This window comes from Akanthomyces muscarius, chromosome 5 (genome assembly GCF_028009165.1).
Source record: "Akanthomyces muscarius strain Ve6 chromosome 5, whole genome shotgun sequence".
Classification (NCBI taxonomy): domain Eukaryota; kingdom Fungi; phylum Ascomycota; class Sordariomycetes; order Hypocreales; family Cordycipitaceae; genus Akanthomyces; species Akanthomyces muscarius.
Window position 1 is genome coordinate 2,650,503 of NC_079245.1, and position 898,567 is coordinate 3,549,069.

General features: G+C 54.2%; 331 protein-coding genes across 341 annotated transcripts; 168 read left to right on the plus strand and 163 right to left on the minus strand.

The window, feature by feature from the left end:
* Positions 1-597: 597 nt before the first annotated feature.
* On the plus strand, positions 598-2,085 carry LMH87_010184 (uncharacterized protein; the record flags this gene model as incomplete). Its single annotated transcript, XM_056197306.1, has 2 exons — positions 598-1,615; positions 1,676-2,085. The coding sequence occupies 2 exons, from the start codon at positions 598-600 to the stop codon at positions 2,083-2,085; spliced, it is 1,428 nt and encodes a 475-aa protein (XP_056054368.1).
* A 1,857-nt stretch (positions 2,086-3,942) lies between these two features.
* Positions 3,943-4,837, minus strand: LMH87_010185 (uncharacterized protein; the record flags this gene model as incomplete). The annotated part of the gene is made up of 3 exons (XM_056197307.1): positions 3,943-4,012; positions 4,067-4,699; positions 4,755-4,837. 3 exons carry the CDS (start codon positions 4,835-4,837, stop codon positions 3,943-3,945), a joined length of 786 nt encoding a protein of 261 aa, XP_056054369.1.
* A 1,275-nt stretch (positions 4,838-6,112) lies between these two features.
* On the minus strand, positions 6,113-8,115 carry LMH87_010186 (uncharacterized protein; the record flags this gene model as incomplete). The annotated part of the gene is made up of 7 exons (XM_056197308.1): positions 6,113-6,763; positions 6,826-7,186; positions 7,237-7,297; positions 7,352-7,442; positions 7,491-7,614; positions 7,662-7,854; positions 7,902-8,115. The coding sequence occupies 7 exons, from the start codon at positions 8,113-8,115 to the stop codon at positions 6,113-6,115; spliced, it is 1,695 nt and encodes a 564-aa protein (XP_056054370.1).
* Positions 8,116-9,442: 1,327 nt separating this feature from the next.
* Positions 9,443-11,415, plus strand: LMH87_010187 (uncharacterized protein; the record flags this gene model as incomplete). The annotated part of the gene is made up of 6 exons (XM_056197309.1): positions 9,443-9,586; positions 9,637-9,770; positions 9,823-10,072; positions 10,129-10,304; positions 10,354-10,553; positions 10,622-11,415. 6 exons carry the CDS (start codon positions 9,443-9,445, stop codon positions 11,413-11,415), a joined length of 1,698 nt encoding a protein of 565 aa, XP_056054371.1.
* A 344-nt stretch (positions 11,416-11,759) lies between these two features.
* LMH87_010188 (uncharacterized protein) lies at positions 11,760-14,153 on the minus strand (the record flags this gene model as incomplete). The annotated part of the gene is made up of 8 exons (XM_056197310.1): positions 11,760-12,169; positions 12,235-12,530; positions 12,579-12,975; positions 13,031-13,152; positions 13,213-13,347; positions 13,396-13,553; positions 13,605-13,956; positions 14,110-14,153. The coding sequence occupies 8 exons, from the start codon at positions 14,151-14,153 to the stop codon at positions 11,760-11,762; spliced, it is 1,914 nt and encodes a 637-aa protein (XP_056054372.1).
* Positions 14,154-15,973: 1,820 nt separating this feature from the next.
* LMH87_010189 (uncharacterized protein) lies at positions 15,974-18,791 on the minus strand (the record flags this gene model as incomplete). Its single annotated transcript, XM_056197311.1, has 4 exons — positions 15,974-17,113; positions 17,170-17,306; positions 17,402-17,439; positions 17,764-18,791. 4 exons carry the CDS (start codon positions 18,789-18,791, stop codon positions 15,974-15,976), a joined length of 2,343 nt encoding a protein of 780 aa, XP_056054373.1.
* A 486-nt stretch (positions 18,792-19,277) lies between these two features.
* LMH87_010190 (uncharacterized protein) lies at positions 19,278-20,437 on the plus strand (the record flags this gene model as incomplete). The annotated part of the gene is made up of 3 exons (XM_056197312.1): positions 19,278-19,428; positions 19,487-20,241; positions 20,396-20,437. The coding sequence occupies 3 exons, from the start codon at positions 19,278-19,280 to the stop codon at positions 20,435-20,437; spliced, it is 948 nt and encodes a 315-aa protein (XP_056054374.1).
* A 54-nt stretch (positions 20,438-20,491) lies between these two features.
* On the minus strand, positions 20,492-22,186 carry LMH87_010191 (uncharacterized protein; the record flags this gene model as incomplete). Its single annotated transcript, XM_056197313.1, has 2 exons — positions 20,492-21,967; positions 22,019-22,186. 2 exons carry the CDS (start codon positions 22,184-22,186, stop codon positions 20,492-20,494), a joined length of 1,644 nt encoding a protein of 547 aa, XP_056054375.1.
* A 354-nt stretch (positions 22,187-22,540) lies between these two features.
* Positions 22,541-24,860, plus strand: LMH87_010192 (uncharacterized protein; the record flags this gene model as incomplete). The annotated part of the gene is made up of 4 exons (XM_056197314.1): positions 22,541-23,001; positions 23,054-23,084; positions 23,143-23,598; positions 23,652-24,860. The coding sequence occupies 4 exons, from the start codon at positions 22,541-22,543 to the stop codon at positions 24,858-24,860; spliced, it is 2,157 nt and encodes a 718-aa protein (XP_056054376.1).
* Positions 24,861-25,766: 906 nt separating this feature from the next.
* On the minus strand, positions 25,767-26,528 carry LMH87_010193 (uncharacterized protein; the record flags this gene model as incomplete). Its single annotated transcript, XM_056197316.1, has 1 exon — positions 25,767-26,528. One exon carries the CDS (start codon positions 26,526-26,528, stop codon positions 25,767-25,769), a length of 762 nt encoding a protein of 253 aa, XP_056054377.1.
* A 1,879-nt stretch (positions 26,529-28,407) lies between these two features.
* Positions 28,408-30,358, plus strand: LMH87_010194 (uncharacterized protein; the record flags this gene model as incomplete). The annotated part of the gene is made up of 4 exons (XM_056197317.1): positions 28,408-28,908; positions 28,967-29,025; positions 29,107-29,339; positions 29,415-30,358. The coding sequence occupies 4 exons, from the start codon at positions 28,408-28,410 to the stop codon at positions 30,356-30,358; spliced, it is 1,737 nt and encodes a 578-aa protein (XP_056054378.1).
* Positions 30,359-31,683: 1,325 nt separating this feature from the next.
* On the plus strand, positions 31,684-33,667 carry LMH87_010195 (uncharacterized protein; the record flags this gene model as incomplete). The annotated part of the gene is made up of 6 exons (XM_056197318.1): positions 31,684-31,777; positions 31,871-32,534; positions 32,584-32,656; positions 32,708-33,314; positions 33,406-33,512; positions 33,575-33,667. 6 exons carry the CDS (start codon positions 31,684-31,686, stop codon positions 33,665-33,667), a joined length of 1,638 nt encoding a protein of 545 aa, XP_056054379.1.
* A 448-nt stretch (positions 33,668-34,115) lies between these two features.
* Positions 34,116-34,367, minus strand: LMH87_010196 (uncharacterized protein; the record flags this gene model as incomplete). Its single annotated transcript, XM_056197319.1, has 1 exon — positions 34,116-34,367. The coding sequence occupies one exon, from the start codon at positions 34,365-34,367 to the stop codon at positions 34,116-34,118; it is 252 nt and encodes an 83-aa protein (XP_056054380.1).
* Positions 34,368-35,194: 827 nt separating this feature from the next.
* On the minus strand, positions 35,195-36,778 carry LMH87_010197 (uncharacterized protein; the record flags this gene model as incomplete). The annotated part of the gene is made up of 3 exons (XM_056197320.1): positions 35,195-36,091; positions 36,145-36,381; positions 36,443-36,778. The coding sequence occupies 3 exons, from the start codon at positions 36,776-36,778 to the stop codon at positions 35,195-35,197; spliced, it is 1,470 nt and encodes a 489-aa protein (XP_056054381.1).
* A 775-nt stretch (positions 36,779-37,553) lies between these two features.
* LMH87_010198 (uncharacterized protein) lies at positions 37,554-38,169 on the plus strand (the record flags this gene model as incomplete). Its single annotated transcript, XM_056197321.1, has 5 exons — positions 37,554-37,591; positions 37,663-37,709; positions 37,782-37,839; positions 37,889-38,000; positions 38,167-38,169. 5 exons carry the CDS (start codon positions 37,554-37,556, stop codon positions 38,167-38,169), a joined length of 258 nt encoding a protein of 85 aa, XP_056054382.1.
* A 973-nt stretch (positions 38,170-39,142) lies between these two features.
* Positions 39,143-41,372, plus strand: LMH87_010199 (uncharacterized protein; the record flags this gene model as incomplete). Its single annotated transcript, XM_056197322.1, has 5 exons — positions 39,143-39,177; positions 39,300-39,315; positions 39,436-39,561; positions 39,616-40,185; positions 40,296-41,372. 5 exons carry the CDS (start codon positions 39,143-39,145, stop codon positions 41,370-41,372), a joined length of 1,824 nt encoding a protein of 607 aa, XP_056054383.1.
* Positions 41,373-42,228: 856 nt separating this feature from the next.
* LMH87_010200 (uncharacterized protein) lies at positions 42,229-45,830 on the plus strand (the record flags this gene model as incomplete). Its single annotated transcript, XM_056197323.1, has 2 exons — positions 42,229-45,459; positions 45,510-45,830. 2 exons carry the CDS (start codon positions 42,229-42,231, stop codon positions 45,828-45,830), a joined length of 3,552 nt encoding a protein of 1,183 aa, XP_056054384.1.
* Positions 45,831-46,277: 447 nt separating this feature from the next.
* On the plus strand, positions 46,278-47,045 carry LMH87_010201 (uncharacterized protein; the record flags this gene model as incomplete). Its single annotated transcript, XM_056197324.1, has 3 exons — positions 46,278-46,340; positions 46,409-46,478; positions 46,558-47,045. 3 exons carry the CDS (start codon positions 46,278-46,280, stop codon positions 47,043-47,045), a joined length of 621 nt encoding a protein of 206 aa, XP_056054385.1.
* A 196-nt stretch (positions 47,046-47,241) lies between these two features.
* LMH87_010202 (uncharacterized protein) lies at positions 47,242-48,833 on the minus strand (the record flags this gene model as incomplete). The annotated part of the gene is made up of 3 exons (XM_056197325.1): positions 47,242-48,093; positions 48,152-48,715; positions 48,774-48,833. 3 exons carry the CDS (start codon positions 48,831-48,833, stop codon positions 47,242-47,244), a joined length of 1,476 nt encoding a protein of 491 aa, XP_056054386.1.
* A 2,006-nt stretch (positions 48,834-50,839) lies between these two features.
* LMH87_010203 (uncharacterized protein) lies at positions 50,840-51,252 on the plus strand (the record flags this gene model as incomplete). Its single annotated transcript, XM_056197327.1, has 3 exons — positions 50,840-50,882; positions 50,973-51,033; positions 51,108-51,252. 3 exons carry the CDS (start codon positions 50,840-50,842, stop codon positions 51,250-51,252), a joined length of 249 nt encoding a protein of 82 aa, XP_056054387.1.
* Positions 51,253-54,590: 3,338 nt separating this feature from the next.
* Positions 54,591-55,765, plus strand: LMH87_010204 (uncharacterized protein; the record flags this gene model as incomplete). Its single annotated transcript, XM_056197328.1, has 4 exons — positions 54,591-55,129; positions 55,209-55,255; positions 55,328-55,594; positions 55,662-55,765. 4 exons carry the CDS (start codon positions 54,591-54,593, stop codon positions 55,763-55,765), a joined length of 957 nt encoding a protein of 318 aa, XP_056054388.1.
* A 625-nt stretch (positions 55,766-56,390) lies between these two features.
* LMH87_010205 (uncharacterized protein) lies at positions 56,391-57,155 on the plus strand (the record flags this gene model as incomplete). Its single annotated transcript, XM_056197329.1, has 2 exons — positions 56,391-57,047; positions 57,108-57,155. The coding sequence occupies 2 exons, from the start codon at positions 56,391-56,393 to the stop codon at positions 57,153-57,155; spliced, it is 705 nt and encodes a 234-aa protein (XP_056054389.1).
* A 221-nt stretch (positions 57,156-57,376) lies between these two features.
* Positions 57,377-58,565, minus strand: LMH87_010206 (uncharacterized protein; the record flags this gene model as incomplete). Its single annotated transcript, XM_056197330.1, has 3 exons — positions 57,377-57,725; positions 57,800-58,422; positions 58,479-58,565. The coding sequence occupies 3 exons, from the start codon at positions 58,563-58,565 to the stop codon at positions 57,377-57,379; spliced, it is 1,059 nt and encodes a 352-aa protein (XP_056054390.1).
* A 322-nt stretch (positions 58,566-58,887) lies between these two features.
* LMH87_010207 (uncharacterized protein) lies at positions 58,888-59,848 on the minus strand (the record flags this gene model as incomplete). The annotated part of the gene is made up of 4 exons (XM_056197331.1): positions 58,888-58,926; positions 59,009-59,160; positions 59,219-59,360; positions 59,420-59,848. 4 exons carry the CDS (start codon positions 59,846-59,848, stop codon positions 58,888-58,890), a joined length of 762 nt encoding a protein of 253 aa, XP_056054391.1.
* Positions 59,849-60,185: 337 nt separating this feature from the next.
* LMH87_010208 (uncharacterized protein) lies at positions 60,186-63,411 on the plus strand (the record flags this gene model as incomplete). Its single annotated transcript, XM_056197332.1, has 4 exons — positions 60,186-60,285; positions 60,339-60,387; positions 60,438-60,488; positions 60,537-63,411. The coding sequence occupies 4 exons, from the start codon at positions 60,186-60,188 to the stop codon at positions 63,409-63,411; spliced, it is 3,075 nt and encodes a 1,024-aa protein (XP_056054392.1).
* An 827-nt stretch (positions 63,412-64,238) lies between these two features.
* On the plus strand, positions 64,239-64,557 carry LMH87_010209 (uncharacterized protein; the record flags this gene model as incomplete). The annotated part of the gene is made up of 2 exons (XM_056197333.1): positions 64,239-64,437; positions 64,502-64,557. The coding sequence occupies 2 exons, from the start codon at positions 64,239-64,241 to the stop codon at positions 64,555-64,557; spliced, it is 255 nt and encodes an 84-aa protein (XP_056054393.1).
* A 561-nt stretch (positions 64,558-65,118) lies between these two features.
* On the minus strand, positions 65,119-65,906 carry LMH87_010210 (uncharacterized protein; the record flags this gene model as incomplete). The annotated part of the gene is made up of 2 exons (XM_056197334.1): positions 65,119-65,562; positions 65,628-65,906. 2 exons carry the CDS (start codon positions 65,904-65,906, stop codon positions 65,119-65,121), a joined length of 723 nt encoding a protein of 240 aa, XP_056054394.1.
* Positions 65,907-66,536: 630 nt separating this feature from the next.
* On the plus strand, positions 66,537-67,944 carry LMH87_010211 (uncharacterized protein; the record flags this gene model as incomplete). Its single annotated transcript, XM_056197335.1, has 3 exons — positions 66,537-66,718; positions 66,790-66,872; positions 66,938-67,944. The coding sequence occupies 3 exons, from the start codon at positions 66,537-66,539 to the stop codon at positions 67,942-67,944; spliced, it is 1,272 nt and encodes a 423-aa protein (XP_056054395.1).
* A 399-nt stretch (positions 67,945-68,343) lies between these two features.
* LMH87_010212 (uncharacterized protein) lies at positions 68,344-70,925 on the minus strand (the record flags this gene model as incomplete). Its single annotated transcript, XM_056197336.1, has 5 exons — positions 68,344-69,623; positions 69,695-70,069; positions 70,131-70,613; positions 70,793-70,837; positions 70,904-70,925. 5 exons carry the CDS (start codon positions 70,923-70,925, stop codon positions 68,344-68,346), a joined length of 2,205 nt encoding a protein of 734 aa, XP_056054396.1.
* An 822-nt stretch (positions 70,926-71,747) lies between these two features.
* On the minus strand, positions 71,748-73,458 carry LMH87_010213 (uncharacterized protein; the record flags this gene model as incomplete). The annotated part of the gene is made up of 7 exons (XM_056197338.1): positions 71,748-72,170; positions 72,221-72,261; positions 72,308-72,584; positions 72,641-72,649; positions 72,747-72,915; positions 73,098-73,334; positions 73,397-73,458. 7 exons carry the CDS (start codon positions 73,456-73,458, stop codon positions 71,748-71,750), a joined length of 1,218 nt encoding a protein of 405 aa, XP_056054397.1.
* Positions 73,459-73,901: 443 nt separating this feature from the next.
* On the minus strand, positions 73,902-75,412 carry LMH87_010214 (uncharacterized protein; the record flags this gene model as incomplete). Its single annotated transcript, XM_056197339.1, has 2 exons — positions 73,902-74,763; positions 74,817-75,412. The coding sequence occupies 2 exons, from the start codon at positions 75,410-75,412 to the stop codon at positions 73,902-73,904; spliced, it is 1,458 nt and encodes a 485-aa protein (XP_056054398.1).
* A 568-nt stretch (positions 75,413-75,980) lies between these two features.
* LMH87_010215 (uncharacterized protein) lies at positions 75,981-77,213 on the plus strand (the record flags this gene model as incomplete). The annotated part of the gene is made up of 4 exons (XM_056197340.1): positions 75,981-76,001; positions 76,050-76,199; positions 76,256-76,369; positions 76,428-77,213. The coding sequence occupies 4 exons, from the start codon at positions 75,981-75,983 to the stop codon at positions 77,211-77,213; spliced, it is 1,071 nt and encodes a 356-aa protein (XP_056054399.1).
* Positions 77,214-77,374: 161 nt separating this feature from the next.
* LMH87_010216 (uncharacterized protein) lies at positions 77,375-79,965 on the minus strand (the record flags this gene model as incomplete). The annotated part of the gene is made up of 5 exons (XM_056197341.1): positions 77,375-77,796; positions 77,865-78,894; positions 78,948-79,624; positions 79,691-79,786; positions 79,848-79,965. The coding sequence occupies 5 exons, from the start codon at positions 79,963-79,965 to the stop codon at positions 77,375-77,377; spliced, it is 2,343 nt and encodes a 780-aa protein (XP_056054400.1).
* A 976-nt stretch (positions 79,966-80,941) lies between these two features.
* LMH87_010217 (uncharacterized protein) lies at positions 80,942-81,677 on the minus strand (the record flags this gene model as incomplete). Its single annotated transcript, XM_056197342.1, has 2 exons — positions 80,942-81,050; positions 81,100-81,677. The coding sequence occupies 2 exons, from the start codon at positions 81,675-81,677 to the stop codon at positions 80,942-80,944; spliced, it is 687 nt and encodes a 228-aa protein (XP_056054401.1).
* A 609-nt stretch (positions 81,678-82,286) lies between these two features.
* LMH87_010218 (uncharacterized protein) lies at positions 82,287-83,974 on the plus strand (the record flags this gene model as incomplete). Its single annotated transcript, XM_056197343.1, has 6 exons — positions 82,287-82,329; positions 82,398-83,188; positions 83,246-83,509; positions 83,565-83,729; positions 83,782-83,868; positions 83,918-83,974. The coding sequence occupies 6 exons, from the start codon at positions 82,287-82,289 to the stop codon at positions 83,972-83,974; spliced, it is 1,407 nt and encodes a 468-aa protein (XP_056054402.1).
* Positions 83,975-84,775: 801 nt separating this feature from the next.
* Positions 84,776-87,670, plus strand: LMH87_010219 (uncharacterized protein; the record flags this gene model as incomplete). Its single annotated transcript, XM_056197344.1, has 7 exons — positions 84,776-84,901; positions 84,967-85,073; positions 85,220-85,402; positions 85,456-85,474; positions 85,529-85,621; positions 85,679-85,710; positions 85,762-87,670. 7 exons carry the CDS (start codon positions 84,776-84,778, stop codon positions 87,668-87,670), a joined length of 2,469 nt encoding a protein of 822 aa, XP_056054403.1.
* Positions 87,671-90,050: 2,380 nt separating this feature from the next.
* On the minus strand, positions 90,051-92,694 carry LMH87_010220 (uncharacterized protein; the record flags this gene model as incomplete). The annotated part of the gene is made up of 4 exons (XM_056197345.1): positions 90,051-91,977; positions 92,030-92,139; positions 92,202-92,495; positions 92,557-92,694. The coding sequence occupies 4 exons, from the start codon at positions 92,692-92,694 to the stop codon at positions 90,051-90,053; spliced, it is 2,469 nt and encodes an 822-aa protein (XP_056054404.1).
* A 613-nt stretch (positions 92,695-93,307) lies between these two features.
* On the minus strand, positions 93,308-93,834 carry LMH87_010221 (uncharacterized protein; the record flags this gene model as incomplete). Its single annotated transcript, XM_056197346.1, has 2 exons — positions 93,308-93,675; positions 93,741-93,834. 2 exons carry the CDS (start codon positions 93,832-93,834, stop codon positions 93,308-93,310), a joined length of 462 nt encoding a protein of 153 aa, XP_056054405.1.
* A 1,670-nt stretch (positions 93,835-95,504) lies between these two features.
* On the plus strand, positions 95,505-96,473 carry LMH87_010222 (uncharacterized protein; the record flags this gene model as incomplete). Its single annotated transcript, XM_056197347.1, has 2 exons — positions 95,505-95,518; positions 95,579-96,473. The coding sequence occupies 2 exons, from the start codon at positions 95,505-95,507 to the stop codon at positions 96,471-96,473; spliced, it is 909 nt and encodes a 302-aa protein (XP_056054406.1).
* Positions 96,474-97,155: 682 nt separating this feature from the next.
* Positions 97,156-98,089, plus strand: LMH87_010223 (uncharacterized protein; the record flags this gene model as incomplete). The annotated part of the gene is made up of 4 exons (XM_056197349.1): positions 97,156-97,158; positions 97,448-97,601; positions 97,751-97,984; positions 98,061-98,089. The coding sequence occupies 4 exons, from the start codon at positions 97,156-97,158 to the stop codon at positions 98,087-98,089; spliced, it is 420 nt and encodes a 139-aa protein (XP_056054407.1).
* Positions 98,090-99,330: 1,241 nt separating this feature from the next.
* Positions 99,331-101,568, plus strand: LMH87_010224 (uncharacterized protein; the record flags this gene model as incomplete). The annotated part of the gene is made up of 3 exons (XM_056197350.1): positions 99,331-100,062; positions 100,126-101,231; positions 101,301-101,568. The coding sequence occupies 3 exons, from the start codon at positions 99,331-99,333 to the stop codon at positions 101,566-101,568; spliced, it is 2,106 nt and encodes a 701-aa protein (XP_056054408.1).
* Positions 101,569-104,390: 2,822 nt separating this feature from the next.
* On the plus strand, positions 104,391-106,256 carry LMH87_010225 (uncharacterized protein; the record flags this gene model as incomplete). The annotated part of the gene is made up of 4 exons (XM_056197351.1): positions 104,391-104,516; positions 104,655-104,699; positions 104,800-105,008; positions 105,125-106,256. 4 exons carry the CDS (start codon positions 104,391-104,393, stop codon positions 106,254-106,256), a joined length of 1,512 nt encoding a protein of 503 aa, XP_056054409.1.
* Positions 106,257-108,927: 2,671 nt separating this feature from the next.
* LMH87_010226 (uncharacterized protein) lies at positions 108,928-110,506 on the plus strand (the record flags this gene model as incomplete). Its single annotated transcript, XM_056197352.1, has 4 exons — positions 108,928-109,211; positions 109,270-109,471; positions 109,526-109,711; positions 109,757-110,506. The coding sequence occupies 4 exons, from the start codon at positions 108,928-108,930 to the stop codon at positions 110,504-110,506; spliced, it is 1,422 nt and encodes a 473-aa protein (XP_056054410.1).
* A 794-nt stretch (positions 110,507-111,300) lies between these two features.
* Positions 111,301-113,282, minus strand: LMH87_010227 (uncharacterized protein; the record flags this gene model as incomplete). Its single annotated transcript, XM_056197353.1, has 3 exons — positions 111,301-112,458; positions 112,541-112,924; positions 112,995-113,282. The coding sequence occupies 3 exons, from the start codon at positions 113,280-113,282 to the stop codon at positions 111,301-111,303; spliced, it is 1,830 nt and encodes a 609-aa protein (XP_056054411.1).
* A 2,763-nt stretch (positions 113,283-116,045) lies between these two features.
* LMH87_010228 (uncharacterized protein) lies at positions 116,046-118,661 on the minus strand (the record flags this gene model as incomplete). Its single annotated transcript, XM_056197354.1, has 2 exons — positions 116,046-118,130; positions 118,197-118,661. The coding sequence occupies 2 exons, from the start codon at positions 118,659-118,661 to the stop codon at positions 116,046-116,048; spliced, it is 2,550 nt and encodes an 849-aa protein (XP_056054412.1).
* Positions 118,662-119,572: 911 nt separating this feature from the next.
* LMH87_010229 (uncharacterized protein) lies at positions 119,573-120,689 on the minus strand (the record flags this gene model as incomplete). The annotated part of the gene is made up of 3 exons (XM_056197355.1): positions 119,573-119,679; positions 119,752-120,514; positions 120,570-120,689. The coding sequence occupies 3 exons, from the start codon at positions 120,687-120,689 to the stop codon at positions 119,573-119,575; spliced, it is 990 nt and encodes a 329-aa protein (XP_056054413.1).
* Positions 120,690-121,330: 641 nt separating this feature from the next.
* On the minus strand, positions 121,331-123,465 carry LMH87_010230 (uncharacterized protein; the record flags this gene model as incomplete). Its single annotated transcript, XM_056197356.1, has 7 exons — positions 121,331-121,808; positions 121,865-121,974; positions 122,038-122,546; positions 122,600-122,626; positions 122,680-122,779; positions 122,844-123,408; positions 123,458-123,465. 7 exons carry the CDS (start codon positions 123,463-123,465, stop codon positions 121,331-121,333), a joined length of 1,797 nt encoding a protein of 598 aa, XP_056054414.1.
* A 1,001-nt stretch (positions 123,466-124,466) lies between these two features.
* LMH87_010231 (uncharacterized protein) lies at positions 124,467-126,979 on the minus strand (the record flags this gene model as incomplete). Its single annotated transcript, XM_056197357.1, has 4 exons — positions 124,467-125,854; positions 125,906-126,452; positions 126,501-126,646; positions 126,703-126,979. The coding sequence occupies 4 exons, from the start codon at positions 126,977-126,979 to the stop codon at positions 124,467-124,469; spliced, it is 2,358 nt and encodes a 785-aa protein (XP_056054415.1).
* Positions 126,980-128,770: 1,791 nt separating this feature from the next.
* LMH87_010232 (uncharacterized protein) lies at positions 128,771-129,262 on the plus strand (the record flags this gene model as incomplete). Its single annotated transcript, XM_056197358.1, has 2 exons — positions 128,771-128,845; positions 128,906-129,262. 2 exons carry the CDS (start codon positions 128,771-128,773, stop codon positions 129,260-129,262), a joined length of 432 nt encoding a protein of 143 aa, XP_056054416.1.
* Positions 129,263-130,962: 1,700 nt separating this feature from the next.
* On the plus strand, positions 130,963-132,310 carry LMH87_010233 (uncharacterized protein; the record flags this gene model as incomplete). Its single annotated transcript, XM_056197360.1, has 4 exons — positions 130,963-131,237; positions 131,313-131,458; positions 131,514-132,097; positions 132,170-132,310. The coding sequence occupies 4 exons, from the start codon at positions 130,963-130,965 to the stop codon at positions 132,308-132,310; spliced, it is 1,146 nt and encodes a 381-aa protein (XP_056054417.1).
* Positions 132,311-132,819: 509 nt separating this feature from the next.
* On the plus strand, positions 132,820-134,258 carry LMH87_010234 (uncharacterized protein; the record flags this gene model as incomplete). Its single annotated transcript, XM_056197361.1, has 4 exons — positions 132,820-132,903; positions 132,962-133,070; positions 133,119-133,721; positions 133,807-134,258. 4 exons carry the CDS (start codon positions 132,820-132,822, stop codon positions 134,256-134,258), a joined length of 1,248 nt encoding a protein of 415 aa, XP_056054418.1.
* A 932-nt stretch (positions 134,259-135,190) lies between these two features.
* LMH87_010235 (uncharacterized protein) lies at positions 135,191-137,219 on the plus strand (the record flags this gene model as incomplete). The annotated part of the gene is made up of 3 exons (XM_056197362.1): positions 135,191-135,311; positions 135,388-136,686; positions 136,756-137,219. 3 exons carry the CDS (start codon positions 135,191-135,193, stop codon positions 137,217-137,219), a joined length of 1,884 nt encoding a protein of 627 aa, XP_056054419.1.
* A 487-nt stretch (positions 137,220-137,706) lies between these two features.
* LMH87_010236 (uncharacterized protein) lies at positions 137,707-138,462 on the minus strand (the record flags this gene model as incomplete). Its single annotated transcript, XM_056197363.1, has 2 exons — positions 137,707-138,239; positions 138,417-138,462. The coding sequence occupies 2 exons, from the start codon at positions 138,460-138,462 to the stop codon at positions 137,707-137,709; spliced, it is 579 nt and encodes a 192-aa protein (XP_056054420.1).
* Positions 138,463-139,066: 604 nt separating this feature from the next.
* Positions 139,067-141,172, minus strand: LMH87_010237 (uncharacterized protein; the record flags this gene model as incomplete). Its single annotated transcript, XM_056197364.1, has 4 exons — positions 139,067-140,191; positions 140,244-140,663; positions 140,728-140,986; positions 141,096-141,172. 4 exons carry the CDS (start codon positions 141,170-141,172, stop codon positions 139,067-139,069), a joined length of 1,881 nt encoding a protein of 626 aa, XP_056054421.1.
* Positions 141,173-142,016: 844 nt separating this feature from the next.
* LMH87_010238 (uncharacterized protein) lies at positions 142,017-143,795 on the plus strand (the record flags this gene model as incomplete). Its single annotated transcript, XM_056197365.1, has 1 exon — positions 142,017-143,795. One exon carries the CDS (start codon positions 142,017-142,019, stop codon positions 143,793-143,795), a length of 1,779 nt encoding a protein of 592 aa, XP_056054422.1.
* A 390-nt stretch (positions 143,796-144,185) lies between these two features.
* On the minus strand, positions 144,186-145,620 carry LMH87_010239 (uncharacterized protein; the record flags this gene model as incomplete). The annotated part of the gene is made up of 3 exons (XM_056197366.1): positions 144,186-144,458; positions 144,515-145,255; positions 145,429-145,620. The coding sequence occupies 3 exons, from the start codon at positions 145,618-145,620 to the stop codon at positions 144,186-144,188; spliced, it is 1,206 nt and encodes a 401-aa protein (XP_056054423.1).
* A 1,120-nt stretch (positions 145,621-146,740) lies between these two features.
* LMH87_010240 (uncharacterized protein) lies at positions 146,741-147,287 on the minus strand (the record flags this gene model as incomplete). Its single annotated transcript, XM_056197367.1, has 2 exons — positions 146,741-147,119; positions 147,247-147,287. The coding sequence occupies 2 exons, from the start codon at positions 147,285-147,287 to the stop codon at positions 146,741-146,743; spliced, it is 420 nt and encodes a 139-aa protein (XP_056054424.1).
* A 507-nt stretch (positions 147,288-147,794) lies between these two features.
* On the plus strand, positions 147,795-148,859 carry LMH87_010241 (uncharacterized protein; the record flags this gene model as incomplete). The annotated part of the gene is made up of 1 exon (XM_056197368.1): positions 147,795-148,859. One exon carries the CDS (start codon positions 147,795-147,797, stop codon positions 148,857-148,859), a length of 1,065 nt encoding a protein of 354 aa, XP_056054425.1.
* Positions 148,860-149,126: 267 nt separating this feature from the next.
* LMH87_010242 (uncharacterized protein) lies at positions 149,127-149,938 on the minus strand (the record flags this gene model as incomplete). The annotated part of the gene is made up of 3 exons (XM_056197369.1): positions 149,127-149,170; positions 149,246-149,572; positions 149,644-149,938. 3 exons carry the CDS (start codon positions 149,936-149,938, stop codon positions 149,127-149,129), a joined length of 666 nt encoding a protein of 221 aa, XP_056054426.1.
* A 646-nt stretch (positions 149,939-150,584) lies between these two features.
* Positions 150,585-151,193, plus strand: LMH87_010243 (uncharacterized protein; the record flags this gene model as incomplete). The annotated part of the gene is made up of 1 exon (XM_056197371.1): positions 150,585-151,193. The coding sequence occupies one exon, from the start codon at positions 150,585-150,587 to the stop codon at positions 151,191-151,193; it is 609 nt and encodes a 202-aa protein (XP_056054427.1).
* A 1,513-nt stretch (positions 151,194-152,706) lies between these two features.
* On the minus strand, positions 152,707-153,544 carry LMH87_010244 (uncharacterized protein; the record flags this gene model as incomplete). Its single annotated transcript, XM_056197372.1, has 2 exons — positions 152,707-153,354; positions 153,431-153,544. The coding sequence occupies 2 exons, from the start codon at positions 153,542-153,544 to the stop codon at positions 152,707-152,709; spliced, it is 762 nt and encodes a 253-aa protein (XP_056054428.1).
* Positions 153,545-154,089: 545 nt separating this feature from the next.
* LMH87_010245 (uncharacterized protein) lies at positions 154,090-155,416 on the minus strand (the record flags this gene model as incomplete). 2 transcript variants are annotated; one of them, XM_056197374.1, is made up of 3 exons in its annotated part: positions 154,090-155,089; positions 155,204-155,305; positions 155,364-155,416. In XM_056197374.1, 3 exons carry the CDS (start codon positions 155,414-155,416, stop codon positions 154,090-154,092), a joined length of 1,155 nt encoding a protein of 384 aa, XP_056054430.1. The 2 variants fall into 2 exon arrangements, with proteins under 2 accessions (XP_056054430.1, XP_056054429.1); XM_056197373.1 differs by having other exon boundaries at positions 155,204-155,308.
* A 726-nt stretch (positions 155,417-156,142) lies between these two features.
* On the minus strand, positions 156,143-156,691 carry LMH87_010246 (uncharacterized protein; the record flags this gene model as incomplete). The annotated part of the gene is made up of 4 exons (XM_056197375.1): positions 156,143-156,173; positions 156,237-156,302; positions 156,454-156,610; positions 156,676-156,691. 4 exons carry the CDS (start codon positions 156,689-156,691, stop codon positions 156,143-156,145), a joined length of 270 nt encoding a protein of 89 aa, XP_056054431.1.
* A 1,947-nt stretch (positions 156,692-158,638) lies between these two features.
* On the plus strand, positions 158,639-159,805 carry LMH87_010247 (uncharacterized protein; the record flags this gene model as incomplete). The annotated part of the gene is made up of 2 exons (XM_056197376.1): positions 158,639-159,251; positions 159,306-159,805. The coding sequence occupies 2 exons, from the start codon at positions 158,639-158,641 to the stop codon at positions 159,803-159,805; spliced, it is 1,113 nt and encodes a 370-aa protein (XP_056054432.1).
* A 294-nt stretch (positions 159,806-160,099) lies between these two features.
* LMH87_010248 (uncharacterized protein) lies at positions 160,100-162,296 on the minus strand (the record flags this gene model as incomplete). The annotated part of the gene is made up of 4 exons (XM_056197377.1): positions 160,100-161,342; positions 161,404-161,874; positions 161,930-161,952; positions 162,294-162,296. 4 exons carry the CDS (start codon positions 162,294-162,296, stop codon positions 160,100-160,102), a joined length of 1,740 nt encoding a protein of 579 aa, XP_056054433.1.
* A 284-nt stretch (positions 162,297-162,580) lies between these two features.
* LMH87_010249 (uncharacterized protein) lies at positions 162,581-164,417 on the plus strand (the record flags this gene model as incomplete). Its single annotated transcript, XM_056197378.1, has 3 exons — positions 162,581-162,668; positions 162,737-162,822; positions 162,894-164,417. 3 exons carry the CDS (start codon positions 162,581-162,583, stop codon positions 164,415-164,417), a joined length of 1,698 nt encoding a protein of 565 aa, XP_056054434.1.
* Positions 164,418-165,070: 653 nt separating this feature from the next.
* On the minus strand, positions 165,071-166,684 carry LMH87_010250 (uncharacterized protein; the record flags this gene model as incomplete). The annotated part of the gene is made up of 4 exons (XM_056197379.1): positions 165,071-165,309; positions 165,369-165,872; positions 165,984-166,393; positions 166,443-166,684. 4 exons carry the CDS (start codon positions 166,682-166,684, stop codon positions 165,071-165,073), a joined length of 1,395 nt encoding a protein of 464 aa, XP_056054435.1.
* Positions 166,685-168,300: 1,616 nt separating this feature from the next.
* On the plus strand, positions 168,301-170,076 carry LMH87_010251 (uncharacterized protein; the record flags this gene model as incomplete). Its single annotated transcript, XM_056197380.1, has 2 exons — positions 168,301-168,674; positions 168,735-170,076. The coding sequence occupies 2 exons, from the start codon at positions 168,301-168,303 to the stop codon at positions 170,074-170,076; spliced, it is 1,716 nt and encodes a 571-aa protein (XP_056054436.1).
* A 238-nt stretch (positions 170,077-170,314) lies between these two features.
* LMH87_010252 (uncharacterized protein) lies at positions 170,315-171,111 on the minus strand (the record flags this gene model as incomplete). The annotated part of the gene is made up of 2 exons (XM_056197381.1): positions 170,315-170,789; positions 170,861-171,111. 2 exons carry the CDS (start codon positions 171,109-171,111, stop codon positions 170,315-170,317), a joined length of 726 nt encoding a protein of 241 aa, XP_056054437.1.
* A 1,947-nt stretch (positions 171,112-173,058) lies between these two features.
* Positions 173,059-174,293, plus strand: LMH87_010253 (uncharacterized protein; the record flags this gene model as incomplete). The annotated part of the gene is made up of 3 exons (XM_056197384.1): positions 173,059-173,148; positions 173,199-173,257; positions 173,339-174,293. 3 exons carry the CDS (start codon positions 173,059-173,061, stop codon positions 174,291-174,293), a joined length of 1,104 nt encoding a protein of 367 aa, XP_056054438.1.
* Positions 174,294-174,988: 695 nt separating this feature from the next.
* Positions 174,989-175,593, minus strand: LMH87_010254 (uncharacterized protein; the record flags this gene model as incomplete). Its single annotated transcript, XM_056197385.1, has 2 exons — positions 174,989-175,113; positions 175,167-175,593. The coding sequence occupies 2 exons, from the start codon at positions 175,591-175,593 to the stop codon at positions 174,989-174,991; spliced, it is 552 nt and encodes a 183-aa protein (XP_056054439.1).
* Positions 175,594-176,351: 758 nt separating this feature from the next.
* On the plus strand, positions 176,352-176,658 carry LMH87_010255 (uncharacterized protein; the record flags this gene model as incomplete). The annotated part of the gene is made up of 2 exons (XM_056197386.1): positions 176,352-176,460; positions 176,528-176,658. 2 exons carry the CDS (start codon positions 176,352-176,354, stop codon positions 176,656-176,658), a joined length of 240 nt encoding a protein of 79 aa, XP_056054440.1.
* A 399-nt stretch (positions 176,659-177,057) lies between these two features.
* Positions 177,058-177,900, minus strand: LMH87_010256 (uncharacterized protein; the record flags this gene model as incomplete). Its single annotated transcript, XM_056197387.1, has 1 exon — positions 177,058-177,900. The coding sequence occupies one exon, from the start codon at positions 177,898-177,900 to the stop codon at positions 177,058-177,060; it is 843 nt and encodes a 280-aa protein (XP_056054441.1).
* Positions 177,901-178,445: 545 nt separating this feature from the next.
* LMH87_010257 (uncharacterized protein) lies at positions 178,446-179,127 on the plus strand (the record flags this gene model as incomplete). The annotated part of the gene is made up of 3 exons (XM_056197388.1): positions 178,446-178,590; positions 178,649-178,752; positions 178,870-179,127. 3 exons carry the CDS (start codon positions 178,446-178,448, stop codon positions 179,125-179,127), a joined length of 507 nt encoding a protein of 168 aa, XP_056054442.1.
* Positions 179,128-180,893: 1,766 nt separating this feature from the next.
* LMH87_010258 (uncharacterized protein) lies at positions 180,894-182,542 on the minus strand (the record flags this gene model as incomplete). Of its 2 annotated transcripts, none has more annotated exons than XM_056197389.1 (5): positions 180,894-180,902; positions 180,975-181,524; positions 181,575-181,841; positions 182,089-182,229; positions 182,283-182,542. In XM_056197389.1, the coding sequence occupies 5 exons, from the start codon at positions 182,540-182,542 to the stop codon at positions 180,894-180,896; spliced, it is 1,227 nt and encodes a 408-aa protein (XP_056054443.1). The 2 variants fall into 2 exon arrangements, with proteins under 2 accessions (XP_056054443.1, XP_056054444.1); XM_056197390.1 differs by lacking the exon at positions 180,894-180,902 and adding an exon at positions 180,905-180,907.
* Positions 182,543-182,631: 89 nt separating this feature from the next.
* Positions 182,632-185,180, minus strand: LMH87_010259 (uncharacterized protein; the record flags this gene model as incomplete). Its single annotated transcript, XM_056197391.1, has 8 exons — positions 182,632-182,680; positions 182,743-182,768; positions 183,072-183,109; positions 183,914-183,988; positions 184,159-184,223; positions 184,522-184,668; positions 184,743-184,758; positions 185,126-185,180. The coding sequence occupies 8 exons, from the start codon at positions 185,178-185,180 to the stop codon at positions 182,632-182,634; spliced, it is 471 nt and encodes a 156-aa protein (XP_056054445.1).
* A 3,506-nt stretch (positions 185,181-188,686) lies between these two features.
* LMH87_010260 (uncharacterized protein) lies at positions 188,687-194,253 on the plus strand (the record flags this gene model as incomplete). Its single annotated transcript, XM_056197392.1, has 3 exons — positions 188,687-188,854; positions 188,907-188,953; positions 189,003-194,253. 3 exons carry the CDS (start codon positions 188,687-188,689, stop codon positions 194,251-194,253), a joined length of 5,466 nt encoding a protein of 1,821 aa, XP_056054446.1.
* Positions 194,254-194,432: 179 nt separating this feature from the next.
* LMH87_010261 (uncharacterized protein) lies at positions 194,433-195,279 on the minus strand (the record flags this gene model as incomplete). Its single annotated transcript, XM_056197393.1, has 3 exons — positions 194,433-194,896; positions 195,011-195,136; positions 195,201-195,279. The coding sequence occupies 3 exons, from the start codon at positions 195,277-195,279 to the stop codon at positions 194,433-194,435; spliced, it is 669 nt and encodes a 222-aa protein (XP_056054447.1).
* Positions 195,280-196,197: 918 nt separating this feature from the next.
* On the minus strand, positions 196,198-196,482 carry LMH87_010262 (uncharacterized protein; the record flags this gene model as incomplete). Its single annotated transcript, XM_056197394.1, has 1 exon — positions 196,198-196,482. The coding sequence occupies one exon, from the start codon at positions 196,480-196,482 to the stop codon at positions 196,198-196,200; it is 285 nt and encodes a 94-aa protein (XP_056054448.1).
* Positions 196,483-197,596: 1,114 nt separating this feature from the next.
* LMH87_010263 (uncharacterized protein) lies at positions 197,597-198,520 on the plus strand (the record flags this gene model as incomplete). Its single annotated transcript, XM_056197397.1, has 3 exons — positions 197,597-197,846; positions 197,896-198,018; positions 198,075-198,520. 3 exons carry the CDS (start codon positions 197,597-197,599, stop codon positions 198,518-198,520), a joined length of 819 nt encoding a protein of 272 aa, XP_056054449.1.
* Positions 198,521-199,502: 982 nt separating this feature from the next.
* Positions 199,503-201,224, plus strand: LMH87_010264 (uncharacterized protein; the record flags this gene model as incomplete). Its single annotated transcript, XM_056197398.1, has 2 exons — positions 199,503-200,091; positions 200,146-201,224. The coding sequence occupies 2 exons, from the start codon at positions 199,503-199,505 to the stop codon at positions 201,222-201,224; spliced, it is 1,668 nt and encodes a 555-aa protein (XP_056054450.1).
* Positions 201,225-202,661: 1,437 nt separating this feature from the next.
* On the plus strand, positions 202,662-204,823 carry LMH87_010265 (uncharacterized protein; the record flags this gene model as incomplete). The annotated part of the gene is made up of 4 exons (XM_056197399.1): positions 202,662-202,743; positions 202,822-202,852; positions 202,902-203,218; positions 203,265-204,823. The coding sequence occupies 4 exons, from the start codon at positions 202,662-202,664 to the stop codon at positions 204,821-204,823; spliced, it is 1,989 nt and encodes a 662-aa protein (XP_056054451.1).
* Positions 204,824-205,759: 936 nt separating this feature from the next.
* LMH87_010266 (uncharacterized protein) lies at positions 205,760-208,291 on the plus strand (the record flags this gene model as incomplete). Its single annotated transcript, XM_056197400.1, has 1 exon — positions 205,760-208,291. One exon carries the CDS (start codon positions 205,760-205,762, stop codon positions 208,289-208,291), a length of 2,532 nt encoding a protein of 843 aa, XP_056054452.1.
* A 362-nt stretch (positions 208,292-208,653) lies between these two features.
* LMH87_010267 (uncharacterized protein) lies at positions 208,654-208,932 on the minus strand (the record flags this gene model as incomplete). Its single annotated transcript, XM_056197401.1, has 1 exon — positions 208,654-208,932. The coding sequence occupies one exon, from the start codon at positions 208,930-208,932 to the stop codon at positions 208,654-208,656; it is 279 nt and encodes a 92-aa protein (XP_056054453.1).
* A 330-nt stretch (positions 208,933-209,262) lies between these two features.
* Positions 209,263-209,718, minus strand: LMH87_010268 (uncharacterized protein; the record flags this gene model as incomplete). Its single annotated transcript, XM_056197402.1, has 2 exons — positions 209,263-209,357; positions 209,424-209,718. 2 exons carry the CDS (start codon positions 209,716-209,718, stop codon positions 209,263-209,265), a joined length of 390 nt encoding a protein of 129 aa, XP_056054454.1.
* Positions 209,719-210,726: 1,008 nt separating this feature from the next.
* Positions 210,727-211,458, minus strand: LMH87_010269 (uncharacterized protein; the record flags this gene model as incomplete). The annotated part of the gene is made up of 2 exons (XM_056197403.1): positions 210,727-211,076; positions 211,155-211,458. 2 exons carry the CDS (start codon positions 211,456-211,458, stop codon positions 210,727-210,729), a joined length of 654 nt encoding a protein of 217 aa, XP_056054455.1.
* A 454-nt stretch (positions 211,459-211,912) lies between these two features.
* Positions 211,913-212,813, plus strand: LMH87_010270 (uncharacterized protein; the record flags this gene model as incomplete). The annotated part of the gene is made up of 2 exons (XM_056197404.1): positions 211,913-211,935; positions 211,988-212,813. The coding sequence occupies 2 exons, from the start codon at positions 211,913-211,915 to the stop codon at positions 212,811-212,813; spliced, it is 849 nt and encodes a 282-aa protein (XP_056054456.1).
* A 238-nt stretch (positions 212,814-213,051) lies between these two features.
* On the minus strand, positions 213,052-215,245 carry LMH87_010271 (uncharacterized protein; the record flags this gene model as incomplete). The annotated part of the gene is made up of 8 exons (XM_056197405.1): positions 213,052-213,289; positions 213,348-213,472; positions 213,532-213,893; positions 213,950-214,313; positions 214,378-214,596; positions 214,656-214,811; positions 214,864-214,929; positions 214,997-215,245. 8 exons carry the CDS (start codon positions 215,243-215,245, stop codon positions 213,052-213,054), a joined length of 1,779 nt encoding a protein of 592 aa, XP_056054457.1.
* Positions 215,246-215,995: 750 nt separating this feature from the next.
* On the minus strand, positions 215,996-216,934 carry LMH87_010272 (uncharacterized protein; the record flags this gene model as incomplete). The annotated part of the gene is made up of 1 exon (XM_056197406.1): positions 215,996-216,934. One exon carries the CDS (start codon positions 216,932-216,934, stop codon positions 215,996-215,998), a length of 939 nt encoding a protein of 312 aa, XP_056054458.1.
* An 851-nt stretch (positions 216,935-217,785) lies between these two features.
* On the minus strand, positions 217,786-219,571 carry LMH87_010273 (uncharacterized protein; the record flags this gene model as incomplete). The annotated part of the gene is made up of 5 exons (XM_056197408.1): positions 217,786-217,813; positions 217,862-218,043; positions 218,385-219,098; positions 219,177-219,318; positions 219,393-219,571. The coding sequence occupies 5 exons, from the start codon at positions 219,569-219,571 to the stop codon at positions 217,786-217,788; spliced, it is 1,245 nt and encodes a 414-aa protein (XP_056054459.1).
* A 1,477-nt stretch (positions 219,572-221,048) lies between these two features.
* LMH87_010274 (uncharacterized protein) lies at positions 221,049-223,009 on the plus strand (the record flags this gene model as incomplete). Its single annotated transcript, XM_056197409.1, has 4 exons — positions 221,049-221,151; positions 221,212-222,719; positions 222,800-222,893; positions 222,954-223,009. The coding sequence occupies 4 exons, from the start codon at positions 221,049-221,051 to the stop codon at positions 223,007-223,009; spliced, it is 1,761 nt and encodes a 586-aa protein (XP_056054460.1).
* Positions 223,010-223,576: 567 nt separating this feature from the next.
* On the plus strand, positions 223,577-224,845 carry LMH87_010275 (uncharacterized protein; the record flags this gene model as incomplete). The annotated part of the gene is made up of 1 exon (XM_056197410.1): positions 223,577-224,845. One exon carries the CDS (start codon positions 223,577-223,579, stop codon positions 224,843-224,845), a length of 1,269 nt encoding a protein of 422 aa, XP_056054461.1.
* A 134-nt stretch (positions 224,846-224,979) lies between these two features.
* On the minus strand, positions 224,980-225,662 carry LMH87_010276 (uncharacterized protein; the record flags this gene model as incomplete). Its single annotated transcript, XM_056197411.1, has 4 exons — positions 224,980-225,233; positions 225,359-225,422; positions 225,495-225,541; positions 225,611-225,662. 4 exons carry the CDS (start codon positions 225,660-225,662, stop codon positions 224,980-224,982), a joined length of 417 nt encoding a protein of 138 aa, XP_056054462.1.
* A 1,019-nt stretch (positions 225,663-226,681) lies between these two features.
* On the minus strand, positions 226,682-228,139 carry LMH87_010277 (uncharacterized protein; the record flags this gene model as incomplete). Its single annotated transcript, XM_056197412.1, has 2 exons — positions 226,682-227,785; positions 228,107-228,139. 2 exons carry the CDS (start codon positions 228,137-228,139, stop codon positions 226,682-226,684), a joined length of 1,137 nt encoding a protein of 378 aa, XP_056054463.1.
* Positions 228,140-231,347: 3,208 nt separating this feature from the next.
* Positions 231,348-233,095, plus strand: LMH87_010278 (uncharacterized protein; the record flags this gene model as incomplete). Its single annotated transcript, XM_056197413.1, has 5 exons — positions 231,348-231,436; positions 231,514-231,605; positions 231,659-231,688; positions 231,742-232,185; positions 232,248-233,095. 5 exons carry the CDS (start codon positions 231,348-231,350, stop codon positions 233,093-233,095), a joined length of 1,503 nt encoding a protein of 500 aa, XP_056054464.1.
* Positions 233,096-233,340: 245 nt separating this feature from the next.
* LMH87_010279 (uncharacterized protein) lies at positions 233,341-234,441 on the minus strand (the record flags this gene model as incomplete). The annotated part of the gene is made up of 3 exons (XM_056197414.1): positions 233,341-233,758; positions 233,815-234,127; positions 234,192-234,441. 3 exons carry the CDS (start codon positions 234,439-234,441, stop codon positions 233,341-233,343), a joined length of 981 nt encoding a protein of 326 aa, XP_056054465.1.
* Positions 234,442-234,909: 468 nt separating this feature from the next.
* LMH87_010280 (uncharacterized protein) lies at positions 234,910-235,901 on the plus strand (the record flags this gene model as incomplete). Its single annotated transcript, XM_056197415.1, has 3 exons — positions 234,910-235,168; positions 235,227-235,363; positions 235,422-235,901. The coding sequence occupies 3 exons, from the start codon at positions 234,910-234,912 to the stop codon at positions 235,899-235,901; spliced, it is 876 nt and encodes a 291-aa protein (XP_056054466.1).
* Positions 235,902-235,954: 53 nt separating this feature from the next.
* LMH87_010281 (uncharacterized protein) lies at positions 235,955-238,219 on the minus strand (the record flags this gene model as incomplete). Its single annotated transcript, XM_056197416.1, has 3 exons — positions 235,955-236,939; positions 236,992-238,003; positions 238,081-238,219. 3 exons carry the CDS (start codon positions 238,217-238,219, stop codon positions 235,955-235,957), a joined length of 2,136 nt encoding a protein of 711 aa, XP_056054467.1.
* Positions 238,220-239,082: 863 nt separating this feature from the next.
* LMH87_010282 (uncharacterized protein) lies at positions 239,083-240,249 on the minus strand (the record flags this gene model as incomplete). Its single annotated transcript, XM_056197417.1, has 1 exon — positions 239,083-240,249. The coding sequence occupies one exon, from the start codon at positions 240,247-240,249 to the stop codon at positions 239,083-239,085; it is 1,167 nt and encodes a 388-aa protein (XP_056054468.1).
* A 2,169-nt stretch (positions 240,250-242,418) lies between these two features.
* On the minus strand, positions 242,419-244,390 carry LMH87_010283 (uncharacterized protein; the record flags this gene model as incomplete). The annotated part of the gene is made up of 3 exons (XM_056197419.1): positions 242,419-243,482; positions 243,543-243,711; positions 243,782-244,390. The coding sequence occupies 3 exons, from the start codon at positions 244,388-244,390 to the stop codon at positions 242,419-242,421; spliced, it is 1,842 nt and encodes a 613-aa protein (XP_056054469.1).
* A 1,711-nt stretch (positions 244,391-246,101) lies between these two features.
* Positions 246,102-247,268, plus strand: LMH87_010284 (uncharacterized protein; the record flags this gene model as incomplete). 2 transcript variants are annotated; one of them, XM_056197420.1, is made up of 2 exons in its annotated part: positions 246,102-247,036; positions 247,116-247,131. In XM_056197420.1, 2 exons carry the CDS (start codon positions 246,102-246,104, stop codon positions 247,129-247,131), a joined length of 951 nt encoding a protein of 316 aa, XP_056054470.1. The 2 variants fall into 2 exon arrangements, with proteins under 2 accessions (XP_056054470.1, XP_056054471.1); XM_056197421.1 differs by having other exon boundaries at positions 246,102-247,268.
* A 210-nt stretch (positions 247,269-247,478) lies between these two features.
* Positions 247,479-250,371, minus strand: LMH87_010285 (uncharacterized protein; the record flags this gene model as incomplete). Its single annotated transcript, XM_056197422.1, has 6 exons — positions 247,479-248,309; positions 248,357-248,757; positions 248,811-249,168; positions 249,214-249,254; positions 249,304-249,625; positions 249,673-250,371. 6 exons carry the CDS (start codon positions 250,369-250,371, stop codon positions 247,479-247,481), a joined length of 2,652 nt encoding a protein of 883 aa, XP_056054472.1.
* Positions 250,372-250,581: 210 nt separating this feature from the next.
* Positions 250,582-251,634, plus strand: LMH87_010286 (uncharacterized protein; the record flags this gene model as incomplete). Its single annotated transcript, XM_056197423.1, has 2 exons — positions 250,582-251,029; positions 251,087-251,634. 2 exons carry the CDS (start codon positions 250,582-250,584, stop codon positions 251,632-251,634), a joined length of 996 nt encoding a protein of 331 aa, XP_056054473.1.
* A 192-nt stretch (positions 251,635-251,826) lies between these two features.
* LMH87_010287 (uncharacterized protein) lies at positions 251,827-253,488 on the plus strand (the record flags this gene model as incomplete). Its single annotated transcript, XM_056197424.1, has 3 exons — positions 251,827-252,045; positions 252,098-253,170; positions 253,236-253,488. The coding sequence occupies 3 exons, from the start codon at positions 251,827-251,829 to the stop codon at positions 253,486-253,488; spliced, it is 1,545 nt and encodes a 514-aa protein (XP_056054474.1).
* A 3,398-nt stretch (positions 253,489-256,886) lies between these two features.
* LMH87_010288 (uncharacterized protein) lies at positions 256,887-259,706 on the plus strand (the record flags this gene model as incomplete). The annotated part of the gene is made up of 2 exons (XM_056197425.1): positions 256,887-259,593; positions 259,648-259,706. 2 exons carry the CDS (start codon positions 256,887-256,889, stop codon positions 259,704-259,706), a joined length of 2,766 nt encoding a protein of 921 aa, XP_056054475.1.
* A 343-nt stretch (positions 259,707-260,049) lies between these two features.
* On the plus strand, positions 260,050-261,752 carry LMH87_010289 (uncharacterized protein; the record flags this gene model as incomplete). The annotated part of the gene is made up of 4 exons (XM_056197426.1): positions 260,050-260,081; positions 260,298-260,314; positions 260,462-260,578; positions 260,638-261,752. The coding sequence occupies 4 exons, from the start codon at positions 260,050-260,052 to the stop codon at positions 261,750-261,752; spliced, it is 1,281 nt and encodes a 426-aa protein (XP_056054476.1).
* A 290-nt stretch (positions 261,753-262,042) lies between these two features.
* Positions 262,043-262,543, minus strand: LMH87_010290 (uncharacterized protein; the record flags this gene model as incomplete). The annotated part of the gene is made up of 1 exon (XM_056197427.1): positions 262,043-262,543. One exon carries the CDS (start codon positions 262,541-262,543, stop codon positions 262,043-262,045), a length of 501 nt encoding a protein of 166 aa, XP_056054477.1.
* Positions 262,544-263,788: 1,245 nt separating this feature from the next.
* LMH87_010291 (uncharacterized protein) lies at positions 263,789-264,134 on the minus strand (the record flags this gene model as incomplete). The annotated part of the gene is made up of 2 exons (XM_056197428.1): positions 263,789-263,928; positions 263,981-264,134. 2 exons carry the CDS (start codon positions 264,132-264,134, stop codon positions 263,789-263,791), a joined length of 294 nt encoding a protein of 97 aa, XP_056054478.1.
* A 544-nt stretch (positions 264,135-264,678) lies between these two features.
* LMH87_010292 (uncharacterized protein) lies at positions 264,679-265,347 on the minus strand (the record flags this gene model as incomplete). The annotated part of the gene is made up of 1 exon (XM_056197429.1): positions 264,679-265,347. One exon carries the CDS (start codon positions 265,345-265,347, stop codon positions 264,679-264,681), a length of 669 nt encoding a protein of 222 aa, XP_056054479.1.
* A 2,072-nt stretch (positions 265,348-267,419) lies between these two features.
* LMH87_010293 (uncharacterized protein) lies at positions 267,420-269,579 on the plus strand (the record flags this gene model as incomplete). Its single annotated transcript, XM_056197431.1, has 3 exons — positions 267,420-267,488; positions 267,558-267,762; positions 268,597-269,579. The coding sequence occupies 3 exons, from the start codon at positions 267,420-267,422 to the stop codon at positions 269,577-269,579; spliced, it is 1,257 nt and encodes a 418-aa protein (XP_056054480.1).
* Positions 269,580-275,005: 5,426 nt separating this feature from the next.
* Positions 275,006-275,535, plus strand: LMH87_010294 (uncharacterized protein; the record flags this gene model as incomplete). The annotated part of the gene is made up of 3 exons (XM_056197432.1): positions 275,006-275,242; positions 275,375-275,442; positions 275,517-275,535. The coding sequence occupies 3 exons, from the start codon at positions 275,006-275,008 to the stop codon at positions 275,533-275,535; spliced, it is 324 nt and encodes a 107-aa protein (XP_056054481.1).
* Positions 275,536-276,210: 675 nt separating this feature from the next.
* On the plus strand, positions 276,211-278,279 carry LMH87_010295 (uncharacterized protein; the record flags this gene model as incomplete). The annotated part of the gene is made up of 9 exons (XM_056197433.1): positions 276,211-276,278; positions 276,344-276,504; positions 276,560-276,671; positions 276,723-276,780; positions 276,833-276,859; positions 276,914-277,062; positions 277,112-277,949; positions 278,008-278,192; positions 278,249-278,279. 9 exons carry the CDS (start codon positions 276,211-276,213, stop codon positions 278,277-278,279), a joined length of 1,629 nt encoding a protein of 542 aa, XP_056054482.1.
* A 752-nt stretch (positions 278,280-279,031) lies between these two features.
* On the minus strand, positions 279,032-279,628 carry LMH87_010296 (uncharacterized protein; the record flags this gene model as incomplete). The annotated part of the gene is made up of 4 exons (XM_056197434.1): positions 279,032-279,079; positions 279,135-279,220; positions 279,280-279,475; positions 279,623-279,628. The coding sequence occupies 4 exons, from the start codon at positions 279,626-279,628 to the stop codon at positions 279,032-279,034; spliced, it is 336 nt and encodes a 111-aa protein (XP_056054483.1).
* A 526-nt stretch (positions 279,629-280,154) lies between these two features.
* On the plus strand, positions 280,155-281,146 carry LMH87_010297 (uncharacterized protein; the record flags this gene model as incomplete). The annotated part of the gene is made up of 3 exons (XM_056197435.1): positions 280,155-280,211; positions 280,885-280,959; positions 281,033-281,146. The coding sequence occupies 3 exons, from the start codon at positions 280,155-280,157 to the stop codon at positions 281,144-281,146; spliced, it is 246 nt and encodes an 81-aa protein (XP_056054484.1).
* Positions 281,147-284,370: 3,224 nt separating this feature from the next.
* LMH87_010298 (uncharacterized protein) lies at positions 284,371-285,512 on the plus strand (the record flags this gene model as incomplete). The annotated part of the gene is made up of 4 exons (XM_056197436.1): positions 284,371-284,542; positions 284,613-284,722; positions 285,235-285,249; positions 285,474-285,512. The coding sequence occupies 4 exons, from the start codon at positions 284,371-284,373 to the stop codon at positions 285,510-285,512; spliced, it is 336 nt and encodes a 111-aa protein (XP_056054485.1).
* A 2,300-nt stretch (positions 285,513-287,812) lies between these two features.
* Positions 287,813-288,853, minus strand: LMH87_010299 (uncharacterized protein; the record flags this gene model as incomplete). The annotated part of the gene is made up of 4 exons (XM_056197437.1): positions 287,813-287,874; positions 287,946-288,350; positions 288,413-288,535; positions 288,592-288,853. The coding sequence occupies 4 exons, from the start codon at positions 288,851-288,853 to the stop codon at positions 287,813-287,815; spliced, it is 852 nt and encodes a 283-aa protein (XP_056054486.1).
* Positions 288,854-289,433: 580 nt separating this feature from the next.
* On the minus strand, positions 289,434-290,093 carry LMH87_010300 (uncharacterized protein; the record flags this gene model as incomplete). The annotated part of the gene is made up of 1 exon (XM_056197438.1): positions 289,434-290,093. The coding sequence occupies one exon, from the start codon at positions 290,091-290,093 to the stop codon at positions 289,434-289,436; it is 660 nt and encodes a 219-aa protein (XP_056054487.1).
* A 1,274-nt stretch (positions 290,094-291,367) lies between these two features.
* Positions 291,368-292,167, plus strand: LMH87_010301 (uncharacterized protein; the record flags this gene model as incomplete). Its single annotated transcript, XM_056197439.1, has 4 exons — positions 291,368-291,408; positions 291,461-291,489; positions 291,542-291,664; positions 291,725-292,167. 4 exons carry the CDS (start codon positions 291,368-291,370, stop codon positions 292,165-292,167), a joined length of 636 nt encoding a protein of 211 aa, XP_056054488.1.
* A 150-nt stretch (positions 292,168-292,317) lies between these two features.
* On the minus strand, positions 292,318-293,010 carry LMH87_010302 (uncharacterized protein; the record flags this gene model as incomplete). Its single annotated transcript, XM_056197440.1, has 1 exon — positions 292,318-293,010. One exon carries the CDS (start codon positions 293,008-293,010, stop codon positions 292,318-292,320), a length of 693 nt encoding a protein of 230 aa, XP_056054489.1.
* Positions 293,011-295,340: 2,330 nt separating this feature from the next.
* LMH87_010303 (uncharacterized protein) lies at positions 295,341-296,122 on the plus strand (the record flags this gene model as incomplete). The annotated part of the gene is made up of 3 exons (XM_056197442.1): positions 295,341-295,777; positions 295,848-295,855; positions 295,929-296,122. 3 exons carry the CDS (start codon positions 295,341-295,343, stop codon positions 296,120-296,122), a joined length of 639 nt encoding a protein of 212 aa, XP_056054490.1.
* Positions 296,123-299,465: 3,343 nt separating this feature from the next.
* LMH87_010304 (uncharacterized protein) lies at positions 299,466-301,586 on the plus strand (the record flags this gene model as incomplete). The annotated part of the gene is made up of 4 exons (XM_056197443.1): positions 299,466-299,503; positions 299,569-299,670; positions 299,725-299,792; positions 299,842-301,586. 4 exons carry the CDS (start codon positions 299,466-299,468, stop codon positions 301,584-301,586), a joined length of 1,953 nt encoding a protein of 650 aa, XP_056054491.1.
* A 1,628-nt stretch (positions 301,587-303,214) lies between these two features.
* Positions 303,215-304,249, plus strand: LMH87_010305 (uncharacterized protein; the record flags this gene model as incomplete). The annotated part of the gene is made up of 2 exons (XM_056197444.1): positions 303,215-303,615; positions 303,697-304,249. 2 exons carry the CDS (start codon positions 303,215-303,217, stop codon positions 304,247-304,249), a joined length of 954 nt encoding a protein of 317 aa, XP_056054492.1.
* A 231-nt stretch (positions 304,250-304,480) lies between these two features.
* On the minus strand, positions 304,481-305,753 carry LMH87_010306 (uncharacterized protein; the record flags this gene model as incomplete). The annotated part of the gene is made up of 2 exons (XM_056197445.1): positions 304,481-305,123; positions 305,188-305,753. The coding sequence occupies 2 exons, from the start codon at positions 305,751-305,753 to the stop codon at positions 304,481-304,483; spliced, it is 1,209 nt and encodes a 402-aa protein (XP_056054493.1).
* Positions 305,754-306,681: 928 nt separating this feature from the next.
* LMH87_010307 (uncharacterized protein) lies at positions 306,682-308,493 on the plus strand (the record flags this gene model as incomplete). The annotated part of the gene is made up of 1 exon (XM_056197446.1): positions 306,682-308,493. The coding sequence occupies one exon, from the start codon at positions 306,682-306,684 to the stop codon at positions 308,491-308,493; it is 1,812 nt and encodes a 603-aa protein (XP_056054494.1).
* A 110-nt stretch (positions 308,494-308,603) lies between these two features.
* On the minus strand, positions 308,604-310,292 carry LMH87_010308 (uncharacterized protein; the record flags this gene model as incomplete). 2 transcript variants are annotated; one of them, XM_056197447.1, is made up of 2 exons in its annotated part: positions 308,726-308,765; positions 308,833-310,292. In XM_056197447.1, 2 exons carry the CDS (start codon positions 310,290-310,292, stop codon positions 308,726-308,728), a joined length of 1,500 nt encoding a protein of 499 aa, XP_056054496.1. The 2 variants fall into 2 exon arrangements, with proteins under 2 accessions (XP_056054495.1, XP_056054496.1); XM_056197448.1 differs by having other exon boundaries at positions 308,604-310,292.
* Positions 310,293-311,404: 1,112 nt separating this feature from the next.
* On the plus strand, positions 311,405-312,295 carry LMH87_010309 (uncharacterized protein; the record flags this gene model as incomplete). The annotated part of the gene is made up of 2 exons (XM_056197449.1): positions 311,405-311,771; positions 311,898-312,295. The coding sequence occupies 2 exons, from the start codon at positions 311,405-311,407 to the stop codon at positions 312,293-312,295; spliced, it is 765 nt and encodes a 254-aa protein (XP_056054497.1).
* Positions 312,296-312,846: 551 nt separating this feature from the next.
* On the plus strand, positions 312,847-313,563 carry LMH87_010310 (uncharacterized protein; the record flags this gene model as incomplete). The annotated part of the gene is made up of 3 exons (XM_056197450.1): positions 312,847-313,035; positions 313,110-313,300; positions 313,371-313,563. 3 exons carry the CDS (start codon positions 312,847-312,849, stop codon positions 313,561-313,563), a joined length of 573 nt encoding a protein of 190 aa, XP_056054498.1.
* Positions 313,564-314,121: 558 nt separating this feature from the next.
* Positions 314,122-315,052, minus strand: LMH87_010311 (uncharacterized protein; the record flags this gene model as incomplete). Its single annotated transcript, XM_056197451.1, has 4 exons — positions 314,122-314,194; positions 314,244-314,300; positions 314,823-314,888; positions 315,021-315,052. The coding sequence occupies 4 exons, from the start codon at positions 315,050-315,052 to the stop codon at positions 314,122-314,124; spliced, it is 228 nt and encodes a 75-aa protein (XP_056054499.1).
* Positions 315,053-319,681: 4,629 nt separating this feature from the next.
* LMH87_010312 (uncharacterized protein) lies at positions 319,682-320,199 on the plus strand (the record flags this gene model as incomplete). Its single annotated transcript, XM_056197452.1, has 2 exons — positions 319,682-319,977; positions 320,031-320,199. The coding sequence occupies 2 exons, from the start codon at positions 319,682-319,684 to the stop codon at positions 320,197-320,199; spliced, it is 465 nt and encodes a 154-aa protein (XP_056054500.1).
* Positions 320,200-323,648: 3,449 nt separating this feature from the next.
* Positions 323,649-324,206, minus strand: LMH87_010313 (uncharacterized protein; the record flags this gene model as incomplete). The annotated part of the gene is made up of 3 exons (XM_056197454.1): positions 323,649-323,711; positions 323,767-323,840; positions 323,894-324,206. The coding sequence occupies 3 exons, from the start codon at positions 324,204-324,206 to the stop codon at positions 323,649-323,651; spliced, it is 450 nt and encodes a 149-aa protein (XP_056054501.1).
* A 2,091-nt stretch (positions 324,207-326,297) lies between these two features.
* LMH87_010314 (uncharacterized protein) lies at positions 326,298-326,876 on the minus strand (the record flags this gene model as incomplete). The annotated part of the gene is made up of 5 exons (XM_056197455.1): positions 326,298-326,467; positions 326,539-326,547; positions 326,596-326,600; positions 326,653-326,732; positions 326,799-326,876. The coding sequence occupies 5 exons, from the start codon at positions 326,874-326,876 to the stop codon at positions 326,298-326,300; spliced, it is 342 nt and encodes a 113-aa protein (XP_056054502.1).
* A 1,498-nt stretch (positions 326,877-328,374) lies between these two features.
* On the plus strand, positions 328,375-328,968 carry LMH87_010315 (uncharacterized protein; the record flags this gene model as incomplete). The annotated part of the gene is made up of 1 exon (XM_056197456.1): positions 328,375-328,968. One exon carries the CDS (start codon positions 328,375-328,377, stop codon positions 328,966-328,968), a length of 594 nt encoding a protein of 197 aa, XP_056054503.1.
* Positions 328,969-329,926: 958 nt separating this feature from the next.
* LMH87_010316 (uncharacterized protein) lies at positions 329,927-331,285 on the plus strand (the record flags this gene model as incomplete). Its single annotated transcript, XM_056197457.1, has 3 exons — positions 329,927-330,229; positions 330,317-330,761; positions 330,825-331,285. The coding sequence occupies 3 exons, from the start codon at positions 329,927-329,929 to the stop codon at positions 331,283-331,285; spliced, it is 1,209 nt and encodes a 402-aa protein (XP_056054504.1).
* A 1,474-nt stretch (positions 331,286-332,759) lies between these two features.
* LMH87_010317 (uncharacterized protein) lies at positions 332,760-334,055 on the plus strand (the record flags this gene model as incomplete). Its single annotated transcript, XM_056197458.1, has 2 exons — positions 332,760-333,813; positions 333,862-334,055. 2 exons carry the CDS (start codon positions 332,760-332,762, stop codon positions 334,053-334,055), a joined length of 1,248 nt encoding a protein of 415 aa, XP_056054505.1.
* A 113-nt stretch (positions 334,056-334,168) lies between these two features.
* LMH87_010318 (uncharacterized protein) lies at positions 334,169-335,335 on the minus strand (the record flags this gene model as incomplete). Of its 2 annotated transcripts, none has more annotated exons than XM_056197460.1 (1): positions 334,169-335,335. In XM_056197460.1, the coding sequence occupies one exon, from the start codon at positions 335,333-335,335 to the stop codon at positions 334,169-334,171; it is 1,167 nt and encodes a 388-aa protein (XP_056054507.1). The 2 variants fall into 2 exon arrangements, with proteins under 2 accessions (XP_056054507.1, XP_056054506.1); XM_056197459.1 differs by having other exon boundaries at positions 334,169-334,645.
* A 397-nt stretch (positions 335,336-335,732) lies between these two features.
* Positions 335,733-340,460, plus strand: LMH87_010319 (uncharacterized protein; the record flags this gene model as incomplete). The annotated part of the gene is made up of 3 exons (XM_056197461.1): positions 335,733-335,766; positions 335,844-338,659; positions 338,712-340,460. The coding sequence occupies 3 exons, from the start codon at positions 335,733-335,735 to the stop codon at positions 340,458-340,460; spliced, it is 4,599 nt and encodes a 1,532-aa protein (XP_056054508.1).
* A 301-nt stretch (positions 340,461-340,761) lies between these two features.
* On the minus strand, positions 340,762-342,563 carry LMH87_010320 (uncharacterized protein; the record flags this gene model as incomplete). Its single annotated transcript, XM_056197462.1, has 6 exons — positions 340,762-341,195; positions 341,240-341,809; positions 341,857-342,060; positions 342,110-342,165; positions 342,221-342,419; positions 342,467-342,563. 6 exons carry the CDS (start codon positions 342,561-342,563, stop codon positions 340,762-340,764), a joined length of 1,560 nt encoding a protein of 519 aa, XP_056054509.1.
* An 862-nt stretch (positions 342,564-343,425) lies between these two features.
* On the minus strand, positions 343,426-344,399 carry LMH87_010321 (uncharacterized protein; the record flags this gene model as incomplete). Its single annotated transcript, XM_056197463.1, has 4 exons — positions 343,426-343,455; positions 343,514-343,825; positions 343,885-344,061; positions 344,130-344,399. 4 exons carry the CDS (start codon positions 344,397-344,399, stop codon positions 343,426-343,428), a joined length of 789 nt encoding a protein of 262 aa, XP_056054510.1.
* A 47-nt stretch (positions 344,400-344,446) lies between these two features.
* LMH87_010322 (uncharacterized protein) lies at positions 344,447-349,884 on the plus strand (the record flags this gene model as incomplete). Its single annotated transcript, XM_056197464.1, has 2 exons — positions 344,447-344,494; positions 344,689-349,884. 2 exons carry the CDS (start codon positions 344,447-344,449, stop codon positions 349,882-349,884), a joined length of 5,244 nt encoding a protein of 1,747 aa, XP_056054511.1.
* Positions 349,885-350,812: 928 nt separating this feature from the next.
* LMH87_010323 (uncharacterized protein) lies at positions 350,813-353,787 on the plus strand (the record flags this gene model as incomplete). The annotated part of the gene is made up of 6 exons (XM_056197466.1): positions 350,813-350,863; positions 351,012-351,040; positions 351,101-351,218; positions 351,278-351,425; positions 351,476-352,502; positions 352,623-353,787. The coding sequence occupies 6 exons, from the start codon at positions 350,813-350,815 to the stop codon at positions 353,785-353,787; spliced, it is 2,538 nt and encodes an 845-aa protein (XP_056054512.1).
* Positions 353,788-354,111: 324 nt separating this feature from the next.
* Positions 354,112-354,572, minus strand: LMH87_010324 (uncharacterized protein; the record flags this gene model as incomplete). The annotated part of the gene is made up of 2 exons (XM_056197467.1): positions 354,112-354,446; positions 354,512-354,572. 2 exons carry the CDS (start codon positions 354,570-354,572, stop codon positions 354,112-354,114), a joined length of 396 nt encoding a protein of 131 aa, XP_056054513.1.
* A 641-nt stretch (positions 354,573-355,213) lies between these two features.
* LMH87_010325 (uncharacterized protein) lies at positions 355,214-355,960 on the minus strand (the record flags this gene model as incomplete). The annotated part of the gene is made up of 4 exons (XM_056197468.1): positions 355,214-355,308; positions 355,366-355,461; positions 355,616-355,665; positions 355,716-355,960. 4 exons carry the CDS (start codon positions 355,958-355,960, stop codon positions 355,214-355,216), a joined length of 486 nt encoding a protein of 161 aa, XP_056054514.1.
* A 990-nt stretch (positions 355,961-356,950) lies between these two features.
* LMH87_010326 (uncharacterized protein) lies at positions 356,951-357,537 on the plus strand (the record flags this gene model as incomplete). Its single annotated transcript, XM_056197469.1, has 2 exons — positions 356,951-357,036; positions 357,117-357,537. 2 exons carry the CDS (start codon positions 356,951-356,953, stop codon positions 357,535-357,537), a joined length of 507 nt encoding a protein of 168 aa, XP_056054515.1.
* A 926-nt stretch (positions 357,538-358,463) lies between these two features.
* Positions 358,464-358,964, minus strand: LMH87_010327 (uncharacterized protein; the record flags this gene model as incomplete). Its single annotated transcript, XM_056197470.1, has 3 exons — positions 358,464-358,511; positions 358,567-358,627; positions 358,741-358,964. The coding sequence occupies 3 exons, from the start codon at positions 358,962-358,964 to the stop codon at positions 358,464-358,466; spliced, it is 333 nt and encodes a 110-aa protein (XP_056054516.1).
* Positions 358,965-359,450: 486 nt separating this feature from the next.
* Positions 359,451-360,886, minus strand: LMH87_010328 (uncharacterized protein; the record flags this gene model as incomplete). Its single annotated transcript, XM_056197471.1, has 5 exons — positions 359,451-359,725; positions 359,801-359,939; positions 360,036-360,307; positions 360,390-360,474; positions 360,830-360,886. The coding sequence occupies 5 exons, from the start codon at positions 360,884-360,886 to the stop codon at positions 359,451-359,453; spliced, it is 828 nt and encodes a 275-aa protein (XP_056054517.1).
* A 440-nt stretch (positions 360,887-361,326) lies between these two features.
* On the minus strand, positions 361,327-362,559 carry LMH87_010329 (uncharacterized protein; the record flags this gene model as incomplete). Its single annotated transcript, XM_056197472.1, has 2 exons — positions 361,327-361,677; positions 361,744-362,559. The coding sequence occupies 2 exons, from the start codon at positions 362,557-362,559 to the stop codon at positions 361,327-361,329; spliced, it is 1,167 nt and encodes a 388-aa protein (XP_056054518.1).
* A 1,549-nt stretch (positions 362,560-364,108) lies between these two features.
* On the minus strand, positions 364,109-365,470 carry LMH87_010330 (uncharacterized protein; the record flags this gene model as incomplete). 2 transcript variants are annotated; one of them, XM_056197473.1, is made up of 1 exon in its annotated part: positions 364,109-365,470. In XM_056197473.1, the coding sequence occupies one exon, from the start codon at positions 365,468-365,470 to the stop codon at positions 364,109-364,111; it is 1,362 nt and encodes a 453-aa protein (XP_056054520.1). The 2 variants fall into 2 exon arrangements, with proteins under 2 accessions (XP_056054520.1, XP_056054519.1); XM_056197474.1 differs by having other exon boundaries at positions 364,109-364,873.
* A 217-nt stretch (positions 365,471-365,687) lies between these two features.
* On the minus strand, positions 365,688-366,029 carry LMH87_010331 (uncharacterized protein; the record flags this gene model as incomplete). The annotated part of the gene is made up of 2 exons (XM_056197475.1): positions 365,688-365,690; positions 365,781-366,029. The coding sequence occupies 2 exons, from the start codon at positions 366,027-366,029 to the stop codon at positions 365,688-365,690; spliced, it is 252 nt and encodes an 83-aa protein (XP_056054521.1).
* An 829-nt stretch (positions 366,030-366,858) lies between these two features.
* Positions 366,859-367,607, minus strand: LMH87_010332 (uncharacterized protein; the record flags this gene model as incomplete). The annotated part of the gene is made up of 2 exons (XM_056197476.1): positions 366,859-367,466; positions 367,520-367,607. The coding sequence occupies 2 exons, from the start codon at positions 367,605-367,607 to the stop codon at positions 366,859-366,861; spliced, it is 696 nt and encodes a 231-aa protein (XP_056054522.1).
* A 1,158-nt stretch (positions 367,608-368,765) lies between these two features.
* Positions 368,766-369,024, plus strand: LMH87_010333 (uncharacterized protein; the record flags this gene model as incomplete). Its single annotated transcript, XM_056197478.1, has 2 exons — positions 368,766-368,903; positions 368,962-369,024. The coding sequence occupies 2 exons, from the start codon at positions 368,766-368,768 to the stop codon at positions 369,022-369,024; spliced, it is 201 nt and encodes a 66-aa protein (XP_056054523.1).
* Positions 369,025-369,485: 461 nt separating this feature from the next.
* Positions 369,486-370,427, plus strand: LMH87_010334 (uncharacterized protein; the record flags this gene model as incomplete). Its single annotated transcript, XM_056197479.1, has 1 exon — positions 369,486-370,427. One exon carries the CDS (start codon positions 369,486-369,488, stop codon positions 370,425-370,427), a length of 942 nt encoding a protein of 313 aa, XP_056054524.1.
* Positions 370,428-372,412: 1,985 nt separating this feature from the next.
* LMH87_010335 (uncharacterized protein) lies at positions 372,413-374,010 on the plus strand (the record flags this gene model as incomplete). The annotated part of the gene is made up of 3 exons (XM_056197480.1): positions 372,413-372,609; positions 372,660-373,447; positions 373,496-374,010. The coding sequence occupies 3 exons, from the start codon at positions 372,413-372,415 to the stop codon at positions 374,008-374,010; spliced, it is 1,500 nt and encodes a 499-aa protein (XP_056054525.1).
* Positions 374,011-375,168: 1,158 nt separating this feature from the next.
* On the plus strand, positions 375,169-376,537 carry LMH87_010336 (uncharacterized protein; the record flags this gene model as incomplete). Its single annotated transcript, XM_056197481.1, has 3 exons — positions 375,169-375,820; positions 375,870-376,177; positions 376,241-376,537. The coding sequence occupies 3 exons, from the start codon at positions 375,169-375,171 to the stop codon at positions 376,535-376,537; spliced, it is 1,257 nt and encodes a 418-aa protein (XP_056054526.1).
* Positions 376,538-376,720: 183 nt separating this feature from the next.
* Positions 376,721-377,155, plus strand: LMH87_010337 (uncharacterized protein; the record flags this gene model as incomplete). Its single annotated transcript, XM_056197482.1, has 4 exons — positions 376,721-376,791; positions 376,859-376,966; positions 377,026-377,053; positions 377,117-377,155. 4 exons carry the CDS (start codon positions 376,721-376,723, stop codon positions 377,153-377,155), a joined length of 246 nt encoding a protein of 81 aa, XP_056054527.1.
* Positions 377,156-377,995: 840 nt separating this feature from the next.
* LMH87_010338 (uncharacterized protein) lies at positions 377,996-378,371 on the plus strand (the record flags this gene model as incomplete). The annotated part of the gene is made up of 2 exons (XM_056197483.1): positions 377,996-378,223; positions 378,279-378,371. The coding sequence occupies 2 exons, from the start codon at positions 377,996-377,998 to the stop codon at positions 378,369-378,371; spliced, it is 321 nt and encodes a 106-aa protein (XP_056054528.1).
* Positions 378,372-378,785: 414 nt separating this feature from the next.
* LMH87_010339 (uncharacterized protein) lies at positions 378,786-382,060 on the plus strand (the record flags this gene model as incomplete). The annotated part of the gene is made up of 8 exons (XM_056197484.1): positions 378,786-378,920; positions 379,009-379,293; positions 379,345-379,425; positions 379,473-379,562; positions 379,612-379,958; positions 380,005-381,083; positions 381,134-381,252; positions 381,299-382,060. 8 exons carry the CDS (start codon positions 378,786-378,788, stop codon positions 382,058-382,060), a joined length of 2,898 nt encoding a protein of 965 aa, XP_056054529.1.
* A 391-nt stretch (positions 382,061-382,451) lies between these two features.
* Positions 382,452-384,047, plus strand: LMH87_010340 (uncharacterized protein; the record flags this gene model as incomplete). The annotated part of the gene is made up of 3 exons (XM_056197485.1): positions 382,452-383,041; positions 383,105-383,259; positions 383,362-384,047. 3 exons carry the CDS (start codon positions 382,452-382,454, stop codon positions 384,045-384,047), a joined length of 1,431 nt encoding a protein of 476 aa, XP_056054530.1.
* Positions 384,048-384,224: 177 nt separating this feature from the next.
* LMH87_010341 (uncharacterized protein) lies at positions 384,225-385,286 on the minus strand (the record flags this gene model as incomplete). Its single annotated transcript, XM_056197486.1, has 4 exons — positions 384,225-384,858; positions 384,924-385,092; positions 385,148-385,200; positions 385,252-385,286. 4 exons carry the CDS (start codon positions 385,284-385,286, stop codon positions 384,225-384,227), a joined length of 891 nt encoding a protein of 296 aa, XP_056054531.1.
* An 857-nt stretch (positions 385,287-386,143) lies between these two features.
* Positions 386,144-387,582, plus strand: LMH87_010342 (uncharacterized protein; the record flags this gene model as incomplete). The annotated part of the gene is made up of 5 exons (XM_056197487.1): positions 386,144-386,281; positions 386,346-386,505; positions 386,565-387,085; positions 387,174-387,275; positions 387,352-387,582. The coding sequence occupies 5 exons, from the start codon at positions 386,144-386,146 to the stop codon at positions 387,580-387,582; spliced, it is 1,152 nt and encodes a 383-aa protein (XP_056054532.1).
* Positions 387,583-387,877: 295 nt separating this feature from the next.
* Positions 387,878-390,331, minus strand: LMH87_010343 (uncharacterized protein; the record flags this gene model as incomplete). Its single annotated transcript, XM_056197489.1, has 2 exons — positions 387,878-389,842; positions 389,900-390,331. 2 exons carry the CDS (start codon positions 390,329-390,331, stop codon positions 387,878-387,880), a joined length of 2,397 nt encoding a protein of 798 aa, XP_056054533.1.
* A 1,001-nt stretch (positions 390,332-391,332) lies between these two features.
* LMH87_010344 (uncharacterized protein) lies at positions 391,333-392,329 on the minus strand (the record flags this gene model as incomplete). Its single annotated transcript, XM_056197490.1, has 4 exons — positions 391,333-391,521; positions 391,571-392,038; positions 392,096-392,235; positions 392,317-392,329. The coding sequence occupies 4 exons, from the start codon at positions 392,327-392,329 to the stop codon at positions 391,333-391,335; spliced, it is 810 nt and encodes a 269-aa protein (XP_056054534.1).
* A 1,298-nt stretch (positions 392,330-393,627) lies between these two features.
* On the minus strand, positions 393,628-398,558 carry LMH87_010345 (uncharacterized protein; the record flags this gene model as incomplete). Of its 2 annotated transcripts, XM_056197491.1 has the most annotated exons (13): positions 393,628-393,999; positions 394,072-394,225; positions 394,283-394,387; positions 394,445-395,063; positions 395,125-395,312; positions 395,383-395,491; positions 395,548-395,910; positions 395,988-396,150; positions 396,218-396,960; positions 397,010-397,243; positions 397,298-397,577; positions 397,626-398,348; positions 398,412-398,558. In XM_056197491.1, the coding sequence occupies 13 exons, from the start codon at positions 398,556-398,558 to the stop codon at positions 393,628-393,630; spliced, it is 4,200 nt and encodes a 1,399-aa protein (XP_056054535.1). The 2 variants fall into 2 exon arrangements, with proteins under 2 accessions (XP_056054535.1, XP_056054536.1); XM_056197492.1 differs by having other exon boundaries at positions 397,626-398,558.
* A 1,052-nt stretch (positions 398,559-399,610) lies between these two features.
* Positions 399,611-400,593, minus strand: LMH87_010346 (uncharacterized protein; the record flags this gene model as incomplete). Its single annotated transcript, XM_056197493.1, has 4 exons — positions 399,611-399,872; positions 399,931-399,997; positions 400,051-400,125; positions 400,176-400,593. The coding sequence occupies 4 exons, from the start codon at positions 400,591-400,593 to the stop codon at positions 399,611-399,613; spliced, it is 822 nt and encodes a 273-aa protein (XP_056054537.1).
* Positions 400,594-400,816: 223 nt separating this feature from the next.
* Positions 400,817-402,226, minus strand: LMH87_010347 (uncharacterized protein; the record flags this gene model as incomplete). Its single annotated transcript, XM_056197494.1, has 2 exons — positions 400,817-401,602; positions 401,669-402,226. 2 exons carry the CDS (start codon positions 402,224-402,226, stop codon positions 400,817-400,819), a joined length of 1,344 nt encoding a protein of 447 aa, XP_056054538.1.
* Positions 402,227-402,748: 522 nt separating this feature from the next.
* On the minus strand, positions 402,749-404,257 carry LMH87_010348 (uncharacterized protein; the record flags this gene model as incomplete). Its single annotated transcript, XM_056197495.1, has 1 exon — positions 402,749-404,257. One exon carries the CDS (start codon positions 404,255-404,257, stop codon positions 402,749-402,751), a length of 1,509 nt encoding a protein of 502 aa, XP_056054539.1.
* Positions 404,258-405,194: 937 nt separating this feature from the next.
* On the minus strand, positions 405,195-406,174 carry LMH87_010349 (uncharacterized protein; the record flags this gene model as incomplete). Its single annotated transcript, XM_056197496.1, has 3 exons — positions 405,195-405,562; positions 405,624-405,780; positions 406,088-406,174. 3 exons carry the CDS (start codon positions 406,172-406,174, stop codon positions 405,195-405,197), a joined length of 612 nt encoding a protein of 203 aa, XP_056054540.1.
* Positions 406,175-406,840: 666 nt separating this feature from the next.
* Positions 406,841-407,784, minus strand: LMH87_010350 (uncharacterized protein; the record flags this gene model as incomplete). Its single annotated transcript, XM_056197497.1, has 4 exons — positions 406,841-407,300; positions 407,365-407,493; positions 407,550-407,655; positions 407,742-407,784. The coding sequence occupies 4 exons, from the start codon at positions 407,782-407,784 to the stop codon at positions 406,841-406,843; spliced, it is 738 nt and encodes a 245-aa protein (XP_056054541.1).
* Positions 407,785-408,832: 1,048 nt separating this feature from the next.
* Positions 408,833-411,527, minus strand: LMH87_010351 (uncharacterized protein; the record flags this gene model as incomplete). Its single annotated transcript, XM_056197498.1, has 3 exons — positions 408,833-408,964; positions 409,017-409,470; positions 409,522-411,527. The coding sequence occupies 3 exons, from the start codon at positions 411,525-411,527 to the stop codon at positions 408,833-408,835; spliced, it is 2,592 nt and encodes an 863-aa protein (XP_056054542.1).
* Positions 411,528-412,951: 1,424 nt separating this feature from the next.
* Positions 412,952-414,037, plus strand: LMH87_010352 (uncharacterized protein; the record flags this gene model as incomplete). The annotated part of the gene is made up of 6 exons (XM_056197499.1): positions 412,952-412,988; positions 413,203-413,243; positions 413,296-413,303; positions 413,434-413,676; positions 413,878-413,895; positions 414,031-414,037. 6 exons carry the CDS (start codon positions 412,952-412,954, stop codon positions 414,035-414,037), a joined length of 354 nt encoding a protein of 117 aa, XP_056054543.1.
* A 2,592-nt stretch (positions 414,038-416,629) lies between these two features.
* Positions 416,630-417,673, minus strand: LMH87_010353 (uncharacterized protein; the record flags this gene model as incomplete). The annotated part of the gene is made up of 2 exons (XM_056197501.1): positions 416,630-416,749; positions 416,816-417,673. The coding sequence occupies 2 exons, from the start codon at positions 417,671-417,673 to the stop codon at positions 416,630-416,632; spliced, it is 978 nt and encodes a 325-aa protein (XP_056054544.1).
* Positions 417,674-418,206: 533 nt separating this feature from the next.
* LMH87_010354 (uncharacterized protein) lies at positions 418,207-419,010 on the plus strand (the record flags this gene model as incomplete). Its single annotated transcript, XM_056197502.1, has 2 exons — positions 418,207-418,346; positions 418,449-419,010. The coding sequence occupies 2 exons, from the start codon at positions 418,207-418,209 to the stop codon at positions 419,008-419,010; spliced, it is 702 nt and encodes a 233-aa protein (XP_056054545.1).
* A 195-nt stretch (positions 419,011-419,205) lies between these two features.
* LMH87_010355 (uncharacterized protein) lies at positions 419,206-420,315 on the minus strand (the record flags this gene model as incomplete). Its single annotated transcript, XM_056197503.1, has 1 exon — positions 419,206-420,315. One exon carries the CDS (start codon positions 420,313-420,315, stop codon positions 419,206-419,208), a length of 1,110 nt encoding a protein of 369 aa, XP_056054546.1.
* A 7,144-nt stretch (positions 420,316-427,459) lies between these two features.
* LMH87_010356 (uncharacterized protein) lies at positions 427,460-431,658 on the plus strand (the record flags this gene model as incomplete). Of its 2 annotated transcripts, XM_056197504.1 has the most annotated exons (7): positions 427,460-427,488; positions 427,675-427,682; positions 428,297-428,925; positions 429,192-429,519; positions 429,581-429,790; positions 429,842-431,511; positions 431,566-431,658. In XM_056197504.1, the coding sequence occupies 7 exons, from the start codon at positions 427,460-427,462 to the stop codon at positions 431,656-431,658; spliced, it is 2,967 nt and encodes a 988-aa protein (XP_056054547.1). The 2 variants fall into 2 exon arrangements, with proteins under 2 accessions (XP_056054547.1, XP_056054548.1); XM_056197505.1 differs by lacking the exons at positions 427,460-427,488; positions 427,675-427,682; positions 428,297-428,925 and adding an exon at positions 429,049-429,120.
* Positions 431,659-432,163: 505 nt separating this feature from the next.
* Positions 432,164-433,531, plus strand: LMH87_010357 (uncharacterized protein; the record flags this gene model as incomplete). The annotated part of the gene is made up of 3 exons (XM_056197506.1): positions 432,164-432,436; positions 432,493-432,987; positions 433,034-433,531. The coding sequence occupies 3 exons, from the start codon at positions 432,164-432,166 to the stop codon at positions 433,529-433,531; spliced, it is 1,266 nt and encodes a 421-aa protein (XP_056054549.1).
* A 215-nt stretch (positions 433,532-433,746) lies between these two features.
* LMH87_010358 (uncharacterized protein) lies at positions 433,747-433,986 on the minus strand (the record flags this gene model as incomplete). Its single annotated transcript, XM_056197507.1, has 1 exon — positions 433,747-433,986. The coding sequence occupies one exon, from the start codon at positions 433,984-433,986 to the stop codon at positions 433,747-433,749; it is 240 nt and encodes a 79-aa protein (XP_056054550.1).
* A 513-nt stretch (positions 433,987-434,499) lies between these two features.
* On the minus strand, positions 434,500-436,377 carry LMH87_010359 (uncharacterized protein; the record flags this gene model as incomplete). Its single annotated transcript, XM_056197508.1, has 1 exon — positions 434,500-436,377. One exon carries the CDS (start codon positions 436,375-436,377, stop codon positions 434,500-434,502), a length of 1,878 nt encoding a protein of 625 aa, XP_056054551.1.
* A 3,323-nt stretch (positions 436,378-439,700) lies between these two features.
* On the plus strand, positions 439,701-441,828 carry LMH87_010360 (uncharacterized protein; the record flags this gene model as incomplete). Its single annotated transcript, XM_056197509.1, has 6 exons — positions 439,701-439,818; positions 440,027-440,048; positions 440,114-440,124; positions 440,190-440,224; positions 440,295-440,385; positions 440,522-441,828. 6 exons carry the CDS (start codon positions 439,701-439,703, stop codon positions 441,826-441,828), a joined length of 1,584 nt encoding a protein of 527 aa, XP_056054552.1.
* A 254-nt stretch (positions 441,829-442,082) lies between these two features.
* On the minus strand, positions 442,083-443,213 carry LMH87_010361 (uncharacterized protein; the record flags this gene model as incomplete). Its single annotated transcript, XM_056197510.1, has 3 exons — positions 442,083-442,660; positions 442,714-443,131; positions 443,193-443,213. 3 exons carry the CDS (start codon positions 443,211-443,213, stop codon positions 442,083-442,085), a joined length of 1,017 nt encoding a protein of 338 aa, XP_056054553.1.
* A 404-nt stretch (positions 443,214-443,617) lies between these two features.
* Positions 443,618-445,546, plus strand: LMH87_010362 (uncharacterized protein; the record flags this gene model as incomplete). The annotated part of the gene is made up of 6 exons (XM_056197511.1): positions 443,618-443,730; positions 443,827-444,582; positions 444,646-444,742; positions 444,811-445,046; positions 445,106-445,419; positions 445,482-445,546. 6 exons carry the CDS (start codon positions 443,618-443,620, stop codon positions 445,544-445,546), a joined length of 1,581 nt encoding a protein of 526 aa, XP_056054554.1.
* A 280-nt stretch (positions 445,547-445,826) lies between these two features.
* On the plus strand, positions 445,827-446,984 carry LMH87_010363 (uncharacterized protein; the record flags this gene model as incomplete). The annotated part of the gene is made up of 1 exon (XM_056197515.1): positions 445,827-446,984. One exon carries the CDS (start codon positions 445,827-445,829, stop codon positions 446,982-446,984), a length of 1,158 nt encoding a protein of 385 aa, XP_056054555.1.
* Positions 446,985-447,373: 389 nt separating this feature from the next.
* Positions 447,374-451,189, plus strand: LMH87_010364 (uncharacterized protein; the record flags this gene model as incomplete). The annotated part of the gene is made up of 6 exons (XM_056197516.1): positions 447,374-447,439; positions 447,497-447,527; positions 447,896-448,134; positions 448,194-449,058; positions 449,111-450,591; positions 450,647-451,189. The coding sequence occupies 6 exons, from the start codon at positions 447,374-447,376 to the stop codon at positions 451,187-451,189; spliced, it is 3,225 nt and encodes a 1,074-aa protein (XP_056054556.1).
* Positions 451,190-451,516: 327 nt separating this feature from the next.
* Positions 451,517-452,923, minus strand: LMH87_010365 (uncharacterized protein; the record flags this gene model as incomplete). The annotated part of the gene is made up of 1 exon (XM_056197517.1): positions 451,517-452,923. One exon carries the CDS (start codon positions 452,921-452,923, stop codon positions 451,517-451,519), a length of 1,407 nt encoding a protein of 468 aa, XP_056054557.1.
* Positions 452,924-453,042: 119 nt separating this feature from the next.
* Positions 453,043-454,782, minus strand: LMH87_010366 (uncharacterized protein; the record flags this gene model as incomplete). Its single annotated transcript, XM_056197518.1, has 3 exons — positions 453,043-453,736; positions 453,785-454,253; positions 454,308-454,782. 3 exons carry the CDS (start codon positions 454,780-454,782, stop codon positions 453,043-453,045), a joined length of 1,638 nt encoding a protein of 545 aa, XP_056054558.1.
* Positions 454,783-464,305: 9,523 nt separating this feature from the next.
* On the plus strand, positions 464,306-465,219 carry LMH87_010367 (uncharacterized protein; the record flags this gene model as incomplete). Its single annotated transcript, XM_056197519.1, has 2 exons — positions 464,306-464,423; positions 464,486-465,219. The coding sequence occupies 2 exons, from the start codon at positions 464,306-464,308 to the stop codon at positions 465,217-465,219; spliced, it is 852 nt and encodes a 283-aa protein (XP_056054559.1).
* A 6,539-nt stretch (positions 465,220-471,758) lies between these two features.
* Positions 471,759-472,037, minus strand: LMH87_010368 (uncharacterized protein; the record flags this gene model as incomplete). Its single annotated transcript, XM_056197520.1, has 2 exons — positions 471,759-471,906; positions 471,970-472,037. 2 exons carry the CDS (start codon positions 472,035-472,037, stop codon positions 471,759-471,761), a joined length of 216 nt encoding a protein of 71 aa, XP_056054560.1.
* A 462-nt stretch (positions 472,038-472,499) lies between these two features.
* Positions 472,500-473,086, plus strand: LMH87_010369 (uncharacterized protein; the record flags this gene model as incomplete). The annotated part of the gene is made up of 4 exons (XM_056197521.1): positions 472,500-472,553; positions 472,613-472,745; positions 472,955-473,006; positions 473,071-473,086. 4 exons carry the CDS (start codon positions 472,500-472,502, stop codon positions 473,084-473,086), a joined length of 255 nt encoding a protein of 84 aa, XP_056054561.1.
* A 484-nt stretch (positions 473,087-473,570) lies between these two features.
* LMH87_010370 (uncharacterized protein) lies at positions 473,571-473,873 on the plus strand (the record flags this gene model as incomplete). The annotated part of the gene is made up of 1 exon (XM_056197522.1): positions 473,571-473,873. One exon carries the CDS (start codon positions 473,571-473,573, stop codon positions 473,871-473,873), a length of 303 nt encoding a protein of 100 aa, XP_056054562.1.
* An 839-nt stretch (positions 473,874-474,712) lies between these two features.
* On the plus strand, positions 474,713-475,729 carry LMH87_010371 (uncharacterized protein; the record flags this gene model as incomplete). Its single annotated transcript, XM_056197523.1, has 1 exon — positions 474,713-475,729. One exon carries the CDS (start codon positions 474,713-474,715, stop codon positions 475,727-475,729), a length of 1,017 nt encoding a protein of 338 aa, XP_056054563.1.
* A 1,430-nt stretch (positions 475,730-477,159) lies between these two features.
* On the plus strand, positions 477,160-477,684 carry LMH87_010372 (uncharacterized protein; the record flags this gene model as incomplete). The annotated part of the gene is made up of 1 exon (XM_056197524.1): positions 477,160-477,684. The coding sequence occupies one exon, from the start codon at positions 477,160-477,162 to the stop codon at positions 477,682-477,684; it is 525 nt and encodes a 174-aa protein (XP_056054564.1).
* Positions 477,685-479,328: 1,644 nt separating this feature from the next.
* Positions 479,329-480,399, minus strand: LMH87_010373 (uncharacterized protein; the record flags this gene model as incomplete). The annotated part of the gene is made up of 1 exon (XM_056197526.1): positions 479,329-480,399. One exon carries the CDS (start codon positions 480,397-480,399, stop codon positions 479,329-479,331), a length of 1,071 nt encoding a protein of 356 aa, XP_056054565.1.
* Positions 480,400-481,574: 1,175 nt separating this feature from the next.
* LMH87_010374 (uncharacterized protein) lies at positions 481,575-483,900 on the minus strand (the record flags this gene model as incomplete). Its single annotated transcript, XM_056197527.1, has 3 exons — positions 481,575-483,256; positions 483,308-483,772; positions 483,861-483,900. The coding sequence occupies 3 exons, from the start codon at positions 483,898-483,900 to the stop codon at positions 481,575-481,577; spliced, it is 2,187 nt and encodes a 728-aa protein (XP_056054566.1).
* A 598-nt stretch (positions 483,901-484,498) lies between these two features.
* LMH87_010375 (uncharacterized protein) lies at positions 484,499-486,585 on the plus strand (the record flags this gene model as incomplete). Its single annotated transcript, XM_056197528.1, has 3 exons — positions 484,499-484,720; positions 484,776-484,824; positions 484,874-486,585. The coding sequence occupies 3 exons, from the start codon at positions 484,499-484,501 to the stop codon at positions 486,583-486,585; spliced, it is 1,983 nt and encodes a 660-aa protein (XP_056054567.1).
* A 312-nt stretch (positions 486,586-486,897) lies between these two features.
* On the minus strand, positions 486,898-489,379 carry LMH87_010376 (uncharacterized protein; the record flags this gene model as incomplete). The annotated part of the gene is made up of 3 exons (XM_056197529.1): positions 486,898-487,680; positions 487,732-489,182; positions 489,274-489,379. 3 exons carry the CDS (start codon positions 489,377-489,379, stop codon positions 486,898-486,900), a joined length of 2,340 nt encoding a protein of 779 aa, XP_056054568.1.
* Positions 489,380-491,161: 1,782 nt separating this feature from the next.
* On the minus strand, positions 491,162-492,687 carry LMH87_010377 (uncharacterized protein; the record flags this gene model as incomplete). Its single annotated transcript, XM_056197530.1, has 3 exons — positions 491,162-492,002; positions 492,063-492,362; positions 492,431-492,687. 3 exons carry the CDS (start codon positions 492,685-492,687, stop codon positions 491,162-491,164), a joined length of 1,398 nt encoding a protein of 465 aa, XP_056054569.1.
* A 517-nt stretch (positions 492,688-493,204) lies between these two features.
* LMH87_010378 (uncharacterized protein) lies at positions 493,205-494,199 on the minus strand (the record flags this gene model as incomplete). Its single annotated transcript, XM_056197531.1, has 3 exons — positions 493,205-493,627; positions 493,694-493,903; positions 493,978-494,199. The coding sequence occupies 3 exons, from the start codon at positions 494,197-494,199 to the stop codon at positions 493,205-493,207; spliced, it is 855 nt and encodes a 284-aa protein (XP_056054570.1).
* Positions 494,200-494,590: 391 nt separating this feature from the next.
* On the plus strand, positions 494,591-495,912 carry LMH87_010379 (uncharacterized protein; the record flags this gene model as incomplete). Its single annotated transcript, XM_056197532.1, has 2 exons — positions 494,591-495,338; positions 495,398-495,912. The coding sequence occupies 2 exons, from the start codon at positions 494,591-494,593 to the stop codon at positions 495,910-495,912; spliced, it is 1,263 nt and encodes a 420-aa protein (XP_056054571.1).
* A 2,113-nt stretch (positions 495,913-498,025) lies between these two features.
* LMH87_010380 (uncharacterized protein) lies at positions 498,026-498,362 on the plus strand (the record flags this gene model as incomplete). The annotated part of the gene is made up of 2 exons (XM_056197533.1): positions 498,026-498,260; positions 498,340-498,362. The coding sequence occupies 2 exons, from the start codon at positions 498,026-498,028 to the stop codon at positions 498,360-498,362; spliced, it is 258 nt and encodes an 85-aa protein (XP_056054572.1).
* A 1,016-nt stretch (positions 498,363-499,378) lies between these two features.
* Positions 499,379-500,914, plus strand: LMH87_010381 (uncharacterized protein; the record flags this gene model as incomplete). The annotated part of the gene is made up of 1 exon (XM_056197534.1): positions 499,379-500,914. The coding sequence occupies one exon, from the start codon at positions 499,379-499,381 to the stop codon at positions 500,912-500,914; it is 1,536 nt and encodes a 511-aa protein (XP_056054573.1).
* Positions 500,915-501,369: 455 nt separating this feature from the next.
* Positions 501,370-501,720, minus strand: LMH87_010382 (uncharacterized protein; the record flags this gene model as incomplete). Its single annotated transcript, XM_056197535.1, has 2 exons — positions 501,370-501,450; positions 501,520-501,720. 2 exons carry the CDS (start codon positions 501,718-501,720, stop codon positions 501,370-501,372), a joined length of 282 nt encoding a protein of 93 aa, XP_056054574.1.
* Positions 501,721-502,306: 586 nt separating this feature from the next.
* On the minus strand, positions 502,307-505,550 carry LMH87_010383 (uncharacterized protein; the record flags this gene model as incomplete). Its single annotated transcript, XM_056197537.1, has 2 exons — positions 502,307-502,368; positions 502,421-505,550. The coding sequence occupies 2 exons, from the start codon at positions 505,548-505,550 to the stop codon at positions 502,307-502,309; spliced, it is 3,192 nt and encodes a 1,063-aa protein (XP_056054575.1).
* Positions 505,551-508,200: 2,650 nt separating this feature from the next.
* LMH87_010384 (uncharacterized protein) lies at positions 508,201-509,367 on the minus strand (the record flags this gene model as incomplete). The annotated part of the gene is made up of 3 exons (XM_056197538.1): positions 508,201-508,314; positions 508,396-509,036; positions 509,127-509,367. The coding sequence occupies 3 exons, from the start codon at positions 509,365-509,367 to the stop codon at positions 508,201-508,203; spliced, it is 996 nt and encodes a 331-aa protein (XP_056054576.1).
* Positions 509,368-509,879: 512 nt separating this feature from the next.
* Positions 509,880-510,712, plus strand: LMH87_010385 (uncharacterized protein; the record flags this gene model as incomplete). Its single annotated transcript, XM_056197539.1, has 4 exons — positions 509,880-509,899; positions 510,040-510,267; positions 510,388-510,520; positions 510,578-510,712. 4 exons carry the CDS (start codon positions 509,880-509,882, stop codon positions 510,710-510,712), a joined length of 516 nt encoding a protein of 171 aa, XP_056054577.1.
* Positions 510,713-512,127: 1,415 nt separating this feature from the next.
* Positions 512,128-513,562, plus strand: LMH87_010386 (uncharacterized protein; the record flags this gene model as incomplete). Its single annotated transcript, XM_056197540.1, has 2 exons — positions 512,128-512,320; positions 512,385-513,562. The coding sequence occupies 2 exons, from the start codon at positions 512,128-512,130 to the stop codon at positions 513,560-513,562; spliced, it is 1,371 nt and encodes a 456-aa protein (XP_056054578.1).
* A 6,001-nt stretch (positions 513,563-519,563) lies between these two features.
* Positions 519,564-521,733, plus strand: LMH87_010387 (uncharacterized protein; the record flags this gene model as incomplete). Its single annotated transcript, XM_056197541.1, has 5 exons — positions 519,564-519,933; positions 520,011-520,120; positions 520,730-521,247; positions 521,304-521,608; positions 521,663-521,733. The coding sequence occupies 5 exons, from the start codon at positions 519,564-519,566 to the stop codon at positions 521,731-521,733; spliced, it is 1,374 nt and encodes a 457-aa protein (XP_056054579.1).
* Positions 521,734-531,635: 9,902 nt separating this feature from the next.
* On the minus strand, positions 531,636-532,699 carry LMH87_010388 (uncharacterized protein; the record flags this gene model as incomplete). Its single annotated transcript, XM_056197542.1, has 6 exons — positions 531,636-531,713; positions 531,781-531,793; positions 531,839-531,953; positions 532,188-532,225; positions 532,509-532,612; positions 532,676-532,699. The coding sequence occupies 6 exons, from the start codon at positions 532,697-532,699 to the stop codon at positions 531,636-531,638; spliced, it is 372 nt and encodes a 123-aa protein (XP_056054580.1).
* Positions 532,700-538,332: 5,633 nt separating this feature from the next.
* LMH87_010389 (uncharacterized protein) lies at positions 538,333-539,429 on the plus strand (the record flags this gene model as incomplete). The annotated part of the gene is made up of 5 exons (XM_056197543.1): positions 538,333-538,595; positions 538,673-538,895; positions 538,966-539,063; positions 539,138-539,350; positions 539,411-539,429. The coding sequence occupies 5 exons, from the start codon at positions 538,333-538,335 to the stop codon at positions 539,427-539,429; spliced, it is 816 nt and encodes a 271-aa protein (XP_056054581.1).
* Positions 539,430-540,249: 820 nt separating this feature from the next.
* On the minus strand, positions 540,250-541,082 carry LMH87_010390 (uncharacterized protein; the record flags this gene model as incomplete). The annotated part of the gene is made up of 2 exons (XM_056197544.1): positions 540,250-540,746; positions 540,818-541,082. 2 exons carry the CDS (start codon positions 541,080-541,082, stop codon positions 540,250-540,252), a joined length of 762 nt encoding a protein of 253 aa, XP_056054582.1.
* Positions 541,083-541,529: 447 nt separating this feature from the next.
* On the plus strand, positions 541,530-542,783 carry LMH87_010391 (uncharacterized protein; the record flags this gene model as incomplete). The annotated part of the gene is made up of 3 exons (XM_056197545.1): positions 541,530-541,595; positions 541,695-541,880; positions 541,941-542,783. The coding sequence occupies 3 exons, from the start codon at positions 541,530-541,532 to the stop codon at positions 542,781-542,783; spliced, it is 1,095 nt and encodes a 364-aa protein (XP_056054583.1).
* A 347-nt stretch (positions 542,784-543,130) lies between these two features.
* On the minus strand, positions 543,131-544,256 carry LMH87_010392 (uncharacterized protein; the record flags this gene model as incomplete). The annotated part of the gene is made up of 3 exons (XM_056197546.1): positions 543,131-543,615; positions 543,668-543,970; positions 544,046-544,256. The coding sequence occupies 3 exons, from the start codon at positions 544,254-544,256 to the stop codon at positions 543,131-543,133; spliced, it is 999 nt and encodes a 332-aa protein (XP_056054584.1).
* A 2,105-nt stretch (positions 544,257-546,361) lies between these two features.
* LMH87_010393 (uncharacterized protein) lies at positions 546,362-547,279 on the plus strand (the record flags this gene model as incomplete). Its single annotated transcript, XM_056197548.1, has 2 exons — positions 546,362-546,446; positions 546,549-547,279. 2 exons carry the CDS (start codon positions 546,362-546,364, stop codon positions 547,277-547,279), a joined length of 816 nt encoding a protein of 271 aa, XP_056054585.1.
* A 178-nt stretch (positions 547,280-547,457) lies between these two features.
* Positions 547,458-549,065, minus strand: LMH87_010394 (uncharacterized protein; the record flags this gene model as incomplete). Its single annotated transcript, XM_056197549.1, has 4 exons — positions 547,458-548,042; positions 548,094-548,813; positions 548,866-548,922; positions 548,982-549,065. The coding sequence occupies 4 exons, from the start codon at positions 549,063-549,065 to the stop codon at positions 547,458-547,460; spliced, it is 1,446 nt and encodes a 481-aa protein (XP_056054586.1).
* A 648-nt stretch (positions 549,066-549,713) lies between these two features.
* On the minus strand, positions 549,714-551,159 carry LMH87_010395 (uncharacterized protein; the record flags this gene model as incomplete). The annotated part of the gene is made up of 5 exons (XM_056197550.1): positions 549,714-549,980; positions 550,049-550,281; positions 550,340-550,471; positions 550,537-550,968; positions 551,030-551,159. 5 exons carry the CDS (start codon positions 551,157-551,159, stop codon positions 549,714-549,716), a joined length of 1,194 nt encoding a protein of 397 aa, XP_056054587.1.
* Positions 551,160-551,797: 638 nt separating this feature from the next.
* LMH87_010396 (uncharacterized protein) lies at positions 551,798-552,917 on the minus strand (the record flags this gene model as incomplete). The annotated part of the gene is made up of 4 exons (XM_056197551.1): positions 551,798-551,806; positions 551,907-552,320; positions 552,379-552,512; positions 552,701-552,917. 4 exons carry the CDS (start codon positions 552,915-552,917, stop codon positions 551,798-551,800), a joined length of 774 nt encoding a protein of 257 aa, XP_056054588.1.
* A 1,595-nt stretch (positions 552,918-554,512) lies between these two features.
* On the plus strand, positions 554,513-555,231 carry LMH87_010397 (uncharacterized protein; the record flags this gene model as incomplete). The annotated part of the gene is made up of 2 exons (XM_056197552.1): positions 554,513-554,650; positions 554,878-555,231. 2 exons carry the CDS (start codon positions 554,513-554,515, stop codon positions 555,229-555,231), a joined length of 492 nt encoding a protein of 163 aa, XP_056054589.1.
* A 1,265-nt stretch (positions 555,232-556,496) lies between these two features.
* LMH87_010398 (uncharacterized protein) lies at positions 556,497-557,530 on the minus strand (the record flags this gene model as incomplete). Its single annotated transcript, XM_056197553.1, has 2 exons — positions 556,497-557,330; positions 557,396-557,530. The coding sequence occupies 2 exons, from the start codon at positions 557,528-557,530 to the stop codon at positions 556,497-556,499; spliced, it is 969 nt and encodes a 322-aa protein (XP_056054590.1).
* Positions 557,531-562,800: 5,270 nt separating this feature from the next.
* LMH87_010399 (uncharacterized protein) lies at positions 562,801-563,490 on the minus strand (the record flags this gene model as incomplete). The annotated part of the gene is made up of 2 exons (XM_056197554.1): positions 562,801-563,204; positions 563,289-563,490. 2 exons carry the CDS (start codon positions 563,488-563,490, stop codon positions 562,801-562,803), a joined length of 606 nt encoding a protein of 201 aa, XP_056054591.1.
* A 2,356-nt stretch (positions 563,491-565,846) lies between these two features.
* Positions 565,847-566,221, plus strand: LMH87_010400 (uncharacterized protein; the record flags this gene model as incomplete). Its single annotated transcript, XM_056197555.1, has 2 exons — positions 565,847-565,906; positions 565,994-566,221. The coding sequence occupies 2 exons, from the start codon at positions 565,847-565,849 to the stop codon at positions 566,219-566,221; spliced, it is 288 nt and encodes a 95-aa protein (XP_056054592.1).
* Positions 566,222-566,875: 654 nt separating this feature from the next.
* On the plus strand, positions 566,876-567,160 carry LMH87_010401 (uncharacterized protein; the record flags this gene model as incomplete). Its single annotated transcript, XM_056197556.1, has 2 exons — positions 566,876-567,043; positions 567,104-567,160. The coding sequence occupies 2 exons, from the start codon at positions 566,876-566,878 to the stop codon at positions 567,158-567,160; spliced, it is 225 nt and encodes a 74-aa protein (XP_056054593.1).
* Positions 567,161-567,793: 633 nt separating this feature from the next.
* LMH87_010402 (uncharacterized protein) lies at positions 567,794-569,642 on the plus strand (the record flags this gene model as incomplete). 2 transcript variants are annotated; one of them, XM_056197558.1, is made up of 5 exons in its annotated part: positions 567,794-567,858; positions 567,987-568,072; positions 568,148-568,728; positions 568,784-568,943; positions 568,993-569,642. In XM_056197558.1, the coding sequence occupies 5 exons, from the start codon at positions 567,794-567,796 to the stop codon at positions 569,640-569,642; spliced, it is 1,542 nt and encodes a 513-aa protein (XP_056054595.1). The 2 variants fall into 2 exon arrangements, with proteins under 2 accessions (XP_056054595.1, XP_056054594.1); XM_056197557.1 differs by having other exon boundaries at positions 567,990-568,072.
* An 827-nt stretch (positions 569,643-570,469) lies between these two features.
* LMH87_010403 (uncharacterized protein) lies at positions 570,470-570,890 on the minus strand (the record flags this gene model as incomplete). Its single annotated transcript, XM_056197560.1, has 2 exons — positions 570,470-570,737; positions 570,814-570,890. The coding sequence occupies 2 exons, from the start codon at positions 570,888-570,890 to the stop codon at positions 570,470-570,472; spliced, it is 345 nt and encodes a 114-aa protein (XP_056054596.1).
* A 546-nt stretch (positions 570,891-571,436) lies between these two features.
* Positions 571,437-572,751, plus strand: LMH87_010404 (uncharacterized protein; the record flags this gene model as incomplete). Its single annotated transcript, XM_056197561.1, has 7 exons — positions 571,437-571,448; positions 571,525-571,633; positions 571,715-571,780; positions 571,838-571,932; positions 572,199-572,295; positions 572,348-572,576; positions 572,649-572,751. The coding sequence occupies 7 exons, from the start codon at positions 571,437-571,439 to the stop codon at positions 572,749-572,751; spliced, it is 711 nt and encodes a 236-aa protein (XP_056054597.1).
* A 3,051-nt stretch (positions 572,752-575,802) lies between these two features.
* On the minus strand, positions 575,803-577,615 carry LMH87_010405 (uncharacterized protein; the record flags this gene model as incomplete). Its single annotated transcript, XM_056197562.1, has 4 exons — positions 575,803-576,068; positions 576,123-576,840; positions 576,906-577,250; positions 577,355-577,615. 4 exons carry the CDS (start codon positions 577,613-577,615, stop codon positions 575,803-575,805), a joined length of 1,590 nt encoding a protein of 529 aa, XP_056054598.1.
* A 1,760-nt stretch (positions 577,616-579,375) lies between these two features.
* Positions 579,376-580,221, plus strand: LMH87_010406 (uncharacterized protein; the record flags this gene model as incomplete). Its single annotated transcript, XM_056197563.1, has 2 exons — positions 579,376-579,907; positions 579,968-580,221. The coding sequence occupies 2 exons, from the start codon at positions 579,376-579,378 to the stop codon at positions 580,219-580,221; spliced, it is 786 nt and encodes a 261-aa protein (XP_056054599.1).
* A 1,184-nt stretch (positions 580,222-581,405) lies between these two features.
* LMH87_010407 (uncharacterized protein) lies at positions 581,406-582,200 on the plus strand (the record flags this gene model as incomplete). The annotated part of the gene is made up of 1 exon (XM_056197564.1): positions 581,406-582,200. One exon carries the CDS (start codon positions 581,406-581,408, stop codon positions 582,198-582,200), a length of 795 nt encoding a protein of 264 aa, XP_056054600.1.
* A 5,356-nt stretch (positions 582,201-587,556) lies between these two features.
* LMH87_010408 (uncharacterized protein) lies at positions 587,557-589,230 on the plus strand (the record flags this gene model as incomplete). The annotated part of the gene is made up of 1 exon (XM_056197565.1): positions 587,557-589,230. One exon carries the CDS (start codon positions 587,557-587,559, stop codon positions 589,228-589,230), a length of 1,674 nt encoding a protein of 557 aa, XP_056054601.1.
* Positions 589,231-592,292: 3,062 nt separating this feature from the next.
* LMH87_010409 (uncharacterized protein) lies at positions 592,293-592,685 on the plus strand (the record flags this gene model as incomplete). Its single annotated transcript, XM_056197566.1, has 1 exon — positions 592,293-592,685. The coding sequence occupies one exon, from the start codon at positions 592,293-592,295 to the stop codon at positions 592,683-592,685; it is 393 nt and encodes a 130-aa protein (XP_056054602.1).
* A 374-nt stretch (positions 592,686-593,059) lies between these two features.
* On the minus strand, positions 593,060-593,434 carry LMH87_010410 (uncharacterized protein; the record flags this gene model as incomplete). Its single annotated transcript, XM_056197567.1, has 3 exons — positions 593,060-593,238; positions 593,309-593,384; positions 593,432-593,434. 3 exons carry the CDS (start codon positions 593,432-593,434, stop codon positions 593,060-593,062), a joined length of 258 nt encoding a protein of 85 aa, XP_056054603.1.
* Positions 593,435-594,266: 832 nt separating this feature from the next.
* Positions 594,267-595,529, plus strand: LMH87_010411 (uncharacterized protein; the record flags this gene model as incomplete). Its single annotated transcript, XM_056197568.1, has 1 exon — positions 594,267-595,529. One exon carries the CDS (start codon positions 594,267-594,269, stop codon positions 595,527-595,529), a length of 1,263 nt encoding a protein of 420 aa, XP_056054604.1.
* A 516-nt stretch (positions 595,530-596,045) lies between these two features.
* Positions 596,046-597,396, minus strand: LMH87_010412 (uncharacterized protein; the record flags this gene model as incomplete). The annotated part of the gene is made up of 2 exons (XM_056197569.1): positions 596,046-597,120; positions 597,191-597,396. 2 exons carry the CDS (start codon positions 597,394-597,396, stop codon positions 596,046-596,048), a joined length of 1,281 nt encoding a protein of 426 aa, XP_056054605.1.
* A 426-nt stretch (positions 597,397-597,822) lies between these two features.
* Positions 597,823-598,977, minus strand: LMH87_010413 (uncharacterized protein; the record flags this gene model as incomplete). The annotated part of the gene is made up of 1 exon (XM_056197571.1): positions 597,823-598,977. The coding sequence occupies one exon, from the start codon at positions 598,975-598,977 to the stop codon at positions 597,823-597,825; it is 1,155 nt and encodes a 384-aa protein (XP_056054606.1).
* A 272-nt stretch (positions 598,978-599,249) lies between these two features.
* Positions 599,250-599,879, minus strand: LMH87_010414 (uncharacterized protein; the record flags this gene model as incomplete). Its single annotated transcript, XM_056197572.1, has 1 exon — positions 599,250-599,879. One exon carries the CDS (start codon positions 599,877-599,879, stop codon positions 599,250-599,252), a length of 630 nt encoding a protein of 209 aa, XP_056054607.1.
* A 3,914-nt stretch (positions 599,880-603,793) lies between these two features.
* Positions 603,794-604,651, plus strand: LMH87_010415 (uncharacterized protein; the record flags this gene model as incomplete). The annotated part of the gene is made up of 1 exon (XM_056197573.1): positions 603,794-604,651. One exon carries the CDS (start codon positions 603,794-603,796, stop codon positions 604,649-604,651), a length of 858 nt encoding a protein of 285 aa, XP_056054608.1.
* A 529-nt stretch (positions 604,652-605,180) lies between these two features.
* On the plus strand, positions 605,181-608,695 carry LMH87_010416 (uncharacterized protein; the record flags this gene model as incomplete). Its single annotated transcript, XM_056197574.1, has 4 exons — positions 605,181-605,259; positions 605,327-605,736; positions 605,792-605,860; positions 606,512-608,695. 4 exons carry the CDS (start codon positions 605,181-605,183, stop codon positions 608,693-608,695), a joined length of 2,742 nt encoding a protein of 913 aa, XP_056054609.1.
* An 803-nt stretch (positions 608,696-609,498) lies between these two features.
* Positions 609,499-611,464, plus strand: LMH87_010417 (uncharacterized protein; the record flags this gene model as incomplete). Its single annotated transcript, XM_056197575.1, has 2 exons — positions 609,499-609,805; positions 609,954-611,464. The coding sequence occupies 2 exons, from the start codon at positions 609,499-609,501 to the stop codon at positions 611,462-611,464; spliced, it is 1,818 nt and encodes a 605-aa protein (XP_056054610.1).
* A 639-nt stretch (positions 611,465-612,103) lies between these two features.
* On the minus strand, positions 612,104-613,984 carry LMH87_010418 (uncharacterized protein; the record flags this gene model as incomplete). The annotated part of the gene is made up of 2 exons (XM_056197576.1): positions 612,104-613,828; positions 613,889-613,984. The coding sequence occupies 2 exons, from the start codon at positions 613,982-613,984 to the stop codon at positions 612,104-612,106; spliced, it is 1,821 nt and encodes a 606-aa protein (XP_056054611.1).
* Positions 613,985-617,965: 3,981 nt separating this feature from the next.
* LMH87_010419 (uncharacterized protein) lies at positions 617,966-618,663 on the plus strand (the record flags this gene model as incomplete). Its single annotated transcript, XM_056197577.1, has 3 exons — positions 617,966-618,015; positions 618,112-618,169; positions 618,265-618,663. 3 exons carry the CDS (start codon positions 617,966-617,968, stop codon positions 618,661-618,663), a joined length of 507 nt encoding a protein of 168 aa, XP_056054612.1.
* A 291-nt stretch (positions 618,664-618,954) lies between these two features.
* LMH87_010420 (uncharacterized protein) lies at positions 618,955-620,117 on the minus strand (the record flags this gene model as incomplete). The annotated part of the gene is made up of 2 exons (XM_056197578.1): positions 618,955-619,440; positions 619,554-620,117. 2 exons carry the CDS (start codon positions 620,115-620,117, stop codon positions 618,955-618,957), a joined length of 1,050 nt encoding a protein of 349 aa, XP_056054613.1.
* A 510-nt stretch (positions 620,118-620,627) lies between these two features.
* LMH87_010421 (uncharacterized protein) lies at positions 620,628-621,074 on the minus strand (the record flags this gene model as incomplete). The annotated part of the gene is made up of 1 exon (XM_056197579.1): positions 620,628-621,074. One exon carries the CDS (start codon positions 621,072-621,074, stop codon positions 620,628-620,630), a length of 447 nt encoding a protein of 148 aa, XP_056054614.1.
* Positions 621,075-622,143: 1,069 nt separating this feature from the next.
* On the minus strand, positions 622,144-623,046 carry LMH87_010422 (uncharacterized protein; the record flags this gene model as incomplete). Its single annotated transcript, XM_056197580.1, has 1 exon — positions 622,144-623,046. The coding sequence occupies one exon, from the start codon at positions 623,044-623,046 to the stop codon at positions 622,144-622,146; it is 903 nt and encodes a 300-aa protein (XP_056054615.1).
* A 219-nt stretch (positions 623,047-623,265) lies between these two features.
* LMH87_010423 (uncharacterized protein) lies at positions 623,266-623,678 on the plus strand (the record flags this gene model as incomplete). The annotated part of the gene is made up of 4 exons (XM_056197582.1): positions 623,266-623,314; positions 623,371-623,509; positions 623,580-623,602; positions 623,653-623,678. 4 exons carry the CDS (start codon positions 623,266-623,268, stop codon positions 623,676-623,678), a joined length of 237 nt encoding a protein of 78 aa, XP_056054616.1.
* Positions 623,679-625,246: 1,568 nt separating this feature from the next.
* Positions 625,247-626,308, minus strand: LMH87_010424 (uncharacterized protein; the record flags this gene model as incomplete). The annotated part of the gene is made up of 1 exon (XM_056197583.1): positions 625,247-626,308. One exon carries the CDS (start codon positions 626,306-626,308, stop codon positions 625,247-625,249), a length of 1,062 nt encoding a protein of 353 aa, XP_056054617.1.
* A 658-nt stretch (positions 626,309-626,966) lies between these two features.
* LMH87_010425 (uncharacterized protein) lies at positions 626,967-627,973 on the plus strand (the record flags this gene model as incomplete). Its single annotated transcript, XM_056197584.1, has 4 exons — positions 626,967-627,036; positions 627,118-627,225; positions 627,300-627,731; positions 627,789-627,973. 4 exons carry the CDS (start codon positions 626,967-626,969, stop codon positions 627,971-627,973), a joined length of 795 nt encoding a protein of 264 aa, XP_056054618.1.
* Positions 627,974-628,719: 746 nt separating this feature from the next.
* On the plus strand, positions 628,720-630,216 carry LMH87_010426 (uncharacterized protein; the record flags this gene model as incomplete). Its single annotated transcript, XM_056197585.1, has 1 exon — positions 628,720-630,216. One exon carries the CDS (start codon positions 628,720-628,722, stop codon positions 630,214-630,216), a length of 1,497 nt encoding a protein of 498 aa, XP_056054619.1.
* A 580-nt stretch (positions 630,217-630,796) lies between these two features.
* Positions 630,797-631,452, minus strand: LMH87_010427 (uncharacterized protein; the record flags this gene model as incomplete). Its single annotated transcript, XM_056197586.1, has 3 exons — positions 630,797-631,029; positions 631,140-631,191; positions 631,354-631,452. 3 exons carry the CDS (start codon positions 631,450-631,452, stop codon positions 630,797-630,799), a joined length of 384 nt encoding a protein of 127 aa, XP_056054620.1.
* Positions 631,453-632,052: 600 nt separating this feature from the next.
* LMH87_010428 (uncharacterized protein) lies at positions 632,053-633,969 on the minus strand (the record flags this gene model as incomplete). The annotated part of the gene is made up of 2 exons (XM_056197587.1): positions 632,053-632,826; positions 632,875-633,969. The coding sequence occupies 2 exons, from the start codon at positions 633,967-633,969 to the stop codon at positions 632,053-632,055; spliced, it is 1,869 nt and encodes a 622-aa protein (XP_056054621.1).
* Positions 633,970-634,808: 839 nt separating this feature from the next.
* LMH87_010429 (uncharacterized protein) lies at positions 634,809-635,167 on the minus strand (the record flags this gene model as incomplete). The annotated part of the gene is made up of 3 exons (XM_056197588.1): positions 634,809-634,900; positions 634,981-635,037; positions 635,104-635,167. The coding sequence occupies 3 exons, from the start codon at positions 635,165-635,167 to the stop codon at positions 634,809-634,811; spliced, it is 213 nt and encodes a 70-aa protein (XP_056054622.1).
* A 442-nt stretch (positions 635,168-635,609) lies between these two features.
* On the plus strand, positions 635,610-638,960 carry LMH87_010430 (uncharacterized protein; the record flags this gene model as incomplete). The annotated part of the gene is made up of 1 exon (XM_056197589.1): positions 635,610-638,960. One exon carries the CDS (start codon positions 635,610-635,612, stop codon positions 638,958-638,960), a length of 3,351 nt encoding a protein of 1,116 aa, XP_056054623.1.
* Positions 638,961-639,452: 492 nt separating this feature from the next.
* Positions 639,453-644,454, minus strand: LMH87_010431 (uncharacterized protein; the record flags this gene model as incomplete). Its single annotated transcript, XM_056197590.1, has 15 exons — positions 639,453-640,035; positions 640,098-640,193; positions 640,247-640,679; positions 640,773-640,874; positions 640,925-640,989; positions 641,044-641,094; positions 641,147-641,218; positions 641,273-641,384; positions 641,434-641,772; positions 641,830-641,989; positions 642,044-642,711; positions 642,767-642,997; positions 643,061-643,340; positions 643,395-643,612; positions 643,704-644,454. The coding sequence occupies 15 exons, from the start codon at positions 644,452-644,454 to the stop codon at positions 639,453-639,455; spliced, it is 4,161 nt and encodes a 1,386-aa protein (XP_056054624.1).
* A 4,674-nt stretch (positions 644,455-649,128) lies between these two features.
* Positions 649,129-651,876, minus strand: LMH87_010432 (uncharacterized protein; the record flags this gene model as incomplete). Its single annotated transcript, XM_056197591.1, has 2 exons — positions 649,129-651,369; positions 651,436-651,876. The coding sequence occupies 2 exons, from the start codon at positions 651,874-651,876 to the stop codon at positions 649,129-649,131; spliced, it is 2,682 nt and encodes an 893-aa protein (XP_056054625.1).
* Positions 651,877-659,380: 7,504 nt separating this feature from the next.
* Positions 659,381-660,907, minus strand: LMH87_010433 (uncharacterized protein; the record flags this gene model as incomplete). The annotated part of the gene is made up of 2 exons (XM_056197593.1): positions 659,381-660,317; positions 660,369-660,907. The coding sequence occupies 2 exons, from the start codon at positions 660,905-660,907 to the stop codon at positions 659,381-659,383; spliced, it is 1,476 nt and encodes a 491-aa protein (XP_056054626.1).
* Positions 660,908-667,525: 6,618 nt separating this feature from the next.
* Positions 667,526-668,871, plus strand: LMH87_010434 (uncharacterized protein; the record flags this gene model as incomplete). The annotated part of the gene is made up of 3 exons (XM_056197594.1): positions 667,526-667,651; positions 667,715-667,762; positions 667,819-668,871. 3 exons carry the CDS (start codon positions 667,526-667,528, stop codon positions 668,869-668,871), a joined length of 1,227 nt encoding a protein of 408 aa, XP_056054627.1.
* A 484-nt stretch (positions 668,872-669,355) lies between these two features.
* LMH87_010435 (uncharacterized protein) lies at positions 669,356-670,406 on the minus strand (the record flags this gene model as incomplete). Its single annotated transcript, XM_056197595.1, has 4 exons — positions 669,356-669,819; positions 669,875-669,980; positions 670,071-670,098; positions 670,336-670,406. 4 exons carry the CDS (start codon positions 670,404-670,406, stop codon positions 669,356-669,358), a joined length of 669 nt encoding a protein of 222 aa, XP_056054628.1.
* A 1,195-nt stretch (positions 670,407-671,601) lies between these two features.
* Positions 671,602-672,019, plus strand: LMH87_010436 (uncharacterized protein; the record flags this gene model as incomplete). The annotated part of the gene is made up of 2 exons (XM_056197596.1): positions 671,602-671,830; positions 671,916-672,019. 2 exons carry the CDS (start codon positions 671,602-671,604, stop codon positions 672,017-672,019), a joined length of 333 nt encoding a protein of 110 aa, XP_056054629.1.
* Positions 672,020-672,599: 580 nt separating this feature from the next.
* On the minus strand, positions 672,600-673,109 carry LMH87_010437 (uncharacterized protein; the record flags this gene model as incomplete). The annotated part of the gene is made up of 1 exon (XM_056197597.1): positions 672,600-673,109. One exon carries the CDS (start codon positions 673,107-673,109, stop codon positions 672,600-672,602), a length of 510 nt encoding a protein of 169 aa, XP_056054630.1.
* A 2,967-nt stretch (positions 673,110-676,076) lies between these two features.
* Positions 676,077-677,087, plus strand: LMH87_010438 (uncharacterized protein; the record flags this gene model as incomplete). Its single annotated transcript, XM_056197598.1, has 1 exon — positions 676,077-677,087. The coding sequence occupies one exon, from the start codon at positions 676,077-676,079 to the stop codon at positions 677,085-677,087; it is 1,011 nt and encodes a 336-aa protein (XP_056054631.1).
* A 1,572-nt stretch (positions 677,088-678,659) lies between these two features.
* LMH87_010439 (uncharacterized protein) lies at positions 678,660-680,724 on the minus strand (the record flags this gene model as incomplete). The annotated part of the gene is made up of 2 exons (XM_056197599.1): positions 678,660-680,350; positions 680,442-680,724. 2 exons carry the CDS (start codon positions 680,722-680,724, stop codon positions 678,660-678,662), a joined length of 1,974 nt encoding a protein of 657 aa, XP_056054632.1.
* A 1,145-nt stretch (positions 680,725-681,869) lies between these two features.
* On the plus strand, positions 681,870-682,490 carry LMH87_010440 (uncharacterized protein; the record flags this gene model as incomplete). 2 transcript variants are annotated; one of them, XM_056197600.1, is made up of 1 exon in its annotated part: positions 681,870-682,490. In XM_056197600.1, the coding sequence occupies one exon, from the start codon at positions 681,870-681,872 to the stop codon at positions 682,488-682,490; it is 621 nt and encodes a 206-aa protein (XP_056054633.1). The 2 variants fall into 2 exon arrangements, with proteins under 2 accessions (XP_056054633.1, XP_056054634.1); XM_056197601.1 differs by having other exon boundaries at positions 682,272-682,490.
* Positions 682,491-684,580: 2,090 nt separating this feature from the next.
* Positions 684,581-685,048, minus strand: LMH87_010441 (uncharacterized protein; the record flags this gene model as incomplete). Its single annotated transcript, XM_056197602.1, has 1 exon — positions 684,581-685,048. The coding sequence occupies one exon, from the start codon at positions 685,046-685,048 to the stop codon at positions 684,581-684,583; it is 468 nt and encodes a 155-aa protein (XP_056054635.1).
* Positions 685,049-686,125: 1,077 nt separating this feature from the next.
* On the plus strand, positions 686,126-686,982 carry LMH87_010442 (uncharacterized protein; the record flags this gene model as incomplete). The annotated part of the gene is made up of 4 exons (XM_056197603.1): positions 686,126-686,179; positions 686,493-686,605; positions 686,672-686,769; positions 686,843-686,982. The coding sequence occupies 4 exons, from the start codon at positions 686,126-686,128 to the stop codon at positions 686,980-686,982; spliced, it is 405 nt and encodes a 134-aa protein (XP_056054636.1).
* A 9,550-nt stretch (positions 686,983-696,532) lies between these two features.
* On the plus strand, positions 696,533-696,893 carry LMH87_010443 (uncharacterized protein; the record flags this gene model as incomplete). The annotated part of the gene is made up of 3 exons (XM_056197605.1): positions 696,533-696,655; positions 696,710-696,818; positions 696,868-696,893. The coding sequence occupies 3 exons, from the start codon at positions 696,533-696,535 to the stop codon at positions 696,891-696,893; spliced, it is 258 nt and encodes an 85-aa protein (XP_056054637.1).
* Positions 696,894-696,914: 21 nt separating this feature from the next.
* Positions 696,915-697,900, minus strand: LMH87_010444 (uncharacterized protein; the record flags this gene model as incomplete). Its single annotated transcript, XM_056197606.1, has 3 exons — positions 696,915-697,054; positions 697,181-697,375; positions 697,468-697,900. The coding sequence occupies 3 exons, from the start codon at positions 697,898-697,900 to the stop codon at positions 696,915-696,917; spliced, it is 768 nt and encodes a 255-aa protein (XP_056054638.1).
* A 1,264-nt stretch (positions 697,901-699,164) lies between these two features.
* Positions 699,165-700,481, plus strand: LMH87_010445 (uncharacterized protein; the record flags this gene model as incomplete). Its single annotated transcript, XM_056197607.1, has 1 exon — positions 699,165-700,481. One exon carries the CDS (start codon positions 699,165-699,167, stop codon positions 700,479-700,481), a length of 1,317 nt encoding a protein of 438 aa, XP_056054639.1.
* Positions 700,482-700,687: 206 nt separating this feature from the next.
* On the minus strand, positions 700,688-701,084 carry LMH87_010446 (uncharacterized protein; the record flags this gene model as incomplete). The annotated part of the gene is made up of 2 exons (XM_056197608.1): positions 700,688-700,750; positions 700,818-701,084. The coding sequence occupies 2 exons, from the start codon at positions 701,082-701,084 to the stop codon at positions 700,688-700,690; spliced, it is 330 nt and encodes a 109-aa protein (XP_056054640.1).
* A 956-nt stretch (positions 701,085-702,040) lies between these two features.
* On the minus strand, positions 702,041-702,962 carry LMH87_010447 (uncharacterized protein; the record flags this gene model as incomplete). Its single annotated transcript, XM_056197609.1, has 2 exons — positions 702,041-702,378; positions 702,455-702,962. The coding sequence occupies 2 exons, from the start codon at positions 702,960-702,962 to the stop codon at positions 702,041-702,043; spliced, it is 846 nt and encodes a 281-aa protein (XP_056054641.1).
* Positions 702,963-703,541: 579 nt separating this feature from the next.
* LMH87_010448 (uncharacterized protein) lies at positions 703,542-705,543 on the plus strand (the record flags this gene model as incomplete). Its single annotated transcript, XM_056197610.1, has 3 exons — positions 703,542-704,120; positions 704,204-704,675; positions 704,750-705,543. 3 exons carry the CDS (start codon positions 703,542-703,544, stop codon positions 705,541-705,543), a joined length of 1,845 nt encoding a protein of 614 aa, XP_056054642.1.
* Positions 705,544-705,782: 239 nt separating this feature from the next.
* LMH87_010449 (uncharacterized protein) lies at positions 705,783-707,394 on the minus strand (the record flags this gene model as incomplete). Its single annotated transcript, XM_056197611.1, has 2 exons — positions 705,783-706,546; positions 706,602-707,394. 2 exons carry the CDS (start codon positions 707,392-707,394, stop codon positions 705,783-705,785), a joined length of 1,557 nt encoding a protein of 518 aa, XP_056054643.1.
* Positions 707,395-709,795: 2,401 nt separating this feature from the next.
* On the minus strand, positions 709,796-711,042 carry LMH87_010450 (uncharacterized protein; the record flags this gene model as incomplete). The annotated part of the gene is made up of 2 exons (XM_056197612.1): positions 709,796-710,704; positions 710,782-711,042. 2 exons carry the CDS (start codon positions 711,040-711,042, stop codon positions 709,796-709,798), a joined length of 1,170 nt encoding a protein of 389 aa, XP_056054644.1.
* Positions 711,043-712,089: 1,047 nt separating this feature from the next.
* LMH87_010451 (uncharacterized protein) lies at positions 712,090-713,361 on the plus strand (the record flags this gene model as incomplete). Its single annotated transcript, XM_056197613.1, has 1 exon — positions 712,090-713,361. One exon carries the CDS (start codon positions 712,090-712,092, stop codon positions 713,359-713,361), a length of 1,272 nt encoding a protein of 423 aa, XP_056054645.1.
* A 4,502-nt stretch (positions 713,362-717,863) lies between these two features.
* On the plus strand, positions 717,864-719,872 carry LMH87_010452 (uncharacterized protein; the record flags this gene model as incomplete). The annotated part of the gene is made up of 2 exons (XM_056197614.1): positions 717,864-718,484; positions 718,553-719,872. 2 exons carry the CDS (start codon positions 717,864-717,866, stop codon positions 719,870-719,872), a joined length of 1,941 nt encoding a protein of 646 aa, XP_056054646.1.
* Positions 719,873-720,019: 147 nt separating this feature from the next.
* Positions 720,020-720,958, minus strand: LMH87_010453 (uncharacterized protein; the record flags this gene model as incomplete). Its single annotated transcript, XM_056197616.1, has 2 exons — positions 720,020-720,838; positions 720,938-720,958. The coding sequence occupies 2 exons, from the start codon at positions 720,956-720,958 to the stop codon at positions 720,020-720,022; spliced, it is 840 nt and encodes a 279-aa protein (XP_056054647.1).
* A 455-nt stretch (positions 720,959-721,413) lies between these two features.
* On the plus strand, positions 721,414-722,114 carry LMH87_010454 (uncharacterized protein; the record flags this gene model as incomplete). Its single annotated transcript, XM_056197617.1, has 2 exons — positions 721,414-721,629; positions 721,734-722,114. The coding sequence occupies 2 exons, from the start codon at positions 721,414-721,416 to the stop codon at positions 722,112-722,114; spliced, it is 597 nt and encodes a 198-aa protein (XP_056054648.1).
* A 408-nt stretch (positions 722,115-722,522) lies between these two features.
* On the minus strand, positions 722,523-724,770 carry LMH87_010455 (uncharacterized protein; the record flags this gene model as incomplete). The annotated part of the gene is made up of 4 exons (XM_056197618.1): positions 722,523-723,825; positions 723,881-724,567; positions 724,625-724,688; positions 724,755-724,770. 4 exons carry the CDS (start codon positions 724,768-724,770, stop codon positions 722,523-722,525), a joined length of 2,070 nt encoding a protein of 689 aa, XP_056054649.1.
* Positions 724,771-725,146: 376 nt separating this feature from the next.
* On the plus strand, positions 725,147-726,403 carry LMH87_010456 (uncharacterized protein; the record flags this gene model as incomplete). Its single annotated transcript, XM_056197619.1, has 2 exons — positions 725,147-725,254; positions 725,375-726,403. 2 exons carry the CDS (start codon positions 725,147-725,149, stop codon positions 726,401-726,403), a joined length of 1,137 nt encoding a protein of 378 aa, XP_056054650.1.
* Positions 726,404-727,144: 741 nt separating this feature from the next.
* LMH87_010457 (uncharacterized protein) lies at positions 727,145-730,479 on the minus strand (the record flags this gene model as incomplete). The annotated part of the gene is made up of 9 exons (XM_056197620.1): positions 727,145-727,837; positions 727,890-728,218; positions 728,276-728,355; positions 728,405-728,731; positions 728,784-729,455; positions 729,514-729,585; positions 729,811-729,835; positions 729,991-730,159; positions 730,453-730,479. 9 exons carry the CDS (start codon positions 730,477-730,479, stop codon positions 727,145-727,147), a joined length of 2,394 nt encoding a protein of 797 aa, XP_056054651.1.
* A 199-nt stretch (positions 730,480-730,678) lies between these two features.
* Positions 730,679-731,508, plus strand: LMH87_010458 (uncharacterized protein; the record flags this gene model as incomplete). The annotated part of the gene is made up of 4 exons (XM_056197621.1): positions 730,679-730,748; positions 730,802-730,937; positions 730,994-731,256; positions 731,330-731,508. The coding sequence occupies 4 exons, from the start codon at positions 730,679-730,681 to the stop codon at positions 731,506-731,508; spliced, it is 648 nt and encodes a 215-aa protein (XP_056054652.1).
* Positions 731,509-731,631: 123 nt separating this feature from the next.
* LMH87_010459 (uncharacterized protein) lies at positions 731,632-732,282 on the minus strand (the record flags this gene model as incomplete). Its single annotated transcript, XM_056197622.1, has 1 exon — positions 731,632-732,282. The coding sequence occupies one exon, from the start codon at positions 732,280-732,282 to the stop codon at positions 731,632-731,634; it is 651 nt and encodes a 216-aa protein (XP_056054653.1).
* A 446-nt stretch (positions 732,283-732,728) lies between these two features.
* On the plus strand, positions 732,729-735,041 carry LMH87_010460 (uncharacterized protein; the record flags this gene model as incomplete). The annotated part of the gene is made up of 1 exon (XM_056197623.1): positions 732,729-735,041. The coding sequence occupies one exon, from the start codon at positions 732,729-732,731 to the stop codon at positions 735,039-735,041; it is 2,313 nt and encodes a 770-aa protein (XP_056054654.1).
* Positions 735,042-736,323: 1,282 nt separating this feature from the next.
* LMH87_010461 (uncharacterized protein) lies at positions 736,324-738,959 on the plus strand (the record flags this gene model as incomplete). Its single annotated transcript, XM_056197624.1, has 2 exons — positions 736,324-738,804; positions 738,882-738,959. 2 exons carry the CDS (start codon positions 736,324-736,326, stop codon positions 738,957-738,959), a joined length of 2,559 nt encoding a protein of 852 aa, XP_056054655.1.
* Positions 738,960-739,751: 792 nt separating this feature from the next.
* On the minus strand, positions 739,752-741,906 carry LMH87_010462 (uncharacterized protein; the record flags this gene model as incomplete). Its single annotated transcript, XM_056197625.1, has 4 exons — positions 739,752-739,820; positions 739,892-740,581; positions 740,639-740,985; positions 741,042-741,906. 4 exons carry the CDS (start codon positions 741,904-741,906, stop codon positions 739,752-739,754), a joined length of 1,971 nt encoding a protein of 656 aa, XP_056054656.1.
* Positions 741,907-752,228: 10,322 nt separating this feature from the next.
* LMH87_010463 (uncharacterized protein) lies at positions 752,229-754,106 on the minus strand (the record flags this gene model as incomplete). The annotated part of the gene is made up of 1 exon (XM_056197628.1): positions 752,229-754,106. The coding sequence occupies one exon, from the start codon at positions 754,104-754,106 to the stop codon at positions 752,229-752,231; it is 1,878 nt and encodes a 625-aa protein (XP_056054657.1).
* A 694-nt stretch (positions 754,107-754,800) lies between these two features.
* Positions 754,801-755,638, plus strand: LMH87_010464 (uncharacterized protein; the record flags this gene model as incomplete). The annotated part of the gene is made up of 3 exons (XM_056197629.1): positions 754,801-755,004; positions 755,115-755,420; positions 755,489-755,638. 3 exons carry the CDS (start codon positions 754,801-754,803, stop codon positions 755,636-755,638), a joined length of 660 nt encoding a protein of 219 aa, XP_056054658.1.
* Positions 755,639-756,954: 1,316 nt separating this feature from the next.
* Positions 756,955-758,433, minus strand: LMH87_010465 (uncharacterized protein; the record flags this gene model as incomplete). Its single annotated transcript, XM_056197630.1, has 3 exons — positions 756,955-758,093; positions 758,154-758,223; positions 758,305-758,433. The coding sequence occupies 3 exons, from the start codon at positions 758,431-758,433 to the stop codon at positions 756,955-756,957; spliced, it is 1,338 nt and encodes a 445-aa protein (XP_056054659.1).
* Positions 758,434-762,822: 4,389 nt separating this feature from the next.
* LMH87_010466 (uncharacterized protein) lies at positions 762,823-763,984 on the plus strand (the record flags this gene model as incomplete). Its single annotated transcript, XM_056197631.1, has 3 exons — positions 762,823-762,940; positions 763,002-763,156; positions 763,217-763,984. 3 exons carry the CDS (start codon positions 762,823-762,825, stop codon positions 763,982-763,984), a joined length of 1,041 nt encoding a protein of 346 aa, XP_056054660.1.
* A 388-nt stretch (positions 763,985-764,372) lies between these two features.
* Positions 764,373-765,664, plus strand: LMH87_010467 (uncharacterized protein; the record flags this gene model as incomplete). Its single annotated transcript, XM_056197632.1, has 3 exons — positions 764,373-764,527; positions 764,586-765,116; positions 765,166-765,664. The coding sequence occupies 3 exons, from the start codon at positions 764,373-764,375 to the stop codon at positions 765,662-765,664; spliced, it is 1,185 nt and encodes a 394-aa protein (XP_056054661.1).
* Positions 765,665-766,422: 758 nt separating this feature from the next.
* On the plus strand, positions 766,423-767,842 carry LMH87_010468 (uncharacterized protein; the record flags this gene model as incomplete). The annotated part of the gene is made up of 6 exons (XM_056197633.1): positions 766,423-766,546; positions 766,616-767,152; positions 767,240-767,268; positions 767,324-767,409; positions 767,485-767,664; positions 767,734-767,842. The coding sequence occupies 6 exons, from the start codon at positions 766,423-766,425 to the stop codon at positions 767,840-767,842; spliced, it is 1,065 nt and encodes a 354-aa protein (XP_056054662.1).
* Positions 767,843-768,206: 364 nt separating this feature from the next.
* LMH87_010469 (uncharacterized protein) lies at positions 768,207-768,815 on the minus strand (the record flags this gene model as incomplete). The annotated part of the gene is made up of 3 exons (XM_056197634.1): positions 768,207-768,370; positions 768,442-768,639; positions 768,800-768,815. The coding sequence occupies 3 exons, from the start codon at positions 768,813-768,815 to the stop codon at positions 768,207-768,209; spliced, it is 378 nt and encodes a 125-aa protein (XP_056054663.1).
* Positions 768,816-770,103: 1,288 nt separating this feature from the next.
* LMH87_010470 (uncharacterized protein) lies at positions 770,104-771,421 on the minus strand (the record flags this gene model as incomplete). The annotated part of the gene is made up of 2 exons (XM_056197635.1): positions 770,104-770,158; positions 770,223-771,421. The coding sequence occupies 2 exons, from the start codon at positions 771,419-771,421 to the stop codon at positions 770,104-770,106; spliced, it is 1,254 nt and encodes a 417-aa protein (XP_056054664.1).
* A 513-nt stretch (positions 771,422-771,934) lies between these two features.
* Positions 771,935-772,707, plus strand: LMH87_010471 (uncharacterized protein; the record flags this gene model as incomplete). The annotated part of the gene is made up of 5 exons (XM_056197636.1): positions 771,935-771,937; positions 771,997-772,101; positions 772,157-772,161; positions 772,217-772,296; positions 772,358-772,707. The coding sequence occupies 5 exons, from the start codon at positions 771,935-771,937 to the stop codon at positions 772,705-772,707; spliced, it is 543 nt and encodes a 180-aa protein (XP_056054665.1).
* A 1,513-nt stretch (positions 772,708-774,220) lies between these two features.
* On the plus strand, positions 774,221-776,980 carry LMH87_010472 (uncharacterized protein; the record flags this gene model as incomplete). The annotated part of the gene is made up of 2 exons (XM_056197637.1): positions 774,221-774,453; positions 774,529-776,980. 2 exons carry the CDS (start codon positions 774,221-774,223, stop codon positions 776,978-776,980), a joined length of 2,685 nt encoding a protein of 894 aa, XP_056054666.1.
* A 514-nt stretch (positions 776,981-777,494) lies between these two features.
* On the plus strand, positions 777,495-779,129 carry LMH87_010473 (uncharacterized protein; the record flags this gene model as incomplete). Its single annotated transcript, XM_056197639.1, has 1 exon — positions 777,495-779,129. The coding sequence occupies one exon, from the start codon at positions 777,495-777,497 to the stop codon at positions 779,127-779,129; it is 1,635 nt and encodes a 544-aa protein (XP_056054667.1).
* A 954-nt stretch (positions 779,130-780,083) lies between these two features.
* Positions 780,084-782,968, minus strand: LMH87_010474 (uncharacterized protein; the record flags this gene model as incomplete). The annotated part of the gene is made up of 3 exons (XM_056197640.1): positions 780,084-782,622; positions 782,674-782,783; positions 782,834-782,968. 3 exons carry the CDS (start codon positions 782,966-782,968, stop codon positions 780,084-780,086), a joined length of 2,784 nt encoding a protein of 927 aa, XP_056054668.1.
* Positions 782,969-788,726: 5,758 nt separating this feature from the next.
* On the plus strand, positions 788,727-789,128 carry LMH87_010475 (uncharacterized protein; the record flags this gene model as incomplete). Its single annotated transcript, XM_056197641.1, has 3 exons — positions 788,727-788,939; positions 789,008-789,058; positions 789,111-789,128. 3 exons carry the CDS (start codon positions 788,727-788,729, stop codon positions 789,126-789,128), a joined length of 282 nt encoding a protein of 93 aa, XP_056054669.1.
* A 4,731-nt stretch (positions 789,129-793,859) lies between these two features.
* On the minus strand, positions 793,860-794,662 carry LMH87_010476 (uncharacterized protein; the record flags this gene model as incomplete). The annotated part of the gene is made up of 2 exons (XM_056197642.1): positions 793,860-794,449; positions 794,512-794,662. The coding sequence occupies 2 exons, from the start codon at positions 794,660-794,662 to the stop codon at positions 793,860-793,862; spliced, it is 741 nt and encodes a 246-aa protein (XP_056054670.1).
* Positions 794,663-794,963: 301 nt separating this feature from the next.
* Positions 794,964-796,436, plus strand: LMH87_010477 (uncharacterized protein; the record flags this gene model as incomplete). Its single annotated transcript, XM_056197643.1, has 1 exon — positions 794,964-796,436. The coding sequence occupies one exon, from the start codon at positions 794,964-794,966 to the stop codon at positions 796,434-796,436; it is 1,473 nt and encodes a 490-aa protein (XP_056054671.1).
* A 125-nt stretch (positions 796,437-796,561) lies between these two features.
* On the minus strand, positions 796,562-797,462 carry LMH87_010478 (uncharacterized protein; the record flags this gene model as incomplete). Its single annotated transcript, XM_056197644.1, has 2 exons — positions 796,562-797,047; positions 797,154-797,462. 2 exons carry the CDS (start codon positions 797,460-797,462, stop codon positions 796,562-796,564), a joined length of 795 nt encoding a protein of 264 aa, XP_056054672.1.
* A 702-nt stretch (positions 797,463-798,164) lies between these two features.
* On the minus strand, positions 798,165-798,710 carry LMH87_010479 (uncharacterized protein; the record flags this gene model as incomplete). Its single annotated transcript, XM_056197645.1, has 4 exons — positions 798,165-798,282; positions 798,341-798,400; positions 798,462-798,547; positions 798,612-798,710. 4 exons carry the CDS (start codon positions 798,708-798,710, stop codon positions 798,165-798,167), a joined length of 363 nt encoding a protein of 120 aa, XP_056054673.1.
* Positions 798,711-799,299: 589 nt separating this feature from the next.
* LMH87_010480 (uncharacterized protein) lies at positions 799,300-799,743 on the plus strand (the record flags this gene model as incomplete). The annotated part of the gene is made up of 3 exons (XM_056197646.1): positions 799,300-799,450; positions 799,519-799,619; positions 799,672-799,743. 3 exons carry the CDS (start codon positions 799,300-799,302, stop codon positions 799,741-799,743), a joined length of 324 nt encoding a protein of 107 aa, XP_056054674.1.
* Positions 799,744-800,323: 580 nt separating this feature from the next.
* On the minus strand, positions 800,324-800,875 carry LMH87_010481 (uncharacterized protein; the record flags this gene model as incomplete). Its single annotated transcript, XM_056197647.1, has 4 exons — positions 800,324-800,438; positions 800,504-800,563; positions 800,650-800,735; positions 800,804-800,875. 4 exons carry the CDS (start codon positions 800,873-800,875, stop codon positions 800,324-800,326), a joined length of 333 nt encoding a protein of 110 aa, XP_056054675.1.
* Positions 800,876-802,672: 1,797 nt separating this feature from the next.
* Positions 802,673-803,421, plus strand: LMH87_010482 (uncharacterized protein; the record flags this gene model as incomplete). Its single annotated transcript, XM_056197648.1, has 2 exons — positions 802,673-803,132; positions 803,234-803,421. The coding sequence occupies 2 exons, from the start codon at positions 802,673-802,675 to the stop codon at positions 803,419-803,421; spliced, it is 648 nt and encodes a 215-aa protein (XP_056054676.1).
* A 278-nt stretch (positions 803,422-803,699) lies between these two features.
* Positions 803,700-804,038, plus strand: LMH87_010483 (uncharacterized protein; the record flags this gene model as incomplete). Its single annotated transcript, XM_056197650.1, has 1 exon — positions 803,700-804,038. One exon carries the CDS (start codon positions 803,700-803,702, stop codon positions 804,036-804,038), a length of 339 nt encoding a protein of 112 aa, XP_056054677.1.
* A 336-nt stretch (positions 804,039-804,374) lies between these two features.
* On the minus strand, positions 804,375-805,975 carry LMH87_010484 (uncharacterized protein; the record flags this gene model as incomplete). The annotated part of the gene is made up of 2 exons (XM_056197651.1): positions 804,375-804,534; positions 804,627-805,975. 2 exons carry the CDS (start codon positions 805,973-805,975, stop codon positions 804,375-804,377), a joined length of 1,509 nt encoding a protein of 502 aa, XP_056054678.1.
* Positions 805,976-808,132: 2,157 nt separating this feature from the next.
* LMH87_010485 (uncharacterized protein) lies at positions 808,133-808,719 on the minus strand (the record flags this gene model as incomplete). Its single annotated transcript, XM_056197652.1, has 2 exons — positions 808,133-808,375; positions 808,450-808,719. 2 exons carry the CDS (start codon positions 808,717-808,719, stop codon positions 808,133-808,135), a joined length of 513 nt encoding a protein of 170 aa, XP_056054679.1.
* A 2,316-nt stretch (positions 808,720-811,035) lies between these two features.
* LMH87_010486 (uncharacterized protein) lies at positions 811,036-815,142 on the plus strand (the record flags this gene model as incomplete). Its single annotated transcript, XM_056197653.1, has 1 exon — positions 811,036-815,142. One exon carries the CDS (start codon positions 811,036-811,038, stop codon positions 815,140-815,142), a length of 4,107 nt encoding a protein of 1,368 aa, XP_056054680.1.
* A 398-nt stretch (positions 815,143-815,540) lies between these two features.
* LMH87_010487 (uncharacterized protein) lies at positions 815,541-817,805 on the plus strand (the record flags this gene model as incomplete). The annotated part of the gene is made up of 2 exons (XM_056197654.1): positions 815,541-815,604; positions 815,776-817,805. The coding sequence occupies 2 exons, from the start codon at positions 815,541-815,543 to the stop codon at positions 817,803-817,805; spliced, it is 2,094 nt and encodes a 697-aa protein (XP_056054681.1).
* Positions 817,806-818,017: 212 nt separating this feature from the next.
* LMH87_010488 (uncharacterized protein) lies at positions 818,018-819,277 on the minus strand (the record flags this gene model as incomplete). The annotated part of the gene is made up of 1 exon (XM_056197655.1): positions 818,018-819,277. The coding sequence occupies one exon, from the start codon at positions 819,275-819,277 to the stop codon at positions 818,018-818,020; it is 1,260 nt and encodes a 419-aa protein (XP_056054682.1).
* Positions 819,278-820,092: 815 nt separating this feature from the next.
* LMH87_010489 (uncharacterized protein) lies at positions 820,093-821,226 on the minus strand (the record flags this gene model as incomplete). The annotated part of the gene is made up of 3 exons (XM_056197656.1): positions 820,093-820,322; positions 820,395-821,013; positions 821,122-821,226. 3 exons carry the CDS (start codon positions 821,224-821,226, stop codon positions 820,093-820,095), a joined length of 954 nt encoding a protein of 317 aa, XP_056054683.1.
* A 4,394-nt stretch (positions 821,227-825,620) lies between these two features.
* LMH87_010490 (uncharacterized protein) lies at positions 825,621-827,304 on the plus strand (the record flags this gene model as incomplete). The annotated part of the gene is made up of 7 exons (XM_056197657.1): positions 825,621-825,830; positions 825,894-826,048; positions 826,109-826,299; positions 826,367-826,684; positions 826,742-826,838; positions 826,933-827,012; positions 827,096-827,304. 7 exons carry the CDS (start codon positions 825,621-825,623, stop codon positions 827,302-827,304), a joined length of 1,260 nt encoding a protein of 419 aa, XP_056054684.1.
* A 186-nt stretch (positions 827,305-827,490) lies between these two features.
* LMH87_010491 (uncharacterized protein) lies at positions 827,491-829,287 on the minus strand (the record flags this gene model as incomplete). The annotated part of the gene is made up of 1 exon (XM_056197658.1): positions 827,491-829,287. One exon carries the CDS (start codon positions 829,285-829,287, stop codon positions 827,491-827,493), a length of 1,797 nt encoding a protein of 598 aa, XP_056054685.1.
* A 1,986-nt stretch (positions 829,288-831,273) lies between these two features.
* LMH87_010492 (uncharacterized protein) lies at positions 831,274-831,768 on the plus strand (the record flags this gene model as incomplete). The annotated part of the gene is made up of 1 exon (XM_056197659.1): positions 831,274-831,768. The coding sequence occupies one exon, from the start codon at positions 831,274-831,276 to the stop codon at positions 831,766-831,768; it is 495 nt and encodes a 164-aa protein (XP_056054686.1).
* A 114-nt stretch (positions 831,769-831,882) lies between these two features.
* LMH87_010493 (uncharacterized protein) lies at positions 831,883-833,920 on the minus strand (the record flags this gene model as incomplete). The annotated part of the gene is made up of 3 exons (XM_056197661.1): positions 831,883-833,488; positions 833,534-833,750; positions 833,824-833,920. The coding sequence occupies 3 exons, from the start codon at positions 833,918-833,920 to the stop codon at positions 831,883-831,885; spliced, it is 1,920 nt and encodes a 639-aa protein (XP_056054687.1).
* A 1,831-nt stretch (positions 833,921-835,751) lies between these two features.
* Positions 835,752-837,880, plus strand: LMH87_010494 (uncharacterized protein; the record flags this gene model as incomplete). Its single annotated transcript, XM_056197662.1, has 2 exons — positions 835,752-836,170; positions 836,245-837,880. 2 exons carry the CDS (start codon positions 835,752-835,754, stop codon positions 837,878-837,880), a joined length of 2,055 nt encoding a protein of 684 aa, XP_056054688.1.
* Positions 837,881-840,525: 2,645 nt separating this feature from the next.
* LMH87_010495 (uncharacterized protein) lies at positions 840,526-841,681 on the plus strand (the record flags this gene model as incomplete). The annotated part of the gene is made up of 2 exons (XM_056197663.1): positions 840,526-841,081; positions 841,146-841,681. The coding sequence occupies 2 exons, from the start codon at positions 840,526-840,528 to the stop codon at positions 841,679-841,681; spliced, it is 1,092 nt and encodes a 363-aa protein (XP_056054689.1).
* Positions 841,682-842,458: 777 nt separating this feature from the next.
* Positions 842,459-844,498, plus strand: LMH87_010496 (uncharacterized protein; the record flags this gene model as incomplete). The annotated part of the gene is made up of 3 exons (XM_056197664.1): positions 842,459-842,542; positions 842,860-842,932; positions 843,006-844,498. 3 exons carry the CDS (start codon positions 842,459-842,461, stop codon positions 844,496-844,498), a joined length of 1,650 nt encoding a protein of 549 aa, XP_056054690.1.
* A 492-nt stretch (positions 844,499-844,990) lies between these two features.
* On the minus strand, positions 844,991-846,674 carry LMH87_010497 (uncharacterized protein; the record flags this gene model as incomplete). Its single annotated transcript, XM_056197665.1, has 6 exons — positions 844,991-845,023; positions 845,096-845,446; positions 845,571-845,845; positions 845,918-846,165; positions 846,270-846,408; positions 846,494-846,674. 6 exons carry the CDS (start codon positions 846,672-846,674, stop codon positions 844,991-844,993), a joined length of 1,227 nt encoding a protein of 408 aa, XP_056054691.1.
* A 693-nt stretch (positions 846,675-847,367) lies between these two features.
* On the plus strand, positions 847,368-849,024 carry LMH87_010498 (uncharacterized protein; the record flags this gene model as incomplete). The annotated part of the gene is made up of 6 exons (XM_056197666.1): positions 847,368-847,514; positions 847,568-848,026; positions 848,084-848,226; positions 848,282-848,449; positions 848,504-848,753; positions 848,809-849,024. 6 exons carry the CDS (start codon positions 847,368-847,370, stop codon positions 849,022-849,024), a joined length of 1,383 nt encoding a protein of 460 aa, XP_056054692.1.
* Positions 849,025-849,649: 625 nt separating this feature from the next.
* LMH87_010499 (uncharacterized protein) lies at positions 849,650-851,865 on the minus strand (the record flags this gene model as incomplete). Its single annotated transcript, XM_056197667.1, has 6 exons — positions 849,650-849,816; positions 849,873-851,083; positions 851,152-851,365; positions 851,436-851,591; positions 851,710-851,723; positions 851,783-851,865. 6 exons carry the CDS (start codon positions 851,863-851,865, stop codon positions 849,650-849,652), a joined length of 1,845 nt encoding a protein of 614 aa, XP_056054693.1.
* A 129-nt stretch (positions 851,866-851,994) lies between these two features.
* On the plus strand, positions 851,995-853,487 carry LMH87_010500 (uncharacterized protein; the record flags this gene model as incomplete). The annotated part of the gene is made up of 8 exons (XM_056197668.1): positions 851,995-852,017; positions 852,151-852,204; positions 852,260-852,437; positions 852,496-852,576; positions 852,633-852,746; positions 852,815-853,139; positions 853,205-853,355; positions 853,406-853,487. 8 exons carry the CDS (start codon positions 851,995-851,997, stop codon positions 853,485-853,487), a joined length of 1,008 nt encoding a protein of 335 aa, XP_056054694.1.
* Positions 853,488-853,630: 143 nt separating this feature from the next.
* LMH87_010501 (uncharacterized protein) lies at positions 853,631-854,180 on the minus strand (the record flags this gene model as incomplete). The annotated part of the gene is made up of 2 exons (XM_056197669.1): positions 853,631-853,972; positions 854,049-854,180. 2 exons carry the CDS (start codon positions 854,178-854,180, stop codon positions 853,631-853,633), a joined length of 474 nt encoding a protein of 157 aa, XP_056054695.1.
* Positions 854,181-858,899: 4,719 nt separating this feature from the next.
* Positions 858,900-859,369, plus strand: LMH87_010502 (uncharacterized protein; the record flags this gene model as incomplete). Its single annotated transcript, XM_056197670.1, has 2 exons — positions 858,900-859,043; positions 859,295-859,369. 2 exons carry the CDS (start codon positions 858,900-858,902, stop codon positions 859,367-859,369), a joined length of 219 nt encoding a protein of 72 aa, XP_056054696.1.
* Positions 859,370-861,897: 2,528 nt separating this feature from the next.
* LMH87_010503 (uncharacterized protein) lies at positions 861,898-864,473 on the plus strand (the record flags this gene model as incomplete). The annotated part of the gene is made up of 3 exons (XM_056197672.1): positions 861,898-862,308; positions 862,422-863,733; positions 863,782-864,473. 3 exons carry the CDS (start codon positions 861,898-861,900, stop codon positions 864,471-864,473), a joined length of 2,415 nt encoding a protein of 804 aa, XP_056054697.1.
* A 601-nt stretch (positions 864,474-865,074) lies between these two features.
* Positions 865,075-865,662, plus strand: LMH87_010504 (uncharacterized protein; the record flags this gene model as incomplete). Its single annotated transcript, XM_056197673.1, has 3 exons — positions 865,075-865,077; positions 865,281-865,567; positions 865,635-865,662. The coding sequence occupies 3 exons, from the start codon at positions 865,075-865,077 to the stop codon at positions 865,660-865,662; spliced, it is 318 nt and encodes a 105-aa protein (XP_056054698.1).
* Positions 865,663-866,898: 1,236 nt separating this feature from the next.
* Positions 866,899-868,451, plus strand: LMH87_010505 (uncharacterized protein; the record flags this gene model as incomplete). The annotated part of the gene is made up of 2 exons (XM_056197674.1): positions 866,899-867,073; positions 867,142-868,451. The coding sequence occupies 2 exons, from the start codon at positions 866,899-866,901 to the stop codon at positions 868,449-868,451; spliced, it is 1,485 nt and encodes a 494-aa protein (XP_056054699.1).
* A 1,105-nt stretch (positions 868,452-869,556) lies between these two features.
* On the plus strand, positions 869,557-870,468 carry LMH87_010506 (uncharacterized protein; the record flags this gene model as incomplete). Its single annotated transcript, XM_056197675.1, has 3 exons — positions 869,557-869,592; positions 869,805-870,072; positions 870,152-870,468. The coding sequence occupies 3 exons, from the start codon at positions 869,557-869,559 to the stop codon at positions 870,466-870,468; spliced, it is 621 nt and encodes a 206-aa protein (XP_056054700.1).
* A 634-nt stretch (positions 870,469-871,102) lies between these two features.
* LMH87_010507 (uncharacterized protein) lies at positions 871,103-872,853 on the minus strand (the record flags this gene model as incomplete). Its single annotated transcript, XM_056197676.1, has 2 exons — positions 871,103-871,944; positions 872,019-872,853. The coding sequence occupies 2 exons, from the start codon at positions 872,851-872,853 to the stop codon at positions 871,103-871,105; spliced, it is 1,677 nt and encodes a 558-aa protein (XP_056054701.1).
* Positions 872,854-873,341: 488 nt separating this feature from the next.
* On the plus strand, positions 873,342-874,864 carry LMH87_010508 (uncharacterized protein; the record flags this gene model as incomplete). Its single annotated transcript, XM_056197677.1, has 4 exons — positions 873,342-873,629; positions 873,679-874,475; positions 874,521-874,745; positions 874,807-874,864. The coding sequence occupies 4 exons, from the start codon at positions 873,342-873,344 to the stop codon at positions 874,862-874,864; spliced, it is 1,368 nt and encodes a 455-aa protein (XP_056054702.1).
* A 1,403-nt stretch (positions 874,865-876,267) lies between these two features.
* On the plus strand, positions 876,268-877,735 carry LMH87_010509 (uncharacterized protein; the record flags this gene model as incomplete). Its single annotated transcript, XM_056197678.1, has 2 exons — positions 876,268-876,386; positions 876,433-877,735. 2 exons carry the CDS (start codon positions 876,268-876,270, stop codon positions 877,733-877,735), a joined length of 1,422 nt encoding a protein of 473 aa, XP_056054703.1.
* A 995-nt stretch (positions 877,736-878,730) lies between these two features.
* On the plus strand, positions 878,731-881,150 carry LMH87_010510 (uncharacterized protein; the record flags this gene model as incomplete). Its single annotated transcript, XM_056197679.1, has 3 exons — positions 878,731-879,169; positions 879,234-880,324; positions 880,392-881,150. 3 exons carry the CDS (start codon positions 878,731-878,733, stop codon positions 881,148-881,150), a joined length of 2,289 nt encoding a protein of 762 aa, XP_056054704.1.
* A 974-nt stretch (positions 881,151-882,124) lies between these two features.
* On the minus strand, positions 882,125-885,783 carry LMH87_010511 (uncharacterized protein; the record flags this gene model as incomplete). Its single annotated transcript, XM_056197680.1, has 7 exons — positions 882,125-884,301; positions 884,351-884,403; positions 884,459-884,543; positions 884,607-884,718; positions 884,845-885,067; positions 885,117-885,198; positions 885,651-885,783. 7 exons carry the CDS (start codon positions 885,781-885,783, stop codon positions 882,125-882,127), a joined length of 2,865 nt encoding a protein of 954 aa, XP_056054705.1.
* A 6,096-nt stretch (positions 885,784-891,879) lies between these two features.
* LMH87_010512 (uncharacterized protein) lies at positions 891,880-893,377 on the plus strand (the record flags this gene model as incomplete). Its single annotated transcript, XM_056197681.1, has 2 exons — positions 891,880-892,393; positions 892,446-893,377. 2 exons carry the CDS (start codon positions 891,880-891,882, stop codon positions 893,375-893,377), a joined length of 1,446 nt encoding a protein of 481 aa, XP_056054706.1.
* Positions 893,378-894,375: 998 nt separating this feature from the next.
* LMH87_010513 (uncharacterized protein) lies at positions 894,376-895,806 on the plus strand (the record flags this gene model as incomplete). The annotated part of the gene is made up of 3 exons (XM_056197683.1): positions 894,376-894,501; positions 894,575-895,306; positions 895,405-895,806. The coding sequence occupies 3 exons, from the start codon at positions 894,376-894,378 to the stop codon at positions 895,804-895,806; spliced, it is 1,260 nt and encodes a 419-aa protein (XP_056054707.1).
* A 491-nt stretch (positions 895,807-896,297) lies between these two features.
* Positions 896,298-897,791, minus strand: LMH87_010514 (uncharacterized protein; the record flags this gene model as incomplete). The annotated part of the gene is made up of 1 exon (XM_056197684.1): positions 896,298-897,791. The coding sequence occupies one exon, from the start codon at positions 897,789-897,791 to the stop codon at positions 896,298-896,300; it is 1,494 nt and encodes a 497-aa protein (XP_056054708.1).
* Positions 897,792-898,567: the final 776 nt, after the last annotated feature.

The following is an 898,567-nucleotide window of genomic DNA, read 5'->3' on the forward strand; positions in this document are numbered from 1 at the left end:
TGCCTGCTGGATAATTGTGAGATTGCTACAATTTGGCTTCTTTTTGTAACGTGATTTTGCTTTCTGATCGTTTGCTGGCTCTGTTGCGCCGTAAATAAATTTTACCTGATTATCAAGGCACCACCCTTTTGGGCACACACCCCCTGTACCTTTTTTTTTCTTCCTAAAGCTACCCCACGGACCCTGTAACTGGACCCCAACAAACCTGTGGCTCAGGTACACTTTTTTTTTTGTAACAGAACAAGACACCCAAGCACCAAGCAACCAGCGGGCCTTCCAAGTCTCAATTCAGGTCAATACTGGCATTTTAAAACAGGAGAGAGAAAAAGTCTCCCCACACGCACGGGTCGATCGAAGGCAAAAAGGGTCAGCTAGACCTGTTTTCTTCTACCCTCAAGCTAAAAGCTCGGATAATATCCTCCCCTGCCAGATCGCCCTCCTCTTACACACCCCCCACCCTCTCCTCTCTCTCACTCATATACCTACCCGTCTCTCCTCCACCTGCTCTTCTCTTCTGCACATACGCTTCCTTTGATTCTTGGACCGCTCTTCCTCTCGGCACCAATTGTCGAATCACCCCTAGAACCCATCTTCACCATGGCTGTCTCTACTGCCGTTGCCGGCGGCCCCAAGCCATCCCGCCGCAACATCATCGCAGAGTCCTCTGCTGAGTCCTCGGCCGCCGTTTCGCCTGCTGACTCGCCTCGCCCGTCCCCCTCGTCCACCTCGCTCTCCTCCCTCTCCGAGATGGACATTGAGCCCAAGCCCGCCTCCTACGGCAAGCTCATCGACACCTACGGCAACGAGTTCTCCCCTCCCGACTACACCATCAAGGACATTCGCGACGCCATCCCCAAGCACTGCTTCGAGCGCTCCGCCCTCAAGGGTTACCTGTACATCCTCCGCGACATTGTCTACCTATCCACCACTTTTGCCATCTTCTACAACTTCAACACCCCCGAGTATGTTTCCAACGTCTACGTCCGCGGTGCCCTCTGGGGTGTCTACACCTTCCTCCAGGGCCTTTTCGGCACCGGTCTCTGGGTCATTGCCCACGAGTGCGGCCACGGCGCCTTTTCCGACTCGCGCCTCGTCAACGACATCACCGGCTGGGTCCTCCACTCTTCCCTGCTCGTCCCCTACTTTTCCTGGCAAATCTCCCACAGCAAGCACCACAAGGCCACCGGCAACATGGAGCGCGACATGGTCTTTGTCCCCCGCACCCGCGACGAACAGGCCTCCCGCCTCGGCAAGCTGGTCCACGAGCTGTCTGAGCTCGCCGAGGACGCTCCCGCTTTCACTCTGACCATGCTCATTGCCCAGCAGCTCATCGGCTGGCCTAACTACCTCCTGACTAACGTCACTGGCCACAACTACCACGAGAAGCAGCGCGAGGGCCGCGGCAAGGGCAAGCACAACGGTACCGGCGGCGGTGTCAACCACTTTGACCCTCGCAGCCCTCTCTACGAGGCCAAGGACGCCAAGCTCATTGCTCTCTCTGACCTTGGCCTGATTCTCGCCGGCTCTGCCCTCTACTTCCTCGGCAACAAGTTTGGCTGGTCCAACCTGGCCGTCTGGTACTTTGTTCCCTACCTCTGGGTCAACCACTGGCTCGGTAAGCTCTCTCGACACCAATTGCACATTCAGCATGAATTCCCGCTAACTTTTTCTTCAGTGGCCATTACCTTCCTCCAGCACACAGACCCTACCCTTCCTCACTACCACACCGAGGAGTGGAACTTTGTCCGAGGCGCCGCCGCCACTATTGATCGCGAGTGCGGCTTCATCGGCCGTCACCTCCTCCACGGCATCGTCGAGACGCACGTTCTCCACCACTACGTTTCCAGCATTCCCTTCTACAACGCCGACGAGGCCTCCGACGCCATCCGTCCCGTCATGGGCAAGCACTACCGCTCTGACACTGAGGGCGGCTTCTTTGGCTTCATCGCCGCCATGTACAAGAGCGCCCGTATGTGCCAGTGGGTTGAGCCCTCGGCCGAGGCCACCGGCCAGGGTAAGCACATTCTGTTCTTCCGCAACAAGAACGGTCTCGGCACCAAGCCCGCCAAGATTGCTGCCCAGTAATTAAAAGAATGCGTCTGAATGAGTGTGTTTCCGGAGTTGACTGGGGGTTCCCTTTTGTGTTTTTCCATTGCCTTTGCATGTAATTAGCCTCGAAAAATGACTTGTACCGAGATTTGCAGCGAACTTGCGCGATTATACAAGTTTTTTACACTTTGATAGAATAGACTCGCTAAAATGATAGATTGCGATCTTTTTACTACCGTTGTTCCTGAAACGTAACTTCACTACTGTTTTGGTCTAAATGGACATGTGCGTAGTGGTAGCAAACGCCATCCCGGAAGCTGGAGTGGCAGTTGTGGACATGAGCTACGGTAGAGATTGATCGAGACGTGCGCATGACATTCACCTTGGTTACTATGCCGATGAGTGCTCGACGAAAGCAGAGGGAAGGACGCTTGCCAACAGTAACTGACTACACTACATTTATAAACTGTATGAGTGGCTGTCGAGTAGACGAGCAGTGTGCGGTCCTGATCAAATAAAGCACTACAATCTAGATATTATTTATAAATATACGGAAGCGAGAATACTGAGGAGAGTAAGAAGGGAAAGAGAAGCAGCGGAGTAGGAAAAATTTGAACAATAGGAAGCTCAAGAACAGCAGAAATAGTAAAGTCCTAGTAGGCATCTAGCCGTGGTCGCCGTGACCGTCAAGATGAGAAGGGGGAGCTGGCCGACGATGAGCAAGCAGAGGTGCCTGGGACGACCTCGTGAGAGTCTTTTCGTAGCTTTGCGTACTTACTTGAAAGAAAAAACACCAGGAACTCACAGCACCCAGCGCCCCGCGGCCTACCTGGTTGGTGTCCTGGCAATGCCAGGACCGGTGAAAGTAGACCGATTGATAAGGCAAAGGAAAACAGACGGCGACTGAAAATAGGTTTCCAAGCTCGCCAGCTGCCAGCTGTCTGCAAACGCGTTCATCCCGGAAAAAGAGACAAACGAACGCGGGAGCATCTTGTCAACTTTTTGTCCCCCTCGCTATCTTTCACTTGCACCGTTACTTGACCCTCCGGCCAGCCTCAACGATTTGACTCGAAACACGTACTCCCTTGACTGCATAAGGCTTACACATATCACTAGAGGCTGTTACTGCGCCCAGCGAGAATAAGATGTCCCGACAGCGCCGCTCCGCGACCCTGGGGGCAGCGACAGTCAGTATCATTCCCCAATGCTTCTGGATTCCTTGGACGCAACAGCAGTCCAGCGACGGTATTAAAACTTTAAAAAGGACGTCATGATAGCGCGAGTTGATAGCCGAAAGAGGCGGTGCAGAGCAGCGTTCTCGACGATGGCCAAGGCAGTGAACAGGAGAGCCTAAAGTAGGAAGCGACGTATCACGGCCAAGATCATACGTCATACAGGCTTTACCAATTAAATCTGAGTTGATCGCTGCAGTGATCATTTGCACTGTTGTGTCTTGCGTCTCTATCACGGTAAAGATCCGTCGCCCGAGAGCAATACACTCACGACAAAAACAACAGAATGGGCAGATTGAGATGATACAATACTGATTTTCCAGTGTGAACTACTTGCCGCGACTTGACGAATTAATTTTCAAGATGAGTAGAACGTGAGTGTGGTGAGGACTTTGGAATCTTTTCGATTTTGTTGGTCAGCCTCGTCACCGCGCTCGCGACTCAACCTCAACATCCGCCAAAATGAGGCAGATACAATTTCGAACACAGAAATAAACAGATTTTCGCGTCAAATTCCCGCAATCATTTAAAATGAGACAAATGTATTCTGACTTGGCTATGTACAAGAATCTGTGACGGGCCACAATAAGTTGGAGATCCTGACAGGTTGAATAGGTACAAAGAATTGAAGAAAAATCGTAGAAATGCCCGGACAAAAAAGCTAGTTGTGGAATTGAACGTCCAGGTGGCCACCGTTCTCAAAGCCACCGCAGCCTCCGGAAGGGTTGTTGCTAGATGTATTGTTAGTCTTTATGTTGGTGTTTCTGCAGCGAGGAAGCACGTACTCGTAGTATCCAATGTGGGGGTTTCCGGGCTGGGAACCAGCTTCGCAGTTCTGGAGGTAGTACTCGCCCGAGGCACCGCAGCGGTTGCCGTTGTGGCACTTGAAGACGCACTTGTCCATGTTGGCGTGGCAGCCGCCCGAGGTCTGAATCTCCATGCGGTTGCCGCCCATGTTGGGCTCGCGGGAGACGTCGACGGTGGCGTAGGGGCCGGTGGAGAACTCGCCCCAGGTGTTGAAGACCTGGCCGTCCTTGAGGATGGTGATGCGGTGGTTCAGCGCGGCAAAGGCGCCGGCAATGTTCTGCGCAAACGAGATGGTGACGGTGTCGCCGGGGTTGGGCAGCGACCAGGTGATGTACGGCTGGCGGACGTTGACGAAGCTCGAGACGTAGTCGGTCTGGAGCCAGACGACGACGATGATGGAGGCGGCTCCGCCCTCGGTCGCGCTGTTCCTGTACGTCGCCGTCGTCTTGCCGTTGTTGCCGACCCAGATGGCGCCGTTGTCGTGGTTCTCGTTCTTGCCCATGGAGCCGAAGCCAATGTTGGACATGTGCTGGCAGTCCTCGCGCGAGAGACCCCAGACGGGGTTGTTGCAGTTGAGGCTGCGCTTCTCAACGGCAGAGACGGCGTTTTCGCTGCATTGTGTTAGTAGATGCATTACTGGATCGGCCAGGGTCGTGTAAGACTTGCCTTCCGAAAGGAGCAGAGGGAATGGCGACGGCAGCGCCAAGAAGAGCCGCAACAGCAGCGATAATAGAAGTTTTGAAGAACATTTTGTATTAATGAAGGTCGAGAAAGTTATCAAAGTAAGGATTGTGAGGGCAGATGCCAAAGGAGAGTGGACAGTATGGAAGTGCTTGCTTCTTGTTTCAAAACCATCCTGGAGGGACAAACGCGTCTCCTTTTATAACAATCCAGACTTGCAGCTAGTTTAGATTGGTTTGTAAACCAAGTACATGAAATGGCGGCCAAGGTCATTCACGATTCGGTCCATTTAGCAATCCTGCAGGAGAACGCGCCGTCATCCACCGCACGGAGAGGCAACAAGTGCGCGGCACGCGAGCAAAGCGCTCGCCGTCAACAGGTAAGCTGAGCCCTGTTCCTGACGGCGCGACCGGGCCATGTCCGTTCCTGCACAAGTGCTCTCGCGAAGAAAGGGAAAAAATTCTAGACCCGTTGATAATGTGCCCTATCATTGTCTGCGCAGGCGACAACAGCCTCTATGGCCCGCCTCGCTAGCCAAAAGTTTAGTGCTGATGACGGGGAGCCTATTTCTTTGAAGGATCGGTGATGCTGAAAGCGGACTGTCAGCCTAAGGAATAATGGATCTCAAATCCATCAGTTAATTTTAATCACGCGCAACCTCTCTTTTCATTCGTCGAAGCGGCATTTAGAGCTGCAGGCACAATCCTGATAGCGAAAAACTAGATGTTGGTCTAGAGGCCGGAAGGCATATTAGCGTCTTGGTGGTGAGCATGGTGATTCATGCTAGCATTTGCTACAAAGAACAACGCTGAACAATGTATTTGCAATGTATTCTTGAATGGACTGAATTTCAAAACTTTTCATAAATGCCTTTGGATAAAAAAACGTGATCGAGTTTACACAGATTCAGTGATTCTTGAGCATTTTGGTGGTCTTGGCCGGTTTCTGATCCATCGCGCCACTGTCAATCCGCCACGTGCGGTACCTGCATCACAAGCGGCCCTGAGTGGACAGATCCCGAAAGTCTCTTTACAAAGGAGGAAGTACCCTTCAGGGGTTGATTCCTAAATGGTGCAGCTAGCGGCTCGGTAGTTGCCCCAAAAAAAGTCTGCTGCCGAACCATAATGCAGCGATGTTCCACTCTACCACGCTTGCCTGATCAAGCTCCATGCAGGAGAAATCCTGGCAAGACCTCAGCTTCAGAGAGTCATGTACTTCGAAGTGAAAATATTGATCAGAGTGTCCCCGAAAATGCCTTCTTGACGCCCAACGACTCCTTCGCCAAGCTGTTCTCGGTGGCAAGGATCCGAGCCTGCTCCTAGACCTGCTCAAATGACCATCCTCTACACTCTGACTGCAGCCTGCTGCAAATTCCTGAGCTCGGATGACGGATTCGAAGCGGGTACCTCAACAGAGGCAGCTGGTGGTCGCTGGGCTTCGCATAGCTGAAGCCACGAGGTCTGCTGTTCAGGCGCGGTCTTACTGCAGGTCTGAGGAGTCGAGAGCATCGTCACGAGGCCGTCGAGGCCTGCACGAAGGCTGTTCGCCTCGTAGCCTTTAGCACGCATGACACTAGCGGCGACGCGTGCGCTGTCTCCATCGTAGCAGACGACGAGTGTATCTTTGCCCTTGAGGCCGGCCAACTCCCCGCTCAGCGAAGCAAATTCCTTCTCCAGCTGGGTCCAGAGCTGGCTCAGAGTCGAAGGATCAAAGAATGGGCTTGTAGTGCCCGGATGTGTAAGGGGTATATTGAAGGAACCAGGAAGCTTGCCCTTTTCGAAATCCGCGGGCTGTCGCAGGTCCAGAATGGCTGCGTTATCTCTCGGGTGCAGGGCAGCACTGAGCTTCGGAATTTCACACGTGCACGTCTCCTGCGCGCGGCGCATGAGCTCGTCCATCTGCCCCTCGTTGACGTGAAAGTAGCCTTGCAGAGCCTTGGACGCCTCCCACTCCCACTTCTCATCATATCTGTACAGGTCGACCTTGAGGAGTTCCTGACAATACTGTTAGGCGAGGCAAACTCAGGCAGCGCTGCAGGGGATGAACGGGCACTCACTTCATTCTTCACTGGCGGAAAGCACGCATCGTCAAGCTTGTCAAAGTATTCGCTGACGTACTGGTAAGGCAAGTCGCAGCAGAGGAACACGCAGTTGACAAGACCATCGGGGCCAGCGAGCTTGCTGAGGTTGCCCTCGGCCTTTTGCCTCTCGATGTACTGGTACAGACCTTTCAAGTTGAAGCCGGAGGAGGGGCCGCAGACGAGACCCTGGCGACACAGCTCCAAAGATAGACGATATGACTCATACGAGCCAACTTCTTCAACCTGATCCACAGATGACTTCCAAGGAAATGTGACGGGGCTGAGAAGCGCGAACGATCTTGGTCCAGGAACTCTGTCGCCTGCAGCGGTGCAAACTCTTGATCACGTTAGAGATTGCGGATTTTTGAACAAAGTTTGCGCACTTACCCGAGTCTGAAGACGCTTGGCTTTGCACCTTTAAAGTATGTTCCTAGTCCAGTCATGGTTCCTACTTTAATGTTAGCCACAAATCGGCTATAAGTGGTTCTTGGCGCCAGCATGCCAGATGTGCCCATGCCTGCGCAGATAAGGTTGATCTCAGGCAGTTGTTTAAGAATCTGCGGTCCAGTCCAGCGGACGTGCGATTTCCAGTTCTACACAATTAGTGCGTGTGACCCCAGATGTGGTATTTATTTACTCACGTTATCATTTTCGTATTGATTGGGGTTAATCGTGTCACTAGTCTCGTTGCCGAGACGTTGAGCAGCGCGGATGCCGCCACGCTCATCTAGCGGCTCCGGCTGAGAGGGACCACCAAAGAGGGTACTTGACCATGTCAGTGTATGGCTTTCGCATTATATAGGGGTACGTACATATTGATACCGAAAAGCTGCATGAGCCGAATCTTCGCAATGCTGGTCTTGTTGCTCAAGAAGGCTCTGACGTCGTCCAGGCCGTAGACGGCGCGACCAACCAGCGACATGGACAGGACTGTCGAGCCGGAGCTGTATTCGACAATGGTCTTTGTGGCATCGGGCTGAACACTCTTCTCGAGTAGATTCAAAGCTGTCCTCGTAAGTATACGTTGAGCCAGCAAGAATTGAGAAACATACCTGGCATGCACTTGACATTGTTCGCAGGATGCATAGACATCATCTTGGCGAAAATGCGGATGCCATCGCCATGGTAGGGATTCAGCGAGGCGGGCACCTCAACGAGGGGCAGAGGAGGGGCTGTGTCAGGGTCAAAGTAATCTTTGATGGACTCTGGTCCCTTGTAGACGTTGAGGACATTTGTCTCCTTCGACGTCTTTGCTTGCGCCGCCATGACTGTCAGACTTGTTGCCGTACCTTGGCTACTTTCTAGTACAATTCTTAGCGAGAGCGCAAAACCGACACTTGTGTAGCTTAAAGCTTTTACGCAAGAGCTAGTCTGATGAGGTATTTATACGGGCGTTTCGTCAAACAGCCAACGCATCGCAGTGTGGCCAAGGACACGCTTACGAGCTCCGGCACTTGCCACACTGTCCATCAATTATGGAATCTCCATGCGGCCCTACAGGATTGTTTGTGCGTGCGACACACCGCAGCCAGTCCCAAAGAGGCATGTCAAATGCTCGTCCTTGTGCGCTTTTCAGCGGGTAAACGGTATGCATATCTTTTAAGCTGGACGACTCCCGGACTCGGGCAAACACTTGCTGTGGGACGAGTCCGCACTTGTTACCTCCCAAGGTTACGACGAACCTGAGCAATGGACACCAGAATTCGTGGGCGACACGAATCCATGACTAAACTGATGCCATCCGGGTTGCATAGAATATTACCTGCATGCAATTTTCGCGATGCGAGAGGCGAGCTTCCTGTTTGGCAGGGGGGCTGTCGTGAAGCGTCACGACCTTGATGGGCTGTAACGTTGAGAGGACCCGCCAGTGTCGCACTGTCGAATGCCGAAGGGATCGGCGGATCAGATTACTGGGTGCGGCTGAATTGTGCTAAGTACTCTAAGGTTAAAAAGTAACATTGCTGTGTAGCGCCATTTTAGCAACTCAATCCTGCTCAAAGGAGCGCTGCGATCGGCGCTTGCGCAAGGGGCCTCTTCAATTTCGTACCGAGAGGCGGCAGGGGCTGGGGGAAAGACGGCCCCCAGCTGTTTTTCTTGTCAAAAGACAGAAAACATGAGAAAACTTGGCAGATCAGAAAGAGGAAGCAGAAAAGGTAAGTAGAGAACTTTCCCCAACTTGAACCCAGAGGCTCGTATGTTTTACTTGCTGCCAAGCGGTGTTTTATTTCATCGACCCATGTACGGATCTCTTCCTTGCTTGTTTATGCCTACATTCCCACATTAATGGCCATCGCACAGGCCGATTTTGTTGTTTCCAATCTAAGCAGACCGCAGCGGTTGCTATACCCACCTGACCTCGAGGGGTCTCGGTAACTGGGATCGACTTGAAGGGAGTGCCGTTTATTATTAGGCGTAACTGAGGTGGCACATCCGACCCACGAGCCTGGTTTCCATTTTCCCGGACCTTTCTTATCTGATCTGGGTCTCCCACAAACAAAAGATTATTCACGTTAAATGCTCGCAATCAGGACTTGGTCCAATTGACACACGAACTACCGGAAACAGCCCAGACACACCATACAGAGTCGGTACGATGGCCGAAAAGGGAGACGGCGGCGTCGTGCCTGCGAGGCCGATGACCAGAGATGTCAGCACGCACACTACGAGCGACTCAGAGGGTGCTGGAACCAAATTCAACGAGCAGACAAATTATGTTCCGGTGAAGACAATTATCACCGTATGGCCCAGGATATTCACTGAAAAAAAGGCGAATGCTGATGGACACAGATCTTTCTGGCTTGCGCCAGTGTAGACTTGGTGGCGTTGATGGACCAAACTACACTCGCGGCCAGTTTATACATTATCGGTGCATCCTTTGGATCCACGAAGGAGGTTTCCTGGATCGCAAGCGGCTACTTCATGTGAGTCGCCCATATTTGGTACACATTGACCTTTCTAATCGAACCATCGCAGCACTTCCACGATCGGACAATTAATTTACGGCCGGCTATCCGATATATGGTCGAGAAAAGTTGTGTTGCTTACAGGCCTTGCTATCTTCTTCTTTGGATCACTTGCGTCGTCACTGGCGCAGTCGGTTCTCCAGCTTACCGTCTTTCGCGCGTTTACAGGTATCGGTGGAGGTGGTCTCATGACGGTCGCGCAGCTGATTGTTAGCGATGTTGTGCCATTGAGGGAACGAGGAAAATACCAGGGCATCCTGGTAAGTTTCTGGCTTCTTTTTTGATACGGGAAAATTCACTGACAAGCATTGTATAGGGTGCTGTCGTTGCAATTGCCAATGGCATTGGTCCCGTCATCGGCGGCGCTCTCTCGTCCAAGTCAAAGGAGTCGTGGCGCTGGATCTTTCGTCTGAACCTGCCATTGACCCTGCTCACGACATGCTGCGTTGTGTTCATCATGCCACTGAAGAAGGTTCAGGGAGACTGGAGACTGTGAGTCCTGTTGAAACTGTGGCGCTGCCAGAAGCTAATTTCCGTCAAGTAAATTAAAGGCAGTCGACTTTGTCGGTATCTTGTTATCTTTCGCAGGCATGATCGCTGTCATTCTTGGCCTCACTTGGGGTGGAAGTGAATATCCCTGGAACTCTGCGCCCGTCATTGCCTCTCTTGCAGCTGGTGGGGTAATTTGCGTCGCATTCGTCCTCTGGCAATGGAAGGGACCTGAATACCCGCTGGTACCTCGTAAGTCACTATTCTCGCCTACACGAGTGCATCTATGTAGTCGAAGCAGCCTGCTAATGATGTTTTAGTGCATATTTTCAAGTCGAAGATCGTGAACGGCGCTTGCTTGACAATGATGATCAATGGATGGAACTTTGTCATGCAAGTTTACTATGTACCGACATTCTACCAGCTCGTTTACGGCTATTCGGCCACGAAGTCGGGTGCTCTTCTGCTGCCAATCACAATTGTACAGACCGTCAGCAGTACCGTCTCTGGTCTCGTCGTTCACTGGGTTGGGCGATACCGAGAGTGCATTCTCTTTGGCTGGCTATGCTGGGCCGTCGGACTTGGGCTCATGTCAACGCTGAACGAGCACACCGGCCTCGACAAACAGATTGGATATTCCGTTCTGATTGGTATCGGTGTCGGAAACACCATGCAGCCAGCCTTGATTGCCGCACAGGCTGGTGTTGCGAGACGCGACATGGCTGTCGCCACATCTTTCCGAAACTTCATTCGCAACGTCGGCTCAACCTTGGGGTTGGCAGTCTGCGGCTCTATTATAAACAACGTTTTGAGGAGTGCGGTCTCAACTCTAAACCTTGATGATATGGCCATGAAGGATCTTTTGCAGAATCCGAGAACCTACACAGACACGCTTTCCCCTGACGAGGCTGCCAGGGTTCGTGGCGTTGTGGTACCAGCATACAAGAGGGGATTTCGAATCATCTTTCTCGTGGGGGCCGGACTAGCAGTCCTTGGCTTCTTGCTTGCCTTCGTGCTAATGCCCCAAGTGTCTTTGGCCCGACCCGACGACGAAAAGCTCAAAGAGGAAGGCCGCAAGGCCGACGAGGAACGCAAACAGAAAAGTAAAGCTTGATTTCAGGAAAGAAAAAGTGTTTTAGAGTAGATCAAAGGGCCAAGGGTAAACAAAAGTGAGGCGACTCGAGCCAGAATCAGACATGAAGTACACAGTAGCGGCCCGGAATAGGAGAGCGGAGCATGTAGTGAGTGAGAGCACCACGCTTAGAGCGTAGGCATATATTAATTAGAAGAAGAACTAGTTGAATTTTGAAAGCTAGCGGAAATTCAAGTGGTATGTATCATCATTAAGCAGACACTCGTGTAGATATCGAGACGCAATAAATCTGTATGTGCAAAAAAGCTGGTCAAGGCCTAGTCCGTTCAATTCAACAACGGGAGCCAGACTCGTATCTGCGCGGCTTATACTTTGCCTTCGTTGGGTCTGGCGACCCTGTTCTCGTTCTTGTACAGAGGGGGACAGACGACGTCCTTCTGGAGGACATAACGATTGAACCACCACGGCATCACAGTGCAGAGCTGGTACTTGGCGTGCGTGCGGGTCGACACACTAAAGACGTCGTCAAGCTCCTCCAAGCTCTTTTGCTTCGTCTCTGGAACAAAGCAGAAAATGAGGGCCAAGGCGACGAGATTCATGCCTGCGTAGAAGCCAAACGCACCAGTCGGGGTCATGGCCCTAAGCATACGAGGGAAGGTCAAACTCAAAATGGCAGCCCAGAAATTGTTTGTCGCGACAGCCCATGACATGCCAACTTCTCGATGCGACAGAGGCATCACTTCCGAACTGTAGGTGAAGGGAATTGGGCCTCCGCCTAAGTTTTGGGTTAACATTGACATTCTTGTTTTGTGACAGCAGTGAGGTTTCATCAGATCTTACCAGGAGAGTAGAAAGCGCCGAACAGATACACAAAGGTGGCAACAGCGGCAATACGCGGCGTACTGTGCTCCACACCCTTGTCAATCAGGAAGCAAATACCGGCGACGAGCAGCGTCCAAAACATGTTCGGGAACGTGAAAATCAGCAGGGCACGGCGACCAAATGTATCGATGGTCCACACAGCAGGCCAGGCGAAGAGGAAATTGATCAAGCCAAAACCGAAACTAGCCCAAAGAGCATTATAAGCAGAAACACCACTTGAGACGAAGATGGTACTCGAATAGAATGCAATGATGCTGCGGCTGGTTAGTGGTTTGGCAAGGCTGAGGGAAGTTGGGCCTTACTTAATACCGCACATCTGCTGTGCAATCATGACAATACCAGAAGCTTGGGTAGCGCGGCGATTTCGGGGAATTGTAAACAGCTCAATAAAACGAGTGAACACACTGCCATTGACATTCAGACCAGATTCGGCAACCATCTTCTCTTCGTGCTCGAGAAGAACATCGATATAGAAAAGGTCACGAGCAGCCTGCAGGGGCGTGTTTCGTAGACGAAGAAGAGACTTCCAGGCCTTCAGGTGTCGACCCTTCTTGAGGTACCATCGAGGAGACTCGGGGCAGAAATAGATACCTATAACAAGCGGAACAGCCGGAATAAAGGCCGAGCCGAGTTGGAGGCGCCATGCGATATGGGCAACCTTTCCAACAGCCAGGTTCGCGCAAGTACCGAGGAAGATGCCTATCCAATATAAGTTAGCTGATCGGGAGAAATGACCAACGCGTTTATCGCATACCGAACGCCGTCCAGAGCTGCCAAGACATGACCAGACCGCCACGAATAGAGGTTGGTGCGTTCTCCGCACTGTAGACCGGAACGGTGACCTCTTTCAAGCCCATGCCAATACCGAGAAGAGCTCTGCGTAGGATGGGTTAGTTTTATCAAGCAGAGCGAAGCGACGCACCGGGGAGATCTTACCTGCATGCTGCAAGTTGGCCCCATGTCTGCGACACGGCCATACCAAACGGAGCGAGAACGGAGAAAATAGCCGCAATGAAGATGACGCCGCGACGACCCAAAATCTCATTCAGAGGGTCGGAGATCCAGCCGGCACTGGCTTGGTTAGTGATTGGACCGTCACCAGACGATGTAAAAACCTACAAGAGACAGATGGTTATGTAAGGCATCGCATTGATGACACCGACGAGCCAGGCGTTCCTGGCGCAGAGGCCCTTGGTCTCGTCGGGGCCGCATTGGGGTGAGAAATCGGGGATGCCAAGAGCTTCAGGGAAGCCAAGGTTCGCGCCGTTGGAGCCAGTCTGCGGTTGTGTGTTAGTAATTTCGAGCGGCAAGGCTGATATGCTACTAACCTGATCCCATCCCTGAATAGCTGCGGCAATGGAGTTGAGAACAATGGTAAAGTAAAGGGCCTTGGGGTGGCGCCACCTGTGGGTGACTTCGTTGCGCAAGGCGGCCTTGTCGTGCTCGTCTAATTCTGCAAGCTCCTCGAAGCCGGCGGGGTTCTGCGCCACAAGAGCACCCTTTTCAAGAAGCGGCAGAATGTCTTCTGGCAGGCCCTTTTCTCGCTGAAACGCCGTGACGCGCGAGAGGAGCTCATCGCGGGGGAGGCCGACGAGAGGGTTCTTGATCTCGACCTCTGCACTGTCGGTGAGCGCGGCGAGCTTCTGCGCAGCTTCTGATGTCGGGGGCGCAGTTTCTTTGCTGCTCAGAGTATGTGTCTTAGTAAAGAAGAAAATGGACAATTGAAAGCGCGACTGTGCCAGAAGACAAGACATCCCCAGCACTGATCTTACTAGTCCTCGGGCGGGGGGCGGGGGGAGCGTTGCAAGGAAGGGAGCGGAGGCGAGGACTTACACATGCTCGCTTTGTTCGAGGACAATCTTCTTTTCGGGATCCATGGCGGGCAGAACAACTTCGTTTACCAGGGAAAGATACGGAAAGACGGTACAAAAGTGGAAGAGAATCCCAGGAGGGGAGCAGGCGAGAGGCAGACTCTTTATAAATTGGAAAACAGCTGCTTCCGTGAAGGGGGGCAAGCTGCAGGTGCCGCACTTCTTCTGTTCCCGGCATATCAACCCATAAACACAGGCGCATGCGCTCAAACGGGCTACACAGTTCGGCTGGGTGGTGCCAGGGTCCCTTGCCTTCCATCTCGGCCAGCACACCTGCCCCAGAAGCAGCCATGAAATGAGACATGGCGTCGGGCCAAGTCGTTCGCGAACGTCGGAAGGCCGCTTTGACGGCCACCAGTACCAGTACGTCTACAGGTTAGCTGTCCTTTATTTGTTTCCATTTATGGCTCTGACTATTTTTACATGTTGATCGATAACTTCTGGGGCAAGGGTCTACTGGCGCCGATCCTGTGGTGTTCCCCAGTATCCTTCACCGGGCCGATCCCAGACTGTGGAAGCGGCCCCCAAGGGTATTAGTGCAGCGAACGAAAACCGCTGCTAGCCTTACAGGGAACACCGGCGTCGGTGGCGGGAAATACAGGCGGGCGCCAGCATCGGTCGAGTCCCGGAAGGATGCCGTTGGCTGGCCTCCACAGACTAGTGTAGCAACTGTATATAGTTGGGCGTTAAGCCACATGCAGTTAATTTCCAGTGTTGCCCCATCCCAGACCCCCCCTCCGCCCGTCTAAACTTGGGCAAAGCAGCAGTTGTATTTGAACAGAGCTGCTGTCAGAAGTAGCAGAGCATGTACAAATGCTCCCAGAGGCAGTCACGGCGGTCAAGAGGCCGCGAAACAATGTTTGAGTAATCCAGCTGGGACCCGAGCCTCATCCGCAAAATAACATGGCGTTGCGAGTTGTGTGTACCCGGCCTGGGCACATCGCGCGGGCGTCGGCGCCCCAGGACCAGGGTTGGGCGCACGAGGGAGGGGCTTGAACTAGGCAGCAGGATATCTCGAGCTTTGTTTGGACGGGCTGCCAACCAGAAATTGGCTGCTCGCGCCATTAAGTTGTGTACTATGTATATTATTCACCTACTGGAGCGACCGGCAAACCATCTCACTCGTCAAGACTTAGAGAACCAGGCCTGGCAATGAAACATCTCTACTCCAGTACTCAGATAAACGGTCTCTAAATCTCGAGGTTTCGCCGATAGACCAGATCATGTTTCCGCTAGTCCAAGCAGTTCACTGCGGAGACGTCACAGTACGATCAACCTTTCCTGTGTGTGGGGAGGCAATCTACCAATAGCTAACCAGCGGAGATGGCTTCGATGTTGGCGCCAATTTTCAACAGGTTTCCCCCCACAGGTCCCATGACGGTCTAGACTGGCTACGGGCCGAGAAAGGAAAAAAAAAAGCTTCTTGAGGAGCAAATGTTTGCCGGTCGCTCTGCGGGTGCGCGGGACGGCAATGTTTGTGATCATGCTGCATTCGTCAAGCGAAGAGCTGGTTGCTCAGGCTCCCATTCCAGTGCCGGCGAGGGCTCACCGCGCAGGGGCTAGATGTCTTAGTTGTCCCCCCTAGAAGCGGCCCTGCAAGTGAGGATACACAGTATCTGTCCGGATCAAGCCAACAAAGCACGCTAGATCGTAGCCGTTTATTTGAGACGATTTGCAAGTCATCTTTACGTACGCAGGAGCCCATGCGGCACAAGTTGACAGTGAGCTAGCGACAGGGTCCAAATAGCCGTTTGAAGATCCAACAATTTGCGCCATGGGAAAGAATTTAGGCATCGATGACAAAATATAAACTCGACACAAGCTCCTCAGTCAACGAACCAAACCTGGTCCTCAGCCGAATCCTTCATGTAAATGATATTTGAGTATTCGACCACAATCAAAGGCCAGACCGAACCTTCCATATCGCCCCCCATAATATCACCTACCAGTTGCGCAAAATCGGGATCATTTTCCCATTCTTGAGCAACAGTTGTCTGCAACCACTTTTTGACTTCGGCGAGGCATTCTTCTCGTTCCGGGCTGGCTTCCTCGCCACACGCCAGCAAGTTTGCAGTGACTGGGTCATCCGCAAGCTTGTTGGAAATGGCTATCACCTTGTTAAGCAGAGCAAGGTCCCTCTGCCCCAGACGCCAGCACATGACAGTGCGCTCGCGCTCGAACAGCACCGCTTTCTGTTCGCCGTCATCATCTACGCACTCCTGTGCCTTTCCCAAAATACCGACCATGACTTCGGCACCCGCGTCAAGGTCCTTCAGGATAAGTGCGGCATTGTTGGACTTGATACAGTTGAACAAGGGACAAGGTTGCTTTTCATCGTACGCTTGTTGCTCTTCGTTAGACCACGACCCCAATTTGCGACTGCGATGCCAGTCGGCTATGCGATACCATTCCTTTGTCGACTCGCGATAGATGAGCACATGAGCTTCGATTACCCTCTTCGTGACGCCCCTCCACGGCTCCGCGCCAAAATTCTCTCGTAGCGGAGCTACCCTCAGATGGCCGCCAGGGGCCCTCATGCGCAACCCCCTTGTAGTTGGTATGCCTAGTGATAGGGGAGTAATAGGTAGAGGAACAGCGAAGCGAAGGGATCGCTCATCCATTCCCATAGTAGAATCTTCGCCAAGGCTCCCAAGGAGGCTTTTGGGTGCCCATCGCCAACCAATTAGTGACAAGGTCTCTTCAAGATAAAATACGAGTGAAGTGGAAATCCCTCCTAGAGCCTCAGCCAATGCTGCCCAGACTCGAGCCATGCGATGTTCCCCGTCAGTTAGAAACGTCAGTCCTTCTATCTCGAGGGACATCAACACAGCGATGCATAAAGGCTCATCAGACTGAACCGATACCGTTCGAAAATGAATCGCTCGTTGCAACATGACGAGCTGCGGATTCAAGAAAGAGTCTCCCAAGCTGCGGCTTGCTGCCTGGAAGTTTTGCAGGAAATTGAACTGCACCGGTTAGATCAACGTCACTATGGTAGAGCTAAAATGAAATGATCACATACTTCGTTCAGAAGATCCTGCCAGATTCGCAGGAGTCGCATGTCTTTCATGCCCGCCAAGTATAAATCGCGCATCAAGTCCAAGGAAGCAACTGCCTTGTCTTGAAACTGAATGCAGATATTGTTTGGAAGAATGGCCTCTGAGTAGTCACCGATTAGTTTCGAATAATTCGGTCAAAATCGAGGTAACAGGAAGAATCTCAAAACGCAGAAGCATAAAATGACAGTGTAATACCTTGCAGAGTCCAGAGCCGCCGCATCCAGGCAGAGCAGCTAAAAGTCCTTAGCAGCCTCTCTGCCAAGTCGCAAGTTGCGGTATTCAAGCATGTTAGGGAGGAATCGAGTACGAGAACATGCGTCGAATTTTTGTAGACGTCGGCTATTCTCTCGAGAGCAATGGATTTGCCTTCCAGGTCGACTGGACAGCAGATAGTGTCAACCCACACCCGGTACTCGGACCTTGAATCGTCGCTTTCATTTAGGATTCTGTTAAGCTCCGCGACAGTGTTGCAAATCCTCACAACTTGACAGCTAGGTAGTGCGTTTCTGCGTGGATTGCCCAAGCCGTCCGCCCATACATGGGATAACGCGACATACTTCATGCCTGGTTCGTATGTCTCCATTGTGATGTCCACCGTCTCTGCCCCGTCTGTCGTTCCAGTATCAATCTTCAGCACGGGATATGACTTGGTCCTTCTTAAAATCTGAATCAATTCAGACTCGTCCACTTGCACGTCGTCACATTGACAACCTTGGGTGACATGACGTGGTTTGTACTTTGCGATGTCAATCTGAAAGGCGCGGCAGGCATAATCGGTGCAGTCGACATGATCGCCAGGTTCGGTACGTGGCCGCAGTCTCGTGACATAGTGAAGGGATGAAACACCTTGAAAAAGATTGCGCAGCTTCTCAATCTCGCTCGGGCACCAGCCAACGCCGAGCATTTGCTTTTCCACATTGCCTCCTGCCTTTAGGTAGTCTCTAAACCAGTTGAATCCTGCAGATGGTAGCACAATTTTCGGGGTTACAAAATGGCTACTCGCATATAAAGTCGTCATAAATAGCTCCCCCAGGCCTGCCATGGAGTAGCGAATAGAAAAATCCAGCTGATGGAAACAATTGTTGATTATGAGCACAGATCGAGTCAGGCACCCATGCAAGTGGTGGAAGCGCGGCGCGAGCTCCCCGGCCAGCCTTACTCGCTCAGTGAAGAGGTCGCTTTTGTCAAGGACAGGAACACTTGTGAGAAGTTTGCGGTCATCGCCCTCCTTTGAAAACTCACGATAGAGTACAGCCATTTCATCCTTAGCCTGGTCCAGGCTGACAAGACGACTTCCATCTTCGAGCTCATTGAGGCTCAGGAATTCAGCCAAAAGACCAAAGTAGAGCCATGTCTGCACAAATGACTGCAGTTTGGCAGATGGTATTGCGTCAAAGATGCGCTGCAACGGAAGAGTCAGGAGCCCGTTGCCAGTTGGTAGCTGAGGCGATTCGGATAGGCCCAAATTTCCGTATTTCCTGTCCAAGTAGGTCCGGAAGGGGCCAAAGTCCCAGTCTTCCGATGAAAGATATGGAGTCTCCGGGGTTGGAAATGTCGGGTCTTGCGGCAACGGCAGGTGGTCCATCTTGGCGCGTTTTAAAGTGTCTAGGGATGAAATTATGCACCCGATCAATTCAGACACGCAATGACACGATATTTGATAATGTTGCAGCAGCGGAAGAAGACTCGCTTGATCATCGCGCTCCGCCACGACGCATTTCTGCCACAATTCAAATGAGGAGAAAGCGCGAGCTGAACTCCGCCAGAGTAATACAGTCCAATGAACGAGTGTGCGCACAGCGACCCACTGAGCCTGTTGATATTAGGCACTGGAGGTGCCAGATACTCGTCTCCAGCATTACAGACGTGAGTTGGTTGGGATACGGTTCAATGTAATAATAACAAATGATGCTGATGCAAGCTCGGAGCGTCTGTAGAGTGATTGGTCAATACTTACAAATACAATACCGCAAAGCTCAGATAAGCTTCAGCATTTACCCCGCCTATAAATGCGACAACTAGTGCAATTCCTAGTGAACATCATGGCCATCTACCACTAACATCATCCAACATGACGACAAGTATTCCGGATAAAATGAGGGCCGTCGTTTGCGACACTCCTGGCCCAGTTTCAGTGTTACAGATTAAAGATGTACCTGTCCCGATGCCAGAGTCTGGACAAGTGCTCATCAAAGTACTCGCATTCGGCATCAATCGCGCAGGTATGTTCTACTGCTACTTCGTATCACTGGTATTTCAAGCTAAGAAAAACGCTGCAAGAAATGTTTACACGGCAGGGACACTCTCCCAGTGTTAAGTTTCCCCGCATCATTGGTATTGAAGTGATTGGTAAAATCGCAGCCTATGCCGCAGGGGATGACGCCACCATACCGATTGGCACACTTGTGGCGACGTGCATGGGCGGTCTGGGCCGTGAAATTCCTGGATCGTATGCCGAGTACACTTGCCAGTCCCAGAAATTTGTGATCCCGTTCCCAGATGTTGGCCTGGACTTGGCGACCGTGGCAGCTCTTCCAGAGATGCTGCAGACCACTTATGGGTCGCTCACGGAGGCACTCGATCTCCAGGCTGGCGAGTCGCTGCTCATTCGCGGCGCGACGAGCTCCATTGGATTGGCGGCTATTCAGCTGGCCAAGTATCTCGGCGCTTCTAGAGTCGGCGCAACGAGCCGTTCCACTGGCCGCGAAGCGCTATTGAAGAGCAACGGCGCTGACGTTGTCTACATCGACGACGGAAGCGTCGCAAAGCACGTCACGACTGAGGCGCAATTCGACAAGTGCCTCGAGCTCATAGGAACAAAAACATTGAAAGACAGCATTCTATGTGTCAAGCCTCGGGGCACTGTCTGCATGACGGGTATCCAGGGCGGTGAATGGACATTCAACTTATCCCCAATTACGGACTTGCCCCAGCGACGGCGCCTCACTTCTTACGGGGGCGACGAGCACGATTTTATATCTACGCCCTGGGCAAGATTGGTCGCAGCTGTTAAAGAGGGCAAGATTAATATTCCGGTTCGTCGTTTTAAGTTGGATGATATCCAAGAGATACACACAATTCTAGAAAGTGGTGGAGGTGGCCATAAAATGGTTGTTGTAGTATAGTAGATAAAATTCTACATGTTGATGAAATTAAGTAGTGTCTTCTAACAAATTTCTGCTTTGCTAGAGCGACGCCTTTCAGTCGTCCCCCCGATACTATATGGTTTGAGAAGAGTTGCATGCTGCTAATTTACAATGGAATAGGAAATACAAGAATCTTTAATTACTTGGAAACTGGCTTCCCAGCTTCAGCTTCGTCTTTGGCTTTGGCCTTCAGACTGCGCCACTCCACACAGACACTCGCAAAGATGGTGACAGCGCAGGTGCCAACCACAATATAAAATACCCTGACAATGGACGCATTGTAATAAGTGAGAAGCTGTTCGAGCTCATGACCGGACACCAACGATCGTAGCTCAGTGGCACCGCCCTTGACAATCTTCTCGGCATCAACTCCAGGAAGCGCCGTCAATTTTGAGATGAGATCTTGGAGAAAAATGTTCTGCGCAATGGGAATAAAGACCGCAGAGCCAAGGAAACGCACAAACATAACCACGGCAGAGCCCACGGCTATGTCGGAGCGCTCCAGAACAGTTTGCACGACGTTCATGTGCTGCTGTGCACCGAGGCCAAAACCGAAGCCTAAGAGAATCTGCGAACCAATCCACATTCCTTTACTTGTCAAAGGGGTAAAGGTGCACATAAGACCGGCTCCGATGGGTGTCAAGACAGAGCTGGCAATATAAAAGGGCGCGTAGTAGCCGACGCGGGAGATAATGATGCCAGAGGCAATGGATGCTACAACCACTGACAGGACAGTGGGCAACAACATGAGGCCGGAATGCACAGCTGAAGCACCTTTGACTGCTTGGAACCAAATAGGAAGATAGTACATAAGTACCATCATACCAGCACCATTGAAGAAGCAGAAGAACATGGCAGAGGCGATGCTGCGCTGGGTGATGATGCGAGGCGGCACAGTCGCCTCTTCTTTTTTCCAGACCTGGATGCCGATGAAGACGGCGACAAGGACAATGCATACGATAAGAAGGGCAATGATCTTGCCATTGCTCCAAGCATAGCGCGTCCCACCCCACTGCAAGGCGAAGATGAGGCAGATGACTCCAGGGAAGAAAGCGAGATTGCCAATGGGATCAAGCTGCTGGATTTTACCCAAAAAGCTTTTCGCGGGAGACTCAAGCTTCTGGTTCGGCAGATGAATAAGGAATATCGAAACAATAATAGAGACGCCTCCGATGGGAAGATTGAGGTAGAAGCACCATCGCCAGGTAATGTTATCGGTAAATGCTCCACCGACGACTGGTCCAATGACAGAGGCGACGGCGAACAAGGCTCCTGCGGCGCCCTGCCAAAGCGGTCTCTGCTGAAGAGGGATTGTGTAGAACATGATGACCATGACGCCGGAAAATAGACCTGAAGCACCCAAGCCAGCAACAGCACGGCCAACGATGAAGGCAGTGGAATTCGGTGCAGCGCCACAGATTGCAGAGCCGACTTCAAAGAGGAAGACACCCGCGAGGAATAAGGGTTTTACTGGATAATGCTTGTAGATTTTGCCCATGAGGAGCTGAAAGCTGCAAGTTGTAAGGAGGTAGGCACTGCCGTACCAGCCAATATCGTCGATGGAATGAAATTCGTCGGTGATGCGAGGGATTGCAGTCGCAATGATGTTTTGGTCCTGTGTAATGGTGAGCAAAGTGCAGGCTAGCGCTTCAATGTTAATACTGACGAGAGTAATGAGGAACATGGTGAGATATAGCGCAACCATGATTAGGATGCGCTTGGCCACTGGAGGGTATTCTACTGGCTCGGTGGCCAGTTTGGCGTCACTCGGGGATTGCTTTTCCTCATCGTGCAGTGATTCGGACGACATTGCAGCAGTGGGTTGAGTCGACATGCTGGGCAGGAAAAATAGTAGAATCAACAGAAATGAGCTCGAAGGAAGAGCGAACTAGAAAAGAAAAGAAAGGGAATCGTTTGATACTTTTCTGAGAAACCAGAGCCATTGGTGTCTGGGCTGCTGCTTATACGTGAAATTGCCATGCGGCGGCCTTTCCTAATGGAGGCTGCTCGGGGTTCAAATGTGGTGTCTCGGGGCTCAAAACGCAAAAATTTGACCCCCGAGCCCCGAGCTTACACCTCCAGCCTTGCGCGCCTCGGGGTAGCCTGCGCCAGCCCCGAACAGCGAAATTACTCCCTTCTACGTATCAAAATAGTGTCAGAACTGGCACAGCATACTATCTGCAGCAAAATGGAGCCAGAAGATCCGTCGCCGGATACGCGCGCCGAGGAGGGCCTCCAGAGCTTCTCGTGCCTCGTTTGTCGCCAGCGCAAGGTGCGGTGCGACCACGCCCAGCCATGCGGCAACTGCAGGCGCGCCAAGATTGACTGCGAGTACGTCGCGCCGGTGCGGGGGAAGCGCAAGAGGGCAAATGCGCCGCGCGAGACCCTGCACGCCAAGCTGCGACGCTATGAGGACATGCTCAAGACGCGCGGCGTTGATGTGGCGGAGCCGACGAGCGCGGTGCGAGCCGCATCGCAAGACGGCGTATCTGAGAGCAATGACACGGTGGAATCACCCACCAGCCTTTCAGTGCCCACGCCTGGAGAGGAACCTGCTGCGCCGATGGGGTTTCGCTCCGCACTGATCAAGACGCCGGGGACTGGGCCAAGATTGGTCACCAAGGAGGGTAACACGCGATATTACGAAAAGTACGTCAGCGCCTCCAACGCATTTTTTTTCTCTGTGCTAATAGGTATGTAGTAGCAGTCTGTGGACGGACATACATGACGATGTAAGGTTTTTTTTTTTTTTGCTGGTGCCGTTCGTAAAATTGCTCAAAACTTATCCAGTTTCACCACCCCGATGATATTATTGTCTCTGACGGCGATGATGACGAGGAGCGCGAGGCCGATCTCTTCCTCGGAGCAGGCTCCCTAAGTAACGCGTTCAATGGGCAACTGCGCGACTGGCACCCTCCGATGGCTGTCCTGTGCACACTCAAGGACATATACGTTGACCGAATCGACCCGCTCATGAAGATTATGCACATGCCGACATTCTGGACATCGGTGCTACAAGCAGTAGAGCGAGGAGAAGAAGTATCGAAACCTATTGAAGCAATCATCTTTTGCTTTTATTTCGGAACTATCAGCATTCTTCAGGAAAAGGAATGCGAGAAACTGTTCAAACAAAGCAAAAAAACCTTATTTGCCAAGTACCGAGCTCTCGCTAGGCATACGCTGAAGAAGGCTGAACTGATCAGCACGTCCAGTCCGATGACTTTGAGGGCGTTCTGTGTTTTCTTGGTAGGCTATCCAAAATCGTGACGTTCCCCAATATCGATCTAACGTTGTGTCAGATGGGACTGCGCGGTACCATGCGATACGAGTCGCAGTACGTACTGTGCGGGGTTGCTCTTCGACTGGCTCTGAAGATGGGTTTACACCGCGATGGTACATCCCTCGGCCTGTCTCTATTCGAGACAGAAATGAGAAGACGTCTATGGTGGTACATTGCACACCTAGACTTTCGCACATCAGACTTGCTTGGCGCCAAGCCATCGCTAGATATTCACATAGGCGACGTACACGTGCCTTGGAATGTGGAGGATGAAGACCTGCAGCCGTCCATGAAAGAAGTGCCGAAGAATCGCAAAGCGATTACGTCCATCACCATGTGCCTCGTTCGCTGCGACCTCGCCAAATCGCTACAACGTCTGTCGGGCACCTTTACAACCGTGGCTTCGTGGGGCGACATCGGCTCCAACTCCAACGTGACACTGGAAGACAAAGACGCGCTCATCAACGAGATTGAAGACAAGTTCGAGACAAAATACCTCCGCTACTGTGATCCTTCACGGCCGCTCGACATCCTGGTGACCTGCATGATCCGCGCTGCCATCTGCAACACACGGCTCTTTGCGCACAACCCGCGACGGTTCGCAGATGCTGGTGGACAAGTCACCGAGGCGGAGCGAGACACGGCATTCTACAATGCCTCGAAGCTGCTCGAGTACGCAACCCTGGTGGGCGAGAATCAGTCTCTGCGCAAGTATGAGTGGCGCATGAACTCGACGTATTTGTGGGATAAGATCCTCTTTGTGCTGATTGAGGCGCGCCGCCGAACGCCTAGCCCCGAACTGGACAGGGTTTGGGAGCTGATTGGCCGCGTCTTTTCGCAATACCCCGACGCGTTTGGGCAGTCGTCGGCCCAGGCCGTGTACGAGGTCCTCAGCAAGTGGACGTTGGAGGTCTGGGATCGCTACATTGCGGCGAAGAGAGAAGAGGGCATGCTAGAGCCAGATGAGCCAACTTACATCAAGGCAATGAAGGAAAAGAGGGAGAGCATGAATGAGGGAGCAGCTGTGCAGGTGAAAGAACAGGAAACTGTAAGTAAGGAGGTGCTGGGTAGTGCTCGTGATGGTGCGCAGGCTGCAGAGGTAGTTGAAGCTGGGGAGTTTGGCGGGTTCTCGGAATTGGGGTTGTTTGAAATGAATTTGAATGAGTGGGTGAATTGGGAGCAGCTCGTCTCTGAGCAAAATGGCTTCTACCATGTGGAAGGATACTAATTGTACAATATATACCGGAGGAAGATACAAAGACATACGAGTGTCAATTGTGATAGGCATCTCGGATGAGATTGTTTCAAGAATTTGCTTGAAGTGTATGAGAATATGGTTTCGTCGGGGCAGCTCTCAATCGCGACTCAGACAAACATCAACTGATTGAACTACCAACATCGGTTTTCTACTTTCTTCACAGCTTTCTCTCCTTTTACCTCAAATGACTGATTGCTTACTAGCTTTTCTTTTGTGCCATTAGGGTAGCCAAAGGCTGCTTGTAGGTACAGGGTAGGGGTTTGCTACAGTGACTTGTACGAATGCACGTAGCATTGCCAAGATTATATTATTTCAGGAAAGAAATGCAGAGGTTGGCCTCAATTCGCAGAGAATGCCGCGATCGAAGCGAGAAAGCTATGCACGGCTTTTTTTCCATGATCGACACCAAGGTCTCTGATCTGCAGCCAAGACGGGCCGAGACGGCTGCCAAGCACGCCATAAAAACATCGTGGGCGATGCGTGGCTGCATGCCAAGACGATGGTGTCAAAGAGGCGGCGGGCGCTGACAGGGGGGGCCAACACTCACTTACAAATGCTCCTCGTTATCAATTATCCCAAATTGGCAGGAATATTCTCATCTATCACTACAGTAGTAAATCCCAAGCAGCTAGGTTGGTTGGTAACCCTTTTTTTATAGATTAGTGGTTGGTAGGCTGATTCGACGTACGTGGAGAACGGCATAGGCTTATTAGTCGACCGGGTGAGGCATTGCTGTCTTGGATATGCTTCTTCAAACTCAAAATGCCTACTTTCTTCAGCGGACAGGCTCAAAGACGTGATAGTTGACGAGTATCGCTGGGAAATCTATTATGATATATATGAATTGTTAGGGTACAGTATACGACAGCGTTCTGCTCATCGATCGGCTGCCGCGTCAACGTCCTTGATCGCCTGCGCTAGAGCTTGCTGTGCTCTCTCCTCGCGTCGCGCAAACGGCGCAGTGAAGTGTCTCGTGGTATCGACGGTGTGGGCATGAGGGTAGCTGAATTCAATAGTGGCCGCCGGGCCCAGCGAGGAGCGGGCGAGGGCTACGGCCTCGCGCAGCATATCACCGCCAATGCCCGTGCCCCTGTAGCGCAGGCGCGTGGCCCACGCCCGAATATGAGCGGCCGATCCTTTTCCGCGCCGCTGCGAGGCTGTCTTGTGCGATTTCTCAGCTTCTTCAATGCGCAAGACCACGGTCGCAATTATGTTGTCGCCGTAGCGAGCGAACAGGACTGTGTCTTGCTGATCAGGCTTGTCGGCCGAAGGCGTGATGAAATCCCTCCAGTTGAAGTTCTCGGCGCGCTGCAAATAAAAGTACGTGTAGTACTGCACAGATGCAAGGTAGGCAACAATGACGCCAGAGACTAGGATGACGGCGCCAATCCAGTCGCGGCCGCTGCGGTAAACGAGCCCAGATAGGATAGCAACAAAGGGACCCAAAACACCCGGGTGGAAGATGATGGTGGTGGAGGCAACCTGGCGCTGTTGCGCAATTGTGTCTGCGACCAGGCGCAAAGCATCGCGCTTTTCTTCGGTGGTCTGCGCGACCGTGTATGTGAGCTCGGGGATCTGCGGCTCGTTGGCAGCCGTGGTGACCTCAGCGGGCGCCATTTGGGTCTGCGTTGTCGACATTTTGGTGTCAATTGACTGGCGGTATAATATTGGTGGGATATTGACAGAACTAACAGCGAAGAATGAAAAGTGGCGGTTACGAGGTATAGGTAGAGAGACCAGTCAGTGTTGCTCATGTGCCTCGGGAGCCTTCTTGTCGTCAGTCGCGCGACACTTAAGCCCGAGACAAGAAAATCGAAAAAAAAAAAAGTCACCGGTGACAACCGGATGCTATAATTGGCAGTACAGCCGAGTCTAGACAAAGGGACAGCCACGCAGCTGAAGAAGTCAAAGCCTGCAATCCGCGACAGGTAGTCGCCCACGTGGGTGAGTGTGGAGTGTACACTGTCGAACTAGTTGGGTGAAGGTCCTGGGGCGTCTGCAATGGAACGACAGGACCTGGACGTTGGAGGAGCAAAGCGGGGACCGGGTCAACCGAAAGTAAGACCGGGCCTAGACGAAGAACGGGGGGAGAAGCAGCTGAGAACGCGCGTGAGGCGGGAGGAGGGGATGCAGCGGACGAGAATAGTCATGGCATGGTAAGTTTGGAGGGTAACGGAGCAAAGAGGCAACGCGGGCGCATAGCACGCGTATGCAGAGGCTGCCCAGGACATCGACCGAAAGACAAATCAGGCGAGAACTATTGAGAGACTTCGGTGGCCTGAAAGGGAATGAGGAGCCAGAGGTGACGGCCAATGGGCTTGACATGCGAGACGCGAGGCGGCGATGAGGCACACCCTAGTGCGTTGCTGGTCAGACAGCTGCAGGAGAAATATCGGAAATAGAATAAACTAATTAGTAAAGTAAAACGAGCATAGGAGGAGTGCTAAAACCAAGGCCGCTGGACCCTGCAGGGCAGGTTTCTGTCCATGGACCAATGAGTCAGCTTAGTAGCCTGAGTCGAAAATGGCTCTACGCGAGGCCGCGCAAGAGGCTGTAGCACCACTTGCAACAGTCGCAAGCTTGACAAGAAATGAAAGAGACCACAGAAGAAACCATTATTATCAGCGAACGCCCCGTCTCTTGACCCCCGCAAACGCATCTCTTGGCCAATCGGCTGCCAAGAAGCCTCTTTCGCTACCGACAATGCATGGAGGGGCGGCCATGGGAAAGACGGCAAGCTGTGGCGTCAACAACGTGTCGCATTCCCGATCTCTCACTGGCCCAATCTCATCTTTATTTACTAGCGGCTGCCCAAACAGGCCTAGGCCGTTGGCGCCCGCCGTCAACCACACACACCCCTTCAGACAGCACTTACATGAGCCTCGTAGCTGACAATTACCTCTGTGTTACGCATAATTCGCCCATCGTTTAATAGTCTTTCTTCGCCCTTTTGCCCGCACGAACCCCGTTGTGGGCTCGGCCAATGCTGCTGCTGCGTTGTATTCTTACCGTTCGACCCCATCCATAAACGCCTCGTTTCCGCCGCTAGACCTCAGACTGGCCTGTCTGTCCGCCCCGGCTGCCCACCCATCCTCCATCCATCTTCTTCCCCTTCCGCTAGTCTCGCGTGTCTCTCTGCCTCGCGCTGTCCGGGAACAAGTCGTAGAGGAAAGAAATCACTAGGCGATCCAGCAGCTGCATGGGTCATGCGCGCCATCTTTCCCAGCCCCGAGCCATTCACAAAGCTCCGTTGATGGGCATGCTACGTTGAGCCCACGCTGCTATCGGCGTGGTACCCCCCGGTCTGGAGCGGCCCCTAGGGCCCTACAACACACACGACTGCTTGCCTCAGCTCATCTCTCCATGCATAATATAAGAAGATCCCCTTGGCACCCACCTTCCTTCCTCTCCTTCTCTCTTTTTCTGCAAGACTAGCACCTTGGCAATCGACCTTGGCAACTTGGCAGATCTTTTGCTCTTCTTCACTCCTTTTTGATATACCCACCCATCCGCCACGATGAGTTCTGGAGATGACACCCAGCACACCAGCACTGTCGCCAACTTTGGCAAGACATCTGGTGGTAACTCTGCGTACACGAACTGGAACAACCAATACGCCCACGTATCTGACCTTTCGGAGAGAAGGAGATTGGCGCTGGCCGAGATCGACAAGGCTCCTTTTGGCTGGTACCATGTCCGCGCCTGTGTCGTCGCCGGTGTCGGTTTCTTCACTGACTCGTACGACATCTTCACTGCCTCTATGCTGACCATTATGCTGGGTATTGTCTACTACCCAGGCACTGGAAAGATGCCTGCTTCCTCTGACAATGCCATCAAGCTGGCCACCTCTGCTGGTACCGTTGTTGGCCAGCTGGGGTTTGGTATGCTTGCCGATATTGTCGGACGTAAGCGCATGTACGGTCTTGAGCTCATGGTCATCATCTTTGCCTCTCTTGCCCAGTCTCTTACTGCTGGCGGCCCTGCCGTCGACATTGTTGGTCTCATCATCTTCTGGCGTGTAAGTCTCATTGCGACCTCCTACATCCTTTACTGGCACTAATTGGAGAAAAAAACAGGTCATCATGGGCATTGGCATTGGTGGCGACTACCCTCTGTCGTCCATTATTACTTCCGAGTAAGTACCAAATTTATTTTTTCGTGACTTCCTAGTTGGTGGTTGCGGTTGTGGTACGGCTTCGCTAACAACAAATCCCAGGTTTGCTACCACCAAGTGGCGTGGTGCCATGATGGGTGCCGTTTTCGCCATGCAAGGCTTCGGTCAGCTCGCCGCTGCTCTCGTCATGCTGTTCGTCACTCTTGGCTTCAAGCACGCTCTTGAGGGCGCCAAGGATGTCGCTCACTGCACTGGTGATTGCCAGGTCGCCGTCGACAAGATGTGGAGAACACTCATTGGCTGTGGTGTTGTTCCCGCCTGCATTGCCCTGTACTGTAAGTGTTTAACTGTTACTAGCGCCTGCACGCACTGTGATCGTCTTGATACACTGCTGACCTCTCTTCTTCCAGACCGTCTTACCATTCCCGAGACCCCCCGTTATACTTTCGATGTTGCTCGCGATGTCGAGCAGGCCGACGCCGACGTCAAGGCTTATATGAAGGGCAAGCACGAGGGTGATACCGATCAAGTTGTCCGTGCCGAAGCTCACAAGCAGGCTGAGAAGGGCCTCGAGGTCCCCAAGGCCAGCTTCCGCGACTTCTGCCGCCACTATGGCAAGCTCAAGAACGGTCTCCTCCTTCTCGGAACCGCTGGTTCTTGGTTCTGTCTTGATGTCGCTTTCTATGGTCTTTCCCTAAACAATGGTACCATTCTTGAGGCTATCGGCTACTCTACCTCCTCCGGCCACGTCAAGAACGTCTACCAGCTCCTTTACAACACTGCTGTCGGCAACGTCATCATCGTCTGCGCTGGTGCCGTCCCCGGCTACTGGGTCTCTGTTGCCACCATCGATACCCTGGGCCGTAAGCCCATTCAGATGGGCGGTTTCATTATCCTCACCATTCTCTTCATTGTCATGGGCTTTGCCTACCACCACCTCTCCCCCAACGGCCTGCTCGCCATCTACGTCGTTGCCCAGTTCTTCTTCAACTTTGGCCCCAACGCCACCACCTTCATCGTTCCTGGTGAAGTCTTCCCTACCCGCTACCGTTCTACCTCTCACGGTATCTCTGCCGCCTCCGGCAAGATTGGCTCCATCATCGGCCAGGGTGCCATCGCCAGTCTCCGTACCCGTGGCGCTACCAAGACCAACGCTTCCCCTTGGCTCGACCACGTCCTCGAGATCTTTGCCCTCTTCATGCTTCTCGGCTGTGGTACTACCCTTCTCATTCCCGAGACAGCCCGCAAGACTCTCGAGGAGCTGTCCGGCGAGGACGACTACGCCACTCGTCCCCACGATATTGAGGCTGCCGTTGAGACTAAGCCTGTTGAAACCAAGCCTGTCTCCGCCTAAATATTGTGGTGCGAGATGTATTAAAGATGTGTGACGACGTCGCTATAGAAGTCTGTTATTCGGTACCTTCATCTATGTCATTTATTTTTTACGGCTTGTTAGGGCAAATACCCGCATAATACCTTAGATTGTAGCAAAAAAGCATTCGTTCTTTTACATGGCTCTGTGCGCTTGTGAATGACAAAATCGACGTCGCTGGACTCGAATATTTGCTTTACTATTTAATATTAATGCTCGTGCCCTAGCAATGCCCACCTGGAGGTTGCGAATGCAAATGGGTGAAATCTTCGATTTTCAAGTATTGTGATACGATGACAAGGTAAGGCTGCCTTAGTCTACGCGACAACTTCTTTCCCGAACTTGGCTCTGCACTCTTTCCACATGAGACTTTTGACAAAATCTGAAAAAGGGAAAAAAAAAAAACATTCTTATACTGAGATGTTCTCATACAGTTATTCGTACGTCAGTAGGTGTACAAATACACGAATGTACGACCACCTACCAATTCGGCATGATTGTGTGGCAGTCACATGCTCGTTTCAGAGGTTTGGCCAGTTTTTCTTCAATACGGTTGAACAAACACAATGTTATACGAGAGATACTAGGCATTTTTTGCCTAATGTGCACCCTCATCGCCTATTTTGACTGTTTGAGACAGCGCGGTGAGAATTAGTAGCTTGGAACTTTTCGAGTTCAAGTGTGAGGGTTGGAATTGGAATGTTGGAAAGAATAATCGAGAGTTGGGTGTAGCTTTTGGAAGGAAAGCAATCCCTCTAGGCTGACAGAAGGAATGAATATGAGATTTGGATGTTCTGTAGGCAGAGTGGCTGCCACGTAAGTGTTGCACGATCTGAGAAAAGGGCACGGAATATGAACGAACGATGCAGTGAATGGGGGAAGACAATGGTTTGGTGACGTGCGTTCTAGGAACTGATACACAAGCTCAAACTGGCATTAAATAAGGGTAGGTTCAATTTAAGCATATATAAATGATGACAGGGGTGGGCACTCTATTCCAACTCACCGAATACGCCGCCATTGTGTGGCTGCGTTCTTGAGGATGCCTAGTTTCGGGGCCACTGGACCGGCCGCGACAAGCCATCAGCAGATGCGAGTTAATTACACCCCACTTGATTTACTCGATAGTTCACGAGACTCAATGTTCGCGAGAGATACTGACCCGATTGAGTTTACGACAGAGGCGCGTGGTACCAGGGACAAATGCAAAGCGGGTACGGGCGCCAGGAACGTCACGAGTTAGATGTTCGCCCGTGGTCGATCATCTTGTGATCACGGGCGCACAAGTGGCAACGGCGAGAGTCACAATGAAAGTTACCGAAAGCTTATACTCAAAGCCTGCAAAGAGTCAGGTATCGATTACACACTATGGCACGTATTTTTTAAAGCGAAGAAAAAAAGGTATGTGGCACACATAAGGAGAAATTGCTATATATATACCGCCGTAATCGCACTATAATCCTGCAGGGCGACTAACGACTAACACGGTCGAAGCTAGCATGATGCATTTCGCAAAAATACTGGCCGTGCTGACGGGCTGCGCTAGCTTCTGTGCGGCATTCGAATACTACACTTTCGATGGCGAGGGCTTTCCGTCGTGCCACAACGTTACAGAGGTTCGTGATGCCTGTTCTGTCGCCGAGGTACAGACTCTAGTCAAGAATGCCGCCGCTGGAGGAGGCGTGCAGTTGAGAGCCGGAGGGAAGGGTCACATGTGGTACGATACTCAGTGCTCTGACGATGCCACGATGATTATTCGCACCGAATATCTCAACAGAATTTCCGACTTTTCGCTCGAGAAGGGTGCGAGCGAGGGCACGGTTATCATTGAGGGCGGCGTGACCTTTTTCCAGCTCGCAGAATACTTGCATGTGCGCGGTGCCAATATCGGCACTGGGCTGGTGAATTGGAACATCTCGGTCGGCGGCAGCGTGGCCATGGGTGCGCATAGAACCTCGATCCGCGAGGATGCTGCAGTCGTCGGCGGCGTGCTGGCCATGGATATTGTGGACGGTTCTGGCGAGGTGCGCCACATTGAAAAGAACGAGGACGACGATACATGGCTGGCGGCGTCAACGTCATTAGGTTTGCTAGGCGTCATCGTGAGATTGAAGATGAAAATATACCCGGAGACCAAGGTATACGCTATGCAGAAGACGTGAGCTATGTCCACTACCCAGATAACTTACAGAACTGATCGTTGTTAGTCTCGACGAAAAAGATGTACTTGACGGCGATATTTATGGCATGATTTCCCCATACATGACAGCCAACTTCTGGGTATGTTTCACAGCAGACTTTCTCCGAGATATCCCCTGACATTCATAATAGTGGTGGCCGTACAAGCGCAAGTTTCACTGGCGCTATTACGACGTCATCCCCGACAACACATCCTCCCAGAACGGCTTCCAGTCCACCTTTTCCATCACGGCCCTCGAGGCGACTGCCGCTCACATCCTCCTCGATAGCGGCAAGTACGTCCAATCGTCCAACTGGATTGCCGAAGCCACCTTTTTCGATATCTGGGACAAGCCCAACTTCCACGACAAGGTGACCGACGCAGCCGTCACCGAATGGCCCGTCTACGGATCCAACTACGACATGCTCATCGGCGGGCTCTACCCGAATCAGAAACCCGAGTGGGACTATGGCTTGCGAGGTTACACGCTTGAGCTTGCGTTTCCCGTCACGCGTGCCAATGAGATGCTGAAGCGTGTGCGAGAGCTCTTTGACGAGGAGGAGAAGAAGCTGATCTGGATGACGGCCACGTACAGGAGCGGCATCAACATCAAATTTGGCAAGGCCAATTTTGACTTTCTGGGCCAGGTCACGACAGGCACAAAAGATGGCCAGGACTGGAGTAAGGGTGCCATTATGTTTGACTTCCCGACGTATCGCCCTGCGGTTGGCGACCACAAGCGGTTCAATGAAGATTTTTGTGAGTCAGTTCGTGAACGTGTTATTCTTTTTCCATCGTTCCTCTGGCTTTGTTTGCAAACGTTTTGTACTTTGCACCTGACATCTGCTAGACATTCGACTTGCCAGCACTCTCATCGATGAATTTCCATGTCGCCCACATTGGACTAAAAACACACGCGACGTTTTGAGGCGTGCCGTTAAAAACTTGGACAAATCGGTACGAGTTTTTCCCATCATTATCAATACTCTAGATCAGGTCTAACGTTTCTAAATTTACAGTTCCTTGCCCGCTTCAAGGCTGTCAAGGACGAATTCGACCCGAAGGGTCTGTATCGCAGCGTTGTTGGCGAGATTCTCGGCATGTACAACTAATCTTCTGCACTGGAGGCTTCAGCCAAGACTTTGAGAGACGCAGCGGATGGGAAGCAAATTGTGTCGCTGTGTAAAGGAATGAATGCTTCTCTTGCCATAGGTTGGGGAACCATACGCTATCGTTATTATCGTTGTTACTATTGCAGATTTGCTACAACTGTTGCTGTCACTACCACCATGCTGCCGTCCAGACGGCATAGCCTACGAATTCTCTTTGAGTGAACACCTGGTCATCACTTAGACACCGGGGATGGTATTTACAAAAATAAAGTGTTTGAGATTAAGATATAAATATTAATCCAAGTTAAGTAAAGGTATACATTATGGAAGAGAACTTGTGCATCCAACTCCGAGATGTGCCTTGCTGCCGCCAAGGGGGGGCTCTTTCCAATCCAAATATTTGGACAATATTTGCCCCACGAAACGAAAGTTTTTTGAAATGTTGCATTTAAACGAGAGGCGATTTAGCACCACCAGCGCCGAGGCCGCTGATGATGGAGCCGGCCGTGTCGTCGCCCTGTCCCGAACCAGAGCCACCAAGACCAGGCACGAGGCTCTCGACGCTGTCGAGAAGGGGACCAACGCCCTTGATGATGCCGGAGTGGCCGCCGAGAAGAGGCAGGTCGCGCTTCTCAGTCGGGGCAGCGGCGACGCTGGCAACGAGAGTGGCCATGATGGCGGCAATGGTGTTGGCCTTCATTTTGTGTGTATTTTGTGTGTAGATTGTATAATCGGGGTGATTTTTCGTTTTATTTTTTATTTTGAAAGAGCAAGGTATTAAGAGAAAAGTAGCGACAATGATGTGGCAGTTGTTCAAGGACTCGCAATGCCTCATGCTCTTATAGTCTTCTGGGCGTTGGCGATCTGAGACACAATGTTGACGCCATTGTTAGCTTTGTGCGGCAGTTTGCAGAGCCGACAACTGCCGTCGCGTCGCGCACCTTCTCCTGAAGATGATGCGATTTCGTCTTTTGGCTGCTAGGAAATTATTCCAAGACGGCTTGTATGTCGCGATTTTAGTGCATTAGGCGAATGGCCCCTGCCCTGTCGCCGATCGCATCCTGGCCACCTCTCTCCGCACAGCAATGGGAAGTCGATCAGATCGCATAACAAGCTTGGTATTAATTTAATTTCTTATCTGCCTGCCAGCTTCCTGTTCTGTTTGATTGGTGTAGAATGCTCGCTTAGAGACGAAAAGTCGGTGCGTCGCCGCAGGCTGCTGGTCACTTACACACCGAGTGAGGACCCCGCAATGCAGCGTCGACCCATATTCAGCTAGGTGCATAGTACGAATAAAATAAATGCTAACGGGTCTTACAGTAATGGAAATGGAGCAAACTAATCAGGTAAAAGCGAATGGGATGAATGCCTTGGAAGAAAGAGCTACTCTACTCTTTTCAGCCGGCGAATTTCGTGTCACTCGCACGTTAAGCTCATGGTCCTACGGGAACTTGTAGCAGAATAGCAGCAAGCAAGTCAATTGATCAGGCCATGTCAGTTACATTCAGATGAGATAGGGCGCCCATATCAATCGCGACTAATCACGGAGCAGATCCAGGCACCTCCGCTGCTCACGGCGCAAATGCGACCGCCGCTGCTGCGCCAAGTGCCAATCCCGAGGTACGCGCCGTGCACGGCGTGGTACGTCCCGACCAGAGGCTGCGTGCACACCTCCCCGGAGTGCTTCAGCACCAGCTCGTAGTTGTGCTGCACGACCTTGCGCTGTGCCACGAAGCTGGCACCTGCAGGATTTAGGCGGGGGCTCTGCAGGTCTCGGAGCGCAGCCAGCCACTGGTCCGCGTCGAGGTCCTCGCCGAACACGATCCCCGCTCCCTTGCCGCCGCGTACCGGCTTCAGCAGGTATTCGTCCTTGACGGCGGGATCGGCGTGAGACTGGTGGAGCAGGTCCTGCATGCGCTGCGACCCGGGTAGAGCCGTGTCCGCGATGCCTCTGTCCAGCGCCTGCGCCTGCTCCACCGTCAGGACGCCACGGACCACCATGGCCGGCAGCTCCTGCTGGATAATGCCCAGCATGCGTTTGTCGTGGACCAGGAGGATGGTGCGCATGTCGTTGAAGCAGCGCAGGCTGATGTGGTGCATCACTTCGGGATCCAGGGCGGCGAGCTCGTGCTGTCGAAGCTCCAGCCCGACTTGATGAATCTCTTCCACCGCCTCTCCGCTTAGCGACTTTAGCGTTGATGTAGTGTTTGGGGACGATTTTACCAAGCAGCAGAGTATGGTGCGACTGGCATCCTCGGGGTCAGGAATCAATCTCAAATCACTGGGCGTTATCAGGCGCGGGGTGACGCCGAGGCGAAGCTGGACAGCATGAATGAACATGCCAATGTCAATCCCGTGCTCTTCGCCCTTCAGAAGATGGAGAGGTCGATCATGGCGAAAGAGGCGGAGGAGTCCGTTGAAAAACTGCAACAAGTTAGCATACGATTCCAACAACAGCGCCCGCATGGCGATCGTACCTCTTCTCCGTCTGCGGCACCGACCAGTCCTGACTTCTCCATACCGAGGCCATCGAGGGCCGTCTGTCCATAGCTACCGTGCATGAAGCCATTGAAGCAGAATCGGGCATTGATCTCAGTAAGACGAAAGTTTTCGTCATCTTTGTCGTCTTCAACGAGAAAATCAGGTCTCCAAGATCCGAGAGTCGCTGCCGAATAGGGCGCAAGGTTACCCTGTTCGACTTGCGTATCCAGCCACTAGTCTGTGTCAGCCTCTGACCGGCCCCCAATTCATCAAGGCTGTCGAGTTACAGCATACCTGCAAAAGTTCTTCTTCATCTTTCAGCAGAGGCATCCTCTCAGGGAATCTCGCGTCTTTGTCTGCAAACCATCTTTTGACAATGTCTGCTATGGCAATGACGATGGACTCGTGAAAGAGGACCAATTGGTTGTGGTGGCGCTTGTACATGAGAATTGGTCGTGGGCAGCCATAAGTGTACGATGTCCCACCCGGCCAGATATCTGCAGGACATCTTTTGAGCAGAATTGACTCCTGTGCCGCATGTTCACTCGCGTAGACTGCCTTCAGTGTCTCATCTGTTGGGTTGACGACCAGATGGCCGAGCGGGCCTCGACCAAGATGCACTTGCTGCATGCGAAGCGGAATTGGGCCGGGCATGATGATATATTCTCAGTTTGTAATGCTTGCTAAAGAGGTAGGAAATAGCAATTGAAGATGACTTTTATACCGACAGCCTACACTCTGGGAACGCCGTTTTTATAGTGGCATACGATGCCAGCACTTCTTTTTTTTTTGTCCCCGCCGGCCGCCCAATATATGCAGGTCTTAGGATACGTAGCCAAGACTAGCTGCATTCAACCAAGTAATTGCGGCTGCAAATTAAAAGCATTTCTCTATGCGCATGCGTGCGCATTTTGCATAGGCTGGATACAGGGATGTGATGTGGTAATGCTTGTTGTACTATCCGTACAGCATCTTGTATTTAATTCCTCGGCTTCTTCTTCATTACGGCTATCTTAAAAATGAGGCCACTCTAACTATTAGAGAGTAACTCCTTATTGATGAGATTTTTTATCTTTTTTTCCCAGAGTTATTCACCATCCTTCTCCGCTTATCTGCATCTTTATCTCATAGTATATTTGCTCTGCTTCACCTGCCCTGTTTTAATCGCGATAAATAGCTCTCGGATACTTTTCCCCGTTGCCAACTAGTCAAAAACCAGCCACATTCAGCTCCTAGGACTGTGCCTAATAGCAGCTAAAACTCACATCAGTACGATGTGTACTCGCAGAGTTTTTCTGCGAGTCGTGTTCTTGATCGAGAAACATTTTTTCTTTTCAATCTTTTTTTTCACCCAAACTACCAGATAATTATACGCTCAAGTACATTAACGTAGCCTCTACGCAGCATGTCGGCTGGCGGCGGAGCGTCATGTCTCGGCATCATGTACGCCGCGCTAACTATGCCTTGTCCTCCAACACCAACCGGGCCATGTCAACATTGCTAATACCCGGTAGTTTCGTACAAAACTCCCTGGCTTGTTCTTGTGAGCTTTTGTACCAGTGTAAGATTGGCGACACCACGATAATACCAGTAGACATGCAGCAGCGTGCGGAGCTGACGGGAACATTAACAGGCAAATTTCCTCCATCCACTTTCTCTTCCTTCTCTCCTTCTTTGTATAGCAGTCTCATGTCTGTAATGAAAGCGGAAAGCTTCATTTGTATATACTTGGGCTTTCAGAGAAACGATTTCGGGAATATTAGCTACACCACCGGCACAAACGCCGTGCATCTGTCTCAAGCTTGTTGCGTCCTGGAAATTCGGCAATCGTCGGGATATTTCAGCTGACTCGGTACGCCCAATTAGGTGCATGTCAAATCTGTTTGTCTTAACATGGACGTGTAGCAATTCCGAGACAATGGTCTCCCAAGTGCTCAGTACATCTTCGCTATTGAGTATTTGTCTAACACTAGCTCTCTTGTGTGACGAGCAAACTTTCCGCTGACTACCATTCTTAGTGACGAATAAAAATTATCGTCTTGTATGCGAGATCGCGTCAGCATCAAGACGCTGTTAAGAAAACAGGGTAGTACTAGAGGATTATCAGCTATGTGACATTTAGGAAATATGCTGCTCCTATGCCTCAATTTCTACCTCGTTGTTGACCTCATTTTCCATGTTCTCTACACTCAATAAACCATAGCTACCAACTTGCGAGCCTTTGCGACCGTGGACGTTGTTTTATCAGTAGGCTGTTGCCGCCAGACGACCCAGCACGGGCTAGTGTGGGATAATGCGGCTGCCGCACAGGTCAATTTGCCACTTGAAAATTCTATCTGATCATAAAGAAGGCCAGAGAATCTCGTCAGCCAAACTATCGAGCATTGGCACCAGTATTTAGGCAGCGAAATAAATTGACTGGCTAGTGATGAGTGCTGCTGAGGCGAAAAACTGGAGGTGCCCCAGCATTGAACGCATAGCGGGGAAGATACAGTGGGGTAATCACTATGATTGCCGGTACCGGTCGCTGTAAAAGCCTGCTAGCGGCTGCGGAATGTGCCCTGAATTTCTAGAGCCACCCGCCAAGGTACCTACAGCGCATCAATCTGCGGCCTATCGCAGCCTCTCGCTCGCAATCGCCGAGCTCCCCGTCCGCCAGCAACCTGTTTTACAGCGGCCTCAGTCGTCCAACAGCGCCTGTCGCAGTGGCAACTTCCGCTTCAAGCGGCCTGTCAGCATCCACGTTATGCACACGCCCCCAGTTCCCCGCCAAACCTCTTCCCCTCCCCCAAAGATTCTGTCTGCCGCAATCCCCGAGCCTCTTTATTTCTTCCACTCCTCCACGTTTCGAGAATTCGAGAGCTTGGTCCATTTGTCCTTCTTTCAACAGAGTCCACAGCGTCCAAACTTGCGTTCAATTGGCGAAACAACTACAGGAATATATCATTCCTCATCTAAAGAGCTTAATTAGCGGACTGCTCCGAAGCTGCCGCCATGTACGCCTATAACAAGCCCATCAACCCAATGGAGTACGTCTTCCGGCCAGCCGCGCTGTTTTCCTCCTCCGAAAATTCCATACAGACATTTCCGTCTTGAATTGAAGTCGTATATCTCAAAGCAACATGGAAACTGACTATACTCCCCGCGACAGACCTCCAGCCAAGCTGGTAAGATGCTCTCCGAGCTACCCCTCCATCGTTCCGCCACCTAGCACAGCGCCCCGCCACTCTGCAACCCCTCCATCGCTTCGATAGAAACGTGGCAGAAAACTAACGGCCGTCTTCTAGGACCATTACATTGGTATCGACGTTGGCACAGGCTCTGCTCGTGCCTGTATTATTGATGAGTCTGGTGACATCAAGGCTCTCGCCGCGCAGGACATTAAGCTATGGCAGCCTCAGAACGGCTACTATGTACGTCACTGAAACTCAATTGCAAGCTCCATGCACTAATACCATCCGCAATAGGAACAATCTACGACAGATATCTGGCAGTGTATCTGTGAATGCGTCCGCAAGGTAGTTAGCGAGTCTCAGGTTGATCCCAACTCCATTAAGGGTATGGGCTTCGACGCCACTTGCTCCCTGGCTGTCTTCTCAACCGATACCGACGAGCCGATCACCGTTACCGGGCCTGACTTCAAGAACGATGGCAATGATCGAAACGTCATTCTGTGGCTCGACCACCGACCTGTTGAGGAGACCGAGCTCATCAACAGCACTGACCACAACCTCCTCAAATACGTTGGAGGCAAAATGAGCATCGAAATGGAGATCCCGAAGATTCTCTGGCTCAAGAACAACATGCCTCCAGAGCTCTTTGCACGATCCAAGTTTTACGACCTTGGCGATGCCCTCACCCATATTGCTACGGGTAACGAGAGCCGCAGCTTCTGCAGCACCGTCTGCAAGCAAGGATACGTCCCAGTCGGTGTGGATGGCAGTGTAAAGGGCTGGCAAGAGGATTTCTATGACGCTATTGGCCTGAATGACCTTGTTGAGGACAATTTCAAGCGAATGGGTGGCGTTGATAAGGTGGTGAGCCACTCTCCCGTCCTCATACTTTGACTTGCCGGCTATTCAATCGAGCCTGAATTCGTCGGTCGCACGCGTTGTGGCGGGAACAAAAGCTAACCAACTTCTTTTAGAATGGAAAATACGCCAGTGCTGGTGAATGCGTTGGAACTCTAAGCAAGCAGGCTGCTTACCAGCTTGGTCTCCCCCAAGGCATCGCTGTCGGTAGCGGTGTCATCGATGCTTACGCTGGGTGGATTGGAACCGTGGGCGCCAAGGTCGATCTTGGCGACGACGAGCTCAATGCCAGCGTCCCTCACAACGACCTTTCTCAGGCATTCAGCCGGCTTGCCGCCGTCGCTGGCACCTCGACTTGCCATCTCGCCATGTCCAAGAACCCCGTTTTTGTTCCCGGCGTTTGGGGCCCATACCGGGATGTATTGCTGCCGGAGTATTGGATGGCTGAGGGTGGTCAGTCTGCGACGGGCGAATTGCTCCGACATATGCTAGACATCCATCCTGCTTTTAACGCGACGCAGGCTCTGGCCAAGGCCGAAGATAAGCACATTTACGATTGGCTAAATGCCCACCTCGAATACATGGCCGAGAAAAACAATGCGCCGGCCGTGTCGTATATGGGCCGCCACCACTTCTTCTATGGAGACCTTTGGGGCAACCGATCTCCCATTGCAGACCCTTCCATGAAGGGTGCAATGATCGGACTCGACAGCGACAAGAGCACCGACAACCTGGCTCTTTGGTACTACGCTACCATGGAGTTTATCGCCTTCCAGACGCGCCAGATCATCGAGCAGATGAACAAGTCTGGTCACGAAATCTCATCTATCTTTATGTCTGGCTCTCAGTGCCAGAACCCAATTCTGATGAATCTCATGGCTACCGTGTGCGGGATGCCAGTTTTGATTCCCCGCTATGTTCACGCCGCCGTTGTGCACGGTGCTGCCATGCTGGGTGCCAAAGCTGCCAGTCACAATGAGGAGGGTCGCGAACCTGAGTCGCTCTGGAGCATCATGGACCGCATGAGCAAGCGAGGGCGTCTAGTCGAGCCGGGTACCGATGCCGGCGAATTGGCGATGTTTAATGCCAAATACGAAGTCTATCTGGAAATGTGCAACTCGCAGCAAAGCTACCGCAAAAAGGTGGATGCCGCGACCTCTAAGTGGAAGAAGGAGTTTGGCGGCGATGCATAAATAATAAGATGATGAACACGGAGGCTGAATCTCGAAATATACATAGTATAATACACAATAGACATTTTACTTCTTGAGGCATGTGTTCAAGCATCCTAATTGATAGAATGGAATAGTGCGAAAATGGATTACAATCAGAGAGGAGGAGCTCATGGCATTATTCCTTGGTTATTTGCAGATTGTAAAGCAGGCATGTGGGCGGCCATATAAGATGCCACTCAGATCAGAAAAATAGAACTGGTATATAATCGTGATTAAAAGGTACGTGCATAAATATTTGCTAGCTTTTCTCCTCCTTGACATTCATTCTTATTCTTATTACTTACGTCTTAGCGCCATTGCACCGTTGCCAGGATTTCCAGGAAGCTTAGCCAAAGTGTCTAATATTTTCAGGTTCACAGAGAAATCCGCAAACAGAGGGCCTGTTATATTGTAGCAATTGGGCCTATGAAGAGAGCCTTTAAACCAAATTGCCATCTAGTGATGATCGGACGTCGTACGGGAAAGCAAGACGAGATGCTCATTCACGGTTGCTGCCGTGACCCACTCCTGCACTGCAAGCTGTTCTGATTGGCCCGAGCTCCCGGTGCCTGGCCAGTGCCAAACGCCAAAATTCTAGCAGCCAAGCAAAGCAGCGACGCAACACCAACGCGACGGCGCATCCAGTCTCGACCATCGACGCATCCAGCTGAGCTCGCATTAGCATCAATCTGTTGCGCGCGTAGTCAAGGACGTGACTTCCTGCACTCGCCGTGTGCTAGCTAGTTACGCCGCGCCAATCCCCGTTCTGCCACCGCCCAAGTTTGTTGATTTCCGGAGCTATCCACGAAGCAAACATCAGCACTGCACGGTAGCCATGTCTCTGTTTGGTGGTGGTGGTGCCACTGGCGGCGGCTCGCTCTTTGGTCAGAATAACCAAAATCAGCAGCAAGCAAACAACGCGCCCTCGACTCCGACACCCGGCGGCGGCCTGTTTGGCGGGCTGGGCCAGAACAGGCCTGCCACCGGAGGTGGGCTTTTCGGCCAGAATGCCCAGACGCAGCAAGCTCCAGCTGCAGGCACAACTACTAGTGTTTTTGGACAACCTGCGCAGAACCAGCCGCAGCAGACAGGCACGACGGGCGGTCTCTTTGCTCAGAACGCGCAGAACCAAACACAGCAGACTGGAACGACTGGCGGCGGAATGTTTGGTCAAAACAACCAGGCCCAGGCACAAGGCGCGAGTGGCGGTGGGATCTTTGGCCAGAATAATCAGACTCAAGCACAAGGCACCGGCGGCGGCGGAATGTTCGGCCAGAACAATCAGGCTCAGACCCAGCAGACTGGGCCAACAGGCGGAGGTCTTTTCGGCGGCGCGCAGAATCAGCAGCCCTCGACCGGCGGTGGCATGTTTGGCCAATCGACACAAAACCAGGCGACGAAGCCATCTCTCTTTGGTGGCCAACAGCAACAGCAGCAACAGCAGCAGCAGCCCACTGCATCTGGCTTTGGCGGCAGCACGCTCATCAACCCAGCGCAAAACAACTCCCAAAATGCCGCGACAACATCATCGCAGCCTGCAGGCGCGTATTTTGATAGTCTCTTTGCCAAGACGCAAAAGGCTGGCCAGAACACTTCCAACATGGAAGACCTTCCAAGCCTCGAACTTGGTCTTGGCGATCTCCGCCACCGTTTACGCAAACTCCAGTCCAAACCTAACGAGAAACCTCTGGAAGGCAAGGCACACTACCTGCTTGCTGCTGCAGGTGTCAACCCCGGTGCTGCGGCCAAGGATCTGGGACTTTTAGACGTGCAGGGACGTCACGAACGTACCGTGCATGGTGGCTATGCTCCGACCGAAATCGATGTCGAAACCTACCTCTCGAATCTGCAAACCAAGACGACTTTAAGCATGATTTCAGACGGACTAGAACGATCGGTTCGCGACTTTGATGACTTTCTCGAGGATAATGTGGCTATGGAATGGGATGCGCAGCGCAAACGCATCTACGACCACTTTGGCATCAAACCTCGTGAGACTGGAACTGCTGGTCGCGAAAGCCAGGGCGGTTTTGGCCGCTCCCGACGTAGCAAAGCGCAGAGTGGTACTGGCAGGGCCTCTCGGGGCTCTGTACTTGCAAATTCCACTCTGCATCGATCCGTTATTGGTGCCCCCAGCCGCATTGGAATGCATGAATCCGAGTTCACGGATGTCGACCCAGCGGCAGAAGCCAAGAAGAGGGGTGGTCTGGAAGATCGTGCCGTGCGTGAAAGACAGCTTAAGCTCTCGGACAAGGTTCGCAACTTGAATATGTACCGTCTGGACAACCGCCCATACCCCATTTTACACGAATTCTGTCAGATCGAGGAAAAGTCGCACGAATCTCACGCGTTCCATGTGGCCGAGGCATACCGTGCCATGATCGAAGTTGTCGGAGAGGAGCCCGCCATTTCTCCCCTTGGCTACAGCGCAACAAAGGAGCGCCATTTTGCCGGCATGTATCTGGATGAAAACCCTAACTCTGCCAAGTCTGTTGAGATGAAGAAGAAAATCCTCCGTGGCGCAAATGCATTTTTGGAGAAGCAATTCATTCGAGAGGTCGAAAGTCTCATTGCGAAGCATCCCCACGAGGCGAAGCTCGGCGGTCTTCCAGATATCACCAGCAAGATCAAGGCATACATTCGCCTGCGCTCGGCCCGAAAAGACTTGGTGCCCGACAACACTGAGCTGCAACAAGTTCAGGGCGAGTTCGTTTGGGCGATAGTCTTTTACCTCATACGGTCTGGCAACGTCAGCGAAGCCGCCAAGTATGTCAACGATAATAGCAACCACTTCAGAGGAATCGACAGGACATTCTCAACATATCTCAACAACTATGCTGCCAGCGAGGATCGCAGAATTACTAACAGAAAGCTGCTCGAGCGCTGTACGAACGAATACGTCCAGCGATACCGCAATGCCCCCGATAACTCGATTGATCCGTTCCGTATGGCTTGCTATAAAGTCATTGGCAGAATCGAACTTGCCAACCGCGATCTCAATGGCTTCAACACTGACATCAATGACTGGATCTGGCTGCAGTTCAACCTTGCTCGCGAGGGCGACAAGACTGTGGAGATGGCTGGCGAGTCCTATGGTCTGGCAGAACTGCAAACCAGCATTCGGGAAATTGGTCTCAAGCACTTCCCCAAATCTGTCTCCGACGACAACAACAGCGGTAGCTTCGGCATGTTTTTCTACCTCCAAATTCTTTCGGGCCTGTTTGAAGATGCCATCGGCTACCTGTACTCTTTCTCTTACATCGACGCGGTTCACTTTGGTATCGCCCTTGAATACTACGGCCTTTTGCGGCCCAGTGACCCGATGTCGGCACCAAACGATCTTCGCAGTCACAGCAGCAAGAATCTACCTCAGATCAACTTTGGCAGAATGATTGGATATTACACTCGTGACTTCCGCGCGGCCGACGTTGTTTCGGCTGTTGACTACCTAACGCTGGTCTGCCTCAACCAGGACTTGGGCGGCGAGGCTGGTCGAAGGCAGAGCAGCCTGTGCCACGAAGCTCTGCGTGAACTGGTACTCGAGACGCGTGAGTTCAGCAAACTTATCGGCGACATTCGCTCAGACGGCCAGCGCATCCAAGGTATTATCGAGATCCGCGGCCCTCTGATTGGTCTGAGCGACCAGGACGACTTTGTCAACACTGTCACGCTGCAGGCTGCTAGCTTTGCCGACGAGAACGGAAGGACTACCGACTCTGTACTGCTGTATCACCTAGCCGGCGAGTACGACGCTGTCGTTGTGATTGTTAGCCGCGCTATTAGCGAAGCTATCTCTCTTGAGATTGGCGAGGATCCCATGCGCTTGATGCCTGTCAAGCCCAGAGCTGGCGGCAACGATGCGGATGCCCAGCAAGTTGGCAGCTTGAGCTTGGCTTCCATTGACGATCCTATTGAGCTTGCCAGGACCATGATGTACATGTACGAGAAAGACGCCATGTTCTACCGCAAAATTGCAGACACCAACCAGATGGCCTGCCGAGTCTTGTTGGAAATGAGCAGTATCAAGAACCTCGTCGAGACCAGCCAATGGGCGCAATGCCTTGATGTAAGTTTCGATGCTACCTTACGTTGTGGATCGCTACTAACTCGCAACAGAGAATCCGCAGCCTCGAGATTCTGCCGCTTGATGCCGGCGGCGACGCGAGTACCATTCGTGCCTACGCGTCGAAATTCTCCGCGCTCCCACAACCCGTCTCCATCAACGTACCAAACCTGCTGATGTGGACGATCATGTGCTGCGTGCGACAGCGTGGGCAGCTCGGTAACGGCCAGTTCAGCGGCAATGAAGGCACACGCCGGTTGATGGTGGATCAGCTCAAACAGATGACGCTTGATCTGACAACCTACACCAGCCAGTTGCGTTACCGCTTCCCGCCGCATCTCCATGAGGCACTGGCGAGGGCGTCGGCGGAGTGAAAGGAAGACGGCACTGAAAAGACGGGTGTTACAATTTTGTATGGGAATGTTTGATATCTTAATCTAGTCATGGTTTTTGGCTATATGTAGACCTAAATGAAAATTTACCGATTGCGGTCTACGAACTAAGCGATTGTCTTCATGGCCATTGTCATATCGCTGAATGAAGCTCCACACTGTTCTAGGCAGACAGTATTTCGTAACTTGTAAAAGGTATGATCGAATATTGTGCTCAAGGATCAGCTTGATGACGAGGTCCAGCGGGGATGACACATCTTTAATCGGCGAGATGTCGGCGGCTGCGATCATCATCGGCGGGCGCTAGCGCTGTTGAGTCACAGCTGAAAGTGCCATCAACAACTCGGATAAAGCGAGAAGCTCAACTTGCCAGAAGCTCCCTGCAACGTCGATTTTCTGCAATTTTTCGAAAAGCAAAAGGTGCACGCAATGGCCTCGACAAGTGTGCCGCCTACAGGGCCAGCACCCATAGAGTCGCCAGCCTTCGAAGAGGTACAGACTCCCTCTGACCCGTGGATCCAGTCCAGAGCCGTGTCACTTACACAGTGGACGGAGAACAGATACGTCCGAGACTCGCGCGAACCACCGGCGACCTGCGGCCGGTCGTGCTCATGACATGCGCCATTGCAGGTATGCAGCTCACCCGTGGAACTCCAAGGCCTCTAATCACAAGACCCTTTTGTCCGCTGACCTTTCTCGCGGCGGCAAGGCGCTGGCAAAAGCACCCTGGCCAAGACGGTCACTGCCAAGCTGCCCAGCTTTGTGCGCTTCTCCGCCGACAAGCTTGTCCGTGACAGGTACGGCTTGTATGGCATCGACTTTGCGCGCGACAAGCACGCCGGGTACTTGGAGGAGGCGCAGGCGCACATCAAGACGGATCTGGCGGCGCTCATCAAGAATGGTGCAAACGATGCCGTGCTGGATCTGTCTTTTTATAACAAAGAGTACCGCGACGAGTACAAGGCCATTATTGAAGACGCGGGCGGACGATGGGTCTTGGTCTTTTTGGACGCCGAGAAGGATCTGCTCTGGCGTCGCATCCAAGGTCGGCGGGCCGCACGGGACAGGATCCCGGTGGAGAGTGGTGCGAGGGATGGCGACTCGGCGTATGATATTGAGCCAGGGACGTTTGAGATGTATTGCAGTGGATTCGAACCTCCCGTCGGAGAAGGCGAGATTAGAGTTTTGGTGGTCTGATCTGAAAGGCCGTTGAGTTGCAGGAAGTTTTGACAAAGTATTTTGAGAATTAAAGTTTTCCTCTTTTTGCTTCTGAAGAGGCTGTCGTACAGAAAATATCATGTCTAACGTCGCTGCGTTTGTTCTTATTCCTAGTACATGTAAAGCGGCCAAATAAACTCCGTCGCGAATTCACAGTCATCTATTACAAATCCTTCTATAAAATCGACATAGATTGCGCCGTCAGTATCGACCATGGCGCGACCTGACAGTTTCGGTCTACCAGACCCTGAATCGTATGACGACACCAGTCCTGCGTCTCGGCAAGGCTGTACGAGGCTGCGAACTGGTTGAGCATGCGCAGAGGCATGATGATTGTCTGCATGCCCACGAGGCTGTTGTCAACCGCGATGCAATGCGCAATGACATGCTGCATGCTGTTCATCGTCTCGAGCATCACGAGCCACTCAATGTCGCCCTCGATGCTTTGGTTCATGCTTTCTGGCGTGAGCGGCATCGAGCAGCGTACCTTCTCGTTGGTGCTGAACAGCATCAGCTGCGCAAGGAAAATGAAGGCAAGCTTCTGGCAGGCAGCGACGCTCATACAGGGGGTGTCGTCGCTGCTGGTGCAGGCGTTGAAACTCTCGTAAGGATGCATCACCCAAGGAGCAAAGTCACCACAGGCGAGCTGACTGGTGTAGAGGCCTTGTACAAGTGCAGACAGGCGCTTGTGTTGCTGCTCAAAGTCTAGCTTAATGGCGTCTTCGTAGGGGTTCAAAGCTATGCGGTCCGACTGCTGAATGTGGGAAGGCAGAAGAGCGAGCACGTCCAGGACGCGGTGCAGATCATCGTTGACGGGTTCGCCCCAAGATTGCAGATACCAGGCGTTGGGGTCGGAGAGCTCGTATCCGCCGAATAGATCTCGGGCCAGCATCGCTGTGCGGCAAAAGGTAAGCGTCAAGATGTCCGACGCGCCGAACTGCTGGATACTGTTCATTGGGGGCATGTTTGCGATCTCGGCCGAATGACTGAACCAGTCCGCAATAGGAACATTGGCACCATCGACGACCTAGAACGTCCATGTTAGATGTTTGTTCTATAAGATGCAAGCGGAGAAGGGTATTTACCTCGACGAGCTGAAGCATCAGCGAAGTAAAAGCGGTGTTGTGCCAGCTGTCATGACGCTGAGTACCGCGTTCGTTGGACTGGCGGAGTTCAAATAATGCTTGGCTGTATAGTGTCTGTGATTGCGTGGGATAGCACGCATTCAGCTGTGTATATGAGGAAGTAGCCGCAACAACGGCGTTGATGGCAGTGTCGAGTGGCATAAACTGCGTGCGTATTTGAGGGAGGTCGAAAAGGTTCAGGTCAGACAGGAGCTTGCATGGCGATGCTGGTGGTGGTGGTGGTGGTGAGCGAACTGGCGGTGCAGTGTGGTAGAACTCGATGGTGGTGAAAGCGGGCGGATCTGGCGAGGAGCTATTTCTGGAGCTGCTGTTGCTTGTTGAGCTGGGGCTCGATGATGCGGCCGGCTTCTTGATGCCAGAGGGGCTGGTGGTGCGGCTCTTGGTCGTAGCCGGAGGAGGGCTGTTCGCTTCGTTATGTGAAACAAAGATCAGGTCGCGCTCGTAACCACTGCATGGCAGGTTGGAACGCTTGCATTGGCTGCACTCGGGACGGCCGTAGTCGCACTGGGAAGAGCCGGTTAGCATTGGCCTGGTAAAATCTTGGGAACGGAAGAATGCATACCTTTATCTTCTTGCGACGGCAGTTGTGACATCTGGGCTTGGTAATGGGTCGTGGCGCCATGGTGACAATTTCGTGTGTGCTGTCTAAAGTTTGCTGTGCTTGGCGATTCCTGTATACTGCAGTGTACGTATTGTTGTGTGTGTGAAACTGGTTGAGCTTGGTTCAAGTTGAGGAAGCTAGTTCTGATGACCAGGGGGGAAGCACTCAAATCGAGGTGGCCTACGACGACCTTTATCTAGATATTATCCACGGCAAACACCCCCCTCCGCCCCTCATGGCAATGAAATGTGGTGAGAAGCCCCCCCTCCCTGCCAGGAAATTCGATAGATAATCCCCGAATGAGAAGAGGACTAGCTAGTAACTGGGCACTAATACCAAGTGCCACACCTTGGCCTTCAGTGCCGGGACCCGCAGACGTCTCCAACTCCCATCCCCATACCTTCTTTCGCCTCAAAATCAGCCCTGCCGGCCAGGGTATTGGCGTCCTACATATGGGGTGCTTTGGTGTCTTTTGGTATGAGCCAGTTTGCTGGAGCGGCCGCCCGCTCCAGCAAAGGACGCTACGCTCTCAAGTACCCGAAGAAGTTTGGCGCATCACCAGAGTCAGTTGTCTTGTCAAAGCTCCAATGATACGAGGCGATTTGGCCCCTGTCATCACCGAATGGGGGCAGAGACGAGTTACCCTGATCGGCTTAGCGCAAAGAGCGGCATCCGGCCATCGCGCGCCTTTTTCTGGAACAAGAGAGTTTGGGGGCTTCCGACAGAAAGCTGGCAGACGGCAGCTGCAGAGACGATGGGCAAACCTTGTTGATCGCCATTACGGAGCGGTGCTGCTCCGTTCCATGCACCCCCACGTCCCGCCTGAAAGTGCCAGTTACCATGTACACCAAATACGGCATTAAGCTTCGACCGGGCATGAACCCAGGGTAATGGTTGGATATGTAGCGTGTCTGAAATTGGGGCGTGTCGCTCTACGAACGAGGCTAAACGAGGCTAACGGGGATGTCTTTTTCCCATTGTCTTGAGATGTTGGCAATTGTTCCGCCCAGGTTATGCCAGGCTATGTTTGTTTGTTTGTTTTTTTAACCCGGCTTTCTTTTCTTTGGGCTACAGAGTCAGTCCTCCTGGCACACTTCTTGAACAAGTCACCTCATCTTGTTGACACCGCGGTCGGTGAAGCGCGCTCCGACTCGCTGGTACTCGTAGCCACATGATCCCACCGGCCAAGTACGGCAAAAAAGCTCACCGTCTTGAGATTTAGCCAGGACAAGCTCCAGCCACATCGTCGATGGTGTCTTGCCACCAGCCTTTCAAGCTTGTTTCTGCATTGCCCTGTGTCGCGATCCTGAGGGATGCTCATTATCTCTTCAAGTCTCTCTTCAATGAGGCGTCTCAGTTTTTAGCCGTCTTTGATTTGCTTCGTCCTGCAAGTCTTGACTCCCCTGCCAGAAAATGAATCTGTTTTGCATATCAGCGTAGCCAGAGCCCCGAGCGTAGTTTGCCGGCAAAATGACTTTGCAGCCACAGGTCTCCGTTGTCAGCCAGTTCCCTGACGTTCTTTCGCAAGGTCGATTCGTAGATGCGTTTTAGTGCAACCAAAATTGACGGTACTAGCATCAGTTGGGGGCCGCTGCATCCGTAGCCGTACCAGAACCGTGGTATTCCGTTACTTATCGTTGGGCTTAGCATTGCCGCGCCAGGGCCGAGAAATGGCGACGACAACCACTCAGGGAACAGGAATCCGCACATGAGAAAGCCATTGAGATCATCGGCCGGGGTGAAGGCTGTGTTGAAAGTGACAGGGGGGGCGGATAGCAAGCCTCGACGCCTCGACGCCTCCACTCCTCAAGCTACTGAGTTGACAAGGAGATAACAGGCTTTCCCTGTTTGGGAAGTTGAGCGCGATGTGCCAATGGCAGGGCCAGCGATCAACTCGGGTCCGGCCAATGGCGGCCGAGCGCCGTGGAGCTTCTCAAGGTTCCCAGCTAGTTACTGGTGCGGCGATGTAGGGCTGGCGGACGGTCTTCTCAACTTCTAGCTTCCGCGCTCAGTTGCCCTGTCGAAACATGCTCAGCCATTCTTCCAAGGTCGGGCCGAAGAGCAACCCATGTAAGGCCTCAGCTGCTCGAAAAAGATTAACGTCTCTGTCAGCACTTGCGCCAAAGGCTATTTTGTTTGAACACTGATTTCCTGTTCCAGTGCGGAATATGCTTGAGAGCGATGAGGACGTGGGGGTCAGTCGTTGTCGTTCAACTGGTCAGTGAGTACCCAGGAAGCCAGAGGGGAGAGCCCCTCCAACACCATGCCCAACGTTTCGTCGCGAATAATTTCTAGAACCTCCAAGCCTTTCCTGGGACAAGATATTAGCGTGTCCCGACTTTCCGCTACACTCGCAGCATCTGACGCCCGCTCCGTTGAGCCTGGTCCCGCCTCGCCGGCGTACTGCCTGTGGACTGCCACGATTTCACCTTGTGCTTGAAAGACAAGACTATTTTGGGTATAACCAGCCAGGGACCACATTGCAACCTTGTCGCAGGAACAGCTTCCGGACATGCTCAATGGTGGAATTTTAGTTGTCATATTCCTCTCATCTGCCCCAGGCCGATCGGCAGCCAGTGACAGGCCATGCACCGGCGTTGCCGAAGTCTACAGAATTGCTCGATAGATACCATTTCAATAATGGTCGAAGAGATCCATATTCAGTTTCGCGATTTCACTCGATCAGTTATCCCCCTTCAATGCTCTCATGTAATACTTCAATGTCAACTTGGTTCTGAAGCTATGGCCTTCTTTTGCCCATATTGGTTGGCAAGGCTTGAGGCAGGGGCACTCGGCCACGCTAGCTCGTGATAACTAGAGTATCCGTAACCTTGGCCCAATTCTAGGATGCTGCGGCCCAGCTCGCTAGCGTCAAAGGTTGAACGAGGCCGAACGAGATATGGGGCCGCTATACTGAGTACCAGTAATTTCCTTGGTAAAGCACTGTCTGCCCAGGCACGCTGCCTCACAATACTGGCGAGCTAGTTACCGGCATTCATCTTCCCACCGCCATCCAAGTCGCGAGTCCCAAAAATAAACATTTCATCGCTGCTCAGTGTAAGTTATGATGTAACCATTTCGAACTGGGGCAGAAGAAGCCGTTCAGGGTGCGAGACATTGTGTCTCCTCTCATTTAACTTGGTGTCTTGTGTGATACTCAGATTCGTTTGCTTCTACTTCAATCAACTGATGATCCCACATTCCGTCGCTTGTTGTATGACGATGCGAGGCTAAAATACACCAACGGCTGGCCAGCGCCGAGGCACTGGGCCACTGCCGTACTTTCGGCCGAGTGGACAGTCCTAGCGGATGTTGTCAGCTTGGCATGACGCATGGCCTGGCCACGAAAATACGGCTGAGCGGCATTGATGTCGACCTCACTACTCTTGGCACTGGCATGCTGCTGAGTTTACCACGAAATACGGTTCAGCCGTAAAGACAACAGGTTTCTAATTTGCTTGATAGTAGAGACCAATTTCTCAGATGCAGTGCTTGGTTCTTGTAGATATCTCCACAGTAGCCAGCAGCAGCTGGCGTTCTAGCCGCCACAACACGGATCTCGTCACAGACTACAGCGCCGTCGTTTTGGAGTCAAGATCCATGACTTGCTACCTCGCTATATAGGGCAAAGTGATGCTGAACTTCGTTATTAATTCGTTTCAGTAGTTGCAATTTTTTAAGTTTCATTGGTACAAATATGAAGTTTGTTCATGTTCCGTTGTCAGGTTGTCCTATTAATTCATCACGAGCTCAGCGCTCGGCAGTTTCTAGACTGCTCTACGGCTCCCACAAGGCTAAAACTTGACTAGACAAGTCAAATTAAGTCTACATAGAATAATTCCTTTCTTCCATGCTTCTTCTTCTCTTTTTGTTCCCCTAAATTGTTTGGCAGTGTAACCTCCCCAGTCATGCTGTCCGCCTAGCTGTCTCCACGATTGACTGCAAAGCTGTCGGCTCAGCCTCATCCTGCATCTCATCGTCTTTTTGTGCCTGCCATTGCATTTCAACTGTTCCCTGCAGCTCTGAGCCCAAGTCAAGGGATGTGCTACCACGGAGTGTGCATCGAGGGTGTGTTTCTTTTCAGACTGCTCGAGGGCATTGGTGTGTCATTCCCCACGCTATCTCTATTCCACGGCAGTATAGTCCGTGCAGAAATAATGGCCGGTGATATGTCGGTAACGAGCTATACATGTCGTCAGTGAGGCTTGCTTCTGTGTTGGGCATCCTGGTGACTCAAGTCAGTACAATTCGGTCTTGGATCAACAAGCCCTGCATTGTCCTGTGATGGCTGCTCCGCACCAAGGGTCAAAAGGATGATCTAGAATGACTTGCTTACTCAATCGCATTCCTGTATCTAGGCATTGCACTCATGCTTGGCGTCTCTTGCATTCTGGATCTGCTCGCATTGTCCAGCTGTATAAAAGCAATATCAATCTGAACGATTTCTTTATAGTTCAAACGCGAATTCTTACTCACTATCACCTTATCGATGATTCTCACGTCAAATACTGATCCTAGCAATATTAGCTGGTTCAGCAGACCGCTCACACAGCTGGCAGCCCCAGCGGCCCTTGCCGCATCAAGAAGTCGCCGAGATCTGAGTAGACCCTGTAACACGTACAGATGCGGCAAGGTTCGACGATAAATTAGGTACAGAAAAACGAAATCCGCAAACTGGAACAAATAACTCAATTCTTTCATCAACTTATACGCAGATTACTTTCCCTCCAAATCGACATCCTTGCAGAGCCGAATCGCAGACACCTCTTGGCAGCCACAATATGGCCGCGACCGCCGATGACGGGCCAATTTCGCCGTAGACGACACGACGGCGTCGTCGTTCCTAGCAGCCCTATGGTCGCAATCATCCCAATCAAGAAGGCCTATCTCCACTCGAGAAAACGAAAATCGTGGTTGGTGTTACATCTTGGCTTAGTCGCACGCATCTGCTGGACGCCTTGCGGTGAGGCTCGCTCGTCTGGTTTCCAGGTGGATTCTCTTATTAGATGATGGAAATCCATTTGAATAGTCGCCAGGGATTACACAACACTAATTCCCTATCAAGAGACAGCTTTCGTGCAGGTGCGCGGGCTATCTTGGCCAAGGCTCTGCAGGATTCCAAATTGCATTCGATGCGTGTACTGTCGTGAAGCTTACGGAAACCACGAGTAGGTATTGGGGTTCTTACTTGATGTGCGGACGGAGATTCCGATAGATCTCCGTGTCGACGTAAATGCGTCCCCCGCGCGTTCGACGTCGAGGAGCGACAGCCCACGCGGCGCCGTGAGGATGCTTTCTCCTGCAGTTTGTGGCTAGCTAAGCACTTGAGCGACACGTGATAATTCCGCCCCTGAATTGATTCTAAATCTGAGATCCAGCTCCTCGTGCCGCGCAATATTTTCGTTTTCCCACCCGCGACAGAATTTGATAGCCTAGCAGGCACCGAGCAGCTTCGTTGCCTCAGAGTGATCAACGGCCTGTATTAATATTATATTAATTGATCCGGATAAACAGAGATCATAACAGCGAATCGGAAATAAAATATTACCTATAAAAAGTTCCGTTTGACGCGTGGCGTACGCGATTCAAATTGCAACTCGCTCTAGGGTAGCACAATGTACGAGCCGAGGCACACCCCGGACTTTATAGCGATAAAGCACAAACGGAGTGCGTTTCTCCCCCGGCACCGACTGGACAAGACATAACGACATTCCGGCGCAAGTTTATTTCTGCGAATCAATATATTGGGCCGGTAAAGTAACACAGGAATCAGATCCTATGGCATCCGAGATCACAGAGCGGCCCCAGCCCGGCCAGAAGACGGCACTCATCACGGGCGCTGGCGTCGGCGGCATCGGCGGCGCGCTCGCCATGGAGCTGCACAGACAGGGCTACTTTGTCTTTTGCGCTGTGCGCCGCCCGGACAGCATCGCGGAGCTGCTGAGGCCCGGCATAGTGGTTGTCAAGCTCGAGGTCACGGAGACAACGTCGGTCGAGGCCGCCGCGGCGCAGGTCGCCGCCGTCACGGGCGGCACGCTGGACGTGCTCGTCAACAACGCCGGCGTCGTCAAGCACCGCCCGGCGCTGGACTCGGACATTGATGGCGACGTCCGCCACGTCTTTGACGTCAACGTCCTGGGGCCGATGCGCGTCGTTAAGGCCTTTGGGAAGCAGCTCATCGCCGCGAAGGGCTGCATAGTCAACATAGGCAGCATCGCGCCAATTGTGCCCCTGGCCTTTTCCACGTCGTACAATGCCACAAAGGCGGCGATTCATGCGTACGGCGATACTCTGAGCATGGAAATGAAGCCCTTTGGGTACGTTGTCAGCTGAACATGTCTCCCTCGTCTCCTCCGTCGTATCCCTTCCGTGCGACCGCTAACTCGTTTGTAATAGTGTCGACGTCGTGACCGTCATCACGGGCGGTGTCAAGAGCAACATCGGTACGACATGGCTGATCCCCCCTTTCTCTTGGCAATACTACTGTGCTGCACACTGCTAACGAATCTGGATAGTTCGCGGGAACCCAAGCCTCCCGACGGACTCGCTGTACATGGCCATCGAAAAGTTCTGGCGCCATCGCACGCAAATGTCCAATGGCGACGACTCCATGCCAACTGATGTCTACGCGCGTACAGTTGTGCGCATGATTGACTCAAAGAAGCGACCACTTCGATTCTGGGCAGGCGCCAAAAGCTCTCTGGCTTGGATCCTTTACCACTTTGTGCCACTGCGCTTGCGTCTGTACATGATGGCAAAGCGATTTGGTCTGCTCACACTCGGTCAGTCCACCAAATAGAAGATGAATCGAAGCTTGTGTGAAACAATTAAACTTTTTTGTTTTGGCAGTTTTGAAAATCTCTTTTCTTCAGCTTCTTATCTTGGGCAGTGTGGTAACGATTGTCAAGAACAACGCGTGTCTTGCCTACAATAGAAGTATCACAGACGCCTAATACATAGACATGCCGATCTTGCAGGCGTCGAGTTTTGTGAGCGATAAAAACGACGCTGCTCTAGTAAATTTGTCGATGTCTTTCACCTTGTTATTTCTTCCGCCTTTACTTTTCTTATCAATTTTGCCCGCCTTCTCCCGTTTCTGAACTTTCTTTGAGCTTATAACAATTATCGACGAATGGAACTTCTCCCTTATCCCTATCCGTACATGTTTGCAGCATAGACGAAGCTGTGTAGTGCTGATGCCTGACGAAGGGAGCTCTGTCCTCCCTCAACCCTGTACACGGGTCGCCCACTGGCGATCACAAAAACCAAGGCACCAGTCTGAGACACAAAGGCTCTTTCTTGGGCGAAGTCTATCCATGTGGTCCATAATTCGAGGGGGTTTTCTTTTAAAGCCCCTGTTGATCGGGAGATGTCACAATGGGGTAATAAAAGGGATGGTGCCCAATTTGCGAGTCCTTGACATCCCGCATTCTAGCGTTCCTTCTTCGTTCACACGGCGCAATTCATCAGCGCCGCGCCTGCATCAGTCCTTCGCTTTATTTTCGTCACTTTTTCAGTACATCTTCAATTCTACTTTACTGCCCTCGCTTCACGCAATTATCTACGGCGCAGAATAAAATGAAGTTCACATCTTCCATCTACGCCGCGGCGTTGGGCGCTCAACTCACTGCAGCCATGCCTGCCATCATTGGTGGCCAGGTGGCCACAAACGGCAGTGCTCCTTTTATTATCAGCATTCGCAAAGATGGTGCGCATATCTGCGGAGGCAGCCTCATCAACAGTCAGTGGGTTCTCACAGCGGCCCACTGCATCATGGACGTTGTGCCCAGGTCGCTCACCGTCGTCGCTGGCTCCAACTCTGTCAAGCAGGGTGGCGTCGAGCGCAACGTTTCCAAAGGCATCACCAACGACGACTTCGACTCAATCAAGCGCATCAACGACATCGCCCTACTTAACCTTGCCGCGCCGTTTGAATTTACCGATACCATCAAGCCCATCGATCTTTACCAGAGCCAGGAGATCGACGCCGGCACCAACGTGACCGTCTACGGCTGGGGCTACACCAGCTTTCCGCCAGGCCCCAAGCCCCAGGAGCTGCACTTTGTGAGCCGCAACACCATCAGCACTGCCGCATGCAATGACGCGTATGTCGAATACGACAAAAAGAACATCACCGAGAACCAGGTCTGCACGCAGTCTGGCGGTCATGGGACTTGCAACGGCGACTCCGGTGGCCCCCTCGTCTTGATTGACGGAGAGGGCAAGGTTTATCAGGTTGGCCTCGTATCTTTTGGCGTGCCGTGTGCTGAAAAGTACCCTGACGTATTCACCAAGGTCAGCGCATACCTACCTTGGCTGAAGTCCTTGACTGGAGTGAATTGAGGACAACTCTGCACGGATTGGACATATCCTTTTACCGGCCAAGGCCCTTCATACCTTATACAGCACCATACATAGTTACGTTGGTATTCCTACAACTGGAATTTGCAGTTTGCCAGTGACGGGCATAAAAACTTAAAAAAGTTCAGTACTTGTAACAAATATCACAAATATCCGTTTGTAGACACCTAAACGCCGAGTTACCTAGTACCTACATGCTGTGCTCACATATCCATGCTCATCAAGTACATTTCCAAAACCCTCATGAACTTGGCCACAAACGCCTCCAGGTGGAAAATGACCTTTGTTCCCGTCTTGATGCGGTGTTCGTAGAATGCGGACCACCGAACCACCTCGCCCTTGAGACCATCGTCAATCATGCTCAACAGCTTGAATGTCAGCGTCTTGAGGATCGTCGTAGGAGGGATGCAATGTGTCAGGAGGTCGTATAGCTTCGACCGAACCTGCAGAATTCGAGCGGGCGTGTGCTCCTCCATGATCTCCTTGGCAATGTGTCCAATGAGTGCATCCCAGTCTGCAGGCGGTATCGGCGTGCTGTCGGTAACCTTTTCACTAGAAAGCAAGTCAGTAAGACAGAAGATTTCGCACGCAGCACGCGTATTGGGACGTCGTCGCTGAAAACGTACTTTTGCGCATGCACAGCCTCGTACATCAAAAGGGCCTTGCGCAGATTACGGCCGCTCTCCACTGCTATTCTTTGGTGCAGACCCTTGACCAGGCTCCAATTCTCCTTTTTCGCCGCGTAAGCCAGCACGTCGCAGATCTGCTCATGTGACGGCGCCGCCACTCGAACGAGCAGCGTTCGTGATCGAATCGGGGCTATAATATTCGAGGTAGAGTTTGCGAGGAGAATGAGTCGCAAATTGGGCGAGTACTTCTCCATGGTGCGACGCAGCGCGGCTTGCGCATCACGACTCAAGTGATCAGCTTCGTTGATTACGACAACCTTGAAACGCTGCTTGGCCGACTGATCGACCTGCTGTGTCTGCGCCACCTCCTTGAGAAGATCCTGCACCACCACTCGATCATAGTTTCCGACGTCAGATGGCGTGATCTCCTGGTGGTAGACGGATGCGACAATGTTGAACTCGAGCTTGCGATTACTGCTTGTTTGGAAGACACGCGAGTCAATCTTGATCTTTTCCACGCCAGGCCCGTATAGCTCCTTCAACGTAGCCACGATTCTAGTCTTCTTTCCAGCACCGGATGGTCCGTACACGAGGAGATGGGGGAAATCGCCGCTTTGTGCCTGTTGTCGGATTAGCTGTGTGTGCGCGGAGACGGAGGACTGACGGCCTCTCGTACAAGCGAGCGAAGGCGCTCGGTAAGCTCATCATGATATGTGAGCGCATCGAGAGACCTGGGTCTGTGCTTATCGACAATGAGCGCCATTGCTGTCGTGGTTACCAGATTAATTTGCGGTGATGAGGAAATGCAAAGGGCTTTTTTGGTCTTTGTTGCTAGAGACGCGTCGGCGCGTTAAGTGTAGCGGGTGGCCCTGACAGCTCCCCACCAATGGCAGCCTGGTTTGCGTCCCGCTGTGGTCACTTTGCAGCATGCCATAATGACAGAAGAAAAGCAAGACAAGAACGATTGTATCGCTCGTGCAAGCTCAAATTACTTCACATCACTACTTCATGTACATTATTAATGAGTTCTAGTTCAGTTCTAAACGAGAGACGGAACATGCTGATAAATTATGTGATATACATTTTCAACCCTCTATCAAGACATGTCGCTGCTGGCCACAGCCCTGTGGCATGATAATATACATATTCGAGTTATACATAAAAGTTGGCTTATGAGGAGGCTGGGGGTTGGCTGCCGTTGCCTACCTCTGAGATCGACGGAGCAGTGCCGGCCTCTTCGATAATCTGCACCGGTGGAAGCTGGCGTCTGGGACGCTTGAGCTCTTCAAGCGTAACACCGTCGAGTTTGGTGATGCCGACAACTGGCGCCTCACCCTTCTTAACAAACTCCCATTGTCCTAGACTTGGTCAGCACAGGATCTCCAAGCAGGTCGCGCTCAAGTGGCTAAAACTCACCAGGTAGCTTGTTCCCGGCCAGTCGGAATGCATCACGAACAATCTGCTCGTGGATGCGTCCGCGAACCTCAAACAGAATCTGGCTAACTGCCATTCGCGTCGCCCAGTGATCAAAAGAACCCTTTCCCTTACCCATTCTCATCTACCTGGTGTTAGCATGGTATTCGCAGTGTTCCGGTTTCTCGCCTGGTGGTCGCTAACCTCATTACCGCTGACGTAGACACCAATGTTGCAGCACTTGCGCTTGTACAGTCGGTATTTCTGTCCTCGGAGTCGCGTCTTAATAGTGTCCTCCGCCATCTTCAGCGACTTTGCGGGGATGCGACGTTGCTTGTCCGTCATGCGCAGGCCATAGTCGCCCCAGATGACAGTAGTCCCCTTTGTCGAACCTCCAGTGGCCACACGCGCACGCCCCTTGGCCATTTTCTTCTTTCGGTTGATATCGGGCTCGAGCCATGTTCCAAATACGGGTGCCGTTGTCGAGAAGGACTTTGGTTGTTGCGCCCAGGCTGTGGACAAAACTGCCGATTGCCGGAGCCAAGGCGTTCGAATTTGTCGCAATGGCGATGGGCCACAGATTTGCAGCCCTCTAAAGGCATTGGCCAGCGTCGATGATGTGCTGGGCTTCATCTTGGGCGGATAATTGAATATCTGCTTGATGCTGGCGGTGCTCCTGTTCCTGAAGCTCCAGAAAATCTTAGCCTCAGTCTGTCGTGGCAGGTTGCGGTGGCCTGACGCATCAGGCACTAACAGATTTCAATTAAGCAGCCTGGGTGGTCACGCACTTCGCGTCACCTTCGCGTCCACCTTGTGGAGCTGCAGGGCAAGTTCAATGATCCAGGCCACGACCTCTGCCTAGAATCCGACAAGAAAAGGGCTGTCAGCTGAGCTGCGACTGATGCGCCTATAAAGCAGGCTGCTTTGCATCGACGCGCTCCATATAGCATTGTGGTTTACATTATTCGCAATGCCTGACATTCGCTCCTTTTTCACCCCTAAAGGTGGCGCGGCCGTGGCGGCCGTGAAAGCTGAGCCAGCCAGCCAAAAGCCCGACAACAAAAGGAGAAGTAAGTGGCATTGGCAATCCCAGTTTTGGTATTGGATGCTGACAACATTACAGAAGTTGGTCGTAAGGTCATTGAAGATAGCGATGATGACGAGGTCGTCGAGTAAGGCAACCACGAAACCGCAAGCAGCTTACAATGCTCACATTTAATAGGAAGAAACCTGCCGCAAAGTCTACACCAAAAGCGAGCAAGAAGAAGGCCGAGTAAGTTGATGTGTACCACTGCGAAGCACAAAACTGACGAAAATTCAGAGATGATGGTTTAGAGATATCAACGAACGACTACTTCGCATCGAATGAGGCGCAGACTTCCACGCAGGCTACTCCCAAGAAACCTACCACTGCAGCAAGCAAAGCCGATGTCCCTGTGAGAAGCAGTCCAAGATCGAAAACGACAGTGGCAAAGACAGCAGCGCTGTCCAGCGATAAACCGGCACCAAAACGTACCTCCAGATCTTCGCACCAGCGCAAACAGGACGATGACGATGCACATATGGAAGACGCCGACGAAGATGGCGATGACATATTCGCTGCCGACATAAAAGGTCGCGGCAAGGGAGACGACGACTATGCAGAGGACTCTGATGAAGACATGCTTCCTCAGCCATCGCGCGCAGCTGCCAAAGAGAAACAGACGCAGGACACCAAGCCGAGCCGTGCTGCTGCAGCGAGCAAAAAGCGAAAAACCCCGGAGCAAGACTCGGATGAAGAAGAAGAGGAAGAGCTTCCGCGAAAGAAACCAACAGCTTCAAAACCTCGCGCGCCTCGTGCCAAGAAAGCCGACGTACCCGAAGACGCTGCAATCCAAGACATTCTTGACAGTGTTGCCACTGTTCGGCCCCCGACACCGCCACCAAAGGACCCCAATACCAAGTTTGATTGGCGCAAAGCTGCCGGAGGTGGAAATGCGACTGTCCAGCCTGTTGGTAGTGCGGACATTCCCGAAGGCGAAGAAGAATGCTTGAGCGGTCTCTCTTTTGTATTCACCGGAGTCTTGAGCACAATTGGTCGTGACGAAGGCCAGGCACTCGTGAAGCGTTATGGCGGAAAAGTGACTGGCCAGCCCAGCAGCAAAACTAGCTTCGTCGTGCTGGGCGATGATGCTGGTCCAAGCAAACTGGCCAAAATTAAATCATTCGGCATCAGAACTATTGATGAAAACGGCTTGTTCGATCTCATCCGCAAGCTTCCTGCCCATGGAGGAACTGGCAAAGGAGCGCAGAAAGCTCAAGAGAAGAAGAAAGCTGACGAGGAAAAGATCAAGCAACAAATTGCCGAAATGGAGGCCGAAGAGAAGGCCAAGAGAGCTGCTGAGACAAAGGCCGCCAAACTCGCAGCCAGCGTGTCGGGTGCAGCTCGCCCTCCGCCGCCTTCTAATGTCCCTACACAGTTACTTACCTCAAAGTATGCTCCTACTCAACTCAATCACATCTGCGGCAACAAAGGCCAAGTCGAAAAAATCCAAGCCTGGCTGCGAAACTGGCCCAAGGCCAAGAAATACAACTTCCAGAAACGCGGTGCTGATGGTTTGGGCGGTGAGCGAGCAATCATCATTTCCGGCCCTCCTGGTATTGGCAAAACGACAGCGGCTCATTTGGCTGCTAGGCTGGAAGGCTATGACGTTCTGGAAAGCAACGCCAGTGACGCTCGTAGCAAGAGACTGGTTGAAGCAGGCGTCAGCGACGTCATGAATAATACTTCGCTACTTGGCTTTTTTGCAGGGGACGGCAAAAGTGTGGATACCACGAAGAAGAAGATGGTCCTCATCATGGACGAGGTGGATGGCATGTCTGGCGGCGACAGAGGAGGTGTTGGCGCAATGGCCAAGTTCTGCAAAAAGACTGAAGTCCCCTTGATTCTCATTTGCAACGAGCGACGTCTGCCAAAAATGAAGCCTTTCGACCACGTTGCATTCGACATACGATTCAACAGGCCGACTGTTGACCAAGTTAGATCGCGCATTATGACCATCTGCCACCGCGAAGGCTTGAAACTGCCACCGCCTGTTGTCGATGCCTTGATCGAAGGCAGCAATAAAGACATCAGACAGATTATCAACATGATTTCGACAGCGAAGCTGGATCAGACAAGCTTGAACTACGACCAGGGCAAAGCCATGACCAAAGCTTGGGAAAAGCACGTTGTTCTCAAGCCATGGGATATCTGCCAGAAGATGTTGGGTGGTGGACTCTTTGCACCAGCTAGCAAGGCCACACTAAACGACAAAATTGAGCTATACTTTAATGATCATGAGTTCAGCTTCCTCATGATCCAGGAGAACTACCTCCGTTGCAAGCCAATGGCGCTCAACGGCAAGGGCTATAATAAGCGAGAAGAAAAGCTCAAGGCACTGGAGCTGTTTGATCAGGCTGCTCAAAGCATTAGCGACGGCGACTTGGTGGATAGAATGATCCATGGCCCGCAGCAGCAATGGAGTCTGATGCCGACGCACGCCATATTCAGTACTGTCCGTCCTGCAAGCTTCATCGCAGGTCAGCTCATGGGCTCCAACTTTACCTCGTATCTTGGGAACCTCAGCAAGACCGGGAAGCTCGGAAGGTTTATCCGCGAAATTCATTCCCACATGCGCCTGAAGAGCTCCGGCGATCACAACGAAATTCGACAGCAATACATGCCAGTCCTGTGGAAGCAGCTCATCGACAAGCTTCAGGTCGAAGGCCCAGAGTCCGTGTCGGAGGTTATCGATTTGATGGACGCATACTATCTGACACGTGAAGACTTTGATGCTATTCAGGAGCTTGGTGTAGGGCCAATGGATGAAAGCAATGTCAAGATCGAGTCCAAGGCCAAGGCGGCCTTCACACGAACGTACAACGCCATGAGCCATCCGGTACCGTTCATGAAAGCTAGCACAAATGTGGTAGCGCCGAAGAAGTCAGCTCAAGACGTGCCAGATCTGGAAGAAGCAATCGAGGAAGAAGACGACGCGGAGGTGATAGAAGCACCTGCTCAGGATGACGACGAGATCGATTTCAAGAAAGACAAGTACATCAAGAAGCCCAAGGCAAAGAAGGCGACCAAGAAATCAAAAGCAAAGGCGGACGACGAAGATGAAGATGAGAAGCCAAAGCCAAAATCGAAGGCCAAGGCCAAGGCTAAGAAATAGCGCCGTCTGGGCGCTTTGTATCGACAGCATGAGTTCGGAGTTTTGGAATTTATTATCACAAGTCAATGTATCGATTAGTTTGGTGTGTATTTTTATTTGCAATATGAGGCAGGTTGTCATGTTCGAGATTATCACGCTGAGAATGATTTGCTGCTTGTTCATGGTATTTGTAGCCCATTGGCATGGCCCCGTGCACTTACATGGCTTGGCGACAGTGGTTTGCGTTGTGATACTGTCCAATGACAAATGTGGCCTTGGGGAACGACCAGCTGCTGGAATATTTCTAAATAAGCGATGGCGCAGCCGTGCAAAGAAGTACCAGCTAAATCGAACACCGACGGTGCCTGAAATGTAATTCGAATAAATGCATTTGTTCTCTTTGCTATTTCGTAGCTTGTCCAATGGTAAGTTAAAAGTGACACGTGCGATAAGTGCTTATCAAAGCGACCACGTCTGCAGGCACGCCACCCTGGGGCGCGGCAACAGCCTGAGCAAGCTCAGCTGCAATTGCGATTCCAGGCTACAACGTCACCAACTGCGACTTTCTTTATTCTTCCGACCAGGCGCTCGATCAACTGGTCGTCATAACGACTCACGGGCAGTCTCAATTATTCCACAGAAAGGAGAGCTAGCTTCCAGCCCCACCCCTATTTAGCTGTCCCGGGAGCTCCTCTGAAAGAGGACACTGTACCACGATCTACCAGTACGCACCGCGAAACAACAACGGCGGCGAGAAACCGAGAGCGCACGGGCGAAACGAGACAAATCGCCAGAGAAGCAATATAAGCGCCTAAGCTGGTGAAGGAAAGAGGGCGACTCGATCCAAGATGTTCTTCCTCGGCAACCTCTTCTACGTCAGCTGCCTCCTGATCAACGCGGTGGCCATTCTCTCAGAGGACCGCTTCCTGGCGCGCATAAACCTGTCGCCGGGATCGCACGACCCCGGATTCGGCGCGGGCACGGAGCCGCAGAGCGTGCAGGCCAAGATTGTGCACCTGATAGCCAGCGTACGGACGCTGATGAGAAGTACGTCTGGCGCGCATCCCATTTGCAAACCCCACTGGCGCAAAGTTGCTAACACTTGTTATAGTGCCGCTAATAATCGCAAATACACTGATTATACTGTACGAGCTGATTCTCGGCTAAGCCGGCCTGGAAAGCGGAGCATTGGCAACGAGAGACGAAAAAGAACAAGCAGGATAGATAATCGGAGAATGGGATTATTGGTGGTACTACAGCGAATCGATTTCTTTCGCCACTTTGCAACCTATGATGAATAAATAACTTGGAGTAAATGGTGATACAAGACGATACAATCAAGGTCGCCCAAGGCTAGATAGCTTCTAATACAAAGGGCATATATACAACTATACCCCGCAGAGTCTCCCTATCCCGAGGAGACTTTCGCTTTTTCCATCTACCTGTTCCTGTATTTTGTACAAGCAGAGAAAGACAGACTAGACTTCTTTTCCGTGGCCATTTCAGCCAGTCGCCATGCAATTTTTCTTTTTTTTTCATCCTTTGAAGAATCACCATCATGAGAGGAGCATTAACACATCGTGTCTGACCCAACGCCGGCCCAATATGTATCCCAGAATTTTTGTTGTAATATTACACGCGGAGTGCGCCTTTTTCGTCCAAGGGAAGAAAAAAAAGAGAGCGTCACGCAATTAAAAGAACAAGGTTGATGCAGTTCTATCTGCATGTTTAAGCGTTCTTGACGACGCCGACCTTGGCAGCGCGGAGGACGCGGCCGTTGAGCTTGAAGCCCTTCTGCTGGACGTGGAAGACGGTGTTGTTCTCCTTGTCGGGCTGCGGCGTCATAAAGGTGGCCTCGTGCTCGTTGGGGTTGAACTTTTCGCCCTCGGGCTCGAGTCGCTCGAGGCCGTGCTTGGCCAGCGTCTGGATGAGGATGCTCTCGGTCATCTTGAGGCCCTCGTAGAGGTTGACGAGCTCCTTGACATCGTCGTTCTTGTCGGCGGCGTTGAGCTTGTCGGCGGGGACGTTGGCCAGCGCGCGGTCGAGGTTGTCGACGCTGTCGACGAGGTCCTTGGCGAACTTTTGGATGGCAAAGTCGCGAGCCGTCTTGACCTCTCGCTGGGTGCGGTCCTGCAGGTTGCGGAAGTCGGCGACGGTGCGCATGCACTTGTCCTGTTGTTGCAAACGGTGTCAGTAAAAGATGCGAGGCGTGTGGGCGCGGGCGTTGCAAAACAAACCTTCCACTCGCGCGCCTCGGCGTCCTTGGCCTCAAGGCTCTTCTTTAGCTCCGAGACTTCGTCGGAAGCTCCATTTTGCTCCTTGCCTTCGGCCTTGTCCTCAGTCTTCTCCTCCTTGGCTTCGCTGTACCATCTCGAGGCAGCGGGCTGGAAGGATCGGAAAGCCGGCGTGGCGACGGCAGCGCACGCCTGTGGGCGCAGCAGCAGCTGGCTGGCGGACGCCCTGGGCGCAGCAGCGCGCAGAGATCGGGGGAGAGCGGCGGCAGCTTGGCGCAACATTGTGAGTAAGGGGTATATATATGTGTGAAGAAGGGGGCGCAGAATTGAATTGATGAGGCAATGGCAAGTAGGAAACAGATGCGCAGAAAAAGACAAGGTGCGAGCTGCTTCGGCGAAACGGAATGGGAGTGTGACCTTTCAGAAAATTCAATGTAGCTATTGCAGCGGTTCGCTCCGGTTTAGGGGATTAATTAGGCGTGCGAGGGTGCTTCTTGGCAGGCGGATCAATGATTGGCCGAGTCGCTTTTAGGCGGGCCAGTAGAAGGCTCCAGCAACTCTGCGCAGAGTTCTGCTGCAGCGAGGCGGACAGGCGCTAAGCCACTGCAAGTTTGGGGTTTCCAGTGGCTGGTGAAGCTCCCCAGCAAACCTACCTAGCCACAGGCGGCGGCGGCCCTTACGTCGCGCCGTGGCAACCTAGAAGCTCACCATCCATCCACCTTTGGTGCATTCGTCTCACCATCATCAATTCCACCATTCTCTGCGCATCAATCGCGACGAACAACAAGATTCTTGGCCACTGATTCTACGACACGAATCTAGGTCTTGCTAATTCGCCTTTCTGCACCACTCTTCCCGTATACTTGCGACCCAATACCGATCAAAGAACAGCAAATCCCACATACCTTTAAAATGGCAGCCGGCGACTCGAGCCGGGTCCAGGAAGCCCAGAAGATCGCAAAGACGGACCCCAGCAAGGCCGAGGCCATTTACAAGGAGATTGTGTCCCAGGCCCCGGCTGCGACTTCAGATGCGGCGACACGCGAGTACGAGCAAGCTCTAATCAGCTTGGGAGAGCTGTACAAGGATGAGAAGTTAGTCTGCAACCGCGTCCAGGAAAAGTTTATAAGCAATGCGATTCTGACGGATCCCTTTTTCATTTTAGAAAGTCACAAGATCTGGTAGAGCTCGTACGACAGAGCCGCTCGGTTCTGTCCTCGTTTGCCAAGGCAAAGTCGTCAAAGCTTAGTCCGTTTCGCCTCGTTCAGTCAACGCCCGGTTTTTACTTTTGCTAACAGAGTTGTTTCCCCCAGTTCGCCAACTTCTCGACCTCTTCAAGGATATCCCCAACAGCACCGACATCGAAGTCGCCGTTACAAAAGACTGTATCGAATGGGCCACGGCCGAGCGTCGAGCTTTCCAGCGCCAGGACCTCGAGGTCCGCCTGGTCGCGCTGCAAATGACCAAGCAATCCTACTACGAGGCTCTCACGCTGATCAACGGTCTGCTACGGGAGCTGAAGCGTCTGGACGACAAGCTGCGTCTGGTCGAGGTGCAGCTACTCGAGTCGCGCGTCTACCACGCCCTCGGCAACATCCCCAAGGCCCGCGCGGCGCTCACGAGCGCGCGCACGAGCGCCGCCAGCGTCTACACGCCGCCGCTGCTGCAGGCCAACCTCGACATGCAGAGCGGCATGCTCCACGCCGAGGACAAGGACTTTAACACGGCCTTTTCCTACTTCATCGAGGCCCTCGACGGCTACCACACGCAGGACGAGAACAACAAGGCCCAGGCTGCCCTGCAGTACATGCTGCTCTGCAAGATCATGCTTAACCTCGTCGACGATGTCAACCAGCTCATGACGTCGAAGCAGGCCGTCAAGTACGCCGGCCAGAACCTCGAGGCCATGAAGGCCATTGCCCGCGCGCACGGCAACCGCTCGCTCGAGGAGTACGAGCGCGCCCTCTCCACGTACCGCTACGAGCTCGGCAGCGACGCGTTCATCCGTAACCACCTCCGCCGCCTCTACGACGCCATGCTCGAGCAGAACCTCATCAAGGTCATTGAACCCTTTTCGCGCGTTGAGATTGACCACATTGCCAAGATGGTCGGCCTCGACACGCAGCAGGTCGAGCGCAAGCTCTCGCAGATGATCCTCGACAAGGTCATCATCGGCGTCCTGGACCAGGGCGCCGGCTGCCTCATCATCTACGACGAGACGCACCGCGACCAGTCGTACGACGCGGCCCTGTCGACGATTGACAAGCTCAGCAACGTCGTGGATGTTTTGTACACTAACCAGGCCTCTTTGCTGGAGTGAAGCGGGTTTGATGTTGTTAAACGCAGGCGCTCGTCTAGAGGATTAGAACTTACGTTTACTCTTTTTGATAAATAAACTGTTAATCACCAAACTGAGTTTGTGATTCGTATCCTCCCACCCGTAAGAGTTTGCCAAAGCGTCTGACTTAATATTTAATGTACGCCCAGAAGAAGAGCGGCCGTGTAGCCCTGAAATATTGGCTTAGAATAGTTACACATGCTAGTTCTCGTGTAGGTATCATCTTTCGTCTTATATTGGCTAATTTCTGGCATGAACGAGTGGAATCAGTATATAATGGGTACATGATTGGTGTAATCATTGCTATTTTTTCCGCTTATACTATTCGTACTATTTGCACTTAACCTACAGAATTTGACATTTGCTTTGCTAAATACAAGTTTACACGTGCTCGCTGCCGTCGGCTTTTCGATGTTGGTGATCTTCATCTTTAAATCTCGAAGATTCTGGTGAATCCAACCGAGGCGCACCCTTGGGCGACACGTCCCGAAAAGACACGCGCCTCCCTCGCGGCGCAGCACCGCCAGCGGCGCCCTTCAACGTTTCCGCGCCAGAGAGATCGGTGTTCTCCCGCGTCGGCGGCCAGAAACGCAGAATGACGCGCTGGCTGTCCTCATCATCGTCGCGCTGGCGACGTGTCTCCTTGTTCTTCTTCCTCGGCCGAAAGAGGCCGACAATATTGCGCACCGTGTCGAGCGCGGATCGGGTCCGGCCGCCGCCGGCGCTGCCGCGCACGTGGACGAGCACCGTCACCACGAACCAGGCAAGGCCGATGGTGGGTATAGGCCAGGCTGTCAGGAGGAAGGTGTCGGCATCGTCAGGGACGAAGAAGAGGGTGGCGGTCACGGCGATGCCAATGCCGAAGAGGGCACAAATGATGAAGCGCAGGCGCGGCAGCCGGCCGAGGGGCGACATGCGCGACACGAGGGCCATCATCACGAGCAGGACGAGCGTGCAGCCGCAGGCGACATACGTGTAGGCAAACACGAGCCGTGCGCGCTGGTTCGTCTTGTCGCTGATGGTGACTTCGTTTTCGGCCAGCTCGATGGGGTTACTGCTGTTAGGATGCTTGGGCTTGGTCTCGGTGCTGACGTCGATGCCAAAGGACTTGCTGACGCTATTGGCCATGACCGAGTAGATGTTGACAATTTGCTCCACGAGCGTGACAAAGCCGTTGACAGTGGCGTCATCCAGCACGGCGCTGTCGTTGGCTGTCGCAAGATAGTCTTGCAGGTTGACCCAGGTCGCATCGGGGATCATGGAAATGTTGTAAATCGAGTGGTTGACGACGATGCGTGCCGCCGAGTCCTGGGGCGGGTAAAGGTCAAAGATCTGACTCGTCTCGTTGGCTAGGCCGTCAGCGATGGAACGGCTCGAGGTGTTGTTGGTCAGCTCGTCAAAGGTTCGCGGCCCAGGGGACGGGTCGTACTGCCAGTTGTCGGCAATCGTGTTGAGGACGTTAAACGCCTTGCCGAACAGGATGAGCTGCGTGAAGCCCCGCATGAACAGCACCAGAGACAGGTGAAAGGGGTAGTGCAGGGCAGTCCATATCTGCTGGCGCAGCGCCGGCAGCTGGAGATGGCGCATCCAGTCAAAGTAGACGAGGAAGATGAAGTAAATTGTGCCTGAGGCGGCAGTAATCATGCCAATGGTAAAAGAATCTAAGAAGAGCCTCGAGGTTAGCGCGCCTGACAGAAGAAAGGAAATTTACGGGCTTCTAGAATTTACTGACTCCATGCTGCGGATGTCTTGACCATTGTAGCAATGTTCTGTGCCACAGTCTGGATGCTCTCGCCGAGGATCATGATAGTGATGAGGCTGAGACGCTTCATCAGGTGCGTGCGGGTGAAGCTCAGCGTCTTCCAGTAATTCGAGATGACGAGGCTTAGTATGGCCTCGCCCGCGGTAAAGATGTACCATGTAATGTAGACACGGCTCTGCTTCCCCTGAAAGCGGAATGTGATGCCGAGATAGACGAGCGCGCTGATGGTGTTGATGGCGATTTGGAGATAGAGAGGCAGTCGTGCGCGCTTGTACTTGTAAATCTGGGCAAGCGTGTGTGCGTATTCAATGGCTAGGCAAAGACGAGAGAAGAATAGCATTAGGGCTAGACAGGGACTTATGTCAGTACAAGGCCAAGTTTTCGGGGACCGACAACGACGACTTACACATTGTCATCATGGTGGACTGATCCTGGTCCTCTGGATTGAAATTGGGCGCCACAACGGTGAAGCCGACGAGGACGCCGAGCTGGACGGCGCGAGCCACGCGCTCAAAGATGCTGTCCGTCACATAGCGCACGTCGTACAGCGTGACGACGAGCCAGGTTCCCCAGAGAAGACTAAAGTAGCCGATGTAGGCCTTGAAGCGCTGGTGGTTGGTGACGGCCTGGCTCTGCGTAAAGACGTTGTAGTTGGCGGCGAAGAACAAGTCGTAGAATATCTCCAACAGGGTTGGCTCCTCGTATCGCTTGAACGGAGGATGGCCGTCGTAGCTGCTGCCACCGCCTCCTTGACCCTGCCCATCGACACCTACATTCGCGTCCTTGAAAGGGTCCGAGGCGCAAGGTTGTGCTTCGGATGGGCGCCGGAGCCGGTCAGACGCTAGCGGGCTCTTGAACCACTGCGGTTTCTCAGCGGCGACAATGTGAGCTTGTTCGTGGTCCATGATGCATCAGTATGCATATCTCAATGGCAACTGCCAGGCATGTTTCTGTCAATGCAGGCGACCAGATTGATATAGATTTTGATGCAAGGAAACAAAAGCCCAGGACGCACACAAGGTGGTGACGACTCAAAAGAAGCTTTCGCTTGAGCGCGAGCCCACTCACCGGTCGCGGGTCCCCGGCGTATAGGTGACGAAGACGGGCGCCACGCTATAATAGAACGAGTGAATTAGTATTTTCATTCTTCCTCGACTCTTTCCCCCCTTTCATGCTCACCTCTCTCCTCTTTTTTTCTCATGGTTCTTCTCAATCTGATTGATGCTTCTATTGTCGTCCTCTTCCTCGTCGTCTTTTAAATCACAGCAACCACCAACCACTAGCCTCTTTTCTCTGCCCAGTTCCGATCTCTCTTTGGGCCGGTCTGGCTTCAGGAGTCCTCCGTTGCCGAACAGGGTAATGATTAGTGACCGACACTCGGCAGTGCTCGATGGCAGGGCTGATTCGCTAGCTTGGCACGACCTTCTTCAAGATGTGACTGCTTTGGGCCATCGCTACTCCACCGGCTAATGGCCTCCAGGACCCTCTCTCGAGCCATAATTGAGGCGCAGTTGGTTCCATGAAATGATTCTTGGCATTTTGCGACGGAAAAATCGGAATATGCCCGATGTTGGCAAGATCGCAGCTTGGTCGTTTGGTGTTTGTCGCAGCGTGAATATTTAAAGCCTGTCTGTCAGTTGCCAACCGCGCTGTCGCTCACGGGCAGCACCAAATACAGAAGGCGCATACATGACTCGTGTATTTGAGACAGGACCAATCGTAATATATCAAACGTTAGCCTGTGCGAGAACCAACACTTATTGGTACAACCATGGAGAATCAAATTTCTCGGCCAGCAAATTGACAGATGATCAAAAACACTGCAGCAGAAGCGTCGCTTCCTCTCGGCCGTCAGATATGATCGAAACCTGTATTGAAAAGGTACTTGACTGTAAATGTCTGCTAGGAGTATCACTACTAGGAACCACTACATGGCGTAACTCATTTCATTCATGCACCTCTGCGCGCCTTGAAAACCCCTGCAAATTGGGTCGTAGGGGTTTGAGCATTCAGACTCGTGGACTCAGCTAGTGCTGCCAGAGTCCCTTCGTCTATTGCCTTCGTCGCGAACTGTAGACAGCGCTCTCCTCCGGCCATGGTAGACACACAAGCCAGTACCGCCACTTTTATGACGCCCATTCGCTGGACACATGGGGCTGTTGGGCAGATGCTCAGGCACATCAAACTCAAACTTGGCAGCCGAGCTCGTTTCTCCATACCGGACTGGTTTCTGCGGTTTCCCCTCCCACCACTCCCGTGAAGGGACGGCGAGGCTCATGCGGTGAGCATTGTATTTCGGACTTGCATGCACAGAGGTCATAGGAGTAAGAAAAGCCTGCGAACCGGCGGTTTCGGGCTGTGGAGGTGTCAGCAGGCCAAAGAAGCCGCGGGGCCTGCCATCTGCCGTGTCCTCGTCCATTGGGGGAGTGCTCACTCGCACGGCTTCCTATATAGTGTTAGCTCGTGGCCAAGTATTATACCGGACTTGCGACGTACGCCACCTGGAAAGGTATTTGACGTCCATTTATGATTGAGGTCTACACTGGTTAGAAACATGGCCGTATTTAGGTGACATGTACTTACATGCAGCGTTGTCCGCCAATAATGGTGATGCCGGTGGTGTGTCTCCGCGGAGAACTTCTCTTATTGAGCTAGAAACACTGCTAAATGAGGCAGTGGAATCTTTGCGATTCCATGGCACGCGACCAAATATTTTCATAGTCTTTTTCCCATTTCCAAATTCTTCGCGCAGCCAAGTCCCAGTTTTGCCTAACCCTGGAATAGCCTTCTCGTGATGTGCTTGGTCGTCGTTGGCAGGTGCTTGGGTGTCACCAAGCGTTTCTTCATCATGCCAATTTTTCTACAGCCTGGTTAGAAAACCATGGGTTGCAGACTCTCCATTCGCAGAGTACATACAGACTTGTGCTTTTTCAGACGAAGTTTCGCGTGATGAAAGAGCTTGTGCAATTTAAATGCATCGTGTTTTTCTTCGTGGGCATGGCCGGTCTCACTATTGACATACGCTGTAACATCCGCAATCTTTGGCGGAGTACCCGTAGAGCTTGGTGTCAGCCGCGGCGCGCGGCTGGTACGGCGTGACGAAGAAGCTTGAACTGGCCTCTGTAAAGACAGAACATGGGCGGACTCGGACAAATACGGACTCGGCATCTGCTGGATCTGGGAATGCCTCTCTGCAGACAGTGAGGACATGGGCGATGCGTACGAAACGTCCCTCGCTTCTTGCTCGCTCGCCGACTTGTTGGAGCGTGCACGCCATTTCTAAAAGCGGGCGCTGGAGACACTGCTCCTCCTCGGCATAGAAGATGGTTGTCGCTCTGCCCAGTATCCCTCGGGGAACCAGACCTACTCGTACCCGTTGCGTGGCGAACGAGGAGGATCGACCCCAAATGGGGGCGATGGTCCGCTATGCAGCGCCGGTGTTGTTGCGGGCGGTGATGAAGCCGCGTCTGTGGCGGTACCAACCGAGCCGAGCGTCTTCCATCCTGGCGAGTCGAGGTTCGCATTTATGCCCGTCGCCGAGGGTGTAACAAGGTTCATGAGAAAGGATGGTGATGCCGTTGAAAATGCTTGCATGGGGATATCGAAGTAGCTAAATCGCTGGGGTCAGTGGGCTGTCGTTGTGCCCTGCTTGTGTTCCGGCCCGCGACATACTTTGGTTCTCTAGCCGCGCTTGAATGATGTGACCATGGCCGAGTAAGCAATGACGACGTCATTGCGGCCAATCCGTATTAATATTTCGTGGTCGGATTGTTCTAGGGAAGATGCCACCGGATAAAACGACGGCGACAATAAATGCGACTCGCCAAACACACAAATAGATAATATCGAAGACGCGCAATCACAAATGCGTGGGGCCAGAAAGTGTAATAGGAGCGTAGGTCGAAGGCAAGATTTACAATCTAGAAGCCCCGTTGACAGTGCACGCGAGCGCTAGGTCAATGTGATATACGGCGACTGGCACTGGCCTGTTGCTGAAGTGGCAGGAGCGAGGACCGCGAGGAAGCAAACCGCGTCCAGAAGGAGCTTATACAAAAGAATATATTCTGTATGTATGACTATGACACGTCTGTCAAAAGTTTCGAACCAGAGATATGACGCCAAAACACCCCGCAAAACATGCAATCATGACTTTTCCTGCGCTAGTTATGTACGTTATTTAATCAATCAACATAGTATCGTCACCGTCGAGGATGTCGCCCTGCTGCTCCAGCGGCACGCCACGACCTCTACCTGCGAGAAGTTCTCGTCTAACTTCGGGACCGATAGCTGAATGGCCATGTGTGAGGAGCAGATCCAAAAGGGCCTCGCGCTGGTCCTCTGTAATGTCGCCCTTGTATCGCTGTGCGAATACGAGAAGGCCCTGGTGCCAGATGACGGGCAGCTTGGTACGCACGTCGCCAGTAACGCCAGCCATGGCTTCATCCTCTTGTACCGAGGCGGGGTCGACGCTGCGGAAGCGGAGGAAGTGGAAAACAAGTGCGTCGATGGCCTGGTAGGGCAGAGCATACTTCTTCTCGAGAAGGGTCTTGAGAAACAAGTTGGTTGCGCCACCACCCTCGTTGTTCTGGGAGGCTTCTTGGGCGGCAATGTCGCAGAGTCCCTTGATGGCCGCGGCAGAGTGGAGAACCGGGATGGAAACTCTCGCAAGGACGGCAGAGATGATGTGTGCCTCGCGAATGGTGCAGGTTCCGCTACCGACAAGAGGGAAAAGGAAGCCTTTGAAAAAAGCCGATGGTTTGTATAGACCCTTCTTGAGGGAGTTGAACAGATGGACGTTGAGCTTTTTCGTTTCGTAAATATCCTCGCGGACCTTCTCGAGAACGACCATCTCCAGGAACCGTTGGACGACGTGGGGCTTGGCCGAAACGAAGATGCGAGTCGCTTGGTAAGTAGCGTTTGGCGTCCATTTCTCGGGCTTGGTGATGTCGATAATATCTTCCCAGTGAGGGATCGTGGGAAGAATTTTGAAAGGCTTGGGAAGAGGACCAGATTTGTAGCGGGAGAGAATTTCACCGATCCTGGTCGGCTGATTTAGCAGGCATCCATTACCTCCCGTTTACATAAAACTTACTTGGTATATACTTCGACAACCTTGGGAGGGATCTCATAGTCGTCGGGAGGAGGGGCGACCTCGCCGTGCTCCTGTCGGGCTTCGTGCTGAGCAATCTTTTGGAGGATGAGATCGGCCAGGTTGGTGGGCTCCTCGTCCTGTTCGTCGCCAGTGGGCTGACGGTCCCAGCCGTGCTTGAGCAGGTCGTCTTCCTCGTCGGGCATGAACTTGCGGTACATTTCCAAATCATTGGGGTCGACTTCAATTTCCTCTACCTCGTCGTCGTCGTCTCCCCAGGCTTCGTCGTCGTCGCCGTACACCTTGGCCTCGTCCTCGAGATCACCAAAACGGGAGTCGTAGCCAAAGTTGTCAATGGTGGGGGGCGCAACAGCGCCTGCACGCTCGGCATTGTCTTCTTCGGCCAGCTCGCGACCAATACGGAGAATGTTCTTGGACGCCTTGGAGTCGACAAACGCATCTTGGTCCTCGTCATTGTCGTTCTTGGAGCCCTTTTTGCTAGGCTTGTTGCGGAGAATTCCCGTGGCGAGAAGATCGTCCTCGAGGGGGTTGTGACGGCGGGAGCCGCGATTTGCGGTAGGAGTCGTCGCTTTGGGCATTTTTTTGAGACGATGCGCTGCAAGAGTGTCTGTGTATTATATTCTGCGTCGACTTACGTCTTGGTGGGCTCGGTGGGCGGTGCGACAAAAGTTGCGGCCAAAGTCAAAATTTTGTGTCTGGCGGGCAGTTCTGCCACCCCTCTTGTCTGATTACGGTTTAGCGTGCCAGCAATTTTGGCGACTGTGCGTTGACCGCCTTTGGGCTCATTGTACCTTGGGAGTTGGCTGGTGTCGTGTGCCAGCCGCAGCCGATTTTTTTTTTTTGGGCTACTAAAACCTGGAAAGAATATGACGATTTATGGATATGTTATCAACGCTTTTTTATCCGCGTAAATCATTTTTTCTTGTGCTGAAAAATACACATCTTTGCCTCCCCTACTCGGCCTTCTAGAAGTCACTACGCCGCTCGCTGTAAACCATCGCTGCCCCACCAAAGATCAAAAAACGGCCCCTCCAAACATTTATCATGGCAGCAGCTCTCACTCGTCGGCTGTCTAACAATTTCATGCAAATCTGCCGAAAGGCCCGTGTATAGTATTCCTATCTGTTCTTTGAAATTTACACAAAAATGCCTACCGAACTCGAAGAAGTATGCTCCTCCTCTCCCAGCACAGTCTGCATGCTAACCTGGTCGCAGCTCGTGGGCTTCATCACCAACCAGAACCCTCAGGTTCGGCTGCTAGCCACTGAGAACCTGGTTCCATATTCGCTCTCGGACCCCAGTATCTTCAAGGTGGATGATATGAGACCGATTAAGAACCTCAAGGTTCTCCTCAATGATCATCCTGTAAGTGCCTTTTTTTTGGCCTTGCTAACGGCGGCCGTTGCTCACACATCTCACAGCAAGTTGCAGAGCATGCACTGAGCTCCTTGATAAACCTCTCTGGCGACCTAGATGTTCTGGAATGTCTAGCTACCGATGACAAGTTTTTGGATCTGGTTCTCTCATTTATTGTGGTAGGGCAGCATTTAGTCTCAGAGCTGGCAGTTGGACTGTGCTAACGCGATGGCACAGGGCCCCAAAGAAGAAAATGCCAACTTACTGACCATGGTATTGGCCAACATGACCAAATCAGATAGCCTCAAGCGCATCATAGACAAGAAGCAAGAGCCTCCCAAGGAGTTGGGCTCTGACGACTCCATCCTCAACCAGCTTATGGACCTCTTCGTCAAGGGCCAGGATGGCTCTTACAACCCAGAAGGCGACTTTGACTATCTCGCGTATGTTTTGGCTGATTTATCCAAACACGACGACATTCGCAAGTACTTTGTCACCGAACAGGCCTACGACAAGGTCATCCCCATCACAAAGCTCAAGGTGTTTACCGAGCACAAGTCCGACGTTCGCCGCAAAGGTGTTGCCAGTACACTAAAAAATGTCGCTTTCGACCTTGACTCGCACCCATCGTTCCTGTCCACCCAAGGAATCGACATTCTCCCTTACATCATGCTCCCAATCACTGGCAATGAAGAGTACGATGTAGACGAGACCATGAACATGCTTCCCGACCTGCAGCTGTTGCCGCCGGATAAGAAGCGTGACCCGGACAACACAATCATTCAGACACATCTAGAGACTCTGCTTCTGCTCACAACAACAAGACTCGGGCGGGACTATCTTCGTGAGGTCAACATCTACCCTGTCATCCGCGAGACGCACAGCCGGGTAAACGATGAGGAGGTCCAGGAGGCCTGCGACAGACTGGTGCAGCTCATTATGCGCGACGAAGAAGGCGAGGACCGTGACCAGAAGCGAATCACAGAGCTGGCGGATAATGAAGACGAAATCACTGAAGTTTAGAGACCACTATAAAGTGCATTGGAGTATGGATATACAACTGATGATTTGAAGCTTGGGGCTCAAACTCGGCCTCGCACAATGAGTAAAACAGAGGCAAAAGTTATCGTATATAGAAAAAAAGCAGAAAATGCGTTTTGAATCAAGATGGAGGGTCTTTACATTCAATTTAAGCCTCGTCGAATATTGCTCTTGCTCATGACATTTTTCAGGGGACTAGCCCCAGCTGCCACCTCCCCGTCGGCATGATTGTCGTCGTGTCCTCCCCGCGGCGGCGTCCTTGGGCCGATCGGACTCACGATGCTGCTGGGCGAGTGCGCGTTCGTTCCGTTGCCGCTCTCAAAGCTCACGGAAGAGATGACTGACATTTTCCGCGGCCAGCGCGACGGGTGCTGCGTCGTGGACGGCGTCCTCTCGCTGCCGCTGCCACTAATGCTACTCACCGGAATCGGGCAGTCGTCCGCAAACGACCGGAGAGAGGCAAACGAGCTAAATGTGGTCAAGAGGGGTGCAAATCCAGCGTTTACCTGGACCGCAGCTGCGGTCGTGAGGCCCGTGTCGTGCAGCTCTACTGGCGAGGAGGTATCTACAGAGAGTTAGCCGATAGCTAGAAGCATGGGCGGCGGAGTCTTATTGGACTGATGCTCAACGTACCACCAAGTTCGGCAATCTGGGTGTCTTCCATTTCGTGACATGTGGGAGGAGACGCTTCAACGACACCAGTATCACTAGTCGGAGAAGGAGTAGCGGCAGTTGTGCTGGATGATTTCTGGGTAGCAGAGCGCTCTAGCGCAGAATCTCCGCAAGAGGATGTCAGTGTCGGCGACTTTCGTTGCGAGTTTGCTTTGGCCCAGTAGAAGATGCGCTCCGACATGGCTTCGTGCGAAGAGGGTGCGTCGGATCCTCTGCGACTCGCTACTCGGCGACTCCAGATGCAAAAGATAAGAACACCTCCAGTCAGCAAAACGAGACCTAGCACAACGCCCAGCACAGGAGCTATCCAGCTGGGTACACCTTTGGACTTTTGGTCAGGCGACGAGGGCTGCCTAGGAGACTCTGTTTTGTTTGTAGCGGGCGACTTATACGGCCAGTAGGTCTTGATCTTGCCAAAGTCGTACGATGTGGCAAACACATCGCCGAGAGCTGGTGTCGCCCATCCTGACCGCACGGGTTTTGTTGCCGTGGCATTTCCGGTGCTGTCCCCGCCAATCATTGCCTGCACACTTGCGTGCACGCCGTAGGCGCCGTACTTGCTCGGATCGTACGAGTCCATCCACTCGCCACTGGTGATATTGAAGATAACAATGGGCCCGTTTTCCAGGCAAGTCAGCGTGGTGCCCGTGGGAGGCGTGTAGCCACCGACGACCATCATCAGATCAGGGTATGGCAGGAAGCATTTATGGCCAGCACGGGCATGACTTGGCTTGCCGTCGCTAATCTTCGTCCACGTGAATGATGGAAGCGACAGGACCCAGACGTCGTCGTTGAATTCTTCTGTCAGATGGACTCCGTCAAAGCCGCCGTAGTAGTAAATGTTGAAGCTCGATCGATCCGCAGCAGGGGCGACAACAGCACATCCCCGCGTTCTTGTGCCGGGGCCTCCTATGGTGGGCTGCTGATACCATGTGTTGTTGGCAACGTCATAAATATCAATCGTGCTCATAAATACAGGACTTTCTTTTGCCTTTTCATCTGTCAGATTCCGATATAATATTGCACATCATTGTTCTCACTTACACTGAGGGTTTCGTTCGGTGAGATGTGGGCTTCGCCGGCCCATTCAGGATAGACTGCACCGCCGAGCACAACTAGGATGCCCTGTTCGCCGACCGGAACCCATACGACTTCTGGATTTGCCCTGGGCTTGATGTTACTAGGCAGAGTCGAATTTGTCCACTTTTCGGACAGCTGACTCTCCATATCTAGCGTGATGAGCGTATTCGAGGGGACAGACGCTCTGGTATCGGCAGTGGCTGCGAGATTCCAGGAGAAGGGACCTCGACTGGGAGAGGATAGTCCCGAAAAGTACCATGCCTTGTTCTCTGAAGGCGCACTAGCTGCACCGCCATAGGCAATGTACCTCGTTACGCCGTCTGTCAATCTTCTGCTGCTGAAATTTGGCTTCCACAACGGCTTGTCCGGGCCATACGCATACGCCTGGTACTCGAGCGTCTCGTAACTCGGCGGCGTTTCGTACAAATCGTCGTCTTGGAAGACTGCCCCACCATATAGGAAGAACTGTGCGTCGTTGGCGAGAAGCGCACCATCGTAGTAGACGGGTCCGTCACCGTTGGCGTTGCCTTTACCACCTCTTGCCTTGGACAGGCTCCCATCTAGCAGGATTCCCGTCACATCTGTGTCGCGGTTGAATGGCTTGCCCAGGTTATATGACAAGATGATTCCCTGGAAGTTTCCTGTTGACGCGTTGAAGCAGTACGTTAGCAAGCAGGCCTGTCGTTTGTTCAAGTATAGAAACGCACCTTGGTTGGAAATTGGACCAAGAGTTCCGTTCTCTAGACCAGGAGTCCACCATACAGAACCGCCGTCAATGTAAATAGTATCACGCACGATCGCCGCTATTTTGCACTGTAATAAGTTTTGCTGTACATGTTGTGTGCAATTGTAGTTTCGTCATACCTCGAGGTTGGTTCCAGATGCAGATGGTTGTATTGACCTGACCTTGTGCCCAATCACCAAACTGCGCATCGGCAAAGCCAAACGCCAGAATCAGACCCGACAACAATTTCAACCTCATTTTAATTAAGCGAAGGGTTCGCTTTGACACTCGACGTGATGATGTGTCTAGCGACTTGTAACTTCTGTCATGAGCTGAGCCAGTTTCTGGTGGATGTACCAGATCTCCTAGCTCCAATGAGAGCAAACGCAAATGATTCAAAGAATCTGCGCGATAAGTATGATTGAAAGCTAGATGGATTCGGTGGCCTGAGAGCGTTCAAAGGCTGGCGACACTACAACAAGGAAGAAATGCAAACACATCGTGCTGTGGTCCTCTGCATGTCTCATTCGATGCCCTGCCTGGACAGCAGATGGCTTGACCCATGCGTACATACTCCAAAGTTCCAACGCAGCAGGTCTATCTTTCGTGGCAAATCTGGGCTTAATGTGGCGTCAAACAAACAACCACGGTCATTGGGGCGCTGTTGAGACATGCATAGGCCACAGCGCCCGCAGCGCCAATGGATTCACGCACACAGACAAGAATCCCTTGAGCTTGATTGCTGCCGGCGGGGGTGGCAAGGATAAATTCTAGTTTGATATTTGAGAAGCGAAAGTATATTGGACAGGTCCTCGCTTGTTTGTTTGCCCGCTGGAGTGAGGGATCGCGGGACGCAGCGGGACGGCACTAACTTACTTCCCGAAAGCTAGCTGTCTCGGCCGAGCCGGTAACTGCATAGGAATACGGTACAAATCATTTGCTCCAATGGTAGAATTTTCCTGTTGTCAGAGCACAGCTAGGCATAACGCACTGTCGAATTTCGTTCCTGGTTGCCAGAGCTGTCGGCCTCTCACACGGCTCGCCCAGTGAGCAGTAGCCGAGGGGCCGGATAAAAAGCAGCGATGCCAATTCCGACGGCTCTTAACAAAGAAGCTTTTTGTGAAGCACTACCCTGAAGCGTTACATAGCCTTGCTAACCTTTGGCCTTGTACTTTCATGCCATATAAATGCGACCTCGACCCTGAGCACTTCGCTTGCGTCCTTTCGGCTGTACTCACAGTGACATCCTGAATACTCGGCCGTTCCAGGTACTCTTGCTCTTCGATCTTGGCCTCTCGAAAGAATAGTCGCCAATGGGTGTGAATCCCAGACTTTCGTAATAGCTGTAATGATTAGTGCTGCCAGAGTATCTCAAGAATCTCGTCCACTTACTTGACCAGCCCCAGCGTCCCACCCACCCAACAGTCCAAATATAACGCCTTCATCCCTCGCTCCCGAGCATATTGCTTTGCGTACTCAACCTGAGCGGCTCCAGAGCCCTTTGCGCGCTCCCCGGCACGAGCGTCTGACATGACAAAGACAATGCATAAGAAGCCGCCCTCGATGGATTTGGCTTCCTCCAAATACGGTCGCAACTCCGCCATATCGGTAAAGTAATCGCCAAGGTTGTTTTCTGCAATCTCCAGGTTGCCCACTGGCAGCCAGGAAATCCCATTCTCGTCCACACGACGTGGTAGGCCATTCTCGGCGTTCGCATCTTCTACCTCTGCGATAAAAGTCCTCTTCGCCTGGCCTTGCCCAGTCAAGCGATAATTTTCGGATGTTTTAAGATCCTCTCCCACATCTTCGCGGTAGCCATCCCTCTCCGAAAACAGCTTTGGCCCCCACTGTTCGCCGTTGCCATTGCTGGCAAGGTGGTGGACCGATGCATCCAGAGAGCCCATGATGGCATCTAGATCAATTGGTGATGTGCCCGCATCGCGAATATGGAACTTTCCGATCTGAGGCATTTTTTTCAAAGACGGGCGATTTCTTTTGTTTGAACGGCCAAGGTCCGCCGAGTTGCAGTCCTGAAGTTGTTGCTGGCGTCAGAGCTTAAGTAGTTATGCTACAGTCTTGTTCGCGGCCAACTGCCACTAACATTAACTAAACGAAACTCCGACAGCGTATGAGTCACGACGCTAATTTCCACAACCAGTAATGAACCGTTAAGCGGCGGAATGCTAGTCTTGGCTATTTTCTAGAAGCAGAATGAGGTTCAAGAATTGGCGTTTCTTTCTCCCAGTCGCAGCTATCCGGTAGACTGCGGATGTAGGGCACAGGTCGAAAATAACGTCATACCTGGCTGAGGATGTTTTGTGACGAACAGCAGAAAGCTACACTCGCGACAATGCGGCGCAGAGAATGGGTGATAAGCCGTTCACTCATCATGCAAATATTTCTACTCTCATTTGTGAACTTCTTATTCTTCTTATAATGAATCGTGCCGAAATGGGTATCGCCGAAGATTGTCACGTGTAGCATATCCCTGGTGCCGGGCGGACTCGGCCGGGCCAAAAATTTCCATCCTACAACCTCAAATTGATTGAACAAAACGCCACGCCTTTGGCTATGCAAGCATGGGCTCCAAGACTATCGAAGATGAGGATCCTGGAAGGCAAGGTACGCTAAGCTACTCGTAAACAGCTACGGCCCGCGTATTTTTCGTAGCATTGACTGATGTCGTCAAGACGCCCCGCCTTTCAACGGATCCAACGCCGCCGGCGGTGAACCACGAGGCAACCACATCGCTCGCGATGGCGATGGATGCATGGGAAGTGATGGATGTGATGAAGGCGATGACGACGATGACGAGGCACAAGCCGCCTCTGCCACCACCGCGCTAACCCAGACCACTGGCTCTGAAACGAACAACAAGAAAAAGCGTAAGCGGCCCAAGAAGAAGAAGAAGTCCGCGGCATCCAAGCAGTCGTCGCCGCCTCGGATTCCGTTGGACGAATTGTTTCCGTCTGGGGAATTCAAGCCGGGCCAGCTCATGGATTACAATGCATCTCACCAAACGACCGTCCGAGCCAAGGCTGAGGAGTTCCGTCAGGCAGGGCGCCCCAACTTAGAGGACAGCGAGTTTCTAAACAACTACCGCAAGTCTGCAGAGATTCATCGCCAGGTCAGACGCTGGGTTCAGGAAACGGCCAAACCAGGTTCAACTCTGACCGAGGTTGCTGTGGGTATTGAAGATGGTGTCAGAGCACTCTTGGGAAACCAGGGCCTAGAACCCGGTTCTTCTCTTCGGTCTGGATTGGGCTTCCCTACGGGCCTCTCACTGAACAACTGCGTGGCTCATTACACGCCGAATCCTGGGCGCAAGGACACTGTTCTGCAATACGATGATGTCATGAAGGTCGATTTTGGCGTGCAAATCAACGGCTGGATTGTCGACAGCGCCTTTACCATGGCTTTCAATCCGACGTACGACAATCTGCTGGCCGCCGTCAAGGACGCCACTAATACCGGTATCAAGGTAACCAAAATGCGCAGTGGAAAACAGTGACTACACTGCTAACATGTGCGTCCATAGACTGCGGGAATAGACGTGCGCATCTGTGACATTAGCGCTGCCATTCAAGAGACAATGGAGAGCTACGAGGTCGAGATTCGAGGCAAAGTCTACCCTGTGAAACCGGTGCGAAATCTTTGTGGACATGATATCAAGCATTATCACATTCATGGCGAAAAGACAATTCCATTCCTTAAGCACTCGGATGAGACTAAGATGGAAGAGGGTGAAATCTTTGCAATCGAGACGTTTGGTTCAACTGGCCGTGGCTATACTCGGGAAGAGGTACGCATTCTTGATTCAAATCCATCTCCGCTCTCGGTGGCTAAAATTGATACAGAGTGGCATTTATGGATACGGCTTGAGCGATGACGCTCCGTCGCGCGTAAACTTTCCCCTCAACTCGGCCAATCGCGTGTTCAAGACAATCAAAGAAAACTTTGGCACACTTGTCTTTGCACGCCGATACCTCGACCGCCTCGGGGTCGATCGCTACGTTGCCGGGGTGAGCTCTAATCTCAGGAAACTCGAATCACAGCATGCTGACCGTCTCACAGCTGAATTGCCTGGTGGCAAATGGGATCCTGGAAGCGTACCCTCCGCTGGTCGACATTGCAGGGTCTTACTCTGCCCAATTTGAACATGTACGTCTCCAAGCTTTTTTTACTGGGACAAAGCTTCTAACCCATTCAGACCATTCTACTTCGAGAATCGTGCAAGGAAGTTATCAGTCGTGGAGACGACTACTAACTCCAGCTCGTTCTCGCTGTGCATTGTTTTCATCACAAGGTAATTGTTCGCTAGGTCTACGCTGACTGAGTTGGTCGCAACACCAAAGACGTAAAGACTTCAACGTCTGGACGCACGACACGGGTCTCAACACCCACACCTGAGCTTCAACACCACACTGAAACATTCTGTCCGTAGTACCATGACGAGTAGCTACTTGGCGCACTGCACCTTTGTTCCCATCAAATTTCATGTTTCTTTTTTCTTTTTCCAATTTGAGCTACGTAATCTCGAACAGGTGGCTTGCAGGACTGGAAATGACACCGTTGAAGAGGCGCCCGTCGGGTTTAGACAAGCCACAGCGGCCAATCAGGACCACCCGCGCGGGCCGCTCGAGGGCCGTTGTTTGCTATCCGTGCACTGCGCCCCTCGAGGCTCTGAGACATGCGACATTGTTCTTGTTTGCCAAAGAAATTGGGGTCGAGTGTGATAGCGAGTTTGACTGTGATTGCGGCAGTTTCCAATGACCAGCTGCGTGAGCGGCCCTGCGCAGTGCCGACGCCCGTCTCCGCTCACCTTGGGGTTGGCATGGTACCACGGCGGCCTTGTGACCTGCTCAGTTATTATGCTGTGGAGCTTTAAAATATGGCTTTTCGATATCGCAAAATCGAACACCCAAGTATGGCGATTTCTCAAATCCGGGGAAATTGTGCAAGATGGACATACCACACGTCCACCCCCAGCGGCCGTTGATGGCCGTGGCGTAAGCCTCGGCGTACATGTCTTATTTCATTTAGGCACCAGAGCTTCCGGAATTTATTCATGCTGCAAATACGAAGATTGCGGTATTCTCAACCTGCTAATGCTCTGTGTAACGTGTTTGCGGGCGCAAATCATGCCACGCACAGTCCATGCCGAATCGAGTACCTGCATGCCCAGTACGCACTGGTAAGTAATCTCATGGGCTGGCTGTTAATTTCTCCCGTAGACTACAAATGCTTTTCTTCTCTTAGATTCTTATTTACATCCTTCGCATACGAAAAGGAGGTTGCAAACTCCTTTCGATTGAAGCGTGCCGTTTCCAGGCCAAAGCTTCCACCAGGCTGAGGCTTCATCCCAAGTTCGCAACACCACAGAAGCTCTTTTGTTTCACAAGAAAATACAAAGAAGGATAATCTTCCACTGATTTTTTTGTTTTACAATTTATTGTTCCTTTCAGGTTTCTGTGATTACCGCATTTGCCAAGCGTCAGTTTGCGGCAGGCAGTCCATTCATTATGAAGACGTCCCTCGCGCTTGCAATGGCTTCGGTCATGCGCATGGCGTGTGCCAACATGGAGCTCATTCCTAGGCAGCTTAATGTTCAGGAGCCGGCTGCGGAGTTTGCGGCACTGTGCCCAACGTGTTGTACAAACACGATTCTACGGACTACCATCAAGGAAACGTTTTTGTAAGTGCAGGCATACTGCAGTCATCAATATCTTTTTACTAACCCGATGATAGTTCTACCAAAACGCAGACTGTACGGAATCAATTGAACGTGCAAACATTGTACTTGACTAAACGATATTCACAGGTCTATTTGACTGCCACGCAGCACGATGTATCGACTCAGATCCAGCATGAGACGGAATTTGTGACCAAGACCTCTGTGTCGACCTTTACCACCGTCAGTTTCATGCCTGAAGTATCGAGCTCACGCTGTTGCTAACATGTCGTCTCACAGTCCTACCCCGTCACCGTCACGAGACAGATCAAGTAAGAACAATGTCCTGTCCCATTGTAAACCCCGTGCTAACCATTTGACAGCTGCACAAAGAAGCCGCCTGCATCGTCCGCCGCTTTGAAGGAGCGTACCTATCCCATCAGCGAAGCACCTCTGGAGTGCGACACGGTGACGACCACAGAATGGCGAACTACCACGGCAACAAAGACAGTTTTGGTCCCTACCGCGTCGATTGTGCCAACTACGGAATGGATAACCGCAACAGCAACAAAAACAGTCTTGGTCCCTACAGTGTCGCTTGTGCCGACCACAATGACAAATATCGAAACTGTGACGCAGACTCGCAACCCGTCCGTCACGGTGTGGCTGCCGACAACGTACACAACAATCATTACGCGCACATCTCTCTATCCCATCACCGTCACCTCGGAGCACGATGTGACTGTGACAAGCACAGCTACTAGCACAGAAACAATCATCAAGACTATTACCACGAGTTACCCCGTCGTGACCCACGACACTATCACAGTGCCCGGTTCGACTGTTACTCGGCCTGGTTCGACCGTTACCCAACCTGGCTTGACTTTTACCGTGCCTGGCTCAACAGTCACCCTTCCTGGCTCAACCATCACCCAGTCCGGATCGACTGTTGTGCTGCCCGGCTCGACTGTCTCCGTGCCCGGCTCAACCGTCACCCAGCCCGGATCGACCATTGTGCTGCCCGGTTCTACGGTTGTGCTGCCCGGCACCACCGTGACAGCCACAACCCGGATCTCAGTGTGCCCTTCTCCGAACGGCTTCTTTGCGCCGCTCGATCCAAGCTCCAACCTCACATTCGGCTGCTCCCCCGGCAGCGTCTGCGCGCCGCGCATGCCCGCCGGCTGCAACCTGTGGCCCGGCCCGCCGTCCGACGACTTTCTCTGCTGCGCGAGCGACTGCTTCCCCTCGCCACCCTTCACGCTCACCCACTGGCGGGACAACGAGACGAGCTACTACCCGCCGTCGCCTGGATACTACAACCTCGACCCCACGAGGTTCGGCCTCACGTACGACATCTTTGAGAGCCCGGATGGGCGTGGTGGTGGGCAGCAGGGTCTGCGGTCTCCCGTCAAGCGTGCCACCGCGCCGTCGCAGTGCTTCGACGAGTGCAACAACGTCTTTGTCACGGCAGAGGCTGGCGGCAAGACGGACGAGCTCTGCCGCGCGGGCTCTCCGTTTCGGATTGGCTTCGACCTGTGCACGCACTGCATCGAGCTGCACGCCAGTGTACTGAGCAACGCCCTCGATGACTATGTCGGGCCGGTCTTTGCGCAGTTTCTCAATTTTTGCAAGGGCCGTCGCTCAGTGCCGCAGTCGTCGTCTGTTGACGCCGTGCCGGGCAGAGTCACCACGGCCGGCCCAGAGCCGAAGACGTCGACTCAAACACTGCAAACGAGCACCCAAGTGTCTGCGAGCTCCGGTAGCTTTGAATCTCCTCCTCCTAGCACCGCGAGCTCGCAGACAACTTCGGCGTCGGCATCAGTCTCGCAATCCAGCGCTGCGGCTGGGGATGCAGAGCCCTCTGCCAAGACCATGTCAAGTGCCGAGAGCAGCGTCACGGCTAATACCAGCAGTGGTGGCAGTTCTGTGAAGACGATCAGTGGAACTGCATCCAGCTCTTCTACGGACAGCAGCACAAAGAGTGGCAGCACAGGTGGAGGGTCTCGGTCGACACCCTCTGGCTCGACTACCCGTGCAGCCGCCTCTGGTTCCACTGGCAGCGACACTGGCAGCGCTTCCAAAACCACTTCCACCACTGCGAGCGACTCCAAAGCTACGCCTTCCACTGGCAGTGATAGGACGTCCTCTCCTATCGGCACTGTCACCGCAGCGACTGCTACGCCCGAAAGCACGTCGTCTGCCGTGGTTGCCAATCGGGCCGCAGGCCGCTTTGAAATCGGCGGTGCAGTAGGAATACTGATTACAGCTATGGCTAGTTTTATCCTTATCTAGACCTATTTTTTGAAAGAAGCGATGAGAGAGAGATATGACTAATGTGGAGGAAGAAACGAAGAAAACGCTCTGAACGCTGTCGGCCGCTATAATAAGCCTGACATTACTTGTAATGACCGCTAGTACTAGATTGAATATTCTTAGCCAACTTTGAAAAATGATAGACTATATTAGTATATTAATAATGATGTTTTTACTTGGTGCAGAGCAGTCACTGTGCATATGGGAGGATGAGGCGAAAACAGAATCCAATCTTATTGAGGCCGTTATTCTGAGAATATTGCAGTGCATGACAAAACACCAGTGCAAACGAGCTCCTCCTCTCCAAAAAGATGTTGATAAAATTACATGTAAAATTAAACCCCATTTCCATGAAATCGCCATGAACCCATTAAATTTTTTTCTTTGTTTTTGTAAAGTGTTTTTGTTGTCGTAGAATCGCATTCCGTAGTCGCAGACGTAGAAAAGTGTTGCCAATCAACGCTCGCCTTTGAGCAAAAACAGGCATGAAAGACTTTTTTTGTAGTTGTAGAAATTTCACCGTGTAAAAGAACAGCCAGCCAAGTAAGCTGAATACTCTCGGGATTTCCGTATTCAGGTCGTCTGGCGCGCCATGCTTTGCCCTGCACCCTCTCGAAAAGGAATTCGGCGATTGTGGTAGGAGCTGGGCGCGCGCTCAGACGGAGGAGGTTGAAAGTAAAACGCCCAACATTTGGTGGTTTATAGATTGTAAAACGCCGCTGGTGTAGCAGAAAGGATGGAAGAGGAGGAAGAGGAAGTAAAAAAGTAAAAAAAGACTTTTTTTATCGTGGGTTTTTATCAGTGCGTTTTTTTGGTAGTTGTGAATGAGATGAGAGAGAAGAAGAAAAGACCAAATAGAGGCCCAAATCAAATAAAGTCGAATCGAAACTGCAACCCTTTTTTTTGGTATGTCTTTTTGATTGTTTTTCGTGAAAATTGATCCGCGTTTGTAATGCAATGTAGGGGCAAAAGAAGCTTTTGAGTAGCAAAGAACGCAATACTGAAGAAAAAGACTATGAGGTCCACGACACCCAGCTCTTCTCACTCATCTATGAGATGAGCGAGGTAGGAACTGGGGCGCTTCTCCTCGTTGAAGATCCAAGAGACAAAACCTAAAAGTGAGAGCGACTATCAGGAAACTATATACTTTTTTCCTCCTCTCTCGTGGTGGTCCTGGTCATGATGGCCACCCGCCGCACCGGCGGACAAGCACACAACCCCGCTTCCCACTCCAACACCATCACCACCACCCCATCACATCACAACAGCAGGGAAGGGAAGGGGACTCGAATGGCTTCGACGATGAGACAAAAAAGGGGCCCAAGCTGTTGTGCGTGTCGCCCACACCACCACCGCTTCTCCAATCATCACAGCGTGCCCCCGTATCAATACATCGGCAGAGACCCTCGTCGCCCAAGGGCACCCAACTGCCGAGCTGGAATGAAAGTTCAAGTTTGGGATCGGCCACTGCCTACAGCGAGCGAATGAGATGGTGAACCCGTCCACCACCACAAAACTCCAAACGTCAGTTTGCTTTTTGTTTTCCAGGCGTTTTCTGGGCGTCGTGGCCCGGGATCAAGTCCCCGCCACCCCATCCACGCCAATACCTCCTCCTCCCACCCTGCAACCCCTCCATTCTCCAAAGCGATGGTCAGCTGCCCAACTTCTGGGGCTGGAACCATCTTCCCTTCATTTCTTCTCTCCTCCCCCGCACCATGCATCCTTGCGCCATCGTCAGTTGGGCCTCCCCAAGCTTGTCGCGCTACTTTTCATTCCAAAGCTGCGGGCACCAATTGGCCCAAAGATCGCCAGTGATAACGCGGGCAGGCGGGGGTGGTCGGCAACCAAACATGGACCCTGTTTGCTTGTAGAAAAAAGGGTCGAGTTGTGCTCATCGACGTGTGATTTCGCCGCAGGAGGCGTTGTAGATCAAACGTATTTGTTACCAAGCACGGAGCTCAAAGCCCTTTCTTTGCCTTGATCGGCTGCAAAGAACATCAAGCGATACATCATACGCCTTTCAATGATGGTGGCTGATTCTCCTCAATATCCGGGCCGCTTCCATCACATCGGGCACGCGACAGAAGGCCTAGGTGTAAGCCACGAGGTGGCTAGCATTACGCTATTGCCCACCACTGTCTCTGCATGGTTACATCACAGCTGCCAAGGGACATGTATTCGTGGGCTCAAAACCAAACATGATTCTTTCAGTTACCAACATATCCTGTACTCCAATTTGTAAATGCAGCGCGTATCCCGACAATCCAAAATGACACACCGTGTGCAAAACCATGCCCGCTCAATCAATGCTTAGAAATAATCTCTATAACCATAATCCCAGTCGTGATCCTGTATGCCTTTACTCGACGGCCAAGCCCTCGAGCACGTTCATAGCTCTCGTGCCTTCGCTCTCAAACAAACTGACCATTCGTTCACATTCGTGCTTGAGCTTCTTCTCAGCCTCCCCTGCGTTGAACTGAATCCACTCTTCCACAGTCATCTGCTTTTCCGGGCTGCTCAATTCCTGGCCTTGTTTGAGCAGCCGTTCCACACCATTCTCCTTGTCAGCGCCTGCCTTTGGAGTGCCAAAGATAGCATCCAGATTGGCTGGTGACCATGGCGTCGTACTCTGTAGCCCCGCAATGACGTTGCGCTTCGAGGGCGACATCCGCGAGGGTGTAGCGGCCAGTGGTGCCAAAGCAATACGCTTCGCCGATGCGCTAGGCCTCGAAGATGGTGGTTGGTTTTCTGCGTCAGATGACTGAGGCGACTGTGAAGGCGAGAGTGCTGCTTGCTTGGCAGATGGAGCGGGCGATATCATGTCGCCAGGCGTAGACGGTGGCTCTATCACAGACGTTGCTACCGGCGAGGTCGCAGCCTCGATAGGGTCCTCTGCAATCTCCATATCGTCATCCGCAGCGAGAAGATCGTCGTCATTCATCTCTGCTGCATAGTGTGCTTCGCTCGTCAATTGAGCGTCAGGACCAGGCGACGGTGTTGGTGAGGGCTCTGGCAGCTCCTCGTCCGCGCCAACCCGTCCACTTGCACCTTTGACAGGAGTCTCCTCAGGCTCCACGTAGGTGACCATATCAACCGAGTCTTCAGAAGCAATGGATGATTTCCTACTTCGTTCCCCGCCACGCTTCTCAGTCATCGAATTAACAGAGTCGGCATTTCTCACGACGGTATCAGTGCTAACAACACTCTGGTCATCTTGCTCTTCAATTTCGATTTCCATGGATTGAACAGCGGGTGGAGTTGGAGGGGGAGGAGAGGGAGAAGGAGAGGGCTCCTTTACTTTTTTCGGTTTGGCCTGCTTCGAGGCTTTCCGTGTACCAGTTGCCTTGCGACCCTTTTGACCTTTCTTGGCGACTTTCAACTCCTTTTCTGGCTCATCGACCTCCATTTCAGTTTGGAGTGCCTGGAGCTCATCATCGACTTCGGCCTCGTCTGCTTCCGAGGGTTCCGGATCAAGCATTCTGAAGGCGGTCGACTTCTTTGTCGTCTCGTCGGCTGGCTTCGTTTCCGGCTGAGCTGACGGACGTCGATATTCGTACACAAACTCGTCCTCAGTAAGCTGGCGCTCGAGGTCCGCCTCCAATTGTCTCTCAATTTCGTCATCATCCGGGAAGGCTTCTGGTGTGGCACGCAGTGAAGCTATAGAAGTGTTTGCCACAGATACTGCAGCAGAAACCTGGCGAGTTTTGGACTGCCGACCACCCTTGACCTTGGTAGCGGCAGTGACGGGTGTTGGATCATCAGGCACAGCTGTGGCCTCGGATGCAATAGATGACTCGGCCGCGCTAGCCCGTGTTTTCGTTGCTCTCTTCTTCGTCGCTGGTGCACTGGCTGTGCTCATCATGGAATCGTCGACTGCCTCGCTCCCTCGCTTTCGGCCGCGCGTTGATTTGGCGGGAGGTGGCTGGCTGATGACTTCGCTCTCGTCACCGGCTTCGCTGGCATCGTCAACAGGGGTAGTCTCCTTTTTGGTCTTCTTTCGGCCACCCTTGGCAGTCTTGGCAGCGCCCTTCTTCGCCCGAGGTTTTTTGCCTTGAGCCATTGACACGGTGGTGAGGACACTATCTTCGGGCTCGGCTGTCTCATCAACCGCGATGGCTTCGGAGGCGGCTGTGGAAACAGACTGCACTGATTGTGTTGATGCTCGTGATACTTTCGACCCTCTAGCTGCCTTGCCGCGAGCGGTCTTTTTCGGTGCCGGCTCGGGCTCGGGCTCACTCGTGAGAACAAAGAAGGCGCAGTTTGGAGAGCGCTTGTAATGCTCGTCACTAGAAGACGTCAGTTGATGATGAGGGCCGATTTCCCGCAGAGCTGTCTTACTAGGGCTTGTCTTCAGGTTCCCAGCCATCCAGTGCCAGTTGGCAATACATGCATGTTGCCATGTCATCGGACTCGTCAGTCGGCGTGTAGACCCATCCTGACTCAACAAGCTAGAGAAAGAGGCGGGTTAACATCGTCCAGTGTCCCTTCCATATGGAGAAAGCTCCCCTACCTGCTTTGTTTTGCACTGCCATCCCTTCTTGCCTTCGTGTGGCCATCTGGTGCCAAAAGTAGCTTCTCGGGCCTCCACCATGCGAGGCAGCGTTGGGTCCTGCTTCGAGTATTCTTCAATCTCAGCCTCGATGGCCGTGACGACAGCCCAGCCACACTGGGATGCGTGGGTCAAATGTTCTACCAAGGGGTCATCGCCGGCCTCCCAGCCGTCGAGACCCTTTTGGCAGAGAAAGCATGTGCAGTTGTCGGGGTTGTCAGGGTTCGGGTTGAAGTAGAATCCTGCTTTTGCGAGCTACAAGCATTGCGGTTAGCTGGATGGAATCTAGCAGCGGAGCCGGCCATTCGCTACGTACGCTCGCAGGTGTGATTTGCTTGTGCGGCCAGTTTAGTGGTTTGCCGCCGCGTCCAATGGTAGACCCGCGCTTCTTGGTGGTTTTACGGAAAGACGCGAGGCGCCCGTCGTATGTGAAGTATTTTTCGGTGTCTGCCATGGTGTCGGTTATCGCCTGTGAGCGATTGGGGCTGGAGAAAGCGTCCAAAGGAAGCCGCGAGAGATGTGTCGCGCAGCGGCGCGCCGAGATGGTCGCACGTCGTCGGAGCCAGGTTTCGTGTGTTCTACAGAGACTGGCGTGTCATATCTCTGATCCGGGGTCGCTTGCGTATGAATAAAATGAAAATGCAAATATTAGTCTCTTCAACGTAAAAGGACGGAAAAAGACTGAGCGCCGTTGAAGCTTGATTGTGTTGCTGGTGGTAGCTTGTTCAAGGTACTTGGCTAGTCTGGTACCGCGTTTGTTTACTTTGCAACAGAGTGGGGCGGCCCGAGCCATAACAGCGGCCCTCCTTCGAAGCCAGCGCTGAAACATGACCAACCATGATTTATTGCCATTTCTCGTTGTAATTTATTTTCTATTCTCGTTTACTGGACTTCACCATGCTTTTGCGACCTGATGATTCTACCTACGGAGTTCGACCGCAGTTGTGCAATGTTTCTGTCGGAGGCCTACAGATCACCTCGTGCAGTACTCGCATTGCAGCTCGGGCCTGGCTCATCTGTGTTGCAAAGAACATCTACTAGTGCCTAGACAACGGAGGCAGCTTCAGCTACAGCTTGCCAGCAGCTTTCAATGCCTTGTCGCCATCGACCAGGACGCACCAGCCATCATGGCCGCGACCGCCCTCTCCATACACGACGGCGTCGAACGTCCCCTCGGCCAGCGCAAACTTGAGCACCTCGTCGTCCCAGGTACCCGGCTGCAGCCAGATGGACGGAACGCCGGCCGTCTTTGCTTCCTTCAGGACTCCGATCGTGATGGCAGGGTGCGTAATGATGGACACGGCCGTGTCCTTGGGGCTGGCCAGCGCCGAGACGTTGGGCACTGTGGCGTGCTCGCTGCCATTGACCGTCACAGTCGCCGAGGCAGGGTTGACGGGGGTGACCTCGAGGTCGCGCTCCAGGTACCATGCATGCACTGCGCCAAATAACAATTAGATTCCGGAGAGCGACTTGCTGCGTCGTATCGTGGCGGCGACTTACCCTTGTGGCCAAACTTGGCTGGGTTGGAGCTGGCGCCGACCACGGCGAATGACGGCGCCGAGAAGAACTTGCGCGCGGTAGCTTCGGTTGCCATCTTGAGTGCGAAAATTGTGCCGGTAATCTCAGGGGCGAGACTCGAGATTTCAGTATTAATGATTATGCTCGTGGAAAGATGGACAGTCGTTCTGACGACGACGATGGATTTGCCCCGGACTACGGCTATTCGTAGCGGGGTGCTCCGGCACAGAGACAATCGGCCTGCCCCGCCTCCGCGAATTGACGTGATGGCGCAACTCTAGCGGCCAATTCGCCGCGCACTCTGGCGAAGCTCATCAAATGCAGTCTACGAGACCAATTAGGTGCATTTTCTGAGAATTTCACTCTTGCGCAGCTGGCCCAAATGCATCTCCTTCTCGAGGCCATTTTTCAGCCAACCTGCTTGTCGTTATTCGTCGTCGGAGCAAAGCCACAAAGCCCTTGGAGCTGAGCGGCCGTCCCACGAAGCTCTCTACCAAGGCGAGTTCGGACTGCGCAGAGCCCTTCTCCAGCACTGTTTTTCGCCACTCCAAGCTCAGGGAATATCGGTCTTCCGCATCGAATCTCGTCCTCGACAGGGCGCTTGTATATCGCGTCCACGCGCGCCGCCATATCGTGCCGGTGGTGGTAAGAGTTCTCCGGGGAGTTCATTTTTGCTTGAGCCGCGCAGGAAGCACTGCGGATACTCGAGTCTGGAGATGAACGAGCGCGAAGATATCCCAAGGTGGTGAGCCGGCAGCCATTTTTGTTATCATTGTCCATCAGCGGTCGAATGAAATTGGCAAAAGTCGCCGTCTCTGGGGAGACTTTTTCAAGTAATCGGTCTCTGAAGATTCTCGAAATTCCAAGGATCTCGTCCGCTTCGGCCGACAAGCTGTCAGGAGTGATGCTGGAGATGGATAGGGGTGCTTGCGGCGGCGCACGACACTCTGTACCTTGATCCATTGTATCTCGATTTGCCGTGTCCCTCATCCAACACCGACAGTGGTTTGCCTTGGTGGGTGGTCAGTAGCCTTGAGCCCATGGGTGACGGGATAAACGAGGCTTTAGGCTGCTCGCCACCCAACGTGCGGGGAATCCCACGTTACGCACCCGAAAGCATGTCGAAACCGAAGAGTCGGAAGATGCTCTCTACGTAGCACAAGCTGGCTTGAAAACCCGCGAAGATCACCAATTGCATACTGTATCTTTATCGCCGTGGCATGGTTCATGGCGCTTAGAAACGAGCGTTGAACACAGAAAACAGTGATTAGTAAGAGACGTTTATGGTTTGATGATTTCAGATCATTTATAATTCAGGCTTCGTCGTCATCGCTCAATGGACGATCAACGGATGAGGGCATTAGTTTTTCAGTTCCGAGCTATCAACTGCAAGCCAGCAACTGCGTTACCAGTTCCATGCACCACAACCACTAATAGTGCTGATAACCATTTTTTTTTGCGTTCAAGTCAAATTATCCGTCTGCTTTCCAGTGAATAAATGCCCAATTATCGACTACATGCGCAAACAATCATTCAAATCATCAGCACTTCTAGCACGAGACAACTACCCTACAACGTCAACTGAGCCCAGTAATTAGTTGGCGCTAGCATCGGCCGAGTCGGCAATCACCTCGGAGCGGCGACCAATGGAACAAAGTATAAAAGTCATCAGTTGGACATGTCGGAAATACGATTGCCATGAATTGATGCCCAGTATCAGCTATTGCAGACAATACCAAAGCCATCATGTCCTTGTTCGCGTGAGTCACTATACGCCTCCAACAAGCAGAGGGGCGCATGCGCTGACGAGCAACAAACAGAAAAAAGACGTTTTCGGCCGCAGGCTATGCTGCGAGCAGACCTTCATATCCTGCTAGATTATTCGAGACAGTGCTGAATTATCACAATGCACAGAGCTCCAGCGGCACGTTACTGGATCTGGGCTGCGGCCACGGCTTGATTTCCCGGGAGCTGAGCCCCAAGTTTGGCAAAACCATGGCGACGGACCCCAGTCCAAACATGGTCGCGCAGGCCAAGGGCATGACACAAGATAGCAGGATTAAATTCCGACAAGCCAAGGCGGAAGATTTGTCTTTTTTACCGGATAAGTCTATCGACCTTGTTGTGTCGGGCCAGGCAGCGCATTGGTTCGACTACAGTAAGGCATGGCCTGAGATTGCTCGCGTGGTCAAGCCTGGAGGCTCCATGGCGTTTTGGGGCTACAAGGACAACGTGCTACTGGGCCATCCCAAGGCCAATGTGATTTTTGACAAGTTTAGCTACAGCGAAGGCGATGTCTTGCCGGGCATCGAGAGCATGGGACGGTACTGGGAGCAGCCAGGCCGCAACAAGTTGCGCAAGCTGCTCACAGAAGTTGTGCCGCCATCGGGGCAATGGGAAAAGGTGCAACGTATTCAGTACGATGTCGATGTGAATGCGACCAAGGCGGATATTGCAGACGCGTGGATGGTTCAGGAGACAACTCTGGGCGGCTTTGAAAGCTACGTGCGGACAGCGAGCAGCTATCTCGGCTGGAAAGAGGCGCACCCTGACCGAAAGAGCCGAGCGGACGGGGGCCAAGGCGATATTGTTGACATGTTGATGAACGAGGTGGTTGCGTCGGAGCCGACGTGGAAGGAAATGGGAGAGAATTGGCGAGAAGCGCATGTAAAGACGGTCTGGGGGTCGTATATCCTGATGGCGAAGCGCAAATAAGCGACGACAGAGACCGGGCGTCGAGGAGGCGTTTCGAAGCTGTCGCATGTACAACAAAGGTTCCCTGCCGCTGGTCAGTGGTCGCCGCCCGCTATTATTGCGAAGCAAGGAAGGCGTTCTTGCTGATGCTAATGCTGAAGAGTCAGTGGCCTGGAACAGCAGGTGCCAATTCAATTAGATTAGCTCAATGATAGGCTTCAGGATGCGTCATGCAGACCAGCGGATAGACGACCGATTTTCACACCGCCTGTCCCCATCGGCCAGTGACAGCGGAGCAGCAGGCGGCGAAATCGACGTACAACGCATGTACATGGACCGGGGGGGAGGGAATTGCTAAAACGTGGAACCCTGTCTCGTGCCTTGTTCAGTGGCCGTTGCCCCGACAAAGACTGGCGCCGACAGGGAGGAGGCAAGGAGGGATGGGAGAGCAGGCGTAGAGCGTGGGGCGGGCGAGGTCTCAGGAGGTGGCCAGCGAGGGGGACCAGTCCTCTTTTCACGGACCGGTGTGGTCTTGTCGTTTCTGTTCTTGACAACATCGGTTTTGCAAAGAAAACCAACGATTCAAACATTTTCGAAAGAAGAGGCATTTCACCCCAACAAACTTTTGTTTACTCCATCGACTCGAATCGCCGAGCGACCGTACGATCAAAACAGCTATACCCACCCCTTTCCACAGTCAACAATGGTGAGTTGCCCCAGCACCAGCACCAATGTAAACAAATGGCCGAACCCCGCGGGCCAGCGGCGCCTCTGATTCGCCAGCCCAGAGCACACGCCCTATCTTTTTGGGCTGACGCAGAGGGCTTTGCGCGTTTGCTGGAGAATCTGCAGCATCATTGCAACAAATACATTCTAGCCTTTTTGTCTTCTCCCGGCCATCGACAGAATCGCATTTTGCATCCTGCTACTTCTCCATACCCAACCCGCGCGCTCAAAATCTATCCGCCATGGCTTCTAACCAGTTCGACGCGCAGGCTTCGACCAACTACAAGGAGGCTTTCGCCCTGTTTGACAAGCGCGGCAACGGTCGCTGCACGGTCGACTCCCTCGGCGACCTGCTGCGCGCCTGCGGCCAGAACCCGACTCTTTCGGAAATTGACGACCTGCAAAAGGGCCTTGGCCCAGAGTGTAAGTAGATGCGCTGCTGCCTCGGAGCGCTGCTGCGCGATTGTGTTGCAATCGTTGGTGCATTGTTGTTGCGACGACCTTTTGCGACACACTCTCCCCTCGCGCATCAAACGCTGAATCGAAAAAAAAAACGCTGACAGTAGGTGCAGTTGACTTTGAGTCCTTCCAGCGCGTTCTCAACCGCCCGGGCGGCTTCCGCGACCCCGGCGAGCCCGAGGAGTATTGCCGCGGCTTCCAGGTCTTTGACAAGGACATGACAGGCTTTATCGGCGTCGGCCAGCTCAAGTACATTCTGACGAACCTGGGCGAGAAGATGACGGAGGATGAGGTCGACGAGCTGCTCAAGGCTGTCGACACCAGCTCCGGCCAGGTCAACTACACTGGTATGCTTGTTTGCGCAGTGCGCATGTTTCGATTGCACGCTGAGATCCTATTTGCTAACTCGATACCACTATTCAGATCTCGTCCGCACGATCCTTGCCAACTAAATGGGCCCTGCGCTCGCGACGAGCGAGAATGCATCATACAAACGGACCGGCGTTGATGAATTTTTTTCTTACGTGTTTGACTATGGGACATGGTACAGGAAGCAACTTGATTGGGATTATGAAGCAACGATGACGCAAAGACGGGGATGGATTATTATTGTGTCTTGTCATGTATATTTTGTGCTAGGTGCGCGGTTGAGCGCCGAATAGACGATAGTTTTGCCACTGTTTTGTTCCTTGTTGGCGAGTGATGCCGTATTACGTACTGCCTGGGCGCCACTAACGGGCGCAACGGGGTGCGCCACGGCTTTCTGGACGTGGTGCCTGGCAGCATGCACAATTTTGCGAAACTTGCCGGAATTGCTAAATGCTTCTTGCCCCATCAAATGAGGCTCTGCTTTAGACGAGCCGGGCAGCGGACGGTATCCGTCTTGCAGCGTAGCCTACTAGAATGCCGTCCGTATCCGTGCCGGCCTGGGTCGCCGCCTGCAGTACCCGCGCCCAGTACCTTGTGTCGCGGTGGCAGTACTCGGCGGCTGGACACGAGTTCATTTTTAGTTGCTATACTGCTCATGAAATATATGTAAAGAATCAATGGCTTTCAATTGCCTAGCTAGCTATTCTGCCCAGTTGACAAGGTACCCAAGGGCACGTAGCCTCTATACAGGCACCCGTGCCATTGCAACACCCCAACCTGCCAAAGACCCTGCCCGCCACTTTCTTGCTGCCCCGCATCACTGCATCCTGCAACCACCTGCCTGTCTCGTAGCATTGCCTCACCAACATTGGTCACTGGCCGCCCACCTTTCTCCATTGCCCTGGACACCGTGTTCGCACTCGTCGTCCACTTCCAGTTTTCATTACCAAAGTCTGTACGCCGTCTTCTCCGCTCAATTACACATCCTTCGTCGACGTGGCTCGACTAGCCCTCCGCAATTGACGAAACGAGCAAGCCCCGCGCTCACCCATCACCACTTTTAGTGTCTGCGCCTGTTGCTGACATCCGGGCCACCTCCATCACGCGAGACCTTCCCCGACCAGGCGCTCGCCGTCGCGCCACGTCGATAGCCCCCGTCGTATTAAAGACGGCTCGTCTGCTCCTCGTCTCGTGCCTCGTCCTCCTTCTCGCCGTCACACTGGCTTCCCCACGCTCCGTCTTCCGCCTCGGTTTCCTGGCCCAGCAGCTCCGCAAGACACCCTTGATACCCCAGATACCCTTCGCTCAGCGCCTCGCCAGCACCATGGCTTCCGAAAAGTTCGCCAACCCGCCCCAGCGGCCACCGGTGTTCAGCTATACTCCCGAGGAGATAAGCGCCACGATTGATAAGATCGTGGCTTCGAAGCGAGCTACCATTGACAAAGTCGTCGCTTCCACAACTCCCGAGACAGCCACCTTTGAAAACACCATGAAGCCCATGCTTGCCCATGACGACGAGACGGTCGGTGAAAACTACAGAATCTGCTTTCTGCAAAATGTCCACGCCGATGCCGCTGTTCGCGACGCCTCTCTCAAAGCTGACGGCAAGATAAGAGAGCTGGATATTGAGCTGCGAATGCGCGACGACATTTTCCAGCGCGTCAAGGCTATATACAACAACAGAGCCTCGGCTAACCTCGACACCGAGTCTGCCACCATTTTGGACAAGGAATACACTCAGTATGTCACCAAGGGCCTTCTTCTCCCACCCGGTCCCGAGCGTGACCACTTCAAGAAGCAGCAGCTCGAGCTCAGCCGCCTGTGTCTCGAGTCCCAGAACAACCACAACAACGAGATGGGTGGTGTATGGTTCACTCCGGAACAGTTGGAGGGCATTCCCAAAACCGACATTGATGTTGATGAACTCGAAAAGGGTACAGGGGAGAACGAGGGCAAGGTCAAGCTCGATTTCAAGTACACGACCTCTACTCCCCTCCTCAAGTATGCCAAGAATGAGACCACTCGCCGCGACTATTTTATCGGTGAAGCCAACAAGGTAAGGAGCTGTAGTTGCTGCGCAGACGCCTGCAGTGGTTGGAAGCAACTAACATGTGCCTAGGTCAACCAAAATGTTCCTCTCTTCCAGACCATTGTCGAGTTGCGCGACGAGACCGCCAGACAAGCCGGCTATAGAGACCACGCTGACATTACCATCTCCGCCAAGATGGCTAAAGACTCTGAGAAAATCAAGTCTTTCCTGGCCGACCTCAGAGCTCGCGTTGGCGATGGCGGGCAGAAGGAAATTGCTGTTCTCCGTGATTTGAAGAAAAAAGACTATGCCGAGCGCGGCGTTGAATTTGACGGCCAAGTCTACGCCTGGGATATTGGCTACTACTCACGAATTCTCAAGGAAACGGAATACAGCCTCGACGAGAATGAAGTGGCCGAGTACTTCCCGATGTGGAAGACCTTCATTGGCATGCTTGAAATATTTGAAAAGATCCTCGGTCTTGAATTTGTTGAGCTGGACGAAGCAGCCAAGGCTCGCCTTAGCCCTACCGGCAATGCCAAGGACATTGTCTGGCATGAAGAAGTGGTAGTTCTCAGCGTGTGGAACGATGAGGCCTCTGGCGGCGAGTTTGTTGGCTATCTGTTCATTGATCTTCACCCGCGCCCCAATAAGTACGGCCACAATGCCAACTTTTCCCTCGGCCCCGGATACGTCAAGGCAGATGGCACCAGAAACTACCCGGTCACTGCTCTGGTCTGCAATTTCAGCCGCCCCTCCCAAGGCCGTCCAGCTCTACTCAAGCACGTTGAGGCCGTTACCCTCTTCCACGAGCTCGGCCACGGCATTCACGATCTCGTCGCCAAGACTAATACGTCGTACTGCCACGGCACCCAGGTCATGTGGGACTTTGTTGAGGCTCCTTCTCAGATGCTGGAGAACTGGTGCTGGACACCGGATGTTCTGCGAAACCTCTCGTCCCACTGGGAATCCGGAGAGAAGATCTCCAAGGATCTCATTGACAAGTTGATGAGGACAAAGCAGCTCAACGAAGCGATGGGAACTCTGTTCCAGATTCTTGTCGGAACCTTTGACTTGACTGTCCACAGCCCTGGTTCTCATGAAGCGGTGAAGCAACTGAACTGCGGCCGCTTGTGGAACCAACTGCGCGGCGAAATCTCCGGGGTCAAAGGACCGGAAGATGTCGGCTACGGCATGTAAGTTGAAAGTCGAAGAAGCTCCGAGACGAGAAGCTTGAAACGTGTCTAACAGTATTTGATTTACAGGGAATGGGGCAACAAGCACGCCACCATTGGCCACTTTGTTGGCGGCTACGATGCTGGATATTATGGCTACCTCTACTCCAAGGTTTTCTCAACCGACATGTTCTACACCGCCTTTAAGGAGAACCCGATGAGTGGCGAGGCCGGCCGTAGATATCGCAAGCTGGTTCTGGAGCGTGGCGGTAGCATGGATGAGAATGTGATGCTCAAGGAGTTTCTGGGCCGAGAGCCCAACCCCGAGAACTTTTACAAGGACCTTGGCCTGGCATGAATGTTTTCGCGTCAGCTTAATAATGTAGAAAGCGCCCTGCCAAAAAAAAAGAAGTAAAATAGAAGAATGAGAAATTTCCATATTTGCCATTGTTGGGCCGCTTTCCGTGTCCCCGTTCTCGCAAGGCACTGAGACAGACGTTTTTGTGTCCGGTAGCGGGGGAGACGGCTGGAGACAGGAACTTTGATCTTGTCACAAGATCAAAAGGAAATATGGTTCAGGCTGACAGGCAGATGTACATGCAATTATCAATAGCCCTTTGATCCAAATATGAAGGTTTTTCTCCGTAACCGTGCATTCCGCCATCCGTTGTGCGACGCTTGGCGTATTGGATGGACACCCAGATATTTGCAAATTAGGCTGTGCTGTCGTACAAAGTGTGTGCCACAACGGTGGATATGAAAGGGCTCCGAGGAGATGAAGAACGAAAAAGGTGGAAGAAAAGCGGAAAAGGGCAAGTTCAGTGTATATGTCAATAAATTGCCGGGACGGCCGAGTGTATTGCCATGAAAAACTCATTTGCGAACCGCTCTTTGTCTCGTCTCGTCTGATGTTGCCGGCTTGGCTGACCAGCACGGGCCAACAAACAAAGGCCTGGGAAAAAACGTGGCGACGTTTTGTTCCCGTTTCCACCATTACAGCACCATGACCAACGCCTCCCAATGCTTTCCTTTGACTCGGACGAACATTGCGAGGTTCCGCGACTGCTTTGTATATGCACGAGTAAAGTCTCTTTGCCACCACGGAGCTTTTTCTTCTTCTCTCGTTTGACGTCTGACAGCCGAGCTGCCCAGTGCACTTTTCCTCCGACCCCGCAGGCCTGCAGCAGAGCAAGCAGAGCAAGCAGAGCAAGCAGAGCAAGCAGAGCAAGCAGAGCAAAGACGCAATGTGCAGCCTCACCGTTTGTCGTGGAGTGACTGGTCCCGGCGGCGGCCCCCAACGGAAAGAAAAACGTGGTTGCGGTAATACAAGGCGCCGGAAAGCACAGATGGATGGTCCTCTATGTTGGTATACCTGAATTAATCTTTAAAATGGGGGTTCTTTCTTTCTTTTGCTAATCGATGTTGTGCAATCTAGTGTTGCCGTTCCGGACGGAGAAGGCTATTTTCTTGGCAAAGGATAGCAACACCGACATTATTGGCCCATCTACGAGCAAGAGGGGAAAAGAAGAATAAAGATAACTTTATTTGTTTTCTCTCGATGCAAGACGACACTGGATCCCCGGCCGTGTCCACCGGCCCCTCTCGAAGCTGCATCCAATTTGACATGCCATGCAGCCACCCTTTACTCACCGGGCAGGCACCCACACACATCCACCACACGCACACGTCGTTGGTACTTTTTGAACCCTTGAAGCGAGACCAGACCATCAATCGGAGTTGGCCCGCCGCCGCCATGCTTGCTGCTGAGAGAGCAATTACAAAAATGCCTTAGCTCCAGGCAGGCTCCCGTCGAGCCCACTGCCTCTCCCAGTCCCACTGACCCGGCTGAGAGGTAAGACAGCATAGAAAGGCAACCAACCACCCAACGTTTTGATTAGCTAGCGCGAAAAGTGCATTTGCCGCCGAAAGGAAATTCCGGAGTGCTCGCATCTTTTTTGCAAACGTGACGAGAAGAAAAAATCTCGGGCATTCTCCGCGGCGGCAGCTGCATCCGCCGCGGGGGTCGGGAAAGCCATGTTTTGCTGCCTGCGGCAAAGCACGTTGCTGCGGTCCTGCGTCAAGGGATGACGAAAAGTCAGTGACGCCATTTGAAGGTACTGCCTTTTTGGCAGCGCAGCGCAAGTCGCATCGCTCCACGTTTTTCTCAGCTGGCTGGCGCTGGGTTGGGGCTAACTAACGGAACTATCAGTCCACCAGTGACTACTCAGTAGTTGGCTGACCTCCACAGGTACAGGCAAGAGAGCCTTGGCCTGGGGTAAAACAAGCCATCGCCGAGCAAAAGGAACGCAGATGCCGGCGGAGAGGGCCGCAACCAGTGATCCACGGCCAAGAGACTACTGGTAGAAGCGCAATTCCTCCACACAGGGCCTGTTCATTTGGAATTAGCGGTCCCAGGTGGCGCAGAATAGGCAGGTTAGCCCATACCGAGACTCTCCACCTCTCCGGGGTGCGCGCCGCCATTGGCACTGGCCTTGACCCTGGTGGCCTTGTCTGTCCCACGCTGGCCCATGCTTCTTGGTGATGTGTGATGTGCCGCCAGACAAAAGTCAGCGCGCCCGCAGCAAAGCCCATCTCGGGTGATCGCCCCCCCCTCCCCTCCCTCCTGGATTGCGATGGATGGCGCTGGCGCTCTCCATATTCTGCCCAAAATTGGGGGTTACAAGGCCCTTGCTGGCCGGCCTTTGAGGGGAGAGAGACAGCCTTTTGCTAACTGACTCCCACAGGCCGTCCGTCGCGCCACACATCACTTGCTCACTTTGTCCCCAACTTCCTCTGCCGGTGGTGGAGCATAAAGAATAACCATCTCCCGGGCCAGCCTGGCCGTTTCTATGTAAATCATCTTCCTTCCCCCTCTTCCGATTTCGCACCAGGTTGCGCTCGTCAGTTCCTCTTCCTTTCCTTTTCATTATTTCCTCACTTTTAGAACAAGCCCTTGCCAGCCTACCTGCCGTTTCCCTCAGCCTTTGTTCACCTTTGTTGCTGTTGCAGGTGTTATAGAGTTGCCTTGTCCCGGTCGTCCGAGTGCGCAAAGTATTTAGCTGCTGCGCCTATCGCTGCCGTTGACCTCTTGTCCTTAAAAAACCCCCCCGGCTACTACCCGCGCCGCCACACGCCACCGAAGCCAAAAAAAAACCAAAAACCAATCCTCACAATTTCATCATGAGCGACGAGGAGAAGATGGAAAAAACCAGCAATCTCGATCACTCGACCGACTCCCATACAGAAGTCAGTCAGGGCGTTCATGACCCCGATGCTGGGCTCTCGGCCGAAGAGCGCGCCAAGATTGTATGTTTGCCCTCCGTGCTGTGTGTCTCGTCCCGATCGCGCGCGGCGCGCAGCACACCGGTCTTTGCCTTGTGAACGGACGCCAAAAAAAGACTACCAAAGCCATACTGATGCTAACTTTACGCGAACGTTTGTCAGGAGCGCAAACTGCTATGGAAACTCGATCTGAAGCTCATGCCATGGGTACGCCACAACTCACCAACACACACCACACCCACAAACACCTTGACGACATTCTGGCCTTTATGCTCGCATTATGCTAACAAGCTTTTGCATTTTATAGCTCTCCCTGCTGTACCTGATTGCTTTTCTGGATCGTACCAACATTGGCAATGCCAAAATCGCCCATCTCGAGCTAGACATTGGCGTGCACTCCACGGCAAAGTACAATGCGACCCTCACCATCTTCTTCGTGTCGTACGCCCTCTTTGAGCCCGTCTGCAACGTTCTGCTTAAGCGTCTGCGGCCTTCCATCTTCATCCCGATCATCATGTGAGTGCCACCGCACGACAAGCCATGTTTCCATGCCCGCCCGCTCGCTACCACACCACGTGGCCTGCCGCCTGCGTCCGAAGAAACTCGCTAACCACCGATATGCTGTACAACAGGGTGCTCTGGGGCGCAACCATGATTGGCATGGGCTTTGTGCGCAACTGGTCGGAGCTGATGGCCGCCCGATGGTTCCTCGGCATGACGGAGTCTGGACTGTTCCCCGGCATCAACTACTACCTGTCCTGCTGGTACAAGCGCAGCGAGTTTGGCGTCCGCGCCGCCATCTTCTTCTCTGCGGCTGCCATTTCTGGGTCCTTTGGCGGTCTGCTGGCTGCTGCCATCCAGAACATGAACGGCCTCGGCGGCCGCCCTGGCTGGTCCTGGATCTTCATCATTGAGGGCGGCATCACGGTTCTGATTGCGCTTGCGTCGTTCTGGATGGTCGATGACTTTCCCTCGAGTGCCAAGTTCCTGACATCAGATGACCGTGCTCGCGTAGTGCGCCGCCTGGAGGATGACAAGCAGGCATCTGCGCACGAGGAGCATTTCAAGTCGTCGTATCTCATCGAGGCACTAAAGGACTGGAAGACGTACTGTGGTATGCTCATTTACATGGGACCTCTTATGCCGCTTTACGCCTTCAGTCTGTTCCTGCCCACCATCATTCAGAGCATGAATCTGGTCCCCCACAACGACATCGTCAAGAACCAGCTTCTCAGTGTGCCGCCCTACATCCTGGCCGCTATCATGACGGTTGTCATCGGTTTCTGGTCCGACAGAGTCAACAGGCGTGGCGTCTTCAACATGGGCTGTGCGCTTGTCGGAACGATAGGCTTCATCATGATGATCTCCACCACCAAGCCCGTCGTCCAGTACATTGGCACGTTTCTCGGTGCCCTCGGCATCTACCCCTCCGTCTCGCTTACGATTGCGTGGGTCGCCAACAACGTCGAAGGTGTTTACAAGCGCGGCGTTGTCCTGGGCCTCGTTATCGGCTGGGGCAACCTCAACGGCGTCGTCAGCAGCAACGTCTACTTTGACAAGCCGCGCTTCTTTGCCGGCCACGCCACCATCATCGGCTACCTGGTGATTGCCATGTTTGGCGGCAGCCTGCTCTTCCAGGTGCTGCTTGCGCGGGAGAACAAGAAGCGCCTGGCGGGCGAGCGCGACCACCTGATTGCAGGCAAATCGGCGGCGGAGATTGAAGCTCTTGGAGATAACAGACCAGACTTCATCTACACCCTCTAGAGCTTTGGCCAGCGGTTTTCTTCTTCTTTTTTTTTTGCGCCTTTTTCTTCTTCTAGGGGCTACCTTTTTATATCGCGTTTAGAATTTGGGAGGAAAACTGTCACGCGAATGCATATATTGGTTATGGTCCATGTGTATAATGGCTATGCGAAAGATCTACGTGCTTGGTATAATGAATAGCCATACTCTAATACGAATCGATGTTCGCTCTGCTTGGAGCTTGGTATATACATTCAAGAGTATCATTCAAACTGGAGTACGTGTATGCCCATCCACCTAAAGCACCTGCAGCCGCGAATCGCTGCCAAGTGTGGCCCCCAAACTCGCTGCTGCGCCCGTCATCCCACCCTCCTGCAAATGCGAGGTGACACAAGGCTGCGCGCCCAGACTTACCGCTCCTTCTTTCTCTTTCATCTACTCGAGCAGTTTTGCAAAGTTTTCTGGACGAATCAATCATTGCCAAGGTAAGGGGAAAAAAAAAGCCCCTCGGCCAAGGTGCCCCTAGTCCTCGGAAACGGCCTCGGTTGACTCGACTCGTGTCGGGAACACACCGCTGCTGAGCCGTCGCAGCAGAAGATCCGGTCTCCGGTCCCATGGACCCTCACCAAAATGAGGCGCGGGAATGACCTTACTTTGGTAATTTGAAGGGCAAGGCGCGCATGGCTTGGCGGCCACCGCATCAGTAGAAATGTCCACCCTCCTGGTCCTGGCCAGGTCGTGCGTAGGTAGGTGGTGAGGATATTGGCGCGCGGGTTGTGCCCCAGCCAGCACACGACCCAAAAACCACGCTGCTGAGCAACCGAGACATGGACAAGGACGCAGGAGCCAAGAATAACTGGCAATGACGGGCGCAGAGGGACATGCTTGATTGCATGCCAAGAGCAGCCGCGAGGTGCCACGAGGCTGTGGTAAATATTGACCGTTTGAGTAGCACGAGCCCTGATTCAGAACAAGAAAGCATCGCGCGCCTGCCTATCCGTGCCTTTTGGACGTCTTAAGAAATTTGAACTCTGTTTTCCTCTGCGAAAACCAAGACGAGTATTGGAAAAACTATAGGAAGCTCGCGGAAAACAGCGTCCAATATCTGCAATGCACATTGACCTGCTAGTCGCGTATACCGTCATGCGGCGTAACCCTTCCCGCGCTACATCTATTCGCTGCCCGTGCTCGGTGTTACCAGACGCTGATATGTGTCCTGTGTCCTCTGCCCTGTGTGTAGTGTCTACTTGGTGATGTTTGACAGCCCACCAGAGGAGGAGGGGAGGCATGGGCGCCGCCACATCAGCCACCAATAGCAAAGAAACCAAGAGGCCAGAGCAAAGAACAAAGAAGCAAGAACTGTGACGGAGTACGGACACGCCACCACCGATATCCGGGTAGCCCTACCTGCTCACATCACTCGGAAATCATGCGGACGCCACGGGCGATTGAGGCTCGTGCGGAGGGAAAAGCACCCCGCGCAGAATACAGCGCCCGCTCTTTGGGCTTGTTGGTGGACGAACGGCCGTCGTTGACGAGGGATACTCTTTGCCGCCAGTCGCTCGCTTACTTGTAAGCCGGTTGGGTCGACATGAAAAAAACCATGTAAGTTGGGCATCGCCCTTGTCTTTCACTGATTCTTCTTTCTTCTTTCTTCCCTTTCCCAGTCGCCTTTTCCCGCTTTCCCGCTGCTGACCAGTACCGAGTCGAGATTGGACCCGGGATCTCCTCGTAAAAGAAAGGCAGCCAGCCGCGCCTACCCCCCCAACAGTCCAGCCCATCCTCCTATTGAGCCAGCCCTTTTTTTTCGCCACACCGACCCTCGCATGGCCAGGTGCATCGGAGGTTTCACGACAAAGTGCCAAGAGCGAAGGGAAAATAATAGCCCAGAAAAATACACACAGAGGGAGGGAGAGAGAGAGAGAGAGAGAACGGGGGCGGTGGGATACACCAGAACTTTTCGTTAGCCGTGGTGTGACGGGAGAAAGTTGCTGAAGAAAAAAAAACATTGCAGGCCTTTTGCTCTCTTCCAATCATTCTTTTTACTTTGGCCCGCCACACAATCTCCTTATCCCCAGTGGAGAGGAGAGAGAGATCGGTCTTCATGTCATTGTTGACAAGGTTGGCCCCCGTTCTCGCACCGCCTCTGCATTTTTTGCATCTGAAAGAGGAAATGGGATTCGGCATACTCGAGCCGGACGGACAGTGACATACGCAGCATCTTTTCTCATCTCTTTCTCCCCTGCGGATGAAGTGGGTATGCCCATACCTCTTCCTGCTCTCGCGTTCTTCTTCATTTAACAGCCCGACACCGACATCACTTTTTGCGTCTCCCCCCTCTCCATCATCTCTGCCACCACCTTTCTTGTGCTTCTCTCATTTCGACACAGCCTTATCCGGTCGCGAAGAAAAAAAACGGGCTCATACTTTCAGCCGCCCATTTACCTTCCGAAAAAGTGCCTTGCCGCGGTGTGCCACCAAGTTGGAAAGGATAGGTGTTAGCTGAATCGAGCTGAAGCTTCCTGCATATAAGCGACCAGGCTGCCACGAAGTCAACGACTTGAAAAAAGGGCACGATTCTGCCGTCCACGCGATTAAGAGCATACTCAAGCGGGAAATCTTCTCCTATACATATACATATACACACAAACACACACACATACACGAGTCCTCAACCGCACCAGTCTCCGATATGGGAAGGGGAAGCATGGCGAGTCCCGAGGACTTTGCGGCGGACGAGATCCGCCTGCTGGTGAGGCTGGAGCGCATAGGGGGCTGCATCAGCATCGTCGCGGTGTTTTGCATATTTGTCGCGTACACTTTCTTTCCAAAGGTGCGCAATGTGCAAAACACCTTTATCGTCTTTGCGAGCGTGTCGAATGTCGGCGCTAGTGTTGCAAGTATCATTGCCTTTGACGGACTGAGGGAGGGCAAAACCTCGACGCTGTGCAAAGCGCAGAGTTTCTTGTTTGAGATGTAAGTCGTGAAAAACTCTTGATATTTCTCAGCGAGGTGATGCTAACCCAGTTGCCAGGTTCATGCAGTCGGACCCTTGGTGGTCACTGGCAATGGCAATCAACGTCCTGCTAGTCTTTTACTTTCGCGCAACGCCCGACTCCTTTGCCCGATGGTGGTGGATCTATTGCCTCGTATGCTATGGAGGACCATTCGCCATAGCGCTTACACTGTTGCTTTCCAAGACCCCCAATCGAGGTCCGGTGTATGGTGAAGCAACGGTAAGTCTACGCCCCATTTTTGTCCTGATTTGCGACTAACATGGCATGCTCTAGATCTGGTGCTGGGTCGACAGGCAGTGGGACGACATCCGAATCTACACATACTACATGCTTATCTGGATTTGCATTGTCGGGTCGCTGTTCTGCTATGCCTTGGTGGGCTGGCATGTCTTTCGGTCACGGGATAGGCTTCGCAGCTTGACAGCCACTACTAGCCGAGATCCCGCGGCAGTTGAGCTTGTATGTGCTGAATATATGCGTACGGAGCAAAACTAATCTATCCAGGCGCGGCATGAGGAAAATGAAGGGTGCTATGGAACTGTCGTCACCGAAGTGCAAGTCACATCGAGCGCTAGCACGTCTCAGCCACCCCCAGCATCGGCAAAACGATATCACCCAACCAATCTGGACACGGACCTTGGATCCCGAAGCGTGTTTGAGCATTCGCCGACACATGTGCCGTCTGGATTTACTCAATACTTTTCATCTGTTGAGTCGACGGGCCAAAGGCATCGTAACGCGCCGCCTTCACGGCTCACGAGAGCAGTGTCATCGACAATAGCATCTGCTCGACGGTTTGTCGTGGCTGATCCTGTCAAGCGGGCATACTTGCGAACCAGCTTTTTGTTCGCGATTAGTGTTCTGGTCACCTGGATTCCGAGCAGCCTGAATCGCATCCACAGTTGGGTTGCCGGGTCGTCGCCGTACGAATATCATGTGGCAACCGCAGCTGTCCTTCCCCTCCAAGGCTTATGGAACTCGGTCATCTTCTTCGTCACAAGCTGGAATGTTTTTCAGCGACATCGTCGAAACACGGCAGCTTCTGCCGCGGCGGCGCAGGCGATCGACAGGCTCCATCAGGATACCGCCAATCGCACTGTTGCTAGAGGTAGCGGTGGCGGTGGTGACAACAGGCAGTATGGAAGCTTACATAGCGAGACTGACCTAGGAGACTGCGATTCTAGGACAATTAGTAGTGAGATTGAACTGCAGAGGCGGTCCAAGTCTCAGGGCACGAGTACCCCTCCGGTCTAACGATTGCGAGCGATTTTGTATGAGCGATGTGCATAGCGAGTAGGAAACTAATGATACACGATGTTGTTTTGCAAAACATAGCCAGATATTAGTCTGAATATAAAAAAAATTCACAGCCACGATCTGCCTTGGTATTTGAATTGTTTTTCGAATTACATTGACCTTGCAGAAGTTCTGGATGTGGTCGCTGCAAGTCAAGAGTGAGCTTTAGCTAGTATACATTTTGTTGGCCAATAGATAAACAGATCTGGTCCTGCTCGGACTCGAATAGAAGTAGAGCCTATAGCTCAGGGATATAGTTCGTGTGCGTCATAAAAGGAGTGTAAACGTGGGTATCGCACTTCATAAAATCATGTAAGGAGCGTAGCATGTGCCTTTTGCACATCATAACATCATAAAAGGAGCGTGAGCAGTGCTTTAGCACGCGGGCATGAAACAAAAAGAAAATCGGCGCCTGAAGGCAGCCAATGACGGAAACAGAAAGGAGAAAAGGTCGGCTGTGAAAAAGCACATTGATGGATATGCTGCAGGGATGTCAAAGCACAGGCCCAGAACGCGGGAAGGCAAAAGAAAAAAAATTTGTGTGAGAGGAACTTGGGGTGAAGAGAGACGCGGGTGAGAGAGGAAGAATTGAACAAACTTTTTGGTAGAAATAGGACATTTTGCCAGTCCGCCACAAGACGCCGAATGCCAGAATATGAGGGGGAAAAGGGAAACAAACATTAATACCTCTCGGAGGTCTCGTACTGAAGTGTAGAACGACATTGTGAAGGGAAATGAGGCAGTGTAGACGCTTAGTCGGTGTCAAAAAAGCTGACTGAGAGCTTCAAGCTGCTCAGGTCAACCAAGCCCATGACTTTGCCGTCGGCACGCCAGATGGACTCATCAAAGTAGCAGCGCAGCGCGACAATGACGCCAGAGATGAAGATTTGGGTGATGCCTAGGCCGAGGGCGACAGCCTTCAGACCACCCGGGTGCGCGACAGCGACGGGGATGGCCATGGCGAAGATGCCTGCGGCGAGGTTGCGGAGAACAATGACGCCGGTATGCATGTCGCCGATGCTGCGGAGCGCAATGGTCATGTTGGAGGAGGTGAAGGAGGCGGAGCGGGCAAGACTCGGGCGGGTAGCCGCGTCGAGGACGGCGGTGCCCGCTGCGAGGATGGCGAGCTGAAACGAAATGAGGGCGAAGCTCAGCTGGCTGGCGCCGTCAGCGGAGAAGAGCGAGGAGGGGGAGGATGAGGAGTGTGATGATGCAGGGGGGCCGGCCATGAAGTTGTTGACGCCGAGACCAAAGGAGAAGATGCCGATGAGCGCGAGCGACGACCCGCCGCACACGACGAGGCAGTTGGCGAGCTGGGTGAACTGCAGATGCACGCCGCGGTACAGCGCGAGTGAGCCGACAATGACCGTCGGGACGACCCAGGGCCCCGTCATGATGGAGCCGAGCGCGGCCGGCGATGCCCCCACGGGCTTGGGCTCGAGCAGGAGAGACAGCGAGGCGGAGAGGCCCCAGAGCGCGGAGACGGGGATGCAGCTGAGTAGGAAGACGAGGGCGGTGGTGGGCGCGACGAGGGCGCGCGGGACCTGCAGCAGGATGTTGCGGGTGACGTGCCCGCGGAAGGAGACGGGCCGCATGTCGTGGAGGTAGCCCAGGATGCGCGACCGGGTGAGGCGGTGCTTGACGCGCCACGGCTGCCAGCGGCGCGAGAGCGTGAAGCCCGAGACGGGCGTTGGGGCGGCGGCCGCCTGCGAGCGGTCAAAGGCCGTCTCGGGCGCCGCGAGGCACACAAGCGGGATGGCGAGCAGGAAGAGCCCGCTGATGACGCGGAACTGGTACACCATGTTGGTCGTGTGCGCCGAGGCGACGGCGCCGCCGGCGAGAGGCGAGCCCCATGTGGCGGCAATGTTGAGGATGTTGTAGAGCGTCACGCGAAGGTTGCGCTGGTGCTCCTGGAACGGGGATGTTAGCACGATGCAGGCATGATTATAAGATTCTCGGGTTGGAGATTCTTGGGTGGAAGGGACGACTTACAAAGTAGGTGTCCTGTATGGACGTCATGACCAGCGTGTCAAAGACGCCCCATCCGAGCCCCTGCACGGCGCGCGCGCCCATGCAGGAGCCGAAGCTGTCGCCGGCCGTCGCGTTCCATATCGATCCGACAAAGAGCAGCGTGGTGGCGAGCAGGTAGACGGGGCGCCGGCCCCAGATGCGGGCGACGACGCAGGCGGTCGCGCCGGTCGCGGAGGAGAGCACGAGGGGCACGCCGGTGAGGGCGGCGACGGCCACGTAGGATGTGCGGTAGTGCTCGGCGGCCATGGCGTTGGTGGTGAGGAAGACGGTCTTCATGGCGCCGACGAGGCCGACCACGGAGAGCAGAGCAGCGAGGTTGAGGTCCTTTCTCCATCGGGGCCAGTTCTGTATTTACAGAATGTGAGTAAGAATTATATAAATGTGATTGTACTGGGAAGAGAAGGAGCAAACTTACCAAAGGATCGTCAGAATCGTCGCTCGGTTGAGGCATGAGCTCGACGTCGGCGTACTTGCCTCTTCCGTACTTGATGCTCTTGTGCGTCGACCACGTCCCTAGGGAAAGCCGCCGCGTGTGGCTGCTGCTGGAGCCGGTGAGCGTGGTGGTAAAGTTGGAACTGCTGTTGACGTAGCCGGGCATCGGCGTCGTCGCGCGCGTCGGCTGCTGGTAGTTGCGCGGCCACGGGGAGTGCACCCTTGCGGGCATGCTGACCCCCAGGCCGGCACCTCGACTGGCCTCCATCATCCTGGCGTTTTTATCTTTTGGTCTTCTCGCTCTGCCCGTTGTAAAGAATGACGAGATGGGAAAGAGGCAGGATGAGTAGACAAGAATGGAATCGGGATATATGCCTTTAAGAAAGAAAGAGAATCGGCGTCCTGGAGAAGAAAAAAGAAACGCCCTGTCCCCTGCTCCTGGATCCCGGCAGTCAAGCCCAAGGAGCTGGGTCAGGCTCGCTCCCAGGCGAAGAGCGCCCTCTCAAAAAGCAACGGATGGGGGGAGGTGCAGGATGCGTGACGGCCCAGTGCCAAACTCCGAGCCGTGGGTTCTTGGGCGCGGAGGAGAAGAAGAAGCAACGCGGTACGCGGCCTGCAGCTGTGTGCAGAGATGCTGAGAGACAAGTGTTGAGATGCGCAATGGATCCGAGAGTCTTGAGCTTGCATTAGTTTTTGTTCTGGGACAAGGCGGGCGACCCGTCAGAGAGAAAAGAAAAAAAAAAGTAGTTGACACAACCCAAGATCGACGATATATGTCCGAACGGCAGCAAAAGGAAGAAAGAAAAAAAAATGACAAGATGGTGACGGAAAAAGAAAGGAAGAGAGGATCGAGCCGCAAAGTCAGGAACAGGAACCGTGTAAGTTTGGCGTTCCAACGTGGGACGAACTGGATTGAGACACGCAGGTATCTACAAGATCCTATTGAGGGAAAGCAGTGTAGCAGTAGTTTTGTTCTTTCTCTTCTTCTGTGACTCAGTGGCTCTTTCTTCACATTTTCGCGTACGCGATTGTGTCTTTAATTGTTTTACAAGGACGTGTGCGGCTTTTGGGGGCTGGGCAAAAAATCAATGCCGAGACCCTCAATTCAGACGTCACAACTTGCATTGCTACTTTGCCACATATGAGCTGACGTCCCGGCCATGACTGGGGCCCTTGAGCGGGACGGGAATGGATTGAACAATAAGAGTGGCGCAACTGCAACGTGCCTTTGCCCCAAGGTTTGGCTGCCTTTTGTGTGAAGAGAGTGCGTCGTCGTCGAAAAGTCGTCCGGTCAGAGACACAATCGAGCAAAGGGAGAGCAGTGTGTTGAACACGCAGGGTGAAACATTGACAAAGGGTGGAGAGCTCGTTTTGGGGGAGGCGCATCGTCATGCGCAGCTTTCTTTTTGACCAAGGGCATGGAATAGTATAATACTACATATCTTTTCTCGTTCCGCTCAAGAGGAGAGGAGGGTCCGTCGACGAGACGAGGGAGGATGAGGGGCTTCGTAGGTGGACTGAGAAGTGCAGTACGAGAGCGGAAGCAAAAAAGAAAAGAAGAAAAGAAACGCGACCGAGGGAAAAGAAAGAGGATCTTTGTGGAGGTGGTCGGCTCGAACGGGCGTTTCGTCTCAAGACAAAAAGTCACACCGGGCGAAGAGCTTCATACGGAGGCGTAGGCTTGCTGCTTTCTTTCTTTTAAGGTGTGTGGCTGTGAGACTTTTCGATCGCGCGTCGGCGCGTTGAGCCTTGCCTCGGTCGCGGTGTGGTTGTATGAGGCTCAATGCAAGGGAGGGCGACATGTTTTCTGCCGTCCCTTTATTTAGTGTAGAAAAGGCCAAAAAAAAAAGCCTGTACCTTTGGGTTGGCCAACTACAGGCAGGCCCAAAAATAACAACTGCAGGTCGTGTTTTTTTTGCTTCTTCATGGTAACCTGGGGCGGCTTGTTAGTGCAGCGCGCATTGTCAAAGCTCCTGCACCGAGTTACAGACTTGCAGCCCTAACAAAGACACCTGTTTTTGGCAGGCTTATAGCCTTTGCTATTGGTGCGAAGCTAATAGCATGGGTTCTCGGTACCTGGGCAAGGGTTCATGCATCCCTTGCGTCCAATGCATCGGGTGGAAACGATACGTACGAGGCTTGGTACCGCAGGGAACAGCTGCCGTTTTCTTGTAGGCAAGAAGTCCCATCAAGATACATTGAGTAGTTGCCAAGTGTTCGTTCGCGAACGAACATGAACCAACCAAAAGTTTAACGGCCAGTATTGAACCTTGATATGCTGCATTTTATAGACATAGATAATTACGCCCTCGCCCTTTTTCCCACCGAGTCAGACTACGGGATCCCCGACAGCAATACCTTTGCCTGGAAGGTGTGGTACCCCTAACTAGTTACCTAAGTTAGCTACTGCAAGAACACGACCCTGCGCTATAGCGGCGATCATGTATCGCGACGAGGATCCTGTGTACAAATACCCATCCTAAAAAACATGGGAAAATATAATCTACAATTCCGATCATGGGCCGAGAAACTTTGAGGCCTGGTCTTCTCCACATAACTCTTGTCGCCTGCAGGCGACGAGCAAGGGGCTTGAGTCAATGCTCCTGCATTGGACGACTGGGCTAGTTGCTGAGGGCTGAATGAATTGCTTCTGCTCTGGTGGACACCAAAGATAGACACACAAAAGCTCGATATTTTAGCCTTTTTAACAGACCAGATTGCGCCACGACCCAGCTAGACGAATACTGACTGTGATAATAACCTCACACTACATCGTCCATTGCTTGTCTATCTGTCGTTGAGAATCGTCGTATTAGTTGGTTGTCTGCACTATTAGGGCGCTGTTCGAGGCTCATAAATTTCGCACCTTCTTGCGCTGATGGGGTGGATTGGTAGTGTTCCATATTGTTCTTGATCCAATGTGTCGATTCTCTAATGCTATACAGGCAGCCATCGCTTTCCCCCGCGACTCTTGACAGACTATACCTTGTGACATGCATCCTGAACAATAAGCAGGCTTTTTTCCAACTCTAATCTAAGAAAATTTTCCATGCGCCCACTTGCACTCTTCGCCGTTGCCAAATTGCGGCGAGCTGAATCCAAAATCGCACCAGATTTGCGTGCCGCAGATGCTTTCGTCCTTTGTGGTCACACACTCTTGTATCCTCGACATGTCGCCTGGTACAGCTGGCAGCATCTTGTGGCTCCTGGCGCAGTCCGAGGACCACTTGAAAGGGGACTTGAGTTTATGCGAAAGCGCTGCGTCTTCGTGCGCCTTGCAGAATCGGTAAGTACCGCAGGCCTTTTCCGTGAGGTCATCATCAGTGCACATTGCCGCGTCCTGGGGCTCAGGAATCCAAGGGCGGTCATCTAGAGCATCGCCCTGAACATCGAGACATTCCTGGTGGCTGTCGAAGAGGGCATTATCGGGAATCTTTGCCTGGCCAGGCTCGTAGACTTTGCAAGCCTTCTCACCAGCTCCCTTCCTGACTTGGAACGTTACAGTCTCCGACGTGTCCCAATCCGATTCGGCTTTGGAATCGCCAAAGAGCCTAAGGGCGCGCACAACAAGCTTGTAGGTGCCCACAGGGAGATAATCACCCCACTCCAGTCGGCCGTTCCATGTCGTGCGTGTTGTTTGAGTATGAGAGAGCGCCTCCATAGTAAAGGCGTTGATCTTGAGATTCTTGGCCTGCATGCGATCGGCCAGCCACTTGCGAGGCGCAATTGGCACGACCTCGGCTCGCACAAGGCGGGTGCCAAATTCGGGCTTAACACTCAAGGGTAGGGAAAGATCCAAGGAGCTGTCGTTATTGATCTTGTAGTCAATATCCTCTCCATCATAGAGGCTATTGTCGCGAGGACCCCATACGGGATCGTTCGTGAAAGTAGCAAGTTTTGCTCCCCATGAAGGCAGAACCTGGTGTTCTTTCAACGAACCGGACAGACCTAGATAAGGAACTGTCAACACATCGCTGTTGGAGCTGTTGATCTTGATCCAGCCGGACCACACGGGCAGGCGGCCACCATCAAGACCCGAGGGATCTGTGGCCGAGATGTCCACAGCGGCCGATTTACCAGGGCCAAGGACAAGTACGCTCTGGCTAAGCTTAATGTCCGCTGACTCCTGGACAGGCGGGCTCTGTTCCAGGCCGATGCCGGGAATGAGGGTGTACAGTGTCTCTGCTGCGAGGGTATCGAGATGGTAGGTGACGTTGGTCTTGGCAGTGTTGGTAATGCTAAGACTCAAAGACTGCGCGCGATGCTGGGTGTCGTTGAAAGCGAGGCCGGACGGCTCGACGAGGGTGGTGGCGTGAGCAGCGTCCCAGGCTCTCACCAGACCGCCACCCTGCTGCGCAACTGAGTAGGGCGCTCCCTGAGGCACGGCCGTGGACATGAGGATGCTGTTGAGAAGTACCGGGTCAAAAGTGCCCCGTACCTCGGCCATGAGGGCCATGATGCCAGCGACAAAGGGCCCGGCGAAGGAGGTTCCCGATACATCTTCGTAGCCGCCACTGTTTTGGATACCTGGAACGTCGTCACCGGGCGCACCGACGGTGGGCTTGATGTCGAGATCCCAATTCGGGCCATAGGTTGAGAACCGAGCCATGGGGGCATCTTTGACAGGGCCGTCGATGGCACCGGGCGCCCGGGCAAAGGCGTTGACCGACGTCACGTCCTTGCCGCTCGAGGGATTCATCACGGAAAAGAGGCCGGCCTTTTTGTCGTTGCCGAGGCCGACTATGCACGGGACGCCGCTGTCGACGATGCGCGAGACGACAGCCGCGGCAGGACGAGTAGCCCAGCTAGAGCCCGGCCAGCCAGCAGAAGAGACTATGAGTTGCGCGCCGTCTTCATAGGCTTTGACCCAGCCGGCGACGAGGTCGTCCTCGACCATCATGGCATTGCAGTCGAGCACCCTGTACGCTGCCAGGGTCGCATTGGGCGCCACGCCAACGTAGTTAGCGTCGTTTCCGGCGAGTATACCAGCCACGGTCGTGCCGTGGCCGTGGCAGTCCATGGGGTCATTCTTCTTGCCGTCTTTGGAGAAGTTGTCACCAAGGACAACTCGGCAGCCTTTGCCGAAGCAGCCACCAAGGGCGGAATGCGTATAGTTGACCTAGTAACCGTTTTAGCACAAGTACCTTCGTTTAGTTCTTCATTCTCACGTGCAGGGAAGACTTACGCCAGTATCAACAACGGCAATTCTGATACCGCTACCCGTAAATCCGGCGGCATGTAGCTTGTCGACCTGCGTCATGATGTGGTTCCACGGCGCAGAGTTGTCGCGGCGCTGACTCCCAGGCTGCTGCACTGTCTGCGGCTCCACCGGCTGCTTCGTGACCTCTACCGGCCACACTTTCGTAACGCCTGGCATTTGTTCCATCCCATGTCCGGTCATCGTGGTGTTGTGCATCTGCACTGAGATGCCGTAAAAGACCTTGGATTTGAATTGGCGGCGAATCTCGCCGCCCTGGTCTTGGATCGCCTTGACGAGCTCATCGAGGTTTTGGGTGCTCTCGCACTCGAGGATAAATGCACCTGTGGCTACGTTACCGGAAACTTCTTCACTGGAATCGATAGTAGCTGCCCCTGCAAGCGAAGCAGCGGCCGCAAGCCCGGCAAGGGTCAAAGTTGAGAAGAGAACCATGCCGTCGGAGAAGATGGTTGCCAGAAACCAGGCGAGATTGTGTTGTAATCTCGTCTTACCGAGGGAAATGGTGGGAGCGTTATATAGACATATTTGGCAACTCTTTGTGAGTTGTACAGCCCAGTTGCCCACCTTGTCAGCGACGCAATTTGGTCAAGGGTCCATATGAGCGCATCTACGACTATCTAATTAGCCAATACACATGGCATACAACGCATGAATGGTGCCAGTTGCTTTCCGCAATTCCGAGAACATCAGACCTTGCGATACATTCTCAGCTCATGATGTTACTTATACAGCGGGATAGACGATTAATGGGGTCCAATATGATATCGACTATAACAGTCATCACCGTCGGCTGGGCTCGCCCAATTTCTGTGTAGGATACATGGTGAAGAAGGCAGAACTCGGAATTAAGCTTTATTTCATGGGCTGCCGAGTGGGATAGCTTGATCCGCTCATCCACACAACAATATGATCCCTGACTATTGGACGGTTCCACACCAGTCAAATTACAAGTACCGCCGTGTTCTAATTCGTGCTCTGCCAAGCCGGCATAACGACGACTTCTGTATTAATAACTCTAAGTTGGGAGGCCGCAGAAGAATAGCCTGACCAAGAATGGACCAAAAGCCTTCTGTCCTTGGCGCGCAGTGGAGAATCTGGTTCGTTTGACAATGCTGTTAACACCTTGACTCGATCAGACGATAGCCGTGTTCCCATAGGAAACACAACGCACGGTGTTTGCTAGCGTGACACGCCGTGATTCACGTACCTACATGCACGGTATAGCATCTTCCTTTTGAACCGACTTGAGGCCGAAAATATATCGAGGAGAAGAACCATACGCTCAGTAGTCGCCAGTACAACAGAGACAATTTTTTGGAATGTCCCTAAAAAAGAGTCCTTTATTAGGTGGGCGCGGAAGACAGAATAATGGAGTTTCGGGATGGCTCCAGCTCCTTGCTTGTGGATGCCTCAACGGCCATTAGCAGACTCGTGGAGCGAATTAACAGCTCTATAACGGTTGTAGCAAAACATGCAATTAGCGAAATTGTCTTAAAGGCAAAGAAGAGGAGAAGGCACAAACCCTCGTACGCCAGTCCATAAGATACGGCGGGGTCCTCATCCTGGCCGGAGAGCAGCGGCATCCTCTCTGCCGGGCCGACCGAAACATGAAAGCGCAGTCCGATAGTCCTGGCCGCGTCCACCCAGAGGATGCGGTCCGACGCGATCGGGATCTTGGCAGCTGCGTTCCAGGGCTGCCCGCCACTGCTGCTGCCCGCTGCCGCCATGTCACTCAGCCAGTGCCGGAAGACGCGCACGACGTGTTCGCTCATGTTGTAGTGGCTGACAAAGACACCGGCGTGACGTCCCAGCGTGACGAGGTTGAGCGCGACGCAGAGCTGCGAGAAAAGCTCGCCGTTGTCGAGGTGCAGATCCTGCGTCGCGACCTCGTCGTCGCTGTCGAAGCCGGCGGGTGCCCCCCCCTGCACCGACACCGGCCAGACCATGCGGAAGCGTCGTCGGCGGTTCTCCTCGGTTACGACCGGGCGGAAAGACGCATAGAGCTGACAGACGTGGTGGAGGTCTGAGCAGTCTTTCTGTGCGGCGCAGTCATCTTCGCAGTCTGTAGGGTGGCGGGTACCGAGATAGCGGCAGGACAGGTATGGCGTTGATATTTTGAGACTAGGGTGGTAGCACTCGAGGATAAGCTCGTGGCTTGGAATGGATGAGACAGCACGAAGACGCAGTTGGAGAGTGTGGACTGCCAGTATATGTATTTGGCGGCAAATAATGGTCGCTTTGAGCAACTCTTTCAAGGGCAGATGGTCAAGAATGGTGACTAGGATCTGGCTTGATCGTCAGCCTCTAAGCTGGAGCTAGAGAGTGAATGCATTGGCTTACTTCATTTGGGAGCCTTTCAAGAATCAAGGACTCCGTGCTGGCCTTTTCCGGATTGGCATTCATTATGACAATACCTTTGTGGTGTATGAGGGTGGTGGGAGCGACGATATGTGAGCTCATCGGATGAGCGGAGAAGGCCAATGACGCTATCTAGAGGTCAAGAGCAGCCAAGATTTTTTCGCATGTAACGAGCATGGCATTACCATGACGTCAAGGAACAAAGAAAGCCAAGACTCGGTAGTAGTATAAGAAACGGATTTAAATACTGATGAAGGGAAATAGTTGTTGATTTTTGTAAGTTGAGGCCCGTCGTGAACTCTAGGTTATGACAAGTCAAAGTAGCTATCGAAGTCATAACGAGTATATAGGCCCCAACGAGCCGTGTCCAATGTTTACCGTGGGTCACTTTGGCGAAGTGGTACAGCCCGCACGGGCGGCTTGGTCTAGTGGCCACCGGGCCAACTCGATGTTCCATTCGCTTGCAAGACTCAAGACAGTCGGGGCTCGACTCCCGCTGTGTTCCCGGGAGATTGGCATGGCTGGGCCCACTGATGAGCTTGCGATGGAATAACTGCATCACTTGAAAGCGACCTTTTTCTTTATTTTATTATTGTTATATATCTCTGTTTTAAGCTCTCGACGCGTTGCCGCTTTCGCTAGCGCCTACCACCTAATGCTTCTTCTTTTTTAAACCATATAATATTAACCTACTCTAACTGGAGAAGATAAAAATACTCTATAAAAACAACAAAAATGATTCATCACGCCGCCTTTTCAGTGTCCGACGCACCCTCGGCGTTTTGCGCCGGCTTCGGAGCGACCTCTTCCTTCCTCTTCACACTGCGCCACTCCATCAACGGAATGGCAACTATACTAACACAGGCAAAGACGACACCCATCAGAAAAACAGTTTGAAGGCCGGCGTTGTAAGAGTCCAAGATGGCATCCACCTGGTCGGGGTACTTCTTCTTCATGGCTGCCCCAAGGTCTGAAGCACCCACACCCAGCACGTCTGCAGCGTCGACACCAGGGAGTGTATGCTGGATGACACGTTGCACCTTGCCCTCGAACACGTTTTGAGCGACGGACAGAAACACCGTGCCGGACAGACTCTGCAGGAATATCAGGACGCTCGTGGCAATGGCGAGCTCAGGGCCTTTGAAGATAGTCTGCGCGGCGATGATGGGCTGCTGGATGCCTAAACCTACTCCTAGACCAGTGACGACAAGTGACGCGGCCCTACATGAGACTGTTAGTACGGTTATCCCCGCCTTTCTTTTTCTGCCACATCATACCATTTCACAGTGCTTGTGTGTCGATCAAACGTATACACCAGACCGGAGCCGATTGACAAAACAACCACGGAAGCAATCATGCTTGGCACATAGTATCCGACTTTGGAAACCTGTGGAAAAAAAAGAACTGTCGTCAGTATTATGCAAGCAATTTGGGAGTGACATATACACACAATAAATCCAGAACTGATGACGGCGACTGACATGGCAGCGCTCGCGGCCAACATGTTGATGCCAGACGTGTAAGCCGACACGGTGCGCACAGCCTGAAACCAGATCGGCACATAGTATGTCGTGATGAAGAAGGCGGCAAAGTAGCAAAAGACGAACAAGATACCACCGGCAAGTGAACGCTGCTTTATGATGGACAGAGGCACCGTTGCCTTGTCGCCCTGCAGATACTGCGAGGCCACCCACACGACAAGAAGCACAGAGAAGAGGGTGAGGAGAAGGATGATGCGCCATGAGCCCCAGGCATACTTGACGCCTCCCCACTGCAGCGCCAGTAGCAGGCAGATTATGGTGGGGATGAAGACGAGCGTGCCGATGAGATCGAAGCGAGAAATAAAGTCGCTGAGGCTGTGAGTCTTGTTGACTTTGCTTTCGGCCGGGATTTTGACGAGCGAGAGGATCACGAGAAAGGTGATGCCGCCGATGGGTAGGTTGATCCAGAAACACCATCCTAGGAGCAAATTAGCAGGGGGGCAACTTCAATTCTTGGGCTCAGAGACTTACTCCACGTTGCCTTGTCGGTAAAAACACCTGAAATTTCGTCAGTTGAGCCGTTTTGTTTTCCATCTGCTTTGGAAACGTACCTCCCAGCGTTGGCGCGATAGTCTGCGCAATACCACCCATGCCACCCAGTGCGCCCGTGTATTTGGGCAGCTCATTCACTGGGATAAAGAAACGAATCAACTTGTTTCTGTGTCAGAGCAGTCAACCATTTTCGGGATAGAGAGCCTGAGTCTGCCAGACTTACAATAAAAGCACCGGAGTAGAGGCCAGCGCAGCCCGCTCCCGCCACAGCCCGGCCGACAATCAGGACGACGGAGCTGGACGCGGCTGCGCAAATGACCGATCCGACCTCGAAGAGGACGAGCGCGGACAGAAATACCCACTTGACCTGGAACTCGGCGTAGAGCTTGCCAAAGAAGAGCTGCAGGCAGCAGGTGGCCATGAGGTACGCCGAGCCGTACCAGCCCACGTCGGGCAGCGAGTGGAACTCGGATGTGATTTTGGGGATGGCGGTGGCAACAATCGATCGATCCTGGAAAAACATTGGGATGTTGTCAGAAGACAAGAGTGTGAAAAGTACTGCAGGGAGTTTGGAACGCACCAGGGCAATGCAGATAATCATGAATGCCAGACCGGTGAAAATGGCAAAGATGGCAAAGGGACTGGCTGGCGTCATGGAGGCAACTTTCGACAATTCTGCTCCAATTGGTTCGTTTTTCTCGACTGCTTCCTGCACAAGCGATACGTGGCTGTTGCTCCGTGGTTGCGCGTCGACAGACGTAGGCCTGCTACCTTGTTCATTCGTGCTTCTGGCCCGTGTTAGTAGGTGTTTCCTCCTAGTCAGTGGCCGCTACGTACTTTTCCATTTTTGGCCACCACAAAAGCTTTTCACAATATCAATAAAAGTACAATGTTGACAGCCCAAGACGGACGCTTTTGTCGAGGTATTATACCTCCTTCACTTGTTAAGTAGCCCCCCCCCCCCCTGCAGCGCGTCACTCTACCCTGCGTCAAAGGAGCCGCCCGCATGCTCTGGAGCAATCTCAAGAAAATCCGTATATCGCGACTCGAGCCTGACTTATTTCCGGCCCTGCAAGGCTGTCCGGAGTCGGGGTCGGTCCTTGCTGAGCGACCGTAGCCTGACGAAATTGCCTAATTCAGACGCGGTGGGCCTGGGGATACCGGCGTTATGGCACCCGGACACCATACGGGCAGAGTTCTGGTAGAGATCTGAGACCGGATATAGGGCGTGGATCTGCAGAAGTGATCTAAATTCCACGAAAATAATGTGATCAATAACTTTTGCCCTTGGTGTTTGTGGAAAGTCTTCCCTGCCGTCAACGCTGCATCATCTGCGGAGCTATCAATCCCGATCGCCGGACACATCCCGTACTGGTATGAGTACCCACGACCACTAACTGTCCGAGCAACATGCTGAAGTAGTTGGTGCAAGGTCCATTTTCACCTCCCGCTACATGAGCTGTTTGCTACGTTTTTCAAAGAGAGACTTGTCATGGACGTAATGGAAGAGCCTAGCTTTACTGCTGAGTATGCGGATTTGGGGCGCATTGAGTCAACCGTCAACTTTACCCAACTACCTGCTCTCATGGCTTTTCGCCTACGCCGGTCGCACTAGTTGAACACACAATGCCTGCAAGAATAAATATTCGATGGCTGGACAAATGAGCTGAGTGGAATGCTTTTCGTTAGACTATTGAAATAACACCTTGACTCGTCAAGGTCTCTATATCCGGTCTACTGATACATGCAGCGGCTTAAACATTGATCCAAAACGCCTTTTATGCCAATTCATAATGTCGTGTATAGTACGTAGCCATTTCTGTCCTTCGCTGTCATTTAATGGCCTTCAAATGCTACCGTCTGTGTCTTTGCAACGGGCATCGCGCACCGCTGCATCCACAGCGTCATACAGGTCGAGATGAAAAAATGGTCGGTCCACTGCCGATATTGTAGTATGCTCTCTAGTTCCACCCGGTGTGGTAGACTGGGAGAAACTTGGAGGAGTCTGGTTTTCTTCGTCAATGGTAGACGCAAAAGGTCGCCTGTGGTGGCCGAGATGCGCGGAAAACGGCGTGTCACTGATGGGAGCGATGGAATATAACGGTTTCCATTTCGCCAATGCTTCCGGGTTTTGACAGGTCGGATAACCGAAACCCGCAGTGGCTAGCGCTTTCCGAGTCCATCTATTCTGGACGTTGGCAAAATGCCACTCAACAGTGTCGGGTGCCGCGTATCGATCCAGTAAGTTCCGCAGATCGATCAGACCCTGAATAGTAGTGATGTCAATGTTGTTAACAGCCGCAAAGTCGAGAACCAAAGCGCGCAGATAGGGCAGATGCTGTGAAAGAAGCTTGTCGCGCGGTCCTGGATCGTTCCAAGGTCGGTCCGATTCATGTTCATATTCTTCGTCGGACGTTCGTTTAGTATTTTCCATCAAGTGTGACTGTAAAATGTCCACATGCAGTGCCTGGTTGATGTATGTGTAGCTGTCGTGCACACGGTACACAAAGACGCCCGGGTATGGGCTTTCCAGTAGAATGGCGGGGTTAGATGAGTCGCGGCGGTCAAACTGCAAAAAGACATCCTTGGTCGCCATAGAAGTCGTTGCAATCCCAGCTGCCGCATCCTCGGCTTCTCGTGGTACACGCTGCGAGCGAGCCACGCCAACAAAACCGCCTTTGGCTCTGGCAATACCGACTAGTAGTAGCGCAATGGAAAGGCCAATGCCAAGATAAATTGAGTAGTCAAGAGACATGAATATTGCCATTGCAACACATGCCACCCAGATAAGCAGCTCCAGGGGCGACAGCTGCCAATATTTGTACAAACTTTTGGGGGGTGTGATTAGGTTGCAGACGGCATGGATGATGAGTCCCGAAAGTGCAGCCTTTGGGATGTAAAAGAATACCCCAGTCAGCGCATAAAGGGCCAGAACCAGCACCAATGCACTGAACACGCCAGCAAGGGGCGTGCGAACACCAGCATTCGAGAGCACTGCGGACGCGCCAAAGGAGCCAGTGCAAACGTACCCGCCCATGAAAGGACTCAGAAGATTGGCACCTCCTAGGGCGACGATTTCTTGCGAGGGGTTAATGCTGTAGTTGTAAAGTCTACCCATGGCTTTCGCAATGGCAATATGTTCGATGATCAGTATTATGGCTACAGCAGGTAGCTCCGGAAGAACCATTTGGATAAGCGACATTTTAGGCCTTGGCACTCCAATTTTCTGGAAGCCTGTGAAAGTGTCAATGAGCATCCAAGGGTATCGCTATGCGTGGTACAAACCTCGTTCTATGTGACCCACGATACGGAACTTTGGGCTGATTTGCGGCCCACGACCGTGCACAAGAAAGCTGATAAGCGTAAAGAGAAGGATAGTAAATGTAAGACGCAGCGATGATGCGAATTTCCAAGCTCGCTTATGAGCTGGCTGCCTCGACTCCATGTGAGAACAGAATTCTCGAATCGCAAAAAGAAGTACAATGGAGGACAGCCCAATTGCTGCATCGAGCTTGGCAGTCGGTAATAACCTGGCAGTGTCGATCAAGACGCGATATGGTGGCGCCTGGCCGTTGATTCCCGTGATTCCCAGCGTTGTCGGGATCTGAGTAGAGATGATAGTTACACTGGCAGCGGTGACGAACGCGGAGATGGGGATATAGGGTATGAACTCGATGATCCAGCCCAGCCTGAATAGACCGAAGAAGAAGAAAATGCCGCCGCAGAGCAAACCGAGTGTGTGTGCGATTTCTTGGGCGTCAAAGTCCGTGCCTGGCTGCTCTTGGACGCGATTCACAACTTGACCGACAAGCAGGGATCCAACTGCTGTAGTCTATTTTACGTTAGCAGCTGTCAGAGAGAGCTTAGTTGGCTGGCTTACCCCAATGACAATATCTTTCGAAGACCCAAAGACCCAGTACAAGACGGCACCAGTAAAGGACGTGTAGAGGCCGTATGCTGGAGTAAGGTTGGCGAGAACCGCATAGGCCATAGCTTGTGGGACGACGACCAAACCAATAGTGATGCCTGGAAAAAGTTAGCCACGAGTGTCTGAAGAGCTGCTGAAATCTTGCAGTACACACCAGCGACAGCATCCCCGAGCAGCCACCTGCAATTGTAGCGCGGAATCCAAAACAGAGGCGGGAATAGGGTTCTGAGATAATGCGCTACCCCCGCCCTGGTCGGAACCAATTCTCTGAGCCACTCCGCGACAGTTGGTTCCTCTTCTATATAGGCGGTAGCCGATCCAAGCACCGCACGTGCACGCTCCTCCAGATCTTTCGGTTGATGGGCATAGCGAGCGTTGGTGTCGATGCCAAGCACAGCTTTGGTGAGCTTGGTACGGGCATTTTTTGACATTGCTGAGTAAAGTATTGCGAGAACATGTAGGATGCGGAAAAGAAATAATTGTTGCGAGAACAAGTGGCGATGATGGCTGTCGGCACTGGCTATGTCAGTGTCGTGGCATGCAACGATGTCGTGATCGAGCGCGCGCTCCGAGGAATGCAGGAATTGAGCAGTTATCTTTGGCGCAGGACTGCACGGATGATGAGATATAGCTAGAAGAATACAGGTCGCAAAGCAACGCAGAGGGCGCAAGATGATGAGGGAAGGGCAAACAGGTCTTTCTTATTCGACTTCTACGACTAGGAGCTTCAGTGGCACCGAGCCGGTGTAAGCAGCCGGCGGCAGTCGGCAGGTGCTGGGGGAAAGAGCCAAGAGACGACAACGGCGCCTGCTGACGAGATGGGGCGTATCAAGGGACGGAATCTTGGCAAAGCATTTTGACAGGGCTTTAAATTATTGTTTAATTTTTCCGAGAAGTGTCTTGGCAATTTGAAGCTGGGAACCGGGGTCGATGTAGAATTGCCCCTGGGCCGCAGTCAGCGGCAGTCGGTGGCAACGCCTTGCGCCGACTCCCGCCCGCCTGCTGCCAAGACGGGCAACTCCACCATCACATTAAACTCAGGATATAACCTCAGGATATTATTATCGCTGAAATAAGTCTGCTGCAGGAAATGCTGCAGGAGGAGAATTTGACAATTCGTTTTTGTACTGTTCTAGCTGCAGAATGGTGTCGCATTTCAGCTATCCAGCTAAGCATGTTCCCCTCGCCCGGGGAGCCTGATCAGCATCCCCGACCGGGTCGAATTCCCGCCTCAGAAGTGGCATGTCAAATAGACAAGACGAGCTTGTCAAACAAACGAGGACTTTGTTATTTTTGAAGCCTGTTTCCTCGTGCCTCGTTCCTCATTCCTCATTCGGCCCGCGCAGCTGCATAGTTACTCCGTTTACCAGTGATAACCGTTGCACACCACATAGATGTGAGCAACAAGTCCCCAATCCTGCGCCGATGTGGGCCTTCGGAGAAAAGATGTTTTGCAACTGAAACCTACGCAGTCTTTTCATTAAAGTGAATTACTGAATTGTCGCTAGGAATAGATGGCATTTATTCAGTTTTCTTGAACAACTTGGTCTTGTGACGCAAAACGTATTGCTGTCAAGGGTCGTATCAAGCTCGATGGATGCACAAATTTAAAGCAAACAAGCATGCGAGCGTATGGACATAGTACTTTATATAGTCATGGCGGCAACTTGGCAGCCTATGGGAGCTAGTTTTACCTCCGGACAAAAGAATCTTGGCCGTTTCTCGGCACTTACTACTTGTAATCGAGCACGCGTAGCGTCAAAAAAGCGCCGAGCCTCTTCTCACGCTCCCAAAAAAAGAAAAAGAAAAAAATCAAAAAAGTCCGAAAACTTTTTTGCGGGAAAATACTCGGGATCATTTGCAAAATAATTAGTGAAATTAAATTCTGGCTAGTAGATGGCTCTACTTACCGAAGTATGTAGTCCCATACCCAGCAGTGAGCAGTTTGTCCGTCTCTCCTGACCTGAACCAGTCTGGAGCGAAGCGTGGCGTCTGACCATGTTGCCTATTATGCATGTAAACCCAAAGAAGCATAAAAGTCCGCCCAAATGATAAATAGACGAGACTTTGCGCAGTACACCGGCACTAGCTTCCAGCCATTGGATCCTTTGTTGCACTAGTCAGGTGAGGCTCGCCAGGCTTCAGCCATGTATATAGATCAGCATCATCCCCAGATTATCATTCATTTTCGAAACATTCGAGTATTAATCAATACAACAAGCATGAAGCTCTCTCTCATCGCAGCCCTCAGCATTGCGTCGCTCGCCGCGGCCAGCCCAGTCACTGACTCGGTATCAGTAAGCGCGCCCAGCCACGAGACAACTTACACCGACACCGACTGACATTATGAGCAAAAGAAGAGAATTACTGCCTCTCCCCTGCACTGCGACTGCATCATTGACGGAGACGACGGTGTCAGCAGGCCTTGCGGCTGCAACACCGGTCGCACAGTCGCCCTTGTCGACGGCCGCGCCGCTGCTCTCCACTGCATGTGCCTCATCCAGGACGGCGACGGCAATCCCGTCCCTTGCGATTGCAACCACCAGGGTAGCTTCGCCACTGAGGGAGAGCAAGCCGAGAAAAGAGATGCGGCAACTCCCCTTGTTTTTGTCGCGGTCAAGAAGAGCCTGACTCCTCAGCAGTGCCTCTGCATAATCGATGGCGGCGATGGACAGTCTGTACCTTGCCATTGCGGTGTCGCTGGTAGCAAGTAGAGACGCTACAAACGCGAACAGTGTTTTCGTCTCATAGGTGGCCTTAATTCTATTAAACAGGGGATAGTGCACGATCATGGCGATGTCTCTGTTGCATGCGAGATGCTCACGGAGTGGTTGACTTGTAAATGAGGCTCAGCGGAATTCTGCAACGAAAACAATCCAATACAAATCGTATCCGAATTCGCTATTGTGAACGTTTTCCTCCTGTGCTAGCCAGTAAAGGCTCATCGAATAGTTTGACCAATCTCATGCAAGCGTCATGGCGAGGTGGCAGAGTGTCCGAAACTAAGATCATCAAAATATCACACGGCGAGAAAGTCCGCGAGAATAAAGTCGACAATTTTAAAGGACCGCCTGATTCCAAACGAGGCTATCAAATTCATGGCATGGCAGCGTAATAGCGCACTCTCACACTCAGGCTGAGGTATTCGATTGCAATGCAGACGTTTGACATGGAGAACACAACACAGTCTCCCAACCACCAAACATATTTTCTGGTCGAAACTATGCCAGTCGACTCTCGGGTTGGATTCTACACCCTGCAAGCCACGGCAACGTGCACGATTGCCGAGAGTGTCTCACTGCAGGCAAACTTTGACGGGCCGATCACTGCCCAGAGATTTTCTACAAATACCGGAAATAATCTCTTTCAACATGGGCCTTGGCAGCCACGCCCGTATGTTCGAACAATATCGCAGCGGCCTTTAGTAACAGGCTCGCCGCTTGATCTGGAAGACCTGACCAGCTTTGCCGCCCCATTGTAGTTCTGCAGGCGTCTCAAATCACATTAGGCTATTTTCTCGTAGTTTCAGATTGGGGAAAGCTATTCCTGAGGGTACTGCAGAATGTTGAACTAGAACTGGTGGCAGCTGGTTGCCACATTTGGACAGGGGTGGCCCACGCTGCGAAAGGCTTGCCAGAGGATGTCTACAAATATCAGTCTGGGCCCGTCCCAGGATATGTATATTAATGACGCTTTTCAACTCCAGCATCTCGAAGCACTTTTCAGATATAGTTGTGTAAAGAGCAGCTGTTGGCTCCCACCAAGTATTCTGTCACCAATTTCCTATCCATATAAGCTAGCGTCAGTGGTCAACTACGAATGCCTCGCAGCTGACAAGAGAACATAAAAAGAATTGGCAAAGAGAAAACAAGCATAGTAATAGAGATTAAACCTGGCCGATTGCAAAGCAAAATAGCTGGCTAAATTTCCCACGCGTTCATCTGTCTGAGCGACTTTTTGTTGTTTCAAGAATCAACTCGTCCTCCAGCGCCGTTGCAATTCCAGCCTTCTTTCCAGGATTGGAGCCGACCCCGCTCCCCACACTGATCCGAGGCAACTTGGGGTTTGCCCGGCACGTCAACGTAATGCCTGACACTGAAAAGTATGGAATGATGGCCCGCCCCCGCCCCCGTGCTCGGTTGGAGCAGCTCGGCCCAACAAAATCCATATCGGAAACGGGGGGAGGATTCAAGTAGGACGCATCCGTAGCGAAGGTTAATTGGCCGCCAAGAGCAGATCGGGGATAGCTAGACATATGTCCATTACTATATGAAAGCTTTGCCTCGGCCCTCCACGAACACAAACTCGAAAACACTGAATCTTGATTTTCCATTGCACCTAGGACATTTATTGTCCAAGCATACATTTACCTGTTTATATCACAAAAAATCACAACAACGAGAGCCACGCAAACATGGCAACACGGACGACTACGCGGTCGCGCTCTGCCAAAGCGGATGCGGCAGCTGCGACACCCGCTCCACCACCGGTAAAGATTGAGACGAAGAAATTGTCCTTCTTCGGTTACCTGGACATGATCCCGGGCCTGGCTGCGATTGTCGCTACTGCTCTCGCGTCCTTCTTTACCGGTTTCTTCAGAACCGAGCGAGACTCCAAGACGTATCATCTCCACGTTGCCAACACCGTGCTGCGCAAAGCCACTCGCCGCCTTGATCCGCTACAGTTACAGTAAGAATTTATGCCCAGACTGAGCCATGACGGCAGGGGCGACTCAATTTCAGGCTTGCTGATAGTCTGCCATAGACTCATTTCGCCCAACACCAACATTATTTACAACCAGTATGCACGGTCCCGAAACTTTGAGCCGGACACTGTGGCGCTTGCCCACGGAGCTCAGGGCCATTGGGTGGGCAACAAGAATGCCACCAACGTACTGATCTGGTTCCATGGTCAGTCACGCATCCGTCGTTGAAATGTACGAGAAGCGCTAACACAAGCCTACAGGCGGCGGATTTTGTCTCCCTGCCAACATTGGCTACTTCAAGTTCTTTGAGCGCCTACTCAAAGATGTCAATGCTACTGGCGGCGATCTCTGCATCTTCGCCGTCACCTACACGCTAGCGCCCCATGGCACTTATCCCGTGCAGCTGACGCAGTCGGTCGAAGCCCTGCGCCATGTTCTCGCGCACACAGGCCGTTCCCCAGGCAATGTTCTCCTCGCCGGCGACTCTGCGGGCGCCAACATCACGGTCGGCGTCCTCTCGCACCTGGCGCACCCGCATCCAAGCATCGTCCCGGTGCACCTCTCGGAGCCGCTCGCTGGTGCGGCCACGATTGCACCCTGGGTGTCTCTGCACCCGGACCTGTCCGAGCACATCATCTATGATGGCGGCGACATCGTGACAACGTTTGTGGGCGAGAAGTGGTCCAAGGAGTTCATGGGCGACGCCGAGCCCGACTACTACACGGACGCGATAGACGCCCCAGAGAGCTGGTTCGAGACGTTTCCCATCAAGAAAATGCTCATCCTGGCCGGCGAGAATGAGATTCTGCTGCCTATGATTGAGATGTTTTACGAAAAGATGAAGGTAAGCTCTCCTTTTCTTTGCTTCTTCTCTTGGAGCAAAATGCCAGGGAACAACCACACTAACCATAACCAGGGTGGCTATCCCAACGTGGAGATCTTCAAGGGCAAGAGAGAATCTCACGTCGCTCCTGTATACAACATCTATGTGGGCGACAATACCGAGACCGAGCAGGGCAAGAAGCTGAAGACTTGGCTGACTGATTTGTTGAAATAAATTGCCGTATACTGCTAGATAGAGATGCAATGTTTGATGAACCTATTGTTAATGCTCAATTTTCCACTTTCACGAGACTGTCCGTCCAACTTATACGAAGCGGCATTTAGCTGCTTCTGTTAGCACCACGCATTGAAATCACCCGAGAGCCTCGTCAGCATTCTGTCCTACGCAATTGGAAACCTGACGACATATTTCAATTAGCTTTCCTTTCGTTTCTAGAGTCACAGTCGTAGGCGGCGCCGGGCAAGGTCACTACTGTTAGTGTAGTCACAATTTCGTGCCAAAGTAAGCGCCACTAGGCCAATTTCGCGCCCAGTTAAGAGCGACTACTTGGAGACCCATGCCATCTATCACGATAAGCGTTCGAGTCTTAACAATCAGTACTCGGCGGACACAAGAATATCACAATGTCAATAAAATATTTGTAGGTATATATGGCCACTGCCATCTCACAATGAGATTGCAGAAGAACAATATTTTATTCACATTTATTGAATTAAAAAAGAATGAAAATGGCAGCAGTCAATCAACCTGGCTACGATCGGCGACTTCTGGTGGTTGAGAGCATTGTCAAGCAGTTCGGACTGGAGGCAAGTGTACAAATCAACTAAAACCATCAACAGACCTCTAACCACGTTGCTGAATCAGTCTAAATCAATCGAAACATTGGCATATTATGGAGACTGTTCTTTTCCCTTCAACAACTTTATTTACAAGATTGAATTGAAGACGCCGGCAGGACGCGGCTCATTTTCTGGTAAGCAGCCTGGCACTGTCGCGCCTCCACCTGCTGGCGTCACCACAGTTGTCGTGCGCCTGAGCAACCTCCGCGCCGAAGGGCTGAACAATGCCAATCGCGTCGCAAACGACGTGGCAAGCTCCTTTATTGCTAGTCAAGCAATCGAAAATGCAGGCCTTGAGCAGATTGTTCCTGTAGTCTACGCGTGGGCGCCGCCCAAGTCCATTGACGTGATTGAGGAAGAGAATTTCGGATGGGTGGTCTGCGAGTACAAGAAAGGGCAGGACCTGGATGGCCAGCTTCCGTTGCTCTCTGGAGAGGAGAAGAAGAATGTCCTGGAGCACATTGCGAAAATCGTCGCCGCGCTGCAGAATGCGCCTGTTCCGGCGACCGTGGATCAGTTTGGCGGATTGACATTTGATGACCAGGGCAACATTGTGTCTGCGCAAATGGTGCTGGTTAAAGATGGTCCTTTTGGACTTTATGCCAATGTCTGGGAGGCCAAGTTGCAAGCGCAGCTCGATGAGTCGCAGACTAGTGCGGTGCTCAATGGCTGGCGAGAGGAAGATGTCGTTGAGAGAATTCGCAACTTCATCTCTGCCCATGGCGTATGCAATGCTCTAGAGGGCGTTGCGCTTCGTGAACGCAAGTTTGTGCATGGTGATCTTAGTGAGTACTTTTTTCCTCGCCCTTCCTTTCTTTTTTTTTGTTGTCAGCGCAGATCTGGATAGCTACTCTAACCCAATGGACGCAGCAACAAACAACATGGTTTTCGATACAGCCAGCAAGAAAATTACCGGACTTCTTGATTTCGATTGGTCGGCCATTACACATCCAGCCGAGGAGTTCATCTCTGGATTTCGCGACATTGGTGGGTGCGTCGACGACGAGCCAAAGGGTGTTCTGGCTGCTATTCTAGCCAATGATTTCTCTGCCGAGCCAGAGAATCTACCAGAAATGGAGGCAAAGCAGTGGGACATGGCAAGAGCCTGGGCTGCAGCGGCGGCGAGAAACGGCGTGAAGCTACCGGGCGACACGGCTGGCATGGACAAGATCAAGGCCCTGCACGATTTTAGCAGCGCCATCTGTCCGATGGAGCTCAGCTGCGAGCCGATGCTGCGGCGGCTTTCAGACGACGCCAAGGCAAAGAAGAAGAAGGAGTCGCTTGACTTGATCATTTCGTTTCTGGAGAAGCATAAATATTAACATTAGTTGGCTGGTTCGGTCGGAAGCGGAAGCGCGGACCAAAGTCTAACGCAGTCGCCCCGGGCCCGACACCTTGTTAGCTGGCTGTAAGTGGGTTCCTGACATGCGAGTTCGAGTCGGGGAGCCGCAGGGCTAGCCGGAACGAACCCGTGCGGACCAAAAGGCTTCAAAGTAGATTAAATCGAGTTTCTGTCTTTGTCCTCTTGTGTTCGCCGATAGCCCAATCTTATCAAATGGCCGTCGAAAAAGTACGGAGGAGTGAACAATTGCCCGTAGTGCCTGTACAGGACTGTCTCTTCTCAAGCACATGTGCTCTCCCGCATACACACTAACGGTACCCGAGGCTAGAAGCGCCCATGTAATTGAGGGCTGTGAAATGGCCAGCCACCGCTCAGCCGCCAACACCCTGTCCGACGTGGCCAGAGTCGCACTAGCGGCGTGGGTATCGCATGGGGACGGGCGTATGGAGCCTCTAGAATTCTGATCGTATCGTCGTAAAACTGCTTCGGGAGTGGTTTTTTTTTTATTGATCATGCAAGGATAAGTCGAACGTCTGGCGCGACTCTGATATACACAGAGTTGACTCGTCAGAAGGCAGATGGCTAGGCGAGGTCGATATAGTTGCAGTTTGTACTTTTGGTCCTGGAGATCGACGAAGCATCCCAAGTCCGTGATGGAAGCTAGCAAGCTACCAAGCTACTAGCGCAGCACATCGTGGCGCTCAAACGGATATGCGGGGTAACTAATGGCCTCCCAGACAGGTTGCCAGGTAGCTGTGGCAGGCATGGGTTGGATCCAATGGTTCGACGGTGGCTCCGTTTCCCCCCAAGAGTAAAGGAGTTCTCGCGGGCTCTCTGCTTATATCAACACTGGTCCTCTGTCTCTCCCCTCACACACATTGTTCCGCTCCGCCAAGTGAATTGACCGCAATCATGACGCGCAAGTACAAGAACCCAATGACCAACCCGCTGCACTATGGCACGCCGCAGCTTCTCACTGGCGCGCCAGCCACGTACACTACCGCTCAGCGAAAGCTGCTAGGGTATGACTACGGTGAGTTTTTTTCTCTTTTCTTGAATTACCGGCATTTTGCTAGAAAAATCTCACTACTGACACGGGCCAATCTCAGTCATTGTCGGCGGTGGCTGCGCTGGCTGCGTGCTCGCCTCCAAGCTCTCCGAGGACAAGGACGTGACGGTGTTGCTGCTGGAGGCGGGCGGCCCGCACACGGGCATTCTCGAGGCGCGCGTGCCGCTGCTCTTCTCCAAGCTCTTCCACGGCGAGCACGACTGGGACTACAGCACCGTCGAGCAGCCGGGGCTCGCGTACCGGCGCATGTTCTGGCCGCGCGGCAAGGTGCTCGGCGGCTCAACCACCATCAACGCCATGATGTACCACCACGGCTCCAAGTCCGACTACGACGAGTGGGCCGAGGAGAAGGGCTGCAAGGGCTGGTCCTACGCCGACCTCGCGCCGTATCTGCGCCGCATGGAGAACTTCACCGCCAACCCGCAGCGCCCGGCCATTGAGATGAAGCACCGCGGCGTCGGCGGCGAGTGGCAGACGGGCTACTCGCACCTGTCGCCCATGGTCGAGGACGGCTTCATGCCCGCGTGCGCCGAGGCCGGGATCGCAGCGAACCCGGACATCAACACCGAGGGCGGCACGCTCGGCGTCACGCGTTTCCAGACCTTCATCGACAGCAAGGGCCAGCGCTCGTCGATGGCGACGGCGTTTCTGACGCCCGAGGTGCTGAAGCGCCCCAACCTGTATGTCGGCTGCCACGCGCACGTCACGCGCGTGCTCTACGACCGCCTCTACGACGAAAAGGAGCCCGTCGCCATCGGCGTCGAGTTCATGACCAAGAAGGGCGGCGAGCGCTACGAGGTGCACGCCAAGCGCGAGGTCATCCTGTCGGGCGGCGCCGTCAACACGCCGCAGACGCTGCTGCTGAGCGGCATCGGCCCCGCGGAGGAGCTCACCAAGCTCGGCATCTCGGTCGTCAAGGACAACGCGGCCGTCGGCCGCCACATGAAGGACCACCTGTGCCCGACGGGCGTCGTGCTGAAGAGCAAGACGGCGCATACGTACGACTACCTCAACGACAACATCAAGGCGATCCCCGCGCTGCTGCGCTGGCTTGTCACCGGCGGCGGCCCGCTGTCGAGCAACGTCGGCGAGGCGGCGGCGTTTATCCGCAGCGTCGACCACCCCTTCCCGGCGACCAAGCCGGAGAACAAGCCCAAGGACTTTACGTCTGGCGGCGTCGGCCCGGACATTGAGATTCTGGGCGCGCCGATTGCGTTTATCCACCACGGCGAGGAGCTCGCGCCGGAGGGCGCCGGCATCTTTTCCCTCGGACCGTGCCTGCTGCGGCCGCAGAGCGAGGGCACCATTACGCTGAAGTCGACGGACGCATTTGATCACCGTAAGTTCTTTTCTCCTGTCGATTTGCAAATTGTCTCTCACGCCCATGCTAACCCCCGTCGTCGTATAGCCATCATCGACCCCAAGTACTTTAGCGACGAGGGCGACAACGACCGCAAGGTCATGCTCGCGGCGCTGCGCCTCTCCATCAAGATCGCCAACAGCCCGCACTGGAAGCCCTTTGTCGAGCCCATCCCCAGAAACGACAACCCGGGCCACCTGTGGTGGCCGTCGTCGAGCAGCGAGCCCGACAAGATCCCCGACGAGCAGCTGCTGGCGTTTATGAAGGAAAAGGCCTTTACGCTGTACCACCCCGTCGGCACGGCGCGCATGGGGCCCGAAGCCGGCAGCAGCGTCGTGGATCTCGAGTGCCGCGTGCACGGCGTCGGACGGCTGCGCGTCGTCGACGCCAGCGTCTTCCCCGAGCAGATCAGCGGACACCCGACGGCGGTAATTGGCGCCATTGCGTACAAGATGAGCGACGTCATCAAGAAGACGTTTACGCCGGCCGGGCCGCCTCTGGCAAACCTGTGAGGAGAGGGTTCTGCATCTTTCGTCGCGGTCTTTTGTAACTATCTTTGTATAGTCTAGCTTTTAAGTTATCAGCGTTTACAGATTTGACTTGTGTTTGTGTGAGACATGCATGGTTTCGCTGCGGCGCATGCCATGGAACAAAACGCGTACTGCGCTTGTGAAGAGTGTGAATAAAACTGTAATCATTTAGAGAAGAAAAAAGTGCATCTCCAATGTTTGCGAAAAAAATGTGCTTTTCAAGAAAGAAAAAAGCCGCAGAGAGGACTAAATTCACTATACGCCAGCGTATGCATCCTTCTAAACCCGAAACCCGAGCCTAGGAACAAGAAAGCCAGATAAAGCACCTTTTTGTTCGTCGCCAAGAAAATGCAGCCAAATCATAACATCATATAAATCATTTCAATAGAGAAAAGGGAGAGAGTCGGGAAGAATGCCAAGGCGTCACACCCAAGACATGAAGCAGGGAGAAGAAGGCTTGGCGAGGAGGCTAAGTCCTCGCCGTCCACGCCCCATCACGAGCCACCTCGGCGAGGGTCGACTCGTCACTCATCCTGCGACGGCTGTGGCCCGACTCGGACGCAATGGTGCTCGCCCTCGTGAGAGACTCCAAGTCTGCCAGATCGCTGGGGGACGTCAGCTCGAAGGGCTCATCGGGCCGGGGCACGAGGCCGTTGCTGTTGTAGGTCGTCGAGTTGTAGCCGCCGCCGCCGCTGCTACTGCTGGTGCTGTTGAGAATCCGGCGCGGACGTCGAGCTTGGGCGGTGGAGCGGCGACGGACGCTGGGCTTGTGGGCAAAGTCGGCGAGCTCGCGCTTCTTGTTGCGTCGTTTCTGGGTCGCCTTGTAGAGGGACTTGCTGCACGCAATCACGACGATGATGATGGAGGCCATGGCGGCACAGAGAAAAGAAGAAGAAAAATAGACAAGTAGAGAAGGGAGAAAGGAAGCGCGCACGGCAAGACCGGCAAAGTACTTGCAGAACTGCTGGGGAGGGGAGGCCTCGGAGGAGATGGATGCGTTTACTTGGGGGGGAAAAGAACGCTTCACGCAACCTCTGCCGCGGACACTGGTGTGACGGTGACGGAAAAGGAAGGAATCACAAGTTACACACGGATTAAAAAAAAAAGGACGAGGAGAGAAAGTAACAAGGAGGGAAGAGAGAAGAGAAGGAGGGGGGAACATGTCAATAACAAGCAAACATGCAACATCGATAACGACATGCTTTTTTACTCCGCAGCCGAGCATGCACGTATCAAAGGACGACAAGACCGTGTATCCGTGTCTGTGTGTGTCGTTACCCCGTTTTGGGGCGTTGGAGTAGCGCCGAGCGCCACCTGGGATAACTAGCTAGTTTGGACCGAGTTTCTCACGACGAGCACTGATTTGCCAGGAATATCCCTCTGCCAGAAGCTTGTCCTGCAAAGCTTGTCCTGCAGTAGTCCGAGAGGCTGTGCCTTGAGCGTGGCTTGCAGCTGGAGTGGGTGGGAGGGGGAGAGACCTGTTATGGAAGGTCTGGAGCTGGAGTTTTTCGGAACTAACAGCGTTAGTTGACTACTGACTGGTATGGATGAATAAAAATAACTAGCTCGTCCGCGGAACGAGGCTGGATGGCGTTTACAAAGCAACGTCGCAAGAGAGAGGGGAAAAAAGGCGCATGGCTGAAAAGGAAATCCCATGCGACTTTTATGTGACTGTTTTTCGTCTGTATTGAATGCATAAACATCTGCCATTGACCACAGCACAAAAGGACATGCGAAAAAAAACCGAACGTCTTCCCCGTACATCAATAATAGCCTTTTAGCTAACCTGGCCCATCTCTCCGGGCCCCGTCCAGCGTACCATCCTGACGTCAGCCAAACATCATCTCGCCTGGATCTACCCACATGCCCTGCTCCGAGGGCTTCTTCTTCTGCAGCAGGCAGTGCCGTCCCCATTTCCGCTTCAGCCATGCCGGCACGCCGGGCAGGTCCGGCACCCAAAAGATGCGCGCCAGCAGCGGCGTCTTCTCCGCGTCCATGAAGCGCTCGCACTTGACCGTCTCCCACCGCCTCGTGTCTGCCACGAAATCCGGCTCGCGTGACGGCAGGGCCTTGCTGGCTGCTGCGGCGGTGCGCTCCGGGTACTGCGTGTCCACCAGGAACGAGCACATGCGGAGGTCCACGTACTTGCCTGGATCCTCCTCGTTGCGGTCGTTGAGCCCGTTGGTGGGCAGCCACGTCCCGCTCCAGAACCCGAAGCCCGTCGCCGCCTCGGAAAACTCGCCCGGCAGCAGCCCGCGGAACTCGGACGGGATGAACTTGGCGTGCATGTCGCGCGGCAAAAAGTACGACGACGGGAAGCGGTACCACTCCTTGCCGAAGCAGACATTGTCGCTGTCGCCGCCCAGCGCATTCTCAGCCGCGCCGTCGGTGTCGCCCCAGAGCGGCGCGTACACCTTGAGCGGTGCCGAGTAGGCTTCGTAGATGCCGTAGATGCGCGACAGGCTGAGGTCGAGAGACAGAAACATGACAATGACGACGCCAAAGAGCTTTAGTCGTGCGGGAATCATACCGACAAGAGTCTTCTTGTCGGCGTTTCCAAGCGCAGCCAGAATAATATGTAGCGACATGGCCGCGTTCAGTGCCAGGAAGGGATACACCGGATACATGAAGCGCTCTTCCTTGTGCGGCTGCATCGTGAAAATTCCAAGCCACATGTAGAACGGCGAAACAAACACAACCGCTCGCAGGCCAGTCTGAAAGCCATGGCTAGACGGCGAGACCGCTTTTTGGATAAGGAAAAGTGGCAGCGCAAGCAGGGCCAGCATGAACCAAATGTTGTAGTTGAGCGCCAAGTTTTTAAAGTAGAAGGTCCAGGGCTCGGTGCCGTAGAGGTCGGGGCCGCCGGTCGATGAGAAGATGTTGTACTTGACAATGTTCCAGCTGACGACGGCCATCTTTTTGTAAAAGAAGAGGTTGATTAAAAAGTCGAAAAACTACACGTGTTAGTTGCATATCTCGAGCATAGCTGCTCCATCATGTACGCACCAAAAGGATCAGACCGGCGACGACGCCACGGGCCACGCGCATGATGCACTCAATCAAGGCAGACTTGTCGCTGAAGAAGGCAAAGAAGACCTCCTCCAGCATGTAGGGCGCGCACAGGGCAGCAGCAAACGGCCAGCCCAGGATACCACCGGCGGCAAACCAGAAGATGCCGTGCGAGGTCCGGAGACCACCACGCCAGTTCATAAATGAGGCAGCGCCCAGCATGGCCATGTACATGGCGAAGCTGGAGGGCAGGTATGCGGCCGCGGCGTGAAAGTTGCCGGGACTCGTGACGGTCGCAATCATGAAGAAGAGGCCGATTCGGGCATTGAGCGTCGTGCTGGAGACCTGGTAGAGGAGGACCTGGCACAGGGCGCAGACAAAGGCGAGGACGTAGCGAACAAAGTAGAACTCGGCGACCTAAGTCATGGTGGTTAGCTACCTTTTTCGAATGGCAACACAGCACATGCAAGCTTTTTCGCACCTTGGTTGAGCGCGGCAGCAGTCGGCGAAAGCTTCCGACGGCCGCGTGCAGCGCGACATAAAGCCAGCTGCGGATGGCATAGTCGGGCGAGTACTCCCACGTCTGCAGGCCGTAGCCGTGCGACAGGTAATGCGTGGGCTCCCAGTAATTGAATGTTTCGTCGCAGTCTTGGATCGGCGCATACGCGGCGGCAATCAGGTTCGCGACGAGAAAGATGTAAAAGGCCTTGATGGGCTCAATGGCGTATGCGCTGGGACGTCTACTCGTTAAAGGAAACAAGGAGTTGTCGCGCGTTAGCTGAAGCTCGACCCTGGATTTCGGTTGCGCCGCGTCCACTCCCCCCTTTGGCCAGCTCGGCCGACACTTACTTCTTCTTGGCGTGCCCCGCGTTTGGATGTTCGAATTTCGGCGCGGGGGCCGCTTCCGCTTCGGGTTTCGACGCCATGGCTGTCTAGCGAACTTGGAGCGGGATGCTTGATGGTTCAAGGAAAGGAATCTTGCCAGCTTCGTTCGTTCGTCATTGTTGCCGGAGCCCCGCTAGTGTTGAGGTCCCCACTATAGCTACCGATTCAGGGATGCCGAATCGGAGACGGATACCAGCCGTAGAGCGGAATATCAAATAAATACTGAAGAGATGCAAAGTTTTGATGGTGGACTGCATTGTTCTTGAGATTTCTTTGTTATACTTAGGGTTTCAAGTTGCGTATGACGTATCTAGCTATATTGTGCATACGATGACGCAGCATCATTCGCGTCCATGAATGCTGGCACTAACATCTATCATTGTCAAAAGAGTTGCTTGGCAAGCGACCATGGAGGAAACGAGCTACCACTTATCAGCCCGAGTTTAAGGTGTTCGACTCAACTTTGAATCTTCTTCTCCCTCTCGAATTGTCACAGGATCAACCCGGAGTTGGCGAAAGTGAACCACGGATCTTCCAGCAGAATGACCTCGCCAGGGAAGCAGTATTGACGCAACACCTCCGCACGCAGCAGCTCTCTGCATGCGCCTAATATTATAAATTATTTATATATAAGAAAAAAAAAGGCAATTCGATTAATTCGCAATCAAGCGACGGTTATAAGTGACGGGCGTCTTGTAACGGAGCTGCCGTCCCCACCGCTTCCGCCTTCAACTGGACCCGCCTGCAACTTTTTTTTTCTGCCGCTGCCTCGCTATCTTATCGTCTGGGAAAAAGTTGGGCTGTTCCGACCTGCAATTCACTTTTTGGCTACACCCCGACCATATCTTTCTGGGTATATTCATTCTACAGTATAAAAATAAAATCATGTCGGGCTTCCAAATACCCGGCCTCGGCCAGGCCAAGCCCAACGAGACGCTACCCCCTCTTCCGCCCGATCTGGCTGCCGCCGCCGCGAGCGCCGCTGGGCACGAAGACCTCCCCGATGCGTCGGAGCAACAGACGACAGAGACCACAAGCGCTGAGACGCCAGCTCCCGCCCCGGCTCCTACTACGGCCTCTGCTCCGCCTCCAACTACCGCTCATCCAGAGACTGATCCCGACGCCATGGTTGTTGACGAGCAGCCGCCCGCCAGCCCACCGTCTCTGACCAGCGCTCTCGAAGCGGCCATTGGCGGTCTCGGCAGCGCCGACCCCGCGCAGCCGCCAGCACAAGAACAGGCCCAGCCAACAGAACCCGTCGAGATGCAGACGATGCCCCTGCAAAACGACGCCGGCGACAATCCCGAGTGGGAGATCGACTCCTCCCCGTACGAGTCCTCCTCCGAGTCCAGCTCCGACTCGTCCTCGGACGACGATTCCGACAATGAAGGCTACGAGCTGCTCGGCGTCGAGGAGACTGCGCGCATGCTCATGGAGGCCGAGGGAGGCTCCGACGACGACGCAGGCGGCCCTAGCGGCGCCAAGGCCGGCAGCGGCGCACAGCTGCGCACCAAGAACGAGGTCGCCGACGACGCCGTCACGCGGCCCGACGTCACCATCACCGAGGCCATGCCGCTCGAGGAGCTCGGCGCCGTGTCGCAGATTGTCGACAACACGGCGCTCGTCACGGGCATCACGCCCGGCGAGTACCAGGTGCTCGACGCGGGCTCCGTGCTGTGCACCGCGTCGCGCGTCGTCGTCGGCGCCGTCGCCGAGACCATCGGCAAGGTCACGCGCCCCATGTACACGGTGCGCTTCAACGGCGCCGAGGAGATGGCCGCGCTCGGCTGCGCCGTCGGCACCACGCTCTACTACACCCCCGCCCACGCCACCTTCGTCTTCACCGAGCCGCTCAAGGGCCTCAAAGGCTCCGACGCCAGCAACCTCTACGACGAGGAGGCCGGCGACGAGGAGGTCGAGTTCTCCGACGACGAAAAGGAGGCCGAGCACAAGCGCGCCGTCAAGCAGAAGAAAAAGGATAAGTGGAAGGCCAACAACCCGGAAAAGGCGGCAGCCGCAGCCGCGGCGCGCGCCAAGGACCACCCGCTCCGCCAGCAGCACAATGTCGACGCTGGCCTCAACTACGACGACGACGACGACGGCCCGTACAAGCCGCTTGCGCGACCCTCGTCGCTGGCCAGCGGACCCGGCTCGTCGCAGTACGACCGGCCAGCGTCGTCGTCGTCCAGACAAGGCGGCGGTGGGCGACGCGGTGGTGATTTCCGTGGCCGTGGACGTGGTGGCGGTCGCGGCGGCCGAGGAGGATACGCTCGCGGCGGTGGTGGCAGCAGCGGCAACAGCAGCAGCAGAGACGGCTACGCACTCCCTCCGCAGGGTGCTCACCAGCAGAACCACTACGCACAGCCCCCTGCACCTCCATCTATGCCGCAGGGCGCGTTTGGCATGCAGTTCCCCGGATGGCCGCCGGCGCCGGCGCCAGGTGCCGTGCCTCCGCCACCACCGGGCTGGCCTGTTGCGGCTCCTGCTGCTGCTACCGTGCCACCTCCGCTGCAGGTGCCCGGACAGCAGCAGCAGCAGGGCGGTGCAGCTGGGGGCCTTGGCATTGATCCCTCCGTGCTTGCGGCCGTCATGGCGCAGTTCCAGGCGCACGTACAGAGCCAGGGCGGGCAGCAGCCCCCCGCGTGGGGTGGCCAGGGCCGTTAAGAAGGGCATGAATATTGGACACAGAAAATGGGCGTGTTTGAGGACAACGGCGTAACTGGTTTATTGAAAATTGGCTTTTCACCATCATTGGCATAGGACATCGGACACTGGAACAAGGGTTTAAAGGCGTTATATGATTTGACAAGTCTTTGATATGCCGATTGCAAAGCACTTGGCTTAGAACAAGCATTGCGAATTCAAGTTGATACCAAATCATTCTTCAAGTATTCATTTCCTGTCTACTTTGTGATGCTTCGTAATGCCATAATGCTTGTGTTTCCTATGGCTCCTCATCGCGCGTCTCGTAATGAATTCCATTTCTCCTCCGCACGCTCATGTATGCAACATGCTAACCCGCTACAAAAGAACTATGCTCAAGTCTATCGCGATCTACAGCTCCAGAGAATCGAAGCCGCTGTCGCCGCCCTTGTCAAAGTCGTGCGTGCCCAGCTCGTAGGCCAAGCCAAGCGTCATCTTGGCATGCTGCAGCATGTGGTCAAAGGACAGGTACTTGATCAGGTCCTCAGTAGAGTGAATGTGAGGGTCGGAATCCTCAAAGGCCGACTCAATGACAAAGGCAGAGGGGTAGCCGGCCTTGGACGCCGAGGCGTGGTCGGAGCAGGCATAGCCGCACTTGGTCTCGACCCAGGGGATATCGCAGTACTGCAGACGCGCGTTAGTCGGTGGCGGGAATGATTGGGGTAGAGTAGAAGACGCACCTCCTCAATGACGACCTTGATAAACTTGGTCAGGCCGGGGTCGACAAAGTCCATGATGACGCCCACGCTCTCGGGCTTGCCCGCGTCGAGCGTACCCTGAATGTAGCCCGTCATGTCCTGCTGAAGCATAGCCTTGACAATGCGGCCACCTCGCTCATACTCGCTGAAGATGGCCTGGCTTCCGAGCAGACCGCCCTCTTCGGCGCTGTACCAGTGGAACTCGATGGTGTTCTCGGCCTTGCCATCGACGATGACCTGCGACTTGAGAATGGTGCGGAACGCCTCCATGATGGTGACTGAGCCGCTGCCATCGTCATCGGCGCCGGGCGCGGCCAGGATGGACGGCAGCCAGAGGTTGGTGGAGTCCTGGTGGGCGCCGACGACAATCGTGTTGTTGGTGCGGCCGGGGATGGTGGCAATGACCGAGTGCTGCTTCCAGGTGTGGGGGAAGCTCTCGGCAAAGACGGTCTTGTCAGCACCCGCATCCTTGATGATGCTGTTGACCTTTTCGAGGACCCAGTCCGACGACTGCAGGCCGTAGTCGGATCGAAAGTAGCGGGTGTGGAAGCTGGTGAGCTTTTCGAGGTTCTTTTGCATCTCGTCCTTGGAAAGCGACTTGGCGAGCTTGCCCACGGCCTTTTGCTGGGCCGTCTTTTTCGGGAACTGGACCGCGGCACGGGTTCCCATCTTTGAGGCCCCTAGATGGCGGGTTTCGGTAATGTCCATGAAGTTCTGGCCATTCTAGATGATTACGCTCGTTAGCTGGTGGCTTGGCTTCGGGTCTCTCTGGGTTGGCTCCGATCGGCAGCCATGAATGACAAGCACGATAAAATAACAAAAGCAGTCGAGAGAGAAAAGGAGCAGCAAGTTCAGCAGAGAAGCTTGCTGCTCGTTGAATCGGGGGTTCAACTTACGCGGCGGAGCTCCCATTTATCCTCTTCGGTCACCCATTGTTGTTTGCCAGGCGCCGTCTCGATAAGGAACTTCTCCTCGGGGTGCAGCACGACGTGCTCGGTGGCGGCGCTGGCTGGGCCCTTTTCGATGTAGCGAGCGACGACGGCCGGGACGCAGGCCACCAAGACAGCAGAGGCTGTGGAAAACTTCATCTTTACGGTTTGGGGTTGAGTATGTTGTGAGGATGAAACGATGGCAGCGAGAGGCGAATGACGTGCGGAGGTGCCACTGTCACCTTGGGAGCTACCTTGCCTAGGTACCAGGTAGGTACGCTATCGAGTTAGCGGGCAGCTGACGCCTGTTGACTGGCTGCATGGCTGCCTGGGTGCTGTCGGCGGCCGCCTATCAGCTGCGCCTGGGGCCTGGAGCCTGGGGCAGCCTGGGGTTGTTTGGGCCTGCAGCCCGGCCCAGCGGGTACCGGAGTCGAATCGGAGCGGCGCTAAGCCGAACGGGGCTAAGTAACTGCCTGTTTCGGCCAGTGGCTTCAGGTGCCTTTGTCAGCTGGCCAGCCTGCTTTTTGGCGCGCTCCAGCGCTATCAGTGAGTGTCTCAGGGCGCAGAGGCACAGTGTGCTGAAGGCGCCGATACCCCGCCAGGACCCGTCATTGCCAGGCCACGCGACCACTAGAGCGATCAAGACGTAACTCGCAGTATACCCAAGAAATAAGATATTGAGCATCGATCAGCGTACATGTTCATACTTGCTAGGCTTTCCGGCTTATGACGGTGTGCTCGGCTGCGGCGAAACACGCAGCGATTCTGAGGGCGACTCACTAGTACAGGGTATGACTACAATGGCCTTTGGCCTTGCCTCCTTTTGGCATTCTTACACCCGCGGGACGTGCTGGCCATAATATGAAAATCGAAGAAACACATTGATCGCTCAGACATATTGATCCCTGGTTTTCGGTTATAACAGGAGCTAGGAGGATATTGCGTCACTGTATCTGTCGTTGAAGACTCTCTATGTAAGTGGTGGCACAGTCCTGTCGGCGTTCTGATAGCAAAAGGCAAAATGCAGACTTGGATTCGTCCACCGAGGAATCAATATAGTAGGATGTGGAAAGGGTGTGCTCTTTAAAATGAGCGTGGACGGCCCCCGAAGCTATTCTGTACCACGTCTCTGCTTCAATTGAATGCAGCAGCTGGCCACTCCCTCAAAACCAGCTCACTTTCAATCAAAGGCAGACAGGGGATTGACGGCGACAAGGCGATGCAATCTTAGTTTTATTTTTCTAGAGTGGAGTTAACGTGTCTCGGATACGTCCACCCCTCACAGCTTCACGTCCCGAAACTCCTCGTCAATCACCGTCAGCGCCTCGTACCCGCCCTTTTCCACAACCTCGTCGTCCACCACCATTGTGGCCAGCAGCTTCGCCGGCTCCGTCGCGCTGTAGTTGTTGCTGACCCTGTGGTGGCAGCACGGCGCCTCGAAGAAGCTCTCGCCCTTGGCCAGCACGCACGTCTCCTCGTCGTTCATCTTGTTGATGACCTGGCCCTCGAGCACGAGCACCGACACCGACGCCCCCGCGTGCCTGTGCGGCGGCGTCGCCGCGTTGGGCGGAAAGTTGACAATGATGCCAATCGACGACTTGCCGGGGCAGTTGGGCAGCTTGTAGTGGTAGGCAAGCTCCACGGCCGGCAGCGGGCGCCTGTTGCGCGTCAGTCTGTGTGTTGCAAAATCTTCTCAAACCTTCTCAACGCATTCTCCCTCCGGGGGTAGCATAAAAGGGTACGGGGGCCCGTCACCCTGTCACCAGTGATTGGGTTTGTACATACCCGCGCTCGTACTTGGGAAGTTCGGGAATCGTAAAGACCATCTTGTAAGCGATTTCTTTTGTCAATAGAGTGGAATAAGACTGAGAAGGCTAATGATTTTAAACTGATAGAGAACTGAGTTGATTCGAATCTCAACCGTCTTATTTATACATCAGCAACAGGGCACAAACTCGATGCCTGCCGTCCTCCGGCACGGCGTGGGGCTCAACATCCCGGCTCCCGAATACCCGCATAGCCTATCGACACCGGGTTCCTGCCCGAAGGGCCCGATGCCTAAATTTACTGCGACCGCAGCCATTTTCCAAAAATAAGAATGCGGGTAGTGTTCTACGGCTCAAATTTATTTGCTTTCACCCGATCATGGAGACGCACCCGCGGGGCTTTTCTATAAAAGACCCCTGCTTAGCTGCTTGTGCTAACACCAGACTACTCAATCGGCTTACACCAAGCGGCGTTTCTGAGCACCAGCCCTGTGACGTCCAGCATAACCCCAGACTTTCTACAGAAAGAAAAAAGACTTTGGCTTATTTTTTCAAGTCACATTCACCATGCCCCCCCCGCCCTCAACAATGAAAGTGGTCCACCAGCCGGACCCCAAGTCCACCAACCTTGTCCTCGACGACGGCCCACTGCCGGAGCGTGTACACCCCGAAGATTGCCTGATTCGCGTCTACACCGCATCACCATGCCTTGGCGAGCTTCACTGGGAGGAGTGGTTCCCGTCCCTATTCGCCCCGGGCCGCGAGAGGGTCCCGTGCACTGAGGCTGCTGGTGTCGTAGTCGAGGCACCGCCGGCCGCAGCCCAACGCGACGAGGCCACGCCCGGCAAGCACATCTTCAAAGAGGGCGACCACGTGTTTTTCCGCCTCAAGCCGGAAATGACCGGAAACCTTCGGCAGTACACCGTCGCGCGCACGTCGCAGATGGCGCGCAAGCCCAACAATCTCGGCTGGGTCGAGGCCGGCGCCACGCCATTGAGCGCCCTGACTGCCTGGCAGGGCGTCTTTGACCAGGGCGCTCTGGACCACCGCGGCCTGCTCGGTGACGCGGACGCCCGTCACAGGAACAGCAAGATTCGAATCCTCATCACCGGCGCCGCAGGCGTGGTTGGCTCATGGGCGGTACAGCTGGCCGCCCTGGCAGGCGCGGGCGCCGTGGTTGCTTACGCCGGAGGAACCTCGTCGGCCGACCAGGTCAAGAAGCTTGGCGCCACCGAGACCATTGACTATAAAATAACCAAGCTAGACGTCTGGGTGGCGCAGGACCCTGAGCAGCGATCCGTGGACGCTGTTCTGGATTGCGTGGGCGGCCCTACGCTGGCGTCTTGCTGGCACGTGGTGAAACAGGGCGGCGTTTTGCTAAGTGTGGCTGGCGACCCGGCCCAGAACAGACCAGAGTCTGTGACGAAAACTACATCCGTTGCCAAATGGTTCCTGGTAGAGCCAAAGGGAAGCCAGCTCGCTCTGATCGCGAAGCTCATGGAAGAAGGAAAATGCAGGACCAAAGTGGACAGTGCTGTCGAATTTGAAGACTTTCAGACTGCTTTTGAAAAGGTAGAGCAGAAGACGGCCAAAGGGAAAATTGTGATCAAGATTGCCAAATTTGATAATTAAGGTTTTGCTTTTTCTTTTCCCAACTCCTCTCATGAATCTATTGCTTTCCCCTCATATCCCTGCTTTACGGCCAAGATCCAGCCTGGTCAACCACAGCCGCGAGCTCCCTCTTGTAACACCATACTGCTAGAAAGACAGGTCGATAGCCCCATTTATGCATGCGATTCTAATGACAACGTAACCTAGTCACTGAGACATGGCGCATCGTCCACCATGACATGTCTCCATGCGCTGCAACGGCCAGCTCCTCTGCATGGTATGACCTGCTTACTTACTGGCACATTGGGCCTTGCCAGCGGGAATGACCTCTTCTGTCGGCATGTTAGCAATTCGTATTCAGTGGTATTCCTAGAAGCCGCCGTGGCCTACGGAGAAACGAGACTTACTAATAGCCTTGGCGAGGCCGCAACTCTTGAGGACGCAGCCTTGAGCAGCCTTGGCGATTTTTTGGCCGTGGGCGCAGAGGCAGGGAGTATCTGCCATGGCGCACTTGGTGGCCTTTTTGATGGCCTTTGCAATGCAGGTGACGGCGCATTCGGGCATATTGGGAATGCTGGGCACGGCTGGATCCGTGGCGTTCTGGGGCTGGGCCCCAGCTGTGCCGTTGCCGGGCAGAGTGGGAGCTGTGCCGTTCCCGAGGACAGGAGCAGTGACGTTGTGATCCCTTTGCTGGATTTCCTGGCACGTAGCTTCAATAACAGACGCAATCATGCCTAAAGGTATGTTAGCAGATAACAAGTAATAGTAATATCTTTACTAAATCCTGGGGTGAAATGGAACTTACCAGGTGTTTTCTCCTCTTTGCTGTCTAGAATGCATCTATTCTCGTGGCAGAGCACAGACAACTTGGTCCATCTTTCTTTGTGAGTGCAAGCGCAGGAGATATCCTCCTCCCTGCACATCTCGGGGCGAGAGTGACTGAAGCAGTCATGGGAGCATTCGTAAAGCTCGATCATGGAGAAAGCCGTGTCGTTCATAGGCAACACAAGAGCAGTGTTGATTTGATGGTCATGCTTGACGGAAGAATCCGCAGCGGCCAAGACCGCGAGGGCAAGAGGAGCGGCAGCAATAAACTTCATTTTGAAGGTGCTTTCTCGACGAAAGAAGAGGATAACAAGCAAGAGATGGGAGATTTGGGCGTCTTAAATAGATGAAGTTCGCGCCACTAGTGATTGCGGCGGACGCTCAAACCAACAAAGTTTGAAAACACCATTTTCACGACCATTTGAGTTGACCGGCCGCAGTAGCGCGACTTTAGACTCAATTTTAAGCCCACGGGCCGAGTCAGAGTGGCAAAGCACTGCAGCACTTCGGCCAGCCCAGTGAAGGTTTTGCCAAAGTAAATGTACCGCCAAGTACAGCGCCGCGCTCGAAGTGCAGAAGCCGCCTGGTGGTTTCGGCCCGGGCCCGGAAGAACTGACGTCGTTTTGAGCTCGAGCAAGCCACGCATGTCCAGAACGCCTCAATCCACGAAGTGGAAGCATGGCTTGCGCGTGGCGAATAAAGGCCTGCACGAGTTTCCCGCCGAAGCAGAAACTCACTTCTATCCGAGAAGCGCAATGCAGTCGTGTGAAGCTCTTCAGTGGCTGATATGAATTGGTCATCCTATAAAACCATTCAACTTCTTCAAACCTCTTCTGTCACTATACTCTACGGCCTTGCCAGCCCTCGTTGGCACAACTCCACCATCACGTCTAACTGGCCTCTGTTACTATTGAACTCAACATGCTGCGGTTTCCTTGTATTCTGGTGGCTATCGCCGCCTTTCTCACTCTCGCCAATGCTATCACCATTGACCCAGACCTCCCGGACGGCGTCTACCAGATCAACTATTCTCGCGACCGGGACTCAAAGGTCCTCGCGCTGACGTACTTTGACACGCCTCACGACGTCAACATCACAGCCGTCAAGTTCAACGGCGACCGCAAATTCAAGGAAAGGAAGCCGTACTGCATGCAGGAAGACGCCCGCCTTGCCTCAGTCAAAATCGAGACCAACTTTACGTGTGCCGACGACCAGCTCAAGGCCATGAACATGCTCGCCAACTGGTGCGAGATGGCCGCGTATGTCCAAACATCGGCCATGGTCGTTGCTGTCTACAACGATATGCTGTGGTACGTTTGCAACTGGGCCACCTCGTACGACTTCAAAGACGCACACGCGTCGCAGCGCTGTTCCAAGGGGGAGATTCTCATCGTCGACGGTGTATTGGATCGCTGCGGCGTCGGAAAGCGCGCAGAGCTGTACTTTGGGGGTTGGCAGAAGTCCTACGGCAGGAGCCATCGCTTTGGAGACATTTGTGCGGGTAAGGAGCGCGAACAACGGCAACACTAGAAACATACTTTAGTCTCTAGTTATACTTGTCATCACGCCTACGCAGTTCATCGGGAACTCCTTCGCGTACAAGACTAGGGCTGCAAGTAGCCTCCATTGTTTCCACTAATAGGACATTGCAACGTCCATCCGCCTGTTGGCTACTTGTGCCTGTCTGCAAACTTATTGCGACGCTTGTGGCCGAGTTGTCCTACCGGAAAACTGCGCTGCCTCGAATAGCGGCATAATAGTGGCAATATGGTATCAGCTATCCCTGGTCTCTAGTCAGCGATATTTGAGCCTCTCCGGACCTGTGACATTTTCGCGTTCGCGCCCAAGGCGACGTGTTTACGTCTGGATGAACTGAAAATTACTACGACACTGGCGAAAGCGCTGATTTCAGCATCGGGAAAGTCACCCGTGACGGCAGCTCATACATTCGGAGATTATCGACGCATGCTGGCCGGTGGTAGTTTCGAGAAGGTTATCCCCAGTAGGCAGTTGATGTCGTGCGTACACTGGATCGACTGAGCCGGAATTACACAAACGCGACACAAGTCTTACACCGTCCTAGATTCTACCAGATATTTACTGACACACTCGAAGCGACTGTGTATCCTTTGTGTAAGTCGAGCTCAGACAAAGGGGAGGCTGCTCCCACCATCACAAAGACGTCACGCTCCTTTGCTTTCACTTCCACACTCACAAAGCGACTCAACCGGTACTATCGAGGTACGAAAATTATTTTTATTCAGAGAAAGAAAATACCTAGACCGATGTTGCTAATACCCTCTCCTCTATTGTGATGTCATGTTAGAATACGCAACTTCCCACATCCAGTACCTTTATAAAATCGTCCAACGCATTCCACCACACTGCTTGAAATGGCTTCCAGCTCAGCCAGTGCACATGGGTACCGGCAAACACATAAGATGCCACCAATAGACACTCGCCCATGCCGGCCGCGCTGCAAGACAGATTGGCGCCCGACATTACGACAAACTCGGATGCGCTCCCGAATGGCGGGAGCGGCGCCGCTCATGACGGGGCTCGACGATAGGGGGCAGCCACGAGAGGCCTTACCACGCCATCCGGAAGATTTACCGTTTGATGAAGCGGTTCGAAGAGTTCACCGACCCAAGATCATACTGCGCTGTCGATCGGCTGCAGCACCGGAAAAGGCATCACATCGGCCAAAGATCATTCTTCGCGTGTCCAAGGCTGAATGCAAAGCATCGAAGGCCGCCAGTTGGAGTCAATACAGTTCCGTAATAATAATGGAGGACTGGCTCTCGAATTTATACCACAGGCGCTCGCGGTCAAGTGGCGGGGGCAGTGCTGCGGCGGACACAGAAAAGAATGTACCGCCGCGCGACCTTGTGCGAGCCAGACTCCTACAACGGCACACCGACTTTTGACTGCGGGAGCAGCGTAGTATTCGTCAAGTATTCGCATAGCCAGTTTCAATGTATCATGTTTTTCTTGTTGAATCGTCGTGTCATCAATCGTGTTGTACTCTTGCTTCAGCCTCGGGTTACAGCCCCATGTCATCATCACTGCCGTCGTCGTCGGCACCAGCGCCGCCACCCTCCTCCTCCTCTTCTCTACGCGTCGTCTCCGTGCTCGCACCAAGTTTCCGTACGCCCTCAACCACAGCGGTCACGAAGCCCCTGCTTTCGGCGAGCTCCATGGCTCCCACGCCGCGCAGGCTCATGACGCCGTCCACGCCGCCCTCCAGCTGCGTTGTGCTCGCGCGCATTTTGGCGCCGCGCACCTCTTGCAGATCGCGCAGGAGCGAACGCACCTCGGATGCGGAGGGCACATCGTCGCCGGCATGTGTAAGCAGCATCTCCGCGAGCTCGAGCCAGTGGTAGGGCAGGGCGCCCGACGGCGCGTTCGCCGTGCAGGATGGCAGGAACGGTGGCGACAGCACCGTCTCGTCCGGGTCGTCGCCGTTGATCCGTCTGGCGTTGCCGCGCGAATCGGCACGTACAGGTGGTGGCGGAGGAGGCGCCCAGCCGCTCGTGTCGGTCTTGGTCTCGTGTTGAATGATGTCGCGAAGTGATTCCGGGTGCAGCCACGCTGGGGCAATGATGTTGGCGCGGCGCTGCTTCTTTAAAAGTATGGCAAGCCACAGAGGGATATTGCTTCGTCGTGGAGGCCGGAGGGAGGGTGTAGGGCCCTGGTCAGCGAACAATGGTTAGCCTGATGCTCTCGAGATGGGGAGGGAGGGGTCGTCGCGACGCGGGTTCACGTACTCCGAGAAGCTCAATGCTGTCCAGCCGTTGCCGCGGCATGACTGTGACGAGTTCCATTTCGCATAGAAATGCCACCTCGTTCGGCACCAGGCCGCGAGGCAACGGGAGGGCCATTTTTGCTGGGCGCGCTGTGATGTTGAAGTTGGATCGTAGGTGGCGGTCCGACGACGCCAAAAAAATGCCCCTCTATTGTGTGAGTCGCGACGAAGTGGACGCATCAACTTGAAAGCAATCTTGCACTTCAACAACGAAGCAGTATTTGAAAAGATTTTTTTTTTATCAGAGTAAGGCCCGAATGGTTCTCTACCTTTCAGTGTAAAGATTGAGAAAGTTTATAGCCTCGACACCATGTCTCAGTGCCCAGCTGATTTACGCTGCCCGCCCTCGTCGTCATACCACACAGCTAATCAGCTGCGGAGAATATATGGAAATAAATGGAAATATATGGAAATAAATAAAATAAAAGGCAAGTTTCATTAAAAGTCAAGCAATTTTCTTCAAGTCTATCATCGTATTGAAATGGCCCATTCTGAACCGTGATCCGGAATACTCCTATCCAGCGGCGGCATCCATCATACCAGATTGATTACAGGAAGGGCGAAATGGTGAATCCTTCTCCTCTCAGTATTTACTATAAAGGTATTGGGCTATTGGGTTCCCTAAACAAGCCTCGTGGTGCTATCCTTTGGCCAACCCATGAAATCAAGGCCGTCGAGCGTGCCGTTTTTGGGCGACATATCATGCGGCTTGTCCACGGCAAACTCTCCTAGGTACTCCGCGCATAGCGCATCACACTCAATTTTCCAGAACGTCGCACCACAGATGCTCATTTGCATTGTGATGTAATGCAGAAGATTCCGCAGCTCCTTGCGAAGGCTACCAGCGCTCGAAGCGGCGATGCCGGAGGGGAGCAGATGCTGGAGCTCGTTGAGCAGTCGCTGTCCGCAAAGGAGATGCGACTCTGCAGCTTCTCTGTCGCCGTTTAAAGCTTCAAAGATGACAAAGAACATGGAGCAAAGCACCGCAGCGCGAATGCCGTCGCACATTGGGTTCGCGTTTCTCATTTCCTTGAGGGCAACGCCGTAATGCACTAAAGCAAGGCTGTAGTGGTTTGTTCCTAAGTCGGACACCTCCTGGAGAGTGAGCTCGGGCTGTTTTGAAATGATGAGAGTATGTATAGCCAGATTGGCATAGCGGATTGCGAGATTCTCGCGCACTAGGCGTGGCACGGTATCCGTCCAAAACGGGCCGTCGAGAATACCTATCTCGCCAACGTCGTCAACGACAGGGGCACTGTCATGACATAAATAAGACGTGGAAGATCTTTCGAAAACGCTGTCGCCGCCGCCAATCATGCCTTGCTGCTCGCTAAAGTAGTCGACGGCTAGCTTGGCGTGCAGAAAGGGTGGCGTGGCCAGCTTCATTGCAGCGGTCGAAGGAGTCATGACACCACCTTCAGGGGTAGTGATCTCGGGACTCGTAATCTCGTGGGTGGTATGAGTCAATTCCAATATGGATAGGTCTTCTGCACGAGACTCGGCGGTAATTTTTGGAGAACAGGACTTGCTGCGTAGCGGCGCATAACCACCGCACACGCCGGACAACTTGAGGCAGCGGTTGCAGTTGGGCTTTGCCTCGTCGCATTTGACGTGTCGCCTCCTGTCCCTGTCAATACTCGGCTATGGGTAATTCCAACGTTTACACGGGCAGCTTACTTGCCTGCTAAATCGTTAACAAATGACACATTTAGCAGAAGCAGAACTGCGTGGTCACTTACAGGAAACGCAGCCTGTGCGAACCTTGGGGTATTTCGCGCGTCGGCTCTTGGGACGCTCTGGAAGAGCGAAACTTGTCATGAGAAGTCCGTGAAAGTGTCTGCTGCGCACAATTAGCAAGCGACAGGCCAGGCTGTCGTCATGAGGTGGCTGCTCGCCTCGGTACAACTCCAGTCGGGAGAGAAAGCCGTTTCTGTTCTTTTGAAAGCATCTAGAATAACTGTAATAATTGTCATGCAATCATACAGCATCTCAACTAATGGAGCCAGTGTTCTGATGGGGGCGGGGGCGGGGGTGTCTAGGAGTTTTAGCTTCCGTATGGTTGATGATAATCTGCGTAAGTAGCGACCAGTGAGGATGGCAAGAGGGTATTATATATCTTTGGCCCTGTACCGCTCAGCCGGTTCTAGAAATTTGCACCCGCAGCGCCCGAAACCCGAACCTTTGGCCTTCAAGTAAAATGTCGCGGGGTGTAAGCTGCGGACAGGGGTGGGTGTGCTCGTGCGGACAGTTGTACTCGGAAAGGGACCCCTAGGGTGTGGCCTCCACAGCACAGTAGTGATGTGTTCGATACATGATCAGACCGAGTCTATCGATGAGCAACTGAGGTATAAAAAGCCGAAGAAGTTCTAAGCCGCTGGGTACTATGGTTGCATGGTGGCGCCGGGCCCGACTGCTATCCTCCTCGACCCAAGTGCGTAGTCGAGGTGAGGAAACCACGTTAAGCCCTAGTCCTGTACAATCATCAGAACCAGAACACTATTACGAGGCTATCGGTAGATGGGTACGAAGGACTAGGCAGCACAGTCATGGGGCTGAAGCTAAGTTGCCCCAAGCAACGGAAACGTGGGGTGGAAGGGTCCATATGCAAAGTACTGGCTGTCGCTGGATACTGCGGTATTGAGAACTTGTTTTGGGTATTCTCGGGAGTGTATGGTTAGCTTGACCGGAAGGCATCCCATATGGGTCTGCAATAGACAAAGCAGGCTGCATCAGCCCTATGCATAGTATATTGTCTTCCTGAAGCTCACCGCAATCCGAGTTCCGAGCTTGTTGGCACTGAGAGCGAAATATTATCGCTCGACCTCAGGTATCGTCTACACTGCGCATGTCAGTACCCTATTTGTAAGCATCACACAGTCGAGTCGCCGGCCAAGTACTGTTACTCGGTAAGTAGCCAGGGATCACAAAGTGCCGTATGAGTCCTACCGCAAAGTGAGCCTGCGGAATTTCTAAATCTCGTCTCACCTAGTAGGGTCGTAGAATGGGCTTTCCTCAAGAATCTCAAGCGCGGTCCAAGCTCGAGCGTAGCCTCGCTTGCGGTCCGCGCTCGTCGGCGAGGACAATTTTGTCCTAGCACAAGATATGCCTTTGGTTGCATCGTCAAGCTTGTCTTGCGACTGAGCTTTTCCATGTGCCAATGGAAAAGATGTGGGAGTGGCCTCATAGACAGAGAGCCTGCTGCGGTACACCCCACTAGCTGCATGACCGGGTTTGCAAATAGAGCTTGTCGGGTAGAGGCGAGCTGTAGGCTAGTCTGCATCGAGTGCCATGTTTCATCCCATTTTTACAGCTCGTCAATCGAATATTAGAATTGGGTAGAACGATGCATTAAACAATCGGCACGACTCACACCCCACCCGGATACAGTCTTGCAGACGACCGAGGCTGAAATGAGGCGTGCAGGGTTACGGGACTCGCCCGGACTTTGACGCAAGGCGGCAGACGAGGGTGGAAGGGCCACGGCGCTAGGAAACGAAAGAAGAGCATCTTGCGGCAAGATGAGACTTGAAACGTCAATGTATGGTGTAAAGGAAAAGAGCACCTACCTACGATCACCGCTCCGGGTTTCCGTACCCTGTCGCCGTAGCGGTGTGGTTCCATCACCCGGTCGGGTGGGTTCAGATCGGCCGGAGGCCCGTCAAGCGCCGACGCCGATGGGTTCGGGTCAGTTCATTTTTGGGACTTGGAAAAACACGGCGATGCCCAGTTCATTTGTTCTACGAAGCAAAACACAACTCTAGCCTCTGTTTCGATATCAAAGGTTTGCATCCAGTGATTCGTCCAAGAGACATATTGTATACAGTGTTATAGTATTGATCTCCTGGTAAAGCAAGTGTACAACTACGCTGACAGTTTTGGCAGCTAGTCCGTCTCGTGACAGCGCCGACACTGACGGACTGTTCAGACGAAAGTGCCCGATTCTAGGCTACGCTGGACGGAGCACATCTGCCAGGATTATCACCACGCTGAGACAAAGTCTGAGAAGCTCGACCTCTTGCTGTATCCACTTCTCTTGCAACGTTCACGGTCCTCCGTGTAAAGTTGGAGCCTTCAATGACTGGCTTCCAGGACTTGGCCCCTGCATACTCCCTGTAGAGAGCGAGGCAAGTCAGCCGTGCCGATGTGCGCCGAGAGTATTTATCAGGTTCTACAGCTGATTTTGGGATCCTTGCTTTTTTCGGGCACATCATGCTGTTCTCGGGCTCAGTCTTCGTCTTTGAACAGCATGGGCATATCACATTTGCAGTGCTCTTTATCCATTACTGAGAGGTGAAAGCTATTGATCCTAATAAGAAAGGACAGGTACAACGTTATTAGCTTCGAGTTAAAGGGCGTACCTAGACTGGAGGCCTTAAGAAACCAACCACGTAAACACCGTGTAAGTGATGCCTCGGCGCCCGCGGACGCCAACATCTTCTGAGCGGGGCCAAATGACGAAAATACGAGCTGCTTTTACTCACGATGTGCGTTGAGTTGATTTTTTTCTCCTGTTTGCTTACGGAAAAATGAGTCTCGTCGAGCAACTCATGGCAGGCCATGTAGCTCCGACTATACTGTTTTGAGCTCGCCGACATACAGTCACCATGCTTCGGAGGGCGTTCCGAGCCGAGACCATGTATTACATGACAGCCCCGTCGTGCCAAGGCAGATTTAAAGAAGCTCAGGCTTTAGACCTGAAGACCTATTTCTCAGCAGCTGCTGAGCCGTGCCACTGCCACTAATCTAGTGGCTACCCGGAACGTGGTAGCAAATGGAGAAGATTGCCCTGAAACGTCAGAAAAGTCGCGGCTGGTCTGAAACTTTTCAAATCTTCCATGAATTTTCTTCCGTTATTTTTTAGTCCTTTGAGCTTGTGGATTTACTGTATAACAAATTTGTTTTGCTGTCGAAGCATGTCATGGGCGAGCACAACTAGCGGACCCAGAATGCTAGAGTAGTGCTCCGCAAGGACGTCAACGGCGCGCCCCATCCATGGTTGACAACTGTGTGCCGAGCCACACAATTAAGCTGAGCTATGAGCACAGTGCCTAGCACAAGCTTTCTCTCAACCTGTATTACATTTTCTACATTTTTCTTCAATTTATACGTTGGTCTTCCGGAAGATCAAGCCAGGCATTCTTGGTTACCCTTGCGGAGCCCCCCTTCCATCATGACCTCATCTCTTCCCAACGTCAACGACCCCTCCGTCGTCCTCATCAACGCAACTCCCGACGAGCAGCGCCAAATATGGCGTGCCACCCATCCATCCTGGGGGCCTGGGCTCACGCTGGATCAGTATCTTGACCGCGAGGCGTACCTGCTCACGACGGCCCTCGCCAAAGACGGTGGCCTGACGCAGTGGATTCTCACAGACTCGTCGGCGGCGGCGAGCTCGCGGCCCGTCCTCTCCAGCTGCGAGACCATCCGGAAGCGCGCCATCGTCGCCGACCCCAGCGGCGCCCTCGCCGACGTCACGGCCCACGGCGTGGCCAGCGTCTTCACGGACCCCGAGTACCGCTCCCGCGGCTACGCGGGGAAGATGATGGCCCTGCTCGGCGAGGAGCTCGTCCGTCAGGAGGATGCCGCCCCGGGCGCGGCGCGCTTCTCTGTGCTCTTCTCCGACATTGGGCCCAAGTTCTACGCAAACCACCAGTGGGTGCCCATCGGCAACTCTCATCTCGAGTTCCCCGTCACGGGGCCGCCTGCCACCATGCCCGCCAACGTCACGGAGCTCAACGACGGACACCTCGCGGCGCTGGCGACCCGCGACGAGCAGCTCCTCCGTGAGCAGCTCTCCAAGCCTCTCGCCGATGGCAACAGCACTAAGCTCCGCGCAGCCATTCTCCCAGACTTCAAAACCCTGGACTGGCAGTACCGCCGCGAGGACCACATGCTGCGACATTTTCTCGGCCGCGCGCCCAGCGTCCGCGGCGCGCTGTACATGCCGCCTGGCGAGCGCGGGGCAGAGCGTCGTATCTGGGGTCTTTGGGTGCGCTCGCGCTACGGCGGCGCTGACGGCCACCCGGTCGTGACCGTCCTCCACTTTCTGCGCCTTGTCGTCGAGGATGAGGCCGCCACCACGGACGAGGAACTTGCGGTGGCACTGGAGGGCATCATGGCGGTGGCACAGCGCGAAGCGGCCGCTGCCGACTGCAAAAGCATCGAGATGTGGAATCCGCCTACAAGGGTACTTGCTGCGTTCAATGATAAGCTGACGCAACTCGACGGCAAGATTGTGGAGCGCGACACGAGTAACCTCGCCAGCTTGCGATGGTTCGGCGCCGGCTCTGCTGACAACATTGATTGGGTTGCCAACGAAAAGTTTGAGTGGTGCTGATCGAGCACGTACACTAAGGAGAACTGCGGCTTTTATAGTACATAAGTCTGCAAGTCTCTCCGAGTGAAGCATCATGTCTCATCAATTCGTATATATTTTCCGCACTCTATCATGAGCATCAAGTCTATGCCGGCAAAGAAACGATTAATTAAGCAAACGCCGTCAATACATGTTAAAGTGCTCCTCCGCATCTTCCCTCCCATATGCCTAGCCATTCAATGTACCTGTCAAATACAAACACCAACTTGATATCTTTTCCTATGCTTTTTCCGTAGAAGATGCGACCGCGGTAGTCTAGTAGCTGCGGCCAAACATGGTCCACTTGTCGGCCTTGTTCTTGCATTCGGGGTTCAAGCACTCGGTCTCGCCAGCAACGATGCCCTCGGGCTGCTCAAAGGGAATGCAGAGCGACTTCATGCCCATCGTGGGTGCCTTCTGGCCCTCAGGAACATCAGGCTGCTCATCCACGCGAGTGGTGAGCTCCTTGATGCGGTCCTCGCACTTGCCATCGCCACAGAAGGGGATGAGAACAACGTTCTTGCTGTCAAGCGCAGGGAGAACCTCGTCCCATTTGGTGATCTTGAGACGATGCTCGCGGAAGGACTTCTCAGCTTTTGAATACATGTCCTTCTGGATGGTCTCGAGAAGCTCGGGGATCTTTGTGGTGAGCTCATCCAGGGCAACGGTGCCCTTCTCGCCTGTATCACGACGAGCAAAAGAGACAACCTTGTTGGCAGCATCCTTGGGGCCGAACTCGATACGCAGAGGAACACCCTTCAGCTCCCAGTCGTTGAATTTCCATGCAGGAGTATAGCCATCACGGAAGTCAATGTCCACACGGACACCAGCCTTCTTGAGAGTGTGTTGAATGTCGAGGAGCTGCTCCTCGTGCTGCTTGCGAGCCTCAGGGGTTGTGCTCTTGTTGATGCCAACGGGGATTAGAATCGTTTGCAGCTTGGCAACACGGGGAGGAAGCACGAGACCCTTGTCGTCACCGTGGACCATGACCATGACGCCAATGACACGGGTAGACAGACCCCAAGAGTTCTGCCAGACGTGAATGTGGGAGCCCTTGTTGGCGGGATCTTCGACGGTGATATCGAACATCTTGCTAAAGTTCTGTCCCAAGCAGTGAGAGGTTCCACCCTGGATACCGCGACCATTGGAGGGGATATAGCCTTCAACAGTAGTGGTGTAGTATCCACCAGCAAACTTTTCGTTCTCGGTCTTGCGGCCCTTAACAACGGGAACGGCAAGCAGTTCCTCGTAGATGCCAGCATACCAGTCGAGGATCTGCAGAACCTCGACACCTGCAAGCTGTTCCGTCAAGTGGGCCGTGTGACCCTCTTGCCACAGGAATTCGCGGGCGCGTAGGAAAGGAGTGGTCTGCTTAGCCTCCCATCGCACAACAGAGTTCCATTGGTTTAGTCGTAGGGGAAGATCGCGGTGGCTTCGAATCCATTTGGCGTAGTAGGGATACATCACGGCTTCGGAGGTAGGACGGACAGCGACGGGGACCTCGAGATCCTTGTCACCACTGTATACAGAGGTCAGTGTGTTTTCTTTTTGCGCCGGAAAATTCGTCCCTTGACACTCACGCCTTGGTGACCCAGGCCAGCTCAGGAGCAAAGCCCTCAACGTGATCTTTCTCCTTCTCGAGAGACTTGGCGGAGAGGAACATGGGGAAGCTGGCCTCCTCAACGCCAAGATCCTCAATGCGCTCCTGGAAATACTTGCGGATGACACTCCAGATATACATGGAAATGGGACGGAGAACAAAAAAGCCAGAGATTTCCTGGTAGTACTCGACCATTTCCGACTTGAGGACAACCTCCTGGTACCATTGGGGGAAGTTCTCGGCCTTCTTAACAGTAATGCCGATGATATCGTCAGCCTTCTTGCCACCGACGACAGGAACGCTGGTCTGCTTGGCGGCGTTCTTAGCAGCCTTTGCAGCCTTGTCAGCCGCCATCTTGGCCTGCTTCTCAGCCTTCTTCAAGGCGCTCTTGGATTGCTCGGCGACACCTTCCATTGTGGCGAAAACGAGGCCAACGAGAGAGTTGGTGGAACTTGAAAGTGTGTTAGACCGTTTGACTGGAGGGCGGGGTCCTAGAATGTGCGGACTGCTTGTATGAGTATTTCTGGCGCTAGAAGATCTCGCCCAAACTTATATGTCAACTCGAAAATGAAGAGGCGTTTGCGTCGTCTGAGTCACTGCGAAAGGGCGAGACACGGAGGGCGGGCGAGATTGACGAGAGTCGCTCGGGGTGTGACCACGAGCGCCAGGGCTTATCTTTTTTTGGTGGTGGAGGGGGAGACGAGACCCTGCCCCGCGCCCACCAGCACCTGAGGTCGGAGGGGCAGTCCGGGTTAGGGCAGCGCCGGCCAATCAGCGGGAGGGGGGCGGTCCGACCAGGAAGAGCTCAACTGGTGGCGCTGGAGCTTGCATTGAGGCCCGAAGCCCGCTAAACGTCCAGCTGGGCTGCACCATCACAGGGCAAAAATGCACTGCAACACGCCCAGCAGCACACACGCTACTGCCGCCAAATGCCCTGCACCTCTCCTCCACCGCCTGCCAAAATCTTCCCCCGGAGCTGGAACAATCTCTTCTTCCGAAGCTCACGCTCCCCCAAAAAAGCTTCGAGGGGCAGATGGTCCACTGTGGAAGCTCGTGGTAAATTATAGCGTCGCGCAGGCAGAAACTCGAATTCTAGCAATCACCACCATAACCTCGCTTTCTGCCAACGATCCGCGCCATCACGCACCGCTGCAGAAATGGCGTCCATGTTTGAACAGCCGGGGAACGGTACCCTTTTCCTTGGTGGTCAGAAGATTTCCGGCTCCGACATTCGTGACCAAAACGGTACGCCTCGTTGACTCCTCGCCGCCGCATCCCACCACAACTGCTAACTCGTCTGCCCACCCTTCCAGTCTTGGCCACGCAAGCCATTGCAAATGTCGTCAAGAGCTCCTTTGGCCCCAGCGGCCTCGACAAGATGATGGTCGACGACATCGGTGTAAGTTTTTGCTACCAATTCTGCCTGGCGTAGCTAGCCTGCCCCTCGCCGTTTTACTCACCGCAAACTAGGACGTCACCGTCACCAACGACGGCGCCACGATTCTCCAGCTCCTCGATGTCGAAGACCCGGCCGGCAAGATTCTCGTCGACCTCGCTCAGCAACAAGATAAAGAAGTCGGTGACGGCACAACCTCGGTCGTCCTGATCGCCGCCGAGCTGCTCCGTCGCGGCAACGAGCTCATGAAGAACCGCATACATCCCACAACCATCATTACCGGCTACCGCCTTGCTCTCCGCGAAGCCATCAAATATCTCCAGGACAATGTCAGCATCAAGGTTGAGAACCTTGGCCGCGAGTCCCTCATCAACATTGCCAAGACCTCCATGTCTAGCAAGATCATTGGCTCCGACTCCGACTTCTTCGCCGACATGGTTGTTGATGCCATTACCGCCGTCAAGACGACCAACTATAAGAACGAAGTCAAGTACCCCGTCAAGGCCGTCAACATCCTCAAGGCCCATGGCAAGGGCACCCGCGAGTCCATGCTCGTCAAGGGCTACGCTCTCAACTGCACTGTCGCCTCCCAGGCCATGCCCACCTATATCCAAGATGCCAAGATTGCTATCCTGGATATGAACCTGCAAAAGGAGCGCATGAAGCTTGGTGTTCAGATCACAGTCGACGACCCCCAACAGCTGGAGCAGATCCGTGCCCGTGAGTCCGGCATGGTTCTCGAGCGTGTTGACCTGATCCTCAAGGCTGGCGCCAACGTTATCCTGACCACCAAGGGCATTGACGACCTAGTACTAAAGATGTTTGTTGAGCGAGGCGCCATGGGCGTCCGTCGCTGCAAGAAGGAGGACCTCAGACGTATTGCCAAGGCGACCGGCGGCAGCCTATTGAGCACTCTGTCCGACCTCAACGGCGATGAGAAGTTTGATCCCTCGTACCTCGGTCACGCCGATTCCATCTCGCAGGAGCGCATCTCTGACGACGAGTGCATTATTGTTCGCGGACCCAAGAACCACTCTGCCGCCTCGATCATTCTGCGCGGTCCCAACGACTACACTCTCGACGAGATGGAGCGTTCCGTCCACGACTCTCTCTGCGCTGTCAAGCGTACTCTGGAGAGTGGTAGCATTGTTCCTGGTGGCGGTGCTGTCGAGACTGCCCTTCACATTTACCTAGAAGAATTTGCGGGCACAGTCGGTTCGCGCGAGCAGCTTGCCATTGGCGAATTCGCCCAGTCGCTTCTGGTCATCCCCAAGACGCTGGCCGTCAACGCTGCCAAGGATGCCGCAGAGCTCGTCGCGCAGTTGCGCTCAAGACATGCGCTGTCTCAGCGCATTCAGGAGGGCGAGGCCAACGACGACGAGAAGACGCTTGCCCGCAAGAAGGGCTACAGAAATTATGGTCTCGATCTCACGCGCGGCAAGGTTGTGGATGAGATCAAGCTTGGAGTTCTCGAGCCCAGTATCAGCAAGGTTCGCCAACTGAAGAGTGCCGTCGAGGCATGCATTTCCATCATGCGTATTGATACCCTCATCAAGTTGGACCCCGAGCAGCCTCAGGATGATGGCCACGGCCACTAGGGAAAGAAAAGAACGAAGGAAAAAAAGGAATGAAAAGGAAATGAAAATAAATTCAAGACCCCCGTACATGTATTTAATCAGAGTAGATGGGTGGGATGATCACAAATACAAAAAGGCACAAGCCCACGAAGCAGAGAGGAGGCTTTTACCTTGTGTATGAGATATAGAAGCAATGAAAGATAGGGTGCACCAGGAGAGTGAGCCCCTTCCTTTTTGCAAGCTGGACATTTGACTTCGATTTATCAAGAATCAGCCGCCATCAAACAAACATGCACACCTAGTCTCTGCAGTCGTTCCCAAAGCGCTAAATCAAGTATTCTTCGCCGTTGTCCTTACGTAGTAGCTCTCACAACCAACGTCGTCGGCCACGCTCGTCGCCGGACCTGCCGTTGAACGGGTCGTTGGTGGCCTTGTGTGTGCGGCCTATAAGCAAAGAACGAAAAGAAAAACAAAAAAACTAGAGAAGAAAAACAGTTAAAAAGAATGAACAGAGTAAAAAAGAGCAAAAAGAGTTAAAAAAGGTACGAGTAACTAATAAGAATAACAAAAACAATAAAGAACAGCGAGGATATTAGAAATAATAGAGATAGGGAGTAATAAGATTAATATTAACTATACTGAATAATTATATAAGTTAGTAGGCTAAAGAAAACCTATTTTTCCACCGCACGCTGCTCTCTGGTGATATAGCCGGGCGGCACCCATTTCGAGCTATTCCAAGCGTTGAGCTTTTCGCCATACATGAGATCCACGTGCTCCAGACTCAGCATCCGGGACTCATACAAGAAGAAATACACCAGCAGGGCCGCCACCAAGTTGGTGCCCACAAAGACGAAGCCAAAGGCATACCCGATTCCACTGGTTGCAATGGGTGTCAGGAAGCCGATCATGACTGGTGATATACTTGTGTTAGCCGGTGCAATCATTGACTCGATGGATCTAGATGCTTACAGTTCCCAAGCCAATTTCCCGCGGTGGCCAGAGCCGCCTGCTTTGCACGTGTGCGAAGGGGGAACGTTTCGCCAATAACGACCCACGCCATCGGTCCCCATGTGGCGGCAAACGAGGCAATAAACATGCAAGCACACACTATCATAATGATCCCGGTCTGGGGATGTGTTTCTGGTGCGTTCATTGTACCAACAGTAGCAAAGACGAGGAGCCAGCCGGCTTGCCAAAGGCCACCAAGAAACAGGGGCCAGCGACGCCCGAATCTCTCAACAACGTAGAGGCCAAAAAAGGTCATAGCCACATTGACGGATCCGAGAATAAGTTGCGTGAGAATAGGGTCTTCAACACCAGTAGATTGGAAGACAGTAGCGCCGTAGTAAAAGAAGAAGTTGATGCCTGACCACTGCTGCAGGAAATGGATGCCAATGCCGAGTAGTGTTCTGTACAGAACCTTGGGGGTACTTGTTGACACGCAGAAGCACTCCAACCAAGATCCGTTGCCGGCTTAAGTTTCTTTTTCCATGGTCCGTCTCATCTCTCCGAGATCGTTTTCGATGGTAGCATTTTTGGGATCGTCCTTTTTGCCTCGAAGTCGAGCAAGTGACAGACGCGCACCTTCCCAGTCACCACGAGAAGCCAACCAGCGAGGAGATTCCGGCACGCACATGACCCCAATACCGAGAGGCAGAGACAGTAGGATGGCCACCCCGATGACGATCCGCCATGCCCAGTCCCGCTGCTCAAAGGCTCGGACGCTGTAATTCAATATATTCGCGCTGAGAATGCCAATCGTGATCATGAGTTGATACGAAGCAACAACTGCGCCTCGAATTTCACGTGGAGATGACTCTGATTGGAACATGGGGACGCCAACAGACAAACTACCGATGCCCAAGCCAGCGACGAAGCGCCCCATCATCATATGAATCCAGCTGGACACGGCGGTGATCTGAATAACATCGCCAGCGATAAATACAGCCACACCAAACGACAGGCTTCGACGTCGTCCCCACCAATCTGCAGTGCTGCAACGCATTAGCGAGGTCAGTTAGGTCAGGGCAGGTCACAACTCACTACGCGCCAGAAAGTGCACCAATCAAGCAGCCGATGCTCATGAGGGAGACGAGGAGCGACTTTAAAAGAGGTCTCCAATTATAGCTTCCGTCGGGCTCGGTAGTGGCGAAGCGCTGCTCGAACTCTTCGAACAAGAGCAAACCGGAGATCTGGCCGGTGTCGTACCCAAAGAGCAAGCCACCGATCGCTGTGGTGGCTCCGAGAAGAAAAGCCTCGCGGCCTACTTCTGCGCCGTTGATCATGATTGCGGATGGATAATGAAAAACTGCGTGCGACCAGGGCCACGAAAACAATGTTTTTGCCCTTAGCTGCACGTCAGGGAAGGCGGGACTTGTGACGTGCGTGCGTGGATGAAAAGGCAGGCGGCAGCAGAGCAACAAGAAAGAGAAGAAAGAGAACATTTTTCTTTTTATTATTTTTATTATTTCTCTTGCTACCCTTACTTTCTATTACGACTGCTATTTCGTATTATTCCTCTTCTTCTCTATTCCTCTTCTTCTCTATTCCTCTTCTCTTTAATCATTTCTCTTGTTTTTTCTTACATTTCATTCTCTTCTCTTTCTTTACTTGAATGCCTTTAGGATATAGCTTGTATAGGCATCGGCGGTCGGCCGGATAGCTAAGAATTGAGCTAGGAACTAAATCGGGCGATTGAGGCATCCAGCGATTGAGGCAGCGAGGGAGTCTTCGTTGCTGCTCTCGCTGGCACTCTCGCTGGCACTCTCGCTGGCATTCTCGCTGGCTGGCTTGCCGAAAGGCTTGTTGATAGACTGCTCGCACTCTCACCGGCTGGTTCAATTGCTGGCAGCCTCTGACTTGCTTAATGGCTGGCAGTTGAGCACCTTAATAGGTACTTGTAGAGACACCTCGTAAATGGTTTCAAGAAATCTACAATAAAAACATATTAATTCTTAGCAGCACCAGGTTTTTAATATATGCCAGAGTAACTTATGCCAGAAGGCAACACATATCAAGAGAAACCTATTAAAAGTTAGCCACCGATCGACGTCGCTGCTGCCGAGAGAAGAATGGCCGTGCGTCCAAGTTCTGCGAGTGCCCAGCTGCAGCAATATTGGCTTCAAAGCCACGGTGCTGATGTCGGAGCGAGATGCTCCGTCGCAAGAGTACGGGCCCATCTTGTGACGGAAAGCCGAGTCTGTTTGACTTTGGCGATCTTGCCGCTCGTAATAAAGCTCCGTCCACGGGCGTCAAGCTGTAAGTGGGCGGTAACGAAAGCCGCAGCCCCAGTAGAAGATGACCCTTGGGGTTTCTTACTTGGTACCTACGTCGTTTTAGCTCCTCCCCGGACATAGTGCCGAAATTGTTAGGCCATATTCGGGTCTATACATGTCTTTACTTTGACACGGTCATAGGATCGACCGATATGTGCTACCTTTCGGCTGCGAAATGCTCGGCACAGGCCGCTCACGACGAATCAAGTTTCGTCATCAATCACTCCATTCTCTCAGCTGTTGTACCAATCACTTCATTCTCTCAGGCTTTGAATCAATCACTCCATTCTCTCAGCTTTTGCGCCGGACGAGGCTGCGGTGGCGTCCACTGTCCGCGTCAGCCTAGCGAAGCAGCGCGCCCGTCGACAGCCCTGCGGGGGCTTCTCGAGCCGTGTTAGCCGTGTCTGGTGACTGTAAACGAAGCCTACCCAGTCAAATTAGCCATCAGTCATTCGGGGTTCTTTGCCAGTTAAACCATTAATGGCACCTTGCATAATAGTTTCCGCTGCCTGAGGATATATCTACTTTGCTTCGTTGCAAGTAGCCAGCGGCTTTCCATCACCAGGGCGTCATCGCGCTGGACTAACATCTAGCGCTGGCTTTCCAGCAGCAAACATACACACACCATGGATGCTCTCGCAACCAATATTGCGCGGCTCGCCGACTCTTGTGCCGCCGACATTCGCGCTGCCGTAGTCGCAGAAACAAACGGCGGCCAGAACCTACCGCATCTCACGTCGGCATGCAGCGCCCTGGAAGCGCTCCAGCGCAGCGCCGTGCAGCTCCGCGGCAGCCTCGCCGCCGCCACCGTTTCGGAAGCGCTGAGGATGAGCGTGATGCAGTCGCTGGGCGCATGCCACACCCATGCGGCGTTGCTGTTTAAGCAAGTGGCGCGACTAGACGCAGATAATGCGATAAAAACAAGGGAAGACTTCTGGACGGTGCTGGGGGCGTTTGTTGGGGCGCACGTGAAGCTCTTTGCATGCTACGCTGATCTTCTGTCACTGCACGTCATGCCACTCTTCAAGGTCTGTAGGCTGAGTGCTAATGTGTTTAACAGAGCTACGACAGATGGCCAGGATGAGCGTCTCAATGCCGCCGCCAGCCAGGAAGTCGTCCACCAGGCCGCGCATGCCGTCCGTCTCGCCATCAACGCACCCGACATCTTCGCTGACGAGCCCTCGCACGCAGCTTCTCTTCCCTATTCCGTCAGGGACGTCGAGGCGCCTCCTCCGTATGAGTCTAACCCAGCACCACCACCAGCCAGCGGCATCCTGCGCCGGGCATCCCACGACAGCGAGGCTGCCGGCAGCAGCAGCGCACGCAGTCGCGCCTGGGCCAAGATAGCATCCCCCGTCAAAGCCATCCGGGGCCACATGGGCGCCGGCGTCGTCCTCCCCTTTGTCGACGAGCTCTGCGCGGCGGCTGCGGGCGGCCAGGCCAAGCAGGTCGAGGCTCTCGTGGCGCAGGGCGCATGCGTCGACGGCATCAGCAGCCACAACGACACGGCGCTCGGTCTCGCCGCCGCGCACAACCACATAGACGTCGCCAGGACCCTGCTACAAGCCGGCGCTCAAGCCACCTTCCACAGCCCGCACCGTATGCCCCCAGTCTTTGTCGCCGCAGCCGCCGGCCACAGAGACCTGGCGCTTCTCCTCCTTGAGCGCGGAGCGTCGGTAACGGCCAAGGACATGCGCGGCCAGCCGTTCCTCATCCAGCTCGTCGACGAGGGCGACCACGCGGCGATGCAGTTCCTGCTCCAGCACGGCGCCAACGCCAACGCCAAGGACATCACCGGCCGGACGCCGATTGTGCACGCCGTCGCGACCAACGACGTGTCCATGGCGACGATTCTGCTCGCGTTTGGCGCGGACCCCAACGCGCGGGACCTCGCCGGCCGGCCGCTCCTCGTGCAGGCCGTCCAGAACCAGAACGGCGCGCTGGTGCGCTTCCTCCTCGACAGCGGCGCCGACAGCAACAGCCGGGACATGACGGGCGCGTCCGTGCTCGCGGTCGCGTGCCAGAAGCACGTCAAGACGAGCGAGACGGTGCAGCTGCTGCTGCGGCGCGGCGCACGGCCCGACTCGACGACGGTGACGGGCGTCACGGTGCTGGCGGACGCGCTGGGGCGGCACAGGGTCGACCTGGCGCGGGTGCTGCTGGAGCACGGCGCGGACGCGGGCGCGACCGAGGTGACGGGCCAGCCGCTGGTGATTACCGTGGTGAGGAGCAGGAAGGTGGTGCTCGAGGACAAGATGGAGCTGCTGGGGATGATGCTGAAACGGGGCGCGTCGGTGCAGGCGCGGGACTTTGTGACGAGGGAGACGGCGGTGGAGGTGGCGCGGAAAGTCGAGTGTAAAAAGGTGGTGAAGCTGCTAGAGTCGTACGAGAATGCAGAGTAGAGGCGGCAGATGTGATTGTGTGTGTTGTGTGCTCGCGTGTCTCACTGGGAACTAGAACGTTGCAATGTGAGAAGAATGTTCTATAATCTATGAAGCGCTGTGGCAGTGGTTAATCAAAGCTGCCGAATGCAAAATGTCCCATCCAAGAAGAAACCCTTGACGCCGTGACTGTGACGTGTTGTCACCATGTTTCTATACCCCGTGCATTTATTGTACTGTCATCGTCTTCTCATGGCCTTCATTTCGGCTGCACAAACTCTTGCAGGAACCAGGCGTGCATTCTCGCGTCCGGCGTCAGCTCGGGGTGGAAGCTCGTGCCCAGCACGTTGCCCTGGCGCACCGCGATAATGTCGCCCGCATTGTCCTTGACGTTGGCCTCGGAGACGACCGTCTTCGGCTTGGCCTTGTTGACGCGGTCGGGGAGGGTCGCTACGACGGTGACGCCCGAGGTCTGCTTAGTCGCCGCGGAGAGGACCTCTTCGACGACGGGGGCGCGGATGAAGACGCCGTCAAAGGGCTTGGTCTTGGCGTCGGGCAGGAAGGGCAGGTCGAGGGGCGCGATGAAGCTCTCAATCTGGCGGCCGAAGTGGTTGCGGTGGACGCGGACGTCGAGGCCGCCGATGAGCTCCTGGCCGCCCTTTTTGGTGGCGTTGGCCTGTTCGGAGAGGAGGATGAGGCCGGCGCAGGTGCCCCACGTGGGCTTCTTGAGGACCCTGAACAAAAAGTTAGCATCTCGCGCCGGGAGGACGAGGATGTCGAGGTGGCGGGAGAGGGCGTCACGTACTTGACAAACTGGCGCAGAGGCTCGAGGAGGCCGGACTGGGCGGCGACAAAGGAAATGGTGGTGCTCTCGCCGCCGGGGATGATGAGGGCGTCGCAGTGGGCCAGCTCGTCCGGGGTGCGCACCTCGATGGCCTCGATGGCGGTCGGGAATGCGTCGGCGAGCTGGGCGGCGGCCTTGCGGACGAGGGCGACGTGCTCGGCGAAGCCGCCCTGGAGAGCGAGGACGCCGACGGTGGTGGTGGTGGGCTGCATCGCGAAAGTCAAGGGCGCTGAGCGACAATTTCGAAAAGGAAAAACACAAAAGTGGCAATAAAACAGAAGAAAGCTTGGAGTAGGAGTCAAATGCGTACACAGACAGTTGATTCTAGTATGCCGTCGACCGCATCGGCTCAAGCCGGGCTTTGGATCATTAATAAAAGTTGCCCCGGCCTTGGAGGGGTCAAGACCTTTTTTTTTAGTGGAGCTCCGCCTTCGGACACCCTTGTAGCGCCACTGATTAAAGTACTACCAGCGCTGTCGAACCGCTGGCGTGGTACCTTGCAGGGCGAGCTGTCGCCTGACGGTGGCTTTCTGTGTGATGCAGCCGCACCGTAGCATTGAAATGAAAGAAGCAGAAAAAACACTAAAAAAGGTACTGGCATAGCTGACGGCATCATTACTCGACACCGTATTTCTTCGACGGGTTGCAGGTCTCTAGTAGTTTTACTTGACGTGGTCGGTTCTCTGCGCCTGTACGTAACGGAATGGTCACTGGTGTGTGCAACGGTGGAGAGAGGGAGAGGCCCCGAATCTGGCTGAGCGGCAGGACGGCTGCTGCTAGGGTTGCTAGCCTTTGGGGTCTTTACGATGCCCCTCCGCGCGACTCAGTGTGACAAATTATGAGTCGAACGACCAAACGGCGATGCCCGGACTCTCGGAGAGCACACGACCGAGTTGCAGGTCGACATGGTAGTATGCATACGGAGTGCACACGGCGGAGTGTCGTCAATAGGGCGTACATGCGGTCACTTGAACAACCGCAAACAAGCATGTCCGCTTCGTGATCATTGTTCGAGTGCTGCTTTTGACTCGTGGATGTACGATGTGGGCTGGTGTTGATGGTGGTGCTGATGGGTTTTAGTGTGCAAGGCTGACTAACTAACCTAGTGGCTGGGCTGGGCTGGGGGTGTGCTACTGCAATGGTGATGTGTGCAGATGCTGAACGGGCATCTTTGTAGTGGCACGTGTGGTAGTAGTTGTCGAGAGAGTGTGTAAACTAGATGCTCCCTGCATCGCCGCTGCTGCGGTTCGAGCATCGGCAACGCGCCTATGTAGTAAGACGAGCATGGGAATATGGCATTCTGACGGAATCTTGGCAATGAATTAGGGTGCACGACGGGTGCCACGGAACAGGACTCGATCGCAGTCTTTCGGCTCGTGCTTCCTTGTGGGGTGTCCGTTCCGTACGCCCTCTCGAAAAAAGAACATTCTGAAGCGAGTCCATCCTGACCTGTCATGCAAGACGGGGCTTTGCTTGCTGTCGTCGTATCCAGTCTCTCGGGGAGATTGCGGTGGCAATGGTAACCATTCGAAGCGATCCGTGAGACCGAGCTGTCGGTATCTCGATTATCGAGTTGTGGAATTCACTGCGAAGGCCAAAGAAAGAAGTTCCAAAGCAGCGGCGGCGGCGGCCTGCAGGCGGAAATCTTGCCTGCAGCTGCATGCGACCAAAAGAAGCCAGTCCGCTGCGGGCGCTAAGCCTGAGACCGGACCCTGCAAAGCTAGCTGCAGGTGCTGCTGCTGTGACTAAATTACTTACGTGCGTTGGTTGCGGTACTTGTCCGCTGCCAAGCTGAGGTTTGTTCATTTTCTTGCCGACGCCGTGTTTGATGCCGTGGACGGTACTACTCGTCAAACTAGTGCTCTCAAGAAATGATATCCCTTTTGTCCTGTTTCACTTGTTTTGTCGCCTCGGCCACCCAGCGAATCGCGAACCTTGGTGGCCAGATGCTCACTGCAGAGGCCTGTAGTCTGCATCGTGGCGGCCCTGCTACAGAGCCCACTGTAACTCGGCTCTTCCTCCGCTGTAAACACACATTTGCCCCTCCCCCTCTGCTGCTGCCCCTCATACAGTGGGCTAGCGTAGGCTTAAAAGTAGCGCCAAGGAGGGGCAGAAGAGGCAAAGGGAAAAAAAAAGTCGCTCTCCTGCTGCCACACAAAATGTCGTCCGCGCCCATCCGCGACTCTCCGATGCTCGCTACACTCTTCTTCTCTCTCGTCACTACTCCGTCCGCCGCCATCTTGACTCAGGTCCGACAAAGAGCTCAGCATCCTTATTAGCTCCACGCCGCCGCCCCCAGATTTTCTTTTCCAACTCTTTACATTCTTCCCCATCCTGCATCTCATCTCCAATTGAGCTGTAAGCTTGCCTTCTGTCTTCCCCGCGGCCTTGCTGCTTCTCGCCACCACCACCCTATCCCACTAACATCTACACCACCAGACACACAGCCCTCACAATGACTTCCGAAACCCCCGCTGCCAACGGCAATGGCTCGTCCGCCTCTGCCTCCTCCTCCTTTGCCGTCAAGGCCGGCCTCGCCCAGATGCTCAAGGGCGGCGTCATCATGGACGTGACCAATGCCGAGCAGGCCCGCATCGCCGAGGAGGCCGGCGCCTGCGCCGTCATGGCCCTGGAGCGCGTGCCCGCCGACATCCGCAAGGACGGCGGCGTCGCCCGCATGTCGGACCCGGCCGTCATCAAGGAGATCCAGGCCGCCGTCACCATCCCCGTCATGGCCAAGGCCCGCATCGGCCACTTTGTCGAGTGCCAGATCCTCGAAGCCCTCGGCGTCGACTACATTGACGAGTCCGAGGTGCTCACCCCGGCCGACGACGAGTACCACGTCGAAAAGTCCCCCTTCAAGGCGCCCTTTGTCTGCGGCTGCCGCAACCTCGGCGAGGCCCTGCGCCGCATCGCCGAGGGCGCCGCCATGATCCGCACAAAGGGCGAGGCCGGCACCGGCGACGTCGTCGAGGCCGTCCGCCACATGAAGACGGTCAACCGCCAGATCGCCGAGGCCAAGGCCGCGCTCGCCGAGGGCGGCATCATCCGCATCCGCGAGCTCGCCCGCAAGCTCGAGGTCGACGCCGAGCTGCTGCGCCAGACGGCCGAGCAGGGCCGCCTGCCCGTCGTCAACTTTGCCGCCGGCGGTGTCGCCACCCCGGCCGACGCCGCCCTCATGATGCAGCTCGGCTGCGACGGCGTCTTTGTCGGCTCCGGCATCTTCAAGAGCGGCGACCCGGCCAAGCGCGCCAAGGCCATCGTCCGCGCCACCACCCACTACAAGGACGCTGGCGTCCTGGCCGAGTGCAGCACCGGCCTCGGCGAGGCCATGGTCGGCATCAACTGCGACAGCATGAAGCCCGAGGAGAAGCTGGCCGGCCGTGGCTGGTAGAGAAATGTTGGGGGATAGCGTTGTGTCAAAAGGGAAAAGGGAAAACTACAAAAAGAAGAATGTGAAACGATTCAGCGATTTCTATACCATATATATATACATCTCAAAAGATTGGACTCTTGGAAACAAAAAGACATCAACTGCTTTGGCGTTTTGGGCCGTCTTGCGGTGCTGGGTTAATACGCAGCAATACACACTTTTAAACATGGCCATTTCATCAGCGACCTGTGTTGTATAACGTCTGTAGTGTCTCGGATCAGCATATACCCCACGATTTGCCACCGATTTGGCCGTGCGCCGATCCGCCAGGTGTAGCAAACCTGACCGAACGAGGATCCATTTCCGATTCTGTGGCTTACCGGTTCTCTTCTCACGTTGCACAGTCATTTTGCAGTCGGGATTAAACGTTTCTACTGTCTCCCACGGTGGGATGAGGGTTGCTGTATTCATGTAGTCGCTGCTATGAAAGTTCTACCTGCGGTATACTCTCTAACAAGTCTCTGCTCTGTGCTCTTACCTGACTGCCAGCCAAGTTCTCGCCTCCTTCAGCCTCGAAGCATTCTGGCCCGTCTCTTCCCCTCTGCAAGGCCCAGTTTCCATGCTGTGATCTGGAACAGTCCTCCTTTTTTCCTTGCCAACATCCGCATCGAGTATAATATATACGCTCCCCGGATCGACTCGAAACATCAACGAGCTCACGCCGACTTCTTCTCTCCGCCGCTGGCGGCACTTGTTTGTTTGCTCGACGACGGCTTGCCCGACGGTGCGTCTTCCTCGGCCTCGGGCGGCGGCGGCGGCGGGCTCGAGGGCTCATCATTGTCTAGGGACTCCGTGTCACCGAGCGGCTCGCGTCGCTGGGCGGGCTCGACTCACTGCTCGTCGCGCCGGACGCCGCGGCAGTGTCCTGCTTGGCCTCGGCGGGCAGGCCGTACGTCTTTTCGATGGGCACCGTCTCCGGCGTGTAGATGCCGGCGGCTTGGATGGAGGCGAGCGAAGACATGAGCATGTTTGTAAAGTATGCGGGTGCGGGTGTTTCGTGTATGTGTATTGTGTATTGTGTATCAAGTAGTAAAAATGTATGCAAGTATTCTGGCAAAGTAATAGACTCAGATGGAAAGATTGGGCTGGCTTGATGATGAATCGAGTATCGAGGGACAGGATTCTCAGCCTTTCTTATACAAAGCTGCGTTGGTAGGTAGCCCAGCCCATTGTCCTCATCTTGCTCCTCCTCCTCCTCCTCCTCCTCCTCCTGCCTAGCTGCCAACACTTGGTTAGCTACCAACATCACCTCACCCAACATAGGTCACCAGCCAGGCCCCCAGACGCCAACGCTAATCCGACTCTGGCATCATGACCAGCTGCGGCGAATCAAGCGGTTCAGACGGGGTCCAGCATGGGGATCCTTTGCTAGGCAGCGCGGCCCTGGCGGAACGGTTGTTGGTGGGTGATGCAGCCATCTCTCTGCACGGCCAATCTACGCCCGCGGGTGGGGGCGCTTGCCTGGCGAAGCCCGAGTCACATTGTTTTCTTGGCAGAATGTGGCAGAAACTTGCAAGGGAGCAAGGGCCAATTCGCTGCTGGAATTGCTTGCGCCTCGTAGAAGCGAAGTTGCGCCAGGTCGCCGCCCCTTTGGCTCTTGTTGGACAACATCTCTACCGAGCTCCTGGATAGTAGCACGTCTACCAAGCACTCCTCAAGCGTGAAGAAGAAGAAAAAAACGAAATTGAACCAACTACCAACAGCATCTCCACCCAGGGGGGACCGGCTGCCTAGTCGGCAATCTACTGCGCCTTGACCTCGGCGCAAGCGGCGCCTCCTCGCAGTTGGGCGGCGGCGCGTTGGTACCAACAAAGGTGACTCTTTTGCGCGCCCCCTTCACTGCATCCCTGCGTGGGGCCCGCCATAATAAGCGAGTGGTTCATAGCGGGGCCGCTCTGCCTGCCCGTTTGTCTCTCGTCCAACAAGACCATCCCTGGTGCTACGTGATCCAGGCTATCCAACGGTCAAATCACCCGTCCAATGCACGCAACACGGCTATGGTTGGTCCGTCTGCTGCCAATGGAAGATACGAATTTGGAACGCACCGGCAGCCTAGTCTGCACGAGCAAGGCTGGCGGCGAATGCCAATGCTCGATGCAGGCAGACGACTCCACCACCAGCATCGAGGGTACGCTATCCCAGTCAAATGAGTTCATTCGTTATACTGCGCAGCAACCTCACAGACAAGGCCAAAGAATACAACCTTGCAAGCTTTCCTCCCATGTCCGGCCGATGCCGGCGGCGTTCGTTTTGCCCTGGCGCGCCTCCTCTAGCCAAGCCTGGCTGTTGCGCTAAGAACGAGGCTGTCGACGGACGGAGCCAATAACAGCAGCTGTGCTGCGCGGCCACGGGAACTCGGCGTTTTGCCAAAAGGTAGGCCGGTAAAGTCGATCCGGCTGAATCGTCATCAAGAGGGTAAGCGCCAGGAGTGTCTACCGCAGCTGAACGAGACTCGCGATGCCTAATAGGGGAGACTTGCAAGAACGAAATGCAATTGGCCTCTTCAGCAAATGTCAAGCGGTTTATTCTCTATTTGATGCCCGCGGCAATAGACCCGTCGGAAATATAGCATCCCGCAAATATCTTCTCGAAATCTCTTCCATCGTTCGTCTTCGGACAAGTCCTGACACCTCTAAAAAAACCATCTAAAAATCACGTTCAATTTTGACGCTGTTCTCCATGCTATACGCGTAGCCCTAAATCATAACAACAGCATCCCCCTCTCTTACTCCGTCCACCGTTCCACGCCCTCCGGCCACCACATCATCGGGGGATACGCCGCGCTCCCCAGCTCGACCCTCTCCCAGCCCATGCTCGCGTACGTCTTCATGCCCGCCTCCGTCGCCTCCAGGTACGCCGGGATGCCCAGCTCTCTGCACCGCTCCATGCCCCAGCGCACGCACGCCGTCGCCGCGCCCTGCCGCCGCCACGCCGGGTCGACCGCCATGAACGTCAGCAGCCCGTACCTGCGGCCCTTGACAAAGTTCTGCCGCGTCGCCACCACGGGTCCCAGGATCGCCATCGCCTGCTCCCGGTCGGCCTCTGGCTCCACGTACTCGCAGCGGTTCGTGTACGGGTCCACGACCCATTCCTCCGCCGTGCGCTCCCGGTCGTAAATCGCCCACTCGGCCGTCGCGACAATGGTCTCCTCGCCCGAGTCCGGGTCGGTGTGCACGCACTTGATGGCAAACGGGCACGAGGGGAAGGCGCTGACATGCTCGGTGTGCGCGCGCCAGTGCACGGCGGCCGTCTTAGCCCAGGACGCGGCGTCGTGCGGGCCAAAGATGAGAGGGCCGATGCCTTCCGACGAAAAGGCCGTGCTCATGATTTCGGCGCAGCGCGGCATGTCGCCCTCCTGACTGGGCTTGATGGAAAAGTTGGGATTGCCCATGGTTTTTATTCCGGCGACGTTGTGTGAATGTGCGATTGACGACGCTAACGTTAGTGGTTCCCCGATCTGGGCTGTTTGAGATGTGGTGGCTTGCGAGCTGCGCGCGGAGAGGGAAGGAGAAAAATTGGCTGGCTGTGAGGGGAGCGGGGGATTTATGTTTTTTAAAGAAGGAAACATCACCACCACGGGCAATATTTCCTCCTGCCAAGTTATATCGGCCACTTGTTCCTGGGGCCCATGTGGAGTGCAGCTTTGCCATTTTAGACTGGCCCGATGGACACTTGTTCAGAGCCTTTTTTTCCTTTTGCGAGAGGTCTCGGATTCTCCGCTGCATCTGCATATGAGGTGGCAAGGTCCATGAGTAAGCCCCCAGCATTCATACCACCTACTTTGTGCATCGCGACACGACAAAATAGCCCTTGTAACATGTTTGTGAGCACGACTGACCAAACGACTGTGCCACTGTACCTGTGCAGCGTCCGGAGAATTCACCACGTCCGCTTGTCCAATTCATCACGTGGGCGGTCAATCATGTCTGTCCTCTGTAACGCGATGTCACGGCATAACGTTGGGGTAGCGGTTGGGTAATGTGTTGTTTGAGTCCGGCCGGTTCTCAATCGCATTCTTCATTGTCATCTTGGTCAAAAGAAAATGGACCTACCTCACGTCCCGGCGAATCCTTCCACGGCACTGTTTTGCGGCTTCGATCCGAGTACCACGTGATGAAGGCGCGCTCCAAATTCAGTCACCCTCTGGGAGATTGGCCTCGGACGTTCAGTTGGAAAGCGTCAATGGCCGTCGGGTCGAGTCGCTCTGGTTCGAAGACGGGTCTTTTGACGCAGCACCAGAACGACATCACTCGCGCAAGTATGTGCGACTCTACGATATGCTGGGCGCGTTGTCGGGTGACATCCTTCGGCTCAAGAAGAGCTGCCCAACCTAGCTGAGCACTTTAAAATCAAAGGCGATCAAATTCGTCCCCTGGCCGCGGCCCCGTCGCCGCGCGTCCACCCGCCCGATGACCAAGATGTAAGCGACCTGCTGGCGAAAGCTCTCCGCGATGACGGTCACTCTGGCGCGTTACTCGAACAAGCGGCCCAAGTACAGGAGCGAGATTGAGAACCATCTCCACTGTCAGGGCCGCAGCTGACACCGCGTCTCACCCGACTGCTTGGGCGGTCCGCCGACAGCGGCAACCTCGTCTTTGCCAGGCTGCTGCCGCGCCACCCCGTGCTGCACCGCTTCGCATCCGTGACCGTCTGGAAGAAGTGGCTTCTGCACCTGATTGACGGTCTTGGGGCTCTTCACGCGCTCGGCACCGCCCACCGCGACATCCAAGTAGACAACATCCTGTTTGCCTACGGTGGGCAGACGCTGTTCCCGTGTGAACTTGAGGGCCGCTAGGGCCAGCGCTGCGCACCAGAGCTCCGCCTAGAGGATACGCTCGACGGTGCCCAGACGGAAAAGTCGAAGGTTTACGACATTGGGTGCCTCATTCAATCATTCGTCTATGCTAACGCGGCAGTCACGCACCGTGCAGGTCGAGTGGCCGGTGCCGCGCCCACTACAGCGCATCGTCAACGCGTGCAAGCAGGAGGAGCCGGGTGACCGGCCAACCTTGGAGGCGCTGAAGAAGATGGTGGAAGAGACTTCGGAACTAGAAAAGTAAAAGATGATTATTCTTGAGAATTTCTGTGATGAGAAACCATTCTATCAAAAGAGGACAACGTCACGAAGGTACCTAGAGCCCAGACTTGGGCCCAAAGATCGGCGGGCCTCAAAGCATTGCGTGACGGCAGCTCGCAGCCCGAAGCAATTATTGGCAGTTTTGCATGTAGTCCTGTATGCTATAGAGCAGCACCGCGATCTGCTGCACGCTCGCTGGTCCGGACTCTGGCCACCGTACAGTAATACTGGAGCCCATTGAAAAGAGAGTGGGCAGACAAAGTAGGAGAGAAAAACCGAAGAAAAAGAAGCTCACTATTCGGTAATCTGTAGCTACATTCTTGTCCACCCGGCCATTCTATCTACGACGGTGGCGGGGTGCTGCGTGATGCGGATTTGTAGCAGAATCTTGCGCGGTGACGCACACGCGCATTCTCAACGTCTCGCCAGCACGGGTTGGGCTGAGGATGCCGTCATCATATCGTTCATCGAGCCGACACGAGGATATTGCCGATATAATTTTGCATTATTTACGCTTGACCGCAGCTATCGCCCTCGCTGTCGCTAGCTGGCTGGCTGGCTGGCCGCGAGGTGCCGAGCAAATTCTGTATTGAGAGAAGAGAATGCACATGTCGAGAGGCTCGACAAGGGTCATAATGTTCCTGAATGAGTCCAGGACAGACATGAGCTGAAGCCAAATATGACGCCGATTATCATTCTATTGCGTTGTTTGTAGACGCCAAGGGGGGGCTCTTTCGAAAGGCTACGCAGACTTGACAGGAGGTATGGGGTGGGATAAGGATAAGCCATTTGCAATCTTGAGTGTTGCCCATGTCAATGCATAGCAGTGTGGGACGAACGCCATCTGGCCAGCACAGTCAGACCACAGCCGCATCGATGCCGTGCGGCCGCGTCGTCTGTCGGTTTCCTATGTTTCCTATACCGGACTATCTAGAGGCACATCTACAGATTTCAGACAACACGAGCACAACATAACAGACACAAGGGTTAAGAACCATGATTCGTTCTGGTAATATAGAGCAAATAGACAAAGGAAATACAGATAAGCTTTAGAAAGCAGCAGCAATCAATGTGAGAAAATGTGACTTGATGGCAAAACCCTTTCCCCCCGAACGTACGCAAATCGCAACGCCAATTCGTGATTCGAAAGACTCAAGAAAATAATCGAGTGGCATGGTGTCGTCGTGTCAAGCGCGCAAATAGCAAACGTGACCAAAAGAAGAGCCCTGTAGAAAACACAAGACAAAGAGACTACCTCCCAAAGGCTTGGGCGGCACGTCTGTTGATTTCAGTCCAACGCCCCGAAAAACAATTCCCCCCAGGCACACAGAATAAAAACGGATTCCAGGGGAAAGCTGCCAAGAAAAGACAAACAAACGCACAACATCATGTGAGCCGAATTCCACAACGTAGCTTTTTGTAACAGAGGTGATGCTCCCGTCGCAGCTAGCTATTCAAGTCTTGCCGTCATCGAGTTGCGGATTTTAAAAGTTCTTTACTGGCAAACGCACGTGGTTAGCCTTGTCTCATAGAGTGTGCCAGCTTTGTTACTCGGTTCCATTTACCTGGGGAGGGCCAGCAGGTCCAGGGGGGCCGGCAGGACCGGCAGGACCCTGACCGGGAGCAGGACCGCCAAAGTGCTGAGGTCCGTAAGGACCAGGACCACCGTGGCTAGGCATTCCCATGTAGTGAGGAGGAGGAGGAGCAGGGCGGTAGGGGGTACCAACGCCGGAGTTGTTCTGCGAGCGGCCCCAGCTCAGGCGGACGCGCGAGTTTCCAATGGGGTAGCCCTGCATCTGGTTGATGGCCATCTCAGCAGCATGGCGGTGGACAAACTGTACAAAGCCGCAGCCCTTGCCAGGAGGAATCTTGACGTAGGTGATTTCACCAAATCCCTGGAAAAAGGAGCGGAGCTCGTCCTCGGTGACGTAGCCGGAGAGGCCACCGACAAAGACGGTCGTGTTGTTCGGGTCGGTGAACTGGTTCATCTGCGTAGCCGGGTTGTAGCCGCCGTAGGCGAAGCCACCCTGCATGCCGTTCCACATGGGCTGCTGAGGCATGCCGCCGCCCATCATGGGGCCGCCGTGGTGGCCGTGTCCGAAGCCGTGGTTACCGCTGCGCAAGTTAGCCTCGACATTGCATGATCAGTTGGAATCAGGGCCTACCGGTTCTTAGGGGTAGCAGTAGAGATGCGCATGGGTCGGTTTCCACAGTAGACACCTTGCATCTCGACGAGGGCCCGCTGCTGGTCATTCTCGTCGGAGAAGCGGACAAAGCCGTAGCCGCGGCTCTGGCCCGACATGGCATCCGTCATGATCTTAGCAGACTTGCAGGAGGGGAAACGAGCCTGGAAGAGCGAGACCAAGACATATTCGTTGACTTCGGGGCCGAGGTCGCCGACGAAGATGCTATACTCGGGGCCACGATCGTCTCTTTTACAAGACGTTAGCATCGTTCAGAGGGAATTGCATGAAAGTGTGAATGTGGTGATGTATGTGGCAAACGGAGCATTCTGGGCCTGACCAAGAGTCACAAAGCATGCATCAGAGTGAAGGCGTAGGTGACAATAGAGACCCAAAGTGGGGCACCAATGCATTGAGCGTGACTGCATGACCTCGGGCGCAACGGACACCGCCGCGGCGAATGTCATTGAATGTATAAGAATAGAATTGTACGTACCTGCGGTCCACCAATCCACCGCCGGAAGCCCAATTGAGCTTGAACTGGCGAGAGCTGTTCGGGACGGGGTTGCCGTTAAGGCCGAGGGCCTTGGTAGCAGCGTCGGCAGTCTGGAACTCCACGAAGCAGTATCCCGCATTGCTAACTTGTTAGCGATGATTTGGCTGTAGTGCAGGGGGGAGTTGCATGCATACCCAGAGTTCTTGTCGCGAATCACCTTGACGTTGACTCCCTCACCAGCGGCGGAAAGGAAGACACCCTTGATGAAGTTCTCGTCCATCCAAGGCTCGAGCTCACCCATCCACAGGGTGGTCTTGGCCTGGTCCTGAGAAGAGCCGGTGGGAGGAGGGGCAGACATGTCACCGGAAGGGGGAGTGCCGTTGGCGAAAGACATCTGGCCGTTGGAGGGGCCTCCGTTGGCGGAAGCAGCGCGGAAAGAAGGATCAAGCTCCATGATAGTCTGGCGAGTCAGTACTGCTGAACAGGGTTCGGATGCGGCAAGGGGGAAAGGAGGTCAAAGTGGGAAGAAAGGTTACACACTGATCAAGTAAGAATGTCAAAGGGTTTCAAAATTGCTGAGTGAGCGAGTGATCTGGCGTCTGTTAGCTGGCTGGTCTGGCAGAGGAGAGCAGGAAGCAGTCGGAGGCAGCGTACAAGAAAATAGCTGCCGAAAATCTGAACTATGCAGATTGGTCGACAAAGGTTGACGAGAATTGTACACGCAGAGGGTCGTAAACTCTTGAGGCGATAAACAAGTCGTAATGGGCGTGGGATCGAGACAGCTTGTATCCGGACCGAAAAGCCGCGACACTGACAGGATGGTCGTACAGAGAGTGCTGGTAAGGAAACCGCGACGCCGAGCGGAAATCGAGGAAGCAAATTGCTCTTCAAGACGCGGAATTAAGGGAGAGAGTGACAGAAGCAGGTTCCGACCAAAATCCCAAAAATGCAGACGTAAGTTCTACCGAAAATTCGCAACGAACGTGGTAAAACAGTTGGACGATGACGAAATGACGAGAACCTAGAAAGTAAAAATTAGTACTGGAGGTTGTGGCTTGGCCCTTTTGTTTGTCGTTCGTTTGCTTGTGTGAGCTCGGGTGTGTGGTCCGTCGCGGCTGACGGGTACGCTGAGGCGCGGGTCAAAGGGGGGCCCGACGAGTATGGGGCCGACGGGGTTCCGGCAGCAACAAGCAGCGACAAAAAGAGCATGCCTGGCTGGTGCGAAAATAGAGGAAATTGCCGTCACTTGGTTCCTTTGATGGGTTCCATGGCTGCGTGCGCTGGACCCCAACATCCGGCGCGGCCGGGGATTGATGGACGAAAACAGCCGAGGGCTTTGCGACACGGGCATTATCGTGGACAATGCGCCGTTGTGCGCAATCGTCGTAGACGCAGAAGTAGAGAGCCGACGATCAGCGAGCAAAGAAAGCCTCTACAGCTGGCCAATTGCCGTCCAAAGCATTGCGATTGCTTGTTGCGACGACGGGTAGCTGGGCAGAGGTCGGGCACAGCCACGTCATCCAGCGTAGTCAGTCATCCACGCATCGGGAGCTAGGGAGCAGCAGAGCCATCGGGGTATGAACCGAATTCATCGAATCCGTCGATTGTAAAGTAGGTTTGGCATCGTCGAGGTGCTTTTTCGAAGCTGCAGTCGAGTAGGCAAGCCATTTTTCGCGGCGTGTCGGCCATGTCGCGATTCGCTGAGGGGTAGGCAGGTAGAGTTTTCGAGGCGCGCCATGGAGCCACCCAAGCGCACACCAGCAAGCAGGACACCAGAGCAGAACAAAAGGCGCAAAAGGGGGGATCGAATTGTTGAAAAACTTACTTTTAAGCGCCCGCAAAACAACCGTAAATCTCTTGACAATATCCGAAACACGCACAAGGGAAAACTCGCAGTAGCCTTGACGGAGGAGGGGGAAGGAAAAGATGTGGAAGGGAAAAGAAGGACGGCCGCGCGAGGAAGCGATTTAGGTAGCTGAGGAAACTTTTTCCCTTGGTTTCCGCGGGTGGTGCAGCGTACCTCCTGGTACTGGGTACTGGTACTGGGTACTGGCACTGGTAGAGTGGTACTGGTACGCTTGCGGCTGCAGCTGGCGAACGAGCAAGAGGAGGACAGGGCGCAAAGTGGTGCAAGGCTAGACCGTGTTTAGCAGTGGCCCAGTTGCCATGAGTGGAACAAAGAGCGAAAAATGGCCCAGCAGAGGCTTATGCTGGGTCCGGCGGGGACGGGCACAGTGCTCCGCCAGCGGGCAGAGAGCGCTGGAGACGGTGGTCGCAGTAGCTCGCAGTGGCTGAGAGCAGCGACGACAGTGGTCGAGAGTACTAAAATGGCGCTGCAAGCCCAGCGGAACCCACTGAGGCCTCAGCCACTGAGAGCTCTGGACGGCCGGGCTGACCAGAGCCTCTGCTGGATGCCTGGGAGATGCTTCTTACCTCGTGCAGCTGTTATCCACCAGGATCGACCGGGGCAGTGTGTCTTGCTTTTGTCGGGCTGGACAGGAGCAAGGGATCGAAGATCGGCTAGGCAGGAGCAGGTGGCAGCCAAGCAGCCAAGCAACCGAGCAAAGCAGGCAAAGGTGTCTGGTCCTATTCGCATCAGAATAACATGTCGCAGACGCGGCGGGAGCCCGAGACGGCGACGGGGCACAACGTACGGGCCGAGACAGGCGTCTGAAGAAATGCAGTAAAACCAGCCGTTTCGTTTGCGAAATCGTAGATTCGTGCGTGCTCGTTAGGCGAATCACCGAATGGATGTTTCGCTGGAAAAGGCTGTACCGCAAGAGCCGCAACGGAGGTGCAAGCCAGGCTGTGGATCGGGCTTCTGCGGTGCGACAACAGGGTGGTAGGCAGATTTGAGATGTGAAGCAGCGCAGCGCAACGCACGTGTGCAACAGGCAGCGCGAGCAGACAATGAAAAAATAAGAGGCGACGAATGCAGAACGATTCCAATCACGTAGCAGTTCACGATGCAGCGAGGAAAACAAGAGAGGAGGGGAGAGCACCGGCGAGCCAGAAGCGGGCAGCCGAGAGCGCGCACCCGAAGGCACACAGTCGTGAGTTTGGCGTATCTCGAGGCAATTGGGCCTGACCATGCACCTGGAGGCAAGCCGTGTGCAAACAGTACAATAACTACGGTGCAGAGGGTGTACTGAGTAGTCGGGCAGGCAGAGCAGTGATGGATGGTACTCCTATTGATGCTGATGGCACGACTGCCTTGCAACCACCACGAACCAGATGCAGTTGGTGTATGGGTAGTGCCCCATCAATGCCTACTAAAAACAGCCATGGAAGACGGCATGTGGGCTCGGCCATGGCACGTTGGCAAACTGGATGAGTAACTACCTGAATTAAGTACCATTTCGACAGCCAACTCGCAAGCACTTGGACGAGCGACATTGAGCGGTGCTGCCTGTAAATGCCATCCTTGGACAGCTGTCCGGGAACGGCTAGTGCACGTCTGTTGGAGTGGATCCAGGCCTCCTGTGCCGGCTTGACATTACTGGTAGATGCTGGTACGACTGCGAATACCAGCCTACATTGGCTGCCATTGCTGACAGCTCCGTTTGCGGTTCCTGGCAACATTATGCAAAATATGCACGCTCGTATCAGGGCAAGCCACACTTGATAAACAACCAGCCAATCTCTTGCTCTCGCCATCAACCCGCCGAGGGAACAATGGCGACTCTGAAACACGGTCATTGCCACGCACGGCGGCCTGCAAATAACTAACCCAAGCAAGCCTCGGGCGGCCGGTTCCTGCAGCTGTCCAGGGCGGGCCCAGGCAAAGGAAAAATACATTGCCTGGAAGGCCCGGAACGGCCGTCTCAGCAAGCAACTGCACGATTCCTACGCCAATCCGCACATAGAAGGAAATCAGGCCAGGTCACAAACACTACGTATACTAAGTTATGTATAACATCGATATGTACTGGTAGTTATTCAACTCAACATCGTTTGCTCTCTCGGCGTCGACCTGGCTTGCTCTCGCTCTGTTCTTTTCTGTGGAGCAGCATTGAGTCGGCGCCGCTCGGCACTCTGACTGGGCCAAACCGACAGCCCCTGTTCAGCGCAGTCGCCCTGCTGCATTAGTGGATCAGCCAGCTCCAAAGCTGCCTGCAGTGCACTTTGAGCAATTTACAGGCTTCAACCTCTGGTCTCTCTGACTCCTCCGTGCGTCTTAACATTTCAGTAGTGACACCACCATGCACGCCTGTTAGCAGCCCCATCTTCCCATGACACCACCATCTCCTCTCCCAGCAACGTGACTTTTTGCATCTGCACGCCATCCAGGCACCAACCTCTCCCTTGCCTCCATCTCCCCAAACTTCTCAATCCGCCGATGGCCATTATCAGGCAACCATTTGCACCTCGACTGTTGCAAGTTGCAACCAAGCGCAGCGGCATGAATCCTTGGCTCCATCCGAATCATCCCACCACCATCATTTAGAGTTTGCACCCACCTTGACCCGATAGTCATCTATACAGCCAGGCACATGCTCTCCCTCACAGTCACTTCTTGGCCTATCAGTACTGAGCAGCTTCACACTGCACGGCCATGCCCTATCGGCCACAGTCCGCATCTGCTGTAGCCGATCCAATTCTCGCTACCTGAGCAGTGACAATGTCACTGGAGCATCAATACTCGTTAATTTCAGCAGTTTCCGCCGCTGGCCTGACAAGCTGTACACTGACGCCTGAACCATTACCAGCACCTCGAATTCTGAGACACGCGCGGCTTTCTCTGATCTCGTTGTCTTGTCTCCACGCCCAGCACCACCAAAGCGCTTGCTTTGTTGCCTCCCTGCTGTGTCCAATTCAAATCCAAAACCGCGTATACGCTCCCGTCTGCTGCGCAGCCTGTACATCTCGCGGAGTGCGCAATCTAGCATCTGATGCGATGGATCATGGACATGGGTTCATCGCCCTCCTTGCCGCACCAGCCAAAACTAAACCTAAATGGCTTTTTAGTACCGAGATGGTCGACTTTTACAGCTGCACAGGCATTCGCCTCGGTGCTTCTGCGTGACATGGCATCTCGTCCATCCAATGCCTTCCAGTCGTCATGCGACCACAACCTTTGATTTTGCCCCAACCATTTGGCTTCTTCATCCCTCGTAGCACATTTCCGTTTACTTTCACTCTCTATCATCTGCCATGGCATGAAAGACCGACGCCTTGAGGCTATGCCAGCAAAATTCAACCTGAGCGGTTTGCACAAGTAAGTGAACATTATTAGGCAAAGTCAGGGGTGGCTCATCCGCTTCACAGCTGGCTAGCCACCAAACACGCCGGGCCAGCGCATTGCTAGCATCGAGCACCAAAGGAATTCCTGGATGCGAGGTGTGGCACCCCTGGCCAGCGCCCCTCAGCCGTCCAGCCGGCCAACAAATGAAATCGCTCTCCAGCAACTTGGGAAGCTTGTGGAGGACGAGTAGTTTGACACTAAAATAGTGCCTTTTTTTCGACGACTGACTTTGCTGCCCGCATCCTAAGCTCTTGAAGTTTGACCTGCGGGAATTCTCTTGCCTCCCTGCCGCCGTATTCGCAAGTGACATGCAGCTCTGTCTTGAATACGGTAGCCCTCGTCATGGAAGCCATGTGGTGCCAGTACAGTTTCCGCTCAACTGCAAATATCCCCCTAGAGGCCAGCATGCTCCTCTATCAGTAGTATTCTCTGTGCCTTTCAGTTGGTGGGGCACCAGCTTTTATCGGATGAGTGCCAAGGTGTCTACAGACTACCGGTGGTCTTGCAGTCAATGGTGGTCTAACTACTCGTACAGATCTGTGGCGCCTTCCATTGGGAAACTAACTGACGTGCTATCCGAAATGGACTAGCAACTTTTTCTGGCCACAATAGGGTCACAGCAATGACAGAAAGAACTAGGGCACAAAGTAAGAATCACAGCCTATCCTCAACCCTGGCGCCTTGCAAGTCAGAAGCTCAACAGGAGTTTAGGAGCTACAAGGTCTTGTCCCACGACCGACAACCGGGAAGCCAGACTATGCTGTCTTTTCAAAACTGGCGCATTATGTTTGAAGCCGCGCCAAGACTTCTACTTACTCTACGCTCAGTGTTCCGTGTTGGGGGAGCAAATAGCGCCACCCTGGCAATGCAGCCGAGCGCTGCTTACAGCGCTGGCTTGCTTTGGGTCACGCCGGCCGAGACCAACTACTGTTGCTTCGACGCGACAGAGTTGGCCTTGGCCATCTACACTTGGCCAGGCGAACAGTACCAACGACAATCCTAGCCAATTGTCTCGTACGGAATGATACATCGCACCCAGCTCATCAATTGATGGTTTTTGTATACCAACCAGTGCGAGCAGACTCGCCGGTGCCGGCTGTCGGCGAGGCAAAATTGCTTAGTCAGGAATTCCATGTCGTAAACGCTGTCGCCTGCCAGGCGACAGCTGTCTGCATCATCCAGTCGTGGAGATTGCTGTTTGCCATCTCCAAGGGTCTGTAGCGTAAAATACTACTCATTCGTTCGCTTCATTGGCTTTTTCAGCGTTTTTCATGTTAAGCGTAACATTGCCGCATTGCTTATGAACATCACTTCAGCATTTTACCCCCGCGCAAACGCCTTCGTCGGACCGTGATGGCTGCGTCGTCCACAGAGAAAAAAGAGCTGCAGCTCGTCGAGACTGTCGAGTTCAGAATTTTGGGTGTCGCCAACAAGGAGCAAAAGCTTCATGAGCTTCTACAGCGCTATCTGGCGCCTCTTATATTGAAGGCCGCCAGCGACCATGCCAGTGTTCGCGGGAGGGTACGCAGACCTGGCCCTGATATAATTGCGAAATATTCTAACATGGCGCAAGGTTATCCAAATATTGACTCGTCTCAAAACTTTTATTCAGCCGCCACAGTATGTAACACCAAGCTGTGGCCCATGACTAGTTGCTTACCAGCCACAGAGTCATCTTGCCTGTCAAGGCGCTGCTGGAGCAGTACAAGACAACCGACTCTATTGTCATCAAGCAGCTGGATCTCTCCTTCATATTGCACAGCCTCGATCGCATCGATGTGGAGGATCGGCGGGATCTACTTCCTGTCGCACTCAAAGGCCTCGTGGCAGACCAAAATCAGCCGCGGGCAGCGACCATGATCAACATCATCCTCCGACTGATTCTAGACATGAGAATACCGCCGCGTGGGAGCAAAGATGATGAAGCCTTCAGGAAGGCCCTTGGACTCGAAGACGCTGCTGATGCCAAGTATCTCGCCTACGTGCTCGGCATCTTCCTTCGACTCCGAGCCACATCGGGCTCTCAGACGTTGGCCCAGTCCAATGCCACACTTACGAGCTCGGAGCTAGCTCTTTTCCCTGCCGAAAGCTCAGACATGGAAAAGATTCTTCGCCGCATATCTGAGCTCAAAGTCAAAGTGGTCACCTTGTTCGCAAGTGCCGCCTTTACCGACGAAGAGAAGTTCCTGCCTGCCCTCTATGCCGCTGCCAGCTTTGACGGCAGAGTCGCCTCTACGGGCGATGAGATCATAAAGAGAACCTCCGTCTCGTTGGAAGACCAAGCACTCGTACAGCGCCTGTTTGCTGCCCATGCTGTGCTCCCCGCCGCCAATCGTACTCGAATCCTCGGCATGCTGACCAAATCGGCCATTTCGACAACCATGACAGACAATATCATGAACGTCGTGACACTCGACTTTATGCCTGTAGAGGAAGGGTCGCCTTCCAACGCGTTACAGCCATCGAGCACTCTAGAACGAACTAAGCTTCACAAGGCGCTATTTCAATACCTTTCCTGGGTTGCCCAGATTGGCCCCTCCAAGCAAGATTTCACGATTGGGCCGCAGCTCATTCAAAAGATGCGCGAATACGTTGAAAGCCAAGGCTGGCCTGTCGGCGAATCCGGCACCGCTGATGAAATTAACCTCCGATCGCGCGCGTACGAGACGATTGGGCTGCTGGCCCGCAGTTCGGACATGTCAACAGATGACAAGCTCAACCTAGCGGCTTGGCTCTTCCGCTCACTTTCAGAAGATTCTACCAACGACGCCATCGTCAACATCGACGGCGCTATTTCCAGCCTGACCGCGAATATTGATCCCAAAGACACGGCCGGCAACATGATGCTCAGAACCATGTTGCTCACGTATATGTCGCTGACTGACGAGCCTCCAGCCGTTCGCAGCACCCGCCATGCCGTTGTCAAGTGGGCGAACCAATGCCTCCCGTTCTCCGATGTATACGCCCGGTGGATCGACATTCTGGCCATCGCTGGTCAGTACAACGAACGCAACGATGTCATCGAACAGGGCCATAAAGGCCTTGATCCTTGGACTTATTTAGCTCACAGCCAGGCTAATACCAAAATGCCTGACTGGAAGGAGATGGCGGTGGCATTTTTTGATTCGCTCATTGAGCCTGCCCCTGTGGCGGATGGAAAGTCCGTAAATGGGCTGCCGACGCTACCGTTGCGCCCAGTGTTTCAAAACTTTCATGGGTCGCGAATTCTTGCCTTCCCTGTCGCTCTCAAGTACTGCAAGAACCTCATGCTTCTCTCAGCGCTGAATGACTTCACTGTCCAGCCAGACTGGATGCAAGCTCTGGGTGCACAGCTGAAAAACGACATGACAGCCCAGAATCAAGTTCGCGCATATCTGCAAAAGGTGGATTCAAAAGAGCTCGTGTTCTATCTCCAAACCTGTCTCGATGGTGCCTTCGTCCAAGACGTGTCCATCGTCGAAGACTGCATCCGTTGCTTTGTTGAAGTGGCGTCTCTTGCCCCAGCCGAGACCATCGGCCACCTGACTGGGCAGACGATAAATCTACTTTCTCTTGTCAAATCCAATAATCGAGAGATTAGAACACTGGCCGCCAAAGCTGTTGGAATACTGGCCGCGCATCCAGTCAATGGTACCGATGCTGTCGCCAATTTCGCAGTCACCCTGCATAGCTTCTTTGGCAACGCGCAAAGAAAGGCTGGCCCTGATCTGAATGCTGCAGAAGGTGCATTGATGGCATTTGGTCATTTACTGTCTCGTTGTGTCTATTACAACCGCGACCTGCCACAAACTACGTATCCACTGTCGTATTTGTCGGATGAATCAACACCACTTTCACTTTTCGAGGCAGCTTTGGACTCGTTCGCTCAACTCTGGTCTGCTAAGCTGTCTGTGCCTTCGTCTGACGGCGATCACAGCTTGGAAGTGATTATCAAGAAACTCTCGGCACAGGCCAAGAAGGGCAACGAGCGTGCCATTGCCGCGCTTGGCCGCCTCGCATCTGCGATTGACGTCGGCCAAATCGAGGGCACCACCTCTGACGCTCCAGAATGGGAGCAAGGCACACTGGGCACTATACTCACAGGGCTGTTTGCACTTCACGAACTAAAGCAGGTCGAAATCCACTTCACCGTGGGAGAGGCCGTCACAGCGGCCATTGCTCGATGGGACTCTGATCAAGTCAAACTGGGCATAGACGTGGAGTGCCGGGGCAATGGGTTTCAAAGCAAGGCGCTGGGAACCATCATCTCCGCCGTTCTTGGTAAGCTGTTCGCTGACTGCAAAGGCACCAAACCATCACTTCTTAAAGCGTCCGGAATCTGGCTATTTTGTATTGTTCAATACTGCTCGCACATTGAACAGGTTCAGTCCCGTCTACGAGAGGCCCAGGCTGCCTTTATGCGCCTGCTGAACGCGCGCGATGAGCTTGTGCAGGAAACAGCCTCCCGTGGTCTGTCCCTCGTCTACGAAAGGGGCGATGCCGATCTCAAGTCCGCACTGGTTAAGGACCTTGTGTCGGCTTTCACTGGATCTAGCACCCAGCTCAAGGTAGAGGAAGACACGGAGCTGTTTGAGCCTGGTGCTCTGCCTACTGGAGAAGGAAGCTCCATTACATCATACAAGGACATCGTCAGCCTCGCAAACGAAGTCGGTGATCAGCGCTTGGTGTACAAATTCATGTCTCTTGCTGCCAACGCCGCAACTTGGTCAACCCGATCTGCTTTTGGCCGTTTTGGTCTGAGCAATATTCTTTCAGAATCCGAGGTCGACCCAAAATTGTACCCAAAGCTTTACAGATACCGTTTCGACCCAAACTCCAATGTCCAACGATCCATGGACGACATTTGGAAGTCTTTAGTCAAAGATTCGAATGCCACAATAGACCAGCATTTTGACGCCATCATGGAGGATTTGTTAAAGAGCATCCTAGGTCGCGAGTGGCGCATGCGAGAAGCCAGCTGCGCCGCCGTTGCCGAACTTGTCCATGGCCGGCCATTTGTTCAATATGAGAAATACTATCGGGATATTTGGACGGCAGCGCTCAAGGTTCTTGATGATGTGAAAGGTAGTGTCCGCGAAGCGGCACTGAAGCTCTGCATGGGCCTTTCAAATGGCCTTGTGCGCCAGCTGGAGGAGAGCAACCACAGCGCAGCCGCCAAGGCCATGATGAAGGAAGCACTTCCCTTCCTGCTATCCGAGAAGGGCATCGAAAATACCGTGCAAGACGTGCAAATCTTTGCCACTATTACTGTCATGAAGGTTTGCAAGCACGGTGGTGCTTCTTTGCGGCCATTTATTCCCGAGATTGTCTTTCACATGCTCGGCTTGTTGAGCACGATTGAGCCACAGCAAGTCAACTGGCACTACCAGCGAGCCGGTGAAGAAAGTCGTGACCAAATCGACAAGCTTCGATCGCAAATGGTGAATCAGTCTCCCATCTCTGAGGCTATCGAAAACTGCTTGCGCTTTATAGACGCCGACGTCATGCTGCAATTGGCGCCAAAGCTCGAGGCCACCATCAAGAGCGCTATCGGTATGCCTACCAAGATTGGATGTAGTCGTGTACTGACTACACTATTTACGCGACACACCAACGACATCAAGCCACTGTCAAGCAAATTCCTAAAGCTGCTTGAAAAGCAGACTCTGGATAAGAATGACGAAGTCAGCCAGGCATACGCCAGAGCAGCTGCTTACATTATGCGGGCAGTGGGAGATGCTGATAGACGGCGCTTCTGCAGCGGCTTGGTGGAGTTGTACTTCAATGGCGAGGACGAGAGCCGCCGCCAAAAAATATCAGATGTCGTAGTCTCCTTGGCTAAGATCTCGCCCGACCACTTCTCTAGCCAAGAAGCCGACCTGCTGCCTTTTGCATATCTTGGGTCTCATGATACGGACGAGTATACCAGCAAAGTCTTCAAGGAGGTTTGGACCCAGCATGCCGGCAGTAGCCGCACTGTCATGCGATACATCCCAGAGATTGTTGCATTGGTTGAGCGCTGTCTAGCCACCACGCAATGGGCACTCAGACACACAGGCGCATTCACAATTGCTGCCATGGTCTCAGACGTTGTTAGTGCAACCAACACGACAGGTGGTATTGGTGAACCCAACTGCAAAGCTCTCTGGCCTGTCTTTGACAAGGCGCTAGCACTCAAGACGTTTCCCGGCAAGGAAAAGGTGCTGGCGTCGTTTCCCAAATTTGTCGAGAGTGGCCCCGTATTCTGGCGAAACAATGAGGAGGTTGCTGCGCAGATGAAAAAGGTGGCTATCAGAGAAGCAAAGCGCAACAATGACGAATATCGACCACACGCATTTCACAGCCTGTGGGAGTTTGCCCAAGCAAGAAGTGACCTGGACCTGCTGAGCGAGATAACCGACATTGTGACTCCGCACCTGGATGCTTTTATCGACGAAGATAAAATGGACGTGGACTCCAAGGAGGACAAGAGTCCGGACACGGCGCAGAACGGCGTCGAGGCCATAGCGCGCGGCTACACGCGGGCGTCGACACGGGATGTTGCTGCTGTTGCTGCATCTGTCATCAAGACGCTGCAGCCATACCTCTCCCACGACAAATTCGGCTCCATCAAGCGCGAAGTGTGGTACAAGTGCGTCACCGACTTTATGACAGAGGCTGTCGAACTGAAGAGCGCAACGAACGCGACGGACAACGCTGCCACGTTCTCAAAGTACCTGGAGAGCCTGGACCTAAACAAGGCGGAGACCGGCACGCATCCGCAGCGCGTGCAGCGCATAGACGCACTGGCGGCAGCGCTCAAGGCGCAGGCGGCTGGTGTGTTTGTGATGACAGCAGACGGGAAGAGAAAGCTTCGTGAGCTGGTGGAGCGGGCTATTCAGGAGGAGAGGGCGACGGATTTGCAGCGGCTGTGGAAAAGAATTCTGGATGAGCTAGCTTAGGGCTCATAGCACATAGAAGTACATAAAATGCATTTTATAAAAGAGGATTCATCACACGTTTGGCCTCCTCGAAGTTTTTGCGCACATTGTTACAACCGTCTAACAAAGTCACCTACCTAAGGCGCTGGACTCCGGGACTTCTAGCTTCTGAGATACTCTTTGCCATGCCCCCTCCCTCTTCACTCTTCATTCCCTTGTGCACGCCGCTTCTCGTCCACCGGATACGACACCCCTAGCGTCGGATGCTGCAGGATGCTCCCCTCGAGCGACTCGACGCTCCTCCCGCGCGACCAGTCCACGATGCGGTCCCACCTCGTGCACTGGTGCGTCGTCGCAAACGTCGGCCACGGCACGCGCACGTCGTCGCGCCACTGGTACGTGTGCAGCGCCACGTCGCCGTGGCACATGAGCACCTGCCGCAGCAGGTCCAGGCAGTGCTCGACGTGTGCGCGGTCCACCTCGGGCCGGTTAGGGCTCGTGTAGTACGCCGGGTAGAGGGCCTTGCGCGCGCGGTTGACGCAGTGCAGCGTGTGGTAGACGTCGAGCGTCACGAGGTGGCTGTCGCCGGAGGGGGTGTCGTGGAGGGCCACCGAGGTGAGGTTGGCGACGAGAAGCTCGGCGGAGGAGACGCGGATGTTGTTGTCTGCTTTCTGTCGTCAGCGGAAGTGCGTGCTGGGAAAGCAGCGGGGTGAAGAAGGAGAAGAAGAAGAAGAGGGAGAAGGAGAAGAAGAAGAAGAAGAAGAAGAAGAAGACGGACATTGGAGGAGTTCGTCCCAAGCTGCGTCTATCGTGGGGCTGGGCTCGCCTCGGTACTTGCTGGTTGAGTTGTCGAGGTTGTGCGTTATGGTCAGCGTCTCGTACTCGACGGCCTTTTGCGCGGGTGCTGCGAGAACAAAGTTAGCCCAACTACTTGCCTTTTCATCATGCGCAAGTGACAAAAGGCTTACACGAGATCATGCCCGTCTCGCACGCGCACTTGTGTGCCGCGCGCAGCCGGATGCTCCATGTATAGAGCGCAATGGTCATGGCGGTGTACCATACAATTGCCACAGCATGTAGCCACGTCTTTACATGTCTGTTTAGTCTTGACCGGGCTGACAACTCCGGTCGCAGAAGCTGTTTCTCTGACGGGTGGAGGTCCTCGCTGAGGAGGCTTTCCGTGTCTGGCGAGTCTTGGCCACCGATCAGCTCGTGGTCTCTGTGCATTTTTATGAAGTCACCGCATAGATAAGAATCACACGAATGGAAATAACAAGTGAAAAAAAGGATATGAGACTTTTCTGACACACAGACTCGAGTAGTATTCACGGTTCTGAATAAGACGGGGTCCTCGGCTGCAACATAGGATGGCGGCATGCATACATGTATGCATGCTCCCCACCTAGTAGGCCCAACTACCGGCCTGTCGACCCCGACATTCTGGCAGCCTGATTTGCGTGCGCCACGATGCATCCTGATCCTTGGCTGTAAGGTTACATCCAAGCCCGCTTCAGAGTGAGCTTCGTTTGTAGATCGTCGCTCTCGTGCATTCGGCTGTGTGTAAGCTGCCAAAGAGGACAGACTGGCTTGGTGGCGGGGTTGCGTTGCCGTCGTCCATGGGCCTCCGTGTAAGTGAATGGAACAAACTTGCCAGAGTACCCAGGAGGCGAAGCTTGGCAGTGCAAACCTTTACACGACAAAAAATGATTTCGGGGAGAGCCGCTTCTGAGGACGCAAAAAAATCACAGATCACAGCTATCTTTCTTTACTATTGTTTGAAGTTTTGTAAAAGTTCGCAAGCTCGCACCTCTTTGTATGACTTGGTAGAACTTCATTTATAAGTCGTACTATGGGGAGATTCTATATATCGTATCTACTACTAGAATTTTGCCATGCTGTAACCAGACCGATCTATGTCGTTCACCTTCCCATGCGATCTCCGCCCGTCGAAGACATGCGAGAGCTTTACTCCTCGTCCGCAGAACGCTTGCCCCAGCCCACCGGCATGAAGTAGAGAATGTCGGGGTTCTTGGCATTGGCCTCGGGCTGCTTGGCGGCATCTACCTCGCCACGCTTCTCAATAGCCATCTCGGTGCGTTTCTCAGCATTCTCCGCAGAACGCTTGCCCCAGCCAACGGGCATAAAGTAGAGGATGTCGGGGTTCTTTGCAGCCTGCACGCCCTCGGTGTCGACGGGCGCGGCGAGGGCGGCGCCAAAGAGCGCAAGTGCGATGGGAACAAAGCTCTTCATGACTTTGAGCAAAGGGAAAAAAGTTTTTTAGTGGTTTGATTGAATGATTTGCGTTATTGATGAGACTGTTGAGGAGACTGACATCCTGGATCTCTATAGCTATATGTACCTCTCAATTGAAGCACTGATTGAAGGCATCTCGGGGCCGCGCAACGTTGCAATACGTTCATTGCTGTGCACAGTGCGGTAAATCAGAGTCAATACTCGTTTCAGTCAGATGGCTACCTCTTCCTTGTCGCACAAAGCTCCGAGGCTTGCCCATTAGGGTAGAGTATGAGGGATGGACAGCCACAGCCTAGGTTCGGACACTTTTTACGTCTTGCCGCCGGCATAGAATATTGATTTACTTATCCCTATCAATTAATTTCTGGAAATCTTCATTAACGATAGTGTCTTTAATAGCGATGGCGACTGCGGATTGGCCTTGTAGCGTTCGTCTGGTTGAACAAGTTAGCGATGCTAAGTGGCAGCAAGACGATTTCGCAAAGTGCCCGTTACCCAGCAGCCCAATACATGATTCAAAATCACAGACTCTATACATTTTACAAAGTAACTCTTAAAAGTCTTCAATTACAGTTCCTCGCCAGCTGCGAGCTGACTTTGTGGCCCAAGTCAGCACCCTCCGGTGGCTTGCCCCCACCAAAAGACTCCGACGTCGTTTCCCCCGCATGTCAAATTTGCTGCCGAAAACGGTACCAGCCGAACTTTTAATACAAATCGATATGCATGTCGTATTTGCTTGGCTTCTCTTCCATGCCAGGCAGTGGAGATCCCTTCTCCTCCCCCGCTGGCATAGCTAGATGGCCGGCAGCAGATTCGCTGAAGGTAAGCGTGTGGCTGGGCAGGTCATACGTAGTATGCAATCCTGTCTTTTATTGTCGACTTTTTTTCCTCAAGAAGAAGTCGCCGCACTCAGCCCGAAAAGTAACGTTTGAGGGGATCCTTCGGCAGCTGCAAGATGGACGCGTAAATGGGCTCGTTCAGAACGCCACGCAATGCGTGCATACGAAGCTGGGCTGCCCGGCTCGTTCAGCATTCTAGACTTGCAGAAACGCTCAAATTGTTGCTCTCAAGTTCTGTTGTAAATTTTGTGAGCGTATCGCGAATTTTTGAAATGCTTGGAGCTCTGTTTCACAAGATGAATGGCAGAACGCGTGGTCGAACTTCGGATGAGGTGCCGTTCCTGGCCGACGAGGAAAAAGACAGCTTGGACTTATCACAGTCGCCGGCAAGGCGCGATAGATGGGCCAAGTGGTTTATTTTATCTTCTGTCCTCAATATTACAGTTCTGATACCCATCTTTGCCAATTGGAGACTACTCGGGCTGGGCCCTAAGAAGGCGTACATACCCAATGAGATATACTGTGAGTACTACTGTCACATCACAATGACAACCCAACTGACCTTTTCAAGCACCTGCACAGTCAGTCATAGAGTATGAGACGGTTCTTTTCACAGGTGGCCTCAAAGGAGACCCGTCGCCGTACATGGGCTCGTCCGGCGAAGTCGATGCCAAGTGGGAAGAACTATACGGCAGTACGTCAAGTCCACACTGGTGCAACCAACCTGAACTAACAAAGCACCCGTCTTAGAAGCGGCCGTGTCCCAAATCGATGCGGCCATGGCGGCCAAGCTCCCGAACGCGACGACGCCGTTTAACGAGGACCCGAGCCACTACATTGTGACACTCGACGTCTTCCACCAGCTGCATTGCCTCAACATGATGCGCAAGCTCGTGTACCCGGACGTCTACCCGAAGGATCTGACATCAGGGTCGGCCGAGAGCAGGGACAATGTCGTCCACTTTGAGCACTGCTACGAGCAGCTGCGGCAGTCGCTCCAGTGCCACTCGGATGTGAGCACCATCTTTTGGGAGTGGAGTGAGAGACGGAAGAGGTATCTAGGGAATGCGCACACGACGCACACGTGCAGGAGCTTTGAGAAGATTCGGCAGTGGGGGAATGAGAACAGAGCGCGGACGGATCTGGACTTTTATACCAAGGTCGAGGGAGCACCCATCTACCAAGAGGCAGATTAATGAATACAAGTCGGCGCAGAGAGCCAGCCAGGAGAGTCTCAATGCACGTACTCTGCTTCTTTTCTTTTTGTTTCTTTTCTTTGAGCGCAACCACGTCTATGATAATTGATTATTCCACTGATTGTCTCGTCCTCAAGGATAAGTAACAAGGCGATTGCCAAAAGGTCCAGAAAGCAACGACCGCAGCTCGGCAAGCATAAGAAGAGTGTCCGAAGTGGATTTTCGAAAGCACGAGATGACATTTGAAGATTAAGCAACAGAAACTCACTACGAGTCGAGATGGCACTTGGTGACGTCGATGTTGCTTCAGTGTCGGCGAATGTGTAGGTGTAGGGTAGCTTCGCGTCGGCGAGCCGTGGCGGGGCATGACTGTTGCGTCATGCAGGCGGGCCAGAAGGGTGCCTGGCGACTCGCGATTACGCTCACTGGAGCTCACTGATGAGGGGCAAAGCAACCAGGGCCAAGCTTATTCTTTGTTCAAGCGAGTCCCGCCATTTGTTTCGACAGATGCCGTTTCGTTCTCGCATCTACATCTTTTTACGATATTGGGGGTAATGATCTTTGCGAGCGCCTGATTCATTGCATCATAGGTAGCTCTGGTGATTCACGCACCCCTTGCCACAGGCGACAGACTGCCTAACCCGCCCGCTGGAAACGGAACCACCTGCCCTCGCCACACGAACCTTTCTTCTTTTTCTCTCAACTCACATTGCTTGCTTGCCCGACTTCGACCACCCATCGCGCGGCCGACGGTCCCTAAGAGCGAGTTTCACATTATTCGCGATTCGCAAAGACGGCTTCCTGGCGCTTAGCTCCAACCACCCCGAACCTGTGAGCTTCCACTGGCGCGGAATTGGCGGCACAACCCTCTTCGCCCCCAACAAAACGCCGAAACTACGAGGCGTGTGCCCACCATCGAAAGGGCAGGGGACGATTCGCATAGAAAACGATACATAGACTGGAAAAAGAAACACGATTCAGCATGGACGTGGACGAGGAAAATATCAGCAACTTTGCAGGCATCACTGGCTCAAGTACCGATGTCGCTCGCGGTTTTCTCCAGATCGCCGGCGGCGACTTCGAGCGTGCTGTGGCCCTCTTCTTTGAAAATCCAGAGCTGGTATCTGGCATGAGCGCCGGTTTGTCTGGCGCTGGCGGCAGCAGCAGCGGCGGGCCTTCGGCGGCAACGGCTCCTGCGGCTACATCATCATCGCGGTCCCGACTGGGTGCTTCTAGAGAGGACTCTAGCGGCGTTATACACATTACTAGCGACGACGACGACGATATAGACTTCCACGACGCAGACAGCGGCGCCGATGACAAGGATAACGACGATGAGGACGGCCACGCCGCGGCGCTGGCGGCCAACTACGCACAGGAGGACGAGGACGCCGCCATGGCCAGAAGACTTCAGGAAGAGCTTTACCAACAGGGTGGTCCGGCCGCCGAGTCAGAGGTGCGCGCACCGATTGCGAGAACGACGGAGACGCTCGTGGGCCCCGAGGCTGGTTGGGGACCAGAAGACAACGCGGCTTTCCTCGAGAGCCTTCGCCGGCGCCGACCGGCAGCTAGTAAGACTACCAACACCTTTTTGATTAAGAAGGCGGTAACTAACTGAGGAATAGGAGGACGCGGTAGTGGTGTAGCCGGTCCGTTTGCACAGGGTATCTGGGCGGATGGCCCGCCGTCGGCAAGCACAGCGGCCAACGGCACGCATGCGCGGCGACTCCAGGACCTGTTTCGGCCGCCATACGAACTCATGGTACGCATGTCATGGGACGAGGCACGCACGCTTGGCAAAGGCGACCAGAAATGGATCCTAGTCAACTTACAGGACATGAGCGACTTTAACTGCCAGGCGCTCAACCGCGACATTTGGAAGGACGAGTCCATCAAGGACCTGGTGTCGGAGAATTTCATCTTTCTACAGTATGACAAAGACTACCCCGACGCGGAGGAGTATCTTACGTTTTACTTTCCCAACCGCACGCACGAGAATCCGGACAACTACCCGCACGTCTCGATCATCGACCCGCGCACAGGCGAGCAGGTCAAAGTCTGGACCGGGCGGCCGTTCCCGACTGCACGCGAGTTCCACGCCGAACTTGCCGAGTTTTTGGATCGGTACAGCTTAGCGGCCAACAGCAAGAACCCCGTGGCCAAGCCTAGCGGGCCCAAGCCAGCCGTGGTGGACGTGGACCGCATGACAGAGGAAGAGATGCTGGAAATGGCGCTCAAGAACAGCATGACGGGGCCTGGGACGGGCGGAAGCGGCAGCAGCGGCGGTAACTCGAGCTCGACGCCGAATGTTCACGATCCGGACGCTTACACCAAGGCTGGCACGAGCAAGGACGTGGAAGACGCAGCAATGGAGGATGCGGCAGAGGTTGATGCAGGCTCAGCTGCGTTTGCGCAGATTTCGTCAACGAATCCACACACAGAGCCAGCCAACGACCCGGCGACGACGACGCGGATCCAGTTCAAGCACGCCAACGGCCGCGTTATCCGCCGGTTCAAGGTGTCGGACCCCGTGCGGACGCTATTCGAGTGGCTCAAGGCGGAGCCTTTCGAGGGCAAAGACGGCGTGGTGTTTGAGCTGAAGAAGATGCCGCAGGGCCAGGACCTGATGGAGACATTGGACGCGACGATTGAGGAGGCGGGACTGAAGCAGGGGACGGTCATGATTGAGTTCATCGAGGACTAGTTGGATCGTGGGCTTTGGGCGTGCGGTTTTAGGCTCTGTCCTAAGCTACCGGCAACGACGGATTACATGAAGTACAGGTCCGGGGCAAGGAGAGTAGACTACCGAGACGCAGTGGCTTGCAGAAAGCCTAGACTTTTGCTCATTTATTGGCCTGCGGGGGAGGGCGGAAGCTGGCTGCTTATCTTTTTATTGATTGCGCAGCGGTTAGTCTCGACATCGTAAAATATATCCCGAAATGAACAAGACAATGAATATCAGATTGGCCGTGTCAACTAGCGCGAACACCCTGGCGTCTACTGACATATGTAGACCGTGCGCGACCGGGGATTGTAGACGAGACAAAGACAACGAGGGAAAGAGCGATAGCATGAGAGTAATTTCGAGGCAGATCAAGGCAGCTTGGTTTTTTTTTTCTTCTTTCTTTCTGGCTTGATCCTGTCGGATGGGAGGGGGAAATGACTGGCTGTCGATTGTCCGGGCGTCGTTGTTTACAATGCAGCAACACAGGCGGTCGAGAGCCAGCGGATGTGGCGGCGGGCTGTGGCTTGGCTGTCATGGCGGGGCACAGCTAAGGTACGGAACGGCTGTTCCAAGGCGAGCTTTGTTTGTTATGCATCGTACCCAATCAATAACAGATGGCCACGGAGGCTGGTACTCAGGGAACAGAGGCTAAATAGAGGTAGAGAAGGCGAACCGAGATGGGGTTTATATGATTCAGACGCCCTCATAACTATCTACCACTGCCTAGTTACCCAACAGAAGGCATATCCATGTGCGCAGTGACGACAATGGTGCGACAGTGGATACCTCGCTGTAATGTGCCTGTTTTTAGCGTGGTTCCAGAGCTGAGCCCGCTGTAATTAGGTGTACATGCCTCCACCGGGCACCGCCGCAGCGGGCGCAGGTACCTAAGCCACCCCGCTATTGGGAGCCCGGCCGCTGTAAACACGGCCGCCGCCAAAACCCCCACTCTCTTGCCTCGCCAACAGCTTTGCTACCGCCACCTCGTGTGCGTTGCGTTGCGTCGCGTTGCCCTTTGATCTTTGTCTCTCTCGATCGTTTGGATCTGGCCTCTGGAATTTTGCATCTGACTTTTTCCGTCATTTGTCTTTCCCCTTCTTTGACCCCCTCCCCCGGCCCCCCCTTGCTGCCAGCTGAGCGTTGGTGCTGCGTGCCGTAGCTTGCACTTGTGCAGTGGTCGCCTTTCTTTATTTCTGTCTTGTCGAAATCCCGTTTCTTTCGCCCTGCATGCCGCTGCTGGGCCGTGCATACTGCATCCTGCGCCTCGAAAGCCTCGTCCTCTGAAACCGTCACCGCTCGAACCTAGCTCACGATTTTCTCTCCCTCTCCTCTCTACGCCCGACGTCGAATTGAATAACCTGGGTCGGGTTGGAACAGTATCGGAGCAAGCTGCGGGAGCTTGCCCGCACTACCACAATGACGGAGCGCCACGACGCGGACGTTGCTAACGAGGCGCTCCTCGACCCTCAGCTGCTATACTCCAAGGAATACTGCATTGGTGAGCAACAGCTGTCCGAAATGCTCCGGCGGCAGCTACCTATCCGGCTCAGTGCGGACGAATGCTAACGGCTACTAGGCGGAGGCAGCTTTGGCAAGGTATACAAAGGGTACGGATGAACGCCTCCCCCATCTGTCTACGACGCTAACTTTTTCCAGCGTCGACAAGCGCACTGGCGCGGCCGTCGCCATCAAGGTCATCGACATTGAAAACGCCGAAGACGAGGTCGAAGACATTATTCAGGAAATCGCCATCCTCTCCGAACTCCAGTCTCCGTACGTCACCAAGTACTATGGCTCCTACTCCAAGGGTGCCGAGCTCTGGATCGTCATGGAGTTTTGCGCCGGCGGCAGCTGCGCGGACCTGATGAAGCCTGGCCTTATCAGCGAAGACTACATTGCTATCATCACTCGCGAGCTGCTCTTAGGACTCGAGTATTTACACGCCGACAAGAAATTACATAGAGATATCAAGGGTAGGTTTGCAACTCCGTCGAGCATGCCCTGTACTGACAACTGTAGCTGCCAATATCTTACTGAGCGCCGCTGGCCAGGTCAAGCTCGCTGACTTTGGCGTCTCTGGCCAGCTGTCAGCTACCATGACCAAGAAGAATACGTTCGTCGGCACCCCTTTTTGGATGGCGCCAGAAGTCATCAAGCAATCGGGTTACGACCACAAAGCCGATATCTGGTCGCTCGGCATCACCGCTCTCGAGCTGGCCAACGGCGAACCACCCTACGCCGACATCCACCCCATGAAGGTTCTCTTCCTCATCCCCAAGAACCCGGCGCCTCGTCTCGAAGGAAACTTCACCAAGGCATTCAAGGACTTTATCGAGCTCTGCCTGCAGCGCGACCCCAAAGACAGGCCCAGCGCAAAGGACTTGCTTCGACACCCCTTTATTAGAAGAGCCAAGAAGACGACGTACCTCACGGAGCTGATTGAGCGTCATAGCCGCTGGTCGGCAACGCACAAAGGCGATGACGACGATCACTGGGACGCCGCCTCGGCAGGTGTCCCCACCAGACGCGAGAGGGTTGACGAGGACATGTGGGATTTCGGGACCGTCCGGCTCGTTGGTGACCGTGGCGGCATCGTGCCGCGGCCGGGCCTCAACGACCTCACAGACAAGGGCAGAAATGCGAGAGCAGGGAGATCACTTGAGAACTCGGATGACTACGGTGAGACGAGACGCGAAGTAAGCCCGACCAAGGCGCGTGACTTTGCCTTCGATGCTAGCGACACCGTCAAGGCCACGTCGAGACAGTCGAGCCCGCAGCGGAAGCCGGTGCCGCCAGGAATGCAGTCGCCCGCCAGGGTCCCCTTGCCGGCAAGCCCCATGAAGACGGCGAAACATCTGCTGCCCGAGACACCGACCAGCTCAAAACCTTTACCCCCAGTCATGCAAGGCCAATCTCCTGACTATGACCGGGAGCTGCAGGCCCAGCTACAGCAAGATATGAGTGTGCTGAGTTTGGAGTTCCCCACCCATAACTCACCTCTGCCAGAAAGAAAAGCGCCCCTCGCGGAAAAGCCGCTGCCGCCTGTACAACAAAATCCAGACTCGAGGCCATCGTCACGCATTGGACCGATTCACCTGCAGGAAATCCCTCCTTACCGAGGCAGCCCCTCGTCACAATCACAATCACAATTTGCATCTCCGCAATCGGCAGCGTCGCAAGTCAGAACACCTGTCAAGTCGCATTCCCCAGCGCCAGACTTTGCCACGCCATCATCGTTCCCGTCTCCGGCACCTGCTAACCCCAACGGCGAGCTGGACGCGCTCAACGATGTCATATTCCCGGCGCTAGAGGAGGCCCTTAAGAGGCGGGAAGAGCGACTTCAGCATGCGTTTGCCGCTGAGCAAATGATGACGGTGAAGCAGCAGAGAGCGGAAGTGGCGCACGACAAGCTGCGCAAGTTGGTGTACAAGCTCGCACACGTGTGCAAGGAGATTGACCACGTCGATAAGGCAGAGCCCGTCGGGATGGGCCGGGATGTAGGAAACTTCCTGGAGGGCTTACTGGAGGAGATTTTAGTACGCGTCGAGCCTCTAGATGAGGAGGAGTTGACACAATAGTGTGGTGCATCGTGAACAGAAGGCCGGCGTTGCATGAAAAGGCAGTTTAATGAAGATCATGAATGAGTTGTCAGAGGGGCAGCAGGGCATCTTTTTTTTTTGTTTCCACTCCAGGTTAAACGGCAGGTATATATATGGGTATCCCATGCATTTGTCAGAGGATAGCTGGTAGAAGGAGACGAGGCGCATAGAGGTATACAAAATTGTTCACAAGACGAGAGTCGGATAGATGGCCCAGAGATGAGTTCGCGATAGGATATACGGCTTGAAACGTGTAAATAAAGCGTCCTTTTTCATATCTTTTTCTCTCCTTGGGTTACTGAAGTGGAAATTGTGTATCCTGCGCTTGTTCTGTCGTGGCAGAAAGAGTAGGACTAAGCGATTGGTGACACTCGTAATTATGGGAGACAAATATGCGCATCACGTACGATTGGCCTACAAATATATCATATTGACATGTGAAACTGAACGATGAAGAACGGTTCTCGCTCCGCCGCCCATGTGCCTACCCAAAACTGCGCCACACTTGGCAGCAGACAACTTGCCAACAACCGGTTGGAGGCCGCACGCCACAGACCCTGCTGCGCCACACTACCCACCGCTAAGGCTGCCGTTTAAGCTTGTCGCCATCGCTGCGTCATCTCGCCCAGGCACCCAACAAATGGCCAGCTCGGACACTGGCGGCGCCCTTCGCGGCCCTATGAGCGGGATGGAGCGAGAAATTCCAGTGGCGCAGCTCGATATGTTACAGCTGAGGTGGCAATCGGCTCGGAAGCTGTACGGCTCTTGGGAAGGCCGCGTACACATGACGCAGTCCGCTCGAGGCCGTGGTACATTTCTGTAGGGGCATATAAATAGATGACGAGGCCTGGCTTGTGATTTTATGTTGGGGCCTTTGCGACTGATAGACTTTATAAGGAATCCCTAAGCTGCAAGATGGGCTCTCTGTTCCTATCCGACGACAACATTTCACAATCATCACACGGCACTCGCAGACGTGACATGGCGCCGACCATTGAATCCTCCCTGGAGACGCAGGGCCTCGCACACGAGCAGACGGAGCTCTTGAATCTCATTGACAAGCTCCAGTTTGCGCAGCTCGACAATGTCAAGCTTCCGCAAATCGTCGTAGTCGGCGACCAGTCGGCCGGCAAGAGCTCCGTCCTCGAGGCTCTCTCTGGCACACCGTTTCCACGCGATGCTGGAGCCTGCACAAGATTCGCCACCGAGATTCGACTTCGCAGAGCAAAGGAGACGAGACTGAAGGTGTCCATTATTCCCGACAAGACACGGCCGTACAATGACCAGACCAAGCTGCTGCAGTACGGCGGCGACGTCACCGGCGACATGCCCTTTGAGACGCTGATGCGCGAAGCCACAGAGCTCATTGCGCCCAAGAATATACCCGGGCGGTTTGCGGCCAGAGACATTCTGGTGGTGGAAAAGACGGGCCCAGAGATGCCGCTTCTTACACTTGTCGACTTGCCGGGCCTGGTTCGTGTCGCCAACCGCGACCAATCCGAGGCCGATATCGCGACCATCGAACATCTCTCCGATCGCTATATGAAGAGCTCCCGAACAATTATTCTTGCCGTTATTGGCGGCAACAATGACTATGTCCAGGCGCCGATTCTGACCAAGGCTCGCCACTTTGATCCCAACGGATCCAGAACGATTGGTGTCCTGACCAAGCCTGATATGACTGAGGGCATTGGCCTGGAAGACAAGTTTGTGGAGCTCGTTATGAACAAGGACGACGAGAATCACTTCAAGCTAGGCTGGTACGTCTTGCTCAACCCCGGCCCTGGCGAACAGTGGACTACGGCTGCGGACCGCGATCGCCGCGAGGCCGAGTTCTTCACTCGTGGCAAATGGGCCAATCTGCCACCGCAGATGTGGGGAGTGTCCTCGCTGCGACAAAAGCTCAGCAGCCAGCTGCAGCGTCACATTGGCAAGCACGTCAAGAGTCTCCGCCGCCAGATCCAGCAGGCCCTCGAGCGCTGCGACGGCCAACTCAAGGAGATGGGCGAAGGCAAGGACACTGTGGAGGAGATGCGGTTCGAGATGGGCGAGCTGTTTGCCGCTTCCAACAATCTAGTCACACCCGCCGTCAACGGCAACTACAAGAATCCATTCGGCGAGCGCTTCTTTGCCCGGCAATCGAGCCCCAAAGGCACGCCTTCACAAAAGCTCCGCGCCCGGGTCCGTGAAGAGAGCGAGCGCTTCTCGCGTCTGTTTCGCCAGCAGGGCCGCAAAGTCAATTTTGCCCAGCCCGCGGCCGTCAACGGCCTCACTGCGGCCGGCACTGTCGGCGACCAGAGCAAGAAGGACTTTGCGCAGTACGAGGTCGAGCCGCTCCTGCGCCAGATTCGCGGCAACGAGCTGCCGCTCGACTCCAACCCGCGCGCGCCGTACATTCTATTCCAGGACTACTCGCGCAACTGGCCCGTGCTGGCGCAAGAGTACAAGGACAACCTGAGCGTCATCTGCAGCGACTTTCTCGCCGACGTCATCCGCCACATCTGGCCGATGCGCATGCGCGACCCGCTGCGCTACCACTTTCTCGAGACCAAGATGCGCGAGCTCACGGAGCGGGCCGACCAGGAGCTGACGCGCCTGACGGACGACATGGAGCTGGAGATTCAACCTTATGATCCAGAATACGAGGAGCGTCTGCGAAGGTGGCGCGCCGAGGCGACGGAGAATGGCGGCACGTATACCGAGGCGGAGGAGGTGCTGGAGAAGATGCTCATCTACTACGACCTGACGGCGCGCATCTTTACGCGCAACGTCATTACTCAGGTTGTCGAGCGTCATTTGCTGCTTGGCATGCTACGGCTCTTCAACCCCGTTGAGATTCTGCGTATGCCCAACGCGACGATTGAGTCCATTGCCGCCGAGAACAAGGAGACGCGCGAGCGCCGCCTGACGCTCAAGGAGCAGAAGAAGGCGATCGAAGAGGCGCGGAGCATCTGTGCTAGCCTGGCGATGCGGAGTGATTTGCGCGCCTTTGCTGATGAGGCGGACGATGATGTTGACTCGGACGCCGAAGCACCGTCGAGACGAAACACTGTCAAGAGACAGTCGACGGCGGCGCAAGCAGCACCGCCACCACGGCGCTCCGTGGAGTCAAACCGCCAGAGCTATCAGGATGAGCGCCCCCGGCAAAACGTAGACACCGCCCGCCCTCGTCCTCAGCAGCCCTCGGCGCCAGTTGCGCCTGCCACGCCTAGCATCCATAACGACCAGCCTCGTGAGTGGGACTCACCGTACTACACGACAGCCTCGTCGACGCAGCAGCAGCAGCAGCAGCAGCCGCCCCATGCGCCGCCGCCGCCGCCGCGCCCGCAAAAGGTGGGCTACGAGGAGACGAATGGGTATTATGAGGCTGCGCCGGTGCAGAATGGCGCGAGAGGAAACAAGGATAGCGCAAGACAGCGTCTTGCGGCGGTGATGCGGAGTCAGTAAGGAAGTGGGATGGTGCCATGGACGACTTGCATGTAGGCGTTTTGGTGGGATGCGCGTTTGATTTGAATACATAGAATGTACAATTGAACTACGATTACTATAGTATGACCGAATTGCGTCTTTGTTCGTGATGCAAGCCTCGTAGAAAAAGGCCCATGGTGAAAGTCAAAGTATAATCAAATATGGCACATTAATCAACTGATACACAGTATTCGGATACAAACGATATAAACGCAGTATTCTTGTAACCAAGCAATCTATCTTACCATACAACCAATTCCTCATCCTCCAACCTTGAATCTAGTTTCTCCATTCCAAAAAAAGCGACCGAGAAAGAAAACTCCAACTCCAACTCAGTTTGTCTACTCCGAAGCCCTCTTCAGGCCAACCCACTCGGGGTAGTTGTACAGGACAAAGGCGTCGGTGGCAACGCTCGCCGCCGCGCCCATCTTGACGTACCGGCGCGTCTGGGGCGTGAGGTTGCGCCACGCCCAGGAGGTGGCGCCGGTAGAAGGGGACGAGGAGGTGGAGGTGCCCATGCTGATGCCGGAGGACTCGGCAGAGGGCTTCAGGACGCGGCTGGAGGTGCAAAAGGTGGCGGCGCGGCGGGCTGCGGCGCGGGCGAAGATGGTGGCAGGCATGGTGTAAGTGGGAGAGTAGTCTGTGCAAGACAAAGATTTGTGTTTTGAGGGTTTGTATGTCTGATTGATTGTAGGATGGTGGGTTTTGCTGTGTTGAGTGATGGTAGAGTTTTGTCTTTTGGATGTCGGATGCCGAAAGGTTTTATACCTTTTGTTGGCGATGTGGTTGCTGCATTATGGTCATGGTGGTGGTTGTAAGCGTTATGGTTAAGTGTAAGCGTGTGAGGCTCGACTCCACCAAAGGACGCGTTACGCAGGCTCCCGGGCAGCATGCCACACTCCGGCATGACTCCTGTGAAATTTTCGAAAATGGGCAGCATTCTCCTTTGGTCAAGTGAGATTAGTCTCATCTAGCAGAATGTACGGAGGAGTTTTGACACTCTGGTCTCCAGTGTCGTCGGCAATGTACGTGCCAAAGACGGACTCTGTGGATCCCAGGTTAGCTTGGCTTCCTCCGGGCGAATAACGAGCAAGGGAAAGGAATGACGTACGGATTTTATTGTACCTGGCCGCTTGCCAGACGTGGACAAGGACTAAAAAGGCAAAGAGGCAGAAGAGAGCGAAAGAAGCGCGCAGGATGGAGTAGACGTGGGGGACGCAGTCGGCAGCGATGATGCCGTCGGCGTCGGATTCGCAGACGGAGCGCTGAAGTAGATTGATGGCCGTCGTTGCAAGTCTTTTCGAAAGAGGGCTGGAAGGATCTGTGGTGTTTTGGGGTTGGAGAGCGGGTTCTGAGACGATGGGCATGGCACTGGCGAGTGCGACGAAGATGAGGATGGACAGCATGGCGAGTTGGGCGGTATTGAGGAAGATGGGGAATCGTAGGACTGTAGGGTTCTGGACTATGATGGGATTGAAGTGCTGCTTTCTTTACAACTGGTCCTGGCTAATACTATATACAGTCTTCTACGTCGGAAACCATCATCAGCGGAAGCAGCAATTCTCGGACCCGTTCTCGTGGGGTATTCCCTGGTGGGCGGTGCAAAAGTCCGATTGAGGGTGAGATCGCATCAGCACGGGGGGCAATTCAAAGGCGCTCGATTGCTCTACTTCAGCCACCCATCAAGTCCCCAGCAGTCGACGACAGTGGCCAATGTCCTGTGCCCGTCTACTTGGACGCGGCGGGTGCTGACGCGGCTGCCAACGCCTCGATCATCGCCTCAGCCTCGCATATCTCAAGCTCGGACTGCTAACAAAATACACCAAATATTCTCCAAGAGAAGCACTAATCCAGTCCAGTTTCCGTGTGGCTCGAGGCGGCTGTGCTAAATAAAGCGGCCGTGTCATGGTCAGCCTTACACGCAACGGCCGGCCTGGTGGGTCAGACCTCGGACTCTGGCAGTGTGGAGTGTCGAGTCGAGTCCGAGCCGGCATATCCCAGTCCATAGCGGCCCTCCATTAAACAGATTGCGTATGATATGAGTAGAGATATAGCCTAATGCTAGTGTACTTGACTGACCATGGCGAGAAAACAAGGTTAATATGTTCTCTAATGAACTGAAAAATGGATGCCACCGCAAGATAGCTACCACGTGCTGCTATTCATAGAACTCCTGTCGAGGTTTCACGCAGCTTGGCAAGGTGATCTCTTCATGTGTTTTCATTATCATTAAGTAATGTGCGTCCTGCGCGGATTTTTGATACAAGATCTATCACAGCCCCCGGCTGCCCAGAGATGCGACAACGCAATCGATCAAGAGTGTAGTGCCAGGCCATTCATACAGATCGCCGACGGACCAATTCACAAGGCGAATACTTCCTTGCCACCTGCCACCATCGCGATACAGCACCAGCCTAGAACCTGCTCTCTTTGCGCGCACCCGCCAACTCGCCGATCGTATCGCGCGCCCAGTCCACAACGGCTTTGATCATGCCCTGGGGCCTGTTCGCCTTGGCGCTGAAAGCACTGCCGCTGCCGCCGTCGTGTGCGGGCTCGGTGCCCATGGTCGGGAGGACGTTGTCGCCGGCGGAGAGGCTCACAAAGAGCGCAAAGGGGACGAGCCAGACGCAGAGGCCAAAGTACGAGGCAATCATGGTGAAGCTCGGGACCTCGACATCGTCGTAGTACGAGGCGCGCTGGTACGAGGCGGTCTGCGAGTCGGAAAAGTGGCGGAACCAGACGTAGTGGTCGACAAGGACGAGGACTGCCCGGGGCGCGTGTTAGAAGGGGGACGAGAGAGGGTTAGGGGACCGCGGGGGCGGGTGTAGAGCGCAAAGCATACCGCAGGAGAGAATGAAGAGAGGATCCGACAGCTTCACAAACGGGAAGCGGCGCATGTTGCCCAGGTACACGACGTGCGAAACGATGCCGAGGAGCGTGGCCCAAAAGGGAAAGCCGTCGACGATTAAGAGCGTGACCTGGACGCCGATGATGGTGTAGATGGTGCGCGTAAGGAGGCGCTTGGCAATGACGGTGTGCTCCTCGACGAGCTCGGAGAGATAGTACAGTCCCGACGCGATGGCGAGCGTCAGGAAGCCAAAGCCGACAATGGCGCCCGCGTAGCCGATCAGGGGAAGAATCCACATGTTTGGAAGCTGGAAAGCTCGAAATGGTAGTAGGAAAAAAAAAAAGAAAAGAAATTGTATATAATATCGGAGCGAATGGAAGAAGAGTAAGGCGCCTTTAATGAGTGTATGGCATGGCCTGAGGAAAGTTGTCGCGTAAACGGGAGCTTCGGGAATTGGAAAAAGGGTTGGCTGGTTCAAAGGAGGCAAAGGTAGGAGAGGTAGCTTCGGACAGATTCAGGGATGACGAGGCAGCGAGATGCGCAATGGAAGACACGCCACCAAAAAGTTGCTTATCGATAAGCGGAGCACCGCACGCGAAAAAAAAGTTGAGCGGGGGCCCGGCCCGAGCAGCGACACCGACTTTGAGGCTACGACAAGCATCACGACGACGAAATTATTTAACACTCCAGCCAAGTTGGCGCAGCAGCTTGACTACCGTCCTTCAACTAAAATCATCGAATAAGCCGCCAACATGTCTCGTCCCGAGGATACCCTGTAAGCCACGAGCCAAAGACAACCGGAAAAGTGCACAACTAAACTCTTTCAGCGCGGCCGACGTCCACTACGACGACATTGAAGCCCGCAAATACACCACCTCGTCGCGCATCCAAAACATCCAGGCCTCCATGACCCGCCGCGCCCTCGAGCTGCTCGACCTGCAGGGCCCCTCGCTCATCCTCGACGTCGGCTGCGGCAGCGGCCTCTCCGGGGAGATGCTGTCGGCCGTGTCCCCCGCCGACGGCGGCCCGCACACCTGGATCGGCATGGACGTGTCCCCGTCGATGCTCGACGTCGCCCTGCAGCGCGACGTCGAGGGCGACCTGGTGCTCGCCGACATTGGCCAGGGCGTGCCCTTTCGCGCCGGCGCCTTTGACGCCGCCATCAGCATCTCGGCCATCCAGTGGCTCTGCAGCGCCGAGACGAGCGACACCTCCCCCGCCGGCCGCCTCGCGCGCTTCTTCAACGGCCTGTACGCGGCCCTGCGCCGCGGCGGCCGCGCCGTCTGCCAGTTCTACCCCAAGAACGAGACGCAGCGCAACATGATTACGCAGGCCGCCGTCAGGGCCGGCTTCGGCGCGGGCCTGCTCGAGGACGACCCGGGGACCAAGAACGTGAAGCTGTACCTGGTCCTGACGGTTGGTACCGCGGGCGGCGGTGAGGGCGGGGGCGACATCACGGGCGTGGTGGCGGGCATGGACAATGTGGACGTTGAGGATGCGAGGAGAAAGTTTGCGGCGGTGAACAAGAGGGGCGAGATGAAAAAGGGCAGCAAGGCGTGGATCGTCAAGAAAAAGGAGCAGATGGAGCGCAAGGGCAAGATTGTCAAGGCCACGTCCAGATACACGGGCCGCAAGCGCCGCATCGCGTTTTGAGGAAAGCAGTGCGGGCGATGATTATGAACCGAAAAAGCATGGAACTGGCACGGCGTTTGGGGGCGTATTATTCTACAATCAATCTAGATTTCTTTTTTTTTCCTTTTCATATAAAGAAAAAACAATACCACGTCACTTTTCTTGTTACGAGGTGAGGGATGACTTGGATGGGGCAGCAAACTTTTATTGGCTTTCTAACCTCATCATACGTTAAATCATGTCTACTTGGACCCTTTCTCTACTCGGGCTTCATGGTGGGAAACGCCAGCACCTCTCTGATGCTGTGGTTGTCGGTCAGGAACATCATCATGCGGTCAATGCCCATGCCCCAGCCGCCGGTGGGCGGGAGACCGTACTCGAGAGCCTTGCAGAAAGTCTCGTCTACGACCTGCGCCTCGTCGTCGCCCTGGGCCTTTTGGTTGGCCTGCTCCTCGAAGCGGAGACGCTGCTCGGTAGCGACGTTCAACTCGGTGTAGCTTTAAAAGAAAAAGGTCAGTACGTGCGCGTGAGGATCAGAAAGGAGAGATGACTTACGCGTTGCAGATTTCCTTGGTGGCGACAAAGCACTCGAAACGCTCGCAGAGACCGGGGATGGAGCGGTGACTCTTGGCCAGAGGAGACATCATCTTGGGGTGGCCAAAGATGAAGGTAGGGCTTATCTGCGGGGGTGTCAGTATAAACTGCTCATAAACCGGGGGAAGTGTAGAGTTGTGCGTACGCATTGAGACTCGAGGTACTCGCCACAAAGGGCGTCGAGCATACGGGCATTGGTCAGGGGAGGGTTGCACTCGACGCCCGTCTTGATCAGGACCTTCTTGAGAAACTCGCCCGTCTCGGCAGTGTGGAGGACGTCGCCGGTGGGGAACTTTTCGCCCGTGGCCTCCTCGAGGGCGGGTATCATGTCAATCCGGCGCCAGGGGCCCTCCCAGTTGATCTCGAGCTCCTCGCCCTTGGAGTTGTGGTACTTGGTGACGTAGGTGCCGTGGACGTGCTTGACGAGACCCGAGACCAGCTCCTCGGTCATCTTCATGAGGTCGTAGACATCAGCATATGCCATGTAAAACTCCAGAGTGGTGAATTCTATACAGGTCAGTAAAAATCGTTCTCGTTTTGGGGGAGCGTTGGGTTAAACAAACCAGGGTTGTGGGTTAGATCCATGCTCTCGTTGCGGAACTGGCGACCCATCTCGTACACGCGGTCCAGGCCACCGACGACGAGCATCTTGAGGTACAGCTCGGGGGCGATGCGCAGGAACATGTCCATGTTGAGGTCGTTGTGGTGGGTGATGAAGGGCTTGGCGGTGGCGCCGCCGGCAATCGTGTTGAGCATGGGGGTCTGCACCGAGACAAAGTCGCGGTCGTCGAACCAGCGGCGGATGTAGGTGTCGACCTTGGCGCGGGTGATGAGGACGTTGCGGGCGTTTTCGTTCATCATGAGATCGAGGTAGCGCTGGCGGAAGCGCTGCTCGGCATTCTTGAAGCCGTAGTGGTCATCGGGGATCTGCCATGGTTAGCGAGGGCTCTACGGACAGGGGAGGACTGATTGAAGAGAGAAGAAGATGTACCTGGTGCAGGCAAGGAGACAGGAGGATAAGCTCGCCGGCGGCAATGGACAGCTCGCCGGAGAACTCGCCCTGGCCCTGCTTGGTCTTGGGGTTGGTACGGGTCGGGTAACCGCGGATGCCGACAATGTCGCCACGGCGAATGTTGACGTGCTGGTCCTCGAAGCTGGGGACGCCTTCACCCAGGTGGTCGGCCTGAGCGAGGACCTGGAGTCTGGTACCCTGCGCATGGTTAGTACAGTGTCTGGCAGCGGGCGTGTTTGTTTGCTAGTGGCACGTACGTTGGAGCGGAGGTCGTAGAAGAAGAGCTTGCTGCCAGCGGCGCGACGGACGTATATTCTGCCGGCGAGGGCAAGGGACTTGCTCTTGTCGATTTCGCCATTCTTGAGGTGCGAAAATTCCTTTTCAAAGTTGCGAATGTCGTAGGTGACTTCGAACTGGGGATGCTGTTAGTAGCCGTTGTGGCTGTTTGCATAACGGTGGGCAAACCTTGTAAGGGTAGGCCTTGCCCTGCTCGTGGAGCTCGTTGACGGTTCGTGAGCGGATTTCAAAGTACTGTCAATTGTTAGCATTTATTTCAAGAATCCTTCTCAAGACATCGTGACGGGCATCGGCCGCCTACCTGGTTGGGGGTCAGATCCTTCTCGGCAGCCTCAGAGCTGCCAGCAGCCTTCTTGCCGGCGGGCGGGGGCGCACCCGACTTCTCGGCCTTTTCCTTCTTTGCGGCGTCGCGCTCGCGGGCCTTTTGGCGCTTCTTGAGCTCCGTCTTGGAGATCATCTCGCCAGTGACCTCGTCGAGGTGCAGCTTGCCGACGGCGGCGGCGGCCGCGTCAACGGGCGCCTCAGCGGCGGGGGGTTGGTTGTCAGCCATGATGGAAGGATGGGTATCAATTTCGGTGTCTGTGTCGTTTCGATTGCGTCGGCAGAAAGAATCGCTCGCGGCCGGCTGGATCGCGAGTCTTTATAATTGTGCGGCACGAGGGGTAAAATTGAGTCACAGAAAACAGCAGCGCAGAAAAATATCCCACCAGCGTCTTTGGTGTCCAAGGGAACCCCACCAACCATCAAAGACTGCCCGACTCACCCCTCCTTGGATGGGTGGGGCCGTCTGTCAACCCTACATTCAGTCGACAGTCCGTCGCAGTGGGAAACAACATTTGTCTGGTTGGTGGTGTGCATCAGTCGCTGTAAATGCTACTTCGACCGAGTTAGTGACTGCATCCCGGCTGCTTGTTGCTCATCGCGACCATTGACACTCGGCCACCTACCCCGCGGACCCCGCGACACCCTTGCACGCCGTTATCGCAGGCCTCGATGACTGTTATCACAGCAGCAGGTCAACAACCCATCATCTAGACGCAGCTTCAAGATTAGAGGGCTTTACAGCTGACAATGGAATACGAAATACGAGTCGCGATTTAAAATTATTAGAATCTTGGTAATCTTCATCACGGACTGTGTGCCAATACGGCGACGCACTCAGCACAGCTCTCAAAGTACTTAGGGATCGTATACATTGACATTTAATTCATTGCTGATTTTTCTTCCCATAGAACAAGAATTTGTCAAAATGTGGCGACTCGCAAACCAAATTTCTGCTCCAGACAGTCTCACCATCACCTTAAGCAGCCTCTCCTAGGTGCTTCCTCAGAAAAGGAAGCACCTTTTCCAGCGCAGGCTTCACTGAGTCCGGCTTATCGTACAGGCTGTAATGCGACACGCCCGGAAGCACCACCAACTCCTTCTCCTTGGCTGTGGCGCGTCCATGAACCTCGAGTGCATCCCGGTACGCACCGAAGCCACCTGGGATATCGCCCACTACTACCATAAAGGGCTTGGTCATGAGCACCTCGGCGTGGTTAAAAGCATCCCACGCCAGCGCCGAGCTGTTGTACGACAGCAAACCGCTGGCGCAGCCATTCGGCGCGCTTCCGCGCTCCGTCTTGTAGTAGTCTGTAGCCTCGACGAGATCCGGATCGGAGGTCGCCTTCTTCGCCTCAGCGACCGAAGCAGGCAGGTACTGCAGAATGTTGCGCTCCGCGCCCTGGGCCTCGGCTGTGCGCTGCTTTGCAATGGCTTCGAGAGTGCCGACAGGATTGAACTGGGCAAAGGACTCCCGCGACAGGCGCCCAAAGTTGACGGGTGTGATGCCGACGGAGCACTTGAAGCGGTAGTCGGTCATGCCGGCGTTGAGCGCGTAACCGCCGCCGCCGCAGATGCCCAGCACGCCGATGCGCTCCGCGTCGACGTACGGCAGCGTCTGGGCGTAGTCGACGACGGCGCGAAAGTCGGCGACGCGGAACTCGGGGTTCTCGATGAAGCGGGGCTGGCCACCAGAGGCACCCTGGAAAGAAGCATCGAAGGCGATGACGACAAATCCAGCCTCGGCCATGGCCTTGCCGTAGACATTGCCAGAGGTCTGCTCCTTGCACGAGCCAATGGGGTGGGCGGAGAGGACGAGGGCGTATTTCTTGGACTCTTCAAATTTGGGTGGGAAGTGAATATCCGCAGCCGTCTCCCAGCCAATGTTGGGGATGCTCACAGTCTTGATATTGGACATTGTGATGTGCAGTGTGCTGTGACGCTTAAACAAGGCGGTAGTGAGCAAGTGTCAATCTTGTAGATTTGCTGTATCTGTGCTGATGTGTTTCTGTCGTGAGAATATGTCTTGAGATGCAGAACGATGAAGAAAAGTATGAACCGGGCGTCGTCCATTTTTGTACTTAATTACGACGTGGGCTCATATCTAACTTTCCACGGACTCCCTGATCTTCGACTGCCGAACGATTCGGCCCCACAGCCGAAAAGCTTCGCCATTTTCGGAATCTCACGTCTTTGAGATTATGTCCGCCGCCACGCTGCCATTTCTTTGAAACATCCGCTCTGCTAACGCCGATTCTTAGCGGAATCATGGCCATTGCGAAACTTCTTCGGATTTTAACGCGTGTAGTTGGGAGTGGCAAAAGCCTCTGCGCCGCTGTCTCCGACTGTTTATCGGCAATGAGGGGCGCTTCGGCGTCCTGCACTGGGACCTCGTGGCGCCTAGTTTTCGGACTCTAGATACTGTGACATTTTCATGGCTCAAGACAACAAAAAGGCTTATAATTCGAAGATGAATATACGGCGTGTGATCCATATCAGATGCATCTCCATTTGCTCCGTGAGGACAAATCTCGCGACCGACGACAATTTGATGATGCAGTGGTGGTGGCACCGCGCGAGACCCCGCGAGCCAAAGCCACTTTTGCAGGAAATTAAATCGGGTTAGTCCAAGCTCTTTGTTGGTCACTTTCTCTGAATTGTCTCTCAAGTTGCCTTTTGCACCGTATTGCGACCGCCATACGGAGGGTAACAGCTTCAATAGATAGGCATCATCAATGGCCGAGGACTCTCCACAGTCATTGAGAGCATTCAATACACGTGTGGAAAACGGCGAGCCCTATGTCAGTGTAAGCTTCGGGTTATCAAAGCCGCGACTCGGACTTGCAGTGTTCTGGTCTGCGCTTTCTGTAGACATTTCATCTTCGCAGTAGAGTGGTACTGCGTCACAGTGCTCGCTCGTTTAGAGAAGCGGTAAGGGACAAGAGGAGAAAAGCAAATCTCGTGTTTGAAGCGGCTGAGGAGGAGGCTGAAGAAATCTGGCACAGAGAATCCGCTTGCCAGGCTAAGCTGCAGGTTTCACTTCAGCTCAGCCATGCTTACGCTCCCGATGTTCTGCAGCATTTTCATAAACGTTTTCGTAGCATATTTCGTGGAGCGAGTTGCCATCTATATGTGCATCCAGAATAGAATTTCAGACCCAAAACAGCACCAAGTCTTATTCACGGAACGTTTCACGAAATATCCGATGGCCGGCTTGAGAGAGCAAACATGAGCTGTCGTTCGCCTTCTGGATACGAAAATCCCAGTGAAGTCGCCTCATAATATAAAAAAGACACAGAAAACTATGGCGAGCGATCTTCCACCGGCGGCCAGGTTCGAGGAATTGTGCACACGCACTCTCGCTGTACCTGACCGTCCTGACGACCGACCTTGAGGCACGCTACACGATCCGGGCTGCCTTCGACCGGCTCCCACACAAGCGGAGCCAGAGGGAAAGATGAATATCCACCGTCCCAATCAACAATATCCTTCAAGACAGGGTCAAGAACAGGAGCCTTGCCAAACGCATAGTCAAGGTCTCCACCGTACGCCTTGGGGATGTTGCACTTGTCAATCGCCTCCTCCAACGCAGATTTCGCCTCGCTAGGGCCGACGATGCGAATCTTGGAGACCGTGACGGGGTCCAGCCAGCCCTTTATCCAGCTAAACACCGTGCCGAAAAAAGACGGCGCGCCCACGATGAAGATGCTGCCGAGCGTCTCGGGGTAGTACGCCGACACGAGGCAGGCCAGCGTGCGTATGTGGCTCTTGAGGCTCCAGAACTGCAAGATGCTGATGCCGGAGAAGTCGATAATGTACGTGCTCAGCGTGACGGGCACTTCGGGGTGCTTGCGGTCCGGCAGCTGGGTTGCGAGCGGCTGGGTGAAGCGAAGCAGGTTGTCGAGCAAGGCCGCGAAGCAAACGAGGCCTGTCGACGTCTCCTCGTCCTTTTTCGCCAGGGAAAAGTCGGGTCTCGCAGTGACCTCTTCGCTCACTGCCACCACTTGGCCATTCAGTGTCTGAGGGGCATAGACATACAAAGGCGCGCCGAGGCGATCTCGTCGGCCCGTCCACTGTGGGTACTTTTGCACAAACTGTTAGCATTGTGCTGAGACTCAGTCCGTCAATTATAGCCGGATTCCGAAATTCGAGGCACACACAAGATTACGCAGCTGCTTGTAGGCTTCAATGTCAATGGTCTCGTACACGGTGTTGATTTGGTTGACCTGGCGCCAAGTCTCTGTGTCGTTGAACTGCGTGTAAGCCGCCTCAGCATCCCATCTACGGGCGCGAAGAAAGCGGCTATTAATGCAAACTTGTCAGAAGCTATTTACAGCTGGCTCTTTAAAGCCTAGCATTGCCAACTCGGCACTTACAGCAGCTTTATGTCTTGCAAGGGTGTTGCCGTCTGAAAGTCCGCGTAACCTCGCTGTACTACAAGGCTTCTGAAGCCGTGTAGAGCTTCCTGCTGATGCTCGTCTAGAGAGCCGTAATGGCCATTGAGATCTCGAGGCACCGCATTTCTGTTGACCGTTTCACTTCTGGTAGGGGCCATGGCTATCCGCTGCAAAGCGTCAGTTCAGGCCAATTGCCAAGACCAGAATGGAGCAATGCATGGCGCTCGGCGGTCAGGATTGTACTAACAATTTTTTTTAAGGTTTGCGCGCTGATGATTTTAGCAGATGACGATATAGGGGTGATTCGGTTCGGAGTTTTATAGCTTTAGATCAGTTGCGGAGAAGGGAATAGATTATATGTGCATAGCCCATACGAGGACGTAGGGCAGGGCAGTAAGGCGTCAAAGAAATGCTGGCAAAGGCTGATGCTAATGAGACCACTGTATGTTGAGAACAACGGATCCGGTGATATATCAGCCAAATCAAATGGCCATGGGCTTCTCTATATACCTGTGTTAGTCGTCCGAGGTCGCTGCAAAAGGCTTTCGTTGATGTCTCGGATCAGCCCGCGCAGTTGCGACGGTTGGTGTAGTACATACTAAGCAGATGCCCAATCGATACCCGGTCGCGAGTGCTTGGCAATTTGTCCCTTGGTAGTTATCTTATTGTGCAGTTTTTTTAAATTGGTATTTCCGTTCTTCTGCTTCTTCATTGCTCATTCTACTTCCCTCGGCCCCCAATCTTCGTCGTGGGCCAGCGGGAGCGGGAGTAACGGCCATCCCGTTCTGGCTCACATAGCTCAGGCCACCGCATTTCAAGCCCCATCCATCGTGAATCTGATCATACCAAAGCGCTTTGCGCCTTTGATTGGCTGGAGCAATTTTAGGTCCCCATGCCGGGAACCACCTTCTATTTATCTGAGATGGATAGGGACGGGGACTACCCAGTCCGCCCACGGTCTTGGTCTTCAGAGCGCGGTTCACTCCACCTGTATAGTAGACGGCATGCTGTTAAATAGCTCATGTTTTAAGATTCTTCAAGTTTATTCTGCGCTTATTTCGACCGCATAGGAGACTCGTCTTGTAGATTGAGTCGGTACCACTCGTGAAATTTAGAACTAGGCTGGCTTCCATGCCCGCTGCGGCGACTTTCTACCGCAGGTGGTGAGTAGTCGTGTACAGCCTTTGGGCTAGCTGAACTCCGGAAGAGCGGCTGGCCAGAAAAGGCTTATATGCAGCAGAACGCCGCAATATACAATGCATTGCTGCCGGGTGGTAGGAATGGGGCTGTTTCTAATACGGTACCTGCACGGGCTGCATATTAAGTGATGAAATGCTACGCTACTAGTCAGCCGCAATCCCGGCGTCAGCGGCAGCCCGGCACGGGGAAGAGACATAGGGCTTCTCTAAAAAGGAACACCGATTCAGCTAGGATAAATGCAGCGCTGGCTAGTGCTGATAAAATTCTGCAGTATTTCGATCGATTCACTATGCGTATATATGTGTATGCCTCGCGCTGCCGTACACTGGCGCTCCAGGAGCCATCACTAAAGTGTTCCTGTTGCACAAGAAAAGCCTATTAACCTTCAAGCCTCAACCTTTTAGATAAAGGAGTCTTCACCAACCTTCCGAAACCATGCCACGCCGAGTTTTTTGGGTGGGCTCGGTTTTTGCGCTATGCATCGGCGGTGCGATCTCCCAAGCGAACGGAACCCAGGCTGTCCGCAATGAGTCCTCTGGTAAGACTACTACGCTTTTACAAGTATCCCCTTCATTCATCATAGTCTAACACTGAAAAGCTTCAATTTCCATGACCGAAGCCAACGGTTTCGATCCTCTCGGAGTCTGGTACGCGGGCGTCGAGGCGCTGTCGCAAAAGGAGCCCAGCACCACAGATGTCAAGGCCGCCAAACACAAGAATATTGGCATTGTTGGGGCCGGCATGTCAGGCATGATGACATACCTTGTTCTCCATGAAGCGGGCTTTGATAACTTGACTATTCTCGAAGCTGCCGACCGCCTGGGTGGTCGTGTACATACAAGCTACCTCACCGGAGGACCCTCGGACTACTCGTACCAGGAACTCGGAGCGATGCGTTTGCCAGTCGACTATATCGACAACAGCGGGAATAGCCACAAGATTAGCGACACAAAACTTGTCTTATTTCTCATCGATGAAATGAACAAGCGCAACAAAGGAGATGCCAAGCTCAAAGTCGACCTAATCCCGTGGATCGACTACAATGAGAATGGACTGCAGTACTTTCACGGCATTCGGACAGCTAGCGGTCTTCCCCCAACAATAAAGCAAATCTCGAAGAACTCGTCGTTGACGGTACCTGTTATTTTGGACGCAGAAACCAAGGCAATAAGCAGGAAGCTGAACAAGAATCTGCCCGACGACGCCTTCATGATCGCCATGGCCAAGAACATGTACCAAGCTCACAGAAAATGGAACGATAATGGGCTCGGTGGCCAGCCGGGAGATCGATGGACCGAGTTCTCCTATCTATCCCAGTATCTGAAGGGCAGTCTCAACAGCACAGACATGCTGGACAGCCAAGGAGATCCCCGAGGGAGCTTTTGGGAGTACGTGTACGACGTCATGTATGAGAGCGCTAATGCATACAAGACCATCGACGGAGGATTTAGCCGGTTACCGTTATCTTTTGTGCCGCTGGTAGGCGACAACACTCAGATGGGCATCAAGGTGGAGCGAGCCAAATACGCAGACGACAAGGTCACGCTCCAGTGGAAGCACAGCTTCAAGGACCGCGACTTTCAAAACTCGACCTTTGACTATGCCGTCATCTCTGCTCCCTTTACCGTGGTCCGCCAATGGCGCCTCCCCGACATTGACGTCACCATGGCCAACGCCATCGACAATCTCATCTACGACACGTCGTGCAAGGTGGCGCTTGAGTACTCGGAGCGCTTCTGGGAAAAGTACGCCACCCCCATCTACGGCGGCTGCAGCACGCAGACGGACATTCCCGGTATTGCATTCGTCTGCTACCCCTCGTACAACATCAACGGGACGGGCCCGGCCAGCATCCTGGCGTCATACCTGGAAGGGTCCGTGAATCACGAAATGACGAGGATGATTACAATGTCGGACGAGGAGCACGCGCAGTACGTGCTGGATGCCATGACGGAGATTCACGGCGAGCACACGCGCGCGCTGTACACGGGCAAGTTTGTGAGGAAGTGCTGGGCTCTGGACCCTCTGGCCGCGGGCGCCTGGGCGAATCCTTCGGCTGGGCAGCATGAGCTGTACATTCCCGAGTATTTCAAGGTGCACAAGAATGTGAGTTTAAGCTGGCGACAGTTGGAGACGGTAGTCCCAAGAGCGGCTGGATTCTTCTTTCTTACTAACGAGGGCGGCAGATGATCTTTGTTGGTGAGCATACCTCTTACACGCATGGCTGGATCGCGAGCGCCCTGGATTCGGGCATTCGCGGCGGCGTGCAACTGCTTCTGGGTACGTGTTTGGCGAAGCTCCTATTGCAAAAGTGATGATTATGCTAACGAGGAATTCTAGAGTTGGGTCTTGTCGACGAGGCCAAGGCGGCGGTCAAAAAATGGCTAGTGAGGTAGGCTTTGCACTCACATGGTCGCGCGTCCAGGCAATGTTGGAAGCGTCTTCTTCTTCTGATATTCTAGCGAGATGATATTTTCACATTCTTCTTCATGGTCAGTGCTTTTAGAGAGTAGCTGCTAGAGAGCCTTGACCGATGGTATGGCAAATTCACATTTGTTGTATTTGTATTATTCTCACCCTGCTGTGGTATACAAATATATGCATATACAATGCTCCTTATACCGCGTTCTGCCCCTCAGCCCATTCCGTGTTCGCCCAGATGGGAGAAATCTACTCAATCGATAGCACCATGAGCGCTTGCGCAAGAGATTCTCTTTTCGTCAGTTTAGTCTACATGATTTTGTTAATCCAGCTACACTTTTTTGCGCCAGCGCCTCGTACGCCTGCCAAGGGCGCGAACGACGTCTCACGCCGTCCCGCACTGGAGCCGTCATGGTTAGCCCCGTTCCCAGACAACTGGGCCACTAACAACTACACTTTCTCTCTCTTTTAGATTTCTCTTGACGTTTTTCTTAACTCTTGCTGTGTTTTATATAGATTGCCAGATATTTGCCCTCCCAAAAATGTCCCTCTCAAAGCGCGCCGTTGCGCAGAGCATCCCCAACCCCGTCTTCGACGTCCTCTGCAACCTCTGGCACCCCTCCTCCAACCCCAACGGCTACCTCTCGCTGGGCATCGCCGAAAACACACTCATGCACGGCGTGCTCGGCTCGCACATCCAATCCAGCGTCGCATCGCTCCCCGAGTCGGCGTTCACCTACTGCGACGGCTACCAGCGGCTCGGCCGGGCCCTCGCGCGCTTCCTCACGCGGCACCTGCAGCCCGTGGCGCCGCTGACCCCCGCGCACCTGTTCGTCGTCAACGGGTGCACCACGGGCATCGAGAGCCTCGCGCTGTGCTGCGCGGACCCCGGCGACTACGTCCTGCTCGGCCGGCCGTACTACACGGCGTTTCTCGACGACGCGACGCTGCGCACGGGCGCGCGCATCGCAGAGGTCAGCTACCCGGACGGCGAGGATCCGCTGGGCCCAGACTGCGTGCGGCGCTACGAGGACCGGATCCTCGCGATCCAGGCGGACGGCGGCAAAGTCGGCGTGCTGATTCTATGTCACCCGCACAATCCCCTCGGGCGATGCTATCCGCGAGAGGTCCTCGTCGACTTCATGAGGTTGTGCGAAAAGTACGCGCTGCATCTCATCAGCGATGAAATCTACGCCCTGTCTACATTCAGCAACACCCTCGACACGCACCCGCCTCCGACGCCGTTCCAGTCGATCCTCTCTATAGATCCAGAGGGCGTCATCGACCCGGCGCGCGTGCACGTCCTCTGGGGCATGTCCAAGGATTTCGGCGCCAACGGCCTCCGGATGGGCGTCGTCGTCTCGCAGCACAACCCGGCCCTGCACGCAGCTCTGCAGCCGACGGGCCTGTTTGGCAGCATCTCGTCGCTCACCGAGCACGCCGTCACCTGCATCCTCGAGGACGACGCGTGGGTTGAGGCCTATGTGCGGGAGAACCGGCGGCTGCTGGGCGAGCGCCACGCCGAGGTGGCGACGTGGGCGCGGACGCACGGCATCGAGTACGCGGCCGGCGCCAACGCGGGCTTCTTCATCTGGCTGAACCTGGGCGCCAAGTATCTGGCGCACCATCCAGAGGCGCAGGGAGGCGACGTGGATCATTTGACCATGGACGCGCTGCTCGAGAGTAAAGTGTTTCTGGCGGCGGGATTCCGGTTCGGCGCCGACGAGCCGGGGTGGTTCCGGATCGTGTACTCGCACGACAAGGCGTTTCTGGAGCTGGGACTGGCGCGGATCTTGGGAGCATTGACCTGAACACGAGGCCGAGTAGATTTACAAAAATCGAGAGAAATCACATGGTTCAAAGCAAAGGTAATTTTGATGAATTTTCGTTTCTTCTTTTACTAGTTTATGCTATGGGATTGTAGACCAAGAGCGGAATGGCAATTTTAGTTGCCAAACGCCTCGACCTGCTTGGCGTCGGCGAGGCTGTGCAGGTAGCCGACGCGGTCCTTGGTGTAAAACTCGACGCCGACCTTGTTGTCGAGCGCGGCCTTGCCGCCGTCGAGCGAGCCGGCCTTGATGCAGACGTTGGTGGGCATAATCTCGAGCTCGGTGTAGAGCGAGGAGCCGCAGGTGCCGCAGAAGAAGTGCTTGTTGACCTTGCCCGAGTCGCCCTTGGCGTCGTAGGTCTTGGGGGTGCCTGTATTTCAATTGTCAGTCTTTGTCTCTTTACGGCAAGATTTGGTCATGGCATTTCTTTCATCTACGTGCAAGGAAAAACATAGCATCGAGAAGCACGAGTGGCTGTGATGTCATGGTACGTACCCTTGGTGACGCTAAAGCCGTCGCGCGGGGTGACGACGTTGGAGGTGTAGGCGCCGCCCGACCACTACAGAAGGTCAGCAAATATTTCAACAAATATATAAAATCCGAGCAAGTCATTCGCTGATTTGTAATGTACCTTTTGGCAATCGGTGCAGTGGCAGAGCGCAGTCGCCTCAACAGGTCCTGCGGTGATGATCAGTACCTATTTACATGCAAACCACCCCGCCCGACAGCCCGAAAAGCTATACTCACCAGTGAACTGGTAGGCCGTCTCGCCACACATGCAGCTGCCCTTGGTCGCCATTGTTATCTGATCTTGATGGGAATAGACGCAACGTAAAACTAGCTCGTATTGCCTGATTGGTCGAGTGCGTGGGGATTAAATCTGGTGGTGGGAGAGAACAAGAACCATCAAGGTGCAATCTGGGGGACCACGGGCACTATATAAAGCCTCGAGAGCTCGCTACCCCCCCCTCCACTTTCCGCGATCCCACATCGTAACTAGCTGCAGCAAAGATGTCAATTTGGAATTATATGACTTAATTGATTACCAAAGAGTCGCGCTGGCTAGTGCCCTGCGGGGTTCAGCACAAGAAGCGGGGGGTTGGACAAGGCGCTGCGCCAATGACTGGGTGAAAGTGCAGCGGCAGCAGCACAGGGCGCGGGTGGGCTTGGCCCGGGAGAGCGGACGGCCGCCTCTCCGTCTGCCCGGGCTTGCATTCCGGAGCCACTTGTGGTTGCTGATTGGTTTTTCTGGATCGGTGTGCAAAATAGGGGATCGAGAATTTGGAATTGCTGCGCCGATCTGAGCGAGACACCTCAACAAGGCGTGTGATCTGTCAGGTAATTGGACAGTGTCGTGGAGGGCATCTCGAGACTCGTCCGACCCGTCCGATTCGGCTGGATAGCTCCAAAGTTGGAAGGTCAGGTCAAAAACACAGCTACAATCCAAAAAGACTGAATGGCCAAGTCAACATCACTTCTCCCGCAGTTGAACAATTCTATACATTTAGCTGCTATCGCTGCCCAAGTAATTCCACAAATGCAGTCATGTACATGTAAAAAAAGGCTCTCCTCCCCCGCCCGTCTCCATCTGGTTCCTCCTCTTCATCCTCTCTTCTCCCCTCCTTTTCCCGTATCCCATCACGTTCCATGGCGCCGCTCGTCTTCCGCCGTGGTATCTAGCATCGCGTGTCCCGACAACGGCCGCCAGTCTAGGTCTTTATTCAAACAAAGGAAAATACGTAGTCTTCTCCCATTAAAGGTATTGTGCAGCAACTGCCATGGTCTAGTTCTTCTTCCCGTCGCTTCTCGGCCGCGAGCTTAGATGGCCTCCATCTTGTCGAGAATGGCGCGGGTGAACTCGTGCGTCGTGGCAACACCGCCCATGTCGCGGGTGCGGACCTTGCCCTCGGCAATCACGGCGTAGATGGCCTTGGAGATGCGGTTGGCGTGGTCATCGAGGCCAAGATGGCGCAGCAGCATGCTGGCCGACAGGACCAGAGCAGTGGGGTTGGCCTGGTCCTTGCCCTTGATGTCGAGACCGACGTGACGGCAGCCGGGCTCAAAGACGGCAACCTCGCGACCCATGTTGCAGCCGGGCACGATGCCGGGGCCGCCGACGAGCGCGGCACCAATGTTGGACAGGATACCGCCGTACAGGTTGGGCATGACCATGACGTCAAACTGCTGGGGGCGGGACACGGCCTGCATGGAGGCGTTGTCGACAATCATGTCGTTGACCTCGAGGGTGGGGTACTCCTTGGAGACGTTGTGGAAGGTGCTGCGGAACAGACCATCGGCCAGCTTCATGATGTTGGCCTTGTGGATGCAGGTGACCTTGGAGCGGCCGTTGGCGAGGGCAAAGCTAAAGGCGAAGCGGGCGATGCGCTCCGACTTGGCGCGGGTGATGATCTTGAGCGACTCGACGACGCCGGGCACCGACTGGTGCTCGAGGCCCGAGTACTCGCCCTCGGTGTTCTCACGGATGATGCACAGGTCGACGTCCTTGTGGCGCGTCTCGTAGCCGGGAATGTTCTTGATGAGGGAGATGGAGGCGTAGATATCGAGCTCCTGGCGCATGGCCACGTTGAAGGACTGGTGGCCGGAGCGGGAGACGGGGGTGTGGAGGATACCCTTGAGGCCGAGCTTGTTGCGCTTGAGCGACTCGATCGACTCGCGGAAGGCAGCCTCGGTGCGGCCGCCGCCCTCCTCGATACCGGAGACGTCGACCTGCTCCCATTCGATGGGGACGTTGTCGGCCTTGAAGAGCGTCTTGACCGACTCGGCGACCTCGGCACCGATGCCGTCACCGGGGATCAGGGTGACTGTGTACTTGCCGCCAAACTTGGCGGGCTTGAAGATGTCGGACTGGACCGTGGCCATGGTTCGGGAGAGCCGGGGCTGAGGGGCGGCGGCACGGAGGGCCTGTGGAGGTTAGTGAATGAAATTGACATTGTGCTATGGCAGCTGAGATGGGAAGTGGGCAACGGCAGGGAATTGGTCGATCGGAGGCTGCAGCTGCCGTTCTTGCTCTTGTCTGATGCAGTGGACTAGAGCCGCAAAAAATGTGGCCAGTTCGCCCGCAGCAAGCCGCGAGGTTGGAAATGGCAACCGTGGAAGCGCGTCCAAATCGCTCAATTCCCGCTGGTCAAGCGCAAAGTAAAGTGCGTTTCCAATCCCCCACGGCACAGCTATTTCTGCGCAAGGCAGAAAAAGGCAAATAAATAAAACTTGGCAGTGACGTACCTGAGCCGTACGGAGGGAGCTTCGCGACAGCATCGTGTATGGGCTTGTTCGTAAATAAACGACGGTAGGATGAGAAGGTGGTCGTTGTAAAATCCCCCTTTGACTGGCAAAGACGAGGAGCCCGGAGCGGAGAGGATTGGAGAAAAAAAGGTTGTTTGGAGAGAGACGATGTTGCTTGCGGGAGAAAGAAGACGAGAAGAAAAAAAAACAGGTTGGTTCAGAGTCTCTTGGCGGCATTCTAACTAGCCTGTCGACTTTTTCCCCCCTCTGGCCCTCTGGCGTCTCAAGGCCTGCAGTAACGTTAAACCTGCCCCAGAATAGAGCCGAGCCTCCCTGGCGACGACGCCAAAATTGCAGGGATGGCCTGGTGCTGTCGCGCGCAAGCCACGGGCCAGCCACAGGCCAGTGTCGGCTTGCCCGGGGCTACTGTGGCTCAGCTACAGCCAAATTTTTTTCTTGCGTCGGACCAGCGGCCGGAATGCGAACGTGTTTCCGAGGCCAGCCTGCGCAGGGCCCGCTCGGCGAGAGACCTGTGCCTGATGCAGATTAGCGTCGGCCGCAGTGGACAGGCATTGTGACGGCTCGGTGTACCGACGACCACCGTTATCTACAAGAGACATCTCCATACTCAATTATCCATGTCCACCTCGCTGTGGCATCCAACACCAGTACCGAATACAACGCGACGCTTCAGTCATGTTCACATCCGCGAGGTTGCTCTCGATTGAAGTTTCGAACGTGGGATGAGCACGAACAGTCAGATTGGCACGTTTTCCATCTCAAGCAAACGCCCTTTCCACAACTCCGAGCCGAAACGAAAGCCGGACATGTATCCCAATGCTAGCTCACCGTCGCCTCAAGCCTCGCCTTGATGTTTATTCCATTCTTCCAGCTCCTCTGCCGTTCGCGCCCTCGTCGCCGCAGCATTGAAGATGGAAACAGCGTTACAGCTTCCCTCAGACGCCTCAAAACCCTGCCATCTACACTGACTGCAAACTGCTCCCGCACATCGAAACTCGGCATACTCACAAAGGGCTGCGACAAACCGCGACGGCATGAGCTTCTGACCACCGTCGAGTTGTGCACTGCGAATGTTGTCTTTGAAGCTCTTCAATCGTGTTTGGAGGCTGCTCAACCTCGGCCAAGACAATTGGACACATCAACAAACGTCAACCTTGGCAGCCTCGTGCGTGTTCGGTTCCCATTCCTCTGTATCCATGACTGCGAGATCCGTCCCTGGGATGAGACTTCGAAGACATCCCAAGGTGGAAGTTTTACTGTCCCGTAGTCGTGGCCAGTGTTTTTTCTGCACGCTGCCCACACTTTCTTGATATCGCCTCTTGCGGAAAAAATATGTGAGCTCATTTGGCTGCTGTGCATTCAAAGAAGGATGTCGCTGTGAAAGACCTGCCCTTAAAAAGGATATGGATTTCGCATGCTTCCTGGGCACTATGTTTGAAGCCAAAAGTACGTGACCCTTTCCAAGCGGTCAGCAACAAGCCTGGCGTACGAATGGTTCCATCGTCAATCGTAAACGCAAAGAGCAACTTCACCGCGACAGTATTTGCACATGGAGTTATGTTATTGCCTCCGATGTGACAAACCATCCATATGAGCCAAGGCTAGATTCTTGTTAACACTAGAATCAGGAGCTACCCTTCTTTGTCCGTGGCGGCATTACTATCGGAGGTTACTCGGGGCCATCATGGCGAGTCAGCTCTAGGGTAGTGCCTCTGCAACGGGAAAAAGATGCTTTCTATTAGTTTCACTCATCGTGGTATGGTACGAGATGATGCTAAGATATGTGCCGCACGAGACATGAGTTTCTTTACTATGCAGTAACTCGCATTGCCGGTTTCTGGTCAACGGGCTCCTTATTGCTCCTTTTCCATGTGCTGCCAGCGACTTGGTAATTCCCAGTCGGATAACACGTTAGGTCTATCCTTTTTCGTTAAAAATGCAATTACAAAGCAATATGACCAGAGCTTTTGCTGAGAAGCCTGCACAAAGAGCGTTATACAGGGAGTGACCTCAACTCGACACGACTATTGCACCATGTGTAGCTTGCTTCACTAAGGACACTTAACTCGGACCTTGTTCTCGCCTGCCCACCGAAACGAGTTTATCTTTGGCCCAACATTCGAAAATGTGAAAACCACACCTGTCGAGTTCGATACATTGCCTGCATTCGTAGCTTCCCCGGAGCAATTGGCTGGAGCCTACATTGTCACCCACTGCTTTCAAATTGTCGTTGCACTATTAGTCTGCTGCGCCCACTAAATAAAGCGCCTCCCGCGCCCCAGTACTGTTTTCGATTCGGCACCATTTTACGCCAGAACTGCATAGCCAATGAGAAGTCGTTCCGTCTCGGAAGCCTGCCACGGCTGAGTTGTTGATCACTCAGCGCCGAGATTCGGTCGCGGGAACGTCGACTCGTCTAGACACAAGCCTCATTGTTTGGAGAAGCTGGAGAAGTGGATAGAACATTTTTTTGATGCGAGCGGATCGTGGGGTTGGGCGCGCCTGGTTTAGTGTTGTAGGAAGACTGATGGCCGAAATTTCTCGTTATGCATTGCGTCGCGCAAGAATAGTGCGTAGCATCGACTAAATGAGTGATACATCTTGGCTCGCGCGCATAAAGGAATGTACGATTGAGTGCAGTCGTGTAATTGAAACCCGATATCGTTGCTTCGGTGAAATACTTTCCCGGAAGCTCGGACCCAGCTTCATCGTATGACCCAACCAAGACTCGCTACGGGAGGCAGCCTTTGTGGGCGAGTCATTAAACACTACATTACTGGCATCTAAGCCATCGAAGGTCGCAATCAATTTGTCTTGGCGTTTTGCGTCAGTACGTCTTCCAAGTCATGGAAACTCTAACCTTGCGCCTGGCTCGCCCAGCCTTAGCGAGACAGTTGGTGTCAGAGAGCCGCTCTTGGTGTGCGCTACAAGTAACCAACTGCCGACTACGACGCTAAACAACGAAGCGCCACAGTGCAGTTCCGAATGGGAAGCTGTTTTATTGATTACAATGACTTTTGAGAGGGTGGGCGGCAGGGGCTTGGTTGCGCCACCTCCACCAAGCTGGTGTCGGGGCCGGTCCGGGGTAACACGGCCTGCGAGATGGTTTAATAGACCGTGTCCCTCTGAAATTGTGGATTGTCTTTGATGCAATCTCTTTTGACATCTCTTGAAAGGACATTACTTTTGACATTTTTTTTATCTTGTCTTCTTCACAAATATGGACAACCCAATAAATGAAAAGCGCGATGACCTCGAAAGCATGGCAAGCACTAAATTCGTCGAGGACAGTCCTTACAGCGGAGCAGTGTACGTAACAGAGTCTGTTTTTCTGTTCTATTAGTCATTTTGACAATAACATTGAGTCACTGACTGACAGGTACAAGGTCAATTGAAGATGCCGCCGAACAAGAGCTAGAGTCCAAGCTTCGCTGGAAGATGGACTGGCACATTGTGCCTCTTACCAGCGTAATCTTCTGTCAGTTGAGCCAACCCCGTATTTATAGATGCACCGACTCATCCTTTCAACAGTATTTTCCTTTATTGATCGTGCAAATATTGGTGAGTACCACTGGCCGCGCCGACCATAGATGGCCCAGTTAACATGAGCCCAGGAAATGCCAGAATCGCCGGCCTCGAAAGAACCCTCAACATGGGCGGATACCAATTCAACATTGCGCTCTCCGTCTTTTACATCTCGTACATCCTCTTCGAGATCCCCAGCAACATGCTCTGCAAATGGATGGGACCAGGACGCTTCATCCCGATCGCGACCCTCTGCTTCGGCATACTGACCATGTGCACCGGCCTGGTCCCCAACTTCTCAGCGCTCTGCGGTGTCCGCTTCCTGCTCGGCATCTTCGAGGCCGGCATCATGCCGGGGCTCGTGTACTACCTGTCTCGATGGTACCGCCAGAGCGAGATGACGTTCCGAATCTCGCTCTTTATCGTGTCCGGGTCGCTGGCCGGCGCTTTCGGCGGCCTTTTGGCATCGGCGATTTTAAAAATTCCCCATCTTGGCAGTCTTCACTCTTGGAGGATGATATTTGTCCTTGAGGGTACGTGTAGCTTCGTGCCAACTACTTCTCGTGCTTCAGTCACTAACGATTTTTGCCTGTAGGCATCGCCACTTGCCTTTTGGGAATCGGTAGCTGGTTCGTCATGCCCAATGATCCACAGACAGCCAAGTGGCTGTCTGCGGAAGAGAGAGCGCTTGCACTTCGCCGTCTGCGCAGCGAGCGTGTCAACGCCGATGAGCTCGTCGACAAGTTCAACTGGACCAAGCTGCGCCGCGGCATCATCAACCCCGTCGTGCTGCCAACGGCCTGGATTTTCCTGCTCAACAGCGTCATTGTACAAGGCGCGTCATTTTTCCTCCCGACGCTGGTGGCGACCATTTTCCCAACGCAGAGTGTTACGGCAAAGCAGCTCTTGACGGTGCCGCCATATGTGCTCGGCGCTATTAGCTGCGTTGTCACGAGCTACGCGAGCTGGCGCATGAACAAAAGAGGCATCTTCCTGATCCTCTGCGCCGTCATCCCGACCATAGGCTATGCGTTGTTCATTGCAACACCCAACCCGAGCATTCGATATGGGGCAATCTTCCTGCCCTTTGTCGGCATTTACACATATGGCGCTCTGACAAACTCACATGCGGCCGCCAACGTCGCCTCTGACACTGCGAGATCCTCCGCTATTGCAACAAACGTCATGCTTGGCAATGTCGGTGGATTGGCAGCGTCATGGGCTTTTGTGCCCTCTGATGCCCCCTTGTACAATATCGGCACCGGCCTCAATTTGGCTGCCATGGCGTCAATCATCATCACTGCGACAATGCTATATCTATGGGTCTTGAGGGACAACAAGCGTCGCGAGCAGCTCGACCCGGCCACGGAAATTGGCCATCTATCTGCCTCGGAAATTCAGAATCTGGATTGGAAACACCCCGAATTTCGATGGCGGCAGTAGATTTTATTGACTAAATAAAACTAGCAAATCTTACATAATTTACTGGATTTTATCTAGTATTTCTTGAGTCTGCCAGTATAAAGGCATCAAGTTCCTTATCTGAAGTCTCGTCCCTGATCAAAATCTGGTCTGCCCACGCTATTGTGGCGGTTTGTCATCGTTCCGAGTCGCAATTCATTCCGATTTTATATGAAGATTTCAAAATATATGCGAAGATGTGAATTACAAGTTATGAGCTATATTGACTATTTGAGCGGCGGCGCGGTAGCTCGCAGTCCCAGGTTATCAAGAAACGGGCCATCGTGAAAGCCAACCAAGTAAGCAGGCTCTGTACGCGACTCATTAAAATGCTGGAGGCTCGACCAAGCAGGCACTGCAAACGTATCACGCCCACGCCAATGAAAAACCATCTTATCGCCGCTTGGAGGAATGACAACAGTGTGGCCCTGTCCGCCGTAGCAGTGGTACAGGAAAGAGCTCACTTCTCGCGAGGGCTGTGAGCTTGCAAAAGGGCTTATACGCTCGGCCTGCACTCCAATAGTGGTGGAAAGCGGGCGGCCGCGAGAGTCCTTGTAGTGGAAGATGGTATGCACTCCTGTCGTGTTATCCAGAGCCTCCTGCGTTTTGTGCCAGGGGTGGCGCCAGTCTGCACTTGCGTCTTCACTGTCCGAGTGTTAGTCCATCCATCTTCAAATTACTGAGACAACATTGAGACTTACACACTGGGGTAACGGTCCTTTGCATAACTCTCTGCAAAGTTGACGGGTAGATAGGTAAACAGAGGGAGGTTCAAGACATCGAGCCACACGACAGGTGCATTGCTCTCATTGCCGTGGTCGTGCCAGTGCCACGTGGGTGTAACGACGACGTCGCCGCGCGTCAAGGGCATTTTCTTGCCCTCAACAGCTGTGAAGCCGTTGCCATCAATAATGAAGCGCGCTGCATATGCAATGTGGCGATGAGCAGGCGCGATTTCGCCTGGATTTACCCATTGTAGACCACCGTAGAGCGTGTCAGTGGTATGTGGTGCCTCTAAAAGTGCTGTTAGCAGCATGCTTGACAAACAATTTGGTCACTGAACATAGTGTATACGTACTCATGGCAGGGTTGACTAGCATTAGCACCCTGCGCTCCGCCATCTTCTCCGTTACAAGGCTACCCGCCTGGGACAGGTACGGGAGGCAGTCGCTGTAGCGCCAAAGGTAAGGTTGGCAGGCTGGATTTGGAGAGGGAGGTACCATGGCGCTCATCCGTGACCATAGCGGCTCCATGTGCATTTTGGGTAGTGATTGAACGTATTCCTCCATGGAGGGGTCGGTCGCTTCAGTAGCCATGCTCAGACCCATGGCGCCAAAGATAAGATATGGTGTAAGTGTGCTGGAGTAAGAATGCTTCTTGCCATCAAACGGCTTCAATTATCGTCATCAAAGCAAGTATTCAGAAGGATCACTCGCTCACTGCTCGAGTTATAAGTAAATCACTACCTCGATTAGAGTCTGGGGAATCAAGGTGTTGCGGGGGTGTCCGCAGTATCGGTAGTTCGACACGGCCATCTCGCGTGGCGAGAGTTCCGAGTGTTCAACGCATTTGTTCCGACCGGACCACGCCTTGATTGGCCAGCTGCTCCACGACACGCCAAGTGTCCCGGATGTTGGATAGGCACCGAAGCGCGACTTACATGGCTTTGTAATTTTGCAAAGTTAGTGACACGAGGATTCGGTATTAAATAGCATGTCATTTCCGAATTACGTTGTCATATCATGAATATCGTGCGCAATTACATCATCCAGCGCGCTCCTTCTTGTACTCACACAATGGCGTCCTGGTCCCGCTTAGTCCGCTTTCAGGCTGCTGACGGCGCCGAAAGGTTGGGCGACTTACTTGTTGAAGATGAGCAAGACTTGGCCAACAAGTTGCAAAACAACGACTTGCAAGCAGTTGAGCTGCAAGGTGCAAATCTATTTGGACCTCTCACTCGAGGCAATGCGGTGGGAGTACAGAAGCTGCTGCCGGTGCTCCGCAAATCCGACGTGCCTATTATTAGATGCATCGGCCTCAACTACATGAAACACAGTGGGACCGTCTCATAATGATTTGCTTTCCTAACCTTTTTGGCTAATACTATTTCCAGTCCAAGAGGGCGGCCGCAATCCGCCTCCATACCCGTCTGTTTTCATCAAGCCAAACACTTGCCTGGCTGGCTTTTCGGAAGACATACCAATCCCTGAGATTGCCCAAGAGGGCACTCTGGACTATGAGGGCGAATTGGTATGCATATTATTTTAGAATACGGCTGCTTTCTAGGACTGGACTAACCACCATGCAGGCTATTGTGATTGGCAAAGAGGGCCGAAACATCAGCAAAGAGGCTGCCTTGGAACACGTTGCCGGGTACTGCACATCGAACGATGTGTCCAACAGGGCTTGGCAAAGAGACCCTGCCAAGGCTGGCGGTGTACCGCAGTGGTGCTTCAGCAAGGGGTTTGACAAGTTTGCTCCCCTGGGGCCGATGGTTGTTAGCCCCTCTGTTGTCGGCAATGCATCTGGCTTGCAGCTGCAGACATTGGTCAACGGCGAGGAGCGCCAGAACAGCCCGACGAATGACCTTCTCTTTGGGGTCGAGGATCTCGTCTCGTTCTGCAGTCAGGGCACAACCCTCGAGGTAGGCACAGTAATACTGACAGGAACTCCATCCGGAGTGGCCATGGGTATGAAGGAGCCCAACTATCTGAAGAATGGCGATGTTGTCGAAGTCAAGATCAGTCAGCTTGGGAGCGTAAAGAATACTATGGTATTCGAGAAGTAGCTATCGAACTGGAGAACTTCAAAAACGGGTTTGCGTTGTCTGGCCTCGTGCTCTCATCCGCTAAGAAAGTTCCAAGAGGTGACTTCATTCAGCCACGCGTAGTTTTCGACCTCGACATCAAAATTTATGTCGTCGAAATTGAGATTCATATCGAACCCATCCACCATCCTCTGATTGCTGTTGTTTGAGGGGAAGTCGTAGTTTATTTTCGCATGGGCCATGGCCTGCTGTTCCGGCGCTCCCAAACTTGGCTGCGGTGTACCGAAAATGGCCGAGAGGATCTTGGTCGACAGGATTCGAAGCGCTGTGACGCATTTCTGCGCCGACTGGCTGACGTGCTGCAGGGTCTCAAAAACGTGAATTGCTTGTTCCCAAGACTGATTGATGTCTTCGGCGGGGAACACGTCGGGTCGCAATTTGGCGGCGATTAGTACCGTCGAGGCCGAGAAGAGATAGTACAAACGGTACCACCACGCGGGCAACAGCCCAACCGTGCCGTCGGAGACTTGGTGGTCAAAGAATGTCTTGATTGTGGCCCTGGCCGTGGCAACACATTCTAGTGCGCATTGCCTGTGCAGTCGGGTGGCGAGTCGTTCCGTGTCCGATTCTGTAGTCGCGTGTGGCAAGCACACCAGGCTGAGAATAGGGCGCAAAAGCAGAATCCTCGCGTGCAGGAAGCGTAGACGGAGAATGATGCTAGGCCGCGCCGCTATGGTTCCCAGAGAGTGCTGCTGCAACTGCTTGGGAAGACCATGTTCCCATTCCGCCATGTCGCCGTCAATCTGGACAATGTTTGCCAAGTCGCTTACGGCTCTCTGGCTCGGCTTCATGCGTTTTGTGCGGCCTGTGGGGGTGGAATATAACATTTCGACCAGTTTGTGAGTAATTTCATAAAGCTCGGCAGACTTGACGAAGAATGCGACGTCTGTAGAGTCTTCAGGTAGCGGTTTATCCTCTTCCGCGATAGCTGGTAGCGGAACAGAGCTGGCAAGCTCAGCCAATATCATTGCTGGACGACCATGTGTGAGCGCGACCATTCTATAGCCTCGTCAGTAACGCCAACCACTGTGACAATGATTCAGATACTTGCCTATCCATCAAAACACACCCGTGCCACAACTTTCGATAGAGCTCCTTTTCAACCGTAGATGGCTTTGCCGCCGACGTCTCAGGCAAGTGCAATCCTAGGCTTTGCGCTGACCTGACTGCGAGCCCTACCACCATCCATGTTTGATGCGGCGAGTTTGTAGATTGCAAGTATTGACTGGTGATGAGCAAGTATTGGACTACTTCGAGACTGCCGGGGTCCCATATGGTAACATCAACAAGATCTTGAGCACGCTGAAAGTAGTCTTGGCTTGTGTCGTTCCGGACTGTGGCGTCTTGGCCTTCGTGCAATTGAGTCGACAGCGCAAAGACAATGTTCAATGAGGCCATGAATACAGATTCGTCGGTATTGAGGGGCTGGCCAGCAAATAAGCGAGTATAGCGGTCTTGCCAGTCTTTTTTGTTCAGAAAAGGGTACAGCGGGTCAATGTACAGCCAGTACGTGCGCATCAGCTCGTCGGCAAGCCTTCGCGTAGGTAGTAGCACATTTTTCGGGTCATAGCGACGCTTGGATAGCAATTGAGGCGCCTGTAAGTTTCTCGGCCCTAGGCTCCCAGCAGGATAGCTATTTGGCGAGTGGCCCAGGCGAGCGTCGATGGCGGCTTTGATTTGCGCAGTAAATGAGCCGGCGCTACTACTGCCGAAAAATTCCGTCGTGGTCTCATCACCAACTGCCGTCATTGAGTCAACGGTCTGCGAATTCCCGCGCTCTCTTGCCTTTGGCGATGATTGCGCCTGAGAGAAGCCAGAGCTGGTGGAAGCCGGCTTCGCGGCAATGGATCTATGAGCAGGGTAAAGGCTGCTGCGCTGGGGTTGCCACGTGCCAGCCTTGGATGTAGTAGGGCCGGTCATTGCTGACCTAGTATCGTCACTACGTGCCTTGCTCTGGTTTGCCAGCGACGCTGCATTTGTGCTGTTGGGCGGAGAGAGATTTGAGCTGGCACCATAGTGACACTGGTCGCGGTGGTCCAATTTGCGCGAACAATTACCGCACGCTAAATTGCAGTCAGATCATCAGGTTCTCGAAGGAAAAGAAAAGCCTAAAATGAGATTTCGTGTCAAGATGGCGTACCTGGTCGGGCGCCGTCACACTTGACCTTGCGGCTGCGGCAGCGGTCGCAAGCGACGTCGATTTTCAGTCTTTTTCTGCGGCGCACAAGCGGCACAGACGGCGGCAGTTGGCCGTCTCCAGCTGGAATCGGTGCGGACATGTCATTGAACAAGGCTGCGAACTTTGCGAATCGCGGGACGCGAAAAGGTAAGCAAAGCGACGAAGCAATCGTCGGTTAATTCGGCAGGTGCTTGATGAAGCCGCCTATCAACGCGTGACCCGAGCACGGAGCTCGCGGATCCCGAGAGATCAAAGGCGGAGTTTCTCCACCGATTTGGCACGACAGCCGAACGACAGAATCCGGCAACTCGGCTGAGAACTCTAATATCAGCACGCTGCGGTTACTTGGCTAATAAAGCCTAATAATTGAAACGGTTGCGAAATTGAAAGCCACGAAAACAGAACCATAGATACTCATGACACAACCATACGGGCGCTGATAGATTGTGTTATTTCATCTTCTGGGCAATTATGTACAGATAGTCTTGGCGAGGACTAGCTCTTGGCGAGGACGAGGACGCTAAGTTACCAATGAGTCGCGGCAGCCAAGAAAATCGAGCAATGGCAGTTGATAAAAAGTGCACGTGTGGACGATGGCATAGAAATGTACTGTGGAGACTCAATTTGGCATGACGAACGGGGTACGATAATACCCTATCAATATTGAAGAGTGAAACAAGAGATTGCTACCCGCTACACTCTTTGGACTGGGCATATTATGCCAGTGGAGAGCCTGGTGTAGAAGGCTTCTTTTCCAGCAATGGCATTAGAGGCTGCGCTCAAGTCTGGTCACTTCGATTCACAAAGTTAATGTGAACATGATTCAATGTATGTAGTTGTTGTGCATTTTATATACTGCCCATCTTCTATGTACCCCATCAGAATGGTATCAACCCAGAAACCGGTCAATTGGAGTTTCGTAACCAATTGCCATGCTAAAACAAGAAAAGACATTTATACAATTTAGTTCTTCTGGGCCCAGCCGAGACGGTTCTTGCCACCGTCAAAGATGACGTAGGCGGCCTTCAGGGCGATGTCGCCAAAGATGTTGAAGGGGATGTTGCCAGCAGCCTGGATACCGCCGAAGCACTTGCCGCCAGAGCCCTTGGCGTAGTTGATGATGTCGCCAGGGATGGTGATGTTGCCTTCGCCGACGCTGAAGGAGTAGTCGGGCAGCTTCTCGGAGCAGTCAAAGACGTAGCCGCCCTCCTGCTGGTCAGACTCGGCGCTCTTGACGTTGGCGTAGTAGGCCTGGACGCTCTGGTCGTCGAGGAGGAGAAGGGTTGTGCCAGTGTCGGCAATGCCCTTAACCTCACCGTTGTCGGTGGTGGCGCTGAAGCCCCAGAAGCCCTGGCTGCTGTCGACATCGACGTAGCTGGCACTCTCGGCGCCGCTGGGGACCTTGCCGAAGACGTAGCTACCGGGAGTGTTGTGCTTCAGGTCGGCAACGAAGAGGGGAGAGTCAAGCTGGGTCTTGACGTTGTCGAACCATGTCTTCTGCTTCGTAGGCTTGACGGTGTTGAGCTCGGAGAAGGCAAGGCCAAGGAGACCATCACCCTCACCCTGGGCAAACTGCTGAGAGACTTGCTTGGCAGCCTCGACAGCCTGGCCCTTGACGGTCAGGCCGCCAACGGTGACGTCGTCGGTGTAAACATCCCCAGAGCAGTTGGAGCCGTCGCCGTAGGAGATCTTCCATGTGGCGCCGCTGAGCTTCTTGGCAGAAGTGCTCTTCGATGGGTCGTACTTGGTCTGCGATCCGGCGCCCTCGGTCTCAGTGGAGAAGACCCAGAGGTCAGAGCTGCCAGTGTCGAAGTCCAGCTTCAGAGTCTGGCCTTCGCCAATCTTGACGTCGACGAGGTACTCAAGATCGCCCTGGATAGAGTTGGCGGTGGCGGTGCCAGAAGCGCGCTTGGCGTTGCTGTTCTTGGCAGCGGCAAGGGCAATGTGCTGGGGAACAGCCTTGCCGTACTTCTTGTAAGCGTTGGCCAGAGCCTGCGGGCCGTTGCGGGAGGAGAAGTTGGGGTTGGCGGTCTGTTTCAGCTCAAAGGAGCCAGAGGCGGCGGGCATGGGGGTGCCAGAGGCGAAGCCGGCTGCCAGAGCGGCGACGAGGAAGCTGCCAAAGGTCTGCATATTGATGGTGGGTATATGGATGAAGGTGTGGGAGAGAAGAGAATGAGAGATGCTGATGATGATTTTTTACCTTGAAGTCGGGGGACGTCGAGCCATCTTTATATTAACCAAAGCTTCTCGAAACCCAACTCGTGGTCTTGACAAAGTTCCGTTATGATATCGCGTGAACTACACGAAATTGGAAGGTCACTTTGGCACGGAGTTGGGGCGACGAAATCTACGGACCGGCCGTGATGGAGACCGTGGGGTGTCGGTCGGTTCGATGGTGGCTGAAAGTACCGAAGTGTTGAATAAACGAGACCCGGCTCACATGGCAGCGAATGAGAAGCGTGCGTGTAACGACTCCCGAACTTTTGTTCGCGTGGAAGAAGCAGGAGTCCATAGGTCCCTGGCCTAGCGCGAGTCTTTGGGAGCATGCGCCGTGTAGATCTCGGTCGGTTGTTTGAGTTTCGACAGGTCTCCTTGGGCAATGGGAAGATTTGCAACAGGGTAGTGCACTAGCGACCTGCGCCGAATAGCATTGCACCATTCCAACAAATCACGCTATCGAAAGATGAAAGGGGCTTGCCCGTTGGCCTGTCCCGGGGACGACGCAGCAGAAAGAGGCATAGAGCTTCTTGATTGGGGGCGTTGACCCGACATCAAGGAGTCGATCAACGGAAGCCGAATCCGAAGCGCCTTCCTGAAGAGGCAAAACCATATGTTTGAGAGAGGGCCAATCATTGCGCCTTCGGGAGTGGTCGCCGGGCTGCGTGTGGGATCAAGGTGACCTTTTGGTCGGGCTTTTTTACCTCGGAGTCGTCTGACCTTGCGCTATCGCGCACCGCCCATATGCGCCGCCGCCACTGCAGACAAAGGCCCTCTGGAGGAGGTGGGAGGCTGAGAGCTGGTGTGAGGGAGTGGGCACGACGTCCCCCGTAGTGCCGTCTCACTGCCGATCTCTGGACGCAACCCAGTCAAGTGTCACCGCCTGCTTCCATTGGCACATGCAGCGAGCCTTTGGCGCCTGAAGGCCCAGTTCTCCGTAAGCCGCACGATCGAATGAGATGCCAAGGGCATAGCGTGCCTGTCATGGCTGTCAAACTACACATGTCCAGCGCCCCCCTGAGCACGCCCCGGCCAGGCCCCATATGCTGGGCCACGGCTGTTATTGGGCAGATGGCAGCGCCCATGTGTGAGCTTGACTGAAGCTTATCCCCTGTGGATCTGTTATTGTTGTCGGTCCTTATTTCCTTATCTACGAGAAACACAAGTAGGGCACAGCACTCAGTCCTGTCGGCAACACATCCGTTGATTGGGCACACCTCAAGGTTTGAGGGCGAAATGAAAGGAGCTGTGCCGTGGACGAATAGAACACCAGCGTCGCATCCTCCCATGTAAAGCCTCCTAGCATCTGGAAGACCTGCCGCTTCCCGTCTCCCGGCTTGGCGATGGGCGGCGCAGTCTGGGCGATGTTCGTGCCCCTAAAATAACAAGTTAGTGTGCCTTGGCCGTTGTCGCGTGCACGCTGCACAGGACAGGTACGCCGGCCCCATGTAGATAACGTAACAGCGGCTTCTGTGACAAGGGCGGCCTAACCGCATTCTGGCAATACTCCTACGCACTACCGTCGCTGACCGCGCTGCTGAAGCCGGCGCAGTGGCATTGTTGGGTTTAGCACGATCTAGCTAATCCCGGCAACTGTGGCAATGCGGTCGTGATTATGCGAGAGGCAGCTGAAAATGCAGAGTGACGTCGGTCGCTCAAAAGAGCATGGAGCAGCAGTTTCGGTGTCCTCCGCTAGTTGCTAGCTCAGCTACAGGCTCAGCTATAGGTGATGTGCAGTAGAAGGCACCAGATTGAGACACGCCTGAGGACGGAGAGGAGGCATTTTAGAGCTTGCAGAATTGTCGCACAACTTTGAGTTTAAAAGTCTGGTCTATCTCGACTCTAATTTCGGGCCTTTCATGACTTTTCGCCGATTCGTCCAATAAAAGCTATCGGTCCGTCCGTTGTAGCGCCCTCCTGTGACAATGGTCAAAGGGTGAGTCGACACTGCAGATCTTGCAACGGCGACATAAACCCCGCGAATTCCGTGTTTTTCCATCCCACTATTCATGCTATTCCGATTCTTCTCTATTATGGAGGGCTTCCACCACTGCATAGTCGATCACTCGCTTAGCTCATTCTTCACACCTGCTCATTCCGTTCATGATCGCCAACATGGTGATATGAAACTGGCCGTCGGGTGATGGCTCGCAAAGCGCCAGCATCTGCGACCGGACGAATATGGGCGCTCGTAAGGAGGTTCTCCCCATCGCTCCACGACTCCGTACCATTCGGGCTGTAAGATGAGTGGCCCGCCGGGTGGCTTGATGATGCCCGAAGGTGCGCATAGGCCAGAGGTTCATCAGCTTCGCGCCGCCTCTGGCGGCGCTCTGGCTGCATCTTCTCCATCTCCTCGTTCACCGCGGAGCTACTCGGACTGGAACTTTTGAAAAGTGCATGCGCCGTGTCCAAAAGCGGCGGGACCCAGAACAACACGGCAACAACTTGACCGAACGACCATCCTTTTTTGTCAATAATGTCCATTTTCTGGTATTCTCGCACGACACGAAACTCGTATCCGAGTGCGAAGCAAAAGATCGTCGTTGTAAGCAGCAGCAGGCCGAATCTCACGGCTTTGCGGTTAAAAAAGGTAGATGCTTTATTCTTTGCACGCCTACTTTCCGCCAACGCCGTCAGTCCTGGCTTGTGGGCAGCTTCCACCGATTTTTCGCCATGGCGCGTCCAGCTCTGGAAGGCTTGCCGGCTGACTGCCACCAGCAGCACCGCTGTTGCAAAAGCCCAGAGCATGGGAACGTTTTTGATGTTTGGAATCGGGTTCTTGTTGAAGAAGCTGTCCAGGTATACCAGCGGCTCTGCGCCCGTGAGCTGATGGCAGAGCGCCATGGCTGATGAGCCTCCGCAAGAGGTTGTGTGGAATAGGGTCTGCAGCCCAACGCCGAGTAAGTTGGAATCGCCCTTTACTGACGACAAGTTGTCAACCAAGATGAAGAATGTGACAGAGTTGAGAGCCCAGCTGCCTAGCACAACCCCAGTCGAGAACCAAGATTTTACTCCATGGCTGTGCAGCAGCATGAGAGTAAACACCGGCGGGACGAATCCCATAATCGACGAAGCAACCAAGGCATACCCATTTAATGCATCTACACTTGCCGGCCGCATCGCGAAAGTTGCCACAGCCACGGAAACTACAACCGAGCGGTCAAAAATTTGATCTTGTGTATGGCATAGATAAGAAGTAAGCTTACCTCCAAAATATGATTGCGCCGAAAGGAATGTATGAAGAGGACTCTTCGCTTTCTCGAAAACGTTGGGCTTTTGCTTCTTTTTGCCCCATACCTGGTAGCCCGCGGAGGTAAGAAAGGCTGTTGCAATTACAAGCAGTGTCAAGGCTTGGACATAGTAAGTAGTCAAGACCTGATTACTTCCATTAGCATCTCTCTCTGGTAGCACTGCAACTGTGGCGCGGCCGCGCGTGGTAACCTACCCCAATGCCCAGAACGTCTTGGTTCGCATATGGCAGACCACATGTGTTGTCGCACAGGCGGCTAATGCACGCCATGGCACCCGTATTATTATTGTGGAGGTTAAAGTTGAGCCGCGTCGGCTGGGCCAGGAAGTTGTCCATGGCACAGGCCTCTTTGCACTTGTCGGGCTCGCGCGTCAGATCGCAGGTGCTCGCGTAGCACGAGGCAATCTTGGACGTTGTGCGGGTAATGTTGGACTTGGCGGACGGGTTGACGTTGAAGTAGCCCCGGACCTTGTCCATCTTCTTATATGTGGGCAGTACCTCGGTGATGTGGTCTAGGTTGGTGCAGACACCAAAGAGCGAAACAGACGTGTTGCTCTTCGGCCGGCCGTAGTCGCGGGCGTCAGACTTGACGCCGTTTGGCACCGAGGCGAAGACGCGGGTCATGTTCTGGCAGTCCTTCATGCAGTCGCCAGACGGACAGTACTCCTTTAATGGCGCGGAGAAGAATCCATCGTTGCTAATGAGGGTCAGGTTATTTGTGTCGTAAATCTGAATAAAGTCTTTAATGTCCTGGTATGGATCACTGTCGACGGGTTGTGGCGCGGTCGGATATGGCGTGCCCATTTTGAGGAATTTGTCGCCGTTCCCGGTGAGTAGACGTTGTGGTAGGCGAAAATTGATCAAGCACGGAAATACAGTTCTTACTAGACGGACTGCTTGTTATATTTAAAATACTTCCGCCCCGGGGTTGTGCAGTGTGCATCCCATCTAGTTCCTGACTATTGCCCGAGCCAAGCCAGACCTGGTCAACGCCGCAACGGGCCGCTGTGGACAAGCCAATGTATTTCTGGGCGTGTTTAAATCCATAACCAATGAGGCACGACCTCCCAGCACCAAAAAGGTACTTAGGTGGGCGGCTGCGCACATGTCTCGCTGGATAGTGCTGACGCTACCCAACCTCTAGGCGTTCCCTTGGTCCACCACAGTCTGGCTCTGACAGCCCTGTAAGCCCTACTGATCGCCAGAACTGTGCTTTTACGACGTAATTGAGCCTATGGCGGTGGCGATGCAGGTATTTTTGGTCTCAGGCTGTCCGGCAACCCTCTCGCCTCTCTACCAAACCTCAATCTGATACGACATCGAGTAGCGATCATCAGCCCTGTGAACTTCAGAGGCCGAGATAAGCACGGCGGCAACTGATCTCTATTACCGAGCAGGCTGCACGCTGTTTTGCTTATGCCCGCAGTGCTGCAAATTTCCAAATGCGGAACGAGTTGTAGCATCATTTTCTGATTTTGCGGCGGTCGGCTTTTGAAATGAGGCCGACAGTGGCAATGCATGGCATTTTCCTCGAGTGAATGGCGTCGTTGGTACTGCGGGCCGTTCCCTAGTCTCTTCAGCGGTTTCCATAACAGTTGCGGGCTAACTCTCCGCCCTCTTAGCCTTTTCATATGCGCCCTTCTGTAGCTGACGAAGGCGAGCGTTACTGGCCCCTGTCTTTACGTGCACAAGGTTATAATTAGATTCGACAAGGTAAAATTGTACAAGATGTTGAAGCCTGATTCAACGCGAGATGAGCCACCAGCTGTGTCGACACACGAAACCTCGTCAAGCAGCCGGATACAAGCGCACGCGGCGACTGGCTCATCCTTGAAATAAATCAACCAGGCTGCTGTTCGAGAGATAATCATCTGAAGCGTCCTGGCGTCACTCCATTTCAAAGCATCGATTCTTTCGATTTGTGACTGCCGTACCGGGTAGCTGCACACCAGCTAGATAGCTAGCAGCCAAGACATTTGCAGGATAACTATTATGTTTGAGAGCACAACATCCCTGGCGTTTGGCTGCTCTCCCGCACTCACCCACTCGCTAATTTCCCCTCAAACCCTCATTTCGTCCACCGACGCATCCACTCGTGTCTTTGGTTGTCTCTGATTGTGGCGCCCCCCAATCCGGTCCCCGTGTCGGCCGTCGGCTTACCTGACGCCCGGTTCGACAATGATTCGGCTGCGCGCGCCCGCATCCTGCGCGTCAACTTTGCAGACCGCATCGGGACCGGGCCACAACATTGCCTCGAGAGCCTCGCTTCGGTCCTACCTTACCCCGGAAAGGTTTGCTTTCGAGCGTCGATGAAGCGCCGCGCCGCCGAATTGCGCATCCCTAAATCCCCGACGTCACTGGCTGTTGCCTACGGCCACCAAAGTCAAACACTGGTCCTCGTAGCTCCGTAGCGACTGAGACTAGCGCTGCTTTGGCTAACATTTGCCGAAACAAACATGGACGAGTAGGCGTATGCACGCCCGCCCGCACGGTTCTTGGATGGAGTGGAAACGGCATGAGAAAAAAAAGGAAAAAGCCCGTTGAGAGGTCGTGGCAATTGGGTGTAGAGTTGCGTCATCCTTTTTCTCCTCGCGGTCTGCTGGAAGACAATCCGTTTCTCTTGTCTTTCATCATCTCCAAGCTATCCTTCTCAATCGAAACCTGCTCGCGCATCCCCTTCATGATGCTTGGCCTTCACTACCTCACGCAGTCGCTGCCCCAGTCGGCCTGGATCCCCAACCCGCCCCTGACGGAGAAGAACCTGCCGGATCAGACGGGCAAGGTGCACATTGTCACCGGCGCCAACTCGGGCGTCGGCGAGCAGCTCATGCAGATTCTCTACGAGAAGAACGCCACCGTCTACGTCGCCGCGCGCAGCCAAGACAAGGCCGACGCGGCCATTGCCAGCGCCAAGTCCAAGTACCCCGCCTCCAAGGGTCGCCTCGCCTTCATCTCCGTGGACCTCTCCGACCTGCGCACCGTCAAGCCGGCCGTCGACGCGTTCCTCGCGCGGGAGAAGCGCCTCGATGTGCTCGTCAACAATGCCGGCGTCATGTTCCCGCCCGCCGACGTCACGAGCGCGCAGGGCCACGAGATGCAGATGGCGACCAACTGCCTCGGCCCGTTCCTGCTCACCAAACTCCTGACGCCGATCCTCAAGACCACGGCCAAGACGGCGCCCAAGGACTCGGTGCGCGTCATCTGGGCGTCCTCGCTCGCCAACAACCTCTTCTCCCCGTACGGCGGCGTCCCCCTGGACAAGGAGACGGGCCCCAAGGACTACAACACGCAGACAAACTACGGCCAGTCCAAGACGGGCAACCAGTTTTACGCTGCCGAGTTTCACCGCCAGCATGCCGCAGACGGCATCGTCAGTGTCACATTCAACCCGGGCAACCTGCAGAGCGGCTTGCAGCGCCACCTGCCCGGCCTCATCCACAGCTCGCTGGCGTACCTGGGCTATCCGCCCCGAAACGGTGCATACACGGAGCTGTTCTGCGGTTGGAGCAAAGACATCACCATGGAGAAGGGCGGGTCGTTTGTGATTCCGTGGGGCCGTCTCGGCAACGATTATGTCCGTCCCGATCTGGCCAGGATTGTGGCGGAGAACAAGACAAACCCGGAGGCAACGCCGAGACAGTTTTGGCAGTGGAGCGAAAAGGCAACTGCCAAGTATGCCTAAGATACCTGTGCTAATGTATTCATGTTTAATCAAACTCGAGCGAAACTCTTTTGTCATTTTAATAACAACCGCAGGGCTGTCGCAAGCAAGGCTCCAAATGTTGGTCCGATAGTGTACACGTAGCAATGATAAGGTGGCTTTGACCTTCTTCTCTACTTTTCGAGTCCACGAACCCGTTCAAAATACAACCACTGCAAAATTGTTTCTGGCTCAGTCGCCATCTTCAATGGCTGCCATTTGAGTGACGAATTCATGCTGCAGCTGCTTGAGGTAGCCTGGCAAAGCATCCTCGGCACCATCAACTCGCGCTTGCTTCAATGCTTCATGCAGACCGAGGATCAACTGGCGGCGTCTCTGTAACTTCTCCGCTTCTGTGTTCTGCTTGTTTGCTTCCTTTCGCAGTCTACTTGCGCGCACAAACTCTTCCGCTTCTCGAATGATGGTTTGTGGAAGTCCCATGGCCTTGGCGAGATTGATGCCGTAATCCTGCTCGTCACGTTCGGGACCTCTTTCGGTCTTGTATAGCATGGTTACGTGCGGCACCCCATCCTCGCTGATGGCGCAGTCGGATGCTAGGTGCAAGTTCAGAACGCCAGGTCGGTTTGCCAAAACGCATGCAAGGTCAAGAAAATGCGTCGCAAACCAGACAAATGCCTTGGACTGGATTAGTGCTTCTGCCATGGCAATGGCAATTGCAAGCCCGTCGCGCGTGCTGGTGCCTCTGCCAAGCTCATCGATAATCACCATGCTTTGCTGATCTACATTGCGTAGGATAAATGCCATGTCGCGCATTTCGACCGAAAAGCTGGACAGTCCTGCTACTATGTTATCGTTTAATGAAATGCGGGTGAATATGTTGTGGACAACGGAAAAAGAAGCGTATTCGGCGGGAACAAAGCAGCCAACCTGGGCCATAATCTGAAGTAGCGCGATGGCTCGTATGTAAGTACTTTTGCCGCCCATGTTAAATCCTGTCACAATATGGAAGCAATGCTGTTCTGTGGCAAAGTAGTCGTTCGGTACAAACTTTTCTGCCAGTATCTGCGTTCATGAGCGGAAGCTACTACAGCTCATGTATGTGGCCATACCTTGTCAACTATTGGGTGCCTGGCCGACTTTAGTGCCAACCTGTTGGTAATTTCTGGTCGTATATAGTCGCGTGTCGTACTTATCTGGGCGAAAGAAGCAAGCATATCCATGAGGCCGACCGATTCGCACATTTTGAAGAGATGAGATGCGTCTGCTTGCAGGCCGGCAATCAACTGCTCAATAATGGCATCACTGCGAAAAACTACTTCATTTGAGGTGTCCGATAGTCGCATATTCAGTTTGACGAGATCAAGAGTTTGACACTCGATAGCACCTCGCTTTTTGGCGACATTGATGAAGAGACCAGGTGGATCAACACTGTTGTAGTCACCGATGCTTAGCTTGAGCCAGTACTTTCGGCCGTTGTCGTATTTCAGCGTCGCAACCACACTGTACTTCTCTAAATGAGGGGTAAATAAGCAACCTCCTGAACGGTCGACGGATGACTCTTACCGTTGAGTTGCTCGACATAATGGTGAATCTCCTGTGTTAATTCCTTGTACGCCTGGCGTGAGACATCCAACACACCGCTAATACCACACCGTACGGCGAAAGTTCGCTGGTTTCTTAGGTCAAGAGCTGATTTCGTATATGCTACGTCGGATTCCAACACCGTCGTGATCTTCTGTAACACTGTGGCAATTTTTTCGAAGCTACAGAGCTCCCGAATTTTGACGAGGAGAGGAGCAGTCGCGGGGTTCATGGCTACGTAAAGATCCTTGGCTGCTTCCAAGAACGACTTGATCATCAGAACCTGATTTATCTGCTGTTCTGCTTGAGAGATTGCTGAGATCACGGGGATGGTGATCAACTAGCTCAGATTAGCTACTGGCAGCATACTTTTGAATAGCATTACCTTGGTCAGTAGTTTCTCGACATCAAGAAAGTTTTTCAAAGCTAAAACTCGTTAACAAAGAAACAGAGACCAGAGAGTGAATCAGTGTACCCTTTCGAATTTCTAAAAACATTTCTTCATTTATTGTTAGCTCCTCCACAGCCTCGTAGCGTGGGGCCATGAACGATTCGTAGAGCGTCGGCGGCTGAAGGATATTACTGCGCAGCATTCGATTCCCCATTGGCGTAGCGCAATTGTTGAGTAAGCCATATAAGCTGTCCTTTGATTTGGTAGAATGACTGTTTTGAACAACTTCCAAGCATTGGATCGCGGATATGTCAATCATCATGGTGTCATCTGAGGGTTGGTAGCGTAGCCGTAGCGAGTGTGGCGCAAACGTTATGGAGAACTGGTGTTCTATCTGCGACATGGCCTGAGGACATTAGAGAATAGACTTTGGCCGCTGATCTCAATTCATACTGCAGCAAGAGCGCTCACGGCGTAATATTTGCCTTGAATAGCGACTTGGATCGGCTGAATATCAGATTCGAACGCCAATTTGTTGATGTATGCCAAGCCATCGGACTCGGACCAAAAGGAACGATCGGTCTCATCAACGGGGATACCGGCAAACATGGAACGGAGAAGCGGCGTCAGGCTAGTTGATTTCGTTCCTTGGGCCAAGCAAACGATTCGAGACGGCCAATTAATGCGTATTTTGTGGAGAGTCTTCACGTAGGACTGGTTATCGCATATTTGACTTAGAATGGCTTCACCTATAGATGTGTTCACAAAAGCAATGCCGACAGATGGGGAAACGCCACGAGCTTCGCAGACTGCACAGACAATGGTATGGGCCTCCCCCATTCCTAGAACGGACGAAGCATTGGTAGCACGCGATTTTCGACCAGAAGCAGTGGTGGGGCGACTGAGTGAAGTCAATATGTCTAACTGGTTCCAATTAGGTGTTGATTGTGATACAGAGTTGGCAGAGGAATGCGTCGCTTGATGCCGCCTGGAAGTAGTAGCACTCGGAGTGGTGCTCTGCTGCGGACGCCGGACAGCGTGGGAACGCGAAGAACCCGGCGTGTCGCTTCGAGATGTGGTCGAATTGGTAAAATATCGAGAAGACGTAAGGCTGGGCATCAAACTCTGCGTTTTTGCCCGTGGACGATCCATTTCGAAGGCCAGAAACTGGTCTACTCACCGGCCAGAAAAAGGATGTTGGCAAGTGTAAGACGCATGGACTGATCGTTGAGCGCAAACGGGTGGCGATCTTGGGTTGGCGGCCCGCCCCACAGCGAGTACATTGTGTCCCCTTTGGCACCAGGCACTGTCAAAATCCACACCTCACAATCATCCATTGTGAGCCTCTCTCTCTCTCTATATATGCCATCCATTATTGCACAGCGCGAAGAGCACGCCACGATGTTTGGCATTCTGGAGGCCGTTACGATACCTCACGGGAACATATTTAGCAGTTCCGAATCCCTGATCGCCAACCTGAATGAGCGCATGGAAAAGGAGGGCTACAAGATCGTCAAGTCGCGCTCCCACAGGGCGTACATCGGGGGTGCGGAGGTGCCCGGCAATGACACTGTCCGCTGCGACTTGGTTTGTGACCGCGGTGGCCGGCCATACAAATCAGTGGCAACGAAACACAAAACGTCGACCAAGAAGACAGGCTGTCCCTGGAAAGCCAAGGCCGTCCACCGAAAAGCAGCCGGCGGTTGGGTGCTTACAGTGGTCTGCGACCAGCACAACCATGAGCCAGGCACGCCAGAGCCTCCATCGCCAGAACAGAGCGACAACGAGGAGGGAGATGAAGAAGACTCCGGTAAAAACTAAAAATTATCATGCAGCTGAAAAGAATGCCCACTGACAGGTAGAACAGCAAACGATCTGCCAAGTCTCGATGCAGAAACCTCCGCTGCCATTCAAGTCGCTGGCGTGTCGGAGGCGGCAGTGCGCCTGACGGGAGACACATTCAACAAGTTCAAAGGAGAATACAGAAAGCTTTCGGGTCCCGACAGAATGCAAGTCCTTTCAACTCTGCAGCTTCGGGTCGCCGCCATTTACGCGCTTCAAAATGAAGACATGCAGCGGCATCGACGTCGAGAGGCCCAAGATAGGCGACATCGCGACGTCGAATCGAACAAGAGGCCACAAGAAGAAGGTGCGGTAAGCACAAGTAAAAGACAGAAACCGAGCACAGCGCACGATCAAGACGCGGGCACAGAAGCTCTACAGAGCCAGATGCATCCGGATGTGGCACATGGACTGATGGGCGCGACGCAATTTCAGTTTCCCCCACGAGCTCCCCCGCAAATCCAAGTAGCCGACGCGGCTGTACAAACATCACTGTCGATTCCCAGTAGTGGCATGGGCGGGTTTCCGCAGTTTGCGAATAGCTTTTCGCGTGGCCGAAGACCAAACACATGAGGTGTGGCTTGGATCTCACAGCCATAACTAGACCAACAGTGGCAGTGGGGCGTCGTGGTGTCCGTCACTCCAGCTGGCGCGCCTGCAAGGATTTCACCGCCTAAATTTTGTGTTTTTGCCAGCTGCCCCACCAATTATCAGCAACTTTTTTGATCACTTTGACTCTGGCACAACTGCAGATTGAACAGAAAAATGTCGACCGTTTTGCCTCCGCCGTCGAAAAGACAGCGCCGCGAGGGCCTCGAGCGTTCTCGTGTTCAACAAGATGTTACTGCCGCCTCCGGGCCGGAGGGTTCCTTCAAGGCCCGCTTCGTCGACCCAGATGGCAACCAGCAGGCGCTGGTCGAGGTGCCGCTGGCCGACGCTTCAGAGAAAAACTTGTCGCTTCTCTTGAATACACTTCTGGCTAGGGTAAGGGAATTCCAAATTGAAGTATTATTTGTCGTTGCTGATCAGTGGACAGGAGAAGGAGGACTTCGTCCCATACAGATTCCGAATCCACATCCCGGATAGCGATATCATTGTCGACCAGTATCCCACTGATCTACTACAACTACTGCGCAGTCATGGCATCGAGAACCCTTTCGAAACCACAGTCACACTTAGTGCCGAACCACAGGCAGTCTTCAAAGTGAAGGCCGTCACTCGCATGTCGCATCGCATTCCAGCGCACGGCGAAGCCATTCTTGCAGCACAATTCCCACCCCAGACGAGCAGCTTGCTGGCCACAGGATCTGGCGACAATACCGCGAGAATCATGGACACCGATACCGGAACGCCCAAGTATACTCTTTCTGGCCACAAGGGCTGGGTGTTGTGCGTTGCGTGGTCGCCAGATGGGCTCCGCCTTGCGACTGGCAGCATGGACAAGACGGTACGGCTGTGGGACCCGGTGACTGGCAAAGCTGTTTCTGGTGGAACGTTCAGCGGCCACGCCAAATGGGTGACAAATATCGCCTGGGAGCCGTACCACCTTTGGAGGGACGGCACACCCCGCCTGGCAAGTGCTAGCAAGGACTCAACAGTGCGCGTGTGGATTGTAGACAATGGCGTAACCGAGCATGTGCTGTCAGGACACAAGAGCAGCGTCAGCTGTGTCAAATGGGGAGGCACAGGAAACATCTATACCGCCAGCCACGACAAGACAGTCAAAGTCTGGAACGCAGAGCTCGGCACGCTGATTCATACGCTTTCTTCTCATGCGCATTGGGTCAATCATCTGGCATTGTCGACCGAGTTTGCGCTGCGAACCGCGTACTTTGACCACACGCCGACTCCGACAACAGAAGAGGAAAAGCGTGCCAAGGCCAAGGAAAGATTTGAGAAGGCTGCCAAAATACAAGGAAAAGTTGCTGAGCGGCTAGTCTCGGCAAGTGATGACTTTACCATGTATCTCTGGGATCCGTCGCAAGGGACAAAACCAGTGGCGAGAATGCTGGGCCACCAAAAGCAAGTCAACCACGTAACGTTTTCTCCGGATGGAAGCTTAATCGCCAGCTCGGGCTGGGATAACCACACGAAGCTATGGAATGCCAGGTATGTGTTCATCGCATTTCAGAAAATGTGACGAGAAGCTGTGATTTGCTGACATTGGATGGTAGGGACGGAAAATTCATCAACACTCTCCGCGGCCACGTGGCACCAGTATATCAATGCGCATTTTCTGCCGACTCGCGACTTCTTGTAACAGCATCCAAGGATACGACGCTGAAGGTGTGGTCGATGGCGACGCATAAGCTGGCCTCGGACCTGCCGGGGCATCAAGATGAAGTGTACGCTGTTGATTGGAGTCCCGACGGCAAGAAGGTTGGCAGTGGTGGCAAGGACAAGGCTGTACGCCTTTGGTGCAATTAAAAAAGGACAAAGACAAAAGCAATGCATATTTTCAACATGATATGCCCTGTTTGGCAGACTTGTTAATACGGACTGAATATTACGATAACGGCTAGGTTCATGCAAGGCGGGATATTGACGTGGCAATGGAGATGAGGCATATACCTGCAGGGATAGAATTGGCAAGGCTTAAAATAGATGAACTCGTTGCCTATTAGGAAACCGAGTGCCAAATCTGCAGAGTGATGTGGTTTGCAGTGATGTCGGCCTCGCCTCGGGTGACCTGTCATTGGAGGAGGCCTGCCTCGGGCGGCTTTGTGACAGAAGGGTTCGCGCTGTGGCGTTTCTGCCCGGTATGACTGAGCAAGCGCTGAGATTGGCCACGGTAGACGATGAACATGTGAGCTTAGATGCAAGCCAAGCCGACTACGGGGAGGGGATAGAGGCCTAGAAGCTGGGGAAGCCATGGCGGCGGGAGGAGATCGACCAGTACCTGAAGCTAAGCAACGACTGGGGTATCATGGAGTAGTCGGCAACGCCGTACCAAGAGGATAAGCTGAGACATTAGGCTCTTGGTGGGCCACGTTGGAATGTGCGAGGCTTCTGATTTGAGCCTCAATCCGCCAGGCCTCGACTTGATGCTAGAATCAAGACTGAGATGGGATTTGAGGACTAGGGTGAGGAAATGCGATGTTAGATTTGGCATGGCAGTCGAACAGAACGATTGATGAAGTGATACGAACAAGGTCCGTTATGAGAGATGATGCACGTGGGGACTGAACTCGTGAGCTGCTTCGCAGCTTGCCGTGCGAGGTTAAGCTGTCTTGGGCTGGCTGGGCTGCGGACGATGGACAGGCAGGCGGGGGACTATGCAGAGGTGGATGAGAAGGGGAGCCAAGCCACCCGCCAAGTTGGCGGGGGAAAAAGGGCAAAAGAGGTAATTCTGGTGCATGACACAGCATGAGGAGGAGGGTGCGTTGTCTGGTCTAGCAACGACTTACACGACGCAACCGAAGTCAGCTGGTGTCCGGGGGCCTCATGGGTTGGGCCGAGACTACGGCAGTCTGCATCGCTCTGGCCGTGCATCCTCAAGACGAGCGATTTTCAAGTCAAGTTGAGCAACGACGGGGTAATGTTCTAAAAATGGCTAGAAGGAATGAAAGAATTCATTACCAGAGGAACGGACGGCGCTGGCGCGGCCCAACGCCATCGTGGCTGCGAAAAGAGCCCGGCCCGCGAGTGGGTTGATGCGCTGCGCTTTGTATGCATCGTTGCAGTTTTGGTGGGCCGGACCAGCGGGAAAAGGAAATGGAATAAGCTGGCATGGGTAGCAGGTGGTTGTCTTGGTCGCCTTGGCCAAACGCACGCCTTGCATTGTGCATCCTCTTGGATGATTGGTAACGCAGAGAAGCCGAGTTTGGCGGGTGTGCCGCGGCGGGGGGCGCAAGGAAACGTTAAGTGCCGTGGCTGGATTTTCTGGCCCTCCAGAGGTGGTCAGAATGACAGTAGGGGTACCTATAAAGTTGTTTATTTAACACTTGTCTATGTTTTATTTGTTATTCACTTTGAATATTCAGGCTGATTGTCTTGTATGAGTGGATTTAATTTTGACATGCAGTACAGTGCGTGGCGGAGCTTCAGCTCCAGCGCCTCGCTGTAGCTGACTACTCAGTAAATACAAGCACCGCTAGCGTAGACTGTTGACACACACGCAAAACCACCACGTCGATTTATCGTGAGGAGGGGCGGCCAAGGCGGCGTCCGCTTGGACGAGGGAGGGGAGTCTGCGACACGGAGTAATAATCTGTCACTTATGGACCAGGTGACTATCTTGGCAAGGCTATCGTCGAAAGAAAAAATGAAAGTGAAGGCGACTACGGGGTATCACCGCACAGGCGCGTGGGCCTTGCCATGCGGATGGAATTTCTGATATTGGGCTGCTGCCACGACATGACCTCGCAGCCCGACGGCACCCGGAGTAGATGACCATGCAAACCAAGCCAGCCAAGAGTAAAGTGAATAAAAAATGGGTGACGTCCAGCCTTTTTTTTCCCGCACGTTTTGTTCGTTTCTGGTGCACGGCCAGCCTGTTCTCGACACCACTTTGTAAGAAAGAAAAAGAGGCGCCAAGTCGTTTACGCCAAAGTGACGACTCACCTGCCGGGGGGGTCAGGTCATTGACGTGCAGCAAAGCTAGAAACAGGCCAGAAGAAGAAGCTCCAGAAGAGAGCGTTGGAGAGAAGGGGGAAAAAAGAAGTGGCTTGCGCCGTGGATATCCACTTCAACCTTTACTTCGGACGAAACGCTGGCTCGGTATTGGGTCCTTGTTGGTATACAGTTCTAATCAAGGTTTCTCGAGGGACGCAGGTCTGCTTCCTTGATTTTAAAAAAACCAAGAGGGCCGTTGTTTTGTTTCTTATCGTCAGCCCTTTGTTGCTGATTGCGAATCCTGGCCCGTTGAGCGATTAATCTCGATTGCATCCTTTTTTTTTGTTTTGTCTGACCCTAGCAACAGACAGCTCTCGCACAGCGTTGGTTTCAGAGACGCAGCAAGCAAGTCTCTCTTTTTTATTACGTCGACAAACGACGCTTTGCTTCGGCAGCCTGCAGCAGCCAAACAAGACGAATCAGCTGGGACAGGAGAAAGGAAAAAAAGATACAAGTCACGTTCCGCAAGAGAGCAACGTTGAGTCAGGTACTTTTTTTATTTTATTCCTTTTATTTTATTTTAATTTTCCCCTCGAGAGTCTCAGCGCTGTCAGTTGGTGCCAACTTGCCACTCCACCACCACCAGGGCAAACGGCTCACAGCGCCGACGCCCCAAGCCCTGGTGGCCCCCCCCCTCCAACCTACCCATCCCCCTGTGGAGCTCCCTGAAGCTTCCAGCTCAGCGACTGCCCAGCCCCAGCTAAAACGCGCTCTCCCCTCCCCGCCAAGTTGGGCTGGCTGACGACGGTTTTCTCAAACAGCAGCACAGCAAAAGCAGCCTTCTTCTACCGGCTCCTTCGCCCTCTCTTCAACCACCAGTCATTCTCTCCGCCACATCCATCCAATGGCCTATACGCTATAACGATAACTATTAACGATCGTTTTGGATCGTCCCTGACGCCTTCGCTTCGTCTCTCGACACCTGTCCTTGTCCCTACAGATTAGCCCTCATGGCTTGCAAGCTCTAACAAGCAACACTGCCAAAGAGCCATCTCGATCACTTTGCCCGTCGAACGTCCCCGGCAAAGCAACAGCGTCTAGACGCATCCCAGGCCTTCGCCCCCCCCCCCCCCCCCCCCCCCGGAAACCACACTGCATCTTTTACATTCGACTCGTCGACACCAATCCAAGATGACAGTTTTTGTCTGCTCTCTGTAAGTTACTCTGCGCCCCAGCTGCCCCTCTCTTTCTTTGCCTTGGTGACGCCATCGATGGGCATTGTATTTTCTGACACGTTTGTGCCCCCAAACCACAGATTTCTCCCCAAGACGGTGCAGTTTCAGCTGCCCGGCACCCCTCATCGTCGCTCAGCCTTTACCAGGCGCCGCTCCTCTGCCGTCGATGCGCCTCCCAAGTCGCTGGCCCCGTCCACGCCCGCGCAGCCACCGAGTCTCTTCGCGCCGCGCCAGGACATCACGCCGCCGCAGACGCCCACCGAGGAGTCTCGATCGCCGAGCCTCTTTGCCAACGAGGATGGCCTCCGAATCCAATACCCCCACGAGATGGAGTCCCCCATCAACCAGCTCTCCCAGTCGTGGGGCAACCGCTCCGACCAGCCCAAGTCGCGCGCCAACTCGCCGCCCGCGCCCCATGCCTTTGAGCAGGGCCGCACCATGCAAAAGGCCCGCGAGCTGGGCCGCCGCGGCGTCGTCCAGCCGAAGCCGCACGTCCGCAGCGACAGCCACGACCGCGTCTTTGCCTCGGCCCCGTGGAAGGTGGTGAATGCCGACCAGGGCAACGGCGGCCTGCGCAACGCCGTCGACGCCGCCGCCCGCGACGGCAAGCTCGGCGAGCACGTCTGGGTTGGCACGCTCGGCATGCCCACCGACGCGCTCGAGGACACGGACCAGAAGCAGAGCATTGAAGACACCCTGGCCACGGAGCACGACATGCTCACAGTCTTTTGCTCCGACAAGGACTTTGACGGTCACTACAGCCACTTTTGCAAGCAGATTCTCTGGCCCGTCTTCCACTACCAGATACCCGATAACCCCAAGAGCAAGGCCTACGAGGACCACTCCTGGCAGTTCTACGTCAACGTCAACCAGGCCTTCGCCGACAAGATTGTCGCCAACTGGAAGCGCGGCGACGTCGTCTGGGTCCACGACTACCATCTGCTCCTCGTCCCCAACATGGTCCGCCAGAAGCTGCCCGACGCCAAGATTGGCTCCTTTCTGCACGTCCCGTTCCCCTCGTCCGAAGTCTTCCGCTGCCTCGCTGTGCGCAAGCAGCTTCTCGAGGGCATGCTCGGTGCCAACTTGGTTGGGTTCCAAATTCGCGAGTACACCCGTCATTTCTTGCAGACTTGCAGCAGAATTTTGAGCGTCGAAGCCACGCCTGAAGGACTGCAGCTCGAAGATCGCTTCGTCGATGTTGTCAACTTGGCCATTGGTATAGATCCTGTCAGCTTGGCCATCCACCGAGAAAAGTCCGAGGTGATGCGCTGGCTCGATATTCTTCAGGAGCGATACAAGGGCAAGAGGCTCATTGTCGCCCGAGACAAGCTTGACCATGTTCGCGGCGTCCGACAGAAGCTGCTGTCGTATGAGCTGTTCCTCAACAAGTACCCTGAGTGGCGGGAACACACTGTGCTTATCCAGGTAGCCCTCTCTTCTAGCGAAAAGAGCGACCTGGATGCTACCGTCTCGGATATTGTCACTCGCGTCAACTCTTCCTGGGCCAACCTGGCTTACCAGCCAGTTGTCTACCTCAAGCAGGACATTGACTATGCTCAGTATCTCGCCCTCCTCACCGTCGCCGACGCTCTCATGATTACTAGCCAGCGCGAAGGCATGAACCTCACCTCGCACGAATACCTCTTTTGCCAAGACGGTAAAATTTACCCCGAAAAGAAGTATGGGTCTCTGATACTGTCCGAGTTCACCGGCACCTCGTCACTATTCAACGGCAACGAACTTACAGTCAACCCTTGGGACTACCGACAGTGTGCCGAGGCCATCAAGCAAGCTCTCGAGATGGGCGAAGAGGAGAAGAAGGAGAGATGGGAAAACCTTTACAAGGCTGTGTCGCTGCATACCGGCGCCCACTGGTTCAGTGAATTCCTGTCTCGCCTAGATCGTGCCTATGAGACTCAGCACAAGCGAGATCAGACTTCGGTCCCTCGCCTTTCTGTACCTGTTGTCACGGACAAGTACAATCTCTCAAAACGTCGTCTGTTCATCTTGGATTACGAAGGCACCCTGGTCAACTGGGGCCCGGTCAATCAGATTATTCCTGTCAGCCCACAGAGGACGCTGGATGTTCTCAACGAGCTCCTGCTCGATGACCGCAACAGCGTATACGTCATGTCTGGACGCCTGCCTGAGGAATTGGATCGCGTTTTCCAGCGCGTCCCCAACCTTGGTCTGATTGCGGAAAATGGCTGCTTCCTGCGGGACCACGGCGCGACAGAGTGGGAAGAAATGGCTGACACGTCTCTAATTAAGAATTGGAAACGTTCAGTCAAGAACATTCTCACCTACTACCTCGAGCGCACGCCCGGCGCGGAGCTCGAGGAGCGCCGCTGCAGTCTCATTTTCCACTTTGGCAACGCCGAGGATTTCGAGTCTGCCTCTCGCCTGGCGACCGACTGCACCAGCCACGTCAATGACGCGTGCGAATCGCAGCGAGTGCACGCCGTCTTGCTCGACAGTTGCATCATTGTGGAACCGGCCGACTGGACCAAGAGCACGGCCGCACAGCAAGTTTTTGACAGGTTCAAGAGCCGTCTGGCTCCGGATGGGCAGCACAAGGAGCCTGTGGATTTCATGATGGTGATTGGTGACGGGCGCGAGGATGAGAAGGTGTTTAAGTGGGCAAATCTGCTGGGTGATGTCGGCGCGGTGCGCGAGGTGGTGACGGTGAGCCTCGGTGGCCGCAGCACCGAGGCCAGCGCTACATTGACCCAGGGTGTCAGCGGTATGTTCTGTCGTAACATCCCGCACTGCTTTCCTTTTACTAATGAACTTTCAGGCGTTCTTACGTTTCTTCAGCGTCTGGCTGGCACCGGGCTTGGGCAAGCAGCGGCATGAGCTGCTGTCGAGGTGACGGTCAAAGAGCACGCTTTGAATGATTGCGCATGAATGATTTTTGTGTGGATTTTCCTTGTTTTCATCGGCGAATATTACAACTTGCTTCCTTTCTTGTTTTGCTTTAGAGTCGACATTTACAAACACCCCAGCTCTCTACACATACGGCGTTTTTAGCGGAGCTCCACCACGCACTAGCACAGTGCCCACTCGATCCTTTTTCTTACTATTCAGATACAAATGACTTGCGCATAAAAGTTCCCGACCCGCGAGGGCTTATTTGAAAAATTAGACATGACAGGAGCAGAGAGAATAATAAATGCATCATCTTGATTCAAATTTAACCATGACATGTCCGTGTGTTGACCAATGGAAGGCGTATGTGGGAAGCAGGCACTGGGAGTTTTAAGCCAGGTACAGCTGTAGGTAGCCAACTGGAGACCGGCACGCACCCGACATCGGCCTGCGGAGCGCCCATCAGCCCACTTGAGTCAATGCATGTGGGAAGCAAGATGCTGCCCGACGTCTTTCTTTCTTTCATCATCTCTCTACATCTTCAATTTTATTGCTTTTTAATTGCACCTTCGAACCCAGAATAATTCTACCTCGAGGTACGTATCGAGAACAAATACCCTACCTCGCCCGAGTACGCGCAATGGCAGCTGTGTAACCCCAAATTCAGCTGCCCCGCGGTACCCCGCGAACCCCGAGTACACACTTTTCCACTCGGGGCTCAAACTTACTTTTCTTCTCAATAGCCAGCCATCATCACACCCGAAACGACAACGAATACATCTCCGTGACAATGGCTGCTTTCCCTCCTCCCCCGGTCAACACCATTGACTGGTCCAACGTCGGCTTCAAGGTCCGCGAAGGTAAGCAACAGACATCTGTACACTCCTCCTCCACACTGCCCTTGCTAATCAGCACACAGTCAATGGCCACATCGAGTCGACCTACTCCAAGACCACCGGCCAGTGGTCGCCCCTGAAATTCGTCGCCGACCCCTACATGCGCATCCACGGCATGTCGCCGGCCCTCAACTACGGCCAGCAGGCCTACGAGGGCCTCAAGGCCTTTCGCCTGCCCGGCGACTCGGCCATTGCCATCTTCCGGCCCGACCGCAACGCCAAGCGCCTGCAGCACTCGGCCGACGTCGCGTCGATGCCGCACGTCCCCGAGGCCATGTTTGTCGAGGCGTGCCGCGCCGCCGTCGCGCTCAACGCGGGCTTCGTGCCGCCGCACGAGACGGGCGCGGCCATGTACGTCCGCCCGCAGCTGTACGGCTCGAGCGCGCAGCTGGGGCTCACGGCGCCCGAGGAGTACACCTTTGCCGTGTTCGTCATCCCGACGGGCGTGTACCACGGCACGCACCCCGTCAAGGCGCTCATCCTCGACGACTTTGACCGCACGGCGCCCAAGGGCACCGGCCACGCCAAGATTGGTGGCAACTACGCGCCCGTGCTGCGCTGGAGCGACAAGGCCCGCAACGAGGGCTACGGCATCACGCTGCACCTCGACAGCGCGCGCCACGAGGAGATTGACGAGTTTAGCACGAGCGGGTTCATTGGTGTGGTGGCCAGGAGCGAGACGGACGTCACGCTCGTGGTGCCCGACTCGAGCTGCGTGATTGACAGCGTCACGAGCGACAGCGTGCAGGAGATTGGCCGCAGCTGGGGGTGGAAGGTGGAGAAGCGCGCGGTCAAGTACAGCGAGCTGCCGAGCTTCACAGAGGTCATGGCCGCGGGCACGGCGGCGGCGCTGGTGCCGATCCGGTCGATCACGCGCCGCAGCAAGGGCGGCCTGCCGACCGACGCCAAGAATGTGACGACGGATGCCGAATCGGAGACGGTGACGTACATCCCGGAGGCGCAGGAAGATGCGGGCCCTATATGTCTAAAGGTCCTGGCGCAGCTCAAGGGCATCCAGCTGGGCAAGGTGGAGGATACGTTTGGCTGGCGGTGCAATGTGGGTGTGGAGGATCTCAAGGTCGATGGCGCGCAGACGAATGGGCAGGCGACGCCGCAGACTGTGGACCAGATGGACTAAGTGGCGTGCTATCATAGAATGTATGTTTGGAAAAGTCAATTGAAATCGAAACATTTACTGGAACATAGTGGACATGTGTGAGTGAGGCTCAATACTACAGGCAGCTAATTTGGCTGCGTGTTGAAGTTTGTATTTGGTGTGAATATATACTGGGGAATGTATCGCATATTTTCATGTACTCAAGCCAAGCTTGCTCGTCATTTCGACTCCCAAAACTTGCCGAGCCATCTTGGACCCATATCTTCAATCTCATTCCTTCCTCATCACAACAAGTCTACAGACAAGCATCCTCAAGAGTACGCCTTTATGCCCTCTGCGAACTTGTCGTCAATCTGCTTGATCAGAATCGCCGCGATATCCGCCAGGTCCTTGGGGATCTTGGCCAGGATGGCGGTGCTCAGGTCCTTTGTCGCCGACTGCTGCGTCTTGAGCGTCTCCTTGATGATGGGCGTGACGATGAGCAGCTTGTCAAACTTGGGCTTGGTGCGGATGAAGTTGTCGATGACGGCGTCGACGTCGTTGGCGAGGGTGCCGGTGGCGCCGGCAATGTCGAGCGCGGCGTCGTAGTCGAGCATGGCCGAGGCCTTGGCCGTCTTGGTGCCCTGCTTGATGTCGTTGAGCAGGCAGAGCGAGTCGGTGGTGATGGGGATGAGGCCGAGCAGGCCGCCCGAGTAGCCCGTCACCGTGTCGTTGAGCTTGACGGTGGCGGTGCCGATGGTCTCGAGCGCGCCCTTGATGTCGGCGACGGCGGTGGCGGCGAGGGCCGCAAAGGCAAAGAGTTTGAATTGCATTGTGAAGGGATCGGCAGGAGAAGGAAAGGGTTTACTGGGGAGGGGAAAGGGGAGTAGATCTTGGAGAGGGGATCAACGGGGTGTTTATATACAAAAGGGGGAAGAGATGGTCTGAGACATGGATGGACTGGATGGGATGGATGGGATGGATTTGGGTGAGATTTCCACATGGCAAAAGAGACCATTCATCGTGAGGCGAGCCGAGGAGTGCTTCTCTTCCTGGCTATAAGCGAACCGGGGCCCCCCATGCAAGCCATACGGTACTAATTACACTAGTCAGCTAGCTGATGCTACCATTCCCCAGTCCCTCCGTATAGAAAATCGAAAACTATATACCGCCTCCTCACAGAAGATTCTCCGAATCCGGCCTACACCCCGCAAACACTGGGCTATATTGATGGAGCAAGGCATGTTATAACTGACGATGCGGGTGGTGAGTGGAGAGATTATTACTGTTCTTGACCTCTGCCCTCAGACCACCACCCCCGGTCGGACAGCCAATGGTTACCTAGCCCAGTTTCTTGCCCAATTCAAGTCTTGCGTTGAGCACAGAGAGGGGGAAATTACACTAGAGATATTGTGGCGTTGCCGGCGTCTTACTCAATCGGGCAGGCAGTCCGGGGAAAGCTCACCACACTAACGCGCCCCAGCCTTGTGTTTGGCTGAAAGCGACAAAGTTGTTGTTTCTCAAGGCTTCGGAGCCGGACGCACGGGACAACATGATTTCCCAATAACCCGAACCTTCAATTGGTCATTGTATTACAACCAAAAGCTTCGTGAGATTCCTCGTACCATCCGGTGTCTTGTGTTCCATGTGATCAAAACGGCAACCAATGGCGAGAGAGGCGCCCGCTCTTCTGAAAGTAAACCGCAAGGGCAAGCAGGGAGAAAAAAGCAATCGACCTCGTAAGGACCATTGGGGGGTTTTGTTTTTCACCTTACCCACGTCTCCAGGCTCTGCTCTCCCGTCTTTCCTCTCCGAAATCTTACACTTTTTACAATTACCACCTCCCCCGCATCGATGGCATGACAGCTAGTGGAGAGCTGTGGGGAAAGCGCAACGATGAATTGATGGGGTTCTTAGTGTTCCCGCCCGTGAGCGCAAGGGCATTCGGGCACCTGGTTAGCCTAGTTCCTGGGCGTTGTGCAGGGGGGTGGCAGTCAAAGTGGCTGGGGGCTTGCCTCGATGCCGCGGTTGGATGGGCGGGGTTGGGCGCAACAGTATCAGCACTGGGACCTAGTTTCTCATGTGAAGGTTCGCAGAGTGGACGAAAATAGAGAAATGTCGCTGAGCGGGCGCGGCTTCATCAGGGAGAGAACCTGGATGTGGCAAGAAGAAGGGAGAGGCGCTGTGGCGCCCGCCACAGCGGTGCTACACTCATAAACTGGTTCGCAGTGAGAACGGTTCAGGAACAGGCCGCCCGAGGAGCTACTGACGGGTGCTTCTGAATTCGGCTTGTGAATCGTTTTCGTCCGAATTTGTTGACGCCGTGAAAACCTGGCACCTGCTGTCTTGTGTGTCTGGCCAATATATGCACGAGGCAGCATGCGGGGGCAGCGCAGAAGGTAAGAGTGGCCAGATTGGCGCCATTGATTGGGCGACGTCGCGCTCACTGTGAATGTATGCAAATGACGCTCATTTTCATCCTGACCAGTTTGGGCCCGCAAGTACGAGGGAGCTGCTTTGAACGGCAAATGCTTTGCCGTAACTAATGGGCCACATCGCTTACAAAGGTGTGGCACGTCCGAATTCTTTGGGGTGTAGAACTTGGTACGTAGTTTTGGGATATGTGCTGATGCCAGGCGATGTCACCTTTTATTGGGCATTACCGCAGCCAGGCGCTGCCATCGTCTTACCCCTTACCACAGTTCAAAGTGAATATGCCAGCGTCACCAGCGCGGCCCGAGGAAGATGTCTGAGCAGTTCACGCCAGCAGGCCGCACCCGACAGCCCGGACGGGCATGAAGTTAGTCTTTGGTCGTGCAGCAAATACGTTGACAAAACGGCGAAACGATGTGCACAAGTTTTCACAAGGAAGAAGAGGAAGAAGCGAGATTGCGCGATATCTTTTCATGATCTAGTCTATTGTCGTACAGTACATTTTTCCCGCCAACTCGTCCACGGAGCAGGTAAATTAAAGGGTAGTGGCTACGAGTCCAAGCAGCCCGCCCGCCCCTATCAAAACAGCCCTGACCGAGTTCAGACGCGCGAATTGACCGAGGCGGTCCCTCATTTCTCTGTCTTCCTCCGGAGTCGAGTCGCGTGCAGTCGATGCATGAGCGCCGGTGAGGTCGGTGAACTCGTCTCCCTCACCCTTGCCCGCCACAGAGTCGGACGCTGAGCGGGAGCCCGGCGTCGGCGTAGTTTTGCCATTTTTAGCCTCGAGCATGGCTTTTTCGCTTCTGAAGCCACCAAGTTCCTCATTCTTCTTAATCATGGAAAAGTTGAGCGGAATCATGAATATTTGGGTAAAAGAGCCGATGCTCAGGGCCAGGCCTGCTGCTGCCAGCAAGAAATTCGTCTTGGGGCCCATTTTGGTGAAGGAGTTGAGCGATGTAAAGCGATGCGCGGGAGGTAGAGCGCGGTAGGCACACTGTAATAGACTGGCGCCCGATACGAATGCGGCCGTTGGGAAAATGTGTGATCCACGACTGAATAGCCATCTGATGCTCGGCAGAGATCTCGAGGCGGGTTGCGCTTGAAGCAACGGCACGTCAAACGCACTCAGTGTCGCGATGCCACCGGAAGCAAAGAGAGGCAAGGCCACTGCTGTCACTTGGACAATGCTGTTGAGGTCGGGCATGGTGGAGGTAGTTGTCGGCAGAGAAAATGTGAAATTTGATCGAGTATACAGTTATCCTTTTCCTGTCGTGAACATGGGTGTTAAATAGATGTGCGATTGAAATCAAAATCCAGCCTTTCGGCACCCGGACACGCTGGAACTCCGATGTCCACAGCCCAAGAGGCCCTGGAAATAGTGGTGATGTCAAGACCGTCATTGACCCACAGCTTTGAATTTCGTAGTTACAGACGAGGCCGCAGCAAAGGAAGACGCCAGTGATTGCAAGATGCTATGGAGAGTGAGGAATAATGGAAAATGAAGAAAAGTAAGAAAGGATAAGAAAAATCTAGAAAACAAGAAGAATAAGAGAAAACAGGAAAATAGAAAGCAATCCCAAAAGAGAGTAAGAATACTTAGTTAAGAGAAATATTAGACACAAGAGGTAATAAATCACTATTTCTATAGATCCGAGCAACGTCTTTCTTCATCACCCAATTGTCTGACAGGACATGTAAAGATTGATTCCATCAATTTCAAGGTACTGATGCCCAGATGATGCGCTTCCAAGCGAGGTCGGTCGCGAGTGATGATGGCATCAAGTCGCAGGGCACACAGCGAATTGTCGTCACGCCTCATTCCGAGACTTCCATGATCTCTCTCCAAGAGCTTGGACCCAAGTAAGCAGTAATTCTTTTGTCGCTCAATAATGCCAAACACCATTGGAGTCGCCATGGTTTTGTTAGAGCGAGCCGCCACCGCGAGCTTGTCGGCCTTCGGAAATCCTAACAAGCGCGGCGCGGCCGGAATGAGCCAGAACGTGCTTTCCTCTGTTCTTCTGCCTAGGCACTTTGAAGCTGAAAATTCTCAATATTTCATGTAATATCAGTCCTAATTCTAGGTCCAGTTCTAAATGTAACCTTTTGTCCAGTTCATAGCGTTGCACAGGCTGCTGCCAAGTGCGACCTGGGTGTCCTGTTTTCCATGATTTCGATTCTCGTGCCTTTGATCGTTTCTCAGCCGCTGTCCTCCCGTTTCAGACGGGATACAGACATCATCAATAGAAGCGTAGAATGACATCCCAGCGGCCATCTTTTGGGGTCAAAGTGAGCTTGCCCGTATTCGTAGCGCCGTCCGTTTGGAAAGGGCAGGATCTGACTCGGAAAAAGAAAATTCAGAGGCTTGCACGAGGCGCATACATGCGTTGCTAAGCTGGCGGCGGAGAGTGCCAAATATAGAACAGAAGCGCGACATGAATCGGAACAGTAATAGCTAGTGAGCGGCAGAAGAGCATCGTTGCATATTGCACGGCCACCGAGTGCGTCACGTAAGCTGCAGCCTTTTGATGGCCGCCATGGTCAACAGGGTACTCGGATCCGCCCCGGCCTCGATACCCAATGCTCCTGAGCTTGTCGCTAGATCCTGGACATTACACAAGTCGACAATGCTGTCTTGCGAAGCGACTCACAACTGTGCCCATACTTTGCAAGCGCCGTAGCAAAGAATGAGCGACCGAGGCTACTGCAAAATTAAATTTGCGATTTCGTCTTGCCACGTCGTAAAGATGGCGTCGCTGTGCTCTTAACAAGGCTGCAGGCGTCGCAGCGGCTACTTACAAAGGTCATCGCTGAAGAGACAGCGTCTCAGCAGGGAGACTCTTTAGCTGATCCCCAGCCGCATGAAGGCAACCAAAGCGGTGCTGCGCTGATACCAGCCCAATACTTCCAGGCCTTGAGCCTACTTAAATCACTAATGCTGTGGCGAAGTGGTGGCAGAATAGCACAGGGCTGAGCACCTCCGGCAAGGCAGGCAGCCATTTGTATGAGCAACAGTTTTCCTCTCTTCAGCCGTAATGCAGGCACAACGAATCAGGACACAGGACTAACCGCCAATCATAATACCAAATGCAGGCCTAAGACATCAAGCCGGTACTTTCATACTAAAATGAAAGAGGGCTACGCTTTGGGCGGAACAAACGTTGTTGCCTAACCAGATAGCCATTGTGATAAAAAGGGCGACCGCTGCTCCATTGCGTCTAACAGTCTCGTCCACCACTGCAATATATTGCTCATATCGGCGGCAAACAATCGCTGAACATGGAAACCAGTACTCTCAAGGAAAAAGATGTACGGGCTTCGGTCAAAATCAGTCGCCGAGATCTTGAGGTGAGATAAAAGTCTTCTTTCGCATATGTCACGGCAGCGGTCCACTCACTATTCCGCTCATATATCCAGTCTCGCTTCGAAGACGAGAAATTGTGCTACCAATTGAGCTACCACTCTGTTGGTTGTTCTGACAATCGGCCTGATGATTCGGATGCTTCATTCTGCCGCTATGAGGCTCCAGAGATTGCGGAACATTGTCAAGTCAATGGCTACAAGTCCAGGCTGGCATTGGCTCAAGCTATCCCGCATGATGGCATGATTGCGCTCCCATTCAGTTTGTATGCGACAAGAACGGCAAAAACAACAAGAAGGGCATCGCTGCGGACTAGATCCACAAACACATACTGGTGGCATCACCCTACTGAACTGGATCATCGAAGAGTTTGAGTCATTCTTTTGTCGAGACTTTGAAATCTTTGGTTCCTTCATCATTCGAGACATCGATCCTCAATCCACACGGAATGTGTACAGTACAATATAGGGAGGGACGCCCCATTCGCGACTGTCCCCGAGGGACGGGTTGAAACGCACTTGGAACCAGCAGGTTTTACCAAGCTCTCACTTCGCTCCGAGGTTTTGAACTGGCTGGGCACACAAAGAGTGTTCTGCCAAGTCGATCGACCCATCGCCAAGTCTGCTCCCTGGCAAAGGGTTATTCTCTGCCAGGGGCTCTCTCTGTCCCAGGGGCTCTCTCTGTCCCGGAGGCTTCGGGCGGTAACAAATTACGGATTGTCTATACCGTTCCTCGTTTTCAAGGATGAACGAGATCCGATACGAATCGCCACCAATCTTCACAACGCAGGTGAATGCAGAGGCGGCAGCGGCCGAACGAATCCATATTCAAATCCACGCAATGCATTTCACAATACTTTTTTTGAGATGGAGGGCGACAGCCTTCATTCCTTTTGTGCCTTCGGTACAATGCAGAGACTGAAGTTAAGAGTTGGTTAACTCTATGGTCGGCCTGGCGATCGATTCACGATCACGCGGTTTCGCAAGAGCTCGTTCACCGTGCTCACAGCAGCCAGACATGCTGAAGTTGAATCAGAGTCGAGACATCTGCCAGTAAATGACTATTATTGGACAATGCTGATCTTAAGTCCTCCAGACTTCTTCTACTCCGCTGCAAGCGGTTGGAAAGAGTATTGGAAGGCCATAGAAGAGGGCCAAAGCAGCCAGGGAGTCGCTGAGCTATGGTCAATTGTCTATGCTCTCGAAAAAATTGAAGCCGAGTGGCGAGGGTTCAATAAGTATATCGACAGTCTGCTAGTCGAGAATTTCATGAACCCCAGGACTTATAGCAAGCTTTTGTTCGACGATGCGTCATTCAGCCGGTCGAGGCTCTACTTTTGGATCCTGGGTTGTCTCAACGAGTTTGATGTTGTCATCGAAGATAACATCAAGCAGTGGACACTTTATAGGCAAGCCCGGGTTGATAAGCTACTGAAACGGTTCGCCAGACCCGCTACTGCTTTTTCATCGGAGAAGTCGCCCGAAACACCTCCTGGAAAGGCTCATGGGAGCTTGCCAACCCGACGTGACCCAGACAAGGAACTCAAAGAATTCCGAGAGCTCGCCAGAAAGGCCGAAGATATTCGACAAAGCTTGGAAGACTCGCGAGCCCATTCAAAGCAAAGTACAAGCATTGCGCGATGGCCTTTTCAACGCCAGTGCCCTTATGGAGAGCAGATCCTCCACGCGTCTGGGCATGAATGTACAGCTCCTTACGTACGTGAGCATATTCTACCTCCCGTTGGCTTTTTGTGCGGCGCTCTGGGCGATTCCAAACATCACCGACAACAACACGCGGAGTCCTTCATTGTCACTGCTGTGCTCGTGGGCTTTAGTACGTACGCGATTGTCTTCAATCTCGAAAACATCGCTCGGCTTTTTGGAAAAGTGTTTTTCGGTCGCAGATCCCGACTGTTGCAAGACATGAAAAAGGATCCTAAATTCATGTGGCGGCAGAAGCGATGGCAATTCGAAGAATTTCCTTCAAATGAGGGTCTAACAAGGCCTTCTGAGTGGTGGCTTCTTTGGTATCAGATTGTCAGGCTGGTTCGATGGAAGAGCCTCGACGATGACGAATAAGCTGTTGGAGAAGCTGGATAAAGAAACCATCGAGGCTCCTCGGCAGCAGTCTTTTCGGACAGAGTGCGAGGTATCTTCGGGAAAGCCAGTGCTAATACTAAAGGAGAGACTGCTTGGGAGGTTTGAAGCGAAAAGCAAACGCTGTTCAAGGAGGGGAAGGCTAATATCGAAGCGCAAGCCGATGTCAAAGTACAAGGAGATGTCCTTACAAGGCCGCTTAGGAGCTAGATTGAGTTACCAATAAATTCATGTATTTGTCCGCCAGTGACTGATCTTTGTCCATTCATGTGCGTGTACAGCTGTGACGTTGGCCAAATTTTAACCACAGACTGCCCATGCCGCTGTAGTGTACAACATACAAGGCGTCAGCAGACCCCTCGCCCTACCAGCGAACGGGAAGCTGCCGCCGTGAGTAACAAGCATCTCCCAAACATTGCTTCATATTGTTTGTTATTGGGTCAATATTGTTCATGTGGGTTAGAAGCCGGTGCAGCGACGTCTCTACCGATAGCGTCATCTGTACCACACGCGCAGTTAATCACGACCCCTCGGCATCAAATGTATATAAAGACCATAGATCCCTCTCATCTTCGTCTGTATTTTTGCTACAAAATATCACCATTCAGCAGTATTTGACTCATCACCTCTACTTTTCAACCAAAGATCCCTCTCATCTTCGTCTGTATCTTTGCTACAAAATATCACCATTCAGCAGTATTTGACTCATCACCTCTTCTTTCAAACCAAAGATCCCTCTCATCTTCGTCTGTACCTTTGCTACAAAATATCACCATTCAGCAGTCTTTGACTCATCACCTCTTCTTTCATACCTTCATAAAGAGCCATCATGTGCGTTGTCGGTCCCGTGCAGCACCTCTGCCCGTGCGTTTCGAAACCGTGCTTGAGCCTAGCGCTCGGCTCTGTTCATTACAAAGGGCGCGACTACCACCTTACAGGAGCGCAGAAGCAAGGCCTCCGAATCTGCGAACACCGGGCAAGGCGCCATTCGACGCCGAGCCGCGATTGCAAGAAGGGCCCGAGCATAAGCCCTTCAACAGTTCACTATATCCTGGACGCCTTGCACTGCCCGCATTGCGAGGTACAGTGCCTAATAGTGGTGACTGAAGATTTCGCTGGGAAGGAGAAGAAGAAGAAGTCGTCCAAAAAGAGATTCTACATCTAGAATGTCTTTCTCAAATTGATTAGTTATAGGTATCTTGCCTGATAATTCAGAATATTGCTTCTCACCACAAGATAGTATTTGCTATGTGTACTAAAGAGCAGACTTGTAACGTGTCCGCGCCGTTATTCTCAGCTCTGGAAAGGATTGAGAAGCTCCCTTGCGCTTGGTGTATATCTGCAGCGACATCTTATCCGCAAAAGAGTGCTGGCTTTGCTTTCATCACCTTCTCTTATGCTCAACAACTTGTACGACCTCGCCACTGTGTTTCAGGTGGCGGCCCCAGTCGAGATTTCGAAAGCGTGCTCGGAGGGGGTAGAACATGTCACTTCAGAGGCACTCAGTAACGCCAGCTTCGTGTCTGTTTCTATTGGATTGACCCGTGCAACACGAAGCCAGGACGTGGCTGCAGAGCTCCCTTGCCTATGAACACAAAAGGACTATATTATAACAAGACCTACTATTCTTCATTGTGTCTTGTCTGCAGCAACGTACAATCGCGGTGAAAGCTGAAACAAAGAACCCCAGCTGAGGCGAGCGGTGCTGAACAAGGCTCAGATGTCACAGAGAACAGATGATCTGTTCATTTAACAAACATACCATGTAGCGTCATCGGTTACACATGCTAGGTGAATCACGGCCTACGTCTCCAAGTATAAATAGGCCAGCGAGTCCACTTGGTTCCCAGTCAAAATCTTGGAAACGCAAACTCTACAGCCGCCAACTGCTGATTCTTTCCTATACTGATCTACTTTACTACATTCAACAACAACATCAACATCAACAACATGTGCGAGACGGAACCTCTTCAAGCCCTCTGCCCCTGCACCGCAGGAGACAAGTGCGTCTGTCGAGGTCTTGGGACCGTCACCTTCGAAGGGCGTACATCACACTTCAAAGGCCCGCTACAACCTGGACCGCGTCCGTGTTCCATTCAGCTCAGTATGTTCTGCGTGGTGGCAAACCCGGCTTGCCATTCTCCGCCTCCGGCCGACGGGACAGCCTACTATGTCCTCGACGAGTACAAGTGCGCAAAATGCTTCGCAGAATGCCCCGAAGGCACTTGAGCCAATCTCGACCGGGCCACCTCGACCCGAAGGAAAAGCCCAAATGAGGGTGGCAGGTGTGGATGAAGATCTCTCATCGGTGTAGAGAGCATTCGATAAATTTTCCATAGCAGCGTACATGCCAGTGTATTTTCTTTTGTTGTGGCTTTGTCGAGGAAACACACAGAATGCATGTCCAACACTTGGCTTAGAAAGGCTACATTCTGAACTTGGAAAACATATGCTACAACGTCATCTTTAGTCAATTCATGCTAGCCTTTAGGCATTTTGAGCCACGCGGGGCACCAGGGGAATAGACGTCTTATCTTTTATACTTGCCATATGATCACTGCTCTGGAATATACATCTTTTTCCACTCAGTCAAGCAGACATGTTTTCTGATATCAGTCCGCATCTTAGAGTCATCTGCCTCATATTTAGTGTTTAGTGAATCACAGCTCTTTATGCTTGATTACACTCAATTCTACGGAGTAGGATCGCGGTCTCACCGCGTTCTTCGCGTCCAGGCCGGCATCGCAGCCACTTTTTATTTTCGCCACTACAAAGTCAAGACATTATTTGACGAACTCCATTGTTTCGTGCTGCTCTACTTACTTTGTTCTTGGATGTTCTCATCTTCTGTGCTATTTGTTGTTCGCTTTGTCATTATATTTGGTGTCGTCTTCACTGTTCTCTTTGCTGTTTTATACGCGACTTCTTTGCTGTGTCCTCTTCTTCCCCTTCTTACTCCGTGACCAGGTCATCCCTTGTACTCAGACTTGATAAGCGGCGGCCCACTATCATCAGTCGAGTTTAGTCATAGCCTTTTACCCTCAAGCGTAGTCAAATACCCCTTTGTCCCTGGAGACAATGACAACGGTCCGTGCCTGATTCACAGGGTATATAAAGGCCGAGAGATTCATCTCCATTTTCCATATTTACCCAGACAACATCGACTACTTGTTCGCACCTCCATCACCATTACAAACTTACTACTTACTACTACTCCCGTCACCATTACCTAAAATCACTCGAATTACCATCACCCAAACTCACTCACCTCAAAATGTGCCAACTAGTCGAGTACGGGATAGTCTGTCCCTGTTCGATATCAGATTGTGCGTCTCGAGAGAATGGGACGAGGGAAGTGGCCGGAAAAACCTGCCATGTTACCGACGGCCCGGAGCTATGTCTGGCTGCATGTGTCGTGCAATTACCCTTCGGGCCAGTTTTCAGTTGCAACTACCCAGTTGTCACCAACAAAGTGTGGGAGGTCGATTTAGCCATTTGCGCAAGATGCAAACGCGAGTGTGGACAGGCCTAGCCGCAGAGATAGGAGAGCCAGGAGGACACGAAGCTTAGAGCCGCAGATACAGGCTCGGAACCATCGCCATAGGCGGGCTCGGTTGCACTGATACTTAATTTTTATTCCATACTTTTTGCGTACATAGAGTATGAAAAATTTGTCTCATACTTGCACGAGCATGAAACTTTGACGAGACCGGTATTCAAGACTAAAGTTTAGCCGTGCCGCAAGCAGTGTAGAATGGTATATAGGGAGGCGGCATGTCTTCGAGAAAAAGCGAGTCTACTAGGTCGAGGACAATAAGCAGCTCCATCTTCCCGCTTCGCAGCAGCTAAATGGTAATATAATAGTCAGTTGCGTCTTGGAAAGTTTGGCTTGTATGACGGTGAATATTAATTCCTGCCCAAGTGGTGTCTCGGAACGCCGCAGGGGTTGGGTTCTCGTGCGACCACTAATCAGTGCCCAAATCCCTCAGGCCCAGTACTATGAGACGAATTCTCGAAATTGCGTTGATGCGCGAGAGTACGACTTGCCTACCCATCAAGTCGTACCACGTATATGCTCTGTGGCGGCATTGTCCTGCTCGCAGCAGCGCACCCGACAAGACAATGCGCAGGTTTATCCTGCAGCAGCCGCTGTGTCCCTGCCCGGCGGGCGACAGGTGTAGTCAGCTCGGCCGGGGCAGCACCGTCTACAAGAAGAAGCTGTTTCACTTTCGAGGGGACGCCTTGATCCGATCCGCGGTCTGCTCGGAGCAGCTCAAGCAGGGCAACAGCGCGCCGCGACGCGACTGCCCCAACACCTCGGATGGCTCCAAGAAGGGTTGGGAGAGCGATCCGTACGGCTGCGTTCGCGACATGAGGATATGCCTAGCCTGCGCGGAATGCCTAAGGCCTGATGATGCAGAGTTGGGCGCTGCTTTGCAGCGAGGCACGGGAGACTGGGCGAGCAGGGCAGAGCGGGCGACGGGGATGATTATCCGTGTGCAACGGCGATGGCAGCGAAGCGCTTATCGTACATGGGGACTTTTCTTTTGTGGCATCAGATACTTATACCAGGACCATCTTTGCCGAATCAAATGTTTACACAACAGCTTGAAAGAGAATTAGTCACCGCTAGCGAAAGTCCCGTTCATAAATCACTGTATGTCGGTGCACGGTAGGATCTATATCTATCGGCAGGAGTCCTGTCGCAAAACAGCTTGAACCATTTATTTTACTGCTCTTATCTGTCATTACCTTGTCAAATTATTTCTTTCTACAGCCCAAACCTAGCATGTGCCTCTTCCATTTTGAAGTAACGGTGTGTCGATGCCCACACTACGACAGGTGCTTGGGCGCCGAGAGGTACAAGCAGGCCAACATCAACGGCGATCTATACCACGTCCTAAGCGAGCCGATCGCAAAGAGTCAAATCTGCCTGCGGCAGCGGCTGAAAAAAAGAGGCGCATCGGCGTCCCGAAGCTGCGTACAGACACCGATGCAGTCTCGCCTCGGGTCCGCCTATGACAAGACCGTCTTTGTCTTTGCAGACAGCCTGTGCAACGACTGCGCCATGTGCAGCAACTGGATCTAGAGAATGACCAGGAGTCGGATTTTTTTTTTGGTGGCGCCTTGATTCTCTGGGGTTACCCGTGTGTACTCATGACCTGGGGAACTTTTTATCGACAGGTCCTACGCGAAAGGACTGGTTGACGTGCATCCAGCCGCGCGCGACGCAGCACAATGCCGTGGCACCATTATATAAGAAATACAGAAATCTCACAGCTCGTCGGTCCAAAACTCACCTCTTGCATGCAATACTCGCGTTTCTTTTCTGAATGTGTCGCTATTTCGCAATCGCGACCGTCAAATTTTCCCTCTCCCCAAAAAAAGAAAACACAAGAAAGATAACCATGTGCCAGTTCATCCAAGTGCAAGAGTTTTGTCCGTGCCCAGCCGATGACAAGTGCCGGCGCATCGACGAGTCGGTGTCGACGCCGTACGGGCCGCGCCACTGTGTCAACCAGACGGCGCTGGTGACGATCGTCTGCAAGCCGCGGCGGTTCATCATGTCGCATGCGGCCTTTGCGGCGCGCGAGTGCCCCAACACGTCCGAGGGGTCGAAGAAGGGCCCCGGGGGCGACAGCTGCGTGTTTGAACCGTCTGATAGAATGTGCCAGTTGTGTGCTGATTTTTGCTGCATTCCTCGCTGCGTTTGACATTGCTGCGCTCAAGCGCAACACTTGTGTAGCCACACACACACACACACACACACTGCACAGCTGAACTTTCTGTATGACGTCTGGGCGGCCCGTGACACAAACTGCTGCGCGGCAAGAGTCGGTGTATGGTATAGTCAGCTTGCCATCCCAGCCCCCAAACGGGGAGTACTGTAACGATGGACCGCGATGCTGACTTGGCCAGGCGTGTTGTCTTGCTGTAGCCCACGCTCAAATACCTGCTGGCCAGTCGCGGGCGCGTTGTGGCTGGGCAATCGCTGCGTTGATTGTGGCCATTTCTCCGACTCGGAGTGGCTTTTTCGAGAGTCGAACCTTCGTTAGTATTCGATCGAATGGCCCAAATGGCGGGCAATAAAATGAATCATGTGCGCCGTAAGTTTGTCTGGTGAGCTTTTGGTTTGGCTGGTTCCTGTTGTTGCGGGTGCGTCATTGGCGCGGGGCACCAGCGCGGGGCAGAGATTTTCGTCCTGGGTAGCAGACGAGTTTGTCGCAGCAAAGAGAAGAGGCAGTATGTTGATGCAATTACCGAACCAGGCAATCTAGTCAGTGATTAACGATTTTTGTAACTGGTAGCATTTTTCCAGTAATTTTCAGGGTCCTTTTAGCGTTATCGCGGCCGGCTGTTTGACTTTTCTCTGGTGCCCCTCCTCCCGTGCTGCCCCTCCATTGGCCAGCGACCGCGTCGCCGTGATCCACTCAGGTCCCCAGGTGTGAATAATTTTTTGTTCCCGTCGCTGTGACTCGTCTCGCGCTCCCTTTCCCTTGGCGATTTGACAAGAGCTGTTTTCAGATTCTGTTCGTCTGCCCGTGTTCAACCGTAGACCGCGAACTCAGCCGCATTTCTCTCCATCCAGGTCGCCCATAGAAAATCCGCCGTCATGTCTGTCACCGACGTTGAGACTGAGCCTCACAAGCTCTACGACACCATCCTCGTTCTGGACTTTGGGTGAGACTCACAACTGACCCTGCGATAGTCGTACATGTGCTAAATGCAGTTCTTCTCCTCCATAGCTCCCAGTTCTCTCACCTTCTCATCCGCCGTATGAGAGAGTTCAACGTCTATGCTGAGCTTCTGCCGTGTACACAAAAAGCCGCCGACTTGGCCTGGAAGCCCAAGGGTATCATCCTGAGCGGTGGTCCTTACAGTGTCTACGAGGATGGTGCCCCTCACGGTACTATTGCACGCCCGACCCCAAGTACCTAGTGCCAAAAGTAACACCTTCTTAGTTGATCCCGCCTGGCTGGACTATGGCGTTCCCATTCTCGGCATCTGCTATGGTATGCAGGAGCTTGCCTACCGTCTTTCTCCCGATAACGTTATTGCCGGCACTGCCCGAGAGTGAGCATATTTAGACGTCGTTTTTCGAAGCGTTTGACTAACGTTGCGCAGGTACGGTCTTGCCGTTCTCAATGCTAGCAAGGTCAGCGGTCACGTCGACCGTCTCTTTGTATGTACCCATTTATGCAGGCACTTGATACAGCCGTCTAACACATTCGCAGGAGGGCATTGGTGAGGATATGCGTTGCGTAAGTTGACCTGAATACTTCCGTTCACACACCCGTGAGACTAACAACAATCAGTGGATGTCCCACGGTGACAAGCTCGCCAAGCTCCCCGATGGCTTCCACACCATCGCCACTACCAAGAACTCCGAGTACGCCGCCATCGGCCACAGCGAGAAGCCCATCTACGCCATTCAGTTCCACCCCGAGGTCACCCACACCGAAGGGTACGTGACCCAGCAGCTCCTCGCCTGAAGTTTTACTAACCAGCCGCAGCGGTGACATTATTCTTAAGAACTTTGCCGTCGGCATCTGCAAGGCCCAGCAGAAGTGGACCATGGCCAGCCTCGTCGACCAGTGGATCACCCGCATCCGCAACCTCGTCGGTACCAAGGGCCAGGTTCTTGGTGCCGTCTCCGGCGGTGTCGACTCGACGGTCGCCGCTAAGCTGATGCACGAGGCCATCGGCGATCGCTTCCACGCCGTCATGGTCGACAACGGCTGCCTGCGCCTCGACGAGGCCAAGAAAGTCAAGCAGACTCTCGAGGGTCATCTTGGCATCAACCTGACTGTTGTCGACGCCAGCAAGCAGTTTCTCGACGGTCTCGCCGGCGTCACCGACCCCGAGGCCAAGCGCCGCTTCATCGGCGGCAAGTTCATCGACATCTTTGAGGCCGAGGCCGAGCGCATCGAGAAGGATGCCGCCCACTCGGACCGTGCCGGCAAGGTCGAGTTCTTCCTTCAGGGTACCCTCTACCCTGATGTCATCGAGAGCATCTCGTTCAAGGGCCCCAGTCAGACCATCAAGACGCACCACAATGTCGGCGGTCTGCCCAAGCGCATGACCGAGGGCCACGGCCTCAAGCTCATCGAGCCCCTCCGCGAGCTTTTCAAGGATGAAGTCCGCGAGCTGGGACGCCAGCTCGGCCTCCACGAGGAGCTCGTCATGCGCCATCCTTTCCCTGGTCCCGGTATTGCCATCCGTGTCCTCGGTGAGGTAACCCCGGAGCGTGTCGAGATTGCTCGTCGCGCTGATCATATTTTCATCAACATGATCCGTGAGAACGGTCTCTACAACGAGATTGGCCAGGCCTTCGCCGCTCTCGACCCTAGCGTGAGTCCATCGCACTCAATACAATGCATTTTCACCGCAGAAGACTAATTACATATAGCGTGCTGTCGGTGTCATGGGTGACAAGCGTGTCTACCAGTACATCATCATCCTCCGCGCCATTCAGACCAGGGATTTCATGTCCGCCAACCCTTACCCCTTCGACCACAAGCTGCTAAACGAAATCTCCACTCGCATCACCAACGAGGTTGACGGCGTGTGCCGTGTCGTCTACGATGTCACCAGGTAAGCCAAGACTACATGACTATAATAACGAGACTTGCATGCTGACTACGATGCAGCAAACCTCCTGGCACTATCGAGCTGGAGTAGAGAGAGTATGGGTAAATTGGGATACAATAGGGGCACAAAATATAGAATTGGGTTATCACTCTGAGACAGAGCTTTTATACGTTGCACAATCAATACATGGTTTTTTTTCTTTTCCCATGGAATGCAGGAGTGCTCGAAGCGCTGGCTGACCTGCAGCACGCCGCTGATCGATAAATTACCTCCCTCAAGCCAGAGCGCCTCGTGCGTTGTCTGCGCCAAGACAACGGTCGGGAAGTGGGAGGTAAATGGCAGTTGTGGCACACCGCGGAGCAGCTTCGCTCGATCCTTTGCATCACACTTCATGTTCGGCTATCAACTCGTGTGACCGGTAAAACAGCAGCACCTACAAGGACTAGCTAGGACTTACCGAGACAACACCTCGTGTCACTGGTGGCTACCATCACTGTCTGAGACACTCAACTGAGTCCAAGGATCAACAAGACATATCTCTATCAACAACAAGTCTGCTAGGCGGTTCAGATCAAGGCAAGGTTTTGTCCACTGAAAAAGTGCATATTATATTCTGGATATGTATCAAATACGAAGCTATGTATAGCATCCCTTTTTCTGTACACTGGGATGCGGCCAAGAAATAAGATGCGAACGAAGTCTCAAGTAACACACGCTGCCGGCTAAAATCTGAGCCGAGCTGATTCTTTTCAGTTATCCTCCATGTCCTTCTGAGCTTGCTCCTGGTTTGACCCGGAGCAGTGTTGTCGGTATCAGTCGGACGAAAGGTGCAGTACTGCTGTTTAGACGGCAACACCAACGGGACGCTGGCAAAGAACAGCCTGATCGGCCTGTATTACGCGGAATTAGAACTTGGTCGTTGAGTAACTCGTTGAGAGTACTTACAACAGGGAGGACGGCGCAGCGAGCGGCCTTGCCAACCTTGGCGCAGATTTCCTGGAAGTGGCGGGCGTCACGAGGAGCCTCGCTAGCTGCAGTAACTATTAGTCAATGTCAAAGTCGACAAAGGTTTTCAAGGAGTGTCACGTACGAACAGAGGCGTCGAGGCAAAGGAGTCCGAGAACGTCAGTGGCGGAGCAGACGAGGTTGCTGAAGAGGCCGTTGGGGCAGAGAGTAGGGTTAGTGTAGGTGCGAGCAGCGAGCTCAGCAGGGGCGGCAAGAACGCCAGCAGCGAGGGCAGCGACAGCGAAGAACTTCATTTTGATGGTGGAAAGTGGTGGAGTGTTCTGAAAGAAGAAGTGATGTGTAAGAGACTTGAGAGTTGATGGTGTGATGATCTGAAAGAACCAAGAGAGAGAACTGGGGGGATATCCTGTCCTTTATATACTTGATTTCGAGGTCATTGCTTGGCCGTCAGGATATTGTCCACTCACTTCCATCACACCCAGCCGAGGCTGTCTCTGCTCCACATGGACCAGTCTACCCACATCCATAGGCAAGGCAAACTAGACCGGGCTTGAATGGCAAGACGACGGCGGAGAAACAAGCAAAATCACTTGGGAAAAATGAAAACAAATTGTGGCGTCCGAGGCTGCTGTTGTTCCCTGCAGGCCCCCAAAAAAGACATCAATGCGGCCTGGCCACCCCGGCCCCACCACCAACTTAATAAGACTGTCCAGCTCGACGGGGAAGAATACGAAGAGTGTATGTATGTATGTATGTACTACTGTGCTGTGATTGCACGTTAACCACTCCGCGATCAGTCGTACAGTCCCAATCTTAAACAGCCTCTCGGATGTGTGGGCGAGTCGGAAATGACCGATTGCTGTCCGTTGAAATGTCGCGTCCCATCGACCGGCCTCGGGAACGGAAACTATAGTTTGTTGCCCAGCAAACCGGACCAACGCCGTAGATGAACCAGGAGTAAAAAGGGGAATTGGCAGGGAGAGACTGTTACATCCGATCATGCACGACCTGTCGAGGCCCATTGCTACTGCGATGGCTGCCGTACTAGTACCAGTGGTAATGTGTTGCCAACTTACTAGCTTCACACGCTTGGATGTACATCTTGGGCGGTGGGTGAGCAAACGGGGGGCTGGCTACAACGTCGCCGTCCCGTTAGGTTGGGGAGACTAAGCTAACGAGGCCTGCATCACTCTGACCGCATCATTCGTGAGTACTTTCTAGTGTTTGAAAATTGCAGAGGGCTGAGAAAAGGGTCTGAGACTCTGGTGACCTCGTTTCTCGCTCAACGTCTGTGACGGGGCGCCGCCCACGGCTCAACGCCGCCACCAAGCCACGGCTTAAATTGCGTGGCGATTTGGCTGGGGGCGCCGCCCGGGTAGCGATGGCAAAAGGCTTTTGACAGATAAATCTTGGAAGATATCAGTACAGCAGGCTGAGTCCGGCGGAACACGGATCTCGCACTGCCATCTGCCGCATCTCTTATGAGTTGTTCCACGGGCCACGACCAAGTTTCGGCACTTGACCGACTGGTTTTTACTTTCCTCGTCTATCTTTGATTTATGCGAATGTATTCATGAAATCAATTGACCGCAAGTGGAAGGGGCATTGTGCAAAATACAGGGCCAGCATTCGCAGCCACCATTCCCGTTGACAGGACAAGGCTCGGGGTTACTGGCTGCGGAAGCAAGCTGGACGCCCGCCCTCAGATCCCGTTTTTTTTTTAGCATAGGCCCGGGTTCCCTCTCGCCGGACCTGCCCTCCATCCATCCATCTCTGCCCACACTTGGGATGGGTGGTGGCACTTGTGGGTTCTCACACCAGGCGGTGTTTTTTTTTGTTCTAAAGGAGCTGCCAGCGCTAACATCGGACTATCGCAGAAATGCCCCGTCAAAAGTGTGGAGCGTGTCGCTGCACCCCTGGGCTTTGACCTTCCATGCAATATGCCTATCCCAACGGATGAGGACGAGGGTTGGAGGGGGTTCGATGAATAGGCGATATGAAAGATTACATGGGGTGCGGCGAAAATAGGGCGGCAATCTCAGATGGCGAATCAGCCATGCCTCCCAACTGGCATTCGCACACGGAAATGGAAGAGCACAAGTGCAATAAGCAGGATGTGGCGTTTTGCCCCCATCTCTGAGTTGTCGCCTGCGTGCATATGCCTACGTAGGACAGTGAGCAAAATGCAAGTGTCATGAGCTGAACCCAGATCCCTGTTCCTGCAGAGGGCAACAAAAAAGCGAGGCGGCTTATTATTACGGGCAAGAAGCAGGTTTGCGCCCAGTCGCTTGTGTGTTCAGCTTTTCATGTACCACGACATGTCGGCGGCGTGCAGACGAACAAGGGCCAAGCATTGGACGGTTGCATGCAATTATGCACAAAGCTCAAGCCAATTTTGTGCACTCGGAACTTTGCAGCTCCGATATAACAAATATAATTCCCTGTTGTTCACAAGTTTTGATATGTCACGTTTTATTGCTAGTTTTTGCTCGGATGCATTAGCAGGAGTAGGCGTTTTGCTTCTGCTCACCTGAATAAGCGTTAAACCGCCTTTAGCTGGGCGTTTCGCCAAGCAAGACAAACAACGCAACTACTCCCAAAATAGAGGTGGAAAAAGAGAAAGAGAAGAAAAAAACGGCCCTCCCAAGGAATCTCATAATCTCGGTTTCTGGCCATATTCCACCGCCTCGCGCCAAGCTTGCCAAAGTGTGAGTGGCCACTGGCACAGCCCTGGGGTTAAATAAAGGCCGGAGAGACATGCAGATTGACGTGGCCCAATTCGGATCTCACAGCTACCAGTAGTACATGCCTCTTGCGCCAGGGGACCCAGTCTTGGGCAGCTCTAGCCTGTACAAGTACCGCTTTCCCAAAGCAGTCAGCCCGTTGGTGATGTGTGAGACTGGTTCTGCAGCTGGAGATGCAGACATGTTTCTCGGTTAGAAGTTATCAAGACAGCCTCTTCATTTCGTACAATGGGAACAACGAAATCAGTCAAATGTAAAACATTGATGTCCCTTGATTTGCAAAAGCCGTTTACTTTTGACAGATCGCAAACTCAAACAATGGTCCACGGCGGAGCTGGCCCATTGGTGATGCTACTGCGGTCCGGGGGGGGCCTGGTCTGCCAGCCCGGCAGGGCCCAAGATCCTCATAGTTGCCTTTCTACTAATAATAACACGCACGGCAGATGGCCACGCTCCAGATATGCATCACAGTACATATGAGCCCACACACAAACAGCAACACCTCTGTTTGGGATGAGCAGTTTCTCGATGCTGACTGAAATCGACGCGCATACGGCGGCGACCTCTCCGCGGAAAGACGAACGCTTTGCTGATGAGTGGCTTTCATGCCTCGGCGTCCCTCGAGACCGAAGGCTAGTACGAGTAGCACTGCATAGCGCCGACCTATATCCTTTGTCATTACCTACTTCTGCAATGTACGTTACTTGCAGCCGCACGCTACGGGCGAGTACATATGTGCATGCGTGGTCGAATACTAATTGCCTGCAGCACCCCTCCTCTCAGCTATGGGCTAACCAAAGCCAGCAATGCATATTTAGCGAGTCTCCCTCCAGCCTCCAGACCGGCCAAAGCCAGCAGGGAGAGGAGCCCGGCAGAAGGACCCCTTGCTAGCCACACCCAGAAAAGGAAAACAGCGTCGGCGCTGGTTGGCTGGCGGACTGTGCAGGGCGGGCCCGGCCCGGGCGGCCCCTCCGCTGGCTGTGATTTGCCGCTGAGGGGCTTTTTCCTACCATACCCGCTGTCCAAACAAAACAGCCTGTCATGCAGCAAGGCTTGCTGCCATCGGAAAGACCAGGATGCAGCCTGGACGGTCGTGGGCGGGCCTGCCCATCCAGTGCCAGCTTCCAGACCAGCCGTGTCATGCATGTCTTTCTTTGCTGTGGGTTTATACACTTGGGCCAGACTGGTAGTTTCCGTGCTGGCTGCAACTGTGCAGGAAGGTTGGGCTAGTAAGTAGAGGGGGCTGAGTGAATCCGCGGCGGGTTTTACTGCGTTTTTTTTATGTATTTTTTTACGTTTCCAGCATTGTCGTAACCAGCGTTTTCTTCGCCCCCCATAGATCCGGACAGAGAGGGAAGGACAGGGAGATCCTACGGCACCTCGTAGACTGCCCCGGAATTCAGATTTCGTATTGGTGGTTTCGTCTCAACCTTTGCACAAGGCTGCGTTGATTGACAGCGCATCGAAGCTGCTAGGCTGCTCTTCTGTTAGCTAATAAGCATTAGACTACAACCAGCCACACCTTGACGGCGAGACATGACGGGGAACTGGCTAGTGTTACAACAGTCATCCCAGACTATTCGCTTCGCGATCCTAAAATACTGGTAGTGAGGGAAAGGGCCTGTCGCGTCCGCGGTCCAGTGGAGTATCCAGGGGTGCAAGGTTGCCTGACCTCTCGCGTTCCGTCGAGCCTATCGTCCATTCTTAGTGTCACGGAAACCAGGCTCCCGACCCAAGCTAGTCACCCGGGCGGCCAGGCGAGAAAAAGAAAGCAAGCAAGCACCAAACTATTCCAATGGCCGTACTGTTTTCTTTTTTTCCCGCTCCGCTGTCTTTTCCTTCCTTGGACAACATTATCATAGCGTGGCCGTGAGTTCGTACAGAAAAGGAAAAACGTGGAAATTAGACAAAAAGTGAATCCGGCCGGTGAGCACGTACACTGGCAGCAAGTCTCACTGCAGTCCTTGGGCAGCAAGGAATTCCTTTCTTTCTTTTCTCAGTCTCCTCTCTCAGACCCTGCTTTTCATAGCACCGGACTTCCTTGGCTCGGAACCATGCCCAGCTGTGGGCACCACGCTCGCCAATGCAAGTACGCGCCTGACGAGCAGGAAGCTCAGACACCTGGAGGGGGACTTCCAGCTTGGCTCCAAAAAGAAATACGAGACACAAGCAAGGTTGAAAGAGCCTTAGATGGAGCAATCAGGTAATCTGAGACCTGTCAGGTGTTCAGGACGGTACCTGGCTAGGCGAGGTTGCTACCCATGATGTGCACCAGAGTTGCTTGTCCCGTTCAGTACCCGAGCAGTGACGGCGCTTTTTTTCCGCTTTCATGAACTCTGCCTGCATTAGATTAATTTCACCAATGTACAGGGTCATTTGGTGTGTGTTACTGTCCCATTGTGATATTGGTCAGTCGCCCCCGAGATGTTACATCAGTCGTGAGCTTGTCAAACTGCCAGGCCCGCGGGGGGATGCTTGCGACGGCAAGGTTTTTCAGTCCAACTCTCATCTCGATCCACGTCAGTGTTTCCCGTCCACTGACTACTTACAAGCTGTCTTTCAACTCCCGTTCTCCTTGGCCCCAAGAGCTGAACCAGAGACCCATTGCAAGTCTCCACGACAGCACCAGGGCCGTTAATACTGGTACGATTGGGGGCCGAGCCTAGAGTATCTAATTGACTCCATTCGGACCATGACACGCTGATCGCAACAGTTTTCAGGGCCAGCGCAGTCTATCCCAGCATCAAACATCCATCCCGCGCACTTGTCATGCAGCGGGCGGCCGGGTGGCTTGAATCCGGCTTGTCGGTGGCGAGCTCAACAGTGGGTTACGTGCCATCAAGCGTGTAGCTGCATCGCCCAAGCGAGAAAAGAACGCTGTGCTAGTTGGCAGTTGGCAGCCCATCTTGCACACCTTTTTTGTGGCTTTAATATACGTGCAGTGTCGATCGCAGAGGATGAAAAGGCAATCAGGCACTCCTACTTGCTAGCTGATTCTATTTTCCGCCGATGCGCCGAAGGTCATGATATAAATAAATTGCCCGGCAAATTGCAATCCAATTTGGGGCTTGACAGAAATCAAGAAAAACTCCGGTGACAAACCTGCAGCTTCTCTATGCCGATCATCTACGTATCGAGGCGTATTTTCCCCAGCCGCTCTGCTGCGCCCGCGATATGGCAGCCGTCGGTGGCTGACTTGCGGCCAAGCCTGCCTCAATAAGCTGCATGACAGCCAAAGTACGCCGTTGACGTACCATCTATAGGCTCTCGCCAGCCCGCATTTTCATTGAACAACCCACGGGCCGTGGATAACGAATGCCTTTGACCTTGATCAGAACAATCTTCAAAAAGTAGGCTCCTTTGAATCCCCAGTGCCTGAATCACATGTGTACCAGTAACCACGTCGTCTTCGTCGCGAGACAGTCCACAACCGCGCTAAAATAGCTCGTCGAGACATGGTGTCACAGCTCTTGCCATGCATGGCCACGACCGCCCTCCTACAAAATCTGCACAAATGAACCCTTTTCCCGAGACAGTCGACTCTGCGATAGCGGCTAATGTGACATCTCTGCAGATGAGACCTGTTCCTTTCCACAAAGTCAAGACTGGATGAAAAAAAAAATCGGACGTCTGTTTCACTCGTGAGCAGCAGCCTCAAGCCTATGCGAGCCAACGCAAGAGCCGCCTTCCTCACTAGCTTCCCCGCAATGAAACACGGACACATGGTAACTGAGCCGCAAGTGCGTCGCGCGAGTGTGAGATCGTCTCGGATGAAATTAGCTTCACGCGGATATGCAGGACCGTCTACCAGCCGCAACTGCACAGGTGATCTTCCGTGCGACACTGATTCAGGGTCGCGTTGCTAGCAGGAATCTTGGATTTGATGCAGATGGGCTCACCTCAATGACACCGCATCTCGTTTCTCGGGGTGACGTGATCATGGCATAATTTTGTGCTCCGATGCGTTGCGCACAAGTCAGTTGCACATCCAAGTGCTTAGTAGCGAATATTTGACTCGACAAATGAAAAAAGTCCACCCGGCACCAGCACCTCCAACATTAATCGGCATTATTCTCTTCTAATTTCACACATCTGTGGGTCAGAACATATAGGATATCGAGTAAAATCCACTTGGCTTTCATAGCCTCGGCTGCCTCGTGAGGCTCTCGCGACTCTAGGGTAGGAAGTGTTGATGTTGCTCGTCAAGCACCTCGATCGATGAGTGAGATGTAGTTCTCAAATCAAGGCTTAGCGGCTAAAGTAGTCAATGCGTGTACTATTTCGAACAAACAACTTAATGTAATTGGGATGTAGTCAAGATGCAAATTGGAATCTAGGTCTAGGTGTACGCTGTTGGCACGTTAATGGAACAGCCACCAGCAATCTCGTAATCCGTTATGCTCCTACCGTCAAACCTTGCGCTTGTGCATGCTAAGAAAACATCAAACGGTGGGAGATACTGCAGTACTCAATCGTGATACCCTTGAAGAAGATTCGAACCTTCGTAAAGCACAGGCTGTCGAGTTCCCACGTCGTAAAGGCGTCAAAAGTCTCAATTACGGATGATAGTAAATATCGAAACAGCACTATAGAGGGAATCGTCCATAGTATCAGCGCAATACTAGCTGTCTAGGGGGAGATTCAGCTGCTCGGAGGCGATCGGCGTCGGAGTGGCGGTAGGATGCAGTCGAGGCGTGGCCAGAGAATCCGCCATCTGCGGAGCCGTGGATGGACGAGAAGAGAGCGATAGACTTGTGTCCGCGGTGAATCAAGGGGAATAGCAAGTCTTTAAAGGATCTGCAACAAAATGATGGTGGAAAATCGCGAATAACGTTCTTTTTTTAAAATGCTCAGACGCAGACCGCGCAGTCATCACGGTAGCAGCAACCATGATTACCTCTGAGAAAGTTCAGACAGCCAATGACGGGATGGTTTCCAAGCTCGATTATCTGGTGAATTTGAGAATTAAGTCAAACCTTGAGTCTCGGACTTTTTCTATTACGGGATGCCAAGAGACTGGAGTCACAAGCCCAGCGATGCGCAGCGGCCGCCGAAAGTCAGATCAGGGTCCTGGGTCGAGACGCCTATAACACAATGCTCGTTTTGGATAACCGTTGGCCTAGGAAACCGCTGGTCGTGGCTTACCCTGTCACCTTTTTGAAATTTCTCTTAAGCTGCGCAGCATTAGCGCAGCGTCGCTGAGGCGAGAACTGCTGCTCATGAGCTGCATACGACCAAAGCCCAAAGCATTTTCGATTTGCCATCAAGTGCGACTCTTAAGGGCAAAACTTAAGGAAACCCCAGAATATGCATTAAGCTTTTTTTTTGTCTAAAAGAAAAAAGAGCGAGAGGGGTGGCTCGGCAAGCACGAGTTCCATGAACTCAAAAAGGTAGGTCTCGGAGGGAGTCGAACCCTCGCTGGCGGAATCAGAATCCGCAGTCATAACCGTTAGACCACGAAACCTGGGTCTTGTGGTGGGAACGCAAGCGCCATATCACGGCTCTTCAGCCCCGTTGGTTGACGCCAAAGATCGATGCGTTTCTAGGAAGGGGGTAACGCTGCGCTTTACAAGGAGAAAGCATACGCCATTTAAGGAGGCGAAGTTGCCAAAGGTAGCTATCCATCATAATCGCCCCGGGCAACAGTGACCAATAAGCGCACGACGCTTTGCGCAACGCTCTACGCTACTAGCAGCCACAACCAACTCCTTGCTCAACTGCTATCGCGAGACCAAAGTGGATGTCGGCAAGAAACAAATTTCCGCGTGGAAATTATAATGTATATTGGCTAAAATCAAGCATTTTCATTTATCACAGGTGCGGTATATATAATGCGATTTTTCCCACGTCGCTGCCGGTGCAGTGAGTCGCCAGGCTCTGTCCAATTCCTTTTCATCAACAGGAAGAAGTGGCCTACCTGTGGCCGGACGTTGCGCCGGTAGTCCAGTCAGGCTCATCACCGCGCCACGAAGTCCCTATAATTAAAAGTTAGTACATTTCATCCATGCGTCTATGGCCTGTCTTTGTTGAGGGCGAGCATTCTTACCTAACGTTGGATGTGTCAGGATCGGGCCATCCAGGTTGGGAATCGCATGCTCCTTGGACCAAGCGACTAGCTTGTCCCAGCTGCGGCACTGATGCTCCGTCTTCTCAGTCGGCCACGGAAATCTATAGTCGTCGATCCATTCAAACGGGTGCAGCGCCACGTCCCCATGGCACATGAGAGTTTGGCGCAGCAAGTCGATGCAGTGGTCAAAGTGCTCTCGCTGCTGCGCCATAGGATTCGGGTTCTGGTAGTAATCGGAGTAGTAGGATTTGCGGACGTGGTTTACGCAGTGGAGGGTATGGTAGACGTCTAGTGTGACAAAATAGCCGCCTTTTTCGTCGTTGAGCGGTACCGATGTAACATTCGCCTTGTCGAGATCTTCTTTCTGCACGCGAATGTCGTTGTCTTGAAGGACACTTTTGTTAGTACGATGGGTTCAAAGCAGGAGAGTGGCGAGGCCGGCGTACATTGTAAAAGATCTGCCCACGCTTGATCGACTTCGGGACGTGGCATGCCTCTAAAACTGCTGTCTTTGAAGACTTCATGATCGATCGTTTGCTTATGATATTCGACAGCCGTATTGGCCGGTGCTGCGCGGGGTCGTCAATATATGATACCGCATGTGTGCCTCGCTCGATTCACTTACAGTAGACTTGACCATTTTCGCACTCGCACTTGATCGCGCGCAGTTTTGCACCCCATATCAGTAGCAAAACTGCAATGATGCCATAAATAGTAATGACCCCGACGTGTAAAAATATTTTTAGCCGTCCGTTTTGTTTCGATCGTCTATCTTGTAACGAAAGCAGGAGCTTTTCCTGTGATTGGTCTGAGCTCAAGAGGCTTTCTGTATCAGATGCATCTGTGGCATCGCTCGTGGGTTTCTCCAAGTGCCTTTGTGAATACATGCTTAAAGACCAATGTTGAGATTGTCGCTTGCCAAAAATTACAGTCTTGAATGCTTGTCAACTGTGGCGAGAAAGATGTCAGAAGCAAAGGCGAAGTAGGGTACGTGGGGGTGGAACAGAGCCAAGCTCAGCGCCGCCTAGTTAGGTTACTTAGTGCTTACCACTGTGGTGCCCTATGTCGTACCAGTCTTGGCCCCCATCGTCAGAAGGATTCTAGGCGCAAGCCACATTTGCTCACTGCCACCAGATCTGCAAGGTTACATCCGGCACTCGTGGACAAAGAATACTCCGTCTTGAAGAAGTTCTAATCCTTTGTTTTTACGTTTTGTCGATTATGTTTGTGGTGTTGCTGCTCAGAGTTTTACGCTAGCTTCAAGGATCCAGAGCCTGTATCGGTCAATTTACACAGCAACCACAGGCAGCGCAGTGAGACAATTCTTGGTTTATGACGAGCATTAATTGAGGAGCAATAATTCTAGTTACACCAGTTCCAAGTCTAACTATTGTAGTGGCCAAGCTCATGTTGTCTTCATACCCTCATTCTAAAGTCGTCACGCAACAGCTTTTCAAAGCCTGTCGATTAGTTCTCGGCCTCGTCGGAGCGCTTTCCCCAGCCAGCCTGGTTGTTGTAGAGAATATCGCCCTTGGGAGCGCGCTTTCCCCAGCCGGCCTGGTTGTTGTAAAGGATATCGCCCTTGGGGGCGCGCTCCTCGACCTCTTCAGAGCGCTTACCCCAGCCAGCCTGGTTGTTGTAGAGAATATCACCCTTGGGGGCGCGCTCCTCGACCTCTTCAGAGCGCTTGCCCCAGCCAGCCTGGTTGTTGTAAAGAATATCACCCTTGGGGGCGCGGGCATCGACTTCCTCGGAGCGCTTTCCCCAGCCGGCCTGGTTGTTGTAAAGGATGTCGCCCTTGGGAGCACGCTTGCCCCAGCCGGCCTGGTTGTTGTAAAGGATGTCGCCCTTGGGAGCACGCTTGCCCCAGCCGGCCTGGTTGTTGTAAAGGATGTCACCCTTGGGGGCGCGGGCATCGACCTCCTCGGATCGCTTACCCCAACCAGCTTGGTTGTTGTAGAGAATATCACCCTTGGGGGCGCGGGCATCGACTTCCTCGGAGCGCTTTCCCCAACCAGCCTGGTTGTTGTAAAGGATATCGCCCTTGGGGGCACGCTCAGCCACATCGACGGGTGCGGCAAGGGCGGCGCCGAAAAGGGCAACGACGACAGGGACGGAAAACTTCATGTTGAATCAGAATTTGGGTTGAGTATATTGGCAATAAGAAGTGTAAAAGTTTGTTGTTTCGAAAATAGCATGTTATGGTGAGCGGAGGTCTGGGATATGTATGTGACCTGGTCTCGCATAAGCATACACAAGCAGGTCTTCCTGCATGTTGCAACGCACCCACCAATGGCGGCACTTCACTAGTCTTCTTTCCTGATCCGATCCCTTTATGGCATGCTACATTGCGACCTTGTTCTCGGACTTGAGTTATGGATACCTGACCTTGCCAGTTTTGAGTACGGGTTTGACGCCAGTGTACCTAGGCGGAGAGGTCTGCATCATCCACCATGTTTCTCGCCCAATCATCCGTCATCCCCTCCCTCCTAGGCTTAGACCCATTATTTGAGAGACAGCTATTAATAACGAATTATGTGGTGGCTTTGGGGCTCTGCTTCAACTCCAATGCATGGACAATCTCTACGCATCCGCATGGGTGCAGGATTACCAAGGGAAGCGGGCAACACGAAGTCTATTTTAGAGACAGCAAGATGAATCATTTTGTACGAAAATAACACGTCGCGACGATAAAGCCCTAACATAGGTAGTAGAGATATAGAATTGGTCCTCGGGGCAGGTCGTGTAAGTCAAGAGAAAGTGGCGGAGCTGTGGACAATCGTTTCTAAGTTCTGACATGCAAACTAAACCCAGAGTAGTGTGGCGGTTGCTCCACCATCCATTGGCACTTGCCATCCCACAAGATAGAGGAGAAAAATGGCGTCTTACTTACATCTCACACCGCGTGATAGATAGTGCCATGGCCCCCCGCATAGACTTGGGCTGGACTAGCGCTCCCCGCAGGGCTGGCCGCGTACCCTGCTGTGTGTGTTGAGGTTTGTAGGTTCGTTTAAACGAAAATCAAGGCGGCACCATGGAACTCCGCAAATGTAACACTTGCAGTAGAATATCACCAGTTTGAGATGGAGTGGCGGAAAGGGGGGCATTTCTTACACAGTGCGGAATAGAGACAGCTCCACAGCTTGCCACCCCAGGCAACTCAGAGAAGATCCGTGACCTATTCGTTCGCAATTGGAAAGCAATACTCGCAAGGCCTAGAACTGCAGTAATACACTGGCTACGGCGAATAATACTTTTGCGAAACAAAAGAGCGAGATTGAATTGATTCCTTGACCGATGGAACACAAAGTCGCTCAACGAGCCTCCGATGAGGTGCCTTTTTTACAGGAGGGGGAAAAAGACAGCTACGAGCTGCCATTACGCCCAGCTCGTCGCGAAAGATGGGCAAATATTCTACCATACTCTGTCGTGCTGAATGTGGGTTTGTTATTGGCTCTCTTTGCTGTATGGAGCTTGCAAAAACACGACCCCAGCAAGCATTACATTCCCAACGAAGTCTACTGTAAGTAGCACTCCTTATTGCAAGGAAGAAGATGCGTACTAAGAATCAAAAGCACCCGCAAAATCGGTAGTCGAGTACAACAACATACTCTTTACGGGGGGTCTCAAAGGAGATACCTCAAAGTATCTGGGCTCGACACCAGAGGTTGACGAAGCCTGGGATGACCTCTACAACAGTACGTGTTTGCGCCTGACTACAGTGGCCAATCAGCACCTAATTTGTGTTTCCATTCTAGAAGTCTTGATCTCCCAAATATTACCGGAAACAGCGGCCAAGCTTCCCAACGCCACGACGAGGTTCTCAAACGACACCGACTACCACATCGTGGAGCTCGATGTCTTCCACCAGCTGCACTGCCTGAATATGATGCGCAAATTAGTTTATCCCACAGCGTACCCGATGGACCTGACATCAGGCTCCGAGGAGGCTGAAGACAACATCTTCCACATGGAGCATTGCTACGAGCAGCTGCGGCAGTCGCTGCAGTGCACGTCGGACCTCTCCACCATTACCTGGCAATGGAGCAGGAAGCAGGGCAGGTTCATCGGGAATGTGCACACGATGCATACGTGCAAGAATTTTGACAAGATTCACGAGTGGGCGGTCGAGAACCATGCCGCGCAGGACTTGGATTTCTACGAGTTTGTTGAGGGAGCGCCAATCTTCAAAAACGAGTAGAGCGATTGGGGGGGCCAATACCCATGTAATAGAATGCACATGGCACATGAAGAATACTCGATTTAAAGGCACGTGTGCAGTAGCAATAGATATTTACATGTACAATTAAATGCAAGCTTTACTGTTCCATTGGCTATTACATGTAAACCTCTATTTCGCACATTTCGGATACTTGACAAAGATCTTGGTGCCCGAGTCCTTCATGCCGTCTGGGTGGCCGCCAATCATCTTGACGCAGTGGCTCGTGTGGTGATAGTTGGCCGTGTACGTGTCCAGCTGCTGCGCCGGGTCCAGCAGGATCCTGTGCAGGCGCTTCCACACGTACATGCAGTGCGTGACGTGCCAGTCAAACGACGTGTCAAAGTAGCCGTAGTCGCCCGCGCCGAGCTCCTCGACCGTCATGTTGTGGCCCGACGACGTGCCGTAGCGCCAGTGCCGGTCCTTGTACATGTCCCGGGCGTCCTCGTCGTCGGCGGCCGTCAGGCAGGCCTCGGGCAGCCACGAGTGCAGCACGATGCTGTACTTGCAGCCGCGCGCTTTGGCGTCCTCGGGCGAGTTGCCGCAGTCGCCGTGCGACCAGGCCAGCGGGAGACCGGTCGTGGGGTCGGTGCCGTTTTGCGCCTGGGGGATGATGCGTGCGTGCGAGTGCTTTGGTGTGGAGGAAAGGGTAGAATAGATGGAAAATACCATGCCCATGGTCGCGAGGCCGAGGACAAAGGCGCTCACTGTGGGAAGCCAGCGGCGCCGTTGCGGTGCTTGTGGGCGATAGTCATTTTCATCATCGCTGGTGTTGTCGCCGACCTGCTCGTATTTGATCTTGCTGGCCATGTTGGAAATATCCATCAGCAACTGCTCGACTGTGTAAAATTGATGTCTCTACTTCTTTTCAAGATAGGAAAAATGTTATGGGAATAAGGTGCTGCCGACTGCCTTCTCACGACGCGGTGGGGACAGTCTAGCTCGAGGCATACATGGAGCTGTGTAAGCTACACCACTGTTGCATCGAGTGCTCAAGCTCAGCACGAGATATATTCACACTGTACAACTCATGGCGAGGGAATGTTACAACAGTAACCATGGGTGCAGGTGGCTGGACCAGGGTTCGGAAAACCGCCGTACGTCTTACTCAAGCCCTTGGTCGGCGTTGCCTCGATTGGGTTGTTCGCCCCCCCCCCCCCCCCCCAACTAACTAGCCCTCCGCAGCGTACGGCGTCTTTCCACACAGCATCGACCACATGCCGACTGCGGGGGCGGGGGCTTGAACACCGGCCGGCAATGCCTTTGCAACTGGGCAGCAACTAGTTCGCCGGTCTGAACGAAGAGAGGGGGAGACCGCACCTTGGGCCCTGTCAGCAAAAACAGTTGGAGAGCGGGGTTCTTTGTTGAGGATCAGGGTGCGGGCGTCAGAAGCCAGTACTCGACCTAAAAAAAACCCTCTGACATGGACAACCACACGAGCCGTTTCTGCTGCGGGCCAGTCTTGTATGCAAAGCAGAGTGTGGCTTGGGAAGGGCCTTGCTTGCAAAGCACCCCGGTCCGTGCTTGTAGTTATTATCGCAACCAGGTCGGCGCGTCATTTAAGCAACGTTTACAGTGGGTGGCGTAATTGGCAACATGAGACGAATCCCAAGAATCAGGCTCGGAGGGAGCGTGAAGGAATTACCGGGCGTACGGATGTCATTGTCTCGACCTTGGACTTTTCCTCATGATTTCTTCTTTTTAATTAAGCTTTACCCACACACTGGCAACCTGTCGTGTAACAGGTCTTGGAAAACTGCAGATGAGACTTCAAACTACTTAAGCTCACGCTGCTGTGGAGAGTTGTCTCAGCCAGCTAGCTGTTGGCCAGGTGGTTTGGCTGGGGGCTGGCCACCGATGGCGACAGTTGACGGCCGCGCTAAAGGTGGCAGGCCACGGGTAACCACCTCTGTAGTTTAAATTGCAGCCAGTTAGAATTCACGCCCATTATTGCTCAATAAGACTGAAAAGAAAGCCACGGCTGGAATGATGCTCTAATAAGTGGCGAGCGGCCGTACCACAGCACGCCCACCCAGCGGGATACCTATTGGCTCGCTCTGCGACTAAGCTCTGGGCTTTGTTAGGCCGGGGCACGATAGCTCCCGCCCCATGGCTTCAACAAAGGGCAAACATTGTTAGAAGCCCTTTTTTTTTAACGAGCGCACGCCAAAGCGACGGTAGTGTTTTTTTTTTTCCTGCCGCCCAATACGCTTCCGTGGACTGCGACGCCGGTTGGATCGCGGATAGCCGCGGCCGATGTAGATGCACGACTTCATGCCCAACGCAGGACCTGCATGCAGCGCCGCAGAAGCAGTAAAATAGAAGAGATCAATCTGGACAAAGACCATTGAGTGAAGGAATCGAATCTGTGCCCATTTGCCGGTACCGCCCGTGATTGGCCTGGAGAGTTGGAAGTGCCGAGGACTTGCAGGGGGGTCTTTCCTAATCGGGGTATCAATAGAGTATTCAGACCCTTGTCGAACCACCAGCTCAACCGCATCGCCCATATGCCTCAATAGACGCCTTGTCGTTTTCCAAGCGAGCTAGAGACACTATCGTCCCTGCCGACCTGCGTTTTATTTAAACTAGTCAAAATGGGCTTGCTTGTTGACAAGTGCCATGGCCAGCTGGACATCGGCCGTGCGCCGGGGGAACATCTCGCAACACCACCACGGGGGATTTAACTCACCCATCCTTCATTGTCGCTTATTGAACCTGGTTCTAGACCCCTCATCTTTCAGATTATTGATAGAGCTGAACACAAAGAGCCGCTTTTCAAAGGCTATTGATGTGTTGTGTGCCGCATCACCCCAGAGTATAAACACAACGGGATGTCCTCGAGCGCAAGCAGGGGTCCATCTCTGATTGCACCATTTCAAAACCCGTTTCCTATTTTCCTATCACTGTCATTGTATATTACAATCTCTCTTCTTCCCGGTCTCAAACATTTTACCTTGTTACCCAAACACCCCAACGACTTTGCTGGACAAAGCCTACTGCAGTACAGCGACTACTGCAACACCACGACCACATCAACCCCCCGAAACGCATGAAACTGCCGCCCCTACAGGCTCACATACATGAGGCTGCAACTCGTAGCTCTTGTGACGCTTGCGACTAGTGCTTTTGCGGCTCCGGCCCCCCAACCATGGTGCATGAGACCTGCCCAGCCCTGCTGGAAGCTCAAGCGCGCCGTCGACGCCATCAACAAGCATGCCGCCGACACTCTGCCGCCGCACGATGGGGTCCAGGAGCGAGCGGCGGCGACGCCGACCGATCTTGACCTCTTTGCCGCCTCCGCCTACGACCACCTCGTCCACCTCGCCGCCAACGCCTCGCCCGACCCCGACGCCTTTTACGAGCAGCACCGCCTCCACAGCGCCAGGCGCGACGACAACCAGCTCCGCTGCGCGGGCGACGGCGCGGCCTGCTGGGCGCGCGGCGCCGAGCAGTCCGGCGAAGTCGAGAAGCGGTGGTGCATGAGGCCGGCGCAGCCATGCTGGAAGACCAGGCGCGCGGCCGAGTCGATTCTGAATGCTGGGCAGGAGGACGACGACGGCGCATCGGAGGAGTGCGGCGCTGACGACGGCGAGTGCGCCAACGCGAAGCGGCACCTCGATGGTCTCCATCAGGTGGCCCGAGAAATTGTCAAAGTCTTTTAGAAACTTTGGTATGGTAGCACCCTTTTCAACCTGCCTTCCCCGGGCATGATCGAACCGAACGCAGAACTAACAGCTGCGCAGAAACACTCAACAACGACAAACTCGCGCTCTCGACCGAGTTTCCCCTGTACAAAAATCTGGCAGCTTTCGGTCTCTGGCCCAGGATGGTCGCTTTCTTCTTCAATGTGTTCCTCAACACTTTTTGTTTGTATATTTTTGCCTACGATGGCGGGACATGGGTCACAGCGACATGCCCGTTCTTTTTATCTTTGTAATGGCGATAGCTTTTAATGCCAGACTTCGGTAGCAGCGGTGGAGGTTGACCACACCGACTACGAAATAATGCGAATGAGTTCATGCAGCATATGATTGCATATGCTCAGCTCTTTTTGATATGATTGTGATCCCGAGTGTGTCCGACATGTTTGGCAGTTGGCCAGACAAACATTGGCTGCAGCCGCGCATACGCGGTTTGTCAGTTGCCAAGTAACCGCGCACGAGCCTCTCTACGCCGATGCAGTAATGAAAAACATTCAGCAGGTTTCATCGACGTGCGAGACTACTCAAGGACTCAGGGCGGTGTTGTGTACAGACGTCCGTCGGATGGTCTGTGTCGGTTCCTACAATCGTCCCGGACTTCGTTAATTAGGTCGAGCACCGTGTCGCATTCGAGTGGCTTTGATCGGGATCTAGGTCTATACATGTCGTGGCCAATGCAGAATAAATTGGCGAAGAGGTCTAGGTATGTACGTTCAATCATTGCGATCCTCCTCATGTGGCCAGTGGCCGAGAAGCACCGCACCCAAGATTGTTCGCTTTCTTCTCCGTCTTGTGTCTCCCGCAATCCAGGTAGGTCTTGGGCAACAACAGAATTGTCACCTCGCACCAGGCATGTATCAGGGGAGCATAGACGTGGTTTTTTGCGTTGTTCAATAATGAAGAAGAAGAAGAGAAAAGAGAAAAAAGAAGCGTCAAATTTTTTGGTCTCTTATTGCGGGTGGATTTCACTGTGGGGCGGAGCCTGAGGCTTACTATTGGACAAAATTTTACTATGGCTAGGCACGACTCTCTGGTGTGGATGGCACTTAAACATGGCCAAAAAAAATCACATTTGACCAGATCGGCTCTTGTCTTTCGGTAGAACAATATTCAGAGTTTTTTTTTTTTTCGCCTTTTTTCTCCAAGTATTCTTTCCTGCTGCGCTACACCTGCCAGCGCTGGCAAACTGTCTAGCTCGCCTCACATTTCTCAGCAACGCGGTCGTGGGCAAACGCCAGCATTCAACCAGCGAGGCCACAAACAATGCGAGAAAAATCGCCGGGGGCTTCACCAATCGACTCGATTGATGCAGAAGTTGCTGAATGATATACCGACTTGGGGCGACGCAATTGCATTGCCCAGCCCTCGCTGGAGACAGTGTCACTGTGACCAGCGAGCGACCATTGCCGTGGGACGATAAAAAGGACATCTGACTGCTGCAAGTGAACGCTGGAGATATTGCTCTGCCACCTAATCATCTGACTCATAGCCGCTAAAGCCATCGGCAAACGGGAAACCTTCCGTTGGCATCGTTTCCATATCATCGCCGACCGCGCCAGGCAGGATAATTGTGCACGCTCCATCAGTTGCTGCTTACACCTGGGCAGTTGCCGGTGGTGCAGTAGGGCTGTCATCCTCGAGTTTATCAGATTGCGGCTGTGTTTTCCAGCTTTCTGTTATCCGTCCCCACCCTCTGACCAGCAAATACCAACAAAGCTACCATTCAGACCTTGTTGCTGATCGAAGGTTGAGAAAGTGCAGATCGTTTCCTCTTCTTCGCCACTTCCCATCGACAATATCCTCCTGCATTGTCTTCAAGGTCACACCTCTGCCCTTGTCATAAGTCACCACAGTCAAAGCCACGATACTTTCAATGTTGAAGGCAACCAGCAGCGTAATCACAGTGGCTGCTACAGAAGTTGTGATGAAGGGGGTCTTTGTGGTTGCGGACATGATATTCGGGATAGCCCAGAGAGCCTGCTCGACGGGGAAACGTCAGCAAAACTGTCAACAGCAGGATGGCGTGCATTGTAGCACACGAAAGCGCAAGTGGACAGTATTGGGCAACGTACCGCGCAATATGCTCGGGGCAGGACCTCCGAAGTACCTGCGTGCGACACGAAAGACCAGCCTCCCAACGCTGAATGGCAAGGTGCCAACCACCCAACGTGGAAGAATAGTAAAGCTGGAAAACAAGTCTGTAGCGGGCCCGGAGGCTACAAATGTCCAGCTCTCGGGGGCTTCACCTTGGTGGACGTCGACGATGAACTTTCCTGTACCTGGGGTGGAAGAGCCAGACAGTGGGCTAGCGAACTTGCGAATGGTGCAATACGATTGACGGAATGAAAATTTCGGCGGCATATCTGGGGGTATCGACATTCCGTCGACTGAAGCTCGGAGAAGTCCAAGTCTCGGGAATAGTCACCGCCCTGGGAAGTGGCAATCGACCCTCTTACGGAACGGTTCCGTCTACTTAGCGTCATTTAACGACAATTTGAGATTGCAGGGCGCAAATCTTCCTCTCACGTTTTGCGCCTTGTAAGGTTGTCTAAATGACAAAATCTCGTCAACAGTTCCGTGATAGCTGCTTCGGTAACTATTCGTTCTTGGCGAGTCGAAAGCTAGCGGGAGAGCGGCACGATCCGCAGTCCACCTGTCAAGATGCTACCCCAGGCCTTGAGAGGTCAGAGATAACCTGACCACAGGCCTTGACCTGAGGGGCGCGCCGTCGAGCAGGATCCAGCCTTGTTTGGAGTGTGGCAGCCCGCAGTGCTGCTGACCATCAAGAAATATGTAAAGTGTAAGAAAGAACAGACAAACAGGGAAACTAAGAAGAATAGGGAAAATAAGAAAAAAGGAGAAAAGCTACATAGCTACATTTGGCCGACGCGAGCAACGCGAGCCTTATGCCCGGGGTGCTAGAGAAATAAATCGCCTATGCAATGTTTTTCCATTGATGGCGCAGATGAGCCCTCCAACTTAGTGGTATATTCTTTTTTTACTTGTAATTTCAAGTCATCTTGGCGCGCCGCAATGGATGGATCTCCGAACCCGGAAGCCACAGTCGTTTGCTGCCGGTGAGTCAATGGGGCTCACCATGCTCAGTATCACAGCCCTGCTTCAGCTAGCAACTTTAATGATCGGCATTGTTTCTAGCGTATTTCAAAGTAATGTCCGGTATTTCCAGATGGCGCCCTGTCTTGACACCGCGACGGCCGGCTGGCAGCAATGTGCTACGCTCGTCCGACATCGGTTAGTTGTCCTCCCGCCAATCCACCCAGGTTACAACTCTCCTCAAAAAAGTACCTGAGATGGGCAATCATTTTGTTAGTGGCTCATTCTACTTATTTTGATCATAGTCTATATCTTCCGGGATAAGCATCGTTTGGCAATGCCCGACAGCTGCCATCAATCTCTTCCTCCCGCCGTTTCGTTTGAGTCTTCATCACTCCGCCGCATGTCGCAAGCTTCACATTGCTCTTTTAGTATATCGCCATATGTCATCTCGTCGCAATGAATCACACGTCTATATGGCCCCGAGCCTGGCGGCATCGTGGCCCAGCTTCAACAGCTCGCCCCATGGCTCTGATAAATACACGGCGGGCGGCCACTCTGCAGTGAGTGAAAAGCAATCGCAATCAACGTACACGAGGATGTATTGCTAATGGCATATCGTTTTCAGTAGTATTTTGACGGCAAGAGAGTCAATTGCAAGCTTCTCGGCCCGGACAGACACCAAGTATGTCGAGCCTCCACGTCGCAGCTTTCAAAAGATGGATAAATCGTCAGTCTGCCTCGACGCGGAGCAATTGGAGACCCCTACTAACACAGGTTAAAGATTTATTGATATGACTGGAGGTCAAATATTCCACGAAATGATGAAGAGACAGAATGTCCAGCACATCTGTAAGTCTACTCTAATTCCTGTTCCCTCCACCAAGCTAACCTGTCCCAGTCGGCTATCCTGGCGGCGCGATCCTCCCCGTATTCGACGCCATTTACAACTCGAAGCACTTCAACTTCATCCTGCCCAAGCACGAGCAAGGCGCAGGCCACATGGCCGAGGGCTACGCCCGCGCGTCCGGCAAGCCTGGTGTGGTGCTCGTCACCAGCGGGCCCGGGGCCACTAACGTCGTCACGCCCATGGCCGACGCGCTCGCCGACGGCGTGCCGCTGGTCGTCTTTTCCGGTCAGGTGCGCACCACGGCCATTGGCAGCGATGCCTTCCAGGAGGCCGACGTGCTCGGCATCTCCCGGGGGTGCACCAAGTGGAACACCATGGTGCGCAACGTCGCCGAGCTGCCGAAGCGTATCAACGAGGCGTTTGAGATTGCGACGAGCGGCCGGCCGGGACCCGTCTTGGTGGATTTGCCGAGCGACGTCACGGCGAGTGTGCTGCGCAGGGCCATTCCGATGCAGTCGTCGCTTCCTCGCGCCGCCAACACGAGCGAGACTATGCAATGCAACGACAAGTACCTCGAGGGTGCACTGCAACGCGCGGCTCGTCTCATCAACAACTCCAAGAGCCCCGTCATCTACGCGGGACACGGAGTTGTGTGCTCGAAAAATGGTCCGGCGCTGCTCAAGGAACTGGCGGGCAAGTCGTCGATTCCGGTGACGACGTCCCTTCACGGCCTCGGTGCGTTTGATGAGCTCGACGATAATGCTCTACATATGCTAGGCATGCACGGCGCTGGCTATGCCAACATGGCTGTACAAAATGCCGACGTTCTTATCGCTCTAGGTGGTCGTTTCGACGAGCGTGCTATCTGTAACGTGGCGAGATTTGCGCCCAAGGCACACGAAGCAGAAAGGAGAGGCGAGGGCGGCATCATTCATTTCGAAATCATGCCCAAAAACATCAACAAGGTCGTTCAAGCCACCGAGGCAATCGAGGGCGACGTTGGCGCGAATCTCGAGCTATTGCTACCCCATATCGAAACAAAGACCATGGAGGATCGGCAGCAGTGGCACGATCAGATCCGCGCGTGGAAGGCGAAATGGCCACTTTCCGACTATGACAAGTCGGACGATTCCGGCCTCATCAAGCCACAGGCTCTCGTCGAGGAGCTCAGCAACCTTACCGCGCACAGCAAAGCCAACACGTTCGTGACGACCGGCGTCGGCCAGCACCAGATGTGGGTAGCGCAGCACTTCCGCTGGCGACACCCGCGCACCATGATCTCCTCCGGCGGCCTGGGCACCATGGGCTTCGGCCTACCCGCCGCCATCGGCGCGCAAGTCGCCCATCCCGACGCCCTCGTCATTGACATTGACGGCGACGCCTCCCTGGCCATGACGCTGACGGAGCTGTCCACGGCGGCGCAGTTCCGCATCGGCGTCAAGGTCATTGTGCTGAACAACGAGGAGCAGGGCATGATTACGCAGTGGCAGAACCTCTTCTACGAGGACCGCTACGCGCACTGCCACCAGGCGAACCCGGACTTTGTGCGGCTGGCCGAGGCCATGGGCGTGCAGGCGCGGCGGCTGGCCAGCCCAAAGGACACGAGGCAGGCTCTGGAGTGGCTGATAGGTACAGATGGGCCGGCGCTGCTGGAGGTGATGACGGAGAAGAAAGTGCCGGTGCTACCGATGGTGCCCGGTGGGAAAGGCCTGGATGAGTTTATACCGTGGGATGGGGAGAGGGATAGGGCGAGGAAGAAGCTGATGCGGGAGCGGACGGGCGGACGGCATGGGTAGCTGTTTTTGCAGTTCAAGAAGGAAAAAAGTGAACTTGTTCGTCTGATCTGGCCAATTGTCTGCTCTTTATGTTCATCTCAGTTTCGTTTTATTTTTATTTTGTCGAGGGGACATTCATGTTTTGCGATGCTGCAGCAAGCCGAGACCGTCTCATGTCGGCAGCCGCCACGGACATGTACCTCATACCACAGCTGTTTCACTCATATGTCTCTGCTTGGTGATTTGTACCTCTCCCTTTCCGACCAAGAAAAAAGCAAATGTCCAATATCGATTCTTCCAAAGCTTTGAAAGTACCCCGCGTTGCCGGATGATCGTCCCGTGGCCCATGTCAACAACTTTGGAGCGCGGGCGAGCTAGCCAGATCACCATAGAAAGATATTAGCCAGCCTTGCGCAGTCTATCCGTCAATGCGGCAGAGAGTCTGGATTTCCCCGCCTCGCCAGTCGCCGTCGAACGGGGCCGCGTAGATTTCATCATCTTGGTTACCAGTATTGCCGTCATTTTTATAATTCATGGAACACTGCGGTCTCGCAAGAAGAATATGCGAGTTCTTTATCGCCAAGTTGCAGGGAAATAGAAACAAGAATTGTGTGCAAGTCCTGCCAAATCAATCCCAGTCTACAGTGGGTTGAAGGTAATTCCGAGCGAACTGCCACTAAACCGCCATACATTAGCGCTCGGAACTACCTGGAGGCACTGTAGAACCCTGCAAAATCATCACCAACTATCCCGCTTGCCCGCGACCAAGCTGCGGCTGTCCGGGACAAGTCGCAGCTTAGCTAGGGACCTTTGTTCAGCCCGCCCCCGGGGCCGACGCCGGAGGGCCTCGGATAGCGTGCTGTTGAAGAGTCGTGTGCTGATGATCCAGTCAGTGTCAGTAATGGCGGTATTCGCAGGGCTTATTTTCTTCTTTTTTCCGTTTCCAAGTCATCCAAGCATGGACTTCTCTCGCTCTATTTGATTTACCTTGCTTCTTCTCCTCGGATTAAAGACAGCGTCGTCATCTGCAGCCTGACTCAGCCAAACTGATAACGCCCTGACGAGCACTAAAAAAAAAATACAGCCGAACTTGATTTGCATACTTTTTGCAATCTCCACAGCGCTAGTGTCGAGTCTTCTCTTTTACAGGCTGTCCATCAAATCTCGCAAGGCCATTCAAGCACATCATTTCCACTAAAACCGAGCCGGAAAAAGCCACTAGTCAAATATCCCTGCTCCGTTGCAATACTGCCAGTATAACTGCCCAGTATATATATGCATTAGTAACCGCTGCCGCTGCTGCTCACTTTCCTTGCAGACTTGAATTAATAAAAAGGCCGAGTCAAAAGTCAAAAGTCGCTCGTCTGCCCCTCTTTCAACGCTGCAGGGCCCGCCCATCGAAGTCGTTGCCCCTCTTTCTCTCAACCTTTCCTCGTCAGATAACTAAACTCTTGTTGCGTCAGAGACAGAGAGAGAAAAAACTGCCGTAAACACCGCATGCACACTCAGCCACCCCAAGCACGCGACTACTTCGGAACCTTTTTTCCTCCTTCATAATTTTCATTTTTATTTTTCGATCTGGCGTTTCCCAAAGACTCCATCGGCCATCTCTTCATTTTGTCCGTTTCTGTCGCAATCACCCGCAGACCATGGGCTCGACGCTGTCTCTGCCGGCCACCGCCGCCGCCGCCGATGCCGAACCCCGGGTGACGCCGGCCTCGGCGCCCACGGGCCCTACACCACCATCCTCACCACCAGGGACCACGGCCAGAAGCGATGACGATCCGCTGCAAACGGCGCAGAAACAGGTGCTGCCTCAGCAGCAACAACAATTAACCCCTCCTCCGTCTCCTCCGCCAAATACATACACATTTCCCGCCAAGAAGCTCAAGCGCCGCCTCACGCAACCCGGCAAGACGCCGCTCGTGCTCGTCGCCTGCGGCAGCTTCTCGCCCATCACCAAGCTGCACGTGCAAATGTTTGAGCTAGCGACGCGCCACATCCCGCGGACCAAATTCGAGATTGTCGGCAATTATCTGAGTCCTTGCAGGTGCGTTCCAGCTTCCCCCGCACTCCAGCCCTCGTCTCGAGTTGCTTGGAAGACGTGCCATGCTAACCACGACGCAAACAGCGACGCATACAACAAATCCTCCCTCGTCCCCGCCCACCACCGCCTGCAAATGTGCACCCTCGCCGTCGACAACCTCGCCACCACCGCCATCCAGGTCGACGACTGGGAGGCCACGCGCGTCGACGCCGCCGGCCGCCCGCTCTACAGCCGCACCGCCGACGTCCTGCGCCACTTTGACTCGGCCATCAACGACGACCTCGGCGGCATCGAGTCCTGCGACGGCTCCTCCAAGTCCCCGGCCCGCATCATGCTGCTCATCGGCGCCGACCTCGCCCTCACCATGAGCAACCCCAAGGTCTGGGCGCCCGCCGACATCGACGTCCTGCTGGGCTACTACGGCGCCTTCATCGTCGAGCGCCCGCATCAGTGCGCGATCCGCGACGCCGTCGCGCCGCTGAGCAGGTACAAGGACAACATCTGGGTCGTCGACTCGTTTGAGAATGATATAAGCTCCACAAAGGTCCGCGCGCAAATACAGAACCGCGAGCAGTCGATGGATATACCCGGCGCCGTCTTTAAATACATCAAGACGCATCGTCTATATCTGGAGTAGACGGGATATAGACGCCTCTGATTTCAGGTTTATGATTTTGTTTTTTCCTTTTTTTTTCGCATTTATTCGAGATACATCTCTGGACGCTTTACTGTCCATCGTCACGACTGCAACGTCAGCATTGAGCATACATATATATACAGCCATTTCTAATGCCATCAATTTTATACCCTCTCTCTATATAAACATACATTCTAAAAAAGAAGATATTTTTCTTCCATGCCCTGTTCATCATTGCGCGTACAAGATCCATTCATGAGGCAGCAGGCTGTCCGACATGGGGCTGTGCTCGCTGATCCTCAAGTCTCGCTGGCCCAGCCGCACCCAGTATCCCGCATGCGCGACGCCCCTGTCTACCGGCCGCCAGCATCTTTCGTATCGCGCACCGTCTGAGACATGCTCCACCGTCCTGCCTGGTGTTTCACGCGCCACGTTGCACTGTTCCACGTAGATCGAGCTGGGCACCGCAAAAGCAAAGTCCGTCACCCGTGCCGGCAGCATCCGCACCAGGCCGTCGACGCGCCGCATCAGCAGCCGTTCCACGGCGTCCTCTGACCCGCCGCCCATCTGGCGCGAGTAGGCAATGACAGGGTCCCTCCCAGTCCATTGCGCCGAAATGTACAGCGTCTTGAGCCCGTGGAACGACGACAGGATGGCACGCAGCATGTCCTCAAACTCCTGCATGAGCTCCCTGGTTTTGCTGGGGAAGCTGTCCGCCCATGGCGGATGCGACCCGAAGTCCCACAGCACCTCGAGCGAGGTAATGGCCGCTACGCGCTGGGGCAGCAGCAGTCGATCGATGTCGAGAATCAGCGCCTTGCTGGCGGTATGTATCGTGTTTGTGCCGTAGAGGATGTCGATGCCCTCGAAGTAGCTATAGCGTCCAGTGTCAGTCCTTGCATCACATACGGAGACGGGGCGATGTTGGTTCTACTCACGCTTGTCGACAAGACTGCAGCCAACCCAAGGCGCCAATGCGGCACTTGTCAGGGGCGACGCCTGGCCACTGCTTGCACGCATCATCCGGCGTGATGCCGCTGCGGCACTGATCCTGGCATGGCTGGACGCTGTGGCCGTCGTTTACAGCCGTTCCGGGCGGGTTGCGGTGGCAGACGGAACCGTGCCATTGCCAGGCCTGACGTGTCGTGGTGTCGAGTATGGGAAAGAACTTGCCGTCGTCGGCCTTGCCAGGCTCGATGAAGAGGCCGGCGTGGCCCAGGGCGGCACGGTCTCGGCCGATGGGTTGACGCCGCAACGGTGGGTAGCTTAGCAGCACGTCCATGTGCAGTGTACGCTCGCCAAAGGCGGCTGTTAGGATCTGAATCCGGATCTCGGCGGGAAGCCTCTGGAACAGGGGGCTGTCGGCGGTAGCATCGTGCCGAGGTTGGACAGAAAGGTCGGCCGTCGAGGATGTTGGGGTGAGTACGTGTCTACGTCTCTTGGGCAGCTTCTGAGGGCCGTCATTGACGATGCCGTGAAGCCATCCAGAGAAACGGCTTGCCATTGAGCATGGGAGGTGCGGGGTGCTGCGAGTCGTTGGGGCAGGAAGTGGGAGGCATCTGGGTTCAAGCCGGAATGCATGTCTCTACGTCCGGGGAGCAGGGAAGAAACCGGCCGGTCGAGTCCTTTTTACACGTTTTGCAATGGCGTGGCGTTGACGCGCACATGGATGCAGTCATTAGGCACAGCACACGGCACCGTCAGGCCTCGAACCAGCTGGCATCTGCCAGCGGAGGCGCCCCAGGCGGGTTGTCTTTAGCGCTTGCCAGGGCGCAGGCCTGCGGATATTGTGCGCTCACATTGCATCTGCTAAGTCGCGACGTGTGGATAGGGGGAGTCGTAGCGGGAGCGGCTTTTGTCCCTCGTTGTGGTGTGCGAGGTGGTGCGTGGTCGAATGGTGTGTCTCTGCCCCTCACGATGGCCCCTCTGGAGCTGCTAATCTGCCCCTCATTACGTAGGGCCGGACGATCAGGTCTCACGGCATGCTGAGGGCAATGGTTGAAGAAATCAACAAGACGGACTCGACTCAAAATGCGACGAGTCAAAAAAGAGACCAAGGAGCCAAGGGAGATGCCGAGACATTCTAAGACAACGGCCGAACCACACACTCGACACCCATCCACGCCATCCATACCAGACAACCCCTCCAGCTCGGACCCCGCCATGCATCGCCTCATTCAGCTCGGCACCTGTTTAGCTCCAGCTACACAGCCCAGATATAGCGTGCAAGCTCGACTGGGCAACGATCAAACTTTAAACGCTTTCTCTTCAAATATCCTTCCAATCCTCTTCTGTCCGTCTCCATCTTCCCAACCCCGGATCTGGACAAGCTGTGCTGCGACTCTAGGCACGTGCTGGCGGGGTCCTCGACAGCCTCAAACAAACACTCTCCCATCAATCTACCTATAGCAACCGCCATAGACCTACCCGCCATGTCCGACCTCTCGTCACGATTTCAAAGCCTTCGCGTCTCCCTCAAGGGTGGCGAAGTCGTCGATGAGGATCTTGGCGGCGCCATCGGCCACGACTCTGTAGGTGGTGGCGGCCGCAGCACCGTCCGCGCCGACCATGAGATTGCCAACCTGCGCGTCAGCCACGCCCTGCGATCCTTTCTCGTCGACCGCGGCGTTCTCTCGAAGCAAGATGCCAATCTTGACGATGAGAGCGACGACGTCCGCACCCCGGCTCTCACCGCCCTGCTCGCCCACGGCGACTTTGTCGCGCCCCCGGAGCTCGTCGACCGCGACCACCCGCTGCCTGAGTACTTTGTGAGCTCCTCGCACAACACCTACCTTATGGCACACCAGCTCTTCGGCAAGTCTTCCGCGGAGGCGTACGAGACGGCGATCCGCACCGGCTCTCGCTGCGTCGAGATTGACGCCTGGGACAATAGCGACGACAAGGACGAGCCGAAGGTCACCCACGGGTACACGCTGGTGTCGCATATCTCGTTCCGCGCCGTATGCGAGACGCTTCGCGACATGCACGACGAAGAAGCCGCCATCACCGCCAAGCATCCCGACCACGGCCCCACGCCGATTCTACTGTCCTTGGAAAACCACTGTGGCCCCGAAGGCCAGAAGCGGCTGGTCGAAATCATGCATGAGGTCTTGCAACATCGTTTGCTTTCGGAGCCTTTACGCCAGGAGCTTGTCGAGCGCCATGCCGAGGAACACCAGGCCGATGGCCGCTCGCACGACCCAGCTGAGCATGTTACCCTCAGAGAGCTTGGTGACAAGATTGCCGTCATTGTCGAACACCACTTTAGTGACGATGTCCTCGACAGCGACTCTCAGAGCGAGGACGACGAAGACGAGGAATTTCAGGAAGCTGAGCGAAGGGCTCGTGAGGCATACAAGCTCAATAAAAAGAACGAGGCCAAGACCAGCTCCGTCATTGTCCCTGAGCTCGCCGCCCTCGGCGTGTATGCGCAATCTGTCAAGCCCCGCGACAACTCGTGGTTTGACCCAGGCGAGCTTCTTGACGGGCCTCACCATCACCTCATCAACGTTTCCGAGTCCGGTCTCTCCGGCCACCTCCCCGCCAACACGGCCAGCATCGCCGTCCACAACGGCAAGCACCTCATGCGCGTGTTTCCCAAGGGCACACGCATCAGCTCCTCCAATCTCAAGCCCGTGCGCTTTTGGGGCCTCGGCGCGCAGATCTGCGCCCTCAACTGGCAGACCTTTGGCACTAGCAACCAGCTCAACGACGCTTTATTCGCCGGTTCCGACGGCTACATCCTCAAGCCGCCCGCGCTGCGGCAAGGTGGCAGCGGGTCCCTGGCGACAGGCCGCAAGAAGCGTTTGCGTCTGCACGTCGGCGGCGCGACCGACATTCCGCTGCACGCCGACCGCGAAGGTCATACGCTCAAGCCATACCTAACGTGCACGCTGCACAGCGCGCTGGCCGAGAGCAGCAGCGACACTCCGAAGCGCAAGACGGAGGCGTACAAGCACCACAAGCTGGGCTTCCTCCACAAAGGCGCCAACCCGCCCAACACAGATCCCATCTGGGACGAGACGCTCGAGTGGACGTACGAGGACAATGAGTTGGTGTTTCTGCGTATGCTCATCAAGAGTGACGACGCGTGGGCGCGCAACCCCATGTTTGCCGTGGCGGCGGTGCGGCTGTCCTATACCAGGCCGGGATGGACATTTGTGAGAATGTTGGATATGCAAGGCAGGGAGACCAAATGCACAGTGCTGCTGAACTTTGATATTCAGGATGTTTCTGCTGCCTAAGAATGCCATTTACTAGTTACGAATTTATGCCAGATTTACGCTCATAATCGATGAATTGTTGAACTGTCCAAAATTTCGCGCCAAGTATCCCTGTCTGTCACTACTCACATTTACCACATTCTTTCCCAATATCGCTGCCACCACGGCATCCCCGCCAGCGCCTTCTGCCAGTTCTCTTCCAGCCCACCCTCCTCCCACTTCGCACACTCGGCATCCGCCTCTGCTTTGCCGCTCACCAGATCCGCCGACTCGGGCCTGACCAGCTTGGTGCCCTTGTAAAGCTTCCAAAACATGAACAGAGCCGCGCTGTACGGCAGGCAAAAGTAGCCCGTGACGAACCCCTGCACGCTAAACGGCGCAAACGCGTCGAAGCCGATGAAGAGCAGCGCCACGCAGCCGAGGAAGAGCGCAAACCACGGCCAGTGCGGCGCGAGCGGCGCGACGTACGGCAGGGCGGCGTCCTCGAGCCCCTGCGCCCGGCGCGCGCGGTGCCACCCGAGGAAGACGACAATCATCATGGTGTAGGTCATGATGAGGCCGGTGGTGGTGAGGTCGACGAACCAGTAAAAGACTTGCACCGCGGACGTGGACGAGACGAGGAACGTGATGCAGGTGATGACGCTGACGACGGCGACGCAGTACACGGGCACGCCGGCCTTGGTGCAGCGCATCAGGAATTTCGGCGCCTGGCCGTCGCGCGCGAGGCCGTAGAGCGTCCGCGACGAGGAGTAGAGGTACGCGTTGCCGCAGGACCAGCCGGACATGAGGATGAGGAAGTTGATGAGGTGCGGCAGGCCGGAGATGCGCAGGCGCTGGATGCCAATGACCCAGGGCGAGGCCGCGGCGCCCGCGGCGGACGTGTCGGCCAGGGCGCCGATGAGCCGCGGGTCGCGCGAGCTGCAGATGATGCCGACGGCCAGGACGCCGAGCACGTAGAAGCCGACGAGGCGGTAGAAGATGAGCCGGGCGACGCGCGGGATCGTGCGCCGCGGGTTCTGGATCTCGCCCGCCGCGAGCGCAATCATGTCCGGCCCGGCAATGGTGAAGCCCGCGTAGAGGACCACCTTCCAGAAGCCGAGGAAGCGGCCGACGTCGCCCTCGGCGTAGTACGGGTGCATGGCGTTGCCGCCCTTCCAGTAGCGGAAGCCGTAGGCGTCGCGGTCCGGGTTGCCGCCGACCATGGTGATGAAGGTCAGCAGCACCAGGCCGACCAGCAGCAGGACTTTGAGAGAGGCCATGATGAACTCGGCCTCGCCGTACCACTTGACCGCCACGACGTTGAGCAGGATGCAGACCGCCATGGCCATGACGATCCAGACGGCCGGGTTGACGCTCGTGGTCCAGTACTGCATCACCGTCGCGATGCTGCTGTACTCGACGCACACGAGCATGACCCCCGCGTAAAAGTACGTCCACCCCATGGCGAAGCCGAGCGCGGGGTCGACGAAGCGCGCCGCCAGCTCAAAGATGCTGCCGCGGATGGGGAGATATGCGTGCATCTCGGCGACGCAGAGGTTGATGGGCCACACGTAGAGCGTGCCCCAGAGGAGGTAGCCGAGGAAGAGCGACAGCGGCCCGGCCTTGGAGAGGACGCCGCCGATGCCGACAAAGAGGCCGGTGCCGATGGAGCCGCCAATGGCCATGAGCTGCACGTGCCGCGGGGACAAGCCGCGCTGCGTCTGCCCGTAGGTGAGGTCGAGCTGCGTGGTCGATGAGTAGGCGGGCTTCTCGGGGGCGGCGATGCTGCCGCCGTCGTCGGGGCCATTGCCGGCGGCGGCGGATTCAATGTCTGGCTTCATTTTCTATTTACGCCAGGTGCCGCAGAATGACGAGGGAAAAGAAGGGTGACATGCATGGGCAAGGGTACGGTTTATTTGTATGTGACGCGGAGCTGGCCGCTTCGGCAGATGAGACGGCCTGCCCAGTCTCCAGCTCCCAATCTGCCTTTCTACACGGGTGGCTGGCGACGATCCGTACAAGATGCGACGGGACCTATCCTAGCTTTTGGCAAAACACATTGGCGAACCGATAGCACAGGCAGGCGGTCCATACAAGTTGTTTTACAGACGGGCACTTGCAGCAGTCTACCTCTCAACTCGGGCTCCCTGCCCCGAGCAACGATAACGGTCTCGTACACACCGGCGCCGGCGATTGGGCACCTTCTCGACTGTTAGTCTTATCTGCGTAGCTTAAATTGATTTTGGGGGCGCCGCTTTTTTCCCCACGTTTTTTGGGGGGTTCTCCGATACGGGCTTCCGCGGGGGGCGCTCACCGAAGACCGGAACGCAATGACTCGCAGGAGGGAGAAGGGTCGAGGATTAAGAGCAGCGCGGTCTTTTTACCGTTTCTGTGATTGATGGCCAATATCGGATGAGGAGAACGACCCAATTGTAGCCCACGTCTGGAGGAACAGTTTCTACAGTGGCATATTCCCGATTGGGCCACTAGCTCCCGATACCCCAGATTCAGGGTGTCGCGGGCACCGACTCTTGAGACAGTCAAGTTCACCGCCCTCCAACTTCTTCCGTCGTCGTTTCGATCAGCCAAGATTCTTTGTTCTTGCGATGTTTCTTCCAAAGGGTCACGCACCAGCTCTGTGTCTATCAATCCGCTCTCATTCTACAACGTCCCACAGGTACAACAGACAAGTGGCCCGTCGCATCCTACAGCCCCTCTATGGCGATTGCCCTCCCAACGCGTCGACTAGAATTGTGCATCTCGGCGGCTTGAGTGCCGGAGCAGAGAAAAGCTGCCTGGGGTAGGTATATTTATTATCGAAAGTCGAAAAGCCATCAGCTCAATTTTGGCAACCTCCGAGGCCGCTGCGTCGATTCTCTGGCGATAAGCCTCTCGACCCGATGCGTGGTTGGTTAGTGGAGATGCATACCGGCGGTCGCCGGACCGAGAAGCCATGCTCTGTTTCGTCTTCCTTCTTCATATTACTTGTCGCGGCTTTCAATCAACCATGATTCCCTCACCGTTCGCTCTCGGCGCAACACTTGTTGCGAGCATAGTCACCGTACACTATGCGCACGCCGCCACTGATTCGTTGCAGACGACTCTAGTCAAGCCCGCGCGTGCCATCAACGGCATTGCGCCGACGACTCGATCCTATTGGATGAGGCAAGCGAATCAGGCGCTTGCAGACGTCCTGGGCACGCCTTGTCCGTTTGCTGCCTTTGGAACCGCCATTGTGAACCATACCGGTCATGGCCTCGGAAACCTTATTTGCATTGGCGCGAATACTAACCCAGAGACGGGAAACCCGACATTGCACGGTAATCCTCTACCTCCCTTCCCCCTTGTCTCCCCTTTTTTTTTTTTTTTTGCCCTTTTCTTCCTCTCCGCAAGAGAGTGGCGTGTCACTTTCCATGTACAGTCAGCGGCTAACAAAAACTTGGCAGGCGAAATCGCCGCCATCCAAAACTGCACCAGCATCCTGACGGATCCCAAGGGGCCTTACAACCTCACCGCCGCCGAATCACTATTAGCATTCTCCCAGCTGTCCCTGTACACAAATGCCGAGAGCTGCCCCATGTGCGCTTCCGCAATTCGATGGGCCGGCTTCAAAGAGTACATTTACGGCACCTCGATTGATCGGCTCGTGGGGGAAGGATGGGCTCAGATCCGGATCTCATCGATGGAAGTGTTTCGCCAGTCATTTGACCTGGCTTCGACCACGAGACTGATGGGAGAAGTCTTGGCCAACGAGACGGACCCGTACTTCTTATGGCAGTATGATCCAGACTACAGATGCCCCTCGGGATGCGCAAGACGCAACGGTAGATGCAAAGCTCATTAATGAGGCAGAGGTTACGATGGTTCATGCCCTGCACAGCACATAGAGCGGCGCATAGACGTTGGGAGCAGTAGGCTGAATAATCTGCAAAGCATAAGCTAGACATGATGCGCTACTTATACTAAAACAAAATAAAAAATCGGTTACCTTACGTATTAGCTGCGGACTCAACTCGGTCTTGGCTTTTTGCTAGTTTGTGCAAAGTCCAACCAACCACAACCACAATACAGCTCCAATGTCGAATGCGAGCCCTCATTGGCAAAAGCACCAGGTAATTGAGCAAATTATCAAAACCAAAACAAGACTCATATGAACCACTTGCCGCAGCGAAAAGCAGCATCCGCGGAGTTAGAGCTCGTATGGGGCAGCTTGCTCCCCCACCGAGATACTTCTCGGCACGCGATTCGCGCAATGATATTTTCCCGGCCAGCGGGGGGCCGTTGCAGATGGCGGCAAACCTGACTATATATCCGTAGATATACGCAGAAAAAGGGTAGCTTGCAGTTCTATTTTTCCGAGTCAAAGAAGCTGAATCGGGAGAAGGAAGCTGCACAATGTCGCAACTTACCACCTCTCTAGAAGAAGCCCATCTCGTTCCCGGCGCAGCTGCCGCTCTGATCCCCGCGTCCTTTGCGCCGAGCGCCGATCTATCAGTGTCATTCGGCGATGCGCCAGTGCAGCTGGGCAACTTGCTGCGCGTGTCACAGGTGCAGCAAAAGCCCACCATCAGCTTTCAGATAGAGGTTTGCACGCGCACGCTTTACTCATCGTCCCCTCGGCAGCGGCGCAGTGGGCTAATCTGCACGCGTGTCCACAGGCCGACGCCGGCGCCGCTGCCAGCGACAGCTCATATCTCGTGATGCTCGTCGACCCCGACGCGCCGACGCCCGAAGATCCCAAGTTTGCGTTTTGGCGGCACTGGGTCGTCTCCGGCCTGCAGCCCGGCCGCGGCTGTGGCGCGGCCGCGACCGCACTGACCGAGTTTCTCGGCCCGGGACCCAAGCCCGAGTACGTGCAGACACAATCTTGCTCCAAGATGTTCTCGTTTGGAATTGCAGACTGCTAACACCGAGGCAAGATCCAATCCTCATCGCTACCTCTTCCTCTTATTCCGCGAGCCGGCGGGCCTCGCGCTCGGCAAGAGCGACGTGGGCGGCGAGGCGTTCATCGAGCGCCGCTCCTTTGACGCCGCCACGTTCGTCGCGCGGCACGGCCTGCAGCTCGTGGGCCTCAACTGGGTGCTCTGCGCGGCCGACGAGTGGTGTGCGTAGGGAAACGCAAACGCGACCAATACACCGAACGACAATGCGTGGGTCGAAGAAGGACCAAGAACAGACTTGACGAAACAGCCATCAAACGGATAGATGCGCGCGCATTGACGCACGCAATTCGGATAGAAAATGTTCAGATAAACTCTCCGCCATTGGATCATTTCCTGGCCAGGACCCCTCAGCATTGAACGCGCTGACTCTACTTCACACCTCGCGCTCGGCCCTACCTGACTCAACGAACCGCCAGGATACATGTGTCCATCTTCACATTACAGTCGCTTCGCTTTAAATTACCCCAGACTTGGTCGTCCCGAAAATGGATTGGCTCCGGGTTCATTTAGCCTAACCCCCCTGCCTCCTTTAATGAAATCGGCCGTGCTGTCGAGCCTTTCATCTCCCTCACACACTTTGCGAAGTGTGCTTGTGCGTAAAGAAAACGTCTAGAAGCCCTGCTGGAAGAAATTCAGGAACCGGCCGCGTTCTCCTCGCAAGACGAGCCAATTTCCCGCGGGCACCCCTGCTAAAGATTGCTTTGTGCCAAGAGCCAGGGCGGGTAATTTATTGACTGGAATGCCTGTTCTCGTGTCGGGGAATGGCGCTGGTAAGCCCACCAAATAAAAGTGTGTAGTAACTACTTGTCAGTCAGCCGTGGCTCTAAAAAAAAAAGTCACGATGATTACAGAGCCCGCTCTAGGGCTTGCTGAAAATGGGGGGAGCAAGCGCCTTGCATCCCGAGGCTGGAGTACAAATTAATTGCCTGCACCTTTCAGCTACGGCAGGGCTCGCTGGAGCATTCAAAGGAATGCGCGGCTTAAAAGACGCAAGATCTGCAGGCTGCACGATGGTGCATCGCGCCGATGCACGGGTGGGAGCACATGACGACGTATTGGGCAGCATGGCAGCAGAGGGCCTGGCCCGCATTGTGCGCTGCGAACAGGGGTGCGCAACAGCGCAAACGGAGGTGTGAGTAGCATTGAACAATGTTACAGCTTGCTGAATATTCCGGGTCGAGCCTGGGTACATTTCAAATTTTAACTCCAGCCGGGCGCCTTGCGAGATCTTGCCCTTGCGTTGGGGTTTGCCCAGCGGTTCAAAGACAGGGCGCGAAGGGCCAAGACATCTCCCCTGTAAGTGGTCAATATTGCCTGACCATGATTTTGCAGCCGATGGGCTATCGAGTGGCCATCCCATTGTGGCGGCCGCTGTCAGCACATCGTCCACGTGGCTTGACAGCTTGACAGCCTGGACAGGCTGAATACGCAAGCCAGACGGGCAACTCCCAAGACGGGAAACCCCTCCCGCTAGAGTAATAACGAAGAGAGCCTCTGGTTCTGTCAGCGCGCTGCGTCATTTGCTCTCTAGACTTCTTCTCTCAGGTGATAGCAAGAGCAGGTGTAAGCGGCAGGGCGGAGTGTAGCCACCGTAGAGGCTGCGCAGGTCATATTCGTTGCACGAACCTCGGTGCGGAACCAATGTCGACGACTATCATCCGCCTACCGGCCAAAGTCCAGTCTCTTGAGCATAATAGACTCTCAAAGGTGCAGCAGCTCATTTGTAAAATAGCGTAAAGCTGCTGTCCATCCGGTTCGTAATCTGGCAAATCTCGCGGCCATGTCCCATACAGTCGTGTCGTAATTTGAGCGCGCAACTGGTGCTGAAGTAGTGGATGAGGCTAGTCGTCGCGTGGAAGAATTGCGTGGACTAACACGTCTCAAACATGATGATGACCTGTCTCAGCACATTTGTGTGAACAGCCAGAAAGTCGATTATCGATTTGTTGTATCCTTTTCCTGCCCCAACCTCCGAGTGACCACGAATCGGCACCGAGGCAACCAAGCATCCAAAAGGCACAATGCCATGATGGTGCTGGCCCGCAGATGCGCTATTGGCAAGCCGACAGTTGTCGGCGAACAATGGCAGCTAAACCGAACAGATTATGGAATAGCCCTGACGACCTAAAATCATTGGCTACATCGAATTGGGAAGGAAACATGCAACCCCCAGACGAGCATCGCATCAAAACACTGCCTCATGCGCCACTTTTGTGGCGGCGCCTGAAAAAGAAAAGACCCATCTTCCGCTGGTGCAAGGTGTCACAAGTCTCGTTCCCAGTAGGGCGCCATAGATTCAAAGCTGCAGCTGGGCACTGCACCACATAGCTTGGGGGCGTGTGGGATGTGGGCGGGCTTGCGCTGATTGTCAGGAACCTAATTGTAACCCTCCGTGGCCATTTGCACGAATTTAGTAGCCAGTGACCTCACCGCCATCGCTGGTTGGCCAGATTTTTGGTGAGCATTTCTTCAGCTGAAAATGCTCCGAAGCAACTTGTTAGTCTGCATATTTGTTGGCAAGCTCTCTGCCAGCTGGGGCTTCACTAGCGGATGGTGGGTTTGCCGTGGCGCTGGTCGACCTTGCGTGAGTGCTTTTCTTTTACGTGATGCGGCTCTTCCTTTCTCGGTGCTGTTGGCAACTCTTCAGCCGTTGTTCACTCCGCTGACAGAGAGGACAAACCAAAAATCCGGTATTCAGCCTTGTTTGCTGATCGGCATTCTTGCCACTAGATTGTGTCCCGTTATGTCAGTCTCCAACGAGTCGAGCCTGGCTAACAGATGAAACGAGCCTCCGTTGTGGGAGTTGCAAGATGAAACTCTCCAAAAAAAAAAGCTGATATCAACATCTACGATCCAACTTTTGTAGATTGGGCATCAAATCCTGTGGAACCGTTGCAACCCGTTCTCTCGGCGGTGGACACTGCTGCCCACACTACCCGGTTTTATCAAAATCTTGCGGGTGCGAAAACACTGCGGGCGCGAGTTGGTGAATCGTGGCCCCAGAGACATGAGAAACTATTGGCGACGCTAGGGATATTATCAAAAGTGGCTCTGATTCACAGGTTTTCATCAGCTGGGGTGCTGCGTCTTTTCTGGATTATCGTGTCCGAGTGGAATCGCCTTGACTTCTGCATGACAGCATTGCGGTTTTTCGCCAAAATGGCAGACCAAATGTAGCAGTGCCGAGGACACCGGCACAGTGCAGCTGGGTGTCAGAACCAATGTCAGCTATGGCGTCATTGTGCTGATGGTCACTCTTGTAAACCTGGCCCTGCAATTTTACCACTGACCGTAAATCGCAACCAAGCAACTTCCAGTACTAATAGTTGGCCAGAGCGCGCTGAGCGGTTGGCACAATTGACAGGGATGGCAATTGCATTATCACAGTGCCCCAAGTTGCTGGGCCGGTCACTGGCTGGGGTTGGCGGCGGTGGGATGGAATTTGACCAGCGCCATGTGCCAATGCAAGCCACTCGACAACCGATAATAAGCAGGTGCATGCTATTCCGCGACAGTGGGCCTGATAGGCTTCGTTGGCATTGAAGGACAGCCGCTTGAAGGGCTGTGGTTCCTCTCATCAAGATTGCTACCCGTACACTGCATATCAGGTAAGGACTTCTCTCCTGGCCAGAGGCTCGCTGGTATTGGCAGAGCATATCAGTGCTGGGGGGTTGAAGCGTGAGGAGCGTGGCGTCTCAGCGGCCATCTTACACGCCGCCACCAAGCCTCTCTTCCTACCAGTTTCCTTTTTCGCCTCAGTCGCCTTTGCGTTATGCACAAGCATTGGCAAACTTGCCTAGCGCGCAATTTTAGAGGCAGACGGCGTGCCACCTGTAGGCTGTCGTGGAATATCGGTGAAGCGTTTTTGCTGCTCGACGACAACAACAACCAGCGCAAACAATCGGGCGCATGCGAAGTCGAATGAGGCTAGTTACTCCATAACGAGCTCGGGGAGGGGGCGGATATGGGCTCTGTGCATCCGTGGATGGAGAATAGTTTTGCTTGTCCAGAGCAGGATAGACCCTGCATCGTGACACTAGGCTGCGTGTGGGTGTGCAGGAGCAGGTAGTTTGTTGTTTCCTCTCTCCTCGCAAGCTTAGGGTTGCAGGTTGCCTTGCAAGTTGCTTTTTCTCCAACGAATGGTGTCTGGAAGCTGTGTAAGACGAGTTACCGCAACTTTCTTTTCTGGCAATGTGACACATGCCGTCACTTGTCTGCTGCCCCGCGCTCTTTCTGCTCCTTTTTTTCTTTCCTCTTCTATTAGTGTCATGATTTTGACAGATATTGTTGAAGCGGTACAGTCTGAGACGATGAACTAGCGGATGTTAACTGGGCAGAGTGCCGGTGCCGAAATACGGCAAGATCGGCGTCGGGTCTTGTGCGCTGGTCCTCGGCAGAAAGGTAAAAAAGCATCGTGACTCTGCTTGCGGCCTGATTTCCATCTTCATTCCGAAGGCCGGCATCGCCGCGCGCGCCGTTTGGCAAGTCATGAAGAGAGGTCAGCCCGTTGGCTTGGCAGCCGCGGTGTCGTTACAAACAAACGACTACTGCAAGATAAACTTTGTGCCCTTGCTCGCAACGTCCCGCCTCTCCTCCACCTGTGATGGGAAAGTAAATTAGGATCCCTTTGGAGTTTAGTGGTGCCGAGAGCATGGAAGCCGTAGAAGGATGGAAGCATGACATGGGCAAGATGGGGTTGCCGAGTAATGCGATGTGGGTGGACTGGATGTGCACTGAGTCTGAGGCTGGCTGGAGGTGGTGGTGCAGATTGTGACTTGCTGCGCACACAGTGGGAGGGAAGTAGGCGTACCGTGTCTGCCACGGCCTGACGACATTTCGCGCAGATCGCACTTTGCCCGGGCCACCAGAATGAGTGTCGGCGGCGGGCACCGTTCAACAATTTTCTGATTTACAGGGCCAAGCAGATTAAAGTCTCGTCTCGTTCCGTATCTGGGCAGTACTGGTGCAGCTTTCTTTGTGTTTATTGTACAGCACAATCCACAGTGCCTCTATGAGGATATCTGCGCTCTTGAGATGGCGCATTGCAATGATTGCCAGGAACCTTGCCTTGGGCGCATTGGAGCGGACACGCCGCACTGGACACCCCAACAGCGCCAACACGCCCTAAAACCCCCCTGTAGGTGTGTTGGTAGACCCTGTGGGCTTTGGCTCGCTCCCCACCCGCCGGCACCAAACAGGCAGCTGCCCGCCTCCACTGGAACCACTCGCTGGAACCACTTCGCTGGGCCTTTTGACTGGGGACCTATTTCGTCGTCCCGGTACCTGCACTCCAGAGTTGTCCACGGCGCCCATGCAAGTCCCTCGACGACATTTGCGGGAAGGTGCTAGCGCCGCCTCTCTCTGTTGACTGGTGACTGGTGACTGTCCCATTTTAGCGAGTGCAGCTTCTCTTTTTTAGCGGCTTCTGCAGACTCGTTTGGCCCTACGAGGCCTGTCGATGCTGGCTTCACGGCGCATGGCACAAGAACGCATTATTGGTACACAAGGCCCATTATTCCCTGCTGCCACGACTCGCTGCCCTTTTCTCATTCACTTCTGCTCTTCTTTCTCCCTCGCCCTTTTTCTTCTTCTTCTTCTCAGTGCACTCTTTCTGCAACCTCTATCCGTACTCCGTACCAGTCCCGCCTTGTCTGTGCTCGACTCTTCTTGCAGACCGTGCCGTGCCGATCACTGCTACGCGCTGTTCCCTGCCCTTCGCTGACGCAACAGTGTTTCGCTCGCCCGCCAGCGACCTCCGACCGCTGGACGACAGACAGTCAGACAGCCTGCCCCAGCAAGGCTATTTCACATCCCTCAAACCCCCCTTGCTAGCTCACTCGACTGCATTTCCCCGTCTCTCCATCTTTCCCTCTTTCTTTTTCTTTTCGGCATCTTTTCTGTTTCCACTGCCCTGTCGTACTCAGCCGCCGATTTCATCGTCTTGGTCTGCCTTTTTTAGCCCGTCGCTCGTCGTATCGCTCCGCCTTGGCCTTCTTGGGACCGTACTTTCTGTCGTCACCCCCCTTCCGAACTGGTCACGCTCTCTGCCCGCCCAGGCCACCTCTTCCAGGACCCTTATTACGTCGGTGGCAAACAAGCCGTCTGGAGCGCTACAAATCTCGAAAGGTCGACCCAAAAACTTGGAATTTGTCACTCAACCACATTTTCCCATAATTGCCACGCCTCTTTTTCTGTCAAATATTGTATTGTGCATCTCCGTACACGTTTCGCCAATTCATCGCTTCTCGCACCCGACTGCCCTCCTTCTGCCAAACGAATCAATCAAGATGGCCGACGACCACGATAATCACTCTACGGGGTCGCACCCCATTGTCCGCTCCGGATCATCATCGTCAACGGCTCCTTCTGAAAACAACGAGCCCGTCATCCACCAGCCTATCCCAACTCGTCCACGCCTACCCAGCCGCAAGAGCAGTGGGCCGCTCGTTGTCCCTCGCGATAGCTCAGAAGTCGGTCCCGTCGAGTCGCACTTTGGCCCCGACGACGTCAGAGCCATGAGCCCTCGACGAACCAGCGAAGACATTGACAAGCTCGGCAAGGAAGCTCGCGAAGAGTTGCGTCGGTAAGTGTCGACGGAGGAGACGAGCAGTCACCATATGTACTAATCGCATACAGTCATGCCAAAGCCCTGCAGGATTCCCTCATCGACATATTCAATCGCATAGAAGCCGTTCGCGAGGAGCACGACAAACTCGACAGCAACAACAAGTTTTTGCAAAAATACATTGGCGATTTGATGAGCACCAGCAAGATTACCGCCTCTACTGGTCGAGCCAAGAAATAGGCTTGCAAGCGTTCATCGTAGCATGGCTCGCTCGAACAGCCTTTCCAAACATCATTTCTCCATTCCATCATCGGCATTCTTCGACTAGACTACGCATTCTTTTCGCCGATTTCTCTTACGTTACGCCTCCATGACGATTCGTTTCGGCTCTCGAGCACTTGAAGCGCCAGCTTTGCAAAAACAAGCCCCGATTTCTGCGGCACGATACCCCTGCCACTGGCGCTTTTCCACCCCGTTGCATCCCATTTATTTCCATCTATCGGCTGCGACACCGATACCACATATTCTCTGTACAATATCGTCTAGCATAACCAGCGTACAGTCTTGTCTCGAGCCTGCGCGTTGTTACGCAGTCATACCACAAAGCATTTCGATGGGCGTTTATTTGAATTGCTAATTTTCATCGTTATTTATTCCTATCTGAGTTTCTTTTTCTTTCTGCCAACGATTTACGGTTGGAGTTCTAGCTCCTTCCTGCAACATCGCCACGGTGACGTTTGCATTCCACAGTTGCGAGCCTGCAGGCAATTTGGTTTATGGCAAGAGACGAATTACCTCCCCAAAAAAAAGAACGGTTCTTTTTCTTTACTCCAAATGCTGTTACGTGTTGCCTTGGAGCAGTAGGCCAAGGTTAGAGTCAAATACATTACATTCCGTTATGAAGGCTACCTGTGCCTGCGTTGTTTTCCTGTGATTTGAGTGGGCTGCGGGCATGACGTAGTTACCCCTGGCCGCCACAACGAGCCCCGTGCTCGCAGCTGTTGTATGGCTGCCCGTTCAATAATTCCACAAGCTGAGTAATAATAAGTAGTTATAAGGGTATTATCGGCAGGCATCAGACAATTGAAGATACCGAAGGCGCCTGTTTTACCGAGCCGTTGCAAGTTGCTACACCACCCAGCCAGAGATACCAGAAGGTACACGCTGGTGCGTGAGACGCGCCTCACACAGTGCATCTACACGGTAGGAAAAAAAGGACAGCTTCGCTCCCAGGCATGCAGATCAAGACAAAAAAAAAAGGAGGACAGAAGAAAGTAGTGCTACTTTATGTGAAAGAAAGAGCAAAAAATAGAGTTGCTTCGGAGGGGAATCGAACCCCCGATCTTCGCATTACGAGTGCGACGCCTTACCACTTGGCCACCAAAGCTGGGTAATTGTGTGGGGGTCTGGTATACTATTTCTTATTATACTGGACTTGAGTTATAAAAAAAATCAAGCGCCGGTCGTCACTGGGGACTTCTTCCTTTTTTCTAAAAGTGCATTATACTTGCACGACGAGATACTATAGTAGTTTAGCATCTATGGTGCTAACTTTCGTCTCTGAGATAGAAACATGTAAGCTTAATATAAATACACCGTGGCTAACGAGTTTTACCGGATTGGTGTAGAAAAAGAGACCCTCGTAAGGTAGAAAACACTTTGCTTACGACCAGAGGCGATCTGCTCATCATTTGCTTCACGTGCTTTGGAATAAGTTGCGCAACCTCGTCACCAAAACGGCTACCAGAACGGCCGACAGAACTGTCTGGTTTCTGATATGAAGGGAAAAAAACAAGAACCGCCCTGTGGCCGCATTTCTTGCAAAGGAGATGAGTGGCTGGCTGGCTGCTTCGAGCAAGTAGTCAGCCAGGCATGCGTTTCGCAAGACGGATCCGCCAACGTGTGGCAACTCGCGTGTGACAACTGTCGGCACAAGATACACGGCGGATCCTACAGCCAACAACCGGGCTTCTGTTACAGTGACGACTTCCATTCCGCGTAGTTTTGGAAAGAAAGGCAAAAGCAGGGGAGAAGCGACCGCAACGAAAGAGCTCAAGATGGTCAAGTGGTCGTGCGACTACTAGGTAGGCTGCACCGCTAAACAAAAGACTACCATAAATAGGCACGCAACCAACTCACGGATAGTAAAAAGACTGATGTCCATTACGAGCAAAAATAAACTACTTATTTCCGACAAATAGCATGCAAAAAAAAAAAAGAATTGCTTCGGATGGGATTCGAACCCACGGTCTTCGCATTACTTTTTGAGATGTTAGAACAGGGTTTTAGGGTGTGGATGGTATAGATCGGGGCTACTAACCAAGTGCGACGCCTTACCACTTGGCCACCAAAGCCGATTAGGCAGTGGAGACGGTTCTGCTTATTCCAGTATAGGACTACTATCCCAAATCCTTCACAATGGCAAGCCCCCCACATCGGCGTCATATTCATCGACAATTATCCCAACAGCGTATATTACTTTATTGAGTGGCATAAGCGAGAGACCCAATAGGTTTCTCCTTTTAAAGTATTTGTGGCGGATAAAAGCGAGGCGGGCATTCTCGGCTCGCGTGTCGCGAAGCTACCCTGCACATATGGCTCACGAACAAACCGAGCGCTGTTAGCACGATGAGCAAGCAGACGTGAAAATTTCTTACTGTATAAAAGCTTCTAGGGCCCCTTCAGCTCATAAGGGCGAAGTCTAGGTGCTTTTCGCTTTGTGTTTGCAATGTTGTTTCTCTCCAAGATTCACCCGTACGAGAACAATTTTCACCTAGACGGCGTGTGCGCAATTATGCAATTAGAAGACTTCAAAACGCGCTCTACACAGCGCCCAACTTATCATCAAAGCCAGGCAGAGAAGAGCTGCAATCACTTCAACGTAACCGTAAGTCACCCACTTGCAGTTTCTGCACTGCATTACTAAATATCCTTCTCCTGGCGACATCACGTCATGCTGTGGCTCTGAAGCGCGGTGGCGGTCTCGGGTGGGTCGTGGCGCGTGGACGACGCCACTGCAATGGAAACATTCATTTGCTGCCCTACACGATCACGGAGTTCGTCTAAACCGGGTTCTGTGGCCATGGGTATATATCTCGCGGCATCTACGGGAGTACTCCGTTTTATTACCGAGGCGCGCTACCATGGTGCAAAACAATTTCGTGTTTGTCTCCAGTGTTTCGGCCGGCCGACTTTAGACTCTCGCGGTCGCCCGCTCCACGCCTCGCGTAATCTTCTGAGCAGCCGAAAGAGAAACGCCCCAAGTTGCTTTGGGCGTGAGCATAACCTTCCCCATGCGACAACGTTCAACGTGCATAATTGTGAGCACATCCGGACGGTCGCTCGTGCAGTGGGCTGCGGTCATCAGGGATGGCAAGGCCCTTGGCTACATCGAACCGCATACTGCCCGTCATCTGTATCGAGATCGGGCAGTCACTCGCATGTACTTAATTGCAGTGCTATGCAGTGCTGTTGAGCCACTTAACTACATCAAACAGATACTACTATCATCCAGATCGACCGTGACTCGCATGCATTTCAATGGGCACCAACAATATGCAGTCACAGCGAGGTACGGTATTAACATTGTAAAGAAGTTTTGTTTTGTAACACTACTAAGCTACTGATGGTACATGGATTAGTTGAGCTAGACTACCCGCCCTGTCCCTTCTGATTGTCGACGCATTGACTTAGCCGACGATGCTGTCAAGAGCGATACACGGCAGAGCGACGTTGATGAGACCACCATAAGCCTGGTTGCTTCGTTAAAGAGATGACAGCAGCATCCATGCTGGGACCATAACTTACGACAGAGGGGGTGTCGCGGCAGCAGGCAGCACGAGCTCTGCACTGCGAGCTGAGAGTATCGGCAGCACCGGGGACTAAGGGATCGTCAGTATCAAGCTGGAAATCTCTGTCACTGCACGAAGCTTACCGGCGACATCAATGCGCGAGCACTGGCCGAGAAGGTGGGAGAGAAGACCATCAGGACCGACGACGGCACCGAGAAGGCCATCGAGCAGACCGGGTTTGGGGGTCTGGCCGGGAGCCATGGCGGACGTCATGTCCTGGGGCTTCTTGTCCTTGCCGGCGAGCTCATTGCAGCAGTAGATCTGGTAGTTGGAGCCGCACTGCTCGTCAGCATCGGCGACGGACATCGTGGCCATCTTGCTGGCGACTGTGACATTCGCACCAGGCGCGGCGGTGACGGCGGCAACTAGGGTGGTGACGGCAAGGGTAAAGTGCATGATGGCGGTATTGTTCTTGGAAGACGAGTTATTGGTAAGTCAGATGGAGGGAGACAGAAATTCACGACAGGTTGATGGAAAGAAACAGTTTTATGCCTGTAACGGTAGCGTGTGAGGCCTCTTTATACCTGTCACTGATTGCCCCAAACCACCAACTGTCCGTCACTGGATATAATCTTTGTGACGTAAGAGGAACGAGGGGCCAGATGAAAAGAATGTATCATCCTGGCCAGACCCATTGAAGGTCATCACAGCCACTGCAGACGTGGAATTCCTGAGGCTGTTCTCATGGAGCACATCCCACTCAACTCAGAAGCAAACGCACGAAACTTTCTCGTAATGGTGATGTATGAACAAGGCATAACGGATGGGAATAGAACGGCCCAGCATTGCTCGCCTTGCACCCGTGCAAAAAGAATGTCTCGCAGCGTTGCCGCATTCCACTTAAAAAAAAAACTGTTATTAAGCGAGCCATATTGTGCTTTGTATATACTCAAACATGTCTCGGTCGCCTGTGCGGTCGGCAGAGTGAGACATGGCACTGCAGTCGTGTGCCGGACTCGAAGCTCCGGGACACCACCAATCAAAGATATAACCCTGAGACTATCCGAATTTTCGGCCGGCATGCTTTTGCTCAAAACCATGGAATAACCTTGCTCAATAATACCCCCCTGCAGCTTGTGGTTGACTTGTTTCAAAGGGGCGTTCTGGTCGCTTTCGTAGTACGCCAGCGTCAGCGCCGGCTCATCTTCCCTACCCTAAAAAGCAGGCTGTTCATTCCACGATCGGGCTGCTCGGCTGAGTGCTTGCTTAGATCTGTATGCTAGCTTCCCTCATATCCCCCCCCTCCGTCCCCCGCACTTCGGCACATCGGCAGACTAGATAAGCAGCAGGACTGTGTTTGTGGCCAGACGGCTAGGTGGAAGGCGACGTGGCCAACCAGGCAGACTCGAGGGGTGAAGGGCCATGAAGGGCGCGCTCCTGCGGTCTTGTGCCGGACGCCGGAAGAGGGATCACAACCCCCGCCACAATGCGACCTTTGCTGCCAATAGGACACCTCAAAACCGTTGGCGAAAGGCTGCCGTGGTTTCACACAGTAAAATGTCGCATTGCGTGTCTTCAGATAATTAGACAAGACATCGAAGAAAGCGAAAACAACAAACAACTTCATGGTAATACCCAATAGACAAAACGTCGTAGCCAGTCACGATGGACGAGCTTGCTTCGTACCGGATGAATGGTTCCGTAAAAGTTGGCTCGCCGTGTGAATGGTGGGGCTTTGAGAATATGCCGACTTATTGGGCAAACTACTAGCCATGCGACAGTGTGTTAGTCGCATACCTGTCTGAAAGAGAGAACAGCAAACAGTGGCCTTTCGAGGCTCCCTCAAGTGTGACCGGGGCGAATTTCTTAGGTCAGCCTTGATCGGCCCTGGCTGCACCGTGCCTTGTACACGTCTGCACATCTGCCAGGCTACCAGACTTGGATCTGACAGGATTGACTACGTATGGAGATGCCTAAACTGCGTTTGCCAGGTAACTATAAGATGGAGTTGCCCAATTTTGTAAAACAGGGCTCGTGTGAACCTTGCCCGCCGCGCCTGGGCCAACGCAGGTGACAACAACTATGAAAGCAAAGGCGTTGCCGCTGTAATGTTTCAGTCCCAAGACTTGTGCTTATGAACATTATGGATCACCACAGCGACGTCGTCGCGAAAGTAGGTGTAAGTAGCCTGGCCTGACCCGGTGGCACTTCACCGAACACAGAGAACACCAGAAAACCGGGGTTTTCTTATTGGCATATTGTAGCACGCCCCGCGGAGGTAGTAATGTGTGGCCACATGGAAATAATATCAGTGATACTTTTTTCAATATCGCGTTAGAAACTTGGAATGGAAGTCTGTACGGATGGCAAAATGCTGTCCTTTACATCAGCAGAGTTCGTGAAAACGCGGTTACGAGGCGGTTGGAATGCGAATCAACGAATATTTCAGTGTTATCTTTTATTCAGATAGAGCATAAGAAAACCCTTTTCCACCGGGAAAAAAAAACCTATACTCAAAGTTCCTGTACAATTCGCTCCCACCCGGTGCTACGGCCTGCGATGAGGGCATAGAAAACTACGCCATAGCTGAATCATTGTGTCTAGAGTCTTAGGCCCTTGCAATAAGCTCGCACTTGACGGAGTAAATGTTGGGATCATCGATAGGCCCATTATCTTGAACAATGTGCGGATTCGGAGAATGTCCGCAGTCTCGTAGACTATGAAAGGATTGGTGAGCTTAGTGAGTTTTGCGAAAGGCGCTTGACAGTTGGAAAGAACGAAAACTTACGTGAAAAGACTACACTGGTGATCTTCCTTCAATTCACTAACGGACTCAACATTGTACCTGCTCTTAACTCTGTCAGCTTGATATTTTGCAAGTTCTAATGCGACAGGAACGTACAGCCGGATAAGATTATGGCAGTTGATGTTCCTGATATCCTCGTGGGATCCACTGGCATCGGGTTCGTCCCAGAGCCTGGCCTAACAGCAAGCGAAGAATGTCAGCTCTTATTCAGCAGTGGCCTGCGGATGCAAAACTCAACGTACCAGGATTCCAGTTCGTGGTGCCGCCTGGGCAACAGCCACACAGGTAACGGTGACGGAGAGTAAAGTTTGGAGGAGCATTGCGACAGTTTGAGAGCGTGATAATGAAGAACTCGCTTAGTAGTAGTGTTACGGCTAAAAAGTAGATGCAATCGTGGGCGAGCGGAGCTGATATTTATAATCATCTGGCGCGTTGAAGACCAAATAGTCCTGCATACAGCTCGCAGTGCATCCACGACATCTGCTGCGCTGGTGTAAATTTTGGAAATGATCAACTACCCCTGCCTCCAGCATTGCAGTTGAGATATAGCTGATCAATTGTTCACCGAGCAAGGCAACGACGGTCACGTTTGTGTGTAGAGATATATCACTTCTCGTAAAAGAGACGGATTGAGCAGAACGATAAATCGCTTTAAGTGTAAGCATTTGGAGGTTGAACTATATAAGCAAGTACTTGTATCATTACGATGCTTTGTATACGCTACAGGATCTCTACCAACGGATAACCGGCAATCCCTGTGGTCCGTGAAACATCAACTGCTCTGAGGTTGGGGGCGTGTAAAGATACAATTGCTAACTTCTCGCCAGTCTGAAAGAAAGCTGCAATGCAATTGGCTCGCACAAACTGCCGCGATGTGATTGACTCACAAATTTTCTTTTGCGCGGTCCTATCGTTTGCCGAAATGCAAAGACTAGGCTTCTAATTCTGCAGCAGCGGCTCGCCATGTTGGGCACCGTTACTCAGCCAGCCACTTGGAGTGCCTATCAGACAACGTTACGTACCGACTGAATGGCGGCCGATCAACAGGTGTCCGACTTTTGCCTTTGCCTGATTGCCATGTCTCGAGTATCTCTGTCATCATGCATGATGATGCTCGCCGCCATGTAAAAATGACCGAGGTCTATGCGATACGTGGTCCGTAAAATCTTGTGTTTTGGAAATGTTGCTCCTTTTGTGCGCGGATGCCGGCCGCTGTGGCTGGCTGATGTGAAAATTTGCAGCGCATCAGGCCGAGATCTTCGGCCCGGCAGATGCTTCGCCCCCAAAGTGCATGAGTGCCATGTAGTAGCCGTGTCTTGAAAAACTCCAACGCTCCTGCATGAGCCTGGCAATAGTTACCGGCTGAGTCGAAAAGCACAGCCAGATCCAGTGCGCTGCAAATACAGTGTCTCGGATCTCCGCTAGCCTTGCATGCCCCCCGAAGCCTATAGCTGGCTGACATAGGACATCGGATCCTATCGATATTTACAACTCAAGAGTATGCCGGATCGTCCCTGTTTTCTATGGCTAGCTGAACCTCCAAGCACGGCTTGAGAAGGCTGCTGCGTCCTGCAGCGTAGATCCCCCGCCAGCATGGAAACACATCCGCGCCAGGCGCAAAAAAAAAAAACCCCCCGATGAAGAACACAAAAGCGAAAAGTCAGAAGCATGAGTTCGCCTCGATGATTGAGGAGCCATCTATAAATATGCTGTGACGCGTCCTTGGATATCTCTCCAACTCCGGCTCCATCACCATAGCTCAAGCACACTTCCACACTCTTGTTCAATTGAAACATCTTACATCCTCAATCATAAAATATGGACTTTTTTCCTCAGGAGAACTTTGATGGTTCAGCCGACTCCTTTGAAGTTGGAACGATCAAGCACCTGGTACTCAACACCAAATACAAGTCCATCCGAATGGGCAAGGATGCCGGCCTCATGGTGTGGGCCGAAAACCACCCCGTCCCGACCGTGAAATGGACCACCGACAAGGCGTCCTTCCAAGGCGACGAGAAGCTCTACGAGTGTTTCGAGGTCCTCGCCATCGGTGCCAAGCCAACCTTCATCATCGGCATTCGCTTCAAGGACACCACGGGCGCCGCGCCTGGCCGCTACCTGCTGACCGTCAAGGCCGCCAACATTGGCGACGTGAAACTAAAGTCGAATGAGGTCGACACATTCACCCCCGTGGGAACTATGCCGTTTGACGGCAAGGACGTCACGACCGCCATCTACGTGCGCGACACCGTGAGCAACGTCTATGTGGCGACGGGATCCATTTACTTTGGCAAGAACCAGGCCGAGGGCAAGGCCGAGATCAAGGATGACACGGACTTCCCGAAGCAGCTGAAGCACGAGCAGAGCGGCAGCAGCGACTTTACCATCACTCTTGTCTCGACAGCAGAGTAGTGTCGCAGAACACCTCATCAGGTCGTCAGGCTCATAGTTGAACTTGTCATGTACTCGCGAGAAAAGAGGAAGAGAAAATAAGAAACTCTGTTTTCCGACTTGACCTATGAACATCGTGATTTTAACTTTCCAAGAAGTAATCCCTTATCGCTTTTCTCCGCAGAGCTGTCAGAAGTGTTTATGCCAGTAAGTCAGGCTTGTGCCAGTAGACAACACGTCTCGCATTGCGGCCTGCGCCGGCTTTGTCTAGGGCTCGCCGTTGGTGATGAGAGGGGCCATACTCACCAGAATGTGCAGCCGTAAGCCTTTCTCGACTCGCCGTCGCAAGCCTCGTAGGGCCTCCAAGAATGTTGCGTTTTAAATGTCGTCAGGGAAATGTCCCGGTAGCGCACGTATCTTATCAGATCTGATCGACCCGTGTTGAGGTAAGAGCAAGACGCGGAGATGCGAGCCGATAGTATCACGTGGCACAAAGCCATCCAAGGTATATGCTAACTCAGCAGAAAAGAACTTTTCTACTGAATAAATTTGAGCTTGCAAGCGAGGATAACACAAAGGTAAAATTCGCCACACCTGGTGTTCTAGACTCGTGCATGGAGAGATTGAAAGCAAGCCACGAAAGTAAAGTCCAAGCCTCATCCCCCAATGTAAATTCGTACTGTTTGTTTGAGAAAACTTTTCCGATATACTAATCTTCTCATCTGCACACGTCAAAATACTGGTCTATATTGTTGAAACTGTCTTAAGAGGTGAGAACGAGCTTTCTCCTGCCAAGTTGATTCGCGTTAGCGAAGAACGTGTCTAGCAAGAACAGGATACTGACTCTACTTTGGATATTGAGTAATAACCTGTTGGTAGCTCCTTGACCGCATCCCTTCATCAGCATACTGGGTTTTATTCAAATCACCTTCCCCACAAAACCTTTATTTGACCAGGGCACCGTCTCTAACACTGCACGATGAGGCTGTTCAACACCCTCGCCGCCGTTCTCGCGGCTACATGCGCATCAGTCCTCGCTGGTGCCGCTGGAGTCGAAAAGTCTGGTCACGCTGGAACATTCATCGTCGTTCTAAAGAAAGGCATCTCAACACGCAGCGTGGACTCCCATATCGAATTGGTTCATGCAATGCACATGAACTCACTGGGCCGACGCGAGCTTTCTCTCCCCGGTATCAAAGATGTGTTTTCCATTGGAAACTTCCAGGCATATTCTGGTTCTTTTGACGATGATACCCTGCAAAAGATCCGAGAGCTTCCAGAGGTATAATCCCCGGACTATGCATCTTCCATGCACGAACCGACTACCGCCACCGTCTTGGAATACTGAATAATTTCTGAAACTTCTCAGGTTGACAGCGCAGAGCTTGAGCAGAAGTTTACACCCGATGCCGTAGCTACCCAGGAGGCTGCAGACCATGGCCTGGCGTCCATGTCCAGCCACGGCCCTGGAGCCAATAACTTCATCTACGACGAGAGCGCTGGCAAGGGGACTTTCGCTTATGTGATTGACTCGGGCATCCAAGGCGCCCACCCAGACTTTGGCGGGCGCGTCAAGCAAGGATTCAGCGTGACAGGGTCTTTTGACAACCTTTATAACCACGGAACCCGTGTTGCTGGATGTCAGGGCTCTACAACCTACGGAGTTGCAAAACACGCGGAAATTATTGACGTGCGGGTATTCGAACACGCGAGCGGAACCACTGCGGAGAACATCCTCAGAGGTTTCAGCTGGGCCGTCGAAGACATTCTTAACAAGTCACAAGCCCATAAATCAGTCATCAACATCTCCATGGGTACGTGGAAAAACAATGTTCTCTATTTCGAAAGAATGACAAAAGGTCTAACTACTTTCAAAGTCGCGGAGGGGCTCGAAAATGCGGATAACGACCCAGTCACCAGAGCTGTAGAAGCTGCCTTTCAAAAGGGTATTCTCACCGTTATTGGAGCAGGGAATAAGGCTTATAATGTGAGAGAGGTTGCTCCCGCCGCGGCTCCCAATGCTGTGACAGTCGGCGCGATTGACCGGGACTGGGCACTTTGGAGCAGTTCCGGCGTTGGAGCAGGCGTCGATATCCTGGCCCCAGGAGTGGATATTCTCACAATCACAAGCGAGAATAACGAACCGATACGAGGTTCTGGAACCTCTTTCGCGACTCCATACGTCTCTGGCGTGGCACTATACCTGGCTGCTTTGGAGACCTTCAAAAGCACCCAGGAGTGGATCGATAAGATCAAGGCTCTTGGAACGGCCGGAAAGGTTTCAGGCTTGAGGGATGATACCGTCAACTTGGTTGCCTATGATGGCGTCTCTGCTTAGGCCTCTCCATTGCTCGCGCTTCGGTACGGGAGACCTTAGGCATCGTAATCGAGCCGGATCTTGGTAATGACTGTCGTGGCCAAGCCAGGGTCACGCCCTAGATAGCTGCTGTTTCTCGATGGAGCAGCAGCCAATGCCCTGGAGGGGGAGCTGAGCCTTACTATGTGAACAGAATACTCCTCAATATGAAAACTGTAACAAATGTACTGGATACTGTCTTTTGACCTCCTTCCTGCTGACAGCCTGTGCCCCTATTCCATCAGTACGTCTTCATTCTCTTGAGCCTATTCATCTTCATCCTCATCTTCATCCTCCTCTTCCGATCGATCACGGATGAAACGAGTCACGCGCCTGGGTTCGGACATGCAATACTCTATTTCTTCCCCGCCACTTTCGATTACTTGAGGCTGCCCGAAGGTGCGGCTTGTCAGTCCCCCGCCTTGGCCACACCCACAACTATTATGTCCTGCAATCATCAAGCACGCTTTGTCGTCAGTCCTCTTGAAGCCAGAGTCGTTAGTGTACTCTCGGTAATCATCAGTAAGGTCACCGGTTCTTTTGTTCCACATTAATTCAGCACGGCTGCGCTTGATACTATGCAATACCTAACAGCATCGTAGAGAAAGCCCATCCGTAGCCCTTGGGGATGATGGGTAAGGCCGTGGTATTAAAAAACTCCGCTCCCACGTACATCGACCTCTTGAACCAATGCTAAAGCTTTGATCGGTGGTTGACATACGAGAAGTTGTCGCCACTGCTGCTCATACGGGCATCCAGCGCCGTCCTTTTGCTGCTGTGCATGAACAGTCGTCGTTGTAGTCGCCGCAAGCAGCTCTGACGAACCAGGCGTGCTTGGTGTATTTGCGGGCTTCTCTCTCCAACCCTCAGGATGGAAGGCCTTGATAGCAGGTCCTTTAGGAAAGGTCGCCTGGTTTTTCCCAGTCTTGGGCCAAAGGTGGCGAAATGATCCATTAATATATCGGAAAATGTTTCGCAATACAGAGCATAACCTGCAGGTCTAGGAACTTGGAATAAAGCTGCTATTATTTCCACATGATCGAAGAGCAATGCCCATGTTTTATTGACACGCTGGGCCTTGAGCAGAGAGGAGTGGGGGAGCTGAGACAGAATGATGATAAGGAAGGAGGTGGAGGTTGGTTGGGCTCACTATGTAGCTGCATGTTGGGCGGCTGCGCCCGTTGCATTGGAACCTTTGTGGCCGGCAATTAAGTTACACTAAATAGAAAGTAGACGCCTAATAAAACTACAAGTACACTGAAGCTTTACCCAACCAACCCTTGTAATTCATGCGTAACACCCGCTTTGCATCGGCACGTTGGCCAAAGTCTCCACCCCCGGACCTCAGCTAGACAGATCCACGGAATCGGGCACGCAATTGCACCTCGACTTTGCATCCACGCATTGAAATACCAACATCGGGCCGGCTTCGCATAGAAACCACAAAAAAAGGGCGATGCGTCTCGAATCCATTGTCGCCGTGCTCGCGGCTCTGCCGGCTGCGCTCTGCTTCCAGGAGCAGGCGCCCCTAAAAGGCCACGGCAAGCTGCACGGCGCCACCTCCGCGGACAAGCACGCTCCCTCGTACCGCAAGGCCCTGATCGACCTGCACCGGAACCTGGTCACCATCCCGTCCATCTCGGGCGACGAGTTCAAGGTCGGCCAGTGGCTCGTCGACTACCTGATCAGCCGCGACTTCCGCGCCGACATCCAGTTCGTCGAGCCGCGCGAGGGCACGCCCGAAGGTGCGCAGCGCTTCAACGTCCTGGCCTGGCCGGGCCAGTACTCGAACCCGCGCCCGCGGGTGCTCATCTCCAGCCACATTGACGTGGTCCCGCCGTTCATTTCCTATGGTATCGACGACGGCCCCATCACCAAGGACACCGTCATCCGGGGCCGCGGGTCCGTCGACGCCAAGGCCGCCGTCGCCGCCATGACGATTGCCGTCGAGGAGCTCGTGGCCGCCGGGCGCGTGAAAAAGGACGACGTGATGCTCGTCTTTGTCGTCGGCGAGGAGGTTGCCGGCGACGGCATGATTACCTTTTCCGACGCCGCTCACGCCCGCGACGAGCCGCCGTCGTGGCACTCGGTCATCTTTGGCGAGCCCACCGAGAGCAAGCTCGTCTGCGGCCACAAGGGCGCACTCTTCTGCGACCTCAAGGTGACGGGCGTCGCCAGCCACAGCGGGTACCCCTGGCTCGGCAAGTCGGCCAACGAGCTGCTCATCCACGCTGTGTCCAAGATTCTCGAGACGGATCTCGGGAGCTCCGAGCTCTATGGCAACACGACGTTCAACTTGGGCGTCATGGAAGGCGGTCTGGCGGGTAACGTGGTGGCTGCGTCCGCGACGGGCAAGTTTGGCGCCCGCGTTGCTATTGGGCCGGAGAAGAATGGCCATCTGATCGTCAAGAAGAGAATTCAGGCTATCCTGGATGAGGTTGACAAGGATGCGTTTGAGATGACCTGCAATCCCGGCTATGGCACTGTGGACTGCAACTGCGACGTCAAAGGTGAGTGTCTTTGGCATGGTGCTTGTGAATATGACTGACATCACATAGGTTTCGAAACTCTTACTGTCAACTACGGCACTGATGTCGCCAATCTCAAGGGCAATTTCACGAGATATCTATACGGACCTGGCTCTATCCTCGTTGCGCACGGCGAGAATGAAGCCCTGACTGTGGGCGACCTGGAGTCGGCTGTTGAAAACTATGAAAAGTTGATTGAGCATGCGCTGAGTAACAAGTCATAAAAGATCTGCATTGCGTGAACGTTTGGCATGAGGTTGTAGTGTAGGAATAGGAAGTCTGTCATATTTACTGCGTTATAGATCATTTCATGTACGAATTATATCCTGTATTCTCATCACGCCTTGACAATCTGCGCCCAGCGCTCGGGCATAATTTTGGAAAAGTCAAACTTGTCATCTGCACCCTTCTCGACCGCGCCCTTTTCCGTGACGACAGCATCAATGAGCTCGGCGGGTGTCACGTCAAAGGCCGGGTTCCAGACATTGATACGCTGGTCAGCTGTAGCAACGCGCACCTTGGTAGTCTCGTCGACGGTGCCATCGGGCTTGATGACGGCACCTGTAATTTGGGTGAGCTCCTCCGGCTTGCGCTCCTCAATCTTGATACCGTCGCCAGTTTCGGTGACGAGATCAATGCTCGTCGTGGGGGCGGCGACAATGAACTTGATGCTGTGGAACTTGGCCAGGACGGCCAGCTGATAGGTACCGATCTTGTTGGCCGTGTCGCCGTTGCGGACGACACGGTCGGCGCCGACAATGACGGCTGTAATGTTCTTTTCGGCGCCTCGCGTGCGGAAGAGCGAGGCGGCCATAGAGTCGGTAATGAGCGTGCTAGGGATACCCTCAAAGACGAGCTCAAAGGCAGTGAGGCGGCTGCCCTGGTTGTATGGCCGGGTCTCTGTGCAGAATGCGTGCTGGAGAAGACCCTTGGACTGAAGCGTGCGGATGATTCCAAGCGCAGTACCATGACCAGAGGTAGCTAACGAGCCGGTATTGCAATGGGTGAGCACGGAAATCTGCTTGTCGGAGCTAGCACCGACTTGCGCACGCAGCCACTCGGCACCGTAGTCGCCAATGGCCATGTTTGTTTTGAGATCCTTTTCGAAAATCTTTTCCGCCTCGTCGATAAAGGCCTCGACAATCTCAATCGCGGTAGCCGCGGCGCCGGCAGCGCGTATTCTGGCCTTGAGCTGGTTGATGGCGTTGGTCAGGTCGACGGCCGTCGGACGGCTTTCCTTGAGATAGTCGAGGGCGGTGTCGATGTAGGAGACAACGGATTCAGTCGAGCCTTCGGGGACAGAGCCATTATGAAATTCGACAGCGAGACCCAGACTCGCGACAATGGCAATAGCTGGCGCGCCACGTGTGCGCATGCTGGCGATACTGTCAAAAGCCTCTTGCCGGGTCGCGACATTGTCGTAATGGAATTCATGGGGCAGACGAAGCTGGTCGAGAACCTCGAGCTTGCCCCGGGTATACTTGACGGCCTGGAGAGTCGACATAATGAGAGCCGCGTGCTTGACAAAAAAAGAGTTGTTTAACAGAAAATGACGAAGCCGACGGCGATATATTCTTTGCCCCTCCATCCCGCCAATAAATTCTGCCGAGACCCCGCTAACCTCAGCACGTTGATGGCGTCAGGCCAGCGAGTGGCTCCCCTGCAACACCTCTTACAGCACTCACCGCCCTGTGGCTAGCGGCTCTCCACAGCGCCCCGTGGCGGTCCCTTCAGGGGCTTCCCAGGGCGAGAGGCGCAGGTGGCTAGGGCGGCTTCAGGCTGCTGCAAGGCTGCGCCACGTAAGTTAACCACAGCTCCCAGTTGCGACACACACGCTCACACTACACACGACACCTCTTCCCCAGTGCTGCTTGCCAGAGACCAATGGCAAACGCTTTGCCATGGAGCAGCAAGCTTCAACGTCAAAAGTTACTGGTAATTATTCAACCCCAAGCGACCGAGTGCCGCCTGCCGGTCGCGCTCTTGTGGACCACCTCTCACCGATTGTCTAGTTGAGTACTTTGACCCTCACAATGTCTACGAGCTCCTGAAGCCGGGCCTGATACCCCGATTGCCTCTGCACCATCTTCACTGGCAGTCGCACTCGGGGCCGCTGCGCTCGATCGATACCCTGCACATTGAGCTGGTGGACGGCGGAAAGCTGCAGCAAGACGAGAAACCCGCGCCGGCCAAGCCGCCTGCCGCATCCGAGGCAAAAGACGATGGTTTCCAGACACAGGCCGTGGGTGGCCAGACCGAGGCCACCGAAGGCAGCGAAACCAAATCCGCAGTTCCCAAAGGCACAGCAGGTCGACGGCACCAGATTCCGGGGTTGCGCCGCACGCCCTACCTCAAGGTCCTCCTGGTGCGATGCGACGACAACGATTCCTACAAAAATACTGTTCGCGCAGAGGTTCGCGAATGGATCAAAGAACACACACCGCCAGCGAGCTCTTCGAAAAAGGCTAGTAACCAGGAGAACCATGACGCGTATGAGTGGCTGATTCTGCATGTTGTTATCCCCAACACGGCAGCATCTACGCAACCGCGCAGCACTGGTAAAGCAGAAGGGAGCGCGGAAAAGAGCACGGGCTCGCGATGGAGGGCAGGCACCACACCCCTTATGGAAAAGTTTCGCTCCGACTTCAACAGCTCTAGCAAGAGTGCCCCCGATCGTATCGCGCAGATCCGCATCGGCATCAACGATGTTCCCTATGATATGCTGCCGCGAGTTGTCCCTGCCGTGCCCTCGGGGTACCTTGAGTCTGAGCAGGATGCCGAGAGAGCGTGGAACGAGTTAGTGACGAAGTTTAAGAACCTGATCCTAAGCTCATTCGACAAACGTGTCACACAATATGAAGAAGACATCAAGGAGAAGGATACTCAACGCACACTGCCAGGCTGGAACTTTTGCACCTTTTTCATTCTCAAGGAAGGTCTAGCGCTCGGCTTTGAAAATGTTGGTCTGGTTGAAGATGCACTTGTTGGGTATGACGAACTTAACGTGGGCCTCGATTTGGTTCTTGCCGAGCAAGCGGACACGGGCGAGCCCGAGAGCCATGGCGGCGCGATGCTGCCGTTCACTGATGATCTCGGAAAGATTGCCCGAAAAGCACTTGACGAGGCTTCGGGATGCTCGAATGACGAAGAGGCTGTCGACATGCAATCTGCTGACAAACCAACAATCGATGTTGACGATATCCCAATTAGCCATGCGAAGAAGGCATATCGCGATATGATTCTGGCCAACAAGGTATCCGTACTCGACTTTAGATGCTACATCTTCTCTCGCCAAATCGCGCTGTTGTTGCGCCAGGCGAACTCCTCCGTCACCAGAGACCAGCTACTTTCCCGACTCAAGGAGCAACAAGAGTCTGTTCTTCAAGGCGTCGCGCCACTTGCAAAAGCAACGCCTCACAAGGAAGATGATACTGAAAATTTAAGCATACTGGCCGAAGTTTGTCGAAGAACGCTTGAATTCATCCCATCCTTGTCGAACATTATGCGGCACGACATTATCACCTCTTTATTAGCCGAGTCTCCGAAGAGTAATGAGGAAGGATTTAGCACCGCGGCGTATCAGGTCATTGATAACTTGGTGTCCTCCTTTGCATTTTCCATTGCGCAGCAAATCCTTGCGCAAACAGCGACCAAAGCACTGCCTATTCCGCCGTCATCCCTACCGCCGACAGAGGGGGCAGAGCAAAAGGCCTCCATCCCAGAGCCTAAAACTATGATGCACCCGGCGAGAAATTCTTCTCTTAACGAAAGTTCGCCAAGAAACCCACCACCCAGTCCCGGATTCCCGGGTCCTGGTCGTGCGCCTGCGAGAGCAGCTGGTGATGACCAAAATACATCATTTCTCAAAGTTGGCATCGAAGAGCTGGCCGCTGGTCGCGCAGAACTGTACATGATGTCTCGGAGTATTCTACAAAGATTGGGCAAAGTCCGAGGCTGGAGCACTGGCTGGGATGAAGCACCTGTTGTGCAGGACTCAGGCATTGAGGTCATGGAGGACATTAGCCTCGACGACGATAATAACGACAGCAATGATAACGATTCAACAAATAGCGAAAACAAGCCGAATATAAATACGACACCTACCAGCGCCGGCATCCGCAGCCAGTTGCTAATTTCCGCAACGGAGAACTCTCAAGACTTCTACCGCCTCTATGAGATCATGACGGACAAGGCGCTACGCCACTACACAGTGGCCGACCAACAGAGCGCCGTTCAGACTGCCATCGCAGACCTGGCCGTCCTGAAATTCCTTCTGAAGGAATACGCTGCGGCCAAGTCGTACTTTGACAAGGCCCTGCAGTTCTTTGGCGAGTCAGGATGGAGCATGATTGAGCTCTCGATGCTGGTCATGTATCTGCAGTGTCTGAGCGAGCGCAACGCCAATCTGGAGTATGTTAGGGCAGCGCTGCAGCTTCTTACCATGTCGAGCGCTGCCGAACTGTCGCGGATCCAGGATTCGTCAGCGCGCCGGTTGAGACCCAAGCAAGAATCGGCAGACTCGCCAATCAAAGGCGTTGTTGCCAAGCTGTGCGACTTGGCGTCGTCCCTGCGAAGCGATGTGCGATCGCCTCTCTCCCTCTTCTTTACGAATGTGGACATTTTGGGGGCGCCAAGCTACGAAGAGGGCCGCGATGGGTGCTCCGTATCTATTGGGATTTGGAGCCTGCTGCCTGACGACATTACGCTGGACAAGGTTCAGCTCAAAGTGTCTGGCGTAGACGAGGGCCCAATCAGGGACTTGACATTTGAGAACAAGGGCGCCGTGGTTCTAAAGCCGGGCAAAAACAAGCTCTCTGTATACACCAACGTATGTATAAGGAACGTTACCTCCTCGATTTTACAATGCTAACTTCGCGTAGTCTGTCATTCCCGGCAAGTACAAAGTCAACCATTTCGGCTTGCACTCTAGCCGCATCTTCCTCCACTACGACGCAGACGTGAACGCGTCCCAGTCTCCCACCATTGCCATTTTCAAGCAACCCGAGATCACCCTCTTCCAGCACACCAACGCGCTCGACGTCGACCTCCAGGCCGCCAAGCACACCTCGCTGGACAAGAACAACAGCCTCGACCTCTCCATCAGCACCGGGTGGAACATGCTCAAGCGCTGCGAGGTCCGCATCAAGCCCAGCTCCGGCGGCCTGCGGCTGCTCACCACCGACGCCACCGTCGTCGACGCCGCCCTCGAGCTCGCCAAGCCACCCGAGTCCGGCCTCTTCCACTTCAACGCCATGGCGCCGGAAACCTCCGTCACCCTGCGTTTCCCCTTCTCTACCGAGCTTGACCTTGACGACGTCTTTGCCAAGGTCGAAGTCACGTACACCACCGACGCCGATGAGTCCTACCACCTCGCCAAGACGTTTAGCGTCCCCGTGGCCCTCGTCGTCGGCGTCAACGTCCAGGACGTCTTCAAGCACGGCGCGCTCTTCTCGCGCTTCAACGTCACCACGGCCACGGCCGGCCCACTGCGCCTCTACAGGAGCGAGCTGCTCGACTCGGAGCTCTTCGCCGCCACGTCGGGCACGCGGCCCGCCGCCGTCACCGTCTTCCCCAAGCAGTCCGCCAGTATGCTCTATCGCGTCCGCCGCACCAGCGACGCGCGCGTAGCCTCCCGCGCCGCCAGGACCATGTACCTGCGGCTGCACTACACGCAGCTGCACGACGAAGTCGCCGACCTCATCCGGGTCTCCGTGCGCGCGGCCCTCGCCGCCGCCTCCCTCGCGACCTACGCCCGCGCCGTCGTCGCCTCCCTCGCCAAGGACCTCAAGCGCAGCCTGCAGCCGCACGACCTCGAGCGCGCCGCGCTCCTCGGCGAGGTGTCTACCTCGTTCCTCCACGCTATCCCTTGGGAGAAGCGCCTCCACGGCCTCGCTGCCGACGCCGTCGTCGGCAGCCTCGCCGCATGCCTGACTAAATGGCAGACGGAGCACAAGCGCCTCGCCATCGCCAATCACACGAGCCCCGCCGCCGACGGCGAGCCCTCCTCCATCCTCATCCCCGTCGAGGTGCCCTCCCTGACCATTGTGCACACCGCCAACGTCCGCCTCCAGCGGCCCCTCCCCGCCATCATCAACGATGCTAGCGGTGGCAGCGCCACGCCCACAGTGTACCTCAACCAGGTACTCCACGCCACGCTGCACCTAAAGTGGACGCGCATCTGGGACACGGAGAGCCAGCGCACCGAGGACCTCGAGTTCAGCTACGACGTGTCCGCGAGCGCCGAGTCTTGGCTCGTTGGCGGCCGCCGCAAGGGCCACTTTGTCATTCCTGGATGTGCCGCCGACGGCGACGACAATGAGGGAGCGTCGTCGACGCCCGAGACCGAAGCCGAGATCCCGCTGATTCTGATCCCGCAAAAGGGAGGCTGGCTGCCGTATCCGAGCGTCGACATCCGCGAAGTGTACAGCGAGCCGCCACAGGGTGGAAGCGGTGCCGCCACGGGCCATAATATCGAAGTTGATTGGCGAAATCTGGGCGAGACTGTTCGGGTCGTCAGCGACAAGCAGGCGCTCACGGTCAGTCTGGACGCAAGTGGCCCCTCGGGCGGACCGCTGGTGTTTGAGAGTGAAAGTAGGCCGAGTGCCCAGGGCATTCGAATAGTAGCTTGAAAGGATTAATCTCACTTAGATTCACGTGAAAAACACACTAGGCAGATAATTCTAAGTTTTAACAGCGCCTCACTATGAACAAGCTTGACATTAGAAAACAGACAAACGCATACACACCTCCCTACAAAATATTCAAGGCCCACAACACTGCTTGCATTGGCCGATGTCGTTGCCATCAACAAAGAGCTACACTCCCAGATACGAATAATTTGTTGCACCCCGAAAAATGAATGCTGCTTCTCAGGGTATGCATCCCAGGATTCCGTTAAGGTGTTGGGGCTTGATTAGCGATGATTTAACCCTACTTAGCCCCAGCTTCGTCGAGTGCACTGAATCGAACGCGAGGGCTAGCTCTGTGAGGCTCTTCGTCCTCCTCAAAAACTTTCGACGAAGTGGGTGTGAGATTCCGAATACGCTTGCCTGGTGTTTCCGCACTCGCGCGACGTGAAGCGCTTTCGCTGGTAGGACTAGCCTTCATGACAAGGCCACCAGCCTTAAATAGCTGTTGAGAGACTCTGCGGACGCTGACAGGCTCTCCACTGAAGGAAATGGTAGCGGCGACTGTCGGAGGTGTGCCTATCTGCTTTGCCTTATTCTCCTTTCTCGATTTGACTTCCATCGACGGGGTCGGGAGAAGCTGCGGCGACATAGTTGCTGACTGGCTCAGAAACGAGTTGTTCGTAGAGCCATCCGCAGAGACAGGGTCAGCGTTCGAAAGAATAGCAAAATGTACGCCTATATTTGTTAGCTGGAATCGAAGAGTTTATGAAAACACATACCTTCGGTTTCTGTAATGTTGAGATCACAGGTCGTGGGAGTGTTGGTGGGAACCTTCATGTGCGTATTGTCCCCTTCACCGCTGCCCCTAACTGCAAAGCCATCTTGTTCGGTCCCAACTAGAAGCGGCGTCTGATCAGAGGAAATATAGTCAGGCATGCTTGTGTCCGTGCTTGACTTTTGGTTTCTTCGAACCGCGACATTGGGATTCAGGGTCGAGTTTGTGTCACCAGTGAGCCCCATTCCGATGCCGCTGAGCCATTCAAAATAAGCGTTGGCTTCAACAAAGGGATCGGACGCTACCACGTTGGGAGACGGCTGAGTATCCAAGTAAGAAAACGCCGGCGGCTTCAGGCTGTCTCTATACTTTGACGCTTGAAGTGGATCTGTGCTAGATACGGCTTCCGTCAATGACACAGTCGCATGTGCGATGCTGTTTCGTGGGCGAGGTGAGTGTGCATGGGATCTGCCACTGTCCGAGTGTTTGGTAGGTAACGATGCCGATGCAGTGAATGGCATGGTGCGCCACATTGAGCTGTTTGGCCAGGCAATCGAGGAGCTCTCCAGTATTTCTACCACATCATTAGAATGTATTCGCCCAGACGGAGAACATTCGTACCCAGTGGTGCATGTTGGAACGAAAATGCTACGAGATTTTTGAGTCTCTCATATGGCACAGAGAGTGACTCTCGGGGGTAGCTTTCGCTAATGACGACTTTGATGCGACCGAGATCATCGGCTGGGCTCCAATAGCTTTGGTTCAGGAGCTCTCGCTGAAAAGCAGGGAAATTGAGGGACTCAAGTTCCCCGCTAGTAGACAATTCTGCGTGAATTTTAGCATGAGGTAATTTCCGGAGGGGGATGGGGTGTACCGAATGAATTCTTCAAGACATTAGGCCAAGGCCCTGCTCGGTTCATCGAAGACGACCTGTACATAGTGTGAGTCAGAGAACAACAAGTATCACTCGCGGACAGCGACTGACGACACCATGCTCCCGTCAACGAATAGCCGGACTTCGAAGACAACTCGATCGGCGAACTTGCCGCATGATCTGTTAAACTGACTTATCGGCGGCGTCGACCAAGAATGTATCGATAGCTTGTACGGAGCGCCTGCCGGCAGACTGGGAACGAAGCAGCAGACTGTTGGTAGTCCGAGGGAGCCATGGATGTGTGAGAGCTCTAGAATAATGTTAGAGCAGTAGATGTTTGACGAGTTGGGATATTACCATTGTCATGAACTACATGACAAGCCACCTTGAATTCCTTTAGTGGGACTTTGCCATCGCGCGGGAACAGAAGTATATCCCAATCTTCGTAACGCATGTTTGAGATCGTCTCGCGAATATGACGTTCTGGACAGGAATGCGGCGGAGGATAATGCTGGAAGCTTCAATGAGCTTCTGCAAATATTGAACTAGTAACGTATCTTTGACTCGCCACGGCTGGCGCCAACATCAGGCCTGACTGCGCGTAAACATCAGTATCAGTTCAGCACCATGCAGGAGCAAAATTAGTTCATCAGCCCATAAATTTAAATGCTATGGCAACCGATGGCACATTTATTAGGCGAGGGTTGAGCGCAGCAGGAGTAGACGCACCGAACGGAGAGGACGGCTGCAACGCTACTGCCGACCGAACAAACGAGTCCTTTCAGCAGATAGCTTTAGCAGAAGGGTACCATTATCGGCTGGAAAGTGAAGGGCAGATTAACGATGACAGTTACATCTGCGAGAGCATTGCTGTGAAAAAGAGGATAACTCGTTGCTGTTGCAAAGTTGAGAATGCGAGCACCAGGACTGCCGGTTCGGCTGCCGGTCAAACACACTGCCAGCTGCCAGACATTTGGCTGCAAACGAAGTCCTGGTTATTTCCCCTGCAACCTCTACAGCAAGTTCCTAGGTGGATATTGCCCTGGCTCGAAGTATTTTCCTGTGTATATCACTGTTGATTATCACTGAGATATGGCGGAGTGTTTCGACGAGAGTTCTCTGTCTGTGTATAGGTAATTTAGATTCGTGTTATACAGCCATACTTGTGGTATGCTATTTCAACAACGCAACGCCTCGTCGTGCTTCGGCGGGACCAAATAATCGAACGGCAAAGAAACTCAGTAGCCCTTCCTTCCGACCGGTACCTGGCCTGTTTATGTACAAAAGAGATCTCGGTTCAGTTTTTGTAGTCGAGTTTAAGGCTCTTCGTCTCCCTCCATGCGTGCCTAAGAGAAAAGTGTTAGCGGCGTCTAGCAAAGCTCTCATACTTGTTCTGGGACGTACTCTCACGGCACCAGGTCCTCCAAGCTCTTTCTCCAGCCCGCCCTCAAATTCACGGGGGTATGAAGGCCGATCGGGGTAGTTGAGGTAGACAATTCCGCAGACACCGAGGAAAGTAGCGACAAAGGTGCCAATCATGATTAGGCCGGGGCCGGTCGTGGTCCAGGTGTAGTCCCAAGGCGAGAAGATGCCGAGCACATCGTTATCCTCGTGAACAGGCTCGCCGAAGTTGCGGCGCTCCTGGGGGTCCCACCATTGAGCATAAGGGTCGCGGTGTTGTCTCTTGACGCGGGGAGGGTTGATGTATCCGCCGTTCTGTGTAGAGTTAGCATGATTGTTCTTGTGCCAATCATGGCCGAGTCGGTTCAACTGACCATGCCGGGGTCCTCGGCCGCAGTCATCGTAGGGGGGTCGGGATATTTCTCGTCGAGAGTCTTCTTATCGGCGTAATGAGTCGGCAGGTAAGATCGTCGCTGGACAACGGGCGCACGGCGGGCAGCGGCGAGGCTGCTGCGCAGGGCCGAGGAGCGAACAATTCGTTGGGAAAGCATCTGCGGCGGCAGCTCAATGTTAACTATCGGATCTCAATGCGGTTGAGGACAGCGTTCTAGCGACGCACCTTGGGCGAATTGACTGCGTTGCGGCGACCAACTAGCTCTACAATTGATGACTTGTCGGAGAAAGTGCCGAGTGGTAGCGTTTTGGTGCTGAGGTTCTGTCCACTTTGATGCCTGAGGCAGAAGAACCAAAGTCGCGCGACACTTGTAGGTAGTCTAGCCAGCTTGGGACTTGCTTCACTTACAAGCAGATCCCTGGCAGTTAGGACAGAGACTGAGTTCTCTAAAATCGGGTAGATGTCAAAGCCATATAAACGTGAATAAGTCTGCATTTTAAAAAAAAATGTATATTTCTTTACCAGCAACTTTCTTTATTCATATGAACACGTATGGAAGCTCCTTGCTCTCAAGCTCTGCCGCCACTGAGGTAAGCCCCACTAGCACTCACCTAGGGGGTTGCCACTGCAAATGCTACAGCAGTCTCCAACTCGGTGCAGCGCGTTCTTGCGAAGGTTCAACCAGCATCATCTCACCAAAAAGTTTTGCCCGCGTCATCAGGGCCAACGAGAATCAGGGTTTACGCCGCCCATGGAATGCTGAACATGGGCAGAATTTTTGCAGGACTTTGGGGACATACTGCGCAACCGTAGAGTTAAATTCTTTGCGATAAATGCCATCCGCGCGGAACCCAACGACTCCCACTTTGCCTGGCTCCGTTTCGTGACAATGAACGGCACCGCGTCGCCAGGCAAGCCTCAGCCCGTGGAAGACCCTCCAACGCTCAAATCAGAGCAGAGTGATGTGTCCGTGCCGCAGCCAGACGAGAAATTGTCAAATGGTGATTCTGTGGTCGTTCAAGCAAATGGACACGTTCCTGAGGACACGATCCCGGCCCCAAACGGACACGATGCCGAAAACCACAACTCTCACGATCACGACGGCTCCGAACGCCCAGCCAAGCGACAGCGAACCCAAGATGCGACGCCGCCACCCAGCGCGAAAAAGCCCAAGCCAGAATCTCCACCGTGGAAGCAGGCCGCCGCTGATGGGCCTACATCTTTCACTGAGGGCGGCCGCCGCAAGTCAGGGCGCATTAATCTACTTCCGTTGGAACTGCAGCCTCAAGGCAAAAAGCGGACAACTAGAGGCTCTCTTGGAGGACAGACCAAGACTCCTAAGAAAGAGGAACGACTGTCATTGTCGAGGTCATCGCGAACAGCCGCAGCAACCCCTGTCTCGCGACAAATCCGAAAACCGTCCGTCTCACAATCTGCTCCGAACTCCTCCTCCAGAGCACCCGCCAAAAGACAAGCGCCAACGCAGAGAACTGTGACCCGGACTCGCAGGCGCACGCCTTCACCTCCAGTCTACACACGCCATTCCACGCGACCGATGCGATCGTCTAGACATGTCAACACCGACGGCAACGATGAACCAGACGTCAGCCAATCGCCACGGATCAAGCTGGGCGCTGGGCGCTCTGGAGAAATACCATTGGTCCACCCGGGACAAGTTCCAAAACGACCAAAGCTGGGCACCAACTTCGAGGACTTTTGGGCGCGCGCCGGTGGCCTCCCGGTCGAAGAGGGCGGCCTACAAGCTTCGGAAGATGGTCCATACTATACAGACGAGCTGGCTCTCCGAGACGCACGAACGATCTTAAGAATCGAACATGAAACAGAACCTGGTGGATTGCTCGCGCCTGGCCGCTGCTCATTATTCGCCCCCGAAGGAGACGACGATATGCCCAAACAGTGGGCACGCCAAGATCACCTGGTCAAAGCTGTAGCAAATTTCCGAAAGCTACTTCTCGGGGAACAGCAACGCCATAGATTCGCCGCTAAGAAACTGGCAGAAGCCTGCCGTGATGAATGGATACGAAGGCAGCCCAAGTCAACAGAGCAACTAGAAGCTGAGGCTCGAGAGTTATGTCTTGCTCGATATAAGCAAGTCTTGAAAGCCATGACCGGAACCTGGGAGAATGTGCGCGCCTACGTCAACAAGCAGCGCCTTGAAGAATGGGAAGCCGAGGAACAGAAGCGAGTCAAAGCCGCTCTAAACGAAGCAGTCAATCTCTCTGAGCAGAAGCTACAAGCTCGGCAAGCTGGTCTCGACTCGGAGGCTCTGTCTGACGAAGACGGATTCGACGACCTCAGCGACGATATGAGCGATGGCATGAATGGCCTGGGGCAAGGTGACTCCGATCTAGCATCCGATGAAGGCAGCGACGACGATTCCGACGAAGACAGCGATGTCATGTCATCCTCGGAAGACGAAGATGGCGATGATGTCAAGGATGTTGCCGACGAGGGCCTTACGCAAGAGCAGCTGCGCTCGAAATACGCCAACATTCCCAACTTCGACCCTGGTAGCAACGAAGATGCTACTGACGCACCTACTGATGCACCCAATGATGTTGCGACGACACAAATCGGGGCCGAAACAACCGACGCCGGTGCCGAGACGACCGACGAATCGATTGATATGGACGATGACATGGGATCAAGTGACATGGGCGAAGCTGCTGCAAGCGATGAATCGGAGGAAGAAGAATCTGAAGATGATGCAGGAGGCATGCTGGGACTCTTGTTCGGTAAATCAGAGCTCAAGCAATTCAAGCGAGAGACTGAAAGCGAGGAACCTACAGCTGCAGTCGATGCTGAGGAGGAACAGTCTGTCTTTGGCGACGCCCTCGAAGACGAGGACGAAGTTACTCTGATACAACACCCAGATTCGCTGGAGAAGAACGAGGAGCAGCCACTGGATAAAAGCGAGACCGACGGCCTGGTAAATGGCAATCACAAGAAGGAGGGTGATGCGTCAACGACACCGGCCGGCATGGATGCGATGGAGGTTGACGAAAAGCCGGTCGAATCAGCTGCTATGGCTGAGCCCATGCAACTCCGGGACGAAGACGAAGACGGAACGATGGCGGATGTTGCTGAAGAGGCTGCGGAAGAGGCTGCGGTGGAGCAGAAGCCTGTGAGCCCCGAGACGGATGCAGTATCGAACCCACAGACCTTGCAACCTAGCCAGTCGCCGGATACGACCGAGACGAAAGCCTCAGAAGTGGATTCGTCTTCTGCGCCGGTGCCAGTCAAAAATAGAACGGATGACGGAGGATCAGAGTCTCCTCACAAGCCATCGACTCACAAAATTGAGGTGCCATTCCTCTTACGGGGTACTTTGCGTGAGTACCAGCGGGATGGCTTGGACTGGCTTGCCGGGCTGTACGCCAACCATACGAATGGTATTCTGGCGGACGAAATGGGCCTCGGAAAGACAATTCAGACAATTGCCCTTCTAGCGCATCTGGCCGGTCAACACGAAGTTTGGGGGCCCCACTTGGTCATTGTGCCAACCAGTGTCATGCTTAACTGGGAAATGGAATTCAAGAAGTGGTGTCCTGGGTTCAAGATTCTCGCATACTACGGTACCCAGGACGAACGAAAGAGAAAGCGACAGGGTTGGAATAACGACGATGTGTGGAACGTATGCATTACGTCGTACCAGCTAGTGCTTCAAGATCAACAAGTGTTTAAACGCCGTCGATGGCATTACATGATTCTGGATGAAGCGCACAACATCAAGAACTTCAAATCGCAGCGGTGGCAAACGTTGCTTGGTTTCAACACACGAGCCCGATTGCTGCTTACTGGTACGCCGCTGCAGAACAATCTCACAGAATTATGGTCGCTACTCTTCTTCCTCATGCCTGCGCAGAATGGCGAAGGCGGTTTTGCGGACCTGCAAGAGTTTCACGAGTGGTTCCACAAGCCTGAATCCCAGATCCTGGAGAGTGGGCGCGAGCAGATGGACGAGGAAGCAAAGGCAATCATTTCCAAGCTCCACAAGGTTTTGCGTCCCTATCTGCTACGTCGATTGAAAGCAGACGTTGAAAAGCAAATGCCAGCCAAGTACGAGCACGTTGAATTCTGTCGACTTTCAAAGCGTCAACGTGAGCTTTACGATGGTTTCCTCTCTCGTTCCGAGACCAAAGAAACGCTGTCGTCTGGTAATTACTTGTCCATTATCAACTGTCTGATGCAGCTTCGCAAGGTGTGCAACCATCCAGATCTGTTCATCGACCGGCCCATCATGACGTCTTTCCGCCAAGGATGCTCAGTACCGGCAGAATACCAAGTGGTAGAGCAGCGCGTGCAGCGCATTTTGCTCCGTGAGAATCGCATGCGCAAAGTCGACCTTGGGTTTCTCAACCTGGTGCCGACGAAGCAGGAGTCACAGTCGAGTACAGCCTGTGACCGTGTTGCTCAGCTCAGCTCGTACCGCACAATGATCGATATCAAGGAAGCACAGCATGTTCGAGCACAGCAGACGTATTCACAACTGGACCCATCGACGGTGCAATCCACGGTGGGCTACCTGGAGAGCGCGTCGCGCTGGGGTAGATTTGAGGAACTGCAGCACACTGTCTATGTCAACGCGCTCCGACGCCAACAGAAGCCCATCTACGGCTCTAATCTTGTGGCAATGCTCACGATGGATGCACATAAACGACCTTACAGGCCTCGGCCCAAACTGTCTAGGTTCATCATGAGCTGGTTTGAAGACGAGTCGTCGCATATCAAATCTCTGACGCCAGGTTTAGGTGATCGTGCGGACGAGTACAAGCCACTTATTGAAAAGTTTACCTGCGTCACTCCAGCAGTTGTCACGAGAGATTTGAACCAAGTCTTGCTGGGTCGACAGACTGCCGCTCGCTTTACCGACGAGGACTTGAAGCTGTCTGCACCTGTGCGCTGGGCACCGTTCTTACCAAAAGAGGCGCCGACAGATCCGTGGCACGAAGCAAGGATGCGCCACACGATTCAGTTTCCAGACAAGCGACTACTCCAGTACGATTGTGGAAAATTGCAAGCTCTCGACAAGCTATTGCGCAAACTGCAATCTGGAGGCCACCGTGCGCTCATCTTTACGCAAATGACAAAGGTGCTGGATATTTTGGAACAGTTCCTGAACATCCATGGCCATAAATACTTGAGACTGGATGGTGCCACCAAAGTTGAGCAGCGGCAAATTCTTACCGACCGCTTCAACAACGACCCGCGAATTTTGTGCTTTATCCTGTCCACCCGATCTGGTGGTCTTGGTATCAACTTGACCGGTGCCGACACGGTCATCTTCTACGATCAAGACTGGAACCCTGCAATGGACAAGCAGTGCCAGGACCGATGCCATCGTATTGGTCAGACACGAGACGTGCACATTTACCGACTTGTCAGTGAGCACACCATCGAAGCCAACATCCTACGCAAGGCGTCACAGAAGCAGATGCTTGATGACGTCGTCATCCAAGAAGGAGAATTTACGACAGATTACTTCAACAAGATGTCCATCAAGGATGTGCTGGCAGACAAGGTTGACAATACCAGCGAAGGCGTGTCCGCTGCAGATGCTGCACTGGATCGGGTCCTAGGAGGCCCCGACAGCAGCCGTGATCAGCGGACCGTGGGAAGGGCACTGGAGCAAGCTGAAGATAGAGAAGATGTGGCGGCTGCGCGTGTGGCTGAAAAAGAGATCCACGACGACGACGCCGACTTCACGGAAAAGGCCAGTGGCCCTGCATCCGGCGCTTCGACAGCACGGCAAGGTACACCCTTGGACAAACCGGACGTGGTGTTTGGTGACGACGGGCAAGTCGTGGAGTTGGAGTATAGTGCTTACGGGCAGCGCATGGGCACGATTGACGAATTCATGCTGGCGTTTATGCGGGAAGCACTGCGGTACACGAAGCTGGATCTGCCCAAGGACAAGAAGAAGGCTAAGAAGAAGGGCAAGGACACGCGAAAGCGATGATGGACCAAGAGCTGTCTTTGCGTTGTATTAATTTTTGGGTATGCGACATGGGTGTTTGAGAAGAGGAGGGTTGTACAATAGTAGCGAAGCTACATTATGAGGGAAGCTTTCCCCGTTCTTGAGTTCTTGTATCATTTATTGCATGGCGTCGGCGGCCTGCATGGCGTTGCATGGCCTATTGGATTGAATGGGGGTATTTAATGGAAAAGGAAAACAAAAGTTGAATGCAGTTGGAAATTGGGGCTGGAGTGAACTAGGAGTACATCAATGCAACAATATTCTGAGGACATTATGAAGACGCCGGTGAGAATTAATTGGTGACTTCGTTGCCCTCGAGAACGGATGACGGGCTGTCTCAGATGGACTTGGGCAGGGAGAGGGAGGCTGAGAATCAGTGCCTGATAGTGCCTGACGAGGCACCCAAGGCCAAGGTTACTGTCAGTGACGCCATGGATTGGGATTAGTCTTTTAGCGGGCTGTTGCTACCAAAATAGGGCGTTTTGGGTTCCCTGAGCGCTAGAGTGCCGCGTGTTTTGGCGGCTTCTCCCCTAAAATAGCTCCTGATGGGCCTTCCCGCCGCCACTGACTTGGAGAGCCTCAAAGTCCCACCGCTCTTCTTCTCCATCGCGCAAACACGTTGATAACCCATCTGCGCCGGTCCTGCGTGTTTCTCTCCACACTCAGCCCGGTCGACGGCGTCCATTCCTTTCAATCCTTTTGCATATACACTTTCAAGGGGAAGACGGGCCGAACGTACCGGGTGCTAGCGTCTTCCTTCTCGCGTCACTATACCCCTGCCCGGCGCAAAGAAGCATTCCGCCTGCGCGCTCTCGATTCGTGCCTTCGAGCACCCTCTACGCCGAAACGACCCCTTTTCGATTCCAGACGAGACCGCGCGAATCCACGACACTGAATTGACTTTACCGCAATGCAGGCTGCCCCCAAAGGCAAGGCCGACCACCAGGGCCGGAGGACCAAGGTACATGACTGCCAACACACCCCGGTGGCTGCTTTGCTTTTTTTCGCCTTCATTGACGATGCCGCATGCGCCTCAAACAAGCCAACGCTACCTGTTAATGCAATTGGACTCTGTGGTACTGACGATGTTTTCTTCCTTTTTCTTCTAGCTCGCACACTCCTACCAGGAGCTGCTCAAGTCAGTTACCCACGATCCCGCGACACCGCGCCTCGGCCGTGGCAGCTAACCAGCCAACAGCGAATTTTCGAGCAACGACCTCAAATCGGTCGGAAACTATACCCTCGGGCGATTAATTGGCAAGGGATCTTTCGGAAAGGTCTACCTAGCCACGCACAAGCTCACCAATGGCTCCAAGGTGCGCTGCTCTCCCTTCTCGCTGGCGCCCCCCTGTCGCGGCCGCTCATGTCCATATAGGTTGTTCTCAAGTCGGCCAACAAGAGCGACTCGAATCTCGCCCGCGAAATCCACCATCACCGACAATTCGTGCACCCCCATATTGCCCGGCTGTACGAAGTCATTGTAACAGAGAGCCTTGTGTGGCTTGTTCTAGAATACTGCTCCGGTGCGTTGTACCACGCGACAATGGTGCGATCGGGTATTAACGTACTACAGGCGATGAGTTGTACAACTACCTTTTAGACCATGGTCCGCTCCCCGTCGATAAAGTGCAAAAGATCTTTGCGCAGCTGGTCGGCGCCGTCAGCTATGTGCACCTGCAATCTTGCGTGCACCGCGATCTCAAACTCGAAAATATACTCTTTGACAAGCACGAAAATGTCAAGCTGGTGGATTTTGGATTTACGCGAGAATACGAGGGCCGGGTGAACCACCTGCAGACCTTTTGCGGTACGATATGCTACTCTGCGCCTGAAATGCTCAAGGGCGAAAAGTATGCTGGTGAAAAGGTCGATGTTTGGAGCCTAGGCATCATTCTCTATTCACTGCTCTGTGGCGAATTGCCATTTGACGACGACGATGACAACATTACGCGATCACGGATTCTGGGCCAAGAGCCCAAGTACCCAGACCACTTGCCGCCCGATGCGGTGTCGCTGATTAAAGCGCTTTTGTCAAAGCGGCCGATCTTGCGACCCAGCTTACCAGAGATTCTGGCTCACCCTTTTCTAGCTGACCATGCTGCAGCTCAGCAAGCGATCCTTGAGATCAAGCCACAGCCTCCGTTTGCCTCGCATTTGGAAAAGGATTGTCTACATCGCATGAGGAGTGCCGGCGTGGATATCGATGCAGTGATAGAAAGCGTACTTGCGCAACGATGCGATGCGCTGACTGGCTGGTGGATATTGCTGCTGGAAAAGGAGGAGCGTAAAATGAAGCGACGCGAAAAGAAACGCCGCGAGAAGGAGACGGAACGAAGTCTACGCCGTCTATCGGCCGCCTCAAGCCGTCTTGAGCGTCTGGCGCCGACATTGCAGGATGTAGATGAAGACGGAGGTCTCACCTCACAATTCATCCGACTCGGGGATACACCTTCACAGCGTCGCGGACGCAGCGACCGCCGAAGCGCAGGATACTACGACATTACGATAACGGACCTTCCCGAGCTGACTGAAGTAGCGAGGGAGAATGGCTCGGCGAGTGGAGGCGAGTCCCCACGGCCAGCTGATGAGCAGTCCATACGGTCCGTTTCAACTTCTCACAACCATCGGCCTATACCACCGCCCAAGGAAGGCGTGATCCGTAGTGCAAGGTCACGCGGATCAACACTGCATCTCATCACAACGGCTGATTCATTTAACAGTAGAGCGCAGCCCAGCCCCGGGGCGATGAGCAATGGCAAGGCCAACGGGCCGTTCAAGTTGAAGAAGAAGCCCGGCATCATGGCTCACTGGAAGCACTGGACGCACTGGTTCAAGGAGAACGCCAAGGTCCGACGCAAGGGTCATGAGCGTCATGCGAGTAGGAGCACGCCAGACCTTCACAACAAGGAGAGCAAGAGCACGGACAAGGACGCGAGCCCTCGTCCACAAACGAGCAAGTATCCAAACTCTTCAAATAGCCCGGGCATCCGTGGCACGGCGCCGCTGCCCAAGGGCGTGGTGGCTAACGGCCACTATGCCAAGGCAGCTTCACCGGCACCACGCCGAGTGCTCTCTAGGAGCAGCACCACGAGCAGTGTGACGGCATCGCAGCCACATCGACCGCGAGTCTCGAGCAGTTCGCAAGCGTACAAAAGACAGTCCCTCTCGCCAGCGCCAATGACGCCTCGGTCGACTGTGCGACGCTCCTCTGCTGGTCTGCGCGGCCGCAAGTCCACGTCTTCGTCCGTCTCCTCCGTCCGCTCGCTACATCACCATCACCACACGCACTCGAAAGCGTCATCCACCAGCTCAACAGGATCAGTCTCCACGTCCAAGGCACCTCTGGGTCGAACGCACTCGCCGCATCATTCCGTCAAGGTCTTGCCCGCCACACCGACCTCGCACGGATTCCCGTCCAACATTCGCCTTGTTCGAGGCTCTCCCGGGCCGCCGCCTCCGCTGCAGATGTACAATGAGGGCATGCCGGGCGGTAGTCGCGCTCCCGGCTCCCCCAACCCGTTTGCGGGCGGCGTGCAGTTTGCCAAGCGCAAGAAGAACCTCTTCAAGGGGCCTAGCCTGAACCTGCCCACGATCTCGTCATCGCGAAATTCGAGCTCGGGCTCGCATTCGCGCAGCGGCAGCGGCTCCAACCTGAGGCGGTCGACCGAGGTGGCGATTCCCGGCATCCAGGAGGAAGATGAGGACCACGTGCCGGAGGAGGAGGAGATTGAAGAGGTTGAGATGTTTAACCCGATTGTGGGCGGGCCGGGTGAGATTGTGGAAGAGCAGATTATCGAAGACGAGGAGATGCCGTCGGCGCTGGATCTCAACGACACGCGTGGGCGTGCGAGCCAAGAAAACGGTGCGGCTGCGGGGGTTAAATAATCCATCCCGTCTGTAGGGACCTGCGCGTTTGCATTGTGCATTTTTGGCATTTTTGTTTTGTACTTGTTAGTCCTGCTGGAACCAACTATACCCATTTTGTTTCAGGCCGCGAAAATGGAAAATTAATTGCATGTGCTGAGTGAGGTACATGCACATCACACCACATAGGATTGGCAAACACTAGCAAGATACATTGAGAAGCGAAGAAGAATGTATTATAAAGTATGAGCTAGTCGCTAGCGGTTATTGTTTCATTGTATAGAGTGCCGTTGTGTTCCCTTTTATTTATTTATTTATTTATTCATTGCCAAGAGCTCTACAACTCTACAGCTCATTGCTCTTCTCGCAGCTCGTGACCTCGTAGTCGACCGTGTCGTTGCCCGTCTTCCAGACCTTGGGCTTGAAGTCGAGGTAGACGAGCTCGTTCTTCTCGGGCTTCCACTCGCCGTTGGTGTCGCGGTAGTAGACCATCTCGCCGGAGCCGGCGTCGCGGACCTCGACCGTCGTGTGCGAGAGGGTGCCGTCGGTGGTCCAGGACAGCTTGTAGCAGCCGTCGGCCTTGACGGGGAAGGGCTTGGAGCAGCGGACGTTGCCGTCGCCGTCGATGCACTTTTCGACGGCGTAGTCGAGGACGGAGCCCTTGGAGACGGAGTCGCCGGCTGCGGAAGAGGTGTTAGCGAATGCACGGTTTTGCTTGAAGCGAGAGGGAAAGGCAAGGACGTACTGAGGACGTTGGTCAGGGCGAGGCCGCTGGCGAGAAGCTGTTGGGAAGTAGGCAGATGCATGGTGGATGGTGATTTGACGATTGGATGGATGTTGGTTGGTCTTGGTGTGCCAGAGATGAAATGGTGGTGGGAACGGGCACAATGCAACGGCACGAGCACGGGTACTAGGTGGCTTTTATGGATGGGCAATTAGGCAGGCACTGGGGACGATGGCAAAAAGGGTACAGGTCCCAGGGCGGCCGCGTAACAGATGATTCGAAACCGGATTTTGCTGTGCTGGGGGCGAATGGGTCATGGCTAATAGCTGTGATGAGATCGATGACGATGACGTTGGCGCTGTTTCGGGAAAGGTGGTCCGGCTGGTCGGGGTCCGGGCCCACGGTCGGCGCAGCACAAAGCAGGGAAGATCGGTAGCGGATTCGGTAGGGCGACAATAATAAGCTTCGAATAAGCAGCTGGAGCTGGTTCCACCCATTCATTCTTGGCAAGGGAAGACCAGGGTATCGTGGCGCATTTTTGGGGTGCCTGTTCATGTCCAGCCCATTGGCGCGGTGTAAGTGTTTCCCATGCCATCGACAGCCAACACATGTCTCGCCTTATACTTAGTTGTACACCAGCAAGCATCATGGGAAAGCGCACGTACTCTTCTACAGAAAGGAACAAATTGAACGCGGCACAAGGCTTTCTACCCTCTACACAATCTAGACTGCCACCGAGCCATGGCTTCGCGACTCTTTGGCCTGAGCAACGTCGTCCATTTGAGGGAGCGCAACTCCAAAGTTGGCCAGGTGGGGATCTAGAGATTGTCAGCTTCAAAATCGCAAATAAACAGACTGACGCGTAGCTGCCCTACCTCCGTGTGCTATGCCACAATCATGTATCAGGGTGAATGCTTGCGCTATCTGGCGCACGGAAACCGCTGATGAAGTCTCGTTGATGAAAGTGTAATCTGCCGAGGAAGCAATGACCTCAGTCACAATGCACTCGTGGAATCCATTGGGGCCCTCAATAATGAATGAGTCAAAACAACTGGACAATGTGGTCAAAACCTGGCTTTCCTTGGCAAGTATCGCGTATCTCGGTCAAAATGGCCACTTCAGTACTTTTCGTCGGTTTTCCAGAGCCTTCACAAATTTTGACAGAGACCCAGCGACTGGGTAAGTCAGCTTTCATGCAAAGTACTATCTGAAATTGAGCACTCACTCCTCGACTATGTCCCGCGCCATCCAGACCGTTGAGAATGCGCCGAATCCCAGCTTGAACATGATTCTGTATCTGGGCTCTTTGTCAGGCACATCGACGCACGTTTTCGGTTCAGGGAGCACCTGTCCCAGGATGATGGGGTGAAGTCCATTTTGCTTGTAACGAGAGAGATCTTCTATCTCGGCGGACATGCCAATGTGGTAGAAGAGATCGTTTTGGCTGTAGCCTGCATCTGGAGCTGGCATTTCGGCGGACTTGTGCCGCAGAGAGAACGAGTAGTCGAAGATCGAGAAACGGCGAGATGTGTGGACTGCCGAAGTGACTGCTGCCTAGATACCTTGGAAGGGAGAAAGGTAGGTAGCAAACAGATACACGAGAGGTAGCATAGCTGTGCAACATGTTGGCTCCACTGGCTGCGAGCCAACAGTAGCCCCAGAGCAACACCGGCGGCAAAAGGCTAAATACAAGTCCAACTGTAACTGTTCGACGCAAATACACTGTGGATAACCAATGATAGTGGACAGTTGGAAGAAGAGCAAACTGAGCTGTCCTAACGCTGCGTCGGTGTCGCGTGCAAGTGTGATTCCGGACTTCGCTCGTTGACGAGGTGCACTACACAGGCCAGTGCACCCAGAGCTTGCTGCGAGATTTATTATGAGTTTTTGATAATTGCTTAACCGCGGAGAGTTGCAAATCCAGCCACAGCGGTTGAGGTCCAAAATTCGTGCCACAAATGAAGACAGGTGCTCGTCGTCACGTAGCTGGGCGGCTTCCGCTCGCGATGTCTCGTTCGACGCCAAAAGCATACATGGGACCCCAGCCTTTTGGGTCACGGCCTGGCTCTCATGTAACTAAGAGATCATGTTTCGAACGAGTATAAAAGCTATGCTTTGGCCTCCAAGACCAAGAACTGCTCTACTCGAGGCAGTTGTCTTTCATCGCCCCATTCTCGCTTCCCTCAACACGATCCAATGGAGAGAACTACACAAAACGGTGCAATGGGGAGAAGACTCGAGAAAAATGCATTGAAGGAGACTGCCCTGCCAAGGTCGGCAGGACATGTTGTACTTGAAGGCTGGAACTCCAACTGGGGAAAGCGACCTCTGACCATACTCTATCTTCGCCAGTCCCCGAAGAGCCGCGAAGAGTTGTACCATGACCTGAAAATTCTGAAGGGATTTGCAGAATCATGGGATAAAAGCGACAATGTACTCAATGATGTATTCACTCACTAGATGACCAATGTCGTTAACGGCCCACAGGATCGCGCGGGAACCAAGCCGCCGCCCGATGGCCAGCCAGCCCATGTAATTGTTGTCCTGCAAGTTCCCTTCTCCCTCACACATTCGCTGAAACCATTCCCATTGGCTGACGGTTTCCCTGCTGCGCTGTGACTTGCAGTTCTAGGTATCACCAGTCGGATTACTCGCCCGATGAGGAAGATCACATAACTGTGCATGTCGCTAGCAAGAAGTCGTGGGAGGCAGAGGACAAGTATGCTCGGAAGTTTTTCCACATCTACAAGAAGTCAGCCTCTAACGGCGATGAATACAACGAGTGGCGGACTCAACAAGACAAGAAGAACAAGTTTCGTTCGGATACGATCAAGGAGCAGCTCAAGGAGGCCGAGAGCGTGGACCTCTTCAAGACACTACCCCCAGGGCCTGCCATTCCTGACGAGGAGTGGAATTGGATCCACCTTGATTTTATCTTGGATGCTCCGGAGGGCTTGGAAGCATACTTGACGGATCCTACTCATGGCTACGGGGCTCGCCAGAAAAAGCTTCTGGAAGGAGAAGGGGGCTCCGGGAGCGAACTTTGAATGAATAGTTTCTTGTTGACGGCATGCCATCGATTCAGAAGAATTGAAAATGATGTCGAAATTGGCTTCCCACGCAGACAAATGGACCCGTGTTCGGGAGCACGAAGCCGCACGAGAGCCTCAGTGTCTTGGATATAGGTTGGAATAGATTATATTGCGAATTGATGAGAGATTGTGTGAAATTATGATTAATACACTAGTCCTGTATTTATGCCGATACTCTTATACAATATTAGCAAGAAGCCAAAAAGCAACCATCAACCATCCATGATAATTAACATGCCTATACTACTCGCGTGCCGAAAGGATGAGAGATGTCTCGCGGAAAAGAATACATCTGACCTCTTGTTTGTTGTCAAACCTCGGAAGGCCATCCAAGCATGACCTGATAAAGGTTAGGGGTCCCTAGTGAAGCGTAATCTCTACAGGCCACTGTCCGAGACTGGACTGTCCGAGACTGGACTGTCCGCAGAATTACTGCGCCACAAGTACGCATTGAGTAAATGGGATAAACGGGATAAACGGGATAAACGGGATAAACGGGATAAACCAAATAACGAGTAATGGTATGAGAAATATTCATGTGTCGACAGTTCCAAATCTGCTCTGATTACCTTGCAGCATGCTGATAACAAGGAGCCCTGGCTACTCAGTTCTTTGGCTGTCCCAGTCGTATTTGCGACGCTCTGCAAGCTGACCATCTCTCTGCAGTCATGCACTCAAAGCAGACAGGCCCTGCGTGTTCCATTGCCACGAGTCTTTTGTTGAAGAATTCGTGAGCCGTTGAAATTCTAGCGTCTGCTGCTTTGCATTACAGTTGTAAGAGTGGCGGCTGACACACGGAACCAATGAGAAACATCGCAGCTGCAAAGCGTATTAAATGACAATAACGAACTCCATTGTTTACTAAAGAAATGAATACAGATTCAATACCTCCTCGCAGGTGACGCAGCGCCAAGCGTGATAGCTATCGTCTAAGGGTTGAATGTTAGCAAGTGTTGGTCAGTTGAGATTCATTAGGAGACTTACCAGATAGATGTCACACCACCCCAGTACCGACCACCAGCCCCTTCCCTTACCTCCCACAGAACTGCCATCCAAAAAAGACGCTCCGTCGTGCTCTGAGTGTTAGCAGCCCCAGTCTCCTGCCTCCCAGTCCATGCCCCATTGTGCAATTTCAGATGCCGCCGACCCTAAATCTACCAATAGCAATCCGTCGTGTAGGCCTTGCCGGTAAAGGGAATGCCGGCGAGACGACCCGAGAAGTTCGTCTTGGAGGTATGGCAGCCTCCTCCGGGGTAGCCGTAGATGGGAATGGGATAGGTGACGCTGTAGATTGGTGGCGGAGGTGGAGGCGGCGGAGGAGGAGGAGGAGGCACATATGTCCACACAGTTGATGGGACATAATAACCGCCACCACCATACATGATGAAAGGCCGGATGTCGTTGTTGTTGTTGTGTTTTTTTTCTTCGTGCGCGTAAAACTGTGTAGATGGAGAGAGAGAGCAGGCAAGAACTTGGGGGAGTGCAGAGTGCAAAGCTTGGATACAGCATTTGACTTGGCAAAGTAGTGATGCTCGAGGGCGAGACAAGCAGCTTTTGTAGAACAAAATATTGTGCTCTCGAAATGAGAAAGAAGCAGCGAAGAAATACCTCCGTCGTACTTGTACTGCGTTCAGTCACCATTCCAAGCGCCTGGTGTTGGTTGTATAGCAGACACATCATCGTTACACACTAACCATCGATGCACAAAGCGGCCCGAGAGAACCCTAAGCGTCGAGTGTTGTTTTCGTTTCCCATCACTACTACAGTAGTATACAAAAAAGTGTGTGCGCCCCATTCATTCATTAAGCGCCTCATTCTACCCGTCCTCCTTTTATTCTTACACAGACCACGTGCTTTTGTAGGTTCCTTCACCGGGCGCTGCGTTGCTGCTGCTTGCGCAACCGCTCCACAACACCACCCCTCTCCTCGCGCAGCGTCACCCAGAGCCAGAACCAGGCCACCATTTCGATGAACATAAAGGTAAAGATGACGCGGTTCTTCAGCCCGTCCGTCGCGGAGCCGCTGCCTCCAAGGATGGCGGGTCTGCGACTCGAGCCCGGCAAGAACGTGCCAAAGGGACCGCTCGGGCCAAAGACGTAGCTGTAAAAGACGAGGCACATGGAAAACATGAACCTGATGGGTGCTACAGTGAAAAAATGAGATTCGTTAGTCATTTTCTTGGAAGTACGACTTGTCGAGCGACGCGGAGGACGGAAACCTTGAGTGCCCCAATAGTAGAGAGCGCCGAGCTCTTCGGGCATGCCGAGGGAGACGAGGTCGCTCAGGCCCAGCATGGCGAGCACGACACCGAGGAAAGCGAGCGCGGGGGAGGGCGCGTCGAGTCCTCGCGCAGGGGGCTGTGGAACGAGCCACGAAGTTAGCATTTATTCGTCAAAAATGGCTGGTGATACTTGGGGAGTGGGATGGGGCGATGGGGGAAGTTGGGCGCGTACCAGTCCCATGCTGCGCCCGAGAATGTAGACGAGAATCTGATCATCCACGGTGCGCGGGTTGAAGAGCATAAAGTAGGCCATGGTGAGATGGAAGAGGGATATCGAGGTGATGATGGTTTTGCCTGATATGAGCGCCATCTTGTCGGTTTTTTTGTATGTTCGTCTGTAGTCGTTGTCCTTTGTCGCCGATCGTGTCGTGTGTTCTCTGTCGCAAAAGGATATCTGAAGTGGTAGAGCTCTCGTCGTCGTAGGGTGGTTAAGGCGCGGTTGTACTAGTCCGTGGGTCGCGATGTCAGTGCAGCTCGTTGCTGAAGATAGACGCCCGTTCTACGTCCGCTGGGTTGTGTCGAGTACTTGTAAGAGGAGAGAGTCGCGTGTCGCAAAGAAGGAAAAATGAAGGTCGCCCTGGCGTGGCTTTGTTTGGCGGCGCCCCTTGTACCTGTAAATCGGACAAAGCGGGGTGTGTGTGGCAGGCCAGAATTGCAAGGGGGGGGGGCAGTGACGGGATGGAAGAAACAAAGGTGAAAGGGATGGGAAACGAACGAAAATGTCAAAGAAAAAGAGCACGGGGGGCGGGTAAAGATATTGTAGGACGTTTGTAGAATTGTTGTACGGGGGGGAGCTTTGTAAGAGGAGGCTCGCCGCGTAACTTGGGTGACAGGCAGTGCCATGCACGCGCTGTGCGGGAGCTGCAGCAATCAATTAAAGCTCCAGAGCCTAGGTAGTGGCTGTGGCGCTGCTTGCTGGCACTGTGGCGCTCGACGTGGCATAACGGCAACGGGCTCGCAGCTCACCAACCAAGGTGTTTCAGAAATAGCAAATGACTGAATTCTCTTTCGGCAGGATTGCATTTTGACACAGTAATGAAAGACTGAATGACGTTTGTGCAGTATTGCATATGGATACCTAGTTACAAGCTTCTAGGTGCTTCCCTGTCTTCGGCGTCGGGAGAGTTCAGTCGAAGCTGACCTAGTTTCTACGACTTGGATTTCACTGCTGAAAATCTTGCACTAGCCACCTAGTTTACTTGAACCGTACGATAATTATGATTCAAATGATGTATCCACTGAGATAAAATGCAATAAACTGACCCATATCGTGAAAACGATGGGATGTGATGACCAGGTAAGATGCCCAAACCGAGAACCGTTGCCAGCTTGCCTGATCCTATAACAATAAAGAAAAAAGAAAAGCGCCACACCAAAATAAAAGAGACCGTCCTTGTATTAAGCACCACGCCGTCCCAGTTGTCCCAAACCAAGCCCCCCCCCCAAGTCAGGTTCCGACTCAATCAGTACAGAAACTGGCGCAAGTGTGGAAAGTAGTCTGACCACGGCGGGCCAAGGTCCCAGTTGCGCAGGTCCGACGCCAGCATCTCAAACTCGGGGTGCAGCTCAAAGGAGCCGCGCTCCGTCTTGCTCATGAGGCTCTTGCCGGGCGGCAGGTTCAGCCGAAACGACCGCAGGTACAGGTCCACCGAGTGTCGGACGTCGGTGTGCTGGTTGAGGCAGAGGTGGTTGCGGAGGGCGGGGAAGGGTAGGAAGTCGATGCACTTGGGGTGCGGTATCGTGATCTGGGCCTGCGTCGGGCGCATAATGGTCGGGACATCGGCCAGGGACTGTGCTGACGGATAGTAGCGCCACTATTCAAAACGCAGTCATTATTAGCAACTCAATTCCCGGGGCACATTTTGGATTGGCAAACGTACACGCAATAGTCGATAGGATAGGAGAAATATGCCGCACATCGAGTCGACATGCGCAACGTCGTATTGCCGCAGAATCGTCGACAGGATGGCGGAGAGCGGGTTGGACATGTCGGTGTGGTGCAGCAGCATATCCGTCAAGCTCGGGTTGCGCGGGGCCGTGGCAGCGCGCAGGCTCGTCTGGTTGGAGACGTTGCTAAACTCGACGGCCATGATGACGGCGATGCGCTCGGTGCACTGGACGTCGGCGCTGTGCGGCTTGCCGCAGCGGCACTCGACGACGGGCTGCTCGTGGCCGCGGATCTCGGCGAGCAGCGCCTCCATGTCCATCTGCGCCTCGAGCGGTTGCTGTGGGAAGATGTGCTGCGCGTAGAGCCGTTGCGTGATGGGGTCGGCGGCCGGGTCGTAAAAGGCGGCGCCGACCTGCGGCATGCTGGGGGCCGTCGTGGTCAGCGGGGTGGTGGCGTCGTCCGAGGACGAGGCCCAGGGCTCTGTCTTGGGCATGCACACGAGCTGGTCGGAGAGAGCATGCTGGTGCAGCTGGTGATGATGATGGTGATTGTGTTGATGGTGTGATCCGTCGTGGGACGTGGTTGGTGATTGCTCCAGTGCGCCGGCGCCGTGGTTGAGCTGGCGCAGCTGCATCATCAAGTCGCCGATGGTGTCGCGGAGAAAAGAGACATCGCGCTCAATGTTTTCGAGGCGCGTCTTGTTCTCTGCGCGGTTCTCTCGGTGCTTGAGCTTGTCGATGCGGCGCTTCTTGCCGAGCTGTTCCTCGGTGAGGGTGCGCCGGGGCTTGGGCGGAGGTTTCGTGTCCATGGGTGGGTGGTGGTGGTGGTGGCGGCAGTGGCCGTATGGTGACGTAAAAGAAAAGGTGTAACAGAGTAAACCAGCGTTGGATTGATAAAAGCAAGACAGACGAGACCACCAGGTTAATGGAATTATCAATGCAGACGATGTGGTGGTGGTGGCGGCAGTGGCCGTGTGGTGACGTAAAAGAAAAGGTGTAACAGAGGTAAACCAGCTTTGGATTAATAAAAGCAAGACAGGCGGGATCAGCAGGTTAGTGGAATTATCGATGAAGACGATGAAGGAAAAAGAAAAAATGGCGTAGTTAGGGCTAGAAGATGGAAGATGCTTAAAGGGAGGTCCGACAAGGTGCTTGACAGTGAAACGGCGTTTGGCAGCTAGTTTGGGGAGAGATGGGGAGAGGGAGCGAGACCGGTACGGATGCGGAGGCACGGGCGATGATCCTTTTGGGGGCGGGCACGGGCACGGAGAACGGCCTCGGTCGAGAAGACTTCAGAGGACTCGATGCAAACCGGCCGTCGTCGTAAGACAAGACGGGGATCAGCGGAGCGGCATTTACCGCTGGACAGCGTGGCAGAGTGGGCAGCCCAGCGAGTCGGACAGGCAAGCAAGCGCTTGGACAGGTCGTTGGTTGGATTCCTGGGATGAATCGCACGCGGGGTAGCCTGAAACCCTCTTGGCCGTAGGTAGTTACCAGTAAGCTGCTGAAAGAAAGAAGAACGCGGGGGACGATTTCCTTGCAACCAAGCACACTGCATCGGCATGTGGGTGGCTTGGACGCTGGTTGGCCGGAGTGCGAGCAGCAGGCCAAACCGAGGTAGCCCAGCGCCGTGCGTGTTGGTGGACCTCTAGTCACTAACGTGAGTCAGGTAGCTTAACGTTAGTGGGCAGTTCTGCGGTGGCACGGTAGATCGCTGCAAGGGCTGTATCGTGGTAAGTGGCCATCGCTCCGCTAATTTGAAGCCCGGCAGATTTTGGCAGATTTATTGCTTTCTTCATCGGCCGAGATGCGGAGATCAGATGCCCCCCCAGTACACGGAAATTTTCTACACGAAGCATTCGGTCGTCGCCCGAGACGCCATTTGTTCAGACAGACAAACGTATCGCTCGAGGTTTTGACTTTGGCACCGTCCACTCTGCGCTCGGCTCCGAGGTGATGCATCACTTCTCGACTGTCCTTGCTGTTGCCGTCTCCACATGCCAAGCCACACATCGCAAGTAACGCCAACCAGCGCTGGGCGAGTACGTAAAAACTACCCTACAGGGCTGCATGAAACAAACGGAGAGCATTCATTGAAATTAACTCAACCGCCACTTATGAAATGCCGACGCAACATTGCGCGGTCCAAGATTACAATCGAATTAATACTCAATGCCTGCTAGCAAGCCACTGTGCTGTACTCAGGGAGACAGGCACCCTAGGCGACATCGCAGCAGGGCAACGATAAATTACAGCAGCCATTTCCACGATGCAATCGTCGTCGTATTCTTCTGACAAATATCACATTGGTCCGTCTCCGGCCTCGACGGCTATCCCATGCCACACAACACCTAGGCTCTAGATCGGCCCGACATTCTTGCCCAGCAGATCCAGCAGCGTGTCCGCCACCAGCTTCGGCAGCACCTCAAACTGCGACTTGTCCAGCACCCCCGACAGCTGCGTCTTCCTGCTGCACCCCGTCTTTGGCACGCCCTGGCCGCCCTCCATGACCCCTTTCAGCCACGAAAACGCCAGCGGCGCGCCAATCACCGCGTACGCGCCGTGGTTCGACAGCACGTCGCGCACGTACTCGACCGACGCCCCCGCGGCGCAGTACGTGTCCACCAGCTTGTCCGAGTCGGCCACGGGGCTGACCTCGTCCATGGCCGACTTGTACCAGAAGAGCGGAATCGTCGGCGTCGTCTTGCCCACCAGGCTGTTTTCCTCTGTGATGCCCACCAGCACCTCATTCGTCAGCAAAAAGTTGCGGTCGGTAAACATGCCCAGCACGTCCTTGAACAGAAAGGCCGCCGCGTTGGCCGTCAGGCACTGCTTCAGCGGCGAGTAAAAGAGCGCTTTCGACTCGGGCTTGAGCGCCGCGTCGACGAGCGGCCCGGCCGCCGGGTACTGCGACGCCAGGCCCAGCACGCCCGTCGGGATGAAGCCCGCGAGCGGCTGCCCGTTGATGGCCTTGATGACGTTGGCCACGTTGGGCACCGTGCCGCCGACCGCCGCGCCGGCAATCTTGAGCTCCGGCGCGTACGCCGGCTGCAGCTCCGCCGCCCACTGGCTCGCCAGGCTGCCGCCCGAGTACCCCCACATGGTCACCGTGGCGTCGCTCATGATGCCCGTCGACGCCGTCGACGCCAGCGCGGCGCGGATACCGTCGAGCGTCGCGTACCCCGCGAGCTTGTTGGCGAGGTACGACGACTGCGGGCCCTGGAAGTCGGGCACCACGACCACCCACCCCTGCTCCAGCGCGGCCTCGATGAGCAGGAACTCGGCCTGCGAGAGCAGCGTGCCGGCCAGGGCGCCCCGGTCCGAGTCCTCCTGCAGCGCGTACGACGGCGCGCAGTCAATTGACGCGGCGTCGATGGCAATCTGGTACGACAGCAGCTTGCCGAGGTCGGCGTTGTGCGGGACCAGCACCGTCGCCACCGTCGCGATGGCGTTGCCGTGATTATCGCTCGTGCGGTACAGCAGCTGCTGCGTGTAGTTGAGCTTGGCGGGCACGATGCCAAAGGCGGCGACGGCGGCGGGTGGAGCGCGCTGGGAGAGGATGGTGCCCGGCGCCGACTTGGAGAGGTCGCCCTGCGGGAAGTAGAAGGAGTCTTTGCTGGGAAGGGTAGGGGCATCGCCGCGGGCCTGGAGCAGCAGAGACGCGGGCAGGGCGTGCGCGGTGCCGGCGAGGGCCGCGGCTAGAAGGGTAAGGAGACGCATGGGTCTAGGTTGGCTTGCCGCGCGGATCGGGTGAAAGTTGTAGAAATGCTGCGACTGGGATGGCAGAGTGTAAAGGAATCGACCCTGTGCTAAAGTTTTCACAATAGTGGCAAGTCCAGGGATGGGATCATGTTATATAACTACCAGTACATGGTCCTGGACCAATACCCTTCAAGTGGGCCGCGGCGAGACTGGGGCTCATCTCCAAGACGGTCCATTACTGGCGACTAGTTAGCGCTCGCGTAGGCCGGCCGAGAGGCACAGCGTTGCCGGACGAGGCAGTGCGATGCAATTATCCTCGGTAGCTTACTTTCAATAGCGTCTCACAAGATACGAACCCTGACAGTTTTGCTCCGCAGCACCACAGCCTGACAGCGCCCATCATGCTGGGGAACCAGTCAAGATTGTGGAGGATGTGCACGCCATCCGGAGTCAGCGGTGGGGGCGGGCGCACAATTTGTCTTCGACGTCGACCAGTTCTCTGGAGATCATCTCCCTCGCGCGCGTCGACGTCGAACGCCAAATTGGCTGGCCCGGGCTTTGTCTGCCCCGCATCCATCGGCTCCGGCGCGGGAGCCGCCACTCACAGGACCCAGTCCCGCCGCCTATCAATCTCACCCGCTCTGGTCGGTAGTTGACCGCGGGGAAAATTGGTAATTTCTTGCGGCCGCTCGGTCGCCCGGGGCGGTGGAAAGTGTCCGCCAGTCTAACCGAGACGGTGAGTGGTCAAAAGTGTGAGGTGAGATGGCTAGCGTGCTCTTGAGGCTCTGCTGCTGCGTGAGGACCCCTGTAGTGTATCGACGATCCTGCGAGACGGTATTTTATGTTCCCGGCTGAGCAGCTGCGAGGAATACGAAGAGGCAAAACCTCCAGGGAGATCTGCGCATAACGCTCCTGCAATTTGGAACAAGACAATGACCGGCTTTTTTCTGTGTGCACATGTTCGAATGGCAGCTCTGACCATGGCAGCCCGGCATGTGCCTTGCCAACATAAGACATGCCAACGAAGAGGGGAAAGCTCGGTCATTTTTCGGGAGGGTATATTTTACATTCGGAAGAAAGACATGCCAATGTCTCTATTTCTCTGATGAAGCGTCGGGTAGTTTGCCAGTCGTTGTTCTGAAGAAGGCCCCTCACTAATATGCCTGTGCCGGTTGCATAACAAACCCTTGTCAATCTCGCCCTTTCTAACCCCCCCCTAAAGTTGACCAAGTATCATCATCCAAGCAAGATATTCATTCTGTGTTTTTTCTGGATAAACATGCGGCCTGAATAACCAAGAAAAAAACAGATCATTCTGCGGGGGACGGCTCCACGTTGGGCAACAGTCTGACCCCCCGTAGAACACCACCAGCAAAGCCTGCAGTGCGATGAATTCCTTGTCCATTCTATTGAGCATTGAATAACGCTCTGTAATCGGCGTCCCATTTAGCTTCGTACTTTGCTATGGCGTCCTTGGCATGCTGCTGGGCTGCTGCCGCCTCAGCATCGAGCGCCGCCCTCCTTCTGTGAATCTCGGCCATGGTGTCGTGGAGCTCAGCCAGTTGCCAACCAGCAATCCTTGAAAGTGCATTGACATGAGTAGGAAGACTTCCTAAGACACTGTGCAGTTTCCGTAAATATGGCACGATGAGCTCAAACATGCCGTGGCTCAGCGGCCCAACGAGCATTGCGACGGCTGCGACGCCTTGCTTCAGGCGGCCGTAGGACACGGGGCTACGCTCCGCGACTGTCTTTTGCAGAATAAGCATTGATTGAATGTGCGTCTTGTCGAGATCAAAGGCCAGCTGAGTCGAGCCGTCAGGATAGTCGTTGATGGCGTCGAGCCAGGTCGGTAGGCTAGCAGCCTCGGGACAGTCCCAATTTCGCTTTCGGAGGAGATCAGGTAGGTAACTCTGGCCAAGAGCAAAGCAGACTGCCTCGGCTAGGCTTTGGGCGGCGACCATAATATGGTGCTGCACCATGAAAGGAACAGAGATAGGCAATTGAGGATCCGCTGTACCTGTTCGTCAGAATGACTGCCACTTCCATGGCATCGAACCAACTTACACGAAAATGCTCTGATCTCTGGGAACAAGGCTCCGGATATACCCGGTTTCAAAGATTTTCGGCTAGGATATTGGCCCAGCATACGCATGCCAATAATTGTGGTGATGGGGAGTGCGGCTAATCGAGTGGTTCGCTCATATTCGACTTGCCGCAAGGTTTCCTTTATGATTCCGGAGCGGCTGAAGTCACTTCAGGTTGTCAATCGGCTCGATGTACGTGTTTCTAGGACAAAGATTAGGGAGGAGATGTTCGCGCTGATTTTCGTTTTCGATTATAGTGAGTGCAAATCGGTTGAAGTAGTCAACATGACGCAGCGTGGCAGAGACTGCGTCACTCAACCTGGCGCCACACTCAGAACTATCATGTTCCAGTTTCGACATTTTCTTGCTGGTTGAATCTCCGCAGTGTGATGTGTAGGTTGAACAAAGCACGCCTGCGAGAGAATCTAGAGAGGTGGAGGTTATATGGCCACGCGTGAACGGGAAGAATTGCAGGAAACGTTTTCCACTGCGCAGCTAATCAAGGGTGACAGTTCGACCTGCGTTTGCTTGCTCTTCACCCTGTATTCACTGTGCTCATCAGCACTGCCTTGATCAAGAAATTTTCCGGTGATGGCGGATACGAGGTCACTGAAGCTCCAGCTACAAACGACCGCACATCGCTCTTTGGTTTCTTGGTCTCGTGTATGGAGCTCCAGAATGATATGGCCATTCCCGATGCAACAGCCACATACGGCCGAGGTCTATGGCCATAATCACTTGAACGGGAACAGCAGGTTTAAAATAAGCGGCTTTCATATTGTTGGTCAAGTCTGATAGTATCAAGGAGCAAGCATGGTACTATTTTCAGCTTTTGTCTGTCCAAAGGCTCGCATTCCTCTCTGCGATGGGCTCTCCATGTCTCACCTTTGCTGTGACGCCAGGCTTCGACTTCAGCAGAGATGCGTGGCCCCTCTATCACATATACATCCAGTGAGTTGCTAACGCCAGGAGTGGTTAAAAACTAAAAGGACGAAATTTCTTCAGGGCAAAAAGGAAAAAAGTTCAAGCATCAAGCAAGACCGGCGTGGTGGAAGCCTCATAAATAGAAGGTATTACCACGTCCAGGAATGCCAAGTTTGAGACCGTTTTAAGCTCAAGGCTTGGCCGATCCATCGTCGCAAAACATATAAGTAGGCTTCCTTGTCTCTGCCCTCACAATCTTTTCTCTCTACATCCATGTTCCCTGCCCCTACACACTAATAAAAATGAAGCTCATCACCATTGCTGCATCGACCCTCCTCGTGGGCCTTGCGTTGGCCACATCGCCCCCCAAGCCTGATGGCACGGACTGTCCTCACACCGGAAAGCCGCCCGTGAAGGAATGCCCTCTGGGCCAACACCTGGTAAGAGCTTCGAGTTGGACGATGTTTTCCCACAGCGCTGATAGCCATCTTTAATCAGGAGTTTAACGCTTTCAATCCTGGCGGCCCGCCCGTTTGCATTCCTGACGGCGCGGTGCAGTAGCACTGAACCACAACCCTGATCTCGACTTTTTGCTTTTATGAAACTAGAAATCAGATATTCAAGTAGCAGAATATTACAGTTCTTTTATTGGAATTTCTGCTTCACTCTTTTAAAAGCATCTTTATTTTACGCCTACAAGCGAGCTCAATAGACGCTGAGCAGCGACCGCCCGTTCGCCAAGCATGTGCTTGTGGAGAAGCCCAACTCGAATGCGAAAGCTACACCTGAAATCGCTTGCAAAGCAACTGATTTAAAATTCTAAAAGAAGGCACCGATTGCGTAATTTGTTCCTTACTAATAAGAAACGGAGTTGGAGAGTGCTTGCTGCAGCATGCAGGCTAGATTTTACACGTGACAAAGGCCACCGAAATCTCACCAACCACCTAATCGAGCTTCGGAGCCTGTTTCCGATCACAGCCAACCACACACCGAACCAACCAACCAACCAACCACAAAAAAGAATGTCGGAGGCGCAACAACCCCCAAACGGGGTGTCCCCATACAAGATTGACTGGCCCTTCAACGGCTGGCTGGTCCTGATCCTCCTCTTTGCCTACGGCTGCCTCGTCGGCAGCCGCAAGCTGCTCCTCGGCGTGGTGCTCCTCAGCAGCCTAGTCGTCCTGCTCACTGACCGCACCTCGACCTGGCGGCAGACCTTCACCCTCCTCCTCGAGCTCCCGCTCGGCCTCGGCTCTGTGCTCTACTACCTCTCCGCCCCGGCCTCCTTCCGCGTGCGGCACTTCCGCACCTTTACCATCTGCGTCAACCTCGCCGTGTGCCTGTACGTCGGGCTGGGCGTGGTGCTCGTGCCCGCCGAGCGCACCTTTCGCGGGTGGTGCGGCCGGCTCGCGGGCTTCTGGCTGTTTGCGTCGCTCGTCCAGCAGGCGCGGTACAAGGGCTGGCTGCAGACGCTGGTCCCGCACGACCGCGTGCTCGTCTACACGGCCGTCAGCAAGACGTGGATCGTCGCGCACGCCGTGTACCGCTACATCCTGCGCACCATGCCGGCGACGTACGGCGCGGGCCACCGCGAGCGGCTGCTCGACGCGCTGACGCTCGCGCTGACGATGCTGCTGTCGCGCGCGGCGGGCCTGCCGTACGCGCACTGCTTCGTCATGGCCGACGTGCTGGTGGTGCCGGCGGCGGCGGCGTGGTCGGCGCTGGCGACCGCGTGGGACCTGCTGCCGCCTGTCCGGGGCGAGAGCATCGGGTTTGACATTGAGAGGGATCTGTTCCTGGCGGGCCTGCAGCTGTCGGTGGCGCTGGTGGCGGCCGCGGGCATGTTTGATGCGTGGGTGGACAAGTCGGTCGAGGACGAGAAGCGCGAAAAGGCAAAGAATCCGCAGCCGCCACCGCAGCCGCGCAAGGCGGTCGTTACGAGCTATGAGACGTATGAAGTTTAGATCATGGACATGTTTTGCGTATATAGGAGATATGAGATTTGTCCCATATGAAATGAGAAACATGATGCGAACTAGAATTTGGACACTTTAAACAAGTTTTACAACTGCGAAACATTTATGAGCCTAGGATGGTAGATCGTTTACATGGGGAGAGATTCTTCTGATTGCTATAGATGTACAGCCGTACGGCGCAATCGGCGTCACTTGTCTGCGACTGTTAGGGCTATGATGGGTTGCAGATCCCCCAACAGTGTGGCAATCAAGATGGCTGCCACGCCGAGGAATTGCCCGCGCTGCAGAAGGATATCATACGATTAGACTCTCTAGCATGCCAGCCACCACAGGTTTGTCTGGAGGCTTGCGGAGGTGGGGTAGCTTGGTGTTTGACTGCAGTTCTCGCCGTGTCTCGGCGCATGGATGTGGCCGCAGACGTCGAGTTCGGGGCGGGCTGGCGGCCGAGATGCACACAGCCGTAGCCCATGTCAATGTGAGGGCGGAGAAGACTATGCGCGAGGAGAATATCAATATTGGCGGCGGCAAGATTGTCGTTGCGACTGTTCTAGGAGCGAGGTCATTGAAATGCTAAGCTGGTACCGGCCACAACGACCTTATGGGAATAGCTGCGCGGCGAGCCACGGCAAAGCGGCCCACAAGGAACAGACTGCGTGAGGTCGCCAGCGTGGACACTTTCGCTGTCCGGCAAAGGAATACGGTTGTTGTGTGTATCGGAGATGCAAGCGACAGAGAGAGGATCTCAGTCAGTGGATGTGGCGGCAGGAGCCGATGGCAGAGGAACTGAACACCGGTGAGGTTACGGCCGGTAAAATTAGCCGCTGCTAGATCGACTCTTCTTGATCGACGAAATATGGCGCTCAAGTCGGCGGAGATGGCTGGATCAATCGACCTTCTCAGTGTTTGCGCAGCACTAACGTTACTCACTACACCCTACCACAAATGTCTCGGCTGTGGGACAAAGCCAATGATATATTGTATGGCTGCGGAGATCGTTCGAGTATGAGCGCATGTTGTACTGTGCATCATGCAGTGCTACGTCCGGCTGCAAGTTTGATGCAGCCGATCTGTATCGGTTCAACCTCTCGATGGAACCAATAGTGGCGTTTGTAGGAACCTACGATGAAGCCATGATCCCCTCTACCAGTAGGCACTTGGGAATTAGATTAGCTGCCCACCACAGGCCAGCACGCCACCCGGTTTAGCGGCCGTTCCAGCTGCGGAGAGGAACCAATCGCCCCCCGTCAGCACTAACGTGTGCGTGGCTCACCGGCCATCGAATTAGATCATGAGCGCATCATCTTGAAATCGTCATCGACGAGAGCAGAAAAAAAAAGACCAAACGAGCCTGAACGGATTGAAAAAGCCTATACCGCATCAATCGCTGGGCTGCTGCTAGACTTGACCTTGATGCCTGCTTACAGCTTCGCCAATGAGGCGCGTACCTGAGAAACCTCGGGGAGCGGCCTCGGCCGTCCCCCGAAACCTTGCGTGGTACCGGCAGCACTACGAATGAAGCCCCAGAACCCTTGCTTTTTCACGGCAAGTAAATAGTTGTGGGACGCGACATGTTCCGCGCCTTCAGCTTAGTTACTATTCATCTTAGCCTGCTGCATGTCTTGGTCGAGGGTTCTGCTCTCCAGCCGCCACCCTTGCTGGGTGGCTTTTTAAATGTCCCGCCCGCCTTCTCATCTCTTCAGCAAATTTCAATCCGGCTCTCTGCTCGTCATCGCCTCCTCCACCTAGATATCATAGCGCCTCCAAAGCACGCAAGGCACAGTGTGTGGGTGTTGTTGTATAGCTTCAGCCCGTCAGACTGCACACCGACCCGCAGTGTCAGATTTCTAATATCCGCACATCTGACTCTTTACCTCCGCTCGCCTCGCCTCCTCACCCCCTCCTCTCCCTCCGCGCTTCCTGCGCTTCAATTCCCCTGGAGTCGCGGCCTCAATCTCATATTATTCCTGCAAAACATGGCTCCTGCTGCGGATCACGAGACGGCGCCGCTGCTGGCGGATCGCCGCGACCCCGAGGATGCGCTGACCAGCTCGGTCGACACCATCTGCGCCGCCGACTTTGACCCGGATGGCGACAGCGAGAATCCGCTCGAGTGGACGACGCCGTATAAATGGTTCATCGTATTTTTGCTGGCCATGTCTGCCTTTACTGTGTATGTAGTCTTTGCCTTCGGATTGACTCCCATCTGCTGACACGCAACAGCACGTTTTCCTGCGTCTCCGTCGTGCCCGTGGCCCGGCGCATATCCCGCGACCTCGGCGGCAGCCCCAACGACACCTCGTCCGAGGTGCTCCTCGTCACCATTTGGGAGCTTGGCGAGGCCGCCGGCCCGCTGCTCATCGGCTCGCTCTCGGAGCTCTTTGGCCGCTCGCCCGTCGTCAACACGGCCAACGTGCTCTTCGTCGGCGCCCTCGTCCTCGGCGCCCTCGCCCCGACGCTGCGCTTTCTCACCTTTACCCGCGCCCTGACCGGCGCCGCCGTCGCCATCAACGTCCTCGGCCCGGCCATCATTGGCGACATGTTCGTCCCCGAGCAGCGCGGCACCGCCATGAGCATGATCCTCTTCGCGCCGCTCCTCGGCAGCTCGCTCGGCCCCGCGTTCAGCGGCGCCGCCATCGAGACGCTCAGCTGGCGCGTCATCATCTTTGTCAGCGTTGTACTGGCCGCCGTGTGCTACTCCATCTCGTTTGTCTTCTTCCGCGAGACGTACAAGCCCGCCATCCTGCGCCGCCGCGCCGCCAAGCTGCGCGCTGCGAGCCCAGCGTCGGACATGGACAAGCCCGTGACCAAGCACACGTACAGGTCGCTCTGGCTATCCATTGCGCGACCCGTCACTGTGCTTGCCAGCAGCGGCGTGCTCATTGCGATTTCTTTTTACATTGCCATCATGTTTTCGCACTTTTACGTGGCAGCCATTACGATGCCGAGAATTATCGAGGACATTTACCACTTGTCACCAACGGCGGCCGGACTTTCTTTCTTTTCTAATGGTAACGATTCCGCTTTCTTACAGCAAGTACCTCGCTAACACGTTGCAGCCCTCGGATCTCTGATCGGCATCATGGTCTGCAAGTCATGGCTGGACAGCATCTATGTCAAGCTTCGTGACAACAACAATGGAGTTGGACTGCCGGAATTCCGTCTGCCAATTGCCATTTTCGGCGCCGTTACCATCGTCCCTGCCGTTGCGCTCTACGGCTGGTGTGCCCAGTATAAATGGAACCTCTACCTCTTCCTTGTCGCCTGCGTCTGGGTCCGCATGTCCCTCATCATGTCCTTTACGCCCCTCACCGCCTACGTCGTCGACGCCTGTGGTCTTTACTCAGCCTCTGCACTGACGGCTGTCATTGTCATCCGCTGTCTTGCTGGGGCTTTCTTGCCACTTGCAATAGACAAGCTTGTCAATCAGTTGGGCTATGGCTGGGGCTTTAGCGTGTATGCGCTGGCCACGCTGGTGGTGGTTTCGGTGCCTGTTGCCCTCTACTACAAGGGCGAAAGTTGGAGAAAGAATAGCGAGTATACAAGGGTGGAGGAGCATGTCGAAGCTGATTAGACAAAACAGAATGTTACGGGGACCTTGTTATAGACATGTACATATAACCTAGAGTCAATACCATTTCGCATATGACCCGCGACCGTGATGAATATACTTTCGCTCTCCATGCGACTCACACCAGTTTCTTCGAGCGTAATGTTCATGCATTTTATGTAAGCAATGATGTCATGAGCTGTTCGACTGACTACTCTGCTTGTAGCCTCGTCATTTTCTCATGGTTCTCATTCATACCAATTTTCTCAGAATGACAACTCAACAGAAGAACGACACTTACCATCTCCCAGATGCGGCTCCACACATCATAAAAGGCGATGTTAGCGGCACCGATTCTCTCCCTTGGGCTCTGTATTCCATCCAAAGCGCAATCTCCGAGACTAGCCTGAACCATCTCGTAACGGATTTGGAACAGGGGCTTGTTATAAATGTGCCTAGTGGGGAAGATATTCACCTTGTTCGCCTCGCGCCAACATCATCGCTGTACCAGCCCAGCCTTGAGTCGGCATTAAAGACCCATATCCAATACGGCAACGACAATAAATCGAACTTGGCCTACTTCCCTTACGGGTTGCTAGTCGTAAGCGAAAAAAACTGGACGGCTCAGGGCCTATGGCTCATTTCCGTGGATTTTGAGGACGGCAACCCGGTGACAGCGTTCCGACTGAAGACAACGGACGTTGGCCAAGTGTGTGAGACGTTGAGAAATGATGATGACTCTGCAAGTTAAATGGAGGAAGATTACAAGATGACCGACTAGCACATCTATGGGGAGCCCCATTTTCCATTTGGCCCGCGCAACTACTCAAATACGCCACATCCTCAGGTTTCCGTTGGCCTTTGTCCGGCTGCGGGCGTCAGCTCCATGCTGCGGATCGTCATGTCCGCCATGCAACTGGCCACACCTCGACTAAAGACGCTGTCGCAGTGTAAATATTTGTATCCCTAGGACATTGTTTTGAAAAGAATCAGTAGAGATAGCTGTATTACAATTAAAAATTATCATCTCATATTTGGTTAATGAGTTAAGACGCAGCCGCATAATGCGGCAGAATCGGGATGCCCTTGGTGGGGCTTTGAGCTGGTAGCTCCCGACAAGACGTCGCGCAATGCTTCAACATCGCACACACGACATCGGCAAGGTCGAACTGGCGCTGCATCATGGCCGCTACCGAGAGCCCTGTTCTCGATGTAGAGAGGCACATCAAGTACTGGAAGCGCTGCCACGGCAGCTTTCTGCCTGCCCCGTACACCTCCAACGACTCCACCCGGCTCACACTCGCCTGCTTCATCGTCTCGTCGCTGGACTTGCTGCGGTCGCCGCTCACAGCGCCAGAACGTGCTGCGATCCGGACGTGGGTTCTCAGCCTGCAGCATCCAGACGGTGGCTTCTGCGGAAGCGCGACGCACGCACCCGCCGGAGCCTCGGCGGGCGACGCCAACCTTGCGGCCACCTTTTTTGCGCTCGTGCTCCTCGCACTAGCGGCTGTCGGCACGGGCTCGGAGAGGGATGAGCAGAATGCATTTGCTGGTGTTCAAAGGAGACAACTGCTTATTTGGTTGAGGCGACTGCAAAGGGACGCGGACGGTGCAATGGGACAGGTATTGTGGGAGGGAGAGTCTGTGGGCGGGCATGATGTACGAAACAGCTACATGGCGGCGGGTATTCGGTGGATGATGAGAGGGGATCTGGACAAACAGGATGAGAGGTGGGTGGAGGATTTGAATCTTGAGAAGCTGGTCAAGTTCATCTCTCAGACGCAGACACATGATGGTGGCATGGGCGAGACAACGTCACATCACGAGTCGCATGGTAATGTTTCCATCCCAGCGGCGGCTGTTCTACCACTGACTTGTGGTAGGTGGTTATACATTTTGCGCACTATCCACGCTGAGTTTGCTTTCCCGACCCGCGTCGACAGGCAAGAGAACGGAAGCAGCAGACAAGCACATCCCGGACAGCGCACAGCTCCTCAAGTTTCTATCCCATCGGCAGTTCATATACCACGCTGACGAAGAAACGGCGCACGAGGATGACGAGGAGAACTTTATCGAAAAGGAGCTCGCGCAGCTGCAACTAGACGGCCCGCCTACCTTTGTCGGCTGCAACGGCCGCTGGAATAAAAAGGCAGACACCTGCTATTTCTGGTGGGCAGCCGGTGCGCTATCGGTAGGATGCTTCCATCTCAAAGTACCGCTCTTGTGTTTATTTCAACTGACAGGCCTGTGCTAGCTCCTCGACAGAGAGTCGATGCTGCGCCGGGAACCGGCCAGCAACTACCTGACGGGCATCACGCAGCACCGCATCGGAGGGTTCGCCAAGACGACGGGGGCGCCGCCGGACATTTACCACTCGTACCTGGGACTGACGGCGCTGGCGGTCATGGGCGAGCCCAAGCTCAAGGAGCTCGACGCCGAGCTGTGCTGCAGTGCCGAGGTGGCGGCTTGCATCGCCAAGGCGCGAGACGGCCTGCTGGCGGCGGAAAAGGCGGAAGCTGCGATGGATTGGGAAAATGACGGATTCTGGTAGTCCAAGTGCTATGAAATAAGAAGAGTATTGTTTTTTCAACAGGCATGGGTAGTTATGCGATTGTATCTTCCACGTTTGTTTGTTCCGATGATGTGGGGCGAATTGGACGAGTGACGTTTTTCTAGCTGCTCGGCGCATCGCGACCTTTTTTCTCCCATTAACCATTTCACAAATCCCACAGCCATGTCGTCAAAACCCGAGGAAGGCTCGGAGCAGAGTCCTTGGACCGGCGAAGCCAAGCAAAAATTCGCAACGTATGCGGCGTCAATCGACACCGATCTGTTACAAAAGACAAAAAGCTGACTGGGGGACGAATGCTAGGAAATCGAAGAGCGAGTTTTACGATCCATGCCAGGAGGCGGCGCAGCGAAGCTACAAGTGCCTGTACAGAAACAACGGCGACAAATCCATGTGCACCGACTATTTCCAGTGCGTTTGCGTCTGACTCTGGGCTGTGGTCGGGAGTGTGCTAACGGGGTCTGTGACAGGGCGTATCGCGATTGCAAGCAAGCTTGGGTAAGTTCTTGACGGGGTAACGTGGGTATGTGGAGTGATGTGCTGACTTCTTGTTTCTTGTAGACGGAAAAGCGAAAGAAGGAAGCTGGAAGTTTCTGGTGACGAAGAGATACGACCGAACGAGCCCGAACGAAGCGAGTGTGAATAGATGAGGGCCTGCGGACGGGCTATGAGGGCCGCATACTCGGCTTTCGGCATGTATACTAGGCGTATTTGATGGTTGGCGCGTAGCGAATTTCGCTACCGTGATGTCAAAACATGTACTTTCACGAATCAAGCACAGCACTGTCAACTCCTGCACTTTTATGAAGAGACTTAGTGGCCGCCGCTGCGTAGGATAGCTGGCCAAATCCATATTCACTGAAAGAAGGTCTGACTGGCAAAGTGAGAAGGACCTGGACTCTTGATGATGCGGGCAAAGTCTTTGTTCCTGAAGAATGAGATTTTAGTCAGCCACGATCCTGACCCATGGCGCCAACCAGTCAGACGGACATGTCCGTCTCCAACATCACCAAATCGCCACGTATCTTTCGAGGGCTCTTCTGCAGAGGTTAAAACTCACATGCTGCTGAGCATGGTGTAACAGATTATGGATGAGCTTTGCTCATCACAAGTCAAAATTTCTCAACGATTGCACAAGTCGCGATTCTCGCAACTATTTCACGTGGAAGCTCTCGGCAAAGAGTGTGTGCTCAAAGTCGTGAGTCGAAGCAACACTCCTGTAGCCCCCCACATAAGAACAAAAGCAGTACAACAGCCATGCTAGAAGAGATGACTATGTATACGAGTCGGAATTATTCATCTAGGAGTCGGCTGCTTACCGTCGAGCCAAGGAGGCTGGCATTTGTGCCAAGGGCTTTGTGCCTGACTTTTACCGCACCGTCGCAGCAATAATGGCCAGAGCTAGAGAGCTTTAACAACGATCTCTCAACCCCAAATGCGATGTTCATCGAATATATCCCCGGTTTGGAAAGATTTCATCTCGGCAATTACACGGAAGAGCGCCTTAACAGGCTTGCGGACATGCTGGCCGAGATTCACGCTGTGCGAGTGCTTTGGGTAGACTTTGATGGAGCGCGCACTGTGCCCCTCAACCAACCTCTGACGGGACGAGAAGCGAAAGCGTTCTGGCACGAACTGGGTTTGCTGAAAGACATATATGTCCGACTTGTAGGTGAATCCGGCATAATTTTATATGAAGAAACCGTTACTGACTTGGTGATAGTTGTCGGATGAAGACGTGCAATTACTGGTGTGGATGAGCATGATGCCGAAGGATGATGACCAGCTCCACGACAATTGGGTAAAGAAGAAATAAGAAAAATAACAAAGAATATGAAAACATAAGGAACATGGAGATTCACTTTGTTGTGAAAGAAAACAATTACAGAAATTGCTCTGTTAGACCTAGGATTGCCATTTAAGTATAACTGCTGCAGGCCAAGAGTAATTCGCATTGGCTAGCTGACCAGACGCCACAAGTACCTTACTGTGCTTAAACGAAGCCAATCATTCCACTGCTCTTGGCAGGTCGGCACGGTAGTAACAAAGAAGCGATGAGCAAGCTGTGTTGGCTTCGGCGATGTCGCAGGCTGCCACCTGCGCCCGCCGTGGTGGTGAGCGCACACAAACTCCACCACGAAATCCACACCTCGCCCGAACGGCTGCCAAACCTCGCGGATTCACAAACCATCGCCAAACAGCACTCAGCGCCGCGCCCGACTGAAAACTCATGCAAGGCTCCGGACCACGTCTCAAAAATGGGGTCGATCTCCAGCTCCAGTCGGCCTTTTACGACCAAAACTGGAGCACCGTCGTGCGGCTCGCCGAGAAGCGTGCCAAGATGGTGAATGATCCATACTATGAGGTGAGAGCGAGTGCCACCGTGAAGGATCCAATGTGCCTCACTGAATCCTGAGGCGCGATTCTTTGAATGGCTGCTAACGCTGACGCAGATCCTCAAAGTCTGTGCCGAGAGCCAGCTGGACGATCCGGCAGCCAAATATAGCGCCATGACGGCTCTTGTCACATACGTCAAGGACGGCACTGTGATCAAGGACGCAGACGGGATTGATCTGCTGGAATGGGCCACGCGCGACCTGCTAGAGGAAGATGAGTTTCCAGAGACGCTGGGTCCTCTGCGAGTTCGTGCGGCCAAGGCCTCGGCCAAGGACAGAAACCAAACGACGAGATGTCTCGAGTCTTGCCTTCTCCACTGGGATCTTGTCAGCGCCCAACAAGTAGGCATCCAAAACTCTGGAAAGAATTTGACTGTTTTACTAATTGATCAGATCGCTGCCTTGATTGACAAATCGTTTCCCCAGGAGAGATCATTCCTCTTCTGGAACATTGCTATTACGCATCTTCTAGCTGTATGTCCCACGCAACGAAGCCATGGCTCCATATTGACTCTGAATAGATATCTTCCCAGTCGCCCCCCGAAAAGAAGAAACTCTACGGCATGCTGGCTCAGAAACAAATCGAGCGGGCTGCGCAGGCAACAGAGCAGGCAAGTTGCAACTCGCTCGCGAAAATCGCAGCTACTAACTAAGCTTCAGGCAAATGATAAAACGGCGCTACCGCCTCGCAGTATCCAGACAGAACAAGAGATCCTTCTCTTGTATGAAGTCGTCGGTGCTCATGGTAGCGCATCGGACTTGAGTAAGCTTCTCGACAGCAGCGTCTTCAGCCCTGTCGAGCAGCTCAAGCAGGGTCGCAAAGAGCCCCTTATGTACACCATCGAGAAGCTTGAAAGCGACGAAAATTGGCAAAGTCTTTACAGTGTCTGCCGGGATTGTCTGTCCGTGTCGGAAGATAATGGAGAGCTAACATTACAGGCTTCTGACTGGGACGTCTGGCAATCATTCATTATCGCTGCAAGCCAGATCCAAGACAGTGACGCTGAGTAGGTCTTCTTGGTCTTGCGTATGACCTTTGCTGATAGTTTCCAGAGCAACTGCGACGGTGCAAGAGCTGCTTCTCAAGCTATCCAAAGCAGCAGACTCCAAGGCTATCTACAAGCGAAACATAATGCTTGCGCGTGTCTGTGCCAGCTTTCAGCTACTGAGTTCAGAGGGGCCCGATGCGGTAGAATCCGCCCCAGCATCGCTACGACTGCGCGAACTGGTCAAATACATCAATAACCAGGCCTATAATCCATCGTGTTTTGACGATATCCGACTATTTGCGGAGCATCTCGACGCTGGTGGCATCGACTACCTCGCCCATCACCACTTCCCGCCGGAGGAACAGAGCGACGAGATCCCGGAGCTAAGGAAGCAGATTCTCACTTTGAAGTTGCAATATTTCGCTACAACCTGCCCGCAGACATACGAGGCCATCCCTAAAGCAAGCGAAAAGTGTGAATCTCGCCAAACAAGATTCAAGAGCGTATACAAAGCCAGCATGGCGTTGCACAAGCACATCAGCACAATAGCTTCCTACTCGTCTCAGTCGACCAAAGATGTTCAGTCGGAGGTCGCCCTTGTTGCCGCATCGTGCCTGGTTGGGTTGGCGGATCAGCTCCCATCTTCGCTTCCAACGGCCGAGTCTGCGCAGTATTTGGTGCAGGCGCTTCTCCTTCTTCAGCAGCAGCTCAACTCGTCCCCCAGACACAGTCAAATTTCCTTGCTCCTCGTCCAGCTGCACTTGCGCCTGGCTTCCACCCCCGAGGCGCTTGCCGTCTGGGATACGTTGGCTATCAAGCGGACCATTCTGGACTCGCTCGCACCGCTCTTCTACGACCGTCTGTCCACGGTGGCGCCGGGCATGATTTCGCCACTGACCGACGCCGGCTGGCAGCTCATGTCGTCGATCAAAACGCACTACCAGACATCTCTAAAGATGCGCATGCCTCGGCGCTTAATCGACGCGTTCCAAGACGGCAGCTACAGTAGTGTTTTGACGGTGCCCGAGTATGTCGAGAATCTGCGTGTGAGCTGCACCAGAGCGATGAGCTTGGTGGAAAGCGTGCGCTCCGAGCGACTGCTTGGTGTTTCAGATACTGACTTGCTCAGCGATTCGAGATTCAGTAAGCAGCACTGAGCAAGAAAGTTGGGGTTGAAACTAACACGCGTATAGCTGAAGTGTGCGACGGTACAAGCCTGAACGAAATCATTGACTACGGATCCTTTCCCTCGTGGAACCACAGCGCCACGCCCGCCATCTACGAGCGGCTAAGACTTGGACCAGCTCCCAGTGTCAGTATCTTTTATAAAGTGATTGAGCCCTACTGACAATATGTAGGACCGCAGAGCCCACCTTTCTTTGCTCGCAGAGGCATTCCAGCAAACTCTTGCCTACACGCCGCCAACATTCTACAAGGTGCCAGTGGCAGGTTCCGTGGCTGACCAAAAATACGTCATTGAATCCCTTGGGCAAATCGCCAATTCCTTCCCCAAGTTCCTTCCCGGAGCGGCCTCTGCACTCACCGAGTCGGAGCTTCAGTATTTCGAAGTCATCAGCCTGCTCTCCTCCCTCGTGCCGCTGTGCGCCGACCGCGCTGCCGGCCTCAACGAGCTTATTGGCCCGTTTGTCAGCGCCGTCACAGCCTCACTCGAAAGCCAGCGCGACTACCTTGCCGCTTTGGCTGACGGATCCGAGATTGGCGACACAACATCGCTGCTTCAGTCGCTGCATCGCATCGTCCTGCTGCGTGACACGGCCGTCGCCGTCAAGAACGCCTCGCAGTGGATCTCCAACTTCAACGAGAAGCAAAAAGAGCGCGATCGCTCGGGCCAGAGCAACCTGCCCAAGGACGTTGTCGCGCAGACCAAGGCGCTCGGCGTGGCGGCGGACGCGACGCTCAAGCAATGCAAGATGTGGATCGTGCGGCTGACGCAGGACACCAAGTCCGGTGGCGTGATTGAGAGAGAGATTAAGAAGCTTGTGTACGGTGGAGAGGAGGGTAAGCTGCTGCAGGGCGTCGTGACGGCTAGCACAGTGTTTGATCTGGTGGGCAGCTGGCGTAAGAGTCTCGCTGCGTGGCAGGGAGTACAGTGGCAGTAGACTTCTTGAAACGTTGCGAGGAATGAGGGCCCGACGGTTGTCTAGTACATATCTAAAAAAAAAAAAATTAGCCTGTACTCAACTTTCTTCTCGGTAATCTACACCTAATTTAAGGATACTCGACTAGACGGTCGACCAAGTACAGTGCTGAAATTGATGTTAAGAGAAAAGGTGAAGGTTACCAATGGTAAGTCGCGAAGAGGAGAATATGAAAGACGGACCCTGCTCCGTTTGCTGCGGACTGGCGCGTCAGTTCTGCCAGTTGGCGCAAACGCTGCGCACTGTACTTCTCTGCCTCTCCGCACGTTCTTTCTTTTTTAAACACATCATCCGTTCCTAAACGGACACAGCAATTTATCCTGCTTCAAGTGACTTGCAAAGTCAAACAGAAATGGGCGGCTCCAAAGCTGGTGGCTCGATGCCCCTACCGCGCATCTGCGGCTTTGATGAAGGCTTCTTCTTCGCACACAAGCTCACACTGGATGATGAGCACAGGATGTTCTCTATGCTCGGCAGCAAGCGGTTTCAAAAAGGCAACCGCGCCGCTCGCTGCTACGCAAACTTGGTCGTGCTCTTCCGCCTGCTGCTGTTCCACAGTCCGTTGATAGACGATGCCCGTTTCTGGGGTTGGATTGCCACGGATTGGGGCATCGTGGACGGGAACCGAGCCCTGGTGAGCGAAATTGCCAATTTCTATTCGGACGCTCGCTATGCAGAGCTCCTCGGTCGCAGCGAGCAGAAGCGACTCTCGCTTCTCGTGCGTCTTGTGGACGAATGGCTGCTAATCCGGCCGCGACCGGAGATATCATTCTCGAAGACGATTGACGATGCCAGGATTCACGCTACTCGATCGGCGTGGCTCAATATTCGCGACCACCATGTCGACATGCTCATGGACGCAAAGCTGCCGGGTTGTCTCGCTGGCGTCGAGCTTCCTGCCAAAATTGTCACTTCTCTCTGGGAGACGGACCCAGAGGTAGCGTGAGTCTTTTCGTTGGGTAGCAACTGTGGAAAGTCCAAAAAGTCTTAACAGATATTGCACAGTGCACTACTCAAAGAGATGAAAACCACCCGCAGACCGAAAACTTTTGCCAACAAATTCAAGCCGCCCCAAACAGAGAATGCCCACCCTCATTCTACCAGCTCAGAAGGCCAAAGAAAACGAAAAGTCTCCTTGTCGGAGGGTGAAATTGACGAGGGTGAGCCCACGCCGGCAAGCAACGATTCTATTCTTGACGAGCGTTCCTTTACTCCACACCTATATGTTGACAGCCATCGATTAACATTCTCTATACCTCCAGACCATCCATATAAACGAAACCAGTTTGTCCGGGGAGACCACGTCTTAGAGACTTACCCGGCTGAGTCTGGCGAGACTTTCGACTTGCTCGACTTCACAGCCGCAGCGCGTCGCGCACCACTTCCATCCTATGAGCAGTTCCAGCAGCCCGTGTCGACGAAGCCCTCACCAGCGCATGAGCCTGCTGAGCAATTCTTATCCAAGTCTGCACCAGCATCTGTCCAGTCCACATTGTCTCAAGGGGCCAGCGGGGGCCGCATCAACGACAATTCTGCTGTTACATCGAATCAGCGCGAGGAGCTCAATGCGCAGCTGCGAAGAGTGGCAAGCCAGACGAAGCGTCGTCGAGATGAACTCCACACGCGTGTGGAAGCAGAAACGACGGGTTACGTGCCCTTGCCGAGCCACCCTGACGGCAACGGCAGCCCGATCCTCGAAGTGGGCGGCGGTCTCTTGGCGTCGGAGAGGGAGATGTATGAGTCGCGGCTGCACGAGATGGAAGAGAGAATGGAGGTGCTCGAGAGAGCGCTCCAGCATGAGTCGAGCTGGGCCAGGGCAATGGGCCAGTTTCTGTATGACGCCAACGGCAAGTCAGTCCGATCCTTGCAGGATGTTTTTTCCGCGATTGATGCTCTGCAGAAGACGTCGTCGGCTTTGCTGGACAAGACCCAGCAGGGCGAAGAATGAAGGATGGAGACTGTTTCCCAGCAAAGCTTTTCAAAGCATCAGGCTTATATTGTTACTTTTTATGTATTACATTTGTAAACCAATGTTGTGCAAATTTGTATTGAGAAGAAAGGTTTCAGGAATCGCTAGATAAACTACACAAAAGAAAGAAATGCCACGTATCACATCCGCGCCCAATCAATCAGCCTTTTCCTGCGACGCGTGAATACGCTTCGTAATCTCGTCATTCTCCGACAGCGCCGCCACCATGTTCTCCATCCACCTCGTCGGAAAGTACTGTCCGAGCCACGTCCGGCGCGCAATGCCGCCGGTCCAGTACCAGTCCGGCGATCTACCAAACCACCCTCCCATCCAGCCCTCTCCTTTCACCGCCTGCGCGACAATCTTGCCCGCGTAGACGTCCGTGTCCATCGGGATCGTCTCCTGGCTGAACTGGTGGCGCTTAATGTACATGTCGTTGACGGGCTGGTACAGCGAGCCCTCTGGCAGGTGCTGCGAGATTTTGGTCGCGATCTGCGATTTCACGGTGCCCGTGACGGCGACCATGACGCGGACGTTGAACGGCCGCAGCTCGAGGCGCAGGCTGCGCGAGTACGAGTTGACGGCGCCCTTGGTGGCCGAGTAGACGCTGGCGTAGAGGTCGGCGGCGACGGCGGAGATGGAGGAGATTTGCAGGATGAGCCCGCGCGCGGGGATGAGGAGCGGGGTAAAGGCCTGGCACATGGCCATGACGCCAAAGACGTTGGTCTCAAAGGTGGCGCGGACGCCGTCCATGTCGATGTCGGTCGCGGGGAGCATGTAGAGGAGGCCGCTGCGAAATTTGTTAGTGATGGGTGGGCTAAGAGCGGCTGGGAAAGGGAAGGGGGGAGGTCGTACGCATTGTTGACGAGAATGTCGAGGGTGCCGCCGGTGATTTCGGCGACTTGCGTCTTGCACTTTTCGATGCTGGCGCTCGACGTGACGTCGAGCGAGACGGCGCTCATGCCCATCTTTGTGAGCTCCTCGAGGACCTCGGCCCTGCGGGCGGTGGCAATGACATGGTAGTCTGCCACGGTCAGTACCTCTGGATCAAGTAGAAAAGCGGATTTAAAAGAACACACTAGCTTCGTGGAATTTCAGGGCCAGCGCATGGCCAATGCCGCCCGGCGTGCAGCTTTGCAATGTGTTAGTCGAGATGGCGTACTCGGCGCGCTGCGCAACTTACCCAGTAATGAGGACAGTCTTTTTGCCAGAAGCCATTGCGTACAGTATGCGCAGATGGTTACTACAAGAAATACACAGAGAAAGGGATAGACGAGCGAGCCTATTTAACCGAATTGGCGAAGAAAAGGGAACTGGACGAGGCCGGTATTTATTTCCTCTTGCTCGTCGCCAGCGTAGTCAGCTTACACCCGTGGACGAGATGGCCCAAAGAGGCAGTCGTTCTGCTGTTGCTTATGTGTAGCGCCATCCCCCGCTACGGTGATGGATCGCAGCGAGTAGATTGGCCGTTCTTCGGGCTGCAGGCGGATTGGTTTGCCAAAGGTTTCGACACCCTTGTTTGATCGATCCATGGTTAGCCCGCCTGGCGCGGTCTGAGGCGCGTCTTGCCACAGCCCTATCGTGGACAGGAGGAGGTAAGCTCGATTGAAAGCCCAGCCGCTAAAAGCGGAAATCGTCATCGTCAATTTAGTCACTCTGTTAGATCTGAAGCACCTTGAACATCATATACCCATCTGCGCCACGATACTGTGAAAGCCCTGTTTTTGCTTGTTTCTTTGGCATCTCGCCTCATATGCCGTCGGCAGGATCGTCAGCGCAGCCCGTCACCTAGCTCATCGTTCTTGTATCAGAAAATTGAAAGCTGATCATAGATTCTCATCATTCATTTATTTCCATTTCAAAACACTTTATCGCTGATTTAATTTTTTTCCCCACGCCATTAGCACGATCAAATCGCATCTTGCACACCACCATGTCCGGAGGGCGCGGCGTGTCTCGGACCGCCGCGCTGCCCGGCATCGGACCAGCGCCGGCCGGTGGCGCGGGGGGCTCAGGTGGGACAGACCAAGCATGACGAACATATTATGGGCGCGCCGTAGGGCGTGGTGGTTTCAATGACAAGTACGGCTTCTTTTCATCATGCATTCTGCCTGTTTCATCATAACCTGCACATTTCATGTTTACGAGAAGTTATGCTGAGCTTCGTGGTCGCGTGCGCTGCGGCTGCGCTGCTGTGGCTGTCTTATACACTGGTGAGGACATGAACTCGGAGATTGCATCGAAGCAGGTCCACTGATGAAACATGCGTCTCTCTAGATTCGCACAAGACGCGTGATACAGGCCCCGGAACTGACCAGGCATGGAAAAGGGAATGATGACTATAGACCGAAAATCACGCCACTGGAAGGCCTGGTATGGGAGAATGAAAAGCCCAAGCAGCTGAGGCCGTTCAAGCCAACCTACCACATCACCATGGGCAGTCCTCCCTGTATCTCGCCATCGACGTCCCTCTTCCATCGCTAACACCCCACGCAGCTCTGAAAGCCGACACCCCGCAGGAGCTCATCACCATCGACAGCGACTACCTGTCCCGCGTCACCCTCCGCCGCGCGCTCATCGCCCAGCACGGCGCCACCGTCCACGGCTGCACGCCCCACGGCCGCGCCGCCGTCGCCGAGCTCTACACCTACCTACTCTCTTCCTACCTGCCCGCCCGCTACCCGTCCCTCTTCCAGCTCGCGCCGTCCTCGCGCGCGCTGCGCAACCTGGCCACGGGCGCGACGCACCCAACAGCACCGCCGGCGGACGCCGAGGCGGCGCTGCGGATCCTCGGCGAGACGGTCGAGGAGGACATGTTTCTGCTGCGCGAGACGCCCCGCGGGCACGAGTCGACGGCGTTTGCGTGCTGCTTCCCCTCGGGTTTCGACCCGAGCGAGAAGCTGGGCCGGCTGCTGAGCGAGATCCACGGGCCCGTGCCGGGCTACGACAGGATCGCCGCGAGCATGGAGCGCTTCTTTGGCAAGCTAGAGGTGGGCAGGAGCGTGAAGCGAATGAATGTACGCATGGCAACTCCTCTCTCCTCGGAAAAACTTTCCCCTTCCCTCCTAAAGCGACTGGTGTGTGCTGACATTTGTCACCAACTAGTGGTCTGTCCAGACGCACGACCAGCTCTTCAACTGCAAGGGCAACCACATTCTCGCCGACGACGACTCGTACACGCCCGACGAACAAGTCGACATCTCCAAGGTATGCCTCTACATTTGCGGCCATGATCAAGATCCAAAACACAGAAAAGCCAAGTGGAAAGGGCTAACATCTGCAGACCTTTGTCCGCGTCGAGCTCCAGACCCTCACGCGCCTCCCCGAGACGCGCGCCATCCTCTTCTCCTTCAAGACGTACATGTACCCCGTGCGGCAGCTCAAGGACGAGGGCGGCGGGCCCGCGTTTGCCGACGCCGTCGACGGCCTCGCGGACGGCAACGCGCCGGGGATGCGCATCTACAAGGGCAGCGTGCGCTGGGGCAAGGCCGTCTGCGCCTACCTGCGCTCCTAAGCTTTTGCCCGTTCGCTAGTATTATTTTCTCTTCGAAAGCCAAAAGTCACGGAGAGCAAGATCAAATATCAGATAAACTCCTTTTCTTCCTACATGCATCTCTTTGCTGTATTTACAACCGCTATGCTCTTCTAATCAACAACTCCTCGAAAGCAAAGACCTTTGCTGTCTGTACCACATCTCTTGTCGTATTCTTTTTTTCAAAACTCCCTTGTATGCTTTTTTGCTCGTAAAGAGGCAGCAGAAAATAAAAGGCAGATGCTGAAAAATATCATTCAAAGTGAGAGAAGCGCTTTTATCCCCATGACACAAGGACCTTCTTCTTTTTGCCCTTCTTCCCTTTCCCTTCGTCCACCTCCGCTGCCTCGGCCGGTGTCGCATCCGCCGCCGCGCCGCCCCATTGAAAGTTGGACTCGGCGTGGCCATAGTCGCGCCGCACGCCACGCCCGCCGCCGTAGCCGAAAATGGTCGTCGTCGGTTTGGGCGCGGCCGGTAGCGCGGGAAAATTGTCTTCGCCGCCGCGGGTGCTCGCGCGCATAGCAGCCCCGACAGACGCCGCCGGAACCCACGACGGCCGCGAGGACGACGAGGGGGTGGCGGCTCTGCTGCTGCCGCCCGACCTGGAAGGGGCCGGCGCGGCGAGAGATGGGAACGACGCGGCCGCTGGTGCACGGGAAGTAGGGGCCGCCGCCGGCGTCCAGCCTGGTGGCGTAGTCCTTGTCACGGGTGCTGGGCCGCCGAGGCGCGTGCTGTTCTTAAGCTTCAGCACGCGGTTGGAGTGCTTCTGCGCCGGGGCACCATGCGGCGCAGCCGGATTGGCCGCAGCCGCGTGCGCCCAGCCGCTCGAGCTTGACGTCTCGCCCTGCATGCCGCTCAGACCCGGTAGGCTCGGGTAGTCCTCGTTGATTGCGCGCCAATCCTGCCAGGCCTTACGGAGGTTATCTGCCTTGGTTTTGTTCTCGAAAAGGTCGGCGACCTCGCGCGTCATGGTACCCAGCGCATTTGACGACACATCAGCAAACAGCGTGAAGAGGGCGTCAATGAGCTGCGGCGCGGCGAGTGAGCCCCGCTGGTACGAGGAAATGTGCTGGCGGAAGTTGGCGAGTTTAGTGGTGTCGTTGCCGAGGAGGTTGGCGGCGCGCTCAATGACAGAGCTGTGGCGGACAAGACGGGCGCGGTCCTCGGGCGTCATGTTGGCCGGATCGTTTAAGGAGAGCATGTCCATGGGATCTGTGAGGCTGGCGGCCGCGGGGCGGACGTTGGGAGTGTTGGCGGAGCTGCCATTACGTGGCGAGGCGCCGCCGCGGCCGGCAGAAGCGGCTGCTGGTGCGGGAGCGGATAGTTGGCCGCCGAATGTGCGCTGGGAGACTGACTGGGCCGAGTGAATGGCCATTTGCCGCTGGAAAGCAATCTCGTCTCGGCGGAGCGGTTGCGTGTATGCTGCAGGCACCGTGTCCTCGTTGGGGTCTCTACCCCTTCCGCGACCTCGTCCCCTTGCGCGGCCTTCTCCGTCTCTGCCTCCGCCGCCGCCACCGCCACCGCCGCCGCGCCGTTCCTCTTGATACGGCTGCCGCAGATCGAAGCCTGCCATGTCCACCGTCCTGGCATCACGACCGACAGTTTTGCCGCCGGCGTGCTCAGCCAGGTTGTGCGCCTGCAAGTCCAAATTGGACTCGAAGACGACAAACTTCTTCTCCATGCACTCTCTGTCGTTGCAGAGAAAGTGGTCCTTCTTAAAGTGCGCTTCAAGGGCGTTGTAGTCGACAAAGTAGTGCGGCTTGCGTGAATCACGGCGGTCGCAAATGAAGCATCGCTCGTGCTTCATGCGGCAGTGCTCGTAGAGCTTGTCGTCATCGTAGAAGCGCTCGCCGCAGAAGCCGCAGAGCGGGTGGCCCTTGAAGCCCGTCTGGTCGGCGGCGCCGGGCTTATCGTCGCCGCGACGCATGTGCTTCTCGAGCTCACGGTCGGTGAATAGTTCATGCTCGTGGGTAAAGACCTTCTTGTTGCGCGTGCACAGATCGCACATGCGCTTCTTGTGCGTCGACTTGACGTGACGGTGGAGGTCGGGCCAGCCGAGGCCGGCAAAGTCGCACGAGGCATCGGGACAATTGTATCGAAGGAGGAGGACCGTGTCGCCGACAATGTCCTCGTTGGTGTATTTGATGCCAATGTTAGTGTCGATAGTAGTGAGATCGGAGGCCGTGTACTCTTCGAATTTCTTGTCGGCATCATCTGTAAAGATGACGTATGGAGCCTCGGTCTAAAAATAATAATCAGAAAGCTGGAGCTGTGTAACTTCATCGGAGGAGCTACTTACTCGGCAATGGGCACAGTCCTTGGTCTTGTAGAGCGCTCTCATACGTAGGCCGCAAATGTGGCAGGTTTTGTGGTTGCAGGGGGCAATGGAGTGGTGCGCTACGGGATTCGCACAGATGAAACACACATCTTCGGCTTCATCGTCATCGTCGAGCTTTTGCGTCGCCTTGTGAGCCGGGGCTGCGATGCCATTGGCACCGGCCTCTTCCTTGGCAGCACGAGCAGCGACAGCGACATCTTGCGCGGCGGGCTCTGCGGGCAAGCCATCTTGTTTGACGCCGCCACGATTCCCTCCACCGCGGCCGCGTCGACCGCCGCCTCCACGGCTATTCTGGCCGCTGCGATCACCTCGGCCTCTGTTTCGATTGCCTCGTCCGCGAGAAGCCTGGCCACCGCTGCCGCCTCCTGTTGAGGATCCGGCCTCTTCCGGCATGGCTGCGTTTGCTGATTGCTGTCTCGTTGGTGCGTAGTGCGTGGTTCGGTTTGAAGACGTGAAGATGTAGAGGGGCGATGCCTCTATTCGGCTGATCAAAATTGTCGTACAGCACTTGGATGATGAAGATGTGAAAAGCCGTCGTAGCGGGCAATTCGAGAGCCTGATTTCCTAAATCCTGCGTAGAACTGCGAATTAATTTGATAGCGGGTGTCCGACAGGGCTTCCACTTATTTTAGAGGGGCAAAGCTCGCCAATTCGGGGCCCCAAAATAAAACGAGGGGCAAATCAGCGGCTGAGATGGTGCGATGACTCAGCTGGTTTGGCTTTGGTAGGCGCTGTGACTCTGTGAGGCGTCGCTGTACCTGGTATTTTAGTGGCAACATGCCCTGTAAGAGTCACACCGCAAGCAGGGCTGCGAGTGACAAACGCTAAAGATGAGGAATCCGCGAAATTATTCCTTGATTCGGAGATGCCGTAGTTTGATGATTCAATAGCCTGCCGTGCCTGCGCTGGGGTTGTCGTAAACCGATATGTACTTCGTGCTGTCGTCCGGCCAGCTCGTCGCCAATCAGTAACACCAACAGAAAAACGCAACATAATCATTACCACCACCTGTCACCACCAACTATCACCACAAGTAATCGAGAACCACCCACAATTGTTGAACAGTATAGTGTAGCATTTACAAATCTGTGGCCTCTTGGCCAATGACTCCGTATACTCCAGCGTGGCCTGTCTCTACTCCGCCCACGCGTATCCTTTTTGCTATAATCAGGCACCAAACGCTGGCATTGGCACCGAATATCAAACGCGGTTTGTATAATCCCCCGCAGCGCCGGCCTTTCCCCAGGGAAATGAAACCAAAAAAAAATACAAAAAAATGTCACCCACGATATCAAGAAACAACCATTTGCCAAAGACAAAACTTGCAGTGCCCAACGCCATTGGCATAGCACGTCATGTCCGCAGGCCTACTGGCCAGTGTGTAGGCAGACCTGCTATTCCTCACCCACCGGGTATAGATGACTTCCGATGTCCTTGTTCATCTTAAACATGTCCACCCTAGCCTGTCTAAACACGGCATACATTCGTTCGTCGCAGATGATCTGGCGCTTGTCGTTCGGGTCCTGCAGATCGTTTGCTTTGATGTGCTCCCAAAGCTTTTTGACGACCTGGGGGCGCGAGAGCTAGGGTTGTTAGACTACCGCAAGACGCCAAATAATGGAGTCTACATACCTGTGTCTCTCCAACTAAGACGGAAAGGCTTTCGCTCAAGTTGAATGGCTTCTGGAAACCTCCACCGGCCTTGCGCTTCGGCGGGACGTCGCTACCATCCACATCGCTGTCGTCATCGCCGCCGACGCGCTTGGCGCTCTTCTTCTTGGGAGCTCGCTTCTTCTTGGTGGTGCGAGGCTTGTCGCCACCGCGCGTAGTGCGGCCTCTAGCCATGCGGTTTTCTTGAGCCTGCAGCTGGGCCGCTAGTTTGGCGTCGGCATCTTCCGCGGACGACGATCGCTTGGCCTTTTTCCTGGCAGGCTCAGAGCCAGCCGAGGCGTCCGAGTCGTCGTGGTCGTAGGAGCCATTCGTGGCAGAGCGCTTATTCGGAGTCGGTGCGGGAACGGGTGAAGCGGAGGCGTTGTCGGCATCGGCGTCGGCGCCAGAGACAGCGTCAAAGCGTGATTCTATCAGCTTTTTAATCGCATCCTTGTCCAATTGTCAGCGTGGTGTAGCGTCAGCGGATCAGATTTTGCGCATGCGTACCTTTTGCTCGCTGAGATCTTTGCCGCCAAGCGAAGTCTCGAGTCCCTGTCGAATCTTCTTGCGCGAGATGGTTTCGAGGTTGGCTGTGGCGAGGATGCCGTCGATGATGGCCGTGTACTGCTGGCGCTCTTCAGAGCTCACTAAAGTATGCAATTGTCAGCTTGGCACTGACATGGCACGAGGGTTCGCGGTGGCTGTATGCAGCCGAGATGGGGCCGTACAAGGGGCGCTCATGGTGCTATCTTATATCGTGTGACGATGAGCGACGCGGGGAAGCTCCCGAGGGCAACGCGAGCACGTGGGAACCAAAACCGAGCGCAGCTAATAGCGACGGCGGTGGTGCTGACGATGGCGGAACCGTCAATCGACGACAACAAAGTTGCGAGCGCGGAAGAAGCGAGCGTGCTGAGGATGGAAACGGGCGTCGGTAGAGGCGCGAGCGGGACGAGTCAGTGCATGCCCCCGGGCCGAACGTGCAAGGTGCAAGGCGGGCGACCAAAAAAATAAAGAGAGCAAGTAAAAGGCCTCAATGGCGCCTGTCGTCCAATGACCGAGATTGCCCGACCACGGCAAAATATAGCAGAGGCGTTGACTTCCAAAAGCCTCGGGTGCGATGGCTATTGCGTTTGCGGTGGGATGAAGTTGGGCGGCGGAACTGCCGTCACCTGATGGCTGGCTGGAAACGGAGAAACAAACGTCACACCAGCGAATGGCGCCAAAAAAAAAAATGGTTCAGGCGGGCGTGGGCACACGCGCGCAGCGACCAGCGAACAGGCCAGGCCTAAAAAAAGCTGGTGGCAGGGATCGGCGGCACGGTCCGCAGAGCAGCTCAAGGGTATCGCAAATCAGTAAAAGCAAGCAAGAGGGGAAAAAGAAATGCTATGACAAGAGGCGCGACTCAAGCAGGGTATCGACGGCGAGGAGGGAAATCAGAGACGGCGGACGAAGGAGCGCGCCTGCGACAATGTGCTGGAGTTGACGGGAGAAAAGCTTTGGATCATCGGCTTCCGGAAGCTGGGGCGTTCGTGCCGAGCGTGTGGCTGGTGGCTCCAATTTTGCGCTGTTCTGGGCGCATCACTGCTAAATACAGAGGCTCGATGCGCTGTAACTTGAAACACCCACTCCGGATTGCTGGAAGCTGGGGTCAATGCGCCACACATCATTTGTACTACACTATTGGTGGTTACCAACTTGGCACATCATCCTTCTCGTCCAACGTTATGTACCCAGTTCGGCACCAAGACTCAAACACGCTTCAAGCGATTAGGAGCACATCCCAAAGATCTCAGAAATGGTGCCTATAGGGCGACTTCGCAAAATAACATCACACCTCTGGAATGAGTGGTTGAATAAATGAGGAGATCTTTAAATCTGGTCTAAAGACAAGCATCTCACTAACGCTGCAGACGGACTGTAGGAGCATGCAAATACCTCAGTGAACCCGATCGCGCTACCAAGAACACGGGAAAGAAAACGGATTCCAACAGCAAAGCAATAAAAAACATGTGTTAGAGCCAGCGAAAGCGAGTTTCCTAGGAGCTGCGCTCCCCGTTTTGTGCTTCCCAATTCGACGTCATTGCCACCATTTTGCCCCTCGAGAGGCGCAAAACAGTATCAGATCTGTTGAGGATACTCCCTCTATGAGTGATTATGAACTTGGTGCATGAAGCAAAAGCCTCGTGCACAAGTATGCGCATCCGCTCTTCGGTTTCCTCGTCAACACTTGATGTGCCCTCATCGATGACGAGGAGCGGGGATTTCATAATCTCCTGGTGCAGCATCGCGCGAGCAAGCTGAAACAGTTGTTTTTGGCCTTGCGAAAACCGCATGTCTGCAAAGTCTGCCTCTAGACCGCCTCGGGCATCGATACGCTCCATCAGCCCGACCTGCTCGAGCACGTCAATCTGCATATCCTCTGTCAATGTGTAATCAGGAGGAAAGCAGTCGCGATCGAATGGATTCAGATTAAATCTTACGGAGCCTATCAGCTCGAGCCCGGATTGAGTGATTGTTGTGATGCGAGTTCGAAGGATGTTGAGCGGGACCGACTCGATATCGCGACCGTCAATGGTAATCTTGCCCGAGTATTTCACTAGACGTAGGAGAGCGAGAAGCAGGCTCGTTTTACCGCTAAAAAGAACGAGAGTTAGCGTTGGGATCCCAGGTAAAATCAAACGTCATTCATACCTTCCAGTTCGACCCATGATGCCTAAAGTGCTGCCGGGCTTTACCGTAATTGCAAGGTTGTCTAAGCCCTTGTGCTCTGCTTCCTCACCATTTTCTGCTTTTGACCTGTTTTTCAGCAATTAGCCGCAAGACTGGAAACGAAACAAGAGATTGGCCTCGCACTTGTATACGACAGTAACACCACTGAATTCAACCTTGCCGTTTTGTGGCCATTCCGGCGGTAAATCGGATGCATCGCAGTCATCCAACTCCAGCGGTGTACCGGTCGCGAAAGCGCGTATGCGAGCCACCGCTCCAAAGGCGATTTCCATGTTGGTAAAGTAGCGGATAAACAGCGATACGATCTGACTGAACGAAATCAGACTGACAAAAGCAAGACCCATGGAGTTGGCCGATGCCGAGCTCGGGTAGTTGAATGCAAGGGTAATCATGACAATGCCCGCTCCCGCACTAAACATGTCAAGGACCATAAGAAGCCATTGCTGAGCTAGATTCATGAAGTAGAAGGGTTTTTGGGTCTTCTCCAGGATCTCATAGAACTCTGAGACGAAAAAGTCCTCCCATTTGAAGGAGCGAACGTGGGCGATGCCGCCACTCGTTTCGGTAAGCTGCCGGACCATTAGCTTTGACGTGTCAAGCTCGAGACTCCGCAGCTGTCTGGAAGTGCGTAGGTAGAAATATTGGACAACGAATAGGCCGAGTAATAGAACCGGCATTATTGGCGCCGCATAACTAGCTCCAGAGGCGATGATACCGATGTCGATGAGGACCGACAGAAAGCCTAAGAGTATTCTTGGTGAGAAAATTCTACAATCAACGCGTCGCACAGTGAGAGGACTTACCCCAAGCTGATGGGAGGATGGCTATTGGTAATCGCTGCGAAATGATGCTTGTATCGGTGCTGAACCTGTTGAGCACACTGCCTGCGTCTTCTGCTGCGAGAAATTCAAACGTGGCTCTCGTTGTGGTGTCTGCAAGTTGCCAATGCAGGGCCTCCATTGCAGACGCATTGATCAGATAGAAGAATCCGCTTGGCGCATATAGTTAGCAAAAGCTCCTACCGTCAGGCAGCTCCCCGGATCAGGGAGGAAAGCACCCACTAGCACGCAATCCAGTTTGTCAACGGATTAATCGCCCCAAAAAAAGCGAATGTAATAAAGTAAAGCCGGTTTTTGGGATCTTTATCGAACCATATCCGACCCCAGATTACTGTTTTAAGGGTTAGCAAAAGGATAGCATGGCCGTTGGTCATTTTGATTCCGTACAGTACATCCTCTCTACTACTGCAGCAACGACAACCAAGAAGGTCCATTGCAGAAGGTTCAGCAAACCCGCAGGACAGGTAAAATAGGAGTAGAGAGAGAAGTCCCCGAACTTGGCTTCTTGCCACGGGCTTGATTTGTCATCATCTGGAGTTGGCTCTACAGATGGTGGCTTATATCCATTTTCAGCCGTCTCATCTGATCGTTGACTAGCCGGTGTTGTCTGCGTCTCGTCAGGGGCTGGATTCGTGTCACCGGAGGTGTCATCACTGGAGGTGGCAACAGCGCTTTTTGTGTCGGTAGATGGTACAACGCGACCGTCTTCCAGCACTTTGAAGACTGCGTCGGCATCGGCGAGATCTTGCTCTGAGAAGATTGTTAGAGGCACGTCCTTGGAAATGGCAGGGGCCGTCTCGGAGGGCATGATACCCTGAAAAACTTACGCATGCTGGTAGCCATAATGATAGTCGTGGAATTCTCCTCCAAAAATCCATTTTTCCCGAAAAGTCGAGCGCGTATGGCTGACGATGTCTCCTTGTCGAGGGCGCTCAAAGGGTCATCGAGCACAACCAACTCTGCACCCGAGTAAAAGGCACGAGCTATTGACTGCATGCCCATGTGTTAGACGCTTCCTACTCGGAGAAATACTTACAATCATCATGTCGATGCTTACAATCCTTGATCGCTGCCCTCCACTGAGCTTGCATCCATCACTTCCACATAATGTTTGATCGCCCAGTGGGAGTTCTTTCAGGTCTGTATCTAACGCACAGGTGAATATGACTCTCTGGTATAAAGCAGCATTGTAGGAACTGAATCCCAGAATGTTCTTTTGGATGGTTGTGTTTCGCAGCCAGGGGCGCTGTGCGCAATATGCAATCTTTTTCGTACAAACAGCCACCGATCCAGCGCTCAGCTTTGCTTGCCCTGTGATTGCGCTAAGCAAAGCAGATTTGCCGCACCCCACGGGACCAGTGAGCACTGTTGTTTGTCCGAATGGGATGGAGATGGTGACGTCTTTCAGAACAGATGCTGACGGGCCCACAGAAACTGCTACAGACTGCAACTTGACGGCGGCTCGGGGACGCTGCGACGGCTGTCTATTTCGAAGAGCGATCGAATTCCGTGGTTGAGCACCGCTAGATGAGCCCGAGTCCGTGGCAATCTGCGACACTAAGATCTTGCGCTCATCCGCGTCTTCTTCCTGCTTCAGGTATGCTTGAATACGGTCAACTGCTCCAAATGCACTCGTCCACGCGGGCAATCCGGTAAGAAAGTCGGCCAAAGGTCTAGATATCAACGTCACAACGGCCAAGGTCGTAAAGAAACGTGCCGAAGTGATGGGCTCCGAGGCTCGTGTCCAAAACATTGTCCCTGCAACGACAAGCACTGGCGTTATTGTCTCTCCAATTGCAGCTGCCGATAGTCAGCGTCTCATCAATTCAGAGTCAGCGCAACATCTTACAGAAAGAAAAGGTTCCAGCAACAGCGCGCCTGTTTTCCATTGCAATCTTTGTCTCGGCAACTTGTTGACGTTGCAGTCTTTTGGCGAGAGTCGGGGCTAGTCCCGTCATCTTGATGTCTTTCATCTGAGCCAGCATGTTTGACGTGTCTGCAACTCGGGTCTGAATGTGGCCATTCCACTCTCTTCGAGAGAAAGCCAGCTTTTTCGAAATGAAGTACGTGAAAACACTCGACACTAGTGATGAATGAGCTTAATTTTGGTGGGACAACAAAACTAGTTTGCACTTACACCCGGTCGGAATCAACGCAAAAATGCTAGCAGACCCAACGAACCGAGTGAGTATGGTAAGGCCGAGAATGATCTCGACCAATGTGACCCAGCACTCGTAAGAGAGCGCGATGATCAGCATGACATTAGCGACGTCTGTATTAATAAGCGTGACGGCTGCTTCTTTTGCCAGCTCGTCTTTGCTCAACCTGAGGGACTTTTGATAGATGGCAGTAACAAGAATCGCTCTTGTAGTTGTCGCCATGCGATTCTTGATATATAGATACCAAGCCTGGGAAACCTGACTGATGTTGGTGGGTGTACCCTAAAGTTGTACAGAGGGACTCACAGCTTTGCCAATGAAGATGAACGCCGTAGCGGAAATAAGTCCCTTTACGATGTTCATATCCTGAGTCTTGGCTGCAACGGCGTTGACTATATCCTGCAACAGGAAAGGTTGCGCAAAATGGAAACCAGTAGAAAATAGTCGTGGCAGAATCACGTAAACAAAGGGCCAGGGGGCAGACAAGAAGCATGCCCTGGCCAAGGCGTATTTCGAGCGCTCATCAGCCGTGCCCCAGATTGCGCTAAAGTCCTTATAGAGCACCACAGGATCGATTTCCTGTGAGATACCAGGTAAAAGGCCAGTAGTTAGTCTGCCCCTCATGCCAATGAACATGATGCGATTGAGCCACAAGTACAGAGACGTGCTCCAGAATCCCGCAAAGGACTCGCTCCCAAGGTTTTCGCGCAACCTAGGCGCAATGACAAGAGAACGTTTAGAAATCTCCTCCAACACCAGCATAGTCCCTTTCAAAACAGGCACAGAAATGTGCAGCTGCGCGATTGTGCCAAGTCCAGTTCGGCGGTAATAGGCACGCGTCACGACGGAATCGAGTATAATGGTAATCGTGAGGAAAAGGCCGAGAAAGGAGGGTGGCCGAATGAAATAAACATGGTTTGTATAAATGATGAAGCCAATGCACAGGGCAGAGACACATGTGCAGAGAGAGGCTGTCTTTGCGAGCCTGGAGTCTAGCGGCGACTGGAACCAGAGAACAGCGTTGGCGATCTGTACCGCAGCTAGTGAGGCGGCAACGGCCAACTTGAGCCAGAGTAGCCGACCTTTCCGTACAAGTGGTGAGCCATTGATGGTTTGGACGACGAAGAAGAGCGTCGCCAAAGCGATTATACTAGACGGGACAATGTGGAAAATGGTGTCCGTGAATAAAAGCGTAAAATCGAAATGGCCGAGCAGCTGTGGCCCAAACGTGTTGTCCATTTTGCAACGCCAATTTGCAGCAGCTTGTGCCGTCAAAGTACCTTTGGTTCTGCGAGGGAGAGGGCACGTTTTTCTGAGCCTAGATTATATGCAAGAAATCTTACCATAAGCGGGGAATAATGGTAAGGAGAGAGACAGGTGTCTTAAATAGCAAAGAGGGGAAGCTGTGGGAGGAAATCACAGGGGGGGCCATTGGATATAGGACCAGAGGAGCGATGGATCGAAGCAACTGGTGGATATGTCGGGTGAGCTTCTCAATTGAGCGATCCCAGTTCGCAAAGGGACCGATGGGACGCTGGCTTCTTTTTAATGCTCTGGGCAGGGCTATTGAAGGTGTGAGCTAATTAGCAGGCTTGATGGGGGGGCCATTGGGGGCTGATAATTGGTAGAACAACTGGATGCGCTCCAGAGCCTGAACCAAGGCATGTAGTATTCATGAATGCGGGGGCTTGTAATGCCACAATTGCAGGCATCATGTCATTATCTAGCGAGGCTTACAGAACTACTGCGGAAATCCTTGCCACGCATGCAGCTGCTAGCCATGCTTTCTAGTATTGGCAGAGAAGGTTTGGTTTCAAAAGAAACGTCAGTCTACCGCTCACATCATTACGAAACTTGCTTTACGGAGCAAAGTCTGCTCCGATCTACCAATGCTAACCAGTTCGCGGGTGACGCTAGTTGGCAGCGGCAATTGGCCTCGCCCGATCTCTAGCTGTAACTAGCCGTTTTTCTACCCGTAAACAGGTAGATTTTGCGCGGAAGACGCACCCCGCACCCCTGTAACTAACATATTTGGTTGATCGTTAACTAGTCTCAGATCCTCTGAAAATCACGCACAATTTCAGCGGACCGTTGCACCGCCGCTTCGCTTCACGGCTCCGTTTTCTCAGCAGCCAGACTCGCTTTATTGAGCTACTAATATTTCACTAGTTACTTCCAGACTCACAGTACTTTACAATTGTGTGGTATTTGAAGAATTTTATCTTCGCTATAGTCTTTCGCGGCTTTCCTCCTCACTTGCTCTGCATCTTCACGCTGTTTCAAAGGTGTACTCAATCTTTTGGGGCCGGCGCAGCGTCCGGATCTTTTGCCAGTAGTGCTTCAACCTCTGCACCTCTTTTGCGTCTTTCATCCAGCGATATCTCGTCCTCCGCCGCCGAAGACCATCCAAGTCGCAGCTCTGGATATTGTAGGGGCACCTCGTCGCTCTCGCGCGGCAATCCATCCAAATAAATCGGCCAGGGCTTGCCGAGCCAGCCGTTTCGAGACTCGTGGTCCCGGCGTTGCTGCTCCGTCAGAGGATGGATCAAGACACTGCCAGATTGATTAGATTCACCAAGACAAAAATAAAAGCTGCAAGCAAAGAACTTACCTAAGGTCCCCACGATTTGTCGCCAGGTAAAAGAAGACGTCAGAAAATGATGAATCGGGCACCCAGACTATATCACAATCAGCTTTCTCTTTGAAGGAAAATCCATGTGTCGGCGCTTACTTTCGTACGAGCCGGCGGGATGCGGTCCAATCGGATACTCATTGACTCGATGCAGCGGCACCGCGACAAATGCGCCTGCAAGCGATTAGTGGATATTTTTGCGAAGAGAAGAGAGAATTGCTCACCGTCGCGCCGCAGTCTCAAGACGGCATCACGGAGGGCCAGGGCAGCAGCCTTTTCGGTCGGCGACTGAAGGAGGAAGTAGATGTGAAAGTGCCATTCCCTGGTCCGGCTTTGCACCACGGTCTGCAGATCCTCCTGGGGAGTCGGCGCGGCTGGATTAATTTGCGTCATGATGAGTGGTGTGTCTTGATCGTGATCACTCCGGAATCTTAGGTTCAAGGGCCACGTTTGCCAAATGCCGGGTCGCTTATCAGATGGCAGACAGAACTTTTGTGAGCACGCCACTTGTTGCGTGGTGCGGGGTCCCCGGGTCTGACAACCGAGCCAGGTACCCGGGCAATGAAAACACGACAATTTGCAATTGAACGAGGTTGACAGAAAGTCTTGAATTGCCTTGCTATTTGTTACCAGGCAACACATCGCACTAGCGTCTGATCTCTTGGAGGATCGCCAGTCGCATGGGCAGGCACGACTGGCCCCCCAGTGTATACGTAGAACGGAGTAATAAGCATAAAGAGAACGACGTTAAGAGAGGATATTCGCGCCATCGTATGTAATAAAGACTATCTACCATATAATATCATATATAACGAGTATAAAGAGCATTGCATCAGAACTCTATGTGAAAACAAAAACATTTTTCTTACGAACGGAAATGGGAGACTGTAGGAAACTTTTCCGGCGCATCGGTGCGCAGCTTCGTGCCGATCAAATGATCAAACGACGGCGCGTTCTTGACGCGCGGGTTATACGGCGCAAAGTCCCACAGATAGCCCAGCGTGCGCAGGATCGACGTCGCGTGGTACGAGACGGTCTTGCCGCAGGCGTTGACGCCCTGCTGCTCAACGACGGCATTGGCCCAGGGCGAGACGAGCCAGGTGGGCATGCGGCCGCCGAGGCGGTCAAATGCAAACGTGTAGTCCCTGCCCGTCGGCGTCGTCTCGGTGTGCGTCTTGTTGTCCGGGCGGGCGGCGCGCGGCGGCGCGACGTGGTCGTGGAAGCCGCCCGTCTCGTCAAAGGTGATGACCCAGAGCGTCTCGTTCCACTGGGGGCTGGCGCGCAGCGCCTCGTAGACGTCCTTGATGAGCTGCTCGCCGTCGGACACGCGGCCCGTCGGGTGCATCGAGTTGGTGCCGTCGCCGCAGCAGCTCGGGTTGATGTACGCGAGGTGCGGCAGCTGGCCGTTTTTCGCGTCCTCGTAGAACGAATCCATAAAGACGATGCGGTCCGTGTTGTTGCTCTCGTAGGTCCACGTGAACCAGCGCGCGTCCTGGATCGACGTGTCGACAAGGTAGTCCTTCCACTCCAGGCCCAGCTCCGTCACCTGCTGAAAGATGGACTTTTGCGTCATGCTGTTGTACTTGAAGTTGTTCTTGCCCTTGCCCGCCGAGGTGCCGGAGCAGAGCGCCACGCGGTTGGGGTTGGTAGGCTGCGCTGGTGTGTAAGTGAGGGCTCATGGTGGTGAGATGATGTGGTGAGCATTGCGACGACTTACACCGGGAACGTCAGAGTGCCAGTGGTTGAAGACGACAAAGTTTTGCGTCAGGGCGGTGATGACCGGGACTTGTCTCTCGGTATAGTAGTTGATGACCTGCGTCTGGAGGACCTTTTCGTCCTCCTTGCCGCCGTAGAGACGAATCTGCTCGGTGAGGAAGCCGCTCATGTCGGGCTGGAGCGAGCCCGCCTTGATGGCGGCATTGTCCGGGGTAAAGGAGCCGTAGAACTCGAGGTTGTTGCCCGAGATCGAGTGATCAGGATCGTCAATGATGGAGTCAAAGTCGAGCGCCGCCGTGCAGCCGTTGCCATTGTCGGGCCGGCTGATGTTGAGCGGGTTGCAGTACGGGCCCGTCTGGATGGGGTTCTCAAGGCCCGCGAGGGTCTGGCCGCCCATGAGGTTGTCAAATGAACGGTTCTCCATGACCATGATGACCACATTCTTAATCTTGTCTTTGAGGTTCTTGATTGATTCTGGCGAGCCGGGACGCTGAGCACCAGAGAAATCCGGCGCCGCCACCGCAGCGGTCGCCAACAGGACGAGACTCTTCAATTGCATATTGCAAGTCTTTCCCTGGTTTACTAGAAAGTACTGGACGCCTGAGTTCGAAATACAAAAGAATTTCGCTCACGTATATCCCTCTGGTTTTATAGTGATTATTTAGCCTGCTGTGTTCGTGGACTAACATGCCGCTTTATTGCCCAGGCCAATCACATCATGGCAACGGACCATGCGGGATCGACAACGGCATCAATAACGCCGCGCAGTGGATACAGACGAACCACCGGCAGCAATTAGTGTTCTTTTCCCCGGCAGCTGAAGACTTTCGCTTATACATCTCAATTGCTATTGGACCCGAATGCTGTTCCGGCCATGTGCAGCCAGGGTCGCGGGTCCCCGGCAATAGACCAGGCCGTGCCCCTCCTCGACCCTGGACGGGAACCGTAACCGCTACGGACACATTCTACACCGAACAATGCATTGTCTTGAGGGGTAGAAAAAAGGGATGCGTGGCGTACACCGCGCATTTCCATGTCTAAGAAGGTTCGGCAAAAATAAAAGATCCATGTTGGTTCAACCTTAGCATCCCGTCCGCGGTCCCAAGTTCTTTGTCGTCGCAGCCCTATCCCGATACGTCTCCTCCACAAACGCCACCATAAAGTCCACGTCCGCCGCCACGGAGGCGATGCCAAGCGATACGCGAATGGCCCCAACAGCGGGAACGTCCAAGGCATTCACAAAGTCTTGGTACGACTTGGCGCGCGCGCGGGCTAGCCGGGCCAGCACGCGGCCTTTGATGCCCAGCGCCGCCTCGCCGGCGCCCGGGTTGCAGAAGCAGCCTGTGCGCAACGAAATATTGGCGTCGGCCGACTCGGCTGCCACAAGGCGTTCGTCGAACACGGCACCATTTTTATCGAGAATGTTGAAGCACACGGTCCCGCCGCGGTGTTCGACATCAGCCGGCCCGTAGCAGACAACCATGCTGCCGCCGTTGCTGTGCTCCAGCGCCAGCAGCCGCTCGAGCATCCACCCCGTCAAGCAGCGCACCCTCGTCGCCACCGTGTCCAGGCCAATCTTGGAGATCCAGTCCAGGCCGACGGTAACGTCAGGGATGGACAGGAAGCTGACGGTGCCGTCCTCGAACCCGGCCTCGTCCTTCTCCATGAGATGCCACGGCAAGCCCACGGTGGCAGCCTGCACGGTGCCGCCGGCGAACCACGGCCTGCGGAGCCGAGAGAGCGCGTCTCTTCGCGCAATGAGGCAGCCGACGCCGGTAGGCGTGCCAAAGAGCTTGTACCAGCTGACCATGACGAACTCGGGCTTGAGCGCGGACAGATCTAGGGTTGCCGTGGGCAGATACGCTGCGGCGTCCAGGAGAACATCGTAGCCTTGATCCTGCGCAAGTTGAATCCAGGATAGCGGGTGGCGAACACCTGTAAAGTTGCTCTGTGCCGGATACGCGAAGAGACCGCGGCTGCGCCCGGGCTTGCTTTTGCTCTTCCTCAGCCAGCCGAGAGGTGAGCAGACGCTATTGCGGGACAGCGCGGCTACCACATTCTCTTCCTGGACACGAAGCTCGTCTGTATCAGCGATCGGGACGTAGACGGCGTGTGAGTGTCCTTTCTGAGCAAACTCGCGAAGACCGTTCAGCGAGTTGTGGTTGTCCGCCGTCAGGACCAGGCGGGCACCGCGACGCCATGGGTAGGATTCGCCGACAAGACGAGCCGCCCCAGTCGCGTTTGGTGTGAATATGACGGCGTACTCGTCGGGAGATGCGGAAAAGTGCTGTAGTATCCTCGCCCGGGCCTGGTCCACGAGATCCGTAGCCGCCCGGCTCGTCGGGTTGATCGAGTGCGGGTTCCCAAACGCCGCGTGTTTGAGCCGCTCGTGGTGCGCTTGGTGCTGCGAGAGAGCGGCAAGTCCGGCACCGGTGTAGTCGAGGTATACGTGGTTGTGCTCGTCGAGAAACGAATACTCTGTGGCTCGCAAATCATCAATGACCGCCGTTGACGCATACTCGGGAAATCGCTCGAGGACTGCCTTGTTTGGCAGACTTGGGTCAAGGAAGGAGCCTTGCTTCTCCTCCATGATCGCAAATGTCCAATAGGAGACTTTACAGAGCGGGTGTGTGTAAGATTTGCGTGTATCCTGGGTATCTTGTCAACACTGTCAAGTGACGCCAAAAGTCTGCGACACCACTTATACTCACTTGCACCAGTGGTTGCTGTTTCGAGAAACTACTTGCAGGAACGGCTCGTGCGTAGTTTGACAGCCTGTCACATTATTTTTGACAACTCCTGTGCATACTCGATCATCGCTCGGCACTGGGCATCGGGACGTCAGCCCTCGCAGGTGGCATCCTGCAGTGTAATTGTGGCTTGCATGCGGATTAGCCCTGTTTTCTCACCCATATTCAGCTACTGCTCCGCGATGGGGGCTGTGGACTCTGACAGTATTGCTTTCTGATGAAAAGAGGGGAGTCATGTCAACAGGGATTCTGCCTCGGCGGATCCTCTCATGCATCTGGGCGTCTCGCGCGGAACATCGGAAAATGAGACAACTTCGTACTTATTGAGACGAAACTGAAACCCACCGGAAGACCTGACCGTATCCAGATAAGAGGTCACAAGAAACAAGTCATCAGTGGAGCAAGAGATATTGAATACTGGAATATTTTTCATCCATTCCACATTTTTTAATTCATCTGAAAGTAATTTTTAGAGCTACCGAAAATAGACGTTAAACCCCCATGCGTAAGCTGCCAAGACCTGACGAGGCTTCACAGCCAAAACACGTGAGGGGCTCCCTTTCTTCTTTCCCACCAAGAAGACTGAGAAAAGATTGTAGCAGACGACGCAAGCGACCAAAGACGAAACAAAGTCCAAGCAAAACGCAAGCAACACATTCCCCAAGAAGCCTTGGCGAAGAAAGAAACCCTGTGTATCTGCACCTGGGCCAGAGAGATGAAACGAATTCGGTCGACAATTGTGAACTGCCGGTTGGGCGCGCGGATGCGCACCAACCTTTACCTGTAGCGCCAGAGGGACAGGGTGTTGTGGCGCTTCCAGGTCTTTCTGCGGCCAGCACGGGTCTTGTTGTAACGGTGACCCTTGTTGAGACCGCGCGAAGCCTTGCCGGTGGCGGTGAGGCCGCGAGCCTCGCGGTGCTTGTGGACGGGGGCGACGATCCAGTTGATGCGGGGGTCGATGCGGATGGCCTTGTGCTGGGGGTCGACAAGGATGACCTCGTAGTACTTGTAGGTCGAGTCCTGGTTCACCCAGTACGAGTTGAGGACGCGCAAGTTGGCGCAGCGGCGGCCGACACGCTCCTCAGCGGTGGCCTTGAGAGAGCGCTGGTACTTGAGCTGGTTCACACCCATGTTGGTGGGCTTGCCTATAAAGAGAATGACGTTAGTGTCTTGCCTCCAATCGTCAGACTGGGAGAAATTTCTTACCGAAAGTGGCACCCTTGGCGACGGGCTTCTTGCGGCCACCACGGCGGACGCGGACGCGGTAGACAACGTAGCCCTGCTTGGCCTTGTAGCCGAGACGGCGGGCCTTGTCGGGGCGCGAAGGGCGCGAGGCGCGGTGAATGACGTTCAACTGACGAAGCTATATTGATGCAGTCTCAGCATAATGTTCAACGACTGTATAGCAGAAGCGACGTGACGCCGGATACGGATTGGATCACGCAGGGAGCGAGTTGAAAAGAGGGCGGGGATGAGCAGTCCAGCGTTAACCAGAATTGCCCAGTCCCTGTCCATTCTCAGCCGTCGATGCAGAATTTTTCCCAACCCGTATCCGTCGACAGAGGATCGCCCACAACAGCGACGGGCAATAGAAAAGCAAACGGGGATATTGAATTCGAGGCGATGTTGTAGAAAAACGAGCAAGGTGTTGTTGGCAGGGTTTAACGTACTTCCCAGCAGCGAACGCGGAGAAGGAAGCGCATCACATCGGACTGCTTCTTCTTCTGAAGTTCCTCGACATACTTGAGGGCACCCATTTTGGCTATATCCCAAACGTTAGTAAGAGAGGGCGATTCGACAATGTCAAGAAACCCCAATCGCAAGACTCTCTCGCAGCGAGAAAAACGTTGAATTGTAGTAGCGAGGAGGAGTTCGAGTCGATTGAGGCGCGCTGCAATAAAAGAAACATACCGGCTTAGGTGGTGGTGATGTTGCTGCCGTCGGTTAGTAGAGCGATAACGAAGGAGAAATTTCAAAAAGGAAGGCCACTCGTGCGGCGGGAAAAGTTGCACGTAGAAAAATTGCGAGCATTGTGTGGGCTAAGCGACGCGCTAGTCTAGGTTGGGAGCTAGCACCCTAACACTTGCCCCTCCTTGCCCTTCGTGCCCTTGTCCGTACCTCGAGTGCCCTCGAAATGTCTGCTGAGTCATCAGTGATTATGTAATGCTGCTTCCCAGCAGATGCGGTGGAGCCGTCTTGCACAAAAGAGCAACTGCTCTTGTGCCAATCTAGATGGATAAAAAAACGGTGGAGCTAGCAAGTTGTGTATTTTATGCGACAATGCCACTTAGGAAAAGCTAAAAAGTGGCAGTTTAAGAACTACCCTATGGACGAAACCCAAAGCAAAAGGACTCCGTTGAGCAGCCAGCCATGATAAGATCCATCCTCTGTTTCTCCCATTACAATAATCACATCTTCATCAATTAAAAAGTATCCTTCAAAACTCTTCCGTAGACATCAATAAGCTGCGCCGCTGCCGTCCCCCACGTTGCAGCCCCTCTAGGCACGGCTTCTTCCACAATTTCGATAGCAATCTGCGCCAACTCCTGGTCTTCGCCATCTCTCTGTGGATTTGTTAACTCGAGCCAACCAGTCGGAGCCAAGTGCCCTTCAATAATTTGATGAGAGAGCTTCCTGGCCTTGGTGTTGAGCGCAGTAAGGTCGACAACGTCCTGCTTCCAGCGCATCCATCTCGGCTCCGTGGGGCCAAGGTCTTGGTCAGTGACGGCGTCGAAGCGAGTCGCCAAAGATTGGAATCTCTGCAGGGCCCGTTTGGCCTCTTCAAAGGTCTCGCAGCCTGCGATGGGATCGTGTGAGTGTAGAGCATATTCTGTTGCTAGGGAAGCGGCACTCTCTCCGTCTGCCCTGCTGTTCGGCCCATCACTGAACCCCAAGTCAGCGCGAGTATTCGATGCGGTTGGCTCGCGGCGTGGGCCTGGTCACCTACTTAGATCTGCGACGCTCATCCTCAATCACGAGTAGCACCTCGTTTCCTCGCTCTCGAATTCGCTCGATGGCATCAATCGCTCCCTTGCGGCCCTGCTTCGCCGCTTTGATGACACTCTGCACTCTTGAGCTGGCGCAAAAGTTAGAAGGCTGGACCGAAAACGAGGCAGTACGTATAAAACTTGCCTCTTTTCTCCAAGATTCCGGCCGGAGTTGCGATCCTTTGCAGGTCGTGTAGTCTTCGTCGTGCTGGGCCGTTTGGAGTTGTTGGACTGATCAGAGTCGACTGGATCTGTAAGAGGCCATACTTAGCTACATATGATACGGCCTAAATCAGGAGATGGCTTATAATAGCGCATCGAGGTGATGCATGCTTACTGGCTGTCGCTCGGCCTCGTTTGCGTGTGCGCGATTGCGCCATACTGGTTCGTCTAGGACTTCGTAGAGATGGTCTGCCAGGGGGTGGGAATCAAGACTCTCGATTTCCAAGCCAGTCGCAACCGCGCAATGTCAAGGCCTGGTAAGTAGCGATTCCACATACGAAAGACGTCCGAGCCTGGTAAAGTTTTGGCGGGATGTGGCCGACAGCTGTCGAGGACTGCGCAATGACGACCACACGTGATAGGTGCAAACAGAAATCATGCCAAGCAATTATCACAACGCAAATGATAAAAAATAAAATCAATTCAAGCGCCAACTCGTTCGCTATACACAACCGGTATCAGACGGCTAATTCATCGTTTCTGATTTCTCTAGTCCGGAGGCCCTGTTTGGCTGCACATAAGTCTGTCGTGAGGTGCAGCCAGAGCTCTCGCCAAATAAATCTCCATCCCCACCGCCTTTCTTTATCTATAGTTTCTCTTTGAGCCCTCTGGAGAAATCGCAAAAACCAGCAAAATAAGAAATAGTGGAACAAGAAAAATTCAAACCAGAATAAAAACAAGGTCATAGCTGTTCTTCGTCTCAATCTTTCCGAGATGGCTCTTTATATCCCAATTTTCCAGTAACAAATTTTTCTGGTCCATATGCTGCCTGGGCCAGAAAAGCGTAAAGTCACCATGTCTTGGTGACCGTGAGAAAGTGGAAAACACAGCAAAATAAAGATGGCAAAAGAAAAAAAAAAAAAAAAAAAGAAATAGCAAAAACAAGAAAGGTATTGAAAATATCCGCGCGCCCAAAAGTAAAGTCTTAGCGAAATGAATGATCCAAATGTCTTTGTCCAGCAGGTATAAAATTGTCAGACGCCGTCCCAAACCGAGTTCCCATTTGTAGTACTGCTTTTGCAAGTCGTATGTTCGTGTCTTCTCCATACCGTCCTTTCTTTTTTATTTTCGAAATTTTGTCTTTCACAGATGTAAATGTTATTCATGTCGGCCATAGCGAGAAGAAAATGCGAGGTTTGCCGGCAATCAAGTACACAATTCGAATCACAGTCCTCGTCTGCTCTCGAAGTTGCTATTAATGAGTGTTTAGGGAAAGTCCCTGGAATCCGGCAGTCCAGTCTCCCTGAGGGGAGATAGGCGAACCGCGCTGCAAATGGTGAGGCGGCCCCCCTTCACCTTGTCCAGGGTGAAAGCGCCGATGCGGTGCTTGAAAATCTCCTGGATGCTGGAATCCACCGGGGATTCCTTCCATACCAAGGGAAGGGCCAACTTGATAAGGGCTCTGCGGCGGCCTAGCATTGCCAAAAGCGCCTGCAGGGCCGAATGCATAGTTGGAGTTGGGGAAGCCAGTGGCGGACACGGGAGACATGTGCCGATCCATCCCCAGATGTTGCTGATTGAAGCCGCCTGGTCCCGGTCGCATGCCGCGACCCTGAGGGCCGGGCGAGATGGTTTGAGCCGGATGAGCAGAGGGCTGCTGTTGCTGTTCAGGCTGATGCGCATTGCCTCTGCGATCGCCTGTGGCCGAAGACCTGCCCTGGTTGACTGCACCGGGCCCCACGCCGCTTGGTGCCTGGATACCCAAGGTAGGGCTGGCAAAAGAAGCTGGGTTAATGGCCGACATCCAGATTCTCGTCTTGTAGATTTTGAACAGGTCGGTGACAAGAGAGTTGAAATTGATGTAAGCATCGGCGAAGTAATAAAAGGTGAGCTTTTTCCAGTCCCTATTTCTGGATTAGCAAATCGGTCAACTTTCCTGCCTTGTGCGAACTTACATCTGGAACTCGGCATCAAGAATCTCCATATTGAGCCCGTGCTCCTTGACCTTCTGCATACAGACTCTCTTAGCCTTGGCCTCTTGGCCTTCCTTGTCTCGCAGCGCATGCACCTCGTGACTTTGAGCAAGACGTTTGATGAGCTTTGGGCGAATCTCGCCGTTGGGTGGCTCCTGCATATGATGCTGGCCTGCGGGACCCATGCCACCGACAGCGCTACCAGGCAAGCCATGCGCAGCAGACAGCATTCCACCATTGCCCTCTTGAGCAGCGGCGGCGCCTTGAGAATACATCATAAGCCACTTGTACTGTTCTTCTGCGTAGTGCTCCTTGGATTCTTTAGCAGTTTGCCAGTCTACATTGTCTTTCGCGACAGTGCCCAAGTCAGTACCTCGGTCAGCCTCGACAATCACAAGATCTCCAGGCTTCACAGTGAGGCCGGTTCCCTCCTGAATGTAGAAGATGTCGGCTCTGGCGCACTTGAAAAGAACGACGTGCAGCAGCTGGTTGAGACGAGGCTGACCTATGCCATACATGTTGTGGCGCGGTGATGGCGGGCGATTCTGAAATTGATTCTGTGGGGCAAACTGGCCAGCGAAAGGGTTGGTAAAGTTGCTTTGCATCGCATTACCCATATTGTTGGCATGCGCATGCATATGGCTATTGGGCCCCATCATGGCAGTAGGGTCCTGGAAGCCACCGTAGTGAGCGTTTTGCTGCTCGGCCTGAGCCTCAAGAGTTGCAACAGAGTCCGCAAGGGAGCTTATGGATCCTTGGCGCGTCGGCATGTTGGCAAACGAGTGTCGTCGGCTCTGGGAGGCATCACCACCGAAGTAGCCCGGCGAGCTTGACCAGAGTGCCTTTTTGAGTTGGGAATTCTCCAACTTGCGGCCATCCATGCCATGGGGAGTGCGATAGGTGGGAGGGCCGTATTCGCTCATACGACGCTGAGAAGCACGACGGCCCATAGGGTCCTTAGGATCATGGTTTTCATCCAGCTCGTCAATGGCATAGTCGGACTCCTCGAGGACAACTTCATGGAGCGGGTGTCCGTTGGCTAAATAAGAAGCGCCTGTCGAAGCTCGGGGTCGGATACGTGCGTATTGCTGCTGCTGTTGACGTAGCAAAGCATTTTCTCGAGCGAGCATTTCAATGGTCTTGGATTCAGCGCTCTGATGGAATGAATTCTGGAGAGATTCGCTAGCGCTCTCATCTTCGTCATCCTCAACTTCTTTAACGTTTCCTAGGAGGGATCCGTCGTTGGACATTTCGCTCAACATACTAGGACGTGAAGGACGGTGCTGAAGAGCAGGATGTCTCGCACGACCAAGAATCGCCGAAGAGCTCATCCCCGAGGAATTAGGCGCTTCAAGCTCCATCTGGCCAACCGAGTACGACTGCGATCGATACGTCTTTGGCGTTGGATGGAGCGGTATAGCAAACGGAATTTGGTTGTTCTGTCCTTGGTCTCGCGAAGGAGAATTCTGCACAAGACCTGAGTCGGGCCCAAAGAACGAGTTGCCAGCACTGCCTGGAGGCACAATGGATGTGGGCGAGGGCAAGACCTCGGTTAGCCTGGACGGGGGATCCTTTCGCTCATTATTCCAAATGCCTGTTCCCCAGGGAAACGACGGAGCACCGGGAGGACGAGGCATTGCGGAGGATGCTGAATGGGAGCCCCAGGGTCCAGATGTGTTCTCCGCCGAGGGTGTGGAAGGGTGCGAAGCGGTGGGGGACGAGACAGCGTTGCTGGCAAAGGAGCCCTGGCGCGGACGAGGCAAAGGCTGCGATGTATCGTTCAACCAAGACGATCTGCGCACTGGCTTATGGGGCTGTGTAACAATGAAGGCGGCGTCTTGACGATGATCGGCCTCGTCCTCTGAGCTTGCTAGCGCTTCTGAGTCTGGGGTGGAAGTTCTGACACCAACCTTTTCCAGCAGCAGATTCTGACTGCCGGGACCGTGTGACAGCTTGCCAGATTGATTCGGTTTGATACCGCTGCTCATCGTAGACGCGGCTATCTGAAATGCAGAGACCAGCGACAGAGATGGGTGGGTAACCGTGAGTCTAGAATAGGGTGGCTATATCGCAGTCGTCGGTTGCCTGAAAGCGCCAGGACCGCTTTGTAGCATGGAAAACGGAGAAGTTGATAGTCAGGTGATGATTTGTAAGACCAGCCAAGCGCACAAAACCATGTGCAAGGCTGTCTTTTCGTGAGAGAATGTTTGATGGTAAAGTACCAGCTAGGGGCGGTGCGGTTGGAACGTCGCGGCGAGCAACTGCGTCGCACGTGGTGGACTAATGGTATATAAATATCGGGAAGGGTAGAAGGAGGTCCAAGGATCGATGCGTATCTAGTTCAGCCGTGGACATATAGTGTGGCGTGTTGTAGAGGTATGCAAGAACGAGGCGACAGAGTGACAGGCGTCCATGCAAAGGCACGCGGAGAGCCGAGTGCGAAGGCGGCGCAGCGAGGGGTGCGGGAATGTCACAAACAAGAGGCTCTAGTCAACTGGCATAGTCTGGCGACCAAGGTAGTTGGGCAGAGGTGACAGTAATTGATTCGTGCGCCGCGGAGCAGATTGCGCGACGTCGGGGAGGGCTGGTCGCGGACAGCTGATCGACGTCTGGAAAGAAGCTTTGGCTGGCGCGGGACGTGGTCAAGACTGGCGAACGGAGCCAAACCGCGTAGGGGACGGAAGGATGCCTAGGAGACCGGTTGCGAGAGGAAGACGCAGCGAAGAAAATAGACGGTGAGGATGATGGAAGAAATGAGGGAGAGATGTATGTGGAATGGATGAGCACGAGGTGTGGAAAGCGGGGGAGACGGGATGAAAGCTGCGACAGAAGACGAGAAGAGTGGTTGAGTGGACAGGTTGTGGCGAGGCTAGGAGAGCAGAAGAGCAGCCGGGCGAGGCGATGAGGTTGTTCGAAAAATGGAGGCAGGCAGCCCCGAACAAGTGGAGAGCCAGGGCCACGGCAGAGGGTGCGCTATTGCTGCAGCGGGTTAGTGGCTGGGGGAAGCTTTTAGGGGGTGGGCTGCTTTTCTCAGCGGCATTGGGGGAATGGGGGGGGGGGGCTTCGGAGTGGGTAAGGTAGCGCTGGAATAGCACAGGAGGGACGCCAAGTGCGCTGCCAGACTGTGAGCTGCAAATCAGCGGCCGCAGCCTTGTCTGGGGTGGCCGAGGCAAGGAGCTACTTGGTAAAAATCCAATCTTGTGCTCTCTGTAGTTAATCTCATGTCAAACTAAACATAGAGCTCTGAGGGGTTTTACGGACTTTGGCCGGCCTACCAGCCCGGCAACGGAGAGGCACCTAGGTAGGTACGTACCTGTGGCTGTACCTGGCGACAAACTGACATGGCTGCAGGAGACCGCCAGAAACTGCTCTTCGGCCCTGTCATGGGGATTGGGGAGCATCGGGGCGGTGGATGCCCACTAAAGCTCCCCTGTGCGCCCTCAACTGGGGTTGGTCCGCGCTGTCACGGACGCTGGCCCACCTGCCCAGGGCCGCTGCTGTTTTAGCGTCCTCGGTCGCTGTGCGGATTTTCCACTTGCTGCCAACGGCACGCACAGCGAAAGAGGCTTGGCGATCCGCGAAATAGCTTTGTGGAGGATGGGCTGCTACAAAGAGGGGCTCAATCAATCCAGCCCGTCGTCTTAGCTTCCTCCCACCCACCAGTAGACCAGCGAGCTCAAGCTACTGGCGCGGACCAAGTACAGGTAAGCGGGCGTGTTACTGGTTCATCGGGGTCCTGCTGTTGACTACGTTTAGGTACCTAGGTATCAAGCGGCCAAGCTGTGCAGTAGCTTCCCTGGCTCGCGGAGTCGCTCGTGTATCCTGTCCTGCTGTACGGATACAATCGAGATGCTAGTTAATCTGTTTCAATTGCCAGACAACATTGCTCGGAAGACCTGACCGGCCCTCTCACTCGCCCAGCGCCGCAGCGAGCCCGGAAGCACACAGTCTGTCTGTCTTGAGCATGCCTCAAAAGTTGCCCAGGTTCGAGATGCCTGCCACATCAAACCTCAGCGGAGCGCAACATCGACCCTCCCAGTCGTCCATGTGCAGTGCGGTCGGCAGCACGGGCGCTCGGTTACTACCCATCAAGAGTCTTGTCGTCCGCCGCGTTGCATCCGTTGTCGAATCGGCCGGGTTTGTGTCCCATGTCCCACTACACAAAGCCACGACCGGCTGTATGCAAGGCAGCGCCGCCTCTGCCCACACCACCCCAGCAAAATTGTCCAGGGATGCAAAGCAGCAGGCTTGGACGGCCGGGGGGAACAAAGCAACCAAGCTGACCCCCAGCGGACGCGAAATCCTGCATCCGTGACTGGTCAATGCTCCGCCGCGAAGAGCCGGCGAGTGCAAGAGGTATGTAGCTTCTTGCCATACGAGAAGAGGGGATAATTACGTTGGTATCATGTATTGGATGCAGCTCGCTGCGCAACAGTACTGCACGTCTGCAGCGTAATCCCACTTTGAATCCAGCTGATAAATGACAACTAGTTCTTAGCGGGTGCCGCTGTATCAATGCACCAGTAGAGCACCAATCTGGAATTTGCAGCTCCTCGCCGCCGGCGCCTCCAGTTGGCTACTGCCAGCCTGGCAATTGGACGGTACCTGGAACTTGGCCAACTGCCGGCCAAACTGTCTTGCTTGCACCACCCCTCGCGGCTCAGCGTGTCTTGCTCATTCCACGACGCATTAAACTGCAATTCTGCGATGCCGCGCTTGCACCTTGCAGCATTTACGTTGGCTTTGCATCCAATGGAATATGCTCCATACCGCTGAGGCAAGGGACAATGGCCATGGGCGTTGGCGGATGCTTGTTTCGCTGTCCATGTTCAATACCAATTATCCAAGGCCCATCCCAGCCCATACAACGCCACCTGCAGCTCTCGCTGGCTCCTCTTCAGTAGCGTACCGTTCAAGCCTCACAATACAACACTAACGACGACTGCGAAAATTTCGAGAAAGGGAAAGAAAAGAAAAACAAGACTTCCGGCTCTGCCGCTTGGCTCCGTTATACTCAGCCTAGTTGAAGGACATACACCCTTGGTCAAGGATTTTCGGCCGACAAGGCAGCCCTGCATCACGTTTTTCGTGGGAATACCTAAGTTACCCCAAGCATCGTCAGTTTAGGGGCCACGATAACTTTGCTTTTTACAGTTGGGGAGGTTGTAATCGACGGCCTATTGCGCACAGCCCTAGGCCTAACTGATCAAGATTGTGTCTTGCTCACGCTTAACTACGTCCTGGCCAGGCATTTCGACATTTTTCGTCTGCCCATCAACCCATCTATTCGCATCGCATGTACTACGGAGTTCCAGTTAAATCCCTAGCTCTGTTCACCTGCATAAGCCCATGCCGCCAGATGGAGCGCTCTCATTTAACTCAACACTGCTGCCCTGCAGATACATGTGCAACACTGCTCGTTCTCTCACGGTGCGCAGGGAATCAAGGCTTGCGGGAGTGACGGATCAGATGCAATCTGAAGGCAAGGGCGGTCGGTTACCCAACAACAGCCAGAAAAGGCTCACGAACGGCTATGGGGCGAACGTCCCAGCTTGCACATGGCCTTGTCTTGCCCATGTTTCACACTGAGAAACAGCGATCGATCGACAAAGCACAGCTCCACTGAGCTCAGGCAAGGCCAAAACTGCCCGCCAGGCTTTAGCAGGCTGGCTGCTTGTGGAATGCTTGCGAATTTGGCAGCTGCGTCGCCTTGGATGCAGACAGTTGCCCTTGATGACGAGCGGGACGAAATCGAGACAGCACGCGGACACATGCCTTGCTGTTCAATACGGACGCATGCATGACGATTACCCTCTGTGGTGCAACTCGAAATGATGCCGCGCAACGGACGTGATGTGCTGGTTAGCTACAAGTTACGAGCTAGATCTGCCGCACCAAGCTCTCACCGAGAGGGGGCCTGCATATTGATTAATGCATCCATCTCACACGATTGCACACGTCCGCTAGCTCGAAGGTGCGGCCGTGGCCCTATATCATGTGTGGCACTATCGCAGTTCGCCAACTCCGCCGGTGAAACTTGGCCGGTAGCAACGAGGAAACACGTTCCCTCCTCTCATTGCGGCTGGCACGCTTTCCCTCGTGGACTAACTGTCGACAAGTCTGGGGCAGATCGGCGGCACCCCGCAATATCGCCCATTGATCCAGAACCCCCCGCCTGCTACCCACACCTCATCCAGCCTCTGCCGTTGAGCCAGTCAGGTGGCCCCGACCTGAGGTCTGCTGACGAGGGGGGATCAAACTATAAAGCCACAACTCTCTTGAGTCAAGCTGCGGCGATGGTTGAACTCGCCCATTACTCCGCCGGTTGACCTTTTATTTTTGGTGGCTCAATGCAGACCCACTAGGACATGCAAGACGGCTTCTGGGAATTGCCCGACATTGTGATCACGGCAGATGCGTCTTCGATGAGACACGGTGAAGAAATCCCGTGGTGTAGGTTGTAGACGAATCAAAGGCTTCCATCAGTAATCATGCTGCAGAGGTATTGAATGCCTCCCTTGGCCGATACACTGGCCGCTGGGTCTCTGCATCGTCGATAGAGTGCCTTATCAGGTTGATGGGCACGGATACAAAGCTTTTGGGGATCGCAGACCAGACTGAAATTGAATTTGCAGCTCCCATGCTTAATTGATCGCCTTTAATAACTTGCCGTCTCGGGGTGGACTGATTTGGCTTGGCGGTCACGGACCTCGTGGTAGGAGCCGCAGGTTGCTTTGTCTTGACGTGGGACGCTCGGGAGCGAAGGAGCCGAATCCCCGGGGCTCTGGTTAGGCAACTTGGCCATTAAAGTTGGCAGGTTATCTATCGTTACGAATTGACAGGACAATGAAAAGCCAATGAAGAAGCGGAGACCGGCGATGACATCAAGGTGGCAGTGACTACGTACAAGATCGAATTAAAACGTTTATGGATTGTACAGCTTTTGCTACCTGGCTACTCTTTCTTGTACAAACTTTTTGGGAATATTTATGTCGTTCATGAATGGCCTAGAACAAGGTGTCCAGGCATTATAGTTAATGCAATCCAATGAATCTACCGCGGGCTCTGTGAAGCGTTCTTCTTGAAAGTATCACGCAATGTCGGCAACGCCCTTTTGCTGCTTGAGCTTCTCCTCAAACTTGGCGAATTCCTGGAGGGAAATTTCCTCCTCTTCGTCGAGGATCTGGCGTACGCCCTTGACCTCTTCAATCTGCTGGGGTGTCAGTGGACCGCGTGCAACATTCTTTTGGAGAACGTGCTGGAGCTCAAAACTTACGTAGTGCATGAGCATGCCCTCGATGCCATTCTTCAGCGTCACCGTACTTGAGTCGCACGTTCGGCACGCGCCTCGGAGCTTCAGGTTCACGAAGCCGTCCTCGCCGAACCCGCGAAACTCGATGTCGCCACCATCCTCCTGAATGGCCGGGCGGATCCTCGTTTCCAGAAGCTCCTTGATCATGCCGACGACTTCGTCATCATCCTCATTGTACGCCAAGCTGTCGGCCTCTTCGGCCTCGGCCGCCTCGGCGGAGCCCGCGGGCGCCTCCTTGACGGCGACAATGGCCTCGCCCGAGGTGATGGCCTCGGTGATGAGGGCGAAGATCTCGGGGCGGATATGGGCCCAATTGGCGTCGCTGGCCTTTGTGACGGTAATGAAGTCGGCACCGTAAAAGACGGACGTGACGCCGTCAATGTTCATGAGCTTGGCGGCGAGCGGCGACGGGTTCGGCGGGGAGATGGTGGCGCGCGGGCTCAGGTACTCGACAAACGGCGCGGACAGGGTCTCGGGCAGCACGCGGTGGTTGGGCAGGAACTTGAGCGCGTCGTTGTTGGGCGTCGGCTCGGTCTGGATGAAGATGGTGCGGCGCGCGGTCGCGCTCGGGTGTTGACGGAGGAACGGCTGCTGCTGCGGTGAGGGAGCTGAGGCTCGCGGTCGCGACGCGGCGGTCGCGCTGCTCATCATGCGGGCAGAGCGGCCGTTGGAGGAGGAGGAGGAGGAGGAGGAGGATGCGGAGGCGGCGCACAGGTTCTGGCGCATCTGCATCGGACATGTCGCCACCGGCGGCCGAGAGGTTGCCGAGCGGAGGAGAGCGCGGGCCAGGACGGACCGCGACGATGTGGTAGCGGCGGCCATTGTGATGTGTGTAGTCTACTGCAAAGGGAGGGTTTGGCCGATGTGTTTGAGCGATGCGGTTGTTGGAATTGGAAGAGGCAAGTTGGTAACGAGGTGCCTGGATAGACTGGGGTGCAATGTTGAAGTCACAACTACAACGGGGGCCACGGGCAAAAAAAAAAAAGGTCAAGGGCGTATTATCGAGAAGTCATTAGTAATGGTGGAGCTATGATGCAAGACCCGAGAATCGGGGTACTTTGCGGCCAGAGAGAGCTTCGTGGCACCTCGCACTGCTCCGACGCGCGGGCGGAGCTCAGGCGGACACCCTTGGATTTTTTTGGATCTTCATTTTTCTTCTTCTCACCTTTTGGCAGCAAAACACGGCAACTTGCGAAATTTCTGGCGCCCGTGCTCTATATAGTAGGCATTGGTGGTTCATTTGAGTTCTGGTATATTTTGCTTTGCATCCAGCTCTCTCATTCTTATTTCTTCAATTCTTGTTTTTTGCACCAGAACCGCGAGAAGCTTTTGCGAACACCGACCGAGCATCGGCCATGTCTTCACCGGCCGACACCAAGTCGGCGCAAGGAAACGAATCGGCGCAGCAGGCCGCAGACGAAGCGAGCAAGTCGATATGCGGTGTCTGCCAACAAGAACCGCCGAAATATAAATGCCCCCGGTGCTACCTGCCATAGTACGTTCCGCGCCTCGCCAACACCGAAGGGCCCTCGGCGATGCCTTTTCCGTAGCCGAGGGATGAGAGATGATTGTGCTAACACTCTCGACCAACTCGCAGCTGCTCCGTGGCTTGCAGCAAAGTCCATCGCGAGAACCACCCGCCGGACCCCGAGCCGAAGCCCAGCGAGCCGTCGCAAGCCGCCGCTCCTCCGACCACGGAAACACCCACAGCCGCCGCCGCCGCCGCAGCAAACGCCAACGACAGAAGCAATCCTTTTCGCGCTCTCGATTCGGCGTCCGACAAGCTACAGATGCTATTCACAAAGTACCCCGACCTGCCAGCGCAGCTCGCCGACATCCACGCCGCCACGCAGCCGCCCTCGGACGAAGCGACGCAAAACAGCAGCATCCCAGCCTCACTGCTGAAAGGCTTGCCAAGTAAAAAGGACGCGTGGAATCATGACGTGGGCATCAAGAATGGCAAGGAAGCGCTGCGCAAGGCCCGCAGGGCTGACGGTGTCGCGGGCGAGGCCGTCAGGGAGTACTGCGAGCTCATCGCGTACCTGATGAACGGGCAGGCTGGCGGTGCCGAGGCGGCCGCCCTGCTGCAAAAGGAGGCCGCGATGCAAGACTCGGAACTCATCGAACGTCTGCTGGAAGAGGAGAAGAGGAAGAGGTGAAGTGCGGAGCAGGGAAAAAAAAAAGGGAGGCTGAAATTCGCCTCGGTATATTATTATCTGCTTCCTAATCATGAGGAGGGGGTATCGACTAAAAACTATCTTGGACGCCAGATCGCATTGCTCTCGCGGAACTCCCTGGCGTCGTTCATCATGTACATCATCTATTCTCATACAGCGCAGGCGTTTGGAAGTCTTTTACCGCCGGAATCGAGCAAACAGCGACGCTATTGGCGACTTTGGCACCTCCACGTTATCGGCTGGCGGCGAAGGGCTCTTTTCCTCCTTGTTCCTGTGAAAGCTGTTCAGGCGACCCCGCAGCTTCCACTTCGACTCGCCCTTGGTACTTTGCGCGGGCGAGGCCGACTTGGGTCGCGGCGGCGGCGATGTGGCGGCGGGCTCGTCGCTCTGGGTCCAGTCAACGCGATGGGCTTCGGCGACGGCGGCCAGATCCGTGGGGTTCATGGGCGGCAGAAAGACGGGATTTCGGAGCGACGAATCGTCGCCCAGGACGCTGCCGGTGCTCTTCCGGCGTGAGGCGCGGAGCTGCTTCTCCTCCGGGTTGTGTGCGGTAAAGATGCTGCGACGCCTGAACATGATCGCAGGATCCAAGTCTTCGGGCATCGAAGACGCTTGGAACTGGTTGCGGTCATAGTTTCTTTCGCGAAGGGTCTGCGCTCGCCGCAGAGCCTTGGCCTGTTCGATCGGTGCAGCACCGGGCACGGCTGTCGAGGCAACCTGGAAATCGCCATTGACGCCATCCATGTGATATTTGAGCGCCGCGCGAGAGAGTTTGTGGATGTGGGACTTGTCTGGCGGCGAATCCCCTATTGTCGTGTCTGCAAATTGCGAGGCTGCTACCCGTGGAACATATGGGCCATCGGACGCGGCAGGATCGGCCGACTGCTGCTCATCAAGCGCAGCTCTGGAGGCGCGCCGGCGAAAGCGCGCAGCCAGGCTATTTTCCGCCTGGTGATGGCTGCCTTTTGATGGGCGCTTGTCCTTGGGCGAATCGAGGGCGGCTGTCCTGCGGCGGAGGGACTTTACTTCGCTGCTCGTCTCCTGTGTGGAGCGAAAGGGCTTGCTCGAGGAGGCGGCGACGCGAGGCCGGCGCTTCTTCTCGTCATGGGCCTTGCGCTCGGCAATGACGAACTGCAGGCGTCTGGTGAGCTCCTCGGGATCCAGGCCGCGCTTGTGGGACGCGGCTTTTGGTTTAGGAGGCTTCAGGTTGGTAACGCTCGTCTTGCCCGGGCGATGCACAAGCTTGGTAGCCTGAAAGTCGTAGGCGTAATTCATGTTGTAGTGCATGATTCGTGTCGTTCTCGGCTATGCTGAGCAGGGCGCTGTCGAATATATCTATATAAATAGATGTATCGCGAATTGAAAATGTGCCAATACTTTTAGCGTCGAATCATTGATCTCGTGCCCAGCCTGTCTATAGTAAGGAAGCTGAGGTGAGAAGTGCCGATGGTGGTGGTGGGCGCTGCTGGCGAGCTCAACTAACTAGGTAGCACCAAATCTGCCGTGCGATGTGTGTGCCGCAAAGGCTGAGAATGCAGCCGAGCGAGTATCACGCGGTGACAGCCGAGACAAAACCGTCGTGCTTCGACAGGCGTTGAATGTCTCTGAGTGCGAAACGACCGTTTTTTGCTTCTCTCTCCCACAATGGCTTAGAAAAAACGCCACGTCGGAAGAACGAATGTCGGCTGCGGGGAATCCTGGTCGGTGAAAAAAGCAGGTAAAATGCGGGATCGGCTTGGTGTGGTTTAGACCCGTGGACCGCCAGAGGACCTCGGAAGCAGAGCTTGCAAATCACTGCCTGAAGTATCTGAGAATGAAAGACGATTCTCCAACGGACAGTAAGAAGCGGGCGGAGGGTGCTTTTATTTGGGGCAGGGAAAGTCGGCTCTCGCCCCAGGTAAGCTTTTCAGGATTGTCAAGGGATAATGGACTCGAGGTTCGGCAGGCGAGGCGAGAGTATCAGAGGAGGGTCCCCAGTGGGTGGTGGTTTGGTGGGCACAGGCCGCAGTATATAAGCTCCTGCCAAAGGGTGGATGGTACCTGTGTACGGTATGCAAGGCGCCAGGGTCCCTGGCGGTTAGACCCGAGAAAGCGAAGGCGACGACTAGAAAAAGACGAGAGAGGGAAAGAGATTGAGTCAGGACCAACGGAATAGACAAGGAGCCGAGCGGGTTTACTATGTGGAGTGGGAAAAGACGGGTTGAGTAGGCGAGAGAGGGAACTGGCATCACAATTGACGAACCGACCGCATTTGGCACGCGATCATGTCGATCCGCCTGGAGAGAGGGGGAGGGGGGGTAAAAGGAACTTGGGGCCTGTGCCGCCGCCCGGTGGCTTTTCTCTTTTCGTAAGTTGTGGGTGGGCGCGAGACGACGACGACGACGACAAGTCACAAAGACAAAATGGGACGGAAGGACAGGTTTGAGAGACAGGCAGCGGGCCAGCCCATGCACAGTGACGTGAACTGAGCCCGACATTTGCCTTGGTTCCCTGTCGTGGGAGAGGGTTATTATTTTACTGCATGCAAGAGGTCTTGTTCGTTATGCATCTCCGACCGCCCGCCCAGGGCTTCCTTTCTGTTTTAGGCCCAGTGTTTTAATTAAGCACTAGTTAATTAAACAGTTATTGGCCCAACTATAGTAGTCAGAAGGTAACGCTGCCGGGGGTGGGCGGTGGGCAGACAGCGCGGTGTGTGAGTGGATGTGCCTTGTAGGTCGTGATGGCACGATTGAAAGGGAAGAAAATAGTACGAATAATTGCCCCGTAGCGGTCTGTTACTTGTCAGGACCGCTGAAAGAGTCTCGAGCTTATTTTCTGTAACTCGGCGCGCTCAGGTGATGTCCAGTGGCGGCAATGCATTCAGTAGTCTACAGCGTAACTAGTCAGTTCTTACTAGTTGTGCTGCGACAGCCACCGAAAGCGCCATGGACTGTTCATGGCGGCCAATGACTTGACTCGGCAGGGAAATAAAGTCAGGTGGTTGAAGGAGGGGCCAGAGTACGCAAATCACACATCAACAAGCAAGAACAAAAAGGCCACGAATATCCATACACTGCAAGGAGTTGTATCCTGGCCATGCCTAGTAATGAAGCCTGAGTCGAGCATTTTTCAACAATGGTCACGGGGACCATTCCATGACGAGGGGCCCTTACTTCAACACCGGGAAAAAACACATGGCAACGCACGTCCCTCCCCTCCCCGGGCCAGATTGGCTTCGGGAAAGTCTTCGTGGCGGGGCGATATATCCAGCTTCTCAGGCGACGCATCGATAAAAACGGTGAGACGAGGACGAAAAGGTTTAATGTCGTTATAGATGGCGCGTAGGGGCTGGTGGGCCACCAATCGAGGCTGAAAGACCATGCGTTGCGATTGAACCATGCGCCATAAACATCCCAAATATATAACAATGAAAGCAGCAACAGGCCCCGGATAAGTTCCGCAAGCCACTCACCAACTGCTGCTGCGGTCCGATGCCTCCCTGCCTTGACTCCGCTGCCTCATCAAGTCGCCAATATATCAAGGTTATTGGGGGCGATTATATTTAGCTCGCCCTCGCCCTGCATGCGCAATCGACGCTATCGAAAAAAAAGAAGGTATATTGCATCGACTGATGAAAAGTAAAGGCACTTCTGCGTGACTTGACTCTCGTGTGAGGGTGGGCGACCCTGGACTTTTCCTCGTCCGGACATTCTCTCCGAACAAGGCGGTGGCGGCCAAGCGGCTACATGACACTGTCCAATCCCTCACGTATGAGAAGGGGGCTCTGTGCAGCAGAGCGCTCATGTCGCGGCGCCAGCTGTCTGCTCCGACGCTGTTTGGGACTTTTGATGCCTAATATATAGTCAATCTAACTGAGGATTCGGATATTAATTCTAGCACGGCTCCTGCTCCCGGTGGGAAACTAACCTGTTTACTGGTAGCCGCCGAGCAGCCGGGTTCCTAGACCGGATTCCGCCTGGACGAGGGCAGGATGCCCAGGACGTCCAATCTTTCCAAAAGCTTCTGAGCTGTGTGTTGCGCCGAACCGCACCGGAAAATTAGACAAGCAAAGCCAGGGTGGTGTGTGTGGATCGCATCTCATCTTCAGAGACACAATTTCGTCACATTTGCTAGTTGGCAGCTCCTTGGCTTGCATTACTCTGTAGAGCAAATTACTTGCAGCCGTCCGACATGTCGACAGAAAGCCTTAATACGCTCATTATCAACGGCTCTTCTTTCCCGCACACTATTACTCTCTCCTCTGCATGGGAGTTGGCCATTTAAAAGCAGGAAAATGTAGCGGAAAAACCTCGTACAGGCATTTCTCCATCCAAGAAAACCGACTTCCTCTTTGGACAGGGTCGCTGTACTTGATAATACACAGCTTGAATAACTAACGTCGGCCACCCACTTCTTGGCCCTACCCACATCTCGGCGCGATACGCGTCTTTAACACCACTTTCTAGATGCCGTATAACGAATCTAAAAAAAATTATAATAATATAATAAATACACTATTAGATATAAAATTAACTAAATAATCACTCTATAGCTTTAATTCTTAGAATATTATATGTAACCCCTATTAGTTATATCTTAAGCTAGCTATATGTGTTTTTAACGTCTATAATTTTAATAAAGACAGAATTAGGGTTAGAATTAACTTTCTTCTATTATTTTTATAGTAATAGCTTCTTTACTATATAGAGTTTTATATTTTTTTATTTTAAGAAGAGTATTTAGGCTTATTAGGTATAAAATTACTTTATAATCTTATATTATATTAGCTATAAGGTATACTAGCTAGTTAAAAGATATATACTATTAGAAAGAAGACGTTAAAGTTAATATATATTAGTAGGTGTTTTAACCTCTAGTAGGGCTTCTATAAGTACTAATTTTAGCTCTAAAGGAGGTGTTTTTAGTGTTATTAGGAGTGGATTAATAAGTAACTTACTTATTAGTAGCTTCACTATATTAACTAGCTATAAACTAGCCCTTTACTACCTAGTATAAATATTTTAATTTAATAGACTAGCTACTCTAGTAATAGTGTAACTTTTAAGAAAAATTCTTTTTCTAATAGACGAGAAATTATTATTATTAGGCTAGTTACTAATCTCTTTATAATAATAAGCTTTAATTAAGCTAAATACTACTATATTAAAAGGTTAAAGAATATAAGAGCTATAAGCTAGTAGGAATAGAAGGTATATATTATAGTGATAATATTTATATAAAAATTCTACTATATAATAGCTTTTATAGCTATTAATAATAAGGAGGCGGCGCTAGCTTAGAGGCGGTCTTATTTTTAGAATAAAGATAGCTTATAACTAATAGAGAGCGATTTTATTATTAGTCTAGCCCTAGGCTGTTACTTTAAACTTCTAGCCTTTAAAAGGGCCTAATTCTTTAAGAAACCACTACTCTTAAACGCTCTTACTATTAAATAGTACTAGTAGAGTAAGGCTCTTACCTAGCGCTAAGATATACTTAAAGATTATACTCTAATAGCGTATTCTAGACTACTTCTTTAGGGTAATTCTCTTCTATAATAACCCTAGTACTAGGCTGTTCTCTTAGAGACCTATTATAAGCCTAGTCTTATCTATATTATATTAGTTACTTAAAAGTATCTTATTAATAGCGCTAATTATTAAAAGCTTAAAGAAACTTTATATAATATAAGTTAAGACGCTATTAGCCCTTTTAAAATTAAGTCTCTTACCTTTTAAGGTCTTAATTTCTAGGTTTCTTTTAATGAAGCCCTATATCTAGTTCTTACTAACTAGTTCTATATCACTATTAGCTCTAGCTAACTCGCCTACTATCTGCCAGATCTGCTTATAGGTTAGCGGGTTATTTAGAGTGTCCTAAATTAATATCTAACCTCTTAAATCTACTTCTTATATTAATAGAAGCTTTTATATACCCTTAAAGGCCTCTTTATGTAATATTCTACCCTTTAATCGTTCCTATATTATTAACCGCAGTACCTCCTACCACTATATAGTAATATAGAGTTTTATACCGCTAATTATGTCCTAAATAGCATTTTAAAGGGCCTATTTAGTATATTTAGGAGATATTATTATATATATAAAATTTAACGTTAAGATAATTATAATTGCGCGAGAAAACACGGTTCTAGTAATATAGGTTTAGTGTTAAAGTGGGTGGAATGACGGCGCCGAGATGTGGGTAGGGCCAAGAAGTGGGTGGCCGACGTTAGTGGACCGCGTCCGCTGAATGCACGGAGCCAACCGAGCGCGCGCGGCGCGCTTTCAGGTAACTGTTCCTGGTGGAGAATAAGCTCCAAGACTACTGTGCGAGGCTGGGAATAGGCTGGGCTAGCAACGGGCACCAAAAATTGACGAGGAACTTCCATTGGCTGTGGTGGAGGCCCTGGATCCTGCCGCGTTGAGATGTCAATACACACACATAAGCCGTACACTAATATGGACGATGGCTTACACCAGTCCACATGTTTTTTTTTGTTCTTTTCTTCTCACATGGCATAGTATAAAAAAATCAGCCGTCAATGGAAGAAGAAAAATTCTGACCAGCGGCAAGAGGAAAAGCCAAAGCGTTCCACGTGGCTGTCAGGCTGAGAGCTCCACGGCTGTACCTGTATAACCGCACCAGAAGTGGATTGTGGGAGCTTATAAAGTTTGTCCGTGCATCAATAATCTATCCCGATAGACTGCGGCCCTGATGAGAAACTAAAAACAAAAATGTATGTTTCCGGTCATTTTCGATATATGACGGCGAACCTAGCCTTGGTTTCTGCTCAGGGCTGGAGTGGTAACTATTCGGGGGATAGGATCTGTTGGCGGCTCAGCGACGGACTGCACAAGATGTGTTGCATACTGCTTTTCCAGACCGAGAGGTTGGGGAATTGGCATCTATTCGATTGATCATCTTGTGAATTTGACGCATCAGTCGTGTCATAATAGTTTGTCACAGATCAAGGGGTGAAAAGATGAAGCGTGGGACGTTTGTCGATATCGATGTCAAATATCGACACTGCAGACACGATTGTGCTTGGCCACGCCCTTCATCGGGATTACTCACATGTAATTCCAAGATAAATTTCTTTTCGAGGGTTACGATATTACCCTTCGTCTACCAAATCCTAGGGATCTGGCTCAAAGCATTAGCTTCTGTCGGCCCGGGTGTCGGGTAGCAAGGACACGATGTTCCCCGCCGCCAGTCCCGCAGCTTTGGGCCGTCACGGTGTCGGACACCGTTGTCAGATATCACATTTGTCGTAAACCTGCTTGTCTCGCCTCGGCTGTTTCGCCGGCGGTGGAATAGAGGTTGACTGCACCACACATTGAAGCAGAATGTTTACTTTTTTCTTTCTCGTCTCCGTCTCTGCAGGCGACTGCATGCTGTGATTGAATCAATGCCGTCGAGGCACATGCCCATTTATGATGGGAAGCGTTGCGGTCCGAGGCGTCTGAACGTTTGCGGCGGGCCAATGAGAAACAGACAAAAGCTGAATGCGGTTTTAAAACCCTTTTTGTCTCATGGCCCGTTACCAGCGGGATGGGTCAACAAGTACCCTTGTCACGGCGCGCCGCAATGTGATTTGAGCTGCATTCTGCACTTGGTAAGGGTTTGTAAGACATGAAGGGTCGTATTTGCTTTTTTTTTCCGCCAAAAAAAAAAAAAAGGACCAGGCCGAGTTTTTCTCGCTCCGTAGGCGACTTGTTCAGATCGGGCTCGGGGGTACCACGCTCCTTCAATACCAGCGGACAGCGCAATGGCAAAAGATCAACATGGATTTAAAGCCATCACAGTAACACTACCAACACTGTATACGAAACCAAGTTTGGCATGTGTGAGATGTGTGAATAAATCTCGACAGAGGAGGAACCCCCGCACTTGCGAGACTCCATATGTATGCCCGGCTGAGAAATGGTGCAAGTGAACCCCGGCCTTGCCCGCCGGGCTGGGCCTCGGAGGGATCGGAGAGGAGGGGCAAGCGGCTTTTAGCCAGTTTACCTAGTTGCCTACCTTGCCAGTGAGCGACCTGTGGCACATACTTGATATGGGGAAATGCCCTTTCCTTTTCACCACGTTACTCGATTTGATTCTTATCTTTCTTACATGCAAGCTGTTGTGTTGACCGAAGTTCTTTTCGGCAACCTTCCGCGACGGCCTGGCACCCACATTGGGACATAATTCTCGGCGCTTCCGAGTTATATAACTCTGGACCACGCAACGGCCCATTGACGACCGTACCGACCTAGCTAGCCACCGGTGGCTAGCTGGCGCATCAGCTGTCTTTTTTTTTAATTAGCCTGATGCTGGTGAGGAAAAGTCACGCCACAGCCAGCGCTCTGTAGCGCCTGGAGATCAACACTCGGCCGACCTGGTTTGACTCTGCACTCTTCCCTATTTCGCTCTAGCACTCTGTATCTGGCTGCAGCTTCGGTGTGGAATGACCGAACGGTTGGGAGGACCAATACTGTCAGTAGGATCAAGTCTCCGTATCCCGCATCCTCACGTCGGCATCACCTTTTGCGCGCACCGGCTGTCGCTCTCTGGGGCCCCTTGCCGTCCAGGTACGAATTCAACAGGATCAGAAAGATACCACAAAAACGCAAAATCACCTGCCAGCACGAAGCAAGACCTCGGATGATCGACCATTCACAGTGGTACTCGTAAGTCTGTTTTTTTTTTCTTGGCCGTTGCCGCATATCCAAGCTACGACGCACACGCATAGTCTCTATTCATACACTACTTCACCACGGTCTCCCTGCCCTGTACTTGAGCAATCCTTGTACCTTCCTTGGATCCCCGTCTGGCCCAAGGCCTTGGCATATGGCCATGGCTGATGTAGTTGCAATTTCTGCATCTATTTCTGTTCTGGACGAGCTGCCGGTTGCTCCTTGAATAGGCGGCACATGCGCTGGTCGCGGTCAAAGAGGGGACAGGTAACAACTGCCTGAAGAACTGTTTGAAGGACCCAGCTATCAAAGCCAAATATGGATCCCGAGCATTTGCACCAGTAGACTCTACAGGAAGCCGCTCACATGCCGTGTGATTTTTCTTTTTAATTCTCTGGTCGCATACGTTGCTGTCATCAATCTCCCATTATTGCCCCTCCTTATCGCATAGCCTGACCTCGTCTGATATTTTCCCCTCGTCTCCTTGCCTGCCCTTGTTACGTCGGCTCGTTCTTTCTCCTCCCCTGGCTGGTTCGGGCTGAGCGAAATGAATGATGCGCCCCCGGGCCACCATGGAACTTACCATCAAGCTTACCGATTGGCTCCAGGTGACGCAACGCCATTGAATTCGCATTCTGCGGGCCGCCGCACATCGACGCCCAGCGCAGCAACCGACAATCTTAGACCTCGTCGCCCTCTGGGGCCGCGTCGCGCCTCCTCACCAGGCAGGGGCCAGCCCACGCCGCCGCCGCCGTCGCCGCCGCTGTCTCGCCCACCGGCATCTTCATCGTTCTATATCTCGGACCCCATCTCCCCTCGTGCAGCCAACACTGGTCGTCGTTGTCCGTCCGCTGCCGCTGCCGCCAAAAGTACCACGCCCACTTTGCCATCAGCAGCAGCCTCATCTGCCACAAATACTACCTCGAGCGCCGCCGCCGCCGCCGCGCCCCCCGTGTCGGCCCCCCCCTCCAGCACGCTTACGACTGCCTATCCCGCGACCGATAATCCTGGCCCCGACAGGGTCAATCGCGAATCTGTTATATCCATCCTCGACGACCCCTTCTTCCTGCGCTACGACTACGACCCTTCCTCGGACGCCGAGTCGCCCTTCTCGCACCTGCCATCTCCGCCGCGTGCGGCTGCCGACCACCAGCCCGGTGGCGATGAGAACGGCGCCAGCCCGCGTTGGCCTCCCCCTCGTCGAGAATCGCTCACAATAAGCCCCTCGCCATTCCTTGTACGTACCTTGTCCGAGATTTCTTTGTCTGCTGTGGGCTGCGGTCTGCCTTGTGACACGGCGTGTAACGTGCACATCGGCCAGCCCTGCCGTGAACATGCGGTCTGCGCCGGAGCCTTGCCAATGCGCCGCACCGCCCACCGACCTCTCGCGGGGTACCAATCACCAGCCCGCGCAACCGTCACAGTCGCGCCCGTGTGCTCATTCGCAATCCCCGTGTATTTTGTTCAAGACAACTAACGTCTCCCTCTCCTCCTTTCACTCAGGCGCACACCGTGGCCTCCATGGAGAGCTACACAATTGCCGTCATTGGCTCTGCCGGTGCCGGCAAGTCTACCTTTATCCAAAAGGTCCTTGGCCTCAGCCGGCCGCCTATCGGCAGCTCCGCAAGCGTGCGTCTTGTTGTCGACAATATCACACAAGGCGTGAGTCTTTTTGAGCTCGACCTCGAGAATTTCGACCAGACTGCCTCATCCCAGACGATGCAATGGCCCAAGCAAATCAACGGCCACATCGTACCCCGCCCCGACGCTGCTCTGCTGCTATACGACGTCACCACCCCCGAATCTGTTCGCCCGCTTCCGCAAGCAATGAGTGCGTTTCGAATCGCTGTATCCTATTACCAGCTGTTGCGCGATTACTAACTGTGCTGCAGCTGCCATTACAAACGCAGGCTTGCCTTCAATCTTGGTTGCCTGCAAATGCGAAATCGACGAAGACGACTGGGAGGTAGATGCGGACGGTATTGCTGGCCATAAAGTGTTCAAGTCCTGCATCGGTGCATACAAAGTTTCTTCCGACAAGCCAGACATATCTAGAGGATGTCTGCAAGCTATCCTGAAGGCTGCCATTGCGCACAGAAGAGGTATGCTCCTCTCTTCAGACAATCATCAACGCTGCGCTAACAGCACCGCAGAGCAAAGCGAAACCGTTCCTCGCCGACGTGCGCAATCAGCTGTCAATCTCGAAGCTCCGGAAAACCCTGCCGCGCGTCCCCTCAGCCAACAAAGCAAGCACAGCCGCGCCAGCTCCGAACTTTCCGCTCTCAAAGGCTTTGGCATGCAGCCCAGCGAAAGCTACCGAGCCCGCGCCTCAAAGAACTCTGGCCAGGTCTACCGAACCGATAAGCCCGGCACAGACTACTATTTGGATGTGGAAGAATCTGATAGCGAAGGGCAAACATACTCGGACGATATCCCAATTCTCCAACGGAGCGAAGAGAACTTTGTCGAGAGGCCGCCTAAAATTACCGGAGTCCCCTTGGCTGAGCTTGTTGACCGCCTGCTTGCGGTGAAGCTGTCGCGTGCCGACATCAACTTTTTGGATATTTTCCTGTGTCTATATCGCAAGTTCACCACACCAACCGAACTTTTCTCTGCGATTTTGGCGCGGCTTGATCGCGTACGCGACGACAAGACAGCACACTACCTCTCCAAAACCGGTACTCAACTGCGAATTATCGAAGTAATCGCCAAGTGGGTTTCGCTGTACCCGGGTGATTTTGCCAAGATTTCTACTCGAAGGAGCTTGTTCGAATTCATCCAACATCTCTCGACAGAGCCTGTTTTTTCCGTTGCTTCCCAGCAGATGAGAAGAAGCTTGCGGAGAAGCACTCTTGAAGATGATGACACTGGCTGGGCCACTTCCGACAACAGCAGCACAGAAGCCGACGACCAGCGGCTATCGAAGGAGATGGGTGAGTTGTCAGCTAGCATCGGTATGGTTCAAGTCGATGAAGACGGTGATGGTGGTCCAGAGCCCTCTGCGCCACTTGATTTTGCCGGCCAGCCTGGCGGCCAGGTGCAATTCCATTCGTACGACGAGTATGAGCGAGAAGCAGCATCGCTTGAACCAGCAGACTTGCATCCCATGAACAAGACTCGATATCACATTTTCATGGATCTATCCGATGACGACATCGCGGATGAACTGACAAGAATCGACTGGATTCTGTTTTCGTCTATTAGAATCCGAGACCTTGTTCGTTATGTCAGTCTGTCAACGACGCAAAAGGAGAAGGCTACCAGCTTGAAGAACGTGAACCGCATGATCAACCACTTCAACCATATTGCGAAATGGGTAGCTAATCTGATATTGCTTCGCGACAAGGCCAAGCACAGAGCGCAAATGCTGGAAAAATTTATGAACATTGCCCTGAAGCTACGCTTGCTGAACAATTATAACGGTCTCGCTGCTATACTTGCGGGAATCAACGGCACCGCGATTCATCGCCTGGCACAGACCAGGCAGCTCGTGTCTCCAGAAGTGCAGAAGAGATTCGCCCGGGCCGTGGTTCTCATGGGCACGCAAAAGAGCCACTCAGCGTACCGCCTAGCCTGGGAGAACTCGCCTCCACCGCGCATTCCCTTTGTGCCTCTGCATCTACGTGATTTGGTCAACGCGGAGGAAGGCAGCAAAACGTTTGTTGGGCCGAACGGCGAGCGTGTTAACTGGAGGAAGTTTGAGGTTCTCGGGGATGTCCTGCTGCCACTGATGAAGAGCCAGGGCACAGCGTACCCGAACCTTGTCAAGAACATGCTTAGCCGGGAGTTGATTCTGGGTTGTCGAATGCCCACTGATGATGAGGTACGTTGTAAGCATTCGTGATGACAAAATTAATTGGAATTGACTCTGTCTCAGGAAATATATCAAAGGAGCATCGAACTAGAGAGCAGCAACTCTACCGGCGTCTTTGACCCAGCCAAGAAGAAGTTTCCGTGGTTTGCCAAATAGAGATCGGCAGACCAATACTTTGTCCTTGACGATCAATAAGGCCTATACATTCTACTTGGCGACAATTCGAATTTCTATGCATTTCGCGGCTGTGCCGCTCTGCTGCTCCCCTCAAGATTATATATTGGACAGCATCCTGGCTCACCCAGGTTCTACTTATTCTATTACTTATCGACGGCATGTAGACATGAAAAATCATCCTTGGCGTTTTTTGTGCTTTAGGCTCAGCATTATTATCCTATCTAAAAATCTCTACCCCTCCATCTTTTGAATATACAAACAGTACCGCTTTTGCTGATGCGTTGGACTTGAATTTGTGCGGCGTTTGTCGTAACTCTGAATGAGGAAGGCGTGGCCTGGCGACGGAACTGGCAGCTCTCCGAGCGACAAGACAACGAAATTTTCTCGCACACGCGCTGAAATCCGAATCCGGATCAGTAAATTGATAACCAGCTATCCATGTTCCTTAGTTTTACTTACGTTCTTTACCGCGCGATTCTCATTCATGGGCAGCGTCCAATTGCCCACGGTCGCCGTCTGCAGCCAGCAAACGGGGCTCCAGGCGGACCTGCGCACCTCGTTGCGCTTCTGCAACCACTCATCGGACGAAGTCGCAATATTCTCTGCCGACGATATCATACGGCAGCGCAAAGACGAAAAGCTGTGGATCATTCCCGCCGCCGGATGCCGATTGCGTATATCTCTTAAGCTGCTCGGCCGCGTCTCTGGCCAAAGCTTGGCAATGAATGAAGTGGCACGCTGGATTGAAAGATGCGATGTACGCGGTAATGCCTCGGAATCGCTGGCTTACTCGAGGGACTGACAGAAAAATAGATCTGGAAACGCCTTAGACTGCGGTTGCGGTATTGCGAAACATCTGGTGACTCGACGCTGGAGTTTTCTCTACAACATCCTGACCTCCCAGCGTCGTTGATTTGCCCGCCGACAGCGGCGAAGACTGAGCTGCAGGACATACGCTGCCAAATTACAATCACAAGCTCATCGCAATCGCGGCGAGGAAGCAAGAGAAAGCGGGATGCCTTGAATGACAGTGGCGATGAGGCGCTATTTCAATTACGGAGTGACACCTCATTGACTACCGCCTTGGATTCCGAAGATCGATCTGCTGTGCACGGTTTTTTGAGAGGTCTCATGAGAACAAAGGAATATACACCTGCGAAATATTTCGAGGTTGTATTGCAGGCAGCAATAACGGCACTGATTACCGGCTCAGCTAGGCATTTCACAGGCGTCAGGGTCGCCCACGGCAGCACAGCGTATGCTCTGGTGAAGCTCTTCCCAGCAGTCTTTCACGTGCCCTATATCGAAGTATGTGTATGAGCGTAAGAGAAATCATCTTTACTAACAGAATTAGAATATTTCAGACCGAGCTCAGCATATGCCAATCATTAGCAACGCTTTAGCTGCCATGCAGCAGAGTGCCCAGTCGCCTGCACTAAAGCGCAAAATTGAGCGTCTTGTTCACCGAGGGGGCATTGAGAAACATTTGTGGTGTTCAACCCTGTCTCAAATAAGACAACTAAGCGTGCCTGGGCCCAAGATGGTAGCTGCTAGACACTATGGTCAAGAAGCAATGGAGCACACGGTGACGCATCGCGAATCGGGATCGGACTTGGTCCATTTTGCGGAAGGCCTCTTTTCCACTGACCTCCAGAGCGGATTCAATGGTAGTGCCGAGGCAGTTTCTTCGGAGGTGCTTCCGTCTACCGTGGAGATTCACTATGATGCACTTGAACATGTGATGCCTTCCACTGAGACATTCGCAGAGGCAAGATTTATCGGAGGAAGAAGAACACATTTCTCGGGAGGCGCAGATGGTCCAATTACGTTTGGCAGCGGCTTTTACACATGAAGAACAAATCTTGCGATCTAAAAACGAATCATTTAATCGCAACTGAATTAATCAACCCACTATCAATGCACTCCACGTACGCTAAATCTGATGAAGATACCAGCTTCCAACCAGCGAGCGAAGGGAACGGAAAAACGCCAAACTTAGATGCGCCCAAGTCTCCAAAACTTGACAATTGAAAACGTAAAGTAGAAAAAAACACGAATCCGGCAGAATTATTTTCTCGCGTTATCCCCTCCACGTCCGCGGGCGGCGGCCGCGCCACCCTTCTTTTCCTTCTTCTTCTTCTGTTCCGGCTTGAGCGTGGCGTAGTGAATGTACCACAGCAGGCCGGCCTGCACGCCCAGGCCGACGAGGACGACGATGAGGTTGGTGAAGAGGAAGGGCTGGTCGTTGAGCACGGCGACGGCCTCTTTCGTGGCGCCGACGGATCGAAGAAAGTCAAACTTGGCCATTTTATCGGCCTTTTTTGTCTTGGTGCGGCGTATTCGCAGTTGGCTTTTTTTAATATGTAGGTGTTTCCAGAATCGCGAGAATTGAGCTGGCGTTGGTGTTTGCACGGCGATCACAGGGTTTATTGTGCCGGCACGACTTGCAATGTTTTCTTGACGGAGACTGAGATTTGATTCCTTTTTCAAAGAGTTTTGCTATTCGGAAATAAATGAAGAAAGACAAAGGAAAAGGTCGAAATCAGGCGATGGGTAGAAATTGGGTGGGTTGAAACAAGGGGTGTTGCGGGTTCGCCTGCGACGCCGCGATTGAACAGTTGGCGTTTCACGACTACGGCCATACCAATGGCGTTTAATATTGAAGAAAGGAAGAAGATTTATATTTAATCAAACATTGAATATTCCCATATTCTATCCTGTAAGAATGCCAACTTTTAAATGCGTAGAATGCACGATTTCCCAATTTGATGGCTTTCTAGCCTGGTATGTCTAATAATAATTTTGCACGGTCCGGCAGTCTCATTTCAATTGCGCTTCTCGCACAGAAGCCACTTTCTTTTCTCCGCTACTCGACGACCCGGAATCCGTCAACGTCGCAGATCCCGCTTTAGACCTTTCCTCACCACTTCCCTTGACCGGCGGCAGCACGTTGCCCTCGGCACTCTGCTTTCGGCGCAGCTTGCTCTTCAGCCAGCCGCCGCCCGACACCAGGCCCTCGACAAAGGCCAGCAGCAGCGGCGCAATCGTCTCGGCGAGGAACAGCGTCGCAAAGACCATAGCCAGCGTGAGCGCGACAAAGTTGACGTCGCTCTTGAGCACGTCGTGGTTGACCGTCACCGGTGTCGACACGAGGAACATGCCGATGATGTTGATGGACACCATGTTGGTGAAGAGCCGCCGCGCGCTCTTGGGTGTCTGGTAGCGCTTGCACGCGATGATGGCCTGCTTGATGCAGACGACGGTGCCGTACGCGACGACCGTGTTGAACGTGAAGGGCTGCGGGTAGAAGGAGTAGCACACGTACGCAAAGATGGCCATGTCGAAGAAGACGAGCAGGAACTTGGGCGTGCGCGGCTCCACGTGCCCGTCGTCGACGGGTGCCGTGGCCGGGCTGGTGGACTGGTAGTCCTCGTAGGTGTTGATGATGCCCTCGAGGTCGTCCTTGAGGAGCCCGACCAGCTGATCGGCCGGACGACCGAGCTTGTAGCCTGCCGTGTACTGGATATAGCGCTCGGTGCGGACGCGGATCGGCACCTCTTCCGCCGCCGCGACGGCCTGCTGCCGCTGGCCTTGGGCGGCAGTAAACGTCTTGATCGTGGTGAGCTCGGCGTTGATGGCCCTGTCCGCCGCGTCCCAGTCAATGGCGCGCTCCTTTTCAGAGGAGTCCTTGCTGCTGCTGGCGCGCAGCAGCCGCATCTGGCGCCTCGTGACGAGGCGCACGACGTAGTCACGCACCGTCGGCGAGAACTGCACGCCAATCTGCCACGACATGGACAGCGCGAGCATCATGACGCGGAACCACGACGTCGTGTACGCGGCGTGGATGGCCGGCACCACGGCCGCGAGCGCGTACACGGTGCTGCCGACAAAGGCGCCCAGCAGCCGCTCCAGGCTCCAGTTGAAGAGCAGCCACAGCGAGTGGTACGGGTACCGCCACAGGAACCACAGCTGGCACAGCGTCACGATGCGCCCGCCGATGGAACGCTGGTTGTAGGAGCGCTCGCCGAGGAAGCCGGCCGCCACGTCTGGGTAGCACGCGCTGAAGACGAGAAAGAGGATGAAGATGTTGGTGAGGATGCGCTCCGTGCGCGGCACGGCGGCCTTGAAGCCGTGCCGCCACATGGCCAGTGTGCGACGCACGCCGGAGGAGCCGCGGCGGATGGCGCCGCGGCCGGAGGAGGTGTGAAAGGGGGCCGTAAGGAGAGATGCCAGCTTGGTTTCGATATTTTGGGCATTCAGGCTGGCAAGCAGCGACCGTAGAAGGGTGGGAAGGTGCTCCCAGGTTTCCTCGGCAGAGTCGAGGGCCTTTTGTCTTTGTTTCTCAGCGTTGATGGCGTCTTCTTCGTTGACTTGGGTGATGCTGGAGGCGTGCGAGCTCACAGCGTCGCTCTCCTGTTGACAGGTTGACGACGAAGACGGCCTCGAGCCGTTGTCACCAGGCGGGAGCTGCTCGCGCACCAGGCGGCGGATGGCCTCTTCTTCTGTCGGCAGCTCATGGCGAGGGATACTGGGAAAGCATTCTTGCAGAATGTCCAAGATGCTGTCTTGATCAAGGCCTGTGCTCCATACAGCAGCGTAGACGGGGTCTACTGGGCGGTTCCGGCTGTTGTAGGGAACCGACCAGCGCCAGACAAAGTTGACGGCGGCGAGAGCCCCGTTCCCAACGGCTTTGAGCATTGCGAAAGACAGCCAGGCTATCCAAGATGGTGTGAGCTGAGAAGTGCTAGATCATGGATACTTTGCCAAGGCTCGGCCCGCTGTGGACGACGACTTGACGCTTCTTTTTAGATGGGAGTTGGGACTCGTCGGAGCTTTAGGTCGAGCATGACGGAATTGGCATTCTCTTCTTCCAAGTTGCGTGACCCACCCGGCTCTGAAGGAGATTTAATTCAGACTGCCGGTCGACCATGTTACTTGTATTGAGACATCCACCCTGACGATCCTGGCGCGAGATCCTTGCCCAAATGCTAGAGCCTCACAGCTTCCGGCTTCCCCTTCTGCAGAAAAGAAAAAAAAGACGGCAACGACTGACTGTGCTGTGGGTCGCATCTTGCCAAGGAAAATAAAACATTTCAAATTCTCAAGGTGGGCTGTGGGCACGAAGCCTTTGGAAGGGATCGGCCAGAGCCAACGACGGCCGCGACGCACGGGAATGGTGAGAAGATGAGGTGTCTCCGCTACGATGTGAGGGGCGGGCCTGCTCCTCGGACCCAATTGCATTGCGTGTAATGTGTAGTCTTGCCACAGAGCAGATCGGTCATCGAAAGAAGATGAGTGGAAATCTGACAGGCAAGGTGCGGGACAACGAGTTTGTGGCGGCCGCTCTCATGCTCCTAAACTCGGCCGGAACCGGCTGCGCAAACATTACACTGTCCAAGCCCAGAGATGGTCAATTAGTTGAATAAACTCATGGTTGGCATAAAAGAAGCGCGAAAAACGGCGGCACTTGTCTCCTCGGCGGGCAGGGATCACGGGCCCGGGTGGCCGACATTGATCCCCGACGCTTCGAAATTTTCTCATTTCGTGTCGCTGGAGAAAGTTCTCACGCGAAAAGCATGTACACGTTGCAATGATGATGTATACTAAGAAAGCCCCAGTATACGTCCCATAGTTTCTGAATCTTCAGACACGAGGCACATTGCGAACAATTTTTTGCTGTCATCATGGCATGTTCCGTGCATTCGTTGGTAAAGTAGAAAAGGAAAAAAGCGGCCAGCACCGGCGTGCGAAAATGAATGGCGGAGTTGCGACAACACAGGATAGTAATGCAGTTACAGCAGTGCTTCGTCGGGGGTCCATTCTGACAACGACGTCGAGACATTTTCGCTTGCCTCATATGGAGTAACCCGGGCTGGGTCGAATGCAGCGGCGGCGCTCGCAAACTTTGAGCTTGCATTAGCGTGAGAGCACTGCCGAGCGAACAGGGATCCCATGTATTCAGACCGTCGGCTCCCGGCTCCTGCCACTGCGACTTCCCTTCTTGACAGGTTTCCGCTGGATGTTCCATGCCAACTGGAGACCTGGCTCCCGAGTTTACTATCGCACAGTAGTACAACTTTTCCCTAGAATGTTTGCCCGTAAGGTCCTTTCTTTTTAATCGATACTGGAAATGGCTTTCCATGATGGATCTGATAGCCGGGTACAACCTTAAATGAAGCTGCCAACATGCATGGCCGGCCTAATTCACGACATTTTCTGTCCGCCGAATAAATAGAGTGCCCGGCCAGTACCCGGCCACGTGCATAGACATCAACTTGCTAGATTTGTAGGAAGCCGACGATCTACAAGAAAAGTCCACAATCAAATCCCGATCCAATCACATGGAACGCCGCACAAAACACGCAAACACGCAAACACGCAAACACGCAAACACGTAACACAAGGAGTTTCCGCTCTACGGAATTTAAACCCCCCTTTGCCGGGGGACAAAGAAAAAAAGAGACGCCACCCGAAAGACCCGGTAGCTCATGCTTTATTCGTACATGCACATCGTGAAATTTTGGGCCGCAATGATGTCTGAATCTGAGACTAGGGTGGGTTGGGGGCTGAGATCCAAGCCACACCGCAATTTGTTTTTCTTGAGCCTCTCAGAATCGTTTCTCCCCCTTTTCGGGCATGGGTTCGTGCATGGCCAACGTCCCGCAGAAACGGGACGAGTGGGTAACGAAAATACCACGCCGGCGCCAGGGACTAGCTTATTGGCAACCTTGTTGCTTGCGTGCTTGTCATCTTCTCTATTTAGTCGTGTACATACGAGATCACGGAACTTCAGGCTCCATAACTCGGCCGGGCTCGTAAAATGGCGCGCCCACCGGCTGTAAGCAGAATGTAGCACCGGCCGTTGCAACGTTTTGGTTTGACTGGTCGGCGCAGCCTACGTCCAGTATGCATAAACAAGCTCTAAATAAACTACGACGCAGCACACATGGGTCCCCTGGGGCAGCCGGAACTTCTCAAATGAGGATGGCCCGCTAATTGTCTCCCGTAACCTGGAGTTTGTCTGACAAGCCTCGTAGAGAAAATGCTGCTCTGGCCGAGGAATTGTTTGTTTGTTTGCTGAAAAATGATATCCGTGGTTCCTGCAGGATTTTAGGCACGTCATCAAGACGATCTCGCGTCGTCTGACAGAGATGGTCTCTTCCGATCTGATACTCGTCTCGGTAACGGATGGCGTAAGGAGTTGATTTTGCAAGGGGCCGTGTCCACTCTTTGATGCAGCTTTAAAGTGAGAAAAATATCCACGGTGGCTGTGTGATTCAGCAGTGATCGTTTCTGTCAGTACTTACTGGTAGTATTTCGTGCTATAGATCGTCGCGATCGGCAACCCTCACAGTCCACCCACTCTGCTGCGAAAGCCCGACGACGGTCTGTGCAACGCGCTAGAATGTCTGCTCGTCAAATGAGTAGCAAGAAGTAGAGCAACGCATTTGCATTTTAAATACTGATCCACTGAGGAATTGCGCGTCGTGTTTCGCCCAACAAGTTTAAGGTAGTGGAGACGAGTTGTTGCAACTTGTCTTATTGGCTGTTGCAACTCGTGGCAGTGAGTTGAAGAGAGGCCTGATGTTGCGTTGATGGCCGCATTGAAGCTTTTCCATGACTGTAAATTAAGCGAACAACTCTAAATTGGTATATCCAGGTACTTCTGTGCACATGGTGTAAAGTAGAGTTCTTTGTGGTGCCTGGTCTCTCTAGAAGTCGCCCCATCCATGTCAATGGGATGCTGCTTAGCAAAGTCAACCGAGTACATGTGACCTGACTCTCCCCTGCAGCTATACATTAGCACTGAAATGCAAGTCTTGGTCTCCTTTCCCGCAGACGATCTGCAGCGGAACTCGCAACTTCGATGTGGCTGCCATGTCATCGACTGCTATGAAATTAGCGTCGGTAGTGCCAAGCCGATCGGCTCAACACTTGTCAACAATGAAAAGTGTAGAATCGTGAGACGTATGTGACGGTGGATTCAAAGCCGCTAGAATCAACTATTAGCAGCTTCATCTATGCTCAACAGAATCAAAAACCAGATCTCGTCATGGACTCGGCATGTTCTGCATAGCCACGTCACGCCATATACCCATCCACGACAGACATGGTTTCATGCAGCTCAGGCGATGGGCAGTACGTAGTAGTTGAATACGTAATATTTAAGAATAAATGATCAGCCCAATGTAGTGGATCTTTGTGGGCCGAACGTCAGGCCAGGATGCCATCGCCGTCATCCGTACGGAGTTTGCTCAGCTCCCAAGGCTCCCTGGGTATTCGAGAGACAAGATTCCCGCCGCACGGGTACGGCAGTGGAAAACACCCCCTGAGTGAGAGATCCCAGGCCGGACTGGTCTGACTGCCGCGTAAGAGGTGTATACTGTGGGAGAATTTTGCTGGTCCGTCCGCTTATTGACTGTTGTCTGTGTAGCAGCAAGGATGGTTGTGTTTGGTTTAAAAGGACGTGCACTTCCCACATATTAAACTGGTGTTATCAATTTCATCAGAAAAAGCTCTTATCAAGCTTAATTATACTCTAAAGGTATTCATCCCATCCTGATGAAATGTAACATTTCGTTATCAGTTCAACCCTAACCCTTGTCTCTATTCAGATACGGAAGCCCATACACATTCACCATGCCCGGGCCCATCGCCACTCCGAACGCGAAGGCTGCAATCAACGGCAGCAGCACCCCATTCCAGGTATATCATTCTTGGCCTTCCCAGAAATCAGAATGCAAGCAGTTTGACGACTTCTGCTGGATTGACTTGGCCCACGTGGTCATGCTGGTCGAGCAGAACACCGTTGATAAGACTGTTGGACAAAAGCTATTGCCAGCTTTGCAAGACATAAGGACCCAGGGTTATAACCGGCTGCCTATTGATCCTTACAAGGAGAGCCTCCTGTACCAAGTTGAATCCGCTCTTGGTCAAAAGCTTGGCGATCACGTCGCCGGCGCCCTGCACACAGCGCGTAGCCGCATTGACCAGCGCGCCACTGTCGGCCGCATGTACTACAGAAGGATCTTGCTTCAAGTCATGGATCATATTTGCCAGTTCCAAGAGCACCTCGTCGAGGCTGCGCAGGAGCATTCCTCAATCATCATCCCCTACCACACCCACATGCAGCAGGCGCAGCCTGGCAACTTTGCTCATTATCTACTGTCCTTTGCGGCAAAACTACAAGAAGATTTCGAGCGTTGTCAAGAAGCATACAACCGCGTCAACCGCAACCCCCTCGGGACGGTAGGAAGAAGCGGAACGGGCTTAAAGATTGATCGTGAGAGAACCACGCAGTTTCTGGGATTCGACAGCTGCGTGAAGCACTCCCTTTTGGGCAAGGATGCCGACTTTGCCGCCGATATTGTGGCTGCGCTGTCCTTTGTCATGTACCATCTCAATGACTTTGCCACGGACTTGCACCTGTGGTCGAGTAATGAGTTTGGATTTGTGCAGCTGCCCGATACGTTCTGCGGCACGAGCAGCATCTTCCCGCAGAAGCGCAACCCGGTCACTCTTGAGACTATCAAGCTGGCCGCTGGACCTAGTGTCGCCTGGCTGAGCTCTACACTGGCGACTTTTCGGGGTTGCGGCACGGGCGACCACAGAGTGCACGGAATCCCGTCACACCTGGACCAAGCGCTGGAGACCACGTCAGACATGCTCATCCTGGCCGGCCTCGTCGCGTCCGAGGTGCAAGTCAATGATGCCCGCGTGAAGCAGGTCTTGGGCGAAAGCTGGTCGACAACCAGCAACCTGGCCGACTTCCTCATGCAGCACCGCGGCCTGTCGATTCGCCAGGCCCACGGTGTCGTGGCGCGCCTGGTGCGCATGTGTCGCGAGACTGGCCTCGGCAAAGCGCAGGTCACCCCGGATATGCTCGAGGAGGCGAGTCTCATTTCTCTGGGACAAAGCATTGAGATGAGCGAGGAAGACTTGCACGAGGCTCTAGATCCGGACAGCTTTGTCAAGACCCGCACAAGTGCTGGCAGTGTTGGGCCTGCGGAGGTCGATAGCCTCACTGAGCTGGCACAGGACATGCTCTCGGATAACCGACGCTGGGTTATGGAATGCCGCAGCAAGCATTTGAGAGCGGAGAAAACACTCTCAGAGGCTATTGTTGCCGTCTTGAAAGACCAATCATAAAAAGAGAGGTGATTATTGCAGTAAAGGATTTTAATACAAAAGGAGTTAATATTATTCGAATTTGTTAAATGCAGCAATCTAAATCTTTCCTCCTCGTGACCTGTTAAACCGATCGGCAACTTGTAAACGTCCACGAAAACCAAAATACAGTTCTGTGGGTAGCACTGACTATTACGATGCCAAAGTTCGCGCTCGAACGTACTCAACAGAGCTCTTGTACCCAGATCGATGGATCATTTGCCCATCCACAGACTCTAGCTCGCCCCAGCCAACTCCAGGTAGTGATCAACGACAGAGGTAACTTGCTCCTCGAAGGACTTGAACTGAATGCCGAATGTCTTTGTCGCCTTGGACGTGTCGACATGGGAAGGCCCAGACTCTGGCCTAGCGATCGAATCAAGCTTGAATAATCCGGCCGCATATTGAGCAGGGTATCTGCGCTTGACAATGTCAAATGATTCAGCCCATTCGATGGAAGCAGGATTGCTGGCGAGAAAGCTCTGGTTATCAGAAATGGCAGGATCGAGAGCCAGAACATGCAGTTTAGCAACGTCGTCGATATGCACAGTGCCGCCAGACAACTTTCCTTCGCGCGCATACCCCAGGAGAGGGCCCATCACCATGCCATTAGTGCCTTTAGCGATCTGCGAGACGTCCGTGACCGTATCGTCGCGACCAATGACAAAGGTAGGAAGGATCCGGACGATGTTAAATGCCGGCTTATGCTTGGAAATAAAATCGTCGGTTGCCTGAAACGACAGCGCCTTGGATGCAGTGTACGCAGCAAACGGGTTCGCAAAGGGCCTCTTTGTGTCAGTCACTCTGGTGTCCTCTAAATAATGTGTCAGCTACATTTCACCGAATTCGTGAATACCACGCGCATACCATTGATGGTCGCCCCAGTTACTGTGTACTCGGATGTTGCAATGGCAGCTACGGAAGCAGTAATGACAACCTTCTTGACGCCGCCGGCTTTGTGTGCAGATTGAAGAATGCCCACGGTGCCTTGAATGGCCGGCTGAATTAAATCGGTCTCGAAATCGGCTGTGTCCGGGCCGGGAATGGGAGACGCGACATGAATAATGTGTGTGACGCCCTTGACGGCCTCATCGTAAGCACCAGGGACCGTAATGTCGGGGACGATTGCGCTTTCTAGCTGCGATGTATACGGAGCGAGTGGTTTGTAAGACAAAAGCTTGTCGTAGCTTGACTGCGAGCGCACAGCGACGCGCACGTTGAAACTACCTTGTTGCAGCAGGAGGATCAAGGTCCTAAAGCCGATCATGCCAGTGGCACCAGTGAACTAATTCCCATTAGAAATGCCATTTCGAAGTTGTCAAGTAAAGTTGGGAAGGGCATCGTACAAGAAGAGTATCTTTAGTCATTTTGAGCGATTGTGCGATGTATTAATGATGGAGTAGATCAAAGTGATAAGTGTTATGGAGAGTTGGAGATTCACTTGATGGTGCGATGCCATAGATCCCTTTATATACTCAAGTTCTTCTCAAATAACGCCTAGAAAGAGTCAAACTAGCAGGTTTCTAAGCAGAAGATGAAAGAATCAAAATTATAAATACAATGATGCCAAATGCCATTACGACGAGGGAGCAATAGAGTTATTAGGGCGGACAAAGCCGACCGAATTACCGCAAGACAAATCCATAAGCCCGCATAAGCCCGCATAGTTCCGCATAAACCTCGGCATACCCAAGTAAATATCACTATCAGTACGCATATTCCCGCCTCGGCCTCCGCAACCTCTCGGCCACATTCTTCACCATCAATCGCCATGTCTGCTAGTGATCCTGATGCGCGTTTAATGTCGCGCTATTCGTGTCTGCAGTGCCGCGAAGCAAAACGTAAATGCGACCGCGTCACGCCCGAGTGCACACTATGCTTGCAGTACGTACGGTTGTTTGCGGACTCTGGATATACTCGCGCGCGTTTTCTCGCTGGAATCAAGTGCTCTCTCTAACTTGGCGAAATTTCACATTCTAGGAAAAGCATTAATTGCGAGTTTCCCGAGCGCAGAAAGCGCCGACAAGTCCGCCCGAGGTACGCAGATGCATCGGCACTGCAATCACCACCACAGCCGGCGCTCAACACACCAAGCCCATCCCAGGCGAGCACTCTAAGCAGGGAGGCCGCTGAACCGCCAGTGGCGCAGAAAAAGCAACTGCATCTCGTCGCAGAGCACTTTCTGGATCCGGAAGTGTTTCAGTATGCACAGCTGCAGCTGCCCACCCTGCTGATCGACTCTCTGGTGACAAACGAGATCGCCGCCACTGTAGGCGGCACGGCGGACATTCGGACGATTGCGCAGAAGCACTTTTCCACTGTACACGCCTGGATGCCGATCGTATCCAAGATTCAGTTTTACAAACTGCTACCCAGGCGTCTGACGTATAACCGAGCAGAGTTGCATTTGCTGCTGCTGGCGATGAAGCTCAGTGGGGATGTGCCAACACAGACACCGTGCACAGAATTACACGGCCTGACAAAGCAATTCCAGCACTCTGTCGAAGGATCAGGCATCTTTTCGCTGCTCGTTCTTCAAGCTGGCATCCTCATCGCGTGCTACGAACTAGGGCACGGTGTTTACCCGGCTGCGTTTCTGTCCATTTCGTCCTGCGCCCGCTACGCCATGGCGCTTGGCGTCGACAGCTCTGTTGGTGGACACTTGGATCCCAAAATTGAGACATTCGACTTGGAAGAGTGCCGCCGTGTCTGGTGGGCGATACTCGTCATGGATAGGTACAGACATCTTCGCCTCTGGTCTCGGCCTTTATCTTTTAATTAATGGGCTTTTGCATCTAGGTTCATGAACTTATCCAATCCCAAGCGCCAGCTCGTGACGCCGGACCCTGACACGTCCAACTATATTCCTGTTGATGACAAGAACTGGGATAATGGGGTATGACCTCGCATGTGAAGCAGATTACTGCATTTTGAAGAAAAATATTCTGACTGGCCCCGTTGCAGACCACTGGCGCTGAAGACGCGTGCACCCTTGGCTCTGCCAACGGGCTGGAAATAGGCCGGTTTGCCAGACTTGCGCAAGCAGCGCATTTATTAAGTTTGGTGATCAAAGATGTAGCAGAGGGCTCAAACGACTCGTCACAGCTTCGCCGCACGATATTCGCGTTGGTCCATGTATCCCGTATCGAGGCCCGTCTGCGCAGACTGGAACTCTGTACACAGATGGCGACATGCTTCAGGTATGATGGAGTGGGAAGAAGACGCAATTTATTATTGAAGCTTAGACTGACCAAAATAGCGGTATTCTGCTCCTGGATCACCCTACCTCGTTTCAGCAAGTGGCCTCGCCTCATTACTCCTCTCACGCAGATGCTACACTTTCTACAGAGAGCTCCTCGGTTGTCGAAGCAACGATACAGATGGCCGAGAGGATGAAGGGGGCTTACGATTCAATCAAGGATATTATGGCGCCCTTTGTTCTGCATGTCAACTACAAGGCCGCGTCCATTTACTTGCAAAGAGCGATCGAGGAGCCCGACAGCGAAGCGGCCGCCTATGTGGCGGCGCTGAAGAAGTCTTTACAGTTATTCTCCCAAAGATGGCTTGTCGCTGGTAAGCTTTTTTGTCCCTTCTTCTCCAACAGTTTTCTCCGCAAGTGCTGAACTAGACTGTAGATGCTTACTTGTCGCTACTGGAGCGCCGCGAAACTTTGTTGCTGCTTCGACAGCTCGATTCGTGATTTTATCCAGCTCCCTACCATTAGAGGAGGTGCCAAAATAACTTTAAAAATTTGGTAAAACTTTAACAAGACATTGTCTTCATCTTTGTACTTTTATTTTTGGCTCGGGTGGCGTTGATAGTGTTTTGTATCGCTTGCGCCCACAAACCTTCCTAAAACGTCTCAGAGGGCTGCAAGTAAACAGGCAGGGGATCATCCGGTTATAAATACGGCATATATCCAACGATTCGTTTTCGAAGCAAAAAATCTTGAAAGTAGCCATTCATCTTATGCCTTCGCCATGAAACCGAGATCAACCCAGCTAAGCAGGCGCCCCTGCGTCTTGCCCGACCCTTCATCGGCTAATGGAGGTTGTGTACTCTTGAATATGCTGCCAACAGAACTTGCCTGCCTCATCGCAGATCAGCTACCGCTCGATGGCAAATTCGTTCTCCGTGAGACCTGCAGCGCGCTACGGAATATACTGGAAAAAAGGTACTTGTTGAGCGCGCAGATTCGGCAATTCAGTAACGTCGAGGAAACAGAACGCTTTCTCCACTGCATTGGCAAAGAGAGGTCAGATGTATGGGTGTGCAGTTGGTGCCTATGTTTCCACCAGAATGACGGCTCCTCTTCTTTCGATGTTCATGATATGGATCTGCCGCGCTGTTGGAGATCAGGCCCCTCTGGACCATTCAATCTACAAAGCTTGCTTATATTCGGATACCAGCAAGGCCATGTACAGCTTGCTCTCAAGTACGCGAGACTGGCGGACAGGCTGGGGCCGCCATACGACCTACACAAACGACTGCTGATGCGAGCATACTCGGGCCCCATGGGGAGCCCGGGCTACTCAAGCATCACGTACAAGATCTTCCCCCGCATAGTTGCAGGACGATTCCTCGTTTACAAGGAGTATAAGTACAAGTTGCAGTCAACAGTGGACCTCCAGCAGACTTTGGGGCTGAGGCGGCAGTGCTGCCACATGGGGTTCAACGACCTGAGCAGGGCTCAAATCGACTTTCTCGCCCGTTTTACCACGCCTGACAAGTCGACCCTCGTCCGCCAGTTTCACGTCGTGTGCAGAGCCTGCCAAATGCAGATAGACTTCCGCCAGAAAGGTACGAGTGTCCGTACGCGAACGTGGGAAGACTTTGGGACTGAGACCACGTTGACACCGGCCACCGTTAACTTTGCATACTTGCCTCACGTGGGCGACAGCAGCAGACCGGAGACTGTCAAGGACCTGTACGATTCCACTCTCGCAAGCCCTGATGCGTTTTACAAGCACCGCGCCGCACAGATTGCACAGGCCAACGCCGACGCTTCGCCTCGAAGTGAGTCACCGAGCAGCAGCGGCAGCAGCGGCGGTGGCGGTGGCGGCAGCAACGACAGCAGCGGCAGCGACAACATCGGTGAATGCGTGCTGCGCTTTACACGTTGCAGGCTGGCAGAATGAGCAGCGTTGGGCAAGGGCAAGAAGATGCAGAGGTGACACGGGCAAGGAAAAAAGGGCTGGCCGGCTGCCGTGACGACAAAGGACTGGATCATGATGCTACTTGGCTTCCTAAGCGGGTTTAGCGTACGACACAAACCCGGAACGGCGCCGGCGACAAGGCCCGGCACACCAAATCTTGCCGCACCGTTCTAGCCGCTCCATCTGCGACTTGCAAGCTATCATTCTCTACATCTAACGATAACGGCTCGGTCGTCATATCATCGCGCGTAGAAAAGGCCTTCACGGCGGCTCACAGCTTACTTAGCCGAGTTATCACGCCAGCCATCGCCATCTTACACACTTGGCCCGTTTTCTTTGCGACTAGGGTTTCTTTTTTTTGTTTTATTTTCATGCCTCGCACATGCCACTTGGATATTCGAAACGCTCTTGCGCTCCGTGCGCCCCGGGGCTTTGTCGTGAGTGGAAACAGAGTTGTCGTCCCACAGCATGAAAGCACTAACTTACGGAAGCAGGTCGCCGGAGATGTAGATTTGCGAGGCGGGGGTAAACGCTGGAAATGGGCAAAGAAAGGTCCTCCGAGACCCACTGGACAGGTATTTCCTGATTAGGCTTCTAAACCTCATGCTTGGCATATCTTGTACACGGATCGAATAACCCCCCCGCGGCCCCCGGGCGCGCGCTCTTGTTACCCCTTGGCAGTTTCTAGAATTAATTAATTTTGCTTTATAAATCCTTCGTTTCCGTTTCCCAGTCTTTCTCACTCTGCATTCTCTTTTACCCTACTACCTTTGTACATGCACTGTGCCCTCTCCAAGTTCTATCCGCCGATGGAGCCGTCTTCTTACTTACAAGCCGCTACTCACCTGCAATAGCAATAATCATGTCTAGCAACAACAGCTTGACAGCCCCAGGCACACCGCCCACAGCGGCGCATGCCTCTGGGCAGTCGAATGTTCCCATGTCTCGCCCTGCGCACAGCATGGGCAGCGAGGAAACGCTCAAGGAGCTTCGCGCGGACCCGGCTTCTGGCTTGTCGTCCGACGAGGCTGCCCAACGGTTGGCCAGCGCAGGCCGCAACGAGCTGGAACAGAAGAAAGGTGTGCAACCAATCAAAATCTTCATCGAACAGATTTTCAATGCAATGACTTTGGTATGAAAGGATGAATAGCATGAAATTAGGCAGGCAGTATGGCTAACAAGCCCTGTTAGGTACTGCTTCTCGCTCTCGCCGCCAGTTTCGGCATCCGAGCCTGGATCGAAGGTGGTATCCTTGGCGGTATCATCCTTCTCAACATTTTCATCGGCTACTTTCAGACGCTGCAAGCCGAACGCACGATTGACTCTCTACGGACACTTGGCAATCCTACCTGCAATGTCTTCCGCGACGGTGCCACCATTAACATCCAGACCGCAGACATAGTTCCAGGTGACATTGTCGACCTCAACACCGGCGACTCTGTGCCCGCAGATATTCGACTTCTCGAAGCCATCAACCTCGAGGCTGATGAAGCTCTCCTGACTGGTGAATCAGCTCCCGTGTCCAAGATCCCCGCCATGGTCTTTGATGAGGACACTGGCCCTGGCGATCGCCTCAATGTCGTCTTCAGCTCCACAACAATCACCAAAGGCCGTGGCCGCGGCGTTGTCTTTGCTACCGGAATGTTCACGGAGATTGGTCTCATCGCGAGGGCTCTCCAGGGTGATGGAAAGGAGGCCGTTCAGGAAAACGGCGGTGCAGATTCCTTCTTCAAGAGGGCACGAAATTCTACGGTTGCCGCCCTCGGCGAGTTTTTCGGCTTGACAGTCGGCACCCCTCTTCAAAGAAAGCTCGCGCAGCTCTTTCTCGGGCTTCTGGCCTTTGCCATCCTTTGTGCCATTATTGTTCTTGGCGCCAACAAGTTCAGCACTCACACGGATGTCATTCTGTATGCCGTCACCACAGCCATCGGCACCATTCCGGTATCTCTTCTGCTGGTGCTCACTGTGACAATGGCTGCCGGAACGAAGAAAATGCTCCAACGCCATGTCATTGTCCGCAACCTGCAGAGTCTGGAGGCTCTTGGCGGAGTTACTAGTAAGTTTGCACTTTTTGCCATTTCCTGAGCGGTCACTCACATTTTGCGGAGATGTCTGCTCCGATAAGACCGGCACCATCACTCAGGGCCGCATGGTCGTCCGCAAGGCCTGGCTGCCAGCCTCGGGGACATACTCGGTCGAAACCACCAACGACGTCTACAACCCAACTGTGGGCGAGGTATCATTCACCACCACAGAACCTCGGCAAATGAGCGCAACAGAGGAGAAGCGTGCGTCCATGCCGGCCATCACCCCGACAGAGCATGTCACCGGGGCACCTGCTCTCCAGTGGTACCTCAACATTGCGTCGCTCGCAAACCTCGCCACTCTCGAGCAAGGCGGCGACGACGAGGAGAAGGAGTCTGGAGAGTGGAAGGCTCGCGGCGCACCCACCGAGATTGCGATCGAAGTCTTTGCCTCACGATTTGGATGGAACCGCATCGTGCTCTCTGAGGGGCCTTCGGCCAAATGGAGTCACATTGCCGAGTTTCCCTTTGACTCGGACGTCAAGAAAATGTCCGTCCTGTTTCGCGACATGGAATCGAAGCAGACGCATGTATTCACCAAGGGCGCTGTCGAGCGCGTGCTGGACAGCTGCACCAAGATTGCCCTTGACGAAGACATACAAGACCTGACCGAAGCAGCCAAAGACAACATCTTGGCCAACATGGAGGCGCTCGCCAGCCAAGGCCTGCGCGTCCTCGCCTTGGCCCACAAGATCAACGAAACCGTCATCGCCGAGTCTGACTTTGCCCACGGCGCCAGCCCGTCGCGCGACACTTTTGAGCACGGCCTCGTCTTCCGCGGCCTCGTCGGCATCTACGACCCGCCGCGGCCCGAGTCGGCGCCCAGCGTGCGCGCCTTCCACGCCGCCGGCATCGTCGTGCACATGCTGACGGGCGACCACCCGCAGACGGCGCGCGCCATTGCCCAAGACGTCGGGATCCTGCCGGCCGAGGACGCGCTGCGCATGCTCGCCGCCGACGTCGCCGCGTCGCTGATGACGACGGCGCAGCGCTTCGACGCGCTGTCCGACGAGCAGATCGACGCGCTGCCGCAGCTGCCGCTCGTGGTGGCGCGGTGCGCGCCCAGCACAAAGGTGCGCATGATTGAGGCGCTGCACCGCCGCGGCAGGTACGTCGCCATGACGGGCGACGGCGTCAACGACAGCCCGAGCCTGAAGCGCGCCGACATTGGCATCGCCATGGGCACCGGCTCGGACGTCGCCAAAGAGTCGTCGGACATTGTGCTGACCGACGACAACTTTGCCTCGATCCTCAACGCGATTGAGGAGGGGCGCCGCATCTTTGACAATATCCAGAAATTTATTCTTCACGTCCTGGCGGCGAATATTGGATTCGTCATCTCGCTGCTCACTGGCCTTTCGTTCAAGGACCAAGAAGGCGTCTCCGTGTTCCTGCTGTCGCCGGTTGAAATTCTGTGGATGCTGCTCGGAACTGGTGCATTCTCGGAAACTGGTCTGGGCTTTGAGAAAGCAGTGCCAGATATTTTGAACCGTCCTCCACATAATGTAAGTGTTCCATGAAGTCCCAAATGCACAAGTCTCTGACAACTGACTTCCTTAGCTCAAATATGGTGTCTTTACCCCCGAGTTCATCTTCGATATGGTAGTGTACGGTATTCTCATGGCAGGCTGCGTTCTGGGCTCCTTCACTGTCGTCATTTTCGGCTTCGACAACGGCAACCTCGGCGTCGACTGTAACAACCGCTACTCTCCCGCCTGCGACGAAGTTTTCCGTGCGCGTGCCACCGCCTACGCCACAATGACTTGGATATTCTTAATCTTCTCTTGGGAGCTCATCGACTTCCGCCGATCTCTGTTCTACATGCCAAACGGCATTGGTGCTTGGGCAGGACACCTCTGGAGCAACAAGTTCCTCTTCTTCTCGGTCACGGTTGTCTTTGCCATTGTTTTCCCGACAATCTACATTCCTGGACTGAATCATCTTGTATTTTTACACACGGGTATCACGTGGGAGTGGGCAGTTGTCTTCATCTCGGTTGGCGTGTGGATGGTAGGCACTGAGTCTTGGAAGTGGGCGAAGCGTGTCTACTTCCGCCGCACAGCGCCAAAGACGCAGACTTCCCCGGGTATTACTGACGTATAGGACTTCTGATAGACAAAAGAAAACTTTTTGAGCTGGTTTCGGTGATTTCTTTGAGCTAGAAATAGATACACAATCGAGAAAACTAATACCTATCTCCATTGAAAGCATAAGTGCACTATGTTTTGCCGAAAACCTCAAAATAAGGTAATAATACGCGACGTCGTGTATGATATATCATGGGTGACTCTTTGAGCTTTTCATGCGACCGCGGAGGACTGCTGGTCGGTCCCTGGCTGGCTTGTGAAGTGTGTGACATGGTTAAGCACTCAATCGAGCAAAGGCAAAGTGAAAATGTTAGTTTTTCAAACGACTCATCAATACAATTTATTACTCATTATCATTCAGCCATTGCATAACGTCCAGCCTTCGCGTACTCTTCGGCACCGACCGCAGAAGACACATGACATCCGCTACACTCTTCAGAGACTTCCATTCGATCAGCTTCTCAAATGAGCTTCCATACTCCCACTCAGCTTCGTCAAAGACGACTCGCAAATTTCTTCTTGCGAGGGACGCAGCCATCCAAAGCAATAGTAACTTGACGGTCGGTTCGCCATTGAACGCGCCGCAGCCCCAGAATCCTGTAACCACAGTTGAATCGGCTGTCAGAGGCCAGGACGTAAAGCCAGCAAAGGCCTTTTTCAGCTCTCTCTCCATGTTCTTTTCGGCCAGATCAGGTAGTAAGCCGGCATTCGTATCGCCATTTTGATCGTTGCCTGGCGAACCAGGATCGGCTAGATCAATCTCAAGCGCATCCATGAACAGCAGTCGACCGCCAGCTACCAATGGGTCATGTGTTTTCCAAGAAATATCCCGGCGTTGGCCTTTGAACTGGATTATAGGCTGCGCCGAGTTGATGGAGAGAGCTTGTTCGTCTTTCAACTGTGGCGTAAAAAGTACAGCCACACAGCTCTCTGGAGCAGCACCGACGTGAAGCTCTTCCTGTGTTGCAGACTGGCCGAAGCCAATGTCCTTGTTTGCAGAGATGACCACCGCCCCCGCGTTGCCCAAATGTTCAATATTGTGAAATTCGGTGCTGTGCAATGTCAGTTTTCTAATACCAATCTTAGAAAGCTGTGTAGTTTCCCAGCAGTGCGAGGATAGCGTAGTCGCTTGATCCGGGTTCGTGGCAGCTTCAGCTGACCAGAGGGAGTACTCAACCACCTTTACCTCGACTTCGCTTCGAGTTTGTGTCCCTCGCACGCGAAAGTAAGTGAAGAGCGAATGTAGATAGGCTGAAACAGCCAGAGGATGTCGTTGACTAGAGTCGTACCAGACACTGAAGTCGTAGAAATCAGGTCTTGGCGACTCAAATGAGCAAAGAAATTGGTGGGCCAGAAGTGATGCACACTGACTCTGCGAGAGACTCAGCGTTTGGCCAGGTGCTAGTTTCGGAATGGTTTCGCTCGTAAAAACTTTCGGCAAAGCGACTGCGAAGCGCAAGATAGAAGGCCAGATATCCGTGAAGAAAGACGACTCGTTCGCAATTGCTAGTCGCAACGAACCGTAGTCGCCAGCCGCGGCAGTAGATCCTCGAAGGGTGACGGAGATGGTTTCGAGCAAGTCCAACAGGCTGGGCCATGCTGTGATGTTTTGTCTCAAGAGCTCCTTCAGCAAGAGCCAGAACGGAACCGACCCATCGCTGTCCTCACAGCTGTCCTCAAGAACGCTGAAACGGTCGATGACACGACATGATAAGGCACATGGGAGCACACATTCGAAGTGCTGTCTCATTATTGCGTGAGTTCCAACATGTTGCGAAGTTTGAAATGTTCCTCAAGCCACAATGCTCGCTCAAGCTGAATATGCTGTGGGGTGCATGTGACTCACTAAGATCAGCGAGCTTAAACACCTCAAACAAGCAGGAAGTTCATATCTGGATCTTTAAGGGTTTGGATCCAGCCGCGGGATTTCTTCTCCTTGTCTAAACCCCAGATGACTGGCAAAGTCTCCATTGCTGTGTAGAGAAAGCCCCATGGGCAGTTCACAACGAGGCGCTGCAGTCTATCCATGACCCACTTTTGCTGTTCCTCATCTGCCGCCTCGGCTCCAACAATAAATGTCGGCCACGTTGTGGCTTTGAAGTTAGGATCATCATCTGGGATGCTTGCGAGATGCTCGTATATATCTCGACTCAAGGCCTGGCCAAATTCGGGTCCAACGGCGGCGCCGACCGCTGGTACAGCCTGCAAAATATATAGGCAGGCTGCCAGACGGTGTGCAGAGCCGGCATGGATGCGGCTTTCGATCGGGATGCCGTGAAGGTATGATACTGTCCTGGCATCGTTTGCCCATGCAACGATATCAAAGCTATGTGCCTGTTGCAATAATGCTAGCCCAACTGCTTCGATCTCGGCAGGTGATGTCGCATCACCCTGCATGTTTGAGAGTTGAGAAGCTCCATGAAGGATTTGCATAATGATAGGTGGGCAGCACAGGTAGCTATTGGCAGCGGCGCGCTCGAGAATTGAGGGAATTTGCGACGCTTCGAAGTACGACTTCGTTTGAAACTTGATGGGCATAAAGGCGGAGCCCAGGATGAAGTAGCTATAATATGTCAGTGACGGACCTCATGGAGAAGCGGAGTGAACTGACATGAAGCAATCGGAGAGCATGTAATTTCGCAAAGAGTTGTCTGACGACGCTGTTGGCTCGAGCAGGGACATGATTCTACCTGCGCCTTCGAGGTGGGCCCTCCAGCCATGCTTTCCAGACTCAATGAGCTCGACATTGACAAAGAAAAGAGCGGCAGCTAGAGCCACATCGCCGCCTATTACATCAATATCCTGAACCGCAGCGTGCATGAGGCGTAACGCCTTGTTTTTTGCAACTAGTGCGTCTTGCAGGGCTTTTCGGGAAGCATTCTCTCGATTGAAAGCAATCATGCGATCCTCTTGTATTGAAGGTAAGGGAGCTCTGACGAGGTTGGACATGTGGGCGGCAGAAGCTGCGACGATGATGTACTGCAGCAGAGGATGGGCTTTTGTGAGAGGCAGAAGGGTGCGGAAGGGGTTCTCTGAAGGTACGTCGTGTGAGACCAAGTCTTTACACAGACGGTTTGTGACTATTGGTTTCGTGAGCAGATAGATTTTGAAACATGAAATAGACCGTCACATACAGTATGATAAGTAGTAGCGATGAGAGTCACCAAGGTCCTGGTATATAGGATCAACAAGGATATATGGCGTTTTCAGTTCTTTCTCGACTGAAGTCGCTCGCGAGCTGACAAGCTGCATGCTTTCCGGGGTGGCGGCGCGGCTAGCAAGTGGCGGTGTTGGTGGACAGTTTCCTGACTCTGGAGATGAAGATGCGGACATAGAGCCGGTATCACTTGGTGAGTGGCCAGACGAGGCAAACAATTCCGAAGTCGCGGCAACGGCGCCACCTTCGACAGTGACGGGTGCACTCGATGTGCGGCCGGCGAGCTTGCCTCTACTTGCCACGGCACCGGTCCATCGAAAAAGTTTACCGTATCCCAGGCATTCTTTGCCGGCATTCGTGCACTTGTTGCAGTGTGGATACGAGCGGTCGCATCGTAGCCGCTGCCGCCTGCAGTTGTGGCAGGGCTTTGCGGGAGTCTCAGCCTGGCTCATGGGGGGCAGCCGTGTTGACGTCTGCGGCGCGCTGACGAGGTTACGGCAGTAGTTATGCTAATAGACCCATTCGAGGACGCAGCTAGGCGGGAGATGTGTCACAGATTTGAGCGCCTCGATCCATGGCACGGTACAGATAATCCTCGGCGATATCTCCTCACAGTCAGTACATGATGTGCGATTATGTTTGGGTGAACTCGCCACAGATGAGCCGCCCGTCGTGAGTACGCTAGTCCTAAACAGGCAGCCAAGACGCAACTTTCGCTTGCACACAAAAAGGTACGTATCTTTCACGAGCCACATTACCACCGCCACTTTATCAGCCACACTAAGAGTGCGGCAGAAGGCCCAGCTGTCTGTGGAGGGAACAAACGTTTCGATGCTTGCAAGTATTTCCACCCCAGCTTCACCTTGTTCACCGCATATCAGCACAAAGATGTCATACCCATATCTCAAATAGACAGTATCGGCACTTTTCAATCCAGCGTTTCAGATCTTCCGGGCCGTCACACTGCGGCTTTAGTCGCCTACCGGGTAGCGTCGCAGACCGCCAGATGTTGCACAGTGCAGACACAGCGCAGTGGCACACTGTCGTTCCGCACGCGACGAGTCTCCCGAAGCTTGTTTCATCTTGCCATGCATTATTTCCAGTGAAACTAGCCATATATCGCGATTCTTGACGCTTCCCCGTCCAGCCTACGTCGCCTGAACAGCCCAGCCGCGCAGCTCGAGTCTCTTGTTCTGGCGCATCTTGAAACACACGGCAGACGGTGGCAACACAGGACTCGAAGTTTCGCCCCGTACACAAATACTGATTCCCCGGAAGTCTCGGAGATTTCATGGTATTACACACGCCAAGATGAGATAAATCGTCCAGTTTCACATCGTCCTGAGCTTGGCGCTCAGTCTTGCTTTCCATCAATGCACTGTTACGTTCATCCGGAAGCAGGGACAAGGCGTCGACATCAAATTACGTATTGCCACCAGGTCCTTTGCTGGAAAATGCTGGGTTGCCTTGGACGACGAAAATCCGCCTGCGAGCGCCGCCTATAGAGACCATACGATATGATGTGATTGCCATATTATAAGCTGGCGACGGATGTATTGAACCAGGATGTGCAAAGTCAAAAAGGCTACACCCCTCCCCCTCGCGCATAATTGCACCCATAAGACTGCCCCCAATGGGCTCAATACGCTGTTGAGCGCATCTTATTTGCTACTTTGTAGCCAATAGTTCCGCAAAAGCCTTGTCGCCTGCCTGGACAGGAAGAGCTACGAAGTCAAGGCTCCGGCCCAGGCTTTGAATACGAAGGGCCATTGCAAATGGGGCGCAACTGACTGGCAAACTGTTTTTCTTTTTTTCCCTCGACGCCAACGCTTTGGTCGCCACGAGCGCGTCGTGGCTGGAGGCGGCATTTGAGCATTCAACACTGGACGAGGGGCTCCCCCGCCCGTAGCTGCCGCAGGCGATATCCCATATCGGACGAGTCTTGTCCTACCTGAACAGATCAGCGGAGACGAATTGTACACTTTGACACCACCTTCATTTATTCTCGACCCCTCTGGAAGCTAGGCTGGGGGGCTGGGCCATACCGTTCGGTGTTGCGACCCCTCCGCCTTTGTGATATGACTGTCGACTCATCCTGGAGGGGGGCACGATGTATCCCGGCAGCGGATGAAAGAGACCCTCTCATTTAATTCCAAGATGGTGTGCAGGCGTGCGAGTACCATGTACCGATACTGCATCCTGGCCCTCTGCAGGACTTTTGGCCACGGTGGCGTCGCGTGGAATACCAGGAGCATGACTGCCTTGCCTGTCTGGCGCGGTGCATGATTCCGTCGCGAATGCGCTGCTACGCAAAGCGACGATCTTTGGCCTGACTATCGAAGGCCAGCATCGACGATTTGATACCCTATTCGCCTATGCGCACGTCGCCGTCGGAGAGCATGGGAATAGGAGGAGGCTGGCTGTGCGCGTTCATGGTTGGCCCGGGGCAACAGTTCATGTGCCACAAGCCGGGGGTGGACGTAACGTCACAAAGCACCTCCTATTGTAGGCTGGCATTTTTATAACACCCAGACAATGAACTCCTTGCGCTTCATGCTACTTTTGTATTCCGACGTGAATATGACTCGACGATGGGTACGCTACGCAGCAGACGAAACAACAAAGGCATTCTGAGTTTTCAGTCATGGCCCGAGAAAAAGAAAGAAGAATGTCGAGCAAGACTCTCTTTCGCCGATTATGCCCTGTCATAGATTTCGAAGTAACTTGGGTCTTCGGTACCTCGCCGAATGGCTTGGTACCGGGCTGACTGGGAGAGAAATTGGCTCTAGCCGTCCACGACGCCGAGGAAAAGCGCACTGAAAGGCTCCAAAGATGTCCAATTATACAGACGCTTTGTTTGGAAAAATACTTTCAAGCTATTGGTAAGAGCTTGGAGGCTACTGCCAAGACAGACTTGGCTTCGTCTACTCTCGTTTGTTGGATCATCATCAAATTTGCCCAGCAGTGGGTAGACTGTCCCGCTCCAAAGGCCCAGATCAAGACGATAAGAGGACACAGGAACATTTAACATCACTACACGAGAATTGGTAATGCTGGATGTTCCCACTCCGGGCATGGAAGCAGTTACGCGTGATATGGCCCCAATACCAGGAAGCCTGAAGTACCCAGTAACAGTAGTTTTATTTATTGAGTGCCAAGACAAGGGCGCGTCCTCTTTCCCGTATGTCTCCAATAGGGGTAGGGTGTGTGTTACTGTTTGAGCTCACAGTGATTGTCGCAAGCAATTTATTCCACGAGCCTGGCTGCACGATCGCCCTGGCTTGATTGCTAAAAGGGCTGCTTAATGAGACATGGCCCAGGCCCCCCCTCCTTTGGCCCTGGCAGAAGTGGCAATTTATGGCAAAATCGGGCTTGCAGCTCATGATCTGAGGCGACCAAGGTTGAGTTCTTGCCGGTCGATGCAATGGATGCAGGAGTCCTGGTGGATGTGCATGGCTTCACCTGAAAATGCGGATGCGCAGCGCGCAGATAAATTGCAGATGATTTGTCCCCGGATACTAATTGCAGGAGTATTATTTCTTGACTAGTTTTCAGGTGAATTTATTACAGTTGATGAAAGGAGGAGTCCAGTTACTGGGATGAACTGGAAGCTCCTGCCGACAGGCGCCGCCGTGGTGTGCATGAATGGTCCCCGCGCGTTGGGTTTTACAGCTGCCTTGGCAATCCTGGAGACTGCTTTGAACTGACAAATTACAACTCAGCCAGGAACTACAGTTGTTCTAGAGTTGCGCTGATGTGTCGAATGGACAGCCTTGGGCTTGAGACAATACGATCACACGAGCAGAACGGAAGGCTAGTGTTCTTTGGCCACTTTGGCGTGAATCTCAACAGAAACCTGTCTTGCCAGCGGGAGACGCCAGGAGGTGAAACGCTGCTCACCGGAAGACCGAGTCTGGCTGGGGACTTGGGGCTGGAGGTCTTGAACCAGGTTCATATAACCGGCTTCTTCAGCACACGTGGAGCATGGCATATAGTGACGGGAAGCTATAACCCTTTGAGCGGAGCCAACCACGGAACGAATGGAAGAGACAAATACGTGTCCATAGTAAAAATCTCAGAGAGCAACCAGTGGAGTCCCTATGAGAAGCTGAGTGAATGCTAGACGTGTTCGATTGGACGATCGGGGAGGACTTGTGCATTATGCCAAGAGGGTATTTCTTGCCCGGTAACATGATTGAGCAAGAGGACATGAGTCGCGAGGGAGCCTATGTGTCTTGTTTCATGTTACGGAAAGGATGTTCAAGCGTGTAAAGCGGTGACATCTAGACGACACAAGTCTTGAACGTCGGCCAAGTACAAGGCATTGCTTGACTACGAAAGAGGGCTCGATCTGCGCACAGTTGTTACGGTATGGGGTCGGGGTCGGGGATTTTTCTCTTTCGGCCAAGCAAATATCCCGAATAAGGGAGTCAAAGCCTGGAGAAACGCTACCTTGCACGAGGGCCGGCCATTGCGTGATGGACGTGGTGTTACTGTGCTGTATTTTTTTTTTTTTAATATCGGGCTGCTATAGGCACGCCTCCTGGTTAGTGTACCCAGACCAGCAGGCAGCACAAGCGCAGCGCCATACAAATAAGAATTTCAAGATCAATTGTAATTAAATTAAAACAAGAGAATGGCAAAATCCTTAAAAATAGAAGGACGCGCAAGAATAGCAGCAGGAACAAGGATCATTGTCTCAGCCCGACGCGCGCCGCCTGCGAACAGCCGTTGGACCTGCCAAAGGGTCCCTGGCCCGGGGCTCCCACACCTGGAAAGCCGCTAAAAGGACAGCCTAGCAGGCCTGCTTTAGCGCCTCACCGCTGAGCCTGAGGGGGGCTACAGGGGAGTTTGGTGCTCACCGGGGGGTGTGAGCCGGCGGCTTACAGGCTGGAAGCCACTGTATCTTAGCGGCCGGTGTACTGAAGGTTCCCTGTAGATACAGGGCGCTAGCGCTAGGTAGGTACCTATTGCTCCCTACATAGGCACCTACCTAGCGCTGGGTGATGCAAATGCTGCAGGCGAACCCCCCACTCACCGCGTGGGCCAGACAGGCCAGGCCAGGGTTCGACTTATATACAGGGCTTTGAGGCTCGTTTGGCTGCTACCCTGGCCCTGCCCCAATGCAATAACCGGCGGAAGAATTGGCCGCCTTTGGTGTGCTTCGCTGCAGCACCCAAAGCAGTGCTAGTTGATCGACCAGTGCCACTGCGGATCGCTGGGGGAAGAAGGATGCACGCTGGTGCTGGGTCCCCGTCCTGTTGCTGCCGCTGGTGGTGGTGCACGGCCGCGGCATGGTTACACTTGAACACTTGGCCACGTCCTTTTTGTTTCCTCCCTCTTCCAGTCGGGGAGAACCTGACGTGTCTCGAAACATGCGAATGCCGGCTTTGTGCCAGCCCTACACACGCACAAGTCCACCAGAAAAAAAAGGGACCGTGCCAGTGCCAGGGATGCGCTCTACCGAGACAGCACAGAGCGAATCGTGTTACCCTTATGTAGGCTGCCTGCACGTTGAGTAGCATTGTCCGTACTGATGTAAGACCTGTGATAGTTGCATTCGGACAAGTGCCGAGTACGCGTCTCAAAAGAGATGCACAATGCAGCAGCAGCATGCGGGCAGTGCCAGGCTGCAGGCCTCCTACTGTCCTGTATAATGGGCTAATAAGCTGCCAAAGACATGAAATCGCCAAAGCCACGTGCTACAATCCATTCTCTATCCAGAAGGCGACCGTTGCATATACAAGGATGCTGAAGTTGGCTGCCAACAACTTGTAATCAACGACACAGAGCTACACAATTGACACCCACGCGTCGCCACCAAGGAGATATCCTGCAGCAATCAATCTCCTTTCCCGGTGCTGCAGAGATTTTTGCCAGCATCTCTCCATTCAAATCCACAGAATCGAAATTCAGCATCAGTAAACATTTACGAGTCACGCACGATCCCGGTTCTTAACACGGTATTATCAGACTCCGTCGTACCAGCACACCGGCCCTTTCCCCCCATCGCAATCAAATACAAAGGAAGATGATGGCAACGTTTCCACTTTCTTCTGGAACGGAGTTCTGTAAAGGAAATCCGATGCACTTTCGGAACCTTCCAGGGCTTGTCCTTGTTCTTAATAGACAAGGCCTCTTCTTACCAGTGACACACCCTTTCCCCGCCGCCGCCGCCGCCGCCGCCCCTGGCTTGTGCGAACTCCTTTTGGCATTCCGCCGCCAGAGGAACTTTTTTCCCTCTGCTTTTTAATGTGAACAAAATCTCCTCCTCCGCTCCACGCCTTGTCTAGACATGGGTCCCTGCCAGTAGCTGTCACAGCTAACATGGTTTCCAATGTGCCATCGCATTGACGCTTCACAGTTATGACGAGGCCCTTTGTGCTTTTTTTTTTCGTTTCAAAAGTGACCCCCAACATGTAATAGGAACTTTGTGGCCGTAATCTTGCAGGGCATTGCGAACAGGGTAGATCCAAGACGTGGAGAGCGGCAGGATTGTTACTAGGTGGCTACTACTTTGCCGATGTTGACGGCGGTTTCGCACAGCTCTTCTGGCCAGGCATTCCCTGTTACGCATCTGCATCTTTGCCCCAGAAACTACTTCGGACCAGTTAGAGTTTATTCTAGTTTACTGGTAGCAAACGCGGATAAGAGATGGCCGACTGAACGAGAAGGCTAGCACGCTGCCGTCATCAGCCGTTAATGAATCTGAGGCTCAACCAACTCAAGCTAGTTCGGGTTCCCACGGCGCTGTCTGCCGCTCACAACTAGCGGGATCAGTTCCGCTCTATTTCTTCGGCCGACCGAGTAGGCTAACCAAAAGTCCTTTCACTAACTAACAAACGGGGAAGGAGCGACCAATTAGCTCGCCCCCAAAGCCGACCTCTGGAGACGAAAAAGTCGTTTTCGAGGCGCAGATCTACGCCGAGCTAACAAAATCAATAATTCAGCGTCGAGCAAAGTGAAGTGGAGAAGGCAAAACCACAGCGCGACAGTTGAGACTGTCGTCAGGAGCGGTGCCGCCGCCCCGTGCGTCACCAACACGGAGGATGCTACCAGCTCGAGTCATTGTCATCCAGGAACCTAATCTACAATCGTAATGCTTCCATCACGAGACTCTCGTGGACACGTGAAAGAAAAAAATTGACCACAAAATACCTGCTCATACGCATAGAGGTTTCTAGAGAGATCCGACGCATACCATACCGGCTGCAAGCTGCCCGATGGGCTGGACCGAGAGCCACTTGAAACGTGTTGCATCTTCCCGCAAATGCCACTACCAGCCACTCTTGTGTAAAAGAAAAAAGGCTAAGCGATGCCTTGGTGAAAAGCCGTAGCAACGTGGGTAACCCGGTGGGCGGACCAATTTTGGTAGTGACATTTGGTCGTCCCCTTCCTACCAGCATCTGCGAGGTGCGTCGCTACATCGCTCCCACCAACAATGCAATGCAGACACCTTTAAAAAAAGATGGAGACCATGTCGAAGGGATTGGCGGGGACGATCATCCCGGGTGTTACTGATTGATGAGGGCTGATGATCCCAATGGCGAAAGCCTGAGCCCGGCACAATGCGGCATTGCGAGATGACGTTGGGGCTGTACTCCAGAGCGCATTGCAACAAAGTTACCTCGGAAGCAAGAAGAAGGTGCAACGCCCAAGATGCAACGTCGCGCCAACGGCCCGTCCAAAAAAATCCACGAGCCAGTCAGGGTCACCATTCCAGAGCTGTACGGAACCACCAGGTCCAGTAAGGCAAAACTTGGCATTGCTAGCCATCCCTGTTCCGCCAGCCTTTTTGAGCCAAGCCTCTCCCCACCACGATGTGTGCTACCAAAATAAATTGAGGCTGCTTGAGGGGGCCAGCTGAGAACCATCGGGGTGAGAAGCCCCAGCTGTTCTCGCCAGTTCGCTCTACCGCGGCGTACTAAGCGACTGCTTGCGGCGAAGTGTTTGGCGAGAGGGCTTGTGAGCCGAAAACCTGTCCAGAGCAGCCTTGGAACCTCTCCAAGGGCGACCAAAAGAGTCGCATCGTTGCCCTTCGGAACTGTGTTTCCGCTGGGCTGGTTGCTGGGAGCCTCGCGCGGACGGTGCATAGCAAAAGGGGGCCGCTACCATCTGCGGAGGTTTCCTGCAAGAAGAAAGGGCTAGTGGCTCGGAGCATTACCTTGCATGGATCTGCTACCTTAATGCTTTCCACAGCAGTTGATCTCCTTATGACAATTATACTCCGACTCGAAGATCGTCTCAAGTTCTGTTACCAGGGGCCACCAGGTCCCGCATCAAAGCTTTTTTTTTCGGGTGCGTGCCTCGGTCTGTCACGGTGGGCAAAAGCGGCTTGCCGAAAAAATAAAGAACAAAGAAAACTGCTGGCTCGCTGCATGAGCAAACTGTCCAAGACGAGACGGTAATGGCCGCCAATTTGACCGCTTCCGGTGTCGGATCCGTTACAGTCTACTACTTCCGGGTCGAGTCTTTCTTCGAACGAACCGTTCCGACGTGTGTCAAAAAAGAGAAGGTCACTGCGGGATCGCTCTGCGAGTAATGTTCTAGCCTGGTTCTGGAGGCCAAGGGGCAGAGTAGCTTCGCCGTTGTTAGCGCCCATGTCACCGTGCTAAACTGAATCGTCGTGGGTTGTAGGCCGACGTTGAACTGTGTCTCGCAAGTGACAGCAACCGTCGCCCGCCCAAGACTTATAATAAGCAAAATGAACAGCCTAGCTGGCTTTTGCTGGAGCCCGCTACAAGAGTGGTCCAAATACTTGACGTATTTGGGCAGGGCTCCGGCCGCTGTCAAAGAAGAGAGCCCACAGAGGGCAAGGACAGGCCCTGTTGCCAGACTCAAGAGCCGTCGAGACGCAATCGCCCCATTCCGTAACGGATTAGCCCACAAACAGGCCCTTGCCATGCAAAAGCTTCTTGGTCCACCCAACGATCCGCGATAGCTTGTGGTCGTTGTGGTGGTCATCCACTCACACCCACCACCGGTCGTCTCAATCCGCGGCGGGTTGCTTGGCCGGGGACCAGCCCATGTCACGCCCCTCGTCAGGCAAAGCAACCAAAATCTGCCTCTTCCTCTTCTCTGCTGCCACCCCCCCAGCCGATCCACTGCAGGCCGTTGCGGGCGAAGTCCCCTGGTTGTGTGTGCCGGGCCCTGCCAACCGGGCCACACAGCGGTTCGTTACCGCCACCCCTCCCCTTCCGAGTTGCTGAGCAAGCCAGAGAGCAAGCAACCAAAAAACACGCTGCACCAAGGTCGACTCACCATGCCAAGTGCTCGATCAATGGAGACGCCACTGGGGCTTTTTTGGAATAGAGGCGTTTACCCATATAAACGCCAGTATGGGTATTGCCACAGAAAACGGCCAGACGCCCCTCTAGTCCCCTCCCTCATTTCTTCGTCACAAGACGGTTTGGGCTTCCTGCTCGCACCTTTCCATCAACCAAGCAGTCCCTCGACAGAGTCGAATACACAAGGATCGGAAGCCATCCAAGCACCGCCGTCATTTGCTCTGCGTCCACTCGCCAGGACTCACAGATCATTCAGTGGATTAACCCGATCTGATATACGACAGCTCCCCACCTACTCGTCTGCTCTGCTAGCCAAGGCTTGTTGTACTTGCAGTACGCCCCCGTCATATTTATACCACCCTTACCCCCCCTCTCTCCAGAGGAACAACATAAGTAGTCTAGCTTCAGCCCGGCCACTTCATTTCACACCACCCGAGACAGTACTCACGATATTCATACTGTCATCCATCACCTCACCATACACCTTCGACTACGCGCTCTAATCTACGAAAGACACCTTCATTCTCCTCCTCTTCTAGGTGCCTCCATCGAGTACTAGGGAAAAGAGGAATTTGAGCACCAGTTTCGGCCAAACACAAGTGCAACGACGTGGCAGACCATGGCAGTGTCCCTCGCCTACCCACCGACAACAAGCAGCCAATTGTATAACCGACCCCCTTCGCCCCCAATGGACGACTCTCGCTGTTCTCTTCCTTCCATCTCAAACTTGCTGGGCCTCGCGGACGCTGGCTCGCCCACGACAGACCCGTCACCAACATCATACAGAGGCTCTCCTCAATCAGAAGGTACGGAACTCAGTGCTACTAGAATCTAATGACCAAGAGCCCCAATCTAACCAAGACTCCAGCATCACTGTCGTACTCACATGGACGCAGCAGACGAGAATCCGGCGGTCTTGGTAGCCGTCCGGGCTCCAGACACTCTGGAGCGTTCCAGCATCGCCGCGGCCTCCCGCCCACGCCGCCGCTGAGCACAGACAACGCCTATGACAACTATAACTCGCCATCGAGCCAAACAAGAGGGCACTTTCCTTTTGACTCGAGCTTGTCTAACCGCTTCTACGAGACGACACCACCTCTTGAGCCGGAAACACGGCAGCAACTGCAAGGCCCATCTCGCGCCCCGCGTCTGTCGATTCCCGTGCCACCACAACGGTTCGGCCACTCACAAACAGTGCCGCAGCAGGCAGCGGCAGCTTATTACAGCGGTGGTCCTGTGCACGGCATGGTGCTGGCCCCGGGACAGCCTGTTGCCCATTACGGGCACCAGCCGCTGCCGCATGCTTTCCCGCCTCAGCAAATGTCCGACAGCCAGCAGCTGTGGCAGCACCACCACTATCTGCACCCGTCCCAGAGCAGCGTCTACCCGCAGAGCCAGGACAAGTACCTCTGCCCGACTTGCAACAAGGCCTTTAGTCGACCCAGCAGCCTGCGCATCCACAGCCACTCGCACACAGGCGAGAAGCCGTACAAGTGCGCGCATCCGGGATGCGGCAAGGCCTTTAGCGTACGCAGCAACATGAAGCGTCATGAACGTGGCTGCCACTCTGCTGGCGCCATGGGAGGTCGGCCGATGGTCTAGGGCTGCGACGACGGGCAGACAGTCGGTGTCACACGGCAGGGCAAAAGACCTGCATCATGACACGGCGGCTGCAGACAAATCATGGGTCCGAACGCTCAAGCTGACGACGGCATCTTCTGTGCATGGTCGGGCCCCAGCGAAAGGGGGGTTTCTGCACAGACACTACTCATTCGTATTTTTTATTCTTTGCCCTTTTTTTTCTCTTGGTTGGCGAGGCGTTTAGGGGGAGGTATACGGGTTTTCAATGGAAATGGTTCTTGACATTTTTTTTCGGGCAAAACGGCTGATTCGAGCCGAGGCTATTGGTTGGGGACAACTTATCTGTTTTAACTATTTGTTGATTTGGGGGCCGGTGGAAATGTACAAAAATGGTTAGGGGAGCAAATCTTGGAAAGGCAAAAAGTAGAGAGAGGCACAAAAAAATTCAAGTGTCTACATAGAATACAACATCGCCAGATTGTACTCTGAGAAGCTCTGAAGGCATCGCGAATACATACCGCTACCCAAGCAAATGGTACAAGTCGCCACAGTGGTGTGCAATCGGCAGATGACCAACACTAAATGCCTTTTTTTTTTCTCTTACCAGGGACACGGACACCGCAAGATTGGCCCGAAAAGGCGGTCTCTGATTTCTTCCTTGGCCTTTCCGGAATCAATGACTAGCGGGGGGCCAGCCTTCTTCAGAAGTACAAGGACAAAGACACATTCCGCCAAGGCGACAGCGTATCGGAATTTGACTGGGCCTTGAGAGTCAGGTTCGCCCAACAGTGGAGATACCGAGGGCGCTCCGAGTTGGTTAACATTGTGAGAGGTTTCTTGTGCGAGTGAGCTAAGGGCATGTCGCCGCGAGGTGTATCTTGAGAAAGACATGCCATGTCATGGACAAGCTTTTCTTTTGCGTTTTTGGACTCGGCTCCTTTGCCAAGATCCATCCCCCAAAAGTGGACACGCGATCGTATGAGGATTGTACATAGCCAGACAACAGGGTAGCAGTGCAAAGGCATGCAATAATGCAATGGTCATTGTGATGTACTTTCGACAATGTGCAAGCCCCCCCCCCCCCTTTACATTGGCAACTCACACTGGTCGATGATGGACTGACACATGCCCACAGCGCCCGCCTGGCGGCGCTGGTGCATAGCGCAGGCGAAATGGTGGCTGGCTGTCAAAAGACGGCAGATGATCACTGCGGGCTCCTCTTTTTTGTCTCCTCCAGACGTCGAGTTTTATTTTTAACAAGTCAATGTTGCGAGAATGACGGGGAGAGAGGGGCGGCGCGGTCCCTGGAATGGAAACAGGTGTGGCTTACAGCAAACCACTTCTTTCTTTCGATGGGCGTGTCCTTACTGGTATTCGCTCCGCCGCCGCAGTTAATGATCGGCGGAGGCGTCGGCCGGCGGGAGAGGGCGGTGATTTACAGTGCAGAAGAGAGACAATCACATGAATTTAGTGGACTTTTTCTTTTTTGCAATCTATCGTTTGGTCTTTGGCCTCGCTGTCCTCTTTTCCCACTAAACAGTTGGGGGTCGCCAACGTCGCCGACGATCATTGTTTCTAATTCTGATTTGCTGGCGGTCGATCACCGCAACAAACCCTGCTTCCGCTGTTTCGGCGTTGGCTGGTGGTGAGAAGAGCACTTGCAAAAGGAAAAACGCCCGGCACTAAAGATGAGCCTCGCTACCCCAATGAAGCCACAGTACTTAGCTTGACGCTTGCGAGCTGTCAAAGAGAGAAGACGATGCCGTTTTCCACGTGTGCCCGGATGTTTCGGAAGTCCGCTTGAGAATCCATTTCGAAGGATGCTTCTGACGAGCCCCGATTAAAAATAAAATAAAATAAAAACCCTTCTCCGCTGTGGCTAAACTGGATTCCATGGCGCTGATTATTTTAGCTTCAGCATTTCATCCGGTCTTTTCCCGTCGGACCAGATTTGCTCTCGTGATAGACCGTGAATTTCTACTCCTTTCCTACCTGAATCTACCTGAATTTGTGCCGCCCGAATAGCAATCTCGAGTTTGGAGGCTCCGCTGGGCTGCAACACCAAATAGGTGGGTGGACCGGGGGGACGACCGGCCGGCGCCGGTCGCGGTGGTTAAATCCCGGAGGGCGCAAAATTCGGAACCGGCAAACAGAAAGTGCACCAAGAGATGGCGTCGCTAAAAGGATGATTCTTTCCCCGTTGCCACTATTGATTAACACAGGGGCGTGTCTGAAGCGAGTAGCGACATGTCACCCTCTAGCAATAGCTTCATCATTTGAGAATTTTCATGTCCCTGTTTCTGGAAGAAACTCGAGGCGGTGCAAAGATCAATAGCCGATTGCGCCGGCAAAGCCCAAGTTTTCACGCGTCGCAGACAGATTGAGCATCACTGCAGCAAGCACAGGCCTCCAAGCATCTGTCATTTATTACTGCGGTGCTTCATCTCTTTCTGATTATGACAGAGAATCGTGGGGCAGCTGTTGCGGCTCGCGTATTCAGATGCATATGCCGTTGAATAGAAGCCCACTCCGCTCCTCCGAGACAAGCAATGCAGACCCCCTCGGTTAACAAATGGTGGCTTTTGTAAGAAGGGATATGGGCTTGCGGAGATGCAGGGTCGCGCAATGCAGAGCCAACTCCATTACATGGCTGTCCCAACTCAACCCCCGCGCTGTCTAGCAGTGCCCGAAGTGTGCAAACCTAAGTCGGCGCGGCAAAACTCAAAGGGTTGTATGGCGTTCCAAGTCCTGCGGGCCTGGCCTGATTCTCCCGTCACTGCACCTCGATTAAGCATTTGTACTGGGCCGCGCATGAACTCTAGATTAATCGCAGCCCGCCGATGCACGACGGCTGATGATTACCGGGCAGTGCAAAAGCTGTGACTCTGGGCCTCGCTGGTCCTTTGCCGCCTTCCACGGGCGGTTACGCTGGGCTTAGTTTGCTATTAGTGTCTCCAGGGCGCGGTCAGCTTCTACAAGGACGGCAGAGCGTAATTTCATTAAGCTACCGGCGCACTACTTTAGCAGCGCTCGTCTATGTGGGCTGGGCTACAGTTTCCGTGCTGAACCCGGCAGTAGCGCCCCGGCCCTTTGTCCTTCGTCTCGGGATGTGGTCGGGCGAATCTCATTAGGGCCAACTCGTTTGCTCCTCCGCCACCAACACTAACACCGATGATCCCATCCATCTGTTTAATGAGCAAGCCGTTTCTCAAGTTTTCGGCGAAATTTACGAGTAATTTGGCTTTTGCCTAGAGGCTGTGAATAGTGCAGAGACGGCGGTGAGCTCGGCTCGGTGCTCCTGTTTTACGGGGACTTTCTCGGCAACTGCTCAGCAAAAGAGAGACGATAGGATTCCAAACGGTCAGACACTCGTAATTAGCCGTGTCGCTGATACGGTACGTGCCAAACCCCATGATCCCTGTGGGCATTTTCGCCGGCGCCGTCACGGTAATCGCGGCCGGCAAAGCAAATTTTCGCCGACCCTCAACTACCGTCCATGCCGTACCGACAGGCTGGAGCACACCAGTGTCAAAGCCATGAGTCGTCGCGAGTCGTGTCGTGTGCAGCCTCCACCACACCTTCGCTCTCGTTGGGCCTCAATCTGCTCGGCACGCCAAGATGAAGCGTATGCAAACATTGTCTCGTGCTTTGTCCCCCGTTTCGCCTTGCGTGACGGCAGAAGAGAAGGATGCCTTTCCCCCAATGCAAACGCTTGAAATCTGCCGAGACAGGACGAGATAAATGCAGTAATATATGATCTTTCGGACTCCACGGGATCTCGCGCTGTGGCCCTGGATCTATCATTTTTACTTCCCCCGCCTTTACGCCAATTGGCTAATTCAATTGAATGGCAAATCGATGTTGGAGGGCAGCAGGGCACCCCTGATGCAGCTCTTGATGATCTGTCGCATGGGCCTCGGGTGAACGGTTGATGTGCACGTTTTTTGCCTTCTAGCCCAGGGTGGGTGCGTACGCACGTCAGCCTCAGTACATGGGCGCACACGTGGATTATTAGCAGACAAAAACGCCATTTTTAGCCGGAGTGTGGACGGGCACAGGCCCATTCAATGAGAGACTTATTTGGAATATTCTCTTGGTTCTGTGAATTTGCTGATGAGCCTCTGGTTGATACAGGAGTCATTGGTCAGTTGAGTCGACCGATGCTTAGACCACAGCGTTACCGCTGCAAGACTCCGTTCTATCGCAAATATGATCAAACAATCTGTAGGGCAGATTGGCCGAAAGCCAGAATAATTTGCTACCACCTGCGTGTCTCGCACATGTGAATGAGGCGGAGAACACTACCACCCACCCACAGCCCTCATTCTGAAGTACACTGACCAATACGACGATGCGCATTTCTAAAGCGGAACCCGATATGCTGGATTGCATATGAGTCCTGCAAAACGATGATTTACGAACTGCAATTTATCTGTTGGCGACTTTTGCCTGCGGCGATCATTCTGGCAATGGATTACATGCAATACTGTACTAACAAAGGGGGTGGGCTGGGCGCGGGCCCTATTCCGCTCTGGGTGAGAAAGATGAAAGGTTACGTTGCTGAAAATACCGATTTACAGCAGACAGATGTAATGTACACACCCTTCTGTGTCGCACATTGACCCCCACAGCAAACATGTCACTGCGAACCCATGGCAGGAAGGGGCTTGACCTGTCACCGGCTCGGAGCACCTGCATCCGCTATCACACATCCCCCCGGCTCCGTATTTGTTTCTTTCTGACGAGAATCAGAATATATCGGAGGCAGCATTCCAACATCCGAAGGCCTTGCGCGTTGGAACTGCGCGTCTGCAATGCTACTGCGAAAATGGCCTGACTCTGACCTGCGCCATTCTCCACGTATTGAACTTGTCAAATATACCATAATCCCCGGGGCTCCTGTTCGGGGAGCCGGGCAAGTGGGTGCCAAAATACAGGGCCGCATTGCAGATATTAGTGCGTTGTAATAATAGAACCAAGCTTGTGAGCCGCCCGGCGTGTCAATACTTGCTAGCCCATTCCTACTTAGTCCAATTCTCCGTAGCCTCTTATACCTTTACCAATCGAGTATGACTGTACGAGTGGATTTTCGTCCCAATGAGAACGGACACAATCACTGATATACTCAGGGGCATCGGCTTAAGAACACCCGACCTGCTAACAACCTCTTGGCCTCTGTCACAAGTATCCCTATGTCATTTCGCTAGCCTTGCCCATCCTGTCTCGCTCTCTTGTTGGAGAGAAACGAGCCAAACGGCTCGTTTGGTAGGGTGGTCCGTGTCCAAGCGCAGGGCTGAGCGAAAGAGAAACATTGAGTAAGGGGGTCATGAAACTTTGCTGTATCAGTTAGCGAAAACGTGGCAGCCACTTTTCACTAGCAGGCCTGCCTGCACATCCCGAGCAGGGGCATGGGTGCGAGCGCGGAGCTTTTTCCACATTCTATCTTTCTGAGTCTCTTGGTCATTTCAACCGTCTGTGCTGCTCACGACATGGGGCAAGGCGCCAGCCACCGCCCAAAGTAGGCACTGTGGCACCTCCATTCTGCCCATTGATCAGCGCAACTATTTTGTGGCTTGTACCAGTAAAGAGCTCTGCCGACGTGTCGAGAGCTAGCTCTGGGCTTGCAGCAGAGCTGCTCATTGTGACCTTGACGGGCGCTACGCCGCTTGACCTGAAAGATGCTAGCCGAAAGCCCTCTCCCCATAACTAGCTGAATGTCGATATTGCAAGCAGCCGGTAGTTACGGAGAGGGAGGGGGGGGTCGGTAGTAGTCCACTGATAGAGCATGCGCCATCTCGGCGCAAGGACGCGGCGATGAGAGAGGGAGAGGGCTGGACGAGACACCTGTTTCACCCGGCTAAAGATTGGAGGGCACGGTGTAAGAGCACAATTCAATGACGAAGCACAAACGGTGGAAATGTCATCGGGGAGCTGACGCAGCAACTCATCTCGGAATTCGCAACATACGCGCGGGCCAAAATGAGCGGCCGTGCTCCACTGATGATTTTAGGTTCCGAATAGAACAAGTCTAGAAGCTGTCCCGAACATTTCACTGGGCACCACTTCCAGCGCTGGCCGATGGGAGCACCCTCCCAGACAAGCCGGCGATCGATCACACTTGCAGGCGGTTGACACTTTGGCAGTTTGGCAAGATAAGGAGATGGGGCGTGTCGAAACCCAAAATACATATGCTGCCAGCCTGATAGGAAAACGAATATTTGACGCCTATCTATCTCCTATTATTAGCTCTGGCCACCAGCGCGCTCCTCGGCTTCCCGGAAGCTGATCTTCGCCGGGCCACCGAAAAACTTCATGTGCTTTCCCACTGTGCTTGACTCGGACAACCGCACATTGGCGGGAGCAGCGGTCACACGCCCCCCCCCCCCCCTCCTCCCTCCTGGCTGGCTGGCGGAGGGCGCCGATGCGTCTTTTTGTTCCTCTTTCCTCGTCGTGCAGGGGGAGCGGCGAGAGGGACAGTGATGTTCGATTTCATCTTTCTGGACTCCTTCTTTTTTGTCTTGGCACTCCAAATAGAGGGTCGACATCGCGCGGTTGGAAATTTATGCTTGAGCTTGTGACGGCGAGCCCACTCTTGAAACACTGCCTGTGCACATATTGTTTGATGGAACTCGGTGGTGTGAGTGGGCAGAGCTTCGTCTATCCGCGCCTTCACGATGGGGGGAGACCCTGGACCTGAAAGCAGAGGAGCTGTGTGCGGTTGCTGTGGCCTGAGACTTGTTTTCCTCGTCCGTTTGTTTGAGAGCATCTTACCTGGACAATTGGGAAGAACGTCCAACATGATCCTTGTCGTTGATCCGCAAATCCCCACAGGGGTGCATTGGAGCTCGCAGAAAGACAGGGCTTCTGAACAGTTCAAATACCGACGAAACTTGGAAAGCCGAAACCCTGGATCGAATTGGAAAGCTGTGCGAATCTTCTCCCAGACAGGATTGCCGGTGGTTACTCATCGGGCTTGGCCATTCCTGGCTTGATGCAAACCACAAGGAGACATGAAACGTATTTGCATATACGAGCTGGCTCGGGCCGATGCAATGTGGCCCATTGCGGGATCAGGCTTCGATAAACACCAGATACGGGTGGTTCAAAGATCAGTATCGAAGCTTTCAGTTGCTACTGGCTGGCCGCTGATCGGGAGCCTAAAGTTGCTGTCAAGTACACTCTATCGTGGTCTTTACAACTATCCACAGACCTAGAGGAATGCCTAACGGCTTCGGGTAGCAGCGAAGCCAGTCGCGACAGAGCCCTTCATTGGGAAAGTGGCGCATGACGTAGCATGGCGCATGCTGACGTTGCAGGGACTTTCTGCTGAGCAAAGATCTTTGTGTTTCGTGAATGTATGTGCCGACAGAGACTGTACTTCCCGAATCACTTGCAGACAGCAGCACATGGACAGTCGTACGAGCCGTTGGTGAAGCATGGCCGGAGCACAGCAGTAGTGTTGGCAGGGTGGACAACGAATGCGCCAAAAGGCTGTCCCGGTCTCGCAACGACGGGGTTCAAACCAGTCGGATGCTATGGCACAACTGGTACGCACTACATAGGCTTCACTCCAATTAAAAAAAGGCGGCCAGACGCAATCGGGCCTGCCAGCTGTCCAGTCAACTGTCTACACTGGAGCCTGCATGCACATGTTGCACAACTTTTAAATGCCAATTTCATCAAGTTTCTTCGCTGCCGTCGCTACATAAAGTTGGATCATCAGACTAAAATCTCGGGTGATGTGCCTGGTTTTCAGCTCTGCTTGCTGTCGTGCAACCCATACACAAGTTGCGATTCGCACAAGCTGCGTATTGATAGTCCTATTACACCGTCTTGATTGCTCATAGCTGATGTTTCTTTCTCAAATCCAAGGCGCATTTTCACTTGAGAGGGGGCCGGAAGGATCGTCTCCGGGGCGTTGACTTCGCGAGAATGCCTCTTTCTGTGCATTTTGCGCAGGCTAGCATGTCTCAATATTGAGGCGAGCTGCATTTTCGTCTGATGACGTTTTATCTTGAGCGACTGCTCGTGCCTTCGTAGCAAATGGCATGGAAGCCACACCAGATGATTCATTGGAAACGAAGTCGTCGTTGTAACACCATCACAGTTCTACAAGCACGTGAAGAGCACAATCTCATAGATATAAAAGAAGACGACGTTGTTGAACAGATACCGAATATATCCCAATCCAAGCGATCCAGCAGAAGTTCCATAAATCCAAGAACTTACTTACCTTGAAAACAATTCACCACCTGAGAACCAGACCAGTCGCTGGCTGCCATTCACCCTCAGCGCCTCGCAAAACACCCCTCAACATATTCTCTCTTCTTGCCCTCTGCCCCAAGGTCTTTGCTCTGCCAAACTCGAAAACGATGTCCGACGCATCGATCTCCCAGCTCCAGGCCGAACTTACGGCCGCGCAAAACAAGCACGTGGAGCTGAAGCAGGAGTTCTTCGGGATCCAGAGAGCCATGAGGGACAAGAAGGCCGCGCTCGATCGCCTCAAGAACACCCATGACACCAGCTCCAACACGAACAAGTACTCCAAGAGCCTGGAGCTCGAGGGTGCCATTGCTGAACTCCATCAGAAGGACAGCTCCGTGAGGGAGGCGATGCAGGAGACGGAAAACAGCATCATTCTCTTGAGGTATCGGATCGATAGCAAAAAGCATTAAGGCGAATACATTCTCAGACGGAGGAATAAACAATGTGTTGAGATGAAAAGGAGATAAAGAGAAGTGTATCAGCAGGAGGGGCCAGTCAGCATCTTTAAGAGGACGGAATACGAGTGGTACGAGAATGTATTGTTTACTGATGCATGAGCAATTAAATTGAAAATGTACGTGACATTGCCTGTGGCAGCGTCAGTTTGTGTGACCAGTGACTTTCGTTCTTGGGTATGCATCCCCCAGATAGTGTAGCTTCGGGCAGATGCAGCTACCGTCACAGTCCGGACGGACTGGCACCATCTTGAAGATTTTGCATCTGCCATCGGCTGCGAGAGCTCCTGCGATGGCTTTAGAAGTGCTTGCCTACGAATACTGACGTATGCCGCGCCATGCTAACCCGGTATCAAGGAAAGCTCATTATTCGGGGCTTGGGCGCACCCTTGCCCTCACCGTCCTGTTTCGGGAAAGTCTCTGGCCGAACCAAGGAATTACAAAAATAAGCTGTAGTTGCTTCTCTGCGAGCACTTCTGCAGCCGACTTTTGTGATGAGTATGGAGCAGCAGTGCTTATGGTGATTGTACAAGCAATGACGGCAGCGGTAAAAGCAAGACGATAAAAATAGTTGTATGAGTCATGAATGAACGTATACCAATTTGAGTCATAAATTTCTCTACTCAGCTATGCCAGTGATCACCTTTGGGCTCTCTTCGACGCCACTCAAGCAAGGTTTGAGTGGCGTCTGCACGCGGCTGCGAGAGAAACTTTATAAAATCGTCTTTTTATAGTCATACAAAAGCATTGAAGGCCCTGGTAATGGTCCCAAGTGTGAGAAGCTTCCATCCAAGATGGCTTCCAACAAGAATCCCGACAAGATGATGGTTCATCTCAGCCACTGGCCTTTCATGTCTGGCAAAATCGTACACATCGAGAAAGGCGATACCTATCGAGTCTACGCAAGCGACCAGTCACCAAAACTACTTTTCTGCAAGGCAACTTCATATCTAACAAAGGCGCAGCGCGCTTTCTATCAGACCGAGGAACCCTCTCGGGTCTTGGTACGGAGAGAGCTGGAGCAGATGATGATCCACGCCATCTTTGGCAGTAACAGAATCGAGGGTGCCGGACTTGGATTTCCTGCGACCGAGGTTCTCTGCCAGCGCGTCTTGCGCGGCATGGACGACGGCGACGCTGGACAACGACTGGACGACATTTGTGCGGTTGACCCGTCCCTGCGGGCGCAGCCTGCCGGTTCCACGACGATACGCCGACGAGAAGTCGTACAGCACACGAGGGCCTATCTGCACATTATTCAAATATTCGTCATGGAGCGTAATACCATGACAGAGGCTCTGATACGAAGCACGCACGAGATACTATGCAGAGACATCCCCATCATCGACAGAGAAAGGCACGAAACTCCGTCCAAAGCCTATGCCGGCAGGTACCGAACTGTTGTCGTAGCAGCCGGCAACACCAGTTTCGTCGTGCCCGCGAGCGTGCCTCTGAAGATGGCGCAGCTGTGCCACAGCTTGCAGGTAGACCTGGCGCGGGCCAGCGCCGGCGACGCCGTCGACCCCTTTGCCCTCGCGGCCAAGTACTCCCTGGAGCTTGTGCAAATACATCCTTTTCTGGACGGCAACGGGAGAATGTGCCGAATCCTGCTCAATGTCATTCTGTTTCGGTTCGTGGGCATCTTTGTGGCCATTGGGGAGGATGACGCGGACATCGACGAGTACATGGGCATCAAGAAGAGGTCGTCGGAAACGATGGAGGGCCACGGGGAGTACGCGACTTTTGTGCTGGGCAAGTCCATGAAGAGCCTCCGGAAGCTGAAGCAGAAGCTGCACGGGAAAGGCGGTTGATGTACTGGGTAGTAGCCGTATGTGAGTTGGACAGTAGGATTGGCGGTGGTAACGTCGACAAGGGCAACAGCCATGGCGGTATGACTATACTTGACGACTGGATGTATATGTAGGTAATAAGCCATATTTTGATTGCCAAGTTGTTTTCATCCTATTGGTCAGTTGCCATTTTCTCTATCGTCTGCCTTGCTTCTCTGCCGGTAGAGCTCTCCTGTACATAAGCGCTTATAGGTCTTTGTACAGTGTCGAGTGTCTACATTACTCGATTGAATCGGCTTCGGTACCGTTAAACTACAGACATCACTCGGCTGGTTAAGCAGAGTCGATAGCTCAGTTATCAGCCGGCCTCGAATGAATAGACTGCCTCTGTCCAGGGTCCCCTGCTAGCCGTGGCAGTCAGGACTGAGAGCCAATCCGCAAAGCGCAGCTGGCACCGTCCTTCAGACAGCTCGTTCCAGCGGGCCTTTGGTTTTTTTGGGGGGCTCTGGCGGGCGGCCGGAGGCCTGTTTAGTGGTCTTTAGGCCTGACGGACGCTAAGATGGCACCCCGTCCAGACGGCCTCGGGGCTGTTCACCACTAAAGCAGTACAGTACCTACCTACCTAGGTAACGTTAGGTACACCATCGGGAGCCAAGTTCACCACCAAGCAAAGCAGTCGAGAGGCAACCACGGCGCCTTGAGTTACCAGCCACGGCCTGCCCAGTGGCGGCCAACTCGACACCCTCTTGCCCGTGATGCCTCTTGCTCTGCTCTACCCGCACCTATAATCTGACCCAGCCATGGTTTCATGCCTAACCAACATGTGCCACTACTACCACCACCACCACTACCACTACCACCACCATCTCGCCGTCTTCCTTCCTTCCTGGCGCTAGTGCAGCCGCTGGTGCCTCTTTGTCTCGTCTGCCGGGGGTTCTGGTGATCAAAAAGCCCTCTTTCGATTCCGCGTCCTGCGCTCCTCCCCCTCCCTCCCCCGTCGGCCGCCTGTCCGCGTCCCCCCTTCCAGCAGCCAGTCTCCGAATCTCGTCCCCGAACTCACGCCAGGAATCATGCTTGTCGACGTCGCCGTCGCTCCCTCGAGGTCATGAACGCTACCGCCGTCGCCGAACCAAGTCCCGTCAGCAGCAGCTCGTCCTTTGATACTTCGATAGTGGTGGTTCAGGTGCTCGTCCCCCGCCGTCGCCGCCGCCGCATCACGTCCTTCCCCGCGGATTGCGCTCCCACCGGAATACCCATCTCAGCTGTTCTCGAGCCACAGCACGCTGGCGTTGCGTCGCATCGTCAGCCCGTTGGGCACTCGAGCTCTATAGAAAACCGCATCGCAACATCTCGTCACTACCCGCCGCCAAAGCGACGCTAATCCTCCTACCTTTTCGGAGCCTGGGGCGCTCTGCGCGCGCCGCCCAGTCGCTCCCCCCGTCCGCAACGCCATGGCGACCAACGCCGTCCCAGACACGCAATTGGGCTTGACGGCCGAGGAGATTCAGCTTCTGCGACAAGGTCAGGCAGCCCTCGCCGGCGGCTCCAGCTCCTCTCGCGCTGCTAGTAGAGCTAGCAGCCAGGGGTTGCTGCTGCTCGACAGCTCGTCGCTCGCCGCCCTCGGCCGCTACTTTGATCGCCTCATGGCAAGCATCGAGCAGAACATCCGCTACCTCAGCGAGCAGGCCCAGCGCTTCACCCAGGTCCAGTACGACCGTGCCGGCAACATCATCGACGGCGCCGACGCCGAGATTGCCCGCTACACCGAGATACTGCGTCAGCTTGATGAATTGGAGATGGACTTTGATCGCATTGCCAATGTTAAGGATATTGTCAAAGGCTATCGCTCAAGGGTCGAGGATTTGGAACGAAGTCTCGACAACAGCGGATCGTCCAGTCGACATAAGCACTCATCTTCTCATTCACACAAGCACGGCTCGCACAAGCACGGCTCATCGCATCGCCATCGACACTGAACTTGACAAATCGTGCACACTCTCATCGAAATTGGAGCTGCGCCGTTTATCGGCCAGCTATAGGACTTCGAATCACTATTCACAACAAGCACCACGCCATGAAGCGCAGACCTGTACGCTGAAATCATGCCTACACACTACTCCTGCTCCTCGCGGAGCTTCACCCACAAAACCGCCGCCCGTCGGCGCTGAACTTCAGCGAGCTCGGGAGCCTCGATGCTCTGGAATCGCTGTCGCAGATATCCATTCAGCCAAGACAGGGACAGCAAAAGAAAGACTACTGTTCCGGCCTCACGGCCTAGCAAGACCAAAGGCCTCGCGGCCCTTTGCTTTTTACCCATTTTATCATTATTTGGCTCCATTCTCGTACCTACACGCATCTCCATTTCTTACGACGTCGTTCTGATTTCCTTTTCTTTGACATCTCTCATCTACCCTCTTCCCCCGGGAGAGGCGTTTCTTGAACTGCGGCGCAAGCTCGCCTTGCGCCTTTCAAAGGTTCGTGGCACTTGTCTCGTCTCTTCTCAACCGCGACGCTCACGCGTCTGGATCCCGGCCCCGATTCGGCCATTCGGCAAAACAACCGAAAAAAAATCATGATCCCTTATCGGAATCTCAGTTTTCTTGCTTTTTTCGTCTTGGAAGATTGAGTCGCACGGACGGCTTTTCTGGGGCGGTTTGGTCTTGTACGTGTCGCAAAACTTGTTTGAGTCGAGTTCATGTTTTAGTTCTTTTTGTTTGGATAGTCTATGACGGATGGTCTGGAGGAGCCAAATGGAAACCCATGTGTCTTATGGGCATGGGCTTGACGCAAAATGGTGCCAACTCAGTTTTTGGATGTTGTACGATCTTATACCCCCTTTGTTTTTTTCCTTTCTTATATCATGTCACGGGTCTACCGACTTGCTTGGGACGGCAATTTGCATCTGCTTCTGGGCGCGTGCAACTGTCACTGCTGTTTCTTGTTTGCTCACGTTGCCAGTGCCGAATCCGGATGAGACAGGCCGAAGACATGCAATTTACTTGAAGGCAAGGGAAATCCATCAGCCATGCGGTCAATACTATGATTGCCCATCTCACCGTCTATGCGAGATTCTGCACCCTGGGGTCCGCTGCACGTTACATGTAGACTTCAACACATTGTACATTATACAATATATATACCTGTCTTTGACACAAATCACAACTTGCCAGACAATAACAGTACGGCCTCTGAATCTCCGTGTCTGGTAGTGATCTACTTTAACCTGACCAGGCCAAGGAGCATGTATGTGCGCATTCCGGGGATTGCCGCCCAGAGGCACATTCGACCAATGCCGCGATTGGGCTTGTATAAAAGTGGATGCCGCATCGTAGCATCAAGTCGAAATTACTCGGTAGTACTTTATGTATTGAATTAATTCTTTGTGTAATACATGTGGGCAACATTGGATATCAATCTACAAACCATAATGAGAGTTGCACGCCGTAACAGCCTTCGTGACAACATCAGCGCAAATCATATAATCGAGCAGCCTCTCTCATCGAGCACGGATCCATCCACCAACCAAACACTTCTCCTTCAAGAACCGACGGCCCTTCAACACCATCTCCTATTTCAATCTCATTGCCCTTTTTTGTTCTCAACGTGCGCACCAGCCAGCCTCAAAGCTCGCCGTTGGCCTTGAGGCTCTTTGCGCTCGCCACCAGCGCCTCGGCCGCGCTGCGCGGCCGCCAGCCCAGCTCCTCCTTGGCCTTTGCGTTGGACACGGGCCGGACGACGCCAATCTCGGGCAGCACTACGGCGATGCTGCTGTCAAAGAGTCCCGCGAGGCGCATCAGGAACTTGGGCGCGCCGAGGCTCGGCACCTTTTTCGTGTCCTCGGCGGGCAGGCCCGCCTTGAGGTCCGCGGCCATCTGCTTCATCGACACGGACGGCTCGTCCGAGACGGCAATGTAGCGCTGGCCCGCGGCGCGCGGCGACTCGAGCGCCAGCACGTGCAGGTCGGCCACGTCGCGGACGTCGACGACGCCGAGGCTGATGTCGGGGATGGCGGGCATCTCGCCGCTCAGCAGGCGCCGCGGGATCTCGAGGCTCGTGTTGACGCCCCTGCCGAGCGACGGCCCGTACACGACGACGGGGTTCACCGTCGTCAGCTCAAACGCGCCCTTGCCCTCGTCGCCCGCGAGCCAGTCCCACGCCGCGCGCTCGGCGAGCGTCTTGCTCTTGGGGTACGCGCCGACGTGCGACCTGGGGTGCTCCAGCTCCGTCCAGTCCTTCTCCGTAAACGGCTGGTCCTTGCCGCGCGGGCCGTGGCCGTACATGATGGAGGCGACCGACGACGTCACGACGACGCGCCTCACGGTGCCGGCCTTTTTCGCGGCGCGCAGCGCCCGCAGCGTGCCCTCGCGCGCCGGCCGGATCAGCTCGTTCTCGTCCTTGGGCTCGCTGGCGGGAAACGGCGACGCGACGTGCAGGACGTAGTCGACGCCCGCGCAGGCCGCGTCCCAGCCGGCCTCGCCGAGGAGGTCGACCTCGGTGAACTCGAGGGCGTCGGCCTGGGCGGCGGGGACGCCCGCCGAGCGGATGGCCGCGCGCACGTCGTCGCCGCGCTTGAGCGAGCGCACCGTGGCACGCACGCGGTAGTTCTTCTCCAGGAGCTTGTGGATGACGTGCAGGGCGATGAAGCCGGAGCCGCCCGTGACGAGGACCAGTTTACCGTTGTCGTCGGCCATGGCTTTCCTCTTTGTGTGTCTCGGTGGGTTGGTTTGGAGGTCGGAGCTTGGAGATGTGGTTGGAGACTTGGTCAAATGATGAAGGCAAGACAAAAGATGGGAGTAGATCCCAAAGGCAGAAATGGCGACTGCGAATTATTTAAACTCGAATCGCCAGAATGGCCCGCTTTCAATTGACCACGCAAACTACGGAAGCTACCAGTAGGCAACTGGGTTTCACCGCAGTGACGTCGACATCGACGGTAGCGTTTCCATCTCTCCACACAAAGAATGGACGGCGCAACACAACTACGATGGAGGGCAAAATTGGGCCGGCTCCGATCTGGGATAATTGAGGTGCAGGGGCTTTTCGGACTTGTCAAGGGGATCAAGGCTCATTTTCGGCGATAATTGATCGCTATCCCGTTGGATTAAAATCCACCCACGAGAAAAAGATGCAATCGGGGCGGAACCTTGACAAGTCCGTGCCTAATAAATACCGATCACACTAACACTTTTCGCAGTGGGACTTTTACTTATTAGCGGACCTCGGCAGCTTTCTACTCATACCAGATTTAGTAATGAGATTCAAGTCGCCTCATCACTACCACGCCACCTATACACGCATGCGAAACTCTCAAAGATTGTGTAAAGATGCATAATTAACCAAGAATAATCAAAATGACACAAAAGTAATGGTAATCTAGGGATGGGGTCTCGTTTCCAAGAACAGATCCGGTCCTCAGAGATCGATAGATATGTCCCGTTTCCAATGCCAAACAAAACGCCTCCAACGCGCTTCCCTTCCCAAATGTCCAAGTACAAAAGTCCAAAACAAAATATGAAAAGCAGTAAAATATGTTCGTTGCAATGAGAAGAGTGAGAAACTCCACAAAAGAGAATGAAAGAAAAAAAGGAAAATAAAAGAGTGCTATGAGCGCGTTACCTCCCTCGCGCTCTCACTCCTGTCCGACTCGACTTTTCTCTTTGACAGTCTGATTTTGATGAAAATGAAGAAGAAGAAAAGATTGTCCGAAAAGAAAAGAGACACAAGTCAATGAGGATTTCTTCTCGTGCTCTTGTTGAGCCATAAACGAAAGACGTTTTCGAAAACACCGGGGGTTTTTTTGCTGTTTTTTTTTGTACCCCTTCATTTAATTCGTTTGCATTCGTATAAAAAAATGTGACAAAGTCTTTTAGACTTTAATGTTTCGCCGACGGTTCAGAAACGGGCTGGGCATGTCGTCCCTCTCGGGATCCCACACCGCAACGGCATCCTCGTACTCGCGTCGCTCCGCAGCCATCCGTTCGCGAAAAGCAGCAGCCCTCTTGGGGCTCACATTTTCCGAACCAGGCGCGTTGCCCGCCGCGCTCAGCGGCCGGCCGCCAGCCCTCGCCTGCTGCAGCTCGACGAGGCTCCGGCCGCGGAGGTTGTTCTTGGCCGCCACCTTGCCCAGCGTATCACCACCACCTCCCCCTCCTCCTCCTCCGCTGGTGGTCGTTTCCTTGCTCTTCACCGAGCGGGCGCGCGCGAGTCCCTCGCGGACTCCTCCAGGCCCACCAGCAGGAGCGGCGTCTCCCGTGTTGGTGACGACGGGAATCTTGGTCGGGCTGCGGCTAGGGGAACGCGGGGGGCCGGCGAGATCTGGCTGGGAGACTGCGGCCTTGATATTAGAGCCCTGCGGCGGTTTCAAGCGGTTAACGGGGCACGACTTTTGGGAGGTAAGCACCGGGCGCGTCTTGAACGGGTTCTTTGACGACTTGATGTGCCTCGTAGGTGAGGGGCAAATGTCCTCGTCATCGGAATCGACCAGGATGGGTTCGCGGTGGAGTTCCCATCGTTCGTCCACGTCTAGAGTCTTGCCCGCGGCGGCGGCAAAGATGTTGCCTGGCTTGGCGACAGGGGCCTTGGTGGCGCCGTTGCGGCGAGGCGAGAGTGATAATGAGGCAATGGCGATCGGGCTTGGCGATACCATCTCAATGTCCATTGGCGTACCGGCCGGCCCAGCAAACATGGTTTGAGCCCGGGCAAATGGTGTTCGGGCCGTCTTTTTGATCTCCTTGGAGCTGTCGGGGCTATCCATCGAGTACTCGCTTATGTCTGTTGTCGAGGGATACTCGTCCCCGCTGGGGCCAATTGATGACTGGGGGTAATCTGATTTGTTGACAGACGAAGCATAGTCGTCAATATGCTTCTCTTCCTCCTTGTCGGCGAACGTCACGGCCTTCTTTGCCAGTTCCGTGTCGACTCGGGCTTGAACCTCCTCCTCAAACTTCTTTTGCAAGTTCTCGAGCTCTGCATTGACCAGACGGTCAATCTCTAAGCGTGCTTTTACCTCCCACTCAAGGCGAAGCGAAGCATCAACGTCATCACGGATCTGCTGCTTCTCCCTTTCGAATGCGACCAGCCGATCGTTCAGCTCTCGTTCTTTTTGCCGAACCATCTCTTCTCTAGAGTGGAGCGACTTGTTGAAGTCGACCACTTCTTTTTCTTTTCTCATCAGTCGCACCACGGGCAGGTTCATCAGCTGGACCGTGTCTGGTCGACGGTCGGGGTTCACCTTGAGACAGTCTCGAATCACCTGGTTCAGCTCAGGGGAGTAAATCTCCGGCAGTGGTGCCACCTTGCCTTCCTTGATCTTCTGGACCAACTGATAGTGTGTCTTGGCGTTAAAGGGAGGCTCCTTGGCGCAGAGCTCATAGATGATGCACCCCAGCGCCCAAATGTCCGATTTGAGGGTATATTTCTCAGCCGCGCAAATTTCGGGAGACATGTAAAACGGTGTTCCGACGTAGGTGGATGCAAAGTCCTGAGACTTGATCATTTTTGATAGGCCAAAGTCACCGAGCTTCACCGAGTTATCTTCCCCAAGAAAAACTAATTTCATCGTTAGTCCTCATACCCCTTGCAGTGTCTCGGTAATCTCACCATTCTCAGGCTTGAGATCGCGGTGGAGAATCGTCATAGCTCCGGCTGGAGTCTTTGGCGTAGACGCAACGCCCTGTGTGAGACCAAGAATATTGGTGCCAACCTCGGGGGGGTCAATGCCATAGTGACAGCGGTACAGAGCAAGAACCAGCTGGCTGAAGATGCTCCAGACGAAGCTCTCTTGGGCTCGCTGGCCTTTTAGCTGCAGATCCTTGATGACTCGCCCAAGATCGCCATTGCCGCAGTATTCCATGTACAGGTGCAAGTCCTGGCTGGCCTTGAGGTGCTCTCGGTGGTAGTAGGCAACGATGTTGGCGTGTCGGAGGTGCGAGAGGATCTGGAACTCGGCATGCAGTTGTTCTCGTTCTTTTTGGGACATTCGCAGGTATGAAATCTCCTTGCGGCACATGATGAAGCCGTCCGTCTTGCGGCGCACCTTGCGGATGATGCCAAAGGAGCCATGGCCTGCACAAGCACAGTATAAGTCAGCACAGGACGAGGCAGTATATGCGAGGACTCAAGGTCGGCGGAGGCAAGGCAATAGAAGACTCACCAATCTTCTCAAGAGTCTCGTATTTATCTTCAGACGACATGGTGAAGAATTCACGGCTGTGCCGACTGATCGCAATAGCCCATGTAAGACGTCCTCGGTCGATGCCCTCGTGGCCAGTAGATGCTTGTGGGCGAGAGAGGTGGTGCTGTTGGGGTTAGTATCGCGGGATGTTGTTGTGAAGGGAATAGAATGAGGTTTAGAAATTGGTGCCCTGTGCCATAATAGTAGCAAAGTCGACATTGTCGTGCACGAAGTCCTGCAGCATCCCGGCTCGACCCACGTAGCGACCAGGGTGACGGCCAAGTAAACAGCCAAAAGCGGTGCCATGGCAACCGCTTTGTGCGAACTAGCCACTGCTTTATCGATAATGTGGTGTGGCGGGGCGATGTGTGGCGTCTGCTTTACTTGGCTCGTGCGCTAGTGGTGGCGTCGGCGATGACTTGCCTCGCCGGAGCTTGCATTATTAAACACCGACACTTGCGGTCTAAAAAGCTGTTCTGAATATTCTTATTCTATAGATCGTCTTGCGGCAATCTTTTTTGATTTTCTTCATCGGTTTGGAGATTGGATTGGACGTTCTTTGAGGTGGCATCTCCTCGCGTGCACGGGCTCCAGCGGACGAAACTCGGTTGTTCAAGATGGTAATGACGAAATATGGCCTGGAGGGCAAGCTCCATGAGGAGCATCGATTGATCAAGGATGGCGTATTGAGAGAAGACAATCCTCTCGATCAGAGCAATGAGTTTAAAGAATTTCTTCTCGCTTGCCGTCATGGCGACCTCCGGAAATGCCAAGAGCTCATTAATGAGGGTGTCAACATCAACGGTAAAGATAAATTCGATTATACGCCTTTGATCATTGTGAGTTTTCCATTGCCTTGCAGTTGAAAAAATCTCAAGTCTCATCTCGCAACAGGCCAGCCTGTGTGGCCATTATGAACTGGTCCAATTGCTGCTAGAAGCTGGTATGTCCTCTCACAAGCCCTCCTTAGACACTGGCTTACCCTTGAGTAGGAGCCCTCGCAGAAAGAAACACCTTTCAAGGAGAACGTTGTATATATAACGCCTTGAACGACCGCATACGAAACTTGCTTCTCCAATATGACTTTTCCAAGTCGTCTGATCCTTTTGTATATTGGTCCTCGCATATTACGGCCCTGATGGACATGCAGTCACCCAACACCTCCGACATCACTCTGACCTCTGACAACCGCTCGTTTGAGCTGCACAAGTTTCTGCTCTCTGCACGGTCACCATATTTTCACAAAAAGTTTGAGGCTCAGCCAGAAACCGAGACGTGGAAGCTCGCGACCGCGATTCCAGATGAGTCATTCGAGGTTGTCCTTCGATATATTTACCTAGGCGATGTGCCGAAGGACCTCTCCTCATCCAGACAGGGCGTGTCTGACGAGGCCATCCTGACAGGCATTGACAAGATTAGCAAGCAGCTGGAGATTGACCACCTGTGGGAGGCCATCCTCGAGGGCAACGACCGTCGCCTCGCGCGCCAGCGCTACCAGGACGAAGTCGGCCGCGCTCTGCAGCAGGTGGGCGACTTCTTCCAGACCAGCATCATCGGCCACAAGATGGTCGTCGACACGGACCGCGTCGACGAGGTCACCTGGAAACACGGCAACTCCATCTTTGCCGACATTCTGCTGCGCGCTGACGAACCCGAAGACGAGGAAGAAGACGAGGCGCCCTCAACGCCTTCCACCCCAAGCACGCCCAGCATCCCCATCGGTCCCGCCGGTCTCGCCGCGTCGACGGCAGGACGCCGCCGCCGCGCCCGCAAGTCGGTGCTCTACCCCGTGCACAAGGCCATGCTTATCCGCAGCGACTACTTCCTGCGCATGTTCTCCGGCGACTTCCTCGAGGCGCGCCACGGCGAGCGGCTGCGCGTCGTGACGGTCGACTGCAGCCCGCCCGTGCTCGAGCTCGTCCTCGCGTTCCTGTACACGGAGACGGCCGCGTGCCCGCTCGAGCACGCGCTCGAGCTGCTCTACGCCGCCGACATGCTCTTCCTCGACACCCTCAAGGCCAAGGCGGCCGTCGCCATCAGCACCCTCGGCAGCGGCCGCAGCAATGCCCTCGTCGACCGCACCCACGACGGTGTCGGCAAGTCTTCCCCTGTGACCAAGCAGCAGCAACAGCGCAACGGACCGTCGCCACCATCATCTTCTTCTCTCGGCCCGGATACACCCGCTGAAGACGTCGAGCCCATCAACATCTACGACGTCATCCACGCCGCGTGGGACCTGCGCGTGCAGCGCCTCGAGGAGTTTGCGGCGCGCTACCTCGCCCACCGCCTCGAGGACTACGTCGACGACCCCGAGTTCCAGGAGCTCATCCGCGAGAGCGCCGAGCGTCTGCAGAAGCGCGAGGCCACCGACTCGATCGAGCTGCTCGACGACATCCGCTACTACCTCTCGGAGCGCTTCCGCCTGCGCTTCGAGGATGCCGGCCTCGAAGACATACTCGAAGACGACGGGGAGATTTCGGCCGAGGCCGCCGCGGCCATGATTGACGGGAGCGCTGCTGCTCCCAACGGCGACACTGCTGCTGCTGCCGATTCGAGTGGTGGTGCGGCGGCTGCGAACGGGGTGGGGGTGCGCACGCTGGACGGAGAGGCGGCCGAGGACGAGTTCGTGTCCGACGCCATCAACTACCAGGTCCTGCTGGGCAAGATTGACAGCATGCTGGACCGGCTGCAACTAGATGCCTAAACGATAAAAGAAGGAATTGAAAAAAAGAAAAAAGATCGAAAACACACATATATATATAGTGTTATATTTGCATCGATATGCATTCATCATTATTCATACTGCATTATTCCTACACTAGATATGAGAGGTCAAATTGGAGACTCTGGGCATAGAAACACTTTACATTACGAAACGACGGCAAATACAATCAAGTTTTATATAATTCAAGTCAATAATTTGGTATATTTCCACAATGGCGGCGCAGAGCTAGAAATGCGAGACGAGAACAAGTGAGTCATGCTACGGGTTAGTTGCTAATGTTCCTTCTTCGCTCTAAACGTCAATCATCTTGATGTGCTTGCGCAGAGTCTCCGGCAGCTCCTCCAATGTGACGATGCCATGCTTGACACAGTCACCCCAGAAGAAGAATGCACGGCTCTGCGTGTAGCTCAGATAGTCAAATTCGTCAATGCCCATCTCGGCCTCGGCCGCATCGGCCACTTCCTGGGCTACGGGGGTGTTGGTTTCGTCGAGACCGGGAATCTTGGCCTGAACAACACCCCAGGCCACCCACATGGCGCTGTTGGCAGTGCGCCAGAGGCGTGTCGACTCCATTAGCTCGCGGACCTGAGCGTCGCTCTGCTCTTCGCGGGCACGCTCGGCGGCAGTCCAGCCGCCGGCCGGGGCGCGGGCATCGAGCATGAATTCGACAATGGAGCTGCTCGACGCGGTCGGCAGCAGCGAGGGCGTGCCGCTGCCCGACGCGGATCCGCTGTTGGCGGCTGTGTTGGCGGCCGTGTTAGCAGCGGCGTCCTGGGGCTGCATGCGCGGAGTGCCGAGGGCGGGAAACTGCGGGCGGTGGTCGACGTAGGCCTTGATGAAGCGGTGCTGCTCCTCGGGTGTCGGGTAGCGCTCCTCGTTGCAGGCGTACGAGGTGACGGGGTCGTGGTAGTTGTAGGTCCATTCGGTAAAGTGGTTGGCAAACTCGAGGCCGCGCGTGTTGGCGGCGGCATACTCAAAGTCAATGACAATCAGCTGCTTGTGCTTGTTGGCAGCCTGGAGAAGAGGCGACTTTTCGTCGTCGGGACGGATACGCAGAATGTTGCCGTATTGTGTCTATGGGTGTTAGTCAATCAGACTGGGCGGAGGGGCTTTTGCGAAACTCACATCGGCGTGGGCAAAGACGAGGCTCTCGCGAATCGCTTTCTGGTTCTTGTAGGAGCTGTCGAGGTGGGCCCGGAACTTGACGACAGCGTCCCGGAATTGTGGCCAGGGTGCTCCGCAGACATAGCCGTTGGCCTTCCAGGCATGTACCACAGAGGTAGCACGAGGCCCCTCAGGCATGTTGTGCAGATCCTTGTCAAGGAACTGTACAATGCGGCCAACGTTGTCAAGCCATTGGTCCCAGTTCTTCCAGACACCAGGACCAGCGTCTCGTTCCGATGGGAGCAGATCAATACCGTCATGCAGCTCGCGCATTCGCTTGGCAATCTGCTTCATGGTATCAGGCTCGCGCAAGTCCATTGGCCGCAGTGTGATGGCGTTGAAGTACTGCTCGAAGCGACCATTCTTAAAGGTGCCTAGCAGCCGGGGGCCAATCTTCTTTCTGGCCAACCGCTGCAGAACCTTGAGCTCATTTTCACGGTCAATCAGGTGCTCAACCTGAGGGCCATAGATGCGGAGGAGAATCTTGGGCGGCATCTTCTTGCCCTCGATCTCGGGGATGTCGGCTGGTGGGGTGACGACATAGACGGCGTTGGTGAGGGCGCCACTGAGACGCTCAACCCAGATCCTGTGGCCGTCCCCCAGAGGAACACGACGCCATCCCTTTAGTCTCAGGGTGTGGGCGATGCGAATAATCTCATTCTTGAACACCAGCCAGACTTCCTTTTCCTTGGCGACACGGACGGCCGTGGCCTCGGGCTCTTCGTTGCTGAGGGCAGTGCCAGAGTAGACGAGGGTCTTGGAGTTGTCGAGCCAGGCGTCGCAGCTGGGGACGACCACATCGGTCTCGCCGTATTCCGTGTCAGACGAGGCAGCGCGCAGCGAGCCCCGGCGCTTCAGCTTGTTCTTGGGCGGGCGAGGGCTAAAGTGAGGGACGGCCGAAAGCCCCATGGAAGACATGGAGTCCTCAATGATGCGCTGGAGGCGGTCAAGAGAGACGTCGCTGCCTTGTGAGTCAACCGAGTCGGACCGCTCACGCTGGGTCTGGGGTGGCGGCGCGGCGGGGTCGACGTCGTCGGCGTCAGGGCCGCGACTCTTGCGCCTGCTGTCGGGCGGGGAGTTGGAGGACCGGCGCGGGTGGTGATGAAGGTGGGTGCGCTTCTTGCGGCTCGAAGCCTTGTGACGCTCGTGGTCGAGCCAGTCGCTGACCTGAGCGAGCAGCTTCTCGCTATAGTACTGGCGGTTGTCCTGGCGGGCGGAGCGCGACGGCTGGGACGATGGGTCGTCCTGCGGACGCAGCGAGGGCGAGATTTCGCTGATGGAGGAGCGCGACGACGAAACGGGCTTGCCGCTCATGCGCTTGCTGGTGGAGCCGACTCGATAGAGCTTGGAGGCCTGGTTGGGGTCGGCGTCGTCGACGTAGTATTCCTCGACGGGCTCGGCGATCTGGACAGCTGTTGTTGGGGCGGGAGGGTCAGCAAGGAGCACCCTCTGGGGAACTGCGCGGCCAATGGCAGCACAAAGAATGACAGGACATGCACGTACCTTTGAGTGAACCACTGACCGGGGGCGTTCTGTCGCCTTCATCTTCCGTCTTGAGAGCAGAGCGGAGGGGGGCAGGCCCATAGGCGGGAAACTGTTCCGTCGACATGGTTGGGGGAGACGAGGGCAATCACAAGCCAAGCTGTGACGACGCCGAGACAGTAGGGGAAGTACGAGCGGCCGGTGTTGCTGGACGACAAGAGTAGAACGGGGAAAGAGGGCTACGCCGAGAGAATCTAGCCAGGGTAGTCTACTCACACCAGCTTGGAGAGACAAGAAGCAGATTTGGCAGAAGAGGACGCACGCGACAGGAAACCGAGTGTGTGGGCGGGCGTTGGTAAAGTAGCAGTCGGGGGGGGTAAAGTCAGGGTATGTCGTGGGCTTGTCGTGGGATAGTCTAGGCTTGGTGGGGAGGTGTGCAGGGAGGTGTGCAGGGGGCCGAACTTGATGGTCAGACTAACGTTAGCTTGCGACTGTTGGCGGACAGAAGTGTGCGCCAGGACGAGAGCAGCATAGCTCCAGCAAGTTATTTCGCCAGACCAGGCACGCGGGCGGGCGTTGAGGATCCAAATCAGGGCCCCTTTGCATCTTGAATGGTAAATACCAGTAGTTACTAGGCCAATCATTGCATCTTCCTTCGCCTCGACGGCTGCGCCGTTGAGTATCGCCCACTGTCGCAACCTGCGCCTTGCGTTTTACGCGCCTGGCTCGGCCGGCAAAGGTGTGATTGATTATCCTTTCCTTCTCTTCTCCCACACCATTACAAGGCATGCCATGAGGACAGTCACAAGGACATCCTGGTCGAGCTGGCACTAACAAACAGGGCGCCGACATGCACAAGGCTCAGCCCACGCCCAATTCCACAGGCGCCACGGCGCTGCAAACCCGCTGCTAGCCAACCCCGTTGCAGGCATTTCTGCGCCGCCAAAACGCCTGTAAGCCGAAGAGCCGTCTCAGCCTGGCAGCCCTGGCAAGCCTGCCTGCCACTGCCTATCCGTCTCATCTTTGGCCGCCACGGCGCTCATCTTTTGCATCATCAGCCCACCCATACACGGCGCCAACACCAGAGGCAATCTCCCACTGGGACGAATTGAGCTGCAGCAAACATTTATTTCGTACAACCAACTAGGATCTGTGCATTTTCTTCCCTTTTTCTCCTCCTTCCAGAGGACTTCCATCCCATTCCCTTTTAGGCATGACCATGCGTTGCCAAGCTCCATGCTCATCCATCCTGCACCGACATCTGCATCCTCGCGTGCCACCGCAGCAGCTAGTCTCCATCAGGCCACCGACTGTCCGTACTTGGCCACCGGCATGTCGTCCATCCCGACGGTCCAGGATGATATGATGTAACGAGTTTCGCCTTCCATGAAAGGTTTTACTTGCCTCTTTACGGGGATTTTTTCAAAAAAAAACGAAACTCCGCCTTGTTGGCGACGTTGTCTCGGGAGCTTGTTGCCTGACAAGTGTACAGTACATGCGCACACACAGAAAACACGACTGTTTTCAAGTACACACGCGCTTTCAAACTCTACCGTAGATCTCTCTGCCTAGCCTCGAGTCATCCCGGCCTTGCAACCAGATTAACTTTCCACCGCAAAATTACGACAGCCGTATACAAAAAGAATATACGGCCAAAAAAAAAACATGATCAATAGCAACACCTGGTCTCGATCCAGGGACCTACGGGTTATGAGCCCGTCGCTCTTCCACTGAGCTATGTTGCTTATTGGTTTTCAGTTGTTGGTGCACGACACAATGCCACGTATAAACCCTCAATTCCCGACCAACGTGACTCACACTGTGACTCCTGCAGAGACCACGCACCACAATACCATCTATATTACTTGTTGCCATCTGTCTAGAATATATGCAGTTTATTTCCACTCCTTCACTTGGACAGCAACCACTCCCTCGACACATCCGCACCCTCATTCTGCAACGCCCACACAACCGCGTCCACCACATCGTCCACAATCACTGTCGGCTTGTACCTTGGCTCTGGCTCAGCCCTCGTCGGCTGAAAGACACCCGTGCGCACCAGGATCGACTCCCACTTTGTGCCGTCCTCGGGCGCAAACTCGTTGGCCCCGCGAATGTCGCTCTCCGGGTTGTCCCCCACCATGTACACCCTGCGCAGCGGCCTCCTCTTCTGCCGCCTGCCCGCCCTCTGCGCCTCGGGCACGTCCGCGTCGTAGTGCAGCAGCCGTTCGTGCGCGTACGCGTACGTGTGCCGCGACGGCTTCCCCAGCGCGTGGTACCGCAGCGGCGCCGCGCCCTCCGTCACCGCCGCCCACACGCCCTCGAGCGCGTGCAGGAACGCGCCCGTGCCGAAGCGGTTCACGGGGTACTCGGTCTTCCACACGAGGTCTAGGTTCGAGATCCACAGCGCCGGCTGCCCGTCCTGCTGCCACCCGTGGTCGGCGAGCGAGCGGTCGCCGTTCAGGGTCGAGATGGTGCCGAGGTAGCCCCGGTGCGAAACGAGCAGGTCGTGGATGACCTGGATGTCGAGCGACCAGTCGCGCGGGTCGTTCCACACCAGGATCTGGTCAATCTGGAGGGCGTCAGACGGAATGTCGCGGCTGTAGGGGTCAGTGATGGCAGCGGCGCTCTTGCCGTCGGGCAGCGGTGAGAACTCCTTGTGCAGGCTGTCGCGGAGGTGGGCAAAGGGGTAAATGTGCCCGTTTGCGGCGAGCAAATCCGCCGGTGTCACGACTCGCTTGAATCCGTATCTGAAGCACAAAGTTAGCACGGTGCCTCTGGCAGTCCCATATCAGGGTCTCGAAACGCACTCTCGGGCAAGCTGCCTTGCCCTTTCAGGCTGCGATGCCGTCACGAGCACAGTTCCCTTCTCCTTGATGTCTTGGTCCCAGCTTCGCATGGGCGTATGTGACTGTATAACTCTGTCCTTGAGCACAACCTCTGGATTCTCGAGGCCCAGCCGCTTCGCCAGCGACGCCACCTTGGCATTCTCATGCGCGCCGCCGCCATTCGTCAGAAACACGTAGCGCAGCCCTTGCCGTCTGATTTTCTGCAGCATCTCTCTCGCTCCCGGGATGCCTTCCTGTCCCTTGTAAAGCACGCCATCAATGCTGCAGCGGTAACATGATTAGTCTCGCTGTCATCGTTTGTCAACGGCCCAGGCAAGCGTGGAACGTACTCAAAGGCAAATGCAATATCAGCAAAGGCAGGATTAAGCTCCGGCTCGGCTCCATTCACAGCGGTCGTGGAGTCGTCTTCTCTGGATGAGACCCTCTCGCGGAACCTGCGCGGCGTGCTGCCAAAAGCTCGGTGCCGTGCCGCTTTGGGGAGGGTGCTTGCGACTGGCGCAGCGGCGCGGCTTCGGAGGGCGCCGGCCCTGGCGAGCGACCGGCAACACGGCGCCAGACGCGCGCCGAGCACCTGACCGTGGACCATTTCTTAATGAGCCTTCCCTGCGGCTTCTGATCGCTCTTCCACGTCTCCTTGATATCGTCGGCAGCGAAAAGGTGCGCGTGAGTTGTGGGTTGCAGATTGGTGAGACATGGACCGGTCCGTAGCTTGAGAGTGCCCTGTACAGATAAAGTGGCTTCCAGCTCCACCAACCGGGAGCCACGGCCGGCCTCGTGTCGCGGTCCGGGGCTGCGACAATGCGATGGAAAGGGGCATTCTTTTCGGGGCTGTTATTTAAGGTTTGGCTATGCTTGCGACATGTTGAATATATTTCTACAGAAAAGGCCACATTCACACCTTTACCTGGGTGCTGCTACCGCGTTGCCACACTCTCAAGTTCATATACACGTCATACACGGCAGCGCGTCGAAAGATCGAGATAAATTTTGATTTTGTGGAGTTGACTGCTATTACAATTCGTCTCTTTTACAAGTTTGACCTAGAAGCTACAGTAGTATACAAGTTCGTCCACAACACCCGGACGCTACATTTTCTTCCCGCTTTACCTCTTGGCCCAGTCCTTCATGTGGTCCAGGATCAGCTTGGCGCCCTCGTCGGGCGAGTGTTGGCGGCCGAGGGCCTCGACAAAGTCGCCGTCGGGGTCCATGAGGTAAAAGTAGATGCTGTGGTCGACGAGGTAGTCCTGGCCGGGCTTGACGTTTTGCGGCGTGCTAAAGTAGACGCGGTACTTTTTGCACGTGTCCTTGATCTGGTCGTAGGTGCCCGTCAGGCCGATGAAGTCGGGGTGGAACTCGGCCAGGTAGCCCTTGAGGGCCGCGGGGTCGTCGCGCTCAGGGTCGCAGGTGATGAAGATGGGCAGCAGACTGCCGGCGGGCGCCTTCTCCTTGACAATGTCGAGCATGCGCGCCATCTTGTCGAGCTCTTCGGGGCAAATGTCGGGGCAGCGGGTGAAGCCAAAGTAGACCTGGAGCGTGGAAGGCATCAGTGGATATTTCTTTTCTAATTCATATGCCGAATCTGCATCGCTTACCAATGCGTATTTGCCCTTCATCATCTCGCTGGTAAAGGGCTTGCCATCGTGGTCAATCAGCTCAAAGGGGCCTCCGACCAGCGGTCGGCCGACACCCTTGTTTGCCTCGGCGATTCTCTTGCGCTGCATGCGCTCCTTTTCGTGCTCAAAGTACCAAACCAGGAGACCGCAAGTGGCGACGAACAAGAGTCCGGATTTCCAAGAAAAGGGCTATGCATTTGCGACTCGGTCAGCCTTCCAATCACAATTCGGAGTTGTTTTTTTTTTCGTTCCGCCATTCATACCCCAGTTTTATGTCTGCTCTTGGCCTGCTCGACGGTGTTGTATTTTGTGCGCTTCTGCATGATGGGAAGCCTCGAGCGGACGCTGTTGTTCATGGCGGCGGCGCCGGAGCGGGCGAGCTTGGTCTGCAGCGCGCTGTTGGAGAAGCAGCGCTGGCATTGCTGCGCGGAGCCCCGGGTGAGCGCGCTGCGCATCGCGGCCATGGATATTCTCGAGTGCGCCATTGTCGTCGTCGTCGTCGGTTTGTCGCGAGCTATGATGACGAAACGGGGATGGCAACGGGAGCTCTTGTGGTGGTGCAGCTAATAAATTTGCTTACTGATAGTGATGGCTGCCGGCGCGTTTCCGAACATCTTCCGGCGCCTGCCCTGCTCACTGTGGCGCCACTTTGATACGCTGCAACCACCAGCCGCAGCACTCGGCGCGCTGCAGCTGCAGTGGTTGAGTGGCCCCGGTGGGCATCCTGTCGCTCACTGAATACTTCATCCAACCAACTCGCTGAAGGCTCCCGAGAATTGAAACGGAGAGTTCTTCATAATTCTCTCATAAATTATGCTACATACTATCGGTTTCATTAACTTGTAGAGAGCGCCGCGCGGGCTTCGACGGTCCATCATGGATAACTTGTATTCGGACGAGTTGCGCTTTGAGCCAGACGTCGCCATCAAGAACGAGTTGGCCACGGCCTCACCGCGCGCCGCCTCCTCTACACCCATTCCATCTACAGAGACGGCGGACGCGACACCCTCTTCTGCGCGCGCGTCGCCGCCCAAGAAAAAGGGCACGGCCGCCAGTGTCAAAAAGGCTCCCAAGCGGCCCAAGTCGACGCTGTCCGGCAGGCCCAAAAAGCAGAAGTCTGGCGGCGGCGCCGACGACGGTTCCGCCGCCGATGACGACTCGGACAACGGGCCCTACTGCCTGTGCCGCGGGCCCGACGACCACCGCTGGATGATTTGCTGCGAGGGATGCGATGATTGGTTCCATGGCGAGTGTATCAACCTGAGCAAGGAGGTCGGGGAGAATCTCATCGAAAAGTTCATCTGTCCGCGCTGCACCACCAAGCAGTTCCGGTCCATCTACAAGAAGAGCTGCAGCATGGGCGCCTGCAAAAAGGCCGCGCGCCTCGGCCAGTCGCCGCCGAGCTACTTTTGCTCCAATGAGCACGCGCAGGCCTGGTGGGAGCGCCTGGTCGGCAGGCTGCCCAAGACGGGCAGGGGAGGCAGCAGCTTGACGGACCAGCTCTCCCAAGACGAGTTCATGGCGCTGCTGTCTAGCGGACTGGCGACTGTGGACGAGCATGGAAACTGGACCATGACCGCGTCGCCCTTTGCCGCCGCCGCCGCCGAGAAGGGGATAACCAATGGTACGTCTTGTTTTCTGCTTCTGCACTTCGATCCGCCATCTAACAATCGCAAACCGCAGACGAAAGCAAAGACTCCATCCTCAGCGAAGAGGAGAGGGGCTACGTCGAGCAGGCCGCCACCACGCGGCGGCAGCTCGAGGCCGAGACGCTGCTCTGCCACAAGATGCTCAAGCTGATCGAGCTGGCCCAGGAGCGCCGGCGCGCCGCCATCGCCGCGGGCCGCCTCGGCGACGACATGTGCGGCTACGACCAGCGCCTCGACACCATCTCGGCGCGCGACGCCTTTGCCGCCTACGCGCGGTCCCCCGAGGGCCAGGCGGCCCTCTCCGCGCACCGCCTCGACGACCCGCTCGGCGACGGCGACGCCGTCCGCGGCATGTGCGAGCGCAAGCGCTGCAAGACGCACAGCGGCTGGCAAAAGGCCCTCGCGCTCGGCATCCGCCACCAGATCCGCGAGATGGCCGCCCAGTCCGAGGTCGAGGAGGCCGAGGAGCGCATCGTCCGCGAGGCGGCGGCGGAGCGCTGGCGCAGGAAGCAGTCGGAGAAGAACTGGGTTGAGGTGATTGACGAATGAGAACACAGAACGACCGTTCTGAGTAAAAAAGGGAAAGGGGCGGAGGGCGATCGGGTGTATGGCTTTTGCTTCGAGGCGGGATCGGCACGGCGTTTATGGGATGGTCTATTTTCATGTATATGGGCATAAGTTAGACTCAAACACACAACACTGTGCCATGAGCTTCGCTTTGGCCAGAGCTTACTTTGGCAACACTGTCGACAAAACCAATGGCAGTTGATGCGACAGGATGAAAGCCGCAGGGGCCTTTAGCAATGTCTACCACTCCAGCAAATACTTTTATTTCAGTGCACCATTTTTAAAACTACTTGAGAAAGCGTAGAATCTCTTGTCCTCTGTTGCGGTGGTCAGCTTGTCTTGGAGCTCTCTCATGAGACTTGCCACCCTCCTTCTTCAGGATTAAGCCTCGATATTCTGGGAACGCAAGGCAGGCTTCCTCATATGCCTTGCTGCATGTTTTGGACTCGAGGGAGTTCTCCGAGTGTCCGGTGTCGTCGTCGCGGCCCAGGGGCGCTTCGGTCGCTGCGTCATTGCTTGGAAAACCCTGTGTCACTGACAAGGCCCCATCATTTTCGACGTTTCATGCTTTCGACAAAGCGTCATCGTTTTCGAAGTCATTCCCTTCAAAAGAAGTATCATCGTCGACTATTTTGTCTGATTCAGAGGCGGCATCATCGCTAGACACTACCGGCAGCTCGTCTTTGCCGACAGCGGTCAAGTCGAGAGAAGATTGTTCGTCTGGAGGTGATTCATTGATAGAGCCGGTTGCGTAAGGGCAGATTTCCAGACTCTGGTCACATCTTGTTCTGCTATTGGTGAGTAATCCTTCTTCCGTGGACTTAGTACCCACGTTATCGCTATGCTAGGAGAGTTTTCAGGTACATGCGGCGCATCGATCGCTGCCCGTCCTACAGCGTCTTCAGGTTCATGACAAAGCCGGCAGAAGGGATCTTTTTCTTTGCTCCAAAACCGCTCTAGTTTTAATCCCATGTCTGCCTTTGGAAAAATCGAGTTTTGATTTGTGCTCGTGAATGAGTAAAGATCTGTCCGATGAAGAGAGAAGAGTGGCTTCGGTTTGAGCAGTAGTAGCCCGAATAATATGCATCAAAACAGGCTGCTTGCAACCCTTAACTCCAGCACTCTCTTCCGTCTCTTAAACGCATACTGTGAGTTTGATTGCCAGGTAATGGTGTGCAGGTCGGCGCCAATGGAAGAGATCATCTAGCCGCCGGGTCGCACATTGTGCTGCAGGCCGCGCCGCGACGGCTGTACCTGCGTCAGCGAAACCATCGTTTGCCATCTTCAAGCCGTAAGATTTGAAGTGAATTTATCCCTGGAAACTAGCCCAGCCAATATCCAAAGTAGATGGCCACGCCTGATCTCTCTGCTTGTTTCATGGCCCGAGTGCGGAGGGCAGGGATGCGAATCGAGGCTGTATCTGAGTTCTGTTTACATCATCTGCCTGGATTCATACGCAATTTCATCATGCATGTCACTCGTTGCCATCATGCGTTGCAACTATTGCGTAACAATGCAGCTTGCCGTTGCGAAATCTGTTTTGCCCGGATTCGAAGCGGTCGTTGCAAGACAGGCAAGCGCGAGACAAGTTTACTTGTTTAGGAACCCATCTTGTGAGACTCTGGCGGCTGAGTGACACAGAGCAGTCACCATCGTAGACGCCTACCGAACTTGCAACTTCAAATTCAAAGCTGCCACTCATAGACAGAAGGGCACAACAGGGCTCGACAAACGTTGCGACCACAAAATTCAGTTTCTTCAGGCAGCATATCTCATATTCAGTGGCTTTAAATTTGGCCTGGGCCTCGGGCGAATCAGCCAGCGCCGTTGGGGTTTTCCCCCACAGCCGTGTCGTCGATGCGCCCGCAGGCCAACGGTGGTCGGCGGCTTCTGGCCGGAGAGCATCGCTTCTCCTAGCTGAAAGCACTGTGATCTCGTACATGTCCTAAATAAGTTTGACACAGACGTCCCGGATCAAAGGCATCGAAAGACGGGATTCATCCGCACATCGTGGGGAGGGACTCACAACGCAGACTGGCGGCCGCTGCCCATCGCCAACCGCCAGGCTTGAGGCTGCAGGGCCAACGCAGCACCGATGCGTCTCTTCGACATTCCAAACGAGCTACGCGCCGCCATCTTTGGCCTGGTGCTTGCACTGCCGCAGCCAATCTACATCTACCAGGAGCTGGGTGCAACAGGCGTAGAAGCCTTCATCACGAAAAAGCCGCTGCGGTGGTTGGCGCTGCTGGCCACCAGCAAGGCAGTGCAGGACGAGGCCGCGGCCGTCTTGTTCGGCGCCAACCACTTTCATATGATGGATGCCGCTGGCAGTCAGTCCAACGTGCTCCTCCATTTTCTCGACACCATTGGCCCAAGGAACGCGGCCAGACTAAAGCATATACGCATCAGCTTTCCCCCGGCGGTCAAAGTGACCGCTGGTCGTCGCCCGGTCGCCATCAGCAATCAGGGCAAAATCACCATTAGCCTTCTTCGAACAAGATGCACTAGCTTGACAACCTTGGAGGTCCTTTTGCAGCGGACAACTTTTAACGAGATCGTGCCTTTTACGCAGGCGCTCATACAGGAGGCGCTGCTACTAGCTCAGGTGGAGTTTGCGAGCATATGCTGTTTGAATAGGATAATCGCAAAGCTGCATTGGGCAGTGAGTCTGGAAACGGCAGAATTTATGAAGGAATTGGGCTGGGTAGTCGCAAAGAGCCCTTGATGGAAACGTTGCAGGGTTACTGAAATGCGTCAGTGTTCTGGTCGTCCTGTGGATGCTAAATAGAATGACCAACATGTTGGGGGAAAAGGAAGCATTACAAGAATTTATGCAAATGAACAAGAAGGAGGGCTATTCGTGTCTCTTATCAGTAATTAGCTTGGAGATTCGGCAACTATGCTGCCTTTGCTTTTACACCACCAGCGCTCAATCTCCTCACCAACGAGTTAGCCACCATGGAGAGATTCAATCCATTTCTCACCAAGCTTACTTTCGAGGACAGAAAGAGTCACATCTACGGCCCCAATAGCCAACTCTTACAAACTGCCCTCATGTAAGCCGAGAAACTCCCCCACGCGAAGAGTCATCGGGGAACCAACCAACCTGGGCAGCTTCCGGGGTACAAGTGGATAGCGGCAATCTACAGTGGCAAGGCTTGTACCTCGAAAGCGCATCACCGCCCGCAATGATGGGCAGCCAAAAAAAAAAAGTTCAACCCCCACCATGGAAGAAAAAAAGTGATTATCAAGCAAGCCAGAGCTCTCTCTGGTGACTTCCATCTACAAACCACGGCCGCCGCCTAGGATATAATACGAAATTCTTCCCAAAGGCAGGCTTGACTTTACTTCCTTTCTCTGCTCTTGACGGCCTATTTGACCCCTCTTCATCTGTTCATTAGCGTCTTTGTTTTCTTCATCAAGCTCCTCCCACGAGCCAACCTCCAAAATGCCTTCCGACACACCTGAGCAGCAGCCGCCTCATCCCGACGAGGACCTCGACGTTCTCGCCGCCGACGACGCCGCCGAGGAAATCGAAGAAGTCGACCATGACAACGACATGGCCATGGACTCGGGCGACGAGGACGAGGAGCTCACCCTCGTCAACGACGCCATTGCCTATTTCGACGAGCCGCAGGACTCGCTCTTCACCATTGCGCAGCACCCCGTCCACCCGTCCCTCGTCGCCCTCGGCGGCTCCGCGGGCGCGCACGACGACGCCCCCGGCGCCGGCTGGGTCGTCGACACCTCGGCCGCGCAGAGCCGGCCCGTCCTCCCCGCGAGCTTCGCCTCGGACCCGTCCGCCGCCGCCGCCGCCGACCGCCCGCCGCCCACGGCCCTCGCCAGCCTCTACGCGCTCGAGGGCCACACCGACTCCATCAACTCGCTCTGCTGGACGCTGCCCGCTGGCGAGGTGCTCGTCAGCGGCGGCCTCGACGGCCGCCTGCGCGCGTGGAGGGCCGACGCCAAGCCGTCTTCTGGTCTCACCATGACGCCGCTCGGCGAGACGCAAGAGGTCGAAGAGGTCAACTGGCTCGCCGCCTGCCCGTCGCCCGCGCACCCCAACACGGTCGCGCTCGGCGCCAACGACGGCTCCGTCTGGGTCTACACCATCGATCCGTCCGACGCCAGCAACGCGCTGCAGATTGTGCAGTCGTACTTTTTGCACACGGCCGCCTGCACCGCCGGCACATGGACGCCCGACGGGCGCCTGCTGGCGACCGTCTCCGAGGACGGCACCCTCTACGTCTGGGACGTCTGGGGCGAGGCCGCCGCGCGCGGCAGCGTCGACAGCAACGGCCAGACGGCCGTGGCCATGTCCCCCGAGGACCAGCGCTTCGAGGTCGAGGGCGGTCTCTACTCGGTCGCCATCGACCCCAAGGCCACCTTTGTCGCCGTTGGCGGCGCTGGTGGTGCCATCAAGATTGTCTCCCTCCCGCGTCTCGGCGGTGCCCCCACGACACAGCAGGGTAAGAAGAGCGGCGGCGGCGGCGGCGGCGCAGATGCCACGACAGGCGGCCAGATCCTCGCCTCGCTACACACACAGTCCGACGGCGTCGAGACGCTCGCCGTGACGCTCGCGCAGACGACGCCCGCCACGGTGCTGCTGGCCGCGGGCTCCGTCGACGGCTCCATCTGCGTGTACGACGCGACGCGGCGCTTCGCCGTGCGCCGCCATATTGTCGGCGCCCACGAGGAGCATTCCGTCGTCAAGGTCGAGTTTGTGAAAAACTCGTGGACCCTCACCTCGTGCGGCATGGACGGCGTCGTCCGCCGCTGGGACCTGCGCGGGAGCGCCGTCGGCGTCGGCGCCCAGGCCACGGGCGGCCCGGCCGCGCCCCACGACGGCGGCCTCATCAAGGAGTGGAAGGGCCACCGCGGCGACGGCGAGGGCGGCGGCGTCCTGGGCTTCGTGCAGGGCGAGACGGGCGAGAGGGTCGTTACGGCGGGCGATGACGGCGTCTCCTTGGTCTTTGAGGCGTAAAAGGATGCATCGGATTCCCTGTGATGTCGGGAAATGAGTACATGAATTGAAGACGAAAAAGTCTATATAAAGGTGGTTTGGTCCTTAGGTTTTGTTTCAGGGTTTTATTTAATGGTTTTAGATGTGAAGCAAATCACACAAACTTGCATGAATGAATGGAAAATATAATCCAAATTCCTATTTGTAAGAACAAGTACGAAGATCCTGCAAGTGTACATGTCAAATTCACATTTAGGAAGCATTGAGATCCTGTTGTAGATGGAAGTATACTCAGTGCGGACGAAACAATAGGGCGCATGGCAGGCACATTTCTTCACGTCACAGAGCATAAAAGGGGGACAATAAATCGGGGTCCAGGACCCTGTAACAGAAAATGCATTCTATCGCGTATCCGGCTCTCTCTCAAAAAAGAGCCCGATTCGCCATGTCAAGTCGTGCATTGCTAGCCATCCTTGTCATGTGGAAGCCGGGCCGGCCGAGATCTTCCAGCGAACAAAAATCATAGCAACAAAACAAATGTGCTTCTGGACCGCTGTCTAGGCACGGGGGTATCTAAAATTAGTCGTAGCTCATTAGGAATGAGCAAGACATAGCCTTCTGCTCACGTTAATAGTAACCAGAAAAGTCAATTGTGTTTCGTCTCTCGCTCGTAAGCGAGTGCTGTTCCGGTTGTTGCCCAAGCGGTCGTGGTTCCACGAAATGTTGAGTGTCTCGCCACGTAGATGATACGCAGCGTAAGAAAAGAGAACAGGAGCCTTCCCAAGTACGCCAGCCGTAGTGTTGAACGCCGTCCATATGAAGAGCATTTCGTCGTGGTTGTCAGTCGCCCGTGACAACTCTTTGCCTTCTTTCCCGAGAAGATGAAACAAAGACGCCTTTTTGCCAGTTGCCAAGTGAGATGTTGTATATTTGGTCTCGCTTAACAAACAAAAAAGTTTGAAGGATAAACAGAAAAGCAAAATGAGAACCCAGTAAGAAATCAATATCCGACGGTATATTTTTCCCAGTTCATAAACCTTGTTGAAGAGTTTCGAAGAAGTGATGTTAAATCCAAAAGTCGCGCGCAGGTAGTAGAAAAACAAAGAAAAAACAAGGAAACATGTACAGGGGAGTGAAACGAGATTACCGCGGCAGTTTGCCTGCCGGGCACTCGTTTCCCTTCCATGCCACACGGCCCTGGCTGGACAGAGTATGCTGCATTCTTACGCAAGCAGCACACCCTGCCCAACATCAAACCATGTTAGACTGATGTACTAAAACACACAGCATGTGTCTTGCAGTCATGTCCGATGAGGGTTGTGCGAGCATGTGTCTTTATTCAGCATGCCGCTTCAGTCCCTATAGCACAACTCGGAACTTTTCTATATTCAAATGCAGAAAACATCGCAATGCTTAGTTGCCTGTGGTGTCCTCGACAGGCGGGCAAGTGCAGAACAGGTTGGTGTCGCCGTACTCTGTAAACTTGGTCAGTGTCTTGTATCAATCAGCTTGGACTGCGTAACGTACTGTCGTCAACACGGGTAACCGTGGGCCAGAACTTCTTCTCGGTGAGGTAAGGCAGGGGGTAGGCGGCCTTCTCGCGGCTGTACGGGCGCTCCCACTTGCCGTTGTCGCCGAGCAGCAGGTCGATCTGGGTGTGGGGAGAGTTCTTGAGGACGTTGCCCTCACGGGGCTGCTTGCCTTCCTCAACCTCGCGAATCTCCTGGCGAATGCTGATGAGAGCATTGATGAAGCGGTCTAGCTCTTCCTTGCTCTCAGACTCAGTGGGCTCAATCATCAGGGTGTTAGGCACAGGCCAGCTCATAGTAGGAGCGTGGAAGCCGTAATCCTGAAGGCGCTTAGCAATGTCGATAGCCTCGACGCCAGCAGTCTTGGAGAAGCCACGCGCATCAATGATGAACTCGTGAGCACAGCGGCCGTTCTCGTTGGTATAGAGAATGGGGTAGTGCTCCTTGAGGCGGGTGAGAATGTAGTTGGCGTTGAGGAGAGCCAGGGTAGTAGCCTTGCGAAGACCGGCATCACCCATGGTGGAGATGTAGGCCCAGCTGATGGGAACAATGCTGGCGCTACCGAAGCTAGCGCTGGAGACGGGAGTCTGGTTGTTCTGGTGAGGCAGGTAAGGCTCAAGGATGTCCTTGACGCAGATGGGGCCAATACCAGGGCCACCACCACCGTGGGGAATGCAGAAGGTCTTGTGGAGGTTAAGATGGCAGACATCGGCACCGAGAGCACCAGGTGAGGTGAGGCCAATCTGGGCGTTCATGTTGGCACCGTCCATGTAGACGAGGCCGCCGTGCTCGTGAACAATGTCGCAAGCCTTGCGAACCTCGGGCTCAAAGACACCATAGGTGGAGGGGTAGGTGATCATGATGGCAGCGAGCTCCTTCTCGTGCTTCTTGGCCTTGGCCTGGAGATCGGCAATATCGAGGTTACCAGTGGCGGTGTCGCACTTGACAGGAACAACACGTAGACCGGCCATGGCAGCGGAGGCAGGGTTGGTACCGTGAGCAGATGTGGGAATCAGGCAGATATCACGCTTGCCACCATTGTGCTCCTCGTGATACTTGGCAATGGCACGGAGACCAGCGAACTCACCCTGGGCACCCGAGTTGGGCTGCAGGGATGTGGCGTCCATGCCGGTGAGGGCGGCGAGCTGGGCAGCGGTGGCGGCAAAGAGCTTCTGGTAACCCTTGACACCGCTGATGGGCGCGTGAGGGTGGATGTTGGAGGATGACTCGGTGCCAATCAGCTCCATCTGTGTAGTGCCGTTAAGCTTCATGGTGCAGGAGCCGAGAGGGATCATGGAGTGAACCAGGGACAGATCCTTGGACTGGAGGTGATGCATGTAGCGGAGCATCTCAGTCTCGGAGTGGTGGGTGTTGAAGACGGGGTGAGTCAGGAACTTAGACTCTCGGCGGACAGCGTCAGGGAGGCTCTTGATGATCTCCTCCGAGGAGATCTTGTAGCCCTCGGTCCAGTACTTGTTGGCAACATCAACGTAGGCGTTGGTGTGGTTCTTGGAGGACACGTCACGGAAGGACTGAACAATGCGGACAAAGTTCTTGAGGGTGAAAGTTGTAGGTACGGCGAGGACAACCTCGTTGGAGGACCAGGCCTTGCCGCTGCTGATGCCGCGGTCGTTGAGCTCACGGCGAAGAGCGCGGCAGACAATCGGGTCCTTGAAGGAGATGGTGACGGTGTCGGAGAGGACACGTCCCTCAGGGTCGGCAGAGGAGGTGATGACGTTGAGTCCATAGTGCTGAGCAGCAGCCTGGATCATGCGGGCGTGACGGAGGTTGGTGACAGCCATCTCGCGGAGCTGGCCGGGGCCGTGGTAGATAGCGTACATGGCAGACATGTTGGCGAGAAGGGCCTGGGCAGTGCAGACGTTGGAGGTGGCCTTTTCACGGCGAATGTGCTGCTCGCGAGTCTGGAGAGCGAGACGCAGGGCGCGGCGGCCGTTGCGGTCCTTGGAGACACCAATAATGCGGCCAGGGAGACGACGCTTGCTGGATTCCTGAGCAGCCATGAAGGCGGCGTGAGGGCCGCCGAAGCCCAGAGGAACACCCCATCGCTGAGAGTTACCGAAAGCAACGTCAGCACCCCATTCACCGGGAGGGGTGAGGAGAGTCAGGTTGGAAAGATCAGTTGCGGCAGAGAGAAGAGTGCCTTGAGCGTGAGCAACGTCAGCGAGCTCACGGTAGTTCTGGACGCCACCGTGGGTGTCGGGGTACTGGACCATGACACCGACGAGGTCGTCACCGAGAGCCTTGATCTTGTCATGGGCGTCAGAAGCCGAGAGGTCCATGACCTCGAGCTTGATTCCGAATCCCTCGGCACGACCTGCCATGACGCGAACGGTGGCATCGTGGAGAAGGTCAGAGACAACGTAGGTCTTGTTAGGGCGCTTGGAGCGCGCAGTAGGGAGAGAGTTCCAGGACATGGTCATGGCCTCGGCGGCAGCGGTACCCTCGTCGAGTAGCGAGGCGTTGGCGACGGGCAGCCCAGTCAGGTCCGAGATCATGGTCTGGAAGTTGAGGAGGGACTGGAGACGGCCCTGGGAGATTTCAGCCTGGTAGGGAGTGTAGCTGGTGTACCAGGCGGGGTTCTCGAGCAGGTTGCGCTTGATGACGGTGGGAATCTCGACGGGGTAGTAACCACCGCCATTCATCCAGGTCTTGACCTCGTTCTGGGCGCTCATGTTCTTGAAGACATTGGCGACGCCAGACTCGCTCAGCTTCTTGGGCTGAATGGTCTTCTTGGGAGGCAGGAGGATGTCCTTGGGGATAACCTGGGAGATGAAGGTGTCGAGAGAGTCGGCGCCGACAGTCTTGAGCATGGCGTCAACGTCAGAGTCGCGGGGACCGATGTGACGAGCGACAAAGTCCATCCAGGGCTGAGGGTTCTCAGCCTGGGCATCCTTCATCTCCAGGTAGGCCGGGTCGCGCTGGAGCGACTCGAGAGCGGCGTGTGATCTCCTGTGGCCATCAACCTCGGGCTGAGGAGTCTGTGAGAGCTGGCGAGGCGTGGTGGCGGAAGCTACGCCGCGACGGGCGACGAGCGGCACCGATCTGGTCGCCAGAGACAGGGAATGCTTGAGGGAAGCACCCCGGGCGATGGCAAGTCTAGAAGCCATTTTTATGAAGCCAAGAGAGCAATTCTGGCTTCAATTGGCAAATGTGTGTTGTCGGAGAGGGAGGGGAGGAGGGGAGAATGGGCGCGTTTGGTGGTGGTGGCGTCTCAGACTTTTTCTTCAGCCGAGCGCAGCCGAACCAAGAGGCAAACGAAGCTTTGTCGATCGCGTGCGTCACCAAGCAGGACGGCCCAGAATCACCGACAAAAAATAATTGAAGCACCGGTGATATGAGGTACACGATGCTATACAAAGAATGCTTGATGGAGTAGAGAAGAAAAGAAGAAAGAATGGTTGTACAGAAAAAGAGAAAGCCGGGTGTAGGGCACGGCCGGGCAGGTGGCAGGTGGTGACAGCCTTGGTGGCTGCAGAGCGCGCAGTACGTACTACTTCGCTACCGTGATGTAGGACGCATGTATCTATTACCCAACTAGATTCGCACAAGTAACTCGCAAGTCATGACAAGCCAATAAATGACCCAAGAATATCCACCAAGGGCGGGTTATCGCAGCAGAGTGGGCGCCGTCGAGACGTGGAGGGTACATGGAGGGTACATGATCTGCTGCCATCACGTACAAGGAATTGATAAAACATTGCTCCCGCACTTTGTATCAGAGAGCGAAAAACCAGCAGCTGGGGCGGACGATATCGGGGGCCACCGTGCCGACGCTGGGCGAGTCGCCGGATTCCAGGTTTCCCATTCGTCGGGCCTCGTTTTCTGTCGCCAGTAGGCAGAGGCTCTGAGCGGAGGCCCGCCACCTTTAAAGTTAGCAGACCGGTTCCCCATAACGCTCCCACATAAAATGGGGTTTTCGCAGCAGCCAGGCCTCGAGCTAGCGACTTTTGGGTGTCGTCGTGGAGGCCAGCGCCAGTTGTCGTGTGTCAAGGAATCCAGAGATGGTTGCACCTTTGCAGCAACTAAATAAGAACAGGCGCATGACCAAACCTCGAGTTGGCTGCAAGGACTCTGTACAGCGCCTGCATGCAGGACCATGTACTCGTTGGTGCCCTGCGGGTTGGGTCTGCTCGGTGAAGCTCTGTCTCTTCTCAAACCTCTGAGCATTTCGCACCATCATCATGCCATGCCGCTCAAGTAATCGCCCATATCTCGCTCCCCATAACCCCGCTGCAACGTGCGGTCCCCCTGTAAATCCTTGCCCAAGCGCCCTGCAGGCCACAGGTCTTCCTGCAGCAGCTCCAGCGCCGTCAGCACCTAAAACCCCCTGTATCGTACCACTGCAGCTCCCGTGACAGCACATCTTGCCATCCTTCAGGCGCTGATCTGGTGCTGTTCCCGGCCACCCACAAGCTCCGCCCCGCCCGCCACCAGCGCGGCAAGGCCACTTGCACTTGCCAGCCAAAAAAAAAAATTAGAGCTCCGCGCCCTCTGCACACAACCAAACAGCCAGTCACAGGTGGCCACCAACTACCTACCTAGGTACCTACAAGTCTCTGCCGCGCTGCATTCGACTCCAATTTTTGCCCCCCAAATCCGACGTCTACATTTTAGCCTTTACGTAACCTGTCCAGTTGCATCATACCGCCGATTTTTTTTATTTTATTTTTTTTACCTCTACCAAAACCACACCATATACGCCGCAAAAATGTTTGGAGGATGTGAGTGCGACCGCACCCCGCTTGCCCGGCCAGGCTATTTTTACTCTCCTTGGTGATGAATCCGTGTGGCTAACCGGTGATGCTCGCGCGCTACAGTTGCTCCCCCTCAGCAGTCTGCCGAGGAGATTCGCGCCCTCGAGGCCGAAGCTACCTTTACTGTCCAGCAGGTCGCTGCCACGGCCTTGATGCTGTACCTCTGTACGTGAAGCTTTTCCTTGTCACTGATGACATTGTTGCGATGGCTTATTTGCTGACTTGATGGCAGCTCCCTTTGCCATTGATATGGTGAGCCGCATCTTCTAAAATCGCCTCCCCCAGCGCGGGTGGCGCATCCTCGAACACGACCACGGCGGTTCCCTGCGTTGAAGAAAAAACGGGCTATGCCGCCGACGAATCGAGAATCAATTAATCAATCAATCTTGCGACATGAAAATTATGTCGTTGTAATTTAATGCAATGGAGCGTCGACGCGACTGATACCAAACTCTGCGCAAAACAGCCAGGGGCACGCATCTGTACAATAGGGGCAAGGCGGGAAAACGTTTTCCATGTAACTGGGCATAGACAAAATACCACGAATCTGTACAATTTCAACTCCAAATTCTCAGCCGCCTTGAAGAAAATACAGACCCGGCTCAATTTGCACGTGAATCTCGAGATCTGCGACGCAGCAGATACGGCTTCTTCCGGCAGCTATTTTTATCAGCCAGCTTTCATAGGGGAGACCACCGCTCGTCCGCAGGCAAAGGCCGTAAAATCCTGCTGCCGAGCTCGGACAAGCATCTCGATGATTACGGCATTCAAAGTAGATGACTGGTGCATGACAGAAAATGAATCATATCGAGCCACGACCGGGAACTGAAAACCAGATACCGCAATCCAATGCATTTCTGTACATGATCTAACCCATTCTTCATACGCAATACAAGGCAGTCATAAATTAGAAGAAAATAAACAGAACCCTCATGACGCCCCATACCATAATCGCTGCATACCCCTGCAGCATAACCAAAAGCTCTATCTTCTCTCCCACCCTCTATTTCGTTCGCATGTTCGAGCTCCGGCTCTCCTCCCAGTCTGCAAAATCAGCACTCAACGACTCTACCTCCTTCTTCAAATGGTTCAGCTGCTTCTCGTAATCTTGCATAATCTATACAGCATGTTAGCACGTTTAACAACCCAGACAAGCTGCATTAGAGCTCCCGCTTTCCATGAATAAGTATAAACGTACCCTCTTGGCTTTGTTCTGCGTCTCCTCGTCCAGCTCGCCGCCCTCGGCCACCGGCTTGCCCATTTCCTTGTTCAGCCTGTCCGAGTAGCCGCGCAGCACAATCAAGCGGCTCCAGAGCTCCTCCTCGCGCGCGCCCACAGCCGGGTCCTGCACCTCGCGCTCCAGCTTCTGCAGGCGGCGGTTGAGGTCGTCCTCGTCGCCGCTGAGCGCGTACCCGCGGTTGCGCAGGATCTGCACGCGCGCCGCCAGCGCCAGGCACCGCTCGTGGATGGCCGCCTGCCGCCGCCGCGCCGCCAGCGCCCGCACCTCGGTCGCCAGCTCGTGCCGCTGCAGCAGCGCGTCCAGCCCGCCGTTGATCTGGTGCAGCCGCGTGTTGAACTCGGAGATGGCCCGCTTCTGCGTCTTGAGCCGGTCCGCCACGCCCGTGTAGCCCGAGCACAGCACGGGCATGAACTCGGGCCCGGGCTTGTTCTGCAGCGCCTCCTCCCACTCGCGCGGGTCCTCGTGCGGTTGCGGCTTGTAGAAGGGAATGTGCGACTCGTCCACCTTGTTGTAAAAGTAGTGCTTGAATACGCAGCTGGGGTTCGCCGGATCCCACTTCTCTGTCACGAGCTTCATTTGTTCGAGGATCGGTTTTTGATCTGCAGTTACTCCTGTTAGCTCAACTATTTTCTTTCTCGAATATCCAAAGACAGGTTAGATAGCTTCGGCAGAAGCTAGGGCCCGCGTACGAGGAGTTTCCTTGCCCGGCTGCCACAGCGAGCTGGACAGTTGAGCCTGTGATTGCGACAGCGCCGGCATCTGCTGCGACTGTTGAGATGGCGACATCATGCTATTGCCGAGTCCAGTTCCTTGCTGCGTGCCTCCTAGCGTTTGGCCAAAGGGACCGCTGTTCTGTTGTGTGGTCGATGTCTGTTGCGTAGGCTGCTGGCCCCAGACGCTGCCGGTCTTGGGCTGGCCAAAGAGCGACATGGTGAAAGATTTTTATGACGGTATAGCCTCGGGAGTGCAATTAAGTATCGTCGGTTTCCGGCTCGATGTCATGTGTCGTGCCTCCGAAGCTTTGATGAAGAAACCTGCTCCTGCGCGAGGTGGTCGTCGTAAGGGAAAACAACAACACAGGGTTCCGCGCAACGATGCGCATTCACCAGTGAATGCAATCCGCGGTTCGAGCAATGATTCAGATGCGCAACGGCGCAAAATTTCGCCGTGGGGTGTTTGTTGTCGAGCTTGCTGTATTTAAAGGCTGCTTTCTTCAGCCGGTAGGTAGAGCGATAGCGCGTCAAGGTCGCCCAAAAACGTGAGCTTCTGGTCTCTCGCCTTTTTTTGCGCTAAGCTCCCACCAGCCAATCACAGCTCGCCAATTCTGACCTCCATCAACCCGCCATCCTGCCCATCATCTGCGCCCATTGCCTCGCATTACCAAGCCTCCCATTTCCGAAGAAGCGCATACAACCGTTGGATTCAGCAGCAAAACGGACAAGATGTCGACTCGCAGGCCCCAGTACGTTCATTTCCTGTGCCCATTGGCCGTGCAAAGCGCAATTGATGCGCGCCAAAGCAGTCATCCTGCAGTCCTCAAATTTCCGAGGTCAAAAATTAGTAAAGCCAACTGACAGCTGACCCGTCATCGCTTTCTGGCAGATTCAACCAGCAGGTCCTCATCGACGCGACCCCTCTCCCCGATGATATCCCTGCGGTCAAGGAGATTGGTGCCAGCTCGGCCCCTCTCCTGTCGGCATCCTTCTTCATCGGCGCCCGATGCCGCGACTACAACGACGACTACATGCAGTGCAAGACTGAGAACCCTGGCCGCGGCGAGTTTGACTGCATGAAGGAGGGTCGCCGCGTCACCCGCTGCGCCCAGAGCGTGTACGTATACGATAACTTGAATTGGCATTAAAATAGAGAGCGCGAGCTACAAGCAGGGCCTCTATGCATCGCCAGGTCAACACTTCGAATACAAGACGACAACTAACGACGAGATAATAGTATCAAGGACATCAACACCCACTGTCTGGCCGAGTTCCGCAAGCACTGGGAGTGCCTCGACGACCGCAACCACCAGCTATGGCAGTGCCGCCCTGCGGAGTGGAAGCTCAACAAGTGCGTCTTTGACAACTTGGTACGTTGCCTCGCCGTCCTCCGGGTCTCTATCGTATATCTAACACGTTCATTGCAGAAACTGGAAAAGAAGATTCCCGACCAGCCCTCCAACGTCGTCCCCGTCGAGCTCCGCCCCAAGCAAATCTTTGCCGACTTCCCGGTTGGACCAGGCGAGGGCAAGCCCTTCGTCACCGGCCAGTCTAAGCAATAAAGAATTAAAATACTACTTGTCTTTTGTTGTTGCCTCAGGCTGGGTTGTGGAACTATGTACATTTTACTCGCTAGGTTGTCGAGATGAATCAAACTATATCATCAATTCCTGCATGCGGCTTATGGCCGGTGTTGCCTTGGCCGTATACACGGTGGCTTTTCACTGCTTTTTCCTAAGCTTTTTCCTAAGTGCTTGGGGTACTATTCTAGTCTCCATTTCCCCAATTTACCCAATGTGTTTCTGCCAGTCTCTCTAAATGTATCGAATATCGGAGGCGAATGGACGGTATATGGTACAGGGTAGGCCCAGGCACAAGACAATCAGCATGACTTGCCAGCATCCTCAGATGATGCGAGATCCTACGGCGAGGGAATCAATCGCTTCAGTAAATCCATAGCGTTGTCGATCTGTCGTTGTCTCGGAAACATGTCTGGTATGGGAGCTGTCATGGCTGACAGACGCGGTACTCTCATCACGTGTTCGAGATGTGATGCAGCGCTACAGCCGAGTGCGAGCCGCATATACCATACTCAAGTAGCATGCTTGTGTACGATACTGATCGCACGGTGGCGAATCGTTTAGGTCTACAGATACCGTCGAGATAAACTCGCTTGTCGACAGATAGGTGACGCGGTGGCGGCATAGGCAAGAGGCCGATGCCTCATGGTCCCGACTCGAATACAGAACTAGATTCGGCGACGCCACAACCCCAACTCAGGGGGGTGCATGACACAGAAACAATAATTTCACCGCAGAGGGAGAATGAAATGCATGACACGACACGTTCGACTGAGTGAGGCCCTTACCCGCGTTGTGACACTGAACACGTCACGTCTCACCAAGCCTGGCAAGCCGCGTCCGGAATTTATCGTTGTTCAAAACGAGCAGTTCCCAGAGGAATAAAAAAAAAGTACTTCTGCCAACATCTCAAACAGGCGAAGGCATGAGAAGCAAAAAGAAAGCACAATGCGTGATCTGGGAATCGAACCCAGGGCTCCCCGACGTTGCGGATGGCAACGGAGAATTTTACCACTAAACCAATCACGCTGGTCTTATCTGATGAACGCAGGACCGAACTGTATCGACATTTACGCACACATGACGGAGACTTAATCACAAGAGTGGTCGATACAGTTCTCGTACACGATAATGGCAGAGTAATGGCCAAATGAGAGGTAAATCTCCGCTAGGCTAGCTCTTGTCAGATGGAAAGTCGTCGTAGAGGCCTAGAACTTTGATATGACGATGTGGCATTTTGAAGGCTTGCACCAGCAGTGCCACCGCCATGTTCAGAAAGGAAAGGAACCAAATATTTGAAATTTTCTTCTAGAAGGGGAAACTTGTAGCAATCAACACGGAAGAGAGCAACACAGAGGAAACCTGTTATGATTCCGTATCCTTTTCTAAACCTCGCTATGGAGAACAGAGAGAGTCCCGACATCGAACTCGGGCAGCTGATGTGCAAGATGGCCAGTCGAGAGGCAGAGAGCTTCTTCCAAAAGAGCATGATGAAACATGTGCAGCATTTTCCCGAAGCGCTCAATGCCCGTGGTCTCGCCTCCAACGTGATCGATAGTGTGTATGCATGGCATTCGGCTGGAGAGGGAAGTAAGTATCAGGCCTCGCCCCGTTCAGGCTGCGTCTGGAGAAAAGCTAACGCATCGCCAACCAGGGAGCCTCAAGGGTCTTCCCACCGATTATCTCTCGCTGTTCAAGGTGCTGCAGACCATCTTCTCCGCCAAGTTCTGCAGCAAGTTCGAAAAGCGCTGTCTCGAGTTTGACATCTTGGTGGAGCGCGAGCACGCGAGCCCTGTCCACCTCGTGAACCGCAGCCTCGCGTCCAGGCTGGTCATTTCCAGCGCCATGATCTCGGAGCACACTGCCGAGTACTGGGTCAGGCTGCTGTGCACGGCCGTGGCCAGCCACTGCTTCCGACAGGCGGCAGCGCAGTTTGGCGACTTGATCGACCCGCGGACCATGCGGACCCGAGACGTCAAGGCCGTCTTGAGCGGCCGTACAAACAAATACGATGAAAAGTATACAAAAAGGGGCAGTCGCTTCACGCAGCTCACTCTACAAGGGCCCGATCTGGTCACTGCCTGGAAAAGTTCCCACAAGACAGCAGGGCTGGAGAGAATGGCCCCTCGGCATGATGCGATGCCATCTCAGTCATGCAACTCTCCCGTCTACTACGGAACAGCGGCCCATCTCAACGAACTGCAGGATGACTACATCGAACTAGTTTCGCTTCCCTTCCGTGGTCTTTCCGGTCAGGACCCAGTCTACGGAGTCATACCCTACCATGCGCACATCAACGCCGCGCCCACCACCCTCGCACCATTTCGCAGCTTCCTGTCCAGCGTGTTCCGCGCAGAGGTCATTGACAAGATGCCGTCGCGGAATCGAGATCACACCTGGAAGTCGGGAGACGAGGAGTACGAGAGCGTCATGCTCTTCCAGTTTCGCCCTCGGCCGCCTCCATCGACGGGCTACAGCTCGTACACTATCCCAGAAAACATGAGAGCGGCGTGGAGATATGTTGCCAGAACGGTCGTGTGTCTGAAGACGCCACCGCCGCTCTGCTGGAGGATGTTTTCAGACATTCACGGACAGCCAAGGGGCACCGACTGGCCATTCATCATCTACGAGTTGGAAGATGCAGAGAGGGTCCGCGCTCTGCAGCCTCTGACGGAGGCATCGCTCTGGCACAGCGTCTGGTGCGGCGAGGGCGTCTGCGAGCTCAACAGCAGCCACAGGGAGTCGTTTGCAATCAAGTACGACATCGGGACCGACAGGAAAGAAGAAGGAGAAACAAGAAAACTGAAGGGGCTATTGAAAAGGCTGCTCTAAGACCTGAAGAGCTAGGAAAGGGACACAGCATTACAAAAACACATGATAAGTAAAAAGGAGCAAAAATGGCTATCAAGGAGAAAAACAAAATGGTAATAATAATAGTAATAATACTCTAGTAGTAATAAGAAGGAAAGAAAAAGAAATACAATCAACTAGGAACAAATAAACGACGGTGTTGACAGAAGTCCATCTCTACTCGTATCGTCGGTCTGCCATACCAGCATCCTCAATGGCACAAATTACGCTCCGAAGGGCTCTCTCGCGGATGCAATCCCGCCGACATCTTTCTTGCCAGGGCCTTTCAAAAATGTCTGTGGTTCTGATGAGATCTCCAGCTTGCCCCCGGCTCGTCTCATCTTTACCTCTCAATTTAAAGAAGAAGAAAGAATCCACGCACCAGGCCCGCTCGCAATCGCAAGCACAAGTAGACGTCGGACCATGTTCCATCTATATATCGCGCGCATGGATCATCTCCCCTTGTTTCCAGCTCATAATCTCCTATGCCCCCCCACCCTAGACCTTCCAGATCTGGGAGGTGATGCGGCATGATGAAGATTAGCAAAGGGCCACCCTGTTTCAAGTTCTTCACTGTCCCGACCCAGTGTGGCTTGCTGTGGCGGGCGTTGTGCGATTAATTGTCAATTAAGGCTGATACTTGAAACTTGCGCACATTTTCTCCTCTCATTATTTTCGCGTGGAGTCATGGGTCGTTTTTGTGTGAATGATGTTCTGCGAGGTATCGTGGCACGAGACCTCAGGTGCACGACGCACAGCTCACCGAGCGACATTTTTTTTCTTACAATGTGGTTCTACATAAAGGCAGCCGACGTGTATTGCATTAAACTGCCACAGCTTTGAGCTGCTCCAAGTGTCATCGCATTAAACTGCCACAGCTTTGAGCTGCTCCAAGTGTCATCGCATTTTGGATCTGCAGTGGCTTTCTGTTCGTAGTACAATCGTTTCCCAGGCCGCTGTCATGCCCGAGGGGGGTGTCCGTGAGTTCTCTGAGACATCTGCAGAGATATATTGGCTTTTCAATATTGCTCGATTGGCTTAACCCCCCATGTTCTTTGCAAGAAACAGCCGCAGTGGCAGAGGCACTGCTTAAATGGCTCGTCTTGCGGTGCTCTTCACACCGAATAAGCGATCGAGGTTTTACCAGGCCCTGGGTACATGACATTGTCAGAAACTCCATCTCATGGGTCCTCTTAGTGAGTCAAGTCATACAGTCTGGCCCTGTCATGAATCCAGGACCATGCTGCTCGCCGGGAAATATGATGGGTCCCGTGGCAGGCGGATTGACGGACTTTGTCATCCTTGCTTCTGAGACATGAAGATATTCCATCCAGTACGGGCAAGAGTAATCATTGTGCCTATGTAACGAGCAAAAGTTCGCATATATGCCGTGTCATTCACAGAAAGATTCGTGTGTACTGTTTCTTATAGCTGCATAGCCAATTGCCAAGTTTCAATATGTCAGTCGTTCAGCTGCACATATGCATAACAGCTCAAAGTAATGTGCTGTCCATACACAAGGAGATATGACATGCAGACGCAGAGAATCTTGTATGCAGTCTTTTAGCAAACAGACGTGGTCGTACGACTTGTTGGAGAAGTGATTGGCGCGGCTAGCATTCTAGACCTCGACATGACCATGGTGTCCGCAATATGATTTCAATTCTCCAGTCCGGCAATTTGAATCCGAAGCCAGGAAGTCTTGACAAGGACCAAAGAGTGCAGATAATTTACAAGCAACAAGCGAGGTGCCGCCTCTCCGCCAAACTGGCGTGAGATTGGGTCAGGGGCGGGTTTCTTCTCGGTGGGGGGTACACGCATCTGCAGTCTCACGGCCGGGGCCCCCGGCCCATGAGCATGTTCGTCGTTGGCCGTAATTTGCGCCCAGGGTCTGTCTGGTCACCGCCCCTGGTGGGAGGCCGACCAGACTTGCAAGTGGTCAGGAAAGTGCGGCAGTGGTTAATGTTGACCTCGCAATTGCCCATCGTTCTGCAGTCTCATGCTCGTCTATTGACACAGAGGCTTAGAGGACGACGTTGATAGCATGGGATCGGAGGAAATGAGAGCGGTTCGGCTATAGAAGTCGTCTTTACTGGCAAGGCTGTAATTACAGATAATTGTGATTTTAGTATTCGTAAGCCGTGGTGCATGATATGCGGATGGTCGGCTCAGGGACCGCTCGACTCGGAGTAGCAGTGCCGGCACCGCACAACCATGAAGAAGCAACCATGAAATCCGGTGAGAACTGTAGTCCCCTGAAGGGTTCGCTTCCATGCTAGTGCCTTCCATCACGAAAAGCTACGGTGACGATTCCTGATTAGGCCACCGGGCCCTATTCATATGCTTGATCGAGGCAGACACGAAGCTAGCAACACTACACAGCCTCGCCGGTCTATTGCTTATTAGCTTGGGGGCTGTATTAGCTTTGGTGCCAAGCTGTGCTAAAGAACCGGCCAGCGCCTCTTTCGTACTGTCCGAGGCCTGATGGTAGCAGAAGGGCCAAGCGTTGCCAAGGAAGCCAAAATTTGCCATTTCCAAAAGGCGCTTTTTCGCCAAGTCGCCGTAATAATATCGACTGAAAGGCAAAATCTAGGCCCTCGCAGGCGCAAATTGATGGAATTCGACTCAAAATGGGGAAAATAGTGTGGGGTATGAGAGGTCTCAGCGAGGTGCAAACTGGATGATTTCGTCTGGTCGGTAGGCCAGGACGTTGTGGGCGGAGAGCCACGGACCCGACGGGCGGACCTGACTCTAGGTTCGTGTAGAGCAAGGCTATGCGAGATGCAAATGTTACCTGAATACGAGAACAGGCTATCTGCCCCAGCTTTTGGTATGTTGTGTAGCTTCCGTCGCGGTATCGAGATTGACGTGTGAGTACAGAAGAGAGTCGGCCATGTGCACGCGACTGTTGTCAATTGAGCAGGCGTGGAACGTGATGCAGAAGCAATTGACACGGCGCTTTCACTTGGCACTGGCAGAGACAGACAGGGCTTTACTGGGCATTCCCGCTGGTTGTTGTGCATAGCGATGCGCTGGAACGCGGGTACGGGTTACTATGGTAAACGGGTCGGCTGCTTGGTGCGCCGAACTCGTAATTGACCACTAGCGCGAAAAGCTTGCTGTAAAACAAGAGTCAATAATATTGGCACATTTCTGCACAGGCTGCGACCAAAGATTCCAGGAGAAAGAAAAGACATGAATCAATAGTTTGCTCTGATGTTTCTCGTCCGGAAAAGGAGGTGAAGAAGAAGCGATGGTTGTCGTGGTACCACCGATTGGCTCATCCGCAGCGCGTTGCGATAGATCCAGCGCCGGGTTTCCCAAACCCGGGAATTCCTAAACACAATGGCAGAAGCAAAAAGAAAAAGAAAAAAAGAAAAAAAGGAAGAAAGCAGAATCGTCTGTGCATGGCGATGAAGAAGCTCAGCTCCGCTTTGTATCGGGCTGGTCGGTGCTCTTGTGTGAGTTTGGGTGTCAAGCTGTGCTCTGTCAAGGCTATGAGCAGGGTGGGGAGCACAGAGCACGATAATTACGACGAGGATCAAAAAAAGCACGCAGAAATTTTCATTTACCCGTGGCTCTGATGAAAGAGAAGCAGGAAATAAACAAGAAGGCGACGATCATCACCGGAAAACGGCACTTGGAAATGGACGCAGGCAAACAGGAAAAAGGCGGAGATGAGGCGGCGGCCGAGACAGGCAAATGAGGATCGGTCGGTCGCCACCACCAGCATAGTAATTAATCAAGTGTGTCGCGAGCAAAATGTTACTCTGCTGCAGCAGCAGCAGTCAGCCAGTCAGTCAAGGTCGGATGTGGTGCCTGTGCAAGGTGACTTTGTTGCAGCGCGAGATGAGAAGGGGTAAATCTGGATAGCAGCCCAGGCCCAATCTGGACTAGAGCTGTTTCAGGGATCAGAGGAAATAAAAAGAAATCAGGGCGGGCTTGATCTAGTAAAGAACCAGTAAGCCTATTTTTTGCAAGCCAAAGAACGAGTGCACCAGCTACATTGGAATACGCTCCACAGGCGGCTACACTGGTGGCTCTGCCTTTACTCTCTCGGTGGGCTCTCCAGTGACCTACTGGAAACCTCTCCCTCTTGAGGTTCTTGAGGCTGCTGCAGCGGTGACATCCCTGTTGGCAATCGGCACGCCACAGGGGCTCTGGGTGGGCATCGTGCAGTGGGTTCTGATGGGCAGATGCGCAGGACAGAAACTCCATGATCATTCATGCGAAAAGAAAAAAGGTTAATATCCCTCCTGCCTGGTACTAGGTAGCTATCCGGCAAGCTAGCTCTCAATAAGCAGCTCAGTAAAATAAAAATAAAAACAGCGCAAAAAAAAAATCCACTGCAGGCCGGGTCGTTTCACGCCTCGTCCGTTTGGGATAAAACAAAGTTTGGTACGCGCGCTGGCCTGGCAAGGCCTGGCATTGATACAGTCGCTCCCCCGGATGATGTCTGAAACGGTGCCTGGCCATCATCGCAATGCGGCTTTTTTCTGTCTTCTTCTCTCTCCTGCCGGCTCATGATGATCATTTTAGCCCTATCATGCACCCGCCAGATTGGGCTGAGAAACAGCAGGGCCAACAACCCGTTTCAAATCCTTTACCCTGCACCACGTTTGGTGTTTCTGGTGTTGCTCGGCCAGCTCGCCGAGTATTTAAGCGTAATTGAAGGGAGCAGCGGAAACTTCATCTGAATAAAACAGTGGCCGGTCTAGACCATTGCGCCTTTTTTTCCTGGTCGTGAGTCCAACTCGAGCGTTGCTGGTACACTTTCGAGGGCATGGAGTTGTGATACCTGTCGCTGTTTGGCCATTACCATACCATGCGAGTCAGGTGGAGGTGTAATCGAAGGAAGAGAATGGTCCGCGTGCCCATGCATGTTTTGCGATGCAGCTGCGGAATATTCGCCTATCCACGTTGCATCCACGATCTTAGACATGGCGTTTTGTCTTTGCTGCAAACTGGCGTCCATGTTCGCTTGGGGGGGGTCATTATTCTGGAGCCTCCAGAGCCTCGTGCCCTGGAGAGTCACGAGCTTACTGGTACAAGTACCGAACTCGTGGCGGACGGGTTTAATGAGGCGGGGGAGGAAACGACTAGTATCTAGCGACGGGATGAAAATGGGTAAATTCATTTCACTTGATTCGTAGGGGCTCACATTAATGCGTGATTGAGCGTTGCGAGGTGATTAATGCTGGTAGCAGCTGGCCAATATTTGGCATGTGTTTCCTACAGAGAGGCCTGTGTTTTCTGCGTGGCGCTCGCCGCCCAGTGCGAACCGGCAACCTTGGCGCTCTCAAAATACATTGCTGCGACATGCTCCTGCGCGCGTGGCCTGCACCACCCTCCAAGTACCTCGCAGGTGTTGCTCGGACGGTACTAGCGCCAGGGGCAAATATCATGGGGTAGATGCACCCCTGCCAGCTCCAGCCAACCAGCGTCCCCGGTGCCGGCCAAAGAGTGATGGGCCGGTGGAGCCGTTGGCTGCGTGCCTGGCCGTTCCTGCGTTGTGTTTGCTTGCCAGCTGGCAGCCCAAACGCCGGGCAGCTGGCAAGCAAAACACGTTGTCGTCAACGTTCATGGCCAGCTGGCAGCGTTTCACGGATGCAATGTATGTGCTAGTGCTGGTAGATGCATGCACCGAATTCATCACGAATTAGCACCACCGCCTGGCAATTTCGTCAAGCCTTGCTTTAGAGTGCACCAGTAGCCGCCGTCTGACCCCTCTCTGACCCCCCTGGTCGAAAGCCAAGCAAGGCCCCAGGACCACCCCGTCTTCTACAGCATACTGGTACTCAGCACATTTTCCAGCCCAGCCGCTCGCTGGTTTTCCAGCAACTTGGGTAGGCAGGTGCCTGTTAATCTGTAGTACTGGCCGATCTGCCTCCCCTGCCTGCGAGCTGCCAGCCAGCGTCCGTTGGCAGCAGCTGGCCCGTGGGAGGGCGTGTAGCGAGACGCACCCCTTCAATTTTCCCTACCCATGGGCCATTTCCAGGTCTCCATCGCACCCCTCCCTTCCTTGCCCACTCCCCCCCTCCCCTGGGCCTCGTTAGGCCAGGCCTGGCCGCTCTTCTCCTCGCATCTATTATCTCGTCCCACCGCTCGCTCTCCTCCCGTTCCTTTTACTTCTCACGGTCGCCCGACGCCTTCATCCATATCCGGTCCTTTCAACCTTCGCTCCTTTTTGCCTCTCTTTCGTGTCACTCGCCTCGACACTGTCCGCTCCTTTGAAACAGCCTTTTTTCGTCGCTCTCTATATATCAAGCCACCTTTTCCCGTTTGCCTCGTCGAACTTCGCTCCGTCCTGTTTCTCCGACTTGCCAGTTCAAGCTCGACTTTCTTTTTGCAACGTACGCCAACGCCGGCTCGCCACTCTCTCTTCTTCTCGTTGATGACTTCATTTCTCACACTCCTTTCTTTCCTCTAGTTCAGACTTGTCAATTGCTGCAACGGCTGGTCCTAAGCAAGCAGAATATAAATCTCTTGGGTTTCACTGCCGTCAACAACATCAACAATTTCGACAACCATCAAGTAAAGGTTAGTATCGCATCCAGCCTCACTGCACTCTCTCGCCTTGCCTCGATTTTTCTTTTTTGCGTTTTCCTCGATATTGGTATATATTCTTGACCACCACCATCGTGCCGTGTTTCGATGTGTTTTCCTCGCCGCTCTCTCAACCCCCTGTCCTTTCTACATGCATCCAGACCACCACCAAACCGAATCTGCGCGACGTACCACATCTGTTCACATGGCGACTGCGACGCCATTGCTTCCTCAGATTGCTGCGATCCTCAATTCCGCCCAATGTTATTTTCTCCGCTCAATCTTGCCCACTGTCCCGCCACTCATCGTTCGCCGTCGCCGCGAGCTGCCTTCAGTTGATGTCTCACCTGGCATTCCATACATTCCTGCAATCGGCACCCAAGCAACCACTGCCCACCAGGCCCGCCCGCCGACAATGACAACGACACTATTGTTGCACCCTGCAACCATTGCATGCCGGATTCGACGCAGACTCTTTCCCAGCCACTGACAATTCCTCTTCATTATAAACCTCGCGTCACCACATGTCTCCCGCGCAACTTGCAAACTGACAGATGCTCCTACAGGTTTCGCATTCTCAATATCAACCTTGACAAAATGAAGTCCTCGCTTGCTCTTCTCGCCACCGCGGCCGCGGTCAGCGCCACAGTCACCTCCACCGAATGGGTTGTTGACGTCGTCACCGTCACCGTCACCGCCGACCCTTCGGACTTCGTCTCGGCCTCGCAGCCTACCTCGACTCCTACTCCTGAGCCCGTTTCCACCTCGTCGGTCGCTCCTTCGCCCCCTCCCCCTCCGCCTGCCAACGCTGCTGTTCAGGAGCCCGAGCCCACCACCACCACCCAGGCGCCTCCTCCTCCTCCGACCTCGACTCCCGAGCCTGAGCCTGTTGTCCAGACTCAGACCCAGGCTCCCGAGCCTGAGCCTGAGACGACCACCCAGCAGCAGACTGCGCAGCCGACGTCGGAGACCGTGGCCCCCTCTGGTGGTTACAAGGGCACTGCCATCGACTACCACAACGCCTACCGCAAGGACCACAGCGCTGGCAACCTCGAGTGGGATGAGACTCTGGCTCAGTACGCTGAGAACACTGCCAACAAGTGCCAGTTTGCGCACGACATGTAAGTAACCCCCGACTGCCAACTAACACTGGCCCAGTAGGCTGACAATTCGATAGGGCCCAGGGTGACGGTGACTACGGCCAGAACCTCGCTAGTGTCGGTAGTACTGGCGATCTCGGCACCACGGAGTCCGCGGTTGGCAAGGCCATTGCAGAGCAGTGGTACCAAAAGGAGGTCGGCTACTACAACTTCTTCGGCCAGTCCGATCCCCCTCCCGGTGCCGACTTCAGCAAGTTCGGTCACTTCTCCCAGCTTGTCTGGAAGGACTCCACGAAGGCCGGCTGCGCTACCGTCAAGTGCCCTGCTGGCACCGTGCTCAGCTACGCGTCATACTTCACCGTCTGCAACTACAGCCCTCCGGGTAAGAACCATCCGTTTTTGTACCGTCACGATCATATCACTGACCTTTTTCTAGGTAACTTCGGCGGCAAGTACGCTACCAACGTTCTGCCCTCGCTCGGCCTCAAGATCAACCTTTCTACTTAACAAGTTCCACAAGTGGCTTAACAAGTCCCCTTTCTGGGTATCCTTTGCGGGGCTGGCATTGACGAATGACGCATGAACAAGTAAAGGGCTCCATGTCTTGTGGAGGCTCAAGACGCACTGTTTGGGCGCAATGCCGGGGCTGGATGGGGTGTTCGCATTTGGGGCAAAATGATCTGAACATTTTTCGCTTCTTCATGTACCTTATGCGACGTTGTACTTAGATCCTATCTACGTCTCAAGCTGTTTTTTTTCCTTCTTCACCTGCGAAGGCATGGGTTGGTGTGTTGGGACATTTCTGACCACTACCCTAGCCTTCTTTTCTTATATGACAAATGTTTATTGTCCTTTTTCCTCTTCATATCTTAGCATTTATGTGGCGCGAAATCATCAACTTGGCTTGGAAACGAAAACTTGCCTCTCGTTTTTGTAGAAACAACAAACAGCCTGCATAGCGAGAGTCATGTCGACACTCGATGACAATGTACTGAATGGACAAGTTTTATATGCATTGTTCTCTGTCCTTTTGACCTGGCCAGTCCTCCATGACCGGTTGGCTTGCGCACTGCATGGCATCATCTCATGCTGGTCTTGCGGCCGATTTTGTAGTGCGAGCCGTATGCCCGGAGCGAATGAGGCCCGACTAAGAAAAGGTTCAAGCAAACAATGTGCAAATCGTTTCGTGAGTGCTAGATATGGGTTCCATCGGCGGTTGCCCACAAATTAGTAAATTGGTCTCATCTTGTAAGCCCAAAAGTTTGGAGTCTGTTCAAACGGCCGGTGCAGGAATCCGCCAATTCGTCACCGACTCCTCGCGCGGACTCGGCTGCAAAGCCAATACACCTCTGCCAGAGCAACTCTGTAGCAAAACAATGCACTTTCTTCATGGCCAAGTCTGCCTTTGAAGGCTCCGTTTGGTTTCATACGCTTGTGCCTTCTCTGTCTTGTCGCGTGGTCTCCAAAAAGCCGCCACGCGATTTCCCAGCAGCACCACGACAAAACACCCACGTATCGGCCGCGAACGAACTCAACAAAAAAGACAAAAAAATTGAACAAAAAAAACATACAGCAGCCGGTGTTCGCTGGTCGTCACCGACCCAACTACTAATCTGCCGGTCAGTAGCTTAACTTCAGCGGAGCAAACGGGACGCGGTGTTCTCTACTGCCTGTGGCCGTATGTATCAGCCTGTCGAGCCAATTCGCGTAATAAAGGGCCCTTTTTCCGAGCTTACAAACAAAGCTCTTTGAACATGCGAAGAGAAACATGGCAGGTGACGGCGGAGAATTGTGTGGAAATGGGATTCTGCACCAAGTGGAGGAGAGCATGGGGTCAGTTGGGCACGATTTTGTAAAGAGAGATGCACGCCGCTTTTTTCCATTTTCCAGTCGTCAGATCCGGCGATGCGACGTTCCGACTATATTGTTCCATCTGGCTGGCCGGAAACTTGTACTTGGCTTGAAGACTACGCATGTGACAGGGACATCAAATGTTCATCATATTCTCCGGTACACGTCTAATAACCTCCAGTGGGCATCAACAAGACCAGAGATAAAGTATCGACAGGAGCACCTCGCAGCATTATATCCAAACTCTTTTCGTATCTGCACGCCCATGCCTCAAACAACGGCGTTAAGCCATCGTTCGTCGGAGCGTGGACAGTAGCCCCCGCCTTCAAAAGTCCCGATACCGTCTCGTATTGATCATGAGCTGCCGCGTGGAACAAGGCAGTTTGGCCTTCGTTGTCCTTGCTCTCGAGCTGAGCGCCCGCTCCCAAGGGATACGGGCAAAAGGCCAACGCGCTGGAAAGAAGCAGCACATCTTATCAGTGTGGTATGACCGTTGGAAGGGTTCTTTGCCTCCAACTCGGCCTTGCTCTACCAGCGCACGCAGAGAGCCGGCCTCGGAGAACAGCGGGCGTGTGAGCAATGGCGTCAAGCCGTGCGCATCTGTCTGGTCGACGGCGGCGCCAAATCGGAGCAGGAGGCCTACCATCTTCCCGTCCCTGGACGTCGAAGCGGCCATGAGTAGTGCCGTGTCTCCGTCTGAGGCTCTTGCTTCGGTACTGGCGCCGTGTTTTACAAGTGCTTCTGCATCTTTAGACGCATGATTCCGTACCGCCCAAATCAAGGCAGTGCGACCGCCGTTGGCTGCTGAGTTTTTCGGCGCCATTCTCGAGCAGAATATCAATCGTCGACATCTAAGTCCTGTATACATTTTTAGCGGCCCATGACAGCACGCTCCGCCCATTCGCGTCTTTTGTATTGACAGATGCGCCCTCTTGGACAAGGTATCTGATGATTCGATCGTCTTTGCGTCTTGAACGACCTATGATAGAGGGGTACACTGGTGATCATCCGTTGCCTCGATATTCGCGCCGTTGCTAAGTAGAATTCTTGCCATGGCCACCTTTGTTTCGCCTGTAGCGTTCCGTGGCTGTCGACTACTGACGGCCAATGACAGCGGCGTTTGGCCGCGATCGGACTTTGCTTCTATGTTGCCTCCATGTTTCAAAAGGATATCACGGCAACAGCGGTTTCGTCATGCGCTGCATATAAGAGTGCCGTCAGGTCCATATACCTTTCTAGAGACCAGAGTCCACGAAAATTCATGGAGAGCTGTTTCTTTTGGCAGGGATGCACTCCCATGAGTGCGATTCTCATCGTTTCCTTCCTGGGTCTGGCTGGTGCCTACGAGGGCACGCCTGCCAATAACAACCAGTCCGTCAGCTGGCAAGCTGCCCCGACCAGACGAGGAAGCTGGAGCATCATTAGCTCATACCTAGCGATCATTTTTGCTTGCACATGGACCGTTCAACATCTCAACGTTCCTGGTCCAGAAGAGGACTAGGTACGTCGAGCGCTGAGAGGCTCAAAGTGGATGCTGATTACAATACTGTCCCCCGAACTCATTGTCAGTCACGCAGCCCTCGAAGTTTTGATGGCTGTCGATGCGCTAAAACGGATGCAAGAAAAAGGAAAATCTGTCAAATTATCATGGTGGTTCTTTTCCCAAGGCCAGCAGGAGAGCAAGAGTGACGCCGAAAGCCAGGTGAATCCAGATGACAGCCATCACTGGACTTTGACTCATTGCTTGTTTGCAAACATGGGCAGCTTCTACTGTCAGGTGTCAATTTCGCTGGAAGATCAAGCTGGTATCGAGGTGAGCGCCGAGACAGCACATGTGCAGAGCGCAGGGGAGAGCGAAGTCAAGAGTGGACAAATATGTCGGGCGAGGAGCGAAGTCCAAAGCACAGTGGGCGATAAGAAAAGCAACGACAGTCGTGGAAATGAAATAAAAGACAAGCAGGAAGCCGAGAACGTCCGACGATTGGTGACTAATTTTATTTGGTCGAGTTCAGTGAGTGGCAACAGCCCCCGATCCCAGTCGAAGACATCACCAACAAAAGCAAACAATATTGGTTGGCTAGTTGTATTGCCTGCTTGCAGTTCTTGCAGCTTGTACTATCGCTCATCTTGAGGAAGAATCGAGGAATGCCTTTCTCACAACTTGAGACTGTAACTCTGGGCTTTGCCATCTGCGCCTGGTTATATACATCCTGTATATGGACAAGCCGCAAAGAGTCGACTATAGACTGAAATTGGACCTGACAGGCAGAAAGTATGACTTTGCGCACACTGAAAAGACATACAATAGTTTTTGGGATATACTACAAAACGAAACATCTGTTGAAGCGTTCGTCAAAGCATTGCAAGGAGAGGACAATTCTTCTCCGCAGTCCAAGGAAGGGAATCAACACGCTGCAAAGACAAATATGCCCCCAAACAATGGCGCAGTTCAAGAGCATGTTCTGAAAAGGATTCCCAACGACAACGTACCAGTCTCAAGCAGCCGTTTAGCCCATCCAGGCGTCTACTGTTGGCGATTCCTTTGGCTCAATGGACAACGTCAAGCGAGGATGCTCAGTCGTTTATAGTGGACTGCATGCGGCTCCTGAGAGAGTACTCTTGGCTTGAGCCAGACGCCACGTGGGTAGACGACGTATATGATAGGCTGCAACGGATACTTGTCCAAGACCCCAAGGCGAAGACTTCTCAGACTGCTTATTGAGATATCTTCTGCCCCGGAAACGACACAGACTACGCAGGGAAACTGCTCAACTTTTTCGAAAGGAACCCTGTTCTCGAGTTCAAAGACCAGACGTTCTTGGTCAGCCTTGAGAGACTCGTGTGGGTACTGAGTGGACGACACGGCTCGAAAAAGCTGAGTGACGAGGCGGCCATCCCCGTATGGCCAAGGGTAAAAAAGCTTCCTAGCCGGTCAAACAAAGGCACCATCTACGCCACTGGCATTCTTTACATTCTGTCCCGGATTGTGCTTCTCGGCGTGGCCTTTTCAAGCCTACGGCACATGCCCGACGGGGAGCACGACGAAACGCCATGGGCCAAAGATATCCTTACTTTCGCTGCCAAGTAGACAGGTAGAGGGCCTTCATGGGCAAGCCTAATAGCCTATGGGTCCTTCTCAACACTTCTGTCAAGTTAGGGCTATCTTTCCCATTCCCTTGCTCATCAACTTCTCAACCAAGAAAGATCAACACAGGCAGTGGGTGAGCCACAAGCTACGCAGACTCTTCAGAGATGGAAACAGTTGAAGAGATAGAAACTACACATCTTCGCAGAGCGCTACGATCCCAGCTGCCAGCGTCAAGGTGCATACTTTGGCTCGCGGGGGGATGTAGAGAGCCATGTGTCTGGATAGCAAAGAGTAATGACGAATGCACGCCAGTTTTTGAAACGCACAACGCACAATGGAAAAGACGTGCAGCCATGATTCCCCATGTGATGCTCAATGTGTCCGCAAACAGCAGATTATGAATCATCCATCCAAAAAGAAGCATCGATTTTCGTTGCAAAAGTACGGGAATGGCTTCAATCTACATGCAGTTTCCGTGCGTGACGACATGTCCGCTGCGCGATCCACCCACACGCCCCCCTCCAAGCTGCGTTATCGAGATTCTGCCCCAGACTATGCCTTGCCCTTTTCGTGTCTGCTAATGAAGAAACGGAGAGTCAGGTCCGTGCATATTTTCCATCCAAGCTAAAGAGACGAGGTTTACGTACGTGGAGTGTGGCTGAGGAGGTGTTGGTGTTGGGTGAGGAGGGGGACGAGGACGGGATTCGCGATGGGAATCCGGTCGCGAACCAGATCTGCAGGGCACGTCACGCGACGCCTAAATCGCCTCAGAGAGGATAAATGGCTGGGCATCGAGATGCAGTAATGGCCTTGCGTAAGAAAAGCAATATATATATTGTTGGGGCCTCCTATCCTATTCAGGAAGCTCGGGCGATTTCGATAACGGGAAGGTCGCGCAAAAGCTCTAGCAAACCATGCTTTGCAGCACTTAGGGCTGATGTCCAACCCGTCCTTCTCGTGTAGTCACAAAGGATTTAAGCTACTAGTTAGTCAAGGACGACTCTAGCGTCGCTGCGGGTAGTTTTGGCCTTTGTCTTTACAGGAAATCAATGCATTGCTTCTGTTAGCTCAGCCATGTGTTGGTGGCGTCTTGATCCCCTCCAGCCTTGTATTGCGGCTGGACTAGGGTGCTTACTCTCGAGACCAGCTGGGCGAATCATGGCACTCTAAAGAGCGGACTGGCAACAGCCCAACACGTTGCAGCTGTGGGTGCGTCGTTTACTCTGAGCCTCACATGGCCCAGCTGCGCGACACTTGCATGGAGCTACCGGAAGCTGGGGTCAAAACCAAAGGATCAGAGGCTGCGCTGATGGAAATTGCCCGCGCGGCTGCTGGCCTCGTTCCAATCACGGCGGAAGGAGCCGTACGGTCTCACAGATTTGTTTTCACATCACCTGATGGCCGCCCTATGGATACAATACGGGCCTCAAACTGTCGCGGGACATGCCCGAGAAGGCGTCGTCGGCGCATATGTACCGCCAGTAGGCTCACAGCTAGAAGCTGCCATCACGTCGATCGTCAGCTTTGAAAGCTACTTCAGAGCTAGTTGAAACAACGATGAAGCTTGGCATCCAACAGCCCATGTCCATGTTTGACTTTTACCCTATGTAGCGTACGGACATGTGCCTACTTGCCCTCTCAAAACCCAGAGTCGGATGACAGCGCAACAGATATGCAGGCTGGAAGGATAGTAACCTCGGGTCAGCATCTTGTTGAAGCTCAATTCAGTACCCCACAACCGACAGGGAAGAAGAGCACCGGCAGGCAAAGACACTTGGCTTTAAGCCTCGTCCTATCTACGAAAAGGAAACATGCGAGACCATGATCCACGGGATGTGGGAACACCGCATTTGCAACAAATGCATGGCTAGCTCGTCCAATATTTGCCAAGAGAAGAAGGAGTATCCAGGAATCGGCTATTTTACGAGCTTGGCTCATTTGCGAAGCGAAAATAAACTCGCCGGTTGACAAGGCTGTCATCGCACCCATTTGCAGTTCCCGGGCATCAATTGCGATTCTTGCATCCTGCCGAGCATCGTCGGCCACAACCCGGCCAGCTGACACGAAAAGGGTGTGAAACAATGACATGGAAATTTTCAGCTGAGAATCATCGAGACGCACCAAAGCTAGCCAGAGCGCAGCGCTACGTATCAGGGTTCGCATGAGAAGCACGCCGCGGCCGTCGTCAGACAATATAGACATTGTTGGCATCAATAGCCTCCAATAGTCCATATGCACCGAGCCAGAATTGAACAGAATGAGAGGCCACGATGCTCATATTTTGAACCTATGACGATCATAAGCGCTTGGGTCGCAGCAAAGTTGAGCGGTGGACGACAACTTGGGGGAACTGCTGGGCGCATGGCGGACCGCAGAGCCTATCCGTCTCACACAAAGGCCCGTCAATGCCATTTCAGTAATGTGCCGGCAAGGCTCGAATCAGCCGCCACATGAGGCCATCGAGCTGAGAAGCACTGTTAGACTAGTTGTTAGCTGGACCAGGGATCATAAGTCAGGGAGAAAACGCCACCAAGACTAGGTTGACCCGTCTTATTCTCCATGCAGCGAGCCTCATCCAAGTCTCATCAGGCGATGACGTGAAACTCTTGAACAATCAACTGCCTCTATGAGAAGATAAGATGGGGATAAGAGCTGGGCAAGGGAGATGATTATCCGTAAAAGTTGAATTTAATTGCTCTGCTCGCTGCGTCGCAAGGCTGCTGCCAGGCGTGCCGGTGGGGAGAGTAAGCAGAGAGAAAAACTAGCAACGGCCAAGACTGTTGCTAACCCGCTCGGAGTTTCTTGTGCTCCAGTAGCAAGGAAAATCCGATCACCGTCAAAAGCTCTCATGCTGTCGTATACCGAGAAAGGTTAGAACCTCTAAAAGTGCAGATGAGTAGTTGCAGGTGATGGAGAGCGAAAAGGCGGGCCATGCTATTTTGGCGCAAGGTGCTTGTAGATTGTGCTGGAGCGACCGACCGGTAAAACCGATGCGCTACGATGCTTGGCATATTAGTCTGAAGCTAAGCCAAGTTGAAGAGGTTTGGAGCGCGCCGTCATCGCGGATGGGTATGTACGGAATAGCGAGCAGACGGTCCGGTGCCTGCCGCTGATGACCTAATAAGGGGCGACCGCGGTGAGATCTCACGGTGAGGCGTCGGCCAACCAAACAAAGGCAGAGATGTAATATGGAGAGTCGTCATGTCACAGAGAGTAATAGAGGGAGCCACCGTGGAACCGGAATGTCATTGTTGACGCCGCGTTCTGCTCACCGACCGGAGTTGAGAGCATAAGCTCGAGCATGGAGAGAAGGACGATCGGGATAGGTAGGAAGAAATAAAGACAAGGTAGACGTAATCAGCGGCGGCAACTTGTCCCCGATGATTAAACTTGCATGCCAAGGGGCGCCTAGAGGAAGATTGGGTGTCGAGGATGACGAGTAGCGGCGTATGGACAATGGCGGTGATGAGCGACGAGGTTGTTTGGTGGCTGAACCCTTCAACGGGCGGGATGCGGCGACGAGAGCCGGTGTCTGTTGCCGATTCGGGACAGTTGTACGTGTCGGGATCTGGCGAGTCGATAACCTTTTTCCGCTTGGACGAGACCAGCCAAGCAAGGGTCACATCGGGATAGATGGCAGTCTCAAATCCGCACCTCGGGGAGTATACGACGGTGGCTCAGATGGGAAAAAAGGGCTGACAACGGAGCACACGCAGGCTTACATGACGACGCTCTGCGCGAGTGCCGTGAGCAGAATTGTGCTTGCAGTTTGCATTGTTGGCCTTGTTCGGTGAGAGAGAGGCGCGGCTACGCTAAGCAAATCTAGATTCGCAGCGTTCGGTTGACGGATGCCGGGAGGGCCGCATGAGACCGGAAAATGAGCCGTCTGGATGGTAGAGAATAATGTGAATCCCGTCTGTCGATGGATCTTATCTTACGGATGGTTTGATATGATGATGCTGCTGCCTGGAACCACCGCAGGGACCTGTGGTTTTGGCGCGTTGGCCGGACGGATACGGCTTACTGACGAGAAGACAGAGGGGTGTATATCGATGAGGCCGGAGATGGCCTTGCGGGAGACTTGACCGGGCAGAGACATGCGAATGAAACGTAGCGGAACGAGAAAATACAGGTGTGCGCGTGCAATGATGGCGACGTCACGATGTTTGTGCAGGAGGTAGGTACTCAGTAGAAGTGGAAGTGTGCAAACGGGTAAATCTTGCAAGGGAGCTGCTTTACAGCGCGTCACCGGTTGAAATTAGTGACTGATGCGTGCTGTACCTGGCACCTGTCCGCCAACTCTACAGGGGACAGTTGTGCTGCAGCGCCCTACTGGACTGGCATCAGGCGGGAAAATTACAGGGGCTTCGTCGGTACCTTGCAGCGCAATTACAAGAGACCAATACCTGTATTCGGTAAGCTACACCGACCTACCTACCTACCTACTTACAGAGGAACCACCTACCTACTGAGTAACTTACCTAGGTAGGTAGGTACAGGGGGGACGGACTACAGGCTTCAGCGAGCCCTACAGCGGCTGCTCGGCCGTCGACGTTGCATTGTCACGGCCTGTTCGGCATCGAGTAAACGAAGCACTCCCTAATCTAAACTTCCATCGACGTGACATCCGGGCCGATTACTCCAAAAAATCAGCAAGATTTACGGATAGCCTTTTTCCATCTTTCCCTTTTCTTATCAAAACAATGGATCTCAGGGTCCCGATCCTGCTGCCTGTTTGTGCTGCCATCGCTGCTGACCACCCTATATCCCAGCATAGTAATAAGGAGCCAAGGAGCCAAGGAGCCAAGGAGCCAAGACGCCAACCAACTAGCTTTTTTGCATCCTGCTGGACGCAAATCGAGATTCCGCCGAGATCCGTGCGTTCTTCTCGCCTCTTCTCCCTCCCTTCAACGTTTTCCTTGTTTTGCCTTTGAGAGGTCTGCAGGCTCGCCGCTCCCGCTCGCCTTGCTTACGGGCAGACAGCGGAGCGGAACCCAGCATCATCACTCGGCCGGGAACCTTGCCCGTTTTGGCTAGCAGTTCGGTGCGGGAACGGCCTTTGGCGAACAGGATGCACACGCCCATCGCCATGGCCTATTATGTTGTAATGGTTCCGTGTCTTTTGTTTTCTTCCTCTTGTCTTGTCCTAGTAAGGAATGATTGCTACACGCCCTGTAGCGTCAATTCCACTTGGGAATAGGCCGCTCGCCAATCTCCCTGGTCCATGCCGCACATCCATCATCCGCTGCTCGTTCCCTCGGCCCCATTCAGCCGGTCCAACGGCGGTCTTATTACGCTTCTACTCTCTCACACTTGATAGCATCGCTTGTCGTAAGGAAAAAAAAAGCCCCATTGTACACTGTGCGACTCTGCGCCTGTGCCTTCCCGCGAAGACCCAGCGTTGACTAAAGTGCCTGTAATGAGGCGTCATAAAAACGGATCTCGATAGTGCGAGACCCGAGTTGCCAGATCAGCTTCTGATCACAATGCGAGAGCCATGCCCCTCGACGTCGGAAAACTCATGGGAGTGATCAAGAGCCTCAACAAGCTATTAGAAGTATGCATTAGCTCCGGATTTCGCTCATACCGTGATACCTCATCACCATTGCACTGACTGGCGTGGTCCATCTGTCTCGGTGTAATTGCTCGCGTGCATGCGCCCGCCAACATCACCGCGGGATTCTAGCATGTCGGGAAAGCCACTTTAGCGCCCAGTCCTTTTTGCTGGTGCCTAATGTCCTTTGCGCTGTTGTTCTGTTCCGATGTGTTGGCACCCTCATCGGTGCTTCTGGCTCTCACCGTCAGCTACATGCTCCAATCTCGCTGGACCGGGGTGGTTAATGTCAAAGCAGTACACCGTAGTGTAGACCCAAAAACACTAGTTTTCTCTTCACGAATTTCATCACTGTATGCACTCCGCATCAGTGGTAGTGGATGATGATAGACAAGGTGTACGGGCAAGAATAATCAGCAAAGCGTAGAAGCAAGGTAAGCATATCATCAGCAGTCTACACACACCCACCGTAGTATTTCTCACCCAGGTGAGCAAATCCCGTTGACCTTCGGAACATTCCCTGTCTGCCTTACGCACTCGAGCATCCCGACATTGGCCGAGACTAGGATCTCGCAGGGCAGATGAAGCTATGTTTACGTGGAATTATGATGCTGGGTCCTGCACTGGGGCTCTGCGGCTCAGATTAGTCCCCCCGGGTTAGCGAATCCCGCTCCAAGCCAGATGTACGCCGAAGCGTCTGGACCTCGAGTAGTCAAATTTCGAGCGAGGCAAAGCATATCAGCATCAACTTGTCTCGAGCTAGTGGCTTTGTTGACGTCCTGTTCCTACCAGCAGGCTCTAGCCGTCGTTCCCGGGCATTGACTTTGGCCCAGCCTCATCGAGTTGGCAGAGGCGTGCATCATGGGCGCGGCGCAGTCCTGCAGGCTCTCACTCTGCAGGATGCCACATGTAAGAAATCGTGACCATCGCAGGAACAAGAAAACGCCGCAACATACGTAATCAGACCAATCTCGGCACATGCACTCATCTGCGCAGCTGAATTAGATGTGTGAGCGAGCTCGGAGTCCGTGTCAGTCCATCCACAACAAGCGCCACATAGATCCCAAACCAGGAAGCTCGTCAACAAAAGAACTCGTTAGAATCCCACCATTACCAAATCGTTTCCGATGTATCTTTTGCCTAGATTCACTCGGCGCCAACGGCAAGCGGCAATCGACGCGGGCCCGTGACCAGGTGAGGTGAGCACCAACAAAAAGGCCGGCGCATGGATAGTAGCCCCTCGATGTGCGGCCCAGCGGGGTGTGGCGTGAGATCAAGACAAAGGGCGCGATTTCGGACAAGCAAGTCTATGAAGTATGCACAAAGTATGCACAAGTCGCTATGATGCAGCAGCGTTTTCTTTCCCACCAGATGCTTGGCGTCCAGATACGCCGCATCATCTCCGTCTCCCCTGCCAAAAAGAAAGCGGCCAACCTAACACGCAGGCTGAAGGGGGGGGGGGGGTGCAACGCATGGATAGCTTCAGCCTCGTATGCGAAAGCAAGTCTAGTAGACATGGCATGCGGGCGTTGTCGTAGATGGAAGCAAGAAACGAGGCATATACGGCGAAGAAGTGATGGTGTATTAAAAGATATTAATTGAAAAATCCTACGTTTGGGATGCGGTCCAGTAGAAATCACAAGACAGATCGCCCGCATCTTGGCGGGACGCGTGGGAAGGCGCCGATTATTCCCAACATTGGCCCAAGAGGGATGCCCGGGGGCCTGCATCTACTGGCACAGCCCACTTCCGGAGCGGGTGCTTTCATGCCATCTGTTGATAATCGCGTGGTTTGGGGACTTCCTCACGATAACGAGGACAATTTACTATGCAGCTTCCCCAGTACGGGAGCGGGGTGAAGCATCAAGCAACAAGGCGGAGGAGGAGCAGGAGGACGGATATCAGTATTGTTTCCCCGAAAGAGGCAATGCTTGGATCCGTATCGGTGTGGACCAGGACAGCCACCGGCAGCCGTTGCAGGCTTTGTGCTTGGTTACACATGAATTTGGCTTTTTGTAGCGCACTTTTGCAAAAGCATCCCGAGCTGGGGAGGGCAAGGAGGGGGAAGCTGAAAGACGAGCTGCACTTGGGTGTGCGGGCTAGCAGCCACTAAAATCAGTGGGAGCATGGGGGGCAGAGGAGCGGCTGAAAGGACTAGGACGTGTCAAGGCCGGGGGAGGGGAGATCATTTCTACTACGTAGGCAGTTGATGAGGCCAGCTTCAACTCCTCGAAGCAATCCTGTTGAAGATCGCCGCGCGCATTACGACAATCATGGACACTGGCAGCATCAGCACTGATGGGAACCAGAGCAACCCACCCGGCACAATCATCTACACGCACGCAAGGGTTCGAGAGAGCTTGAGCAAGGACCAGATTATGGCTTCCGCCGGGGCTGATCGAGGGTTACATTGGCCAAGGAGCCTAGAAGACGCCACCCCCGAGGAGGTGGGTGTGTACGAGCACTGCCCTACAGAGCGCGCGACCGGGACCAGCCAGCCAGCCTCCACGGCGTGCGTGTGTCATGCCTGGTAATGACGGCTCTGCCATTGCTGGCAATTGCTCTGCAAGCTGCGGAGCCTTGTCATCAGGCTCATCATCCTCTCGGGGCCAAACCAACCTTACTTCAGCAGTATCTCCGTTATTGGCCCTGACGCTACGAACGGTGAAGCGGGACCCTTGCTATTTTTATGTGAATTTCGAGTTGTGAATTTCGTAATGCTCGTATGGTCAAAAAGGCAGTAAGTGATGTGCGCTGGGTCCCATATCTGCTCGTGGCAGCATCAAAAAAAAAAAAAAAAAAAAAAAAAAAAAAGGATACACACGCGCGCGCGTGTCAGACGAAGAACTAAATCTACGGGCTGAGAGGAGACACTTCATTTACTTGGGGTTCGGCCTCTGCGCACCCGGGGCCGACGGCTGATCCGTCAACCGAATGCCACGGAGCCGGATCTCGAAAAAGCCGCGGGCGCCTCTGTCTCAAAAAGCCATCATTTGCATTGCATTTGCTTTCGGGGTCTCGGGACACGAGTGCGAGAAGTAGCCAAGCACACCACCCTGTCTGGGAGAAATTTCGGGGTTAAAGTGCGATTCAGAACTAACAACGCCCATTCCAGCGCCAGTAGTATAAAAATCAGGTTATATTTTGGTTTACTGGCGGCCGTGTTTTGAGTCAGTGCCAAGACAAGAAAGACCTGTGTGCTGTGAGCCTCGTCATGCTTTCCTTTTCAACGTCCATTGACAGGCCTGCCCGCTCTCATGCTAACGACAGGGGTGAGGAGGTGTCGACTTCCGCATATCAGGACATCTATTGGGCAAGCTCTCTCAGCTCCGAAATGTGGCCTTATTTGTCGGCCGAGCCTTGTAAGTGGTTGAGCCACTCTTCAGCAGAGCAACAAGCCACTTTTTCTCAAAGGATCAAACAAGGTCTGACAAAGTTTCCACTGGTAGCAGGGCCGTTACTAGCATGCTAGGGTATCGGAAGAGCGAGTAGTTGGAGTCGGACGACCCGCCTGCGTCGCTTGTCCGTAGGCCCTGTCCAGCGGCCCCTCTCATGGCGGATGCGCGCCCATGCTCTCCCATCGTAGGATACGCTGACAGAAGACGTCTCCCCTTCTCGGCGCCGTATTGTTATCCACTGGCCTGTTTCTTTTCTCCGGACGTTGCTCTGCAGGACTGCCGTGGCGCGGCAAAACTCAGGCTAGTAGGGGGATCCCCCCCTCAAAACCGTAAGCACCATGATTACAAGTAAAAGATTAAAATACGCAAAATTGTGGACGGTTAAGATGGGAAGCATGTCACTGCAAGACAGTAATGATACTCCGTACAAAACCCTCACAAGCTCCCTCCGAGATAACAATTGCGGAGAAAGAGCGAATCGTCATGCCCAGGCATGGATGCAAGGAAAGGGTACAGATAAAATGGGCAAAATGATGTTACACGGGTTGATTTCAAAGCCGGCCCTTTCTGCCAATCTGAGTAAACCTATCCCCCGACGGCCAAAATATACATATATTTATAAATAAATGGTCGGCCAATGCCGATGAAGCATCGCCAGCCCTGAAAGCACTGGAAGCGTCAGTGTATTAGTCAAGTTAGTAGTTTAGTATTTAGTCAGGCAATCAGGCTTGTAAATCCATTCCTCTCAGCCGTACACCAAGCCAAAGTAGGGCACTGACTGGCAGCGAACAGCCCGTAGTCTCAGCCGCCCCGGAGTTTTCGGACCAGGGGGCTCCCAACCACCATGGCCAACCCATCATCCAAACGACGGCGTCCCGACGGACTCCGGCGCAGCCGCAGGACGCTAAAACTCAGGGTGCCAAGCCAGGCCAACCCTCCCAACAAGCCCACTGGGCATGAACCTAGAGGAGGGCTTGCTTGCCTGCACGTTACAGATGTTGTCGTGGTCATTTACCTTGCCCTGCCGCCCACTGATCTTGCAGGAGTTAAGGCCGCATTACGAAAATAAAAAAAACCCCCCTTTAGATTTGATGCAGAACCCAGAGGGAGACACGAGTAATTCACCGTATGTTTTCTCTACCCGGATCCCTTTGTAACTTTGGCGGTGAGTTCCTGACAAAAGGCTCGTCTGGCCAGTGGACTCAATCTCGACTGGGCATGCTCTCCGATTTGCAAATGTCCGCCCACTAGTCGCGTGGTTTCCGCTCGCTGTACAACCTTCGTAATCACCGAGTGACGGGAGTTCGGGCGTCTAATAGTACCACAACTGGAGTTAACCACGCAACCAACATCATGCTTCACAGGCGGGACGGGGCTAGTTTTCGCCTCCTCGCGTCTCGGTGCTTGGGCTGGTGCCACCAAACACTCGTTTTCCCTGTTTCCATTCCGGGCCTTGGGTGCAACTTACACGCCAAGAGGGAGCCGAGTAGGTAGCATCCGGCCCTTGCCTAACCCTGGCAGCTTTTCTTCCCTTGGTAATCCGGATGCATTCAACCACTGTAATGCCATTCATTGGAGACCCCAAGAAAGTGATTTGACGGAATCTCCGTGGACTCTCTAGCCATCGAGTTCGGAGATCGAGGCCGGGTATTGCGTGTCTCGCAATGGAGACCCATGTTGCTTGCAACTCACACCTTGACTGGTGTGCGGTGCATATCCTTCTGGCAATGTATAGGAACACGCCGTTGATTTTTTTTCCCAGTCGTACATCCTCTTATCCCCTTTGTCCATTCCTGCACCTCACTCCATCATTTGTGCACCAGCGCCCCAGTTCTACCTTGCCTAGCTCACGCACGAGTTGATGGCCGATGAGCCAAGCAGCTAAGAAAATCTCACCACTCTCTGTGATCATCAGTCCACAAGTAGGAAAACCACGGAACATCAGCCAGCAGCAACACGACAAAAGTCATAGAGCAACAAGAGTTTACAAAAGGCCTTGATGAAACCCAAACCTACTATAGATTTCTTGTACTATGTCTTTTCTCCTCCCGCAACTAACACAACATCTTCCAATCACATTAGGCTTTTAACCAATCTTGATTCTTTTTTTCCCTCCTCTTTTTCCGAGCCTTATAAGCATTTCCCGATTCCGTAAGAGCAAGATCTACGACCTGTAGAAAAAAAACGGCAGACTGGTAGAAGTCCAAGTCACACACACAGCTCCTTTGTTGGGCTGATTTATTCCTCCAACCCGCAAACAAGACAAAACACACACCCCCTTGCCTTGTCACCCACTCATCAGCACCGCATCGTCATCGCCCGCACACGCCCCCTTTCTCCGGAGAAGTCGAGCGTACGCCCTCCCTGGCCAGGCCTTTTTCAGTGGAGTTTTTGGCTCACTTGTTAACCGCGAGCCCGGTCGCAACAGCGGCCCTAGGTAGCAAAAAGGCAAGTGAGTGAGAGCGAGCGACTGAGTGAGAAAAGCTTCCAGCGGCCTCTCCGGCTTTGACACCGCCCGAAGTCCGCCCACCACCAAGCCTACCTACTCAGTAAACCTACGCAGCTATATACAATCGCTTTCACACACCCAGGGCCAGCCCAGCCTGGCTGTCCACCCCTCCCTCCCCAAGTCTAACAAGACGCCACCCCCCCGGAGCTACTGAGTAGCAAAGACAAAGCCAGGCCTTTCCTTTTCAAATTCGTCGCCTCTTGCGTTTTGCACAAAAGCGCCTGGATGCCCGCCGCATGACGGGCCAGCCACGAAACCTCAAAGCCTCACCACTTCTCCTCCTCCTTTCAGCTCAAAACTGTGTTGCTCCCCCATAGTCGCCAACATAGATTAAACATCTATACTTTATCTATTTGCCTTTGGGATAAGAACGCAAACACAAACTCGCATCTACAACACGAGGCTCCAACTCTCCAGTACACAATCACTGTCGACGACTACTACCACACACCACAGTGGCGATACACCCCAAACTACTTTATTTATCATACAGCCCACTTCCCGCCGCGGCCGCCACCAAGCTGAACAGGTCGCCCACCTATATACAGCCCCGACGCTGCTTTGCACCATCCTCCCCCCCCCAAACCAACATTACAAATTATTAGCCATCTCCATTCATCCGTCCACTGGTGACGGGCCTTGATCTCGTTGGAGAATCGCTCCATCTATATTCCTCTTTCATACCTTCCATACACAGCAACCCATCATGGCGACCGACACGACAGACTCCTCGTCCGTACCGACAAACTCCCAGGGCACCGACGCCCCTACACCCGTCACGAGCCTGGCCAACGATGGCACCAGCCGACAAGGCGAGGACACTCTGGGATTCGGCTGGGACGGCAGCGCCTGTCTGCCCACTGCCTTTACCGCCGGCGGCGCCTCATCATCATCACCATCGTCATCACAGCAGCACTGCCAGAAGAAGCGCAAAGTCGACGACTCGGAGCTGGATCCTCGACTCATGGGGTATGTAGCAGCACCAATACTCGATGGCTGCTCGGGCCAGTCCTACGATTTCATTTACTAACATGGATTAACCACAGTGTCTGCCCGACATCGAGGAGCATCGAGGAGCTCTCCAAGCGCTCGCTCGACCACTTCCCCAACCCCGACCTGCTCTTTCCCATGCCGGCCCTCGAGTTCGACTTTCGCATCGCCGTCTCCCTCAACCCCGAGCTGTCGCGCTCCGAGAACAGAGTCCACAAGGAAATCATCACCGTCACCAGCGGTAAATGGTCGGGGACCTTTGGCAACGGTCGCGTTCTGGTATGCACATCCATTCATCCTCTACCCCGTCCTCCTACCGTACAGGTTCCACTAACACACACAATCATAGGCTGGTGGATATGACCTCGGTCAAGCCCGTGGCTTCCGCCCAATTCGCATCGTCGAAGGCGCCTTTGTCCTGCAGACCGACGAAGCAGCTCCTGCAGTGTATGTTTCTTTCTGTTCTTTTCCCACATGATCGTCCTTTTTGTTTCCGTCGCTAACATGTTTCCTCAAAACAGCTTTGAGATGCGCACCCGTGGCTCCCTCTCTGGCCCTTGCAACGTTCTCGACGTCCTCCTGAGCCCCCGAAAGGCAAAGGACATTGACCCACGCCAGTACAGCTTCCGCATGTTCTGCACCGTCAAGGCGGCCGACAAGCGCTACGCCGAGCTTGTCAACTGCGGCCTCTGGGTTGCCAGCGGCGTTTGGAAGGGCGATGAGCTCATTATCGAGTAAGTATATCATCTGCTTCACAATTTTTTTGGAAGCACATTAATCTAACTATCGCACAGTGCCTTCCGCGTCACGTAATTATTTGCACTCCACTAGATCGATTTGTCTCTTTCCTGCTCTTCATCACCCGGCGTTTCTATATCTCGGGACAGGTCCAGTATCTCTTAGGACTTTGCTTTTTTTCTCGGGTTTCTGCTACCATCTACCAGCTTGTGGTAATTTGTAATGTTTCGTTTCATTCGGCTTGGAGTTTTTGGGCATTTAGGTTGCATTTGCATATTGGCGCCCCGGAAAGGTCCTACGGACAATAAGATTGGTCCGAAGCTTGGTTTCGTTTTTTTGCCCTCACCCAATTCATGAACATGTCAATCTTGTTCTTATCAACGATATCATGTAGAAATAACGCCCACAATACCACGGCAAATGAAAAGTACCCATCCCTGTGCGTCGTGACTCTCATCTCCTGTACTGTGGTGGGGTCCAATATCTGCATCTCAACCGGCCCGCTTGTGCGAAGAGCGACGGGCAAGCCTTAAGTCCGATATGGGCTTGCATGCTTGCAGCGAGACAGTCTTTCAGAGCAGCAGCGGTTTCGGAATGCTATAGGCGGCGGAGTTTCGCCGATAATTCGCCATTTGCAAAGCCATAGGACAGGGCCAAGCTCCCGTGTGTTCCGAAAGGTCCGCTTCCGCCGAGCATGGCTTCCGCGGCGCCGGTTGCTAATCCGCAAGCCTTGAATGCAAAGGCGTTTATTGCTGTTAACTGCTGGGATTCATTACAGCAAAAGAAAGTCCCAATATGTGCAGGGTGTGACTCGCCCGCCACCTCCTTTTGCAGTAGGACTTCCGGGACCACATCTCTCAACGCAGCTCTCATATAGGTAGGTCCAGCGGTATTTTCACTTCAAGCTCACGACGACTTCCAGGCAGCTTAACCGACGGAGCCGGTTCTCATCGTCCTCTCCCTGCTCCGCCGCCTCCATCGCCGGCTCTCCCACCGCCGACACAACATCATCCACCGTCGCCACGGTCCCGGTCTTGACCGCCACGCGGCAGCCGGCCTGCTGCTCGAACCAGCTGGCCAGGGAGAGCGTCTTCTCGACGGCCTTGCCGGTGCCCACGAGCGTGACGGTCGCGCCGTACTCGTCGTTGGCGCTGCGGGCGCTGGAGGCGCCTCTCTCCACGTCGCGCTGGAGGCTCTCGATGCGCGCGTGCAGCGACGCGTTCTTGCGCGCGGCCTGCGAGCTGCCGCCCGACTTGAGGGACCGGTCCAGCTGCTTGCGCACGCGCTTCACAGCCGACATGAAGGGCGTGCTGGAAGACACGTAGATGATGCGGTCTTTGGAGGACGCGGGCAGAGACCGTCGAATGAGCGGCCGCTTGTGCAGCGCGGAGCCTGGATTCATTCTTGTCAGCGCCCTTGCGGCAAGCATACAAGTTTTGTTGGAGACGATGAGTCAAACGTACCTTTGGGTATAGGATTTAATTTTGTAGCAGACCCGATTGTCTTCCGTCTTTGCCATGTCGCTGCCTCATTGCTCGCCATAATGCCAGATCTGCCTAGGCTGCAACTTTGCAGCCTGTTTAGTGTGTAGTTCAGGCAGCTGTGGAGGTCAAGTGGGTTTCTTCTCAAGATTCCAACGACGTGTTCTGTGAAATACTGGTAACAAATGGTTTGCAGTGAATGTGACTGATAGAGAAAAAGTTGTTCGACGGCGAAAAATGTTAGCATCTCCAAATCTGAGCGACACTCCAAAAAGTTGCAGGTGCTGGGACCCACCTGCGCAGGCACAAGTGCGCTGTAAGGTATTGACCAACTCACAGGACTCTTCGAAATAGATTAAAGAAATTAAAGAAACTCAAAATATATTGTTCTCAAAACTCTCACTAGCTACCTTATATCGACACTCTTTCCCAATACTATACGCAACATTGTGAAGCTCTGCTACCGCCCGACCCCACGTCACGTCACCTGGTCCACCCTTCAACGACATCTGGGCTCCCCCATCGCAAGCTCCAACTTCAACCCTCTCTCGCATCAACAGCTTCCTCGTCTGCCTGCACACGCCAACCACAAGGGAAATGGCTGCCTGCGCAGCGCTGCAGCCGCCTCCTTAGCTCCCCTCTTGTTCATCGCCTTCCCCCCGCCTCACAAAACGAACACGTCTTTCAACACACCATGTCACTGGCCATCTGGCCGCCCATCTCCCCAGAGGAGCTGAAGGTTAAACTGGCAGAGACCTTGGTACATTTTCCATCTCTCTTTTTGCTGTTGTCTTTTCGCCCGCCTTCTTTCCTTTATTTGCCCTTCCATTCTCTACCCACGATGCTGATTCGTCTTCAGAACAATGAACTCGCCTGGATAACGACTGAGAGTCTGGAGGTATGCCGCGACCTCAAGCATGGCCTCGAGGACTGCTATGCGCTGCTCGCGCCCATTGACCCGGGTAGCACGCTCGTCATGAGCACGCCGCGCAACGAAAAGGTCAAGGGCACAATAACCCGCGTGGGCACCCGCCTCGTCAAAGGCGTAAGTTCATGAAACGCCCATCGACAAGCAACCACTAAGCCGAGATTGACCGCGAAACAGACCTTGAACCTCCAACTCCGAACTACATCGACCACGTCCCTCACCATTGCCCCAAACCAACCCATCTACATCCCCGCCCTCGACTCGCTCTACACACACCTCACCGAGGCCGTCAACCTCCTCGACGTCGTGCTAAGCCAGCAGCACCCGCACCACCCACCGGACGCCGCGACGCTTGCATCCTCCCTCACCCTCCTCGCCGAGTCGCTCGACCAGGCCGCCGCGCTCCTCAAGGGCCGACCCCTCACCGAGTCCGATCCGACATGGCAGACGAGCTCCTGCCCCTCGCAGCACTTTACCGCGGCGACAAGCACCAGCGGTACCCCTGGTGGCGGCGGATCTGGAGGCGTAGGTGCTTTCGCGGCCAGCTTTACGGCCGGCGGCGGCGGCGGCAGCGCCAACAGCAACCCCATCAGCTTCCACATTGGCATACAGGAGAGCTGCGTCGTGCTCTGGCTGCGCGTGCTGGAGCCCGCGAACGCGCCCGTGCACTTTGGCGTCAAGCTCGGCCTCGCCATCGGTACGGTGCGCCGCCTGGAGCATGACGAGATGGACACCGTCTTCCACTACAACGCGTCGGGTGATGGCTCAACGCTGGGCCATAAAAGGGGCCGCGGTGGCGGCGATAGCGGGCCGGTTCTGTCCGGAACACGCAGCGGAAACGGCAAATCTGGCGGCGGCAGTGGTGCTGCCGAAGGGGTGCATGTCCGAGAAAAGGTCCGGGTCGTCAGTGCCGACCCGTCGCTGATTTCTCTCTTCTCTAAACTCGGCTACCTCAGCTCTGTCCTGGGACAGACACGCCGCAACCTAGCTGCGGTGCTCGGGGGCTTTCCACAAGACTAGCGTGCAAGTAATACGAGTAAATAAGAAACGAAATGTCAAATGATTAATGCAGTCATCATCTCAACAATGCAATGGAGCTTTTCAATGATGCACATATGCTATTGAGTCCAGTTTTGCTGGTAAAAGACGTACAAAATGGCTGTTGTACAGGTTCTCCCTCACCGAAAGCCACTACAAAGAAATATGACCAAACGCATACATATCCCGCCTCCAGCCCAGTTGTGGCTCTCCGATTAAAGACAGTCCACTTGATTCTTTAACAAAGGAAATAATTGCCCCGACGGCCAACGGGTCGCTTCATCTATATGCCTGCCGCAGATGGAAACGTCAAAATGCAAACGGTGCGACTAGGCCACGGGAGACCACGGCATGGGGATCAGCACGCGAGACTGCATGTTTTGGATCAAAGGCACAGTCTTGTGCACAGTGTCGCTCCAACCTTCCACGGACCAGCTCTTCTCTCGACGGTCTCGGCGCTCCTCCAAGTTGGCAAACTGCCAGAGGTGGTGGACGGTGTTGAGGTCACCAATTTGGACAAACCAGGCACCAACGCCTTCCATGACCTCACGGCGAGCCTTGAGACCGCGTCTCCAGTGAGTCTCCCACTCGAGCAGGTTGCCAGGGTGAAGCGTGTAGGATCGAAGCTCAAAGACACCACCAAGTTGTCTGGGCGGGGTCGTCGGCCAGAAGGAGAACTCTTGCATGAGGTCAATCTTCTTGGAGTCGATGAGCTTGTGAAGCTTTCTGTTATGCTCGGCGAACTCGGGGTGGTTGCAAATGGAATGGCGAGACTGGTGGTATCCCTCATACTTCTGATACTCCCAAATGTGAACTGTGAAAAGCCATTAGCCACTGATACTTTGTATTCGTCAAACCCAGCTTACTGAATGTATCACAGTCGCCAATCTCTGTCCTCCAGCTTCCTACGAGATGAACCTTATTCTCGGGTCGGTTGGCAATGGTAGGGTACCAGTTGCCGACGAGATCGACGTACTCGTCAACCTTGTCAGGCTTGACGCGGTGGAAAACTATCGAGTGGACGTATTTGCCGCGGGCGAGAACCTGGCTGAAGCTAGCCTCGAGCTGCGCCTCCATCTCACGGCCCTCCTTTGTGCCGTAGATGAGGTTGGACAGCGGTCCCGACTTCTTGCCGGACGTTTCGGTCGAAGAGGCGGCGGCGGTGGCTCCTGCAGAGGTCTTGGGTGAGCTGTCTGCGGGCGCGGCAGACTCTTCTTGGGGGTGTTTGTGGGCATCAAACGCACGAGCTCCTTGTTCCTTCTGTGCCTGGGCAAGCTTCTCTCGAAAATTCTTCTGCTTCTCGTGAAATGCCTCGACAGACGACTTGGCCGGGTCAACGTCGCCCATGCTGGGCGTCTTGGACTGCATCGCAGCCGTCGCGCTCATGGCCCGGACCCCGGAGCGCGCTGCAGCGGCAGCGGCCAGGGCCGGGCGAGAGAGCCGACCGGGAAGCATGGTTTTTGGGGGCGGTTTGTCGAGGAGGTGAAACTCGAAGGAGTATCACAGCGCGCGCAACAAACAGACAAGACGCTCGATACGGGCGGCTTTATTCTAGCGCGTCCTAAGATCGAGGCAGAAACGAGACGAGACGACAGAAGCGGAGTAGAGAGGCAGGCCGCGAGAGAGCGAGCGAGGCAGAGCACAGAGAAGCTAGGAAGGAGCCGTTCGTTGAGCAGCTAGGCCAAACTGGAGGGTTGCTCCTGCTGGTGATTGGGTGTGGCAGAAGAGGAGGTTGCAGTCGATAATGGTGGTCACCCCGCACTTTGTATTGCAGAAGTAGCGGCAGGACGTGTGTCGCAGATTCGAGGTGGTGGCGTGGCAGACGGTGCGGTAATGGCTGCGTTCTTATTGCTTGGGAGTGCAGGAGCTTGGCTGCGAGCAAGCCTCAGCAAGGTACGTCGGTATTACTACCACCATGACTACTACCTAGTCTGATGCCTCCGCATTCTGGGTGGAGCCTCTCCCCTCCACTGGCTGAGCTTTCTGGCTACCAATCATACGCGCCGCTTGATATCCACCTCGGAGCGCTGGCTGGTCGCGGCTTTGGCAGGCCACGCTCTCACGTGAGCTGACGCCTGAGGTCCAAACGCTGGACTTGTGCTTTGGCTACCAGTAGTCACTCGGCCCGGAGAAACACGTACCGCCGACTTCCGAAGTTTCCCCCTGCCTCAGGCCCAGACTTCTGATTCGCCGAACGCCAGGCTTGCTAGGAGCTTTGCTGAGGGTAGACGAAAAAGGCTCGTTCCATCCCAACCTCAAAACAACCACTCAATTCCCACCCGTTCCGCCGCAGATACATATACAACCGCCATCATGTCTTGGCTCGGCGTCGCTCCCCTCAAGAAGTTCCCGGCTCCTTTCCGTACGTCAATTGCCGCCAGCGTCACGCGCGCCGTTCCACCGCCGCCGTGGTGCCGGCCCCCCGAACGATCCCGAGTTTTCTTGCTAACCGCCATCCAAACCCGCAGTGAAGCCCTACTGGCCCTTCTTCGTTGCCGGTACGTAATGCGCAAATGCAACTCCGAATTCGACGACAATCGCAGCCTCGGTCCCGCGACCCAATCGCAAAACCTACGAGTCTCGAAATGCGGACTTGGGGGAAACGCCCCCGTGATGGAGGCGAAACATTGCTAACTCGACCTACAGGTGCTGTTATTGCCTACGGCGCCAACTCTGCCCAGAACGCCATGATGGCCTGTACGTTGACCTTATCCGCGATCTTGGATTCGACCCCGGAAACCCAATTTGCTGACTTGATTCTAGCCGACGAGTGGAAGAACGATCCCCGCAACCCCAACGCCAAGACTGCTGGCGGCCACTAAACATATCTTGAACGAAGAGGAGGAAGGAAGCGACAACGAGGGACCGAGCATACCAACTGGATGCAGCGAATGCAGCCAAAACCGAACCGTCTGATTGTATCATAGACTCGCATATCGGGCATAATAGACCCTTTGTACTCGACCATCAACGACCGCGAGTGACTATTCTTTTCTTTGACGTCTCGACGAGTGTGCTAGAGGGCTGAGAATTGGAAGTTGGGCAATGCGATGGTGTCGCATCATTCAAGGGGCCCTTGTCGTATAAAATGGCCTGGTTTTCTTAGGACACCGTCGTTCGTGGCCTCTCCTGATTTTCCAGAAGGCAGTGTATTGCTGAAGCAGGCATGTATATCTGTAAACTTGACATTCAATTCTTCTTTTTAGCATTGCCACGTAATTCTTCACTGTTCCTTGCATCTCGCCATTTGTATTATTGATCGTGGTTGAAAAACTGTCACTGATACGGCGTATGACGCTGCTCGCCGGAAACCCACCCAACACTAACGAGAAACGAGCCATGACATCCGACCACGGCTTTGGCATCTCACTCCAACAACTCATATTCCGCGACGTCAACTATCGCGCGATTAAAGATCTCCTTCCCTATTCTTCGGTCTTCCACTCGTTCCTTGTTTTCAATTTTTCATGAACGGTGCCTTTCGTTCGCTCCGCCCTCTGAAATTCTGTGTCGCGATTTTGAAAGTCTCATATCAGCCATCGGCCCTCACCATCCGCACCATGTCTACAAGCACAAACGGCGCTGCGGCGCCCAAGAAGTCAGCTGCGCCCGAAAAGAAACAGGTCAAGATCCTCATGATTCACGGTTCGTCACTCCTTCACATCCCAGCTCTCTCTTTCCCTTTTCGGCACACTGGCACCTTGAAACCCCCACAGTCTTCATAAGCTGACCATTTCTGTGTTTCAGGATTTACACAAAACGGCCCTCTGTTCCGCGCCAAGACGCGCGCGCTAGAAAAGGCCCTTACCAAGCTCCTCGCACCCGTGTCACTCGTGCCGCAGCTGCTGTACCCGACGGGCCCGATCCGGCTCAAGGCCAGCGACATGCCCTTCTACGAGCCGACTGCCGACGGCGACCCGGACTACGAGCCCGAGACGTACGCGTGGTGGCGGCGCAACGACGCCACGGGCCAGTACGCCGGCATCGACCGCGGCATGGCGACCCTGGCGGGCACCATCCGCGAGGCCGGCGGCGTCGACGGCGTCATCGGCTTCAGCCAGGGCGGCTGCGCGGCCGGCGTCGTCGCGGGCGCCCTCGAGAGCGCGCGCCGGCCGCTACCCGACCCGGCGGGCGCCGTCGACGACGACACCGAGGCCTGGGCCGCGGCGCTGCGCTCGGCCAACGGCGGACGCCCGCTCAAGTTTGCCGTCGTCTACTCGGGGTTCCGCGCCGCGGATCCGGGCATCGCCTGGCTGTTTGCGCCCAAGATTGCGACGCCGACGCTGCACGTCCTCGGCAGCCTGGACACGTCCGTCGACGAGGCCCGGAGCCAGACGCTGATCCAGGTGTGCGAGGACCCTCTGGTCGTCACGCACCCTGGTGGTCATCATGTGCCTGTCGCCAAGGAATGGGTTATGCCCTTGGCCGGCTTCATCAAGCAGCACGTATATGACAAGGAAGTCAAGTCGGAGCTGTAAAGCTGGCCATAAAGTACAAATTAATGACGTAAAAGACGTGGAATAAATTAGACATGACTGCCAGTGGCTTTTTTTTTACATTTAGATTGTTTTGATTGTCTCTCCTACTACCCTTACTCTATATTCTGGCTATCTATACAATTACACCGCTTAGACACCCTCGTCCCCCCAGAGTACTCTATTTTGCGCTTGTAGGTTGGATGCGCGCCATCATTTCTTCCTTGGTGATGAGGTGGTCGATTCTCTCCAGTAGGCCGAGCAGACTCTTCATGTTGTGGCTCCATTCGTTCAGCACATCATCGGCATCTCTAGGCTTGGAGAAGCTAACAATGCGTGCCGGACGGTCAATTCTCGCGTATACCGTCTTTGACGTGACCAGGTCGCTAATGTACTTTTCCGTCTCGTCTTCTGTAAGATCGAGAAGCTCGGTGAGGCGACCCATCTGGATGCGAGTGTAGTACTTGGCCACTACACGGACATTGTGCTCAATGACACGTTTGCGAAGATCTTGCCAGCGCTGGTGAGCCTTTTCGTCTGAAGAGCCGCTCTTAGCGTCAAAGACATCGGTGCCGCACAGGTGTGGGCCAAACTTCTTTGCAACCTCGGGCCACCGCATAAGCTCATGGATGGTGAATAGTCGTAGAAGCTCAGCGTCCAGAGAAACTTGGGCATTGCGCGTGTCTTTGTGAATACGGTGAAGAAGGTCGTGTTGCTCATTATCATATGGTGCCAGAATGACAAAGTAGATGATTCGTTGCAGGACCTGTTCATGTTAGCGGCGGCATCGGAGGCACATCTTCAACTGTAGACGTACGGGGTGAAGCTTGGCAGGGGCATCCTCAACAGCTTCTGTGTCGAGTACCTGTCTGTAGTTCTTGCAGACTTCCAGATACTTGTCATCATGCTTGGCTAGCATGACCTGCTGCTCGTAGTAACGGAGCTTGAGGTCGGTAGTATCGTCCTCCTTCTCTTCGGGAACCTCCTCACCGCGAGCTCTTTTCTTCTCACGCTCCTTGGCCTCTTTCTCAAGCTGCTCAGCCGTCTTCTTGGGCTTGCGCGACAGGTACTTTGTGCTAATCTTGCGACCAAGGATGCCAGCCTGGGTCCAGTCACCATTCTCGATGCAGAGCGCGACCTGAGCGAGGATGAACTCTGTCTTTTCTCTACGATCCATGGAGCCAAACGTCTCAACCTGCAGCTCGCACAGGATTTCGGTAGCGGACTTGAGGTCACCCTGCTCCTTCTTGATATCGGAAAGGATCTTGGTGACGCGGGCACGCTCGACTTCGACAAAGATCTTGCCCTCGGTGACGGTTCTTAGGGTCTCAATAACGGAAAGCTTCGTGGCAAGGTCGGGGGTATCGTCGAGGAAGCCGACAACGGTCTGCACCATCTTGGTGATGGCCTGCTTAAGCTGGCTGTGCTTCTTGGAGAGCACAAGCGTCTGCTCGTTCAACAAGCTCCAGTCGCCGGCATTCTTACATAATGTTACGATGGCGATGAGAACTCGCGACGTCGAGGCCAGATCGGAAGCCTGTTTGCTCGTTAGCGGGTAGCTCCAAGGTCGCCACCTCGTCAATTCGTACCTGGCGCGTTTGCTTCTCGAGGGCGGCGAGCTTCTCGACGGCACCTTGGAGGTTGCTCTATCGTTAAAATTAGCAAATAGTTTAGATTAAGCACCAATAACGCCATGGTAACTAACGGAAGCGAGCTTCTCTGCCTCGGGAAGCTGCTTGTCAACCTCCTTGGAGAAGTCCTTCTCCGGCTTCAACGTTCCCTCGGACATGGTTGCGGCGCTGGAGTCGCAAGTGCGGGGTGTCGTGTGCTAAGGTCAAAGTCTTTTTCTAGTCCAATGCGAATTGGAGATATGACTGTCGCAAATTGGCTGAGCGCTGCTGTTGCTGGATGGGGAGGGACGGGGTCGCGATTGTTGGAAGCTCGATGATGCCCTGCGTTCGCAGTGTGCCTCTGACGGAGCCCACTACGCAACAGGCGCCTGCCTGTCAGCGCGCACCCACCATACAGAGCTGTTGCGGGACCAACTGTTAATCCGGCAGAAGCATCTGGCCGTGCGGTCACGTGCTCAGCCGCCATCTGGAGCTGTTACTGTGAGAAGTTGAAGCATATTGATGGGATATTGCTATTTACAGTAAATGGGATAATCAGTACATTGTTGGAAATTCCCATGCAAGATTAAAATCTGTAGATTATTCCTTCGTTGTTTGACCTTCCGGCGTGAATTTGATTCTTGGCATCAGCTCCAGCTGTGCCATCACAACAACACGCCACTACGGTTCCTGGGTAGACTCCACTGACATCTATGATACGAGCGGCATGACATCGCTTCGAAATTGTTTTTTTTTTGAGGTCATATTTACTTTTGATATTTTTTTTCTTCAATATTCTTGACATTTTCGTCAGTTTATCTCTATATTTATGCAGTCGGCTCAGCAGCAGCTGGTGTTTCATCAGCCTTCTCAGTCTCGGCGCCTTCAGCACCGTCAGCAGCCGGCTTGGGGCGGCCGGGGAAGCGTGTGCCCTTATCCTTCACCTTCTTCACCTTCTTCACTTTCTCGGGTGGAGGGTAGGCCTTGAGGGTGACATCTCTCCACTCTTGCGAGCTCTCGAAAGCGGCGCGGATGGGCGCAGTTAGGTCGACAAGAGCCTGAGCGACGGCAGGCTTAAGATCTTGGGGAGTAAGCTACAATCGGTGCAAGTTAGTAAGCATTCAAGGTCATGGTTGAAGAGAGAATGGATAGGGTGACAAACCTTGTCGTTCTTGAAGTCCTCATGCATCTCCTCGATGCTGGTGTAGACGAGGGGAGTGCCGTCGCGGCGAGAGACGGTGAACTCCTTCTTCCCCTTGAGGGCGGCGGCAGGAAGTAGCACGTACTCGGTAAAGGCAAGAACACCATTACCCTCGACAACTTTGGGGGCGCACTCGGCCTTGCTAATCTTCTTGCGGATGGCGTCCTCGGTGTCGAGCAGGTCAATCTTGCTGTCTGCAGTGGACTGTTAGAGGCACTGTAGGCCGCATTGGTATTCTGCGAGTCAACTTACTAGGGTCGCTTGAGCTCATCTTGGCACCTTGGAGGCCTGGAACTAGCGGGTTCATCAAGTGAGCGCGCTCTCTGTATCCCAGCTTGGGTAGCCAATCCTTGGCGGCAATGAACAGTTTCCTTTGGTCCATGCCTACCGCGTGTTAGTATATCCCAGCTAATGCCCGACTTATTCTCCCTCGCTCGCAGATATCGTACCTCCAAACTGTGCATCGACGTCCAGGTACTGCTCGTCGAGGATCTGCAGGACGGGGTAGAGCAGGCCACTCAGCGGCGGGTTGGCCGACTGCTTGACCGTCTCCGAGCCCGCGCGGCGGGCATCGTGCTCCGACACGACCGAGGCCATGCGGTACACATCCATCACGTAGTCGGACGTCTTCTGGTAGGAGCTGCCGAGGACAAACTTGAGCTTGTCCGTCGAGATGCCGACGGCCTCGAGGATGGCCGTGATCATGAAGCGGTAGTACTGCGCGCGCTGCTCCACCATTTCGATCGGCGCCTTGAGGTTGTCGAGGAAGGCGTGGATGTCGGCGAGGAGGATCGTCATCTCGCAACCGGCGGCCAGCAGCTGGGCAATCTTTATGGCGGGCACAAAGTAGCCGCAGTGAGGCGGCGCTGTGGTGGCGGTGCCTGCAGGGCCGCATGCGTTAGCACAGACGCCTTTAGGAAACGGAATTGAATGCTGCCATACCCCAGTAGATCTTTGGGTTGCGGCCCTCATCGAGAATCTTTTCGATAATCTCCTGGTTCAGCACTTCGGCCAGGTTCTCGTTGATCAACGCCAGGCGCTGCTCTTTTGTTTGCGGGCAGGAAGTCGCCATGTTTGTGTCGGTAAATGGTGCGGCTCGGGTAGATCGCGCAGAGGATTATAGTCGCAAGAGATGCAATCGATCACCGAGCGTTTTGTCACCTAAATACAACTCGTTCGCTGGAAGTTTTGTGAGTCAGAAAACCTTGGAGGGGCACCCTTTCGGAGGGGTTGTAACTTGGCGGGGCGCCGACCGGAAGAGCCCCCACGTCAAGCCACCACGTACCTTAATATGTGCATCATATCTACTGCTACCGATGAGGCGGGTAGTCACTCTTAATATTGTTCATGTTCTTAATTGACTCATAGCGAGAATTTTTTATTTTATTTTCGTTAGTGGTTAAACCAAGTCATAGCTTCGGAGAGTCAGTACACGAGATACGTAGTCAGCCAGCGGCGTGAGGCGAGTCAGTCAATTCCATGCTCAAGTCCGTATACATGTAAAGATTGCAATCAATTGCATATTAATATAGACTGAGTGTTTTCAACACTTGAGGTATAATTACCACACGCCTCTCACCAAACATACCGCCCCGTCTAGAGTAAGATAATAAACAACATCCCAGTCCTGGCGATTCCTAGCCGTGCCGAGAAAGCCACAGCCAAAGATTTATAAACTTTTGTCGCGCCGTAAGATGCCGTGCCGTGCGATCAACGCTTCTATAGCGAGAAGAATAAAAACGATAATGAGAGAAGAGAATAAGCAGTAGAAACAGGTCAAAGCCTCCAACCACTATGGCTTTGCTCGGAAAAATCGTACAGTGGACTCTGTGAGAGCTCTTGTGTGCGCAGCCCTTCGCTCCGCTGTTTGAGAACTCTCCGACACGACTGTGTCTTCGGAGCCCGCGGTGGAGGATGTCGTGGTGGAAAATAGCCACACATCCTGTTTCCTTAAAACGTCTTCCGGCGGCTCAAGTCCCTCCAACGTCATTGTGGAATCGACTGATCCATGCCGGTTGACATGTCTTATCGACATCATGTGAAATTCTTCGGCCTCGTTTTCAGACGCCGAGATAGCGCGTCGTCTGGCGGTACGTGCTGCCTCTTCTATACGTCGCTTTGCTTTTTTGCGCCTTTTGTAGAGCAGGCATGTTGTCACGCACACAAAGTACAGAAACAGCAGCAAGCATATCGGCACGAGAAACGGCGCGGCCCAGGTAAAGCTGTGAACTTTCTAGCATCGCCAGTTAGCATGGGGTGATGACTTTGCGCAATGTACGAATTAGGTATACCGGTTGCTTTGCGGTCCAGGGCGGCGAGATGGCGAAGCTCGCATTGGATCCACGGCCAGATGCCAGCCAGAATGAGTACAGATCATCTCCTAAGCTCTCGGCTTTCCATTTGCAGTATGTCGGTTGAAGGCAGTCTGCGACATCGTGTCAGTCTGTAGCTCAGCAGGGGAGAATGTGCCCACAAAACTAAAGATCGTGGGTGGCTGTGGGATGCAACCTTGCGCCTTGCGCAAGGAAGGCGAAATATTTGCGAGAAGAGAGACGAATATAAAAAGCTGCTCCCTCTGCGTTTTCAAAGAGAAAAAAAAGTCTGTCTACTCACTGGTGATGTTTTGTGCTGCCTCGTACACCACCACACCTTCGCGTGGGTAGGTGACCCTGAATAGTCCCAGTATGCCGTCTTTGGCGTCGATTGTGTCGTTCCAGCGCAGTGTAAACTCGTTTCCATTGAGAATCGTATCGTTCCAAGCGTCATTTGTGAAGTGCAGACCATGTTCCTGCCTGCTTAAATCATCTGCTGACCGATGAACGCCAGCCATCGAGGGGAAGCCGCTCCCAGGCGGGGAGGGATCCTGTTGGCTTGGCACTGATACTCTTGCTGGAGATAGCAGATGCTGTCCACAGGCTTTCGATAATATTCTCGACCCGCAAATAAAAGTAGAGAAGCAGGGCAAGCGCCATTAAGTAGTAGAGAGCAGACGATGTTGGGGTCCACGTCAGAATGCCTCGACGGCTGCGCAGGTCTCACCATGCAAGGGAGGTGGCCGAGCACGGGCTGTTACCACACAAACAAGGTTGGGTGGATGGGGCCACGGCTCCAGAGACAGCGCCACGGTAGAGACCCCGTGGTCAGAAACTGCCACGGAAGAATTTGAGCACTGTGGGTGTGCAGCCTGCTTGGGGGCCTTTCACGATGGCCTCGTTCATTCGTGGTGCGGTGACCTGCTTTGCCCGTGCCGCGCGGTGTGGGTTGGCATTCCCGCGGCCAGGAGTTGTTGTCCACAGCCCCTTGGAACTCTAGCAGGTCTCCTAGCGTCTTGAATGTTTGCGTGCGCCGAGGGCTTGAGACGAGATAAAGACAGCTGGCAGTTCGTGGAGAGTTGAGAGTTTGCAGGTCAAGATGACAGATTGGTGCTCAACAAGAATAACATGCCACCTGACATCGTTGGTCAGCATCTTAGACTTGAACCAAGCTGTTGGGTACACCATGGAAGCATCAATGAGGCAGCCAGCTATTATTATCTTCACCTGCACACCTCCACGTCGGGAATGAGTAGTAGCGGAGTTTCCAGACTCCCCGCCAGCCTGTCCAAGCCAGGCAACCAGGCCGATGATGCCGGGTGCTGGGCTTCTACCCATCAAGCAACGGCTGCCGAATATCGGCGCTGCGAGTAGACAAACTGTCTCGAAGAACTATGCCAACATGCTGTTATGCTGTCATTACATTCCAGCTCGTGTCCAGAGGTAGCGCCATGGTGAGACAAGATGGAGAGACCTGATCAGCCTTCGGCTGCACCGGAGATGAACCTTGGTCAGGGAGGCGTGATTTCTGATCACAATGGTGATATTGAAGATTGGGAAGCACTTGACTTTGCCAGAGTAGAGATGAGTTCTTTTACTGTGCAGCATGGATGCCGCTTCCGTGCCGTGTAAGTCGGTTAAAGGTGCGAATAAGCAAGGTGCACTGTCTTGTGCACACTGTGGGGAAAGACCGACGCGTGGAGCGGCGCGGGTCCAGCTTGTAGAGTTCCAAAATACCACCGCAAACAACTTCGCCAAGTATTTCCACAATCCGAATTGACAGATCATCGTGTCCATCCCCGCAAGGAAAATTCTTTTCTCGTCATATTCGGCAGATCGCACTCTTTCTTTTCCCATCACTGAGCCGGAAGAGATTGAAGGACCCCGCATTCTCCACGGAAATGCACTCCGGCTGGCATCGTTAGCTAGTTCCATCGCATAACAATCCTAAGAAGCTTGGGCTTCGTTTCTCTCCCCACAAGAAGACAAGAAAAGAAAAAGGGGTCTCACCTGGCTGCATACCTGGCCGCTTCACCCAGGCCGACAAGCACCTAAATCTCCTCCCGCCACAGCAGCAATCTGGTGGGCCGGCAGCTATTGCGCCCTGTTCACGATGGCCTCGTCCGCGTCCTACGCTGATTGCGTGTCGTCGCTTCGAACGTCCCTCAAATTCCTCGAGTCGTCCGTTGAGACGCTCGACGAGGGTGTCTCTGACTTTCCGCGCCTGATTAATGTCCTCAAGTCTGTCCGGGTACGTATCTGCTTGGTGTTGTTTTCACGATGGCTTCCCCCGGCCGACACGGACGGCCTCCGGGCTGGGTGTCTTTTGTCACTCTCCCACACATTTGCGCCGTGGCTGGAAGGGGTTTCGCCCCCCCCCCCCTCCCTCCTGACCTTGTCCCTTGCCTCTCGCTCTTCCAGCATTTTACTTGTCAATCATTTTGCTCATCTCCCCAAGCGCTAATAATTTGAAAATAGCATTATGAGCTTGTTCCTCAACCAAAATTAGCAGCGGCAGAGGCGTCTCTGCGAGATGAGATTGGCCCTTACATTGCGTTTCTACTCTCTCGCGCCGACGCACAGACGGAGCGCCAAGAGCGTCGCATAGAAACGCTGAAGGCGCGATGTGATCTTCAGCAGGGCCGCATGGCAAAGCCTGAAGCCGGCTCAGCGGCAGCGGCGCGGCAAAAGAGTCGTCTGTTGAGCTCCGAGGACAAGCTGCGCGCGCGCGCCATCAGGCAGCGCAAAGAAGCGCTTCGCTACGGTGTCGAACGACTTGAACTGGAAGTGCTGCAGAAAGAGAGAGAGTTGAGAAGAAGACTGGACGGCTAAGCCACAGCCGGAAAATGAACATTTTAAGCTCACCTGTCTTTCAAGCTCAACTGCCTACTAAGACCGCTATCTCTGTGATGCTTCTGCTTGGACTCAAGCCCTGGCGATACTTTGGTTCTGCTTGGCGACGAGTACAATGACGGTTTCTGACGCGACTGACCGTCTAGCCTGGTTTTTCAGACTACGTACGTTGACTGCGCATGACGCAGCCGCCGCAGTGCACTGTACGAGCGCCCAGGAATTTACAACATGGTAGCGCTGCAGCGCCGTGGCTCGGTCGGGCTTTGTGGCTGCGAAATGGCAGGCGTGAAGAAGAAAGCGTGGACTGCGCTTCAAGAGCATTCGTCGGTGGGCGCAGATCATTGACCGGGGGTGATCGCGTGCCACGATGCAAGACGCGGGAGGATGCCCGTACTGCGGTCTGCTGTGTCAAGACGCCGTTCGAGTCTCTGCCCGAGTTCAGCTTCATCATTGCAGGAATGTGTCGATTGATTCCGTTGGGGCCCTGTGCTCGAATTCTGAATGCACTGTGCTGTTCACAGCGTACAAACCACACAATGGCCATCCACTGGCCGCCAGCACATGCCATTATTAGAAGTCCAAGCTTGACATGATTAAACTTCAGTGATCATACAACTGTCTTACTTTTCTCTCCCGTCCATCTGAAAATATCACGCATTGCAATGAAATATTGCTTTAAGCAGAGATGCCAGTGTCACATCTTCACATGTGCAAGATTCACGGCGAATTAAGCCTAAGCTTTTTAAAAATGTGTGCATGTTGTATGTAAGGTAGTTGCGGTAATAGTAATAAAAAAAAGATACGCATCAACAGCAACAACGACATCGACAACACGAGGTTTCTCTTCCCTCGTTCCAAAACAACAAAAGAGGTGATAATAAAATGTACTCCATCCAATACATGTCCCAAGAAACCCAATATGCGCAGCGGAATAAACAAGAAAAAAGACGAGGTAAGAGGAAGGAAAGAAAAACTGTTGGTGTGCAAGGAATGTCTTTTTCCGAGGTCGTAAAATCTTTTCCTTCTTCCTGTGCTCCTCCAAGACGTCAGAGGTTGTGTGGTGTTGGTGGTAAAAAAAAATGATGCGGCAAGTCGGCACTGTAGAAAAGACAAAAAGGCTTGGATATCAAACAAATGGGCCTTTTTGTTTTCAATGCCAGCTTGGCAGGGAATCGAAAAAAAAAGCAAAGAAACGGCGGATTGAAAGCAAATGGTACATGGCCTGCAGCTTTCTACTCGACTGCTTATAACAGAATGAGATAGTTGCTGGGGGCGATGCCAGTCTCGCCACTTTCTTTGCGCGCTTGCCACCAACGGCCGCTGACGTCGGAGACTTCGAGAATTTCGTGCTTGCTAAAGGAGATTTCGTTGGCATCGTCGGGGTTGGCCTCGTAGCTGTAGATGGCCTTGGCCTTGTAGGGATACTCGGTGGGAGGCACCACCTCGGTATCATGGGGCTTGCCAGGCTGAGGCAGGCCGGGCTGTTGACCTTGCTGGCCCTGCTGCGCTGGCTGGGGTGTGCTGGCGCCAAAGTTGGAGTTGCGCGCGCCAGTCATGGTGTTGCCGAGCGGCGTGGAGTTTTCGAAGCCGTTGAGTTGGGTCGAGGTGTACATCTGGGGCGGCTGGACCGAGTTGGATGTCTCGGGGCGGCCAGTACCGCCGTAGGCCGTCATGGGCTGGCGGTTCATGGGGCCCGAGGATTCCTTGGAAAGAGCAAAGGAGTCGAGGAAGGCACGGGGCGTGGCGGAGGGCGCGGAGCCAAAGTAAAAGATCCAGACAATGTCGAGCATGGAGAGGAGGATGAAGCCGGCGCCGGCAGCCTGGCGGGCGCCATTGTTGGAGTAGACGAGGCCGTTGACGCCGGAGCTGGCGAGGACGAGGCCGGCGGCAAGGTAGCTGCTGAGGGCGACTTGGTAGGTCTGGACGGCGTCGGAAGCGACGACGACGAAGACGCCAACGTTGAGGAAGAGGGCGAAGATGACGGCCCACCAGGAAAACTTGGGGAAGTCGTTTTGGGGGGTGCCAGCGGACTGGATCTGGGCGACGATACACGAGATGAAGCAAATGAACCAGGCAAGCTAAGAAGCATGTTAGTATTCCGATGGAGGAGAAGAATAAAATGGTGAGGAGGCTGAGCGCGTACCATGCCGACGGAGAGGGTGGCGAGGGCGAAGGGGTCACCGATGATGTTGCCCATCTGGAGGCCACGGCGGCCATAGGGTCGCGAATGTTCCATTTTCTTGATTGAGGGAGAGTATTGAGAGGCGTAATTCTGCATAGGGTCTGCTTGTTGGGCGCAGCGAGGCGAGATTGTGACGTGGCGAGAGAAAAAGGCGCCCGTCGAGAGAAAAGTCGGTGGGCTTGAAGTATTGTGTGTCGCGGCTGTTTGTTGGGTAGAGCGACGGGTAGGGCTGTGTTCCAATCGAGTTCGAGGACGCGGTCACGATGACGACTGACGATCTACGTAGTCGAGCAAAAATGAGGCTTAGATTTGGTGTCGCGAACCAAGGTTGGGGTCAAGCGGAATATGGATGAGTCGTTGCGTGTTGCAAGGTCTCGGCGCAGCCGTTTCAGAATAGGGACAAGACGTCTGTGGGGAGGGGAGGGAGGGAGAGAGAGAGAGCAAAGGCGACGACGTGAAGGATAAAGAGAAGAAAGGCCAAAGAAAAGAAGAAAGAGATAAAGAGTGACAGCGGCAGTCGAGTCGTCAGAAAGCAAAATGGCCTGAAACAGGACAGTTGCGGGTGAAGAAAAGGACGACGCCGCGGAAGATGGAAAAAAAGAGGCGATGGTTGGTGTTCCGGGACAGAAAGGGTTTTGCAGGAGGAATGGGAGGCGCCCAGAAATGTCTTGGTTTGGGCGAGGCTTGTACTGGTAGAGGGCGAGAGGCGGGCTGGGGGGTTCGACCGGTGTGGTGTGGTGTGGGCGCAGCAGGGACAGTGGCAGGACAGGTGGGCTAGCGCTGTACAGGTGGTCGAGGTACCAGGCCAGTGACTGCGTTTTGTGCGAGACGAGCGGCGCAAACCAAGGCAAAAATCAAATAAAATCAAAGGCAACGCGCAAAGGGCGTCAAAGTCGAACCAGAGTCTGCCGTTTCTTTGTCTTGTTATGCTTGGCGAAACGACAACAGCCAAGCAACGCGAACAACACTGGCAAATGGGAACACAGGGGCGCAGGCGTCGTCGTCGGCAAAGCTGGCGAGGCCGAGCAGCAGCAGCAGCAGGGGACAAGCCTCGTCAGCACCAGGGAATGAATGGGTGGACAGCGCTGCAAAAACGCTGATGTGCGCGGGCGTGTCTTGATGAGGCGTCGGCGTCGGCGGTGGAGTGCCTGTGTGGGTTCCGAATCCAGGAACCAAAAGTGGGATGAAGGAAAGTATTTTCTTCTTTTCGGTTCAAATCTCAATCGGTGGTTTTTTTTTTTTTTTCGTGTTCTTCCGTGTGATCCGAATAGAGACGGGGAAGACAAAAGCAAGGAAGCTGTTTCGATTGGGCGTGGGTTGCGCAGCAGCTGTCGCGAGGCTACCAGTAGCGTTGGATCGCTAACAAGGTCGGAGCTCGGCGGATGGGCAGCGGGAAGGGGAGGGGCCTTTGAACGATATATCGAAAATATGATTCTTCTCTATGTCGTTGTTTCTGTCGAATCGCTTCCTTTCTTGGGATATTTTGTCTCGCGTCTTTTTTTTTTTCTGCTTCGTGCAGATCGAATCGGTAGCCGCTCCGTGCACAACTTTTGGCCGTTGAACCTGGACAGGAAAAAGGGGGTGGTTTGATGGCGAGTTTGGTGGAGAAGGTTTTTTAAGGTAGGCTTCGTACAGGCGCAGGTACGGGCAGGTACAGAAGCTCTCGGTACCTGTAAAAAGTGTAGGCGATGCGCTGTCGGGACCGAGAGGCCTAGCGTGTTGGAGGTGGATGGGGAGGCGTGTGCGCAAAAACCAGCTGGGTCGTGTGTTTAGTGCGTTTGAGAAGGTGAAAAGCTGTCACGTCTCCTGAATATGGGAATAAGCACAGCAGATTCGAAAGTAGAGAGGAGGAAAAATAATCGAATCAGATACAGAACTGGCAAGAAAAAGAGAACAATGGCTTCATGTTCTTTTTAATCTTGACAAAAGTGTAGATGCCCGCCTCTTGTTGTCTCACTGGTTTAAATGGCTGGGGAGGCGCGGTGCTGAGGAATGGAGGGGTCAAGGACTGCACCGGCCACCGGGCAGTCAGCACACTTACAGGCCCCCTCGTCACTGTGAAAGCCCACTGTAGCTGGCTGGGCGCTCAGCTGCCGAGGCGTCGTGGCCTCTTGCTGGAATGTCTTTTGTCGTCGAGGCACGCGATGCCAGCCACTCTACGCGAGTCTATTGAATTTGATAATTCGTAGCAGATGGTGGGTCAAAGAATCGAGGGTTTTTCAAATCATAAAGAACTTTAAATCATCTTGCTGTGGTTGTGTTTGCGGCACTCGTCGAGTACAGTAGACAGCCGGCCAAACCACAGGCCAAAGATCAGCACCACCACAACACTCGTCCTCTGCCACTCATCATCCACAGACCATGATCCCACCACACACTCTCTCTCTCTCACCGCGCACACCCTCCCCCCTGGCCGCCAAACTGGGTCCGACGAGTTTGAAATGTCTAAATTCGTCGACGGCTGTCTCGTCTCAAATCGCCATAGGCCGACTCAATGCCTGCCACCCGCTCCGTGGCGCTCTCCTCCATTTTACCAGTCACTTGTTATTTCCACAGCGCACATGTACAATCTGTCACTGCAGTCCGTTGATCCAACAAAGGGGGGGGTCAAGCAAATGCAGTAATACCGATGATTATTCTGTTTCATTATTCTTTTCTTCTCCCCGGTCATTACTCACCAGTAAACGTGGCAGAACGGGCCACAGAACGGGCAACAGCCACTCTTTAGCCTTTTTTGCCCCCATTCATCATCACCACACTCCCGCCTCCTCCAATCAGCCTGGCCCGGCCGTTTCATGAACCGTCTCCTGCATCGAATCCTCGTCCATCTTTCTGATCCATCCATGATCCATGTATTTCCCCCACGCACGAACGGCTTCTTCTCTTCCTAAATACTTGCTGAGCTGCCAAGCTGCGTATTATCCATTTCGTCGTTGCACAATTCCCACTTCTTGCACAACCATCGGATAGCGAAAAAAAAATCACGCCAGTTTGCACATCTTTTTTGGAGCCGTCCCGAACCTTGCATGACCAGTGTGTTTCACCAATGACCAAACCAAAAGTCTGCCCAATAAACACACACATCATTTTTCAGCCAGTCAAGGCTCTCCCAGATGGCTCGACTGGTACTGGTACTACTCGGGCCAGGCGGTCAGGCCGCACAAGACCAGCTTCCCCATCCGGGCGGCGCGCGCTCTGTCTCCTGTGCGCTGTTGGCCCAGTCTCGTTCTCATTGTGCCATTCTCCATTGACTGGCTGGCTGTGAATGGCCTCGTTCGGCCTGTTCCCTCTACTTGTGTCCTACCACGGAGTACTCATTGCGTCAGCCAACCAACGAAACAAAAGTTTCTATTTCCATGCTTCGGCAGCAAAATCATGCCCGCGACGCCACCCGTTGCAATTTCAAGACACTGCTCTGCCCGACGAGGTCATCCTCCCCCCTCCCCAGGTTTCTGGAATGTAGATCCCGTGTCATGTCATGACGCCAACGCTCTCTCCCTCTGTCGTGCCGTGTAAAGCACTCTCACTTGCCCACGAAGTAGTGGCCCATGCAAAGTTGGTGAATAAGTGCAAGCTGTCATCAGTTCTCGGCCCGTCCCCCCCACGCTCCAACGCTCGACGGACAACGTTTTGTCGTTGGGTAAACGTAGGCTGAGACACATCAAGGCCCCAAGTCAAGCTTCCTTCATTTTCGCTCGCAAGACCAGTGGCATAGTGGAAACTTGGGCTCTTTCGTAGTCCTACTTCTCAGACCAGTATCTAAGTGGCATTGGCAGGAATCATGGATGCTCCTTTGCAAGTGCAAAGGAAGCATTGTACGCGGAGCAAAACATCAGGCCATCTTGCTGCTCCTAGCGCAGGCATGAGATATCGGGGACTTCCCGAGCACGCCTGTCGCTCGGAATTTGTGCCGCTGTGCAGCCCTCTGTGCGTTGCCCTTCGCGTCTGTGCGGGTCGTGAGCGCCTGATACGCGGCCTGTGTCCGCACACTGCAAAAGTATTCATCGTTTCAAGTAAAATTTCACAGGAAATGTGAACCGTGACTGGTGGCACCAAAGCCAAGTTTTTGTTTTCCCATGGCGACCAAATGTTCTTGTACGCCGTTTAAGTGGTTGTGGAAGGGATAGCTCAGTGGTGTCTATCAGAGCTTCAACCACTCGATCAGATGTCACGAATTTGTTCTGCTTCTCATCTACCACTCGGAAATAATAAGCATGGGCCAAGTGTCTCAAATTCAGTAGTTACTGCTCGCAAACGAATTTCGCGATCTGCAAAACTCATGGTCGAGGCCCAAGACATCCATTCACTGGCAAGAACCCTTGTACGTTTCTCTCTCCTTCGCGGGGTAATTGTTGAATAGCATTTCCGAATCGGAAACAAATTATGGAAGGGCCAGTAATCACTAGCACTGCAACACATCCACGTGTCCGTCACTCCCCGGTGAGCAGCTCCCCGAGACCAGCCGACCATCGGGGCCAGCCCACCGTGCATGCATCATCATCACTGCATTTATCGCCATAAAGTTGTCTCAGCATCATTTGAACACATCATTTGAACACATCACTTTTACCCAAGACTCTCCACAACCCCCGGTCAGTCCGTCAGGTCACACGCCTCCATGCATCCTTCATCAGAAACCGGCCGCCGGCGATGCCGTGAGCAACCCTCGTCGCAGACATCACTTACACAAACACCTCCGTGGAAGAGCGATGGGAGGATATGCAACGGAGAGTTTCAGAGCATGCGTAAAGTTTTTTATTGGCTACGTCATCGCATCGTGTCGGCTGCCGGCTGCTGAATCCCCCCCGCCGGCCTGAAAGTGCTGCAATGTAGGCGATCTGAAACGCCAGGACGGAAAAGCGCCGTCCTCTACCTGTTTCGCATATTCGCCCACCAACGAGAAAGCATCCCGAATCACTGACACTTTACCTGTCACTGTAATATTTGGAAAGTGCAGCTCTGCCAAAAGTTTCATCATATGCTATGTACAGGCAACGAGGCCAAATTGTCTGCATGGCAGTGTGATGTGCGATGCAGCAAGTTTGAGTCGTTTAAAGGGTATCACTATTTCCAAAGCGGATTCGCAAGTCACTACATGCGACTTCTCTTCGTAGCTTTCCTCTCCCGCGGCTTCCCCCATGCGTGAGCCCGTCTGTTTCGGTCGACCCATCATGCCATTCCTCTAAGACATGCCATGGCATTATGCTGTGCCTGCGTAATAACAGGTACATTACGCTTGCTTGCTTGCGACGGTTGCCTGCATATCCATGTGCATGTCCGATCCAGACAATTTGGTGCTTCAGGCAAGCAGTACGCATAGCACGGCTCCGTTTGCTCGTCTTCTTCCACCAGTGCGCTCCGCGCCCTCAAATCTCCTTTTCCAGCTCCCGCTCCCGCTCCTTTCTCCTCACCATCCGCTCGACCCTGCCCACGCGCGCCTCCACCTCGGCCGTCGCGTCCGACGTCGGCAGCAGGCCCGCCTCGTACCACGACCGCAGCGTCGCCTCGCTGCGCGCCCTCAGCTCCGCCACCTCGGCCTCCTGCGCGCGCTGCGTCGCCTCGACGCCGCGCATGCGCTCCGTCAGCGCCACCAGCGCCGCGCTCTCGGTAGGGTCCGGCACCGGCGTGTCCTGCACGGCGGTGAGCGCGGACACGGTCGCGGGAAAGGACGGCGCGGCCGACAGCACGATGGCGCGGACGGCGTCGATGGGCAGCTGCGAGGGAGGCTCGGTCGCGGCGGGGGTCTGGAAGAAGTCGGGGCGTGCTTTATCTAGCGAAGTGTCTTGTTAGTAAAAAAAAAAATTGCCGGGAAGTAGAAAGCGGGCGAGGGGGGAAAGGGCTGAGAGAGACGTACAGATCTTGAGCAAATCACCGTAGACGCGGATCCGCGAGGTCAGGATCGAGAAGCGCTTTTCCAAATCGGCCATTTGCCGCAGAGCCGATTCGTGCGCTGTGGACGGCGTCGACGAGCCGTAGAGGAGATGCTCGATGCGCAGCAGACGCGACTCGAGCAGCGAAATGGTCGACAGCGTCGTCTGATCCAAGGGGTGCTCCATGATGTGCGGTGCGAGCTGAATATCGGCGCAAATTGTCGGGCCCCAAGTATGCCGCAGGCGCGTACCGTCCGGTTCCAGCCCAGTAGTAAGCCAGGTCGAAATACCAAGCCAATTTTCGAGTAGATGAGCTGACGTTCTGCGAATGCTGATGGGAAGACGTTGGAGGCGGGAGCTTGGAGCTTGGGGTCGCGCCCCACACGTGATGGTGTGCAGTGACTTCGCGCGCATGCACAGTGTTTGTTTCTACAGAAACTGCGTCCGTACTTTTTACAAGTATGTTATATATGCTGCTGAGTTTTAGTGCTCCCTCATTCCCACACGTCTATTCGTATTCGCAGGGTCTGTGTGTACGTAAGGCAGGTGCTCCTAGACACGGCTCGCAAGCTTCCTTCAACCACAGAAACAAATAGTAACTTCTGATAAGTTTATAGGTGCAAAGGCAAGTTACATAGAAGCAAACTAAGTTCTGAGAAATCACCTATATGATGAAGCCGCCAGGAGCTGAATTGGCGTGCTAAATCACGTTGCTATACTTGGTCATTCATTGGACGCCTGCAATAGGGTAGCGAGAGTTTCTCGCAGTCTTCCAACCACGTTTTCAGTAGAGTATAGCTCCGACATTGTCAATGTCAATTCCTGAACCTCGAAAATTGGTGGACTGAACATAATTACTCCTGCTACGTGCAATCTCAGTAGATTTTGCAGTCTCACTGTTACAGTCGCAGTCGACAACACCGCGCTCGCCATCTACGCACCGTCGGCAAGAACCTCGATATTGCGGCCCATCTGCGCCCAGGCATGATGGCAACAACAAAGGAAAATATGTATTGTTGATTCCACCTCACTATTGCATCATCTACAACTAACTATTGTTGAACGATTTATGGGTAAAGCAACATCATGTACATGACAAGCTACGACCACGCAGTAAGCGGGTAGGGTTCTGCCAATGCCTTGGCCACTCTTGCCATTTTTCAGCGTAAATTCCAATAGCCAACAGTCAAACAATAGACCCGAAGACTAAAAAGGGTGCATGTCAGGTCCGAGTGTGGCCGCCCTTGGTATATTGTCTCGCCTGACAATAGGCGGTCCTTCTCCATTGTCACCCGCAGGGCTGGGGAGCGTGCCCCTCCTGATATGATTGCAAGTACAGTGGGACCCATAGCCCCTGGGAATAAAAGATGAAAAACACAATGATATCATTGTCACTTCTCTTGCGCTCCTTGGCGTGCCGGCGTGCTCACATTTGGTGATCTGCAGGCTGGTAATCCCTGGACTGCTGGTGATCGCCACGGCAGAGCAAACCAGACGTAGGGCATCTGGGCATCTTGGCATTTTATCACAATTTCAATTTGCTCGAAGTTCTGAACTCATGTACCTAGTTCACTTTTTTTTTTGCCTCTAATTACACCATACGTCTGATTGCTCCCTTGGCCTGCCTACTAGTCCCCTACGGCTGGAGCCCGTGTAAGCGAGATGCCAGATCGCAGGGCTGGACATTGTCAGCCGTGAAAATGAAATGAAATAGACGACCGCGAAAATAATTCGCTCTTTTGCTTTGACGGTGTTTTTATGGTCTACTCGCTTGATGGCCGGCACGCGGCATTTGGCATGCAGCAGTAAGACCTTCGCGCGACCAACGCGCAGTCTCCAAGGGCAGCCCTAAAACAAGGGCAAAGAAGCAAAAATATCCAAGACATCGCGACGTCATTTTTGTCGGCCAAACCGCAACCCCGTCAATAGGACCCAGAAAGAGTGTTTATTGAGAGACTTTCTCGGACACACTAGTCTCTGCTTCACTCATTGTGATGCCCCCAGGGGAACAAGTCTGGAGAAGCGCCAGAACCAATTGTAAGCCAGACAGGCGCGCGCACCGCAACTGCAGATCCGAGGTTGCCCACCCGGGGACCAAAACCCCTATTCACCTGGAACTAGAAAAGGGAACAGGAGATTGGTCGCCATGTCTGGGACTATTGGCATGGGGACGGAATGCAGGCGGGCGTTCTGCGGACAGAACCTCATTGTGCGTGCGATGGGCAAATGGAGGGATTGGGATCGGCCAGGTCGAAACAACTGGGGTTGGGCGTGACTTGTTGCCGTGATATGTGAAATGTTTTCTGGAGAAAACGATCTCGTTTGCGGGTATATAGTAGTTGACTGACGGCATCCTCTGGCTGCTTGTCGTTCCTTGTCTTCATTCTCTTTGCTTTCACCTTTAGCTTTCGCTTCATTTATCTGCCTTTTCGCTCCCTTTCGATACTTACTTCCAGCGGGGTTTTCTGGAACACTGGTTGTTTCTCACATAAAAAAACACATACACTCATTCAACTACTACATCTTTCTCACGTCTTTCAAGATGAAGTTTGCTGGCGTCATTGCTCTCTTTGTGGCCGCTGCCACCGCTGCTCCCCTTCTGGTACGCACGCCCTTCCTAATCTTCATATCCGTACTGCTCGGTAAAGAAGAAAGACGGTATGGAGACATGCAGCTAATTCGTTCGCAGGGTGACGTTACCGGCACTGTCGGTAGCCTCGTCGACGATCCCTCCAACGCCGTGGCCAAGGTCGAGGACACGGCCAACGGTCTCGTCGGCGGTGTCGAAAAAATGGCCAATAACGTCGTGGGAGGTGCCGAGAATACTGTCAATGGTCTTGTTGGCGAGGTCGGCCACGCTGTAGGCGGTCTGCTCAAGCCTGTTACTGGTGCCGCTGGCGGCATCCTTAAGAACTAAAAGGCATAGGCTCCGTTGCGCATCTAGGCTGGGCAGAATAGGTTCATCGGGGTACCCGGGAAAAATATACTGCAGCTGTGCGGACTTGATACTCTGGCCGTGATTTCTCCTAGAAGGCATCGCCAATACACTTGTCGCCATATAAATTTATACTCGCTGTAATGTGAAACGTGATGTTGGTGAGTGATGCTGTGTAATTGGCCGGCGGGTGATGGCTGCGAGAAACCTTTATCCTTGTGCCGAAAATAAATCTACATCGTATTCTGAGATTCGGAGGTCGCTACTGGCTGTGGTAACCAAACCTGCAGCAACAGATGCCTCCTCTTATTCGGATCTGAGGATGATGATCTTGTGGGCGGGAAGAGCCGTAGTTCGATACCCCCGCTGCTGTGAGCAGGGTACTCGGTGTGGCGGAGAGAGCCGCCGAGTCTTGATCTCGGACTTTCCAATGTATTTCCAACGTGTTCAATTTGTACAATTTGTACAACTTCTCTTCTATGGCTCCTCCTTGTATCATGTGCTCCTCAGTGTCTTGGCCACGGCGGCGTAAGATTTTGGCGCCGTCGCGGCGTGTCCCTGTGACTGGGCTGCTGCGGGGGATGGGATGGGTGGTGGCGTGGGGCCTGGACTGACATGCCTGCCCTGAAGAGGTGCATGGTTGGACGGAGCCAGGTGCCTGGATTGCATCTTCATCTGGGCTGCAGTGCAGGGCCGGGAATACGGGTGTGTGCTGCAGAGAGTTTGCCGTCTTCGGCAGGACATTCTCTTTCTCTGTCTCGCTCGGCCAGAGTCGGGCAGCTTAGGCCGTTTGCTCTTTTGCAGGTGATTGCCCCCCGCGGATACGCCCCAGTCTGGACGGATCGTGACTAATAACTAAACCAGCGGCGTCCCAAAACCGGCGCGACCGCAGCAAACCATCAGGACAAGCAAGGTTTTTAGCACAATAGATACGAGAAAAGGCGTCAAAAAAATTGAGTTGGTGCCTGCGTACTTACCCAACTCAGTTATTCCATGGTCGCCCCGTTTTTGTGTAGTTGTTTAGGCTTTCTTTCCCCTCTCATCCTCCGCATTCACAGATCTCCATCTCGCTCGCTCTCTTGCTCCCCAGCTTTCATTCTCTTCTTCTTGCACCATCACTATCGAATACAGGTACCTGTAATATCATTAGTACTCAGTACACCACCTACGTACTTGGGTCTGTCGACTGGCTGCCGTCTTGGCCCCGTCTTGCTCTCGTTTCATCATTGCGCCTGTGCCCGCCAATCCAGCGATCCCATTTGCGAATACCCCAGCGCCAGCAGCCTGAAATCCGCATTCCCCAGCGCTACATTGATTTTTACGACCCCAGCCAAGCAGCCAGCTCTGTCGAGGTCTTGCTTTTTTTCCCTTCTAATTTCTGACCGTCGACCGCTGTCTCTGGCTCGCCCAAAATCAATCTACCCACTTATCTCCCGTCGTGTCGCCCCGTGCGTCGCCCTCATCCTACCCTTCCCCCTTGTCCGCCCAACCCTCCTCCCTCAAGGCGCATTTTAGCACCTTGAATACGGAGGCGGCGCTGCTCTTGCGCCGGCTATGACGAATTATTCAACCATTACAGATGCACAGCCCGAGATTTCAGACGCCAGCGACATGTCGAGGTACGATTCTATTTCTTTACTGGGCCATTTTTCCATGGCTCGCTCGCTTTGCAATATCGAGATCGGGAAAACGGGCCCCAGATCCAGTTGGCCACGTTGAAGCTAACAAAAGACGTTTTTCGCGACAGCAGACACCGACGACGCGGCGGTAAAGATGCCGGCTACGCGGGCAAGGCCTCGCGCGTGAGCAGCATCGTCAATCTCCTCAATACCAGTACGACTCTTCCTTTTCCCGCCAGTCGCCTTTGTACCCTCGCATCGTTGCTAACCACCTATCGCCATGAAACAGTTGTAGGAGCTGGCACCCTCACCATGCCCTTTGTGCTTTCGCACATGGGTATTATGCTTGGTGTCGTCCTCATCCTCTGGTCCGCCTTCACGTCGGCCTTTGGGCTCTACCTCCAATCGCGATGCGCCCGATACCTCGACCGCGGCACCGCCTCCTTCTTCGCCCTCTCCCAGCTCACCTACCCCAACGCCGCCGTCATCTTCGACCTCGCCATTGCTGTCAAGTGCTTCGGCGTCGGCGTCTCCTACATGATCATCATCGGCGACCTGATGCCTGGCGTCATGCAGGGCCTGACCAACCATACCGAGAACTTTCCCTACCTCGTCAATCGCCATTTCTGGATCACCGCCTTTATGCTGCTCGTCATTCCTCTTAGCTTCCTGCGCCGTCTCGACTCGCTCAAGTACACCAGTATCGTCGCCCTCGTCTCCATTGGCTACCTGATTGTCCTCGTCGTCTACCACTTTGCTGCCGACGCCCACGCTGACCCGAGTGACATTCGCGTCATTGAATGGGCTGGCGCCGTCGAGACCTTGAGCACCCTGCCGGTCGTCGTATTTGCTTATACGTGTCACCAAAATGTACTGACTCACCCGTTCTCCCGCTTCTTTTCTCTCCCGTGCTAACATGCTAAAGATGTTTTCCATCATCAACGAAATTGGCGACAACACCCCCGGCAGCATGGTTTCTGTTGTGGGCAGCAGCATTGGCTCTGCTGGCGTTATCTACTTGCTCGTCGCCATTACTGGCTATATTACGTTTGGCAACTCTGTTGTCGGCAACATCATCATGATGTGTAGGTCTGCCCATGTCTACTCTTATCTGATTACCGCTAACCCGCGCAGATGCCACCGGTGTTGCTTCCACCATTGGCAAGGCCGCCATTGTTATCCTCGTCCTATTCTCGATCCCCTTGCAGGTTCACCCCTGCCGCGCCTCTCTCGATGCAGTCCTCGGCTGGCGCCCCGGTCGCTCGCAAAGCAACAGCGGCCGTCCGGGTTCTCCTATGCTGACTGCCAGCCGCGGCGACCACGGCAGCACCGCCCCAATGTCCGATATGAGATTCGCCCTCCTTACCACGGTTATCCTCACCGGTGCTTACGCTACTGCTCTCTCTGTTAGCAGTCTCGACCGCATGCTTGCGTTTGTCGGCAGCACTGGGTCCACCTCGATCAGCTTCATCCTGCCCGGCCTGTTTTATTACAAGATTAGCGATCCCGACAGCATTCATCACCAGCGCCTGCTCAAGGAGGACGACGACATGGAAGATTCGACCTCGGACGTCGAGGAGTCGTCGGCTCTGGCGCAGAACCCTGCTGCTCCTGGTCCCTCTGGCCCCAGAGGCGTCTGGCGCTGGCGTAAGAAGTGGCGCTGGGACCTCGAGCACATTGACCATGAGATCATCCGCAAGGCTGCCCTGGTCTTGGCCGTGTATGGCGTTGTCGTCATGGCTGTCTGCTTAATAATGAATCTGTTTTTCACCACATCGCATTAGTTTGAAGGTTGGGGCTTCTCTGACGTGAGAAGTTGACGGCATAGGAAACATGTACAGATAAGACATTTCGGCGCCAGCCACGGTTTCATGGGTTGGGTCGGTGAGAGTGCGGACTCTCTATGTTGCATTGGGTTGGTTATTATCTTCTAGCCTGCGTGGCTTGCACAGGAATTTACGACTTGAATTGGGTACATGTAGAGAGGCATTTTCTTCTTTCCCAAAAAGCGCTATTGGCATATTTGCAGCGAGCGCGGCAGAGCAGAATATATTGGTTTATCGCACAAACATTTCGTCATATCCAACAGTGTACAGGAAATAACGTGAGGGAGGGTCTTGGATGTGCAACTGCTTGACAAGATGTTCTTGTTCGTAAAAGTTATACTTTGCATATCTTGATCGTGGATGTGCCGTTGCTGATTTGAAATCGTCCCGTTTTTTCTGTCATTGAGACTGTATCCCGAACTTTACACATGATCGCGCAAGTGTTGATCTGAATTGTGTGGACATTTTGATGTATCGAGGCAGTGTATAACCTGTATATTTTTTGTACATGGTCCGTCTCCCCAAGTCCCGAAACGCCGGTTTAAAAAGAAAATGCTGCTTGTCGCATCGCAGGTAATAATACAACACAATTAAAAACAAAATGTGTACGCGACGATGCGCGCCACCGGGCTCCGAATACTTCAAGGAGCTGACGGCCACACTTGTTGCCCTCTCTCGTTTCTGGCGAGGCCCATGGAACGTTTCTATCCATCCAGTCCTTTTTCGAGTCGGATGGTCGTCGTAATTGGTTTGGCGTTGAAAGTGTCGCGCGTCTCTCTTCCCTCTCAGCGAATCTGCACGTCCTTCGACTCGACCGCCTTGGTCGCCTCGGCCTTGGCCGGGCCAAACTGCTTAGCGGGCAGGATGCCGACCATGCTCAGCAGCCGCCACGCCGTGTCCGTCGGCTGCGCGCCGACGCCGATCCAGTACCGCGCGCGCTGCGAGTCGAGCCGGATGTCCTTGTGCAGGCGGCCGGTGTTCTCGTAGGGGTCGGCCTTGGGGACCGGGTCGTACGTGCCAATGACCTCGAGGGGCTTGGAGTTGCGCGCGGTGCTGTCGTTGGGACAGAAGTGTTAGGTCTCGTGCTTCCGAGGAAAGGTTTGTGGTTGGGGACGTGGGTTGCGCATACCGTGCGTGGGCGACGACAATGTTGTAAAATGGCAGGTTTCGGCGGCCGAAGCGCGCCAAGCGAATCTTAATCACCATGGTGTGGGCTGGTTTGTTGCGTCGTCGAGTCTTGTGAATTGAAGCTCTCTTCGTTCTCCTGATGGGTTTCTCACTGGCTTGGTTGTCCGTCTCCACTAATTTCCTCTTCGCTGTGAAGGTGTCGGAAAGCCAGTTTTGCCGCCCGCCGGGGCACCTTGCAGTTGCGCCGCTACAGCACTTGCTTGGCACCTCCAGCAGGCCCGTTCCAGACCTTAGCGGTAACGGGTCGCCGAAGTACCCAAGCCCGAAAGTGATCGGATTGAGCCCAATTTGTGTACATATCTTGCTCGAGTCAGCCAGCTCCGGGGCATCATTAAATTCCATTTTAAAAACCGTTGCATTGCCCAGTCCCAGGGTATCAGGCCTACGTACCGCCCTCTCCTCTCTCTTTACTCCCCCAATGTCGATCCAAAGTGGTATAGCGCTGGACCCTTGCTGACGACTGCCAGGACCCCATGTACTTGGCTAGCGAGAGGCAGCTGTCCATGTAACACATCTCTTACATCATAGGAAAGCCACCATTCGCACCACGTCCTAGCATCCATAATGACCTTCAAAGTATGTGATTCCATTGCGGATATACGTTTGATGGTCCCAAATGCATGGCTAATCAGCCTTTTGCTCGAAATTACAGACTCTGGGCGCAAAGGCCGCTGCCGCTCTGGACCAGGAGCTTATGAGCACTTCCGCATTTTCCATCGACCAGCTTATGGAGCTGGCTGGTCTGTCTGTTTCTCAAGCTGGTGTGTGGTGTTAACAATGTCTTTATTCGCTCTGAGCACGTCTATGGCGTGATTGACTGCTAATATACCCGGCTAATATAGTGTATCGGGTCCATCCTCCCAATATGGGACGCAAGGTTCTCGTGGCCTGTGGCCCTGGAAACAACGGTATGCTTCGGTTTGTTAATACTAAGGGTCATACGAAAACTAACAGCTTGCACAAAGGTGGCGATGGTCTTGTTGCCGCACGACATCTGTTCTACTATGGCTATCACCCGTCCATCTTCTATCCCAAGAGGAGCAAGAACGAGCTGTACCAGGTACGTCGCTTCAGTCACCGATCTGTTCTTTGAGTATTTTGAGCGTTGTTTTGAGCGGATATTTCATGCTCCCGTATATATGCGTCTACCGTGTATCTCGGACTGCCGTTATGTACAAGTTGGCGTGACCGTTACCCGAGCTCGACTTAGTCTGGCATTACCAAACTCTCCTTCCAAACCGTCGTTTATTGTTTGGCTGGTGGCGTATAAAGATGAACTAATATGAATGCTTGAACTTTTGTTGCGGTCGCTCATCGTTTTCTTAGCGCCTTGCAAAGCAGCTTGAGGATCTTCGGGTCCCCTTCGTTGAGGATTTCGCTTCCGCTGCGGAAGATACGGATCACATTATTGATGCAATTTTCGGTTTGTCGAATTGTGCCAATGGCCTAGGCTCTCTTGTCTAACCAGATGCTAGGGTTTAGCTTCTCTGGAGAAGTTAGAGAGCCGTTCCCAGCTGTGATAGAGGCCCTCCAGAAATCAGACAAGCCCGTTACGTCCGTGGACGCGCCATCATCGTGGGACATTGAACAGGGCCCCCCAAAGTCGGGTTTGGGAAGCTCCTTCATGCCTACAACGCTCGTTAGCTTGTCTGCACCGAAGCCATTGGTTAAACACTTTACGGGACGGCACTTTATCGGTGGCCGGTAAGTGGGGTCCTCAAAGACGTTGCTCACCTTACACGATATGGACCGACGAAGCTAAGACGATTTGACCAGTTTTGTGTCGCCAATGATTGCTGAAAAGTACAACTTTCAAGTACCCGAGTACGAAGGCGTGGATCAGGTTGTCGAAGTCGATGTGATGGGGAGGAAGCTCTGAGAATGGTGAGTGCGTATCAGGGGTGATTCTTCTCTTCTTGGACGACAGCAGACTACATGACAGAGCAGCCACCCCTCAAGCTGTTTGGGCAGACAGGGCTCGGGCACTGACCGTCTCGCATATCATTCCGAATGAAGACTGTGCCGTTGGGGCAGACAAGATAGGGCGGGTGATACGAATGGCAGAATGCAACATAGACGAGATATTCTTTCCCGCAGACTGGGCAATCCGCCGTATAGGCTGTGCACATTTATCTCGAACTGCGCACCCTGAATGCGAAACAATCTCTGGCCAAACCGGAAAGGTCAGGAGTGACGAGATGTAGCTGACGACAGTGATTCTTCCTGGTCGTCCCCATGGAATTGTTTCGCAGCCCTGACCGCCGAAGGCGTAGATGGGTGCGTGGTCTGTGATGTGGCGGTAGTTGTGGTGGTGAGGTTGCAGAGGGGCAGTTTGCAGATGCACAAGCGGAGTGCTGACGGGTTGCCAGGGAGAATGAGGCAAGCTGAAGTGAAGTGAAGCAAGCCGTGACGGTTTCTGTGAGAACACCAGGCGCCGGGCAAGCGAGGCGAAGAGTTTTTGTTTTCTTGAGTGGCCGTTGAGGAGCGCCTACTCCGGCAAGGCGACACCGACACAGGCAAAATGGGCCGGCTCAGAGTAAGAGTCGTCGTGCAAGGTCAGCCACAGGAAATAGGAAGTGGACGAAGCAAAGGCGCGGTAAAACAGACTCGCCACAGCCCCGTGTGGCTAGGAGGAAGGGCAGGGGGAAGGAGACACCTTGGGGCCCAAGACCTCATCGACAGGACAGGAGCATATTGTGGCAGGGCGAAGAGCTTTTGGGCAGCATGTACAAACTCGCCACACCATACGACAGCACACCCACCAAGGGCGAGAACAGCCAGTTAGGCCGGCCGCGCTGGCGCGTACGTAGGTCGCTACCTACTTACCAGGCTTTCCTGCCACCTAGGTGGCCGGGAGCTAGGCACCCGAACAACTACGCTACTCGTTAACTACAGAGTTACCGGCACACAGCTAATCAAGATAGTGTGCAGGGCAGACTGTGGCAATGTGGCAGGCTGGTGGCGGGGAGCGTCCAGACTCCAGGCGGGTTCGGCGCCGCACGCAAGGCGGCATGCAGGCGTCTGAACGGCCTGGAAGGCGAAACGGCCCAGCAGAAAACAGTGGTCTGGTGCCTACATCAGGTCAGCTCCAGTGGAAGCTGCGCCAGACTGATGAGATGAGTGGCCAAAAGAGTGGTCTGGGGAGTGGCCAAAGCAATGCGGTCGAAAGAGCAGAAGTCGTTTAACGAGGCCAGGCCGGAGCAAAAGCTCCCTGCCACATCTGATAGGCCCCCGCCGGCGGGCGGCATGGACAAAACGAGATGGGAGCCCCAAGAACAGGTTCCGCTTTTGCACAGCTACCGAAAAGAATCGCGCGCGCAACCATGGACGACACCACTAACTTATTGAGTAAATAATAGTTGGTAAAATGCCGGGCGGCTGGGCTGTGGCTGACCAGCAAAACACTAACGTTGGACCCCTCCGACTGGCTGGTCAGTGGTGCAGGCGGTGCGTGCCTAGACTCTCCAGACGGCCCGCTTCTTTACCCTCACTTCTTCAACAGTTCTTCAACAATTCTTCAACTTGCTTTACGAGCTAAAAGTATCGACACTAGCCACGCTTTGACGGCGCCCCGTTTGCTCTTCTTCATCTGGAGCTCCTCGCTCCCTTTATACGTCCAATCCCATCTCCGTCCTCTCATCGCGCCATCCATAAAACAACGCTCACTCGCATCCGTCAAACATCCCCATCTCCTCGTCTTCACAACACCGACCGACGCCTCGTTCAGCTGCCCCTCCACCCCCGTTGACGGAAACCCATGATCGCAAATTCGGCTACCTGCGCGCAATACTATCGCGACTCGGATCTCGGTGTAGATCGCCGCCCTTTACCAAAAACTCTACCAGTTTTGCCAGTCCATCTTCCCAGGAGCCGTCGCTAGCGAGCCGCATCCACCCACTAACACTGCCTCATCCGCACAAGTAACGGCGCCGCGCATTTACTCTCGGACAATCAGATCAGCACAAGCCAGACATCTCGTCGGCCTCGACCTCATCGGAGTGTACGACCACCATGGACACACAAGCACCTCGATGATGACGGGCCGTCTTCTCCGGCTCGCGCATCATCCTGCAACACCCAAAGCTTGCTATGCACACCGAACTCACCGTCTCTATCCCGAAGTGCGCGCCTCCAACCACCATCACAACCGTGATACGAACTTCCATGATGATAAAATTGACAATACCGACCCGGCCCACTCTTTTATGCATGTCACCTCGGCCAGCATCAAACTCCCCGCGACAATTCTCAAAGGCGAGGAAAATTTGTCGGGTCCGAAAGCCCACTCCGGACCAGATGCCCCGGCCCGGCAATGGCCGTGTCCAGATGAGAAATTACTCCGTTTTGCGAAGAGGAAAAAGAACTACAGGGGCTACAAGCGATGGAGCCATCCACGGAGCTCCGGATGTCGCTGAAAAACTGAAAAACGAGGAAACGCCTCTCTGCCTTATTGCCAAGGCTGCGCTCAGCAGCAAAAGCTCCGTGAAACGTGTCTATCGTTGAATTTTGTCTCACCGCCAGCAGCCTTGTCACATAAAGAAAGTGATAGTCCGCCTGCGACAAGGTGCGCCATGCAAACTCTTCACCACAGAGTGCTAGGCACACAGCCGCTTTTGCCGCTCAACTGCCATGAATTTGTAAACTGAACGTTATCACGCGATGCCCTGAAACAGCTCGGCATCAAGTTTCACCATGAGCTAAATCGTACGACTGTTTGCTGGCTGGGTTTGCTTATCGGAATGTGATGAGGGATGTGTGTACATGTAGAACACAAGAACACAAGAACACAAGAACACGAAGAAAAATGCGGCTTCTTCTACTGAAGCTACAGCCTGAAAAAAATCGACGCAGGTATTAACAAATGTGTCACTGCACCTATGACATAGGTGATCAACCAACCCCGCATTTTGCTCGTTTGCTCGCCATTGTCTCAAAGATCCATACTCTTGGCCAGAAACTTCCACAACGCACACTTTTCAACCAAGTCAAAAGGCACAGTCTCCATCGCCGTGTTATTTGTTTGCAGTCTTATGCGATGGCCCTGCCCGCCTGCAAACGTGCCCCAATTCTGCCATATTGGCGATCCTGCTAGCCGGCTTGGGTTTGGATCTAGGAATCGGACGAAACTGGTGAAGTACGACATCGTCACAGGCACAATGGCGGCATTGATGGTCTTCAGAGACGCCGCTTCCTGACCTTGAACGCTTTCAGTTCCAAAAATCGCTCCGAGTTCAGCAACGTGTGGCACACCATTGCCGTCAGCGACCTGATCCGGATCGGCGACGTTGTAATGATAATTCCACGACTTATCTCGACCTACGAACAACGATATGGCATCCGCCATCGTGTTTCCCGCACATACAAATGTGCAATCACCATACGCAGCGGCGGCAGTCGGGAAATAAGCGGCATGCTTGGGAAAAGGGTCCATCTTTGGATAGATGGTGCCGACGAGGTCAAGCTGCCACTTTTGGAGACGGGGGTAGTTGCTTCTCAGGAACGACAAGAACTCAGTTTCGGTGGAGGCATTGGAAGCGAAGTAGGTCCCTTCATTGGTATCATCGCCAACGAGCATGGGAACGCGCTTGAACCGTCCGGTCAGAAACTGCGAATACATGTGGTCCTGGACGAAGCCACCGTCAATCACGGGCAGCCAGTACCACAGTGGTGCAGGGTCCTCGGGGTGGGCCCCGGGGAAAGGCGAGGGGATGCTGGCATTTCCCAGCACGCGGACGTCAAGCTTGCGAAGACAATCGAGGGAACCACAATTGGTGTCGTGGAGCAGACGGGTGTACTGGAACTCCATCTGTGCCACGGTGCGCTGCGTCGGCCAGAATGGGCTCTCGGGTATACCGCCTACAAAGAGATCTTCCTTGTCATTTCCGCCATAGGCTGTCAAATGGTACGAGACGGAACCGCCACCAGCAGAGTCGCCGTGGATCACGACATGGTCAGGGTCGCCTCCAAACTACAACATATAGCATCAGCCTTTGGACTTGGAGTTTTCTCCATCTCTGCGACGAACAAACACACCTGACTGATATGTTTTTCCACCCACTGCAGAAGCAGCCGCTGGTCCAGTAGGCCAGCATTCAGCGCACCGTCCTCGCGAACCGTTTCGCTAGCGAGGAAGCCGAGGACGCCGACGCGATAGTTGAAGTTGGCAAACACGACGTTGCCACCGCTCTTTTGGATGACCTCGGAGCCGTTGAAGTTGCCATTGTCGTTGCGGGCATAGCCGCCGCCCTGGATAAAGACCCAGACAGGAAGCTTGGATGCTGCGGTGGCGTTGGTGGGCTTGAAGACGTTGACAAAGAGGCAATCTTCGCCATACGTCTCGCTAGGCCCGACACCGGTGCCGACACAGAGAGCGCCGAACTGTGTTTGAGTTAGCAAAAAGAAGCGGGCCTGCCCTTCAGCCAGCCCTCACTTCTTTTGGTCCGTAAGATGGTTTGCTGCGTGGCATGGTAGACGTGGCGCACCTTGGTTGCATCTTGCACTTGGTCCTCGTGGGCCGGTTCCTGTGGCGCACGGAAGCGCAGGTCGCCCATCGGTGGCTTGGCGAAGCGCATACCGAGAAACTGGTCAACGCCGGCGCCGGCCGCGCGGGAACCTTGGTATGTGGCGTAGTCGAGGTGAATGAGCGGCGCCGTGGCGGTGGTGGCGGTGGTTGTGTCTGCGGGGAGGGCGACCGCCGCCCCGAAAGCGGCAGCGACGCACGCGAGTTGCGTGAGGAGCATCATGGTGTGCGTCTATGTATGTGCAGCCTGTGTATGTGCGTGTTCGTGTGTGTATGTCTTGTATACCTGTGCTTACGTCGTAGTTCAACACAGGGAAGCTGTGATGCACACAGAATCACGAGTGAGGCTATTGTGAATCAGAGCTGCGAAAGAGCAAAAGCTGGGGGACGCCAGCACTTCTAAATAAAAGCAAATACACCACGTGTAGCTGCCGGCTGCAGCATCATGCATCTTCCCCTCCTCCGGGACACCCACGATACGGCCGTCGAAAATGCCGACGCTTAGTGTCTGTGTGCTGGCCGCCCGGCCTTGGCCCGTAGCTTGTAGTCACTACTCCAACACGACAGTGACGCTGTGTCGGTGTGTGTGTGTGTGTGTGTGTGTGTGCTATTATCCAGCCATCGCTATTCCTTCTGGCGCCCCCCTCCCCGCCGCTGCTGCTTCTTAGTCTGCATCGAGTCGCTTGTGTAATGCAGCCAACGCGGTCCACGATGGCTACGACATGCCTCTGTACCTGGGGGGAAGACGACGGACCGCTACAGAGTACCAGGACGGCCATTTTGGAAAAGAAATTTGGAAAAGGAAAACGCCCTTCGGAACGCACGGATATAAAGCTAGTCCGGTGCTTGGGCGAAAAGATGATGAATTGCTAATTACCAATGTATTGTCCTCACGCCGGGGCTAAGAATTCGGGGTTAGCGTTGTGTGGTGTGCTGTCGTTGGTGTTGTATTTTACCCCGCAGGATTAACTGGAAATGGAAACGTCTGGGGGAAAGCAGCGTGGAATTACCACCGAAGTTTTGAACAATGTCGCGAGCATGCGGGGAAAACAACTCGACGTGCCACTATCCCGTCATGAAAGAAGAGAAAAAAAAGGGAACAACGCGGTGCCGCCTAGTACTTGTCATCTTATTTCGAGTCTCGAGTGGTTTGCGTACGGGGTGGGAAAAAAAAAAATTCCGGCATTATTGGGATTGCACAAGTGCGATTGTAGTGCTCGGATTACAGGGATTCGAGGTGCTGGGTTGGGGAACCTGGAGGGGTTTCATCTGATCTTCAGCGCCAATCATCAGTTCAGTGAAACCTTGCAACTGTTCAACCTGGCGGCTTATGGCCTCGTGGAGCGCGCCACGCAAACACGTGAGACATATGATTTTTTTCTTTGGAATTTTTTTGTTGATATTATCTAAAGCGCTTCAATTTTCCAAACAAATAAGTCCAATTTTCACTCCATTCTGTGGCCCAAAAGTACCAGACCAAGCCAAGTCCTGTGCGAATCATACTGCCTCTGATCCGTCCTGGCTGCCCTTCATTCGCTTCCCCAACTTCCACTTTCTGTTTGCGAGAATTTGGTGTTTCGGGCCAAAAGTCATCGATTCTCAGTATTCTTTCTTGTGGACCGGCATCACTGGGATGTAATTGAACCTATCGAGTCCTGAAACCGTGGACCCAAGACGACTCGGACGCGTTCTGGTTGTGGGCAATAGTATCAACACGTGGCAGGAGCATTTTTCACGCATTTGCAACAACCCTGGATTACAAACGAAGCCTCTTTCATATAGTGATAGCCTAATTATTAGCCACGGCGACATGAATAGAAAAAAAAAGAGCGGGTACCTATTCCATTAGGCACTCAGGGCAGATAGAACCGGCGGATAATTTTTCCTCGTCCCCAATAATGGATATGCCTCGAGGCTAGAGCGCACCATCGATGCTTGCCGCCAACTGCCAAGCAACTTTCTATGCTAACGAAGCAGTAAAAAATGGAAGCTACCGGTTCGACACCAGCCCTTTCGCTGGAAGAGAGGGGACGTCAAACTACAGAGAGGATGCGTCTACTGCGTGAGAGCGTTGATCGCCTCTACTGGACTCTCGCGGGCGACTTTCCTGCCTGCGCCTCTGTTATGAAGACCTCCAAAAGTGGCCGGGACGGGCTCGAACCCCTTCAGAATCCAGACGGTACCTGGCATGAGATTGCACTTTTACCAGTGAATCAACCACCTGTCGCATCTATCGAGGCTTCCCTCAGATTCCTGGACGAATGGGAGCATGACTGGGTGGAGCACCACGAGCGCCATGAGGGAGCCGAGTATATTACGTACGGAGAGCTCGGTCATGAAGATCGGCCTTTTGCACGCGAGATGAAGGAAGATGGAAGCTGGGACGAGGACTCGAACACCGAGTTTCTCAACAGATGCTGCGGCCGAGACAGGCCAATCAACTGGAGAGATCTGACGCTGCACGTTGCCGCATCTACGGACAGTGGCTTTGTCACTATAAAGGACTTTGTTTCAGGTAATGTTTGCCGCTTCCTGCAACGTGTGCTGCAGGTTGTCTCTAACTCTGAAAATGTAGCCGTGCATCCATGGCTCATGAGCTTACGTGACGACCTTGCAGAAGCCAAGGTGGACTCCCCATTGTGCTCCCCTGGACCGTTGGACGTGGCCCTCGAGGCCACATGGATAGTAGACGCCAGACATGTGCCAGAAGTCGATATTGAAGTCGAAGATTATTGGGTGAAACAATTTCGACCACCTCTGCCAATGACTGAAGGGCTGAAGGAAGCAATCCGACTCGCCCGGGCAGAGCGGCTTTCGAAAGCCGCTTAAGGTCACCCCCGTTAACTTGTTTTGATGGAAGACTGGACTGCAAGAGGCGGTGTCTCAAACTTTCTTAATTACGGTCAACAGGCAGTCTTCAATACCTACGCGACAAGGTTGGGGAAGGAAGGCAGGGTTTGACCGCAAAGGGAGGACAGTACCTTTACCAAGACGATGCGCAAAGTCAAGGGGGTGGTGATTACTGTTCTCTTTTGGCGGAATAATCACACGTGGAGTTGTTTCCCCCCGCTATGCTCTTGACATTGTGCAAACTGACACAGGCCTGCTAGTCAGCTCTCGTATTCCCTCTGCTCGCACAGGTGACGTCCTAAATTTACATGTCAAAGTGGCTTTATTATGCATCTCGATGGCTAATTTCATCGCTGTACTTTTTAAAGGAAGACTAGATCTGCCTACTGGATTTCCTAAAAAAGATCTTCATGGTTGGGCTGAGGTTGAATATATCTTTAGTATACAAGAAGAACGCCTAACGCGTCAACAACTCCGGCGCGAAAATGTACCTGGGCCGTAAGAGTGTTTATTGGTGCGCGGCTAGAGTAGGGAAGGAGTGTGGCAAAATGTGTGTAGCTGTTAGGATCGCTTCTAAAATTAACGCGGATTTCAGCTTTTCATGCAGGTAAGCCTACTACGCACCAATTATCACCAGTATGCATGTTTCAAAGCCTCGTCACAAAGATGACTTCACACAGAGGCTGATGGGCTATTGTGGCTGCGCACTCTACCACCTCTTAACAGGCAGCCACAGAGCCTACCTCTCTGCCTTGGCTCATACCTATGTAGTTCGCACCTGCAAGTCTGTAATTCTGGCATAGCATGCGCCGCGTCAGGAGGCAGGAGGCAGCTATAAGACGGCAGGGACCTCGCGAGGACCTATGGGACAGATATCTTCCATCTGCAGATAATAATAGATTTACACTATTGCCAACCTCGCTACTGATCCGCGATCGATCCTCTCACTTCTTTCCTGCCAGCCGCCATCCGAAAAGCCCAGTCACGAAAACCGATCAATTGGAACTAGCCGCTTCATCAGCATATTCCTCTACACCGTCTGCGAAGGCGAAGGCGAAGAGGAATAAGAAGGATAAAAAGGATAAGAATCGCAGGAAGAATAAGAAGGGTACCGCCAGCGGATGAGGATGCCTGTGTTTAAAATCTCACTCTGGCTGGCATTCATGCCCCTACTAGCCGCTGCCCGCAACTGCACCTATCCATTCGCAACGAACGAAGACGTTGGATGGCAGCCGGGCGCCTGCTACCGCGGTACATTCAACATCATCAGCACTTGCATTACTACAATTGTAGCTTGCACATGGAGCATTCAGCACCTGAACGTGCCAGCGAGGCTGGACAGCACCTTTGCCCAGACGATTCGTAAAGTCAAGTGGATGGTTGTCACTGTTCTATTCCCAGAATTGGTTCTCATTCACGCCGTCTTTCAATTCTACATGGCCTTGACTGCCCTTGCCATGATGAAGGAGAAAGGGAAGGCCGTTGAGTGGCCGTGGTGGTTTCGCAGGCCTCCTTTCTCATGGTTGCCATACAATCGCCAGCACTTGTCATGCAATGACATGGAGAAGCAAGCTGAGGTGCACAGTTCAAAAAAGTGGACTTTAACGCATTGCTATTTCGCCAATATGGGGGGCTTCATCCTCAAGAGACCGAGGCACGTCAGTGGAGGAAAGATTGGTGGAGAAGCAATGAGTTACCCCGTCACTGCGAATCAGCTGGCGGGGAGCTCTTACACATATGCACCCATCTTGACGGAGGAAATCGAGGACAAGAGCAAACAGAACTGGCTAGCAAAATCGCTCGCCGCCCTTCAAATCTTGCAACTGATTTTGTCGGTCATCGCGAGGCATATTCTGGGTGCCGCGTTCTCACAGCTCGAGACTGTGACGTTGAGTTTTGCATCTTGTGGTATCCTGATATACAGCATCAACTGCTACAAGCCTCAGAACATTGACTGAGCGATAAACCTTGACTCTCTTGCTCTGAAATATTCGCAAGAAAAAATAGAGGCTGCTGTCGCAGACCAGTCAGATGTATTCCAGTCAGCAAGGGACGACAGACAAGACATCACCCCACAGCTTCAAACGGCCACTGCAGCTCAGCCAGGCCTGTCGGACCTGGAGTATCAAAACGATTGGGATAGTCTTGTTTCGATCATACTCAATAGACCATCTCGTCCTGCTCGGAAAGAAAGGTGGGGTTTGAGGATTCCAAATGACAACATTCCCATGTACACGAAGCACAACGACATTCACCCAGCTATATTCCTGCTGGCACTGACTTCTGGACTTTTTGGTGTTATGCATGCAATCGCTTGGAATTTTGAATTCCCGACAGCAGTTGAAAAGCTGCTGTGGCAGATTGCAACTTGCGTTTCGGCTGCTAGCCCCGTTGCCGGGCTGTTCGTTATGCCCTTGGCCCAGTTTAGCAAGTCAGCAGGTGATCCCACGGAGTTCATGACCGACTGCCTAGAACTACTGAAGAATCTGAATGCACGAACCGAAAATGTAGCCCACCGGAGACCCATCAGGTCGGCCATATATAGGCTGGAAGAAGGGCTGCGGGCGATCGAACGTGGAGCCGAACCGACAACATACCTGGAGGTATTCTCGACCGACCGTGAATTTAGCCTGTTGGGCTTGGACAGGCTCATGAAAGGGCTGCGTCAAGATAGCGAGTTTGTGAGGCATGAAGGCAGACCACTTTTGCGTTGCAAAAAGGGGTTCTTGCGCAACTTCAAACGTCTTCTCACGGTGCTGGAGGGAAAGGGTACGAAGAGTCTCCAGAGGGCGGCGGTAACAGACGTGTGGCCAAGGAAGCCTGCGCTTCCGCTGGCGGTTAACTTGTTGGTCTTTTACATGACGAGTTTTCTGTATTGTGCGTCGCGGCTGGTGCTACTAGGCATCGCAGCGTCTAGCCTTCGAAAGATGCCGGCCTCGGTATATATGGAATTGGAAAGGGACTGGACAATATACCTGCCCAAGTTTAGTGCAAATGGCGGCTGATTTTTTTTCTTTCTAGTTTCTCTTATTCTTTCTAGTTTCTCTTATTCTTTCTAGTTTCTCTTATTCTTTCTAGTTTCTCTTATTCTTTCTAGTTTCTCTTATTCTTTCTAGTTTCTCTTATTCTTTCTAGTTTCTCTTATTTTTCCTTACTTGCCTTATTTCTTTTATCTTTTTTAGTTATCTCATTTCTCCTGCCAAGTGCCCTGGCACCTGGGCCGCCAGATTGAGCAGTTGCAAGGTCTACTAATCGAGATGAATGTCGAATTGGAGGCGAGTTGTAGCCATCATAGACATACACCGCTGTCGCCAATTACCATGAACGAGCGGGAAGCTGTCGTCAAAACTTGGCTCGCCCGCAACGCCGCCATCGATGTACAAGATGGTGGCAACATGTCACGGCTGTTGCTGGCTGTATTGCAAGGCCACGACGGCGCAGTAAGCAGAGCCGCCATTCACTGTTCCACATATGGCACTGACAACGTTGCAGTGACGCGTCAGAGTCGGAACTAATGCATGCAAACGAGCACACCGAACGAAGCCTTGCCAATATCGGATCGGCGGCACGAATGGCGCTGCCGTGAGATGGCGCGCATCGGCAGGTTGCTTGCCGTGATCCTCATCGGAGACGTCTACCAGCTGCCTCGGAGCACGCGACCTCGACAACGCCTAATCAAGTGGACATACACAGTGGCGAATGCAACACGGACGGTCTGTCAATTGACGTGTAGTTGGCAAAAGAAGTGACAGTAGTTTTTTTTAATTTTTTTATGTGTCACTGGCGTCGTATAATTGCAAATTCTGGCGGGTCAGTTTGTAGGACAATGTCGCGTGCTCATCAGATCTCCGTCGTCTTCCGGGCAACCGGTCTCTCGGAGGGGCCATCCGATGCGGATGCGGCGGTGTGATTCCGGTTCGCCAAGCGCAGGGTCCTCGTTTTTTTTTCTTCCCTGACGGCACATCGTGTCGAGATGTGTTCTAGACACTGTTCTGTGGAGTTTTGGTCTCGAGATCCACGTCGCGCCGCTGCAGGTAGGGTCCACGCCGATATCGTTTGGGTATCAATGGAGCGAGAAAAAAACAACGCAGATAGAGAAAAAAAATCTGGACCGTGCAGAGGCGCAGATGGAACAATGTAAAATGCATACCAGATTTGGGATAGTTGAAAGTGAGGCATAAAGATTAGCCATGAGGCAATGTGTGGGCACGTCAAAAGCCGGTGCGCGATTCGATACTTGGCAGATGGACAGACAGACAGACAGACAGACAGACAGACAGACAGACAGACAGACAGACAGACAGACAGACAGACCCCAAAGTTCGCTCAGGCTTCTGGAAGGCGTACTAGCACTACGTACGCAGGCGGGTGCGCGGTGGCCGCGGAGCCGTGGGAACCACTGCATCGAGTCTGGTGGATCGTAGGTTCTGTTGTGTATCTGCAGATGCAGCATGCGACGAGATGCGAATCTGGGCTCTTGATTTAATCGTCATGATCAGCAGCAGACAGACGCGGGCATCATCGACAGAGCGCTAGGCTGAGAGGCAGAGAGGCAGGTACCGTCATGCGCGACGAGGCAAAAAGCCAGAGATTGGGGTAGTTGGGAGCTGAGAGGCAGGCGAGTAATGACGGACGCCAAGGATCTGATGAGCATGGGCAACGCCCTGTCTGTCGCGAGCATGTCTGTATAGTTGGTGTCTATTCATGGTTGTGTCGCGGTACTGGTACTGGTACGTGTTTGCATGGTTGCGATGTGGTTGTGTGGATACGCGGGCGTCGAGTGGTGTGTTGGGGTGGTGGGGAGAAACAAGCCCTGGAAACGGCTTCCTTCGGCTTGAGACAATGGGCTAAAATAAACTACTGGATGTCCAATGTTTAATGAAGCTCGCTGCTATTGACGATGTGCCTTCACTGTGCAAGCTGGCGTAACGCCATGAAGAGAGAGGATGGGCGCTTATTCATTTCTCCGCGGCCCGTTCTTGGCTAGGACGACATGCACGTTTTCGTGACAAATCGTCATATTTGCGCAGAAGTGGAAAATGCCAATGTTTAGTAACAGCAAAGCGGGAGAAGATGGAAAGACACATTGACATTGACACCCTGGCTCGCGAGGGCAACTGGGCAGCCGCGCGTGGGCTGGTTTTCCCCGTGGCGCCCCAGGCCATCAGCCGAATGATGCCATGGTGCATGGTGGCGGGCGGTGATCGATGGAGTCGCTGGGCGAACAAGCTAACAAGCTCGCAAGCTAGTCGATTACTGCACTACTACCAGTACGTACTGGTAGCGGCTGGTGGGATGCGGCTGGACTGGAGCTGTCAAACTGGGCCAGAAAGGAGACTTGTGTCGTGCCGTGCCTTGCCTGGATGAGCGAGCCGCACGCAGCCTTGTTGCGACGCTGATCAGCTGCGGTTGCAGTTGGCTATTTTTACCCTTGTTTCCTTTCTTTCTTTTTTCTTCTTTTTTTCAATTGTCTTGGTCGTTGCTCTCGCCAAGCGATTCGGATCATCTTCATCAGGCTGGGCATCGCCTAGAAAACAACTGGCAGCGCCTCCCGAGAGCGCCATGCAAAAACGCCCTGCAGCAGCCTCCGAGTCACCTGTAATTTATTACCAGTAGCTGCTTGGCTGTGCTAGGCTGGGCGCCTCTCCTTGGCGGTGGCGTGGTTTCTGCTTTCCCCTCCCACCCTCTACAACCAGCCGCTAAACTGGAAAAATGGCTGCCGCACTCGGCGACGGTCGAGTCGAGTGCGGAGGGTGAGACAATGCCCAGAACTGCAGCCGGCCGCGAAGAAATTCAAACGGGGAATTAACAACCAAGCATTATGAGTGCGCACGAGATCAAGAAGCCAGGAAAAACTGGAATTGGAGGGGGAATCGCAGCTCCCGGGCTTGTCCCCAGGTTCGGGCGTGCGGGCGGGCGGGCGGTGCATGACTAGCTGGCCTGGCGGCGCGCGCGCAAGGTCAATCAATGAACGGATGCAAGCCACTCATGCTGGACTCCAAAGTACCAGTAGCCGGGCAAAACAGGAATTCTGCTGCCTGGTGCCACGTTTTTGTGATTGCATGTGTACTTTTTGCACCTGAAAGATGTGTATTTATGCGTACTCGGCACGGATGGACCATCCGACATGACGCCGGCCGCTAATCGCATCCATCAGAGACATTGTTGACCGAAACAGCAACAACGAATAGTTGGCGTTCCGAAAATAGGAGCCCGTCTCATGTTTTTGGGACCAGCGAAGAATGTCTTGTTTGTTATTGTGCTTCGACTGGACTGCAAGCTGTCCAGTTTACCAGTTGTTTTCCAGGCAGTTGGTTATTGCTCACGCTGTCCCGCGCCCATCCGCATGTGAGTGGGTGCTGCAGCGCCGGACCGTTGGGGCGCTGCATGAGGCTCGTGCGCTAAGGCACATGAGGCAGTACCTACCCAATTGCCAGAGAGGACAGCGCCGCAATCAGACTCCTCCCCTGTCGCTGTACCCGTAGGCTGGCTGTGACCCTGCAAGATAGGCACTGTGGGGCCTGAGGCTGTTTACGACTTTCTGGGGCTGTTTACGGCGGACCTTCAAGGCTGTTCTGTCAGCGACTCAGCGCCCGGCACCAGGTCTGCCGCGGGGCCACACTCACCTTGAGTCTACCTACTCCGTACTGGAGACTGGTACGGCCTACGCCCGCCAGTGCGCCCCAGCCGCTTCTGGGGCTTCCAGCGCTCTTTCTCCAGGCTTGCAGGGGGCGTCTGGGGTCTCCCGTTTACCCCAAAAATCTGCACCTGCCTGACCAGATAACAATCAGCCAAACCACAGCTAAATAGGTACCTACGCTGCGCCGCACCGCCCTCCTCTCCAGCCGGTACCTCCAAAGCTCGAAGCCTCGTTTGCTCGCCCCTCCCGCCTCCGACGAACCCCAAAACCGGACGCACGCCCACATCAATCCAGCTTTTCTTCTTTTTTTTTCCCGCTCCTCTCCTCCACATCACTCTTCTCTGTTTGTTCATCCTCATCCTCTCTCCTCCATTGCCATTTACTACTTCCTTCGGTGTCGTGCCTGGTTGGTCGTGTCGGGCATCAATCACCACTGCGCCGCCCGCCCATCGATGTTTGCCCACTGTTGTGCCCGCTACATCCACCTCTACCGCACATACAGCTGAGCGAGCTCGCCCCGTTGCTACGCATTGCTACGCTGCACAACAAGGGAACGAGACCATTTTTCTGACGTCACATTCCTGCTATTGCTTGGTCTCTCAGCTTCAGTGTACTTGACTGCAGTATACCTACCTGTTTTATCCTCAACCTGATTGCGCGCTTCTCCCCTCAACATGGAGAAAAAAGTCTCGCACGAGGGCCATGGCTCCGGCGACAGCTACAACCTCAACATCGAGGCCTCCCAGCCCGCCGAGACCGCCGAATTCAACCTCGCCAACAAGCATGACCAGCTCGAGCGCGGTCTCAAGAGTCGACACATTCAGTTCCTCGCCCTCGGTGGTGCCATCGGTACCGGTCTCTTTGTCGGTTCCGGTGCCATCCTCAGCCAGTGCGGCCCCGCGCCTCTCTTCATGGCCTACATCTTCATGATGGCCATTGTCTGGACCGTCATGAACTGTCTTGCCGAAATGGTCACTCTCCTGCCCATGCGCGGCATCACCGTCCCCTACTTTGTCGAGCGCTTCGTCGATCCCTCCCTTGCCTTTGCCGCCGGCTGGAACTACTGGTACGTCTACGCCATCCTCGTCGGAGCAGAAGCCTCCGCCGCCAGTATAGTCATCGACTACTGGCCTGGCGCCCGAAAGGTCCACGTTGCCGTCTGGATTACCGTCGTCCTCTTCGTCATGCTCTTCCTCAATATCATTGCCGTTCAATTCTTTGGCGAGGCCGAGTTTTGGTTTGCCAGTATCAAGCTGCTCACCATCATGGGCCTCATCATTCTCGGCATCGTCATCTTCTTTGGCGGCGGCCCCAATCAATCGCATGTGCGAGGCTTTTATTACTGGGCTCATCCAGGGGCCTTTGTGCAGTACAAAGGTGTAGGGGGCTCGACTGGCCGCTTCCTCGCCTTTTGGCACGCCTTCATCACCGCCGGCTTCGCCTTCATCACCTCCCCCGAGCTGATTGCCATTGCTGCCGGTGAGACTGTCGCTCCTCGTCGCAACATTCCCAAGGCTGCTCGCCGCTTCGTCTGGCGTCTTGCCATCTTCTACGGTTGCTCTTCGCTCATCATTGGTATCCTCGTCGCTTCCAACGACGATCAGCTTCTCGGCGCTCTCGACAGCGGCGCCGGTGGTGCCGCTGCCTCTCCGTTTGTTATTGGCATCCAGAACGTTGGCATCGCCGTCCTCAACCACATCATCAATGCCGCCATTCTCACCTCTGCCTGGTCGGCCGGTAACTCCTTTCTCTACTCGGGCAGCCGTGTCCTCTACTCCATGTCACTTACCGGCAATGCCCCCCGCATCTTCTCCAAGACGACTAAGCTTGGTGTTCCCTGGGTCGCTGTCCTCACCACCTTTGCTGTCGGCCTGCTCTCCTATCTCAATGTCAGCAACTCTGGTGAAAAGGTCTTCACCTGGTTCGTCAACCTGTCGACCGTTTCTGGCTATATTGCGTGGATCATCGTCATGATTACCTACGTCCGCTTCCGCAAAGCCCTCGAGTACAACAACCTCATGGACATTCGCCCGTACACGACGCCCCTCCAGCCCTATGCCAGCTATTTCATGATTGGCCTGGTCAGTCTCATCACCATCACCAACGGCTTTCAGACCTTCATGGCCAAGCCCTTTGTCGCTGCTGATTTCATCGCCGCCTACATTACCATTCCCATTGTCGTGCTACTCTACGTCGGTCACAAGATCTGGTTCAGAACCCGCCTCGCCATCCCGATACACGAGATTGACGTCGTCACTGGCGTCAAGGAAATGGACGAGCTGGCGCAGATGGAGGAGGAGCGTGTTGCCAGTAATGTGTTCCAGAAGGTTTGGTACTGGCTCGCGTAGGCGCTTTGCGTCCTAGCCTGCCGTGCTGCTCTGGTTTTGATTATTTGCCATTTTTCTGCTTTGATGATGCACATGCATATACTTGACATCTCGTTCTATTTCTCTCATCTTGTTGGATACCACTCTTCAAATCCCATGTCCAGACGACATGCTTTTACAGATCTCAGATTGAATTTTACCACTTTCTTGAAGTTGCTACCCTATACCTCTGTGACTGTATTGCTGGATGGCTGGACGGTCTCAGACAATATGTGTTTGAGCACAGCTTCATCCAGCACATGCTGAGTTGATATTTAGCATTTGGTCCAATCCCGAAGCCTGCTCAGGAAATAGCTCGGGTTGACTCGATTGACAAGTTAAAAATGTTTTTTTTTTTTTTGCTTGACGGTGCTTGATCTACGAGCGATGCGGCCACGCGACATAAAGCCGAGAGCAATTTGATCCACAAGGACAAGCAGATATTGGCAGCAAGACAAAAAATGCTGAGATGCGACCAAAGCCGTTTTCTCTCTGTCTCTGTCTCTCTCTCTCTGGCCACGCGCGCAAAAGCTCAGCTCAGCGACTTTGTCTCATCTACGATTGTTTTGACACGGGTTCGCTCCCACAGCATTCCAGCGCGCTCCAGCTACATCGGATCGTGCTTGCGCATGTGCAAGACGTTGAGAAGAAGAGAAAGAGACAGGCGCTTGATTTCTGGAATTCAAAAAAAGAAAAAGCATGACGCTTACTTTTTACCTGAGCAGATGACTGAAAGAGACGAAGCAACGCTTGCCATTGTTATATACTGTAGGTATGGGGGCGTGAATGTTTCGGAGTGTTTCTCGGCCGCGAAAGGTGCAGTCACATCGTCTACGCGATCGGCATCGATGGCGAGCTCGTCCGCTTCTGGCCGCGAATCACGATGACCTCGCTGCAAAAGGGTCACATCTTCCGATGGACGGACCTGCGACTATTGGTGCAGGAAAGGAAAGAAAGGGACGTCCGCCGCCGGAGCAACCCCCCCCTTACTGCTTTTGGCGAGTACTGAGCATGCATGTCGCAGTTGTCTGTTTAACGTGGCTGGCAAAAGGAAAAAAAAAAGGGATCAAGACTGGAAATAATATGAAAGAGGAAGAGGGAAAAGGGATGTGTCCGTGTAGAACAATGGCGTGGCCCCCTTTTCCCGGCATGTCTCTCTACTTTCACCCGAGCCCTTGCGTTAGCACTGTCAACGAAGGACACCAAGACGAAGCCAAGCGATATTGGCGTGAATACACCGTGGTAGCATCTCTGGAGAAAATATCAAAGTGTAATGGCGCATTTTCTTCGCTTGGGGAGATTGAAGAGGCCAAGGGGGGTGGGCACCCCATGCTTAGGGCATATCGAGCATCGTTCGGCAGGTGAAAAGGCGGAGGTGGCGCTTGGCCGTTGAACTACTTTGTATGCCAGTTCCTTTTTTTCTTTCTTGTCCTTGCTGCTTCTTCAGAGACCGGAAAAGCCCTTTTTTATGAGTTGACGCGGTTCGCTTTTAGACCTTGGGATGAAACTTGTTCTTCTGAGTGAGGTGAGCGAGCTGCAAAGAGTTTCCAATACAGGAAAAGCGTCAGGTACCAAAAAGGCGGGCGCGAAAATCCCCAGGGTTGATGATGACCCGCAGGGAAACCAAAACGCGCCCAAAATGCCAATGAGGATTGTCGGCGTGGGAGATGAGCAAATTTAACCTCGCTGGGCGAGCTAAACCAATCAGGGTGTAACGCGTTGGTGCATATCAGACAACCCCCATGCCCCCCTTCATCTCCCCCCCCCTGGTGGCCCTACCAGTATTTTTCTGGATCTCCTTCTCGTTATTTGCTTTCTCCTGCGCTGGCCGTTGCTCCCCCAGAAAATCAAATCGGGGCGCAGCAGCAGTTCCCTCGATAAACGAGAACAGGAACAAAAAGGGCTGCAGAAGGGATCTTGGCCCCTACACCCAACTATATAGCTTTATCGAAACATGTATGGATATTTGTATAGGAGAGAAACGACTGCACGCCCCTTTTTTGAACAAAGAGACGAAGAAACAAAACATCGTTTTACTTCGTACTGCTTCGACGCAAATCACAGCACATAGGGTGCCGCTTGCAACATGACCACGCCCCGCGCTCATTTACAGACCAGCCAAAGAAGACTCGAGTAGAGAAGGATGTGGGCACACCTCATCAACAAGTTGCCGTGACCGCTGTGACGAGTGCCTTTGTGGTGAGACGGCGTGGTAGCGGATACAAACGCCACACCTCATTTCCCTTTGAAGCCCCTGGTCGCCAGGTACCGAGGTCAAGCCCCCAGCGCGTGGGTGAGACCCTGGTCTGAGTGCTGGTAGTTTACTGGGTTCGAGTGGGCTCCGGCGGCATTCGAGTCTCACAAGAGTCGCAAGGGAATTCCCCTCGTGCCCAACGCGCCCGCCCGGCCCATGTCGCACTCTACACGACTGGACAACAAAAACCGAATTGACTCTTTGGTAGCGCTGGGGTTTTTAGACCAGTGGAACTAGGTGTGATTGCCGGGGCCTGCGGGCGCTCTTTGTGGTGTGCTTTTCCCGTTTGTGTGTGTTGTGTGTGTCTTCGTGAGATGTGCTCTCCCCCCCCCATACATGCCATATTACTAGAACTGGCGCCACACACCAACGCCTTTCCTTTTCCCTCTTCTTCTTCTTCTTCTTCTTCTTCTTCTTCAGCAAAGCACAATACCGTCCTGTTCGCTTCGTTCTCAAAAGACTTCGTTGGCAAAGTCTATGTCCCTTAACGTATATTCTACGAAAAAACTTACATACGGAACCAACCAACCACACACACTCATTTCACAACATCCACACACCCACTGACAACCAAACGCTCATTTCACTCTTGAACTTGAAACAAGTCGCGCCTTTGCTTCAGCCAGCCAGCCCCCGTCCGTCGGCCAAGTCTATTTGCAATACTTTAACAAAAAGACGTTGACAACTCGTTGACGGAGACTTATCTTGCCTCTGTCATATCGCCATTTTTGAAGAACTGTACCTACAGCTACACAACCTACACCAAGAACCAACTGCAGCAGCCATCACGATGCGTTTCTCTACCGCTCTCGTCGCCGTCCTCCCGGCCCTTGCCCTGGCCGACACCACCAGCGTCAGCGCCGCGCCCAGCATGACCACCGTCACCGACACCAGCCGCACCACCATCACCACCACCTGCACCGACACGGCGCACCTCACCAAGACGGTCACGCTCTCGCGCATACACACCACCGTGTCCACCATCAACAGCACCAGCACCGTCATCCAGCCCACCGGCGGCATCACCCACCCGACAACCTCGCTGCCCTCGGCCTCGCTCACGTCCAGCACCACCCCGTCCGCGGTGCCCTCCAAGGGCCCGGCCAATGCCGGCGCCGCCCTCGACGCCGGCAAATTTGCCTTTGCTGGTGTCGTCGGCATGCTTGTCGCCGCCCTTTTGTAAAGGGGAAGAAGGAAAAGCTTGAACGCCTCCCTTTCCCCGGTGTATACAATTTGGGCAGGACCTTTCGATGAGTTTGTTGTCGCCTTTTTTCCACTTCGCTTCTGGCAACGCTCCGGTACAATCTTCAAAACCAAGACATTTACAAACCACCCTCTCGCTGTTCAAATGAGAACAAGAGAAATCATTCTTTCCTTTGTCAGCTTTTTGTGAACCTCGTTTTTTTATACCTTTTTTCTTTCTGCCGGCAGGCGTTCTTTCTGGATTGGTTATGCTTGACGACCTCGACGAGTACGAACTAGGGCGACTTTTTTCCGGGCACCAGTTTTCATCATCTCTCACATCCTTTTGCATTCTCTCATCTCCTCTACTTTTTGTCATTTCCTTTGGCATTGGGCGTGGTTTCTGAGAGAGGGCAGCATGAGCGTGAAGAGGTGAAGACTGCCGCACACGTTACTGCCCGCATCTGCCTCCTTCTGGTTCGTCGCATACGCATATACTGGGCGGCTGTCTTCCTTTTCGCCTTCAGGAACTTTGTTGATGTTTACTTCGATTTCTGGGGAGGGAGGAGAAGCAGTCGTTTGTTCTCATAACTTTTAATGTTTCCAACTGTAATCCAGCTGTACCCCAGCTTGGACGACAAGGATCATGCCCGGTCATCAGGATAGGGCTCTCGTCCTTTCCGTGGCAAAGTCTCATTGACTCGGAATGAGTCTGCGTCGGCAGTGCTCGAACCGCAGACTCATTGCCATCGGCAACTTCAGGGCATGACTGGAGAATTTAGAAGCTTACAAACAACTTCATCTTCGACTTGTTACCATATTTACCCATCTTTCATGGGGTGAACAGGACTTTTTACACTTTTATGCCTTCTCAGGGACTGGTCGCCGCTCCAATCTTCGGAAGGAAGCAGCGATCTCCTACCTTTTTTCATCAGACAAAACAAGATTTTGTTTCTTCTCGGTACTCGGGCGGCAGCCAGTGGCCTGCATTCTTTTTGAGAATGAAGCCTCTGCTAGGGACTGCTGCAGGCGATGGGCTTTCTAGGTTTTCTTCATTTCGTTTATAGAACCTTCAGACGGCTGCTTTTGAAGCAACGCAAATAGATAGAACCAATCGACGAGACTTTGAAGATATATTCTGGATCGTGTGACTTGGGTGCTGTGTGGATGGCGGAAGTGTAGTGATGTATTGATAGGCCTATGCCGACCGTGTCGCAGAAGCAACCGCGCCGACGACGGTATGAATCATTACGAATCATAGTCTTGCGCCCTCTCTGTCTTGCAATTTGATGGCGCCAGTACCAGGATAGCCTTGCCTGCTGATTAAATGGCCGCCTGCGACTCGTGTCCGCGGTCGGCGGCGGGTCCCATCGGCCTTTGTGTCCCCCCAAACTCCAAGCGGCCACCAGAGAGGCAAAATTTGTGGAGCGCCCTGTCCAACATTTTAGTCAACGATTTGTTGGACAAACTCGAGCTTTTCTGGCCCGTGGATTCCCCCTCCCATTGACCTTTTATCAGAATACACACTTCCTGATTCATCTAGGAAATCGGGAAGGCCATCCCCCACCACACACACACAGCAATGGCTTCTCTACAGCGATCCGCCGCACCCCTGCGAAAGGTACTCACCTCCAGAGCTTCCGCCGCCGTCGTCTCGTCCACCACAGCCACAAGGGGTCTTGCCACCGTCCCCTCGCCCTCCGATGCCGCCGTCGACAAGCCCAAGCGCAAGACATACTTTAAAGACACGAGCGTCGCCTCGCTCGACGACTTCATCGGCTCCAAGAGCGCCGCCAGCAGCGATGCACTGAACCAGTCGGCCGCGTACGAGCTGCGCACCGCCCAGGTCGGCCCCGCGGGCAAGAAGCGCACCATCACGCGCCTGCCCGAGTGGCTCAAGACGCCCATCCCCGCGGGCAACGACAACTTCAAGAAGATCAAGGCGGACCTGCGCGGCCTCGGGCTCCACACGGTCTGCGAGGAGGCGCGCTGCCCCAACATCTCCGAGTGCTGGGGCGGCTCCGACAAGTCGGCCGCCACGGCCACCATCATGCTCATGGGCGACACGTGCACGCGCGGGTGCCGCTTCTGCAGCGTCAAGACGAACCGCGCGCCGGCGCCCCTCGACCCCCACGAGCCCGAGCACACGGCCGAGGCCCTCGCCCGCTGGGGCCTGGGCTACGTCGTCCTCACAAGCGTCGACCGCGACGACCTCGCCGACGGCGGCGCCCACCACTTTGCCGAGACGATCCGCAAGATCAAGCACAAGAAGCCCTCGCTGCTCGTCGAGGCCCTGACGGGCGACTTCCGCGGCGACCTCGACATGGTCAAGGTCGTCGCCGACAGCGGCCTCGACGTCTACGCCCACAACGTCGAGACGGTCGAGGCCCTGACGCCGTACGTGCGAGACAGGCGCGCCACGTTCCGCCAGAGCTTGAAGGTGCTCAAGCACGTCAAGGACGTCCGCGGCCAGCAGGGCATCATCACCAAGACGAGCATCATGCTGGGCCTCGGCGAGCAGGAGCAGGAGCTCATGGACGCCCTGAAGGAGCTCCGCAAGGCCGACGTCGACGTCGTCACCTTTGGCCAGTACATGCGTCCCACGAAGCGCCACCTCAAGGTCGAAAAGTACATCACCCCCGACGAGTTTGAGATGTGGCGCCAGCGCGCCCTCGACATGGGCTTCCTCTACGTCGCCAGCGGGCCGCTCGTCCGCTCGTCCTACAAGGCCGGCGAGGCCTTTATCGAAAACGTACTCCGCAAGCGTGCCGGCGACAAGGCGGGAATTCCTACGCAGGCCAACCTCGAGCAGGCTGTGGCCATGGACGGTCGCACCGGACCCTAGGATTCTTGATTTGCTGCTGTAATTATACCTATAAACCATATAAATATACTGGAAGGGGCGTATGCGTTTTCATTTGCATTTACTTTGGGTTTCATTGAAAAGTGAAGATGGGGGCGTGGGACGACATCGGGACAATACGGCGTCTGGGACTGCATTTATTACATTGCTTTTATTATAGCCATGAAGCATTTTGGCGGCTCTAGATTTCTGGCGGCTGGCTCAATAGCTGCCGTCTTTCAACTATTAATCATGAACTTGGCAGAGCCTTCAACAAATTGGCCTGCATTGAAAAAAGACATTTCATTTTTGGTCCCATCTAAATCATCAATTCATTAAGCTGAATAGCGCATGCTTTTGGTATCGTTAACATCCACGCCCTCCAAAAAAAAATATAACCGAGGCAAGTTTACCCAAACTGCGGCCTAAAAGTGACGGCCCGTATCGAGGCCAAATATACATGCGCTGCAAGGTTGGACTCCCGTCAAATGTTAGCGAGGGAAGTCGGATCTCCCTCCCTTATACCGACTCCTCCCACAACCCTCTCAACCCCATCAGCGCAATCGGCACCGCCTCGTCCGTGTCAACCGCCCAGCTGCCCTGCTGGCCTGGCAGGACATTGACCCAGTGGTCAAACAGCTCCTGCGTCTTGGCGCCGCGGATGCGAAGCTCGGCGAGGTGCGGGTCGTGGGCGGCCGCGAGCTCGATGCCCCGCGGGCCGCCAAAGACGACGAGCAGGTGCCGAAACGACGGAGCAGCAGCAGGCGTGCGCGGCGACGAGTTGTAGGCTGCGCCGCCATCATGTCCGTATCCTCCGTTGCCGTAACGGCCCCGGTCGTGGCCGTGCCTGCTGTGGCCGTGCTTCTGCTGCTGGGCCTCGCGGTGGCTCGCCATGGCCTGCGACAGCGGCGTGCCGCGCTCCGAGGTGCCCACGCTCAGGTCGTAGCCCCCCTCGTACGGGCACTCGGTGAAGACGCCCGACAGGTTCGCGCTCCGGCGCACCGCGTACCCCCAGTAGAACCCGCCCTCTGTGCGCGGGGCGTCCGGATGCGCGCACGCCGGATTCTGCTGCGCATCCGGGCTGTCCATCCGCAGCGTGACGCGGGTGTTTGGGGGGATGGCTTCCTCGACGTGCACCAGCCCGCCGAGCCCCGCGTCGACCCACGAGCCCTCGCCGTGCGATGTGCTCTTCCCGTCGGCCTCCTCGTTGCTGCTGTCGGCGGCCGGCACCGTCACGCCCTCGACGTACGGCAGCCAGGGCGCCTTGGCGTGCGGGTGGTGCGGCATGTCGAGGGTCGGCAGCAGCGCCGTGTGCCGCAGGTTGGGGTGCAGCGGGAACAGCCGCCGGCGCATAAACGGCGGGCACTCGAGAAACGAGAGCACCTGCGCGACAAAGTGGCACGGGTCCGTGTCGCCCGTGTAGGAGTCCACGCCCGGCGCGCCGTCGGCGCCGGGGAAGCGCGTGAGTGTGCTTTTGCCGCGCGCGGCCGCCGGCGCGTCGTCGTCGTAGACAATGACCTCGTCTACGCAAAAGATGGCGAGGGATCGGGCGAGGCGGGCGACGGTCGCGAGGCGCTGCTCAGCAGTTGCGAGGCTGCGAAGCGGTGTGTTAGCATCTCCAGGGCAAGTGGGTGGGAGACGGGGTGAGGGTGGTAGAAGCGTACTTGCTGATCATGCTGCCCGGCACGGCAATGGAGATTGTCCATTGGCGGCCGCCGCGGACGGGCGCGAACCGCTTCGAGGACTTGCCGCTCGCGAGAGGGAGCGTGCCGCTGTGAGATCCGACCTTCGGCTTCTTGGCCTCGAGCGCCGGTAGCTGGCCGTCGCTGGCGGTAAAGGCGTGCGCGAACTTGCGGACCTTTGTCGGCATGGTCGCAGAAGCGAGTGAGAATGCGTCTGTCCAAGGAGTCGGTCTGTGTTTTTTTTTGTCGGTTTTTGTTCGTTGATCTTTTGGGTGTTAATCAAGAGCGAATTGGCGCCTTATATAGCAGTCTTATGAGCAGTGAGTGCTGTGCGACGCCGATGCAGTGTTTGGATGTTCAGATATTCTGCTTGCCAAATTTCTTGAATTTTTTCTGGCGAGAGTCGCGAAGGGTCCGCTAGCTACGACGCGGGGGTGGGGCCGGGGGGCCGGAGCCCGCTCCGCCGTGTGAAGAGGACGTCTTGGTCGCCAAGTCCATAGGCGCCTTCGTTTCTCAATCATTTGACCTCTTCGGGAACGGATAATATTGAATATTCTTTTCAAATATGCAGGATACACGGGTGCTGCGGACCATGAACGCTTCGACATGAGAGCCTAGCTGTCGATAACCTCTACCAGTGGCCGACCATATTTGACGAGTACATGCCACATTAGTTTAAGTTCCTGCAGAACATTTGCAAATTTGCCACGATCTTCCCAAAGCTTTGGATTCTCCGTGAGGGACTGAACGGCTATTCCCAGACAAGCTGCGTCCACCAGGCCATTCGGCCCCGCGATTCGCTTTGCTAGCGAGGGCATCGTCGGTCCCCGGAAATCGGGCGGTACCTCTTCCGTGCGGAGTGCAAATCCACCGTGATACCGGATAGAAAATCCATAGACGGATGCCATATCACACAGATGCTGTCCGACGGTTGTGTCACGGAACGCGGGATCCACCACCAGGGCATCGACATCACGGCCAAGTAAAACCTCACCATGAATCTGCGCCTCTATCATGTGGTCCAGATTATGGGCCGCCACTCTACTATCATACAAATCATGGAAATCTTTCTTCAAATCGCCCAATCTCTCGAAGAGTTGGCGCGGACGCATCTTTTCTACCCCCAGCGCAAAGTCCCGCGTGAAGCTCTCTTCCATGAGCGCCGCAAGGATGGCGTCCAGCTCATCTGCCGTTCCTTGGTACTTGGGCTTCTCCTGAGATCCGCCAAACGTAAATGTGGATCGCATCGTCACATGTGGCTTCAAAACGAAGAAGCACGACCCAAATCGCGGGGCCGGGCCTTCTGCGTTTCGCACGAGGTCCAGAGCCCCGTATCTCGGCCGCTGCGACGCCGTCACGCCGTCCATCTGGTATGCTCCCTGAAAGAGATGGCGCTCCCACTCATCGCGCAGACTGCCCGGTTGCGCGGCGACAAGACCGTTGGAGATTCCCGTCTCAAACTGGGTCTTATAGATGCCGTCTTCCAGAAGAGCCTGCGCGACAAGCCGGCCGCCTGCCGGCCGGTCGGGATGAAAATGCAGAACAACTCGGGCGTGATGTTTGATGGCTTCCCTGGTCTCGCTAATATCAAGTTCGGAGAGATTGGACATGCGGAAGATATGGGATAATGTAGACTGTGATTCTGGCTTTAGATCAACAGCCTCCACGCGGACGCTTTCAATTGCCTGCTGCTGGCAAGGCGCCAGATTGATGGCGGTAGTCTCCATGGCAAACGACATTTGGTCTGTGGCGATTATAAAAAGGTCCATAGGATGTTTCGTGCAGTATTCAAGTCAGATTTCATGTTGCCCATGAGTCACCGCGGCTACTGGTTCAGCTTTCAGCTCTAGCTCCCCAGCCGCACACCAACAGCCATGACGACATCAAGCTGCGCTAAAAAAAATACAATGATAGATCGAACACGAAACACTGAAAACCAGTTCTTGTAGTGGCAATAATTTTCGAGCAAATTTAATACTATATAACGTCTGACTTCTATATACAGTCGTAGCTGCACTACATCACACACTCTCTCGGCCCATTAGCTGCGTCCTAGATCAACGTCAAGGTGGCTTCCCTTGCCGCCCCAGTAGGAGCATCCACCCTGAGTGCCATCGTTGTTACTGTGAGCGCCTGGGTTAGAGCCGCCGCAGTTGACGAGGTGGTAAGAGCCCGCGTCGCCGCAGTGGTCGAGGCCGGACTGCTTGCAGAGAAAGACACACTTGCTGAAATTCGCTTCACAGCCGTTGTTCGCCTTGATCGAAATGACGTTGCCGTGGGGGTTAACCTCGCGGGACACATCCACGGTGTTGCCACTCAAGGTGTTGAACTCGCCCCAGGTGTTGTAGACCAGGCCGGCGTTGCTGAGGAAGGTGGCGTGGTTGTTGAGCGCCGCGAAGCCGCCAATCACGTTGTTGGCGACCGACACGACGATGCTGTTGCCGATGTTGGGCAGGGACACGGTGATGTATGGGCGGCGGACGTTGACGCACATGGCCTGGTAGTCGCTGTCATTCTCGAACAGCCAGAGGACGAGAGTCACCGGCACGGGCGAGGGTTTCGTGGCCCGGTTAGTGAACTTGAAGGTGTTGGGCCCGCCGCCGCCGATCCAGGCCTTGTTGTTGGACTGCAGGGAGTTGATGCCCTGGCCGGCCATACCAATCTTGGACATGTGCTCGCAGTCGGCCTTGTTGAGATGGGGCTGCAGTCTATCGCAGCCAAAGGCGGCAGCGGATTCTACGCCGAAAGAAGAGTCTGTCTCATTGGCCCTGGTGAAGCAAAAGGGTTACTTTTGCGGATGGGAGCAAGCATCTGAGTGCGGCACTTACATGTAGATGGGGAGCAAGCCGGCTGTGGACAGACCAGCAAAGGCGTAAACGACCGCGAGAAAGGTAGAGAAGTGCATGTTGGAGTATCTCTACAGATCTCTCTAGAATACCTTGTCTTGTATGGACTATCTTGAGGTTGACGAGAAGCCCGTACAAGGCTGGCCGCCTCTTTATAGATGAATTACCTGCGCCGAAACGTTCTCTCGCAACGATGGAGCTAGCGTGGCAAAGACTCGTCGCAGAATCAACCCATGCTACAAATATTTCCATTCTGAGCGATTAAACCTTACATTATCCACTCGGACTTACCTCGATACCAGTCTGGACCAGTCTCGAGGTTGTATTCGATTAAGACTTTGGCACTTCTAGTCCTTAAGCATCCCAACAGGAAACTGCATCCTGGCCACCTAGCGCTTCCATGAGCACGGAGTTTCCTTAAAGGATGCCAAGTCCTCCGTCCTTATCTTACCTTATTTCCCGCGGCCCGAAAAGATAAGCCAAGAGCAGATTAAACTCTGACGAGGGCTTCGCAACCTGGCGGTCCATGTAAGTGGGTAAGAACCGGCGCGCTAGGAAGGCTCGCACGAAGGATCTGTAGGAACACGGTAGGATCGAGATGACGGTTCAGCTAGTCTAGACACGTTCCTGAATCGATGCGAGAGCAACGGTGAATATCAATCACTTGTTAATCTGCAGCGCAGCGCAAATGTAGCTCTGCGTCTTTCGGTATATACGATCCGCATAGCTGACTGCGGTCAACAGGGCGGCGAATACAATTCTCTGGAAAATTTAAGTATTGGACGGACTATCCTCACAAGAGGATCGGAAAAGATGAGGTGAGACGGCAGACCCAGGCGAAAGTCCAACAGATATATGCTTCCCAGTCCTAGGGTTCCTGGGCTAATTAAGCCTAATTTAGGTGCCATGTGGAAATGAGATCCGCGAAGCCTGCTAAAGGCCAGAGTGTATGGCTTGCTTCCTGTTCCCCGATTTCCTCACAATTACTTATTATTTGCCATTTGCGTCTTCAAAAAAAGTGCCTCGCTTTGCACAGATAGCCTCGTGGCATTTGGCAGCTTCCGAGGGGCCGTCTTGACTACTGTTGTATCACGGGATAATATAGAGCTGGAGAGGTAGGCGAGGCTGCCCCTAGCGATCCTGGCGAACGCGCGGATCTATTCATCTGGACGTATCGGTAAAAACACAAATGAAATAAATGAATAGAACAAAACCCGCACCCCCCCCCCCTTCAAGAATGTGCACAGAGGACTCGCAGCTATCGTTGCCGGAGGGTAAGCTAGTTGCTAACATGGACTTGGTTTGTGGGCCAGTGTAAGCATAGCTACGGCCTAGAATCTGACAAGCAATTGTGATCGAGATTTTTCTTCTACATCGGCGAGAGACTGTTCGGGGCAAGCCCAAATATTGAGTGTCAAAAGGAAAAAGGAAAAGTTTACTCCGAAAGGCGTTGAAGGATCAATCTCTGTGACAAGGAGCATCGCCCGAAGGAGCTCGATGCGAACAAGGCCTGCCGCTTGTAGACCGGGTACAGAGCCAGGCCCGCGTCGGGTCTAGTCCACCTTGCGCAGCTCGTTGTTTAAACTTACTCGACTTATTTCGCTCAGAAAGGCTTATGTTTAAGCGCTTTCTTCCTATCTTAGTTGCGTTCCGACAATTCCGAGTCCTGCGTACAGGATATCGGTCAGCTAAGAAATCCGCGATTCAACAGAGTTCGGCCCTTGCGCTTTGCATGGCCCTATTCTTGCAGCTGCATGTTACCCCTCTGCGGATATTTCTCTTTCCTCTAGCGCAAGTCCGAAATCTGGTGACAATGCTATAATCAATGACGTCTTCGTCGGACTTTCAGATGTCTCGTCTTGAGACTTGCCGCGAGCCTCCTGCTCCGTCAATCCCAAGCAGGGGATTCGTACTGTGACAGTTCGAATCCTTCTGAATCCTGTTAGAGACAGCTTCGAAGTCAAATTTGCAACAGCTCAGTGATTGCCTTGACCTCTCTAGTGTCTAGTTTTTTATGAGAGGCGCAAGCTCATAGTGCGATCGAAAGTAGAGAAGGAATGGATCAGCGAAGCCTTTGAAGACCCCTTTGACTATCCCTTGACAGCATCAGTAATTTTTTTCTCGAACGTTGCTAAGACCACAACCAGTGCAAATATCTGACAGATCGTGTTGCTTTCTTAGCTTCTCCCGAGGCGCTCAACATGCTCGATGACGGCGCAGCGCCTGCCCCCTTCCCCTACCCTTATACTTACTCTCTGGATGCGCAATGCCCAAACTCCGGAACATTGAGCTACCGAGTCGTCTCCTGTACAAAAAAGAGACTTACGGATCGAGATCGTGACAAATCGAGGGTGGTGTCCGGTAGTGCACAACGGTCCTTGAGTAGGTGAGACATGATACCGGCATTTCAATTTCCCCGTTCTTCATCACATTCCAGGAAGAGGTTTCCTGTCAGAAAAAAAGCCAAGTCAACTTACCGGTGAGATGGTAACTCCACACGAAAGCTTGTATTTGCAGATCTTAAGCAAGTTTGAAATGCCATATCCAGGTGCATCTGAGGGGGCAAGGGGGATGTGCAGATGCAGCATGTCAGTACCGTGCCACCTCTGTTTTTGGGGGAGGGAGCTGATCGAAATCGGAGAATTCCCGAGATAGTACACTGGGTAATTGGCCATATCTTTTCGACGATCTCTGGAGACTTTTACTTCCACGACGCTTTGCTGAACCATGGCATCTTTAAAATGGGCGATGAGCGCTACTACTTTGCTTACAAAGGACATCTTCAATGGCATACTGGTCAAACGAGATAGAGCTGCTTAGGTACACAAGCAACATGCTCCCTAGATTCCATGGCTTTTCTAGGGAAGAGCACCTCTTTCCACGGTTTCGGTTGCCGAAACTCTGCGGAGAGCTGAGCCATGCTTCTCTACCACCATCGCCATGCTTCTCTACCACCATCGCCATGCTTTACGATTGCTTGCTCTAGCCCTTTTTTTTCATGATTAAAGACATAAAATGTGACGTCAATAATAACGGATTGTGCTGCTTCTGTAGGCACATTCCTTTTCTGGTGCGAAGGGAGATTTTATGTCTCACAAATTTAAGCGCCTGCGCACCGTCTTCTCACCTGGACGGCGATCTAGCGATTTAGGCCTCGTGTCTCAGAACTAGGAGCAATGAAATGCTCTTTTGAATTCCAGCATTGGGCGCAGAGGTAAATCTGTACTTGTCGATCCATGCCTTCTGTAGTCGATTTTCGGCAATTCCTGACCAACATTGGACGATTCCTCACCGTTCATGCAGGCATACCGGCATTCTTGGGCCTGGCGCAACAAGAAAAAGGTGAAGCGGTTGGACGGACACCATGTGTCACCCACAAAGGCACCTGCTCAAGCTTGCCTTATTGACCCAGATACCAGCTGCGAGCACTGTTAGCCTGGCTGGCTGGCCGGCAACTGGGTTTCTGAGCTCTAGTGCCACAGCAGTAGGATTGAATGGCATGCCCCAAGTTGACGATCTCTCTAGGAGATGGTTAAAGTCCTGAGACAGCGTGCGACGGATTGAACTACGCTCCCAGCGAGCAACTCTGCGATGGTCGGGGAATATAAAGAGTCGTCGATGTTTCCCGTTTTCTTACACTCCTCTCTCCTCAGCAGGCTCATCTACAATCTCATCTGCAATTCATCGACTCACCTTTACAACCTAACCCATACCAACTACAACCAACAAATTAGTCAACATGAAGTTCTGCGGCGCCACCATCATTGCAGCTTGCCTTGCTGGCACTGCCATTGCCATGCCCACCATGGCAGGTCCCATGTTCAACAACAAGCAGATGGAGCTGATTGAGATGATCAACAACAACCGCGTCAACATCCCCATGGACCAGAAGACTGCCGAGATGCTCGACGGCCTCATGGACATTGTCCGCTGGCAGCAGGCCGGCATGCCCGCGGTCGGCGGCCCCGCGAGCGACGTCGCCGCTGCAAATCCCACCAGCGCCATGAGCGCTGTTGCTTCTGCCGTCCCCACCGGCGCCTCTGGTCTCCTCGGCGGCGTCGAGTCCGCCTTGTCTGGTGTCCTCGGCGGTCTCGGCGGTGCTGCGTCTGCCGCTCCCACTGGCAGCATGACCGCGATGAAGCGCCAGCAGAGCGCTACCACATCCTCCGCCGCTGCTGAGCTCACCGGCGCTGGCATGAACATGGACGACATGGGTGACATGGACGCCATGGCCGCTGAGATGGAAGCTATGGCCGCTGACGAGACTCCCGAGAAACTCGCCGCCCGTGCGCCTCCCGCTGCTGGCGCTGCTACAAGTGCCGCCATGAGCGCAACCCCCGCTACTCCTACTGGTGCTGGTCCTGCCCCAGCGACCACCAGTGCTGCCGGAGGCGCTGACTGTATCTTTAAGATCATTCCTATCATCGGCCCCATTCTGTGCGGTGGTGGTGATGCTGCCAAGGGTGCGACTGGTGCCGTTGGGGGTGCCACCAAGGGTGCCACCGGCGCTGCTGGCGATGCTGCCAAGGGTGCGACCGGTGCTGCTGGTATGGCCAAGAGATTCAGCGGTGTTGTTGGCCAGGAAATTGGCATCTAAGGGACAACAAGCCCAAAAGAAAATCAAATAAATAAATACCAAATTACCTTACGAGCTATGATGTACCATCAGATAGTGCTTCAATGAAAGAGGTTTAATGAAAAAGGATCATTGTAATTTTGAGAGTGGTGTTTGGTTTGTGACAGTGCTGCCACTCTCCTAGCTTGCGCAGCCTTAAGGACTTTTCAGCTATCACTTGCGGTCGGCAAGGAGCAGGCGCCTAGTCTTCTCGATACGCCACTTAGTCTGGTATGGCTCCTAGTTTTATTGCTCCTGTGTATGCGGGTGCAATAGAGCAAATGCAAAGTATCTGCCTGGCCATGGATAGATGAAGTAGACGAGGTCTCGGGAGTGCTTCGTGGTGTTGAGCTACGCGGCAGAATGGCCGACCGCCTGCCTGATTCGACTCTCTGTGCCAGGCTGCGCCATTCGTCAGCAACCGTGTCCATGGCCGATACCTGATCAACTCATCTTTCTTCCAACGATTTCCTCTGCATCATTTCATTTGCCAACAACTTCACCTCACACAATGGGCGCCACACAGCATATTGACGATCAGGTGGAGTGGGACCATGTGCTCGAAAAGACACAAGTCGTGGTGGTTGACTGTATGGCTCATCCCGCAGAAACGCTCGGTGATGCACAAGACCAGTAGGCTAACTTTCGGTCGAATAGTCTATGCCGACTGGTGCGGTCCCTGCAAAATGATTGGTCCTCACTTTGAGCGCCTGGCCGATGAGTACGCCAAGCCAAAGAAGATGGCCTTTGTCAAGGTCAATACGGAAAAGGGCAGCATTGGACAGATGTATGGCGTTCGCAGCCTGCCAACATTCAAGGTTCTACACAAGGGCATCGTCGTCGAGACCGTCACCGGCGCGAACCCTGCGGCCCTGGCCGGCGCCATCGTCAAGGCCAGCAAGCTCGTGCAAGGCGGTGGCAGCGCCGAGGTCTTTGGCAACCGTGGCCAGACCCTCGGAGGGAGCGGCAGCAGCGGATCTGCCCTCAGCAACATAAACTTCGATCCCATATCTATCGTTCACCACATTATCACTATTATCGGGCTCTACTTGGTGTCCTTTCTCTCGGTATGTCATGGATGGAATGCAGGTGTGCCGTTCGCTAATCGCCTTGTATCAATAGAGCGACGCATACAGATCCGCAAAGAATTCATCTTTCAACATTGAAAATAAGAAGAGCGATACTCGTGTGGTAAATGGAAATGCCGTGAAACCAGCTGCGGCAGCACCTCCCAAGCCAAAGACTTTCAAGACATTAGCAGATTTGAGTTCGGAGTAACATGTACGTTGTGGACTTGTAGAATAGACTTTTCGAAATGATGCTTCTCTCCTAGTATGCCTTTTCAGCTAAAATGCCAGCCTTTATTATGAATTGATACATGCAAATGAACAATGTGAAATAAGCTGCCTGGCATGTCCAGCTCTTAATTGATTGCCATAGAATTTTAGGTGGCCACAGGCGCGCTGATGGGCCCAGTAGCGGCCTATCAGCGACCCCTAAATAGCAATGACCAGCACACGTGATAGCGCGACAGAAAAGTTGCGGGAGCTTTCTGTCTGGACCATTTTTCTTCATTTGCAACAGGCAGCAAGCGAAAACATGTTTTCTGTGGCTGGCATACGGAGTACGTGCCCCAGATGCTACAGAGCCACTCTAGCGGCCTCGCGGCAACATAAGGCGGATTGCCGAGGGATTGCCCAACTACAAAGACTGCGCCGACAGACTGCGGCACCCCCTTCAAGTCGCAAAGCGATTGCGGCTCGGCAATTCTCGAATTCGCGAAACGTCAGGGGCGCATCGGCGAGCAGCGAAGCGTTACAAACCACTGAGGATATCGAACAGGTGGTACGCAATGCCAAGCAACGATTCCGAGACACATTGCCCAAGGGCTATCTGAACGAGGAGGAATATCGCCTTTACGAAAGGCTATACGGCCCGCCGCTACGGGAGACAACACCCGAGGATGTTGGCATCCCAGAGCATGCCGACATGGGGCGCGCGAATCCAGATAGCGAAGGGGTCTTGCTTCGTGAGCTCGACGGTGGCGAATTCGAAGAAGTCAACTACGAGCTGGCAAAGCAATCTGTCGAAGACGGCGAGAGTGTCGATAACTTTGTGTTTGCGAAAGAGCCAGGGTACATTGATATTGTTGCGCGAAGCGACAGAGAGCGCATCGCTTTGGAGCAGCTACAGGAGGATTTTGAATCAGCCGCGCGAGCTCAGGAGGAATCTGCCGACGAACTGGAGGAGCCTGACGAAGCTGATGATCGCAATGGCACAGAAGGAGAGACCTCATGGGCGACTGGAGATTATCCAACCTCTCAGCCAACGTCATACGGAGAAGCTCGCCGCTTCCATCCTTATACACTGGAGGGCCGCTTTCACGACAACCCGGTGGAGATTTTGCTCCCCCAGGAGCGCCTGGTAAAACCTTTACAGTCGCTTCTCGGGAGAACGCACTTGGATCACGTCAAGGCAGCAGCAGAGTCGGCGTTTGGAGGCAGAGGTCTGCCGACATCCCCCGTCACACCATTTGGCCTACGAAACGGGCACATGGGTGGAATCGGCCTACCACCAGACTCGAGGCACATGACAGAGATCGAGGCAGATGCTTTTCTGGCTGCCTATGTTCCGGGAGCTTACGCCAGTGCCATGTCAACGCTACGAGAAGTAAGGAAGCGAATCGGTGGTGACTGGATCCAATCGCGGCTGAAGAACAACGGACCGGGCTTGAGTGTGCTGGATGCCGGTGCAGGAGGTGCAGGCCTCGTCGCCTGGGAACAAATTGTGCAGGCGGAATGGGATCTGCTTGCAGAGAAGGGAGAGGTTGAGGGTGACAAGGTCCCTGGCAAAAAGACTGTTGTCGTTGGGTCAGATCGACTACGCGGGCGCCTAAAGACATTCTTGGACAATACGACATTTCTTCCACGCTTGCCAGACTACATGCACTCGGGTGCCATGAAAAGCGGCCAGCACCTGGACTCCGGAGGCAGCGAGCCGCAAAAACGCAAAAGCTACGACATCATCATTGCATCGCATTTATTCCTCAAGGAAAAGCAGGACCACTACCGGCAGGCCGTTTTGAACAACCTCTGGACGCTTTTGAACCCGGATGGTGGTGTGCTCATTGTCATGGAAAAGGCACATCCGCGTGGTTTCGAAGCTGTTGCCCACGTACGAGACACGCTCTTGAAGCAATTTTTACTGCCGCAATCTGGCGAAAACCCGATGAATGCGGAAAACTTCAACCCTGCGTACCAGCGGGAGCTCGAGGCAGGCCGGATCCTTGCGCCATGCACCAACCATGGCACATGCCCAATGTACCCAGAGCCAGGCAAAAGCAAAGGACGCAAGGACTACTGCCACTTTAGCCAAAGATTCGTGCGACCTGCCTTTTATAGCAAACTGCTGGGCAAGGAGGCACACAACCAGGGCGAAGTAGAGTTTAGCTACGTCGCAGTCCAGAAAGGCGTGCAGACAGGCGAAGAGCAGGAGAGTAAGAAGCTCACCGAGGAAGCATTCGCCGGCTACGAAAAGGCCGAGGAGCAGCCCGACATGCAGACGCTGCCTCGTATCGTCCTGCCCCCGATCAAGCGCAAAGGCCACGTCACGCTCGACACGTGCACGCCGGACGGCAGGCTGGAGCGCTGGACGGTGCCCAAGAGCTTCAGCAAGGTGGCGTACCACGACGCGCGCAAGTCGCGCTGGGGCGACCTTTGGGCGCTGGGAGCCAAGACACGCGTGCCGCGCAGCGCCCGCGCCGGCACCGGCGTCGACACGGACAAGCAGCGTGCGATTGAGGCTAAGAAGGCGCAGCGCGAGGCGGCCCGCGAGGGCCTGGGCACCGACTGGCAGGTCAAGAGCAGGCTCGGACGCGGCAACAGTCGGACGAGGCGGCAGGAGGATCTGATTCGGCAGATCATGGAGGAGCAGCACGACGACGACAAGGAGATTGACAGGGAGGTGGACGAGGAGCTGGCGGAGATGGATCGTGAAGCGGAGGACGAGCGACGATCTAGAAGATGAAGTGTTTAGATGGCCGGTGGAAGGAAGGCCTGTGTATCATGTCACGGCCGGCGGCGCATGATGATGCGTTTGCATGTGCCTATCTGTATCATACTGTTATCACGGGGGAGGATGTGCGGGGGCGGGGGCATGTATCAACATTGCATATACACTTGTACGATAGGGACATGGAGCTTGGGGCGAAAGCCAGCACAAAAGCTGGGAAATTGTATAGATGTGGTGTTTGGAAGAAGAAGTCTGATAATGGCAACATTTGCATCTCCGCGTATCTGCAAAACCCTCGTGAGTCTATTGGGCGGTTGGAATTGAAGCGGCACTGATTGGGCGCCGATAGCGCTATCCGCCCCCCCACAAGGCGCAATGGCGTCAACTGGGGCTCAGAATTGGTGATGCAGCCCAGCATGGGGCTCCCCCGAACCAGGAGGAGCACGAGAGCGACAAACCGTGCATCGGCTGCTCGGGGTTTTTTGTTTTTGTTTTGTGTTTTGTGCAGCTCGATATTCTTCATTAATTTTACTCCTCGTTTCATCATCTGCTACAAGATACGTTGCGTAGTGAGCTGTACGCGTGGGCTGTGGCATCTTTCGAAAACAGCATCGACAAACTCTATCCGCCAAGCCAGAAATTCCCATCCCACCAAGACGGGCAATTTACACCACCAGAGAGCTAGTGAGCTTTCCCGCCCGACGAGCCGAGGAAAAGGCTTTCGGGCCTCTCTCTTTTATTTGCCTCGTCCCCTCGTTGGCAGCTTCTCTTTCTTTCTCTTCTCCTCTTTTTTTTTTCTTGCGACATCAGATACCACAATGGACGACGAAACACCCAACGTCCTCCTCGCAGGCCTCATCTGCAGAGGCAGCGTCCACCTCGTCGTCGGCACCAACCCGCTCGCGGCCGCCCGCTGCGCGCAGTCGCTCCGCGCCGGCGCGCGCCCGATCCTCATCGCTCCTGCGGCCACGGACCTGCACTACGGCCTGCAGGCCAAGATTGACGACGGCAGCGTCAAGTGGGAGCAAAAGACGCTCGAGGACGGTGACTTGTTCCGTCTGGGCAGGGAAGAGGTCGGTGGCGTGGTGGATGCCGTCTTTCTAACGACGTCCTCCCGCGATACGAGTACGTTTTTTTTACAGTTTCTTATTTTTTTTTTTCCCTGTGCTTTTGTGTTGCATGCCAGTCATGTAATTTGAAGAAAAGAAGAAGAAGAAGAAGAAGAAGAAGAAGAAGAAGAAGAAAGGAAAAAAGGCTAACAAATACAAACAAGACACTCACGTCTCCGCCCTGTGCAAGCGCAACCGCATCCCCATCAACGTCGTCGACGCTCCCGACCTCTGCACCCTCACCCTGCTGTCCACCTACGCCGACGGGCCGCTCCAGGTCGGCGTCACGACCAACGGCCGCGGGTGCAAGCTCGCCTCGCGCATCCGCCGCGAGATTGCCGCCTCCCTCCCCGCGCACCTCGGCGCCGCCACCACGCGTCTCGGGCTCGCCCGCCGGCGCATCATCGAGCAGGACCGCCTCCTGGCGACGGGTGACGGCGGCAACGGCGACGACGACAACGACGACTCTTCGGGCCAGAGCGCCGCGTTCAACAGGCTCGTCACGGAGGAGACCGAAGACGTCAAGACCCGCCGCATGCGCTGGCTCAGCCAGGTCTGCGAGTACTGGCCGCTGAGCCGCCTCGCGGCCGTCACCGACGACGACGTCGAGAAGCTGCTCTCCAGCTACCGCCCCGGCGGCGGGGGCGGCGTCGCCTCCTCGCCGCCCACCCTCCGCGAGCCCGGCAGCGGCAGCCCCCCCGACAGCCACCGGTCCCCCAAGCTCGGCCGTCTCGTCCTCGCCGGCAGCGGGCCCGGCCACCCGGACCTCCTCACGCGCGCCACACACCACGCCATCCTGGCCGCCGACCTCATCCTGGCCGACAAGCTCGTCCCCGCGGGCGTGCTCGACCTCATCCCGCGGCGCACCCCCGTGCACATTGCCCGCAAGTTCCCCGGCAACGCCGACCGCGCGCAGGAGGAGCTCCTCGCCGCCGCGCACGCCGGCGTCGTCGCCGGCCAGACGGTCCTGCGCCTCAAGCAGGGGGACCCGTTCCTCTACGGCCGCGGTGGCGAGGAGGTGGCGTACTTCCGCGCCCGCGGGCTCGGCGACCGCGTCGCCGTCCTGCCCGGCATCACGAGCGCGCTGAGCGCGCCGCTGTTCGCCGCCATCCCGCCCACGCAGCGCGACGTCGCCGACCAGGTCCTCATCTGCACGGGGACCGGGAAGAAGGGCGCCGCGCCGGTGCCCCCCGAGTACGTGGCCTCGCGCACCGTCGTCTTCCTGATGGCGCTGCACCGCATCTCGGGGCTCGTGGCGGAGCTCACGACCCCGGTCGAGCTGCTGCTGCAAGCCGGCGGCGGCGGCGGCGGCGGCGGACCGGAGGAGCAGGGCGAGGACAAGACGCCGAGGCGCGCGCTCTGGCCGACGACGACGCCCTGCGCCGTCATTGAGCGCGCCAGCTGCCCCGACCAGCGCGTCATCCGCACCACCCTGGGCCGCGTGGCCGAGGCCATCGAGGAGGAGGGCAGCCGCCCGCCGGGGCTGCTCGTCGTGGGCGCGGCGTGCAATGCGCTCGAGGGCTCGCTGGAAAAGGGCCGCGCGTGGGTCGTCGAGGAGGGCTTTCGCGGGCTGGATGGGCTGGGGGCGTTGACGACGGGGCTCGAGGAGATGCCGGCTGCGGCTGCTCCTGCTTCTGCTCCTGCTCCTGCTGCTGTTGCTGTTGCTACGTCATGAAAAGGGATCGGCAATGTTGATTTTTTTGGTTTGAAGCGGTCGAAAAATGAAGCTTGTGAATTGGAGTGGCACGATGCATTGCTTGGCGATTGGGGCGGTTTGGCGTTTGGTTTGCACATATACACATAAACATAGACATTTTACATACATTTATACAAGTTACAGATCATTGCCTTCACGACAAGTCACTCAAAGAGAGTTCTCTGACATACCATGGTTCAAGCGCAATCAGGCTTACAAGCACGGCTACAATACCATCACTCGACTGTTCAGGGCACCAAGGACATGGACAAGAGTCACCCTCATCAAAACGAAAGTCACCTTGCGCGTAGACTAGCACCAGTTTAATGGTTTAACTCAGAAATAGATTCGGCATCACACTGTGATGCCATGATGCGCCCGTTATATATGCAAAGTCTATGCGGCGCCACCTTGGCTGCTCGCTCTTGGTATGTCCACAAGTATGAGGCTCTTCACTTCGCTGTATGCCACGCACTTCTCCCCGAAAGATCCTCAAGTATATACAAATAGAAAAAAAGACTAGGCAATCGCCCTCGCCCAGTAAATGAAATAGAAAGTCTTATCCGTTTCAAAGAATAAAATGGTATAAAAGATTTGTCGCATGCTCGTGTCCAGCCATCACCATGTGAAGCTTTCCTCGACAAAATCGATAACGCTATGTCCTTGGACGGCACGCACAGCAGAACGCACATCATCAGCAAGACCACCAGGGCCGCAGACCGTCACGCACATGGCACCAACTTGCTCTTGTACCTCTTTGACAAGGAGCAGGTGCACGTTGGGACGACCCGGAAACATCTTGACGGTGGAGCTGGAGCTGACAATGTCGCGAGGATTTTGCGGCCGCGTGACAAAGACTTGGATACGCAGAAGATCCTTGCGGTTAGGAATGCGAAGGATCGCGTCCATGTATGGACGGACCCATTCGAGGGACTCGTACTCTCGAATAATCCAGACCAGCGTCAATTTTCGTGTGGCGACAGTGCCGGCGTTGTAGCCGTCCAGAAGGTGTCGAAGATAGGAAATTTGGTGAGTTATGCCAGTAGAACCGGCAAACAGGACGCAATGTCCATACGAGTCGAGGCAGTGATGGCCAGCATACGGTCCCTCGAGGGCAGCCTTGATACGGACGCCGCGGACAGATCGACTTGCCTGCTCAAACAGTTTACGCGTGACACCAGTATGAGCGCCAATGATGAAGGACACGTTGGTATAAGCGTTGGCTCTGTCGACGGCGTTGAGAGGCTCCTTCTCGGCGGAAATGGGTAGGGTATGGGTTGTTTCGTGCTCGACCCAAGCAACAGAGAATGGGTGGCTTTCCCAGCAGTTGATGCCCCAGAAGCGGAGGTAGGCGTGAGTGCCGGGCTGAATGTTCATGTATCGCGGCAGGCGAACAGTGACTCTGGTGACTTCGCAGGGCATGGCCTCGCAAAGAGCGTCGGTGAAGCCCTTGTCGGACCAATTCGCGTACATGAGGCGAACGAATCGAGCCAGACGGTCAAGCAGCCAGAGCATCACGACAGCAATGATCCAGGGCAGCTGCGGCAGGCCTCCCACGTGTACGGTCGAGGTAGCACAGTGTAGCCAAGTGCAGACGAAAGAAATGAGCGCAAGAACGATGTGCAGGTTGAGAAATGTTTCGTAGAATGCGTGGCGCAAAGGAGAGACGCTGAGTAAGAGGAGGGCAACTAGGGCAGCGGTGCCGACAGTGCCAGAGCCGATAAACCATGAAGCGAGTATCTTCTTCTGAACATTGCGCCAGCCTCCGTCAGCCACGGCTGGGACGGCCCACGCAGTGGCGTGAATAAAGGTTTCGATGACAACAATTCGGCCCATCCATCTGTGTAATAGATTATACGTGTCGAAGCTGATTTTGAGAAGCGCAATGAGCGGGTTGTTGCGACCAGCCAGGATGATGAGAGGCACCATATTGACGAGGGCAAGAACGCCAGATCGGCCTCGCAGCTCGGCGCAGAAGGCCCATTTATTCTCGTTTTGCCAGTTGAGGATAAACATGTACGTCAGGTTGCTGCCGAGATAGACTATGATGATGAACATGTGTAGTCGCGAGGGTAGCGTGCCAACGTTGATGGCGCTAGAAAGACGAAACTCGCGGTTGTGTCGCTTCTTCCAGAGAGGCGCATAGATGAGGTTCTTCTTGAGGCTGGGCATCCAGCTCCATTGTGAAACTTTCCAGTAGCCCTGCTTTTCCCTTGGTACGGACATGGCAGAGACCTGGCGCAACTTGGCCCAGAGAATCTCCACGAGTCGGATGGCCAGGATAATGACACCCAGGCCGCCGAGGGTTAGCCAGAGGGCGTCCTTGAATACCATATTCATGGGCTGATTGACTCCATTTAGTGCTGTGTAATAGGGTGCTATTGTCGAACTGGGTTGCTCTACCTCTTCATTTGTGCGCATGTTGAAAGTGTGGGTTGTTGGCGTCGTCCCCATACTGGCGAACCGGTCGGCGAACCGGCTATGGTCGGCGGCGTTCATCTTGAATGGACGGTCGGGAGGACGGAGGGTCGGCGCGAGAAGAGAGCAAAGATTGCGGTAGAATAGGTCAAGAATAAACAGAGACGAGAGAGTCGGGTGGTCTGAATTGCGGCCTCCAAACCAGGGAGGCCGTTGGGTGCTGATGAGCCGTGGGTGTAGATTCGTAAAAGCCGTTGTGAACAAGAGTTGTTCTGCCAGGCTATTATCAGGAAGAAAATGGCATCATATGGCCGACCGACTGAGAATATAGTCAGGTGGTGCAGCGGACGTGTTTTGAATAGAGCGAGGTTGGCGTGTAGTGAAAGTGAGAGGAATGCTCGCGTCGGGATGCCCCAATCCCCACAATGAGTGCTAGTGAATCAAGGCGGCCCAGGAGGTGGCGTGGGTGATTATTTCCTTTTTCGAAGCTGGCCAGCAGTGTAGAAGATGATGGATAAAAACGGCGAGAATTAAAACGATTGATTCGAAAACTCGATGGAATGATTGACGGATGGGCGACGCAGAGTAAATGGAGGGAGATTTTGTGGTCGAAGAGGGGAGCGCTGCGTTGCGCAGTGATGCAGATATGGCTGGCTGTATACCAATACAGGACAAGGGCGGCAAAAGTCCAGCCAGAACAATCCCTTTTTGTTTATCGGATTTTCGTTTTGTCCAGATGCGGAGGTTTCAGAAACGATAGAAAAGAGAGGCTGCAAACTGGCAACGGGAGCACAGCAGCGACGCAGAGACGCCACGAAAAAGAAGAAACGACTGGATGGCGAAACAGACAAAGAGGGGACAACGGCTTAGGCGGCGGAGAAGGGCGTAGGAAGGGGCTCCCTCCGAAAAGCAAGAAAGGGGATTTCAACGTCGAGTGAATCAGAAATGAAAGCCACCAGGCAATGACGATCGGTGGGCTTGATACGACGGTAGGGGCACGCTAGCGGGGGACGTGAAGGACGGGCTGGCAAAGAGATGTCGATGTCAGGACGCACAGGAGGGAGGTGCAGAGTTCGAAATGGAGGCCGATGTTGGCTATATGTAACGGCCGTTTGAAGAGCATGAGATGACGACAAAGGGAGTGGAGGAGAAGAAAAATAATGTCATGGAGGGCTTTTGCTTTGGTGACGAGGTCAGAGGCGAGGGTGCATTCCGGCGAGTGGGTGGTCGAGGGGGCCTGGGGGCTGGCGACTGGGTTACAGTGGCCCGACGGGGCCCCGTCCAGGGGATTTCCCTTGTCCACCAGTCCACCAGTCCACCAGTCCGCCGGGCAGTCCACCAGAGGCCTGTACCTGGCACTAAGCCCAGGGGATACAGCGGGTATAGCCAGGGCCTAACCTGACTTTGCTGTTGTTGATACGGGTAGGCTGACTTGACGGCGTCGACGGCTTTCACGGCATCTGGCTGAGGCTCTGCTACAGTACCTGGACATGCGCTGTGCCGCTTCCGCTCGGGTACTTTGATGACGAGTATCTCGCCAGCATTCGATAAGCTATTTCGCTGCCACGCTGCTTTTCCACCACTGCATGTACCACCAACGCCGCGCCGTTTGCCCGCCAGAGCTGTCCCTCCAATGAGGTCAGGAACCTCGCCTTCAGGTACCCTGCCGCCCAGACGCTACGACAAGACAAGACAGCGCCCCTGCCAAATTGCGCTTCCGTCCAGAACCTTGGCAGAGCAGATTGCTTGCGTTGCCTCTTCATCAAACCCCGGGTTGGTTCATCCCTCCAACATGCCACCAACGTGGTTCACTTGCAAAATCACCCATAATCTCATCTAATTCTCCGTTTCTTAGGTTCGTCTGGTCTCGCCCGTCCGTCCATGACCTATAATAATTAGGCATCTTCATTTATGCAGGGGCTCGTCGCATGCAAACAACCATTGCCCGCCTTGGCCGGGCCGCAGTGGCTCTCACTCGTCTTGAGCCTCTGTGCTCCGAAGCACCATCCGCCACTCAGAAGAAGGCATCGCCCACTGCTCAGCCCGAAAAAACAGCATTCTGAAACCCGCCACAGCGGAGTGCCATGGTTCAGGGGTCGCACGACACGATCGTGTAGTGGCTTGCCTAGTCTCTGCCAACCCATCGGCTAACTCTGTCTGCTCTAGTTCCTGCCCCCGACGTCCAAACAGGCTGACGTCTGGCCGCCATTCGCTGGCGTTCAATAGCGCCTCTCTGCATGTCTTTCCTGCATTCGCCTCGATCTGATACGTCCTCGCCCGTAGGCGACGCCTCGAAAAGAAACTTCGACAGCCATTCGTGCCGACACCATGTGCTCTTCACCAAACACACATTTCGAGTCTCGCCAGCCGCTGCATGTTACGATTCGTGCTCGGGCAGTGTCTCTTGTTTAAAAAGCAGACAACGCCATGCGCAGATGGCGACACATTGACTCCTTTTTGTGCCGTCTTTGCCGACACCGCCGACGACAGCTCGCCCTTCCCTCGACTCGCTACCAAAACCTCAAGACCCCCTTGCATGCCGCCCAGAACGAGATCATGTCCGCCCAACACGCGGCCGCAGCATAGACTATTTCCCTCCTATTAGCAAAGGACCGCCAAGCAGCCACAACTGTCACACACGCACAGCATGGTACATTGTTTTAATTGTCTGCAATGCAGGTATCCATTCGCCTCAGTATCCGCTGCTTTTGTCTCCGCCTGCTATTACTATATCTGCAACGGTCCCACGCTGTACTACTTACTGTCCCTCGAAAATTAAAAAGAAAACCTCGGAAACAATTGTAGAAACGCCATATATGTTTGTGAACAAAACATTGGCGAGGTAATTCACGCCACCATGCTACGTTCCATTCAATTAAAGAAACCATCAATTACGCTGAGACAGCGACAACGCCTTGTTAGCTGATACATGCGACCGTGAACTGGTCACTTGGCACAACATGGCCATGACTGGAAAGAGATTCCAACAAAGAAGAGGCCCATGCCACCGAAGACAGGTTCCAGATCAGCATCTGAGCACAAAGTGACGTTGGAAATGACATCGCCTGGAGAACAATGGCGTGGCAAAGTGCCACGCATTCCAGTTGGCGACTGGATTCCAGGTGTTGTCAGGTCAATCGGCCAACGAAAACGGCGTTGCGAACCCTGGAAGGTCCTGCCGCAGAAAGCGCCAGCCACGCTGAGGCTCGGCCGATACATCATAGCCAGCTATGAGATCATGCTGATAGTATTCAAGCTTATAATCTGTAATTATGGCACGAGTGTACCTGCAACTGTCATTTTTCTCATCCGACGCTCGAAAGACCCCTGTCTGACCTCTACTTTGGGTTCCTGGTCGCTCGTCTGACGCTGGTGCGCCTGGTCTCTCTCGGGTAAAAGGGATTGGATACTGTCTACTACGTACTGTCTACCTTGTCGTACTTGTCCAGCTCTTTTACGCGTAGCACGATTGATATCCTGCCGAAAGTTATTTAGGCATCAAGCTCAATCGAGTAATAGTTTGGTCTAGTACTTATGTTGGAGCAAGACCAAATTGTTCATCGCCTGCGCAAGTACATACACCTTGGTCAAAGAATGGCATGTGTTTTTGTATGAAGTGTAGACGGAAGATGTGAATTTTTCCTTTTCCCGAACTGAAAGGGGATTTCGCCGTGTTTCTGGGGGAGTTGAAACGCTACAGAAATTGTGTTGAAGTGACGGCTGTAGCCCACTAACACCAGCCGATAGATCGTAGTGTAACGCGACGGAACAGCAAGCACTGCCCCTTCATCAAAGACGTCAGAATGATTGTTCAGTAGTTGATTTTGAGATTGATTTCCAATGCTAAGTATTCGCCCATATTTCTACATTTTCGTCATTGAAAACAATAATGCTGCTCATTCACTGTAATTGTTAGGCAGAAAAAGAATCCTGCCTCAGGCACCAACAGCGTTCCACTCCGAGAACTGATCGCGCAAGCTCTCTGTGCCGAAGTGATCCGGCAGCTTTCCAGGGAAGAAGCCATTCAAGATTTCGTCCCCCGCAGCCATTGAACGTCACATCATGGGGTCCAGCACATCGAAACCAGAGCAATCGGGCTACCAATGGAAGGCGTACGTACCGATCAACTTTGCCACCCTCCGCGAGGTGGTGATAGCCGCTTCTCCCCGCCGAACCAAATGCTAACGACATCATCTCGAAAAAAACAGCTCAGGCACGCCTGGCGTCTCCATGCCCGTCCTCGACTCCCTGCAGTCCAACCCCGAGGTACAATCTCCCTGAAATAGCCGCAAGGAATTAGCTCCTGCCATGCCCGAAAACAACAACACCAAAACTAACGCAATGTCGCACAACTCGAATAGACGGATGCCTCACGTGCCAGGCTCGTTGAGCAGCAGATCCACGCCCGCGTCGCCGAGGAGCTTAAGAAGCTGCAGAAGCGCGAGGCCGAAGCCCTGGCCGCCGCCCACGAAAAGATCGCCTCGGCCTCCAAGAGCGGCAGCAGCGACAGCAAGAAAGACGGGGACAACGACACGACCCGCTTCACCGTCGGCAAGGAGGTCGACGCCCTCCGCAAGAAGCTCGAGGAGCGCAAGCAGATCCGCGCGCTGCCCGAGGACGTGGAGAAGTCGCGCAACAAGGTCATCGAGTGCCTGCGCACCAACGACCGCCGGCCGCTCGACTGCTGGCAAGAGGTGGATGACTTCAAGGCCGAGGTCAAGAAGCTGGAGAAGTCGTGGGTCGACAAGGTCGTGTCGTGAGGGCCAAGGGAAACTGCAGAGAGCGTGGAGGAGGAGAGGAGAGGAGAGAATCATTTTCAAACAGTTTCATGGCCAATAAGTCACGCGTCTGATTTGTTGCTGCAACCACTGGCTCTTGTTTTTTGAGGAGCCTGGACTTTTTTGTGTACATTACGAATATTGGGAGCGGTAAAAGCTGTATAGACAAAAACCAAGAAATGTACGAACAACAGGATGCTTTCGGCAAAGTGACTCCCAGGACAATGTTGAACTGTATTTTGTATGTATGTACTTTCGACGTATTCGCTTGTTTCATTCCATCATTGTGTCGGTCAGATTTATATCCGCCTGCCTCTCTTCCGCCTTGCCCTCCGCCTGCCTCGCCGCCTTTCGCCGCAGCCCTTCTGCGCGCATCCTCTCGCGCCGCGCTGCCGCATCCTCCCACTCCTCCCCGTCCGCGTTCCTTCTCGGCCCCGGCGCCCGCGTGGCCTCTTCAAACGCCGCCTCGAACCGCCGTATGCGCTTCGCGTTCTCGGCGAAGCGCTCGTGGCCAATGGCCATCAGCATGTCGAGGTAGCCCGGCGACACAGTGAGCCGCCGCCGCCGGCCGTCTTCTTCGGCGTAGCCGAGCAGCGACTCGAAGCTCAGGCCCATGGATCGGACGGCGACTATGGGCATGGCGGGCTCGGTGCTGGAGGAGAGGAGGCTGACGGCGCCGGACTCGCGAAAGCCGGCGTGGAGGGCGCAGCGGAGGAGGAGCTGCGCATGGGCGTGAGAGGCTGTGAGGACATGTAGAATCTTTTCCGATTTTGGTCAGTCTCTCTGGTCATGAAATGAGTCAAAAAGTCCATCGACAACGCGTTGACATCGCCGGTGTTACGTTGTCCCCATCTGCAGTCCGTTCAACTCACCATGGGTTCAAACTTGAAGTGAATAAGTCTGCGCTCAGAATCACTACCACTGCCATCACCAGAGCCACCCGTAGTATCCAACAACGACGCATAATCACCCTGCCCCGCCGAAATGCCCAGCTCCTTTACCCAGTCCACCACGACGCCCTGTCCGACCAGCGGATGCGGATCATGCGAGACGTACAACCACGTTCCACCACCGCCCTTGCCCCCCAGGCCTGCTACCGTCTGCGTGCTCGCCGGCTGCACCATCCCCAGCGGCCCATCGACATTATCCTCGGCCCCCGCATCATCGTCATCAGCGCCGCTTTCCGCCTGCTGTTGCGCGGTCGCCGTCTTGCGCCCCTCCACAAAGACGCTCACGCGCCCCGCGCAGCTGCTCGTTGTCACGAAGCCTGTCGTCGCGTTGACCTTGGCCAGCAGCGGACGGATGCCCACGTCGACGGTGCCCTTGGGGGATGCGTCCGAGTACTCGGCGTCCGGCACCGCCAGCTGCTCCAAGATTTTGCTCTTGCGCGCCTCGAAGCCAGGTCCCGGCAAGGGCAGCGCCGTTGGTCCGGCCATTGTGGCTTATGTGTGTTTGTATCGTATTGCAGGTGCTCACAAATCCTTGTGTTTTCTTTCTCGTATAATGGGAATGCGGTGTGATGAGCACGCACTCGTTTGAAGCCGAACAAGTGAAGAGTTTAGAGTGGGGTCCACCATGGCAAGCACATTACCGCGAGGAGAGGCTGTGAATGCCGTGCGGCATGTCTGTTTTCATTGAAACGCAGATCAAACTCAATAGAAAAAGAAGCTGACCAAAGTATCATACTTTTCGCTTTGTTGGATCGTTGTGGTCAGTCACGGGTTGTGCCCCGACCACAATCGTATAAACACAGTGCTACCCTTGACGGGTGCGCTCATGTTAGTGACGCACAGTAATGGCAAGCATATCACTTAATCAGACGGATACAAACAGCCATTCAATTTTACTTATATATACACGTACATCCGGGGTCATATCCCAGGCACGAACTAAAGCTTTTTCCCATCCAAACCCAACGCCATAGAACCTGCAGCTAAATTCAGTGCTCAGGGAGTAATCTCCTCGTCCTGCAGCATATCCCAAGCCGGCTTCGGCAGCAGACACCCTGACTCCTTCAGATAACTCTCGTTGTATCTGTCGGTAGCCATCTTCAACGCCACATACCGTCGCGCCGTGCGCTCAATCTGCTGCCAGTCAAGCACCCCCTTGCCTACGATTCGGTTCTTCTTGCCCATGCCCGCCAGCTGCTCCAGCACCTCCGCCACCCACACGTGCGAGTCGTAGCCCTCGCGCAATGCCGTGGCCACTGGATCATTCTCGATGGCACGCGGGCGGGGCGTCTCTCGCAGGAGCAGCTCCAGGCGGTCGTCGTCTTCAATCTTGGCAATGAGGATGCGAGCGTACATGCGCTCGGCGCTCGAGATGTTGGGAAGCGCTACCTCGACGTACCGCCAGCGAAAGTCTTCAGGGTTGTTCTCTGTCCCCCTGGGCATGCGGTGGATGTAGTATCGCGTCCCGGGGTTGACAACCTTGTCCTCGTTCTTGGGCCCGATGAGGAAGCCCCAGCTGAAGCTGCTCTCTCGTGCTTGATTAGGTTTGCCAACTCTTGAACAAACTAACAATCTTTACAGACTTTGGGGGGGCTCTTTTTATTATCGCGCCAGGTACCTTTCTTTGTCTTCTGGAGCGTCGTCGTTTGGGTAAACAGTCACGTATAGTCGATTTTTGTTTGGGACGACGTACAAGTGATTCTTGTCGGACGCCATGGCCACCGAGTGATGGATTGGGAGGTTACTGACATTCTACAGAGGGACTTGCATGGAATACTTATGCCTCTGGGCTTCAAAACAAGGCGATTCATTCTGCGTACAATTGGCCAAGACGCTTCTATCATGTCGGACGACAGGGTTGCGCAGGGTTGTACTGGTGCGCAATTGAAGTATTGTGAAGATATGGAGGGACACGGTGACTGGGACAAAGAGCAGCGCAACATTGCAACACAATAGTATTCGAATTTTTCCATTAAATCTTTCATGTAAGACACTGCACTAAAAAGGCCATGTACATAGCTGGATCTATAGCTAATGGCCGCTCTCATATGAGAGAGTCCGTCTCAACTGCGGGGTCATGTGCTCGCTGGCCAATCCTGCACGACTCTGTCCGACTCCAACCTCATCTCCCACTTCTGCGACGTCAGCGCCCCCTTCATCTCACGAAGCACAAAGAACGAGTGTTGATTTATTTTTCTTTATTTTTATATCGAAATGCAGTCTATCTGATGTAGCTGTATCATCCTGTTTCCTTGCCGAGGTACCCTTTTGTGCGGCGATCGCCGCGGAAAACAACAGGCCCGAAAGAAAATATCAAACGCCTGACCATGATGATGAAAAATGAAAGCGGCCGCGGCCGCATCAATACCCATGCTGTGCAACCCTGAAACACCGAAATAACCACTGTCGAAAAATCGCCGAAATCACCAAATGCTCCCCTTCGTCAAGTTCATTACGTCACTGCTTTTTAACTTTTCGTCGTCGATGGTCGAAGCACGACTGCTTGTGCCACTCAAACGGAAATCTGCTGGCCGCTACCCTCCATGTCTCCGAGGAACTGAGCATAGCGCGACTTCTTGTTGTGGATGCCGCACTCCGTCTTGGCCTGGCCCTTCCAGCGGCCGGCGCGCTCGTCCTCGCCGTCCTTGACGGGGACGGTCGAGTGCCAGTCGCCGACCGACTTGTATCCTTGGTCGAGGAGGGCGTTGTAGGGAACGTTGTTCTCCTTGATGTACTCGTTGACCTGCGAGAAGCTCCAGGCGGCCAGCGGGTTGATCTTGATGATGTTGCGCTCCTCGTCGAGCTCGATGATGGGGATGGAGCCACGGGCGGCACCCTGGGAGCGACGGCGGCCGTTGAGGACGGCAGCCACGTTGAGCGTGTCGTATGCTCGTTGCAGAGGCTCGACCTTGACGATGTAGTCGTACATTTCGCCGGCGGCATGGTAAAACTTCTCGCCGTACGTCGCCTCCAGCTCCTCAGGCGTGTCGGCACCGTCAGGCTTGAAGACGTGGACGGGGACGTTGGGGTAGCGAGCCTTGACGCGATCGACCAGGTCATAGGTCTCGTTGAAGTGGTACAGGGTGTCCAGGAAGATGAGGTCAACGGTGCGGGAGCTCGGGCTCTCGGCCTGGATCTTGGACAGCATGTCCATGGTGGCAAGGCCGGTCAGGCCAAAGGCGGTCGACTGGTAGAGGTTGGGGAACATGATCTTGCAGAAGCGGAGAATGTCCATGGGGTGCATCGACTCCATCTGGTCGTTGAGATACTCGACATGGGGCTTGCTGAGGGAAATGAGGGGTGAAGAGGCGGGCTTGACCGGGACCTCGCCGTCCTGGCCGGAGACGTACCCCGACTCGATGTCGTGGTTGTCCATCTTGTCCTCATGGAAGGACATGGGCGAGCTTTGTGTCATGATGAATGATACGAGTATGACGACGACCAAGGAAAGAAGTGATTCGGTGTATCGAGCCACGATGCCTTCTGTGCGTGCGTGCTTTTGGGGTGTGTAAGAGGAATCTCAGCCCGAGGTGAGTTGGCTCTTTATAAAGGCAGATGCGTCTTTGCTTATAGGAGGCTGGCAGAATGATTTCAAAACGAGGTTTATAAGCAGCACAAGATTGTTTCACAAATTATGAAGGGTGAGAGAAAGAAAGATCACGGATTAAAGGCATGGAAGAACGGCAAGCAAGAAGCCTAGGGATGGGGGGCGAGGGCAACCTGACTAATTGGGCGACAGGAGTGGGCTTGTTTTGTCCTCTATTGCGTCTTTTCCCACAGGCTGCCGTTTTACCAGCACATTTCGACGAGTCTGCCCGAAAACGCCAGAGTTGGCTGGCTGTTATGGTCTTTGCTGGAGCCAGTCTGAGTTTTGCGTGGTGATGGGGACTGATCACGACATCGACGCCATTGCTTCCGCGATGCGAAGCATGCAATGTGATTGGCCAGCGAGGAGCCGGTCGGGGTCGTCGGCAAGTCGCTGCTACTTTGACCTCGCGCTACCACCACTAACACCAACAAGTCTCAGCTACTCGATGGGGCTTTTAGCTCAACTTTAACTGGACCCCCGGCGCTCAAGGGCTGTGTTTCTTGCCTGAATGGGCCACGCATTAAGATTAGAAATACTCTTGGGCAGTTTTGCACTCTGAGCTCGTCATTGCCCTTGTCCCTCGGTTGATGATGGAATGATTCATCCCCTCCCCGCGTTCCCGCGTTCAGAGGCGATCGGGCTTGTCAGCACAAAATGGCACACACACACCCATCGTGTCTCGCATGGTCGGCAGGCTTGTAGCCCGTCCACCCGTGCAGCGTAACATGGTCGCGAGAGCCGACAGCCCGTCCGACGAGCCGCATGCTTTTGCACCCAATCCTGCAGCGACGTCCAGATGCCGCCTGAACCGAGCCAAATGTCAACTGCTTTGACGAAAAGGGCGGGATGGCATGGCGCTGATGCAATTTTTGGAGTTCTTTAACACGGAGCCGCCGGTGCGTGTGGTGGTGGGTGGGCTGGCGTGCTTGCGTGCGTGCCTTGCCCCCCCGGAGAAAGCGGACACGGCCTGCGACGACCACATGCGTTAATAATGCAGTTCTGGCTCGCACGCAGTATGACGACTTCCCGCAAGGAGTGAAAAGCAGTGGGGGCGGGTCAGCCTTGGTCCAACACTGGGGGAGCGAGGCAAGGATTGGGTGCGGTCTCGGACCCTCGCTCATTGTGCTCTGCACTACTCATGTGCGGTGCTTCGGGGGACGTCACGTCGCGGTGTGCAGCATTCTCCAGGAGATGCTTTGAGCCGCTCCCGAGAGCCTTTCACCGGCAAGAAGTGCAATAATTACCTAGACGGCCCGGCCATGCGGCTTTCTTTTGGCAATGCCATGTAACCCTCCACGGCATCGTTGTACCGCGTGCCAAAGCGTTGCACCCGGCTAGTCAGATTGTATTCGGCCACGGGCTCTATCATGAAGGACTGACACGACACGAAACATGAACGATCGATATTGTAGAAGAAAGTCTTTCATTGCGATATCTGGTATCATATCGACGAACTGAGACAGCTGAGCAATAAAGTCCACTTTACACATGGTCTCGGACAATCTTGTTCTTACTACTACTGCAAACCGCGCATTTCTCAGCCGTCCTGAGTGGTCTGTCCTCTTATCCTTTTTTTGGGCCAAAACTAGCATGCTTGGTGCCTACTGCGAGTGTCTGGCAAGTCCGGGCAGTATTTGCTGGAGGGAGCCGTCACACAAGTACGCCTCATTCCTGCCAGTCATGTCCCTTTCTATATCCGCGTGATTCTTCTTGACTCTTTTTCTCTCACCGCCATGCTGCTGCTCATGCTGTCCTTCTCGGGCAGCATACAGACAACCTGGCAAGTGAAGTCGAGGACCATGCTTGCGTCTTTTCATGGGATAGCGGATTTCGCCTTTGAAAAGGTCTTCAAAATGACGGATACATCTGCGTCTGGTCGCGTCTTGCTCCCAGAGACTCCCGGTCAAGTCCCAACCAACCTGCGGGCCTTCTGGAGGGACTTTCGAAAGAGCTAGTTTGCTCTTGGCGCAGGCATCCTTGTCCAGTGGCAGACAATAAAATGTCACGTCCACTTCCAGGCGTGGTTTCATGTTATTCGAGAGCTGGACGGCCATAGTTTTGCAGCCGCCGACGAGGTCGGCATGCGGTGCGAGCCGGAGGCTGTCGTCTCCCAGCACCTTAGGCCAACCGTCAAAAGGTCCAAATAGATCATATCTACGATCCCATAATCTGAATACAGGGGACGCAACATCATGTGCATTGCAGCCACTGATCCTCGTACGTCAAAGCGCCGCGAATAGGCAACGAAAGAAGCCCACCCCCTGTTGCGGTAGAGTGCGGCCCAGAAATCGACTCTATCATCGAGCATGTACTGCCGTAGATTCGAAGATCCGCCAAAAAGTCTCATCTGCGTTAATTCGAGAAACCTCAGCTGCAGAAGGTCCATGAGAGTATCGGTTATTTCGTACTCTCCCAACTGGTTCGTGCGAGTGAAAAAGTAGACGAAATCGGACGGGACGGCTAGGTGCTCCAACCCTGGCAGATGCTTCAAGGCGTTCCGGAAGACAAGCTTGGAGTACAAGTAGAAGCTTTTGTCTGCACGACCATCCATGCTGGCTCCCATATTTTGTATGCACACTCGCATGTCGCGCATACGCCAAGACTCACTCGAAACAATGCTCACGTCGCGAATCAGAGCACGCGTACGGGACGATGTGGCTGCCACGCAGGCAGCAAACTCGGCGGCATCGAAGAAGCAGAACCTGGCTTTCGACCAGAACAACGGCGCGGCGACGCTGAACGCATAACAGTTTGTGCGCAAGAGGCTGATGCCAGAACGCTTGGCGCAGTTGCAGAACTTCCATGTGTTGACGAGAGTATAGGATACGGGATACGAGCATAAAGCAGTACCTGTCTTTTTGGTGTGTTCGGATCGTACAGCACCGATAATGGGGCGATGCCAGATCCAAGGCGGATGCTCAATGACACCCTCTTCGGTGGGACGGAGATTGCATCCATCCCGATGATGGCGATCCCAGAGGGTCGGATCCTGGAGAGTGAACTTGAAGATTATAATCTGGAGCTCCACAGGAAGGCCGAAGAGGTTGAAAGGCGTCTGCTGGAATTTTTTCCCACGTTTTGAGCGCATGGTGGTTATGACTGTGCAGTAGGTTGTGGATGATGGCGAGGAGAACGTATCGAGTCTCCAGGAGGCAATGTGAAATGCTGGAGTGGGTGATATAGATGGAGTTTGGGCAAGAAAGCTGTGTGATGCTCCTACGATGAGCTTGTCTTTCTTTATAGTACAGACAACAGGCAAGGCAGTGGCTCATATATCCATATATATATACAGCCAGCACGATTTGGTCGCTGTACAACTGTAATCAGGCCTCGGGCGCCGGAACTTTCTTGTCAAGCCACGCACCTCACCCAATTAGGCAGGCCGCCCGCGCTGGGGCAAGCAAACCGCCCAAGTAGACGCGGGTTCGACCAGCAGATACTACGCGCCCAACGGGGCCGCCCACCGGGATAAACGGGTGTGTAAGAGAAGGCTGGGCTCGTCTCCAGAATCCAACACCCCGACGTGGCTGCTCGTCACTAGCCCTCTGCCAGATTGGGGAAGTCGGCCGTGTGCTTGTGTGCCCTTCCCGCTACCTCAAGGTCCGTTTGCTGTGTAAAGCCTCTCCCCTCTCAATTTTCCCTTCCACACACACATTCGTATAATCGAAATTTGTACGTTATACCGTCCTTTGCACAAATTTGCCGTATACGCCTTGGTATCGCCATACTTTCTTGAAACGTTCACCATGCCAATCTACCTCAAGCAGCGCTGGAACGCCTACACTGACTTGGATCCAGTGACTTATGCCGTTTGGGGTATGTCTGATACACCGTCTATGTACTCTCCATGCACCATGCTCAGGGCTCTCGCTGATCCTTTTTTTTTCAATGGCATAGCAATCTATGAGAATGCCAAAGTATTCTATCTCGAGGGCCGATATGGCGACCTCTTCAGCTTCCGGAAGCTCCAAGACGCTGGCTTCCACCTGTGGTACAGCACAATAAGTGCGTCGCCCAGACACCTACCACGAGCACCCCTACCACTGGCAGAAAAAACTGGGCTAACGGGTTATCGGTAGACCATTTCGTTAACCAATTCGAGAGCACGACGTCCATTGCCACACTTGTGCCCCAGTGCGAGGGCGTGGTCCTGGAGCTCGGCCCCGGGATGGGCAATCAAATTGTCCGCTACGACAAGAACAAGGTCACACGCGTCATTGGTGTCGAGAGCAATCCGCACTTTCGGCCAGACATTGAAGCACAGGCCGAAAAGGCCGGCCTAGGTGGCGTGTATGAGCTGGTGACGTGCGGCGCCGAGGAGAGCGACGTGCTGGAGCGCAACGGCATCGGCGCCAGCAGCATGGACACGGTACTGAGCATCCAGGTGCTCTGCTCGGTGCGAGACGAAAAGGCCATGGCGAGGGAGATTCACCGCGTCCTGAAGCCGGGTGGCAAATTCATCTTTTGGGAGCACCATGTGAGCTCCGACTGGATCACCCGTTTGTACCAGAGTGAGTAGGCGGCTGCCGCCCAGCATACGTGATACTTTGTGCTAATTGCTTTGATAGACGTGACCAATCCAATCTGGCGCAGACTGATTGGCGGGTGCTGCCGAAACAAGGACATGTACGCTGCTCTGGCCGCGGCCGGCCAGTGGGAGAATTTCAAGAGCATCGAGGGAGACGCGGATCCTGGGAAGCCTTGGGTGACACTTCCACGCATGTGGGGAGTGCTCGTCAAGGCTAAAGAGTGAGCGGACCTACATCTTTGGAAAGTAGAGTGCAGAGTTGGAAAGTGGCATTTTTGGAGCAATGATGTAGGTCGTATGCAGCAGTACTTGCCTTCATCCCATCTTGATTGGCATCTGGTGCAGTTGCACTGCATTTCTGGCAGCGGGACATCAGCGGGCATCAGTGGACTCGCAGTGGACATTAGCGCACAGATAGCGGACAGCAGTTGAGCAGGACCCCTGACGGCCGCTGCGTATTCGGTCAACCGAGGCGGGGGGGGGGCATGGAACTCGGTGAAAAAAAGTGCGTCATATTGTTAGTGTTGGGTGCTTTGGCCGAGCTGCCACATTTCCACTTCCGCCTGTGAAGACTCGCTGGTATTTTTTATTACTTTTAAAACTGAGCACGACTAGCCGAAACAATCATCAATTGACACTCTGTACATTGCAGCATATTGCCGGCAAAACAATCCAGCGCAGCCCAGGCCCATTAGACCACAAGACACTGTCCTCTCTTCCTGTGGTGGGGCAGCTGCATCGGACCTTGCGCCTCTTTTCCAACGGTCCAGACCCAGACCTCTGAATATCCTCGTCTTCCCCTCTTCTCTCTTCCCGCTCCTCTCCTCGCCTCTTTTCTCTCTCCTTTCTTCCTCTCTCTTCTCGTTCTGAAAGAAACATTTCAAATTTAATAAAAGATTTGTCAAGAATAAAGTGCAAGTTTATAAAAAAGAAACACACCCCCGAGACAAGAAGAAGAAAAAAGAAACAAAATGGCCGAGCCAACGAGCTCGCAGAAACCAGCCAGCAGGCCCCAGTTCACCACGGCCATGCGCAGCAGCTCGTACCTCAGCGACAACCAGCAGTATCGCCGCGCCAGCCCTCGCCTGCCAGACGCCCACCACGGCATCGACACCGTCCTCGAGTCCAAGAGCCCCAACCGCCAGTCCACCAGCAGTCCGGCCGCCGCCGCGCTGCCCTTTCGCGGCATCCCCTCCGACGACGCGCCGCCCACCATTGTAGAGAGCGGCATCGACCACAGCTATGCCCACCACAACTGCGCGCCGCCGTCCGGCCAGACGACGGACCGCCTCGTCGTGACGCTCTTCTACAAAGGGAGCGGCAACCCTTCCGCGGCGGCGGACAGCTCGCAGAAAGCGACCAGCAGCGCCGCCGCGGCGACGGCTGCCACGAGCTCGCCCTCCAAGTCGCCCAGCATGCTCGACAGCACCGACTCCCTGCCGGCCAACATGGCGCCCACCACCAACCTCGACGACTTCCCGCTCGAGCCGCCCACGCAGGAGTCGGAGCACCTCGACCACCTCTACGGCTCCTACGTCTCGCCCCTCTGCATCACCTCGTTCCTGCATCTCATGTCCAGCTTCCCGCTGCCCGACGACGCCGACGAGCCGCACTCGTCGCACCGCTGCCTCGACGACCCGGACACGCCCCGCGTCGTCGAGCTGACCCTGACGCCTGCGCCCTCGCCCCAGTTCCTCAGCCTCGCCGAGCTGCGCAAGCACGAGATGATATACCGCTTCGAGCAGGAGTGGAACGTCGACGTCGTGCTCCAGCGCGACGCCGTCTGGCGCCGCCACCCGCGCCTCGTCGTCTTTGACATGGACAGCACCCTCATCACCCAGGAGGTCATTGACCTGCTCGCCCAGGAGATCAAGGAGCCCGCCGACCTCGGCGCCCGCGTCGCCGACATTACCCACCGCGCCATGATTGGCGAGCTCGAGTTCGAGGCCTCGTTCCGCGAGCGCCTGGCCCTGCTCAAGGGCCTACCCGAGACCATCTTTGAGCAGCTCCGCCCCGTGCTCAACGTCACGCCCGGCATCCCCCAGCTCATCAAGGCTCTCCAGCGCCTCGGCGTCAAGACGGCCGTCCTGTCCGGCGGCTTCCAGCCGCTGACCAGCTGGCTGGCCGGCGAGCTGGGCCTCGACTACGCCTTTGCCAACGAGGTTGTCATTGGTGCCGACGGCAAGCTCACCGGCGAGGCACAGGGCATCATTGTCGGCAAGGAGCGCAAGCGGGACCTGCTCGTCGAGATTGCCGCCAAGGAAAAGATTGACCTCTCGCAGGCCGTCGCTGTCGGCGACGGCGCCAACGACCTGCTCATGCTGGACAAGGCTGGCCTCGGCGTGGCGTGGAACGCGAAGCCCCGCGTGCAGATGGAGGCCGCGGCGCGTCTGAATGGCGATAGCTTGCTCGACTTGCTCTATCTCTTTGGCTTTACGGCCGAGGAAATAAATGCCCTAGTTTTGTAAAAAAAAGTGTGTGTGTGTGTGTGTGCGCGTGCGTGTGAGTGTGGATGTGTTTTTCCTTTTTGAGGCGTGGTGTTGGGGATACCATTTGTTAGTTAACGAAGTTGATGAGACGAAGCAAAAGATTTTGAAATGAAGTTGATGAGACAAAACCACAAATTTTTCACAGAATATTTCTTCTCTTCTCCCTTAAGATCGGACACAATATGGAGAGAGGCAGAGAGAGGCATGCTGTTGGCATTGGGACGGTGTTATGAGTTGCTTTCTTTTACTTGGTACTCTTGTCGTTATTTAGAATTTGACATGATGAAACACATCCTGTATATATGCCCCTAAGCTCACCTTGCCACAAAACCAACCGCATCACCATGCCGAAAGCCAGAATACAGTACTGCCATCACAAGTAATTCTTCAGCCTTTTTTTTATATCATTGTATTTTTCTTGGTCTCGAAAATGTTACACAACTCTACAGAGTCTGCTTCCTCCACGCCCAGGTCTACATCAACATCAAAGGGCTTCAGTCCCTCCCCCTACTCTCCTTCTCTCTTCTCCATTCCCGGTCCCATCATCAACAGAAGACATCTAAGGGTAGCCGTCCTTGCCCCACTTGTTGTACTTGTCGTGGAACTCCTGGGTGAGGGTGACGTTGGGGACGACGACCGTGTTGACGGCCGAGGGCGCGTCGCGGGGCTCGGCGTTGGCGTCGCCGCCCGGGTGGTACTTGTACTTGGCCTCGTCGCCGCCCGCCTCCCAAGGCGCGCTGCCCTTGGTGACGTGCACGCTGGACTCGGACGTGGAGCTGGTCGGGTTGCGGCCTGTTGGTTGAAAGAAGAGATCTCGGTTAGTTTTCTTTTTTTTTCTCGTGTCCTTTGTCGCCTGCGATTCGGATTGTCGATGCAGGATGGCAGGAGGGGAAAAAGCTTACCAAAGTAGTAGCCGGCGCCGCCGAGAGCAGCGACCATGACACCGCCGAGAATCTATACCTCACATGTTAGCTCCTCCATCTTTCCATGTCCAATCGACTCCGTCTCCAATTGAGCCCCTGTCCCGTCGTTTGGCGCTGATGCGGTCGTTGTGCTGTTGTCGGAAGTTGGGCTCAATTGGTGACTGGAGCTGGAAGGAAAAAAAGGGAAACGCACCATGGTCTCGGGGTTGCGCTTCGACTCATCCTTCAGGCTCTGATCCGCCATGCGGCGGGTCGTGGTGGAAAAGAGGCGACGGGTGATGTGGGAAGCCATTGTGATTTCGGATATGTTGCTTTGCGGTGTTTAGGGATGCAAAAGGGAAGGAAAAATGACGTTGTCGACAAGCTTATTAGCACGCTTCTAGCTCATTGGTGCCGTGGTTGCATGGTCAATTGGGGGGGAGGAGCTCCAGCGAATCACGTGCTCGGGAATCAGCCCATTGCGCAGACGTTGGAGCCGGGTCAAACCGGCGGTTGCAGTGCAGCTTATTGCATGCACAATTACTGCGCATGAATAATTCTGTTGGAAAGTCCTTCAAAAAGTGAGAAAAAAGAAAAAAAGAGACAGGCAGGAGAATAGGGAGATTCAAGCACTTATTGTACAGACAAGTATCTTCATAAGCAGCGGCTGATTATTATTATTGGACATTAATCTGTACCGCCTAATTACACTAGATGAACATATACACGCCCATTATTTTAATCGCCCGGGTATTCTATCAGTACATTGTGCGGGGAAATTATGCTCGAACTTTGATGGTAAAGAAATAAAAAGCGATGGTGTGAGGAAAGAAAAACGCTCGCTCAACGTGTGAAACGAAATAATGTCGGTTTCATGTAAGTGAAAAGAAAGTCGAAGACAACAGAGCCGTCGTTATTGACGGCTCTCGCCGCGGAGAGCAACCGGTCCCTGGAAGCCCTGCGTGGCGCCTTGGACATTGCCGAGCTCCATTCCCTGCGAATTTTGACGGGGGCGCAAATCGCGACGCAGACCTAGGCGCTGGTCGCCGTATTGATAGTTGCCCTTGAATGTGTAGTAACTTGGGCCCCGCGGGCGGCAAAGCACTGCGATGAAATTCTTGAAAAGATTGCCCTGGCTAAAAGGGCGGTAGCGCTCCTTCTTGTCAAATTTGTGAGAGTTGACATATTCTCTTGTGGTCTCGCCTCGAGCGATCCAAAAGACGTGGTAGACCAGCAATGCAAAGGGGTAGCAAAATGCCAAAGCCGCGATGATGACCAGAGCAAAGGGGGCTCTAAAGTGGTCAATAGCTTGGCCGAAACTGATACCCTGGCGACTGCGGTAGATAAGAATCTGAGCCAGGCTGGTGCCGATAAGGAATAACGAAAGAAGGGTTCCGCTCGTGATGAAGGCGAAAAAGTACTTGTAGTTGCGCTTGCCAACGCAATTATTGAGCCACACGCAGTGGTGATCGTGTGTCTCGATACAGTTGTCACATAGTCGGCAGTGATGAGCACGAGGCGGGCGCCAGATATTGCAGGTGCGGCAGTGCTTCACTGGAACTTCCATGGCTGCGGCCGACGGTTCGGCCGACTTGACTAGCGTCCAGTCGTTTGTGGGCGGTCCCAGCTGCAGGGGATCGTCATTGTCTCCCAGAGGAGGGAATTGGTGGAGGTTTCGCGGCAATATCTATAATTGTTAGCGTCGAACACATCGCGGGAGGAACTGGGCACATACGCCTGGATCCGAGACGGATGCGTGAACAAATGAAGAGAAGCAGATGAAACTGAGGTATGCGCAAACGATGGGCAGCGCCGGAGAGATGTTGTGCCAGAGCCATGAGGCTTCAGAGACAAAAAAGAGAATGCAAGGAATGAGAACGAAGATGCCAGTAGCGATATTCATGGGCCTGTGTCTGGTATTCTGCCACCTGCCGCCGAGGCAGAAGACAGTGTTGCCCTCAAAGTATTGGTATACCCAGCCAAGTTTGCCGTGGTCGCGTTCCGTCTTTGTCGTGGCACTCGTCACAGGCCGACCCTGTGAGTCCACTGGACGTAGCCGGGGAGAAGAAGCGTTAGAATACAGCTTCTCGGCGCCATTGGTGCCGCGGTGACGGCCCGCGTCGACATCACTTCTGCGGCCCAAACGGAAACTAGAACGAAAGGAACGAGAAGACTTTTCTGCTACAGGAGAGGTTGGCTGTTCATGCGTGCTGTTCGGTCGCTGCTTAAGCGGCCGCATGCTGTCGGTCAAGCTATCGGTTGGAAAATGACCCGTGGTAGGGCTGGCGTTGGCAGTCAAGCGATCAAGGGTTTCCTGATCTGCCATTTCCGTACCGCGGGAATGCGGACGGACGTCGGACGGTGTTTTGCGATGAGCTGCAGAGTTTCCGATGGTAGAAGCGCCGGCATCTGTCATGCCGTCGTCCAAGTTCTCAAGTTCAGCAGGACGTTGGAGAGTGGCGGCAGGACGAGCAGCAGCGGCTCGCTGCGCTTGCAGCTTCTGCGAGCTCATGGGTCGAAAAAACGCATTTGAAGTAAGCGAGGGAACATGGCTTCGATTGGTGGAGGGCGCAGGAGCGGTCGGTCCAGTCTTGCCAGACTGGTTCTGTTGGCGAGTCATCGGCGGACATTTGCTTCGTGAGGCGCCAGTTCTGCCGGTGCGGTTCTTGGATTCCTTGACAGATGATCGGCCATCGTCACTACCGACATCAGTCATTCGCGAGGACACAATACTAGCGGGACGCGCATGCTGAGGGGTGACGTCTTGTGATGTCGGGAAACTGATGTCGTGCGGCGAGGCGGGCCGTTCGGAGGAAAGCCTCGCGGCCATGGCTGTGGTGAGATGATGACTTGGGTATCAGGCGTCGCGAAATAACATGTCGATATCGAATGGCGAATGAGAGAGTGCGGCGAAGGGAGACTCGGGAGCAGGAGGCGTCACGGCCTGTATACAAGACTACAAAAGAGTCGCTGTCGGACTGCGCGTCGCCGGGGAGTTTGGTGTTCGGGCTGGCCAGGAGGCGTGGAAGCGGCGAGGGAGTGACGCGGTGGCCTAGGAGCGTTGAAAGAAAGACGTCGAGGGAAAATTATGGTGAGAAGACAATGAATGGATGCTTGTGATCACAAGGGAGAGAGGAAGCGGAGAAGATGGCGGCGATTGCGCGAACCACTCCAGACGAGGGCGAGATGGGACAACGACGAAGCCGGTTGTTTCTTTTTGCTGGTTTGCTGGGGGCGCTGCTCTCCGGCACTGCTCATTAACGGCCCATGCGTGGTCAGTGTGGAGCGCCACTCTTGATGCACTGAAATAAGGGGGTCGAGAGTCCAAGCGCCACAGCAGCCACAGGGGAAATTAACATTTAGTTACCATCACTTGTACTACCAGAGGTATCTACCGGTATGCCTGTGATTCAACGTGGGAGGGGAAGAAAATACTGGCTCGAAGAGATTCATCAAGTCTGCGGATGTCGAGCAGCGGTGCAACATGAGGAGGAGGCGATTGATGCTGCGCAGCTAGGACACGATATGTGCTGCATGAGAAATGCCGAGACAGCGGATTTGCCGGTGACGAAAGAATTCATGCAAGCATTTTGACAAATGTCTATTAATATCACTGTTCTGCTAAGATGTGCTTTACCCGTGCTTGATATTGATATGATGCTATGGCCATTACCAAAGCCAGAGCGCCTGCACGTACGTACTGTCGCCTACCGACCCCGACTCTCCAAGAGCGCTGCCATACCTTGGTGTACCCTTTGGATCTGGCCGCAGACAAAGCATCTGTCTGTTCCGGCGCAAAATGCGATAAGATGCCCATCAAAATCTTGCGCGCACAACGCACCACCAAAGGTATCAACGTTGTGGTGCTCCGTGTAGGCGTTGGGCCGCGGGTAAGGCGCTGCGACAATCAGCATCTAGCGGGGGGCTGCAGTGGTTACAGTGGCTACGGGTGGGGCCTTTGTACCTGACAAAGTGTAAAAAAAGAAGCAGAGTTTGAAAGTCGCAGGCTGCACAGTTGTCTGCACCATGTATCTCTACCGAACAAGGATATAAGAAGGAATTAAAAAAAAGGACACTGCAACTGCCAAATATTGAAAATTTTGCAGTTATACTCACAGAGTTGCCTGAAAATCACATACCAGCAGAATGACCTCTCCTCCCCCAGCCATTCATCTTCCCCCCGGCGGGTCACGGGTATTTAGCGGCATCTTGGTTGGCTGGCTGCTGACACTGGCCCCTCCGATAAGATAAGAAAAAAAATTATTCTGCCCGCGCCTTGTCCGGACGCTCCCTACAGACACTAGCTGCACCGTAAATCTGCTGCGGTTTTTCCCTGCCACCGCAGCCTTTTTCCTTGTTCCATATCCTCCCTCCCAGTTCTTGCGCGCGCATTTCACGGCGCAGCGTCTCGAGGCTTCTTTCATCTTATAGTCTGGGATTTTCAAGGCAACGACTATACGATTATACACCATGCCTCATCCCGTCTCTCCCCCGTCGCTTCCGACGGCCATCTCCAAGGCTGCCCCTCCCCCACCATCCCAGCAGGACATCACGGCCTTCCTCGACACAATTTTCACCGCACAGTCTTCCAACGCCTGCATCGATGCCTGCTATGCGCTCTGCGAGGTGCTCCTCAACTCTGTCGGCGTTGTTGGCCTGAACCACTATGGCATCATTGCCGAGATAAAAAAGGCCGCCAACGATAAGAAGAGCGGCATCCGCCGCGAGTCCAGCCAGAACCTTCTCGGTGCCATCTTCGAGCGATTCCCTTCCCGACAGCCTATAAGCGAGGTCATTCTCCTCAACCCCGCCGATGGCATGGTCGCATGCGCCCTCGATGCTCTTGCCGACAAGGGTGCCGTCGTCCGTGAGGCTGCCCAGTATGGCCTCGACGCCCTCTTCAATGGCCTCGGCGCCGAGAGCCTCATCTCTGGCCTGCTCCCCGTCCTATGCGTCTACCTATCCAAGAGGACTGGTAAGTGGCAGGGCACTGTCGGCGCTTACAAACTCCTCCAAAAGATGGCCGACAAGTCCAAGTTCTCGGTCGGGACTACCAAGGAGGAAGCCGCCGAGAAGGATGTTCTCCGCGAAGCCATGGGCGCCAAACTCGCTTCCCTCATCCCCATCGTTGAAGAGGGTATGCACGACCTCAAGGCCGAGGTTGAGAAGCAGGCTGTACATACCATGAACTCTCTCACCGCGCTCCTCTCCAACGACGATGTTGCCCCTCGCATTCCGCTTCTCGTTGATACCATGCAGCACCCATCCACTCAGACGCTGCAGAAGGCCATCCATGCCCTCTCTCAGACCACCTTCGTCGCCATTGTCACATCACCCGTTCTTGCGCTCCTGACGCCCTTCCTTGAGCGCTCTCTGAACAATCCCAACACTGCACAGGAAATTCTGCGCCAGACTGTCGTCATTGCAGAGAACTTGACTAAGCTCGTCCATGACCCCATTGAGGCCCGTACTTTCCTTCCCAAGCTCACCCCCGGTGTAAAGGGCGTCTGCGACCGCGCTTCGCTCCCCGAGGTTCGCGAGCTTGCTGAGCGCGCGCTTGACACCATGAAGAAGGCCATGGGCGATGACAGCGAGATTATTGCTCGTACCACCGCCGATGATGTCGCCAAGGTCCTCGACGCCGAGATCCAGAAGCACAATGGTCCTACCGGCCAACTCGACCTTTACAAGCAGGCTCAGCCGTATATTTGCGACATGGTTGCTACTGACGTCAACTACCGCTTCGTGAATCGCATCGCTGCTCGCATCACTCCCTACCTCCCCAACCTGGTTCAGGACGCCGAGGCTCCTGCTGTCATCGCCGAGGCTGTCCAGAAGTTCTACATCGACGAGGACCACCGCAAATTCGGCGAGCCCGAAAAGGAGGACGATGGCGAGGTCGAGATTGTCAATGCCGATTTCTCTCTTGCCTATGGTGGTATGCTGCTGCTGTCTCACACCAACCTGAGACTTCTCAAGGGCCACCGTTATGGTCTTTGCGGTCGTAACGGTGCTGGTAAATCTACACTGATGAGAAGTATCGCCAATGGCAAACTTGAGGGCTTCCCTCCTCAGGACGTCCTCCGCACCTGCTACGTCGAGCATAATCAGGGTGAAGATGCCGATATCAGCATCCTAGAGTTTGTTGCCAAGGACCCCGAAATCGGTCCTCAGGGCATCGAGCGCATCTCTGAAGTCTTGGAGGAATTCGGCTTCACAGCTGGTCCTGAGGGTCGCCAGAGCCAAAAAGTTGGCTCGCTGTCTGGCGGTTGGAAGATGAAGCTCGCCCTGGCCCGTGCCATGCTGCAAAAGGCCGACGTGCTACTTCTTGATGAACCTACTAACCACTTGGATGTCACCAACATTGCCTGGCTGGAGAACTACCTCAAGTCGCACACCGACATCACTAGCTTGATCGTCTCTCACGACTCCGGCTTCCTCGACAACGTCACGACCGATATCTATCACTACGAGCCCAACAAGAAGCTTGCCTGCTACAAGGGCAACCTGGCCAACTTTGTTGAGATTAAGCCCGAGGCCAAGAGCTACTACACCCTGTCTGCTAGCAATGTCCAGTTCAAGTTCCCACCTCCCGGAATTCTGACGGGTGTCAAGTCGCAGACCCGTGCCATCATTCGCATGACCAATGTCTCATACGCTTATCCTGGCACTCCCAAACCTTCCCTGTCAGACGTGTCCTGCCAACTGACGCTCTCTTCCCGCGTTGCCATCATCGGCCCCAATGGTGCTGGCAAGTCGACCCTCATTAAGCTGCTCACCGGAGAAGCCATTCCCAACACCGGCAGGGTCGAGAAGCACCCCAACCTGCGTATTGGCTACATTAAGCAGCACGCTCTCGAGCACGTGGAGATGCACTTGGAGAAGACCCCCAACCAGTACCTTCAGTGGCGCTACCAGCATGGCGACGACCGCGAGGTCCACATGAAGCAGACTCGTGTGCTCTCCGATGCCGACCGCGCGCAGCTCGACAAGTGGGTCGATCTCGGGGGCCAGACTGCCCGGCAGGTTGAGTCCCTCGTCGGTCGTCAAAAGTACAAGAAGACCTTCCAGTACGAGGTCAAGTGGCGTGGTCTGCTGCCTAAATACAACTCGCAAGTCTCGCGCGAGACCCTTCTCGAGCTCGGCTTCGACAAGCTTGTCCAGGAGTTTGACGACCACGAGGCGTCCCGTGAAGGTCTCGGCTACCGCGAGCTGCAGCCGTCGGTCATCTCGAAGCACTTTGACGATCTCGGTCTAGACCCCGAGATCGCCAACCACAACGAGATTGGCTCGCTGTCGGGCGGCCAAAAGGTCAAGGTCGTCATTGCCGGCGCCATGTGGAACAACCCCCATCTGCTCGTCCTCGACGAGCCGACCAACTTCTTGGACCGTGACTCGCTCGGCGGCCTCGCCGTCGCCATCCGTGAGTTCAAGGGCGGCGTCATCCTCATCTCCCACAACGAAGAGTTTGTCGGCGCCCTGTGCTCCGAGCAGTGGCACGTCCGCGACGGGCAGGTCGCCCTGCGCGGCACTGCCGCCATCAGCCTCGACCGCTTCGAGGACAGCAGCAACCCGGCCAGCGGCGCCGCCAGCGCCGTCGCCTCCACCGCTGCTTCCACCGCCGCCAACTCTGTCGTCTCCTCGGCCGTCAACTCGGGCGCCGAGGACAACTCGGACATGAAGTTCAAGGCCAAGAAGAAGCGCAAGATGACCAAGAAGGAGGTCAAGGAGCGCGAGGTCCGCCGTCGGCTGCGCCACATTGAGTGGCTCAACAGCCCCAAGGGTACGCCTCATCCTGTCGATACCGACGACGAGGCCTAGATGGGGGTGGTTTGTGAAATGAAATTGATATATGCATATATTTTGGGAAAGGCTGGTTGGGTTAAAGAAAAAAAGCAATGTGGGCATCGCCGGGGTGAAGGGAACAGGAGACTTTTCCCTGGAACATAGAATGAGTATACAATTGAGGCTTGCATAGAAGCAAGTTATGCCAAGTGTGGGAAATATGATGGATAAAAAGGAGGAATTAGAGCATTTTACACACCAAACAAGATGCAGGCGTTTTTTGTTTTGAATCTTTCTGTCGGGTTTTTCGGGGATTGATATTCTTTTTTCTTTGTCACGTCACGTCATTTGCGCATATTAGAGAATAGATTACAAAACATCAAATTGAAAACATGTCAACGAGAGTAACATGCACAACTAACCGCAATCAAATTTCTGTACCTGAGGACTCTCAAAGAACAGACGAAATCATCAATCAATGAGGAGACAAGAAGAAGAAACTACCGCGCAAGCTTGACGAATCAATTATCAGCGTCGACGACCTCCACCAGGTTGATACACGCTCTCGATGCGACCCTTGTGGATCTTAATCACCTGCGAAGCATCGTCGAGTGTCGCGAGATGATGCGTCACTTTGATGAGGGTGCAGCCGCGGAATTCCTTGGCCATGACTCGGTTGACCATGAGATCGAGTGTCGTGTCGACAGTGCTCAGAGCACCGTCTACAACGACAATCTTGGCATCGAGATGCTTGTGGCGGAGTATGGCGCGAGCCACGGCGAGAACCTCGCGCTGGCCACGCGAGAGACCCATGACGGACATGGGGGAATCGAGGGTGCCGCCACGACGGACAACCTCACTCCAGAGGGTCAGCTTCTTGAGCACGTCAATGATGACGTCGTCGCCCAGACGGTTCTGGAAGCGCGTGCCGTGCATCGGGTCGAGGTTGTGGCGCAGCGTGCCCGGGAACTCGAGGAGGTACGGGCTCACGGAGACAATGCGACGCTGGACAAAGAGGTCGGGCAGTTCGCGAACGTCGGTGCCATCGATGGTGATGCGCCCACTGTAGTCGACTAATCCGAGAATAGCTGACAAGAATGCCGTTTTACCGCTGGAAACGCAAAGTTAAAGAGTATTCTCGCTACCAAAAGGAGCATGAAAATAAATGCCTACCTTGCAATGCCACCGATGATGCCGACTGTTTTCCCCGCCGGAATTGTGACATTGATATTGTCAAGAATGGGTGGCTCATCCTGACCCGTAAGGTCGCTAAAAAGAGTTATTAAAGAGCAAAAGACAAGGTAGAAAGCGAATGCGCATACAAGTGAGCAGTGACATTCTCAAACTTGATGCCACCGGAAGTGGGCCATCGAATGGAAGTATCTGCAGCATCGAAATTGGCCGCGGCAATCTTCTTTGGCTTGGGTGCATCCATGATAAACTTGGCGATGTGGTGAACTGGTGCTAGGGCAGCTGTAAAGCGGCTCCAGCTGTCTATGACGTCTCTCGTGAACGTACTCAAGCCAACGACTGTAACAAGAGAAATACCCATCGTTGCCTGTGTAGACAACCCAAGACAGAGAGGGAAACCTGTGACAACCAAGGCCACAAACAAGATGAAAAGATCAATAGAAAGGGTCAAACTGTGCTGCATGAGCAAAGAATAATAATGCGTGCGTTGAGATGTGCTGAGCAGGTCGAAGGTGCGTCGCAGGAATTGACGCTGCCATCCAAAGGCACGAACATGCTCAATACCTGAAGCAAGATCAACCAGGTTGTTGAAAAGTGCGAGTCTGGCGTCAAAATCAAACATACGCACTTCTACGTCGTTAGATGCGTAATTCATACCGATGATGCTCGCAATGACGAAGCCGCACGGTGCGAGGAGCCAAGCAATCGATCCAAAACTATATGCTGCAAAGTACATTTCAGCAAGAAGACTAATAGTCACTGCCAATCAGTTAATATAGGGACTTGAATCTCTTGCAGCGTCCGCTTACTGAATGTTCCTAACAGGTACGCGCTGGCTAGGCTCGTTGCGGCAAGAGTGAGGTCTTGCTCATGACTATGCGACAATGTATCAGTACGTGGATTTTGGAATACGAATGGTTGATCTTACAGTTTCGCTAATTTGCCGTAGCCATACCGAATCGTGTACGTGACCGTGGTCCTACAAAGGTCAGCGCATTGTACTTCATTCAGTTGACGGCTCTGAAGCTTACCATTCCAGCGTTTTCATGAGCTTGACATGCCAAACAAAAGAGGCGTTCGTAGCAGAAGTCATGTAATACAAACTTAACACCGTCAGTTTGTGGTTTGAAACATGCTGTTTCGGAGGGCATTCTTACAGCGCACATATTGGTACTAGGATGACTGGCGCGGCAGCTAATATCGCCCATGTCCATATAAATGAATCGTCACTTGGATGAAAGCTCTCTAGCTTAGTGTGTAGATAAGCCACTGTGGAAGAGTTAGTATGTTATTAGAGAGGCCCGATTGGAATACATACCAGGCCACTTGGCAGCAACAACAGCCAGCAACATGACGACAATTGATATACCTAAACCCAACATCCCAAGAGAGTCGCAATGGGCCAAGAAACTCAGGATGGACGCCTTCTCAGAGGCAATGTCGGATCGAATGTTTTCTGGCGAATTATGCTCGTAGGGGAATACTTTCTCGCGGAGCTGGATGGGCTGTCGAGTTGACTCATGGATCGGCCCGAGATCGAAAGCTTTGGGGTCATACTTTAGACCGGGGGGGAGATTAGACAGAGATGGAGAAACTTCTTGAATGCCGCGGGTCTCATTGAAAGCAAGGATAGTGTTTGCATGAGCAAAGTCTCGAGCTGCAGAAAATGGGAAAATTAGCATCAGTTGGCGGATGTGAATGTGCCATTACTTACAAGTTGATGAGGTGAACAAGACTGTGCATTTATTGCGTAATAGTCCGCCCTTCCCAAATAAACGCGCCAGTATGGTATCGGCAGTCTTGGGTTCGAAGTAGTCAAATGTTTCATCAAGTACCATGACCGGATTGTTTGCATAGACAGCTCGGGCAAGAGACTATATAGTGTCAGTGAATAGTAGTAGGAGCTGCAGATCAAGATGGATACATACAACAAGGTGCCTGAGGTCAGTAATTTTGGAGCCACCTTCGCCAGCCATTGTCTCCCCAGCATGTGGAAGCCTTGCTATCTCCGTATCGAGGGCACAGGCGTGCAGAACGAGCTGATACCAAACGGGATCGAAGGCCTTCTGAAAAATAATGCTTTCTTTGATGCTCAAATTTTGAACAAAGGAGGATTCTCCGCAGTAAGAGATTGGCCCTGTTGGAGCGATGACGCTCCCGCTGACAAGCTGCACTTCGCCAAGTAGCGACTTGAGAAGGCTGGATTTACCACAGCCCTGAGGGCCAATAATCATGGTTATTTTGCCAACTTCGAAGCGAAGATCTCTGTAGCGGAATGAAGTAGAATCGGGAGCAGCGAAAGAGGTCTGTAGAAGCTGAAGACTACGCTGCTTGGAATCGGATTGATGGTGGGGGTTGCCTCGGTCGGTGGGCCTTAGATCAGGCTGCTGCATGAAGTCTTGAGCAAGGTTGAGACTCTTGATTCCGCTAGAGTATATTTTGGAAGCACTGATCAGGGTCTTCCATGAGTGAGCGATGAGTGGTGTGACGGCAGCAATTGTAAAGTATTCTGGGACCGTCCATGGGTTTGATTCGGTGGATCTGTAGAGCGCAGTGCCGATGATGGCGACAGGGGCTGCGGTTTTGCAAGCCGCATCTAAGATGGCATCAGAGACAAGTTACAAACAGAGGATCAGGTGCAAACATCTTACAAAAGCCGAGCTGCATCACGGCGCTTATGGAATCCCGATTGGCTGCCTCAATCTCGCGACCGCGAAGCTTCATCAGATGCGGAGTGAAAGACGAGACATAGCCGGTAAACTTGAGCTCTTTGTACTGGTCAAGGTACAAGTCAACCGCAGCAATACGTTCTTTAGCAGCTTGCTTCCAGCCCTCCGAGAAGGAGGAAACTACTTCGACAACCGGCTCACAGACAGAAACAGCTAAAGGAGTGGAGAATAGTCAGAAAACAGTACGTAAAGTAAAGAGGCCAAGTGTGAGCTTACCGAGAGGAGCAAAGATGGCCATATAGAGGGAGCCAGGAGAAATAGAGGTGACAAGATACAGGCCGCAGGCCAGCTCGAGCAGGGAGGACCAGAGATCGTGAAAAGCGTTGATGACGTTATCAATGTTCTGCAAGTCTTTTCCAAAGACGTTAACAAGGTTAAATTTCTGAGAGGTCTTTTGGCTCATGACGAGGAGTTTTTCAGACATTGCGTTGATGACAGTGGTGCGCAGCTGGGTCGAAAAACAGGCGCGGCAATGATTGTACCAGGCCGTTGAAAACTGGAGAGCTAAGGGTTAGCACTGACAATAGATGCAGCGGCAGGTTTGACCAACCGCTTTACCGCCATAAGCTAAGGCGGTCAATGCGACAGTCTTGCAGATATCGTGGGCGTTGGGTCTCTGTCCTGCAAGAGTGACGGTATCCTGGACGAGGTAAGGCACTGCATACGTGAATGCAATCATGATAAGGCGCAAGGGGATGATGGAGAAGAATTGACGGCGTAGAACTGAAAAGCCAAAATGCTCCATGGGACTTGTTTCTGCGCGAGGGCCTAATGAACGAAGTTTGAGTACACGAGTCTGGGATATACGGAACTTGCAAAAGCCACTCGCAGTTGGGTTGAAGATGGGGAAGATGCTTACTGTCATAGAGTGGTGCGAGCTGGCGAAAGAGTGGCCGAGATCCATACGCCATGGGTGGTGCATATAGAGCATCGAGCTGCTCGAGAGCGTCGATCTCAAGATGCGGCAGCATGAGCATCGTGCCGAGCCAGTTGGGAACGATTTTGCGCCAGACGGGTAACTGGGGCTCCTGGCCAGTGGTAGTGAATGGCGTGCAGATAAAGACCTTCCAGAAGAGCTGAATTGCGAGGAGACAAAACTGCAAAGAAAGAAGCACCAATGACAGATCGGTATAATATGATTGAAGAGGGCTTTCGAAAGCAAAGTAGCGCGCGATGCGGAATGCGAAGGTGGTGGTGAGCGCGACGGTGGGCAGCATCGAGGGCACGCGATTATGCAAAGGCTCGAAGCCCAAGAGGATCAAGTTGCAAAAAGCGGCAATAATGGGCAGGACTGAGGGGATGACCTCGGAAGCGACATTGATGATAAGATCGTCGGCAGGCGCAGCATCGTGGTCGTTCCAGACGTATTTGGGAGGCAGAAAGTAGCGACACAGCTCGGCGAAGAGGATGATGATGGACAGAGAGTTTTTGGTAGTGCTCAGGTCAGTGTCATCAGGCGTCGGGGAATCATGGCGACGATTATCGAGAAAGACGTAGACGGCGAAGATGGTGAAGTAGTCGGCGAGGGTGGATTGGGCCGCGTACTGCCAGGCGGCGTTTGTGAAGCTAGCAACGGCGGCCGTGATAGTCGGCCCCGCGGAGGGGTCCATGGTCGAACACGGCGGTGCTAGCGGAGAGGAATTGGTACAGCTGTCAAGCCAGAACCAGATGATTCATAAGGCGGTAGTCTCGTGGGTGAGGAGAGGGCGAGAAGGATGGGAGAGAAGCGCGTCGCTCATGTTAAGAGGGGAGGTCGGATCAAGTGGTGGCTGTAGGTGGTGGTGACCGCCGGCCGGCAGTACCTGAAGCGATGGGCCAGAGGCGGCGGGGGCTCAAGTACCGAGGAGGGGGGCACGGGGGCGCAGGAGCAGCGGCGCCGGGAAACTGAGTTCGTTTAGTGGATGCAGCGGGCAAGTCCAGGGTGCTGCGGGTGCGGATACCGAGACCTTTTAGAGGCTAGCAGCTGCGACAGGCGGTTCTGCAGCACTCTTCTACTACTGCCCAGATGCGGCAAACCTGGGTGGACCGTTTGGCTTAGGTGCCTAGCGGCTGATGGCCCCTTCAACTCCACTGTAGGTCACGTCACAGTAGGGTCGTGTCAAGGGCTATTGATCTGTTGCCTGCTTGTTATAATAAGCTGGTACGAACTCTCGGCAGGTGATGAAAAAAAAATTCAGATATAGATGGAGAAAGCAAGCAATGAAGAGGCTCATCATTACTAACAATAACCCCTTCTGGTAAGTGCGGGCTTGTGACATTGGCTGGTCGCGTTTATTGATACTTGCTCCCATCTTGCTCCCCGCCTCCCACTGCTACCTACCTACCTTATGTACCTTGGTCCTTATCAACTACGATGCCTCGGCCACCGACAGGAAGCCTCCTCCCAATACTTCGACCATCAACAGTGGCAGCCCTTGACGGCTAGGCTTTTAGTGGCTGCTGCTGTGACCCGAGGAGCATTGAGTGGTGGCCATCAACAGTTCCTGTTGGCTCCCACCTAATGGTCCAGTGGCAAGGCGCTAAAACCGTCAGCTATTCGTAAGGCTCCTACATCAATCCACTGCAGTGCAGATTCATTATAAGACTCCGCACAACTGCATTTGACTTACCAGACAGGCATGGTTTAAATTTCAAAAGCTGTCTGGCCACTAGTGTTGTATTCTAGCAGGCCTTGTAGCCTGGAAGCTGCATGCTCTGCCCAATCTGTCGGCCACCGCACTCCACAGCCCCAGTCCCTCTGCAACCGCCGTAGCGACTTCAGTTGGCCAGCCGTACCTAGGTAGGTACCCGCCCATCTTGCCATTATCCGCACCTTCCTCATCATCAGCCTGGCACTGGCTGCCGTACTCAGCCATACCAACCGTCATATTATGCTGCCCGTCCGATGCCTTTACCATCACCGGTGCGTAATGTTCTCCGTTAGAAAAAAAGCCTCTGCTCCTCTTGAACCTTCCTGAACCGCTCAAGCGGGGATTCACATCAACCCCGCTGCAGACGCTACCGTCGACGCTCGCAAACGCCACTTGCCAGCCTCACCAACTCTTCATCGCCGGCCAGCGTCCATCGTTTCCCGTCAGCTAACCCAGGCCTAGCCCATCTGTCACTGAAAAATCCGTCGATATCGCAATCCGCTAATCCCTTCCCATCAGGTCTTACGCTCTCTCTTGACTCGTCGCTTCACCTCGCCGTATCTGGAATAGAAGCGGCTGCAACTGCACTACGCTATGCCGTACGACTAACCGTACCTTTCCAACACCCACACCATCATCCACTTGCATCCAACTGTCACCTACAAGATTGTAAGAACCGGCTTCCCGACAACCCTGCTGCCTACGACGCCACCTCTCCGCCCATTCCCATCTTTCTCACAGCACCGACGACAATTGGATTGGCTACCGCTTCACATTCAGCGCCCTGGCTTTCGACTGCGCCCTACGGTTGTGGCCCAGGCTGCATAATTTTCATTCCAGAATCCTTGCCAGCAATCTCGCAAATTTGCGAAACAATACAGATGCAATGTTACCTCGTAGGTATCCTGCTCCTATTGGCCAAGTCGGCCCTACTGACGCCACCAATACGACCCTGAGTAGAGGACTGCTGTCGAATTCCGCCGCGCCTCACAATTTGCGACTCTCGCCTGGGGCTTGATTTGCTCGGACCACTGCCTTCTTTCTGTCAATTTACATTTATCGCCAACTAGAGTAACGGCAATGCCGTGGTGAGATGGCTCTGCTATGGAGACTGGCCCACGACTGAAGACGTCTAGCCCATCTTCCCGAGCAGAATGCCTTGGACTGACTAGTACTCCGAGTGCACGTCTCGCAACACCCTGAGATCAAGAGGCGAGGTGTGAGTTTGAAGGAGAAAAATCTATCTACGGACGGCATGGCTTGCAATTACCAAGAGCCAGTAAATCGCCAACCGCTGTCCTGCACATGTTAGCGGCCGTGCCCCGGCCTGCAGCGACATGTTGATCAGGAGGCGCCAGCTGAGAGGTACGAGGCGGACGGGTGGAGGCCGACTGCCGCTCCACATGGCCTATCACAGCCAAATTTTATCTACACCACTCCCTTCCCGCGTTGCGCCAATCGGCATTCATCGAGCCAGCCTGATCGAGCGGCCCAGCGAACAGCCTGCTCGAAATTGAGCTGAATAACTACCGTGAGCAATAATAAGCCGAGCATGCACCACTCAGCCTGCTCCAGGCTCGGTAAACTTCCGTCCTAATTTGCTGAGGCGCGTCACCTAAGCGCGGAGAAGAGCCAATATGAGCATCTATCATCTTCACTCACAGGTTTTCATCCATACTTGCTGGCCGCAAATCATTGTCGTTGCGCCGTTTGATTGAAGGGTGTCCATATTTCGGCTACGTATCGCACTACGGCTGTCACATCTCCTTTCCGCTGCACTTCGCCCCCTCCCCCCGAATCCCGCTCGTCTTCCTTGCCTTGCTGCCTATCCTTTGACAACTCGGTACCATTGCGGAATACGGAGGCTCCTTCGCCGTGCATACACTGCTCATCATACCCCTGCTGCAGTGGTAGCCTTGATGGAGTCCCCGACACCAGCGGCGATGCCAGTAGACCGACGAAATTGTGGCCCAACCTAATGCGAAACCCCCACGTTCAGCCGAGGGCTGGCCAGACGCGGCCGACCTGCGCATGCGCCGACTGCGCCTACGCAGCTCTTTCCTCTTCTCCAATTTTTATGAACTTTCGGAGCCCCTCCCAAAGACTTGGTAGCGGAGTTAAACTATTCCATTTATAGGACAATCGTCCGGGAAGGGGGTACATCTTCCGCACAGCATCGGAGTCTGGCGTCGGCAGTTGCAGTATCGTCAAACTCAAACTGCATCGACCGGTCATGGAACGCATTCTTGGTCAAACGCACCAATTTGTCCAGAATGACTATGACAGACAGAACGCCAGACTAGCAAATGGTGTATTTAGCAGTTTTGCGACTGATAACATTCAAACGCTTCTTAGCCGACGCAACCCCAGCATGCGCAGGCAACAGCGCAAATGAGGAATGATACACATCCTGCGCTAATGCAAGCCGCGCAAAATTCCCGCAGTCACAATTAATGGCTACCTCGTCATCGCGTCCACAGCATGCACTGCGTCTCCGCGGAAAGACGTTCCCCGCCTGTCTTGTTGTTTTGCAGCCGATGAGGTAGGTGGGTGGCACGGGTGGTCATGGACAGGACAAGCTCTCCCTTCCGCCGCCGCGCCTTGCGGCAGCAACGCAATGCAACCCGTGGCTGCATCTGGCCTGACAGCCCACCTACAAACAAACTCTCTCTCCTTCTGCCATGCAGCAAACAGCACGGACTATTGTTCCCTCTTGGCCACCCTCAACCGCGGGCAAACTGAGACAAAAAATCTGCTCGGTCACCATTTTGCCAAGACGTTAGAAACGGGAGTTGAGACGCTGCGCGGGTGGGTGGCTTCCACTTGCGTGGTCCCTTGGCCCTTGCTTGTTTGTCCGCAGACGGCAGGTGCTGGCGCCGGACCATGAGGCGCTCACTACACATGCGCGATACGCGGAGTAGAGGGCATGCATCGGTGTACTTGCGTTCTGGTCCGAATCGTGGGCAGACAATGATAAGGCAGCCGTTGGCACATAGCCCGCCCACCTATGTCATCAAGCACTGCAAAGTCACTTTATTGCTGCGCGCTTTGCACAAATCCAGTATCATGTTGCTTCTATAATTGCATATTCGTAGTAATAGTACTAGGTATTAACGTGGGTTCTGCATAGTATGGACATCCAGATATTGCGGCGGCAACAAAACAAGAGGGGCCGAACATCTACTTAAATAGACGCCGCCCAACAATTTTCCACACTCATATAAAAAGGAGGGGAAATCTCACGACCATGCATGGCACATCATGATGCATGTCGCGGATATGTGAGAAAACAGTAGCAGTGGCCAGTGCCCATGAAAAAAGCAGGCACGTAATTATAAAAATAAAAAAACAGCAATGAGGCTCATTCCGAGCCAAGACGCCAGTAAACTCCGAGATGATATCCGTCTAAAAGTGTGTAGGTTCATTCCGTTCTTATGCAGCGATATGTGCAGTTTTATATTGACTGTATGCAATCGCCGGCGTGAGCGGCGCGCATCTGCTTCGATAACGTCGCCGTGACGTGGCAAAGGCAAAAAGATATGTGTGTATGCGTGTGTCGAGGGAGAGGAGGGGGGGTATTGTGGATGTGGCTCGCGGGGTGGAGGCGACACGCACTCTTGTAATGCTCCACGAACTTGTTCGCGGCAAGGTTGATTACCAAGAAAAGGTCATGAGAGCCGGGTTCAGGGCAAAGGGCAGCAGAAAGTGACTGGCCGCGACAGTCGACATGGGTAGAATGGCGACAAAGTCGGTGATGCGCCAGTCGTGGGGCACAAACGGCGCCACAGCCAGGATAATCATGCCGACAATGGCGATGAGGGCAAAGATGATGGAAAACTTGAAACTCTTGAGCACCTTGGGCACCTCGATGAAAAAGTTGGAAAACTCGGCCTCCTTGGAGGTAGAGCCCCAGGTCATGTTAATCTCAAACATGTGCGCGAGCAGGGCCTGGCTGACATGCAGCGATAGGCCGCCGAGGAAGATGGCGAGCATGAGCGTCCACTTGAAGTTCTCGTAGATGGCGTACAGCAGGCTGCGCTCACCGATACGATAGCGCATAATGGCGAGAGACACGTTGCCGAGACCGTTGAAGACGATGATGATGGCGAACCAGACCTGCCACGAGTCGACGTAGTACTTGTCGAGGTATCCGTTGTACCAGCCCATGAGGAAGTAGTTGACGGTCGTCATGATCCAGGCAGCGCCAATGGCGTAGTAGGTACCAATGTAGGAGATGACGGTGATCTTGGAGGTGAAGCGAATGTTGGAGAAGAGGAAAGTGCGGAAGAGAGGAGTAAATGGGCCGCGCCAGAGCCAAGTGCGGATTGGATGGAAAAGCAGCTCGTTGCAGCCGTAGGCGTACTTCTCCCAGCGAGCAAGCTCGTCATAGACAGTCAGCGAAACGCCCTCCTTGAAGCCCTCGCCAGCCCAGGCAGCGAGACGGATGATGTAGCCATTGCACTGAAGACGCAGAGACATGTCAAAATCTTCAGACACGTGGCTCTCGGACCAGAACTTGTCATAGCCATCCTCGTCCTGGTAGGAAACCTGCTGAATGGCAGACCAGCGGAGGAAGGCGTTGTGACCGACAAAGGGGGCGACGTCACCGTTGGAGACGGTGTAACGAATGGCAGAGTAGATGAGGTTGGTGAAGAAAGTGATGCCGTTCTCAAAGTACGTGTGGACAACCTGCATAACACCAGAGGAGAATTGCATGATGCCGACATCAGGACCCTGCTCCATCTCGGAGACAGCGTCGAGGAAGCAGTCGGCAGGGACACGAGTATCAGAGTCAATCAGCAGAATATAGTCACCAACGCGGACGTTGCCATCAGCCCAGGCGCGGCCATTCTCCTCGAGAACCTCCTTGAGGGCCTGCTCGTAAGCAAGAGCCTCATCGTGCTGGCTCCAGTCGGGGGCGCGGTTGACAAGCAAGAGCTTCTCCTCGACCTTGCAGGAAATCATGAGAGCATAGTTCATGTTGGAGGCCTTCTTGAACTTTCCCTTGCGGACAAAGCCATCTTCACCGTGCTTGGGACGAGCAACCCAGCCAATGCTGTTGTCGGCGTAAAAATCGATGCGAGCGCGGCGGTCTTCCTCAGAGAGGAGCTGGAGACCATCATCGTTGATGAACATGTTGGCGGAGCCGCCCTGAAGTTCATAGGTAGACATGGCCTGCTTGATGGACTTTACAGTGGGCATAATGACACCCTGAAGACCCTCCTTGTAGACGGGGCACTGAATTGTGACGTGGGGTAGGACAGAGGTGGTTAGGCGAGGAGGAGGACGGGCCGAGTAGAACTTGGAGTTGATGGTGAGCTGGCGGATAGGACCGAAAATCTGGGCCAAGCAACCGACAATGACCTGGGCGAAGAAGAGGGTGAAGAAGATCTGGAGAGGCATGAGAGCAACGAGAGCGAGACGAATATAGGAGCCATCGACGGACACCTCGATGGCGAGTTGTCTCCAGGCGGCGCCGAGCGAGACAATAACGAGAATCAGAGTCAGGGAGACGAGAACAGTGTTTTGCAGGTGAATCGGGCGCTTCTCCGGCTTGACCTCACCGCTCTCCTCGTCAATCTCAGCTTCGGCCACGGCGCCGGCGCGCTTCTCATCCTCATCCTCGTCGCTGTTGCCGGCCTTCCAGACAAGCTCCATGAGCTCAGACTCGATGGCCCTGGCACGCTGAACGAGATGCAGAGCATCGTCGTCCCAGACGACCAGGAGGCCTTCGGAGGCGACAAAGGCAGCGAACTGATATTTGCGAGCGCGAGGCAGATCCTCAATTGTGGGGAGGATCTGGACTCGGAGACCGTTCATGAGGGGGACATCAACGGCTTCGGGCGACCATTGCAGGAAGGTCTTGATGACACGTGAGTTGACCGTCATGGCGCACTGGATTTGAGTTAGTCAATCGGGGCAAAAGGCGATGAAAGCTGGGATTTGCATAATTGGTCTCACCTGGACATTGAGGGCACAGCAGGCTTGGGCAAACGGAGAGTGCACGAGCTGGGGAGGGCAGGCCATGTAGTGTCCTCGCGCCTTACGCAAGAGAACACCCTCGATTTCGCCGGAGCCATCGCTGACCCAGAGCTGGGAGCACTGCTGCTGGTAGAGATAGTTGACCATGACCTCGTGCTTGATCTCGTCGAGCATGTAGGAGCTCTGATTCGAGGGCGTCGAGTGGCCGGAACGAGTAGAGCCGGGCCGCGAGCTATAGCGCGGTGTAGGGGCCTGAAGCTCCATGTCGTTGCCATTGAGAGGTTTTTCGTTGATGGCCATGCTCTGGGATCGCTCCGGTCTCTCGGGTCGTGAAGAAGTGGCGGGAGGCGGCGGCGGCGGCGGCGGCGGCGCAGAGGCCTTGCTGCCCTTGTCCGCCTTGAAGTAGCTTCCGATACCCATTGCGGCGAATTGGTGTGTTGTAGGAAAATACGATTGAGGAAGAGGGCGACTTTGGCTCGCTTGAAGAGCTTGGCGAAATCGCAGTCGTCAAGCTGGAGGGACGCAGGACGTCCGGAGTATGTACGGGTTTGGCGCTCTGCTGCGGCGTACTGCTAGTAAGACATGGGAAGACGGCGAGTAAGAGGAGAAAAAGCGAGAGCAGCTCGACAGTGAGAGAAGTGAAAGGAAGCGCGAATGAGACTATAAGTTTAAAGAAGTCGTCACTGCTCGAGCGTGTGTGAGCAAGCGAGTAAGAGAAAAAGGTTGCTTGGGAAAGGAAAAGAAGAATGTCGAGGCGGGGGGAGTAGGCGCGGAGGAGAGCAGATAGGTTAATAAAAGAGTGACGAGGATGCAGGCTCGCTGGCAGGGCCCAGGCTAACACGGGCGAGCAGAGGACGACAGCGCGAAAGTGGACTCGCGTAGCAGTAGAGCGCTGAGCTAGGTGGTTCCGATCTTTGGGCACTCCATCGGCCTCGATCTATTTTTTCGCTCTCTTTTTTTCTCTCTTTTTCCTGTGCCCTCCCCTGCCTGCGCATTGTGCGGTAGGATGGTCAGAATCAGAATGGCGAGGAGGATGCCGCAACACAAAGGCACTAAGACAATGGAGCGGGAGTGGAGCAGGCGAGGGGTGGGGATGGGGGGGGGCGTGGCCGAAGCAAAGCCACACCGGTAGAGGCGGGCTTTTGGGGCTTTTTTTTTTGGCTGGGAACCCTTTACTGGTGACTGGCAAAAGGGAAGGTGCAGCAGCGCAAACAACGCCGCCGCCGTCGCTGAACTGAAAGAGCCGGCGTGTCCAGTGAAGGCGGCATTGCGCTGCCAAGCCGCCGTACGGATACCACTGACAAGGTTCTCCGACCACAGCTCAGGCTCAACAGTTCAGCAGGCAAAGGCAGGCAGTTTCTTCCGTGGCGGCCACTAACAGCTCGCACCACGTATCCGCCTGCAGCAGGCACCCTCCAAGGTGGGCTAGGTGCATCAACCTGCATTGTGCGAGCTAATACAGCGAGGATAATACGAAGCAACCACAAATTTTCTTTGCTTTGCTGAGTTGTGCTGTGGTAACTGCCCCCCCCCCCCCCCCCCGGCCCTTTCACTCGTGTTATTTTTGGAAGTACACCGTATGGTCCGTACCTCTGCGCAACTCGTGCACTGATGCTAGGATAGATTGCCTGTTAGCGGGGGCTTGGCAGTGAACATTGGCAGCAGCTGAGGGCACCCGAGAACACCCAAGCGGCACCTGGCAGCCTGGCACCTGGGCAACTTAAAAATCGGGCTGCCGCATTGTTCGCACTGTTGACCCTGAGAGTGGCAGTTGTTGTATCCGTACCAGCTTGTGCTTCAGGTAGGCCCCGCTAAATTGTCTAGCGTTACTGGTAAGCACCCACGTTTTCTTCTTTTTTTCTTCTTTTTTTTTTTTCAGTCCGCCGCTGAACAATGCTGGATAGTAATGGCCACCTCGTTTTAGTGCACTTGCAGACAGTCCGTCTCTCGCTAGCTCACCAGCAACGAGCTAGGGGATCCGTCCCCAGTGCCTTGTGGCGCTGAAAAGTTCCCCTGGATTAGTTACCGATACCAGTATGGCAGTGCGCCTGGTTCTTGTTCCTGTTGCTGTTTGCTCTCCCACAAATCTCCACCGGCTGGCGGCCACCGAGCAGCCCAGGCCTCGATGCATCACTGCCGGACCGTGCTGCGTCCGAAGCGCGCAGCAAATTCTCCGCGGTGTTTACCGACTCGCTCTTTCCACGCAAAATTGCCGAGATTTTATTTTCGTATACTCACCCAATCGCTAGCTGCCAGGCCCTATCCTGTCCCCTGATAACCAACTCATCCTATGCGGGCGAATCGCCGTGTTGTCCGAGTACCCGTTCTGGTAGCCGCCCGTGCTCGAAGCCCGTCGTGCATTGGCTCACAGCGACGCAATGCTGAAACCCGCTCCGCTCCACCGCGGCGCAACGCACAGCACAGCGCTGTCAACGTGAGCGCTTGCCGCAGGGACGGACAGCGCAACACGGACTGCATAGGTACCGCCTGTCCAGCGTTGAGTTTTTACTACTAGGTTTAGGTGTCTGCCACAGCTCCCTGCCTACCTACTACCAGTAGCCGAAGTCCCCTCGCAGCACATCCAGCGCAAACTGCAGCGCCGACTCGTTTGCCAGACTAACAAAAAGCCCTGCAACCCAGATAGGCAGTTCGAAAATCAAATCACCGTCGAGTTGGCTAGCTAGCTCAACAAGCTACCAACTGGTGGCGCCGGTTCGTTCTCCCGCTGTCCACTGAGCCCCAGTCGACCACCCTGCTGGGGAATAGCTGGGAGTTGTGCCTGTGGCTGTGGCTGGTGACCGGGACCCTCACCTCGCGACGTTCGTCGGACCTTAAAGCGGCGGCATTTTCCTGGTCGCTCCTCGACCCGCCTTCTCCTCAGCACTCTGGTCAGTTCACCACCATGACGATACTAGCTCCTTCGCAGCACCTTTCCACACCGGGACTGAGCTATCAGTAGCACCATTGGTCTCGCGCCATTGGGCCGCTATGCCTCTTCGAATCGTCAACCAGAGACATCTTGTCTCGTGCTACGGAAGATGTCGTCGTTCTTTTCTCAACGTTTTCAGCCATCAAGCCTCTTCTTCCTGGCCGCTGATGTCCTCACTACCACGTGCCGTCATCTCGACAACTGTCCAAGCTAGGACCAACCTTTTCCGCCCGGTGCCGTAACCATGTTCTATGTCTAGGTATTGGGTCAAAGAGGGTGCTGGTGCTTATCGTGTTTCGTGTTGCCTTCCTAAGGGGTGTGAACCCCGATCCGCGGCACGATGGGCATGGGAGCTGGCATTATCAGCGCAGCCATTTCATGCACGCCGCCATGCTTTCTCATCTAGATACACGATTCTGGACCTCTGACATCTCGACCGCGTACACGCCAGAAACGGCACCAGCTAATCTGCCCCGTGGCCAGCCTGCAATGTGCAACGGCCAGCTATGGACTTCAGCTTGCAGGGAAGCCATGCATGAGCAGCATGCCCAGCTGGAACCGATGGCATCCCGACCGCTGCCTGCAGCTGTTAAAGGATTGATACCACCCTTGCGAGCCGCATGTCTCGCAGACACCCTTACGAAAAAGATTCATAGAGACAAACCGGCGTCTACTGCGGCCATACACAAGCCCAGCGCCTCACACATCCAACAACATCAGCGCAGCCCTCAATAACCTCATGGGCATGGCCTTTCGAAAAGGGTCCAACGGGCACGCCGCTGTCAATCCAGACGATAAATGGCGCAGCTCCTGTCTAGAATGCTTCTCTTGTTTTTCTCGCCTTTCGTCGCGCTGCACGGTCCGCCGCTAGCCAGGGGCTCGCGGCTTGCAGCTTGCAGCTTGCAGCAATCCAGCCACGACAACACCAAAAATAACGGACAATGTAGCCTTGCAGCGAGTGCCCTCGGCGACTTTCTGTTGCCACATTCAAGGACGTATAACTAGGTGGGAAAAAATCGGTACTGGCCTGCGCAGCCAGCAAATCACGCTATTTTGCACCCGAAGGGGCCCTTCCTGCATCGACAGGCAGTGCCAGTGGCGTGTTGCAAATGTAACCAGCCAAGACGCAGTAAAATCAATCAATTTATCCTTGCCATTATTATATGGCGTTATTCCGGTCGCTTCGCCTGAAGGGCCATGGAAGGCACCCAGAATTTTGGTCTACTGGTAGGCTTGATTATGGCACCATGAGTTTGTTGCTGGTGCTCTCTGCTAATTTCTGACGATCACTTGCCCAGTACTGTCAACGCCAGGTTTTACTTTTTTCCATGGTCTGGATCATGCCGGATCGCCGCTCACCCACAGCCGTCACTAGCCCCGGGGAGCAAGGGCCCTCTGACGAGCGGAAACAAGGTCTTTGTCAGGCCGATCTTATGAGCATGCCAAAGATTAATGCTCGGAAGCGTCGACGCACATTGCAGGTTCTTCCTTCACTTTGTTCTCCTTCTCAGCCCGTATGCACCGTGACTCTGATTTTTCCGCATTCCTCCAACAATAGGAAGGTCGTTTTATTTACCTCACCGCGTGGGGGCGGGCTGAAGTGTTGAAAAAAGCCACCGAACGGGTCTTTCGTTATTTCAACAAAAACTGGAGGGCTGAGAACCGGTGGAAAATAGACAGAGGCGCACCCATCTCTGCAGGGGACCTTTTGGCCGGGTGGCGGAAGGTTCTGCATCCGATATGGAGAAAGTGGTTGTGCTGGCAAGGCGTGGCGACGCCATGTCTCAAGCCACCCGTCCACCAGCTGAACGACATCTGGTCTGGCGGTGATGCAACGACTTGGGCAGTATCAAGGAGCGAGTGCATGTGTGTGTATATGTGCACGCGAATATCATTGCGTCCGGCATATCGACAATAATGAACTGTACATAGTATTATTCTGCGTCTTCCGAAAAATATTGGCACGTCCCATTTTTAAGCCTAAATGTTGGTTTCTATTTCTGGGCTCTTTTCGCGATCCTCGATTGGCGAATGCAGACGGAAAGTTTAAATGCATACCAGAATATCTGTTGTCTCCGTGGGCGGCTTCTCCTACTCGAGACAATCATTGGCCGCTTACTGGTACAGAATAGGTGGTTGGACTTGGCGCTCTACTCCAGTCTGAAAAAGAAAAGAAAAAAAGATAACGGCCCCCCTGCCCTCGAGGCGCCGGGAAGATGCTGAGCCGGCCGGGGTCGCTTTCCTACTTTGGGCAGAGCCAAGATATCCTTTTGATAACAGGCTTTGAATCTGAGAAGAAATTTTGAGCTACAGGTCTGAAGAAAGTCGACAAGAATCAATAGAGCAGAGGGTGGAAAGCAGGGGTCACATACAAATGCATGGCTTCAGCTCGCATCTCGTTTGTGCCAGCCCTGGATGCAGTGTAAGCCTCTCTTTGCCGGCACCGAGTCATGCACATGATTTCTGTTCAACAGACAACCTCTCCTCGATAAGCTGAATTTCAGCACTCCCGAAAGGGACAACACTGGGCGACCTGGGTTGCTGGGATGAGCGGATCGCTGCATCGTTAGCTGCCAGCCTAAAAAAAGACCAACTCGCCTAGCAAGGGCGCCCCCCCCCCTTGTCGATGGACTAATCCCATGCTAGAGAGGAGTGCCGAGAGCAAAGACACCAACCCTGGCCTCTGAATCATCTAGAGATTCGATAGTCTACGGTCAGCAATCAAAAATGCAATCTCGGGAGCGGCGCGGCGCAGGTAGTGGTCAGGATAGCAGCCCGAACCCGTTCATTCGTGATCCGGCCCAAGTGGGTTCCTGATCAGTGCTCTCTATTCTAGCGGCTTAATTGAGGATATCTCACCTATGTGTACTAGTCAAGAAGAGAAGAGAAAGAATCAATTTCTTGTTATCACACGCAGGACGGAGTAGTATCAGCTAGAAAGTGCCGTTAGGTGGTGGCTTGGGCCTAGGCTGGGTGATGATTCGCCAAAGGCATCCATCCATACTGTATCCGTTTAGCAACATCGATAGTACCGAAAAAAGCTCCGTCCTGTTTGTGTATCTCTATCTGTCTTTTTTTTTTCCGAGAGAGAGAAGAGAAAGATGGCCCTACGGATACTAATCGTTGCTTTCCGTTTCTTGGCACCATCTCGTGTCCTGGTTTTTTTTTTTTTTCACGACTCAGGGCAGTGGCGCTGGCCTGGACCTTTTAAAGGAAAAGGCATGGGTAGCTTTTATCATGACCGCAGCAACGTGTTTTTTTTTCTCCTTAAACTTGGCCAAAGATTTGGGATTGAAGCGCTCGAGCCAGTTGGGCGTGAACCCTGAGAAAAGCCATGTGGCTGTCATGGTTCGGATACGAATGATGAAAAAACTACGAGCCGCGGAAAGACGGGCTCACTGCAAGAGGACGGGAAATCGCCCGCAGAGCCTCATTACCACCAACAATATCACCTTTTTTTCCGACGGCTGTGGAATAAGTACAGATCTGGCCTTGCGGAAAAAGTTAGAGCCATGTTGAGAAAAACATAAGGCTACTGCAGGCAGCCGGGAGCAGTGTCGTGCTGCTCAGCTTTCGCCGCCTTGTCTGAGCGTCCTCCCATCCCCCAAAGCCCAGTGTCTTTCTTGTACGGGCCAACAGCCAAGACTTTCTTGGGTAGGACGAGGTACTCAGCTCAGCCTCTTTTTCTTCTTCTTGAAATTGCGGCCAGTATCCGAGCCGATGTCGCTGCAGAGGTTATCAAGGTCATTTGAACACAAGGTCATTTGAGCCCGCAAATGTCAAACGAGGGCTGATGCTCATTTCAAAATGCTGTTTTCTTGCTCATCATCATAGCACCCCCCCCAACGCCAAAGCAGTAGTCGCCTCTCAATCAGCCACCAGACAGAGAGCTCTTGTTCAGATGGCAGCTCTTCGGAATCCTACCCACCTTAGAAACCATGGCGAGAGAGGTGGGAAAAAAAGTCCGCTTTGACAGAGTAAAGAGACCCCCCTCCCCCATAGCCCTACAAACTCAGCAACAACCCAGCAAAGTATAAAAAATAAAAATAAAAGTAAAAATAGCTTTTCAAGCCTCCCAGGTCGCCAAGCTCGAGCGAGCGAGGAAAAGCAAAAGCAACAGCTGAGCTCGGGCAGGCCCCTGCGCTAGCTCAAACGTTTGGCTGTCAAAGCACACCAACGCGCCCCTCGGCGGTTTCACTTCCGAACAGATTCAAACGGCGTCTGTTATTTCTGCATTTATACTTTTTTTTCTTACTCATCAACATCGTTTTGATTTATTGCTTGGGGAAAATGTGAAATAGAGTTTTTTGTCATCGTTTCTCCTCTGGCAGGTCGATGGGCGGAACAAACGGCCGAGACATGAGATCATAGCGCGCGTGGCGTCATGAACAGACTTGCCAGAACAGCCTTCGCGCGCAATGAGGAAGGGGGCGGGGGGCCAGCTTGATGGTCAGCCAGCTGCACAAGTGTCAAGGGACAAGGCTAGAAGAACCTGTTGTGCCTATCCTGGAGGCAGCAACAAGACCACCATCATGTTTCCTCTTGACCGCAAGTAAAACGTAGCCGCCACGCGCCTCTGGCATTGTCTCGGTAAACAGCCCAAGGTGAGACATCGACTCCGAAACCTTAATGGCTGGGGATGGTTGGGAGGGTCGGTGTAGCTGGGCGGTTGGGTTAGTACGTTGACATGATTCACCTCAGCGCGTGGACTTTTTTTTTGGGACATTGTTTCTCAAGTGTTTTCAATTTGTGACTTCTATCCAAAGAAACCTATATACGACTATAATGCAAACAGCAACATCCTGCATGCTTGCGCCTAAACTACCCCCAGCCCAAATGATGTCAATCCACTAGTCCAAAATGACTCTCCGATACTCATCTCTATGATACCATATTGTCTAATGAAGATACATAAATAAAACTAAAAGGACTTGCTCGTGATTATGTATGTGAGTTGAATAAATGCAGAAACAAAAGGAATCAGAGGCAAGAGCTTTACAGCTCCTCGTTGCCGTCGCACTGCTTCAGCATCAGCACGCGCTTAATCTCCATCTGAGGCTGCTTCCACGTGGGATACCAGTCTTCGCGGGCAGTCCAAAAGTCCTTTTTAGCATTGGGCGATCCATTGACCCAAGGCTTGAGCGACTTGTTGTCCTCGAACCAACCGTTGGTGCCGCCGACAGCCAGATTGATGATGAGGTAAAACTCCTGATCAAAGGGCGTGTTCTTGCGGCCGGTCTGACTCCACACATCAGCCAGGCGACTGCCGTTGTTGTTCGTCTGGGGAAAGGCGCCGCGCTGCCACATTGGCTTGTTGAAGTTGGTGTAGAGGACCTGCATCAGGCGCGTGTTGACGTAGGTGAATAGGTACTTTTGCGACCACTCGAGGCCAAACGTGCTGTACTCGTCGCCAAAGTTGCCGCGCAGAATCTTGTGCTTGTTGTTTGTCTTCCACCAGGCGTCGTTGGCAGGGTCAGGACCCCAATGCAGCGCAGACGAGACAATGTTATTGCCGCCCTGCGAATAGGTCCAGTTGTTGCCACGCGACTCCATAATGTCGATTTCACCGGACGCGGGCCAGGGTCCGTACGTGTCCTTGACGGGCATCATCCAAATAGCAGGCCATAGCCAATCGCCCTGGGGGAGCTTGGCTGTGACCTCGATGCGGCCGTACTTGAGGGTGGCTCCCTTCTTAGTGTGGATGCGGCCAGACTTGACGGGTGGCACAACGCTAGAGTTGCCGGCAGTCGTGTTGGTGACGGCGACACAGTCGTAAAAGTTGGTCGAGGTGCAAGTGCCGTCCTTTTGGAGATCAATGGTGGTGGTCTTTTCCATCTTGTCGGCGTCCTGGAGGGTGGCCTTGATGACGAGATTACCGTTGTCGACGTAGACATTTTCGTCGCCGGCAGTGGTCATTTCAAACTCGCCATTGCTGCGCCGGTTAGTATAAAAACTATTAAGTAGCATGGCAAGAATGACTTACCCAAATCCACCGACCTGAACCTCCTTGGTCCAGACGCTGCTGTCAAAGCCGTTGTCGAAGTTCTCATCCATAAGTGGGCAGTACTTGTGGTGGACGACACTGCGGAGACCATCCCAGACTAGAAAGCCAGAAATGCCGAGACCGATGAGGATACCGATGACGGGAATAATGGTAACCCATTTCTCCTTCTTGTCCTTTTTCTGCAGCCACGGCTTCTCAACGTCGCCCTTGGCCACTCGACGCGAGTGAAAGAAGCGCTGTGCGCGCTCTTCGAATCGGGGTCCGACAGCGCTAGAGGAGCCAAAGCTGGAGGCAGGCCGCGAAACAGCCGGTGTGCCAAAAGGATTTGTGCCGGTGGCAGTGGCGAGTCGCTGGTTGGCGACAGGCTCGGGGGTATCGCCAAAGGGATTGCGGCTGCCGTCCGTGTTTGGTGTTCCTGGGCGCGGGGGTGTGATGTTGGAGGCCATGTTGCCCGCGTATGGCTGGGCGTTTTGGTTGTTGTAGCTACCGTCGTAGCGATCCTGTTGTTGGTGGTCCATGGTGGATTGTGTCTATGGGAAAAGCGAAAGCAATGAGATGCGCAAAGTAAAATGAGACAACTACCGTCGCCGCAGGACAATCGCAGTCGCAAAGCGTAGAAGCGATCGGCGGTAGCGAAGCTCTCGTGCAAGCTGGCGCAAAGCGCGAGGACGGGGGCGTGCAGCTGTGATGTGGTCGGAGTGACGTATGGATGAATGAGAATACAAGAATAGGGAGTATAGCTGCAACTGATGGGTATCTACAATCCAAAACAAGACCCTTGGAGCGGTTGGCAATGGAAGAGAACAAAATTGGATGGAGAAGGTTAAAGAGGTGCAGAGGAGAGCGACGAGAGGAAGCCAGGGTGGACAGCGCTAGCAAGCTGCGCTGGTAGTGGTGCTCGATTCAGCAGAGTATTTCAGGTGCGGCAGGTACCTTTTGGTGCTAGCAGGAGCACTGGTGGGTGTGGCAATGGTTGGTGCGGCGGGGATGCCCGGATCTGCCTCTTCATTCTTTTTTTACTTCTTTTTTTTTTTGGCCTTGTCCCAGTGAAGCGTGCAGCAGCGGCCCATCCATGGTAGCGTAGGCGTCGCCGGCGCTGTGCTGCCCCGTAAAAGTGCTCAGGGCGTGGCACAGAGGGCATTTAGTGGGCTCCAGGCCTCACAGAACACGGGCGGCTACCCAGACCCAGTCGCATTTGCCAGTTGCCAGTCGTGAGTTGTCATATTGCCAGAGCAGCTGGCAGCGTGCAGGACCGGGTCGACAGCCTACACGGGCGGGAGCTGCCAGCAGTCGGACGTACCTGCCGCCTGCTACAGTGGAACCACCGCGGCGGGCGGGCGTGCAGCTGGATGGGCGAGCTCTTGGACGCCCAGCACCTCAGGTACAGGTGGGATGGCGCGCAGTCGCCAGTGTACCATTATTGCCGTAAGTTAGCCCACTAAACACGCTCCAGGCCTGCAACAATCCCACTGTCTGTTGTCTGTCTTGACACCATCATGCACGTCCTCTATCTGCTGATGGGACCCGAGCTGCCGCGACATGATTGTGCCCTGATGATACCACAGGGCTGTGGTTTTTCAGCCCATGGCCAACCACTACTACCCCCTTGCCCGCAACGTGCGCTCTGTGCGGGCAGAGCCGTCTGTTGTCGTCCTCTATCCGTACACGAGTTGCTATCAATAGACCGCATGCGCCTTGACCCTAGCTAGACGGATACCAATAGATGCGAAATTACGGACCGCTCTTTGACAGTCATCGATCTGACGGACCAGGAGGGCCCTGCAAACAACGCATGCCTGCATGTCTACTTTGGCGACCACGGCTGCGTGGTTGCTATCTTGCCACGGAGGCGGTGCCAGCTCGCAAGCCATAGATATCAGCTCAATTAATACAGTGACAAGCTGCAGGGGCATTCTTCCCATATCGTCTTCAGCACCCCGGCGAGCTGCAAACACAATCATGCACTATCGGTGCCCGGCTGCGGCGGACAGGCCCAGCTGCACCTCGTGTCTGGCTCAGGACCGTGTTATTAATCTAATTAAGCGAGCCGGCTGCGAGACTATCCCGCTCAACCTTGACTTCTATTCACGATGTTCGGTCTGTAAAAGAAGTCAAGGAAACAGATCCTTGCATCGTCTTCCACGGATCCGACTCGTGCATCCGGCCATCCCCGTCCGATCCTCTTGTAAGCGCCGGACAATTTCGACAGGCTAGAGACTTCGATAGTGCCGAGTCTAGTGATTGACTGATGATCCTGCACATCCGGCCAAAAATAGGCAACCCAGTTAGCAGATCTAGAACCCAAGTCCTTTGCATCAACAAGGGCTGGAGATGGCAGGCCGGACGGGGGCCCCTCCAGCTCAGCGGAAAACCATGATCCGCTGAAGACCTGCATGATAGCGCCGGGCAAGGACCAGACCTGCAGGCCTCTCTCTCTCTCGGCCGGTGGGGCGCAGTGCCAGTAAACTACTCCGTAGAGCGCTGCGCTAGATTAATCAACTGCCCGGTGCCTCTCGTGCCTCTTTTCGTCCTGGCGTGCTGGCCCAGGCCCGGCCGAGCTCGGTGTGGTGTGTAAAAGCAGCAACTCAACAGGGCTCGAAAAGCGGCATGAGGTGTGGCTGGTGCCCTGGCGCTGTGGCTTGCCAGGGCCAACTTCACTCTTGCCTCTTTGGGAGGTACAGATACGCCATGGCTTGCTGGCACTGGTTACATCCACACCCCCTTCTCCGTCCCCTCCCCTCCCCCTCCTCTCCTCCTCTTTGCTCCCCTTTCCCCTGGACCAGCCCAGCCATTGTTCTATTGTTGTGTCTCCGTCTCCAGCATGGCTGGCGCCAACATCAGACGACGGCATGCCTCTCATTGCTTTTGCAGGATCATCTCCCTTTTCGTATCTCTCTATTGCCAACTCACCGCTCGCTGAAGCCAGCAATGCTCTCGAAACATTTTTCCCAGCCAACATCCCGACGCCAGCCCGCTGCTTTGGCCCGTTTGCTCGCATGAAGGCAGCTCAGCACGGACAACAAGTCGTCGGACTGATACGAAGCTTCTTTTGCAAAGGTCACCACTACTTGGGCTTAGGCTTTTGCCCGTCCCCGCTTCGCTAATTTGGGTTCCTTGGAACAAGGCAAGGACAATGAGGACGCTGCCCCGTCCTCGGCCAAACTCAGGCGCCACGCATCCAACCAGCTGGGAATGCCCCAGATAATATGGCACATGTGTAGGAAACCTTCAAAAGTTCTCGCTGTGCCATCGTTGGCCTCTATTCAGACGTTGCAAATAGAGTTCCCGCCCACGCACTTTTTTTTTGGCATTAAGACCGGTTCCCGTCTGGAGCAATTTCTGCAGTGCCTCGACCCGTCAGCCACCAGCACAGCACTGTGTCGTATTGCGCGAAACATGTTAATTCGACCAGAGCGATGACACCTTTGCGGAACCTCATTTCCTCGCTTTCCGGCTCTGCCGACAAAATTGATTGATGCATAGAGGATTATGCCCAAGATCGCGTGGAGCCACTTAATCAATCTGTGCGATCGGCTGGTTTGTGTTGCTCGTCATTCGAATTGCTCGCTTTTACGCTCTACAAGCAGGCGCCCGTCAGGCTTTGTTCAACAGACTCGGGAGTCCGGTGTTGGTCGTCTCGGGCTAGAATAGCCTAGCAAGTCACCACTTGATCGCCAACCAAGATGAATTTTTTTTCAGTGTCTGGTCTACGGAAGCTTGCATGATTTCGAGACTAGTAGAGAACGGTGCCAAGAGGACAACCGAGGCAAAACAAGGTTAATATTCAGCCGTCATCTGTCGGGGACGGCTACTCATGAGAGTGCTATGTAAGCGACCCCATCGTCCACCTTCTGCGATGCCAAAAGTTTTTTCTAGCGGGCTTCCATTCTGATCCACTAGCCACGCTACGAAGCAAACTCCGATGGTCGCGGCGTTCCAACCGCCGTGATAGTAGGAAGAAAATGGCCGGGTGCGACATGTGAGAGGGGCAATTTCAAGATTCTGCAAATTGTTTACGGAAAACGCCCGGCTTGGCTCCGGACGGTGTGAGTGTATCGCGGCCATGACAAGTGGTCCGGCGGCCCATAGCAAGCTGGCAGGAGGGTAACAAACCTGCGACAGGGTCTCGGCCTTGTAGAAACTTTTTTCACGGGGTCTCTCCAGGACTGAGTATGGCATGACTGGTTCGGCCAGTTTGATACGGAGAAAGCTTTGCAGAAGGACCGGAAAGAGCAAGCGGACCTGATGTCAATGTTTGCTCGACGCTCCGTGGTGTACCTAACGGCAAGCAATATGCTGCTACAGCGGCTACAATCGAGGCAGATATGATTTTCATCCGTTTTACACGAATGAACGGCTCGCAACTAAGGTTACTTAGAGCCTCGAGCTACCGGTATCAACGGATCGACGGTTGAGCCTCTATCCGAGCCCAAGCGGATGCTGTGGCCACTCCAGCGTGGAACTAGTGAGGTACAGCTTTGCAAACTTTGACTGTTGGACGGTTGATATGCCCCGACGATAACAGCATAAGCGCGGCGCCCAATTGATCCAGCGCTACGGGTAGTGGTTGAACAAATGAGAGGATGTAGCGACGAGCAACCTGTCAAGAGGGGTACTAGCCGGATGCTACTGTTCTATTCTCTGTCGGGCCTTGCAAGCCTTGTCGATGCGCTGTCAGGCCTTCAGCTTTGATATTACCCGGCACACTGCCAAATGTAACGACGGAAATAAAGAGGCAGGTTGCATATCCACTAACCGGGCCAACATGCAGCGCACATCACCTTGGCTCAGAGTTCGTATATGCAACTGTTCGGGCACACTAATGCAGCATCCAGCCACAGGACGCTAAAAAAAAAACCCTGCGCCTCCAAAGACCATTTACTCGGTAATTGATTTTCCTGAGGCATTAAAAACAATTAAAGCAGACGTAGATGATAAGCTGGGCGAGGGGAGATGCCGGAGACTTTTCTGCGCCGAGAGGGCAACAACGTGCGTGGTTCCTTGGTCAGTTGGTGCATGTGGCTTGCTGCAGTGGGACTTTCTTTTTCTCTCATCTCCTCCGTCTCCGTATTCCCGCCGTGGTGTGAAAGCAAGGCTTATTATTATCATCACCACCGGCCCGACCATGGACATCTTTTTTTTTTAAGCACACACCATCAATCCCGGATCCCTGGTGCAGCCAGAAGGCTGGAAACCACATGGGTGGGACAAGAATGCAAAGTTTTGTACCGAGTAGGACAAGGCATAATACGGATACAATCTGGCCGTGTTGGGTGGTTCCCTTTCATGCGCGTGCAGGGAGCCCGATGCGGGACGAGAAGAGGAAGCTACTGGTAAGTGAGGCTGGTGGTACTGAGCAAGGGCATGGGACGATATCAATCCGTGTCGGTACAAGGTGGTGGTGGTGGCGTGCCTGTATCGCAACCTAGATGTGCAAAAACGTGCGTCTAGATGTACATGTACCACCGAGATTCATCTCCTTTTCCTTATTTTTTGGGGGTTCAATTGCGTGTCATTGTGTGCTCAGCTGCAAGGGCAAGGGATTTTTTCCTGCAGCTAGACAGACGGGTGTTGTTACTGTCTGTCTAACTGCCTGCCGCCAGTCTGCCCGTCTGTCTGCGTCCGGAGACGTCCGCTCCGCGACTAGTTGCATGTCGTATTCCTCTCCAAAAGCCGTTGCACATGTCCGGTAGTTAGGTCTTTGAAACATTGGCATGTTTGCTTTTTTTCTTTTTTTCTTGCTCCTTGAAACTGTAGCTACCAATGGCCAGATCCCTGACCAGGAGCCAAGCACTCTCGTTTGCGTTGACAAAAACAAGTATTAGGCTGGGCGTGAAAAGCAGTCTGTGTCTCTCCATCATCTCCGGTACCCGAACATTGGTCCTACGATAATGGCTGGTGCCAACTTTTTTTTCTTTGTCTCGGAGACGGATAGCGATATTGGCGGCAAAAGGACCACGGGGGTTTTTTTTTTCTTTCGCGGCCGAGATTTTCTACAATAAAGACCCAGAAACTGCAGATCTTGCTCCGTGCATCTCGCGAGGTTTTCTAGCGATATACGGATAGAATGTTTTATCTGGCCCAGACGTGTCTCAAGCCCGGCCGCCTCGACAGGGTCCCTGCTCTATACAACTTGCTTTTATTGACATGACCTTTCTTACTCAGTATCTCGCGGTTTTTTGTTTCGGATGCACCATCTCCTTTGCCTTCTCGTATGTTACTGCACGGCACTGACCGCATCTGCCCCTGCAGCAGCAGCCTAGGTTTCGCTCTCGTATCTTGTCGATCATGTCTTGCCATGTTTTCTTCTTTGTCTCCAACTTCCGGTGCTTGCGACCTTGTTAGCGGCGGCGGCTGCCAGCCACCCGTCCAACCGTCTTCACAGGCCGTTTGAGAGGCTGCTGGCAGCTGTCTCAGCTGCCCAAGTACCTAATAACCAGAAAAAAATCACTGGGCGGTGAGATTTTACTGGCCAATTAGACAGCCCGCCCCCCCCCCTGTGCCAGATGAGGCTCTCGCTGCAAGGGACAAGACACCGCATTGCGCGTCCAAGCTCGTCGTATTCGACTGACGGGGGTTTTTTTTTGTTTCTTCGTGTTGCCTTTGTGCTCTGAAGGCCAAGAGACCGAACCCAACCACGTCATTTTTGCAGACACATGGACTTGGGAGCCTTTTTCTTTCAGAAGGACACGCCTGATCGCCATCGCAGAGGAGTCTTGCGCGCCACCACGATCAGCTGAGATATCGCGGTCCCAAATTACGCAATCGACCAAAACGAGACTCTGGCGCGCACAAGCTCTACTGCTGTGCTGCCTCCTCCCCAGCCTCTTACGTGCATTGGGAAAAAAGGTCTCCAGAGACAGAATAGCCTCGTGGTCTCACCGCGCGCGTTTGCGGCGGCGGTTCTCTTGTGACTCGTTTGTGCGAGCGTTGCGATAGATTACACAGTCGCACGACGACGGTCTGCGCCCCCCGTGGATTACATAGTCTCGGCCTTGCTCACCTGCAATCGGCGCCAATTGTCTCGCGACCTCGTGGGAACAATTCTTGAACACACGTTGCGTGAACGGTCCTTTTCCGTGACGACGAAGCTCGCTCGAATCTAACGAGTCAATTCGCGACCGCAAGTTGGCAAGATGCTTCGATTCGTTGCCTGGCCGTTGGCCTTGTTTGCTGCGACGGCGCTCGCCATCTCTGCCGACGACTTGGGGTCCGTTCTGCAAAGACAGCACAATCTCACGACATTCTACAACTTGATCAAGGTACGGCGCGCCTCTCCTGACGAGGATCTCGAGTAGCTCATGGCCCAACACTAACACTACTAGAACAATTCCGATGTCCTCTTGCAGCTTCCAAGCTCCGATGGCGTCACTGTAAGCCGAAATGCCCATCATCATCATCACCATCCCGCCCGCTAACCCGTCCCCAGATCGTAGCGCCCTCGGACAAGGCCTTTGAGAACATCCCCTACACGTCGCTCAACGGCATCTGGGACCCCGAGGACGCGGCCAAGACGACCGCCTTTCTCCAGTACCACATCATCAAGGGCAGCCTCACCATTGCCGACCTGCAGACCGGGCCGACGTACCTCGAGCCCACGCTGCTCACCGCGTCCAACTACACCAACGTCACCGGCGGGCAGAACGTGCTCCTCAACAAGCAGCCCGGCGACGCCGTCGTCCTGACCAGCAGCCTCGGCGTGCGCTGCACCGTGCTCGAGCGCGACGTCGCCTTCCAGGGCGGCCGCATCCAGATTGTCGACAACCTGCTCATCCCGCCCGCGCCGCTGCGCGACACCGCGCAGGCCTTCCAGGCGCAGTCCTTCCTCGCGGGGCTCTACGCGGCGGGGCTCATGCCGGGCGTCGACGAGCGCGCCAACGTCACCGTGTTTGCGCCGCGCGACGCCGCCATGGAGCTCGTCGGCGGGTCGCTCGAGGCCCTCAACGGCACGGCGGCGCTGGCCCGCGTCATGGGCTACCACGTCGTGCCGGGCCGGATCCTCTCCTCGGCCGACCTGGCCAACGGGAGCGTCCTCGCCACCCTCGCGAGCGGCAGCGAGACTGGCAACAGCAGCAGCAGCAGCAGCAGCAGCAGCAGTCCGGGGCTGACGGTGCGCCAGGCCGGCAACAACAAGTACGTCAACTCGGCGCAGATTGTCCAGCCCGACATTCTCATCGCAAACGGCATCATGCACGTCGTCGCCGACGTCCTCGACCCGGACGCGCCGTCGGCCGCGCCAAACGCCAGCGCCGCCACGCAGCCGCCCGTCTTCCCCGTCAGCGTCGCCAGCAGGCCGTTTGCCTCGGCGCTGCCCTGCACGTCCGACTGCCCGACGAGCACGACCAGCGCGAGCGCGTCGCCGACGACGACGGCCGCGGACGGCGGCAAGTCCAAGTCGAGCAAGAACGGGGGCGTACCGGCGCCGACGGCCCATGCGGCCATGGCGGCGCTTGGTGTCTTGGGCGCTGGCCTGTTGCTGTAGAATGGTGGTTTCTCAATAAAGGGAGAGAAGGGTTTTATGAGTGATGTGGCGTTGATAGTGTCATGTGGTAATGAGCGAGCTCCTGCTTTGGTATTGGAATATTAGATGCGCCTTGAACAGAAGTGGCCATAGACAGGCTTGACAAGACGGTTCGCGAGGAACATATAATCGAGATTCTACATGGTCCGCAGTATAGCTTCATATCTTTGGTATTATTTTTTTTAATCATAAATGGAGGAACTCGCTGTTTGCAAGTCTTCCCCCGCTGGAACTGCCATCCATATCTGATCAGATTGCCCAAACGCCAGAACAGTCCCTTTCAGTTGCCTTTTTTTCTCATTTTGTGCGGTGTCCCCGTTACTCTTTCTCCAAGCAAACAGCAAACTTTGTTTTTGTTTTTCCGAATTATTGTACATGAATTCCCGAAATCTCCCCCGTACTGTGAGCGATGCTGCCCAAGGTGCCTTGTTCCTTCCGTCGTACATCAGTATCCGCCGCGGCTGTCTATGCTGCGACTCCGACGGCTGTAGCCAGCGCCGCTCCCTTTGCGGGGCGGCGGTGACCGCGACGAGTATGACGCTGGCGAGCGGCTCCTGTATTTGCTTCCGCCCCGCGCAGGCGGTGGTGACTGCGAACGCGAAGAGCCGCCAGGGCGGTAGACGTCTGAGCGAGGCCCAAATCTACCGCCACCTGGAGATGTCGGAGGGCCTCCCCTACGACGACGGCCGCCGCCGCCGCCTCGCCCTCCACCGGTAAACGGCACGCGAGGGTCAATGTTGGCGCCTCGTCGGGCGGTCGGCGGCGGCGGGGAGAGCTTGCGCCGAGGAAGCACAATGGATACGTGGATCGTGGCGCCGTCGACCTGGGCCTCGTGCATGTTGGAAATGGCGGCTTCGGCGTCGGCTTCGTGGTCGTACAGAATGTACGCGGTGCCTCGGTTTGTGTTGACTGCGTTTCTTTGTGTTAGCGCTGCGATCAATCACTTGCACAACAAAGAGCTTACAGGTTCGGTTGACGGGGAGGTCGAGATCCTTGATGCGACCAAATTTGCCAAATATCTCGTACAGGTGGTCCTCGTTGATTGTCTTTGTCAAACGCTCCACGACAATCTACAGCACCCCAAGGTTAGCACATGCGCTTTATCTGATCTCCCGGGGGGTGAGTCGGGGGTTTGAGGTTTCCGCGCGGCAGAAACATACTTTTGTGCTCTTCGCCAATGGCCCATCGCTGCCTCTGCGGCCGCGACTCCAGCTGCGACTGTCGCTGCGACGGCTCAGGCTCCTGCTGTAGCTGCGCCCGCGACTGTAGCTGCGGCTGCGGCTGCGACTGTAGCTGCGGCTCTTGCTTCGGCTGTAGCTTCGGCTGCGTCCGCGGCTGTCGTCTCGTGAGCGTCCGCCGTTTCGCGGCGGTGGTGGGCGCGATCTGCTGCGAGATCGGGACGGCGAGCGCGAGCGCGCGTTGGACTGGTGGTTTGGAGAGGCGGCTGAGCGCGACCGCGAGCGGAGGCGCTCTCGTGCCGGCGATGGCGACGGCATGGCTGGTAGAGTAGGCTAGCTGATGCGGCTCGGTCGGCAGCTTGTCGGTTGGTTCGCTGGGCTTGGATAGGACTTTTGCGACAGGATGAATGGGTTCTGGATTCTTGTTTGCCTGAAATGCGAAAAGCTCTTTGGATGAAGCTACCCTGGTCACGTGTGGGGCCGCTCAAAGAAGAGCTGTGCAGCGAACTGATGCGCAAACGGATGCTGGAAAATAGGTGGTAAATTACTACTATGATCATGGAACATGGCATTAATCTGAGGCGTGTGTATCTTTTAAGCCCATATGTGTCACGCTGAATCACCTGGAGGAAAGTTGTATACGTGACCTAGTTACAGCTCTTCTCGACCCAAAAGTTAGTTGATGTGCACAGGTTTCTCAGGGCTTTGTCATATTATACCTGAAACTCACATTGAGCGGAGATGGTCTTTAATGATTGAAAACGGTTCGAGACCGATTCGCACGAGGCTATGAACACGATCTGCCAGGTTTAATCACCCCATACAGTGGTCTCGGGTAGGCTGCTCAGTTACTAAACGATCAAGAACGGTCACACAAAAACGATCGTGACGCGTCGCTTGACAGGAATTCGAGTATTTTTGAAATATGTGAATTAGAACGTGGTATATCACGGTCTTTGAGCACCGGATGGCCGATGCCTCTTTGAAAAAGCTTGTTCATCCGTGTAGAGGGATGGGCAGTCAGTGTTTGCGCACATCCAAGATAATCGAGGGTGGAGCGGTTGCAGGGCCATGTCTGGTCTGTCTTCTATGATGATTTAGCAAAAGCAATTAATCCAGGGGTATAACGCGCGATATATAACTCTGTCAATTAGACAAATATAATTCTTTTGGTTGACTTAATTTTCGCTGCTCAGCGACAATCTGTTGAGCTTCGAGAATCCCCACAGCTACTTGCCTTGACCAATCACAGACTAGCCTCAGGTAGCTACCCCAGACTACCGAGCCAAACCGCTCAGCCATGCATCTCCTCCTCCGACAGTAGGAGCCCGCCAGTCTTTCCGTGAACCGAACGCATTCGTGACGGCGCAGAGCCAGGAAGAAGTCCTTTGCCGACGCCAAAGGTCCGAATCAATACGACTCGAAAAGCAAAACTCGGCTGCTCGACGCGAGTCCCCTTTGCTGAATTCTCTCGACGCCTTCCCCCGTTCCTCAGCCCGAAAACACAGCCGACATGGCCGCCGCGGACGAATCGCTTTTCATGGTGTCGCAGACATCCCTCCTAGAAAAGGACGATGATCTGGACTCACTACCATCTCTCTCGACGGATGAAATCTACTCGGACGACGAGGATGACGCGCAGGCAGAGTGGGAGCGCAGCTTAGAGCAGGTGCAGATGCTCCTCACCATGGTGCTGGTGCCGTGGATGGGCAAGTACTTTGGCCGCAAATTTGCCTACTGGAGTATGTGACCCGCAAGGCATCTGACAGATGCTGCACTGCAGACGCGGTGAAGTAAAAAAAGGCATGCTAACTGATGGGTTTCCAGGCTGGGCGAGATACATGAACTGGGCACACGACGTCGAGGTCAAGTTTACCAATAAAAAAGCATTCAATGTGGTTGGTGCGGTAGAAGCTGCTCGATCATTATAGTCTCGGCGGTTCTTTATGTTTTCTGGCATTGCGTTTACATCCAACGGCTGGGCTCCTTGAATGGAACACTTGACGCCGTTTGCCGCTTCCTGTTTGTTTCTTTGGCGTTGGGGGGTGCATTATCTGCTTAGAGGCTGTTTTGCCACAGTCTAGAAAACCATCAACTCGTAGGCCACGGGTTTATTATACATTTTACTGAGTCATTGACCGGAAATCACCACAAGTCTCTGCAAAGGGCAATGTGATTGGTATATTGACATGAAATTAGAGCGTTGGCGTTACAAGACAAGAAACAGAAAACCATACACATCCCATGATACAAGAACGTTGAAATCGCACCATCGACTGGTGCCTGCCTCCATCTATACAAGGTATTATTATCAGAAGCGTATGCAGGGTGGGTGGCTGAAATTTGCCAGTCCCTTCAAGAGAGCTCTGCAACCCAAGAGCCGCAATTTCATCGAAAACTTGGTATGTCTACCAAGATTAGAGCGTGCTAAGGCTGTATTGTGCCGTACGCGTTATTTCCACTGCGAGCACACTGGCTGGATGGCAGACGGAGGGCCGCGCTGCGTAGCACCTAGACCTGAGACATGGCCGGGCGGGAGGAGCGGGCAGCACTCATGGAGCCGCCGCGCATCTCCTTGAGCGATAGGAAGAGGCCGCCGCAGAGGGTGGCAAAGAGGAACCACATGAAGGCGTCGCTGGCCTGCAGCTCGCGGCAGCGGTGCTCGGGGTTGCCGGAGCCGTAGGCGATCCAGTTGCCAGGGCGGTTGGTCGTGTTGGAGCAGTTTGTGCCGCCGATGCGGGCGGCGAGGACAATGGCGCTGATAAAGGTGAAGAGGACGCCCAGGCCGTCGAGCACGGTGAGGACAATGGGCATGCCGAGGCTGGAGATGACGCTGGCCACCATGCCGTAGAGGCAGACGACCCACGACAGTGCCGTGACGAACATGGTGAAGTTTACGGCGGCGCGGGCCGAGGTCGAGGCGTTGTGGTCCTGGGCAATGACATTGCCGATGAGGCCGGTGATGATGATTGTGAAGAGCAGGGCGACGCCGCGCAGAACGAGGTTGAAGAAGCCGGACATGGTGAACGGTTGACAAGTGTACAGCTACTGTTTGGAAAGGTTCTTTCGAGCTTTCAGACAAGCTTGCTAGGCGGCTGAGCGTTGCTGGAGATACAAAGTCTTGAGAGACGAAGACGCGATGTAAAAGTAGTTGAAAGGTGTGAAAGGAACGGACGAGAAGTAGCGGTAATACCTGGTTCGGTATACTCGGTAGCTGATATATCGATGATGCGATCGATTGAGCTCTGTGGGGTCCGGCAGCCAAAGTCTTTCTACCTTGACCAAAAACAGGCTATTTCGACGCTTACACGATGCAAAATTTCGGTGGCCAATTCTTCAAGGACCGCAGGAAACGTCTATGATAATTCTTGTTTTTTCTCAGAAGAGACAACAAACACCGCGACTGACATGTATTTTCCCAAGCCCAGCAACCAGGTGTCACAAAAACCGCCACGAAAGACTTTTGGCCCGGAAACAAGGTCAGTAAAACCCAAGGTTCGTTGATGGTGGAGCAGCATCGACTAAACCGGCCTCGTCCAACGCTGTGCTCCTACCTTTTTCTTTGGTGGCAGAACGAGGAAAAATAAAATTGAAACGGGGCAGAGCGAATGACCTCACGGCGCAAACCTTATTCGTTCGTTTCGAGAAATCGCCCACCCGCACAAGTCACTTTCGGCGTAGGTGTGTCGCGGTGCAGGACCGCCGAGCTACCCGGCGATGAGCCCAAGTTACGTCACTGAAGCTTGGCCTGGGTCATGCAAAGTTGTCTAGGCTGTGAGACTTTAGGGGAGTAGGTGGCAATAAAAGTAACAGAAAAAAAACATAGCAGAGATGCCATCATCGCCAACCCAGACTCCACAGTCCCATGCCCCATCCAGCTTATAACTGTACCAAATGAAGGCTCGAGTGCAGCGTTATTGTAGTTCGCTTGCATCTTGCCCGTGTGTGGCCACAGCGAGCCTGTCGCGTACCGGTGTAAGCCTTGACACGAAGGGCCGGTTCCGCCAATGCGTCCTACTTGTGGCGCGGCTTACCGTCCTTTTCAATTGGAACCCTAGACTACTAATGCGTATTAACAGCAGCCCTCATACGTGATGACTGATTTGTAGCGCCTCCTACCATAAAAGCGTAACGTTCACTTGCGCAATTTACCATTTAAATTGACCCCGTCTTGCCCACGTTGGATCAGCATCCAGGATAAGCAGGTGTCTACCATGCGTGGGGGGGAAAGAGCGCGGAACCGCAAAAGGAAGATAACGCGAAACAGAATAGGAAAGCCATGGCTTGCCTGTTCTCATGGCACTGCGCGCCATTTGGGAATGAATCGACGGCCACGCACCTGGCCCCGGACTGACAGATCTGCATCGAGCATGCAACCTCTCAAGGAGCAGCTGCATCGATGGAAAGGAAACCACCATTGCCGGCGATCCCATCATCCCTCTCGGCCCTTTTCTTTTCTTTTTCTGTTCAGTCCGCCGCAATCTCTTGCTCAGCTGGTGAACTGTCTAGGGCCAATCGACCTCTGGTCAAGTCAGGGGACGGGCGCCGATCGTGGGGCGGGTCGTCGAGTTTCACATTTAGTTCGAAGCCTTGTGGCCTCGTGGAATATCGGGAAGATAATGCCGACTTTGAGGGACTTGTGGAAATAAATCTCCATTCTCCAAGGAGACTGCAAGTATACTACGTTCTCTACGGCATGGCTGCAGTCGGGCTCGTCCGTCCGGGGACGTGGTTTGGGAGTTTGCATACGCCAGCAATGATTAGCTGGTATTTCAAGACACATGAACAGCAAAACAGTGAGAACAGTGAGAACAAGTCAAAACTGGAGTATAACGCGTCGTGGGCGATAAAACCACGTAAAATCTTATTTGGGTTTGATAATTTTGAATCCTCATACCGGGACCTAACAAACAAGCATGGCCAGGCAAGCTACTGAAGTGTCGCTAATTTTTCACAGTGATTTTCATGAGGCACCTGGCTCGAGCTACTCTAGGGAGTTTTTGATGTTCCAAGTGTTGTCCAGATCCTATCGACCTATGATGAACTGAGAAATGATGGTCAAAAACAGGAGCCGTTATGGAAAACGCTCATGCGCTTGGCGCAACTTTTGATAACCCAAGAACCTGCATCGCGACTCGCCTCAGAAAATATTGTGAATGAGACTGAGAATTTCCCAATACAAGTGTATCGTTCTACTACTTCGACTGCGCAGCTCTCCTGTTTCCGTCCTTGTTCGACCGGGTCTCCAATCCACGGACGTAGTAATTGCTCTGCGGTACCGAACAGGAGTTTTTCCCAATCAATTTCCCTCTCTCCCATTTTCGAATGCTACAGTGGAGAAGTCGAAGATCTCTCAACCGCATCAGTCGAAAGCTCCGTTGACAGCTGCAGCCCGCCAGCCGCTCATTGCCTAAACAGGCAAGTGCTTTTGACGCCGTGATGCCGGCGCCGTCACACGGGCGGACCAATCTGAGACAGAGGGCGCCCCGGACCCCAAAAAAACGAACGGCACGCCAGATGAGTTGACATGTCCTAGTCCGAAATCCGTCCTGCTGATGGACATGTCCTGACTGCAATGCCAGACAACAGGCTGGTGCATCCGCCAACAACCCATCTCTAACACGCTACGCAACGCGCCATGGCCAATTGGCGTGAGCATGTAAGCGACGACGATCCGCGCGCATTCCCATGCCGTCTCACCATACCACGCATGCGCATGTTGAATGTCACGTTTCCATGGCTGTGGTGGAATCTGTCGTAGCATCTGGTAGGATCACGGAGAGAGACGAGATGGATATAAGGACATCGTTTCCTTCAGACAATCTCGTTCTTTTCGTTCTCTTCACTCTTCTCAAGGCCTTTACAACCAGTCATTCCTTTGCTACATTCACCTTTCTGTAAATACATTTACTTCTTTGCACATTTGGTGCCATTCTACACACATATACCCCAAACTTTTCTTCCTCGAGCACGCTCTACATATCCATCATGCGTTCGCCGACTACCTTCACTGCCTTGGCTGCTCTTGCGTCGTCCGTTTCAGCAGCACCTCACACCATCACGACCCGTGCCGACTCTGGCGCTCAGAACGTCGTCTACTGGGGCCAGAACGGCGGCGGTGTTGTCGAGAACAACGACCTAGCCACCTACTGCAGCCAGTCTGCCGGCGTCGACATTGTTGTGCTTTCCTTCCTATACGAGTACGGCAACGGCAACAAAATTGCCTCTGGCACCATTGGCCAGTCCTGCTACATTGCGCCCTCCGGCGAGGGACAGAACTGCGATGACCTGGCCAAGGCCATCGACACCTGCAAATCCAACGGTGTCAAGGTCATCGTGTCTCTCGGCGGCGCCGCGGGCGCCTACTCGCTCTCCTCCCAAGACGAGGCCGAGACCATCGGCCAGAACCTGTGGGAGGCCTACGGTAACCTCAACGGCGCCAACGGCAGCGTGCCCCGCCCCTTTGGCAGTACGTTTGTCAACGGCTGGGACTTTGACATTGAGAGCAACAGCGGCAACCAGTTCTACCCGGCCATGATCGCCAAGCTGCGCGGCAACTTTGCCTCGGACGCAGCCAACCAGTACTTCATCACCGGCGCGCCGCAGTGCCCGATCCCGGAGCCCAACATGAACGAAATCATCACGCAGGCGCAGTTTGACTACCTCTGGGTCCAGTTCTACAACAACCCCGGCTGCTCCGTCGACGGCACCATCAACTTTGACGACTGGAAGAAGAACGTCGCCAACACGCCCTCGTCCAACGCCAAGATCTTCATCGGCGTCCCTGCCTCGCCCCTCGGCGCCACCGGCACCCAGAGCGGCGCCAAGTACTATCTCGAGCCTACGAAGCTTGCTTCGCTCGTCGGTGAGCACAAGTCTGATACGGCCTTTGGCGGTGTCATGATGTGGGCGGCGGGCTTCTCTGATGCTAACGTCAATAATGGCTGCACTTATGCGCAGGAGGCCAAGCGCATCCTCACCACTGGCTCTACATGCTAGATGCTATGATTTACGAATACTACAATTTTCTTTTTATTTTCAATTTGAAGTGGTTGCGAGCAGGACAGCTCAAATATTGTAGCGAAAACAATTGTATATACATAGGCAATGGAGAAATGTACTTGTTCTCAACAATCTACACTTCTAGCAAAGCTGTATGTGATCGCCAGGAACTTACAAGATACATTTTTCTTTTATGCGCTTTATCCAGGCAATATGCTTGAGATGCGCCGAAGCAAGTTCCATCATCTCTGCGATTGGTGCTCAAGCTTTCATATAGACACTCCCGATCACGCGCCCTCATGTACCATGTACCAACACGTTCCTCGACCGAGAGTACCACATCGAGACGAAAGTCTCGTCAAACCCAAAGAGCCACAGACTAGTTCCGAATCAATGCAAGGCTATACGACATCTTATTTCTCGAAAACACTTTCCGATTGACAAGTCTAGAACGGAGTCACCAGTTTTAAAGTTCATCCAATGAGGTCAGTTTTATTACATAGCCTCGGAGAAGGCGCATGGGTAGCCGTTATGCAAGGCGAAGAATTACACGGTGGAGCTGGAAGTGGCGTACTCAGCATCTCTGTTGGGAGCCGTGCCTTCTGCGGCCATATGCCGCGGCACATAGGGCGCGGGCAGGGGTCGCCCGTTGCCACCGTCAACTTTGTGCGAACCTACACGATGGGCATCTCAGCCTGAAGCGAGGGGGGCAGATTTAGATTCGCGCTACTGATTTACATGGCCTTGTGCCAAGACTGATCGACGTGACTGGAAAGGAACCCCGCGGAAAACTATCATATAGCCGACGAGGGACCAGGGTTGAGCGCAGAAGCAGTAACGGTGTTGTCATTGATGACCAATTAAATGGATGAAATGACTAATTTAGTTGCATCAAGCGAAGTAAGTAAAGCTGACAGACATTTACTTGACTTGATTCCGAGCAGAAACATGAAAGGACATTTTCCGCAGGCCATTGGGGTACTCCAGCGAGCTTAGACAATGCGGCATTCACAGCCCTAGCTTAGCCTCAATATACTTCCAGAAACGCGAGAAGCGGGGACGGAAATAAAATGGTATATAGTAGGATAACGCACGCCTGCATGTCGAACAACGCTGCACCCATACATGTGATAGGTCTGCCAAACTCTAAATCTAATGTAACGCGCGGCAGTCACAAATGACAACGGTTTCTACACGAAATCCAATAATCTCGCATAGCTGAGCAAATCAAGACGCTTTATCCCAAATGAAGGTTCCCGTCCGCCAGCACACCGCGTTCTTTTCCTCATTAGTGGCAACAAATTCGCCACCATCTTTATGGGCTGTTTCTGCGATCGATGACCGCCCCCCCCCCCCCCCCCCCCCCCCCCCCGGCCAGCCATGTACCACCGTCCCCGTTCTCTCCCGGGCCAGAAACAAGTGAAGGGGATCCCCTCGCCCCTTTCCCGCGTTACTGTCCCGCAGTTTCTCTCGGTCCCGTGAGGAGGAGGAGGGGGACCGTGCCGTTATGCAATTGCTGGCACAAATAGGACAATGGGTTAAGGGCCAGGGTCTGTATCCCGAGAAGACTCAAGTCTGCCACTGAACAGCCAAGTTTTCAGTTGCACCGCTCGCCAGGTCGCCCTTGCCCATGAACTTGGCCATGCCGGGCTTTTGCGGGTTCGGCACGGGGGCAAAGCCCTGCACAAACTTGCCGGCGCTCATCTTGTCAGGATGGCCCTTGTAATTGGAGCGATAGACGAAAACGTCGTCCTTGACACGCCGGTCGCCCACTACCTTGACGTCACGGCTGTACAGCAGGGGCGCGAGGTTGCTGAAGCGCTGGCTGGTCGTGTTGGAGGAAGGCCCGCGGCCGCCAAACTTGTAGGTTTGGTGCGATTCAGACTCGCCCGAGGTCCTGGAGCCGTCGGGGGCCTGGTAGTAGCTGGCTGTGGCCTTGCGCGTGGTCTGCAGTACGCTACCTGAAACTTTGGCCTTGAGACGGTTGCCAAAGGCTCCGATGCCGTAATCAAAGGCCGATATCCCGGTAACAGTCAAATCCATGCCCTGTTCCAGATTCGTGGTCAACTTTAGGGAATCTTTCTCATTTGATGTTGTGATTTCCATCACAAATGGGTATCTGAAGCCAACGTAAAAGTACGGCGACGAGTCGCTGGTGGCGGTTGATTGGCCTTCGTATATTGCGTTGACAGATTGATCATTTCCACCGTTTGTAATGTTCCCGTCATTCTTCATGGAGAAGCGCTGGTTCCAGGCATACTTTTTCTTCTGGCCAGCAATGGTGAGCTCGGTGCTGACACGGATTGAGCGGTTGATGGATTGCTGGTAAAGGATCGGACCTCCCTTGTCTCCACCCCCAGACGCGTTCAAGCTCACGGGGTCAACGGTGACTTGCGGTGCTGGCCCAGTCGTGGTTTGATTGCCGTCGTCGGTCCATACGAATACTTTGCCGGTCATGATCCAGTAGGACCCTGGTTTCTGTTCCTTTTCGCCCACAATCTGGAGACTAAAGGTGTGATCCGAGCCATCGCACAGCAAACCAAGCCAAGGAGTGATGTCAATCTCATTCTCTAATAGATCAAAAGCTTGAATGCCCACCATAGGCCGGTGAAGAGGTGGGGATATCCCACCGGTGAAAACAACGGGATAAGGCCAAGCAAGGCCCGCGATCTGCCCGTCGATGAGGAGTCTGGCCTCACGAAATGCACTCTTCCCAAAGTAGCCTGTGGCATTGGCTTGAATAGAGTCGGGGACGTTGGTTTCCCAGAACTCCTCGTCAGACTGACCGGTGGCAGAGATGGAGACAATCGCGCGGACGGCGGCCTGAGGGATCTTGAGGCTGACAGAAGTATCGCCGGGGTAATTAAAGGCACTGCTTTTTCCGTCGCTGCCTCTTTTCGCTGAAATAGGCATGATCTGTGATGCAGGGCTCTGTTGATCGTCTTCACCTGTAGCCTTGACCGAGAAAAACGTGGCCGTCAATGTGACATTGAACGCGCCCGTGTACTGGTCGTTGACGGTATTACCGAGGTCAAAGATGAGCTTTTGCTGCCCCTTCCACAAGCTGAGATAATTGGTCATATCCTTCCAATACGTCCATGAGATGCCCGGATGTGACTTTGGCTCAGCGGTTGAAGTGCGCCATACCTCGATGTCACCTAAATACATGATGGCGAGACGATCAAACTGAACACCCTCAGAGACAACCGTGAGATTCATCGCGACACGGTTGAAGTCACAACTGGGAGGAGAATAGTCGGCTACCCTTCCCACAACATCCGCATGATTAGTCGAGGGTCCGATGAGAGCTAATAGTTTGGCCATCACGACTGGCAGAACTTCAGCACTTACAGACATATGGATGGCCATAACTGCTTTGAAACGAATACGTTATCAACGTTTGCTGACAAGACGCGACAGGCTTCTCAGAGTTGTTTGCTGGCCCAACAATATCTGTTCCGGAGACGAGACCCTTATCAGAGAGAACCGGGTTACTGACTTGGAAGCACTCTAGAACAGACGCTTGGTCTTCGTAGTCGAGTGCCCTCGGGAGGACAGTGGCTGCCAGCGCGGTTTTCGCGATGGCCGAGAGCGTGACAACTGCCAACCAAGTAACGCGCGCCATTGTGTTCATTTACGGAAAAGTCTTGTCTACCAGCAAATAATGAAAAAGACGCAGGAGAGGCGCCCGAATCGCAAGTTCGTCTTTCAAAGCCCGTTGAAAAAAAATTGAAATGTCGAATGGCTGTGAGGGGTATACAGGCCGTGCGTGAGATGCATATAGGGTCAAGTCGATCAATTTACAAAGCATGCAGCTAAAGACAAGGGCCTTTGATAAAGTACCCGGCCACAAAGTAGCCGCCGGCCTCCTCGTGAAGCACATGTCTGGAGTGAGACAGACAAAAGGGCAGGTCCAAACTGAACTTGGCAAATTTGGAGTCGATTCCCTCATTGACTTTCATTTGCGCGGGCACAGAATTCCAGGCGCGCCTCCAATCGCGTTGCTCGTGGGCTCTCAGTGTAAGACAGTGTCTCGGGCAGCAGGCTTATCAAAGCACCACCAAACCCAGCACAAAGGGGAGGAGAGGGAGTGAGAGACAGATGACAGGTAGAGGGCGGCCTGAATTGGAGGGATTTGAAGATTGAGCTCGAATACTGAGTGCACTCCCTCGACGTTCGTGTCTTAATAGTCCTTGGACTTTAGTAGAGCCGAAGTGGCGGCCAAGAAGCCTCCGACGTGCCTAATTGAGACAGCTGGTTGGCGCTGGTTGGCCGGCCCTGATGGGAACGTCGCACTTTAACTGTGCCAGTCCACTGAAACGTCCCCTTACGGGCCAAGCAAATCGCCCTACATAGCTAACTACTACACTTGCGCTAATGAACAAGCCGGTGGACGAGCCGGTGGACGAGCCGATGTAGCATGCCAAGTCGTAGGAGTAACATGGACCATTTTTTTTCACATGAGATTAACGATGCTTTAGATTGACGCCTCCGAGATGGCCGAGACCGAGTCGATACAGTCGTCCTGTCGCTCGTCAATAGATCACCCGCTGCTTTGTGGCTTTCTTGATAATTCTGGGGCATTCTGGGGCTAACTAGACCAACAAGCTTGTCAATGGATAGGGCGCGCCAGACCATGTCGTCAATGGGCCACTAGCAAACTAACTGATAGCGGACAAAGCCCGCGCAGTGAAGCCCGGGATTCAAAAATGCCAGAGCCGCGCTCAGTCTCTCTGCCTTGCTGCCTCACAGTCTTCGTTTCTGCAGTATCGGACAAAGATGATTGAGATTCGCAAAGCCACCCTGGCAGACACCACTGACATCATCCGCATTGGCCGGGATGTCTTTGCTGGCACCTTTGGCCACTCCGTGCCGGACGAGGAGCTCCTGGCCTATCTGGATTCCGCGTATACGGAGCCGCTCATCACCGCCGAGCTAAAAGACGTCACCAAAGACATTTTTGTGGCAATCCACCACCACCACCTCGGCTCCCAGTATACGAGCGCGGACTCTACAGACGCTGCCAAGTCCAGCAGCAGCAGCAGCGCATCGAACGATGAACAAGGAGGAGTGGTAGTAGGCTTCGCGCAGCTGACACGGGGCAGCTCGGCGGCGGAGCCCTGCGTCGCCAGCCTTGCCCACGTCGCCTCGACGGTCGAGCTGCAGCGGCTGTACGTCGACATGGCGCACCACGGCAGAGGAATCGGCAGTCGGCTCGCCGGTGCCATGGAGGACATTGCCCGCAGCGAAGGGTTCACGCACATGTGGCTTGGCGTGTGGGAGGAGAACAGCGCCGCCGCCCGTGTGTATGCCAAGCTGGGCTACTCGGCCATTGGGTTTCACGACTTTACGGTGGGAAGCATCGTGCAGCGCGACGACATTCTCATGAAACAACTATAAAAAAAAGTTCATCATTATTCAAAAAAAGAAGGGACGCCGTATAGAGCAAAGCCTCGGATGGCCGAAAGAAGAAAATCGAAAGGAAAGAAAGGGGACCCCTCCCCGTTCCAATAGAGAGAGAGAGAGAGAGAGACGCACACACAACACTTGCATCCGTGTTTGCCTAGCGACTGCCGAAGACGAACGACGGCATTGAAACGGGGAGCGGGGATTTTGCATCTCCGGGCTGCCCAATCGATGGAGATGAGTACGGAACGCCAGATGTGCCCTAGGTGTCGGAAGCCAATGGTTCAGCGGAATTCAAGGCAAGGAGGGGTCGTCGAATGCAACGGTTTCAGCACGGAATGTAAAGAAGAGGGGGAGGGGGGCCCAGGTCTGTACCTGGCCGCGGACCTAAGGGTCCTCGACGTAGAAGCGCTCGGGAATAGATGCTAGAACATTCAAAGAACATTTTCAAAGCTCGGGTATGACTCGGACAGTGCCCACGTAGCCCGTCGAAATTTTGACAACGACAGGGATGATGGCTCCTCGTAAAACGGCTAGAGCACCGTCTTCCTGCCATCGCCCGTACGAATACACCGAGGGCCGCTTCTCGCTTGCATCTTTGTTCAATCAAATCCACGGGTCTGTGGGTTATGCACGGAGCACATGCAAGGAAGGCTGCCAATTTAAAGTTTGACAGGCTTCTACTCGAGAGTCTTTGTTCGCCACGAGCGGTGGTTGGTGGTGGTGGTGCTCTCTACACAGTGACAGGTTGAGCGTTCGCCACTCGATTGCGAAATCGACATGCCCCTGTCCGTTCTTTTTTCCATTTCCACAATTTTCTTCTTCCACCGCTCCTGCGCGCTCAGGTCAACATCTTGGACGATCCTTTGTTCGACCCGAGTTGCCGGGACTGCGGCCAATCTCGCACCTTGACAAGAGTCCATATTTTTTCTTCGTCGTCTATCCAGTGACATGCGTGCGCAGTGCATAAAAAAAGTAGCTTGCTTGCTAGTCTTATTTTTCGAGTCATTTTCCAGTGTCAGAGCACATTGTATTGCTGTCGCACGTGGTTGGTTCGAGGTGCGAATCCTATTCTTGTCAGTGGTGGCACGTTACATTCTGAGAACCAAGTGAAATGAGAGCAATTTCAATGCGCCAAGTGTTCACTATCAGGCAGTGGTATCAAGTACATGAGGCAAGTCTTGAGTGAAGTAAAGTTTTAAAAAATTGAACTAGAAAGATTTCTTCAAGAAAAAGGGGGTATCATGGTTCCCATCTCAAGTGCATTCACCCAACTAACCAACTAGCCAAGTATGCTTCGAGGAAACTGCGTACATTCAAATTGGTGCATGAAGATAGAAATAGAGCAAGTGTATGTGAAATAGACAGATATCCCCCTGTGGTGAATGCAATGCGTGAAAGAATAAATGATGGTCATGTCTCGTAAAATAATTTTGGCCGACTTGGGAATACATCCCGTGGACTACCTGTTGGTGGCACTGTCGTGCATCTGTCCATGTATAGCAAACTGATGGCCATAGCATAGCCTTGTTGACCGGCTGTCCCAAGGTTCCCTTTCCGGTTCGGATGTTCAAATCGGTAGTTGCAACGACCTCCGGAAAGCTTCTGCACCAAAGACATATCCCTGTCTTGGCTGTCTTGGTTGCCATGTATCGTCATCCTTGGCAGCGTGGGGGTGCCTCGTGGTGTGATGTGCAGCCTGCAAGTCTCAGTCGCTGAGAGTTCACAGGCGCATAGCAAGCGAAGTCATGGTTCGAGGGAGAAAAGGAGCAAGTGCGCCAGCCTTGTATCGCTTTGCGCTACCTGTTCCACTCGCAGAGTGGCCATCGTGGGGGTCTCTTGCTTCCTCCTGCGTCGTTGCATTGTCTCGAGCACTGGCGAGCGCAACGTTGCGATCCAAAGCCAAACGCCCAAGAGTCGAATGGATGAGCAAAGATAATGTTGGGAGGAAATATGTAAAATGATGCAAGGGAATAAATCGCCTGGTTTTTTTGGTGCATGCGTGCCGGGTCTCTTTTGGAGTGGCACCCTCGGGCGGGCTGGTGGCGTTGTCCGCCGTCAGTGTAACGAGCAGGGCGCACTTCTTAGGCGTTGGTCTTGTCCCAGAAACGGGCGCGAGCAGCGGCGGCAGCTTTATTTCCGGTGAAACGGTGCTGGAAGTAGTTGAAGACGGAGAACTCCTCGCGGGTCATGACATAGTCGTCAGGCTTGGCCTGGATCTTGCTCCAGATGTGCGCGATTGCTTGGTCGAGAATCTTGCCGACGGTAGGGTCCGAAGCGCCAGCAGGGCTCTCGCGGGCAATCTCGAGCGCCTGGGAGACGTCCGACATGGCGGGCTGTGAGGAACCCATCTTCAGAGCAAATGTAGGGCTGGTGCTAGGGACGCCGGCAACGAGGGAGTCAGGGTCGGGCAGACGGTGAGGCATGTTGGTGACGTCGTCGGTGGAAGAAGGAAAGGTGGAAGAGGCGTCGATGTTATGGAAGGAAGTGAATAGGCTCTGAGGTGAACAGGTGAGAGACTGATGAGCTTCAGGAGGAGTAATGGTCAACATAGGATTTTAAGATTGGGAAAGCAGCGAGGGCATGTACTATTATATGTGTAGCTTGCAGACAGCTTGCAGCGGGCTCAGAAGTGTGATGGAGGAGGGAGTGTAGGCAAGATTGTGGGTGTGGGTGTGTCGGGTGGACTGGAGGGGCGTGAGGGTGTATGGACAGAGGCGGTTCCTGAAGTAGTCAACTTGTACTGGTAGTGCTCACAGTACTTGGAGTACCTCTGGTACTTGAGTGCCGCTAGAATTTGGGCGACGGAGAGCAAGGGGACCCGCGGGGCGGCCTGGGTGTGGAGAGGGTGTGAGGAAGGTTTGTGAGTTCGGGCGGAGTGCAAGCCTGGGACTAGCTCTCTGTTCTGCAAAAGCAACTAGAGACCGAAAGTTGGTTTCCAGCGATCAAACTGTGGGTGCGAGGCCAAGGCAGGTGGCAGTCAGAATTCAGGGGATCCTCTGCACCTCTGAATGGTGGGGGCAAGACTGCTGCTCGGCGCGAGTGTGTGCTGGTAGAGTCGTATCGCTGTCGCACTTGCTTTGCTGGCAAGCCTTGTAATTAACTAGTTGTAATGACTAGCCCTGTTTTGTGCTCTTGTCAGATAATCCGGCTCACTCAAGGATGGTGGCGTGTAGGTGGGCGCAAATGTGATACAAGATGGTCGCAGGGAGGCCCAGGTTGAGATGCAAGTCCTGGGGTATGACGAGATGGTTCTGCCCGTGGCTTGCGGACTTGCAATGTGTGGTTGTGCTAGTTCAACAGCGAGTGGTGGTGGTGGCTCTTGTGAAGAGGCTCTGAAGCGTTCGCGTTGGGCGCACCGGAGGCTTCTCAGAGTGGTACGTGTGCGTTTTTTAATGAGCGGGATGATGACGAGGCGCAAAATGCGTTAACGGCTGAAATGATAATAGTAATACGTGTCAGACTCTAGATACTGTAGAGCTGTCTCTCATATTGGGTCGAAGCAAGAGCAGGCATATATATGGACATGAATATACAGAGTTTCGCCAGGATAGCAGGTCGAGCCTTCCGCCTGATGCAACTCTAATTTCACGAGAATGCTTATTCGTAAATTTAAAAATCGTCGGAAAATGCTGGCGCAGCCTGTTGCTGTTGTCGAGAAAAAGTCTAACGGCCGCGCCAAAGTAAGACGATGCTGGGGGCCAGCCTGCCAACAGCGACCCAGTCATCGTCGGTGGGAGCAGAGCGAGGGAGAATGGCAAATACGCTTTTCTTCTTGCGCGCGTTGTTGGCCACATGGTCACTCCATATGTGTGCCAACTGACTAGCTGCCGTATAAGCAATCCACGAATCAGGACGCTGCATTTTCGTGCTAGCCCCTGCTTTCGAAAGTTTGCTTTTCTATTATTTGCCTTCTCGGCCAAAACATGCTTTGGTGCTAGTCAGAAGAAATGCCTGGCCAAACGCTAAAACCACCGCAATCCCAACAGCCAAAAGCTTATTGCGGGCGGCGGCGGCCACAGGAAAAGAGCGGCGCCAGCGGAGCACCTGGGATCCGAAGAAGCTTGTCACTCTGAGACCTTGTCTCTTCACTTCTGGGCGTTATTGCGGTACGTATGCCGGCTTGCCGCCCGCCACGTCCCAGCCGCATCATCCTCATGTCTGACTTGTCTTAGCTCTCTCTCTCTCTTCCGTGAAACCCGTCGGGGAACTCAGTGGCCACCAAATTTGAGCAAAGTGCGCCTGCTACTAAAAGAAGTAGCCACACTGTTACGTGCGTAAACAAGGCTCTGGTCAGTACTCAATAGCATTGATGATATAGAATATAAGCAAACAACATGGAATAGAGTTCGCCTGCGCATCACTAGACGCTGTTTCCCATGTTTTGGGATGCCCTTCTGTTATACATGGCCCTTGCCGAGAAGCGCGCCATACCTGCCAAGCTCCGCCAAAGTACAAAGAGTCGAGCGTGCATGATACAATCTAGAGCGCATAAGAATGCAACAGCAATCAATACAGGGGAAAGCTTGCCTTATTAGATGGGCTCGGTGAAGGCTCGCGACTCCACACATGGCTTGTACTTGGACGTAAATGAATCATACTCGGCGCCTGCCTGTGGAAAGGAGCGTTTGACATGCGGGCGCACATCTTAAAAAAGAAACGTTACTCAGCAGTCGCGGCATTGACAGCGAGCAAGATTCCACAACATACTTCCTCCAGTGCGGGCTTTGAGCCGAAGCGACGGTAATTACTCAGGTTGCTGAAACTAGAGACGAAGGTTTTCTTGGTAAATCTAAAATTACAGTTGGTGCTGATGAGGCGAAGCTCGAAATGTCGGCGTGGTGCTCGTCACCAAAAGCTAGAACCCCCACGCAGAAGTAAGCTACTGAGTTGTGAGCTCGGCTCAGGGAGCAGCTCCCCAATGAGATAATCGCCGTGCCGGATTTGGCTTCTGACGGAGAATCCCCGAGGCTCGCCCCTTTGTTCATCCAACACAAGCAAACTACAAAGGGCAGGATACCCAAATTTCAGAGTTTCTGTGCTGGGTAACAAGCCCACTGGGAGGGAGCAAGAACCAGAGCTGGGGGACGGGTGGGCAAGCAAGGCCGGTCCAGCGAGGTCTGGATCGAGGCTAGAAGTGTTCTTTGCAAGCTTCCATAAGTCTTCTATTTTACTGTGGCCCCTCCCATCCTCCAGCCTTAGCCCTGGTCATATACCTAATAATACAAGACGCTGGCAACTGTCAAAACTCATTAAAACGGCACCGGCTTAGCCGGCTCCTCCAGGCCGAAACGTAACAGAAGGCACGGCTGGCCATTGCATCCACACAGCTTTCTTCTTTGTCTCCATCTTGCTTTCATTAACCCACAAAGTCCAGATAATCTGTGCCCACGCACGGTACACCAGTGCTACTCACTGGGCGAAGCCCTTTACTGTGACCCAAATCCGAAGCGCTTCGGAGGACACGGCTGCCCGCAGGAGTCGTGGGCACTCTTACACAAGAGCATCCTTCGGTGCGACTTGCCTACACACTGCGTTATTTTCTCTCCCACCACCAGCAAAACCCTGACGCCCTGACTCTTTCAAGAGTGGCCACACACACCCAGGGGAAATTGTGATAAGCGGTGCAGTTCCGATACAGTGGTCCGCCGCATCGGTTTCTGTTCCAGGCTCGAATCTTCATCCTGTGGTTTGTCTCGACTACTTTGAACCAAGTCGACGTGACAATTGCCCTCATGGAAGAAACAGTCATCTCTCCTTGGAGCCTTGCAAAATGCCAAGTTGGTTACAAGGCATTAGAACTTGGTGATTGCTACTAGAAACAATGTTTTGTTGTAACAGACTAGTCGATCCATGTCAAACCCCGACTGTAGACCTTCACAGCTTTTAAAGACGGAGGACGACATAGAGGCCACAATCTCGCCTATCTGCAGCATCAGCCTCCACTGGCAGAACTCTGCCCCATTAGATGAAATTTTTTCAATTCTTTCTTGAATCGTGCATGTTACGTTTTCTTACCGACAACTCTGGTTCCTGATCGGCTCCATCCCGTGCGAGCGGCACGAGTCCCAGCCGCCTGGGTCATTTCCAACGGCCGAATGTATGGCCAAACCGCCTAGGCTCGGAAGGGATTTGGTGTTGGAGCCCCTCCACTCTCTTCCCCTTCCTGTGAGCCCGACTCGGTGGTGAAAAGCCCTTTGCCTCCGGCCGGCCCAGAGGGCGCGCCATAAATTTTTAAACTTTACGCTTGACCCGCTTCCTCTTTGTCAAAGGAAGCCAGTTGGTCAGGCTTTCGTGGTACGGATACTCTCCGTTCATTCAAGAGGGCAGGAAAAAAGGTTCTGACATTGTCCCTGACGAAATATTGCGGACCGGATGCAGGTGCCTGACTTGTGCGGTGACTGGCGCTTCTAGAAGATGGTGTCTCCAAGATACGGGCCTGTGACGGCAGCCAAGACAGATTCTACATCTGCCCCCCGCGGCTCGGCGGCCGCCGCATCTATCTAGCAGCGTCGTCTCAATTTTCCCCTGCACTTGCTGGGGGGGTGGACGTGGACTGCAGAGGGGCAGTGACATGCATGTCCGCGTCTCGCCACAATGCCCAACGGGGATGGATAACGGCGCTGCAATCTAAGTACACTTCGCATTCGACGGCAGGTACTCCATACATGCAGCATGTCACCAGAGAGGGCTTGCGATGACATGCAGGCTAATCACAAATGTCATCTGGCGTATGGGGTAAATGCCACTCAGCATTTAGTCGCATTTGGTCGCATTTAGTCGCATTTAGTGACATTCACAGATTCATCTGCTTGGCACTAGAGTTGACCCCGTACTTGCAGAAACGATGAATCAGTTCCCCAATAGCTTGATTCTGTTGCGGAGCCTCCAACCATCTTTTCTGTTTCGCTCAGAGACAAAGCTCCCCTTCAAGGTACGGGACACATGTGCCCACTCATCTCAGTCACTCCCACACCGTTACTGGGCCGCTGGGATATCTCTTCGCCGCCTTGACCCCTTCGGAACGCCATGCTCCCGATGCAGGGCTATGGAGTGCCGATCAAGTTTTCTCAGATGCTCGCCTTTGATTCCCTTCCTGAGGATCGAGACTAGGTTTTTTTTACTTGTTTTATCCCTCTTTTACTTAATTTGCTTCGCAACCATCCGCCATCTGGTCGATCACATTATCTAACAACTACATACAGACCACGGCTAGTATTGCGGCAAATCGAGCTGAGACATGTCATTGTGGCTTCGGCCGTGGCACTCACTAGCTGCCAGTCTTTTTTTTCGATTGTGTTCAGTTTACGGCATGTTCCGTACCTGCGACCAGGCTGCTGATTTGAAGATACCCTCTCGCAATCTCGTTCTCTGCCCAAGACCAGCAAACAGTACTTCTTTTGGCACAGAACCGAATCAGCTAAACGATGGAAGATGCGCTCGCGACTCGTACTAACTGGCGCTACAATGCAATACGCGTGTCTTTCCTCTTGATATGGAGCCAAGTCGATCTATGAGCGCCAAACGGTCACCCACCATCCGCCTTGGTAGCGTGGGGTCCTTTTGTCCTGCCTTTTGCATCTCCGGCAATTTTTCGCCCCCGTGTCAGCAGTGACATACAGTAACGTAGCCCTCCAAACTTTGTAGCATCACCATTCTCCCACCGTCAGGAGTCGAGTACGAGCTACCCAACCATTTAGCACAAGCCCTACCGCTAGGGCGCTGGCTGGCAAGTACGTCCCTGGCGGCTTGGCCCAAACCGGGCCAATGCCCGCGCCTTTCATTGTTCGGCCAAGAGCAGGCCCCCCTTGTAAACTTTAAATCTTTAGCGGCTGTCATCTTTGGTGTGCTAAATCATTGAGACTGTCCTCTATTATTCCACCACCCTTTTCTTCTTCCTCGGCAAAGTTCCATAACTAGACAACACATGCGGGCACTTGACTCAACCCAAGACTCGCGGACGCTGGTTTCAGAGCCATAAGCGACGAGCCGACGCCCGGTTAATGAATTCCGGCACGATGCATGGGAAACGAAAAGAATTGGCAACGGCCCGCGTGAAGCCGAGTGGCGATCGTCTGTTGTGACCCCTGTCCGCACGGATGATTTGGGGTACAAGGCTGCGGACCATTGGCTGAATCTCGAGCCCAAGTGGTGCGACTAAGCTGCATCAATGCTGCAGATGCAGATATTGCCTGTTTATCATGCGGAACTGGTCAAGACCAAGCCAAATGTGGAACGACTATTTCTCGTTTGCTTCACTTACAGACAAAAAAGCATAAACAGCATCACAGTGATAAAAAGACACGTATATGTTTCGGGGCATGTCAACACGTGCGCGTATATTGAGTGATTTGCACATGGTTGGCACATGGCAAACAATAGCGACTAATTCGTGATTAATTTATGCCACAATGTTGGCTCCATGCCCGCCCTCCCCTCCCTCAGCCCGCCTCAAATGGACCAAGTTCATGAGCTAGCACCAGTCCTGGAATAGGAGGCCCCTGCCTGCTAGTTGGTCTAGCTGCCATTACTCCGTACATCGTGGAGACTTTGCGCCTGTCCCCCTCCCGGTCCAGAGTAGAGATTCTTGACGGGTCAGCCATGGGCGCCCCTCCGTACCGTCTCATAGCGTCAAGCAGCTCAGGAAACCATTGGCTCTCGCGTGACGCCAACGCCCAAGACGGCTACGTGCAGGCGCGCAACTTGCAGTAGGGGCACGTCCCATGTTGGCCCGATGTTCGTCGAGCATCTGGCCAGTGCATTAGCGTATGGTTGGTGGTTCATCTAGGTCTTGCGCCAAACGCTCGGCTTTTCGGATTCCTGGTGGACTGGGGCGTGTTGTAACGATCCATTTACTGCCGTAAAGAGATTTGGGCGTACCTGGGCGTACCTGGGCGTATCTACTGGTATTTACTCTCCTTCCTTTTTTGTTATTCGCTTTTGTGTGTTGATTTTCTTTTTCCACGTAAAGGCCCTGTTATCGGACGAAATCAGTCATCCAAGGAACCCCTGCACGCCAGTGGCTAGGCCGGCAGGCAAGTGGCCGAGGCTGCATCACAATTGCGCCCGTGTGTCCATGGAAACTCTGTAGACGAGAGAGCTTCTGAGAGGCTGGGCTAAGTTTCACGGCCCGCTTGCCAATTGGGATCAGCGTACTTGGTATCGTTGCAGACCAGTTGGGAGGGAAGCTTTGGCTTTTCCAGTTGCCACTTACAATGAGGAACCATACATGCAAGGATCACGCCCCTCGGCACAAGGAATCTCGTCCCCACGGCGCTGCATTCCGATTATGGAGCAGGCTATCCAAGAAAGAAAGATCTCGGCAAGTCGTTTTTTTTCTTTTTCCTGACCGAGTTGACGAAGCTAGACCCTTGGGGCTCGTGCTCTCAATGCGACGGGGTGACGTCCAAGTTGGTTGGCTATCCAGAGTTTCAGTTGCTGATGGACGTTAGCTACCATTCGCCGGGTGAGCCCCATTGCGGCATATCTATTGTCCCTGTCCAGCGCCTTGTTGTCTACTACTAAACCGTCAGTAGCAGAATCTAGCTGTCAGAATTGAAAAGCACACAAAGCTACCTCAAGGCCGTGCTCCAGCCCGCAACCGAACCGTGCCAAGCGTTCGTAAAAGGTTCATGCGGCCCCGATCACTGCCGTCCATCACTTCCCATTGCTCGCAATCGTTCTGCAGTGCTTCTCGAAAGATTCGCTCCCCCACTGTATATGGTGGCTCTCTCTCCTCTTTTACCAGTAGAAACTGAATCCTCAAGGAACATCATTCACAGGCCGAGCTGCCGAGGGTTCCTTGTGCACAAGGGACAGAAATTTCCTCTCCGTCCTAGCTGAGCCTGAGGCTGACACAACCAGGAGTGTTGTATTTTCGTATTTCGTAATTTCAAGCGCGTTGGTGATGTGACACACCAAAACACGCAATCTGATTAGGTCGCTGGAGCTTCGACTCCTTTCCCGAGAAATCGGTGCCAAGCAACCAAGCTACTGGTAAGCAACTGAGCGTGTATGACGCCCGCTGCCAGGCACCGTCCCAGCGATTCCGTAGTAGCGTCCTCCTCTTGTGACTTTTTTGCGCCTCGCCAGGCGCCCCAGCTGGCAGGCTAGTATCCACAAAGTCCAAACTCTATTTCGCTGGTACGCCAAAGTACCCTTTGAGGTTTCGAGACAAAGCCCGCTTCCAACACAGTTCTTGAGCGACAAAACTTTCTTTTGGCCCTCCTATTCTTCCGTTTGAGATACCGGTCCTGCGTCCCACTAACGCGTTTCGCCTCAAGTTCACGGAAGCAGCTACCGGGCGAATTGCACGAATCAGGAAACAGCTCCCGTTGAGCTAGCAGGCCTCACCAGAGAACCGGACGGAGTTTAGATCCCTATGGTGACGAATGCATTCTAAGTATAATCGCCACGAACGCCGGCCGGCAGGGGGCCTGCAACCTTTGTCGCACTAAGATACAAACCTGCTCAATCGTCCGTGGGTAAAAACTGAGGCTTCCGTCGCTAGTTCGGGCGTCTACCGAGACACGATCGGCATGAAGTGACTCTTTTCCCACGAGCACTTCTTCTGTAATTTCCTCGAAGAGAGCCCCCCCCGCCCGAACCGTTTAACTTTCAACTTGCGTCTGCTCACGTCTCAGCCGCTGCCCAATTCGGCCAAGTGGCGTCCTGTCAAATCTTCCTTTGACCGGGGTCGATGCCGAGAAATCTCGAGCATGTGTTGGAATTTGGGCTGCTTAGTCTGACTGATATCTTGACCCTGCCTAGCTGGCTTATTTTTGTCACATATCTGATTTGAAGCAATTTTCTTAGGCCCCTAGAGAACGGATTCGCTGGCACAGCCGGCCTGCCTCCACGAGTCGCAAAATAGACTTTCTGCAGACAAGTCAGTTCGCAAGACAGTCCCCCCCTCGCTTACCAGACGTGCACAACAAGGAGATATACCCCGGTTCGAGTATGCATTCTCTCTTCCTCACCGCGTGTCCGCCGTGGTGGTAGAAATGCTTGTTCAAGCCGTTCATCCCTTATTATTTCACTGTTTCAAAGTGAAACGATGATGGAGCACAGTTTCTAAAGTTTGCGATATCCGGTGCGTGTCAGTTCTTGGCGATTGACAGAATGCAATTGCCGATGTACAGGGTTCCGAACCGCGGAATGCTGCCCGCGATGGCCTCGAAGTGAAGGGGCAAAAAAGTTGGATTAAAAAAACAATTCTTCGAAACTAGTATCTACAAGGATCTGCTCCGATTCAGTGACAAGAGTTTGCAATCAAGTCATTGTCAACGTAGGCAACCACTTACTGCTGACTCAACTCGACTCTTCAAGTAACTACTTGACGCAGCTGCTATTCTTCGCCAACGTCGACGCTCGTGTTCAGGCCGCGCTACCTGCCACCACAAGTCTGAACGTCATAAAACTCGTATTTGATACTGCAGGAAAAGTGCCAAGGCTCTTGAGGATACCAAACCCTGTTTCGATTTCTATTCGATCGGGCTGAGTAAGGCTTGTATTGCTAAATTTGGATTTTGGAGGGCCGAATTTGCGGGAGTGAGATGCCAGCGACTGTACTGTCCGGACCTGCTGCTTTACCACAAGCACCAAATTGCATAGAAGCTAGAGCCAACCGCGGGCATACCAGGACGCGGAATAGGCTCTCGGCCTGCGTCAAAAGCTTGTCACTTGCTCATGTCTCAACACATCAATTTTATACGAAAAAGCTTCTTATTTGGTCCTACTATTACCGCCTTAACAATCCTGCTATTATGATAATCTGCCAGAGACAATCCCGTTCTGAGCTGGGCTCTACAGTGTTCAGCTGACAGGGTGGCATTAGCAAGCATAACGGGGCCAAGAAGCAGCAAACTCTATATCACGGCACAGCCCAACTCTAGATCACGCTACACGCATCTCTCAGCAACAAAGTTGCTTCTGCCTCGACCGTGTTCACGATTACGTCAAGGTGTTGGTAGCCTGTTGGTATTGGGGGCCACCGCCGCGTCACGGCAACGGTGACCATCATCCTCTCCGCCATAATAAATAAGCTTTTGCCGTGTTCCTCCGGTGGTGCTGGGCGGCTGTCTGTGATCACCAACAACCACCGTTATTAGCCCAGACCTCAACCTCGTGACCAGGCTTGGCGACGGAAACTCTCTGGGCTGTGGCTAGCTTACTAAAAGGAGGCATGGAGGGTTTGGAGAGCTACGTTTGTTCATTTCTTTCTTTTTTTGTGGATGAGGAGGGCGACAAAAGCAATCCAGCCAAAACCAAAACAATAGTGCAAAAGATGGGTGGATGATGTAACCGTTGCAACGGCGAGCCTCACTGTTCAAGAAAAGTCTAGCGGTGTCGCGCTCGTTTCAGCCAGCAGCCTCACGCTAACAAAGGTAAAAGAGTCAGCGTCTCTGCCGCCCAATCAACCCGCTTCGCCAAGGGGAAGGGGACAGCTAGAAGTTAAATCCTGGGAGCGTGTAAGCCACTGTAATCCGGCATTTCCTTATTTTAGGAAATACTGTCTTAATAAAACAGGAGGATATGCCGTTGGCCTCTCATTTGCCTGTCCGGGCAGGTGAGCCGCTTCCATCGGCGGCGTGTGAGTAGGTGGCGCCGCAAAACTTTACTGGACTGAGCCCCGGGCCGCCACAGACCCCTATGCCTTCTTGTTCGGGAGGGCGAGGTGTAATGGATCCCCTGCTCTAGGTGGTTTTGCAACGAGGGAGTGGCTTGCGTCGTCGTCATCGCGGTGACGGGCGCAGGGCCAGCCAACCACTATCCAGCCGTCCCGTCGAGAAGGGAAATTCGTACTCAGTACGACACGACGCTCAAGGTTTACGTGGGGGCGTTGCTTTGTTTTAGTTGTCCCAGGGGCTGGCTGGCTGGCTGGCTGGCTTTTGGGCGAGTGTCATATCAGGCAGACCCATAGAAGAACACGGAGAAGAAAAAAGGGCCAAGGCCAAAAGAGACCAGTCGGCCGACCGGACAGACCTAACAAGCAAATCATGCACGATTCCCAACTGTGGACGCACGGTCTTGGAGGGGGAGGGAGGGTTGGAATAGCCAGCTACCTCAACGGTCCGCGCTCTCTACGAAATGCACTGGGACAACGGCTCTTCCTTCCCTTTTCGGGTTTGCAGCCCTGCACGGCTTTCTATCCATCCCCTCTCTGGCCTTTGTTCCGTCTTCATCACCGGTGAATTATGCGTCCGTGCGAGAGGCGAAGAGAGACAGAGGGTCGGAGGGGGTCACAGATGCTCTGTCTTGACGCATGAGTAATTTCAGGGTATCTATATTATCCATAACATATATAGGAAAAATGCACTCCGCACATATGCCCGCCGCCGAGACCCAAATGAAATAAAATAAAAAGAGACCTGTCAAGCGGGAAGCGAAAAGACGTTTTTCTTGGCAGCGGGTTCTATAACATTCTCGTCACATACCCGGCCGCTCCAGTTCGTACCTCTCGCCCCCTCCCCTCTTATTATTGCTTTTTTTCTTTTCTTTCAATTCACATTCATGTGTACTGCCGAGTAGTCCGGCGTGAGGGAGTTGCATGTGTACATGGCAGCTACTTGAGGGGGAAATCTCGCCCACCCAGTGCAGTGCGGCCCTCAAATCCACAGTCTGGTTGGGCGTCCGTCCCCTGCAACGCCAAACTTTAATCGCAATAACAGTTTTTTTCTTTTCTTTTTGCTTTCTTTGCTGGGGCTGGCTGGCTGTCAGGCAAGTATGGCCAGGAAATTCTGCGCTACTCATGCATGTCACTGAACCAATCCTTGCCATTTTTGTCGCAGTACACCCGTCACCCACAGAGGGACATGACAAGAAAGGGTCAAGGCAGGCTGCAAGTGCAAGCTCTATTTCGAATCAGTACTTGTATTGCAAGCACACAAAAAGAAGGTATTTTACTTTGAATCAGCATAAAAATAGTGGCTCCAAGTCTATCCTGGTCTAACTTAGTCTACCCCCTTCTGTACATGTAGTTTACAAAATGATCAACCGCTCTGCCCCCAAAAGTCAAATCTACACTCTCCCTGCATATGCTCGGCTACGCTGGCAAAAGATTTGCAGCCTCAAAAGCCATCCTTTCAGATGACAAGACTGTGAAAAAGCTGCTCGCATCCTTGATCGCCGCCTCCCATCAAACCCTGAGCCTCCACAGTGTAAGCTTTATCCCGCTATTTTCAAAACGCCCAAATGCTTGACTCGCCGTTAAGCCGGTGTGGAGTATTGATAGCCGCTTGCCGTCCAACGGCTATCCCAACGATGAGAGCCTTATTTGCCAGGTATTCGTACATGCGAAGCTTCTCGCCGTCGCTTCGTTGAGTATGGACAAATCTTCATCGCCCCCAAGTCTCCATTTCTGACCGTAAAGGACCCGCACGGTTGTCGCATGCGTGACTTGATCAAGAAATCTGGCGACTATGCCTTCTTTCCGATGTTCCAACCCCATGACCGAAGCTTCTTGACAATCTTGGGCGTGAGCGCCGCCGTAAGTGGGACTCGCAGGAAGATGAAGCTCTTGTGGATGGCATATGCAAGAGCCAACTGTGTTCCCAGACCTAGAAAAGCACCTTGTTAGCCGCCGACGCTTCACAATGCAAGCCAGAATTCAAACGCCGCATGGGTCTAGACAGTCCACTTGTGACCTGACAATCCTGCAACGAAAATGCGAATGGGCAACCTACTGGCTTCTTCGTCGTGATGTTCCTGGGCCTTTTCAACACCCCATCCCATCATCTCCACCGTTTCGCTAACATCCCCGTTGCCAAGGGTATCGGATTCCGTCTTCTTGACAGATTGCCAGTAATCGCGCCACTTTTGTCGGATCGAGTCGGGAATGAATTGGGAGACAGTGGACACGACTGCGTGCTCAATCTTGCCTGCAACCTCGCCAAAAATGGCTGGATCAGTAAACTTGTTCGGAGCCGGCCGAGCCTGATTTGTTCGGCGCTTTTTGCATGTTGAAACATACCTATCGTGTCGGTGCCTACAATGCGCACCAACAAGAAGCAAAAGGGAAAGTCTAGAACACTGAGGGCCAGGTACACGCCAATAGCGGACTTTCCGTAATCCTTGAACAGTTTCTTCAGTCGTTGCGACAGTGAGAGGGGCTTTGCCTTTTCTCCGTCTGTGGTGCTACGCCTCCAAGCGGAGAAGCGAAAGCCTCTCCTGGATGCCGGCGCCCATCCAGGTGCTGCCGCCCGCAATCCTATGGGCTGCAACGGGTGAAGCGGTGTCGCAGAGCGTCGCGAGGCACCGGAGTTGATCGGGCTACGCCGAACAATGCTGCGCTGTGTGGTGGTATAGAGGCGTCGCCAAGCACCTTGCCAGGCGCCCGATGGCACCTTCATGATGTTCGAGGCTTGCTGAGCAGACCCAGAGCCTTGTAGTAGGTGTCGTAGCATTGTGGCGTCCGAGACTCGAACCCTATGCAATAAAGCAATGTTCTAGATGAGTCGGAGATGGTCCAGGTGGTTTTAAACACTAGAAGCGCGGCACCGGCCCTTGGAGAGGTACGGAGGTTCGGAGTGGGAGCTTCTCGGAGCTATCGGGGTCTTTGCGGTCCGTGACGGTCGGGAGCTGCGGTCGTCGATCGAGTATGCAGGCGACAGTCCTCTTCTTAGTTGCCACCTCTGGTAGTTGTCGACTGAGTGTTTCAATTGCCCGGCTAGAGAGCCTTACAGGGTCGCGTGATGCGCTCGATGTCCAAAGTTGGGGTTTCGCCCTTTTCTGAGGCCAGAATTTTGATGATGTCGCCGCCCAGGGTCTGGCGGGGCCTTGCCACTCCCGAGCGTCACGTGGGCCAAAGCTGATGCCAGGCCACGTCCTGAGGCGCACTTCCAGCTGATGATGGTTGAATGGCATGCCGAACTAAAATGTCAGTCATTTTGTTAGATCCTTTATGCGAGAGGCTGTTGAGATGGATTTGATCGATCCTTGAAATATCGGCTGTTGTTGTCGTTCGATAGCTCCCTGCATCGGAGCGAAATCGGCGGCGTGTAAGTGAGCTTCCGCCGGCCGCACGACCTGCCAGCAAACGGCGATGCGCCGCGTTCGCAGCACGTTCCATTTTCGTAAAGAATCCTCGCTAAACAGGCTAATTATAGTACTCTGATGTCAAAACGTGCTCGGCTGAAGAATTAGATGCTGTAAACCCGAGCCGAGTCCGACCTGTGATGCCATCGCAGCTGCCATGCCAGCAGGTCATGACCTTGGCATCAGTGCCTACCGAGCCACGTGATGCTATTTCTTCTCTTCTCTCCCGGTTGTCCCTTTTCCTCAATGATGCTGCGCATCTCATGGAGTTCTCTCCGTTCGCTCGTTTCATCTTGTTCCTTATGTCTGCTGCGCAGCTTTCGCTGCATTTCGCTCGTTTGGTCAGGCGAGCATACAATGGCAAAAATTGCCACGACGTACGGCAGAAAGCGTACATCAGCTCGCATGTTGGATGGAAGAAGACAACGGCAAAGCTTCTTAGCATCATTTAGCTCTTCCAAACCAGGTAGTCGCACTGCTCCGCCAGCTGCTGGCTGTCTATTAAACTGACGAGACTGTTCTCTAGATACAACCCAATCAGTCCTAAATTCTTCCCCATCATCACTACAGCATTCCTCAACAGTTGTTAAAAGCATTCAACAGATTGTTTCAATGCATACAACATCTGCAGCTATGTCCTCCGCCATTGGGCACCACGAGTATCGCGCCACGCCAAGACTAGTGCCAATCGTCAGTCCCCGTCGTCTGCTATTCTCGACCCCTAACAAACCAATTGCACTATTTGCAGCTGAAGAATCAGACAATCCTTCGACAAACCTGTCACAAATTCCGCTGATATCCCATACTGGGGAGGTTGTTGGCTCCAGCGCGTACGACAGTGCTGCAATTGGCATCGACGCCACGGAATGGGATCAAGGCACGCCGGCTGCCTTGAAAACTCTTAGCCCGGTCGATCTCGACGACAAGATCTCAGCTATTCTAGCGGCAACAGCCTTGTTTAAGTCACTACCACACTCCACTACTCCTCAACTCTCGACGGATGTATCTCGAGCCCTCAGTAATATGGGCCGCCAGCCGGTCGAGGCTCTACAAGTTTCAAAGAAAACCAAAGTTCAAAAGATGGCAAAAGAGGCCACGCCCGAGCTCCAGAAACGAAGCTTGTCCCCAAGCAAAGCCTCAGTCGAATCCCCAACCGAACAGTTGGCATTGATGCCGGACCAACTTAACACCATCGAGCTTCGCCTCAATGAAGGCAACAACCTCAATCGAAGAAAGGTACAGAAAATTGTAGGAGGTAGCATAAGAAGAAAGCCAGTCAACTGTCAAATCCAACCTGTGCGCCAAAGTATAGTTGACAACTATCACGGATCGAATGGACGGATTGACAGTCGGCTAGATGGCCCCAAAGACTACGTTTGCACCTATCCGCGAGATCCTTTTGGGGAGGAAACAAGCTTCGAAGAAAACCTCTCTGATGGACTATTGTCGGAGTGCCCGACAGGTTCGTCAACGCCGAGGACAATAGCATCGACGACACGACTCCACCGGATAGATGAGGACGACGATGATCTCTCCGTCTACTTGAAGCCTGAGCATGAGACCTTGCCTGCCGAGGACTTGGTTAGCAGCCTGCAAACTGCGGCTTCGTACGCGGGGGTGGCTGCCATTGCACCAGCACACGGACATCGTCGGGTAAAGAAACATCCGTCGCCAAGCAAGAAGGCATTGGAGGATCTGGAAGTAGCTTTCGCCGTTTATGCCAGACTCAAACCTTTGGAGGGTGGAGACGAAACCGACGAGCTGGCCAAAGACGGTCTCGCAGCACTTGCAGTTTCCGACCACAATAAAGTAATGCGACGTGAGACGAAAACCTCTATTGCCAAACCAGCACACTCCATCGGCCGTGGCGGCGCGTACAGAATTCGGCGTAGCTTGCCGCTTCGCGCTTCTCTGACAAAGAGCCATGATTTTGATGAATTAGGAAATTAAAGTGGCCATGTTCCAACAGCGCGAGGGTCAATTGCTCGGTTGTCGGTTTTTGGAGCCCGCACATCAGGGCTAGGATAATAATTTGGGCACAAAGAGGACAAGTTGAATTTGCGGATATAATAGTATAATTTAATAACTCGAAGCTAAAACTAAAAACAAAATTTAAATCATTATGCTATCATAAAGGGTATCGGTGCTTGAAATGACTAGTAATGGTGGTGGTGAGAGCCACGACCGTCGGTTCCGTGCATGCGGCGAGTTCCAGCGGCCTGTTGTGGGTACTTGTATTAATGGATTGGCCGTGGGGTGATTTGTGGATGGAAGTGGGAAACGTACCTTGACGCCAGGACGGTTGGTAAGGCTACCGCGAAGCTTCAGAAGAGCTCCGGAGATTTTGTCGCCGAGGCTGGGCTTGCGCTGGTGGTGGTGCTGCACGACAGGGCGACGAGAGAAGAGGCCTCTGCGGCGAGGAGCAGCGGTAGTGGTGGTGGTTGTGGTGTGATGTGTGGTATGGTGATGCGCAGGGCGGCGTGAAAAGAGACCTCTGCGCTTGGGAGGAGCAGCGACAGTGGTGTGGTGGTGCTTGCGGTGGGAGAAGGGCATCTTGGATGATTTGAAAATGAAGTTTTACAGAATTGTAGAGAAGATGGCTGAAGCTGTTTGTTTGTAGCTTTGGATGGGGGTGAGTTTGATGAGGATAGTGAAGTGTGGCTAGTGAGAGGGAACAGCGCGTCTTTATACATCTTTCACACGACCGGCTCTGGGCGACAGCCACCCTCTTTCACGATAATGATTGTATTATGACGAACCGGATGAACGCCATGTTGTCTCACGGCAAACCAAGGCGCGCATGATGCAAGATCCCAGCGTGAGAGGAGGTATACGGGCGGCCTGTTAAGCCACCAAAAACTTGGCTTTGGCGCGGGCTGGCCAAACAGGGAAGGGATCTGTGGCGTGTGTGGAGAGCGCAACGTGTGGCTGGAGACGTCACCAGCAGGGAATCGTGTGCTCAAAATCAGGGTTTGTGGCGCATTCTGGGCCACAATCTTTTGCAACGGTCACTAGAGCGAATGATCTGGCCGCCTTGTTTTTTTTCTTTGGTCGCTGCTATCATTAGATTGCGTTTTGCGGGCGTGAACACGGGGGTTGTGGCTGAGTGGCACGAGTGGCTTGGGGAAGAAATGTTGGACCCTGGGGTACATAAGGGCTGGGTGATGAAGATGTGACGTAGTGATGCGAGTTGATACTGGGTACGCAAGTAGATCAATATGTCATATAGTCTGAAATTATCTCAACTTTTTCGTGTCACACGTTGCACATCACTCGGCAGGTGTAGAAAAAAATGGCGTAACAAGTTTAAAATTAAAACAAGAAAAGCTATACAGTCCAGGTATCTATGGTAAGTCGTCCTCCCGCGCCCACTTCCTACCCATCCAACTTCTAGGCGGTCTAGACAAATATTCTTTTTTTTTCTTAACAAGTGAAATTCGCGGGGGATAAAAACTTGCGCCATCCCAAAACCGCAACACAAGTGGCCTACCGACAACAGATCATTCTGTCTATTCAGTCCGCATGTTCACCTTGAGCGTCGCGAGGTCTTCCTCGGAGAAGCCCAGGCCCTCGGCGGACGTGATGTAGCCGTCCCAGCCGCCGAAACTCTCGTCGAGCGCTTCGAGGAACGCGTCCCAGTACTCGGGCCGCAGCTGCACGAGGTTGTAGAAGCCCGGCGTCTCCGGGTCGGTGATGCCGACCGTGTTCATGGCAAAGGGCATGAGCTTGTCGCGGACGGGCTCGATGCCGATGCGCGAGAGCATGTAGTCGCGGACGGCGGCCTCGGGCGGCGACCCGGCGAGGTGGTGCAAGAGGCCCGCGAGGACACCTGTGCGATCACGACCGGCTGTATTCGTCGTACCCTTGCTGTCAGCCATCATTCGTGCGCGGCTTCCACATGTATCCCAGCCTTGCCAACTTACCAGAGCAGTGAAACAGCATCGGCTCGCGCGGCTTGTCGCGCACGTGCTCCAGGACGGCCGCAAACGTGGGCGCGTACGCCAGCGCGACGTTGAGGTACTGCGTCTTCCAGGCGGCGATGCCCTCGGCGGCGGCAAAGTCGGCGAGCGTCGGCGTCGGGTACTCGCCGCGTGCCGGCCGCCAGACGTTTTCGACGCCCGGGATGGCCGGGTCGGGGGTCCCGTCGCGCTCGGCGCCCTCGCGGCGCAAGTCGTAGACGTGCCGGACGTGCGCCGCCAGCCACGCCAGCGCCTCGGGGTCCCTTCCCGCGTACTCGAGCGTGCCGCAGCGGTACACGCGGCCGGCCGGTATGGCGCTGCCGGGCACGGCGCCGGCGTCGCGCAGGTTGAGCAGCGAGCGCGAGGGGATGAATGGCGCCGACGTCAGCACCGGCAGGAACTGCTCGGGCGGGATGACGGTGCGGACGTCGGTGGCCGCGAGGGCGTCGACGGCGGCGGTGTCAAGCGGCATTGTGTTTCGTTATTCCTAAAAAGAAAGGGCAAATAAAAGGAAAGGGGAGGGGAAACAAATTTGTAGCTTCAGGATATGCAGCAAGGTAAGTTTGGTAGAGCGGATGCCGAGTTGTCGACCGGGATTGCCAAGACGTATCGCGCGCCGTGTATAAGCTCTTCGGCGAGCAAGTGATGCGAGTGGTTGATTATCACGAACGTGACTGTAGAAGGGTAACACAAGTACAACGATTGATGGCCTCAAAACATCCGCATGGTATACCAAAAAAAAAAAGCTATGAGTGAGCATCAGGAAAACACAAAAAGCCTTCGTTCGACAAAAGGGCCGCCTGCCACGGTCCGATGCGCTAGAGGCGGGGGTGGTGCCTTGGTTTGGGCGGCGGGGTACGTACGGAGTAAACTTGAACCCAACAAACCTTCCCAGCATGTAAGTAGACTAGCCCAATTGGCTCCCTTTGACAGCTACTTTATCAAAAAAACTTCAAGGCGCCTTATCGCAGGAGTCTCGAATACAAATTCTCGCACGTTGGTGGACTATCAATCTGCTCAGTGAGCTCATCGCAAGAGGTGCCCTGTGAGGATGGACGCTCCGGGTGACAAGGTCGGTAAGGGCCTGGCGACAGACACTCCGCCATCCGATGAAAGGCCCAGTAGTGCAGTGAAACCACCAAAGGGACGTTATGGCATGGGGACCATCCTATCTTTGTTGGTCGCCGTGTCGCTTGTCGCGCTTGGCTTGCGGGCCAAGTACCACCACGCCGGCGCCGGCGACGACCATGATTCACAGACATACTGCTACACTGGCGTACAGACGCTCCACAGCGACCAGCCCGTCGCGCAGTGCTTCACCGTCGCCAACGGCCTCTTCACCGCAGTCACATCCGGTAGCGAGCCAGAGCTAAAACGACGCAGCAGCGAGGACACCACCACCGCGGCCGTCGATGGTTTCGTCATCCCAGGCCTGTGGGACGGCCACGGTCACCTGGTCGACTATGGCGAGATGCTGGTCAACGTCGACCTCTTTGGCGTCGCGACGCTCGACGACATGCGCGCGCGCCTTCGGGACCACGTCGCGCAGCATCCCGGGTCCGGCACCAAGGAGCGCTGGCTGCGCGGCATTGGCTGGGACCAGACCGACTTTGGCCGCATGCCTACCGCTGTACGTACCGAGAAGAAAACCCTTGCGCTTTCTCATCGTCAAATCTTTGTTTGCAAGGTAAGAGGCTAACAGCTCCTTGCCAGGCCGACATTGAAGAGGACCCCGCGCTCCGCGGCATCTACCTCTTCGTCGACCGCATCGACGGGCACTGCGCGCTCGTCTCCCAGGCCGTGCTGGACCTGCTGCCGGACCCGATCCCGGACGTCCCCGGCGGTGAGGTCGTCCGCGACCCGCCCGGCCTGGGCGTCTTCTGCGACAACGCGCTCGGCATGATCCTCGCGCACTACCCCAAGCCCGACGACGCCACCAAGACGAGGTACGTCAAGGCGGCCATGCGCGCGCTCAACGCCGTCGGCCTCGTGGGCATGCACAATGCCGGCACGGACCCGGCCACCGTGGACCTGCTCCGGAGTCTGGCGGGCGGCGACGACTGGACGGTGCGCGTGTACGCGATGCGGGAGTGCGCGGCGCGGAATACCTTTTGCGCCGCCGACGCGACCAGGGTGGAGCGGGACGACGGGCTCCTCAACGTCCGCAGCGTGAAGCTCTTTGCAGGTATGGGTCGCTTTTTCTTCTACTCTCGTCTTGCATCGATTGTTCCGCGCATCTGACTGTGAATGCAAAACTAGACGGCGCCCTGGGAAGCTGGGGTGCTGCCATGCTCGAGCCCTACGCCGACGACCCCTCGACCACGGGCTCCCTGCTCATCGACGAGACGGCCCTCGCGGCCGTCACCAAGCAGTGGGCCGCGGCCGGCTTCCAGGTCAACATCCACGCCATCGGCGACCGCGCCAACCGCGCCGCCATTGACGCCTTCGAGGCCGCTCTGCGCCAAGAATGCGGCCCCTCTGCCAATCTGGCGACCTGCGAGCACAACCGCCGCTTCCGCATCGAGCACGCGCAAATCATCACCCCCGAGGACCAGCAGCGCCTGCACTCGCTGCGCGTCATCCCGTCCATCCAGCCCACGCACGCCACCTCCGACATGCGGTACGCGGCCGCGCGGCTCGGCGCCGAGCGCACCAGCCGCGCCGCGTACCGGATGCGGTCGTTTCTGGACCTGCAGCCCGTGCTGGGCAGCGATTTCCCCGTGGAGCCGCCGAATCCGTTTCATGGGATGTACGCGGCCGTGGCGCGCAAGTCGCCCGCGACGGGCCTCGGGAGAGACGAGGATGGTGGCAAGGGGTGGCATACGGAGGAGGCGCTGACGCTGGAGCAGGCGCTGTGGGGGTTTACGGGAGCGCCGGCGTACGGAGGATTCCTGGAGGGCAAGGCTGGGCAGATTCGGGAGGGCGCGTATGCGGATTGGGTGGTGCTGGATGAGCCGTTCGACGGACAAGGGTTTGACGTGGAGAGCTTGCGGACGTTAAAGGTGAGGGAGACGTGGGTGGCTGGAAAGCGCGTGTACAAGAGAGATGATTGAGACGGGGGTATGATGACATTGGTTAAGAGGGGTGCAAGTACATATTCAGTGCTTTGCGGCAGAGTACAACGCATGTGAATTACACGCAAAATGCTTTGTGGCAGAGTACAATGCATGTGAATTACATGCTAGTGGATAATTTTTGGATATTTGGGATATACAGCAAATTAGCGAACAATTCGATGAAAAACAAGTTCAACAAACATGATTGGTGTCATTCCTTTTGACCCGGAAACAGATTACGCTTGAATAATGCATTTAGATTCCACCCACTTCGCAAACTTGACCGTCGGCATGTCGACGGCCCTCCAGAAAATGTCGGAGCACCACACCACCGTGGGGATACAAAAGACCGCACCGAGCACGAAACCTGCGTTGTACCAGTTGCCGTCGACGCCGGTGATGGCGTAGGCCATTCTCTCCCAGTGGTAGCCGATGCAGTGCATGGCCGGGCCGTGCATGAGGTAGATGGCGTAGGAGAGCTTGCCGAAGTACTGCACGAAGCCGGTGTTGAAGAAGGCCTGCCACGAAGGCGAGTGGCCAACGGCAAGAGCAAAGATGACGGCGCCTATTGACTGGTAGTAGCGATAAGACTCCTCCTGCCACCACGAAGGAATCTGTGCGTGCAGCCAGATCCAGCCAGGTGTGATGTTGCCCTTGAGATCGGGCTGGCACATCAAGTAGAGTCCAAGGATGCTGAGGCTACTCCAGAAGACACCCTTCCAGCGAGGACGAGATGCCGCGGGGGTCTCGTGGACTGGGAGGTCGGAAGTGGCCGGTGGGGGTTTATGGGCGCCGCGGATTAAGTCCATTTCGGCAAGGACCATGCCGCAAAGAAATAGGAGCAGCTCCCAACGCGACTGTGTGTAGACGTACCACATGATGCCGCCAACGGTTAGAAATCGAAACTTGGTTTGCAGGCGCGCGGTCCCGATGAGGACGAGGAATAGGTACAAGGAGCAACGGAATTCGACAGGGATCGTCCAGAGATGCACGTCGTAGGCTAGAAGAGGTATGTGTGAGTAGCCGAGCGTCTTGTGAGCGACAGTGAGACTTACAAGTGCTACCGCCATATTTGTCCCAATCAAACACGTGAACGAAGCGATACATGTGCTTGGCCCAATCGAGGTACTGGTCGGAAGCAAACTCCATTCGCTGGGGGTGTGTTTCGACGACATTCTTCATGTACGTCTTGTCCGAGGCAAACTCTCGCGTCCATTCGTAGGCACCAATGCGCAACAGGCAAACGATGAGGAACGTGGAAATGGCTGTGGGCAAGTACAGGCGGATGCCGCGGCGGAAGATCAAGGAGCTGAGTGCATTGCCAAAGTCGGCCGAGGAGCGGCTGCGCGCCAGCTTGAGCGGCCGGTATGAGAGAGCATATCCGGAAATGACGAAGAACAAGCAGACGGCGGGCGGTCCCTGGTACCAAATGCGGACAAATGGCAGCTTGAGAAAGTGGTAGTTGGACTCGCCGGCGCCCCAGCCCTCGGCAATGACAAAGGCCTGGTAGAAGTAGTGACAGAAGAAGACAAACAGAGCGGCGAGGCCGCGCATGCCGTCTAGGTAGGCCGTGGGCGAGAGTTTGGCCGGGCGAATCTGCTCGCGGGCGTGACGGCCCTGGAGGAAGCTGGGCACGAGGAAGAAGCCGAAGCGAACGAGCAGCGGCCGCCACGATGTCGACCGGGCGAAAATCCAGGGTGCGGTGAGGAGGCGGGAGACGCGGAACCGGGTCCAGGAGGAGCGAGTCTTTTCGTCAAAGAGGTCGCCGTCGCTCTCGGTGTCAGAAACATGCTCGGCCAAGAGACCCAGCTTCTCCTCATGCTGAGGGCCCTGATCGCTACTCGACATTACGAAGGAGCTTGCATCAATGGAAGCGCTAAATGATGGATTGAAGAAGAGCTTGAAAACGAGTGCAACGCTGAGAACGAGAGCATGAAAAATGCAAGATCAATCAAGGTGAGGAGTTGTAAACGGGCGCGTGTTGCAGCGACGAGGCTTGGCGGCCGGCAAGCAGTTGTGCGTTTACAGCTGCCAGAACGTCTTTTGGCAGAGGAAACGGGCGGGCACAAATGGGAAACACGCAGCAGCGAGGTGTACGGCGAAAAGGAAGGAGAGAGAGAAAGAAGGAGGGGAATTTCTTTGATTTTACAGCATGCACATGGAGCGCCGGAGAGTAAGTTGCGAAATCAGAAACATTGAAACAAGCTCCCCCTTCGCCGCCCGAGGAGGAACTGCGAGGCATGGGGAGAATTGGTGGTGGGAGGGACGATCGCCTTGTGCTCTGTACCTGAGAAATGTAAGAATGGCTAGCTATGGCTGATCAGCGTGGAGCCTCAATACCAAGAGGTCGCTGGGAGGCGGGCACGCACGTCTCGAGACGATCTCTGACGGGTTGTGAAACAGCACGCCTGTTCTTCGATGTTAAAGAACCTGCCGTTCTAGGCGCGGCGCCGCCCCGACGGTCCACGTTGGCCAAACGAGGGCTGCTTCTGCCAAAAAGCATCATCCAGACCAGAGAAAACGGGTAATGAAGAAATGGTCAGCAAGACAGCAGAAGCGCCATTGATTGATCATGGCTGCCAGCCCGTCCCTGTAAGACACTCAACCTCTGTGAGAAATGGTCTAGTCGCGCCGGGACAAACGATTGGTATGCGTTCCAGGCAATCGAGTGCAACGCTCGGGCAAGACACGGGCACACGTCATGATTCAGCCGCTTGGGAGAGGAGAGCCCGGATGGAAGTGCCAAGCCGAGCGATGAAGAACATATTTCAAGAATTTAGAAAGAAACGGTAATGAAGAAGATATTGTGAAGCCCGGCTTGTTTCTGGCGAGCATGGCCCCTTGTTCCCCTTTCAGGAGCGCGGTCCCCTTTCCGGCCCCACCAGCCAACGCCAGAATCGCTGCCCTGTAGTTTATCAGGGGGGGGGGGAGGCAATTGCGCAAGTAAAGTACCTAGAGGCGGGTTTTTGGACCAGAGTCAGAGAAATGGAACCTCAAAAATGACATTCTCAGAATGGCACTATTTCTAGCCAGAATCACCACTAAAACCCGCCCTTGATGAAGCGCGCGCCCACAGTTGTGGATGGATGGGTCTGGCAGCGGCCGGCTGGAGTGCGTGCCTCTCTCTCATCCCAAGGCAGGCAGTCCTTCCGCTGCACTATTTCGGCCGTCAGCACGTATCCGGAGCTTGACGAGGGTTTTTTTTTTTTTTTTTTTTTTTTTTTTCGTCTTTTCTTTACTGTGCAGATGGTTTACTAGAAAGCCAATGTAACTCGGGTACGGATACGGTCGCCACCGACGCCGCCAAGCTTGTTCTTTGACACCCGATATAGGTACCCATGCTCAAAGGGGTGGTGAGATGTGCTGTGCCACCCATTCGACTGCCAGGGGACGGACTTTCTTCGATCTACCTACCCACCACGTTCAACCACCACTACCAATACTCTCCTCTTCATCATCGCCATATCACGTTGCCGAAACAAAAACTACATCTAAAAAAAAAATGACAGCATAACCTCCCACGCTCCTTTGAACTTTACTTTCCATCTTTCTGTCGCTTCTTTCCAATGAGCTCTTCTCTCGCCGCCTCGCGCCTCGACTGTCTGCTACTTCTCCCTTGCTTCGTCGTCATTCTCTGCTACTACTTCGTCCTCGCCGCCCAGGCGGTCGCCACGCGACCATGCTTCTCACGCTGGCGCCGGGCCTGCTCCTCATCACCTTTGGCACCGTCATCATTTTCCGCGCCGCTTCGCTGCTTAGCCGCTACTATATGCTCCCGAGCTTTCCGCACGACCACGCCGCCGCCGCCGCCGCTGCCAATCGCGACATTCGCTGGATCTCATAGCGTCCCTGGTGCCGCCTGCGACAGATCGCCGGATGGTCACGCGACCACCTCCACCAGCCACGACAGCCTCTTGTTTCGCTTTCGGCCTCGAATATGTACATAAAAACTATGCACGAGAGGGAATCACTTTATTATAGACGGAGAAATTCATGTATATCTTGATCCATTACTATTTTCTGGTCGTAAAACAAGTGTCGAAAGAAAAGAAAAAACGCCATCCAATATGCATCATAAGGGGAGTGAGTTCCCGCTATCTCAGCCAAGCATCCCAGCATTCCAGCCAACCCAGCCGCTCTATCGGCCAGTGCTGTCCTCAATCCAAACCCATACCCCCTATCTTTATTGTATATTTTGTTGTGTATTTTTGTTGCATGTTTCCCTGTTTATCTCATCATATCAACTGCTTTAGTTGTCGAGCCAGTCTAGGAATTCGGGCGTAAAATAGGTGACGATAATGGTCGCACCTGCACGCAGGATGGCTTCCGCAGACTCAAATGCCATCTCCTTGAGACCAAAGACGCCAGCCTTGGCACCAGCGTGAATCATGGCATATTCGCCGCTGACCTGATAGGCGGCCACTGGTAGATCCTTGCCCAAGTCCTTGGCATCGCTGATGATATCGAGGTACTGGCCCGCAGGCTTGACCATGATAATGTCGGCTCCCTCTGACATATCACGGGTGATGGCGCGGCGCGCTAGGCCACGGCCGCCAGGAGGCAGCTGGTAGCACTTGCGGTCGCCAAACGACGGGGCCGACCCAGCCGCGTCACGGAAGGGTCCGTACAGACAGCCGGAGAACTTGGCCGAGTACGACATGAGCGTCGTCTTGTGCGCGATGCCCTCCTCGATGAGCTTGAGCTTGATGGAGCGGATGCGGCCATCATTCATGTCTGAGGGGGCCACGCAGTGGGCGCCGGCCTTGGCGTAGGCGACGGCAACATCAGAGATGCGGTCCACCGAGAGCTCATTGTTCAGGCTACCGTCGTCGCGCAGGATGCCGCAGTGGCCATGGGATGTGTATTCGCAGAGGCAGACGTCGGCGCAAATGTAGAGCTGCGGGAAGCGGCGGCGAATGAGGCGAATGGCGCGGATGACGGGGCCTTCGGGGTCGTCAGCTGCGCTGGCCAGGGCGTCCTTGGTGCCGGGCTTCATCGGCACGCCAAAGAGGATAACGGAGCGCAGGCCCTTGTGTACGAGGGGCTCCAAGAATGATACGACGCGGCCAATGCCAAGCTGATGCTGGCCGGGGAGGGAGGGGACCAGAATCATGTCGTCGTCGTTATCGGTAATGAAGAGAGGGTAGATGAGCATAGACTGGAGTGTGTTAGCGCTACTGATGGTAATGGACTCGGGGCTTCAAGCTCTGCCCCGTCATTGATTCAAGAACGTACCTTGGTCAGTTGGCGCTCGGCCTGCCACGAACGGGCAAGCGGGTGAAAGTAGCCGCCATGCAGCTGGCTCGAGATGTCGCCCGAGATGCTGACGCTCGTGGCCGCGGTGCTGGCGTACGACCGCGCGCGCGATATGTGCGAGGCGCGGTCGTCAATCGACGATACAGTGGGTGGCGGGCGACGGCTGGCGGCGGCAGCATTCGGGTTGTTGTTGCCACCGTCGCGGAGGCTGAGATCCTGAACAAGGCTCGAGAAGGACATTGTGGAATCTTTCAATCGGTCGCAAAAATATATATCGGGCAATTCAAAGACCGAATGACGCGGGAATGAATTGATATAGCCTGCAAATAAGAAGCCGAGTATCGTTGAAGAACAGCGGCGGCTATGTTGGATGGTACTGTGTTTGTCCGAACTTGACAAGAAGGGTTTGCAATGGCTGACGGGGAAGAATCAGATGGATTTCGAGTTCGTTGCAGGAGGGTGGGGCCGAGTTTCCAGGTGCCAATGTCGCTATCGCTCAGTGTCTGAGCACAAGCGTGGATGAGCTTTTGTGCTGAATGCTGTGGTGTGCAAATTGAAAACAAGACGATTGTACGTTGAGGGGGAAAAGAAGATGCAAGTTACGAAATTGAGAGACGGCGTAATAAAACAATTTTATCTCGGCAAGACTGGGAGCCGAGCAGGAACAAGCCACAAATTGCCATCGACGTCCTCGGAAGACAGAGCGTCCGCCGGCGCAAAAGGCCGGGCGGGGGCGCCGCGGGCCCTGTAAAAAATGCAGGTGACAGCGGCCTTTCCAGCGCTACTTACAGGGCCTCACCTCGCCAATCGTGGGGTACCATTTGTCATGCTGAGCACTCCCCAGTCGTTGGCCAGTACGCCGTCCGGGGTTGCTACAGTGCCTCCGTAATTCCGAGCGCTAATGTATGGCGATTTGGTGGCAGTTTGCTTGGAATTACCTGCGACCCACTGTGCTAATCAAAACGAGCACAAGAAATACTGGTAAGGAAACGAGGACAAGTTAAGACTATTTAGGACTGATAAGCAGCTTATCAGCTTATCAAAGATAACAAGTACCCTCTCCCAATAGCCGCTGTGCGCCGAAGCATAAATGGTGAATTTTTTTTTAAATGGGTTCAGCGACTACTCCGTAGGTACTGACTGGTATTTAGGGCTAACGCTAGCCAGGAAGACCCGCTAACTCCCAAAAAAAAACTGAATTTCTGCCTTAGAAATCGCTCACTTTCTTTTTGTCCTCTTCAACCACAACGACAGCACCTGCCACTGCCAGTCTCGATATCGCACACAATGACTATCAATGTGATTCTTGGGGCCCAATGGGGCGACGAAGGCAAGGGGAAGCTGGTTGACATCCAGTCCCGGGAGGCGCAAATTTGTTGCCGAGCTGCAGGTGGGGCTAATGCAGGACATGTGGTTAAGGTGGATGGAATCTCTTACAGCTTTCACCTCTTGCCCTCTGGCCTCATGAATCCGCGATGCATGAATTTCATCGGCTCCGGTGTGGTCTTTCACATCCCAACCTTCTTCAGCGAGCTCAAGGAGCTCGAAGAGAAGGGCCTGACCGCGGTCCACGACCGAATTCTTGTTTCTGACAGGGTCAACGTCCTCTTGGACATGCACATGGCAGTGGATGGTCTCGAGGAGAAGGAGCTTGGGGACGAATCTATTGGAACAACAAGACGTGGCATTGGCCCGTGCTACCAAACAAGCAGAGCGCGAACTGGCATCAAATTAACTGACATCTTCCATCCTGAACTTTTGGAGAAGAAGGTGAAGCGCTTAGCTGATGGCTATCAAAAGCGCTTCGGAGAACTGTTCAAGTACGACGTCACAGCCGAGCTAGCCCGTTTTGAGGAGTATAGGGAGTCGCTGAGGAAATATGTCGTGGATGGCGTGTCCTTCATGGCATCCGCACAGCAGAGCGACACCAAGATTGTGGTCGAAGGCGCAAACGCGCTGATGCTAGATATTGATTATGGCTCGTACCCATTCGTTACTTCGTCAAGTACCACGCTTGCTGGCATTATTGGTGGACTCACGCTGAACCCGAAGAACATTGCAGAGACGGTTGGAGTGGTTAAGGCTTACACCACCCGCGTTGGTTGGGGTGCCTTCAAGACCGAAGATACGGAAAAGATTGGCACCAAACTTCAGGAGATTGGACGGGAATGGGGGACGTCGACCGGCCGCAAACGCCGATGTGGATGGCTTGACCTTGTTGTTGTCAAGTACAGCAACTCAATCAACTACTACACCAGCCTTAACCTGACAAAGCTCGACGTCTTGGACACTTTCGAAACGATCAAGATCGCGATTGCTTACAAGGTCGACGGACAGGAGTTGGACTCTTACCCAGCGGATCTTGAGATCTTGGAACGAGCTGAGGTGATTTACCATGAGATGCCAGGGTGGCAAACGCCGACTACCAACGCGAAGACCTACGACGATCTGCCCAACGAGGCTCGCGACTACGTGGAGTATATCGAGAAGTTTGTGGGAGTCCCGATCAAGTACATTGGCACCGGTCCCGAACGTGAGGCCATGATCCAGCGCGTCTGATTGCGCCAGGTGGAGGAAGCACCCGAGCCTGAGTAGCTCGGATCGTGCGCAAGGGCTATTCGGTACCCAAGCACGCGGGTGACAAAAAAGCGTCCAGTTAAGCAAAGCTCTCTGAATCAACGCTTTAAGCCCCTAGGTGAATTCTATGCCGCCACAGCTAAGTTGAATTAGTAAGACAAGCTGTAAGCGGAGAGTCAATTGATTAAATAACCTTACTATGCTTTTTTTCTGTATTTTTCTTAAATTATCTTGGCCTGGTTATAATCTGTTACGCCAATACCTTGTTCAGTGGTAGATGTAGCCGAGCGGCAGGTTTTTTTTTTTTTTTTTTTGGTCACCTCACGACTCCAAGAACGTGGTCATGGGGTGTTCACGTTGACCCACCCCGACGCGGATCCCAAAAAATTACGCTGGTGGCTGTTAGCTACTGTAAAAAGAAAGAGATTACGGGGAAAGTTTAAGGTAAATAAGGAGAAATAATAGAGAATAGGAAGAATAAAAGAATAAAAGAATACAAGGAAATAAGGAAATAATAATATGTAGAAGAAATAACAGGCCACTACTTCTGTTTTCGAGTGGCGCCTTTTCTTGTCGCCCACTTGCCCCTTGTGCCCAGATTCTGAGTTTTTCTTCTTTCCGCGCGCCTAAGTCACTTGGTACATCGATACCAGTAGACTTGGTGCCAAACCTCTTTTCGGGTATTCAGGGCCGACTCGGCCGCTTCGCTTCTGATGAGGCAAAGGTTCAGTAAACATGGACTCCAAAACCCTGTAGCTCATGGACGCTCACAAAGCTCTGGCACACTACACTGGCTGTGTTTGTATATGCATGTTGCTGGATGGCAAGTGGGCGATCTGTGCTCGCTGCTCGGCCTCTTTGGGTGGACTCTAAACAAGTACTGCTAGTCACCAGCTAGGCACTCTGCGCGTCTTGATCTCAAGCCTTTCCAGTAGGTGACGCAGCTTGGATCATCAGAGTAATATTAGCCTAAAGAAATAAACCGCAAGAGAACTATATACATGATATATCGTTTATTTCTACCTTGAACAAAAAAATCCACGAGAGTTGTTTTAAAAAGAGCATCGTTTTGTAAGCTAGAGTACGTCTCGATCCTGGCTTGTGGTGTTGCGACTGGCCAGCCAGCCAGCCAGCCAGCCAGTCGAAGCCAGCAGATGCTGCCCGCCTGACATCAAACAAAAGAAATAATTAGGGGGGCCTGCTGATACTCCCGCGGCCGGATAACCGTCCTGCGCTCTGGGCTTTGCTGTGCCTGGCTCAGCGGTTGATGGAACTCACATAATCGATACGACATGGTATCAGGACTACAATGAGAGAACAACTAACTGCATTCTTTAATCTAGAAAGAGATCGTCACAGCCCGAAGACACCCTACACATTATGCCCCGTCACGTTGTGCCCTGCTCGGCTGCCCTCTTTGTTTTCCACGATATTGTCTGACCGCCGCCTGAGGGCCACGCCCTCAGCCTATGACGAGCAATTTCCTTTGCTGTCCTTGACCACCCCTCCAGCGTCTGACAGATCTCGGTCTACTTAATTCCTACAATTGCACCTTGCTTATCGATGTGCTGCGAAATACTTTCGCCTTCCATAACGGCGTTCTGATGTTCCTAACGCGTAGCATGGGATGGGAAGGATTGAATAGATCCTGTGAGTGACAATGATGCTAAGCTCTGAGAACTTGATTGTCTAATTGAGCTTATCTCTGCAAAAGTCGCTGTCGTTTGAGAGCCTTGAACGTCCGATCAAGTCCAAACTTTTGCCGGAATCGAGCGCAAAAGCCGTGGAGGGCAAGGTTGCAATGGTCTCGAACATTCTGCAGCTCGGCCTCGGACCAATTCTCGTTCTTCAGCAGTCCCAGTCGTTGAGTCCTCTCTATGATCGCGCCACGGGTGCGCCCAGAGCCGCACTTCTCCTGGAAACGAGTGGGAAACAGGCGTCGAGGAACCCCAGTATCGAACAATTCTCTCAGTACATTGTCCTCTTCCAGAGTGCATAGTTTTGAACTATACTGCTTCTAGACGTCGATATTTTGGTGCCTAGTGCAAGCACGGACTGCAGCTAAACTTCGGCCTTTTTGGAATTCGGCTTCTAACCCATTGTAGACCTCCTGCCACTTGACACATTTCGGAACAAGAGATCGTAGAAAGGTATGCTCCTCAGTGGTCCATGGAATTGGCTTGGAAGAAGCAAATCCTGAGGTATCCATACCCTCCAGTCGAGCAATGGTCTGGCAGGTTTGCACTGATCCCTTGCCGCCAAACCTTATTTTCATTGCACGGCCGGCTTGGCTCCAGTTCCTGCAAGAGGTCAGCAATGACCTGAGATGTTCCAGCTTGGCATCGCTTTCGTTCTTCAGGTACGTGGATGCTGCACTCTGCATGCGTGAAGAAGTATCCCGCTGCCTAGTCCCCGTACGCTGACCTGGCTCCGGCGAGGCTAGTTGCAGGGGGGATTCGATCTCCTCCGAAGTCCCAGGCGGCACTGACGGTTTTTGCGACGCCGCAGCTGCTGACAGCAGGACGTCTTCATCTCCACCCGCCAGCTCGGCTCTGCGAAGCATTTTCAATTTAGTCTCAAAAGCATGAGGAGTGCGGTAATCACTGAACCGAGCGTGAAACTTGGCTAGGCTTGTCTTCTGCGAAATTGAGAGTTGCATCAAATACTTCAAGTAATGAATCTCAGAATCTTCCCAACGTGTAGCGCTCTTGGTTCTGGTGTATCCCTGTAGGGCTGGGTAGGGGTGAGGAGACGATGGACGGGGGTGGTCCGTCTCCCTTTCCGCAGCCTGCCAAGAAATGAGCGATGAAGCAGAGGGACGCACAAGTGCCAGGCCTGGGTAAAAGTGGCCTTGCTCAGCCATTGCTTGCTCCCATAGCTGTGTGATCAGGACCCCGTACAGAGAACAAAATCCTTTGATGGTATATCCGGGCATCTGCTCTTGTATGTCACTTTCTATATCTGCCAAGGCATTGTTTTCTGACAAGAATGCCTTTGTCCATTCGGGAGACAGATCCGGGTTCAGAAACTTTCGAGTTGAGCATTAGATCTTGTAATTGTACGGATGCGTCTGCTGAAAGAGAACACTCCCAGAGAGCCTCTTCTGTAGGATCTGAGAGGCAAGCTCAGCCTGGGTAGGAAGGCTCCCGGTCCTGACAAGTTCCAATACCCAGCCAAAACGGTGCTTTAGATCGGCCGAGGTCGCAGCACGCCATGATTCGCTCAACTCGATGAATAGACCTGTCCAAATCGAGGATTCCCTGGAGTTGGATCCGCGAAGACCATCGTACTGACTCTCGTGGTGGTTACGCATCAGTGTTGTCAAAATGCGGAGTGTTGATGTTCGATACTGGGCCATTCCGCAAGGTGACACGTGGGTGGCACGGACCTTGATGATGGAGGCAGTCTGCTTCTCCTCGTTCAGAGCTGTGAGACCCAATAAGCCATGGCTGGCAGCGACCGACTTGTATCGGCTTGCTTCCGACGGCCACTCATACTGACAAACAGAAAGCTCATATAAGCCTTGGGTTTCCTGAACCTCGTTGCCCAACGAGTCTGAGCTGTCCAAGGGATCAAGAGAGTTGGCCCTTATTCCTGTCTGGAAACCATCTTGAGAGTCTTGGCACGGACAGATGAACAGATCGCTGAGCAGGTATAAGAAACCAGGGGTAGGCTCGTAAATACACTCACTCGTCACCCTGCAACGTTAAAACCCAGAGGCCGAACAGAACCCATCAAGGGGCTCTGGCAGAGATCCATCCGCCAATTCACTCCCATGTGGGTGTTAGTCGTGAGTTGCACTATGTGTGCCATGTGCACTTTTCACGCATTGCGTACGAGATAAATCAAATGAGCCCCCTCAGTCTCGTCTCCGCTGTGATAGACAAGGATCGTCGGCGCATTTTATGATTCGCTGCCCATATCCCGCAACTTGTGTCCCTAATCAGTGAAAAAGGTCCCTGTGGCGTCATTCGGCAGTTATCCGTAGGGCTGCCTGAAACGGCATGGCCGCCGCGCTACGAGCCTGTGAGTAAAAAAACCACTCCTTGACGAGAAAAAACAAGCTTTCTTCAGCCATGGCCGCTTTAGCCTTTGGCGCTACCCATAAGGCTGCCTGGGCGAATGCAGGGGGCGGAGGCCTCGTCATCAAGAGATTGGCAGGCTCGCTTAGATTCTCCTGGTAAAGGCAGCGCAGCCGCTAGCTGTGTTGGATCTAGATTTCCCCTTGGTCAGGTTCAAGGTTCACTACCTGCGCCGTCGCCTGGCTCTAGACCGGTAATGGAGAAGACCGCCCAGTCTTGACGCAAAAAAAATTGGATGCTAAACGAGGGGTTCTTTGCTTCAAAAAGCTTATGCAATGGCTCATAGGGCTCGAGGCCGTTGAACAGACCAGAGGACAAAAGTAGACCCAATCGCAGTTTCGTTGCCTCTGCAAACACGGGACTGAGCATTGGCTGGACCACGCGACAAGCAGCCTGGCTGACATGGCAAAGTCTGATTCCGCCTCGCAAAAGGCGACGCTGCACAGGCGCAACGACACCACGCACGGCGTCGAAATGCAGTCAATCGCTGCCGCTCGCGGCTCAGCGTCACAGGTGCCGGCAGAAGGACCGGCAGCATGCACGGCCGACGACAAGGCGAGCATGGTGACGGCGCGCCAGGACACGGGCGACAGCGGCTATAGTAAATCCTCACAGGAATCTGCCGTCTCGTACGCCTACGAGCACTTTCACCGCGGCCAGCAGCTGCGGCGGCTGCTCCTCAAGAGCCTGGTGCGGTGGCTCATCACGGTGGTGCTGTGCGTGTCCATCTACGGCGTGCTGCTGGCGTACTCGTCGCACGACGCGCTGCCGCAGCGCAAGAAGCTCGAGTTCAACACGCTCGTCATTGCCCTAACCATCTCGCTCGGCCTCAACATTGCCAGCTCGCTCAAGGCCAACGCCATGGAGCTCCAGTGGTGGCTGCTCAGCCTGCGCCGCTACAAGCCCCGCGAGGCCGACCTCATCATGTCCAGCGAGCACTTTACCACCATGCTGCAGCTCGGCTGGACGACACGCCACACGCTGATTCAAATCTTTGTGACGGTCTTTGTCACCATGAACATTGTAAGAACAGCTTCTCTTTGCTCGGGTCAACGTCGAATACTTTGACTGACTAGTAGTCTTGCGCACAGTGCTCGCAGATTGCCCTCGCTCTTCTCGGCATCACTTACAACATTAACCCTGCCGACAAGTTTGCCGTTACAAAGCCAGGCCCGGTTTCCATAGCCGACTTGAGCGACATTCAAGGCCCCAAGGTCCTGGCCACACCCAGCAAACACAACTTGACCGTCGACGTAAACTCGCGACGATACTCGGCCAACATGTTTGGACAGCTCGGGCTCGGTTTTTACACTGCCAGTACGGACAGTGCGCCCCGGCCGGGTGCGCTGTACAACCCCGATCTGCCCCAACTCTACTACTTCCCATCTACCCTCCCATACGCTTCTGACAGCAATGGCGGCACTGACAGCACTGCCGCTGGGACTGGTGATGACGGCGGCGACGGTCACACCTCTTCATACACGTACTATTTCTTCGAGTCGGCCCCAGTCAATGCCAGCTACTACAGCATGGTAACCTCAAACCGCTCCGTCACCGTCACGGCGAGCTGCGACAGCTACAAGGTCGTCGCCGGCGGCAACGGCATGTCGTCCAACATCACGGTGCGATATGAGGACGGCGACCAGGAGAACTACCTACCCGTCGCCAACGGCGGCTCGCAGATCCTGTACCTGCACGACCCCGCCTCCGATGCCAACGACACCTGGAGCCGGGTGAGCGCCTTTGAGCCCTCGGACACGGACCCGTGGTTCTACGACTGCGACGTGTACCTCGGCAACGTCACCAACGGCGTCCTCCCGGCGCACTACATGGGCGCCAACTTTACTCGCTACGTCCCTCCCGCCATCGCTCTCCAAGGCTACGGCGCCTCCGACGTTGGCCTGACCAACACCACCACCAACTACCAGTTCCAGAGTTATCCTGCGCAGACGTACTTTGGGCAGCCCGCGCAGGGCTTTGGCGTGCGCATGGCCGAGCTCGTCAGCCGCTGCGCCGCCAACGCCATTGCCGCGTGCGCCTCGGCCAACACCAACGTCGACGCGTACGGCATGACGCCCCAGCGCGCCATCCAGCTCGAGATCACCAAGTGGCGCTACGTCCACATCATCATCGGCCTGACCATGGGCGTGCAGCTCGTCATCCACCTCGGGGCGGTGCTCGTCGCCAACCGCGTGCAGGTGCGCGAGCAGCGCAGCCTGTCCACTGCCTCGCTGCTGCGGCCCCTGCTCGCGGGCGTCGGTGACCGCGCGAGCATGGCGAGGGGCAAGCAGATTGCCAAGCTGATTGGCAAGAATGTCACCGTGAGATATGAGCCCGTGGGCGCCGGGTATGACCTTTGCATATATAGAGATGGACAACTCGAGCGGTCCACGTCAAATACTGTTGGTTGATAGACATGTACATGTGATGCACACTATAGCGTTGATTGACTGCACATGTTGTATGTATTTCTTGCAGCTCAAGCATTTTATTTCTAACGCCTACTGATAAGGTAAAAAAGAACACAAAGTAAATCTATTTTGAGTGCATGAACATTCTTACAGGCCCCGCAGGTTCGTGTTGTCACGGCTGTCAACCGGGGTATATCTCTCCTTCAAGACCTCGGCGACTGTTCTCGTGTCCCTGATCACCATCTTCTGGTATCGTTGGTGTAGGGCCTTTTCGACAGCCGTCGAGCCAGTCGTCAGGACCACACCGTCCGCAGCAGCCGTCACCGCGCTGCCCGCCAGCCCGACCGCCTCCTTGGCCTTGCCCGCCAGCTCGGCGGCCTTTTCCTTGCCGCGGCCCAGCAGCGACGACAGCAAGCCGCCAGCCTCTTGGGCGCCCTCCTTTGCGGTGCCGGCGACCTTGTCAGCCGCTTTCTCGGCCGTCTTCTTCGTCTGGAGACGGGCCTCGAGGGCCTTGTGCTCCGCGGCCTCCTCGACGCTGCGGGCTTCGGCCTTTGCCTTTTGGAAGGCGCCGCGCGCCGACTGCTCAATAGAGTGCGCCTTGTTTTCAGCAGCGCCCTTGACGGCCTCGGCCGACTGCTCGGGCGTCTGGCCGCTCACGCGGGCCCAGAGGGCGCCGGCCTGCGACTGCACGCCGTGGCGCACCTCGTCCCAGTCGGTCGTCTGCACCCAGTGGACGGCGCGGCCGACTTCGTCGTTCCACTTCTCCTTGAGGACCTCAACCTTGGCGGCGCGTTGCTCGGCGGCCACCTCGGACCGCGTCGGGGGGAGCGGCAGCGGGATCGGGTCGATGATGGTTTGCAGCTCGAGGGCCTGGGCGCGGAGGGCCTGGCCCTGGCGCTCGCGGTTGCGTTGGTGGGCGAGGGCCGAGAGGTAGGCGACGGAGAGGGTGAGCGTAACACCGCCAGTCTATCGAAAAGAAGAGGATAATTCATGGTTAGCATGATGGGAAAGCTGAAGCTGGTTCTGTGGCAGCCGTGAGCTCGGCAAGGAAAAGGCCGCCCTTACAAAACCGGAGACGAAGCCCATTGCGGCGCGGCAGAGCTTCGCAGCGCTCTGAAAGTGCTTTCTATCGGGCGGTAAATGGCACAATTGAGGGCCAACCTGGCATGCTGCGATGCCAATTCGCAGCCTTTTCTGTTTGCTGGTGTGTATGTGTGTGTGTTTTTGCGCGCACGATGTTGACGTAGGTACCTGGCGAGGGTGGGCTAGCGGGAAGTAAGTGCTGGAAGCCACACCACTGCAGCGGCCTTCCCGGTGGGTGGGCGGTAATTTTCGGCAGCACGCTGGCCGTCTCCCGAAATTTCCACTCCAAACTTTTAGGTGGTATTTTGGGGGGGAGCATCTGCAAACCACGACGCACCAGAGCGATCAAGGGAAAAAGAAAGCCACCACCAAATTGCGACCACGGAGATATCACCGCGGACACATCCATCGCCCTTGAACAGCCCCCCGTCACCTGGGAAGCATCTCAATCACACACAATGGCCGGCGGTCTCACCAAGTACCGCCATCTGGGCCGCAAGTCGTCGGCGCGAAACGCACTCCTGCGCGGCCTCGTGACGTCCCTCGTCGAGCACGAACACATCCAAACCACATACGCAAAGGCCAAGGAGGCGCAAAGGCTGGCCGAGAAGCTGATTACCCTGGCCAAGCGCGACAATGAGCCCTGCAGGCGCTCAGCGCAAGGCATCCTCTACGTATGTAGTTTGCTCATTCACGTGCTCTCCCCAAAATCAGGAGAACGGCCAGTATCAAAAGAGCATACAGAAAACAAAAAGCTAACTGGTTTCTGACCGAATAGCTGCCTCACCTCCATCTGCCGAAACTCTTCGGCCCCCTAAAAGAGCGATACATGGACCGCGAGGGCGGCTACACCCGCGTCGTCCGCACCGAGCCCATGAACACCTACGACCAGGCCGAGAGCGCCATCCTCGAGTTTGTCGACGGCGCCCGCGACTCGCGCTTCATGCTGACGGCCAAGGCGGTGGCCCGCGATCGCATGCTTGGCGTGGAGCACAGGGACCTGACGCGCGAGAACATGGAAAAGGTGACGAAGCACCGTGGCGAGGCCGAGTTCGAGGCCATGGTGAAGAGATATATGGTCAAGGATATTCATCGCAACCGCGACAAGACGCGAGAGAGGGCACCAAAGGGCGATGTCGTTATGAACGACGTCGAGTAAAGCAGCTGGGTGAAGATGGGGGTGCGAGGATCCATGACCGAGGTGTGATGTTGCAGAGGCCATCACAGTGGCACCATGGTTCTTGCAAGGGAAATGTACCATAGAGCTTGATCGTTGAGTTGAGGAAGGGACTGTATTTGTATATTATTCAGAGGCCTTCTATTGTGGTCAATGGACTTGCCGGATTATTGTCTTGCATACAATAAAAACTAAGAAATCACTCAATCATCAGTCCATACTGTTGCTCCATTTGCCTGGAGATAGATGCGGACAAAGACATCATGCCTATTATCATGCACCCCGGACTGAACGCCAAGTGATATGAGAATACATTTAACAAACAAAGAGGCTTTTATCTATGCGTAATACAAGTCTACCATGGTATGTACAGTGAGAAAATGATCCGTACTAGATGAAATCAAAGGTATCGCCCCGATCCTGCAGCATCTTACCCACTCTCTTTGAGCCCGCCACGCGCTCCAGCTTCATGGCGTCATACTTGGAGAAGAGCACCCGGACGGCACCCTTGCCCGGCTCAACGGTCAGGTCCTGCTCGCTCTTGCCCAGGTACTCGCCCGCAATCTCCCTGTAAAAGATGGGATTGTCCGGCAGGCCGTAGAAGATGACACGCTGCACGCCCTTGATCTGCAGGCGGCGAAAGTGGTGCGCGCGCTCCGAGTACAGCAGAACTTTGTGGCGGCCCGTCACAAAGTGCGAGCGCGCGCGCGACGCCTCGGGCACGTCCGTGTACTCTGAGATGGCGCCAAAGGAGACGGTGCCGACCGTCGCGGACGTGGCAAAGTAGTTGCGCACGCGCACAAAGTCGAGGTACGACGGTACGAAGAGCAGCGTGCCGCCGCCGTCGTTGTTGGCGCGTTTGACAATGGCGGGCACGACGGCCGAGACAAAGTACTCGAAGCGCGCGTCCGGGTCCCGGTCGAGGGCATGTGACTGGAAGCGCGAAAACGTCTGTCGCGCCTTGACGCCCAGCTGCGTCAGCACGCCGGCGTACTCGGGCTGCAGGCGCGCCTTGCCGGCCCAGTTGCGGCAGCCGCTGCGCTGCAGCTCGGCGAGCTCGGGCGCGTGGAAGGCGCTGAGCATGACCGTCTGGCGGAAGTAGCGCGCCCAGTCCTCGAGGTACCAGGGCCGCAGGCGGCTGAAGTCGCAGCCGTGCGCGTCCTTGGGCTGCAGGTTGAGGTGCTCAAAGATGTACTCAACGTGCTCCCAGTTCTGCATCAGCAGCGCGTCGGCCTGGTCCACGACGACCATCTCAACGGAGCTCAGAAAGTCCGAGTCGGGCTTCTTCTTGTCCTCCTCGGAGCCAATCGCCATGCGCAGGCCGAGCGGGCTGGCAAAGAGAATGTCGGAGCTGTAAAACTGCGCAAAGTACTTGATGGTCTTGCGTGTGAACTTGACCCCTAGGCGGAACATGTCGTCGTCGTTGCCTTCAAAGAGGTCGCGGAAGTCGGCGGGCCGGTCGCCGCCAAAGGTGTTGTCCTTGGTGATGTACGACTCGTCAAAGCGCTTGCGGTTCTCCTCTTGATCGGGCTGGCACAGGTCTCGTATCGTGCGCACCATCCTGGCGCATGAGTTGCGCGTCGGCAGGAGGAATAGAACTTTGGGGCGCGTGAAGCCCTGGTCTCTGAATTCCTGCTCTGTGTCTGCATCTTTGGCAAGCTTGTAGTTGTTTTTTATAACACGATCTCGTGTCCTAAACCAGTGTCAGTAAACCTTGTATGCGTCTGGAGCACAAGATGGCAACTTACTTGAAAATGTGATTCAGCGCGTGGCTACATACCAACCGGCGCAAGGTGTCGGCGTTGTCGACGTTGCGGTCGCAGTATAATACATCTTGATAGTTGAACATGAGAGAGGCAATGTTCTTTTGCGCTTCGTTCAGTCCGGAAAGAGTCCTGGAACAAGTCACCTGCAGCTTTTGCTTCAACTTGATGTTCTTGATGTCAAGCGTTGAAAATGTGCTATCAGAGCCGGCGGATTGCACTGTAGCCCTGAGCGGGCCCATCAGTTTTCGGGCCGTCGTCCACTCGTCGTTTTTGACAGCATTCACAGCCTTGGCTGAGGCAGCTTCATCGGGATGTGCAAAGTGCAGATCAAAGGGATCCGAAGACCCCTCCTCGTCCTCTGAGTCGTCTTCATTCTCACCCGCCTGCAGTACTTCCTCCTCTTCCTCTGCTTCGTCCTCTACCAAGTCAGCATCTTGAGCGTCTCCTACTTCGTTGTCATCGCCGGTTTCTCCGTCTGATTGTGTACTGTGATCCATTTTCCGGCGCTTAGCATTGGGAGCGCTAGACTCTTGAAAGCTTTGTAGCAGTGCCATATATGGCCGGCTGGTTTGCTCAGTCTCTTCTTCATCGTCGTCAGATTCCAGACTCATAATGTCGTCTTCAACATCTTCTTTCCCGCCCTCTGAGCCTTCAGATGAATCAGAATCCCTATGAAGAGTCAGCATTCTATCCCATTGGACTATGAGATGAGAGCTTATTACTCACTGTTCATCGAGACGGGCATTGTCAAAACGACGGGTCGGGCCAAACTGGCTGTGTGATTGTCGACCTCCCCTGCCTCGGCCTCTGGTTCCTCGGCCGCCGCCCCGGCCACCGCCTCGACCTCTGAAATTACCTCTCCCGCGAGGCATGATATCTTGAAAATTATGTTTATGTGTAGTATAAAAGACCCCTTCCAGAAAAAAAAAGTTATGGTCCCTGGCAGCTCTGAAAAGAATATTTAGAGCACCAGCCACAGAAGGTGGGCCATTGGAGTTTCGCACAGCCACGCCGGCTTATCAACGGGTTATCTTAGCGCGCACAACCCCAGCGGAGCCTGGGCAAACACGCAAATACGCAAAATCTAGGTTGAAATTTGGCGGCGCACCCAAAAGGACAGCCCCTCATTGTGGGAAGAAACTTGCTGGGCACACCATCCACCCTTTTTCCCGCCCTCCCACGACGCAATCATCCCCCGGACAAACACAACACCCACGATCCCCGGTCGAGAGTTTGCATCTGCCCAACATGGCTGCCGCGACCGAGCGCTTTATACATCTTGCGCGCCCGTTGGCACACGCCAACGTTGGCATCCAGACCAACATTGCGCCCCTCAGTGTCAATATTCAGCCCGAGGTGGGTAGCGAACGATTTTCACAGCAAGCCGAGAACGATCTCCTCTAAACGAAATTTGGAGGGGAAATTATCGGCATTTTTTTTTCTTGCGGTCGAATACTGACGGAGGGACATTTCTAGGCCATCCTCTCGATCCTCGACCACGCCGTCCGCCGCGATGTCCGTGACGGCGCTCAGCCCACCCGCGTTATTGGTGCCCTGGTAGGCACCCGATCCGAAGATGGCACCGAGGTCGAGGTCCGCTCGTGCTTTGCCATCCCGCACACCGAGGAGGAGGACCAGGTGGAGGTCGATGTGGAATACCAGAAGAGCATGCTCGCGCTCACGCTCAAGGCCTCGCCCCGCGAATCGCTGCTCGGCTGGTACACGACCTCGCACGAGCTCAACAGCTTCAGCGCCCTCATCCAGAACTTCTTTGGCAGCCCCGACACCGGCACCTTCCCGCACCCCGCCGTCCACATGACCATCTCGACGGACCCCGGCGAGGACATTGAGACTCGGTGCTACATCTCGGCGCCTGTCGCCGTCAACGCCGAGCGCGCCGCCGACAGCTGCCTCTTCATCCAGGTTCCCCACAAGATGCTCTACGGCGACGCCGAGAAGAGCGCGCTCGAGGCTGTCGCCTCGGCCAAGGACGTCGAGTCGCGGACCGTCCCCCTGCCTTCGGACATTGAGGGCCTCGGCCGCTCCATCGAGCACACCATCGGCCTCCTCGACCGTGTGAGCGAGTGGGTTAATGGCGTCCTCGACGAGGACGAGGAGCCCAACAACGCCCTCGCCCAGTACCTTATGAGCGCCCTCTCGCTCGCCCCCAAGGTCGACGCCGCCCAGATCGAGCACGACTTCAACAACCACATCCAGGACGTCCTCATGGTCAGCTACCTCGCCAACTCGATCCGCACCCAGATCGACCTCTCCCAGCGCCTCGCCACGGCCAACCTCGTCGCCATTGACAAGGATGCCGAGGCCAAGGCCGGCGGCGGTGACGGCGAGAAGGGCAGCGGCGGCAACCAGCGTGGCGGCGGCAAGCGTGGTGGTCGCGGCGGCAACCGAGGAGGCGGTCAGCAGCGCGAACACCGAGAGCCTCGCGAGCCTCGCGAGCCTCGCGAGCCCCGTGAGGTAAGATTCGCCGAACCTCAAGCGGAATAGAAGAGGGGCGATCACATCAACTTGTCATGTCCAAAAAAATATGAAATGAAAGAAAGGAACGAAGTCTAAACGAAGCTTTTTTTTATCCATGTTCTGGGTCTTTATGTTGCACGTGGGACACTCAAAGAGGTTGTTCTACATACGTCTTGGAACCCAATCTGCCCTCTCCCCTCCCCCCTACCCCCCGGCCTTAACTCTAGTGTATAGCCGTGTGTGTTTTTATTGAATTGCATAGAAGACGATGTGCGGGGGAGGGGGAGGGGAACTCTGGGGACCGGAAGAAGAAAGGGTTGCGTGCCTCAGGAAAAGGCTGCTGCTTTTTAGAAAAGGAAAGACAAAAACTTCATCGTGGCGTTTTGTGGGTTAGGCAAAAAAAATATGAAGCAAGTCATCATTTGTTTGGCAAGACTCAAACTTCTATAAAAATTGATACTTAAAAAAAATAATGATACAGTCTTCCTTGCTTCATTGTGGTGAATCATTCATCAGCCGTTTGATTGAATACGTGAACTCTGGTTTGTGGTTTCGTTCTATGGTATGTTCTTTCTTTTTTACCTCTTTTATGGATATATATGAAAGGCCAGATGCAAAAAGTTATCCTAATCCGCCATTTCCATTCGATCTTTTGCTCTCGTATCCCAACGCCCAAGTATGCTCTGATCCATGCCATTTGCGCCATTCGCCAAGTTACTATGCCCTTCTGCCTGTCTGTTTGACTGCTTTGCAGTCCCACGCAATGCTCTAAATGCCGGCGTTTGGCTTCTGAGGTAACGTCGCGGGATTTCCGTACGTGGGCAGGTGGCTATACATCTGGCCATTGGGCCCCGGTCCGTGAGGTGGTGGTCTGCTGTTGACAGGCATTGGCGGTTGCTGAACCAGATGCTGAGGAGGCTGCATGGCAACATGGGGAGGTGTGCCATGAGGAGGACCATGATAAGATGGTATCGAATTATTGGAGCCTTGTCTGGCCATGCCATAAGCGCCACCATATGGCGGTGGATGCATTTGGGGTTGATGGCCTGTATAAGCCAAATGAGGTGGTGTGCCGATTTGAGGACTGCTATGGTGCGATCCAGGTGCAGTAAACGGCGGCTGAGGAGCGTGGACCGGTGGCATGGGCACTCCGGGGCTAAACGATTGCGTCTTGGGGTTGAAGGCGTGGTTTCGGTTGTAGCTACCTGGAATGGGATGTTGGCTTTTGGGGTCATGCGGGTTGACATTAGCAGGCAATTGCCCAAAAGGGTAAGGGATGCCACCAGGACCATGGGTCGGACCAGGACTTTGGTTCGGAGCCTGCGGTGGTCCTGGTGGTGGAGGACCCTGCGGCGGGTAGGGCACAGGTGTATTGTAAGCGGGCTGCCACCCATGAGGCGGCGTATTTGAGGGCATTTGAGCCTGTGGTGCATACACTACAGGGCTTCCTCCAGGAGGATACTGTACAACGTCAGTTGGATGTCGAATTTTTCGGGATTGGGGGTGCAGGTACCTGTCCCGCAGAATAGGCAGGATATCCGGCATTGGGTGGCATGGCAGGCGCCTGACCATACATTGGCGCTTGTTGCGTGTAGTGCGGCGCAACCTGGTAATTAGAAGGTCCCGCCGCGTGATACTGCACACCCGGCGGCCCGTACTGCGCCTGTGGTTGCGGCACCCATGTCTGCTGTTGAGGTCCCCAGTACGGTTGGTACTGGTGTCGGGAGTCGAAGCCGTCCGAGTCGCGGCGCTGCTTGGTTGTCTTGCCACGCTTGCCCAGATTTGACCTGTTCGCAGACGCGGAACTTGTCCTCGACATGAGGTTTTCTGTGTCATTGTCCACTTCAAGGCCGTTTAGTAAGTATGTAGTGCATTCTCTTTGTGTTGGCAATGACAAACCTGCGGAACTATCGTCTGAGCTTCCAAAAATTCGTTCTCTAGCGGCCTTGTACGCTTCTTCACGTTGCTCTCGAGAAAGTCTACCATGCGTTAGCTTTGATGCGGTGTTGACAGTAATGCGCAACTCACTTTTGGTTAGCAGGCTGCTTCAGATCGCTGCCAGCTTCTGAACCGGGTTTGGACGGACTAGCGCTGGCTCCAGCACTGTCACCTTCTTGTCCACGCCGCATAATTTTCCGCGGCAAGACTGCAGGCGGCGGCGTGCTACTGGTCGAGGGTGTCGGCTGTGGCACCATTGACGCTAGTGACGTTGGAACACGACAGAACGGGGTTCGGAAAATGCGAACAGCCCCGATGTGCGCTTCGTAAGAGTGCGTCATATGGTAGTAGTCTGCCAGATTGTGCGTCAACATTCTGCAGAACGAGTTCGATGGCGGTAGATCCATGTAAGGCTCCCTAAGAACAAGGTTAGGACGAGCGTGGCAAGCATCAGAATGCTCAAGCTTACTTGGAGTTCTCAACGAAATCAATAACCTCTTTTTCGAGTCGCAGTAAGAAGTAGCGATCACGCAGCGAGTTGAGCGCCTCAAGAAGCTTCTCATCTGGTGCTTGACGATAGATGACGTTCAGCGCATCCGACGATCCAGCCTCACCATTCAGCTGAAGTGGTGCGCCATTCTCTACCTGCTGCTCAGAGGATGTGCTCTGCGGTGTGAGAATACCAGCGTGGCTCCCCATGGCAATGGCAGGCCGAGCTCTAGCTTTAGCAGCCGCTTCTGACCCCAAACGCGACCCCGCTACAAGAGATGCAGCATCGTCGTCCTCGGCTGCAGCTTGCACACTCGCACTGTCATCGGGACGAAGAGACTCCTTTTCGTCCAGCGCGAATGTAGTTCCGGATGTGATACTTTTGCCGTCGAGACTGGGAGGCTTAGTCCCTGAGTCGGAGTTGGAGTCGATTCTCTGAATAGTCGGCAGCTTGTCGGCGGCCGAGTCCAGATTGAGTTTGCTCAGCGATGCAGCAGCTGCATCGACGTTAGGGACTGCGCCCGACTGCTTCAGCGACATGGCTGCCGGGTTTGGTGCGTGGGATGCGCCTACGACAACCACAGGGTCAGTCGCAAGAGATCGTTGTGTAGGACCCATCGGTAGGAAGAAATGCGTCTCGAAATCGGGAGTTCTGCGGCAGTTACTGTTAGCAGCACGTCGGCAGAAAAAAAGTTGGCGCTGCAACGTACGTTTGCTCTAGCGGGCGTTTGCGCTCGTAAAGGGGGGTATAAGTAATGGGTGGCGGCAGAAAACCAGGCAGACTTAACGCGGTTTAACGAAGTAAAAATGTATGCGGTGCAGGGCGCATTGGAGAGATCGGAATAACGGCAAAGCCAACAGAAACTCAAAAAAATCAGAGCCGGTCGAAACGAATTTAGCAGAGAAGGCACAACGCAAGTCTCATGATCGAGAAAAATAGCACATGGTTTCCGGTGTCTCAAAGAGGTTCAAAAGTACCGTATCGATCGATGCGATTGCCAAGTAACTATTCGTCCCGCAGTAAAGTTTGCGCTGAAAAGAAATGGTCAGCTATCGAGATGCGTCGACGTCGGCGGTCTTAAAAAGAAATGTCGTGGGGCTGGAGAAATTGTGGCAGACGTCAGGGAGGGGGGGCAGTTACGCTGGGGAGGGGAAGAAAAAACAACCGAGAGGCAGAGTAAACATACAAAACAAAAAATTACCAGAGTCCAGGTCGTACACACCGAGGCTCTGTCGATTTGACAGAATGCGGGCGACGAGGTTCAGGTTGTCGCTCCAAGCAGAAATACTTGACGCAGGTTCAAAAGTTCTGGGATCTTGTTCGAGCGGCCGCCCTCCCACGGCTGTGGCGTTTAGCTGGATCCCATTAGTCAGGTGACTGGGCTACGCCGTTGTGACGGCTTGTGGTCGTCCATGTAAACCGAGAAGGTGTGAAGGTTTTTTTCCTGCGAGGAGTATATTGTTCGATTGTTTTGATCTGGCTTTCATTCTTTTTTTCTTCTTTCTTATTTTTTTGGTAAGTCTTCGTCGACTTTCTTGCAGACCTCTTTGTGCCGTGGAGAGCCCAGCTCTAAGTAGGTGGCCCATGGTACGACCGCGGAAAGCACGGATGAAATACATAGCAAATATGTCTCGTTCCATGCTACTACTAGAACTTTAGAAGTTCTTAGCCCCATTTCTCGGATTTGCGTTAGATTATTCTCACTTTAATTCAAGTCCAACGGTTGGCGGAAGCGCTGCATCGAAACAGTGGCAGTCGGTCACGTGCACTCCGGTGAAAGTCCTGCCAGCCTTTGGTGACAGACAACTCTACGGTAGTGAAACTACAAGCAGCAGCAAGAAATTCAATCCAAGCGAACATCACAGGTTCCCAAAATGGTCTATCATCGCGGACCATCAAGGTCGACGCCGGCCAATGTACAATGTCAGAAATGCTTGAAACGAGATATGTTATGCCCATCTAGATTCTAAAAATCATCATCGCTAACTTCTCAGAACGGCACTATTCATATGAGTGCAACGCTACTGCTCAAGAGAGGCCATACGTCTCTCGACCTTCCCGAACACAGCAACTGCGCAATCCTAAGCTTGTTCCGAAGCTTACAAATGATTCGCCGAACCCCCTGGAGAAAAAGTAAGTTGCAAGGTGATCACGGCAATGAAGACCATGTCGCGCTGACACAGCTACAGGAAGGGCGCCGCGGACGAAGAACTGTCCAAGAAGGAAGCCGAGAGGGGGAGAGCACGCGAGTTGGATGAAAAGGACGATGAGTCTGATGAGTCGCCGCGTCGACCTAGGTCGCCCTCTGTCGACTCTGTGTCCACTGTGTCTACCAACTCACGCCGGGGCTCGAGATCGCCGCCCAGGCGCCTACGAGACCGACATGGTTCCGAAAGCGGTGAAGAGGCTGGCGAGATAGCAGACTCGCCACCAAGGAGACAGCCATCCAGAAGTCGGTCGCCGCGCCGCGGCCGGGATGAGCGGGGCGGCAGGCAGCCAGCATCCCCCGAGGGACCGGATCGTAGGCGCAGAGATGGAGAGCGTCGTCGCAGGTCTCGCTCACCACGGGAGCGAGGCGACAAAAGAAAAAGACATGACGATCACAGAGATCACAGAGACAATCGCCGCGAACGGCAAGACAATGTACCAAAGACCGAGGCAAGAGAGCGCAGCCTCAGTCCCTTCAGCCAGCGTCTGGCCATGACGCGGCAAATGCAACGGTAACACAAAGAGAAAGAATCTGAAGGGTATCAATGTTTACACCAGTAGGCCCATATGTATATGTACAAAACAAAATGCAGCAATTCTTTTCTCGTCCATCTCATGCTTATGCAGTCAGTGCTTCCTCTTCTGCCTTTTCTCGCCTTTCTTCTTCCTCCTCTTCCTGCTCTCGTACTCTGAGAGACTCGACGAGCGTAGCGCCATCCATTCCAGCCGTTTCGACATCTTCTCCCCCCGAAGCTTTTTGGGCCGCCTTTTGCGCAGCGGTGATGCGGTCCTTGACCAGGCGCGCAATGGCATTGTCTGTGCGGACGTTGAGGACGTCCATCTTTTGCTCCAAGTTGCGCTTCAGATCCCAATTAGGCTTCTTCGGTTGCAGCTTGAAAAGATCGATGCCCTTTTCCTCAGAAGCCTCGGCTGCCGCTTGCTGCTTCACCTGGGCCTCGAGGTCGGCGGCCTGTTGCTCAAGCAAAGTCTTGTCGTCGCCGAGAGTAGGCGGTGCCTCGAATCCGAGTTTCGGCCCGCGCGTCTCGGGGTCGTAATTTCGTCCCGACAGGTGTAGATGTGTCACGTCAGGAGGCGCCTCTTCGTCCTCGCCATCCTCGCCTTGCTTGTCGCCAGACGGAGTAGGCAATCGTTCGTCGGCTTCGGGTGCGACGAGCTCGTCGGTGGGTTGCTTGCGCTTGAGGTTCTTGAGCTTGGCAAGGCGCGCCTTGCGATCCTCCGACGCGGCGCTGAGCGTGTTATGTGACGACATTGTGCAGCGTAGTCGGCGTCGGCAAGATCAAGTTGCTAGAGTTTGTATTTGCAATGTTTTTCTCTGGTCGTGCAGCTTAAAGATTGGTGGGGCAGAAGAATGTCGATGCCAGGCTGAAGTGCGACCGCCGAGAAAAAAAGACTGGCAACCGCGCGGCCCACCTAAATTTGTCCCCTGGAACATGGCAATGCGACGACAAAAGTAACAACCTTACGACCTTTACGCAACCCGTCATGATAGAAAAACGAATAGCGGTATAACGGAAGGCTTTGAAGTGTGCATCGAAGAGAATGTACGGCGCCAGGAGGGAGCTGTGCTCGAGAGCGCGCTCGGCGCAGCGCTCGGCGTCGCAGTGCTGCCATACTCACCAGCTTCGCACGATACGGACAGTTATGCAACAACGAGGCTCAATATCTACTCTTCCGTCACCAGTCTCTATGCGCAATATGTGTTTTGCTCATAGGCCTTCGACTACAACGCTCTTGCCGTCGTCGTTGACATCCCGTATCACGCGACAATACTTGACAGAGGCGGAGGAGGTCATAAGGAACAGGTTCGAGAATGCGCAAGCGACGGACGAAGCGGAACAAGCTACAGACGCGATACCTTCTCAGGAAACCCCAGGCGCGTTTCGCAGAAAGTTTAGTCTCAAATATGTACCCAAAGGATTGAAGCAGGACAAGCGGCTGCTGCAGCGCACTCGGATGCAGGAGCTCGAGAAATATACCCAATGGGGCCACCTGCGACACCAATGTCCCAGTTCAGAGTTGGCTGCTGTGCAGAAGCAATTCAACAAATGGAAGGCAGCAATACGGCGACTGAACTCCAGCCGAGTGACGGTCGCACATGGCGAGGATCGGGGCAAGTGGCTATATGGTCTGTCTGATGTAACACTTATGCGCGATGCTTGGGAAGCGACTAGTATCGAAGCGAGGCAAAACGCCTGGCCAGAGGTCATGCTCGCGACACTGCGCTGGTGTCCCGGCAAGGCGAGTATGGTTCTGGAAGCAACCATGAACCCATTGCCCCCTGGCTATGCCATCCACGATGTACTTCGCTCCATAGCGCAGAGCCTACAGCTTTACACCGTCAAGAATATCAACGACAGAGCCTCGATGGCTGACGAGGTCTTGGCTCTTCTAGCGCACATCCTAGAAGATACTCCGAAAGGCCATGTCCCTATCCAGCAAAGCACTCTCGGTCTTTATGCGAAGCGGCTTCCGGCTTCCCAAGCAAAAGATCTATACGACATACTGAAGAAACAGAACTTCAAGCTTCACAAAAACACATGTCTACAGTTTGCCCGTAGGTTGGCTGGCGAGGCTGCCTACAAGAATGCGGCTTACGAGATACTCAGAGCAATGGTGGAGAATGGAGCGACATTGAACGATGCTGCCTCAGCCAGTACAGTCACGACGCTTTTACATTGCAAGGCAGCAAATGCTGGCTGGTCCCAGCAAGTCGAAAGCTTTCCAGCAACAGATGCTCTACAGTTATTCATGGAACACGGCTTCAAGCCAAATACCATCACTCTTACAGCTGTCCTGGACTCGCTATGTCAGCAGGGGCAGACGGAGGAGGCAATTCGACTAGCTCTACTATTTGCAGAATCCGGTGTGCCATTGGACGGCAAGACTTGGACAACTGTCTTTGCTGGAGCCAAAGCTAGCCTGAATGTTGAGAATGTGAGCAAGGCCTTGATGGTCGCCAAGGTCACACCAGTTCCATATGAGAGCGTTCTGAGCAACGCCCTGCATGCCGTCTTTTACTTTGCCGACGCGGAAACTCGACGCAAGAGAGAAAAGGCGCCTTGGTCGATACCAATGTTTCGACCCATGCTAAAAGTGTACGCGAAGAAGCTTGAGCTCAAGTCTCTACAGTGGTGGTTGCCCGATTCGCTGCCGTTACTGCTGAGCGATGAAGGTGTTGACACAGAAATGGATGACAAATTTCGCGATCCGTTGGATCGTCAGTGGGATTTCATGCACACAATCTTGCCCGTGGCGGACGAACTTTTTGCAGCCAATGAGGACGCCGGGGAGGGCAAGCTGCAGCCCACCAGTACGGCCGACGGGGTGATGCTGCGGGCCTACATACGATCACTGTCTCGCCCGCAGGATATTCTATCATTTTACAAGTTCTTTCGGTCCCGGCTTGAGGAGCAGAGCAAATACCCTTCGCTCCTGTTGCGAAATCAGGGCGCCATGGTTCACGACACATTCATCTTGGTCATGACAGAGCACCAAGAGCTGTGGAGAGAGGCGTTGCATGTGTTTGGAGACATGCTTAAAGACTCTATGCGCCCCAGCTCGGCAGCCAGCAAAGACAGCGCTTCAGACAAAGCTGCAGAGCTGAGAAGCGAGGTCGTAGAGCCAGACATCTTCAATGCAGCGGTTGAAAAAGCATCGGCGGGGCCGGTTCATCCTGCGCCGACCGTGTTCACGCTGACGGTTTTGCTGCGCGGCTTGCTCTACCAAGGTGAAACTGCTCTCGCCGCGCAGATGATGCAGGTGATGCGGGAACTCGACATTGAACCCAACCTGGTGACGTGGAACACGCTGATCCGACACCACGCGCTGGCGCAGAGCACACGGATGACGGTGACGTTGCTGCAAGAGATGGAAGCGGCCGGTGTGAAGCCGGACATGTACACATACAACGCCTTTAATAAGCTGCGGGATCAGGATAAGGCGCTGAAGATGATGCAGGCAATTGTCGACGAGAACCGCCTGAGCATAGTGGCGGGCGGGACAGCATAGGGTTACGAGGATTAGGTCCAGACAGATTTTTGTACACTACTCTTGTATATTTGTAAAATTAGCAACAGCCACGGCCTCGAACTTGGCTGCAATGTCACTTACACGTCACGGTTTCAATCGAGGATGAGGGATAGTTCTGGACCGTGGGACAGGGAGGCTCACCGTAGAGCCTCGTTTTTAGTGCAGTGGCATGAGCCAAGGCCAGCTGAATTCGACCAGGGCCGCGCCCAGTTTGCACCATCACAGTCGTCCCCGGGACACAGCCCCTCATTGGTGTGTGGCTACCTGCAACAGGGCTGTCGGACATGAGCGAGTTTGTCTAATCTTAGCCATGTCCGACTGGTGGCGATGAGTGCTTTTGGCAGGGGGGCAGATGGCGGCGGCAGCTGTTTCGGCAGAGCGACAGATATGAGCTCTCTGTGGACAGAACGGACGACAGGCAGTATTTACATTAGGAATGGGTCTCAGGAACTTGCCAGAGCCATATCTCCATGCGGCGCTACACGTTCCTGTCCAAGGCGGCGAGAGTTTCGGACAGCTCCCGTAGCATCTCCGTTGGTTAACGATGTAGAGACGTCTTACCACAGCAGCCTCCTCGTTTAGCAAAGGTTCAGACGGATACAAAGACGCTAAAAGTTTAATATGCTTCTCGATTATTGTTATATATTTAATAATAATAAATCCTTTCCTTAATGAGTGGCGCCAACGGACGCCCTGTAAGTCCCCCCAGAGCGTCCTGCCCCAGCTAAAACTAGGCAGCCGGGCGGCTGGTTCAGCTCTGCCCGCTAATCGAAAAAAGGTGAAGGGCGAGCGTACAAGGCAAAGTGGCAGGCTTTGTTTTCCATTTGGGGGCTGTGCGGAAGAGCCGGTCGATTTTGGAGGACTCAAAGACCAGAAACAGGGCTTGTAAATTGTTAATGGGACAGCAGACGTCGCATTCGCAACTCGCTGCGATCCTCGTCGCAGATACCCTCGCTCAGCTGCCCCGCGCCCGTTTGAACAAGCAGTGGCGGCCTTCGGCTCTTCGGCTCTACCCTCTTTGGCGCGACTTACTCGGTGCCCGCGCGCAGCTACCAACTACCAGGCCGATCGCATCTACATCTATCAAAGGCAGGCGAGGCGAGAGAATTGACGGGGCAATTGAGGTTGCTGCCAAAAGCAACGGCACAAAAGCCCTGGCCTTCTGCATCGCAAACCTGCATCGCCAAATCGACCCTCACTCTCTCGTCTCATTTCATCGCTTGCGATAAGCTTACCTTGTACGCCTGCCCGCGCACCCACCATGCCGGACCCCGACATGGCCCAGTTCACGGGCGTCTTCCGCGCGGGGAAGCCCAACAGAGTAAAGCGAAACCGGCTGCCCGTGTCCTGCGTCGCCTGCCAGCGTCGCAAGTCCAAGTGCGACAAGCGACAGCCGTGCGGCGCCTGCGACAAGCGTGGCGAGGGCGATGGCTGTCGGTTCGGTCAGGCGACGCGCTCGCCCGGCGTCGCCCGTCAAGAGGTCCAGATGAAGCTGTCGCGCCTTGAAGAGATGATTAAAGGCTTTGCTGGCGCCGAGGGCAAGGGAGATGATGCTACCATGACCGATCCGCAAGAGCCCGCCGCGCCGGCGACGAGGCGGCAGCAGCAGCAGCAGCAGCAACAACAACAACAGCAACAGAAACAGCCGCAGGTGACACAAAAGACAAAGGCCAACGCAACACCAACGTTCAATATCCCGCCGCCTCCTGCTCCTTCATGCTCCGGAACTTCAGGGACGCAAGAGTCAAGCCTGCCCCCATCGTCGCCAGCGTCGGAGCAGACGGCCCAGCCGTACCATGGGGCGACAGCCTGGTCATCCGTTGTCAGCAGCATCCAGGACATCCAGCATATGCTTCAGACCGACTCGGATGCCGACTCCAACCCTGACGTAGACACTGTCGAGGAGTTTGACCAGCTGCTCGGCCACACGAGGTCCATTGGCATAGACGAGGTCAAAAACAGTTTACCGTCCAAACTCTTTACAGACCGTGTCATTTCCTGCTACTTCAACGCCAAGTTTCACGCCGTTCCGTTTATTCACGCGCACCAGTTCCGACGGCAGTATGAGGCCTTCTGGGAAGACCCCGCATCGACGGGCTTTCTCTGGATCAGCCTCTTGTTCTCTGTCCTGGGCGCCGGCGCGCTCCTGGCCAAGGCCAAGCTGACCAACGAGCCCGGCCTGCTGCGATCCATCGAGGAGCCTGCATTCTATCTCGGCATATCGGCGCGGTGTCTCATTACAGGAAACTATCTCGAATGCAGACCCGGCTCCGTCGAGGCCATGCTGCAGCACGCACACTCGCGCAACATGCAGCGGCAGGATGAGGACCGGGTGCTGTGGGCGCTGTATGGGCTTGCCGTGCGCATGGCCCAGCTGCAGGGCTACCACCGTGACCCGAGCAAGCTGCCAGTCCCTGTCAGCCCGTTTGAAGGCGAGATGCGGCGCCGTACATGGTTCATGATTCAGTCCGCCGAGCTGCTCGTCGCACTGCACTCGGGCCTCCCGCCCATAATCTACGAGAGTCTGAGCGACACGGAGCATCCCATCAATCTCCTCGACGAGGACTTTGACGAGGATACGGCCGTGCTGCCCCCGGCGCGCCCGCCGACCGACCCAACCCCCATCCTGGCGTACATTGCCAAGTCCAAGCTCTCCGTCATCCTGCGGCGCGTCATGCTCCACGCCCTCGCCGTCAGGCGGCCGACGTACGAAGAAACGGTGCTGCTCAGCGACCAGCTCCAGGCGTGGCACGACGCGCAGCCGGCGTGTCTCCGCATCCGCTCGATCCGCAGCACGGCCTTTACCGACGCCAACTACACCATCATGCACCGCATCATGCTCGAGCTCATGTACCGCAAGTGCCTATGCGTGCTGCACCGCCCGTACCTGACGGAGCACAAGGACGACCCCAAGTACGACCGCTCGCGCCAGATCTGCCGCGAAGCCGCGCTCGCCATGCTCGAGATGCACATTGAGCTCGACTATGAGATCAGCGTCCAGGGCCGCATGCACGAGGACCGCTTCATGGTGTCCAACCTGACCCTGCAGCACTTCCTGCTCGCCTCCACCGTCGTCTGCGTCGACCTGAGCGAGTCGCACGACCTGGCCGCGGCGGAGCGCCACTACTGCAAGAGCGTCCTGCAGCGATCGCACGACGTGTGGGCGGCCCGCGGCGCGTACTCGTCGGACGCCCGCCACGCGACCAGGATTCTTCGTGCGGTCCTCAACAGGGTCGACAATCCGAACACGACCGCCATTTCCTCGTCGTCGCCGCCGCTGACAGGCTATAATACAAGTACGACGACGACGACGGCGGCGGCTCCTCCCTCCTTGACAGGCATGAGCCCGGCAGCGGCCAACGCCACAACAGGTCTAGAACCTCCACTCGCTGCCATGAACGTTGACATGAAGCCGACGCCGCAGCAGCGACAGCCCCTGGCTTCTGCGCAAATGGCGCCTTCGATACCGATGAGCAACTGCTGCACGATACAGTCGCAACCGCTTCCCCGTTCGCATCCGCACCAGCAGGCGCACATGCAAGCGCATACACTTTCTCATCCCCTGCATCCACAGCAGCATGTTGCTGCCGCTGCCGCGCAGGACATGTACTACGACCTCAACACGGGAGACTACATGGCCATGGCCACAGGGCCCGATGCGCAGTTTGCTGCCACAGCGGGGAGCTTTGGCCAGGTCGCCGACCTAGATACGCTGCTCTACAGCACAGAAGGCGTCAACTGGGTATGCTTCCTTCTTTTCCAGACGCGACAATCTGTCTCTGTTTGCTAACATTTTTTTTTTTCTTCTTTGATTTTTAGAACTCGATTGATCAATTCTTGCGTGTAGAGAATAGCAACAATGAACAGGGCTGGTCCAATATTCTGCAGGGTGTATAAAGATGCGGAACAGGGAAATGGCGTGGGCAAGTGAGGCGTTGGGACATGTCCTTGCTTGGATAAATACAAATTTTTTTTTGGTTGGGATTGAGTTTATATACCGAAACCTTGTAAATATGAGCTGCTCAAGATCTGAAACCTTTTCATGGTTTTCTTTTGCTCGTGCTTGTGTAACACCAACTTTTTAACGCACCGGCTGCGTGTACCGGTTAAGCGATGAAAAAAAATAAAGCCGCAGGCACAGGCGCGAGACAAGTCCAAACTACGGCGTTGCACATTCTTTCTTCACACCGCAACTTGTACAGGATGACATATCCAAGGATTATTGCAACAAACTTTATTTTTTTTTGTTCTTTTTTCGAGGAGTATCGTGTATGTAAAATCTTTGCAGGAAAAAAAAAACGTCATCAACTTCATAATTACAATGCAGTAAGTACCCGGACATTGGTATTTTCAGTCATTCCCAGCACCAGACATCAGATAACAAACAAGGGAAAGGGAAACAAAAAGGGAGACCGAAAAATGTTCAGCAAGTATGTACCCTTCCCCATCCTCCTAGCAGGTGTGCTGTTAATTCCTTGCTTGACGAAGGATTGTTCTCTCGAGCCGTTGCAGCTCTTAAAAATGTGTAGGATAATGATTGGGAATCGTGAGAAGATAAATGGAAGGAGCGAATGAAATAATGCAGACAAGCTCTCGACCAAAGGAAATGGGAAAAGTACGAGAAACGAAGCGTGGGTAATAAATGTACGATTTTCAGTCGATGGTACGATTTCCAAAAATAAAAATCCGTTATAGGGAAGCGACACCACGTAAAACACGCGCAGGGTTACCAGCGACGACGGTAAAAGGGGGCACGTCCTATAAGAGCGCCGAGTTAGCAATGGTGTCTCATTGATGAATCAAGTGTGTGCCGAAGCTAGAAAACGTACCTTTGTGACCACCGAGCCTGCGCCGACTGTAGAACCCTTTCCGATAACCTTGCCGGGCATGATAATGACACCACCGCCGATCCAGCAGTCCGAGTCGATGATGATGCCTTTGCCTAGTTGAGCACCGTGGCCACCCTGGCGGTGCTTGGGATCCGTAGACAGCTCAATGGTGTACATGCTGACGTTGGGACCAATGATGCAGTTGTCACCAATCTGAACCTTGCCCGCATCATTCATCGTGCAGCCCTTTCCGATAGAGACATTGTTACCGATGCTAATGTTGTAGCCGTAGTCACAGTGAAAAGGAGACTCGACAGCGACGTGACGTCCTACACGGCCAACATTACTGCGGACCGAGGCCTCTTCAACGGGAAATGAAGACGATTCGCGCGGCTGCATGATTTCAAGAAACAGACGAGCACGCTCTTCGGTGGAGACGCCGTTGGTGGGAGGATAGGTAAGCGTGTTGAACCGCCAGCAGGCCGTGGCCGCACGGTCGCGCTCCAGACTCAGTTCCGAATCATACTGATAAAAGTAGCCTCCTTGGAGCATTTCCTCCTTCTGAGTAGGGCGTCTCTGGTCATAGGGTACAACGGCCAAGTTGTGAGGCTGTGCCTGGGCGTGCGAGAGTGCCATCTGGGCAGCCATCTGGGCGCTTGATACCGGAGGTGCGTGACCATCATGGTGTCGCTGGTAGTCATTAGCGCCGCGATCACCAAAAGCGGGTGGTTGAGTGTTGGCTGATACCGGAGTGGGGTACGGGTTGGTTCCAGGCGTGTAGGGACCCGGCGGGTGCTTGTGTTCAGGACTGCCGGATGGGCCGTCGGCTCCTTTTGGTGGCTCAATGCGAAGGTTCTGGCCGCGGTACTGAGGCAGGGGTTCGCGCTTCGGTCCGCTCGGTTGGCCGTTATTAGCAGCTTGAGAAGACGTGTAGGGCGAAGCCGGCATGCCGTAGGCACCTGGTGGCACGTAGCTGGGATCCTTTGATTCTAGGGGCACGCCTCCTGGCTTGTTTTCGATCATCTTGGGCCAGCCTGCGCCTCGCTGGGGCGGGTAGCCGGCACAAACAAATGCACCTTTGATACAGTTGTTGCCTATGAATGTGTTAGTTATACCTCGGAAATTCAAGGCGTGGCGTGGTCGATCATACATTCTGGCTTGGCTTCGTCGCACTTCTTCTTCCTTCTTCGGCATGTCAAGCAACCAGTCTTGGTTCGGTTACTAAAATTTCGCTTCCGCTTCTTAGGGTCATGTTGCACAACAGCGCCGGAGTGCGGTTCCGTGTAAGACGGCGTCTGGTATTGAACGACAGCCTGGTTGTTGTTCTGGGGTGTAGTAGGGGCATATTCGACTTGCGCAGCAGGTTGACGTTGAACAAGCTGCTGCTCGGCGGGAGCTTGGATTGGAACAGAGGCAGGAGCTTGCTGCTGAGGCGCCGATACCTGTGCCTCTGCGTGCTGAGGCTCGGCTTGGTTGTGGTTGCCATTGGGCTGCTGGTGCGAGACGACGGTCCCAGTCTCCGGAGTGAGCTCTTGCGTGCGCTCGGACGACTTATGAGTACGTTTGGCGGGTTGAGTAGGGAGCTGAGTCCGGCCCTCGTGCGAATCGGACCTCTTGCGTTTGTTGGGAGAGTCATTTTCGCCCGAGGCTGGTGCAGAGGGGGTGCGATCCAGACCTTGGGTTGGCCAGCTCTCACGCTGGTTAGGTGATTGATCGGCGGGACCCTGCGCAGCGGCGGGTGCAGCATCAACAGCAGGAGCCTGAACGGGAGCTGGTGGTTCAGCGGGCGGCTGAACAGCGTCGGGAAACGGAGCCTCAGCAGGTGCTGGTGCTGGTGCTGGTGCTGGTGGCGAGGCTGCAGTTGGAACAGCTTCTACAGCCGGTGCGGAAGTCGGGGCTGGTGCATTGACTTGCTCGTCGACGTTGCCATTGGGAACGTCTGCGCTGGGAGCAGATGCGACGGGTTTGGTTGTTACTTTTGGCGAGGAGCCGTTAAGTGCCGTGAAGCCAGACATTTCGAGTAACTTCCAGGATAAGCTGGGGTAAAGTTCACGTAGGCCAGCTGGTGTGGTGTGAGCTGGCTGTCGTGAATGTACTTGGCAAGACACTTGTATTGCAAGAGATGCGAGTTGCTCAAAGTCAAACAATTCTATGATGTTTCCACTGCCGGACCAGCCGACTGCTGAGGAGCTTGTTGGGGCGGAATATGAGGTCCAGGATGGCGTGATGTTGACGGCTGTCGAGTCCGAAGAAAGCACTATGCCATGCAACGCAGATATGGAAAAAATAATAGCAGATGTGGTAGGCGGCAGCTATTATATGAATCTGGCGGCGAGAGACAAGGCCAAGTAAGACTGATGGAATTATTTGAATTTGTCAAGTTGGCGCGCGACTATGGCGGGTGAGGGAAAAAGGGCGCCTCAAGATGATCGCTGATGTGGGCGGCAGAAAAACGTCTGGTGGATGCGATTAAACCTAAAGACAGGCGGGCATGACCAAGCGCAGAAAAAAGAAAGCACTGGTGCAACGGCAAGATGCTCAAGTCGTGCGAGGGTGCGATTGAAGGCCAAAAGCAGGGGAGCTGATGCTTTGGAAGACAAGAAAGTGGTGTGTGAGAGGACGAAGGTGGAGGTGAAGATGCGAAGGAGTCGGGCTGGGGGAGGGATCCTGTCGTTTTGAGGAAGTAGGCGGCAACGGTTCGAGCAAGAATTGGCGGCACGCGGAGCAGAAGAGCCCAGCTGTATCGGTGCTAGTGCGGGTGCCCTGTGCCAGCCAGTAGCAGCGCGGGCTGTACAGCCACGCCCATTCCCGGTCCAGCCTCGGGGCTAGCAGATTGAAATGAAAAGTACCAAAGTACCTGGCATGGCATGGCATGGCATGGCAACTACCTTTCCAGTAACTACCAGTGCGGAGAGAACTGGGGCAGCGCAGCTCGCAGCGCAGAGTGTCAATGCCGAGCCGGCGCAGCGACGCGACGAAGCATGAGGGTCAGCTCGCCGCCCGCAAGTTGGCTTGCAGCTATGTACCTACCACTACCACTACCAATACCCATCCATCTACTACGTACCCAAGCAACCAAGGTAGCTAGCCAGCCGGAGAGACAGGGCCCAAAAGAGATGCCGGGAGGGGGTCCGGGGGGGTTCCTGAGGAGACGTGGTGAGAGAGAGGGGACCTGAGCCAAAGGCACTGACAGGCGTGAGGTGAGCGCCAGTCTGGTGTCTGCACAGGAGCGCTTCTCCGGGGTGCGAGTGGGAGGGGCGCCTGGCTGGCTGGTGTTGAAGGTAGACACGGCGCTATGCGGCGCTGCAGTCCACTCGCAACCCACCTGGGGGCAGCGAGGACAGGCTAGCAGCAGCACAGGTGGTGAGGGAGGGGGCGTGTCCAACAACGCCGCTGGCGCTTGGGGTTAGCAGCTACCAGTAAGCAGCCTGGGCTGGGCGGCCGTCGGCGTACCGAGCAGCGCAAGCACTGGGCACTGAGCCGTTGCTGGGTATTGGCGACAGGTTGGACGACAAATCTGAGCCGATGAGCGGGACCCCCTAGGCCGAAGCAGCGCGGCGTGCGTGTCTTGAGAGGATGGCAGTGCTTTATCGACACGAGTGAGTGATGAAGGATCAATATCGGTATCGGCACCGCTGGGCACCCTGCAACGCTCGCCAGACCCCTCCCTCGCCGAGGTGTGCGGTGGTGTCCTCAGTGGTCGGCTGTGGTCCCTCTCGCGGGTGGTGCGGGCAGCGTCGACTCGCTGGAGAGCAGGCCGGTGGCTGCAGTGGTTATTACAGTGCTGCTGGTTACTCCATACTGGCAGGGTGCTTGTCGTCTCGCTCCAGGAGTTGCTCTTCTCGGACTAGGCGGGGGTGCTGGGGGGGGTGGGCGTCGTGAGGGTTCGACAGGACTACAGATTAGTCGACGAGGCCAAATGAGCATGCCCACCACCCGCAGTAGCGTGTGCGCGCGGGTGCGACAGCGTAGAGCGTCGAGCGTCGAGCGTGTGCGAATAAGTGTGAGTGGGTGCCATGCGAGCGCGCAGCTGGTGGCCAATAAGGGAGCGCTCCTCAGGCGTGGCTTGCCATGGCTGGCCAGGATGGGTATGGCGGGTCCATGATGATTATCGAGGATGGATTAGAGTGTCGCTGGAAGAGGAGAAGAAGGATGCGCAAGGGCGCGAGGAGTAGCACTGGGAGTGAGGCAGTGAGTGGGAGGGGAGAGGAGAGTGGGAAGAGAGGCGAAAAAATTTGTACGTGAATTAGTAATATTGGGACAAGATGGTGTTGCGTTAATTATCCAGCAAGGTCAGGCACCAGTACCAGTAGGCGAGCAGTGGCGAGCACCAGGGGAGCCAAGGGCTGCTCTCTGCCGCCAGCTCCGGCTTATAACTGCCCTGAGCTTGCAGGACAGGGTTCGCTCCCTGTAGGGCAATGCCAGCCGCCGCTGTCCCGCCCGCTTCGTTTAAGCAGTTGCCAGCCTCTCTCCGTTTGCTCTTCATAATTTTGTGCTCCTCTTAACAGCGGTCGACATATGCAAGGTCATTGCCTTATGCTTGCAGTAGCGTCGTCACTAGGTAGTTGGGTACTCTAATAATAATGCTGAAAAGGCAGCAGTTGAATTTGTGACTTGCAGTGCCCTCGTCTACCAGATCGCTTCGTGCAGACAGCCTCGTTTGCTCGCTCCTCAACTTCGTTTATTCGACTTCGTTTATTCGACCTCGTCTATTCCACTTCCCCTGCTTGCTGTTCCCCGCCCGCAGTGCTTCTCCTTGCCAGCCTTGCTCATCATCAACACATCAACACATCCTCGAGTGATAAAGAAAACTGGCACCATTAACGCCTCGCAGCAGACGCCGTCATCCACCCACGCACGACCTGAGTCTCCCTCCCGCCTCTCGCCTCTCGCCTGTCTGCTCGTCTCCCCTCCGCCCACTCCAGCGCCCCTCCCTTCCCCTCTCGTGACGCCGCCGCCTCCGTCAAGAAAAATAAAACACAAATACTTACGCTGCTTTTCATGACCCAGTCAGCTCGCTACGCCGTCCATTTGATTAATGCCTCCCGCTCACGCCCCCGAGCCCCCAGAGCGCCCCTCTGTCTCCGTGCGGGTGCGTCTAGTAGAGGGTCTCAAAAACTTGCGACCGCGTGCATTGCCCGACCGAGGCGCGCCGTTCAACTGTTAGTGCTTGCCTCGTTGCTGCACTATCCGTGGGCCCTTCGGCTAACACTGGCTCTCCTGGGTACCGTACCAGCCTGCCAACGGGGTAGCTACTCACTTGTCACGGTACTGTCCCTCGCGCGGGCGGGCTCCGTGGCACGCCGCGCTCACACTTTCCGTCAGTCGCAGCGCCCCTCATCCACGGCATGGCCCTCTCTCTCCGTTGTCGACTTGTCATTCAGGCACATGTTCGGTCAATTACCGTCACGCCGCCCGTTCGCACCCAGGCTCCCTCGTCCAAGCCTCACATGTCGCGTTTACCACAGCAGACCGGTCCCAGCGCCCGTCGGCAAAGCCGTTGAGGATACGCCTTGGTTTCTTGCCCTGACGAGCCGCCGCATCGACCACGAGACTTCCAAACTCTGCGCCACACCAATTGTGCAGTCAAGATGTTCGCTGTGGCTACAAGTTAAACCTCAGTAAAACCTGACAACTCGAAAGCGGATGCAGCGGCCTTCCAAGTACTTACCTGTTATTTTGCTCACGACGGCTTTATTAGTGCCTCCGGCCCAAGGGCTGCTCCATCTCTCAGCCATGCATCTGCTAAAAGTAATGGTCCGGCAGTCAATAAGCTATGTAACCACACACTGCCAGTACTGCCCCCCCAAACGACTTGACCTTGGCAAAGGGTATCCCCAATCATGGCTTCCATTTCCTGCACAGAAGCCTTCTATGCGCCAGTGCCCAACAATTCGCCGCCAACATGGGGGACCATTCGGTGAGGATCCTGCCCAAAGCCACCAGCGTAAAAGCAGAGCGACACACCACTCCAGCATACCTGTAGCGGGTGGCGCCCGCCTTGAGCGCCGCGAAAGCCATGTCTCACAATTCCCAAGGCGGAACTCTACCAGGATGCTGATGCGTGGCCGCCAGCCGTTTCGTTCTCGGCCGCACAGCGCCGTCTCGCCCAGGTCTCGCTCCGGACAAACGTACGTATCCTCACACAGGCGCCGTCAGCGACGTATGAATGCTGGCTGCGCTAGACGCGGCGTTAGCACCTCCACACCACCTGTCTCTGGTGATTGGCTGAGCATCGTGCCCTCATGAGCCCAGCACCCTGCTCTGCCCCCTACAGTCTGGATGAGCAAGTCCGCTGGCTGGACAGCTGGGTCTTCGGAATAATTGGTTGCAGCCAGAGCGGGACAAGGGTGGCGGGATGCCATCCACCATCCTTTGCTACACCACAACTTCATGACTCTGTCAAACAAGGAAACGCGCTGCGCCAGTTCCAGCTGTACTACCGCCACGTTCAACGTGGCCCAACTGGATTCGGCTACAATGCGATGTACGAGCGACGCCTCTTCGCGCGACTGCCACTAGCGACAACGCCAAACATTCATGTTTCAAATTTCAGCAAGGCTCATATCAGTCGCCTACCATCACTTGCGCAACGAGCCCTCGCCAACCGCCACGAGGGTACGAGGCTGTACGGAGTCGCTTCGCTTGGGTCATTACTGCGGGAAGGGTGTCCAGGTTAACAAGTAACGAAACCACATTCGTGCGGGATTGTCTCCGCCCTGCGCTGTGAGCAAGGCGCGGCAACCTCACCTGCGAGAAGTAGCAAAGACGGCAGGTTGATTGATCCGGGAAACCGAAGCCGAACAAGTGTTCCCGGCGAAGAACCCAAGCCTGTAAATTTAGGTAAAGCTCCCCCTCCCTGGGCTCCCCACACCATCAGGCCTTCTCCCAGTTCAGCAAAATGTGCCGAACCCAGTGCACTTTCAGCAGAGCCGCCGACCTACACCGGCTCGCTTGGCATCCAGCGGTTTGTACAACTCTTTACTCTCTAGGGAGGACTCCGTACAAACGGCACAATTGACGCGCCATTCGCTACATTGTCTTGATCGAGGAGTTCAAGCAGACATTAGGCTAGAGATCATAGCTTCCTGCCTAGCTCGTCCTTCCACAAGTCTTCACAACAGCGGATTGCCGGCAGTGGACTGATACAGTAACCAAGAAGCATCTACACAATGGATGTGTCCCTCGCTACGTATGTTGTGATCCCAACACAGGCAGCATGTCGGCCTGACTTCAGTAGTCTTTGCCTCTGCAACACGTGCTGGACAGGCCGTTGCATGTATCATTTCTCTTTGGCAGGGGTAGTTCTGAGGGAACTGAAATATCAAGGCATCGCTCTCAGTGGCCAGGGCTTGACACATTTGCACGAGAAACCCACCTATGGACGGGACGGCTGGCCAAAAGTCCCGGAGGTAGCACAAAGAAACCTGAGACGCACTGATCGCTCGTCTAGCCTACCGGGGCCGCCCAGTTGCCAGTCACCCGTCTAGCGTCGCTCGCATGGACATTAAACGAAGCGCTAGCGCAACCAGAGTGTCGGGCCAGAACTTGCCAGGGATGCCACAAACGTCATTGCGTGATGCTCACCGTCACTTCAAAAGACTGTGGTCCAGGCAGCTGATGCAAATAAGGCGCGCCAATCAGAAGGACATACGTGAGTGAGCCCAGGAGGTCGGGACCGCATCTTACGCCAAGTTCACCCGGATCATGAGGCAAACCTCGAGACTAAGAAGCCCCGCCGAGCGACAGGGCGCTTATCCTCGTACGGCTTTCTCTTGGCTCTTCCCGTCATGCCAGGCTGCAGAGGTTGAGAGGGTGTCGAAATTGAGCGGTTGAGTGGATATCTTGGAAATCCTTTGTTGCCTTCTTCTTGCTTCTCTTTCATTTCAACTTTGCTCCACCGCCAGCTGTCTTGATGGTGGGGGGTCCGCCCGCCTGGCGCGTCCTTCGGCAGAGCGCTCTACTTCGTACAGGCATTCGCTACATGCCGTTCCAGCTCTACGATGCGAGTACTGCTAACATGTACTGCTAACATGTACTGTTAACGTTGGCTATTGGCACTAGTCTGGCCGGCGCAGGTGCCAGGATCCCGAACCAAAGCCGCGTGGCGGTAAAGTTTGCCTAGGGCTAGCATCTACTCAGATACGACGGCGGCCCACGCACTTTGCTAACGCCGTTACGGCTGGCCACGGAGAGTGGCCGATGCCGATTACTTTGTACCGTCTGGCTGGGTCAGGCTGCGCTGGCTTCCAGGTTCGAACTGACCGTCTTTGCAACCGAGCATGAGTCCCAACACTCGCTTGCTCCCTGTGTTAGCGTAGGGTGGCCTGGCGTGACTCGCTTCCCCAATTACCGCTCACACAAGTAGACGCTACACCCGATGGCTCATATCAGCGACTCGTCAGACGTGGCGCATTCTGTTCGCGTGGAAATCATCTGCCGAGTATGACCGTGGCGGAATGCCATGGCAGGCTAGGCGCCAGTCATTGTTTATTGCCGACAGCCTACATGTGTAGCCGGCTGAAAATACAGGCGCAGCTACATTGACAGCGGGCAAGGGAAGTGAGAGGCTGCAGCTCAGCTGTCATGGAGGGTAGACGTGTGGGAATCAGGACTTTCTGTTCGCCCCAGCAATGTCACTGCAATATGCAGTATGCACCTGCAGGCGGACACCAGTGTGGTGATTGTTTACTCTAGTTCAACATGGCTGCATGAATGACGGCCGGGGTGTGGTTGATACGTGCAGACGGCGAAGCCATGGCTGCGATGATGCAGCCGCAGGGTTTGCCACCGTGTGCCAGAAACAAGGCGGGCAGCCAGAGTGCCAGTAGAACTTCTGGTACATTGGGGAGTACGGCAGAGCATACCAGATGATAAAAGATGATGAGCATTGTGGCGCGGCCATGGAGCGTCTGTGGCACACCTGGCGTCCAGGCTTCACATGTCGACGCCCACTGACAACGGTGGAGGGCGGCTGTTCCAAGCAGCCTTGCCCATGACAGAAGTGCGACAACTCGAAATCATTTCGGCGAACGAATGGGTGCGACATGCACAAGTGTCGTTCCTACAAGGCTAGCGCGGGCTGGTCGGTTGCGTCTGGGTGTGCACAGCGGCGCAACAATTCCGACACACGGTCAGCGTCAATGGGTGCCGCCTGGTGCGAGGACGAATCTGCACACGAGCTGTGTCCAGTCTTGACGTGTCAACTACTGGCACTCATCAGCAAACAAACGAGGCTAATCAGAAAAGCCAAGCAATTGCGTTTGGCCGGCGTGAAGACAGGCACTCGCACTCCCCCGTCCCCTCTCCTCGCCTCGGCCGCATCACATCTCCGCACCTTTGCAACACGCCCTCGCAGGGGTCCCTCGCCTCGCTACTACCCAACGTCCGAAAACAGGTGATTCATCCGGCACCAAGGAAGGCCCAGAAAAAAAGCCGACGAGTCTACCAGCTGGCCGATTCGGCGGGGAGCTCGCGGGTTTGCTTTTTTTACCTCTCTTTTTTTCGGCTTTACTATTCTTCTACGTCGGTCTTGGAGTCCACTCTGGCCGGCTGGCTTGCGCCTTGTCTAACCTTGTGCTGCCGCGAGGCTTTCAGCTCCAGCGCCGCCGCACTCTGCGGATGGCTTGGTTTCTTGCTTCACGGTAAGCGACGTGGCAGGCGGGCGGGCGGCGGGTTTGCGCCAGGCCTGCGCCGTCTTGTCTGCATTTCGTGGCCCCCTTCTTCTCGGACCCGAGACTACCGCCGGCAAAGCAAGGGAAACAAGAGGGGGAGATGGCTCAATTTCAGACCTTTTGAGGGTGTGAAAAGGGCCTTTTTGACGGTGACAAAAGTCCCCCTTTCCTCCTGCTCCTCCTCGACTGACACGGACAACCCTCGCGTGCGTTCGTTCGTTCGGCGTATTCCGCCCCCGGGCTGACGGACGCTGCCCGAACGAGGCTCCCATACCCTGGACCAGCAGCCGGGAAAGGGAAGTATCGTTTTTTTTTTCGGTCGGGGCGACAAGTCAGATCAGTAGTGACCGGTAGGGAATCAATAGCTTGCCTGTTTGCTCAGTAGACGCATTTACCCGACTGGTTTGATGAGTCGGCTCGGGGTAGAGTTGAGGGCCCGCGCTTCCACGATGCCTGTGACGCTACTACCCGTACATCTGCACTGAGCACAGCAACGCTCACCCTGGCCCAGCTTCTCAAAGGGTGACTGGGAACCGTGGGATCATGAGCTCATGTTATATTTAGACGTGGCCTTGCAACGACCGAATCACCCTGCCTATTGTACATACAGTCGAGCAGCGGAGCTGGTACTGCTCCAAAAATAAGTTTGTCCGCTGCCTGCTTGCCGATGCCCCTCACGTCTCTGTTCAAGCCCCCCAGCGCTTAAACGTTTCGCAATTGCCCCCTGGGCGGTAAGAGAGAGATTTCAGCCAGGGTACTACTGGGAAATGACGACAAACATGATTCGACAGAATATTTGTAATTGGGGGTCATGGCTCGTCAGAAACAAAGTTGATTCCTGAAGCTGAAAGCCCCAGGAGCGCAGCCGTGGCCCGCCGCCAGGTGTTTTGTGTAAGCGCCCCGAGCGGGTTGATGTCGGCCTCAGACTGGGGGATGTTGCTATTTTCGTACAAGCATGCAGGAAGGGCAGCAGCGTCTCCGATGAACGGTAGAATTACCGAGATGTGCAAGGCCAGAAAATCCCTGGATGTCTTGCTCCCAAGAAGAGAACAACTCTCGTCCGTGGCGCATGCCTGGCATCGTGGTTCACCCTACAGGGTAGGTAATAGCCAGGGCGCGTAGAAGGAGAAGCGTGTGTCGTCGATCCTGCAACGCCAGATGGGGACAAAAAAGTATCAGCCATGGGCGCGTAATGAGAGCCGTTGATTGATTGAATCTACAAAGCCGTCAGGGCTGTCGTTGCCTCTGATTGTCCGTATCGTCACCCCTCCCCCCGTGAATTCCCGTTTCGATGCATTATCCATGATGAAGAAAATGAGACGCGGCGTCCAATCCCCTCGCTGAACATGGGCAACTCGGCATGACGGCCCCTACATCTTGGACCTTGAACACCGTACCACCCCCCCTCCATGGTCTCTCGGCATGATGTTTCCGCTATACAATGTCTTGTTGTAGAGCGAGAGGGAGGGAGGGGTGGCAGAGGAGCACGACACTCGACGCACCCATGCCCACGCTCTCTGCTTTATTTATAGACAAATGTCTCTCTTTTAGTTCCTGCATATGCAAGATGCTATATCTAGAGCCCGTCTCTCTCTCCCGCCTAGTTTTGACGATTCATTCTGTCGTCCGACGGGGCATACAGCGACCACCCCTGCCTGCACCCACCCCCCAATGTCTAGTTTTGTGTTATTTTCGGAATCAATTTGCAAATCCTCATATGAAAAGACTTGTTTTTATTCTTGCTCCACAAACTCCTTGTCATCTTCTGTTGGAAGGGCGGCTTCCGCCGCAAAATGGACAAGACGCGTTGCAGCCGCCCGGGCCGAAAGCACGATGAATCATGACTGATGATATGTCATCTCCCCCCCCCCAATCGACGCAAGATATGATGACAGGTTCATTTACTTGAAGCAGATGCCCACTCCGGGTACAACCCTTCCGCTGTGGCAAAAGCAAGCCACGGTTGTCCTTGAAGCCGAGGTGATCCCAACATCCATTCTCATACACGCTACGACACCATCACTGCTGTTTCTTGCAAAAAAATTTACATGGTCAACAACTTTTCTTCTTCTTCCAGTTGTAGTTGTATTCGTTACGCCTTTGCCAAAAGGAAGAAAATGGAATCGCTTCTTTCCATCACCTTTCTTCAACACGGATATTCCCTCCCCCCCCCCCCCTCTCTCTTCCTCGCCCTGCAAGTCCAGACGCAAAGGAGTGTTCGCCGATGGAATCCCTTTGGGCTGTGCAAGTATAATGTTGGTAGTATATGGTACAGAACGTCCCTCTTTCCGGCTTCCTTCTCCCCTTCATGACGTCGTAGTCTGATAATTACGCGCCCGTTGCGCCAAGCCTCTTTTCCCTCTTCATTCACATCCTACACGGGTGCTGCGTGTGTGTGCCCCCAAGAATAGAAGAAAACAAACTGTTTCTGGCTGGTAAAAAGTTGCCGTCGTTTCCATTTTCGTGGGCGTGAGAGAACGGCGGAGTAATTTTTGCCTGCATCGTTGGCACGACTGAGGCTCGAGCTGAGCCATAGTAAGTGACGGAAAATGTGCTGTCAAGACTCGGCATGAAACGGCAACGAGGGAATGGCGGCGACGAGACTGTCGAGAGGCATTTGGGTAGACACATCTGGCATCTTATTCCTGTCTCTCCTCTGATTCTTATTTCTTCTGCCGCTTGGAGCTCTTGTCACTCGTCGTACTGAGCACACTGGCGCTTCGTTTATGTGACAAAGGACCTGTGCTGCCCAGCCGCGACGGCTTTTCCGTTCCTGCTGGCTTGTCGTCCTCGGCTTCTTCCGCTGCATCCTCTGCCTTGGCCGCCTCCGCCTCCTGCTCTTCTATCGTGGCAGCAGCAGTGGCGTCGCCATCGTCGTCGTTGTCGTCGTCGACCTTGCTGGCATCTGCGTCTGCCTCCGCCTTTTCCTCCATCTTCTTGTCCGCATCCTCTCCTTCAGCAGCAGCGGCGGCGGCCGTCGCATCTTCCTCGGCCGCCGCGTCGTCGGGTCCACCGAGGGCCTTTTCTCGCTCCGCCTTCTTGGCCTCTTCAATCTTGATTTCAGCCTCAAGCTTGTCCGACACCTTGCGAGCATCCAACAGGCCGTTGACGGCGGCCAGCAACGCCTCGAACTGCTGCGTAGTGGCCGTGGTGGGCATGGCCAGCTTGTTGGGCACGTCGAGCTCGTTGAGCGTGTTGGTGATGCGCAGCTGCTGCTGGTTGGACTTGTGTGAGAAGAGCTTGTTGATCTTTTCCGTGCGGAACGTAGGCCCGGACCCCAACCGGTCGTGGTGCGAGACACCGTAGATGGCTTCTTCCTGGTCCGACAGCTTCCGGCGCTCGTGCGCCTGCTGTGGCGTCTTCTTGCCCGCAGCGGTAGGTGTTGACACGGGCCCGCTCGATTCGCGGTTGTTGTTGGTGGCAGCAGCAGCAGAGGCAGCCTCCTTTTTGCCTGTTGATTCTTGGGCGGCAGCTTGAGGCGTTCCTTGCGCAGGGCTGACACCTTCTGCGCCCATGATGGACTTGCGCTTCTTGGACTTGTCGACGCTCATAAGGTTTTGCAGCAGTGTCTGCAGGCCAGCCGACGACTTGAACGTACTAATGTCAGTCTCGGCATGGGGGTAATCAAGCCTGTTGTAGAGCTCCCTGCGTTCTTCGTTGAACTTTTCGCTTCGAGCCAAGATTCGCTTAATCTCCATCAGAAGAGACTCCTCCTCGCGAGCCTCTTCGCGCGAACGTAATAGCGAGTTGATGGCAAATTCCTTGCGCGCCTTTTCTTGCTGGGGGTTGTAGTGCGTCATGAGCTCGTGCAGGGCATACTCTGGCTGCGTCATGTATTGCACCGGCTTGTTGACCGCCATCATCTTGGCCGCAACTTCGTAGTACCGCGCCTTGAGGTCCTCCAGCGCGCGAGCGCGCGCCGTCGGCACCACCGCTTTGCTCTCGTCGCCGTCTGCGCCCTCCTCGCCATTCATCGCTGGAGGACTCCATTCGTACCGATCCCAGATAAGCGGCCACCGGAGGTCAAAGTCGCGGGCCAGCCCTATCAAGTAGTCGGTCTCCTCGCGGCTCCAGTCGTCGTTTTGTAGATTTTGAAGGTATTGATCGTCACTGTACTGCGGCACAGATACGCGCACGTTATATTTGGCAAATGCCGAGTCTTCCAACCCATCCGCTGGCGCAGCATCAACCGTCGCCGCGCCCTGCTCGTCTGTCGTGGCCGTCATTGTTGCGTCCGGCTCCTGCTTCGTATCCTTGCGCCTCCAGTGCCGCAGAATCAAGCTCGCGTCGTCTCGGGCCGAGTTGCGAAACTCGCGCAGCTCCCATCGTGCGGCAGGTTTGCGGTTCGCCAGGCGCCTCTTCTTGAACTGCGTGACTTCGGGGACGATGGCGATTGGGTTGTCGCCGCCGAGATTGTGTACTTCTCGCGCCAGGCCCTTGAGGTTGGGTCTCGAAGCCGAGAATTTTTGCTTCTTGGCCGGGCGGGACGCAGCCGTACCATCTGGCAGGTTGAGCACGTCGCGAAGGTCTGTGGAACTCATGGTGATGACGGACGGCGTAGAGCGTTGCGGTGCGACCGGGTTTGGTGATGCGCGCGCGCGGGAGAATGTTCGGTGTTGTAGTCGTCAAAGAGCCAGCTAAATCGCGTGTTGCATCGCTAATTGATTCGAGTACCGATTTTCATTTGACCGAAGCAGTTGGATGAAATTATTGTAGATTTTTTCGAGGCGAGGCGCAGACGTTGCGCCTGGTTGAAGCTCACAACAATCGGTAGAAGTTGCAGTCTCGAGAAATTTGCCCGCGTTAGGTAGCCAGCAGTGAGCATTGAGCCTTCTAGTTGCCAGTAGCGCTCCAGCGGATCGCTCGCCACTGCATTTGGTAGTGGAAAACGCGAAGTGGTTTTGCAGGCGCGTGCACGTGACTGCCTACCCCTGGATGGGCTTGCTGGGCGAATTTTTGGGGACGTGGCAGCTTCCATGGGCAGCCCCTAGGCTACCTAGGACGTGTTAGCAGTGTGTGTGGCCTTGAACGACCCTCTCTCTCTCCCTGACTTTCTATCACAACCACGACGTTGAATTGTACCCGAATCCGCCCAATTGTCTTCTAGTCTCAGGAGACTATCGATCCCCTCCCAGCTTTGTCGTTGGCATCGAATCCGAACCCGTCGCACACCTCGAAGCTTTGCGTCCAGATACCGCGCCGGATCTGCTTGCGCATCCAAACGACTTGCCCACCATGCGGTCGTTTCTCCCCATCATGGCCCTGGCCTCGGCCGCGCAGGCCCTGCACTTCTTCATTGACGGTGCGACGCAAAAGTGCTTCTACGAGGAGCTGCCCAAGGACACCCTCGTCTCCGGACACTATGCCGCCGAGGAGTGGGACGACCGCGTCAACGCCTGGCAGCAGCACAATGGTCTCAAGATTTACATTACCGTCGATGTACGTGCCCAGCACACGCCCTTTGGCAGCGCACTCTCCCTCCCGAGATGGGATGCTGGACGTTCATGACTGGACACAATGCTAACCGAGACCTCTTTGCAATCGTACAGGAAGTCTTCAACAACGACCACCGCATCGTCTCCAAGGCAGGTTCGTCGTCTGGCAAGTTTCACTTTGTCGCCAGCGAGGCCGGCGACCACAAGATCTGCTTCATGCCCTCGTCCACCTCGGGCCGCCCCGCGTGGCTCTCGACGTCGTCCCCCAACGGCGGCATCAAGCTCAAGCTCGACATGGTCATTGGCTCGAGCAGCGAGATTGAGAGCTCCGACAAGAACACCATTGCCGACATCACCACCCGCGTCAAGGACCTCAACAACCGCCTAAACGACATTCGCCGCGAACAAGTCTTCCAGCGTGTAAGTGGCTGCGGTTTTTTTTTTGGCAGGATGTGTGGGAAAAGGTCTACTGACATTTGAGCGAACAGGAACGCGAGGCCGAGTTCAGAGATCAGTCCGAGTCCACCAACGCCCGTGTCATTCGATGGATGATTATCCAGCTCGTCATTCTCGGCGGCACCTGCGCCTGGCAGCTGTCGCATCTGCGCACCTTCTTCATCAAGCAGAAGCTGACGTAGATAAATCGGAGAGAAAAAGAAACGACACGGCATTGTAATACCTGGTGTTTTCTTCCATGTTTTGTTTTGCTTGCTTGGGATGCTTGTTTAATCTAAAGGTTGAAAAAGGTTAGGGAAAAGGGAGTGAAGTACGCGTCATGATGTGACCTGTTTGCCAGGGGTTTTTAATATAGATGGCAAGTCGGCAAGCTTTACGCATTCAATAACATTTCTTGTAAATGTTACACATATGGATTCACGGGCAGCCAGACTAGTGCAGTACAATATCTGCTTGAGGGTGGACGTCTAAGAGAGGAACAGATTCACTCGAGCACAGACAGAAAAAGCTTATTGCTGAAAAGTCTTTAATCAATTACAAAAAGCATACCGATAAAACTCCTACCTTGTGTTTGTAAAGTCCATGTCAAAATCAACAGATTTGCCCCGTCTTCTTCTCTGCTCTCCTCAGTCTCCCAGGTGTCGAGAAAACGACAGGTGTAACTCATGATGATGAAACAAATGATAAAGAACCCAACTTGCAACAAAGACGCTCATCCGATGCAGCTTTCCCCTTCGTTCTCCGAAAACCGAAAAACACAAAGTTCGCCTGCAAAAAACAAAGTCGTGAATTCCCATCTTGACATGGTCCTGAGAGCTCCTCCTGTCCTCCTCCTCGGGGCAAAACATATTATACGACCGCGTAGTGTAAGAAATAAGGGGTTTGGGTGGTGGGGATGGTGGCCGTGGATGTCGAGTAGTAGTAATAGTAGTGAAGATGTATGAGATGACGGGAAATGCATAGGGTGATAGGCGACAATGGTCCAGAGGACAATATTGCAAAACAATCTGGATGCAATCCCGTTTTCGTAGCCGTTAGCTGGTGGTGCGATGCAGTATGCCGGGAACGAAACAACCAGCTAAATGGCTTGATTCGTAGCGATGGACGTCATGGAGATGAAGGAAAAGAACTGAGAAACTTGGAAATGTGCGTAGGATAATCCTCGTTTTTCGTGATTTTGTTTTGTTAATGTCGGTGGTTCGTCTTCCTCGGTTGATAGTCGGCGATGTGGTTTACAGCTGGGCGCCCAAATTCCTTTCCATACGGCCCTGGGCGTTGACTGTGTTGATCACACTGTATTATCCAATGCCACAGCTTTACCATGCATTCCGCCACACGACATATCGTAACAGCCAAATCAGCTAGCAAACTTGGGGTGCCAATGCGCGGGTGAAGGAAGGCCGACGGTGCTCTACGATGCCAGCATACACATTCCATGAATCCTCGGCCTGCCGCTGCAACAAGGAGAAACGCAACCTTGACTCATGGCAGGAGGCGCCTAGCCGCAGCAAATGGACTTGATGAACTTTTGGAAGCCGCTAGGTTGCTGGACAGCCTGAGCGTTGAGCTGGCCAGGCTGGCCGATGCCACCCTGAGGCGTCATCTTTTGCTGAGGCAGGTTCTGAGCACTGTTCTGGAACTGAGCCTGTGTTGAGCCGGCGGGCGTTGACATGTCACGCAGGCCCCCGGGACCCCGCTGGGCGGACAATCCTCCTTGCGCGCTTGGGCGATCTCTCTGCTTGCCCATCTGCTTGATCGGCGAGGGAGGAGGAGGCTGGGCGGCGTTTAGTCGGCCCACAGTAAGATTCTGTGCTTGCTGAGAGTTGGTATTCCCCCGATGGCCACTGTGAAGTTCCATTTGAGAGGGACCGGGGCGTACGTTTGGATTGTGGTGATAGTTGTGCCCCTTGGAGTCCCAGCCCTTTCCCGAATCCTTGTTGATCTTCATCCAGTCGTATTCGCCGTCCTCGACCTCGCCGGCGTTCTTGAGAGCCTGAGTAAAGAGCTCGCGGAGATAGTCGTAGTCGGGGGTGTCTTCGAAGCCGAGGTTGCGGACGTACGTGAGGTACTTGCTGAACTCCTCGGGGAAGCCTTCGCAGAGGTCCTTGATGGCGGTGGTCTGCTTCTTCTCACCAATCTTTTCGTACTTTTGCTTGTTGGTAGCAGCCTTGAGACCCTGCCACGGCAGACCGCCACGGAGGAAGTACATGAAGACGTGGCCGAGGGCCTCGAGATCATCTCGGCGCGACTGTTCACGTCCCAAGTGCGTGTTGATACTCATATAACGGGCGGTACCGGAGAGCGATTTGCGCTCGCGGTATGGGATGTGCTGCTTCGTCTTGGGGTCTCTGTACTGCTTGGCCATGCCAAAGTCAATGACGTGAATAACGTTGGCGGCCTTGGTTCCGGGACGGCCGATGATGAAGTTGTCGGGCTTGATGTCTCGGTAGATGAGGTTGCGCTCGTGTATGGTCTGGACGCGCGAGAGCATCTGCTTGGCAACCATGACGACAGTCTTGATGGTGAATCGGCGACCGCAGTGGTCGAAGAGGTCTTCGAGCGAAGGTCCGAGGAGGTCAATAACGAGAATGTTGTGGAGACCCTCTTGGCCGAAGTAGTAGACATTGGGAATACCGGCTGCCATGGTATTAGCGGCATTGTCGGCGGCAAAAGACTTTATGAAAATGGTCAACTCACGGTATCCTACGAGGATCTTGTAGGTGCGGTACTCGTCCCGCAGTTGGGGAGCGTCACTCTTTCGAGGTTCCTGTCATGGGCATTAGCGCGTCGTGGTCGGGCGGCAACGAGAAATGGCATCAGAGGTGCGTCTGGATTGCGGGAGACTGACGAATTTGATGGCGACCTGCTGGTTGTTGAGCAAGTTGGTGCCTTCAAAGATGACACCGAACGAGCCCTCACCAATCTTCTTGCCCACCCGGTAGTGGACACCGACGACGTTGGAGGCGGACGAGGCCATGTTGGGCGGGTGTGAGCGGGAAGCGACGCGGAAAAATGAATCGATGCAGAGGCGAAGGATGAAAGGCCGGTCGTCGAATTCGAGGGCTGTATGCGATGCGGCAGATTGTTGCCGTCGTCTGGTCGGTCGGATGGGTCAGGCGAGATGAGTGGCAGCCAAAACAGCAGCAGCCCTTGGGGCACCACCTAGAGCGCCCAGTAAAGGGGCGGTGCTTCTGTCGTGCGTACAGACTGGCAGCCTGTACGGGCGGCGAATCGATGCAAGGCCGGTCGGAGGGTTTTTAGAATTCAGCAAACGGGCAGAGCAGTGCACATTGCCGATGGGGGAGCGAGGAGGGAGAGGAGGAAGGGGAGGAAAAAACGCAAGGCGAGAGAGAGGGTTACGAGATGGCAAGGGGAGGAGAAGTAAAGATCTGCTGGAGATGAGTGCCCAGGTCGAAGTGGATCACAACGGAGCAGTAGGCAATTTCTTTGGGGGGGGCTCTAGGGGGGTGGGCGGCCAGTGGTCTAGGTAGGTACCTTAGTAGGCAGGACTCTCGGGGCTCTAGGGGACCGCTAGCAGGGCCAGAGACAGGCGGCGAGGAAGAGCGGCCGAGACGATGAAAAATGACTGGTGGTCGCTATCAATGCCAATTCGGTACCAGACTACATTATTGTCCAAGTATCCCGAGCTGCATACGAAGCTGGATGATGCGGCCCTACCAGCACCAGCACCAGTACGTTGCCGTTGTCGCCCCTGCTTCAGGCAAACGTGCAGCTGCGCGACAGGCAACGTAGGCGCTGAGGCTGGGGGCCTCGTTGTTACTGGACAACGCCAGGCAGTGGCCATTCTCAGGCAACGGGCGTCCAAAGCTCGCTACTGCCAAAATAGGGTGGTAAAGGCCCAAGAGCTGCCAGTATCCAAGCCACAGGCTGCAAGGTACCTATGATTATCCGTATTATTGTCGTCTTTACGTGGTGGCGGCGCACCTATGCAGTCGGTCAGGGAAAAGGCACGCAAGCCTGATGAGCGGTCCTCTGGCCTCGCATCCCATCTTGGAAGGGGCCGCGGGCTGTTGGCCTAGCCGAGTCTAGCGTGGTGACAACAGGTACCAGTAGTCGATTGGCTGCCACAGCTACTGGTACTCTTGACTCTTGACTCCTCCGTACCTGTCTGGGTCCTTTTTGCACGGGCTGCCTGCATCTACCTAGTCCGGGGTCTCTACGGCGGTGGGCTTCAGCGGCCCCATCATCGGCGAGTCGAGGTTGCGGTCGTTGTGGCTCCAAACGCCCCAGAAGAGCAGCGTGTCTAGGCCCCAAAACGGCGTTCGGGCGGGTAAGCCTGGAACTAAACATGGCGGGCGGGCAGGGTTTATTTTATTTTACTTCATCTTTATTTTAATTTTCTCTTACCAGTACTGTTTTCATCGGCGGCCATCACCCCGCACGTGCAGCGTGCATGACTTGTGTTCTAAATGCAATTGCAGGCGGACAATGGATCCAGCGGGCTGCTAAGGTACCACTGCAAGGCACGCTGGCTGGGTCGCTGTAGGTACATGCCGTATCCACCACCCCTCGGCTGCCCCAAGTAGCGGTGCGGTGCCGGATAGCGCCCAACGGTGAGCCGGGATTGAAATACGAAACAAAAAATGAAAGATAAAAATAAGTTTTCTTGTCAAGATCGGATACGCAAGACTGGGGCGAACCTCGCATCTCGCCGCCTACAATGTGGACTTCAAACAGTGGCAGCTGCTGCCGAGCATGTCGCCTGAAGCAAAGTGACGCACATCTGGTTCGGAGCACCCGAATGCCCACGAAGCCTTTGCCTCCACCTCTCAGCGACCTCTGTGCAATGGGTAAAATGTCAATGAGCTTGCCACGATAAAAAGAGAGCGGCGAGAAAAGAACAATGGGCGAATTGCATCTACAGTACGGAGTAATCCGTAGCAAACTTGACAACACTAGTCGAGTAGCAGACCAAGCTGCGCCACAGCTCCCGTGGCGGAAAAGCCTTCTGTTTATTCCAGCATACAGAGTACATCTCAGACAATTGGCCATAACTAAGCCAGCCAACGATGCACCGTGCGCCCTGCTCAGTAGCAATAACTACATATTTGGCCATTTCAATTACTCGAATACGCTCGTCAGCGACTTTTGTCGCGCCCTGCCAATGGCGTGCCATGGAACAGATGCAATTTCCCAGCGCCTCCGGCCGGGCTTACGTCCCCTGTAGCCAGCCCGGCAAGGCAGCCTTGGCATCAACTGTTAGCCTCATGTCGATACGATGCGGCCGAAACAAACACATTGCTCGCTAGCAGCAGGCCTCGAGGAAATACGACTCTCATTAGTCTCCCATCACCGACGTTGTATTACATGTACAAGCCGCGGCTAATAAAAGCAAGCAAGACAGCCTTTTCGGCCTCTCCTCTCGGAGTTGAGCCCATCCACCCATCGCCAGATCAACCAGTCGTCTTGCTGGCATGGCACGGAGCATAAAAAAGACGCTGGTGTGAGACACCATCTTGGAGCCTTGCCGCTCCCATTGGCTGCGATCGAGAGACATGAGAGGCAACGATGGGCGGGACGGGGTGGTTAGCTGTGCCAGGTCTTTATTTCCAGGCTTGGCGCGGCAAACCCTCGTCCGGGCCCTTTTTATTACATTTTCAACAAACAAGCTCTCGCCCATATTTCGGCCTTTCTCTCTCTCTCTCTCTCTCTCTCTCTGGACTAACTTATTATGGGCAGCGGTCCGCCAGCCTCAACAGGATGCAGGTGAGGTCCCAGCAAAGCCAGGATGAGCTGGGTCGTGTGTTGTTACATGCGCGTTGCAACACTGACTAGCTGCATGACGGGAAGGGGGTCGAATCACCGACGCCAAGCAATCTTTTCTAGTCGTGAGAAGTTCCGGAAAATTACAACCCAAACTAAAATACCCTGTTGATGTTTTCATTCTCGTTGGGAGAACAATCGAGCTGCGAGATATCTCATCTCAGGATGGCAGATCATCCCCACGCCAATCTCTCCATTGGCGTCGGCCACTGTCTCGCGGCCACGACCCTCCCTGCCTGATTCTGGCAAGACGGAATTAAACCTGCATGCATTATCCTACGGCTATGCCCCATGATCCATACAAGCTTGGTGTGCTGTGTTATTCTCATTGCCGTGGTCGCTGGGATACTGCCAGTACTGGTAGCCTCCAGTGGCTTTTTCTTCCATGGCTTGCGCGACCGTGTATCATGTGCGGTCGTATTTTGCAGCCTAGCACAACGCCTCACTGAGGCAAGGCCGCTGCAGTTGCATGGACAAGTATCATGTGTCGCGTCGATAGTCGATGTCAGCCTGCCACAGCCGGCGACTCTACCCGTCCTCCCGTCTCATCTGTGGCATGTGGCCGGGCAGCCACGCAGGGCAAATATGTCCGTGGTTGGCAGTCGCCGGTCTCGTGAGACGATGGGCTGTGCATGTACCTGCATCGGGTCTTTCTAGATGTAAAAATAGGACATGAATCTTTCGCAAGTTTTTGTTTTCTTTTCAGTCAGCGTGCTGTACTGTCTTGGAGTTCACAGCTGGGACGGTGCGAGCTTTTGTTCGGCAGGCGAGGCGGAGATACGACTTTTAAATCCAGATTTAGCCGCCTGACTGACGGTCTTCATACTTGAGTCTTTAATATGGCTCGATCTCCATGGTAGATTGGGCATCTCCACCTGAAACGTACCGTCAACGAGATTTGTAGCAATTGCCGACGACTTAATACCGAACACTAGCTGATCGTTACAGCGCGTCGTAAAATCGTTAACAGCTGCAATATCTTTATTAATGAGTAGCCAAAATCGTTCCAAATAACGTAAATTGCTACGGAAGTACGGAACCGCAGATAACCAACTCGGCAGCCCGAGACGTGGTAGGGGCAGCCGGCGTCCAAATCGTACAGGGTAGCCGTCTGAGCAGCCTCAACGCCAAGCTCTCGGGGAATGGCGGCGCCGCCCCTCATCATCGAGGGCCGCGATATTCTCCCAAAATGCCCTCACCGTCACAGTCATTCGGTGGAGAAATATTCGGACATACGAACTTATTTACGGCAAAAGACCTTGGTGGTCAACATGAACCGCTCTGTGTCATTACAAAGCAAAATTCCCCCGTGTCCATCTGCCCCTCATCCACTCAGAGCTCACACGTCAACGACGTCCCCCGCACCATGGTGGGGGAGCACAACTGCCACCCATGAGAGCGACGGCCAGCTTCATCATCGATTGGAGCCTACTAGTTCGGCTTAAAAGACTGCCGTCGGCTACGTTTCCCGCTGCTTTCTCCTACTTCGTAGTCCCTGACTTCTCCTTGACTTTACACAAGCACAGTCGCACGACACAGCATACCCAAACCAGACGATCCTCCTCCACGGTACAAAAGCACAATGTCAAAACCAGATGATCTCCCTCCCATGCAGTACCGCTTTCTCGGAAAGTCGGGCCTGCAAGTATCTGCCATCTCGCTCGGCGGATGGCTCACGTACGGTGGCCACGTTGACCGCGGTATGCAATGATACCCTCTCCAGATGCATCCAATTTATCTCGCATACTGACTGCAACACAGAGGGTACCTATGCCTGCATGAAGGCTGCATACGACTGCGGCGTCAACTTTTTCGACTGCGCCGAGGTGTATGCCGGCGGCGAGAGCGAAAAGGTCATGGGCGAGGCCATTAAAAAGTACGGCTGGAAGAGAAACGACCTCGTCATCTCTACCAAGGTGCGCATCAACCGCCCCCATCCTCGTGTACGCTGCTCCCCGACTAACACTATTGCGCAGATCTACTGGGGCGCCGCCTTTGGCGACAACCCCGTCAACAACAAGGGCCTGTCGCGCAAGCACATCATCGAGGGCGTCGACGCCTCCCTCAAGCGTCTCGAGCTCGACTACGTCGACCTCATCTACGCGCACCGCGCCGACCGCCAGACGCCCATGGAAGAGACGGTGCGCGCCTTCAACCACGTCATCAACACCGGCAAGGCGCTCTACTGGGGCACGTCCGAGTGGCGCGCCGACGAGATTGCGCAGGCGCACCGCGTCGCCGACCGCCTGGGCCTCATCGGCCCCATCATGGAGCAGCCGGCCTACAACATGCTGGACCGGGCCAAGGTCGAGGGCGAGTTTGCGCTGCTCTACCGCGAGCCGGGCCTCGGCCTCACCGTCTTCTCCCCGATGAAGCAGGGCATCCTCTCGGGCAAGTACAAGGACGGCGTGCCCGACGACTCGCGCTTCGCCCAGACCGGCGTCCAGTACATTGCCGGCTACTGGAAGCGCGTCGGCAAGGAGGGTTGGGACAAGGTCATTGCCCAGGTCAACCAGCTGCAGCCCATTGCCGACCGCCTCGGCGTCAAGATGAGCACCCTCGCGCTCGCCTGGGTACTGCGCAACCCGAACGTCAGCTCTGCGATTACGGGCGCCAGCGGGCCCGAGCAGGTGTATGAGAATGTGCGCGCGGTTGCGGCCGTCGAGAAGCTGACGCCGGAGATAATGGCCGAGATTGATGAGATTCTCAACAACAAGCCTCCCACGATTAACGAGAGAGAGTAAAAGAGGCAATGCGATAGAATAAATGAATTGTGAATAAGTGCTCGTCTATAGCGTCCAAAAGCGGCCTTCAATATACTGCTAAATGTGTAAGCCTGGTGCGTTTGTTGTGTGTGTGTGTGTGTGTATAAATGATGGCTGTCGATGCCAGCACCGTCAGGTGTCGCATCTTGCTAAATCATTGGCGCTGAGACTGTATCATTTATATGCAGCATATTTTTCTCAAAATCGAGGTTCTGCTTTTCTCTACACAGTCATCGAGACTGATATTCTGGTGTACTTTTTCAGATCAGGTTGGCCACGACACTGAAAGCTACTCCACAGTCACCACCAAGTGTCACCAACCGTCCACTTGCACCTCGCAACGTTCAGCAAAGCAACGACAGCTACCATGGCGCGTATCGACCGTTTTGTATGTGCGCTGCGACACGTACAAGACTTAGTTTTGCTATGTCTCATCGTCGCAGCTCTGGTGGCGGCCAGAGACGATAGCGGCGGTGTTGATCCGCGTCCCGCGATTGGCTTCCATCTCGGCCAGTCGTATGGGTATCACCACTCCTCTGACCCATCTGCCCTTCCCCTCTTATGCTAATACACACCATAGCACAGCAGCAGCCCATCTAGCCAACGGCACTGTCATTGAACTCGCCAAGGTCGACGGCAGCCCTGCCTACCGCGCCTTTATGCAGCACGAGCTCCTCCGGCAGCAGGACTCTGATCTCTTCGCCGCTCCGCCGCGGACGCCGGCCACTCGTGCGCAGCTCGCGTGGCTGCTCAATGAATACCTCGGCTTCGAAGACGAGGCAGAGGTGCTGGCCGTGATGCTGCGCGCGCTGCGCACCGCGTCCGAGGAGGCCCTGGGCGCCGAGCCGCTGCCTGCCACCGTCGTCCTTGGTGCGCCGTACATGCGCGCGTGGCAGGACGAGGAGACGAGCGACAGGAGCATCGTGGCTCGGGCCCGGCGCCTGGCGGGCCTCCCGCACATCCAAGTCCAAAACATGGACCCCGTATACCTCGCCGAGGCGCACGCGGTCTTGGCCGCGAATGGGCAGGAGCTATGCCAGCACCGACGCTGCTACGGATCTTTGCTGTCAAAGCAGGATCCTTTTAGACGCGAGGTAATCTACCTAATTAGGTATGTCAACGCTAATTAATACGCTTCTCCTCTCGCTAACACGCAGCAGCCTCACAGACCAGTCCCTATACACGTCATTCCAGCTTGCCACCTGCTACTTCCTCACACCCGTCGGCGGCCGTCTAGGCACTATTAATCCTGATTTCGGACTGCGGAAACAGGACCACACATTTAGCAGAGACGACGACTTCTGGTACGAGTTTGAGGAGTACGTGGTGGCGCGCTGGGTAGACCATGCTGCTGACGGAGACAACTACCGCGGCAGCTACACGGTGCTTCTGGCGGGCGAGGGCGCCGACGATGCAAAATTTCAGCGCGCTGTGGAAAAAGCCATGGCGCGCATCGCGGTCGGCTCACCCGATGCAGAAAGGGAGACGGGACCGCCGCCGAGGGTGAGTCTGCTGGTCTCGCAGGATCCGAGCTTTGCGGCCGCACGGGGCGTAGCGCTCTGGCGGCGAACCATGATGGACGGCAAGTACTGTGCAGACTTTGATGAGCCTGCGGGTTGGGAAGAGGATGAGGGGGACGTGTACCGCGATGAACTTTAGGCAATCTGCCCGCCAAGACATGCTACCATTGGCTCGAGAATATGCAAGACCGTCGGGACGTGGGCGGCCGGGGCGTGTCTCGGGGCCTCTGGTCGGCATGCCCGGCGCCGACTTGCGTCTAGCTGTACGTCTTGCAGTCCACGTCGGCGCGATTGCGTCCAAAGCGACCGGTCCTTCAAGCCGGCCTGTTCCAGATCCGCGGCCGGGACAAGTGCCGCATTTAAAGGATCGTAGAGACTGTAGAGACTGTCAAGTTGTGAAAATCAAACATGCCGTGCGAGCATGGCATCTGTAACGCACTGTCTGGCTGATTATCGCTTGCGGCCGCCACCACGATGTGATATCATGTCTCGAGATTCTGATGCACTATTCGTAGCTCCAGCGGCTCGCGCGTGTCCAATACCAAGACGGGCTATAACGCGCTGTGTTGTGCCAGTACTACTGTAGGCGGCGAACCATCACTCACACGTCGAACCGGTCAAGAAAGGACCGGCGAGTAATTCCGATCGCTATATATGGATTAAAAAAAGGTTCACATAGCTAGATCATGATCCTGTGCCACGGCCCGCACACACAGCATTAGGGCCCTAGTGTAGTCCCATCGCCGTGCATCCGGCGCAGGCTCGTAACCTGGCACTTACACGAACCGTCAAGAGCTTGCAACTCCGGCGCCAATTCATCAAGACAAGTTTTCATTTCCATCCACTTTTTTCCGTCCTCCCTCTTCATCAACTTCTTACAGAGAATACGTCACAAACATGGCACCTTCCAAGCTACAAGAATGGTTTCCCTGGACCGCGGCGCCCGTCATCATCAACGGGCCCATGATTGGCGTCGCCTGCCCTAAGCTCGCCTCTGAGGTGAGCAAAGCGGGTGGCATCGGTACGCATATTCCCCCTCCCCATTCTACTCTTGATCGCGGTTTCATACTCACGCAGGGAAAAAAAAAAGGCTTCATCTCCTCCCTCGTCAACGTTGACAAGGGCTCTGCGGAAGTCACCAAGGCCCAGGACAGCCTCGCCGAGGTGCGGCAGCTCCTCGGCCAGCAAGGTGCCGACGGTCCCGTGCACGCGGGCATGAGCTGCATCACCGGCCACGAGAGCATCGCGCAGTTTGCCGACACGGTGCTCCCCGTGGTCGCCGCCCAGCGGCCCGCGGCGCTGTGGCTCTTTGCGCCCGACGGCGAGGTCAAGCCGCATGCCGCCATTGTCGCCGCCGTGCGGGAGCTCGGCCCGGACCGTCCGCGCGTGTTTGTGCAGGTCGGCAACGTGGCGGCCGCGCGCGAGGCCGTCGCGGACGGCGCGGACGTGGTCGTCTGCCAGGGCATCGACGCGGGCGGGCACCAGTTCCGCAAGGGCATGGGCGTCATCAGCTTCGTGCCCGAGGTGCGGAGGATGCTGGACGAGGAGTTTGCGGACAGGGACGTGGCGCTGGTGGCGGCGGGCGGCATCGTCAACGGGAAAGGCGTGGCTGCGGCGCTGGCTCTCGGTATTGTCCCCCCCCCCCCCCCCCCCCCCCCCCAGAATCAGTTTTGAGGTTTTCTTTTCTGATTCTTCCTTCTGACTGAATTACTAGGCGCCGATGGTGTGGTCATGGGCACCAGGGTGAGCACATCTACAGAGGCCCGTGTCACAGCGCAACGCACTGACGGGTCATTAGTTTACCGTGGCGGATGAGTCGATATATCCCGATTTTCGCAAGGCGCAGGTCCTCCAGACCACCGACGGCGGTTCATCTACATTCAAGTAACGTCTACCACAACCCATATGTGTATGTATTCATATGCTGCCAGGAACGCTGACGCCCAGCCTAACTACTAGGTCGCCGTTCAACGACCAGATCAACAACAGCAAGCTCTGGGGCCCTCTTTACGACGGGCGCGCCATCATCTCCGAGATCCACGAGAGGTTCCTCGCCGGCGGCACGCTGGACGAGTGCCAGGCGGCGCTGAAGCAGGTGTCGCCGCCCGAGGAGGCGGCCAAGCTGGTCAACACGTGGGCGTAAGCGAAAAACAACAAAGCATTGCGCTGCTGGTGTGATGCATGTGCTGACAATCTTGATACATTTAGAGGAACGGGAGTCGGATTGGTGAGGACAGGAGGCCCGGCCGGCAAGATTGTGGAAGAGATTCGTCGCGAGACCAAGGAGACGATTCAGTCGCTGGCCGGGCTAGTGTAGCGCAGGACATTACGTCACATGTGCTGCCAAGAGTCGATGAGTTCGCAATGAGGGAGCATCACCAACCAATTCACAGTCGCAAATAGCTCACAAGCACAAGAGTTCAGGTGGGAAGTAATCGTCTCAAATTCTATCATGATTCTTTCCTTCCCCAAGCAGCACTATCCCAGGAGAAATGCTTCTATGGTACATTGAACAGGTGTAACGCTTGCGAACCTCCATACAAGAAGTCCGCCAACAAGCCCGCTCGGGCGTTTTGTAAAGATTTCCGTCACATATTTCGGCGTTGTATCATGCATTAAAATAGTAACAGGGGTTCAAGACGTGGGCGTTTTTCTGTGCGTTTACTGTAAAGCGAAATGATTTACAGCTTAGCCTTGGACTGAGCCTTCTTCAGGATGGGCTCCATCTTGTTGGCCTTCATGACGTCGCCCTTGATCTTGAGCTTGCCGGACATGAAGAGGCGCTGAGCGTTGGCCTTGCCGGCGGCGAGCTCGCCAAAGTCCTTGTCGGAGAGGGAGAGGGTGACTGTGGGCGGAAAACGGGTCAGTGTGCCGTAGGAAATAGAAGGGAGAGAGAGAGAGAGAGAGAGAACTAACCAGTGGGCTTCTCGCCGAGACCCTTGGAGACCTTGCCCTCCTTCTTGAGGTCGAGGTTCCAGCTCTCCGTCTCGCCGGCCGTGTTCTTGAGGGTAAAGGCAAAGACGGCGCCGCCCTGCTTGATGGCGTCCTGGCGGTCCGAGTCGCTGGCCAGAGCCTGGTTGATCTGGTCAAAGGCGGCGGAGGCGGGGAACTTGGCTGTTGGGATTCAGTCAGCATATATGCGTCTTCGTCGTTTCCTGGCAGAGCTTCGTCGAGATCGGAGCGCGCGCCGCCTGGCATTTTTCGGCCTCGGCTAGCAAACGCAAACGGGTTGGGGGAATCAAGGGAAGGTAGTAGCTTGGGGGGGAATACGTACAGTCGGCGACAGACATGATGAAGGATTGGATCGGGGGGTATCAAAAAAAATAAGAGAAGTTGATTTGATAGATGGATGGGATGGAGGAGAAGAGAAGAGAGAGAGAGAGAATGGTAGAGGGGTCTCTGGAGCTTTATGAAATGCGTCTGCTCGGCTCGGCCACGCATGTGATGGGAACCTCGGCCGGCCAGCCAAAGCCAAAGCCAATTCTTCTTTTAGCTGGGCTGGGGGAGTGGGTCGTGAGGAGGTCACTAGTGACTACCTACCTACCTTGCCGTACGCATACTGAGTAGCATGCTCCGGACTCCGTACCTACAGCGCTCTACTCCCAAAGCCTGTGCCCCAAGATCCCCCCTACCTACCGTGTGCGGAGAAGCCCGCCCAGCGCGCTGCAAATTCACAGAACCCAGCGGCCACAGCGTCCGTCCCCAAGCTTTGTGCTCTCCCCACAGCGAGGCTTTCGTTTCCCCCCCTCACTTTTCGTGCTTCTACGCAGCCCATTATGACCAATCAGCGTCCGTATCGACACTGAGCCTCCTCGGTAACTGCCCTGGACGACATAGCCGAAGCTAAGCAATTGGCACACTCATCAACTCCATCCCGTGCGCCCCCCAGACTCACCTTTGCAGGTTCCCGGCCCCGTCCCTCTGCTAACTGCTGATATAGGCGACTCTCTTCCCCCGGGGAGGGCGAACGAACGGCGCCATCGGTCGATGAGAATGCCCAGGTGGTCCGCTACACCTTCCCCCCACGATAATTTTCATGACGTGATCCCGCTACCACATATGTCTCTTTGTTTCTGTGCTAAAACTTTTGAAATTCTAGAATTCTCGAAATGCCGTGATGCGCGCAGTCTGCTCCGTAGTTGGAGGACCGTTCTGATGTTTAATTACGCGGCCGTCAGACGACATCGACGTCTGGCAAGTTGCAAGCGCCGAGGCGTTTACCCCGACAGTAACTTGTGCCTGTTCACCTCGAACGGCCGCCGTCCCGGTACCTGATTAGCTCAACATGGCACATCTGCATCTTGGGCCCAGGCGGGCCACGGCCGGCACGCACGCGACCAGCATATGATTAGCCGCTAACAACGCTTTGTCTCGTCTGGATTCAGCTACCCCGGCACTCAGTGTGCCGATTTTTATTTATTTATTTCTTTGGCCGAATTGATCTAGGCACATGCTCCATTGCTCTATTAATAGTTTTTGTAGATTTCTATGCTAGTGTACAGGTGGCCTCGCAAAGCCTATATTCGTGTGCGGGCGAGGATCCTTTTGAGTGGCGTCTTCACCGCGAGGCCACGGCTGTTATAGATGCCATTCCGGCACCGCAAAGTCGCGGTTCTGCGGCCAGTTCTCTTGTCTAGTCATCTCTGTTAGCAACACTGTTTCGTCATGGCCCAATCGACTGCAATGTGTCAACGTACCTCGTCATCAGCAACGTCGTCATCCTCCTCCGGCGCTCCGTCAGATCCTCGGCCGCCGTCAGCCGGAGCCAGTCACCCAGCCATGTCCGCATCTCCGACTCGCTCTTGCCCAGGACGTCGATGCCGCGCTCCATACACGCGATGCGCAGCTCGTCGACCTCGAGGCCCATAGGCCCGCCGTCCTCGACCAGATTCTTGTCGTCGCCTTCGAGGAACGCCATGCGCAGCGTGCCCTTGATCGCCCACAGCCCGGGTGGCACGAAGCCCAGCCGATCCCACATGGCGCCCGACAGGTGCAGGCTGCGCAGCACGTGCTTGCGGGCGAGGGAAGGGGAGACGCGCGGGCTCAGCACGCCGTGTGGGTGCGCCGTCTCCAGCTCCCGAAAGGCCTGCCGGCGGCGCGTCTCGGCCTTTTCCGCGCTGCCGCGCAGCTGCCGCGGGATGCGGCATGTGTACGGCACGATGCCGTCCACCAGCATCACCACCAGCGGCGAGAACTCGCCGCAGATGACAAACATGAGCCCAAAGCACGGCAGACGCAGCAGGTCGTGCCGCACACGCCACAGCAGAACCCAGTCGGCACGCGAAAACGACTTGGGCACCACGTACGGCCGCCACACCGACGGCCGGTCGTCGGCGGGCGTCCGCGCCAGCTTCTCTCGTAGCAGTCGGCGGTTGGCAAAGACGGCCTTGAGCCCGTTCTTGTAGAACTTGAGATAGCTTTTGCCCAGGTGAAAGAGGTAGGAGGGTGTCGAGTTGTAGGCCTCGCGCTGCACTGCTTCCAGCACAGGGGGCCGCGTGGACGCTGGCGGGTTGAGCAACGGGTTAAGGATCTCCTTGCTGCTGCGTAATGCGGCAGGTGGTGTGGTGTGATGTACGCTGCGAAATTGTACAGATCGGTGGCGATTCGTGGTGCGGGCGACTCGGGTCGTCGCGAGACCAATGTGGTTGGGGAGGACGGCAAAGTTTCGCGAGAGCGACAGCGCGCCGGGGCTGTTTGCCCGGCAGCGCCAAGCAAGGCTGGAGCTCATCGAGAGAGACGACTGGCTGACCCTGGCGCTGTTTGTGGTGCGTCTGATGGAAGTTGCAGAGAATGAGGAAAGAAGACCAAAATATCGCCGGGGGTGGTTGATCTGACGTCGAGTAAAACGGGGTGGTGTGGCGTGTGCCCCACAAGCCAATTCAGGCACCAAATGCATCTGCGCCGCAGGCAGTATACGTGAAGATCAACAGTTTCGCCTGAATGATGTGGCGGGTAACCAATTGAACAAATAGAGCCACCCGCTTGTTCAATCGCATAATTCCGAAAGAATTGCCTAAATCAGCCGATATTGGCCAGCCGCTTTGTCAAGTATCAAGTTCTGAGCGATTGGTGTGTCGCTTACGGCAACATCAGCCTTGTATTATCCGTGGGGAAAGGCCTTGACACTGCACGAACAGGTTCAGCAGTTTTCATAATGTCGCTGTTTAAAGAAACTTAAGACACATGACTGTGTGTATTCTGTCAATCCTGGCGAGAGGGCATTGACGGACTGGCGTGATGTCGCCATTTCTTCCTTACTAATGACGGCATGTGGATCGCCTCTCGAGACAAATTTGATCTCTATCAACTTCCTACGTAAAAGTGGTAAACTTTTTCGAGACGGTGCACTCGGCTTCAGCTCCGCGTACGAAACACATCGCGTTGAAGAATTGAATTATTAGCAGAGAAAATGGTATGCTACAAGTTACATGGCGACAGAATACATTCTACCCGGTGCTCACCCGTGCTTAGGTTCACGCCGACGCCTCCAACTTCAATGAGGGTGTTACCAAGGAGGATGCCTACGAACAGGTTCTTCTGCAGGCAGAGGGTCTCTTTTATGACCAGCGCAACTGGGTAAGTGATGGCACTGTATAACTGCCGACGAGAATTACTTTGCTGACTCACGTAGGTCTGGTGAGCCACTTACAACGGTCCTCGTCGATGTACTGGGTTTCTGACGAAATACAAGCAATCTTTCGAACGCAGCGTCTCTGCTGTGGCACGCTTACCAATCTCTGCCAGCGCCCAGCAATCGCGTAAACTGGTCAGGTACGCATACACATCAAGCTTCCCCAGGACCTCTCTGCTCCACGCGTCTAACCATGCACAGGATTCTACGTGCTGGACCCGTCCGCTGCGAAGCCTCAACTTATTCTCGGTCCCTTCCAAGGCAAAGTAGCCTGCCAAATTATTGCCTTTGGCCGCGGTGTGTGTGGCGTTGCGGCCGAGTCGCAGACCACGCAGCTCGTCCAGGACGTGGAGCAGTTCCCCGGTCACATTGCCTGCGACAGCGAGAGCAAGAGCGAGATAGTCGTGCCCATCGTGGCCGACAAGGACGGCGAGAAAAAGGTTGTTGCCATCATCGATGTGGACTGCGCCGAGCTCAATGGATTCGACGAGGTGGACAAGAAGAACCTGGAACAGCTGGCGGAGCTGATTGGCAAAAGCTGCAACTGGTAGCCCAAGTATACAGCAAGCAATATAGAATAAAACAAAAACAAAAATCCGAGGTTCTGCAGTGATTTCATACGACGGTCATGTCCTCATTGAGAAGATGATGCGGAACAACGTAAAGCACGGTGGCTAGTGGATTATGCACTTGTTATAAATAGCAGCATACGTAAGAAACAGAAGCACAGCCTGCAGCGTACGTCGCCCTGATCATGCATGAGTGGCTTGCATAAAGGCCTCACAGCCGGAAGCTTGGGAGCACCGATCGAGATGTGCATAGTGTCTGGTGCTTGTACGCCACACCAATAAGGCTGTTCCAATAATATCTCGGATTGAAAGCGTGCAATGGCGTGAAGGACGCGTCAGGGCTGATGATTGGCTTGGCTGCGGATTGCGCAGCTGCTGGCGCTAGCACTCCCTAACAACTGGAGAGGAGGGGCCAGTTGGCAGCTGGTGCCATGGACAAAGCATGAAGAGAGTCGAGTCAAGTCAAGATAGCATGATGCAAACAAAGTAATAAACAGCGGACAAAAATCTCAAAGAAAACAAAAATGGGCCTTCAGCTGCCCGATCACTACAGGGGCTGCCAATAGTTCATTGTCGAAATCAAGATCGCAGACAGCTTCATTCCGATGGCCAGCCATTTTTGGCGGTAGCGGGCCAAAACCAGGAAAATCATGCCACCAACGACCACTAGCGACCACTAGAGCAGCCTTTGTTTTAGGTGGTTGCAGCGTTTTACAGGCCGCAGGCCTTGGCTGTCTACAGTGGAGAAACAGGCCGCCCAGCCACCGAGTTTCCGCCATGGCAACGCCCTTGAAGCTCCCCTCCCAGCCACTCCTGCGCCAGGGAATGACGCCCTGGAGGGACGCCTGGACACACAGGAACCAGGTAAGCGGGAAATAGCTGAGACAGTGCGTCCTGAACCGGCCGGCGTGGACTGGCCTGCTGGACTGTTGCTGAAACAGCGCCAACTGCCCTACAGCAGGGCCTGTAAGCTCGCTGAACGACCTACGGCTGCGCCACAGCCGGGCGCCGCATGCAGCCAGCCAGCCCACCCAGGCCACCGTCCCAGCCTCGCCCTGGCACTGCACTGACGCTCGCTGCACCAAATCGGCGTCAAAAGTCCGACCAGGATCGCCTCGCCTCGACAAAACACGCCCCAACCCAAGCTCACCTTGTTCCACCATCACACCTTCATCATCCCGTTTCTTCCGCGGGCATTCTTTGCTTTCTGCTTTCTTGCATACTCCCATTGTCTGCCTGGCACGCCTGCAGTCGCATTTTCTTATTCCCTCTTTTTTTTTTTTACATCTCTATACCTCTTCGTCTCGAAAGCGTTTGTCCACACATGCAGCCCCGCCATTTCACAGCACCCAATGTCAAAGTAAACAAACCCGCTGCCCGCCGTCTTCCACCTGGTCAGCCACCTGTGGAGCGACGACTCGACGATTCCGTGACTTTGCGGCCACACAGAAAGAGATAGCAGCCAATATCTCTCAAAACCGTTTCCCTCGCCATCATGGCATCTGCCGCCCGACCGTACTTCACGGGCGCTGCCCATACCGCCGGTATATTCGCCGACCTCTCTGTCGACGGCCCCGTCATCGGCACGCTCGTCGCCGTTGTCGATCGCGCCAAGAACCTGCCCAATCGCAAGACCATTGGCAAGCAGGACCCCTACTGCGCTGCCAGACTCGGTAAAGAGGCCAAGAAGACGACGACTGATATTCGCGGAGGCCAGACTCCCAAGTGGTAAGCAGCCCAGTCCTCCGTCACGGGCACCCAAACAACCTCCGTGCACGCTGCTAACTTGCATGTCCTCTCCAGGGACCAAGAGCTACGATTCACTGTCCACGACTCCTCCGACTACTACCAGCTCAAAATCTCCATCTTCACTGACGACAAAAAGACTGATCTCGTCGGCGAGGCCTGGATCGACCTCAAGACCATCATTGTACCTGGCGGCGGCCAAGCAGACGTGTGGCAGAGCTTGTCCTGCAAGGGCAAGTACGCCGGCGAGATTCGTCTCGAAATCACATTCTACGATACTCGACCCAAGCCTGACAAGCCCGTTAAGGCTAAGCAGCCATCGGCCTCGGATATCGACTCGGTCCGGCAGCGAACCTCACCCGTCAAGAGACGCCCGTTGCCCTCAGACCCCATTACCGGTGAAGCGCCGCCTGCACCTGTACCTGTTCCCGTCAGCGGAATCGCAGCCGCGAACCCGGAATACTATGGCCACCAGCAGACACCCCCCAGACATGCCAAGCAGCCTTCGCACTCCGGCATGATCCCCAACCAGTCTCCGCTGCAGGCGATGGAGTACAGCAACACACTCCCTCAAGGGGCCCGCCAATTGTCAGGAGATGGATACGGCACCTCACCTGGAGCTCCTGCCGCCCTGAGCTACTCGACAACTCCTAGTCGCCAACCGCACCGCTCTAGAGAACACCATGACACACCTCCGCGACAGGTCGATGCCCCTGCCTATGAGTTTCCGGAGAGTCCCGCTCACTACACCCATCCGGACCGCCATGAGCTGCACATGGGAGATAGACACTTGCCGTCTCTTGACATGAGCCAACCTCCGCCGCCGCCGCCAGCACATCGTTCGCGCCACAGCAGTCTCGGTCCAGACTCGCTGCAAGTCTCGCCCACAAAGGTTGGCCCCTCAACGCCCATGCGACGCGACGTTCTGAAGAGCGAAGCTCATCGTCACACGGCCTCGACCTCCTCTGCTCGCCCGTCCTACTCTCACCACGATCTACCTCCATCCCCACACAGCCCTGCAGGCTATGGTACCCCTTCACCCAGACATCAGTCATATGACTCTGGTTATGGTAATCGCTCGTTGCATGCCACTGTCGAAGATGTGCCAGACTCTCCCACAGGCGTGAGCTCCTCTTACAGAAGCAGGCATGGCAGCGAACCTCCGGCCGCACACATCGGCTCTTCCTACAGAAGCAGACATGACAGCGAACCTCCATTTGAGCGCGAGCCCAGCCCGAACCCTTACCAGAGGCACTCCCCCAACCCGTCGCCGGGTTACCATCACCAGTCCGCAAGTTATGGCTCAAATCATGATTATGATGATCAGGACTATGATTATGGCTACCAGGGCTCACCATCGGCGATGCCAGGCCATGGCTATGGTGGAAACTCCCAGAGCACTCCGCAGCATCGCCACGTCAGACAGGGTAGCGGACAGCCCCCGCGCACCCCTACCTATGGTATGCCAGCTCCTCCTTCGTCGCTCCAGCACACCGTCGACCCTAGATTGGCTCGCGATGTCTCGGAACGCATCAGTGAGGAGAGGCAGTACGATAGTCGCCTCGCTGGCCAGCACCCATCGCCCGCTCGCGGCCGTCAGAGGAGCGAGCCCCCTCCCAGCTACGGAACACCGCCTCATAGCTACGCACCGCCACCCCATCATGATAGACGTGGAAGCTCCATCACGTACTCAGGAGGGCCCCAGGACATCCAGCCCATCCCACCCCATGGCTACGGTAGGAACATTTCTGCAAGCCCCGCACACAGTATTCCTAGAAAGTCTGTGAGCCCGGCGCCGCAGGCCCTCGAGGAACAACATGCTCCGGGTGTTCCATTTGGCCCTGACTCATACGATGCGCTAAACCCTAGCATGGTGTCGTCTCGGTCTTCACACTCTGCAATGTCCGGACAGGAACGCCCAGACTTGAACGGCAAAATTGTCATGCACGATGGCCGTGAGGTTGATCCCTCTGACCACTTGCCCATGGAATCGTGGGCTCCTGAACCTGAGCCCAAACCTGGCCAGAAGTCGGCTTCTGCTGACAACCTTCGCCGTTCACCTGGCGGAGCTCAACCCATGCCACCAACGGGACGCAGGCAGATGCGACTCTCGCGAGCTGAGACCGCACCAATGACTGCCTATGGGAATGAAGAGCCTCACACACCACCGGCGCCGATAGGTGGCCGCAATCGCTTGCAGAAGAAGGCTCCACGAGGCACTTCGGTGTCACCTGGAGCACCGAGCCCATTGGCACCCATCCACTCGGAAAACTACCAGGAAAGGCAGAGCCCTCATGGCTCTTACGGCCGCCAGGGCCACGCGCACCGCGGATCGTACGACTATCCCAGTGAGAATTATGCGCCGCCACAGTACGGCAATGGTCCGCCCATCCCGGCGAAGATTCCGCTGATGAGCGGTGCCATTGGGGGATCCGAGATGTCTCTGGCAGAGGAGATGCAACGCATCGACATTGGCAATGGCAGATCTCGTCGCCGGGGGGGCTATTAGTGCTTCTGAAATTTCGTTTCATTTGCAACCCCGTTTTTTTGCATCTTTACTTTGTTATGATTATTCTTGTATTATATTTGGAGAAAACGAAACCACCGAGTTGGCTGGATTTTGGGATGGCGCTGGCTTTGCATAAGACGGCATCGATATCACGAGCACAGACTCGGAGCGATGTGGATAATTATAAATGTATATATGAATACAAAATGATTAGATTTTATGATACAATTTCGATTTCTATACCTTGCTTGCTTGTATCCTTGTGAAAATGGAAGCAACTGCGGTTAGTCTAGATCGGACATGGAACCCCACTATCTGGCGGTGGTTGGCACCAAAAAAAAAGGTGTTCCACCGCCAAACTGGCAGAAAAAAAGTTGGACTCTTCACTTCCAACGACACCTCTTCCTGTCCACCTCGTTTTCGATATTTGACGAAGCCGCCGCCGATTGACCGAAGCCACCGAAACAAAAAATCAACAAGGCCACAAATCCGAAAACCTCCCTCACAGCAAACCATGGCGGCGCAAGTCGGACCGCTGCCGCAGCTCAAGCTCGCCACGGGCCCGGCACCCATCACGGCCGAGCAGCGCTACTGGCGCACCTTTAAGAACCAGCTGCTGATGCCCTCGCCGACGAGCTACCCGGTGACGCACATTTCCTGCGGGAGCGGCGACACCTTTGCCGTGACGACGGGCACGCGCGTGCAAATCTACTCGACGCGCACCCGCAAGCTGCTCAAAACGATCACCCGGTTCGGCGACGTGGCCCGCAGCGGCGACATTCGGCGTGACGGCAAGGTGCTGGTGGCGGGCGACGACAGCGGCAAGATCCAGGTCTTTGACGTGAACTCGCGCGCCATCCTGCGGACGTGGACGCAGCACAGGCAGCCCGTGTGGACGACGCGCTTCTCGCCGACGCAGCCGACGGCGCTGCTGAGCGCCAGCGACGACAAGACGGTGCGGCTGTGGGACCTGCCGAGCGGCGAGCCCGTGACGACCTTTGCGGGCCACGCCGACTACGTGCGCGCGGCGCGCTTCCTGCCGGGCACGACGTCGAGCATGATTGTCTCGGGGAGCTACGACGCCACGGTGAAGCTGTGGGACCCGCGCACGGGCAGCCGCGCCGCGGCCATGACGTTCAAGCACGCCGCGCCCGTCGAGGACGTGCTCGCGCTGCCAAGCGGCACCACGGTGCTGGCCGCCGCGGACCACTGCGTCAGCGTCCTCGACCTGGTCGCCGCCCGCCCGCTGCACATGATCAACAACCACCAGAAGACGGTCACGTCGCTCAGCCTGGCGTCCAACGGGCGCCGCGTCGTCACGGGCGGCCTCGAGGGCCACGTCAAGGTCTTTGAGACGACGGGCTGGAACGTCGTCAACAGCGTGAAATACCCGTCGCCGATTCTCGCCGTGCAGGTCATCCCCTCGGCCGTCAGCAACGACTCCTCCTCCTCGGGCAACAACGACGACGGACCTGCCGCCGTGGACCGCCATCTCGCCGTCGGCATGCAGTCCGGCGTGCTCTCCCTCCGCACGCGCCTCACCGGCCCCGAGGCGCACCGCGAAAAGGAGCGCGAGCGCGAGATGGACGCCCTCGTCGCCGGCCGCTACGACTCGCTCGAGGCGAAAAAGGCCAAGCGCAAGCGCCGCGCCGCCGCCCAGCACCGCCTCGACCTCGTCGGCGAGGGCGCCGACGTCGTCATCGCCCACGAGGCCTCGTCCCTGTCCTCGTCGCGCAGAAAGGAACGCCCCTGGCAGGCGGACCTCCGCCACGCGCGGTACGCCGCCGCCCTCGACCAGGTCGTCGACCGCGCGGCCAAGGACTACGCGCCGCTCAGCGCGCTGAGCCTGCTGCTGGCGCTGCGCCACCGCGGCGCCGTCCGCGACGCCCTCGAGCACCGCGACGAGCAGGCGGTGCTGCCCGTCCTCAAGTGGGTGTGCGCGTACGTCTGCGACCCCCGCTACGTGAGCGTCTGCGTCGAGGTCGGCCTGCACCTGCTCGACCTGTACGCCGAGTACGCGGACGCCTCGGCCGAGCTGGCCGAGGGTTTCAAGACGCTGCACAGGCGCGTCCGCAGCGAGGTCGACCGCGCGCAGGTCGCGAGCCAGACGGGCGGGATGCTGGACAGCCTGATCCTGGGGTGTGTCTGATTCGGCGGTGGGTGATTTGCATCAAAGCATTGTGTCTTCTTTTGCTACTTTCTGAGGCGTTATTGTGAGGCGTTTGGCATTTGCGGAAAAAAAAAAACATGGCGTTGATTCATCTTGTCGAAAAAGAGGTCATTAAATGAAAGAGGGTATGGTGCGGTCTAATGACGAGTAGTTGATGTATATGCTATAGATAGATGTACAAGACTATTATACATATTACACGAAAATTATCACACATGCGCTGTGTCTTAAAAAGTGTTGCCCAAAGTGAATGTAACAAGGACAAGAGTAAACAGCGTAGGAATGGAGAGAGAAGAATAAGCGGTAATAATAACGCCCAGTAGTGGGGGTTTTAATCTTCTTCATTCTGATTCTGACAGCTTCATCTACATCTGATTTAAAAAATACAAAATAAAAAAGTAGTTTGCTCGCTCCTCGCAAGACAAGATGAAAGAGCTCCTCTCTGCCCGCACAAGCCTCGGGGCACTGGGGTATCCTCCCTCCTTCCGACATCTTTCAAGATTGCCAACAAAACACAACAGAAAAGCACACATTGCACAGAAACATGGCAGCAGATTTTGAATAGTACAGCAAAAGGGAAATAGCCAAGCCTGTAAATGCTGTGAGAAATAGTACCCAAGACTATGAAAAAAAGGACGAGAAAAAAAAAAGGCATGATATATATATATGAGACAAAATGGAACGGGGCGGCGTACTAAGGTATATAGAATAGAAGCAGAAGAAAAAAAAGTTGGAAAAGGTAAAGATGCTCGCCATGCAAAACTATCGCTCACCATGGTGCATAAAGAAAGGAAAATAGTAAGAATAAGGATAGGTCGCGTAGAACGTGGCTCATGAGCACGGCACCAAATCGGTATATCGTCATCTCTCTGTCATCGGCACAAGCATTACATGCAAAAAGGAAGTTTGGTGCAATCGTTGGCGGAGACTGCATCACCCGGGAGCTGCCGTCGATCGGTTGTTGGGCATCTGTGGTGTTCCCTCGCCCTCCGTGGTGCTTCTTGGTGGCGGCATGTCAATGCTGTCCGTGGACATGCGGGGTGTCGACGTCTGTGCATTGCCCGCCGGATATCCCGAGTTGGTGTAGGAAGGCTCAATGCCCCAGAAATCCTTTTGCAGACCTTCCAGAATGTGCATGTCGATGCGCAGCGAGCTGGTGGCCGTGGCTGATTGCCGCAAAAAGCCAATCGTCTTCTGGAACAACTGGCGCAGAAGCTTCTCATCGACATATTCGTGCATGATGGGATCTTTAAACGCCGCAGACAAAACAAGGAGGTTACCCCATTGGGCGTGCGCGGTGCCAAAGACGCTGGTGATGACGGGCCGTTTGTCGCCGAGGCCGTGGAAAGCCCTCGTGCTCTCAACGAGAGCCTTGATGGCTTTCTGGGCGAGAACCAGAATGTGTGGATTCAAGTCTTGCACGTTTCTCGCCTGGGGGTCGATGCGTGGAGCTTCAACTTCGGCGCGGAACTCCGATGAGGGCGGTTGTCCAGTGGTCGGATGGTTCTTAACAAACGAAAACTGCAAAATCTGCCTCAAGAAGGGTCGATACGTCAAAACCTGAGCCCCCCAGTATTTGGCGCGGAGTCTTGCGGAAAGGATGTCCGAGGCAGGAGGATCGTCTTCCTTAAAGGCGAAACTTGGGCCGACCCATTGCATTCCAGAGACCGCATCAGAGACAAAGTCGACATTTTTAAATGGTATTTCCCCCACGGCTCCCTTGGCCGGATCTTCTGGCGCGTAAAACATGCGATGAATGCTGTTGAGATGCGTTCGTAGGTAGAGCTGGCCAAGGTAACTGTCGAGGACAGGCTTCGGGAAGCCTTCGAGCAGGCTCATGTTAGGGTGCGGGATGTCGTTCTCGTAGGATAAGAGACCTGAAGGCGGAACAGGGAGTTCAGCAAGTAAATCACTCTCCAATTGCAGACATGTCCAAAACGCCAACGAGAGCTGGTTATACTTGGTGTCTTTAATAAACTCTCGCGTGGTCTTGAATCTCTTAAGCTTTTCCAGGCTGGGACGCATAATCACCTGAAGTTTATGACTGGCCCTGTGTATGAATGCAAAGCTCTCCAAAGGCCGTCCGAGTTGGCCTTGGTAGAGGCCAGCAAAGATGTCGGCATAGACGTTCTTCATATTGTTGTAGGAACCGAGATGGTTACCAAGAATGTCGGTCGCAAAGGCAAAATATTCCAGTCCCGGTATGTTCTCATAATTCTTTTTCAGTAGGCCTGGTCGAGTATTCCCTGCCAGGGACGAACGACGGCTATGGTATGAACGATCCTGGTCACGAGGGGACGCTATACTGGATGTTTGCGAGCGCGAAGTATCCCCCGGCGGCGAGCCCTTTGGCGATTGAGGGATACCATTAAGATGAAACCGTCCGGTTCCATGAGGCATAGGATCACCCACATGGAGGGCGTCCGGCACATAGTCTCGATGCTGGCATACCTTGCCGAGCGCCAAGACGGTCAGGACGAGCGCGGTGTGTATAGTTCGATTTGGCCGGCCGACTCTGGAAGTGGGTGATGCCGCTGACATCTCCATACTGTCGGGCGCCGGAGATGACCTCTTACGCTTCGAACCAGTAGACTCCATGGAGCTACTGACAGCCCAAGCTGTACTGGTCTTGCTGCTCTGTTTGCTTCCTTGTAATGGAAGAGACTCGAGGAATTGGCGCACCCATTGATCTAGGATCGGAGGTTGCACGATTGGATGCAGGTTGAGAATGTTTTCCTTGAAGGTCTCGACATATGACCACACATTCTTCTCGGAAAAGTCGGGATTGCCATCAGGACCAAGTACGCCGCTTCTATAATCAACCTGGTCATATGGGCTTTGGCCACCCAAAGTACCCCAATCTGCCGCTTCGGTTGCTGTAGAGGGCGACGGAGAGTCGGATGAGTCGTCAGGCATATCGACGCTTTGCTGGTCATGTTCGCGCTCGCGCTGTTTTCGTGACATCCTATTATCCTCACCACGGCCGTACAAAATCAACAAACCTCGATTTTGTTCTTGACTTATGGGATATTCTCCCACATAGCCTACACCTTCGCGCTCGACGTGGTGTTTTGTCAGCTCTTGGATGGAGGGCCAGTTCAGTAAAAGGCCGGCCAGTGTAGTATGATTCATGGGAATAGCCGGCTCGCCAAGAGGGGGCGGAGGGCCGGGCTCTGTCTCTTCCTCATCCTCAGGCAAAATCGTTTGGTCGGGACGGGCCGCAGCCGCATCTTGCGACGAGTATTTGACCATTTCGTCTCCAGTAAATGGCGTGCTCTCCTCTTTGTACTGGTCCTCCATCTCCTGGTCCACCACTGCCGCATTCGACTTGGCAGGAGGGTCACCCTTGAAAGCAACTGATTCAATTTTTGTGAGGCGTTCGTCCATCCGAGCAAAGTGCTCAGTAAGCGTGGCTAGCTGGGTCTGCATCATGGCAATGCCGTCGAGGATATCGGATTGGGTTTTGTCAGCGCTGCGAGTTAACGGTTAGTAATGGCGGGCATATAGTGTTAGGCAAACTGACACTTTGGGCGGTGGATCGCGATATTTGCATTCAGTCCCTCTGTCTCTGCATGTTTTACAGGGTCTAGTTTCGTCGCATTTCGCTTTCAGTTGACGGCACGAGTCACAAGCCTAGTTGACGATTAGCGATGGCTGATGGTCTGGTAATGCCAAGTCCATACCTGAGAAGCTCTTGTATTCTTCTTCTTCACCTGGGCCACACTTGAGGACGCATACAGGCCACCGTACATGGGCTGGTCTCCAGAGGATGAATATGCAGGCTGGCTCTGACTTTCGTATGCCTGAGGAGGCTGCATGGATGCTGAAGGCGTGGGGTGATGACGGTACGGGGAAACGGTCGGAGGAAGCTGCGTAGTAGGCTCGTAGTTGACATGACGTTGAGACTCGGAAGAATAGGCATGCGGGTGCGGGGGAGGGGCAGGGTGATGCGAAGCAGAGCCATGGCCGCCGTCCAGGCCATGGCTACCCGATGTCGGTCGACGACTATCCTCAGGGCCTTCTCGCTTTATAAGGGAGTCTCTTGATGGGTAAGGAGGGTAATGTGGCTGCGCCGGTGAGTGAGGCGGCGGCGGCGGCGGTTGAGACTGGGGATGACGATAGTGGTCGTGCATGGGGGCAAGAGCCTCTTGGTCGTGATGGCGACGGTCGACGTCAGGATGGTGCAAAAGGCCATGCCCGGAATTGGGAGGATGACTGGGAGAGAGGTCGGAGTGCCGGGGAGCATAGGACTGATATCCGGGAGCAGCAGAAGAGGGATGCTGAGAATGGGATGGCGGAGGTAAGTGAGCCGCGGAGTGCGGGAGCGGTAATGTGGTTGGCTGCTGCGAGGTGGTACCGGACCACGAGGACAGACGAGGCCGTTTGCTTTCCATGGAAGGTAGGTCCATCTTGTGTATTGTAGACGGGGCCAGAGACACACAGGCTCATAGCCGTGGGTGAGTCGAGTGGCAAAGCTAGGACCAGGCGAGGCAGGGAGCCATGGACGGGAGCCGAGACGACGGTACGACGGACGGGCGGGAAGAACCAAGGCAGGTGTCGCGATATCGCGGCGTTGGGGAGTCTATTGGATCAAAGCTGTGGTCTCGCAACCTGGCTGGCTGACATGGGGTTGGGCGACGACGTGGCTTGGGGCGCTGTCACTGAGCGACCAGACAAGCAAAGGCTACCTATGCTGGTGGGAGCCGAAGTAGCGTCTGTAGTACGGTGATTTGTGTGTGACACGGCAGGGAAACGAAGCAGTTCAGTGAAGAACTGGTACGGGCCGACGAGAAGCCCACCGAGAGGACGCAGGGAGATGGGGGGAGGGCAAGACCAAGGCAGACGCCAGGAGCGGTGAATCGACAGACACGGGAGAAGATTCAAGATCAGCAAAGAACGAGGCACTCGTGGTTGGAGTTGAAGGTCGAGAAGGACGAGAAGCGTAAAGCAGAGCGGCGGCGTGTGGGGCGTGTCGCGGAGAGACAGGGCCAAACAAAGCTTGCCTTTTGCGGGCTGAAGAGCAGGAGCGGTACCACGCTGGAGAGGACAGGGATTGGTGTCGGGTCGGGCTGATGTGGCGAGTAATGGGCCGTGGATGGCAAAAGGCGGCGCGCGAGGTTGCGATGCGGCGTACGGGTGTTTGCGCCAGCGGCCGGCCGCCAGGACGGAGCAGAGTGCGGCGGTACTTGTATGGTGGCAGCAAAGGCGGCGTGTAGACGGGCTGCAGGGCCAGCGGGTGTGTTGGGCATGAATATGCAGAAAGGAGCAGGGCCCAGGGGGGGTGAGGAGAGGGACGGATACCTAGGTAGATGGCTGAATGGCCAGGAGAATCAAGAAGGAGGGGGGAGGCCAGGGACAGGCGGCGACGGCGGATGGCTGGGCTGGATGGCGGCCAGGAAGAGCTTTGGCTGGGTGGCAGTGGCAGAGGGGGAGGCGACACCACTCAGCACAAGCAAGGCCAGGCCGACGAGAGGCTGACCTGACGGGGGTCACAATGGAGCAGAGGCCAGGGCAGCAACAGATCTGTGATGGACCGGGCGCGAGCGAGATGGGTAGCTGTGCAGGCCAACTAGGCGGAAGAAGCGAGCAGCAGCTGCGTGAGATGCATGTACAATGCTGCAATGCAATGCCGTGCGTGGCTGAAAAGGTGGTTGCGGGTGCGCTGTGCTGGGTGGGCGCAAAAGAGCTGCAAGCTGTGCGATGTACTCCGTACTCCGTACTGAGTACAATGGTACAATGGTACAATGATACAAGCGGGCGAAGGGGGCAAGCGGGCAATAATGCTCAAAAATGTACGGATAATAATGCGCTGTTTAGTCGGTACCTAGTACCGAGTAGGTACTGATAGTCCGGCTTTGTTCTGTGGTGGCTCGTGGCGGCGACGACAAAAGACGGTAAGCTGCTCGAGCTCGACTGCTGGAATATCGCTCGAGGTCGGACCCAAGGGCCCAAGGCTGCGGGTACCAGCTCCTCCAGGGGGTGGACCAGAGCCAGCTCTCCATCATTGACCCATGTCCACCGACCACCTGAGCTGTGCTCTTTGTCTCGTTCTGTTTTGTTTTTCTCCTTCTGGTCGCGCTGCGGGACGAGCTAACCAGTCGCCAGCCAGGTCGGGCAAGGGGCCCTCTGCCAGCAGACAAGGGTCATGGTGCATGGGCCAGCGGTGCTGGGCCTCGCCTCCGTGTTCAAGTCTGCATGGGGATTGTGGTTGGTAGCGGTAATGAAGAATGGGGAGGTGAGGGGCGAGCTAGCAGCGTGGGTTAAGAACTAGTTCAGGTTCCGTCATTGTTTTGAGGTCAAGTGGTGCTCGCTCTAGTAGTGATGGTGGGTGATGGTGGTGGTGGTGGTGGTGGTGGTGCGGGACAAGCAGAGGTACCGGTATTGACGAGCTATGGGCTAGCCTTCAGGCTGCAGAGCATGCACGGCCAACCGCATCTTGGGGGCACCAGGAAGGCGGATAGGGGAGCGAGGCGGCGATGGGGGATAAAGTGAGGTTGTACGTAGAAGAAAGGTGAAGCTGGGGATGTGAATCGTCTTTGCGTAGGCGGTGCTCGCCGTGGTGTTGTCCTGCAAACGGCAAGCGGGAAACAGGCAGGGCGCGCCCCGTCCAGCACCAAACAGGCTGGGCCAGCAGTCAGCAGCTACACCGACATCACGCACTGACAGGACAATGTGCCCACGCATACTGGTACGAGCACAATCCCACGGCTCGAGACTCCATCGCCAAGTCGCAAACTCTCTCGCAAACCCATAATACATTCATCACACCAGTGGCTCGCTTCCCCGTACTCATCTCTCGACGACGTTTCTGCGCCGCTTAATTACTCCGGTGCTGGCCCCCATCCGGTGCTAGTCCCCGTTTGCCCTTCATTTCGGCGTCCACAAGATTACAACCTCTCGACTCCGCTCTTTTTATTTCAATACGCGTCTTGCGCCAACTTCAATTACGAGCTCATTTTCATGCCTGTACAATTTCCATCAGGTAGACCAGTACCCGCCGACCTCTCCATCCTCTTGCCCGGTATTTCTCTACCACGCAGCATGCTGTACTTTCGCTGCCCAATGCCCACGCGATAGGCCTCCTCCTCGGCCAAGTGACAGGCAAGGCTACTGCTACTACTGGCAGCTGGCCATTGCAGTCAAGGATTGTCATTGGCTGAAAAGAACTAATAAACATGCCAGTGTCGGCAGTCGTTCCCAGCGCAGACGAAAACCACGCCAGCTGATAGGCGAGGGGGTCGGTGCAGATGCCCCAGCCTGCCTCACATAGGCATTACCGAAGTCGACTTATAATTACGAATACCAGTATTGTACCTACTGGTACGGAGTACACGCACGGTAGTTATCATTCAGTCGATGCTTGCAGGCTGCGGCGCATCTGTACTGTATGAGCACCTCATGACCAAACGCAAGGGCTTCAACGCAAGTCGGCAAGCAGCAAATGCCCCTAACCCATGGCCTATCCCTTGCCTTCATCAACATCATCATCTTGCTCCAGGCTACGGATATTCGTGCCAGTAATCTGCTTCTGCATCCACCCACATGCAGCCCACTGCCGCCCCCAGCCGTCTTTTGCTCTCGTGGCCTAGTGGCCTCTCATCACGCTGCGCTCGACTTGTGCTTGCGCCCTGGCACGCCTGACCAGCCAAACTTGACCAGCTGGGAAATATATCAGTGATGCAAGCTCTCTTTTCTCTCCAAGCTGTGCCAGCTTTTTAGCGTTGAGTGGCGTACATCCCTAGGCCCTTGCCCAGCCAGGGCCAGGCAGCCCGCTGCGGAGCGGAGCGAGGCGAGAAGCAAGGCGGTGGGTGTCATCATTAACACGGAGCCCACCCATGAGCCACCGTGGAGCTTCCAACTGGCACAGCGGCGCTGCAGTCAAGTTAGGTTGATCAACCCGCCGGAGAGGCCAGCCATCCGAATCGAATCCCCTCAACTGGCATGCAGCAAGCTAACTTAGCTTCCTCGTCCCGTCTGCTAGCTTCTGGGGGACGATGAGCAAGCACCACAGCTAGCTGGCTGAAAACGCCTCTTTACTGGCTGTGCCGTCCAGCTGCTATTCTCTACCCAGACTAAATACAACCCACAGACCAAAATACACCACGGCAAGACATGCCCGGCTTTCCAGAAAAGGGGTTTTGTGATTTCTTCATTCATCGCCGAGCTCCTTGCTCCTCAATCTCGCACACAGTCCCCACACCAGGGAACCTTGCACGACTTGCCAGCCCAGAGACACTCAGACACACCAAGCTCATCGTTCCGGCATGGCTAACGTGATCGACGCGGGTTTCCGCCCCATGGACTTGCTGCATGCCACTCAACCACTGTATTGGTACTCCGTACAGGGGCGCACCCGACGTCTCAGTGGTGATGTAAATTGTGATGACCACTGTCCATGATTCTCGACCCAGCGGCTCAACATCTCCTGGAAAACAGGCGACTGCTTTTGCCAACAAGATGATGGTGTAAATCAAGGAGTTCATCAGCGTTGCATTGATGACTTGGTCGGTCCAATAGCGTGCAGATCTTCCAAACACCACTCTGCGAATGCTCCAGACTTTAGGCGATTGTCTCAATTGTTAGGAGCTTGGAAGCTTGCCCACACGTGGTTCTTACAATTGCTTCTCGAAACTAGAGCATCCTGCCATCAATCCTTCGTCATCCCTCGCCTCATCGTCACCAGCCGGAACAAAACGCCGCCTACCGAATGTAGTCTTCTGCAGCTTTCAGGCATTGCTGCACTCATTGACTTTTCCATCAAGGCCCTACTGGTATCCATAGTACCGCTCTACTTGTGATCCGGCGGAGCGACACCTTCAACGTGTTTCACTCGCCCTGGATAGTCACACGCGATGTCTCGCCGCCACACTGTGGCATGTTTGCGACCTTTTATTTTGTCACTGACTGCTCCGTCCCTTGGCCCGCCTACTGGTAGCAATAATGCTCGGCTGTTCGCCGGCTTACCATGGACCCCCTTCTTCCTTCCACGATGAGATCTTGCTTCCCCAAATCGTACTGGTATTGCGCAGCTCAAACTGGTGCCGCATGAATCGCACTCAAACCCATCGGAACAGAACGAACCATTGGTATGTGGTACAGAGTGCCATTCGCCAACTGTTTCACTGCTCGAGTCGCACCACTAGTCCAGTGGCATGGCCGACGCCAACCCAAGGTTATTGGTTGGGGGGCTTTTACCACGTCTCTGGGACCAATGCAACCTTCCGCTCGGCGCTAGACAAACTCGGTACAAGGCCTCTTGCACAAGGAGTCTCCAGCCTGAATATTTATCCCCAAGTTGACCCGGGGGCAACGGGGAAACGAGCTGCCGCTATGGTGATTTATTAGTAGCATCCAACTTGCCTACAAGCTGTTGTTCCCCCTCTCAGCTCTGGTGGCATGACATACCGTTGAGCCGCCAAAAAGCCTTGAACTGCTCGATGTGAGGGTCAATGAAATCAAAATGGGCCACTATGCCAAAAGATCTTACCCAATAGACACGCACAAACTTGTATCCAGACACCATTTGCCCTTTTGTCCCGCTATTGGACCGCCGGACCATTCGCATCCGAGCCCACTATGTCTCTTAACACGACCAGCGTGGCTGAATGGCTGGGTTCCCAGCACAGAATGACGCTCCTCGTCACTTCTCGACAATTGCTGGCCCTAGAGATCTGCCGAGTCCCACCTTCACAACAGGCATTGATTGCCCTTTCTGACTCGGCCCCGCCAGTGCCTGCATCGGCCAGAACCGTCATAATCTCCAATCCCCTCAGCGTTTCCAGAACAGCGGTACGGGTCTCATTATGCTCCATAGCGCTAATACCTTGTGCAAATCTTGACAGATTACAGTCATGTAGCCTGCCCAGTCGATTCAAGGCAAATGGACAGACTCGGGCTACGATCTACTGGTGAGGACCCTGATTTTGGTTTCGGAACCCAGAACTTACCACTGATAAGCAGGTTGAATCACGCGACTAGGCCCTGGTCTGCCAACGCTAACAGCGCTGACAACTCTACCGTCTGGCTCCGCTCATGCTTTTTGACATTGGACAGTGGAAACTTCGACACGCGTACTTAGATGTAGGCGCTCGGGGACCAGCCCGCTCGTGCCGGGAACCCTCAAAATGGTATCAGTACTGATGCTCCTCACGCTCAGCGAGGCTTCGTTATTTAGATGAACTTTGTGTCATGATGCGATTGCGTACTTTTAGAGTGCGGGCCGGGCCTAGAATCCCCATGCAGTGGCTTGCATAACAGTGGGAAATACGGGCTCGAGCTACCATGGCCTTGTAGGATGTCAATGGCAATCTTGCAATACATAATCTACTGCGTACTTTAGAAGCTTACGCTGGCGACAGGCACCAAATGTTGTCTTACGCAAACTATGTTTCTGCAGCACCAAAGACACACGCCTGGGATACGCCGGGCGCTACCGGCGGCGCCGCTAAAGTTTCAACTTTACGGATGCGACAGGCTTGGGCGACGTCTACGATGATCTCGGCAACGGTCGTTGCCGGCCATGCCTGCGAACAAAGACAGATAGCGGCAAACAGAACAACTGGTCTGACACTGCGCTGGCTCGTGCATATCGATTTACCCCTTCACCGTATCCAGAGATTGGTCTCGCCCAAGTGAACGAACGCGCATTGCTGGGATTGCAGCCGGGCTGGCAGCTGGGTAGGAAAGGGCTGCAAGACCCGATACCGACAAGTCTACTAATCGTAGTGGTGGATGACGATGTAAGTATCGATGCCCAAGCAGCACCGCGGTCTCGCCTAGAGCAGCTTTTTCGTCAGCCTCTGAGTTTATCAGTTTGACCGCGCCAGCCTGACGGACTATAAGCCATGATCGCCCGGAAGGACCTCCCCGGTAGATGAAAATGCATAATGCATGCCAAAAAAAAAAGCGATGCATGACGCTGGGGCCAACTGCAGCGCGCGATGGCTGACATGGACGATGTCATCTGCGGAGGTCTACCCCATACACATTCGGTGCCTGACCCAGCGCTGTGGAAAGAGGAAACGGGAGGCAGCCACCATGCCGGATTGCTAACAATAGATTGGCAAGTTTGTCTTGGCATTGCTACTGTTTGCTGTGCTTTCTTGTACAACACGAGAAGCAAATCTTCGATATGCCCCCGGCCTAGACATTGTTATTTCAGAAGCGAGCCAAGTGTCTCAGACAGGTTCTATGGCATAGTTACTTACTGATACCTCATTCGACAAAACGGTCGCCCAAAAGCAAAACCACCAAAAGTCATCTCACGACAAAACTGAACTACAATTTCAAATTTTCGAACCAAGTTTAGATACAAACAACTGGTGTGAACCAGCCTGGCGGAAGCCCCGTTTTCGGGGGACGCCGCTGAACATCCATTGCTGGTCAGCCCGAGGCCATGAATCCTTGCATCTGGCTTGGAGTGGCGGTTTCCACAAAGTCGTTCTGTCATAATTCAAAAACGAGTTTGCGACATGTATTCTCCGATTGATCACTGATGAAGGAATTTTCAGGATCGCGCACCGCGCTCCCCCAAGACCAAAGACGACTCTTCTCTCTTCCCACACTGGAACAGCACGCGGCCCCAGAGCAGTAATCCCAAAAAGGAATTATACCGCGCTGCAGCAGGATTCAGACTGGTGGAGTGCAGGCAAGCCTACTTGCAAGAACGCAAACGAGGAGCGTTTCATTACTTGCGGCGTCGTTGAAAATAAAAGCAAATATCGCGACTCCCTCGTTCTGCACAGTGGCTCTAAATTGCTCGTCGTACGGTCCGCAAATCCTACGGCGGGGCTTCAGCCAATGGATGAGCAAGTCGCAAGTCACGGTCCTGTGCAGAGCAGTCTTGTTACTTTGATCCCGAGCAAAAGCAACGTCCAAGACCGTGCTCTGCAGATTGCGGTTATACGCAGCATATCCGGAGCGACCACGTTGCGAGAGTCGCCAGCACAACATGCATGCATGTGGGCTAGACAAGTGCCAAGCCACGCCACAGGGCCCGTTCCTGACAGGCGATGCGGAGAAGAGTAACGAATGGAGACCCGAAAGCACACGCAAAAGGAACTAGACAAAGTACAAAAAAGAAAGCATACTCATTGCATGCGCAAGCTCGCTGGGAAGAGTCTTGCTGTCGGACACCAACAGGCAAGGCCTGAACCTAGCCATATGTGACTAGTAACATTTAATTTGCACAGTATGGAAACCACGAGTCGGCGCCTTCTATGAGCGGACAGCTGGCCAGAGCAAAACTGATACATCACGGAAAGATCATAACCCAAGCACTCGAATGGTGGACGCAGAGACGCATTTAGCACCTCGTCCTAAAAGCACATGACTCCAGTCATATGCACCATGTCAGACTGTGTGTGTTTGAAAAGTGGACATTTTTAAGCGCACTGTTGGTATTTTTTTTCTTTTCCCTCTTTGCGGGATCAACTAACAAGCTTGAACCCCTCGGATACATACTGGTTCGATGTTGGACCAACAAAAGCAAGCAGAAGCCAATCGCCTGATTGAGTAGAGCCCCGCGGTGCTTTGCCTTTCCCGGTTTCCCCTAACTCCTGCGCTTACTAACTTGTTTCTTTTCTGCTGCAACATACTGTGCCAGAACGACTGTCCGCCCGCTTCATTTTAAGTGCGCGGCTGCCCCTCTTTCGACCCTGGCCATCATGGCGGGGCGCAAGACTTTTCAGCAAGACACAGGCCGGAAGCCTCGCGCGACGCCCATGGTTCTGCTGGATGATGCTTATTACTCACTGTCTCCAAGTTTACCGGACATGGCAATGCGATGGCGGCAGGAGCGGAGAGTCGCTCAATCAAGCACCTGGCTGTCGCCGGGCCGTCCCCGGCGCAGGGTTGCGACATGATAAATGACCGCGGCCAGCCATGCCCACTAGCCCACTTACCCAGCAAAGTTTGGGCTGTCCGAAAGATGACATGTATGAGAGACTTGCAGATGTCTTGCCTCAAAGCCTCGAAGTAGAGGAGGGCTTGTTCAAGAAAGCCCGTGCGGCGCCTTGGCTCACAGCCAAGTTGTCGCCTTTTAAGACGAGGCGCAACGGCTGGCAGGTCACTTGACTCAGCTTCTGCCCAGGGCTTTGCGTTGACTTGGCCGGCACTGATGAGCCGGCGCCTAAAGATCCCTTTTGCGGGCTATTAATCCTGGTCGTCCAGGAGGCCAAAGATCAAATGCGCGGCCGTCTTAGCCGATTCCTCGACAGCCTCACAACCCATCACAGTGGAACCTCCTTGTCAATATCGTCCCGCTCATCTGGTAAAAGCTCAAAGGCTCCTTTGAGTCTTGTTCATGGGGGCAGACACCCCTTGCCCTGCAGCCTGGTTCATTGTTTGTGGCGTCGAAAGTCTGAGGCGGACTCTTCTAAGTAGTATCCGGCGCGCATGGATGCGAAAGAAAAGCTGACATAATAGGCGATTCGACGCCCTGATAATTGCTTGACTGATAAGAGCTCCGTCGGATTCGTTCACGTGGCCGAAAGAAACACATGACGCGGCAATGTTAAAACTGCCGTCGCGGGGTGCCGATATATCTTCGAGTTGGTATAGTCGAGGCAATGTTCGTCATTGTTTGTGTGAGCTGCAGTCCAAGCTCTTGGGTGTTCTCGGACTGTCAAGTGCTATTCTCAAAATTACTCGGTCATGCCGCGCCATCTTTGTAACATGTACGCTCATCGCCGGCAAAGGTCAGGGCTGTCATTTATGTCATGACTGTTTCGTAGCACAAATTCGACGCGGGGCGCACTCTGCCTATTCTGTGTATCTACGGCAGTCACTGCGCTCACTAGAGCAGCGCCGAGAATTTTGCAAGGTGTTTATTTGACATGATCATGACTGGAGGAGACTAGAGCATGTCTGCTGAGCATTAACAATGCGGAGTCATCATTTGATTTCGATTCTAACAGTTGGTTGCAGTGCGATACACCTGTAGCTCGCAGCACAAGCACCGAGGACAAGTTCTGTTATCAATCGTCTTTATTATGCATAAACGGCCGTCAGTCCCTTTGTCGATGCAGCATCGGCATGTGAAGTCGGGGGCGCCGCTGTCTGATGCATGCTGCAGAGCACAGGCCATACCGCTGCAATGTCTCGACCGGTTGCGCCCAATGGTACCGGGCAGATTCTGACCGGAGATTGCACCGGATACAGGGCTCTTTGTCGTGGGTATACGTGTATACCGTAGAAGGACAAGTGAGAATGCAGGCTTTTCATCGCAAGACAGAGACAATGAAGCTATACAAAGTGGCTTCGGCTTCCTCTCCGACCGGCCACGCCGATGGTGAAATGCATCGGCCAATGTTCTCAGACATTTCCAACATGGCTTGCAGCCTTGTACAGAAAATCACTCGCGTCTCGTGCAGGAGTGAGGGGTGGGCAGCGGCCAAAGCTCGGAATCGCCTCGAGCACGCAATCACAATGCGGCAGCCTTGTGTCTGAAAAAAAAAAGGTGCGTGCAGCATCAATCTTGAGACCGGCAAAGTACATGCAAGCTCTTCCGAGACGGTGCAATAGCCGCAGCTGATGTCCGAGCCACGTCGCGTAGGAAAAGCCACACCGGCCCGATTTCCCATGGAAAAGCGCTGGTCGACAATGGCTAGGTAGAGGTGCTGCGATTCATCATCTCCCTTGTACGCCGTGCAACTTTGCTTTTTTTTCAGAGCAAAGCGAATTTTCTGCCAATGCGGGTGACAAGATGCATCAGGACTCTGCCTGTCTTGGGCTTCCGACCCTACGTCTCTTGGATCGCCTCTTCACCTGCGATGGGCGCGGGATGCCGTCCAGTGATCCGACGGTGCCCGTGAGAATTTGCTTGTTCCTCGGGGGGTGCATCGACGCCGCCGTGCCCTCTGGCTCGACGCCCTCTGTAAAGACCATGTCGCCCCTTTTGCCAAGGACGTCACGGCCGGCCTCCTCGAGCAGGATGCCAAACGCCAGCAGCGCCGTCTCGTCCATGCTGGCCTCGTCGACGTTGTGGATCTGCGCCGTCGCGCTGCCCCGACCGCGCCGCATGCGCCCGTAGAATCGTCCAGCGTAGCCGTGGACCGCCTTGAGCAGGTCGCTCTCGGGCAGGACGCCGTGGCGGCCGCCGTGGCGGCCGCCGTGGGGGAGATGCCTCTCATTTGCGTAGTAGATGTCGTGCTCGGCGTACCGCGCCGGGGCGTCCTTGCGACGGAAGAGCACCTCGTCTGGCCCATAATTTGCTTCGCGGAGAGAGTGCTTGGCGACGGAGGGAGGTCTGCTGCCGCCTTCGCCGCCCTTGCTTAGGTCGTGGTGATGTGAGAGTCTGCCTGGAGAGCGGCGTCAGCATTGCGGCGCTCGCAGGCTGAGTTGTGAAAGAAGAGGAACTCACCAGCGACAGCATCGTAAACAGTGGCAATGCGGCGCTTGCCGCGATTTGTTTCGGCCTGATGCAAGTCGTGTAGCGTGTCGACAGCAGGTGCTTGGGAGGTGTCAAAATCTGGCGTTTGCTGGCGCCTCAAGGGTTCGTCCTCAGAGTCCATCGCTCTTGCACGCCAAATGTAGATGACAGAGTGAGTGTGAGAACAAAAGCGGAATATTGAGTACTTTACTTCACAGCATGTTGGTTATTGTGTATCCGTGAAACATTATTGAATGTGCAAGTTCTCAGTGAAGGGATTGCGGCGAGAGTGGTAGCGACGACCCACTGTATATAAACAGCGCTCTTTGGTGGTCGCGTCTGCCTGGCGTGGCGCCTGTCGTTCCCATCTCATCGACTCTCATCGAGCATCCGGATAAATAGCATCAAACTCGACAGCCATCGCTGTCGTAAGAATCAAATGAATGCAGACTCGTCTTCTCGCGCGTGAGACTGGCGATCTCCAGCCCCAGGAGTTTGCCCGCAGCCTCGCCAGCGACCTCATCCGCACCTTTGCGCCCGCACCCCAGCACCGCTTCAATGGCGAGATTCTAGCCTCGCAAGGGTCGACAAGCAGCGGCCCCTCCTCCGTTGTCGAAGAGAGGGCGCACAATATCCGCGCGCATGGCGCCGGTGTCAGCGCTCTTGATGTCGACAAGTTTGACGGGCGCCTCATGATCTCAGGTGGTGCTGACGGATCCATCAAGATCTGGGACTTGGAGAGCGCGCCGAGCCCTCACAGGCTGCACACGTTCAAGCCGGCACTTTCGATTGCGCGCTCGACACAAGAAGCGCGTAGCAGCACCAACAGGGGCCACAGCCACGGCGTCACGCATCTGGCATTCTACCCCTTCGACTCGGGTGCGTTCCTCTCCAGCTCGTACGACAAGACGCTGAAGCTGTGGTCAACACCGCGCGCAGCCTTGTCCGCCGAATTTCCCTTGAATGCTACGATTTACTCGCATGCGACGAGTCCCATAGCAGATCATCTGCTCGTAGCGTGTGCTACGCAGCACTCCAATGTGCGGCTGGTCGACCTCAAATCCGGCGCCGCGGTGCAGGCGCTTGTTGCACACGGAGGGCCTGTCCTCAGCACGGTCTGGAGCCCGCAGCATGAGCACATCCTCGCTAGCGGGCATGCGGATGGAAAAGTGCGTGTGTGGGACATTCGCCGCGCAGGCGGCGTTGTCGCTCAACTCGACCAAGAGGATTCGCTCGGCGTTGTGCATCGCTTCACTCTGGCGGCGGCGAATGGTGCAGACTGGAGCCGTCAACCGCATTTCCGCGCGTCATCTCAAGCTCACGATGAAGCGGTCAACGGAATCAAATGGACAGACGATGGCAGATACATTGTCACATCAGGCTTGGACCGCAAGATTCGGGTTTGGGATGCCGACACGGGCGCAAATACTCTCGCCAGCTTTGGATCACTCATACAGAATCAGCACCCCAAAACAGCAAATATGCTCCTGTCGCCATCAGGTCTCTGCAGCACTGGTGATGTCCTCGTTTGGGCCAACGACCAGGAGATGCTGGTGCTCAACATGCACGACGGTAACGTCATAACGCGACTTCGTACCCCCGGCGTCACGAACCCTGTTGGTCCGCGCAGCGCCGAGATTGGCAGAAACCGAATCACCACCATGGCGTGGCGGGGCGCTGGTGGAAGCGGCTGTCGCGCACTTGGGCCCGTCATGGGTGGCGCCCAATCGCTAGGTACAATCTACAGTGCTCACTTGGACGGGCATATACGTGTCTGGATGATGACGATTCCAGGACCTGACGATGTTGACGATTTTGAAGAGGTGGACAAAAATGAAGAGGTCCGCGCACGTAAGCGGAAGGCCGTGGACGATGCATACAAGAGCCTCATGGGAAAGAATATTACATTCACATGATTAGGACGCAACACTGCACTTCCAGACTCGCGTGTAGAAAGAAATATAAATATAAATGCCAAACTCCATCCCGCTATGTGCGTGCCGTGTAGATACACCAACTCAAACAACTCGATGATGATATATCATAAAACAACGACCACAAAACTGAGCCAACCGTCTGGATACGCTGCTTCTCTCATGAGATCCGCCAGCGGGGCATCAAAGGGCACCGCAACTCCGTGCAAGAGAACATTTGCCATGACCGGGTCTCTGCTGCTCGGAAACAGCCTCGGCATCATGTCCTTTAGCGCATGGCCCAGGAGCCTCGGCCTCCGATCCGCGGCGAGTGGCTGCACAAGAGACTGGATAATCTTGAAGGCGCCGGCGGCCGAGGCGTCCCCGTGATCGACCGCAGTCGGCTCTTCGCCGCCGCCGCCGGCCGCCGGTGCGAGGGGCAAGTAGATGCGCATAGGGACGTGCTTGAGGGCCGTGGGGGCGTTGAGCAGGCGGTTGTTGATGCGGGCAAAGGCGGCATAGTCATTGTCAATGACGGCGTGCCAGAGCTGCGTGGTGTCGCCCTTGGACATTTTCATGATTTGGTTCGCGTTGCCGTTGCGGATAAAGTCTGCCTGTACGTAATGTGAGCGATCAGCTGAAACGTGAACCTAGGCAGACTAGGCGCGTGTGGCTGCTATCTGGGAAGAAAAGCGACGGGTTTGTAAAAATGAAACGCACCTCCTTGGCGGCGTTGAGAAACGTGTCGGAAATGTCCCAGCTCACGCCGTCATTGACAACCAGGCGCCACGGCAGCGACGGCTGGTACAGGTCCACCAGCAGGCCGACGGCGAGATTCCGCAGCAGGACGTGCTCAAAGTGAAAGCTGGAACAGGGTGTGCCGAAAAAGGCCGAGAGGCGCGGCAGCAGCAGCGCGAGGTACGAGAAGCGCGGGATGCTGGTGATGAAGGGTGCAGTAGGCGCCGACGCATGGGTGATGTGGAGCGGGATCCGGGCATCCCAGAGAGCCTGGGAGATGGGGGCGGACATTATCTGTCTTGCATCCTGGCTTTGGATGTGATGACTCTTCCACTCTTCCAAGGACAAAAAGAAAGGTCCGAGTGATGAAGTTGGTGCTGTTGAGTGAGAGCGGTTTGGCAGGTGAGGCAGACGTTGTTGCGGCCTACCCTGGTGGGGCAGCCACAGAGCTGCGAGCCTGTCACGCCGTGTTGGCTAATGGTCTGAGACGGTATACCAAGAATTCGGCTCTTGGCTTCCTTTTTCTGTATTGCGGTATTTACGCCCCAGACGTTTTTTTTTTGTCATGTTTCAGGTCGATCAGGGGCGTCACAATTAATCCTCTATAATCGGCCCTTTCGGCTGGCTGCCATGTCACCCATTATTCGTCGGTCTCAATTAAACAAGAATACTGCTTGCTCATGCGAACTCTGTATATGAGCTAGCATGAGTCTCCCCTATTGATATAACACTTGGAGTCATATTTATAGACGAGGTTAGAAACCAGTAGGCTTGGAGGCTGCCGAGCAAATATTCGGGAGCAATCCCGGATCATATGTAGGTTACGGGGAACTCAGTTGGCATTTCTTATTTGTTTGTTGAAAGCTGGGACAACTAGCTTTATATGTCTCTGCGTGGGCATGGTAGCATAAATAAGTCCTTTATGCTATGTTAAGCGCCACGTGCGCGGCAAAGTGGTTTCCTGGTGCCAAAATGCCAAGCGGTCTAGGCATCTTAGGCATCTGGAGTACAGATTACAGATGCAATTTTATCATTAAGCCTAATGGCTCTGAGATCAGGAAATGACTGCTGAAGTCCATCATTCAACCGCTCAGGGGTGCATTGGCGGTTTCTGTAGTGTTCAACGGTTACGGATAGTTTTTCTTATTGGGACGATTGGCGCAACGTACTTGAAGACTATGCAGCTGACTGCGCGGTTTTTAAAATAAACAGAAGCTGCTTTTAGAGACCTGTGATCGCGTTTAGCATACTCGATTTTCGTCTGGGCGATGTGGCTGCCACCATGCTTACAGTCGTCGGGGAAGCCGCGAGCACTGTCCGAAAGAGGTAACTTCGTAGCTGTAGCCGCTGTAGTAAGTCAACTCGTAAAATGTGACCTATTCGAGATGGTAAGAGAACTATGTCAGGAAAGCCGGAGCCAGGATAAGGCGATATGCTCACGCCCGGCTGTTGAGGGACGGCAGCCTCCGCATCTTGACTGACGGGCGTGGCAGAAGCACACGACGCCACGGCTAGAATGACCAAGCTGAGAAGTTGCATAGTGAAAACACTAAGTAATGGATGCAGTCTTTTTGCTATTTTCTCTGCCGATAGAGTGCTGTCTTGTTGGAAGAAGTCATGTCTATATAGGGGGACCGAAGAGCGTACTTATAGTGACCATACTTCCCAAGACATGCGCCAGTGCATCCTGTAGTCAAAATGAAAACCTGCCTTTTTTTTTTGAGCAAATGGGTCTTCCGCAACAGCTTTCTTTTTATGCCGACTCAAGTTTCAGCTTTAAATTAGCGTCGGAAAGTGCCAGTTCTTGTGTGTGCCAGTTGTTGTACCCCATCGCTACCTGAGCGCACGGCGCACTTTAACATGATTTCTCTACTTATCCTTACAAATCTCACGTCTAAGACATGTCTCGGCTAAGCACGGTAGTTTCCGTGGTAATAGTTTATTATCCCGAATGAAGGTTGACCTTGTTTACTAATGTCGGATGGAGAGCTTAGGCTATGTGTAAATTTCGACAGCTTTGAGTATATCTAACCCCTTGCACCTCTGCCCGTTGTCGATTTCATCCTGTCTCGCTGCGAGTTTGTCCACAACAACCGAGTCTGAACTTGGCCATTTGCCTTGAGAAAACATGAAATCCAGCATTACCGTCGTGGTGCTCGCATTCGCTTCCACATCACTACAAAACAGCCTATCTCGCGATACGTACACTGCCTGTCAAACAGGACTGCCTGTATGCTGCAAAACCAGCAGCCTGCGAAAGATCGACGGTTGTATTGAACGCAAGTAATCCCACTTCTTTTCAAGTCGCACGCTTCCAGTCAGATGCAATAGCTAATAAGACACCCAGTCCACCGCTTCCCTGGTAGCCCGTCGGACTTTCGATCTGCCTGTAGTGATACATCGCAGATATACGCAAGATGCTGTCAGCCGCCTGGCGACCGCAACCCGGTATGTTGTACTATTATCGTTTTTGTCGCACTGAAGCTAAATACATCGCTAGATCGATAAGCTCCTTGATGCTTTGTCACTCTCTTCCAATCAATGTGCCAAACCCACTGGCATTGACGAATAGTGCCAACTTGCCTTTAGGGTGCAGTGCGCGATAATCTGAGCAATAACCTGTCATGCACCTTGAAACATACTGTACGTTAGAGATTTCTGGCCTTGTTGGCTGTCTTTGCTCGATCTTTTTGTTTTCTGTGACCGAGGTGAACCTAACGCTGCCACGTCACAGGCACCGATCATACCCATGGCCTCGCGACTACGCTAATATTTAAATGGCCAAAATGGCGGAAGCTCGTCCAACCCTGAGGGATATATACTAGAGTCATTTAGAGAAAGAAGAGCTGGGAAAAAGCAGCGTGCAATCTCAACTTTAGTAGTCGGAACCTTTATTTGTGCCTTTTGCGAGGCCGTTGTGTGCAGGCTGTGGAGTTGCGGGCTGTTGGGCAAGTGGAAGAGAGCGACCAGAAGCATATTAGAGTAAATGATCGGTTGAATAGATATTCATTATTCACTAGTTAAAGCAGCGCATCTAGCTTCTCGCACCTCTGGATTGGCGTGGTAGCATAGGGAAGGCCCTACATAGCTAAGGAGCGGGGGCTAAGCATGTACGAGGCATAGCTTTTTCTTGACGCCGAATATCAAGAGACCTAAGCTCTGGCACAACTGACGGATCCGATTCTATCACCGAGTCCAATGGCGTCAAGATTGCTAATTGTCCGTCCAAGCCTATTATATAGCGGCGGGGTGGCGCACGCGAGGTCTCTGCAATACTTGTGTAAGCGGTGATGATGAATTTCTGGGAGGAGGGGTCAATTAGCATAACCCACCTGTAGACCACGCATATGGTCCCTGGAGTACTGATCCGAACAGAAGATGCTTTTTGGAAGCTTTGTCTGCGTCTTAGCATATATTCCCTTTTCCATGCTCTTCTGGTGAGCACGACCGGCGCGACCGTAGCCGCAGGCATACTCACATTCTCTCCTGTAACGGCCAGCATCGATCAGTCGTAGGGATGGTGTAGGAAAAGCCGCCAAAGTCGGGATTCTCGTAAAATACAACCTAGACGGAAACCAGTGAGCAGCGCAGACCTCAAAGGGTTAAGAGATTGAACGGTGGGAGATGCTCACGCCACTATAATCAGCGGGAATGGCAGAAACAGCTGATACCGTCGCCAAGACGAGTAGGCTAGGAAGCTGCATGGTGAAAGCACTAAAGAGTAAATATAGATAATCTGGTATTGGTTTTATTGATAAAGTGATGGATTATTGAAGAAGTGGTGCGTTGTCTAAGGATCTGAAGGCCTGGGGGAGCGCATTTATAGTACTTTCTCGGATATACGCAAGTGTATGGTGTATGACCTAATAGACAAAATGCACTCGGCTTTTGGCATGCTGTCGGATCTTCCACAGCAGCTTTCCTTTTTTTTTTTTTTTTTTTTTTTCTTCTTCTTTTTTTTGCAGAGTCAGGTCCCTCCATTAAAGGAGCATCGGGAAGCCAATTGGCCAGTTCGTGCAGGTGACGCCGACCAACAAGAGCCTATTTGCCAGCCGGCATGCATTGGGTCAGATTCTCGAGTGGAAGTCTCAGAGTTGTCACTCTACATCTCGTCATACTCTCGTTCTCTATCGAAGTTTGGAATCTATGTCTCCGTGCCGTTTCTTAAGACATTTTTATTGCTTCTGTCTGACTCAAAGCCAGGTCAACGTATTTCCACTTCCCTCTCCGGGTTTCTTGACAAGCAAAACGCACCCACACTGCTGGTCTTGGTTATGCTCTGCAGCTTACAGCAGGAAACAAAACAGCCAACTCACGAGAGAGGTGCTTGTGAGCTTGACTATTATTCAATCTAGGCGATGAAAAGTGTGGAAGATTGAGTGTTTTTGCACGTCCAGCCAGCCCTTCGCGCCGCTAGCAAGGGCGCTGCACCTCGGCCGCTTAGGGATCGATCACCACTGTGCCGCGAGACAACTTTGCAGCTTTTTGGGCCGAACATGACCAAGGTTCTACCCTGCTGTCGCTACGCAGAGTCAATTTGTGGCTTGTTTTGTTTTCCAATTGTTCAGCTAGCCGTCAGAAGAAAGCTTGTCTTATCATTAGAACTTGCGCGCTATGACGTTGGATCTTTGAGAGATGCACTGACGATTGACATTTGCTCTAGAAACAACCAGCCTTTCTTGACTATTTTCCCGTACACCGTCGAGCCTTCTAAGACACACGCAGAGTCAATTAGTGATCCATTTTCTATTTCACAAAAGTTCAGCTAGCCAGCGGGAGAAATGCTGTCTTAGACAGTACTTGTGCTGTTGTCAGGGTTGTATCCCGGATAAATACATGTTTCATATCGTCCCGACCCGAGACAGCACTATAAATCCTGCGGTTCCCATGACAGATACGCAGTGCCGCGTATCAGACGGATCGATGGATCGCCTGGGCAGCTCTGCTTCCAAGACACAAACAAATCTATTGAGAGCAATTATCCCGGAGTATTCCTTCTCTCCACCGCTGTTGGCTGAGCGAACTGTATTCTTGGTAAGAGAGAACAAAAGAGTAAGAGCTGAGAGGCATTTGCAGCCTGCATAGAGGTGGAGATCTGCTTGTGAAGATCTGCTCTGGCGCAACAGTGAGCTTAGTCACTGACAGCGTGTCAGACAGACAAAATCTTCACGACAGAGATTGCTGCCTACCGCGGGCTCCTCTTTGATGCATTTCTACTCTCATGGCTACGTGGTCGGCTTCACGATTAACGGCGAGCGACAGTCAGCTTCAGCAGACCACTCGTCTTATATTGTTTTCCAGCTTCTGGAAGGCATCATAGGTGGTCAAATTCCTGTATAAGAAGTGACAAGTCAACAGATCGTCTGCTTGCTGCGCGAAGCAGCTTAACAACAGATGATGCTGTTGATATAGCACCAGCGCTTCGCCGTAGCCATGAATGCGAATAGGCCGTAGCCAAAACCTTGCCCACCGGCCTGCTGTCAGATATATCAAACAACATCATGAGGCTCACTACTGTGGCTTTGGCTGCGCTCCCATTCTCTGCTCTCGCAGCGCCTCAAATTCCTTCACCCCCTATCCCTTCCCCTGGTGAAATACCCGTCGACGTCCCCGGTGGCACCGTCATCGGCGCCGTCACTGGTGTCGAGAGCTTCCATGGCATCCCCTTTGCAGACCCCCCCCCAAGGACGAGCTTCGTCTGCGGCCACCGCGAAGGCTGTTCCGCCGCGCCCAGCACGTTCAACGCCACAGTCTTCGCCCCCGGCTGTCCGCAGATACCGCCCAACACCACCGAGGTTCTCCTGCCGAAGCTCCTCGGCAAGGGCATGATGCCGCCGCACTGGCCCGAGGACGTCATCAAGGGCCGGGAGGACTGCCTCACTGTCACCGTGCAGCGACCCAAGGGCACACAAGCCGGGGCGCGCCTATCCGTGCTCTTCTTCATCTTGGCGGCGGCTTCATGTTTGGCGCCGCAAACGCCAAGAACGCGGAGAATCTGATCCAGTTCGCCGAGAAGCAGGACCAGCAGTTCGTCTTCGTTGGCGTCAACCACCGCGTCTGAGGCTTTGGGTTCCTGGGCGGCGCCGAGGTCTTGGCGGACGACAGAGCGAACCTGGGCCTGCGAGACCAGCGGATGGGCCTCGAGTGGGTGGCCGACAACATTGCCTCCGTTGGCGGCGACCCGGACCGAGTCGCCATCTGGGACCAGTTGGCGGGCTCCATCTCGGCTTTTGACCAGATGGCGCTGTAAAAAGGGCAACGCGAGCTACAACGGGAAGTCGCTCTTCCGGGGCGCCATCCTGAACTCGGGCAGCGTGCTGCCCACGGAGCTCGTTGACTCGCGGCGGCCGCAGGCCATCTTTGACGCCGTCGTCGAGGCAGCCAACTGGACTTCTCCTCCGGGCATCTCCAAGCTGGAGTGTTTTCGCAACCTCTCAGTTTCCGACGTTTTAACACGCAGCCAACTCGGTCGCACGCATCCTGGACAATTCCTCACTGGCGCTCCCGTACCTCCCGCGGCCCGACGGGATGCTGCTGGTAGAAAACCCCGATGCCATTGCCACCTCGGGTGAGTACCAGTCGCGGCCGCCAGCGCCGTACTGGGGCACGCCGGACGAAACAGACGTGACGCTGCTGTTCGGCGGCTTCGGGGATCGCCGTCGAGTCGACCAGGACGTACTATCTGAACTTCCTGTACAACCTGGACCCAACGACGACACCAAGCGGTACCGCAACTGGCCGCCGTGGAGACCGGAAGACAAGAATATGATATTTACCACGCTTTTTGGGAACGCTGAATACAAGGACGATTTCAGGAATGAAAGTTTTGCGTTTTTGCAGAAGAATACGCAGGCGCTGTATTTCTAAGAAAATGGCGAGACCGGCATGGGTAGGAGTGGCGATGGTACCCGTGACACATGACTATATATTGTCAGATTCTTGATGTCAATATTCGCGCCTAGAAATTTTGGACATCTAATGGGCAGTCAGCTCGAGTTGCTCGTGACTGTTCCTGAATACAAAGTGCAATCGTTCTCGGTTTAAAGTTCTCAACACGTCACATGTTGGGTCAAGTTTTTTCAAGTGTAAAGCTAATAGATTTGGATTTGTAGTACATAAGAATAATTGATAGATATCATTAAGCTAACTCAAATGAGACTCGTAATAAAATCATCGCTGGTGTTGGTCCTCGCAGCGCAGTCTTTACAGACCGCTGTGCGTCTCACGGTGGGTGATGCTGTGACGGCGCTCGCGGTCGTGTGAGGCGTCGTCGTGGTGAATGGTCGGGGCGCCAATATGCTGCTGCATGACAGAAGGAGGCACCTGCGCCGCGTCCGTGGGATCTCTTCTGGTGCTATCGACTCTTTAATATTCCTCCAATGTCAGCAACTTGTTTCCGTCATTCTTTCCGCGTTCTGCCACTTTGGGAAAGAAGGGCGCATTTAGGAGGCGTACGTCTTGTTGCCGCCGACAGTCTTGCTGCCGTCGAGGTCGGAGTCGACGCGGGGGTCAACCTTGTTCAACATGTCGGACTTGTGAGGGCCAGCCGTGTTGGGGGCAGGGCCGGGACCGCTGTGGAGGCCAGTGCCGGTGGTGTTGTGAGTGCCAGTGGTGCCGTGAGTACCGGTGGTGTTGTGGGTGCCAGTGGTACCGTGAGTACCGGCGTTCTGGTGACCCTGGTAGGCGTGAGTGCCAGCGGCACCAGTGGTAGTGCCATGAGTGCCAGTCAGACCAGTGGTGTTGTGGGTGCCAGTGGTACCGTGAGTGCCAGTAAGGCCAGTGGTTCCGGAAGAGCCAGTGAGGCCAGAGGTGTTGTGGCTGCCGTGAGTACCATGGGTGCTGTGGCTGTGGAGAGGGTCGGTAGAGCCGTGAGTGCCAGTGCTACCGATGGTGTTACCGGTGCCGTAGCCAGCGCCAGTGGTACCGGTGGTGGTGTTGATGCCAGAGCCGGTGGTAGTGTTGAGACCGCTGTGGCCCGAGGTGGTGTTGTACTGCTGTCCGTGGACACCAGCAGCGCCGCCAGTGGCGCCGAGACCGCCAGCAGCGGCAGAGCTGCGGGTGTTGTAGCCACCAGAGCGGCCGTCAAGGTCAGAGTCCACGCGGGGATCAGCCTTGTTGGCGAGGTTGGAAGAGTGAGGACCAGCAGTGCCGGAGGCAGGGCCGGGGCCGCTGCCGAAAGCACCAGCGCGGTTGTGGCTGTCAAGGTCAGAGTCGACACGGGGATCGGCCTTGTTGGCGATGTTGGAGGAGTGGGGACCGGCAGTGTTGGAGCCAGGGCCGGTAGCGTAGCTGGAGTGAGTGCCAGCAGCAGCGCCGCCAACACGGTTGCGGCCGTCGAGATCAGAGTCGACGCGAGGGTCGGCCTTGTTGGCCAGGTTGGAGGAGTGAGGGCCGACGTTGGTGGAGCCGGTGCCGGTGGTGTGGCTGTGGGTGTTGCCGGTGTGAGTGGTACCGGTGTGAGTGGTGCCGGCACCGCCAACGCGGTTGCGGCTGTCTAGGTCGGAGTCGACGCGGGGATCGGCCTTGTTCAGCATATCGGAGGAGTGAGGGCCAGCAGTGTTGGGGGCAGGACCAGTAGCACCAGAGTAGCCGGCGGTGCCAGCAGCTCCGGAGCTCAGGCCAGTTGTGTTGTGAGCACCAGTGGTAGTGTTGTGAGTACCGGTGGTGTGAGCGCCAGTGGTGTGAGTGCCAGTGGTAGAACTGTGAGTGCCAGTGGTAGAGCTGTGAGTGCCAGTGGTGTCGGTGTGCTTGTTATCCTTGTCGGAGTGCAGAGCCTCCTTAACCTTGTTGACGATGGAAGACATGGTGAATTGGGTATAAAGATCAGAGTATGGATGGGTTTGTGTAAAAGGTGAGGGTATTGAGAGAGTTTGTTTTGGGTATCAAAGTGTTGTTTGTTTGGTTGAGTGATGATGAGAGGAATATCGGAATCTTGAGGCCGGCGATGCAGTCTCTTTATAGACAGAAGGAGCAACGAGCAAAGATGAAATCATGGGCAAACGCCGTGTGTACGCCTCTGTCAATATCAAGCAATCAAGGCAGCTCCTCAGCTCATCTGTCACAGAAACCGAATTAAGAGGGGCAAGTCTACCCAGTGATCATCCAGAATACACTTTGGCCGTCGTCATAGATGTTGGAGGGGCACATTGCCGCCCGCAGAGGGGCACGAGAGCTTGAACGGGGTTTGACGGGCAGCCACAGCAGCCACACGTTCTTGACGTGCGTTGCGTAGCTGCGCAGCAAGATGGTGCAAAAGTGTGGAAAGGCGTGAGGCGGGCGGCGTCATACTGACGTGAAATTGCAGCGGGATGAAGAAGAGCGTTCGAGCTAGGCCAAGCGACCGCTTAACGTGGGAGCCATTGGCCGCCGTTGGGCCAAACGGTTTCAAACCAGTGGGGTCGGGTCGGACCAGCGCCAGTCACAACTTCAGATGGTCCCGCGGGCAGCAGAAAGCTTGAAAAGCCAAAATGGCAAGGGAGAGGAAAAAAGAGGGCCGGCGTACATGCTGGGGAAGATGACGCAAAACATACGCAGCGTTGTGTTGCAGAAGCTTTGTGCTCGGGTGGTTTGAATGGGGACGGTTGATCTCCCAACCAGGCCTGGGCCCCTGCCTGGTTGCCTGCCTGCCGTACCTGCCATGACTGTGGCTGTGGTGGCGTCACCATTCTTCCACTCCCCCGCCCCCGCCTTGGTTCTGCTTCTCGACCTCATCAGCATAGCCACTGCGGGCACCAATGCGGCCCAACTATTAGTGGTCCAGACGCGCCTTGATGCAATGTCTGTGCAGATCCGGCCGTATTCTTCCTTGCTGTGGCTCAGGCGCTGTGGCTTCTTGCGTGCTCGCGCTGGCGATCGTCGCACGCCTTCCCTGCCAGGTGTGGCGCGCGCGCGACGAGTGGATGCACATGAGCTGCAGGCCACGTTATGGCATGGGTCTTTTCCAGCTAAACATCTCGATCACAAACCCGCGCTCTGCTTGTCTCAAATCTTGCTTAAACTTGGCATGGAAAGAAGCTCTGCGAAGCCTTCAGCTAGGCCGAACAAGGCCTCTGGGGCCGGTCGACGCCGCTACGTTACTGTCTTGGCTTTCTATTATTGTCGGTTCCACAATCTCACCAGCACCCAAGGCTTTGTTGCTGTTTTCACCTCGTCTGTGGGTACAGTGATTCGGTTCTAGAACATGGCCACTGATGAGCTGTGGTCTCGAAAAAACGTGTCCTGTAGAGGTGAAGTGGGCAAGGGTTGGTTCTATGACAACGTGGGCAATGAGTGAGGCTGCATACACGAAAGGTCTTACAGCATGGCAGCTAGCTTCCACGCCGCCCAAGGTCACCTGAGCTGTGTAGAATGATGCTGGTGAAGCTCGGCCGAGTCGGCGATTGGGTACAGCACGGCGAGAAATTGTCACTTGATCAAAACACAGATTCAGAAATGGTTCAACAAAGCCGAAAAAGGGAAAGAAGAAGGAGCGTAAAGAATACGGTACAGCAAAGTCAGAAATTACAATCGAAGCCTCCCATAAGCAAAGAGTGGCGCGCCGAGAATGACGATACAAACCAAGGATCGAGACGGTGTACGATTAATGGGCTTGGAGCTTCATCTAAATACCAATTTCCATGCAGTCAATTAAAGAAGAGTGATAAAATCATAACAGCAAAATTTAATTAATTCAGGTATAAAAAAGGATAGACTAATACAGTTCAAAAATTCCAATTGATTACATCGTCCATCATTCATCATGGCGTAGCTAAAATCGCTGCGCTGCAAGACGTTGTCAAAGTTTTGTGGTATCATGAGTCAGTCGCAAACAAGTCGTAGTATATAGATCAATTGCACAAAGAGAAATTCCCGTCGCACGCTGCCATGTTTGTTATAGGTGCGCAACAAGTCATGTGTGGTGTTTCTCGGTGCGAGGGCCAGTAGCGCGTGCTGTACTGGTGGTGCCGGGTCTCGTGGTGTTCTCAGACAACGCTGCGGCGGTTGCCGCGGCGGTACCAGCGTCCGTGGTGGCCGGCTTCGGCACGGCGGTGGGTGGTGGGCTCACGCTTGCGAGTCCAGAGAAGGCCGATCAGAGCAGAGGCGAGGAAGAGGATGGCGCACAGGAAAGTAAAGGCAATGGTGGCCTTGAACTTGCCGCACTGGTCGCCGTGGACGGGGTGGACATTGTTCCAGTTGAAGACGGCGCCGCAGCTGCTTCCGACAAGCTGTTTTTTTCTCTGTTAGTATTGGACCCATGTGGATGTGTTACGAAGAGAGGAATCTGGGTCCGAAAACTTACATTGACAAGGACGCCAAAGGCGACCCAGAAAAGGATGCTGAGGACAAGGTCGATCGGCCAGTGGGTAAAGGTGCTCGAGAAGGGAATGAGCCAGATCAAGGCAAAGAAGATGCCGAGCGCCGCAATGACTTCGGTGTAAATGAAGCGCCACTGGGAGCCGCCCGTACCCTTGTTGTGGTGGAGGTACTGGCCGTTGACACCGGCGACAATGGCGGAGAAGACGAGCTCCGCGCCGCGCAGGATCAGGCTAACAAGACGGTCGATGGCCATTGTGAAATGCGATTCGATGAATAAGAATTACGGAATAAGAAAGAAGAATGGTATTCAAAAGAGAAAACGGTGTACAAAAGACTTGGAATGCGAGGGGGTATATGATTTGTACACTGGCAGAACACAAGAAGAGCTGGGAACCGCTCGACATTTATCACTTTTTTGGTCCGCGAGTCCTCCGTCTATGAATATCTCTTGTCACTTTTACACACGACAGGGAGCCCAGTCTCATGACGCAGCCCCCCTCCCTTGGCGACGACAGCAGCAGTACTGGTACAACAAACATGCCATCTTTTCCTGGTTTGAGGGCGGCCGCAGGGGGAGGCACAGAGAGGTTCGAGCAAGATGCTCCCCCCAGCTGTGGCTCTCTCTGCCGTGCTTGCGTGGCGACGGGGGCTTGGGCTTGGGTATGGGTATCAAAGCCCAAGCAGAAATTTGGAGATGCTGCTATATTAAGCAGGGCCTGGGTGTGGCTTGTGCGAAATACATGGCCACGGGGCCTTGGGATGAGGTCATGACATTGCGAAACCTGGCATCGTCCCACCTCAGCCACGTTTGCACGCCGATTTTATTGGTGCTCGGCAGTGCAAATATGTGTGGCACATGTGGCACAGCGACCGTTGCTCCAATTGTGGCTGATGAGTCGGCAAGAAGTGGCACGAGTGGATGTGGCTCGTTGTGGCGGTCAACGTTGCCGTTTTTTTTTCCTTCTTCTTTTTTTCATGGGTGGTTTTAAATTAATTGCAGCTCGCGTTTCCCCGCCCTCGTAGGCCAAGATTTTTCTTTTCATTGTTGGCGGCATCGGTTGTGGTGCCGAGTGTGCCAGACCCTGGCGCCCGAGGCGTCCCAGTGACGTCGTGATCGCGCAGTTGACTTGTAATAATAATACGAGTATTATAGTCATAATATGTGGTCGCCCACTGCCCAGCAATGGGCGCCTCGCGTATGCTGCCTGTATCCGGCCTTGTGCGGCGATATGTGACATTTCTGAAGATTTCTGATTTTTTAATATGGTATGATTAATCTAACACGACCCCATATATAGTAATGACCCCAGCTCTGCTTCCGTCAGGTTGAGGTCACTACGGATGCGAGGAAATGTAAGCCGGCTAAACGCGGCATACAAAGAGAAATGATAGATGCGATGTAGTGGCAGATATTTGTGGATTTTTTTCTGGCCATTTCACAGCATTTGGTGAGCGAGTGCTGGATGTGGGAGTGTCTGAGTGTGAGGAAGTGTGCATGGAATGCCACAATGTCGCTGGTGAGGAATCTCGACTTTGAAGGACTAGCCTAAGGGCATACTCAACCTCCGCTATTCTGGAGTCGTTGGTCTTTTTGTGTCGTATGAATAGTTTAAATCGTAGTTTGGTTCATCTTTGATGAGGCGGAGTTGATGATGCGTCTGATACTGTAATACCTGACTTTAGCTCTTTACATGCTTGCCTGCGAATCGTCTTCTGACGACCACAACCTTTTTGTGCCCAAAAACTGGGATAAATGTTGCAGATGTGAGCTGGGAAGCTTGGTCGTTTTAATCCCATTCTCCTTGCAAAATAACAATGGCTCTATACCATGTCCGAAGCTTTGCGGTCCAGACTAGCACCAGCGACAATTTCCATCAAAAGGACCTACCCGGTAGCTGAAAACGCACAGCACGCTAGAAACGGACTTGTGCCAGCTATTTGTTACAGGGGTTCAGGTGCATCATAAAGGATGTCCGGTATCCGCTATCGATTTTAGTCGCCGCCATATCTTCAATCAAAAGGCACGAAACATGCCGCATCGCTAGCCGAAGGCCTCGTGCAGATTACAATACAAAATCTACCCCGGCTACCCGCACGTGCTGCCGATGTCCTTTCGCTTTATACAATCGGTAAATCAGCTGCAAAACGAATGTCTATTCCTTGAAGCAACCGAACAACCGTCATTTGTCAGCTTGCTTCATTTATACTACTCCGCACTCCGAGGAAATAGAGTGTAAGAGCTGCCCGGTAGCGGATGCGGAGCCGCAACTGGTGGGCTCTCGGAGGTGGAACCCCGCCGACGCTTCACTCTACGCAACGGAAGACTGCCTACCACAACTTTGCCATCGGGAAATTTGCATAAAAGTCATTCGAGACAGACTTGCTCTTCTGCTCCTATACTTGACACCGCTGTAGTTTGGCTGGACTGGCATAGGCGTCTCTGGAGGATCAGAACTTGCGTCTTTGGCGGGGTTGCAATCAAGCGTCTATTTCTGGCATCTTTGCCCCTCCTTCAGTTCACCCTCGTTTCCTCACCACTCACGCCCGGCGGCTCTTCAAAGCTACCAAAATGGCAGAAGCCCCCAAGTCCCGCGGAATCCGCATTGCCATTGACCGTGGTGGCACTTTTACCGACTGCGTCGGCGAGCACAATGGCGAGGAAATCATCATCAAGCTCCTCTCCGAGGACCCCGCAAACTACAAGGATGCCCCTCTAGAAGGCATCCGCCGCATCATGAGCCACTTCACCGGCCGAGATATCCCTCGCGGAGAGCCACTGGACACGTCGCAGATTGACTCTATCCGCATGGGCACCACCGTCGCCACCAATGCGCTACTGGAGCGCAAGGGCGAGCGCATCGCCCTGATTGTCACAAAGGGCTTCAAGGACTGCCTAACAATCGGTAACCAGTCGAGACCGAAAATCTTTGACCTGGCCATCCGGAAACCGGATGTTCTCTACGAACAAGTCGTCGAAGTGGATGAGCGTGTCACTCTGGAAGATTACGCCGAGGATCCCGAGAGAACCGTGACGGAAACCGACACGGTGGCAGGCACCGAGGGCGCTCAGAGCAAGGAACTCGTTCGTGGCCTGTCAGGCGAGACGGTCAGGGTTATGCGACGACCTAATCATCAAGAACTCAAGACACAGCTCAAGCAAATATACGACCAGGGTATCCGAAGCATTGCTGTGTGCCTGATGCACGGCTACACATTCCCTGACCACGAAGCCGCCATCGGCAAACTTGCCGAGGAAGTTGGCTTCACTCACATTTCTCTCAGCCACGAGCTGATGCCCATGATCAAGCTGGTTCCCCGCGCAACATCAGTCTGCGCGGATGCCTATCTCACCCCGACCATCAAAAAGTACATTGATGGGTTCCAATCCGGCTTTGCGGGTGGTCTCGGCACTCGCAGTGTCCAGGAGACGGACGGTCCGAGGGGCGCTCGGTGCGAGTTCATGCAGAGTGACGGTGGCCTGGTTGATGTTGAAAAATTCACGGGTCTCAAGGCCATCTTGTCCGGCCCCGCCGGCGGTGTCGTCGGCTACGCCATCACCTCATATGACGAAAACACAAAGACACCCGTCATTGGCTTTGACATGGGCGGTACGAGTACCGACGTGTCTCGGTACGGCGAAGGCAGATATGAGCACGTCTTTGAGACGACAACCGCAGGCGTCACCATACAATCGCCTCAGCTGGATATCAATACAGTTGCCGCTGGTGGTGGCTCCCGGTTGTTCTTCCGCAACGGCTTGTTCGTTGTCGGCCCAGAATCAGCGGGCGCTCACCCCGGCCCTGCCTGCTATCGCAAGGGTGGTCCTGCGACTGTGACCGATGCTAACTTGTATCTCGGACGTCTTCTTCCCGAATTCTTCCCTAAAATCTTTGGCAAGAATGAAGATGAAGGGCTGGATGTCGAAGCCAGTCGCAAGGTTCTACAGGAGCTTGCTGACCAAGTGAACCGCGAAACTGGCAAAAACATGACTGCCGATGAGGTTGCGTATGGATTCTTGACTGTTGCCAACGAGGCCATGACCCGTCCCATCAGATCCATCACGGAAGCCAAGGGTCACGATTCTTCCAAGCACAGACTCGCCACGTTTGGCGGTGCTGGTGGCCAGCATGCCGTTGCTATCGCCGAGTCGCTGGGCATTAGTCAAATTCTCGTTCACAGATATTCCTCCGTTCTGTCCGCCTACGGTATGGCTCTTGCAGATGTCGTTGATGAGAGACAAGAGCCAGAGTCCTCAGTTTGGGTCGATGGTGGTGATGTCGTCGCGGATCTGCAGTCCAAAATGGAGAAGCTCAAGGAAAAGTCTCGTACCACTCTCAAGGAACAAGGCTTCGAGGCCAGCGAGATCATTTTTGAGGAGTACCTCAATATGCGCTACCGCGGTACCGAGTCAGCTCTCATGATTGTGAAGCCCACCGAGGCGGAAGCAAAGGAGTCCTTTGATGGAAAAGACTGGCAGTTTGGACAAGCTTTCGTCAAACAGCACCGCTACGAGTTTGGTTTCACTCTTGACGAGCGAGATATTATCGTCGATGATGTTCGCGTTCGTGGCATTGGCAAGAGCTTCCGCAACAATGAGAAGACTGTCGACGAGCAACTGAAAATTATCAAGCGCCAAGATGTCGCAGAGTCGAAGCGTCATAACACACAGCAAGTCTACTTTGAAGGTGGACGTGCTGAGACACCCATCTACAAACTGGAGAATCTGTCCATCGGTGATGTCGTACCAGGTCCTGCGATGCTTGCTGATGGCACCCAAACTATTGTGGTTACGCCTCGGGCAAAGGCTCTTATCACCGCCACACATGTCATCCTCGACCTACAGAAGGAGGGCACCAAGGATGATACCCAGAAATCAGCCGAGCGCGAGGTTGACCCCATTATGTTGAGTATTTTCGGCCATCGCTTCATGGCTATTGCCGAGCAAATGGGACGCGCTCTGCAAAAGACTAGTGTCAGTACTAATGTCAAGGAGCGACTGGACTTTTCTTGTGCCATTTTTGATGCTGAAGGTGGCCTAGTCGCCAACGCTCCTCATCTGCCTGTGCACCTGGGATCCATGTCGACCTGTGTCCGCCGACAAGCTGAAATCTGGAAGGGCCGGCTGGAAAAAGGCGACGTTATCGCTTCCAACGACCCGTCTTATGGAGGCACACATTTGCCCGACATCACTCTTATCATGCCTGCGTTTGACGAGAGTGGTACGCGCATCTTGTTCTATGCCGCATCGCGTGCACATCACGCTGATATCGGAGGCATCACTGCCGGTAGCATGCCACCCAACTCACGCGAGCTGTACCAGGAAGGTGCTGTTTTCAAGAGCGAAAAGATTGTCAGCAAGGGCAAGTTTGACGAGAAGCGCATCACCGAGATTTTGTACGATGGGCCGGCGCAGTACCCTGGATGCAGTGGTACTCGCTGTCTCGCCGACAATATCAGCGACATGCGCGCCCAGGTCTCTGCAAACAAAAAGGGTATTTCTCTAATTGAGACTCTTATCGAAGAGTACGGTGAGGAGACGGTCCAATTTTACATGGTCAACATTCAGAAGAATGCCGAGATGTGCGTACGCAACCTACTCAAGGATGTGTACAAACGATTCGAAGGTCGTGATCTGTCGGCGCTCGACTTTATGGATGATGGGTCCCCCATCCAGCTCAAGGTCATGATTGACCCTGAGCAGGGCGAAGCTGAGTTTGACTTTACCGGGACTGGCCCCCAGGTGTACGGAAACGTCAACGCCCCTGAGGCCATTACATTCAGCGCCATCATCTACTGCCTACGATGCCTTGTGTCGCAAGAGATTCCTTTGAACCAGGGTTGCCTGCGCCCCATCCACGTCAAGATCCCACCCAAGTCGCTCCTGTCGCCATCGCCCGGCGCCGCCGTCGTTGGCGGCAACGTGCTCACGAGCCAGCGCATCACCGACGTCGTCCTCAAGGCTTTTGAGGCCTGCGCCGCCTCGCAGGGCTGCTGCAACAACCTGACCTTTGGCTTTGGCGGCAACGTCACGGGTCAGAGCGCGGTGCGCGGCTTCGGCTACTACGAGACGATTGCGGGCGGCAGCGGCGCGGGCCCGGACTGGGTCGGCACCAGCGGCGTGCACGTGCACATGACCAACACGCGCATCACCGATTCGGAGATTTTCGAGCGCCGCTATCCCGTGCTGCTGCGCGAGTTTTCCATCCGCGCGGGGTCGGGCGGCCGGGGACAGCACAAGGGCGGCGACGGCGTGGTGCGCGACATTGAGTTCCGCATCCCGCTGCAGGTGTCCATTCTCAGCGAACGCCGTGTATACCGGCCGTACGGCCTCAAGGGCGGCGAGGACGGCCAGTGCGGGCTGAACCTGTGGGTGCGCCGCGTGGAAAAGGCCGACTGGCAGCGCTCGATGCAGTCGGTGCAGGAGGGCGAGACGGAGAAGGAGCGGCAGGAGAAGGAGGCGCAGGGCGTCGAGTACGAGGAGCGGTACATCAATATCGGCGCAAAGAACTCGGCGGCCATGGCCGCGGGCGACCGCATCATCATCAACACGCCGGGCGGCGGCGGCTGGGGTGCGGTGGGCGAGGAGAGCGTGGCGGGCAAGGCAAAGACGGACCACACGGATTCGTGGAAGAAGGGAAGCGGTGCGGCACGTGATGATGCTGCGCTGCAGGCCTAAGCGGTTTGAAGAGTGTTGCTACAAGGCTGCTGATAATCCGCATGCTTCAACATTCTTTTTGTGTAATGGTACTTTGAATTACCCGTGGTAGAGAATTAGACGGCTGCTATTTGTATCAACGCTAACGCATGACATTATTCACGATTTGTGACCAGTGACTGAACTACCAACCTTTTTGCCGGTAAGGTTTTACGCTTGAATCATTTGTTAGATGTTAAACTCACTGGTGCTAGGTACCAGCATTTGCCGGTCATGCTGTGTCAGAAGTGACCCAGAAACACAACTCTGAGTAGGGACTCCGAGGACTCGATTCTTGCAAACTAAAGCCGCTCTATTCAACTGTACAAGAGACTTTATCTTTTCTTCTTCGCCCCCTTTCTATTCTCCCTAGCAAGAGCATGACTGTTTTCCTCTCTCGAGACCAAGGCAGAGCGGACATTGAAAAGACGCCAGGGTCCCATAGTAAGCCGAGACAGGCAGTGACTAGTGCTGTAATTTACAGGGGCCAATGCGGAATCGGATGCGCTAAAAAAGACCATCGAAGAGCCCCCCAATTCCCCCTAAAATCCAATGCCAATGCTCAAGAAGATCATCTTGGCATTTCCCCCCCTCCATCTCAAGGTTCTTCGGCAGTTGAAAAGCGTAGGGCTTGGCGTGTTGGGGAGAAGAAAATGGGGGCGCTAGCATCGACGCGTAGGCACCTGCCGGCGGAGCTCAACTTCATCACGATCCATTATTGCTACTTCATCGTCGTCTGCCTGCTCAGCTCCGCCGTCTTCTGGGCGAGCAGCAGCCAGCATGGCGGCAGCCGGATTAGCTACATCGACAGCCTGTTTGTCGTCGTGTCGGCCATGACCGAGGCCGGCCTCAACACGGTCAACCTCAGCACCATGACGGCGTGGCAGCAGACGATGCTGTTTCTGCTCATCATATGCGGCAGCACCATCTGGGTGTCCATCTGGACCGTCGTGGCGCGGAAGTTTGTGTTTCATCGCCGGTTTGTGCGCGCACAGCCCAGGCGTCCCGACGTCTGCATGGCCGGACGGCAGAGTGTGCGCGGAGCAGCAGCCACGGACCGAGAAGCGAGCACCGAGGATCGGGGAACGGCTTGCGTGCAGCCCACATCGCCTGACGAGAATGCGGCGGAGGAAGAAGAGCAGGCACGGCCTCAGACCTGCGCCGGCCCTTGCAGCTTGGACCAGGAGCCGACGAGTCTCGAGACCGAAGAGGAGGGCCTCACCGATGCAAAGAGCAGGCGTGTTTGCGGCTGCGAGTACCGTGCCCTCGAGCTGCTCTCCATTGTCGTGCCGCTGTACTTTTTCCTGTGGCAGCTTCTGGGCTGTCTCGCCCTCGGCGCTTGGATGCACAGAAACATGCCCGATACGGCGCTGGCCAACGGCATCAACCCGTGGTGGCTGGGCGTCTTCAACGGCGTCTCGGCCTTTAACAACTCTGGCATGTCGCTGCTCGACGCCAACATGATGCCCTTTCAGGGCGCCTATTTCGTCCTCATCACCATGGGCCTGATGATTCTCGCCGGAAACACGGCGTATCCCATCTTTCTCCGATTCATCTTCTGGTCGGGCCTCGAGGTGCTGGACTGGACGACCGAGGCGGCCAAGTTTCAGAGCACCAAGCTCGCTGTCAGGCTCTTGCTCAAGGACCCGCGGCGCATATACACGAACCTATTTCCGTCGCGCCTCACGTGGTGGCTCCTCTTTATGCTCGTCTGCCTCAACACGGCCGACTGGGTGCTCTTTGAGGTGCTCAATCTGCATAACCCCGTGGTTGGGAGCATTCCCGTCGGGCCGCGCGTTTTGGTCGGGCTGTTTCAAGCGTTGGCTGTCCGGTCGGGTGGATTCTATGTCGTTCCGATTGCGCAGATTTCCATTGGCGTTCAGTTTCTATACGTCATCATGATGTACATTGCGGTGTATCCTGTTGTTATTACGATACGCCAGTCCAATGTTTACACGGACAATCTATTTCACAACGAGCTGGCTAATGGGATACATGCTATACCACACGCTGCTTTGCCCAGGCAGGCCAACGTCTCACACCCCAGCGAGAATGACAGCCTCGCCACCGCGTACGAGACACAGCCAGCATTGGCTGCACCGACAGACCAACCTACTTTGCGCCGGAGGCTGAGCCACTCAGTGACAACGCCGGCAGACACACAGACCCGGCGGCTGCATACAGCCTCGCAAGGCGACGAAAGACCTCGTGAGAAGCGGCCAAGCTTTCACACACGACCATTTTCATCTCACGGAGCTTCTCCACACGCCACGTATGACAGCCACATGAGCTTCATTCACCAGCAACTTCACGGACAGCTGGCCCATGATATCTGGTTGCTGGTGCTCGCCGTTCTCGTGATTGTGATTATTGAAAGTAATCACTTCAATGCCGACCCCGTCAACTTTTCCGTCTTCAACATTATATTCGAAGTCGTCTCTGCGTACGGCACGGTGGGCATCTCGGTAGGAACGCCGACAGCTGCGTATAGCTTTGCCGGGACGTGGTATGCGGGCAGCAAACTGGTCCTCTGTCTGGTGATGCTGCGCGGCAGACATAGAGGCTTGCCCACGGCGCTGGACCACGCCATCAGGCTGCCGGGCCATCACTTGAATTGCAAACACTACGATGTCGAGGACAAGTAGATGTTGGTAAATAGATCAAGTATATAGAATTGCAGTGAGCATGTATAATAATTACGCGTATTTCAGCCGCAGATATTGCCATGCGTCTGACTCCATTGCATCACCGATGACTGTCTCATTGTATTGTCCACGAATGGGTACAAGATCGCAGTCTCTGATGCGCGGTCCGCAATTAAAAAGCCAAAGGCAATCCCAGCTTAACTAGCATTTGTCTAAAACTTCTTTCGTCTAATATTACGCAGCCTCCTTAGCAAAAACATCCAAATCATGCCACCGCCCAGCACCGAGCCCGACACAATCACCGCAAACGCATACTCGCTCTGCTCGAGGAAATTGACCGTGTTCATACCATACCACCCCGCCACCAGCGTCGCCGTGGCCATGGCCAGCATGGCGATTTCGACCTTTGTCTCCAGAATCATGATTTGGTTCCTGCGGTTCGCCAGGATCGACCGGATCGTGTCGTCGGTGCGGTGCACGTTCGCCATGAGCGCCGCCGCCTCGTGCACCACGGCGTCGTGCGCGCGAAAGTAGGCCTCGAAGAGGTACTCGACCTCTTCGTGCTCGGCGGCCGCGTGCCGCCTCCCGTCGCGCTTGTCCGTCAGGTACAGGTCCGCCATGTCCTGGTCCTCGCGCAGCAGCTCCTGCAGCGCGTTGCGCACCAGCCGCGCGCGCTGCTCAATGTCGGCCAGCCGGCGCGCCATGTCCAGCAGCTCCCGCAGCGCCGTGTGCACCGACTCCTCCTCCCTGCCGGCCATTTGCTCGTCGAGCCGCCGCAGCGCGAGGCCGACGTCGCGCCGCGCGCCGAGGTACAGCGCCTCGAGCCCCGCCGCGACGGACGCCAGCGCGGCCTCGAGCGCGCGCAGCTCAAACGCCTCGCCGAGCTTCCTGTGCAGCACGTGGCTGCCGTCGCCCCGCAGCTTGTTCTGCAGGTCGTAGGTGAAGACCTGCGAGATGGTCGTGTCGGCGAGCCCGTCGACGTGCAGGAGCAGGATGCGGTCCGCCTGGATCAGCAGCCGCAGGTCAAAGACGTGCACGAGGATGGTCGACTCGCGCACGAGGATGTGCGGGAACCCCTGCGAGGGAACGTCGACGACCTGCAGGTCCCGCGGGCTCAGGCCGTACTCGCTCGCCACCTCGGCCTTGCTGAGCGTCGTCGTCGTGGCGGCGCCGTCGGCGTCGCACCGCGTGCACTGCATCTTGACGCTGCCGTTGAGCGGCGCCATGGACAGCCGGACGGCGCGCTCCACAACGCTGCTGCTGCTGCTGCTGCTGCTCGGGCTCGTCGAGCCGCCGGGTGCCGGCGCGCTGGTGTTGTAGAGGCGATGAGGTGGTGAGACTGGAGTGCGTCGTCCGCTGGGTCTGGACGCCGATGTGCGAAGATTACCGCGCCATGTTTGATGCGCGCTGGCTTGGCGACACTTTGCAAGGATAGAGGCGCTTTTTACTACGCAGCGCACATTTTGGGGCATTTCTGGCAACTTTCGCCCCGGATCAGTTGCAGGCTGTGCTTGATAGGAGGTGCATGATCTGAAGATCTTGTGGAGTTGATAGAGTTGTTAGCGCGCCAACACCGTGCGCAGCTGGGTTCCCCCTTGTTGTCTTGTATATTGTCTCCAATTCAAATATGCATTTTAACGGCAGTTTTGGCAAGTTGCTTGACAGAACGAAAACAAACAAAACACATAAGAGGAATTTTTTTTGGATTTCTACCTTCGCAGTGCTTCATCGAGAAATTGGCCCAAGCAGTGACGTCACTCGCCGTCGTATCTACAGTGTATCGCTCTGGCGCAAGACAGCACATCTGTTAGACTCTGGGGCAGATATTCCGATATATCATTAAGCGCAATTATCACCGATCCAAGTACTTGAAATTTCGCTAAATGCTTTCAATTCTTGGAGTTTGCTGAAGGAAGTCTTGTTGTCGTCATTTCGTCTAATTTGATCCATATCTGAATCTCTTTTGCGCAGGAAAGCCCACGATATACCACTAAATGCAGTCGATATAAAGTACCCAAGTAGCTCACAGCCGCTAATGTCGCAAAACTTGAAACCCACAAACAAGATTCCTATTCTTTCCCATCTTGATGCTCCTGTCCATTCTATCCCATTCTTTTGCATAGCACAGTCCAACGCCACATCAACCATGTTCATATTTTTTAATCTCGTTAACCACATCAACAGGCAAATCGTCCCAGAAAATCAGGTCCTAACAGGAAGATCTGATGTAAACAGCTCTTCGTATAGAAGGAGCGGGTATAACGTATAAAGTAAGCAATGTCGAGAATCAACGACATACCGTCGCCAGCCATTGCGCAAAGTTCATTGGACGTACGCTGACGCGGCTGCTCCTATCGATGGCATCGTTCAAGTTTGTCCGTGAAAATTCGTAGCGGCCGTTGGCGGTTTGGAGATTTCTTTGGAGGTAGGCGACACGAGCGTATTGGGCCATTTGCGTGTTGTAGGCGATATGTGTCAGCAACTCTTGGTAACTGAGAACCTGGGAGTCAAAAGCAACTACATAATTAGCCTCAAAGTCAAGACAGCATCACTCTCCCGATTGGTCCAGCCCCAACGATGATCACTCACTATTTTGGGCTGCCGACAGCGCATCTACAACGTCTCGCAAGCTCTTCTTCTCGCCTCGCATTGTAAATTCGGCTGGCCAATTCGAAGGTCCGAGGTCCACGGCGGCAATGACAAACCTGACAACATCAATCACGCTTGTCAAGCAAATCTTCACCGAACTGTTCTTTGCATCCTTGGCCGTGTAGTCTGCGTAACCGGCGTTTATGTCTGCCACGTAGCTGCCGACTGTGCCCACGCCTTCGCCGGCACCGATCCCCAAGCTTGCTGTCAGCCCATACGGATGGAAACGTTCCATAAAGACACCGCACGAAAAGACTGTCCATTTCATGCGCGTCGAGCCTTCCGACCACTGGCGCAAGAGGGCCAGCGCCGCGGCGCTGCCTCGATCGAGAGGATCGGAGTGGGCAGGCGGGCGCTTCTCAAGACTACCCTCAAACTCGGACGGCACAAAGTAGCGCACCCGGCCATGACCTGCAGCGTTGATGAGGTTCAGCTGCTCTTGTCCGGAAATGGTCGAGATGACGAGGTCGATGCCATTCAAGGCGAACCGCAGCGTGTCCTTGTTGTGGTAGTCCACCACGTGGACCTGAATGCCAAACGCGGCAAATTCTCTCCTAGGCTTGGTATTGGCGTTCCATGTTAGTTTTCGAGGCTATCCAGAACATGGCCGTGCGTTACAGGACGCCGCCGACGGGCGAAGCGCCAATCTTTTTTTAAACCAACATACCGTTCGAGACAGCACAACTACATTGTATGCATTCTCGGCGCGCGACAGGCCCGTTGCGAGTAGATATCCAAGACCCAGCCCTCCGGCAATCGCTATGCGCATCATGGTACATTGGCTGCACTTGGTCTGTCGCAGTCTTGGGTGTCGGGCCGGCGCGGCATGCTTTCAACAGTGACGGCAACAACGCGCAAAGAGGTGCACCTGCAATGTTGCCGACAAAAGGTCGTCGTGCGTGTCAAGCAATAAAAGACACGGACTTCCGCGGGAGTCGAGGGCGCAATGGGAGAGGGCCGTGTGTTTCGCAGCCTCCATGCAAGGGCATGTAACACGTTCGACGAGGGTGTGGGTGGGCGGTATTGTATATGCGGGTTGCCCAAGCGGGAAGCGTAGAGCAGCCGTCTCGAATCCAGACGCACAAGCACAGATGTTAGGGCCCGCGAGTAATGGCGCCGCTTTGTTCTGTTTCTCGTCGTCTTCTCCCCCGGGGTAGAGACGCTCAATCTGGATAGTGGTCGTATGGTCTGATGTGCCGATCTGGGGCCCTTTCGTCTTTTTTTTCTGCCACAATTGTCTACCAGGGGGCCTATAAGCCGCGAGTCGTTTGTCAGGTCGAGATGCCGCCACCAATATTCCTAATAATAGAACCCTGCTATGGCAGCAGTTTCACCAGGAGAGAGAGGCCTGTGGTAACGGAAAGGATTCAGATTAAAAGTCTCCAACTTTCTCGTGCGACACAGACAAGGCGGCGCGCCCCAGGTCGCTCGGTGTGTAAAGGAAAGAATGAATTACAGACCAAGAAAAGCTTGGCAAGAAGAGAAGGAGGGACGGGGCGGAAATGGTATTTGGACAATATGCAGTAGCGGCCGCGGCCCATGTACATGGGATCATAACTAGCTTGTCAAAAAGACTTGCCTCCCATCGGGCCGCCGTTCTAGTCGAACTTGGCTACCGACCGGGGGCGCTCCATCGGCCCCGGTGCGCCCGCCCCTCCTGCTAGGCGAGTCCGGTGTGGATGGGAGGGGGTCACAAAGGTGGGAGTTTTAAAGAGGGACGAGGGAAAAGAATTGATGATCAACTAGACAGGGTCTTTTTGACGCCAAAGGTTGCTTGTTGGGTTGCATTTGGCAGTGCCGGACTGGGAGGGGGCTGAAACGAGCTTCTCTCGCAGACTCGGACATTCCGCCCCGAAGAGTCTTGGGACGTATTTCATGAATCTCGTCCTATAACGCAGACTCGAAAGCGATTATTGATTATTATTTTCGCTCGCGGATCTCAAAGTAAACGACGGCGGTCGGATAGGAAGAGGCCCTCAACGGGGAGTTAGGTCAACTGATGGCGGGGCGGTACGTCAGACTATACAGATGGGGTGAGGACTTTTTCTGTTTGTTTGTGTGCGTGCGTGTGCGTATGCTCGCGGTTTCACCTTTCTTTACACTCTCGATTCCTATTCATTCCAGGCTAATGCAGCTACTACAGCCGGCCTGAAGACAGGCCCCGGCACCACACCACCACGCCAGTGTGCTGGATCCATTCTTTGAACAGGGTTTAGTCCCATCGAGTGAAATCTGTTTAAAGGATTGGGTGGCGCGGATAGTGGGCGGAACGGGAAAAGAGAGAGAGAGAGTCTAGAGACAGGCAGCACAACTAGCGGAAAGCTGAGCAGAGACATTGCGAGTTCCTAGTTTCCGTCTTGCCTCTCGAACCGGGCTTGCGGACCAGTTCGTCTGCTCGCTTGGCGGAACTTGCTGCCCCCCCCTCGCCATGCCGATTTCCTCTGGCCATGACGATATTACGTATCGGACAATCATACTCTCGCCTTTCCAAGCCACCACCCCTGCAACTGTTAGTTAGTGGACTCTCTTTCAGGTAGCTCTTTGGTGCGCATGTGAAGAGGGGACACTGGGATCCAACCACACATTCATAAGAGGAAGGTCACCAGAGGGGCACAATCTAGAGGACCAAAAAAAGCAAAAGAACCCGCTGCAATCTCTCTCGCGCGGTGGGCGTTGGACCGTCCCACCGGGTATTTGATAACTGTATTTTTTCCTGCTTCCTTGCCCTTTGCATCTGGCATCTTCCACGCCGCTCCTTGCCGTTCGTCCAGCAAGCCCCTCCCTCCCTCATCTCTTGTTTTTCCCCCTCCCCCTCCCCCTCCTCCCGGCACCTCACAGTCCTTTGAGCATCATGTCCAAATCGGGCAAGTGTACCGGCCGGCTCCATGACGCCGCCCGTGCCCGCGGCACGCCAAAGAAAAGGGCCGTAAAATAAATCCAACCTCGCCGGACACTGCTTCCAAAAATTTTTTAATCCCTCCGTGTGTAAATGCGTATTTTGGCGCCGAGGCAGTGGGGTTTCTTTGGCCTGCTACAAATCGCAAAGAAAGACACATGCATTGCGCACAGAAACGCACGCACACCAAGACATGCAGGCCCAAGCCTCGGAGGGTGGTGTCATGCACATCTCCTCATGATGCAGGTGCCCCCAAGATTGGCCTACCAGTAGAAACAATCCAAATCACAAACAGGACCCGGCGGGGTACCTAACTCGGGCCAGCACCATCGGCCCCTCCCTCGATGGCCAACTAGTCAACTGCCTGTATCTTTCCCGACGGGCGTGCATCGTCCCATGCGAGCTCCTGCAGTTTTCTGCAGTACATGGGATGGGGTCAGAGAGAAAAAAAAAAACGGGCGGCAGCTAACTAATTAGAGAAGTGCCAGTTGAACGAGATGGCTTGACGTGCCCTCCAATGGGGGGCGGAGGGTTGAGGCCGCCGCAACGCCGCCTCTCGATGCCACAATTTGTTTTTCTGTGCTCTCACAATCTCTCCGTTTCCGCTCGGATCGCCCGTCCTCCATGTGTATCATCATGCATAAAGTGTACAGGGGCAACGTGGACCAGACCGTTGACAAAGGTGCCCGTTTTATGACCCTCCAAAAGGAGACGGCCCGATCCTGGCATTCGTTGTCGATGGGGGTTCGGCATTTGACCCCTGTACCCTGTTCGTGTCTCTGCCCTTCTCTAGGTGCCCTCCATGTCTCGAGAAGCGTTGACGTTTTGAGTAGACCACTGGTGACTGCCTTGCATGAGACGCAGCATTTTTCTTTGGTGACGCCGTAGCGAATCAACTTTTCCGGCCACTCATGGGTGCGTCTTACACCGATTTGCTGTACTCGACACTTTGGGCCTCGGCATTGGCCGGTCAGTCGTTAAGAGAGCGACGTGAGCTTTTTTTTTTCCACACGACGAAATCAACCTTCGCAGCGCCACGACGAGCCGAAAGACCAGCAAGGAGAGAAAGACACAGCCCGTTGTACGGGGCCGCGGTAGCTTTTCCAACTGGTACGGGGCTCGCGGGATGGCGTTCCCTGCTTATCCTCAAGAAAATGCTCGTCCAAACGCCCGTCTGTCCTGCGCCGGGTGTGCCTGGGTAGGGCTGAGCGCAGCCGCACGCCAGAAACCAGGCTTGTCAGCCTTTCTTGCCTCTCGCATCTCGGCCACTGCCCGTTTCTGACGTGATTCCCATATCCCGTAGCCTTGTAGTGCTTGGTTAGTTGCATTGTCAGGGCGGGAACGGAAATGGGCTCCGAGCCGCATTGAGACGGTTCGTCTAACCTGTAAGCTGGTCTTGCTGTCAAGGTTTCCGTGGGTCTGCGCCAGAAACGGAGCACGCAAGTTATGCAAGCCGGTTAAAAAGCATGTATTTCCTGCTATTTATGCTATCGGCGGCGCTTGTTGTTTTAATTAGGATGATGAGCAGCTGCGAGTCGAATGTCCGCCAGCGACCAAGTAATCGAGGCCTCTGTGTCAAAGTCGCATAACCCACGCAAGCTAAATTACCGTCATTACCCATATATAATACCAAATAGATATGGCAATGACACGGATTACTGCCAAGTCAGAGTTCCAATATTTGGCTTTTTAATAACGGCAAAGCTAGAGTGTTGCACGCCTGTGCCTGATTACAGCACTGACAAACCAGGGCGGGGACCCTGCATTTCAGCTACTTGTCTTGCAGGGGTAGCACGAGCGTTCTCTTGACTTTTCGACCGCAAGTGCACAGCTTAGATATACAGCAGTCGATTTGTTCTTCTCAAAGACTCTTGCGAGCAAATTAGTCCTCAGGAGGGCAACATACGGAACGTGGCGGACAACCTGCGAATTTGTCACACATCACTTGATCAACCAACCATGGTCAGACAGCACAGGAGCAAGGGCAGCAACCGGTTAAAAAAGCAGAAAAGAAAAAAATAACCCTCCATCCCCCGTTTAAATGCCATAAGCAACCATGACTATCTAATAGACAAACAACAGCTTATTTGACCAGCCTAGCGCTATTCGGCCTAGATTCCCGGCCTGTCGATCCCAGCCTTCAACTCAATTGCCGATTGCGGGGCACCTTTTGGCGGCACAACAACACCAGAGACAGAAGCCCGGCATCTAATCCCTACAAGATCATCTACACAATTTTTTTGTTGTCTGGGTCAGCAAACTGAGACAACATGGTCTCCTCACAATTCACAAATGCGACCTTTCTGCCGTTTGCATCATTGGCCGCCCTCTTCTCGGCCACGGCGGTCGAGGCTTCCGGCGGCAACACAAGCCAGTCCCTGGGCACCTTGAGATTGCCGGCCCAAGCTCAGGCAATTGACAGCGCGCAAATCGCGTCAATTCCATCGGTTGCGCCCCCGAGCGAGTACAATGGCACGACTGTAAGCTCGTTCTTGAATGACAGAAAATACAACCACGTTGTGCTAATCTCGACGGACCGTCAGGTTTGGGTGCCGCCTGGGACCACGCGGCAGGGGCTCAAGGACCGCCCATTCCTTGTCTTTGACCCCGAGTTCCTCGAGATCATTGGCCACGAGCCGAAGCTGGCCGTCATTGCAGAGTCGGAAAAGGACCCCTTGTTCCACGAAGCCGTCGTCTGGTAAGAGGACTGTGGCGTCATCCCAAGCTCAGCTCTGTCGTTAACATTTCTGCGCTTCAGGATCCCCGCGACTGATGAAGTCTTCTTCGCGCAAAACGCCGGAGCCCCGGATGCGGGGACTGGGCTGAACAAGTCGGCCATTATCCAAAAGGTCTCGGTGGCGGAGGCGCTGCAGGTTGCTTCCGGCAACAAGACTGGCCACGTCAAGGTCGAAACCGTCACCTCGGATCCTCCCGTGGTCAATCCCAATGGTACGCTCCCCCTACGTCTAATACTAAAAGAAAGGAAGAGGTGGGGGTGCTAAAGCAGGTGCTGCAGGTGGCACCAACTACAAAGGAAACATACTCTTTGCTGGTGAGGGCATGGGAAACATGACGGCATCCGCACTTTATTCCGTGAATCCTCGACCGCCGTACAATGCGACTATTCTAGTAAACAACTTTTACGGTCGGCAGTTTAACTCTTTAAACGACATTGGCATCAATCCCCGCAACTCGCACATTTACTTTACAGATCCTCTGTATGGATACTTCCAAGCCTTCCGGCCGCCACCGGCTCTGCCAGTCCAGGTGTATCAGCTCAACCCAGAGACAATGGCCGTCACAGTGGCTGCTGATGGGTTTGACCAGGCTAATGGCAAGTCGATTCTTTACTTTTTTATTTACAACCTTAACCATGTGCTAACTTTGCTAGGAATAACGTTCTCGCCTGATGGCAAATCTGTATACGTAACCGACACGGGAGCGAATCACGGCTTCTTTGGCTACGACGCAGCTCGTCCAGCGACCATGTAAGCACAGAAACGCTTGTATTGGCACATCTTGTGCTGTACCCGAAAAGGCTACAGAGTTGTACTAATATTCTCCTCGCACGTGTCGGAATAGCTACCGCTTCGATGTTGCACACGACGGCACATTTCAAAACCGCATGACCTTTGCCTTTGCCGACAACGGAGTTCCCGATGGCAAGTCCACCATTGCCCACCAAAAGCGCCAGATGAGCTCAGTGTGCAGCCAACCAAACAAGAAGAATGCTAACATTGACAAGGTATTCACTGTGACAGCAAGGGCAACGTGTATGCAGGATGCGGAGACGGAATCCACGTTTGGAACCCGTCGGGCAAGCTTCTCGGCAAAATCTTTACAGACGGTCCCGCGGCCAACTTTCAGTTTGTCGGAGACGGAAAGCTGGTCATTTGCGCCGAGACACGGCTCTACCTGGCACTGGTAGCAGCCAAAGCGGCGCCAATTCACTAATTGCGTATGCTTCGGGGATTTTACAGTTTTAGTGAGATATTGAATCTATCTGTAAATCGTTGCCCGAAAAGGAAGAATCGCATGTTTCTAGAGTGGCATCCCCGTTTTATCAACACCGCCCAATGCACCAACCACTACTCCTCTAAAAAAAAATAGATGGAAATTAGAAACCGTTGGTATGAACCACTATACCTCCTCCGCCACAGAGACAGGATCAGCAGGCTCTTTACCAGCAGCAGTGCTGGGCTCAGGCTCCGGTGTGTCGTCGTACTCCTCGCCGTACTCGGACACAACCCAGAGGCAAAACTGCTCCCACTGAATCTGCCACTCCTTGACGCGCTCCGCCTTGACGCCGTCGCCGAGGCTGGCGGCCTTGATGTTGCCGACCCACGCGGCATTGTCCTCATCCTCAAACGCGGACCAGCGGACGCTGTTCTCGGCGAGGCTGGCGAGGCCCGCGAGGCCGAGGTTGGCCCAGCCCTGGAGGGCCTGCCAAAAGTCGTGGGACATGCCGGCGGTGCCCTGGCCCATCATGGCGGGGTCGTCGTTGCAGAGACAGCAGGCGACGCCGCGGGCGAGCAGCGCGGGGAGCGGGTGCTGGGCGACCGAGGCGCAGAGACGGAGAACCTCGTTGGAAATGGGGCAGGCCTCGACGAGGATGCGCTTCTCTTTCACCATGTCGATGAGCAGCGGGTGCTTGTAGAGGGAGTAGCCGTGGCCGATGCGGCGCGTGCCGAGGAGGACAGCGTCAAAGAGGTTTTCGTCGGTGGCGTCGCCGTCGCCGAGCGTCTCGCCGGCGTGGAAGAAGAAGGGCACCGAGACGCCCTCCTGGGCGCACTGCTTGCGAAACCAGAACAGCTCGGGGAGCAGGTCGCGGAGCGTACGGCCGGGGTTCTCGTAGCCGACAACATCGTAGCCGAGGACGAGGTTGGGAAAGGCGAGCTTGGTCGTGATGCAGTGGTCCATGTCCTCGATGATGGGCCGCGTGCCAAGCGACCGCAGCGACGTCCAAATGATGCCGAGGCCCCAGAAGCCCTGTCCGTCAGGGGACGCCTTGAAGCGCGCAATCTCGTCCTCGATTACTTCAAAGAGGTGGATATAGTCCTGTTCGGGCTTCTCGTGGCGGTCGCGGCAGTAGTTGATGGGCCACGCGAAGCGCAGCTCGGCCCAGAGCACGCCGTCGGCTTTCAGCTGGCGCATAAGCGCGCGCAGGTAAAGCCGAACCATGGGCTCGTAGGTCAGGATCGTGGCGCAGGAGATGAAGCAGTTGGTAAACTTTGCCCAGATGGCGTCGATGCCGTGGTGGTGGTAATGCGCGTCGTGCGGGTGCAGCATGCAGCGGCCGGCGAGCCACTTGATGAAGCCCTCGCGGCCGCCATCGGGAAACTCGTCGGCCATCTTGGTCAGGAGTAGGAACTTGTTCGTCTTGTAGCTGCTGCTCCAGACGGAGCCCTCGACGCGTTCCTTTGCCCGGTAACGAAAGGTGACGACGCCCTGCTCGCGCGCCTCGGGGCTTGCCAGCGGTTGGTCGCTGGCGATGTGGATGTTGGGAAGCTTGAGGAGCTCGCGGATCAGGTAGTCAAAGTCGACCATGGCTTCGAGATGGGCGTGCAGCAGGGATCCCTTGGGCATCTGGCGCACGATGCGCCACAGCTTGGTGCTTTCCATGCGGTCCTTGCCCATGGGGAACATCATGCCGGGGAAGACGGTGGCCTGCGTCTCGCTGGCCATCTTGCCGTCGATGTCGTCGTCGTTGCAGGCGGCCCATGTCGTCTGCTGCTCCTCGGCTCGGATGCGCTCGACGACGCGGCAGGCCCGCTTGGCAATGGGCGAGAGGGACTGGCGGAACGCAGCGTCGGCGCGCTTCGTCTTTTCCTGGGCGATGAGGTTGGCGCGGCCGGCCATGTACTGCTGCAGAAACGGGTCGCTCATGGAAGGAATCTCCTCGGAGATTTCCTCCCACACGTCGTTGGGCATGGCCATGGTGGGCGGGCAGGTTGCGAGCAGTCACAGCGGTGTATGATTCGGTGACCGGAGAGGCGTCTGCGTGCGACCGTGATGCGGGACGGTGCAGACAGGGCGAGGCAGGCCTGGGGTCTCGGCCGGTTCCGAAAGGCCCGGATGCAATGAAAGAAGGATGCGACTATCTATCCCCTTTCGGCAGGGTGCAGTGTGTCTGCGTTGGCAAGGCGTGTGCGCTGCAGAGAAGGGTGGCTGCAGGTTCTCTGCGGCTCGCGGCGGCCCAGGGCTGCGGGGTGCACCAAAGCTACCTAACGAGTACACTCGGTGCGTCGTATGAGATTCTAGACGAAAGATTCGCGAAAAGCTCAATCGGAGCTCGGTCGTTCAACACAAGGCAAAGCTGAGCTTTCGGCAGTTGGATGGCTAACGTTAGTAGCTTGTGTGAATGTGTTGTTTGGCGTGCGATCGACGAGGAGCTCTACAGCCAGTAGCAGTTGGCAGCTGGCATGGCGGGGTGACCAAGGTGAGGATGGTGGGGTCGGCGACGTCACAGCAGGCTGCCGGTGTTGGCGAGCTACAGCTAGAATTCAGCGTACGTTTAATAGGACAGGGCGAATTACTGGAGACCATAATTCCCGCATCATTCCTCTTCACGAGAAGAAACAAATTCTCTTCAATCAGACAAAAGTACTTGCTTATCTGTCGCCAACCGCCTTCGGTGAGCCGTTTGCAGCACAGCGCATGGCCACACGTGACGGATGGCCCTTTCGCTGAACTCGGCCAGGCACCGTCACAGCGCCTTCGAACTGTGGTCGCACAGCCCTTTGGCGTGTTTTACAGCGATCAGAGCCCCGAAATCCCCTGAAGTCACGTCCCCGTGTGCGATACAGTGGAGAAGCCTGCTAAAGCCCGCTATATTAGCGTCCGCGGTCACCCGCTAGCTCCCCTGTCGCTGGCCTGTAACAGGCTGATTCCCCTCGACGCCACATCACATCGCGAGCGCCCAGGACACCCTTTCTCTCTTCCTATTTGACCGATGCAATATATGCAACTGCTCACGGGTTCGCAATCCCTCAACGCCATTCCATGACGACGGAGCCATTCAGGCTGCCTCATTCTGCACGCATCCGGGCCACGGCTGCAGACTTGGCCGCCTTTTTGCGCTCCAATATCGAGAAGCCTCTCCTCCATGCAGGTCTTGACCGCTGCAGCAGAGGCAAACATGTTGATAGGATTCGTCCACCGTTGTCTTGCAGGGGTGAATGAGTGGCTTGTCGTGAAGATCTTGCCTGTTGTGCCCATCCGAGCCCTCGTCACCTACAGGCCCCCCCATATCACAGACAGCTGGCCTTGCATCCCTTTGGCAGTGCGAAGCCTACACTTATGTACTCTACAAGGATGTCAACAAATGAGAAGACGTATCGAAGAAGGTACCTAGGCTATGCAGCGATCTACACCGAAGTCAAAGTAGCAGGCAACTCCACAAATACAGCACAACACCGCGCTACAGGGATTATCTGCACTAGAAAGCCGTACTTTCTGGTACATCTAAAGAGTGGATAGAGTGACCTAGGTGTAGGCTTCGCACTGCCAAAGGGATGTCACCACCAGCCAAACCAGGTTAGTATAATCGGCCACAATTTCAATCTGTTCCTACACGAGGAAAAGCCAAACCAGCTCGCAGTCTATTCTGCTCAGTGACTGGTCAGTTATGAGTGAGGGTCCCCTTTCTTCTTGTGCTAGGGTCGTGCAAGCGGTCGCAGGCAACATATTGTTGCACCACCTGCCCCGGACGTGCAAGGGCCTTGTGTTGTCGTAGACATGCAGTGTGACGGCAACTTTAATTCTTCGGTGACTTTGTAATCCTGGTACTGCGGAACAGCCCGTGTATCAGCAGCCCTGTCCAGTGTAAGTCAAGTATAAGAAGTCACCTCCTGCCACCCTTTGCCAAGATTCACACGCGTCGAAATATACATGTTCATATACACAAAAGACAACACAAACACCATGAAGCTATATTTTTCACTCAATCTCTTATGCTTTGCTGGCACCGCCCTCTGCGCCGCCATCTCTGTTCGAGAAGACAACCCCGTCCCACCGAACTTTTGCTGCTTCCACCTGCGAGACGTCATCAGCGGCCAAAATGTTCGGCAAAATTCCCAGACCGGCGAACTCTTCCTGAACGACGCTATTCTCCCCCAGGGCTGGTACTGCATCAATCAGAACTACGATTCAAAGGTCCTCTACGACCGCGACAACAACGCCTGCATCCAGACCTCACCAGGCAACGAGTTCCAGTGCCTCGACGGCACCCCGGGCGGCGACACATGGGAAGTGGCCTCGGATGGCCAAGGCCCCTACCTGAAAGACTATGGCAACGCGGTTTTTAGTATCTGCAACGTCAACGGCCGGCAGCAAGTCTTTGGCCCCAGCCCTCCGGGAGGTCTCAGCTGCCAAATGACAATTTTGCGGGTTCAAGACCGCGCCGGCCAGTGCAAGTAGTGCACAGACTACTCTGCACTGTTACATACATAATCAGATAACGTTGTATATACCCGAGTTTATAGTACCTTTTACTTTACAAATTTACCATGTAGCTTTCCAACCATGGCGAGGTTATAGTTTCGGGGGCGCCGCTCCCACGTCTTCAGTGCCATACACTATAAGCGCATCCTTGCGCAACTCAGTAGCCGTGTCTTGCCTCGGTTGCTTCTCGACACTATGATATTTTTGCTCGACGAAGCGCACGAAAATCTCTTGTGCAGCAACGTCATCATCGCTTGCGGCATCAACATACAGGAGAAGCGAGACGAGGATATCGCCCAGCGCCCAGACCAGGTCTCTGGCCTCGCCCATGAGGTCTGCCTGCGGCGTATTCACAATCTTGGCACGAAGCGCCTTCCATTCCTGCACGGCACTCCATCTCTTTGGCGATTTCCCAGAGAAGGCGGCTGCTTTCCCGATGACATCATCCAGCGCCGCGATGCAGTGCTGGCCTGCCTGGGGGTGCTTGAGAGCGCGAATCGTATCTGTGCTGAGCACATCTGTCGTGCCCTCCCAGATGGGCAGCACAGAAATGTCGCGGAAAATCCTCGAGACGTTGAGGTACTCTTGCTCTTCATTGTCCATGTAGCCGACTCCACCTAGCGCCTCCATGCACGAGAATACGAGCGAGACAGAGGGCTTGCACACGTACGCCTTGGTGATCTGACTAAGAACCCGGATGAGAGGCAAGGCCAGCTTGGCGCTTGGCGTCAGGGCCTTGAGTGCCGGAGAAACATCCTCGAAGTCGTTGGTCGGATACTCAGAGACGCCGAGGATGTACGCCGCGTAGAAGCTGAGCATCATGAGGCCGCGGTATTCGCCCGTCATCTTGGCGAGGGTGCGCATGTGCAGAGGACTGTGGATCAGACGCATGCGCGCGCGGCTTCCCGCCCCGACTTCGCGGACGCGGGCGAATGCTTTAGCAATGGCAATGGCGCGGCCGACGTACGACACGGCAGAGACGGCCGAGTAGACGCGGGTGATGGTCAAGACGTTGCTGATCTCATGGATGCCCTTGCCCTCCTCCCCAACAAGCCATCCGCGCATATCTTCGAGGACGAGCTCGGCGGTAGGGAGGGACTGCGTGCCGAACTTGTGTTTGAGGCGGGAGATGCGAACGCCATTCAGCTTCTCGCCGTGGGGGTTGGCATGGCCGGCCATGGTCGTGGCGTGCGGGTTGTGGCGACGCATCGGCGCAATAAACGCAGACAGTCCGCTGGCGGCAGACGTGCGCGCAAGCAGAACAGTCATTTTGGAATCCGTCGCCGACGAGAACCACTTGAAGCCGCTGATACTCCAGGGGCCGAGTGGGATCTCACCCTGCTGTGAAGCGAGGCCAAACTCTGGGTTGGCGGGGAGCCTGGCCACCGTCTCGGTCAAGGAAACGTCGCTCCCGCCGGTACGCTCCGTCATCCACTGGCCAGACGTCCAGGCAACACTTGGGTCGCGCGACGTCAGTCGACGATAGGCATCCTCATACACGCGGCGCTCATCGGCTGTCAGCTTCGCCGAGAGAGTCGGCTCGGTCAGGTGGCGGCGCAAAAGGCACGCCGCGCCGTCCTGCATGGCTGATGGGCAGGTGACAACAGCAGAGGACGGCTGCCAGAGATGCATGCGCAGGAACTGCAGAGGGCGTGAAAAGGGCCCATGTGGCGTGTCGTATCCTGTCGCGACAATGCTGTGGCGTGTTAGCGCTGTAGTGGTACGGCACCGAGCTTCCTACCCTTTGGAGATTCCCATGTTCTGTAGCTCGCGCCATCCTTCTCCGGTGACGAGCTCGCCGGTGTGATGGCCAAAGGACGATCGGCCTGAGCCCTTGAGATACGGCAGGTTGCGGTACGCATCCGAGACCCAGGTGAAGACTTGGTCGGAGATGACGTCTTGCCCCAGCGCTGCGACTTCATCCTGCGTCTGGGAGATTACACTTTTCGGGAGAAATACTATGAAAGAAAAAAACACTTGTCAGATATCGCTGCGCGGGGGACGGCGAGACGGGTCAGCCGGAATACACACGCTTAAAGCATCGCTTGTGAGAATCATCGTCGTAGAACTGATTCGGCAGTGTCGGTGGCGTCTGGAAAAAGCCCTTGTCGGCTCCAGAGGGTTCCATGGCGGGCAGTGATCCAAATTAATCAAGAGGGGGATCGTTTTTCAGGCTGCGCTCGCAAAATGCTCGTCGTTTGTGAATATTCATGTGCTTTATACCTGTTGACGAGGGGCGGAGACCGCCGTTTATTTAGTGCTGGTAACCTCGGCAGGTGGAGCGATGGTACCCCAGACTGCGGAATGGTGCCGCGTGGTCTTGCCAATGGGCAGCATTCCGGGATATCCGGATTTATTGTATGATGGATGCGTAAAATATCGGTAGAGCTCGCTCTTCTCTTGGAGGTGGGAGCTGTAATAGAGATGGCTGTGTCGGTATGCTCGATCGTGTGAGCCAACACGGGGCAGAGTGCCTCGCGCACACGCGCGTAGTGGGCAGTTGGCTAAAGTGTATCAAAACCTTTTAGAAAATAGGGGCATGATCTCAATAGGCATGATGAAAGAAAGATGAACAGGGTTATTTTCCGCCATCATCCATACCGTGCGCTGCTTCGCGGTGTTGTTCCGCTGAGGACCACAGTGGCTTGCTGGCAGCCTACCCTATTGGCCATGTACTTGTAGCAGTTAACCGGATTCTTACTCAGGTTTGCAGAGATATGGAGTGAGATTGGTCAATGTGTGACCACACAAGTGCTTAATATCGCGCTGGCTATGTACATACAAGCTGTACCATTTTACGAAGTGCCTGCGGTTTTGTGTGATGGTTGGTACGGTCGTGGCTAATTTCGGATGGATTGAACTCAACCGTCAATCACCACTGACGTTGAATTCGCGTATGCTAATGTATGACTTATATGAGTAGTCTGCAAATCTCTAGTGAGTTTCTATAGACTTTACAGAACTATAATCGACAATCTCAAGAACATTTTGAGAAGTGAAATAAGGAGCCCGTGCAGAAGCCAGTGTGAGAGAATGTTCCACAGCGAAGGCGATCATTGGTTGAGGCTATGTCGACAGCCAATCATATTCTTCATACTGGCTTGTTTTAATGGGGAATTTTATTGTAGCCTACATAGTACGCTTTAAGCTTCGTCCATCTCAACAATCAGACCAGTACGCCACAGTCGTCTAGGGGTCAGGACACTAGTTTGTGGAGTTTACAACACCGCGAACCACTGGAAACCGAGGTTCGAGTCCTCGCTGCGGCACTGTCTTTTTTTCCATGCTGTAACAAATTTCACCTTCAGTGAGAGGTTGTACAGCACCTTTGTTTAGCCACAGTCGTCTAGGGGTCAGGACACTAGTTTGTGGAGGACATTTCTTGCGCAAACCACTGGAAACCGAGGTTCGAGTCCTCGCTGCGGCATTCTTTTTGCATGTTTGTGCAGTCTTATTTTTGTTTTTTTGTTGCATTTTTGTATTCTGTTGCTCAGATTGTTCTGCGATGCGAGCGTGCATTGTTGCAGCCTCATAGGGCGGACACGAAGAGGCACGCGGAGCAGGTTTTTTGACAGCATCCACTTCCTCACTGTGACGGGAACTGGCTGCCTTCAGCATTTCGAACGACTATCACCAGAAGCGAGCGGCCGTATCGCGGCATCCCCGGCCGTCTAATGTAGGGCTCCGTCATCCTATACGCTAACTGGGCATCCCTTGCCAGCTCCGTGCAGAAGCCACGCAAGTGTTGCGCCCGTCCGCGTAATCAAGTGGCACCGCTACGCAAAAGGTGTTCAGCCTACCGTAAGGCTGTCTCCAAGTACCACCAACGAACTCCACACATCTGCAAGCCATCTATATCAAGAAAGGTGTCTGCTAGTTTGTGCGAGCTCGAGGAAACCCGGCCCTTTCTCTTTCCATCTGCCCACCTGCTGAGTGCCGCTGCAGCCAATTGCTAGGAAATGGACAGCTTCTCAGTCGCCTCACTTACATCCGTCACATCCTCCATCTCACAGCGCGCCGTCTCGGGCGCTGGGGAGATTCGGAGCCTGCAGTGCGCCGCCGCCGGCCATGTCAGCGACAGCCAACCGCCGCTGAGCGATCTCGTGACCCTCGCCGACCTCCTCGAAAAGGCCAGCCGTGATGTCGAGAAGCTTGGGCAGGCACTCAGCGCCTCGTCTGCGGTCGCCGAGCGCTTGCAGAAGAAGCTTAAAGAAGCGCTGACTGCGAGCGAGACAACAATCGCGGGGCTGGTTAAGCAGCTTATGCGCCTGAATCCGAGCAGCCTCGCCAGCGTATACGTGAGCTACGTCCACAGACAACAGCGTGTGGTGCTGGCATACAGTGACCTTTTCCAATATTATACCCAGATCGTAGCGCTGTATGTGACTTCTCTTTTTCTTATTGCTGCTGCCTGGGATTGTGTGGTTGCTAATGATGACACGCATGAGCCAGACCAGATAGAGAGCATCAAGACAAGCGCCTAGATACCACAGACTGGCAACATCTTACAGAAGTAGCGACACAAGCTGCACAAAAAGCTACACAGTCGCCCAATACCATTATCACGATACGAGCGTCAGGGCCAGATGGCACGTCTCCCCTCGTTTACACAGCACCGGCCAGTTCGTCGCAGCGACCAGACGCCTATGCCGATGACGCAGAGCGCGGCGGCTTCGGCTCTTTTGTCTCTTCTCTTAAAGCCATGATGTCGTCGGTCCTGCCGAAGCCGGATCCGCTTGTCTGCGCGCTGTGCGAGGCGTGCGCCCGCGGTGACACCCGGCTTGTGAAAGGCCTCCTCGAGCAGGGCGCCAACATTGACGGCAAGAACGAGAACCGCGACACGCCGATGCACGTCGCCATCCAAGCCAACCAGGTTGCCGTCGCGGCCGTGCTGGTCGAAGGCGGCGCAGATCTCGAAGGCGCCCTCAGCTCGGCCAAGCTGCCGCCGCTGTTCCAGGCCGCTGCCGCGGGCCAGATGGGCATGGCGCAGATGTTCCTCGACCATGGCTGCGACCCGCTGCAGACGTCCCCATACAGCACGCCGTACTTTTACGACGTGGTCGAGGCGGGCAGCGTCGACGGCGCGCGTCTGCTCCTCGAGCACGGCTGCGACGTGGAATCGACAAACTCGTCTGGCCGGACAGCCATTGTCGCCGCCGTCCGCCGCGACAGCGTACCCATGGTCGAACTGCTCATCGCGCACGGCGCCAAAGCGCGCGGCGTCTGCGACTCGAGCGGCGGCTCGCTCCTCGGCTCCACCAAGAACATTGAAATGGTGCGCGTGCTTCTCGATGCCGGCGCCGACGCCGATTCGCGCGGCAGCAGCGGCTGCCACGTGCTGGTCGACGCCGTCACCGACCGTAACCTGCCCATCGCGTATCTGCTGCTGAGCCGGGGTGCGCGCGGCGACCGCAGCACCATGTCGGGCCAGCCGCTCGTCATCACGGCCATCCGCGACAAGCAGCTGCACGTCCGCGACAAGACGGAGCTTGTGCGGCGGCTGCTGCAGCGCGGCGCCAAGGCCACGTGCAAGGACAGCGGCACGCCCGCGCTGCGGTATGCGCTCGAGCAGCCCGGCGGCCTGCCGGACATTGTCGCCATGCTGCTGCAGCACGGTGCCGAAGCCAACCGGTGCACCATGAACAGCAAGACGGGCGAGACGGCGCTGCTGTACGCCGTGCGCACCGGCAAGGGCGTCGAGGCAGGTCACCTCCTCAAGCACGGCGCCAATCCCAACGAGGGGTGCGACGGGAAGCAGAGCGGCGGCAGTAAAGGCATGGTGATGCTGTCGCCGCTGGTGCAGGCTGTGGTCAGACGGGACGCGGACATGATTCGGCTGCTGCGTAGTTACGGTGCCAGGTTGGATGAGACGATGCTCGAGTTTGCCAAGGTGGTCGTGGAGCAGCCGCAGATTTACGAGTCGATTACGGCGCCGCCGGTGAATAGTGGTGCTTCCTCATCGGGAGGGCAGCAGAGTAGAGGAAGGGGGTTGTCGGTGCAGGTTGAAATTAGCATGGGCAGAAATGCGCCGCGGGCAGCGAGCCCGCCGCCAGCGTACGAAGCGGTGTCGACGCTCGCGGGACAGTAAGCTACTTGGATTCTCATAGGGAGCGGTGTACTATGTATAGTATCTTGTAATGAAGTGATAGACGACTTTATGACAAGTTTTCGAGCAGAATGTTTCCTACTTCTGCCGTAATCTTACCCTAGCTTATAACAATTGAATAAATCTAAAAAAAACGAGGACATGATTTCCCCATCCAGAAAACGCAATAAGGCTGGCCACGCGCCATTCAAGACAATCCCTCTAGTGTGGGATGCACCATCGCTGCAAGGCACGATCTTGACGGAACCTTGATTTTCAAGCTTACACCTGGCCGAGGCAGCTTAGAAGATGCTTCCGCTTAGAGATAGTCTGCACTTACCTTGAAGCAACTCTTTATTCCATTTAGAGACACTAGAAGAACTCTACAACGCCGCGATCTACAAGGAGTGAATAGCTATCTAGTGCATCCTTTAGAGACAAGAAGCCCACCAGCGAAACCGCTCAGGGGCAATATTTGCCTCATCTATGCCAACTATACCATCCTCTTTAATAAAGCCTTAGTCTTTATCCTATAATACTAGATTGACAGTATCACATATATTAAAATTATCAGTCCTAACTAAGTCCATTAAAGCTAAGCCGCCATTACTCAAGTTAAGTGTATCGCCTCTATCCGCCCGGCTATCTATGCTAGGGTCGCCTAGGATGCCATCTAAGCCTGCCTGCGTCTCCTTTCTGTCGCCTCGCCTATATATGCTCGACGTCCTCCGCTGCGAGGCAGTGCGCCGCATCATACGAACATAGCCCTTAGCGGCCCTCTCTTCCTGTACTATAGATGTTCGTGGGCTTCCCAAGTAATCTCACCCGAGGAAAAGCGCATGCTCGTAGTCGGCAGAAGTGGCATTCAGCGACACTCAAGAAGACTTGGCGTCGAATTGGAGATTTTCGGCCATGATGTAGGAGTGGAATAGCTAAAATGAAGCCTTATCCGTATAACGTGTGTCCCAATAGTAAGCAACTGCGTCTTGTAACATGCTGAGCTTTGACGGGATTTTTGCATATTTAGCCCTAAGCGAAATAAAAGTGTAGTTGAAGAAGGGAAAGTCTTCATCAGAAATATGATAGCCCTCTTTGCCAAATATGGCCTCTGCAATCAATGTGCCTTGCTGTTCAACGATTTTCTCCGCCTCTGCTTGGTTGGCTGGATCCCAAATTTCGTATCGAGCAATCTTTAATGCTAGTTCTAGGGCTTCCCGTCTGCCCGATCGGAGATTGCTGTGGCGTTCCGTAGTATGCGGCATAAGGATAGAGATGAAAACGTCGAAGAGATATTGATGAAGCGGTTGTAGAGACTGTTGCACATGAGATGTCTTTGTCAGACGTCGTCGCACCTTTTTAGTTTCAATCAGCCAAAAGAAGTTCAACAGTAGACATTACTGATGGCCAACTTAGTAGCCTTCAATTCAGCAAAGTCGGACCATCTCGCTCTAGTAGTCTCTCCGCTGCACGTAACGTTGATAGACCAAACTGGAGCCCCACCAACTACTACCTGCAGTTGGAAAGTAATCTGGATGGCACGGCCGAGGGATCTTGTCGACATCGATAAGATATACAACCGAGCACATTCTTGTGAAGTACACACGGCCCATTAGTTGTAGAGAAGAATGACCTACCAATAATAGTTGCTGGTCGTAGTATAACAAAAACTAGCTACGTTGATACTCATCTGCCGCTCTTAGTATGCGAAAATTCCTTCAAAGTTTATAATGTGGCATTACATATCTGCACTATATCACCGCAAGGGCTTACAAGCCATAGTCATGCTGCGTAATCATTTCACGACCAGTTTTTCCATAATTTCCAGCCTACAGATGCGTCACCTCAATAGAATATAGAGTAAATAATTTCCGTTTCAGTGTTGGACAATGCAAAATAACCAGCACCATTAGAGAAACGGCAAGCGAATGGTAGACTCCGGCTACAAGTCTAGATCATCTGCCCTCGTAAGGACATTCGACAGAAATCTTCGGATTAATCTATAGTATACCCCACACTGTCACGATCTGCATCTCGCAACGCCGGCGCCAGACCAGTATGACGATTCCGCTGGAGGAACCTGTCGCAAGCGGGCCGGAGCTGCAATGTATGGTCTGAGAACTGTCCGAGGTGGCAGACTCTGAGAGGCAAGCATGTGCAGATAATCTGGTTACGACGAAGCCGGCGGCCGTCTGGCGCCGAAGCAACAGCCCAGTCGCGGCTTCAAGGTGGATCCTCCGAGACAAACCTAGTTGAATTGTTGCGAACTGACGAACCCCGCTCACTAGAACGGCTTCAATTCACCGACAGAATGAAGCGTCCGTGGAATTGCATGCCATTGAAGAAAAGACGAACGAGTATCGTCAATTGATCATCGAGGCGACAATTGGGCTACGGATCCCTGTGTCGGAGAAATTGCGCAGATGATACGACAGCCAGTGCCTTGGCGCAAGTCAGACCGCGGTGCTTGTAGCAAACGTGCCCTCTGTCCCCCGCCAAGCACTAAGCACGGGGGCACTCGGGAACAGTAGCACTAATGATACCTTGTGCCCACCATAATTCCGGCGGATTGTCGCTGCTTAAATAGGGCATGCCAGGATCCTAATATGCGACAAGTCGTACAACGTCTTCCACGCAGACATTCAAGCAGCATGTTCATAATGCCAGCTGCGCTGCACTATCTCTTCACAGTTATTTCCTGGTTACCGAGGTCAATTCGCGAGACCATCATGCCCGACATGCTCATCCCTCCCATAGCAAACCATCCGCAAAAGGTACAACTTCGTCGAATAAGTCATGTATACTTTGAGCACCCGGACTTGACTGTGTTCAAAGCCTTTGCAAAAGACTTCGGCTTCATTGAGTCACAGAGTGACGCCGACAAGGTCTACTTTAGAGGATACGGCATAGATCCTTACGTCTACGTCGCGTCCAAAAGCGCAGACGGGCACCCCAGATTCCTAGGTGCCGCCTTCGTTGCCTCGTCCCGCGACGAATTTGACAAAGCAGCGGCGCTTCCCGGCGCGGAACTGAAGTCCCTTGAGGATGCTCCCGGCGGCGGCAGTATGGTTACGTTCAAACGCCCAGACTCCACATTTTTTCATGTTGTTCATGGGCAGACAGAACGGGAAACAGGCAAGGAAGAGCCAACAGCCACTCATGTATACCAGGGTGACTTTAACAAGCCCTTCAATAAACCACGGCAAGGTTTGTTTCGCGGTTGAAATGCTATTCTACCCGCTAGGCAGTACATGCTAATAAAGGACTTCAGGTCGGTTCCAAAGGTTCACCCCAGGACCAGCGCTTGTGCATAAATTAGGACACTTTGGCTACGTCGTGCCGGATTTTGACAACGAGCTTGCCTGGTACACGGAGAATTTTAATTTCGTGCCGTCGGATGTTTTATATCACTGGGACTTTTCAAACATGGACGTGTTGACTTTTATGCATCTAGATCTTGGTGAGGAGTTCTCTGATCACCACTGTTTCTTTATGCAGAGAGCGGAGCCGCATGTGAGAAAGACCTTTGTGCATCATACATCTTACGAAATTGCCGATTTCGACACGCAGCTTCTTGGGCACGACTGGCTTGCGAAAAAAGGCTGGAAGAGTGTTTGGGGTGTGGGCCGCCATGTCTTGGGTAGTCAGATTTTTGACTACTGGGCTGATCCAAGTGGGTTTAAAATCGAGCACTACGCGGACGGCGATCTGGTCAACGCGCATGTACCAACGAAACGAGATGTTGTTGGCCCTTTCTCTGTTTGGGGACCGGAAGTCCCAAAGGACTTTGCGGGCAAGGGTGTTTAGTTAATATGTACTCTATGGTGCGAGAGTAATTTTGTGGTCGTTGCAAGCATGGTGGCTTAAATATACACATAGGAATCTATTTGGCAACCACTTCGGCAATCTAATGTTGCGCGGCCTTTGAGTCAAAGTCCCAACCTTGGCCAAACAAACTTGGGTACATTGCATAGCCTTTTCGTTTCAACTGTAGCAACCAAGTGACCTTCCGAAGATTTAAGCCATGCCTCGCCGACAGAACCCGCCTGGCTGAACTACTCTCGGCTGAGGGCACGATGTAGGGCAGCTTCTACCGTTGTCTATGTGCTTCTGTATAGCTGGGTTATCCCTGTATGGCAAAGTATATTCGCTACTAGAGGACCGCTCACTAACCACCACCGACTGTGACAGTTAAGCTAGCCTATCGGAGCATCACTACTGGCGGCAGTCAGATTCAGGCCTAGTCGATTCAGTGACGTCGTTGGATCAATGATTTGACCACTTGGACTTCCTTCGCCGACAGACAATGGCTAAATTGAGCAGAGGATTGCTCTGCCTTGTCAAATTCCTGCAGCATCAATCGCCGGGGCAATTCCAGGTAAATGCGCGGCGTTTCGGCGCAGTGACTCTAGCGTCGGTAAAACCATCGGAACTATTTGGTGTGATGCACAACCCAACTCCTCTCCAAACAAAGCCGTAAGTAATGAACCGGCTTTCTTAGGTCACTTGCCCAGGCTATTAATAAAGGACCAATTGACACAACGGAGGCACTCGAACTTCCCTCCCAGTATCAAACACTCGCAGATGGAATCAACCCAAGTCATCATTGTTGGCGCTGGCCCTTCTGGGCTGGTATTGGCCCTCACACTGGCACAATACCACGTTCGTGTATGTAGACACGGTGACCCCTGCTCTAAAGCTGATCTCACTTTTGATTTATCTAATAAAACATCTAGTCAGTGATTCTAGAAAAACAGCTGTGCATTACTACAGATCCCCGAGGGGTCTACCTCACTGGCGATGCAGTTAGAATTCTGTATGCTTTGGGATTAGGCAACAAGTTGGAAGAAATTGGACATGGTATGCCAAGAACACCATTTCTACCATTCTTTTGCATGATCGACTGATGGAACTCATTGCACACCGCAGAGTCAAAGAAGGTATGCTTTCATGAGTCCTCCTTCGCCCGACCACCATATTTTCAGATAAACGTCGGCACCGACAACATACTCGGGCAAGCTGTTCCAGAGGGCCTTTTGCAAATCCAACCAGTTCTCGGTAAAACTCAATGTGCAGCTCTGCGCAGCGTTATGCTGCTTCGTAATCGTGCCTGAAGCTAATCGAGTCGCAGAACGAGTGCTACGGGATGCAGTGGTCCAGTCCCCTTGGTGTTCGCTCAGGACAGGATGTACTGTGGTTGGGAGGCCAACGGAAGAGCCCCCATCCGTAGAGTACCGAGACGATAACTGTCGGACTGGCGTTATTCGCGGACAGTGGCTTGTCGGCGCCGATGGCAAGACCGGCATTGTGAGAAAGTCTTTCCTGGAGCCCTGTGCCGGAATCAGACAGGAAGAAGGATGTTACCGTTATAATGGAACATGGGTTGCGGCGAACCTCAAAATTTCACTGCCTACCCCAGAGACTCATCCCGAGTTGTCGCTTTGGGAGCTTGGATATACACCACAGCAAGTATATGACCTGTTCTGGCCTGAGGGATGGCATTTTTGCAGCCCACCCGGTAAACCCACTGCATCTGGAAGATTCGGTCCGCATAGCGAGAGGCTTTGGCGTCACGAATTTCGGCAGGCATCTGCGCACGAAACCAGAGATGTTCAACAACTTCTGTGGGAACACCTCTCGCCCATGATCACTCGGGAATGCGACGAGGATGGACGCAAGTTTCAGTCATCTGTACAATTTCCACGAGATTGTATAACAGTTCTTCGCTGTGAGCCATTCCGCTTCACGCACAAAGTCGTGAACAGATGGTACGATAAGCGGACAATTCTCATTGGTGATGCCGCGCATGTGTTTCCTCCCTTCGCAGGTCAAGGCATAGCCAGCGGCCTGCGAGATGCTCATCAACTGGGGTGGCGACTGTTTCTCCTCACAGACCGCGAGACTGGTGGCCCCAAGCTGATAGCCGGTGTCAATGCGTTGCTAGACTCTTGGGCGTCGGAGAGGCAATACAGCGTTCAGGATGCTGCATTCTTTTCTATGCTCATGGGGCGACTGTGCAACGACAGGCTCTCGGTATGGGTTTATCTTCTTCTAAATCTTTTCATGCTGCTTGAGCGCAGGAGACTACTGCCTCGAGCAGTCAATCCCCAAGCTCATCAGGAGCGCAAAGGTTTCACTAGAGCGTCTGGTGGTTTCTTCATGAAGGGCAAGAATGGAGGGAGCCGTCTTGCCCAAATCCCCCTACGAGGAGACACTAAGAGCTCAGTTCTGCTTTCAGACACGATTCTACGCGAGTCGCGCAGCACGTTTACGCTTCTTGTCATTCAAAACGTCTCTGATGGGGAAGGGCCATACAAAGAGGCGATAAACGCCATCCAAGGTGCAGAGGTCTGGGAAGATATTTTGTCTCTACAGTCTATTCGCGTTTATTATGTGGATGCGGCAAGCTCAGGCCCTTTGCCTCAAAATGAGGCCACGCGCCACACATACTCGCCATGGACGGAAGAGAGCGTAGGGGGGGAGAATCATCGCATATACCTGGATCGCATTGGCTCTTCTACAAAGTTTGTCATAATACGCCCTGACTTTTTTCTCTTTGCCGGCGCTCAAGATAGATTGGAACTGGACTTATGTTTGGCAGCCTTGAAGCGACAGCTGAGTTAAAGAACCCCTTTGAAGTTGCTAGACTTCTTGATAATTCTATATGCAAGACTTTTGTATGAAAGAAATTAACAGAATCTAATTCCTGATTGGTGCTTTCCTACTGTTTTGTGGACAGCTTGTAATGGACACCGTAGATAGCCTTTCCTCCAGCACTTTGAGTTAGATGCCTGCGTTATCATTATACAAAGCGTTATCTAGCTATATAGGATTTATTAAAGTAGAAGGATCGAGCCTATCTATTTGCATAACTAAAACCTACTACATAACGTCTTCAAATGCCTCTCCCTAGCCACAACCAACTACAACATAACGCGTTCTGAGAAGCTGTTGTCACATTGAAAATATTATAGAAAAGCAGCATTTGGATTCTTTAATTATCTCTCTTTGCAATGAATGGTCTAGATAGACTGACTTCACCTCTCCAAACCGCCATACAATAAATCGTTCCAGACCCTCCCAGTATGCAACCACACAAGAGCATTTCGAACACCGCTAAATGTTTCTCATTTTGGTTGCCCAGTATTTCTGCCCAACTCAGGTTAGCGAAAGTGTGCCAATCACTCACTAGTGCTCGGCTGGCGAGATTTGAGTACTCACAGTTTCTACTCCTGCGCCAACGGGTGGAATATACGATGCTAGCCATGTCCGGTTTACCAGGTCAATGTCAAACCGGGCTTCGTCATCTGGCAGATGACTATTAAAGACGATATCTTTGGGTAGGTGAGGATATTTGATAGCCGGTCTGCCAATGCCTACAAGATCACAAGCTCCACTTTCCAATGCAGCCTGGATGCCAGGTCGGCTGCGAAATCCGCCCGTCAGAATAATTACCAAGTCGGGAAATTCTGCGCGAATTCGCTTGCTTGCTTCTATAAAGAAGCCCTCACGAGCCTGAGTGCGTGCTGTCTTCATGGGTCGCCCTGCCAGGGACTGGTCGTTGCTCATCATCTGTACCGGTTGCGGTCAGTGTCGGGGCTAGAAATAAGTCACCGGGCTTGAATTGACACGCTCTAGAAAACAAGCCTGAGAGCACAGCGCAATTGACGAGCAATGCGAACTAATGTGCACTTACTTGTGGGTTTTCAAAGGATCCGCCACTAAGGTTCAGGTAGTCAACTTGCTCCTTCTGGAGAACTCGCACCTGTTCCAACATATCGACGGCAGCATCGCTCTCCATATAATCCGCCGCGTTCATCTTCACGCCAACACAGAATGATCTGGGAACAAGATCTCTGACGGCGCGGATGATTCGCAAAGTCAGCTCCACACGTTGGGTTGCTGAGCCACCGAACACATCCTGGCGGGTATTACTTGCCTGTGAGGCAAATTGGGAGAGCAGAAAGCCATCTGCGCCGGCTCATTAGCAATCTTCAATCGAATCCATTATCGTGTCAGATCGATCACAGAGAATTTGCTTACGTCCCATGTGGATCTCGACACCCTGCAGCCCAGCCAATGATGCCAGCCTTGCCGCATTGGCAAATTGGGAAATGACCGCTTCAATGTCTTGTTGGGTCATTTCTTTCGGTGTACCAAATACCACAGCACCAGCTAGGCCAGCAAGGCAACTATTTCCGAGATTCATTGCAATAGCGCTAGGGGCAAGTGTTTTGGAGAAGAGTCGCCTATTCCCAGCTCCAATCGGCGACTGTCGACCAGGATGGTTTCTAGAGCGAAAGAATAAAAGTTAGCAATCACGACTTAGTTGCGGCCCCGGGGGGAAAAAGGCTGCAACTTGGACTCGCTTCTGTCGTTGCAAGGCTTTACCCACAGTTGAGCAATGACACAGCAGTCGTAAGTCTGAGCTGCTTCCCCCCAGACTCCCCAGTTTCGGATTATGCTCGTTTCGGCTCCAGAGACAGCAACATCCCTCATGGATCCGAGATGATTAACATCGACCATAATGTTCCCTATCCGTAGCCCGGACGAAACTTAGCCTTCACAGACAATACTGGAGCCGTATATTGGCAGCGTTGTGATGAGCCTCGATCTTACCGGTGATTAGCATTGCCCAGCCTCCTGAAGCCCACTTGCTGTACATTTTCGAGTGCTGCTGAGTTGGTTGAAAGTTAATCGCCATACTTTCAGACATAGCGGTCTTGACGAGGCGATTTTTCAGCATTAAACCGCACGGAAGCTTTAGCGGCGTACTAGCGTGACAGTTCTTCAAAGTCATGGTGAGCTGCTGAGGCTGCGTTAGCCTTGGCCGTTTTACCAGTAGCAAAGAGAAGCAGAGAATATTGCGTTGGAGAAAGCAAAATGTCAGCGACATGGAAATCATCTCTCCAGATGGTCCCGCTTTCGGTTGCCTGTAGCTCGACTGAGTAGCCCAAAGGAGAAACGCAGAGTAGGCTAGCAGTTCCATCGGAGCATCTCCATCGGAGTATCTCCGACAAAATGATATGCCGAAGAGTTAAACTACGGGATGTCTCACTGAAGCTGTCCCGTGCGCTGAGCTATTCCAGTTCCGCGGAATTCAACATTGTATGGACATGAACGGAGCAATGCTGTTGAGGAATCCATGTGTTTTAGTCATCTGCTTCCGGGGCACACAAATCCAAGTCATTGCTACAGATAGCCATGCTTAGGCCACTTTTCGGACAAAGCTCTGTAGAATAAATAGCCCCTAGTACTTGAACGCTAAGGAGACCACTATCTGCGAGACTACGATTCATTATCTTCAGTTCCTCATTATTTTGTGAAACATTCCATGATGCTGCAAATCTGCCCGGAAGGATGGCTAATCTGGCTTGCGACCGGTCTTCTATGCGCGAGTATTGTACACGTTGCTCACCAAGCATACTTCTCTGACCTACGGAAAATTCCTGGCCCTCGGCTAGCGAAGTTTTCGACCCTGTACCGCATCCTCATGGTGCGTCAAGGACATGCACCGATGGAATACAGGAGACTGCACAGTCAGTACGGCCACATCGTGCGTACCGGACCAAAGCATGTGTCGGTCTCGGATCCTGACATGATTCCTGTCATTTATGGAATAGGATCTAAATTCAAGAAGGTAGCAAAGACACTTTTTTTTAGCACTCTCAGTGATGCTGATCACACGCCCAGACCCCATTTTATATGACTATGGCCCCAATCTATGAAGGCTCTCGAATGGACAGCCTCTTCACGGAACGAGACCCGCAAACGCACAAAGCTTTGAAGACACAGGTCGCGCAGGTGTTCTCCATGACGAACATGCGCAATTTTGAGACTTACGCAGACGAGTGTACCAAAATCTTCATGGATTCTATGCTGGATCCGGACGGCCAAGTCATCGACTTCGCTCAATGGCTACAGTGGTATGCGTTCGACGTCATAGGTAGTATTACTTTCCAACGTCGATTTGGATTTCTAGAAGAGAGACGAGATGTTGATTCGATGATTCAGAAGATCAATAATGGGTTGGAATACGTGAAGGTGATCGGTCAGTCGGAGTGGCTCGTTGCACTTTTCGACGTCTTGTCAACCCTCCAATGGATCAAATCCATGCACTTATGGCCAGATACTATGGAGAGGTTTCTTGAGGTGCGCATAAAATGTCGACCAGAATGCCTAACCAAGAGCTAATAAGGATGCCAATAGATCACAGAGAGCGAACTGGTACAATATGACTGTGAAAGCAAGGACCCCACGAGGACAGATTTTCTGTCGCAATTACGAGCAAAACAACTAAACTCCGGGAAAATATCGAGCCGAGATATGATGAATCATCTATCCAATAACCTGTATGTTATTCAAGTCAATGTTTCAATTCAAGTTCCATCATACTGATTCATCTAGTCTTGCAGGAAGCGACACCACTGGCATATCTCTGCGCGCTGTGTTCTACTACGTTATCAGGGATAGTCGCGTGTCGACAAAGCTGGTCAGTGAAATCGACACCGCTGACGCCAAAGGCAAGCTCTCCGAGTTTGTGACCTACAACGAGTCCTTGGAGCTGCCATACCTGTAAGGGTAACCACCATAACTAAACTGTTGAGCATTGTCTAATAGAGCCCACAGGCAAGCGGTCTTGAAAGAAGCCATGCGGATGCACCCTGCCGTTGGATTTCCATTGGAGCGTTACACCCCTGCCGAAGGCGCGGAGATATGTGGATACTCACTACCTCCTGGGATCAACGTGAGCATCTCAGCTCCCGTAATCCACTTGAATAAAGAGGTTTTCGGTGAGGACGCGGAGCATTTTCGGCCTGAGAGATGGATCGAAGCAAATCAAGAGCAGTTGAAGACCATGAACCGCAGTTTCCTTGCTGTAAGTACAGAACCACTCGAATAGTTCCTCCTGGAAGCTAATATTACCGGATTAGTTTGGTCATGGAACTAGAACTTGCATCGGCAAAAATATTTCCCTGATGGAGATGGGTAAGTTCGTACCGCAGATCTTCCGTCACTTCCAAATTGAATGGAAGGCTCCAAGCCCCGAGTGGAACCTTCACGCAGCTTGGTTTTGGAAACAATCTGATATGCTTGTCAGCTTGACAAGCCGGGTGCGGAAGCAGGATGAAATTGAAATCCTATCATGACGGAGTTCAGATCATACAGAAAAGACTATACAGATGCTAGCACGTGGTGGATAACTTATGAAAGACAATCGAGTCCTGGATTTCGACTACTCAGTCAAGATGAGGGCAGTCAGGTCGCGCGGGGGGCAGTCCTCGCTCAATAGTCGTGGCGGTGCGGTCAGCGTGCAGGTCAAGTTTCGTGACAGGTCCATTTAGGACCTCCCTTTCTATCTCGTTGACTAGTTCTCCTTGTATGCAGATTGTTTAATAATAACAAATAAATCTCTTCGAAACTTGAAAGAGAGGTCTGGAGGACCTCTTCTAAAATGCCATCCACGTACCAACCACGCCAACACTTCGGCAATTACACCTGTGTTATTGTTATCTTCCTACAAGTTGCCAATTGTTCATACGGCGCAGCACAAGCTCAACAACATGTAACCAGGCGCTTTTTGGCATCACAATACTAGTAGCAGGTTGATAATGCTTCTGGATTCATCTAGCTACAGACAGCGTACGCGTAAGTTGATGTTGCGGTTTCCTCGCGTGACATCTGTTTTGACCACTGATTAAAGCGATTCGCGAGCTCTAGCGCGGTCGCCTAAGATACAGTGGAAGCAACAACTAGTATCAATCATAATCAGCGCTAATTGGTGACTGGCGGATCGTTGGGATGTCCCAGTTGAGCCTGCATCGAAGAAAGAAACCCCAACCATCGAGGATGCGATGGAGCGGCAAATTGAGCAGCAAGTAACTGTATATGCTGATGTCCCAGTGCTCCATGCACAGATTCTTTGATACTGTGAAATGAGACTGCATCCAGTTAGGGGGAACTTGCGGGGCTTCGAAGGTACGGATTTAGCACTCACGGATCAGTAACCTAGGTAACATCCAGATATTGGCGAATTGTTCAAGCTGCAGAAGCAAAACAGTCTCAAGATGGTCAAGTTCATTTTGAGATACATTTCTTGGCAGTGACGACTTTTTGTGGAAGTGTACAAATACCACGGCTGTAAAGAAGATGTAGGAAATTGCGGGATCAACACAAAGGCAAAATGTGTTGTCCCATTGCTCTGCTATCAGAGCAACATCTTGGGCAGATTCCAAGACTTGCTGCCACTTGAGAGGCCATTCGTCTCCAATGTCACGGCTTCCGCAATGAAAAATAGCTATTATAAGCCTTGCCATGTGAAGATGAAGTATGGTGACAAGCCTAGAGTGGTGATCAAGCTTGCTCTCACCCGCAAGCGCATTTCGCATGGGATTCAGATAATTGGCTGGAAGTGTAAGCCGAAGTGCATTGAGCTGCCGTTCGATACTTGCCGACTTCTCAATGTTGACATTATCAGTCTGACGTCGAGATCCAAACCGTTGTTGAAACCCGCGTTTCACACTCCGCATGGTAGCAATAGTGACAAGATGCAAATTGAAAAGCTTGGTAGAGTCTGAAACTTCAGCAACAGGAGAGACTAATTGCCGCAGCTTGTCCAACTCCGAGTGCAGGTAGAGACACCTTGCATGCTGTGGATTTCGCAGAAGCTCAGTTGCTGCGAGATCCTCATGGATCATGTACGGCGTACCTGCGGCGAAGTTTGCGTACGAGTCGAGGCGGTATATGCACCACCACAGCATGCGCCAGTCATTTTGGTCTTCATCTCGCAACGCGAACCCATCCCAATTGTGACCAGTTTTCTGTTGGCTGACTGCTGGGCGATCAGGGTCATCAAGTCGATCAAGGCCCATCCAATAGGCTGCTCTAACAAGCTTTCCTACTTTTTCCCATGCTTGATGACCAGGAAACTGATGAAACTCATAAAACGATATGAGACAAACTTTGCGCATCTGATCCAAAGAAAGGAGCCCGAGACATTCCTCATAAATGCTAGTTGAGCTTAGAAGGAGTTGAATATGAGCGTCAAGCTCCGTATCACCAACTGAGGCAAGACGAAACTTCGTCAGCTTCGCCATCAGAATGCATATAGTTAGCAAAAGATCTTGACTGCACAAAGGCAGCGCGAGCGTCATTGGCTGAGAGAAGATCGGGAGTGCATGGTGAAGCGTTTCCATGTACTTGTCTAGCCTATCTCCGGTTGTAGATCATTAGCAAGTAGCTCTTCTCAAGTAAAGAATGGCGTTAATGTTGCGTACAAGAATGTCTGCTCTTGAGGGGCTATATATGGAGGCCCAGCATTCGACGTCTGTTTTTGTATGTTTTGCGGCGCTTCAGCAAGCAAACTAGGTCTCAGATGGGATGGGGAAATCGCCGTGCGTATTGCAATGCCAGTTGGCGAGATTGCAGGATAGTTCGCGACTGAGCTGGTAGCAAGACACTCGTCAACTTGTTCGCCGTCCCGTTCAGCAACTGGTTTATTCACGCGTTAGTTGACTGTCGCACTCTTTAATATTAGAAGCAATGGATGGGTAAGCATCACCAGAGGTCACGGGCTTATCCGCAACGAGCGCATTCCTTGGAGTTGCGACTTGTTTCTTAGTGCCACGACGAGGTCCTGGTTTCCGGCGTTTCAATGAATAGACGCAGACAATTCCACGATCGGAGCAACGGGAGCAACTCGGAATCTCCAATGTGCCTACCGCTCGGAGGAGAATAAATTAGCATCGAAAGTCAGCCCAGATGATAGCCGTGGTCAGAATGATAATGAAATCGCGCCGATTCTGAGTTTTGTATTTGCCGGGCTGGTTACGCACACTTCACTTTCTGCCTGGAGCTAGTCAGTTCATACGTGCGATGTGCGATGACTAGATCGAAACAAAGACGCACCGAATGCAATTGTCGCAAACCCGGGAGCTCTTCTCAGCATACCGTATACCGCGATCACTTATGAGCTGTGCGGAGAGATCCATATTACGGGCGAAGAGCGGAACGTTGAATAAACAATCCGTGGAGCATAGACAAGCGTGGGTACACGTATATAGGTTGGAAGCAGATTTGAGTAGAACCCTGAAAAGTTTGTCCGGAGAACCCACGGCAACATGCCCCCCCAGTCCATCCGACGGTTCCACCACCACTGTAGCATGCTGCGTGGAGGTTCTTCCGACACTAGTCGATCCTCCGATTTACCACAATTACCCCCGGGCAATACTTCGCATCGACTCTGGCCGAGACTCTTACGACCGTGCGAATGGCAGGCTGACTAATTATCTTTACCAGCACTTAAAACGCCAGGTGATTCTCAGAGATATGTAAAGCCCTCCGACGAAGATCTATGCAAACATACATTTTACTAAAAAAGACCAGAATGACCGCGTTCCACCATTTGATTCGATTCGAAGCTGCCGAAGAGGAAGGCATTTTTTTCGCCGATTTGGGCCCTGGCGCGGATGGGCCGCCTCGTATAGGAGAATCTATTGCTGCGTATAGTACAATTGGCGACTTGTTAGACAAACGAGACTCAAAGACAGCGGTCATTCAACGGGTGGGTGGCAGCAGCTCCGAGCGTGTCCACTAAGCTCAAATCTAATCCCACTTTGCAGCTTCTCGCACCACTTCCTCGCGACGATATCCCTATATATTGTGTAGGACTCAACTACTACAGCCATGCAAAGGAAGCTAGAGTACGAGATTTTCTCAGAACTGATTGGAAACTGTGCTAACAATGGCGCTGGGAAAGCTCACAATCCCGTCGTATCCTCCGCTTTGGACAAAACCGACAGCAGCGCTTGCTCAACCTAACGAAGACATACAAGTCAATGATTTTTGTGCTCAAAGCTTGTTGGATTACGAGGTGTGTTGATAGCGAGGAAAGGGCAACAATTTTTACCCGTACATGCTAATGGTATCCATGGACCACAGGGAGAACTGGTGGTTGTCACTTCGAAAGAGTGCAAGGATATTACAGAGAATGAGGCCAAGGATTACATCCTAGGTTACACCGTCGGAAATGACATATCTTGCCGAAAATTCCAGCGTCAGAGTAACTCGGGTGGCCAGTTCTTCTACGCCAAGGCATTCGACAAGTTTGCGCCTATTGGTCCAACACTGATCAGCCCGGAAGCTTTTGCAGCCTTGCCTTCGGCCCAGGTCGTTACCAAGGTAAATGGACAGATTCGTCAAACAGCAGACTTGAAGAACGACATGATTTTCTCGCCAGCAAAAATTCTCAGCCACATGAGCCAAGGTACGCTTTGAGATCTCACAGTTTTGGCCATTTGGATAAAAAGCCGTAACTGATTTCCCTTTTAGGTACAACTATCCCCGCAGGAACGGCCATTATGACAGGTACTGCAGCAGGAGTCGGTGTCTTTCTTCAGCCTGCGGCATTTCTCAACCATGGTGACATCGTGGAAATCTCCATGGACAAGGTTGGCACTCTTCGGAATAAGTTTCACTTTCAGTATGCCAAACCGAAAGCAGAACCTTAACTTGTCATCTAACAGCTATAAGGATCTCGCGAACTACGCAAATAATCGTGTTCTTGCAGCATACTATAATAGGATTTATAACAATGTGGCTATCACTAGGATAACTTTATGTTTACGCTCTTTGTATTAGATAGCTTGAACATTAATTAAATGTATACATAAAAGCCGTTTCTGTTATTGTGTTATTGAATATAAAGTTACTTAGTTATTATAAAATACAGATTCCAATGTTGGGTATACTTCAGCCTCAGTACCCCTCGCCGCTGACAGCAACACCGTCCGGTCGCATTCCGTTGAACGGGCCGTCTTGAGAGCGTTCCAGGTCTTCAAATAGGTCGAAGAAACATCGACGCCGGCTTCCTCGGCCTGTTCCAGCACCCGCTTCAAATACGCGGAGCTGCTGCTCGCGCGCGCTGCCAGGTATATGGTCTCCGTCGGCGGATGCTTCAGCGCTCTGAACTCGCTCTTGTAGTTGCGCATGAGGGACGCCACGACGGCAGTCACGCGCATCGACGGTGCCGCCGTGTACAGGTCCGCCAGAGTGCTGCTGCTCGGCCTTTGCGGCCACCAGAGCAGCAGCGGCCGCGGCCTGCCCGGGCCCCAGCCTTTTCGAACTCAGAGCCGTCGTTCGGCACGATTCTGTGCGCTGAAACGGCTTTCTGTACCTCTCTACGCTGGTCCTCCGTGGCTCTCCTAGTAAGCTGCGTGTCTTGCTCCAGCTGCAGGGCCCAGAACCGCGCAAACATGGGATGGTGGAGGATGCCGCGCAGGACGCACAAGTATCCAGCGTGCGGCATGTACAGGAGCAGTCGTACCAGCCTAGCGTCGTCATACCAGCCTAGAGTACCGATCGATTTCGCCGTTGTATGCGGCCATGTAGATAAGAAGCGTTTTGTTGACGGTCGGCAAGTTTAGTGGCAACGGCGTGTACAAGAGCTCGAGTTCGTCGTGAGTGAGTCGCACATCTGGGCTTAGGTCGCTAATGTCCAGCTTGATGTAATCTGTTTCTATAATGCAAGGCAGGGGATTACTGCTATTCCGATAAATACACAGCGGGGCATTTGGGATATTGGTGCCGCCTACCGCCAGCAGCGTCTCTTGGTAACAATTTCAGCGACTCTTTGAGGTCTTGTTTGCCATACGATATGGGAGCAATCCTTATCATGTTATTCCGGAATATGGGCCCTAATCTCAATCACGGCCTAGAGCGTGATACTGCTTCGGGTGCCGCCGGCTTATTCATGGCTCGCTCATGGTCCCGGTATACGTACAGCTGCAATGAGCAACAGTGGGCTGAAGTGCAAAGAGACAAATACAAAATGCATGGTTGCTTTTGCGGTGCTTGTCAGTATTAAATAAATACAGCCCGACTGTTGGCGCAAACTGCGACGGCATGCTGCTGGGACGACCATGCTGCGTGAAACTCGCCTCCGAGCCTACGATTACGACCACAGCTACACCTACAAAGCCAACAAATGGTAAGCAACAAGTGTGGTCCTGTGTTTTTGATGCTCCTCCAGCTCATCTCCTGACATAGCCCAGGGCATTTTCAGTCATAGGGATGCCCATGCCACCAGATTGCGACAAGTATTACCTTGTCAACAAGGACGACACGTGCGCCGCTATCGCAGTGCCAGCACGCCATTAGCCAGAGCGACTGTGCTTGTTCAAACCTCAAGCTGGTCGGGAGCTGCTTCGGGCTCTGGGGCAGGACTTACGCGTGCGTATCCGTCATCCGTCACACGCCGACGCCAGCGTCGGCATCCGCTGCGAGGCGCTTTGGACCAGCGCGCACGCTGGCATTCCGCCTGCAGAGCCGCTACGACCGGAGTTACTAGGCCAAGAAGCACAACGACGTGGCGGTGGGCCGCGCCGCCTTCGACGGCGTCTGTGTGAATACCGACTGCCACGTGGCGTCGTGGATGCCGCGGCCGAGGGCGTCTGCCCAGGAGGTCGTGTGCAGATTAGCTACTGGGCGAAGCCGGGCTGCACAGGACAGTGTACACAAGCAGAGGGACATGTCGCAACCTGTGAGCAGAGCGTTGGAAGTTCCAGGCGCTGCAACGTCGGTGGATGGACGGCGCAGAGGACTGCGTGAACCAACCAAAATTCCTGCAGCTATGATCTTGAGCCGAAGCAAGGCGCGCCTGCTAGTCCCGTCGTACAGAAGGTTTGCCACGGGGAAACTCGACAAAACAATGAATCCTGAAAAACTTGCACAGCGATGTCAAGGTAGCTGTGTTCGCCAAACACGAATGGAAGGGTTGTCAACGATCTCTTGGTTATTGTCATCACCAAGTCCTGCTTCACAGAGCGGCGGCAGCACAGTATTAGAGAGGTCTTCTGATACTAAAATGGTACTGCATACAGAAACTGGTTATCAATAGGACACTTTGCACTCGGTTTTTCTAGACCCTTTTTTGCGTTTGCCGGACGATCTGTGCACTCATGGCTGACAAAAAGGGTCCTTCAAAGTCGATAGCAGTCTGGAAGTACACGGCTCCGAGGGGTGGTGGCTTCCATAGATCTCATTGCGGGGTTAATCAAGCAAGACGGAGAATGCAATTACGAGGAACAATACCCTATCTGCGGGCAAGAGACTTGGGAACTTTCAATCTCGATTGCTCAACATACATGCATGACCTTTCGTTTGTATCGGGCCGCATTGTGGTATTGTGCTTTGATGCAGCTCATGGCGTTGTGCCGATGTCACCTGTTAGCGCCGTGGCGTGGCGACACGGCGCCGCTAGAGCTGACTCGGCCTGTGACGGAACAAAGCAAGACAGTCTCCATTGGGAAAACCATACGGGGGAACAAATGACCGCCGAGACAATCCGGGCGCTCTTGACCGTTTCTTTGTGTAATATGGAGCTGCAGCGAGCCGGGTGGCATCAGCCTACACAGTAAGCGAGCACAAATGTGCTCTGGATGGGGAAAGTCGGATATAAGTGCGAGCCGTACAGTGGGCGAGTGGAAACCCTCTTGCGTGGTCGATATCCGTCCGGTCGTGCTTTTTTTTGGCAGCGGGAGCACGTCATGGTGCCTAGTTGGGGGAGGACAAAGATGTAGCGACATTACGGCTCAAGTGGTCATGGTGGTGGTGGTGGTGGCATCATACTGGGAGGCGGACCCATGATGCGGCAAGAGTAGAGAGTTGCCGATCGCCACCAGAATTTGCTAGCCCAAGCAGTGCAGATGCACGGGGAGATTGGACGAACAGTCACATTTGACAGTTACAAAGGAGGCGTCGCCAGCACAGAGTGCAGAAGCACGCATCACATTTGTGCGTGCGTGGGAGGCGGGTAGCAAGTGCGGGAACGAACCGGGATATCGCGAAATCGCGCCTTGACATGGGCTCAGGCTCAGGTGATGCGGCGTCGAAAGTCCATGTTGGATGTCGTGGCCGCTGGCGCCTAGAGTAACGTTGGTAGAGAGGTGTGGTGGGTGTGGTGGGGAGGTTGCTTTTTGGCCCGGGGATCGACAAGACAGAGGGCCGCCGTCGACATGTGCCGGTTTGCGACAAGAAAATTTGCGGCACGTTAAAAAAACTAGGCCGGCGACGAGATTTAATATCGTAATTGGGACATGCGACTTTGCCTTCTACTTTCCCTCGGGTGCATAAGATGCGCCGTGCCTCCAGCCTGTTTGCCTGTCAAACCGGCAGATATGCAGGCCGGGAGGTTATCTTTCGATGGTGGGACTTGGGGGAGACTACCGGATATCGATATCGAGTTCGAAGCCAAGACTTGCGTGTGTGTCCAAGAAAAGGTCTTTTTTCTTTGCGGGTGTGGTGTCAGCCAGCAGACCTATCAGGGCGTCATGATGGCTCATCGCTCGTTTGTTGGCCCAACGCTTCACGCACCGTTGGACGACAACAGGAGAAGGAAAAAGGGCGTCGCCGGAAAAGACGGGATTGCTGCCGTGCACACACCCATTTCCATTGTTCCCTCGGCGTGCCGCTCTGCCTGCAAGCTAGCGGAATCGAAAAGCTATCGTGCATGGGGCGGGCGTCTTGCAGCATGATGCTGCAGGCAGGCTGGATGAAGGTGTGCACCAGGTTGGTGGTTGGGTTGCGGCCGGGCCCAGCGTCGTAGTCTGCGGGCGAGTCGAATTGGGAGATGTGGAATTAGTTGATGCAAATGCTGCTGGCTTGCTCACTGGCCACTGGCAAGTCCGATAGTTGATCAGGCGCACAAAGCAGATGAGGCAGAGCTCCACCATGGTTTGGCCTGCTCGAACTGCCCGTCCGTCCATCCTTGCATCCGTCACCGTCCGGCGTCCACCCATCTAAAAGTAGTGGGTATGTACCGTAGAGGCCACAGGCCAAGTACCTACGGCAAACGAGGGTCCGGATTCCAGGCGCTTCGAGCGAGCATGTCACTGTCGACTTTCCGAGGTCGCTGGGCACGCACACGGTGCTTTCGACGATCCGCGAAAGTGTAATTCTCAGTGCAAGCCACCCACACCGTTGCGCTGTGCTCGTATACCGCCCCAAGCCATGTCATGCACGCATACCTGGCCCAGTGGCCCAACGGACAACGACTTTCTGCCAGTTGCCAGTGACGAGTGCTGCTGCTGCTGCGGCCGAGTGGCACACAGTGCGGGCTGTCGCCAAAAAGAAAAAGCAGGGTCCAAGCAATGTGGCTAGGTACTGGTCAGAAAGGAGCTGCTCAACGCATTTACCTGCACAGTGCGTTGGCTGAGAGCCTGGGGGCGTGTGGCGGCGGGTTTCGACTCAGTCCAACGGGCCCCCGTTGCAGCGAGGAGCCGTGCCCAACAAGTCCAGCTGTGCCAGCAGTGCTTGGTGCCAGCCTCGTGCCTGTCGGTCAACAATAGTGTCTCCATGAGTGCGTCTTTGCTTTGTAAACCACAGGGGCCCGTAATTGTTAATACAAAGCCGGCCTGGCCTGCCTGGGGCGTGCAATGAATGACTAGGACGGGTGGACTCGCGCAAGGGCGTCGCCATCGGCGCTACCGCCAAGCAGATTTGCAGGTAGCAGTCTGGCTGGGCACACTGGCACCTGGCAAATGCCCGGGGCTTCTGTCACCTTCTGCAGCACTCGGGACACCCTGCGCCCGAACCAGGCAAGGCACTCCCTGTAGGTACCTCTGTCTCTGTGTGCCCAGTCATCCGCCACCGTCTCGTCCTCGCCTCTCGCTCTACTTGTTCCCTTCCCCATTTCCCAAACGGCGACACCACTTCTTCTCCTTTACATTACTGCTTTTTCTTCCTCCTCCTACAACTTGCCCATCTTGTTCCGCAACCCATTACACCGGATACTCTGTGTTTGTATTTAGCAACAACATACTGCCGCAGACCAAACGCCGTCCTTTCGTTTGACGCACACGACCAGCCTCGCTACCTTGTCTTGCTGACCGATCACGGAACCACTCCCGGCCATCGTCAACCACCACACCGATCGAACAAGCAACCTCACCGACCACAAAAGGGTCTTTTTGCACAACAGTCACTGTCTTCTCGACTGCATCTACTCAATACACATAAACCCGCAATCATGGCTCCCAAGAAGATTCACTGCAACGCCAAGGAGTGCCGAGAAGCCGCCCAGCGCATCGTCGGAGACTGCGGCTTCTGCAACGGCCATTTCTGCGGCAAGCACCGCCTATTAGAAGACCACAAGTGCAGCGGCCTCGAAGACGTAAGTTGAACTCATCTCCTCTCTATCCTCGCCTCCTCTGGTCTCCTAGAAACCTGCTGTCTCGTCTCTGTTGCACGCTGGAGACACTGGACCCCCAGGGCGCTAGCCTGACCGACCGCCCACTTGGCCTACCCCGGCGGTGCCGCAATCAGCCACCTGGGCTACGTCACCGTCTGTCATTCGCAGTGACGAGAACCCGAGGCAATGACGATAGAATTGGTGGAATAAAAATTCTAACTAGTCAATTACAGTGCAAGAAGCAGTCTCACGAGCGCAACGCTGCCCAGCTCGAGTCGGAACGAACCCAGGTCATTCGTGGCGTCTAACGGCGTCTACCGCATCATCCAACCGATACGTTTTATTCTCGACGGCGAATACCGGGCGCAAGCCTCTTGCGGGCTTGGCCTGCTGCTGCCCTCCTCTCATCTGACGACGATTACACGATATTGCTAGCGATGGAGGGAGTTGCATATTTGGTCTCATTTACTTGAGCATTTTTTCTTTCTTGGGCTACATGATTTTGATGCGGGACACGCGTGCGACTTGCATTTGGTGAGGCACTGCAGCCCTTTGTATTCTATGGGAGCTAGACACCAACTGGTGCCACATGGCGTAAGGGCTATTATTCGATATTCTACACTTTTTAAACTATTGACACTGTGATGTTTCCAAATGCAATATAGTGTACACTGGACAGTTGTATGTCGCAGCGAGGCCCGGTGGCTGCTGTGTCAGTGACTGCGATGAACACTGTGACTTGTGCAATGGCGTATCGGTGAGTGTGAATCGTGCACATGCAAACAAAATAAGCGAATACATGTAACCTGCCAGTAAAATGGCTGTTGCCGCCGTCCTGGACGCAGAGCGGTGGGCAGCGACACGGTGCTTGCTGGCTGCGAACAGCTGACTCGTGTTGCGCAGAGTCACTTGCGGCGGTGAGCTGTCACTGAGTTGTGAGACGATGGCGGCATGCTGTGCAGCTGAGACGCCATTCACACGAAGCGCTCAATTGAGCAGCGGGCGCAACAAACATGATTCAAACATCTGTTTAATTGATTCGGGATATTTTTTCCGCGTATTGCCACAACGTAGCGCACACCAAAAGAAGATGCCGCGGCAGACACGACGTTGGTTAATAAGCCCTATGCTGCGGCGTGGCGACAGCAGGCGTTTTCTTTGCCAAAAACGGCGTCGCCGTAGATCGGAACCCCCCCCCCCGGTAGCCGGCGGCGCTGTATTGGGCAATAGGTGAGTCGGCCAGTACGTGGAAGGAACCACGTGCTAGTGCCAGCCGGAAACAGCCCCAAGATAAGCGGCATGCACGTAACGTAGATGTCGATTCTGATGATAAAGAGAGAACTTTCATGTCTGCCCGTCTTTCCGTCTCAAGTTTTGCCCGCTCCAAGGGTCCGAGACCCCTAGATAGCAAAACAAAGCGAAGCGTGGGCGCAATCACAAGCAAAATAGCTGGCGCTGTCGTGTACGTAAAGTGGCCCCACTGATTGAATTTGGCCATGGCCAGGCACGTCCGACTGCGTTCCGATGAGCCCGCGTCAAGGATTCCGTCATTTGCCCCTGTGGCCAAATATTCTTCTTTTTGTTGTGCCCTTTTTCTCGTTTTGACAAGGCGAACGCCGCGTTATTAGCCTGGCCTGGCTGTTGCCGACGCATGCAGCCCTTACTGTGCTACGACGAGAACGCTTGCGGCCCCACCAGACAGACTATGCTGTTGCCCGTAACTTGCCTTTTCTTCGTTTGCATCGAGAGAATACGTTGGTTGGTTGCCAGTTGCCGGGCTGTGAGGATTTTTGCGGCGTATCCAACTAGGGCACTGTCGATTTGGCCAGCTTGGCCATCACATTCTTGGTGTTTGCCTCTGCTTTTTTATACAGCGATTCTCCTGCTCGAACATTCGTTCGCCCGAGATTGCAGCCATCCTGGCCGGCCATTGGCTTGCTGTCCCATTACCTCCCAGTAGCCCGGTTCCGTGACCCGCTTGCGAAAACCGCATTCTACGAGTATATGTCAAATGGTAGAGACAAAGTGGGAGAAGACAATCACAGGCAGCAAGCAGTCCAAAGTACCCCTCTGCCCCTCCTACGCCTGGGTCGGCTTCCGGCCAGCGCCATGGCACGCCGCAATCGATGATTACTTTCCGGCCGGCCTCTTCCTCTTGCTGCGCCCCGCCCTCTCTTGTGCTGGTAATTGCCGTCGTCGTTGCATCTCGGTCACTTTCTCCTCATCATTCACACATCACATCTTGACAACCACAGTCTTTTCAGTCTGTATTTTTAGCACACCCCCGCGCATGGCCTCAAAACAGGAGGCCAAGGGCCAGCATCTAGATGCCTGTAAGCTGTCTTTTTTTCCTTGTCCACCAATTTAGCATAATTATAGAAGCGAACCCCTGTTCGACGCATCCGTCCCCCGTTCCCCGACTCAGGCACGGGCAAGCCGGCACAGGCAACAAGCCGCCTTTCTGGTAGAGCAAGAAAAAAAATGGCAGCAGGCGGAAAGAGAAAAAATTGAAAGATTTAACTTGTTGAATGAGTGCCCCGCCAAGCACATTTGCTGGTTCAGGCTACGGCTACTGGTGGTAAACGGTACCGCCAACTGCCTGCCCACGAGCTGCGGCCATTGCCTCCGCTAGCCTCGCCTCTCTCAGCCCTCCAGTTTAGCTTGCCCGTACTTCAAACTTTTTTTGCTGCAACCGTTCCCTCCCTCTACATCCTCTCACACGAAGTCTCGTGCCCGATTTCACATCGTTTCCATCTCTGGGAGCGCCATTGCTCTCAGGCTCCCCGCCCAATTATTGTTAATTCGTCCTTTTCCTGCCGTCGATGGAAACTCTATAATGCTATTTACGCCCTTCATCATGACTGACGCCAAATCGGAAGCTGCACAAGCCGCTGCAGCAGACAGCAGCAGCAGTGCACAGAACCCCTCCACCGGCGCCGCCGACGACGCACAGCCGCAGCAGCCTCCCGCCGCCGCCCAAGATGCCGCCGATAAATCTGCCCATGCGACCGGAACCTCGACGCCCGCCGTGCGATTCTCATCGGCCGTCCAGGAGTTCTCGCCGACCGCAGAAGCGCCAGGCGCGAACGAGTCTCCGGCTGCTGCTCCCGACGCCCCCGCCTCCGAGTCGCAAGAGGTCACCCCCGAGCAGCTCAGGGCCTTTACCAAGTCGCTTCACGGCCCGCTGCTGCAGGAGCGTCGCATGAACACGTATCAATTCGAAGCATTTTCGCTTCCGCCTTCTCGTGTAAGTAGATGCCATTTTTTTTTCCGCCTGTGCGGAGCTCCCCGCGAGTTCGAGCAGCTGCGACGCAAACACCCCGCCAAACCCCGCGATAGCGCTAATGCCACCTTTTCCAGGTGCCCTCTCGAGATGAAGATTCTCCCGACTCAACGCGCCTTCATACCCCCAGCTCCTCTGGCTACCATTCTCCCCATGGCAGCCCCCGCATCTCAGCCCTGGCTTCGCCGCCTCTCACGCCCTCGGGCTCGGCGGGCGAGCGACGAGCCAGAGATAAGCGTCCCGTCGGTGCAACCGGCAGTGACTCAAATATAATCACGCCGCTGCCGTCCTCGTCTCAAGAGGTTCTCTCGCAAGAGCGCAAGCCATTGGTCCACCGCCCTGTCTCCGATCATGTATCTCTGCGCCGCTCCTCCTCTGTCGAGGAGCGCCTTGGCGATCCCCGCAGCCACCGCAAGGGCATGTTCAGCACTGGTGGCGGCTCCGTTCCCGTGTCTCGCGAGTCCAGTCCTTCTCGCACCTCTGCCTCGCACTTTTACTCCAAGCCCGCGACCCCAATTGGTGATCTCAACGACCCCTACGCCAAGAACCGCCGTCCCCCTCTGCAGTCTCACCCCAGCCGCACCTCCATTGACCCGCGATTTGTCTTTTCTAAGAAGAAGAAGCACGGCTCTCCCGGTGGCTCTCGATCTAGCTTGGCTGGCTCCGGCGCTTTTGCTGCCACCAAGGATGACTCTAGCGATGGAGGCTCGACTCATGGACATGGCCATCACCACTCCCACAGCTCCATGTCCGATTTGAAACGCTTCTTCCGTAAATCGGGACATCACAAGAAGCGCGAATCGTCGCCTGCGCCAGCCAAGCCCAAGGCTCAGACACCTCCCAGCAGCTCCCGCAGCTCCCAGCTTGTTCCCTTCGCCGATGATCATGGGCTATCCTCGAAATACGGAAAACTGGGCAAGGTGCTTGGAGCTGGCGCTGGCGGCTCTGTCCGTCTCATGCGCCGCAAGGAGGATGGTACCGTCTTTGCTGTCAAGGAGTTCCGCGCCCGTCACACCTACGAGTCCGAAAAGGAATACGCGAAAAAGGTGACGGCCGAGTTTTGCGTTGGTTCTACCCTCCACCACGGCAACATTATCGAGACGCTTGATATTCTCCAAGAAAAGGGTCGCTGGTTCGAAGTCATGGAGTACGGACCGTACGACCTGTTTGCTATTGTCATGACTGGCAGAATGTCACGCGAGGAAGTCAGTTGCTGCTTCTTGCAGATTCTCAACGGCGTGACATACTTGCACAGCTTGGGTTTGGCCCATCGCGATCTGAAGCTCGACAATGTTGTCGTCAGTGAAAAGGGTATCATGAAGATTATCGATTTTGGCAGTGCCCACGTATTCAAATATCCATTTGAGACGGAAACTGTTTTAGCCAAGGGTAAGTTGACTAAATTCATGTCCCGTGATAATCACTAACGAAGTGCAGGCATTGTTGGATCCGACCCATATCTCGCCCCCGAAGTATACGACCAGAAGGAGTACGACGCGGCTGCGGTGGACATTTGGTCGCTGGCGATCATTTATTGCTGCATGAGCCTGCGTCGATTCCCATGGAAACTGCCGCGCATGACGGACAATTCTTTCAAGCTTTTCGCCTCTGAGCCGACCCCTGGCCACGATCCCAAGAAGCTTATTGTTGCCTCGCCGTCTACCTCATCCGCCAACCTCTCTGCTCTGTCTACTCGTGAGGCCGAGCAGCGCCACAAAAGCCAGCATGAGAAGAAGCAGGATGGCTCTACCAACTCGAGTGCGACGACCGGAGACTCGAAATCGGCCGAACTCAAGCACGAGGACAAGCACAATGAGAGGCCAGAAAACCACGAAGAAAAGCAGGAGCACAAGCAGGAGACGAAACACGAGACAAAGCCCCATGATGGCGAGAAGAAGGAGATTATCAGAGGACCTTGGCGCATTCTGCGTCTTTTGCCCCGATACAGCCGCCACATCATCTACCGCATGCTTGAACTCGACCCCAAGAAGCGCGCCAAGATGGAGGAAATCTTGGAGGACTTTTGGGTCGGCGACACTGTTATTTGCCAGCAGCTAGAAAATGGTGAGGTGCTCGCGGCCGACGACCACACGCACGTGCTTGAGCCGCCCAACAACCCCGGCTCCTAGACGGCGCTCGGGTGGGCGCGCGGCCACTCTCCCCAGGGTCGCCAGTCTCCGGCAGACATCGAGACGACCTAGAGTGCAGAGATTGAGAAGCGAGAAAAAATGCATGGAAAAGACTTCTCTGCTTGATTTATAATTGACGTTGTTATTAGAGGAGGAACAGGTATATACAAGACAGGCGGATTCGCTGGAGAGGCAACTACATATTTATTCGTTACAGGAAGAGACCTCAGGGCACGGTTGCTGGTTTCCTTGGTATTGGTTATTATAAATATTGGATATATTCTATGGATTAGAATGATACAATTAATGAGCATCATTTTCAGTCTTGTGTCTGGTGTACGTGAATTGTTGCAGTACAGTGGCTGACTAGCCGAGCCGGTTGGTGTCGGAACGGGAAAAATGGCGTTGCCGGGCGGCGCAAAATTTCTGGAAGCTGTTAGAACAGAGCTCCACCCAGCTGCGAGTGACTGACTAGGCCCGAAGTTCCCAAGAAAGAAACTTGACCCTTTTTTTACCTGTCTATCAAGCTCAGTCTACATTTCCACCTCGACGACTCGACATCAATTGATTGCACCCGTGCACTTCTACACAATCAACCACAATGGTACGCTCACATTCTTGCTCCGCTGCGGAAAAGGGCATTGTTCGCTGGGATCTGCGCATGCCGAATCCTGGCCCCTAATGCGCCGCCCATCTGGCAAATATCGAGCAAACTCCATTTTGGCGCCGACATGAGCAACGGAAATGGACTGAGAAAGAAGAAGAAGAAGAAGAAGAAGAAGAAGCTAACAGATGACAACCGAAAAGGCCACCTCCATCCGCTCCATCCGCGCCCTCGCGCCCCTCCTCGACCGCGTGCTGGTGCAGCGCGTCAAGGCCGAGGCCAAGACGGCCAGCGGCATCTTCCTGCCCGAGTCGTCGGTCGAGAAGCTCAACGAGGCCAAGGTCATTGCCGTCGGCCCCGGCGCCCTGAACAAGTCGGGCACGCGTCTGCCTATGGGCGTGACGGTGGGCGACCGCGTCCTGATTCCGCAGTTTGGCGGCTCCCCGGTCAAGGCCGGTGAGGAGGAGTACCAGCTCTTCCGCGACAGCGAGTGCGTTTTTCCCTCTACTGAAGTAAGATTTATTGGAGAAGGAGAGATGCTAACAAGATGAATGTAGGATCCTCGCCAAGATTAACGAGCAGTAAAAAGCGCAAAGAACAATGTTGCAAAAATGACGACGACTGGATGGAAATAGGGACTCGACGTCGGCGACGACGCCCCCCTTTTTTTTTCGAAATTGCGTCTTTGACGCTGAGGAACCTCACGGCTACACAGTCACAAAATAAAAAACGGATATAAAATGGGTGTACCATATTGTTGTATAATATCAAAGAAAAAAACCTTGGTGGTAGTGGTGGAGTAAAAGAGAGTGAGCAGATCCTTGCGGGAAGAAGGTGCTTGTACGAGTTAAGAAAAAAGAGAATTGTATTCAATCACAACGCTGAGAAAGGAGATGGCCCAGACGACGTTGCAGAACCTGTGCAATGTGCATGAGGCGAACAGGCTGAAGCAAAAAGAGGCGGGAAGCAAAGCCTAGGATAGAAACTGCAGCGTATTGGCCGCTGCAGTATAATACAAGAAAAAAATCTCCGCTCTTATTAAAGGATCTTGATCGTCTGCATGAGGAAGATGTAGCGAGTTGAGAGAGGCTGCATGGCTACCCGACAACGCCCACTTCCGAGGAGGATTCATTAGCCTCGAGGAGTAATATGCGTTTCAGCCCTCCGCCACGAACCGAAACGGATGAGTGGTACATGAATATATTGTTCATCCGTCCGAACAATGTAGAGATGAAGAAACGCCCGCAAAGGAGGAGGGGCGAGGTGGCTTGCCGCCGTGCTACCTCGACCAGGCACGGAATAGCGTTTCATATCATCCGAGGAGCGTGAATGGGCTCGTCTGGTTCGCTGTTGGGCTTGATGTGAGAAATCGGCGTTTCTCATGTTAATGCTGTGCGACGCGAGAAAATGGCGGCGTTTGGCTGTCTGGTGAGGATATGAGCCGGCTGTCTGCCGCTGTTTGCAAGCTGGACGTTTCTCTGCTCTGCAGACTCGCCGGTTCGTTTGTCTTTTCTGATTCTCTCTCTCTCTCTCTCTCTCTCTTTTGTTGTTGCTTGCTGAGGTGCTGCAAAAGCCATTCCTTTTACACTACAGATAACTTTGTCTGCACAAGTCTCGATACTTTCTTTCACATCCCATTCGTTTCACACCTCTTCACGCACACACACACACACACGCACACACACACACACACACACACACACGCCCCTTTTCCTTTTGAGAGATTTCAAGACGTCTAGCTTTTCGTTACTATTGCTTCACTCTTTTTCTCTTCATTTCGCTTCTTTTTCTCACTTCGAAAAAAAAGGTCCACCATTCAACATGAAGCTTCTCAGCATACTCGCGCTGGCATCCGCCGCCACCGCCCACACCATGTTCACCACGTTCTTCATCGACGGCAAGAACCAGGGCGACGGGACCTGTGTCCGGATGCCCAAGGACGGCGCGACTGGCACGAGGCCCATATACCCCATCACCGGCGACGACATGGCCTGCGGTAAGCACACACACATACCACCGCCCCCCTCTCATCCCAGCAAATCACTAACATCCTGCCCCGCCTAGGCTACGACGGCCGCGATCCCGTCCCATTTGTCTGCCCGGCGTCCTCTGGCGCCAAGCTCACGTTCGAGTTCCGCCTCTGGCCCGACTACCAGCAGCCCGGCGCGCTGGACCCGGGCCACAAGGGCCCCTGCGCCGTGTACGTGAAGCGCGTCGACGACATGTTTGCCGACGCGGCCGCCGGCGACGGCTGGCTCAAGATCTGGGATGACGGCTACGACAGCAAGACGCAGGAGTGGTGCACCGACCGCCTCATCGCGCACGACGGCCTGCTGTCCGTCGACCTGCCCACGGGCCTGGCGCCGGGGTACTACCTCGTGCGGCCCGAGATCCTCGCGCTGCACTTTGCACATAAAGGCGATCCGCAGTTCTATCTCGGCTGCGCGCAGATCTTCATCCAGGACGGCCCGGTGGGCGCCACCGTCCCCAAGGACAACATGGTCTCGATCCCGGGCTACGTGGATGCGGACACGCCGGGGCTGGGCTTTGACATCTACAAGGACGTGCTGCCCGCGTACCCGATGCCCGGGCCGGACGTCTACGCGCCCACTGCCAATGCTGCCGCCGCGTCAAAGGCGTCGCTGAAGCAGGTGAGCCTGGCCAAGGGCACGGTGCCGCAGAGCTGCCTCCTCAAAAACGCAAACTGGTGCGCGCAGGAGGTTCCCCGGTACACGGACCAGGACGGCTGCTGGGCGGCCGTCAAGGACTGCTACGCGCAGAGCAAGCGCTGCTGGGACTCGGCGCCGGCCAGCGGCTCGGCCAACTGCTACACGTGGAGCGACTACTGCACGGCCATGAACGACGCGTGCGAGCGCGAGGAATTTGACGGGCCGGCCGCGTTCGAGGGCAAGGAGAAGTTTGTGGCGACGCCGGGCGAGATTCCGGCGCCATGGAATGAGAAATCCCCAGAGGAGACCAGCACCAGCACCGGCACCAGCACCAGCACCAGCAGCAAGGTTAGCGGTGGGCACGAGCCGACGACGGTGAGGACAGAGGTGCGCAGCAGCAGCAGCAGCAGCAGCAGCAAGACAGCAGACAGCCCTGGAAAGATAAAGACGGTGATGGAGACTCCGAGCAAGACGGCGGCAGAGAGCTCCAAGAGTACACAGGCAACCAAGACGACGGAGACGGGAGACATGAGCAGCGGCCTGCCGCGGCAGACGTCGACACACGGCAAGTGTGGTCCCGAATTTGGGCAGACGTGCTCTGGAAGCGCGTTTGGGGACTGCTGCTCCAAGAATGGCGAGTGTGGCCGCAAGGCCCGTCACTGTGCTTGTGGATGCGTTGCCGGGTATGGGTCATGCTGGGAGTGATTGTACCTACTCGTGAGAATTATGTAGCTAAATGATGGATAAATATGGATGAAAGTAGTCTCGTTCATATCTCTCACATGCATGTCGTCGACCATCCACCAAACCCCACCAATAACCGTACAGCCTTCTGCTCCTACGTCGCAATGCTTGCTCTTCAGGCGTCTGGTCATTTCCAGCTTCTGGATAGCATCATGTGGCCGTCGAGGCTAAGCGGCAGCCTGGATGTGCCGTCATGAACCAAGTCTGAACGGTGAGCAGCGGTGGCGGTAGCGAATAAGTGCTGGAATTGCCAAGCGGTGTACCTGATACCCAAGGTGGACGTGTGGAGCGAATGGCTTGGCCGGGTAGAGGGTACTCCGCCAGAGCTAAAACGGCGCGTGGTGGATGGCCTCACCTTTGGAGGCGAGGTACTTGTGTGTCTGCGGGTGCTGAGACCAAACAACATGTACCCCCGTCCAGGGCGCAAACCGCTGGAGCATCGTCAGACAGCACCTGCAGTGGCTGGGTTGACACATGTAGCACAGGCACCAACCAGCTCACTGGCAGGCATTCCTGAATTTCATCCGAGTCAAAAAATGCTGTCTCCGTTTCTTCAATTGCCATCTTCTCACCTTCTTTCTATCTATTCCCTAATGCAAAGCGGCTGCCTGCTCCTCGTTTCCTGTCCCGCCACCGTCTGGTCGCCTCCACCGTAATCAACGACCGCCTCCCAGGACAGCCTTCCCCACGCGGCCACGCCCACGGATCCGCTTCTTCCTCCCCTTGACCCTTTCCTGTCGAAACTCTGCCGCCGCCAGACCAGACCAGCCCAGAAACCCCCTCCGTCATCGCCACGATACCCGTTCGCCGCTCTGTCTGAAAGGTACACATCATCAACACCAAGCGCTGCCACTGTTCCCGCCCCTGCTCCCCCGACAGCAGACCACCACTTCCCCTGTGATATCCGAAGAGAACACGCGGCCCGCCGACTTTTAGCCACCGTCGCCTGCTGCTGAGACAAGCAATATCCGGAACCCGCCCCTCGCACAATAAACGCCGCGCTGTCTGTCCGCCGCAGCCGCAAACCACCACCCCACCGATCTCGCAGCCTGTCGGACCAGAACAAATGACGATGCCAAACAATCGCAACTATGACTTCCTTGTACGATATGTCTGAATACTTTGATTGCCCCGTGGGTTTTGCTGTCGCGGCTTGAGCTTGCATCACCACTACATTAGTCGTCCCCTCGGCCCTAATGTTTGGTTGCGCGCGTCTCTTTTTTGCTCACTACCATCACGCCTACATCATACTCGCAAACCAAGAAGGAATGACGGGGCTAACAAAATGCGCGCTCGTCGCTGCACTCTCTACAGATCAAGCTCCTGCTGATAGGCGACTCGGGCGTCGGCAAGTCCTGCTGCTTGCTGCGCTTTAGCGAAGACTCCTTCACACCCTCCTTCATCACCACGATCGGCATCGACTTCAAGATCAGAACAATCGAGCTCGATGGCAAGCGCGTCAAGCTACAGATTTGGGACACGGCCGGCCAAGAACGCTTCCGCACCATCACCACTGCCTACTACCGCGGTGCTATGGGCATCTTGCTCGTCTACGACGTCACCGATGAGCGCTCCTTTAACAGTACGTCTGTCCAGATTTGACAAGAGCTACAATTGAACGGCAGCGACACCTTTGCTTTGCATTTCGCTAACCATACTAGACATCCGCACCTGGTTCCAAAACGTAGAGCAACACGCCACCGAGGGTGTCAACAAGATTCTCATTGGCAACAAGTGCGATTGGGAGGACAAGCGTGTCATTTCCCAGGAGCAAGGCCAGGCCCTCGCCGACGAGCTCGGCATCCCCTTCCTCGAGGTCTCGGCAAAGAGCAACATCAACATTGACAAGGCCTTTTACAGCCTGGCCGCCGACATCAAGAAGCGACTCATTGACAACTCAAAGAACGATACTGGCTCTTCTGGAGGCGTCAATGTCGGCGACAAGACGGAGGGCGGCATGGGTAGCAAGTGCTGCTGAGCGTGTGAAGGGAGAAGCAAGATGGAAGACGAGAAGTCGGAGAGATGACAGGATATGCGAGGGAGGGGAGAAGATTGGGAACGAGCGAAAGATGGATTAATTTTTTTTGGCAAGGATAGAAGGACGAGAAAGAAATGAGGAATGAAGCACACTCGCACGTGGACACTACAACCACCACTGCGACACTCGACAACAAACCACTACTTACTACCCGCGTCGTTGCGCCCCGGTTCGTGTGCCTGGGGAAACATGGCACGCAAACACACCCGAGAGAGCCTTTTCTGTTAGTTTACTATTTATTACATTTTTCTTGACTGAGTGGTACCATGATTATTTTGACGTCGGCTCGTTTACTATTAACTGAACTAGAGTGAGCAAAGAAGCCTTGCTCTGTTGGTACTGATTCTGCCATCCGCTCCGTAGTCGAAACGTGAGGAAATATAAGCCGTGATGCGCCGGGCTGGCGATTCATTTTGCGAATCAATGGAAGGAATTTGCATGAAATGACTCAAGACGGGATTTGAGTCTTTACCAAGTAACGAAAAGAGTTTTCAACATGGTATCTCTGCTTCTTGCTTTTATCTAATGTTACATATAATACAGCAATATATACACACCATTACCATACTGTTCATTAATACTCAACCACCTGCGTGCGTACAAAGTGCCGCGGCGCCCCCGGCGGCGGCGGCGTGTCGTATCCGCCCAGCCACCGGCCGTTCCAGAGGCGATGAAAGCGCTGCGCCTCGGCGACGTCGCGAAACGCGACCACGAAGCGCCGCAGCGCGGCGCCCTCCATGTGCTGCGCGACGCGGCGCAGGCCTTCCCTCTTGCGCAGCGTGGCCCTGCGCTGCTTCTCGGCCGCTTGGCGCTGCGCCTCGTCGACCTCGACCTGGACCCCGTCGTCGTCGTTGTCATGCTCTGCGTCTTGTTGGGCGGTCTGGGCAGCAGCAAGGCTGGCGGCGAGCCGCTGCAGCTGCTGGTGCAGGTTGCCGGCGACGGGGTGCGCGCGCGCGAGACCCCAGGAGCCGCGCGCGCGCTGGCCGTGCTGCCGGACGGCGTCGCGGACGCGCTCGGGCGAGGCGGGCGGCGGGGCGACGTCGAGGAGCACGACGGCGGGACGCTCGCCGAGGCCGTCGCGCGCGACGAGGCTGCGGATCTTGTGGCCCTCGGGCCCGGCGGCCACGCGGCGGTGCTCGAGCACAACGTCCTGCACGCCGGGCGCGATGCTGAGCTGCGCGAGCTCCGCCTCGAGGCTCTCCTGCGCGGTGGCTGCGCCGCCTTCGCGGTCGGGCGGCAGTAATGTAGGGGGCACTTCGCTCCGCCAGAGGCCGGTCCGGGAGCGCGCCTTGATCTGGGCGAGCGCGTGCAGCCGCTGGAAGCGCGCGGCGTAGGCGGTCGCGGCCATGGCGGTGGAAAAGGTAATGTGGTAGGTGCCGGTGGCCTCCAGCGTCATGCCGTCACGTACTTGCTGCACTGTGGAAAGGGGGGGGACATGTTAGTCGTTTGCTGTGTGCGCAGAGGAAGGGCGGCTTGAGAGGCGGCTTTACCTTTCTTGATGGACTGGTTCCATTTGGACAGGTCGGTCTCGGCGATGCGGTAAAAGTCGGACGCGTGGACGTTGGTGCTCAGGCCGTCGATGCGGATCATGGTATGTGACTTTGAGACTGTGACGTTTTCTTTCTTGGCAAGCGCTTCGCGGGTCGCTGCCACCAAATCCATAGAGTCTTCCGGGGGTGCTGTAACTAATTCCCTTGAGTCGTCCAACGGTATAGCTTCCGATTGTCTCGAATCGTCCAGAGGTGTGTCCACAGGCTCCATGTATCCGTAGCTTGGTTCCCGTCTATTCAGCAACGGCCATTTTTCGGTGCTCGTCGTTATCGTATCACTCCTGTTCAGGTCTCGGGCATTCTCCGTAGCAGACTCTGTCTCGGCACCTCGTTGACGTCTTTTCAGCAGTGACCATTGGCTCCCGTCAGCCTCGCGGTCTGAACTTGCGACAGTTTCTGTTTCCTGGTTTGCCGTGCTCCCGGGCTCTGTTTCGTTGGTGCCCGCAGTTTCTGCATCTGTAGTTCTCAGCAGGTCTAGATCCGCCATCAGCGCCACCATCCTTTGCTCTTTCGGCGACAGCCTTCCCTCCACCAGCCTCTTGCGCCAGTTGCGCTCCGCTTGGTGCTGTTGCTGCACAGCGGCGTTGGATCGCGGTGTAGCCCTCTTCAACTTGTCACGACGGTCGTTTGTCCATGTTTTGGCTCGCGGTGTGGTGCCGTAGTTGGGTCTGTCCGGAAGGGTGCGGTCGGAGCTGTGCCGCGAGTACAGCCGTGCACCCCTGGGACAGCAGCATATGGCCGCGCTCGGGAGACGCGGCCATGTCGAATGAAGCATTCGGGCTGGCTGTGTATACGTTATTGATGGCGCATTGGGGTCGTGGCTGTCGGCGTTTGCCAGGCTTGACCTGAGTGGCAGATTGAAGATGGTGAAGCCAAGTCCAAGTCTGTCGTCGCAAAATATTGGTAGCTCACTGCACACGCCCCACCGCGGTGTTAATGCTTAGAAACCCGCTGCTCTCGCCAATGTTCTGTCTTGCAATGCTGCGATTTCTAAGTTATTTCCAGTTTCAACTTATTCGCAACTGGAATATTTCTTATTCAGTACATCCAAGGTCTCCTGCTGTTGAAACATCCACTTCGCATGGATTTCAGAGTAATGTAGCTGATCCTTCCGATTGTCTTAGCGCCTACACCTCGCTGCCCGTCATTACGAACTTGTCCCCTACACTCACTCAAAATGCCATAACATTGCAACACTCCCGGCGTGACGCAGCTCGCAAATAACCTACTCTTCCTAACAGTAATCCCATTCAATGCTACAACATGCAGACCGCCATTGGCTGCGCGAGCCTGGCAGCCGTTGCGCTCCTCGCACGCCAGTGTTTGCGCGCTAGAAGTAGATCTGGCCAGTCGCAACATCTGTATCAAGATGAAGACGGAACAGCGACGCAAGACTCTGCAGACAATGTGCTCAGACTTGCTTCAGCCAAGTACTTCATGAATGTCGCCGCTGCAGCTGGAATCGCTACATCACTCTTAGATGTCAGCTCTTCTGTCCTCATGAAACAAAGGAGGTTGCCAGCCGCGGCCGCTTTACGCATCGGCCTATGGGTATGTTGGTTGAAGATGATCCAATCGGCCATGTTGCTGATCTGTCAAGCTTCTCGTTTCCGTTCAGGCGCTCACGATTGCAAATGAGAGTGGTGTACGCGAGCGCTACAAACAAGGTATCTACGCAGCAGCGTCAGCCGCAATGCTCGCGCTTTACATTACCCAACAAGATGTCATGACGGAACGCCTGATCGCCATCACTTCGACAGAGAGAGCTTGCGCATTATCAATTGCCATCGCTTGCTTGACCTTGCCTCGACGCCCCGCAGTGTACGAGGACGGCCGCCTAGTCGACCAACAGAATGGTGCCTCCGTCATCTCTCTGCTTTCATTCTCTTGGTATCCATTTTACCAGCCCAGCTTTTATAGTTTCGACAGTTTGAGACTACTCAACGTGCCAATTACGCCTCTTGCACAGAGAATCCGAACTGTGCGACGAGATTTTATACAATGCGCCTCTGGTGACATGCTTTTGTCGCAACTGGCCTGGGCATGGAGATCTTCTTTCTCTATGCAGTGGACTCTCACACTGCTACACAGTATGTCTCAGTTCTCTGGCCAATATCTGCTTCAGCGACTACTTGGCTGCCTGGAGCAGCCTCATTCTCAGCAGCAGCATGCCATGGGATATGCTTTGTGCCTGGGCTTGGCTCTATTGTCTGAAAACATGTCTGCAGGCTGGATCACCTGGGTCACCCAAGCAAAGCTTTCCATTCCGATGACTGCTTTGCTTAAGGGTCTCTTGTTTGAAGAGATGACTAAAAAGCAAAGCTCACAGCGGACTAAACCAAAGACTGGAAAAGGCGAGAATGTGCTCTCTTTGGAAAGTCTTATGTCATACGATTGGTAGGTTTGTATCTCCAGCGTCCGGCCAATGCTGATGAATTCTAGCGCGTCGGTATCCCAGGCGTGCGTCTCGACCCAGCACTGTCTCAAGGCTGCCTTTAAACTACTTTTTGACGTGACCTATCTCATACATCTCATCGGTCCCAAGCACATCGCCATTGGCAGCTTATTTCCTCTCATATTATTTCCCATCTCAAAGATGCTTGCCCATCGGCATAGACTTGCCAAGGCAGACCTTTCAAGTTTGCACACTGCATTTTCTACTGAAGTGTCAGAGCTGCTTCGAAATCTCCGCCAAATTCGTCTGTCATCCATGGAAGAGCTTTGGCAGCAGCGCGTCATCAGATCCAGAGCCCGTGAACTGGGACAAATCTGGCACTGCGGGATAATTCTGGCAATGCTGACCCTGATGACCAACCTTGGTCCAATTTTACTGATATCCGTCTCGCTTTCCTCCTATGCCCTTGAAGTCGGTCGCCTGCGACCATCGCTTGCTTTTGCTTCTATTGGCTTGTTTCGCAATCTTCATGCCGTTATCCAAGATCTGCCTGCCATGCTAGCCAGTCTACAAGAGTCTCTCGCAGCGAGCAGGCGTATCGAGCTCTATCTGCACCAGCCTAGGAAAACTCGAGCTCCCAATGCCGATTTATCCTCTTTCGAAGATGCCAACATAGCATGGCCACACGCAAGCTTAGTTCCAGGCTCCGCAGGTTCATGTTTCAGTCTGAAAGGTGTAAATTTGCGCTTCCCGAAAGGAAGACTGAGTATTATTACCGGAAAAACTAGCGCTGGCAAAGGCCTCTTGCTCTCTGCACTCCTTGGTGAAGCTGACATTGAATCGGGAAGCTCCAAAGCAGCCTCCGAGCTCACGGCTGAGAAGCCGACGAATGCATCCACGTCCGACTTCGCCTATGTATCGCAACCGCCATGGATAGAGAATCGGACTATCAAACAAAATATCGTTTTTGGTGACGCATTTGACGAGGAGCGGTACACGACTGTCATACGTGCTTGTGCTCTTGAGCGAGACCTTGAAGCTCTTTCCGCTGGAGACATGACAATGGCGGGAGTCAACGGCGGAGCTCTCAGTGGCGGTCAAAAGTGGCGAGTCAGCCTGGCACGAGCCTTATATTCTCATGCTGGGGTCATTATACTTGACGACGTTCTCAGTGCTGTGGACCCGCATGTTGCAAAGTGGCTTTGCCAGAATGCCTTGTCAGGCAAGTTGGTTCGCGGCCGTACAGTGATTATCGCGACTCATCACCTAGCTACCTGCGAACACTTGGCAAGTTATGTCGTTACTGTTGATTCTGGCACTGCTTCGGGCAGTGTTGCTGTTCCGCGGCATATCAATGAACTCCTGAACATCGAAAATATGCCTAGATCCGCCACCAGCAGCCCGAAACCGGATCTTATGGGGCAATCCACAGATGAAAACAAAAGGACTCCCGCTACTTCTAAGCGCTCTGTCCGGCAAACCTTTGCCGTGTACCTTTTGGGTAGCGGGACACGGCCAGTTCTGCTCGCAGTCTTGGCAACATTTGCATGCCGGCTCATCGCAGCGGGAAACTCATGGTGGTTGACGAACTGGACTTCAAGAACAAATCTCGATAGCATAAGCCTCCGTTTCAACCTGTCCGTGTATTTGGCCTTATCGGTTTGCGCGGCCATTGCCTTGGCAATACATGCCACGGCTGTCCAGGGAGTCAGCCAGCGAGCATCAGAGGCCCTGTTTCAAAAGACGGTAAGGGCTGTGTTGCAAAGTCCTCTGCGATGGATAGACAGTGCATCGATGGGAAAGCTGTTGCAAAGTCTCGCCTCCGACATGTACTTGATTGATCACCGAGTCGCAGCAGGCCTGAGTGACTTGTTGCGAATCGTCATGCAGCTAATTTTTGTTGTTTTTACCAGGTAAGTGACAACGTATTCGTGACCCATATCATACTAATAGAAGTAGCGGAACAACCGCGCCTCAAACCATTGCCATGATGGTTGTGATGCTGACGTTTTACTTCAAAATCACTGCAAGGCACCTGCGCATGTCCAAACACCTTAATAAGCTTATCCCACTCGCGACACAGCCTATTTTAGAGCATGCCAACTCCACAGAGTCCGGAGTTCTGACGATACGGGCTTTCAAAAAAGAGTCAACGTATGTTGAGCGCATGTATGACCTCTTGGATGTCGACCTGGGTCTGAGCTGGCACATTACTCTGGGCCAAAGGTGGATTCATGGCCGATATGGTATTCTTGGCTCGTTATTCGTCTGCGCCACAGCAGCGTCCCTGGTGCTTTCGGGTTCCGATGCTGCTACGGCAGGCTTTGCCATCAACGTGGCCCTTCAAATCAAGTCAACAATGAGTGGAATGATGGGCAAGATAAATCTTCTCACAAGCGGAGCTCGTGCTGTGGACCGTGTACTCGAAATTGTTGATGCTCCTATTGAGAACCAAGAGGGCGACAATTTGGCCAAGTCTTGGCCTGCTTCCGGCAGCATCAAAGTTCAAGACATGGCAGTTCGGTACGATGCAAACCTGCCACTTGTTCTTCGCGGCATTACATTTTCACTTGCCCCGCGCGAACGCCTCGGCGTTGTTGGCCGTACAGGTGCCGGGAAAACAAGCCTCGTCAATGCCTTGCTCCGCTTCATTGACATGGAAGGGGGGAGTATACATGTCGATGGCGCGAATATTGCCTCCGTCAAACTGACTCGTCTTCGAGGCTCCATATCGTTCATACCTCAAGATCCGCTCTTGTTTTCAGACACGCTGCGCGCCAACTTGAATATTCATGGAAACAAATCGGACGACGAGTTGCAGGCAGCTCTGAAAAAGGTGGCTATACAAGCTACGGATGCAAATAATGCGATTGACACTCTGAACGACCTGGACATGGCTATCCACCCGGGGGGCGAGAATCTCTCCCACGGACAGAGGCAGATGGTCTGCCTCGCCAGAGCAATCCTCGACCCTCGGCGCATTGTTATACTAGACGAAGCAACCAGCGCTGTGGATAAAGCGACCGATGCCATGGTTCAACAAGTCATTCGTAGGGAGTTTGCAAAATCTACCATCATTGTTGTAGCACATAGGCTGGCCACAGTTGCCGATTTTGACAAGATCCTGGTCTTGGACGAAGGTACGGCTGTGGAATTCGGGTCACCGGCCGACTTGGTGCAAAAGAAGGGTATCTTTTGGGACATGGTGAATCAGAGCGGAGATGCAGAAAATGTGCGAACGGCTATCGAGGCGCGTGGCTGACAAAGCCTGCCGTGCTGGGCGCGCAACATTTAATGTGTACCTAATTGCTTCAGATCTAATGCGATGTATCAAATCAAATGTGTAGTCTCTCTAGATTCGGTTGACTTTTCTCAATAAAGCAAAGATGAAACTTCCGCAGTGAATCACAACCGCGCTCGCGGCATCATGCAGAGCGCCAACAGCGCACGGTGGCTTTGCTAAGGCATTGTGCCCAATTCTGGAAGTCAGGAGTTGCGGTTTCGCGAGTCACTCACTTCTACACTCTGTAGCTAGAAGAAGGCTGAAAAGGCTAGAGCTAGGCACGCGGGTGTCGAGAAAAAAATCGCTGATAGTTATTAGTTGCTGTGAATGGAAAGAATAAGCATAGAGGAAAATAAACAGAAATAGTAAAGAACCAAGAGAAGTAGAAAATAGTAAAGAAGAAAGAACATAACGAGAAATAGGCCAAGTAAGAAAATAGAGTAGGAATAAGTAAAGAAATAAAAGATAAAAGGTATACCAAGTCACTACTTTCATTAAGCGGCGTCTTCTCTTGTCGCCCACATGCTGGCTGGGTAATTATTGTCGATGGGTTTTGAGCCACAGTATGAACACTCACTTTTCGGTGCAACGGTCGATGCCTTCCTCTGAGTCCACGGCACAAGCTAGTATTACTATATTTTTCGAGTCACTTACTTGTTGCTCGAGATGCCAAAAAATCCAAAATCAAGGCGTCGTGCAAAGAGCACTGCAAGGCCTGGACACTGACCATGACAAAATTGGTGCATCTGACAATTAATCTCACATTCATTATATAATGGCATAAGTCCTTATCATCTTCTACATATCAATGAGCAAGACTGTCTCGAACACAATCGAGTTGTTCGAATCGTCAGATACATCGTTGGCTGTCGAGCCCCACCGCGGCCCAGTCTTATTTTTACACCACCAAAACGGCCGTTTGTCAGTCCTCGTCAAATGCCGTATTCTCACCAACGGCATCTCATTCGTCGAAAATGGTAAAAAAAAGTATCGACGCCAAGGTGCGGCCGCTGGCTAACCCCAGCCTCGAAAAGACGAGCCTTGTCGGCGCCGCCCGGCTCTACGTGAGCAAGGATTCACTCATTGCCCTCACTCATGGACTGGAGAGCAACAAGCCATGCGTGGTGGAAAAGCTGCAGCTGGAAGGCGATGAATCCACGGCAGAACCGATACGTCGCGAGGCTTTGCTATGTGTACTGCCGGAAAAGAACCTCAGCCCCAACGTGGTCATGATGACGCGGGTCTTCCAGGAAGCGACAGGGTTCAAGGTCGGTGATCAGGTGCGCATTTCGATGCGAGAGACGACGCCGGACGTTGATGAAGTGATTGTCCGGGACATGGATGAGGAGGATGCCACTGCGGCGCAGGACAAATATATTCTCGACTGGAGGGCATGGATAACCAGATTGATGGGTGCGTCCAACCCTATCGCTGTGGATTGTCGTTGTGGGTTTACAGCTAACATCTTGCGACATAGACCGAGCGGAGCATGTATTCCCTGGCATGATCTTTGAGGGCGTGGTCCTCGGTAAGCAGCGCTACAAGTACAAAGTTGTCCGCGTCAATGGGCAAAGCCACAGTCTCGGCCGCTTTCGCCGCACCACCAGCACCATCCGCATCCTTAAATCCGACGAAGATGATGCTGCTGCCGCTTCCGAAGATGCTGACGGTACGCCCGGCGGAGACCTCGTTGTGACAGGCGTCCCCGGCTTGGCCAAACCAGTTGCCGCGCTCAACCACTTCCTCGAGGCTTTTGGCCGCCGGTTCCGCGTCGCCGGCGAGCGAGAGTCGTGCGCATTCATGGTGCACGGCGGGCACGGCACGGGCAAGACGCTGATTCTGGAGCGGCTGGCCGCGACGGGCTGGGGCGCGGTGCACTGGATCCAGCCCGGGGACAAGCTATCGACCATCCGCGACATCTTTAAGCAGGCCACCGCCAGCAGGCACCCGAGCATCATTCTCATCGACGAGTTTCAGGACCTGATCTCCAAAGACCGCTCCAACCGCGACGACGTCATCAGGACGCTCACCAACGAACTCGACGCGCTGTCGGCCAGGGCCAAAGCTGAGCAGCGCCTGCCATACGTCGTCGTCGTGGCCACGTGTCTCGACTACATGCTCGACGTGCCGGTCAAGCTACGGAGGCGGTCGCGGTTCTATAGAAATGCCGCCCTGCCGATCCCCCGCGCGCCCGAGCGACGGGAAATCCTCGACTTCTTGAACCCGCCCCTGCGAGAGGCGGAGCGCGAAGCGTGCCTAGCAAACATAGCCTCGCGGACACACGCGTTCAACGGCGATGACTTGGCGTGCCTGGTGCTGAACGCCCTGGAGATCCAGGCGACACGTCTGGGCAGCGAAGCGAAAGCTGCTGCAGAGGAGAGCGGGGAGATGGCTGAGCCCCAGGAGAAAGATTCCATGCCAGCGTCCGACATGGAGCAGGCGCTAAAGGTGACGGAGGCGACGGCCATGCACGACATCAACCTCAACCCGCCTACAATCCACTGGCGCGACGTCGGCGGCCAGGACAAGCTGAAAAAGGTTCTATCGCGGATGATCAAGAACACAAAAGTACGTACACTCCGCTTCTCGCCGGCTCTGCATTCACATGTACTAATCGAGCCTGTTTTCTTCGCAGGACACAAACCCTGCCATCAAGCGCGTTCTGCCTAACCCCCCCAAGGGCTTGCTGCTGTACGGCCCCCCGGGCTGCTCCAAGACACTCTCCGCGCAGGCCATGGCGACCGAGTCCGCCTTCAACTTCTTCGCCGTCAAGGGCGCCGAGCTGCTCAACATGTACGTTGGCGAGTCTGAGCGCGCGGTGCGGACGCTGTTTGCGCGCGCGCGCGCCGCCGCCCCCTCCATCATATTCTTCGACGAGATCGACTCCATCGGCGGGCAGCGCGCCCCCGGCGGAGGCAGCGCCAGCCGCAGCAACGGGTCCGTCAACATGCTCACCACGCTCCTGACGGAAATGGACGGCTTCGAAAGCCTCAACGGCGTGCTGGTGCTCGCGGCCACAAACAGGCCAGAGTCCATGGACCCCGCGCTGCTCCGACCTGGCCGTTTCGACCAGATCGTGTACGTCGGGCCACCGGACGAGGCCGCCCGCGAGGCTGTATTCACGGTGCATCTGCGTGGGCTGACACTGGCGGCGGACGTCGACGCCAAGGAGCTGGCGAGGCTCTCCGAAGGGTACTCGGGCGCGGAGATCAAGGCGATTTGCAGCGAGGCAGGCATGGCGGTCATGGACCGCCACGATGACATGGACGGGCAGGCGCCGCTGGAGATTGCCATGGAAGACCTAAAGGCGGCCATGGACAGAACGCCACGCAATATCACCAAATTCATGACGGATTCGTACGAGTCGTGGTCAAGGCAGTTTAGACGGACATAGATGGTAACATTATGAAAAATGACTAGAATAAGAGAAAATAGCGACGTGAAGCAAAACAACAAGATTAATCTCTTCGATTAAAGTGAGGAATATCAATAGCAATAGCGAGAGTAAGGAAAACAAAGCATGGTGGGAAGAATAGGACTGCTTGCTGGAGAACGCAGAGCAACAGCCCAAAGTTCTTGACGGATTCGTACCAGTTCAAGGGGCCCCGGCTCATCGAGAAAAGTCAAGAATCTCGATAGTAACAGGGAAAGTAAGGAAACAAACGACGAGAAGCAGAGGATTGCTACCCGACGAAACATGTCTCACAAATCCCTACAATCTCGTCGCCATGTCTATCCTGGCCCTTCACACACTGATGAGAAAAACTCCCCAATCAATTCATCACGAAAGAACGTCCGGGCTCCGCCCTTCTTCCTCAACCACAGCAAGTACATAACTTTTGATCGTTCATCAAGTATAGAAAAAAAAAGTTTTACTGAACTTCCGGGAGAAAAAAAGACTCATACACACTTTGACAAAAAAAGTTCGTCCGTCTGGCTAATGAAACCCTCGCATCCCATCGGCGCGCAACACAAAGGATGTCGCCAAAACCAAACCTCCAGAAGCCCAGCACACCAGCCAACTTTCTTTCTTTCAGTCATCAAGTTTGCACAGAAACTAGAGAAGAAGCGTTGTACCATCCTGCGCAAAAATAAAATAGAGTAAAAACAGTATTAGCCGCCCAGGGCCTGTCAAAAAATAAGGAAACTCAAACCCCAGGCCCCAGTAAGAAAAAAACAAGTTTGTTAATCCGTTATTTCGTAAAAAAAGCCTGCCCGATAACGCCGATGCTTTGATAAAAGGAAAAAGCATATCAAGAGAAAGAAACAACATGATATAATGGGGTTTGTTTGTATAATGGCGCAATCCCCTTCCTCGCCCTTTTTACCGTTTTACCGAGTCGAAAAGCAAAAAAATCTCAAATGCATTCATATTTCGTCGTCTGATCTCAAGTCTCCGCCGCTCTTGAGGGTAGGGGATAGACTAATGGCAATCTTGCTGGATTTGGCATTGCCGGCGCCGGCCGAGAAGCTTCTTCGGCGCTGACTGGCCTTACTGGATGTGGCCGAGTTGGTGTCCGCGGAACCGCTGTTGCGGCGCTTGTTGGCCACGAGCTTTCCGAGCTCGTCTTCATCCTCATCCTCTTCGCGTCTCCGCTTCTCGCTTATACGCTCTGGAGGTGGCGCCACAGGCTCCTCTTCTACTGGGGAGAATGCCCCGTTGTCCCCGATTTCGTCCTTCATGGCGTCTTGGTCAGCAGCGGCATCGTCGCCCTCTTCGTCAGACGGATAGTCGACCAGGGGTTTCGACGACGTCGAGCCGTTGCTGTTGCTATTGGCACTTTGACTTTCCTCACCATCGTCTTCCGGGTCCGACGCCTCCCAGTAATCTTCCTCTTGCGGGTCAACCGTAATATGCTCCATTAATCTCGCATTGGGAGGTTGACGTCTTGTCATGTCCTCTTCCGATTCCAAAAAGTATTCAACATCTGTCGTGAAGCCTTGCGTTTGATCGTAGCGTAAGACTATTTCGCGAAAGGTCGCCATGTAGCTCAGCTCGGCCAGGCGGTCTCTGTAGCTTTCGACGAGATGCTTGACCAGATCCTTCATGTTCTCCTTTTTGATGTGTTCAAAAAGCTCAAGGCAAGCAGAGCTGAGCAAGTTATCGCGAGGTAGTGTGTCAATGAGAACATCCAGAATTGGTCCAAGCACGCGCTTTTCTGTAATCTGCTTCATGTAGAATTCTTCCTGCAGCCCAATGAGACAGCGAAAGAAGCGAATAGCGACAAGTCGGAGGTATTTCTCGGGCGACTTGATGAGGTGGACAACACGCTCCACGATGTTGTTATTCATGACAAAGTAGCGGCTGAAACGGTGGTGTTGGCGGATGAAGAAGCTGAGAATCTCGATGAGGTAGCTGAACATGGAAGCTCGCTGAACGGAAAAGTTCATGTCTGTGTCGTGTTCCAAGTCGAGGAGCGGTTTGAAGAGCTTGGTAGCTGAACGATCATAGAAGCGAGTCAGGAACAGTTCCTGCTGGGGATCGGCAGATTGATGTGGTCTCGGGCGGCCCATGAACTCGCCATTAACCTTAGTCATGACCTCGGGGCCCTGGCCTTGCACGCCCTGGTCAAGTATGACCTTGACAGCTTCCGAGATTTGAGACTTTACGCCGAGATCAACTTCCACAAGCAGGAGCTCTATCAGCGAATCGGTTAATGAGGGCTGGTTGTCGTGCATCTGGCGGTATATCGTCTGCCGAATCATTTGCGGGTCGTGGTCGATAATGGAAACAAGAATATCAGTGGCGCCGACGCGCACAGCGACATCGTCGTGGCGAAGCCCAAAATGAATAACCTGGAGCAGGCCGTGCGCGATGAAGTTGTTGTACAGAGTTTGGCGCGCGGGAGGCTGGATCGTCTTGGCAATACCACAGCACTGCTGTATAAACAAAACAGCCTCCTTTTTACGCTTGTGGTCAGGCTGTGACGCGGTAAAGATGCCAAAGAGGTCGTTGAGAAATTCACCGTTGGTTTGCAAGTGTTGGAGGATGTCGACCTGATTGAAGAAGATGAGGGAGTTGAGAACGGAAAAGGTGGGATCATCAAGAATTCTGGCGAGGACAACATCTTTGAGATATTGAAGTCGGTAGGTCTGGTGAATCTTGCGTCGCGTCATTCCGTCCTCAATAGGCACGACTTCCTTGTAGCGGCCTTCGTTGTCCAGCCAGTGGCGATGGTTGGCTTTGTGGCTGGGAAAGTCTGGGTCGTATTCGAGGGCTCCAACGACGCCCAAAACGTTTTCATCGGAAACGGCATGTTCTATGATGGTGGTGTCGTTGAGAAGAATAACGGACTTCATAATGTTGCAGAGTCGGTGCAGATCTGGTAGGCTTTCGAGGTCCTCTGCCATCTCGACGAGGGGAATAAGCTTGCCGATGTAATCTTCGGCCATGATGAACTTAGCAAGGGCGTCGCGGCCGTTGGCAGTGTTGCTCATGATACGCATGCCCTGGTCGATGTCGGACAGGTTCCCCAGTTCGGCCGCGGGGAGGTTAACTTGGTGCTGGTTCATCTCCACGGTGAGGTCATCGGAAAGGGCGTCATCTAGTCGAGTCAGTAGACGGTAGGGACAGAAGACAGTCAAGAGACATACCGGCTCCGGCGAGGCTGTTTTGGAAAGTCTGTTGAACGTTGTTGACGAATCTCCTGTCGAAAAAGTCAGCGATGGCGTTGGCGGTAACGCAGCAGCGCGTGCACGAACCAAATGTTGGCGCAGCCTTCTGCTTCCTGAAAACTTAGCGCCATATCGACACCGCTCCCTGGCTCCTGCCAGACAATGAGCGTCTCTGTTGAAGCGCAGGCGCATTAGTGTGACGGTTCGGTGTGGGGAAGAAATGCGCGTGTCATACCCTGCTGCTTCTGAAAGCCATCCTCCTTTTGGATCTTGGTCTCGAGAAGTAGTCGCTCGGGTTGGTCCTCGGACTCGACAATGACGCGAGGATACTTGCGTCCATTGTCGGTCTGCAAGTTGAGCGCATCGCGCCGTCAGCACATATATATGGGTGTAGAGCGCAGATCCGAGATGCGCCGCGCCATGTCCGCGTGCCACCGAGGGCGACGTCGGAGAGGGCACGAATCAAAACATACCGAAAAGGATGCGGTACAGAAGCCGGTGCCTCTGTCGAACCAGTCGTTATTGCGTAGCTCGTAGACTTTGACGCGCTTCCTGTCCGTCGCCTGATGAGGCACCTGCTGTGCCATCATCAGCGGCTCGGAGTCCGCCTCCGTGGCGATTTGCGGCGGGTACGCGATCAGGTCTGGCGAGATTTCGAGATGCTGCTGCAGCGAGAGCTCGGCCGTCTCGTTGTGACTGAGGAGAGTAAGCGACGCCACGGTTACCGTGAGTGAAGGATGCGCACGCTTCCGAGATGGATGCGCGCGACAAGACGAGGAAAGGGCGGAGGGCGGCGCAGCGGTGGGCGGATGTCAACGCGCGATCGGCTCAGCGAATCTGGCGACAAGTCGGGCGGATGCAGTACGTCAAATCAAGACGCCATGCAAAGGATCCAAGAGAATCGGCGCGATGGATGGCCGTATCGACGTATTCTGGCTCCCTGTTCGCGAGATGCGGAAGATGTGGCGAGGCGGGGAATTCGTGGTTCGTTGGGCAGCGGGCGCCTTTCTGTCCCTGCGACCGGTCGACGAGGGAGGAGGAAGGCGACGAAAAAATATTCAAGCGGTGGGGGAGATGCTGCGCGACGCGATGCGAAGCGGGCGATGTAACGAGCGAGGCGCAGATGGCCGGTTGGGGGGGGGGGGGAGGGGATAGGCGACTGCAAATGGCGATGCGAGAGAGCCGTTCGGGAACAGGACTGGGGATGAGGCGGGAAAGCGCGTGACTGCGCAGGACCAGGACTGGGTCTGGGACAGGCGACAGGTGGAGGGAGGGCTACCTAGAAGCTGGGGGGGAACATGGAAGGGGAACTTTGCGGCCGCTTGGGCCGGCCAAGGCGTCCGCCGCGCCCGAAAAATTGCGCTGATCTGGGGGCGAACAAGAGCACTATAGACTTGAGTTTTAGCGGCCATGCGTGCTAAAAACCACCAGTGTTGGCGGCTCTAGGCACTGTAGCCGTTGAGGTACTGGAGGCGGGTTTCGGCCTCCCCAAGGCGGGTTTTCCGGGGGGCCACCACCAGCCTCTGTGGCTTCTTTCCCACCAGGCAGACCCCCTTTCCTACAGCAGTTCGCATGTGGCTTGGGCACACACGAGGATTTTTCGCACCAATTTCTAGCACTAGCCTCCCTCTTCTAGTAGCGGCGCTAGCCTCACTCAAGCACGTCAGCGGTCACGTGCAACGATCGATTGCCAGGCTTTATTTGTCTTCTTGTTTGTTCTGTCTGGGACCAGCCAACCAGCGCGTCCTCTGCCACCCAAAAAAAAAAAGGTTGCAAAGCACCGGCCGGCCCTCGCTGCGGCCCAGCACGCCGGTTTCGCTGAGGATGTGGATCCGCCCTGCCAGAAGGCTTGCCCATTGTGCGTGCCTGCGGCAAGGCCCGCTACTCTATCTAATAATAATACATCACAAGGTAAGCCCATGGCAAGGAACCGAGCCCGATCTGCCAAGCTGCATCGGATCGTCAATGCTCAAGGAGCTTGTCGGTTATTCGCCATTGCTCTTCGCCTTCTTTGGTATTGGTCTCTCTTTCAAGAAGCAACGCCTCTTGCATCCCACACACCCACCCCATACTCTGTTTTTGCAAAGTGCATGAACCCCGCGATCAGCCACCCATGATCAACGCATACCCGGCATGACCATTATGGCCGGGCATGTAAATAATACGGATTACTGCTTCTTTCTCTATTCTTTCTTAGTTTGATTCCAAATCGTCATGCCTCTTGTGCATCCCACACCCACCCCATGCTCCGCCTTTTGCAAAGTGCACAAACCCCACGATCAGCCCGTCCATGAACGCCATACCGGGTATGGCCGTGATTGCCGGTCAAATCAAATAATACGGGGTATTGGTGCAACACGGATACCTGCCTCAAAAGTTTAATTCGGTCATTTACAATACGAATACAGGTCTTGGCCTGACATTGCAGCGTCCGTCGCGTCGAGCGACGGACGTTCACACCAAATGGAGCAACAGGTGCAACTTTGAGTCCACGGGCCTAGAGGCTGTAAGAACGGTTTCTCTCATCTTTCGGGACGGTTTTGGACTTGTGTCTTCCAGAATCTCCCTCTCCACCATGTCCAGGTATATTCCAGCCATGTCTCGGTCTATCCTGGCCGATGCCGACGTGCAAGTCCTGTCCGACGGCGCCAAGTGACTCATTTCGTTGATATCGTCCCGCGTGATGGCAATCTGTCGCCCTGAATCACGTATCCGCGGTGTCTATTTTGGTGCATACAGTTCATATGTAGCCATTGGCGTGATAACCGGCAACGCGGCGTCACCTGCATCTTCTTGTATTACTGTGGCGGCGATGCGTGCATGCAGCGTGCAGAACAGCCCGGGGGACGCTGTTTCCCACGCCCCTGCCTTGCATGGCCTTTTCATCCCAGACAGTTATATCCAGCATTAAACGGGATTACCGATATCTTCGTGGCGCATGCAGCAGTTTCAGCTCAGTGAGGGTAGCTGCATGGAGGCTGACGATGCATCTTCCAGGGGTTTTCGCGCCGCTGAGAGAGCGACTGGTGGTTCGAAATGAGGCTGCCAACAGCCGGTGCTGCAAAAGTGACACCAAAAAAGCCCATCACTCAACGGGATAGTACAAGTGCTCCGTGGATTCCCCATCATCGCAGAACGGGGACGGCCTGAGTGTGCCATTGTTGGGCTCGCACTGCGTCGTCGCGCCATGGCACCATGACGCAAGCTCCAGTCGTTGTGCGTACTGGTAGTAACAAACTCGACATGTTTACTCTGAGTGTAGCTCCGCTCACGATACGTCATGTATCACGCCAAAGTTAGATTGTTCTGTAGACGCTTCCTTTTCTCTGTAGCTGAAAGAGGGTGGAACTGCGGATATCAGTGTCAGTGCACGGCGGGGGAGCATCATGCTATCCGTTCTTAGCAAAGTCTCGCACGAAGTCTCGGGCAAGCTGAAAGCCCTCGACAGCAAAGGGTGTTGGTGAATGCTATTCGTCGCGAGTTGCAGTCAATGCGGCGGGTGCCGAGGATTTTGTTTCATGCGTGGGCTGTGGGCTGAACAGCTTGCGCGGATTGGGAACTCAAAACTACGAAACGCCCAGCAGAACGTGCGCCAAAGTCTGTCTCCGTATCAGATTGTCGGCCTATTCGTCCCATCCACTCTGCTTTGTCGATTCTTCAGATTGGCAGATACACTATTTACGGTCAAGACATTCACCGTAAGATTGCGCCATCTTTTCCCATAATTTCCATTCGCCAGCCTGCCAAACAGAGAAAAAAAAATGAAAAAAAAATAAAGATAAAACTCTACCAGTAAAAGAAATCCGCCCCGAAAATCCACCAAGAAGCCACCCGTCTGGACACGGTCCACTTGGCCCGCTCAACGGCTGAGAATCCAGATCAGACTGCCCCAAGCTCGTATTGGCAAAGGGCACTTGGGCGCCCGGACTACAATCGCATTGTGTTGGGCGGGGGGGTGGTGTTTTCTGATACGACGCCGATGCCAGAGACCAGTAGAAAAAAAAAGTCCTAGGTGTCAATCTCGCCTAAGTATGCCGAGTACTGACATGGCTCTTCAGCGCGAGGCAGATATATTTCGCGGGCCACCGACGGACCCGAGCCTGAACTAGTAAACGCGAGCGAGTGGCGTCCTGGTTTTTCTTCTCCTCTTCCTCGGGCTGAGGTCAACAGATTAAGAAATGGACCAGGCGGCCGCGGGCCATCTTCCGCGGTCAAGGGACGGCTGAGGACTATTCACGGCCACAAAGCCAAGCTGAGAGCTTCAATGCCAAAACAGCCCAGGAGCCCAATCCACTGTGGCGGCCCAGCCTACCCGTTTAAAGCGCCCGCCGCCGCCATCCCGGCCGCCAGCGCGCGCCCTATCTCGTCGTTGGGTAGGCCACGTTGAGAGAGAGAGGTGTATCAATGTTTTTTCTCGTATCGGTGAGTGGGCGGTGTTGATATAGCAGCAGATTAGCAACACCTACTGGGTAGAGGGTAGTGGACAAGGCTACGGAACAACCGGCAGATGAAATGTAGAAGCGATAAAAAGAAAACGTGCGTCTCCTTGTGGCTGCAGAAGACTTATTCCCGTCCATGGCGAATTTGATAGTGGTGTATATATGGAAGAGAGGCAGCCATCCTGCCCAGCATTGGTAGGCTGAGGAGCTTCAGCTTGCTGACCAGGCACCCAGAGCCTGACGCAGACATGTATGCATGTATGGGTGTCGTGCTCAGCCCTTCCAGGATGGCGAAAATTATATTGCAGAAAATGCAAAGTAATAATTGTGAAGAAAAAAACGTGGAGCAGTGTTTGATAGCTACTGGTAGTGGCAGACGAGGCTACGTTCAGAGGCGCGGCTGTCTGTCCGGCCGAGTCAGTATAACACAGGGCACCGGAACCAAAACCCCTGCGCTCAAAACCGATAGCTTTGCTTTTTAGCGTACTGGTTGGGTCGACTATCTAGTCTAACTACCAGTAGTCAGGTCTATCAAGGATAACATCAATGCCGGCGCCAGAGCACCAGCTGGGTGGTGCCGAGTACAAAAGGTCCCATTGCGAGCTAGATAGTTCAAGCCGCACGCCCACCCGAGGGCCTGGGCTGGGCCTTCTACGGTGCTTCTGACCTCAGCCCAGAACTGGTTAGAGAAGGCGAGGTAGCATTGACAACTAGGCTGGTGATGGGGCGTCGCGAGGAGGATTCTGGCTGGGAGATGCAGCTAGGACGACGCCGGCGGCGTTCTAGGTTGTTCGGAGGCGAGGGTGAGCTGAAGGGGAAACCCGACTGCATGGAATTTGATGTGGGCAGCGTTGCAATGCAGCAGATGCGAGTGCCAACGTTGGGCAGTAGCTTCAGATGGGCAGACCTTCTTTCACTTTTTTTTCAATTCTTCCGCGTGTTACTTTCTTTTTGTTCCTATCAGAGTGCGGACTTGACGGATGAAAGCCAGCGATACGGGAATCTGCCAGGATCCGTCGTCTGCTAGGTCCAGGTCCAGGTTCAGGTCCAGTGCTTAGCTGGCAGCGGCCCCTCTTTGCGGCACATCGTGTTTATCAAAAACAGGGGTCCTTGTTCGGAGCTGGGTTCTTGAGAGCTCAAACAAGCCCCAAGTTTCTTTTTCCTTTTTTTTTTTTTTTTTTTTTTTTCGGAACAAATTCACTCATTGCGGCGCACGCTTGGCGGACCAGCATTAAATGTACAAGCCCACAGCGTCCCCGTACTGGGTCAGTACTCAACTGTATCAGTAAGCCCCTGGGCTGCTGCATTGGCGTCTGGATTTAGCGGCCTTGACTCCCCACTACGCCAGCTCGGTTAGCGTGGAAAGAGGCTGGCTACAGGGCACTAGTCACTGGTAAACTCTCCGTGCACGGCGCCGATTAGCTAGGTAGGTCCTACTTCATCTTTGGTACGCCCGGCGCTGTAACCAACTTTTGACTTTTTGGTCTGCCAAGTCCCGGCAGTCAGTCATGTCCTCGTATGCCTTCCTTTGTCCATGCAAGTCAAACGCCGACGTCCGCCTCGTTAAAAATTTAAATAAAAAAAAATAAAAAAAAACTTCTCACCACCCTTCCTTTACTCCAATTCCTCTTCCCTTCTTGTAAATTTTCATCTCGGATTTTTTTTCAATCTCATCGAGTAATCATCGATGCTTCTTGCTCCCCTGCTAGCCCTACATCGCCGTCCGCAGCCTCGTCGCATCGCATTCTCTCTCCCCTCTACATTACTGGGTAGCTGCGAAATCCATCCGCCAACAGTTACTACTTCAAAGTTACCAGACAAGCCTCTTGCGCGAGGCGCACCCCGTCATACGCTCCCGCTCTTCCCGCTTGGATTCTGGGGACTGCCGTAACAACTCCTGTCTGTGTGTTGAGACGGACAAAAATCACGGCTCCAGTCAGTACGCTGTACGCCGCGTTGCAGCCTTCTTTTTGGCCCTGGCGCGACCAAAGACGCCTGAGCCCACCATCTCGCACCCTGGTTGCTGGCTTGCTTGCTTGCTAGTCACTTATCGCAGGCGTGCATACATACATAGAAAGCTCACCAGGGAGGGAGCTGGATATCTGTTGCACGTAATTGGCGTCCCAGCTGCGTCTCAAGCCACCCCAGCCCGCTGCGCTGCGTTGCACGACGGCTCCTCCAACAGCCACGCCACGCCACCACGCACACCACAGCGACACTGACCACTGACCCTGACCACTGACCACACACCTCGCACAACGCACCACTGCCACCTTATTAACTAGGTATCTTATTACCAGCGGAACCAAAGACCACTCCTCCCTCGCCGCCTGCCACTTCTCACAGTCCATCCGTCCTCCACCGGCGTATTAATATATACTGCCACGGCTTCCCAGCACCATCTTCTTTTTATCTCTTGTTTCTCCAGGCTTTTATCAAACCTCGCCAATTCTCAGTCTCTATCCCGTATCTATCCCCCACTCTCCGCATATCTCGTCTTCTCCTCGCCCTCTGGAATTGGACCTCGCCTCGACACTGCCGGGTTTCACTTTAGCTTGCTGCCCACCCACCACTCAACCTCGCCATCCTTGGCCACCGGCTTCTAGGGAATCCTTCCACTCAGACATGCAGCACTGGTTCAGCCTGTGATTCAACGCTTTGCCTATCAACTCACTGGTATACACTACCAGTACGCAGCCCGGCTTTCCCTGTTTTTCTTTTTCTCGTCGCATCCTTCAACCCACCAGGCGCACCACGCCCAGTCCCAGTCCCAGTCCCAGTCCCCTGGACTACTGCAGGAGGCTAAACCGAGACAAATAAAACAGCACAGCCGCCGTCGCGTTGCTCATCGACGCCAGAACTTTTTGCTCTTTTCAAAACGTACATCGTTGCTTCCTTCATCTACATTGCAAACGCGGGACTAGCGCCGGGCATCCGCTGTCCCGTTCACCATTCCATCAGTATACGTTACCGACGACGTGCAGCCGTCAGCAAGCCACTTTTATTCACACCAAACGGCTACACGACCCATCAACCTCGTATCACCACCACACCTCACCACCATTCGCCATGTCTATTTTTTCCCATCTCCGAAGGAGCCGCCAGCAGGCCAAGGAACACAACGCAAAGCTCGCCGAACAGAAGAAAAAGGACGCACAGGCGACGCCTTACCGGCACGTTCCCACACATGCCGCCTCCGACGCCATCGCCTCAGCGCCACCCGCCTGGCGAGAGGTCGACGACAGGCCCCGCATCGTCGAGCAGAATCGCAGGCGCAGCGCCATGGCCGCCGCCGGCTTCTCCATGAACATGCCCTCTACCACCACCATTCCCACCATGCCTCGCGGATCCAGCAGCCTCTCCTTTGTTTCCTACCCCAGCGGCGAGGCCACTCCACACGTCGGCATGCCCCGAGCCTACTCCTCCAGCAGCATCCATCACCCCTACGGACCTAACCGCGAGGTCGTCTACTCTATGGATGCCGCCATGTCGCATCCAACCTCATTGAAAGGCAAGGAAGTCTACAGAAACTCGTTCTCTGCCTATGACATTTCCGCCGGCAGCAGCACCGCCGTGAGCAAAGGTAAGATGAGATTATAGAGTATCATGATTCAGGTCACTGACTGTATTGCCAGATCCGACACCAGAGGGAAGCTCCAGAGCATCCAACAGCTCTCATGACGAACTTGAAATGGCGACAGTGCCATCTACCCGGCCAAAGACAGCTCAGACTCTGCAGGTTCCTCAGACCCAACCTGCCCAGCAGCTGCAGACATATCACCAGGTCCAGCATACCCAGCAGGCAAAGCAGCTCCAAAACGTCCAGCAGGCTCAGATTCAGTCTGTTGCACAGGTATCCCAACCCGCCACGCCCGCTCAGCAAGTGCAGCTACCTGCTCCAGAGTCTCCGCGCTCAGCCGGTTATGCCCACCGTCTGCACCCAAGCCACCGCCGCACCTCGTCAGAGGTCTCCGACAGAGCCGCCGTACTCAGCACTATTAAGCCCTCCACTAGAGATGCGCGACCGCCGCCTACATCGATGCGCGGCTTCAACTTTGTCCCCACCACAGCAAACCCGCAGCCGCCAGTCGTAGCCAGCAAGCCCGTTCAGCCAGACATGAACAATGGCATGCGCCAGAACGCGACCCAACAACGTACGGGAATGGGCTATACCGGCTTCGCGCCCAAGCCCCCTGCGGTGGCGGCGGTTGCACCCCCGGCCGCTCGCAGCTCTAGCGACTATCACCTCGGTAACTTTTCTATTCCGAGCCCTGGCCTCGACATGACTATCGGGTCCACGACACCAAGTTCTGGCGGCCACGTTCAGCGTTCGGCTCATAAAGGTCAGCAACAGCAGCAGCCCGAAATGGAACCCATAGTTTCCGGCAGAAGCTACCCGCGCCACAACCGCTCCGAGATGCCGCCGCCGCTGCAGCACGATAGCCTGGTCAACATCTTTCCCGAGCCGGTGCCCGACTCTTACGACGCAAAGTCCGGTCGCGGCAAGCTGAACAAGAGCAAGAAGACGCGCTGGTCTTTTTCCAAGTCGTCACCCATCGCGGCATAAGCTATTGGTCTCGGCTGCTTTTCTTCCACCGATTGTTTTACTTTTTTTCTCGTTTCCAAAATCCACGTATTCCCTCGACATTACGGGACGTGGAACACTGAAGCAGTGACAGAATGCCTTCTTTTTGTACAGCTCTAGAGCGGGAGCTTGATGACCATTATGACGAAACTGTTTCCTTCTTTTGCATAGATTATTATCATTTTTGTGAGATGGCGTTTACTGAATCTGGGCGATGCAATTTTCCGATTTGGGATATTGGATATGGAACATATAGATAGCGCTACACGGCTACATGCAATACATGTTTATGACGGATGACTTTTATTTCTATTAGTATACTTTTGGTGATGGTCGAACTCTGCCGTCTTCTGATGCCCATTCATCTTACAGAGCTAGACGGAAATGCCAGCCGTTGGACTACCAATGTAAATATGGTGGGCTAGTACGAGTGGCCAACTTCCTGGCTGTCTGCAACACGAAATTTGAGACGTTAACATAGGACAGGGTGCTATAGACTGAACTATTCCACACAGTAAACTCGAAACAGCATCCATGCAGAATTGCAGTCTGCGTTGGCTAATGTCGTGCTCGTGTTGAAATTTAGGGTAGCTCTGCTGCAACCCCACTGCGGCGCGAGACGCCCGCCGGCGGTACCTGATCGGCGGACTGGACAGGGGTGAGACGCTGGCCATGCCGCCCCCCCGTGTCCGCCGCCAAGCAAATACCGAACTCCAAAAAAATAACGGAGCTCTCTCAACCACGTATGCCGTTTGCTCCATCCAAGCTTGACAGCTACACGTTCAATTTTGTTTCACTTTTCTCCCTCACCACGACTGTCTTTCTCTTCATCTCCTACATCTGTGTCTTTGCTACACAGCTTATTCATTTCACTTTCCTTTTTCTCTCTTTCTTTAGTCGAAATCAATGCGTGCCTGAACTAGAAATCCGCGCCGTTTATCCAAGAAACACTGAGGTGGCCGGCCACAGCTCACGCAGCCATGGCGCCTGCACTGACCGAGCTTCCGGCTCGCATCGTGCATGCGCTGCTTGCCTGGATGCAAGAGACGCCCCTCTCCATTCTGCTGGTGCTCTCTGTCACTCTAGTGGTCGGTGGACTGCTGTCGGTTCGTGTCTCTCCTCCCCGGCACCCGCCCAGGGCGCAACTCCCGTCTTTGGCTGCTAATGACCCCGAAACAGCTCTTCGCACTGCTGCACCTCGTCGCGCCCAAGCCCCGCGCGCCGTTCCCCTCGGAGAAGACGTACGTCACCAGCAGCCCCGACGGCACGCCCACCGCGCCGCGCCCGCTGCCGTGCTGGTACGACCGCTGGCTCGCCGAGCGACGCCTGAGCGAGAAGCGACAGGACGCCGCCAACGCCCCCGACTCGACGATTCCCGACGCGGGCGTCATCGACGCGCCCGAGCTGCGCCTGAGCGTCGTCCTGCCCGCGTACAACGAAGAGGACCGCATCCTGCCGACCCTGGAAGAGGCTGTCGAGTACCTCGACAAGCACATTGGCCGTCCCGGCGCGAAGCCGTCGTCGTCTTCTGACACGAGCCCCAAGGAGCAGCGCCATCGCCACAGCCGCACGGCCTCCCGACCGGCGTCCGGCTACGAGATCATCGTCGTCAACGACGGCAGCAGGGACGGGACGGTCGACGTGGTGCTGCGGTTCGCGCACGAGAGGAAGCTGCACGACGTGCTGCGCGTCGTGAGCCTCGAGAGGAACCGCGGCAAGGGCGGCGGCGTGACGCACGGCCTGCGGCACGCCCGCGGGCACCACGTGCTCTTTGCGGACGCCGACGGCGCGTCGCGCTTCAGCGACGTCGCCAAGCTGATGGAGGGCTGCGAGGGCGTCGAGGATGCGTCGGGCCGGGGCGTGGCCATTGGCAGCCGCGCGCATCTCGTTGGCAGCGAGGCAGTGGTCAAGGTACGTTTTGCCCCTGCTCCTTATTCTCACCATCCTGAAAAATAAAGAAGAAAGAAGAAGAAAAAACGAAGCGAGAAGCTAACTCTGAAAATTACCAGCGCTCTGCCTTGCGCAACTTTCTCATGCGCTCGTTCCACCTCGTCCTCACCATCCTCACCCCGCCGGCAACGTCGCGCATCCGCGACACGCAGTGCGGCTTCAAGCTCTTCTCGCGCGCCGCCCTGCCGCACATTGTGCCGTACATGCACGCCGAGGGCTGGATCTTCGACATTGAGATGCTCATGCTCGCCGAGTCGGCGCCCGCCGCGCCGCTGCTCGGCGCCGACGGCGCCGTCATCGGCACCAGCGCCGGCATCAAGGTCGCCGAGGTGCCCGTCGAGTGGCACGAGGTCGGCGGCAGCAAGCTCAACGTCGTGCAGGACAGCGTCAAGATGGCGCTGGGGCTGGCGGTGCTGCGCGCGAGCTGGATGCTCGGCGTGTACAGGCGGCGTCTGACGTAGATGCTGTCGTGGCCAACACTGGAGATGGGACGGGGAGAGAGAGAGAGAATGTGATACCAAATAGAAACTTGCTAGGGTAGGCAAGATTAGGCTGTTGAGATTGGAATGCCGAATTGCATTAATTATTATAGAAGAGGAATTCTTGCTGATTCTAAAAAAAAAGTCCAAAGACTATGCTTTTTCCTGTTGCTCATGGGTTTCATATGCAAGCACACACACGCCTTGCATGTGTCAAAAACAGTCAGCCACCCCCAAGCCCTGATATTGAACCTTCTTCACCACTAGGATGTAAAAATGGTGAAATATGATAATTCCAGTAAAAAAAACAGAAAAAGAAACGCCTTTGTAATGATGTCCATCGTTTTTGACCAATGTCTGATGCCTTGTCTGTGTCCCGTCAAAAAGCATGAATTATATAGGATGTAGAAAAATGTACAGTTGAAGAAGGGAGCGGTACTTTGCGCCAAATATATCCTGTAAGCGGCCGCAAATCACCGAAAGCCCTCTCTCCAAATCAGGGGCAGAAACACCACACACGCCTTGGCCAGGATGAGCACGGCGTCAATCATGGCAATCGGGGCCTTGAGCACACCCAGCGGCCCGGGCCCGCTGGTGATTGTCTCGATAAAGTGCATCCAGATGCCGACAAAGGCGACGGAGAAAAAGTGGTACGCCAGAACCACCGGCCGGTGGATGATGCCGCCGAGCATGCCGCAGGGCCCGTCGGTGATGCCGCGGCGAAAGTACTCGAAGCAGCCCATGCGGAGGGCGTGCAGCTGGGGATCGTCGGCGGCGAAGAGGGCGTAGAGGGCCTGGGCGAGGACGTTGAGGATGGCCGTGTAGTTCTTGCGGCGCCAGTAGAGCGTGTGCAGGGCGGCCTGGACGGCGCCATCGTCGCCGAGGCTCGGCACGCGCGCCGGGTGCAGCAGCTCGGCGAGCAGCACGGCGTCGTTGAAGGCGACCGTCATGCCGGCGCCAGTGAGCGGGTGCCGCATGTTGATGGCGTCGCCGAGCACCACCATGCCGCGCGGCGTCTGCTGCGTCGGCGGCAGCCAGCTGTTGGGCATGCTGCGCAGCTTGCCGTCGGCGAGGGCGGCGAGGGCCGTGGGCTGCACGGCCTTGGGGAGGGCGGGGATGGCGTGGTTGGCGAGGTAGTTCTTGACGCCGCCGGCCGCGGGCGCCGCCTCGGGGATGCCGTGCGGCACGTCAAACAGCGCGCGCGTCTCGTGCGTGCCAATCTGGTACAGCAGGATCGGGTAGGCGTCGCCGATGATGACATGGCCGTAACCGGGCGCGGGGAGGCTGGCGTCGTGGAGCTCCAGGGCGTAAAACTTGGACCGCGCGACGGGCTTCGTCGTCGTCACCTCTTTGCGGAACTTGGAGTCGTAGCCGTCGGCGATGATGGTGAGCTGGCCAAAGAAGTAGTCGGGCGTCTTGACGCGCGTCTCGGGGTCTGTCGTGCGCGTCTCGACGCCGAGGATGTGGTCCGAGTGCTCGCCGCGGACCGTCTTGACGACTTCGGTCTCGCGGACGGTGATGTTGGGGTGGGCGAGGCAGGCGCGACGCAGCTGCATGATGAAGCGGCCGTGGTGGAAGCCCTTGCCGATCTCGCGCTTGCCCTCCTTGCCGGAGCCGGACCACTGGTGCGGGACGCCGCCGCGGTCGTCCATGGTCGGGTAGGGGATGAGCACGTCGGTGCCCTGGTAGATGACGTTGTAGCCGCGGCAGGTGATGCTGTCAATGTCCTCGACGCAGTGGCCGAGGCCGAGCTTCTTGAGCGCCTGGATGCCGCCTGGCTGCAGCAGCTCGCCGACGATGCGGTCCGGCTCCTGCATCCAGCGCTCGAGGAGCAGCACGGAGCGGCCCTGCTCGGCGAGGGAGTAGGCGGCCGCGCAGCCAAAGATGCCAGCGCCGACGACGACGACGTCGGCTTCGTGGTGCGTCTCCCGCTGGAGGCGCCTTGCCTCGACTGCATCGGTGGCCATGACGGCGAGTTTGCGTATGCGTGTGTGCGTCTGCTGCTGTTGCTCGTCGGAGGAGATTGAGGCTCTCGTTATCGTTTCGTTGGGAGAGGAGGAGGAGGAGGGGGGTGGCGAGGATGTTGATGTATATAGGGAACAAGAGTCGGTGTCTTCCGCGGCGGTCCCCCAAATAGAAACGACGAATAGGAAGCGGACAATTTCAAGAAAAGCAGCCTGCAATGAGAAGAGAAGATGGGGCCCAGGTCATGACGGAAGGAAAAGCATGTGGAAACTGGGGGGCGATGAACTGATAAGTTGCCCTAGATTTTTTTTCGTCTTGTCCCGGTTTGCTGTTGGCCTCGGGGCCCCTCTGGACCAAGTGGGTGTGGCACACGCCACCGAGCCTTGCAGGTACTTGTCCCGCATACGAATACTGGCGGCGACGGCGGTCAATCGGCAGATTCCCTCAGGTACCTACTAGGTAGAGAGGTAGTAGGTACCCCTTTTGAGGTGGCGCTAGATGCACTCGCTCATGGCCTGTTTTTCAGACCAAGATTGACTTCAATACAAATAGCGTCTAGCCGACAGACCCAGCTACAGTGTTAATTCAACAAGAATTATTCTCCTGCCCACCCTTTCCATCGATGCTGCCAGCTCGTCTGCTGCCAAAAATCGTGACCCTGGAAGCCAGCTGGCCAGCAATCTGCAGCCTCGCTCTAGCGTCGTGCCCGGCGGGGCGGCTCCCCTACCCTACCCGCACACGAACAAAGGGTCCCAAGACATTGAAGAGGCTGCTCAGT